The 986,555-nt window shown below is 40.5% G+C and overlaps 5 protein-coding genes and 1 long non-coding RNA gene across 12 annotated transcripts; 3 read left to right on the top strand and 3 right to left on the bottom strand.

Moving 5' to 3' along the window:
• The first annotated feature begins 23,615 nt into the window (after window positions 1-23,615).
• LOC133072813 (small ribosomal subunit protein eS7-like) lies at window positions 23,616-24,194 on the top strand. The gene has a single exon (XM_061166350.1). It carries the CDS (start codon window positions 23,616-23,618, stop codon window positions 24,192-24,194), a length of 579 nt encoding a protein of 192 aa, XP_061022333.1.
• A 69,066-nt stretch (window positions 24,195-93,260) lies between these two features.
• ELMO1 (engulfment and cell motility 1) lies at window positions 93,261-655,748 on the bottom strand. Of its 4 annotated transcripts, none has more exons than XM_061165360.1 (22): window positions 655,407-655,748; window positions 545,842-545,991; window positions 520,153-520,193; window positions 519,034-519,106; window positions 482,896-482,946; window positions 474,974-475,143; window positions 463,250-463,285; window positions 453,820-453,919; window positions 444,251-444,402; window positions 442,060-442,138; window positions 435,453-435,503; window positions 432,654-432,776; window positions 430,873-431,004; window positions 378,725-378,829; window positions 348,130-348,238; window positions 258,398-258,534; window positions 133,863-134,026; window positions 126,516-126,628; window positions 116,893-117,000; window positions 109,609-109,691; window positions 99,702-99,779; window positions 93,261-94,673 (listed from the first exon to the last, which is right to left on the bottom strand). In XM_061165360.1, exons 2-22 carry the CDS (start codon window positions 545,917-545,919, stop codon window positions 94,473-94,475), a joined length of 2,184 nt encoding a protein of 727 aa, XP_061021343.1. In that variant the 5' UTR covers window positions 545,920-545,991; window positions 655,407-655,748; the 3' UTR covers window positions 93,261-94,472. The 4 variants fall into 4 exon arrangements, with proteins under 4 accessions (XP_061021343.1, XP_061021342.1, XP_061021345.1 ...); XM_061165359.1 differs by lacking the exon at window positions 655,407-655,748 and adding an exon at window positions 655,216-655,400; XM_061165362.1 differs by lacking the exon at window positions 655,407-655,748 and adding an exon at window positions 610,682-610,704.
• A 158,066-nt stretch (window positions 655,749-813,814) lies between these two features.
• GPR141 (G protein-coupled receptor 141) lies at window positions 813,815-866,822 on the top strand. Of its 3 annotated transcripts, none has more exons than XM_061165358.1 (4): window positions 813,815-814,077; window positions 856,362-856,489; window positions 861,965-862,107; window positions 864,230-866,822. In XM_061165358.1, exon 4 carries the CDS (start codon window positions 864,244-864,246, stop codon window positions 865,153-865,155), a length of 912 nt encoding a protein of 303 aa, XP_061021341.1. In that variant the 5' UTR covers window positions 813,815-814,077; window positions 856,362-856,489; window positions 861,965-862,107; window positions 864,230-864,243; the 3' UTR covers window positions 865,156-866,822. The 3 variants fall into 3 exon arrangements, with proteins under 3 accessions (XP_061021341.1, XP_061021340.1, XP_061021339.1); XM_061165357.1 differs by lacking the exon at window positions 856,362-856,489 and adding an exon at window positions 842,051-842,218; XM_061165356.1 differs by lacking the exon at window positions 856,362-856,489.
• Window positions 837,180-841,462, bottom strand: LOC133072276 (uncharacterized). The gene is made up of 3 exons (XR_009696679.1): window positions 841,364-841,462; window positions 839,959-840,092; window positions 837,180-838,332 (listed from the first exon to the last, which is right to left on the bottom strand). It is a non-coding gene; the product is annotated as an uncharacterized LOC133072276 (long non-coding RNA).
• A 35,808-nt stretch (window positions 866,823-902,630) lies between the features above and the next one.
• THAP5 (THAP domain containing 5) lies at window positions 902,631-910,003 on the bottom strand. Its single transcript, XM_061165355.1, has 3 exons — window positions 909,789-910,003; window positions 906,406-906,598; window positions 902,631-905,905 (listed from the first exon to the last, which is right to left on the bottom strand). Exons 1-3 carry the CDS (start codon window positions 909,866-909,868, stop codon window positions 904,991-904,993), a joined length of 1,188 nt encoding a protein of 395 aa, XP_061021338.1. The 5' UTR covers window positions 909,869-910,003; the 3' UTR covers window positions 902,631-904,990.
• A 171-nt stretch (window positions 910,004-910,174) lies between these two features.
• DNAJB9 (DnaJ heat shock protein family (Hsp40) member B9) lies at window positions 910,175-914,842 on the top strand. 2 transcript variants are annotated; one of them, XM_061165353.1, is made up of 4 exons: window positions 910,175-910,349; window positions 910,901-911,208; window positions 912,183-912,409; window positions 913,327-914,842. In XM_061165353.1, the coding sequence occupies exons 3-4, from the start codon at window positions 912,193-912,195 to the stop codon at window positions 913,779-913,781; spliced, it is 672 nt and encodes a 223-aa protein (XP_061021336.1). In that variant the 5' UTR covers window positions 910,175-910,349; window positions 910,901-911,208; window positions 912,183-912,192; the 3' UTR covers window positions 913,782-914,842. The 2 variants fall into 2 exon arrangements, with proteins under 2 accessions (XP_061021336.1, XP_061021335.1); XM_061165352.1 differs by lacking the exon at window positions 910,901-911,208 and having other exon boundaries at window positions 910,177-910,349.
• The last annotated feature ends 71,713 nt before the right edge of the window (window positions 914,843-986,555 follow it).

Raw genomic sequence — 986,555 nt, 5'->3', positions numbered from 1 at the left:
GAGGTCACCAGGACCACCAGAGAGGTCAGGACCTAGGGAAATTCTAGAGAATTCCTAAGGAGGCAGAATAATAGAGTTATTACTAGTACTGCCTGCAAAGACAAAAAGACATTTGTTCAGCTATCCTGTCTGATGTTCACTTCCAGGTCAAGTATTAGACCAGTGGTGGAAGCTTTCTCAACTTTAGTTTCCTCATTTATGTTGGGATAATAATAATATTTCTCAGGATTCCAAGAAGGACTAAAATAGACAATGGATTCACGCTATAAAGCAGTGTGCCCTGCAAGAAGTGTTTGGTAAGACAAAGCTTTGGTTACTGCTATCCCAGCAGGAGTATGATGAAATCTGTACCCGAGGCCAGATTTCAAGAGAATTATTGTAAGACATTCACAGTAGTTGCAGGCCAAGATATAGGAAAATGATACTGCCTGCATTTATTAAAGGCTGCACTTACTGAACACCATCTGTGTTCAGGACAGCCCTCCAGGAACACAGAGGGTAGTTTGCTAACAATAGGTGAGTGAGGAATCTTTGCATAGGTTTAGAAAGTGCCACTGGCACAGGCTCTGGGCCTGCTTGGGCTTAGCTGGTGATTCAGCAGTAAAGAATCTGCCTGCAATGTAGGAGACACAGGTTTGATCCCTGGGTTGGGAAGATCCTCTGGATGAGGAAATGGTAACCAGTTCCAGTATTCTTGCCTGCAAAATCCCACGGACAGAGGAGCCTGGAATGCCACAGTCCATGGGGTTGCAAAGAGTTGGACACTACTTAGTGACTAAACAACAACAAACTGGACCTCCCGAGGGTCTCCTAGTCCAGGTACATAGCTGTGAGCCAGACTGGGCCACCTCAGGGTGAGGGAAATTTCTCAGTGTTAAGCCAGTGCGCAAGTTTTAGACCCATGGTCATGTGTGCACGAACTCAGGTAGTTTCACCCACAAGCACTCCTGGAATCATGGTCCTAAGGCAGACTGGATGCTTAGGCTTCAGGCGGGGTGGGCTGTACTGGGAATCCTGGGCTTAGCTGTGCAGTGTTGAGACAGTCCTTTGCCATTTCCAGGGCTGAAATTCCTCAATTGCAGGGGAATGTCACCATATAGTGGGTTTTCCCTAAACAGAGGTGATTTTTATGCTTGAAGAGTGAATTCTTAGTTGGCAGGGTCAAAAGAGGAACACAGAAATCAGGAAATGACTTGCTAACTGATACCGAAGGGAGTGCATGTGCCCATACACTGCTAAACAAACCCTCCCTCCAGCTGCTCAGGTGGAGATGGAAGTGGGGGTGGAGGTGATGGGCTCTGCCACTTGCGCTGGCTCTCTCAGGCTGCCTGGTCTCATCCCCCCTGACCATCTCACTGAGCACTGAATGCACATGGCCTAGAATCTCTGTATAACTTGCTGAAAGGCCCTGGACCTACGGTGTGGTTTCTCACACAAAAAAATCCCTGTTGGACCCTGTATAATGTCCCCTGAGGACCTCATGCTGTCGGAGGCTCCAATTCTGATTTTCTCAAAATCTGTTTTTAGAAAATGAGATTTCTTCCTTGAAGCACTTTGTTACTTACTTCACTAGGAGAGTTTGGATTCGAATCACAGTCTGTCCTGCTGCAGAAGGTTGAGGGTTTATAAATTCTTGAATATAACACCGGTGGTTTGTTCTGTCTGAACATGCTTCCTGATTAGTTTTCGAACTGAACTGGCCTCAATCACCTCATTCACAGCAAGTTCCTTAATCAGAAAAACAAAAACAAAAACCCAAAACAAAACTGACCTGGGTGACAGGAGATACTGTAAAATCTGGTGCTCTCTCAAAAACGCTTCTTCTTTTTGACTTTCTCCTCTTTTCAATGCCAGGGATCCGTCTCCTTGCTTCTGGCTTCCCAGAATTCTCTGTGGTGACCCTCTGTTCAAACCAAGCCCAGATCCTTTGCTGGCCCCTCCTCCGCAGTCAGAGTTTATTTATTCTACCTTCATTCAGTCTCTTCTGTTCCTTGCTAAGGAAATCCTAAATTAATCCATGACAAGGGTGCATGACGGCTGATTAAAAGCATTCTGGTTGGGGGGGGGTTTCCCTGGTGACTCAGTGGTAAAGAATTCACCCACCAATGTGGGAAACACTCCTGATTCAGAATGATCCCTCATGTGCAGAGAAACGAAGCCCGCGTGCTACAACGATTGAGCCTGTGTTCAAGAGCCCAGGAGTTGCAAAACTGAAGTCCGCATGCCCCAGAGCCTGTGCTCCGCAACAAGAAGAGCCACAGCAATGAGAAGCACTGCAACTAGGCGGTAGTCTCCACTCACTGCACCGAGAGAAAACCCGAACAGCAATGAAGACCCGGCACAGCCAAAAATAAAGAAATAAATAAACAAAATTGTTTTAAAAAAGCATTCTGGGCTTAGGATCAGGTGAGCTTTCATCTTCATCATGGTTTTAGCACTTACTGTATGTTCTTGGGCAAGCTGATCCACCTCTCTGAGTATCAGCTTATTTAACTATAGAATGGGTTATATGATGCCAAATATTATAGGAAAATTATGAGGATTACAGAGACAACATGAATTTAAAATAAGCTAAAAGTAAGTGTTAGATACATTTAAAACTAACAATGAATTAACACTATCCTTCTCCAGTATTGGAATTTTAACATGTTGTACTTTGTATATTTTCTCAGAAGCATTAAAGGGATGCCTATTTTAGCAATGTAATTCAGTTCGGTTCAGTTCAGTCGCTCAGTCGTGTCCAACTCTTTGCAACCCCATGAACTACAGCACACCAGGCCTCCCTGTCCGTCACCAACTCCCGGAGTTTACCCAAACCCATGTCCATTGAGTCAGTGATGCCATCCAGCCATCTCATCCTCTGTCGTCCCCTTCTCCTCCTGCCCCCAATCCTTCCCAGCATTAGAGTCTTTTCCAATGAATCAATTCTTCACATGAGGTGGCCAAAGTATTGGAGTTTCAGCTTCAACATCAGTCCTTCCAATGGACACCCAGGACTGATCTCCTTTAGGATGGACTGGTTGGATCTCCTTGAAGTCCAAGGGACTCTCAAGAGTCTTCTTCAGCACCACAGTTCAAAAACATCAATTCTTCTGCGCTCAGCTTTATTCACCATCCAACTCTCACATCCATACATGGCTACTGGAAAAAGCATAGCCTTGACTAGACAGACCTTTGTTGGCAAAGTAATGTCTCTGCTTTTAAATATGCTATCCAGGTTGGTCATAACTTTCCTTCCAAGGAGTAAGCGTCTTTTAATTTCATGGCTGCAATCACCATCTGCAGTGATTTTGGAGCCCCCCAAAATAAAGTCTGACACTGTTTCCACTGTTTCCCCATCTATTTCCCATGAAGTGATGGGACCAGATGCCATGATCTTTGTTTTCTGAATGCTGAGCTTTAAGCCAACTTTTTCACTCTCCTCCTTCACTTTCATCAAGAGGCATTTTAATTCCCCTTCACTTTCTGCCATAAGTGTGGTGTCCTCTAAGTAGATACAAAGTAGAAATTCAGAACACACTAGAGAAGTGGCCAGCCATGGGTATTATCAGCGGAGGGAGAGAAACTTGCAGAGGTATTGTAGGAAGTAACCACATGATAAGAGAGAATGTGGAAAATCACCCAAAGAGGTACACTGGTAACTGCCAGCAGGAAGAGACACCCACCAGAAAATAAACCAGTGATCCTCAATGTGTTAACAATGTAGCAATGGCAGCAATGCTCTGACCTAGACACACAATGTGTTCTGTACTCCAGCACTCCTTTCCTGCTCCCCATTAATCATATCCCTCATTCCTGCACTCTGATGTTCTTAAGACTTTTAGAGATACATTCACACTTGCTGGCAGAGGTACGCCATTTATAACTACAACTGCTGTCTAAGGAGAGTGAATTCTGTTAAATGAACTTCTTTTGTCTGCCGGTCAGCTGACAGTAAATCTGGGAAAAGGAACTGTGGCATGTGAGTTGCTTTTCGTCAGTGAGGCAGTAGAATTTGGACACGATGTAAACGGAAGGAAATAGGAGCGGAGAAGGGAGAAGCAGAATCAGATGAGATTCCGGGGTCTTGCTGACTGCAGAGCCAATAGACAAGTGCTGGGACATGGAGGTGACAAAAAACCCTGAGCTAATAGGAAGTTGTGATATGAAGAGGAAGTTGTCTGCTGCGCCATGTGAGAGATGATGCTCTGCCTAGATTCTGAATGGATTCTTGTGGAAATCAATGAGGAAACGAGTTTCATGTTTGGATCAGAGCTGGGCAGAGCAAAGAAGGCACAGGTAGTAACAGGTCCAGAGGCAGAGGGACCAGGCGTTTATATGCTCAGTGATTCACAGGTATCTTGGGGAGGGCTTTGGACTTTCACATGTTATAAATAGTCTCATATGCTTTAGACTCCCATATGCTACAGACTGGGGGGGAATATGGGCTTAAACTAGTTTTACCTAGATCTTCAAAGTGTAAAGTAGAGTTCGAATGCACAAAACAGAATAAAATAAACAGGTGAAATAAGCTTGAAGCACATTCATTTATTCTTTTTTTTTTTTTTCATTTTTAGATAAAAGAAGTTCAGAGTGGGCAGTCTGGGGCTGTTGAGGTTGTCCCATGATGTCTTCAGGCACCCAAGCTTCTAATTTTCTGTTTGACTATCCTAGAATTAGTAGTGCAGAAAATTTTAGACCTAATATGGCTGCTAGAGCTCCAGCCATCATGTCTATGTTCCAGAGCAGCAATAGAAGAAAGCAGAAGGCTAGTGAAGCTTACACCTTTCTTTATAAAGAGCTTCTTTCCAAATCCTCCCAACACTTTTGCATACATCTCATTGGCCATACATGGCTACCTGGGATGCTGGGAAATAGAGTCATATAACCCCTCCTAGCTTAAGGAATCTGGGGCAGATGGTCTTTATTCTGATGGCAACATGCTCAGTGAAAATCCAGAGTTATAAGCAGAAGGAGAAAGAGAATTATTGGGGGCAACTGTCTACTATGTGTATTATACATAAACATATGTGAATATTTTTCTTTCTTGATTGAATATATTTGATTACCTTGCATTATGAGCTTTTGGAAGATGGAATGAGGCACACTGACTTGCCCTATTCTTCCCAGTGGTGTTTTCTTCAAAATATGGACAGCAGATGCTCCCTAAAGGCACTTTTCTCTCTAACTCTTGTCCTGGACAGTTCATGGAAAAACATATTGGCAAAAACTTTCATGAAAATCACAGCTGAGATTGAAATTAGACAGGCTAACCTATGGTCAGGGGACTGTCGGGAGTGAGCCAGGGTCCTGACTTACTAGGGAGTTTGCCACTACATTTAAAAAATATGGATTAGTTAAATCTCTTCTGGGGATATTTTCATGGAAGAAGTGTAAATAAAATTCACTAAGCTTCAAGCTAACCATGAACAAAATGCTAAAAGCAGCTTCAAGGTGCATGTGGAAGATGTAGGACATTGCAGCTGCAGAATGAGCTCAGAGGCAAAGTGGCTAAATATAAGGAGACCTTGAGAACTTGTCTTGAGTTGCTGCTGCTACTGCTAAGTCGCTTCAGTCGTGTCCGACTCTGTGCGACCCCACAGACAGCAGCCCACCAGGCTCCTCTACCCTTGGGATTCTCCAGGCAAGAATACTGGAGTGGGTTGCCACGTCTTGAGCTAAGTGTATACTATTTTATTGCATGAGTCTCAGATGCACACAATGAGTTAAGAGAAGTCTATTACAGGCTTCTCTGGAGTTCTGCATTTGGTTCGAAGGTCTCTCCCTGATACCCCCAGTCACTGTGTCAAGAGTTAGTAGACAGAGAATAAGGGAAGAGGAGAGAAGATCATGAAATTGCTTCACACAGTATCTGGCACAGAGCAAGATGCTTGCAATGTTGCATCCAAATCCACATCCAAACTCCTGCCAAGTGCTTCCAAAGGGAAGGTGATGGAAGGGAAGCAAAGGGAAGGATGAATATACTTTAATAGATTTTTAAAAAATAAATAACCAGAATAAATATATCCATGAATGACCTTATGTTAAGATAATATGGGCTTTTAGAGAAAAAGAAGGACATAAGGAGTTTTATTAAAGATGAAATTAGAGTTGAAGAAAAATAGTAATCTTAGTAAAAAACACAGTAGATCATATTATCCTGATGCTTACAACCCATCATGGCTCCCTATGGTTCACCAAATAAAGAGTGAATTCTTTGAAAGCGCTCACAAGTCTTCTCATCATTTTAAGACTTCATCCCTTCAGTCACATTTCTCATCACTTTCCCATGTGTTCTATGTTCTGCTGGCATCAAGTTACCAGTGTTGTGCCTAGACATGCCTAGCTGTTCAGGCCTCAGTACCTTTCCATGAACTTTCACTCTGCCTGACATACCCTTTTCCTTATCTTCCGGGATAACTTCTCCTTTTTGTTGAAGTTTAACTCTTCTCAAAAGCCTTCTGCGTCCCTTGCCAAGCACAAGTGTTTGATCCATCCTCACTGTTACCAAGACACTTCAGGCAAGCCTCCACTGGCCCTTGCCTCTGTAGCCTGGACATTAGTGTGGGCGTCTGATACTTCTTCCCCCCACCCCCACCACTGGATGCTGAGGGCAAGTTGTTTAGGTCTATCACTATGGAGTATGTACCTATTCATGGCAGGTATTCAATAAATGAATCATGGGGGAGAAAAGGGGAGCAAGCCAAAAGAACAACTTTAAAGATATTATAAAAAATGCTATGAAAGATTTAAAGATATTATGGCAATACAGTGGAACAGATGACATTTTTTAGCATGTTCTCAGGAGTATTATGCAAAAGGAAAAGTATTAAAGGCATTCAATTTTGTGTTCAGAACTAAACCCTAGTGTAAATGTTGTGGAATCATATCAGCAAAGGATGCAAAGGAGGCTGAGCACCCGAGTTAGGATTTGAAATGCAGTCCCATAACTATGTAGCAAAAAAGAAAGAAGCAAGAGGGTTATTTTGTCAGAGAAAGAAGTCTACAGTCATGCAACTTCCTCCCGATTTGTCATGCTTTTGTAATAAGATGGCAGAGTTGATTTCTTTGCAAACTATGAACCTGCCCAGTTTGCTCTGATCAAGAGTGACCCTTCTTCAGACCCTCATCCCTCTATCTTCTCCTGAAGTCATTAATTAGACCATCTGCTTCCCCTGCTGTTTTCTGCTTTGTTAGAATACATTTCAGGAGTGGTTTAGCCTCTTGGGAGATACCATCTCACTGTTCTGCCACACCAATACCTCTACCCTCCCAGGATTCAAGTCAAAAGAATGGAACCATCTAACTGAGTGTTTCCTGTACACCCAGCTCCTTTGAAGTGTCTCCCTGCAAACTACCCCGTGGAGGTAAAGCAACCATCTGGCACCTCATTTTAAAAGCTCTGGTGAGATATCTCTCCCAGGAGGTTAGAATACCTTATGGCTGCAGGCCATGAGATAAGAAATCCACTTAGTTTTTGATTCAGAAATTTCTTTTACACTCTTTGATGTGAGAAAGTGCTCAGACTTTAAAACAGACTTATAGGTTTAGAAGGCGGGCCTGACTCTAGATACCCATGTGGAAATGATGTGTGCCACGCTTCTACCAGCTATACCAAAGACAATCTCATTAGCACATAGCACCATGAATGACGTCCTTGAGTTCCTCATGCAGGAAATAGTTCATACTCAATCAGCAACAGCAGAAAGCTTTAATCCTCACATTGTTAGCTCTGAAACTTAGATCTTTTACTTCCATGGAGTCCGAGGTCCTAAATTACATGATTATTAACGGGAAGAATCAAGTAGTGGTCCTTTCTCTGCATTTTCTTTGATATGTAAATTTTAATTAAAATATAAGGAAATATTGTATTGACGAAAGACAAGATTTTTCGGTAAACAGCTTTCAAACATTCAGCATGAAAACAATTTTAATAAAATATGAAAATGTTTGATTTAGTGCCAATATGTGGCTTTTAAATAAAACCAAATATATTTCCTATTAATTGTCAAAGAAATTAAAAATTCAGCATGATTTGACTGGATCCACAGTCTTCATAGGGTTCTAGAAAACTCTTCATTGAGTTATTTAACACATGTATTGATCATCTATTATTGATTGCCTTATGACCAGGTGCTGTTGCAGACATGGAAGTTAAGAAAACTCAGATTCCCTTCCTCACTGAGTTTATATTCTGTGGACTCACAGTGGATTCCAAGTGCCATATGCAAATCAATTTATTTAAATATGGTTGAGTCAAGGCAAATTGGAAGTGGTCAAACAGGAGATGGCAAGAGTAACGTCGACATTCTAGGAACCAGCAAACTAAAATGGACTGGAATGGGTGAATTTAAATCAGACGACCATTACATCTACTACTGTGGGCAAGAATCCCTTAGAAAAAATGGAGTAGCCATCATAGTCAACAAAAGAGTCTGAAATGCAGTACTTGGATGTGATCTCAAAAATGTCCAAATGATCTCTGTTCGTTTCCAAGGCAAACCATTCAGTATCACGGTAATCCAACTCTATGCCCTGACCAGTAACACTAAAGAAGTTAAAGTTGAATGGTTCTCTGAAGACCTATAAGACCTTCTAGAACTAACACCCAAAAAAGATGTCCTTTTCATTATAGGGACTAGAATGCAAAAGTGGGAAGTCAAGAAACACCTGGAGTAACAGGCAAATTTGGCCTTGGAGCACGGAATGAAGCAGGGCAAAGGCTAATAGAGTTTTGCCAAGAAAATGCACTGGTCATAGCAAACACCCTCTTCCAACAGCACAAGAGAAGACTCTACACGTGGACATCACCAGATGGCCACCACCAAAATCAGATTGATTATATACTTTGCAGCCAAAGATGGAGAAGCTCTATACAGTCAGCAAAAACAAGACAGGGAGCTGACTGTGACTCAGATCATGAACTCCTTATTGGCAAATTCAGACTTAAATTGAAGAAAGTAGGGAAAACCACTAGACCATTGAGGTATGACCTAAATCAAATCCCTTATGATTATACAGTGGAAGTGAGAAATAGATTTAAGGGATTAGATCTGATAGAGTGCCTGATGAACTATGGATGGAGGTTCATGACATTGTACAGGAGACAGGAATCAAGACCATCACCAAGAAAAAGAAATGGAAAAAAGCAAAATGCTTATCTGGGGAGGCCTTATGAATGGCTGTGAAAAGAAGAGAAGAGAAAAGCAAAGGAGAAAAGGAAAGATATACCCATTTGAATGCAGAGTTCCAAAGAATAGCAAGGAGAGATAAGAAAGCCTTCCTCAGTTATCAATGCACAGAAATGGAAGAAAACAATAGAATGGGAAAGACTAGAGATCTCTTCAAGAAAATTAGAGATACCAAGGGAACATTTCATGCAAAGATGGGCTCAATAAAGGACAGAAATGGTAGGGACCTAACAGAAGCAGAAGATACTAAGAAGAGGTGGCAAAAATACACAAAAGGACAGTACAAAAAAGATCTTCACGACCCAGATAATCACGATGGTGCCATCACTCACCTAGAGCCAGACATCCTGGAATGTCAAGACAAGTGGGCCTTAGGAAGCATCACTATGAACAAAGCTAGTGGAGGTGATGGAATTCCGGTTGTGCTATTTCAAATCCCAAAAGATGATGCTGTGAAAATGCTGCATGCAATATGCCAGCAAATTTGGAAAACTCAGCAGTGGCCAAAGGACTGGAAAAGGTCAGTTTTCATTCCAATCTCGAAGAAAGGTAATGCCAAAGAATTCTCAAACTACCGCACAATTGCACTCATCTCACACGCTAGTAAAGTAATGCTCAAAATTCTCCAAGCCAGACTTCAGCAATACGTGAACCATGAACTTACAGATGTTCAAGCTGGTTTTAGAAAAGGCAGAGGAACCAGAGATCCAATTGCCAACATCTGCTGGATCATCGAAAAAGTGGGAGAGTTCCAGAAAAACGTCTATTTCTGCTTTATTGACTATGCCAAAGCCTTTGACTGTGTGGATCACAGTAAACTGTGGAAAATTCTGAAAGAGATGGGAATACCAGATCACCAACCTGCCTCTCGAGAAACCTGTATGCAGGTCAGGAAGCAACAGTTAGAACTGGACATGGAACAACAGACTGGTGCCAAATAAGAAAAGGAGTACGCCAAGGCTGTATATTATCATCCTGCTTATTTAACTTATATGCAGAGTATATCATGAGAAATGCTGGACTGGAGGAAGCACAAGCTGGAATCAAGATTGCTGGGAGAAATATCAATAAGCTCAGATATGCAGATGACACCACCCTTATGGCAGAAAGTGAAGAAGAACTAAAGAGCCTCTTGATGAAAGTGAGAGGAGAGTGAAAAAGTTGGCTTAAAGCTCAACATTCAGAAAACTAAGATCATGGCATCTGATCCCATCACTTCATGGGAAATAGATGGGAAACTGTGTCAGACTTTATTTTTTTGGGCTCCAAAATCACTGCAGATGGTGATTGCAGCCATGAAATAAAAAGACACTTACCCTTGGAAGGAAAGTTATGACCAACCTAGACAGCATATTAAAAAGCAGAGACATTACTTTGCCAATAAAGGTCCAACTAGTCAAGGCTATGCTTTTTCCAGTAGTCATGTATGGATGTAAGAGTTGGACTATAAAGAAAGCTGAGCACAGGAGAATTGATGCTTTTGAGCTGTGGTGTTGGAGAAGACTCTTGAGAGTCCCTTGGACTTCAAGGAGATCCAACCAGTCCATCCTAAAGGAGATCAGTCCTGGGTGTTCATCGGAAGGACTGATGTTGAAGGTGAAACTCCAATACTTTGGCCACCTCATGTGAAGAGTTGACTCATTGGAAAAGACCTTGATGCTGGGAAAGATTGAGGGTAGGAGGATAAGGGGATGACAGAGGATGAGATGGCTGGATGGCATCACTGACTCAATGGACATGAGTTTGAGCAAGCTCCGGGAGTTGGTGATGGACAGGGAGGCCTGGCGTGCTGCGGTCCATGGAGTCGCAAAGAGTCAGACACGATTAAGCGACTGAATCTAACTGAACTGAACTGAGTCACTTTTGCTTTTTGTCATTATTCATTTACACGATCAGAACAGCAGCTGTAGGGAGAGCACCTCCTTGGGAAAGTCACAAACCTATCATTGCAACTGGGCAGGAAGTCGGCATCCTTTACATTACTCTGCCCTTGAGTGGTCCTGAGGCTGAGCTCTAGAGTTCACATAGATTGGCTCATATGTTGGTTTTTAAGTACATTTCATAGATAAAATGAAACAACTACTTGTATCAGTAAGTTAATGTCATGAGGCCTTTTCTCTGATCACCTGATATAAAATATCTTCTATTTTATAGTCATAGACCCCTTTGGAAATCTGATGAAAAACTATGAAATTCCTGGGAAAAAAGCACAAACACAAACACACTGAATTTTACATGTGAATTTTCAAGCATCATGGATCCTTGAAAACCACTTATTTATTTTCTGGGAGTTCATGGTTCCTAGGTCAAGAACCCATAACTTGGAAGATGTTACTTCACTCAACTTCTTATTCTGTATTTCACAGATGGGAAATTCCTACTAACTGGTGTTTCCCTCTTTAAACTTATCCCCTTGGGTTGAGAAATTTTGTAAAGTTTGAAAGTGAAGTAAAAGTGTTAGCCACTCAGTTGTGTCCAACTCTTTGCTACCCCATGGACTGTAGCCTGCCAGGATCCTCTGTGGGATTCTCCAAGCAAGAATACCAGAGTGGGTTGCCATTCCCTTCTCCAGGGCATGCATCTTCCTGACCCAGGGATTGAACCGGGGTGTCCTGCATTGCAGGCAGATTTTTTCCTGTCTGGGGCACACCTATTGCCATATTAGCATTGTGATAGAAGCTCTTCCTGCTGGGCAAGGCAGTCAAAATGAACATCAGCCCTATGTCTGGCTGCTGTCACTAAGCAATGTGCAGGAAACTCCAGCCCAAGGGCCTATCTTTCCCCACACCAAATGTCATGTGCTGGCTTTCATTTCTTCTTTCCAGTTTGTAGCAGTAACATCAAAGTTCTTTTGCAACTTTTCTTTGCATATTTAAGCAAGCTCTCTTATTTCAGTTTGTATTCCTCTTTTTGCCTTTCGTAAAATCTGCTGAATACCTTATCACGGTCATTCAGAGAAGAAGCAGTGGGCTGTCTCCCTTTTCCCTGCCATGAGGGAATGTTTGCAGAGGATGAAATGGTGACATTAATTTGGAATTGTTTGTGAAATTCATTTTTCAGTGTGGTAGCCTAGATAATGGCCCTCCAAAGATATTCATGTCCTAATCTGGGAATATGTTACCTCACACAGCAAAAGAGATTTTGCAGATGTGATTAAGTTAGAGATCTTGAGCTAGGAAGATTACTCTGGACTACCTGAGTAGGCCCAACATATTACGAGGGTCCTCATTAGAGAGAGGCCGAAGGGGCAAAGTAAGAGTAGAAGATGCAAAGGGCAAAGTTGAAGTGATGCAAAGAAGGGACCAAAACCCAAGAAATATAATGCTTTTAGCCTCTAAAAGCTGGCAAGGAAAGGAAACAAATTTTCACTTAACCCTTCAGAAAAAATGCAGCTCTGCCAACACTTTGAGTTTAGCATACAAAATCCAGTTTGGAATTCTGAGCTTCAGACTGTAAGATAATAAATTTGTGTGTGTGCATTTTAAAATATTTATTTAGTTATTTGACTGCATCAGGTCTTAGCTGCCTCATCTAGAATCTTTCATTGTGGTGCATGGACTCAATAGTTGTGGCACACAGGCTTAGCTGCTCAGTGGTATTTGCATCCTTAGTTACCTGACCAAGGATCAAACCTGCATCCCCTGCTTTGCAAGGAGGATTCTAAACCACTGCACCACCAGGGAAGTCCAAAATTTAAGCTACTAAGTTTGTTGTAGTTTGTTACAGCAGCAATAGGGAGCTAATACAATCATTGACTATTTCATTCAAAAAGAACAAAAGAGTAAAGTAGAAGCAAGATCAACCTTCCAGAGGGACCTACCTGTGTTTTGTCTGCTAAAACATCTGGAATACAAGGTGTATGGAGTTCATCTGAGTGTATGTGGTTACCTCTCCTCACTGACTGTCTCTAGATGGTTATGCCTTCATAGTTGTTGTTTGTCCTTCTGCCTTTCTGTCTCCTCTCTACCTTCTTACAGACAGTGTAGATGCTTCCCTGCTCTCATTTAATGTCTTCATCTTCTTGTGGGCTGAAAACCAAACAAGTTATGATTCACTTTAAAAACAAAATAGGCTTTGAATGAGAGCTCACAGAATCTATCAAAGGGCCTTATGACCTTTAAAGGTTTTACTGTGGCATCTGTTTTGACCCTAGAGGTTCCATAGCTTGTCATCTTTGCTTAGAATAGCTTGATATTCTGGATAAGCATTCTCCAAATAAAGAGAGTTAGCTCTGTATTATTAGATATAAATCTCATAAGTAATTTTATATCAGTCAATAATTACTATGGTGCCATGCTATACAGAGGTTAAGAGGAAGTTAATTGGAAGCCTGCTTACATTGTGTTGCCTTGAAGCATCTTGAAGCAATCTGAACCTGTTTCTCCCACTATAAAATGGTCTTCATAGCACCTGTTCTCTCTTTTTCTTTACTTGATTCTTACAACTGTCAGATGAAATACTTTATAAACATGCTTTTTAGCTGCAAAAATGTGATAGAGTAATACTTGATAGCAAAAGTTGCTGTGAAAATTTTATTTATTTCAACCAGTATTTGGATATATCAAGGTTTTCTTTATGCTGTTTGGTAGAAATTCATTCATTCATTCTTTCATCATTCTTTTATTTATATAATACTTGCTGAACATGTTTATATTTTTATTTTGTAATTCCTTACTCAACTGCCTACAGCTTTCCTATTGACTGAAACCTAGAGAATTCAGAATATATCTCCTTCCAGTGACCTTTGTCCTAGGGCAGCCAGGCCTTGAGATTTACTGGCCTTAGTAAGTGGAAGAAAATGACATAAGAGGATTTCAGATCAAACAAAAAGGGGCAGGAGGGAAGCCTGCCCCTTCTGTGCCAGCAAAGTAGAGGAGAAGGATATCAGAGGTGAGTAACCAAGTAGTCATAAATACATATACAACTTCTTTTCATCAGCCAAACTGAGGGTCCTAAATGTCAGAAAGATTGGGGGGGTGGGGGAGTCAGAAGCAGAGAAGTTTCACCCTGCTTTGGGACAGTGAGGGGACACCATCCCACAGAAGGAATCTCTCAGCTGCGTGAGATGCCTGTGGCTGAGTAAGAGGTGTGGTGCGGCAGGTCTGGCAGAGAGGAGGTCTGAGTTAGAATTCCCCAGTTTCTCTCCTACCACCCTGAAATCTCCTCATTTCCCTTCATCCACTTGCCATCTGGAACTGGAGGTGGGGTACTTTCCTGGCAGTCCAGTAGTTAAGAATTTGCCTTCCAAAGTAGGGAGGGTGGGTTTGATCCCTGGTTGGGAAGCCAAGATCCCACATGCCTCAGGGTGAAAAAAACCAAAATATAAAACTGAAGCTCTACTGTAACAAATTCAATACATAAAGAAAAAAATGGTCCACATAAAATAATTAAAAAAAAAAAAAAGCGGTAAGGAGATCTGGAAGCTTGAGTGTTTCTCTAGCAGACCTGATCACCTCAGAGAGATTATTCAAACTCATGGAGACTGAGATTTTACTCACTGACATGTTTAAAGTGTAACCTCCGTGCACATTATCCACAGGGTAAAAGGGAGATTCTATCATTAGGAGAAAATAAGGAAGCAGTATCTTAGTCACATAAGCTGGCATTGTGTGCAATTTTTGACTCCAGTTAACCTGGCAATGATACCAAGAATGGAGCAGCTTTTTGTGGGGTGACCCAGCCCTTGCCCTGGAATAAGATCTGTTAGTTCAGGCTTATGAGTGACCAAAGGCTGAAGGACGAAAGGCCATAACTGGAGAGCCAGGGACCACAGAGCCGAAAGGTGGCTAACTCAGCTCCAGGAGCAGGGGGTTCCACTGAGGGGGGCCGTGTGATTACTGGAGGCAGGGAATGTGCTCACCTCTTACAGGAGTGAGGCTCGCGAGGCCATGACACTGAACTGCAGAAGCCTGGCACCTTCCTCAGGCTTTTCTACTTGCAAGTTACAGGAATCTGTGGGAACCAGTTTGAGCAAAGTCTACATTTCAATGGCTGGGTAAAACAGAAGCTCATGGACGCCAAGGGCAGAGATGCCGCAGGGCCTTAGGAAGGCACAGGACCTGGGAACTATAAGGAATCCAGAACGGAAGTCCTCCCTGTTTTTCTCTGAGCCTCCTCTTCACTCTTCCTTCTGGCTGGGACTATCTTCCCCTACCCATGTTCAGCCGGGATGGCCACCAGGAGCACGTGAGTTTAGATGTTGCAGGGTCAAGTTTCTCTCCGTCTCAGTTGAAATTGTGACTCATTTGCCGCCACATCAACTCTGGCTGGGAGAATGGGCGATCAAGTGCAAAACTGCTCCCAAAGCAGTGTGGCTTGCAGGAGGGGACTGACAGTGGGCAGAAGAGAGCCTGTTACCCATGGACTCAGGAAAGCAGAGTCAGCACCTCCCAGCCATAAGTCAGGAAACACAGCTGTAGGTGCTGACATTTTCTCTCACTTTTTTTTTTGTCCCCTTAAAAAAAATGAAATGGAACTGTCTATGAGAAAAACAAAATTAATTGAGGGGAAACAAACCAAATCAGAAAATTAGTTTAACATTGGAATTTCACAACAGGTTGGTGTACTAGTTTTCTCACAGCTCCTTAATGAGTCTCAGGGAAAAAAATCGTGGTATAATTTTAATGTGATTTTCATTGCTTTATTCTCAGGTCAACCTGAGAAGTTTTTTATGATGCTAAATTATTCTTTTTTATAAGAAACTTGCATAGATAAAAGTATACCTACTGGGGTGTCTGGGAGTTTGGAGGAAGAGGATGGAGAAAATGTGTGAGGAGACAGTGAGAGGTGCCAGAAAGAGGGGCTTTCTCTCTACTCTACCATGGCCAGAGCTGGAAGTACTCCTGTGTTTGGTTTTTTAATTTATTCAATATTAGACATCCATTCAAAATTCAAGATGAAAAATGTAAAATATTTTCTGTTATTTCTATGGATGTTTTAATTTTTCTGCCTTAACATTTTGAAGTATGAACACAGCAAAATATGCAGATTAAACATGCAGTTCAGTTAGCTTTGACACGTATATATATGTGTATCATTTTATTTTTAAATATATTTTCTTCATATTACCTAACTTAATCAAACCTCAATAGCTTTAGCATAATAGTCAAGATTCATAAATCAAATGAATTTTTGTAATTTGGAATTTCATGAGGCTTATTGAAGCAACTATGTGAATTACCATTTTAATGCCATTCTCCCCACACCAAGCTCACAACTATGTTTGGCTCATAGAACGTGAATAAATTTCTTCTAGTTTGAAGTAAATTGTTTGCTTTATTCATAAAATTAAGTTGCTCAAGTCTTTGCCTCTGGTAATAAATAACTCTTAGTTTAGCAATTTTGTTTGAGTTATTTTTAACCACTTTTTATTATAAAGGTAAATCATTTTTATTGTTCAAAGGTGAAAAAAATGTAGAAAGGCTTCTCCCCACATTTCTTCGATAGTAAGTCTATCCTAGATATAACCAATATTTATAGCTTGGTATGCATGCTCCCTGGATTTTATGCATATTTATTTTTAAAATAAAAAAATACTGTCATACATTTTTATAAACTGTTTTCCCTTTACATTTACCAATAAACATTTGTCTCATGTCAACAATTATACCTCCATACTTACATTTTAAATAAATGCATATTGGAGCATGGAATTTGCTTAAAAAATAACATATTGCTGAAACTTTGGAGTATTTCCATATTTTTGCCATTAAAACCCACATGATGTTATACATCCCCAAAGTAAAAGCATTTTCCAGTCCACTAATTATTTCACAAATAGCTGTGAAAACAAGGGAAGCGAAAAGCAAAGGAGAAAAGGAGAGATATACCCATTTGAATGCAGAGTTCCAAAGAATAGCAAGGAGAGATAAGAAAGCCTTCCTCAGCGATCAATGCACAGAAATGGAGGAAAACAATAGAATGGGAAAGACTAGAGATCTCTTCAAGAAAATTAGAGATACCAAGGGAACATTTCATGCAAAGATGGGCCCAATAAAGGACAGAAATGGTAGGGACCTAACAGAAGCAGAAGATACTAAGAAGAGGTGGCAAAAATACACAAAAGGACAGTACAAAAAAGATCTTCACGACCCAGATAATCACGATGGTGCCATCACTCACCTAGAGCCAGACATCCTGGAATGTCAAGACAAGTGGGCCTTAGGAAGCATCACTATGAACAAAGCTAGTGGACATGATGGAATTCTTGTTGAGCTATTTCAAATCCTGGAAGACGGTGCTGTGAAAGAGCTGCACTCAATATGCCAGCAAATTTGGAAAACTCAGCAGTGGCCACAGGACTGGAAAAGATCAGTTTTCATTCCAATCCCAAAGAAAGGCAATGCCAAAGAATGCTCAAACTACTGCACAATTGCACTTATCTCACATTCTAGTAAAGTAATGCTCAAAATTCTCCAAGCCAGACTTCAGCAATACGTGAATTGTGAACTTCCAGATGTTCAACTGGTTTTAGAAAAGGCAGAGGAACCAGAGATCCAAATGCCAACATCTGCTGGATCATTGAAAAAGCGAGAGTTCCAGGAAAACATCTATTTCTGCTTTATTGACTATGCCAAAGCCTTTGACTGTGTGGATCACAATAAACTGTGGAAAATTCTCCAAGAGATGGGAATACCAGATTACCTGACCTGCCTCTTGAGAAACCTGTATGCAGTTTTCTCCTCGTCAGGAGGCAACAGTTAGAACTGGACATGGAACAACAGACTGGTTCCAAATAGGAAAAGGAGTATGTCAAGGCTGTATATTGTCACCCTGTTTATTTAACTTATATGCAGAGTACATCATGAGAAATGTTGGGCTGGAGGAAGCAGAAGCTGGAATCAAGATTGCTGGGAGAAATATCAATAACCTCAGACATGCAGGTGACACCACCCTTATGGAGGAAAGTGAAGGTGAACTAAAAAGTTTCTTGATGAAAGTGAAAGAGGAGAATGAAAAAAGTTGGCTTAAAGCTTAACATTCAGAAAGCTAAGATCATGGCATCTGGTCCCATCACTTCATGGGAAATAGATGGGGAGACAGTGGAAACAGTGCCAGACTTTATTTTTTTGGGCTCCAAAATAACTGCAGATGGTGACTGCAGCCATGAAATTAAAAGACGCTTACTCCTTGGAAGGAAAGTGATGACCAACCTAGACAGCATATTAAAAAGCAGAGACATTACTTTGCCAACAAAGGTCTGTCTGGTCAAGGCTATGGTTTTTCCATTGGTCATGTATGGATGTGAGAGTTGGACTATAAAGAAAGCTGAGAGATGAAGAATTGATGCTTTTGAACTATGGTGTTGGAGAAGACTCTTGAGAGTCCCTTGGACTGCAAGGAGATCCAACCAGTCCATCCTAAAGGAGATCAGTCCTGGGTGTTCATTGGAAGGACTGATGCTGAGGCTGAAACTCCAGTACTTTGGCCACTTCATGTGAAGAGTTGACTCACTGGAAAAGACCCTGATGCTGGGAGGGATTGGGGGCAGGAGGAGAAGGGGACGACAGAGGATGAGATGGTTGGATGGCATCATCAACTTGATGGACATGGGTTTGAGTAAACTCTGGGAGTTGGTGATGGACAGGGAGGCCTGGTGTGCTGCAGTTCATGGGGTTGCAAAGAGTTGGACACCTCTGAGCGACTGAACTGAACTGAACTGAATTATTTCCTTAGGATAAAATTAATTATACCACTGCAATTGCTTAGTCAGTGTTATACACTTTATTTTTTGAAAGCTGTTTTTCATATAGCAAGGTTTCCCATGAGAAATTCTTTGCCATTTTGGGCTTCATCAGATGGACAGAATAGGTTTATATTCTCCCCTCACTTCACTAACAAAGGAAGAAAATATGTCATTCCTTTCATTTGTATTTCTTTTGTTACTATTTAAGTTGGGGCTTTTCCCCTTATGTTTATTCTCTCTACACATATATTTTCTCATTTTATTTTTAGACATCTAAACAAATCTTAATTTTTATTTATTTTTGGCTGTCCTGGGTCTTCATTGCTGTGCACAGGCTTTCTCTAGTTGTGGTGAGTGAGGACTCCTCTCTAGTGGTACACACGCTTCTTACTGAATTGGCCTCCCTTGTTTTGGAGCATGGACTTCAGTAGTTGCAGTTCTTGGGCTCTAGAGCACGGGTAGTTGTGGAATGCAGGTTTAGTTGCCCCGCAGCGTGAGGGATCTTCTGGGACCAGGGATCGAAACTATGTTCCCTGCATTTTCAAGTGGATTGTTAATCAGTGGACCACCAGGAAAGTCCCTATATTTTTATTTTAAAAAATGCTCATTTATGTCTTCTTTGTCTTTTTGGGTGGCTCCTGTTTTTCTTATTGTTGCTGTTTAGTTGACACGTTGTGTATTTTGCGATCCCATGGACTGTAGCCCACGGGGCTTCTCTGTTCATGGGATTTCCCAGGCAGAAATACTGGAGTGGGTTGCCATTTCCTTCTCCAGGGGATCTTCTCAATCTTCTCCAGGGATTGAACCCATGTCTCCTGCATTGGCAGGTGGATTCTTTATCATTGAGCCATCAAGGAAGCCACTGGTCTGTAACAGCTGTTTGTATATAATATATGGAAACCGTTGCATTTTCATATATATTGCAGACAGTGTTCCCTGCTTGTCATTTGCCTTCTGGTTATGTTTCCTGTTGCAGTTCTGGTGAAGAATTACAGGTCAGCCCTGCAGAGTCCTAAGCATGGAGTGCAGCAGCTCGCCTAAGAGTTGGCCGCTCACCCAAAAGATCTTGGAGGTTCTACTGAAGAGGGAGGGATTTAAACATATCTAGGGAGTGAATTTTGCTGACTAGATGAGAGATATGAGAGTGAGGGATTTCTGGCCCAAATAATGAGGCAGAGAGCAATGCCTTGAACTAGGTGACGACCATCAGGTGGAAGCACGCATGGGAGGAAGATGATGAAGATTATTACGTGGAGTCATCAACTTTGGATTGTCTGCAACACCCAGGTATAATGGGCCTTCAGAGACCCAGAGCTGAGTTCAGTCTCTGGCACATAGTGGATTGCCCAGTGGGTCAGATTTACCTGAAATGAATTCATTGTCAGCCTGCATCTAGTAGGGTGTTCTCCTTGGTGTCTTTTGACCTCTCAATTCTTGGTGCCAGCCCCTCCCAACTAGTTTCAATAATCTCAGTTCTGCTTCTTCGGAACCCACAGATCCCAAAGAGATTAAAGGTCACAAGTGACGTTCCCTTTGTATCTGACCGAGGGCCAGGACCGTCCTAGGGGCTTTGTTTCTTTTCTTTTTCTATTCTGGGGTTTGTATGGCTTTCCTAACTAAGGTAAATGTTTGCATGGATCTGCATGGATTTCCTGCTAGAATTCAAAATGTGGCTTTCACCCCTTTGTAATCTTCAGCAACTTCTTTGGCTCAGGTGGAGCAACTCATTTGAACTGTCTTTCAGCCTCAGAGGAGTTAGATGGTCCCTAGAGAAGGTAGTGCTCTGATTAGCAGTGGCGTGAAATGCTGCTACCACCCAGCAAGTGCAGAGAGCTGCAGAGCATCCCGCGGGTGCTTCTGGGTGAGAGAAGCAGTGTACTAGCTCTGGGGGAACAAGGGTAGGGGCTGTTAGGTGAGTGGATGGAGGGGAGAGTATTACAGGGAGGGGTCTAAACAGAAAAGCTTGCAGGACATTCAAAACAAAAGTCACTTCATTCTGCAGTTTTCAAAATTCATTGCTATTATAAAGCACACATTTGGACTAATTCTACAAGTCATTAATCATCTCTTCCTAGCTGTACAGTATTTGTGATCATGTTAGAGCTCCACAAGCAATTGAAACTTTCCCTTTGTGCGTAGAATGGCCCAACTCTAAATCTCAGGAGAGTTGGTCCATCTAGAAAAATGGTATAGATGGTCTTATTTGGAAGCAGAAAGAGACACAGAAGAAAAAATACATGGATACCACAGAGGAAAGAGGGGAAAAAATTGGGAGATTGGGATTGACATATATACGCTATTGACTACTGTGTATAAAATAGATAACTAACAAGAACCTAGTGTGCAGCACAGGGTGACCTGGGCTGCCACCTTCCTCCTCCTCCTCCTCTCACAGCAGCTTCCTGGTCTCCAGGTGGTCCAGGCAAGCCCCTCCGGGCAGCCTGCTCACCTCCCACCTCCGCAAGTATCCATGATGCCATGTGGCCTGCAGCCCTGGGTCTGGACACCTACAAAGTCAGGGTGCCTGGAGCCCCGTTGGCTGTTGAGGTGGCAAGGACAATCACCAGCGATGGGCTTTGCATATAAAAAGCCAAGGGATGGGTCGACCGCGTTCAGGTCTGGGAGCTCAAGGATGTCGTCAGGCTCAGTGGCCCCCTCTACCTCTGGTTCTGCTTCCCTGGGGTGGCCTCCTCCTCAGGGGACCCCAGCACCATTAGGCTCCCTCCTTCCTTCCTCCAGCTCAGCTGCAGAAGAGAACTGTCTCCTAACCAAGTTCCATCCAAAGAGCTTCCCTGGTGGCTCAGATGGTAAAGAATCTGCTTTGCAATGTGGGAGACCCGGGTTCTATCCCTGGGTTGGGGAGATCCTCTGGAGAAGGGAATGGCAACCCACTCCAGTATTCTTGCCTGGGAAATCCCATGGACAAAGGAGCCTGGCCCACGTGGGCCAGTTCATGGGCCCACAAAAAGTTGACATGACTAAGGGACTAATACCCAGTCAGATTTCATGCTCTCCTTCATCCACTCACAAAAGTATGCAAACTATGGGCAAGCAAGCTTCCTCTTAGGTGCTAGAGAGGGTTTGGAGGTGGAAGGAAGCAACATGATCTACCCCATATGTAAACTTCTCATCCCTTTGATATTTCATGCTATTGCTTCTTTTTCATTCACACTTAAAACATTATCGAGCACGTACTTCTGCCATGCCATGCCAGTCATGGACGACTCAGAGATGAATAAAGCACAGCTTTGTCCCAGAGAAGCCAATGTGCAGTAAGAGGCCAGAGGCACATCAGAATTTCGAATCCAGCGCCACTGTTGCTGTACAGATGCATGAACAAAGTTCTATGGGATCTCCAAAAAGGATGCAAGAAACTCTGTGTGTTGGGGCTTCACAGAGGTCTACAAAATACAGACTTGTGCAGGTAAAAAGGATTTCAGCAAGAGGAAAGTGTGGAGGAGAGGGAGGGAGCTTTGTATGCAGATGTATGGAGGGTTCCTGAAGACAGTGGCTGGAGCAAGAGAGGGAAGAGGTTAGTGGGAATGTAGGAAGGCTGTAGCATGGGAAGAATTTAGGACCAAGCATGTTTATTTTCTGCTGAAGAAAGGAGAGGTGTCGCCCCTTGGGTCATCTTAGGTTGTATGTTGAGGTGGTTCTGAAAGACCTTGCAGAAGTGGTTATGGCATAGAGGTTACTTCCCATCCTTTAAACAGACTGACAGTAGAAACTGAAAGGTTTTTTCTATTAGCTTTTAATTCCATTTCATTATCAACATCAAATATTTATGCAGCTTCTGTAGGGAAGTGAGTCCCACAGTCAGTGAGGGGTAGGAGATACAGAGGTTAATCAAAAGATACAGTCCTTGGGTCTTTATGTTTGCAATTTAAAATAGAAATGCATGAGAAGAATTAATAGTAGGACAGATATATAACATTTTTGTTAATCAAATGTTAGCTATAAGGTTTTGCTAGGTTCTTTTATTTTGTTTGCACCTTAGCACAGTGGCTTTCAAAGATTTTTAACCATGACCCAAAGAAATTCATTTTATACTGTGACCCAGAACCCATAAGAAAATTTCATCAAGTACTATTGAGATGCACTCTGATGTTTTATATCCTCTTGTATTTTATTATTTAAAAAAAAATGCTGATCACTGACCCTCTAAATTGATTTCATGCCCCACTACCGAGTTATAACTTGCAGCTTGAAAATTCCTGTCTTTGAATGGGTGATGCGTGTGTAGGGAAGAGGAATATCACAGATAGGGGAGAGAAAACGTGAGCATGTCTGTCATTAGTAAAGAGGTGACAGAAGCAATCACCACTCTAACTTTCTGTGCCTTAAGAGGGGAGAGAATGACCGAGGGGCTTCACCAGGAAGAGGGCTTTATTTCTCCAAATTAGAAGACAATCTTTCGATATCTGGTAAAGGTATAGAGTAGTGTGGATAAAACTATGTGGTGCAGAGCATTCTGAAATAATCATGGACATTCTTTAAAAAATCTGTTGAGTGATGAAATAAGTTTGAGGAATGTTAAAATTTATATATCCAATTTGGATAGCTTATTTATCCATTTTTATCCAATGGATATTTATCCATTGAATATCCTTCCATATTTATAAGCATATTTCAAGAGCTGAAAATACTTCTGGTAGCAAAATAAATTTTATCCTTTTTCAAAAATCCACAATTTGCTCTTCCTAGGCCTACTAGTGTCGGCGGCAGCAACAAATGTTGGCCACATCTTCCAAGTGCAGGCCATGTTCATTTCCAGCACAAATATGAAGCCCAATGTAGAGAAGTTGGAGGAGTTTGAATCGGGCATCTCCCAGGCCCTATTGGAACTGGAGATGAACTCAGACCTCAAGGCCCAGCTGCAGGAGCCGAACATAACAGCCGCCAAGAAAACTGAAGTTGGTGGTGGCTGGAAAGCTATCGTCATCTTTGTTCCCGTCCGGCGATTGACATCTTTCCTGAAAATCCAGGTGCGGCTGATGCACAAGCTGGAGAAGTTTAGAGGGAAGCACACCATATTCATCACTCAGAAGAGAATTCTGCCTAATCCAACTCAAAAAAGTCATATGAAAAATAAGCAAAAGCATCCCAGGAGCTGCACTCTGACTACCATGCATGACACCATCCTGGAGAACTTGGTTTTCCCAAGTGAGATTGTGGGTAAGAGAATCCCCATGAAGCTGGATGGCAGTTGGCTCATAATGGTCCATTTGGATAAAGCACAGCAGAACAATGTAGAACACAAGGTTGAAACATTTTCTCGTGTCTATAAGAAGCTCATGGGCAAGGATGTGAATTTTGAAGTCCCAGAGTTTCAGTTGTAAACAAAAATGATTAAATAAAATATTATTCACAGTAAAAAGCCCAAGATTTAATTGATTAAAGAACCTTTTGTGTTCTGTCACATTATTATCTTGCAGACCATTTGGGAAATGCAGATATAAATGGGCATCATTGCAGAAGACAAAGCTGACAGTGCAGTGTCAAATGGGAGACTGTTTGCATCCATGGTGGCCTTTTTACTAATAAAGCATCTAAGCCAGGAAAATGTCTTCTGTAAAGAGCCAGGTAGTCAAGACTGTAGGCTTTGGGAATTCCCTGGTGGTCCAGTGGTTAGGAGTTGGTGCTTTCACTGCCATAGGCCCTGATTCAGTCTCAGATCAGAGAACTAAGATCCCACAAGTAAGTAAGTAAATAAGAATATTGTAGGCTTTATTTTTGTTGCAATTACTCAGCTCTGCCACTCTACTGTGTAAGCAGCCATAGACAATACATAAGGGAGTGAGGAGGCTGTGTTTCTGTTTAATTTTATTTATGGACATTGAAATTTAAATTTCATATGATTTTCCTATGTCAAGAAATCTTACTTTTCTTATGTTTTTCCTAAGCATTAAAAAAATGTAAACACCATTCTTAGTTTGTGGGTTATGCAAAAATAGACAGTGGGCTAGATCTCATGTGTGGGTCATAGTTTGCCAGTCACTGGTCTAAATCTTTAGGTTTTGCTTCTTTACAACTCAAAGGAGAGTCCAAGAGTCTAAGTGAAGACCTAGGGAGGCCAAGAGGCTGGAATCTGGGGGAGTCCACTCTAAGAAAAGTTGGTTGGAGGACATTTGAGGAACTAATTTCTGGGTTACCGCTGTGTAATAACCCTCAGGAAGAGGGAGAATATTATTAGAAGTCAGTTGTATTAGTTCTGGTAACACTGGCTGCTTAAACAACCCCTAAAGATAATTCAAGTCTATTTCTCACTTTCCAAGATAGATGTTTCTGATGATCAGCAGTGGTTTTCCTCCAAGTGTTTATTAAAAGACCTAGGTTGCTTGCTTCTTGTGGCCTCATCCCCTTTATCCCTCAGTTCTCCATGCACTGTGGTCCCTCACATTAGTCTGTAGACGGGAAAGAGCTTGGAGGATCTTATGTGAGAGGTTCTTACGGCTCAGGCTTGGAAGTGGCACACTGCACTGCTTCTGTTCACATACCATTGGCCAGAACCCAGTCACATGGCTACAGCTGACAGCAGGGAGTCTGGGAAATAAAGTCTTAACCTGTGTGGCCAGAAAGAAGAGGAAATGGATTTGATGCACACTAGTCAGTAAAGAAGCAGGGAAGGCATTCCAGTAGAGGGGGCAGCATAAATAAAGGCAGGGAGAGGGGAAAGGCTGAGGCGAAACATGCCATTTGTGGTCGCCAGAAGTGTTTGTGGAAAGGAGACGTTGGAGATGGGATATCTGTGGTATAGTGCTCAACACTACCCACCTCCCCCACCCCCAAATCCCACCTGGCTTGGGATAGAAATGGTTGGGCATTTAATGTGAAGACGGAAATGAGTATTTGTGCAGGATGTAGGGGGTGGGGGAGGCTGCTCTCTCATTTTCTCTTCCCCCTTGAAAGCAAAGATCCATGATCTCAGAGTGGGTGCAGGGAAGAGGCCAGGAGCAGGTGATCAGGCTTGTGTCTGCTTAGGTTCCAAGCCACTGGGCTCTGCATGGTCATGTGTAGACCTTCCTGACAATCTAGTGTCTCAGTCCATCAGACAGAGACTGGGAGCCCATGTTCCAGGTGTAAAGAATCAGCATTTGGTTGGCATGTTCTTTGCCTTCTATCCCCACAAGAGCTTCTGATGCACTAGTAGATGACGGGACACAGAAAACAGAGGCAGGATCGGGTTTTAACATGACTACCAGCAGGCACACGCACCTTGTGCTAAAATCTTTCTCAGGTTCCTGCTGTGCTGTTTTTATCTCCTCTTTCTTTCAAATGCCTCGAGGAAAAGTCCAGAGCCTTCCAGGAAGGCTGTGACGTCCTCCTGGGAACAGGCTCCAAACCCAGGGTGAGAGGTATTAAAGGGTGAAGGAACCTGCCATCTGCATTAACTTCTAAGTCTAGTCAAGAAAATTGTTTCTGTCTGCCGGGGCTTGACAAATCAATCAATCTATCACTCTGTTTCCCGAGTTTCCTGAGAGCAAGCTGTCAGTTTTTCTGTACAAATACATCCCAGTGCTGAGCTCGAGTAATAGACAGGAGGTTATCAGCAATCATATGAGAAGAGAACCTTTCTCTGCCATCATTCTCAGCACTAAATTGTGCTTATTAGCGCAACTTAAAAGGAGGAAACTGCCCTTATCCACTAAGCATCCTTCCTTTAGTGATGCTGTCCCTGTTGCTCCTCACAGGCTGAACAGTTACATCACTAAAGGTCACTGATTGACGCCACCATCTCCCTTTGAGACCCTTTCTCTCTCCCTGCATTCCCTTCAATGATGTTCATCCACTTTTTTCTCAGTCCCCTCTCCTGCCTCCATTAAGTCACAACAGAAACATCCCAGAGTCACTTGAGATTGTCCATGCAATGATGGACAGGCTTGGCTATATAATTTGCAGGTTCCTGTGCAAAATGAAAATGTGGGTGCCTTGTTGAAAAAGCAGGAAAAAAAGAACCGTATGTTGATTTTGTCATGCCATGAGCAATGGGAGAGGGTTTGTCCTCCTGTTTTAGTTTGCTAGGGCAGCTATAACAAGATGCCACAGACTGGTGCCTTAAATATCAGAAATGTATTTTCTCACTGTTTTGGTGGCTGGAAGTCCAACATCAAGCTGCTGAAAGGTTTGGTTTCCCCTGAGGCCTCTCTGCTTAACCTAGAGATGGCCACCTTCTTTCTAATGCCTCACATGGCCTCTTCTCTGAGTCTATTTCTCTTCTTATGAGACCATCACTCCTGTTGGATTAGGGCACCATCCTAGGACCTCACTTAATTACACTTCTTTAAGGGCTTCCTTGCTGGCTCATAAAGAATCCGTCTGCAATGAGGGAAACCCGGGTTTGATCCCTGGATTGGGAAAATTCCCCTGGAGAAGGGAATGGCAACACACTCCAGTATTCTTGACTGGAAAATCTCATGGTCAAAGCCCATGGGGGTCGCAAAGAGCACGACTGAGCAACTAACACAGATACACGCGTGCACGCGTGTGTGCATGCACACACACACTTCTTTAAAGGCCCTGTCTCTAATTACAGTTAAATGCTGATACACTGGGGGACAGGGTTTCACCATACAAACTTTGGGAGGACACTATTTCATCCATAGCACTTGCCAAAGTAAAATGTGATGTCCCCAAATGAAGGGGAAGAAGCTATCAGGCAAGCAAGAGCAACAGATGGTTCCAACCTTGCTCATCCGTACCCTTGTTGTAGCACAAAGGTGTTTACCCAGCCCCAACTTTCTTTTCATACTGGTACAATTTTGTTTTTTAATGGTATAAATGTATTCGGGTCAAGGGAGGAGATTTAAGAGCCTGAGGATTGATGGTTAATTCTCAGTTACTCTCAGCCCCGTTAACCCCCTGCTGCTGCTGAGGCTAAGTTGCTTCAGTTGTGTCCGACTCTGTGCGACCCCATAGACGGCAGCCCACCAGGCTCCTCTGTCCCTGGGATTCTCCAGGCAAGAACACTGGAGTGGGTTGTCATTTCCTTCTCCAATGCACGCATGCATGCTAAGTCGCTTCAGTTGTGTCCGACTCTGTGCGACCCCATGGACAGCAGCCCACCAGGCTCCTCTGTCCACGGGATTCTCCAGGCAAGAATACTGGAGTGGGTTGTCATTTCCTTCTCCCATTCACCCCCACATCTGCTGTAATAGCATAGGCTGAGAAAAGAGAAATAGATTCTGAGTAAAATGGGGGAGACTCAGGTTTATTAACTGGACCATGAGGGCCCATTTCAAGTGTTGGTCACTTTTCTTCCTTTATCCTTAAGGTAAACAATACACTGATACTTCTGTGAGATTTACTAGAACAACAATCAAACAAATTCTTCACTTTTCTTGACATAAATTAAATCTTCCCTGGTGCCTCCCTGTTTTCTTTCCTCTTTCCATACGTCAAATTTGTCCCAAATCCTCTCTTTAAGATCTATGGAGGATTAGAGATTTATCACTAGTATATCAGCACTTAGGTTTGCCTTCTTCTCTGCCTAGTGCTTTCTCATTATCTGCAGCTCAATTATTACATGTATTCAGCAACATATATTTATTGAACACCGACTTTGTACCAGCAATTGTTCTGGGTAATTTGGAGACATCAGGGAGCTATAATCCTTACTGAAGTTCAAGCTCTTTCCAGGTTCCCTCTCTTGAGTTCCTAGGGGTGCTCCCATTGTTGCTAACCCCATGGTGCCTCCTCTATTCCTTATTGGTTTCTAGTAAATCTGTCCACATCTTTGTAAAATGTCCCTTTATTACACTCTCCCATTATCCCCATTTGAATGTACTACTTGTTTCCTGCCAAAATCTTGACTTATATAATAATTAGTAGTGAGAGAAGTGCCCCTGGGACACAGCCTCTTAAAATGAGATTTTGTGATTGAGTTGCCTATATTTGAGAAGTATAGAGACAATCTCCATGACAGGAGGAGAGGGAAAGGGATAAGACACTGATCATCCTTGGCATGTACAACTGTCTCCTCTTAACCGATTCTCATACTCTGGTTATTTTTCCATTCTTAAAAGTCAGTGAGAACTAATGTACTCAACTGGCAGAATACACACATTAGCTCCCTATGGTGTGGAATGAAGATTACATTGACAGGAAGAGCCAAGTAGAAGCCCCCAAATAATCACCTTAATGCAATGTGGTATCCCTGGAGGAACTGCAGAGATTAATGCCATCATCAGAGACTTAGAAGGTGCAGGGATGATTAATTCTACCATATTTCCATTTAACTAGTCTGTTTGGCAGGTGCACAAGCCAGATGGGTCTTAGAGAATAATTGTAGATTGTCCCAGACTAAAATCAGGTGGTTATGGAAATCACAGTTGAGATTTTGGATGTGGTATGATTACTGGAGCAAATTAATAATTACTCCTAGCACCTGGTTTTTAGCTACCAACATGAAAATGCTCTTGATGGATAGTGGGAAACGTAGCTGTCAGTCATTCTCCTTCCTCGGCTACATTAGTACTTCTTCAATGAGCCCATGTAGACCTTAGTAACAGAGACTAAGCTGGAGGTTTAACATGGACTTCTCATTCCCAAGGTTGACTTGGTGAGAGTCAGTACGGATTGCCCAACTTTTGAAGTGCAGAGGCAACTGAATCCTAATAAAACACCATTCCCTGAAGTAAGCAATGATTTGTCCTTGCAGGAATAAATATATATCCCAAATTCACATTTGCCTTCCTTTCTCAGAATTCTTCTGCTGGCATTCCCACTCATGGGTCTACAAATGCCTTATCCATTGACACAGTTTCTCACAAAATGTTGTATCCATCTAACGCACTTATTTGGTGGTGAAGAAGGTGTGACAAAGGGCTCTTACTCCTGTTACCCCAAAGCAGATGACTTGATAGATTGCTGGAATGGTCTGGTGAAGATAGTTCCTTACAAGCAGGTACCATCTTCTTCAGTGGGCATGGACCTAAGAACCAAGAGAAATGAGAGTGGTTTGAGAAAAGTCTGATGTTATCACTATCTCGATATCTGTATTCTATGAAGGGATGTTCTGCCAGAAAAGAGAGTTCTAGTTCAATTAAATTGGGAGCTCCTCTTACCAGTGAACTAACAAAGAAGGTGTGGAGTGCACAGTACTGCCTGGGGGAATTGATACAGGGATCTTGTAAAACTAATTTCTGGAAAGACTAGAATAAATTCACAACCAACTGAAATAAATGTTTAAGCAAACTAAAGCCACAAAGTATCACAAAAGGAAATGGTTTATATAAAATATATTAACAAGGACTTCTTCTTTGGAGAAGCAGAAGGTACAGTCCCCAGAGTCAGTAGGTAATTACATGATTCTTTTTCTCCAAGAGAAGCATCTGCCAAGATTTTCTCCCATCCTGGCATATATTCCTTTGAAATATGCAAGGTTTCCACAGCCATCTTTGTAATTTGCTCTTTATATTCAACATAATCTTTATTCATAGCTACATCAGAGTTTGATGATTGGACCATAAAGCAAACATCATGCCAGAAACATAAAGTCTTTAGCCAAGAGAAGAAATTGCCCAAAATTCTTGTTTGGGGAAGAAGGCAATTTTTTTTTCTATCAGCATCAGTCTTCTGCTGCTCTTTGCTGCACAGGATGCTTTAAGCACCATGATTCTGCAGAAAACACCGCGCTGACTTGACATCAGCAGGAATAATCACTAAATCCCTTGGCCTGCTGGGTACTGGTCTGCCAGACATGGTGTGACTGAGACTCAGTGGTGTGAAGGTCATGGCTCAGGAGTGGTAAGGCAGCATCAGTGAGACAACAATGTTGTCTGGAGGCTGGGTCATTGTCCATCATTGGAGACAGACAGCTTGGCAAGAGAATGATTTGGCTGTTCTTGGCTGAGTGTACACAATCTCGTCCAGGGAATCTACAAAGCTGCAACAGGAACCAAGGGCAAAGGAAATCTGTGATTACAGCAGCTAGACTAGACCCAAGGCTATAATGGTTTCAGTAGTCACCTAAGTGCTATTGCCAGCTTTTAAAATAGAGCTACCTGGCCACACTTGGCCAGATCCTACAAATTTAAATGGTCTTTGATGACTATGCCCTTGCTGTTCATGTCTTCTCCAAAGGCACTATTGCCAGTTAGTTGGGGCTTGAGTTAAGGGCAAAAATCCTAACTCTGACATCTACCAGCTATTGTTCCGAAGGCCAATTTCCCCAAATCTCAGATTCTCATAAGAAAAATGGGAATCATAATATCTACTTCGCAAGGATATTGTAAGAATTAAATGAGATAATGTTTGTAAAGCACCTTCAAAAGCATCCATATCGAGGCTCAATAAATGATAGTGGTGCCAATCAGTATCACCATCACCATGAAGATGGTTTCTCTAGAGTCTAGAAGAGCAGAAGATTCAAATGGCCCTGGGGATGGTCTTCATTTCAATGAATCTGTCATGAATTAGGTTGGGCAAGAGTTACACTAATAGGACTCCAAGATGATGAAAATGAGAGATACATATCTGAGTCACTGGCATTGAATATAGTCAAGACTTTGAGGACTGAAGACTGCCTGTATGAAAAAAGGAAGAGATACAATACATAGCATGAATTATCTTAGGAAAATGACCAAAGTTAAAAGAACCAGAGGAATCAGAAAAATAGGGAAAGAGAGAGAGAGACTAGGAAGAGAGCCTAAATGATATTTCCAAAGCCAAAGGAGAAGTGATGAGAAATCATCATTAAAGGAGAAATCGTCATTAAAGAGGCGATGACTAGAACAGGGGTCATACCAAATGAGGACTGAGAAAGTTGTTGAATTTGACAGGAAGGAGGTCTTAGTCTCAACAAACGAACAGTTTCCAGGAAGGGGCACATATACCAGTCAGGGTTCAATGAGAGAGGCAAAACTGGTAGGATACATATGTTGTTTATAATTATTTGTCAATTACAGATGTGAATATGAATGTGTTATGTATTGATTATGTCAATGATCAATATATTATTGAGAATAAATATTAATGTTTATGATTATATGATATAGTTATAATATTATGTTAATTCTCATTAATATATTTCAGTATTTATTGTATGGGATTGGATTATACAATTGTGCTGATTGGCTCAGCTAACCCAAAGTCAATAAGATAGGCAGTCCAGCAGAAAAGACCCCCAGCAGGCTGAAACACTGTGGGGCCAAGCTGAAACTTGTTCACAGTCAGGGAGTTGGGAAAAAAAATCCACTGGGAAAAGAGAGGAATTGCAGGGCCAATTGCTATTTGCAACTCTAGCTCAGGAAAGACCTAGGTCTTCTTTCAGAGGTCTTCCAACTGATTAACTCAGTCCAACCCATGATAATCTCCCTTTTGATGAACTTAAAGTCAATTGATGAGGTAGCTTACAACTGTAGAATCCCTTCACCATAGCATCTAGATTCATGTTTGTTTGCTGAGGTACCTGGGACAACATGGGATAACACCTACTTCCTCTCTCAGTGCTCCAGTTTGCATGAAGCAGTGTCTTTTGCAGCCTGCACTGATGGGAAATACCAGAAGGAGACTTCTCTGGTGATTCAGCCTAGACTAGTTGACACACATCACAAGGCATTGTGTGGTGGCTGAGGGGTGGTGGTGCAAAAAAGTGTTTCTAAGAACTTTAGGGTGAAAGTGGGAGATATTCACAACAAAAGAGAGAAAAGAGCCTGAAGAAATATGTGCAAGGGAAGATTTCAATGCAGAGCAGGGGAGTGAAACTGTGGTTGGAGAGGATAAGTAGGAATAAGACTTCAGTATTTTCAAAGGAAGCTCTCAGTGCTGGGGAGGGCAATCCACCATGGACCATGGCCTCCCTACACACTCCTGCTGGGTATGTCCAAAATGGAAGGCCCTGGCTGCTCTGTATCTAGGCCACTTCTCAGAGTAGTGTTTGCCGTAGGCAGTTTTGAGGGATGAGGTAACATCCCCTCCAGAAGAAGAACAGGTTTGCTTCCATGCACTAAGGTTTGCTAGAAGAACTAGGTTTGCTTCCTCTCCCATAATGCAACCCATGGCATGTGTGGGCACCCACCACGAACTTTCTTTGCCACCCTGTGGGACTTGGTGGGGAGAATTTCAGCATTGAGAACCCACCAACACAAACCAATGTAAACCTCTGGCTGCTGCTTCCACCATGAGTAATAAAGTTCCTGGTCTCCGACTGGGAGTCTAGTATTCTCTGCCAGCATCCATAGAATTGTAGCAGTCTAAATTATTTACTTGTAAGTAGGGTAAAAATCCCAGACCCTTTACAATTCCTGACAAGCAGAGGAGACAAATATTCCAATTTACGACTGAAAGCACTAATTAGTCTTTTCTAACAGAAAATCATTCACAGTTAGCTTTTAAAATTTTAAATAAGTAAATTCTTTGATTCTTTAAAATATTAATTGATTGGTTCTTCTAATCTGGAACGAAAACTATGCGTATCCTTATCTAAACCCCAAAGTCTACCTTCAAATGTATTATCAGTGTTTAATCTAGTGATTTGGTTGTAGAATCATAAAACTGGGGCTTGAATGTAAGCTTTGAGCCTTATTTTCCTCAAATATGTAACTGCGACAATAATACCTGACTCTTGCAGTGTAGCTTCATGGGTCAAGTGAGGGCTTGTCAGTACACAGGTGAGATACTGTGGGCAACTCACAAACAATGGTTCTCTCTTCTCTCTTGCCACTCTTAACTCACACACAGCCTTAGAATTATTTTCTAGTTTTTGCATACAGTTTTCATAGGTTTCTACTTAATCAGTGACATTCAATATTGTCAGCTCTTTTGATAGTTCATAGAAGAGCCAACCATTTACTGAGTTTCCTAGTCCTCTCTCAAGAGTTCAGCTACTTTGGGCTTAACATTACCTTTCTAGTCTCTGTTTCAACCCACAGTCTTTTAAATGTGCTGCTTTCTGTGTAATAAATGCCATTTGCAAGCACTTAACATTTACAAAGAACACTCATACATTTATCATCTCAGGTGAGCGTCCCTTAGTGCATCATGTTTTATATGACAACGAGATCAGAGTCGGCCGTCCACTCTGCAGATCATTAAATGGAAATGTTATGCTGTCACCCAGGATCACAGCTTACCAAGGTCATTGGTAAATGGCAGAGTTGGAACATAAACCCTGGTGCTCTGACTCTGAGTCTGGTTCTCTTCTTACTTTGTCTTGCTGTTTGTTGTATCCACTGTTTTCTCTTCTTTTTCCTGTTTCGCCTACCTTTGGGCTGGATTTTCTGAGGTCTCTTTTTGACAACATTTCTTTGCCATGACTCTGTATTAGCCAGGGCTCCTTCCATTTCAAGTGACAGAAAACCTACTGGGAAAAGGTTTATTGATTCATGTACAGAGAAGAATGGGGAGTAAGTGGTGACAGGCAGTTCAGGGTCTGAGTGCTCACAGATATCATTAGAATTTTCTTCTCTTTCTCATCCTGACTCTTTCTGGTCTTTGGCCTCATCCACTTCCTTCAGATGACTCCTTTTTGTGGTAGCAAGTACGGCAGGCAACAGCATCTGTGTGTGTCGCCACCACGTGCTACTCAAGAGTAAAGAGAGAGTTGTGCTCTTCATCCGTCTGGATGAGATGAGCTCCGTTAAAGTCATGTGCTTATTCATGGGACCAATCACTGGCCAGGGAGTGGGGTATTGTGATTGGTCAGGTCAGCATCATGTGTCTGTTCAACCAACCAGAAGCTGAGGTTTTGTGTCTGGCAGCTCGTTGGAGTCAGTTGATTAGAACAGGAGAAGCACAGCTCAGAGGGAAAAAGTAGGGAAGGGGATGTTCAAGAGCAAAGCAAAACAAAAACAAAACCCCACAGGTGTCAAACAAACCTTACATTCCAGATTGGCATGGATAATTCAAAATGTCAAAAATTATAAAAACTGATATAGATTTTCTTTGAATTTTCACTTGAGGTTTTATTCTTTGCAACAAAGATTATCCACTAAATTTCATGTGATTTAATACCAGTATAAGCCTTTCATAAAAATAAATTAAAGCTCAGGAGAAAATACATTTGTTAGACCACACATCTGGATTTGGAGCTCAGTACACATGATCTTGGTGAGTAAGGACTTTGGGTCTGCGGCAGGGCGTGTCTGTTATTCCTCCACCTACCCACCTACGGGACTCCACTTCTTGGCAGGGAAGCCAGCCTTCTTGAGCACTCATTGAATATATATTTAATGGTGTGACATTTACACGATGCCAAGGGGACTTTGAAATGACTAAATTTAAAATAGATCTTAATACCTAAAGCAAGAGAGAGAAAGCAGAAGGAAACGAAGTACATTCTGTGAGTTTAAAAGACAGTTTACAACAGAGCTAAACCAAATATGCCTGAAGATTTCCAAGAGAGATGTTTATTGTTTTGTCTTTTTTTCCCCTGTCGCTTCCTTCCTTTCTAATCAGAAGTACTAGGCAAATCAGTGAACAATAATAACAGTGAGGATATTATTAATAGTGATTACTACTGTTTACAGAGTGCTTACTATATGCCCAGCACTCTGTCAAAATCTTTTGATATAACATCTAATTCGGTCCTCCAAATCACAGAAAGAATGTTATCCCTACTTTACAAGAGGAAACCAAGGTATAGGGAGATTAAATATTTGTCCAAGTTCATTCAGCTCATAATATTACTTCTATTAGTTTCCAATTTCTTCTGCAACAGATTACCACAACTTTAGTGGCTTGAAAAAACACGTTTACCGCCAGAGGAGAAGGCATTTAGCTAGTTAGAGAACAGGCTAAGATAAAGCAGTAAAAGACCCCACAGTTGTTGTTGTTATTTAGTCACTAAGTCATGTTTAACTCTTTGCAACCCCAGGAGTGTAGCCCGCCAGGCTCCTCTGTCCATGGGATTTCCCAGGTAAGAATTCTGGAGTGTGTTGCCATTTCCTTCTCCAGGGAATCTTCCTGACCCAGGGGGTCAAACCCCCATCTCTTGAATTGGCATGCATTGGCAGGTGGGTCCTTTATTGCTAAGCCACCAGGGCATCCCCCACAGTACAACACCCCAAATAATATGGGTTTTTATTTCCTTCTCACATGGCTGTCTTGCTAGCCTAGGTTGATGGGTAGCTTTGCTATATGGGAACCATCTCATCCCTTTGCCTTCGCACAGTTGAAGATGGGTCACAGACATGTCCGGTTCTAGCTTAAGGAGACAGAAAGCAAGGATGGCTGGGGCAAGCAATTTTCTTTTAAACAAGTAATACACAAACTTCATCCCACGGCTATACCTATCTACATGGGAAATATAGTTGTTAGCTGGAGAGTGCCAGGAATCAAGAGGAGATTGGTTATGGGAGACAACAAACCATCTGCTGCAGCATGAAAGGAAGACAGGGCTAGGCTAGGAGGACATTGATGGCCATGTGAAAGTACTTAAACTTTACCCTGAAACCAGTGGGGTATCATTAGCAGCAGTCCCCAAACTTTTTGACATCAGGGATCAGTTTTGTAGAAGACAATTTTTCCATGGAAATGGAGTGGGCTTGTTTTGGAATGATTCAAGTGTATCACATTTATTGTGTCCTTTATTTCTATTATGATTACATCAGCTCCACCTCAGATCATCAGGCATTAATTTCTGGAGGTTGGGTACCCCTGCATTAATGAATGACAGATTTAATCTCAAAAATGCAAATTCCTGCACAAGCAAAGACAGTAAACTGGACAAAGACAAGAGAAAGATATAGGAATTCCATTTAGGATGTATTTAGCAGTTACCCAGGGCAGAAATGATAAGGAAAGAAAATAAGAGATGGAATTGAGAGCTATTTGGGGGAATCGACTAGGCTTGGTGATTGCCTTACTGTGAAAATTGGGTGAGAACAGGGAATTAAAGACAATTCTAAAATTTCTGTCTGAGTGAATGGAGGTATCATTCACCCAGATATATAACTAAATGGAGAAATAAATTTGGGAAGAAAAGAAATAAAATGAGGCAGTTAGATCTGTTTTTTGAAACTCAAGAGAATGATTTGCCCTGAAGATACTGATGTTACTGTGCCCAGTGTATGAGTGGTCATCCAAATCATGGGAATGAGTAAGATTTCTCAAGGAGAGAGGATTAAGTGGCAAAGACCCAGAGATGGAACTTTGCAGAACAGCTTTGTTTAAGGAGGCAACATGGAGCAAAAGCACTCCAGTAGGAAAACTGAGAGTGTGTTTCAAGAATAGCAGCAGGAAAACCTGGAGACAGCAGTTTGTGGAGGCAAATATAGGAGAGCTTAAAAACTGAAGCTGTGCTAAATTGTTGAATTCTGCAGAGAAGTCAAACAAAATAAGGGCTGAAGACACATCAGGTGGATTTGGCATTGGGAGGTCATTGATCAGTTTGGTGAGAAGGGGTTCAGTGGAATGTCAACACAGAAGAGGGTGGAGAATTGGGAATAAAAATATAGATGATTCTCCAAGACATTTGGCTTTGAATGGATGAAGACATATAGGGCGGGAACCTTTAAAAAAAATTTTTTTTAATATGGAAAATCCAGGAGAGGGGAAAATTTAAGATAAATGTGACCAAAGAGTAATTAATGAATCAAAATGATTAGAAGGACACAGAGAAATCAAAATGGAAGAAATCAATTCAACAAGAAAAGACAGACCCAGAGCAATAAACCAATCCATTTTCCTCTTCAATTGAGACCCTTTAGAGAAAATGCTAGAGTGGCAATCAACTGTCAGTATAAAGGTGGAAAATAGTAAACCAAGAATGGTGTGATCCCATCCATGATCTAAGGATTTATTTCTGGTTTTGAAAGTTAGGACTCGTTGCAAGACATAAACCAAAACTTGTGTAATTAGGGAGTCTTCATGGACTAGTCAGTTTAAGCACAAGGCAAAGTTACAACATGAGTGGAGTCTAAGTGTTACTCTGATATGTAATTAATTCCCTGCAGGTACAGAATTATCTTAACAGCAAAGAGATGAATTGGAATGTCAGTTTGCTTTCTTCCATTCTTCTCCTCCCTGTAAGTGTTTTCTCCTAAAGTGAATTCTGTGCTAAATCATCTTAATGATGCGCCCTCCCTGACTTGGTTGTTTTCCTGCCAGTGATATCCTTTTCTGCTTTCCTAACTCACCGAGTTTCACTTTGCTGTCTAAGCATTTCTCTGGGGAGCTTTTAGGTTTCTACATCCTAATTTCATTTTAGTATCTTCACTGTGTCTTTTGTATGATATCAATCATCTGTTACTTTTGGACGTTGCCTTATGGTACCAAGCTGATTAATATATGATTTTCAAAATACAAATATGCTTGCATGCAACAAAGTGCATCAGAGTCCAAAAAACAAAGAAGCAATTTGTGTTTGCCTACAGACTGCAAAACCATGCAGTACAGCATTGTACGGAGTGTATAAAGCACTGAGTCTACAAAGATGAATTTGGACTTGGTCCCCGCCTACCCAAATGATGTTTGTTAATTTCCCACAAGAGTGCTGCATTCATCACAGGTACATATTCAAATGCTGCTTTTCTTCCTTCTTTCACTCCCTCACAGAGTTCGCTGTCAAATGGAGGAGAGAAGCCTAAATAAATACTTATAAAAGGAGTGGAAGGGAACTTTAGAGAGATGGAACTCCTTTTGAGAATGAAGTGAGGTGTGAAAAAGCACTTTGCATGGAAAGAAGAGTGAGTAGAAACAAGTCCATTCTACTGTGTTTTCCAGAGCCTTGTTAACAACCACACTTGGATTTGGGGAAATCACTTTTACTAACGTTTATTTTTTTGGGTGGGGTGGGGCGCCTGGATTAAATTTCTTTGCTTCATGAGATCACCAAACGAGGATCTAGGCTATTAAATTTTGTGGCAAAGGAATTTTTTTGGCCAAATATAGTCTAGATTTCATTCCTCAATATTCCTTGGTGGCAAACTTGTTAATGAAAAAGTGTTAGTTGGTCAATCACATCAGACTCTTTGCAACCTCTTGGACTGTAGCCCGCCAGGCTCCTCTGTCCATGGAATTCTGCAGGAAAAAATACTGGAGAAAGTAGCCATTCCCTTTTCTAGGATATCTTCCCGACCCAGGGATCAAACCTAGTTCTTCTGCATTGCAGGTGGATTCTTTACTGTTTGAGCTACCAGGAAAGCCTCAAACTTGTTGGGAGCATTTGCTAAATATGCTCTGGTATATGACACCTCTTACCTGCTAGCCTTGTGATCCTGGTCAAGTTACAAAATCTCCCTTCCTCAGTTTCTTCATTCCCACAAAGTTGGAAGTGGGCTTCAGTTGTTTGGGTTTTTATATTTCTTGAATGATTCATATCAGATAATGTCAGCAGGACAAATGAGTGTAAATTTTTGTTTCATGTATTTTGAAGCTCTCTTATTAGACATAAACAATTATGATTGCTTTGTCTTCCTAATGAATTGCACTGTTACCATTTTGAAGTGCTTCTTTTTAGCTCCAGTAATCATTTCTGTTGTGCAATTTCTTTCCCCTGATATCAATATTATTACTTTGGTTTTCTTGTATTTATTGCTTATTTTCTATCTTCATTGTTCAACTTCTGTCCCTTTTTAATTCTCTGTCTACATTTTTGCTGCTTCCATCTAACTTCTCTACAGACCTGTCTGCCTCATAGTATCTTCAGCTTTGTAGTTTTTGCTCGCTACCTGCTTCTCTGGGTTTCCTGTCTGTCTTCACTCATTTATTCCACAAATAATATTACTATTGCTATTGATGCTACTGCTCCTAGTACCGCTTATCTAGCACTCTTAATACCACTGTACAGCACCTACTATGTGCCAAGCTCTGTCCTAAGCGCTTGACATGTGTTAATTAATTTAATTTGTTGAGTACCTCTACATCCCCGAGAGTCTGCCTTTGGGTATAAGTCTGTGTGAGGCCTGGAGGAAGCTTTCACTTTTGCTTACTACTTAAACCTGAGCACTTACCGTGGCATTAGGTATACAAAGGGTGCTAAGAAGTTTTGTTTTGTTTTGTTTTTAATACATGAGCCTCTACCTATTTTGCATTGAAATATACAGAAGAAAAGTTCTAGCTAATCTGATCATCATTCTGTAAAAGGCAGGCTCCCTGCTAGCAGAAATGTTAGTCAAGCCGCTCTTTGAGCCTTAGGCCAGCTTTAGATGGGGCCTGTGCACCATCTATAGTGAATCTATGACTTGCTAGGTTGTAATCAGCATAGTGGTGGGGTAAGAAGTACAAAACACGTGGTGATCTATGAATTCTTTTGATGGAAACAGTAAAGACAGCATGAGCCACCCAATGGAGACATTCAGGTGTATACATATGCATTCGCATGCCAATTTGTGAAGTGTCTTACACATAGCTCATAGATGTGGATATGGGAAGAATTAGAAAAGGATGCATGTCTCCTTTAATTTTACTACTGTGTATTCATTAGAAAAAAGAAATGTTGAATAAAATATTGACTAGTGTCTCAAGATTACCCTGTCAATATTGCAATGTGTGGGGAAAAGGTTTTGGTAGCTGACAGGACCTAGGTTCCAGAAGTGGCACTAGATTGAATATATAGATTCTATCCCTTCAAAACTGAGCTTAATCTATGATTATTGCATTTTGCTACAATCACAACCATACCTCAGAGGTAAGAAGGTTAATCAATTGCCCTTACACTGAAAATTTCAGATAATAACAGTAGCAAGCAATTACAAGGATTATCTTTTACAGTATTGTTTAAAATGGGGGAGTATTGGAAAGAATCTAAATGTCCACCAGTTGGGAACTGGGTAAGCCAACAATGGTAAATTTATACTTACAGAATATTTTTCAGCTACAAAAACACTGCTGTGAAAGGGTGGGGGATAAACTTGGAAAGATATTAAAACATATTATTAAGTGAAAACAGCAAGTTATAAGCCATCTACATTTGATTGGTTTTTGCTAGGAAATATCTACCTATTCACTTAGCTAGCCATCAATCAGCATCTACTGAAGGATTTAGTCTTTCAGTGTATAAACTGGTTATCTCAGGATGGAAATATTATGGGTCATTTTATGTTTTATTTTCCTTTTGCTTATCTTTATTTCTGGGGTATTTTTTCTTTACTATTTATTACTTCTTAAGATAAGTAACATAATTGGAATGTATTATAATAAGAGAGAGCAACAGTGAAACAGAGCAAGTGCCAGCATGCTAGAGAGTGTGTATGGGAGAAAAGAAAGAATGCATTAATTCAGAGATGGACTGGTGTCTCCAGGCTGCCCCCTACCCACCCTAACTTTGAACATGACACTGGCTTTCAACCTGCCTCTTTCACTAAAGCAATTCAAACCATGTTCCTGATGACTTAGGATGACTAGTCCTTTTGTTTATGAGGTGCCTCCCAGCTGCTCATACCTGTAACCTGAAATCAACTCATGCCTATCTATGTTGAGCTCCATTTGGACTTTACCTCTCTCAGTCCATGTAGTGATAAGATTCTGTCCTATAATAAGTCAGAAATTGGACTGCAGATGATATATCAGGCTGCATAAATGTTATGATTGGTTAGGGCTGCTTATGGGCTTCTCTGGTGGCTCAGTGCTAAAGAATCTGTCTGCCAGTGCAGGAGACGTGGGTTCTATCCCTGAGTGGGAAATATCCCCTGGACAAGGAAATGGCAGCTCACTCCAGTATTCTTGCCTGGGAAATCCCATGGACAGAGGAGCCTGGTAGGCTACAGTCCATGGGGTCCCAAAGAGTCGAACATGACTTAGCGACTAAACAACAACAAGGACTGATTATAGTATAAACACATATGTACATGTAGCAGACTTTCTTTCTATAACAGACGTACAAGCTAATTGCCCGTTATCATTTAATAATGCTCTTTTTTTTTTGACACCTAGATCAATTTTCTCAATTACTTTAACTGCCCCTGACATATATTATATAAACATGAATCCAAGTTTTTATATATTGAAACTTATATTTAAGTAAGATTTCAGTCACTGAGATTTTCATATTTGGGGAAGTGATTTTTATATTTATAGGTTTATTACTTAATGTTAAAAACTTATACATTCAAAATTACTTTAAGTTGGTTTTCTAATTCTTTTCATTTATCTAGCTGTTTCATTTGTCAAGATAATGAAAAACAAAATTTAACTTGCCTGGTTCAACTGAGCAGTTTAATGAAGAGATGGTGCTATGGGCTGAGTGTTTGCGTCACCCTAAATAGATGTTGAAATCCTCAAGGTGATGGTATTAGGAGGAGGAGGCCTTTGGAGGTAAGAAGATCATGAATGAGATTAGGGCTCTTACAACTAAGAGAGATTCCCTCATCCCTTCCACCACATAAAGTTACAACAAAACCAAAATGGCTGTCGAGGAAATGGGCTGTCACCACAGAATCTGCTGATGCTTTGATCTTAGACTTCCTAGCCTCCAGAAATCTAGTAAGAAGTAAATTTCTCACTAAGCCACCCAGTTTACGATGTTTTGTTATATGGCAGCCCAAATTGACAAACACAAAATGATTTACTGAGATGTGGGCAGAGCTGAAGAAACCGAAAAGGATGTGGAGACAGCCAGGAAATAATAATGTAAGAAACTGTTGTTAGCCTTAGACCTAAAGGGTTACAAGGAGGGAATAATGTTTCTGAAACCCAGTGAGAGCTAGTGCCATGGAAGAAGAACCACCTCATGGGAGCTGTAGTTGTAGGGGGAAGAGAGTCACACTGGAAGCAAAGTGCAGAAGGAGAGGGGAGTGGGGAAAGGTTCTTGGTGTGTCTCTCTTCCCATCTGCCAATCTCCTGTTGCTTGCAGCCATTGGCCATGCAGCAAAAATGCCTGGATGATGCATTCAGGATGGAGAGCAGAATATGAATGGCAAGAGGGGTGGAAATGAAAATAGTGTATTCACTCAACAAATATTTTTTTAACTGATTGTTATGTTCCGGACATTGGGCTAAGTGTACTTGACATGTTAAGCTTTGTTTGGGATTTGCAAGTAGATCTATTGGGCACAGATCTAGAGGCAATTTCTTTTTGCTTGAATATTATTTCTATTTACAACATTTCAATAGGGACAGCTCTGGGTGGATTAGACTTCAATGAGGTTTGCTACCTTTTGCTTCTGTTTGCCATTCTACATAATAGCACACTTTGAAAAGCTGTAAGTATAGAGCAGGCACAAGTTCTTATAATTAAGCTGAGAAACAAAATACACAATTGAATTTTGGAATTTTACATAAGGGAGTCTTCTGGGCTCTTTGTTGGCTTTAAAGAAAAAGCACAAATAAGGACGCAGAACACAGGAGACTGGAGGCAGGAACAAAAGCAAATAACTTAATGAGCTATTCAAAGGGGAATTCACAAGCTCTGCTTCCTGAAGACTCGATGAGAAAGATGGAGGCATTTGGGTAGGAGTTCATATTACTACTGGGAATGTGTTGTGTGGAGAAAGGCAATGGATTCTCAGAGGAGAAGGGTGCTGATAAAATTCTAAGTCAGAAATTAAGGAATATGCTGCTTCATCCAGAGCTACACAATTCAGTCTGTGAAAGGGAAAGTGGCTTAGTCATGTCCGATTCTTTGCGACCCCATGGACTATACAGTCCATCGAATTCTCCAGGCAGAATACTGGAGTGGGTAGCCTTTCCCTTCTCCAGAGGATCTTCCCAACCCAGGGATTGAACCCAGGTCTCCCTCATTACAGGCAGATTCTTTACCAGCTGAGCCATTAGCGAAGCCCAAGAATACTGGAGTAGGTAGCCTATCCCTTCTTCAGCGGATCTTCCCGATCCAGTAATCAAACCTGAGGTCTCCTGCATTGCAGGCAGATTCTTAACCAACTGAGCTATCAGGGAAGCCCACACAATCCAGTCTGTGGAATATTAAATGGACTTGCATTTCTCTCTTCTACCCTCTGGCAGGAGGAGAACTGGGACGACAGAGGATGAGGTGGTTGGATGGCATCAATGAGTTTGAGCAAACTCTGGGAGTTGGTGATGGACAGGGAAGCCTGGTGTGCTGCAGTCCATGGGGTCACAAAGAGTCAGACACGACTGAGCGACTGAACTGAGCTGAACCCTCTGGCAGTTTTAGAGCCCATTCCTTTGTTTTTTAAACACTGCCTTCCTCCCTTTCCTTCATAGAAGCCAAGCAAAAGAATTTAGATAGTACAAGTGTATCTTATATCACACAATTGGTTAGTTACTTTGATACTTAATATAAATTGGTCTTTCTTAATTAATATGTGACGCTTGGGAATTAGAATGTCCACCTTCTGATTCAGGAAATGTCCATCTTCTGCCACTGTGTAAACTTGGACAAGTCACTTAATTTCTCAGAACCTCATTGTCCTCATCTGTGAAATAAGGGTGATGGGCAAGGATTAGCTAGAAAACAGAGGGTTTCCCTGGGCTTTGGGAAGTCACTGATTGCACGAATTGTATAGGCAACTGTATCTGTAAATATCTATGTGTTCATGGTCCCCCTTGGGAAGAGAGGATCAGTGTATTTCACTAGATTCTTTAAAAACTTTGTGGTCCCTAAAAACTATTATGTAATTCCAGACCAAAAAATTATAAACTAAAAAAAATTCTACAACTTCATAAACATCTTTGGTTTAGGTTGTAATTTCAGAGTTGCCTCAAGACCTTCCCTTGAGCTTCAGTTGGTAGTGGCTTTGCTAATTCTAGGTTTAAGTTTCTACTTTCTTCCCTGTTTTAATGATCTTATAAAAACATAAATTAGATTTTTAACAAGGACATAAGCCATCAAATATATTAGAAACATTCACATTTAAAAGATTATTTTTATGATGTGAATATACATGTCCTATTTTATCTGTTATTAAAATCACCATTTGAATGTTCTGTTTCTTATCACATGCAAGGAACTACAGCTTGAGATATTTAATAGAATTTCAGAGTAAAAGAAGATCTTGCAGCAGCATTATTCAAAAGAACTTTGTGAGATGATGGAAATTTTCTATAAACTGATACTGTCTGGTATAGTGACCATCAGTCATAAATTTGAGCACTTGAAAGGCGGCTAGTGCAACTGAGGAATCAACATTTTAATTTAATTTTACTTTACTTTAGATACACACGGCTAGTGACCAACTTATTAAACAACATAGTAGTAGATGAAGTCCCATATAACCCATTTCAGGAGCTGAAAGTCGCATAACACCTCCTAAAGCAGTGGTTTTCAACAGTAACACTATTGAGCAAGGCCAGATAATTCTTTGTGGGGCATGGGGAGGAAGGCTGTCCTGTGCACTGTAAAGTGCTTATCGTCATCCCTGGGCTTTACCCTCTCAGTTCAGTTCAGTTCAGTCGCTCAGTCGTGTCCGACTCTTTGCGACCCCATGAATTGCAGCACGCCAGGCCTCCCTGTCCATCACCGACTCCCAGAGTCCACCCAAACCCATGTCCATTGAGTCAGTGATGCCATCCAGCCATCTCATCCTCTGTCATCCCCTTCTCCTCCTACCCTCAATCTTTCCCAGCATCAGGGTCTTTTCAGATGTGTCAGCTCTTCACATCAGGTGGCCAAAGTATTAGAGTTTCAGCTTCAGCCTCAGTCCTTCCAATGAACACCCAGGACTGATCTCCTTTAGGATAGACTGGTTGAATCTCCTTGCAGTCCAAGGGGCTCTCAAGAGTCTTCTCCAACACCACAGCTCAAAAGCATCAATTCTTCGGCGCTCAGCTTTCTTTATAGTCCAACTCTCACATCCATGCATGACCACTGGAAAAACCATAGCCTTGACTAGACGGACCTTTGTTGAAAAAGTAATGTCTCTGCTTTTTAATATGCCATCTAGGTTGGTCATAACTTTCCTTCCAAGGAGTGAACACCTTTTAATTTCATGGCTGCAATCACTCTAGGTATCCTTAGAACTCAGTCCCCAATTGTGACAATGACTCCAGATATTGCCAAATGTTACCTGGAAGGTATAGTCACCCTATGTTGAGAAACACTGCCTTTGAGCTAGTTGTCCTTGAGATTTTTTTTTTTTTAAATACCCAAGGACCAGGCACCTCACCAGCTAGACAAGTTTTGTCTTGAGTTCTTAAACTTATTAGGAGGTTATCCCATACATACGGCTGCCCATAAGCTTTTCTCTCTCATCTTTGCACTTGTTGGCGACCCTGGTAAGCTGTTTGTTGAGGAGTAAAGTGAACATGCTAGTTGAAATGTGTATTAACAGGAAACACAATGCAGCGTTAAGAGTGTGAGCTCTAGAACTAGGGAGATTGGGTCCAATTTGTGCCTTATCAGGAACTAACTGGGTGATAATTTCAAGTTAATTCAGTTCTCTATTTTTTCATTTTCCCATCTGTAAAATAAGAATAATAATAGTAACAAGGGTAGTTTTGGATTAAACAAAATCATGGTTATAGTATGTTTGGTTATTATTACTACCAGTAATAACAATAATACCATTTTGCTCTCATGTTGTATAGCTGTTTAATATTTTATCACATGTAATCCTTCCAGTGATTTTGTTATTCCCATTTGATAAATAAAAAATGTTGAGGCTCACATAGTTTAAGAGATGTGCCTAAGGGCATGCTTGGTAAGAAAGCTAGGATTTTAATCCAGTTCATCCACTCATATGTGGAATATAAAAAAGTGTTCAAACAAACAAACAAAAAAAATAAAGTAAATGAAGAAACCAAAGAAACACATAGATACATATAACAGAGTAGTGCTTACCAGAGGGGAAGGGGTGGAGAGGGAGGTTGAAATGGGTATATGGATCAACTGTATGGTGACAGATGGAGAATAAATTTTGGGTGGTGAGCATTTATGGGATATATAGAATAGAAATAGAATGTTATATTACATGAAAGTTATTAAAATGTAGTAAGTCAATGTTACCTCAATAAAAATAAAAAATAAATCCAGTTCATTTGATACCATTTTTACTGTTCTTTATGCCATAAAGAAAGGACTCTGCCTGATCTCATGATCTTACATTCTTTGCCCGTGAGGGATCAGTCTATGTGCTCTAGATATGAAAAGTTTTACATACTAATCAGGGATTTATGTAACCTTTGGAAGAGCCAGGGTGCAAAGGTCAGAGAAACCACTAGCCAGAGATCTAAGCATGAAATACTGAAGCCAGAAATTCTCCATCTGCCCTAGTGTGTAGATACAACCACCACTGCAGGATAAAAGTCTCTGCTTCTCTTCTTCCTTCCAAAGGTCTCTCCCAGCTGCTGTAACCTGGATCCTGTAGGGAATGGCATTCTGGGAAATGTAGTTCTTGCTTTGCTTCTGCCGTGCAGAGCAGACCTGGATGGGGATGGCAACAATACTGAGTGGACAATCAACAATCCGGCACACAGTCAAAGGATTCATTTAGTCACAGTAGGTTATAGAAGTCAGGATGATCTGTGGGAAAGTTCCTGAATCCAAATGCCCCCTTTGGCACCAAAGTTATGAGTGGGCAAGCTACTTTACCTCTCAGGCTCTTTGCCTATCCAGATTATGGAAAATATCACCAACTAAATGATTCTCACAGAGTCTGGAACACAGTGGATGCTCAGTGTTGGTTATTGGTCCTGCTGGCTATAAACAGACTAGTATCTTCTGTGAGCTATTTGCCCTTAGTCCTCTTAAATACTTCAAGGCAAATACTCTTTGGGCAGAGAGGACTCCACTATCCACTCTTCCTTTTTCCATAATGATAAAGGCTCTGGGATATCTTCAGATGAAAATCACATTTCTGGACTCTTTTGAAGTCAAATCTGGCCACATTTGGGCTTCCCTTGTGGCTTAGCTGGTAAAGAATCTGTCTGCAGTGCAGGAGACCTGGGTTCGATCCCTGGGGAGGGAAGATCCCGTGGAGAAGGGAAAGGTTATCTACTCCAGTATTCTAGCCTGGAGAATTCCACGGACTGTATAGTCCATGGGGTCACAAAGAGTCAGACATGACTGAGCGACTGTCATTTCACTTCACTGGCCACAGTTTACCTGTGGATATGGGTGAGGAGTGATACATGCAAATTCCAGGTATGGCCTTTGAAATGAATTGGACCTGCACCCCCACACCCCCACCCCTTCCCTCCCTTTTTCTGCTGCTTGGGATGCAGCCATATTGATGACAGCCAGACAGCAGTTTAGACCGTGTGTGGGCTCACGGCCACAAGAAAGAACTAGGCTCCTTACACTTCTGGGACTGCAGGGTCCAACAAGACATCTTGGATTCAGACTGCTAGATGAGTAAGAAATAAACTTCTGTCTAATTGCCACCACTGAGATTTCTTTGCTGTAGCCTGTCTTCTAACTATATATTGTTGGATTCAGATGCTCCTACAAAATCCCTCAATTATGATATTAAGGCAGCTTTGTGTAGGGGTGTGAATGCTCACTTGAGACAGATTTCAAGCCAGAATGGCCAATGTCTCACTTAGCCAGCTAATTGCATTTTGAAGACAGATCCTGAAAATGGTAGATGAGCAAAAGAAGTTCAACAATGGGGAGAGGGCTGAGCACAGCCTGGATGCCCTGCAGGGGAAGCAGTGGCCCTTTAAGGCAGCAAGGTGTGCTGTCAAGGATGACAGGATAAGGAATGCTTTAAATGCACAAGTCAGTGTTATTTTCCTGGCGTTCATGAATACTTACAATGTTAAAAAAACAAACAAAACAAAAACAAACTTGCTGGATAAAGCAATGCTTCCCTTTGCTGATGCCTGGGTGATCATTTGTGCTTAGCCAAGCCGCACACACACTTTTACCAATAATCATAATTTAAAGGTTGCAAGTGATAAAAGCATCACACTGAAATATCTGTTGCCTTTACAGACATGAAAAGCTGGAAGGTACAGCCACAGTCATTGGGATCCTGGCTGGCATGTTTATTGTGGCATTAACTATATCATAACCTCATTGGTTGTATAGATGTCCTTTCTCTAGAATGTGAACCCTCTGTGAATTATTTGCCTTTGTACTCTCTGCTCCTAGGATGGCTGATAAATATTTAAATGGTTGAATCTGTTCAACCTTTTCACTTTGTAGTAACTTGTTCAGAGTCAAAATTAAAAATAGAGAAAAAAGTCTGCTTGCTTTTTTTCCTTCCAAATGGAGAGTTCTATTTCTACTTTCCCCATGGCCAGGATGGTTAAAACAAAACTCTTATTAGGAATGCTAGGACCCAGGTACACATATACCCACAAAACACGTACATACATATACACAGGTACGTAAACAACCCTACACGCAAACAATGGCTATAAACACAGAGGCCCACACATAACACACACAAATACGTAGGTTTCACACTTGAATTTCAAGTAAACAATAAGTTCTTATTTTAGTATAAATAAATTTGAAATAGTGCATACGCTAATACATATGATGCATACTTATATTAAAAGAATTCTTTGATATTTAGCTGAAATTCAAATTTAGCTGTGGGATCTGTATTTTTTCTGCTAAATATAGCAACTCTAACACAAACACACACATAGATGCACTGTAGAAATACATACAGATATATAGGCAGCTGCATACACAAATATGTATATACCCAAGATTTAGTTGCTCCTAACAGAGTCTGCCACTACCAAACTAGTCATTAGAACAGTAATTCTAGCTTTCCCTCAGAGACCTGGCGAGATGTTAAGGAAGCTTGAGAAGAACACAGAAGGCTGATCCTCTGCTCACGGTGGTCTACGGGAGGAGGAAAAGGGAGTCCTATTCTTCAGTGTTAGAAGCAGCTGTTTTAGAAAGGGGATACCTTTCCCAAAGATACACACACACACACACACACACACACACACACACACACACCTCAGCATCTGTAACAACCATTAACAATTCCTTCTACATAATTTTGTGAAGAGATTCAAACTCCGGAAAGGAGCTTTTCTTTTCCCTAGAAATCTATGATGCTGAGTTTACAAATGTGGCTGTCAATGAATTGAAGGGTGGATTTGTATGAAATTCTACCCCTGTTTAGGGTGCTACCATGTGCCCCTCCCTTGGCCCATGGGTAATTCCTGACTCTACTTCATTGCCTCCCAACCTATAACTCTTATCCACTGCACTGCCACTAACACCTATTGAATTCACCACAAGAATGTCTTGGGTAGGCTTCTTGCCTGCCATTCCCATGGCCACTGGCCATCCTTAGCCTCTTGCCACCTCTCATCTGAAGATGACCTCAGCCCCTACCACCTTACCCCAGCCTAGCAACTGGTTCACCATCTGAGAAATTACCCGAATGAGGCAACAATGTGCAAATCTTATCATGGTCCTCCCTTTCTTGAACTCCTTTGATGTACACTCCATTTTCTCTACCAAAACCCCAGACCCCTTATCATGATCTCCAAGGTCCTTGACTATCAGAAGCCATTCCAACCTCTGTTTCCTTCTCTTACCTCCAACATTCAGTCTGGCCCCACCAAAATGAATTATTTTCTCCACAAACTCTCAGCCATTTCCATTGCCCAGCCTTTTCCCCATTATTCTTTACCTTCTTTCCTACCTAGTGAATTATCCTTCAGACCAGTTTATGTATCCATTCCAACCATGTCCCATACCACCTTCCAGTCCTGTAGAGTCAACTGCTCCCTTTTCTGTGCACCCACATAATTTTGCATTTATGTACTTCTTTCTCACTCACAATAATAGTCATTAAGTAAGATTTACAAGCCATTAAAAGATGCTTACTCCTTGGAAGGAAAGTTATGACCAACCTAGACAGCATATTAAAAAGCAGAGACATTACTTTGCCAACAAAGGTCCGTCTAGTCAAGGCTATGATTTTTGTAGTAGTCATGTATGGATGTGAGATTTGGACTATAAAGAAAGCTGAGTGCCGGAGAATTGATGCTTTTGAACTGTGGTGTTGGAGAAGGCTCTTGAGAGTCCTTTGGACTGCAAGGAGATCCAATGTGTCCATCCTAAAGGAGATCAGTCCTGGGTGGTCATTGATGGGACTGATTTTGAAGCTGCAACTCCAATATTTTGGCCACCTGATGTGAAGAGTTGACTTATTTGAAAAGACCCTGATGCTGGGAAAGACTGAAGGCAGGAAGAAAAGGGGACAACAGAGGATGAGATGGTTGGATGGCATCACTGACTCAATGGATATGAGTTTGGGTAAACTCCAGGAGTTGGTGATGGACAGGGAGGACTGGCATGCTGCAGTCCATGGAGTTGCAAAGAGTTGGACATGACTGAGCAACTGCACTGAACTTCCTCTATAAACTAATGAGCCCTTCTGGGACAGAGGTTAACTCACCCCAATTCCAGTATTTTGAAGAAAGGTCCATGAATTCCTGATGCTGAGTTCTGACTGTGCTTTTTTTCTTTTGATTCTGTGATTTATTCCAATACCAAAATAGGAATCTCCCAATGGCCAGCTCCTGGAGAAATGGGGAATCCTTTGAATATATTCCAGAATCAGCTTTTTAGCTTTTTGCAACTCTTAAGTGTCAGGAAATGTTTAATAGTAGGATTCCTGTGTGCTGTTTGCTGTCTCTCATGAGCCCTCTGTTCCTTATCAGTTCCTGGTAAAGAGTGGAGTGGTAAAGAGTAAAGAGGTAAAGAGTGGAGTGACACGCTGCTCACAGGACTGAGGTCATGAGATGGAATGCATACATGGATTTCCTTCATTAGCTTTTCCATACGGTGAAAGTGATTGCTTATGACCCTCTTTCTTTTGATATGGATTGTCTTCTGGCTTTATGACCTCTATTACTCCTTGTTTCCTCAATAACTTGTAAGTCTGGTCTTTTGATCTTTATCTTTGCTGAAGAAGCTATCTTGTAAAACAGTATATATACTCACACAGAGTTCAATAAAGCACCCTTGTTCCACTAAAGACTTCGGTCCCCGTGTCCTTTCTCTCTCTCTCTCTAAGTTCTCCGGAGCGTGGAAACCTGCCGAGCTCACTTTCCTGCCTGGGCTTTCAAGACCTTCTCAAGAGGACGCCCTGTGCCTTCATGAGCGGTACAAGCCCTGTTCTAGGGCTTTATTGGTTTTCTGCATAACCCAGGGAACATTAGTCTCTTTCCTTCTTTTACTTATCATCACTTTCTTGTCATCCGGACCACCAAGTTCCGGTCCATTAAAGGACTGCAACACTTAAGTTTCTTTAAACTTAACAAAAACACTTCACTTATTTATTTTGAATCTTTCTCCCTTAATAATATAAGCATAAACACTATGAATTTCTCCTGCATACAGTTTTCACTAGAATGCGGTATAGTCATTAGTATTTCCTAAGTAGTTTATAACTGCACTTTCGATTTATTCTTTGATCCTAGAGCTATTTGGGAGCAATATGTTTTGAGTTCCCCAAGACTCAAAAGCTTGATGATTTTTTCTATTTTTTTTAAAATTTCTAAATTTTCTGGCTTTCTCACCAGCATCTAGCATATTGCTTGTCAAAATGGTAATGCCCATTAAATAGTGGATGAATGAATGAACAAATGAATAAAACAAAATGAAGCCTGTGGGTTTTTCCATTCTTGAATTTGTTGATATACGTTAAAATTTTGTTAATGTCTGGCTATGCTGGGTCTTCATTGTTTGGCATGGACTTTTTGTAGTTATGATGAGTAGGGGCTACTCTTCATTGTGGTGCACGGGCTTCTTATTGTGGTGGCTTCTCTTGTTACAGAGCACAGACTGTAGGTGACCGGGCTTCAGAAGTTGCAACTGCAGGCTCAGTAGTTGTGAAGCATAGGCTTTGTTGCTTGGAGGCATGTGCAGTCTTCCTAGACCAGGAATTGAATACCCGTTCCCTGCAGTGGCAGGCAGATTCTTACCCACTGAGTCACCAGGGAAGTCCTGTTGATGTATTTTAATCCAATTTTGACGAACTTTTGTAAACGCTTTAAGGACAATTCATTCTTTTGGTAGGATTAAAAAGTTCTTTATTTATTAAACAACTTAAGTGTTTGTTTCGAAACTTCTAAATCCTTATATATCTTTGATTTCTCAGTTTATGAGAAAAACGTTTAAAGCATTCCCATGTTTTAATGTGTCAAAACTAGTAATGAGTATGTTTCTGGGCATGACTGAATGTGAGAATATTTTAAAAGCAATGGTATAGAGATGATGGCCTCAAAAACCAGAGTCCAAAAAAAGCAACATGAGGTTCAGCAGATAGTATGCAAAATGGCTTTAATCTCTCTGCTAAGAAGGAAGAACTGCTTTTCTCTACTTCTGTGCAGTTGCAAACTCCTATATTAGTCTAGTGTGAAAGTCACTCAGTCGCGTCCGACTCTTTGCTACCCCATGAACTGGAGCCCACCAGATTCCTCTGTCCTTAGGGATTCTCCAGGCAAGAATACTGGAGTGGGTTGCCATGCCTCCAGGCTATCTTCCCAACCCAGGGAATGAACCCAGGCCTCCCACCTTGCAAGCGGATTCTTTACCATCTGAGCTACCAGGGAAGCCCAAGAATACTGGAGTGGGTAGCCTTATCCCTTCTCCAGTGGATCTTCCTGACCCAGGAATGAAACCAAGATCTCCTGAATTAGAGGCAAGTCTAGTTCGCTTAAATTGAAGAGGGGCACGAGGAGTTTGCCTTGACACAGGAGTCACCTTGATGGGCTTAATAGGTAGCTAGTTTAAAGAGGCTAGAATTCTGTCCCCTTTTACTATTTCTCCTGGCATGAAATTAGAGGGCCTAAGGATGTGAGAGTTGGACTGTGAAGAAAGCTGAGTGCCAAAAAATTGATGATTTTGAACTGTGGTGTTGGAGAAGACTTTTGAGAGTTCCTTGAAGGAGATCTAACCAGTCCATCCTAAAGGAGATCAGTCCTGGGTGTTCATTGGAAGGACTGATGCTGAAGTTGAAACTCCAATACTTTGGCCACCTCATGCAAAGAGTTGACTCATTGGAAAAGACCTTGATGCTGGGAGGGATTGGGGGCAGGAGGAGAAGAGGATGACAGAGGATGAGATGGCTGGATGGCATCGCTGACTCAATGGACATGAGTTTGAGTAAACTCCGGGAGTTTGTGATGGACAGGGAGGCATTGCATGCTGAGATTCATGGGGTTGCAAAGAGTCGGACACGACTGAGTGACTGAATTGAACTGACTGAAGGATGACAGAATCATAATGCTATCAGATTTGAAATGCTAAGGGACCACCTTTATTTATTTGTTTTTCTTTTCTTTTTCTCTAATAGATACATTAAATGGCAAGCAGGCTTCATTTCCAGACAGAGGTAGAGTGCTCTAAGGAATTTTGTAAACGTTATATGGTCTCTCTGGAAAAGAATATGGAGCTGCGAAAAACTGCCACAGTTTATTATTTCCATTTGTTTTCAAAGAGAAGAATAGTTTTTCACATGGAAATGCTGAAGAGCCCCAGGCCATAAAGAGAGATTTTTTTTTTTCCGAAGAGTTTTCCTATAGCACGTCTTAGTCACGATCTCTTGTTTTTCTTGTCTTTTTGTTTGTCTCTCTCTGGGCTATGTTATTCGACATAGAAAGGTGCGCAACTGCTGTATTTCCACTGTGACTTGTACTTTTATCTTTTAAAAATAGTTTTTTTTGTTTGTTTTATTTAATCCTTTTGCCCTGGATTTTACTCTGTCAGATAATAGTATCACTCTTACCTTTTTAAGTGTTTGCATTCACTTGGTAGATCTCTACTTCCCACTTTCTTTTAAAACATTCTGGTTATTTGCTATTAGATGCATCTCTTAAAAAATCTTGTAATAATGTGAGGACTATTGTCTTATAACAGGGAAAGTAATCCATATTCAGTGTTTGATCTCGTTCTTGTCACCTCTAAGAATTTAATTTTTTGCTATTTCTACAATAATATATACTTTTTCATTTCTAATGTATATTTCTGTTCTCTCTCCTTTATGTCCTTAGTCTACTCAGAATTAAATCTCCATCTTTTACTTGTCAATTGCTCTGCTTCAAGTTTATAAATTTCAATTTATAGGTTTATTATTCTTTGTCTTAGGTCAATATTGATAGACGCCTAGGTCATGTATTCGTATTATTTTAAAAATGTATTTGATATAGCTTTGGCTACTGTTATTAAATCACTAAGACGTGCCCAACTTTGTTGCTGCCCCATGGACTGTAGCCCGCCAGGCTCCTCTGTCCATGGGATTTCCCAGGCAAGAATACTGGAGTGGGTTGCCATTTCCATCTCCAGGGAATCTTCCCGACCCAGGGGTCGATCTAGCGTCTCCTGCATGGCTGGCAGATTCTTTATCACTAAGCCACCTGGGAAGTTCCCAGCTTTGGCTATATTGCATTAAAATTTGAGATTTATTATAGCTGCTATCATTTTCTAAATCATCCTTAATTGCACTTTTAATTTCTTTTTATTTATTTATTTTTGGCTGACCTGGTTTTTGTTGCTGCGCTTGGACTTTCTCTAACTGTGACCAGTGGGAGCTACTCTCTCTATATAATAATTAATTATAGTTACAATGCGCAGGCTTCTCTTTGCAGTGGCTTCTCTTGTTGCGGAGCATGGGCTCTGGGGTGCACAGGCTTCCGTAGTTGCAGCTCATGAGTTCATTAGTTGTGGCTCCCAGGCTCTAGAGCACAGGCTCAATAGCTGTGGCTCACGGGCTCAGTTGCTCCAAAGCATGTGGGATCTTCCAACATCAGGAATCAAATCTGTGTTTCCACATTGGCAGGCAGATGCTTTACCACTGCGCCGTCAGGTAAGCCCTTAATTTCTTCTTTGACTTCAGTGTTATTTAGCTGTGTTTTTTTCAGTTTCCAAGTAGCATTTTAAAAAGTCATTTGCTGTTAATTTGCCATTTTTTTGCAGTCATGAAAAATTGACTAATATAATGTTTCTTTGGAACTATTGAGATTTGTTTTGTGGCCCTAGATGCAAATTTTTATAAATAAACTATGAATAGTAATAAGTGCTATTCATGATAGATAGAATGGTAAATAGATAGGTAGTAGAGGTCCAAGCTTATAAATTATATTAATTTTTCAGATGTTTAGTAACTTTCTCTATTACTCCAAATTCTAAGCCAGACATACTAAAATTTTCTATTAGACACATCTTTGCCAATTTCTCCTCCTAATATAATTTTGACGGTTTAATGCTAGTCATTTGTTGAATAGATTCAATCATTATTCATGTGTATTTTATCTTTATTGGAAATGTTATTCAAAAATATGAAACTACCTCCTTTGTTTCTTTTAGCTATTGTTTCTCTTTATTTCAACTTTATTTGGTACTATTATTGCCATCTGTATATGCCTTTTTGGTCCAGTGTGTTTTTACCCAAGTCATTATTTTTAACCTTTTAAAATTAATTTTAGTTGAATCTCTGGAAAATCCCATACACTTCAATTTTTAAATTTAAATCTGATTTTTTTCTTGTTTTTAAAACTTCTATTAAATATGCATTGGAAGGACTGTTGCTGAACTCCAATACTTTGGCCACCTGATACAAAGAGCCAATTCATTGGAAAAGACCCTGATGCTGGGAAAGATTGAAAGCAAAAGAAGAAGAGGGCAGCAGAGGATGAGATGGTTAGATAGCATGACTGATTCAATGGATATGAATTTGAGCAAACTCTGGGAAATAGTGGAAGACAGAGGAGCCTGGCATGCTACAGTTCAGGGGTCACAACGAGTCAGACATCACTTAGTGACTGAACAACAACAGTAACTAATTTAATATATTCATGTTCATTTTAATAATTAATTTCTATCACCTTGACTTTGTCATCTTATTTTGTACTTTAAAGCATTTTCCCTCATTTTCCACTTTTTTTTCTTTTTCTACCTTTTTTTCACATTGGTCAAACTTCCCTAATTTTTTTTCTTTAAAAACTGAAACTTGTAACTTTAGTCTACCAGTGACAGTCTTTAAACTGAAAAAAATGTATTTCCCAATTAATATCAAGAATAAAACAATGTATCTTTTGGATACCTGTATAAACTGTGGGAGATAAACACCCTCGCACTTTCTTCTTTCTTCCTCCCTTCTTGTCTACCATCTGTCCTTAATTTTGCCAATAGACAGTGGAATTTCCATCCAGATTAATAATGATAATTTTTAAAATGCTATGAACATTAAATTTAAATATCTATTCTTTTTTAAAATTGAAGTATAGTTGACTTAGAATATTGTGTTATTGTCAGGTGGATAGCAAAGTGATTCAATTATATATATATATTTCAGATTCTTTTCCATTATAGTTTATTACAAGATATTAAATATTGTTTCCTGTGTTATACAGTAAATCCTTGTTGTTTTTCTGTTGTATGTATAGTAATTTGTATTTGTTAATCCCAAACTTCAAATATATCTGTTCCCCCTTTGGTAAACATGTTTTTTTTCCCTATGCCTATGTGTCTGTTTCTGTTTTGTATATTGATTTACTTGCATAATTTTTCAGATTCCATGTATAAGCGATATCATATATTTGTCTTACTCTGACTTCCTTCACTAAGAATAATATTCTCTAGGTCCATTCATGCTTTAAAGAATTATTCTTGAAGTTTGCATTAAGTTCCACTCCATGCTAATATTAATTATTTAATTCAAAATTTTACTTCTTTTGTTGCTCATCACCATAATTTCTTATCCAACCTCCAGATTCAATTTCTTGGCTTGGAGAATTTGTGCATCAGTACTTTGAGTAATTTTTATTAAGGAAAATACATGGATTCTATGCTTAGTTCTCACATGTATGAGACTCTCTTCTTGTGCATGTTAAATATCACTTCACTGGATGCAAAACCCATAGGTCACAGTATTTTCCTCTCAAATGCTCTGGTTATTCTCTGTTGACTTCTGGCATTTGAGATTTTTAAAGAAGTCTGGTGCTAACTGAACTATTTTTATATTTGAACTACCACCTGTTCTCAAGTCCTGGATGCCTGTAAGACTTCTCTTTTTTTCATTCAAGTTTAAAAATTCTACCATATAAACATGCATTTATTTTGCCTGATATTAGAAACACTTTTTGTGCTGAATCTTTTAGTCTTTTCACACCAAGGATTTTTCTTCAATTGTTTGTTTAATGATTGCTTCTCCTCCTTTGCTCTGTCCTGTTTCTGGAATTTCTCATTCATATAGAACACACATACACATGCATACACACACAATCCTCTAGGCATCTCTTTTCTATTTCTGCACATTGTGTTCCTTTCTTTAGCCTTTTCTGCCTGAATTTTGGGAGTCTTGATCTCATCTTCTTATAAATTCACCTGTCTATGGTATCCCATCTTCCAAGGGAAACTTCTATTGTATGTTTAAAAAGAACACACAATAGATTTACGTTTAATATTTAATAATGCAAATAGCAAACTAAATCATCTCATTGATAAAAGTTAAAGCGAGTCAAATAAAATGAACACTGCCCTTAACATTTCCCCAACATACTTCCCTTCCCCAAATTAAAAAGATGTATATATGTTTCTGTACTTTTTTCTGTGAACTTACCCTTGTATTTCCCCACTATTATTTGCATGGAAAATTTCTATTCATAGTGTTTTGCGTTTTGCTCTTTTCAGTCAACAACAGGTAGTGGAGGTCTTTCCACACCAGCTTAGATCAGGTTTCCTGGGAAACAGAAGCTGAGAGGGAAATCTGTGTGTAGGAGGCTGATTAGCTGCTGCTCTTAAGAATAACACCTGGGGGAGAGTAAGGGAGCATGACCGACCAGAGGAAAGTCAACTGCAACACAGCCATAAGGAAGCTCACAGCCATCTCATGTGGGGCTATGGAGACCCACATGGGTGGGAAATTGGATGTGAACTGCTCCTGAAGGGGCCATGACCTGGTACAGGTTAGCTCCCCCTTGGCCAAGGACTGCTCCTGGGGAGGGACTTGGCTTTGAGACATTAGCAGGAAACCCTCTGGGCAGCTGAGGAAACAGACAATGCATCACAGCACCCACCACACACACCAATACTTACTGATCTAATACCACTGAATTTGTGTGTGATAACTTTAGGAGTAAGTAGATCAGAAGATATTAAGAGGTGGCAAGAATACACAGAAGAACAGTGCAAAACATCTTCACGACCCAGATAATCACAATAGTGTGATCACTCACCTGGAGCCAGACATCCTGGAATGTGAAGTCAAGTGGGCCTTGGAAAGCATCACTATGAACAAAGCTAGTGGAGATGATGGAATTCCAGTTGAGCTAGTTCAAATCCTGGACGATGGTGCTGTGAAAGTGCTGCACTCAATATGCCAGCAAATTTGGAAAACTCAGCTGTGGCCACAGGACTGGAAAAGGTCAGTTTTCATTCCAGTCCCAAAGAAAGGCAATGCCAAAGAATGCTCAAACTACCGCACAATTGCACTCCTCTCCCATGCTAGTAAAGTAATGCTCAAAATTCTCCAAGCAGGCTTCAGCAATATGTGAACCGTGAACTTCCAAATGTTCAAGCTGGTTTTAGAAAAGGCAGAGGAAGTAGAGATCAAATTGCCAACATCTTCTGGATCATCGAAAAAACAAGAGAGTTCCAGAAAAACATCTATTTCTACTTTATTGACTATGCCAAAGCCTTTGACTGTGTGGATCACAATCAACTGTGGAAAATTCTGAAAGAGATGGGAATACCAGACCACCTGACCTGCCTCTTGAGAAACCTGTATGCAGGTCAGGAGGCAACAGTTAGAACTGGACATGGAACAACAGACTGGTTCCAAATAGGAAAAGGAGTACGTCAAGGCTGTATATTGTCACCCTGCCTATTTATCTTATATGCAGAGTACATCATGAAAAATGCTGGACTGGATGAAGCACAAGCTGCAATCAAGATTGCCGGGAGAAATATCAATAACCTCAGATATGCAGATGACACCACCCTTATGGCAGAAAGTGAAGAGGAACTAAAAAGCCTCTTGATTAAAGTGAAAGAAGAGAGTGAAAAAGTTGGCTTAAAGCTCAACATTCAGAAAACTAAGATCATGGCAACTGTTCCATCACTTCATGGGAAATAGATGGGGAAACAGTGGAAACAGTGGCTGACTTTAATTTTCTGGGTTCCAAAATCACTGCAGATGGTGATTGCAGCCATGAAATTAAAAGATGCTTACTGCTTGGAAGGAAAGTTATGACCAACCTAGATAGCATATTAAAAAGCAGAGACATTACTTTGCCAACAAAGATCCATCTGATCAAGGCTATGGTTTTTCCAGTGGTCATGTATGGATGTGAGAGTTGGACTATAAAGAAAGCTGAGCACCAAAGAATTGATGCTTTTGAACTGTGGTGTTGAAGAATACTCTTGAGAGTCTGTTGGACTGCAAGGAGATCCAACCAGTCCATCCTAAAGGAGATCAGTCCTGGGTGTTCATTGGAAGGGCTGATGCTGAAGCTGAAACTGCAATACTTTGGCCACCTCATGCGAAGAGTTGACTCATTTGAAAAGACCCTGATGCTGGGAGGGATTGGGAGCAGGAGGAGAAGGGGACGACAGAGGATGAGATGGCTGGATGGCATCACCGACTCGATGGACATGAGTTTGTGTAAACTCCAGGAGTTGGTGATAGACAGGGAGGCCTGGCGTGCTGCGGTTCATGGGGTTGCATAGAGCCGGACATGACTGAGCGACTGAACTGAACCGAACTGAACTGAGATCATCCAAAAAAGAATACTCTGTTTCGGTGGCTGGTGACTGTGATAGCAGATCAGATGGCAAACACTAAGTCCATTTTGATGGAGATGTCACTGATACAATAAGAATATTTAACATGAATATTTTCAGACACCAAAAGGTAGAGAGAAAAGAACAATAATCCTCATTAACGAGCACCTGGATTCAAAAATTATCAATATATTGCAGCATTTTCTTTCTTTTTGTTGTTATTGTTGTAAGATTTAAAAGTAATCCCACCTAATATCCAACATAGTGACTGTGATTAATAATATTATATTGTATACTTGAGAGTTGCTAAGAGAAGAGACCTTAAAACCTATCACCCCCCAAAAAAATGGTAACTGTGTATGAGAGTAGAGATGTTAATTAACCTTATTGTGGTCATCATTTCATAATACCATTTTATACATCTTAGACTTATATATGCTATATTCATAATATAAAATCTCAATAAAGTTGGAAAAAAATTTTTTTAAACTATTCCAGTTATCCCTGAACACCATGTCTTATATAAGATTAACATTTCCTTAGATATAACCACCATGCTACAATTACATCTACTAAAATTGAAAAAAATTTCTCAGTATCATACAATATCCAATTTCCTAATCAAGATTCTCAGAATTTTTTAAAGTCCTTTTGCCATTGGTCTGTTTGAATAAGGATCCCAACAGGGTCTGTGCACACCATTTGTTTGTCTTTTCTACTACGTCTCTCCTAGTCTAAGCAGCCCCTTCTCTCCTGGCTTGTTTTATGCTGGGCAATTGTCTTCTAAAATGTCCTGCAGCCTTGTGGTGTCAATTTACTTGTCCTCTCTCTCTACACCCACATTTTCTACACACAGCTAACCTTTAAGATATTCTGTTAGATTCTGTTTCTCTTCTTTTATGGCCAGAGTCCATCAGAGGTGGTGTGTGCTTCCCATGGCATCATATTTGGAGGTGCAGATTGCCCACAAGAACAGCTTCAAGTGATGCTAAGGTGATTGGCTGTGTGGATCACAACAAACTGTGGAAAATTCCTAAAGAGATGAGAATACCAGACTACCTCACCTGCCTCCTGAGAAACCTGTGTGCAAGTCAAGAAGCAACAGTTAGAACCAGATGTGGAACAATAGACTGGTTCCAAATTGGGAAAGGAGTACATCAAAGCCATATAATGTCACCCAGCTTATTTAACGTATGTACAGAGTACATCATATGAAATGCTGGGCTGAATGAAGCACAAGCTGGAATCAAGATTGCCAAAAGAAATATCAATAACCTCAGATATGCAGATGGCACCACTCTTAAGGCAGAAACCTTAAGGAACTAAAGAGCCTCTTGATGAAGGTAAAAGAGGAGAGTGAAAAGCCTGGCTTAAAACTCAACATTCAAAAAACTAAGATCATGGCATCTGGTCCCATCACTTCATGGCAAATAGATGGGGAAACAGTGACAGACTTTATTTATTTGGGCTCCAAAATCACTGCAGATGGTGACTGCAACCATGAAATTAAAAGACACTTACTCCTTGGAAGAAAAGTTATGACCAACTTAGACAGCATATTAAAAAGCAGAGGCATCACTTTGCTGACAAAAGTCCATATAGTCAAAGCTATGGTTTTTCCAGTAGTCATGTATGGATGTGAGTATTGGACCATAAAGAAGGCTGAGCACCAAAGAATTGATGCTTCTGAACTGCGATGTTGGAGAAGACTCTTGAGTGTCTCTTGAACTGCAAGGAGATCCAACCAGTCCATCCTAAAGGAAATCAATCCTGAATATTCATTGGAAGGACTGATCCTGAAGCTCCAATATTTTGGCCACCTGATTCAAAGAGCTGACTCATTCGAAAAGACTCTGATGCTGGGAAAGATTTCAAGGCAGGAGGAGAAGGGAATGACAGAGGATAAGATGGTTGGATGGCATCACCAATTTTGAGCAAGCTCTAGGAGATGGAGATGGACAAGGAGGTCTGGCGTGTTACAGTCCATGGGGTCACAGAGAGTTGGGCACGACTGAGAGACTGAACAACAAATGTGATCACTGGCACTGTTAGTCCTCATTTCAGCCTGGGCACTCCCTTTATAAAGTTCCCAGCAAACCTTGCTCTCATGAAGCCATATTGTCTAAATCAGTCCATGCATTTAAATCCACTAACCAAGTTTCTCATATCCAAGTAATATTTTCTCTCATCATCTTGATCCTCTTTCAATGGGACAACATTCTCTTGCATCCTGTCAAGATACTGAAAACACATCTTTTCAAACCCTTATTTGTTTTTGTTTTTTTTTTTCTTTCTTTTTTATTTATTTATTTATTTATTTTTTCAGTGGGTTTTGTCATACATTAACATGAATCAGCAATAGATTTACACATATTTCCCATCTCGATCCCCCCTCCCACCTCCCTCTCCACCCGATTCCTCTGGGTCTTCCCAGTGCACCAGGCCCGAGCACTTGTCTCATGCATCCCACCTGGGCTGGTGACCTGTTTCACCATAGATAATATACATGCTGTTCTTTTGCAACATCCCACCCTCACCTTCTCCCACAGAGTTCAAAAGTCTGTTCTGTATTTCTGTGTCTCTTTTTCAGTTTTGCATATAGGGTTATCATTACCATCTTTCTAAATTCCATATATATGTGTTAGTATGCTGTAATGTTCTTTATCTTTCTGGCTTACTTCACTCTGTATAATGGGCTCCAGTTTCATCCATCTCATTAGAACTGGTTCAAATGAATTCTTTTTAATGGCTGAGTAATATTCCATGGTGTATATGTACCACAGCTTCCTTATCCATTCATCTGCTGATGGGCATCTAGGTTGCTTCCATGTCCTGGCTATTATAAACAGTGCTGCGATGAACATTGGGGTGCACGTGTCTCTTTCAGATCTGGTTTCCTCAGTGTGTATGCCCAGAAGTGGGATTGCTGGGTCATATGGCAGTTCTATTTCCAGTTTTTTAAGAAATCTCCACACTGTTTTCCATAGCGGCTGTACTAGTTTGCATTCCCACCAACAGTGTAAGAGGGTTCCCTTTTCTCCACACCCTCTCCAGCATTTATTGCTTGTAGACTTTTGGATAGCAGCCATCCTGACTGGCGTGTAATGGTACCTCATTGTGGTTTTGATTTGCATTTCTCTGATAATGAGTGATGTTGAGTATCTTTTCATGTGTTTGTTAGCCATCTGTATGTCTTCTTTGGAGAAATGTCTGTTTAGTTCTTTGGCCCATTTTTTGATTGGGTCATTTATTTTTCTGGAATTGAGCTTCAAGAGTTGTTTGTATATTTTTGAGATTAATCCTTTGTCTGTTTCTTCATTTGCTATTATTTTCTCCCAATCTGAGGGCTGTCTTTTCACCTTACTTATAGTTTCCTTTGTAGTGCAAAAGCTTTTAAGTTTCATTAGGTCCCATTTGTTTAGTTTTGCTTTTATTTCCAATATTCTGGGAGGTGGGTCATAGAGGATCCTGCTGTGATTTATGTTGGAGAGTGTTTTGCCTATGTTCTCCTCTAGGAGTTTTATAGTTTCTGGTCTTACATTTAGATCTTTAATCCATTTTGAGTTTATTTTTGTGTATGGTGTTAGAAAGTGTTCTAGTTTCATTCTTTTACAAGTGGTTGACCAGCTTTCCCAGCACCACTTGTTAAAGAGGTTGTCTTTTTTCCATTGTATATCCTTGCCTCCTTTGTCAAAGATAAGGTGTCCATAGGTTCGTGGATTTATCTCTGGGCTTTCTATTCTGTTCCATTGATCTATATTTCTGTCTTTGTGCCAGTACCATACTGTCTTGATGACTGTGGCTTTGTAGTAGAGTCTGAAGTCAGGCAGGTTGATTCCTCCAGTTCCATTCTTCTTTCTCAAGATTACTTTGGCTATTTGAGGTTTTTTGTATTTCCATACAAATTGTGAAATTATTTGTTCTAGTTCTGTGAAAAATACCGTTGGTAGCTTGATAGGGATTGCATTGAATCTATAGATTGCTTTGGGTAGAATAGCCATTTTGACAATATTGATTCTTCCAATCCATGAGCATGGTATGTTTCTCCATCTGTTTGTGTCCTCTTTGATTTCTTTCATCAGTGTTTTATAGTTTTCTATGTATAGGTCTTTTGTTTCTTTAGGTAGATATATTCCTAAGTATTTTATTCTTTTTGTTGCAATGGTGAATGGTATTGTTTCCTTAATTTCTCTTTCTGTTTTTTCATTGTTAGTATATAGGAATGCAAGGGATTTTTGTGTGTTAATTTTATATCCTGCAACTTTACTATATTCATTGATTAGCTCTAGTAATTTTCTGGAAGAGTCTTTAGGGTTTTCTGTGTAGAGGATCATGTCATCTGCAAACAGCGAGAGTTTCACTTCTTTTCCTATCTGGATTCCTTTTACTTCTTTTTCTGCTCTGATTGCTGTGGCCAGAACTTCCAACACTATGTTGAATAGTAGTGGTGAGAGTGGGCATCCTTGTCTTGTTCCTGATTTCAGGGGAAATGCTTTCAATTTTTCACCATTGAGGGTGATACTTGCTGTGGGTTTGTCATATATAGCTTTCATTATGTTGAGGTATGTTCCTTCTATTCCTGCTTTCTGGAGAGTTTTAATCATGAATGGGTGTTGAATTTTGTCAAAGGCTTTCTCTGCATCTATTGAGATAATCATATGGTTTTTATCTTTCAATTTGTTAATGTGGTGTATTACATTGATTGATTTGCAGATATTAAAGAATCCTTGCATTCCTGGGATAAAGCCCACTTGGTCATGGTGTATGATTTTTTTAATATGTTGTTGGATTCTGTTTGCTAGAATTTTGTTAAGGATTTTTGCATCTATGTTCATCAGTGATATTGGCCTGTAGTTTTCTTTTTTTGTGGCATCTTTGTCTGGTTTTGGAATTAGGGTGATGGTGGCCTCATAGAATGAATTTGGAAGTTTACCTTCCTCTGCAATTTTCTGGAAGAGTTTGAGTAAGATAGGTGTTAGCTCTTCTCTAAATTTTTGGTAGAATTCAGCTGTGAAGCCATCTGGTCCTGGGCTTTTGTTTGCTGGAAGATTTTTGATGACAGTTTCGATTTCCTTGCTTGTGATGGGTCTGTTAAGATCTTCTATTTCTTCCTGGTTCAGTTTTGGAAGGTTATACTTTTCTAAGAATTTGTCCATTTCATCCAAGTTGTCCATTTTATTGGCATAGAGCTGCTGGTAGTAGTCTCTTATGATCCTTTGAATTTCAGTGTTGTCTGTTGTGATCTCTCCATTTTCATTTCTAATTTTGTTAATTTGGTTCTTCTCTCTTTGCTTCTTAATGAGTCTTGCTAATGGTTTGTTAATTTTGTTTATTTTTTTTAAAAAACCAGCTTTTAGCTTTGTTGATTTTTGCTATGGTCTCTTTAGTTTCTTTTGCATTTATTTCTGCCCTAATTTTTAAGATTTCTTTCCTTCTGCTAACCCTGGGGTTCTTCATTTCTTCCTTCTCTAATTGCTTTAGGTGTAGAGTTAGGTTATTTATTTGGCTTTTTTCTTGTTTCTTGATGTAAGCCTGTAATCCTATGAACCTTCCCCTTAGCACTGATTTTACAGTATCCCATAGGTTTTGGGTTGTTGTGTTTTCATTTTCATTCATTTCTATGCATATTTTGATTTCTTTTTTGATTTCTTCTATGATTTGTTGGTTATTCAGAAGCGTGTTATTTAGCCTCCATATGTTTGAATTTTTAACAATTTTTTCCCTGTAATTGAGATCTAATCTTACTGCACTGTGATCAGAAAAGATGACTGGAATGATTTCAATTTTTTTGAATTTTCCAAGACCAGATTTATGGCCCAGGATGTGATCTATTCTGGAGAAGGTTCCATGTGCACTTCAGAAAAAGGTGAAGTTGATTGTTTTGCGGTGAAATGTCCTATAGATATCAATTAGGTCTAGCTGGTCCATTGTGTCATTCAAGGTTTGTGTTTCCTTGTTAATTTTCTGTTTAGTTGATCTATCCATAGTTGTGAGTGGGGTATTAAAGTCTCCCACTATTATTGTGTTACTATTAATTTCCTCTTTCATACTCGTTAGTGTTTGCCGTACATATTGCGGTGCTCCTATGTTGGGTGCATATATATTTATAATTGTTATATCTTCTTGCATTAATCCTTTGATCATTATGTAGTGTCCTTCTTTGTCTCTTTTCACAGCCTTTATTTGAAAGTCTATTTTATCTGATATGAGTATTGCGACTCCTGCTTTCTTTTGGTCTCCGTTTGCGTGAAATATTTTTTTACAGCCCTTCACTTTTAGTCTGTATGTGTCTCTTGCTTTGAGGTGGGTCTCTTGTAGACAGCATATATAGGGGTCTTGTTTTTGTATCCATTCAGCCAATCTTTGTCTTTTGTCAAACCCTTATTTGTATGTGGCTGTTTTCAGTTTGTGATGTATTTTCCTTAATTTCTCATATAAAATGCCTTTTATTTGAACCTCTGAAACTTACCAAATATCTGGAGATTTTTCTTTAGAGAGAGATGTCTCTCTTTCTGAGGTATGGATAATTGTTGTGATTTCAGTCCCTGCAAAAAAGAGACAGGCATTTCAAAGGTGGTAGGAGGAAGGGCTACAGTCTGGAGGTGAACGAACCACACTCCTGGTGGCTCCACATGCTAGTGGGCTGAGTTTGCCACTGCCCCTGAACCCCAGGGAGTCCCCTTGCACGGGGGGCTCTTCTCTGTTGAGACTGTGGGTGCTAAGGGCTCTGAGCTTGTCCTCTCCACCTTCTAGACTAATTCTTAGTTTTTTAATCTTTGTCATGGAAATTAGGGAGGAATGGGAGTTAAACATGTGGTCTCCCATAGACCACATCAAATTTATCAGCTTAAACAAGGAAGCATTATTTATCAATATTTATACAAAGACAAGTGGATTAGTGAGCCATAACTTTTGCTTAAAGGCTATGCAATGCTACAGTTAGAGCATGTACCAAAAAAGTATAAATAACTCCTGTGTATTTTAAGTTCCATTGCTAACTTAGCTGTTGAAGATTTTTTGTTAACGTATTTGCTTCCTCATCTTTCTCTCATGTATGGGCTTCTCAGGGTTATTTCACAGTTCTTCGTCTTTTACAGCAAGATGAACTTTTACTGTGAAATAGAGATGTTCCTTATTTCCCTTAGCCATTTTAATTCCCCATTAAACTCCAAAGCTGTATAATGGTTTTTCCTTTTTCTCTCTGTGGAGTAGAGCACTACCTACAGCTTGTCTCTCTAGAGACGCTCCCGTTTTTTCCTCTGCTGTTTCTAAATAGTCTTTAATACGGTGATGTATGATGTCTATCTCCTACTGCTCCTAGTTTGAGTTCTCATTTCATCTAAATAATTGATATAATCTGTCAATAAGAAAAGCCAGACCTATATATCTACCTAAGGTTCTGGCACTATCTATCTATTATTTTGAAAATATTCATGAAAATAAAACATAGATGCCTGTAGTTAAGTACCATCCATCCATTACTGTGCCATGGGCTGAGAAATTTTTTTACACGGGTCTTGCTTTCTAAGGGATTAACCCTAAAATATTCCATTTAATTTCAACCCAGCGACATCTTTAGTTACTTTTTCAGGAAGTTCCACCATGATATTACTGCCTGATATAACGGTCAGGATTACAGAAACCTCCAAGAGGAAGACATCTCCAAGGGAAACGTTAAAAAAAATCATAGAAAGTGAGCATGAGAAGTGGAAATAAATTGGAATTGTAGTGCAGTTTCTTCCTCAAAGTTCAGTCTTACTGAGTCTCAGTTTCCTCATCTATGGAGTAGAGAAAACATCGCCCAGCACAGGTCAGAGAAACGTGTGTACCTGCTTGCTCAGTCATGTCTGACTCTTTGTGACCCCATGGGCTATAACCCGCCAGGCTCCTCTGTCCATGGGATTCTCCAGGCAAGAATACTGGAGTGGGGAACCATTTCCTTCTTCCGGGGATATTCCTGACCTGGTATCGAAACTGTGTCTTCTGCATTCACAGACAGATGCTTCACCACTGAGCCACGTGGGAATCATATTCAGAGAAGAATCTCAGCTAAGTATCTGCCCAAATCCCCATCCTTCAGTAGTTCTCAGTTTTTTATCTTGTGCAAATAATTTACTGGAATCTGCCTTACTACTTTTCACTGTGAAATTAATTTAAAAAAAAACTGTCTTTATGAGCACTTTTAATGTGTGTCTGGTTCTGCTCTAAGCACTATGCCTGTGTTGCTTACATTTATCCTCCCCACAATCCTAAGAAATTGGGGTGCCATTATTACCCCTGTGAAAATAAATGAAGACCAACCAAATGAAAACAAACATTCAGGACTTGATGTAGGAAGGGAGTTGGCCACCATCACTTGCATCTGTCAGAGACTCTGGGCAGTCAGGTGAGTGGGAAAGATATAAAAAGGGGCAGACTTCACATCTGCTCTGATTAGAGGCTGTTGGCATGGAGATGCAGGAGATGGGCTAACTAGAAGTGGGGCATCTTTTGTGATTTGTTTGGGAAGTATATTCAGCTTTCTCAGGTTGGTTGTGAGTTGAAAGGAAGGACAGAAATCTAGGGAAGCTGGCAGTCTTGGCCACATCTTGACAGTTCTGGGCCAATTACTGTACAGGTGATGGTTGGGCTTCCTGGGCTGGTTGCTATAGAGGGAACAGGCCAGAGTTCTACTGTCATACATAGTTTGACCATTGTTCATTTGCATATTGTCTCATTCCTACATTGCAGGTAAGGAAACCAAGGCACAGAGAGCTTAAATGACTTGGCCAAGGTGTTGTAGCCAATAAAGGCAGATTTGGGATTTGGTGCAAAGCCAGGGCTCAGTTCACCAGGCTCTACCCCACCACTGCCTGCCACCTATCCCAGTCCCTCTCCTTGCCAGTGTGATCCAGAGCAATTTGCTTCATTATCCTTGCCTCTCTTTCCTCATTTAACTAAGAAAAAAAGCCAATTTCCTTGCAGGGTTTTATGAGAATTCAAGGAGGTAACAGCTGTAAAATACCTGATGTATGACAGATATTGGGAATATGGGTCCTTCTGAGAGAACAAGAATGAACTTTGTAAAAATAGATTGGTTTGCAAATAAGATAGATCATTACTTACATTCCCCAATTTTTTTGTTTGTTTTTGACAAGGAGATTTGGAGAGTTTATTTGAAACATTTCAGGCAGCTTTGCTCTGAAAGGAGTAAGTTTTGTGGCTCTACATCCCACTACTAATTTAATAAATTGTCTAAAAACTTACCCATCATTTCTTAAAATCCTTTCCATTGAAATTGTCACAGTTTAAAGTCATTTGTGCTATTTTCCTTACTCTGGCAGTCCCCACAGAAGCATCAGCTTTCTATTTACAGAGACAAACCCATAGACCATGAGCTGGTCTGATTAATTAGAAATTACCATAGTAGGATGCCTTCCCCAACACAACAGTGATATTCTTCATACTCTCAATAACTAGTTCATATCCCACAAGCTTTCTTGGTGCTTCAGACGGTAAAGAAATCTGCCTGCAATATACAAGTACGGGTCTGATCCCTGAGTCAGGAAGATTCCCTGGAGAAGGGAATGGCTACCCACTCTAGTATTCTTGCCTGGAGAATCCCATGGACAGAGGAGCCTGATGGGCTACAGTCCATGGGGTGGCAAAGAGTCAGATATGACTGAGTGGCTAACTCTTTCACTTTTCATACTCCAATTTAAAGCATTTAGTCCTCATAGTTGGTTTATTTCAGGTCCAGAGACCAATAATTTACCCAGCCACATTGTTGATTACCCAAGGAGCTGCCTGAGCTTCTTTGGGGAATGAAGAGCCCAAATCAAAGCCTCTGAGAACCTTGGAGAATCGAAATGCAGAAACCTTGATATTTACAAGCAAATAGTACCGAGCTCATGGGGACAGAAAGCGCAGAGAAATAAAGGTTGGATGAGACTTAATGAGTTATTTACAGCAGAAACCTACCTGTGGCTCTGCACACTCTCTGTGTAACCTGAGTGGATCATAATCTTCTTGAAAACAGAACTCACTTTCCTGTGTTGCTATGATGTTTAAATGGAATAATAGATACAAAGTGCCATAATAAACTCCACACACCCCGGGGGTGGCATGCTATTTTCCAACAGCTGTCTGACCAAATAGTACCAAGATTCCACAGGGAGATTCACCAGTGTAATTCACAATCATAGGCATAGATTTGGCTAAACTCATTGTCAGAAGAGGGCTTCCCAGGTGATGCTAGTGGTAAAGAACTGGCCTGTCAATGCAGGAGATGTGGGTTTGATCCCTGGGTCAAGAAGATCCCCTGGAGAAGGGCAGGGTAACCCACTCTAGTATTCATGCCTGGAGAATCCCATGGACAGAGGAGCCTAGCAGGCTATGGTCCATAGTGTCCCAAAGGGTCAGACATGACTAAAGTGACTTAGCACAGTGCACATGTTGTCAGAAGACCCTTTGATTTTTCTGGAAAAGAAAAGTTCTTTAAGCTAGATTTTTCTTTAAGGTTGGTGCAGATGCCCACTGTGCATTGGGAGTAGAGAGCAGCCGGGATGAGGGCTCTGAGAGAATATGTGGGAGGAGAGGAGACTGACTTTATTCCTGATGTACTCTAATGTATTGGGAAGAGATTTAGAGGATTGACAATCTGGGCAAACACAAAGAAAACTACATTTAAAAACAAGCCTGCTATTCATTTTATAGAAAACCAATAGTTGTGCATATTCCTATATGACTTATTTAGAATACTTTTTGTGTGATATAACGCTAATATTAAATATTGAATTAATAAAACTTTTCATTCACGTATAATTGGGATTTGAGGAGAAATGTGTGTGTGTGTGAGAGAGAGACATACACATGCACAGAGAGACGGGAGGAAGAGTGAAAAAGAACTAAATTTCTTTAGTTCTTATGGAAATAAGAACTTATTTCCATAATAAGAAGGCAATTTATGCTGTCTAGCACTGAAAAATCACAAATAGTGTTTAAAAAGTATGTAATTTATTAATGGTGGTAGTGGTGGTTAGTCACGAAGTCATGTCCAACTCCTGTGACTCCATTGATTATAGCCCACCAGGCTTCTCTGTCCATGGGATTTTCCAGCCAAGAAAACTGGAGTGAGTTGCAATTTCCTTCTCCAAGGGATCTATCCAACCCAGGGAACAAACTCACATCTCCTGCCTTGTGGGAAGATTATTACTGCTGAACCACAAGGGAAGTCCAATTTATTGATAAACGGGTAAAAAAAAAAGAGTAAGAGTTCAAAAAGTTGCAGAAGGTGGTCTCCTAGAAATAAAAATTTGAGATTGTGGGTGATGACTATGGAATTGTTTTGGTTTGGTTTGATTTTGCGCTATTTAACTCCATATGCATACATGTTTAACCTTGATAAAAAATAAAAACTAAGTTATAAAAATTATAGTATTTGATCTGGAGAAAATCAATGACAATATTCTTCCTTTCCTTGGTAATTTATTGTTCTGTATGGATTCCAAGACTGAGTAAGGGAGACCAATTTTTTTCTGCATGTGACCACACAAGTATATTGTGTGTGTTTGTGTGTGCATATGTGCATGTGCACACACATGTGCATATGTGTGTTCATGGACATAAAACGTACTTGTTCACTTACATTTGCTGAAATGAAGGGAGATACATTCATACATATTAATGCAGACTGGCTTGTAAGAAGCAAGAGAGTAAATAATGTGATGCTTATTAAAAAAGATAAGAAGCAATCTAAAATAATGGAATTCATAAAAGGAGCCATAAGCAGAGATTAAATTTTAAAAATTCTAGCTGAACAATTCTTTAGAATGTAGCGGCATTGCTTAGATTAAATAATTGAGGTTATGGAAACAAATAATGGTTTGCTTTGTATTTATTTTCTATAAATAGACCTAATGATTATCATTGTTAGAAATGATCTATTATTCATTATAAAAGTTATAAACAGAATTAACAAGTTCTTGTCAGTTTCTAGAACAAATCAAAGAAAGCAGCACTGAAGGAAATAAATACTTAAATACCATCTGATATTTTTAAAAAGAAAATTTGTATTCAAAATGTATAAATTTGGTTGATTAAAAATTAACAGGAGTCTTATAAAGACTTGTGCAGTAGTGTGGTGTTGGAGACTGCTGCACACTCCCAGAAAGAAATAAGATTTGTGAAGACAGAATTCTGGAAGGGAAAGTGTGCACTTGATTTGAACCCTGGAATTCTAACTCTCACTGTCTGCTAGGTACCACGCAGCCCTAGAACTTTCTAGCTCAGGTGGCATGGAGATGATCAAAGATGAACGCACCCCATTAACGAAAACCACATATAGTTGACATACATGTACACATATGTATATATAATTAATTATCCAAAAGTACGCAAGGAACTCTGATGCTAATCCCTGGCTACTTTTCTTTCTGAGAAAGTAATACAGCCATGCTTGGCCAGTTCTTTTCCTGGGTGTTACTCATCGTGCTTGACTCATAAAGGAGAAGACCAATTGTTCTCCTTTGTTATAATACTTAGTTAGAGTCTTAGCACTTGACTGTGTTTCCTACAGATATTAATACCATGTTTACATTCTGAGTCTTCATCACTGATTTCTAGAATGGGGATTGCTTGCTTTAACTCACTTGGCTGATGCTGTGGGTGTAGATTCTGTGATTATTTGTTCTGGCTGTTACACCCCATGCTCTCAGCTCTAATGACCACGTGCTTGGCATACTGTAACAAGATGAAGGATGCTTTAAATTCCTTTAGGAGGGAAAAATCATTTCTGGTTTAGAGCTGGAGATGAAATCATTCCTTTTTGTAAAGAAACACAGGCACCAAGATATTTTCTATGCAGGACAATTACACCCTCCCAGGAGCAGAGATTCAATGTGACACTGCTCAAACATTCCAAACTCGGTATCACCCAACTTGCAGTAGAATATTTAACTTGTTCTCTTTTCCTCTTTCCAAGCTGGAGAGATGATTGTATAATGTCAGTAGTTGCCAGTTTCTCCAAGGTATGCATTCACATTGGTTTTTATTAATTCTCCTCTCCCCATAGTCTGATAACAAAACTCCCTTTACAGTTGAGAACCCATTCCATGAGATTTATGAGACTGATTTCTCTGTCTTACTGCCCCTACAGAGAAAGGGAAAAGATGTAGATTAGGCATTTAGGGAGTAGAAAGAAAGGGAAAGCAAGTGTGGTAGGAAATTCCACCTTCAGGACTTCACCTAAGTAAGAAATTACGGGGACAGGCACCATCTCATTTGCTTCCAAGACCTTGGTATTAGCACACGTGAATTCTGATATGACTGTTTTTATGACTGTTTAATGACTGTTTAATTACCCTCTATTATTATTTTTGCCTACCCTGTTTCCAAACTTGTTTAATGATTAGGCTCATCTGAAGAACTTTCAAGTGAAGAAGATGAACAAAATGAATCCAAATCTTCTGCAAAAACATCTAGGCAATGAGTATTTTTCAGAAGCTGCCCAGGAGTTTCTTAGCAGGAGCCAACTTTGGAATTCACTGACTTGCATAAGCACTGTCATCCATTAATTAAACCATGAATTAAATGACCAAATTTCTGATTACTGCAGAAAGCTGACAGGATGATGTGACATTTTATAGCATCCGTGTGTGTGCCCACCGCAGGGCCTGTCTTCAGCTCATATCAGGGAGAGCAGAATAAATTCCACTTCCCACTCTATGGAGGAGGCTAAAACTGAGCAGAGAGGCTATATCTTACAACAGAACGTAGTTTAGGATAAAAATCATTTAATTAATGGATGACACTGCTTATGCAGGTCAGTGAATTCCAACATTAGCAGCTAATGTTTTCTAGGCTGTATTGGAGAAAAGTAAAATCTCTATCAAAAGTGTGCATAATTAAGGTGAACAGTGAACTAGTTCATAAATTGAGGATGCCGAACTTTGCTTCAATGCAGGCATCTGAACTCAAGGCAAATGATCCTGGAGTAAGAATAGAACAAGGCCCACCACCAAGGCCAGCAGATCCTAGACTGTCCGGACAGAAGAGGGAGCCAGACCAGAATGGAGAAAACTCTTTACCATATGGGTAGCCAGCTTCCAACATGGTTTTCAATGACCCATGTTTTCTGTGTTTATACCCTGGGGGAGTCCCTCTCACATTGTACAGGGTTTATTTTTTATGTCTAGGTTGTGAAAGGCTGCAGCTTCTATCTTGGGCACTCTCCCCTCTGCCTATGCTCTTTCTCTCTCCTGGCTATTTGCTCCAGAGGGAGCCAGGCTGTGGGCAGCACTCTGGAGAGACCCTTATGGGGAGGAACTGATGCCTTCTGCTAAGAACTGTGTGACTGGTCTTGGAAGTGGATCCTTGAGCCTCAGTCAGTTCTTCAAAGACTGCAGCCCCAAATGACACCTGGGATGTAATGTAGGATGTAATAAGGTCTCATGTGAGACCTTGAACAGGAACCACCTAGCTAAGCCACTCTTCAATTCCTGACCCTTAGAAACTATAAGATATTGAAACTATTTATTACAAAGCAATAGATAACTGATAACCAAGCCAGCTCCACAATGAGAAGGGTCTGTAAACTTTTTGTCAGAAAATACTCTCTATTTTTGAAACTTGTAATTTGCTGATTCTTTAGTCAATTTTAAGTACATAATTTATATTCCAGAATGTTGGCCAGTAATTCTTAACTAACTTTTTGTCACTATGATTCACTTATTCGGTAAACATTTAATCACCTACAATACCAGATCCTATTTCAGGCTCCATGAATAAAACATGAACAAGACTGACAAAGACCTTACCCTCACACAGTTTATTTTATTGATGACCATAAAAAGTAAACACACAACTTAAAAGGCATTTTCATGTAGTGATAATTTTCATGAAGAAATACACACACACACACACACACACATATGTAGGGTCAGACAGTAAAGAATCCATCTGCCAATGTAGAAGACATGGGTTCAACTCCTGAGTTGAGAAGATCCCCTAGAGAAGGAAATGGCAACCACTGTTGCCTGGGAAATCCCATGGACAGAGGAGCCTGGTGGGCTACAGTTCATGGGGTCGCAAAGAGTCAAACACGAGTTGAGTGACTAACACTTACTACATATATATACTCAAATTAAAAAACTCTCTATATATGTATGTAGTTCATCCTGTTGTTTAATCACCGAATCATGATAGCCAGGCTGCTCTGTCCATGGAGTTCTCCAAGTCAAGGATACTAGAGTGGGTTGCCATTCCCTTCTCCTGGGGATCTTCCTGACCCAGGGATGAAACTCAGTTCTCCTGCACTGCAGGCAGATTCTTTACTGTCTGAGCCATCAGGAAAGCCCTATATCTATATCTATAATCTATCTATCTGTCCATGTATCTGAATCACTTTGCTGCACACTTGAAACTATTACAACATTGTAAATCAACTATGTTTCAATTTAAACATGAATTAAAAATTTAAACAAAGAAAGACACATGTGAGCTGAATGAGGGTAGTTGCAGAGCGGCGGTAAGAAGGTCTCTCTAAGGAATGGAATTTGAGCGGAAATCTAAGGATGAAAAAGAGTGAGTTCGGAAGGGCCTGAGAAGAGAAAACTAGGCAGAAAAGAGCAAGAGCAGGGCCCTACGGTGGTAAATGGGACTGTAAAGGAATGCCGTCCTTACAGGGTCTTTCCTACCTGCTAAGGATTCCAAGATGTTGATACCCAGGTGAGCCGATTTCCCTTCAGCAGGTTGCTAATTCACAACCAGGTGCTTGCCTTGGCACATTGCTAATTATCATTTTTCTTCCCTCCAACATCCTTGGTGTCCTTTCTGAAGAGCAAGAAGAAATATTTTTGTAGATAGCTTTATTGGAATATCATTTCACAAACCAGAAAAGAGAGGCTATTACCCACTTCACTAGACAGTGGAACTCCCTGCTCTTCACACATGGTAGTTTTTAATAAGCATTTTTTATACTCTTAGCTCATTATTTATCTGGGTCTCCCAAACTCTGAAAGAATTGAGAGTTTTGAAGACAAGAGCAAGCCATTCTCATACCCAAGTCTCATGACCCTCAGTCTTAGCACTCCACACCTGCCGTGTGAATTAAGGAGTGCCGCGGGAGCAGGCTCATATCGCTCTGAGCCTTGCCTCTCATCCCCTTGCTGTTGCTAATCCTCCCCTCAGTCCCATTTTGTGAGTCTTTCCATGCTTTTTAATGAAGCTTCCCATCTTTAGGAGACACAGCTGCTATGCTCTGTGAGGGTGCGAGACCCTCTGATATGCTGGCCAGCTATTCCGAGCACCCGATGAATCATTAGTTTTTTGACAATCTGATGTGCAGCTCTGCCTGGTCATATTATTTAGCAGACAGATAATTTGGAGGGAAGAGTGAGATTTGCATTTGCAGTGAACTTCAGTATCAGAACCAGTCATTGCTCTTCAGTTCAGTTCAGTTCAGTCGCTCAGTCGTGCCCGACTCTTTGCAACCCCATGAATCGCAGCACGCCAGACCCCTCTGTCCATCACCAACTCTCAGAGTTTACTCAAACTCATGCCCATAGAGTTGGTGATGCCATCCAGCCATCTCATCCTCTGTAATCCCCTTCTCCACCTGCCCCAAATCCCTCCCAGCATCAGGGTCTTTTCCAGTGAGTCAACCCTTCACATGAGGTGGCCAAAGTACTGGAGTTTCAGCTTCAGCATCAGTCCTTCCAGTGAATACCCAGGACTGATCTCCTTTAGGATGGACTGGTTGGATCTCCTTGCAGTCCAAGGGACTCTCAAGAGTCTTCTCCAACACCACAGTTCAAAAGCATCAATTTTTTGGTGCTCAGCTTTCTTCACAGTCCAACTTTCACATCCATACATGACCACTGGAAAAACCATAGCCTTGACCAGATGGACCTTTGTTGGCAAAGTAATGTCTCTGCTTTTTAATATGCTGTCTAGGTTGGTCATAACTTTCCTTCCAAGGAATAAGAGTCTTTTAATTTCATGGCTGCAATCACCATCTGCAGTGATTTTGGAGCCCAAAAAAATGAAGTCTGACACTGTTTCCACTGTCTCCCATCTATTTCCCATGAAGTGATGGGCCCAGATGCCATGGTCTTAGTTTTCTGAATGTTAAGTCATTGCTCTTAGCTTGATGCAAATACTGTGTATATCAGGGTGAGCCTCGAAATCACAATGACCCTTGGAGAGGAACTGGCCTCTGTGCAGTCCTTCTGTTTCATGTGACAGTGCATTGCCATTGAAATTCTGGCTAATTTCTCTTTCTTGCCCCCTAAACTCCCTGTGACATAAATTACAGTGATGCTCCAAGTGTCACCAGATTGGTAATTGAAAGGACACTTGGCATGTTTGAGAAGGATTCGGATGGAGAAATAAATTTGTTGGAACGTTGTTGAGCTGTTCTTCCCAGAAAATTTCTTACTCCTGCCCAAATGGTCACAAAACTGACCAATAGAATCATGAAATATGGTTTATATTTAGATGAAAATGCAGAGATAAGTAAGTCAAAACAAATTGTTTCTACAAATAAGGACGATGGACAAGTTAGAAGCAAATTAGAGATACAGTCACAAACACTAAGTTGAGAGACAACCCTGGACCGGGTTCTTTTAATGGCTAACAGAAAGAAGTAGGTTGTTATTGGCAAACTGTAAATTATGATTTGTTCCTTTTCCCATTCAGACATCTTTAAAACACTATATGCCTTTCTTGATGGGGCCATAACTGAGATGTATTCACCGTTTAGTATGAAGTTGATAATTAGTAACTTCAATAATTAGTAATTTCAATATCAAGTATATTAAAACACAATCTCATGACCTTGGTGTAGGAAAAACTTTCTTAAACATGATACATATATAAATTACTAACCATAAAGGAAAACATTTGTAATCTGGACTACATTAAAATTAAACATTGAGCAGACACTTCAAAAACAGAAGGCTTCTAATGGATAATAACCATATGAAAAGATGCTGAACTTCATTGGTCATTAGGGAAATAATTTAAAACCCCAATGTGATACTAGTATACCTCCACCAGAATGGTAAAAATGAAAAAGACTGGTAATACTCTCTGTTGGCAAGGATGTGAAGCCACTGTAGCACCCATAAACTGAGGGTGAATTTGTAATTCGGTACAATAATTTTGGAAAAGTATTCCATAGCATCTATTAAAGTGAACATATAAACACCTACGAGCCATCAGTTCCACTCCTAGACATATAACCAACAGAAATGTGCACATATATTCACCAAGAGACAGTAAGCACTATGAGAAATACCAAAAATTGAAACTCAAATATCAATCAACTGTAGTATCTGCACAATGGAAAACCATACAGTACTGAGAAATGATTGCCTATAATTATATGCCACGACAGAAATGAATCTCACAAAAATAGAGTTGAGTGAAAGAAATCAGACACAAAAGACAGCGTGGTGTAGGATTTCACATGTATAAATTTCAAAAGCAGGCAAAACTAATTTGCAGAGTTAGAAATCAAGATAATGACTGTATTTGGAGGGTGATAAGGGACTGGAAATGGGTTCGTGGGGCTTTTGGGGTTCTGATAATGTTCTATTTCATGATCTGAGTGCTGGTTACTCACTTGATAAAAATTGATTGAAGTGGACAATAAACATTTGTATAATCTTCCCCAGGTGTATTCCATAATAAATTAAAAGTTAAAAACCCTCCATAGATGAATGGGCAACCAAAATGTGGTAGATTCATGCAATGGAATACCATTCAGTCATAAAAAGAAATGAAGTTCTGACACATGCTACAACAGGGACGAACCTTGAAAATATTCTGCTAAGTGAAAGAAGCCAGTCACAAAAGGCCACATGCTGCATATTTCTATTCATATGAAATGTCTAGAATGAGCAAATCCATACAGACTGGAAGCAGATTAGTGGTTGCTGTGGGCTGGAGGCAGGATAGGTGGAGAGTGACTGATGATGGGCATGGAATCTTTTTGTGGAGCACTGAAAATATTCTAGACTTAGATGGTGGTGTTGCACAACTTTGTGAATATACTAAAAATCACTGAATTGTACACCAAAAAAAAAAAAAAAAAGAATCTGGGCTTTCCTGGTAGTCCACTGGCTGAGAACCCACCTTGTAATGCAGCAGACCCCAGTTCAATCCCCGATCTGGGAAGGTCCCACACACTGCAGAGCAACTAAGCCCATGGTTCATAACTCCCGAGCCCACCTACTCCAACCACTGAAGCCCCCTGTTCCTAGAGCCTGTGCTCTGCAACAACAGAAGTCACACAATGAGAAGCCTGCACACCGCAACTAGAGAGGAGCCCCCACTGCTAGACACAGCCCACTCGCAGCAATGAAGAACCAGGGCAGCCAAATATAAATAAATATTAAAAAAAAAAAAAGAATCTTACCATGTGTGAAGTATATCTCAATTTTTATAAATCCTCTGGAGTATTGGCTTTTCTACAGCCATCAAGACACATGGGTCCTTTAAGTTATTGATTATCTGACACAATCTGTCCAGCTCATTCAAACTATAGATTCCATATTAGGTTGACTATCCTGGGCCAGGAGTCTTAAGTTTTTATTTTACATGGAGTGTGGCATCATCCTTGAAAGCTTTGTAGATCACCAAACTGTTTTAAATATTCAAAGCTAAACCAGTAGATTGAGGGGAGTCAAGTGTTACGTACAGTGAGTGACAGACACTAAAGCTCTGCTCTGCTCTGCTCTTTTTTTCTTGCCTGTGCTGGATCTTCATTGTGGCTCACAGGCTCAGGAGTATGTGGGGTCAGTAGTTGAAGCACATGCGCTTATTTCCTCCATGGCATGTGGGACCTTAGTTCCCCAACCAGGGATTGAACCCACATCCCCTGCATTGGAAGTCGGATTCTTAACTACTGGATTGTCAGGGAAGTCCTTGCTATTTCTAATAATTTGTTATTCATATGCCCATAAACATTTGTGTTACAGAATGTGTGTATGTGCTAATGTGAATGTGAATGTGTGCTAAATCCCTTCATTTGTGTCTGACTCTTTGTGACCCCATGGACTATAGCCCTCTAGGCTCCTCTGTCCATGGGATTCTACAGGCAAGAATACTGGAATGGGTTGCCATTTCCTTCTCCAGGGGATCTTCCAGAGCCAGGGACTGAACCATCATCTCCTGAGGCTCCTGCACTGGCAGGCGGGTTCTTTACCACTAAGCCATCGGGAAAGCCCGTGTTACAGAATGTTTTCCTATAATAGATTATCCAGTGGGAAAAAGCTAACACTTGTCTATTGACTAGACATACATTAAGATTCTCAAATTTGCTCATACTCTTTGATCTAGTAATCCTACTTCTAGGAGTCTATCTTAAAGAGATAATTAGAGATGTTTATTCATATTAAATGCTCAAACAATAAGGAAAAAGCAAAGAGGTGGAGGGGTGGAGGCAGGGCCTGCCAACAGCCAAGAACAATTCTGGGCAGAGAGTCTGATGGAGTCGACCTGCTCCCCACCTCCCCACCCCCACACATGTTCCCTGGAGTTAGAGGAATGTTGATAATAGAATTTCATAGATACTGAGGGAGACATGCTGAAGTCACTAATCCAAGTAATCCACCAAGTATGTGACAGCATTTCCTGTCTCTTCCCTTTTTTCTCTTGCCCTCCTCAGTCTTCTAGCTATTCTTATCCCAGTTGCTCAGGGCCTGACCCTGGCTAACATCCCTAAAGACAACATTGACAAGCTTTTGGCCTTGACCAATTAAAGTCAGCCGGTTAGCTCTGATCCGGAAATCCCTCTTGAAGTGGAATGGAGCTGTGTAAATAAATATTTGGAAACAGGACAATGAAAGTAGTTGGAGTGTTAAAACAAGGACATCTTCACTCATTCGCACCAATGAATTCTCTGCCAAATGTTTGATCTCCATGCTGTGGACACATAGAAGCTAAGTGAAAGGAGTGGAAGGAAGAGAAACTAGCAACCTCACCCCTCCTTGTTTAGATTCCAGTTCTTTGAAGAGGAACACGGCAGGGCCAGAGCAGGTGAATTTCCTATAACGGTGCTCCATGGAATTCCATCTGTGTTATGTAGCAGGAGACAGTGTCAGTAGTTTAGAGGACATGTACTTGTAACTTGTTCTACTTTCTATCTTAAAGTCAAAAGAAATTCAGACAGCATAGGAAAACATCCAAAGGAGGGTGTAATAACTTTAAAATTTATTTAATTAAAACTATTGTTATAAATGTTGCAAATGTTTGTTATTTAAAAAATTATATTTTCCCCACCATTCTGTCTCACTCCCCAGAAGTAACAATTATTCATAATAACTTCAGTGGCTTTGTATGTATCTATTATGCAGATACAGATGGATAAATTTTAGTACAATAAGGCAATTGTTCTCAAACTTTAATATAAGTGATCATCTGAGAAACCTGTTAAAAATGGAAATGGGGCCTAGGTTATTTTACAAAAACCTCGAAGATATTGATGCAAGTGGTCTGCAGAGCAGATCATGGAAATCTCTCTCCTCTACTACTCTTTGAATTCTTTGGAGTCAAAGATTATCGGTCCCATGCCTTCTTGTAATGTGGTGAAGTGACACATCATTCCAACTCTTCAGATGTGTGTCTGCAGAAGCAGCTTTATTAACTGGGAAGGGATTTCATTTTATAAGGTAAGAGGAGTGTGTGTGTATGTGTGTGTATGTGTGTGTGTGTGCGCGTGCGTGCACGCATGGGTGCATTTGCTCATCTAACTTACTTTACAATTGTTTTAGAATTCACTTCGAAAAACCTAATATGGCAAAATTTTGTGAGGGCAGACAGAAAGGAGGTAAGGTATACGGTTCGAAGGGAAAAGATGTCTAATCTCTGTTTTTCACAGGAAATAGGGGAATTTTTTCCAGGACCTTAATGCAACAACGAGGAAAACAACAACAAACAGCAGGAGCAATGACGGACAATGTTAAGAATAAATGAAAAAGAAATTAAAAACAGAAAACCTAGTAAAAAAATGACTGTAAGAGATGGGCTAAAAATTTAAGGGTAGAAAATTTGAAAATGAATAAAAGAAAAAATTTCTTTATGAATCAATAAAATGATTAAAGTAAAAATTCAAACATGCAAAGGGAAGATTTGGCAATAAAAATTTTAAAAATTGAAAATAAAATCTTCTGCTCGAAAGCTGAAATGAAAATCAAAACAAATCCAAGTTTATATAATATAATGTAAGGTAGAATGTTAAAATTAAAAACAAGGAAAAATAATAAAAGGGGACACTCTGAGCTCAGAAGGTTAAATGTTAAATGGGAAAGCAATTAAATAAGACTTGCTGTTGTTGTTTACTTGCTAAGTTGTGTCTGACTCTTTTGGGACCCTGTGGACTGACTGTAGCCTGCCAGGCTCCTCTGCTCATGGGATTTCCCAGGCAAGAATACTGGGTTGCCATTTCCTTCTCCAGGGGAATTTCCCTGAAGATGACATGCCCAAAATTATATAAGAAAAAGCCATTTTAAAGTTGAGATATTAAAGATAACAATAATAATATGAAAAATGAAAAGCATAAGCAAACAGGTAATTTGCTGCTAGGGCCGACTGTGGACTCTTCTGGGCCTCAAAGTGAAAGTGAAAGCCACTCAGCCATGTACCACTTGTTGTGACCCCATGGACTATACAGTCCAAGGAACTGTCTAGGCCAGAATATTGGAGTGGGTAGTCTTTCCCTTCTCCAGGGGATCTTCTCAACCCAGTGATTGAAGCCAGGTCTCCCACATTGCAGGCGGATTCTTTACCAACTGAGCTAGGCGAGAAGCCAGGAAGGAGTCTTTCAGCAGTGAAAGTGAGTTTCTGCATCACTGAGTTTTGGAGACTAGATCTGCAGCCCAGACACTGTTTCAGAACTTGAAGACCAAGTCCCTTTTCTCAAGGTCAAGTTTTGGTGGGTCTGTACCTTCAAGGACAGACCCTTCCTGTCCTCCTCTCTCTCCTATTTCCCCTTCCTCTCCTATTTCCCCCACTGCTAAAAATCTTTCTTTAAGACCATGGCTTGTCATTTTCTCTCAGGTCACTTTCCCTGATTTGTGTAGACAATGGAGCAGGGGTCTAGCTTGTTCAAGCAAATGGGATTGTGGCAACCTTCTCTCCTTGCACAGGTCCTGGCGTGGCCCTGGGTTCTCAAACCTCCAGGACCTAAATTGAGATTGAGTCACCCATCTTCCGCCAACTGTGTTCCTCCCAGTCCAAGTTCACTCTGCTGTTTAATGTGTAACCATTGCCCTGATCAATGAAGCAAGCCACTTCAGCCACGCTGGACTGCTTCTTTGTGTTCACCCCTACAACCGATGGGTCACATTTTACCTCCCACACCTCTGTTCTAGCTTCATCGTGTCTGCACTTTACAAACCTTCCCTGTACGTGAAAGGGGTCTGAAGAGATAAGTGAGGGTTTTGTATTCTTTGTTTTGAAGCTGGGAATTCATTAAACAGTAGCTTGCAGAGATGTATACCATCTCAAAGGCGAGGGTAAAGAGGAACTGGGAAAACTGAGCATCAGAGAAAAGATTGGTTAACACTGACCCCGGCAGATGTGCAGCCGCCAGACTTAATTCCACAGCACTAGCTCTGCTCAGCGCCACCCTACTTGGCATGCTTTTCTGAATGTGGTGTCATCTTAAACAGCAGAGGTGGACAGTCCGCTTCTCCATTGATTGAATACGGTCTAGAAAGACTGTCTTCAGAGTTCCTGTCTTGCTTAACATTTGTTTTATTCAAAGGAAGACAAAAAGCTCTAAGAGGCAATGGAACGCTTGGGACCAAGAAACATTTTAGTAATCATTATCAATCCCTCTGGCTTTCCTGGTGTGGTGGCTCAGCAGTAAAGAATCCACCTGCCCGTGCAGGAGATGTGGGTTCGAGCTCCAGGTTGGGAATATCCCCTGGAGAAGAAAATGGCAACCCAGTCCAGTATTCTTGCTTGGGCAATCCTATGGACAGAAGGAGCTTGGTGAGCTACCATCCGTAGGGTCACAAAGAGCTGGATACACCTTAGCAACTAAACAACAACAACAGTCAATCCCTCTGACCTTTATCCTCCCACAATAGAGCAGAGGCAGCACAAATCACATGTTACTGCTTTTAATGCAGGAGGCTTCAAGTCAAGGGACTTCAGGACACGGCTCAGAGCCTTTTCTCTTACTAACCTGATTAGATACTCAATCTTCTGATGTTCCCTGAATCAGGACAATGCTTATACACCACTGCATTTCTGGGCTCCCAAGAGAAGTTCTGGACTTAGCTCACATCAAAACACTTTGAGTTTAAGATGCTGTGAACTGACAATATCTGGAGAGGGATACAGGGGTGGGAGGTGAATATGTGGCTGCAGAAACTTCTGGCAACAAATTCTGACACTGACATCTCTAGGAAAACACTGCCTCTTGTTTGAAAAGCAGCTCCAAGTGGATGTCATGCTGACAATAATCAGATTTAAAATTAGCCTTAACATGCCTTCATCAAGGAGGCTTAATTGCAGGGCCCAATCAGTAGACAAAATAACTGCCACGGCAATTTTGCTGACAAAGTAATTCTAAACAAACCATTTCAGAATGAGTAAAATCTTCTCTTTGGAATCACTTAGTTTTTGAAGTCACTCAAGACTTCCTCCCTTCAGGCCCATCTTGTGCTCCAGTTTTTTTTTATTTTAACTGTACAAATTCAGAATTTGCATGATTTCCTTTCTCCAAACTCTAGGAATTCTTATTTTTTGGCTGGATACAGCACTGTGGTGTAGGGAGCACTCTATTCACCTGCTCTGTGGTCCTGGGCAAGTTACTTATCCTCTCTGAGTCTGTTTTCTCACCTGTAAAGTGAGGGAAGAATGCTCACCTGAAAGACCATCAAGAGGTTTAAAATAAATGAAGTATGTGAATCCATTTTTATTTCCTTTCTCTTTCCCAAACCCAAATGGCTCTGGGTGTGCTCAGCCTAATGTCCCTAGGGACAGTGCTGCTGGAATTTTTAAATCATTTGAAAATAGAACTAGTTTGATATCAGTAGCAGCAGAATATCCCCCTGTCCTCAACTCCTATATCTAGTTTAGTGAGTCTCAACTGGGGAGAATCTCAATTTTTGGCAATATCTGGAGACATTTTTGGTTGTTGCAACTTGCCAGGGGCAGGGGATAGGTACTACTAGAATTTAATGAGTCTAGGGAAGCTGCTAAACATCCTACGAAGTATGGGGCAGCCCCACATAACAAAGGATTAACTTGCTCTAAAAGTCAGTAGTGCCCAGGTTGAAAACTTGACCCTAGAGGATGGAATACACTCTTATTTGTGAGTTCTCTGAATGTAAGGCATGTGCCTTATTTATACTTCTTGCTTTCTCATAGAGAAGATTTGAAAGACAGTTGGGAAAAATACTCCAATGGGATTGCTCTTATTGTTGAATGTCAGGGGAAGATCTCAATTCAGCATGACTTTGCCTATATGTCTTTCCTCTTTGGTGAAGTTGGGCTCTGTTAGCATTTCTCTAACATCCTGCATTGCCTCATTTCCTTTTGACTTGCAATATCTCCTTCAACTTTTCCCTATTTGATATATAGGATTTACTTGAACTCATTATCCTTCTCATCTGTTCATACTGGATGCTGAGAAGCGTAGAAGTGTGTATATAGGAAACTAAAGTTGAGGATGCCCAGACCGACAGGCAGAGTGACCATATGAAATGAGATGCCAAACATTAAAAGAAGCTAAGTAGAATCACTAGATGAGACCTCAAGGAAACCTGGCTACACTAAGGACACAATTGTATGGATAGACTTATTTTCCCTAGCTGACGCCATTCAGCTGACTGTACAAACACTTACAGGTGTGTGGACTTACACAGTATCTATTTATTTATCTATTAACTATCATTTATCTGTCTAGTATATGGATAAATGCCTGGAAGGGGCATATATTAAAATATTAATGCTGGTTATCTTGATTAGAAGTCATTTTTTCCCTATATATGTGCTCCCCAAAATTCCAGATTTTCTATGAGTATTTTATAAATTGAAAAATAATAGACATAGTTTCAAAAGAATTTGAAGAGTCATTTTCAACGTGTCTGCCTGAACCCTGTATGCTGAGGATTTCTCCTCCTCTGTAAATCTCAAGCTAGATGTTGGCAAGCTGCTGCTAAGAGATAAATTGCTCTCCCACCGCCCCAGCTGAGAGTCATGTCTGGGTAACAGCTGCTTTGATAATGACTTTATTTTGTGATGGATGAATTCGTGGTTGCTTTACAGATGTTGAAATGACTTGGGCCAACGAAATTGCACGTATGCCCGTTCATTTCTCCTCACTCCTCTCACAGTGGGTGTGGGAAACAGATAGCCCATTACAGGGCAGAAGGGATGGTGTGACCTGGCCTTCCTCTCCAGAGGCAGCGCCAGCCTTAGGTGCTTGCTCTTGGAGAGCTGCATGAAGCTGGCAAAATTATGCACCAACGCAGCGATACTGCCCCACAGCAGGCTCTGCTGGGGTACAAAGCGCCACTCCCATCCTGCTCTTATTCCCTCTTCCATTTTGCATTCTGTGGTGATAGAAGGTTGCTCTTTTCCAAATGTAAACAGAAAAATGCAAAATCCAGTCTTGAGAAGGAATGGTCTCACTTCTGACCTTGCTCTAATTGGTTCCGCCTGACTCCTAAGTATGTCAACTTAGTTTCCATTTTTATCTTTCTTTCTGCTGGTTAGGCCACTGATCCTGGTAATTTCCAGGGTCTGGTCCATTTGTTCAACATCGACCACTACCACACAGGAAAGTGCGGGTAAGATCTAAATGGTGGAAATAAGACAGTAGAGATTCATGAGGGAAAAGTGCCAATGATATAAGAGAAAGAGCCACATGGTCATCAGCTAGCCTAGAAAGAGGAGTGGAGTGTGGCTTGAGTCAAACTCGAGCTCGAAGGGATTCAAATGGACATGTGTTTGATTTTTTGGTATCAGAAAGGTCTAGCTGTGAGTATTTACTACTTACTATTTTTTGAGTATTTACTATACTGAAGATATTGTCCTGTGAAGCTTATGAACATGATTTGAAATAATCCTTCAATAGTTGTTATAAGGGAATTGTATAGACAAAGTGTTACAAACCAGGAAATAACTAGGTCATACAGTTAGGAAGCTTTGGAACTGGAATATGATGTAGGATTTCACAGCTTATATGTTCTTAACAACTGTGTAACCATGACATTGCTCCAAAGTTAGACTTCTCCTCAACACACATGTACATTCTCATTTTCTCTCTTACTCCTGTGTGTTTTTTCCTGGTATCGTATTTTGTGCTTTTGTTTTTAAAGATTATATTTAGTAGCATCAGACCTTGCTAAATCTGGTCGACAGCATTACTTGGTTCCAAACATGAAATGAAGTGAAATGAAATGAAGTAAAATGAAAATAAAATAAAAATTGATTATGTTCTTAAGATTTAATTCTGTAAGAATTCTCTGTAAGTTCAGTGAGGTCTTACTTGCTAGGCTGTCACAGTTTTAGAAAACTGATTGGCTTCAAGTGACATTTTAAATAGAACACCATCAAACCAGAGTTTATTTATTGAAAGTGAGCTACAAACCATGTGTTTTAGTCTGTTCAGGTTGCTATAACAAAATTCCACTGACTGGGTGGCTTATTTCTGAGAACTTTATTTCTCACAGTCTGGAGCCTGGAAGTCTAGGGTCAGGGTGGAAGCTGGTCAGATTCTGGTGAAAGTCATTTACCAGTTTGCAGTGACATCAGGTATTCTCATCAGTCGTATCCAAAAGGTAAATTGTATTAACGTTAAGGAGTATTACAAAAATCACTTTCTTTTCCCACAGTTTTGTCTTCAGTTTTATTTGCCTGATATTTACCTGCCCATATGTCCCACAGTGACGTTGTATTTGCTGGTATTTGCCCATCTCTGTATTTTCAACTATTCCATGTCATTTTATTTTAGGCAGATATTTTGTAACCAGTATTTGACCAGATTTTGCTTTTCCAGCCAATCTGAGAAAGATTTGGTCTGGTTTCTATTTTTTGTCTTTACATATTAGACTTCAAAAATATATCATTTTCTTTTTTCTGTCCTTGCAATGACAATCAATTTCACCTCTATCACAGCAGAGACATATATTCTTTTCTGAACTCAGTTTGATCCTAGTAATTTGATTGGTAATTACTTAGCTAGTAATTAAGCTAAGCCTTCTTAAAAGAGAGGCACCCTTACTCCCAACTGTAAAATAAGTCATGGGGTGTAATGTACAGCATAGGGAATAGAGTCAGTTATATTGTAATAACTCTGTATGTGACAGACGATAACTAGGTTTATCCTGGTGATTGTTCCTTAACGTAGAAGGGTATCAAATCACTATGTTACACACCTAAAGCTAATATAATATTGCATGCCAATGACAATTCAATAGTAAATAACTAACTAAATAAAATGGCTTGGAAAAACAAAGAAGGAAAAGCTGGATCCAGAGAATCTGGATTCAAATCCTAGTTTTGTCACTTATGTTTCCACTAAGGGACTTCTTCCAGTAAGGTGTTATTGCTGCATTGGCAGAATGTTGTAATGATATTGAACTTATATAAACAAAATTATAAAAAGTTAAAAAAAAGAATGAGTCACCTTGGACACACGTTTAGCCTGGTCTTGTTGCTTCTAGATCCACTGTTCCTCAGCTTGTCTCTTGTGCTGTGGCCAGATGGAAAGTGGTGACAGGTCATGGCTATTTACCGAAGTATCTATGTCAGTGGCTTTGGCCACATAAAGAATATAGTTCCAACTTCCGGGCCTGCCATTCAAAGTCCTTGCCCTCTTTTCCAAGCTCATCTCTTAGTTCTCTCTCCCACACTCATGTCTGTTCCAGCCATAATCCTTTTGAACTTTCTAATGGCTCACGCCCTTGATCAATTCTCTTAGAAAGCGCTGAAGGAAAGCAGTTAGGTGCCCAGCACTGGGTTCCAGGTGGGGCATGAGAGTGGTGAGAACAACTGGCCAGGTGTCTTCTTTTATGGGGCTCCCAGCAAGTGAGGAAGACAGTGGAAACTCATATGATCACCACAGGGTAGGCGGAGGTGGTTGTGGGAGCACAGAGCAGGAGCCCACAACCTTAACTTTGATGTCCGGGGAAAGTGACGACCAAACTGGAACCCACAGATGAGTAGGGAATGAGCCTGCCCTTCTTTCCCTGGCCACCTGGCGGCTTCCTGCTCATCCTTCCAAGCCTGGCTCAGGCCTCACTCCCTCTAAGTGGAAGCAGTCGCCTCCTGTACTAGCTCAGTGGACTAGCTCAGCGTTCTCTACATTATGGCCCTTTGAGCCATGGGTTGCACTTATTTGTCTGTCCTTCCTGTTCTAGGCCGTGAGCCTCTGGAAGGCAGGGTCATTTCTTATTTACATTTGTATCCCCGTACCCTGTTCACGGTGCACAGTGAGCGCCTGATGGAAGTGCATGAGATTTGGTTCTGGATCCTGCTCTTCTCTGCCCAGCACATCTCCTAGTCCTGGGCCCACTCCATTCATTCCTGAACCATTTGTTCTGGCCAGACTTTCCTTGGTTGCTCGACTCTCAGAATCCTCTTCTGATTCTTCTATTACTCTGTCCCTAAGCTGACTCCAGCATTCAGAAGGCTCCTTCTCTGATACCCCATTGCTTTCACCCCTCAAGGGGTTGCAAGGGTGACTCTTTTCATTGCACAAAAACAAGAACAACAGACAAATAGCATCTACTAAGAAGTATTTATCGACGGTGCTTAGTTGCTCAGTCATGTTCAAAGCTTTGCGACCCCATGGATGTAGCCCACCAGGCTCCCCTGTCCATGGGATTCTCCAGGCAAGAATACTGGAGTGGTTTGCCATGCCCTCCTCCAGGGGATCTTCCCAACTCAGGGATCAAACCTGGTTCTCCTGCATTGCAGGAAGATTCTTTACCTTCTCAGCCACCAGAGAAGCCTGTTGAAGGTGATAAGTGCTTTTAATAGCACATCTTCTCTGAGATTTGGTGCCTGGAAAAGGATATTTTTTTATGAGGTGATAGAAATTTAATTTAAAAATGAGAGCTATATATCCCAACTTGCTTCCTTGTTTACACTGACGTCCAGGAAGCCCAGATTTAGATTAACATTCAAGTGTATCACCTCTATTAGCATCATGTTTCTGGTAGAATTATCTCCTTCTTTCATTTGGGTGTGTTTTGATTATTTTTCTGAATTAAAAGAAAAAAACACTCAAAGTGTTCATTTTATATTTTACATTTTTATGTCAGAAAAAATTTCATTCCGTTAAAATATGGAGTATTACTACATTTTCATATAGAATTATACCATATTTGCTCCACCCACCTATACCCAAATTTATTTTAAATTGTGGTTTTATTGCAAATTACCTCAAGTATTTAATTCAAGAGTAAGTTCAAATTAAAAATTTTCTTCTTTCCTCCTTTGATTATTATTTTCCTTTTTCATAAAACAGGCTGAATTGGTTGAAACATGCCATGTAGTTTAACTATACTACCAGTGGATCATTCAACCACTGTGTATTAAAAAGGAAAGGAGTGGATGTGAGAGAAGGACAGGGCATGGACAGAGGACCAAAGGGCTGGGAGGGGATTTATTTACGGAGTGATGAAAATTTCCAGCCCCATCATCCACAGGCTTCTCAAATCATGAAATTTCCATTTTAGAATGAGGTAAACAGCTCTCATTTCTTTGATTGGAGAAGTTCAGCAAACTCACTGTCTCATGATCCCTCCTTGCTATCATTTCCTAAAATCTCCCATCCCGCCTCCCTTCAATGATTTGGTTTTTCAATTAAATTACTTGATTATAACTTTTCTGATTTTACAAATTTTATTCTTGTTGCATTCCTAGTGTTTAGCTCTAAACAGTTTTTGATTATTGTATGAATATTTATTTCCTTTAAGTTAAAAGTTTATGTTAATTCTCACCCAGGGATTGAACCCATGTCTTTCATGTTTCCTTTATTACAGGTGAATTCTCTACCCACTGAGCCATTGGGGAAGCCAAATATTTTATAACTACAACAAGATGGAACAAAGGTATATATGTCAACTACTCAGTTCATTATAGAACAGGCAGGTAGGAAGCAATTTAGCTGATAGTTGAAAAGCGGTTTAGAGTGGATTTGCAAATAGACTCCAGAAACATTCAGCCATGCACTTTTTCTTCTGCAATAGTCATCAGATTTTCGTATCCTTAGTAGTCACTTTTGAGTTTGAGAATGCCAACTAATTACCCTTCTCCCTATAGCTTCTGAATAAGAGCAAGAGAGGAACTAAAGTACCAATAGATTAAAATTCAATGATCAATTTTATTTCAGGTAAAGCTGAATTGGAGAATGCGGCTTAGCCATAATGACAAAACTGGGCTCTTCCTTCAGTGTTCCTTTGGCTTGGCTAATTTGTCCAGGCCTAGAATCCTGTGGTGACGGGGGCTGAGCTGGGGGGTGGGAGGCTTACTGGCTGGGAAAGCCCTGGGCAGTGTAGGCTGAGAAAGATGGGGTGGCCAAATGTGGACAGTAAACCAGCACCACATTGCCACAAAATGAAGGAATGAGGTCATACTCTCAGGATCTCACTAGTCCTTGAAAGGAAGGTCTACAAGGTGGCAGAATACTCTTTTTAATAGCTGTGAAAGAGTTAGTTTCTATTTAATGCACCAAAGCAAGAGCAACAGAAGAGAGAAGGGCTTGTTCCTCCTGGCAAGACTCCCCAGATCTCGGGTATATTGGTCCAAAAAATTCCCTTTTCATAAATGAAGTCTGGTAACTCCTAAGTAACAAATGGTCTGACTCTGTCTTCTTTCTTTTACCTACCATTTATCATTTTATCAGGCTGATGGGTAAATCTATAAATGCTCCTGACGTGAAGGACATACGTGTTAATATCATCAAAACTTAATGTAAAGGAAGCTTCAACCTGACACTCAGGCATGAGTGTATTGATGGGAAGCATAATTACTTGGGAATTACTATGGATCATAAAAGAATTTTTTTTCCTGTAATTTATGGAGAGTTCATGTCATCTCAACCCAGGTGAGCCTGTAATTGCACATCTTGGTGACAATAATGAGTAGTGACCCGAAGGCATCTAACACCTCTGCCGTGAGTCAAGAGTGGCTTGTGCTGTGAATTCCACATCTTTTGGACCTTCCTGACATTTCTTCCAGCTGTTGGAGTTTATGATACAGATATGCCTCCAATGGAAATAACCTCAGAAAAATCCTTTGCTGGGCTCTGACCCATATTTCATTAATTCATGGTTAGATTTATCTAGTTCTGGCTTGATTTATTTCTGGTCTGTGGGTCTGCATTTTTTTCCATTGCTAAATTTGCGCCTTCAAAATATGGTCTGTTTCATTTGGTCAGTTTTATAAATTATATAATGGTAAGGAAGAAAAAATAAAAGATAAAGTCACAGTCAGGAGGTAATAGTGTAAAATGAATAGATTATAAATATATATATTTTAATTTTTTTAATTTCTGTTTTTTAAAAGTAATTAATATGATCACTATACAGCATGTGGGATCTTAGTTCCCTGACCAGGGATCAAACCCATGCCCCTGCAGTGGAAGCGCAGTCTTAACCACTAGACCGCCAGGGAAGTCCCTACATTATATTTTTACGAACTGGGTCTGATTTTCTAGCTGACTTGAGATGGTCTTCTTAGAAGGATCACTCTTTACTGATGCTCAGAGCCTATGGATCCAGCGAAGGTCAAGAGTCCCCAAAGCCAGTGCTTCTCAAACTTTAATATGCATGAGCATCACCTGATTCTTCAAGGTTGGGGTGAGGTTTAGATTCTGCAGTTTCAACAAGCTCTCAGTGATGCTGATGACTGAGCAGCAAGAACCTAAATTATCAAATCAAAACACCAGCTCTCCAACTCATCACAATTAATTTTATTCCACAGCATGTTTAGGGGAATGTTATTCTCAGGAAGATGTTTAGGACTCAAATAATTAAACAAAAAAAACCTGGAAAGTACACACATTTATGTATCTCTTCTTTTCATTAAATATATATCTGTTTGGCAAAAAATGTTAGACTCTTTTATACAAAAACAAAGCAAAAAAAAAAAAAACAAACAAAACAACCAACCCCCAAAACCAACAACCCAAACCCTTTGCAAGTTGTCAATACCTGTAATAACTACAACGATGTAAACTTGGATGTCTGCCAGCTTGACCATCTTGTGGAACCTGTGTTGCAGCAGAACCCCCCCCAGACCCTCAGATAGCAACTGCCTGTCATCGAGGCTTTTGGATTTAGTACGTTAGAGATGAAGCAGGACGACTGAGTTCAGCATTGTGCTTTTCAGCTAAGGGGCTGGAGGAGTGTGTGGCAATGAGGAAGGCAGGTCAGGGCAGGGGCAGGGAGAAGAAGCCCAAGACTGGCTGAGAGACAGGAAGGGTGGTCACAGCCACAGGGCAGACGTGATGTGGCCACGGGACCCTCAGATTGTGTCTGGTGACCCAACGCTTGCGAGAACTAGGATGAGGCAACCGCTGCTGCTCTTGGAACCAGAGAGGAACCAGGCAGGCAGAGGCCAGGATGGGAAAAGGAGGGCATTTAGAAGCAGATTTCAATTCACATGGAACTGGTGGTGTGAGCAGACCCTGGAGAGAAGGGGAACAAGGGGTGGTGTTTGTCTTCTCAAGTAGCTAGACCGTTTCTGGTTCTTCCAGACCCAGAGCTTGGGGCACATCTCTGTGCCTGGCTGCAGATTGGGAGGAGGTCTGGGCTGCTGGCTTGCAGCCTCTAGGAGGGGAGGACTTGCCTGCTGGAATGAAGATGGAAGGGCCCTTTGGCTCTCTCATTGGCGGTGGATTTTGCTTTTCTCCCACCTTCGACTGCAGCGACGGGAGGTGACCTAAAGCAATAGAGTCTAGAAACAGAATCAGGGTGGTGAGCAGGATGCCAGGTAGGGGCAGAAAAATGCCAGAGTTAGAGGAGGCGAGGCCAAAGGAAGTGTGGACCCACAGCGTCCCTTGACCACAGCGGATTCCACGGTGTGGGCGCCTTTTCATTCTTTTCTCCTATTAGCTAAATCTTCCAGTTTTGGAGGGGGGTGCATCTGGGCCCAGGGTGCTTCAATTACAGTCATAGACGAAGTCATAGTTGCTGGGCTCCTTGGGGATGGGTGGAGGCGCGTCAGGGATCTGAATGTTTTCCAGGTCTAGGAGGCGGAGCTTGATTTCCATGCTGAGCAGCGTGTCCAAGTCATTCCGCGTCAGGTCACTCATCATGTCTTTCCCCAGCAGCGCATTCAGCCCATCTGTCCAGATACAGTACTGAGGAGAAAGAAGATGACAATGAGAACGACTGATGACAATTACAAGAGGAATAACAATTGCTAACACCAACTGATCACTCAGCAAGGGCTGGGCTCTGTGCTAAGGGCTTTGCCTACATCATCATCTGATAGTCAGCACCTCTATAAAGTTGACACTTCTGTTAGCATCTCTGTTTTACAGATGAGGGAACTGAGACAATGAGAAATTAAGTCACTTGGTAGTATGTGGAGTAGGTGGGATTTGAACTTATGCAATCTGCCTCCACTGTCTGCACTCTTCTGTACAAATAATGCCTCCCTGCATAGCAGCAGCAGGATTTGAGTTTTTTCTGCCTGTGCAACAGAATATCTCTAACATCCCACCAGTGAATCAAAGAGTTAAAGGTATTGGTAGAATATATCCTAACACTCCTGGACTCAACATCAGATCAAACTTGCTACTCTCCTGACTCCAAGCAAAGTTCCTAATCTAGAGCTAATATCTGACTATCCTGTTTGATTCCTGCACTCAAAATGACAGCCAAACCCCACCGGGGCTAATGGTGGTCCCACCTTTGTATTTCTTAGCAAAAGATTTAGGAATAGCTCAGTGCTGCCCAAGGTCTGGTAGACAAAATGGCTAAAATTATTGGGTGATCTTAATGGAAAGTGGCTTAGCTGCCAGTCTATGGACCTCTTCTGCCTGGGTTTCTGGTTTCTAAGGGTTTTCTCCTCCAGTTCTTTGGAATCTGGTCCTTGGGGACATCACCTGTTTTGGAAAGCACTCCATAGTACCCAAATAAGAATTTGGTTCTTTCCCTCTCATTAAAAATTAATCATGCCCTTTGCTTCTCCAGTAGGCTATGAACTATGTTTCATTTATCTGAGGATCTGCCTTGCTCTTGTTAGCTTCCCTTCAGAGGCTGAAATCCTGCCCTGATCTGGTATTAAAGTCATAATACCTGGGGAAGAACTAGCCTCTGCTGCCAGCATCAGAAAACTGCCTGCATCCTGGATGTTGTGCTTGGTTCACCTTTTAGGATGTCCCAGTCCTATATAGGACTTCTTTGATAGCAATTTCACTGCTCTTCCTATGGGACTGGTCTTCCTTCTAGAATGTGTTCTAGATTCCTTTCTTGCCCTTACTAGGTCAAGTTGCAATTCCAGACCCTACTTAGCTTGTCCTTTGCACTGTGGTTACCTGGGCCATGTTCCAGAATATGATAGCAGATCTTAACATAAAAGCACTACAAGATGGCGAGCACTATATAGATCTTAAGTCACAATGATGGCTTAGAAATCTACCCTGATGCACACTGGTGGTGCCCCTTGTTAAGCCAAGGAGTGTACCATGGGTGTGTTATTAAGTCTGAGCAGGGCAGTCCTGAACTGGAGAGCTTCAGTTCAGCCTTGACCATGGGATCTCAGGCAGAGCACTTAACCATCTAAATATCAGCTGAGGACTAAGGGGTTTCTGGAAGTATTAGTGATCTCGTGAATACCTTAGATAGATTCTGCTGCCGCTGCTGCTAAGTCACTTCAGTCGTGTCCGACTCTGTGTGACCCCATAAACGTCAGCCCACCAGGCTCCCCCGTCCCTGGGATTCTCCAGGCAAGAACACTGGAGTGGGTTGCCATTTCCTTCTCCTAGATAGATTCTAGACACATCTAAATGTGTCTTTCTTCATAAATAATCTTGATAAAAATAGATACCCAGGTCCTACTCTGTAGATCTTGATCTTACAAATCTTAGGTCAGGAAGTTTTATTTAGAAAAGCTTCCAGCTAATTCTGATGTATCTCCATTTAGAAGCACCACTGAACCCCATGCTCTTTAAGGCCCCTTCCAGTTTAGACACTGTTTCATTGTAAATCCCTAAGTGCTGGGGTTGCCACTCTTTGTACACAGCCTTCCCAGTCCTGGCTAGCTTCCTAGTACAGATTAATTTAACCCTTTAGAACACTTCTGTGGTGCTTTTCTTTTGAGAAGCAGCAAGCACAGAAAACTTTTTTAAAAAGCATCACAATCAATAAACAAAAACTGTAGTACTGAATCTGAGTTGGAAATTTCAATATAAATTTATGATGGATTTTGTCTTTTAAAAACATAACTCCAAGCTCTGTCTCCAAAAATGCCTAAAAATAATCACCAACCCAGTAGTAACAGGCACTGAGTGTCCAGATTCTGGTTGCTAAATAACAAAAGGAGTCAAAACTCCATAGAGAAAAGGCAGGAAACGCACAAGAAGAATCTGGAGTATCTTGTCATGCCAGAATGCCTGAAAGCTGCCAGAGTCATCTGTCAATAGGACTCAGAAACCAACCAGAAGGTATTCCTACTTTCTCTGTAGTTGTTCAGTCGCTCAGTCATGTCCGACTCTGTGCCACCCCATGGACTGCAGCATGCTAGGCTTCCATGTTCTTCACTGTCTCCTGGAGTTTGTGAAAACTCATGTCCATTGAGTCAATGATGCCATCCAACCCATCTCATCCTGTTGCCCCCTTTCTTCTCCTGCCCTAATCTTTCCCAGTGAGTCAGCTCTTCACATCAGGTGACCAGAGTATTGAAGCTTCAGTGTCAGTCCTTCTGATGAATACTCAGGGATGATTTCCTTTAGGATTGACTGATTTGATCTCCTTGCAGTCCAAGGGACTCTCAAGAGTCTTTTCCAACACAGTTCAAAAGCATCAATTCTTTAGAACTCAGCCTTCTTCACGGTTCAACTCTCACATTCATACATGACTACTGGAAAAACCATAGCTTTGACTATACAGACCTTTGTTGGCAAAGTGATGTCTCTGCTTTTTAATACACTGTCTGGCTTTGTCACAGATTTTCTTCCAAGGAGCAAGTGTCTTTTAATTTCATGGCTGCAGTTACCATCCACAGTGATTTTAGAGCCCCCCAAAAATAAAGTCTGTCACTGTTTCCATTTTTTCCTCCCATCTATTTGCCATGAATTGATGGGACCAGATCTACTTTCTCTAGGTAAGATAATTTGGGCACTGATAATGACAATAATGGTAACCTATTAAAATATAGGACTTCCCAGGTGGCACTAGTGGTAAAGAACTCATCTGCCAATGCAGGAGACATAAAAGACATGGGTTCAGTCCCTGGGTTGGGAAGATCCCCTGGAGGAAGGCATGGCAACCCACACCACTATTCTCGCTTAGAGAATCCCATGGACAGAGAAGCCTGGAGAGTTACAGTCCATCGGGTCTTTAGAGATGCACAAGGGGAATATTTACAAATAAAATGATGATATCTGGATAAGCTTTGAAAATAATCTGGGGTATGGAAGCTGGGTGTGGGTGGGGGAATAGGTGAAACCTCATTGGCTATGAGTTGATAATTGCTGAAGCTAGGGGATGGACACTGGCAAGAAGTTCTGAGTCCAGGCCCTGCTTTCTTCCTTCCAAAGCCATGCAGGACGGGGCTCAGATAGAAGGTGTTTCTGGAACAAGATCCCCATGCTTTAAATTCAGGTTCTATCATTTACTACTTGTTTGATCTGGGAAATGTTTCTTAAGTTCTCTGTGGCTCATTACTTTTTCTTTTTTTATAAAATGGAAATAACATTAGCTTGTTTCTTTTACTGTTACAGAATGAAGATTGAGGGAGGTGAGGCACACAAAGCATTGAGTGGTGCCTGGTTCAGAGTATTCCAGTTATAATTACTATTGTCTTTACTATTGTTGAGGTAGTCAATGTTGGGAGGCTTCTCTCTCCTCCTTTGATCAATGAGGATATCTGTAATAGAACTTTCTGCTTTATGGAGCAATTATGCAAATAAAATGAGGTAATAGATATGAAAGTGGTCTGAAGAAATTAAAAGTATTCACAAGTGCATGGCATTTTTCTCCTCACTGCATCAATAAAAAGTGGCAGATATGAATAAAAATTTGGCAGTCTCAGAGCATTTATCCTTATCTGGAATTAATGCATACTGGGCAAAACAGCCTTGTATAGATTTACATAGCATCCACAGTTCTACTATTTTAAGTGGTTTCCTATATATCTGTATATATCTTGAATATGGTGGCCTGCGTACAACCACAATTTTATTTAAAAAGAGAAATGGTAGGACACAGTATCTATTTTCAAGAAGATGAAGACAAAGTCATTTCCTTCCATGAACTAAATGTCAAGTAACACAGAATTATATTTAAGCACCACTTTAAATGCAGGATTTGCATCTAATCTTTCTTCTCTTTTGGGGATGTACAATTTTATTCAAAAGCTTCAAACCAGTAAAAAACAAAAACAAATACAGAATAACTTCTAAATGAGTTAAGTCTCCCTAAGGAAATGGGGAACAAAATTCAAGTTCTATTAAAATGTTCCTTCCTTTCTAAAAGCTTTTTATGTTACCACATGTACAACAAAAATTTGAATGGTATCATCTAAAAATAAGAGTTTCAAGCATGATGTTGGGGTCTAGTTTACAAGAGAAAAAGTTAAATCAGCCATAGCTGCTACTTCATCTTACAAATGCTTTTTCCTAGATTTATGCTAAATATTTTAAATATAGCTGACAGTGTTCTTCGAGAAGAGAAACAAATTATACATATAACAAGATGTCAAAAAGGAATAAAAGCATCGCAAAAATAAAATTCCAACAGCAGAGACAGTCCTAAACCTCTTAAAATAACTTAAACACGGTAAAAAATCTAGTTCTTAAACGTTTTAAAGAATTGAGACAAATTTATCATGGGAAAATTTTGACCAAAACCTAAATATTCAATAAAAACCAAGCAATAGCTAAGGATGATACTTTTCTGTAACAGTTATGTCCTTCCTATGAAGGATTCATACCTTCTTCTTTACCATAAAATCTTGATTAAGCTAAGAAGGAGTTGAATCTGTTTTAATTTGCAGTTTTTTGAGAGATTTTCATTCTATTCCAAGTCAACAAAATGTGCCTTTGCTCATAATTTTTCTCAGGTAGACTTAAAAAAAATTTTCTTTCCAGTATTTTTTTATCTGCTGTTTTTCTCAAGAAAATATGACATTCTCTCATAAATTAACCCCTGGAGACCTTTACCTCATGCTTGTCAGGAGCTATGAAGTTCAGTTGGCAGTTTGAGTCATACAAGATCGAGAAAGCAAGTTCAAGCACCTCCTGCAAGAGATTAGAGAAAACACCACATTGAAGACAACTTGCACGTTTTGTTTTTCAGTTACAAATGGCTGCAGATTGAACATGGAATAGTGCCTATAGTGGGTCCAGGCAAGTGGAGCAGCATTGAGGCTGATGGGAAGAAGGATGATATTTTTCAAGATTCACAACACATTTCCTTCTCTCTCTTCATGGGAGGTCTGTATGAACCAATTCGTTTAATTCTCAAGACAGTGCATGGAACAAGTGTTATCATTCCTCTTTTATGGGAAGGAGCTCAGAGAGGTTAAGTGAGTTGTCCAAGGCCACACAGCCCCAAAACTGTGCTACTTTCCTATCTTCAGCATCTCCCTCCCCGGGAGACCATGGAAAGCAGTAAACTCTTTCACAATCAGCAACATTATGGGCTGCTCTATCTTCTGTCATTTGCGAAAAGACAGATGTTCATAGAGGGTATAAACTTCCTAAATCATGGAAGCTACATAGGAGGTAATGAGGCTTCTGGATGAATCCACTGTCCTTAGGTAGTATGTCTGCCCTTTGACCTCTGAACTACTGTAGAACAAAGGCTATACCAAACCTAGTTCTATCCTATAGTGGCTGCAGGGTGTAAAGGAGAGTTTGGGCCCAAGTGGCAGGATAGCTGGATTCATTCATTGGTGAATGTCTCTTCATTCGAGTGCCTGGGTTCATTCACAGTACAGACTGTGAGACAGACCCAAAGGGCCAAGGACTAAGTGACGCTGTCATTCCATCGTAGCTGGATCACCTTGGCTGAGACACTCAGTGCTGTACCTAATACGTACGTTAAAATATACTTCTCAAATTGTACGCACTATGCAATAATGGGTATAATGATTATTCGACTGGATTGAGCAGTCAGCAGGTACAATCTTTGCGAGACAAGAGTCACTGCACATCTCAGCACCCTGTTTTGTGTTTGTGTGCGTGTGTTAGTTGCTCAGTCATGTCCAACTCTTTGTGACCCCATGGACTGTAGCCCACCAGGTTCCTCTATCCATGGAATTCTTCTGGCAAGAATACTGGAGTGGGTAGCCATTTCCTTCTCCAGGGGATCATCCTGATCCAGGGATCGAACTTGCGTCTCCTGTGTCTTCTCCATTAAAGGCAGATTCTTTACCATCTGAGCCACCAGGGACGCCCCTCTCGACACCCTAACAACTCCTAATTTGGAGGAAAGAGCCAAGTGAGTCCATATCGATGCTCTGCATCACTACAACACACATGTGCTAGCCTACCTTCTATCTCTGTGTCTATGAGGCACCACTGATGACTGCCCCTTTCCCTCATGGTATGATCTGGGAGCTGCATTCTCAGTAACCACCCACAGGCGTTCTTTCTTAGGGAGGTAGATCTCTCCACATCATTCTCTACCTCAACATCTGTCAGAAGATTTGTCTTTGGCCAGTAACTCACAGCAAGAATGCTCCAGAAAGAAGATGGAAGGCAGAAAGATGAGATCACTGCTGCTAGATTTCAGAATTCCAGATGAGAAAGAATTCTCCCAAGCGGACTCCAAAGGCTCAGCATTAGGTGGATGTCTCTCCTGACACAGTCAGCCATCAGGCTATTTGTGGCTCTCATGAATTCTTTGTTTGGCTCGTCTCTAGCTGTCCCCTCATTAAGGGAAAGCAGCTTTTGTTCTGAGCGCAGACCTACCAGCATCTCATCCTCTTAGGGTATCCTCACTCCACCAGAAATAGAAACAAGTGAAGGAAAAACTGCTGAGTTACAGACCAGGATCTATTCTGCAAGACTACCCACTCTGAATTTTTCATTCTTTTCTTCCTTAGGATTCTATTCAAGCCTGCCCAGTAAAGATCAATAAAAATGGAAAAGAGTTCACCAACAAACAAAAACAATTTCCCCATAAGTTTAGCATCTCTTTCGGGTCTTTTAGTGTATAATGAAAATGGTCATGGGTCCTAGCAGTGGTATAATTGGTGTCATCCTTTTAAAAAAGCCTGTAAGGCAGTCCATATCAAGAACAAGCCGTCCCACTTTTGGAGTTACTCCTAAAAAAATTTAAAAGGAAGCAAAACTGTATTTACTATAATCTGTAAGAATGTAATAGAAGAGAAAGAGAATATTGTGCTCAATCATGTCCAACTCTGCGACCCCATGCCCTGTAGCCTGCTAAGCTTCTCACTCCATGGGATTTTTCAGGCAAGAATACTGGAGTGGGTTGCCACTTCCTTCTCCAGGGGATCATTCCATCCCAGGGATTGAACCTGGGTCTCCTGGGTTGCAGGTGGTCTCCCACATTGCAGGTGTATTCTTTACCAACTGAGCCACCAAGGAAGCCCTAAGAACGTAATACAAGGAACTAAATAAATGTCCTCCCTTCTTTGGTAAAACATTAAATAAAGAAATCACAGATTAGCAACCCTGCAAAATATATGCTGCTAGGCATTAAGTATAATTACAAACATTCGATTTTAAGTGGAAAAACAAACAAGAGAAATGAACATTATTTACATACTGATTACAACTAGGAACAATGTCTAGCTGTGGTTGGAGACTGGAACCAAACATGTGAAATGAAAATAATTATGTTAAGATGCTGGGATCACAGGTGATTATTTTCTTTTAAAAAACTGAAAACATTTTTCAACAAAATGTTAAACTCTAATCTCATAAAATCATAAAAACTGTTCTTAGATGAGAAACACTGATATAGGTGATGATTTCTTTACTAATCTTAGTGTCATCCTCTGGAAAAACTCTGACTTGTACTTAGGAGACTGGAGAGAAAGGAGAGGAGGGGCTTTGCTTCTGGACACCCAGTCAGTACATCACAGCAGGTGACCTTCAGATGTCAACAGGAAAAGGTGAAACTGACAACGGATTTCTGACTGATGCTAGACCATGCCTGCTGCTTTGCTTAGGGCAGGCACATAGCTAATCATCCCCTTGCTTATGACAGCAGGTGTGAGCATCAGCAGAACCCAGATGTGGCCTCTTGACTAGGTGCTGAAGTCACTTGAGACCAGAGTGTCAGTGTGGTTGTCCTTTGTGACACTTCCTCTTCCACAGGGCATGGAGCAGAAAGAAAAAGGAGGGAGGCTGCCAACTTTAGGTTTCGCCCTTCTAAGGCATTTACCAGCGAGGACGTGAATGAGAGGAACTGTCATGACCTAGATTTCTGATAAACACAGGCAGGAAATAGGAAATTCGTGAGAATGTCAATCCCCACTTTAATTTCACCAAAGCTGCCTGGGAGGGGTTGGAGGAATTACTTCTCTGAGTCGCATGCCTGCGTTAAAGGCTGCTATCACTTATAATGAGTTTTATTGACGTCCCCAGCTGGCTGTCATTGAGGCTTTGGTGGAGGTCAGCTCTCCAGCACTCTGGGCAGACAGGCTGCAGAGCTGGCAGCGACGGCCTCTTGGGCTAACACTCTAGAAGCGGCCACCTGTCCAAACTGTCTGTGAGGGAGAGAGGTGCCGGGAGGCGGCGGAGTAAGTGGCTGTGGATCTGGGGCAGCGTCCCCCTCAGGGGCTTCTTGTCACACACCACAACACTCTCTTAGATAGCTGATGCTCTGCGGTTTTGCTACTCACTACCTAAGGTCTTTTATTCACTCTGGATCTAAGTCAGTGAAAAATCATGTCCAGGAGTAGCTTATTTCCATCCTCTGTCTCACTAATTCATATGTCCTCCCCTCACATGTGGAGGAAGGCCTGGGATAAGCGAGTTCTGTGGCTGGAGGATACAGGAGGAACTCACCCTATGACCTCTGACCCCACTCTCAACCTTCTGGCCCTGGGCCTAGCGACAAGGCATGCAGGGTCAGGGGATGCTTAGAGAAATTCTGGGCATGTTGGTGTCTTGGTTTGGGGATTTCCACCTTCCATGGTCATGTGATGGGCTGATAGAATATGAGAGTAGAGTTTTATACAACATAATTTCACTGTAAAGTGTTGGTTGCCACTCCTTACATTGTTTTGGGGTGACTTGTCTCATTTGGCCATCTCACTGGCATTCACTTTAACTATGTTGGTTCTCCAACATCTATCCAGGTTATCTTGAGGGCAAAGCATTTTGATTACAGATGTGGCTATAACTTGGCATGTGTTTGTGTTAAACATGGCCAGAGAAATAGTAGATTTCATAGCTATAAACACTGCAGCTCATCTATATGTCTATGAGTTTGACTTTCTATTTTATGAGGCAAAATCAGTCATTCACATATTATATGAATCTTGGGATGAATCGTGAGAGAATTGTGCCTTCTGTAAAGTAGCTTTATGTCTGGGCCCCGTCTAAGCATTATTAGCCAATAATAATAATAATAATCTAAGCATTATTAGCCAATAGTTCTCCAACCTATTTTCATCCCTGTCCCCACCAATCCTACACTGTGAATTCAGTGTTTCTCAGTCAGAGGATGTTCATCAGATGTCAAAAGTCCCCATGCACCTTTCATATACTGTTTCCTTCTTCTAGAAGGTCTTCCCCTCTCTTCTTTTCAAAACCCAGTTCAGACATCACTTCCTCCATGAGTCTTCTCAAAATCCCAGGCTCCCCTTGTTTTTAAATATACTGGGGTATAGGCACCATTGGATTATAATAGCATGTGGATTAATCTTAAATTAATATGTTAATCTTGTATCTGCTCTAGACACAAAATATCAGGGGCCAGGTTGTATTTATCTTTGGATTCCCAGCACCCGGCACAGGTCTGATATAAAGAAAATACTCAATATAGTGTGAGTATGAATGATGAATGAAGTAACTCTGAATAAACGGCTTTTTGTTTAAAGATCAGGATTTTCAAGTCAATACTAGAACATCAGCTTCTAATATAATCTGCTTCTTATTTCAGGTACATGAATCATACTGGAAAAATAAATCCGGGCTCTGGGCATGGTGAAATGAAAGCATCTCTCAGGTCAAACATATTCCTATCCCTTTCACTGATATCTGGTTAGATCTTCCCTCTGGTGATTGCATGCTAACTATTTAACTCCTAAAGCCCAAGGCAGTGGGATAAGTACCAGGACTGCCCACTTTCAAAAATACAGTAACAAATCAACTTTATTTTATGAATCACAGAGTTTGAATTTAGAATCCTTAATCCTTAAAAGTCAAATTCTTCCAATTCAATTTCCATTCACCCATGAAAATTCTTTTCAAGTATCAGGAATTTCCTACCCTCTCTGTGAAGAAGCCAATACTTTTTGTGTCCACAGAAATTTGTCTGTTGTACCAACTTCTTTTAAAGAAGTTAGACTCAGCTCCAGGAGGACAGGGCCGTGTCTGCATGTGCATCACTGTGCCTATAGCCCATCCTATCTCAAGCGCTCTAATGCTGACTGAGTGAAGGACTCTATGAAAAAAGACCTCTGCCTCAAGGGAAAGGATCAGTCCCTTTCCTTTATCTATTTCTAGGGCCTTAGACTGTGCCTGGCATGTCAGCTGTTGACTGAGCAAGAAGTACCACCAGTTCCCAACAGATCCGAATGTCCAGTTTGCCCTGCTCATAATTAAGCTAATGAAGAGTCCTGGGGCATAAAATGTCAGAATCTACTGTCTAGCTGGAAAAGCTTCAGAGCCAGCAGCAGGCCTTGGTTGCTGCCCACTGCCATGCACTGACAGACCTCCTGTGGACACATTTTGGCCAACCCTCCTTTTAAGCTGCAGGTCTCCTTTTTCCATCTTATCCCATCTCATCTTCCACTGCCCCCTTCTCCTTTTGCCTTCAGTCTTTCCCAGCATCAGAAGATATGGTTGGATAGCATCACCGACTCAATGGACAGGAATCTGAGCAAACTCTGAGAGATGGTGGAAGATAGGAATTAGTGACTGAATGACAACTCCCCTTTCTTATCCAGAAGTCCCAGAGGTAGGGAGGAGCAGGCCTCTGGATCACTGGGGAAGGGGTGTGAGTGAGTTGAAGAAATAAATTATTAGAATTTGGGGCTTCCTTTCTGCTTTCTGACATTTTTCCTGATGCATCAGATATATGAACACTATTAATATTACAAGACAAATTATTTTCATATGTATACAAATGAAAGAGCCAGGCTAGCAGAGCTACTGCTACCTCTCTCAGCCCTCTAGGCTAGCAAATTCCAGAAAGTAGCCTTCATTTGAAGTCTTATCTATGTGTCTACAGCAGTGTGTCCCATTTATCAATCCATTCTTCCATCATCTATCCACCCCTCCATCCACCCATTCATCTATCATTCATTCATTTGCCCACTTGCCCAGTTTTCTATAAGTATCATCACAATTTTTAAAAATAAGGTTGGAAAAGTCATTCACTCAGTTTGTTTTGTTGGTCTCCTCTAAAGGGAGAGGAATCTGAAACAAGAAGGCCAAAATCAGCCACATCCATCCTAGGCTCAAATGAGCTCATCTCCATACCTGTTTTGATATTGATAGCTTGTATCTCATTTCATTTTCTTTTGGTTAGTCAAGCTAGAAATTTCAATTTCATTTATATTTTCCAAGGACCAAGTTTTGCTTTTGTTGATTTTCTCTACTATTTTCCTGTTTTCAATTTCATTGATTTCTAATATTTATTATTTCTTTTCTTCTGTTTTCTTTAGGTTTAAATTGCTCTTCTTTCTCTAGTTTGCTAAGGTGGAAACTGTACTGATTTTAGACCTTTCCTTTTTCCTAATATATGCATTTAATGCTATACATTTCCCTTTCATCACAACCCACCCATTTTGGTAAGTTATATTTTCATTCTACTTAGTTTAAAACATTTTGTTATTTCTGTTTAAGTCTAAACTCTTTGAACTATGGGTTATTTGGAAGTGTGTTCTGAAATTTCCAAACATTTTGGGGATTTTCCATTTATCTTTCTGTCATTGATTTCTAGTCTAATTCCATTGTGAATTAGAATATAGTTTGTATGATTCTTACTCTTTTACACTTTTTAAGATATATTTTATGACCCAGAATGTGGTCTAACTTGGTGAATGTTTCTTGTGAGTTTGAGAAAAACATATATTGTGCTGTTGAGTAGATTTTCTATTAATGTTAATTGGATCAAGTTGACTGATAGTGCTGTTCAGGTCATCAATATCCTTATTGATTTTCTGCTCACTTGATCTATCAATTACTGACAGAGGGTTACTGAAGTCTCCAGGATAATAATGGATTTGTGAATTTCTTCTTTCAGTTATCTTAGTTTGCCTCATGCATTTTGATCTTTGTTCATCCCATTACTTTCACCTATCTTAGTTTTTATATTTAAGTGGGTTTCTTATAGGAAAGTATATATTTAGTCTTGCTTCTTATCTATTCAAATAATCCCTGTCTTTTAATTGGTGTATTTAGATCATCGACATTTAAAATGACTATTGACAAAGTTAGATTATGCCTGCCAAGTTTGTAACTCTTTTCATTTGTTGCATTTGTTCTTTATTTTTTATTTTCTCCTTTTTTTTTTTTTAACCTTATCCTGTTTTGAGTATCCTTACTTCTCCCTCCTGTATGTTTTGACTTTTCTGTCATTCATTTCACTTATCCATATGCCATAGATATAACACATTTTAAAATTATTATTTTAAGCAAAAAGTTACCTTTTAGATTAATTAATAAGAAAAAAATACTTTTCTTTTACCTTCACATATTCCTTCCCTAATAGTCTTCCATTCTTTATGTAGATTCAAGTTCCTATCCTATAGAATTTCCTTTCTGGCTGAAGAATTTCTTGCAGAGTAGGTCTACTGGTAATGAATTCTCTTGATTTTGCTCCTGAGTAGATCTGGTTGTGAACTCTGGATGTATGTGACTCAATGTATCCAGATTCCATGGTGGTGGTCTTCCCCTGCACCATCAATTCTCTTGGTAGTTCCAAAAAAATTGTTGAGTTTTACTTTATGCAGTTTCTTCTTACTGTGGGATAGGAGTGACAACTCCTAGGCTCTTTACGTGTTTGAGTTGAATGAGAAGTTCCTTCACACCTGTTTTAAATAATTCTCTGTGCCTACTTAGAGCGCTTGAGTCCTGGCAAGTTGCTTTGCTGCCAACACTACCACCCCTAGCCTTCTTTAGACTACACACTCTTATTGCTGCCAAGTTCCCCAAATTGTGTCCTGGTCAGTTCCAAGTGTTATATAACCACAGGGACCTCAGGTGGAGCTGAGCAGAGCTGGTACTTCCCAAGGCTATATCTGACATCAGGTGGTCTTGCTGCTGCTGCTGTCGCTTCAGTCGTGTTTGACTCTGTGCGACCCCGTAGACTGCAGCCCACCAGGCTCTGCCGTCCCTGGGATTCTCCAGGCAAGAACACTGGAGTGGGTTGCCATTTCCTTCTCCAGTGCAGGAAAGTGAAAAGTGAAAGTGAAGTCGCTCAGTCGTGACCAACTCTTTGCGACCCCATGGACTGCAGCCTACCAGGCTCCTCCGTCCATGGGATTTTCCAGGTAAGAGTACTGGAGTGGCAGGTGGTCTTGAAGGAAGGCAAATCGTGAAGGCTGGGGACTTGCTGCTTTGGTTAAGGATGCTCTTCTGGAATCTGATGAGCTGTTGGATCCGTTTCCCCACAACGTGGAGAAGAAGTAAATGCTGTGTAACGAATAACCTATAGACCCTAAGGTATGCCCTTATGTGGCCCAGTGCTTTATATGATGGTACTGTGATAGGCTTGGCACAAAAGGAATTCATATGGCCTAGAGGTGAATTATACTTAATGTAACTTAAGAAGCGAAACTCTTGTTATCAGTCTCTTTGGCTGTATCCTCTCCTTTATTTTCTTCCTAAATAGTACTTTTGTAGTACTTTTGATTTTCCTTAACCATGGATAGGGTCTTCTTATGCAGACATAGATTCACCTTCATCTTACAATGATTGAAATTACAGGGCAGGCATTATTCATGTCAAGCCTGATTGATAAATAGGATATGTATAATGTTTATACTCTTCTTAGATACTGGCACAGGGCAATAAAGAAGCAGCCTACCTGATCAATGTGATATTTTTGGTACCAAGGTGTCTGAAGCCTCCAGATCAATCTGATTAATCTTGTTCGTATGTGGATACTACGGATCACAAAATGCCAAAAGATAACAAAAATTGCTCCCTGATGGCCCCTCCAAGGGCAAATGTCTCCAAACTGGGGACAAAGGAAATTCCTCAACCTTTTCAGATAATGCTGCCCCGCACACCTTCTGTTATGGAATGTAGGCTGTCATGGTGAACAACACGGTGGGAAGGGTGAAAAATACCGCAATGTGAAGAGTGTTCAAGCAATATACACCTTTGGGAAAATTTTCTCCCTTAAGCTGAATTTGAACTGTTTCACAATATTTCCCATGATGCTGAAAAATATTAGGTCTTGAAAATTTTTCTAAGGTTTTTGGGAGTCATCTGGTCTCTCTTCCATTTCCCAGACTTCTCTAAGACCCCATAGGGGTAACTAAGAAGAAGAAAATGGAAGAGACTGGGGAGGAAATGCAGAAGGGAGAATGTGAACATATGTAGGAGGGTAAGAGGGGCCCAGAGGATGGAGATGAGTGGAAAGACTTGAGAGAAGACTGGTAACATCAGTGAGGGCAATTCCCAGGGCTGTACATGGACAGGAAGTGGAAGAATACAAGACATGGTGGGGCTTCAGCAAGTGATCAGTGAGAGAAAGAGTAAGACTGAGGGATGGAAAAGGAATCAGGGAAGGAAAAGGAACCGAGTTTAAGAGATGTGTAACTGTGTGACACATCTGCACACACACACACACACACACACACACACACACACACCCAACCACACAGGCATAGCTACCAAAGAAGGGCCCACTGTAGTTACTAACTGCATTGTGCAGACAGAACTACTTAGCATAATTTGGAAATCATACCTTATTTTGTTTAAGGGCACCTTTCTCTTTCATATGAGGGCAGTCCTTTCCCGTCACCACAGCTTTGATATCTGCCACCGGCACTGAAATTCATAAGAGAAAATGAAAGTAACTACATCATGTGACAGCATAAGTGTCCATAAAATAGCAAGACTAAGCATCACCGAGTCTGTTGGCACAGCTACCATTCCCAGACACTATAGCAGGAAGAGAAAAGAGATGAAAAGAGGGAGAAGTCAGGCAGGCTCCAGAACAAGGAACTAAAATATACTCTTAATATTCTGGTAGAAAGCATTCCTGGGGAGAAAAATCTATGTTCATAAGTAGAGTTTGTTTCAAGAAAAGAAATACCTAAAAAAAAAGATGGCACACAACAATAAAAAACCCATCATAGTTGTGTTAAAAGTGATGGCATTAGAAGGAGTAAAAATAATAATAAGTAATAGTGGTACTGATACTGATTTTATGGAAGACATCTATGTGCCAGGAGCAAATGCCAAGTGCTTCCTATAGATTGATATCTCTTACTATAGTAGTGACATCACTTTAGTTTCTGAGTTTTGGATAATAAGCGGAAGTAACCCTATCACAAAAAAATCTATCTGAACATAAACCATTCTGAACTCTCACTCTCCAAATTCTCCCTCTTGCCATCTCATTAATTCTCATAACCATTCTGTGAGGCAGGTTTTGTTATTCCTAGTTTATGGACAACAAAACTAAACTCAATTAAATAAAAGGAACATTCCTTTCTGTTAGGGAAATGGTAGCTGGCACTTATCTTGGAAATCCTGAGAATAATGCAGTTAGATAAAATGATGTTATCTATTGTCTTATTCAGGACTTGGGGGAAGATAAAAGATATGGAAAGGCTTTTGCCCTTAATGCTTTTGTTAAGATCATCGGATAGAGAGAAGGCTGCAGGATGGTTTGGAAACTTAATTTTAAAAACTGCAGAGTTATCTGTCCCTTTCCAACTCCTAATCTTTCAGTTCCTCAAGGGACTCTAGGGGCTCAGGATATTCAGAAGCTTTGACTCATCAATTCCTTGACTCCTCCAATGACGAAGATAATGAGAGATTTCACAATTAAAGTTCACCTACTTTTATTGGGGCATTGGGTTCTGGGGGTGACATTTAGATGAAGATAAAATTATAAAATAATAGAATATCAAAATGATATAACAGGAAGGCTCTTTAAAAGCTAACATTTTCCAGGTACCCTAAAGTTGCTAAGAACTCTGTCCAAATCCTTGATACCTCCAGAGCTCTCTCGAACCCTAGAGAGGAGTGGTGCTGTAATGAAATCTTTCAGGATTCTCTGACGGCACCCCCCTGCTCTCTGTTCCACCACATCTGCTCCTCTAGCTTGGACTCCTGGGTTCTAGATTCCTTGGTAGATAGGACTTGTTCTCACTAATAACAGTTCTGGGCACATGGAAGACCACGCTTCTCAGCAACTTTTGCATTTAGGTGGGGCCGAATAATGATTAGCTCTGGTAGTGAAACATGAGAGGAGATGGCCTGGCTCTTTTCCTGGTGGAGGCAGTGAGAAGCCCACTTCCATCAGCCTCTCTTCCCCAGCCACAGGGACTGATCAGGCCATGTGGTCCCTCCAGATGGTGCAGCTCTGGGATGTCAGAACAGCCATCAGCCTGTGTCCCTGTGATCACGCAGAGCGATCCTTTGAAAGCACATGTCAGTTATATAATTGAGGAGCGAGAAATAAACTCCTGTTGTGAGCCAGTGAGGTTTGGGGGGTTATTTATTCCTGAAGCTTAATGTAGCAATGCAGCCTCTTCTGAGTGGCATGACCCTTGACCTTGGACCCCCTTCCTCCCCTACCTGGCTGCTCAGGATCGGCATCTTCTTGTAGACAGTCCCTGTGATTCCTGAACTTTCCTTTGATCACAGCCACTGACTTCAGCTCTTCTCAAATCCATTTTCATAACCAACAATCAACCCTGTTCTCAGTGGCCAACCTGGCTACCTACTTGCTACTCTGGGAAGAGATATTTGGGCACTTTGGGAAGTTGGGTTTACTTAGTGTTTACGTTTCAGTGGAAAATGTACCACTGAAGTGAAACTGTGATATAATTAATGTACAAACTCCAAAACCCTTCTCAAGCTTCAGATGGAGTTTGAGTAGCAAACACCTCCTAGAAAGTCTTCTGCTGTTCAAATATGTAACATGCTCAGTGAACGAGAGAGCGTGTCTTTGATCGGTAAATAGTAAGTTACCCCTTTGCTTTGAAAACCCATCATGGGGAACAGGACAAGGGTAACACTAAGGTCTGTTGTGGGAGCAGTCTTCAGAATCTCTAATAAGAAGGCAGCAGGGGAGAAAAGGCAGCCTTTTCTGCACCATGCTGGGGGCAGTACATATTTTACGTATTTCATATGCATTGTCCCCTGTCAAGGAGAAAAGCTGTTATATTCCTCACAGGATTGCGGCTAAAAGGAAAACACAAAATTCTAAAAATACAGCGTGGCTTTAAAGATTGCTCTTTGCATAGTTTGTTGTTGGAAGCACTGGAAAATTAGGTATTGGAAGGGCAAAAATGTCATCTTCTCTAAACCCACCAGCAGAGTTAGACTCACAAATTTTGAATCTATACTCTAAGGAGGTGACAGAGCGCTCTTGATTACTTCAAAGTAGGGCTAGGGTTTCTATCAGGTCTTTTTTATGTGGGAGCAGCATAACAAAGTGGGATTCAGAGATATGAGAACCAGAAAAGTCACCATTGGGTCCCTAGCCCCAACTCTAACTCCTTGGGGCCTGCCCTCATTTCTTTCAATGCTACTTTCAGTTTGAGCTGGATTGAGACAATCTAATCCAACATTTCCATTTTATAGATGGGAAGACTGAGGCCTAAAGAGAAGAAATATGTCACATAGCTAGTGAGGGACAGAGTTGAGACAGCTGCTTTTTCTTCTATTCCATGGTCTCTGGCTAGGCTATGATTTTCTCCTATGTTTGGAAGGTGTCAGCTCCCCAGATCATGCTAAACATATGTCAGACACAGCCCTGGAAGTGGTTATCACTTCAGATATGTTCAGGAAGCTTTTCAATGGCTAATATCTGTGGGAGAAAATTTAATTGTGATTTAAAACAGAAATGCCACTGAAAAAGTAAATGTGGCCATCATGATAAAAATTGTTCTAGCTTTCACCCTTGGGAACCAGAAAGTTGAGGCAGAAATCACCCCAGGAAGCCAGTAAGTAGAGGCAGATATTACACCAGGAAGTAGCCAGTAAGCCATGATCACTTGCCCTATACATAGCTCCACTGTGGAAACTCCTTTGGACAGAGATACAGAGGAGGGGCAGGCTGATCCCAGGACAGTTCAGTAGAGGATCTGGCCTCTAACTGGGCAGTCTGGAGTGGCTGGAAGAATCACAGAGCCTGGATTTGAATTCTAGATGCACCCACTGGCTATACCACTTCGGGCCTAAGTTCTTGGAGCATAAGCTTCCTTGTGGGTAAAAATCTGGACTGGGGGCTGGATAGCTGCATTCAGGTCTTTGCTCTGTTATTTACTAGACACGTGGCCTTCAACAGGTTACTTAATTTTTGTGTACCTCTGTTTCCTAATCTACAAAAGAAGGGCAATGGTATCTACTGCTTCAAGTCAGGGAGAGGATACTTTGTTAAAATGTAGAATAGAACAGTGCCTGGTATAGAGTAGGCACTCCAAATATATTATTTGCAATTATTATCAATAATCAGAGTTAATTCTCTTTGTAGATAGAGGGACCTGAATTACTTAGCATGCTTCAATGACCCAAATCGCCCCACTCTGCTTTGCTCTGGCCGCCACTCCTCTCCTCTGTGGTAAGAGGCTTAATGGTCTTGTGTGAGGGACTGAGCCCTCTCCTCCAGGCCCCTTTGATGCAGGAGTGAAGAGCGCTGGCCTAGATTCCCTCAAAGGGCAGTTCTGAGAGGTGGGGGCACTGCTGGGAAGCAGTGAAGTCTGGTTTTAGTGGGGTGATGAGAGTCTGCATACCTGGTGGGAGGAATGTGGAGCAAAGGGAGGTAAGGAGATGTGGACTTTTCAAGGGCCATGTTTCCTGCCAAACAAAAGGAATACGAGAGAAGAGATTTGCTAAACTTTTACGCATGAAGACCGCTAAGGAGTAGCCCTCAATCTCCACTCACACTCTCTGGATTAAGAGGGTTCAATTACACTATTTGACTCATCAATATCTCAATATTCAGCACTGGTTAACTTAAGGGGTGGAAGACAATTTCCCTGTTGGTTTCAAGAAAGGGCAATTGTACATGGCAAGAGCAATGGCACTTGAAATTAATTAAAGGAACAGCTCATTTTTCTAGTGGAATGAGGTTTTTGACTTTGAAGGGCTCCAAGAGGGTGGATTATTTTGCTCCAGGCAGAATGCAGAATTGGAATTAAATGCAAACCAGGTGGCAGGCCTGAAGCAGCAAACTTTGGTTTCCTGGGTTGGGGCCTTCTCATTTCCTGCACAAAACAGCTTCATCTGACTTCATTACACGAATATTCCTCCTCCCTGGCCCACCTGGCACACAGATATAATCTCTTTGATACACACACATCTACACATGCACACCTGCACAGGTACGCATTCTGGGTTTATCTTACAATGGGTAAACTGTTTACAGAGCACCTCATCTGGAACTCTGAATTCCTAGATTTCTAAGGCCATAGAGGAAAGGGGCGGACAAGAGTTTCAGAGCCACAATCAGAAGGGACTGTTGCAATGCTTTCTCAGAAGGAGCACCATGGCCATGACCAAAAGCTCTCCAGAGATTTGCAGCTCTGTCCTGGCTCTTCTGCAACCATCCTGGCAAGCTGGCTCTCCCTGGCATCGGCACTCCAGTTTCCAGTCCTTGGGGATGCAGGCCTTGGTAGAGCTTGGGGTCATCAGCTTGTGGGCAAGTCTAGAGACGGCCCCTACACAAGGCTTAGGTTCTGTCCATGCCCTGATCTTCTCTAGGGCGAGAGCTACTGACTTCCTAAGCAGCCGAGCCAGCTAGAATGAGAGTGCTGCATTTAAACTGCAATCTATGCCAATCTATGGGTTGAGAAATGGATTAGATCCCTAAAAATATGGGGATAAAGATACATTCAGTGCGTGGGAGAGCCGACTCACTGGGCCATGTGGGTCAAGAATGAAACCAGATGTGTTTTCTTTTTTCCACCCCAGACCACTTTCTCTATTTCCTGGCCAAGTTAAGAGAGAGGCAGTGGGAGAGTTTGTAGAGAGCTTCTGGTTGCTATGGCCAACAGGAACCTCAAACTCTTCATTTTACCACCTTAGAGCACTGATTCCAAGTGGCTGGCCTCTGCACAGTTCTTGTGAGCTCATGAGGGAGGATTCTCAGTGAGTTTTTCACCAGTTAACAGCAAAGACAGGAAAATGAAGACACTCATTTTTAGAGATGCCATGAGTTTTTCATACAGCTAATTTAGTGCAAGGGACTGTCCTTTATTCCAAGGTTAGGCCTTTCTGGTCTTTTTTTGTGATTGAGTCCTTTTTAAAATGAAAGGAGTGTGATATTAAATTTTAGTTAGATTTTCTTTTATAATAGCTTTCTTTTTTTCTCTGCCAAAACCTGAAGTTGGTAACCCACTATCCACTCAGTTTTTTATTCTTTAAAAATTTTTACATATTGGTGAAAGCCAGATTTAGGGACTCACTGGGAAGCATATCAGACAATATCTAGCCCTGCAGTTCTCACTTTAAATGTGCATCAGAATCATGTGGAGGCTCCATGAACCCAGAGATGGCTGCTCCATTCCCAGAGTTTTTGATTCATCAAGTCTGGGAGGGAGGATCTGGGAATCTGCATTTCTGTAAGTTCCCAGGTGATGCTGCTGCTGTGGATGGTCCAAGGACCACACTCTGAGAACCAGTGTTCTAGCTTGTCTGTGGTGGGATGGAGATTTTCTGAGACTTAAAGGGAGGGTCCTTATCACAAAAACAGAGGCCTGGAATGACACCACAACAGGAATGAATGTATAGACACTGTCCCAGACTGCAGTACTGGGTTTCAGATTTCTTTCCTTTCCTATTAACAGTGCTAATAACATGGACTGAGGAGGCAGTGCGCCCATGAAAGGAAATAAGATTGCTTTCTGAACTAAATGACACTACAAAGACCAGACTGTCCCATTTTTAAGCTGGAGGAAGAGAGACTGTTCCAGGTTGTCTGTCTGATATGTCAGCCTAGAGTCTGAGTGTGTCAGGAATTTGCCACTCATGGTTTATTTTCCCCTGTGATGGCTAAGAGCTGCAAGGAAGACAGTACAGATTGGACTTCCATGGGCCCTGGGGCAATAAGAGGGAGGTGCCAGGATCTAGGGGGATTTTATCTGTGAATTATATGATTCATGGCAGGGTCAAGGTGACTTTTAAAAGTTATTTTAAAGTGTCTTTATTTTTTCCTGACTGTTTGATTTCTCTACCTGAGATATCCTTTGACACTATGTCTAACTTTATCTCATTTCTCTTCCAAATTAATTCATTACCTTTGTGTATTAAAAAAATTTTTTTTCTTGGCCATGCAGTACATGGGATCTTAGTTCCCTGGCCAGGAATCAAATATACCTCCCCTGCATTGGAAGCATGGAGTGTTAACCACTGGGCTGCCAGGGAAGTCCCTACCTTTGTGTATTTTAATGTTTCCATAATACTTTGTTTAATTTGTATACTTTGTTGTTGTTTAGTTGTTAAGTCATGTCTGACTCTTTTGTGACCCCATGGACAGTAGCCCGCCAGGCTCCTCTGTCCATGGCATTTCCCAGGCAAGAATAGTGGAGTGGGTAGCCATTCTCTTCTCTGGGGGATCTTCCTGACCAAGGGATCAAACCCTTGTCTCCTGCATTGGCAGGTGAGTTCTTTACCACTGAGCCACCATACAGTCAACTGTAATGAATAAAAGTGGTAGGGTATCAAACACACAATTCAGGTGAGATTATTTTGGATCATCAGAAAAAGATAGCTGACAACCAGGTTTATGTTGGTTTTGCTTCTTAGAACAGTATATGGACAAGTAATATAAAAGTGGATGTTGGAACTCTAGATTTGTATCTTTCAGGACAGATGGGTAAATATTCCTTTCCCAAACCACAAATCCACCAAGGTCTTGTGCCTGATGAGACGGCTCGGGCCAGGACTCACAGCAAAGTGGGCCATGTCCAGTGGGTTTACTCAGGTTGATAGTCTTTCTGTGTGATATTCTGTGACCAGGAAACAAACAACCAACCGACACTCAGGCCTCCTAGACAGAAGAGACACTTACGTTTGTCCTGCAAGGAATCATGGGGCACTTCTCCCTGGGGACTTTCTTCCAGATCTCCATAATGCAGGACCTTGTGGTTTGGTGAGAGCCGACAATACCAAAACTTGTCTGAGGGAAGGGAAAAAAGAAAGAAAACGCAGATTTATCAGGTAAGTGATTCTGATTTTCAAAGAATATGGACATCCTTATTTCCTCAGAGCCTTTCATGAGAGAATATGCAGTTTCTTTAAGTCTTCAGATAGGAATGAATTCCAAGAGCCCTGGCAGTCAGTCCCTTCTCAGTTTTTGTACGCAGGTAGCTCCTGTCCTTCCAGGTAGACATTTGGTGCCACTGGGCAAGTTACCAGATCCTTCGAGGACAACGGCAACAAGTCTGAGGTGGTGACTTCCAGGGGAGTATTTCATCAATATCTATAATGATGAGAACATGGTTAACTATTCAGTTGGGACTGACAAAGTAGGGGGAGAGATGAAGAGAAAAGAGCTTTCTCAGAACTTTTCTGCTTCCACTTCCCTCTGTGAGAGTCTAAGACTGTTGAGATGGCTGTGCCATATCTCAGCTGGCATAGTAAAGTCTTCACCCCTGAGGCCTGTACCCACAAACAGGCCCACAAATAATCATGAATATATTATTAGGAGGCTAGTAATCCATACACAAGGGGTGGGATTCATGAGGAACCACCCTAAGTCAGAAATGTACCCAAGAATGAGGGTGTCACATTCATCTCCTCTCTAATTCCTAGAGTTTAGTTCCCTTAAATAGGCTTGATCAATACCTTAGGATCATCCTTATAAATAACTCCCTCAGCTAAACTTCATCTGCTCCCCCAAAATGTAATAACAATTTTTGAATGAGCTTGTGAGGTAGTGAGAAGGAGGTAAAGAGTGCTTTTTCTAGATAAGAACCTTAAATTGTGATAGCGATCTTTATGCAGCTCTCAGGGTTGGGGTAGATGCTGCCTTCTCCGGGAAGCCCTCTGTGATTACTGCAGCCAAAGGGACTCTTTGCACCCTCTTAGCTGCTCCAGCGTCTCCTCTGATGATTGGTGCCCTCATGTTAAATCCCTTGGTATTCCCCATTATCTGCCATAGAGCTTAGGCAAGCAACTTGCCTGGTGGGGACATGGTCAACAGTTATTAACAGAAGAAGAAGACTCCAGGACACTTAACAGCCCCAACAGTGTGGAAAGCCAAGGCTCTCCGATGACAGCCATGGCCTTCGTGACTGCACTGCACCAATCTCTTGGCACAATGCCTGCCATGTAGAAGTTGCACTGTTGGTATTGGCTAAATTTATAAATGAAGGCTCAAGAGGACTCAGTCAAGATGTGTAAGTCACAAAACATCCATGACCTGTAAACCCTTTGTGCAATTACATAGTTGGCAAACATAGTGGCCTGGGCCAAATCATCCCATTACTGTGTCTACCAATACAAATTGTTCTGAAGCCAATCTGACCAGAAAGCTCTCTATAACATTTAACAAAAATGTTCTTTTATCTAAAATTGCTTTCACCACAAAATTATGCCTTAATTACAACTCTTTTGGTAGAAAACCAAGTTTTAAAAATGGAGGCAAAAGTCACACAGTGAACAAAGGAAACACCCAACTTGATCCACAAAAGCCAAATGCCTCTGTGATTCCTTTCTCAAGTATAGATAGGGTTTGAGAATTCCTGAATGTAGTCTGTATATAGCAATCCATATATTTTAAAAAATCTAAACTCCAGTGGAAAAATTTGAGAGGAAAGAAAAAGTTATTTGAAGGCTAGGAAAACATCTGGAATTGCTAAATTATCAAAATTCTGTTATATATATACACTCAACACAGGGAGGGCATTTCAAAGGGAGAAAATAAAATCATTCCCTGAATAATTCATAACCACTTCAATTAGGCAGCTTTCCATGAGGAGAACATATTTGAGAACTTGACTTGTTATTCACAATACGAAAATTGCAATTTGATAGGAGTGGGCTAAGCTTCAGCCTTGAGCACCAACAGTGCTCTTGGGGGCCTGGCATGATGGACTATAGAGATCTCTTCAACCCAAAGGACCTTCCACTTTGTCTAAATAAACTGTGATGACCACAGCAGGAAAAACTTTCTGGAAAAACTTGCTATAGTGCTTTCCTTCCCCTGCTACCTCTGAGGTGGGACTTTGGCTAAGTGAGCAACTGTAAAAGGGTAACAGAAAGCTGGGAGGGAAGTTGGTGAGCAGTAGCACTTGGACATGCTGGTCTTATTTTGAGTAAGTCTTAGCCTGTTCTTTCTAGAAATTTCTCACTTCTCAAGCTGAGGTAAACTCAAGAGACTAGCAGTGCTAACATGAAGCCCAGGAGTCAATATGGCATAATCAAAGAAGACTGTCATCCTCAACAGATTTGGGGGAGAGTTAAGAAAATTAAGTGGTACAAACATATATTGTGGAGCTAAATGCACAATTTACATTCATTTGCAACACTTCAAAAATTTGCTGCATATACTTTCATAGCTTGTCTATTTACTAGGTTAAGTCTGTTTCTCCATGACTATTTGCAGAGTGCCTACAGTGCTCACAGGACTTTACTGGATCTAGCAAAAGTCATTAGGATGACAGGCAGACATGAGGGGCAAAGCCAAAGAGCTCAAGGAGAAAGAGCTCCCTCAGTTCTTAGTGGCAACTTAAAGAAAGACGGTGGCAACACTTGTGTCTCAGGTCTGGGAAATATGGACAGTGACTCAGCAACTCTGCCTGTACTACAGGGAAAAACAGGAATAGGAAAGATCTCTTGTGCAACATAATTCTACATTCAGAAACTACTGAAATCAGTGGCTACTTATCATGATGGTTGAAGACAATTGTCTTCTTTGCAATGTTGTAGTCACTGTTTGTTTAAAGAAACACAAAAGGCTACCTGGAAACCTGGAAATCTATCATAACACTACAGTGTAGAGCTGACAGATTTTCCTCCTTCCAGGGGACTAAATTCTCTTGACTTCTTTTTGTTTGTTTGTTTTCAGATCTGAAATCCCTGGGCTTCCCAGGTGGCTCAGTGGTAAAGAATCTGCCTGCCAACATAGGAGACGTGGGTTTGATCCCTGGGTTGGGAAGATTCTTGGAGAAGAAAATGGCAACCCACTCCAGTATTCTTGCCTGGAAAATTCTATGGACAGAGGATCCTGGCAGGTTATAGTCCATGCGGTTGCAAAAGAGCTGGACTTCACTGAGCATGCATGGGCACCCAAAATCCCTGATGTGTATGTATTTATTTATATATTTATTTATTATTATCGGAGTATAATTTCTTTACAATGTTGCTTTAGTCTTTGCTATACAGTCAAGTGAATCAACTATATGTGTATATATATCCTTCCCTGTTGAATCTCCCTCCCACGCCCATACCTCCCTGCCACCCCTCTCCATCCCATTCCTCTAGGTTATCACAGAGCACTGGGCTGAGTTTCCTGTGTTACACATCAGTTTCCTTTAGCTATCCATATTACACATGGTAGTGCATATATGTCAAAAATTTTTCCCAATTTGTCCCACCCTCTTCTTCTGCCCTGGAATCTCTGGACTTTTAAGACACCACTGTCTTTTGGTTTTCCTTCTACCTCTGACTACCTCTTCTCTTATCCCACAGAAGTTCCTCTTTGTCTACCACTAAAATGGTAGAGAGCAAAAGATCTGTGCATCATCAATGTGCGTGATGTGTTCTGCTCCTCCCATCAAATAAGAAGTCTTGGATAGATGACAGAATATTGGGAAAAGGGCTGAAGGGCTTGGGAAGGTTGTTTTGATTCATAGACAAATGGGTGGATACTGAGCCAGTCTCTCCCTCGGGATAAAGGCTGGAGTCATTAGCTCTGGGAAGGTTTAGAGGCATCATAACTTGTGTGTCTGTCTTGAAGGCAGAGCAGCTATAAAAGAAGTGGAGAGGCCGGCTCCAGCCAGCACAGCATACTGACGTGTTGGGTGAGACAGTTTCAGTGTTAGCCACTGGTGGCAGCTTGATTTGCAGTTTCTTTTATGGTAAGCAAAACATGTATTTTCTTTTCAAAACCCAGCATGATGTTACTAGTTCCCCAATCCCTTTGGGCAATGAATGAGTGGATTGTGTCACTAAAAGCAATTAGCAAGAAGCAGTGAGAACATTAGCAAAAATTGTTTACTAGCCTTTAAAGAGAAAGCAGGAGTTAATATGGAGGTCTTTCAGTCAATTACAAATGTTATTACATTAATAGCCATTTTTAATTCCCCAAACTAAAAAACTGAAAATATGGAGATAATTTTGTGCTTCACTTTTTTTCCTGTGTGTATGTGTGTGTGTGTGCGTGTACATGTGTGTGTGTTTGAAGGATCAGAGAGAAAAGCTGGTTTCAAAGCTCACAGCCTGGTAAGAAGGTCTCCAGGGCTGATTAAAGATATTCCCAATGTCACATAGATCATTATGGAGCTAATCACCCCTGACAACTGTAATTCTTGCAGTAATATTTGATAGAAGTTTCTGCACCACTGCAAATAGTCTGTACCTGCTTTATTCAATAGTAAGAAAAGAAAATTTGAATTTTATTTAATTTTAATTAACTCAAATAGCCATAGGTGGCCACACGGAACAGTACAGTTCACTGACTATCTTCGTATCCAAGCTGCAGATAAGTGTAGAGTTGGCCAGCAGGTCTTTAGGGCAGATGGGCAAGCTGAATAATAGCTACCATTGTTGAGTAGGAAATGAGGTTTGTAAAGTGAGGCACAGGCCACAGCAAGAACTGAGTCCTGATTGACTCTATCGTGGACTCAGGGACATCCTTGTATTGTGCAAAGCCTACAGCTAGCAGCTGGCTGCTGGCCCAGGGGGCCCTAAGAATCCTGTGTTCGGGAGACAGGTGACCTTTACTAAAGCGAATTCTTATGGCACTTCCACTAAGATTTTGAATCTTTCCTAGGTTAACCTAAAATGTGCATTGTCTTCAGTGTGCTCAGGGGAAGGTCCACTTCAAACCTTCCCACATTACAAAACATAAGCGATCCTAGCGATGTTTTTAAAAGGAAATATTCTTGAGTTCAGTGAAGGAAGACAACAACCACAGATACAGAATGAAGGTCATTCTGCCTTTCAAATCGTCCTCACTACACTGAACATTTTTCAGAATAGAGACTCCTGTTTTGATTCAGAATTCTGCCTCCCCGGAGACTCTTGTTTCACAGCAAAAGATAACTCCAGAGCCCTGAAGACGTTTTCAAGATGGTTTAGCTTAACTGATGCTTTGGAGTCCACAGACCTTAGTTATACACCTGGCCTTGACACATCAGCTATGGAGTTTTGGCCAAATTATAAAAATCCTTATGGACTCCTACAGTTCCTTTGTCAGATAACACTAAAAATTATGTGAGTAAAACATATATAGAGTACCTGTCATTCATCTTTCACAGAGTCAGCTCTCAAATATCAGTACCTTGGTATCTTTCAACAGTAACCCCTCTCATCCACACTACTGGATGATTATCTGTTATTCTGATCTATTGGAAAGTGCCTTTTTTCCTGAAAATAATCTGGCTTTTATTCTTTTGACAATGTACATTTTATATATATTTGCCTTTTTTGTAACAATGAGTTATGATAAGGTTTAATGAAATATTAAAAGAAAACTTAAGTCCAAGAGGAAGAAACAACTGGTGCCCCAAATGGGCTGAAAATACCACTTGGCTGTAGGTCTTTGGAGAGAAATGAAAGGGCAAGACAGGTACACCTACTGTGGCTGAAGTGCAGGGGCATGCCAACTCCTCTGGGTGCACATTTTGTTCATCCCTGGGTTTCAAATTAGATTTGTCAAGTTAATGCTTAGAGAAGGGATGCTGGTCAACAAAATGGGCACTGTCTTCAAAGAGAAGTAGAAATTGCATGCTATGATTTCTTGAAAATGACACTCCAACGTGTGTAGCCCTGGGCTCTAATCAAGACTATTCAATGCAAGTGATTCTGAAAGACCCTAATCTCTGAAAAGGAAGGAAAAGAGGAGGCAGTTCTGAGCCTGTAAGACTCTCATGAAGCAAATAATGGCTGGAATGTAAGCAGCTTCTGAGATTTCATCTTAACTCTCTTGAGAAGCCCAGGGAACACAGATGCAAGGCAAATTTATCATAAAGGACTGTGGACAAGAGCCTTTCACACTCCACAGTGAGTGCGGGACAGAGTGAAACAGATATGTGACAGTCACTGCCACTCCATGGCCTGTGTTTAAAAACCTATATTCTAGGGACTTCCCTGGTGGTCCAGTGGTTAAGACTTTGCCTTCCAATGCAGGGGGTGCAGGTTCAATCCCTGGTCAAGGAGCTAAGATCCCACATGCCTTGTGGCCAAAAAACCAAAACATAAAACAGAAACAATTTTGTAACAAATTCAATAAAGACTTTAAAAAATAGTCCACATCCAAAAAAAAAATCTTTAAAAAATCAAAAAATAAGAATCTATATTCTGAGTAACTATAAATTAAAATACTAAATGTCATTAATGAATATTTGACAATGTGCTGAGCACTCGACTAAGTGCTATGCATGCATGATTTTATCTAACTCTTGAAACAATTTGATATAGAAACTGAGATTGTCCTCACTTAACAGATGAGGAAAGAGAAGCACAGAGAGATTTATTAGGTTGCCCAAGGCTAACCAGCTAGCAGGCAGGGAGGCAGGACATGAACACAGCGTGGTGCATCTCCCATGATTTACTGCCTCTCAGTTCTTCTGTAGTCAAAATTCCCAGAAATCCACATTTGTATATATCTCTATTGGACTAACCAAGCAGCAGAGCTGCAAATGAGGCAGACAGAATGATGGGCAAGTAGAAACTCAGGGACCTTCTAGCCAAACATGGCATGATTAAGGGCTCTACATCTGCTCCTCCCCTTTCCAGTTCTGTGGGACAGGAGGCTCTTTCCTACTTTCCCCTAGAAAGTTAATACGTAAATACACTCATCTGTGTCTAACTCCCTGTCGGACAAGTTTAGAGGGAGTGTGGTCATGCATGGGCCCTTTGTGCTTGCTCTTTAACCAGGGATATATTTCATGGGTGTCCCTGTCTCATATCTCACCTTTCTCAAAGGGACTCAAATAATTTTACACCATGTCCTCATTAATGTGTGTAAATCTGAATGGAATGTTTGGATGGGGTGATAGGAAACCAATTTCAGCACAGTCTGCTTTGAATCTCTATTTTTAAGCACACAAAGCTAGTCACCAGATTTTAAATCAATTTACCAAACCCCAAAAAGCCTTCCTTTCTGCACTTGGAAGGATGATTTTATACTAAACACAGATGGTCATGCTCCCTAGGGAGTTTAACTAATAAATTTATAGTCTAGATGCTAATCATTTTTTGCTCATTAGGTAATTCATTTTTAGAAAACCAAAAAAGTTGAACATTTGGAAATAACGCTTTTTTAGCCAAAAAACTGTAATTATGACATCTAGAAACAGAATTATTCTAATAGAATCTACTCATTTCAGCCTAGAAAGGGAAGTCTTGTGGTGGAGTAGACTGGAAGGTTAAATTGGCTTCTCTGAATTATTATTATATTCAGAAGAATTGTATCAATAGCTGGCCATGAATGGGGGCATTTGGTGGCATGGGTCTCTTTGCTACCTCTCCCCTCCCCACTTCTGTGCTCTCTCCCCAATGTCAAGTAAATAAAAACTTTATAAATTACCTAATGTGGGCAATACACCCTGACTATTGATTTTGCCAAAGGCAACGAGGCAATCAGGGCATATAACAGACAATCTGGCTAGCTGAAATAACAGATCATCTGATCTTGTACTCCCACTTAACGGATGAGAAACTGTGGACCTGGGAGGTCATGTGTCCTGCCAGAAGACACTCAAGTGGTTCCTCACAGAGTTGAGAAGCCTAGAACCAAGCCTACTCACCCCCAGCTCCTTGTTCTTTCCTACAGGGTCTTCCAGAATAAAAGAGTAGCTAGCTTCTACCCCCCGTCCTGACCCCCGCTTTTTTTAGCTGCTTTCTAAGAGATGCATTCATGACCACTTTTCTTCCTCACAGTAAATTCAGGAGACAGGCATTGTTATCCCCATTTCATGGGGGAACTGCCCAAGGTCACGGAGCTGGAGAGGAAGAGGCCGGATGGCGCTCACGTCCTCTGGCTCCAGGGCTCCTGTTCTCCTCACTGTGCCACACTCTTTTCCTGGAGCAGTGTCCACTCTGATGAAGGTGCCCAAATGCAGGGGATGCAGCGAAGAAGGAGCAGTGAGTCAGTCTTTCCACGGCTGAATGGGAGAGATAAGTCCCTTCCTCCTGCTGCGAGCCTTTCTCAGTTCCAGCTGCAACTCAGCTCTTTCTTATTCTGCCCATTGTCCTCTCCTGAGGCCCAGCCTGGAGCTCACTGTCATGGTTTCTTATCCCCTGGGAATGACCTGCATTTTCATTCATCAAGGAAGTTTTGCCTTTGGACATTTCTTAATATGATTTTTAATGGGTGCGTTTGAAATACTTTGAATTTACCCAACATTCAGCACAAAGCCATTAAAAGTAAATGGCCGGGAGGATGGGTTCAGTATAAACATGAAGTGATGTATGTCATTAGTGGATGGGCTCTGTGATCAAGCAGGGCATCCATCAGGTTTCAAAAACATCTGCCAGGGTTTCTCCGGGGCCATAACTGATGTTTGTTCTTGGTACGGTTGCTAATGCTTATTCTTTTTCCTGACTGTTCCTGAATCTCTTCACCTCTCCCTGAGCCTTATATTTCAATTTTATTTTCTATTTGTTTCTAGGACAGTATGATATGAATACTTTGACTTTGCAATCAGCCATATGTCAAGAAAGCAATCAAAGGAGTTTACCTTCCTGGATAAGAAACAGCTGGACATGCTTCCCACCTACTGGAACTAGTTTAATGGCACCCATTTTGACTCAATATTTTGGGATTAAAATTTATAGAGACAATTCAGAAATTTCTCTTGCAAGATTATGAAAACTGATTCTATCCCACCTTGGTTCACTGTTATTTATAGCTATGAATAAAATATTCTGACTTGGAAGAGAATCAGTGTGGGGATTTGAAAACAAGGGCCATCCATGCTGAAAATTCCAAGATCAAATCCAACAGTGGGTGGATTCACTCCTGATAGCATAGTGAATCATTAAAAGTTAGGGCCATAGAGATGCTGGAGTTTAAATCCCTACTCTTCTGTGACTGGGCAAGTTACTTTGTACCCCACTGCTTTAGTTTCCCTCACTGCCTTAGTTTATCTATCTGTAGACTGCATGTAATCACAGTAGCTACTTCATAAGGTTACTGGGAATATGAAATGCATTAACATAGGTCAAGTGAGAGCCTGGCACAGGGTAAACACTCAGTAATGTTAGCTGTTGTGGAACCACTAGTGGCAGACATGAGGCATGAAATGGTTCAGGTGATGCTTCAGTTCCATGAGTCTTCTGCTGATTTTAGATTTTGATTCTTCCTGGGTCTATGTGGGAAATTAAAACTTACCTGGAATAAGTTACAGCTATTCTTGTTCTGAGTACAATGCCGCTTAGCCGACCCTTAAACCAACACCCATACCCATGTGATTCCTTAGGGAGCAGGCCACTGTTCTTCCTTGCTAGGTCTGGAAACAATACCTTGCCTCCGCCGGCAGTTGAGTTTCCTAAAGCAGGTCCCTTCTACGAGGCGGTTCAGGCGTTGTTGTTTGATCAGCTCCAAGATTTCTGGCTGAATCTTCTCCTTTAGTTCCCTGCAAAAGGATAAACACATATTCCACAACGCACCTTGAAAACAGCACTTGGCTGAAGGGGCACCACGGCAGAGAGGGCAGGTGCGTAAAAGCGCCATCTTTTCCCGAACATCCCCAGACCTCCTAGGTTGGCGCTTTAGAGAATCATTTATTAAGCATCAGTAAACAGGGTTATCTGTTGTAGTAACTGTATAGATTCTCTGACATTTACAGAATACCCACAAGAGCACCAATCACTTCAGTGACGTTTTTCTAGACCGACGTCTCCAGAGACATTTTGTCTCTTGTTTTATAAAGTCACAGATACAAATTTATGCAAAAATTCACTTAGTGCTTCTGAGACAATGAATCTCTGGTCATATTCTACTCCTTACAGCAGATAAACTAGACTACATTTGTGATCTGACCAAACAGGACTGTTGGACAACCATGTGGTGACTACGATACAGCAAACACAGTGTGGGTGAAGCAAAGACCACTTACAAAGGGGAATAACACATCATCCAAGATTTCAGCCCATAGAGATTGGGATGATGAGGGCATAAATTAAGGATTATTTGCATCTTGTCTCAGGCTAATACAATGTAACTTAGGTTTAGATATACCATGCTGTAAAGATATAATAATAGAGTACAGTGGGTTGTAAACCTTTTTTTTTCAAGAGCAGAGATTTTTTTTATCCTGTGAAATTTTAGGTAGCACCCTCGTATTTGAGTATATTAAAGCTAGAGTTTTTCTAGTTGAGGATGTATAGAGAGACCTAGAGTCTAGCCCTCAGAGCAGTATTGAAAGCACTGACCCAAACTCAAAAGACTAGGATTTCCATCAAGGCTCCGCTCATGATTGGCATTTCATGTAGCTCCTCTAAGTTTCTCCTCATCTGTAAAATGAGAATACGAATGTTTCCTTCCAAAGGGGACAGTGTGAGTATAAGTGAGCTGTGAGCACTGGGCAGGAATGTCAAGTGTTTCTGGATTTGCTTAGATAATACTCTTGCATTTCCTCAGAACAAACATTTCTTGTGCCCATAACAACACTGTAGTCAAGGCTCACATTTTTCATAAGCTTCAGCCTTAACGCTGGGCTCACTCTGGATCGTAGGCAATCTGTCTTCACGTGGTACTCTGTTCCCAGGTATGAAAGGCACTACACATTCAGTCAGTGTGTGCTATGAGCCAGGCAGTGTACTAGGCAAATGTAGTTCATTTAACCCCCTTCTCTCATCCCCACCAAAGAACCCCCAACTTTGGGGAACAGGTATTAATATCATCAGTCCCATCTCACAGATGGAGAAACAGCTTACAGAAGTGAAGCCCTGAATAGGAGTACACAATCAAGTGTTTCTTGTGCAAACTGCTTCTATTCACTCTTGAGAAAAAAAATAATAAAAAGTGATATGAAAGGATCTGGCCATCTCACCAGGTATGCTAGTAAGCTGTTGATATATATTTGGACTTAAATCACCTCAAATACCAGGGCATTTGACACTGTTCCATCTGACCATTTTTAAAGCTGAATGTGGATATTCACCCCAGTGATACAGCTTGGTGGGTCTGCTCCATGTGCATTTACTTTTCTGATGTGGGTCTCATCTCAGGCATTCAGATCACTAACATTATCTATTATCAGCATTCAGTTTTTGTAGAATGGACTCAGAACTGCAGTTTTGATGAACCCTGCTCTGAATGGACAAGAAGGTGGGAGACAGCCAAGGTAGTCACACATGAAAATAAATCACTGCTCCTGGCTTCAAGTTGGGGTAATGAGGTGGAGAAATCATGGGAGAGAGAAACTGGGAATTTCATCAATTCTTAGGTTAGAGATGCATCTTTAAAGAATAGTTTTCCTAGGCTAGAGTTAGCTATTAAAATGGAGATGAAGATGCAGAGATGAGGACCAAAAGGAGGAATAACTGAAAGAACTTGATGATTTATGATTTTTAGTGTAAGAGCCAGATGTTGTTATCATAGCACCTTCTGTTATGAACCATCTTTAGGGATGGACTGTCAGAATAAGTGGATCTGCTGCTACAAAGGTTACCTTTTCTTGTTATGAACCCCAAGGACCCCAAAACATGTTTAGGCAATGAAGAAAATGGAATCGCTTTTTTCTTTTTTGTAAGTGATGTTCTCTTCTTTCCTGCAAATGGGCTCAGTATCTGCAGAATTCACTCATATTAGGAAAATATATATAATCCCTACATGGTGTTTCTGTGAATGAGATACGACCTCTAGGGGAATCCTGGTAATAACCATGGGCTGGAATTGGGCTTTGAAATCCTCAGCTTGGGGCCCATGAGGTCAAGGTCAGGGGTTCAATATTTATCACTTTGATAAATATTCCTCTATTTCTAGCTAACAGCTTTGTATATAAATAAAAGGAGGAAGATTAAAGGAGGTAGAATAAATGAGTGTGTAAAGAGCAGTTCAAAGTCTAGCACTGTTTTTGGAAGAGAATTCCAAGTCTAAGTCCAATGAGGCCAGTGACACATGCAGCGGACAGACAGCACCACTAGACTGGTGAGCCTCCTTCCTGGACCTAGTGTTCATCTAGAACAGAGGTTGCATTGAACACTGGCATTGGCTATGAAAGCTATGAGCAAAACTTGTGACCAGTCTTTAATAAGGATGTAGATTTGCAGGTCAGCCTATAGCCATATTTCTGGCTCTGTTTTTCCTTTTTCTTCTTCACCTACTTTTACTGTACACTCCGAGATAAGATAAGGTGTAAGCAAATACATTCACAGTGTCAGTTTTACCATTTCTATATTGATAGTGTGACAACTTGTTAAATTCTGGTTATTGACTTATAATAAGAGTGACTATTTCTCAGAGTGTTTGTTAAGTGCAGGGCATATACTAAGGGCTCTTCATGTATTACTTCACTGAGTCTTCTGAACAACTCAACAATGTAGACATTTTATCAACTTTATTTTTAGAAATGAGAAAAACAGGTTTAGAATGGGTGACAGAACTTGACTGAGGAGCCACATTTGCAAGTGATGGCCTGGGAATCTGATCCCAGGTCTGTTAGCTCCTGGGTCTGCATTTTCCACATTTCGCTACTCTGCTTCCATGGTGTTTGTCCCTGCAGCTCCCCTCCCTGCAACATCATGGCAAATGATCTATCTGGGGGCTTTTTAAGCTTTTTATATCCATTAACTCAGATCAATTGTGCGAATGAACTTATCCTCCCTGTAAAGTCACACGAAGTAGAAAGTAACAAATACCTCCTTCTGAAATAATTAGTCAAGAGCTAAGAAAGAAAACAGGGCTTCTTCAACCCACTGAATACACAGTCTTCCAAAATATTTGTTCACCCAGAGTTTGCATTGTTCTTCTCAGGAAATATAAACATTATAAAAATGAGATGCACGCCTCGAGGGATCTGCGTGGCTCTGAGATTTGCTTCCACTTTGTGGGCAGCAGCCAGGCAAGGGGGAGAGGGTGGTCAGCAGTGTTCCGCACCAGAGATCAACCATCCAGCCCAGCCACTGCCCAGACTGCAAAATGAAAAGCTTGAACTGGATGACTTTAAAGTTGCCTTTCAGTTCTAAAATATGAATTCCTAAGCCCCAAGCTTGGGTTAGATGTGTCTCCTGTGTGCTCTCGTGTCAACCCACCCACCTGCGCTTCCTCTCACCTGGCACTGAGCACAGTCCCTGATAACCCCTGCCAATCTCAGCTTTAAAGCCTGGCACAGCGACAGCCAAGTGTCTCTGGTTCTCTGCCCGTCCCAGCACCTCGGGACCTTGCAGGAAGGAGTTACTCAATACACACTTGTTAAGTGAATGAATGAATACAATCATACATGGTTCTCTGCATTTTCTTTGTTGTGGGTTTATCCCATGAGCCATTGTGGCAGCATTTAGACTTCATCCAACTACAACAATGAGTTCCTGTCTAGCAGATCATTCTAACAGACCGAGCATCATTGAAGAAGCAGCTGGAGGCTGGTAGCCTCCTGCCTACTTCAGGGGCCAGGATAGGGACCAGGCTGGTTCATGGCCTCCCCCATGAAATAGCTCTGACAAGTTTTTATGACTTTACCAGAGCTCTGGTGGACCATGGTGCTTTTTAGTCCCATGCCCAAGTGATGATGCCAATGTATATACATACAGGAGATTTCTTTTGTATTTTCATAGCTTCTCTCTGTACAATAAGCATAAAGGTATATAATAATAAATGTAAAGACAAGAGTTTCTTATAAAAAAGGGAAAGAAAGGGAGATGAAACTTCAGAACATCATAGCAGAGCCTTGAGAAGTAAAGATATGAAGTCAAAGCAGGAGCAAAATGTTTGTACTTGACAAGCACTTAACAGTCTTATTTGGAACAAAGTCATGGTCAAACATTAATTTAGAATCACTTGGCCTTTTGTACTTAACTGAAGTGGTCCCTTTAGACTCTTTTTAGGCTTTAAGAATTGTTGTCAAAAGCATAATAAAACTTTCTTGTATTCACACATCTGATGAAACAAATATTATGAAATCCAACATTTCAGTACTGTAGGCCCCAGGATGGGGCAAAGGGCCTCTGTCCCTCCTTGCAGAAGAGAAACTGCATCAGGTATCACCTCATACCAATCAGAATGGCCATCAATGAAAATCTACAAACAATCAATGCTGGAGAGGGTGTAGGGAAAACGGAACCCTCCTATGCTGTTGGTAGGACTGTAAATTGATACAGTCACTATGGAGAACAGTATGGAGGTTCCTTAAAAACTAAAAATTGAACTAACAGAGAATCCTGCAGCCCCACTCCTAAGTATATGTGTGGAGAAAACCATAATTCAAAAACACATATGCACCTCTATGTTCATGGCAGCACTATTTACAATAGCCAAGACATGGAAACAATGTAAATGTCCATTGACAGAGAAATGAATAAAGAAGATGTGGTACATATATACAACGGAATACTACTAAGCTATGAAAAAAGAATAAGAAGAATAAAATAATGCCACTTGTAGCAATACGGATGGGCCTAGAGATGGGCTAAGTGAAGTAAGTCAAACAGAGGAAGAAATATCATATAATATCACTTATATGTGGAATCTAAAAAAAAAAATGAATTATATAAATGAACTTATACCCAAAACAGAAATGGTCTTATATGTGGAATCTAAAAAAAAAAAAAAGTGAATGATATAAACGAACTTATACCCAAAACATGGTCACTTGTGGTTACCAAAACAGATGAAGGGGATAAATTAGTAGTTTGGGATTAAAAATATACACACTGCTATGCATAAAACAGATAACCAGAAAGGACCCACTGTATAGCATAGGGAAATATATTCAATATTTTGTAATGACCTATAAGGGAGAAGAGTATGAAAAAGTATCTATCTATCTATTACTTTGCTATACACCTGAAACTAACATGACATTGCAAGTCAACTATGTTTCAATAACAAACTCTTTTAATTAAAAAAAAGAAATAAACTGCATCTCTGAGGAGTCAGCTGTTTATTCAAAGCTCTTTCTACTTGGTATTCAGGGGCTGTCTTCTTCTATTAATAGCTGATGACCAAAGCAAAACCCCAGCTCTGCCTCTCATGAGTGCTGCCTGCTGCTTGATGTGGGTATGGCTTAGGTTTTACATAGATGTGAGCTGCCCAAGGGGCTTCCCAGGTAGCTCAGTTTTAAAGAACCCGCTTGCCAATGCAGGAGATGTAGGAGATGTGGGTTTGATCCCTGGGTCAGGAAGATCCCCTGGAGGAGGGAATGGCAACCCACTGCAAATGACAACTTGCTCCAGTATTCTTGCTTGGGAAATTCCATGGACAGAAGAGCCTAGCAGTGTACAGTTCATGGGGTCCAAACTGTCTCACGCAACTGAGCGACTAAGCATGCATGAGCCACCAAAGGCCTTGAGGAAGCATTTCCCCTCCCCTGTTGCCTAACCTCATCCCCCAAAAAGCCCACAGTTCTGCTCTGCAGCTTCTAATAATGCTTCTTAAGGCTTGAAAACAAACACAGAGTAGATGCTATAGCTTGGCTATGTTTTCTTCTGTGCATTTTTTAAAACTTCATCTTAGCCTTGTACTTGGCAAAGCAGCTCTGGTAGGGGAAATGAAGAATTAGGTATGGGATCTGTGGGCTGGCTCCTACACTTGCCAACAAGGTCCTTTCCTCTCTAGACTATATTCTGGTCCTCAAGTAGAAATAAGACTTGCCTTCCTCACACAGGTGTGAGGACATGATACAGCATAAGGAACACAAGGAAGTACTTTGCAAATCGCCAAGCACTAAACATATCAGATAAATTGAAACAAGAAACAGAAAGCAGGGATAAAGAAAAGGAATCAGAGAGAGAGATGTTGACGAGGTGCTTCATGACACCAATGATGTAAGATGGTTTCATAGGAAAGTTCAGAAGAAGCCACGTTCAGTCTTTCGAGGGAAGTATGAGAGTAAATATCAAACACCTTCTTTACTTCCCATCCTGTTTCCTATTTTCTTCCCTATGAAGTATAAGGTAACAAAACTGACCTAGTTCTAAGAAAAGGACACAGGAAGATAAACAGGTCAATACTAAGAAAAGATAAAGGAAACAACAGTCTAAAACTGTGTTCACGTTCAAGGTTTAGAACATCATAAAGATGGAGATGAAATTACACAACCATTGCAAGTGCTCCTGATGCAAAGTCCTATGAAAAGGAGCCCCCTGATTCTTCACCTCAGGCCTCTGGGTTGATAGCTACAAGAGATGTTCTGCTGATAGCCACAGGAGATGTTCTGATTCGAGGCAGAGCCAATGGGGCAGGGAGGCAGTGGGTTGCTCCGTTTCAAGCTCATGCTCCCTCCCACTCATGACACTTCAATGTTCCTCTTGTTTTAATTATTGCTAAGTCTCATTTTGGCTGAAGCAGAACATCTTGCCACTTAAGAGTGCCTATATAGACTATAGCTTTATGGACAAAACAAAAAAGATTGTCCCAAGTATTAGAAAAGTTTCCAGTCTTTTCAGCTGCAAATCCTTAGAGGACTCAGCAGTAACTGGGTCACTTCTTGGTTTAGATCCTCCTGCCAGCACCTCCTGCCTCCACCTCCCTGTAGCCCACCCCTGCCCAGCCTTTCTCAAGGAGTTGCTGAGACTTCAGGAACTGAGTAGAGATCTTTCGCTGGTTTTCCATAAACAGACTGCAACACAGCCCAGCTGGGTGATAGGCTTTCACCCTAGAAATGGTGCGTCAGAGCTGTTAGAAGGCAGGGGTCAGAGGTAACTTACAAAATCGGGCGAGACTGGAAATCTTCCTGGTTCATCCTCTCAGACTGGCGGATTTTCAGGATTTCTGTGTAGCTCAGGTTCTGCAGTTTGCTCTTGAACTGGTCCAGGGAGCTAGGCTTGGTTGTAAGAGCTCTCATAACCTGTTCCTTCACCACCTGCATTACCTGTGAGATTGAAGGAAGACCATAATTTTCCTGGGGATTGTCCTTACCCATTCAGAAAAACCTTCTGAACAGATTATGTTTCCCTAGCCCCCTTCATTTGCAAGTTCCCTTCATTTGCACTTTTGGCCCTAACTTGGAGCGTGCTTTTCCAAAGAGTCAACTACTATGATATACAGCTTCCATTTCCTCCTATACTACTGGAATTGCAAGGAAAAGGTGGATTGACTAACTTTGAATTGGGAAGGGAGAGGGAGACTTAGGGTGGGAGGGTATATACCTATTCATTTGCTTGATATATTATATGATTGTAGACAATGCAAAGTCAAGAACAAAAGGAGTCTAAGCAACAGCTAGAAGTATGCATAATCATTTTTTTTCCAGGAGAAACTCTCTGAGACACAATTAACTGTGGAAGTTTGGTTGGCACTGGTTCAAGTGAATGTGAAATAATACCTACACCTGTCCCTCCTGGATTGCTTTCGCCATGTAGTTAAGGTCTGAGTGTTCATATAGATGATATATCCAGAAATGTGCATGTGGTATTGCCTCTCTGAGCCAGGCACTAAAAAAAGAGGTCTATTGAATTAGAACTGACACATCCCAGTGGAAGCCTCAAGAAAAAAGAAGAATATGGTAACTGGCTGCTTCGGGACAGGTCCAGACCACAAGGAGGCAATTAACCATTGCCTCTATTAATGTGGATTCATCTTCATCCAAATATCTAGAGCAGGAAAAGACCAGAAAACACACAGAGGCATCCAAGAGACTGTAACCTTGCTGCTTCTTTTCTTCAAATCCTCCATTACAAATGCTAACAACGATTGTTACCCTTGATAACATACCTACTATGAGCCAGATACTACGAAAGGTATTTCATACATATTCTTTATTTTAATCTACTCAAATTCAGGATGTAGGTATCATCATTATTCCTATATGCAGAAACTGAAGCTTTGAAAACTTTAGTCCAAAATTCTATAGGTGGTTGAGCTGAGATTTGATCTTAGGGCTGACTGTAAATGCTGTATTTTACTGCCTTCATACCAACATTCTGAGGTCATCTGCAACTTAAAAATAAGAGTAGATCACCAATGCACCTCAATTATGTGCTAGGTTTGGTGTCAGGCACTTTGCTGTTCATCAACTCATTTAATCCTCTTTTCAATACAGTAGAGTATATGTTTTTACTACTACTTTAAAGATAAGAAAATGGACTCAACATTGGGAAAAGAATCTGAAAAAGAATAGATATATGAATATGTATAATTAATCACTTTTCTGTACAGCTGAAACTAACACAACACTGTAAATCAAAAAGTACAACATTTAAAAAATATATAAGAAAATGGTTGCTGAAAAGGATTGAGAACTCCTCTAAGGTCACACATATCTAGTTGAAATCTAAGATACCTGTATGGTGAACAGAACATACACAGTGTTGAACAGCCCTGGGGTACCACCTATCCCATCATGATGAATGTGATCTCAGTATGCTCCTATGGCTTCTAAACAGTTATTCATGCAACAATTCAAGCACAGTAGAGAGTAACTGCTCACTGATGGGAAAAAAAAGTATTAGCTGCTCAGTCGTGTCTGACTCTTTGCGACCCTATGGAATGTAGCCCACCAGACTCCTCTATCTATGGGATTCTTCAGGCAAGCATGCTGGAGTGGGGTGCCAGGCCCTCCTCCTGGGCATCTTCCTGACCCAGGGATCAAACCCAAGTCTCTTGTGCTGCAGGCAGATTCTTTACCATCTGAGCCACCAGGGAATCCTACTCACTGACTAGTCCCACTAAAATGCCAATATTTCATGAAATTTTATTGAACAGAAATATCAGTCTTATAGCATGGAAAAGACTGTGGCAACCAGAACTTTCAAACCTGAGTGATGGCCAGGTGATGGGAAAAAAATCTCACCACCTCAAGTAATATTAGGCAGCTGAAATGTCCTCCACACACTGGACAGACTGTTGCACTGGCTGAGCTCTGTGTAATGGCATTGCCCCTCTCTGATGGTACAGGGTGCCTTCTCCAAGCAGATGTCTCTCCCATAGCCATCCTGTTACAAATAAGGACCTGTCCAGGGATCTGCTGGGTTCCAGAGGCATTGAGACGCAGGACAAGAAAATGAATCCTTCTTGGTAGCAAAACCAAATGTGCCCTCAGAAAAACCAGAGCCTTGAGGGAACCCATAAGCCCACGAGTCCCCTCAACTCAGGGATGTCTGATAGCTCACTCTTCAGTCATCTGCATGCACACTGCTTGCCCTGCCCTCATGTAACCAGGAGTCCCATGTCAACCACATTTTCCTTTAGTCAACTGAACACGGCTGAACCAAGGGTAAGATGAGTCATAGGTGGCCAGGAGACAAACAGGTCTGTCTATTTTCAAGTGCTATCAACCCTTATTTTTCCTTATATGCTTCTAACCTTTAAGAATCCATGCTCACAGTAAGACTACCCACTACTAGGTAATCTATTCGCATTTTCATAGGGACTATCAGGCAAGAAGTATTTTATCACAAGAAATAAATCTAATTGCAGGAATCTTGAGAAACTTCAGAAGAAAATGTGAAGGATGACAGATCTATAGCATTCATTATGGATCTGCTTTATCCAGTAGGCAACACTGTTCTCAGAGGACTGCCTGCCATGCTTGCCCTGTAAAGAAGAGGTTGCTGGTGACAACACCAATGTAAAGGCATGAAGGCAACTGTCCTCCAGTCCACTGACTCATGGGACTTTCTGGGGCCATGGCTGGATTGCTCTCTGCAGTGTAATTCCACTGGTTATTAGGATTACCATAAGTCAGACTATATTTTAAAGAATATTTTTATTTATGTCTTTGGCTGTGGTCAGTCTTAGTTGTGGCACGTGGGATTTTTATCTGTGGCATGTGGAATCCAATTCTCTGGCCAGGGATTAAGCCTAGCCCCCGTGCATTAGGAGTGCAGTTTTAGCCAATGGACCACCAGGGATGTCCCAATCAGACTGTATTGATAGAAACTTTTAACAAAAATTTGCTTGAGAAGCATCATTTGTGAAGTCAACATCACAAACATTGCTGAGTGCTCATGGCAAATAGATGGAAACAGTGGCTGACTTCATCTTCTGGGCTCCAAAATTACTGCAGATGGTGACTGCAGCCATGAAATTAAAAGACGCTTACTCCTTGGAAGGAAAGTTATGACCAACCTAGACAGCATATTAAAAAGCAGAGACATTACTTTGCCAACAAAGGTCCGCCTCGTCAAGGCTATGGTTTTTCCAGTGGTCATGTATGGATGTGAGAGTTGGACTATAAAGAAAGCTGAGCACCAAAGAATTGATGCTTTTGAACTGTGGTGTTGGAGGAGACTCTTGAGAGTCCCTTGGACTGCAAGGAGATCCACCCAGTCCATCCTAAAGGAGATCAGTCCTGGGTGTTCATTGGAAGGACCGATGCTAAAGCTGAAACTCCTATACTTTGGCCACCTCATGTGAAGAGTTGACTCATTTGAAAAGACCCTGATGCTGGGAAAGATTGAGGGCAGGCGGAGAAGGGGATGACAGAGGATGAGATGGTTGGATGGAATCACTGACTCAATGGACATGAGTTTGAGTAAACCCTGGGAGTTGGTCATGGACAGGGAGGCCTGGCGTGCTGCAGTTCATGGGGTTGCAGTCGGACACAACTGAGAGACTGAACTGAACTTAACTGAAGGTATGGTCTTTGCCTTGTGTGAACTAAGGGTCTAATAAGAGAACCAGCATGAACAAAGATTATGACAGCTGAAATGTGGATGTGACAGAGCAGATGGATGGATAAACATTGTTGGCAGATGGGAAGGTATTTCAAAGAAGAGGATGTCACATGAATTTAGAATGAAGTATGCATATTCAGTGATGTTGAAATAGGTAAATAATATGGAAACTACCACATTTTAACTGCTTGAAACCTGGGCTGTGTCTGAATTGGAACCAGTTACATAAACATTGTTTCATGCCCCCAGTGTAACGGAAGAAAGGAAAATTTCCAGTTGACCTTCCACGTGATCTGCTTCTTTTTTTACTCAGGCAAAATGCTAAATTTGGGATGCTTTACAAATTTTGAAATTGTGACCATCTCATATCTTGCAGTATAAATGGTGGCTAAATATGGTCAAGGCTGAATTATAACACTTTGTAGTTTCATATGAGGGGCACTGCAGGAGCTGCCCCTTTCCTCATTTAGAGAAACTCAGAGTTGAGCCAAGGTTGTAATTGTTATCTCCTAATGTTACTTGACCTTCTAGCGGGAGGTAGGACATGTAAGAGAGACAAAGATATAGCAACTAGAACACCAAAAATGAAGAGGTTTTAAAATAGAATTAGGTTAATGCTGGGGGAGTCTTAACAGCTCTCTCCACTTTCCTCATTTTATAGATGAGAAAACACAGGCTCAGAGGGCCAGGTGACTCTCTTATTTCATGAGTTTCTTAAGGAGCTGTCAGAGATGACAGTCACTGGACTACGTGTGACTAGACACAATGCTAATGCTAGTAAGAGGGCATGTGGCATGAACTGACCAGTCAGCATCCTTCCCAGACTTATCTGACTCAACTTGAGGCAGAATTAAAGTGTGCTCTTTTCGCCTCAAATTGAGAACTGTGAGAATGTCCCTTAACATACGGCAGAGTGGAAGATAATGAGCCCGATGCCAGTAGAATCAGACACAAGAAAGTTAGAAGCATGTGCACGTGTGTGTGCGGGGGTGGAGAGAGAGAGAGAGAAAGAGAGAGACAAAGAATGTGTTAATAATGGTGATGCCATGTGCATGTACTAAGTCGCTTCAGTTGTGTCTGACCCTTTGTGACCCTTTGGACTGTAGCCCGCCAGGCCCCTCTGTCCATGGGATTCTCCAGGCAAGAATACTGGAGTGGGCTGCCATGTTCACCTCCAGGGGATCCTCCTGACCCAGGGATCGAACCTGCATCTCCTGCATTGCAGGCAGATTCTTCACCACTGAGCCACGGGGGAAGCCCAAGGATGAAGACATAATCAACCACAATGTCAGTTCAACCCTGATATTTGCCGGTTTGATTACATAAGCCTTTTTTCTGGACATGGTTTCAATGCAATTCTTATCATTTTCAACCAAAGATCTCAATGAAAATAAGCAATGAAGTATGCAGGAGTACCAATTTAAAAGGCTGACGTTGCCCAGATTGGAGAAAAAATAGGAGAAGGACCTTGGGTAGGAACACTAAAGCTATTCTGAAAACAAATAAGTTAAAATCATCTTCATTTATATGCATGGTTGTACCTTTGCATGGAAATGATGATAATCCCTTATGCAAGTATGGGAAACTCTTCAGCTTCTACTTACACTCTGCACTTAAAATCCACTGTTAGAATTTCATTTCTCCTGCCTAAGACTTTGATCCCTGCAAGATGTAAGCATCCATAAGTGGAACAATCCTTTAAATCCCCAACAATCATTTACACTTTAGTTTGAAGAAAATATAGCCTTTTTCTTAAGAGTAGGTTGATAACGGTGAAGAGGTCTGGACGGCACTGGCCCCAGGAAAAGGGAGGCAAGTGGTAGATATACAAGATAAAACAGCAGCCAAATACTGGTTTTGCCTACCTCACAGTTTTGCTTGGCACTGGCCATTGTTCTATGGCCAAGAAAAATGACCTGAGCGATAGATGTCATTGTTTTTTTAAGAAGGGGCAAAATAGTCAGAGGGATCAAATAGCCTTCTATTCCTTTGCAACACGTCTTCTACAAGAACTAGAATTAATGATGTGAAGTTTCTGTTAATGCTCTATGTGTGCAATTTAAATCAGGATACTCACAGCCACCATCTTTAACCCCATCCTCTTTGGAAAACCTTTAATCATTTTCTGAAAAACCCACAGATGGTGTTGCAGAGGCATGAACAAATCGATGAACTTAAAACTTCTTAATTACAACATGTGCTTTGCCACAGACATCAAAGAAAACATACTCTTAGAATTTGCATTTGGTATTGACTGATTATTTAATCAAGGTCTGAACCGTGCCTGTAGTCTGAACCGTGTGTTTCTGGAGTTTTCCCAGCACACATTGACTGTGATAACATCATATGTTACAAAAGAAGTGGGGGTCTCACAAGACACTTTTACTTTAAATCGAGAAAACCTTTTAGCTCCTTGGCGGAGTGGGTTAACGGTGTAAGTGCTGGGGATCCCTGAATAGAATCAAGCATGCTGGCAGTCTAACAGTGCTCTGGTTTCATCGTTGTTAACTGCAATGAGCTTCTGATCCATGGGGCCTGTGTGCGCTCCTGGTCTCATCAGCTCTTTGACCCTGACATTCCAGTTACATCTTTATCCAGCATCATTCATCCCTCCATTCAACAACTGTTTCTGAGCATCTACAATGTAAAAGGCCCTAAGAGTGAATGTGCTTGTGCCGAATGAGCTCCTGGCCTGGGAAAGTGAAAGATTTGCAACTCCATCTGCGTCTTCCAAGAGAGGAAGTGACATCATAGTGGAGCATAGGCAAGATATTCATCCCTCAAAGACTTCCTCAGCCCCTCTCAAGTGCCAGAGGGCTGAGGGTGCAGCATGGGGACTTCAGCTGGGGTTTAAGGAGAGGCCAGACATGGACACGAGGGGAAGTAGGGAAGGAGCCAGTCTCAGTGGAAGAAACGGCATGAGGCAAGCTCAGAGAGAGGAGAGAACAGCTCTGAGTAGAGTGTCTGGTGGTTTCATTTAATTGGAGAAATGAGATGGAGCTGAGAGGTAAGGCTTGGAAGATGGTAGGTAGCTTTACTGACTATGAAAAATGTGGATTGTTTTTTCTGTTACTAATGATAAATCATCAGAGGATTTTGGGTGGTGTGATGGAATTCAGTAATGTATATTGCGACACATACAAGGGCATATTTCTTCCTGGGCCAGTTGGGGAAAGGAGGCATGTCAGCAAAGTCTACATGGTTGAGATATGACTGTTAGTGGGACTTGAAGAATGAATGGGAGTTATGATGTAATGGAAGAGGAAAATGTCCCTCCAGGCAGAGGGACTGGCAAGAGCTAAGGCAGGAGGTAGGCAGTACATGACTCAGGTATTAGGGAAAATATGCTTTTGGAGTTCACGTTAGTAGTTTTCAGCCAATGGATGGGTGCTGGTTGCTGGGCAGCTACACAGCCTTTAGAGCTCAACACACACAATTTTGAAGCCAGCCCGCCAGCTTCCTCAAGACACTCAATCCCTCCCAGACTCATTTCCATCATTTGTAAACTGGGAGAATGAATCATTTGAGATTCATTAGAGCGCTAGTGGTAAAGAATCCACCTGCCAATGCAGGAGATGCAAGAGATGCGTGTTCGATCCCTGAGTTGGGAAGATCCCCTGGAGTAGGAAATGGCAACCCACTCCAGTATTCTTGCCTGGAGAACCCCATGGACAGAGGAGCCTGGCTGGCTACAGTTCATGGGTCCGAAGAGAGATACAAAAGAGACACAACTCAGCAACTGAGCATGTGCGTGCGCGGGCGCACGCACACACACACACACACACACACACACACACACACACACACACTGTTTATTGTTAATGCTGCTGCTGCTGCTAAGTCGTGTCAGTCGTGTCTGACTCTCTGCGACCCCATAGATGGCAGCCCACCAGGCTCCTCTGTCCCTGGGATTCTCCAGGCAAGAATACTGGAGTGGGTTGCCATTTCCTTCTCCAATGCATGAATGCATGCTAAGTCGCTTCAGTTGTGTCCGACTCTGTGCAACCCCATGGACAACAGTCCACCAGGCTCCCCTGTCCACAGGATTCTCCAGCCAAGAATACTGTAGTGGGTTGCCATTATTGTTAATGAGGTAAAGCCCAAAACTCTGCATGGTATATTGTAGATAGTTAGCAAACACTAGTTCCCCTTCTCAAGCATTAGTTTGCTCACTGTGAAGTGGAAATAATAGTACAGAGTTCACAGGGTTGTTGTAAAATCTAAACAAGATATTATGTGCAAAGCATCTGACACAGTGAATGGAACATATTAGATTCATGACAAATGTGAGTCCCCTTACCTTCTGAGAATGAAATTATGTCAGAGGTTTCTCCTATAAAAATATTCCCAGACCACATCTGTACTATCTGGCAACTTGCTAGAAATTCAGCTTCTTAGGCCCACCCCAGGCCCACAGAATCAGAAACTTTAGGGCTGGGCCCAGGAATCAGCATTTTAATAGCTGCTCTAGATGATTCTGATGCACCTTCAAGTGTGAGAACCTCTGATCTCAGCATTTGTCCAGCACCACTTCTGAGCCTTTAGTGTGGCCTCTACAGAGATTCTTGTCATATGTCTCTAAAGCAATGAAGTTAATGACTAGTATACCTGTAACCCCATCTAGATTGTAAATCCCTGGAAAGCAGGCACTGTTTCTTGTTTGTATTGTGGCCCATGGTACTTAACAAGAAACTTCCAGACTGTAATGATTGATAGGCTCAACACTGAAGATTCTCAGGCTTCTACCGTTCATCTGCAGAATTAAACAAATGCAACCTTAACAGAACACTAGGACTGATACACATCTCTCAGAGAGCACTTTTCCACAGCCTAAGGAATAATGTCTGTGGCTTTGAGATGGTGTCTTAGGGTTCCAGAGGTCGTTCTGGGCTTTCTTCCAGAGGTGAGCTGGAGGGGGCTGATCTGAAGTTGAGTGAAGGGTTTTGGAAGAAGCCACGGCAGTATACACTAAAGCAGATGCTTACAAACATACAATGACACAACCAGCGGTGCCATTAAATGGATTTATCTCCATGATGAAGAGAAAAGGCTGTCTTAGGGAAGACAGATACCAGTGCAGTCCAGCTCTAAAATGACTCATGAGGGAGAGTTCTCATTGCTGGATTTTAGGACTGGAACCATTTTTCTTCCCAGAAATGTTCTTCACATAAAACAGCAGAAGGCTCAGAAAACTGGAGGGATTCCACCTGGAGAGGAGTCTGGGGGAAGGAAGACCCCAGGCACCCATGTATAAGCAGGATACTTTTCTGGAGACTGGGATTCACTCTAGGGGGCTACTCTCCAAGGTTAGAATATGGGGAGAAGTGGCCTTGCCCAGAAAAAGTTCAAGAAGTTAGAGTGAAAACTGGTGACTTACCTGGCAGGAACAGTTACTGAACCAGATGTAGGCTGTCAACTGACCTCCATCCATTAGAGGTCTTTAAACTTAGGATAGCTTCTGGAAACTAGGGATGATTTTACTTTATAGTTCTGCCATAGGTAGGGAATGGACTGCCTGAATCAGTTCACACAAACAAGAGTTTTTGCTGAGTACTATCAAGTGTATTGGCATGCTGCAGTCAATGGGGTCGCAAAGAGTCGGATACGACTTAGCGACTGAACAACGACAAATCAAGTATATTAAATGAAAGAAAGAGAAACTAAAAGTGATTTCTTAGCCCAAGGAGCAGGATTTAAGTTTTTTGTATTTATCTTGGGGCAGTTTGATCTAGAGCAGAGGTTGGCAAACTTCTCTTAAGGGCCAGATAATAAATATTTTAAGCTTTGTGGATCATATAGTGTCTGTAGTAGCTACCCAGCTCTGCTGTGGTGCCATGAAAGTGACCACAGATAATAAGAAATGATGAGCATGGCTGTGTTCCAATAAAATCTCATTTGACAAGATAGCTGGTGGACTGGGTATACAGCCTGCAGGTGGGAGTTTGCTAACCCCTGGTATAGAAGAAAAATGCCTGGCTTTAGAATTAGGCAGTGCTCATTTCACAGTCTGCCTCCATCACTCACTTAACTGGGCAAATTGCTCTAGCTTCTCTGAATCTTGTTTCCTTGTCTATAAAGTGGAGGTGAATATCTCTAGTTAGGATTAGAAGATGCACAGTATTTACCCCATTACAATATACCCATCATTAGGAGGCTTCCTGTGAATCACCATTCTAATAATAGCTTATCCAAAGGGAAAAAATCTTCCTTGCAGCATGCAAAAAACCTCATGACAACCTGGGGGGTTCATAACATGTGCAGGGAAATTCAAGATTATATTTAGGCTGCACTGAATAGAATTGATTCAGACAGATTAAAGAGTTGTTTCTTTAAACAGTGTTCTTGGCTCTCCCTCAGAATGGTTTCAGGGACTGGAAGACACTCTGGCCCATCCTTGCTTCCTTCTACCACACCTCCTACTGGGGTTGGACCAGTGCAGGCCCCTGCTGATGGGCCTGATTCTCTAGGGCCCCATGGGATCAGGCTTAATGTAAGTGAATAGAAACTGTTCTGAAATCACAAGTCAGCTCAGCTGGTGTGCAACCTCCAGCTCATCCTTGATTTCATCCTATGTCCTCAAATTATACCAGATGAATTTGAAATAGTCTGTTCATTAATAAATGCAATAAAGTGTCTCTGCACTTCATAGAGGACATGATCTAAGCCTGGCATGTGATAATCATAAGAACCAGCAAGCTATTTAGCTTCTCCCCACCTCTGATGCTCCAGTCGGTCTTAATAGGCCTCTAAGCTCCTGTGAGCATCCCTCAGAGGGGGTGTTGGTGACCTAATTCTGACCCAAAGGCCAGTGCTGAGTGTAACATGGGCTGTGAGGTCACCATGACTGAACCTCTCTAAGACAGCATTTCTGAATCCAGCAAACACTAGGCTAACTATGCACCAGATCCGAAGCCAAGATATGAACCCAGGAGCTGAGAATAAGAAGAGCTCACTGAAGACTGGGATGTTCCATTGGTTTGACTCCTCCCAAATCAGAGTCTGGAATGCAAACTGCTGACGGTCTTGTTCTTTGGGCCCCATGTATCTGTACTGCGCAGGTATTGCAACTTGGAGTTTCATTATGTCTTTGGTGAGTGATGAAAAACAAAGTAGCTATGATCCAAATGGTAAAACTCTCTGGGCTGGGGAACTTCAATGTTTATGAAAGTTGGGAATTTTGCTCGGAGGATTATAGTTGTCAGAAGTGTGAGATGCTCATGTCACCTCTTAAATATTTATCCTTTTCTTCGACTTCACATTATTATCACTGACCCACCCCTGGAGCCCTGCCTCATCACTTGATGCAGCTTCCCAACAGCCTCTGGCTTCAACTCTGCCCCTTCCAGCCCCTCTACATAGAGGCCGGATTATTTCCAAAATGTAACCTCATCACTGCCTCTTGGTGAAGACTGGCTCCTTCAGTGTGACCACGTGGGCCCTCAGGGTTGCCTTCCACTCCCCTCCAGCTGATGCCTTCTACACTGTATCACCCTCCAGATCCACGATCCAGCCACACTGAGATCCTCCCAGTGCCTTGAACTTCATCCTGTGGCTTCACTTGTGCTTACTTCCTCCCACCTGTGACTAATGACCTCCTTCCAATACCTGCTCATTCTTCAAATCTAGAAATCCATCTCTGACCTGCTGCCCTCTCGCTAAAGGCAACGTTGGACCACCTATTCTCCCCTCATAGGACTGTACCATAATGTCATGGGCCTGTGTCCTTCTTGGTGATGACTCTTGTATATTCAGAGTCTGCATGATCCAATCACATAGTAATTGACAAAAGGTCTGTTTAATATATGACAGATGGACTCATCAAATGATTAAAAGAAGAAATAGCCTCAAAATCAGTAATTCCCAACACTCAGTCTACAACAAAATTTAAAATGTACCTTTGCCTGGCCTCACCCCTATAGATTCTGATTCATCTAGCTGGGAATGGGTTTCAGACACTGAAAACCCACTGGTCATGCTCTACAAAGCTCCCCAGGAGGCACTAATATTCAGCTGACGTTGAGGGCTACTGGTCTTAAACAAGGAGGCATAAGAAGGTAGGAAGGAGCTATGCTGATTGCCATTTCAGGTAAAAGAGAAAGGGACGTTCAACTTACAGATGAGGAACCCAGAGTTTAGCTTGTTACAGCCCTCAAAGGCTGTAACAGTTCCCCCAAGGGCTGGCCTTCAGGTATTAGCTACAGTGTGGACAGGCTGAGTGCTCTCACCTGGGACAGTCAGAGAGACGGTCAGGAGACTGCATCTGCTCTGAGCAGGCTTGGACAGGGCTCTCTGATGCCACCCCTACTCGGGGGCTGGGTAATTTTCCCTGGGTTGCTTCTCACTGAGGCGGCCCTAGTCACCATGGTGCAAGCATCTGCTGCCTGGCTCAGGTGCTGCTCAGGGTATTTTAGCAAGGGTAGCCGCCGCCTTCCCAAACCCAAAGTCCCCCGGGCAGCAGTCAGCATCAGCATTTCCAGATACATGGCAGACGCCTGAGTGCCAACACTGAGTGAGCGAGCCTGTGGCTGGCAGTGTCCAGACGGACCTGGGGAACCTGATGGAGGGCTATTATTAGAGAGACTATGAAAAATAACTTTTTCAAACTCACCTCGAGAGCAAAGCAGATGGCCCCAGAGCTGTTAGGAATGGAGCTAGTTGCTCGGCACTGCCTTTTCCTTGCTCAGAACTTCCCCTGGTTTAACTACAAAAAAAGTAGGAAGCAGAGAGCAGGGGGTAGTGATGCTCAGGCAGGTTCAATCATCCTGAGAATCTGATCATAATCCAAACTAAGAGCTCTGAGAGCTTTGCCGTCAGCCCACAAATAACTTATTATACGATGTCTGATCTGTGGTTCCGTGCAGGTGCTAACTGGGTGCTTTCACATCTGAAGATGAAGACACAGGCGCTAACAGCTGCCCTGCTCTTCACAAGAAGGCATTTTAATTTAGGGTTTCAGGCACCCTTACAGCCAGTAAAAAAACATTTCAACTTGCAATTCATCTCAAAATCAATTAGTGCTGGCTTTGTGGAAGAACAATGGATGTGGAAGAAACATCCTTCTCAGTTTCTTCAGCATCCACAGGGAGCCAGTTCAAAAGAGGAGGCAGAAAAGGTGAGGGCTGGGATCAATGCCTTCCCTCTGCATCCTGCCCTTAGAGCGGGGGAGATCAAGAGGCAAACAGTCCTGTGACCAAGCTTCTTTTCCCCACTGAGACAGGGAGCCAGATTAATACAGCCATTGGGCTATATTTGCTGGTTAGCTAATTGAAGGCTCTGGTGGACAGCAGGGAGCTATTTTCACCAGTGTCTGAGGATGCTTGCCTCAGGCAAGCAAAGTCCCTGCCAATCACATTAGTGGGTGGCATTTAATTCCATGGCTTTGAATAAACAACATGTCAAGTAAGTCAGTCAAAATGCATGACCATGTGTGGTGAGAGAGGCAGACACCAATGGGACTGGTTTTCAGGCCAAAAAGTACCCTGAAAAGTACAATAGTATAGTACAACAGCCGACATTCAGGGGCTGGCATAGAGTGAGCAGGAAAGAAGAGTTAATGACTGGAGGAGGGAAAGGAGAAGGAAGACGGTAGAGCTGAAGGATCCTCAGTAACAGAAGATGGAAGGCAAGATGCCGTTTCACTCATGCTAGATATTCATGGCACACACATTCACATCTTTGAAATTTCACAACTTTGAAGGTTCTTATGGAGAAGACTTACTGTAAATGCATTGTGTACTTACTGTAAATGAGGGTGAATCCTGAAGCCTCCCACATTTGGCTCTCCTAGCAGGTTTGCATAAGCTATTAAATAGTGACAAATGAAAGAGGACAACCCGCCCCTCTGGAAGAGAGAGTGAATAAACTTTTCATAAGCAGACTGCTCAGGCAAGCACACAGGGGAAATGGGGTAGAAAAGGCAAGGTCTGCCATCAGGCAAGGCTGCCGCTCTGAAGACATGGGGATCACTGCTTTGACAAGTCACTCCGGAAGGACAGTGCACCAAAGTGAAAGTGCTTGTGGATGCCCCTCAGCAGACAAAATGTGCAGGGGGATGGCCACACAGCAGAGCCCACTGGTGTAAACTCTGACATACAGGAGGGGATCTTGCCATCCTTCTCCAAATACTTTTTCCTTTTCAGTACTCATCAAATTAAGAGTGTGATATTTTTCTCCCACTCAGTGGTCTTATTTCATTAAAAAAGTAATTATAAACTTCAAAATTATGAAATACTTCAAACAGAAAATAATATAGCAGATACTCATCGTACACCATACTAATTTTGTGTCAACATTTTGCCATATTTGTTTTAGATGTCTTTTTTAAAGATATAAACTGCCATAGGTGTCATCCTTTCCTCATTCTACCCTTGCCAGAGATATATTCTTTCTGTAGATATTTTTAAAATTCTGCATATGCCTGTATCCATAAATAACATAATATTTTCTTGTGTTTTTACAGTTTTAAGCAAATGGTATATCAAATGTTTGTTTCTGTAGTTTACGGTGTGATATTATAAGTGGATCATTCTTCATTGAGAAATTTAGAAATGCCTTTACTTTCCAGATTCAGCTGAATCATCAACAAAACATATGAAGAGTAAATATGTTTTTATTTTCTACATTTTATCTAATGAGTTGTCAATTCTGGGTGTGACATTAGAAGCTTTAGAAGTACAGTTGACTGTTGAACAACATGGGTTTGAACTGTGCGGGTCCACTTATTTGTGGATTATTTTCAAAGGAAATACTATAGCTACATGATTCAGAGTTGGTCGAATGCTTACATGTGGAGCCACACTTACAGAGCAAATGCCCAAACTACATATCATATGTGGAATTTTGACCATGCAGAGGGTTGATATCCTAACTGCCATGTAGTTCAGGAGTCAGCTGCATGTATTCAGTCCCGAAGTGCTGGAAACGCAAAGAACTAGATCCAATGCTCACTCTTATAGAACTCAAAGGCAGTCAGAAGGAACAAATAGGTGTGAACAAATAATAACAGTGGCCCTCAATAAGTGCTATCATGGATGTGAGTTACCAATATAATTTGGGGGCAGGGCAAGCAAAGAGATGATTTAGCATACCACTGTTTTTTGTGCGTACAAATATGTTGCTGCTCTTGTGTGATCACTTCAAGGACTTCACTTCCCAGAGTGTCCTGAAATTATGTATTCACTACTGGTTTCCCTTTGAAGGAAGAGACTATACCTCATTTTTCTTCTTATCGCCAGTAGGTTTTAAAATTTCTCATACCTGGAAAATATCCCCTTCAGTGTAGTAAACCAAAGGTCAATTTGACTGTATTTCTGAATTACATGTTTTAAAACATGATTTCTGGCCCGTCCTGGTGAAGCCTGGGGTCAAATCTGTGTGATAGTTTTAAGCAGAGGGAAAGAGAGGGTTTGTACAGTAGCAATGATGGATTAACTCTGGTTAAAACACTGATGTACCAACGTGCTGCTGTATTTCTCCCAGACGGTTGTAAATTGGGACATCTCATAAATCCCCAGGCCTTTCCTTTTCCATGGCTGGTTATTACGGAGTCCCAGGGCAGAAGAGCACTTTCCAAAGTAAAGTAATTGTGAGCTATTTATTATTTTCAAAGGAGAAGCGGTCAACCACCATGGCCACAAAGCTCAGACAATTAAAACCGCCCAAAGTGCCCTGATTCTGCAAAATCCTTTCCGTCATTTGCTGGTTTGGATCTAATGCATCCAAGAAGGCAGCTGCTGTCACAGAAATCCACACTGGGTCTGCCCTGTTTTCACCCGAATGTGACACCCCCTGCCGCGCTTACTGATGGGTCCTTTGAAGGAAATAGCCTAGATGGCAATTATATAGCACATACCTCAGCATTCTTCTCTCCTATGACAGTGGCAGACATGACTAATGCATCACGGCACTTTCTTTCCTGCTGAACCAGAACTCTGTCTGCAGGCAGTCACTACCAATCAATCGAATTTGGTATTCACAATAGCACTTATCTATCATCTCTGAAGAAACGATGTTGGTCAGCAATAGTTAATTTTACCTAACATATCTGATTGTTCAATAACTTTGGATTAAATTTTCTTAAAAGCCCCAATGCCCCAAACTAAATTTATTGAGAAATAGCTTAAGTTCTTTCAGAGCCTGAACTTATGTTCAATGGTATGTCCTCATGAAAGTTGTTCAACCCAATAGCTAAACAGTATTTCTATCTCACTTACTTGGCAATTTGAAGTCAACAATAACACCTCTGGAAATGGTGTACTATCCAGGGAAAGAACTTAGTTATGGGTCTAAGAACAGTGCCAAACACTCAGGAGGGGCCAATACATGTTTGTTGAATGTATAAAATAGTGGGAAGACATAGGTCTCCTTGTTCAAGCTGTAGACCTTCTGATGTTGACCATGCTCACCTTTTCCTTTCTTTTCAGATTTCAGTTAGTATGAACATCTGATAGGTGAAGAAAGTGAAGTCGCTCAGTCATGTCTGACTCTGCGACCCCATGGACTGTATCCTCCCAGGCTCCTGCATCCATGGGATTTTCCAGGCAAGAATACTGGAGTAGGTTGCCATTTCCTTCTCCAGAGGATCTTCCCAATCTAGGGATTGAACCCAAGTCTCCTGCATTGCAGGCAGACTCTTTACCATCTAAGCCACCAGGGAAGCCTGACAGGTAAAAACTGGGGTCCAAGAATTTTCTGGTGGGTATGAGGGGAAGACAATAATATCTATTTTTCTCAGTGGTATCTGCTGATGGGATAAACAGAACCATTTTCTCCTAAAAGGAATGCTTGAGAACTTGCAGGAACCAAAGATTTTAGGAGTCAAATGGGACAAGTGTCACTGAAGATGGTGCAGAAGACGATAGTCCTTTGAAACCAAACTTGAAACCTGATGACTTCAGTTACTTGGCAGCCACCCATATTTCTATACAGGCTAGTAACTATAGGCTAGTATGCACAGGTGCACAAGGATTGATGAAATGCTGAATAAACCATGACACTGCAAATGTTACAAACTGTTTATTGGCATTTGCTCAAACTTCTTTTTCTGAAATCTCATATTCTCAAAGTGACTTTTCCTTTCAGTTTCTTCTTTGAGTATAAAAAAAATGAAAAGTTCTTGCCCTCAAGGCAATAATTATGGCCCAATAATTTTGCCCAAACCAATAACTGTATTGCCTAAAAGTGGAGATGAGGCTTCTAGAAGATCTCAGGGAGGATCCTGGAAGTTATAGGAAACTTCCGTGCTAGTAATAAATAAATAAATGGATGAGTAAGTGAATAAAAGAGACAAGCAAATAAAAGGGAGTGTGATAGAACTGAAGAGTAGATGTGGTCCTCCACAATACCATCTGTGTGCTGCTCCTGCTGCATAAGGCACTGCGCTTGGCTCAGATGGTAAAGAATCTGCCCGCAATGCGGAGGACCCGGGTTTGATCCTTGGATTGGGAAGATCCCCTGGAGAAGGGAATGGCCACCCACTCCAGTATTCTTGCCTGGAGAATCCCATGGAACCTGGCAGGCTACAGTCCATTGAGTCACAAAGAGTTGGACACAACTGAGTGACTAACACACACACAGCCAGTGGGAAACGGGGGTGAGACAGGCACAGAGGTGCAGGATGTAACGCATACAAGAAATTATATACATGACATAACTTCAGAATCCTAACTTTTCTACATTTACTAGTTTATTAAAGATATGATAAAGGATACAGATGAAAAGCCAGATGAAGAGAAACATGGAGTAAGGTCTGGAAGGCGCCAAGTGCAGGAGCTTCTGTCCCCAGGGAATTGGGGTATATCACTCTCCTGGTATGGATGTATTCACCAACTCAGAAGCTCTCTGAACCCTGTGCTATTGGGATCTTATGGACATTTCTTCATGTAAGCATGGCCAACTACTACTGCCATTTCCAGCTGCTGTCCCCTATCTGGAGGATGGGGCAAGGCTGAAAATCCCAAACTTCTAATCATGGCCTGGTCTTTCTGGTGACAAGCCCCTATCTAGGAGATCACCCAGAGTCAGCTCAGTAGAATAAAAAATTCTCTTAGAGCTCTTATCACTTAGGATTTACAAATGATTTGGGAGCCCTGTGTTAAGGAAGGAGTCAAAGACAAATATTCAAACAAGAGATACACTAGTGTTCTTATCTAACAAGAAATCAAAAGGGTATTCAGAATCCTAAAATTTTTAACTGAGTGCAACTTTAGAGGTCAGGTTGCAGCATGTGCCAAGCTAGAATTAAGTGATTTACTCAAAAATCACACATTGGACGGTGGCATAGAGGGATCTGAGCCCAAAGCTCCCGATTCCTACCTGGCAGGTGAGACCATTTCCATCTGGGGTGGTTAGGAAGCATCCTATGAACAAAGCAGGTTCTGGTGGGGTTCTTCAGGATGGGTTTGATTTAGATCTAAAAACAGAAGCGAGGGGGATGGGCTTTCCAAGCCCGTTGAAAAACAGTTTCTTAAGATCACTTTGGCTTTAGTGAAAGGTCAAAGGAAAACAGCGACCACTGGAGTCACACAGAACTGGGTCTGAATCATGGTTCTCTTACTTTTGCCATCTGTGTGTCCCAGAGCAAATTTTTTAACTCTCCAAGTCTCAGATCCCCAGTAAACTGGAGATTACAGTATAAACTCTTCAGGGTGATCTAAGAATTAAGAGCATTTGTTGAGCAGCTTTTACAAGACCAGACATACATGATAGCTGTTGTTTATGCTTATTCATTTAGGGAGGTGGTGGTGGTGGTGATGGTTTAGTCGCTAAGTCGTAGCCGACTCTCGCGACCTCTGCCAGGCTACTCTGTCCATGGGATTCTCCAGGCAAGAATACTGGAGTGAGTTGCCATTTCCTTCTCCCTCACTTAGGGAGAGGGGTAGGAAATAAGCTGTGGGAGCAGGACACGATCAAACTATGGATGCCTGAAGCTGCCAAGTAGAAGAATCTGAGCTCTGTCTTGCAGGAAGTGATGAAAGTGCCAGCAAATTTGGAAAACTCAGCAGTGGCCACAGGACTGGAAAAGGTCAGTTTTCATTCCAAACCCAAAGAAAGGCAATGCCAAAGAATGCTCAAACTACCACACAATTGCACTCATCTCACACGCTAGTAAAGTAATGCTCAAAATTCTCCAAGCCAGGCTTCAGCAATATGTGAACCATGAACGTCCAGATGTTCAAGCTGGTTTTAGAAAAGGCAGAGGAATCAGAGATCAAATTGCCAACATCTGCTGGATCATCGAAAAAGCAAGAGAGTTCCAGAAGAACATCTATTCCTGCTTTATTGACTATGCCCAACCTTTGACTGTGTGGATCACAATAAACTGTGGAAAATTCTGAAAGAGATGGGAATACCAGACCACCTGACCTGCCTCTTGAGAAACCTGTATGCAGGTCAGGAAGCAACATTTAGAACTGGACATGGAACAACAGACTGGTTCCAAATAGGAAAAGGAGTACGTCAAGGCTGTACATTGTCACCCTGCCTATTTAACTTATATGCAGAGTACATCATGAGAAATGCTGGGCTGGAGGAAGCACAAACTGGAATCAAGATTGCCAGGAGAAATATCAATAACCTCAGATATGCAGATGACACCACCCTTATGGCAGAAAGTGAAGAAGAACTAAAGAGCCTCTTGATGAAAGCGAAAGAGGAGAGTGAAAAAGTTGGCTTAAAGCTCAACATTCAGAAAACTAATATCATAGCATCAGGTCCCATCACTTCATGGGAAATAGATGGGGAAACAGTGGAAACAGTGGCTGACTTTAATTTTCTGGGTTCCAAAATCACTGCAGATGGTGATTGCAGCCATGAAATTAAAAGACGCTTACTCCTTGGAAGGAAAGATATGACCAACCTAGACAGCATATTAAAAAGCAGAGACATTGCTTTGCCAACAAATGTCCATCTAGTTAAGGCTATGGTTTTTCCATTGGTCATGTATGGATGTGAGAGTTGGACTATAAAGAAAGCTGAGCGCCAAAGTATTGATGCTTTTGAACTGTGGTCTTGGAGAAGACTCTTGAGAGTCCCTGGAACAGCAAGGAGATCCAACCAGTCCATCCTAAAGGAGATCAGTCCTGGGTGTTCATTGGAAGGACTGATGCTGAAACTGAAACTTCAATACTTTGGCCACCTGATGCGAAGAGCTGACTCATTTGAAAAGACCCTGATGCTAGGAAAGATTGAGGGCAGGAGGAGAAGGGGATGACAGAGGATGAGATGGTTGCATGGCATCACCAACTCAATGGACACAGGTTTGGGTGAACTCCGGGAGTCGGTGATGGACAGGGAGGCCTGGCGTGCTGCGGTTCATGGGGTCGCAAAGAGTCGGACATGACTGAGCGACTGAACTGAACTGAACTGATGAAAAATTAAGATCTTTGAGTAGAGGAACCAAAGTCACAAAACCAAACATTAATAACAAAGCCAGGACACCTGGTGAATTTTCTTGTCTCATCTCCTGTGTAAAGTTGGAGTCATCCTCTCATCTCTAGATTTTCTCCACCCAAATGGATTTGGGCATCCTTATAACTTTTGAATTAAGCATTTCAGAAAGGTTACTGAAAATATACCTTCTAAACAAGGGGATTATTTATCTTCAGAAAATACACATCCCTAAAGTTTCTAGCCAGAAGTTGGCAATGGAACTTCAGAAATGTTTTCTGTCAGTTCTCTGTCAGTAATAGGGAGAAAAAAAGTCTGTTCTGGAAAGGACAAAATAAAGTACCAAGCCCAATTTTGGCACACCACTAAATGGATATGCCTCCAGTGAGCACCAAGATATTTTCTCTATAACTTCAAGATGAATGTCTTTCTTCCTCATTGTCTCACATAAAGGATAGAAAAAGGCAAAGAGGAGAAGTTTTGAGTAAAGAAATGGATGCTAAGCCAACATGAAACAAGTGAATGAAACGAGAAGGAAAAATAAGAGATCCATAAGGCAAGAAAAACACTATACACAAACACTTCTGTGTGTGTGTGTAAAGTTCATTTGATAAAGAAAAAGTAAAGCTACAAATGCTTGCTCTTTGGCATAAGATCTTTAAAAGGAACATCTCAAAATACATGAGTGCCTTCTGCCTGAAGGTGTGACTGAGAAGCGGGTAGGTTTCATAAGCAAGTTTATAAATGGTAGGTCCCACAGCATAGGGAAATGATGCAGTTATGCAAGTATATCAGTAACACACCTTACACTGAATTTGGGGTACCTACCAAGAAACCACACCCCAAGGCATTTATTTTAACCACACAATCTGCCTCTTCCCTAGTTATGACAACCAAAAGTCATACAAGGGTTTCTAAATGACTCTCCTTTCTCAAGAGTCCACCTCCTGTGCTCCCATCAGCCAACTTTCAGCTATTTGTCTTTGGCTAACTGGGCTTCTAAGATGGGTCTGCAAATGGCTTATTCCAGGCACATCATTAATCAGTGCCAAGCTAAAAATAGGCTCCAGCCCCAGCTGAGAGTACTCAGCTGAGTTGTTGGCTCATCACCCCAACAACTAATGAACAAGCATGAGTGAGTACTACTGGGCAAACACCAGGCAAAGAATGCAAGGCACCCAAGTGAGTCTTGCTTTAGATGTTACACCTAGGAAGGCTGTCTGACAAATACTGATAGCCAATGTAGAACAACAGGTGAATAAAATGAGAAGGAAAAGGAAGAGGTACTTAAGGCAAGAAAAACACTATACATAAAACCCTTTTTGTGTGTAAAATTCATTTGATAAAGAGAAAAGTAAAGCTATAAATAAATGCTTGCTCTTTGGCATAAGATCTTCAAAGGAACATCTCAGGATACTCATATGAGTGCCTTCTGTCTGCAGGTGTGGCTGAGAAGTAAGTTTGTTTCAGACATATAGCATTAATAATGTACCATCAGGTGAAGCTTGCTGGCTTTCATTTAAAGTGTTGGGACTTCCCTGGTGGTCCAGTGGTTAAGAATCTACCTTTCAATGCAGGGACCGTGGGTTAGATCCCTGGTTGGGGAACTAAGATCCCACATGTCCGGGAGCTACTGAGCCTGTGTATCACAATAGACAATCAGTGTGTTGCAACAAAAGATCCCACGTGTTGCACCTAAGATCCAGTGCAGCCACATAAATAAAGTGTTAAATTATAAAAAGGTTAAAACTTGGGTCATTTATTGAGCATATCCAGTGACTTGTGTGACACTGGATAAACAGATCTAAGCTGTCATAATTGCCATGGAGTAGAGGAAACTTAAGAGTGGCTTTGTCAGCAGTCTTGTTAAAAAGCACATGAAAAGGCCCTGAAACATAAGAAAAGGTGCCTGCCATGTCTCTGCCTTACTAAGAAATGCTCATGCTTTAGGACAAAAGATGGCAGGCCCATCGGAAATCATCCTGTAAAGGCAGCATGTGTAATTATCTCTAATATTAATGCTGCCAAAGGTGGGGTAAATCACAGGAGAAAGATAGGAGTCAGTTGCTAAGCCACATCCAGAGGGATTTATTTTTGCAATTATCATAATATCAGTGATAGTTAAAGCTGGTAAGGTACAACCCCTAAGGATGTTCTGGGTATAAACTGACCCATAATGGGCAGGGCGAAAGAGATAAATGAAGTGGAGAGAAAACTGGAACACTGAGCAGTAACTAAATAGGTCATATTCTGTCTCACTTCATTATTTTGATGTATATCCTAAGGTCCTTTAGCAATATAGATTGGAAATATCATGAGTTTCACAAACAAGGAGCTCTTCAGTTAATTTGTCATCTCTGAGTCTTAATTTCTAAATTAAATTAGAAAAGGCTAATTAAGCCTAAATACAGGTAGGAGCATTCAATTAGAAAGTATAAATGAAAGTATCTAAAATAATTTCTGACACAGAGGTACTTAATAAGTACTAGTTTTCCCTCTTCTTTTCTTCACGTGTGTGGCATGTATTACTTCTACCTCCAATTAAAGCTTATTTTATACATCTTTGTTAAGCTGTCAAAGTTTCTCAAATTCAAGATTTGTCCATGTTTTTACCCCTACAGCACCATGAAGCCCACTCAGGAGGGGTGCAATAAATGCTCACAGAAAAATGACTGAAAGACTCAACCCATTAGGCAAGGGGCATCCCTGCATGCATGTTTTTATAATCTCCTGAGTTCAACACCTCTACTAACATAATGATCACACTGAGTGCAATTTATAAATCCACATTTGCCTCTCTCGCTAGACTGGAAACCCTCAAGGGAGACCTAGAACCTAATACACACTCAATAAATAAGAGATGGCAATATCTTTTAATGCACCTTTGTATCTTTTGGGGGTTGATCTGAAGCACCTGTGTATCTTTGGGGGTTGATCTGAAGCACCTGTGTATCTTTTGGGGGTTGATCTGAAGCACCTGTGTATCTTTTGGGGGTTGATCTGAAGCACCTTTGTGTCTTTTGGGGGGGACTGTTGATCTGAAGCACTACTCAGTGCCTTAGAGGAGAGGAATGCCAACATTCCTCAGCAGGAGAAGAAAATGTGTGAAAAAGTTTATCTTGTGAGAACATGTACAGAGCTTATAGAAAAAGAGTTAAAATGCAGAGACAAAAGCTGTGAGATGTTTATACTTTCGTCTAAACAAAAGTGAGTTGACTTCTGGACATAGAATTTAACTCACTTGAGCAGAGAATGCAGGGGAAGATGACGAGAGGTTGTCCTCACAACAGCTTTCTCAGCTTATGAAATGAATGGGGACAAGAAAGACTACATTTCAATAGGTAGTAACAGAGTTTGAACAACCTCACATTCTGTTAGCTCCCTTTGGGGGGAAAGTCGGAGGAGGAGTTTATAACACAGGCAAAGAATGGGGTCATGAAAAAGATATGCATAGTATACAGAAGAGTTAAAACGAACCTGTATGCTCCAATTTTTAGGTATGCAACTGCCTGCCGACGTCCTATTGACTTGGGTCAGTAATAAACCATGTGGTTGCAATTGGACTCTAATCATATAGCAATAGTAGAATATCCTTGACAGTCTCTCAATATGTAACTTGGCAGCTCAGAGATTTGCATGGAGTTTTAAAGTTTCATGTCCCATTTAAAGCAAGGAGTATTATCTTGGAGCTCTTCAAATTACCTATAATTGTGTGTCACGTTTTATGAATGTGTACATGGGCTTTTCTACCCCCAGGGAATCTGTGGCTGTCATCAGATCCTTAAAGTTGGTCATGATGAAGTCCCAAAGAACCACTGGTTTAAATAGAGTAGCATGAGAAAAAAAAATTAATACAAACCAGAGCAGAAGCTGTGTTTCTAGCTTTGAGATATAAACTGATTTCTTTGTCTAAAAGTGTTGTCTTAGAAGTGTCCTATAAATGCTTCTCACACATTTCTAAAATTCAACTTATTATCTTCCTCTTAAAACTGCCGTGCCTACAGTACGTCCTATAAGGATTTATGGTGTCCTCCTTTGGACCAAAAATAATGATGTCATCTTGGACAACTTTCTTGTCCTTAACCTCTGTGTCCAGTCCTCAAGTTGTGACTCAGCTTCTTCATGGTTCTCAGCTCGGCCCTTTCCCTTCTACTCCCACTGTCTCTGTCTGTTGAGGCTCCACATCCCTTATCTGGATGACTTCAGAAGTCTCCTAACTTAACTCCTTCTTTTCATGTTTAGATCCTCCCAGCCCTTCTCCACGGGGTTATGAACTCAACACAAATCCAACCATTTGGATCCACGTGCTCAGCAGCATAAAAGATAAACTTTTCCATGTCAGAAAAGATGTCACCCATCACAGGGCCTCTGCCTGTATCTTTCAGTCTCACTACCATTTCCCAGTTCAGATACCACCTTCCAGAAACACCAAGTTACTGGTAATGTCCTTGTTCTTCCACACTGATGTTTCTTTTTGGAATGCTCCCTCTTTAATGGGCTAACTATTCATCCTTTACGCAAGCAGGCCTGTCACCCATTACAGCCCTGATCTCATTCTATTAAAAGGCTTAGTTTAAGTGAACACCCCTTCCACCTCCATATTGTCATATCCTTTGGGCAAGGAAGCTTTCTATTAATTGTGTTAGCCCCAATACCTAGAATATTGCCTAGCCAGTTGAGACTCCGTGGCGTACTCATTGTCTCCTGCTTGGGGTATCCTGAAGACATGATGGCTGCTGGGTAGGCCTGGCTAACAGAGTCAGCTATAGGAAACCATTCTGAAGGGAAAACAGGTCACAAAGGCTCTACTTTTGACATGGAGAATATAAATCCCTGCTTAATTCCAGGAGTCCTGCCCCTCTGATACTGACCTGAGTGTTGGCCAGCTGAACAATAATTCAGTCTTACCTCAATTTTTTATATGCATCAGCTTCTCCCAAAGTATAATATTATTTCTTCATCAACAGCATTATTTGTGGCAAAAGAAGCCAATGACTTCCACAGCTAGGTCTATGTGACCTTGCCCAATCTCCTCACGCATACAGTTGTTTTTTAAAACTCATGTTCCTTTATACAGCTTAAGGCATTTTGCATCTGAATTTACTTAGGTGAAACAGGGATGATAAAATCTACCCCAGAGTAATTAACATAAAATGCATGATACACATGAAAGTACTTCATAAAGTGTAAGGTGTTATGCAAGCACCTTCTTGCTCTCCATCATTTTAGAATGATCACGAACATTTGAGTAAATGGCCTCTTGGGTGTAAAATGCAAGATGCTAAAAGTTCAAGTTGTGAAAATCAACAGCTTTCATTGAACAGAGCACAGTTTCATTTAAAGATCGGCCCTAGTAATAAAAGGCCCTAGGAATAAAAGATTAAATATACCTAGTCTTGGTCATCTTGCTCAGGACACTAGTCATAATATATGTATATCTGAAATAAAACTACTCAACAATGTTATTCAACATATTTATTTTATTTGAGCAATAGGCAGGAGAAAGAGTGATTGTATACATGGAGGGATTCTGGTCAGAAGAGTGAAAACAAAGATAACCAATGCTGACACCACATTTGGCCCCTGTTTGTGTCCCAGATGCACACTCCCTGAGAATAGAGAAGAAGCTTTCAATCATGTAAACCTCCTCAGCTTGCAGCCCAGAAAGAATTCATGAATGAAGACAGAAAGCCAAGTCAAATCAACAACTTTGGAGAACCAGAAGGCTGGACTGCTGTTTTCCAATCTTTCTATCTGAGGCAAAACCAAAAATAGCAGGGGCTTGCGTTGGAAACCCAGGAAATCAAAGCAGGAAAGATGCTGAGGGCTGAGTCATGGCAAGTGACCTCATCAACAATGAGGCTGAATGTAGCTATAAATGACAGATGATGCGGCTCCATCCGAAAGCAGGAGGTAAGCACCAGAGAGATGGAGAGGATCAAGGCGTTGATGTGATGCCCAGCGTGAGACAGAATGACTTATGAAAAGTTTCCTTCCAAACAGAACTGCTTAAATGAAGTTCAAGGAGGCTAATCTTTAAAAGATGCAATGTTTATGTGGAGGCATCCTTAATGCAGTGGGAAGAGTCCTGGTTTTGGAGCTTTGCAAAGCTCTGGGCTTTGGGAAAAAAACCTTTGGGCTTTTCCATCTAAGCTGACATGGCTCACTTTCATCACCTTTAAAATGGATATAATAATACCTCCCTCCCAGAGTGGCTGTAAGGGGAAATGAAATGAGGCACCGAGCGCGGTGACTAGACCAGAGCAGGTGTTCAATTAATGTGTGGAGTCTCCTCCTTCCTTCCCCAGCAGACAAACAGCTTAGTGTAGCCAATTCTTGTAATGTTACTTTCTTCTCTAATCATTCCCAGTTATAACATCTTTGCCCAAACAGAGAGCTTAGATATGGTCTAGTTCTGCCTTCGACCCAAGCTGGTGATAATCTCGATCATCTCCTGACATATGGCCCTTCAGCCTGCCTGCTAGAACAGGTGCTGCAAGACGGAACTTTAATTGTGAGAAAATTCTGCCGCAGCTGTTAAAATATGCCTACCTCACAAGAGTTTATAAATTCAAATAATGTCAGTGTTTTTCAAAATGTAAAGCACTATATAAATGTAGTGTAAGCAAAGAGATAAAAATATATCAGTTTATATTAAGTAGTCTAGTTCTCTAAGGCAACGCTTCTCCCCCCCTCCCCCTTTATCAGTAGAATCCTTTTTCAAACAGATCTTATGTATTACCCAGTACTTTACACCAGGGCTTCCCTGGTAGCTCAGATGGTAAAGATTCCTCCTGCAATGCAGGAGACCCCGGTTTGATTCCTGTGTAGGGAAGATCTGCTGGAGAAGGAATAGGCTACCCACTCCAGTATTCTTGCCTGGAGAATTACATGGACAGAAGCCCCTGGTGGACTATAGTCCATGGGGTCGCAAAGAGTCAGACACGACTGAGCGACTTTCACTTTCGCTTTACACCAGGGCTTCCCTGGTGGCTCAGACAGTAAAGAATCTGCCTGCAATGCGGGAGACCTGGGTTCGATCCCTGGGCCAGGAAGATTCCCTGGAAGAGGGCATGGCAACCCACTCCAGTATTCTTGCCTGGAGAATCCCCATGGACAAAGGAACCTGGTGGGCTACAGTCCCTGGGGCCTCAAAGAGTCAGACACGACTGAGCGACTAAGCACAGCACATTACTTAGTACACACAACAAATGAAGGCAAAGCTGGACTGCGTAAACTGGAGGACGGGCCTGTGCTCCCTTCCAGTCCCAGATCCTTCTTCCATTTCTCTTATACTATGAGACACTTGAATTGTACTGCAGGGCTCCTCGGAGAAAGGAAGCTTGAAATCCCCTGTTCTAAGGAGACACAGAGCTCTGATATCAGCCTTGTACTTTCCTAGAAAAAGGCAGAGATGTCACAGAGAAAGGACTGGTTTATAGTGTTATTTGAGCGAAATGGCTCAATTTGAGTCCAAGTAGTAATTAGCTTAATGAAGGCCAAAGCTGTAATTACGACCAGCCTGGTGGTAATGCAATTTGAGATACTTTGCAAGAATTTCAGGGCAGAAAGGAAAATTCAGTGAAATCTGAGGGACCCAAGCTGCAGACTGGAATTTTTGAGAGATCTCCGAGTGAAATTCACAGAATGCCTTTAGTGAAAATAATACTTACCGGTTTAAAAGTGTTGTGGACACCACAATTTCATTATTAACATCTTATTATTAATAGTTTCAAATCCTGCTATTAACTGATAGTTATAAACACTGGCATTCCATTTCCTTACCTACAAAAATGGGAATCAAATCCTTATTCTGGGTGGGAAAGTACTTCACAAGATCCTAAAACCATTAACCTTAAGATGAAAAATTGTTGGATTTACTGACATTAAATAGTAAGGGTATCTAAAAAGATACTGGTAAGTTATCAGGGACAAATAACAAAACTGGGAGTTAATTATTGCAGCAGCCAGAGCTGACAAAGAATTAATACTTAAAATTGAAAAAGAAATAGAAAAGTGGATGAAGGGCATAAAAATGCAATTCTTAGAAGGTAAGGTGAATAGCTAAGAAGCACATGAACAGAAGCTCAAATTCACTAGTTTTTCAAGGTATGAAAATTAAAACAACAATGACATGTGCTCTCAGCAATCAGAATGACCAAATGTTCACACCCAACGTTGGAGAGGGTATAGGGAGGCGAGAACGCTCGTGCACTTTTTCCATTTATTAATATAGGAACAATCTGAAGCTAATAATCATATCATATGACTGAATCCCAGCTCCTGGGTATGCACCCCCAAATAATTCTTAACATGGGTCCCCGAGGATTACAAATGAGGATGTTTGTTGTGGAATTTTTCGTGACTAGTGGAAATCTGGAGGTGGGATGGGTGTATATCAACTGGAAGGATATAAATAACATGGAATGAAATACAGACAATGAAATATTATGAAAATGTTGGGAGTCTATATGATAATAGGGATCTACCTGAAACTATAATGTTCAGTAAAAACTAAGAAACATTCTTACTTTTTATAGCCTATTTGTATTACAGATTTATCATTTACAAAAATGACAATATACACATACACCAATAATAAGAAACATTTTATAAAGACACATGCACATTTGAGTTCCAGAATATCTCTCTGTTGGGGAGGGGAATGGGTTTGGGAGCCAGGGTGAAGAGGAACAGTAACAAAATAAAAGATAAATCTTAGGAGTGTGATGGGGGGGCAGGAGAGAGGCTCAAGAGGGAGGTGATATATTTATAATTGTGGCTGATTTGCATTGTATGGCAGAAGCCAACACAACATTGTAAAGCAAGTTTCCTCCAATTAAAAAATAAATAAAAAAATAAAAGGAAAGTCTTCCATGGACTTAGGGTGATAAGCTATAGACTGAGGAGTATGCACAACCCAAATCTGTATCTGAGGGCCCACTCTTAAAATGTTGGTAAGTTCTTGTGAAAATTAGATGTAATCTACAAAACAAATTTCCTGGCATATTGGAAACACCTATTTGGTTCCCCTGTGACTCAGGAAATATGAAAGGAATGGGGTTTTCTTCCCCCAGTTTCTCTAATAATTTAATCTATGAAAATAAATGAGTCTCAAGAAAGTGAGGAACTAAGAGTAGGACTCAGATATGGGTATAGAAGATTGGTACTCAAATCTGGGTGCATATCAGAATCACCCAGAGGATTTACAAAAAACACAGATAACCAGGCTCCACACCCACATTTCCCAGGATGGAGGAGATCTTTATCTCTACATGGGGGAGGCGATGGGGACCAGGGCTGGGGTCTGAAGAGCAGCACTTTAAAAGCATCGCCATCATGCCTGTCTGTCCACTATATCTCAGCCACTTATGTTCTTTGGATCATTGCTTTTAAAACCTTCAACAACTTTTGCTAAATAAAGCAGCACTGAATTGCTCAAAAAGAAATATATTTCAAAATATATGACTAGTGTGTACAGTATGGTACTCCATCTGCTCTTCCAAAATACTTGAGTTTTAGAAAATAATGTGTAGATAGGTCTATAAATTGCTACCTCCCACAAAACAAAGTAGACTCACTTTAGGGGGTATGGGAAAATATATTTTTTCTTTTGGTTTATCCATAGATAAAGGTTTATCTGTAAGAGCAAGCAAACCTGGCTTCCTTCTTTCATTCATTTATTTAGTCACTCAGTCAATACCTGATGATGGTTCAACTAACTCAAAGTAATTCAACATCTGTAATAAAAATAACTTGACAAATTCGGCAACTTTCCTTCTCCTAGCTCAATACTCAAGCAAGTAAATGTGCATTTTGGGTTGGATGGTCCTAGAAGGCAGAGAATCTGCCTGTTGGATGAATCTCTCTGTTGGATGTCACTGTGGGCTCATGGACTCCAGGATTTGGTTAATAATGACTAGGACAATCATTCCCTTCTAAGATTCTTTTCTTTCCCACAGTATTTAGTACCATGCAGTCTCTGCCTTTCCCAGTGCTGTTCAGATACTAGCTTTGAGCCTTGAGGCTCAAAGATGAGGCTACCTACCCCTCATCTTTCCCGAACCAATCCTTGTCACCAGTGAATGAGGTTTTGACTGGCTCAAGAGAAGTAGCATTTAGTAAAAGAGGAAGAAAGTCGGATAACTCTGGGTTTGAAACTCGGCTTTATCATCTACAGTCTGAGTCTCAATCGCTTCATCGGTGAAATGGGATAATGACATCAACTTTGCTGGGTTGCTGTGAGCATCACATAGTGAATATACAGTGCCTGGAACAGAGTAGACCTGGAAAATATGGAAGTGAGGCTGTTGCTGCCGCAAGTGTATTGCTACAAAACCAATATTTGGTCCTCTCATGTGAGCTCTGGCCCCCCAGTGCTCACAAAGCTCCAATTCATAGCTCAATGCTTTGTGATTCATGCTGGGCTCCTGTGGAATAGTTTCTTCAGTCCAAAGTTCTCAGGAAAATGGAGCCCACACTGAACCACGATACGATCTTAGCTGCAGCTGGAACAACCCATCTGGCCATTACCAACCTTCTTTCCTTAGAGGCCTACCCCCTGTCATCCAACCATCCAACCTGTCATCCCTAAATCTCTAGCCAATGTCTTAAATTGAGATCTTAGATTCTATGGACCTCTCAGAGCTATACTGTATCATACTGAGAACTCTCCAAGGGGTGCCAAAAGCCCCCAACCCCTTTTGGACACTAGCAGTAATCTGATCAGGATGCTTGGTTCTTCCTTCTGGTCATTCTAGCCTGGACTAATAAATATCTAATAGCTTTCAACTCCAGGGGTCAGCTTTAGACTTCATCCTCTAATCTGTCCTCTAAGATCTCACCCCTTCTACTGTATGTAATATGCCCATTGATTGAGCCATTCAAGAGCCAACGTATAGGGTTCTGGACCTACACACCAAACAATTTGTTGAATATGAGTCAGTGAGTCCATGAAAATGAATGATGGAGCAAACGAATGCATCACTCCTCATTTACAAATGAGATCTGGATTGACTGGGTGGCTGGACTCTTGCCCAGCACAGGCAACCATCACCTGGCTCTGCCTCTGGAGAGAAACGCTGACCTCACTTTCCTCCGGAAGGCTCATGTTTTCCCATTGTGCTGATCTGTGGATATTTAAACAACTGCTACAACATCCAAAACTAAAAACAATGTTCTTTAAAATTAAATCACAACACAGTGTTCAGTTTATACCCTAAAACATACTCTCACGCTCAATACGTTAATTTTCATATCTGCATAATGCAATTCACATATATATATATATGTGCATATATTTTAATGAATATCAATAGATCATTATGGTTTTTATGCAGGAAAAGGTTTTTTAAAAATCTGGCGTAAAACATATACATATTAAATCACTCTACAAAATGGTAATTTATGAACAGAATTTTCCGTGTGGTTTTCCGCATTTAACTTCTCTGTTGTTAGACTGATGATCTTGTCTCTCTTGAAATTTCATTTGTTTTGAGAAGTCCTCTCTGACTCCCCTATGAGTCACTCTATTCTCTGTTCACCCAAAGCTCTTTCTATAGGCCTCTATGAACATATTTAGATGATCACTTTCCATGTCTTTGAGAAGCAGTGCTGCCTTGTAGTTAGGAGCTGGACCACAGGACCAGATCTGCCTTTAGAACTTAGCTCTGCCACTTACTAGCTATGTTACACTTACTAGCTAAGTAACTTACAAGTTACTTAATCTCTCTTGGCCTCAGTTACTTCAACTGTAAAGTGGGGATAATAACAGTTGTTCAGTTGCTAGGTCGTGACCAACTCTTTGCTGTTACTACTATTATTGTTACTACTACTCCCTTTCCACCTTGTCTGTGACCTCCCTGACAGCTGATGAGGGTCTGTTTCTTGCACTGGGTTCAAGAGTCAAGTATAATCATTGCTATATTGTAGGTATTCAATAACTATCAAATGCACTCTCCCAAATTCCTTATTTTCAACACAGAAAAGTTCCTAAATGTTCTTCAATGGAGCAAGGATCCAGATAAGATTGTGTTTTAGTCTGTTTGAACTGTTATAACAAAATACCACGAACTGGGCAGCAAATATTCAACAATAGAAATTTATTTCTCACAATTCTGGAGGCCGGGAGTTTAAGATCAGGGTGTCAGTATGCTGGGTGGGGGCCTTTTTCCTGGTTCACGGCTGGCATCTTCTCATTGTGTTCCCATGTGGTAGGAGAAGCTAGAGATCCCTATGGGCCCTCTTTTATAGGAACACTAATGCCATTCATGAGGGCAGAGCCCTCATGACCTAAGCATCACCTTCCAAAGGCCCCTTTCCTAGCACCATCATCTATGGGGTTTGGGTTTCAACATATTAATTTGGCGAAAATACAAGCATGTGGACCATAGCAGATTCACTGTAAAAATCGCCATATTTATGGTAGTCATTTATCTTTCAAAGTCACATGTCTCTTGAAAAAGTCCTTGGAAGAAGGATCACATTGACTCTAGGGCATTTGCTGGGCCTTAACTATGAGAAAGTGTCCAGGTGAGGTTGTTCCAGAGAGTGGTAGGACTTCTTTGCATGGTGCAGATCTCCTTCCCTTTCTTATGGCACTTATCTCACTCTCTATCAGACACTTGGAATTCTCTACATTTGCTCCTTGCTAATTATTTTTTTGCCCATTCCCTCATGAAAGTGAAAATGTTAGTCGCTCATTCATGTCTTGACTCTTGGCATCCCCATGGACTATAGTCTGTCAGGCTACTCTGTCCATGGAATTCTCCAGGCAAGAATGAGGCAAATTTAAGGAAAACAAAGCAAGGTATCTATTTACAGTAAAATGGTTGAAAGTTCCAACAATAATTCGTAGGTAGTCAAGTGTCCAACTGTCCAACTGAAACACTTTAACGTAAGAGAGGAGGCTAAATTGAACAATCTATTCTTGAAAGCAAATCTACTGATTCATTAGCTATTTCACTATGAATACATTTTCTCTCAACCTCCAACTACACAGAAGCTCATAAACTTCTATTTATTATTTTATTTCATATCTTTAATTTTTTTTTTTACTGTTTTTCCCTTTTAAAGTCAGATATCACAGACTGAAGAAGAAACAACAGATAATTGAGTTTCTTTTATCAGCCTCCTCCACCAGGCATTTTAAGAGACATTTTATTTATTTCTGGCTTTTGGGATAATCTCAGCCTACGGATTATTTGTCATTTTTCTCATTTTGGTCAATTTGTCATTTTAATTAGTTTTATTCTTGGATTCTGGGATCTTTCCCTTCTGAAAATAAAGAAATCTTCCCAAACATGACTTGAAAGAGAAGGAAAAGCAAAGGGAAACAAGGAAGACAAAGGAAAATATGAAAACTTCCATCTTATAATGCATGCTTTGTGCTAAGTCACTCCAGTTGTGTCCAACTCTTTGCAACCCTATGGTCGGTAACCCACCAGGCTCCTCTATCCATGGGAGACTCCAGGCAGGCATTCTGGAGTGGGTTGCCAAGCCCTCTTCCCGGAGGTCTTTCTGACCCAGGGATCAAACCTGTGTCTCCTATGTCTCCTGCATTAGTAGGTGGGTTCTTTACCACTAGCGCCACCTGGGAAGCCTGCTGGGACTATACTTTTTTCTTTTCTACATCCCCTAGATGCCAATTCATTAATTAATGAAAATTAAGGGAGATTATTCAAACTTTGAGAATAGAATACAACTTTGAGAACTAATGGGTTCACTAACCTAACAATGAGTGAAATTTTTTCTGAACTTGGACTCACATCTTGCAGGATAACCTTCTTTGTCTATTACAGCCTCAGGTAGAAGAGTAAAAGTAAAGAGGAAACTTATTTTCAGTTTAGAGAAAACAGTTCCAAGAATGCCATGGCAACTGAAAATGACAGAAGAAGGGAAACCATGACAAAAACCCTGTGTTGACTGAATTTGTAGCAGTGGAGGACCTGGTCTATGGGCTGAGAATTGGCAAAGCTTTCCAAAGAGCAACAGGTTGGGTGGGGACCTTGGAACTTTCCAGGCACCTTCTGGAATTTAGAACTTCAGGGAATGCATTAAAAAAAAATCTTCTCAAGAACATCAAATTCTAAATTACATCTTTGGGACTGGGATCATGCATTAACTCATTCAATTACATTCAAGGAATGTCCTCTTTGTTCTCAGTACTAGAAATTAAGAAAGGAATATAAATAATTGTAATATGGCATGAGGAGAACCATAATAATACCATAAGTTATTAAGCAGGAAAGTAGCACCAAGGAGAAGATCTTTCAAGTTAGGTCAAGTAGAATGAGTAGGAATTTCCCAGGTAGAAGGGAAAAGAGGAGAGACATTTCTGGCAAAGTTATGAAAAACCCTGGCATATCGGGAAAACTGAAAATAGTTCTGTATAGCTGGAACACAGACAGTGAGGAAGCTGGCCAGTGGAAAGACTGGCAATGAGGCTTCTGTGGGCAAATCACACAAGCCTTCTGTTCCAGGCCGAGAAAGCTGGATTCCCCCTGCAGGAATCACCAAAGCATCTAAACAAAGAGTGAGATGGCCTTCTGAGCTATGTTTTGGAACAATCCCTAATCTAAATTCTACCTATTCCAGCTAGGTTTCACTTCCGATTCTAAGTTTAGTCTTTATTAAATATTTACAATTTAAACTGTTGCCCAACAGCCCTGGTCTTGCCTCCATGGTTTAGCTCATCTTTCCTAGGAGAAATGTCCTTCTTTCTTCTTTGGACATATGTTGGATCTGGTCATAAGCAGCTTACAAGTCCATGGGCTGGAAGCCTGTGACCACTTAGTATGAATCTCTACCACCTTACAGGTAGAAATGAGGGTCAAAGAACCTAAGCTATACAAAAACAAAGAAAAACCTCTTCCAACACCAAAACAAACAAAAAACAACCCCTCTCACACAAAAAACTCCCATCAAAAAACAGAACCACAGAGATCTCAGGACCAGTATGTCCTCTATGCACTGCCTTAAAACATAGACACACACACACGTAAACAAAACCAAATGGAAACACTGAGTGGAAATGTGTTTTCTCCAACTAAAGCAACACATTTGGCAAACTTTTAAAGAACATATATTTGGTAAATACAATGCAAATATTTCATGACAAAAACAGTGTGCATTAAACTTACCACATGTTGTGGGGGAAAAGAGGAGGGTGGAGAGCATTTGTCTTGAAAAAAATTAGAGAATGGAGGGGGAATGTTGCCCCCACGGGGTGAAGTGGATACAAAGTGGGCCCCAGGGAGACCGGTGGTCTGGGGAACAGCTGATCATTTAAGAAAAACTGAAGGCAGAGGCCATGGGAACGGTTGTGTCTTCTGGGCAGGGGTCTTACCTTGGGATAATTTCGCCCATCCTCCACACCATGGACCATTTGGTAATGTCAAGCCACTGCAGGTGGAGGTGGGGCGTGTTCCTGGCATCCAGTGGGCAGAGCCTGGGAGGCTGCAACACACCCACAGTGCAAAGGACAGCCCCACGACAAAGGATTATCCCAAATGTCAACAGCACTGAGGCTGAGGAACCCTTGCACCCATCCTTGGCTGCACTTCCCATGGCTGCGCCTAAAGACTTCTGCCAGTAGGTTTTTTAAAAAAAACACTGTAATGTCTAAAAATAAAATCATTTTTATACTTCAAGGAACAAACAGAGGGATCTTTTTTTTTCGTGACTGTCTCAGTGCTTGAACATTTATTTCCAAAGGCTGGAAGAGCAACCCTGCCTTCTATACATAGCTCCCAGGCTCTTGGATCCTCTCTGAGCTGGGCCGCGCCAGCCCTCTCTGGGCTAGATGCTGCTGCTGCAAAAGATAAGACCTTAATTTATAAAAGGATGCTATTCCTGGCAGGTAATGGCCAGAAATTTCCAGGAAAATCATCCTTTCTTATGTCCAGCCGCCCTCCCACTCCATCATGCAACCTCTAGCATTTGATCCCTATTTTACCCCCTACTCATTTCAATTTTCCTGGACCCCAATTCTGGGCTCAAAAGCCCAGCAAGCTTTTTCACCTTTTCTTTCTCTTGGCCCCAACCCCTCTGACTCCAAATGCAAAGACAGGCTGGAAAATGAATTTTCTAACAAGCAATTTTTTTAAAGGCAAAAGGTCCATGTGCCATTAAGAATCCAGAGTCCGGCCTGACTATTACCTCTGATAAATCACCTCCTCCTAATTTTCTTCCAACAAATGAGGGCTGTGAGGGCTGCCAGGCTGCAGCAGAAATTTGTTTAATGACAGTCTCTGAAAAATTAGACATTGAGCAATGGTGAGGGAGGGATCCCCCTTCTAGCCCCACCCCTGTGGCCTCTTTTCCATCCTAGACAGCCACAGTCCATCCTCCAACAGCCACATGGAGGACCAAATACGTGAAGGCTCAGGGCCGGAGGAATCAATCTGGATTTTCCGTGTATTCTGTTCCTTCCCATATCCCTCCAAATCCCCTTCATCTTCATTTCTCCATCCCCGGAACCCAGTGCAATACCAGCTCGGCTATACCTGCAGGGTAGTATTTTTACCTTCCTGCTCTCCTTTTCCTGACCCAGTTACATAAGGAATATCCCAGCTGCCCAAGGCAAGGAGGTGGAGGGAGGGAACTCGGAATTCGTGACCGACCAAGACTCCGTCCTCATTTCTGCCCTGCTGTGTAAGCCTCAGTACAGTTCCCTGTTGTCAGGACGATGGCAGACTGTCCCACGGGAGGACAGGGCTAAGACTAAGGCCTGTCCCTTTGTTTTACGAAAGCACTAGGCTTGGGCCTGGAGTGACTGGCTCAAGATCATGCATTTTGTTCGTGGTGAGATTAGGGCCCAAGTCTCACGGGTTGCCTGTCACTGAAGAGCACAATGGGCAATTTTTCCTTTGTCTCACGTGTGGCAGGGTTAGGGTAAGTCTTTGCCTGGGCCCCCAGAGTCCCATGGGGGAAATGACCCACTCCAACTAGCAATAGAGTTTCAGATCTTTGTACTTTTAACTTTGGGCTTCACTCAGTTGCTATTCAGTCGTTAAGTTGTGTCTGATCTTTGCGACCCCATGGACTGCAGCACACCAGGCTTCCCTGTCCTTTATCATGTCTCGGGGAGTTTGCTCAAACTTGTGTCCATTGAATCGGCGATGCCATCCAACCATCTCATCCTCTGTCATTCCCTTCTCCTCCTGGGCTTCACTCAGAATTGCACTTAAATCTCACATGATTAAACCTCCCCTTCTCCTCCTTCTCTTCTTACTGTGAAGAAGGAGAGGATGGAGAGAAATCCAGTACTTGGCACTTGGCACCTTGTCCTTACTCTACAGAAGGGTGCATTCATGCATGCTTTCATTATGGAGGGGCAAGTAGGAAACATTGATCTGCCATTGATAATTGGTACTATCATTCCACACAGTACTTTCCAAAGCCCAGAGGTTGTCCTTCAAATTTTCCAAACTATTATGTTCAAACTCCTATTTGACTCAAAATTTATAGCTTTCTATATAACTAATGCCATGGAATCCCATAATTCATTGTGTTCTCTACCTTTAAAATTAATTTTGACCTAATTCCACACATACTGGGGAAGAAGAAACTTACTTTGAAGCAAACAGCAAACAGTTATTCCTGAAGATCGGTCACTGTGAAGTTTTCTGCCGCTGTCATTGTTTAGTCACTAAGTTGTATCCTATTCCTTTGTGACCCCATGACTGTGGCCTGCCTGGCCCCTCTGTCCATGGGATTCCCAGGCAAGAATACTGGAGTGGGTTGCTACTCCCTTCTTTAGGGTATCTTCCCGACCCAGGGATCAAACTGGTGTCTCCTGCATTGGCAGGCAGATTCTTTACCACTGAGCCACCTAGGTGCTCAAATACCCAGTCTCTAGTCTGAAAGATTACAGTAACAGCAATAGTGCCCCTTAGAGAGCACTGACCACATCCTAGGCACAGTTCTAAATGTTTTATATGGTTTAATTCATTTAATTGTTTCAACAACCCTAGGAAGTAGATACTATTATGATCCCTGTTTTACAGATGAGGAAACTGAGCAACTTGCTTAGGACCACACAGATAATGAGTGGCAGGATAGGGATTTGAACCCAGACTATTTGGCTCCAGACTCCTTAACCACCAGCCTACCCTGCCTCAAGAGAAGCTCTTCAGCAACAAGCTTAATGGAGAAGGAAAAATACAAAGAATATATTAGAAATTTGTAGACAACTGGCAAATTCAAGATTCTTTGCTTAACCTGCTGCTGCTGCTGCTGCTGCTGCTAAGTCGCTTCACTTGTGTCCGACTCTGTGCGACCCCATAGACGACAGCCCACCAGGCTCCCCTGTCCCTGGGATTCTCCAGGCAAGAACACTGGAGTGGGTTGCCATTTCCTTCTCTGATGCGTGAAAGTGAAAAGTGAAAGTGAAGTCGCTCAGTCGTGTCTGACTTGTAGCGACCCCATGGACTGCAGCCTACCAGGCTCCTCTGTCCATGGGATTTTTTCAGGCAAGAGTACTGGAGAAGGGTGCCATTGCCTTCTCCGCTTTGCTTAACCTAGAGTTCCCTCAAATTTGTTGGACTATGAAAACTTCTTCCTTTTATACCTGCTTACAAAATCTCGAACACATATTTCATGGGATGTAATTTAGAATCTGCTGCTCAGCAACAATCCCACACACAGGAATCCTTGTTTAAATTAGTGCTAGTAAAGTTGCAGAGCCTTCCTAGGTTAGTTCTCACACTAACAGCAAGCAGGGAGCTATAATAACCTTCCCTTGAGAGAAGTCATTATTAACTGTCCACTGTATGGCTTTATCACGCCTCTTGCTGTTAAGAGTCATGCAGATATCCTAATTAACCAACTGATTTCCCTGGATTCACTCCACCATTTTTGGCAGAGTATTTAGAAAACTGTAAAAGGTTGCACTATTTTCTCTCAAACCAAAAAATGAGGGGACCAGGACTTGGGAATGGACCAAAGAGTGATTGAGACATTTCATGTTTCTATGTTCCCCTTTTCTTTCTTAACATCCCTTCCCAAAATGGAAATTGCTGCTCTCATTTTCCCTTTGAGTGGATTATCATTTCCAAGTTAAAGAATCTGAGTAACTCCTGCCAGATAAGACTGGTGAACAGCACACCAACGCCCTCGCCGCCTGTGGCAAACCCATGTCCCAGCCAATGGAAGAGAAGAAAGACTACAGGCCATTCCTTGGACTGTGGCTCCAAGTCTCACATCTGGGGCAGCTGCTGCGGTTGTTTTTTTAAAAATCAATTTCCATCTTCACTTGTGAGAAGGACCCACAACTAGTAAGATTTACTCAGACATTTCAAATCACTAGCTGTAAACCCTAATAGACAACTGTAATCTGGGAGTTTCCAGGTGGTTTCTGAGCTCTAAGAAGGATGAACTCTGACCTATGGGTACATGCATGGATATACATCAGGCAGAGCTCAGTCTGAATTCTAAATCCACCACTTTTTAGTTGTACAGCTTTGGGTGAACTGGGTAAAACCTTCTCATACGTATGTTCAAAATACAATTTGCAAATTCCTTTTTGATGTGGTTTGAGTAAAGGCTGTGTTTGTGTGCTCAGTCACGTCGGATTCTTGATGACTGCATGGACTGTAGCCTAACAGGCTCCTCTGTCCATGGGATTCTCCAGGCAAGAGTACTGGAGGGGGTTGCCATTCCCTCCTCCAGGAGATCCTCCCGACCCAGGGGTCAAACCTGTGTGTCCTGAATCTCCTGCAGGCGGATTCTTTACCACTGTGCCACCTGGGAAGCCCACAGGGTGGAGAGATCACAAGGCTATTACATGGGGCAGGAAGGGGTTACGTGACCTCTAGTAAAGTGAAGTGAAGTGAAGTCGCTCAGTCGTGTCCGACTCTTTGTGACCCCATGGACTATAGCCTATCAGGCTCCTCCGTCCATCGGATTTTCCAGGCGAGAATACTGGAGTGGGTTGCCATTTCCTTCTCCAGACCTATAGTAAACACTTAAGCAAATTCCTTTATAAATATTGGTCATTTTTCTGGAAACATATTATCTAACTCTAAGAAGTACATATTATACATTATTACATGTATTTTGAATAGTTCTTAATGAAGATCTAGTCAATGTGTAAGCAACCAAAGAAGGCACAGATCAATGATAGCTTGTTGAGGTCCGTAATTTTAGAAAATACCTTAATTGGGCTCTAACATTCTTTTCCATAGAAGAGTGCTTGCCCTCCCTTCCTCTTTTACAGAGGAAATTTACCTTAGTAAACCAGATTAAGAGCAGCAAGGTGATAAAGTAAACTTATACCCTGATGATTTATAAATGTTGACACAATCCTTTTTTAAAGCTGCAGATAGTAGTATACAGATCAGATTTATTTCTGAAAAAAACATAAGGACATTTATAAGAACAAGTCACATTTCAGGTTACAGCTGCCTTTTCTTGCTCCCAGGAGCAGGACACCCAAACACAACACTGGACACCACGCAGTAAATACACAGTGAATGGACAAAGCCTGTATTTATGAGCACGCTGTTGTCCCCCAGTGTGGCTGGGTGTACCGCTTCTCTCTTTTACCTGCAGTCTCACTACATCTTACTGATGATGGGGATGACACAAAGCTCAAAGCTGGAATAGCAGATTTGGAAGCTTACAGTACACAGCTAGACAAAACTACCCATTGTGGTATCACATCCAGTTCTACTTTTGGGAGACGGTATACCAAACCGTTTTATTTATTTATTTTCTTGCAAAACACACGCCTCTTCTTTCCACCCAATGAGTACAACTCTAGAAATCAAACTTGAAGGAACTAGTTCATACTAGAGTATGAATGATTGCTAGAGGCCCACAGGCTGTTTACATATTTAAAGGAATTGGTTATTTCTTAGGACTGTCATTTCAACTACTGCAATAGGCTCAAGGGGGAGAGATTTGGGGGTTCAAATTCAGAAAATAGGTGACTGGTCTTTCAACTCTTCTGGGAAACCAGACTTAAATTCAACCTGAATAAATCATATCAACTTCTGATTATTCAGAAATCCAAACTTCATCTCTTCATGCTTTATCATTTTCTTTGGGTATTGGTAAGTCCCTGAAAATCTCATAAGGCAAATGAGGGAAAAGAATATTCAGAAGTCTCATTTTTTGCCACTTGTTAGCCAAGAAGATAAGCTCCTTGGTTCAAGTGAGGCTTCAAGATTAACTCCGGCATTCATAAATGTATCTTTCCTCTGCCCCAGAAAACAGAAAGCTGACTGTCTCTTGCCACCCGCACTTCTATCCAAGAATAGGATTATTTTAAGACATTCTGAATCTCCTCCTACCTTCTACCCTGCAGACTCCAGGGCTTTGACAGTAACGCTTACCCTTCTCCATCCAATCAATAGGACTTTAAGCAAATCATTCAGTGTAACCAGTCAAAAGGAATGATCTGTATAAAGCAGGTGCAGAAGGCAAGTCCAACAGCATTAGTGACATATAAACAGCATTCTATGTTTGAAAAGTTGAGTCTCTGGTAAGAGCGGTGTGTTTTGCCATCTTTTTTTAAAACCCTGATCCAGGAAGCACTGATAAGAAAAGCAGCAGGGTAGTGACACCCCACAACCAAAAGATCATGTCGACATCTATTTCAGGCCCGGCTTGGTTCCCACTGCCTCGTTAATAACACTTGCCTCCAGAGTCAGCCAACCATCCTCCATGCCTGTTCTAGTCCTGGCCATAAATACTAACTATGGTCTAAAAATGCAATCAATCATCCCACCCATTGGGCCAATTGGAATCAGACCACCAGGGAATCAGATGACCCTTACTGAAGAGCTTTTTCCTACTAGACTGAATGTGAAAGAGAGCTTTCCTGAATGGCAAGCATGTACCAAAGTGTGCATTCTATGTATCTGACACATACAGAACTGCTCAGCATGTGTGTGAACTTGTGCGCCTGTACAAATGCGGACGGAGGACTAGGAGCACAGGAGTGACACACAGTAATGGCCCCACAGCCACACCAGCCACTGAAAACCAGCACTCATGGGATGTCTTCTCCGGCTAGCGATTGAGTTAAGCGATGTACCTGCCCTAGTAATGATGTTCTCATCTTCACATTATCAAGAAAGGATAACTGAGAGCGGTTAAGAGCTTTACTCAAGCTCACATGGCTAGTAAGTGGCAAAATGAGAACCAAACAAAAGATGCATAGGACATCAAAGCCTGTACACCTTATAGCTGCCTTTGAGGACTGACCTCAGTGCGGGCAGCTGCAGACTGGGGTGTGGACTCACTTCCAATGTCCAAGGCCAGCCATATTCCTGAGCTTTGCCCTCCCCTGCAATATGGATGGGAGAGTAGGTGATGCCATCTCTCTTAATTCCCTAGGATCACTTCTGATGAACCTCCTGCCTCCCAAATCAATTTTCTGAAAGAGGGTGAATACATTTCAAAGTGTTAGAAAATTCCTCACTCCAGGTTGCAATTAAAATTATCATATAACTATTCCTTAATGGGAAAATATACCATGACCCTCAGCATCACATTTTAAACCTTTACTAAGCATCTTAAAGTCCTCCAGCTGCAGGCTCAGTGTGGTCCAGCTCTGAATGGGTTCGCACCCAGTCAACATTTGTTGAATGAATGAATAATGAATGGTTCAACCAGCTGATGAATTTAAAAGAGGATATGACTTAAAATCACTGTAGAAGAACAATATAAAAGTAGCTGGCAAAGGTATATTGAAGTATTAAAATCTATGGTAGCCAAATCCATCTTACTGGTTTCCAAATGCACTTGAAACACATCACTGCTCCATGAGTTGCCTGGATATGGGCCAATGCTTATCTGGTCAATGATCGACTTCCAAAGTATAAGTAAGGAGGTTCATCAGCTTTGCACACCCCTTTGGGAACAATTGAGAAAATGAAGAGCCTGTTGCTCGATGAGATCCGAGTGGCCTAATGAAATAATACACCTCCACAAGGGCCTAAATGATGTTTGGGGATTCTGTTGCTCATTAGGTAGCATCCTGCTGTGAAAAGAACTGGTCAACCCAAAGTGAAAAGTGGTGGGAAGCACATCTAGTCACTGAGCAGCCGTGAGCTTGCTCCCTCTCCCTCTGTTTCTCTTGCAATTGAACTAAGTACCATGGTACGTGTGATTTCCCAGCCCATGGGCTAGCTGACATTGACCAGGAGTAGCCATGGCCCCAGATGTGTCTAGAAATTTTAAGCAGGCTATTTGGGGCCCAAGGCAATTTTGTTAATAATATAAATAGCAGGTCAATGTTATGAAATTCAAAAACTATATTTTGCTTCCAAATTCAGTGAATTTTATTCCACATGCCTATACTTGGCATAGTTTAGGATGTGCCTTTTTAAGATGAAAAGAGTTAAAAGCCTACCTCCCTGCAATTCCCTCAAGTTAAAGCTATTTTAAATTTCCTAACCTTTGAAGGTTCGTTTCTCTTATGCTGTCATTAAAATTACTTATGCTTTTAATTTGCTGAGTTGCATTTAGCAGGAAGCCTCCCAAGCCACATGCCGAGCTTCGTTACTTCCTCCTGTGTACCACAGCACTGTTCCCCGTAAGAGTAAGCCCTAATTGAAATGTCCACTAAAACAGGGCAAAATCATCTTCTACAGAACATGCTCAGGTACATCACATTTTAATGCTGTGTTTTTAGACACATCTCACTGATTTTTAAAAATAAACTTTACTCCCTTTTCCCGTTTCACTGAGAAAAGTCCCTCATCCCAATCACATCATATTTGCCTTTTCTGTTGTTTTCCAATCAGGCAAGTGAAAAAAAAAAATCAAGTTTGTTCTCCAGGGTGGGAAGGGCATGCTTCCTTTCTTCTGCACAAGGAGGGCACGCAGACAAATTCAGTGGACATTTCCAAACAGACTCACCTGTGAGACAAGTGTATGGGAACTTTCAGTTTCTTTCTCTCTGCCTCCTTCTCCATCATATTACTAGTCAGTGGAAAGGGTTAGAATGAAAATGAGTTTCTGGCTTTCCAAAAGCACTTGGCTCATTAACATCAATTTGATAGTTGATGCCTGTATTCTTAACATTGAGTTTGAATAATGTGGAATCTCTGGCCACCATCACTTTAGTGAGAATCATTTTACAGTGAGAAAGACAGATGTACATTTGGAAAGAAAAATGCTTTCTTTAGAACAGGTAAGGCAGCTTTGGGAGATTCATCTCAAAGAGTCAATCTGCCAGGACTAGTACTGGCTGTGAGATGTAAGAAGCACCATTAGGGATGGGCCTGTCAGAATGAACTTGTGATCTTAAATAAGACCTATTTATCTTCCTAAGGCCCCAGTTAATCACAACACTAATAAAGACTCTGTAGAGTTGTTGTAGGATTAAATTATAAACACATGGACAGCGCCTCATGGCACATCCAGCACATAGCAGGTCCTCCACATAGGTAACCTGAACACAAATCCAAAATGTGAGCTGTGACCTTGGGCATACATACAATAACTTCCCTGAAAAAGGAGAATGGTATTACCTATTTTACAGAATTCATTTAGTGACCATCTGTATGCATCAGTTAGTAACTGAGCTAATTTTATAGGCTAGGAACTTTTGTGTGTTTGTGGCTCTCTTTAAGGATATGCATAAAAATCAGAAAGTTCTGTATGATATAAGGTATCATTTTAGGTAACCAGATACTAAACACAAAAAGCTATATGGGCCCAGGTGGTAAACACATGCTGAGATGTAAAATGACCTGCTCTTTAGAGGGTAAACCTTATTCATTCATTCATAAACCATTTTTGTGGGTAAGTTAAGAGGCAGGCAAGGCGTTATTTAGACCCAGTTCAATAAAACATGGTTCCTGTCCACACACAAGAGAGGGCTCCCATACAGTTCTTGGCTCAGAATCCTTCATGGTCAGTATTAGTTTCCTTCTTTCCTTCCTCAAGGAGATCTCTGATTAATTGGGAGACAAATGAACATCAGTTCAAGGATTGGGTAATAAGTGCTTAAAGAGAGAAATGTGCCTAATACCCTTTTGTTACTTTTAGGTTCATGTACGGAAGGGGAAGGGGAAGGGCTTCCCTGGTGGCTCGGTGGTAAAGAACCCACCTGCAATGCAGGAGCCACAGGAGATGCGGGTTTGATCCCTGGGTCAGGAAGATCCCCCTGAGGAGGGCATGTCAACTCACTCCAGTATACTTGCCTGGAGAATCCCATGGACAGAGGAGCCTGGCAGGCTACAGTCCATGGGGTTGCAAAGAGTCAGACACTACTGAAGCAACAGAGCATGCAGCAGAACCCTGGTCTCAAAGAGAGTGTGGGGCTGAAAAGGACCTTTTATACCACTCTCTCTGCTTGAAGAAGACTTTACAAGTCCAGGTGGCAGGCTGGGAATGTCTGTACTCCAAGCTCGCTTAGATATAACTCTTCACAATGTCACAGACTTTCCATAGCTAAAATTTTGTGGGAACAGAGTGAAACTATGACATTTGCAAGGACACTAATCCACTTGGCTCAAGACACCCCAGATAGACCAGGTCACTTTCTCCTTGAAGAACAGGAAGGACTCTAAGTCTATGCTCTTCTCTTGGAACTTGGATGTGAGAAGATGAACTGTAGCTCCCACCAATCCTCTAAGGTGAGAAGTTAGTTGAAATCACAATTGTATGAACAATAGTGACCCACGCTTGTCTATCCACACATACCTTGAAAGCTCCCTGGGAAATACTTCTGTGCTCCAGTGAGCCACAGTGAGAGGTTCATGACCAATACAAACCCTTGGGAGGAGACAGCTCCAGAATGAGGCAGTAGATGAGGGTAACACTCTCATGCACTCAGGGGCTCCACCTCTGTGAGAATAAGGGCAATTCCACAGGAACCTTCCAGACACATGTACAACCTGGGGAGTTTGGAGCCTAACTACTAGGCAGGGAAGGCAGGGGCTGGAGAACAGAATGCAGGGAGGCAGGGGCAGGTGAGTCCCAGCCACAACAGAGGGCTCATGTTTTCAGGTCTGTGATTTTTACACTGTGTTCAAGAGAGATGGAGGGATTCACCTCAGAGAACCAGGGGTTAGGACATCATTTATGTGACAATAGCTCTGCTTTTAAAAGCTTTCCCTTCGACATCTACCTCCTTCCCTCCTTCTTTATTTCTCTCTCTCTCTCTTTATTAGAAAAGTTTTGACTGTGGAAATGTTTGAAATTTGCTAATTCAGCTTTCCTGGTACATTCCATGACCTTTGGGTTGTTACTGGAGAGAGCATTTGGGAGTAAAGTCAAGAGTTGAGAACAGGTCTTACTCTTGGAGGATATTTGCAGCAACAGGAAGAGAAAGTAAGGTCTCATAGAGATTGGGACAACATGACAAGGAGCAAAGATGTGGAGAATTGGGGACAACTCAGATGACAAGTCATATTCCTGGTATCCTGTAAGCCAGGTTTATTATGTGCACATTTAAGTCAGCTCTTCCCCACCCTAGACAGCAAGATCAAAGACAATGAAATACTTTCCCAGTTGGCTTGGGAGCCAGAGAGGTCTGAGGAGTAGACAACATCTGCCCTTGCTTTAGAAACTCTGCAGGAAGGGAAGGGCATGAGCTTTACAGCACTTACACTATTTCCCATTCCCTGAACACACCTGTGAAGCCAAACCTGCTGGGAGTGCCTTCCAGGGGAAAAGAGAACCTTCAGGCACGGTGTGGTAAGGCTAAGAGCTGTTTACTTTGGGGCATTATAAAAGTTAATAACATTTGGGATTATTTCTGCTTTGGATGCAAGTAATTGAAATGATTGAAATGGAAATGAAAACATGTGCTTTTGATGATTAGGAGATGAAAAAAGAAACAATTAGTGTGAAGGTTAATAATGGGCAAAACAATTTTTTCCTTGACAATACAGATGCTCGCAAGAGGAAACGTCCTTGAAAAACTTTTGGATTTTGTAATGCTCCACTGGTATCACTAGAAAAAATACTTAAAATAGCCAAGGGCCAGAAAAATGCTAAAGGAAATTCACAGAAGTAGTTCAACTAAGGGTTAGAGACAAATACCCGGGCTGTCCCCAAGGCCTGAGCCTGAGGAAACTCACTCCTTATTTCCCATCACTTGAGTGAGATGCTGGGCATGCAGGAAAGTTTCAGTTCTTTCATCTTGGACATTAATTGTTCCTGCTCAACCATAATATGGAGAAGGAAATGGCAACTCACTCCAGTGTTCTTGCCTGGAGAATCCCAGGGACAGAGGAGCCTGGTGGGCTGCCGTCTATGGGGTCACACAGAGTCGGACACGACTGAAGCGACTTAGCAGCGGGAGCAGTAGCAACCATAATAGCACCACCACAGTCTCCCTCACTGCAAGTTGTCTCTTGAGAGATTATAAAGGTATTACCTTATCTCTCCCAAAGAAGAATCTAATACCCAACTGGTCTTGACTGCAAAGTTGGAGGGTACAACTCTGCCGTCTCCATTCTAACTTGGGGAGTCAGCCTACCTGCTATCTTGCTCAGAGTACATAAAAGCACAAAAAGGAAGCCAACAATCCAGTGGTTTTATTAAGGCTGTCTATTCAGGTGGGGGGGGTGGATTCCCTAATAACTCAGTTGGTAGAGACTCTATCTGCAATGCAGAAGACCCCGGTTCGATTCCTGGACCGGGAAGATCCACTGGAGAAGGGACAGGCTACCCACTTTAGTATTCTTGGGCTTCCCTTGTGGCTCAGCTGGTAAAGAATCCACCTGCAATCAGGAGACCTGGGTTCGATCCCTGGGTTGGAAAAATCCCCTGTAGAAGGGAAAGGCTACCCTACCCACTCCAGTATTCTGACCTGGAGAATTCCATAGACGATAAAGTCCATGGGGTCGCAGAGTCGGACACGACTAAGTGACCTGTACTTTCACTTTTTTATTCAGATGGGAAATCCATTCTCCTAGCACAAGCCCTCCTAGAATTTTCTCTCGACACTCAACGCCTCAACAGCCTTATTCGTTCACAGAAGCACATCACGTGAGGCTCTTAGCACTCTTATAAGAAGGCGCACAATCAAGGGTGTGGAGACCAAGTTTCTAAGAACCTGAGACTACAGAACTAGTCCAAAACACACACAAAGAGCTCAGCCACTCCAGTAAGGGAGGTGGTACATGAGAAAGCCAGAGACATTTGGTGTTGAATGGGTTTAACACTCACAGTTATTTTGGAAAGAAGTGATTAGCCCCTCTAATTCTGTTATTTCATCTGTACACCCGTCTTGCTGAGGTGGACGTTACTGGTGACTTATATAGTCATTGCCTCCTTTTCCTTCCTAAGAGAAGCCTTATTTTATTAACATATCCACCTATCCTCTGGGCAGTCCTTGAGCCTGAGTTAACGCTAATGCTAACCCAGTCACCCTGACTGCAGGTGCATATTTGATTGGTCTGAGCTCCTCCCCACGCTTTCTAACACTATTTGGTTCGGAACAGGGTGTGTATTCAAATTCAAGCCAAGGAGACAAGCAGAGCTTTGGCTGGGTGCTTCCACAAACATTCTCACTCCTTCTGGGATCAGATTCTAAAATGACCCCTCTCTCATGGGATGTTGTGGTGTGCAATGTCCAGCACTAAAGCTGCCACACAGACAGGGGCAGGATCCGGGGAATCACAGAACTCTGGAGTCCAGGGAATCCAGAGCTGCAGCCACCTTGGACTGAGTCAGCTCTGGATTCAGTCTACATTTCTAGCTTTCAATTATGTGAGCCAATAGATTTTCTTCTTGTTAAAGATAACTAACAACTGCAAATTTTCTGTTACTTGAAAATTAAAGTATATAAAATAATAAACACCTATAAGAATTTGGCAGAAGATAAATAAAAAGGAGATGTCCTGTGCTTTAGCGTAAGACTAAGTACAGGGTCTGCATTTGAAACACGCTAGTTCTTTTTGCTATAGTGTCTTTCCTGGCTGCACTGTCTTACCTAGATTAAGGGATTCTCCCAGAAGACTTATTTTGGTTTTATTCAAGCACAGGGACATCAGTGGCCTTATAAATGTTGAGAGGCTTTGTTTTGTTCACTACTCGTATCTAGGAATTGAGGGTGTTGAGGACAGGGAGAAAAATTACATCGAAAAAAATTGTTAGTGTCTATTATGGATTGAATTGTGCTCCCCCCAAATATAGATCAAAATCCTGATGCCAGTACCTCAGAATGTGGCCCTATGTGGGAAAAGGGTCATTACAGATGTAATTAGATAAGATGAGGTCACATAGAGTAGGGTGCACCCCTAGTTCAGTATAATTGGTTTTCTTATGAGTAAATAGCAATGTGAAGACACAGACACACAAGGAAAATGTCATATGATGACAAGGGCAGAGACTGGAATCATGTAGCTGAAAGCCAGGGAACTCCAAGGACCACCAGCAAACCACCAAAGGCTAGAAAGAGGAAAGGAAGGATTCCCTTACTGGTTCCAGGAGGAGCATGGGCCTGCTGACATTTGATTTTGGACTTCTAGGGTCCAGAACTGTGAGACAGTCAATTTCCACTGTTTTAAGCCACCTTGTTTGTTGTGCTTTCTTATGGCAGTTCTAGGAAATGAATACAGTGCCTAATCAGAAACATGTAATAGAAAGAAACCAGGTGGAAAGCAAGCATTTAAAATCATTTCTTTTTAAAAAATTTTTTTTAAATGTTATCAGGTGTCCTCTCTCTACAGCAGTTTATGCCAGGTTGCTAAAACTCTAACATTTTCTCCCTAAAAGCATCCCAGTGGCCCATATTTAAAAATACAATCGTTCTCTAAGTCTCTTCTTTAAAAATGGAATAGATGCAGCAGTCAGATGTATAAAATAGATAAAAGTACAGCTCCTACAGCTGAAGAAAGCTGGGGAGATTCAGCACTGCTGCCAATTCTTTATAATGACCCCTAAGTGCCCCCAATAAAATCATCTGGGTTCCATAGCACATAGGCTGAGAAACACTGTTCTAGGACATGCAAATAATGGGTGCTTATAGCTATATTCAGAAGTACAATAGGAGTTCTCGTAAATGATTGCCATGTAACTGACTTGCCGTATTAAGAAACACTCTCCATCCTTTCTGTTAATATACTGACTGATGCTCAAGCTGATGAAAAAAAAGTGAAAGTGTTAGTTGCTCAGTCATGTCTGACTCTTTGCAACTCCATGGACTGTAGCCCACCTGGCTCCTCTGTCTATGGAATTCTCACCAGGCAAGAATACGGGAGTGGGTAGCCATTCCCTACTACAAGCTAATCGCCTAATTGCTGTTATGCCTCTGTGCTTTGGGCTTCCCCAGTAGCTCAACAGGTAAAGAATTCGCCTGCAATGCAGGAGACACAGGAGACATGGGTTCGATTTCTGGTGAGGAAGATCCCCTGGAGAAAGAAATGGCAACCCACTCCAGTATTCTTGCCTGGAAAATTCCATAGCCAGAGGAGTCTGGTGGGCTATAGTCCACGGGGTCTCGATGAGTCGGACACGACAGCACACACACGGCACTGCTCTGGGCTTCTGCTTCTTCCAGTTGTGGAGTGAGATTTTAGGGTCTGCCAGTTACACGTGTTAGTGTTTCTGCCAGTTATACTTGTTAGTGTAATTATGCAGTTTGGTTGCATATTATATACACTGATGAAATGTGGGTGTGAAAAAGAAAGTGCTCTCAGTTGCATGATTTAGAAAGCAAGGGGAAAAGTGGCTAAAACAAAATCAAACCAGCTATAGGATTAGGAGTGGGTGGGTCAACACAAAAGACTGGAATCTTCTGTACTTGGATTGTTCCTAAGTGCCTTTGAGATCTCATTCTATTTTAAGAAAACTGAAACTGGAAATAGTGGATGATGTCTTTTCAGCCTGGTTTCTCAAAGACTGGTCATTAAAGTCTCCAATCAGCAACTCTAAGAAATGCTTTGGTCTCACATTTTTAAAAAGTGAATTAATATGCATTTATATTTTTTAAATTAAAGTAAAATACTTAAGGCATATCTATATCATGTTACCATAACCATTTCCATGGTCTTTTTAAAAAATTAACTAATCAGTTGCCAATTCCAACTGCATGGGGTAAGAAGGCCCTTAATGCAGATGCTTCATTTTTCATCCTTTGTTCTTAGATAGGCAAATGCTGTTTTGTTTTCTTTCTTAACCTTGTCATCAATGGTCACCTAGAATGTAAGTTCCATTAGGGAGGGAATGTTTGCTTTGTTCAATGAATGATGTTCTAGAATAAAAAAATTCTATTGATTCAAAACATCAAAGACATTGTTAAATTTTTTTAAAAGAAGAAAATGTGTTTACTTGTATAATTTTTAAAGCTATTAGAAAATGGAAAATGACCCATAAATCACCTTCTTTGGAGATAATTATACCTTAGGAATGAGTCTCAGGAAAGACTTTGTTGATTTCCTGGCCATATCATATGTAGGTCAAAGACTTTGTCACTTACCAGAGACAGAAGCCTGAGACCTTCTCCCTACCCTAACCCAGTCAGGTGAGGTCCAGCACTCTTAGAGCAGCCGACACACAGATTTGGCATGTTTCACCTCCTGCAAGTGGAAGTCTACAGAGTGTAAACCCCATTCCAACATGGATTTCTGTGTTTATTGTATTCACTTACCTGGAACTGCGTTTTCTGAATTTCTCAGGGATGACATAGTAATAAAACATATCAGCAGTATTGTAGTGGTTCTGGACTATTCCACATGCATGTAAGAGTCCTCATCCCCATTCAGACTGCAGATAAACTCTTCCCTTGGGGAGCTGCAGCCACTCTGAGAAAGTCAGGCCAAAAAGGCGAGAACATGGAGTGTCTCGGTGCACTCTCCTGCTTTTAGCTGAGGAGACTGGGAGCCAGAGGGGCCAAGTGGCTGACCCACAGCGTGCATGGAATGGTATCTGACCTAGAGTGAGAACTCAAATCTCCTGTTCTAACCTTTGCCACGTGGTATGCCCCTGGAAAAGGAAAATAGGAAGAGGAATCAAAAGAGTATGAATGGGTTCAAAGGGCCACCCTGTCCTTACATGTGGCATGTACACAATAAATACTGGTTGGTTTGGCTGCCTGACTCCACAGGTGGCAAGAGGCTGAATATCATGGGGTGTGAACAACATCAAGACTTTGTAAATGAGAGGAATCTGGAATGGCATATGCTGTTGCCATTCTCCTAACCCCATTAGCAGCTGGGCAAGTGGAGATCAAAGAGACAAACTTTCCCAGTTCTGAGACTGTAGTCTCTGGAGGGACTTCTGAAAGGAGAACACAGCCTAGATCGCAATTAACCCAAACTTCACAAGGGTTTACAGTCACGGCAGGGCAAATCTGGCGAAAGCAACATCAGACAGAGCAGGCCAAGGAAAGCCTTCCACACTCCAAGTGTAGGAGGAAAGGCAATTGCCTGGTGGCTTACAAGTCTTTCATTTATGAGGGTGATTATCTCCATGGGCTTCCCTCATAGCTCAGTTGGTAAAGACTCTGCCTGCAATGCAGGAGACCTAGGTTCGATTCCTGGGTCAGGAAGATCCCCTGGAGAAGGAAATGGTAATCCCCTCTAGTATGATTGCCTGGAAAACCCCATAGACAGAGAAGCTTGGTGGGCTACAGTCCATGGGGTTGCAAGAGTCGGACACAACTTAGTGACTAAACCACCTCCACCATCTGCACAGAGGGACTTACAGAGAACAGAGAAGCACAAAGTTACCTCTGAGGCTGCTTTTCTGGATTGTGAGTGTTTGTCTATTCATCAGCCCCTGAGAGGGTCATGCTTAGTGATCTGAAGCACAGGCTTGGGCAAGAGACACCCATAGTTTAGAATACTGGTTCTGATGCTGGGCAAGTTATTTAGCATTTCTTAAAGCCTCAGTTCCTTTGTTTGTAAACTGAAGGGAAAGGCATCTACCTCGGAGTTTTGTCATGGATATTAAAAGAAATAATCAATGCCAAGTGCTTAGCACAAAGTAGATGTTTAACAAATATTGGCTAATGAATAAGAAATAAGTAATGCATGTGTGCGAAGTCCTTTCAGTCGTATCTGACTCTTTGCAACCCTATGGACTGTAGGCCCATGTTCTCCTCTGTCCATGGGATTCTCTAGGCAAGACTCCTGGAGTGGGTTGCCGTGCCTTCCTCCAGGGGATCTTCCCAACCCAGGAATCGAACCTGACTCTCTTTCGTCTCCTGCATTGGCAGGCGGGTTCTTTACCACTAGTGTCACCTGTGAAGCCCAATAACTAAGTAATAATAAAAACTATATAATAATAATAAAATAATAAATAAATAATAAAATTAAAAAATAATAATTAAAAATAATAAAAATTAATAGTCTTAAAGAAGTATGAGAAACTTTCATCACCTGAGTCAGTCATCTGAGTGTCTAGCACAGGCACACTCTCTACTAGGCATTGTGGGACTCTAAGAAGCACTCCACAAAAGGAGTCTCTTCACCAGTAGGGGAGTTACGCCATGTACATAATTAGCTTTTTTTTTTTTCATAATTAGCTTTTAAGTGAGGTAGAAGATTATAAATGCACAAGAGAGGCACAGTTAAAGTGTGATAAGAGGTTGGGAGAAGAAAAGACAACTTCTAGCTAGGGAATTCAGAGCAGCTTCATGAATAAGGTGGCACTATCCCTCAGCTGTGTGGTCATATAGTGTTTTCTTAGAATAAATTCTACTACTCTTTGTCAATATCAGTTCTAGAAAAAAAATTGATTTCTCAAATACAGCTATACAGAGACCATGTTGGAAACACACCTACTGTTTCAATCAACTCCACTTACTACTTTACAGCTTATTCAGAAGTCATGTATTGGCACTTTATATAGTATTTGATATTTGGCATTTTCTATGACACCATGCCTTTCTATTAGCACAGGTGTAAAAATCAAAGGGTAGTTTGTTTAGGGGCTTCCCAGGTGGCTCAGTGGTAAAGGATCTGCCTGCCAATGCAGGAGACTGAGGTTCAATCTCTGGGTCGGGAATATCCCCTGGAGAAGGAGATGGAAATCCACTCTAGTATTCTTGCCTGGAAAATCCCATGGACAGAGGAGTATGGTGGGTTGAAATCCATGAAGTCACATAAGAGTCAAACACAACTTAGTGACCAAACAACAAGTTTCTTTAGAATTCTCTGCATCAGCATTTTTCAGAATATGCTTTGGGTTATACTAGTTCCATGATATGTTCAGTGGGGTAGGGGAAAGGAAGTTGGATAAGAAGGAAAGAATTCTGTGATGTATAATTTTAAGAAACTTCAGTTTTTATACCCTTCTCCTGGAGGCTCACTATATGTATCAGGATATAAGAGTTAAATCTATTCAACTTACTAAACCTAGGATATCACAAACATATTTGGTCATGTAACACCTTTTATCTCTTAGTATAATATCTACTAGGAGAAGAAAATGGCAACCCACTCCAGTAATCTTGCCTGGAGAATCCGGTGGACAGGGGAGCCTGGTGGGCTGCCATCAATGGGGTCATGCAGAGTCGGACACGACTGAAGTGACCTAGCAGCAGCAGCATAATACCTATTGATTTTCTAGTTCACCTTGGAAATTGTTGCCTTGAGAGAGTTGCATGCAATGAATACCATGTCAAACCTAACCATGTTCAGGCAATCTAGAAGGAAAGTCTGTGGCTTCTGGCTTTTCGCCTTGTGACCACACTCAGGGAAGATGATCAAACACACACTTCCAAAGGATTTAACTCATCTTCTCCATCTTCTCTATGAAACACCCTGACATGGCCTGTCACAATAGCTTGTGAGGTGGACTTTGTCTGTCTCCTTTCCATAGGCAAGCAAACTAAAGCTCAGGGAAGGTAAACCAATGTACCTAAGACTGCACAGCTGAGAAATGGCAGGACTTGGGATCTGTTTCCTAAGCCTTCCTGGTCACTCTACCCCAGTTGTCTTAGATGTACAATAGTGCTATAAAGCTAGGATCACCTTAGTTTAGTGCTGGGTGATTCTAGGGAATAGGGTTTTAAGGACAGACATAAGTAGTAATCTATAATTTATACAAATCCAGTGGACTATACAGTCATCATCTTATCAACAGATATTCAGAGATCCACTTTTTTAAGGTCCAACAGTCTCAAGCATTCTCCTGTTTGGCCAGATCTCCACACACTGGTTCACCACCTGGTGGACACTGACCACAAAATTGCAGGGTCACCGGGCCACATCCCACCCTAACTCGCTAAATGGTCCCCTCCTCTGCCACATCTGGAAAATCTTTCCTGTTCTATCAGGAAGCACTACTGCATGTTAGTTCTGAGACTCCTCAGCTATATATGGAAGAAACAAAGTGATTTTTACAAAACATCAGTCAACAGTCCTTGAAATAGAAACATGAAGTAATTACAAGTGACAGTTCTCCAATTGTGCTAAGACTCAGAGGCGGTGCTTTCCCGGTCTCAGGAGACCAACTGGTGCCACTACCATCTGAGAAAACCTACAACGTGGGATGAGAATTTCAGAAGAGTTATGGAGAAGATGTTTTCTTTGCTGTAGACAACGAATTATCTCAGTTGCATGAAATCCACAGATTTATATCATGAATGAGAAAATCTGGATAAATGGCATGACTTACTCCCCTTAAAGGAAGTGCTTCCTTCAATGGTGGATTCACTGTATTTTAGTTTGAAGGGGTCTTAACAGGAGATCATACATGGCCTTGCATGCTAATTAGGAGGTTTACTGCTACAGCCAGGATGCTCAGACAGTACACAATCTGCCTACAATGGAGGAGACCTGGGTTTGATTCCTGGGTTGAGAAGATCCCCTGAAGAAGGGAATGGCAACCCACTCCAGTATTCTTGCTTGGAGAATCCCATGGACCGAGGAGCCTGGCGGGCTATAATCCATAGGGTCACAAACAGCTGGACACAACCAAGTGATTAACACAACACAGTGACAACTGCCCCAGCCAGGACATTTCTAGGCTCCGTGAAAAACCTGTACGTAGGATGAACACTTGCTGAGAAAAGAAACACAAAGTACAGGAAGCCCAAGAGTTGTCATGCTCTCGGGTAAGATGCTCCCAGAAGGAGGGAGGAAGAGTTGGAATAGAAAGGGTGCCTGTTACAACACACCACTGAGAGTTTCCAGAGTGCGCTTGCAGGGGTAAACTGCCGTGACAAGCCACCTTCAGACCACAGCAGAAGCAGGCTGGCCTAGCAGGATGGGATGGTAACAGAGACCTCAGCTACCCATGGAACCTGGATTTCCATTTCAGAGGTGCTCCCTAGGAGTTGCTCCCCCCTTATTTTGAACACTAGGTTCTTTATTTGCACATCAGGGGAAACCTTCACCACATGGTTAGAAGATGATGAACGTGCAAAAGAGAATGAAACAAATTCACCAAAGTCCTTCCCATGTATGCATTCATGATTACTTAGGTGGGTTATGTAATTCTGGGATTGTCAATGACATTTTTCTTTAAGTATTAAAAAAATTGAAATTATCATTAGTGTTTGTATATATTCAACCTTATTTGCCCCACATCTATTCTTAAGCTATGCCTTAGCTTAGGTACTATACTAGTCCTAATACAGAGTTACTCACCTTCCCCTTGACTATGGTCCCTTCTATGGTGTTCTGGATCATCACTCATGGACAGATCTTCATTCAATTGTTTGAGTCAGAAGGACGATGAAGGACAGACTGCCATTCAATTTCACTAATTGATATTACCAATTTGATTAGATTTTGAGATCAAAGATAGTCTTGCTCCTACTTCTATCCCCAGCACCTGGCATAGGAACCAGTGTCCAACCACTGCATAAGAGGGTTTGGCTGAATGAATGACTGGAGTATATATCTATATCTTGAATTATGGAACTGTATTATATGCCTCTAAATAATATACTCACCCCTTGCTAGGTAAACAAGAGTATTACTTTGGATTTTGGGGAATACCTTGCAATTTTTTTCAATTAAAGAACGTATGTTCATAACAATAAAAAAGAAACAAGACCTTCACTCCAGCTCTACATAACAACACTCACCCTCCCTCCTGTGGCCTCAAAGGCCCCCTTTCTGGCTTTGTGCGGAAATTGGCACAGGTGCCCTCTTGATGAGGCCGTATGTACTACACAATAGTTGTGCAATCCTTTATGAGGATGCCAATAATGTGACTGGTTTCATAGTTAATAAAATGATCAGGAAATTGTTCAGAAAGGCAGGGGTGAGTAAGAGAGAAGGATGGAGGGAGCAAGTACCCCAGGTGGGCATCTTTTCTCAGCGCCATCTGATACTGTCATAAGCACACATTGAACACTTATCTACCATGCCGTTTGAATCACTCTCTCTATATGAATTACTTATTCACCACAGCAACACTCCCCACTTTAAACATAAAGACATTTAGGCACAAAAAGTTAAGGAATTTGCTACAGATCTATTAGCAAGTAAATGGAAGAAAAAGGAGGTGAGCCTGGCCATGTGGCTTGAGTTTCTTCTTGCAACGGTGATATCCTACTTCTTAGATATCACAGTTCTGAGAATTTGATGATTATTCTCATCTGTATCATAAAAATTGAGAAGCTGAGATTCAAAGAGACTCAAAATCTTTCCCAGAGTCCACCGATTCACATAAGGAGTGCATAATTCAAAATGAAGTCTGTCTGATTACAAAGCTCTTACACTTGGCAGTATCCTACTGGGGCTTCCTATATGATATGTTCTCTCCTTCTCACAGTTTTAGTGGAAGATGCCTCATTATTTCCTAGACTGAGCACCTGACTCAGCTATACTATTGAATATAGAGCTGTAATTTTACCAGGAAGAATTTTTCTGGTCTCTTCCCTAACATGGAAATGAGATTCCCTGATAATAAGAGCTCGTAGAGTCAGCTCCACTCCCCAAACATTGGTCTGTTGCCTGCTGGCTGCTGGGTGCTCTACAGATTGCTCTGGAAGCAGAAGGCCTGGACAAGCCTGGCCTGGGAGGCATTCATTTTTTTTTTTTTTTTTTTTTTCTTTTATTAGTTGGAGGCTAATTACTTCACAACATTTCAGTGGGTTTTGTCATACATTGATATGAATCAGTCATAGATTTACACGTATTCCCCATCCCGATCCCCCCTCCCACCTCCCTCTCCACCCGATTCCTCTGCGTCCTCCCAGTGCACCAGGCCCGAGCACTTGTCTCATGCATCCCACCTGGGCTGGTGATCTGTTTCACCATAGATCGTATACATGCTGTTCTTTTGAAACATTCCACCCTCACCTTCTCCCACAGAGTTCAAAAATCCCTTACTGGAAACATGGGCCTTTATGCATGGAGATAAGACTTGGGAGGAAAAGCCCAAAGCCCTAAACCCTAATAAATTAGTAGTCCTTCCAAACGTGGAAGTATAACTAGAAGGTAACCAGACCAGAGAAGCCAAGGAGACTGTGCTAGTGGTGGTCAGTTGCCCAGGAGAGGAATGAAAAGCCCTGAATTCGCTCTGTGAACACAGAGCAGAGCAAATATACGTACTATATTTTATACTGACGGCTGACTCCTATCAGCGTTGCTCTCCTCTCTTGGGATAAGACTAAAGGGAAAACCCACAGATAACATTGCTGTTGTTGCTTCATTATTGCTTCATTATTCATGTGTTATTTCCTACTGCAGTTCTCCATAGTATCTTTCCTCCTAATTTCCTATTTTGAATTATTCAATCACATGGTATCGATTGGGCTTCCTTGGTGGTTCAGAGGTAAAGAATCTGCCTGTAATGCAAGAGATGCAGATTCGATCCCTGGGTCAGGAAGATCCCCTGGAGAAGGGTATGGTGATCCACTCCAGTGTTCTTGCCTGGAAAATCCCATGGACAGAGAAGCCTAACGGGCTATAGCCCACGGAATCACAGAAGAGTGGGACATGACTTAGTAACTAAATAACAACAACATGGTGTCTATTATTATCATTCGCTTTCTCAATACCTTTCTTTTTTTTTCTGTTTTGCTGCACCATGAGGCTTGTGGGATCTTAGTTCCCTGAGCAGAGATTGATCCCAAGCCCTCGGTCATGAAAGTGTGGAGTCCTAACCACTGAACCGCCAGGGAATGTCTATCAAAACTTTCGTGGAAGGGAAAGATAATAATTTTTGATTACTACTGCTATCTTAGGCACCTTCTAGAATCATTTGACTCACCTTATATGATTTATAACTTGTCTACTTCCAGAAGGAATTGAAGAGGCTTATGACAACACAATGCACTAGATCAGTGAGCCCTCAGAAATAGGAACAAGCAGGAAATAAACGTTAGAGAAGGAGGGAAGTATAACTCCAAACCAGAGCCAAGCCACAGTGACAGAGTGTTTAATTTAGCACGAAGCTTTCTGGGCATCCTTAGAATGATCATTTAGAATGCCATCACTTGAATTCGCATTATTCCAGCTATGGACACTTAGCCCAAAATTTAAGAATAAGAATGCCTCTATATTTTTCCAAGAGTGGCTTACTGCATTCTCTTTGGTGTGGATGCACTGAGATGGCCACTGGACCAATTTCTTCTGCAAGATGACTTGCTGATGTAAATGGTTCCTCACCCTACCCATTCTTTTTTGGGTCAGCAGCCATGGTGTGCCCACACACAACAGCCAACATCTGCCCAGAGCCTTTGAAGGCACTGTTTTTAGCAAAGCAGCCACACAACACACAACCCAGAGTGACTATGTGTCTCACTTCACCTGCTTTTCTTTCCAACAGGATGAACTTAAATTAGAAAGGGCCAACGAATCCCCATATCAGACAAATTTCCACTCTGACTGCCAAACCTGAAAAAGTGACATTTGAAAGAAACCTTTTGGAATCCTGGAAGGAAGGGCCTGAAGGCGGGTTATTGAAACGACTGATTTCTACCTGTCCCTGCCTCTGCCTGTCAAAGGAGGATGGGGCAGGGACAGGCTGCCGGCACAGCAGAGGTGGCCTGAGCTCACAGCAAGAGCAGCCAAGTCGACAGCTGTGCTTTTCTGCACCGAACACCCTGGGAAACCAACGCCTGGGCAGTCCTGCCACCATCTGCGGAGTTTCTACAGCACACAGGTTATTTATAGAAACTTGTTTGTGCAAAGCCAATATTTACCTGTCTGGGCTGTCAAAATTTACAGTTCATCTGTGCCATTAGCCTGCTGCTTTTCTGTCAATAATGGAAACTTCCATCACCAGGAAGAGAGGCTTGGGGTAGCTATGAGGGCTACACTGTGTCCCAGTAGGTAGAGGAATGAGTAGTATTAATGGTCACAGGGAAAGTGCATCTGCTGTCCAAGTGGACCCTCCTGCTTTGCTGTGAAGATAAAGGGTTGTCAGGACAGAAAAGTGGAATTCTCCCAGTCACTTCATTATGGTTGAAGCCTTAAAGCCACCCCTGGCTAAAATCAAAATGGCATTTGCTACAACAACCTTTATGTGTGCGTGTGTTGTGTGTGTGCATGTACGTGTGTGTGCATACAGGTGGGTGTGTGTTGCTCTGTAACTTCTAAAGGAAGGTACCAATAGTGAGGATAGGGGTGGGATGGTTTTCCATAAAGACCTATCCTTTCTTTCTGAAACCACCAAGACTCTATTTTTCACTGAGAACAGCCTTCTTTTCTACCTCACTGATCATCCTCTTCAGGGTCTTTTGTGAGTTTGCGTTTACCTGCCTGTCACTTAGATGCAGTTACAGGTGTAGAAAATGAACTGATGGTTCCCAGGGTGTAAAAGGCAGGAGGGAAAAACTAGAAGATTGGGATTGACATATAAACACTGCTACATATAAAACAGATAACTAATAAGGGTCTACTGTATAGCACAGGGAACTCTACTCAATACTCTGTAATGATCTATACGGGTAAAGCATCGAAAAAAGAATGGATATATGTACATGGGTAACTGATTCACCTTGCTATACACTTGAAGCTAACACAACACTGCAAATCAACTATACTCTAACAATAATTAAAATAAAAAATAAATGCAGGTGCACAATCCTGGACCCTCTTCCTCTTCTTACTCTCCACCTTCTCCCTTGGTGGTCTCCTTTATTCAAATGATTTACAATTCTATCTCATGCTTATGAAACCAATTTTGTATCTCCAGCTAATCCCACTCACCTTTGCTCATCAGTCCCTCTAGCTCTGCACAGGACATGACTTCCATGTGTATGCACACAAAGCCCTTCTCATCTAGATCAGAAACTGAACTCATCTCTCCCCCAAATCCTGGTTTGCTGTTATTCCCATAATTCTCTATCTTGGTTGGAGGTTTCAATATCCACCAGAAACCATGCTCAATGTCTCATTTTCCAACTCACTCTCAATTACAATCAACAAATCACCCAGATCTGTTGATTTCACAGCCTAAACATTGATTGATTCCATTTCCATTTTGGCCTGTACCTTGATTCAGTCCTGTATCATGCCCTTCTTGGATTAGCAACCACCTCCTACACCTCCTAAACTGGTCTCTCCTCTGGTCATCTGGGACTTTTCAATCCAGAAAGTTTTCTTTCTAAAGCACAAAGACCACCATATCTACCGGGCTTAATATATTTCTGTAGTCCTCGATAACCCTTGGACAAAGCTTGAATCCCACAGCAGGTTGTACAAGGCCCTTCACAAGCTGACCCAGCTCACCTCTACAGTTGTACTTCTTGATGCTTTCCTGCTCACACACGGACCAGTGGTCTGGAAGCATCCACAGTGGAGCAACCACATTCCTCTTCCTGGACTATCCCACAAGCATCTCTGCCCCCAGGAGTCTCCCCTCCTTCAGGATGTAGCCTGAGGATATCAACTAAATCAACTATGTTCATGACAAAGTTCATGAAGGTAGGGCTCACTTGACAAAAGATGAGTGAACACTTGTTTGTTCACTCAAAGAGCCAAGTGGAGGATTATGTGTTCTTTTGATTTAATTTCCCCAGCTTCTGTGACAGTTTCTAGCATGCAGTACATGTTCAAGAAATGCAGACTGAATAGAGAAGTGGTAAAAAGTGGTGAATAACATAACTAGAATGAATAGGACCTTGATTTTATATGGAATTTATCTTACAGCAGCTTATAAGCACTCTAAAGGACATTTTGCCTTTAAAATTGTCTGGTGAGATAAATGGGGGAGAGAAAGAGGGATATTTTTCTGTGCACTGATGAGGAAGGTAAGGGAAATAAGGCAACTTGTGGGATCCAAGTGCACATAAGTTTGTGCAAAAGAAGCTGAACTAAACTTGGCTAAACTCTGGATCTAGAAGACGATCTGTCATCTGGTTAGTAAGTCAGTCAGGTATAGGAACTCTGCATACATTATCATTTTGTCCTTACAAAGGTTCTACAACATAGATGAGAAATACAGAATTTTCGTTATGACCAACAAGATGCTCCATACATGGGCTGGGCTTACTCAATGGCTCGCCTTCTTGGGTTCTGGCGTTTTTGCTCAAAGTTCCCAAGCTCTCTATTCCCCCAGTGCTTCGTTACATCTCCTTTCCATCCCTCCTGTCTATCTTACCACTTTTTTCAGAGTTTAATTTTAGAAGATGAAACCACTGGCATTTCCCAAATGAATATAGTTTGAGGAACAAAATACTATGCATGGTGTACAAACAATGAGGTACATGGCTGATGGGAAGTGATTGACTCTTGACTGGCTGGACTGGCTGTCAGGCCCATTATTCACAGATGTGAGAGAGGAGGTGATATTTCCCTTAGCCTCATGAGTGAGACTCAGGAACTGAGCAGCTCACAAGCAGCTTTTTATGTAACCAGCCCACCATCTCTGCAGGAGCCATGAGGAGTTATAACATCTGTTTTCCTTCCTCTTCCCTCCTGCAGTTCACTTTTCATGGTGGGTGACTGGGCAAAGGGTCACTCACCATGGAGCCCCAGGTTTCTCCAACTTCCTCCTTTGCCCCCAGCCACTCCTATCTTCTGCTTCTGTCTTTTTTTTTTTTTTCATTTATTTTTATTAGTTGGAGGCTAATTACTTTACAATATTGTAGTGGTTTTTGCCATACATTGATATGAATCAGCCATGGATTTACATGTGTTCCCCATCCTGATCCCCCCCCTTCCGCCTCCCTCCCCATCCCATCCCTCTGGGTCTTCCCAGTGCACCAGCCCTGAGCACTTGTCTCATGCATCCAACCTGGGCTGGTGATCTGTTTCACCCTTGATAGTATACTTGTTTCAATGCTATTCTCTCAGAACATCCCACCCTCGCCTTCTCCCACAGAGTCCCAAAGTCTGTTCTGTACATCTGTGTCTCTTTTTCTGTTTTGCATATAGGGTTATCATTACCATCTTTTTAAATTCCATATATATGCATTAGTATACTGCATTGGTGTTTATCTTTCTGGCTTACTTCACTCTGTATAATGGGCTCCAGTTTCATCTATCTCATTAGAACAGATTCAAATGAATTCTTTTTAATGGCTGAGTAATATTCCAGTGTGTATATGTACCATAGCTTCCTTATCCATTCGTCTGCTGATGGGCATCTAGGTTGCTTCCATGTCAAAGAACTAAACAGACATTTCTCCAAAGAAGACATACAGATGGCTAACAAACACATGAAAAGATGCTCAACATCATTCATTATCAGAGAAATGTAAATCAAAACCACAGTGAGGTACCATTACACGCCAGTCAGGATGGCTGCTATCCAAAAGTCAACAAGCAATAAATGCTGGAGAGGGTGTGGAGAAAAGGGAACCCTCTTACACTGTTGGTGGGAATGCAAACTAGTACAGCCACTATGGAGAACAGTATGGTGATTCCTTAAAAAACTGGAAATAGAACTGCCATATGACCCAGCAATCCCACTCCTGGGCATACACACTGAGGAAACCAGATCTGAAAGAGACACGTGCACCCCAATGCTTCTGTCTTTTGGTTCAACCCCTACTCCCCTGGATTCCAGGGCCAGCTGTGCTTTCTGGCTCCAGGAAGTTTACCTCTTTCTCTCTACTTCTTTGCTCGTTCCTAAGGTGGAGGTAATAAGCATGCACCTCTCAGCAAGGCTGGGGACGGACTCAGTCCTTCTTCAGTAGCAATACGGATCTACACAGAGATATAGCCATTTAGGTATTCCTCAAACCTTCGTGCACACAAGACACTATGCCTTAGGGACAGAGTCTTTATGGGGATCAGCCCAGGGCCTCCTCAGTCTGGGCTCTGGGATAGACTGAAGATATAGCCCGAGAGTTAAGCTGAGGATAGGCTCCAGGAAGCTGTTACAGTGATGTGTGCCCAAACGGTTGGGGTCAGGGGTCTGAGATAAAGGCCAGGAGGGCATGCCTATCTGTTGCCCCTGCAGAGCAGTAGATGACACCTCTATTCCCGTCACTCAAGGCAGAAATGGAGGAGGGAATTGTGACCCCTCCCACCTTTGTAACTACTCTCTATTCATAGCGGGACAATCAGCTTCTCTCTAAAATACATCCTGGAATCATTTTCTTACTCTATCTCCTATTGCCTTGGTCCAGGCCACAGTCACCTACTGCCTGGGCTAGTGCATCAGTCTCCTCACTGGTCTTCCTACTTCCACTCTTAAGCTGCACCTATCTAGTCTGGGCTCAACAATGGAGATCATCTTAAAAGTAATTCAGATCTCATGTAAACATATATTTCCACTATATCTATAGCTGATTCACTTTGCTGTACAGTAGGAACTAACACAACACTGTAAAGCAGTTATACTCCAATAATAAAGTAAAAAATTATATTAAAAATGTGCATGGGCAAACTTCAGATTAAAAAAAAAGTATTTCAGATGAGTGCATCGTCTTGCTTAACATGTTTCAACAGTTTCTCACATTGCCTAGACTGAAGTCCAACCCCCTCACCCTGGTCTCCAAGAACCTGCATGATTTGATCTCTGCCCACATCACCAACATCATCTTCTGTCACTTTTATCCTCACTCTGCTCTGGCCAAAGCAGTCTTGAGATCACTTCCTGCCTGGAATGTACCCTCCTCCACACACTTTCACATAACTGCCTTGGTAAACACAGACTGCACCAGAGGTCAGGGATACAGCTGAAGGACCTGCCTTTCTAACAGGTTGTAGGTGAAACTGATGGCGCTGGTCCAGGGACCACAGCTCTCTCTGACCACACTGTTCAAAAGAAAGTTCCCCTACTCCTGGGAGATTCTGTCTCTGCCCCTTTTTGGTTTACTTCATAGTACTTCTTACCTTTGGGACCATTCTGCCTTGTTTATTCTTGTGTTGCCTTTGCTTGTCCCCCCTGCTAGACTGTAAGCTCCATCAAAACAGAACCACTTCTCGTTGGCCCAGCATTGCATCCCCAGTGACTGGTGCAAGGCCTGGCAAACAGTAGGTGCTCAACAAATACTTGTTCAAAGAAAAACAACACAAAGGGGGGTATAAAGGCCAGAGCAAGAGACTGTGAACTCAAAGACCTCTTCATGAAATTAGCAAGGAGATTGCAGCAGGAGTTGGTTGGGAACCAGGGAGGAGGGTCTGGGCACCAGCAGGATGTCCCCAGGCAAGGGGCAGTGACTGCTGACCAGGTGTGTCCCCCTGGCAAACCCACTGCACACAGATGCTCAATGTCGGGAGGAGGCCCATCTCCACCCCTGGGGGCTGCCAGGCTCAGGGCAGAACATGGATCCTGAGAAGAACCTCCCAGAGGATCCATGTAGATTTGAAAGGAAATCAGTCAAAGAGGCCATCAGAGCCCCTTTAATTAAATGTTCTGCTTGGTAACCTCTTAGTGATTGTTCCCTGTCCCTGTGGGGTCAAGCACGGCACCTGATCATGGGAGGTGAGAGACAGATGGAGTTGGCCATGGAAGCTTCGGTGGCATTTTAATGAATGCTACAGAGAACGAGAAGGGTAGGCAGACAAAAGCCATGAAAGATGACACTAAGGAGTCTTATCCAGCTATGTGGGTTTATGTGGTGAATGCCCAGCACAGAGGAAACGTTTGATTAATAAGACAGCCTCTCTGTATCATCATTCCCACCTTAGAGTCTCCAGGTAAAGGGGTGGTTGTAAAGGGGCTGACTTGCTTTTTAGCAAGGTTCAAAGAAAAAACAATCACTCTAGACTCAGTTATGAAAATGAGTGGAGGGAAAGTGGGACTTGTAATGGTGCTTTTGGAAAAAAAGGAAAAAAAAAAGACTTTCTTTCCTATCACAGAGAGTCTCAAGAGAGGTCTACTTATATAAGAGAAGTTCGACGGGCATGTGAATGGACAGGGAGGGAAAAGTACAGACATCAAAGAAGACGGGGGTTCCTTCTGCCCTTGGAGAAGACAAATCTCTTCATTACCCACAAAGCATTGCTTACGGGACCCACAGGAAGGTGACAGGACTCTCACGACATTTCAATACCATGAGGTCAGGTGCTGAATGGTGGAAGACAGGTACTGCTCTCTTCATATAAACATGAACATCACACACAAACCCCAAATTAGTTGTGCAAATATTTTTTAGGTCTGCAGTAAATGTCTGAAAACCCCAACTGTGACAATCTGTTAGATATATTTATGACACAAGTATGCTAAATTCAATGTAATTAAGTTAGAATAGACAGCAATATTTTAAAATGTGATCCTTAATGCAACCATCTACCAAAAAAAAACACCAGTTAAAAATTTTAGTGCACATCTTTCTAGAACTTTTCATAAGAATAGGTTTAGCATAATATTGTACATATTGTGTTTAAAACCTTTTTTATATGACAACATAAACATCTTTTCTATATAAAATCTATGCTAATGCATCAACATCTTTAAGGAAAACAGTTTTCTATTTATTTATTTTTTTCCTATTGCTGAACATACAGGTGATTTCCAATTTTAGCCTATATTGGACGTACCCACAGAAGAGCTTGGTATCTTATGGGCATGTGTGTTAGCATGTTGCTGGATGAATGACTAGATTCCACCTTTCATTGCTCCAGACCTGGAACAGTATTTTGTGTGTGTGTGTGTGTGTGTGTGTGTGTGTGTGTGTATGTGTGTTTGTTGGTCATCTCAAGGGTAATTTTGGAAAAAGGAGAAGTAAATGTTTCAATCCAAAGTTACTATCTTTATTCAGAAGCTAACAGACCTGTACTGTAAATTTTAATGCTCTGGACCCAATGCCTAAAACTTGGATACTTGCTCTGAGTCTCAGGCAGGCTTTCCAAAGACACTGCTGTTGCTCCTCAGTGTGTAAACAGACAAGTCGCTGGACGCAGGAGAAGCCCACGTGCAGGCTCACAGAGAGCATTACGCCGTCTGCCCTCATCTTCACAGCAGTGCTGCGAGCTAGGTGTGTCGACCTCACTTACGGTTGAGAAATGGACACCAGGAAAGTAAATTAGTTGCTGGAGGTCACAGAGCCACGAACCTATCAGGGTTAGGGTTCAGACTGAGTGCTCAGAGCACCTTCTCCTGATGGCAGATGCCCCTGGGCAAGGCCGACGGGGAAGCAAGGGCAAGGACAGGCATCTCTGCAAGGCAGTCCAGGGATCCTTGGACTGCCAAATGAAGGATGAAGATGATGGGAAAGGGCCAAGTGGGCCCAGGTGCAGGAGTCTGTGCTCAGTAGCAGGTAGAGTTTTCTGTCCTCCACCCCAAACACCACCACAGAACTTCAAAAGAGGAGTGCCAGCATGCCTGCTCAGTCCTTTCAGTCTTGTCCGACTCTTTGCGACCCCATGGACTGTAGCCTGCCAGGCTCCTCTGTCCATGGGATTCTCTAGGCAAGAATACTGGGGTAGGTTGCCATGCCCTCCTCCAGAGCATCTGCCCAACCCAGAGATCCAACCTATGTCTCCTGCATTGCAAGCAGATGTTTTACCTGCTGAGCCACCTGGGAAGTGCCCCCACCCCCCCCACCCCCGGCAAAAAAAAAGTGGTACCTTCTTGTCTTGGCCTACGGTAGTGAGGCAAACTTCAGCTGTGGCACCTGGTCAAAGTGAACCTCAGACCTCAACAAGGAGTATGTGCACTTTCTCTTAGAAGATAAGAACCCAAGGTTCTGTTAACAGGAGGGACACTTTCTGGCCTGATATTGCTAAATGCATGTATTTCTTTCAGCTCTTTTGGAGCTGTTTTTCTAAAAATGGTTTCCTTGAATCACCTTCCTTGTAATCACATAGGGCATTTGTTTGTTTGTTTGTTTTTTAAATCAGATTCCTAAACCGTATCCCTATTAAATCCTACTGAATCAGAAATTTTGCAGGTGGTTTCCAAGATTTGGCATTTTTACAAGTATACCAGGTGAGAAATGTTTCTAGGTACTAAAATTTGAGAGGTATTCTCTAAATTCATTGTACAATTTCTGACTTTGGGGTCTTAACAAGACCAAGTTTATAACTGAGATTAGAGTCAGTATCAGCTGTCATGTCTATCATGCTTTAAGGCGTGAAAAGGCTTTCATGTTACCTCATATATGGTCTCTCTGTAGTTCCCCTTACACAAAGAAAGAGACAAATGCCAGGAGGTCATCTGACTTTGGGGCTCACAGCTCCTAACTGCTCACAATAGGAAGTAAACCTTCTTCTCTAGGTGCAGATCCTCTGCTTCTTTTTCTACATCCTCTCATCTCTCTTAATTCTCACCAGTATAGCCCTTGGTCTCATTCCTCAAAGATGGAGAATCCATTTTTAAGAGCAAATTCTCCAAGTAAAAGCACTTGGAAAAGCAACATGCTGAGCAGGTATCTTCTTTTATGAAAACACTTCACGATGTCTTAGAAGCATGTATACATCTTTTTGTTCCCCTTAAATTTGTCAAAGCTACCGTGCAAAGAATACCAATTAGAGTTGTGATCTTTCTGTCCCTTGCTGCCTCCTCGGGGTCCCAAAGGCTACCCTATTCATGCCTCTAGTCCTCTACTCAGGTTGTTGCTTCCTCTTTGAATTCTCTCTCACATGACCTATAGCCCACTCCTATGGATGTGGCAAATTCTCAATCATCTTCCAAAGTCCTATTCAAGTATCTTCTGCTCGTCATAGGTTCTCAGCTCCTCCTGCCCCATCCCTTACCCTCTTTCTTTTTGCCTCCAAGAGGATTAACTGTTTTCACATCCTCTACTTAAGTCTAATGGAATTCAACAGGGCAGTTGGTTTATGTCTGTCTCCACTGCTAGACCACTTGATGCTTGAGACAAGATCCTTTTTTCATTTTTATGTCTCTCTCTCTCTCTTAGTCAGTACTTGATACATAAATAGATGTCTGATTTAAATTTATCTCTCAATATTTGTTCCCTTTTTCAAAACCTTCTTTTGTCTAGGATGTCCTTAAGGCTATAAACATTTTGATTCAGGAACAAGTCAGAACAAAAATCAATAATTCTCTCCAAATTCTGCATTTGTTTTCTTCTCTTTTTTGAAAGAAAACAATTAAGCCAGAAGTTTTCCAAACAAGGCCTTGGTCCCTTCTGTATCCAAGAAGTAATTTTAGACCCAAATGCCATCAGATCAATCCATGTATTAAATGCTCGTAAAGGACAATTCTGAAATCGGCTAAGTTGCCTATAACAAAAAAGGTCAGTTTATCCAAGAAGTTTTTGTTTGTGCTTGAAAACACACTGAGGCATACAAGAAAATGAGTTCGACTTTGAGACTACCAAGTGAGGCCATCTCGCGACAGCCTGTAGTGACAAGGCTTTTTAGCAGTTGTTGGAAAGACTATCATCAAAACTATGATGTGCCTACATATAAATCATCAGCCTACACAAACACCATCACCTGGGAAATTTTTCAATGATTACTTTGAAATGGGAAAAGTTAAGCTTATAACAGGCAAATAATGGGTGGTCTGTAGGTTTGATTATAGGGCAGGAAAAAAAATAACAAGAAATGATTAACTGAAGTGAGTCTCCACTGTCCTTTCACATCAGCTACTTCTCTGGTAGCCTGTGTTTCCCAAGTCCAAAATGTCTAGTAGTGAGCAGAGGAAAATATCATTTCCAAGTTATGTTCCAAGTAATGTCAATTTCCCACCAACTGTGATCACCCCAAGAGATAGCCAAAGCTATTTAAACGCTATCAGCCTTGTTTCTGTGGAGAGGTTGGCACCAACTCTTTTCCAATGTAAATTTGAAGTACACTCCATCAAAACAGCACTTGTTGAAGCATTCAACCAACCTAGTAATTCTGAAATACACTCGGGCAAAGACCCCAAATATCACTGGATGGTGATTTTCTAATCTAGAGAAGATAATGGACAACTGAAGGAATACGGTTTCTGGAAACCTTGCGGTTGCTCTTGACAGGTTGGAGGCAAAACCCCTAGACCCAGCCCCTGTCAGACCACACTCCTTGGCATCCAAGGAGCCTTCCAAGTGCTCCTGGTTTCTGGTGCAATTTCTGCTCTTCCTCCTCCAACCGTTCCCACCTCCTCATGAGAACCACCAATGAGACCAGTTCCAACAAGGAACTACTTTCAGTGCTGAGAAGCCCACTCTCTCTGAGACTCCACCCAGATCAGACTGTCATAGCTCTCATTCCTTTGTATCTCAGTCAAGACTCCAGCTCATTCCTCATCACCCAGACTCTCATAGATCTGTATTCCCAAAGGTTCTTTGTATTCCCTACTTTGCCTGAAGCTCTGGTCAGTTCAGTTCAGTCGCTCCATTGTGTCCGAATCTTTGCGACCCCATGAATCGCAGCACGCCAGGCCTCCCTGTCCATCACCAACTCCCGGAGTTTACTCAAACTCATGTCCATTGAGTCGGTGATGCCATCCAGCCATCTCATCCTCTGTCGTCCCCTTCTCCTCCTGCCCCCAATCCCTCCCAGAATCAGTGTCTTTTCCAATGAGTCAACTCTTCGCATGAGGTGGCCAAAGTATTTGAGTTTCAGCTTCAGCATCAGTCCATCCAATGATCACCCAGGGCTGGTCTCCTTTAGGACGGACTGGTTGGATCTCCCTGCAGTCCAAGGGACTCTCAAGAGTCTTCTCCAACACCACAGTTCAAAAGCATCAATTTTTTGGTGCTCAGCTTTCTTCACAGTCCAACTCTCACATTCATACATGATCACTGGAAAAACCAGAGCCCCCTCCTATTTGCTTCAAACCTTTCCAGTGTGCCCTCTGAAACCCAAGGTCTGTCATCAGTAAATTCTCCTGTGTCTTCTGAAAGCATTTGTATCTTCTTCTTGCCCTGATGGAAATCTGGATGACTTTCCAGGAGGCTGTTTCTCTTCTGGAGGCTTCTCTAGTTCTTCCTTCTACCTCTTGGTACTACTGGTCTTGGAGACTGGATAAGTTGTCCTTCTTGCTCTTCTTGGCTGCATCCAGACCACTGTCCTTTCTACTCCTTAACCCTTGTCCAATTCCTTTGAGATGCCCTCAGATTATACTACTCACTAGCCCTCCTTGTGTTATTTACTCTCCTCCCCATCATACCCACAATTTATTAAGGATTTTCTTACCCTCTTCCCCATTGCCATCGTTTTGTTATTATTCTTAGTAATCCCAATGTCCTCACAGAGGATCCATCCAGCATCTAGCTTCTTAGTTCCATAGCCTCCTCAACCAATGATCTTGTCCATTATACACTCCAAAGCCACTCTTTGCTGTGATTGTGTCCTAAACGTTGTCATTGCTCATACAGAACATTAGCCAAGGTCTCAAGTTGACAACTACTATCTCATCTTTACAACTCACTCTTGCTAATATGTACATTCTGAACATTCTCCAAACTTACTGTGACTTCTGACATCATCATTTCCTTCCCCATTCATGTCTTCACTTTTTTATATCATGTATATTCCATTGTAATTATAATCACTCCCTTACATTTACTTCCAAACACCCAGCACCTCTCCCCTCCTTCACCCAGCAAATCACCAATCTTCCTTAAATCCTACTCTCTGCTCTGCCCTTCTGTGGAGTTGAGTGGCTGGAGGAAAGCATACTATGGTGCAGTCTGGTGTCATTTAAAATCTATGACCGTGGCTAACAAGTGAGTTCTTAGTTCTGTTGGCAGTCCTACTGTGCTTCCCCAGTTGATCCACTCTTCATAGCTTCATTCTACTCGCAAGCCTCCAGGGCCCCACCCCTTCCTTCTTAGTTTTCATCAGATAACTGATTCTCATTTCAATAAGAAAGTAAAACCCATCACAAGAAAACTTCTCTAATTAGGCAGTGAATTAGAGCTGAAACTGCTTTAATCATGAGCACCAATGACCTCCATACGGCCCTTTCTGATAGATAATTTAGAGTCTTCATTCCACAATAGTGTTTGAAACAGATGATTACTGCCTCTTCCTAAAAAAGTCTTTCTTCTCCTGACACTCATAATACACATTTTGTTATTGTCTGTGTGCTTTCTATTTTCTCTCGGTATCCTTTATTGAGTTTCTCTCTCTCTCTGTTTTTTTTTTTTTTTTTGGCTATATCAGATGGCATGTGGGCTCTTAGTTCTTCAACCAGGGATCAAACCTGTGCCCCTTGCAATGGAAGCATGGAGTTGTAACCATCGGACTGCCAGGGAAGTCCCTCATCTTTCTGATCTCTGGGAGTGCCCTGAGTTTGGTTCTTGAAGCTTGATTGTCACTCACTCCCTAAATGAGCTGCTGCTGTTGCTGCTAAGTCGCTTCAGTCGTGTCTGACTCTGTGAGACCCCATAGACGACAGCCCACCAGTCTCCCCCGCCCCTGGGATTCTCCAGGCAAGAACACTGGAGTGGGTTGCCATTTCCTTCTCCAAGGCATGAAAGTGAAAAGTGAAGGTGAAGTCGCTCAGTCGTGTCTGACTCTCCGCGACCCCATGGACTGCAGCCTACCAGGCTCCTCCGTCCATGGGATTTTCCAGACAAGAGTACTGGAGTGGGGTGCCATTGCCTTCTCCCTAGATGAGCTAGCAACTCTCAAATTACCTTCTGGCCCCAACCTCTTTGTAGGAGTCGATGCGTCTATGGCAGCGCTCTCTCCATGTCTGTACTCGGATATTTGTCAGGCATCTCACACCCAACAGCTCCAAACTCAACTCTTTCTTCTTCTTCCCTTGCCCCAGATCTGTTCTTTCCCAGTGTTCCTCAACTCCATAAATGGTGCCATGAGACCTGAGAGTCATCCTTAATTTCATTCATTCTGTCCTACCCCACACCCCATCTATCAGATCCAGTTAGCATATCCTATTGGCTGTGTCTGGAACACAAATTCAAATGTGACTGCTTTCTGTCATCTCCAACCCTTCCACCTTAGTCTAAGCCACCATATCCCTTGCTTGCTGATCCTGCAGCAACAGCATCCTCGTCTCTCGTATCACCCTTACTCTTCTGCAGTCACAGTGACCCTTTAAGACCTATCAGATCCTGCCACTCACGTGCTCAGCATCTCCAAGGGCTCTGAGTCCTACTGAAAACAAAAACCAAGGTTCTTTCCATGGCCCTGCGAAGTCTGGACCCTGACTAGCCCTCTGACTCAGTCCCCTACCACTCTCCTCCTTGCTCACTACCCTCCAGGCACACTGACTGCCTCACTATTTTTTAAACACCAAGCTTGCTCCTATTTCAAGCCCCTTGAGCCTGATCTTCTCTCTTCCCAGAATGCTCTTTCTCAGCAATAATTACATAGCTCTCTCTCCACAGCTCCAGCATCACATCCTCACAGAAATCACCCAAGGGAACTCCAACCAAAACAGCAGCTCCAACCTTTCTCTAACCTTTCAGCCTTGTATAATTTTTTCTATGATGTTATTACCTGATATGGCGGTATCTATCATCTATACATAAATATAATTAATTACATTATATTAATTATCACATAACTAATTATTGGAGAAATAACTGTATAATAAACTGAAAATGATATTCTAAAAAGGCATTTTGGGGACTTACCTGGTGACACAGTGGCTAAGTCTCTGTGTTCCCAATGCAGGAGGCCTGGGTTCAATTCTTGGTCAGATAACTAGATTCCACATGCCCCAGCTAAAATATCCCATATGCCACAATGAAAATCGAAGATCCTGCGTGCTGCAACTAAGAACTGGCACAGCCAAAAAAATAAATATTTTATAGAAGTTTGGAGATTCCTTGAAGTAGATAAGACCTTGATGAAGATCAGTGCTGTTCAAGGTGTGGTTGTAGAGCAGTGTTAGACTATGAACTGCTTGAGATTCGACCACAAGATAAAGAGCTTGCATAAGAAATCAAGTCAATGTGCTGCTTCCTTCCTTGAGAAAGTCTTACCAGGTCAAAGGTATAAACCGAACTAAACTGTGTGTTTAGTGACATAGTTGATTTATATTCTGTTGCAAATCAGTTACAAAGAGCTCACTCTGAGTAATGCTGATGTAGACCATCTAGCCCAGTATCTCTTGCAACTTTTTCTTACCTCTGGTTTTGAAAACTAGTTTTTAATCTATGAGTATGCCTAGAGATAATTAACATACATACATATGAGGCATATATTGGTGACAATTTTGGAATATATGTATTGATGATGTATATCAAGAAAATAGAGGATAGATATGAAAGAAGACAAAATAGCTTTTCTGTTGAGAATCATGTTGCAATGGATATAGCATGATCATAATTGGATAGATCCAGTGGGCTAGAAAAATAGGTAATGTCTACTATTATAAGCTTCTTTCAGGTTGAGTATGAAATTTCTTTCTCCTTTTATATCTCCATAGAGGAGTATATTACACAAAATCTTCACTCCTTGGCTTGCAAACACTAACTCAGCAGATATTTACTGGTGCCTAATGAACAAGGGCCTAGGGACCCACCGCAAACAAGACAGAGACTCTGGCTTTGTGAAAATTACATTTTAGTGGAGACAGAAAGAAAAGTAACCAAAACTGTTTTAAAATTCCAACTCTGTATCTTCCAGGAGTAATGCTAATGATATCAATGACTATATAGGGTGTTCACATTACCTCACCTGAGAATTAGGGAATTTTAGTCCACCAAACTCCTTGAAGATTAGCAAGAGATGAGGTTAAATAAACTTCTATTACAGCAATGTCCTCTTCATCCTCACAATTGTGTTTTTTCTTTAAAAACTCCACCATAAATCTCAAGAAAACATACAACTGTTTCAAAATCTTTTTCTTTTCTTTTAAGTTTGATGATACTTATGAATATCACTTTCTGTAAGAAATACAAAGGATTCAGTGACTTTTCAGTATTTCTCTAAGAAAGCTATATTTTAAATATCTTAATTGAAAAAAAAGTTTCACATGGTGCTTTAACAAGATTTAAATGAAATAACCTCTTGCCCTTCTACCCTACAAAACAATCCTTTATACTTGTACACAGCCAAACATGTAGTAGTCTCTGGAGCCAGTCTCTAATTTCCACTACCTGTTTTGTATTAGCTGAGAAACAAAAAATCCTGACTCAGCAGGAAAAAGCCTTCATAGCTTAAAAATTGTGTCACTTAATTAAATTAGGCTTTCTAAAAGGAAATAATTTTCTAATCTATACTTGCAAACATGCTGCTCTTTGGTGGAATGCTTTTGAAATTTTTCCTAAAATAATCACATTGTGCTGGATAATTTTAAGCTGTGGCTGAGGGAAGTTTCCAGCTGTCTCTCGCCTCTTGCTTTACAGTGGGTTCCAAGCAGGCCAGTGCTTCCTATGTGCCCATCTTGGGATTCATGAAGGGCCAAGATGCTTGCATGGAAATCAAGGAGAGGTTTAAAACATACAGATTCTCAGGACTCAGCCAGGTGACTAGGCCCAGAAACAGATACTTGTCAGTTAAGCTGCAGGGTTGGAATTCTACCTAGAAAGCAATATGGCACCATCACAGATGTTGAGGTTGACCATGGTATCATCAGATTTACATTACAATGAAGTATGAAAGATGGATTAGAGGGTGAGTCAAACCCAAGGAGAGGAGAACATTTAAAAAATTCTATAGGGATTCAGTGGCAGATTTTATTTTCTTAGGTTCCAAAATCACTGTGGATGATGACTGCAGCCACAAAATTCAAAGACAATTGCTCCTTGGAAGAAAAGCTATGACAAATCTAGACAGTGTATTAAAAAACAGAGCCATCACTTTGCCAGAAAAGGTCTGTATAGTCAAAGCTATGGTTTTTCCAGTAGTTACATACAGATGTGAGAGTTGGACCTTAAATTAGGCTGATCACTGAAGAATTGATGCCTTCAAATTGTGGTGCTGGAGAAGACTCTTGAGAGTCCCTTGGACAGCATGGAGATCAAACCAGTCAATCCTAAAGGAAATCAGTCCTGAATATTCATCGGAAGGACTGATGCTGAAGCTGAAGCTCCAGTACTTTGGCCACCTGATGTGAAGAACTGACTCATTGGAAAAGACCCTGATGCTGGGAAAGATTGAGGGTAGGAGAAGAGGTGACAGGATGAGATGGTTGGATGGCATCACCGACTCAATGGACATGAGTTTGAGCAAACTGCGTTAGATAGTGAAGGACAGGGAAGCCTGGTGTGCTGTAGTCTATGGGGTTGCAAAGAGACACAACTTAGTGACTGAACAACAAATAACAGGGATTCAGGGTCAGTCATCAGGGACCAATAAACTAAATGGGAGAAGTCAGTATACAGATTTAGGATATTTTTTAGGAGACAGAACGTAATGAACTTGGTAATCTATTGGACGTGGTAGGTGTTGAGAGATGAGAGGAGCTGATAATGCCGTCCATGCTCTGGCCTGAGTCATTGATTTAAGGGACTTAATGGCATTGGGGTGGGAATAAAGGAAAAACCAATGATAATTTAAAATTCAGAGACTCATTCGGTGCTTTGAAGCTGCCTTCCCTTTGTATAAAGGATGGCTTCGCGTCATCTGCAGTTAAGAGTCAATTGGCAAAGGTCTTAAAAAGTTTGGGGTACATGCGTGACTCAGTTAGAACTAGGATAGTTGTCTCAAATCACTGTTCTCTCCATTTCTAGAGAATTATTACAGGAAAGTATGAAAAGATGTGAAGATTTTTCAACCCAGCATTGATTCTAACATTGAAAAATCAATAACAACTCATGTGTCAACTCTGGAAGATTGGTTAAACAAATAATGATACACCTGCACATTAGCAATTACTAATAGTATCACTGAACAGCATGTCTCCACGTTTAAAGAATAAAAAAGGGAACCACATAACAGTATAGATAGTGTGATATTCTCATAAACATACATAGAATAATGTCTGAGGGAACATAGATTAAAATCAACAGTGTTTTCATCTGGATAGATGAATTATAAGTGTTTTTCCTTTAGGAATGTTTTCATTTTCTATCTTCAACTATAAACTTGAATTAGTTCTGAAAAAGTGACAGTGAAAGCATTAGTTGCTCAGTCATGTTTGACTCTGTGACCCCACAGATTGTATGTAGCCTGCCAGGCTTCTCTGTCCATGGAATTGCCCATGCAAGAACATTGGAGTGGGTTGCCATTCCCTTTTCCAGGGCATCTTCCCCACCCAGGGATCAAACCCAGGTCTCCTGCATTGCAGGCAGATTCTTTACTGTCTGAGTCACTTACCAATTAGTTCTACATGAATTAGTTCTGCAGAAAACATACACTATTAAAATACATTCTTTTTCTTATTAAAGAAAAAAATGATTCAATTTTCATAATGATGTCAGCTTTTCACCTACACATCTGATATCCAAAATACAAGTGTCTCTTCAGTTAGCAACACAGATGATGTGCAGCTGAGGCTCTGACAGAAAGTCACCTTTGAACTGAATGAGGACCAGCGCCTGTATGTGAGGTGCATGAGGGCAGAGAAAGCCAGTCCACAGAGCCTGACCTCTGCCCTGCCCCAGGGTACTGTGTGTTAAGTCCTTGGATTATAGGAAAGCTCTAAACCTGGCTTGATACTTTAACTCTTACCTCTAACCATGAAATTCTTGTAGAATCATGCTTTAATGCTGTGCCTGTGACTGACATAAAATTCCATGAAGACCCATTTCTAGAGACTCTGAAAACTAACTTATATTTGTTTTATATCTAACTTTGTATTATAGTTATTTATGTATGTTTGCTATGCACCTATTAAACTGCAAGCTCATGGAAGGCAGAATTTATGTTTGATTATGGTTTGTATTCCCTAGAGTGTCAATAGTTTGCATACATTAGGTATTCAATATTTATAAAGAGAATTATTGATGTTTCTTGTATAAGACCCAATGGAATACATTCTGTTCGAATTTATTTTAGAAGTTCCTTCCCTTAAGAACGGATAGCCTTTCTTTTTAACTAACCAAAATTACATAAGCCATCATTTTCTTTCTTTTTTTAACCCTGGCCCTGAGGAAACAAAGAACTACATTTAAAATGCTCAGTTCCACTATTACTTCATTCTCCCTCTAAATGGTCCTGAGCTTGAACGGACTGTGTTTAGGCATCATACATGTAAGTTACCTCAAAGCCATTTAGGAAGCTGATGGAATAAAAATATGAAGAGCTTAATCATAAGTGGTTTAATAATAAATAATTAAACCAAAAATGAAAAGTAAGTTTAAAATAAAATGAGAAATATTGAACTTCCATCATGGTCCACTAGACACTCCATCAACTAGCTTCCTTACCTTTGACCTCTCTGCCTGCCACAACCCCCAGCTTCTCCACATCCTCGTGGGGCTCCAGCTGCCTGGCTGTCAGACATATCTTGAATACCTTTGCTTTAGGGCTTTCAGAAGCTTTCTTTGCCTGAAACACTCCCAAGCTCTGGATGGATGTGACCACACTTTCTCAGCATTCTAATTCCTCACCTGACTGTTCTTCCTGTGTTAGCCCTCTCTCTAGGACCCGACTTTTCATCCATCATTCTTTACTTTCATCATAGCACCAGTCACCTCCCGGTTGCCTGGCTGTCTCTCTCACTGTGTCCGTAAGAGCAGACTCTTGGTCTTTTCTGTTCACTGTGCATTCCCAATGCCTGGACATGATGGCTTACAACAGGCACTGGAAAAAATATCTGTCTCATCAAAGAATGAATGAATAATTAAAGGCATTTCCTCCCTAGGTTATAAAGAAGAAATCTTGTTCTTTCTCCCAGAAGACTATTTGCAAACTCAGCTATGGGGAGATGTGAGGAAAACACTGGAAAAAAAGCTGGGGGGAGGGAAGGATCTCTGAGATGTTGTCCAACCTTATTTACATCACAGAAGTGTACTTTCACGCTGTTTACAGTATGGGTTCTGTGGCTAAAATAAAACGTGAAAAGCAATGATCAATATAAATGATAAGTCTGCAAAAGAATCCTGTCTCTAGTTAGTACTGAAAATTGGAATGGCATTGCTATAAAAACATAATCCTTAACACTATATGTTGCAGTGTAAAGATGGCAGTGGAAAGGTTCAAATGCCACTGAAACCCATTTAGAACATCATTTCCTCTGCATTACCTAGCAGATAATTAACATCTCTTTGAAACATCCCATTCGCCTGTATGATATGACCTTAATTGGAATCAGGCATATCTCCCCACATGAGGAGTGTTGGACTATTAAACATATTCCACTGGATAGAATGCTAACATTTTCATGTCTTGATCCCCCCATACTGCTTGTGTTAGTATTTCATTTTTTTTCTTACAGAATGCCTTCAAAGAAAAGCTCTGAAGGAAAAAATGAATACAGTTCATTTATTTTTAAACTCTGCCAAATCATCTCAGTCAGGCAATAGAAAGGAAAAGCGGAAAGTGCTTGGTGTAATAGCGCCATATTTTTTTCTGCAGCTTTTCCATTAATTCTCAGGACCTCTGGCTGCCTTCCTTTCAGAATGCAACCTCATTTACATCTTACATTATCTTGCCTACTTTCAGCCGTTCATTATTGCAGAAGTCAAGCTACAATGGCATTCTGCCAACATTAGTTTTAATGTCACTCATCTATGACCGAACTGTATACCTTGGAAGCCACTTGTGAGATGGGAATGAGACTTGAATCAATGGGTAAGCTCAAAGGTTATTTATATTTGAAATCCTTGTGTCGCACTGAATATTAGGACCACAGGTTTTTCAGGTGAGACTTCTGAAAACCTGATCCACACATGCTACTCCTCAGATAATGCTGTTTCACATGATAAGAATCCTGCTTCCTAAAGCAGAGGCAGCGATGGACACCGCCTGTCTGTGATTCCTCAACAAGAAGGCTCTTTCCTCTCTTAATCAATAATGATGACAAATCTATTCTCTAAAACTTTACATGGAGATAATAAATGATTTGAGTAATGTGTTGATATTAATATCAACAGTCTCTTCTTCCCTGCAAGTACTATTAACACCAATGAATTGAATCAATGTGCCATTTGACAGTTTTGAACAAGGAAGTGGTGAAAAGGGATTACCAAAGACTACAAAGAAATAATGAAAAGAAACTTTGACCATGAAACAAATTATTCTACAAAAGGGGCCAGAATAGAAACACTGGTTAGAATTAGGGCCAGTTTTGAGACCCATTAACCATCTGGAAAATGTGATAGGCAGCATGTTGATGAAATCAGCTGGCTGTTCTGAATGGAATGGCAATCTAGAAAGTGGAAAGAGAAATCTAACGTATGGAGGATGTTTAGAAGTATGAATTGAGAATAATGAAGCAACAATTCCCAGGAACAACTGGCCTGTCTGTCATTTGTACTCTCATATACTGGCAGGTAGTATGAGGAAGAAAAGTAGCAGCCAGTGTTCTCACAAGTGTTCAGTGTAGAAAATTAATACAAACACTTCTGGCTAGTTTCTAAGAATTTATTTCTTCTCCCATTGCCTTTCCTTTCTATACCCTACAGGAATACATAACCTAGGTCAACAGACCCAAAATTGATTATTTTAATGGCCTGGGATGCTTGTTAGAAGAAGAATATATATTTTAAGGTGCCCTTATGACGTGGAGCCCAGCAATATGTTTCATTAACAAGTGCCCCTGTTAACCCAGCCTGGCAGCAGTTTTCAGCCCTGGCTCTTGGGTAAGTCATTTCAGATTTGTCAAATTGCCACTAGGGGGAGTGTTTGCCAAATTTTGTTCTGGTAAAGGGAGGGTGTCCATTGCTTCCAGAAGCTCAGACTAACACAAAGAAAGGATCAAAAAAAGGAAAAGGAGTCAGTGTTCCTAGGTGAGTAAGAGGCATTTTTAGTAGCAATTCAAATATCTGGCAAGAACAGCTGACTTCCTAGGGATTAATGACGAAAGCCCATGATGGAAGCACTGGGACAGACCTAGGGTTTTGGAACCTTCTAGGTTCCAAAGGTCTCTAGTTAGAACCTTCTCCTGCCTTTTGCATGTTCTTGTGCACTAACTGAACTTTATCTAGGGTAGTAGCATTTTGACACCCATAAAATTCATTAATGCTGTTTTAGTCACCCAATGCCTATTTTCATCTCATTTTCAATGATGAGTTTTTAAATTCATGTTTCCCCTATATTTTCTCTGATAAAATTGTCAATGGTTATTATTTAATAGAACTGGTACTTGGATTCACTATTGTTTCTGTTTTCTAGTTTATTATTGTTTTTTATCTTTCTTCTTGCCCCTTCTTTATTCCTTTGTTGTTGTTTTCTAACTTGTCCTTGGTTTATTTATTTTCATTCTTTTTATAAAAATAATGATTTTTAGGGCTATAAATATATCACATGAAGACATGTATCTTGTAAGGTTTGGGATGCCATGTTCTCACGGTCACCACTTTCTAAATAGCCTTTAATTGTAGCTTTTATTTCTTCTTTAACTCAGTAGTTACTGAAAACCCTGTTGCTTTCAGAATTTATTAAGGATCTTTGGCCATGTGATACATTTTTTTTTAAAAAGTTGCAAAGATCCTTGAAAAGAAGGCACACATTCAGTGTAAGGTGTCAATTCAATATGTACCTATTGGTTGATACTTATGTTTTAAAAATATTCTATATATCTAATTTGATAATATATTAATAATGCAGTGATGTTTTGTCACAACTATATTTTTGCCCCTTCTTTTTTTCTTAACTTTTCCTTTTCCTTTTGATAATATTGATATGTTGTGAATAAAGTTTCATGACTATTTTTATTATTTTAGTTTTAACATTTTATCTATGAAATGATTCTTTATCCTATTTGATGATTTTTAGGCTTAATTTCTTCTTTGATGTCCATATTGCTATTCCTATTTTCTTTCTTTCCAACTTGTGTGCTCTGTTTTTCCTTCAAAATCTTTGTCTATCATCTATTTAGATGGTTATCTTGTGACTCGAACATGATTATATATTGTTTTATAATCTAACTTAAGATTTTTATCTTTCTTAGGAAGTTTAACCTGGTGTGTATATGGCCACAATAGGTGGCATTTTTCATCTTTCACTTCCTCTCTAGCTCTACTTTAAGTTGGTACACATCAGAATCACCTGAGTAAGTTGTTGCTGGTGGTGAGGTGTTGTGTGTGCTGTTTTTAAACATAATTAAGCCTCATTTGCAATTCTGGTTTACAAAGTTAAGGTGATCCAGGGGCTGGGTCTCTCAATTTTTAAAAGAATCAATAGGTAATTATAATGTGCACCAAGGAATGAAATCACTGCTTTAAATATTTCCAAAACAAACTCTAAATTTATGTATCTTCCCTAATCAAATTCAGAGTAAACACACTTTCCTATATTGATAATACGGTAAAAGGTTTTTATTTTTACTGTCAGTAAAGGATCCACTTGCAATGCAGAAGACCTGAGTTCAATCCCTGGGCCAGGAAGATGCCATGAAGAGAATAGCAACCCACTCCAGTATTCTTGCCTGGAAAATGCCATGGTCAGAGAAGCCTGGTAGGCTAGAGTCACTGTGGTTGCAAAGAGTCAGACACAGCTTAGCAACTAAACCACCATGACCAATATTTTATTAAGATTTATATTAAAAATTTTTAAATTAAAATTAATTAAAATTAAAATTAATTAATTAAAAAATCCACTTTGACCATTAGATTAAAATAAATGTCTTCTTCTGGGTTCCCCCATCTCATTCTCCAGTTAGTCATTCTTGACATTGTCTTATTTTCCAGACTTTTTTTCGTATATGCAACCAGACACAAATACATGCATACACCCAACACACACATACATACACACAAATACCAGGGGTGATATGCTGTGTATTATCTCCCTACCTTCTTTGTTCACTGAGAAATACTTCTTGGTCATTTTTCCATGTCAAATATAGTCATTCTGTATAGTAAACTCATATTAGCATAACTTATTTAGACACAGGCCACTTGGGTATCAGACATGATAGCTTGGTTTGGGGAAGGACATGCAAGCGTAGAGTGCATTGCTCTTTGACATGAGATATTTTTCCAAACATACAAGTGACAGAATGTTGGCCTAGGACTTCATCTTTTTGAAGCTCTCAATTTTGTTATTAACTGGATAATACTGTTCAAGACGATTTACTATCTTGTAAATTTTTTCACTCTTTTCTAAGATCCTGAAAGCAAAACCTAGACTGTATTTTCTTTGGAGCCTTCCCATTTACCAAACACAGTACTAGGCACTTAGTATTCACTTCATAAATGTTCTGTTGAATCAATGCATATTGATGGCAATGCAAAATGACCACACTTCTACTACTCTTCTAAGGTAAGAGCAAAACCATTTCTTATTTTCTGCTTCCTCAAATGCAAGAACAAAACCCCAAACCCAGTGACTTAGGTACGTGGTTGTTCAGTGTCAGAGCTGGTCACTCAGTCTAGAATCCCTTCATCAGAACTCTGCGCTGTGGGATCAGCAAGAAGCAGGGGTCACTCAGAAGTACACAGATGCACAGTGTAGGCTGCCTGTAGTGAGGAGACATTGGGGAAGAAGCCAACAGAACTGGATACCACGAGGGGCTCACCATTCCAGCTGTCATACCAAGGGGATGGCCCAGCCCCACGGAGAGGCTCCTTGCAACTACTGAGGACTTAATGGTCAGGCTGTCTATTATTTTACAGTGTGAGAATAATTTCAGCTGAAGGGAGCTTGAGAATGATTACGTGGAGAGGTCATGTTTAGCAAAGAATGAAAGGAATAAAAATTTTGAGTTTCACCAAACACTATCTAAGAGGATATGACAAGTACTTAGTAGGCTTTAGCACCAAGGTGAGGCATGAACTGTGTGAGGTGCTTTATAGAGGTATGAGAAAGTCTTGGCAGGTGGTGGTAATTAAATTTGTTGTTCTTATTCAGTCGCTCAGTTGTGTCTGACTCTTTGTGACCCCTTGGGCTGCAGCATACCAGGCTTCCCTGTCCTTCACTATCTCCTGGAGTTTGCTCAAACTCACATCCATTGAGTCGGTAATGTCATCCAACCATCTCATCCTCTGTCGTCCCCTTCTCCTCCTGCCTTCAATCTTTCCCAGCATCAGGGTCTTTTCTAATGAGTCAGCTCTTCACATCAGGTAGCTAAAGTATTGGTAATTAAATTACATTGAGAAAAATTGCATTTCAGCTGGGGATGTTGGAAAGTCTCCCTTATCTGTTACACAAGGGTCCCAAAGCATATGCTTAAGTCATTTAAAGCCAAACTGGACCAGGTATTTGAGAACATAAGAGAAGAAATAATTTTAAATGGGGGAGGGTGATGTTAGCAAGGGAAGAGATAGCTAGTTTAATTAGTCACATGTGTCCTATTGCTTTGAAGGGTTGTAAACACCTCACTTCCAACTCTAGCTGGGAAAGACAGACCATCAAGATTCTAGTGACTCAGAAAAGCAGTATCATCTTGAAATCTAAGTAAGCTTGGCATTATTTACCCGCCAAATTTACTTTGAGATGTGTTTGGTCAGCTGTGCCTGGCTTCTGTGACTGGCTGTATTTGTCCAAAGGCTAATTAGTTCGAAGGATAGAAAGATCCGTGAGTTAATGCATAATCTCGAGTGACTGATGAAATCTAACTGCCAACTGGTACCAGAGCAGATACTTTTTCTCTAAAGGATTAATAAGGCATGCTGGCTATTCTCAAATATTAGCCTTTGCAAGAATAAGACAGGATAAAACAAAAGAAAAGATGATGAGAGATTTTTTTTAAAAAACTCACTTCAAACATGTATATGGTAATTTCACAAATAAAACTTCCAGAATTCCAAAGGAGCATGCAGGTAATACTTGATAGGTGATTCATGGGTCCGAGGTAGTTTTTCTTTTGATCTCCAATAAGAACATTTCATTGCTGAGCACTTATTATGTACCAAACACTCTTTCACATGGTATTATCTCTGTTGGTTCTTACAATAACCTTACAAGGCAGGTACTATTAATTTTCTGTGAGTCCTCATGGCTCAGAGGGTAAAGAATCCACCTGCAAGGCTGGAGATCTGGGTTAGATCCCTGGGTCAGGAAGATGCTCTGGAAAAAGGAATGGCTACCCACTCCAGTATTCTTGCCTGGAGAATTCCATGGACAGAGGAGCCTGGTGGGCTACAGTCCATAAGGTCTCAAAGAGTTGGACATGACTGAGTGACTAACACACACACACACACACACACACACACACACACACATTGTTCTTCCATTTAACAAGTGAGGTTATTTGGTCCTGAGATCACACAGCTAGTAGGTAGGATTTAAAACCCAAAAGCTCTGGCTCCAGAGTTTATCTTAAATACTCTGCTGAACTTCTCTAAGGGAAAGGAAGGAGACTAGGGGCCAGGACCAAAGACTCCCGGTTCCACGCTTCCATCCTTAGAGGTACTCTGGTACCTCTAAGACAGCTTCTGTCTTCTCTCTGTGTCTTTTCATGTCATCTTCCCTCCATGCATGTCTTTCCTCTGGATCCAAATTTCCCCTTTTTATTGGGACACCAGCCATCTTGGCTTCTTAGGGCCCATTCTAATAACCTCATTTTAACTTGATTACCTCTGTAAAGACCCTACCTCTGTATAAGGCCACATTCTGAAGTGCTGATGGTTAAGACCATCATAGCTTTTTTGAAGGAGGACACAATTCAACTCCTAACATACATCAAGGTTGCTAGACAAGTTTAAACATCCACTTGTCTAGTACAACCCACAGTCAGGGCAACTAAAGCACAGCACAGACTCCATCAAGTCTGCAGGTACATCATGAAAAGCCCACCCTTCTACCTTCTCAAAGAGCACTGCTGGCTGACAGAAAGGCCAGTACAGAGGCTCATGAAGGGTATTTCTGATCTGAACGACTGAGCCCAGATGTCTAAGAAATCACTCTTTAGCACTGTTCTATTAGAGTCCCACACTTCCATCAGCTAGCCCTCGAGGTTGTTGGAGAATAGCTTGATTGAGGGGTGACATTTACACGTGGGGCTCAGTTTGCCCCATGAGAAGAAAACAAATTTCCTCCATCAATGGATGACCTTGAACTATGGAAAGCCCCGTCCCTGATCCTGTCTTCTAGAGCACTGGTCTCCTAACTCTCTATTTTTTAAAAATCTACATACTCTTTAACACACTTTTATATTGACTTAGGAAAATTTTTTATTGAAGTCGAAATAGTTGAGAAGAATATAATTTTCAGTGTATCACAGTGTTGATATTTAAAAAATAAAATGGTTGCATCGCTTTTAAAAGTGTATCCTTGGATATGCATACAAGAGTGATTTGATACCCATAATTGCTCATTTAAACATACATGAATAAGTTCTCCTTTAATAACTGGAAATTTTACATCTTCATTTTTCTCATTTAATACAGGTCATCAAACTTTTAATATAAAAGGCCAAATATAATTTTAAGCCTTCCGGGCAGTCTCTGTCAAACCTAATCAACACTGCCATTGTAGCAGGACGGCAGTCACAGACATAGACAAATGACATGGCTGGGTTCCAACCAGATTTTATTTACAAGAATAGGCCATGGCTTGGATTTGGCCCATGAGTCACTTTTGCCAACCTCTGTCTTAGAACTCAAATTCTCATCCTGCTTCCCATTCTTCCCATTCTATCTTGATTCTACTCATAAACTGTTTTTTCATAATAGAATTTTATGCTTAAATATTAGCTGTTAATCATGATATTGTACTTCTCTGAAACAGAATATATATGTGTGTGTGTACATGTCAACTTGGAAGTCATATATATATATATATGAAAGCCTCATATATATATGTAACTTTTCAGTTGACTTGGAAGCCACATATATATATATGGCTTCCAAGTTGATATAGGAGGCTTGGGAGTCAGAGAGACCTGGATTTGAACATCATTCTTCTAGTTACTTCCCTGGTGGCTCAGACAGTAAAGAATTTGCCTGCAATGCAGGACGGAGAAGGAAATGGCAACCCACTCCAGTGTTCTTGCCTGGAGAATCCCAGGGGCGGGGGAGCCTGGTGGGCTGTCGTCTATGGGGTCGCACAGAGTCAGACACGACTGATGCGACTTAGCAGCAGCAGCAGCAGCAATGCAGGAGACCCAGGTTGAGTGCCTGGGTCAGGAAGATCCCTGGAGAAGAAAATGGCAACCCACTCCAGGAGACTTTCATGGACAGAGGAGCCTGGTGGGCTAGTCCAGGGAATCGAAAAGAGTAGGACACGACTGAGGGACTGACACTTTCACTGCCACTTACTAGATGGATCATAAGCTAACTCCTCTACTCCTCTGTCTCCTTACCTGTAAAGGGGGATATAATGTCTTTCAACATTGCTGTTAGCACCATACTGAAACTACGTTAGGAAGAAAGGATGGAGACAGAAGCACACTAAAGCCTCCCTGATTCTCGACTTCTATTCATCCTTTGAGTATACAGGGATGCACTTTTTGGTAAAAACTTGTATCCTGATAGACCATGGCATGTGGTTATTTAAAAATAATAGTTACACTAAAAATATTTTTTTAAAGTTTTGAGAAATTCCATTAAAAGGACCTAAGCTTATGTAAAGTGCCTAGCACAAAGAAGGCACAATTCATATGCCCACCAAAACAAATGTTTCTAACATTACTCTGGCCTTGAAGCAAGTGGCTGGGAGTGAGTTTATGAAGGACAAATTAAGCAGGGGTGGAAGAAAACGATAGCTCGCTACACACAGTTAGTGTGATTATTGCAGTTTCCTATAGTGCTCAGATATTGTGCTAAAAGATTTTCCTATCCACTGCTACTTATATCTCTGCCCAGGAGACATGGAGTTGCCACAGCTCTCGATCACCACAGCTGCATTATTTCTTCTTTGACAATTCTAACAGTTCAGACACCTCTGGTAAAGTGAAAAAAATCTGGTTCATCCAAATTTCACCTTGTAAGTTGTTTTGCAAAACTAAAAGAGTGCACAGCTCTTGCATTTGCTCTTACAATTCAGATCTTCTGTGTTCATTTCTAACTCTGTGCCAGCAAGGCCATAAACGGAGACCAGGAGAAAAGAAGGCAGAAGGTAAGGACAGTTATTGGCCAATTTGTTTTCATCAATTTCTTTCAAGTTGTTTCCAAACAGCTCTTCCAAGGCCCCAATTTTTGAAAGTAGATATTTATTCTTTATGCAAATGGGCATGGAAATAAATGCATAAGTAAATGCATGAATGAATTAATGAATATATGAATAACTTGTCTGTCAGAAATTTTTGTTACCATAGCCTCTATATTTTAGGCAATTCCAATTTTGACACTAATGACTGCATTAAAAATAAACCTCTGTGCAGATTAATCCATAGATTGTCATAGATTATCTATGCTCACAGATAATACTAAAGCCTAGAACTCATACACAGTAGGCATTCAGCAAGTATTGATTGTTGAATAAATTGAGAGAGCAAGGAAATGTGGCCACGGTCCTTTGTTAACAGAGACATATTAGCAAGTCAATCAATTTCTCTGAGCCTGATTTTTTCTACTCGTCATAAGGTAACTGCATGGTGCTGCTCTCCGCTTCCCATCCATGGGACCACTGAGTCCAGATGCAGAGCCCTGGTAACTACCCCCAGTACCCCCAGGCTGTCACCAGATGAAATTTATTTGACATCCTGGGACTCAGGTTTCCTCAAGATCTAGGATGTTAAGGGAATACAATAAACAGATCACCAGATGTTACAAAGGAAGAAACCACACCTCCTCTCTTGACAGAATGTATAATTCAGGGGTATGAAGTTCATGGCTGGCGGTGGTAGAGGGTGGCAGGGGAGGGGACGAAAGCTATCAAGAAGTGTCTGAGAAATTGCATATAGAAGAACTCAGAATATACATGCTTTCAAAGCTTTTTATTATGTTTTCAAGAAGAAGGACAGAATTGGTGTTGTATGGCTAAGGCTTGGCTATCCAAAAAGATTTATGGGCCATCTGCAGAGACCCAAGAACATCTTGACTTACAAATGTAAACGCCACCAATTATTTATGGCAGTTCACAGTATCCCTGAATGCCACAAGGCATCTGCCTAGAAGCACAATATCGTTTGATCTTGACTGGCTTCCAAAATCAGGAAAGTATATATCATCATTCTGGAGCTTCTGGTACTCTGCCTCCAGAAACATCTTCCCAATTATCCTTCCTCAGAAAAACAAGGCTGAGTCGTTAGGAGATATTAGATTTGAAATAATAATAGTAATACTTTATGTTGTAATTCACAAAGCACACGGAACATGTTAATTCTTAGACATTTCTATATGTCAGATTAGTATAGATAATATTTATATTTTATCTGTGAGGGAAGAAAATACTAATAATTGGAGAGGTAACATGGCAAGACCTAAATCTTAGTAGTGGCTAAGCTGGGACTTTTATCTTGGGCTTTGGTTCTAAGAGTTTCCCTGGTGGCTCAGTGGTAAAGAATCTGCCTGCCAATGCAGGAGATGCCAGTTTGATCCCTAGGTCAGAAAGATCCCCTGGGGAAGGAAGGGACAACCCACTCCAGTTTTCTTGCCTGAGAAATCCCATGAATTACAGTGGGCTTGTGGGCTATAGTCCATGTGGTCACAAAAGAGCTGGATACAACTTAGCGACTAAACAACAAACAACACTTAGAGCACTTCTAAGGGCAGTGCTCTCTTCTGGGTGGCCTCCAGCACTAGCAGAGCTGGGATAGCCTCTGTGGTTTAAGGAGAATGACCTGAGAGCAGACAGCAAGCTCCCTGGTTGTCCAAGTAGAGAATCTCCCACAGCCAAAGAGTTTTGAGCTAGACATTCTATGAGATATGAAAAATAAATGGCTTCCACCCAAGGAGTATAATCATATTGTTTTCTCCTTATGTAGTGCATTATAGCATACTAACCACTCACACAGACATCACTCTAATTATCATTCAACAGCCCTGTGAGTTATGCATGTTTACTTCTATTTTAACAGATAAGGAAAACTAGGATTCATAAAGGTAAAATAATCATCTACATAGTGCTTGGAAAACTCAGTATGGACAGGGATGGTCCATAAGGTGGTCTTTGCAAAGCTTGTTGGGTCTAATTTGCAAAGGCATTTGAGCCTGGCTCATGGAATCAGTGAGGGCTTTTGCCCCTCAAACCCTAGCACTCTGTATAGCTGGAGGAGTGTGGCCCTGCTTCCACTCTTTGGGATACTAGAAAGAGTACCAATGGGCAGTACCAGCATAATACCCACCAAACCCAAGTGTCAAATTAAAGCCTTAATGTTGAGGAGCCTGGGGGAGTATCAGTGTCGGTGACTTTCAGACACTTCCTGCTTTGAAATCACTCTTTGCAAATGATAAAGCTTTTGAAATGCAGATTTCACTTTACTGGCCCGTTAGACATGAGCAGGCTCTGCATCACCTGCTGGGACCTCTGGGCTGAGCTGGCTCTAGATAGAAATGATTTGTCCCAAGAGGTTCTGACTGAATGAAAGCCAATAGCTGATGGGTGCTTCATTCCAACCAGGCAATTGGATGTTAGAATTGCCCCAGATGCTATCTCAAATGTTCAGCTAGAAGAATTCCAACCAAGTCAGAATGAAATTTTATTTCATTATGCTTCCAGGTCTGGGAATGATGCCAGTGAACTGCTCTCCTTGACAGGTCCCTCATCACTTTGAGCTCAACGCAAGAGAGAAGTGAGCTCCCAAATTGCCAGGCTGCAGCCCTCCCTGTCAGATGGCAACACCTCCATGGAACAGCTGAGCAAGGGGCTGAGGCAAGAACTGTCATTCCCTTACTGCTGAAACCCTGCATACTGATGATAATTCCCTGTATGTTCCTTTCCAAAGTCTTACACAAGGCACTGAGCTGATGAAGCAACCTAGGAGAGGGATGAAAAATCAGTTTCAGCTTTAAGCCATTTCTGAGCCTTTGGCAGTGGCTGACTTAGCACTGTGTTAAGAAGGATTCTGAAGCTCTATCTGGGTACAATGGGAAAGACTACTATAATCAATGGAGCATGGGCCCTGCAGGACTGAATGTTTCCAACTTGACACATACATGACCTGGGAAGTCACCAAGTCTAAACTCCTTACCCATGTGAAGATGCTGAGGAGCATAAGGGTTAAGTGACTTGTAAAATTTAATTCTTAAAGTGGAGATGACAATACAAGACTACTGCTCTGTCCTCTATATGATACTTTTCTAGTCCTGACTTTCTAGACGAAATAAGCTAGTGAACTTCAAAATGCTGTGATAATGCAAAAGCAATTACTATAATGATAATTTTACTTATGTAACATACAGCTAGTTCCCAGTGTCTCTGCAATTACTGAAATCCCACAGCACTTCTTTTCATTCATGATTGAGTGGGTTAGCTCTTGGCTTGGCCAAATATCAGCAGATTCACATACCAAGTCATCTTGCTCTCAAGAATCAACACTGCCTATGGTTTAATCTACTTGGTTTGACACTCTTGTCTCAGAACAAAAAGATTAAGTCATGTCATAGAAAGAAAGAAGTTGCAAAGGACCCAAACAATTTCACCCAACAGACACTTGTTGAGTGCTTAAGTGCACAAGGCATTCTCCTTGACAGTTCCGTCCAACATGCTAGAAATGGGTCGAGTTGAACCAGAAGGCATCCCCACTTCTAGGGATGGTATTTAATCGTATGGAATTCTTTTCCCTTCTCAATTTTTTCTATAATTTCTAAAAGAACTCTTTATTAATGGAAGGTCTAACAGCACCAAGCTTGGAGTGAGCTTTATCCTTTCACTGGCAGACTGGGCCGAAATTGTCAATGTCAGGATATCTTTAGGAGGCTGGAACTGGATGCTTCTAAGAAGACTTGTAGCATGATTTTGATCCAGTTATTGAAGAGGTTGACTCTGTTTTCATGATTGCTTTTATATTTATAAAAAGAAAACTTTAGGCAAGGATGCCACCTGATGTCGAAGGTAAAGATCTTAAGACCAAATTAACTGCAGGAACTATTCAGTCATTAATTTATGTGGTGTTGTTGCTCAGTCGCTAAGTTGTGTCTGACTCTTTTGTAACCCCACCAGGCTCCTCTGTCCAAGGGATTCTCCAGGCAATAATACTGGAGTAGGTGGCCATTTCCTTCTCCAGGGGATCTTCCTGACCCAGGGAATCAAACCCATGTCTCCTGCATTGGCAGACAGGTTCTTTACCACTGACCCACCAGGGGAAGTCCTCAATAACTTTTATAGGTAAATAAAATTTGTCGAATTGAATAAGATGACATCAGTTAAATCATCCCTTAGCCTCAATTATGCAAACAGAATTACCTGTTTGCAGCAAAGTTACCTTCTTATTCTGGTTTGCTTAGCTTATTATTTAAATGAAATTCATGTTCCCTGAGCATATTAAGTTGAAGGAAGTAGTTCCAAAGTGCAGTGAATCGCAAGGCCAAGATATCTGAGGACTGAAAAATACCATGGATGCTATGTTGACTTCCTGCAATGGGGAAAGACACACCTTTTAACTCCCCCATGCCAAACAGTGAAATGGAGCAACCAAGATTTAGCTATATGCTGGATTTGACACATACAATGGTTAAGGGCAAAAGGTAAACACATCTGTGAATACTAATGTATGGCTTTTCTCTTTGTTAGTGGGGCAAGCCTGCTTGGTACCTTATGGAGGTAAAAGAGATCAAGGTGCCATGGCCTGATGAGTAAGTGAGAAATGTAACTGGCCTAGTTTATAAGGAGAATTCTCTGAGGGTTCAATACTACACTGTCCAGGGGAATAGCCATGAACCACACAAGGTCGTGGGAACCTTGAAGCATGCGGTTCATGAGACTATGCAGTTAAGGTGTTTTGTTGTTTGTTTTGCATTTTTTGTTTTTGAAATTTGAAATTTTATTTAATTTTAACTAATTTAAATTTTAAAATTGATACTTCAGTTATTGGAAAACTTGTAAGTATGTTTAGAACAACTTCTGTTCCTGAATCTACTTTTGTAACTGTAAATTTTGTGAAATCTAAATACAGATTTCCCGTGAAAATTCAGTCTCCAAATTGTGTTGTGCTGTAAGTGTAAAATATATGTCAGACTTCAAAGACTTAGCATGAAAACCTTGAACATAAATATTTTGTTAATAATTTAGTAGTTTCATATAGAAATGATAATATTTTGGACATATTGGGTTAAATAATATAATTTATTAAAATGAACAGATTTGGAGTTTGGGTTTTTTTTTTTCTTTTTACTTTTTTAATGTGACTACTGAAAAATTAAAATTACATAAATTGCATTGTATTCCCACTAGACAGTGCTAGTCTAGGAAGAGATCTGCCATATTGTCTCTGGAGGACATTGTTTATTGAATGGTTATTAAATGTGTCTTTTACACATATGAATTGTTGCTGTTGCTGTCATGTCCAACTCTTTTGTGACCCCCATGGACTGTAGCGCACCAGGCTCCTATGTCCATGCAATTTTCCAGGCAAGAATACTGGAGTGGGTTGCCATTTCCTTCTCCAGGGGATCTTCTCGACCTAGGGATCGAACCTGCATTTCCTGCGTTGCAGGCAGATTCTTTACTGTCTGAGCCACCAGAGAAGCCCACACATATTAATAGCTGGTGTAATACTAGAAACTGCATAATATTAGGCACGGATAACAAATAACCCATGTTTTTAAAAGCTGCTATTAAGACCCCTACAGGTTCCTTTTCCATATAGCAATGTCAGCTCGCTTTTATGCTGTAGTCTTTCATTTCTTTATCTGCCAAACTGAAAATTTTGAGGTCAATAATTTTTCTTTTTCCTTCTAGGAACCCAACCTCTCCTTTCATTTTTCATTAGTAAGTCTTCAGTGGAGATTGCCAGTTTGCAAAACAGATAGAATGGAGATGCTCTGGTTAAAGTGGGAATTGAAGACTCACCCCTCTTCCACATTACCCCAGTCCTCTCAATGATGGCAACTCTGAGGTGCATATTTTGAAATCTATGTCACTTGATGATTTCCAGGCCTCATCTTGACCTTTCAGTTGCTTCGTCTTTGTATGTCCTCTGTCACTACCTGGAATCTTTCTGGGTGGGGGCCATCACCCCTGTTTGCCGAGTCTTCAGAAAGCATGGTAGCCCTGGTGATTCCCAGAGCCATTGCGGGTCATGCACACCCTGAAACTGGCTGCTCTATTGTTCCTGGCCCTTAACGACCCTCACCATTGCTATGGCAACTGCAAACCATTCGTGGCAAATGCAAGCAAAGGGCAGCCATGGAAAGGGTGACCTCCCACCTCTCACATACAGCCCAGGAGGAGCTGGTCTCATATAGAAACTGACCCAGTTAATGCCAGTCAAATAAATACTGCAGAATAAGGTGGCACATCACACAGGAACGCAGTGTGGTGGTGGGGGGGGGGGGGGTGTTGAACAAATGCAGCATTTTGGTGACAGGTTTTTACGTAGTTCACATTTTTTTTTCTTAAATGGTATTATTAATAATTCACTCAACTACCCCCACAGTGCCTTTCTAATTTGACTTTAATTATTGCAATGACTCTTTAATTCAACTCCCTGGGGTCTGACTCCACTAGTCAGACTAGATGGCCTAGGAGACCTCCTTCCACTACCCACTTGGGCTCTGTCCACCCATAAATTCAGCAGTGAGGTAAATCAATGTGTGTGAAAACACCAAGCACTTGCCAGTTTCTAGCTGGATAAACAGAAATAAGTTCTTTATAGTTTTGGTGACTCCATCTCCTCACTTAGGAAGTAAGGAATACAAGTAGTCCTGTTGGGCTGCTATAAAGATTCGATGAGCTATTACATCTACATAAAATATATTGAACAGTACCTGGCACACATTTAATGCTCAAGGCAGGTTAACTGCCCCTGTTGTAACTGATTTTATTCAAATTGCTGGGAGAACTGAGGAATCTTATCATCCTAACTCAGTGCTGAATTTCAGGCATTAGAGTCAATGTATTTATATTCACTCTGACTTATATTGGGAAACTCTGACAGTCACTTAAAAATCTAAGGGAATTCATTTTTTGGTCTTTATATTTATCTTTCTTTTAAAAAAATATTTATTTATATATTTGTCTATCCTGGGTCTTAGTTGCAGCATGCAAACTCTTATTTGCAACATGTGGGATCTAGTTCCCTGATCAGGGATTGAACCTAGGGCCCCTGCATTGGGAGTATGCAGTCTCAGCCATTGGACCATCAAGGAAGTCTCTACATTTACCCTTCTAATATGTTCCACATCATACAAATTCCAAGAAGAGGTAGTGGGAAGAAGCCTTCTCTTCTAGGAGCAAACTAAACAGTTACAAACATGCAATTAATTCTGGTCCCTGAAAGAACATTTTCATTTCAAGTCCAATAATTCTAGCTTCACCAACCCTCTAAGCTCAGGAGTGAGAAAACCACCATGATCTATAATGATTTCCAAAACTTTTAAATTCAGATCTTAGGTGAGAACATCCAGGGCCTCATTCAGACACCGAAGTCATTGCTTAAGCCTGCAGTTGAGTGAGACAGGGCTGTAGCTGTACATAGTGGACCCATTTGCAAAAAGGAGACCATGAACTTGAGAGAGCATAATAAATTCTTGGCTAGTCATGCAGGGCAGAGATCTTACTTGACCCTGAAATGGGCTGTCCCCAAAATGTTATGTTATTCGGCATAAAGGTATTTTCTTAAGCCAGGGGAGAGATTTATAGCTTTCAAATTCTTAGACTTCCATGATAGAAAATAGGCTAATAACTATTCTTATTCTTTTCTTTTTTTTTTTTACATTTTGACTGCTTCCATAAAAGGCTATTTTTTCTCTCATTTGTGCCAACAGGTGCCAGCACTTCACTCATATCAAATGACACTAGAGGGGGAGAGAAGAGATCAGAAGAGGATGGAGGGTCATTCTAATGAGGTGACTGTCACTTAATGCAGAGCCACTAGAAACCAGACTTCCTCCAAATTGTGTCTGTACTGAGGCGTACGGGGAAGTGAGATGCAGCAGAGAGACGCTCACACTCGCCTCTGATCGGGTGGAATTCTCAGTCAGCACACCATCCTGAGCATCTTGGGATCACAGGACAGCCTACATTTCTAGAGAGGTTCAGCTAACACACAAGACACTGACCAGGTCCGGCCAGGTTTCCCCTGTGTTGGATGCAGTCACGCGGAGTTGGGAAACTCTCCATGTTCCCCAGAGAGTCAATCCCATCTCTTTACCAGTCACAAAAGTTGAAGATCTTTCCTAAACACCCAATCACCCTCACCCTGTTTTCGAGTTTTCTACGGGCAAAACCTTCTTAGTTCTTTTGTTTCTTTACCCATTCATCACTGAATGCATTTAGGACACAGCAAATTCCATTCTAGAGCCATGTGAAGACCTACAACACTCTTCTGTCAATAGGACCTTGTTTTAAAGGACAAGCCAATGAGACTTCCCATATATGACTACTTTACGTGCATCTATTTATGAACCAGGTGATAATGCTTTTTTCTCTCTGTTATTTGAACCCAAGTGGACTGTAAATAGAAGACATCATGTGTGCTGTCAGTCTTCCTGGCACATAACTCGGGAAATCGCGTTAAAAAAAAGTCACAGTAATGAAGCTTCAATATCAACAGAGATGCTCGGGAGAGGGTTTTAGGTAGAGCTGTACGCCTCAAGTTCAGCCCCCACTGTCTGCACCCAAACCAAAGGCAATGCCTCTTCTCTCCACATTCGGAAGGACTGTAGTTTCCCTGGAATCCTACATCCTACATCTGAGGATAGTGCTTGAGTTCTGTTTCACCACATATATTTTTAAGTTTGCAGCTAGAAGGGTCCCTAAAGGCAAAGAGTTTCTCCTTTCACACGCCACCCCTCCATTGCCTGTTTACAGCACTGCTTTCTTATTCTTCCTTTTTCTACTCAACAAAATTGAAAATTTCATCACCAGTGTCAGAAAATTAAACCCCAGGGAGCAGAGCACTAGCTCAGAGCATCGGTTCCCTGGCAAAGAGCCAATCCTTGAATTCAACTTTGCAAACCTTCTCTGGTTTCAAAGGATGCAAAACAGTCATTTAGAAGCATGCTTCTTGACAGCCGGAATCTCTCCGGCTGCACTGACTCTTTCTGCAATTAATTTTTTAAAAAGAGAGAGAATATATTTCAATTTGGAGACTGATTTCATGAAAGAAGAAAGGGACACGACCTAGCTCAGTTGCATACTTCCCGAGCAAGAACAGCAGTGCACCCAGCAGAGATGCTTCTTTCTCTGGCTGAGGGTCTGAAGAAGTGTTTGACAGACCATCGTAATAACATCTATCTTCACAATGCAAACACCGGCAACACAATCAAGCAGCTCATGGCTCAGCTCCGTGTCTGCACCCTTCTCTCTCTTCCCAGCCATGCACAGGACTGACTCTCATAAATTGAGTTTTAAAAGCATCCTCTTTTGAAATGGATCTGTGTCCAGGAAGATAAAGCAAAACTCCACTCCTCACACTGATCCTAGCAAGACAAACCAACGTCCCAATAAAACACACAGTCAACTACAAACCTGATCATATCTGAGCGATGCATGCAGTCTTTGGAATACGGAGGCTCACACAGCATGGGGACCCTAGCCTAGAGTGCTTATTCTTCCATGTGCTTGTTCCAATTCACCGTTTTCTTGACAGACAATAAGACAAAGCTACATTTTAGCTCAGGCTAATACCAGCGGACAGATGTGTAAGACTGAGGTTTACTCACCAAGCCCCCGTAAGTCCATCTTTCCCCAACTACAGATACTGCTTCTAAGCTGCAGTTGCCACCAAATGATTTAAAGTCGACCTCCAGAAGAACAATGTGCTGGAATACTGGATGGTTCCTGAGTGAGCTTGTTCACAAAACAGATTTCCAGTTGAGCCATGTGAATGGAGACCCGCCGCACACCTTTGAATGGTATACACTTCAAGTCCAGAAAAATAAGCATGTAGCTTTGCTTATGTTTATGGAGCTGGAGCCCAGGGGTGCTCTGATTGGCAGAAGTCGCAGAAAGATCAGCCAATCAAAGGGAGCCTCCATTTCAGGGAAACTCCTGCTCATTTATTTAGCATCTTCAGAGATCATCGGCTTTTCGAGGAAGAGCTTTTCTCTTATAGCACCACAAGAGAAAACAATAACTTCATCTAATTTTAGTGCCCTATGCTCTTCTATCAATAAAGAGGTAGCTCCTCTTCTTGGTACTCCTCAGCACTCCCCCTTTTCTTGTAAAGAACTAAAAACAAAAGAAAAAGAGGAAGAAGAAAGAGCTAGTGGTGGGTTGGAGATAGTTCATATTCATCAGCCTCCACCTTGTTGGGAGAAAGGAGGGGGGAGCTCCCAGGCTCAATAATTACTGATTCTGTTGCCATGGAAACAGACTGGCTGCAGCGAGTTGGATTCGTGTAGAACATCTGCTGCCAGACCCACAATCTAACTGCAATCTCATCTCTCCCCCCTCCCTACTTTTATTTGATTGTGAGTTTGCTTTCTCCCTCCTTTTCTTCACATACAGTTTTTGTCCAGAAGTGTCATGTAACAGCCTCACTCTGTACACAGTACCGGCACGCCAGGGGTGCTCACATACCCAGAAATGTGTTCATGCAAGAGTGCATCCCAGCAGGGCTCCCCCAGGAGGAGTCATCCTCTGATTCCTACTCAGGATGTAAACAAACACGCACAGCCCCTCCTGTGCCTCCACCTCTCATTAAAATTTACTGTAAGTCACCTATAGAATGAGTGGAGTATCTTTTAAAATACTTGCCATCTAACAGCGCTAAAAGCCCTCAAATAAAAGTTTTCAGTGGCATTTCTCGAGGGCACTGTGGGGTTCCTAGCAAACCTTTGGAATGAAGAGACTAAACCAGGTGCTTGTGGAAGAAAGCTTGCACAAAACACTTGGACTCAACTTCTTCTTTGCATTAGCACCTCACCAAGGTGCCCTGAACGCTGGGGCTCCTCCTGGGGGTTTCCTCAGCCCCTTTGCATCCCCTCTGACTCCCCCCTTTGCATGCTCCAAATTCTGATTCCATGACTTTAGTCACTTTAGATATGCTGTTATATTTCTCTATAACAGCAGGGGCCGCCACTGAGCAATGAATGGCTGCTTGGTCTGGTCAAACCCAGGTGATCTCACACCTGGGTCTGCGGGAAGCCCTTGACCTGATGGAATTCTATAATTCTGGCTTAAGTTAGAGAGAAAGAAATTATTTTCTGTCCCATCATCATGAATCTTAAGGAGAATCTTTTCTTTCTTAACCGTCTCCACAAGCCTGGTGCCCTCAAACCATTAATGACACTGACCAGGCTTCCTAGAGGGCTAAAGTCTCTTGCTCTTGGAGCCAAGGTGAATTATTCATTACCACACAGGCAGTGTCTAACAAGCAACAGTAGCCCTGGACCTCCTTTATTCCTTAACTACTCTTGGTCCAAACCATCTGTCTCCAAGTGCTCAGCTCTGGCCCAGTGGTCTTGATGTTATATTTGCTCTTTCAAGAATCTGAGTCCTGGATTCCCATTTTGTTTCTTTGTGCCACTGTGAACTTGGGAAGGAATTCTCACCCAGGTTCTGCTTCTCAGGCACCCAGCAGTCTTTCTCAGTTCTGTCCAGACTACCTCAGCACTCTGGGGACATGCATATCTCAGATTTCCTCTACCACCTGTCTGGAACCTTTCTAACCTCTCCTGTCTACCTTCATCTGCCATGGGGACACCTGAGCATTGCCCTCTCACCCTCCTGAGATTATCCAAATTGTTATTGTTTTTATGCAGAAACATGTCATTCCAACCAGATCTTCTTCCCTGGTTGGAAATTTAATCGAAATTGAATCATTTGTTTAACAAATATTTAGTGAGTGTTTATGTGCCAAAAGTAACTGTGCTCATGACAAAACAAACTAGCATGTGTTGTGCCTTACAGCACAATGACCCTAGCAGAGAACACAAAAAATACTAGAATGTAACTTTCATATGGAGAATGAAGAAGAGCTGTGTGCTATGAGCACAAATAATAAAAAGACTGAATGTAGTGAGGTAGGGTAGAATTCTTCGGAGGAAGAGGTATCTGAGCTAAGATCTAAAGGAAAAGTAGAAGGTAATGAGTTGAAAGCAAGGGGGGCAGTGTCTCAGACATCAGGAATAATACATGCAAAGGGCCTTCCTAGACACACACTGCCTACGAGGGAGGGTGACGGCTCTGAAAACCTGAAACAAGCCAAATGTGACTGATCAGAGTGAAAATGATTAAAAGGATGGTGTGAGATGAACCCAGACAGCAAGCAGAAGCCAGATCCGCAGGGTCTCAGAAATCATGTCGAGGAGTTGCTTTTTATCCTATCACAATGACAAGCCACTGAAATACTTCACTCAATGCCTCCCTGCCTCCATCCCCCAACACACCTATGTAACTCAATATATTCCCCAGTTAATCTCAACAACAAGTTAACAGTCTAATTGAAATAGCTGATTTCAAGGCATGCATAACATGTTGAACTGACCTAGCTAACATTTACAAGTTAATAGTCTGGGTAGCACTCCATCTGGATTAACCAATTTAAGTCTAACAACAACCCAGTGAAGTATTATTATGGCCCCTATTATACAGTGTGAGGAAATGGAAGTTTAAGGAAGTTAAGTAACTTGACCATGGTTACCAAGATAAAAAGCAGCAGAGCTGGGATGTGAACCCAAAGATTCCAGCTCTGGTTTCTTTAAGAGAGAGATCTACAGGGACCACCTGGATCAGAATCACCTGGAGCTCTCGGCCAAATGCGGATTCCTAGGATTCCACTGTATCCCTCCTAACTTACAATCTTAGGAGTGCAATCTAGGAATGTTTTCCCAAGCTCTCCAGGGGATTCTTATATACACCACAGTTTGAGAATCACTGCAAGAGGGGTTAAAATAAGGAGAAAAAAAGACTAATCCTAAATTAATCTTTAATGTATAAAATGGAGAATGGCATGTGTTTTTTTGTTTGTTTGTTTGTTTCTGAGAATGGGGGTGGGTCTCACTACTCCAAGCCAACCCAAAGAACCCTTTTACATCAGAACAAAATCACATTCCTTTGACTATCAATTTTTGAGTTGAGAGTAGGTACCATACATAGCACAGTTTGGGGCTTAGTAGTTCTGCTGGTGTTGAAGGGGTTCATCTTTCAGTGTCATATCTTTTTGCCTTTTCATATTGTTCATGGGGTTCTCAAGGCAAGAATGCTGAAGTGGTTTGCCATTCTCTTTGAGTCTCTTGGACAGCGAAGAGTTTAAACCAGTTAATCCTAAAGGAATCAGTCCTGAATATTCATTGGAAAGACTGATGCTGAAGCTGAAGCTCCAATACTTTGGCCACCTGATGTGAAAAACTGACTCATTGGAAAAGACCCTGATGCTGGGAAAGATTGAAGGCAGGAGGAGAAGGGGTTAACAGAGGATGAGATGGTTGGATGGCATCACCCACTCAATGGACATGAGTTTGAGCAAACTCTGGGAGATGGTGAAGGACAGGGAAGCCTGGTGTGCTGCAGTCCATGGGGTCGTAAAGAGTAGGACACGACTGAGTGAACAACAGCAATACCTGCTGGTGAGCAGGTATCTGAAGAAAGAGCATGTAAGCTCCTGCAGACCAGATTCAGCAGGTAGTTAGAGACGCTCTCAGACCTGCCAGGAAGAAGACAGGCAGAGCACATATTACCCGAATGCTATGACAGTATTTTAGTTGCTCAGTCATGTCTGACTCTTTGTGATCCCATGGACTATAGCCTGCCAGGCTCCTCTGTCCATGGAATTCTCCACGCAAGAGTACTGGAGTGGGTTGCCATTTCCTTCCCCAGGGGATCTTCCTGACCCAGGGATCAAACCCATGTCTCCCGCATTGCAGGCAGATTCTTTTACCACCTGAGCCACCTGGTGGCTGTCACAAATTTTCTTTGGGTAATTTTTTTCTAGAAAATTCATTTTTAAGACAAAATTTGCAAAGACAACAGAGAACACTTTTTGGCCTTCAGTCTGATCTACCCCCTCCTCTATGTAAAAGCTAGCAAACAGGCACTTTGGTTCACCTAGCTACTTTTGAAAAATAAGCAGCTTCATCTACATTTCCAGAGGGGTCACTTTATACAGAGTAGCTACAGAATCTTCAGAAAATCTTCCCAAGATTTTTCCCATGGAATGTTGTCTAGTACTTTTGTTACTGAGATTCCAGACTGGGTTAGTCAACTTGGCCATTATTGGGTATTCTTCCCTTTCTACGCTTTGTAATGAAAAGAGTATATACAAGCTTAAAGAGCTACTGATGTATGTAAACTATTATACAGAGAATGGATAAACAACAAGGTCCTGAATAGTACAAGGAACTATTTTCAATATCCTGTGATAAACCATAATTGAAAAGAATATGAAAAAGAATATGTATAACTGAATCATTTTGCAGTACAACAGAAATTAACACAACATTGTAAATCAACTATACTTCAATTTAAAAAGAGACAGGTGCTAATGAACCTCAAAAAAAGGGAAACCTAGATTTTACTGCCTTGATATTTGAACTTCTGCTTGTCAAGTCCCCAAAACTGGTACAGAGCATACATTTAATGCACTTGTACTCTAGAGGCTCAAAATGTATTATTGGTAGCATATCATCAGCTATGAACACATTCATATTTATTATGTGCTGCCCACAGACAGAAGAAGGAAATCACAGCATCAAATGCCTGGAAAATTCTGGGAGAAATAATTCCACCTGGGCATCTGAATAAACTCAGAGAAAAATATCTTTCCATTTTATCCCCACATTACAGCCTGTACTCTGTTTCATTCCAGGTAGGCACTGATGGTGCCATTTATCCTGTGTTTTCTAGGGGAAGATTCAAGCTAATTAAATTCTATTCCTTTCCATAAACATGATTTATCAAATGTATTATTACCAGATTTGATGTAAGTTGTATAACTTTGCAATACTTTAAAAATAAATACATAAATCAAAAAGGATTCTGTTAGGTGACAATATACTTTGGGATCATAAAATATAGAGCTTATGGTGGAGTGATTTCTAAATTTGCTATCTACATTTTCCTCAGTCTACCTATGGGTTTTAGCTAAAATGAACACCATTTATATTGGGCATTTAAAAGAGAGCTGAGGAAGATTCCATTTACTGAGTTATAAAGAAGTAACACTAATAGCACATCCTATTTGCCAACTCCTGGTCCTAAACAGATTACTTCCACAAGCCGGACATCAGTCTTGTTAGGATGCATGTTTCATTGCTGGCAATGAATGCGATGATAATGACCACCTTAATTCATGATATGGTTACACTGAGATCAAGAGGATAGACTCCCATAAGCAAGGCATGTAGAGCAGATTCAACTACCCCACAAGCAGCCTAAGACATGTAACCCACGTTATGAGGCATTAATATGAAGTTTATGTCCCTGAACCTTGCTATTTTTGTGTTTCCCTTAGAAATGCTTAAAATATAAGCAAAATCTACAAACACTGAAATAAAAGTAGATCCACAAAATGCAAACCTATCCATAAACAGGTCTCTAATCCACGCACTTCTTCCCTCTTTCAGAGCAACTGACCCCTGACAGGTGGTGGCCATGATTTGCATTCATAAGGTTGGAGAGTCAAGGTCTAGAAGTCCTTGGGTGTGAAGGAGTTAACCAAATGAAATCATCTAACTGGAAAAGAACATGGGGAGCAGAAAGTTTTTTTTTTTTTTTAATTTGAAAGTGAAAGTTGCTCAGTTGTGTCCAACTCTTTGTGACCCCATGAACTATACAGTCCATGGAATTTGCCAGACCAAAATACAGAAGTGGGTAGCCTTTCTCTTCTCCAGGGGATCTTCCCAACCCAGGGATCAAACCCAGCTCTCCTGCATTGCAGGCAGATTCTTTACCAGCTGAGCCACCAGGGAAGGCCAAGAATACTGGAGTGGGTAGCCTATCCCTTCTCCAGTGGATCTTCTTGACCCAGGAATTGAGCTGGGGTCTCCTACACTGCAGGCGGATTCTTTACCAGCTGAGCCTGTAAAGGGGGCAGAAAAGCAAGGCCTAACATCATGCAGCTCTTATAATTCTGTCTGTCTTTAAAGGAATAGTGGTGAATTCTGAAAGTGTATGGACTTGCCAGCTCAAATTTTTCAAATATACTATGAAAGTGCATTCCAGAATTGCAGGCTGATGAAAAATCATGCCAAAAGGGAAAATTAAAATGCCAAAATCCTCAGCTCAGCCTTGCCAAGCATGTCCACTGCCAATATGGTGGCAGAAAGCTGCTGGGCCAATGGTAGGATATACTCTAGATGATACAAAATGGGAAACAGCTTCTTCACCATTTGGAAAAAGGATGCTTCTGGGCTGTCATCACATTCTTCTTGATTTTCAGATCTAATGCATAAGTAAACCTCTCCCAATTCTGAGAAAACATAGAATTTCACAAGCAAATAATTCTATCTTTTGAGAATAAAATTAGCTTCTGATATTCAGTAAAAGGACCGATTTCATTTCAGTCAGCAGATATTAAATCTACTGTTTTATCAAATGGTTAACATTGGATGCCCTCATTCTCTCTGCTCTTTCTGCTCACAGATTCACAGATAAACTATGTGTCCTGGTCTCTATAACAGGGATTATAACAGGGATTACACTGCAACATAACATGGTAAACCTGGGATGAAGTGGAAAGTAGGAGGGTTTGCTGAGCAAGAGGGAAACCAAGAAGATTAAAAAGATAAGTAGATGTGGTTTATTTAGGCAAGGAGGGAGGAAGAGGAAGGCATACAGACTTATCAGTTTCTGGGATGTCAGGTTCTAAGATGTAGAAGGGGATGCTGCAAAGCAAAAGGAGGTTAAGGGCTTGAAATAAGGTCCAAGAGGTCTTACAGAACCACATAAGAAACCACAAGGGGAGGACACCCACAGGACCAGAGGGATTCAACATACGAAATTCTACTCTGAGCCCTATTTAAACTCAATTATTTTGCCTTTGTCCCTTAATAAAGACTGTGTCAGAAGCCAGACACATTTCAACGATGCACCCACCATTTCAATATCAAAACAACCCAGCAACTCTCTAGGAAAACCAACTCCGAGTGTTGTGACCACTCATGGCAAACTGGCATCACCACTATAAGGACAGACTCGTTCTGAAACTCAGCCCTTCAATATTATCAGCTTGTAAGAGCCAGATTGCTTGCAAACTGTTCTCTATTCTACTTCCAATTAAAGAAAGCTATGAAATGTGAACCATGACCCCTAGGCAAATGATATTAACAGGTTATTCCCAACTCTCAGGAAGAATGAGCTTTGCAACCTAATTTGTGCAGCAATTAAATTCAGTCCAAAGTATAATTTTGTTTTATTGCTCAGTACTTGCCTTCATTTTTTTAAGTCAGTAATTGCAGGAAGGAGTTAATTTGATAATATAAATAAAAATTGGCCCCAAAGGGCAATAACCAATCCATTTAAATGTAAAAATGCTCTCCCTCCAAGTCATTCCACAGCAAATATGAAACATGATTTCCAAAATGCATTGCCTGTAATACTCTTAATGCAGTGACAAGCAAAAGAATTGTGAAGCCGATATTTCAAATAATGACATATGTTCAACTATGAATAAGTGCTCTTGTTTACATTTGGGGGGAATCTATTGTGTGTCAGACATCTTAGTTTTTCTGTTCACATGCAAAAAAAAAATCTTTCACCAAAAAACTCCTGTTTGTAATTAAGGAATCAGGCCTCCATTCATTCAACTAATATTTAGGAAGTATTATAATGTGCTTTCACACGTTTCTTTAAGGTTTTTTTTTTTTTTTTCAAGTCTTGGGTACTGAAGAATACAGCTTTAATATCTTAAAAACAACAGCGCTCCATTCATTACGTTTTCTCTTCTTGTATTCATTCTATTTCATGTTTTTCCCCCATCAATTCTGTTCTGCTTACCTGATGTCTATTCATACATTAAAACCCTCCCAATAGAGTGCCTCTCCTATATAATTCCTCCTTTGAATTACTTCCATACAATGTATATAGGTTTTTGCTATTGCATATGTCATACTATTTTGTAATTATCTCTTTCCAGGGCTATGACCAATGCTGTGAACTCTCTTAGAGTCTGATTTATTCACACAACACTAGGAACACTGTCTCTACATGTCTCTGATACCTTAGCCAAAAATATAAAATCTTTTTGCAAACCTTTACACTTAGGGAAGTGATAAAATCCTTCTGAGTACTTCTCTGTTATTCTACCCAACCTCAAGGATAAAGTTATGAGATGAGGATATCTTTGAAAACATCTCAGTGACTCATCTCATGTTTTCTCCCTTTCCTTTCTCCTCCTACTCCTGCATCCCGAGGGGCCTCAGAGAGATGGAAAAGAAGTCAGATACCTCCCCTCCAGGAACCCATTTTACAAGCAGCCCAGGTGCTGGGACCCTCTCTCTGTGATCTCGCTCACTTTTTCAAGGATATCACATCTGCTTAGAACTTTTTTTGCAGTTAACGGGTCTTCCTCGAATGGAGCCTCAGAGGGTTTTGATCTTAGGACCAATCAACTTCAGGCTGAAGATGCAGGGCACAGGCTCAGCCAGCACAGATGGCTCAAATCTATGCTTTATTTTAAGGAAGAATAAACAAACTTAGCCTGAATTGATAACGTGGGCTGCTGTGGTCAGAGAATTCCCCCTAGACGAGCACCACTTAGCAGATCATAACTGGAGCTTGATGACAGTACTGTATTCTCATACTTTAAAGTTGTTTTTAAAAATATGACTGTAAGAACATTCATGCTCAGTAGAGAATATGCTTAACATTATAAACTTAGTAGAACAGAAGAAATTACTATTAACCACACCATGAAGACGAAACCATTGTTAAAATCATTCAAATTTCATGTTGAAAACTTCTTAGTTTACATTTTTATTTGGTTAAGATATAGTGTTGCATCCTGCTCCCCCACTACATTTAACATAATATTTTAAAATGTTTTCACACATAGCATTTTTAAATGACTAAAAAAATTTGACACATAAATAAATGTGGCCATAAATTAATTTATCATGTTCTCATTGCTGAATTATTGAGTTAATTTCCATTTTCTTGCTGTTGTAAATAACAATGAAATTAACATCTATATGTTTTCATTTTTCCCTGGAATGTCCATGATTCTAAACACCTGTATTGTAATGCATGACTTTATAAATTAGTTTATCAATTATTGGTGGATTTCCCAATAGGAAATTTGTCCCAACTTGTTTCTTAAAATTCTCCTGAAATGTCAAGATTTATGCCAGCAAAATGGTAGCAAGCAGCCCTCTAATGTCATTGTGGATGCCAATTCCTTTCCTTTTTGCAGAGGGAGCTCTAGGTTTTCCAACCGATATAAACAAGGGAGGAGAGGAAAGGAGGTCATCAGCCTCACAAACAACCAGGGGCTAGGTCTCCCAGGCTCTGCCACAGCCTGTGTTTGTAGCATCTCATGCCCTGATCTCTGAAGAGGAGCACACACCAGCACAAAACAATCAACTGGCTTTTGTCAGGTCCTAAATACCATCAAAACCAAATGCAAAGGTGTTTTTAAGGTGCATACACACACACATACACATATCTTCTTTTCTTTCTCTCCTAGAAGTGCATTAATTTTCTTCCTGGTCCAAAGAGGAATCATCACTCTGTAATATCTTCCTTCTGCTCATCTTAGCTACACAATAATACCCTTCACTTAAGACTGACTTTATGCCATAATTGGCCAAGTTTGTTCTAGGGTACGCTTTCTAGCTTATTAAAAGAGAAAAACATTATCAGTTTCTTTTTTCTCATTTGTGGCTGGATAAAAAATTCAATCCATTTAATTCCCTGGTGGCTCAGATGGTAAAGAATCTGCCTGCAATGCGGGAGACTTGGGTTCAATCCCTGGGTTAGGAAGATCCCCTGGAGAAGGAATAGGCTATCCACTCCAGTATTCTTGCCTGGAGAATTCCACGGACAGAGGAGCCTGGTGGGCCACAGTCCATGGGGCTGCAAAGAGTCAGACACGACAGAGTGACTAACAGTTTCAATTTCATTTCAATATTTGTTGAGTGCCTGTATAATTTTTTGGTAGGCACCTTGGGATAGAAAGGCAATACAGAATTTTTCCTTTTTATCTGGAGTAGAGTCAAGGAGAAAGTACATGTGACTAACTATAAACTAAGACCATGGTTTTCATGGATCTTTTTAGGGTTCTACTGTATTGCCGTAGGCAGGCATGAGGTGGGACAAAAGGTGGTTAGGGACCTGCTCGAAGCAAGATAATCGGCTAAAAGAAGTTTTCAAACTCAATGTGTGGCCAAGCATGTGAAGTGCTACAAGAGAGGGAAAAAGAAAGTGCACCTAAAAGAAGAAAATTAATTCTACCTCCTTGGAAGGACTCTGCAGAACTCGGGCTGAGTCTTGAAGGATGGGCAGACTTTCAATAGAAAGAGTGACGGGTCTTCCTTGTTGAGGGAACATGGGTAGAGACCTGGACATTCAAGGCACACTAGAGGAGCCATCAATATGATGAATTTCAGGTTAGTAGGGGGTGAGTTTCAGGGTGCAATAGGCACCCTATTTCATTTGGAAAACTGGCTTAGAATAAAATATTTTGTCATCATGCTGCAAGAGGAGGAAACCAAACGTTTTTTAGTGTGAATGTGTTATTAGAAGAACTGTGTTCTAAAAAGGTATTTCTGGCAGCTAGGGAATGAGAACTTATAGGTGGGCCGAGTCCAGATTCAGGGAGAACATTAAAAGACAAACACAGGCTCCACAAGAGTTAATGGTGGCAGGAAGCAGGTTAAAAGTGGTAAAAGCCAGATGACCCTTTCTCATACACTCCTGGACCCACAGGATCTGGGGACCGGGTAGGAGAAGAGGTGAGGAAAGCCAGGGACCACTGTAAGGTTCCAAGACTAAGAGATGAGGAGCCACTCCTAGAGTTGATGGATGCTTAAAGATGAGAGACTGTGGGACAAGAAAAAGGCCTAGGGGAATGCCTAACCTTAAGGGTTGAGCGGTTGTTGCAGTGCTTTGTGAGTCAAGGAATGGAGATGATTCCAGAATCACCTAGGAAGCTCTAGGGTCATGGAACAGGATTAACATATGGAACAGGCCATCAAGCTTGACACTTGGGGTGACTGCTGACCTAAATAAAGCAACTTCAGTAGATGGACTTGGGTGAATGTCAAACCTCAGCAAGTGGAAGAGGTGGGCAAGGAGATGGAGATCTCTCCTGGGAAATTTGGCAGAGAGGGGAAAAAAAGAGCCTGTAAATAACCTGAAAGAGGAATCTTGAAGGAAAGGAGAGATTTTTAGGTGAAGAGAAGAAACTGAAGAGGGAGGAGGAGAGAGAATGTCAATAAGTATAAAGGAGAAAGGGATAAAAGATTTATTTTTATACATTTTTTGATGTCTTTTTTCATCAGAGCGGAGATTCTTAACAATGTGACTTCTTTCGAGTCTTAAATTAGAACTCAACAATTCTCTTCAATCTCCACTTGCCTCTAAGAAATCCTGTCTTTTATGGCTAAAGAGGTTTTCAAGTATTCAAAAATGTGTATTAGTACATTTTAGAGAGTCATATTTCTCTTCTCAAGATGTTATATTTTTAGCTGCCTTAAAAAAATTTTTTTTTGCCTAAAATATCACTTGTAACTGGAACAATGATAATTATTTTACTTCATTTAATATATATAGTGTATCATATATATACCTTGTGCATATGTTCATATCCAAAGCCACAGTAAGATAGTTTTTAAGAAGAAAGTGACTAACAGGGTCATGTACTCCACAGAAGGCAAATACAAGAGAGATTTTAAAATGTCCATCAGAGGTAATTCTTGACTTTGTCAAAACTGGAGGCTTTTGTGGCTAAAGAGGTTTTAAGTATTGACAATATAATTTAGTGTATTTTAGAGTCCTACTTCTCTCCTTTTGCTGAATATATTTTTAGTGAGGGCAGAAGACAATTTGCAGTGGATTAATGAATTAATGGGAAGAAGAAAAAAGAAATGGTACATAGATGGAACTACCTGAGGAAACCTGGCTTGAAGTGGATAGAGGATCAAGAAGGAGTTACTTGTTTTTGTAAAATGCAAGAGATGTGAGTACATTTTTATCATGGTGAGAAGACAGCATGCAAGAGGATGATACTGATGATGTGAAGATTGGAAGGGACACTGGTGCAGATGACATGGGAGAGAATTCAAAGCCCAGAAGGAGGAAGCTGCCTCAGGGGCCACCTCTGTCTAGATAGGAGAGGGGTGGTAAGTGCAGGTGTAGGAGAACCATCCAGGATCAAGTACTAAAGGCAGAACTGGACTAGAATCCATGCCTCCCACACCTCGTCTGGAGCATTGTGTAATCCTTATGGAAATGGCCCAAGTGCTTTATATATATTAGGATAAACCATAAAGAATGTTCAATTTTGTAATTCAGAAACAGTCAAATATCTGCCATTTCATACGATCAGGCTCATCTTAACTCCCACAACAACTATAGCAAGTTGTTGTATTAAGTAAAATATCTATATTATTTCGCAGATGAGAGACTGAGAAACAAAGCAAGGTAATTAATTGATCCACCTGAGATCACCCAGCAAGGAAATAATGGCGCTGGAGTTTGAATCCTACTCCTTGGGTTCAGGGTCAATGCTCTTGACTTACTGAACTTACTGACTACATTTCTTCTTTCTTTATGAATTTCCAAACCCTCCTCTTGGTTCCTCAGCAGTGGCAGGGGGTTGGGAGTGGGGAGGTGAGTGCAGTGAGGGCTGGGGGTGGGAAGTCAAGGTTGAGGCTGTGTCTGCAGCAGCTTCTAGGCTCTTTTATCAGCCAAGTCTGTCCTGAAGTGTTCTATAACATGACAGTTTAATGAATACAAAATTTTAGTAAACTGCGTCAAAAAACCATCGATATCTTTTATTCACAGTCTCATGTTTTCTTGTACATGCATGAGTGATTTTATCTGTCTGAAAAAAAAAAATCAAAACCATCTCTAGGTTTCTACTGATATCTGCTTAGTAGAGGCTTGGAACAAATATCCAGAGTTTCCCAGTGCCCGATAAAGCAAGCCAGGCATCTTTTTCTAACACATTTGAGGGCAACGGCATCTCCATTTTATATATATTTCTTATCGCAATAGACACATTTTAGTAAGCAGAGCATCTCTGAGACATGGTTCTTATCCTTTCCTGCTTCTGCTTCAAGAACACACAGTGGCCTGGGAGCTTTCGGACAGAATCCCATGCTCTGTGATTCAAAAAATGGAAATCTGGCATTATATGCCAATGACATTTACTTCTGTGGCAGCTCAAGCGGCAAAAAGCCATATGCCATACACCTCGATTCCAGCCAAGCCATGCAAACGGGTATGTGAAAGAGAAATAAGGAAATCAGGACCAGAAGAGTTCTAGGGACTTGACTGCACTTTAAACACACAATAACTGTGGCAAGAATCAAATCTTCCTACTCTTATGAAATTCCTAGGGAATGCAACTTTTTTCTCATTTAAGGGAAATTTGGGAGGTAAAGGTAAAATACAAAAGATAATTTTTATAAACTGCATTATGTCCTCACGTTTACTATTTGACATGCTAGACAGGTACAGGTTTCTTGGGAGTGCTTGGGTAGAGAGCAGTCATCTAAGTGGGCTGAACTGCTGAAAGGCATGTCTGTCTTCCACACTGGAATATCTCTTGGTGGCCATCTTGTGAAAGGATAAATGCCATTATTGGCATTAATTTCCCCTGTGGCCTGGAGAAGAAACAAGACTAGGGAGAAATAGAATACTCCTTAAATGGCCAGGGCATGTGGGTTTAGCAAATCCGAGAGTGGATATAAGAAATGAGTTAAGGTGAAACAATAAAACGAGGTTTTTGGTTTTGTTTTAAACCAGGGTGGGGGAAGGGGGGGGGGCCAACAAATCTCCTTGGAAAAGAGAAATTTAGCTTATTTTGTAACTCTTCAATATCTTTGAAGCTTTCCATTCATCTCATTTAAAGTTACAGATGTGGAAAAATAATTTTCATTTTTCTTAAAACATGAATGGCAAAATCAGTTGTAACTTCCTCAAAGTTCTGACATCTGAAGAAGAGATTCAGAAAGAAGGATCTAGAAGGGTTTTTCAAGATCTATTGGAATCTGGGACAAGAAAATTCCTTATTCTGTAGAACTGCAGAATTCTTAGTAACTATAGTCTCTAGTCATTGAACAACAGTGACCATCCCACAAAAATGGTATAAATTAATTCAGTTTATTGGCTGGGTAGGCCATTATAAATAATGAGTAAATTAAGCATTTCTGGCCATTTATTCATTCAATCTTCAACCATCCAAAAAATGAGCAGAGATTACTTTAAAAATAACAGGAAGATATTAAGATTTAAAACTATAGTTCTTGTTTCCAATGACATATTTAATTTAGAAAGACAGATCTGTAAATACACTACTACTCTTAGCTCAAAGATATTTTCCAGAAGAAATTTTGAATCCCATGTTGTGGGAGCAGAGGTGCAGAATTTCAACCTGAATGAAAGAGATATAGTAACCATCTTCCTGATGTGGTGCTTGTGCAAAATCCTGAAGTAGAATTTCAACAGGCAGATGGAGGAAGGCATTTCCGGCAGAGAGAAGGAAGATGAGCAAACACCTCAGCTAGGAAAGTATGATGGCACATGCAAGGAATGGTGGGCAGTTCAGAATATGCAGAGCTTCGGATAGGTACAGGTGAAGATATGGGGATGAAGCAGGGAAAGTATTTTAGGCTAATAAAAGAGAAATGTGAACATCTTGTTAAGGTTAAGAAACTATATAAGTCAGGCAATGGACAGCTATAGAGGGATAAAAATCAAGAATGATACAGTCAGATCTACATTGGAGGACATTTGGAAAGTGGGAAGGTTTTAAAACTAGGAGAAAAGCTGGCTTCTTAGTCAGCTATTAAGAGTGCTGTGTAACAAATAATCCCAACAGCTAAGAAGTTCTTCTATTCACAGGTCTATAGGTTAGCTGAAGTGACAGTGTTAAGCAAGCTGTAATTTGGTGGGATAGGTAAGGAAACTGCAGTCTATATGCCTCATTTTGGGAACTACAATGAAGGATTAGTGGCTGCCCAGATTATAGACTTTATTTCATGATGAAGGTAGAGTGCAAGAGCCCAGCCCAACCACAGAAGCCATAGTCAGGCCTTTGCTCACTTCACATGCATGAACATCTCATTGGCCCAAGCAAACCACTTGTACCAGATTTGGAGAGGAGAGGAACACCAGAACCAAGGCAACGATGAGAAGGCAGAGGACCTAACAGCAGTTGTATGGACTTTGGTCACTGACTGGTGGTTTCAGAAAGACGGACTGGTCCATAAACTTCCAAATAGAAACACGCCAGACTGCCAGCCCCACGAGGGCAGGAACCATCTCTGTATTCTAAGTGCCTGGGACAGCGCCCACTGTGTTGTCAACACACAATAATATTTGTTGAAAGGATGGGCAGCATTTAAAGTGCAGTTTGGATATTAACACTACTAACCAAAAGTGGACCACTGATATGGCCATGCTGGGTATATGATGATTGTGGGAGAGTAACATTGAATACCTTCTGTATCCCAGATACTGCGTAGGTACCAAGAATACAGAAAAAGCAAGGCTCTACTCACTAGAAACCCGGCAGTTAGACAATTGCAGTTCCTTGTGGTAAGTGTTAGATATGGGTATTCACAAGGGGAGCGCTTGAAGAGGATCTGAATGAGTTGTTGCCAAAAGCCATAGTGGCTTGAGAACTTTCCTTAGGGACAGCATTGATTGGGTGTAGGAATGATATCCAAATTGACTACCTGCCTAAATAACTTCCTCCCATGTACTTCACTGAGCACCCACTATCATTTTTAATTTTACCAGAACTTTGTGGAAAATACATAGAAAAAGCAAAAGAAAGGGGAGAGGGAGGAGAGGAAAAGAAGAAACTCGCAGTTTGGAATTCTCATCTATCATTCAAATTTCCACATTGATTTTTCTCTCTATAACAAATAGCTAGAGAGACTGTGATAAAATTGAGCCTTACTGGGTATCCTCTTTTTTGCCTCTCAATCTTAGCTTCTGTTTTCGACCTGTTAGATCCAGTAGCTTATGTCTATGCTTGGAGATGGAATGGGCAGGCCAGCCTCTGATACCATGCCATGCAGGTAACTGCTTTAGCTCCTATTTAGGAAAACGAAGGTGGAGAGTCTTGACTCATCATTCATGGCTGCTCAGATGTAAAAGCATAACTTTGAAAAACCTACACAGGCATACGAGTAGTGTAAATGAGCTGTTAAATTAGGTACATTTAAATAATTAAATATATATTTTTACTCCTGATCTCCAAGATCTAATATTTTCACAGTGGGCATGTGGAAATCTCACTTGGGATCTTCTAACTTCTTCTACCTCTTGTATTGGAGTCTTCGCAACTTGCTTCTGACACTACTGTCTCATTCTGACTCTTAATCTCATTTTATCTAGGGCCCCCTTTGCCCTCTATCCCCTGTGACTACCCAACATCTAGTCCCCTCAGGTGGCAAGAAGGAGTGCCTTATGTACTTCTGTTCCACCTTATGATACACAGGTCTCTGAGGAGTGTGTTCTCAACTCCCTTTTAACATAATTTACTTTGCAAATACAAGATAAATATTTTCTTTTAAATCAAAAAGGACTTGGCATTTTTTGAGAGATTCCCATCAAATGGTACCCTTCTTAGCTATCCATCCCTGTTTCCTATCTGCCCTTTACTTTAGAATGCCAAAATCTCATTCTGCCTAGCTTAAAATGTAGGTAATTTCCTTTTAATTGGATGTATACTAATAAAATGGTTTCTGTGCCATTATCAAATCCCTCACATGACCCACCATGGAATATGGAATTCAGATCATAGGAACCAGTTAGCAACTCATACAGTGCCCCAAAGTGTAGTTAATAAAAGGGAAAAGAAGCTTCCAAAGTCATTGAATAGAGTTATAGAGAACAGTTAACTTAAAGAGTTGTCATTATTTTCATGTTCAGGAAAGGTCTGCAGTTGAACCAAGAGACATATACATGGCGGTATAATGCATCACATAGAGAATATAGTCAATAATATTGTGTTAATTCTGTATGGTGACATATGGTACCTAGACTTGTTGTCGTGGTCATTTCAGAACATATAGAAAATTGAATCACTATGTTGCATCCCTGAAACTAATGTGATATTGTATGCCAATTATAATTCAGTAAAATATATACATATATTTTTAAAGGAACTGCTATGTCTCACCACTGTCCAGTAGAAGAACCTATCAATTCTTTGCTTCTCATAATTGGCAGATCTTAATTTAGCACACAATTCACCTGCCAGTGCAGGACACACAGGTTCGATTCTTGGGTCAGGAAGATCCCCTTGAGAACGAAACAGCAACCCACTCCAATATTCTTGCCTGGGAAATCCCATGGTCAGAGGAGCCTGGTGGGCTATAGAACATGGGGTTGCAAAAGAGCTGGACATAACTTAGTGACTAAACAACAACAACACATTCAGAGAAAGATGCACCGAATCTATGAAGACTTTGGAAACGAGAAAAGCCCTGAGCACATAAAGGAACCTTCAAGATGTACATTTACTATTGTCAAGCTTTTCCCCAAATTATTCATGAGACTCAATCACAGCAAGTATTTTTTAAATGTTTCGGTTTTAGAAACTGTCAAGAGAGCAAAACATGTTAGCTGTGTTTTCAACCAACTAAGCCTATCAGTCAGCTTTTAAAACAAATTGTAAACAGTTTAACCATTTCTTGTGAAAATTACAAGAAAAGAGTCAACAAAATCTAATTCTTTCTGGATGATTCAGGATCCTTGTATAAAACCCCTTCAGAAGGACATACACTCAGGCTGTTAGTGACACAATCTCAGAATGGTCCCTGCAGATGAACCACTTTACGGTCACCCCTGCTTTCTCATAAAAGTTGCACGGACCCTGTGCAGCTGGGAGCACTAAGATGGCATTCTGAGATGGACATTCTATTAAGCTAGTCACTTAAATCAGAGGAAGAAGCCTGAAAACATTTCATCGTCAGCTTTGCCATGAGTTTTCCTTTTCTTTTTCAGAGGAATTTAGAGTCCTGTGTCACCTGGGGCTTGCGCCAGGCCAGACTTGAGCCAAGTAGATTTTGTGCCTGACAGGGTCCAGGGCTCAGAGCCCAGGTAGCCATGGTATTGCTCCTGCTGTTCCCTCACAGATGAGGAATCTGAAGCTGACAGGGCTGAAGCCCTTGCACAAGGTTATCCAGCTGACAGTGGGGGACCTGGGCTCTTGAATGACCAGTGTGTCCGTCTCTGAGATTCTGTTAAGCTCCTGCATCACCTGTGGTACATCTGTGGGCAGGCTGGGGACAGCATCCCTCATAACCACAAACTGCACAAGAGGACTTCCTCCTCACTAAGAAATGTGCCCCACTGTGGTCAAAATCCCCCTTTGCAGCTAAACCGATGGAGAAGGAAACGGCAACCCACTCCAGTATTCTTGCCTGGGAATGCCATGGACAGAGGAGCCTGGTGGGCTACAGTCCATAGGGTTTCAAGAGTCAGACATGACTTAGGGACTAAACTACCACCACCACACCCTGGGAGATCAAAGCTGCTCAATTTTACTGCACAATCCCACTGCAAATTACTGTTTGTCCCTTGAGATCAGCACCTCCCATATGTATGGGGCAATTTACAAAGCCCACCACTGAGGGTCTAATTCTGTGATTCAGGAAATATCATTGTTATTATTATTATTACTGCTACTCAGCTTACAGATGAGAAGGGACTTGGTGGCTAAAGGACATGCTCAAGGTCACATTTCAGGTGAGAAGACATGCTGGGACTGCCTGCAGGCTCTTCTGTTGCTCTCCCCCTGGGGAGGTGAAAATTAGTTCTTGGAGGTGCAAAAATTCTTAGTCTTTTAACATGGAAGGTACAGATATACATATATAAACAAATAACAATATATCTGCATAATTGAAATTTCAGGAGGAGGGTGATTAGGTTTGAAAGATAATGTTTGAAAGCTCCTTAATGGGGTTGTGATGCAAAAGAGTTGGAGAAATACTGCTTCACGTTGCAGCAGTCTTAGTCAGGACTATGTTACCTATAATTAATACATTTCTGCTTAGAAAGTGTACATGCTGAGATCTATTTAAGAAGATACCTCTTGGAAACAATAAATTAGTACAGTTGATCTTTCTTGGTCTTTTCACTGTCTCTAGACAGCATAATTGATATTGATGAGGACATGCGGTGATTACTATCCAACAAAAGTGGCAAATTACATGAAAAAGGGTAATACCACCTTAAGTGGACACCTTGAACACACATACACACACACATACACGAACCATTTGCTACCTATGCAATGGGAAACATCAAAGGAAAAAATAAATCTATTCATATAATACATTTGCTTCTAGAGGAGATTTGATTTCCTTCCTGCCAAACCTAAAGACCTGTGTGAAACATGAGAAGCCTTTTGAAAAAACACTTGTAAATGGCCTAGACAGCTGAAAAATGGATAATCCCATATGACATGACGGCCTTTTAAAAGACTTCTCCTCTACTTAAATATTCATATTTCAATTAAAACATACACCTACTTTATTAACCACACCAGGCCTGGGTTCAGATCAATAACAGCAGCACTAGATGGAATTCTAATGAAGATAAACAACGCTGAGTCCCCCACAGCTTCCCCTGGGCACAGATGCACAAAGCCTCCTTTCACAACTTGCTCCAAGATATTTTACAGTCACCTGCCTCATGCAAATGAGGAGATTCATGTTTATTCATGGTGAGAGTTACAGACCACCTTTCATTCCCTAGGCCAGCTCAGCTAACCAACAGAGCGCTGTCTGCACCATGACGAAGTTGAGCTGGCCTAGGAAGGGGACTTCTGAATAGCTAATTGCCCCCTGAAAAGCATGCATAGAAAGTCAGTAAGCTGGAAGCGGTTTGGGGAGAAAACATATTTCCCCTTTTCATTCATGCAGTCACTGCCTTTGAGCTTTCAAACAATCCCTTTTCTATACCACATCATAACCCATTAGATGTGACTATGGGACTAGATAGTGGTTATTTTCCATGGATAACCTTCCACGGGACTTCTCAGGATATGCCCACTGTCCTGTGTCTTATTCTCCAATTCTTCCCACTGTATTTTCACCCACTGACTTGGAAGAAGCTGGTAGCTCAGCTAGAGGCAGCTGCAGCTTTGTGTGATGGGCCTGGGTTCTCCCCACGCACAGCCTCTCCTCTTTGAAGGGACGATTTCTCATCTGTGAGCCGGAGACCATAAACTCTATCATGTCTGTTTTGCTTATTACGCTGTTGGGTAGCATTTTAAAATACTGCTTTCACTCTAGAGTGACTGCATTTTTTCAAATCATTAGTTTCTTCAGTTTTGGTAATTTGAAGGCATGGCAAAGTCATTTGATCTTGGTTTATAATGCCCATTTTGACAGCATCTGAAGTAACACTAATGCTATGAACAAATATTTTGATGGTTATCTAGTAGGCTCAGTCACCCTGGGGAGAAGTTGGGCAACAAGGTAATTGCTTACCTCTCACCAGCCATTAAGTACATAAAAACTGGTGGACCCATTGAATTTTAGGCTGCTACTCATGGCTTGTCACCGGGAAAACCAAGGTACCTAATAAAGATGTTTGGAGAAAAACACCACCAAATTTTCAGCTTCAACCTTATTTCCACCAAAGTTAGATGAGTTGTTTAATTCAGTTCAGAAGTTAACTGGGGCTACATAGACAGCTTCACTTTGCTTTCTTGCCCCCTCTCCTGCTTTTTGTAAACATAATGGCTAAAAAAATGTCTTCTTGTGAAAAAGCAATTTACTTGTATTTCATAGACAGGATTTATCTTATTACATAGAAAAAGAACACTTTATGACTGCATATGATATTTTACTTCCTCAAAGTCTTTTTACATTTATGACTTCACCTTAAGATCACACCACTATAAGAGAAAGCGATGGAATTCTGGTATCCACTTTTTTTTTTTTTTTAATTTTCAGGCATAGAGCTCCTGAGTAACGGAGTCAGGATTAGAACCTGGGCCTTGTAGACTGACAGACACATTACTTCATCAGCATGCGTCATGAGTTGGTGAAACGTGTTACATGTGTCAACTGATGGTAACTCTATGGACATAATTCACCTTCAGTGATCAAATCTACCTTAATGAAAATCTTTAATAGTGTTGGCTCCACCCCCAAAAATTTAAATTTGCATGTGGTACAGTTGGACACCGGGATAACAGAGCTTTCAAAAGCCCCCTAGGTGATTCTAATGTACAGGCAGGCTGAGAAATACTGCTATTCATAGATACTAAGTTTGATGTATATATATCCTTGTTCAAATTTTTCAAGTGGAGCAGTCTGACACAAAAGCTTGAAATGAGATTCCCATACCTGAAATATCCAAGTCACTTGCATCCTCCTTCCTAACCTCCAACTCAAAAGTAAAGGCTTTCATGAAATGACTATGGGGCCACTTGCATTTCGGGGGATCCAGCTGTGCTTTAGCTCTTCTCTAATGCCCATGACAATGAATAATGCATGCTCTGAAATATTGGTAATAAAAGGCAAAAACACAGAATACAAACTCAATGGCTTGAATCAATGGATTACTCTGCAGAGACTGCTATATTGAGAAACTGAAAGTACTTTTCAAAGCATAAATATTGTAATCACTCTCTAATTCTACTTCTCTTGAATAAATTAAAAAAAAAAAAAAAAAAGCATTGCATCTGCTGCTTCCCAGGTCTGGAGCAGCAGCGAGACAGCTGCTTTTCCAAACACTCACTTTCAGCAGCAGTGTTAAATTCCAAGCATTAGGTATCTACCAATGAGTGTCCTCAACAAAGTGGGTTGTAGAAGAGATTCCTGGGTCTGCTGGAATCTGATATTGTTTGTTGGGAAGAAAAATCAAAATTTTAGATTGAGGAATACTGCTTCTCCACTAATAAGCCAAAGGAGGCAAATAGTTAAGCCTTTCTTAGAGAACCGTGGATCTCAGGTGGATGATTAAATCCACCATCCATGTTTTCATTCAAACAGGCAAAAGCTTGAGATGTCCAAGAAAGTTCAAAGAAACTGTGTCTTCCGTTAGACTCTTAAAATACTTCTGAATTTCCATTTGTATAATCTCAGGAAACAAGAAAAACATTAAATCTACCAGTAACACCAAACCCACATTTGTTCCCAAACTCAGTCTCTTCTGCTACCAAGTTAATAACAAGAAGAAAAGTGAACTGATTACAATTTCAGCATTTCTCTTTTCCAATTTATTATCTGGTAAAGCGAACAGTGGCTGATAGACAGGCAGCTGGAAAAAAATCAGAAAAGACATTCTTTACATTTAAGTAGAGGCTCTCACTCAGGGTCCTTCCCCACCACTTCCCCCTGCCCCCCATCCTTTTTTGTTGTTGTTAAGGCCAGCAACAAAAAAGAGGAATAAAAGAAAAAGGACATAATTATACCTGCATTTGAGCAACCACTAGCAGAACTCTGCAACTGGTATTATGCTAATCTACCAGCAAAAAGAACACCAGAAAAGCTCATCTATCCATGTTTCATTGATTTAAATTGATACCCACAGATACAAATCTATTATATTTACAACTTAAGTACAAATTATGGTAAGCAGAATAATGGCCCTGTGTTGATGTCCATAATCTAATCCCCATACTCTGTGAATGTATTTTCTTTTACAGCAAAAGGGAATTTAGATTGCAGATGAAACTGAGGTTGCTAGTCAGCTGACCTTAAAATAGGAACAATTACTCTGGATTACCCAGGTGGTCCAGTGTAATCACAGGGGTTGTTATAAGTGAAAGATGGAGGCGTAAGAGGGATCAGAGTGAAGAGAAATGTGGTAGAAAGGACTGAACTTGCGATCGCTGGTTTCAAAGACGGACAAAGAGGGCCACGAGCCAAGGAATGCAGGTGGTTTCCATAGCCTGGAAAAGGCAAGGAAATGAATTTTCCCCAAGAACCTCCCAAAAGAAACATGGTTCTGCTGACATCTTATTTTAGCCCTGGGAGAACTATTTTTGTCTTCTGAACTATGGAGCTGTAAGATAAAAAAATTTGTATTGTTTATGCCACTACGATTGTAGCAATATGTTACAAAAGTATTAAAAAACTAATATACATGTGATTAAACGTATATAACTGATACACTTTTCTGGTTACAAAAGTAAGGCATGCACAGTATTTAAAAGAAAAAAGCAAACACAGCAAACATTTGGTGTAGAAAATTTAAATGCCTTGTCACACCCATCCCTGATCCTCCACTGATATCCATTCTTGACCATTGGCATGTGGAGTGGGACTCTCTGCCTCTCAGGCCTCCAGCTGCCTACCCACAACCATAAATAACAACCCCTACTTGGCAGCAGATGTGTAATGTCAGAATTAGTTTACGATTTGTTGCTTCTTCACTTAGTCATGTCTGCCTCTTTTGCGAGCCCATGGGCTGTAGCCTGCCAGGCTCCTCTGTCCATGGGATTTCCCAGGCAAGAATACTGGAGTGGGTGGCCATTTTCTTCTCCATTTTCTTCTTTTGCACTGATTGTCCAGTGAAAAAAAGATGACAGTAAGGCTATAATAGGAAACTGTATTTGAACCTGGCTCTTAGATTTTGCTGAAGAATGTTTCTGCAACCATATAAGTTAATTAAACAGATTTTAACATGACCCTTTGGGGCCCTTACTGTCACCTACCAGGACCTCCCCCTATGCAAGGAGAAAATCATCTTCACCCACCCGAGCACACAGCTGCAATGAACAAAATGGATCTGAGAGCCAAGCTCACCTCCTCCCTCCAGCCCTCCTCAGCAACTCCAGACTGAGGCCTCTGATTTCCTTTGTTACTGATGTATTCTTGACTTCATGTCCTAAATTTATAAGTTCTACAGAAATTAAGTGTTTAAGTACTCATTCCCTTGAGCCATTCCTTTGCTGGAATTTGCTATTATTTTCTATACACCTCATCTGTGCATAGATCAACAGCAATGATATTAGATTTTATCTTTTACAAAAATGCAGATATCTGAAATTCTGGGGAAGAAGGCTAGATGAATCCCCCTCAGAAAGCAGTTGGATATCTGGTACCAGAAGACATGGGAGCCAGTGACATCTTTTCCTGAGGAACAGGTGTCTCCGGGACACAAGAGCTGAGGACTGGGTGACTTTCAGAAAGAGTGCAGCACAGGAAGAGCTGAATTGACCCAGAGGCAAAGTGGCTACAGCCCTCTAGAGCTCTCAGAGACTACTGATTTAACTCTCCACTTGTTTGGTTTGATTGAGCAAAGGTCTTCATGCTCCTTCTTCCCTCTCTCCCAAGGATAATTTGCACCTGATTTGCAAAGTTCCTCATAATCAAGTAGAGTACACTTAGGAGGCTGCAGTTATAATCACAAGGGAATTAATAGGCTTCTTCTTTTCCACTTTCCATCCCAAATCATGTCTGTCCTTGGGCACAGTTGCTCAGACACTTGCAGCTCTAGCACACAGTCTATAGACTAGTGTTTTCCACAGAGGGGAGTCTCTGGGGTAATTTCAAGGAGTTCAATAGATGGCCCAAGCGCATACACAAAAGGATTGAAGATCACTTAAACAAACCAGTACACAGATTAAAAAACAATCAAAACATTTCTTAGAAGTGGTTATAACTACAATGAACAGCAATAGGATAAACATGAAGATGTAAAACAGGACATCAAAATCACAAAATGTGGGGGTAAAAAAGGCCCATCTTTTAGAATGCGTTTGAACTTACATGACTATCAGTCTAAAGCAAGCAGATAGAGTTATGGGTAAACTTTCTTGAAAACCAGGGTAACCACAAATCAAAAACATACAACAGATTCACAAAAATTAAAAAGAAAGGAACTGAATAGGTGGCCCAGAATGACTGAGACGGAATGGTGTTCATTCTCTGTTACAAGTGCAGGTAAGATCATTATGCTGATAGAGACAGGTTCTAACCTTGGGGAAGGCTTGGGAAAAGTGTCCTTTCCCTGGTTTTCTTTCTTTTTAGCCAATATTAGTTCAAGATGCCATGAACCTGAAATATGGTGGAAAAGAAGGACCAGATAGATGTAAGTTCAGAGAAAAGGGAACTGTGAGGCAAAGACCATGAAGAATATCAAGTGACACCAGAATTCACATATTATGTTATGCCCTAAGCATAAGCTCGTGAAGGCCCTGCAGGATGACTCTGAGACAAGACACTTAAGACTCAGAAACAGTTCTGTCCCCAGTACCAGGCCAGGGAACATGGGTGATGGGGGCTAATCAAACCCAGATCCATATACATTAGCAAATCAGAATTATTAAAGTCCTATGCATACCTGCCCCAACCACCAGTTGTGAGTAGTCACGTCACGATTGCTAACAAGGCTTTGATCTAAGGATAAAGATTTTGTTTATCTTGAAAAGTGCACAAGATGTATCCCCTTTCTTTAAGTTGATCAACACTCTTCTCTCCACCCAACATTCACTCACAAACGGAAATGTGAGATTCACACTCTTCACAAAAACCAAATGCTTTCTGTAAACCAAGAAATGTTCCATTTAAACTTACTCAGCTCCCTCAAAGAGGTCTTGCATTTTAATAAACACTCTTTGTGACAGAGAAAAGGATAGTTATCTCAACCCGTCCATGACCCACAGAGGTACCAAGTGTCCACAGCAGTCTTCTTCACCTCATTCTCTCCCTAGCAGTCACCTGAACAGGTGAAAGAGAGGCACTTTCCCCCACTAGATCTTGTACTAACAAGGCATCCCAGATCAATGCCATTAAAGGCAAAGTTCACCTTATCAATATTTCTCAAGAAAGAGTCTCTGCCCGTGGCTTCTGCTTAGTGAGCCAAAAGGAACAAACTGTTTCAAGCTTATCCCTAGAGAGATAAGAACATCACTGGCACACAGGTTCCTGTCTGTACAGGTATGCCTTTCTTTTTCCATCCTCAAAGCCACCTAAACTCACAGCCATCCTCATTCTCCTTTCACGTGCAGCGAAGAGACCATGCAAAGGGTGAGGAGGAGGCTCTTCCGGGACACAGGAAGCTGCTACCTCTGCCTCAGACTCCTCTTACCTTGTTGAAGTCTTCAGAAGTCGCCCTCATTTCCTTCCATGTCTTGTTCAGGAGCTGGATACAGATGCAGAAAAACTCCTCGAAGGATCTGTCATGGGTGAAGAACATCGGGTGGAAATCGTTGCAGGTCTCACTAGCTGGAGGAAAGAGGAGGGAAAGAAGGGAGGAAGTTGAGAAGGGAAATGAAAAGACATGGCCACATGCCCCAAAGGGAGACGATGGGAGGCACATTCAGCTCAAGCCACCGAGGAAAAAAGGCACTGAGAAAAGGCAACCAGAGGCTAGTCCGCATGAAACCTCCAAGTTTAAGGTCAGATGGTCAGACCTATCCTTACGCACATATTTTGATTGAAAGCTTGTAACTCTTCCCATGTCATGATCATTATGGCTTTGGTCCAGGATGCCTGGTGTTGAATATGGGCTCTGCATCTGCCTTATTGACCTTATAAAGATCATTCAAACTGCCCTGTCAGTCACAGCTCCTCCATCACCCATAATTTCCCATTTCTCAACTGAATAACTGGCAGAAGATGAGCTTTCCCGAATACACAATTAATTGCAACTTTGAAAATAGCATCCTTAAATTATTTCTCCAGGGGGCTCTTTTCTCTCTTATGGCAGTAAGCAGGGGACATCTGAGATCATTAAGCATCTGATACCATTAACCATTTGTTTGACATTCCCAGATACAGATGGCTGGAGGTCAAAGCAGCCCAAGTGTCTTTGAAGGTTCAGTCCTGGACCAAACCCTGAAGTCAGTCAGAAGCCTTCAAAGCACCTCATTACAAAGTTTCCTTTGTCATGGTCAGACTCAATGCTCTGAATTCTAGGTGTGGCCACCTGTTTCCTCTTCCCAGACTGGCACATCAGCCCCACCCTTCTCCTCAGCTCTTTGTCTAGCTTACATTTTTACAGTTCTTTTACATACATTCATTTGCTCTTTAGACTACCTCTGACTGTTTATGTCATATGAATGAGGCTACTGGAGCCCAAGGAAGTAAGCTTTGTGACTCCCCTATCCCTGATTCCCCAGGGTCAAAACAAGATTCTACTTTTTTTTTTTCTTTTAATATAGGCTGTTACGTACAGTGAAAGAATTTCTATTTTAATTGAACTCTATTTAAAGGCCAATTAGTCCTCAAGGCCCCAGATGGTTAAATTTCAAGCCCTGGAAGCCCAGGAGGCCAGGACGGGTGGGGCAGGAGCAAGGTTTATAGCACTTGGGGAAGGACAGGGTGCCGGTTGTGTAGTTGAACACTGACATTATTTAGAGATAATCCCCTGGGGAAAGCCCCTGGTGAGTGAGCCCTGATCAAACCCATGGGGACACGCTCCGCTCTGGTAGGGGCACACCTATACACAAACCTCTTTTGTCTGCTTCCTTTAGAATAGATAGTAAATGCTGTTCTCTTCCTGAGAAAGTACAAGCATAGGCTAGCAGCAGCCAGCAGTCACACTAAAAATGTTTGGGTCTGAGGGCAAAAGATGTGGGTTCAAGTCCATCTATGACAATGAGGAGCTCACTTTACTTTTATGACTCTTGATTTTTGAAACTAAAAAGTGGAAATGAAATCTCCACTGCCTTCCCCATTCATGGGAAAGTGCTTTAAAAGGATACAAATAGACACAAATATGGAACAAAGCGGTGGTGATGACAATGAAGGTTGTACCAGCAGATCATTTCCAGAAACATGGGCTATTCTCTGATGGCCCTCAATTCTTAGTCAAGCCTGTTATTACACCTCAGAAATTAGAGGAAAGAACATATAAGTAACCCCAACTCCAGCTCATGTTAGTGGTGACTGGCTGACTGTTAGTCACAATCGTGTCTGACTCTTTGTGACCCCATGGACTGTAGCCCGCCGGGCTCCTCTGTCCATGGAATTCTCCAGGCAAGAATACTGGAATGGGTAGCCAACCCTTCTCCAGGAGATCGTCCCGACCTAGGGATCAATCCCAGGTCTCCTGCCTTGCAGGCAGATTCTTCACCATCTGAGCCACCAGGGAAGCCCATGTTAGTGGTAGAGATGGCGAAACTGAAGAAAGTGAAGTCCTGAGCTGATATACAAAGCTATTTAAGGAACTTGAAAGGTAAATGCAGGAGGGTTGTATGTTTGCTGCCCTGGGCAATGAGCTGTCACTCTTCCTTTCATAAGTACTGAAGCCAGTAAAATTTACAGGTCTACAGCAGCACGTTAAAGCACTATCACCATACAAAAACTTATTAATCACATTATCACAGTACCGTTTTCAGGACTGGTGTGATTATATGTGTACTTTATGCCCTAATTAAAGTTTTATGGGACTACTGGAGCTGAGCAAGCCAGACAAAACTGAGAACAACGAGCTCTGCTCTTGCTTGGGTGAAGAGGAATGGAAACGACATCCTTAATAACAGGGATCAGGTGGCAGAAGATTGTATGTAACTCACAAGGGCTCTAGGGGTGTTATCTGCACAGCAACCCAGGAGGCAGACATGATGCTTATCCTCATTTTACATATGAGAAAGGTGAAACTTGCAGAAATTAAGCCTTCTATCATGTCAACTAAGGCAGGTGGCCCCAAATGAGTATTGGAAACCTACAGTTTTAGTTGACCCAGCAGCAGCTTCCTGCCTTAGTTGACACCAAGAACACAGGGCATTTCCTTGTGATTGATGCTTTGAAAATTAATTTCTCCACCTACTCTCCTAGATCTCCTTGGATTCTTCCTTCAACAGAAACCATGGTCTCGATGCACAGCCCAGTGAGGCTCACAGCAAGTACACAGCCAGCACCTGTTGATGGATAATACCTGGCCATGTGATAGTACCAACAACGGCCATACCACTGTCACTGGCCACATGTCAGGCCATATTTTCCTCTAGGAGAATAACATCAATTTCTTTTTATTTAAATTAGAAACAGTGTTAGAGGGGTTATGAAAGTTGTCCAGGGTCACACAGCTTTCAAGTGGCAAACTCAAAATCAGTTGACTTGGCTCCAAAGTCCATCATCATTGCCCTTACATTGTTCAGTGACAACCCTTCATTGTTGCATATCCAGCATTCTACACCAGAGCCACTGTTTTCAACCTCCATAAGAGAACAGCTTTACCATCGTCCTAAGCTTCTTTGGGACTCATCCCTTGTGATGATAAATGGGCACACAACAAATCAAAAACAATTTGCTCCCTCACATGTTACCAAAGAAACAATGAGGAGACTGATGTATTTTGGGATTTATGATTTAAAGGGGTTCCTATATTAGAGGCAAGGAAAAAGTAATTTTTTTTCCTCAAAAATATTCAAATTGCAGATATTCAGGATTGAGGATGACTGAGCAGGAAGGACTGGTCCAGATTATCTGATCTATTTTCCTCTTTCAATTTTCAGGTAAGAGCAGTGAGAAAGGCAAAATGGCTTGTTCAAGAGTTCGTGATGGCAGAAAGTAGGCAAAGATGCTGGGAGTCAGGCTGCTGGGGTTCAGATAGTGGTTCTATCACTTACTGCTGAGTCAGCTGGGCAACACATTTCATCTGTCATTGCCTGAGTGTTCTCATCTGTAAACTGGGGGCAACAATAGAACAAACTTCATCAGGGGGTTGTGGGGACCAAAAGGGAACATGATCAAAAGTAAGCTCAATGCAACTATGGGCCAACAAAATTACGCTACTCTTCATCCTATAGCAAGTGGACTTCAGCCCAGGCTGTCCCAGTGATTAACTAAACTTGCATCAGCTCACAGAGGTGGCCTGCTTCTCATGAACAGGGTCCTCAATCTGGAGATTTAAACAAACAAACAAATAGATAAAAATAGGGAAGGGAAGGTTTATTACTGTTTTTTAAGGAAAACAGAAACACTTTTTGAAGAAAAAGAAGTGTTGAATTTGTAGGCAATGATTTTATAAATGGAATTTAAAGAGAAATTTTCAATGAGACAAAAATAGAAAGACTTTTTTTAAAAACCAAGTTGTTTTTAAGCACACTATTTTTAACACAATGATATTCTCTTTTATTAAAAAAAAAAGGATCAACTTACTGTTCTTTTAAGTCTGGAATATTAAGGTATTTTCAGGGCTGGGAGTAAACGAGTTCTTATTAATTTGCTGACATTTAATTCACTTTTAAATAGGAAGCTGTGAAAGCTTCTATAATCCACACACTTTTGTTTCTAAAATGACAAATAAGAATGCTATACACTTATGTAGCATTTTTGCCTTTCAAAGTAGATTTGTTCCTATTTTCTGTTGGATACTGTAAGGTGAGGCAGGTATGGTCATTGGAGGCTCAAAGAACAATGGCTTTTGTAGCAGAGCAAGTAAACAATGAAAGTGAATACAAAGAAAGCATGCTGCCCTGTGACCTTGAGAAGGTCGTCTCAGCTCCAGGACTCCAAGTTTCTTACCTGCAAATGAGACCACTTGGTAAGGTTCCTGCCAAATCTAAAATTATAAGACTACACACACGTACACACACACACACAACATAATGAATTTTAAAGTCCTTAATATCCATTAATAATTATAGAACTTGGAGATTTCACCTGTATTGAACTTTATGTCCTAAATTATTATTTCCTTGAATGACAGGATGGCTACACATTTCAGTTAGGGTATGAGGGCATCAGAGGGGCATTTGATAGGCTTAGAAATGTTTGATAAGCTGGTATTCAATCTTTCTTTCATAAGAAAAGTGTTAGTTGTTTTCAGCCCCTTTCAATCTATTAATATCACCGAATGCAGACCATTACATAAGAAAATTACACTACTAAAGATAGAATGACAAGATGACACAGGAAAATGCATGAATTTCTGCTCTTTCATGGGAATTTTCTTAGAGAAATGTAATGTTTGAGATGCTGAAAAGCTCTATTCCATGCTTTCGATGACCCTTGTTTTACTCAGACTGTGAACCCATTTGTGAGTGACTAAAGGGACATGTTTTGGTGGCACGAGGCAAATTCTGAGTATTTTTACCATGAAATAATGAGCCATTTCAACTAAACCAGTCTTTGGAAATGGCGCACTTTTGAAAGAGAGATAAGCACTGGCCTAACACAAAGGGCATTTTGTTTTAAAATTCTGAGCTACAGGAAGAAGGGGATAAATCATAAACACAAGAGTACCGTGAAAACTGCCAGAATGGCTGCAAAATCTTACTAGGTAGCCACAGCATGGAAACTAGAACTATCTGTGGCTCTAGGGTCAGTCTGGGAAATATATTGATGAATTCACAGATGCAAATGTCTATTTATACCTCTGCACAAAATCTTACCCTTGCGGCCTTTGAGTTTTCTATTTTTAGACTGGGTATTCCTTAATAGCTTGGCTTTGGAATTTTGGTGATGTGTGGGAAGATGCTCAAAGTTCAAAACCTTTTGTAGGTGGGAGAGGTGGAAAGAGGCGAGGAGAGTGAGGGCAAGGAAAGTGAAAAGTTCCCCCACTGCTAAGCTCCACCAGTGCAGAAGCTTCCACCCCTGCTATTTCAGGACAGGGGATCAGGTGCTTGAAAGCTGCTCAGTGCTTCCCAGCTCCTGAAATCTGGTTTAACAGAACTCTGGATATTCTTTTCTATCCTCTCTCATGCCTAAAAATAGTATGAAATTGACACTAAAAAGACATATCGTCTAATCCAGTGCTCCATTGTTCACTTTCCTTCTGGGCTTTTTTTTTTAAGGACATGGGGAGAGAAAAAAAAAATACCAAGTAGTGTTAGGGTTAAAAATCAGACTCTAGCATCAAAAGATAAACAATTCACCAAGAATGACCTGAGGCCATAGCTCAAGCTCACAGTTTTGTGTTAATAAAAGAGCAGAGATTCTAGAGTGAGGTTGATCTGGGGGCAAATCTTGGCGTCACTACTGAATAGCAATGTGACCTTTACCAACTTACTCTTCCTCTGGGGCTCAGTTTCTTCATTATAAAAAAGATAATGCATCTTACCTCATCAGATTGCTGCTAAGATTAAATCTAAAGTGATACACGATTCACATATTAACTGAGATAAAATAAGCATTAGTAAGTGCTAGTTGTTACCAGTTTTAATAGCAAAATAATTATTATTGTACTTAGCTAAAATGGCAAATTTGGAGGAATTATACTTGCAGATAGACACTATGAAACTATAATAATTAGAACAGCTTGATATTGGTCCATGAATGGAAAAACAGAACAACAAAATAGGATAGGGAGTTCAGATATAGTCTTGTATGTACAATCACTAGATTTATGAAAAAGGTGACACTATAGTGAAAAGAATTTTCAACAACTTGTGCTGAGCCAATTACATATGCATCCGAAAAATGAATTATAACTTCCTACCTCATACCATCTACAAAAATCAACTCAAAGTAGATTATAGGTCTCAGTGTGAAAGGAAAAACAATGAGGCTCCTATATAATACAGGAGAACAATATTGATAACCTAGAAGTGAGCAAAGATTTCTTAAACAGGACCAAAAATATCATTAACCCTAAAGAAAAAGGTTTGATCTGCTTATATTAAAATCAAGAACTCTTGTTTATCCAAGGGTACAAGAAGGATGGAAACTTCAGGGTAGGAGAAATACTTGCAGCATTGGCTGGCAAAAAACTGATATCCACTGTATATAAATACCTCTAATAAATCAATAAGGGACAGAAAGACAACAGAAAAATAAGCAAAATGTAAGTAGATACTTCACAAGATATCTAAGTGTCCAATAAACACATAAAAAGATGCTTGGCTTTTTTAATCACCAGAGAAATGCAAATTTAAACTACAATGAGATATTTTCAAATATCACCAGAATGGCTACAATGAAAAGATTAAAAAAAAATAATTAAGTGTGGATAAGGATGTAGAAAAAAGTGGAATTCTCATAAACAGTTGTTAGGAGTGTAAGTCAGCTCAACCACTTTGAAAAGCAGTTTAACAGTATTTAGTCTACCTAAAATATTCATACTTAATGATACAACAATTCTACCCAAAGATACAGATCCAAAAGAAATGCATAAACTGGTGCTGCATAAGAAAGGTATCTGAATGTTCATAGTGGCTCTATTTGTTATAACCCAAATCTTGAAACAGTCAAAATGTCCACTCAATATATTAGATAAATTTTAGTTTATTCATATAGCAATATTTGTTGTTGTTCAGTCGCTCAGATGTGTCTAACCCTTTGTGACATCATGAACTGCAGCACGCCAGGCCTCTCTGTCCATCAGCAACTCCTGGAGTTCACCCAAACTCATATCCACTGAGTTGGTGATGCCATCCAACCATCTCATCTTCTGTCGTCCCCTTCTCCTCCTGCCTTCAATCTTTCCCAGCATCTGGATCTTTTCTGAGTCAGCTCTTTGAAACAGGTGGCCAAAGTATTGGAGCTTCAGCTTCAGTATCAGTCCTTCCAATGAATATTCAGGACTGATATCCTTCAGGATTGACTGGTTTGATCTCCTTGCAGTCCAAAGGACTCTCAAGAGTCTTCTCCAACACCACTTTGTAGTAGACTTTGTAGTAAGTATATAGCAACATACTTACTACAAAGAAATACTTTTTTAAAAGCTATTCTGCACACAATAGCATGAATGAATAGAAAATACAACGTTGAACAAACAGAATCCTCTAAAAAAAGACCACTCACTATGTGATTCCATTTTTGTAAAGCTCAAAATGGAAAATTTATCTATGGTGGTGGAAACAGGAGACAGGAAGAAATTGGGGGTAAGGCAGCTCCCAAGGGTCTCTATGCTTTACTGTGCTTAGTAGCTCAGTCGTGTCCAACTCTTTGTTAGTCCACCAGGCTCTTCTGTCCATGGGGATTCTCCTGGCAAGAATACTGGAGTGGGTTGCTATGCCCTCCTCCAGGGGACCTTCCCAAACCAGGAATCGAACCCAGGTCTCCCACATTGCAGGTGGATTCTTTACCATCTGAGTCACCAGGGGAGTCCCCAGGGGTCTCTGGTGGTTGCATAATACTCTGGATCTTGAGCTAAGGAACAGCAAAATGGATAGCTGGTTACTAAAAAATTCACTGAGCTGTGTTGTGCTTTCAGGATTTGACTACTTCTATTCATTTAAATTAGATTGATATAAAAAGTTAAGTTAAAAGAGTAGAAAATGAGCTTTCTAAGCAAATAAGAAGGAACAGCATTCCAGACAGTGTAAAAACTACTGCAGATGATTTCGATGGGCTTTCAGAAGTGGTGCTGTATTTGCCCTGCCCATCACCTCTGGAGCCAGAGATTGGCATTTCATGTAGTCAGGTTAACCGCTGGATAAAAAAGCATATAACCTGTCTATGCAGGCATCCTAGTGCAATCACTTAAGTGGTGTTAGCCTCTAAAATTGCTCAGGGGTATGTCTCCATACCTGGACTTTAGTTCAATTTCATCTGTTAGATGGACAAAAGGGTATATGTGTGCATTTTCTTTTGTAAAAGGGAATCCTGACCTCACTGAAGAGTATTGCAGATGCTGATGGAAAAGCTTTAACAGATTTGACTGGTTGTATACAAACTTTCAGAGTCACAAATCTCTTAAATTAGTTTCCTCCCTCCCTCCGTCCCTCTCTCATTTCCTTCATTCATCTACAGATCCTTCCTTCCTTCCTTCTTTCTTTCCTTCCTTTCATCCATGCATGTGCATGTCCACCTATCTGTTCATCCATCAGTCCACTGACCCATTGATTCGCTCATCCATCCATCCATTCATCCGCTCATTCATCCATCCATACATCCAACTAGTAAGGTGGTTAAGAACACAGTCCTGGAGCCACTCTGCCTGAGTTTGGACCCTGGCTCTGCCACTCATTATCTATATGACCTTGAGCTCAAGAAGAAGGAGACATGAGTAAAAGATGAAGCTGAAGAAACCAGCAGGCATCAGATCATCTAATTCTTTGTAGAACACATTAGGGAGCATGGGCTTTATTCTACCTGCAATAAGAAGCCATTAGCAGGTTTTAAAGAGGAGTAGAATAAAGTAACAACTTCCTATCGCCTTTATTCCTCTACCTTTTATCCCTTTTTAATGGAATTAAAATTCAGGTAATTTGAGGATCCCTGTTATTCTGGACTGTACTTGATACTTTAGTGTATTAAGGGCGAGTGATGAACTACATAAAAACATTAGTGCTAAGTGGTTAGGAGTCACCAGAATTGAGGCTAGAATTCTTTCTCTATACTTTCTCAACTGAGTCCTTTATGTCATCAAGTCTCTATTATTATGATGATAATCACAGTAATTTACATCTGTAAACCTGAGTAAAGATATAGTGAGGAGTCCCGTAAAACAACCTACCATAGTTCTTGGCATATAATAAGCACTCATTAAATGGTAGCTATAAAATGCTGTGCAGAATACAAATATGATGTGCAATTTTCCCCAAAATCTTAAATTTAGATTCACACAGGTTTAGTCTGTGTGAAATCTTGTTCACTTGAACCTCCTTTCATGAAAGTAATAGTTCCCCTGAAAAATTATAGAGCTGCATCTCATCACCATCTTATAAGATGTTCAACCAAATGACAAAATGTGCAGAATTTCCAGGAAATTATGATTTCTAATAAGAATGAGCTAAGTGACTCCCAGATGTTGGCTTATAATTGAAAAATGGGCTTTCTGACGGGCTCTGTGTTTGTGCCTCTTGGTCCTCTGGCTGAAACAACTAAGACCTGTAGGAAAACAGAATCTGGATCCTGACACCTTCTCTCTTGGCAAAATGATTGCTTCTGGATTCACTTATAGGTCTCTGAACGGTCTAAAGAGAAGAACAGAATAGGAAAAACTGAATTCTTTGGGAAGAGTATCAAGTTTGTAGTATGCTTTAATAATACAAAACCAAAATGAAAAATCTAATTTGCCGGCCTTCTGGGTGTGGTGTGGCTGTAGCATTTGTAGGCACAGTGAACGATTAGGAAAGAGGAAAGTTCTAGTTGGGTGGTAAATAGTCCAAGGCAGGGCAAAGTAGAGTACATCCAAGAAGTGATTTCTGCATGCCCTTATTGAAATTTCCTTTATAAGGAAAATTATTCTCAAAAGCGACATATTAAGAGACTGTCATACAGCAAATTTAGCATGGATATAAATAATTGCCTGTTCAACCATGTGAGATGGGTACTCGAGGGTTATGTTGGGATAGAGGCCCATTAATGAACGGCTGGGATGTGCCTCAATGAAGCCCCAGCAAGAAAGAACTGTGTGCCATCACATGACCATGGATGACATCTTTACTTGAGGCTCAGGGCCTTAACCCGGGTTGGGGAGCTGGCAAAGAGGCGAAAAATAAGTAACCTTAATAAATAGCAAATAAAGGAAAGAGGACACGTCAAGTCTTGCTCATCGCATACATTCTTTCATGTCTTTGGTACTCAGTAATTGACTCCCCTTAAAAACTTAGTGATTACCTGTAGGCGTAGGTGTCAGGATAAAATGCAAATGGTTTAGCAAAGCATTCAACACTTTCCAGTCTGCCCCTACTCCATTCTCCTAACTTTTCCTAACTGACCTAGGACTGAACATTAAATTCAACAATAAAGTCATCAAATAAACCTCTCCACTTATATCTGCGGGGCTGCACCATGGCTCAATGGGTAAAGCATCTGCCTGCAATGTAGGGAACGTGGGTTCAATCCCTGGGTAGGGAAGATCCTCTGGAGGAGGGCTGGCAACACCCACTCAGTATTCTTGCCTGGAGAATCCCATGGACTGAGGAGCCTGGTGGGCTACAGTTTATAGCATTGCAAAGAGTCGGACATGGCTGAGCAACTACACAGGCACACACACTTGTATCTGCACATGTCAAGCTCCTGGGTTTGCTTCTTCATGGAGTCCAGTGAGTCAACCTTCAAAGTCCATCCCTTTGCTAAAGTCACTTCCCTCCAGCCCTGCCCAACTTCTGCTTCCTTTGTGTTTCCAGACTTTTTATTTCTTCCATCTGTTTGGAATCCCCACACTTGATTATGAGCCTCCAAGACACAGGAATCCTGATTTAGTAATTTCTGCATTCTTAATGGTACTCACATGGCTAGCCTTCCACAAACACATGCCCACAATCCCTTCTTTGGTTTTCCCCTCCTTCTGCCTCCCTAGACACGCTTTTCTTCTATGTGGTATCCATTACGCCCCACTTTGTGCACTGTTAAAATGGGATGAGAGAAGTTCTCAACTTTTGCATAACACACATTTCGGCACTCTTGCTGTGATAAGGCCACTTTGGAAGGCCCTACACATGCTTCACCCACTACTTTAAAATAAATTGTCCAACCTAAAAAATGACGCAGTCCTCTATATTCTTTCCGCCAATATCCTGAAATCCAAGTATAGGTACTCTCTTAATAGAAAATGAGCTATGGAGTCTGGAGTCAGCATGTACACACTGCTATGTTTAAGCTGGTGAACCAACAAGGTCCTACTGTATAGCACAGGGGACCTCTACTCAGCTATGTGGCCCCCTGGATGGGAGAGGAGTTTGGGAGGGAATGGATACCTACATCTGTATGGCTGAGTCGCTTTGCTCCGCACCTGAAACTATGAAAACACTGTGAAAAGGCTATACTCCAATATAAAAATAAGAAGTTAAAAAAAAAGAAAAATGAGGAATTTTATAAGGGAAGCAGACTAATCACATAAGTGTGACAACAACAACAACAAAAAAACCCCTCAAATCTGGTATGTACCCAAATTATGGTATATAACCCTCCTCTGTAGATCAACTGCCAACAACTAGTCCTGCCCGAGGGGAAGAGCCCCTTTCCCTCTCGTCGCCCACCTCATTTACCACATATGGCTTTGAGCAGGAGCGCCGGGACACATTGCTGATCTCGGGCCCTCATCAGACTTCGTCACAAGGAACGTATGGCCTCAAGAATTGCAGGACAGTGTTAACAATGTGTCCCCCTACTCATGGGGAATTAAAAGGAATATGGGGGATATGAACAGAATAATCCAGTGACAATCATGCTTTTGCCCACGTGGGCTTTGACAGGATGAAGATTTCTATCAGTGATCAAAATAGACTTAAGCCCCTAATTTTTTGCCTATATATAGTTCCATCAATCCTCTTAAAGAAGAGTGCATATAAGGAGTACGTCTCTTTCCTACCCAGGGTCACGTGGGCAGGTTTGTGCAGAGGGGCCAAGCAGTGTACCCACAGAGCACCAGCCCAAGAAGTGTATCCTCAAGCATCGTGTTAATAATGTAGGAAAAAAATCAGGCTTTACACAGGTACTTGACTGAGATTTACCCCAAAAAAGAGAAAATGAAAGGATAAAGCATTACATATCAAACCAGGAACAGCTGGCTGGAAAACTTGAAAAGGACATAGTCTGAATTACCAGTCACTTGAGAAATCTGCCAAAGCAAGTTAGAAGGTGAGTAGCCTAGAAAGCTGTTATTTACTTGATAACATTGTAGTGATCATGCAGAAGAACTGTTCTAAGCTCCTTACAAGTATTTTCTCCTTTAGTCTTCATAACCATTGCATAAAGGAGGTACAATTATTATCACCCCCACTGTACAGATGAGAAAACTAGGCACAGAAGAGTGATGTTGCTTGGTTCACAGAGCTAAGAAGAGGCAGAGCCAGGATTTAACAATAATTTGGGTCCAGAGTCCTTCTTATCAAACTACTCAACACACATTAATTTCCCTCTATGGAAGATTTTTATAGCAGAAAGTTAATACTTTCTAGAACACCTATTTACTGTGATATAAAAATAAATTAAATTCCATTTCTTTCTTTTCCAAGCCATTATTTTAATGAACAATTAATCTTGAAAACTAAGGTAATTTTTGGATATGCAATTCTTAGAGTTGGTAAGAATGCTGCATTTTCCAATTTATCTATGGCAGACATGTATTCCCACAAAAATGTTACTGTTTTAACGCCAGGGGAAAATTCAACAATTCAGAGACTTTTAATTTCATGTACCTTTTATTTGTTTATTGGTTTCTTAATAAGGAAGATAGAAAATTTGTCTCTTTTAATGCAAGGAAGATTAGGAAAATCAAGCTAATTAGACCAATTTATTTTTAATCAAACAATTCTACAGCACTTAATATATACCAGCCTCTGTTCTCTGTGCTTCACAACTGGTAAATCATTTAATTCTCATATGAGAATTCCATATGAGACAAGTTCGATTCTCAACTCTATCTCACAAGTGAGAAAAACTGGGGCACAGAGAAGGTAAGTAACTTATTTGAGGTCACACAGCCAGAGACAGGCAGGGCAGAATGTAAGTCCGGAGGCATGCAGCCTGCTGAGGCTGTTCTCTGAATATGTTTTATAGTCACGGTACTTGGAGGTGTCCTTGCCCCAGTTGCTTTCTAGCTGCTGCTACTGCTGCCCTAACCATTATGCAATGAGAGCTTCATCAGTATTCACATAATAAGGCCATTGAGCTCCTTTGACCCTGAGTGATCACACACATATCCATGACTACCCAAGATGTCTCAGGTTTAGGGTAAGTAGCCAAATTATATTACTTCTATTTGTTAAAAATAGCCCCATGCACGCTAATTTCTTTTAAAAACTTATGTTAGAACTGGATTTCTGTTTCACAGAAATAGCTTCAAACAAATAAACAAAAAACCAGGCATCAGTGTTTTGCTGGGAAATAAATTTGAGTAAAAATGTGGCACATTCAGTCTGGGTGTGCTCCCAGAGTGCATCTTATTATCTTGAACACATGGACATCCAAGAAGTGAATACAGTTTTGCAGTTGATAAAATTATTTTCACTATTAAAGAGCACTAATAAAATTAGGTTTAAGTTCTTGTTACTGCTTTAATGAGACTATTTTCATCTTACAGACTGTAGGCTAATTAGTATTTCAAGGAATAAAACACTGGTTTCTTTTTGCTGGGCCTATGAGACAGGTTCACATATAAAGCTTCTGCCTCAGGAATATGTGTCTGTAGTCAGTCTTAAATTGATGGCAAAGATATATTTTAACCCTTTGTTATCCACGTTCTTTTTATATTGAATGTCTGCAACTTTTTCCTCCATGGTCTTGCTGACATATAATAATAATTAACTTCTAAAGTTTCTCTAATATCCTTATATATTCAGGTGGTTATTATCTAATGACAGACTGCCTGCCGTTGAACTTGTTCTAAGCCAAATTCAACAAAGGTTATTTTGGCCTTCAGCTTCTTAGCCATCATCTTGCTCTTTTTTAAAACTCTAACCAAAAAGACGTCATTTTAGATAAGAACATATCTTAATGAAAAACCGAATTAAGGATGAGACTAAGAGAAGATACTTTTAACTTCAAGAGGATGATTTTCTGATGAAAATTCTCAGTCCTTCCTTCCATATGAAATAAAATTTAATGCTCTCAGACACTTTCATTTCCCTTCTTTGTAGACAGTTATTTTATTTTACTTTTTGGTCATACGATCTTATTCTTCATGTTTTGAAACAGTTTTCTCCCTCTCCTGGGACAAAAGCATCCGAGAGCTTTGATTTTATAAAAATTCCCAATTCTCTAAAAACAGAGGGTGTTTCTGACATCATTACCATTCTCTTACACACATAAATGATCAGGACATCTCCTGTGGTCACTAGAATGTACACAGGATGCCCAATATGGGTACCCATGTTTCCTAGCAAGATGGACATTGTATCTAGCATGTGGAGTCCTTATGAATGCTTTTGAGGTTATTTGGCAGCTGTTAAGGCTTGAGAGGGAAAAACATAATAACAATAGCCCACTAGCACTGGATAATTGTTCTTCTTCCCAGTCTCACTGGTCTTTCTTGTCTCCTTCGTAGACTTGCTTTTTGTTTGTTGTTTAGGGTCGGGGTGGTGCTTTTCTCTGCCCAAGGTTCTGTTCTCATCTTTCTTTTCTTCTTTCTCTTCACTCTTGCCCTAGGAGAACTGAACCTAGTCCCACGGCTCCCATGGTCACCGTTGTCAAATCTCGTTTTTGAGCCCAGAACTTTCCCCTGAGCTTCAGACAACCAGTTGCTTACTGGATACGCCTGCTTGGATATTCCTTAGTCACCTCACACTCAAAATGACCCAAACTGAACTCATTCCTTCTATCTAGGCTGGTTCCCCATCTCAGCAGTCTCCTATGCTTAGTCATCCAGGGTCGACTGGACTCCTCTCTCAGTCACCTTAATATTCTGAATATATTTATTTCTTCCTTTCTCCTCCTACTGCCACAGGGCTGGGTTCAAGTGTTATTGTCTGTTGTGCCAGATGGCAACAAAACACCCCAAAACGGCTTCCCACCCTCAAGACAGATTCATGTTCTTCACTGCCCCACACAAGGAGCTCATGAAAATCTAACTGCCACGGCAAGACACAGAGAGAGCAATAACAAGCATTTAAACCTATTATTATTAGTGCTTTATCATAGTGAAAATAATTAAGTCTCTCTGCTTAAAATCCCTCAGATAAAATCCCAGCTCCTCTCAAAGTGTTTACTGTGTGTACCCTGCCTAGCCCTTAATAGGCCCATTGCACAGTTTTTTAAATAAAACTTCCAGAATGTATTTATTGGGGAGAGGGAGAAAACAATTTCAAATTTTGAGAAGGAAATAGAATGACCAAACAAATTAAATCAAATAAGCTGTCTACAAGACTTCTAGACTTAAATGTAAGTTTCTCCTCTGCCTGAAACACCCTGCCTTGTCTCATTCCCCGGTTGTTGTTCAGTTGCTCAATTGTGTACGTTTCTTTTATAACCCCATGGACTGTAGCCAACCAGGCTCCTCTGTCCACAGGATTTTCCAAGCAAGAACACTGGAAAGGGTTGCCACTTCCTCCTCTGGGGGATCTTCCTGACCCAGGGATCGAACCAGTGATTTCTGCATTACCTGTGGATTCTTTACCACTGAGCCACCTACTCAGTGATATAACGCCAAAGGTCTTTTAACATCCAGTGCCGTTACAACCTCTATGGGATGCCTTTATTCTTATTACCTATAATCTGATACCTCTAATTGTCTCCATCTCACCCTCCATCATTTACACCATTCTCTATCTGTTTTTGTGTCTTTCTATAAAAATTCTAAGACTCTGGAGCTCTAGGACTATGCCTTTTCTGTCTTTATACTTAAGAGTCTCCAAAAATGTTTATGGAATGCATGGTTAGATGTGAAACAGTACTTGTCCCATGGGACAACATTATTGAAGCTGCAACTTTCAAAAAGTCTCCATCTCCTTGCTACACTGAAACATAGCACTGAAATCGTATATTCTTGCCAGCACTAGTTAATCATTAAACATTTCTCCCCACTGACAAAACAAAACATGACCACAGGAGAAGGCTCTGCAGAGACCATGCCTACACATTTCAATGCCTGGGCTAAAATAACCATGTAAGTGTGTAGGACTCTTCATCATATCGTACCAGGAAACGCGCCCTCCCATATTTAAAAATACACTTGTTTGGCTTGATTCAGGCTGTTCCTCATTCCAGGCCTGCATGAGTCATTGGAGAAACATCCTATTAGAGGGCACCCCACAGACTGGCTTCCTTTGTATGTTTTCGATGAGTCAGGACGTATGAGTCACAGTTCACTCTTATGACAAAAGGAACCTGTTCTCCTTTCCTTTTCATTACTAATATTTTGTGGGCTTCATTGGCACCTTTTAGAAACACCTAAGGAAGCCAGGGGCAGCTGGAGAACTGGCATTATTTATTTTTCACAAGCTATTCTACTTAAAGCACCTTTCACCAGAACAGCAGGATACGGTGGAGTTCTAGCACATCCAAAGCTCATGTGACCCCTGGGAGGCCTGCATTTGGCTCTTGCCGCTATGCCATGTCGTCCATGGGAGCAGGAAGGCTCACAGGAGGTGAAGACACTGCACAAGGCCCCTTGCAGGACAGGTACCTAGAAATGGTCTCCCAGAGCTACTGTTGATAAAGGACCAGTTGGCTTCTCTTCTTTGGCTACGATAGACAAATGCTTGGCTAAGGAGAGTGACATTTCTCAGCATAATCAACGGCCAACTAGTGAGCACGAAGCTGAGTGGAAAGACAGTCAAAGAACTGCAATCATCTAGATGTCATCCAGGACACTCAGAACCTGCCAGCGGAAGAATTTTTAAGCTCCATGATAATTAGAAACAATAGAGGTTAATTCCTTTCATTTCATTCCAAGCAAACCTTTCAAGTGGCTATCCACAGAGATAAATCGGGCATGGAATCAGTGGCAGAAGAACGTACAGTGAGTTATATACGCCACAAAAGAAGAATATGCAAAGGGTCATGAGAGTCCGGGGGAAGGCTAAGTTTATTTTCTTAGAGGAACTGGCATTTGAATTGGACCCAAGGATGAGGAGAATCGAATTCCTAGTTCTGAGTGTGTTTTTCCTTCAGAACCATTTCCCAGTCAGGCTCATTTCAAATTCATTTACATTCAGACCCCAAATTCCATAATCAGCATCTCTGGGAAGCCATTTAAAAGCACGCATAGAAGGCTGCCTGCAAGGGAGATGCTTCTACCCAGTTCTATCAGGAATAGTTTTACAGTGGCCAATAAATGAAATAGAGAAGAGACTCACTAAGTCCACATCGTTCTGCTTTCCAGGGGATCCTAGTGCAGTGAATTCTGCTTCTGCTTTAATAGAAGGTGATAAAAATATTTGCCACCCACTTACCTCAGAGGAACACTGCCGGAATGAATAATGCTCAAAGCACTTTGAATTTTTTAGGTGAAAAGCGCTTTTTGAAAACAAATCTTTGTGATCATGAATGTTTGGTAAAAAGGAAGCAAAAACATTGTCTAGAGCATGTGTTTGTCGGGGTGGGGGGGAACCAGACACTAGATTATAACTTAGAAGAAAGTCAGCATTCTACAGTCAAGGCCTGAAAGTCCTTTCCCAGGAGGTAAGACCATAACTATTCAGGGTACATTTAATATATAAGAAATGAGGCAAAATTGGTGTTTTTGATGATAGAGGTTTCTGATAAGAATAAAGAATAAGGAAAAGGAATTGCAATTTGTCCCATGATGAGGTATGGGGGACATACATTTTGGAGGCCGAGATAATCAGAATTGATTCTTAAAAAGCCAAGAAAAGGACACACGGAGGACACTGGGAGGAAAATCTTTGAATGCCCAAGGGTGAATGGGGCGAGTGATCCAAAATATTCAGCAGTGCAGAATAAAGACAACAGAAGATAAAGGGAAGTTGTAAACAGTGAGTAACTCTCTGAGTTAGACTACAGAGCTGTGTAGAAGGAAGAAATCAGACACTTAGAAGGCTTAAGTAATAGTCCACTCTCTGGTACCAAGCAGATATATGTTCTCTATGTGAGTGACTTAATTTCTCACAACTTCACACAGCTGAGAGAATCAAAGGAGAAAATGTTAAAAAGTATCAGCAAAGATGTGATGGTATCTACACATGTCAGGGGTGGTGATAATGGAGCTGAATTGGTGGGAATGACAAAAAACCAGAAGAAAATCCACAAAGGAGAGTCACACATTTTGGTGGTAGAATTTTTTTTTTTTTTTTTTAATACATGCAAAATCCTGGTGTTGACTTCTGGAAAGGATCTAGTAACCCAGAAAGGATATAACCAGGGTTTAGACTTCCATGATAGGGAAATATTCAAGACATATTTTCAACAAATTGAATGTGGACGAGAAGAGAAAAGAAACAAAAATCACGTCGAGAGCCTGTGTCTGCAGAAATTGTAGGAGAACAAAGTAGCCAAAGTAAATGGGAAGCTGAGGAAAGAAGCTGGTAAAATGGTGGGGTTGTTATAGAATAAAAGATAAGCTTCTAATAAAACAGTAAAATGAGGGGTTAAAATTTTATTTATAGAATTTTCTGCATCTGCTAGTTAGTCTCACCAAAAATAAAATGGAAACTCTTCTACGTAAAAAGAGTAGAATATGCCCTTTAATGTTTCAACAAAAGCAAATCTGCAGTGAAGAGGTGTCTCGTGGGATTAGGTTGACGTCAACAGTTCCTGTGCATCATGTTTTCTGTTATTTTCAATAACCTCAAGAGCTTTTTGGTTTTACTCCAGAGTAATATTTATGTTTGCATTTCCTTTCCCAATTCATCCAAAAACCTGATCAGCCGTTCTTTCACTGGGTTCTAGCCAGTTCTATCCACTCATGCCTATGACTGAGGAGACTGGAGAATAATTGAGTTGTTATCAGGGGAAGACACAGACATCGCCTGTGACAAGAACTCAGCAAGAGGGGCCAGGAATCAGGCCATCAGATGGCCTGAGCAGAGTGCACACAGGCTTGCAGCCATTGGCAAAAGACCTTGTAACACAGACTAGGGAAGCCAGCTTTGTTTTTGAGAAAATTCAGACATGAAGAAGAGGGATAGGGTAGTGAGAAATGAACTGAGGGAAATAACAGTCTGTGACCAAATGCATAGGAATCAGGCAGTAGCCTGGCTCCATTATCACCCAAAATCCAAGTCAGAAGAAGTCAAATTTGATCTGTTTTCTAAGTACATGAAAACAGACATATGACAATGGGTCAGTTGGAGCAATACATTAAAATTATATCTATAAATATTTCTCCCTCTTTCTCTCTTTCTATCTCTACTAAGTTCTGGACTTCTCCCTGAGTATTTTTCATGTATAATACAGATATTCTTACTAACAAGAGGGGTCATTTTCAAAAGGTTTCTTGCTTTTGCTTTAAGACATCATCTCATTTTGACTGAATGAATGATATTGCAAAGTATACTCAGATACATTAATCTATAGCTTTAGGATATGGCTAATCTGGGCAACTGACACTTCCCAAAGTGTTAATATGGAATAAAGAAACTACAGAAATTATGGAAAACACAACCTATATGAAACACACTGATTGGATACTGCAATCAAGAGGACAATAAATATAGCCAGAGAGGACAGTCCCAATTTATCAGAAATCAGATTGATTATATTCTTTGCAGCCAAAGATGGAGAAGCTCTATAAAGACAGCAAAAACAAGACCGGGAGCTGACTGTGGCTCAGATCATGAACTCCTTATTGCCAAATTCAGACTTAAACTGAAGAAAGAAGGGAAACCACTAGACCATTCAGGTATGACCTAAATCAAATCCCTTAGGACTATACAGTGGAAGCGTGAAATAGATTTAAGGGACTAGATCTGATAGACAGAGTGCCTGTTGAAATATGGACGGAGGTTCGTGACATTGTACAGGAGAAAGGGATCAAGACCATCCCCATGGAAAAGAAATGCAAACAGGCAAAATGGTTGCCTGAGGAGGGCTTAAAATAGCCATGAAAAGAAGAGAAGTGAAAAGCAAAGGAGAAAAGGAAAGATATTCCCATTTGAATGCAGAGTTCCAAAGAATAACAAGGAGAGATAAGAAAGCCTTCCTCAGCAATCAGTGCAAAGAAATGGAGGAAAACAACAGAATGGGAAAGACTAGAGATATCTTCAAGAAAATTAGAGATACCAAGGGAACATTTCATGCAAAGATGGGTTTGTTAAAGGACAGAAATGGTATGGACCTAACAGAAGCAGAAGATATTAAGAAGAGGTGGCAAGAATACACAGAAGAACTGTACAAAAAAGATCTTCACGACCCAGATAATCACAATGGTGTGATCACTCACCTAGAGTCAGACATCCTGGAATGTGAAGTCAAGTGGGCCTTAGAAAGCATCACTACGAACAAAGCTAATGGAGGTGATGGAATTCCAGTTGAGCTATTTCAAATCCTAAAAGATGATGCTGTGAAAATGCTGCATGCAATATGCCAGCAAATTCGGAAAACTCAGCAGTGGCCACAGGACTGGAAAAGGTCAGTTTTCATTCCAATCCCTAAGAAAGGCAATGCCAAAGAATGTTCAAACTACCGCACAATTGCTCTCATCTCACACCCTAGTAAAGTAATGCTCAAAATTCCCCAAGCCAGGCTTCAGCAATATGTGAACCGTGAACTTCCAAATGTTCAAGCTGGTTTTAGAAAAGGCAGAGGAACCAGAGATCAAATTTCCAACATCCGCTGGATCACCGAAAAAGCAAGAGAGTTCCAGAAAAACATCTATTTCTGCTTTATTGACTATGCCAAAACCTTCGACTGTGTGGATCACAATAAACTGTGGAAAATTCTGAAAGAGATGGGAATACCAGACCACCTGACCTGCCTCTTGAGAAATCCGTATGCAGGTCAGGAAGCAACAGTTAGAACTGGACATGGAACAACAGACTGGTTCCAAATAGGAAAAGGAGTACATCAAGGCTGTATATTGTCACTCTGCTTATTTAACTTATATGCAGAGTACATCATGAGAAACGCTGGGCTGCAAGATGCACAAGCTGGAATCAAGATGGCCGGGAGAAATATCAATAACCTCAGATATGCAGATGACAGCACCCTTATGGCAGAAAGTGAAGAGGAACTAAAAAGCCTCCTGATGAAAGTGAAGGAGGAGAGAGAAAAAGTTGGCTTAAAGCTCAACATTCAGAAAACTAAGATCATGGCATCTCGTCCCATCACTTCATGGGAAGTAGACGGGGAAACAGTGGAAACAGTGTCAGACTTTATTTTTTTGGGTTTCAAAATCACTGCAGATGGTGATTGCAGACATGAAATTAAAAGACGCTTACTCCTTGGAAGGAAAGTTATGACCAAACCTAGATAGTATATTAAAAAGCAGAGACATTACTTTGCCAACAAAGGTCTGTCTAGTCAAGGTTATGTTTTTTCCAGTGGTCATGTAGGGATGTGAGATTTGGACTGTGAAGAAAGCTAAGTGCTGAAAAATTGATGCTTTTGAACTATGGTGACTCTTGAGAGTCCCTTGGACTGCAAGGAGATCCAACCAGTCCATCCTAAAGGCGATCAGTCCTGGATGTTCATTGGAAGGACTGATGCTGAAGCTGAAACTCCAATACTTTGGCCACCTCATGCAAAGAGTTGATTCATTGGAAAAGACCCTGACGCTGGGAGGGATTGGGGGCAGGAGGAGAAGGGGACGACAGAGGATGAGATGGCTAGATGGCATCACCGACTTGATGGACATGAGTTTGAGTAGACTATGGGAGTTGATGATGGACAGGGAGGCCTGGTGTGCTGCAATTCATGGTATTGCAAAGAGTTGGACATGACTGACCGACTGAACGGAACTGATGCCTAAGTGGACCCATCTGCTCTGCCCATCATCCCCCATATCTCAAAAATATACATTCTTTAATTCACTTGTATGGCCTGTGCTTTTCAATCAGGGGACCACACAAAGACCACCTCAATGGAAGCCAAAGAAAAAATAAGCATGAAGGAAGCCATGAGCCCCTTGGCAACAATTGCCTCAACCCCTCCACTTCTATGTGTATGTCTCACCACCCATTCCCATCCACTCCTTCTTTAAGACATTTTCATCTTTACTCTTCCTACTTGGCTCAAATCCCATGTGTGCTCAGCCCCAGACTCATCCTGCCCCTGGGAGCTTCAGGTCACCTACCTGCCTGTGCAGATTCTTATGCCCTAGCATTCCACCCAGGTGGTGCCCTGGTTTCTCACAACAGTTTCTCTTATTTTAATAGAAACTTTGTTCAGATATTTTGCTGGTGACTCAAAAGATGCTCATATTTTGGAATGGATTTTCTTGTCTTTTCCCTGATTCTTACCATTAAATTTGTAACATTTTCTGAATGATCTAAGCATCACCTACACCTTGGTAGCAACAGGTATGACAGGTTTCCTCCTTGCATAGAGATTTTCCTTCTAATATCACTTTTCTAAGCTCAGGAAACTTTGACATTCTTTTTTATGCTTCCAAGGATTAGAAAAAATTCTGGATGAGGTTTAGTGAAACAAATCATTGCTGCTTTACGTAAGTAACTATGATTTAGTTTGCAAAGACACTCACCTGGGCACACAGGATCACAAAATGGCGGGGCCCTTTACATCATATGTTTATCAAGAGATGTTATGATATGCCGTGGTCTGAGGTAAAATGGTTAGTTTTGTTTCAAAATGCCAATGCTCTTTTGATGATAACAGTCATATTCTCTCCATGCTCCCTGAAGCCTCCTTAGCACTCTGTCCATAGATCATGCAGAAGAAGAGAGACGTGGATGGTGTCTACAACAGGGCATATCCTGCACTGAATCTCCATGGTGGGTCCAGCTAATGTGAGTGGATAGGATGATCAGCAAACTGTATCTTGGCCCCTTTCCCCCACAGAATTGGAAAAAAGGATCATCATCCTATTTTTACTTAATACTGACCAAGACATGAGGGGAAATAGAAATTCTGTGAAGGCAATTTTGACCTTTGAAGTTAAAGAATCACCATCAGAAGCATGCAATACAGAACACAAAGAATGACTCAACATCATCAAGACTAGGAAGGAAGGTATGTTTTGGTGGTCACTATGCACTTTCCTTATGGAAATCTTCCCATAGCCTGATTCCAGTTGATTCAATCTATGCCTAATTCCTCCTGACCATTTATGATTGGTCATGACCCACATGATTCACTTGGATAAATGAATTTTTTGGTTTTACATACTTTTGACTTGTATTCATAGGAGCTCTCTTTATAGGAGCAACATAATGTTGATCTAAGATAAAATGTAGGCTCCAATACAAAATCACTGGAAATGCAATGACTTAAAAAAATCTCATTTTACTTGGGAAAGGTGTTGCATTATAGTGTTTTCCAGAAGAACTTCCTGTAATCTTGGAAGCGTGTGTGTGTGTGTGTGTGTGTGTGTGTGTGTGTATGTGTATCTAGTGAAGTGAAAGTGTTAGTCACTCAGTCATGTCCAACTCTTAGTGACTGCATGAACTGTAGCCCACCAGACTTCTTCATCCATGGGATTTCCCAGGTAAGAATACTGGAGTGAGTTGCCATTTCCTTCTCAGGGGATCTTCCCGATCCAGGAATCGAACCCAGTTTTCTTGCACTGCAGGCATATTCTTTATTGTCTGAGCTACCAGGGAAGCACCTGGAATGTTGCCAGTGTGACTGAGAAACTGAATTTTAAAATTTTATTTATTTCTACCTAATTCAAATTTCAATAGTCAGATGTGGTGAGTGGCTAACCTATTGGACAGTGCCTTTTTAGAAAGATGGATATTTGGCTTAGGCACCTCCTACTAGGCAAAACCATCCTCCGAGCACAAAACTAAAACCAAGTAGAAATAACCTGAGGTCATTTTTCTCATCAGTAGCCCATTTGCCACAGACCAAAGGGGTGATGTTGTTCAAAGCAGCTGTGACGCTGTACAAAGAGTTCTTGCACAGATCTTCCAACCCACGGCCAACAGAAAGGAGACCACACGGAAAGGGGTTAGTATCATTATGATAAAAACACGAACTGACACGGAAACAGCAAAACTATGGATACCAGTGCACCCGACTGTGATTAGTGTGTGCCTCATATGATATGCGAAGAGTTGACCCATTGGAAAAGTCCCTGATGCTGGGAGGAATTGGGGGCAGGAGGAGAAGCGAACGACAGAGGATGAGATGGCTGGATGGCATCACCGACTCGATGGACATGAGTTTGAGTAAACTCTGGGAGCTGGTGATGGACAGGGAGGCCTGGCGTGCTGCGGTCCATGGGGTCGCAATGAGTCGGACACGACTGAGCGACTGAACTGAACTGAACTGATATGATAGACAACGCTGTAAGAGTGACACACCCTTCCTCCTCCCCAGACAGGACGCCTTTGGCAGAGTGCCTGGTGCAGCAAAGCCAGTCCCACACCTGAAGGACTCAGGCTTCTCACTATGCTGCCACCACCTGGTGTGTTTCTCTGCCAGCCAAGGAGAAAGGGGACATTCTGTTGCCCACCCCATCAGTCAAAAATGGTGGATACAAGACATAAATGCTGTGTTTCTTTCTACTTGTATCATTACCATTCAATATAAGTCTAAAAGCTGTTTGCAAATAGGAAGTTGGGGAGATCAGGAAAGAGAGGAGCATATATAATAGGTAATGTCAACATCCTGTATAGGAGAGGGAATAAGGAGAAACAACACTCAGGTAACATGGTTGCACGACCTTGGCTGTCTCTATAATGTCCTTAGGGGAAGGGAACAATGCGAAGATTAATGTTGCCATTTGTCATTTTATAGCCATAAGCCTGAACACATGAAGGCCTTATTCATCATGCACAGAGAGCAGGCCCCTGAAATATACAAGGTATATTTCAAACAGGAAGGTCTTTGCCTACATTGCTGAACTACTGTGGGCTGCTGAGTTATCACCGAAACATTTGAGATCTGTGTGTGGCAAAGGAAAGCAGAGGCGGCGGGGGGATGTGGGGAGGTGGGGGGCGGTACGTTGAACAACGGCCACTGTGTTCATGATGCTAAGGACAGTGTGGACACCTAGAAAAGATGAGTACGTATTTGGTCACCTCACACTGCCCACCACCATGGCAGGTATAGGAAGTCTACCCTCCCTGATCAGTGCCTCAGAATCTCCATTCGCTTCTCTCTTCAAACCACTACTGAAACAGAGAAACAGCTGCAGAAAATTGTAAGCAATAGACGGGCCTCTTCTCAGCTAGTAGTGCATAAGCATGAAACAAACTGATCGATTTCCTGAATGTATTAACAGAACACCTCAGGTTTCCTCTCCTGTGTCCCTGAATTTTAACAAAGGCTAGAAGGCAGCTCTGCTGACCATGTTTCTGAACCCTGGATGCATGCTGGAATAGTCTACTTTAAAAAATACCAGTGCCACTGAAAACAGATGAATGGTCTACAGGGCATGGGGGAAGAGGTTGACTGAAAGTGGCCCATTGATTTTTAGGGTGATGCAAATAATCAGTGTGTTGACTGTGGCACTGGTCACATGACTCTATGTATGTAAAAACTCAAGGACCTGTACACAAAGAAAGTGGAACTTTACCAAATGTAAATTATGTCTCCATAAACTTACCTGCAAAAACTACTGATGTTTGGGCCTAACCCAGATAAATGAAATCAAACCATCAAAGCATGAGTCAGGACATTATTGAGAAGCTTCCTAGTGATTCTCGTATGCAACCAGGATTGAGACCAATGCAAGTCTAGAATTTGTGGCCATAGGAGAGTCATGTGAAAACGGGGCTGGGCCGAAGACCAGCGGTGCTTCTGGCTCTAGAGAAAGAATTCAGGTTCTCAGTTTTGAAGTTTGTGAACTACATATTTCTGCCTCTTCATTATAGGAATGCCATTCCCATTATCCAGTGAGAGACTGGAAACAGTCAATCTTTTGTATACGCATCAGACAGACTCGAGGGAGGGTGGTGATGCATGGGATGTTTGTAACAGAAAGTGCTACAATCCATTCATTTTTTCCAACAAAGACTTAAACAGGTGCTTGTTTGTTTGGTTTCGATTTTCTCCTTTTTTCTTTTTTTTTTTTTTGGTGATACAGCAGATAGGCTCTTTTGGGGCAAATGTGAAAATCCTCTGTGAGGTGCGGTTTGGGAAGAGCTCTGTCCCAGCAACCTTACTACTTCTCTCTAACCTCTCTGAAGATGAGTATCCTTACTGTTAAACAAGGACAAAGATTGCAATGGCCACTGCTCTCCCTCAGATCACCTGGGAGGCTCAGAAGAGCCAACCTGCAAGAAAGTGATCTATCAACTGTATCCCATTAAAATAGCTAGCATGAATTGCACATTTACTGTGCTAAGCATTTTCACATCGTTATGTATTCATCCTGAAGTATCATAGGTAAGACTATTACTGTCTTCAGTTAAGAATGAGGATGTTGGGACTTCCTTGGTGGTCCAGTGGTTAAGACTCTGCATTTCCAATGCAGGGGTCAAGGGTTCAGTCCCTGGTTGGGGAACTAAGATCCCAAGTGCTGCATGGCAGGGCCAAAGGGGAAAAAAATGAGAATGTTATGGCTTTGCCACCATCTCCACCATGCCAATAGTATATTCCAAGTTACCTTTTTACTGCTCCTGAACATCCCTCTTGTTTGATGTGGTGATCACTTCTCCCCTTCCTCTTGGCTCTTTGGACAACTGATTGCCTGCTTCCTGGTTCCTCCTCCTATTCTTAATCTCCAGGCCTAGTGCTCAATCCTGCACATCTAGGCTTCTCTAGCTGTCCTCACTCCCTGGGTGATGCGGTCTCATCCAGTTTCTGGGTGCTGAGTCCTCTCCCTGCAGCCAGATGCTTATTTTCACTACATAGCTGTCAGCATCATTCAGATGTCTCACAGATACCTCAGAAAGACAGCCAAGCCTGGGTTCTTGATTTCCATCCTCAAGCTCTCCCCTCCCCCAGTCTTCCCTTCTGTAATAAATGACCAAGGACCTGGAGGCATCTTTGACTCCTATTCTCTCAAACCCACATCCAATACACAAGCAAATCCTGCTGGCTCTTTCTTGAAAATAAATTCAGAACCTGATTACTGGTCACCATCTCCACCACTACCTGGTTTAGCCTTGTCACTAACTGCCTCATGTGGCCCCCTAACTAGACATCCTGTTCCACTCTTGCTACAATCTCTTTTCCACAAAGAATCCAGAGGGATCCTTTTATAATGTAAATAAAATTAGCAATACAGAAGAGAATAGAGCGTAAATGCCACAAGACAGGCCTCTGACTCTTCTGTTCATTTTGTACCCCTAGTGTCAACACAGGCTGGCTGGCACTTTTGTGAATACTGGTTGAGAAGATGAATGAGTTCGCAATGGCCCCATGTTTTGCACCCAGTCACAGTGCTGACCCAGGATCTGCCAGGCGCTGTGACTTTCTTCTGCAGGCTGAATGGTCTCTTGGGTGGAACAGTAAGTCACAACTATTGAGCTGCTTGATTACTTCTAGCTTTACTTCTACACACTACACAGATATGTTCTAGAAAAGCTACTGTGAGATCAGCAGAGCCTAGAGTTAGATGTTGAATTTCACTACTACATCCTTCAACACATGTGCATTGTTGTTACCCTCACCATAGGTGTCTCTACTCTTATCACTGTGCTGAATTCAACAGCTACTAAAACCATTAAAAGAAGAATTCTTTTGTCCACACTATCTTCTGGGTCTTCAGTCTGAAATTACTCTATAATTTCAAATAATCCTCAGCTATTTATAGGTTTAGACACATTCTGAGTTTGAAGCCTTCAAAATAGTCTATGGTACCAAAATGGTTAGGAATGTGTGTAAAATCAAAATAAATAAGTATGAATTAGAAAAGTAATGCTGGAAGTGGTGTGCATGAATGTAGTTGGCATGCTGCTATTTACTACAACTGTTTCAGGCTATTTTTTTAAATTCCCATGCTAGTTTCTGCCTGTGTTTTGCTCAAAGTGGCTACACAGCTGGGCTCTAGGTGGAGGTAATCTAGAGCTAGAGTTTCTCAGTATGAGGCTATGAATGCTTTACTAGGATGATCAATAGAGACTTTTAGAAAGAGTAACTAGCTTAACACAGAGACACACTATAAGCTAGGACTGACTCTGAGCCACCTAGAGTATAAATCCATGACTAAATATAAAGTGTGTTTGGGTAGGCTGTGGAACAGAAAAGCAACATTAGTTAAAAACCAAGGAAATCTGATTAAAGTATGTACTTCAGTTAATATTACTATTATTGATAGAAACAAATGTTAACATTCCAGTGTAAGATGCTAATAATGGCAAAAACTGGGTAGTGGGTATATGTATAATTTTTATATTACATTTGCAATTTTCTGTAAATCTAAACTTTACTAAAAACTCAATTTCATTAAAAATATTTATTGGCACAGGAAGCTAAGATTTTGCATTGTCTGCTTCAGTTCAATTCAGTTCAGTCGCTCAGTCGTGTCCGACTATTTGCAACCCTGTGAACCATAGCACGCCAGCCCTCCCTGTCCATCAGCTCCCGGAGTTTACCCAAACTCATGTCCATTGAGTCGGTGATGCCATCCAGCCATCTCATCCTCTGTTGTCCCCTTCTCCTCCTACCTTCAATCTTTCCCAGCATCAGGGTCTTTTCAAATGAGCCAGCTCTTCGCATCAGGTAGTCAAAGTATTGGAGTTTCAGCTTCAACATCAGTCCTTCCAGTGAATACCCACGACTGATCTCCTTTAGGATGGACTGGGTGGATCTCCTCGCAGTCCAAGGGACTCTCAAGAGTCTTCTCCAACACCACAGTTCAAAAGCATCAATTCTTCGGCGCTCAGCTTTCTTTATAGTCCAACTCTCACATCCACACATGACTACTGGAAAAACCATAGCCTTGACTAGACAGACTTTTGTTGGCAAAGTAATGTCTCTGCTTTTTAATATGCTGTCTAGGTTGGTCATAACTTTCCTTCCAAGGAGTAAGCCTCTTTTAATTTCATGGCTGCAATCACCATCTGCAGTGACCTTGGAGCCCAGAAAAATAAAGTCAGCTACTGTTTCCACTGTTTCTCCATCTATTTGCCATGAAAAGGCATTGTCTGCTTACTGCCCCCAAACTTATACCATTATTATAAAAATTTCTTTATTTGGACAAGACAGCACATATATTTTTTTCAAATGACAACAGCTCAAAGGCTTTTTTAAAAAGGCCCTCTTACTGACTGCTTTTGCTCTGCAGCAATTTGCTTGCCCTTTATTCTCTATTAAATCTTAAAGATACCGCTTATTTGCGAGGAGGAAGAGTTATTTATATATTCATGCACTGCCTCACTCTACAAAGGAATCAAGAGAAAGGAAAAAGAGTTAAATAAAGTCTTCCTTTTTCTAGAGTCCCTAAAATAGCCTCTAAGATAGTCTATATTTCCACGAGAAAAAGTATATTTTATGCAATAATTCAGAGTTAACAAAGTATTTCCCCACAGATTAACATACATTAGGTAACCACTGTGAGGTTTAGAATTATCTCTACTTTAGGGACAAGAATATTGAGGCTCTGAGAGGCAAAGTAAAACCTTCCAACCCATGCAGGGCTTTCTACTTCCTGCAGACCTCATGACCTCTCTTTCATTCAGCCTTCCTGGAGCCACTGCCATCACACCAGATGCAGCCTTCAATGGATTAAGCCCACAGATGCATCTTGCCAAATTCTAAATCAATCCTTGCTACGTCCACCTTTGCATGTACACCAGTCCCCTGCTTTCTGAATGTCAATAAGCCGAGAGTCAGCTCATCTTTCCTTGTCACCTAACACATATATTTTACCTGTTTCCTTTTAAAATTATACAGTATGTATAACTGTCCAACAATTATACACAATTTCAACAGATTAACTCAAGGTCAGCCTTGGAAAGAGAGAAAATTACTTTCTGTACATACATAGTCATGTTTGTTAGAAGTCTGAACCATCTCAGATGACTCTGCAAGAAACATCAAGTATTCTTTGTATTTTTTGCACAAGGAATCCCAAGACATTTAGCCCTTACTAATGTGAAAAGAAAAGGGGCCCAGGCCTCTGCCCAGCCACCTTCTTGTTGGAGACCACAGCGCTGTGCGCATCCCACTTGGAGCTGCCTTCCGGGCTTCAGATCAGCTGAGAAAGAACCCTGGTGTGTCTGCTCTCATTACAGCAGCAGTTTAGGTTTGATGTTTTTGATATGTCATAATCATCGAGGAATCAAATGGAGGAATGAGAATGATGAAAACAAGACAAAACAAAAAAATCAAAGTGTGAGATGAATCAAAGACTGAGGCAAATGACTGCAGTTAACCCTGATGCTCTGAAACGCATGGAGAGATCAAGGGGAAGGTGACAATATGTACCTTGCTTGAGATATTGACACATTGGGAAAGGAGATCTTTGAGAGATCAAGGGAGTTTCGTGAGCCAAATAACAGCTAATGTAAATTCGCTTTCTGATTTTTTAAAGAGAACCTGGGAACTCTCTCTGTGCAATTCCAGCACAAAGCATAGAGGGGTTTTCAAGATCCTTTCAGCTTGTGGAAGAGGCTGTGGAATGCTGGGAACAACTCACTGGGTGCCACTAATGAAACAAATGCTCCTCCTATGTTTACAACTCACAGATTGACATATTAAAAAATTATGACTTAGGATCAATCAAATGTTACACTTAAAAAAAAAAAAGAATCTGCACAACTTGTCAACGGTAGTTGTTGATGCTACTTCTTCAGCTTGCAAAGGAGAAAGAGAGCACTGAGCAGCAGAACTGAATGTCTAGAGGGGCAAGGCTGGACTGGCTCACCTTTCTGTCACCAGCCTCTAGCAAAACATGTCTGTTGAATACAAATGACCTGGCCTTCCACTTTAGAGGCCAATTGAACAAAATAGCTTGTTAAATACAGAAATGGCTCATTAATCAATGTACCTGCCTGTCACAGAATTTCCTCTCTATATTTATCTGATTTTTGCTATCTTGCGTAAGCTTTGAAACACACAACTGAGAGAGCTGGACTGAGCACAAAAGAAGCTTCAGGTTCAATAATGGACAAGAATGCCAGCCTGGCCGCAGTTAACCTGGATCCAGTTTAGCTTATGAGAATTTGAGGTATTCCAGGGGTTTAGAGGAGAACACACACACAGTGAGTGGATGCAGCTACCCAGCATCACTTGTTCCCCAGGGGATTAATATATCACTCTTCAAGGATCTTCCCCAAAAAAGAAATTCTGGCTGCACCACAGCTGCCAACTCTTCCTGGCTGGGTCATGTGACCTACTCCAGTTAAGTATCTTAAGTATAACCGTGCCTGCCACCACAAACATGTCTAAATTGTGCCTTAGTTCAGTTTAGTCGCTCAGTTGTGTCTGACTCTTTGCGACCCCATGGACTGAAGCATGCCAGGCTTCCGTGTCCATCACCAACTCTTAGAACTTGCTCAAACTCATGTCCAGCGAGTCGGTGATGCCATCCAGCCATCTCATCCTCTGTTGTCACCTTCTCCTTCTGCCTTCAATCTTTCCCAGCATCAGGGTCTTTTCCAATGAGTCAGTTCTTCACATTAGGTGGCCAAAGTATTAGAGTTTCAGCTTCAGCATCAGTCCTTCCAATGAATATTCAGGACTGATTTCCTTTAGGATTGACTGGTTTGATCTTCTTGCACTCCAAGGGACTGTCAAAAGTCTTCTCCAACACCACAGTTCAAAAGCAACAATTCTTCAGTGCTCAGCTTTCTTTATAGTCCACCTCTCACAGCCATACATGACTACTAGAAAAACCATAGCTAAATTAAAAATAAACACACCCTGTGCATGAGTTTGACAGACTTCCCTAAATGAAGTATATGAACTTTAATGCTTATCTATTTATTACCAAGAGACCTTTCTGCACTCTCTTTCACAGATGTTGAGATGGGATGGAAAGGATTTTTCTCAGTTAGACTAATGGATGTGATGGTGTCAGACAGGCCCACCAGGAAAGTAATCACTTGCTTGTTACTCTAACATTTCTGTCTTTTGATTTTTACAACTGCTTTACTCATGGGGAGCCTGGTGGGCTGCCGTCTATGGGGTTGCACAGAGTTGGACACAACCGAAGCGACTTAGCAGCAGCAGCAGCAGCAGCTTTACTCATAACAGTTTACAGTGATTTAATTTCCCTTTAAGTCGTTTTCTCTGTCTTCTGATTGGAATGTCAACCTTTAAGACAGAGACCACCATACTTGTCTTGTTAACGGATAAATACAAATGTAGCACACACTGTACCACCTTGGACATAGCTGGCACTTAATACGTATTATTGAATGAACTTGATAAATAAATGCAGGATCTGAGTTGGGAAGAGGTGCTTCCTGAAGCCTGACCACTGCCAGTGTTGTTCTGGGGTTCCCAGGATCCTTTCCCTAAAAGGTCCCTAGTTTAGCTTTCCCAAAAGGATTCTCTCTGACTGCATCTCTTCTCCCTGGAAAGACCATTCTGCCGTGAAAAGGATTCAGCTGGGTGGCCTTTTTATACTAATTAATATATGGGCATATTCAACACCCTTCTTCTTTGTGCAACCCAGCTTTCCTATTCTAAAGGAAACCAGGTGGTAGAGGTGGGAAGGAGGAGCTTAAAGGTGCAGAACTGTCCAACTTTCCTTAAAGAACTTGCAAACTTTGATTTCCAACCACACATGTGCAAAAATGAATTCGCTGATTTTTGTCTCCAGATCAGCCCAGGAAAAGAGGCAGGCTTATTGAGAGAAAACAATGAAATCAATTTCCTTTAATACATTTTTGGGTGAAGAAATAATCCTGAAATGAAATGGTCTCTACAAGGGCTATTTCAGGCTTTGAACTTTTCATACTGAAGACTTACTTCTACTAACATGGTCAGTAGAATCATATCCTGCTATTCCCAAGGACTAGCCTTGCTGAGGGCTTTCTCTTAGTTAAGCATTCTGGTTAGATATTTTACATACATTAGTCCAATCATCCTCACGAAACCACAGGAGAAGGTATTTTTATCTCCATTTTAGAGACGAGAAAACTGATATGTAGAGGTATTAGATAGTTTTACCAGGGCCACCCACCTATTAATGGTAGAGTTATGGGGATGTGAACCCAAGACATTTTGTCCTGAACACCAGTTCTGTTGGAAAATAAACCTTTTCATCTGTTAAAAAATTAATACCTTTAATGAGATACAGTTTATGTACCATAAAATTCACCCATCTAATGGTGAAATTCAACATTTTTTACTGTACTTTGAGAGCTGTGTAACTATCATCATTATATAATGTTAGAAGATTTTCATCCAACCAAATGAAAGTTCAGATCCCTTAGCAGTCGCTCTCCATCCTCCTTTGTTTTCAAATCTTATTTTCCACTTTCTATCATTCTGGCCACTGAAAACAATTTTGTTTTCTTTAATAAATTTAAAATTTTGAATCATAGCAATCAGTCGACACTTTTCTCTCCAAATGTGGCTTTGTTTGGGGAATGTGTCTTATCATTTTCTTTAGAACAATTGGAGAAATCAAGAACTTAGGTCAGCAATCCTATTTGCCACATCCGATCATGGGATTCAAATACAATTGCCCTCTGGTCCTCCCCTTGAGGAGATGGATCCATCGCAAACTTTACTTAGTATGAAGATGTAAGGCCTTCAAGGACAGATGATACCTAGGTGTTTGGTAAGAATGAAAACTTTACCTCCCAATTCTCTTTTTCAGTAGTCTATTAATAGCCTTGAAAGAGAAGGTGGAAAGAGAATCAACAGTTGCTGTGTCCCTACAATGATCCATAATGCCTTAGAGCAAGTCTACATAGTAGTTAACACAATTTCTATCCGATGGTTGTAGAAGCCAAGTTCAGAGGCTGACTGGCTCGAAGTGTTTTTGTAAGAGTCTCATCTGTGCTGTGGAAGAAAGTCAAATATTTTTTCGCTGATATTTAGCTTGGTCTAAATGAGGTTAACTACCATCCAGGGGGACACAATTTAACCACAGAAGATAGCACAAATAAAGGGCCTAGTTTACTCTAAGGGCTTTGGGCAAGATGCCCTGCCATAAATGTGGAATTTCTCATGAGAATTCTTCCTTTGACATGCTCAGCTTCCTTCCTCCTCTGGCTACTACATGCTGTTTGATCAAATATTGTTTCCTTTCAGAGTGGATATATGTATGTAACACCAAAATGTGTAAAAGAACTGCAGTGCTAAAAAGCGGGAAGATGATGAGAAACAGGCCTTGTGTACTTGGCCTCTTAATCACATTGGGTAAGATATGATATAAAGAGCTTTTCAGATGGATACCAGGACATCTTTACTCTGGAGATTATTCTTCTCAGGGGGAAAAAAAAAAAACTTTCAAAGAGAATTATTCAATAAGTGGACCAACTCTTTAGTAATTTGTAGAATTTTTCTAAGCCTAATAAATCTGACCTTGAATTTGACCAGATGTTAAAAAAAATGACCTAAATTTTGAATGAGCATAATTTCTTTCACCTCAATGTTCTTTATGTGAATTCTTATTTAATCACAAAACCTTACAGGATGGATTAACTATATCATTTGTTATATTTCCTAAAATGAAGTTTCTATTTTTTCCCCTTGATTTTAGGGAGATTTTTCTTTCTACTCATCTCACATGTATCATAGAAAGCATTTACTAAGTGCATAATTGGGTATAGCAATGTTCTATAACTTAATAACTAGTGAAATTTGAATGAATCCTTTCCTCAAGGAATTTTACATTTAAATTTTAGCTATAAAATTTATGAATCTTAAATGGTTTGGCTTCCATGAAGGGTTTTATATTAGTTACCATTATATATCAGAGATCTTCCAACTTTTCTCTCCATTATGCTTTATGTTCCTTTTCTCCATTAGTAGTTCCTTTTCTTCTTTTTAATTTTAGGTTCACAAATTTTTCTCATTTGAGCTTAATCATAGATCTCTGGGTCCACAGAGAACAATGCTCATTTCAGACAGTTTCTCTGTGTCTGATGAGACCCCACAGGAGGACAGAAGTACCATCCCCCTGTGTGTCCAGCTGTGTCCCTGTCTTATCTGCAGAACATGACTGTCTACTCTGCCCAGCCTGAGTTTATCAGATTTCTGCTTCTGTGGTCAAGATGTTCTGTCAGTGAAGTTCCTTTAGTTGTCATGTGATGACTTTTACTCAAGCTTTTTCATTCTTGCAAAAACCATGGTAAAGAATTGATATCTCCAGCCACCAGAACAGAACTTTGTATGTACAAGAGAAACAAAAACTGAAGAAAAATTCTAGTTTTAATATCTAGTTTATTGGTGATGTAATCAAACCCTTAATATACTTTCTCAGCCAGATACCCATCTAATCCAATATTTGCCTCATGTCTAAGTCTACCAAGAATCAGTGAATATATACCATGAGATGATTTTGCATGTTATTAGAAATGTAATTAATAGGTCAAGAGAGCTCTAAGAACATCATGTTTCATCTACTGCAGCTCTCTCAAAATCTCAAATCTCTTCCATAACTTAGCTATCTTGAGAAGTCAGTGGACTGAGATCAAGGCAGGCTGGGTGCCAGTCAGATTTAAGAAAGGCAGGCAAAATCATCAGAAAGCTTGATGTGAGGGTGTGATCTATATGGTATGGAGCCATAACACTGAGGGATGACAACGGGCAACAGATGCAACCTGAATTGTTGTAGGGCAGAGATAAGTAAAGGGCTTCCCAGGTGGTGCAGTTGGTAAAGAATTTGCTTACCAATGTAGAAGACACAGAAGATGTGGGCTTGATTCCTGGGTCGAGAAGATCCCCTGGAGGAGGGGATGTCAATCTACTCCAGTATTCTTGCCTGGAGAATCCCACGGACAGAGGAACCTACCGCGCTATAGTTCACGGGGTTGCAGAGAGTCGGATATGACTGAGCGTGTGCAAACACACACACACACACACACACACACACACACACACACACACACACACACACAGATAAGTAAAAAGCAAACCTTAGGCTGGGGGAATGCCTGAAAGGCCCTGCCTTGATTCAGCACCACAGAGAGCACCAAACCACATGCCCTGCTTACAGAGGTTCTCTGTACCTGTTAGTTGCTCAGTTGTGTCCAACTCTTTGCAACCCCATAGACTGCAGCCCTTCAGGCTCCTCTGTCCATGGAATTTTCCAGACAAGAATACTGGAGTATTTGCTATTTCCTTCTCCAGGGGATCTTCCCAACCCAGGGATTGAAGCTAGGTCTCCTTCATTGCAGGCAGCTTCTTTACCATCTGAGCCACCAGGGAAGCCCTAGAGGCTCTCTAATGATGACAAACTAGTCTCCTCCACAGAGAAAGCCTGGAACCAGCATCTGTGATTTATAGGATGTTCAGCAAGTGTCTTGGGATGAGTGTCAGGTAGAAATAATCAAGTTCTCGTTTTTTTCTACTCTTGGAAGTAGGTTTGTTAGAATATTCCTATAAAGACCTGCATTTCCAGACATGGGGGGAATTCATTTTTAAAAATTCCATGACTAACAACAACCACAAAAGACTGTCATGCAGTTTTGGTTCAAACATGATGAGCAATACCTCACAACTTTATTGTATTGTTGTGAGCAATACCTCACAACAGTACATATTCATTTGTTTTAACAAAATCAAACAATAGACAAAACCTATGGTTTAATTTCTTAAAACTCTACACACATTGGTCCTAAGTTACATGTGGTAAATCAGACACTTTTTCACTTGGCAATCCTTGAAACAGTGGAAGAAAGTTCTCACTTCTCCTCTTAGCTTTTCCTACAAAAGGCTAATCATACCCCATTTCTTCAACTGTTACTTACAGACATCATTACTTTCTTCAATATATGCTTATTTGCCAAGGACAGTCTTAAAATAGGTGTCCCAGAATAATCCCTAGTATTGCAGGAATTGTCTGAGGCAAGTGTATCTATCACCAGACTATTAATTCTTCTTGGATTTGGAAACTATTTTGGTGAGTGCAGCCTGAGACTGCAGTGGTTTTACTTAATAATCATTTACCAAGGGCTTAACTGACAATGACATCAACTAAAATGCTCAGGTTCTTCACCCAGAAAGATTGATCAAAGTCATTTCCCTGGTTTTAAAATTGTGGAATTGATTTTTTTAAATTGAAATGCAGAATTTTGTCAAAGGTAATCTTGATATTTGTCCCACTGTTTCAGCCTACTAGGACATAGAAAAATCTTTAATTATGAAAAGCTCCTCTTGATTTGGGTATTCTGAAAAGACTGATAAGTATAGTTTGCATGCCTTTATTCAGACTATGGATTCAATTTCTTAAAAAGATACAGCCAAAGACAGACCCATGTACCCTCCAAGAAAATTATTCTAAGAAATTCTTAAAACATTCCCTCTCTTAGACACTAGATACACTATATTTAAAGGCACGTGTCTAATTTATCATATTAATACCTAGGACAGAAAAGAAAGTAATTTTTGGTAAAACTGAATTAGGGAACCCAAATGACTCCAAGAATTTGCTACTTTCTCTTATGAAAACAAAAACCTAGGCTTTTTCAATAATCCATTTAAAATTTTTGTCAGTGGTAATAGTTTCCAGAATCCACTTTTAAAAATAATGAAAGTGATAACATTCACCCCCAGACCCTTAGCATACACTGATTAACTGCCTGCCACAAAGACATAAGAAATGGATTCTATTTTCAAAGATATGGGAAGAATGGGGAATAGGTTACGGGCACCATTACACTGGTGTTAATAACAAAAGGCAAAATGTGCTAATATTTTATTAAATACTTTATGATATCATAATAGAGTATGTGAAACAAAATTTTTAGTATTTTATATAATCTCAATTCAAGTTAAATTTATGTTTATTCAAATTATACTCAGCATACCTGGGGGATTTGTGTAAGATATATTATATAATTAATCCATATTACATATGGATCTTCACTGTAGCTCAGACGGTAAAGAATCTGCCTGCAATGAAGGAGACCCGGGTTCAATCCCTGGGTCAGGAAGATCCTCTGGAGAAGGGAATGGCAACCCACTCCAGCATTCTTGCCTGGAGAATCCCGTGGACAGAGGAGTCTGGCGGGCCACAGTCCATGGGGTCGCAAAGAGTCAGACAGGACTGAGCGACTAACACTATACCACTGTACTATATATTATGTAATATTTTACAGAATCATAGGATTTCAAAACTGGCAATAATGTTACCCTCCCCTTGCAAACAGCATGCATGCCTGTAGTAATTTGGAGGAAGGCACCACTATGTAGCAATCTCCAGTTTTTGGCACCTCTCCAATCTTCATTGAAAATCTGCTTTAAAAATTTCAATTTTCATTGCCTGTAAATGTGAAATAGACAAGCTTCTTTGGTTCAAACATCTTTCCAACCGTTCATGCACATATTAGCATATGTATTGCATTTCTTGTCCTAGCAATAATGCTACTGCTTATAAACAATGGAGTTAGGCATATTCCATTACCCAGGGAACAGATTTCTAAGGAGCTTATCATTTAGCTTCCTCAAGATACCCATGTCTCCCTGTCAGCCATATCACAAGCAGTTGCAGCTCATCTGAAATGTAAACACTGAACATTGAAATGAATATGAGAAAAATGGCTTCTGTGGCCAGTGAATAAATAGAGAAAATGATAAGAAACAAAGAGCTGGAATGTCTATAAAGTAAACTTGTCCAAACGGGAAGCAGGAGAGTATACTGCATAAACACAAGTTTGAAAGATTTGGGTGAACTCCCTCTTGACCACTTACTAGGAATAGGAATTTAGGCAATCTGAGTCCCTTTCTGAGCCTCATCTCCTTCATCTTTTAACAACTGATGCTACAGCAGAAGCCAAAGACCCATGAGTCCACACAGATATGTGTGTCAGCCTGAAATCAAAGCTTTAGCACTCAAGATACCAACCCACCCCCTGCAGACTCACAGCCCAGCAGTGCTTCCCAGAACTAACAAAAGCATGGTCTCCACCATCCATTTGCAGGATCTGCTCCAACCGGTCTGTGAGTCAGTGTTCAGTACAGTGTTAGCTCCATCCTCCCGCGGGTGGAATGTCTTATTAGGTCTGTCTCTTGAGATTTTGAGGGTAAGAAATCGTTTGGGGAATGTACCTGCTCACCACATCTGTAATAAGTCACAGGTCTCGCTGTGCCCACAGATGCATTACTGTGTACAATTAAGCTCAGCCCAATTCTAAAGGGCACCAGAACCACCAGGGCCATGTGAATGGTGCCCCCTTACAGCTGGGCAGTACCCAACTATACACAGTGGGCTGCCACAGTCTTTCTAAGGCGGATGCCTGCTCATGGTCTGGGCTGAAAGAGCAACCTTAGATTTCCATATTTCATTCTGTACAATCCAGTAAGATTTAGCATTGATCTTAATAGTAATCAGCAACCAACCAGTCACAAAATATTCAGTAACCATTAGTGCTTTGAGAGGAACAAAAGAAATGCAAAAACACAACCCTACCTGGAAAGAATTTATAATACTCTTGTCTCTCTCAATAATAATTCAAGAAGAGTTTAGCTTGAGTAAAATTTGTGGAGTAGTTCTTATACTTTGGAGGAAAGGTGATTTATAAACACAAGCTATTTTTATTGACTATAGATCCCGAGCTAGTTCTTTTTATGAGGTCAGTGTACCCACGAGGAAGGAAATGCAGTGATTAAAAAGCAACAGCAGTTGCAGTTTCTTCTAAGTGACTTTCTTGACAGGAGCACTAGGTAGGGTCTGCTTTTCACACATCAGCTCACAACGAGATAACTGATTCTGGGAGCACCATCCTTCAGAATTCCTATTGCACACACTGATTAGACCAAGAACAGCTCCCATGAAAAAGCTGAAACCCAACTATGATCCATTAGATGGGGGTGTGATTGCCTGTGAAAAAACAAAACAGGATCTCCCTACCACAAAATAGGTCTATTTAATCTGTCAGTTTTTAAATACAAAAGGTTCCTCTGTGTCCAAAGGGACCCTGCCCTGGTGCCTTACGACCCAGGCTAAACCAGTAGTCAAATGCTTACTCAGAGGGAACCAGGCAAGAATGCTGGAGTGGGTTGCTGCTTCCCCCTCCAGGTGATCAGCGAGAGTCAAGCACCATTTACCAGAGCCTGTTGCACCTCGTCTTCAGAGAATCTCAGTACAGGAAACCCTGGGGTGGCTCGCCAGGCCAGGCCAGCCTCTGGATACTGAGTGTGGTATACAGATCCCCCTGGAAAACGAAGAGGCCCTGATTTCACAGGGGCAATATTCCTATCTGAGAATATTTCGTGGAAGGGTTCCACAAAGACTGTGAGCCATTGGGAAGTCCAAAGTTGTGGTCTAATTTCATACATAGCCTAAAAGGATTTTTCAGAGACTTCTGAAACCCATGGTAGTTTTCTTGCTTTCTACTACTCCCAATAAAGGACAAAGGGGAAGTGTGGGGAGAGGCCTGTGTCATCAGGCATTATGCTGCTATCCATGAGGCATCTATCAGTTTGAGATGTCCTGTCCAGGCCACCTGGGGCACCTGGGTCTCTGTAGGTGAGAGTCTCCAATAAGAACTGGATGCTGGAATGTTTTCCAAAGCCCAGTAAGCCACCCTGAGACAAGTTCCCTTACCTTTGCTCTTCTGTGTTTTCTGTGTTGATGAAGTCTGTTAATGAACCCAAGTCTGGATTCTGATATGCTCAGGGAAACCATCACATCAGTTGGGGGCGTTGACAGGCAGATATTCTATGAGACAGGGAGCCTGCTGACCCATAGTCCTCTGCAGTGCTTGTTGCCTTAACATAATTCCAACAGGAATGTGAACCAGTGTATCAGCCTCTCGAATACAGGACACCATAAAAATTGGAGGTATCAATAGTAACAGTAGTAGTAGCAGTAGTAGCAAGTATTTTATGGCCTATTAATTAGTTGCTCTATTTTCCTCTTTCGTTGTATGGCAGAAGCCATTTCTGTGTTTCATTGCTTTATAGCACTGCATCAATAGTATCTCACAGAGCCAAAGAATGATTCAGTACTATGTTAGTCATTAAGAATTATTCTAACTGGCAAGGAGATTAAGCTTTTAACTCCCACTTAAGGAAATGTGGCTTTGAAGTCATGTGAAGGAGGCCCTAGATAGGACAGCTTAATTCTAGGCAGGTTTCTCTTTTTCTTTATTATCTTTTTCTTCCCTCAAATTTTCCTGCATTAGGCCTCATGCCACCAGAGCAATAACGATAGCAATGCCTTCCATTTTCCTATTAGTTTCCAACGGCTCCAAATTACCAATCTGAGCTGGAAATGGAGAAAAGGCAAATTAATGATGAATAAATGACTTACCTAAGCGCAGGCATGGGCTGTTCCTCGATCACCTATTGGCATGTTAGTTTTGACAACAGTCACTTTTAGAGGTTTCCATATTATCGGTGCAGGAAGAAGTTGGCAATGAGGAGAGTTATGTACAAGGAAAGACATGTGTTGAGCACCTTCTATGAATTAGGCCCTTTGTTAGGGACTTTCATATCTGTGATCTCTTTTGATTTTCACAACACAACTGTGAGATAAGAAACATCATTGTTGTTGTTCAGTTGCTAAGTCATGTCTGACTCTTTGCGACCTCATGGACTGCTGCATGACAGGCTCCTCTGTCCTCCACTATCTCCCAGAGTTTGATTAAATTCATGTCCCTTGAGTCGGCGATGCTATCTAACTATCTCATCCTCTGCCACCCCCTTATCCAGGTCTTTAAAAGCTGGTGCAGAAGGGCTTAAGAAAGTACCCATCTGAGGTCACAGAATCAGCATGAAGCAAAGCAGGGATTTAATCATCTAACTGAACCCTAGTGCTGAGAAAGCAACAGGAATGTTTTTAATCGGGCATAGTTCCTTTCCCTTTGTCTGGTTAGAAATGGGCCTGTAAAATTCTACAAAATCAACCAAAACATAAAAAACTTAGGTCAACAATTATTTTGTGCTTTACAGCCAACATAATGTTAGATCATTACCTTTATTTAAAGTATAAATAAACCAAGTAAATTAATTTGTCAAAAATGTGGGTTAATATCCCAAGTTCTAGCCCAATATGATGATGGGCTGGGGACAGGGAGGAACAGAACAGGAGGAGCAGGGAACTCAGACACAGGAGGTTTCTGACCTCCAAGGCTACTCAGGCTAAGTCCGATTTCCTAGAACATATCTGAATGACTATTTTGATCCATGACTGGTTCTGACCTCCAAAATTTGCTTACTGTTTTATATTTGTTATTGGGAAGTAGATACCTGGCATAATATCAGGTGTGTTTTAGGAAAAAAAATGTTTCACCCCCAGTTTTCATTGACAGAACAGAGAACCAAAACTGGTTGGAATAATGGCGATAGGAGGATCATTTTGTATGGAAATCAAGTAAAATAAGGGTTTTAAGGAAGAAGGGATTAGAGGACTTCTCTGGTGGCCCAGTGGTAAAGAATCCACCTGCCAATACAGAAGACACAGATTTGATTCCTGATCAGGGAAGATCCCACATGCCGTGGGGCAACTAAGCCCCACAGCTGCTGAAGCCCATGAAACAAGAGAAGCCACTGTTATGAGAAGCCAGAGCACTGCAGCTAGAGAGTAGCCCCCATATTCGTGGCAACTAGTGAAAGCCCTCGCAGCAATGAAGACCAACAGCAGCCAAAAATAAAGTAAAAAATAAATAAAATTAAAAAATAATTTTAAAAATGTCCATGCCTGGGCTCACACCCAGGGGCTCAAAAATAAAATAAAATAAAATAAAATAAAGATTAGAAAGGAACAGATTTAAATGGTAATAAAGATCTTAGTCTACCACTCACTATTGACTACCAAGAGAGATTTACAGAGACAGCCTCCTTTCTAAGCACTAGATACAGTCAATATTTATAGATGGAAAAATATACGTTCTAAAGAGAAACCTTATTTCTTTCCTCATACAGTAAACCTAACAAACAGTCAAAGAAAGGACTAGGGTTGCCCACAATTCACTCTCACGGTGGAAGTACTTACTGGCCTATCCCCTTCCTGCCTCCATTCTTCCTTCTCCCCCTTCCTCCCTGCTTCCCTCTCAGCCTCTTTCCTCCCTCTATTTTCCATCCTTCTTTCCTTCCACAATGCTTTCTTGCCACCATATAAGAGCAGATATCAAGTTGGACTCAAGGAGAACAGAGTGATAAAGCAGACAGTGGTCTTCAAGAACTCGTGTCAATAAATGAAGTCATTTAGCAGTGGGGTGACTTAAAGAGGCAGTATTGTCTGCTGCACTTTACTATGAGAATGGATTATGTTAAAATTTAAAAAAAATAAGAAGAAAGTATGTTTGAATCAGTACAATAAGAGAAATAAATACTCATGGGACTTTGTGACTCAAACATATTTAATTGATTACCAGCCTTAAGAGTTTCCACGCTCTAATATTTTTCAATCAGGCTTTTATTCTTTTAATCCCTAATATTCTGCAACTAATATCATCCCAAGTATTAGCTTCATCATCTAAAAATTGAAAATCACACTGAAAGACAACTTGTGACTTTGGACGGAAATAAACCCTGGCCAGGTTATATTTTATTCTATGCAAAGTGTTCAGCATTCAACCTGCAGCATCCTAGTTGACATAGCAGCATCCTATAATTACCCCTAAAGGCCATTTGATTTGATAATATATTCATCACCATGTATAATTTACATAATGTTTTACAATTATCCATTAATATGCAAATGTTAGGCTAAAGATTATGTGGCCTAGAAATGCAATGCAAGTACTTCCCTGATAGTCACACTCTGTGTGCATATAGATATCTAACCCAAGAGGCCTTTCAGTTTTAGCAAAGAAGTGATTCATGCTGGTGGAAACGAAAGGTGAATGAACATAAGTTATCACCATACACAAAGCCATGTGACATTCAATCAACAAACATTCAGTTTGGTGCACAAGGTGGGCACCCAGAGTATGGGGATGAACAACATTTTTCTCTCTTTCAGCAAAGGCCTCCATGATGTTAGAAAGCCTGTCAAAAGTAGCACCAACCAAAGGCAGGTGGTAAAGGTTAGATATAGGCCTTCTTGGACTTGTAATTACCATGAAAATAACTGGCCAGGTGAACATTGTAAAACACTAATCAGATAAACTAGTCTGTGAAAATCAATCCTCTTCTCCTTTGCCCAAGATTAATCCATCTAAAAGGATAAGGAAATGCAAGTGGGAAAAGGAAGACATACGTATATCACTATAGCATCACTGTTGATGTGTTAAATGTACTAACACCAGGAAATTTAGTTATGTTCCCATAGCAACTGCAGCTCGCCTCTTGGACCTGGTAAATTAAGTTATGGAAATTAATCCTATTTAGAGCACAAGGGAACACTGCCCCTAAGCAAGGGAAAGCACAGTTAGGTTGATCTTCATATTAACCAAGTAGCCAACACTCCTCGAGAGGAAGAACAGGAGGAAAGACACACATTAGGAACTCATTATGGGCTGTTGCTCAGGGAAAACACTTGCATTAGTAACTCATTAAAGGCTATTGTTCAAAGCTATGGTTTTTCCAGTAGCCATGTAAGGATGTGAGAATTGGACTATAAAGAAGGCTGAGAGCTGAAGAATTAAAGCTTTTGAATCATGGTGCTAGAGAAGACTCTTGAGAGTTCCTTGGACTGCAAGGAGATCAAACCAGTTGATACTAAAGGAAATCAACCCTGAAAATTCATTGGAAGGGCTGATGCTGAAGCTGAAGCTCCAATACTTTGGCCACCTGATGCGAAGAGCTGACTCACTGGAAAAGAACCTGATGCTGGGAAAGATTGAGGGCAGGAGGAGAAGGGGGTGACAGAAGATGAGATGGTTGGATGGCATTACTGACTCAATAGACATGAGTTTGAGCAGACTCTGGGAGATAGTGAAGGACAGGGAAGCCTGGCATGCTGCAGTTCATGGGGTCACAAAGAGCTAGACATGACTTAGCGACTGAACACAGAAGAATAGAAATGTTTTCTTCCACCATCACCACTTGACTAGCTGGTGAAGGTACAGTGCATGTGGACCCAGAGACATCAAAGAGAATGATCAGACACCTTTGCCCTGAACACTAGGCAATTTTATGTCATCCCCTCAGTAAGAGAAGGATCCCACAAAATGCACACTGTAACATACTATTTATTTGTGAATGCCAATTCCCTTTAGGTTTGATTAGAGTTCAAGAGAGAAAAGAAGGTATGGATCTGAAACTTGTGTGAAGGGCAGAGTTTTAAATCTTATGTGATTGTCAATTCACATGATGTTCACCCTTGAACAAAGTCTGATTGCAATATCTGAGGGGAGCTGAAGACTGCATTTTAAATAAATAAGTAGCTTTTAGGGAATAACTAAACCATGACTAATATTAATCCAATTAGGATTTCTTTATTAGGCCAGCACTCCTTTTCAGGTTCAATAAGGAATCTAAATCCTTAAAAAAGTTGCTAATAAAAGATTCCAAACTTAGTACTGAACAAAGTTTAAAATATTTTAAGACATGATTATACTTTCCCTCTCTGATGAATACAACAAACCTCCATGGTAAGTGAACTGCAGAACTGTTAACCAACGCCAGCAATATACAAAAGTTTTACATGCAAAGATGTCAGATGGCAATATAGTAAATATTCCAGAACCAAGATCATAGTCTTTCTCTTCACCAGGACGTCTGCCTTCATCCTGGACTCCTTTTAGGTCCACATGTATGACCCTTGGCCTCTGTGCTTTCTGGTTCTGTCCCTCCCCCTCCTGCCTCTCCTTTGCATGGTCTTCCTCTTCCTTTGAAGTGAAGGGAAAGTGTCAGTCATTTAGTTGTATCTGACTTTTTGTGACCCCCATGGACTACAGTCCACCAGGCTCCCTCCATGGGATTTTCCAAGATTCCCTTCTCCACAGGATCTTCCAGACCCAAGGATCGGACCCAGGTCTCCTGCACTGCAGGCAGATTCCTTACTGTCTGAACCACCAGGGGAGCTCCCCTCTTCCTCTATGTGGCCCCTAAAGGAAGGCTTCCTGCAGGTTTATCTCCTAGACCTACACTAGTCACTCTCCAAATTCCCTCGAGGCAATCTTCCCAACAGCATGACTTTACCACCAACTCACAGGGCGATGACTCCCAAGTTAGTGCCTCTAGCACAGGCTTTGCTCCTGTGTTCTATGATCTGAATATGTATCTGTTTTGACAGTGAAAGCACTCCTAGAAGACTGGAGGAACAAACCAAGAACTGGAACACTGCCTACCTTGAACAGCAGTCAGGCCATCTGGGAAGAAGGGACAGTCAACCATGTAAGACACTGAAGGAAAGTCTGGAGCCAGACATCCAGGGCACTGGAGGTGCCTGAGTTTTGTAGTTACCATTGGGAGTGGCATGCCCACTAATGGAAATGTTTATGCACTTATACTTGAGCTTTGGAATCTAGTATTTAGCAACTTGAGGACAATGGCAAGAACTAGGCAAAATGGAATCTCTCTTGGCACAGTGTGACTCTAGGGTCATTCTCTGATAAGGTTGTGAGTTTGGGTCAGTGGATCTTAATGCCTCACATACTGACACTGAGAAAACTGGACTCAAGGGCTCATGCCAATTTTAGGCTGGAGCAAAATTAATAATAACAATAAAGGAACTGGAGAGCAATGTATTTGTGATTTGTTTCCAATACTTGAAAATCCACTTGCATTACCCAGTTAGGAAAAACTAGGAGGGTACAATTACCTGCAGGAAGAATTACAACTGATTGGACAGAGATGTCAATAAAAAGGACTTGGGAATAAATTCTCTATCTGAGCAATTTTCAGGACAGAAAAATTCTGCACAAGCTGTATTGATGAAGCAAACTTGATCACAATTTAAAGAGGATTCCATAAAAAGGCGATCCATGTATTCTACAGAAACTCATCCGTTTGTCTTTAGATAAAGGTGTTAAATCCACAGACGTCACTGGTTACTGGGGGGCAGGAGGCAGCCCAAACATTCATCTGCAGATACAATGCTTCAGAAGTGAATATTTTAATCAAAGGATGCTAAGGTGCCCTCTCAATTGAAAAGAATGCAATAATTTACTTGATAAAGATCATCCAGAGTGCACATATGAGCTTACAACTTTCAGGAGGCCTCTAGGATGTGGGGTTACAATGATGAGCAAGATTTCTAAACACATATGCACCAAAGATGGGCAGAAATGCAAAGAATATTAACAATGACTATTGGGATGATCTTTTATATCTTATTTTCTAACTTTAAATTTTCTAATTTCACTACTATGTTTAGGAAACTGTTTCACCACCAGAAAAAGAGCAGAGAGGTTTAAGAAAAAATAAGGAGATAATTTCAGAAATGACTTTAGGTTGTTAAATTAAAACACCTTTGTTTCTAAGTTATCTCTATTAACTTTAGAATCAGAAAATGAACAAGCCTCAAATAGAAACTGTTAGTCTAGAATATCTTGAAAACTCACATAAAAAAATTCTTAAAGGGAGAATTTTTCTCTATTACTAACACTGTAAAGGTTTAAAAGTTTCCTAGAAATGAAGCTGATAAGTATGTTCTTATAGGCTCTCCCTGGACTAGATTAATTCACAAATCTCAAAAGAATGAGTTTGAAATGACTCTAAGCAGGTTATCCTCACCTAGAAATAAAACAGTTCACCCTCTACCTGAGGTTATGAAAATCCCAAATTCAATATGATGGACATAGCCACACCTTCTTGCATCACAGTTGATACTGTGTCGCCTCCACTAAGGCATGCAAATTTTAACATTTGTTTAAATCATAAATAAGAAAATTAACCTTACAAAAGAACAAAACAGTGACAATTCAGCTAGCTCAGATATCAGCATGATACACAATATTTAAACTTACAGAACTGATGGGGTAGGGCACTAACAATGAGATACAGGAATGGTCAGTCTGGGTTTCCAAAGGAGGAGATGGTGCTGCTGACAAAAAAAAAAAAAGGGTATTCTGAGGGGTCCTAGAGAAATCCCCTTTAGAAGGTCTGGGCCCCTCAAGTAAATATTGCTCAGTAATGATTCTGCCCCCAAGGTCATCAGATGGTTCCTCAAATTATTTGAAGACTGAAGATACTAAAGACAAAGGTGGCTGATAGAAATTGATTATAAAATACCAGTTTGAATTTAAGTAACAATTCTGCCTCTGAATATAAAAGTGCTGATGACTTCATTTTAAAATGATTCGTGGGTCTCTTGTCCTCAAATGTCTGGGTACTCCAGTTGAAAGTCAGAACCCTACCATGGCAATCCGGCAGTGGCCTCGCCCAGGACACGACTGCTCACATGTCTACGGTTGCAGCTGCTGCTGCTTGGGGAAGCTCCAAGTGTGGAAATGACTCCACTCCCATTCTGTATTGCCTGGAGTGGTGAGAATTATTGCTTTTACTTTTTACTCCACCATCTGGATGGAGTCTCTGCCCTTCCTCCCCACTGGGTCTAACTAGAAAAAAATGGGGGTACATATGAAAGCTTGCTTTATCCATACCTTGCAATTCTGTTCCTAAGATGGATCTATTTAGAAGAAAAACTATGATAGCTCTATGTCTCAGATAACTATCTGACTATCAGAAAAACTATCTCACGGTGCTCTGTGATGGGATGGGGGGGGGGGGAGGTTTAAAAGGGAGGGGATATATATGTATTGTTTGTTGTTTAGTCTCTAAGTCATGTCTGACTCTTTGGTGACCCCATGGACTATGCCTGCCAGATTCCTCTGTCCATGGGATTTTTCAGGCAAGAATGCTGGAGTGGGTTGCCATTTCCTTCTTCAGGGGATCTTCCCCACCCAGGGACTGAACCTGCATCTCCTGCATTGGTAGGCAGATTCTTTACCACTGAGCCACCAGGTATATATATATATATATATATATATATATATATATATATATATATATATATATATATATAGCTGATTCACTTCATTGTACAGCAGACATTAACACAACATTGTATAGAAATTACACTACAATTTTTTTTAAATTTTTTAAAAAAGAAGTATCTGTTTCTAGATCCAAACCACTTCGATCAGACTGACAAAGAAACACCAAATTCCACTCCTTTACTTACTAGCCCCTTCATCTATAATACTGTATAAAAATCGAGAACTAAAAGCAGAAAGGTTGTGGGCTATAAGTATGAAATGAAGAAATTCCAATTCTCAACCTGTGCCTTAGTGAAGCAAAGAAATGTGAACTACTAATAGGTGCTGAAATTTCTAATGTCTCCCATCTCATAACATTTCCCAAATTTTTAATTTATTCCATAACAAGTATTTTTATGTCAATGTTTGGGAAAATTATTTCAAATGGAGCCTATCTCCAATTTTATATCAACCGTTAATGAGGAAATTGATCTCAGACTTAGTAATCAGCTTTGCTAGAATGCTCCTACTCACTCTGTTAAAAATTATGAATTGGAAGAATTTTGAAATCTGATTATGGTTTATATTCTATTTTGCTCCATCTCACCAGCATAAAGTCAAAAATTTTCTTATATGAAGTCAGTCCGATTCCACTCTTTTTAACTTTGAGAACATGAGTTAATTTGCCTGCTCACTCTGCATATTTATATCTAAATCCTAGATTTGCTTGGAAATGCGAATTTTATCAGTTGTCAGAGGCAACTCAACATGGGATGGTGAGATGGGGAAATAATCAAATTATATTCACACGAAACTTAAGCTGGCTCCCATCTGGCTAAACTTTAAGCTTAAAATAAATGCAATTTTCTCTTCTTCACCTCATTCGATTAGACATGGAAGACATTCCTTTGGGGGGTGAGAAGATAGTAATCAAGGGAGGTAAAAGAGAGGAAGCTGAAACTGCATCATTTTAAATCCTCATTACCCCACCTTCATAGCACCATTTGATGGCAGAAGAGGCTGAACTGCTTAACTCCCTTCATCTGCAGTGCTCCCAGAGCCTTCCACATCTTGCAGGAGTGTGATAAACAGACATAAAGAAGATACCGTAGGCTGAGAAAAACTCATATGAAGACGCAATCTTCTTTTAGTCTTTATTTCTTTTTCATCAGTAGGAAAGGGCTTAGACCTAAAACAGGGGTTATCCATCAACTATATGAGCTCACTAAAAATCACACCCTCTCCTGACTCCCATGGACATCTGTCAAATTTGTGGGCCTGTGTATGCTTATGTGTATTATACAAATTTGGATAGTATCTATCAATTAGGAATAATGATTAGCAAAAGGGATGGGTTCATCCTCATGTGATCATCTATAGCCCCTTGTTTTCTTGAGCATGTGTTTCTTATTCAGTTCTGGCCATTATTGACTTCTAGAAACAGACAGTGTGACGCCTTTCAGATTGCAGGGCATGAGTTTTGCTCTGTCGTCAGGGGAAGGTTCTGGTCTATCTCATAAAACTGCCACCTAAGATTAAGCAAAGTGTGTTAATCCAGTGGAGAGAAACACATGCTATCTCTCATCTCTACTGTGACATTCCTTTCTATATGCTTCACAAAGGGTGGGGGGACACTCTCATCAAGGAATAGTTGTGTGATTCTAAAAGTTGAATAGATAAGATTGCTGAAGGCTTACAGCAATCAGGTTAGATTTAACTTTACCAGCTCCCCCCACCCCAATCTCCTATTGGCTAAGGGCTATTTATCAAAGGCAAAATCGATTGAAAAGAGAACATTCTGAGGGGAGATGGAAATAGTCTCTATTCTGATTGAATCAGTTCCATTCAGTCACTCAGTTGTGTCCGACTCTTTGCGACCCCATGAACCACAGCACGCCAAGCCTCCCTGTCCATCACCAACTCCAGGGGTTTACTTAAACTCATGTCCATTGAGTCAGTGATGCCATCCAACCATCTCCTCCTCTGTCATCCCCTTCTCCTCCTGCCCTCAATCTTTCCCAGAATCAGGGTCTTTTCAAATGAGTCAGCTGTTCCCATCAGGTGGCCAAAGTACTGGAGTTTCAGCTTCAACATCAGTCCTTCCAATGAACACCCAGGACTGATCTCCTTTAGGATGGACTGGTTGGATCTCCTCACAGTCCAAGGGACTCTCAAGAGTCTTCTCCAACACCACAGTTCAAAAGCATTAATTCTTCAGCGCTCAGCTTTCTTTACAGTCCAACTCTCACATACAAACATGACTACTGGAAAAACCATAGCCTTGACTAGACGGACCTTTGTTGGCAAAGTAATGTCTCTGCTTTTCAATAGGCTAATGGCTGCAATCACCATCTGCAGTGATTTTGGAGCCCATAAATTAAAGTCAGCCACTATTTCCACTGTTTTCCCATCTATTTGCCATGAAGTGACGGGACTGGATGCCATGATCTTGGTCTTCTAAATGTTGAGTTTTAAGCCAACTTTTTCACTCTCCTCTTTCACTTTCATCAAGAGGCTCTTTAGTTCTTCTTCACTTTCTACCATAAGGGTGGTGTCATCTGCATATCTGAGGTTATCGATATTTCTCCTGGCAATCTTGATTCCAGCTTGTGCATCTTGCAGCCCAGCGTTTCTCATGATGTACTCTGCATATAAGTTAAATAAGCAGAGTGACAATATACAGCCTTGACATACTCCTTTTCCTATTTGGAACCAGTCTGTTGTTCCATGTCCAGTTCTAACTGTTGCTTCCTGACCTGCATATGGATTTCTCAAGAGGCAGGTCAGGTGGTCTGGTATTCCCATCTCTTTCAGAATTTTCCACAGCTTATTGTGATCCACATAGTAGAAGGTTTTGGCATAGTCAATAAAGCAGAAATATATGTTTTTCTGGAACTCTCTTGCTTTTTCGGTGATCCAGCGGATGTTGGAAATTTGATCTCTGGTTCCTCTGCCTTTTCTAAAACCAGCTTGAACATCTGGAAGTTCATGGTTCACGTATTACTGAAGGATGGCTTGGAGAATTTTGAGCATTACTTTACTAGGGTGTGAGATGAGTAATATTGTGCGGTAGTTTGAGCATTTTTTGGCATTGCCCTTTTGGGACTGGAATGAAAACTGACCTTTTCCAGTCCTGTGGCCACTGCTGAGTTTTCCAAATTTGCTGACATATTTCATGCAGCACTTTCACAGCATCATCTTTTAGGATTTGAAATAGCTCAACTGGAATTCCATATATGTATCAAAACTAAAGAACTGAGAGCAAAACAAATACCATATATTAACACATATATGTAGAATCTGAAAATATTGGTTATGGATGACCTTATTTACAAAGCAGAAATAGAGACACAGATGTAGAGAACAAACATATGGATACCAAGAGGGAAAGAGGGGGATGGGATGAATTGGGAGATTGGGACCGACATATATACACTATTGATACTATGTATAAAAAAGATAACTAATGAGAACCTATTGTATGGCACAGGGAACTCTACTCAATGCTTCGTGGTGACCTAAATGGGAAAGAAATAAAAAAGAAAAAGAAAAGAGGGGATATATATACACATGCATAGCTGGCTCACTTTACCATACAGCAGAAACTAACACAACATTGTAAAGCAACTTTAATAAAAAATTTTAAAAAAACAAAACTAAACAACAGAATACCTAAAATGGGTGAACTTTACTGTGCTATTTATACCTCAATAAGCCTGACTTAAAAGGGGAAGCGAAACAAAACAAAACAAAGCTCACCTGTCATTAAAACAGTACGTGACAACCTAGATGACTCTTGAAAACATTGTATTGAGTGAAAGAAGTGATACACACAAGGCTACATACTGTATGATTCCATTTATATGAATTGTAGGTAGAAGCGAATGAATCATTCATCTCTTCCACCCACATACACACCTCATACTCCTCACCACACTTGCAATTCTGGGACAAAAATCATATTTTTCCCAAAGCTGGCCTCATGGTTTCAGGAAGAAACTAGCAGGATTTCATGACTGTAGAGTCTTGAAACGATTATTGTCCAAAGATAAAATCAATTTTGGATATTGTGATTAACTCTCTAAGAGAATTTCAGAGAAAGCTCCTTGAAGATGCACTTTCCCTTATTATTCTCCTCCCAAAATTTAATTCAGTTCCAAAATTTAAATAAAGAGGACAATTTAAGTTTGATATCATCTTCTTCTATTTGCATCTTCCTCTATTTGACATAACTTTAAAAAATACTCATTCTACCATATCTTCTCTACTAACATTAGTCAAAAAGGTCATCTCCTGGAACCCTCAATTTCTCCAAAATGATTAAAATAAACAAAATCCCCCGAGGTAAATCTCACATTGCTTGTGTTCACATTTCAAACATGATATTAGGTCAGACATTACTCTGGAATATTGCCCAGCTGTTAAAATTAGTGAGTTCTATAATATCATACACACACACATACACACACACACACACAATACATTAGTCTATTCAATCAGAGAGGACCAGACAAGTTCATCATACCAAGATTACTGCTGAGATGTGGGAATCAAGAAGAAGCAAACTGAGGATGGAGAGGGGAATTCACTCTCTCCGTTTTAAATCTTCTATATAATTTACTTTATAATATCATGTGCTACTCTTTTAATAAAAGTATTAAATAAAAAAGAATCTAAAACCTTAACAAATTAAATACTACCCTATATAGGCCTTTGGCAACTCAATAATGAGAAGAATGTCCCCCAAAGTGGTTGAAACACCTACAAAGGGATTTTTTTTTTTAAAGATCCCTCTGACAATAGGGTTTGGATTGCCACAACTTAATTTCAGAATGCAAGTCAATACATAACTCCTCTAAATATTTTTAAAGCAGTCTAAAATATATAAAGTAAAATGATCACCCTACATATGTTTTAAATTAGAACCACCAATTCTCCTTTATTTCAAAGAATCAATCTTCTTAGTCCTCACCTAAAAACCATGTGTCACCTGATAATGTCATCGGTTTCTCTTATTTATATAACATAAAGAAAGAAATAAAGTGTAGTCTTTTGGTCGTGTCTGACTCTTTGTGACTCCATGGACTGTATCCTGCCAGGCTCCTCTGTCCTTAGGATTTCCCAGGCAAGAATACTGGAGTGGGTTGCCATTCCCTTCTCCAGGGGATCTTCCTGACCCAGGTATTGAACTCAGGTCTTCTGCATTGCAGGAAGATTGTTTACCATCTGAGCCACCAGGGAAAGCCCTAAAACATGTATTACACATATGTGTGCAAGCATGATAAGCCACTTCAGTCATGTCCAACTCTTTGCGACCCCATGGGCCAGAGCCCACCAGGCTCCTAACATAAGGCATGCACAATTCTCATATAATTAGGATAGAAGTAATCATTTTGATACATAAAATATAAATGGCCAGTTCATACATCAGAAAATGTTTAACATTTCTCATAGAATAGCCAAAATTGAGATGATATTTTGAACTCTCAAGTGAATGATGAGATTTCTTGGTTTTGTTCTTTTTACAGCAGTGTAGTACACAGACACTCTCTCACATTCTGTTGAAGGGGAGGCAAATATTGAGACAACCTTTTCAGAGGGTAGTCTGGCAACAAGTAATCAGAACTTAAGGGTGTACAAGACCAGCAATTTCACTTCTAGGAATTTATTCTAAGTAAAAGGCTAAAGATGAAAGTCAGATTTATCTACAAGGATGATGATTTCAGAGGTGTTTATGATAGTAAAAATTAGATAAAACCTCAACATATTAAAAAAGACATCTATTAAATAAATTATGATGTATCTACACAGTGGAATGGTATCCAATCATTAAAGAATATATCCTTGAAGGATATTTCAAGATAAAGAAAGATTTTATAGATGTGATAATTCTGAGCAAAGAGAAAAATAGGATTCTGAACTGCAGATGCAGAAAAACCTTACATTTTTAATATGTGCATGTTTCTGCAAACATATGTAGATTTACAGATAATGTGAGGATATAAACATAGATACAGTAGAGGGTAGAAGGACACACATCACTTTGCTTATAGTTGTTATCATGGGGTGGTAGAATAATGAGTGACTTTAATTCTCTTCTTTAAAAATCTTTATCATTTTCTGGCCACACTATCCAATGCAATCTACAGATTTAATGCAACCCCTATCAAATTACCCACGATATTTTTCACAGAATTAGAACAAATAATCCTAAAATTTATATGGAACCACAAAAGTCCCAGAATTGCTAGAGCAATATTGAGGGAAAAGAACAAAGCAGGAGACATAACGTTTCCAGACTTCAGACAACACTACAAAGCTACAGTAATCAAAAGAGTGTTGTATTAGCACAAAAACAGACATATAGATCAATGGAACAGAATAAAGAGCCTAGAAATAAACCCATACACCTATGCTAAATTCAACCATGACAAAGGTAGCAAGACTATACAATGGAGAAAAAGAAAGTGTTGTTAGGAAAGCTGGACAGTTGTATATAAATCAATGAAGTTAGAACACAACCTCACACCAAACAGAAAAATAAACTAAAATGGCTTTAAAGATTTAAATATAAGATATGACACCATAAAACTCTTAGAAAAGAACATAGGCTAACCATTCTCTGACATAAATCTTACCAAGGTTTTTTTTAGGTTTTCTTGCCTCCCAAGGCAATAATAATAAATACAAAAATGGACAAATGGGACCTAATTAATCTATGTGTACTTGTACAACAAAGGAAATAATAAACAAAATGAAAAGATAATCTATGGACCAAGAGAAAATATTTGTAAATGATGCCACTGACAGGAGGTTAATTTCCAAAATATATAACAGCTGATACAGCTCAATGACAGAGAAAAACAACCCAATCGAAAAATGGGCAGAAGACCTAAGCAGATGTTTCTCCAAAGAAGGCAGACAGATGGCCAACAGGCACATGAAAATATGCTCAACACTGCTAATTATTAGAGAAATGCATATCAAAACTGCAATGAGGTACCACCTCACACTGGTCAGAATGGCCATCATTTAAAAAGTCTACAAATAAATGCTGGAAGGGGTGGAGAAAAGGGAACTCTCCTACCCTGTTTGTGGGAAGGTAAATTGGTGCAGCCACTGTGGAAAACAGTATGGATGATCCTCAAAAAACTAAAAATAAAGAGTTGCCATAAGATCCTGCTATCCCACTCCTGGTGGACAAAACTATAATTTAAAAAAAAAGCATGCATCCTAATGTTTGTTGCAGTACTATTTACCATAGCCAGAAATGGAAACAAACTAAATGTCCATCAACAGATAAATGGATAAATATGTGCTATGTATGCATAATGCAATATCATTCAGCCTTTAAAAAGAATGAAATAATGCTCTGTGCAGCAACGTGGATGGACCTAGAATTAAGTAGAAAGAGAGGGACAAATACCATATGATGTCACTTACATGTGGAATCTGAAATATGACACAAATTATCTCTGAAATAGAAATAGATTCATAGACACAAAGGACAGATTTATGGTTACAAGGGAGGTGGAATGGGAGAAGCGTGGATGAGAGTCTGGGAGAGGAAGATGCAAATCATTATATGAAGAATGGATGAACAGTGGGTCCTACTATATAGCACAGGATATAGTCAATATCCTGAGATAAATCATAATGGAAAGAATATGAAAAAATATATGTGTGTATATATATATATATATATATAAAACTGAATCACTTTGCTGTACAGTAGAAATTAATGCAACATTGTAAATCAAATTTACTTCAATAAAATAAATTTTTAAAAATCCCCATTTTCTAAAATTTCAATAATACATACTGTTTTTAAAAATTTATTTTTAATGTGTTGATTTTATAATGTTTATATATACACATATACATGTGACATGATACTGGTTTTATGTAATTTTTAGATAAAAAATGGCAGAGAAAAATCAAATATATAAAAATCAATTATTATATAATCATTTATTTAGAAAATAAAAATCTGATCCTCTATAAAATGCACAGTGTCATAAAGGAAATTTGGAAATAAAATATAAGCTACAAAATATCACTTGGCTAAACCAAAGATAGAAACCAAAGACTAGTGAAGTCTTTTGTTTCTATGGAACACTTCTTTGTTGAACAGTTCAAAATGATGCATGGAGATTTTGTTATATCTCTAATAAATGGTTTTATTCACATGGCTGCACTGATGTTAGAATATAAGTTAATTAAAAGCACAAAGATAATTCCACGATTGACTTCTATGTTATCTTCAACAAATCAGACAAGTTCCAGTACCAAGATCAAGATGTGTGACATTGTAGATGCTCAATAGATATGGCAGAAAGTGAAGAGGAACTAAAAAGCCTCCTGATGAAAGTGAAAGAGGAGAGTGAAAAAGTTGGTTTAAAGCTCAACATTCAGAAAACTAAGATCAAGGCATCTGGTCCTATCACTTCATGGCAAATAGATGGGGAAACAGTAGAAACAGTGTCAGACTTTATTTTTTGGGGCTCCAAAATCACTGCAGATGGTGATTGCAGACATGAAATTAAAAAACGCTTACTCCTTGGAAGGAAAGTTATGACCAACCTAGATAGCATATTAAAAAGCAGAGACATCACTTTGCCAACAAAGGTCCGTCTAGTGAAGGCTATGGTTTTTCCAGTGGTCATGTATGGATATGAGAGTTGGACTGTGAAGAAAGCTGAGCGCCGAAGAATTGATGCTTTTGAACTGCGGTGTTGGAGAAGACTCTTGAGAGTCCCTTGGACTGCAAGGAGATCCAACCAGTCCATCCTAAAGGAGATCAGGCCCATTGGAAGGACTGATGCTGAAGCTAAAACTCCAACACTTTGGCCACCTCATGCAAAGAGTTGACTCATTGGAAAAGACCCTGATGCTGGGAGGGATTGGGGGCAGGAGGAGAAGGGGATGACAGAGGATGAGACGGCTGGATGGCATCATTGACTTGATGGACATGAGTTTGAATAAACTCTGGGAGTTGGGGAAGGACAGAGAGGCCTGGCGTGCTGCGATTCATGGGGTCGCAAAGAGTCGGACACGACTGAGCGACTGAACTGATCTGAACTGAATGATTTTGTATGCGGGTTTCTCAGGAGGGGGAGATGATGAAGAAACATGTATTTTTTTTCCCCTTTATTTATTTATTTATTTTTCAGTGGGTTTTGTCATACATTGATATGAATCAGCCATAGATTTACACTTATTCCCCATCCCGATCCCCCCTCCCACCTCCCTCTCCACCCGATTCCTCTGGGTCTTCCCAGTGCACCAGGCCTGAGCACTTGTCTCATGCATCCCACCTGGGCTGGTGATCTATTTCACCATAGATAATATACATGCTGTTCTTTAGAAACATCCCACCCTCACCTTCTCCCACAGAGTTCAAATGTCTGTTCTGTACTTCTGTGTCTCTTTTTCTCTTTTGCATATAGGGTTGTCGTTACCATCTTTCTAAATTCCATATATATGTGTTGGTATGCTGTAATGTTCTTTATCTTTCTGGCTTACTTCACTCTGTATAATGGGCTCCAGTTTCATCCATCTCATTAGAACTGGTTCAAATGAATTCTTTTTAACGGCTGAGTAATAGTCCATGGTGTATATGTACCACAGCTTCCTTATCCATTCATCTGCTGATGGGCATCTAGGTTGCTTCCATGTCCTGGCTATTATAAACAGTGTTGCGATGAACACTGGGGTGCACGTGTCTCTTTCAGATCTGGAGAAACATGTATTTTTGAGTATAGTTCTTGAACCATTTAAGTGCTCTACAGAAACCCACTGAATTCAAATTAATCAGGAGGGTCTCCAAACATTTTGTGCCAATAACCTGGACCATACAGCCTGGATTGAATTAGACCAAAAACAGTTACAGAGGAAAGTGCTAAAGAGTCAAGGCAAAAAAGAGGTAGTTTGGTTTTTTAAGGTACTGCAAATGGCCTATATCTAAAGGAAATGCAATCTGGTTGTGGCAGCTACTTTAGGGTTTAGGTGTTTTTTTTTTTTTTTTTCTTTTTCCCAAGTTGTATAGAGAGTCAGGTTAGAAAAGAAGACAGAAACCAGATTTTGGAGGCTTTAAAGGCCCAAAGCAATAGGGGATTTTCCATAGTCCTAGGTTTGAGTGGGAGTGAATGACTATTCAATGATTTTCTTATTATTCAGGACCTCAAAATTGCTTTCTCATGTCCCACTTATTCACATTCTCTCGATTGCATGAAGGGAGCCCAGAAGGAGGGAATGGCATTTAACATTTAGCCAGACATTTCTGCTAAATGATACCGGCTTTTACATACATGGTGGTTGAATGGCTTTCCATTCGGAACTGTTTAAAACAGAATATTGTCTTTCAGATACAACATGGGTAAAACACTGAAACAAATCAGAAACACAAAAGCTGTTTTAAGGCTCCAGTCATTTTTGGCACAAAAGACTGGACACTGCCCTTTCATTTAAAGATATATCTTGTGGCTCCCTCTTATGTACATATAAGAAATATCACACATACAATTCTCATTTTCTAATCTGTAAAGAAGTCCTTCTAAAGAGCCTAGAAATTTGGGGCTATCAACCAAGAACTAGAAGTGGTACCAAGAGAAAAGATAGATGTGAGTAGTGAGCAGAAATCACGCATGAGATGCTTATGGGTGATGATCAGCCTCACTCGTATCATTGTGAGGTAGGCAACTCATCCATTAAGATAAACTTTGATGGAATAACACATCTGAATAAAAAAATATGCCATGCATACATTAATGTTAAAACAGACAATGCTCTATAGAGTAGGTAATTTCAAGGTGAATTGCCTTATGAAAGGGCAGGGGAGGAGGCTTTTAAACTTTTTCAACCATGACCGACAGCACAAAATGCATCTTGTATCCCAGCATACATGCAGATGAAACTGATCTAATGAAACACTTGTCTCTGCTACTTGTGAAGCACTCTAAAAATTATTTTATTCCATTTTTAAAAACGCTATTCAAAATTCACCAAAGTGATTTCGTTACCCAAATGAGTCACCATTCGCAATTATTTCAAGAGAATAATCCATTTGACTGCCTCCTTCCTGATGTTTTATTCCTATTTCTTCAGATAAGATGCTTATAACCACATCTCATGAACTAATCAAAGTTAGAAATCAACTGACTCAAGGCTACGACCCAGAGGAATATTCAAAACAGTAGAAATTATGCTATTATCTTAGGCATAAATGTGGGCAGCCATACGGCATAGAGATGGTTAAAAAAAAAAGTCCATGGGTCCCCTCCTTACCATCTCATCAGCTACAATGACCAAAGCTATAAGAAAGAAGCAAAATGGGCCAAAATCTAGAGGATTAAATATATTTTGGTTTCAATTTTCTTGTTTGTTTCCTCATCCTCTGAAAACTCAACTCTCTAGCCAGTCAAAATAGCTATAAATGTCCCTGCCTATGCTTCTGACTTTTTCTCAAGACTAACAGCAGCAAAGAAACCTGGACTCCATTCTTACATAAAGAGAACAAGCATCTTGCTCCTATTGGTGAGGATCTAAACATAGCAGGATTCACCTGCTGGTTTCTAACCTCAAGCTGACTGACACAGTCATATCAGTCTGGGCCTGCCCCACCATCCAGCAGGCAGGCCCCAGCAGAGCATAGGGCCAACCCTGGGGGACCAGATTCCCAATGCTAGCCTTCTCTAGGATGAAGGCAAAAGGCAGCATCTGTTGAGTTCTTATGTCTGTCAGACACTATGGCTAAGACCCATCCCACTGTCTTCTTCATCCCATATGACATTGCTTGAACTGATTGGCAGGTTTCATTGACTCTCATCTGTCCAGATCATAGTCCCAGAGTCAACGGATTCAACTTTAAAACAAAATTTATCTTTCCTCCAGTTCCATATGGTACCCACTAGCTGTCCCCCAAGGCAGCTTCTGCGTGCTTTTCATCTATGCTGGATTAATGGACAGCCTTATATAAGAATCTGGATGGAACTGTACTATAAAGTAGATGAAGCTGAAGGGAGAAAATGTGCAAAGACAGACAAGGAAATGTCATTTCCATGTATGTGAATGTGCCTCGGTGGGAGAATTTCAGGCCTCGAGTCCAGCCCTGTGGAATGTTGCTGTCAGGAAGTGGGGGCTGAAGAGTGAGTCTGATGTAGGGATGTAAAGGATCAAAAGATGGATGCTCTGGAAGGAGCCTATGTATGTAAAGGTCCAGAGTGAAGAGGAAGAATGTCACGATGGGATTTCCGGAGGGCAAGGGTAGTAAGGCAGTGGTTGATTTTGCATGCCTTTCTAGTTGTGGCTCAGTGTCCTACTCCTCTCCTTGGGAAGGACTTTTCAAGCTCCCTTGGGGTCATACTCTGGTTAGGAGGCCCTGAACAGTCCCTTATTTTAACCCTGTCTAAGATCAGCCAGAATAACAAGATTCTATTCCTGGCCATATTCTACAAGGAGAAGTATGGGACAAAGGAATCCCTGGAAGGGCTGTAAACACCCAACCTGTAAGAATCAGCCTTAGACCATAAACTACTTATCCTAGCAAGAGAGAATAGCCTATAAAGTTGGAAGAGAAGAAGGGTTTACAACTCCTCGTGGGTCAATTCCTAAGGCATGACCTTTTGGTGCTCTGCCAGTCTCTGTTGCAACACTCCTATTCTACCAGTTGCTAAGCCAAATGGGGAATATAGGATGGTACAAGACCTTACAGCAGTAAACAATACAATGATCCCTATAATCTCCCCTGGCCATTCTTTATAACATATTAACCCAAATTCCTGAGGATGCCGAATGGTTTATAGGACTTGATCTTAAGGATGCCTTCTTCTGTATTCCAGTTCATTCCTCATCACAATATCTGTTTGCCTTTGAGTGGACTAATCTTGACTCAGGCCAAATGCAGCAATGTACCTGGTTGCCTCAGGGGTTTGGAGAGAGCCCACCTGTTTGCCCAGGTCTGGGAAAAGAACTAGGGCTTCCCGGGTGGCTCAGCAGTAAAGAATCTGCCTGCAATGCAGGAGACACATGAAACATGAGTTCGATCCCTGGGTCAGGAAGATCCCCTGGAGGAAGGCATGGCAACCCACTCCAGTAATCTTGCCTGGAGTATCCCATGGACAGAGGAGCCTGGCGGGCTATGGTACATGGAGTCACAAAGAGTCAGACATGACTGAAGCGACTGAGATGCAAGGGTAGTAAACAGAAGTTTGGATTTTATTCTGAGACAAAACAGGAGGCAATGGGAGCCATCTTATTTTAATAAATCAGATTAAACAGTTATGATTTATGCCCTAGATAAAGCCCAGGTTGCAGGATGGAGTAGGGATGGATTAGAGCAAGCAAGTGTGGAGGCAGTACCATGGTGATCTAAATCAGGATGTTGGCAGTGCAAACACAAGGAAATATGGAGACGGAAGAAATTGTAAGTGGTCAAAAGGTATAAACTTCCAGTTATAAGACACCTAAATACAGCATGGTAACTACAATTAACAACACTGGAGTTAACAGTGTTGCATATCTGAAGAATGCTAGAAGAGATCTTAGAAGTTCTCATCACACACACAAATTTGTAATTACATGAGGTGCTGGATGTTAACTAAACTAACTCTGATCATCATTTTGCAATATATACATTATCAGCTTCCTTTCCCAAATTATTACATCATAAGGGCTAACACAAATACAAACTTACATGTTGATTATATCTCAATTTTTAAAAAAATTCTAGAAAGAAACCTTTAGGTGCTGACTTGACAAGGCTTGGTCATTGACTGACTATGGACCTGAGGCTGTGACTAAAGATGACCTCAAGTTTTGGAGTTTTGGGGGGACAACTGGGTAAATAGGGGCAGGGATCAGAAATAGCAGCAAGTTTGGGAGGGAAGCTAGTGAGGTTTTACCTTTACTTTTACTAAGTCTTCTGTTACAGTCCACTGGTGGGAAGGAAATGGAATAGAATATATGGGAGAAGAAGAATGTATATCCTCCCTTTGTGGCTAAAGTGAAGTGAAACTACTTAGGGAGCGTGAATATTTATAAATTTTGTCTGACATTTTTCTTTTATTTTTTCGTAATTCATATCAATTCTTTATTAAAATTACAGAGACACATAATCAGGGCCAATCTATCCATGGCGCTTCGCAGTCACAGTTCTGAGGGTCTGTGGGTATTAATACTCTCCAGTCCGTGAAACTGTTTTCATCTGAATTGCTTTTAAAGTTAGAAGAAAAACATAAATAGGATAACCACTAACACAGAACAGTGAATCCAGCCTGGATTACAGTCATCTTTATTGCAATGTAGTCTTTTTTGCAGATTTTCACTAATCTTTTTTAAATTTTATTGGAATGTAGTTGGTTTACAATATTATGTTAGTTTCTACATATATATATATCCACTCTTTTTTAGGTTTTATTCCTATGTAAGTCATTACAGAATACTGAGTAGACTTTGCTTTGCAATACAGTAGGTCTTTATTAATTATCCATTTTATATATAGTAGAATGTATGTGGCAATCTCAATCTTCCACTGTATCCCCTCCCATCTTTATCCTCTAGTAACTGTAAGCTTGTTTTCTACATCTGTAACCCTATTTGTGTTTTGAAGATAAGTTCATTTGTACCTTTTTCTTAGATTCCATATGTAAGTGATGTCATGCAGTCTTAAAATATAAATTTTAACATTGCTTTACAGAATAAGCTGCCCACAAAGACAAAAGCACCTGGGGCTTACAAAAGTCATAATGTGTCCGTGGTATGGACAACTATAGGTCATATCTAGACCTATAAGCCTCTATCATATACAGTAGATCTATGAGATACATGTCCATCTGTCTGAGCAACTCCCCACATATCATCACCCCAGTCCCCACCATCTCAACTAGGTTTCTTGCCCCACTCCCAATTTTTCCAGCAGTTTAAAAAACTGTGTTAAAGCTTGTATCTAAATCTTCATGACTGCTCAGTAGAGTGCAAATGCTTCATCCTTTCCATGGGTAAATTGTAAAGGAATAATAAACTTTAAATTTTCGATCATCTGACATAGAATATCTACTAAGAATTAATCCTCAGGAAATAATAAGATGGAATTACAAAGATGGATATCACAATGCTATTTCCACTAAAAAATGGAACATCCCTAAGTATTCTGCAATAAGAGTCTGGTTAAACTAATTATAGTTGATCCACACAATGAAATATTAAGCATACATTAAATAATACATGTAATTATATATTTATTGTAGGAAGATAGTCACAACATACGAAATGAAAAAATAATGTATTTCATATATTATGGTTTAATCTCTTCTTAAAGGAAAAGATATATACCGATCTATTTTGGTGGTGGGATCATGGATGATCACTAGTTTTGCTTCTCTGAATTTAAAAAATTTTCAACAATGGGCATATGTTACATCAGATTAAAAAATACTAAAAGCATGTACTCTTTGATTCAGGATCTGCTGGTAGATATTTAACAAGAAAATTATTACAGATGTGTGCACAGATTTAGTCACAAAGATACAGTTCTCTGTCATCATCAGTTTTTCCCTCTCTACTGAATTTTCCCATGAGCATATACAAGTGCCATAATTTCTCCCATTGTTAAAAAAGTTCCACTTTACTGTAAATCAGTGTAGCCACTACCAGAAGATAGTATGGAGGTTCCTTAAAAAACTAAAAATAGAGTTACCATGTCATTCAGCAATCCCACTCCTGGGTATATATCCAGAAAAGATGAAAATTGTAATTTGAAAAGACACATGAACCCCAGTATTTATAGCAGCACTACTTACAACAGCCAAGATACAGAAGCAACCTAAACGACCGTCAACAAATGCATGGACAAAGAAGACGTGGTATATATAAACACAATGGAACATCACTCAGCTATGAAAAAGCATAAAATAATGCCATTTGCAGCAACATGGATGTACTTAGAAATAATCATACTGAATGAAGTAAATCAGACAGAGAAAGACAAACAAGCATTTACAGTATAGCATGGGGGACTATATTCGATATCTTGGAATAATCTTTAGTAGAAAATAATCAGGAAAAAAATATATAACTGAATCACTTTGCTATACAACTGAATTAATGCATATAATATAACACATAATTAATCAACTATACTTCAATAAAAATTAATTTAAAAAATAGGTGGGGAGCCCATTACTAGGAGTTTGCTGACTCCTTTTCTAGAACATGTATTAAAAAAAAAAAAAAAAAGACTAAAAAAAGTCACACTTGACACTTGACTGTAACTTCCCCTCCAGCTTCCACTTTATTTTTCTGCTCTGCCATAAAGCAAATCATCTTTCAACAGCCCACATCAACACCTATCAAACTCTGTGTAGTGAAGGACTGGTTTATTTTTCATTTCTAATCTGTGACTAGAAACAGATACTCATGAAAAATGAAATAAAATTAATCAATAGAAAAATGATCCTGTGCCTGAATGTCATGACCATGTCAAACTGCTAGAAAAGTTTCTAAAAGCTGACTTTTTACTATTAATACATCCCTGCAGCGATCCTCAGACACGATGAGCAGGACTCTTCTGTACTCACTGTCCCAATCCTTCTGCCCTCTCTGGCTGTTAACCCATCCAGTCAGGCTCTTTTCCCATCCTTGCACTGAAACTACCATTGCTCAGATCACCTTGAGCTTCCACATTGCTAAAATCAATGTTCAAACCTCTTTTAACTCCACAGTCTGCAGTATTTTATACACGCAATCTCTCCTTCACCTTTAATTGAACTTTCTCTTGATTATCTTCCTACAGCTCTATGATTCTACCCAGAGTCATTCTTCTTCTCCCCAGCCTTCAACTTTGGGGTGCTCAGAGTTCAGTTCTGGAACCTCTTCACTGTTCTCATCCAATCTCATCACTTTAAATAGGGTCTATATGAGGATGATGCCGAAAGTTAGAGCTCCAGCTCAGAACCATCCCCTGAATTCTAGACACACACACACATCCAACTGCAAAGTCAACATCTAGATGTCTAAAAGGCATCTCAACATTAACATGACCAAAACAGAACTGCTAATCTTCTATACCCTTCATCATTCTCAATGACAATTTCTTGCTTCTAATTGCCCATCCTTGACTCCTCTTTTAATTTCCTGGAATTCAACTGCTTTTTAGCATCTCCACTGCTAACACTGGTTTAAGACACCATTATCTCTCAGCTTGGTCACTGTAGTGGAATATATTAACTTGCCTTCCCCCATAGTCTAATCTCAATAGAAAAACCAAACCACTTTTTTCAAATCATAAGTCCCATAATGCCTCATGCATGCTCAATCCATCCCATGGCTTCATTTTTCACTCAGAGTAAAAGCTAAACTTGTTACAGTGGGCTACAAAGGGCCGGCAGAGTCTCTTCTTCCTCTGACCCTCTTTATCTCCTGCTCCTCTCCCCAGGTTCCCTCTGCTCCTGCCACACTGGGCTCCTTGCACTTTTTTTCTGCTGGATACATCTGCTTCAGGGCCTTCGCACTGCTGTTCGCTCTTTCAAAGAAGCTCTTGATTCGCTACTTCCTTGGTCCCCTCCCTCACTTCCTTCATACTTTTGATCAATGTCATCATCTTAGTGAGGCAATGTCATGCATCTTCCCTTTTCTGTCTGATCTGTCTCTGTTGTGTTTTTTACCACATGACATACTTCTTCATTTGCTTGTTTTCTGTTGGTCTCCAAGTAAAATATATGCTACTTAAGAGAAGGGATGGTGTTCTGTTTAATTTTACTGTCACAGCCCTAGTACTAAGATGCAAACTGTATTTACTGAGCAAATGTTCATCTTGATGCCCCTCATTAAAAAAAAATTGTAAGCAATTTAAGTATCTGTGAATAAGAGATTCACACTTTCAGAAAATGGGATACTATTTATATCTGTATCTACATGACGGCCATAGATATGAAATGGAATACTATTCAACTGCTCAAAGTTTGCATGAACTGCAAATGACTACATTTACTGAGAGGAAAGAGGCCTGTAACATCTTAAAAAGAATCAGATTACCAAGTAATACACATGGCATTAGCTCATTTCTATAAGGAAAAGTTTTTAAAGTATATGCATCAATGTAAACTCCTAATCCAAAACAACATTTAAAAAAAATAATCAAAACAGTCAACTCCACAAGGCCTTAAATCCAAGGTTTCCTCCGACAACATTCATGACACAAAGAGTAGCAGATGTGTTCTGATCTAGACATGTTGGGATGGTCTGTGCAATTTGGTGGGATTCCATGGGCTCCAGTGCAAAGCTGTTCCTTAAACCATTAAATAGCCAATAAAAGCCATAGAACCATCAGAGCTGTGCTTCTCCAAGTGGGGATAGGAATGACTTGCAGAAATGAGAAATGTTAAGTAGCATTTGGATTTAGGCTTGTGTCTTCTTCCAAGTTTCGGGATTATTTAAACACTCCTGTTTCCAAGTAAAGATGGGTAAGGCAGCTGCTTCAGCCCCCGACAGCCCCACTGCATCATGGAGTGAGGCAAGAGCCACCAAACCCAGCTGAGAGGATGACAAGGTGGGAAAAGACACGGTGAAATCATCTAGGCAGGGAAGACTGAAGTGAGAGGAAGGTTTTTTTTTTTTTTTGCTATTTCCTTTATCTTTTCTGGCAAAATTAAGGTTTAATTCTTTGTTGGCAACAAAGTTGATTTTTCAAAGGAGGAAAACATTCACAGAGAGAAAGCACATTTAACTAAATTTTATGTTCAAAAGGTGAGTGCACGGATATTTGCAAATCCTCTGGTCCATGCTGAGAGGTTGCCTTATCACTAGGAGTTCCTCCTCACAAAGTCTTTGTGCTTCTCTGTAGTTCTCTTACACAGAATCCACTAACCAATCTAGGTTGTATACATGTAATTAGAGAACTGATGATGGCCAAGTTCTAATTAACTAATGCAGTGGTTAGGGTCACCTTCTCCGGTTCATAAAAAGGATTCTGTTGAACATAGCAGTTTTGAACCTGGTGGCCACTTGGGCAATAACAATGTTTTCACCAGAGGAAACTGAGGACCACGTAGGAGATGATATTTATCTAGAGCTGGTCAGTAGTGGATCTGTTTCTTCTAGTTCTCATCAACTCATTGTCTAGGTGACGCAGACAGTGAAGAATCCGCCTACAATGTGGGAGACCTGGGTTCGATCCCTGGGTTGGGAAGATCCCTTAGAGGAGGGCATGGCAACCCACTCCAGTATTCTTCATGGAGAATCTCCATGGACAGAGGAGCCTAGTGGGCTACAGTCCATGGGGTTGCAAAGAGTCAGACAGGACTGAGTGACTAAGCAATCAATGGCTCTTAGCACTCCATAAAGATAACCATTTAACTGGGATCCAAATTACCACAGTGGGGAGAAAGGGGGTTAAAAAGAGATTCCCAAACCTAGGAGAGGCCAGTATCGCTGCCTGGAAGTGAACTGTGGAGTTTATAAAATGTGCTGATTTCTGGATTCCATTACAAGAATTTATAAATCACAGAAGTTCCCCTCAAGTAAGTCTGATGCACAACCAAGTTCAGGAATGACTGGCCTGTGTTACACAAGATAGAAGAGCATAGAACCCAGCAGATTTCTATTAAAAAAAAAAATGCAAGTCATTCTCCTTACTCACTCTATGAAAAAAAAACATGGAAATATGCAATTATAAAGCTCAAAATAGCTTCTTCAGGAGAAAAAAAAAATGATTCACACTTCTAAAGATGCTCAGGCCACAGCTGCAATCTGTGCTTATGGCCAAAACCCTTGGAAAGCCCAATTAAGGGAAGCCACACTGGGCTTGGTTGCCAAGACCCACCCAAAGCTGTGTTGTTCTCTCTGGAGACTGGGGACAATGACCACACCCTAGGGAGACATGCATGCAGCTGACACTGACCTTCGAGGAGCTGGAAGCTTGGCTTCCCAACCTACAGCTGTCATCCCATGGGGCCAGGCTCCCTTCAGGTCCTAGAGCCTAATGCACCTGCTTGGGTAGGAGGCGTCTTGGGAGGAACAGTTTACTGGCCTTTCACTAGAGTCCAAGCTCTGGGCTGGTTCAAGTCCACCCCATTTCCCATAGCGAGCGGGTGGGTAGAGAAGCAGCAGCAGGCTGAGAGCTGTCTGGAGGCAGACGGCGAATATAATAAATTAGGAAGTCACACAGCTGTGTGTTCTGAAACACAAGATTGAAAATAGATCATGTTTTCCTCTTTGGGGAACATACTGTGGTGTTGATATTTTCTAATTCAAATTTGGACCCAGGAGGCCTCCTCACCAAATTACCCCAAGGTGGAGGAGGAGGGGGAGGGATGAAGAGGAGCCCTTTGGTATAATTCATTTGCACTTACTTTGGAAGAAAAAAGGATGCTGTTGGGATAAAGCAGAGACATCATAAAAAATTTAGTGATATCTGAAAAATATTTTTGGAACTGATTCTGAAGCAAATGGAAAGTTACTCTATTTGCATGGTAAATGCTTTTTTATTTTTTTTGGACCATGCCACATGGCTAGTGAGATCTTAGTTCCCCAACCAAGGATTGAACCCTGGCCCTCAGCAGTGAGAGCATGGAGTCCCTACCACTAGACCACCAGGAAATTCCCATTAAATATTTACTAAATGCAGATTTATGTAAAGCACTGGACCAGAGGCTAAGCTAGAACATAAATTCACTCTGAGCCTCGTTCTTGGAAATGCTTACAGTCTGTAAGGAAGATAGGGCATTCTTTAAAACATGAAGGCAGTATTGATAGTTTTGCACAGTAGTTAAAAGTAAACAGCACAGTAATATCCCATAATAATTAACTGTATCTGATGTCTTTATGACCTCAGCCTACTTAACCTCTCCTGGAGTCCCAAGTCCTTCAATTGTGAATGGTGATGCTATAAGGGTTAACAGAGTACTGACCTCACGAAATTGCCTGCCAAATAGAAAGCATCTGGAAAATGGTAGTGGTCTTGTTTTGCTTTTTTTTTTTTTTTTAAATAGATTCTTTTTACTCATCTTTAAAGATCAACAAGTGGTTTTTGATTGAAGTTCAAGTGCCCAGAGTTGGGAGATTCTATTGGCAGTCATCTCCTAATCCACTCCAGGACCAGGAAAATCCATCCAAAGCCCTCAGAAGCTTTCAAAGGCATCCTAGAGCTTCTGTCCATTGCTGCTGTCTCAACCAATAGGTCTCCCTGGGGTCAATCCAGCACTGTAGGAAATGAACTGAAGACTGAAGGTGTGGGTATCCTCATGGATTTCTTGTGTGTTTATTTTTGTTAGGCACATATATATTTTGGTTTTAAAATCTTATAACTTAGCATCTCATCACTATTTCAGTGCAGCCTAACATCTTGATTGTGTTGTTTTAATTCCTTTCTTTTTCTGATCTATTTTATACCGCTTTACCTTCTAGTTGAAACTTACAGCATTCTACTTATACTTTTTCTCTAATTTCATCCCTCCCAAATTAATATTCTATTTTTACCACATCCTAGGGTCTTTTAGCTCATAACCTCGTGTGATACAATCCTACAATAAGTTCTGCAAAGTGTGATTAATGCTCTGGGGGGAAAAATAGCCTATGGGTCTAACCCCGGGTTTTGGAAGAGACAGACATCTGCAGAACTAGAGGAAGATGGTTTTCATGTGTCACATTTTTGGAGTGAGACTAGTAACTTTAATACTAGATTGATTTCCCAGATGAGAACTGAAGATACCATCCATTTACACAGCCTGATTCATCTACTGGGATTACTTTACTTTTATGGTTTTTAAAAAATGATGTTTCTACTTGTATAAGAAGCTGCATGTCCTGAAATCCATAGTTTTTCACATATGTAACCACTGGATTTTTGGTAAGCCACATCCCCAGTATTGTTGAACAGAATGGAAGACAATGAAACTCATCATACATGCTGCTGACCTGCACTGAGAAGGTGACAGCTAGCAGGGAGCCTCTCTCAGACTCCCAGTGGTGAGATGTGCTGAGCCCGGCTCCTGCCACGGCTCTCATCATGATGCCTCATCCAGTGACATCCCAAACTTCCCTCCCCACAGCCATCCAAGGAAGTCTCTTGCTGGGCAGTGCTCCGGGCACTTTTTGTTCTAAGAGACAGCAGGCCAGAGCTGGATCCAATTTAAAATCATTTTTATTTATTTGAATTTTTAAAAAAATATATGAAATTTTTTTCTGCAACAAGACACATTTTTTTCATATCTTTCACATACTCCCTATTGTGAATACGTGTATGTATGTATGTGTGTGTGTGTGTGTGTACATAGACGGAGAGAGAAAGAGAGAGAATGGTAAAGCAGATATGGTAAAATGTGAACATAATAGTAGGTGAACCAGGGTGAAAGGTATATGTGAATGAATTCTTTGGACTCTCTTGCAAAAAAATGTTTTTTAAAAAAGAAATACTGCTACTTCCACTCATTTATCATTGCTCTTCCTTATCAATTCTTCCTTACCAACTTTTACATTATTATTCTTCCAAATGAACTCTACCATCGTTCTGTGACGTTCCCATCCCAGATATCATTGGCATTTTGGAACAAGATATGAGCCTGCACATTGACTGGGGAGCTTAAATCTTGATCACAGTATGTATGTTTTCCTCCCAGGAATAAAACACTTGTTTAGTTATTTAAAATTTGTGCTGCATATCTTAGTAAACTCTTACAGTTTTCTTCACGCTAGTCCCAAGATGTTTTCTGTTAGGATTATTCTGAAGCAGTTTACATTTTTATTGCCATTGCTAAAAAAACCCTTTTTATCCATTTTATAATTAACTAATTATTGCTGACATATGGAAATGTTACAAAGTTTTGTTTATCCACTATGTAGCTACTCTTCTAACTTATATTAATCCTAACAGCTTTTCCATTGCTTCTTCAGGGATTTCAAGATAGTTTTATTGTCTATAATTTAAAGTACTTTGTTTCTATCAATGTGTTGTACCTCTATTTGTGTCTATCAGCATCCTTTGCATCATACTCTAGTTCCAGATTTTAATGGGAAAGCAATTTTGTTATTACCATTTTAAATATCATGTTGGTTTGTTGCATTGTAATAGTTTACAAAATGATACTAAGAATGTATCCTATTCTGTCTTTAACAGATGACATTAACGCTATCAAATACCATTTTGGATTTATTGAAATTAGCATTTCAGTTTTCATATAGAGTTTATTCAGACGTAATGGGTACTGTTCTGTTTTCTGTTACTGAGTTGCTTTGGCTTCCCTGAGATAAACGGATCTCTGAGCCAAATTCAAGGTCCACTGCTAGTAACTATCAATACAAAGGTCTTTATAACATGTACTTTGAAAACACTCATAATCTACTTTTTCAGTTTTATTTTTTAATTGCCTTTGTTTTTACCATTTAATTATTTTCAAGTTATCTTTACACTTTTCAGTAAACCACCTCGATTTGTAGGGGAAACAGGGCCACAAATCAAAGGTTAAAACTCTTAATGCGATTGAAAGTACAACAGAAGAGACACAGATAAAGTGTTTTAGGAGTTTAGAGGAGGATGTGATACCCTGTTACAGCTGCAGTTCAGGGAGGAATCAGAACAGTCACCCAAAAGGGATGTTAAAGATGAACCTGGACGAAAAGTATTGCTACAAGGCAGAAGAAGATGACAACGGGCATCTGTCTTCTGTCAGTATGTCTCTCCTCATCATGAGGCGGGCAAATCTACCAGGCTTCCCTCTCAATCTATAACCTAATTTGACAGGAGGAATGGATACTGACTGTTTTCAGCTATGTATCTTCTCAAAAATAATGTAAAAAAGGGCAAGTCCTAAAAAAGCCTATGGTAACTATAAATTATTTTCATCCATTTATAATTAAGATGTGCTTGATATATTCTTTCAAACTGCCAAACTTACTTTTTTTCAGCAACCATGTGTCTGTGGAGACAAACGTTACACTGTGATTCAGAAGGATATACAAGGACAGCCTTCTGACACACCAACAAAACACCCCAGAACTTCAGATTCGTATGACAGCCCCTGGATATACAGAAAGAGTTGGCTTGGCTGTGGGATGAGATGCATTCCAGTGTCTCTGAATCTTTGCATATTCGAGTTACTTCCTTCAATAGGACAGCATTTTACAGTTAACAAAACGCTTTAACTGACATTCTTCCTCTGATTTTCAGATGATGATGATTTTCCCGTGTTACAAATGGGAGGCCAAGGAGCAATATGTCTAGCCATCATGACAAAGACAAAATCACTGATGTCTATCAACCAGGGCTTCTGATTCTGGATACAGGAATCAGGCCCTCCTCTCATGGTACTACTATTATAAATCCTGATATCAATTGTTTAATTTTAGTTTTAGTGGAGTATAACTGCTTTAAAATGTTGTGTTAGTTTCTGCTGTACAATGAAGTGAATGTGCCCTGTATGTATGCATATGTCCTCCCTGTCTTGAGCCTCCCTCCCACCCCTGCCCCTCAATCCCACCCCTCCAGATCATCACAGGGCACTGAGCTGTGCTCCCTGTGTTACACAGAGGCCTCCCACCGTTATCTATTCTACACAGAGTAGTGTACACACGTCAGTCCTGCTCTCCCCATTCGCCTCACCCTCTCCTTTCCATCCTGTGTCACACAGCCATTCTCTGCATCCGCATCTCTATTCCTGCCTGCAAACAGCCTTGTCTGTATCATCTTTCTAGACTCTGGATCCATTCACATCAGAGATGACCTGATTTTGTTCCTTTTCATGGCTGAGTAATATTACATTATACATATATATATATATGTATGTATATAATATCAGTTTCATAACTATTTTAAACAACCACTTTGGAATGACTTTTATACTCTCTCCTATGACATTTTAAATTGGGGCAAAAGTGCATGTAACTTCCTAAATCCAGGTTCAGACCTTGAGTAACTTTTGCTTATTTGCTTACATTAAACGTAAGGCTGAAATAGAGTATGAAAGTATAGAATATAAAGAAGTAGAACATAAACATTTAAGACAGAATCAAGATCTGAGAGGCTTCAACTTGCCAAGGATCATGGGTACAAGCTAGTATTAGGAGGAAAAATGTCCTTAAAAGGTTTAATTGTTAAAAGCTAATTTCCTTGAGTTTTCTTTAGCCAGGATGTTCTAAGAATGAAAGTGATGGATGTATTTCTCCAAGTACGAAAACACCAATGTCCCAGAGTTAAGTGTCTATTCTAATTGCTGTGCACTCCAGAGTCCTTCAGATTGCTCATCTGTGTTATTTTTACTTGCTAAAGCAGAGGTGTCTGGGTGATGAATTATACGAGGTGCTTCACTCAGCTCCACTGGTATGTGATAATAAATATTTCCACCGAAAGACAAGGTAAGAAAATGCTTAACATTTTCATAGTGTGTGATGCAGATTTTGTTCTGGTATCTTTTTTTTTTAACAGAGAAGTAGCTATTAAATTTTAATCTAATTATGGTATAGTCAAACAGCTGAAGATGGCAAAGTTATTTCAGAGAAATATGAAGGCTTCAATCATAAATATGTGTCCATCCTGCCCTTCAGAACACACTGGAGAATAACACACGCGGAAGCATAATTGAGGAAGTGGAATATCCATTTGCTAAAAAGAAAATAAGGTAGTGGAGCTCTAGTAGCAAAGTGATGAAAAATGAAATACATTATAATCAAACTTCAATTTCCATTTTTCTGCAACCTTTGATATTGTGACCTGAAAAAATACAGTGCATTTCTTCAACTCCCAATAAAGGCAAAATGACAGAGGGCTATAATCTGAATTCAATTTGTTATAGTTTTTTTTGTAGCAGTAAAGAAAATGCAGAAAATAGGTTTCAAAGTAAAGGGACAGAATTAAGGGTTTGAGTAGTTTCCCAATTTTCTTTAGCTACCCATCATCCTATGGCCACGCAGGGAAGACTAGTTTCAATCTTGGGAGAAGCTGATGATTGCTATGACCTTTAAATATTCTAGTCCCCTCTCAGTGACTGAGTTTGACACAAGCACATGGTCATAGGCTAGACAAAGAGACATGAGAAAAAGTTTGCTAAAGGGCTTTTGGGTCTACAGTCATACCACCCTGAACACATCCTATCTTATCCGAAGGGCTTTTGAAAACATTTTTATACACCTAAGAAAGATTCTCTGGAAGACACAGCCTCTTGTTCTTCTGGACCATGTGATGGTAGCTGCCATTTTGCTATAAGCACAAGGACAAATTTGGTATGCCGAGAATGGCAGAACCAAAAGATGGAAAGAACTTGGGTCTTTGGTGACATCACTAAACAGATAACCACACCCAGAACCTACTCAGGTCTGAAGCTGTGACACTCAATAAATGTTCTTCTCATGTTGGCCATTTTGAGTTGGGATTTTGATTACTTGAAGCTGAAAACCTCCTAACCAACTCCCCATTCTTCACTTGGGCTAGGCTAGAGTAAGATAAGTTTGTCTCTGGTCCTGGCACTGCATATTGTCATGCTTTCAAGGTCTTGTCACACCCAGAAAACATAATCCAGTTCTAGAATTTTATGTCTAGGACTGCAACATTTCTTTTTATTGTTAAAGTTCTTCTACTGGTTCCCACTCCACTATCTGGTGAAATCCAGACACCTCTGTGCTGCAAATCCTTATATCTTGATCCTTGCCTCTCCTGTCAGAATTTCTTCCATTTGCCTGTTCCCTCAAGCTTCCTGCTTTTGCCATACTGAAGTACAAGCCCTCCATATCTGCGAGGGACTGGTCCCAGGATTGGCTGGATCTAAGGATGTGGAACCAGCAGATAAGAAGAGCAGACTGTAGAATTCTCTGAACCTCCTGGTCTTTCCACCTACAATTCTCACCACCTGGAATTCTCAACAGTTTCCTCCCACTGTGCCTGCCTGGTTATTCTTTTCTTTATCTTCATGATTACACACACTCAGATATCTCTTCTTGAACAAGATGGCAGAGGAGTAGGTGGACGTGGAGTACATCTCTCTCCACGGATACATCAGGAATACATCTTCAGACACAGAAGTGCATGCAGAACGACAGCTGAGAGCAGACAGGAGTACCTGACCAGTGGAAAAGAATATATAGAACCACACAAACTCGACAGGATGAAGGAACTAAGGGGAAAAACAGGAGTGTTAGTAGGACTGGACCTGCCCTTAGCGGGTGGCGGGTGGGGGAACTGAAGCAGGGGTCTGATCCCCACATCAGGGCAATTGTCTGAGTCAGAGGAGAAACATTTAAGGCTGAGAGTGAACCAGCTGATCTGTGGCAGCCTAAATGGAATGAGAATCAAGACAGTCCTTGCTGCAGCCATACATACCCCGGACAGGGACACAGCTCTTGGAAGGTGCAGCAGCTGGGAGTTAGAGTTTAGAGATTCTGGAGCAATCCCAGGGCGAGGGCTGCTGTTGACTGTGGAGAGATGGATTGAGGGGATGGAAAGGAGGAGACTGTGGTGGGAAATGCCTATGGAGGAAAGAGGGCAGTCATGGAAGCAAGGCTATACTGCTGAGTCACGTGTAGGGGGTGGAGACATCACCACAGCCTCTCTCTCCCCACAACACCAGCATCAGCAGCTGAACAATACAGAGACTAGCCCATCAAACCCCTGACGCACTGAACTGTAGCGTAGGATGCCACCCAGGGTGCCCCTTTAAGTGCCTGGTGCACAGATCTACAGTGTAGGAGCAGGGGGGCCTCTATGTGCCTGACGCTCTGAACAGCAGAGAAGGACCCCAGGAAAGGGAGCTAAGTGCCTGAATGGGCGGAGCTACGGAGACAGACTCGCCAAACAGGCCTTCTGATTGGCAGCTACAAGAGGCTCCAATACTCTGGTAGGGCCATAACTCCTGCAGCGGAGGCAGTCCCTGCCCCTGTGCACTTGGCGCCCAGGGTCCTGTAAGCTAAGCAGCTGCTGCCCCACCTTCGTGTTCAACTCTCACTGGGCCAGAGCTGCCACAGGCAGAAAAGGCTTGCATCTATGCACGCAGGGTCACGTTGGTAGTGTCCGACTCTTCGCGATCCTGTAGACTGTGGCCTGTCAGGCTTTTCTGTCAGGGAGCGGGGTTCTCCAGGCAAGAACACTGGAGCGTATTGGCCAGCACTGGTTGCCATACCCTTCTAGAGCACTGTATTTCCTGCTGCCCTAGCTGCAACTCCCCTGAGTACCTGGTGCTGCCAGAACCTCTGCGACCCAAACAGCTGCACCACCTCCACACCTGGCTTCACAGGGGCAAACCAAAGCCCTCCAGGGCAGCCTCAGGAGCAAACCCCAGTGGATGACCCACATGCAAAAGTGGAAATAAAATCACAATTGAAACCCAGGGGCAGCATGGCTAAGGAAGAAGACCCCAAACCTTCCCACCAGCTGTACAGCTGCAGATTAAATCCACACGATCAACTAGGCAGACTCTGTATCTATGGAATATATAAAAGGCCATTGAGAATTCCCACAAAAGAAAACACACTAGTTCTGATAGCTGTGGACATTGGAGGCAAAACACAGGAGGAGGACCAGATTGGAATCTGAGCTGCCCCCACAGCCGGTCCAGAGATCAGCAGAGTGTTGGAGGGCATCCTAGGGAGGGGAGGTGGACTGTGACTCCCAGCGAGGGAAAGGACTCTGACAGCAGTGACTCAAGAAAAACATTTATTATTCTATGTTTTGACGTATTCTGTAGATTCTCTTGGAATTTTTTCCCCCCTTTTTTCCTCTTCTGTTGTAGTGGTGGATTATATTGGCACTATGAAATCTAATTAAGCTTTTGAGCTCCCCCCCCAGTTAATTAGTAATTAATTATTATTATTTATTATTTCATTGTTGTTAGAAACCTCTGCCTCTACACTGGGCTTTTGCAGTTCTGTGGAATTTTCCTTTTTTTTTTTCCTTTTCTCTTTTTTTAATTTTAATTTTTAACTTTTAAAACCTGTTATTATTTTTTCTACATTTATTCCTTTGTTTGCTTTTCCTACTGTTCTTTTCCCGTTGCAGTTAATCTTTATGTATATAAATCTTCTTTATCTACCTCTGCTTAACTTTGCATATCTATTCTTTCTTTTCTTTCTTTCCTTTCCTCTTAACATATTAGTTTTATTTTCATTGCTTTATTTCCCAATTGGCACCTTACTTTAGTTTTATTTTCCAGTTTGTGCTTTTGCTAGTTTTGTTCTGGTAGATACAATTTTTGGTTTCCTTTGTTCGCTGGGTCAATCTATTGTACTTTATTTTTGTTGGACTGTTTTGATTTTGCTTATGGATGTATATGTATAGGTTTATATTCAGTCACACTTTTTATTATCGTTATAAACCTCTGCCTCTACACCAGGCTTTTGCAGTTCTGTGAAGTTTTCCTTTTTTCCCCCTTTTTTCTTCCTTTTTCTTCTTTTCTCTTTTTTATAATTTTAATTTCTAATTTAAAAAAAATCTATTATATTTTTCTACATTTATTCCTTTGTTTGCCTTTCCTATTGTTCTTTTCCCCTTGCAGTTAATATTTAATGTATATAAATCTTTTTCATCTACCTCTATTTAACTCTGCATATCTATTCTTTCTTTCTTTTCTTTCTTTCCTTTCCTCTCAACATATTTGTCAGTTTTGTTTTCATTGCATTATTCCCCATTTGGCACCTTGTTTTAGTTTTGTTTTCCAGTTTCTGCTTTAGTTAGTTTTGTTCTTAACTGGTAAATATAATTTTTTATTTCCTTTGTTTGCCAGGTCAGTCTACTATATTTTATCTTTGTTGGACTGTTTTGACTTTGCTCATGGGTGTATATGTATATGTGTATATTCCATTATTTTAATTATTATTTGCCTGATTTTGTAACTGCCATTTGTCAAGTTTCATCTTTGGTTTCTCGTTTTTGAACATTTGTTTTAACCTCACTTAATGCCATAACAAACCACTTGTGAAATCTTCATTCCTAACCAGAGATCAAGCCCTGAGCTTTGGAATAGGAGCACTGACTCCAAGACCCTAGACTATCAGAGAACTAACCCTAGGGAGTATCAAATAGAGAGAACTCACACAAAGGAAACCACTTGAATACAAGACCCAGCATCACCGAACCACCAGTAGCACCCTGTTCAGGATGCCTCATCTAAACAACTGACAAAACAAAAGTACAAACATAATCATCAGCAGACAGGGTTACCACCTCACTCAGCCTTGCCTGTCAGAGGAAAAACAAACAAAAACCCAGTACAAATCTCATCCTATATGAAGCTTACACAAACCACTGAACCAACCTTAGGAGGGCAGAGATGAAAAGGAAGAAAGAATTCAACCTTGAAGCCTGGGAAAAGGAGACCTCAAACACAATAAGTTTAAAAAATATAATGAAAAGGCAGAAAAACCCTACACAAATGAAGGAACAAACTAGAAACACGGAAGTCCTAATAAATGAAGAGGAAACAGGCAAACTACCTGAAAAAGAATTCAGAATAATGATAGTAAAAATCATCAAAAACTTTGAAAACAAAATGGAGAAAATGCAAGAATCAATTAACACAGACCTAGAAGAATTAAAGAATAAACATACAGAGACAAACAACACAATTACTGAAACTAAAAATACTCTAAAAGGAAACAATAGCAGAATATCTGAAGCAGAAGAATGAATCATTGAGCTGGAAGATAAAATGGTGGAAATAACTTCTGAAGAGCAGAAAAAAGTAAAAAGAATGAAAAGAACTGAGGATAGTCTGAGACTTCTGGGACAATGTCAAACACACCAACATTCAAATTATAGGGGTACCAGAAGAAGAAGAGAAAAAGAAAGGGTATGAGAAAAATTTTGAAGAGATTATAGTTGAAAATGTCCCCAACATGGAAAAGGAAATAGTCAAGTCCAAGAGGCACAGAGAGTACCATACCAGATAAACCCAAGGAGAAACATGCCAAGACACATACTCATCAAACTAACAAAGACTGAACACAAAGAAAGAGAGCAAGGGAGAAGCAACAAGTAACATAGAAGGGAAACTCCATACGCTTAACAGCTGATCTTTCAGCAAAAACTCTGCAGGCCAGAAGGGAATGGCAGGATATATTTAAAGTACTGAAAGGGGAAAACCTACAACCAAATCCTCGTAGCCAGCAAGGGTCTCATTCAAAATTGATGGAGAAATAAAATGTTTTTCAGAGAAGCAAAAGTTAAGAGAATTCAGTACCACCAAACCAGCTTTACAACAAATGTTGGGGACTTAATAGTCAAGAAATACAAGAGAGAGGAAAAAAAAAAGATCTACAAAATCAACCCCAAACAACTAAGAAAATGGCAATCGGAATGTGTGTGTGTGTATGTGTGTGTGTGTGTGTGTTAGTTGCTTAGTCATGTCCAACTCTTTGCAACCCCATAGACTGCAGCCCACCAGGCCCCTCCACCCATAGGATTCTCCAGGCAAGAACGCTGGAGTGGGTTGCCATCCCCTTCTCCAAAAGGAACTATAGAAAGAAAGAAAGTGAAGTCGCTCAGTCCTGCCCAACTCTTTGCAACCCCATTGACTGTAGCCTACCAGGCTCCTCCATCCATGGAATTTTCCAGGCAAGAGTACAGGAGTGGGTTGCCATTTCCTTCTTCAAACTAGAACATATATATCAATAATTACTTTAAAATGTAAAGGGATTAAATGCTCCAACCAAAAGACACAGACTGGCTGAATGGATAAAAAAACAAGACCCATATATATGATGTCTACAAGAAACCCACTTCAGACCTCAAGACACATATAGACTGAAAGTGAGAGGATGGAAAAATATATTCCCTGCAAATGCAAAGCAAAAGAAAGCTGAAGTAACAATTCTTATATCAGACAAAATAGACCTCAAAATAATAAAGAAGATTACAAGAGATAAGGAAGGACACTACATAATGATCAAGGGATCAATCCAAGAGGAAGACATAACAATTGTAAATATCTATGCACCCAACATAGGAGCATCTCAATACATAAGACAAACACTAACAGACAGAAAAGGAGAAATTGATAGTGACATAATAATAGTAGGAGACCTTAACACCCCACTCGCACCAATGGACAGATCATCAAAACAGAAAATTAATAAGGAAACACAAGTCTTAAATGATACATTAGATGAAATGGATCTCATTGATACCTTCAGGACATTCCATCCAAACGTAGAAGAATACACATTCTTGTCAAGTACACATGGAACATTCTCCAGGGTAGACCACATCTTGGGTCACAGATCAAACCTCAGTAAATTTAAGAAAATTGAAATCATATCAAGAGTCTTCTCCGACCACAACGCTATGAGACTAGAAATCAATTACAAGAAAAAAACTGTAAGAAACACAAACATGTGGAGATTAACCAACACATTTCTAAATAACCAACAGGTTACTGAAGAAATCAAAAGGGAAATCAAAAAATTTCTAGAAACAAATGACAATGAAAACACAACAACTCAAAACCTATGGGATGCAGCAAAAGCAGTTCTAAGAGGAAAGTTTATAGCAATCTTACCTCAAGAAACAACAAAAACATAAAATAGACAACCTAACTTTCACCTAAAACAACTGGAAAAAGAAGAACCAAAAACCCCCAAAATTAGTAGAAGGAAATAAATCACAAAGATCCAAGCAGAAATAAATGAAAAGGACATGAAAGAAACAATAGTAAAGATTAATTAAACTAAAAGCTGGCTCTTTGAGAAGATAAACAAAATTGACAAACCTTTATCCAGACTCATCAAGAAAAAAAGAGAGAAGAATCAAATCAACAAAATTAGAAATGAAAAAGGAGAGGTTACAACACACAATGCAGAAAATACAAAGGAGTATAAGAGACTATTATGAACAACCATATGACAATACAATGGAAAACCTGGAAGAAATGGACAGATTCTTAGAAAAGTTCAATCTTCCAAGACTGAACCAAGAAGAAATAGAAATTATGAACAGCCCAATTACAAGCACTGAAATTGAAGCTGTGATCAAAAATCTCCCCAAAGCACAAAAGCCCAGGACCAGATGGCTTCACAGGAGAATTCTATCAAACATTTAGATAAGAGCTAGTGCCTATCCTTCTAAAACTCTTTCAAAAAACTGCAGAGGAAGGAACACTTCTGAATTCATTCTACAAGGCCACCATCATCTGATCATTTGATATCATTTGATATCACCATCTGATATCAAAACGAGACAAAGACAACAAAGAAAAAGAAAGCTACAGGCCAATATCACTGATAAACATAGAGGCAAAAATCCTCAAAAAAAAATTTAGCAAACAGAAATCAGCAACACATCAAAAAGCTCATACACCATGATCAAGTTGGGTTTATTCCAGGAATGCAAGGATTCTTCTATATATGCAAATCAATCAATGTGATACACCATATTAACAAATTGTAAGATAAAAATCATATGATAATCTCAACAGATGCAGAAAAAGCGTTTGACAAAATTCAGCACCCATTTATGATTAAAACTCTTCAAAAAATGGGCATAGAAGGAACCTATCTCAATTTAGTAAAGGCCATATATGATAAGCTTATAGCAAACATTATTCTCAATGGTGAAAAACTGAAAGTGTTCCCCCTAAGATCAGGAACAAGATAAGGGTGTCCAGTTTCACCACTGTTATTCAACATAGTTTTGGAAGTCCTAGCTACAGCAATCAGAGAAGAATAAGAAATAAAATAAATCCAGATCAGAAAAGAAGAAGCAAAGATCTCACTGTTTTCAGATGACATGATACTGTATGTAGAAAACCCTAAAAATAGTATCAGAAAATTACTAGAGTTAATCAGTGGATTTAGCAAAGTTGCATGATACAAAATCAATACACAGAAGTCACTTGCATTTCTATATACTAACAATGAAAAATCAGAAAGAAATTAAGGAATCAATCCCATTTGCCGTTGCAATAAAAGAATTAAATATCTAGGAATAAACTTACAGAGACAAAAAGAACTGTACATAGAAAATTATAAGACACTAAACACGAAATCAAAGATGACATAAACAGATGGAGAGCTATTCCATGTTCCTGGGTAGGAAGAATTAATATTGTGAAAATGACTATACTATCAAACACAACCTACAGATTCAGTGAGATCCCTATCAAATTACCAATAGCATTTATCACAGAACTAGAACAAAAAATTTCATTCATATGGAAATACAAAAGACCCCAAACAGTCAAAGCAGTTTTGAGAAAGAAGAATGGAGTTGGAGGAATCAACTTTCCTGGCTTCAGATTATACTACAAAGCTACAGTCATCAAGACAGTATGGTACTGGCACAAAAACAGAAACATAGACCAATGGAACAAGATAGAAAGCCCAGAAATAAACACACACACCTATGGGTACCTTGTTTTTGACAAAGGAGGCAAGAATATACAATGGGGCAAAGACAGCCTCTTTAGTAAATGGTGCTGGGAAAATTGGACAGCTACATGTAAAAGAATGAAATTAGAACACTTCCTAACACCACACAACCATGCATAAAGATAAACTCAAAATGGATTGAAGACCTAAATATAAGACCAGAAACTACAAAACTCTTAGAGGAAAACACAGGCAGAACACTCGACATAAATGAAAGCAAGATCCTCTATGACCCACCTCCTAGAGTATCAGAAATAAAAACAAAAGTAAATAAGAGGGACCTGATTAAACTTAAAAGCTTTTGCACAGCAAGGGAAACTATAAGCAAGGTGAAAGAAAACCCTCTAAATGGGAGAAAATAATAACAAATGAAACAACTGACAAAGTATTAATTTCCAAAATATACAAGCAGCTCATACAACTCAATGCCAGAAAAACAAACAACCCAATCAAAAAGTGGGAAAAAGACCTAAACAGACATTTCTCCAAAGAAGACATACAGATGGCTAACAAATGCATGAAAAGATGCTCAACATCACTCATTATTAGAGACATTCAAATACAATGAGATATCACCTCACACCAGTTAGAATGGCCATCACCAAAATGTCTACGAACAATAAATGCTGGAGAAAAGAGAACACTCTTGCACTGTTGGTGGGAATGTAAACTGATACAGCCATTATGGAAGATGGTATGGATATTCCTTAAAAAACTAGGAATAAAACCACCATATGACCCAGCAATCCCACTCCTAGGCATATACCCAGAGGAAACCGAAATTGAAAAAGACACATGTATCCCATTGTTCACTGCAGCACTATTTACAACAGCTAGAACATGGAAGCAACCTAGATGTCCATCGACAGATGAATGGATAAAGAAGGTGTGGTACACATACACAATGGAATATTACTCAGCCATAAAAAGGAGCACATTTGAGTCAGTTATGATGAGGTGGATGGACCTAGAACCTATTACACAGAGTGAAGTGAGTCAGAAAGAGAAAGATAAATATCATATTCTAATACATATATACAGAATCTAGAAGAATGGTATTGAAGAACTTATTTACAGGGCAGCAATGGAGAAACAGACATAGAGAATAGACTTATGAACATGGGGAGAGGAGAGGAGAGGGTGAGATGTATGGAAAGAGTACCATGGAAACTTACATTACCATATGTAAAACAGATAGCCAACGGGAATTTGCTGTCTGGCTCAAGAAACTCAAGCAGGGGCCCTGTATCAACCTAGAGGGGTGGGATGGGGAGGGAGATGGGAGGGAGGTTGAAAAGGAAGGGGATATATATATACCTGTGGCTGATTCATGTTGAGGTTTGACAGAAAACAACAAAATTCTGTAAAGCAATTATCCTTCAATAAAAAATAAATTAAAAAGAAAAAAAAAAATCTCTTCTTGAGCAATGTCATATCCCTTCCTCAGCCTGCATGGCTTTCCATGAACAAAATAACTAAACAATGCCCCTAGGAACATTAATATATCTTAAACGTAATCTACAAATAGTAAGATGCTTTATAATTATTTGTTTACGTGAAAGCCTCTCCAGTCAGCACGTGAACTGCTTGAGGATGAAGTGTGTGTTCTAAGTCCTCGTCATCAGCATAGGTTTCCCAGGTGGCTCCACGGTAAAGAATCCTCCTGCCAAGCAGGAGACCTGGGTTCAATCCTTGGGTCAGAAAGATCTCCTGGAGAAGGAAATGCCTACCCACTCCAGCATTCTTGCCTGAAAAATTCCATGGACAGAGGAACCTGGCTGGACCCATGGGGTCTCAAAAGAGGTACCACTTAGTGACTAAACAACAACTTAGAGGAAGAGCTCTAGCTATTGAATGAATGAGAAATGAAAATAAATATCCTAGCTCTAACTGCAATTGGAATATAACTTATCTGTTGGATCTTTATCCAGAGTATAAGTAATTAACCTATTTGTATCAGAAATCAAATTTTCTTTGCATCCCTCAGAAGCTTATTATTGCTTTCAAAACAGTACTACAATAGCAAAAACAACAGTTATCATTGTTAGCTCCTGTTAGGAGCAGGGTTTCTTCATAAGGAATCGATTAGCCTGTATTATGCCTCCTTTCCTTTGTAAGGAAACCATTTCCTGCTTTCCCCTACTCTCACCCACCCCACATTCACAAACACACCTCTCCTTTTGAAAACTTTCTCCCTCTGCTTCAATCTTCTTCTACATGGGGCTGACAATTCTACAACCCAGGCCAGGGGGATGTGAGACTACCTCTAGGTCAATAGGATTCTTCTTTTTGTGATTTTTAAAATTGAAACTAAAAGAACACAAGTGCCTCAAACAAGCCCCATAAAGAAAGCCAGTATCAAACCAGCCAATTCTAAAGGAAATCAATCCTGAATATTCACTGGAAGGACTGATGCTGAAGCTGAACCTCCAATATTTTGGCCACCTGAGGCGAGGAGCCAACTCATTAGAACAGACCCTGATGCTGGGAAAGATTGAAGGCAGGAGGAGAAGGGGATGACAGAGGATGAGATGGTTGGATGGCATCACTGACTCAACGGACACGAGTTTGAGCAAGCTCCAGGAGCTTGTGAAGGACAGGGAGGCCTGGCATGCTGCAGTCTATGGAGGTCACAAAGAGTCGGACAGGACTGAGTGACTGAACAATAACAACAGAATGTACGGAATGAAGAAACAGAGGACACGGTTCCAGATCTTGCTTCCAGTTGTCACTTAAATCAGAGCACTTTCCCTCCTTGGCTTAACTTGCAGTTTGTTTGTTTATGGAAAGTAAAATCCATCACTTGAAAAAAGACTATCATCTTCCACCTAAAGCACATCCACGATCTCATTTAACCCTCCCAACAACTATATGCAGTAGACGGTATCTTTATGTTATGGATAAGGAACCAGAAAGCTCAGAACAGAGAAGAAGCATGCCCAAGGCATCTGATTAATAGCTGAGCTATGATTCAAATCAGGTCATTCAGATGCCAAAATGCAAACACTTGACCTCCCCGCCTCTTTCTGAACCACTCTTTGAGCAACCTGAACACCAGTTTGAATTCAGTGACCCTAGACAATAGGCAGGAAGCACAAGTCTTCTCTTCATTAATAAAAATAGATGCTATTGATATTGGTTAACTCCCGGGGGTATTACAGACTTCAATTAAATACCTTGATAAAGTGCTCTGAGAATATAAACAGGCATTGTTTTATAGACTACACTACTAAACATTTGCATCTTACAATGCCAATAACTGGGATGCAGAAAAATAGTGCTTTTTTTAAAGTAATCCAAAAAGACCCTGTGCATAAATATTCGGTATTAGTAATTGAACTGAACATTAATATGTCTGCTTCAGACACTAAGATATAATTGGTATTTCAGAAGCGGGTTCCCTCAAAAGACCTTAAGTTAAACCAAAAGGCAAAACATTTCTAGAAAACTGAATCTTCCTACTATTGTAGAAAAGTCAGTTAGAATTTTAATTGGTACTTCTTTAGTCTCGGTACTTGCTCATAGATGTAACGTGACCATGATCTTCCTGGTCAATTATTAACACAAATCATGATTTGGGAATGGAGAAAAGCAAACATACACAAACCAAAGGAAGATGGATTTGTGTGTGAATCTAATTTTCCTCCGAAGAAAAACAGACATCTCCTCCAACGTAAGGGTATGCTTAGATTTACTTTTTCTATTAGTAACTTATTTAATATGGCAACAGACAAAAGGCAATCCATTAAAAAGCAATTTTCCTCTTACTCCAGGGTGTTTCATCATTTGCTATCGAGCACTCAATCAGAATGTAGCAATCCTTTAATATTTTATGAGTGGAAAACAACCAATTTGGGCATGTAGACTTCAGAAACGTGGGGGTCTTTGGTAGGCTTGCAAAATGTCGGAAATGGGCTCTGCAGTCAGTAGAGGGTGAACACCTGAAAGCTCAGACTACTGAAATTTGAAAATTATGTTTTAGATCAGATAATGGGTGTATATATACAAATATTTATGAATATATCAACACACATTTATAACTAAGAGGAAAAAACATCAGTTTCGACTCATATATTTTCTCAAGTGGAAGACTGACTCCTGGGGACAGAGACCATATCTGGTTCACCTTTGTACCTACAGTGTTCAACATAGTCTCTGGCATATTGTAATTAATCAGTAGATTTTTATTAAACGAATGAATAGATGCATTTGTCATCTTAGACGAAAGGAAGCCTGCCACGGAGATGTGAGAAACCAGACCTGAGCAGGTGCTAAGCAAGTTGCAGCAGCATATTGGAGGCCTTCTCTGCAGCAGAAGGTTCTCACCTTCTGAAATGGTGCCTAGTGTCTGGAACACCTCCAGGGATCCCAGAGGTATTTGCCTTCATTCTTACTTGTTACTTCAGCCCATAGGAATGGGATTCTCTCCTGGTTCCTGGCTTGACTACCAGGTCCTCAAAAATCTGGGGTGGGTGCTCTACACAAGGCAGAGGTAGGAATATGAACACGTAGTGAAGTCTGCTACTCGCTACTCAAGGACACAAATGTCATAAGTAGCCAAGACAGAACCCTGCTGCCTGTTGTCCCCAACATTCTCCTTCTAGTCCACCATATCTCTGTTCTGTGCTAACTTGTAGCATAATGGACACATGTCCATGGGGCAAAGGAGCAAAGCAGAAAGTTGGGTAAGACAGTCAAAGCACACAAGAAAATACCTTCTGCCATCATCAAGATGAGAGTAGAGAGCCAAAGCTGGCCACTAGGGAAGACAGAAATGAAGGCAGGACACAAGAAAAGGACACTGCAGGGCGGTAATCTGGACACAGGATATACCAGCCAAGCAGAGCGTGACTGTTCTCATTTCTGAAAATCTTGGATAGTCATCAGTGCCTTTTAGCAAGTGACTGTCTATACTTTTCCCCATCAAATTGAGATAAACAGGAAATAGTCAAGCTTATCACACTGAGGAATTCAGGAGGATTTTTTTGATTCAGGACTTTAATTCTTCAGTGGAATACCTAGTAAGCTACACAGCAGACATAAATCTCTACAAGTTAGTGAAATGAAGAGTAGGAGGGATAACTCAGGTCAAAGATTGAGGTAAAAATGAAATGTTAGCATTGGTGATAAGTGAACCTAAACAGACTACACAGACATCTCTCAGGATAGGTTGTTACTCTTTTAATGCAAAAATGACCTAATTTGGGCTCATAAATAATGAATTTTCATGGGAGTTCCACACCCACTTTGGTTTCTTTTCCCACCCACATTGGGAGGATGATAACACTTGCTGTTCTTGGTCAAACAGGCTCAAATTCTTAGCTTTTTTCCTTATTAAGTTCTACATTTTAAAATTTACCTCAGCAGTGATGGTAGTCAGTTTTACACTGTAAATAAAACATAACCCCCTTTCCAATTTCATCTTTAGATTCCTCCCCATCAATCATTACAGACCATTATTTTACACTCTCAAACAGGTGACTAAATATTTATGCTTTCATAATAATACCGAACACTAGACATTCCTCTGGTATAAATAGCTTTTGCTGGTGCCTATGTTATTAAGCCTACAAGAAAAGATTTATATGTGTGTCGGCTCTATAGCTGTTATAGGGAATGGAGTTTAGCTACTATAGGGAGACTCAGTGTCAACAATGATTGCAGGCCAGGTTAAATCAGGTTTGCCTTAACTGGTTAAAGCCAAATTATGCCAGGGAGCAAATGGCAAGAAAATTATCATGCTCTCTATTTCTAGGTATCCTCTCTTAAATTCTGTAACACTGTGTAAGGGAGGAAAAGAGCAATAAACATATTTCTGACCACATTTTTCATGATCAGCTACTCATTTCCTTCAATAATTCTATCTTTCATAGAGAAAGGATTCTAAGCAAGTAAAATACTAGAAGCAAGAGAATTTCATTAAAGTGTGCAATTTTTCTTTATATAAGAAAGATGTTTCAAAAAGCAAAAAGAAAATGATCTACTGGTAGCTTAAAAATGAATTTTTAAGAAGAAACCCATAGATCTTTTCCTAAACAGAGCAATATACACTCTTACAATATTTTTAATTTGGCCACAATACCCGCACATTTTTCCATTCCTGTAGATTTTAATATTTATTCCCAGAGCAGACATGCAGAAATATATACACAGGAAACCTGAGTCAAAGAATGTTCGGTCCACGGGAATGATGCCCATACTCAGCAGTCAGCACCCTGGGAACCCTGCTTGTAGGTCAGAGCATCCCCAGAAGCCGGATCTCTGCCAAGCTTCATACCCTGTGGGAAACGAGGGTACTTACGCAGCTCGCCCACTTTCAGGATTTCACACAGCATCTTGGTCAGCTCTATACTACTGCGGCCAAAGGGACATTCATGCTTATCTTCTCGGCTACTGTTCTCAAGCACAATCTGCAAGCAGGAAAGGAAAGAGGTCAGAAAGGGAAGTCAGTTTACAGAAAACATCAAAAGTGTTGGCTGTATTGTAATAGAGAAACTGATCCACTCCAGACCACCAAACTAGGTCTCTTCGGAGCAGAACAAAACTGTATTCTAAGTATAGCCTCTGTATATAGGGCTGAAAACTCTCTTGTTTTCCAAATCTCCTAAAACCACTTTCAACTCTGTAAGAGGATATTTTGCTCATCAGTTTCCACTTATACAGAGGTGCCCATGGAGAGTTTTAAAAAATAGTACAATAAAGACTTTTTACATAAGTAACAGAACCACTCTCTTATTCTCCCAGTCATATCTTCCCTTTCCTGGAAATAGCAGCTCTCCTTTAACAACTTCAGCTCCTACAGTTTCTTTCTTTTTTTTTAAAATATTCTTTTCCACTATGGTGTATCATCGGGTATAGAATACAGTTCTATATGCTATACAGTAGGACCTTGTTGTCTCTCCATTCTATATCTAAAAGCTTGAAAGAAAGTGAAAGTCGCTCAGTTGTGTCCAACTCTTTGCAAACCCATGGACTGTATAGTCCATGGAATTCTCCAGGCCAGAATACTGGAGTGGGTATCCTTTCCCTTCCAGTGGATCTTCCCAACCCAGGAATCGAACCGGAGCCTCCTGCATTGCAGGCAGATTCTTTACCACCTGAGCTATAAGGGAAGCCATGTAAAAGCTTCAGTTCAGGTCAGCCGCTCAGTCGTTTCCGACTCTTTGCGACCCCATGAACCGCAGCACGCCAGGCCTCCCTGTCCACCACCAACTCCCGGAGTCTACTCAAACTCATGCCCATCAAGTCAGTGATGCCATCCAGCCATCTCATCCTCTGTCATCCCCTTCTCCTCCTGCCCGCAATCCCTCCCAGCATCAGGGTCTTTTCCAATGAGTCAACTCTTCACATGAGGTGGCCAAAGTATTGGAGTTTCAGCTTCAGCATCAGTCCTTCCAATGAACACCCAGGACTGATCTCCTTTAGGATGGACTGGTTGGATCTCCTTGCAGTCCAAGGGACTCTCAAGAGTCTTCTCCAACACCATAGTTCAAAAGCATCAATTTTTCCATGCTCAGCTTTCCTCACAGGCCAACTCTCACATCCACATATGACCACTGAAAAAAACCATAGCCTTGACCAGATGGACCTTTGTTGGCAAAGTAATGTCTCTGCTTTCTAGGTTGGTCATAACTTTCCTTCCAAGGAGTAAGCGTCTTTTAATTTCATGGCTGCAATCACCATCTGCAGTGATTTTGGAGCCCCCAAAAATAAAGTCTGACACTGTTTCTACTGTCTCCCAATCTATTTCCCATGAAGTGATGGGACCCTGCTAATCCTAACCTGCCACTCCATCCCTCCCCTCCAACTCTCTCCCCCTTGGCAACCACGTGATTCTGTTTCAAAATAGGTTCATTTGTTTCATATTTTAGATTCCACATAAAAGTGACATCATATGGTGTTTGTCTTTCTCTTTTTGGCTTACTTCACTTAGTTTGATAATTGCTAACTGCATCCATGTTGCTGCAACTGGTATTATTCCATTTTTTTTAATGGTTCAGCTCTTATATTTAATCACGTATTTCCCACAGGAGTTTCCACGTTCTTACAAGAGCTCACCCCTGGCATTAGTTGACCAAGCACACCCAACGGGCATGTGACACACAATGGACCAACCAGAGTCCTTCCCTGAGACTTATCACCAAAATGGGAAAAACTGGCCCAACTATGCTGATACTACCCAAGAGGTATGACTGTAGGAACTACCTGAAAGTGAGTCTGCAAGAAAAAAAAAAGCAAGTCAAAATGCAAGGGAAAACAGAGAGGAGAGGCAGGGGTGGCCGTGGCAGCATTTGAGTGATGAGCAAAACTACCTCCCCAAATTTATGGTTTATTTGCTCAACCCTCCCTCTGAAAATTATTTGTGCCATCTAACAAATTCTCTTCTTTCCTTAAGCTGGTTTGAGATATTCCTACCATAACTAAGGGAGGCATTCAGCACATGTATTAAACAAAAGTAAAACAAAAGAGGAAAAACTCTACTTCAAGAATAAAGGGCTATTAGCCAGCTGTTCTAAAGCACACAAAATAACAATAATAAAAAAAAATTAAGGTTGCCAAACTTCAAATTCATACGTTGACAAAAATAATAATCAGCTTATTCATCTCTGAAACACCTTATAACTTTCTCAGTGGGGTTGTCTGGAATGTCCTTAAAAGCTATAGGACCCTCAGTAGGTATCTCCCAGAAGCGTTTACCACAATGCAGTGCACCGACTTATGTGGTTTTCCCCCAAGACTATGACCTCTTCAGTGGAAGAAATGGTGTTTTATTCATTCAGTCAACAGTAGTAATTGAGTACCTACTGTCTATCAGAAAGATGCCTAGGACCATAGAGTGGAGATTAAGACCAGGGCTCTGACCTATAGGAGCATCCATTCTAATCATGGGAGACAGACAAAACAAAAGAGGCAATTACAGAGAGAGTAGCACTGGTTTATACACACTATCATGTATAAAAGAGTTAATGGGAAGTTGCTAAATAACACAGGGAGCCCAGCCTGGTGTTCTGTGATGACCTAGAGCAGAGAAGTGTGGGTGGGAGTGGAGGGAGGGGAGGGAGGGAAGGGATATATATATATACACACATACACACACACACAGACACATATATGACTGATCTGTGTTGATTTACAGCAGAAAGCAACACAACATTGTAAAGCAATATTCCATCAATTAAAAAATTAATATATTTTTTGAAAAAGAGGTAGTTATAGTTTACATCAAGAGCTACCAAAAAGATTAACTGGTTGAGGTGGTAAAGAGTAACGAGAAAGACCTGGAGAGGAGGGTGTAGATAACCAGGTGACTATTAGAAATCAAGAGGTGAGATAGAGTTTGCCATGTCAAGTTCTAGCCGAAAGAATATTCCAGGCAGAGATCAAGGACAGAGCCACTGGGTTGAGTAGGGTGTGTTTCAGACACATTCTCCTCACATGGCCTGGTCTACAATGCGGAGGGGTCTGGAGCTGTGCAAGGCAGTATTTGGATTCCATGAGCCTGAGCAGGGGAGAGAGACCCAGAGGGTGTAGAGGTTGGCTGAAACCACTGCCCCAGGGCTCCAGCGGGTGTCATTTTCAAATTCTGAGATGCTAACCTGGAGGTTTAGACAGGTGAGCAACATGGCCTGATTTGTTTTGAAAGATCTGCAAGTGTAAAGAATGGATAGTAGGACCTACGAAAGAAAGTGCAGTCCTTGCGGAGGGCCTATAGCATCCCTGGCAGAGACAAAGGTGGATCAGCTCTGACTGCAAGGGTACACTCATCACACAGAAAGTGATCAAAAAGGCAAGGAGAACACACAAGAAACGAATACAGAAAGGTGTTTAGGAAAGACAGATAACAGGAAGACTATTTGGAAGAACTGAAGAAAAAAGGAGAAAATTAAAAGGAGAAGAAGGAAAAGTAAATGAAAGTGCTGTTTTATTTACACAGACTGGGTTCCAAATAGCAAAGTAACACATGGCAGCACAGTATACGGAGAATGGTTTAAAAACAAAGGAGTAGGGACTTCCCTGGCAGTCCCGTGGCTAAGATCATGCCGTCCAAAGTAGGCGGATCAGGTTTGACCCCTAGTCGGGGAGTTAAGATCCCACACGCCTCACCAGCAAAAAAAAAAACAAACTTAAAACAGAAGCAATATTGTAACCAATTCAATAAAGACTAAAAATAGTTCACTTCAAAAATAAATTAAAAAACCCAAAGGAGTAGAATTTCAAAACAAATGTGCTCCCATTGTTTTCCTCACAAACACTATAACAATACACACATAAATACACACACATAATCATAGGCATTGACAGTACCACACAAACAAATCAACCATTTCCATTTGAGGATGTTCCTTCCAGCAAGCATCACATGTATACCTAACCCTAATCACAACAGAAACAGTTCCGCTTGCTGCATCAGGGGCAATTTTCAAAGCCTTCATCATCGTTGCTTTATCACCCTTATGATTGTCCAAGGAGCTGATGAACTATTCCATTCTGTGGGACTTGTCAACTGCAGCACGTGCATGCCTGCTCAGTCACTCAGTCATGTCCAACTCTTTGCAACCCCATGGACTGTAGCCCTCCAGGCTCCTCTGTCCATGGAATATTTGTAGCACATGCTCACATAAATAATGATGCATTGACCGTCAGCATGAATCTAGCCTCTGCTGTCCTTAAGATTCATCATAAAAATTCTTTCTTACAGTCTCCTTAGCCAACACACATTCTGCGTTAGTTGCTTTTTTCTCTCAGAAAGCTCATCATAAACTCCAACTAAATCCCTTTTCCTCTCCAAGCAGAAAGGACCAGCACTGGAGTCCTTGAACGGCTCTGCTCCTGCTCATGGTCTTTTCTGGAAATCTGCCTGAATGTGAACAGTCTAATTCAACTGAACCTGCATCACCCTCTTCCTTTTAGGTGAATCTTTTCTGGTTCTAACCAGAAATTCCAGTTCAGAAAAGCAGAAGGGAAGAACAACTATATTCCCATCCATCAGTGAATTTTCATTCCTCTTTGAAAATATTTGTATCTGAGACAGCCCCATCAAGGAGCAAATCTGAATCTCTGGATGATGGGGAAATGAAAGGAGGAAACACAGAACAAGACAGAACAGAAAGAAAGACAGGAGACAGGTAGTTTTCAGCCAGCCTGTAGCTCCACCGAGGACATTCCCTGGCACTTCACATTAACATTCTATCAACATTTCATGAGCACATCAATATTTAATGAGGACGTGATCTGAATACACCGCACGTGGAATTACTGCAGCCAGTAAATGTTCCGAAAACATTTCCAAGGCACTGTTTATTAGCAGGCACTAAATTAAGGAGTAATTTAAGTAACCAATATGTAAATCAGCTTGGAAAAGCCCCGCTCTTCACTTTTTAATGTACCATCCATCTTATCATATTTACCCACCTGAAGAAAAATAAACTCCCCTTCTTTACTGGTTTTTTTAGACAAGACTGACACAAATCATTCAAGTTAGTTACCTGCATAGGTTTTAAGGTCAACATTGTCACAAAAATATTCAGAAAAGACGAAATTATAAATGTTACTAATAAGATATTACTATAGTGAGAGATCACTCTTAGATTAGACAACAGTTTTTTAACTTAATATACTAATATATCTGTTTTCAATTTCAACATTCTGGTATTATCCATGTTTACCTGACATACTTGGGCTTCTCTACCTGGAAATATCAAAGCATATTTTTCGTCTTTATTTTTTTCCCTCACTCTTTGGTTTTAAGAGCAAACAAACTGTAACAGAAACCTCGATGAATGGAATATGTATTTAAACCTGCTATTATCACTTACCTTAGAATGTTTCATACAGCAAAAGAAGCTGCAACTGTCTGTATATTTTATAAAACACTGTATATTTATGCAATATTAAGTATAAAACATTTGATCAAATACTTCAAGTTTACAGAGTGTATTTACATATTTTCTATTCACTGACCCCAACAAGTCTATAAGACCAATGAGTCAGGTACTATTATTATTCTCTTAGGAAAGCTGAAACAACAGAAGAGGTGATCTGCTTAGATCATACCTAGGTCACTCCTGGAATTCAATTTTTAAGGTCTTCAATTTCCAAATCTCTTTCTGCCCCATTATAGCTTACAAATTGCCTTCACATACACTTTGCCATGAAACTCAATGGATTTCATGTCTCAAGAGGCTAAGGGAACTTTGATCAATTTCCTCTATTTCACTGAAGTGGGTCTATAAATCCCAGCCCCTCCTAGACAAAGGTATAAGGTTCTCTCTTGGCTCATTTATCCCCTGAGGGTCAGTAACAATTACTCGGGTGAATGACTTTGTGCAGAGTGCCCCTACAGGCTTTGTTTTCATGCATTTTGAGTTCTTCTTCTGCATTGTGCAGATGACAAACCTCTCTGGCTTGGGAGTGACTATTAAGAGCTGAGAAGAAGGCCAGCCACACTCTATTAACTGCTTCTCTGGCTCCTGGGACCACCCTTACCGCTTAGCCTCAGCATCACATTGCTGACATCTACAGTGTCCCTGGCACGCTTTCCTCCACCTTTTCCTGAGTGAGCCTCATCTGGGGTGAGTCCAGTTCATTCTGCTTTCCCTGTAGCCAGCCCTGGAGCAAGCCTCGGGGACTTCCTCCATCTCCTCTCATCTGTGGAGACTTCCTGTTCAGGCCGCTTGGACTCTCAGTGTCACAGGAAGCCTCAAGGTCTCCTCACAGGCCACCAAGGACGGTGTGTGAACCTACTTACACCAGAAATACAAGACAGAAGGTACTAGATGCTTGTATTCAAGCAGGCATCTGCCACAGGGTTATACAAGTTACACACGAGGTTATACAAGTTACACACGAGGTTATACAAGTACAGAGAATGAGCAAGGACCCCGAAAAACAAGTCACAGTCTGATAGTTTTGGCAAAAACGTCCCAAGACTAAACAGTTACAGTCACCATAGGAACCTGTCCTCGGAGTCTTGTCAACCCCACAAGCTCTGCAAAAACTTGTCTCTTCACCCACCAGAGAAAATGCCAATCTTCTCCCATGTTAAACCAATAAATAAAAAATAAAGACCTTTACAGTATCAACAAGTCCTCTCCCCACCCCCAATACAGCCGTACTTCTACATTAGTAACAGAATCATGGAACACCCCAGAATGAAGTGTTAGCCCTTAGATCTCATCATTGACACCCAGATATTTTCTGAATCAACATGTAAGGCCACCCTGGCGGGTCTTAGATCCTCAGAGATTTGGGAGACAAGAGCGAACCACCTCCTACGTTTCCCTTGGTACCAAAGATAATAATGGTGATTGGTAACAGAAAGCCAGAGGCAAAGCTTTAGAAAGAGCAGTCAGCTACCTCAAACGGGCTGCACAAGACCTTAATCATGATCATGAATTTTGAGCAAGTCCTTAAAAATTAAACAGACATGCCAAATCCTTAATATGATTTTAAGTGTGTGGAGAACAAAGTAATATTACAACCATAGAAAGTATGCCAAGCAGTAAAATAAACCAGAGCAAGTCAGAATCCCAGGTGTTCAGTCTACCCAATCCACCACCACTTCTTCACAGATGAGCATAGTGAGTCCCAAAGTAAATGGCTTTAAAGGCACAGACAAGATGGGAGAAAAAAGAGAAACAGAACCTAATATTTATCAAGAACTTTTATTTCCCAGACTTTGTTTTAAATGATTTCACTGATTATCTCATTTAAGGTACATGTACTACCATGAGACAGGAATACTGCACTGTCCCACTTTACAGATGGAGAAACTAAAGCAAAAAGATGTGGTATAATTTGCCCAAGGTTCATGGAACACAGAAATAAACAGACCCAGCTCAGGGACTTAGGGTGTCTAACACTAAAGCACACATTCCTGGTTACTGATTCCTACTGAAACACATGATACCAACTCTTACTGAAAAAGGAGAGGGTGAGATAATTATAATAAAACTTTGATCAGGAAAGTCCTTAACAAGGTAACAAATGACTAGAAAATGTGGCTCTAGACAGACAGGGTTTCCCTGTATCTACTTCTAACAGATTTGGTGACTTGATAATGACTTTCTTAATCTCAGTTTTCTCCCACAAAAACAGAAATAGGAATATCCACCCACAAAGGGCTGTAAAGATTAAATGAAAACAGAAAACAGAGGCAAAGATCTCAGTGCCTGAGATATCTCAAATACTCAATGAGGGAGATGACTGATCTACTATTACTATAGTAATTACATGAGCTCTTGTCTTACTGAAATATTCTTATAACTCTAGGGTAAAGATACTGAAAAAAAAATCAAACAACAGAAAACCAGTCACAACTGGTATTGAAATGATTAAATCTTGCTCTTTGGGAAAGTAAGGACTTGGGTGGAATAAATATTTCTGACTTAGATAGGTTTCCTGAAGTTCTTTCAGCATCTTTCTACAATGGTAGTTCTCAAACTTGAGTGGGCATCAGAATTATTTGGGGGCTTATTAAACACAGACAGCTGGGTTGCTCCCCCAGAGTTTGACTTAGCAGGTATGGGATGAAATGTAAGAAAATATAAAAGCAAGTGAACCGAACTCTAAATTCTTTGGAGGCACTGGGGGGATTGAGGGAGGAAGGGTTAGCAAAGCATTTTAGAGTTCATTTAAAAATTATTTTTAGCAGCATAGTCTTTAAGAAAGAGAAAAAACCTTCTTCCCTGAACCTTAGTTGGCCCTTTAGAGAGAGATCACTGTCCATGGTATGCCCAAGGCTAAAAAGCCAGACCTCTAGGCCTTCTGAAGGGCCAACAATACCAAGCAATTCAAATGGAGCAACCAGATAAGAGTGGGCATAACAGATCACCAAGGAAAAGACCATCCAGAGAAAAGTTTGCAAAAACCTGAGGAGCGGTCTCCAAGAGCAAAAGAACAATGCATCTCAGGAAAAGGAGAAAAAGTATGTACAAAGGGTCAGACTGGTAAAAAACCAAAGTGGAGAGCACACACAGGGAAGTGAGATAAATAAAAATCTGGACAAATGAGAAGAATGGTATAAAACCCAGCTAATGAGGTGAAATTCTTCCAGAATAAAATTAGGCAATTGCACATACAGAGGCATAATAAAGGCCATAAATATAAAATGGCAAGGAATTGACTGGGTAATGGTGTAGTAATTAAAGCCTGGAGGTTCATAATAGACCTCGAATGGAACATTAATCAACCAAAAAGAAATGCTGCCTGCACTTTGATATAGTGCAACAAAAATAGGACGTGTGAAACACAGAGAACAATCACATGCCCACGCTGCTGAAAAGTCCTCCCTTTAAACATGAAGTCAGGGAGCACCAAGAGGGGAAAGGAGTAAATAACAGCAGAGACGACTTGTGTTTGCCCCTGTGCCTGCACAATGACGCCACTGTCACTTGGGGGAGTCGAGGCAACAGCTCTGCTGACTGTTCCAGGGGCCAGAGGATAGCCGGAGAAATTCCCTAGCTGATGCCTGCATGGAAGAAACCAGGCTGGAAGAGCTCCTTTCCCCGGGTTGGAAGACCACCTCTCCTAGGCCAGTACATGTGTTCTTGGGCCCAAGGATGGTAGAGGTATGAGGGCACATGTAGTGACCCAGAGGCACTTGGAGAAGCAACATCTGGCTTATTTAAAGCAGTGGTTCTCTAACTGAAGCAAGCATTAGAATCATCTGGAAGCTTATTAAAAACTCAGATTGCTGGGCCCCACCCTCAGAGTTATGATTCAGCTCTTCTGGGGCAAACCCAAGAATCTACATTTTCTAACAAGTTCCCAGGCAATGTGGATGCTGCTAATTTGGGACCACATTTTATGAACCACTGTTTTTAAAGTTATACCACGTCTCTCCTTCCAGTTTCCATCATTAGCAAACCGCCTGTTTTTAAGGATGTGAAAAGCAATGAGAGTAGAAAGAAGAAGAAATTTAAAAATCTGAGTTTTATGGGCCTTTTTTTCTGTGACTAATAAAAAATAATAAGAGTTAAATAAAACCCATAGAAAGAGAATGCAGTTGGTAGTGGCCAGAGGCTGGGGGGAAGGAGGATGGGGAACAACTACTTAATGGGTATATGGTTTCCTTTCAGGGTGAGGATAATTTATGTCTTAAAACCAGACAGAGGTGATTTACCATATATCACTTAAAAGTTCACTCTGAAATTGTTAATTTTATGTTATGTGAATTTTGCCTCAGTGTGGGGGGAAAAAAAGAGTGAATATATATGGACTGATTACCATGTGCAAACTGTTAAGCTTTAACTTAACAGTTTTAAGTTAAAACTCCTTTAGTTTTAACTCCTTTAGTCTTCATAAGCCGTCAAAGCAGGACATGTTACACATAAGGAAACCACACCTCAGACACTGAGTAGCAGTTAAAATGTGATATGCCAGCAAGGTATGATTTCTACACTGCAGTTTGAACGGTTTCTTGGGTGACATGAAATGTGTTTGTCTCCAAACTGGGGCTTAGGACTGACCAGATATGGGCACTAGAGGAGATAGTTCCAAAACAGCTCAGGATGACAGTCCTACAGGACACCTAAAGACAGCCACACCCAAGGCAGTGAAACATGAAGGCCTTACAAAGTCCCTCGGTATACACTGATGGATAAGGGCTCCGCTGCATATGGCGTAAATGCAAATCACATAGCTTCCTTGCATTTATTTGGGAAAGCTCGCATTTTTAATTATATTGCAGATAAACAAAGGACAACTGTAGGTCGGCTCAAATTCCACTCACTGCTCACCTGAAGATCTTGTTAAAATACAGATTCTGATAAAGCAGTCTGGGGTAAGCCTGAGGTCCTACATTGCTAACCAGTTCCCAGAAGACGCTGATGAGGCTGGTCCAAAGATCACATTTTGAAAAGCAAAGTACTTCCCCAAATGTATCATCTGAATTCTAGCCCCACTCTCCTTCACACCTTTGATTGACTGATTCATCCAAAAAGCATTTCTTTAAGCATTTATTATTGCTAAGTAACTTGCTAGATGCTAAAAACACACATGAATAAAATACTTTCTTTGGGGACTTGTAATCTATTTGGAAGACACAAAGGGATGGCAGGTCAGATATTCACTTGTAGGGCAGATATTCACTGCTATGTACCTCTTTTGTGTCCTTCCATATTGTTTGCATTTTTTACACAGAAATAGGACTTTCTGGGATGAAGGTGCATATGAGATGCAGTGGGCAGGCATGCTTAGCTTCATCAAGAGGGTGACACTTGAAGGAGAAGACACTGATTCCAGACTCTATTCTGAAGCATCTCTTTAACATTCCAAACCAGAGGTGAGCTATGGAATGTAATAAAGATTAATTACAACTGGGAAATGGATGCCGGATGAAGGCAAAGAAGCCCCTCTGTATCTTGGGCAATATTAGCAATAAATCACACGATCACAAGGCAGAATTTTGACTCACTCAGCGTTGCATTACTGAATACAAATGCCTCCTGTCTCCTTCAATGGAATACAAAGACACCAAGATGCTTGGCATTGTCTGACAGTCACTTTTAGATGAAAAATTAGGCTTGACATTTCTCAAGCCTGATTTCTTACTGAGAACTTGTCACCACTGTCTTAACAGTTATTGCAGTCTTAGAGCTATGTTACACTCCACATATATTTGTCTGAAATGTATTTGGATATAACTTGCTTTACTAAACAAACACATTTCAGGAGAGCTAGTGATGAAATAGATCACACCTGTTTTCTCACTTGGCTTACAGATTTATAAATTCACTCTGTTTTGGAAGTATGGACATGAGGGGATGGAAAGGGGAGGAAGAGAGAACTATTTTCTATCATCTTCTGGACAATAATAAATCGGCCTTTGCAGAAGCATTTTCAAACAGAAAAGAGTGTCAATTTTCCAATTATATACATATTAAGGTAGCTACAATGGGAAAATTATTTATTGAAATCTAATTAAATGAGGTCATACATTGTTTTACTTCAAGTTAAAGCCATGTGAAAAGAGAATCTATCTTCTATTAAATCTAGCTTTTTAGATGGAATTCATCTCATTACATCTGATTCTACATAAGCATCCCAAATTTTGGCTACTTCTGCCAAATGAGAGATCTCTGCTATGAGACAGCCCTTCTGTAGAAGTAGGTCCAGATGTGGGTTCCCAGCAGGCCAGAACTGCTTCCCCTGACACCTCCCCACCGCCCCCTCTCCTCCTGCGCCTGTCTAAATTGTCCTTCTCCTTTGGACCCAAGCCAGTGCTACTTTCTCCATCAAACCTTATGCAATTCCTTTGTCTAAAGCCTCATCCCTTTATCTGTGAGAAATTTACCTTATTTCTCACTGCACTTCTCACTTTCTGCTCCAGATGTGGCTCAATGGGTAAAGAATCCACCTGCAATGCGTGAGACTTGGATTCGATTCCTGGATTGGGAAGATCCCCTGGAGAAAAGAATGGCAACCCACTCCAGTATTCTGGCCTGGAGAATCCCATGGGCAGAGGAGCCTGGCGGGCTACAGTCCATGGGGTTGCTAAGAGTCAGACATGACTGAGCAACTCTCACTTTCACTTTTCATATATGCCTTATTTCCCCTAATGGGGCTGAGCCTTTAAGGTCAGAAACCACATGTTAGTCACCTGTGGATCCCCCACACTGCAGCAGAATCGTACATACGCTAGTTCTCATTAAAGAACAATTATCAAACAAGTGAATGAATAGTACAGGGTACAACTCCAGCCAGGCCCACTAAGGGTCCATCACCATCTTTTATGGTGACCACTAGTTTATGAGAATTAAACATGGGAGTTTCCATAATCTATTATTTCTGTACAGTCACATGCATCCTAAGTTCTAATCATCTTCTTATCCCCTGTCACCCACATTCCCCATCCTATTTCAGAAGCAACAACTTCTGTATGCTCCCAGCAACCTCGGACCTCACTCTTTTCTTCATCATGGGGGTACTCAGGACCCAGAAGTTACTTGCCATCCAGCCATGAAGCTAGGAATCCAAGCTGAGGAGGAAATTTCATTTAGAAACTCTTAGTCTACTGCTTGTGCATGGATAACATGGCCAGATGAAGGACAAACTCAGAAGGGAATTCTCTCTGGGGGTCTGCTCAGGGAAACTGTGTACTCACCTTCTTTGTGCATTGTGAAAACAAACATTTACAGAGCGTTGAAATGTGTGAAAAATGTCCTTAGTCGGATGTTTATGGAAAACACTTGGCAAGTATTTGCTATAAACGCTTCCTGTAAATGCTGAGAATGAAAACCAGTAGGAAAAAAATGTCTGCAATGTGTCTGGGAACCAGCTTCCATAGCAAAGGAATATGCCCTCCACATACCCACCATGTTCCACTCCTCACCCTGCTGTTACCTGAAGGAGGGCCCAGAATCCCCCCTTTTGGGTTTAGGTGATTGGGGCAGGGGAGGGGCAACATGCCAAGGCCTTCAAGTCCAGAACCCAAGTTGAAGTCAAGAAAGAGAAGCCTACTCCTGTTTCCTAGGTAGTGATGCGCCCATAGGTTACTTCTCTTTTGTGCACATTGGGCAGCAGATTTGATTCTAAGTCCCCTGTTCCTGGAAACAGTCCTTCATACAAACCCCAATTTGCTTGCCTGATGATGAGCTTGTCCCTAAGTTAAGTTTATGATTTACTGTTGTTTAGTTGCTAAGTTGTGTCTGGCTCTTTTCGACTCCATGGACTGTAGCCCGCCAGGCTCCATAGGATTTCCCAGGCAAGAATACTGGAGTATGTTGCCATTTCCTTCTCCAGGAGATCTTCCCAACCCAGGGATCAAATCGGTGTCTCCTGCACTGACAGACGGATTCTTTACTACTGAGCTGCGAGGGAAACCCGATTTTTTATGATGCTTTCAGGTAAAACATAAAAAATGGGGGGAAAAAAAGACTCCAAGTATTCCTTTATAGCAAGACTAATAGGGAAATTTCTCCTAATTACTCTACAATTGACAAAGATCTCTGAAGATATGGGTGGAGAGGGGAAGACAGTATTGCAGGCCAAAGCAATGAATGCTTATGATTTTCCCAGGAAGCAACCTTGACCAGCCCCAAACTGCCCTTTGGAATGAACCAAGCTCCTCTTGTGCCACCTGAGGTACATGTGGGAACCAAAGAGAAGGTGACTGCTCTTGTTTCCAATCAGATTACATGACAGTGTTAAGTGTGTAAGTTTTAGGGAGATAAATGACCTCCAGGTTGTTATAGCCCCCAAAAGACTATTTTTTCCTTCATTTCAAAATCCTTTCTTTAAAAAAAAATGACACAAATCCTAATGCACTTAAAGCTGCCAAGGCAAAGAAATGCAGCTGCCTGGCTGTATTTGCATTACATGGGTGCCAAGTTCCGTTGCTTCACTCATATCCTTGTGTGCAGACACCTCCTGCTACCCAAAAGTCCTCTCAACTGCATATTATTTGAAGCTAATGATAAACATCTTGCACAACAATTGTTTTGCTTACTTATAAAATTATTTCCTGTTGGGTTTTCCCGGTGGCTCAGATGGTAAAGAATCTTCCTGCAATGCAGGAGGCATGGGTTCGATCCCTGGGTGGGGAAGATCCCCTGGAGAGAGAATGGCAGTCACCTTCAATATTCTTGCCTGGGAAATCCCATGGACAGAGGAACCTGGCAGGCTATGGTACATGGAGTCGCAATGAGTTGGACATGACTGAGTGATTAACACTTTCACTAACTTTTCACTTCAAATCCATTACTAGAAAAGGAATTAAGTCAAAAGAGCTCAATAGTTTGCTTAAAATATATTTTAAATATATTTTATTGATATATTTATAAACCACCATCAAAGAAGCTTGTATCTCTTTATACTCCCCAAAGCAATGGGAGAGAATTACCATTAAAATCATTTCACCACCAAAATCCAGAATACTGACAAAACCAAATGCTAGTGAGGATGTGGAGCAATAGGAATTCTTATACATTGCTAATGAAAATGCAAAATGGTACAGCCACTTTGAAAGACCGTTTGGTGATTTTTTTAATAAAACTAAACATATTCATATTATTCTGTCCAGTGACCACATTCTTTGATATTTACCTGAAGGAGCTGAAAACTTATCTTCATACAAAAACCTATCCATAGATGTTTACTGCAGCTTTGTTCTTAACTGACAAAACTTGGAAGCAACAGAGATGTCAGAGTAGGTGAAGGGGTAAATGAACTGCAGTATATCCAGATGACAGAATACTATTCACTGCTAAAAAGAAATGAGCTATCAAGACACAAAAAGCCATGAAAGAAACTTAAATGCATATTACTAAGTGAGAGGAGACAATCTGATAAAGTCATGATTTTCACGATTTCAATTACATGACATTCTGGGAAAGATAAAACTATGGAGACAGTAAAAAGATCAATTCTTGCCAGGGGAGGATGAGGACAGTGAGGGGAAAGAGAGGCAAAACACAGATAATGTTTAAGGCAGTGAAAATACTCTATATAATACCATAGTGATGGATACATGTCCCTATACATTTGTCCAGACCCACAGAAAGTACAACAAGCGTGACTGTAATGAAAACTATGGACTTTGAGTGATCATGATGCATCAGTGCAGGTTCATCAACTGGAACAAGTACCACTCTGATATGGATGTTGTCAGTGGGGGAGGCTGTGCATGTGTGGGGGCAGGGTATACATGGGACACCACTGTACCATCACCTCAATTTTTCTATGAACCCTAAACTGCTCTAAAAAATATAGTCTTAAAGAATAATTCATAGGAATGCAAAGAATTCCTTAAAGAATAATTCCATCTGAACCTCGGATGGAAAAGGAAAATCTATATGTCCTTGACATTTTCCCAGCAGGAAAAGGAAGTGAGCAGTAAGCACCAACATGTCCCAGTTACCCCACAGCTCCAGGCTGCCTCTCCAGCCATGGCAGCAGCCACTCCTGAGGCCTGTAAAGCTGCACCTTTCATGGGATGGGATGGTGACGAGGGTGGGGGTGTTCCCTTGTAGGCTCTCGAGGGAAGAATTCCTATGTAAGTATGCTCAGTTGTGTCCGACTCTTTGTGATTCCATGGACTATAGCCCACCAAGCTCCTCTGTCCATGGAATTCTCCAGGCCAGAATACTGGAGTGGGTGGCCATTCCCTTCTCCAGGGAATCTTCCCAACCCAGGGATTGAACCCAGGTCTCCTGCACTGCAGGCAAATTCTTTACCATCTGAGCCACCAGGGAAGCCCAAGTACAAATTACTAAATTCAGTTAATAAAATTTTGCATTCAGAGAAGCTTCATTCCTCCTCCCTCCACTTCTAAGGAATTCTAGTAGAGAGTCTCACATCACTCAGGGCCTCTCTCTTCCTGCCCAGAATCACCTTTTGTCAGTTCGTCAGCTTTGCTGACGATCGATTCCTAGGGGAAAAAGGTCCTTGCTCAAAAATGTCTTATTTGAGAGAAATGACGATTAAGTAATAAAACATGTCATTATATAATTCCAAATTGAGTCAGTGCTCTATAGGAAGTAACAAGGAAAGAAAATCAATAAAAGAGGAGCCTTCAGGATGAAGTACTAAAGAATGAGAGTTATGTGGGCAAGGAAGTATGGGCAGAGAAAAGTGGGGCTGAGACAGTGGGAACGGCATGTGCAAGAGCCCTGTGGCACAGAAACATCACCATTCAAGAAATGAAAGTGCAGCCAAACTGACTTCCCTGATCTTGGTAATCACAAGTTTATGGACAGGTATGAATGACATATATCTGTGTCTTCTGAAAGACTCCAAGTATAAGGACCCTTGTACTTATTTACAGAGTAGCATTCGATAAATCAGAGAGAAAGTAAGCTGTTAAGGCTGTTATATCTGTTACTAACAGTGCTTCAGCTGCTTTATCAAATATAAGAAAAATAATTTCTATGATTTATACTAAATTTTGGAGTCTTAATCTTTTTCCTAAAGACAGAGGAAAAATTGATAAAATTGAGATCAATGTAAAAATAAAGCTACCTGACAATGTCACACACTCCTGCGTGTATCAGGTATATTCCACAGTTCCTAAGGGGAAAGCTATTTTTACTGAATACAATGGGACATTCAGGAACACTACCATCTAGATTCTATTATAACAATACAAAATGCTTTCTGATTTGGTAGTCAGGCTGCTGATACTGGCTGGACTCTAGTCACATGAATACAATTTAAGAATGAAAGTCAGCAGTGATTCACCCAAGTATAAGCATCAGCATATCTGAGGCAAGGCCCTCTTGGGGCATACTTGTATACTGCTAATTTGGTTTATATTCCAGAATGGACAAAGGACAGAAGGGCAGCTGCAGTTAGCATATTCCAGATAAAAACTCATCTCTGTGGCTTCCTACCTTGGGATGACTGGCGATCTGGCCAGGAGGCAGAACACCAGCAGCCACTCGATTCAGACACCCATTTATCAGATAAGCGCTGATGCCTTCTGTTTGTCTGCCCTGTGCTGGCACTGGGGCATGAGAGAGACACAGTAGATAGTCCCTGCCCTCAAGGAGCTTATACACTTGTACAGGTAAACAGGAAACACACAGAAAGGTCAATGTAGAGTACGTAAACAGCATTACATTTGGAGTAAAACAAAGGAGGTAAGGTGGGTGGGGAAAAAAAGGATGAAATTACTATCTTATATTTGGTGGTGAGAAGAGGCCACCCTGAATCTAGAGGAAGTGAGAGCAAAGCTACATGGCTAACAGGGGAGAAGATTCCCTGGAGAAGAAGCAGCAAGTACAGACAACTCTCACAGATATTAAAGATTTGGTTCCAAACCACTGCAATAAAGCAAATATCAAAATAAAGCGAGTCACACAAACTGTGATTTTCCAGTGCATATGAAAATTATGCTTACACTATACTGTAGTCTGTTAAGTGTGCAATAGCATTGTGTCTAAAAAACCAATGTGTATACCTTAATTTAAAAAAAAATTTGATTGATAACAAATGCTGACCAGCAACTGAGCCTTCAGCGAGTCATAATCTTTTTGCGGTTAGGGTTCTTGCCTAGATATTGATGAGCGCTGACTGACCAGGGTGATGTTATTGAAGGATGCGGTAGCTGTGGCAATTTCTTAAAACAACAATGAAGTCGACCCCATTGATTGACTCCTCCTTTCATGAATAACTCCTCTGTAGCATGCAATGCTACTTGATAGCATTTACCCACAGTAGGACTTCTTTCAAAATTGGAGTCAGTTCTCTCAAACCACGCCACTGCTTTATTAACCAAGTTTAAATGATATTCTAAACCCTTTGTTGTCATTTCAGTAATCTTCACAGCATCTTCACCAGCAAAGGATTCTACCTTAGGAAGCCACTTTCTTTGCTCATCCATAAGGATTTTGTCTCTTAAAGGTTTATTATGAGACTGCAGCAATTCAGCCACATCTTCAGACTTCACTTCTAATTCTAGTTCTCTTCCTATTACCACCACATTTGTTGTTACTTCCTGCACTGAACTCTTGAACTCCTGAAAGTCATCCATGAGAGTTGGAATCAGCTTCTTCCAAACTCCTGTCAATGTTGATATTTTGACCTCGCCCCATGAATCACAAACTTTCCTTATGGCATCCAGAATGGAAAATCCTTTCTGGAAGATTTTCGATTTAGAGTTAACAACAGAGGAGTCACTGTCTATGGCAACTATAGCCTCATGTAACATATTTCTTAAATAATAAGACTTGAAAATGGAAATTACTCCTTAATCCATGGGCTGCAAAATAGATGGTGTGTTAGCAGGCATGAAAACACTACTGTCCACCACAGCTCTTAGGTCAACTGTCAATGACCAGTAATATTTTGAAATGAAATTTTCTTTTCTGGGCAGCAGGTGTCAACACAAGCTTAAACTATTCAGGAAATCATGCCGTAAACAAACAAGGTGCAATACAGGCTTTGTTGTCCCACTGACAGAGTACAGGCAGAGTAGACTTAGTATTACTCATTCTTCAGGGCCCTCGGATTTTCACAATGGTAAATGAGCATTTTTGTCAAGTCACCAGCTGCATTAGCACTTAACAAGAGAATTCTCTGAAACTTGATTTCCCCTCTCTAGCTATGAAAGTCCTAGATGGCATCTTCTTCCAATAGAAGCCTATTTTGTCTTCATCAAAAATCTCTTGTTTGGTACAGTCACCTTCATTCACTATCTTAGCTAGTCACCTTCATTCACTATCTTAGCTAGTCACCTTCTATCTAGTCATCTTCTATCACTATCTTAGCTAGTCACCTTCATTCACTATCTTAGCTAGATCTTCTGGGTAACTTGCTGCCGCTTCCACACCAGCACTTGCTGCTTACCCTTGCACTTTGATGGAAATGGCTTCTTTCCTTAAACCTCATGAATCAACTTTTGCTAGTTTCAAACCTTTTTTCTGCAGCTTCCTCACCTCTCTCAGCCTCTACAGAACTGAAGAAAGTTAGAGCCTTGCTCTGAATTAGTCTTTGTCTTAAAGGGAACGTTGTGGCTGGTGTGATCTTCTATCCAGACCACTAAAACTTTTCCCATATCAGTAATAAGTCTGTCTAGCTTTGTTATGATCCATGTGTTAATGGGAGTAGCACCTTTAATTTCCTTCAAAAAGTTTTCCTCTGCATTCACAACTTGACTAACTGGTTCAAGAGGCATAGCTTTTGGCCCACCTGCCTTCGAATAGTGGTGCTAGAGAAGACTCTTGAGAGTCCCTTGGACTGCAAGGAGATCAAGCCAGTCAATCCTATAGGAAATCAACTCTGAATATTCATTGGAAGGACTGATGCTGAAGCTGAAGTTCCAATACTTTGGCCACCTGAATGTGAAGAGCCTACTCATTTGAAAAGACCCTGATGCTGGGAAAGATTGAAGGCAAAAGGAGAAGTGGGCAGCAGAAGAAGAGATGGTTAGATAGTATCACGGATTCAATGAACATGAATCTGAGCAAACTATGGGAGATAGTGAGGGACAGGGAAGCCTGGCGTGTTGCAGTTCATGGGGTCACAAAGAGTCAGATACACAACTGAACAACAATAACAGCTTTCAATATACCTTCCTAACGAAGCTTAATTATTTTTAGCTTTTGATTTAAACTGAGAGACATGTAACAGTTCCTTTCTCCTGAACATTTACGGGCCATTGTAGGGTTATTAATTGGCCTAACTTCAATCTGTTGTGTCTCAGGTAGGGACATCCAAGGAAAGGGAGAGAGGTGGGCAATGGTCTGTTGGCAGAGCAGTCAGGAAACATACAACATTTATTGCTGAAGTTTGTCATCTTATACAGGCGTGATTCATGCAACCCTAAACTATTACAATAGTAACACCTAAGATGACTGATCACATATTATATATTATAAAATATGATAATGATGAAAAAGCTTGTAAAGTTTGAAGTATTACAAGAATTATCAGAGAGACACAAAAGGAACAGATGCTGTTAGAAAAATATTGATAGATTTGTTTGACAGAGGGTTGCCTCAAACATTCAATTAGTTAAAAAAATAATGCCATCAATATCTGCAAAGAGCAATAAAATGAGGTATGCCTGTACCAGACCCAGAGATTTGAATGTACCTGGTATGTACAAAGTAGACAGAATGCTATGAACTGAACAGTATCTCCCCCTACCCCAGTGTGTATGTTAAAGGTCTAACCCTCAGTCTTCCAAAATGTGATTATATTGGGAGATAAAGCTTTTTTTTTTTTTGGAGATAAAGCTTTTAAAGCAGCAAGAAAATGAGGCCATTAGCATGGGGCTCAAATCCATTGCAACTGATGTCCTTATAAGAGGAAGAGAGAGACACCAGGGATGTAGGGATGTGAGTACCCAGCAGAATGGCCACAGGAGGACACAGCAAGAAGGTACCTATCTGCAAACCAAGGAGAGGCCTCAAGAGGAACCAATCCACTGGCACCTCGACCTCAGACCTTCAGCCTCCAGAATCGCTAACGGATATGTTTCTAATGTCTTAGCCACCGAGTGTTTTGTTATGGCAGTCCTAGCAAACTAATGACCAAGGGGAACTTCATCAACTTGATAAAGAACATCTATAAAAACTCTACAGCTAACAACATCCTTAATGGTAAAAAACTTAACTCTTTCCCCCTAACATCAGGATTAAGACTGGATATTCCTTCTGACTTATTCAACATCTTATTGGAAATCCTAGCTAATGCAATAAGATAAGAAAAGGATATGAAAAGTACACAGATTGAGAAAGAAGAAATAAAACTGTTGGTGCACAAATGACATGATTATTTATCTAGAATCTTTCAAAGGACAAAAAAATACCAAAGGTCCTGGAGCTAATAGTCAATTATAGCAAGACTGTAGGATATTGGCTTCATTAAATCGAATAAAGTACCACATTAATGCACGATGTTAATAACATGAGAAACTGTGTGTGGGAGAGGGACTGAAAGGGTAATATATGGGAACTCTGTACTTTCTGCTTAATTTTTCGGTAAACCTAAAACTGATCTGAAAATAATGTCCACTATTTAAAAATAACTTAAAAAGCTAATGAGGCCTATAACACTTTCCACTTAGATACACAGAAGAGAGGTGATTCCCAGAAACTTTTCCCCTCTTAATGGGACAGGCAAAAGTGAACAGCAGCTCTTGGAACTTTACAGCATGGCATAGCAACGACAGCAGAAAGAGGAGAGGCCACACCATGCCCCCAGCACAGCAGCTACTAAGCCCTCCACAGTGAAGGTAGAAAGTGCATTATTAAACGGGGTACTTGGTTGATGACAGAAGAAAGGAGAAGCCTGTCACAGAGCAGGGACTCAACAAAAATGTATTTGTTTAACTAGAATAATGAGGCAAACAATGGACAATGTGGACTGAGAAAGAATGGATGTGGAGAAAGAATGAGAAGATATGACTGGGTCTAAGGGTAGACCCAGGACAGCCACTGTTGACTAAGAGTTTAGCTGGTACCCTAATCCACACATAAGTCTGCTTGCAGTTTCTAACCTTGCAATTCACACTGGGCCTAGTTTGCACTGTGTCAACTGCATAGAGTTCACCCTATTTTGGTTACATTTTTTTTTTTATCAAGCAATCCATCCACGTGTTTTAAAATCCCACTGTGTTTTACAGTTTAAAAATAACAACAAAAAACCCTTTAGGTATAGCTAAGTGAAAAATTCTAAACCTAATACCCAGCTTGGGCTGGTAGCAGAGGTAAAGGAAATAGGTAGCTACCAGGTTTAGACCTGCTTCAGATTCCAGTTACTGAAGTAGGTACCAAAAGAACTTAGGTGGTAAGAACTCAGGGCACATGCACTGCTATATCTAGCAATTGTTCATGGATGTGGAACCTGCCTTCCCTCCTTAAGATGATGGGTTGTCTGAGAGAAAACCAAGCTCATGCTGAACAATGATCTCATCCTGAGGCCTGAAGTATTTCATTCAAATCATTGGCTTTGGAAGTCAGAAATTCTGCCTTCCAGTGCAATTAGTAAATCTAATCACATATTCACACTCTCAAGGGGTCCTGATTGTTTGGCAGTAACAGCTTGGTTATTCACAATCAACGAAATTAATGCCACTATTTTTAAAACATGAAAAAACTGTACACAAAAACAAGCCTCCAGGCTGCAGACCTTGGTCAAAGAAAGAGTCAAAATAAAAAGTAAAGAATAAAGTATTTAAATGAATAATTAGACAAAGATTAAAGTCCCAGCAAGACTTTGCCTTGAGGTCCTTGTTATCCTATGGATTCTGTGGCCCAGATCACCTAGAAGGAAAATATCACTCAAATAAAAAAGGTTTCTTTACATGAAAACTCTGTGTTTAACTGGCAACATATAATTTCATTAAAAAAAAAAAATTAGGGGCAATTGCTGCTGTAAAGCCATTTCAGGGACAAGGGGAGGGAGGGATCTGTCAGCACTAGGGGAACAAAAAAAAAAAATGATGTGCCACCAAGCTTTATTCCAATCATTTGCTTCATAGTTAAGTTTAATTACACATTACACACTGTCTTGTAATTATGCCACTTGGGAAACTGCCAATTTTCCCCTTGAAATGTTAAAAGTTCCTTAATTTATTTTAAAGGCTCATCATTGCCTCCATCAGCACCCCGTTAGTGCATGAGGGATACTTGGTTTCTGTGCCCCTGTGTGTGCAGGCTGTGGGCAGCGAGAATTCCATTGTGTGGTCTGACACATAGCACAGGGGGCTGACTGCAGAAAGCCCCCAGACACTGGACTCATGTATTTATAATAATGTCTGATGACTTTTTTCTTTAATATTTACAACCAGAGAATTTGAGAAGCATGCCTAATCTTTTCCTCTACTCTTGGAAGGTTGAAATTAAAGTCCTTTATTCTCAGCAAAAGAACAAATACTGAACACAAGATGAAGCACCTACTCTCCAGGAGCTGACAACAAGGCTGGAAAGACAACATTCAGCACAGAAATATGAAGCCCCCAGGAGACAGGACAGTAACCAAGTATAACTTTATGCACTAGGAAAAGAAAAAGTCAAGTAAGAGATATTGAGCACCCACTGTGTGCTGACAATGCACCCAAAACTTCACAAAGGTCACCAATATCATGGCTACTAAGTCAGGTCCCTCAGGTAGCAGGCAGACAACTAGAATTCATAAAGCAGCCAGACAGAAAGTAATAGGGAGACCTGGAGCTTGCAATTCTTTTGGAGAGAGAGTGCAGGCCCTGCCACAGGCAATTCAAATTCTCTTTTCATTAAAAATACTGTGTCAGGTGAGAAAAATAGATCCTTAGAGCTTACTTGATCTGCAGTTGCAACCTCTATATGAATCTGTGAACCCCTAAAAGGCACAGGGCATAGACACAGCGTATGGTAGCACACTCTTCGATGTTAAACTCAGCTCTAGCACAAGCACTTCCTTAGCTGTGTGCAATCCCGCCTGTATATCAGTTTCCCATTCACAAAATGGAAATAATGACAGTGTCAACCTGAGTGAGTTGATGTTGAATGTGAATATTGAAAGAGATTTCTCTTCCTTTGCCTGTGTGCAATTGCTTCAGCTGTGTCTGACTCCTTGCGACCCTACAGACTGTAGCCCGCCAGCTCCTCTGTCCATGGGATTCTCCAGGCAAGAATACTGGAGTGGGTTGCCATGCTCTCCTCCAGGGAGTCTTCTCGAACCTGGGATTGAACCGGGGTCTCTTATGTCTGCTGCATTGACAGGCGGGCTCTTTACCACTAGCTCCATGTGGGTAGCCCCTCTCTTTGGTCTGATGCTTTCTAGCATCTGAGAAAATGAACTGTTTTTTATTTTCAGTGTGAATATGTCTCCCTCTGAGAAAGATACAAGCAATAACAGAAACATCTCATTTGCATACTTTTGGCTGTTATTGTGGCATATTTAAATAGCTTATCTGACTTTTTTAGGGTCTAGGATTAATGAACAGCATGCTTCTGTCTGGCTGTAATTCCAGGAGGTTTTGAACCTTCTAAAATCCTTCTGCATGTCACTTCTCCTGTCACTAGTCTGAAACTAATGACCACATCTGCAATCTGGAAAGCTTTGTAGTGATCCCTTCACGGGGCTTGATTACTACTTTAAATAGCATGATGTGAGTAGCAATCAAATATGTGGTAATATGACAAAATATAGGAAAAAGACAGCCTCGGTTTTCAAAGGATTTACAATCTAATAAAGACACTGTGATATTTATATAAAGTCAGTAATAAAATGGAAGGAGAAGGTGCCACCTCTCTTCCTTTTAGGAACAACCTTCTGATCATGCTAGATTTAGGAAGATCAGAACTGAATAGAAACACTTGTTTGATGGTCCCATCAAGTTCCCGAGTCTTCTAAGCATTCCTCTGATTCTGTCCCTTTACCCATCATGTCAGGAAGAACAGACCTGCTGTACTCATCACAATCCACGCCCTGAGAAAGGAGGCTGCAGGCTGCAAAGAGCCTAACATTTGGAAGCCAAAGCATAAGTTCAAAGTCAGCTGGTCTCCTGACTGTTTGACCTAGTGGAGCTTTTAGTACTTCCCTAAGTCCCAGTTCCTGAGTCTATAAAATTGTGATAACACTCCTGTCTCACAAGCTTTTCTTGAAGACTGAGCTAAATATATGGAGCACATCTTATAAGTTACCCAACCTGTACTAGGTACTCATTTTCTCTGAACAATCAGGGGAAGACAAGTATTACCATAAAGAATTACTTCCATCCTGACATGACGTCTTTAGTTTAGCATTTTTCTCAGGTATTTTTTCCAATCCCAGTTCCTCCCCAGACCTGACCATTGTGTGTTTGGAATCCTTAGTTTCTTCCTTATGACCTCCTGCTTTGTGGCTAAATCTTGGCTCCCACAATAGCCAGTATGAATCTTGAAACAAAAGAAAACCAAGTCATTTGGTCTCAGTAGTTTCCAGTGAATAATTAAATACAGCAAGAATATATGTTCTAAGACCAAAGGTTTTATTTCCAATGGAGTCACTAAATTTCTTTCTTCTAAGAATGACTAAGAATTGTCATTCCAGGGAGTAAAAACAAAAGCAAGATGAAACAACACACTACATGCTCAGTTATCCGTCTCTGGGTGACAGTAGAATCATGGGAGTGAGCCAAACGCCACCCTCCACCTCTCACAGAGAGAGCCTTGGGTGGGCATGGGGCTGGGGGGCTCTGGGAATGAAGCATTTCCAGAAAAAAACAAAAAACAATTATGTCCACAGTAAATAAGACTCAAAGTCTGAAATCATGCTATGCCTTCAGATTTTACTCTGGGCACAGTGGGATGCTCAGATTTGCAATTTCTCCTTGTGTTCTGTGCCCGTCCAAGTGTGGGTTAATTCAATTACATCTGCTGCTTTCATTAATACATGGTTACCAAGTTTATTCAAACAATACATGAAAAACCAGACTGCCCATCAATAAATTCATGTTGCAAATACATACTTTTATATGATTGCTAAGAGAACCAAAGACCATGATTCCCAGATGATAAAAACAAATTGATCACTGGCAAGAGACGATCAAAATAAAACTAAAGAAACTACTCAACTAACAAGCAATCATTAAAATCCACTATGTGCCATGTACCAGAGGTAGGGTAGGGTTGTGGGCCAGGGGTGGTTCCCAAAGTGTTCTGAGCTGTGGTTAGAAAAATCTTTCTAGCAGCTAGCCTGGAAGGTGGGTTCAAAGAGTGCAGGCTTTAGCAGGGAGGTTATTAAGATAATATTGTAACAATCTACATGAATAGATAAGAGGGAGAATAGATGAAAGGAAAAGAGAGAAAGTTTAGAATGGAGAACATTTAGAATGTGGTATCTATATAGGTTTGGGCCCTGCTGCCCATATCTCACTGCCTATTAGAAACGAAGACCCGGACAGATGCCCCATGTACATGTAGGGTCTGGATGTCTCCAAAGGACTATCCCCTCACAGCATGCAGATCTATTTCATCTATGACACCATTGTCCAACCACTCAAGCCAGTATTTCTCTCTTTCTTGGAGAGAATCAAATTTATCTCAGCTCCAAAATAATTCATTCAAACTCCTTCTCCCCAATGCCACGGCTACTACCCTCATTCAGGTGACCATCGTTTCTCTATAATTTGCCCAATTTCATTTTCACTGCTAGTATTGATTTCTCACGTTTCTTTTCTGGCAGAAGAATGATTTTTCTAAAATTGACTCTCATTCTCTTTCCTTAAAATAGTTCAGAAATTCTTCACTGCCTTTGGGTTAAGGCCCAAATAACTTAATACTACATGAAGGGTGCCTAACGAACCAGCCCACAATTATCTCCCAAGCCATGATCATATCTGTCACTCCCTGCCTTAACCATGCTGTGCTATTTGTGGTTTCTTAAACAAAGCACACATCTTTATGCCTCTGTTTGCATGTTTGCCTCTATTTAGAGTACTTTCCCACACCCTTTTCCCTTCACCTGATGACTAGTACTACCCAACAGGTCTAAGTGTTATGCCACTTCTTCCAGGAAGTCCTCCTTACCTAACATCTGTGTTTGGGATGCTCCTCTGTGTCCCCAGTATCACTCCTACCCAATCAAAATCCAGAGTGGCTTGGAAAGGGCTGGTATTTATCTTTTCCCTCAGCTTCCCCTACTTTCCATCTGTAGACAGTAAAATCCTCAAGGACAGGACTCATGAGTGACTTGTTCCTTGGGGAATTCCTGTCTCCTCACTCACTGCAGGCTATTTGATAGTTACCCAGTAAATGCATGCAGCCTAAGTGCCTGAAAAGAAAATGGTCCACAGACTGAGTCATGAGGATCATGTGCATTTGATAAGCAGGCAGAAGGAGAGAAACCCATCAGAGAGACTAAAACAGCCAAGGAGAGAACCAAAACAGACACCATAGGCTGCAGGCAAAAAAGGGAGAACTGGTCAATGGAAAGAGTGTCCAGGGTCAATGGGAGGGCAAATAAGACAAAGGAGGAGGAGAGGACTCTTCACGTAGCAGAACAGTTTCTGGAAAGTGACGGGTACCAAGTGTTGAAAAGTGAGGGGCAGGTGAGTTAGAACACGGCACAAGAAGACAATGGTGAAAAACACACAGTGCTCGAGGGAACATAGTAGCTGGAGGGTGGTGGAGTATATCAGGGGCAAAGAAGGAAAGTGTGTGTGTGTGTGTGTGTGTGTGTGTGTGTGTGTGTGTGTACATTAGAATTCGTTTAAAAAACCTCAGCCATAAATCTGACTGGCAAAGTGAAAAGTGAGACTATATATTCAGGTAGGGAATACATGTTTACTGAATGAAAGATATAAATAATAAGTGAATAACTGCATTTAGATAGTAAATTTACCATTTAAAAAAAACCAAATTTTATCAAAATGTAAACTTATTACGAACCCAAGAGCCCACCTTTATATTTCAGAAGAGACCACTCAACTCATAGATCAAAATCTATAATTAGCTGCTGAAATGACAATTTTCATTGTCTCTATTTTACTGCCATTGGGGCATCTGTTTTCATGTGTGTGTGTGTGCTCACTTGTGTCTGACTCTTTGCAACCCCACGGACTGTAGCCCACCAGGCTCTTCTATCCGTGGAATTTTCCAGGCAAGAATATTGGGGCAGGTTGCCATTTCCTACTCCAGAGAATGTTCTTGATCCAGGGATCAAACCTTCGCCTCCTGCATCTCCTACATCGGCAGGAGGATTTTTTACTACTGTGCTGCCTGGGAAGCCTGCTTTCATAGTCGCCACAAAACTTCCTTGCAGGGACTTGCCTAGTGGCTCGGTGGATAAGAATCGGCCTGCCAATGCAGAGGACGTAGACTCCATCCTTGGTCTGGAAGATTCCACATGCCACAGAGCAGCTAACCTCATGCGCCACAGCTATTGAGCCTGTGTTCTGTAACCCATGAGCGGCAACTACTGAAGCCAGGTGCAGCCAGAGCTGATGCTCCAGAAGAGAAGCCCGCACAAAGCGACTACAGAGTAGGCCCAGTCTCCACAAGCAGAGAAAGCCTGTGTAAAGCAACAAAGACTCACTGCAGCCAAAAATAAGTAAATTAATAAATAAAAGTTTAAAAAAAAAAAATTTAAAAACTTCCTTTGAAATGCCTCAGACTTTATATACGATCCTGTAATCCCGTTCATTCAGATAAATAGCTTTAGCTTTCCAAGTAGCAGTTAAGGACCCCGAAGTCAGACAGGACACAGAAAAAACATCAAGGAAGGGACACTTTTTAGAAAACAACAGATATCTCAGTTATCAGAATGTCTAACCAGAAAGTAAAGTGTATGTGGATGAAAAGGGCCACACTTTTCTTTCAAACAGGATTTTCTTTCAAGTTCCTATCAGATATAAAGTTCTATCATGTTGCTATGCTATTAGTTTAACTTATGATGGTTTAGAGAACACATTGGAGAAAATGGGCTTAAAATATTAAATTACTCTTTTTGAGACATATGCTCCTTATGCAATTAACAATATATTGACATCAATATTGTAATTTTAGAAACATTCATCCACAAACATTAATCAGTTAATGCTAAATTCAATTTCTATTAGGCTTCTTTTCACACTCAACTCTCCAAGGCTAAACTACATGGTATCTCAAAAATATTAATTTACTTACTGTGGGAGCAATTACATTCCTAGAAAAAAATCTGTGCAATAAATGTATGCACATATAAAACAAATTAAACTTTTGAAAAAACTATTTTCTTATGGAAAATTATATTTCTAACCGAGAACCTGAGAAGTGCATAAAACTTTCAGAGGAATGCACAAAATCCTTCATATAATTAAATTATAAATAATGTTTCAATGTAAGTCAAAGCTTGTCAAATTGCATATATAGAAAAACAGATAAAGTTAAAATATTTGAAAAGACCCTGATGCTGGGAAAGATTGGAGGCAGGAGGAGAAGAGGATGAGATGGTTGGATGGCATCACCGACTCAATGGACACGTGTTTAAGTAAACTCCGGGAGCTGGTGATAGACAGGGAGGCCTGGCGTGCTGCAGTCCATGGGGTTGCAAAGAGTCAGACACGACTGAGCGACTGAACTGAACTGAACTGACAGTGCTTACAGGGAACTCAGATCTGGCACGACTTTTTTTCAAAGCAGTCACTACTGGGTAGGATAATTTTTCACGGTGCAGACTGTCCCATGTTTTAGAGGGTTGTGGCCAGTGGAACCCCAATGGGCATTATGACTACCAAAAAAAAAAAAAAAAGCATGCCCACACATTTCCAAATGCTGCCTGGGGGAATAAAACTCCCTAGTTTGGAGAAGAAACTATAGGCCATTCAAAAGGAATGGCCCACATTTACATCAGCAGGTAACAACAGTGAAAGGTCTTGAACCCTGGTCTCTATAAAGCCAGTGTTAAGAGGGATCCAACAGAGAATGTCTGAGGTCAATGCTCATGTGCTAAGTCACTTCAGTTGTGTTCGACTCTCTGCCACCCTATGGACTGTAGTCTGCCAGGCTTCTCTGTTCATGGGACTTTCCAGGCAAGAATACTGGAGCGGTTGCCATGCCCTTCTCCAGGGGATCTTCCCAACCCAGGGATCTAACCTACATCTCTTAAAGTCTCCTGCATTGGCAGGCAGGTTCTTTTACCACTAGCGCCACCTGGGAAGCCCCATACAGGCTCATATCCTACTCCGATTTCAGCTTTAGTCTTCATGCATTAGAATTTTCATTCATTGACTATTTTCTAAGCTTATATCTAGTCATCACTTTAACCACTCACCAATGCCCTTGCCCATTTATTCATATCCTCCTTCATCTCAATCACGGATCTATATTCCTCACCCAATTGTGGTCCTCTCTCTAGAGACTGGGGACAGAGGTCAACACAAATCCAGGGCCTCCAGTGGAGCAGCCTTGATGGGCAGACTTTCTCTGTCACCGTTTCCACGCTCCAGTTCATTCACACTCTGTCTTTCCTGCCGATGCAGGGCTGGGCACCTTCTACTTTCCTTTAGCCCCACCCACAAAGGAATCTGCCCTGGTAGCTGGTGTTTCACTGATCTGTTATTAAATGCAAGAAGGCATTTCTGCTCCCTCCCCATCTCTCCCACACTTCTCTGTTTATCTTATTAGATAACAGCATTAGATTGAACAGAGCAGTACTAGATAGAATCCTGAGACTCTTCTCAAGAAGTCAGAGAAGTCTTAAGAGATTTCCATTTCTCTTTGTTATTTAAGGTTAAGAGATTTTGCCATAATCAAATAACTGAATTATATAAAATATTTTTCCAATATCTAGTATATTTTAAAAATGTCATCATGTGAAAAAAAAACTAAAAGTTAAAAATCCCTACTTTGGTGTTCATTTCACTTAATTTTCATTTTTTACTTTATGAATTAACAGAAGCAAAACTCTGGGGCCACTCATCTAAAGGGAAATCCCTCCATATATCCAAGTTGGAAATTCAAAGTCAGCAGAAAACCTACAACAGTTGAAAAAGGCCACATGCTTACCCGGATGTAGGCATCCTGATGGTGCTTGGCGAAGTACAGCATGTTGTCCAGAGCTAACATCCCAGGAGGGGTCTGGGTAAAGTCCATGGCGGGGTTGACATGATTCTGTGATTAACACAAAAGGTTTGATCAGGTTAGTTCTTCAGTAGATTTCATTAACCACCAGAGGTCTGGTTTCCCTCCACAAGACCACAAAGTACCACAAGGCAAGCTCCAAATAATCAAGTAGGACATTTGCTGTCTCCATGTGAGCCTGTTGGGGTGGCGATGGGGGCTTCTTTCTACAAGTGCGTCAAAACCAGCTTCTAGACCCAGGGTTGGGAGACTCAGCTGAAAATCAAAATATGGGATTATTCTTAGACATGTGACACTGCAAGAAAAGAAAATAATGGAAAAACAGTTATTTCTGGTGACTGTGCTCTACTGGAGCCAATAGTATTTGGGAAGAAAGACCTGGGATAAAGCTGTATGTCCACCATTTACCTTTCTGCACCTTAACTTCCTCATCCTCATGAGTGAGGGTAAAGTATGGTCACACCAGTCCATGGTGTTTATGAACTGTCCAGACTTACAGATCTCTGCAGACACAGGACTATAAAATTCAAATGTTCACAGAGGCCTAACATCTGCCTACTTCCAGGGAGTGCTCTGGCCTTGTCACCCACACAGTGTCAAGAACCACACACACACAAAAAAACACCCCACAATAGTTATAAATATGCCCAACAAATTGTCCATATGCTCAAGATTACTCAGTAAACACCACCAGAGACTCCTAGTCAGGGCAGTAAACCACTTTCCACAGCTAACTGTCAAAAATGATCACCAACATCTGTCTTGAAAATTCAGGTCTAAATGGCTAATGGTTTGGGGGGCTTCCCAGGTGGCACTAGTGGTAGAGGACCCACCTACCAATGCAGGAGATGTAAGAGTTGAGTTCCATCCCTGGGCTGGGAAGATACCCTGGAGGAGGGCATGGTAACCCACTCCATGGGTTATTCTTGCCTGGAGAATCCCATGGAGAGAGGAGCCTGGGAGGCTATGGTCCATACGGTTTTACAAAGTCAGGCACGACTAAAGCAACTTAGCCCATACGCAAATGATTTGAGGGAAGTCATTTTTCTGCTAAAGAAATGGAAAAGAAATGCTGAAGAGATATGAAAGAAACTACTCTTTCCTCATAATCTAGGTAATTTGTATGAAAGAATATATTTTTTTGTTTCTGAATACTTCTTAATAAACAGTCTGACTCTTTGATCTGCCAGAGAAATTTTGGTCAATGGTGATTTTTTCTAATTTACATACAGGAAGAATCTTTTGTTCACTTGTTCAAACAACCCACACTTTTCTACCTCCTTCAAGAATACATAGAAGTTGTCTTTTCCATGCTGATTTGACATTGTTTTATGAACTAATAACATCTAAAATTATGGGACAGTGGCTGCCTACTGGCCACAGTTCCACAATTTCCAGAAACCTCTGTCCATATCTGTAAAGCAATTTGGGCCAGTGTAGTGACTTCAAAATTTTATTTTAGCACTTTAACCTGATTTGTTTGTTAAAATGTTGAAAAAATTTTTAAATACCAAAGTACTACTAGTTAGGATAAGAAAGATATATTTCATAAAATAAATAAAATTGTAACAAAAATGAAAATCATTGAGCACATCAAATGCAGTGCTTTTGATTAAGGCAGAGATTCAGCCTTAATCTGATACTCACTGGTGTACCAGAGTCAGACCTGTATTCAAAAGTGGGGGGGGCGGGGGGTGGGGGTGGGTGGGTGAAGCAAAATGCTGAAAATAAATGATCAAAGCTGTAGTCTGAAAAGTAACTTGCAATGAAAATCTTGTAATATTTTCAGTTCTTTAGAAGAGAATAGTAGAACTGCCCTCATTATGTGTACATTTTTATTTTGACTTGAATGTATTCAATTTTCAAGAACACAAGTAACATACAAATGTTACTATCTGCTGAGTATTCTTAAGGGCTAGCACTAGTTTGGGTTTCACTAGGGTTCTCTCATCTAATAAATAGGTGGTGGGCACTATTGTTATCCTCATTTTGTTAATTTTTCATAATACAATGCTGTTTTATTTTTTTTTAATTCTGGAGTAGAAAACTCCAAAATTCATCTCATATTTTTTCTTAGGTGTACATTTTATTGAAGTATAGTTGATTTACAACATTATATTGATTTCAACATTTAAAGTTATTATAAAATATTGGCTATAGTCCCTGTGCTATACAATATGTCCTTGTATATTTTATTTTATTCATGGTAGTTTGTATCTTTTAACCCCATATTCCAATTCTGCTCCTCCCTGCTTCACTCTCCCCACTAGTAACCACCAGTGTGTTCTCTATATCTGTGAGTCATTTTCTGTCTTGTTCTAGTCATTCATTTGTCTTATTTTTCAGATTACACACATAAGTGATAGCATATAGTTTTGTCTTTCTCCATCTGACTCATGTCATATCCTCCAGGTCCATCCATGTTGTTAAAAATGGTGAAATTTTATTTATTTTTTTTTTTTTTGTACAGAACAGACTTTTATTTATTTATTTTTTTTTATTATTTAAAAAAAAAATAATAATAAAAAAATAATAATAAAAAAATAATAATAAAAAAAATTTTATTTTTTTTATGGCTGAGTAGAAATCCATTGTATGTATATGTGTGTGTGTGTGTGTGTGTGTGTGTGTGTGTGTGTATACACACATATATCTACATCTATGCCACACCTTCTTTACCCATTTGTTTGTGGTTGGACACTGGTTATTTTCATATGCTGGCTATGCTGCTATGAACACTGGGATACATGTATTTTTTTGAATTAGTGTTTCAGTTTTCTTTGGATATATACCCAGGAATGGAATTGCTGGGTTATATGGTAGTTCTATTTTTAGATTTTGAGGAAGCACCATATTGTTTTCCATAGTGGCTGCATGAATTTCATTGATGAGGAAACTGCAGCTCAGATGAGATAAGAATTGTGCCCAGGAACTTGCAACTTGAACTTGGAAGTGCAGGCAATGGCTTGCTTGTACAACAAGTTTCCACATGCTTTTGTTCCTACTTTTTCCCTTTATATGTTGAATGCATTTATTTTGGTACTGTTAGTCATTTATACTTTATATAGCCTGAGAAAAGTTTGAGAAAAAAGTAGGCTAATCAATATTAGCTGCTACACAGCGTGGTCGAGCCAACAAAGGAGAGTGTGCCAAATAAAAGAGAAAAACATGACATTTACTTCAGACTTATTTCTAGTGTTGGTCTATGAATCTATTCCAAAAATAAGTATATGGAAAGACAATCATCTGAAAAAGAAATTAGTTTCTCTGAATCTAGTTTGAACAACCCTACAAAGCTCTGTTAGTAAAGCTGACCAAGGAGAAGGCCCTGTGGGTCAAGGGTCATCAGTCTTGTTTGAACAGTGCTCCCAGGACCCCAAGAAGCCTCTTTCAGTCAATTACACACTTCCTTAGGCACACAATGGGAGTATCAAATAGGGCATTGCTGTTTTCGAAGGTCTTACAGTAAAGAAAAAGTATATTTTTATAGTTCTTTTAAAGATTCATGTGGCTATTTAGCAAATAGTCCCAATAAAATAATGCCTGCTATCTGCTAGGTGTTATATAAAGCACCTTGAAGATGCTAACTCTTAATCCTCATAAAATTCCCACAAAGCGGGTCTTTATTATTTTCCTCCATTGCCAGTAAAAAACTGAGGCACTGAGAATCTGGGTAGCTTGCCTAGTTTTAGTGCCAGAATGTGGCAGAACCAGAATCTGAACTAAGGCCACAGGCTTTAAACCAGGATTTTAGTGTCCAGTTGCTGTTCAAACAGACACCTCTGGAAATTTTACAAAGATGTCCAATGCAGGTTCTCAGTTGTAGTTTTCCTCAGTCAATGCTTTGTTCAAACAGGCAAAGTGGGTCTGTGATCCATCCTTTTCAATAAAAGCTCTAATTTCTCCATCCCTCCCAGACATAACAGACCAGAGTCTCTCTCATGTTCAATAAACCAGGTCTTATTGTCTCCAACAAATACGCTCTTAATAAACAAAAGTCAATTAGAAAATTGCCTTTGATTTTCTATGACTTGCTCTAAATTATGAAGCGTCACTGCATTTTAGATTAAAAAATAACTTGCCTTTTGAGTGAACTATACTCTAGTTTTTTTCTGTCTCTGTCTTTTTAACTCTGGGTATCATTCTTCCAGCCTCTCTCTCCTTGAAATGATTCTTTCCTCTTTCTCTTTTGGTTTTAACAGCCAGTGAAATTATTTTACATGCATAGATTCTGATAATGGAAAAAGTATAAGAATTACTTGCCAAAACATTTGAGAACTCTCTATACTGTGACGAAAATAATCTGAGAACCCAGCAAGGCCAACAGTTCCCCTATTCCTTCCTTATTTATGATATGCTCTGGATACAGATTTATTTTCTTTTCTTGTTCCATGTTATTTTTTTCCCACCTGTCTTGAAATGGAAGCTGCAAGTGCTTTGATAAATGACTTGAAAATTTCCGTTGTTTTACTGCAAAGCCTGTGTACCTCTGTACATCCTCCTGAAATGCCATTTGTTAGAGCCTGTAGAAGTGCTGCTCCCTGAATCACATCAGACAGCTCTCAGCCCCTGGAGAAAGGCGGAGCAGCCGCTTGCGTTTCCAAGGCACCAAGAATTTTCACTTTGGGAAAATGGTACCAACCAACTGAAGATAGCCTGATTTATTTTATAGCGAGCACCCTACGTACGGTTTGTGTTTAGTGTTCCTAGAGATCTGTTTCTCTTCTGTTATCCTCATGCCACTTTTTTAAGTTGAATTGTTTCAATCACACATCCAAGGTCTAAGACAGAGAATCTTTAAATCTGTTCCAGGCCCAAATCACTGGAGGTCACTGGAGAATTGTGGACTTCATATATAAGTTAGGCTGGTCATCTGATTTTGTAGTTAAGAAAAGTAAGCACCTAGTGAACAGTGGTGCTCCAACTTAAGCAGGCACCCAAACCAAATCTCCTGAAAGCTCTGCTGAAGCACCAATTGCTGGCCCCTCTGATTCAGGAGGACTAGAGTAAGGTCCGAGGATCTGCATCTCTAACAAGTTCCCAAGTGACGCAGATGCTGCTGGTTGGGGACCATAATTTGAGACCTACAGATGACTGCAATGACTCATCTCAAATAACACAAGTAAAATCAAAGTAAGATCTCGAATCCATATCCACTCATCCCCTGAGTCCCATGCAGCTTCCCTAAGTATCCCTGAGTCCCATGATCCCCTGAGTATCAAGCTTTAAACTGACTGGTTCCAGGGTGTGATGCATTATAAATATACTTGCTGTTTATCTGCTTTGTGCTTTGGCCTCTTATTGAGAAAACAGAAATTTCCTTTTTCAGAAAAGGAATTATAATTTAGAAGCCTCTCACTTCTATTTCTCAAATTTCTGACTAAAATAATATATATTAGTACCTCCACAGGGAAGGTAGGAACCTGTAATCAGTCAATATTTTTTACTCCTGAATGCTTCCTGGTTGGGAAAGCAGTGCTGGCACAAGCCTGAATGATTTTTAAATGATCTGTGTTTTTCAATTACCAAAGCCATGCTAGTCCTTCATTAGTGTGGATAATAAAGAGATGATTACAATAATGCTTGCCAGATGGCATATCACAGAGAAAGCCTTTGAGGATTTAGGAGTTAATATTTGTGCTATATGAGTGCCTACATTTGCTGAACAAATATAGCATTAAAAACAACCTTTAAAACAAATCACTTTGAGTGAATATTCATTCGGTCTAGGAAAAGCCCCATCAAGGCTATTTCTTGAGGCTGGTAGATGAAGGTCATGTTCTCCAAGGGGAAGCAGGTTTTGATGGTTGCAAAAGGTCACGTGGGAGTTGTGCCAAACTGTGAATGCCTTCCACTCCTCCCCTCCCAACCCAGGACAAAGGGTATGTAGGCATTTCAACGGGTTCCTACAACAGCACTTATCCACCTTGGATGCTCCTGAAAGTCCCCTTTGGAGCTTTGAAAAATTCTGATGTCCAGGCTCTACCCAAAATCTGTTAAGTGGAAACCAAGCAACTGGATTTCTGAAGCTCCATTGTCCAGCCAAGATTGAGAAGACTTTCCCAAATCATTGGGTCTCAAATTTGAGCATGATCAGAGTCTAATAGAGGGTCTATTCAGTTAGATTGCTGGGCACCACCCCCAGAGTTTCTGGTTGAGCAGATCTGGTTAAGGCCTGAGAATCTGCATTCATACATGTTTCCAGGTGTTACTGATGGTCTCTGGACCATACTTTGAGAACCTCTGCTCTGAAGCCACAGTAACCCAATGCAAGAGAGTTCTAGGGACCTATACTCACCAACTGCTGGAACTGGAACCTTGATTCCCTGTATCAAAGTGTTTGGTTTGGCAGGGACTTTTATTGTGATTGGCTTTAGGGAGGACATGCACTCTTCAAATTGATACAGGCCTAGCACTCTCTCACCTGGTTGCTTCACACAGTTATATGAGAAAGTTCCTAACAGTATCTGACTATTTGACCCCCAACATGGATCACTGCTCCAAAGTCCTAGACATAGCCCTTAGAAATCTTTGGATTCTGTCCTTGGTCTCTTTCCATTAAATTCAATAAAAATGAATAGTTTGGATGAATACAGAGAAGGCAGCTTATTAAGTCTGACCTAAGAGTGGGCAAGATGGTGAATATATTGAAGAACAGAAAAATAGCTGTGACTGGCTATAGGTGGGCATTGTGCCAGGTACTCCAAAGAGGTGATTTAATTTAATCTTCCCAACTACCCAATGAGGCAAGTTATTAAGGAGGTAAATGTTATTTTTCTCTGCCTACAGATGAGAGTGACTTGTGCAAGATCCTGGTTAGAAGTGGCAAAGTCACAACTTCAACCCTATAGCTTTTTTTTTTTCCTATTTAGGTTCAAAAGGTCTTTGGAGAATAGGAAGACGGGTCCCATTAGCAAGTAGAAGTTTAATCAGAGGAATGTAACATCCCATAAAAAGACTGTTTTAAAAATTCAAGAACAAATCTACTACAGAAAAAGGGAAATCTGGCTCACAAATAATTCATGAGATTCCAACTCCACATCATTAAAATTTGATTCTCTTAGGTAAAGCACAAAGGATCTGCATGAAAGAAATACTCAGAAAGATGCTAAGGGTTCAGGTCAACAGACTATCTGGCTTCCATGCTGGACCTCCCTCTGAGCTGTACATTCTCTTCTCTTTGTCCAGCCTCTGGAACACCCCTACACCTCTGCTTGTCTTTCTAATGTCATTCACCCACCCGTCACTCTTTGGTTTTCCTGACCTTCAACTTGGCTCTATTTATCTTCCTTCCACAGGTCCACAACTAATCTTTTGGGGAATACCTCTAATTCAGTTGAGCTCTGAGACCATCCACTACTATCCAGTGTCACTAGGAACCCCCTCCCTGGGTCTGTTCTGCAACCGAGGAGAGTTCATGACCTACTCTATATTAAGAAATATGAGTTAGAGTTCGCAATATAAGTCCAAGATGAATCAATTTCAGGTGGCAGGCGGGAGGCTCTAACAGGCTGGGTTTTATTAACAGCAGCACAGCCAGAAGAACAGAGGAGGGTTCCACCATCCAGGCCCAGCTGAGGCCATACATGTACATAACACAGAGATCTGGAGGACCCCACTGCGAACCAGCTCCTGACACACAGGGAATTATACAAAAGGGCAGCCAGGAAGAAGCAGAAATATCTGGACAGAAAGGTGTGTCAGAAAAGTTGGGGGGAAAAAAACCTTTAGATATTTAGCCCAGGAGGAAAAGTATATGTGGTGTGATGGTGGTGGTATGTAGTAGGATGGGAGTTGTGGGTTCAATCACTATTGTCCTCAGGTATCCGAAGGATTGATATCACTGTAAGGGCAGCTACAGGAAGCAGAATTGGCAGAAAACAGCCTTTTCAGAAATACTGAAGCAAGGACTGGATGTCCAGCCAGAATGTTTTCCAGAGAACTAAAGGGTAGAGAATTGGATCAAAGGACAATAGATACCTTGCAGCACTGGTTCATTCCTTTTCTTATCAAATAATTTTGGATTTCTACTACTGTGCAAGGCACCACGGGAGACAAACATGATAAATTTCATCCAAAGATTAAAATAAAATAGTACTTGGCTTCAAGAAACTTCTATCTCAGAAGTGAATTATTAAAAGCCTTAACAATACAGTTTTGAAATATGCACATGTGCACATACACACACACCCTGCACACACACACACACACATACCACAAGCATAAGTAACTTCACGCACGCATACTGTGGAAGCTCCCACACAGAAAATTCTGGATTTAAGGCAAATTTCCTTAGTCAAAAAAACATGTATATGTATGGCTGAGTCCCTTTGCTGTCCACCTGAAACTATCACAACATTGTTAATTGGTTATACCCCAATATAAAGTAAAGTTTTTTAAAAAAATTGTCCTTTTAAAAAATACTCTTAAAAGGTCAGAAAAGGCCATGCAGTGGTATGCATACAATTTATGAAAAACTGGGCCCACTGTTACTTCATTATCTTGAAGAAGCAGAGTTGAGACTTACTGAATAAAAGAATAAATTCTAATATTGTTTATTTGGTATGTTGATTTAACAGTCAATACAAAGAATTACCATGAAAACTCAATTAAAAACTCCTTGGGAATAAATCTCCTTTAAAATGAAGCTGGTTACAGTTTTAAAAAAAAGCCTTCATGAATAATGAAATAATGCTGTCAAGGTTTATAAAGATATCTGCAATTTTTCTACTGATCTGAATGCATGCAGGATTCTCAACGACCCAAGCACCGTGGCTCTTGCTAGCAACACCCTACTCTTTCTTCCCTGAACTCCCAGCAGCTTTTTCACTGCTCCTTTTAGAACTCCCTTTTTGCCAACCTTTTGTAGTTTTAAAACAGGAGGTGAACTAGCATCAGTTATTCACTGTGGGTTTTTCTGTCTCCCTTTTTCACCCATCCCCAGGAAGAGCACAAGCCAAAAGGTCCGTCAAAGGACACAGAATGTGTGCTACCCTCACTCCAGGGCTGGCCCTGCTAGTCATGCAGGGAACCTGTTCCCTCTGAGCCTACACAGCTCTCCAGGCAGCCTCTGATATGGGCACCACTGCCGACATGGGAGACAAAACCTCTTTTCTGTGATGGAGGCAGGAGCTGGTCAAGATGCTGCTGCTACAGATGGATTCTCAGGAGGTCAAAGGGATGCAGGGGCTTGTGTACTACAATCCCCACCACCTCCAGGACCTAGCACTGCATAGTGCTAGTGATGATGGTGATGACAGCTCTAACCATGGAAGTGTCACAGCTAACACACAGCACTTAATGGTGGCTGAGGACTATTCTAAGCCAGGGGTTACTTCTGCCCAGGGGCCAGATTGGGTCCACCACTCAATTTTGTAGAGTTTTGAATTTAAAAGTGTGTGTCCCTTCTTATATTTTTAAATCTTGATTTTATTCAAAAGGAAAATAATTATTTCTGACACCTGAAAATTATATGAAATTAAAATTTCAATGTTTATAAAGAAAGCTTTGTCAGAACACAGCTATGCACATTTATTTACATATTATCTGTACCTGCTTCAGCATTTGGCCTACAAGGCCTAAAATTTTTACTCGCTGACACTTCTTTTACAAGAAAAGTTTGCCAACCCTCTTTCTAAGTGTTTTGTTTTCACAGCAATGCTGTGAGCTAAGAAAAATAATGACTCTTTAATCAAAGTTAAACATCTCAACTATCAAAGAAATGCTAATTTTTGGTAAATGTTTGGTACCTGGACAACACAAGCCCTATGTAAATGTTTAATGTTTTGCTCCCCTGGAAAATATTGTACTGAGTTTAAAGATTCCTAAATTTTAACTGGATAAATCCTGTGGCGAAAATGTTAAGTTGAAAGGAACATTTTTAGTAGCCTTAACTTATGATGCAAAGTCCCACCTTGGTGTCTTCAGTTCCCTTCTCCTTGCCGACCAAAGGCAAGCCTGGGAAGGGAACTTTGACACACTTTTATATAAGACTTTTATACTTTATATAACTTTATGTAAGACTGCCTGCAATTTTGATGAGTCAGGGATCTGGATTGTGTCTCATAAGCATTCTCCTCCTTCCCCCCTTCAGCACAGCTCTTGTAAACGGCAAAGTCCTGGCTTTTAAATTTGGAGACTATGTTCTCTTTTCCACACCAGTAGAATTCTTATGGTTGTTTTAAAGATGAAGAAATTGAGGAGTAGAGAAGTTAAGTGTCTTGCCTACATTCACACAAACATTATGCTTGGATTTGAACCCAGAAGTCCAGAGCCCATGCCTTAATGGCTATTCTAAAAGGAGAACTGGCTAACTACATAATGGGTGTGGGGTGGAGTGGGGTGCGAATCACTTAATAGAATACTGTATGTGTGCATGCTCAGTCACTACAGTCATGTCCAACTCTTTGCTACCCAATGGACCATAGCCCTCCAGGTTCCTCTGTCTATGGGATTCTCCAGGCAAAAATACTGGAGTGGGATGCCATGTCCTCCTCCAGGGGATCTTTCCCACCCAGGGATTGAACCTGGGTTTCTTGCATTGCAGGCGGATTTTTTACCTCTGAGCACTGGGGAAGCCTAAAAGAACATTACACAGGCTATAAAAATTATCTTCATAAATAAAATAGACAAACCATTAGCCAGACTCATCAAGAAAAAAAAGGGAAAAGAATCAAATAAAAAAAATTAGAAATGAAAATGAAGAGATCACAACAGACAACACAGAAATACAAAGGATCATAAGAGACTACTATCAGCAACTATATTCCAATAAAACAGACAACTTGGAAGAAATGGACAAATTCTTAGAAAAGTATAACTTTCCAAAACTGAACCAGGAAGAAATAGAAACTCTTAACAGACCCATCACAAGCACGAAAATCAAAACTGTAATCAGAAAACTTCCAGTAAACAAAAACCAAGGGCCAGACGGCTTCACAGCCGAATTCTACCAAAAATTTAAAGAGCTAACACCTATCCTACTCAAACTCTTCCAGAAAATTTCAGAAGAAGATGAACTTCCAACTCATTGTATGAGGCCACCATCACCCCAATACCAAAACCAGACAAAGATGCCACAACAAAAGAAAACTACAGGCCAATATCACTGATGAACATAGATGCAAAAATCCTTAACTAAATTCTAGCAAACAGAATCCAACAACATATTAAAAAGATCATACATCATGACCAAGTGGGCTTTATTCCAGGGATGCAGGATTCTTTAATATCTGCAGATCAATCCATGTGATACACCACATTAACAAATTGAAAGATAAAAACCATATGATTATCTCAATAGATGCAGAGAAAGCCTTTGACAAAATTCAGCATCCAGTTATGATAAAAACCCTCCAGAAAGCAGAAATAGAAGGAACATACCTCAACATAATAAAAGCCATATATGATAAACCCACAGCAAACATTATCCTCAATGGTGAAAAATTGAAAGCATTTCCCCTAAAGTCAGGAACAAGACAAGGGTGCCCACTCTCACCACTACTATTCAACATAGTTTTGGAAGCTTTAGCCACAGCAGTCAGAGAAGAAAAAGAAATAAAAGGAATCCAGATTGGAAAAGAAGAAGTAAAACTCTCACTGTTTGAAGATGACATGATCCTCTACATAGAAAACCCTAAACACTTCACCAGAAAATTACTAGAGCTAATCAATGCATATAGTAAAGTTGCAGGATATAAAATTAACACAGAGAAATCCCTTGAATTCCTATACACTAACAAAGAGAAAACAGAAAGAGACATTAAGGAAATAATTCCATTCATCATTGCAATGAAAAGAATAAAATACTTAGAAATAAATCTACCTAAAGAAACAAAAGACCTATATATAGAAAATTATAGAACACTGATGAAAGAAATCAAAGATGACACAAATAGATGGAGAAATATATCATGTTCATGAATTGGAAGAATCAATACAGTGAAAATGAGTATACTAACTAAAGCAATCTATAGATTCAATGCAATCTCTATCAAGCTACCAACAGTATTTTTCGGAGACCTAGAACAAATAATTTCACAATTTGTATGGAAATACAAAAAACCTCAGATAGTCAAGGCAATCTTGAGAAAGAAGAATGGAACTGGAGGAATCAACCTGCCTGACTTCAGACTCTACTACAAAGCCACAGTCATCAAGACAGTATGGTACTGGCACAAAGACAGAAATATAGATCAATGGAACAAAATAGAAAGCCCAGAGATAAATCCACGCACCTACGGACACCCTATCTTTGACAAAGGAGGCAAGAATATACAATGGAGAAAAGACAACCTCTTTAACAAGTGGTGCTGGGAAAACTGGTCAACCACTTGTAAAAGAATGAAACTAGAACACTTTCTAACACCATACACAAAAATAAACTCAAAATGGATTAAAGATCTAAACGTAAGACTAGAAACTATAAAACTCCTAGAGGAAAACATAGGCAAAACACTCTCTGACAAAAATCACAGAAGGATCCTCTATGACCCACCTCCCAGAGTAACAGAAATAAAAGCAAAACTAAACAAATGGGACTTAATTAAACTTAAAAGCTTTTGCACAACGAAGGAAACTATAAGCAAGGTGGAAAGACAGCCCTCAGAATGGGACAAAATAATAGCAAATGAAGAAACAGACAAAGAATTAATCTCAAAAATATACAAGCAGCTTCTGCAGCTCAATTCCAGAAAAATAAACAACCCAATCAAAAAATGGGCTAAAGAACTAAACAGACATTTCTCCAAAGAAGACATCCAGATGGCTAACAAACATATGAAAAGATGCTCAACATCACTCTTTAAAAGAGAAATGCAAATCAAAACCACAATGAGGTACCATTACACGCCAGTCAGAATGGCTGCTATCAAAAAGTCTACAAACAATAAATGCTGGAGAGGGTGTGGAGAAAAAGAAACCGTCTTACACTGTTGGTGGGAATGCAAACTAGTACAGCCACTATGGAGAACAGTGTGGAGATTCCTTAAAAAACTGGAAATAGAACTGCCATATGACCCAGCAATCCCAATGCTGGGCATACACACCAAGGAAACCAGAACTGAAGGAGACACGTGTACCCCAATGTTCATCACAGCACTATTTATAATAGCCAGGATATGGAAGCAACCTAGATGTCCATCAGCAGATGAATGGATAAGAAAGTTGTGGTACATATACACAATGGAATATTACTCAGCCATTAAAAAGAATGCATTTGAATCAGTTCTAATGAGGTGGATGAAACTGGAGCCTATTATACAGAGTGAAAAAAGTCAGAAAGAAAAACACCAATATAGTATATTAATGCATATATATGGAATTTAGAAAGATGGCAACGATGACCCTATATGAGAGACAGCAGAAGAGACACAGATGTAAAGAACAGTCTTTTGGACTCTGTGGGAGAAGGCGAGGGTGGGATGATTTGAGAGGGTAGCATTGAAATGTGTATATTATCATATATGAAGTGGATTGCCAGTCCAGGTTCGATGCAAGAGACAGGGTGCTCAGGGCAGATGCACTGGGATGACCCTGGGGGATGGGATGGGGAGGGAGGTGGGAGGTGGGTTCTAGATGGGGAACACATGTGGTCCTATGGCTGATTCATGCTCATATTTGGCAAAAATCACTACAATATTGTAAAGTAATTAGCCTTCAATTAAAATAAATTAATTAAAAAAATTATCTTCATAGAGTACTTAGGAATATAAAACATATGCTGTACTCTGTGTAGAATTTCAATAGCAGTATATATTCCTTGACATTGTGTATCTTATACTGAGTACTCTCTATGTATTCTTATTACATTACATATATATATGTATATAAAACAAACATATACATGCAGGCAGTATCAAGATATATACTTAGCACGTAATTGTGAGTTTTTAGAAACTGGAAGGAAACTTACCAAAGTATTAATGGTAATTTTTTTGTAGTGGTAGGGAGATGGAAGACTTTTTTCCCTACCTGTTCATATTTTTCCAAATTTTCTCTAATGAAGATGCATTGCTTCTTACTTATATCTGAGTAGAGGTGTGCCCACTGTTTTCTAAAAGGAAACAGAGTCCATCCTGCAGGAAAAGATGAGAAATGGTTCGGATTCTCACCGTGGGCTCTGCCCAAGCCTTTGCTGAAGGGCCCCCGCAGGTCATGTCCAGAAAGGCTCATCTCCACCTGCCCAAGCAAGTCCTGTGCAGGACAGCTTGCCTCCTGAGTACAGCATTTCAGAAAGTGTGAGAATTGAGACATTTCCCTCAGAAGAAGAAGGCCAGGAAGAGGTCCTCTATCTGAGTCAGAGGCAATCTCAGGTCCTGAGGCCCCCCTGGCTTGGACCACTGCAGGGCATTTGCTCAATTTGTCAGCCCTCTGGTACAGCCCTCTGGGCTTCAAGGACTCCCCTTCTTTAACCTGATCCTTTTAAGCCAGCATCTCCTAGAGCCTGACTGTTCACACCTCACTTCACTTTGTCAGGAAAACAGAATCACAGCTTCGGCCTGAGTCAGGCACTTCACTACTCACTGGGCAATCCTGGGCCAGCCCATGGGCAGTCACCTGTAAATGCTGGCAGTTGGACAATATTATCTTGATGGGACCCTTCAGCTCTAAAGTCTTCAGAGCTGTAAATGTTCAGGGTTCCCCAAATATGTAGGGCTGAACCATTGAAACTGCCAATATCTGACCATTTGTGACCTGCAATAATGGAATTTCCCACAGTTCAATCTAAAAATAGTCAAGCTAAATAGATGCAGCCACCCCAGTTATCTTGAAAATTCTTGAAAGAAGATGGCTTCCTAAAGAATGTAATGGGAGCAATTTCAAAGAGAATAGCTGGAGCTGAGGATAGAAAGACCTGAAGGAGTGCCACAGTTTTAGTTTGAAAATCAGTAATAAAATAGATTTTTTTAAAACAAACTTCTAAAAAATGTGTCTTATGACACACCTCCTGCCTCTAAGAAATCAGCAAAACCACAGTAGAAATATCTCGCCTCCTGGCTGTCACTCATAGGAGCCAACAGAAAAGCAAGTGACCTCTGCTTGATTTGGTTTTGCTCACATTAAATCTACCCATCTGCAGATACAATGACTGTGACTGTGTCAGTCCTGAGAACAAGGATCTGAAAAATAAGGATTTGAGACCATTACCAACAAGAGAGCAATAAACCCTGAAAGAGGATAAGAATTATTGAAAATGTTAGATAAATAGCATGTGAATGCCAAGTTGCCCCTAACCTTAGCAAACAGATTGAATGGAATTATTAATAAAAACTACCACGTTAAAAAAGAAAACATCTCTTGGTTGTCTTGCAAACATCACATGCTCTAGGAACTTGGTCCTAAAGGACCCCCAGCATGCAAGGATTTGTCAGGTTACTCAGAGGCTAAGGGCAGGGGTGAGGGACAAGAGAAACTGAAACTAACTTCTTAAAGTCTGATTTATTTTTTGGTGGTTATTTTAACTAAATTCAACCTCCTCTAACAACTGCGTCCTTTGTAATTCGATCTCAGAAAAAAATAACTTCAAACATACACATTATGGCTTTAAACTGATAACGTTATCACAAGACATATATGCAAAGAAAATTGGACTCAAAATTTCTACAACCATTTTTTAAAAGTACAAAAACATGCAGGGAAGTGATATGCATCACGATAAGACAGCAGAAGGATGAAAAGGAACAGGTGGGGATAGAGGGGGACATGGACTTAATCTGTAATGTCCTGTTCTCTTAATCATCCCTCCTCCCCAGATAAAGATGTTTGAGAAAATAGAGCTAAATGTTACTATCTATTAAATCTGGACCGTAAGCACACACATGAATATCTTTGGTGGTGGTGGTGACTTTGTCACTCAGTCGTGTCCAACACTTGTGATCCCATGGACTGTAGCCCATCAGGCTCCTCTGTCCATGGGATTTTCCAGGCAAGAATACTGGAGTGGGTTGCCATTTTTCCCTCCAAGGGATCTTCTCCACCCAGGGATCGAACTCAGTTCTCCTGCATTTGCAGGAAGATTCTTTACCGCTGAGCCACCAGGGAAACCCAATATCTTTTATCTTTAGTTATTTTTCTCTGAGTAAAATAGCTCATCATTACAATGTAAACTTAGAAAGGCTACATTTTATTAATGTTATTTGACTGTAGCAACTGAAGTAGGTTTAATAATTTTAGGACTTTGCACCTTAAATAAGAAGGCATAATAAAACGTAAGATGAAAGGTAGTTGTGACCAGAATTGCAAATGGGCACTAACATTTGCTGTTACTTTCATACTGATTATGCTATCTTTCTCCTCTGCTGTACCCTGGCATGTAAAAGAGAAATGAAATGTATTTTTAACAACAAAAGAGAAAACCAAATATAAAAGAAGACCCTTGGAGATCAGTTTTCCTATTACCTTTAGTGAAATTCAGTTGATACCTCTGTTTCTCTTAGATAAGGAATATTAATAGGAACATTTCAATCCTCCACAAATGAATGTTTCTTGAACAGACTGAGTGCATACATGGGCAGTCTGTAAAACCATTCTGAACATATTTATATAAATTCCTCCCTCGTCTACAAAAGAGCATAATTTCCTTTCCTAGTCTCCCATTTTTCTAGTCAAGGATCAATTTTCTCTTCAGCACCCTGAAGGGAAGAAGCTTTGCCGAGTTCTTACATATCAGACAAAACACAGAGGAGGTAGAAAGAGTCTGTTTGTTCACAAAGTGCTCACTCTTCATCAGTAAAGCTGGTGTAGGTGGCACCTCCCTCAGTGGCACTGTATGCAGGGGGTGAGATGAGAAAAATCAAGGAACAGTTCAAAGGGAGCACAGCTGGCCCCCCCAAAAGACCCCATAAAAGCTCTAGGAGTATACTGCAGTGCTGGGAGAATATCCACCTGGGTCCTGTGCCCACCGTGTTCACGGGGCTTATTCTCCAAATAATTCACCCTAAATGGCTTTGAACAGGCAGGAAAGTCTCTTCAATTCTGACAAGTACTTCATCAGTAAAGGGCCTGGCTAACCACAAAGGGCAAAACAAGCACCCGTAAAGGACAGCAAAGGATATGGTAAGCAGCACAGACTTGGAGAGACACCAATGCGGGGTCCAATGCAATCTTCAAAGTCAGCTGATGCTCTTAGAAAAGAAATAGCATCACCGACTCAAGCGACATAAATCTGAGCAAACTCTGGGATAGACTGAAGGGTAGGGAAACCTGGCATGCTACAGTTCATGGGGTTGCAGAGTTGGACACAACTTAGTGACTGAACAACAATAACAAAAACCCACTTCTTCACCTATAACTCTATGTAGGTATTCTCTCTCATTTGCTTGGTGAAGATCAAGTGAGACAACATATACAAAATGTTTTGAATAGAGCAACAGGTAAGCCCCAGGGAAATGGTAGCTGTGGATTATTCACTTTCCATCTAGAATTGCATCAGTGTCCTCCCTTACCTTCTGCCAAAAGATCCCTCATTCGGAAATTCTGGTCCTGTGTCTAGTTCTGGTTCCCTTCAAGACATCAACGGTCCTTGCATTCCTAAGCTTCAACTTCCATTAATTCAGCCTTCTCACTGGCCCCACAGAACTGATTCCGAAACTATGCTCAGCCCACACCTACTCAAAGATCTCACCAATACTGTGCTAAAGGGGCCTCCTTCCCAACACTGTTGAATCGTCTCCCCACCCCAGGATTCTGCCAACAGAATCAGAAAAGAACTAATTAAAGAATCAAACGTTCCCCCAAAGATCCTGGGGGGATATTGTACCTTCCCCATCTCCTTGCATTCAAGTGTGGAAAATTTCAGTCTCCCACCTGCATAGTAATTTGTTCTATTTATAGAGACTTCTGGCAAAGAAGATTCAATAGCATTTTTCATTTTCCACTCATTTATACATTCATCAACATTTTACCTGATTTCCAGGTGCCGAGTTACATAAAATAATGCAGCATTGTTCATTGAGTATTCTATTACTTCAAAATAAGTGTCCCTAAGCCACCATAAATCTGAAATACATTAATTCTCTTTTTAGGAAAATGACTTAGGCACACAGATAAGCTGATCAATGCAAAGTTCAAACACACATGAAATTTCCCTCCACTGACTGGTGTGTGTCTCATTGCTGGGCATTCACTCTGCTTCTAAGACATTATAAAAAGCCTTGAAGTAACCAAATAAATATACATCTCAGTTAAACATGATGCCATCTGCCATACCATTCCAAGTCAGAGAGCATTCCTTAATGGATAGAGAGGCGGAGTGAAGAAAGAAGAAGAGGGAGGAAATAGCACTGATGGCAGGAGAAGGATAATGAGAGAGTCATCAGGGTGTGGGAGGGTGAACCGAACTAAATATATTTAATGTCTGATGATCCCTAAAGGACGAGGGTGGTAACTCCAGGGAACAACTGCATATACGGTTGAAGGCTTAGAAAACCCCACTCCTGCTGCCAAAGGAGTAAACACAAAATCTGCCTCTGTAGGGCACCCCTGAACCCCCAGGACTGTTCTGAAAAGTCTCTCAGGATACTGTAGACAGTTCCATCTCTGGCTAGAACAATTCAATACACAAGCCCAACTCCAGCTCCTGAAACTTTTCCATTCACACAAATAAAATCATTTGCTAATCACGCTGACATCACTGGGTAAAAGTCTTGCTCACATACATCCCCAGCAGTCTACTTTTGAACCTGGTAAATATGCATTATCATGCTTTCGGGTTACTATGAACTATTATCACATACACTTGTCAAGTTACAAACATATTTCATAGTGACTGGTAATAACTCTGTTTCATGTGAGAGATTAAAATCTTGACAAAGGGAAAGGTTCAAAACTTTAATAACAGGACTCCTGTAAAAATACAGAATAAACATGGGTCAAGGTTTACTCAACTCAGTAATGAAGAAACCAGTAGGATGATAAAGCTGGTTCATAGTGCATTTGAGGAGAGTGGTGTTTGTAGCATCTGCAAAAAGAATATTAGTAAAAGATTGCTAGATTATTTATAAAGCTAGTTAATGTCCTACAGAGCATTACAATATTTGGGGTAAGATTTCCTGCTAGGCAGCTCTACCAGCTAAAATCTACACGGTAGCATACCATTTCCCACTGACTAAGCTCTAGTAACAGTAAACAACCCAGTTAAACACAGGAATGCTCTCTTGGAGAATTGAATCATCTTTGGCCAGGCTTTTTTTTTTCTTTTTTTTTTAATGCTCCAATACCACATTGAAAGGATGTGCCACTCTACTCTTTGCCTCCTTTCCAAGTTCTGATTTTTTTTCTTAGTAACTTATTGACTATAATATTACACATTTCAAATAAAGGGAAAAAATAGCTGTGACTTAAACCAAGTTGGGTCGCAAATTAGACTTTTCTCTCACTGTTTTTCCCTTTTTCTATTAGAAGATTATTCTTATATCTGATCTCTGAATTTCTTAGCATAAAACAAATAGCTGACTCATAAGGAGAGAAAAGAAGAGTTTTTAAACTGCCACTTAAATATCAAACTAACTCACTTCAGATGTTCTGAAAAAGAAATGTGCTGTCAATATTTGTGAGCATGAGGGAAGGGAAGGTTCACACTTGTGAATCTAAGACATGTCAAAATCTCAAAGCTTAGTGCTTTTGACTCATGGCTTTGATTTATGAGCCTTGTAAAAGTCTACCATCTAGAGATAATTCTCACCTGAAAGTATAAAAATTCCAGCAATTCCATTTTTAATTAATAAGACTCATAATTAAGGTTATCATCCTCATCAATTCTAAGATGCACTTGTTTTTCATATTTTAATAGTTCTAAATCTGGATAGAATTTCATAATCAATGGGATCTTTGACTCCTCTCTACCAGACATCAGTCACAAAGTAATTTTCTTTGCATGAGTATGCGTGAATATTAAAAACCCAGCATCACATAGCAGAATGGGTATCAGGATCTGCAATAAAAACCTTGAGACAATATTGGAGGTTTTCTTTTTTTAACCCCAAGCCCCAGTGGCTGTGGAAAGGGGTAGAAGCAGAGGCAACTAAGCATACTTCACTACATTTCCAGCCTGGTGGTAGCCAAGAGTGTGCCAACTCTACAAAACTGCAGAAGGAGGATAGTTTAAGAGCTCAGCACCACTGACTTTTCATTTGTTTTCAGATTCTTTGTAAACTGTATCACCAAATGGTTCTTGACAGTACATGGGGCAAATTGCTTGGAAAATATAGATAGATAATGAAGAATTGAGATGGAAATGATTCAGAAGAGGTGGGTCCATGGATAGAAATTTCAGGAATGAAACTTCTCTGTTTTCCTGCTACTTCCTTTTATGTGCTTTCAAGAGTGTTAAATAATAAGCATCTATGTACCCAGGGATTGAACCTAGGTCTTCAGCATTGCAGACAGATTCTTTACCAGCTGAGCTCCAAAGGAAGCCCAAAAAGACTGGAGTGGGTAGCCTATCCCTTCTCCAGCGGATCTACCCAACCCAGGAATCGAACTGGGATCTCCTGCATTGCAGGCGGATTCTTTACCAACTGAGCTATCAGGGAAGCCCATCTATGTATCAGTAAGTCTAACTGAGTTCTTTAAACAAACATAATACTTTAGAAAATTATTAAATAATTGGAAATGAAGTGTGAAAGTGTTAGTTGCTCAGTCGTGTCTCTTTTCAAACCCAAGGACTATGGCCCGCTGGGCTCCTCTGTCCATGTAACTCTCCAGGCAAAATGCTGGAGTGGGTAGACATTCCCTTCTCCAGGGGCTCTTCCTGACCCAGGGATTGAACCTGGGTCTCTTGCATTGAAGGTGGATTCTTTACCATCTAAGCCACCAAGGAAGACCCAAATAATAGGATTAAATAAACAGATAATAGTAAGTATTGGTTAATAGTTCACTGGTTAGGCTATTTTCATTCTAAGTTGTACATAAAATGTATATCTCCTGATAAATGACATCTTTGACAATGAAATATGGAGATATAAATGTAATACAGTAGCAAGAAGATTTATCCAGATTTCTAGGTAAATTTATGTGATTAGCTAAATATAACACATTAACTTATTACTATCACTAAGCCTTACTTTCTCTTCAAATACATTTTAAACTGGTGGGAACCAAGAAAACACATCTAGCATAAAGAGATACTTAAACTCCATGAATTCCTAAACACATTCATATACATACCAAAAGATAAAGATAAGAACACTGACAACAGTATTTGTCTCTGGGAAAGGGAAGAGGAAGGCTGGAGGAAAGAGGTGGAAGGAATCATTTCACCATTTTTTCTTTTTATCCTCTGTGCCTTTTAAGGGCTTCCTAGGTGACTCAAATGGTGATGAATCTATCCCTCACATCGGGAGATGCAGTTCAACCCCTGGGTTGGGAAGATCCCCTGGAGGAAAAATGACAACCCCTCCCAGGATTCTTGCATGGGAAATTCCATGGCAGCGCAGCCTGGTGGGTTACAGTCCATAGATAGGGTCGCACAGGATCAGACAAGACTGAGCACGCTCACACATATACCTTTTGAATTCTGTACTCATCCTGTTCAAAATATAAGAAAAGAAAGAATTTTTTTTCAATAAAAAGTTATCATTTAGAAGAACACTGTTTAGAAGATATCAATCATTGAACAATGGTAGAAGTCAGGAGTTAAAAGAGCCTCCAATGACCCTCCTGTAACAATATTCTCAAAGATGGAGCTGAGTTTCTAGGACTTCAAGTACAATATATAGAGGAAAAGAAAAAGGAATTCCATATGGAGAGTTTTAATTTTAGATGACTTCTCTTGTCAGCTTCATTTCTATTTCTCCTCTTCTTTGAAATTCTGTAAAGGGTTGAGGGTGGAGAGAGAATTGTCTGTGCTTTCATTTAAAAAAAAAAAAAAAAGTCATTACATACTGAAATCCTCTTCTGAGCCACTTAAGATATTTCAGAAAAGAAATTTACTCTCAATAACTAGGAAGTGTTTTCTGAGTATATCTTTTTTACATAAGAAAGGCTAAGTGAGACATACCAACGCATCCCTCATTTTGTTTCCTTCCCAAGTCTCTCTCCAAAATACTACAACACCCAAATCAACTTATTGTTCTCCCTACTCTCTCAAAGATTCCATCAGCTAAGCTAAGAAAAAGTAAGATTTGATATGACATTTAAGTAAATTTAGGATCTAGCCTGCTACCAAGAAGTACTAATCGCCTTGATTACCATATTAGATTCTACAGCAAGTGGCCAAATGCCTTATCTTAGGTGGAGGACACATTACCAACAATACGAGAAGTACAACTCAAGTTAACTACTCAGTTACTATCAAGTTAGTGCATGTATATGCTACACCTAGAAGGAAAATGGCCATCTTAAGTTGCAACCTGGAGCTAAATAAATAGGTTCCATATATGCATATAAGTACACATGCTTGATATAGCAAATAGAGGTTTCCGCGGACTATTTTCATTGAGCCCCAATTTCCCACAACTGGAAGAAGGCTCCTAGTCATCTCAACCAGCTATTAGCAGACTAGATTTTCTACTGTGCAAGGAGCAGAGGGCAGCAGGGAACACAGATCCTGAGATAATGAGAAAATTGAGTTGAAACAGACACACAACAACCTCCTGCTATAGTAAACAACTTTCATAAGACTTGACTTTCCTCTCTGATGAAATGTGAAATAGCATTTCCTGTATCTTAATTCAATCTGCTTAATAAAATGTCTCAAAGGATTACATCATCTGTAACTGTTCAGAATTTAAGGCAAACCTATTTAACTCTGGAGATACACTCTTTGAAATTAGATCCAGTGGCCTCAGTAATAACTCCCTATTCTCAGACCCGGCCAGCATGGGCACATGGGAATGCACCATGTCTTCTTATACCCCACCTGGAAGCCCCACGTCACCATCTGAGAGGCCAAAGAAAGGGACTACGGAGGTGGGTGGAGGCTAAGTTACAGTGGTTCCCTTTGATGAAAAAAAGCAATGGAGCTGCTGCTGCTAAGTTGCTTCAGTCGTATCTGACTCTGTGCGACCCCACAGACGGCAGCTCACCAGGCTCCTCCATCCCTGGGATTCTCCAGGCAAGAATAGTGGAGTGGGTTGCCATTTCCTTCTCCAAGCAATGGAGAGGATGACTGAAAATCCCACTGATTTGCCTTTGAAGCTATTATTCCAAATCTCCCTTTTATTTTACATGAAGGCAATTATCAGAGAAGGGCTTCCCTGGTGGCTCACCAGGTAAAGAATCTGCCTGCAATGCAGGAGTCCCAGGAGACACAGGTTCGGTCCCTGGGTCGGGAATCTCCCCTGGAGGAGGGCATGGTAACCCACTCCAGTATTCCTGCCTGGAGAATCCTATGGATGAAGGAGCCTGGCGGGCTGTAGTCCATAAGGTCTCAACGAGTCAGATGTGTCTGAAATGACTGAGCACAATTATCAGGGAATTCATTTCAAAGTAAATAATGAAACTAAATTGCAAAAACTTAAATTGCCCATGATGACCACTTTCCCTGTCCCCATAGTGGCATCTTCCCACAGGTAGGCTCAATGCATAAACTCTAGGTGAACTCCTTTGGTAATGCATCTTGTGTTAAGCTCAAAACCTATTCAGAGAAGACATAAGAAATGTTTTCCTTTAAAGGACCTCGCTCTCTTTTTTTTTGGGCTCCTCTCAGGACCACTCCCACCCCCAAACTTACATGCACAATGCAGATGGCACCTGCTCTGTTGGTTTTCCTGAGACTGGACGAGAAAACCCACAATAGTGATGGCCCGCCCCCAGGTTCCTGTAATTCCAGGTTACTAATTGACTACATGGCCATATCTGCCCATCTTCCAGTGAAACCAAAGTCATCTGCTTCGTGTTCTGAATAAAATCTTAGTGATCACTAGAAGCCTGCTTACATTCAGTCCCTAAATCTGTCTGAACCACCTTGCCAAGCTCCTTAATTAATAAATGAAACCATGATGGGGGTGCAAATCTTCTGTTCTGTACCCCTTCCCATCCTACCTCAACTTATTTTATACATCTTAAGCTAATGAGTATTACCCATCCCAGTCTTAATACCCTCCCCACTTCTTTTTTTCTGTGTACGTGCTTGGCAGTCAGCTCGTGATCTGTTAATCAATACACAACACAAATGCCATGAAAAGGACTGAATCCACGGCAACACTGGTCAAGGGAGGCAAGTCTACTTCACTATATGAATCTCTGAGCAAGATGTTTGGGGTTTGGGGAAATCTATTCAGAAGTCTAGTTTAATCACCAAAAATTAAGCCTCCCAAGCTTCATCAGGAAAATAAATTAAAGTGTATTCTGATTATTTTTAACAGCCAACACAGATGCTGAGCCTAAGGAGAAAAGGGTCAGTTTGCCTCTGGGCTCCCAGACATGTAAGCCTGAAGCTTCAGAGCTCATCCACCATCTGTAGTGAGCAACTGCCTGGGGACTCATGTCAGAGGTCTCATAACCCAGCATCAGGCAATGAAGCTTAAATGTCACTCCTGGCTAGACATTCAGGCACATCCCACGCCCACTAGTCCCATGGTTAAGGCAAACTTCAGGCACCAGTATGTAGTATTATTCATTATTCATTGAACTGCACTCACTTTATGATCTGCGGCTGGCACATTGTTAATTACATGGCAAAGAGAGGTCAGAATCAGGTGACAATGGAATCCAGCTGCCCCACAACACAATCGAATTCATCTGAGACACGTGGCCATCACCCTTAAATCACGGCCATAAGCACAAGCTCCTGCAGCCTCTCTTTATCAATAAGCCATAAAATGCAGTCCCCGAATCCTGTAATTTCTCACTATGAAATGACATTCCCTTAGCATACTTAAAGTTTAAAGCCTATTTTCCCAAAGGAAAAAGAAGGGAATTAAGAATGTCAGAAACTAAGAGGGAAAGAGAGAGAGAAGGGTAATAGAGAAGTGTGATACAAAAGAGGAGAGAGGAGGGGTGGAAGAAGAGAGGTAGGAGGAGAAAAACAGCATTAGAAATACCAGAAAAAGAGACAACAATAGAAAAGGAACATAAGGGTAAAAGGACAGAGGGAGGGGACTTCCCTGGTGGTCCAGTGAATAAAAGTCTGCACTTCCACTGCAGAGGGCATGGGTTTGATTCCTGGTTGGGGAACTAAGATCCCACATGCTGCATGGCACAGCCAAAAAAAAAAAATCATCATAATAAAATTAAAATTAAATTATAAAAAAATGACAGAGCGAGTAAAAGAAAAATAAATGTGGGACAATTTTTGAGGTGAACATATTAATAAAATGCTTATCACTTCCAAACGTTGAACATGGGCTTCAAAGCAAGTTGCCATCTACTATCATCACCTCTCGCAGTACAAATGAGTACGTACTCACAGCTCTTTAAATTTGTTCAGCATATTTTCCATGTCTGATTGGAATGTGACAGCAATGGTAATGGTTCACAGAAGGCACTGTTGAGCTACAGAGTGAATCCTCCCCTTAAGACAACCAAAACCAAACAGATATTAACAAAGAGGACTCTACTGTGGAGCTACTCCAAGGCTCATCTTCAAACACCTCTCTTAACCCCATAGGGACACTGCTTTCCCTCTGTTCCATGCCCAACTCAAAATGGCCCATGGTCACAGTAGACAACAGTGTCTCTACTCTCTGTGAAGAAGAATGTAGCTATGTTTAATTGCAAGTTGGATTGTAATACTTGAAAATGATTTTCCACAGCAGATTGAGATTCCGGTTAGACATAAAAGAAAACTTTCAAATGATATTTGGAATGATATACAGGACACTCAGCCAACTTTTAAAATAGTCTTTGATATTGTTGAGAATATATTTTTACTAGGAAAAATTTCAGTATAGATTATAGCAGGCCAACGAATGAATTTCAAATTGACCTTTTAAATCCCAACAATTTGATCATCTCCCCAAAGACTCAATGGCTGCTTTGCTTTTACTATCGCTTCCTAAAAGATCATTTTCAGAACCCCAATAATAAGTTCACGTGAAAAGACTGCTTCCAAAATGGACTTCCTTATCATCGCCTGATTCCAAGACATTGACAAAATGCCTTCTTATAAATGACATTGTGCTAAAAACAAACACAAACAAAACGCAGCACTGAATCTGAGAGCAATGAAAACCTTCAAGTACTTTGTTAATGACCTACCTCAGTGAAATAATTCAAAAGAAAAGCAAACGTCATAAAAACAATGATACACAATAGAATATTATTCATAAATAGAAAAATACTGCAACATTAAACGTCCAGCAATTAAAAATGTCTAAATACATGACAGTGTATCAACTTAATGACATAAACAGTCATTAGGATGATGGCGCTATAACAGAATGAAAAAAATCCTTTTGATGTAATGTTTCAAGTAAAATATGAAATAGTCTGTCTTTTAGCATTAGGCAAACATTACATATATGATCAAAAACTAGAAACAGAGAACAAAAATGGTTGGTCCACTGTAATTTGAACATAGAATGCAATTTTCTTTTGTTCCCTTATTACTATTATGCCACTGTTTGTGCAATAAACAGAAATCGGAAAAGAAAAAAGAAGGGAAATGGGGAAAACAGATCACAGCTTTTAGGAGAATATACTCTCAATGTCAGACAATACTGTTATAAACCAAGATGGAGTATATAGCTTAAGGAGAAAGCACAGAGATGGCACAGCAGTTAAACACGCTAAAGGAAGAAGTGCAGATGTATACTCCAGTGAGGAAAGAGACAAACTCAGAAAGAGACACAGCACATTAAAAACTAGAGAGAAAGGGATGGAAGAGATCTCAGAGGCACTGAAATTAAGTGCTTCAAGGAATTACCGAAGATCACCTTTCCAATTAGGAAGCTCACTCATCAGTACTTTAAAGACAGCATGTTCTAGTAGGAGACTGAGGATGCAGCAGATCTGAGATTTCCTTTTCTCTGCCCTGTCAGGAAACTTTCCGAACATATGTGGCTTATGAAAGCTCATGGTACTCAACTTGGTGGCAATGGCTGCCAAATACATTCACACATCAAGTACGAAATACCAGCAATTAAATACATCATCTGCAAGAGGAAGTACAGAGAAGTGGGGTGGAAATGGTGCTTGTTTCAATAGTTCTTGAACTTCAGAGCTAATTAAATTTCTTTTTTTCCCTCCCAATTGGAAGGATAGGTAATTAGCAATATTCAAGCTACAGCACAGTAATTTAGAATGTGTTCTGGGAGCCATAATTAGAATTAAATCATAGGAAGCAAACAAGAGTGATCTTCCTTCTAAATATGAATGTTATAAAAAGAAAACTACATATTTGTTTTCTTTTGTTGTATGTTTTATTTTATTTGTCACTCTATGTTTGGGAGGACATTACTACAAAGATTTTATGCATTAAATAGCAAACAATTTTGTACACCTGAAATTAAACATAATGTCTTTTGTCACTTATACTTCAATAAAAAGGGGGTATTTCTAAAGTAAGCCACTAATTAGAGAAAGATTGAGAGTGACAATTTCAGGTGGTCGTAGACTGATTATAGTTCGTGGATCACTTAGGCCTGTCCTCATTTTGGCTCATTGTTTAAATTGAATATTTCTAGGACCCAGATAGTTCATGAGTGAATGGGAAATGAGATACAATCCACATCCATGTTATTCCTTATGCTGGCAGGAGAAGTTTATATTAAGATTAAAATCAGCTTTCTGAAATATCCACATACGCTCTGAGCCAAATAAAGCCCCAACTCTAGAACTCAAAGAGTCAAAGTTCAGCAAGGAGTTAGGCAGATCAGAACTAGTCAAGCACGTCTATGTCTCTAGCATGCTTTGTTCCAGCACACAAATCTGCTACACTGAAAACAGCCGTTAAAGAAATCTCAGGATGTGCTATGCTTTGTCCAAGACTCTCTAAACACTTTAGAAAGTGGCGTACCCACTGTCAATTTAAAAGAAATAGTCATGACCTAAAAGTTGAGAGTTACATTTTATTCGGCAGGAGTTTGTAGGATTTCAAACCCAGGACACAGCATATCAAGTGACCCTGAGAGAACTGCTCTGAGGAGGTGCAGGGAGGAGTCAGGTTATACAGAAGTTTTGCAACAAAGGGCAGGTAGTCTGAACATCAAAAGATTGGTGTTAATTAAAGATAACCAGATAACCTAAATTAAGAAATTTAGGACTTTTCCACGTATGGGAAAATGCAAGAGTCTGTACTCACTGAAACCATTCCTTTCATGTGCATCTCAGCTATCCTGTGGCCAGAAACCTGTGTTTTTCACATCCTAAATTCCCTTGGGGCTCACCACAGGGGAGTGGCTGTAATTTGATGGCTGTTAGATCACAAGTATGTGACTGAACTGACTGACTGAACTGAGATCGCAAGTATTCTTCTCCTTCCTGAGTGCCCTTAGGCTCACCAGCTCACACTGGATTGCTGGAATCGATGACTGTGACATTCTTGTTTACTGACATGGCAGGAAATATCCCATTTCTCACTATGATTTTCAAGTGGAGTGGAGAGGTTGAAAGTATTTGAGACAGAGTAAACCGTACCTGCATTTGATTTTCTTTCATTGAAATACCCTATGTTATACAGAAAACTTAAATGAGCTCTGACGATTTTATGCGAACAATCAAGTAACTGACCACAGTATTCAATTTTTAAAAAATAGTTGTAGCACCATAAAGAGAGTTAAAACAGCAAAACAGAGAAAGAATATAAGAAAATTATAAAAGTCAACAAAGAAACCATATGTCCCAGATATGATGTGATGAGATTCTCTGAGTAGAATGACACTTCATTTCCATCACATTCTTTCCTAAAAACCATAACCCCCCCCCAAAAAATCGTAACTCCAATCTAATCACGAGAAAACATCAGAAAAAACACAAATTGAGGCACTTTCTGCAAAACACACAACTAGATCTCTTTTAAAAGTGTAAAGAGTGCTACAAAAAGGAAAGACTGAGATGCTACCACAGGTTGGAGGAGACTAAGAAGACATGACAACTAAATGCATTCTGGAACCCTGGAAAGGAAAGAGGACATCGGTGGGAAAACTGGGGAAATCCTAATAAACTCTGTGGTTTACTTAATAGTATCATACTAATATTAATTTTTAGCTTTGAAAATTATACTACCACTGCGAAAATGCAACATTGCGGGCAGTTACTCAAAGGGTTACTGTAATTCCCTGTGCTACAGTCCCAACACTTCTGTTCATCTAAAATTATTTCAAAATAAAAAGTTTAAAATGGAAAGAGAACAACGGAGGAATTTTTCTCAGCGGGAACAGACTGCTGAGGGGAATTGTGTCCATGTGGCTTAAAAATAATCCAAATCTAATCTGCATATATTTGCATATAGCTTTTTCATTTCAACTTTTACAACAAAAGCCAAAATCCTTTTAGGAAAAGCTGAGTTATCAAATACAGCAGGATGGGGGGAAAGGAAACACAAAGATTTGGGAGAGGCTGCATTAAGGGAGGAGAAAAAAACATAAAGACAGAGTCACTTCTCTGGTTCTGAGAGCAGCTATGACACTACTAATAAAATAGTCTTAAGAAATTAGCCATATATACAAATTGACATTGTTGATTTGCTTTATAAACTCAGGGTAGTAATGCTTTTTTTCTTGGCAGAGGGCAGTTCTACTGCTGAGGAAATAAAATGCACCACCCTCCCTGGGAAGGGGTATAAGAGTGGAACAAGCAGCCTTCGCCATGCCCGAGAAGACTGGCTTAACTATCTTAACAATTTACATGGCAAATTGTCATTTTCTCACTCAATATCTGACAAGTGAATTAACATACAGGGAACTCCATTTGGCTCTGCGATATCAAAAAACAATGATTTTAATACAGAGGGCTACACAATATGATTCTGTCACTGTCCTCCAGTCTTGAAGCATAAAACTCCTGATAAACAATTCCTAAATCCCCATTCTGCAGATTTCCAGTGGTCTCAGGGAAACTAAACCCAAGCCCACAGGGTTAGGGCAGCTTTGCAATGTAGAGCTAAAAAATGCCATCTACACACAATTGCTAGTTTTTGAAGAGATAATATGAGATAAACAATGTTACCACCTCTAGCCTTTGGAAATCAGGACTCATTTTTCCACAGTACGGTATAAAATATAATGAGAACTTGAGTCCAATAGTGAAAAATATTAGCCAAACTCAGGTTGAGAGACAATATATGTAACAACTGGCCCATATCCTTGAAAAACGACCAAGGTCAGAACATGGAGAAAAGCATAAGAGCCACTCCAGATTACCGGAAAGCAAAGAAAATGGTAACAAAGTGCAACATGAACTGTGGGTCTGGACTGAATAAAATGGTATAAAGGACGTGATTAAATTTGAGGTAGGACTGGACAGCAAAATAGTATTTATCAATATTAAATTCTGAGATTCTGGTAACTGTGCTAGGTATCCTCTCAGAAAATAAATACACACTAAAGTTTTAGTGGGAAATAAAGTTTAAGTTGCAGTTGTGATAAGACTGTATGTTCGGCACTGCAGTCCTGAAAAAGAAAATGGGTGTTCTTGGTAGAGGAAAGAATTCTACAACACACAGAACACATCCATTCATATAAAAAACCAAATACTTTAATGTGTGTGCTAACATACAAGGTTATGCCTCTCACTACCCTCCTCTTCAAAAACACTGGCTGAAAATCATTTTGCACTCTCTTAGCCCAATTAAGATTGGGTCATCTGGCTTGGAAAATAAGAGGTAAAGGTCGATTCAGGTTTGGGTTCGATTTCTGAGTCAGGAAGATCCCTTGGAGAAGGGAATGGCAACCCACTCCAGTATTCTTGCCTGGAGAATTCCATGGAGAGAGGAGCCTGGAGGGCTGCGGTCCATAGGGTTGCAAAGAGTCGGACAGGACTGAGCAACTAACACACGAACTTGATCCACTTGGGCCAAACATGGCTCACTACCTCAAACGCCCACTAAAGTGAAAGCTATGTGAACATGCTGCCCCCTGGTGTCAGCATGAGGCAATTGGAGCAGCACAGTAAAGATGAGTTTCTCATCTTCTAGGCCGTTTGATAACATTGGCCATGCATCTTACATACCACTGCATTTTATACACTGGAAAATATTGGAGGATATATTTATATAACAGTGCCATAGTTATTCACTTGCTGTTCAATATATTCTTGACAGTGAGAGAGAAAGAGGCAGCATAAGAGCTTTCAGGCCTGAACAAAGAGATACACACAACATATAAATGAATTTTATCATGTGCTTTCACAGTAGGAAAAGGTTAAAAATTATTATACCAGAAGCTGAACCAACCACTCATGCTCCAACACCTCCTCATTTGCATTTCTGAGTCCTCTTAACCTTTTATTTCAGAGAGAAGCAGTATGGTTCAGTGCCAAGCAGCAGTGGCCTGGGGAATGAGACAAAATTATCACTGAATTTCTGGTGTCACTTCTTACCGTCTGTGAGACTCTGGGCAGGTTATTTAACCTCAATATTTTCAGATATAAAATATGGCGAAAACATCTATTTCACAAACTGGTTGTGAAGATTAAATGAAAAAAAATCATGTCAAACACCCAGGAGACGACCCGACACAGAATAATAAGCAGACAAAAAAGGTTGAGTTTTTCTTTCCCCGCTGGGGTTGATGAACCAAAAAGAAAACTCATACCTCTGCTACTTGTTCTTTTTTTTTCTCTTCAAAGTCCTACACAAAGTGTCAAAAAAACAGCTCACACATGGAAGCTAGACTCAAAATGCAGTGACTAAGATACATTTGGTAAAAGTGACTGGTGTGTACACGTACTTCTATGGAACCACTTTGTGCTTAATCGCTCAGTCGTGTCTGATTCTTTGTGACTCCATGGACTGCAGCCTGCCAGGCTCCTCTGTCCTGGGAATTCTCCAAGCAAGAATACTGGAGTGGGTTGCCATGCTCTCTTCCAGGGATCTTCCCAACCCAGGGATCGAATCCAGGTCTCCCACATTGCAGGTGAATTCTTTACCGTCTGAGCCACCAGGGAAGCCCTTAGAACCATTTTAAAGGAGACTATTTTAGAGATGGACATCACAAAACCTTCCCAGAAGGACCAATAAAGGAATAGAAAGTGGAACACAGGTGTGGAAGAGTAGGAGGAGGAAAGACATATCTATTTATAGTGACTGACCCTTTCATTTTCATCATGATTAAATACGCTGGGCAAAATTAAAAGCTGATGTTAAAGAAAAATGGCAAACATTCTGACAGGGTACTCAGTAAATAATACTGTTTCAGTAATCATGCAGTTTCTTGTAAAGCACTCTAAAACACTTGCAATAAAGACACGACAATTCCAAGAAAAAGGCAAGGAGATAACAGCAGGAACTGAGGGACCCAAAAGCTTTATTCATTCACTCAGTGCCCATCCATTCCACTCCTATTACAGAAAGAGATAAGGAAGGCCAGAAGCTGACCTCCTATTATTTAGGACCCATCAGGGGAGCAAGATAAATCGGGAGATGAACAGGAATTTGCTCTATGAAAAGCACCAAATCTGTGCACAAAGTACAGAAGTAGCACAGAAAAGAGAGGAGTGAAGAGTCTGTGCTACACACCCCCAAACTCCCTCAACTTTCTCACTTCACTGCTCACCTTCCAGAACTTTCTCTTTTCCTCAAGGTTAAGGAAGATAAAGATTAGCAGAGGAAAAGATGGACAGAATTGCTCTACCTCTATTTCACTAGTAAAAGTGTACTAAAATAAGAGCAAAATACTTTACCTTTTTTCTTACAAATAATAATAGCTTACATTTGCAGAAGGTTTATTACATACTGGGAATCTCAGTGATTGTATTTTTTTAATTCTAGAATGTCCATTTTGTTCTTTCCTATGGTTTTTATTTCTCTACTGACAGACACTTCTAATTCTGAGAAGATTTTCAATCGTTGAAAACATGGTTTGCTTTTTTTCACTGTGGACAGTTTTCACGAACATTTTAAATTCCTTGTCCTAGTTTCAACATTTGGTTCATCTTGGAGTTGGATTTGAGAGAATTTTGTCTTCATTCCTCATATATCAGAAAACCTAAAATTGTTTTCCAGGCATTATGAATGTTAAGTTGCAGAGAGTCTGGATCCTGTCATTATTCTCTGAGGAGTGTTATTTCCTCTGTTTTGGTAGATAATTTTCTTGCCTGTGCTTGAACTGCTAACTGTTTGGAGGCTACAGCTCTGGTCTCACTTCAGACTTTTTGTCTATAGCTACTGCTTTGAGTCTGCTCCATGGACAGGTGGTTCTGAGGTTAAAGGTGAATGTAGACAGTGTTTGGGGATTACTTCTCTGGCTACCAAGGTGGTCTGGCTCCAGGCACTAAAGCTACAACTGCAAATACCTGTAGATATGGGTTCCTACAAATCACTCTATATAAAAAGGGCAAAAGCCCTAAAATGTATCCTGGGAAATCATAATCCCTGCAGAATAAAAATATAGCAAACCTAGACCAAAATATTTATCCAAATCAACCTGCATTTGTTGAATTGTCTACATACATTTAAGTCCATCACAAAGCACGAAATTACCTTTTTTCCTCTGTTCTACATATTTGACCAATCTTCATGCATTTCTCTTGTGGCTTGGCTGGTAAAGAATCCACCTGCAATGTGGGAGACCTGGGTTTGATCCCTGGGTTGGGAAGATCCCCTACAGAAGGGAAAGGCTACCCATTCCAGTATTCTGATCTGGAGAATTCCATGGACTGTATAGTCCATGGGGTTGTAACGAGTTGTACATGACTGAGCGACTTTCACTTTTCATGTCTATTATACAAAAATCCTCTCACCTTTTGAAGTCACAGAATATGAAGATTGAGGATCATTTCTCCATTATAAATAGGGGAATAGAGAATGGGCTACTGGGAGGCACTCGCCATTCCCTCTCCCATCAGGTCCTTAAAGACTTTCTATCTAAGGAGATTCTGGATGAAATCTGATAGCCTAAAAGCAAACAAACGGCATCTTCTGTTGAATTTGCTGTCAGTCTCTATTTTTAACAAAGCAGCAAATAGAGTTTTAAAATGGAAACCATTTATATACTTTTTAAAGAGATTACAATGAAATTTGATACAGTCCCAGCATAATAAAGAGGTCTAACTAGTATCGTTTATGCAAAGGAAGGCTTTGATAACACATATTCTTTCCACTTGTTAAAATAATGCTGCTTTAATAATTACAAGCATCATTGAATATCCCTAAAAAAATTGCTGTGGTTCAATTGCTAAGTTGTGTCTGACTCTTTACGACCCCCTGGACACCACACTTCCTGTCCTTCACTATCTCCAGGAGTTTGCTCAGTTTCATATCCACTGAGTCAGTGATACCACCTAACCATCTCATCCTCTGCCAGACCTTTCTCCTTTTGCTTCAATTTTTCCCAGCATCAAGGTCTTTTCCAATGAATCAGCTGTTCATGTCATTGACTATGCTAAAGTCTTTGACTGTGTGGATCACAACAAACTGTGGAAAATTCTTAGAGAGATGGGAACACCAGACCATCTTAACCCGCCTCCTGAGAAATCTGTATGCAGGTCAAGAAGCAACAGTTACAATAGGAGATGGAACAACAGACTGGTTCCAAATTGGGAAAGAAGTATGTCAAGGCTGTATATTGTCACCCTACTTATTTAACTTATATGCCAAGAACATCATGCAAAATGCCAGGCTGGATGAAGCACAAGCTGGAATCAAGATTGCCAGGAGAAATATCAATAACCTCAGATATGCAGATGACACCACCCTTATGGCAGAAAGCAAAGAGGAACTGAAGAGCCTCTTGAAGAAGATGAAAGAGGAGAGTGAAAAAGCTGGCTTAAAATAACATTCAAAAAATGAAGATCATGGCATATGGTCCCATTATTTCATGACAAATAGATGCAGAAACAATGGAAACAGTGAGAGACTTTATTTTCTTGGGCTCCAAAATCATTGTGGATGGTGACTGCAGCCATAAAATTAAATAATGCTTGCTCCTTGGAAGAAAAGCTATGACAAACCTAGGCAGCGTATTAAAAAGCAGAGACATCACTTTTCCCACAAAGGTCCCTATTGTCAAAGCTATGGTTTTTCCAGTGGTCATGTATGGATGTGAGAGTAGGACCATAAAGAAGGCTGAGCACCGAAGAACTTTTTTGAACTGTGGTGTTGGAGAAGACTCTCAAGAGTCCCTTGGAGAGCAAGGAGATCAATCAATCCTAAAGAAAATCAATCCTGAATATTCATTGGAGGGACTGATGCTGAAGCTGAAGATCCACTGCGATGGCCACCTGATGTGAAGAACTGACTCATTAGAAAAGCCCCTGATGCTGGAAAAGATTGAAGGCAGGAGAAGGGGACGACAGAGGATGAGATGGTTGGATGCATCACCGATTCAATGGACATGACTTTGAGCAAGTTCCAGGAGATGTGAAGGACACGAATGCTGCGTGCTGCAGTCCATGGGGTCGCAAAGAGTCAGAAACAACTGAGCGACTGAACAACAGCTTCGATTCAGGTGGCTGAAGTATTGGAGTCAGCTTTAGCATCAGTCCTTCCAATACATATTCAGGGTTGATTTCTCTTAGGATTGACTGGTTTGATCTCCTTGCTGTCCAAAGGACTCTCAAGAGTCTTCTCCAGTACCACAATTTGAAAACATCAATTCTTTGGTGCTCAGCCTTCTTTATGATCCTACTCTCACACCCATACATGACCACTGGAGAAACTATAGCTTTTATTATATGCACTTTTGTTGGCAAAAATGATGTCTTTGCTTCTTAATAAACTAAAACTACATAAATACCCCCCCCCCCCAAAATCAAGACTTATGTGTTCCCCAAGTTCCAAGCAAAGGTCCACTTGCTGGGCAGGGAGCTGCAGTGGACGCACTAAGAGCCACACCCTCTGGCCAGTCTCTTGTTGGAGAAACAGTTCTGCACATAGTACGGAAGGACCACGATACCCTGGGCAGGTCTGATTGGGCCAAGGTGGTCATTTGACTCAAACTGGACATGATTTTCATCTAGAAAATTTGAAGTACCTCCCTCAGAAGCCATCAATCATCAGCAAGCACAGGACTAAGTATGTTATGTAAAGCCAGAGAGGGAACAGCCATTTCCTGCCACGTTCAAGCTGAAGAAAGAAAAATGCAGACTGCAGACGTGACCAGTGAAACAGATAAGCAGAGAGATGCAACGCTGCTGGCTGGTTTTCAGAGGAAGATGGAGCACAGTGGTCCCCTGGGGCCCACCCTGATGACAAGAACTGGATTACTGCACTCTCCTGAGTTAAATGAGTTACCACCCTTTATTCAAAGTGAGAAAAGTCCTAAGCTCTGGGCTGTGCTTCTTGTTAGAAAGACAAATTAACAGGCCAGTGGAATAATAATAATAATAAATAAGAGCAAGAAGACTCTAAGAGGAAGATAGGAAATGTGACTGTGGAGGTATAGAAAAAAAGCATTTTAGGAGATTTTTCTTAAAAGCCTGTAAAATTAGTTAAGACAAAAAAGTAAAGTATTCAGAATTATTGAGGATTCAGTCAAATGGGTACTTTCTAAGGCTCATGGTGGAAATGCAAATTGTTATAGTGCTTCTTCTAACAAACTGTGTAATATACATCAAAATCCCTAAAAAGAGAGTGTGACTGAATCTTGTTGTGGACAAAGATTGTTTGGATGTGGCCACAAGAGTTGCCTCCATGACTGCTCCTTCTGTGAGAAGCTTCTATGAATACAAACAGAAAAGACAGGCTTCTTCAATAGTGTTTAGCTCCCATATTTTTTAATATTTTCACTAAGTTTCTGTCAGATAAAGCTAAGCATATGATAAGACGGCAGAAAAATTTCTACTACATTTTCACTAGAAATCTTAAAATAAAAATTCACTTTGAAAATTTAAAAAACTAGAATATCACATTTAGAGAAAGTATACTTATTTCTATAAGCATAGAATATATCTGTAAAAGATATGCACCAAAATTGTAACTTTTTATATACGAAGGAATATGGTTTATTTTTTCTAAATAATTTTAGTTATATTTATGAATTCTTGGTACTATGTCGTGCTCTCCGAATTAGACTAGTTTAAAAAAAGAATTCAGATAAAGTAGGTAAAACAATTTCATGGACAGCAGGAAGAATTTAAAAATAGAAAGTACAAGTAAACAAAATTATAAATTACAGCTTCAAAAATATCTGTAAACATTGACCCAAGTGTCTAATAATTTCTTCTAAGGAAATAATTCTAAATGTGGACAAATAGTTATGTACAACATGATCATCAAATCATTTTTGTCATTTATTTTAAAATGTCCTTAATTATTGGCGGAAAACCTAAGTAAGTTATGGTTTAAGTACTTACTGCAGAGCTATCAGTCACTAAACATGATCTTTATCAAGGTTTACATGTGACAAATGGAAACGATTGGAAAATTGAACATAAAATTTAATCTCAAATATGAAAAGAACAGAGCCCATAGAAAAAGAAACTAAGGAAATAAACTAAACAATAACAGTTTGCTGTTGGAGGGTAGGATTATAGGTGTTGTGTGTGTGTGTGTGTGTGTGTGGGTGGGTGGGTGTGTGTGGGGGGTTCCTGTGTGTTTGCTTTGCTTCTTCACAATTTCCTCTCCTCTCTTTTCCACAATAGGGAAGTCCTAAACTGACCAGCAGAAAGAAAGAATTTTAAAAAGTAGAAAGAGAAAGTCCGTGGGGTAAAAGTACAAAAACCAAAACAAAACACTGCACATACCTGTTCAGATCTGGAGAGAGAATTTTTTTGGAGGGCTTTGAAGGATTCAACCTGAACAAGTAATTACCCGTTTACCATGTCTGCCCAACCTTGTGAAAACTCCCAAGGACTCCATGAAGTCTTTGACCACCTCCCTCTTGGTTTCTCCAGGAGGCAGGGGGAAAATGCATGTGAGAAGTCAAGCAGGGACAGGCAAGCACCCTTGCAGCCCCCATACCTGCCGGGGGTCACAGGGCACAACCCACAAAAAGATGCTCACCCACCCAAGGGCCCTGGCTCCCTGTGCTTCTACCAGGCTGATATTTTCACATAAATAGCTTTCAAGACAGAGGCAATTTTCTTCTGACATGTAAACTGAATGAAGACCACAAGCTGTTAAAGAAGCAGCAGGGTAGGACAGAGAGGACGGAACTGCGGACCACGGGAGCACCAGACGAGGGTGCGTCTCCACGAGCCACCGCGAGGCAAAGTCCTGCAGGACTGGGAGCCTGGAGGAGGCGTACCCTTGGCAACCAGCAGCCTTAGGCAGCAGACTCACACCCAGCACTAAAAATAGCGCAGGGCTATCTATACCTTGTTGAGTCACTAGGAAGCACTAAAAATAGGACAATGCAGAAGGCTCTTTACAGCAAGAGTATCAATTTTGTTTCCTAGCTCTTAAAAACAAATCAGACAGTTCCTATGTTACAGGCCATCCAATTTTTCTCTTCTCGTCAATTTCTCTCCTGCACGCAGACAGGCACACACACTTGTGCACACACACATAAGCACAGATGCATGTATGTGTGCAGAGGGTGGGGGGTAGTGGGATGACCCAAACAAGCAAACTGGGTGAGGGATTAGCCACAGAAGATAATCGGGGTGTGGGAGCTGAAGTGGGGCTGGGGGCTTGGGGGTTCTTGTGGGAGTGAGAGGGCGAGCTAAATAAACTAGTAAGCCTATCACGCATCCTCTGCTCAGAGAAACCCACACTGGGTATTCAAATTGTACTATACTGACAGTATTCCGGTCACTGGAAGGCCTACAATACCCCCATATGCACACATAGAAAAAGGGCTGCAAGAATCTATTCCAAAACAGCATCCTCTTTACACCACCGTCAAAGTGAAATCCTCATCTTTAACCACATACTCTCCTAATTTAAAATTATCAAATATCACCCAAAGCCCCGGGCACAAATTTTTCATGACTTGTCATCAAAGGAGCATTTTCTTCACATTTTCCAGTCGCCCTTGCTCATCACTCATGCTCCTCCTTCTCAGCCAGGGCTAATCCGAACCGGTCCCTTTGTTTACCCGTGAATTCCTGCACGTCCAAACACCTCCCCTTCCATGATGCCCATCTCCAATGTCTGCGTCACACGAGTTCACCTCTACCATAGGAAAAGCCACGGCTGTGCCTCGCACCTTGTGGAGGCTCCACTGCATGGGAACCGTTTGGCCCGGGTCCCTAGACGGGCTCAAATGCTGCTGCTAGGGACGTGGTTACTGTGGCTGTTTTGTCGTTGATATAAGACCAATGGAAACCCTAGTGGGCCTCCTTAAAATGACACAGAGCCAGCAGGCTAGTCAGTTTGGTGAACATTTAAAGAGGAGGAGCAGGAATAATAAGAAAGCAAAGGGTTCATGCATACCCATTACCCTTTTCCGACTACAGAAATCTACAGATGTTTTTGCCTCCAGAAACATCTCAGAACTGCATGTCATCTCTTACTGGTCAATTTGTGGGTTTTCAAGGGTGCACAGAGAATTCTTCCTGTTTCCCTTTCTTTCTTCTTTGGAGTGAACAACACAGGACGTGTGCCAAGATCCCTGAGCCGGGACAGTTCTTACATAAGCACCTTATTCTCAAATTGGTTCTGGTCCCTTCCATTGGAAAGGTTTTGACAGCCTTCCTACACATACAAAATGCCATGCCCAGAATTAGAATCCCACACCACGGAGCCAGTTCCTGGTGTATAAATTACTTCCTTCCAGACATAATACAGGTCTGCATGGCTTGTTCACACCTCCTCTCCCAAGGTCACATCACACCAAATTCAGAGCTATGAGACACACTGACAAATGGTGACCATTTGGAAAAAAGGGGAAAAAAATTCTCAGGAAAGAACGAGAAAAGAAGGCCCACTAACTTGACCTGGGGCTGTTCAATCGCTGTCCAAGGCAAGGTCAACAGCAAGCAGGCGATTGCACTGGGGGTCTCCGTACTGACACTTCTTCACCCTCTGGCCTGCACCCTGGAAGAGCCAGCACTGCTTTTCAAGATGCTCTGATACCAGCCTATGTGTGCTAAGTCGCTTCAGTCGTGTCCGACTTTTTGCAACCCCACACACTGTAGCCCACCAGGCTCCTCTGTCCATGGCATTCTCTAGACAAGAATACTGGAGTGGGTTGTCATGACCTCCTCCAGGGGATCTACCGGACCCAGGGATCGAACCCACGGCTCTTATGTCTCCTGCACTGGCAGGCAGGTTCTTTACCACCAGAGCTACCTGGGAAGACCCCTGATATCCTACCAAGGGCTAAACCAAAAGGCTCAGCCACGAAGCAGAACATGATGGGAAGAGATGCTGGATGTTTACAACAACCCATCATAGGTACCAGAATCCCATAACTGCTTGTCCTATTTAAGACTGATCAAATGCTCGAGCTCTAGAGCTGTCTAGCCTAAGTCCAAGGTACTCTAAAGGGCGACCCTGTACGGAGTCAGCCAATTGAAAAATCTTTCCTGTGGTGAACGGCAAAATTTCTTTGGCTTACATTGTGATTTTCAGCTCTCCTGCCTCTTGGAAATCCTCATAGGAGCAGGTGTCTATGAGGACCAAATCCTTAAGGACATGCTTAACCATGGGCCTGAATGCTAGTTCCTGAGCCGCTATTCAAGGCAGAGGAAAAGGACTTAACCTCTTCATTAAACACTTCTTGAAGATTATAAAATTCCTGCCCTGCCTGACACTTTAAAAAAATTCTCTAGAATTCATGGACTTTGGGACCTATTGTGCATGTGCGTGCATGCTCAGTCATGTTTGACTCTGTGCAACCCCATGGACCATAGCCTGCCAGGTTTCTCTGTCCATGGAATTCTCCAGGCAAGAATAGTGGAGTGGGTTGCCATGCCCCTCTCCAGGGGATCTTCAGGAATCAAACCCGGTCTCATGCATTACAGGCAGATTCTTTACCATCTGAGCCACCAGCAAAGCACTCTTGGGACCTATTATCCCTCAGATTAGCTCTACTTTGAAGCCACTTATTTCTACTCTCTAATACAGCTGGTTCCAGTCAATTGGAGAACTGTCAAAACACAGACCCCACACTCACTGTGGCCACCCAACCCAGAGGGTAACAGCACTAATTAGAACTTATTAAATTTCTCTCAATGTCAGGCAGGTTTGATTTCTGTTAACTCATTAATCTCAACCACAAAGCTTAGGTAGGAACTATTACTATGCTATTCTTACTAATGCAGATGATGGGCTATAGAAAGGTTAGGTAAATTGTCCAAGGTCACACAGCTGAGAGCAATGGAGCTGGGATGCAAAACCAGGCAGTCTTGTCCCCAGACTGTGTGTCCGTAGAGCAGTGCTATATTATCTCAGATGAAACGGACTTGTTTATATATCATTAAGCCCACATTCCCTGTGCATCACCCTTGCACCCTTGCACTGGATGGTAACCCTTGCACTGGATGGTAACCCTTGCTGCAAAATCCCATGTACAAAGAAAGAATGCCAGGAAAGGGTTACTTGAAGGAGTCCGTGACTAACACGGTTTAATAAGTTGCCTCCATAGCTTTGTTTTCAAGGAGACAAAATTCTTGTGGGCTTTAAGCTAAAGTTTAAGGCAGAATGTTTTGGCTGGTGCAGGGCTCAACCTTTTAAAAATTACCCCACCAAGTTCTCTGCCTTCTAAGAGCTGCTCTTGATAGAAAATAATCTTCTGTCTGGAGAGTAACTAACACACATGCCTTTGTGTGGAGCGCCCCCTAGTGACTAGAAGTCAGCACTAACGAGATAAATGGCCCACCTTGGGTACAGTCATGCTGAGAAAGCTTGAGGGCAGGAGAAGGGGGTGACAGAGGACGAGACGGTTGGATGGCATCACTGATTCAACAGACATGAGTCTGAGCAAACTCCAGGAGACAGTGAAGGACAGGGAAGCCTGGAGTGCTATAGTTCCTGGGGTCGCAAAGAGCTGGACACGACTTAGAGACTGAACAACAACAGGAGGACTCAACAGGAGAGTGGGGCAAACAGCGAGCAGGAGCAATCCATCCTCTCACTCAGCTTCCAGTAGTCACCTGAGAAATTCTGCCTAGAGTTAAAATTAATTACATTAAAACACGAGAGGAGAACGAAGCCCAGATATTGTCATGGCAATGAATCACAGTCCATTTGTTGGTAAAAATTTTCCAATATTTCTTTTAAAAATATAAAGCACTTCAAGAGCACAGTTATTCTCGAGCCCCTTATAGGGTTGATGGATTTTTTTCCCATCTTCACATGGCATCCACGGGTAACTTGGGGGGCAGATTCTGAGATGAGACTGTCCCCAGTTCTTGCGCCTCTGCACTCCTCTCCCTTGCTAGGGAAGGGAGAAGGAAGTAACCTGTCACGTACGAGAAGCCACCGAGCTGATGGAAGTGGCAGCGACAGCACCAGCCCTGATACAGGAGTGAGCAGTGGTAACCGGCCCGCCTGTCAGCTCCAACAGCGGCAGAGAGCCTGCGTGGGGGGCTGCCCTGCAAGCCAGACACCCCACGCCCACTCGGACCGTCCTTTCCCGCGCCAGCCAGCCAGCAGAGGAGGAAGAGGAAACAAAAAGTCTGCAAGTGTTCTACGCGGGACTTCTTGATGTCCCTCTGCATCACCAGCGAGTGTGATGACGCGACCCTGAGACGGAGGCGGGCCTACCACCACACCAACCGGAAAAGCCCACCGCGCAGCAGCTCTGTCCAGTGATCGCCCCCCTCAGTTCAGTGAGGGAGAAATGAAGCCCCACATCCCATCTTCTGGTTCTGCCAGAGACTTTCGGAAGCGAGCTTTTATTCTTCTGTGTGTGCACCCACAACTTCAACAATGCTATGGTCTCAGCACTTAAAACCAAAGGTGAAGACAGTAGATGCTACACTGTGCATCATTGATCAAAAACATCCAAGACAGACACTGCAGAGCCCATCCTGGCCACGTGTCCTCTCTTTACCTCTAATGAGGAGCTGCCAGACTCTTACCTGCCAATCAAGGAAGTGACTAACAGAACTGCCTGCAAATTTTGACTTAAACTATGGGTATCCTCAAATAATGCCCTTCTTTCGCTTTCCCTTCACAATCCCCTTGCTATTTGTTGAAGTGAGGAAGAGAAAGGCAGGGATAAAAGGGAAAGAAATGTTCAAGAGGTTCAAGATGGGAGCCTCGGTGATATCTCTGAACAATTAATCCCAGAAAGGGATACCTAAAAGGGGCTTCCCAGGTGGCACTCCGGTAAAGAATCAGCCTGCCAATGCAGGAGACACAAGAGACACAGGTTGGATTCCTGGGTTGGGAAGATCCCCCGGAGAAGGCATGGTTACCCACTCCAGTTTTCTTGCCTGGAGAACCCCATGGATAGAGGAGCCGGGGCAGGGGGGCTGGGTGGGGACTACAGTCCACAAGGTCACAAATGGCTACTAAAAGAAAAAGTTGAAAAATGAATCCATAAGATTCTACTCACCTGAGAAATACATATCAAGAATCAGCTCAGACTTCCACGATGGCTTTGTACCACGTCCCAGCTGGTTCATTTTTACTCCATTTACCACTGCTATACACTCCAAGTTATTGTTGTTCCATGCTTTAATTATGCATATTTTAAACCCCCAAATACATTATTATTATCATTGTTTCTACAGTTGATATTCATCTGGATTTTCTATTTAAAATGCATTCTTTCTTGCATTTTCAGATTAAGACAGAAGAAAATATTCGATGTATAGACTCTTATGCCCCATATAAAATATTTTCACGACAGCATAAGGAAAAATAATTGGAAATGAGCATCAGGAGATGTGGGTGCTACATATAAATGCTCACTGGCTATGAACAGCAGGCAAATCTCACTTAACAAGGAGGCCAGGTGGGCATCTTAGAATGGTCCTAGCTTCTGTAGGGCCTTGTTGGACGCTAAGCAGACCTCCTGAAGAGAGCCTAAGGCTTCTTGTCTTGGCCCTACAGCTTCACACTCTGCAGGCTGATAAGCGGAGCTATAATATAATTGGGTGTCCCAGTGGCTGATACTCCGAGTCTGTCGGGGGTGAGGTCTGATTGACAGTCGCCAGTGGCTGTGGGTTTACTCCATCTGCTGGCTGATTCTGCTCAGGCTTCACTAACAACTGGTATCTCTCGGCTGGTTTAGTAACGCCCGACTCTTTGTGACCCTGTGGGCTGGAGTTCACCAGGCTCCTCTGTCCGCAGGACTTTCCGGGCAGGGATACTAACTGGAGTGGGCTGCCATTTCCTCTAGCAGATGCACAGTGCTCTGTTAATTCGTTTCCTTTCAGATGGAGCAAGACTAGATATGATTAGGACCAGGGTCTCACTGCACTTTGAATAAGTAAAGGCGGTTTCTGAACAGAATGGACCAGAACACGGTGTCCATGAGGCAGAAGATAGAAGATGTGGTTCTGGGCAATAGGTGCGTGCGGTAACTGCCCGTGATTTCATCCAGACTGAACCTAAACATTCAGGGAGCTCAGTTATCCCTTCATCACAGTCTGTAAAAGGTCCCTCCCTTGGGCGGACGGGGTAGGCTGGGGCTGGGTGGTCTGACTAGGACTTGCCAGAGCTTCCGTGCAGAGCACCCCAGCCTAATTGGTTGTCCCTTTTTTTATAACCTATTTTTCATGGGTCACACCTTTAACTATTTGAAATTAAGGTTCTTGGTTAGGAATACTATTCCAATTATTAAGTCATCCCTATGGGAAAAAGTGATTTTCTTTATTAAAGTCTGCTTTAATTTGTGGTTCCAGAAATCCTCGAGAAAGGGGGTTGAGGTCAGCAAAAATTAGGTAAATGTTAAAATTTACTTTCCATATAGTCTAGATTCTTACTAATGCTGTCCTTGTAGTCCAAGGGACTGAATCACATTTTCAGTGACAAAACCTTTAAGAAAGTCCTGTTAGGAGTGATGCTGAAATATAAGCCAGACTCACCCGAGGCTGCATTCTCATCTGTGCAGAATAAGTTTGGAATGAAACTTGATTATAGGATGAAAATTCACCTAATTACAGGGATGTAGTCTTTGGTACAGCAGCAGTTTCAAGGCAGCTTCTTGAAATAAATGACTCAAGTCACAGTAGGTTATAGTATTCACACCCGCCCTGACTGTCCTGAGTGGTGCCGTGATTTGCAGACATTTGTTAACGTCTCACATACCTGTGAGATCTTGAAGGATGGGCAATCTCTTCCCAACTTAACATGTAGGGGACACGTGGTGAGCACAGAACTGAGCCTCGGACCGCCTGAGCTTCTCCTCTCCATGGCTCACCCCAGCCTGAAAGCTCTCCAGGGCCTTACAGTACGTTGATTCTCTTTATTTCCTATGCTTTTGGTCTATGAAATCATCACAGACACTGAGCCATTGTTCTTAAGGGTAGTACAGGTTTAGGTTCCTTTGAGCCCCTGATCATAAATTTTTGTCAACTGATCAATGTATAACCTTATTTTATGTGCATTTCTGTTTAAAAACTCACTATGTAACATATTGTTGATTCATTAACACAACTCACAGCAATAGCAGGGTCACTCATGCCTGAAGTAAGTTTATCTAAGACACAGGTTTTCTCCATAAGACACATATATCACAGCCTTCTACACTTAGGAAGACTAGACAGCACTTAAGCACAATGTTTGGGGACATTGTAAATGGCAAAATCACCAAGAGAAAGCACAACATTTCAGAAAGTGTGTCCTGGGCTGGATTGCAAAAGGGATACTCGTTTAAAATAAGAGTTGAAATAAGAAGGCAGATACCTTGCTGATCTCATGAGACTGCCTGGTAACTCAATGTTTTTGCCACTAAGTGCTTGTCTGCAAATGACTGTGAAAGCCCACGATGACTAATTTCAAGGTTACAAATAAATTGTAGTGAATGGGTGAATATTCAGGTATGGAAGCCATGAAGATTTACTGTCTATTTTAACCCCTCTGAATTTAAAATTCTCTATTACTGGTCCCTTGCTTGCAATGCCAACTCTACTTCTCTGCCCCCAGGACAACATGAACATTGGCCATGACAAATTTCTTGCAGTTTCCCAAGCACACATTATTCCCTCATCTTTAACTGTTATTTTGAACCATGCATTTTCTCATTATCTTCCTAGGAGTAACTTACAACTCTCACATTCCCCCATCATTGCCTCTCATAGTGTCATGGGACACTGGGCAACATTCCAATAATAACATTAATAGCAGTTGTAACATTGTCCAAATTGCTATGTCCGGGTATCGTTCTGTACGATATATAAGTGCTTACTCATTTAATCCACACAACAAACCTATTGACAGAAACAACTAACATGCCCCATTTTAAAGATAAGAAAATTGAGACATGACAATGTCAAGTACCTTGCCGGAATCACTCAGCCTGTGGGTGGCAGAGTCAAAGACAGCCCTGGACAAGCGTAATCCCAATGTCACACTCTCCTAGTAGCTGTTGATTTCCAGCAGCATTTAGACTAAGATGCTTTCTTCTGTGGTATGGGAACAGAGATGGAGATGGAGATGGAGATGGAGGAAGAGATATATAAATATGCATCTCATTTCATATCCTGCCATCTGTATTTGAGAAAAAATATATTAAAATGACACCAAGCACTGCATATATAATTATGGATAATTATACTTGTGCATAAGTATCTTCTATCACCCAAGAAGGTAAAAAAATCCTTTAAAAATTTGAATGTAAGTCTGTATTCATCATTTGTTTTTTCATTTTCTTATATTTTCTGATGCTTTGGAATCTTGGGTCCTTGCTGACATTGGAGGGGCTCCCTTTTGCAGAGTGACCTACTTTCTAGAGATAAGAAGGTTGCCTTCATCCCCCAACAACCTCTTTTATCAGGTGTTTACACTTGGGGCCACCATCCACCTGCCCTAATGAACACAGGGCCAAGTACCCGACAATGCAGGGCAGCATGCAGGCTCCAGAACTCAGGGAGATTAATCAAACCAGCTAGTTCTGAGTCTGCTTACCCGCTGTGCCTTGGCTTTCCTGCGGAAACCACAACAAAGGCTGTTGCCTGTGTTTTCCCCTTGCTGCCTCTGTCTCCTGACCGACCCTAGTGGCCCCTTATGTTCCTGTGAGGTCACATGCTCCCTCCTCTTGGGATTTATGAATAACAACTTGCCTGTTCAACAACAATCATGTACAGGGGCAGAGCTGGCCTTATTTTACCTCAACTACATTTTAAAAGAGTCTTAATTCTGAAATAATATTTTTCCCAGTACCTTGTTTCACCATCACATGTTACCCATTTTTTTTCTGTTAAGACCATCTGAAAATGTTAAGGTAAATGCTTATCAAAACACTTCATATTAAAAGCACATTATGCTGTTCAGAAAGAGTTTCTTTTTAAAAATGAGCTTATTTTATCCCCAGTCAAGCTGAAGAAAAAGGCAACTAAGGAAAAAACCCACTCTTTTCCATTTTTTGACATCTGCCTTAGTCCAAGAGGGCTCAAGAAAAAAGAACTACAGATACCTCCTTTTAGACTAGACAAAGGTAAAATCCACAAATAGAGAAGCTATCAATTTGACATCAAGACAGTCACATTCTAAAGGGTCTGTGGCCAGGAACTCAACTCTTCTCAGAGTATGCAAACATTCTGCACAGTTCCTAGTCATTATAGTCAATAGGGCATGGTCTGTATAAAGATATTTCCTGTGTTTTCAAAATAAAATCACTCTAAAAATGTGAATCTGCCTTCTGTCACATTGAGCAGCACACATACCCCTTCTTAGAGGTTCCAATAAGATTAGTATTAATGCAGACATTTCTGACTCCCTCTTCTTACCAGGCAATCTACAAGCATGTCCATTTTGCAACTCAGAAACCATTAACTAAAATATCTTGGAAGAATAAGCAGCTTTGTGTTAAGAGCAAGTGCTTTTCTGTGTTATGACTAACCATACAAGCCATTTAGCCACTTTAGATTGGGACTTTAGAATGATTTCACCAGAAAAATCTGCTCTGTTGGGATGCTGCGCTGAGAAGAAATGTGGGGCCCATCTGCCTTCTCAAAAGTGTCGTGCTTTATTATCCGGTAACAAACTGTTCTTCTTGCCTTGTTGGAGCAGCGGCCCCTCCACTTCGGAAAACATAAAAAGCTGCCTATGATTTCCTCGATATGTGCTCTCCGAAAAGTAAGGGAGGGAGGTGCCATTGGCTGGGAGCCTCTGCCAAGTCAGGTGGAAGGCCAGTTGCTAAAAGATGCTCTTGCAGGGCCCTCCAGCAGCTGCCAAGTAGAAGAGCACCTGCCCAGTTTCATCCTGAGGAAACGACACCCAAATACGTTAAATAACTGCCCCACGCTTGCATGCCAAGTCGCTTCAGTTGTGTCTGACTCTTTGCCACCCTATGGACTGTAGCCCATCAGGCTCCTCTATCCACGGGATTTTCCCAGCAAGAAAACTGGAGTGGGTTGCCATGCACTTCTCCAGGGAATGTTCCCAACCCAGGGATCGAAACTGCACCTCCTGCGTCTCCTGCTCTACAGGCTTATTCTTTACCACTGAGCCACCAGGGAAGCTCAAATAACTGCCCGACTGGCCAGTTAATAATAAATGGCTCGTTAGTAGTAAGTGACTTTTTAAGTGGGAAGGATGGAATTAAAATCTAGACTCACTCAACTCCAAAAATTTGTCACTTAACATTTCCTACTCAGATGTAAAAAAGAGGAATTACAATCTTATATGACTTGAACTTTTCTTCAAAGAGATCCAAAAGGTTACCCAAATCTCAGATTGTGGAGGAGGTCGGTAAGGAGTTTACAGACAAGACTACTCCTCCTTTGGAAGCACAGAGAGAATTCTTTACCAGGAAGCTTCCTGCATCCAGAGCTTTCCGGGCCAGACATTTGATGTTCTCCGCCAGCTTTCTGCGTTTTGCACAATGGCCTCTAGGTGGCACCACCAGCCTGTCTTTCCATTAGTGCTGCTGCTGCTGCTAAGTCACTTCAGTCGTGTCCCACTCTGTGTGACTCCTTAGACGGCAGCCCACCAGGCTCCGGCATCCCTGGGATTCTCCAGGCAAGAACACTGGAGTGGGCTGCCATTTCCTTCTCCAATGCATGAAAGTGAAAAGTGAAAGTGAAGTCGCTCAGTCGTGTCTGATTCTTCGAGACCCCATGGACTGCAGCCCACCAGGCTCCTCTGCCCATGGGATTTTCCAGGCAAGAGTGCTGGAGTGGGTTGCCATTGAGGCCTGTCTATTTCTGATGACAGGTAGTCAGTCAAAAGAGAAAATTTCTGCTTGTGAAAGTGGTTGCATCATTTCTAGCATTAGGAATCATGACTAACTAGTCTTTTCAGTTTCTCCATTACCTGATGCAAGATCGTGGCCTGGAAGACGTTTCAGAGGAAGGACTAAAATTGAAAGCTCAAAGAAAGTACCAGGGGAAAATGAAGGAAATCAACACTCCCTTTTTGTTATTCTCTGTTCAAGATCTTTGCTTTTTTTAAAATGACTTTTCAAATCCTTGGAGTGGAGGCCACATAAGTGCTGAAGGCCTTAAAACCACATCAAATTAACTTTTACTTTAAAAATGCAACATTCTTCATAAAGTACTCACAAAGCGAAAAACACTCAGCAGACATTGAAAACTAACACAGAGACAGACCCCAGAAGCCAACTGTGGAAGGAATTATCAATCGTGTTAAGACAGATGGAGCTCCATCGAGAAAAATCACTCAGAGTTTGGCTTGTGGGATACCCTGGAGGTTTCACACAGGACCAGAGCATGGAAATAAAAAAGGAGGTGTCTCATACCTCCCACCCTCGTTAAGTCTATCCTTCCTAGAGACCTGCAGTAACACAAAAAGCTGGGATAATCCAAGTCCTACTGAGTGGTCTTTCCTCAACTTCCCTCTCTCCTCCATCCCTCAGACACATGCCCAGGACAAGAGATGACACTGTGTGTTCTGGGACCCAACTGCCCCCGACAAAAACCACTAGGACCTGGGTCAGAGACACATTGTGTCCAGGGATCAGTATGTGTAAAGAGCTCACTCTGCATTTTCCACATTGTTCAAATGCACTAGAAATCCAGGTAGTATCAAAAGGAGGAACATGAAATGGCAGTAACTCAGGTGTACCCTACCACCAGGCTCTCCTCCGGGACAGAATATCAGGATCAAGGGGAAGCAGTTCGAAACGTACACACCTTGGTCTTTTCCCTGGCCACTCTGATAAGACCTAAGGGTAAGAGATTGGATCATTTTGCACAACTTCCCAGGTGATTTGCATATGACTTCTGGCTCAACATGGGGCTTCCCTGGTGGTTCAAAAGGTGAAGAATCTGCCTGCAGTGCAGGACACCCAGGTTCAATTCCTGGGTCGGGAAGATCCCCTGGAGAAAGAAATGGCAACCCACTCAAGTATTCTTGCCTGGAGAATCCCATGGACACAGTTGCCTGGTAGGCTCCAGTCCACGGGGTCACAAAGAGTCAGACACGACTGAGCGACTAACTTTCACTTTCACTTTCCTCACTCAACACATTAAAGTAAAACCTGGAAGGAACTGTCGGGAGGTAGAATGCAAGCTGCATCCACAATTCCACGGCTAACTCCCTAGTAAACAGAGTCTGCCAACACACAGGTGGGTGAGAGCAGGACCGGGGCCACCTCGGAACCTTGATCGTCGACACGCACCAAGCACAGGGACTCTCACCTCTCCATCAGTCTTGGAGTTTTTTGCTAAAATTTAGAACAACAGAGTCAGCTAAAAGATCAAATGGAATGTCAAAATCAAAATTTGGGATATGACAGCATAAAAATGAAGCTCTGTAAAGCAAGTTGCAAAGCTGAATACAATGCTTCACAAGTGTTCTTATTAGAAAAAGCATGTTAAGACTACCAGTAAAAAAGGAATAACATCAAATTATTATTTTTTTCTAGTTTTACAAATATTATTGGAGAGGTTTATTAAAAAGTTACTCTGATGCACCAATTTCCAAAAAGGAAATTACCCAGTGTTTGTGGAAAGCAATTTGATGATATCAAAAGCTTTAAAAATATATATTGTAGAAATACTAGTTCCATGGATTTATCCTAATGACATGATTAAGGATGTACATCAATACTGAGAGGCAAAGATGTTAATTGCAGACTTATCTGTAACTTTAAAACACTGAAATACTCAGTAAAAGAGCTTGGCTAAATAAACTGTAGTACACTCATATAATAAAAACTCTTCAGTAATGAAAAACAATGCATATAACTGATGTGGAAACATTTTCAAAGAATTCCCACAAAAGACAAAGTTTTCCAAATAACAATAAAGCATAAATACTGATGTGTACAAATGAATATTAATATTAGTGTGTGTATGTATATTCAAGGAAAGAGTATTTGACTTATAAAATAATGCCCGGTGATTTCTAATTACTGAAGACAAAAGTCTCATTTATGTTGGTTATGAAGGAGGTAGAAAGAAACCCAAATTTACACCTGCAGAATTTGAGGTTAATAAGCCAAAGGTCATATAGAAATGTGATAACGATAAAAGCAAAAATGGACCGGAAGCAGAAACAAAAACAACAGATTATATTCAGGACAAGGCTGTGTTCTGATCTGCAAACTAAGTAAAAAGAAAATCTAAGTGGTAACTAATTAGCATCCGTAGCAAAACAAAACTTTTAGGACAATATAAACTGCATGTCACACCATGATTAAATTTCAGGAGACTCTCAATCTGATTTTGATATGGAATCGACATATGTGAATAACCCAGTCACCAGCCCCAAATAACGTTTCTCCCACAGTTGCCATCACCCATTTCATTTAAATAGAATCTTCAGCCTTCTGTGAAGTAGATCTAACAAAGTCTAGATGCTTTCCGGGCTAACTACTCTTGGTTACACTTAATCAGAACTGAATAAACAAACTCAGTATTAGTCACACTTGTACAAGTTATTCCATTCCACTGCAGCCAGAAGAGATTTTCATGTGATCCTGTTTAAATCAGCTAAACATCTGGAAAATGTGGAAACTATTCTGTAAGGCACAGGAGGACCACAGGCTCGGAGGAGACCTCGGTTATGTGGCTGAAGTCAGGCCCTCGGGTGCTGGAAGGAGAGAGCTTACTGGAGATGGCTTACTTACTATGAAGCCAAGTTTTTTATAATCCCGGGTATACATGGACTTGCGCTTCTCCATGCTGCCACTGCTGTTATTTGGTTCAGACTCTGCATCAAAAGCAATTCTTCGAAGTTCAAATATGATGTCCCGCTGAGCCTGAAGGGATTAGGAAGGAAAAAAAGGGAGGGAGAGAGAGCTGTCTTCATTCTGTGACGTTTCATCTACTCCCTCATCCCCCAGGGTCTAAATGAATCACTGGGTACAGGCAAAAGGGAAACAGATAAAAGGCAACCAATGTTCTAAGTTAAAGCTCTGTGAACTTTTTTTTCCTCTCCTGCCACTCTCCCTGCTGGTCAGCCCTGGCTTTATTCCACAGTTATCCTCATGGCCAAGCCCCTTGGAGCTCTGGTATCAACTGCCCTGTGACAGTCTCAATGAGAGCCCCAAATATGATGGAAGGCTTGTGATTGGAAAAAGCCAAGTTGGAGGATCTTGAAGTCCTGTACTATCAGAAATAAAGTGAGAGGCACATAAGGTTTGAGAACATTAGGTAAGTGACAAGGGATCCCTAACTCCACTAAGTGACTTCACAGAGACAAATCTGAAAAATAGTTAAAATGGTAAAGGTTCTGTGATGCATGTTTAACCACAATAAGAAAAAGGCATGTATCTTTTACATAAAAAGGACGAGGTTTCCAAGAAGGGGAGGGCTGTTCCACCTCCGAACGCATTGCCTCTCAAACTAGAAGTCATAAGGCAGTCTCATCTCTCTGTGATGATTGCACTTGGCCTTGCCAGAAGTGTGGGGCACATCAGACGGCCGCTGGAAGCCTCTGGATCATTCTTAATCGCGTGGCCTCACGCCACGAACGAAGTGCTGCGGCGGTTACACACTTCGCATGTGTGTCCACATCTGCCAGAGATCAGCCCCTCACGTGCCAATAACGAGTGTTTTCCTTTCCAAAGCTGCAGCGCTGTTTAAGCTGCAAATATGCTACAGCAGCTCTCCCAGCTGTTTCCTCTCGCTCTGCCCTCACACAGTAAAGTTCCCCCAGAGCCTTTTGGATCAAGACTTAACCTCTCAAGCACAACAGCCAGAGACCTAGAGAGATCTATAGCAGAGAGCCAACTGACAGAAATGGAAGCCCAGAAATGAGATGTAACCTGGGACCTCCACCCCTGGCTCTGACCACTGGAGAATGGAAATACTCTCTCAGCCTGTAGAAGCCACATCACACAGAGCTACCAAGTGGCTCTGTGTCCTGGGGACTTGACTCCAAGCTATCACCACTGAAGGTACTGGAGCCAAGCGTCAGTGTTTGCAGTCATGCAACGTCAGGCTTTCTTATCCAATAAGGAAAGAGTATGCACGTGTTCGATGCATAACAAAATAATTAATTTATTTTATTCTATGATCCTATGCAAGCTTAGTCACTCAGTCGTGTCCAACTATTTGCGACCCTTTGAACTGTAGTCTGCCTGGCTCCTCAGTCCATGGAATTTTCCAGGCAAGAATACTGGAGTGGGTTGCCATTTCCTACTCCAGGATATCTTCCTAGCCCAGGGATTGAACCCCTGTCTCCTGTGTCTCCTGCATTGAGAGAGGAGTTTTTACCCACTGAGCTGTCAGAGGAGCCCTCTCTGATCCTAGATTCACCTAAATTTTAAATCCATTCCCCTAAGTTGTGATATGATAATAATATTATCATCATGAAAAGCCTCCTGGTTTCTAAGAAGCTCAAGAAAAGACTTTTAAGGATGTTCTTTCCCTCATATGCTTTGATTGTTGTCTAATGAGCACTCACCTGGTCCTGGGGGTCCATCTTGGTCATCATCCTATCTTCCAAAAGGTTAAAGGTCAGCACCTGCAGCACATAGAGCTGGTGTGCCATTTCATTGTTGATGGCCCGCTGAGCTCGGATGACATGCTAGGGAGATGGTTCATGGGTGAAACTTTTTTAAACAAAGGAAGAAAGTAACAGCAAGTAACCTAATTTACCCACCCCACCCCCGTCATGATGCAAAGTAGAACCTCAGAAGACCTCATTTGGAAGCACGGGGCATGGAGGTGGGTGGAAACACTTTCAGGAGAAAGATGCATGCACAGGTGACCCTGGAGTTTCCCTTTACATTTCAGGACCCAGTAAGGTTCCTGATCTTTAGGCCAGAACTGGGGAAAGACCTACTGCATTCAGGGAAGAGTGGCGGCGTGGAAGGAAATGGAAATTTGGTGGCTGTTACAGCCATGTAAGGGAAGGTATGCCTAAAATGAGAGCATCTTGAGGAGAGCTGTGGATTTCTGCAACAGAAGCACTCCTTGCCTGCTTACCTTGCCAGAAAAATAAACTGTACCCATGTACTGTAAGCATTTCTGCCATCCTCTTACCCTACAGCTGTCTCTGAGAAGTGACCCCACATCTAAACAGGGAGAGCTTCAGAAGCATCACACAAAGGCAAAGTAACTATCAGATCTGTCATTAATTCACTGTGGACACTATGTAGTGACCACTACCCCCATAATGCAGTGAGTGAATATTTTTTTAGAAAGTGACCCTTCCCCTTAGAACCAAAATGGAATAAACATAAAAGGAGTGACAGGAGACTATAATATGTAGGCTTTTGTCCCCTCAAGGGCTGGGTTTGAAATGGAATTCAAGACTTGGACCTAATATGCATCTGCTTTGGCAGAAACCACAGTTGTGCCTGAAACATGCCAGTCAACCAGAGATTGTTCTGGCGGTTCAGTGGCTAAGACTCTGTGCTCTTGATGCAGGATGCCCAGGTTCGATCCCTGGGCAGGGAATTAGATCCTGCATGCTTCAACTGAGACCTAGTACAGGCAAATAAATAAATAAATACTTTGTAAAATGCCAACCAACCAGTCAAAGTGGTGAAACACCCACTCGAATGAGTTATTTTGAATTACTAGGCCCAACCATGCCTTGCTGTCTCAAGGAATTTTCTCTGGGTGCCCTGAACCTGGTGTGCACCTGGACTCCACAGCCCGGCTCTGAGCACCATGATGAAACAGCCAATTAAAGAAGAGGTGGGGTGAAGAACAAGACATAGAAGGAAGTCGCTGAACAAAAATTAGGTGGGTTGGAGGGTGGGAAGCCAAGCAATGGGATGGGGAAAAATCAAACCTCATATCCTCCAATCTTCCCAACAGAATGTGAATTCTTGGTACATGTTTAGTGTCCAAAGTGTATGGGCACTAAAAAGCATATGGCTATTTATTTTATTAGTAACTCAACAGTATCTGCACTCTAAGTTCTTGCCAGAGAATACCACCCAACTTTAAACTTCCAGTCATCAAGATCTCATTTAAAAAGTCACGCTGAAGTAAACTGATCTTTGAGACATGGTAGCTACAGTCATTTCACCCACTCCATCTCTGGGCAGTTGAGTTAGAACTCCAACTGCCACATGAAGGTGATATCAACAACAGGCTAAGACTTTAATTCCAGATTTCTACTCTTTCATCACCCTACTCTCCACCCCCTACACAAATACCTTCATTGCTCTATGATGAATATTGTTGCTTCCACTTTTATTGAGAGCAAGTATAAAAAATAACCGTATTTTGAATCCCTCTGCAATTTCTACAAAACCATTCTTGGACAAAGAATATATTAGAATGTTCTGACAATACCCGTTTCAGATTCCAGTTCCAGGGGGTGGAAATATGTCATCCTCCAAAGACCTGGGGTACCTCTTTTATCAAGTAATGAAAAGTACACTCATATGGTTTCTCTTTATCCTTAATAGCCAGGAAGTTTAACATCAAACTTGATGACAAATTGTAGTCATTATTATTGGCTTTGGATTCTAGAATATTTATTTTATTTGCCCTCATAAGGTTTTTAATTTTTAATGGCCTCATGATATTGGAATGTATGTGTATGTGTGTGTGTGTAACTATATGCTTGCAGAACTCCTTTTTGGAATTACACACACATAAATCTTTACTCTTTTTTTTGGTAAGCAGAAGAATCAATCACACATGTTTCTTTCAGCCTTTAGTTAAAAGTCAAGTAGCAGATAAGGCCTCAGGAAATCTTGCTATTTGATTTACTTCTAAACTTTCACAACATAACATGCAGAGCTTCTTCTCGACTGAGGTTTCAGGTATTTTTTGCATCACAATGAATGAGTGGGTTTCATGCCTGACCTTCCTGCTTTCTCTAGCAAAATGGCCCAGGAAAATGATGGTCAAAATTTCAGGACTTCTCTCAGAGTCTGATATGTTTCTCTCTAGTTTCCTCATTAAAAACGGTATTAGCTCATATTGGTGGATTTGTTAAAGTCAGGAAGTCCCTAATTTCCTTAAACACAAAGCTAAAACTCTGGTGAGTGTAATAAACATGCCACAAGGTGTTTCTCTCTTCCAGGGACCCCCACCCTCCAATCACAAGGCCATCCCTGGGGGAAAGCTTTATTTATTCCATTTCCAAAAGCACACTTTTACCTCCTTTCTACTTCCCACTGCTTGATCACAGAAGCAAGTCACAGAACAAACCACAAAACCAAGCCAAAACAGGAGATCAGTAAATCCACCAGACCCTTCCTCCCCATCAAGGTGCTCACAGCACACAGGTACTCACCGTTAAGATGATGGAACGCAACTGCTTCTGAGCCAAAATATTTGCCATCTCCTGTGGAAGAAAACATGCAGACAGACAAGCATCAGTTAGAAACATTTCCACGTGGCCCCAAATGATTTTATTCTGGGGTGTGCTTCAAAACTGGATATCAGCAGTATTTCTTACCAAAGAAAGGGCTCAAATGGACCGTACTACTCAACTGACTTTGTGAATGTTGTTTAGATAATACAGCAATGTCCAAAAGCAAAGGAAAGAAATTTGTCACCTGTGACTTCTTTCTTTCTCTTTTTGTTTCTTTTTTTGAATTTCTTCCTTCCAGGAAAAGGTGAGTACTAAATCAAAACCAAACACTCCAAATGAGAGCAGTGGCTCTCCACCGAAATGGCTCATCAGCTTTTATTAGAATATATATGTGCAGAGAGTTGTTACTACAAGGCAACATATGCCCGCACCTAGGAGATTCCAATACTAGAGAGCCATCACTTTAAAGATCTAAGACTTCTAAAAGCCATTTCATCTGAATCTGTGCAAAACCACTCATTGAGTAGTACATACCCCAAGGCCTAATAGTCTATGCAAGTGAATTGAGTGAAGTTTTAGCAAAGGACAGACATCTGGGCAGACATTATGCTCTAGGCCCACACCCAGTCTTCCTGGGCCTCAGTTCTGCAGACTGTGTATTGTTGGCCTACCTTACTGGCATAGAGGTTTTGCAGGTGATTTTATTAAATGACATGATTTACAGATGCTCTTTCTAAACATTGTCAAATAGATACTAAGGGAAAATTGAACAGCTGAACGCAATCGGGGTACAGACATCCAAAAGGAAAAATACTGCTCATATTCAGGAAGTCACTGGAACGTTTATTGGTGGAGGGGGTAATTTGAGTGTCACGACTCTTACTGAGTAGAGAAGAAACTAAGTTATGATTTAAAAACACAACCATGAATTTGATCAAAGTCAAAATAAACTTGTAGAAAGCAAGGCAAACTCAGAACAGGGGGAGGAAGTACACGGGGGTGCGCAGGCAGGGCTGGACAGGAGCAGAATGAGGGCGCAGGGCCTGCTGAGTGCTGACGAAGGGAACGTGGGGACTTACAGTCAGAGGACAATCAAGGATGTCAACACTGCTGTCTACACCAACCTAACAGCCATCGCCACCACAGAAAGGAAAGCAAGTAGGAGAGAAAAGGGATGGAAATTCAGAGCACTCTGTTAGACATCACAGCTTAATGTTAACGTCCCTGCTCATCCACAGCATTAAAGAGACACGTGTACAAATACTCTAAAGTGATCTAAAAAGGCTAGAGACTGCATCAGTCAAAATCCAACGCTGAATCCTCTTCCAATCTCTTAAAAACAAGAAGGCAAGGACAAGGACACCTTCAGAAATAAGTTAAATGTTGCTCCAGAAGGAAGTGCCCTTCCACAGGGTGAAGAAAGCATGCCTTCTTCATGATCAAAACAGAAAAAGTCCATTTTTTTTTTTATCTTGGACCAGAAGAAAAACAAAAGCCCAACATTCCTTTCATTCCTTTTCTTTTATAAAAATAAAAGTATTGCTTTATTGGCGCACACACACAAATCCTCTGTGCCTATGTTAGCCTGACATAGATGTGCTTAGTCAATTAGTCGTGTTTGGCTCTTTGCGATCCCATGGACTATAACCCTCCAGGTTCCTCTGGCCAGGGGATTCTCCAGGCAAGAATATTGGAGTGGGTTGCCATTTCCTCCTCCAGGGGATCTTCCCAATCCAGAGATCGAACCCATGTCTCTGTGTCTAGTGCATTGTAGTGGGGGATTCTTTACTGCTGAGTCATCGGGAAGTCTATATTAGTCTATCAACTTATAAAGCTTTAAAATAAGTTAGAAGGGACGATATACTTCCAACATTTACTAGAGCAGTTATTATAATGATCTATTTATGACATTTATCTTCTGCAGAAGAGTATGGTCCTCTCAAGGGCACACAGACTGTCCTTTTCACTTTTGCATTCCCAGCCCACAGCAGAGTGACTGATGCAGAGTAGACAATCAATGTTTGATAAAACAGTCTGCTACCCTCTTAAAGGAACTGGAGCGTGACCAGAGAGAAAACAGAAAAATTCCTGTCCATATCATGGATTATTTTTGTCCAATGTTAAAGGATGATTTGAGAGAACTTGAGAATCTATGGAGAGTATTTTATATCATTAGGATGATATAAAAGTATATGATTGTGGTATAGTCACTAAGTCGTGTCTGACTCTTGCAACCCCATGGACTACAGCCTGCCAGGCTCCTCTGTTCATGGGATTGTCCAGGCAAGAATACTGGAGTGGCTTGCCACTTCCTTCTCCAGGATAAAAGTATATAGATAAATATAAATATGGATGTGAATACCGGCATACCACAGAGATATTGCAAGTTCAGTTACAGACTGCAAATACCTTGATTAATATTAGCTTACACTAATATTTTGGCTTCCAAGTGCATACAAAAGTTATGTTTCACTATCCTGTAGTCTATTAAGTATGCAATACATTATGTCTAAGAAAACAAAGTACATAAAACATTTTGTTACCCTCTTAAAAGAACCAGTGCTTGATAAGAGAGAAAATGGAAAACTCCTCATCCACATCATGGATTTTTTGTCCAATATTAAGGAATGGTTTGAGTGAACCATTAAGAATACTTTCTTGCTGGTGGTTGCAATGGTAAAGAATTCGCCTGCAATGCGGGGGACCTGGGCTCGATCCCTGGGTAAGGAAGATCCCCTGGAGGAGGACAAGGCAACTCATTCCAGTATTCTTGCCTGGAGAATTCCCATGAGAGGAGCCTGGAGGGCTACGGTCCATGAGTCGCAAAGAGTCGGACATGACCAAGCGACTAAGCACAGGACAGATTGCTAAAAAATCATAACATCATCTAAGTCTTCATTGACTCATACGCATTTTTGCTGATGGAGAGCTTGAAAATTTGCAAGAATTACCGAAGATGCCATGTGAATAAATGCTGTTGGATAATGGTGCCGGTAAACTTGGTTGATGCGGGGTTGTCACAAACATTCAATATATATATATATTAGTATCTGTGAAGCACAATAAAGCAAAATGCAGTAAAATGAGGTCTGCCTGTATAGATATACTAACATGGAAAGATGTCCACAAAATCATGTTTAGTTTTAAAAGCATTTTTAAAAACAAACAGTGCATGCAGTATGATCACATCTAGTGAAAAATGATGTCTGAAGGGAAGTCTTTGCGCAAAATAAAGTAGGAAGTAGGCCCATGAGAGTCCCACAGGGGTGAGTATGGCAGTGTTTCCCTCTCTGGGGATGCAATTATAGGTGTTTTTAAAACTTCTTCCTTTGTAATCTGTATTTTCTGATTTTTCTACCAAATCTTTAAGCTAAAAGGTTTCTTGTGTGTGTGTGTGTGTGTTTTAAATAATGCTTATCAAAACATAGGTGTTTGTAGAGAGATTTGGAAGGGATCTGACAAACTTCTTCATCATGGAAGTAATAAAATGATTAATGGCAACTAATTGTAAGAAAAAGGATCCATTTACCCACCTAACAACAATCCCTTCTCCCATAAAACAAGCACCCTTTCCCCTCATTTGGGCAAGAAAGGGAGCCTCTCCACTATCTGAGAGGCAGGCATGACCCGACCCCTCACTTCCCAGGGAGGCTGACAGGGTACCATCACACGGGAGGCAGTTATTCCCCCTCATCATAAGCTCAGTGCTCCTTCAGGCAGGTCAGCTCCATGAATGCAAAACAAAAACGTCACTTAGGTTTGCCTGCCAAGTAAAAAGATCTGACTTTGGTGAAATTCTTTTTCAGTAAAAGCAGAGATAAGGTATAGGTATTTAAAATCCTTCCAAATTCATTAACATTTTGAAAAAAAAAAAAAAACAAATAATGGAGTCCTACCAATGTGTCTGACCTCGAGTTGGAAAGAGATATTGAAATAAATAAAAATTTTTGACTGAAGTGGAATTTATCCAATGTCTAAAAGCTTTAAAAAACAAACAAAAAAAAAGGGACATTTCTGTAAATCCAATAAATAAGTGTTAAGGTTATGTTTTAATCTAACTGGAGTAAGAAAATGGACTTGATGTCTCCCAAGTATCAGGAAGTTCTTTACCAAACAAATACAAGGCCATTCTGCAGGAGATGCTTCCTTGACTGGCATTCAATGGGATGCTTTGCAGGTAAGAGCAAGAATGAGGTTGGGATTCTAGTGTGGACTCTTAATCAGCTCAGCAGCCAGTCAAGTTCCTTACCTCTTTGATTCTCAATTTCCTCATTTATAAAATAGAAATAATAAGATTTTCTATAGATATTAGGATTAAAAGAAATGACATAAAACATGTTTGCAAGGCAGACTCTCAAATATTATTGGTGACAGTCTTTGGCAAGTTTTCCTATTTGCCAAAAAATTTCAGAACTTTCAATCTTGCAAAACATAAATCAATAACAAATATATAACATACAGTAAGATATTACCAATTAGCTTGAGCTTTTGCTTTATCAGATTCCACTGATATTCAAAGAATAATGACAAATAAACTTTCCTTCATTATGAACGTGAAATAATTTTTAGGGCCAACTCTCTCTTAACTCACTAGAAAGTATTTTAAAAATTAAAAATCAAAATATTCATTTTCTTGACAAACAACAGTCACTGATTCATCTTAAATTCAACATAGTCTATAAAATCCAAGTTAACTTTCTATTGACAAGTATTGTCATTTCTATTTCAAAGACTAAAATCTGAATTTTCTGCTGATTGATAAGCACTCTTTCTTAGTTGAATTGTTTACTTAAGTGATTTAATGCTATTAGACTACCCTTTGTGATTAAGTATTAATATAGTAATATACATACAAACTGTGCTATGTCAGTTTCAAATAGCCTAATTTTTCAAAAATAAAAAAGATTTGATTAGCAGAATTCAAGCCTAATGCTAATGGCATTTCTAGTATAATGGTACCCCATTATATTTTCATCGTTATCATTACCCTGAAGTCAGCATAGATTGGCATCTAATTCCCTATTTCTTCATGGTCATTCAATTCCAATTAGTCAGATTAACAGTAATTTTAGTGTAACAGAAAGATGCAAGGGGTCTGCATCTTACTCATGTCGAGATGCAGAGATCTGAGTGAAATCATAGCACGTGGGGTGAGCGTGAGCTTTCCTTTCCTCTAATCTAGCTACAGAGGGAAAGACAGTTTCAAGAGTCTAGGTCAGTGTTCTGGCCTGGCTCTTGACCCCACTCTATCATTGGTCTAGCCAGGCATCCCTGGTCTGGCTAGCAGAAGAATCAAGCTTCTCTGTGATGCCCATATTAGGCTTGTAAACATATGCAGGCAACTTGCTGGCCTGATGGGAATTATCATGCTCCCAGTATTTAGATATAAATATAAAAGGAGCAGCCCTACCTATGATCCCACTTAAGATCTGCAAAGCTGCCCTGAAAAATCCAGCCTGGAAAATAGGCTTGGGGAGGGCAGGCACCTCCTGGCTCCAGCCGACACCAAACCAAAAGCACAGGAAACTAGAAAGCCACTCTGCTTATGTGCAAATGTAACTCTTAGGAATGAGCAAACAAACATAAATGGAAAACAAACCAGAAACCCTCATACTTAGCCACTGAGGTTTAAAATCCCTGGCAACGAAAAAATAAAGTAAAAAAATAAAATTCTTGACACAGTGTTCAGTAGCATGCTAACCTTCTAAATTCTTCTAAAATAATTTATTAGTAACTGTCACAAGCTCCCCAGTATACTTTCTAAACGTTGGAAGATCTCATATTTCCATCTAGTTTCTAAAGGGAGTCAATTGTGACCAAGGTAACAAGTATGTTATGTTGCTGGAAAAAGAAAAAAAGAAAGGATTCTGAGATATGAGCCAAGTTCTAAGACATGCAAAAGCGCCACTTCTTCCACAGCCACTTTATAATCGTCCTTTCCCTTGCTGAAGAGGGACCAAAGATTGACAAAGGACAGTATCAAAGGGTACATTTCAAGCAGGTACATTTAAGGGGTTCCCTCCTTCTGATGACACAGAGGAGAGGAAATGAATTGCTCACTCCTCCCGGGCACAATCACACACGGACAGCAGAAATATCACTAAGCAAAGAACCTCTCTTACAGATGAAAGGTTCTCTCAACTGCGGCAGCAATTTACACGTTCCCTTTCCCATCTTCCCACCTCTCCCCCAAGCAAAGTGTGACAGTTCTCGGAGTCTAGCTTTCCTCATCAGGAAAATGGGGACAATCCCTCCCTGGCCCCAGTGAGTATCTAGTGAAATGACGGAAGACCACAGGGGCTTCTAACTCTGCATCCACCACAAAAGAAGTCTCCTCTTTCTTTCAGCTCTTTGTTTGGGGCTTCTATACTGGGTTTCACATGATGAAAGGGCTTTACCTCTGAAACACTTCATCTCCAACTAGCTCCCACTGGATCTGTGAATGATCCCAGTCTGGCCAGGCAAACCGCCGAGCAGCAGAGAACCCCAGAGGAGTTCCTGGGATTGGAAGGGGAGGGCTCTCCCTGCACCAAAGCTTGTCAGCCCTGGCTGTCACAGGCTTTAAGACAGAAGAAATGCAACTTACCTGCCTCCTTTCATCAGGGGCCTTTAGGAAAAGTGCATTAATCACTGCAATGGTATAGGTCTGGATTTCTTGATCTGTCCTATAAAGACACAGAACAACATACAAAGTCAGAAAAGACCACCCCTCAGTGAGACCACGATAAGGGTCATGATTATTCCCCCAAAAAAGGTGAAAGAGAAAGGCAGGACCCAGAGAATGCAGTCAGCACTGTGTATTTCAACCATGAAAAGCTGGAAACATGTGAGGAGACAATTACTATTGCTAGCCAGACAAAACACACTCACCCAGAGATAATGGTGGCCAGTTGGCTCTCTTCCCTTCTCCTCTATTAGACTTAAAAATATGGACCAGGGGATGTGTGTGTGTGTGTGTGTGTGTGTATGTAATTTTCTGTCTGATGCATGAAGTACATCTGGGAATAGTCCTGGGTGTCCCCACATTCCTGGGCTTATTATAGAAGAAACTGCTTTGTCTCCATGGCAATATTACATATTCTAAAAATCTATTTCCAACTAGAAACTTTTAAAGAATAAGAAGGATAGGTTTTTATGTTTACAAATTTGCTTTTCACAGGAATGAAATCAGAAATTCCAAATGAAGCCAAGATCTACAGTTAGGTGCAGGGTAAATAGCAAATATTAAGCACAGCACAGCACAAATAGTAAATAAGAAGGACCCAAGGCATAAACAAAGAGCAGAGGCCGGTGAGCTACATTTAGAGAGAATTGAGGAAGAGGCAGAGCTTATTACACAGCCTCAGGAAGGCTGAAATTCTAAGTGCGGTGCCCCACTGGCTGGCTGTGCGGCCTTGGACAAGTTCACAGGGTGTCCCTACACAGCTTCCTCATCTGGAATGCTGGGTAAAAACACACTCATTTCAAGGAGCTGCTTTTAGGATAAAACGAGGTAATGCACATAAAACCTTTAGTACAGCACTTGGCAAATAAGAAACTCTCCTCTTGGCAAAGTGCACTGTAAATGCACAATGATGCCCTTGAGATTCAGAAGAAAGATACAGACTTTTAAGCTGATACAGGTCGCATTCAGGGACACGTGAAATTGGTACCATTTCCAGAGTGATTTCACACAAAATCATCATTTTAGAGCATGGGCTAATTTTCCCTGAGGCCACAGTCTATAGCTTGTGTGACTTACAATTTTACACTCTAGTTACCATCCCCTACCCCCAAATGAAGGAAACATCTAATGCACTTTGGTAGTTTAATATAAAGTTTAATTATAAACACATAGTCAACATTTTTGGTATATTGAGAACTACTGAATACTTCCTTGAATCCCCATTTTACACCCCCAACCCAAACAGGCCAATCAGGTTTCCTCTTGAAAATCTGCCAGTGTGACCTGAGACCAGGGGCAGCAGTTACTGGGAGCCAAGTCACATCACTGCCAGCCAATACGCCAGAGAAAAGGCCTGTTGTGAGAACTCCAAGGAAGCCATAGTTTCTGTCCTTCCCAAGGCTTAGCTACTCAAGTCATTCCTCGGTTCTATAAAATGCCCCAGTATCCTTTCAATAAACTCCCTGTCCTAGCTCAGGATGCTTCTTGCCACCTGCGATCCAAAATACTTTCATTGATCAAGTGGCATCCTACAAGGATTCCTTCTCAGGCTCATATCATCAGAGGCAACCTTACTAGTTATCTAAGGGTGGGAAGGAGAGATTCCCCCAAAACCCAAGGCTGCTACGGCAGCTATCAAGCATCTCAAAATTTTGTATTTTATAAAATACACAAGAAAAAGGTTATTGTAATCACCTGGAGACAAATAAAGAAGTCTGGCTTTAAAAACTCCTAATTAACTATGAAAATTCTCGTATCACAGAAAATACTGTATGATTAAGGATAAAGACTCTATTGAGAACTTAAGAGAACAAATTGCTTTATTGTATCTTATTAAAAGCAAAGCTCTATACTATCTACCAATGTTCACCAGAACTGAGTCCCTACCAAGGCACTCGGGACACACTAGTCTTAAGAACAGGCAAGGGGCACACCCAGGGCAAGTCACTGGGCCATGTCAGTGTGATGACGGACAAACACGAGGCATGGTTTGATTATACACCGGATCAAGATTCTTTTCCTGTATATATTTAATTAAACCAACCAAACCATCATGGTAGCTGTCTACCTGAAGAACGTTCCCTCCTGCCGTGGCCGCGTCAATCTCGCTTACCCTTGAAGATGGGGAATGAGTTGGCCGATAGTGATCTCTTGTGCCACCTTCTGGTAGAGATCGTGGCTATTGAGCACCATGGACTCCAGAATGGCCAAGGACCGTTGCAGGATGGAGACATCTATGGCCGACTTGTTGACAAAACTTGCTATCTGAAAACCCAAGAGGGACACAATTGATCACTCACAGTAAGCAGAGTGGAGAAGCAGAGAAGGGAGCAAATGAAGTCAATCGGGAGCTCATGTAAGAAACACCAAATATTCAGTATGAAAAGTACCTGGAATTATAGCAGAATAGCCAGAAATGCACGGTGTCAACAATGACTGTTCACCACCTTATTACAAACTGCTATTTGTGGCCTATTTCTCTAATTTGGTAATAAGCAATTTTAGAAAGGAGATGGTTTCAAGGAATTATTCTGTCTGGTGTTTTTGGAACGGTTCTTCTGAGTTTCAGCTTTCAGGAGCAGATATTGTAAGAACTCTTGTGTTTCTTTGAGACAGCAATTTCAACATATACTAATAGCCACTGCCTTCCATTTCCAGGCTATTCCTTCACCCACACAACCCATGGCTTTTATGTTCTTACTATGCTTCTGTTACATTCTTAAGGGACTCACACAAATCACACTTGTCAACACAGTTCAACTGGCAACTTTTCAGTTACTGGTTAATCTCCTTTTTATTCCTCAGTGAAGCGCTCTTTCCCCCATTCTTCCCATTTCTTATGGTTAAAATAAATTCTTCTAATCACTCTCAAATTTAGCAAACAGGAAACCATTTAAATTAGAAGTGCTAAAAGTTAAAATAGTCGTTTAAACTCTAAAATACATCCCCTAAGGAATTCATCACTAAAGCCTCAAACATAATAAATCAGAATGTAAAAAGGAAGTAAAATAAGGGTTAGAATAATGGATCACAGAAACCCAAACACATGGGTACCATAAAGGTTTTATTTTAGAGGCCTCATTAAATGTTATTACTGTATGTTGACAACTCATATTAAACTGCTCTTATTATATCATCATGACTGCTTTCTTAAAAGCTATTTGGTTTCATGACAAATTGGCACTTATAGCTTCCCCTTATCAATGAATATTTCCCTTTTTGCTATTGCCTTGACCCCTTCTCATTCCCTCTCCATCTCTGCACAAGATAAAATTCAAAGGCACCATGGCAACTTACAGTTACCAGCTCAACCAATTTTAGCCCAATGACTCCCCAGTGAAAGCAGAGGGTACAGTGAAAAAGAGAGGTGGGCAAGTACAGTTATCAATATGCTCTCTGCCTCCAGATACACCTGGATTTCGGGGATAGAAAATATATGACGTAAAGAAGTAAAGTAACATTATACTAGTATATTCCAAAAGGGTATTATTTTATAATACAGACTATAGGAAGAGTATAAGATTTTTAAGATTCTCAAAAGACTGCTTTAGCTCCTTTCACAGCTAATAAACTTCTTCACTGTGTTTACTGTCCCTGGCAAGCCCTTGCCTTAATCCTCACCGTCTGGATCTGTTCCCCTATCAGATCCACCACGATGAGGCCATTTTTCTTTCTCTAAGTCCATCTTTCTCTCGCAAAAATCCAGCGACCCTCATACTGTCCTTAGGGTTAATGCCTAACTTAGACCTCTTCTAAATCCAATATTAATTCCTTGACTTCCTCATCAACACCACACCAAAAACTTTTCATTATCCCAGTACAATTCTTGATACTTATTGGAAAAAAGAAGGACTCACAAAGAAATATGTTGACAATACCTGTAATTTCTCTGCACTGGTCTATTTTCCTTCCATGATCATATTCTTATTTCCATTTAGTAAATTTGGATGTACCTTTAAGACTCTGTGGAGAATCTTCTAGTTGAAAGTTTATGATCAAACCTCCTCCTCCACCCTATTGCCTTCATCCCCTCTATTCATTCATTCAGGTAATAGGTGTTGACCATGTACTATAAAACAGGCTTGCACTGACCTAGGATCTGGAAATCAAGAGATGAGCAAACCCACATGATTTTTAACTTCAAGGACCTTATAATCTAGCACAGATGGACACACAACAGTCATTTACTATAAAGTATGTTACATGCTCATTCTTGGCATCCAAAAGTATACGTCCACTTAGATATTCTAAAGTCGAAAATTAAATGGGCTAAAAATCAATCTCACTGACTTCTTTCTTATTCCTCTCTTCTCAAGTATCACCTTTCTCCAAGTTTGCCATGATCATTAGTGATAAATAGTCCCAGTTCCCTACTGTCTGTCTCTGTGAACACATTTGTAATGTCTGAAAGTGTTAGCCGCTCAGTCATGTCTGACTCTTTGTGATCCCATGGACTGTAGCCCACCAGGCTCCTCTGTCCATGGAATTCTCCAGGCAAGAATACTGGAGTGGGTTGCCATTCCCTTCTCCAGGGGATCTTGCCAACTCAGGGACTGAACTTGGGTCTCCTGTATTGCAGGCAGTTTCTTTACCATCTAAGCCGCCAAGGAAGCTCTGTGCAATGTCTACCCTCTCATATACATGCTGCCGTATATGCACATTGGCACGCGGTCCAGCTCATTCCTGGGTTACTATGACAGCAGCTTCTTCAATTTCCTCTATAGTCAAGATTTCCCTCTGATACAAATTTACCCTCTACTTCTATAAATATGCCTTGACAGTATTTCCTTGCTTGAAATACTGAATCAAAATGCTCAATGTTTTCCTGATACGAAGCACAGTTTCTTATAATGGGCTTTAAAGTTCTCTACAAATTATTAACTCTCGCCTGCTCCCAACAGGCTTACACAGGGGTGGTAAAACAGGTAATGGTCTTTGCTTTAATTCAGACATTGTATCCCATATACATATTCCATTTCCATTTGCCATTTTTATATATGTATCATAAAAATAACCCCTTACTTTCATCAAAGTATTGTTTAAAATTAATCTTTTCCATTATTTCAGCTCTTCTTAACATGTAGATACCATCATTTCAGCAATCCTAAAGTAGCTTACAAAACTTTAACACACTAAAGTACTGCCTGGCAGAAAGCATGCATATGACTCTTGAGAGTCTAATGTACAATTCTGTAGGAGATATTAGTTGTCTTTTGAAACTAACTTCTATCTTTTGCCTTATTTATCAGTAATTTTAACTTGACATTTAAATGACCCAATACTTTCATTTAATGAATACTAATAAACAAGGTATCAGGGCTGACTGAGCAAACATGATGACTATCTTCATTGGTGAATGGACAACTTCGTGGAAGTTTAAATGTTACTTTCTATGTCTAGTTTAAAAACTACAGGTCGCAGTATAGCTATAGAAGGTTAAAAATACTCTTGTTAAATTTTAATTTCCCTTGTCTTCCTCAAGATCAATCATGACTTCCTTTGCCTTTAAATTTTTTCCAGTTCCATTTCTGTACTTTGGCCAGCATGGGTGAACCAGCCTAAACATGTCAAAGTACAGCTTCTTGAAAGTAGGTCTGTATCAGAGAAAAAAGAAGGAGGAGGAGCTAACAACAATTATATCTATTACTTCCACATGCTTCCACTCATTTAAAAGCGCTACCTAGAACTTTGGGAAGGTTATACACACAATGCTGTATTTAAAACGGATAACCAACAAAAACCTACTGTACAGCTCATGGAATTGCTCAATGTTATGTGCCAGCCTGGACGGGAGGGGTGTTTGGGGAAGAATGGAAACATGTATATGCATGGCAGAGTCCCTTCACTCTATACCTGAAACTATCACAACATTGTTAATTGGCTATACCCAATACAAAATGTTTTCAGTGTTAAAAAAATAAAATTAGAAGAAAAAGAAATAAATAAAAGTGCTACGTAGATAAAACATAGGAATATTTGGGTGACTTTTAAGAAGTTAAGGGGCATCACAGTGTATGAATCAATGATACAACTTTTTAAATCACAGAAACACTTTGAGTTACTTAGAATGAGACCTTAAAATTATCCTCTGTTATCAAAACTGAAAAGATACATGGAGAGCATGGAGCCCCTCTCCCATATTTTAAGTTATTCAGGCAGTGGTCCATAAATCTCTCAAGCTTTTAAGAGGCAAAAATTACTGGGTCTCTAAACTGAAATTGGCTGGATGTTTATCTAGGCACTGAAAATACTGCAGAGTGAACCGGGCCCTCCTGCAGAGCTAAGGTTTCAAGAGCATTTGTATAAAACTTTCCTTCCAAGAAAAGGCACTGATGTTATACTTGGCTAGGGTAAAACCAACTCATTAACACAGAAAGTTCTAGGTTGCTTTTCTTTTATTTCATTTCTTTCTTCCCCATGCCTTCTGACCCTCTCTCTAAGTCACCAAGTCTTTAAAAAGCAGCAGCATTAAAGATTGGCCTCAAAGGATTCCAAGTTTCAAAGTGTTTATGAAATGATATTACTTATTACAGAAAAACTTTGTAAACTAGACTCTAGATCCACACATAACAAAATAGATAGCAGAGAAGGATATCAGGGCTGGCAGGGAAAAAATATTTCTCCAAAGTCGTATGAATTTGGCATTAATAGGAAGCCAAGTCTGGACCACAGAGATAAGCATCTTTTGTCAGCACATTTCCTAGCTGATTTTTGTCTAGATAAAGCTCCATTTAAAAGACAGTTCCCTGTATACAATTCCTGGGTTGTCAAAGTGCTGAATTTGATCCAGCTAATGAATAAAAAGATAACCTTACAAAAACTTTCAATTATAAAGTCATTTTCTGATGACCACTTTTTAAAATTCACATAAGGAGTTGAGTTCCAAGTAGCAATGCAAAGGAAACAGAATGGCTAGGAATGAGGATGGAATACATTATGAACATGATGTCTTCTGAAAAATACTGTGTTTAATTTAAACTGCCAAGACTGCTAGTCTTTGCTTCCTTGGATCTAATATGATTTTTGGTTAATTTCAGTGACTGAAAACCATTTTCATAAGCAGTTAGAAAATTAGATTATTGTCATTCTCTCTAACCACATCTCCCATTTGAAGAAAGATACCTTTGTAATTCCTTTCCATTCATAGCTGAAGTTTTACTTGAAATATATTTAAATACGGTGGCACTGTACTCTTTTTTTTCTTCAAGTTTTAGAGTTCAGAAAAATACTTCCAAAGTAAATTTCATTTATTCATTTTCACAGAAATGTATTAAGGTCTGACTCTATGCCACGCTCTGAGGAGATAGGCCAGAAGAAAGCCGTGTTTCCATCCTGGTGTTCTTGAACTCATGGTCTTGGGAGAGCCCATCAAAAGAACAAAAAATTCACAGGAGAGTGATAAGTGATGGAACAGGGGCATGTACAAGATTCAAGGAGAATGAAGAGCAGACAAAAATCAGTAAACTCTGCCCCGGTGAGGTCAGGGAGGGTTGAACAAGAGGCAATGGTATTTCAACAAGTCTGTCCTTCTGTCCTTCACAGTCTCTTCTTTCCAACATTTAAAGTGCAGGTCCATGCTGATGATGGAGGGAGCCCTGAAATGGGGGACCGATGACACCCCACTCTCCAGAACCTCACTCTACCTCCCCAAGCCACTGTGTCCGCCCCTCCTGACCAGGAACACAACACTTGCTGCTCTCTTCTGCAAAGGATGGCTACAGGAATCAAGAGATAATGTTGCTGAAAGCACAACCTAACTTCAAGGAATTCCCGTTCAGAACAGCATTGTTTTTATAGCAAGAGAGGCTCTAATATCAGAAAAACCAAAGCAATTTGAAAGTAGAAAAGAAAAGCCCACCATAAACTCAGACTGAATTTAAAATTTTTAAGTATAAAAAATATCTGCAAAACCCAGTATCTTCAGATTTAAAGTTGCCTCCCTAGAACTTTTTTTTTTTAATTGGAAATATAGTTGAGTTCCAGTGTTGGATGAGTTTTAGTACAGCAAAGTCATTCAGTTTTATATGTATATGTATTTACATGCATGTGTGGGTGCTCAATCTCTCAATCAAGTCCGACTGGGATCCCATGGACTATAGACCTCCAGACTTCTCTGTCCATGGGTTTCTCCAGGCAAGAATACTGGAGTCGACTGTCATTTCCTTCTCCAGGGGCTCTTCCTGATACAGGGATTGAACTCTCCTCTCTGCACTGGCAGGAGCATTCTTTACCACTGCCCCACCTGGGAGGTCCATGTATATATATACATACATATTTTTTCTTTTTCAGATACATTTCCATTACAGGTTACTAGAAGATATTGAATATAGTTCCTTGCACTATATAGTAAATTCCTATTGTTTACCTATTTTATATATAGTAGTATGTATCTGTTAATCCCATACTCCTACTTTATCCCTCTCCTCTTTCCCCTTTGGTAACCATAAATTTGTTTTCCATCTCTATAAGACTGTTTCTGTTTTGTAAATACCTTCATTTGTATTACTTTTTAGATTCTACATATAAGTAACATCATATAATATTTGTCTTTCTCTGTTTGACTTACTTCACTTGGTATAATAATCTCTAGGCTCACCCATGTTGCTGCAAATGGCAATATTTCACTCTTTTGTGGCTAAATAATACTCCATTTCTCTAGAACTTTTATCTTGGAAACACAAAATACAGTAATTTTTTCTCTGCATTTAAAACCTAATGCTTATACTCATTACCTACCACCACCAAAGGAGAATACTTCCTAACACATCCGGATTGCCTTGGCTTTCTCTTCTATACTCATTTCTCTCTCTCTCTCTTTTTCTTTTTTCCTAAGCAATTCATGCCACTGACAAATACAGGCAAAAAGAGGCTTCATCCTTCTTTGTGTGTTTTCTTAGGTAGTTCTTACTACTCATTTTTTCTTGGCTTTATGCCCTTATGTAAGAAAAAAGGATTCAGAGGTACATCAAGAAGACCTTGGGTTCCCCATCAGTTCTTGCCTGAAATAAATAGACAACATCATTCAGGTATTCAATCTGTGAGACTTCCATTCCAAACACCCTCATTCGACAGAATAAGGGCTCTCCTATGCTCTTCAGTTCAAGGCAGTAACTCCCTCCAGGTACTGATTAACTTCAAAAGGAAAAGATGTAACTTCAGAGTGGGGAGACCCAGTGGTACCTGCTGGGTCTCAACCACATAATCAAGGTCACCATTAATAAGAGATATCAGCATCACATATTCCAATGCGATCCTCTAAAAAGGGCACAACATTACTTCTCTGACATTCTTGCCAAAAATGCATAACCTTGATTTAAGGGAATTATCAAACGAACCCAAACTGAGGGACATTCTACAAAATAACTGACCAGTATTCTTCAAAACTGTCAGTCATGAAAGACAAGGAAAAACTGAGGAATGATCATATTGGAAGACACTAAGGAGACATGATAACTAAACGCAGCCTTGAGTCCTTAACCAGAGAAAAACTGGTGAAATCAATTAATGGTGATGGTATTATAGCACTGTTAATTCCCTAGTTTTGATGATACTATTATTAGGCAAAATGCTATCATTAAGGAAGTTGGTTGAAGGTCATTTGGAACATTTTGTACTTTTTCTTTTTTTCAAATTTTCTATAAGTTTGCCATGATTTCAAAATAAAAGCTCTTTGGAGAAGTGTCTGTTTAGTTCTTTGGCCCATTTTTTGATTGGGTCATTTATTTTTCTGGAATTGAGCTGCAGGAGTTGCTTGTATATTTTTGAGATTAATCCTTTGTCTGTTTCTTCATTTGCTATTATTTTCTCCCAATCTGAGGGCTGTCTTTTCACCTTACTTATAGTTTCCAACAAACACATGAAAAGATGCTCAACATCACTCATTATTAGAGAAATGCAAATCAAAACCACAATGAGGTACCATTACACGCCAGCCAGGATGGCTGCTATCCAAAAGTCTACAAGCAATAAATGCTGGAGAGGGTGTGGAGAAAAGGGAACCCTCTTACACTGTTGGTGGGAATGCAAACTAGTACAGCCGCTATGGAAAACAGTGTGGAGATTTCTTAAAAAACTGGAAATAGAACTGCCATATGACCCAGCAATCCCACTTCTGGGCATACACACTGAGGAAACCAGATCTGAAAGAGACACGTGCACCCCAATGTTCATCGCAGCACTGTTTATAATAGCCAGGACATGGAAGCAACCTAGATGCCCATCAGCAGATGAATGGATAAGGAAGCTGTGGTACATATACACCATGGAATATTACTCAGCCATTAAAAAGAATTCATTTGAACCAGTCCTAATGAGATGGATGAAGCTGGAGCCCATTATACAGAGTGAAGTAAGCCAGAAAGATAAAGAACATTACAGCATACTGACACATGTATATGGAATTTAGAAAGGTGGTAACGATAACCCTATATGCAGAACAGAAAAAGAGACACAGAAATACAGAACAGACTTTTGAACTTTGTGGGAGAATGTGAGGGTGGGATATTTCAAAAGAACAGCATGTATACTATCTATGGTGAAACAGATCACCAGCCCAGGAGGGATGCACGAGACAAGTGCTCCGGCCTGGTGCACTGGGAAGACCCAGAGGAATCGGGTGGAGAGGGAGGTGGGAGGGGGGATCGGGATTGGGAATACATGTAAATCCATGGCTGATTCATATCAATGTATGACAAAACCCACTGGAAAAAAATAATAATAATAAAAAAAATAAATAAATAAAAGCTCTTAAAAACTCAAGTGCCTCATCTTGGATTTTGGTTTTATTTTCTAGCTTTCACAAAGACTCTCTGAAATTCTTTATTTTAGACCATTCTTCCCAGGAATCTAGATCTTAAAGACAAATATATGAATTCCAAATATCTCTTCATTCCCAGTAACAGCAGAAAGAAAGATGCCAATACATTTATAAACCATTTCACAAAGAGAGGAAAAATAAGTTAACAAATTAATAATGATGATTCTGGATTTAATACTACCCTTAACAGTTAAAAAGTCAAGGCTATTCAGTTTTGGTTAGAAGACTGGAAAGAGAATTGTAAATCTGCAGATGTGTTTCTATTACTGTTCAACTGCCAGGAATGGTGGGGGGCTCTTCCGCTCTCTCTCCTCACACCAGGTCCACCTTTGCCTGCCCCTTGTTAGCTTCCTCCTAAGGACAGTACGAACCAACTGAACTAGTTGATCCCAGAGACACTTAACTCCACCATGATTACGAGTGAGCAGGCTTACTCTGCCTAAGAGGCATGGACCCAAGCACCCCTTTTTCTCTTACACTCCTGCTTCAGACCCAGTCATGTAGCAATCAATATATTTTGCCTTTTTCCCTTCTCCTGAACATCTAGTTGAGGAAAGAAGGTTCAGGAAAGATACTAGGAACTCTAGTTAGGTCTTAAAAACAATGGCGTCCAGAAGAGGGGTTTTAACACGTCACCTTCAACTAGGGGTTCTCCTGTACAACCCTTATGATCCCGCTGGGGAGAAAATGTCATTTTTATATAGAATTTAGTCACTCAGACCACCATATATATAATACTATCAAAAATCACACTCACCCTTTAACACAAAGAACTAAAGGAAACAACTTTGCAATAAGCTCAAAGCATAGAAAAATATCTGTAAAAAAAGAAATGGTTTGAGCTTGAAAAGCACAATCTGAATTACCTTCTTAATGAATGCCACTGAAAACGTATCCCAGGACACTATCCCATGGTCCATCAGCTCCACAAAGGCCGTCAGGGTGAAGGACAGCATGTCTCCAAAGCTGGAAAACACAAGGAGGTGTGAGGGTGATGGGCCCAAGAGTTCAGCACAAGGAGAGATGGAAGTGAGAACACTTTAGAAAGATGAATACAAGCAGAACTGTACAAGATCACTGGGGTAAGCAGCTGGGCCACAGACAACGTCCTTACACACGTGGGTCAGTAGGAAGGAGGCAGGGAGCTTCACAGTGAGGAGCCAGGGCCTCTGGGGGACAGACCTGGATTCACAGTCGTACTCAGGTGAGCTGTGTTGCCCCTGAGTGGGTCCCTAAGATTCTCTAAGCCATCGTCTTCTCCACTGAAAAACTGGATAGTGAAATCTCTTTCATCACAGGGCTGCTGGTAGAGCACTGAATGAAGTACAGTATATAAGCATTCAGAAAATGATAGCTTAAAAAAGCTCCTCAGCAAACAAATATTAGGAAGAGGGCAACAGGCTTCTCTTATTATCTCTGGGTATCCAGCAGGAAGGTTATAAATAATTCTATTAAAAGTATCAGCACTTTGCAAAAGATTCATGTGGCCCATATATACCTGTGTGTATGTGTGTGTGTGTGTGTGTGTGTGTGTGTGTGTTTGGTAAGTGCATTTACACACATACACACACTCATAGATACAAACATATATGTAAATAAGCATATTAATTTCTATGTTACACTGTCCAGCCTTTTAACTTTAGTTAATAGGCTTTATAGAATACCTTTCTAGAATATTATAGATAATAATGATTGCTGCCCATTGACTTGCTGTTATTCAGAAGCTGTAAGAAGTGTCTCATGAATACGTTAGAAATTTAAACGGATCAGGCAAACTCAAGTAAAAGAATTGCCTTCTATAATAGCTCCACCCACACCCCTTCAGTTCAGTTCAGTTCATTCGCTCAGTCGTGTCCGACTCTTTATGACCCCATTAACCGCAGCATGCCAGGACCCCTGTCCATCACCAACTCCCAGAGTTGACCCAAACCATGTTCATCGAGTTGGTGATGCCATCCAACCATCTCATCCTCTGTCGTCCCCTTCTCCTGCCTTCAATCTTTCCCAGCATCAGGGTCTTTTCAAATGAGTCAGCTCTTCGCATGACGTGGCCAAAGTATTGGAGTTTCAGCTTCAACATCAGTCCTACCAATGAACACCCAGGACTGATCTCCTTTAGGATGGACTGGTTGGATCTCCTTGCAGTCCAAGGGACTCTCAAGAGTCTTCTCCAACACCACACTTCAAAAGCATCAATTCTCTGGCGCTCAGCTTTCTTTATAGTCCAACTCTCACATCCACACCCCTTACCAGACAACAACCTGGTTTCTAGTACTTTCAAAACAACTTTGAGAATCTTCTATAGAAACTCACCTCTACTGTAAATTATCACCATGATAGTATTAACTTAAAACTCTCAAGATAAGTTTTGTCTCTTCAGGTACAATAAATTATGCCCATCAGAATCTCCATACTGTATACAACCACACTGATTCATATGCTTGATTTTTTAAAAATAAATTTAGTAGTTCAGATTTTTAATCTGTAGACTCCTATATATCATGATTGCTACTTTACAGAGTTTCATAAAGTGTTTAGATGGAGTCTTCCCATTCATTTTCAATTAACAGAATAGAAAACTGGCTCCTATTTCTTTTAAAACACCTTTGCAGTTCCCCTTCTTCCCAGTTGTTCTCAGCCTGGCCTCCATGGAGGACCTTGGAAATCTTGCATCATTTCAGAAGCTGTGATGCTGAAAATAAATCTACAAAAGAGGAGGTGACTGTCAGGAAGGGACTGTGATCCAAAGGTACCAGACACCAGAGGGGATGAGACGCGCTAGATGGAAATGGTTAAGTGGGTAGTTTCTGGAGTCAGACAGCAGAGGTGGACAGCTATAAGTAGACAAGTCACTGACACATTCTGTGCCCCGAGTTTCCTCATTTTTTAAAAAAGAGGATGACAATGATGCTGCTAGTGGTGGTGATGCTTTACTCAGAGGATTCCTGGGGAAATGAAAGGAGTTATCACACTTACAGCCCTCTGAACAGTGTATAACACACGGAAGGCAGCATATGAATATTAGTTATTATCATTATGCAAAGAGGGATTCTAAAAAGGTACACGAAGCTCATGATTTTCAAATGTCTGTCTTCATTGTGACAAGAATTTTCTGTCCTTGGAGCCAGGAAAAAAAAAATGCCAGGAAAGCCAAACCTTTCAAGTTAGATTAAAAAAGCAGCATATATTTTTAAAAGACTTCTCTGAGTCACAGACAAGCAATCCCCATCTTACAGGTTCCCCCTAGGTGGCATCAGAGAATCATGCCCCAAAAAGAAATTCCAAACCAGAAAACTCAAGCTTACTTTAAAACAAAAAAAGTAGATAGGTAGAAAATGGATTAAAAGGACGAGTAAGAAAGGTTATAGAAAAATTCCAGAATGACTCTTCCTACGATGAGTCATAAGAAAATCTAAACACTAGTTTGCAACAAAAAAAAAGAAATTTCTTCAGGAAAATAAGAGAGCCAGGAAATAAAATCAATTAGTAAGATTTATTAATAGATTATTAGACATTAGTATCACTGTGAAAACATTACATAATTATGTATAGAATTTTCAGTGAACAATATTATGTAATTTATTACTTAGTTGTATAATTAGGGTAAACAATATTAACTAACTTCCCTCGTGGCTCAGACGGTCAAGTATCTGCCTGCAGTTCAATGCCTGGGTCAGGAAGAGCCCCTGGAGAAGGACATGGCAACTCACTCCAGTATTCTTGCCCTAAGAATCCCTATGGAGAGAGGAGCCTGGTGGGCTACAGTCCAAGGGTTCACAAAGAGTTGGACGTGACTGAGCAACTTACACACACACACAAACAATATTAAAAATTTTTTTACTCACAAAAAAGGAAAAAAAACAACTACTAAGTGATAATGAACCTGGAGTCGAAAATGGCAATGCACTCCAGTATTCTTGCCTGGAAAATTCCATGGACAGTGGAGCTAGGCGGGCTACAGTTCATGGGTTTGCAAAGAGTCAGACACAACTGAGCACACACATACACACACAACTGATAATGAATGGTTTGCATTTCTTTACACCTGGCATGCTGAAAGACCTCAATTTGTAAAAGATGTACACGACATTGGAGGATGGCATTCATAGCTTCCATGCAGTGTAAAAACATTGCCTTGGTGTTGTCATTAAGAGAAAAGCAATGGAAACAGAAAAAGGAGTAACACATGGCTAGGAAAAAAACTCTTTACATTCCCTATATCTTGGACTAAAGACAATATCAGTCTTCATTAACTGGTTTTAAAGCAAAAGATAAATTGTACTTATGCTCTCTAATTATCTGAAGGCAACATAACTCTTTTCCTTGCTCAATGGACTCATAATCCAAATGGCCTCAGTGACATCTTGAGATACTCCCTCTTCCTCAAACGCCCTAGAACTCTGCCTACAGACTCCTCAGACAGGCTCCCAGGACCTGGGGCAAAAGATGCAGAAAAAGAGAAACAGCACTGTTTGCTTTCCAAATCTCCAAGCTGCTTTGGGGAACTAGCGTTTCAATCTCCCTGGTTGGAACTGGAGCACTATTTCTGAGACTGCAGCTAGGGCTGTCTGTGCTTGGAAATCACCGGTTAGTGTCAATGGTTGATAAGTGAGGGAAGTTTCTTTACATCACACACCAAGGTGTCCAGGGGAAGGATCACTCTCTTGGTCCAAAAAAGTTTCATATAAATGTTATATCATGTGCGCTCAGTCACTCAGTAGTGTCCTACTCTTTGTGACTTGCCAGGCTTCTCTGTCTGTGGGATTAGACAGGTAAGAATACTGGAGTGGGTTGCTATTTCCTTAATTTATACTTATATAAATATTATCTAATAACACTTTCTATACTTATGAAAGTGAAAGTGTTAATCACTCAGTCGTGTCTGACTCTTTGAAACCCCATGGACTTATAGCCTGCTAGGCTTCTCTGTCCATGGAATTCTCCAGGCAAGAATATTGGAGTGGGATGCTGTTCCCTTCTCCAGGGGATCTTCCTGACCCAGGGATCGAACCCATGTCTCTTGCATCTCCTGCACTGGCAGGAGGATTCTTTACTATCTGACCACATATATAATTATAAGGGGGCTTTCCCAGTGGCTCTGCTGTAAAAAATCCACTTATAATGCAGGAGACGCAGGAGATGTGGATTTGATCCCTGAGGCAGGATGATCTCCTGGAGGAAGAATTGGCAACCCACTCCAGTATTCTTGCCTTGAAAATTCCACGGACAGAGGAGCCTGGTGGGTTAATGTCCATAGGGTTGCAAAGAGTTGGACACAACCAAACTACTGAGCACACACACATGTAATTATAAACTCTATGGATTAATGTTATTAAACATACATATGCTATATAATCATATGTATGTATATGTATCTTATATAATACATAAAATATGTTATTAGTTATATTCATATATGATACAATATATTGTATATATAACATACATCTTATATACTGTGTAAATATATATCTAATGACATATTTTATCTATTATATGATATATATACATATATATGATTATATAGAATATGTATATAATACATTGCATTATATATACTATATATATGACATATATAATTCATTATAACTGGTTGCTGGATGGCATACTACCTTTCCATGGGAGACATTTTTCAAAATTCAACTTTAAATCCTCAGTTGCAAGGAAAGGATGGCAGTGCTAAAATGTTTTTACCTTCCAAATCAAGGGACTCACTCACCTCATCTCAACTGAGGCAGCTACAAAAGCTCTTATTGAACCCTGAAACAGATGTTTATTTCCACTGCTAGAGGAGTGATTCAGGTTCCAAAGAGGAAAGGCAAGAGCCAAGATCCTGTCTCTGAAATCAGTGCTGGGTGCAGAAGATCAAGGCTAAAAGGATTACAGATATAAAGCAACCACATGGCACAGGCGGGGAGCATTTTTATTTGTTTGGTTTATTTGTTTTTTTATAAAGTGCTAAGCTAAAGATTTTGCAGTACTGGCTGCCACAGATTAAGCTGACTACAAACTTTACATGCTGGTCGAGCGCCATGTCACAGCCAACACACCATGTGTGCTGGAATGATTCAAATAAATGTTTCTCATCAATTCAGTAGAGACCATCTTCTTTCCAAGAAAATTCAGCCAATCTCAAAGCATTTAAATTTTATGCTGTTAGTTTTATCAAATAGTGCTTCCAAATGTTTTCATTGGGTGCCATGTCCAAGAGAGAAGCAGAGAAAAGATGAAAATAAAGACCACTTTAAAAGTTATTAATAAATCATACTGAATATATCCCTAATTGCTAAAGTTAATGATATAACTTTGTTCTACCCTGCCTGTTGAGTTTTTCCGAGTATTTTATTTTTGTGGTAAAACTTATAGACACAGAAATGTATGGATTTCTAAACTGCCCCATTGGACATTCCCTTTAGAATCATAGCATGATATATCAACACACATTCTTTCAACTCCTTTGTTGCAAATTTAACTGTGGATCAATGTTAGACTCTTTATTCTATTCTGTGGATCTGTCTATCCTTTTATATCAATATCACAGTATGTTAATTACTGACTTTGTAGGAAGTCTTTAAGGCAGTTAATGAAATCTTCCAACTTTATTGATTTTTATGGGTCTTTCAAGATTGTTTTGGCTCTTCTAGGTCCAGTGCATTTCCTTTAAGTTTTTAGGATTGGCTTGTAGTTTCTTTTTAAAAAACTGTATTGCACTAAACCTAATTTGGGAAGAATTGTTATCTTAACAATACTGTGTCTTCCAATCCATAAAATGCTGTATTCTCTACTTATTTAGGTCTTCATTAATTTCTTCCAGCAATATTTTTATTTTTCAGACAACAGGTATTGATGTCGCCTCTTAAAATTAATTCCTAAGAATTTTATCATTTCTGACATCTGTAAATGGAAATTATAAAATTTCATGTTTCAGTTGTTTGCTATTAAAGTATAAAAATATATCCCTTTTACATACTAATGTTATATTCTGAAACTTTGATAAATTCAGTTATGAGATCAAGCCATTTCTTTGTAGATATCTTAGGATTTTCTATGGATAAAGTTGTTTTACTTCTTTGTTTTAATATGAGTATCTTTAAAAATTTATTTATTATTGGTTGTGCTCCATCTTCATTGCTGCGCAGCTTTCTCTAGCTGCGGCAAGTGGGGCTACTCTCTAGTGGTGTGCAGGCTTCTCATTGCAGTGGCTTCTCTTGTTGCAGAGTGCAGGCTCTGGGGCGCGTAGCTCTCAGTAGGTTAAGCTCCTGGGCTCTAGAGCTCAGGCCCAGTAGTTGTGGCATGCAGGATTAGCTGCTCCTAGGCATGTGGGATCTTCCTAGATCAGAGGTGGAACCCGTGTCTCCTGCATTGGCAGGCTGATTCTTTACCGCTACCATTAATCCGTCAGGGAAGCCCCTACTTCCTTTCTGACCATTGTCTTTTATTTCTATGTTGACTTATTGCTAAGGCTAACAACTATAGTACAATGTTGACTAGAAGTGCAAAAAGTGAATATATATTTGCCTTATTCCCAATTTTTAGTGGGAGGAGTAGGGATTCATCTTCCAACATTAAGTATACTGCTTTTTTTTTTTGTAGATAATCTTTATTAGGTGGAGGAAGTTCCCTCTATTCCCAGATTGATGAGAATACTTATGAATGAGTGTTAGATGCTATGAAATGCTTTTTCTGTATCTGTTATCTATTTTCTGTATCTATAAAGGTGGTTTTTCTGTTTAAGTTTTCTCCTTTATTTTTCTAAATCATGGTGACTGATTTTCAGATGTTAAACTTCTTCTGAGATAAACTTTTATTGCCACAAATCTTCTTTATACCTTGCTTGCTTATATTTGTTCATATGTTTCTGGGGAGTTTTGCACCTCTGTTCATTAGGTGGCCTATAATTTTTATTTCCTAAATTAGTTTTGTCAGATTTTGTTATCAGAGTGATACTGGCCTCACAGGCCTCATAAAATGATTGGGAACTTTTCCCGACCATCTCTCTTTTCTGAAACCATATGTGTAGATTCAGTATTTCTTCTGCATGTGCATAATAAAACTCACCAGTATAACCAATATTCATTGTGTAACCCCTCTAACAGTCTGTATTTATACTGAACTTCCTATTGGGTTGGCTGGGACTGTCAGATCTACACCTGCTTCCTCATTTCTTCTTCCTTTCACAGGCATCGGCTCTACCTCACTATCTGAAAGGTTTCATATCCAACCTCACTTTGTGCCACAAAGTACCACCCATCCTCCAGTAAACCTCTTACTCTCCTTACTCCAGCTCAGCATTAGCTGCTCAGGGGACTAAACTGACACATCAAAACTGACCCACAAGGAAACAAAAAATCTGAATACCCTCTGGGGTTCACATATACACATGTACATTCACACTTCAGTGACCAGTGATATATTTGGGCAGAATTCATATTTATTTATGGGGGTTTCATATCCTCTGAGCCTCCTTTCTTTCATGGATTTTCCTTAATTATCTAGATGCTCTGCCAGCCCCAAATTATGTCACATGGACAAAGGAGGCATGCACCACCACTAACATTAAGATTGAGGGTTTTTATCGCTCCATGATACCTGGATGGGGCTTCACAGGTGGTGCTGGTGGAAAAAAAAAAAAAAAAACTCAGGAAGCATAAGGCATGCAGGTTCAATCTCTGGTTCAGGAAGATGCCCTGGAGGAGCGCATGGGAACCCACTCCAGTATTCTTGCCTGGAGAATCACCACGGACAGAGGAGCCTAGCAGGCTACAGTCCATAGCAGGCACAGAGTTGGGCACGACTGAAGTGACTTAGCACACTTGCAGCACACACACTACCTGGATGAGCAGGGATCTTCAGTCAAAAAGCTGTGAACACACAAATCTCATCTAGAGCCAATTTGTTCTCTCAAAGACTGACTGACTTCTTTCTGTCTGTTTCAGTTGCTATTTAGTTCCTTAAATACTTGTTTTCAGATGTTTTTGTTTGCAATATAATGTCTAGAGTTCAGAATTGTTATCTATAGTCCTTAGTCTGATTAGGCTACTTTGCCATTACCAGAACCAGGATCCTGAGCATTGATTTTGTCCATCATAAATAAAAATCATGATTCACACTTGCAATGCCCCTATATACCAAAAGATTAAAACTGCTGACAGATAAATTTTAAGAAGTTATTTTGGCTGGAGTCCAAAATTTTACATTAACAAATTGTATTAGGTTATGAGAGAAGAAATAACCAGTTTGAATCCCAATACCACCTCACTTTAACTTCTGCATCAAGGAAATAATCCCAATTTTACACATCTTGTGTTGTGGATAAAAGTGTGAATTAGAAGTAACAAGGGTAAACATTTAAACATTGAGACAGTGCCCAGGGCAAAGTAAATTTTCAACAAGAGATGGATTCTATTGTCATTACCATTAAGTGTTTCTACTGTATTAAAATATAAATCAAAATTAGATTTAAGAAGCTTTATCCTAAAAATTCAATGTTTCTATCTTATTAGAATTTAATAACTGAAGAGTTCCTGCAACTAATACTTTTTCTAGTGGGACGGGTAGGGGAACATGAATGCTTGGAGACCACTAGTACACTGTTCAGGATTTTCTCTGGAGGCTTAAAAATAAGGTGCACGTTTTCAGATGCTGTTCAATCTTCTTTCTCAAGCTTAAACTGTATGCTTAACAACTGGGCAAAATGGAAATTCGTTCAGCCTATTACAGAGAGTTTATAAGATCCTATTTGGACTCCTCTTGTTTCATGAATAATAAAGGCACTGAGGAGGGAATACTCTAAGAAAGAGGTTTTGAGATCTCCAAACACAATTATCATGCAATTCACAAATATATATATGACTGAAGATTTTCTCAGACTGAAAGTAAATAATTTTCCTTCTATACTTCAATCTTCAATATTTTAATGTGGATCTTTTTCTTACCAAGTCATTGAAGAAAATCAAAGATTTTTTACTTTGAACATTACATAGGCCACAAAAAAGAAAGGTTTTGTTTAAAGTAATACATAAAATTATGCCTAGCCTTGCTCCAAGAGAAGGGTAGCAATCCTGATGTGATCATTCTGTGGTTACAAACATAAAACACTCTCTACCACAAAGCAAAAAGAAAAGGGAAATAATTTTTTAAAGAACCTGTTTATAAGAACATCAAAAAGAGAGCAAAAAAAAAATCACCCAAAATATCTAGACACATAGTTACACAATCAGTCAGAGGACAGAGTTTAATTATTCAGAGAAGAAGGAAGTGTTACATCATCTATATCAACAGATGAGAAATTCTTACCAAGGCTTCATGATCTTCTGCAATTTCTGGTATCGTCTGTAAAATTCAAAAACAACCATGTAAGGAGCATGCATGACAGCAATGAATTTTACACAAATTACATATCATGAAGAAAGCCCAGAGTGAGCTATATGACAGGTTTACCAGCCATTAAGAGCAGTTAATTCATTTCAAAACATTTCTCCAAGTAATAAATTGATGTTTATTAATGACACAAAACAATCAAAAATAGGGATTAAACTACTATAACCAACCTAATGCATTTACTTTTGAATAAAGGCAACAAAGGGGGCTTCCCAGGTGGCTCAGTGGTAAAGAATCCACCTGCAATGCAGGAGCCACTGAAGACGACGGGGTTTGATCCCAGGGTCAGGAAGATCCTCTGAAGGAGGAAATGGCAACCCACTCCAGTATCTTGCCTGAAAAATTTCATTGGCAGAGGAGCCTAGCGGGCTATAACCTATGGGGGCGCAAAGAGTCAGACATAACTTAGTGACTGAGCACGCACACAAAGGCAACAAAAACTCCCTTTGGCTCAGAATGAGTATATATTCAACCAAGGGGGACATCACTAGAAATAAGGGGGAGCATATTTTCAATGAAAAAGTAGAGCACCACAGCCTTAATCCAGTTGTTCTTAAGTATATGCTCAACAGGACAGAAATAGTTGAATTATCTTTCTTTGGTAAAATGCCCACTAATTCTACTTCCTCTTTTCTTAGAGAAAAAAAAAAATGCTTCTTCTGAAGGAAGATATTATGAGGCAGTGCAGTAGTCTTGAATGACAGCTAGAACTCAAGGATTGTAGCTTGCCAAAAAAGTACACAATCGACAAAACTTGTCTGCAAAAAAGGACACTTATGCTTCTTAAAAAACTAAAGATTAGGTCAAAAAAATTAGGTAATAAGTGATTCTATCCTTATCAAACCACTTCCCATTCCTCAAGCCTGCCAAATCTCTCTGGCATGAAGTGTATTCTTCCCTCAGTTTGGGGAATATCCTTCCCTTCATTGTCAGACTAGCTAAACCCTATCCCACATTCATTCCAGGCTCCCTGACCTCTGTGAAGCCTCCCTGACCTCTGATTTCCCTTCCTTGACTGGACTGAGTGTGGCACCCACCTCTGCAGTGCTAAGAACACACCAGGCATTTGACTTAGGACATCTCACAGTCCTCCCAGCACCATGAAGGCAAAGGCTGACTCTGTAACTCAACTACTAACTATACCATCAGACACCTGCAGAGTAGGTATTCAATTCAGAAGAAGTTAAGTTTCACATTTCAACCACATAAATGTAAATGTAACCACTTCAGAAACCCAAATGACCACGAGGTGATCAGATCTAGTATTTGATAAAACTGGGGAGTTAAAAATGTATGTAATCTTCCTCTTCCTCCCCTCTTCCTCCTCTTTTACTTAGCTTTATCAATAAATAATATATATAATTAATTAAATTATATATATTATATATATATATTCAGTGTATATATACACACTGAATAAATGCACTACCTAAGAGTTGAGGATTTTGTTCTCTTTGAAGGACTTGGACTTAAGCCCATAGTACAGCCTCTCAGATTGCTTCTGAGGGACTGCTCCAAGGCCTTAAGGGAGGAATCAGTATACAAAGGAATTTTTGCAACAAAAACCAGGTAGTCAGAACATCAAGATTACTGTTAAATAAAGACAAATGAGACTTCCTAAGCAAGTGATTTAGTGTTTTTCTAAGTACTAGAAGATGTAAGAGTCTGGGCTCATTGAAATCATTCCTTTGATACGCACCTTAACTATCTAGTGAAGGAAATGGCAACCCATCCCAGTATTCTTGCTTGGGAAATCCCATGGACAAAGGAGCCTGGTGGGCTACATAGTCCATGGGGTCACAAAGAGTTGGACATGACTGGGCGACTTTCACTTCACTCAGCTATCTAGGGCCAGTATCCTGCTTTTTTCCACCAGGAATCCCCACTGGGTGGGGTGCAGCTGCAGTGGTTTATGGTTTGACGGCTCTAATGTCTTTTTTCAGCTGAGATCGCTGGAGGACATGTTTCATCCAGATCTATATTAGCTTCCTTTTCTTCTCTTTCAAATTGCCATGGGCAGAGTAAAAGAAGTAGGTGGCGATGGAGAGGCAAGTCTGAGCAGGGTTTGGGCCCTTTCGCAAGAGCCAAACACTACTCTCGACTGAAAGGAACTGGGGCTCCTTGGAGAAATGACTCTGGCTAGGACTGGGGCAAGAAAAGACCAAGAAAAGCCCAGAACATTTGTTGAGCCAAAAAGTACAGAAATGCTCAAAGAATAATGGCAAACAAGGTAGGACACAGAAGACAGCTTGAAGAAGTTTCCAAAGCCATGTTGGGGACAACTGAGCATCACAATAAATAATAATGGTGCTGATTTATAGTCCAGAGAATAAAACAAGAACAAATGGGCCTACATTGCTTTAAAGGTAGTGTGCTGGTACTGTTGAAGAACTAAATCTCTAGGGAAAAATATATAAATCTGATTTGTACCACTTTCCACTTCCCATGGGTAACTACTCAAGATTTTCTCTTAATTATTTACAAAAGGGGTAAAAAGCATTACTGGGAGATACGTGGAAGGCAGTATCTTAACAAGTGATCAAAGTGAACATCAATAATAAGACAGAGATATCATGTGCCATTAATAGGATGCAAAGAAACAAACACAACCATTTGTGATATTCTAGCCAAACACATACATTTTCTAAAACAAGAAAACATTGGATAAACCTATAGAAAAAGAGAATATATGTTTCAAAGGGAAATTAGTGTCCACAGTTTTGTCTAGAGGTGATTTAACCGACTTCTTCCCTGCAGGTGAAAAACCAGTTTTGTCTCCATTTGCAATTCATTTCAATATTTCTTTGTTTCATGCAGATTTGTGTCCTTTGAAGCTTCCTTTGAACCGGTGAAAACATCTGCCCAGTTCCCTCATATCAAATGAATAACATACATTCTTGTAACATATGTTCAATTTTATATCTGTATGAAAGCCATGCTTTATCTTTCCCTGATAATTACCTTTTAATTAACTACTTTTTAATAAACCTCAATTGGAGACTATTCTAAAGATGGCTGACCTATGATCTTGAAAGTGTCAAAGGTATGAGAGAAAAGGAAAGATTAAGGAATAGCTCCAGACTACAAGAGATTATACTAGGGAACCAGTGATTGAAACTTCCATGAGTTGTCTGGCAACAGGAGGTCCCAATAAGGAAGAAGGTGCTGCCACCAAAAACTAACCAGGAGAATTCAGGAGGGGTCCAAAGAGGGTGGAGAAGCCAGTCCATATGTCCTACCAACCTCCCGAAATCCTTGCTGGAATCCATCTTGGCTGACAGATTGCACGCACCATCAGGAAGGATGCTGAATCAGACCAAATATGGGCACAAGCAAAATGATTGCCCGGAGGCAACCCAGAAACTACGCATAACCATAAAACCTGAGATTGTGATCCACGAGGCAGAGCACTTATTCTGGGTTCCTGTACCACCTTGCTGCTCTCTGTCCAGGCACCCCTTCCCAATAAAGTGTTTTTTCTTTTACTTTGTCAGTACTGTCTCCTAGAACAATTCATTTTTGAGTGTTCGACAAGAACCTACTGTCCAGACCTGGAAAAGGTCCCCCTTCCTGCAACAATTAGGAGAAGGTAGGACAACTGGGTGCAAGGGGCTCTCCGGGGTTAGATCTTTGTAAAGGACACAATCAGGACAACTGGTGAAACTTGAGCTTGCAACTTTTCCATTAAGTTTGGAACTGTTAAACTGATTGAACAAGCCACCCTTTAGAGGAGGCAGCTCTAATACTCTGGCTGCCTATATAATCAGTCCAAAACCTGAAACCTACAAATGCCTCCAGGTTAGGAAATGGAAACCTAAGGACAAGCAACCAGACTTGACTAACAGTCTAACAAGGCCCTTGCTTTATTTCCACTTCTCTGTAAGAGACTCTTCCCTCCCCCACCAGCTCCTGTGGATAGAGTGTTCCTAACCACTTCCAGTTTGGCACTGACCAATTCTAACTGATTTCTGTTCAAATATACTCTAAAAATGTTTTCTTATGGGTCAGTTAATCTTTTAACAGAACTGCTTCAAAATTAATGCTTGTCAGAGGTGTGTGTGTGAAATATATAAAGCAATCAATGCAATTTTTCAAAATAACCTTCTGGCCTCAGGCCTGTGCATCCTTAGGTATATATAAGCGTGTGTGTGTGTGTGTGTGTGTGTGTGTGTGTGTGTGTGTGTGTTCTAACCCCTGTAACAGACTCTGGCTTTAGAAAGTTCTTGACCAGAGTACAAAGAGAGAAATTCAGCGTTCCTCACTTCTCTACTTCCTCACCTTGGCTTCAGAGAAACATAAGCAGAAGAGGAATTTTTTGTTGTGATGTCTGTTTTCTTATCTGAAGTTCTCTCTCTCCCTTCTCCTTCTCCTTCTCCCTCTCTCTCTTTCTCTGTCTCCATATATATCCACTTTAAAAGAAACATAAACCGGAGAACAAATGATTCTCCAAAGACGATGCTTCAGAGTGATCAGAAGCCCCTCACCTTAGCCCAAGCTGTGGCATCCTTTCCCCAGCAGAAGACAACCTCTCCTTTAAACAGGCTGTATGACGCCTTATTTCTATTATGAGAGTGATGAACAAAGACACAGAGACAAAGCAAAAAGGGATGGCGAGGCGGAGTTTCAGCATAAGGAATTTTCTGCCACACAACCCCCAACAAAGCCCAAGAAGGTTGGCCCCCTTGGCGTTTGTGATGCAAATTCCTGGCAGGGCCCCAGAAGGGCTGCTCCTGTTGAAACTCCCTGAGTTCTGCGTCCTGCAGCTCCAAGAAGGCAGACTGAGGGAGCTGGAAGACTCAGCCAGCTTCTCAGCTGGGGCCCACGGACCACACAGAGCTGCTTCTTTCTGGTTCGGCCTGGGGAGCCGCTGGCTCCTCCTCGTGGCCTCTGTCCGAGGTGAAGTACAGGACACGCATGGTCTGACCTACGCTTGGTGGCTGGCAGAGACTCCCTGATCAATCTGGCCTGGCCTGGACCTTCCACAACAACTGCGGTTTATAAGAAACACTGAATTCTCAGAAGCGAGAGCCTGAGTTAGAGCCAATAATCCGTGTCCATGAAGCTTAACACAGTCACTTTCAAAAAAGAAATTTATCTTTTGTGTGAAGACAAAAAAGGTCACACATAGTCCCAAACTGTCATATGCATGATTGTGTCCTCTGCCTCCCACCCAACAACACACATATTCTGTGTCTAACCCAGTGTCAGGAATATCTGGCATTCTAAGAATACATACTTTGCTAAACGAATAAAACCTAGAAACCCACTCTCAAGCGCGGGTGCCAGGCAACATCAAGGCCAAGACATCCTTTTGCCTGCTTCATTTAGATCATAACTGAATTTCTACACCTGACACAAATCACAACTCTGACTCCACCAGCAGAAAGTGATCTGAATCATCAAAGTTTAATATGAAACTGTTTGTGTATTAACAATGACAATTTATATAAACAACACACATAGCTATACACACACCCGAACATCCTCATCTGTGTCATCTATATGACAGAATGGGGAGGAGACTGACAATTTATACAACAAATGTGGATTGTTTTTAAGACAATTATTTAAGGATTTTGCTGTGCTGAGGGCTTAGTCGCTCAGTCGTATCCGACTCTTTGTGACCCCATGGACTGTTGCCCGCCAGGCTCCTCTGTCCATGGGATTCTCCAGGGAAGAACACTGGAGTGGGTCGCCATGCTCTCCTCTAGGGGATCTTCCCGACCCAGGGATCAAACCCAGATCTCCTACACTGCAGGTGAATTCTTTACCATCTGAGTCACCAGGGAAGTCCACTTAAGGGAAAGAGTCCCATAGTTATTTTAGAGATATATAAGGGCTTTACATATCTCTAAAATAACTATGGGACTCTCCACTGTTGCTAGTATAGCCAAAATTTGGAGAAATGACATCAACTATGCAAATAAAAAGTACTTGTAAATTCCCCAGATTAGTGAAAACTCCTCAAATACCTCACTGCTATTTTTCTTAGGAAAGCCAGAATCCCTAAGGAAACACCAGCCCAACATTGCCCAAGGTGTTAGGAATGGACATACTCCTACAAGAAGGGTAAAGTACAAATTAGGACATGTCAGCAAGCTATGGGGCTGTTCTTACTTTAAAACAGCTTGAATATGTGCATATCCACTGAATTAGTAATTTTATTTCAATAAAATAATTAATCACAAAGATTCTGCTGAAAGAAAAACTGATGAGAGAATGTTCACAATCATAATAAAACCTGAAAACAGTAAATATCCAACAGTAGGGGAACGGTTAATTCCTCCCTGCATATCCTTCAAATTAACGTATTACACTGCTTACCAACTGTACTTCAACAGAGCTTTAAAAATGAATTAATAGGCAGACAACAACCCAGAGGGGAGGGATGGGGGGATGGGAAGAACGCTCGAGAGAGGGGATATATGTGTATACATATAGCTGATTCATTTTGTTGTACTGTAGAAACTAACATAATGTTGTAAAGCAATTATTCTCCAATAAAAAATAGGTGGATAACAAAAATTATGAAGGGAATAATATTTAATGACATGGCACTATTGTTAAGTACAGAAAGCAGATTACAGAGACTATTAATATTATAATTCTACTTCTGTAAAACCTGTGTATGTGTGTGTAAGCCTGTGTATGTGTGTGTGTATCTCTAAGAATTTACAAAAACAATATACACCAGATGTTAAAAATATTTGCCTCTGGTAAGGCAGAAGACAAACGATTCTTATTTGTTTCTTTCTGCCTACTTACATTTATTTTAAATAAAAAAATGAGTTTTTGGTAAATATATGAATTTAACTTTTCTCACTCTTAACTTTTCTGCCCAGGGTGGTGCTACTGCTTACACATACTCCAAGGGTGTAATTTTCCTGTCATGTTGCCAAGTGGGAAACTAGAAGGATCCTGCCCTTTCATTCTTGGAAATGTTCCTCTGTTCTTCTGATTGTGGAACAGCAAAAGGGCACAGAGTAAACCGTCCAATTGTGTGTGTGCACAGCAGCATAGACAAAGAACACGGGCTTTAATTAAAACCCCAAGAAAAGTAGTGTTATTCACTACAATGGATTTAAAGTTGCAGGTACAATTGTTTTTTCTTTCAAATAAAACATATCATTTCTGAAAATCTTTTAATATCTATCCTTAATAAAAAAAAACACAGAAAACAAAAATAATTGCCCATTCCTTAATGGATAACTTTACCTGACTCAGGCTGGGGAAACAAGTTTCCCCAAAAATGTATATGCTTCCACATCTATCTTTCAGGCTGAAGCTAGGAATGGAATTTCAAAATTATACAAAAGTGGAAAAATGAAATTCAAGTTTGAGACACTGTGTTCTGCCAAAGTGTCACTGCCTCTTGCTCCTTTGTTGTTCATTTTTTCCCTGTAGTCTCTCCTGGTACCAGCTGGAGAGACGTTAAAAAGCTCAGCCTTGGGTAATGGCAAGCAGGCAAGCAATCTTTGAAACTCATTATAGCTCAAAGTAAGAAGAAAAATTCCAGCTACATTTCTTCAGTGTTTCCTAAAAATTTCCACAGGTCCTGCTCAGGAAACCGCTGCCTTTCCCACCTGGAAGTCTGCCCAGGAGTCATAAGTAAATGCCTTCCAAATTGCAGGATCTATTTAATTTGTGCAGTTTCTATTCCAAAGGTTTCCTATTAATTAAAGTCTTGTTTAAGTTTAATTGAGAAGCTGAGTTTCCCTATAAAAAAAAATAGGTCCTTCTCTTTTTCTTTTCATCTGAGTAAAAGGTCTGAAAATAACCATTCATCAAATGAGCAGCTTCCTAGCATGAGTGGCAGGACCTTGCAGAAGGAACACAGGAAGGTTGTACAGCCCCGGAGCCCTCTTCACCCCATCCCTATGAGTAGTGTGACTTTGAACTTACATGCAAACTGGTGATGAGGGCACACACCAAGGTCATTCAGAGAGATATCATCCCTTCCCAGTAACACAGTGTGATGGGAAAGTATAAGAGACAACGCAAACCAGAACACACTCAAGATCCGGTCTTGGGTTCTGTTCATCTGTCTGAAATCAAGTTGCACATAACAAACTGGGATGGCTTACAGATTAAAAATAATTAAAATATGAATGAGTATGATACACTTTGGGGAAAAAAAAGAATTCAATTACTGCAGTTCACATAGAGTAAATTCAGTATTGACATGTGAAACCCAGTGATATAATTCGGATCTGCTGTCCCCAGTGTTCAGTCTGTAGGCCACTCGGTAAGCCAAGATAAATTACAGAGTAAGGCAATAGCACAGATGAAAAGCAGTAAGGTCGACAAGGTCATACATAGTATCCATTTTTACTCCTTCTCCTCTCAACCACAAGTGGTAGTGTCTCCTTGATGAGTGTCATGGGCTGAACTGTATCCCCTGAAATTCATATATTGAATTCCTGTTCCCCAATACATCAGAATGGGGCAGTACTTGGAGATAAAGCCTCTCAAGAGGTGATTAAGTTAAAATGAGGCCTTTACGGTCCTAATCCAGTCTGACTGGTGTCCTTGTAAGAGGAAGCAAACTGGACAAAGAGACACCTAGGATGCTTTTGATTAGAGGAAAGACTTTGTAAGGACATAGGAAGAAGGTGTGCATGCTAAGGCACTTCAGTCACGTCCGACTCTGCGACCCTATGGACCGTAGCCCTCTGGGCTCCTCTGTCTACAGGATACTCTAGGCAAGAATACTGGAATGGGTTGCCGTGCCCTCCTCTGGGGGATCTGCCCCGGACCCAGGGATCAACCCATGTCTCTTAAGTCTCCTGCGTTGGTAGGTGGGTTCTTTACCACTAACGCCACGTGGGAAGCCCTACAGGAAGAAGGTGACCATTAGTAAATCAAAGAGAGGGCTGCAGAAGAAACCACGCCTGCCAACCCCTTGAGCTTGGACTTTCAGCCACCAGCACTGTGGGAATAGAAATTTCTGGTATTTAAGCCATCTGCTCTGTGGTATCTTGTTACAGAAGCCCTAGCAAATGAATATAACGAGAAACTAAATATTAAAGCTCCTAACATGCATTCTCCCTCATTGTCAAGTATATAACTGCCAACCTCCAGAGGTTCTGGAGCTCAGCTCCAGTCCTCTGTTTAGGGTACATATCCCATGCACTCTGGTTTTCAGTGTATGGACCATTGTAATTGTAATTATTATTGCAGTTCTGATAAACCTGGAAGTATTAACACAATGTCATTCTGAATAGGCCAGAGCTTAAGCCCCTGGATACTTGGGTATCTGTGGCAGAAGCACCTAATATTAGCAGGTTCCACTGAAACTGGTTCTAGTATCATTGTTTTTGATATGCCAATGGCTGGGATTTAGATAAATCAATAAATGCGGGAACACGTTTATGTTTTTGTTTAACATGTTACAAATGTAATGGAGGCAGAAGCTCCCAGGGCTCACTATCCCACCAGAAGCAGTGATAGGTGTGAGGCAGGGCCTACCATCTATGGCAAGCCCATGAAGTCAGCCACAGTCACCAGTGAACGTGTTTGTAATCACAACTCGCAATCCACTGTCCACTAGGAACAAGGAGGGAGGAACCTGATACACTCCTCACTGGATTCTGGCCTGCAGCTTCCGACAGGCAGCATCCTCTTTCTCCTTTTCCTTGGGTGAGCCTCATGGGTGGCTAAACTTATTCAACTTCCCTGCAAGTTGCTGCTTCAAGCACCAACTCCAATTTACAGTAACCACTTTGGATTTTGATAACACCCAGAATGTGAGACTCCCTGTCCTACTCCAAGTCCAAGTTTACCAAAATTTTAATAAGCCAAGTTTTAGTCATCATTAAAAAAAATAGATAAGGAGATGGTTGGATGCATCACTGACTCAATGGACATGGGTTTGAGCAAGCTCTGGGAGACTTGAAGGACAGGGAAGGATAGGGAAGCCTGGCATGCTGCAGTCCGTGAGGTCACAAAGAGTCAGACACGAATGAGCAGCTGAACAACAACAACAAAACAGATAATACTGTCTACAACTGACCCTTTCCAGATCACTCAATCCTGCTTCCCAGTCCTCTTGGATTAAACTTCCCCACCCCATTATTCACTCCTAGATGTTTTCTCTACTTGTCTGTGAAGTAAGACCCCCCAACTCCAAACTGTGGAGAACATTCTAACATAGGAGATATTTCTATTGTTATAAAACATGCTCTTTGAAATAGAAAAAAATAATCTTTTATTAGCCAATAGCAGAGGCTAAACAATGCCAAGTGTAGGAGGAGACAGAAGGAAGAAAGGAAGGAAGGAAGGGAGTGGGCTGAGACAGGTTTCTACCATGTGCAGTCATCAGGTCATTCTTTAAATCACCACATACGGAAGAGAGATTTAAATGACCCAGGTTTAAACCCCAGTTCTCAGTGATATTTATTCTTCTCTAATAAATACCTATCCCAGCTCTGCACACTATTCATTTGGCATATTACTATGTAGTTGGCTGGCTCAGCATCCCCACAAGGTCTAACTGGCATGCTCTACTAGTCTTTACCAGTAGCACCTGACCATGTAGAAATAAGCAGTTTCCTGTGGACCCTAAGCTGTCATTCTGTGGTCAAGGGAATGATCTGTCCGCACATCTAAAATCTAGGTCCATCTAGCAGCTCCTTAGACTCCACAATCACACCACAGAATCAAACCTTTCCCTAAGAAGATTAACTCCCCAATCAGAAATGCCCATTCCTTCCTTGCTCAGGATAGAACTCAAACTCCTTAAAGCCCATTCACTAACACCCTCCTGTAAGGTTCCATGGGATGTAACTGGTCCAACCTCTAGACTCCCAGCCCTCAGGAGGAATTGCACCTCAACTGAATTCTGCCTCTAAAAAGTTTTGGATGGCAAGATTCACATCTTGTAAAATTTTCCTGACTTCTAATTTTTTGTACACAGTGGGTACCTAATAAATGTTTATTGTGCATACATGCTAAGTCGCTTCAGCTGTGTCCAACTCTTTGCCTCCTATGGACTGTAACCCACCAGGCTCCTCTGTACAGGGGATTCTCTAGGCAAGAATACTGAAGAGGGTTGCCGTGCCCTCCTCCAGGGGATCTTCTCCACCCAGGGATCAAACCCATGTCTCTTTACATCTCTTGCATTGGCAGACGGGTTCTTTACTGCTAGCACCACCTGGGAAGTCCAATGTTTATTGTACTTAATGGTAAATAACTAAATACATGTATTTCATCAGTCAAATGTTAATGTAAAAAAAAAAATTACTTTAGGGATGCTATTTAGATCTGACTTAAGACTCTGAAATCTAAGGAGGTATTCTAACTTTCTGTAAAAATGGAGTCAGGGGAAGAAAATTCTTTTTGCAGATAAGCTAATGATGTAAGGGATTTATATCTTAAAGAACTACAATTTGTGTTGGAAAGGCCCTTAGAGATAATGACCTAATATTTCTCCTTCTAAATCTGAAATTTCAGACTGTGTTAGATACTGACTAGTTGGTGGGTGGAGAACATAGTGATCCTTAACTTACAAAACCACACCCCACACACTATCTCAAATGCCATTTTTTTTCCTGAGCCTAGACAATTTCTGGTATTTAAAACTAGAAATTGTAAGAACAAGGAAAGTATACCCAGAATGAAGTCTAGATAAAAGGTGCTTACTCGGTGCCACTTTCCACCATCTGTGTGAGGAGAGAGATGCCATCCAGATTTATAAACTCCTGGGCAAATGTGACGTCCCGGGAGAGGCTGGCCAAGTCCTTCAGGGCCTCCAGCTTGGCGTCCATACTTGATGACTGGATTCGCTCATGGAGCTGCTGGGCGTTTTGAGCCTCACCAGAGAGAAAAACAAAACAAAGAGTGTTAAAAAACAAAAACAAACAAACCAAAAAAAACAAAGAGTTTTCACAGAGGAAACTACCACAGATCAAAAAAAAAAAAAAAAAAAAAAATCACCACCTCATTGAGAAAGGAAGAAACAAAGGCCAAATGCACAAGTTTAGTTAAGTATTACAAACCAAGGGAGGTTTCCAATCATAATGACTTCACCTTCAGGCAATGCTTGTCAATCTCACAACGAAAATCAGTTGCCTTTCTTTGACAGGACCCATATTCCCATCTCAAGGAGAAGCAAGAGCCCAAGAACAGTAAAACTCCGGAAATGGAGTGGGGATGGCAGTGTGGAGGGGAAAAGGAGGAGGATGTTTACTTTTTAAGTAAAATTATCTACAAATGACAAAAAGCTATTTGCTTAATTAAGCAATTGTACAAATTTATACAGCATGTTCAGCCGTTCAGTCAATACTCTGAGTAATAACTGCCTACACAAAATGTTCAAAAGTGTCATTAGACACCCAAATAATCTTGCGGGGTTACTGAAAATCTTCCAGCACAACAAAACAGGGCTTGTAAATTCCACTTTTCAACATGTGTTTCATGCGCATTAGTTATTTGCAGCATGAATTTAAAACAAAGTAATTAAACAAGCAAACAAAAATACAAAAAATAATTTAAAACCAAATTAGCAGCTTTGCCTAGAATTAGAGTTCTCATTTTTAAGGCATTGGCACCTGGCTTCTACGTGCAGGACAGAAATATACTGGAGGATCTGAATGTCTAGATAATAACATGTCTTCACATTATGTGGTTTTCAGGGACAAGCAGCCTAAGAAAGTGACATTGATACAGGGGTCTAATCGACAAAAACTCAGCCACATTGCGGAGGGGCCTCAAGGAGGTATGCTGGGCAGCAGGAACAGTTGGTGCAAAGGAAAAACAGAAGGAACAGGCCTGGGATGTCTGGAGGGACAGAAAGAGGCCAGTGTGCCTAGGGTTGGAGGGCAAAGGGGAGCGTGTAAGGAGGTGAGGACAGGCAAACAGACTGGGCCAGGAGGCCTAAGGAGGTCATAAGCAGAAGCAGCAGAGCTGGAGGAATCCTGGGTGGTGATGATTTTCCCTGACTGATAGGATGAATTTAAACATCTAGACAAATGTGTGGTACCTTTGGAGCTCTTAAAATAGCTTTTATATTCAAACACTAGAAGCAATGAATATATAAATGCACACATATTTGCATAAACATGACCCAAGAAAACAAATCAAGATATAGCCCACTGTTATTTATAAATTGTAATGTTCTGCATAATTTTTTGTTGCAAGCTTCCCTTTTCAAATTTTCCATGAGTCTGCAATATCTTTATATTTGGGGGAAATTTTATATTATTAGAAAATAAAAGAGCCTTAGTTCTGATTTTCCAAGCAGTTAGAACAACTGAGAAAGACTCTAATAGTTGTGTGGGTGATTGTATCAGAGAGTAAGTATTATTATCAGGCATTGTCCTAGGATAGAAAACAAGTTTCATCTTGAGTCACTCAAATAGCACAGTGTGGCTGCCTAATGTCCTGGGATGAGAAAGTTCTGGGCCCAAGCTGAGAGGCAAACAGCCTCTGAGGGAGCATCAGTGGACACAGAATAGGTATACACAGTAGATGTGTGCAAAGTATTTACCACCTCTGTTCTTTAAGGTCCTAATTAAAGCTTTTCCCAAGGAATTTCCCGAATGGTCCTGGGTCCATGATACCAATTAAGAAGTAATCAAAAACGTCTATAGGTTCACAAGTTTCACAGATATTTTCAAATGTGCACTCAATATTGCCCAGCAATCCAACCAAGTTTTCCTGGAATGTCTGTTGCATGCATACTAAGTCATCAGTCATGTCTGACTATTTGTGACCCCATGGACTATAGCCCGCCAGGCTCCTCTGTCCACGGGGTTCTCCAGGCAAGAATACTGGAGTGGGTTACCACGCCCTCCTCCAGAGGATCTTGCCAACCCAGGGATTGAAGGTGTGTCTCTTAGTCTCCTGCCATGGAAGGTGGGTTCTTTAACACTAGGGCCACCTGGGAAGCTTCCCCCAAAATGACTCTTTCACACCTTTTCTTCTTCCTTTAAACTCCCTCATTTCCTGCTTCCCTCACACTGGTGATCTTGCCTCACATTTTATTGAGGAAATCAAAATAGTCAGCGAGGAATTTCTGTATCTTCCTATTTCAAAAAGCACAGAGTTCCTTCAGCTTCCTGTTCGCAAGGACATGGCCCCAGGGCCTCTATGCTCATGCTCTGCTTCTTTCTGATTCTCTGCACCTGACCACTGTTTCCTACCCAAGGTCAATCATCCCCTCATCCCCGGCTCTAGAGCGTCGCCCTCTCACCTTCTCAGGCGTTCTGCCCCTACTGCGTCCGCCTTTCTTTTGCACATCAGTCTCGCCTCCAATGGCACTGCTGCTCTGCCTCCTAACCTGTCCCCTTGACACTCGCTACCTGTTCCAGGGCAGCACCCAGAGTGATCCTGTCCCCCCTCTGCCTGAAAGCTTCCACTGGCTTCTCCCTGTGTGAAGTTCATAGGGCGATGACAAGAAACATTAGCCAAAATTTTTGTAAAACATGCATCATGCAACATGTGAACTCAGGTTAGATTACCATTTGTTTTAGGTTTCTCAGCTCAGGAGAAATTGGCTCAAAAAAATCATTAACAGTCTTACTGTTAAGAATCTCTGACAACCTGAATCCACAGAGTGACTGAGGTAACACTGTTTTTCTTTTGGCCACAGCAACTGGCCCCCCAAATCAGTGCAACAGGCTTTCTAACCCAGATGCTTTGAACATCAGTTCCCCAAATGAAAGAAGGCAGAAGGCAGGGCTGCGCTTAAAGCTGACAAAGCAACAGCAGATACTTGATAAGCAATTTTATTTAATTGGTCCACATGGGCCAAAATGAGGGATAAGAGGCAAGAAGAGTTCAGGACATATATAAAAGGGCTCTTAAAAATCTGATCGTTTGGAATACTGGGATGGTTTTAGCACGGAATGTTATGATTCATCTCTTGTATGCTGTAGTGACATTATGAAACTTGTTTGCAGATTTCCTTAATTAAAAATAACATCAACAGGGACTTCCCTGGTTGTCCAGTGGCTGAGTCTGTGCTACCACCGCAAGAGGAACAGGTTTGATGCCTGATTAGGGAAGATCCCACACGCTACAGGGTGCAGCCAAAATAAAATAAAATAACAGCAGGACATGGTACAGAAATACGTAAATATTATCAGAAGTTATAAAGTGAAAAATAGAGTTAGTATAATGCTAACAGTTTCTTGTGATATTCCTTGAGAACCATTTCTATTATTTTATTGACATATACCTATTTTCTCTGTGCATCAGAGGGATGACTCTACACATCATGTTCTGCAACCTGCTTTGGACTTAATAAATTTTTGAGGTGCCTCTGAGGCAGCACATGCCACATTCCTTTTCACATCTACACAGTATTCTATCACACGGTTACCACCTAATGAATTGAACTAGTCCCAACTGATAGACAGTTAATAGGTTCCAGCTTTTGATTATTGAAAGCAATGATGCACACAGCCCTGATGGATGTGTGTGTGTGTGTGTGTGTGTATGTGTGTGTGTGTGTGTGTGTATCCTACAGTGCTTTTGTGAGACTATCTATTGAATAAATTCCCAGCTGTAAAATTGTCAGAACAAAGACACATGCATTTTAAGCTTGGGTGAATACAGCTAAATTGCCCTCGAAAAAGGCTGTACCAATTTATACTCTTGACCCCACAGCATCTTTGCCTCACGCCTTGATTATCAAGAAGTGTAAATTTTCATCTCTTTTTTGAGAGGAAGATTGAGTTTCTTCTTTCACAGCTATAGCTATATAGCCATATATAAGTCTATATAGATCCTACCTGGCAAGATAAGACAGATAAATATATAGATTTATAGACAGAGAGAAAGAGATCATTTTTGCTTATAGGTTTTGGACCATCTATTTTGGGGGCAGTTTATTTATTCACAAGGGATCCTGCAAATTGAGGAATTAACCCTCTGTTCATTACTTACATTGCCAATAGTTTTTCTTAATTTGCTATTTTTTTACTTTGTTTCTGGAATTTTTCCCAAATATGAAAGTTCTGTGGTATTGTTTTTATTTTTGGTAATCAAATTTATTAATCTTTTTATTTGTAATTTCTGAGTTTTGTGTCCTACTTAGAACTTAGGATGGCTTTCCATACTCCAAAACTACAAATCTATTTACTATAAAAACCTTCCAAAACAAAAATTTCAGGAATGTGAAAACAATGGTCTGGAAACCTAGGATTCTTCTATTAATAACAGGAACATTAGCCAAAATTTTTGTAAAACATGCTTCATGCAACATGTGAACTCAGGTTAGATTTCCATAGCTATTATTAATATTATCATGACAGATATAAGGAAGTACTACTTAGCAGCATAATCTGAAGGTCTTCAAACCTTTAAATGCTCAAAAACTCACACATATTTACACACATTTCCAGGGTGGGTTCACGGCTATACTTTCATACTACTGGGGAGATGGATAAGGATATGACATCTAAAAAAGATATATATTTAAGATGGTCAGTATAGAGATTGTCTGAAGATATGCAACATAGAGGAAGACCATATGCCAAGTGTTGGGCTTTTAAAAGAATAACTATGCAGTTTTTTTTAATCTTCACTTATTAATGCCCTATTTTGTTAGGAATAATCCAGAAAGAATAGTTTTATAACAGAGTAAGACTGAAGGTAAATCTGTTAAGGAAAATGCCACTGATAGAGTGGACATGAGCTGCACATTACCTAAAACAAGAGTGTGTGCATGCATGCGTCTATGGTGTGGGCGAGTGTGAGTACTGTGGCTACAGAGAGAGTTCAGCTGAGGTAGATGCAAAAACTTGTAAAAGTTAGCACAACACCATTTGCTGGTTTCTTTATGGTACTCTAACACCTTCTTGCAAATTCAATAGAGACAGTTTTCAAAAATATATTTTTATTGTGTATATAAGAAGTGAAAGAGTTAGCATATGCTGACCCATATTTTTTCAGTCAAACACAAAATCTTTAAAAAGAAAATCTACCAGCAACAAACAAAGTTTAAAGATCCAATATGTCTTGCTTATAGAGTAATTCCCAATTCTAGACTCCATGGCTACAGTCAAACCATAAAGTGCTTACTTAAACTGCAGGTGTCTGGACCCTATTCTTAGATATCATTATTCAGCTTCTCTTTAAAGGCCCAGACATCAGCATTTTTAAAGTTCTACCAATGATTCAATTTTGGGGACCACTATTCTCTGGAAAATGTAAACAGTCTCTTGCAGGGGGACTCTACTGTAGAGTTTTTGCATGTCTCCCTTCACTGTGTTGGGCACATGCAGGGCACAAGCTGCGGTGTCCCCAGTGAGGCCATGTCACTCCATAGTGTCAGCACTTTGGCTTTCTGGATGCTGAGAAACTTCACCCTGACAAACACCTAACCTTCTTGCAAGGAGTAGTTTGGCACTGCAGAAATTTTGTTCATGAAGCCAAGGCCCAGATTATTAAAAAAAAAAAAAAAAAACTCGTGCTTTTCTAATTCTGAGATGAAACAAAAGTAAGGTATACTCTTTCTGCCCATCAACCAGATGAATAATTTCAACAGGATATATAGGAACTACAAAACCCAAATGAAACCATGGTCTCTAAAGGTCAAATTAACATGAATTCATGCTGACTGAAGTAAGGTCAGTGCTAAGGCAGACAAAAATGTCTTGGCTCAACACAGAGCCACTGAAAAATGAGTGTGAATGATAATTTCCCTTAAGTGGGAAAGAAGGTACTGAAAGCCAGTTTAGCCAACTCCAGCAGCGCATTCTATTGAGCCCATTACTGTGTTCAGGCTTCAGATGTTACTGGGTAAAATGTTTAGGTGTTTGTAAGCCTCTCTAATGTAATTTTCAACAAGAAGAATTTGTGGTGGTTACAGTACCCACAATTTAATTTTAGCCAGATGCTTTTCCCAATTTTTTAAGTTTATTTTTAGCCTAGCACATGGCTTCAGTGGAAACTGAAAATGAGAGCTAGACACAGTTTTCATCACATATGCAGAGTGAAAATAGTAACACTTGGTGTATTTTGTGCAGACTATTTTTTAGGAAAGTGATAAAATGCACTGTGAAAAAAACATAGCTTAAATATGCTAATGTTACTACCCAAAGTCTCTATAAGCAAGTAAGAAAGATCAAGTTAAACAATACAGTTGGCTACAGTAATCTAAATACACTGTAGCATTTTGTTTAGCAGTTTTTATTTGGAAAACTTGAAAGGGTTTTTTTCTAGAAGCAGCTGTCAGTGAAACAACATGAGCGGCAAATATTTCTTAAGCTATATTTGATGAATTGTCACAATAACTGACCAAACCTTAGGAAATTCTTAAACATTTTCACTCTTTTATACACAGATAGACACACCTTTTGACTTTCAATTCAGTTGAGTTCAGTCACTCAGTTGTATCTGACTTTGCGACCCCATGAACCTCAGCACGCCAGGCCTCCCTGTCCATCACCAACTCCCGGAGTTTACCCAAACCCATGTCCATAGAGTCAGTGATGTCATCCAGCCATCTCATCCTCTGTCGTCTCCTTCTCCTCCTCCTGCCTTTAATCTTTCCCAGCACCAGGGTCTTTTCAAATGAATCAGCTGTTCCCATCAGGTGGCCAAAGTACTGGAGTTTCAGCTTCAACATCAGTCCTTCCAATGAACACCCAGGACTGATCTCCTTTAGGATGGACTGGTTGGATCTCCTTGCAGTCCAAGGGACTCTCAAGAGTCTTCTCCAACACCACACTTCAAAAGCATCAATTCTTCAGTGCTCAGCTGTCTTTATAGTCCAACTCTCACATCCATACATGACCACTAGAAAAACCATAGCCTTGACTAGACGGACTTTTGTTGGCAAAGAAATGTCTCTGCTTTTGAATATGCTATCTAGGTTGGTCATACTTTCCTTCCAAGGAGTAAGTGTCTTTTAATTTCATGGCTGCAATCACCATCTGCAGTGATTTTGGAGCCCAAAAAAATAAAGTCAGCCACTGTTTCCACTGTTTCCCCATCTATTTGCCATGAAGTGATGGGACCAGATGCCATGATCTTAGTTTTCTGAATGTTGAGCTTTAAGCCAACTTTCACTCTCCTCTTTCACTTTCATCAAGAGGCTCTTTAGTTCTTCTTCACTTTCTGTCATAAGGCCATAAGGGTGGTGTCATCTGCATATCTGAGGTTATTGGTATTTCTTCCGGCAATCTTGATTCCAGCTTGTGCTTCCTCCAACCCAGCGTTTCTCATGATGTACTCTTCATATAAGTTTGACTTTCAAGGGAAGTTTAACAGGCTGTCTCTAGTTTTGTTCCCTTTGTTTGTTCAGACAGTCTTAGGTGGATCTGTGGGTAGGTAGGTAAAACCGATTCACAGGATAGAGTTATCCTATCTATATTATGAGAATTGTTGATATGACCACAAAATTCAAACTTTAAAGTGAATTTACTTGCACATAACCTGGAACAAAAACTTCCTTTTCTGTTCCAGGAAATCGAAGGGGGGCATTCCTGCTACTCCAGATTAGGGGAACACTCCAAAAATCTTTTGTTTCACATGAGTCACCTTGAAAAATTAATATCCCATAATCACGTATAACAAACTGCGAATCACAGAACCACAAACAAGCATCAACTTACCGGAGATGTGGTTAATCGAAGGATAGTGCCATTTTTCATTTCATTTCTATTCTGGAAAAGAAAAAAAAAAAAAAAACACTGTAAATCCTCAAGTGGAAGCTTGCGAAAGAAGACCACAAAGGCAAATATCACCTAGCAGAGACTCTACATGTTAATAATAAGCATTCATATGATTCGGTCTATTCTCACTTAAATAATTTTTAATTCTTTATACAAATAATTTTAAACGGGGTCCCAGATGTAGTAACTTGATTTTCCCCTTCAATTCTTTTCTTTTTAATTTTAATTTTATTTTGGAGTACAGCTGACTTATAGTGTTGTGATAGTTTCAGGTGTATAGCAAAGTGATTCAGTTATATATATGCATGCTGCTGCTGCTAAGTCGCTTCAGTTGTGTCCGACTCTGTGTGACCCCATAGACAGCAGCCTATAAGGCTCCCCCGTCCCTGGGATTCCCCAGGCATATATCCTTTCTTTTTCTGATTCTTTTCCTATATATGTTATTACAGAATATTGTATAGAGCTCCTTGTGCTACATAGTAGGTCCTTGCTGATTATCAATTTATATGTAGTAATGTATAGACGTTAATCCTAAACTCCTATTTTACCCCTCCACTCCTCCCTTTCCCCTATGGTAACCATAAGTTTGCTTTTGATGTTTGTGAGTCTATTTCTGTTCTGTTTCTTTATATCATCATGGACAGCATACACTACAGAGGAAGTGAATATGAACCCAGAGAATAGAAATATGGGACACAAGGATAGCAATCAAAATAAGCAATTTTAAAAGATTATTAAAAGGAGTATGACCCAGAAAAATCATTCCTAAATATACACCCAAGAGAACCCAAAATATATAACCATACAAAAACTTGTACCTGAGTGTTCAGAGAAATCTTATTCATAACAGCCAAAGTATAAACAACCTGAATATCCATCAGCAGATGACTGAATAAACAAAATGTGGTAAATCCATTCAATGGAATATTATTAAGCCATTAAAAGAAACAAGGTATTGATTCATGTTACCACATAATCTTGAAAACATTAAGTGAAAGAATTGAGATGCAAAAGCTATATATTTTATGATTCCATTTGTCAAAAGAGGTACATCTATAGAGACAAGGAAGCAGATTAGTGGTTTCAAAGGGCTGATAGAGGAGGATTAGGGAGTAAGTGTTAAATGGTGCAGGAATTTTTTTTCAGGGGTGATGAAAATGCTCTAAAATTGATGGTGGTGATGATTTTAGAAATCTGTGAATATAGTAAAATCCAAGAAATTAAAGAATTAAAAGCCAATGAATCAAAGAGCCTCTTGATGAAGATGAAAGAGGAGAGTGAAAAAGTTGGCTTAAAACTCAGTATTCAAACAACAAAGATTATGGCATCCAGTCCCATCACTTTATGGCAAATAGATGGGGAAACAATGGAAACAGTGAGAGACTTAACTTCTTGGGCTTCAAAATCACTGCAGATGCTGACTGCAGCCATGAAATTAAAAGACACTTGCTCCTTGGAAGAAAAACAATGACAAACCTAGACAGCATATTAAAAAGCAGATACATTACTTTGCCTACAAAGGTCCATACAGTCAAAGCTATGGTTTTTCCAGTAGTCATGTAGAGCTGTGAGAGCTGGACAATAGAAAAGGCTGAGCACCGAAGAACTGATGCCTTTGAGCTATGATGCTGGAGAAGACTCTTGAGAGTCCCTTGGAGAGCAAGGAGATCAAACCAGTCAATTCTAAAGGAAATCAACCTTCAGTATTGATTGGAAGGACTGATACTGAAGCTCCAATACTTAGGCCACCCGATATGAAAAGCTGACTCACTGGGAAAGACCCTGATGCTGGGAAAGATTGAAGGCAGGAGGACAAGGGGACGACAGAGGATGAGATGGTTAGACGGCATCACCAACTCAATGGACATGAGTTTGAGCAACCTCTGGAAGATAGTAAAGGACAGGGAAACCTGGTGTGCTGCAGGCCATGGGGTTGCAGAGTCGGACATGACTGAGCAACTGAACAGCGACAACAAATTGAGCACTTTAACAGGTGAATTTTTGGTACGTGAATTATCTCAATAAAGTTGTTTTCTTTTTTTGGGAAAAAAAAGTTAAGAAGGAATCTGGTTTCTGGTTTCTTAACATTTTCTGGTGTCTACTGAACGTTGCCTTGAAGTTAAGAACAAACAGCATATAAGAGCAGATTCCATATTGGTCCATCTCCACTCAGCAAGTGTATTGGAAGTGAGTGTTCTGAAGCTTTCACTTGGCACCTTTGGAATGGAAAGAATTTCACTGGCAGTTTTTTCTTCTGCCACCAGAGTACGCACCATGCTCAGCTTTCAGGAGTTGACCTTCTGGGAGTCATATCACCGCATCCCCCACCCTGGAGCACTGAGCCAGGAGGTTAATAAAGTTCCTTGTGGGTCAGTCTCCTGCACTATTTCCAACAAGCCACAAGCTAGAATTTGCTCAGGATGCAGCAGGAACATTGGAGTAGTAGCAAATTTCTCAGAATGAGATGCCATAAACACAAAATACTCACTCTCGCTCTCAGTCAATTCTGACAACTTATTGGAAAATGAATTTTCTAGAACAATTATCTGAAAGTGAGCAGGCCTCAGGCCAATACTTTCTCCCAAAGAAATCCTAATCTGAACATTTTACACTGAGTTCAGGTAGGCCTGAAAGCTCCACACTGCTGGATCCAAACCTTCTTCAGGCAATTTCAGCCCAATTTAGAGCATCTCCAGCCAGACACCCTGGGCCACCTCTTGGGAGAGCAAGGTCTTCATTACTGGAAGTGTGTAGGCAAGGGCTGAATGACCACTGGGCAGCCTGGTTCAGGTATGAGATGGTGAAATGAATTTCAGTCTTTTTAAAAAAAAATCTTTCAACTCTAAAATTCTATGCCTCTAAGAGAAATGGAGAGGAAAACCACAAATACTAATTATAGAATAATTAAGGAAGCCAAATAGATAGCTACGTCTTTCCTGCTCACGTTTTATATGAATCAAGAAATAAAGAAGTCGGAAGGTGAAAGCCTAAAATATCTCCTTTATTAGTGACTATGGAACACAAGTGGAACACAAGGCTGAGAATGATAACCAGCAGACAGCTAACTAAACCCTCAGATTAGCATACCTGTTGAGGTTAAGACCAAAGGCAGGTTCCTTCCCAAGAGGAAAAGGGGGCCTAGTTTATTCTTCCCAAGTAACAAATCAAGCAGGAAAAGAGGGTATATAGAGGCCAGGAGGATTTAGCAATAATCTTTCCTCGTGAAAATTAGGAGTGGTGATGAAGCATTCCTAATAAAAGCAATAAATTAACATTTATTGAAAGGCACTGGGGTGAGGGATTTGGGGTTTTGTCGGAATGGTTATTTAACCCTCATAATAATCTTATGTTCATGTTAAAGATAAGAAACCAAAGCTGCCAAGAGGATAAGTTATTTGCCCAACATCAAGGAGGGGGAGAGGTGACTCAAACCCCTCAGGGTGGGGGGCAGACGACATCAGAGGCTGTGCTCCCTCTGGAAAAGGTAAACAACTTAGACCTTGCATTCATCATTAGAGGGGTGAGCTCATCATCTGATTGCCATGTATGAGAGCAAAGAAGTAAGTGTGGTATTACATGCTCTGCAGATTCCCAGGTGTTCCCCAGGACGTCCTGGACATGAGGCACTGGGTGGATGCATGGCTGGGGTGGCCTCAAGCAATTGACCTCCATGTTGACGCCTTCGACACAGACTTCCAACTTTCTGGGATCCAAGAATGAGTTCTTTGAAGAAAGGGTCTTGAGGATTGTTTATTTAAAACAAAAGCAGTGTCAAAACCACTGACAGGCAGGGCTGGGTGCAAATTCCATCTGACCCGCACCACCTTGTACACTCAGGGCAAGCTATTCAACCACTCCAATCTAAAATGGGAAGAACAAGGCATTGCTTAGAGAATGCAGCAAGAACCAGATGTGTCTTATGAGCTGTGCCTGGCCTAGAATTCATTCAAAATGGGACTGTTACATTCTTTATCAGCAGCTGATTTGCTTCCTGTCTCTTCCTTTTCCCCAAAATACATTTTTTAATCAGCATTTAGTATTTTGGAACGATAGATAAACAACAACAACAAAAAAAAAAAAAAAACACAGAAAAGCCACAAATACATGCATTAAAAACTTTAAGGTCCCAACAGAAGGGTAGCAAACTCAGAGAAAGAGCCAATGGTAGACATCTGCTTCAGAGACTTTTCCATCAAGAAAATCCCCTGGATGCCACCTCTCGTGCCACTGACTAATGATGACACCTTTTGCTCTCCAAAGAAGTCAAGACTTGGGATGTAAACACAGGAAAAGACTTGGACTTACTCTTACTTCATAAGTTTCATCCAGGCAGTGTAGAGCATCACTGAAGAGTTGGGTTTCCAGCTAGGACAGTCTGAACTAGACCCACATCTAACTTCTTACCTGGAATCCAGTACAAGTGACATGGCTGCCCTCTGGGTCAGCTTGTTTGTTAAAATAAGGATAGTGCCCGTCTCCTAAGGCTGTTCTGAGGATTAACTGAAATAATCCACTTAAAGTGCTTAGGACAGAGAACGGCACCTTGCAAACACTTATGAAAAAAGTTAGCTGTTTATTAAGTGCTAAAATAACATCTGAAAAGCACACTGCTGCATATGCTTATTTGTTTTGAGCTAGTCTCTATATGTGATCCAGCCAGTAAAAATAATAGTGCCATCTAGGTGATCCTGAGTCTCAGGCTTCAGGAAGTCAGCAGCACGTATCCAGCGGAATTACAAATGCTATCAACCACACGCCTATTCCATCAGCAGGTCAGCACGGCTGAGGGGAGGTCTGGCACACACATGCTCCACATCAAAGGCTGAGGACCTGGCACTCGCTCTTGTATCACACTCTCGGGCCTCTACGTCTGTTTCAGAAGGGACTTCTTTGCTGCAGTCCTCCAAGCATTCAGCCAGCGGGTGTGTGTGTGTGTGTGTGTGTGTGTGTGTGTGTGTGTGATTTTACTTACTTACCCTGCCCATTGGCTGCTTCCCTCTACCTCCTGTCCATTTCCTCCAGTTTACCCTGACCAATTCACCTCCATCTGCCGATACGCTGCCCCAGTTGGCATGGATTCATTCTTCCTTAGTGAAGTAATACTCTAGCCAGCTTTGTCTGATCAACAGGTTATGTCAGTGACCTTTGGTAAGCAAAGATTTGGTAATCTTTGCAAATCTTACCTTTGGTAAGATTTCAACAGGATCAATCCAGCAGCATTCAATAGAGGCACCTTTCTCAGGCCAGACAAGGAACATCATTAAATGACTTATAAAAGCATGTGTGTGTGTGGTGGGGTGGGGGACGGGGCGGAGGGGAGTGCTTCCCTGATGGTCCAGGGATTAAGAAAAAAAAAAAAAAAGAAGACTTTGCACTTCCAATGCAGGGATTGTAAGTTTGATCTTTTGTCGGGGAACTAAGATCCCACATGCTTTGTGGTGTGGCCAAAGAAAAAAAATTAAATTTTAAATTTTTTAAAATAAATAAATAAAATTTTAAAAAGATACGCACTTTAAAGAAAAGCATGTGGGGGAAGGAACAACAACAACAACAAAAAAGTGAGCTCCCTCCCTCCAAACAGAGAGGGGGATTCTGCAAAACTAAAGAATGTATTCATCAACTCACAGAGCCAAGAAACTGTCCCATGCCCCTCTCTGGGAAATCAGTCTTTAATCCCTGATTCTCATGGGATCTTCATACCACTGGTTTTAGAATCACCGTGAGTATTAAAATGCAGATTTCTGGGACTCCCCAGCCCACCAAGCTACACATTCAGGGGCCTCAGCGGCTACATTTTCACTGTGCTTGCAAATAATTCTGGTGCACAGTAAAGTTTAGAATCATCCCGGTCTAATTCATAAGACCATGCAGCACATTTAGAGTCAGTGTTCCGAATTTCAAGGTAATAAAGTAAGGCAAACAAGACTAATGGCAGCTGCTCAAAAATGAAGAAGAGAGAGCAGCAGAAAGAACTTTTCTGCAGAGAATGTCCTAAAATGACAGCACACAATGGACGGGAAGAATGACAAGGGGCCCAGTGAACGCTGCTGAGCCCTGCCGTCACAGTCTCTGCCACCCGGCAGTGGCAGGCTGTCCTAGCCCCTGACATTCACAAGCATCTCCATGTGATGTCTTTGTGCTTCTTCACAGAACCAGCTCAGCGACTCGGCCTCTGCGTGGATCGGATAATAAGATTCCTCAGGAAAATGTCACTGTTGTCATATTTTTCCTTCTGAAATTTGTTTATCTCAGTAGGCCAACTTTCTATGTAGCCAGGTAATATTAAGAATTATTCCCTGGTCAAAAATTCCAAATTCTACCCCCTTCCTGTGACTGAGAAAGGAAAGCAGGAGGTCAGAGGGGGAGGGGGCACTCATGACCAGACCCCGCAAGTCCAGGCGACTCCAGGACCTTTTCTCTGGTTCTGCCTCTCTTCCTCCTCGTTCTGCCTCTCTCTGTCACTGTCTCTTTCTCCTGATATGACGGGGTCCTTGCTTTGGAAATAGTACTAGGAAATAATGCTGTTCTTTGCATCCATTACTCAGTCATCACAGAGACTGATTTTTCACTGTAAACCTGATCCTTTCTATCCTTTATGTGTCCATTTGCATGATCTTCAAATCTTTGGGCTGAGGGAAATAACTGAGGACCACATATGACATGCCGGTTGCTAGGTTACAGAGCAATGCCTCTAGACAGAGGACTACAGGTCTAACATTTGAGGAGGAGGATAGAAATACCCTAAAAATAAATCTGAATCCCCAAAGGCCAGGAGAAAAAGGCTGAGAGGTGAGGTGAGGGGAAAAAGAATAAGGAAGAAAGGGTAGCAAACTCTTCTAAATGCACATTTCCCATAACTAATATTGCAGACTTCCCTGGGGTCCTTACCATCAAGGACCACGTTCCTTCCCAGTCCCATGCCCCAGCCCTATATAGCTTTAGCAGTTCATCATCACCCATGGATGGAAGGATCTGGATTTGACTTCTTTCTGCATGTTTTTCATGCCACTAACTAGATTCTATTCTCAGTTATTGTCTTTCTTTAATCAATTTATTTTTCATAACACCCATGTACCATTCACACAATTCGCCAAAGCAAAAGAAGATAGACAAGACAGGTGATAAGGAATTTTTGGCTAATTACCTATCCGTGCTGTGTAAACACAGAGAGAGGGGAGGACCTGTTCCATCAGAACGCTTTGTTCTCTTTCTACTAAGATCTAGGTAAAAGGAGTGGAGAAAAGCTGGGAGACAGTCCTCAGGAGCCCAGGGAATCTATGGGATGTAGTGAGCCCAGGGGAGGAGCCAGAGGAGAATGCCTGTCCCCCTTTTCGTTTTCATCAACTGCTTGTAGAAGACAAAGAACAATGTTTTCTGGAAAAGAACATGCTTATCTTAAAGGAACAGGCACTATTAGATTTCACTGTTGCTTGGAAAGATGCACGTGTTAGAAATCCAGGGAAGATGCTTGCTTTCTCAGCCAATTTCATATGGCAAGAGTGAGGCAATCGACCTTTGCCTGGTGTCCGGGCCCTGGGACCGAAAGCTCAGGCTAGAACCCCATCCATGTCTCTGTCCCTCTAACATCCTAGCGGAAGAACTGATTGAGTCCGATCTGTTAAGAGGTAATGAAAGGTCACTATGTAGATAGTGAGTCAACCTTTAAGTCAGAGTAGTCAGTCCCCTTGAGCATGGAAGGTGAGGGGGATAATTTTGGTAAAACAGACAGTGGGGTAAGCACTAGCAACATCTCAATACAATAAACAAAGAGAAAACATTTAAGGCTTTTGAACTTTATGACCAAGGGCATGTTTCAGAGAAATAAATCTGTCAGCAGCAGTGAATTAGAATGGAGAGTAAGTTAAGGAGATTGGGCAAGGTGGTGAAGGGTTGCAGCAATACATAGCTGCTTCCATCTCTGCAGGGCTTGGGACTCACTACATTAGACCCTGGATTCCAACCACAGGACTCCTGGCAGGAACATCTCCAGTCTCCAAGTTAACAATCCAATAGAGAGACCCAAGAACTGAAACACTAGTAAGTAATAAGTTCTGTGACAAAAATCTGTGCCTTTCCTCCTACACATGATTTGAAGGACAGTGAACAGAGATACATTTTTCACGGGTGATTTTATAATGTTTAGCAAAAGCCTTAAAAATCAAAATCAAATTCTATCAACGTTTTTCCTTTGGAAACATCAGAAAGGCAAACATTTTATGAAAGATGTCCACCGAGGCATCATTTATAACAGAGAGAAAACAACTAAAAGCAAGCCCAGATACTTCAGTTATTCATTTACTGTCTCTCAACCCAAAATCCAACATTCTTGGCCCAACTGTGTACTGGAGTTGGACCATGCAACCATTTCTCTTTGGCCATCTAGGAGAATGTTAAACTTCACCAACAGAGAGCACTGGAATGATCCTGCCTGGCCATCAAAAGGTGGTTTTCTTTTATCTTTGTTATTATTATCATCACCATTATTATTACCATTATACAAAGAAGTCCACAGGCCTCATCCACCCTCAGCCCTTACCCTAAAATTACTTGTGACGGTCTACCTACTTTTTGGAACCCTATCCTAAAACAACCTGGGGTTCCATAAGGACAAATATTCTCTGATTCAGGTGAGTCAATGACAATTCTCACCAGGCAATTTTTTTTTTTTTTTGGCTGTGCTGGGTCTTCATTGCTGTGAGTGGGGTCTTTCTCTAGTTGTGCAGAGTGGGGGCTACTCTGTAGTTGCAATGAACGGGCTTCTCATTGCAGTGAATTCTCTTGTTGAGAAACACAGGCTTTAGGCACACGGGCTTCAGTAGTTGTGGCGTGCAGGCCCTATAGCGAACAGGTTTCAGTAGTTGTGATACACAGGCTTAGTTGCTCCGTGGCGCGTGGATTCCTCCTGAACCAGGGATCAAACCTCTGTCCCCTTCACGGGCAGGTATGGAGTCTTATCCACAGCGCCACCAGGGAAGTCCTCACCAGGCAACTTTTAACAGCCTTGTGGCTTTTTGTCTTTAAAAGACCCTGACTCTCTTCCTTGGAATATTCTTTCGTGTTTACCCCAAACCTGTGTTTTGTAATCTTAAGACCCCAAAAAACTCTTTTCTAATAATGCAACCTCCTGCATTGATTTTTAGTTAGCACATAAAAAATGTAGGTTGCATAATAGTATTGCAGTATGAGTCCAAATTGATGGAATATATTATGTGTGTATAAACTGATAAAATGCTGATGTCCAGGTAGATCCAGTAACAATTGGGTAACAATGCTCTTCACTTACAACATGTGAAAAAAAGAAAAGAAATTTTTTAAAATGGCTGATATTGTATTTGCCCACCCCAGCTAATGAACATTGGTTACCTTTCTAGGGGAGAAAGCAATCTCCATGGTTTTGGACAGAAAGATTTGCACAAGCTAGGGTAAACCATGTAGACCAGGCCTCCCCTACGGTCCCTTTTTCCTATCTATTTGAGATAGAGACTTCATTGCCAGCCCCTCCTGCTATCAATTTTAACATAACCCCCAATCAGATGGCATTTGTAAATGTTTAAACCTGGATTGTGAAGGGCAAATCTCAGTGGTCTCAGAAATCCACAAAGTGCTGGAGAAGAGAGCTGCACTTATAGGAAAGAAGCTCATGCTTGTTAAAAAAAAAAAAAAAAAAAAAACAGAAAAGAAAAGATTTTAAAGGGTCATTCCAGTGGCATTGACAGGCATCACTAAAGATGCTGCTTATTTTTCTTTGGTCACGTAAGTCATGTCTGACTCCTTTGTGACCCCACGGATTGTAGCCCCAGGCTCCTCTGTCCATGCAATTTCCCAGGCAAGAATACTGGAGTGGGTTGCCATTTCCTTCTCCAGGGATCTTCCCGACCCAGGGATCAAACCCCCATTTCCTGCACTGGCAGGCAGATGCTTTACCACTGAGCCACCAGGGAAGCCCAAGGATGCTGCCACAGCTAGGAAAATACAGACTCTATGGCCTATTCTAGGCAAAGCCAATGCAGACAACAGACTATGGAGTGAGAACGAGACGCAAACCTTCATGGTGGAGAGGAGAGCTTCTGAACAAAGTGGGATGGAAACACCAGAAAAAGAAGGGTAACTGAGCTTGCTGCTGGTTTCAAAGAGACAGTGTGGTGTCTGGCATCTCAAACACAACCTGCTGTGATGTCAGCCACCCTAACACTGGTTTCAGATGGGACCGGTCCAAACCTCAGCATCACTACTGACAGCTTTGTCACCTGGGCATTTGGCACAGAGCCTGGCACATAGCAGGTGCTCAGTGAACATCCGGTCAATTAATACATGGGCATGACAGCTCCTCCGAGCCCCCCTCACTGCTACAAGGAAGATCGTCACACCTAGACCGTATGGTGTTGTCACGGGATTAAATTAGACAGTGCTAATAGAGGATCTGCCTGGCACTGGGTAAGGACTCAATACATCATTCATAAAGAAGAGGCAGCTTGGGTACTGGGTACTGGAAATATGAAAAATCTGTCAGATGAAGAAGCGGGAAGAGAAGCTCAGGCAGAGGAAACGCACTTCAGGCCATTAGGTTCCCTGGCCTGAGATCCTGTAGGACAGAGATTTAAAGAATCTTTTCTTTTTGCCCCCAGTCAAGGATATTTTGGATGTCTAGTGAAGCCTATGGATCACTTCTACAAATAACATTTTTAAATGCATAAAATAAAATACAGAAGCTTGCAAAGAAACCAACAGTTATCCAACTTTTTGAATTGTATCATAGTAATATATATGCTACTTTTTCAGTATAGTTATCAGCAAACTTTTTCCATCAAGAGCCAGTTATTAAGTATTTTAAGCATTGCAAGGGAAGAAATTTTCTGTTGCAACTGTGATACATAAATGAATGGGCATGGCTATATTCCAATAAGTTTCATTTATAAAACTAGGTGGCAACCTGGATTTTGTCCACAGGCTGTAGTTCACTGGCACCTTTATTAATGTGTAAAGTAACAAGATATATTATAAGTGCTAATAACTACTGTAATTTATAATTAATGTAATTATCATAGATGACATTTTGAGATCATTGCAATAATAGCAATAAATGCAAATATCTATCATTTCTACCTGTAACACCAACACAGACATTATTTAAACTAGCATGGCTTGTTGTCTATAGTCTCATTGAAATAATGTGACTTTTTTATTATCATACAGTTATAACTTTCTTCCTATACAAATTCATAGACCCTGGGTTAAAACAGTGGCATTCCATGTTCTTAGAAGAAAATCCCAATTCCTATCATGGTTTAAAGGACTCCCAATGTGGCCGTGGCCAACCTCTACCATCATATCTGATACTCCCCCAACTCCCCAGCTCACTCTCCTGTTCCCGTTTGTCACTTATCACACCAAGTTCTTCATGCTTCAAGGCTTTTGTACTGGTTGTGCCTTTCGCTGCAGTGCTATGATCTGCCTCCTTGTTATTCTTCAGCCTTGGCATGAATATCACCCCTTTAGAAAGACACTTCCTGATGCTTTACAGTAATCTTGGCCACAGACAGACATCCGGGGCCTTGCAGAGAGATGCAGATTGTCCCAGAGCTGGCACAATCCCACTGTAAAAATCCAGAACTCAGACATTAAGCTTGAGTGGCACAAACTTGGAGCCTTAGAGGAGGAGTATAAGTTTGTTTCTTGGGGCACACATAATTGGAGAAGAAGGGCCATAAGCCCCCAGTTCTGGAAATTGTGTCCACTCTCCTGCAGCCTCATTCCCTCTATATCTGTTTATCTGGAAATTTAAAACAAGTCAAGTCATATTTCTGACCCATTCTTGAACCTAAATTACATGGCTAGCCTAGCAGACTGAGCTCCATAGCCATGCCTGCCTACCACACTCTGCTCACAAACCTTTATCACATTACCTCACTTATTTCCTTTGGAGTCTTTACTTCAATCCGAAAAAATACCTTGTTCATTTTTTTAAAAATCTCCTGTCTGTCTCCACCCACGCGCATGAGAACATATGCATCAGAGGAGTGGGCATCTTCAAGTTTTGTTCATCATCAGTGCCTAGAACAGTGCGTGGTATGTAAAATGTGTTCAATACATACTTTTTTAATGAATGCAATGGCTATTTTAATCATAATAGGGCCTGAAGCAATAGTCAGAACATATCTGTAAACTAAAACTAACTGTCCAATTTTTTCTTCAAAGATAGAGATACCGTCCCTTTCTTCCTCCCACATTGCAAATAAATCTCAGTCCATCTTTCTTTCCTTGCCCTATTTTACAAACTGCAACCAACGGCTATTTATTTCATGCCTACTATGAGATACTTGTATCATTTTCTTTTTTAAAAAAAGGGAAGAACAGAGATAATAATTGCTCATGTTCCACTATCAATTCTTGTGTTCCCATAATGTCCTGAATGGATATTCACCTAAGCCACAGCATCAGGCTGACCTAGCACAGAAGCAGAGTTACAAAGAGTCCCAGACATCCACAACTGAGCTCTGGGACTCACAAGACCATCCAGAACCACTCCTAGAAACTAAACTGTTACAATCCTAAGAGGAAGTGTCCAGTTATGAGAAGAGACCAGACAGAAGCCTTAGAAAAGCAGGATTTGGCCTTGGTGTTGGAAGTGAAAGTACCCAACAGAACACATTAGAGAAAGAATGGGTTTGAGCTTGAATCCCACTATAGGTTTCTCCCTTCTAGCCTATCTCTTCCTTCTTGCACTAGGAGAAAAACTAGATTTTAGGTAGATCTCTCTAGATGAATAAGTATGGATGACAAATGAAAGAGAAGAAAATTAAACAATCAAAACTTTGAAAGTGTTACCATAAAACTTCCAGAAGAAAACATAGGCAGTAAGCTTTTTAACATGGGTCTTTCTGGGACTGTTTAGATTTGACACTAAAAGCAAAGGCAACAAATATAAAACAATAAACAAGTGGGACTACTTTAAATTAAAAAGCTTCTGAATAGCAAAGGAAACCACCAACAAAATGAAAAGCAACATATTGAATGACAAAAACTGATTTACAAATAATTTACAAATCATGTATCTGATAAGGGGTAAATATCTAAAATATATGAAGAACTCATGCAAGTCAACAGGAAAAAAAACAAACAATCCAATGGAAAAATAATGGGCAGAAGTCCTGAGTAGAGATTCCCTTAAAAGAAAAATGGCCAAGAGGTACATGAAAAGATGCTCAACATCCCTAATTATGAGGGCAATCCAAATTAAAACCACAATGAGATAATGCATCACACCTGTTTCCATTGGCTGTCATAAAAAGATGAAAAAATCAAGAGTGATTGCAAAGATGTGGAGAATAGGGAACTCTAGTGCACTGCTGGTGGGAATATAAATTGGTGCAACCACTATAGGAAATAGTATGAAGGTTCCTCAAAAAATTAAAAGTAGAACTAGCATATGACGCCACAATCCCACTTCTGGGTATTTATCCGAGGAAAATGAAACCTCTTGACTTGAAAAAATATATGTACCTCCATGTTTACTGCATCATTATTCTAAGTGAACTAAGTCAAAGATAAATACTGTATGTTTCACTTATATGTGGAATCTTAAAAAAAAAAAAGGAAACAAAACCTAAGTTCATAGATACAGAGAACAGATTAGACTGGCAGTTGTCAGAGGTGGGGAGTTACAGGGTGGGCAAAATGGGTGAAGGGAGTCAAAGTTACAAATTTCCAGTTATAAAATAAGTAAGTCATAGACATGTCATTATGGCATGGTGACTATAGTTCATAATACTGTATTGTTTACTATATGACTCAGTGGACATGAATTTGAGCAAATTCCGGGAGATACTGAGCAACAGGGAAACTTGGCGTGCTATAGTCCATGTGGTCACAAAGGGTTGGACATGACTTAGTGACTGAACAACAACAATACTATTTGAAAATTGCTAAGAAAAAAATATTTGTAATTATGTAAGTAAGGGATGTTAATGCCCCACCTCTGACAACTGCCAGTCTAATCTGTTCTCTGTATCTATGAACTTAGGTTTTGTTTCCTTTTTTTCTTAAGATTTCACATATGAGTGAAACATACAGTATTTATCTTTGACTTAGTTCACTTAGCATTCACTTAGACTTACTGTGGTTATCAATTCACAATATATACAAATATCGAATCATTATGCTATACACCTGAAATTAATGTAGTGAGTGAGTGAAAGTCATTCAGTCGTGTCCAATTCTTTGCAACCCCATGAACTGTAGCCTGCCAGACTCTTCTCTCCATGGAAATATCCAGGCAAGTATACTGGAGTGGGTAGCTATTCCCTTCTCCAGGGGATCTTCCCAACCCAGGCATCAGACCCAGGTCTCCCACATTGCAGGCGGATTCTTAACCATCTGAGCCACCATATAAAGTTATGTCAATCATATCTCAATTAAAAAAAAAACTTACAATGTATTAGAAAGTTCATCTACATCCTCGTTTTTAACTGGAGCACCTGCCCTGCACTTGGACCTCTGGGCCTTATCTCTAGAAGCTGTCTGTCTTGATGGGAGGACTAACCCTCTTAGCACAAGTGAAGTAGTGAGCAAGAGAAAGAACACACTGGCAATTAGAACAGGTGTTTTCCTTAAGAGTTGATTTAAAGATAACTGCCAGAGAAACATTTCTTTTATATACTTATTCTCTTCCATAAATGTGTCTATCCAGATGAATCAGCTAATTGACATGAAAGAACTTCTACACGGTGAAATAAATGCTTTTTTCATGTAGAGACTCTACCATGAGATTTTTGTTTTTACTATAAAAAGACACTGCGAAACAAGGTGACATACATCAGAGAAATATTAGCTGATTTAAAAGGAAAGGCTTTTAGCAAAAGGTAAAGAATTAGATAAAACTGAGTTAAAATCCAGGTTGTACAATTATTCATATACAATCCTCAAGTTAATCTCTCTGATACTTCATTTTGCTAATAATAAAAAACAGGAAATACACTGATAAATATATATAGTGTATTTGCAGAAACTAAGCTCAGTAGAAAACTTTCTATACAAAGAAACACTCAATGAATTATACATAAATAGGTATAAAGAGTAGCAGTGCTTAAAAACAGATACAATTTATGATAGACATAAAATTGTGAGTCATTTATCTTACTAAATATATACAAGGACCTTGAGGGGGAAATTACAAGAGTTTGTTGAAACAGGTTAATAAATGGAAAAATATATTGTTTACATGGATGATAGACAATATGCTAATAAAAGCAAATTCCTTCCAAAATTAATCCATAAGTTAATTCCATTTTAATCAAAATGAGTATTAAAACTTTCTAACTTCTGAAAGAAAATAAAAGAATACCTTTATAATATATGACTAGAGGAAGTGCTTTTAGAGAAAACATAATAAGCCCAAGCAATAAAAGGAAAAGTGATTAGTCTGATCATTTTGTGCTCAGACACTTAGTCATGTCCGACTCTCTGTGACTCCACGGACTGTAGCCTGCCAGTCTTCTCTGTCCACGGGATTTTCCAGGCCAGAATACTGGCGTGGGTTGCCATTTCCTCCTCTGCGGGATCTTCCTGACCCAGGGATCGAACTCACATCTCTTACGTCTCCTGAATGGGCAGGTGGGTTCTTTGCCACTAGTGCCATCTGGGAAGCAAAATCATACTAAAATGGTCTTAGTAACATCTGTTTAACAACAGACTCCACAGAAAATTAAACAGTTATGGACTAGTGGACTAGGAGGAGCTATACAAAAAAGAATTGTCCATATGCTATAAAGAACTCCTATAAATCAATGAGAATAAAACACTCCCCTCCCATTATTGAACAAAGACTGTACAGGCAGTTAGTAGAAGGGAAACCTGAAGCCATAACAAACATAGGGAATAAACTCAGCCTTAGCAGTTAGGGGAATACAAATGAAATCCACAAGAAGTCACACATCTTCACCCTCCATCCAGTTAGCTGGCATCAGCAGGACTATGGGATGACAGAGGAAGAGATGGTTGGATGGCATCACCGACTCAACAGACATGAGTTTGAGCAGACTCCGGGAGATGGCAAGGGACAGGGAGGCCTGGCCGTCCATGGTGTCATAAAGAGTCGAACATGACGGGGTGACTGAAGAACAAAGCCGAACTATGGCAACAAGTATTGGGTAAAAAGAAGGGAAAAGGAGTGGGACTTTGTGAGTGGGACTAGGCTAAAAGAAATGCTTTGGAAAGCAGTTTGGCAACTCCTGGTAAAGTTAAAGATACAACCCAACAACTTCCTACATTCTATTCTAGAGAAATGTTCAAATGGGGTCACATAAATACATGAACAAGGATATTCATGACAGTACTATTTATGATACAAAAATGGGGAAACAACTTCACTGCTTGTCAGCAGAAAAATGGTGATCAACTGTGTTTTAAAAAATCAACTGTTTTGTTCATGCCATGGGACATTACCTATCATTTATCTTGAAAATTTAATTTTGAGTGAAAGAATTAAATTACCTTTAGTATGATACCAATAATTTAAATTTTAAAGCATAAAACAATGCTCTATATTATTCAAAAATGCATACATACAGAAAAAATTTGTAAAAATTCATGAGAATAATATACACCCATTTCTGGCTAGAGTTTACCTCTGGGGAAGGAAGAATAGGAGGAGAGACAGGAAAAAAGAAGAAGCAGGGTTGTAGCAGGACTTGCACTTTTTATACAAAACTTGAAGCAATAGGCAAAATGTTAACATCTATTAACATCTAGATGATTGAATGTATGGGTATTAGTTATGTCATTTTCTGTACTTTCTGAAGTTTGAAATACTACATGATTTAAAAGTTTTAAATTGCTATTTAAAAAACCATCACTACTGCAAAACTCATCTGTCTGACACTAAAGTAGTGACTGGATTCCTCACATACATGCATTACTTAGTAATGAGGGAACAATTAAAGACAAACATATATTTAAAAACAATGTGCTGACTATAAATTAGCCTCACACAATCCCACTTTTCTGTTCCCTGCCAAAAGTTACATTCTTAAAACAACCAAAATGCAGTCTTTTTAAAAAGTACTTATTAGTCAAGCCAGTGATTTTCAAATAATGAAGTCTTTTTGTTCTAGAAAGGGAAAAGAAATCCCTCAGAACCGAAAATAGACAAAGAGGTTTTGTATTAATATTATCATGTTTTGTGTGCTTAGGTTTGTAAATGTATATTTTATTAAGGTTATCAGCAGGAATAATGAGGCTTTTTTATTAACATAAAAATTCAATTATCTGGCATTATGGATGGTCATTACAATAATACAACGAGTCTCTACATTCAATTTGCTTCTGTGTTTTGTTATCTTATTCAATATAGAGAAGACCTGAATACATTCATACAATATGCTAGTTTTCTATTGTTGCAGGACAAATTACCACAACCTTAGACGCTTAAACAAATGTGTAATGTCACAATCTCTATGGGTCAGGAGAATAGCTCATTTTAACTGGGCCCTCTGTTTAGGGTTGCACAGGGATAAAATCAAGGTGTCAATTGGATGCATCCTTATTTGGAACTCAGAAACCATTTCCAAGTTTATTCCAGTTGCTTCCTAATTTGTTTTCTTTGGTTGTTTGACGAAGATCCTGCTTCTCCCTATTTCTTCCCCAGCTGTTGCCCAGGAACCACGTTCAGCTCTGAGAGGTGGCTCTCAGGTCTTTACCCTAGAGTCTTCTCTGCAACCTGGCAATTTACACCTTCTCAAGCCAGCAGGGGAGCATCTCTTTAATGCTTCACCCTTTTTAAAGGGTCCGTCTGATTAAGTCAGGTCCACAAAGACAGTCTCCCTTTTGATGAATCCAAAGTCAACCCAAAGTCAAGTGATTAAGGGTCTTAACTACATCTGCAAATCCTCTGACATACAGTGTGATGTAACCACAAGAGTAAAAATGATCATATTCCCAGGTCCAGACCACACTCAAGAAGAGGGAATTATACAGGGCATGCACCAGTAGGGGATGGGAATCTTGGGAGCCACCTTAACCTACAATTCTGCCTACCATACCCAGATATGTGTTATGTAACAGCTAGAACTGATGTCCTTTAAGATATCACCCTGAAGTCTTAGGTGTTGCTCAAGATGGTTAGAAAGGGAATTATAGGGTATTTTTTTTTGCCAAATCTGTATTGCTGTTGTTCAGTCGTGTCCGACTCTTTATGACCCCAAGAACAGCAGCACACCAGCTTCCCTACCCTTCACCATCTCCCAGAGCTTGCTCAAACTCATGCTTATTGAGTCAGTGATGACATCCAAGCAGCTCGTCCTCTGTTGTCCCCTTCTCTTACTGCCTTCAGTCTTTCCCAGCATCAAGGTCTTTTCCACTGAGTCCACTCTTCCTATCAGGTGGTCACGTACTGGAGCTTCAGCTTCAGCATCAGTCCTTCCAGTGAATATTCAGGACTGATTTTCTTTAGGATTTACTGGTTTGATCTCCTTCCTCTCCAAGGGACTCTCAAGAGTCTTCTCCAGCACCACAGTTCGAAAGCATCAATTCTTTGGTGCTCAGCGTTCTTTATGGTCTAGTTCTCACATCTGGTCATGACTACTGGAAAAACCATAGTTTTGACTCTACAGACCTTTACTGGCAAAGTAATGTCTCTGCTTTCTAATATGCTGTCTACGTTTGTCATAGCTTTTCTTCCAAGGAGGAAGCATCCTTTAATTTTATGGCTGCAGTCACCATCCCCAGTGATTTCGGAGCCCAAGAAAATAAAGTCTGTCACTGTTTCCATTGTGGCCCCATCCATTTGCCATGAAGTGATAGGACCAGATGCCATGATCTTAGTTTTCTTAATGTTGAGTTTTAAACCAGCTTTTTCACTCTCTTCTTTCACCTTCAAGAGGTTCTTTAGTTCCTCTTTGCTTTCTGCCATAAGGGTGGTGTCATATGCATATCTGAGGTTATTGATATTTCTGAAGATATTGAATCAAGCTGGCAATCTTGATTCCAGCTTGGGCTTTATTCAGTCTGGCATTTAGCATGATGTACTCTGCATATAAGTTAAATAAGTAGGGTGACAGTATACAGCCTTGACATACTCCTTTCCCAGTTTTGAACCAGTCCGTGTTCCATGTCCAGTTCTAACTGCTGCTTCTTGACCTGCATACAGGTTTCTCAGGAGGCAGGTAAGGTGGTCTGGTATTCCCATCTCTTTAAGAATTATCCACAGTTTGTTGTGATCCACATAGTCAAAGGCTTTAGCGTAGTCAAATCTGTATAACTAACCTCAACTCTCATTCCTCATAATAAACACTAGAAGTCAAGCAAAAGGCACCCAAAACTTACTGAAAGGAATAAAATCAGGTCTCCCCCTCTTACTGGACGCCTGACACGTACACAAGCCATGAAGCCTGAACTGTCCCTGATCACACATGAACCAGGCACTCAGGTTCTATTGCCGTAAATCTGCTGGGATGACTTTACTTGAGTGGGCAGGTTCATGCTTGGTTTAAAACAAAACAGTCCAATCTTTCCAGTCAATGACACATTTATAAGAAGTGTAAATATATGCACAGGGATGAAGACAACGAAATGTTTCATATTGAAGTTTGCCTAAAGTCAACTTAACCTGGGAGATTTAGTTAAGAATAATGAGACTATTATTAGAGTTTATGTTGATCTTTTTTATTCATGTTGAAATAGTTCAAAGTAACAGTTTAAAAGGCCAGATAATTCAAATATGTCTGCAATTCCTAAGCTATCTCTAAAATCCTCTGAAATGAAATCTTCTTCACAATAATATAGAAGATCTCAAGCTCAATTCCAAAGATGACACTCAAAGCTGTGTGACCTAAAACTCCAAGCCTCCCCAGGACCCCTGCGAACCTTTAATGATTGAATGAAATCACACAAGAACATGCCTGACAAACAGGGGTTCATCAATAAGCAGTGGTTGTATAAGTCGGGATAATCCAGTTTGATTCTTCATTCAAGTTCTATTGATAGTTTATAGGGAAATAGTTAAAGAATTACTAAAAGACTCAGTTTAAGGAATGGACACTTCAGCATCTTAAAAAAGAGAGAGAGGGGAAGAAAGAAAAAAAGCAAACAACCTAAAATACAAACAAAAAAAAAACTAATTTAAAAACTGAGTTGGACACTTCTCAACCATTAAGAAAGTTTGACAAATAAATAGGAAATACAACTCACTGAGGGATGACCATGAGCAAAGCTCCTGGCATAGTGTTTTATCAGCATTATCCCATTTAATTGTCATTTCATAGTGAAGTAGGTAGAGTGTATTAACGTGTCAAGATGCATGTTATACATTAAGTTAAAATGCAAGTTATGAGAAGAACGTATATGCTATGATCCCATTTTGCAAAGCAAATTATGCACACTCAAATATATTTGAAGTGTTTATATTAAAATGTCAGTGGTTTTCTCTGAACACTAGGATTCTGATAATTAAAGCAATTTTTACTCTTCTTTTTTACTTCTAATATGTCTCCAACATGTTTATCTGTGTGCATAAATTTTTTAATGAAATCAAAGATTTCATATTTGTTTGCTTAGAAGTAGCAGATACCAAAAAAAGGAAAGTTTTATGTAAGTTGCATTAAATTAGTAAAGTGGCACCTCACTATTTTTTATAGTAAAACTCTAAACCTAACTACAGTGCTTGCAAGTCTAAAGTTTCAAGAGAGAGGGAGAGAAAGAAAAGTAGATGAACAGAGACTAGGAAGAGAAATTTTTAAAAAGATAGCTAATATTCTAAAAAAGGAGATGGTAATGAGGAAAGATGGAGTGAAAGGAATCAGTAGGAAGAAAAAGGGCCACAGAATTAAAAATAAACATTGGGAACAGAGAAAGAATGAGAAAAGAGAAGAAATACATCAAAACAATAAGAATAGAGGGGGAACCATCCCTTCCTATTCATCTCTAAATGAAGTGGAAAAACTGAAATAAGATCACAACGAGTCACTTTTAGAGCTATTTTTTATTTTTTGTATTTTTCCCCTGTAAGAGTGAGAAGGGGTTGAAGAATGTACTTGATAACCAAGGTTAACTTGTCTGACACCAGCCCAGAACCTGGATAGGACTGCAATTAACACACCAGGTATTTTTCAGCTTTCTCTTTAGTCACAGTACCAAGCACAAGACCGTCTTTGAAACATGAAGAGTAGTGACTGGTTTACAGGTGCCGCTGATGATAACAAAACACTTATTTTTTAACTACAGTCTTCAGACATGGTAAAGAAAGTGAACCCATTTCCCCAAAAATCATACTCAAAAGAAGGTATAAATATCCAAGTGCCTAATTCTAATTTCCTCTGAACACTTGCTCAATTTACCCAGCTTCCTCCTGCCATCCTTAAGAAAAATAAGCAATAAAGCATTCCTCCACATGTACCCTTTGTCAACGTGAAAAATCACATCGTTGATGCTCTATGCTTTAATGATGTAAACTTTCTTCAATTTTTCTTATTTTAACTATCTTTTCTGCTTCCTCTTAGCTTAAAACATTAAAATCTAGCAGAAGTAAAAGATCAAGTTTAATTTTTGGATAACTTCTGGAAAATAGTAACTCTGCCAACATCTTTTCCCTGAAGGAGAAAGGTAAAGTGATGTGGCAACTGGTGGTTTAATTAAAAAGCCCCAAAGTTGTTTGCCGTCCTTTCCATAGAGAGGAGGGGCCCATATCTTCTCCCCTTGAATCTGGGCAGGCTTAGAACTGTTTTCAGCAATAGACTACAGCAGAAGCTTCAACAGAACTTACCAGTCTAGGTCATAAAGCGTCAAACATCTTCTGCTCTATTCTCCTGGAATATTGGTTCTCAGGAAGTGCCCTTCCAGGGAGCTCCTAGGAATATTGCTACCATGCTATGAGGAAACCCAAGTCTCATGGAAGGACCACAGGAAGGCACTCCAGTGTACAATCCCACTGGAGCTCAACCTTTGAGTCATCCCAGCCCAGGAACCAGGCATACAAGTGAAGACACTTCCAAATGATTCCAGTCCCCAGGTATTTGTGTCTTCCCAGATGGAATTCCAGACATCATCACACACAGGTTATCCTTGCTTTGCCATGTCCAAATGGCTGACCCAGTAAGTATAACTAATCATCTCTGCTGATAATAGGTTTTTGTTTTATGTTACTAAACATAGGGTATTTTTGATGCAAAAATGAATGGGAACTATGGAGATAAAAAAGAAATGATCTTGCAATAGTTATACTGTAACTTAACCCTGATTACAGCAGACAGTGGGCATCCTAAAACCCCAAATGTCACAGAGGGCCATATCCAGAAAACACTGCAGACACACCACCTGTCTGGGATTGCGACCAGAACTCCTTCCTCTGCCCTCTTCCCAATCTTTCTACCAAACTTTTTATCTTTGTTTTATTTCTCTTCCTCCTTTCAGTCATGTCTGCTCCTCAAGTTTGCCTTTGAGTCACTGACATATTATTGCTGTGGGCATTAATTCTTTCATTAATTAAATTTTTGAGCATTGTTCTAGATACTGGGATAGCAAAGGTGAGGATATCTAAATTTGTTTGTGACCTTGTATAGCAAAGAGTATAATGAAATGCTTTTCACACTATGGGAGTGACAGTCATGGAGTCATCCTGACAGGTCCTAGCAAACATTTTTAAAATATAAAACAAAACAGAAAATAATTAAAAATAATAAAATTAACAACATCATGATAATTGTTTCATGACTTTTTTATGTTACCTTTGGCACACAGAATATTGTGTTATCTTAAAACTTTGAGAAACATAGTCCAATAGCTATTCAAAACTAAACCTCATTCTTAGAGTAAAAAAACATGAATGGGATTGTGGTCAGGAAATTTGCAATTAGGTTTCTGGCTTTGAAATACAATATGTCACAGAGCCGTTCTCAGAATCTCCTCTACTGATACAGGTTTTTGCTTTTTACTGTTTTTTTGTTTTGTTTATAAGGGTGTTCTGGGTCATTTTTGGTAAATAAGTGCCTGCCTTTGCGGGAAACCCATGTGTCACTCGTTCTGTATCTGACCATTACAGTTAAATGTTTCAGTACTTGAGTCAATCTATTCATTGGTTTAATAGCTGAACTGGAGAACATGGAATTATCATGACCTCTGGCATTTATTTTTGCCTGCAATTCTAGAAGCAGCCGTATCTTACCAAACACAAGCTAGGGAGCCTAAGCAAAAAAGTTAGCTGCCTGTGTAATCATCTTGTTACAGCCTCTATCCAACAGTCAGTGGTAAACATTAAATAACATGTCATAAAGCCCACTGACATCTGAGTAATGCTGGCGGCAGCCGGTACCCTCCCTCTCTTGCTCCCTCTCATTTATATGACTCAACCGAGACTGTCTTTTTTTCCCTTCATCCTGAAATAAGTATATACTCTTCCAAGTATTCTCTGGAGGAAAAGCACCAAATGATTTAAAATGATAGCTCCTGCCCAATTCCTAAACTCTTAATTAGAAAACTCTAAAAAAACTCCCCACAAATGTTTTCAGAGACTTCAGAAAGTCTAATGCCAGTTTAGTTTGAGTCACTAAGAGCAAAGATACCAGGAGAGGGAGGGTGACTGGCTGGCTGAAGCCTAATGCCAGGGCTGGATAGCTCCTGGGGAAATTTAGAACTGTCTGATGCATGTATGCATACGTACCAATGTGTGTGTATATTTCCATTTTCACAAGTTGGGCTTGGTGAATTGAGTGAGAAAGGTCTGAGGGAACCCAAGAGTAGTACCTATCATTCTATCTCAAACAACATGCCAGGAACCAAATACCCAAGTATCACGTGGCTATCATCTTGCCCTTTTGTCTTCGACAACTGAACTGGGAAAAATCCAGTATGTCCTTAAAGTAAATATTAATAATATTAATAATCTGTTGGTTCCTGGCTTGGAGAAACTCAAAATGTAAGGTCTAAGGGATGATAATAAAGTTTTATGGGTTCACATGTGGCATGTGCTACAGACTGTGCCACCCTAAAAGTCATTTGTTGAACTGAATTGAATGCTCAATGTGATAGTACTAGGAGGTGTGAGCTTTGGGAGGTGATTAGGTCATAAGAGCAGAACCCTCATGAATGGGATTAGTGCCCTGATGAAAGCTGTCTCTCCCATTCTGTCTTAGGAGGGCACAATGACAAGATGACCACCTATGAACCAGAGAGCAGTCCCTCACCAGATGCTGAATCTACCAGTGCCTTCATCTTGAACTTCCAACTTCTACAACTGTTGTTTTTAAGACACTCAGTCTATGGCAGTTTTGTTACCCAAGCTGAAAGGTCTAAGACACAGCAAACACAATATGACAAATTCCAAAGTGCGCTTTCTATTGGTTAAGACTCTTGCTACAGCTTCTGTTCTTAGTGACTTGCTTTCACCATGTGTGCTGTGGGCTTAGTCATTTCAGTCATGTCCGACTCTTTGTGACCCCATGGGTTATAGCCCACCAGGCTCCTCTGTCCATGGGATTTTCCTGAAAAGAATACTGGAGTGGATTGCCTTTTCCTTCTCCAGGGGATTTTCCTGACCTAAGGATCAAAACTGCATCTCCTGTGTCTCTTGCATCGCAAGCCAATTCTTTACCGCTGAGCCACCAAGGAAGCCCTGCTTTCACCATATGAACATATAATTCCAACTATAAACAGTTGCATTCACTTGTTCCTTGGTTATTGGAAAATGTGTCACCACAGTGGACTGTGACTATCCTGTTTCACCTTCATTTAATGAAAAAGAATGTGTGGGGTGGGCAGAAAATGCTGACAAGGTTTCAAAGCTCTTGCCCCTGTTTTCCTTCATGGAAATTCTAAAGCATGTATTTAAGCCTAGAATTCTCTGTTCTTCTGTGATCACTGTTTCAAACTGAATCAACTGCCTGATAAAGAACCAAAGACGGGTGAGTCACAAGAATATTAGTGGATTCCTCACAGCAAAATAAAGTAAAACTCACTTTCTCAGAATTGAACAACAAAATAAATCACAGAATTTGGGGTAAATTTTCTGTCACAACTATAGTTTGGTTCTTAGAGGTTGTTGTCTGCTACAACAAAAATACATGATCATACTGACTTTGAAACTGTATTACTGTTTGATCATCTGCCTAATGATGAATTATTTGTATAACATGAGATACCAGAGGGTCTCTTATTTTTCCCTTCCCATAGCTACTGCTATGAGTTCTCAAAAACAGGTCACTGATTCTAAAGAAAGAGTACTGAAATCCATAGGACTGGGTTTAAGTATCATCTGGTGAAATCTCATGAATCTTTAAAGATTTTAGTCGACATCCAGCACAGTATAAATATTACGTGTGTGTATGTATGTACGTACATACTTATTTTGGGAAAGAAAATCAATCAGTCGTAGAGTACTGAAAGCCAACTTCGTAACACTGATTTAAGACTCTTAAGAGGAGCATTAAGATTCATTTATTCACTCTAGGATTCCTCCACTGTGAATAATCTGAAAGTGTATGTGCATATTCTGGTAATTGAATTAACCAATATCATACATAATTTATTAAGCAACTAATTGTACCTTTTATCTTACACAAAAAAAACCTGCATCACATAAAATCCACAAGCAATCTTCGAATACCTACAGAATATGTTCAAGGAACCACATGGGACACGGTACAGGGCCCCCGAGGTGAAAAATGAAGGTTTTGGTTGTAAAGTACTTGCAACTTGGGGGAGGGGGAGAAAAATTAGCCCACTAATAGTTAAGTCACACTTTCAGGCAACAGTATAGAGATGCAGATCCTGCTTAGCTAACAAATGAACCTAAGAGATGATAAACTAAAGAGACAATTGTTCCTACAACAACAGACACAAGAGAAGAGATTTAGAGCTAAGGACTGAATGAAGACACTAATCTCCAACACTGGGGTGAAGATTATTTCAGGCAAGCACCCAAGGTCTCTTCCAGCTCAGATAATTTAGGATTGGTAGGGACAGAAGGGTTGACTGTCCTGAAATGGCAATTATTTTAATGGCATTATTTCCCATGTGTATTCCTTGTTAAGACTCACCTCCCCCAGAAGCAAGGAGTCTGTCATTTCATCTTTTTATACCTAGCATCTAATGTAGTACCTGAAACAGAATAGGAGGGAGTGGGGGAGGTTGGGCAGGACTGAACTGCAGGTGAATACAGCTACCAGGGGAGTCAGAGCAAAGTTTATTCACAGAACATCAAGGCAATTTGGCTAAAGCAGAGAGAACAAGAAAAAGACAGCAAATTGAATGTGTTGACTGGGGCTAGACTGTGACACACCTTGACAGCCAGGTTAAGGAAGGAGGTTGGACTTCATTCTCTCTCAGCAACAGTGAAAGTCAAGCAGAACGCTGTCTCCATTATTAGGGAGCACACAGGACTACAAGCCGGTAAGAATTCATAGTATGGGTTTTCTTCTGCAGCCAAAAACACTGCCTGCCATCTTAGTAAACAAAGAATGCTGCCTGCCATTCTGGTAAACAACAAGTGTTGCCCCCAGTAAAGTCATCAGCCATAGTAGCCATGTTCCATGGTGTGCCCTGAGGGCAATTTAGGATAGAGAAAAAAACAGGATACTAACCCTAGATACTTAAGATGCATATCTAAGGAATAATTGCAATGAGCCCAGACTCTGCATCTGCCCAAACATAGAAAGCACTAGAGTCATCAACTTGAGATGCCTGTTTTCTGAGTAGCAGGAATCTTTGATGTTTGACTAAATGTTATTGTTGTTTTTCAGCAAAAACTCCCACATATCCTGGTTCCTCCTTTACCTCTTTGGATACAAGCTATCTGAGAAGCTGTGTCCTGTCCTCAGTAAAGTCCCTGAATAAAACATAATTGATAACTTTTAGGTCATGCATTTTTCTTCAGCCGATACCTTGCATGCAGGAATAAAGAGAAAGGTCCAGAGGCTGCTCACACTGCTAATGGGTAATGTTCAAATGTGGCACTGGTACCACTTGGACTTGTTAAAAATATTTGAATCCCGGACTTGATCGATTGGATCTGCATCTCTAGATCCGAGGCCATGATCTGTATTTACATTGAGAACTGCTAGACTGGAACTTAAAACTGCCATGAATAGAAATGACAGAGCTTTACTATCTAAAAACTAAAGTGCTGTGCAACTTTGTATATATACTAGAAACCACTGCACATTTAAATGGTAGTTTTTTATGTGTGTGAGTTATATCTCAATTAAGATGCTAAAAAAAATCTCAAGCTTAGGACAGTGCCTGGCACATACAGGAGGTCAGTACAAGTTACTTTTCTCAAATGCATGCATGCATGGCTCTTTTCCCTTGACAGCTTTGGATTATGAGCTGGTAGATCCAGGACAAGCAGCCTGTCGAGACGAGTCCAATACTTACTAAAGACTGGTGATAGGCATACAAGCAGCCAACAGGGCAAGGAGCATCCATACCAGAAATCAGGTTCCGTTACAAATAAAAAAAGGAAGAATTCAGCAGCAAGGCACATGTGAATGTAGAGTGAGGATCAAAGGCAGACAGGCAGCAGAGGGTGAGAAAGGCAGGAGATGGGGCAAAGGGGCAGCAAGAGAGAGATACTGGAGTCAGAAGCCTCAGAAGAGCTGAAAGGCCAGGGCAAGCTGAAGAGCAGGAACATCTTTCTCTGCCTGTTCCTGCCTGCTGAGTGCCAGTCCCGGATCTTTCTCTGCCCGTCCCTGCCTGCTGAGTGCCAGTCCTGGAGGCGCTTCCCCAGATCAGCAGGTCACAACCCATGCTGGTCACACCTGGCTGAGGGACAACCTGCTGAGGCAGCCACAGTGGCTTCTATTGAACAAATCCAGAATCCTTCACCATAGGCGGCAGAAAAGGGGATGTCTCGTACAGATGTGTGGCTGGGTTAGGAAATTTACAACATTCCCGGGCTCTGGTTTGCTCAAATTAAAATGCCTGTCCCAGTGAAAATTCTTTGAACAAGAGTACCTGAGGCCTTCGTACAGTGGTTTCAGGGGCAGAAGTGAAATACCGCAGCAGATCCTCTCACAGGGATGTGAAGACAGAAAACAGAGAGCAAAGAGGAAATAAGACTGGAAGTCTCTCCCTCCCCCTCCTCTGACTTCCTCAGAGGCCTTCAGCCCCACCCACCTCAAGTCTCAATCCTCTCTGCAGCCTGGTGTTCACCTTGCCGGGAGATGCATCCGCCTTGACACCACAGTAGTTTTGACTCCATCTGACCTTTCCATTCCAGCAAACACCATCGCCCAACTCACCTCTCAAGTTCAGATTTCCAGGAGAGAGTGTAAGGGGGCAGGGCTCAGCTAGGGTAAGGCATCAACTTCTAGTCCCTTAGCTGTTGGGGGCAATAGAGAAGGGACATATGGCCTCCTAGGAGCCAGCGGAGGGGCAGCTTCCCAGGAAAAGACATGCCTCAGTTTGCTTTCTGTTTTGTTGGGTGGCAATGGTAGTCAGTGTATGGGTGTGTGTTTGTGTGTGTGTATTCCTCTCTTCAACAAAGAACACGTTCCAAGCGTGAAACTTCCTTAAACTACTTAATATGCAGCACTTGTATTTATTCTCCCGAGTGAATCCCCCCACCTCGTAAATATCTTCAGTGACTTTCAAACATTTTTGACCCCAGGATGAAAAATAAGACTAAACGTATATTACATATGAAGCACACGAAGCAAATGTTTCACAAAACAACACATGTAATGCACCCCGATCTTTTCTATCCTATTACAGTCCATTTTAATGCTCCTTCAGCCTGCTAAATTGATTTAACACCCACTAACAAGTGGTGACCAGCGATTTGAAAAACCCTACTATTACCTCCATCACCTGTAATTTTATCATTAAAAACAATTTTACACTTTTCACATTATACTCATATAGAAGAAAATTCCCCAATTCTTTCCCAATAATATCCTAAACTCCAACTATTGTAGACAGTTTTAAAAGATGAACCAAGTGCACAAGAGATGTCTAGTGCTTTGAATTGTTTACACAACAAAGTTCTTAAGCCAGTCACATGACACCCCGTTCTCAGTCTGTTTAGTGACCAGTAGGGACTCATGCCCTGGTGCGAAGTATCAACCAACCTAGCTGAGAAGCACCACCCACTGTCTCTGCACAAAGCCAACCTGCCTACACAGGGATGGAACCAGCTCCCTTGGGCTCACCAAACTTGTTCCAAAGGGAAAAGAAATTCTGCTGGTGATGTGTGTGTCTCTGGGGAATTTCTAAGGCAGATTACTTTGTTCAGTAATGCCGATGCAATTGGGTTATTGGGTCATGGATATAAATAGGATCAAATGCTTGTTGGAGGACCGAGAGGTGGCAGAATGAGGACTGTCAGCAGAGGAAGCTAGGGAGGTGGAAGAGAGGATGGAAAGATGGATTTCCATCTCCAGCACCAGGAACTGGTGTGACTTCCATCAGATTCCTGCCTGTCCCACAGCACGGCCCAGGAGCGTGGGACACTGGCGCTTCATTCAGACCTCCTGAGCCCATCCATGATCTGTTACTGACATCCCTGAGCCTCAGTTGTGCCCTCTGTAGAATGGAGCAGGTACCAACTAAATCCGGTTCACAAGTTTCCTGTGAAGACTCAAATACAACAAAGAGCTCATGTGAAGCGCGCTAAGCCTAGTGCCTGCCACAAAGCAAGGATCCAACACGTGTTCCGGACAGTTGTTACCACCAACTAACACCCCAGCTCACCTGCCAAACTACTTAAAACACACAAGCAGATGTCTGTCTTTGAATGAGTACTTTTCCCGTTAGCCTCTCTAATCTCTTATCAGACATGGTTAGCCCACTCCAGGACCTTTTTGGATCCCTCCTCTCTTCTATAATAACTTAATTCCTTCCTCTTCTTTCTCAAAACCTGTGCTCACTTCAATGTTTTCTCCCCCACCAAACCCTGAGACCCATGGATACAGAGAATGAAAGGGACTCATCTCACTAAACTATTTATAGTGCCCAAAGCTCGATAGTTTACAATAGTCAGACTGAATTCCACATGATCATCAAGTGGTCTCCTGACCCAAGTCAGACACACAAGTACCAGGGATATACAATTTCTGTCTGCCCAGGGATTCTGGGAAGCTCAAGGCCTGTCTCAGAACCCAGAGCATCTAGGGGGTAGGAATGGCACTAAAAAGGGATGCCCTTCAAAAGACCCCACTTCCTTCTCAAAGGTTCCTGGGGCCAGCTTCAAAGAGGAGTCTGGATGAGGCATGGCTATCTCTATTTTTACAAAATAAGAACTTCTGGAAATAAGATACTGCCAAGGTATATCACTATACTTCACACATTCTGGGGTACGTCTTAGCACACAGGGACCAAATACCATTGTGAAATTATGAGAAAACTTAAGGGTCCACAAGTACATGATCTCCTAAAGGTGCCTTGTACCATGCCCCATGCTTTCGGGGAACCTACCTGTCTGTATGCTTAGGATTAAGGATAACAAGGCAATTTTCCTGTTTCCTTAAAAAATATGGTATTAATATTCTATCAATATCAATTCTATCAATAATACTACCTTAGACAATCCAGACCAAAGGCAAATGAAAATGTATTTGCTAATCTCTACTGAGTAGAAGACTATCTGTCATAACTTCCTCCATGCCATCTTCCTAAGGAATAAGGAGGCCATAATAGGGGGGCTCAGTGGTAAAGAATCCACCTGCCAATGCAGGAGATGTGAGTTCAATCCCTGGGTCAGGAAGTTCCCTTGGAGGAGGAAATGGCAACCCACTCCAGTATTCTTGCCTGAAGAAGCCCATGGGCAGAGAAGCCTGGTGGTTTATTGTCCATGGAGTGGCAAAGTTGGACATGACTGAGCATCTGAGCATGCACACAGACTAAAGCTGGTAACCAATGCTCACAGGTTGTGACAGCCTATATTTATTGTCCTGAGGCAATTATTAATACCATCAGGATCAATGGCCTAGTGTCAGCAAAAAAAGGAGGTGGGGGTATCATAAACAAACTAGGGCCCAGGTAGTAGGGACTCCAGGGTTTCCAGGAGGTGACATAGGTTGATTGGAGGCAGACCCACCCAGGTCCAAGCCTCGGCTCAACCACTGCCCATCTGTACGACCTAAACAAGTTGTTGCATAATCTTTCTCTGTCTCATTTACTCATGGTAAAATGGAGATAATAATACCAGCATCATCAGACTGCAATGAAGATAATGGACCACCCACTTTAGCCCTCTCTCTATATATAAAATTATCTTTTCAGAAAACAAATTCTACTAGAATACTTAAACAAATGGGCCTACATCGAATTAAAAAGCTTCTTCACAGCAAGGGAAATCATCGACAAAATGAAAAGGCAACCTATGAAACAGAGAAAAGTATTTGCAAATCATATATTCGATAAGGGGCTAATATCCAAATTAAATAACACAACTCCATAGCACAAACAAAAACAAAAAACACTCCAATTTAAAAAAAAAATGGGCAGAAAAAAATGAATAGACATTTTTCCAAAAAAGACAAGTAGTCAACAAGTATATGAGTAATCAGTATCATTCATCATTAAGGAAATGCAAATTAAAACCACAATGAGAAATCGCCTCACACCGGTTGGAATAGCTATTATCAAAAACAAAACAGAGAAAGAGATATGTATTGGTGAGGATTTGAAAAAAAGGGAACCCCCATACGCTGTTGGTAGGAATGTAAATTGGTATAGGTACTAGGGAAAACATGAAGGTTTCTCAAAAAATAAAAAAAACAGAATTAAAACAGGATCCAACAGTCCAATTTCTGGGTATACATCCAAAGGAAATGAAAACATGATATTGAAGAGATATTCCCACATCCATTGAAACATAATTCACAATAGTCAGGATACGGAAACAACCTACGAGATGTCACTGGATGAATGAATAAAGAAGATGTGGTAGAAACACACAACAGAATGTTACTTAGCCATAAGAAAGAAGGCAATCTGGCCATCTGTATCAACATGGATATACCTTCATGGCATCATGCTAAGGGAAAGAAGTTGGATAGAGAAAGACAAATACTGCATGGAATCCCTTATCTGTGGAAATTTTTTAAAAGAGAAAAAGTCAAATTCATTGAAGCAGAGAAACAGAGAGTAGAAAAAGTGGTCACCAGGAGCTGAAGGGTTGGTAAAAATAGAAAGAGGTTGGTAAAACGGTACAAAACTTCAGATTATAGATGACTAAGTTCTCAGGATCTAGTGTAAAATATGATGACTTAGCTGGTAACACTGTATTGTATAGGAATGTGCTAAGAGATTAGAGGACTTTCCTAGTAGATCAACTGGTAAAGAATCCGCCAGCCATGCAAGAGACCCCGATTCAATTCCTGGGTCAGGAAGATCCCCTGAAGAAGTGATAGGTTACCCACTCCAGAATTCTTGGATGTATTCCTGGTGGCTCAGACAGTAAAGAGCCTGCCTTCAGCGCGGGAGATCCAGGTTCAATCCCTGGGTGAGGAAGATCCCCTGGAGGAGGGCATGGCAACCCAGTCCACTATTCTTGCCTGGAAAATCCCCATGGACAGAGGAACCTGGTAGGCTACAGTCCATGAGGTTGCAAAGAGTCGGACGTGACTGAGCGATTAAGCACAGCACAGGGCAAGAGACTAGAACTTAAATGTTCTCACCAAGTAAATAATTAGAGGTGATGCCTGTGTTATGAACTAGATAAGCATCATTTCATAATGTATATGTATCTCAAACCACCATGACATATGCTTACATATCTCACAATTTTATTTGTCCAAGTACATCTCAATAAAGCTGAAAAATGCACAATTCACTTTTTATTTTGTATTCTCTCTCTCTGTCTCTGAGCCATCACTCTGAAATATGAAAGTTTCTGGGGCAGAATCTGAAGTTGTAAATAGCTGAATCTTAATGTTCTCTAAGCATTTGCATGCTATGCTTCTGCTGAACATTGCTCGACAACATGGCATTTTTTTCCCCTTGTGCTGAAAAACAAAAGTTAATGGCCCAATAAGCAAATGAAGACAATTTCAGAAAATGGGCTTGGATAACATGAGAAAAGCAAGGGAGGTGCCTTCCTGAGGATCTTAGAAGACTGTCAACATCCGTCAGTTACAGCCAGAGCTGGAGAATTTTTCTTCTTTAAAATCACAGGTGATATTTTATCTCTGCCAGTGGGAGGGGGAACCACCTCATATACAAGGGAAAGTCAGTAACTAAGAATATGCACAAGTTTCAAAAATTAGTCACTGGTTACCATGGTAACAAATATTGCCTAACAACTCACTGGGCTATAAGTAACCAAGATGATGCTAAATACATTACTTCAAAATGGGAAATGGACTCTATTTTTAGGAATATTTGCAAAGAACTAGATGGACCTAACCGCAAACTGAAGGTGGCTCAGATTTACCCCCATGGACCCAGGATTCAAGGTCCATCTCCTGCCCTGTGTGCGTCAAGTTCTGGGTCACAAGCATGTGCTATGCCCAGAGACAGCTGCAGGAGGAAGAGTGATGACATTTTATTTACAAACAAAAAATGAGCTTTCTCATTCCTTAAACTTTTAGTAAAGGAAGAATCCTTGCTATTGGGCAGTGAAGACTGATAACAGATTTAGGTGGCAGTCCCTTTAAATTCAATGTTAAGAATTTCCTCAGGCCAAACAAGATTTCTCAGAAAATAACTAGCATGCCCAATAAAACAATAATTCTCCCATTGATCTAAGTAGTTTGAATTTTCTGAGTAGATATTAATGTTAGTTAGAATAAAACTATAAACAATATATGAATTTTTAAATTATTCTAACAACTGACCGTACAACACCACCCTCCTAAATGAAACTTAGCATGTGACTTCTGTTCATGGTGCACAGTGCCTGGGACACTGGAGCCCTGAGTCTTCAGAAAAGTGGTCCCAGAGCAGTGTTCTTCCTAATGGTCCCTGAGTACCTGTATCAGAATTCCAGAGGGTCCTCACAGTGTAAAATCCTAGGCCATATCTAAGGCCCACCCATTCTGAGTCTCTGAGGTTGGGATCTGAGAAATCTCCATTTTAAAAAGATGCTCCCTGTGATGTTTATGTTCTCTGGTCTGAGAAGTCCATCCTTAGCAATCACCAATACATTGAGGTCTCCTGACAATGAAGACAGAAGATAGGACAGTCATCAGGGGACACAAACCAACATGGTTTATCAAAGGCAGAGCTGTTTGTGACACAGTGGCTTTTGGGCCACAGCCTAGGGTATAAAACCAGCACAAAATACTTGTATTATATATGCGTGTGTGTGTATGACCCAAGTTTTTCAGAAATAATATGGGTGATGTACTCTGGCCTACTCTATTATATTCCAATTTTTAATGTTATGGCAACCAACTAAATTGATTTCACTTCCCACTAATTGGTGGTGTTTGAAAAACTCTATTATAATATCTGTTGTCCTATATTTTTATCACTTAATAATTTTTAAAATTTTTCATGTAATATCCTAAATAGTAGAAGGCCATTCAGTCTTTTCCAATATACCCCCAAAGTCACAATATTTTAGTTACCTTTAAAGGGTGATTCAAGGTAAAGTGAGACAGTCTTCTGTTTAAGGGAATCAACAACAATGCATTCAACTGCTAGCATTTAACTTTTATTTATTTACATCCTCTTTATCTCAAAAATAGCACGCAGATTATATAAGTATAAAATAAATGAAAAATCTTAAGAAAGTGAAGCGAGAAAAAAAGAAAGACACAAAATTGAGTGTTTATGGAATAAATCAAAGGAATAAATACAAGTAATAAAGACAACATAGGCCAGGAAATCTAGTCTACATATTAACTCTCAGCTTTCCTATCAGTGTGCAGAGGAAAACATGATCAGTTACGAAAATTCCAGGACCCATTTGGGAAGAATAAGCAATTTCTAAGAAGCATTTCCAGGCCTCTGGCTGTTTTCCCCTCAGGCTGGACTGAACACTTGTTGCCTTCCTCCCTCCCTCCTCAGGGTAGAGAAGGCAGTCACAGTGGGACAGACCCTATTAGTGCCTCCACCTTCCACCACCATTTGATTCACAGGGAAACTTAAGATCGCTCTAAGGTTTGGGACAAACAAAGCCAGGAGCCATAGGTCACTGATTCTCCCTTTTCTTGGAGCATTCTATATTCACTTCTGTCCCAGAGCTGACCAACTTATTGTGATGAAAACTGTTCACAGAGCCATCCCCTTCCTCCTCACCAAGCCCAGAAGGCTATCAGTTCCATGGGGACAATTTTGGCTCCTAGGCATATCAGTGAGCTCTCCATAAAACTGAGCTGAATACGAAACTTCTCCAGAAATTCCCAAAAGGAAAAGTGATAGAAGCACAAAGATCTGAATTGGCTTCTTGGTTCTATGGTTTATCGCTCCTGAGATATTAGCCAAGCCATCTGACTGCTATGATTCAGTTTCTTATCTGTTAACCAAAGCCAATGCGGTTTCTACCACAGGTTAGTTGTGAGGATGAAATTAACAAACAGATGTAAGGAGGCCGGCCCAGTTTCTGGCACACAGCAGGTGCTCAATAAATGCTACTTTTCCCTTAACAGAAATCTCTAGGATATTAATTGTACTTGCTGCTAGAGCCACTGTAGTATTCACAATCCTTCTCTCACTTCCAAATTTCCTAGTTAAGATCACCCATGAAGAAAGCAGAGTTCCCAAGAACCACAGAACACTAAATGCCTACATAATGCCACCTTCAAAATGGTTTTTGTCATTGTTTCAATAACTTAAAGGAGAGCTTAGAGGTTATTCTGGGGAAAAAAAAAAAAGTCTGAGAAAGGGAAGCTTGACTAAGTCATTAAGTATCAAATAAATGCTTAAACCAAGCAATAAGGAAGAGAGATAATTAGTAAATTCACTGTTAGAAGGCAAATGCTGTTGCTAAAACAGAACACAGAAGCATATTTGGTCTTTACTCTTGAATGGGCTAAATATCCCCTTGTTAATACTAAAGTAGCGGTTGGTTGCTTTGCAGACTCTGTTTTCATGGATGGTAGAGATGTAAAATTTAGACCAGCATGTTTAGTCTTGAGCAGAGAAAACATCAGCTATGTTTTAATTTCCTTTAAATATAAGTGTTCAGATTAAATAATGTGGTTGACCTACCTTTTCTGTGATATAGACGTTTGAACTATCAGCATGCTGCAGCGCAAAGTATTCATGGTTTGCAAGGGACCACCTGAAAAATGCAAGCAAAAGCTGATGACAAAAACAAAAAAGGATCATTTTCAAGTTCATATGATAGAGTTAGGTAAACTTAGCACCCTGTGACTGGAACTGGGCCAGAACCCAAGATACACACAGTGCAGTTTCTAAAACAAAATGACTTCAGCCCTGTTATCATGACCCTGAGACCAAGGTCTTATTCCAAGCCTATTGTTAACCCTTAAAGTATTTTATCTCCACAGCTTTGAGGGAGGGCTCATTAAATATAAAGTTCCATTCCTCCCTATGATGAAGGAGTGAGTGGAGCAGAGAGAGGAAAACAAAGGAAACGAATGCAATTTAAATTTTTGATAATTGTTACATTTCAGTTGTCTCTGTAGTCCACCATCCCCAATCAGTATGCTTGCTGTAGACTGGAACATTTCAGTTAAGGATTGTTGTTGTTTAGTCACTAAATCATGTCCCACTCTTCTGTGATCCCACAGACTAACTTGCCAGGCTCCTCTGTCCATTTAAGGATCACAGATCTTAAACAAATTCCAGGTAAAATTCTATTCATAGTTCTGCCTTAAAAATTAAAAAAACCTCAGGCAACTTCCATATGTATGGATTGTTAGAGCACCCCAAGAGAAGTAGGAAAGCTATCTTTGTGAAGTTCCATGTGGCAACACAACCACCCACTGACCTGTCTTTTAAATTATATTATCTTCTGTGGGGACCTGAGTGGTCTTCTCATTTTATACCAGAAGAAGGGTGCACTTAACTTCGGAAATTTAGACTGCTTCCAGCTGAACAGGATGAATGAACCACATCTTTTCAAAGTAAATAAGATCAATCCCAATGTCCACATATTGGGACTTTTACACTTCCCACTCTTTGAGAAACAGAGAGAATGTTTTGGTAGAAAAGACATGGAAATATTACACAGTAATTCGTGCTGTCTTTAGGTAGGTCAAGTAGTGACTTAATGAGTAATATTTAATAATTGCATAAGAACATTTTATTTGCCTTTCAATATGCTGACTGGAGCTCCCTGGATAAATCCTGAGTAACACTTACCCATCACAGATTTCCTTTATTATTGCAGACAGTGGTTTTTTCTGAAAAATAGAAAAAAAGGAAATACTTTGTTAGTTTCATTTCATCATTTTAAGCTCTAAAAAAATAAAAAAGAAGAAGATGAAGAGGCCTAATAAAGAAACTTAAATAAGAACAATTTACATTTGCTATTCTTGGTTGTTGTCAGTGAGTTTGTTTTTCTCAAGGTAATAATCGACCAGCCATCACCACCAACTGCATTAATGATGTATTATCCTTGGGGTCCTTTTTTCTATACTTAGCATGCAAGTTGAACAAAATATACACCATATTTCACTTGAAAGGGAAAGTGTTAGTCGCTTAGTCATGTCCAACTCTTTTCTATCTCATAGACTGTAGCCCTCCAGGCTCCTCTGTCCATGGAATTGTCCAGGCAAGAATACTGGAGCAGGTTGCCATTCCCTTCTCCAGAGGATCTTCCTGACCCAGGGATTGAAATCAGGTCTCCTGCATTGCAGGCAGATTCTTTACAATCTGAGCCACCAGGGACTCCCCAGTATTTAACTTAGCCACATTAAAATCAGGATGAAACAGCGTTTTGGTCAAAGATCTCATAGGCAATAACAACCTACAAAGTCAACTGATCACCAGAATTCCTCAAGAGTAGTACATGGGTAGGGCAACCAGTAGTTTGGCTTTATGCAAACAAGCTTGGATATAGAGTAATTTTATGAGAACATGAGACAAATGGAGTATGAAGCATAGTGACATTGTTCCTACAAAGTACACAGAATTCTTCCCACAACTGTGGTCCTGGCAAATGTCAGTCACGCAGCAGCGTGAGTGGGACACACTGGAGTAATGGGACCATGACACCACGTGTTGTGGTGTCAACTGGCGGCTGGCTACAGCTGCACTCTGGGCCTGACAGCCACAGCTGCGCTCTGCCTGCCTCCAGATAGAAAGAATGTAGTGAAAAGACACACACAGCTCATCTAGAGATGTCCAGACTCTTTCTGCTTTGGATGTAAACAGACCCCAGCTGTCTCCTGGGATGGGCAGGAGTGTGTCTACCAAAGGAACACATCACAGACAAGAAACAAACGGGGAAGAGAAATCAAAGAAATACAACACATGGTCCTGGATTTTCAAATACAACCACAGAATAGCATCGAAAACACTTTCTCCTCCCGTCCCTCTGGGCACTGTGGTATGGCAGAAGGAATCTGAATCAAGCAGAATTAGTTTAAAACCTAGCTGTGTCAACTTGCCTGCAGTGAGACTGACAACTTCCTTAATTTGCTGAACCACAACCAGCTTATCTGTAAAATGTGCAGAAGACCTACCCACTCCTCAGGGTTGTCACAAGAATTAAATGAAAATTAAAATAAAGGGCAAAAGACTCAAAAAAGGGTTAGGGCTCCACTTCTTTACTCTCTCGTGTCACTAGAAGAGCTTGATTTCCTCTTTGCATCCTTGCCCTCGGACCCAACATTGCTAGGTCCCCCTCTTGGTTAATTCCAAGCACTCCGTTCTTCATAGTCCTTTCTAAGGGCTTCAAGGCCCCGATAAAAGCTCCAGTGCTGCCCTCAGTGTTCCGCCAATGCTCTCCTGCACTCTGGAGCACTAGGGTCTATGACTAAGCCCACCACCATGTTTTCAAAAGAACATCTGCCTACAACTCTAAATGCAGTGGGCAGAAGAGGGATGGAGAATTGTGGAGGGGCGGAAAGATAGTGCATATTAGCATCTTGAGCTAATCTCTTTTAGACTAAGATTAGAAATGGCGATTGGATTCGACAATGAAGTTACATGTTACACAACTTGAGGCCTTTGCAAGAACTTGTCCATTGCCTATGGCTCTGGCTGTGAGTCGAAAAGCAAATGTGCACTCCCAACCAAAAGAGAAAGGAGGTTTAGGAAAAAAACTCCTTCCATAAGTTGAGAATTTTGCACTTCCAGCTGTCAGAGACCTCTCCAGGCTATTAGCATTTCATGAGGACCTACCAGTCTCCTAGATTAACTGCAGCGCCTCAGATGGTAAAGAATCTGCCTGCAATGCAGGAGCCCTGGGTTCAATCCCCTGGAGAAGGGAATGGCAACCCACTCCAGTATTCTTACCTGGGAAATCCCATGGACAAAGGAGGAGCCTGGCAGGCTACAGTCCATGAAGTCACAAAGAGTTGGACACAACTGAGTGACTAACACTTATTTATCTACGAGTCTCCTAACTCCCCCAATCTTCTTGCATCCTCAAAACTAAAATATAAATAACAGGGTCAGATTTCAGACTTAAATTATATTGAAAGGACAGATCGAGCCAAGAAGTATTGCTAATGATGTAGGAGAAGGCATTTAAATTACTGCTTTCAGAATGGGAATTCTTAAAGTCTAGGTAACTTAGAGGAATTCCTCAGATTTTAATCTAGGTCTGATTCATAGTTTCAGAGTCAAATTTGAAAAGATAGAAGTGGGCTTCTAGAACTATTATATCTAGAACATTCTGAAGTTGGCTATATGAAAGGAGTAATGACCCTGGAAGAACAAAGTTTAGAGATTTAATAGAGAAAGATGAGAGAAAAACTTTAAACCCCAGAGGAAAAGGACTCACAGTTAACAACTGCAGCCTCCCCAGTTAAAATGAATGCTGTGTAAGCTCAGGGCTGGTCCCGCATCCTACACCTGTCCCCTCCCTTCTTTACATGTTCCAATGAAACTCTGAACTCCACCACCCACACCTAATTCCAATGACTTCACAATTTTCATCTCCCTTAGTTCATCCACATTTTTAATGTCATTACTACCTTCTTTTTGAAACCATCTTTCCAGAGTTGCTGTATTTCCTTCCAGCTCCTACCGTTATAAGCAACAATCGTTTGATAAAATCCAAGAGATCCTTCTTATTTGTTTTACTTCTAACTTCAGATTTATGTTCCTATCTCTTCTGTTTTCATTCAACTGGTCAGTTCCTCATTCATTTCAACTGTCCCAGGTCTGTAATCTGATCCCACTCTTAGAAATCTCTGGCAGTTTGTTAGAACCAGCATGTTAACTCTCCTTCAAGTATCTTATTAAATGTACAAACAAAAATCATTACGCTCACCATTCCCTAAACCAATAATAGCGTGTCCCCACCCCCAAATTCTCGCCATCTCAGTCATGATTTTTTCTGTCTCACTATGACACCACTACAGCCCAGAGCATCACTAACCTTTATTTCTTCACCCTCCAGGTATGATTTGTTACAGGTGGTATTACATCTTCCTCTGTGACATTCATATCATTACTTCTCACCTCCTCCAAATTGGTCTTCTAAAATCTTGGCATTCCTCATTCCAACTCCTACCAGATAAATCATACCCCAGTTCTATCACTCTTAATTCTGCTTCCTCAGCCCCAGTGCCTTTCCTGAGGAACAGCCCATCATTAAAAGCATTAACTACTTGCCATAAATTTCTAATCAAATACTCCACTGGCCTATCAAACACAGATTCCTATCTTGCATTAGTTCCTATATTTGAATAACCTACATCTAGTAGTTCTTTCATGTAGATTTCTAGAGAACTTATCTTTGCCTTCTCTATTCTGTGATAAACAGATTTTTACAAGACCCTGAGTCTCATCATTACTTCATCAAAACCTCTCTCTGCTTCATCCCTTGCATACCTAACTACCACCTTTGGCTAAGAATTCTCAGGATCCTGGCATCAGATCCTTGCAAATAAGTCTTTATATCACCAGTTTCTTCCTTTCTAATCCCCACATTAATTAATTAATTATAATTAATTAATTATAATCCCACAGTATTAATTAATTAAATAGGTAATTATTAATTACATATAATTAATTATAGGTAAAATTAGACTTTCCCCATAAACTTTGCTCATGTTGTTATTTTGCTGCAATATCCACCATAGATCTTCAATGACCATCACCTGTATTGTAGAAATCTCTTAGCTTGTCATCCACAGCCTTCCTCAATCTGGACTCAAGCAATCAAACTGCCTACTAATGTTGTACATGTTCCCCATGCTTTTGGATTAGTTAACGATTCATCCAAAAAATCCCACCCCCATACTTTTACTTTATGCCATTTTTTAATGTTATTTTTGCCTGTGCTAGGTCTTCATTGCTGTGAAGGCTTTTCCCTAGTTGCATCAAGTGGGGGCTACTCTCTAGTTGTGATGTGCAGGTTTCTCTCTGTGGTGGCTTCTCTTGTTGCAGAAAAGAGCTCGAGGGCTCGTGGGTTTAATAATTGCCGCTCCCGGGCTCTAGAACATGAGCTTCATAGTTGTGGCACATAGGTTTTGTTGCTCCACTGCACGGTGGGATCTTCCTGGATCAGGGATCAAACTCATGTCTCCTGAATTGGCAGGTAAATTCTTTACCACTGAGTGACCAGGGAAGCCCCAGTGTTCAGGCACTAATGTTGTGCCCGACTCTTTGTGACCCCATGGACTGTGGCACGCCAGGCTCCTCTGAACTTCCACCATCTCTCAGAATTTGCTCAGATTTATGTCCATTGAGTCAGTGATCTCAACGTCTGTTGGCCCCTTCTGCTCCTGCCTTCAGTCTTTCCCAGCATCAGGGTCTTTTCCAGTGAGTTGGCTCTTTGCATCAGGTGGCCAAAGTATTGGAGCTTCAGCTTTAGCATCAGTCTTTCCAATGAATATTCAGGATTGATTTCCTCTGGGATTGACTGGTTACATCTCCTTGCAGTCCAAGGGACTCTCAAAAGTCTTCTCCAACACCACAGTTCAAAAGCATCAATTCTTCAGCACTCAGCTTTCTTTACAGTCCAACTCTCACATCCATACGTGACTACTGGAAAAACGATAGCTTTGACTAGATGGACCTTTGTTGGCAACAAAGTCCCTCTATACTTAGCACATTAAATGAATCACTCCTAAGGACCTAGTATATCTGTCTTATTTTCTTGTCCCTTGAAAACAAGATATCTTAATTCGTCTTTGTAACCTTCTCCACCCCTCAGTACTAGGTGCACAGTTCACAGATGCTAACAGGATGTAAGAGGAAACTCAATACATTTCTATTAAATGGAAAATTCACTTACTTTATTTTTTTTTAAATAAAAGAACCAACAGAAAAGCCTTGACTATAAAAGTAAACCATTTCCTAAATGTCCATCAATAGATGAATTGATAAAGATGTGGTACATATATACAATGGAATATTACTTAGCCATAAAAAGAATGAAATTGAGTCATTTGTAGAGATATGGATCAACCTAGAGAGTTTCATACAGAGTGAAGTAAGTCAGAAAAATAAGTACTGTATATTAACACATATATGTGGAATCTAGAATAATGGTACAGATGAACCTGTTTGCAAGGCAAACATAGAGACACACATGTAGAAAACAAATGTGTGGACACCACAGCGAGGGGAGAAATGGGGGATGGGACGACTTGAGAGATTGGGATTGACATATATATTATGCCTACTATGTATAAAATAGGTAACTAGTGAGAACCTATTTCTAATGGAGAATCTTCACTGGAAGGACTGATGCTGAAACTGAAGTTCCAATACTGTGGCCACCTGATGCGAAGAACTGACTCATTGGAAAAGACCCTGATGCTGGGAAAGACTGAAGGCAGGAGGAGAAGGGGACAACAGAGGATGAGATGCTATTCAACTGGATAGCATCACCGACTCAATGGACATGAGTTTGAGGAAACTCCAGGAGATAGTGGAGTCAGAGGAGCTTGGCCTGCTACAGTCCATAGGGTTGCAAAGAGTCGGACAGGACTGAAACAACTTAGCAGACGCACACACACACGTGTATACATATAGCTGACAACAGAAACTAACTGCTGTACAACAGAAACTAACACAACATTTTAAAGCAAGTATATACTCTAATAAAAAATAAGAAAAAATGATCAATGAATATTAAAAAGCAAAGCAAAAGAAAACAACCAACCAACAACATCAAAGTAAACCATTTCAAAGTACAGCCTGGATGAATCGGCACAAATCACACTTCCTACCATGTAAACCACTGTGGGGTGGCTATAAGCAGCTGCTTATAGGTGAAGGTTGTCACCGCTCCCCACACAGACCACTCTTGTGATTCACAGCTTGGGTGAGCATTGAGCCAGCCAGCTGATGAGGAGTATAATTCAACAGGTGATAAAACAGATACCAATCAAATGATCGTCACCATCCTTTAGCAAGGCCGCACAGGTGAGCAGGAACTATTGCCGTAAACAGGGATGGAACGAGATACTCCCAAATACACTATTTTGGTAGCAGTGCTTTGCTCACTTTTTATATAAAACCTTCAATTCAACATGAGCTCCTTGCCTGACTTAAATTCTAAACTAAAGTTTGGCTCTATGTTTTAGTTAATATTTGTTCAGGTTACATAAGATGTTTTTATGATAATACAAGTTTCACCTGAGGAAAAGAAAGCTTCCAAGACATGCTTGGAAATTCACTAAAACTTGGGAGTAGGGTGACAAGTGCATTGCCTTGGTAGCTTTCTGTGGACCCACGTAATATTTGCCTTTCATCTCATTGAGAGAAAAACCCAGAAGTAAAGAAAATTTGATCTAAAAGGATAAAAACTGGTTCTTCTCTCTTTGAGTCCATAAACCATAAAGGAACTAAAATAAATTCTATACTCTATAGGAATATATCTCCACATAAAATATCGAGGCAAAATTATTTTAATTGCCTGAGCATGTTTTTGTAACTTAACAAAAATCATAACTAAATCCCTTAAGCTTTTTGTTTTAAAGGTCAAATCAGCCTTCTCAGACTCAGTAATGAACTAAGATGGAAAGAATAGAAATGTTTTTAATGATAACCCAGAGGGTTAGTCAGTTACCAGATTTCCAAGTGCAGGTGACTGGGAATTAAACAGACTCTACTTGTTTCCTTTAGCAATGGTGAGGTCATTGTTCACTACATGAAAGTATTTCTTCTCTTTATACTAATTTGAGAAAATTTCAATAATGACACAAATATTTTTATTTATCAAACAAAGTATGCATTTCCAAATGAATTTTACTGTCAAAGTACCATGTGCCAACAATTATATTCATGCAGTAAATAAGATCTTTGTTGCTGGGTTTGTTTTTTTAAATGTATCCCTCCCTTTTAAACTCTTACTCTCCAAAAGAATTCCTTTATTCAACTTAATTTATCATACACTACATCCAGAAAGCAAATTTCCAATACAAAAAGACTTTTATTTACCTCTCATAAAATCACCTAGATTCCTGAGAATGGTCAAATTCACTAGTAATTAGCTTGTGATCTATATCTCTGCCTCTGTCCTCACATGGTGTTCTCTCCTCTTCTTACAAGGATGTAGGGCCCACTCTAAATCCAGGGTGATTCCATCACAAGATACACAATTATATATGTAAAACCCTTTTTTCAAATAAGGGCATCTTTTCATATTCCACGTGTTATAATTTGGATACCTTTGGGGTCACTGTTAAAACTATTGCAACTGGGTAAGAAAAAAAATTATTTATTAAAGGATTAGAGAGAAAAGAGAATGCACCCTTTTCTCTCTAATCCTTAAAGTGGGTGTTGGTCCTTCACTTCTCTTCCTAAACTCTCTCTTGCTTTGAATGAAATGCCATTATCCTAAATCCCTGAATCCATGCCTCCCACTATGACCCCTCTTCTAAGGTCTGATCCTGCATTCCAAACAACCCCTGGTGCGGATCCACGTGGACGTCCTGCCACCTCTTCAAGATTAGCACTGCATGCTCTTCCTCACTAAACCAGATCCTCCTCCTGTCTCATTTTTATCTCAAGAAAAAAAAATTATATATATATATACACATATATATGTATTTATATCTGACTCTTCCCACCCAAAGCTCATGGTTCCTTTCAGACATGAGAGGACCCCTAGCAGAAACATCCTTGGGAACCCCCAGTTGTTTACATCAGAGGCTGTGGAGTCCAGCCTGCCTTGAGGCACGTCCCCGGACACCGCCCAGCTGTTGTCCCTCATCAGTGTCCCTCGCTGATGAGGGCAGTTCCCATTCAACCACCTGTTCCTGCCTGTTGGCAGGCACCTGGCCTGGGGGTACTATGCGACCCAAACGCTCACCTCAGAGCTCGCACGTCCCCTCTGCCCACATTGCTGCCTTGACACTGGCCTGTGGAGGCTGGTATCTCCCTCATCTGAAGTGATACACACTTGTCAGCAGCTATAAACTGTGGGCTGCTGTTCCTACCTCTGACATCCACTTCTCAGGCCCATGTCTGTCCTAAAAAGAGCATCGCATCAAAGAAAGCTTGGCTTCTTTGAAACCTTATTTATTTCAAATGTTTTTAAAGATATGGGGTGGGGATATGCTTATGAGATAGCATTAGGGACACCAGAAAAGCTCTCAGAACGCTGAATTTTTTATCAACAACTTGCTTTTCTATACCTTACCCCAACTATGAGCACTGGAATAACTTTAGAAAATGATTTCCTGGGGTAGAACCCCAACTTCTGAAGCCCCTGGTTTTGTAGCTTTAGGCTTACTACTTCTCCGCTCAATGTTTCCATTTTCTTTTCTGAAAATAAAAGTAGCACCTCGCACATTGTAAGGTAGTGAAGACTAATTGAGAGGATGTTATATCAAACCCTCAAAACTGCACTGGTACACAGCCAGGCACTGGATACATGTTACCTCTGAATAGGTTCTTTCATTCCATGTATCCAGCTTGGATACTTTGCAGGTACTTTCTTTAAATGTTGGTTAAGAACATTGAATACATGAATGAATGAATATCCAGTTCTTCTTCCTCCTTCCTGGAGTGACTCCAGTCCCCAGTGCTGCCTTTGGCACTCATCTCATCCTGTTCTTTACTCTTCAATGCATTTTTGTTTCCTCTGCCAACCAGATTATACACATTTGGAGGGAGACACTGCCTCTGAGACTCACCTCTGTCACCTCCCAAGCAAATGGCTGCTAGGCTACAAGGCGTGCAATTAATGAACATTTTTTTTTTAAATTAAAAACATCTTTTTTCAGACTTTCAGCTTCTTTCCCTTTCTTCTGCTCTCTTCCAACTGCCTCTGAAGCTCAGGCAGCAGCTAAAGATGGAAGACAGCAAGAGAAAGACAGGAGCAGTCTCCCATCACCACCACGTAGCCGCTCTGCCAGAGGGCCATTGTCAGACAGCCTTGTAATTGCAAAACCATTTTCCACCAAGACTGAAAGTTCTTGGTCCCAGACTATTATAAAGACTTTCTCCAGTGCTTTAAAAGAATGTGACAGATGCTTTGTTTTGACACTTTGAGGTGGTACAGCACAGCACTTGGGATTTTTACTTTCTTTTACAGATGGAAATTCATTGAACATATTCTGCCCAGCAGTTATGAGTAATGTTGGTCCAGAAAGAAAAGAAATCCAGCTCCTAAATGTCAGGACACCTCTGAGAAGGGATATATGCATGTTGACTAAGATGTAGCCTACAATGTGACTTGGAGAAACTTTCAGGTGCAATAAATAATCCATCTAGTTCCTGGAGGTGCCTCCTGACACCATGTCAAAAACACCAGTCATTTTTATAACAGCTTTATTCTTCCTCCAATGAACATGGTGACTGCCCTCCATGCTTCCAACCATATACCTTTACTATGGAGGAATCAGATGTCTCTGAGAGGTGTGTATGAATATTCTGTTTTCCTAATAGCTGCTTAAATAACCTGAAAGTTAATGACAAAACCACACTTCCCTGAGGCAAATTTATTAATAGCTGGTTCTTGGAAAGCAAACATTTTGACAACAATTCCAATGGGAATCACTGACATAAGATTCCAGTGACTGTTAGAGATGACAAAGGCAGGGGGTGTGGGGGAAAGGACTCACAACTCTGTCTCCAAAGCAGTAAAAACTATGTATCCCATTAATTTTAAAAATAGAAAGATGATACACTATGACACCTTTTTCTCAACAGATGATTTGTTTCAAAAATAGTTTACTAAAAATGACTTGTTTCAAGCTTTATGAATCTAATTAAATATTAGATTCAGCAAGACCAAGTGTAATCTTTGCATCATAAAAATCATCGGACTATGTAAATGAGCAGACACAAAAAATAATTAGTGCTCTCATTAGTAATGAGTTAAAGAGGAGGAGAAGGTCCTCTTTCTCTTTCAGGTTCTCTGATATACTTCTGCTGAGCAGAAACTGTGTTCCCCTTCAATTGGAAGCAATTTTAGAAAATGACAAAAATGTAGAGATGAACAATGCAAAAATAAAACCCTATTCACATCAATTATCTATTCTGAGTCTTCTTCCTTCTTCTTGACAATTTTACATTGTCCTAATACCAATGTTGCTACGGATATAATTTTTTTTCCAAATTTCAATATCTGAGGCAGCAAAAACAACAACTTTGCCAACTACTATATCCTTCTCTACCTTCCTTAATATCTGTCTTTTCCAAGAAGTACTCCCATATAATTCCAGCCTGTCTGGTGGGCCATTTCATTCCACCACACCTTGAGTCAGTTCAGTTCAGTTCAGTCACTCAGTCATGTCCAACTCTTTGGGAACCCATGAACTGCAGCATGCCAGGCTTCCCTGTCCATCACCAACGCCCAGAACTTGCTCAAACTCATGTCCATCGAATCAGTGATGCCATCCAACCATCTCATCCTCTGTTGTCCCCTTCTATTTTGCATTCAATCTTTCCCAGCATCAGGGTCTTTTCAAATGAGTCAGTTCTTCACATCAGGTGGCCAAAGTATTGGAGTTTCAGCTTCATCATCAGTCTTTCCAATGAATATTCAGGACTGATTTCCTTTAGGATGGACTGGTTGGATCTCCTTGCAGTCCAAGGGACTCGAAAGCATTTTCTTCAACACCACAGTTCAAAAGCATCAATTATTCAGCGCTCAGCTTTCTTTATAGTCCAACTCTCACATCCATCCATACATGACTACTGGAAAAACCATAGCTTTGACTAGATGGACTTTTGTTAGCAAAGTAATGTCTCTGCTTTTTAATATGCTGTCTAGGTTGGTCATAACTTTTCTTCCAAGGAGCAAGCATCTTTTAATTTCATGGCTGCAGCCACCATCTGCAGTGATTTTGGAGCCCCCCAAAATAAACTCTGTCATTGTTTCCACTGTTTCCCCATCTATTTGCCATGCAGTGATGGGACCAAATGCCATGATTTTAGTTTTCTGAATGTTGAGCCTTAAGCCAACTTTTTCACTCTCCTCTTTCACTTTCATCAAGAGGCTCTTTAGTTCTTCTTCAGTTTCTGCCATAAGGGTGGTGTCATCTGCATACCTGAGTTTATTGATATTTCTCCATCAATCTTTTTTTTTTTTCTCTCCATCAGTCTTGATTCCAACTTGTGCTTCATCCAGCCCCACATTTCTCATGATGTACTCTGCATATAAGTTAAATGAGCAGGGTGACAATACACAGCCTTGACGTACTCCTTTCCCGATTTGGAACCAGTCTGTTGTTCCATGTCCAGTTCTAAATGTTGCTTTTTATGGATTTCTCAGGAGGCAGATCAGGTGGTCTGGTATTCCCATCTCTTGAAGAATTCTCCACAGTTTGTAGTGATCCACACAGTCAAAAGCTTTGGCATAGTCAATAAAGCAGAAGTGGGTGCTTTTCTGGAACTCTCTTTCTTTTTCAATGATCCAAGCGATGTTGGCAATTTGATCTCTTTGAACCAGAGATCAAATTGCCTTGAGTGAAGTGTTCTCTTTTATATGGAAATGAGTGAGTGATTCACTCTGTGACTCAATTCAGGTCCCAAGGTCTGCCTACCTTCTCTTCTATGAAACAGTCTACTTATTTGTGTTAAGCTCATATGTGGAAGGTTAACCCTATTTATGTGCATGGTATGAAAGTACTGATAAAAAGTCAGACAAGCCTGATAGAATAAACGGAAATGACTGCTGACTCTGATGGATAAGATAATAGCAGGCCAGATGGGTAGATACAAAAAAGCCAGATAAGCTCTGGAGGCAAAGCAGGGTTCAAATTCAATTTAAACACAGGATTATGAATGTGTATCAACTGCGAAGAAACTGACATTGGACGTAAGACAGCTGTCAAAAGAATACTAAGCCGTGGCAAAGAGAGTTTTAAGAAGTAAGTTTACCTTGTTTTTAACTTTTTAGTTCCCCGTCTTCTACTTCTCATCTCTGTGTGCCATGTAGTTGGTTTACTGTTTGTGAGAGTGGATGCACTAGCACCAGTTCACCCTTCTTTTTGAAAAAATTTATTTATTTGGTTGCACTGTGTCTTAGTTGTGACGCACGGGCTTAGTTGCCCCACAGCACCTGGGATCTTAGTTCCCTGACCAGGGATCAAACCCGCGTTCCTTGCATTGGCATGCAGGTTCTTAACCACCAGGGAGGTCCCCCATCCTTCTCTCTTCAGTGGTGATGGATGTGCTGAGAAACGTGCCAGCAAGTAGTGGAGAAACATGGGCTTCTAAGTCTCAATATACGTCCCATGAGTGTGACCATGGCTACCTGCGGCTAAACCACAGCCTGGAAGGACGATAAAACAGGCTATTCTAGAAGGGTCTGAAACAGGCAAACGTATGACTACATCAAGAACTTTTAAAATTGCCCTACCTTTGATATATCATTAACCCAGGCTTTCATTGTCTATCATCACTTGGTCAGCCCTTCTGATAATAATGATAATAGCAGTAACTACCATTTACTAAGTGACTACCATACCCCCCCTGCAAGATGATGTTACTAAGCCTACATTACAAACGAGAAAACTGTATGAGGATCTCAAGATGTTAAGTAGCTTGCTCACTTGTCTCACTTCTTCTTATCTCCTCTGTCACCATCCTGTGCTGTCCTAAGTCACTTCAGTCATGCCTGACTCTGTGCATCACTATGGACTGTAGCCCACCGGACTCCTCTGTCCATGGGATTCTCCAGGCAAGAATACTGAAGTGGGTTGCCATTCCCTTCTCCAGGTCAATATCCTAGGCCATGACATAATTATTTCTCACTTGGGCTACTGCAACTAATTACTGTCTAACTAATCTCTCTTACTTAATTTTATTTCTCACAAAACAGTTCTTAAATTTTGACCCTCTAAAAATGCAAACCACACCATGTGCAGTGAAACCTGCTGCTTAGAAACATTCCCTCTTTTTCATGACTCTTGGACAGAATATTGAATCCATACAGTTCCTCATGACACACACCCTCTATCCATCCAGCAGGCCAACTCCAGAGCCCCATGTGGAATTCCTTTCAACTCCAAAGAAGGAAGGTAATAGGCAGGATCTCAAATATTACCTCTCCACCATTTCTTCCATTCTCTTTCTTTATTAGTAGAATTGCCAATTAGACACAGGATGGGACTTCTTAACCTGTCCTTTCAAGATAACTTCACATTTGTATTTTTTGTTCCTTTATCTTTTGGAATATATTCTGGATATATTCCTTATTTCCAACCTCCAAGTTACTGGTTCTCTCTTTAGCCAAACCCACCGTAGAATAACCCTATGTGTTTTACTGCTTTTTTCCTGTTGTAGGGTTTTTCTTACATTTTATTTATTACTTTTACATTTCTGAGATTTTCAATTGCTTCTTTCTCAAATTTATCTATTCTCAATTTATGTCTACCTCTTTGATGTGCGTAATTTCCTGTTTGTGAAGATACTACTCTCTCTCTTTTAAAGTTCTTCCTTTGAGGGCCCATGACATACTTATTTTTAAGCCCTCCCTTGAGTGCTACGCTCCTCTACATTTACCAGATGGAACAGTCACCTGGAGCAGCAGCAGCCTATGTGATAAAGAGGAAGCAAATGCAAGTTTTCTGAGGTAACTGACTATATAGAAAAGCTGAGGGAAAGAGAAGAATCTAGGAAGACACGTAGTTTCGGCTTTAGCAAACTGGGTATATGTTCATACGTCACTGAGAAAAGAAAATATTAAGGAAAGTAAAACTGCACAGGTTTGGGGGTGGAAGGAACAATGAGGATGGATTTTGACTATGCTGAGTTTGAGGTGCAAGGGGCATCTAGATGGTCAAAACAAGTAACAGATAGGCAGTTGTTCATATGGGTCAGGAGGTCAAGAATGATGTGACACTGGAAATTATGAGCATCTTACGGTGATAAGGCTGATGAATGCAAATAGATTGCCACAAACTTGTTCCAGTGTAATGACCCATCTATAATCATTCTGAAAATTGATACAGCTTATCTCAAAGTCATTTGGCTATCTTTTGATTATAGAATGCTTTGATGGAAGGATAAAAACAGATCTTCATGAAGTCAATTCATAAGTTAAAACAATATATTTAGAATGCATGGTGGGGACAAGGGGAGGGATATTCTTCTCACAGGACCACTCCTTTCATCAGTTCAGTTCAGTCACTCAGTCATGTCCGACTCTCTGCAACCCCGTGAATCACAGCACGCCAGGCCTCCCTGTCCATCACGAACTCCCGGAGTCTACCCAAACCCATGTCCATCAAGTCGGTGATGCCATCCAGCCATCTCATCCTCTGTCATCCCTTTCTCCTCCTGCCCCAAATCCCTCCCAGCATCAGGGTCTTTTCCAATGAATCAACTCTTCACATGAGGTGGCCAAAGTTTTGGAGTTTCAGGCACTATCATAGGCATTGGGACCACACTTGGCCTATGCAGAGCATCACATAATGAATAAGTGAAGCCATATGGACTGTTACAAATGCATATAACAAGGGCCTTCATCTGATCTGATAAATCAGATGACTTTTAAGGAGTTTACATTTCATCTGGGATCAAGAGGGAATGGGAGTTAGATGAGCAGAGAAATGAAGGGATGGTAACTTCCAGCTAAAAGAAAAATCACATTTGTAAAGGCTCTGAGAAGTGTGCAGTTATGAGAGAACAAAAAAATTCAGTTATAGTTAGAACCAAGATAGGACTTTGGTGGAAGCTGCAATAACTCTAAGCAAAGCTGGTGAGGTGAGCAAAGGCTGGGGAGAGCAGGCTGGTAGTAACCACAGCCAGAACGTCTGGATTCTATTCTAAGTGCAGTGGGAAAGCAATGAAGGTTGCTAGGCTTGGGAGAATGCATTAGAGGCGAAGTAAGAGTGGTGAGCAGGAGGCCAGCCGAGGAGGCAAGTGGAGGCAAGCGAGAGCAGTGAGGATGGACAAAAGGTAGACAGAATCAAAAACTATTGAGGAGGTAAATTCCACAGGATTTGCTATTTGAGAGATTTTAGGAGTTGCAGTTGAGGTGGTCCAGCACCATGGTGGTCACTGACTCAGAGGATTCATGAGTACATCTGATGGAAATTCTAGAAAAAAAACAAACCAGAAAAGCACATTTTTTTTTCCCTGAGGCTGCTCTCATTCCTGAGACATTCTGGGCACCTTGCACAGGTCTACACATCCCTAGAGACAAAGTGCAAGCTGCTTTTCTCTAGAACAAAGCACCTTTTTATGAGAACCCAGAGTCCTGCTTAATGCTGAAAGCTACATATTTATATACCCCACCACAAACTGCCAGTTGACCTAACAGGAAAACGAAGCACATAGTGTGACATACACGAACGGTTCTAGAAATGTGAGATGTCTTAGTCATCAAAATCTTAAGGAAACATGGTTGATAAAAGGTTCTGTCCTTGAGTTACCCAATCTGCTCTTAGTGACAGAGTTGAGGAAGGGAAGTAGACAGGGGAGAATATCACCCCTACCTACCTAGAAAGCAAACTGAAATCTGCAGTTCATCTTCGGAGAAAATGTAGACGGCTAGAGTTCATGCTTGTGCAATTCACCTGGGTTCTCAGCTGAGGGGAAACATGTTTTCCATCTTTCTCCTCCAAAGCATGGCAAATTCTAAGATTTTAAGAGATTATACACACTCTCACATACAAAGGGAGAGAGCTAAAACCAGAAAGGGAAGTTCTTTGGTCACTTTATATTAAAGGAAGTTTAAGAAATAGCTGTTAGATACCAAATCCAACAGTTGCAAAAATCAGATGAGCCATGACTTCTCCTGTCTCAGTATCATTCTACCTGGTTATGACAGCACAAAACCCAGCAGTGTTAACATCACACAGGCTTCAACACACTTTTCTTAAGCGGGACCAAATAAGCTCTCGAAAGTGTCATGTTTGTATTCTTTATAAAGTAAGAAAAAGCGAAGAACTATTAGGACCATTTTACTTAAGGAAGCATTAAGGACTCCCTAAACATTACTGAGGGAGCCAGAGGCAGCACCAGCAGAGAGAAATATAAAGGACCGCACAACAATAATTTCTAAATCTAGGTCCAAGAACATCAGCATTACTACGGAGCTTGAAGAAACAGGAATCCCCAGCTCTTGAACCACATGTACAAATAATCCTCTCTGTGTTCAATATGTGTCATAAACAATTCAGATGCAGAACCAAGCTTGGAGCCACTGAGTTAGTCCCTCCTTGAGAAGAGGAAATTTGTCCACCACCCAGGGGACCTTGGCAATGTCTGGAGACACTGTTGGTTGTCACAGACGGGGAAAGGAATGCCACCGGCATCTAGTGGGTAAAAGCCAGGATACTGCTAAAATCCTAAAATGCAAAGCACAGCCCACAAAACTCAGAACTCTCCAGTCTAAAATGTCAGTAGTGCTGAGATTGAGAAAGTCCAATGTAATACAACCACTCAGGAAAGAAGAGTCCAGAACAGGCACAAGACTTTTCATTTCTGCAGGGCAAGGGTAGAACCTTGCTTTCCAGAAATTCAGTCTCATTTTCTTGATTCTATGGGATCTTTTCTTATTATGATCACTGTGGCAAAACACACATTACATTAAAATTACAATCTTAACTATTTTTAAACATACTGCTCAGCAGTGTTAAATACACTCAAATTGTATATTCTATGTGATTGCAAAGAAGTCAAGAGATACCTGGAGTAATAGGCAAATTTGGCCCTGGAGTATAAAACGAAGCAAGGCAAAGGCTAACAGAGTTTTGTTAAGAGAACATCCTGGTCATAGCAAATACCCTCTTCCAACAACACAAGAGAGGACTCTACACATAGACATCACCTGATTGTCAACACCAAAATCAGACTGATTATATTCTTTGCAACCAAAGATGGAGAAGCTCTATACAGTCAGCAAAAACAAGACCAGGAGCTGACTGTGGCTTAGATCATGAACGCCTTACTGCCAACTTCAGACTTAAATTGAAGAAAGTAGGGAAAACCACTAGACCATTCAGGTATGACCTAAATCAAATCCCTTATGATTATACAGTGGAAGTGACAAATAGATTCAAGAGATTAGATCTGATAGACAGTCAATCCTGAAGGAAATCAGTCCTGAATATTAATTGGAAGGACTGATGCTGAATCCAAAACTCCAATACTTAGACCACCTGATGCGAAGAACTGACTCACTGGAAAAGACCCTGATGCTGGGAAAGACTGAAGGCAGGAGGAGAAGGGGACGACAGAGGATGAGATGGTTGGATGGTGTCACCAACTCAATGGACATGAGTTTGAGTAAGCTCCAGGAGTTGGTGATGGACAGGGAAACCTGGTGTGCTGCAGTCCATGGGGTCAAAAAGAGTTGGACACAACTGAGCAACTGAAATGAACTGAACATGATTGCATCTGAATTCAAAATCTTCATTTGGAGTTCAACTGTCGTTTTAGTTCACCAGGCTCTCAATATTTAAAAGTCTTGGGAATTACAGGTTTTTAGGCTTGAAGAGATTAACTTTAATGCACTTAAGGAAAAGTTTGTATTATTGGTTCCAGTCTTGTTTGAAACATAAGAAAATGGTTCTATTTCATGTATGACCCTGAAAAAAAAATCATAATTGGCTCCTAATGATTATTAAGCAGGGCGCTGAGTGACTACCTCACTGAATCCCCACAAAGTCAAGGAAGGACCTAAGAATATTGACAGTTCACCCTTACAAAGCAGGAAGCGTGTCCCCTGCCACACAGCACTTAGTGGCAACCCAGATTTTGAGTCCAAATAAGCCCATCCAAAGGCTGTGCCTGTAAGCACCAGGCCAGTCTGCCTCTCCCAGTGTCCAACCCCAAAGAAACCCCCGTGTTTCAAGGCTCTGTCTCATTTCAGGTGGGCTCCTTCAATGATAACCCAGACCATTCACCATCCTTTCCCTAGTTTTTAAATAAATTCAGACTTGGCTTTCATCATACAACGTGTCCCTGGAAGTCACGTGGTCAGTGGATGGAGGAGGCAAGTTGGCAGCAGTAGAAGTGTCTGTTTAAACGAGGCTGTTGTTACTGGTGTGAGCCATTAAATGCAGCCATAAGGGATGGAGAGACCCAAACAGAACTACCGAACACACGAAATGAGACCAACAGAGAAGGACAAATACTGGTTTGATCCCTGAGTCGGGAAGGTACCTGGAGGGGGCAAACCACTCCGGTATTCTTGCCTGGAGAATCCCCATGGACAGAGGAGCCTGGGGAGCTACAGTCCATAAGTCCATGAGTCAAACACAACTGAAGTGACTAAGCACACACACAATATCACCCATATGTGGAATCTAAAACAAACAAAAAAAAAAATTCAATTTCATAGAAATAGAGGGTAAAAAAGAAGTTGCCAGAGGTTGGCGAATGAGGGAAATATGAAGAGACTGGTCAAAGCATACAAACTTTCAGCTGTAAGATGAACATGGCCTGAGGATTTAATATAAAACATGCTGACTACAGTTGATAATACGGTACTGTATGATTGAAACTGTCTAAGAGAATAGAACTTAATTATTTTCCCAACTTCCCTGGTGGCCCAGTGGCTAAAACTCTGCGCTTCCAGCAGAGGGGGCGCAGGGTTTGGTTTCTGTTCAGGGAAGTAGACCCCACATGCCACAATGAAGACTGAAGAGCCTGCATGCTGCAACTAAGGCTTGGCAGCCAAGTAAATAAATAAATATTTTTAGAGAAAAAGAAGTGAATTGTTCTCACCATATGTCAACTGTCCCTCAATAAAGCTGAAATGAAATTTAAAAAAGAACTACTGAACAGATTTATGATTTAGTACAAATGGCCTGGATTTTTTAGTGTCACCCAAATCTGGATTCAAATCAATAACATCCTATCTGTGTAATCTCAGGTAACTCGGAAAAATTATGAAATGAGAAGTGTAAAAGCCTGCCCTGCTGGGCTTTAGGAAGGGGATGAAGTACTCCATGCAGGGGACTTATGACACTGCCTGGCACATCATATGTGCTAATTGGTTGGTATACTTTATTATTAATATTACCACTATTACTAGTACTATGTATAGAATGAGTTAAACTCTTGGGTCAAGCACAAAAACTTCAATGTGCTTTATGCAATGAATGAGCCATTAAAAGGTCTTGGGTAAATCAAGTTTATGCATGTTGAATTATATCTTAAATATATTACAGAAATAGGATAGCTTAAATATACTACAGAAATCAGATAGCTGAGGGAAAACCATGAGCCATCATTTTGTGCATGCTTGCCTAAAAACACATGCATCTATGTTCCTTTTAGAAAAATAAAATCTGCAACCATATATGAGGAGCGGTTGCTATTGTAATTTCTTTCTGTTTGAAGAACGGAGAATACCAATGTTTTATTCTTATCTTTACTACTCATGATTCAAGCCAAAAGTCATCCCACAGAAAGAGACCAATGTGATGGCCTGCAGAATGCAAATGTATATAAAACAGACTGACCACCAGAAGCTTATAATCTACTTCAAAAGACATAGGCACGTTTTAAAAATGTAAATAACGTCAGGCTCAAGTTATGTTAACTGTAAACAAAATCTACAGGCAAAGAAAATGGTATAAGGAATTAAAAGGATGGGAGTTCCTTGGCAGTCCAGCAACCAAGACTCTGTGCTTCCACTGTAGGGGGTGAGAGTTCGATCCCTAGCCAAGGAACTAAGATCCCTCATGCTACGTGGTACGGCCAAAAAAAAAGGGGGGGGGGGTAGGGATTAGAAGGATGGAGAAACAACTGCGTTACAACGGATCGAAAAAGACTTGAGCAGAAAGGAAGTTCTGTGTGATGCTAGCAAAGCCAAGATTTAGAGTGGAGGGAGGAAGAGAGGGTAGAAGAAACCCAAACAGCTGGCTGTTAGAAACTATAAGGCATAGGGGGAAAGAAAAGTGCAAATATGGGCAGGGACACACTTGTCAAGGGGAGGTTTGTCCAAAGCAAGAGAGTACTTGAGAACTTCTCACAGCAGGTGCAAATACCTTGATCCTGGGATAATGTAAGAGAAAATAACGTCAGGACATGAAGGCAAGCCAAGGAATCTGACAAGTCTCAGGGTCACCAGGAAGCTCAAGGACCATCCGTGACTTTTTCTTTTAATTGTGGTATACTTTCTTCAAACAAAATCTTTCCCCAGAGCATTCAAAAGTGAGAAAAGGTCAACAGCAGCTGCTGTGACAGAAGTGAGTGTGGAGAGCCTGGATGCCTAAGGCACACACCTCTCACCCTGGAACCATCTGAGGAGGATCTGCAGAACTAAGGTTGAAAACCATGCATCTCTTCCCATCATCCCTTCTGGGAAAATACATAGCAGAGAATATCTGAGGCCCAGGTTGGAGTGGTGGCTTTCTGGCTTCAGTGTACTCCTTGTAAAGAAAGGCATGGGGGGCAGAACAGAGGCAGGAGGAAGACAGTGCAGCAGACAGAGGAGCTGCTTCCCAGAATATTAGCAGGTGGCCAAGAGGTGGGAGAAAATATTTTGGAGAAGTATTAGGGAGCCAGTGAATATTCCATAGCATGAACTTGTTGTGTGGCCAGTTAGCATGTTCCTTTATTACTAGGTGATGCGTCCCTCCCACTTGCCCTTTAACTTTTTCTCTTTCCTAAACAAAATCATGCAGAAAAAGAAGGAGAAAGGTGGGAAACCATTCACGATGGATGGGCAGGCAAAGAAGAAAACCTGAGCATCTCATTCTCTTATTGGATGGGAACTTGCTTATATGAGCAGTTCTTAAATGAGCAGGCTTAATAAAGCCTTTGCACGCATGCTAAGCCACTTCAGTCGTGTCTGATTCTTTGCGACCTTATGGACCATAGCCCGCCAGGTTCCTCCATCCATGAGATTTCCCCAGCAAGAATACTGGAGTGGGTTGCCATGCTCTCCTCCAGTGGATCTCCCCAACCCAGGAATCAAACGTACATCTCCTGTGGCTCCTGCATTGCAGGTGAATTCTTTCACTGCTGAGCCACCAGGGAAGCCCAACAATGCCTTTACTGGGTAATTCCTCTGAACCGGGCAGTGTCCAATTCTTTTCATATATTTTCTTTAATCTTCACAATGATCATAAAAGTGGTGAGTTATCTTGACTTGACAAGACAAAGATAATGAGGCTCAAAGAGGTTAACTGGGTTCTCACAGAAAAGGGGCCCCTGGGCCGACCCCACAGGTTTAAATGTCCCAGAGCCCATATTGCATTTGTTAGGACACACTGCATTACGCCTCTTGTCAAAGAGCTGGGGGTTCTACAGACTTGACCAAAAAATATCTGTTCAGAAAACAGGTTAACGGGAAGAGTGGACAGGGAGGCCTTTTGGCTCTGTGTATCCAGACAACGATCACCTAAAACCGCAAGTGGTTCCTGAGGTTGAAAGCTAGTAACAGACAGTGAAGACAGGAGCAGAGGCCGCCACCATGAACAAAGAAGCTAGATGACAGCTCTTTTGAGAGCCTCATATTGTAGAGCAGACTTCACTTGTAAAAAGTTCCTCAGGGCTTTTTCTGTGGAGTAGAAACACAGAACTGTCTCCTCAAAATTTAGAATGAAGATAAACCAATCCACTCCAAGTAGACATCCCCTGCAACCAGGATGGGCCCGGACTGAGCAGACTTGATCCCCACTCAGGAATCTCCTTCTCCCAGCTAGTCATTAATTATTCATTTATATAGAAAGGTTGGTCAACAGGCACTAGAAAAAAAGGTATTCAGACATGGAGTAATTCAGGCTCAAGGTGGTTTCCTCTCGAGTCCCTGCAGGATGCAATGAGGGTGACTCTGCTCTAGATTCATGTAGTGCTCATCACAAACCAGATCAAGGGTCCACCCTGGGTCGGCAGAATCACAATCCCTGCAGTGGGCCTGGGATGCTTGTTTCTCACAAGCTGCCCTGACACACTCAGGGTTGAGGACCACTAGTTTAAGTTGATAGATAAGGACAACACAGTGTGACAAGTGGAGGGATATTGGAGGTTTGGGGGAGAAGACGGAGCAGCCATGCTTGACCCAGCTTGCAGAAATACCTTGTCGTGAAATGGTAGCTAAGGGCAAAGAAGCAAAAGTAAAATGTGATGGGAGAGAAGCAGGTGATGAGACCTTTGTTGAACAAGGTAGAAGATTAGGAGAAAACTCTGCTCAAGCCTTCCTTTCTTGTGCAAATACATTTCCGATCCTTGTGCCAACTTCCAACTCAATCAAGAAACAAAACCTGATAGCAAGGCTGCCAGTCACTCCAACTTCAGCCACTGCAGGGCAAAAAGGGACTGGGTTTCTTAACACTTTTTGGAGGTCTCCACATGGCATTAGCAGGAGTTTCTACAATTTAGCCAATAGTTTAAAAGTTCAATCTTCAAAGTACAGTAGGCCTGGGTTTGTGTCCTGATCTCATTGACTAGGAAATCGTCTAACTTCTACAAACCTCAATATTAGCACGTGTAAATTTAGAACCATCACCAAGAACGAGACAAAGCAACTTTATGTACCTCTTGACATGATGCCCTGAAGAGGACCCTCGTCTCTCCTTTCTGTCTGCCAAAAATGCAAAACCTGCATCTAATTGGAAAGAAACATTGGAGAAACCTAAACTGAAGGACATCCCACAAAATACCTGTCCTATACTCTATAAAACTTTCTAGGTCAAGAAAGATAAAGAATCTCTAAGGAACCATTCAAGAGCCATGAAGACCAGAGGGACATGACAATAAATGTATTGTCATGATCCATCCTTTCAGGATGCTGAAAGGATGTCAGACTGAGGAAAATACCTATCAAGGATCTTATTAGAGTAACTGATGAAATATGAATATGGGCTTTGGGCTCTGAGTGAGACGATAATGTTGAACTAATGTTCAGTTTTCTGGTTTCTATAAAGAGAGCATGGTTATGTAAGAGAATGAATTTGTTCTTAAGGAGGACACATTGACTATTTAGGGGTAAAGAGAGATGCTGCCTCTAAGTCAACTCAAATGGTTCAAAAGGGGATATGTACACAAGGGAGAAAAAATAATGAAGCAAAATATTAATAATTAGTAAGTCTGGATAAAAGGTAGACAAGAGCTCTTTGTACTACTCTTGTCATTTCTGTGTGTGAAATTGTATTGAAATAAAATACTCCTCAAAACTATCAGGCCATGAAAAACAAGGGGAAGACTTGGAAATTGTCAAAGACTAGAGAAGACAGAGGAAACAAGATGAATATATTACAGTGTAGTTGGTATTCTTGTATTGGATCCTGTAACAGAAGGACATTAGTGGAAACACTGATGAAATCCTAATAAATTTTGTAGTTTAGTTACTAGTAATCTGCATAGTTTAGGCAACTGTACCACAGTTATATTAAGATGTTAACAGTAGGATAAACTTAGTGGAGGGTATACAAAAACTCTATACAATCTTTGTATTTTGTCTGTCAATCTAAAATTGTTCCCAAATGAAAAGAATATTTTAGAAAGATTATTGACACACATACAGGTAAGGCCATCCCTAAAGGCAGGGACAGGATACTGATTCCACAGGCCCCTAGGAGTATATGTCAGGAATTGCTATCTTAAAGAAGAGGTTTCCAAATACCCTCGGCCATGGCAGAATCAAAAGGAAATACTTTATCTGAACCACTGACTTAGAATCTCTGGAGATGGGGCCCCAGAGAACATTTGAACAAGTGCCTCAAGTGGTTCTGATATGGCCTCGGGCTTGGGCACAGGTATCCAGTTCAGTATTTCTCAGACTTAACTATACAAGAAATCCCCTGGGGATCTTGTTAAAATTCACATCTGGGTCAGGAGGTCTGGGTAGGGTCTGAGAGTCTGTATATCTACTGAGCTCTTAAGTGATGCTCAAGCAACTGATCTTCAGCCCCACCTGCAGACAAGGCAAAGCAACAAGACAGAATGGGCCTGGGTCCATGACACTGGAGTGTCATGCCAGCCCAGGACTGCTCTGTGGACTTAAAGAAAGAAAGAAAGAAAGAGAGAGAGAGAGAGGGAAAGAAAGAAAGTGAAGTCACTCAGTTGTGTCAGACTCTTTGAGACCCTGTGGACTGTAGCCTACCAGTCTCCTCCGTCCATGGGATTTTCCAAGCAAGACTACTGGAGTGGATTGCCATTTCCTTCTCCAGGGGATCTTCCCAACTCAGGAATCGAACCCATGTCTCCCACACTGTAGGCAGACGCTTTACTGTCTGAGCCACTAGGGAAGTCCTGTGGACTTGAGAAGCCAACTTCTATCTCTTTGAAACAACTGTTCTCTTGGGTTGTAGACAAACATAATCCTAACCACATTTAGTCTTCACCAAGTAGCCCCGGCCATATCTTGAAGCCATATTCAATGTGTATCCTCTCTCAAACAGCACTTGAAAAAGCATAAACAACTGTTGCCTGACACAAATGTATATAAAATTACTAGGCGCACTTCTCTACTTTCATGGATTGCTTCTAAAGTCAACAAAATCTGCCTCAAAGAACAGTTACAATGACTATGACATGTTGGTCTGATGACACCTTTTTTACAACACAATTTACTCTTCCTTACATTCATGCTCAAACTCAATTCATTCTCATTTGACTTTTATAATTTAATGAATCATTTGGATGCACACAATGTCTTACAAATCCTCCAGTGGTCTTCAACCAGATAATAAAATCTGACCAGAAAAAAAGTGTACAGCATAATCATAAAATAGTACTGAGTACATAAGAAATAGAGTTGCCATGGTACTGTAATTTTGAAAATGTAGAAAGCCATCCAGAACCCCATACTACATGCTTTATGAAACCCTTAAGCATATACTAGATGGCAAACTTTTTTGTTTTTAAGTCATTTACTCTATAATGACAAAAGTAACCTCCCTGAGATTGCCTGCAATCAATTACACCATAAGACTCAGTACCCAAGCTAAAGGATGCTTCCATAGGTAAAACCATGCTAAAAATCTTTGTGATATTTTTTCAAGCAGTAAAAATTTACGGGGCATTTTTCATATACCAAACAATACACTAGACCCACAGTGCATTTGACTTGAATAATGAAATTACAACTGGCTAAGACCCAAGACCCACCCCTCTATGCTAATTTCATAATCAAAATAGTAATAGGACAAAGTCACATTGTACTTGTTGGCTGCTTCTGCAAAAACCAGAGAAGAGTGACTCCAAAAATTAAGTTTTGTGTTGTCTATAATAAAACAATCTACTCATAGTCATGAGTCTCTGCAAGGCAGTGCTGGGACAGGCTCCACTGCACCAACTGCCCAAGTCCAGTCCCCTTGTCGCTCCCGCCTCCTTCACAGCTTCGGACACAAACCCTGTATTGACTCACTCTGAGTAGATGTTATAAAAACCCCACATCGCCACTACATTTGGTACAGAAATCAAACTATACTGTAACTATTATCACACCGATTTTTCAACACAGCCAGAGACAGAATGGGAGAAAAAAGAGCTAAGTCTGGGAAAAATTCAGAATAGAAGGGAAACTAAAATAACCGCCAAATGACTTCCAGTCTTACTAACCTGGTCGATCTCCATGAGCTTGGGGTAGGCACCCGGCCATTCTATGGCCACCTTGACGATGTCTGCCGGCGGCGGCATTGCAAATTTCGGGAACGTCCAAAGCCAGTGGAAGTGGGATCCTAAGGTGTAGACGGCTGCACGTGTCTACACCTAATGAGGAATGACAAAAAGAGAAAGAGAAGTCGCTCAGTGCAAATACAGGGTGAATTTTGCCTTATCACTTCCTGTTTTTACTGGTGGTTTAGGTATAAGAAACGGCTCTGGGTGCAGAAGACTCAGGGCGCCAACTGCACCACTCAGCGGCAGCGCCCCAGGAGGGAAGGTAGTGGAGGGGAAGATACCGATGCCCTGGGGTCAGAGCCGCCAGGAGATGAGGCGCTGGCGAGGGATAGGCTCCCAAGTCCCCACTGTGAAGCAAGGTGGAACCCTTACCGCCCAGTTCTGCTCTGAACGGCCGGGGTCTGAATGCGCCTGGCTCACTCTGCCCAGAAGCACATGCAAACTCCTAGTGCTCAACAGCCTCTGGAAGGACAGATTGCCCAGGAAGTCATGGCCAGGAAGCAGCATTTCTTTAAAGTGTTTTCTGGGTGTCACAAATAGAGCTCTGCACTATAGCAACCAGGATATCATGAGGAAGGAGCCACGCCCCAAGGTTCACACACATGTACACACACTCCCTCCCCAAGGCCAGTTCACAAGATGCAAAGAAAATTAACTGTGGTGGTTAATAGAGCATTCAGAACAGACCTTGAATTCTCACTGGAATGAATAGTGTTGTTTACACAAAGGAAGTAAAATTAATCTTCTGCTGCCCCTCTCTACCAGACTCCCTCATTTCTTTAAGAAAGATTTTTTTTTAACATAATATTTTTGAACAGGTAAAACATTCATGCAATTCAAAACGAGAGAGAGAGTGTGTGTGTGTATGTGTAAAGACAGTGTGAATCTCCCTTCTCCTGAATGGATATATCTTCCATCCCCATCCATCCAGCTAGCCACTGTTAATAGATTCTTATGTGTCCCTCCAGAATTTCTTCATGTAATTCAAACGTTAAAACATATATTTCCCATTTTCTTTATATAAAAGGCAGCATTCTAGACCCTGTATTATTCAACTCATATGTCTTCTAAAACCTTCTATATTAGTATAAACACTGTGTCTTGGTTCCTTCTACAGCTGGATAGTCATTCTTTGTATAGAAGTGTCTTATCTGAAGAGCGAGTCCCCTGCCATGAGCCATTGGGTAATCTCTCACCTCTGGCTGTTATAAACAAGCCTCTGGTGAATAATCTTATGCATACATCATTGTGCTCACTTGCAAGTATATCTTTACAGTAGATTCACAGAAGTAAAATTGTTGATCCAAAGGGTATAAGCAGTTTTAGATTCTGAAACCATCTCCAAAGATCCCTCCCTAGTGAGAGTTGTACCAATCTACCCTCCCTTTAGCAATGGATGGGTCTGCCTATTTACACAGACTCACCAACAGATTGAACTTTTGCACACTCCATCACTGAAAAAATATATTTCAATATACTTCCAATGTCTATTTCTTTTATTGTGAGGGAAGTTGAATGTAAAGATGTGAAGTCCCATGTCTACTTTACTGTGAACTGAAGTAATACTTTGCCCTTTTTCTACTGAGTTCTTGGTATTTTTATTCAGAAATCAATCTCTGTATAAAGCTTCTAATCAAACATATGCAGTTGATTCTTTATCAAACCCGAGTGGGGCTTGTCAGCTACTAACCCCTGTCTCAGTGGCAGTTGGACATGACTAAGATAATAGAGATAACAGAGCTAACAGTGACGGCCTAATATCAGTTAATAACAACAACACAAGCAGTGATATAAATAACCAACTTCACCAGAGCTGACAAGTAAAGGAAATGAACCAAAACAAAACGGCTGCCCCTCTGGCCAAGGATGATGAAGTCAGCCTGGTGTGAAGATAATCAGTGCTAACCAGCAGGAGCACATCTCCAAAGCAGTGGTTCAGTGGCTCATTCGACAAATAATTATTGAGCCCAATTCTGTGCCAGCTGTTTTCTCAGTGCTGGGGATACAGTAGCAAATCTGCACCTTAGGTGGCATCAAGGGACATAGAGAGAAATAACTCAGGGAAGGAGAATCTGAAGTCTGTGAGTATATCTGTGTGGGAGGGGCAGGATGCAGTCTTAAATAGGGATACCAGGGAAAGCTTCAGTGAGAGGCAGAATGTGAGCAAAGGCCTATGAGAAGTGAGGAGGTGAGTCATGCGAACACCTGGGGAAATCATGTCACAGGCCAAGAGAGCCTGTTGACTGAAATAAAAATGCACAATCTAAAAGTTGAGAGTTATGTTTTATTCAGTGGATGTTCTTGGGACTTTGAGCCTGGGAGGCAGCATCTCAAATCACCCTGAGTAAACTGCTCCCAAGAGGAAGCAGCGAGCCAGGATATATAGGAGTTTGTGCTACCACACCAGGAAGTCGAAACAAAAGATTCCTGTTAATAAAAGAATACTAGCTATCTCAAGTTAAGGAATTTAGTGCTTCTCTGTGTATGGTAAGATGCAAGAGTCTGGGTTCACTGAAATCATTCTTTGATGTGCACCTCAGCTGTCTGGGGCCAGTAGAGCTTTCTCATAGAAGAGGGGAGTGGCTGAAGTCTTATGACGGCTAGATGGCAGATATCCTTTGTTTCCTTCCTGAGTTCCCTCAGGACTCACAGTTGGGCCAGTTGTAATGTGGTGGCTAGATCCTTTCTATTTACCATTATGGCAGGCAATATTTTATTTCTCAACTAGCAAGTGCAAAGGCCCTGAGGGAGGAGCATGCCTTACATGTTCCTGAAACAGGTGAGGGACCAAAGTCAAGTAAGTAAGAGTAAGAGTAATAAGAGAGTGAATTCCAACAGTTTGGGGTCATAATGTGGGAGGTTCACTCACTATACTCTTGACCCGCCTAGACATTCCTACACTAACTCTTGGTCATAACTTCTAAAGAAGAAAGTTCATGTCCATGCATATCTATCTATTCTGAGTATAAATGAGTACAACTTTCCAGAGGTATCTTCGGCAAATTGCACTCAAAGCCTTAAAATTTTATATTCCCTTTCAGTAATTTTACTTTTCTAGGATGTTTCCTTAAGAAATAACTATTAACTCAACCATAACAATGTCAATTGCTATTTTGGTTGTAATTCCCAAAACTTGAAAACAATTGAATATTCAACAACAGAGACTGCTACATAATTATGGGTCTCATAAGTGCAAATACAAGCAGGCAGTCTGCACTGGGACAGATTTCTTCATAATCTGTACACTCTTTTAATTCACTTGAGAATTCCAAGGATAGTGTATTTTATCTGTACCACGTCACTTCAATTCAGGATCCAGATTGAATTACATATTCTAGAATAAAAGTTAACAAAACAAGTTCTAATGTGAAAACAGACTCAGTGCAAATATCAGGTAACACTATTCAAACCAAAGAACACATAATCATGGTGGTGAAGAGAATAGATAATAGACAGTGGAAATAAAAATGCATTTTGAGCAATTTCCTCCCAACTCTACACAAAGTAGTCTAGAGTTACATTGAAAGAGGTCATCTAGCCTTCCAGGAATCAAAGGCCAAGTGTGCTTTTTTCCCCCTTTAAAAGATATTTATTTCTCAAAGACTGTTCAGACAAAACCTGTTGAACAGGTAACAATAGAATAACACAGTTCTCCCTGTGCCTCCATAGAGAACAACATAATAGCAGTGTACAAAGCAGCCATTGAGAGCAAAGAGGCTGGGAGCACCCCTTGGGAACTCACCTAACCAGCCCAATTAGTCCTCATCAGTTTTCCCCACATTAATAAGCAGCCGAAATGGGGTACAGCCAGGTTCCCATGGGTAGAGTCAGGTACACAACTGCAGAGTGAATAATCCCATCCACATCATTATCCTCAGAAGTCCACATTTCATCCTCTTGAATTTATATTTCCATGAAGAAACAGTTAGCTTCTATATATAGTCATGTTGCTACTGACAAAATTCAGAAGAGAAAGTTTCTAGCTCAGGTTTTCTCACCCTTGTGAGATGTTTAGCAGAATCCTTGGCCTCTACCCACTAGAGGTCAATAACCCTCTTTAGCTGTGACAGAAATGTTAGAAATCTCTCCAGACATTGCCAAATGTCCTCTGAGGGTCAAAATCATCCCCCAGATCAGGTGTGAGCTGCCAAGTTCTCAAGACTTCCCTGGTGGCTCAGATGGTAAAGATCTGCCTGCAATTCAGAAGACCTGGGTTCAATCCCTGGGTCAGAAAGATCCCCTGGAGAAGAGAATGTTTACCTAGTATTCCTGATGCAAAGAGCCAACTCATTAGAAAAGGCCCTGATTCTGGGAAAGATTGAAAGCAGGAGGAGAAGGGGATGACAGAGGATGAAATGGTTGGATGGCATCACGGACTCAATGGACATGAGTTTGAACAATCCCTGGGAGATGGTGAAGGACAGGGAAGCCTGGTGTGCTGCAGTCCATGGGATCACAAAAAGTCTGATATGACTGAGCATCTGAAGGACAACAAATTCTTGCCTGGGAAATCCCATGGACAGAGGAGCCTGGTAGACTACAGTCCATGCAGTCACAAAAAGTTAGACACGACTGAGTGACTAACACCCGCTAAGTTCTCTGGGCAGATACTAATGATCAGGGCAACCCATGGCTGAAGTGACACAAGACAGGCTTACCAAGAAACATGAACATTCAGACCCAATGCATGGTCAGGCATCACTGAGATGCAAAAGTATTTCTAAATTTCAGTCAACAAATGCAGTGCCCTGGCATCTTTGCACCTTCAGACACAGTGCTCAGAGCTCTTGAGTCTTCTAAACAACTTCCCCCAACCACAGCTTGGAGCACTGTAAGGCAGGGTACACATCCTGATCACAGTTACATACCAGGGCCCACAGGCACCTCATGCATGGTATTGGCTGAATGCATCCTTTCTACAACTGACATCTCATCAGAGCTACTGGCAGTAAAACTGAGTCTAGTCAAAATTGCCCAGTAAATTATAAGCTGCATGAATTTATATAATAAACTTCTTGATATAATAATTCTTACACATACTAAAATTTAGGAACCACTAAAGGGCAGTGTAGGTGAGATCTTTTTAAACCACTCTGCCTGTGGTCCTCCCAACCTAGGGAATGAGTAGAGAATTCTACAAGGTTCTGGCTTGATTGTTGATTAATTTACTTTATTCCAATACTAAGATTCTACAACCTTAATATGCATGTCAAATGACTTGTTTATAGTTAAGTAAGTTAAATGAATAAAAAAGGAGTCACTTCTTACTTGGAAGTGAGTTACCAAAATCCTCATGTCAAATGTAACTTCATAATCCCTGAGCAAGCTGAAATTGTCTTTATCATTCTGCTGAATGTCTCTTCCTTATCTTTGGGTCACGTCTCTGATACAATAGAGAGAAATCGCTCTTGATTCCTATCTAGAAACCTGTTTATCACTGCTCATTGTTCTAAGCCCAAAGTGCTACCTGTCTGTGTTTGCAACTCATTCCACTGAAGTCTCCTAAAGATGTGTCACATCTCTACATGTTTTTCCAGGCAGCTTGATTAGATCTTGAAGTTCATAAAGTTCCCAGATATCTGACCCATTTTTTACCCTGAATTTTCCATAAGAGTTTTAGCTTTGGGTCTCGGAATGGCTTTGAACTCTTTTATCTTATTTCTAGCCTTCTTGTTACACCAGCAAACCCTATTAAGAGAATAGAAAATCAAGCCTATAAGGATGTTCTACAGGAGTTATGTAGTGGAAAAGTTAACATGCTTGCCCTGGTGAACCGTGTGCCCCCACAACTGTACTGAAAGAGCATGACAGATGGACCAGTAGAAGTCAAAAGGCAGATGGATGGGAAAGAAATAGCAAACAGCTGGAGAAACAGTTTGCTTCAACTCCTCTGTCTCTTTCTTTCCTCCATATGCAAGCTGTCCCCTGCTCTACTTGCCATCATTATCTACTTGTGACAGACAATAGGTTTATAATGAGTATGGGAATAGTGGGGAGGGAGAACTAATTCCAGATTTTAAATGTTCAGTGGTCCCAGATAGAAAAAGAGATAGACAACATTTTCCTGTGGTATCCAAGTTATGTAAAAAGGGAAAGGACCTCTGAAAGTGGCTCTGAGAGTAGCCTTTCATTGTAGAGAAGGGGAAAAAAATCCCCTTTCTCAATCCTCTTAGGTTCTTCCGCTGGGGACTGCAAATTAAACTAACAAAACAAAAATTAAAAAAAGGAAAGAAAGCTTATTTATTTACTCATACAATGCCTGCACATGCCAAAGAACTCAGAGATGAGTAACTCAAAGAGACAGTTAAAATTTGGAGCTCATAACCATCTTAGCAAGGGGTGATTAAGCGAGGAGAAAAGGCTAGACAAAGGAAAAGGGGTTCAGGACTTCGTGGATATGGTGGAAATGTATGTCGTAGAAAGGTAACTTGGAAACGTATACTAAGAAAGGGTTGCTTACTAAGGTTTGTTATGCAGTCATGTAGATGAGCCATGATCTCCAGGGACCATGGGAGCAGGGGGAGTAGACTTGTGTTTCCCACACTGTAGGGTCCAGATGGAGTGACACATGGTAGGGGGGCCATTTCAGATTCTCCATCTCCATTAGAAAACTGTTGGCCATTGTGAGAAGAGCAGAGGGTCCAAGGAGGAAGCTTTATGACTTCATAAATGGGGGAAAACCCTGTGTAAGACATAAGCATTCAGAAGAAAGTGAAGAAAAGAGAGAACTGAATCAAATACAAAACCCAATATCCCATTTTATGGATATGCAGTGCACAAAAACCTCATATGGTATCTCACTAATAACTTGGCCCATTTACTTGTCAGGTGGGGGAAATGTGCTATTAGATACCCTTGGCTTACAATAGGTTGCAAACTTGCAGAGAAAAATGCTTTCACAGAGGCTTGAATTGTCGTCATGGAGGCTATGGGACAGTTGGCAGAAAGGGGCAGGGATAGGCTGAGACCAAGCACTGGATTGGGCATTTGAAATACATACTTTCTCACTCATTTTCTACCCCAGCCCCAAGTGACAGTTGGCACTATCTGCAATAAATGAATGAAGATACAAAATCTTAGCAATTTGAACTACTTACTCCAAATATTTACATACTCTCCAGAGGATGATACCTCTCCACTCGGTCATGATACCTATTATGGGCGGCTGCATTTATTTCCTCCTCTAGATTCACACGTTGAAGTTGCAATTCCTAGTACCTAAGCTTGTGACTGTAGCTGGAGACTGGGCCATTAAGGAGGTAATTATATTAAAATGAGGTCATTAGGGCAGCCCTATTTCATCTGATTGGTAACCTCATAAGAAGAAATCTGGACCCACGTACAAAGCGATGACAGTTTGAGGACATAGTGAGAAGACAGTCATCTTCTTGTTTCTTGGCTTGATCATTTGAGGACAAGCCAAGAAGAGAGGGCTCACTTAGCCAACCCTGCTAACACCTTGATCTCAGACTTCCAGCCCCCAGAACTGTGAGACAACAAATCTGTGCTGTGTAAGCCACTCAGGCTGCAGTACTTTGTCATGGCAATCCTACCAAGTGTACCACACCAAAAAACAGAAAACACAGGGAAAGGGCTGATAGTTTTTTTGAAAGTTGCTTAAAATTTTCTGCATTCCTCAACACTTGATAAAAATTTAAACACAAATTACAATCTGAGAGCGTGGAGTCTTAGCCATTGTACCAGTCAGAAAGTCTCAATTCAGGGAGCCCAGGTTCCATCCCTGGTCAGGGAATTAGATCTCACAGGCTGCAACTAAAAGTTCCCATGCCACAACTGAAAAAATACCACATGCCGCAGCTAACCTCTGGCAGAGCCAAATAATCAATTAAATGTTTTAAAAATTATAATCTGAGAAAGTATTTGCAATAACTATGACTCAACCTGAGGCAGAAATCCCATGTATAGAGGAGCCTGGCAGGCTACAGTCCATGGGGTTGCAAAGAGTCTGACACAACTCAGCGACTAATACTACTACCATATTGTTATCATTAAGAAAAATGTAAAAGCAAAAGCCCTTTAAAAATGAAAAAAAAAAAATTACTTTGTTTTTAATCAATAAAATTTAGTGTAATAAATCTAGCCATTATAATTTCTGTTCTGATGAAACCACTAAAGTAACATTTCTTTAGTGGTTTATTGACCACTGATCTATTGACATTTTGGACCACATTCATCCTGAGAGACTGTGAATGTTCAGTAACATCTCTGACTCCATCCACTAGAGCCAGGAGCACTGCCTCAGCTGTGACCATCAAAATGTCTCCAGACATTTGCCCACTGTCCCCTGGGGGACAAAATCACCCATGGTTGAGAACTAGGTCACTCAGGTTTACTAAGTCTAATCTTGCTTTAAAAAAAAAAAAATTATTTCATAGAGACCAACTTTACAAAGTGGATATTAAGTCATACATATGACATTTTAACTGCAAAAAAAAAGGAGATGAGATATAGAGTTAAAGATCAATTGAAAAAAGCCAACAGGAAAGGGTAATTGACACAAAAACATGAATACCTTGATACCACTTGAGAGTAATTCTGTAACACTTTACTCCAACATATTTCCTTCACACCCATCTCTAGTGAGCACTTGTCACTTGTCAAATAAAAAGATGCATAACATGAGAGTTGCCAGTTAAGTTTCATTTGGGACAAAATGAGGATGGCAGCTCTTAGAGACTGCTCCAAAGATGCAGTGGGAGAAGGTCAATATATAAGATTTTGGTGGAGGGGGGTGTTCATGTAATCAAGCACTTACTTTAAAAGAGATTTTCTGCGAGTCACAAGGAGAGGGTGTCACCATGAAGGGATTTAGTGCTTTTCTAGACTTGAAGAGATGCAAAGACTGGGATCGTGAAATCAGTTTCTGAAAATACCTAGGCATCTGAAGACCTGTTCCACCAGATTCCCTAGCGTACAGAATGTGTCACTCCACCCTGAACTCCCTCAGAGAGTGTTGAAGGTCAACAGGGCTCAGTCTCCACAGAGGCAAGTGGCAAATGCCCTCATTGTTGTTGTTCAGTGGTTGGCAAATGCTCTAGGCAAGCACCAATTTATAGTTGACAGGCAAGTACCAATTGACACAGTAGTTGACACAGTCCAGTTTTTCTGTCTAGTGGTCTAGCGAGCTTTTCCATCTCTTTTCTTCACGTATTAGGTCCTGTCCCATCAGCCATTAAGCAAGAGTAGGCATGTGGCCAGGCCTGGCCAATGACAGCCCCCATCTCCTTGGGAACAGTGGTTGGTTCACGGGACAGACATGGTCCAAGCAAATCGATTTCTGGGGGGTGATTTATGAGGCCTGGAAGGAAAGTGTTCTCTCTTTCTGCAGGGCTTGTTGAGTGAAGCTGTCAGGAGACATATCCCATCCAGGTGGGGAAGGGCTGTCTGTTACAGGAAAGAATGAGGCAAAGAGAAGCAAAGACAATCAGAGAGGAGACAGGAGGGAGAATAAGAGGCCAGGAGTTCTGACTATGTAGAATTTCTGTCTTCTACACTTTTCTTCCCACTTTCTGGTCTATATTAATATTCTTCCTAGATTTTTGAACTCTTAAATTCACCATTATGCTGAGTGAGTTTGAGTTAGGGTTCTATCACTTGTAGCTGAAAAATTCCTTACTAAAAAAATCAACTCTATCATAACTGTTTACTGCCGTGAATTAGAATCATGTCGTTCCTTTAGAGATGACTGGTACATAAAACACACACTGAAATCACACAGTCTAACTTTGCAGCCAAGTGGGAGTGATACTTTGCTCTCCAACTCTGGAGCTGTGATACCTGCATGTCCGTATTTCTGGTGGAGCCCTCTCTGCCTAGGACCTGCCTTGGCTCTCCTGGACTGCTAACAGAGGTCATTCATGCATATATGTGCAATCTAAAAAAAATGGTACAGATGAACCTATTTGCAGGGCAGGAATAGAGTCACAGATGTAGAGAACAGACGTGTGGACATGGGCAGTAGGGGGAAGGGGAGACAGTACCATTGGCATATATACACTTCCATGTATAAAACAGAGAGCTAGTGGGAAGCTGCTACATAACTCAGTTCAGTTCGTGATGACTTAGAGGGGTAGAGTAGGGGGTGGGGATAGGAGGGAGACCCAAGAAGGAGGGGATGCACGTATACATGTAGCTGATTCACTTCCTTGTACAGCAGAGACTAACACAACTTTGTAAAGCAATTATATTCCAATAAAAAAAAGTCATGCCTGCACTTTAGGAATTAGTCTTGGGCAAGCATTTCCCACACATCACTACTTCTTTGAGATATTAGTTAACATAAAGCAAAAAAAAAAAAAAAAAAGAAGAAAGAGTCAAAGCTCTTGTAAATCATTGAATGGATAATAGCTAATAGTAATAACTAGTTCATGGACTTTACGTACCAACCTTATGGAATAGGTACCATTTACTAAACCATTTTACAGACGAGGAAACTGAGATGCAGAGACATTAAGTTGCTCAAAGTCCCATATCCCCCTATGGAGCCCAGCCAGAACGCAGTCCACATCTGTCCAATTCCATAGCCCATGGTTTTGATTGCTATCCCATATGTTGAAAAGGGCACATTTACCACAGGTCTTTAATATAATGCACGTGTACTGTGAAATCTTCATATGCAAACACAATATTTCCCAAATGTACCTACCCAGAAAACTATGATTTTTTCATGGAGCATCTGGTGACACTGGTTTCTCATGGGACACACTTTGAGAAGAGATGCTTTGAGACCATTTGCCTCCTTCACCTCTCAGGAAAAAATGAACTGTTGAAAAGTCTTGGGCAGAAATACAGTGGAAAGTGACAGAGAAAACTCTTTCCTTTAGTCCCATATTGAATTATCATCACCTGCATCTATGGGATTGTCTCCAGGAAAGAAGCCCTGTTCTTTGAGTAACTCTTTCCAATTCACATAGGAATTCAACTAACCACAGCTTCTACTGTGCAGGCCATCAGAAGATAAATAAAAAGAAACAGAAGGTTTGTATTTGTGATAGCTAGATTCTGAACATCTCACTTCTCACTTTAAATCTCTGGCAGGTGATTCCGGGCACATAAACCTGTCTGGCGCCCAGCTGCCTCTGAGCACCACACTACCAGGGCACCCTTCCCTATCAACTGTATCCCTGCTCCCCACCCCCTCAGATACAGGCAATAACACAGGTTTTCCCATAAGATCATCAATGATTCTTTTGCAGTGGCTGGTGTTAGCACTATTTAAAGAAGATAAGTCCCAGACTGGCCAGGTCAGGGTCACTCTCCAAGTGTATCAAGATCTACTGAGGGGAGAGGGACAGTCCTGAGAAAAGGTTGGCTATCTCCCTCCTATCAAACTGCTGGCCATTTCCTGAGCTTGCCACATTTTTGCAGCTCCTGCTTCCGTGCATAGTGTTCCCTCTGCATTCCAGAACGTTTCTCCCCCTGGGTTGGCTTCAAAAATTCCCACCTAGGCTTCAAAGCCAATTTCATGCATCCGCTTCTCTGAGAGATTTCTCTGACTCCATAGGCTCCAAGGCAAGAAGGAACAGCCCTCACATCTGTCTTAGGTGCTTACAATGCACTGGCCAGAGCACCTTTCCACCGTTCCTTCGGCTGTTGGTTAATGAGTTCCCCGAGGGCAGGGATCATCTTACTCATCTCTGGACCTCTGTTCCCGACCAGATGGCACGGCAAACAGCAGCTCAGTAAATATTTTTCAGACAAGTGAATAAATAAACGAATGAATCACTCTTTCCTTAAAAGCAAGTTCAGAGTTTTCTGGGTTTTTTTTTTTTTTTATGTGAGGAATTACTCAAGCCAAGGATGCATTTTTTAAAATCCAGAATGCTTTGTATAGAAAACCTTTAGGGGTTTCTTCAAGCGGCAACTGCTCATTTGTCTCATGGGACAGAAACCGAAACGGAGGTGCTCCAAGGTGAGAGCAGAGTTGATTCCGAATTCATTTTCCTCCCAGAGAAATTCTGTCAAAATACAAGATGAGATTAGCGCCACTGATGCTCATCCCTTCAACTCTGAGCGCTCTCTCACACTTTAGGGAATCAGCCTCTCAAATGGAAAGTTCATTATTTTCAAACTAATGTACACACTTCCTCCCTTGTTCTGGTTTTTGGATATTTGCTTTTCAAATTCCTTTTCAGCTGTTGCAATGCCAGTGTCTGCTCCCCACAACTCCCCAGCATCTCCCCCAGCCCCCCTCCTCCTCAGGCGATTCCTATCACTCTGTGAGGTGTGCCGGCATCCCCAGTGGGGCAGACAAAGCTCAGGCCCAGTTTCCTATCTCAGAGCCCAGACTTGAGGCCACAGGAAACGCTGGAGCGTTTCCATCATCCTGTGAGCCAAACACTCAAAGTTTCCAACCTGCTGATCAAAAAACAATACGCAAAACTTCTCTCTCCCTCCCTTTCCAGCAACAGCAGAGCCCTAAAGGCCACCCTAGGAAATTCAATTGTCTCAGATGAGCAGGGAGGGCCTTCTGCAGAAGGTGGGTGTCGGGCTGCACTTCCACAGGCTTCCACCTGACAACTCAGCACAGAATTAATCATCCTAAAAGGCAGTGCCTGATGCAATGCCGAGCACCCCCCAAACAGGATGGCAATAGCCTCTGCCTTTTTCTCCCTCCTCTGGCCCTTTAGGTTTCATTCTTCAGATGAGCACAGACATGTGAGTGAGTGTGCTCAGACGTCCACCTGGGTTAATCCTGGTTCTCCGCACCCACAGCTCCCTGACTCTGCATAAGTTACATACCACGGCTCACCTTCAGTCTCCTCATCTGTGAAACAGGAGCAACAGTAGAACCTTTCTCGTAGGTCTGTTGTGAAGACAAAACACATAAAGCAACTAGAATAGGGCCTGCTACAGCATTCTGATGATTACTAACTCACCAGGCATGTGGTACCTGGATGAATAAACCAGGGGATTCTGTCCGTCATCTTCTCGAGTGAAGTACACGGCATTCCAGTGTGTGTGCTCAGTTGTGTCTGACTTGTTGCGACCCCAAGGACTGTAGCCCACCAGGCTCTTCTGTCCATGGAATTCTCCAGGCAAGAATATTAGAGTGGGTTGCCATATCCTACTCCAGGGGATCTGGCCAGCTCAGAGATCGAGTGCATGTCTATTGTGTCTCCTGCATCTCCTCCAGTGAAATACATGGAGGTCCCACCACATGGGAATTCTTTTTTCCCTCGAGCATCATAATGGAAGTACACAAACTGTTAGGAGGGTAGAGAATGATAACTCGGCCTGGAAGTCTGGGGATGGGGGGGGGGTTGGTTATAGATGGAGATTTTTCCTGGGTTTTAAAGGATGAGCAAAAGTTGCCAGGTGAGTGACTGGGTTGAGAGGAACTGGAGATGAAGATTAGGGTTAAGATTAAAGAAGGATCGACCTGCGCTGCAAAGGCTGGGAGTCGCAGAGAACTGCCTGAGCTGACAGCCTGCTGAAACAGGCCCAGGTCTCCCAGGAGAACTCTCTCAAGTATAGGGAGGTGACCGGAACTCGACTTCCTCTCGATACTCTCTCCCCAGGGAGAGGAGGATGTGGCCTTCAGTTATGAGGCAATGAATAGTCCCTAAAGAAGGACCAAAGCGGTGGTCTCCGCTCAGCAGTGGGCCTGCCCCAATTACTTCACAGCTTCTCCAGCTGTCTGTCCTTCCATCTTGGCAGAAGCGTACAGTGGCCAATGATTACACAGCTCCTCTCCTAGCTTTAAACAGAAGCACCTCACAATGTTTCCCAGGAAAGATTCCACTAGAAAACATGAATCTCCCCTATCTTCAGGGTTTTAGATAGTTTATCCTCTGGTTACAAGGTACCAACCCACACTACCAGCAAAATAAACAAAAACATAAGCCTATAGGTTTTTCGGTTTTATCTCTACCACCTCAGGAGGTGCTATCAAAACTCCCTGGATTGCAAGAGGGAAGTCTCTTCCTTCTGTTTTTTATCTGGGTTCCCTCACAAGTTTGCTGCAGTTTGTTTTAAGACAAAATACAATCAGGAGACATGCTATCAGGTAGCCAGGCTTTGAAGAGTGTTTCACACAAACATCAAGATAACAATGCGTCCAGTGAGTGGGCCAGTGTTCCCTGTGGATGGGGGAACAAAAGGATTGCTCTTCCATAGACATATATCCAGAAATTCCTTACTATGTTTATTTAAAAATAAAACCAGGGTACAGACTGGGGGAAAGGTAACCTGCAGTTCTATTCTGAAAGCCAGTTTTACTGATCACACCCTGAGATTATTAACATCCAAAAGATCACATTTTGGATGGATTTTTTTTTTTTTTCATGCTTTTGCCCTTCACTTTTCCCTGGGCAGAACTTCTCTACGATCTATTTGCATGGCCCTGGGAAGCAGTGAGATTAAAAGTTGGTGAGGAAGACAGAGGGATTCCAATTCAGTGCTGACAGTTTGCTAACTGACCTTTTAAAGTTTCTGTTGGTAAATTAACACGATACTGATGATTTAGGATTCTTTTTAGTTAGCAGATGCAAGCTATATTTTATCAAAAGGATAAATAACAAGGTCCTACTGTATTGCTCAGAGAACCATATTCAATACCTTGTGATAAATCATAATGGAAAAGAATATTAAAAGGAATGTATGTTATGTATAATTGAATCACTCTGCTATAAAGCGTAAACTAATGCTGTGAATTAACTATATGTCAACTTTTTAAAAATCTTAAGATTCTTTCTATCTCTACATAGTTGTAGAATACTTGGGACTCAATCTGCTACTATTTACTTTGATAAGGACTCAGTCATACAAAAACTAACAAACTGATAATAATAAAAACAACCCTGCACACACACACACAAACCTAGCTAGATTAGTGAAGACAGCTGTGGAAAAAATTAGGAAGAACTTCCATGTATCTTAAGTTCTACTGCAATATACTTTGCCTTGCCTAGAAAAAAGGTCGTATATTATAAATCTTTGTGGGACACTTGAGTTCTGCTGACAGATCTGGTAATGGGGTCAGACACTAGGACCTAATTATCTGATGCATGAATTTAATGAATGAGGTCAAAGAAAATCAGATTCTACTTGATACCTAAGAATCTTACTTTTTTCAGCTTTTCAAATCAAAGCCAACAGCTCCAAAGGGGCAAGATGACATAAGAAAGAGGATAAGTTGTAGAGTCAGACAGAGCTGGATTTGAATGCAAAAATGGGTGGTGTTTTAAGTCGGGCACAAGAAAAGCAGATTTGCATTTTGCCTCAGCCTGCAGGAGAACAATGTGTGGAGAAAGAATGAACTGGTAAAAAGCCTGGTAAGATTGATGGCAACGGCTTGGGGGTTGGCCTTGTAGATGGAGAAGGTGAAGGATTTACAAGCTATTTTTGAAGATTAAGAATCAACAGAAGTCAACAATAAAATGGATCTAGGAGACAAAGGAGACACTGGAGTCAAAGGTGAGCTGGCTCATTCCAGATGAGCCAGAGTGATGGTGATGCCATTAATGAGCTAAAAGTGAAAGTCACTCAGTCAATTCCAACTCTTTGAGACCCCATGGACTATACAGTCCATGGAACTCTCCAGGCCAAACATTGGAGTGGGTAGCCTTTCCCTTCTCCAGAGGATCTTCTTAACCCCAGGGATCAAACCCAGGTCTTCTGCATTGCAGGCAGATTCTTTACCAGCTGAGCCACAAGGGAAGCCCATTACTGAGCTAGGACTATTCCAAAAGGAAGATTCATGCCAGCCAGTTTGTTGACCCCTACCAGTAAGACCCACCTGGAGGACCCAGTGGTAAAGTCCAAGCCACTAGTATAAGAAACATCCTCTCCTCTCTTCTTTGTAAACCTAATCTGCTTTACTGCAGATTACCTCTAAAACTCATGGCCATTTCCTTCTTATTAAGCTGAGAGGCAGCAGAGGATAGCAGTCACGGCCACAGACTGAACTCAGATTGCATGTATTCTAATCTCAGTTTCATTTCCTCCTAGCCTGAGGTCTTGGGAAAATTGTTCTCAGTGCCTCAGTTTACTCAACTCTAAAATGGGGGAAACCACAGTAACTATCCCACAGCTTTCTTGAGATGAGTAATATGATGATGGTAATAGCTAATGGTTGTATAACTTACTGTCTGCCAGGTACCCTACTGAACAGTTTACGTATTTTAACTCATTCAGTTCTCCCAATGTCCGACATGGGTGCCACTCTAATCCCCATTCTAAAAATGAAGAAATGGAGTCACTGATGAAACCAGTGACTAACTTGGCTGGTTAGCAATCTAGCCAGTCCAAAGTCTGTGCTCAGAACCATTCTAATCAACTTCCTCTGATTATAACATACACAAAATGCTTAGAACAGGGCCTAGCAGAGAGCAAGACCAACCATTAGCCCCAGGAATCAACAAATCCAGGCTTTTGCAACCATTGTGGTTCACCAGGAAGAAGGAGGCCTTAAGACACTTTTTCCATCATGGATCCCTACTGCACCTCCTCACCCAGTTCTTACATAATACTGATAGTGATTTCCTGAATTGGCTTCTGACTTTGACCCCATAGACAGGAATCATACAGCCTCAATTTTTTTAGGCTCATCACAGACATATTTGTTGATGCCGTGACAGAACCTACAACTTGAAAGGAACTCTGAGATACACCTTAGTAGAAAAAATACCCCATGGCTACGACCATCACTTCCTGTGAGTTTAGTCAAGGATCTTTTCACAATCTCTAACTTTTTACCTTTTCACTTAGTGAGTAGATAAACCTTGTGTGAGTTTATCCATCTATCCCCCAGAGAAAGAACAGAAGGAGTCTTTTATAAGCAGGTAACATGATTTTATTTCCACTAACAAGGAATAATCTTAATTGACATCTAGCTCTGTCAGAGTACAGCCTCAGAACAAGTACTCAAAACTGAAATAATGACTTTTTGGTAGCAGGCCTCAGCATTTAATGAGCTTATTACGGCAAAGAACCTAAATAGCAAATCAATTCACTCAGGTACAAGAGAGTTCACTGGAAAGTTACACAGCTTAAAATGAAAATTTATGAAACTCCACTGAGATTAAAAAAATAATAATAATAAGGTAGACATTTCAAACATCTACTTAAAATTTTTCCAGGCAAAAATTAATTCAGCCATGCATTAAAGCATAAAACTCTTGGAGGCCAAGAGACAGAAATTATTTATTTTGAGAAAAATCCAGGATCTGTTTGAGGGTATTCTTTGGCATATCCATCATGAGGTAGGGTGAGTGCCTATTCAAAAGTAGGATCAAATTAAGCTCCTCAAATTTCAAAAGGATTTCTACTCAATCCCCAGATCAACGGACTAGTAAAGGCATGTGTGGTTCCCAGTAACTGCAGAGAATGAAGAGTAATGGCACTCTGCAGACTTATCAGTAAGAGTAAAACTGAACTCACTGCCATCTACACAGATGGTACACTGCATTGTCTTCAATGGAAAAATGTTATAAACAGGCACAATGTTTACTAACAGAAAACTGATTTAATCACTTATGATAAAACTTTAAGATGGAATAAGCAGTGGTAAAGGATGTACCCTCCCAGGATGCCAGTTTGGAAATCTCAATACATTTTTCCTTTGAAATCAAACTCTCCGATCAGTGTTTATCTCTCTTTATTAATACAAAATGAGACTTCAGAGATACTCAGGGGACCCTCATATGACTGTGTGTCTAAAATCAATTCTGCCAAATTGGCACAGTGGTAAGGAATCCACCAGCCCAGGCAGGAGATGCAAGAGACACAGGTTTGATACCTGGGTTGGGAAGATCCCCTAGAGAAGGAAATGGCAACCTGCTCTAGTATTCTTGCCTGGAAAATTCCATGGATAGAGGGGTCTGGCAGGCTACAGTCCAAGGGGTTGCAAAGAGTCAGACACAACTGAGCAAGCACGCACAGTATTGAATATACGACTAAAAAAGGGTTCCAAGTTTCAGACAAAAATCTAGAATGTTGAAATCTAGAGTGTTAAATTAAGAATCTTCTGAAAGATTTTACTCACACTTAACCATTTTTGCTTTCACCTAATGTTAATCCAATTAGAAAAAGGGATTTCTTCCCATATTTCTTCATGTGTTTCAAAAATCTTTAATGTATAGAAAAAAAAAATAAGGCATGTTTGAGTGCTTTAATTCTGGTCTTTATTTCCGCTTTGAAATTTTTTTTCCAGAATCCTTACTTTTAGTAATTAAAATTTTTAAAAATTCATGTCAAACCAAATTTCTTCTGCCTTTCTTTTCACAATCTTAAAGTTTGGCAATGTTTGCTTGAGAAACTGGAGCACACTAGAGTACTTCTGTGGACACATCCTGTTTTCAGGTGTAAGACAGCTCGGGATAATTCCTGTTCCATCACCATTGATGGAAAAAAGATAAAAGATGAATCCTATTGCAGATGGGCCAGAAGCATCTTCTTAACAAAGCTCTTGTGTTTTTATAAACTGTTTTACGTCTCGCACTTGGAACTTGTTAAAGATGAGCTCTGAATGGTGTCCAAACATCTTATTTGACATTTGTGAATGACTGTCATAGCTTGAAAGGTGAGAATGCAGGTAAGCTTTTAGCTTTTATCAAATGAAAAGCTCTTCAGCCCCCACAGGTTTATATCTGAGCTTGCATAAGGTGAGAAAGCAATCTTAGTTTTCCTGTCTCTTCCCATCTCTTGGGAAACACATCCACTTTTACTGAAAGGATTTCTAATATCAGGCCACATTACCACTTTGTGTTTTACATTCTATGATGTGGTCCTAAATTCCTAAAGTAATCAAAGGCTGTGAAACTTCACAGAGTGAAGAGTCTTAAATGGGGATCTGAAAATAAAAGTTGTTTTGGTGAAACTCCTTGGTTCCCAAGCTCACTACAGGGGATCATTTGAAATGTAAGCAAAGAGGAGTGAAGGCAGGACTCAACACTCAACAGGGAAGAGAAGCATCCAATCTCCCTCCATTAGTGTTGGCCAGCACCAAAGCAGCCGCAGGACAGAAAGACAGCAGGAGATCTACTCAACACGGGTCCCTGGAGAGGCACTCCACAGTAGAGAGAGCAGAAGAAAAGATTGTCTTCTACTGAAGAACTGGCAATTCTCAAATACCAGCTACCCATCTCAGTCATTAATTCTTAAAGCCAAAACTTTGATCTCAGTGATCGTAAAGTTCAAACCCAATGTAAAGACACAGAAAAAAACTGGCTTCTGGGGTAAAGTGAAGAGTTGAAGAAGTAACCAAACAGTTAATCAATGCACACCATCTGAAGAATCTTTTCCTCAATAGTAAGACTCTTTTTTCTCCATTACTTGCAGTTATCCCAACTCATGACTTATCTTTCGATAGGCAGATAGAGACATACTAAAGTATCACCATAAGCACCATTCTCTTTCCTATGTTGTCACAATATCCACTATGTGCACTGATTTTAAGCTTCATAAGTATAAAAATGTAAAATAGTTAATATTCACTGTATAACCTACCAAACTAAGATCATGACATCCAGTCCCATCACTTCACGGCAAGTAGAAGGGGAAAAAGAGGAAGCAGTGACAGATTTTATTTTCTTGGGCTCCAAAATCACTGCAGATGGTGACTGCAGCCATGAAATTGAAAGACACTTGCTCCTTGGATAAAAAGCTATGACGAATCTAGACAGCATATTAAAAAGCAGAGGCATTGCTTTGCTGACAGGGCTCCATACAGTCAAAGCTATGATTTTTCCAGTAGTCATGTACTAATGTTTCAGTTTGACGATAAAGAAGGCTGAGCACAAAAGAATTGATGCTTTTGAACTGGTGTTGGAGAAGAGTCTTGAGAGTCCCTTGGATGGCAAAGAGATCAAACCAGTCAATCTTAAAGGAAATCAGTCCTGAATATTCATTGGAAGGACTGACGCTGAAGCTGAAAATCCCATACTTTGGCCACCTGATGCAAAGAGCCAACTCATTGAAAAAGACCCTGATGCTGGGAGAGTTTGAGGGCAAGAGGAGAAGGGGACAACAGAGGATGTGATGGTTGGATGGCATCACCTACTTAATGGACAAGAATTTGGGCAAACTCTGAGAGATAGTGAAGGACAGGGGAGCTATGTGTGCTACAGTCCAGGGGGTCAAAAAGAGTCAGACATGACTTGGCGACTCAACAACAACAACAACACTCTACTAAAGATAACAACCACTACATTGATAAGAAAACATCAGATGGATGAGTCACCAAACTAAGATTTCACTTCCATATACCACTTACAGGGACTTTTCCACCAGTGAGGTTCCTACCATTATTAAAATGACCTAGAATTTGTCTCTAAATTCTAAGCAGAAAACCCCATCATACTCAAAAAGGCAAAAGAATGAGAGGGAAAATTCAGAAAGTTTCCTTACTTTTGCCCCTCAATTTTCATAACGGTGCCATTTTTCTAAAAGACAAAGGAAGAAACTATAGTCATATTTAGGTGGCATCAGTGGACAGTCCAGTGTACTTTTTCTTCAAAGTTAGATTATGTTTCATAGAAGAAAAATAAACATTATTAGTAATAACTATTTTATGTCAGACCATAATTATTTCTCATATATTAAACAGGCAAACAATCCTTCCAACATCCATCTAATTTCATCATAAATAAAATCTCTGTGAAGTAGGTGGGCAAATACTATTACACAAATAGAGAATTGAGGCCTAGAAATTAAGACCCAACTCAAAATCAGATTAGTTCCATTCCCTAACACCTAGTGTTCAGAACAGTGGCTGAAGTAAGACAAAGTTATGGAATCGTGAACGAATCATTTACATCGTCTAAATTATGTTTCTACGCAAAGAGAGGGAGTCAGATTTTGAGAACTGGCACTAGTGGTAAAGAATCTACAGACTTTTGGACTCTGTGGGAGAAGGTGAGGGTGGGATGTTTCTAGAGAACAGCATGTATATTATCTATGGTGAAACAGATCACCAGCCCAGGCTGGATGCATGAGACAAGTGCTCGGGCCTGGTGCACTGGAAAGACCCAGAGGAATCGGGTGGAGAGGGAGGTGGGAGGGGGGATCGGGATGGGGAATACATGTAACTCCATGGCTGATTCATGTCAATGTATGACAAAACCCACTGCAATGTTGTGAAGTAATTAGCCTCCAACTAATAAAAATAAATGAAAAAAAAAAAGAATCTGCCTGCCAGTGTAGGAGGTGTAAGAGATGTGGATTCAATCCTTGGATCAGCAAGATCCCCTGGAGGAAGAAATGGCACCCCACTCCAGTATTCTTGCCAGGAGAACTCCACGGACAGAGGAACCTGATGGGCTACAGTCATGGGGTGGCAAAGAGTCAAACCTGACTGAGCATCTGCGCATTCATTCATTCATTCAACCCTCACATTAAGGAGCCTCATCTATGGAGCAGCACCTCCAGGCTGGAAAGACATCTAGCTTACATCTGCCCCTTTCCAAGTTACATTCCTCCAGAGTCTCTACAGAACAGCAGCACCTCCCAACATGATGCAAAGAACCTGCCCCAGTTCAGTGACAGTGTTTCTCAAACTCCTCTAAGGGAAAAAGAGAGATTCTCTATTCATTTCAAAATAATTAACAAGGGTCTTTCCTTCCATCATTCATGGAGTTTAGCGTCTCTGACACAAGAATGAAAGAAACTCAGAATTTACACTTTTATTCTCAACAACTTGATAATGGACTGAAGAAATCAATGAGACAGTAAAAGAACAAAAAGATACCAGATGCTACTGAATTACTTTACACCTACCTAGTTCCATTATGTCAACAAGAAAGCAAAATTTATCTGATGAGTTTTTACAAGCCCAACATTTTCTGGCATCTGTCTCTTTCTCTGTCCCCACCTCCTACTCTGCTCACTCTCTTCTGACCACTCAGGAAGTCTTGAAGCTATTCAGATTTATCACACTTTCCACCCACTGTTCCCACAACTTCCCATAGCTGACATGTTCACTGAATTCAGGACACAGCCCAAATGTCATCTCCTCAGGGAAGCCTTCTCCACATGACCTAATGCCAGTAAAGCTGGCATACACACCCCAGCATACACATTCCCAGTCATCTTTTCCCTCTCTCGCGCACTCTCCTTCACTCCTCATCTATCACTACCTTGTAGCATATTATACATTCATCTGTTTGTTCCACTCTAGAGCTCAGACTCCATAAGGGGCAGGGGTACTGTCATCTTCACCATTATGTCTCTAGTCACATAGTATATTCTTAACGAATATTTGGTGAATTAGGAAGTGAATAAATGAATAAATTGATTAGATTTGGGGGAAGCCATTTATCTCTTAGATGCTTTAAAACAATTCCTCAGCAACACAGTGAAAAATAACAGGTTCCAGATTAAATTCAATAAAGGTGTAACCTGGAAAGACTGGGGAAGACAATAAAAGAAAGAATTGGTTATTTAAGCATAGTGCAAATTAAGTATCACCAGAATGTAGTAGGAAAAAATGGTGGGCATCAGACAAGGGTTCCAGTCACATTTATGGAATCAGAATTATCTAAACAAGAAAAAGAAGCTGGAGGGCTTCCCTGATGTTCCAGTGGTTAAGAATCTACCTTGCAATTCAGGGGACGTGAGTTCAATCCCTGGTCCAAGAAGATCCCAAAGGCTGCAGAGCAACTAATCCCATGTGCCACAACTGCTGAGCTCATGTTCTAGAACAAGCCAGCCTCAACTACTGAGCCCAAGCACCGCATCGACTGAAGACCACATCCCCCAGAGCCTGTGCTCTGCAATAGGAGAAGCCACAGTGAGAAACCCGTGCATTGCAAGGAAGAAAGGCCCCATTCACATGCAGTAATGAAGACCCAGAACAATCAAATAAATTAATTAATAAAAAAACAAAAAAACTGAAAATAATAACCAAGATGTGGTACTGTAAATGAAATTGTTTTATAGCATATAAACAATGAGAAATAAGCATACAACAGTCAAATGTTACTTCCTCTTACCTTTCTCCACTAACATCCACTGCAGATACATTCATCAATCATTTATGATAAACTTAACTCCTTTCTGTCATAACTAAACAGGGCATCAGAATCACCAAGTCATTAGTCAATCATAAGTTTTTAAAGCCTTTCAACAAAGTAGACAAATTAGGAGTAGAGGGGAATTTTTCTCCTAAAGAATGTCTACAAAAAGCTGTCATAAACAATAATTTTTTTACAAAGTTGCAAAATATAGTTTATATTTGTGTAACTCTAAAAAAAAGAAATCATTAATAAACTATTGAAGACAAAGGTTACAAGGCCGAAGGAAGGGTAAGGAATCAGGACTTCAAAGGCATCAGTGATGATGATGTTCTATTTCTTAGGTTGAGTGGTGGGTACCTGGCTACTAATTTTATTACTCTTCATTAAAAAACATATATGAACCTAACAGAAGAAGATATGAAGAAGAGGTGGCAAGAATACACAGAAGAACTATACAAAAAAGATCTTCATGACCCAGATAACCACGATGGTGTGATCACTTCCCTAAGCCAGACATCATGGAATTTGAAGTCAAGTGGGCCTTAGGAAGCATCACTATGAACAAAGCTAGCAGAGATGATGGAATTTCAGTTGAGCTATTTCAAATCCTAAAAGATGATGTTGTGAAAGTGCTGCACTCAATATGCCAGCAAATTTGGAAAACTCAGCAGTGGCCACAGGACTGGAAGGGTCAGTTTTCATTAGAATCCCAAAGAAAGGCAATGCCAAAGAATGCTCAAACTACTGCACAATTGCACTCATCTCACGTGCTAGCAAAGTAATGTTCAAAATTCTCCAAGCCAGGCTTTAATAGTACGTGAACCATGAACTTCCAGATGTTCAAGTTGGTTTTAGAAAAGGCAGAGCAACCAGAGATCAAAGTGCCAATATCAGTTGGATCATCAAAAAAGCAAGAGAATTCCAGAAAGACACCTACTTCTGCTTTATTGATTACACCAAAGTCTTTGACTGTATAGATCACAACAAATGGTGGAAAACTCTTCAAGAGATGGGAATACCAGACCACCTGACCTGCCTCCTGAGAAATCTGTATGTAGGTCAAGAAGCAACAGTTAGAACTGAACATGGAACAACAGACTGGTTCCAAATTGGGAAAGGAGTACGTCAAGGCTGCATATTGTCACCCTGCTTATTTAACTTACATGCAGAGTACATCATGCAAAACGCCGAGCTGGATGAAGCACAAGCTGGAATCAAGATTGCCGGGAGAAATATCAATAACCTCAGATATGCAGATGACACCACCCTTGTGGCAGAAAGTGAAGAAGAACTAAAGAACCTCTTGATGAAAATGAACAAGGAGAGTGACAAAGCTGGTTTAAAATTCAACATTCAAAAAACGAAGATCACGGCATCCAGTTGCATCACTTCATGGCAAATAGATGGGGAAACAATGGAAACAGTGAGAGACTTTATTTTCTTCGGCTCCAAAGTCACTGCAGATAGTGACTGCAGTTCCTTTTAATGAAATTAAAAGATGCTTGCTCCTTGAAAGAAAAGCTATGATAAACCTAGACATTACTTTGCCAACAAAGGTCCGTCTAGTCAAAGCTATGGTTTTTCTAGTAGTCATGTATGGATGTGAGAGTTGGACTATAAAGAAAGCTGAGCGCTAAAGAATTGATGCTTTTGAACTGTCGTATTGGAGAAGACTCTTGAGAGACCTTTGAACTGCAAGGAGATCCAACCAGTCAATCCTAAAGAAAATCAGTCCTGAATATTCATTGGAAGGACTGATGCTGAAGCCGAAACTCTAATACTTTGGCCACCTGATGAGAAGAACTGACTCCTTGGAAAAGACCCTGATGCTGGGAAAGAGTGAAGGCAGGAGGAGAAGGGGATGGCAGAGGATGAGATGGTTGGATGGCACCACCGACTCGATGCACATAAATGTGAGCAAGCTCTGAGAGTGGTGATAGACAGGGAAGCCTGGCGTGCTTAGGTCCATAGGGTCGTAAAGAGTTGGACATGACTGAGCAACTGGACTGAAATGAACTGAATTATTTTGATATATCATCATTTGCCTATATGGTATACTTAATAAAATTATAAAATTCCATCATAGTTTATTAAAATAAAAATGTTAAATTTTGCTATTTATTTACCTAGAAAATTCCCTTATGTGAAAGACCAAATTTTAGCATCATAACAAAATAATGATGCACTCCTTTACTAATTAATAAATTATGGGAGTACTTTGAAACCTTCCAGTGTATAGGTAAATTAGTTATGTCTTAGGAAACTATAGGAGAAGGAAATGGCAACCCACTCCAGTATTCTTGCCTGGAAAATTCCATGGACAGAGGAGCCTTGTAGGCTACAGTCCATGGGGTCTCAAAGAGCTGGGCACAACTGAGCAACTTCACTTCACTTTAAGAAACTATGCATAATGTTGAATCAATAAATCAGAAGATATAGACAAATGATAACGAATATTTTCTTTCCTAATGAAGTAAGGAGTGTATTTTCTAGTGATGCATGGTTTAAAACCTTGAGATTCTAACAGCACAGACTAGCTGCAGTTTCTTCCTCGTTCTCCTAACCAGTGGCATGTTTCTTATTCCTTTCCTCAAATACCCTCCTCTCATGAACCACCTGCATCACTCTCTTGATGAGCTGATGGCCTGTCATGTGATTACTTAGCAACTCCGGAGAATGATGGGCTGGGGGTGGGGGTTCCTACAGAGAGAAATGAGAAAGCAGTTGAGATGTAGGCTCAGAAAAACCTTCTTTCCATGTCCCTGTTACTAAAACTAATCAAAAGTAACTGTCAAAAGTAAAATCCTGAAATGACTTAAACTGCTACAAATACTTGCTAGTAATTGCCATTTAGTCATTCTCTTGACCTTTTGTAATGAGTATTAGGGTGAACATTGGCTCTTCTCAGTTTCAGTTAAAAAAAAAAAAGCAATGAGTTTCTAGTTCCAAAACTCTCTGATTAATCACAAATAATCTAATCCTGATTCCTAATTTTAAAATTAAGAAAACTAACCAGAGAATTTAAGTGACAGAGGCAACAAATATATCTTCATGTGTTTAAGATCATAACTTCTGAAATCAGGAGGCCTGGCTTGGAATCCTGGCTCTGTCACCAACTAGCCAGGTGACTCTGGGCAGATGCTCTCCCTTAAGCTCCCCAGGCCTCAGTTACTCATCTGTAAAATGGGAATAATACTGCTACCTCACAAGGTTGCTATGATGATTAAACGATGCCAAGTGCTCCCATGAGACCCTGCCATACAATATGTTCAATAAATGATTATTATTTTTATTTTCCAAGGTCACAAAGCCTTCTAGTTCTGAAACAGAGCTTTCCATAGATTTCTTTTTTTATCCACTGGACCCTAACCTACATGTCTCACATTTAAAGTTATGGCAGCTTAATAATAAATTTTTTATAACTCCAAATTGTAGTAATATACTTTTCTCTCCTTCCCAGGGCTAACTGGAACATAGGTAAGTGTATTTCAAACTAATAAAAATGCAGAAATTCAACAAATAATTGTCAGTCTACTTTCTGCCAATCCCTTCAGTCTAGTTTACACATTTAATGGTTATTTCCGTCTGTTTTTCTAGACAAATCCTTCACTCATAAAGGGATCTGGCGGTTGGCACTTCTCTTTAGCACTCTTTTTTTCATAATTATCTTTCTTTTCAACCTGGCATAGAACAGAAGAGAGGTTAAGATTAACATGAAACACCCCACTCCCCCACAGTCAGACAGGCTTTTATGGTGGAAAAATGCAGCTAGATGCCCATCCTGAGGCTTGTAAAGATTCCCCTAGTTTTCCACTCAAACCCTCAGTGCTGAGAAATAGTCACAGCACGCTATAACATCTCCAGGAAAAGATCACCCTAAAGAATATCACCTCAAATCCTGCCTCCCCAGCTGCTCTGCAAGTCAGCGTTTCCTAGGACAGCAGGAGAGTCAGGTGTAAAGATGAAGATGGCGCTAGGGGAGGTCTGTTCTAGGAAAGGCATGCTTCTTTACCCTAAAACCAAAAGTAAATAATCTAACTAAGCCAATATACAAAAGTGCTTGTCTAATAAATACACATTTTTTTTGTGGCACATCACTCTGTTGAGTATTTTGCTTTATTTTTTTTATTGCATGAAGTCTAAAGCTTGTTTGTTCATGGTGCTATTTTAATTTAAGCAATGCTTTTTCTTTTAAACAACTTTACACGTTATCATAAACGCTTAATGGCTACGCAAACAATTTTTACTCACTTTAAACCAACACAACTATTCATGGAAGTGCAAAATGTAAATAGAATCAATGCATAAACTCCCAATTCTCTCCTATCCTTGCTGCCTTAGGAGGCCTGCTCTGAGCTCAACAAGGGCTCATGTTTAAGGCACTGACAAAACTGGAGCACCCAATCAATGAGAAAATAAAACATTATTTGTTACTTAAGAGTTCTAAAAATAAGCTGAAGTCTCCATCATGAGAAAACATGCACTATGATGGATTTCCTGACACCACTTTATGATTTATTTTTCATTTAAAATTATAGCTGGGGTATGGGTACCATGTATAAAGTTCCTAAAGAGCTCAGCTAGCCCAGGCCCCACTTCAGCCAGCTTTTCCTAAGAGCTGTCATTAATGCAATACGCTGAGATTGCATTAATACAGCCACAGGGGCCCAGTGACCAATCAGAATGTACTCAGCCCCCAAGGGACCAGTATACCAGTAAGTGCTGGCTGAAGGCCAGGGCCTTGGACACCCAAGCATTACAAGGAAGGAAAAAGAGGAGGTGACTGCTGAAGCTTTGCTATTCTTATGCAATCATTTGTATCTAACTGTATCAGCATTTAGCTTCCATTTCTCTACGTTGTCCAAGAAACCAAGACCTTAATAATAAATTTTTGGAAGTCTTGCAAAAGCTCAATACATTATATCCAAGGCATCATTACCACTTGCCAGATGAAAAGAATATTAATTGTTTTTTTTAAAAAATTGAGAACTTTTACATAGTAATTTTGGTTCTTTGTTCCTATCTCCCCGATTCCTCTTAACAGTTCCTCTTCTTGGAAGCAAAGCAGAACTCAAAAGTATGCATAATCACACCTTAACAGGTTACCATTTCCCTAAAAACCTGGTAACTGAAAAAGAAGGAAATTCTGTTTTTACAAACCAGTAATCAGACATCAGATTTATCCCGATCAAAAAGGACCAGCTCCTGCAGTCCAAGAGAGAAAGGCTGAACCAACCCAGGAAGTTTCAGGATTATACCTCTGAACAGAGATCTGACCTTATAACCACTATTTTGTAAACATTTTTGTTTATCCAAGATCAAAAAGTTGCAAGAAATCTGTGAACCTGTAATTCATAGCATCCTTTCATTATCCATTAGTTTAAAATTGCCATATCCACAGGATGTGGCAGGTCTTAGAAGTTTCAAGAAGGGGAAGCTGCTAGGCCATGAGTTTGTCTTCGGGTCACTAAAAGCAGACCTTAGTTCAGAGATGAGTCAATTCTGTGGCCTCACACAATTAGCAAATGAGGGTTGAGGCACTAGTACCTCCCCAGGAAAGGGAGGGTCATGAACTTTGTGACCTGAAAGGGTTACCCCTCCCAACATTCCTTGCTAGGCACAGCACTTCAACAGAGAGAAGATGGGTAAATTTGCATAAGGTTAAGGAGTTGCCTTATTTTATTGGGTTCCAAAATCACTGTAGATGGTGACTGCAGCCATGAAATTAAAAGATACTTGCTCCTTGGAAGAAAAGCTATGACAAACCTAGACAGCATATTAAAAAGCAGAGACGTTACTTAGCCAACAAAGGCCCGTCTAGTCAAAGCTATGGTTTTCCCAGTAGTCATGTATGGATGTGAGATTGGGACCATAAAGAAAGCTGAACACTGCAGAATTGATGCTTTTGAACTGTAGTCTTGGAGAAGACTCTTGAGAGTCCCTTGGACTGCAAGATCAAACCAGCCAATCCTAAAGGAAATCAATCCTGAATATTCATTGGAAGGACTGATGCTGAAGCTGAAGCTTCAATACTTGGGCCACCTGATGAGAAGAGCCAACCCATTAGAAAAGACCCTCATGCTGGGAAAGATTGAAGGCAGGAGGAGAAGGGGACGACAGAGGATGAGATGGTTGGATGGCATCACTGACTCAATGGACATGAGTTTCAGCAAGCTCCAGGAGTTGCTGATGGACAGGGAAGCCTGGCGAGCTACAGTCTATGGGGTCACAAGGAGTTGGACACGACTAAGCGATTGAACTGAAACTAATACCAGAGCCTCCTTAAAATACAGCTGCCCTCCACCTCCCCTTCAGAGGGAAGACAGACTCTCACCACCAGGAAGTATGAATTCTGCTTTCATCAGCATCAAAAAGCCCAAGAGAACTTTTCATACTTTCCCACTAAAGCTCTAAACCCCCCACCCCTTTTTTCTTAAATTGATGTATACATCTTTACCTCTGGACACTTGACAACTTACTCCTTACTGAGTACTCCTACAAGCACAGGTAAATAAGCCTTCTCTTTTCTCCTGTTAGGACTTCCCTAGTGGTTCAGATGGTAAAGTGTCTGCCTACAATGCAGGAGATCTGGGTTCAACCTTCTGGAGAAGGAAATGCAACCCACTCCAGTACTCTTGGCTGGAAAATCTCATGAACAGAGGAGCATGGTAGGCTACAATCCATGGGGTTGCAAAGAGTTGGACACAACAGAGCGATTTTACTTTCACTTACACTTTTCTCCTATTAAATCTGGCTACTAATTGACTTGCAACTAATGTGCACAAAAGAATGTTCAGAAAATTGATATGAAAAATAAAGGAATAACTGACCAAATTTGAATGCTAGTACATACAAAGTCACAGAGAGACAGACAGGGAGAAAAAAGAAAATCAAATAGTCTAACAACTTTTATGACTAGAATAACAAAAGGGGAAAAGAAACTAATATCTAGCAGTGGTTTTCTATGTAAATACACATATCTAATTTGCTAAATTCTTGACTCTGCTCCCTACAATATTTCACCTTTTAGGGAGTGAAACATCTATCCAAGCAATCGAAGAGTCATTCCTAACTCTTTTTTTTCCTTATCCTATACATTCATATTCATTGTCAAGACAAGCAGATCTGACCTCCTAAGCATCTCTCCCTGTCTTCTTCTACCTACCCTGCTGCCACCTCCACTTCCTCTGGGACTTCTTTTTTTTCTTAATTTTTATTGGTGTATAGTTGATTTACATTGCTGGGACTACTACAGTAGCCTCCTAACTGGTCCCTGGCATTCACTTGCTTCTCCTGCTACTCCCAATTCCATTCACTACAGATAACTTTTAAAATAGCTTATCACTTCTGATCTCAGACTCCCCCAGTGGATTTCCAGTGTTCCTAGAATCTTTACCAAGCACTTATCTTGCATCATTCTCTCCTTGTTCATTACTTTTCATCCACTAAGGTCTTTCTGGAAAGGGTCAGGCTCTATCCTACCTCACTCTTCACTTGGAAAGATGAAATGAAGCTCATCATCTGATCTCAGATTAAATGTCACCTTTTCAGAGACCTCTTTGCTGCCTTACTGCTTGTGGAGGAAAACTGCCCCCTGCCATAGCAGTAAACAAAGAAAGTTGCCTTCAAGCCATCAGCTACTACAGCCGCCCCCAACTGTGCATCCTGAGAGGACTCAGGATGGGAGAAAAGTTAGCTAAGGTACATATCAAAGGAATGATTTCAGTAAGCCCAGATTCTTGCCTCTTTCCATACATAGAAAGGTACTAAATTCATTAACTTGAGATGTCTGGTTTTCTTTATCTAATAGTCATCTTTTGACATTCTGACTACTTGATTTTGTTGCAAAACTCCTATTATATCCTGGCCCCTCCCTTTGTTGTTCAGTCATTAAGTCCTGTCCAACTCTTTGTGACCTCATAGAGAGCAGCATTTCAGGCTTCCCTGTCTTTCTCTATCTCCTGGAGTTTGCTCAGACTCATGTCCATTGAGTTGGTGGTACTATCCAACCATCTCATCCTCTGTCGTCCCCTTCTTCTTCTGCCGTCAATATTTCCCTGCATCAGGGTCTTTTCCAATGAGTCGGCTCTTCACATCAGGTAACCAAAGTATTGGAACTTCATCTTCAGCATCAATCTTTCCTTTACCTCTTTCAAACAGTTCTGCAGAGCTGAGAGGCTGCCTCCTGGGCTTAAAGTCTTCAGAAAGTTCATCAAATAAAACATAATTCTCAACTTTTAGGTTGTGCATTTTATCTCAATTGCCACTTCCAAATTCAAAATTAAGTATTTATTCTCTACAATTACAACCTATAGAACTGGTTATAATTTTCTTTCATAGAAAGGGTCAAAATGTGTGACAATATACTTCTTTGTGTGCTTATTCACTCCCCTCCCTTCTTCCAATAGAGAGTAAACTCCATGCAGGCAGGGGACATGGTGCTTTTGTTTCCACTTATACCTTCTGCTCAATACAATATCCAGCACCATAGGAGAGCATCAAGAAATATTTGTTGTCTGCTAATGCAATTAGGTATTTTAATCTCCACATTACCTGTTATAAGATGACCATGTGACCCAGGTTGCGTGACATCGTCTTTGTTTACACCTGTTGAACTAGCATAATGATTGACAAACTCTCACTTTCATTCTGGGCTTTATGATGAGTAATATAGTTACTCTACCTATAAGGAAGTTGAGATTTGGAGAGATCATATAGACTCAATTCTCCTTATCCATGGTTGTTATTCTCTATAGAGTCTTCATGAACACTGAATTAGCAAACGCTGAATCCCTGCTCCAAGGTAAAATGCAGAATTACATTCCCCCACCCCAACCCAGGGAGTGACTGGTCAAAATACTTCCTTCAGCCAATCAATAAATAACTTGGCTTTATGTGTGTTTCTGTTTAAAGACACCTTATTTAACATGTATTGTTGATCCATTAACCTTGAACTCATGGCATCAACATGCTTACTCATGTCTGTACAAAGCTAATTAGCTTACATAGTTTCTTTTTAAGGCATAGCACAGCTTTCTTGCATTTGGGAACACAGAGAGCACTCCATCACTATGCTTTGGGCTAATTTTAAATAGTGAAATCACAAACAAAAAGCATAAAACTTTGGAAAACGCGACACTAAATAGACTATGAAAAAAAGGACATTTTGTTTACAGTACAAGAGCTGAACCAAGAAGGCAGAGTACCTTGTTCGACCTCAGCTGGGAACTTGCTCACTGGGCAATTCCAAATGTTCACTGCTCTGTTCATGTCTTCGAGTGACTACAAAAGCACCCTAAGCACCAATTTGAGGTTATAAATAAACACTCTCAAGTAGGCAAATTCGCAAATATGGAATCCTCCAACAATGAGGATGGAATTGTCTCAGGTGATTACAGACACTGTAGAGGACAGACCCCAGAAAATGTCCAAATTCACATCCATTCATTAGACCAGTATTACCAAGGAAAGAGCTGCTCTTTTTGAAGCAAGGTACCACTACTCTAGATTTCTTGTTCTTCAGTCTCTAAGCTGTGTCCAACTCTTTGCAACCCCATGGACTGTAGCCTGCCAGGCCCCTCTATCCATGGGGTTTTCCAGGCAAGAATACTGGAGTGGGTTGCCATTTCCTTCTCCAGGGGAATCTTCCCAGACCAGGGATGGAACCCACCACCCCTGCACTGGCAGGCAGATTCTTTACCACTGAGCCACCAAGGAAGCCCATTACTCTAGATAGATTGGTTATAATTATTAAAACCCCTAGATTGCCAGTTTACCAAAGTTTCAGTAGAAGTACAGAGAGAGGCAAAACTCCTTCACAGGATGGACACAAATCTGTATAAAACTAGTCAGCAATTGACAAGTCTACCCTACTCAAGAGTTAAACTGCAAGAACTCCTAATAAGTGACAATTCACAAGGGAGCCCCAAGTAACTTATAACAACAACAGGTGATTTCACAATAAGACGGAGACCCTAAGATTTACCAAAAAAATGCAAATTTATGAGAATATAAATATTTTAAGACTCAAAATTTGAACCACCCACAAACTAATGTACAGGTAAACTGATCTACAGACCATGAGAAATCCAGTATCTGTGCCTCTTCCTTGTCCACAGGAGAGGAAAACTCTTTAACAACGCTCCAATACTTGATTACTCTCACTATTTAGGAAATCCTCTCTATGATTTCTCACTTCTTACTAAATTTCTTTTTACTCTTTCACATTTTTTGGGTGGAGGGGGGGTGGTTTGTGGCATGTGGGATCTTAGTTCCCTGATCAGGGATCCAACTCACGCCATCTGCATTAGAAGCTCAGAGCCTTAGCCACTGGACCACCAGGGAAGTCTCTTTATTTATTATTTTAAAACACATTCAATCACAAGGGTTGAAACCAACCTATAAGTTTATGAGAAGTATGGATAAAAATAGTGTAAATTACAACTTAGTTTTCTATTTAGAAATTTAAAAGACTATTTAAGAATTCAGCATTAGACAAATACTTCCTACTGGTCCACTTTATGCTAACTGGCTTTGTTACCATGTAAAGACATACACTGCTTTATGGATAGAAGGCATAATATCTGAAACAGCTAATTGAAATGAATTTAAGGCAATTTCTAGATCAATTGCTTTATACTTAGAAAAAAAAAAAAGTCTCCTTCCTACTATTTAGAAACTAGAGAGGGTTTAGAGAGGGTTTTGAAATTTGGGAGAAAATTAAATGTTCTCTCCTAAACTCAATTTAGAGTTCATGATTTGAAATAATTTCAGACTTACATAAAAGTTTCAAAATGATCAAAAAAATAAACAACCCAATTAAAAATGGGCAGAAGACTTGCATAAACACTTTTCCAGAGAGGACATGCAGATGGCCAACAGGCACATGAAAAGATGCTCAACATTGCAAATCATCAGGGAAATATACATCAAAATCGCAATGAGGTCTCACCTCATAGCTGTCAGAATGATTATCAGCAAAAACGAAACAAACAAAACACCCGCAAATAACAAATGTTGGCGAATATGTGGAGAAAAAGGAACCCTCAAATGCTGTTGGTAGGAACGCAAATTGGTGCAGCCCCTATAGAAAACAGTATGGTGGTTTCTCAAAAAAATAAAACTAGAACTACTATATGACCCAACAATTCGACTCCTGGGTATATATCCAAAAAAACAAAAACAATAATTTGAAAAGATGCATCTACCCCAATGCTTAAAGTAGCATTATTTACAATAGCCAAGAAATGGAAGCAACCTAAGTGTACATCAACAGATGAATGGATCAAAAAAATGTGGCATATGTATATCTATGGGCTTCCCAGGTGCTGCGAGTGGTAAAGAACCTGCCTGCCAATGTTGGAGACGTAAGAGACTCAGGGTTCGATCCCTAGATGGGGAAGATCCCCTGCAGGAGGGCGCAGCAACCCATTCCAGTACTCTTGTCTGGAGAATCCCAGAGACAGAGGAGCCTGTTGGCTACAGTCCATAGGGTTGCAAAGAGTCAGACATGACTTAAGTGACTGAGAATGCACACGTATGTGTGCAAGCATACAGACATATGTACACAAACACATACATGCACATACACAATATACACACACACACATATATACATGCACATATATATATACACACACACATATATATACACACACATGCATATATATACATATATACACACATGTATGTATGGGTTTCTCCAGGCAAGAATATTGGAGTATGTAGATGCACCCTCCTCCAGGGGATCTTCCCCACCCATGGATGGAACGCTGAGTCTCTTTTTCTCGAGCATTGGCAGGTAGTTTCTTTACCCCTACCACCACCTGGGAAGCGCCAAAACAAAACACAACTTCTCCTTAGAAAGATGTCCCTAGCTTCCCATACCAAGAAGGGAATAGCAACCTTATCACCTGAGATGAGATAGCACCAGATGGACCTGCACAAACAAACCCCACTAAATTTGACCCTTACCTTCCATTAGTTCTCACATAGCTTTACTTTCCTATATTTTACCATCCTTGGAAGCCTAACACTCCTTTCCTTCACCTTGTCACTATTCTAAAAATTTTTGTTCTTTGTTAAGATATCATACAAGCCCAAGTTCTAACCACCCCTTTGAGTCACTCTTCACTGAGTTTCTCTCTTATGTGTACATGCTGCTTGTGTCAATCAACTCATGTATTTTTCTCTCATTATTCCATCTTTTCAATCTAATTTGCAGGACCCCAACTGGAGAACCTAGGAGAATAAAGGAAAAAGATGTGTTTCCTCCCCTATAACTATATATGAATAAGTTGTAGACACAATGCCCCTGTACCCTAAATATTTCAACATGTACTTCTGAAGATCAAGAGCATTCACTTACAGGGAATTCCCTGGCATTCCAGTGGTTGGGACTCCAGGCTTTCACTGCCAAGGGCATGAATTCAATCTCTGATCAGGGAACTAAGATCCTACAAGCCGTGCAGTGCAGCAAAAGAAAAAAAAAAAAAAATTCACTTACATAAACAGAGCATAGTTATCAAAATCAGGAAATTAAAATTGATACAACACTAGTATATAATCTGCAAGACCTATTCAAATGCCACTAATGAGCCCAATTATTTCCCTTATCGTACAAAACAAAGAATTTGCTTCCCTGCCTGGGAGCCAATCCAGGATTGCTAGCAGAATTAAGTTTTTCATCTTTGGTCTCTTTCAGTCTGGGAGATTGCTCAGCCTTTGTCTTTTGTGACCTTGACATTTTTGAAGAGTACAAGAAAAATCTACGAAAGTTACTTTTCAGAATGTCCCTCGATTTCAGTTTGTCTAATGTCTCCTGGCAATGAGATTCTGGTTATGGATATTTGGCAGAAATACTACAGGAGTGATGTCACATTTCATATCAGGTGGCACCTGTAGCTTGTTTGTCCCATTAAAGGAGGAGTCAACTTTGAGCACTTGGTTAAGACTGCCTGCCTGGTGAGTTCACAAGTTTTTACTTGTCAATTACATTACAGGCATCTGACACAAAAATCTCAAAACACTTCAGGAATGAGTCCACTTACACAGTTTCTACTGTCTGTATTCTTTGTTACATTTGTAGAGATTCTATTTGGAGGTTCTTCTTTATTTCCTACCTATTTAATTATTTATTTATTACTGACTATCCTGTTTCTATTACTTTTCCTTTCTTATAACGTGTTACAAGAAAAATATCTAAACAGATTTTTTCTCAGGCAATGTTCAATATGATGTGGGTTTTAGGTAAATTTTGACATACCCAGGTTTTGTTGGTTTCTTCTATATTTTACCTCTAGTAGGGATAGAATATGTTGCTTAGACAATCCACTGGATTCCGGTATCTACTTTGGCCATAGAAACAGAAAACAAATGCACATGCATGATATGCTGATGTGGATACTATCTTAGTCCATTCAGGTCCATAACAAAGTATCATACACTAAGTGGCTTGTCAACAACAGAAATTTACTTCTCACATTTCTAGAGGTTGGAAGTCATGGAGCCTGATTAGATTCTAGTGACAGCCCTGATTTGCAGACTGCCTAGATCAGCTGGTAAAGAATCCGCCTGCAGTGTCGGAGACCTGGATTCAATTCCTGGGAAGATCCCCTGGAGAAGGTTACCCACTCCAGTATTCTGGCCTGGAGAATTCCATGGACATAGAAGCCTGGTGGGCTACAGTCCATGGGGTCGAAAAGAGTTGGACACAGGTGAGTGACTTTCACTTTCACTTTCTTTCATTTTACTTTGCCTTTCATCCTCATTGTGGCAGAAAGTAAAAGCTGGCTATCTTCCTGGCTTCTTCTTACAGGGGACCACAAAAGAAGGCTGAGTGCCGAAGAACTTGATGCTTTGGAACTGTGGGGCTCTTGAGAGTCCCTTGGACAGCAAGGAGATCAAATCAGTCAATCCTAAAGGAAATCAACCCTGAATATTCATTGGAAGGACTGATGCTGAAGCTGAAGTTCCAATACTTTGGCTATCTGATGCAAAGAGCCGACTCATTGGAAAAGACCCTGAAACTGGGAGAGACTGAGGGCAGGAGGAAAAGGGGGCAACAGAGGATGAGATGGTTGGATGGCATCACTAACTCAATGGACATGGGTTTGAGCAAACTCTGGGAGATAGTGAAGGACAGGGAGCCATGTGTGCTGCAGCCCATGAGATCACTAAAAGTCCAACACAAGTTAGTGACTGGGCAACATAACAACAACAATCTCATTCATGAAGGCTCCACCCTCATGACCTAATCACCTCCCAAAGGCCCTACCTCCAAATCCCAGTACATTAGGATTCCCTCCAAATCCCATAACATTAGGATGAGGCTTTCAACATATAAAAAGGGTAGAGGGGAACATGGGCTTCCCAGGTAGCTCAGTGGTGAAGAATCCGCCTGCCAATGCAGGAGACACAGGAGGCTCGGGTTTGATCCCTGGATTGGCAAGATCTGTTGGAGGAGGAAATAGCAACCCACTCCAGTATTCTTGCCTGGGAAAGCCATGGACAGAGGGGACTGATGGTCTACAGTCCATGGGGTCACTAAGAGTCGGACACGACTGAGCAACTGAGCACACACAGAGGGAAACAGAATTATTCAGCCCAAAGCACACATGTAATTACTGACACTCGAACCAGATAAATGAAGTAATACAAATGCAAATAAAAAGTGCAGCTATTTAGAAAAGATATATTTAAATGAGTGATCAAAATAATTACACTGTGGAAAGAACTTCTATTTGTCAGGAAAACACTAAGGTCTAGAATGACTCAGAAGGCTGCCCAGAAATTTGGCCCTGATAAATTAGTTCTTTCACTCTAATTTGTAATAAAACCAGCAAGTGCTGTACACACACACACACACAAAAAAAAAAAAAAAAACATGAATATAAATGCACACAAATTGGTTTGAGCATGTGACCTTGTTCAAATAACATTGCAGGTATCATATTTGAAAATATATGGAATTATTTTACAAAGTATAAAGTATACATTCCTTACTTTGCTTTTAATAAGTACCATCAACATGGCCTAGGGATAAATTCAAACATTTAGTTTAACATTTTTCTTGCAGCAAATGCATAAACTTCCTTGTACACTGCCTGAAAGTCTACCTCTTAGCAGGTCTTCCTTATTCTACTCTTGCTTGGAATAGTTAATTCTCCAGAATGACCCATCTAAATACAGATCAGATCATATCACTCTCTTGTCCAAACCTCTCGGAGGCATCCCATCACACTTAGAAGAACATTCAAAGCTGTATCTAAAGTCTGTCGTCAGCCTCTCTGGTCTGGCCTACAGGCTCTCTCTGTACCTCCTTCCCTTGTCTCTCCCTCCACTCAAGCCTCTCTGGCCTTGCTGTTCCCCAGGACACCAAGCTTCTCTGCCTAGAACATGCACCCCTGCAAACTGTCCTGTGGCTCCCTCTCCCTCTTCACCCAAGTTCTAATGTCACCTCCCTGGGGAAGCCTGCCTTGATCCCTACTTAAAATAGTGCCCCATCCTTCCCACCTCCTTCCTCAACTTCATTTTCTTGCTGATGCTTTCAAAGCAGGATAGCATCTCAGGGATTTGCTTCCTTGTTTATTTTCTGCATTCCCCACTAGAAAAGAAGCTGCTTGTGAGCATGGGTGTTTCATTCACTGCTGTACATCTAGAAGGCCCGGCACATACACTGTATGTGTGCGTGAGTGTGTGTCTGTGTGTATGCTCAGTCACCCAGTCAAGTCTGACTCTGTGATCCCATGCACTATGAAGTGAAGTGAACTGGAAGTCCCTCAGTTGTGTCTGACTCTTTGTGACCCCATGGATTGTAGAGTCCATGGAATTCTCCAGACCAGAATACTGGAGTGGGTAGAGTTTCCCTTCTCCAGGGGATCTTCCCAATCCAGGGATCGAACCCAGGTCTCCCTCATTGCAGGAGGATTCTTTACCCACTGAGCCACAAGGGAAGCCCATGGACGATAGCCCTGATGCCTAATAAATATGTGTTGAATAAAGCAATGAATGAGTGCCCATGTATACACACAGAGTGTGAATATGGAGAGTAGAAACTCTGTCCTTACATGAAAATGGCCTTGCATCAGAATGGAGTTTTGAAACTCCAAACATCAGGTCCAATCCCTGGAGATGCCAGTGCACAAGGGACTCACAGTGTTCAACACTCCACAACTGATTCTGATTCAGAACCAAAAGCCAAAAACCTCTCTCAAAGGCTGAGCTACCTGTTAACTGAAGATCTTCAATTTGAGGGCTCCAAGGCAGAATTGAAGTTGCTGTGCTTCAGTTGCTGGCTCTTGGCTGGAAATGACTTCACCTATACAGTTAGTGCCTACAGGCCACAGTCCTCTGGGCCCCAGTGACCCTATCCCCAGCACTGGAAATAAAAAAACACTTCTTAACTAACGTGCTTGATTTGTAAAGAAAGCGTGTGCCAACCAACAATGCAGGTTTCCTTTTCTTTAGAAGCCTACTGAATGTTGTGATTGTTAGGAGCAGAACTTGGGGAGGGAAAGAGGAATAAGGAAAGAGGAATCAAGGCTTGGATAATGAAGGGGCATAAGGTAGCAAGACAGGATATTCCTATCTCAGGAGTCTCACTGAGGAGGAAGGGGAGAATAGGATTGAAGCTTTCCTGATGTATCTCCAATGGCATAATGCTTGTCTCCCAGGCCCTGAACTCAATGCTTCACACACAGTTCCTCCATGAACCATCATGTTACAGGCTGAATGTTTGCATCTCCAAATTCCCCATGTTGAAACTTTATCCCAGTGTGATAGTCCTGGAGGTAGGGTTTGGAAAAGGTGATTAGGTCCTGAAGGTGTAGCCCTCATGAATGAGATTAGTGCCCTTTCAAAAGAGACCTCAGAGAGCTCCCTGCCCTCTTCTACCAGGTGAGGACGCAGAAAGAGGCAGAACTTATTGTCCTGACAATTCACAAGCACAGTTGTCTGTTAAAGGCCCAGAAAAGGCCTTCAGTAAAGCAATCTGTTGACTCTGTTTTTCCCAGTGTCTGTCAAACTTATTTGATCATGGAACACTTTAACCATCGCATCTGCTAATGACCTGTGGAACACACTTTAGGAAACATCTTACATGCTTGTATGGAATGTCATGATGAACTAAAACCTCACATGAGGGTGAAAGTATCAGCACCCAGGAGTGGACAGGCTGATATGGAGGCCTAGGTTTCTCCTTGAGCAAACATACCCATAGACACTAAAAACAAAAGATAAATTATCATGAACTGCAATTTTTTAAAGTGCTATTTATAATAAACAATTCTAACTTTTGTTCTTTAATCTATGCAGCTGATTTTCTGTAATATAATAGTTCACATGCCACCACACTTTGCAAAATGACCACATTTCAGCCTTCTGAGAAGTTGAATTTGGGGAAAGGAATATTATAACTTGGGGCAAGACATGTTGTGACTGAGGAAACCAAATGTCATCTTGTCTCCCCGCCAATATCAAGTTATTGCTTAGAACTAAACAGAAACTGGAGAAGGTAGCCTAGGACTTCTCCCTGCCCTGCCCCAGCCATCAGAAATCTGTCCTGTACCCGATATGGTCCTGTATTTACACAAGAGACCACACAAGATACTGCTGCCACCTGCTTGAACAAAATACACTCTGAATTGCAACAAAAACTTCAGAAAATGGTAACTTGAAGTAGCACACATAGTCATCCAACACACAGTGTGGCTTCTAAAAATAAAACTATGTAATTTACATATTTCTGAAGCAGGACTTGCTCAAATAGTTCCCTGAACACAGGGAACCATAGGCCATTTAAACTGAAAGGATTGAGTTTTTCAGGTTTTCTCTTTTGAGCAAAGTACACCTTCTTTTTTAAAAACTTTTAATTCAAGAAATAAATTACAATGCAATGCCAAAGCACTATTTTCCACAGCAGCAAATTAGAGAGGGCTAATTTGTGGACACAGCCGTGCCCTGTTATCTGTACCTTGTCACTTTAATTTAGCACAACCAAAACCTCACCCTTTCTTTCGTTTTTACTTCTCCACATAGCAGAATTTTAGCCTGCATGCTGGGTTTCAAAGAGTCCAAAATAAAACCAGCACACATTAAGCAAAACAGCCACATAAGACTTGTCCTTTATGTTTGAAGAAAAAGACTTTCAAAGTTCAGGAGGAGGTTTTTTAAAAGGCACTAAGTAGTCTTGGGAAGGTTTTTTAAAGTCTATTTTAAAACATTGAGATTTATTCCTCATCATTCGTTGACATGAATGTGAACGGACACGTGTATTTCTTCAAACAGAAGCAATGAAGTTGTTTTTTGAAATCTGCACACAATAATCCATTGTTAAAACATCTCAGCTATACAAGAATCTCTGAGTCACAAATTATCAAAGTTAAAAGATAAACCTATACTGTCTATCCTGTATTACAGGCAAGAATGATAGATTGGGCTCAGAGCTAGTTTCCAATTCTCAACATCCTGTTCTTACAGTAGTGAATCCAGCCATCTCTCAACCATAGGAAATAAGATTGTCAAGTTGCAGCAGACCCAAATGCTTCCACCTCCACCTTTGGGCATGCATACAGCATGAAGCATGGGTGCCCCCAGGATCCTTAATTAACTCTCTGGCACATGCATCCCTCAAGAGTGAGAGCTGCTCTCTGAGACAAAAATCAATAATCGTAAACAGAAATATACGTTTTCCACACAGCCTCACGGGTGTCACCCAGTTTCCAAAACCTCATTGTCTTCTTTCCCCATACCACCTTCCTTTCTCGCCCCTTGAAATTCAGGGCATATTCCATGGCCCTTTCATTCCCCAAGCAGCAAAGCCTTAAGTATCCATCACCTGTGCTCTCATTCCGTAAATCAGTTGCTTAGAAATATTAGCAACAGTGGATGGCTATGTATCGGCTACCACAGTGACAAGCTGTAAAGATGTACCACGGACATGAAAATGTCGACTCTTTTGAAACTCAACTGGTAATTGGAATTCAGAGCTAGTGCCCCACCATAAATCTGTACTTTGCAGCTGTCACTGGGAGTAAAAAGTCTGTCTTTTGACTGAGCAGGGACCCAAAGCCCATTACAGGGAGTGCTTCCTTACACAGCTGTCAGCCTCCAGCCCCTTCTTGGAGGAGCAGGATCAGTTTCACATCAGTTTCACATCCAGCTATCCTCCCTTCCCCCTCGTCCTGGCCAACTTCACCTAGCAGATGCCTGGCAGAGCTGGAGAGGGTAGAACTCTTTCTATCAAATACGAAATCTGACTAACAGAGGCGTAGCTTAGTAAGATACCCCAAGGAACACATTTCTTGTTCCTGCTTGTCCTTTTCCACCACCCCCAGCCCCAAGTCCCTGATGCAAGGAGGCCTAGGGACAGGATAAAAGTGAAAGTTATAGGTCCCTAAGCAGACCACAGAGCCTACCTGCTTTGAATACATGTTTCAGGTGATTCTATTTCTAATTCTTTTCACTGGTCCACAGAGTTTGGTACTCACCACAGCCCCTGACCCTTAAAATAAATCAAACAGATGGCAAAAAATGATGCCAGAATTCACATGGGGCTTTTTGTTTTGTTTGCAAATGGAAACCAAGTCTCTGTTTCTTGAGCCTTGCAGGTGCTCACCACTCCACCCTCCAAGCTATTGTTTCTGTCTCCCAGGTGCTAAGGGCCATGAACTCCTCATGAGGCAGCACTTTTAGAGGAGAGGACGATCTGGTTGCCAACATCTGCCACAGAGCACAGATGGCCAGGCTAGGACTCAACAGCCAAACTGGTGACCATGTAGACACCCCAGCTGAACACGTGGATCAATGTCCACAGTGTAGAGATGCAAATCAGGCATGTTCCAGAAAAGAAGTAGTTATCATTTACAAAGGCATTTGTATGAAAGGTCTTATCATGGTATGGGCAAAGGAGGAAACAAAATATAAAATTACACTAAATTGAGGACCCTGAAACTGGCCCAGAGTGGGCTAGTCCACGTATGTACGTGTGCTTCCTTTGTAAAAATCAAAACAACCTTTTAAGCTCTATTTGGAGAATACAGGGTCCATGCCTAAGAACTCCTGTGGTCTTCATCACTCACAGAAGGATTCAGACCCTCTCGACTCATCTCTAACCAATGAGCCACACAGGACCATTGCTGCTGGGCTGCAGGCAGACGTACTTGCATGCCAGGTTTCAAGTTTGCAGCACCTCTTCAAAAACAGATTCTAGCACTAACAGCCTCAAGGTTTGGGTAACTGCAGTAACACTCACAAGGAAACAACCAGCTTTTACATAAGGACCCATTTGGGACCACAGGTTCCAGGGCTGAGTACCTGGGGGCCTTCAAGTGCTTGGCCACTTGTGTGAGAAAGAACAGCAAACCCTCCAGGGAAGGAGGGATTGAAGCAGCAGAGGCCGGAGGCAAGGGGTCTCACCCCTAGGAAGGCAGCACTACTCAGCTGTAGAAAGTGAATTATCATCTTCATGCACAGACAACAATCCCTGAATGGACTTTGTGCCAAGGAGCTGAATTCCTTTGGTTCACAGTAGTGGGGGCACAGTGGTCTCAACAGGGGGAAAAAAATACCCATTTGGACTAAATCGCTAAAAGAAGTCTGCAACTGGGGAAGTTAAATAGAAGATAGTAAGATATTCCAGGAACATAAGCCTCTTTAAAAAAGAAAAAAAAAAGGCTTTCCTTCCTTTTACATGGCTTAAAAAAATAAACAACAGAAAAGAGGGAAGTTGCTACTCTACAGTCTCTCTCTAACCTAAGTTCCCATGTGGCCAGTGGCAGAAAAAAAAAAGATCTCTAAGGAAACTGAATAAAGTGGTAAATGTTCCTGAGAGTGAATGTATAAAATCAACCCAGAAGGAGGTCACACGGAATCACACACAAGCAAAGGCATTCAGGGGTCTTCAAACTCCCTGAGGCTATTTCTGTATCTAAAGAAAGAACACAAGCAGAGAGGTGGCCAACCATGAAAGGAGACCAAAACTGAAGTTTGGGAGGCCACCCCAGCTGTACTGAAGGCAGGGCAAGCCCGCCCAGACTCACGCCTCCACGCAGCATTGCCAGGCGCAAGGCTCCCATGCAGAATGCAGGAACCAGGCTGCCCCGGACCGGATGCCTCTGGACCTTCTGATCACACTGGCCAGCTCCTCGCTCTGTGAGTCCTTATTTACCAAGCAGTCTCCTAACTGCACCTGGCTTCCCCCTTGAAGATTTCCTACAGGGAGGAAATCTGCTAGTCAAAGGGTGCCATCGGCCTTGAGTACATTTCCCACAGTCAATCATCAAATTGGCATCTCTCTCCCCAGTCCCCAGAAACCTGCTAATTGCACCTGTCCCTGGGAGGTAGCTCTGCTCTCCTGGAGCTGACAGTCTTTCTTCTGAGTCTGTTTTCACCTGCTGAGAGCTGTTGAGATGCACGCTTGTTCCTAGCTATGCCCTAGGTTTCACCACCACTTCACCCCTAAATTTTCTCAAGGAAAACCAGGACCTCTCTTCCCCACATGTCCATCAGCATATAATGCAAAGCAAATCTCATTAGGACAATGTGTCTGGGGGAAAAAAGTCCAAGTTTGTTTATTAACATTTTTCTTTAAAAAACTTGTTTTTAATTTTCAAGCACTCTCAAAGTTACAAAGAAAAAAAGGCAACTAAAGTACAAAAAGCTTGCTTCCTTTCTGAAACACTTGAAAATAACTTGCCAAACAGAAGCCCCATCACTCAGTGACACTGCAGTGTGCATTTCCTACAACAGCGACATTCTCCTCCACAACCACAACAAAACCATCAATATCAGGAAATGAACATTTAATACATGCTGCATTTGCTCCTGGACACTATTCAAAGTTTACCCAGAGTCCCAATGTTGTACTTTATAGCAAAGGGAGTCAGTTCAGAATCACAGAGTGCTTTAAGCTGTTGTGCCTCTCTATGTGTGTGTGTGTGTGTGTATGTGTGTGTGTGTGTTTATGCATGCTAAGTCATTTCAGTCATGTTTGACTCTTTGCGACGCTATGGACAGCAGCCTACTAGGCTGCTCTGTTCATGGGGATTCTCCAGGCAAGAATACTGGAGTGAGCTGCCATTCTGTTCTCCAGGGCTCGTCCCAAACCAGGAATCGAACCGGTATCTCCTGCATCTCATGCATTGGCGGGTGGATTATTTATCATTGCGCCACCTGGAAAGCCTGTTATATCTCTTTAGCCTCCTTTATTCTAAAACATTATCCTCAGTCTTTCCCTGATTTTTCTGACCTTGACAGTTTTTAAGATTACAGGCTGTTTATTTTGGATAAAGTCCCTCAATTTGGCTTTGTCTGATGCTTCCTCTGATTAAATTCAGGTTGTGGATTTCTGGCAGAAAATCATGGAAAAGTGATGCTACATCCTTTCCCTTGAATGTTTTCAGGTGATCCATGATTTTGAAGTGTCCCTTTGCTGGTTATGTTCACTTTTTTCCCTGGCTTGTGTGTGTGTGTGTGTGTGTGTGTGTGTGGTGTTCAAATCCCGACAAGTCCACGAAGATTGGCCTGTCTAACCCAAAGACAGGCTGAGCAAGTGAGGGCCCAGGAGTATCTCAGTTTGTATTTGGTTGGCCAAAAAGTTCATTCAGATTTTTTTCTGTTACATTGTACGGGAAAACCCAAACAAACTTTTGGGCCAACTCTATGCCTTCTCTGCCCTCTATCACAAACAGCGCTCCACTGCTCTGCCTCCCCCTTGGAGGGAACAGTAGTGATGGCAATGAAAGCAGATTTATAGATATGGATTTACAGAAATGAGACATATAGAAAAGGAAAGAAGAGAGATGAGATGCTTTTGTGGACAAATAACAGAATTCCTTAGGTCCTACTCACACAATTTCTCCCTACAGGCAAGTTGCGTTCAATTCCTCAAGCAAAAAAGATCCCCCTTCACTTATTCATTCACTCAATCTACAAAGAAATATATGGAGAGCCTCTCTTTTAGGCATGGGGACACCAATACACAGAGGACACCACTGCCCCAAAGGACAGAACTGGTCCCTTACAGACAACTACAGTGCGGTGTTGAGAAGGGGAACCGAGCTCAGGTTCAGAGGAAAGCAATCCAGCATAGAGACTGGCCAACTCAACACAGTTTGGCATGTTCTGCTGAAAGCAGATGTAAATAGATCCCAGGTCAGCCTGAGAGCAAAGTTGAGCTGCAGGAGACGACAGATTGGAGAATGAGGTGGACGGGGACTGGGTCAGAAAGACCATGGTGGGTTCAGCAAAAGTCTTCATTACTCATCCCTTGAGCCATGAGGAACCACTGAAGGGTCTGAAGCCCAGTGGCAAAATCAGGCAGATACTTTTACAACAATCTGAGGAACTATGTACAAAGAGGAAGAAGGGGAAACAGAAGGGAAGTTAAGTACACAGTATATATTGAGGAGACAGTTGCAGTCATCAGCCAGACCAGAGGCTAATGAAGGTTAATCTGGGGCAGGAACAATGAGGAGGAAACAGGGACCGGATCCCACGCAAACACAGGATGCAATATCCAAGGGATTCTGCAGAAGCAGAAGCGGTAGGAGATCAAGACATCAGAAGTGCCTGGGGCTTCTGGATTAAGTGGATATGAGTAGGGTGCTTTTAATCAGAATCCAGACTATAACAACAATAGATGTTGCTAATGACACTTCCAGACACAAAACCAATTTCCCAAACTCTTAAATCTGGTATCCTAGTGAATTTATACTCATCTGCGTTGGTAGAGGATTTCAAGGACTGTTTGCTGTTACAGATAGATACTACAGCATGCTGAGTTTCAGCCCTAGTATTTTAATCACATTTGAGTTCCTAACATTACCTACTGCAGCGATTATTGTGGGCATAGCTGGGAGTGATTTTATAGTAAGAGAAAGAGGGAGAGATACATTTAAGACTTGTTCATCCTTGCCTCACTCACTGCCACCTACTACTTACACTTCCCTAATCAGTTTCAGAAATGTTAAGAGTTGAAGAAGCCTATTATTGACTTAATGACACAGCACACTTCTCATACATTTTTAAGTAATATGAATTATAACCAATTTTGTTTTGAGAACTTTAAGAGGTAGATCATGGCATTTGGTCCCATCACTTCATGGCAAATAGATGGGGAAACAATGGAAACAGTGACAACTTTATTTCCTTGGTTTCCGAAATCACTGCAGATCGTGACTACAGCCATGAAATTAAAAGACACTTGCTCCTTGGAAGAAAAGTTATGACAAGCCTAGACAACATATTAAAAAGCAGAGACATTACTTTGTCAACAAAGGTCCACATAGTCAAAGCTGTGGTTTTTCCAGCAGTCATGTGTGGATGTGAGCTGGACCATAAAGAAGGCTGAAGGCCAAAGAACTGATGTTTTTGAACTGTGGTGTTGGAGAAGACTCTTGAGAGTCCCTTGGACTGCAAGGAGATCAAACCAGTCAATCCTAGAGGAAATCAATACTGAATATTCATTGGAAGGACTGATGCTGAAGCTGAAGCTCCAATATTCTGGCCACCTGATGGGAAGAACTGACTCATTAGAAAAGACCCTGATGCTGGGAAAGATTGAAGGCAGGAAAATAAGGGGATGACAGAGAATGAGACAGTTAGATGACATCACTGAGACTCAATGGACATGAGTTTGAGCAAGCTCCAGAGATGGTTGGTGATGGACAGGGAAACCTGTTGTGCTGCAGTCACAAAGAGTTGGACAGGACCTAGCGACTGAACAACAACAACAACAGGAGAAAAACTGAAAACACCCTACAATGTTCAAAAGCTGAGCTTAGGAACTGTACATTTACATGGTGAAAGATGAAAACTATGTTTGGCTGAAATCTAGAGGCAATTAAGGTTCTTCTCCTCTCCCAATGTTTTGTTTGTCCTGCTAATGTAAAGCAAACACCTCTGCTATGTCTTACTTTAACCTACTTCTCTCTATACACCCAATAAGCAAACATTCAGGTCTGAGGTAAGAGATGGGGACTTTCCAAGTACAAATCTACCCAATGAGTCAAAATAATTGCACAGGCCTTTTACACACCTTGTTTTTGATTTAAAAAACAAAAAACCCAACCATATCATAGCTTTTCTGTTGGCAATCTCAGCCCTTTTTCCTTCACTTATTTCTTCCTTTTATCTGTATTCTTTGGTGCATGGCATTGGGTCACCCTCAGCCACACTTTGCCATCACTCACCTTGGTGAGAAGCGTGTGAGTTTTCTGGGCAACACAGTGAAGTATATAATCAGCAGTGGACCTTGATTCACACAAACCTGGGCTGATCTGGAGCCTCCACATTACGCCCTGTCCACCCTGAACTAAGTCACTTGAGCACTCTTAAGCCTCTGTTTTCCTAAGCACAGTGATGACAATGATAAGCTCGCCTAAGAAGATTTATGTGAATATTTAATCACAGTGCATGAAACAAAGACTCTCTTTGCCAAACTTTGGTCAGGCCCCTCTGCCTCCGCTTCCATCTCTGTCCTTGTAGAACCCAGTTCTAATAAGAATTCTGCTAAATCAGTTCAGAAGGAATCCTCAATATCTGATCAAATTCCTCATCCTCCAGTTAAACCGTGATCACCCTGGCCTGCCTTCAGCCAGAATCCTGTCAATTCTTGCTTGGTTTAGCAAGAATCCCACATTCTTAGTTTTTCCCCTTAGTGACTTTGCTTCTACTGTCCATTCCCCAACCCAGCTGCGCACGTGCGTACTCAGTCATGTCGGCTCTTTGAGAACCCATGTACTGCAGCCTGCCACACTCCTCTGCCGTGGGATTTTCCTTGCAAAAATACTGGAGTTGGTTGCCATGTCCTTCTCCAGGGGATACTCCTGACCTGGGAATCGAACACATGTTTCTTGTATTTCTGGCATTGCAGGCATATTCTTTACCCTCTGAGCCACCTGGGAAGTTCCCCCAACCCTGTTCCTCAGCTATAAATCTCCACTGGCCCTTGTTGCATTTGGTTGGAACTGAGCCAGCTTCTATACTGAGGCCTATTTTCCCCCTATTGCAATGGTTCCTGAGTAAAATTAAGTTTCACAGCTTTAACTACCATCCAGTTCTGGTTTTACTTTGACACGGGTGAAAGACTCTAACATTGTTCCTAGTGTAAACAAATTCCAAAATGTTATAAAATGACCCTCGTAAAATACTTACATATTAAAGATGCATTTAATTCCATGAGAAAATCAACAGAACAGAAACATTGTTTCAAAGGATTATAGGAGAAGATAAATATTTATATATAGTCACTGAAAGAAAGAATGCTGAAATTAGGTTGTTAAAAGTAGATACAAACTTTGTTTGATGCCTTGCAGGGCATCAAAATTATACTTTCGGATTATCTTTTCTAATGGAAAAGAATCATCTGCATTGCACCATTTTCTGTAGGTATTCATCTACCCTTATAGACTTGTAAAATATTTTAACCAACAGTAAACAGTAAATCTAAGAAAAGCAAAGAAAGGTACACAGGCCTAGAGAATTAGATAATCCTTGGGTAGGGATTATATAATCCAGTATGATTTTGCTAGGACACAGAATCATCCTTTTGCCTGTTTCCAAGTTTCAGGTATATATATATATATATATATATATATATATATATAGTTTCTTTTTTTGTTGTCCTTCAGTCACTCAATCCTGTCTGACTCTTTGCAATCCCATGGACTGCAGCAGGCCAGGGGTCTGCAGAAAGTATATACATATATATGTATATACCTTCTACACTAGAACATCACTGGTGTTCAATGTATTAGCCAGAAACTATTTTGAGAAAACTATATAGGAAATCCTATAGGACTCAAGTGCTGGAGAAGTCTCCTGAAAGTCCTTTGGATGGCAAGGGGATCAAACCATTCAATCTTAAGGGAGATCAACCTTGAATATCCACTGGAAGGACTGACGCTGAAGTTGAAGCTCCAATATTTTGGTCATCTAATGCGTACAGACACATCATTGATGCTAGGAAAGATCGAGGGCAGAAGGAAAGAGGGCATCAGAGGATGAGATGGCTGGATGGCATCACCGAAGTAATGGACATGAACTTGGGCAAACTTTGGGAGGTGGTGAGGGACAGGGAGGCCTGGCGAGCTGCAGTCCATGGGGTTGCAAAGAGTTGGAGAGGGAGACTGAACAACAACAGAAGAAGTAATAAGAGGAAAGTTCATAGCATCAAATGATTTCATTAAACAAGAAACAAAGGGAGAATAAAAATGACTGCATCATGTTAGGAAGGAATATTTGTCTAAATCTGGTAATATAACCCTAAGACAGAATGGTATACACTGAAGATAGGAATTTTTATGAGGAAGAAACAAACTGGGTAGAAATATAAAATTAGTCATATTCTAACCATAATGAACAGAGTAGAATGTCTGCAAAATGTATAGCCAACTGAATTTTATTTAACTTACTTATATATTAAAACAAGACCCAAGGGAAACTCAAGATGCTTCTTTATAATCTTTTATAGTATAAAATTTCTTAATTTCATTTCTTCTTTCTCTTTCTATCCCTTTGAATAGCACTGCTTAAAATACTTGATGCTCAAAATAGTAAGATTCAGTTATCAAATATTAAGAAAGTTGAAGGGTGATTCATGTTAATGTATGGCACAAACCAACACAATATTGTAAAGCAATTATCCTCCAATTAAAAATAAATACCAGAATACTTCTTATTTTGAAAACGCTATAATTAAACTTTAACAAAAATTATTACAAAGGGAAAAAAAAGAAAGTTGAAGGAAGTTTCAAGCTCACCTTTGAATCAATATTTGAGGAATACATCTTCCCTGGTGGCTCAGATGATAAAGAATCCTCCTGTAATGCAGGAGACCCAGGCTCAATCCCTGGGTTTGGAAGATGCCCTGGAGAAGGAAGTGGCCACTCACTCCAGTATTCTTGCCTGGATAATCCCATGGACAGAGGAGCCTGATGAGTTACAGTCCATTGGGTCGCAAAGAGTTGGACACAACTGAGTGACTAACACTTGAGGAATACATAGGGTAAAAGTAATGGCTATAAAAGATATCTGTGAGACAGTCCCATTTGGTAGCACAGGTACACCAACAGGCTTATGAACAGCATGTCTGTGAAAACAGAGTTGGAATCTGCAGATCCATTTACCAGTGATTTTCCTGTAGGCAGCCCACATCACCTCTCTGAACATCAACTGTCTCATCAACATGGCCAATAATATACATTTCATTAAGACTCTTTTGAGCATTAAATGAGCTCACGTCCACACAAACTCCAGTCTAGTCCTTGACACACGGTAGGCACCAGAGAGTAAATACTACCTATCTATGCCCCCAGGGTCATTTTTTTTGGGAGGAGGGATGTATAAATACATGAAAAGCAGTAAAGGACTTTTGAACTGTATTCTGAGTAACCTAGAAAGTAAGGAGGTTTATTTTTTTATTTTTATTTTCCCTTCCTATCTCCAGGACTTTCAAGTTTCTTTCACAGGAAAATTCAATCTATATATTCCTTTTAAAGTGTTTAATTAACCATGACACACTCTTTCTTCTGAAGCTCTGTTTGCTGCTTAATTCAAGTAACAAGATAAGGAAGCTCAGATGGCAACCGAAAAGGGACTGATTTCACCAACCTTGTTTAACTTCCTGCTTTGTTTCCATTATTTTACTTAGCTCGTGACATATGATTCCTGGACCCTTGAAACAAATGAAAACTTTTCTAAGTAAGAAAGCCAAAAGGGGAAAAGTTTCCTCCCCCAGGGAAACAAGAAAGAAGGGCAAGAGATGAGAAGATAGCATGGGCTCTGGTGTATCGCTGCTATTGTCACATCACGGTCTTCCAGCCTCACTTTCACCCATAAATCCCTCTTGGAAAATGACAGAAAGGATGATCTTAATGGAGGCACACTGATACTTCTTGGACTCAAGAAAGATGTGATAAACAGGTCTGTGCCCTCTGTGTGTGTCCCTTGATCACCACCTCCATCCTCAACCCAGAGGCCCAGGAGGGCTTCCTTTAAGAGTCTCTATTCCATTCCTGGGCTTCTTTCTGGGAAGCATCACACTCAGCTTAAGATTCTGACCTCCTAAGAGAATCATCCCCACCTTTCAAGCATATTCTAACCCAGTACTGATTTGAGATACATTGGATCACTAGAGAGAGCTGGTCCAAACACAGCTTCATTAATGCTGATACTTAATGTGTCAAGGAGCAGCCCCCTCACATATATCCTCACCAATCCAACAACTGCTGGCCAAACATGTGCCCCTGAGACTCTCTGGCCTGGACATCACATTCTGCCACTTGGCTGGACAGAACTCCTCAGTCCCCAGCTGGTTTATTCCCTCCCATCTGCAACCCGACTCCATCCAAGAAGCACATCCATCCAGGTTCAGGCTACTCCTCCATCTGCCTTGCCTCGATGTCATTACCCACCCGGGCTCTGCCAGGACAGGACAAGGAGGGTTGGGAGGACGCCCTTGATTCAACTCACTCAGCAAACTCCTGGGGGGAAGAAGGGTGGGAGGAAAATTATTTTCTTCCAAGGCTTGGGGAAATGGAGCGTCAGGCAATTTTGATCTAAATGTCACAATGTGCCAGCCCATCATATCCTCTACTTCAACCCAGTGCAGGTAGAAGGGGAACCCAAGTACTCTGATTGTAAGCCACTGTGGAAGTGTGTGGGAAAAGAGAAAGGACTGAATTTTTTATCTTTTCCTTCCAGTAGACAGACATTCACCATCCTTTTGGACAAGGCATGGCACTGTGCTATACATAAAAGGAATAAGCTGAGTGACTTTGCTTGGTGGGAATTGTATGAATCCACAGAGGCCAGAAACCCTATTATCTGCAGTTTCTTGTAGCACTGTTACTCCAACATCTTGAGCAGATTTTCACATGTCCTTTAAAGGACCCATTTCCTCTAATATTCTCAGTCTTCAACTTGTTGTGACTTCCCTGTTGGTGCTCATGGTAAAGAACCTGCTTGCCAGTGCAGGAGACATAAGAGATATGAGTTTGATCCCTAGATTGGGAAGATCCTCTGAAGGAGAGCATGGCAACCCACTCCAGTATTCTTGTCTGGAGAATCCCATGAACAGAGGAGCCTGATGGGCTACAGTCCATGGGGTCTCACAGAGTCGGACACGACTGAAGTGATTTAGCAGCCGCAATAGCAAAATGGGGATAATACTGTAACTCCCACTGCAGGTATTGGCATAAACTCTCTTTCCCCTAGGGTTGACGTGAAGATTAAATATTTAAAATATGCAAATTATCTGACCCAAAAGAGTATTCAAAAAATTGATCATTCTCTCTTTTCCCTGCATTTATGTGAGAAACGCCAATTAACTGTAAAAGGGTAGAGGATCTGACTTAGTGGCAAATGTTCAGGCTTCTGGGAAGACTACAGCTCCAGCTCTGCCATTTCCACTGCAAAATGTAATAACCTCTGCTTTGGAGGGAGCTCTGCATCATAATGAGATGATACAGGACTGTGTAAAACATCAGAGGGCATATGCTCACTTAGAACTGAGGCCCTTTGTCTTGCACCAGCAGGGTTTCTCTGTCTAAACCCCGAACCAATAAGACCTGAAAAGCAACACGCAGCCCAGGATCAGAGGGGCATTCCTGGATGGAATCAGCATCAGCATGCTGTCCATCTACCACAAAGTACTGTGCGAACTACGACGGCACTGGAATTATTCAAAAAAAAAAAAAAAAAAGTCAGCTTCACTTAGCAGTCAATTCATCAATTTGTCTTTAGGGAGCACAGACCTAGTTTGTTTGTTAGCTTGTTTTCCTTTTCTTCTGCCAGTTTCTTTGAGAAATGGGACTTCCCTGGTGGCTCAGCTGGTAAAGATTCTGCCTGCAGTGTGGGAGACCTGGGGACCTGGGTTCGATTCCACTGAGAAATAATTGACAATTTAAGGTGTACAACATAATGGTTTGACTTATATACATCATGAAACGATGACCACAGTAAGTTTAATGAACATCCATCATCTCATATAAGATACACAATTAAAGAAATAGAAAAAAATTGCTTTCCTTGTAATGAGAACTCAGGATTTATTCTCTTAACTTTTGTATATAACATGGTGGTGTGAATTACATTTACCATGTTGTACATTACATCCCTAGTACTTCCTTATGCTTCATTGAAAGTGAAAGTCGCTCAGTCATGTTAGACTCTTTGCAACCCCATGGACTCAAGGGAAGCCCAAGAATACTGGAGTGGGTAGCCTATCCTTTCTCCAGCAGATCTTCCCAACCCAGGAATAGAACTGGGGTCTCCTGCATTGCAAGTAGATTCTTTACAAGCTTAGCTACCAGGGAAGTCCTTACTTCCTTACTTAAGTACCTACTTATCTAAAAACTGGAAGTTTGTACATTCTGACTGCCTTCATCCAATTCCCACTTCCCCCATGCCTCACCTTTGGTAACCACAAAGCTGATCTTTTTTTTCGTGTGTGAATTTGTTTGCTTGTTTTTGACGTATAATTGATCTACAATACTATGCTAGTTCCTGTTATACAAAATAGTGATTTGATACTTCTGTACATTCCAAAATTATCACCACAAATCAATTACTATTGATATTAAATCTATTTGATCGGTCACCATACCAAGATATAACATAATTATTGACTGCATTCCCCATACTATACATTTCACACCCCTTACTCACTTATTTTGCAACTGAAAGTTTATACCTCTTAATCTCCCTCACCTATTTCTCTCCTGCCTCCGTCCCCTCTGGCAACCACCTGTTCATTCTCTGTATCTATGACTTTGTTTCTATCTTGCTATATTTGCTCATTGGTTTTGTATTTTTTAGATTCCACAGTTAGTGAAACTATATAGTATTTGTCTTTCTCTGCGTAACTTATTTCACTTAGCATAAATACCCTCTAAGACCATTCATGTTAATTAGAGAAGGAAGAAATGAAGAACCCCAGGGTTAGCAGAAGGAAAGAAATCTTAAAAATCAGGGCAGAAATAAATGCAAAAGAAACTAAAGAGACCATAGCAAAAATCAACAAAGCTAAAAGCTGGTTTTTTGAAAAAATAAACAAAATTGACAAACCATTAGCAAGACTCATTAAGAAACAAAGAGAGAAGAACCAAATTAACAAAATTAGAAATGAAAATGGAGAGATCACAACAGACAACAGTGAAATACAAAGGATCATAAGAGACTACTACCAGCAACTCTATGCCAATAAAATGGACAACTTGGATGAAATGGACAAATTCTTAGAAAAGTATAACTTTCCAAAACTGAACCAGGAAGAAATAGAAGATCTTAACAGACCCATCACAAGCAAGGAAATCGAAACTGTCATCAAAAATCTTCCAGCAAACAAAAGCCCAGGACCAGATGGCTTCACAGCTGAATTCTACCAAAAATTTAGAGAAGAGCTAACACCTATCTTACTCAAACTCTTCCAGAAAATTGCAGATGAAGGTAAGCTTCCAAACTCATTCTATGAGGCCACCATCACCCTAATTCCAAAACCAGACAAAGATGCCACAAAAAAAGAAAACTACAGGCCAATATCACTGATGAACATAGATGCAAAAATCCTTAACAAAATTCTAGCAAACAGAATCCAACAACATATTAAAAAAAATCATACACCATGACCAAGTGGGCTTTATCCCAGGAATGCAAGGATTCTTTAATATTCGCAAATCAATCAATGTAATACACCACATTAACAAATTGAAAGATAAAAACCATATGATTATCTCAATAGATGCAGAGAAAGCCTTTGACAAAATTCAACACTCATTTATGATTAAAACTCTCCAAAAAGCAGGAATAGAAGGAACATACCTCAACATAATAAAAGCTATATATGACAAACCCACAGCAAGCATCACCCTCAATGGTGAAAAATTGAAAACATTTCCCCTGAAATCAGGAACAAGACAAGGGTGCCCACTCTCACCACTACTATTCAACATAGTGTTGGAAGTTTTGGCCACAGCAATCAGAGCAGAAAAAGAAGTAAAAGGAATCCAGATAGGAAAAGAAGAAGTGAAACTCTCACTGTTTGCAGATGACATGATCCTCTACATAGAAAGCCCTAAAGACTCTACCAGAAAATTACTAGAGCTAATCAATGAATATAGTAAAGTTGCAGGATATAAAATTAACACACAGAAATCCCTTGCATTCCTATATACTAACAATGAAAAAACAGACAGAGAAATTAAGGAAACAATACCATTCACCATTGCAACAAAAAGAATAAAATACTTAGGAGTATATCTACCTAAAGAAACAAAGGACCTATACATAGAAAACTATAAAACACTGATGAAAGAAATCAAAGAGGACACAAACAGATGGAGAAACATACCGTGTTCATGGATTGGAAGAATCAATATTGTCAAAATGGCTATCCTACCCAAAGCAATCTATAGATGCAATGCAATCCCTATCAAGCTACCAACGGTATTTTTCACAGAACTAGAACAAATAATTTCACAATTTGTATGGAAATACAAAAAACCTCGAATAGCCAAAGTAATCTTGAGAAAGAAGAATGGAACTGGAGGAATCAACCTGCCTGACTTCAGACTCTACTACAAAGCCACAGTCATCAAAACAGTATGGTACTGGCACAAAGACAGAAATATAGATCAATGGAACAGAATAGAAAGCCCAGAGATAAATCCACGAACCTATGGACACCTTATCTTCGACAAAGGAGGCAAGGATATACAATGGATAAAAGACAACCTCTTTAACAAGTGGTGCTGGGAAAACTGGTCAACCACTTGTAAAAGAATGAAACTAGAACACTTTCTAACACCATACACAAAAATAAACTCAAAATGGATTAAAGATCTAAATGTAAGACCAGAAACTATACAACTCCTAGAGGAGAACATAGGCAAAACACTCTCCGACATGAATCACAGCAAGATCCTCTATGACCCATCTCCCAGAATATTGGAAATAAAAGCAAAACTAAACAAATGAGACCTAATGAAACTTAAAAGCTTTTGCACTACAAAGGAAACTATAAGTAAGGTGAAAAGACAGCCCTCAGATTGGGAGAAAATAATAGCAAATGAAGAAACAGACAAAGGATTAATCTCAAAAATATACAAGCAACTCCTGAAGCTCAATTCCAGAAAAATAAATGACCCAATCAAATAATGGGCCAAAGAACTAAACAGACATTTCTCCAAAGAAGACATACAGATGCCTAACAAACACATGAAAAGATGCTCAACATCACTCATTATTAGAGAAATGCAAATCAAAACCACAATGAGGTACCATTACATGCCAGTCAGGATGGCTGCTATCCAAAAGTCTACAAGCAATAAATGCTGGAGAGGGTGCGGAGAAAAGGGAACCCTCTTACACTGTTGGTGGGAATGCAAACTAGTACAACCGCTATGGAAAACAGTGTGGAGATTTCTTAAAAAACTGGAAATAGAACTGCCATATGACCCAGCAATCCCACTTCTGGGCATACACACTGAGGAAACCAGATCTGAAAGAGACACGTGCACCCCAATGTTCATCGCAGCACTGTTTATAATAGCCAGGACATGGAAGCAACCTAGATGCCCATCAGCAGATGAATGGATAAGGAAGCTGTGGTACATATACACCATGGAATATTACTCAGCCATTAAAAAGAATTCATTTGAACCAGTCCTAATGAGATGGATGAAACTGGAGCCCCTTATACAGAGTGAAGTAAGCCAGAAAGATGAAGAACATTACAGCATACTAACACATATATATGGAATTTAGAAAGATGGTAACGATGACCCTATATGCAAAACAGAAAAAGAGACACAGAGATACAAAACAGACTTTTGAACTCTGTGGGAGAATGTGAGGGTGGGATATTTCAAAGGAACAGCATGTATATTGTCTATGGTGAGGCGGATCACTGGCCCAGGTGGGATGCATGAGACGGGCGCCCGGGCCTGGTGCACTGGGAGGACCCAGAGGGGTTGGGTGGAGAGGGAGGTGGGAGGGGGGATCGGGATGGGGAATGCGTGTAAATCTATGGCTGATACATATCAATGTATGACAAAACCCACTGAAATGTTGTGAAGTAATTAGCCTCCAACTAATAAAAATAAATAAATAAATAAATAAACTTAAAAAAAGAAAAAAAAAAGATCATTCATGTTGTAGCAAATGGCAAGATTTTATACTTTTTAATGGCTGAGTAATATTCCGTGTGTGTGTGTGTGTGTGTGTGTGTGTGTGTGTGTGTGTGTGTGTGTGTGTGTGTGTAGTAGTTCTGTTTTTAATATTTTGAGAAATCTCCATACTGTTTTCCACACTGGCTGCACCAACTTACACTTCAACCAAAGTACATGAGGGGTCCCTTTTCTCCACATCCTCACCAACACTGTCTGCTTTTGTAACAGCCATTCCAACAAGTACCAGGTGATATCTCACTGTGGTTTTGATTTGCATCCCCCTATTCTTTCCTGGAGACTCCCCATGGGCAGAAGAGCCTGGCAGGCTACAGTTCATGGGGTCACAAAGACTCAGACATGACTGAGCGACTAAGCACAGCACAATGATTATAATGTTGAGCATCTTTTCATGTGCCTGCATGTCCTCTTTGGAAAAATGTCTACATTAAAATCTTCTGCTCATTTGTTAAACACAGACCTATTTGTGGTTTTTTAAAATATATTCTCTTTTCCTAAAATTCCATAAAATTACTTCAGGGGACATATATTAATTTCAAAGCATTTTAACTGAAATAATTTTAAAAGCCCACAACATTTTTCACTATAAATGAAATAGCTACATCAAAGATAAAATCTCCATCTGAAAAGCCCCCCAATTTACATAAATATGGAAAAGAGTTCAAAGAGGATAGAAGAGAACACAAAACCATCCTTTTCAATTACAGGGACATTTGATCAATTGTGCTTGAAAAGATCAAGGAAGATCAAATTTCACATTTTAGGGGTAACACTCAGACTGTTGACCATCGTTTTATCTTCTACCTCCAAATGCGTCTCCTTGTCAAGGAAGAACTAAGATTTAAACCACTTTACAAATGGCAAAGTCCTCCTCCTCTAAGACCGAGGACAAAATCTATGCACAACATGTGCATCTGGTAAAATTTTCAAGGCAAAAATCCTAAGAATCCTGTGAAACACTTAGGAGGAGACTGATAGCTTTGTCTTACTTTGGTCCAAAAGTTTGACTCTCAGAAATGAAATGTTCACCATCATCTAATCCAGACTGCTTTCATCCTTAATTTTAGCTGCAGAAGCCTTATCCAAAGGAAACCCTTCAGCAGCCCTAATCTGTGAGGAAGCTGGAAGAGTGCTTATCCAGGAAGAAGTGGGAGGCCAGAGCCTGGCTCACTCTCCCTGCCCCCACACACTCCCTCTACAGGGACCTCTAAGCTCATCTTCAGACAGTCTGGGCTCATGGAAACATAGTTTGAAAGTAACTGATATCACATATCATATCACAGACTAATGAGGATGCTAAGGCCAAAAAGGGACAAGTAGCTCCTACAATAGCCCCCGCAATAAATGAGTGAGGACTGGTCAAACATTCAAGGGGCTCAGAAAAGCCACTTCCTGGCCTCTGTGCAGCTACAGTGACTAAAGGACCCATGTGAGCCCCAAAAAAAGACATCAGAGGAAATCTGCTAAAGGTCACTTTTCTAATACAAGAGACAGAGGGGGAGGAGAACTGCTGGCGTTTCCCCTTCCTCTTTCTTTCTGCTAGGGCCGTGAGGTCCCAGTGCCCGGTGCTACAGCAGCCATCTTGAGACTATGAAGCATGAAAAAAGGGCAAAGGCCAACATATTCAGTACGGTTGAGCAGAAAAAAAGACCCTTGGTCCCTGATGATTTCCCTCAACTACCTGATGAATCGGAAGCTACCTGGCCCTGACTTCTGGTTAAGTAAGTCATAAATGTCCTTCCAGTAAGAGACTGTTGGTCAGGTCTTCACCTACCGTATTCTACCTAATATAAAACACTTCTCTAGATAGTTCAGAATCAGTGTACGACACATTAAGCAGCACCTACATTTTCCCACAAATTATCTCTAAGCCCTGCTCCCAAACTAAAGTCATGTGGAAAGTTCAAAGCAAGAAGAGAAGGTACAGTCAACTTGGAAGACAACTTGGCATCTTCTTACAAAGCCAAACTCTTAGTCTCTACCATTCAACCCAGCACCTGTGCTGGGGCTGTCAAAGCATAACATACTGTGGATGAATCTTAAATGCGTATTTCTAAGTGAAAGGAGTCAGTGTGAAAAGGCTATAGACAGTTTGTTTTCAACCACATAACATTCTGGAAAAGGCAAAACCATAGGAACAGTAAAAAGATCAGAAAGTGTGACTGTCAGTGGTCTAGAGGATGGGAATGCAGGCAGAAGGGACAGGAGAGCAGAGTGATTACGAGGGGGCGCACCGGAGATTTTCAGGGCAGTGAAACTATTTTGTATGCTATTATAACGCTGACGACATGACATATGCAGTTGTCAAAACCCACAGGATGTACAACACAAAGGGAGAACCTTAATGTAAACTGCAGATGTTAATGGATATTAATGTATCGATATTGGTTCATTAATTTTAAAAGATGTAAGATGTTGCTAGTAGGGAAACCCGTGCAGAAAAGGGAAGTATATTGGAACTCTCTGTACTATCTGCTCATTTTTTCTGTTAAATCTAAAACTGTTCTAAAAAACAAAGTCTACTAATAGAAAAAAAAAAGGAAAAGGAAAGAGGGAACTGGGGGAGGGGAACAATCCCCAAAATTAAGTTGTTTTTTTTCTTCTTAAATCAGTACAGAAACTCATCCAATTTAAGGAGTGTGTGGGAAGGTTTGAATGAGCATCTTCCATCCTCACTGGTCCACAAAATACCTCTTCTCCCTTCCACCAAGACCCATCTCTGAACTTGACCCTGGGAGGCTCCTCCCCTTCACCTTCACTTCACTCCAAGGAGCGCACTTTACTGCGATCTGCTCTGTCGGCTTTCCAGGGCATCCCTAGGGTCTCAGCTTATTTTTACTTCTGATAATGATATCTCTGGAAAAGGAGGCATCCTTCAAATGTGTCTCCACATTAATGGAAGTAACATCCTAGTAAATAATAGTTAAATTTCCTGGGGCCCTTCAGGTTGTTTACATTAGGGTTCTCTCATACCCAAAACACTGTCCAACCACTCCCCAACTGCAGTCCCTTGAATTCCAATCAGTGTTGAGATCTAGCTTCTCTGTGGAAAGGTAAGTAAGGATTCTGAATTCAGCATGAATAGAAGGAGGTCTCACTCACACTCCAGTCCCAAAAGTTTCCTAGATCTTTTCTTTTTTTTTTTTAATAATTGTCTATGGCATCTGAAAGGCTGGCTTAAAAGTTCAGTACTAAAGAGACTGAAGCTGTGGCTGGATAATTATTTTGATGAAAAAACAAAATATCTATTTTAAAAAATCAGCTATTAGTTGGCTCAGATTTCTTCCCTTTTTTCCCCCTTTTTCATCTTTTCTGAATAAAATGCAAATGGGCACATGATTAGGAGTCCTCCCTAAAAGTGTGGACACTATGAAATCGGCCCCAGAAGGAGGCATTTGCTGAGCAAACATTCCCTGGGGAGCAGTCACTGTGCACAGATCAATGAAGCTTTGGTAATGGGGCCACCAGCTGAGGGGTTGAAATGCTTGTGTAACACAACATAACTTGGGGGGTGATAATGGGATTTTATCCAAATGAATCATTCCCTCGAGTAGGGCATGGGTGTTTTAAATACATCTAGACCAAACAACCCACTCCAGTGTTCTTGCCTGGAGAATCCCAGGGATGGGGGGCCTGGTGGGCTGCTGTCTATGAGGTCGCACAGAGTCGGACATGACTGAAGCGACTTAGCAGCAGCAGCAGCAGCAGCAGACCAAACAACAGTAATGAATACTAACAATTCTTCCCCAAAGGTCAGGCTTTCTCACAATTCCCAGCCTTAGCACATTCAATTCCCTCTGCCTGGAGTGCCTTCCCCTTTCAGCCCAAGCCAAGCCTCGGTACCATCCTCACCCCCAATCCTTGTCATATGCACACATTTTTCAGGATACAGCAGGAATGTTCCTCCTTTGAGAAAACCTGCAAGTTACCCCAGGTAGTTATTCAGTTCTTCCTCTCTGCCCCCTATTCTCTGCATGTGTCTCCTTTCTCAACGACTGTTAGCCAATCTCTGTCTTCACTTGACAGAGGGTTCCAAAAGCAGGGCATTCCTCTTAGTTCTTTTTCTAGCTCCAGCCAGGTGACCGTATGCTGCCCATAGTAGGTTATCAGCAGATGCCTACTCAAAACACAGATCACAAAAGAAATGAACATGCAGCACCCTGCATGCAGTGGCTGTAAAAAAAAAAAAAAAAAAAAAGCCTCTAAACAGAATCTCCTTCAGCAAGAAATATTTTTCAGCTTGACAAAATATTAACATGCATGATGTGCATCATTTAGCATAAAAATAAGCTCACAGAGTTTAACTTGAGAAAGCCAGCTTATCTGCAGTTATTCTCCCAAATCACAAAATAAAACAAATACATTTCCATGTTGTTTTGATGACACAAATATCTGTGATGAAATGAATTGCACAGAAACACAATGCTAGCCTTGAAAGTAATAAGTTCCTTCATTTCATATCTGAGGCAATCATACAGCAATTAGACTTGCCTGTGCGTGGGGCACTGAAATCATGTCTGGCATGCTTTCTGGGACTCGGGATGCTGGGTTCATTAATGGGGATGAGGTTTTTGGGAAGACAGGCTTATTAGAGTCGGGAGAGTTATAACAGAGACAGGCACGACCTCTTCCAGTCTGGAGGCCTTACGGAGAAAACCACATATCGATCAGGGGACAGTGCCCACACTGCTCTGCCCCCGAGGGTCAGCTGTCTGCTCTCAACAGCTGGCCTCTGGGAATCTCACCTCAAGAGGGGCAGACCTTGGGAGCATGGATCAAAATTCACCAGGGAGCGCATCCAAATAAGGAAAATATCGACACTTCCTTCCCTTAGTAATTCCCAGGTCTGCTGAGACAACTGGCAGAATTAGGAAATTAAACTTACGATGCAGAGGAGATGAGAAAAACAAAGGACTAGATGCTGCTAGGATCTTGTCTTTTGCTCATTACATCTCAGGGTTCACTCCATTATTCATGCAAATATCTGTGTACCCTCCTAGGTTTAGGTCCTGTGCCTAACATAACAAGCTCAGTAAATGGCCATCTTCTTGCGGTGGCTGGTGAAAAGAAAATATTGCAAGGAGGAAATCTATACTGTCAAAATCATTCTTTTTTTTTTTCTCTATATACATTTCCTGCCTTCATTGCAAATGTGAGAGATTTCCGTTTGATTTGCTCCTGAATTCAAAATGACAAAACAATGAAGGACATAAAGCAATGAGGCAGAAAAATATTCTTAGTGAAGAAAAGTAAAGGTAAGAAAGAAGTAAGAAAATATTCTTAGTCTCGTTTTTCCATCTTTAAAATATAAGTGTTGACTAGAAGATCCCAAAGGTCCTTCCAGGTTTAAAACTTGATGACTCGCTAGTAATCAGGAAAATGTAAATTAAAACAGCAATTAGATAGCATGTTCATCTTTCAGATGAACAAAGGTTAAAGAATTCTACAATATCAAGTGTCAGAATGTGGTGTAAATAGGATCTCACATACTGCCAACTGGGAGTATAAATTAATATAACTTGTTTGGAAAGCAATTTGGTCATTTACAGCAAAGTCGAACAAATTCTGCAGGCCTTTTATTCAGTATCTAGGATGATCACATACATCCTCAGGGGGACATGGATGAAAATAATCACTGAGGAATAGTTTTCTGTGGCAAAATTAGAAACAACTTACATGCTCATCAATAGATAAATAAAATGTCAATGTATGACAAAACCCACTGAAATGCTGTGAAGTAATTAGCCTCCAACTAATAAAAAAAATAAAATAAAAAAAAGAAAAAAGAAAAAAAAAAATTTGGCTACGGAACCTTTTTAAAAGCTAAAAAAAAAAAATGTGATGCATCTAAAGGGAGTTCCCAGGTGGTGCCAGTGGTCAAGGACCTGCCTGCCAATGCAGGGGATGTAACAGATGCGGGTTCGAGCCCTGGTCGGGAAGATCCTCTGGAGAAGGAAACGGCAGCCCACTCCAGTGTTCTTGCCTGGAGAATCCCATGGACAGAGGAGCCTGGCGGGCTACAGTCCATGGGGTCACAAAGAGTCAGACACGACTGAAGTAACTTAGCAGCATGCATGGTCTGAAGGTGACCCAATATACACCAATTAAATATAAATAAACTATAGTTATATACATGGCTGAATCTCAAAAATATTAACAAATGGACAAAAGATGAAGATCAATACATACATACTATACCATTTAGACAAATTAGGCAAAAATAATACTAATGGATTCTTCAAGAATATATGCATTTGTTTATATCTATATATATGTATATATACATATATATACAGACATATTATATAAAATCTGTGGTTGTCAAACACTAGTGGTTCTTCCTCCCCTGGGGTCAATGGACAATGTCTGGAGACATTTTTCTTTGACAAAGTGTAGGCAGAGGGTGCTACTAAAGAGAATATTGGCCAAATATTCTAATAACTTCATACAATCCAAAGAACATCCCTCCAACAACAAAAAATTTTCTGGCCTAAAATGTCAATAGCACTGAGGTTGAGAATCTCTGCTCAAGAACTATGAAATACAATGGTTTTTACATATTAATTATTTAACTAATAATTTCCCAGCACAAATTTAACTTTCTCAGCATATACAAACCTCTTCAGTGGCCACTGGTTAGAGTTGGAAGGCAGTAAGCTCCAGACACAAAATGCCATGCTTCCTTTTCCTTAAAATAAAATTAAAAAATCACCAGTGGGTTCTGAAGTACATTTTTTTGTCTTTTGAAATGAGAGCTTAAAATGTCCCCAATACCCACAATCAATATCTTTCTTGGGCTCCAACACTATAGTCAAACACCATTCATCAGGCCTGAACTAGGCTCACATTCACAAGGACTCCTTCCTCCTTGCATCTCGTGTTATCTCTCTCATGACTCTTCCACTTCCTCACAGTGCTATCATTTGCTGGCTAGTAAATACCCATTGGTACTTCATCTGAAAAATTATTTGTAAATTATGTTTCAGTAAATTGAATCATGTTTTAAACGAACTAAAGTAGGTCACTACTTAAAGGAACTTGCTAATAGGCATTTAGTGACATTACAATAATATATGTATATATTATATGATGTAAATAATAATGAAAGCCTTTTTTCTGCTGTGTAAGGACTCATGAGCACATTTCAGGATCTGCAGCAAAGCACACGAATATTGAAGTCAAGCCTGTCCCAAGTTCCCAGTGTTCTCACTTTACTCAAATTCATTAAACTGTACCTTTTTGCATTACCCCTTGCAAAGCTTGCAGTGCACTGTGCGAACATGGTCTATATGTACAACGGAATACTACTCAGCCTTTGAAAAGAAGGAAATCCTCTCACATGCTACAACATGAATGAATCTTATGGACATGACGGCAAGTGAAATAAACCAGTCACAAAAGGACGAATACTGCATGATTCTACTTACATGAGGGAGTCAAACTCTTAGAAATAGAAAGAAAAAAGTAGAATGGTGGTTGCCACGGGTTGGGAGGATGGAGAACAGGGAATGGGAGTTGTTGTTAAGTAGGTATAGAGATTTAGTTCAGAAATATAAGCAATCTATTGCACAACAATATTCATATAGTGAACAGCACTGAACTACACCCAGATGGTGCTAGTGGTAAAAAAACCTGCTTGCCAGTGCAGGAGATATAAGAGACACAGGTTCTAACCCTGGGTCAGGGAGATCCCCTGGAAGAGGGCATGGCAACCCAGACTCCGATATTCTTGCCTGAAGAATCCCATGGACAGAGAAGCCTGCCAGGCTACAGTTCACAGGGTCACAAAAAGTCAGACACAACTGAAATAACTTGGTACACACAGCACAGCACTGAACTAAACATTTTAAAATGTATAAAGATGACAAATTTTACATTATGTTTTTTTAACCACAATAAAAAAGTTTTACAAACATCAGAAGCAGGACTTTCACAGAACATTCTAGAAGTTTAAACGTTGATTACAGGTCTGGTTATGACACTGAAAACCTCAGTGAAAGCTCTGACTCAACAGAGGATAGAGTCCAGCACAGAGTCAGCATCATAAACACAGGAGAAAAGGACTCCGGGAAGCTGACACATGACAGATTTGGCAAATGACAGAAAAGCAAACAAAACAAGTGTCCTAAAAACTATTGGATGCTAGAAGTTCATTGTGGCTGGAGGGGGGAATTTAGGTTGTGACCTCACTTTGAATTAATGCTTATTTCTGCTAAATATCTTCTCAACTAGCAACAATAATGAAAAGATCTTAGTGAAGCATCAGTTTTGTGCTGGTTTATATGCATCATTTCATTAAATCCTCTTGGCAACCTTATATGGCAAATGTCCTGGTTACTTATTGCTGTGTAACAAAACATCCTAAAACTTAGAGCCTTAAAACAACAACAGTCATTTACTTCGCTCATGAAACTACAATTTGGCATGATTGGGCTGGCATGCCTGCTCTAGACTCCATGTGAAGGCAGCCAGGGCAGCTTGCATGGGGCTCACTGAAGGATCCAGTTTTCAAGATGGTTCACGCATATGCTGGAAAGCTAGCAGTCAGCTTGGAGTTCAACTAGGCTTGTGGGTCAGGGGGTTCAATTACTCCCACTTTCTTATAGCAGGGTGGCTGGCTTCCAAGAACAAACACCACAGAGCAAAATGGAGAGGCACGGCACTTTTGTGATCCAGCCTTGCAAGACAGAGAGTATCACTTTTGCTATATTTTGTTGGTCAAGGGAGTCACAATATCCTGCTACAGATCAAAGAGAAAGTATGTAAACTTGATCACTAGAGACAAGGACTACCAAAGTCATACATCACTAGATGCAAGGACTGTCAAAGTGATACTGTAAAAAACAAATATGAGGGATCAGACTGAACATCTTTAGAAAATATAATCTCCCACAGGAGTCCATGGAGAAGGGAATGGCAAACCGCTTCAGTATTCTTGCCTTGAGATCCCCGTGAACAGTAGGAAAAGGCAAAAAGACAGAACACTGAAAGATGAACTCCCCAAGTCGGTAGGTGACCAATATGCTACTGGAGATCAGTGGAGAAATAACTCCAGAAAGAATGAAGAGATGGAACCAAAGCAAAAATAACACCCAGTTGAGGATGTGACTGGTAATGGAAGTAAAGTCCAATGTTGTAAAGAGCAATATTGCATAGGAACCTGGAATGTTAGGTCCACAAATCAAGGCAAATTGCAAGTGGTCAAACAGGAGATGGCAAGAGTGAATGTCGACATTTAAGGATCAGCTAACTAAAATGGACTGGAATGGGTGAATTTAACTCAGATGACCATTATATCTACTACTGTGGTCCAGAATCCCTCAGAAGAAATGGAGTAGCCATCATAGTCAACAAAAGAGTCCAAAATGCAGTACTTGGATGCAATCTCAAAAACGACAGAATGATCTCTGTTCTTTTCCAGTGCAAACAATTCAATATCACTGTAACCCAAGTTTATGCCCCAACCAGTAATGCTGAAGAAGCTGAAGTTGAACAGTTCTGTGAAGACCTATAAGACCTTCTAGAACTAACACCAAAAAAATATGTCCTTTTCATAATAGGGGACTGGAATGCAAAAGGAGGAAGTCAAGAAATACCTGGAGGAACAGGCAAATCTGGCCTTGGAATATAGAATGAAGCAGGGCAAAGGCTAATATAGTTTTGCCAAAAGAACACACTAGTCATAGCAATCACCCTCTTCCAACAACACAAGAGAAGACTCTACACATGGATATAACCAGATGGTCAGTACCAAAATCAGATTGATTATATTCTTTGCAGCCAAAGATGGAGAAGCTCTATACTGTCAGCAAAGACAAGACCAAGAGCTGACTATGGCTCAGATCATGAACTCCTTATTGCCAAATTCAGACTTAAATTGAAGAAAGTAAAGAAAACCACTAGATCATTCAGGTATGACCTACATCAAATCCCTTATGGTTATATAGTAGAAGTGTGAAATAGATTCAAAGGATTAGATCTGATAGACAGAGTGCCTAAAGAACTATGGACAGAGGTTCATGACATTGTACAGAAGGCAGTGATCAAGACCATCCCCAAGAAAAAGAAATGCAAAAAGGCAAAATGGTTGTCTGAGGAGACCTTACAAATAGCTGTGAAAAGAAGAGAAGTAAAGAGCAAAGGCGAAAAGAAAGGATATACCCATTTGAATGCAGAGTTCCAAAGAATAGCAAGGAGAGATAAGAAAACCTTCCTCAGTGATCAATGCAAAGGAATAGAGGAAAACAGTAGAATGGGGAAGACTAGACATTTCTTCAAGAAAATTAGAGATACCAAGGGAACACTTAATGCAAAGACTAGCACAACAAAGGACAGAAATGGTATGGACTTAACAGAAGCAGAAGATATTAAGAAGAGGTGGCAAGAATACACAGAAGAACTATACAAAAAAGAACTTCATGACCCAGATAATCAAGATGGTGTGATCACTCACCTAGAGAAGGACATCCTGGAATGCAAAGTCAAGTGGGCCTTAGGAAGCATCACTACGAACAAAGCTGGTGGAGGTGACAGAATTCCAGTTGAGATGATGTTGTAGTGCTGCACTCAACATGCCAGTAAATTTGGAAAACTCAGCAGTGGTCACAGGACTGGAAAAGGTCAGTTTTCATTCCAATCCCAAAGAAAGGCAATGCCAAAGATTGCTCAAACTACCACACAAATACACTCATCTCATGGTAGCAAAGTAATGCTCAAAATTCCCCAAGCCAGGCTTCAATAGTACATGAACCGTGAACTTCCAGATATTCAAGCTGGATTTAGAAAAGGCAGAGGAACCAGAGATCAAATTGCCAACATCCATTGGATCACTGAAAAAGCAAGAGAGTTCCAGAAAAACATCTACTTCTGCTTTATTGACTATACTAAAGCCTTTGACTGTATGGATCACAACAAACTCTGGAAAAATTCTTAAAGAGATGGGAATACCAGACCACCTGACCTGCCTCATAGAAATCTGTATACAGGTCAAGAAGCAACAGTTAGAACTGCACATGGAACAACAGACTGCTTCCAAATTAGGAAAGGAGTACATCAAGGCTGTATATTGTCACCTGTTTATTTAACTTATATGCAGAGTACATCATGCAAAATGCTGGACTGGATGAAGCACAAGCTGGAAACAAGATGGCCGGCAGAAATATCAATAACCTCAGATACACAGATGACACCACCCTTATGGCAGAAAGCAAAGAACTAAAATGCCTCTTGATGAAAGTGAAAGAGGAGAGTGAAAAAGTTGGCTTAAAACTCAACATTCAGAAAGCTAATATCATGGCATCTGGTCCCATCCCTTCGTGGCAAATAGACAGGGAAGCAGTGTAAACAGTGACCATCTTTATTTTTTTGGCCTCCAAAATCACTGCAGATGGTGACTGCAGTCATGAAATTAAAAGACACTTGCTCCTTGGAAGAAAAGTTATGACCAACTTAGACAGCTTGTTAACAAGCAGAGACATTACTTGCCAACAAAGGTCCATATAGTCAAAGGTGTGTTTTTTCCAGGAGTCAGGTATGGATGTGCGAGTTGGACTATAAAGAAAGCTGAGCACCGAAGAATTGATGCTTTTGCACTGTGGTGTTGGAGAAGACTCTTCAGCGTCCCTTGGACTGCAAGGAGATCCACCCAGTCCATCCTAAAGGAAATCAGTCCTGATTATTCAGTGGAAGCACTGATGCTGAAGCTGAAACTCCAATAGTTTGGCCACCTGATGTGAAGAAGTGACTCATTTGAAATGACCCTGATGCTGGGAAAGATTGAAGGAGGGAAGAGAAGGGGACAACAGAGGATGAGATGGTTGGATGGCATCACAGACTCAATAGACATGAGTTTAAGTAAACTCCAGGAGTTGGTGATGGACAGGGAGGCCTGGTGTGATGCAGTCCATCGGGTTGAAAAGAGTTGGACACTCCTGAGCAACTGAACTGAACTGAACTGAACAGTAAATATTATCAGTATCATCCCCATTTTGTAGATATAGTAACAGAGGTTTGGAGTGAAAATTAACTCCTCCCACAAAAAGTCACAAAGCTATTAAGTAATGACTCCAAAATCCAACCCAGATATCCATGACTCCTAGAGTCTGAGCTCTTAATTCCCAGTTCCTCCACAATTCTCACTCTAATTACTTCCCTTCCAAAGATCTTTACTTTCTTTGCATATAAGCGGCTTAGTTCATGTGTGCTTAGTAGCCCAGTTGAGTCTGACTCTTTGCAAATTAACATGAAAACAAATGAACTTTCCAACTACAGTAGTTGGAAACTATAACTATAAACAAACTACAACTTTCCAACTACTGACCCAGAGGTAGGTCTCTAAATATTTGCTAAGTTAGATGCCTTCTTTTCTGTGCTAAACAATCAACTCCTTGAAAGAAAGAAGTTCAGTAAAACCTGACATCTATATGATACTTGATTCACTTCCCTGCATACATCAGGAGTTTCATAAGTACTTATTTCAAATGGCCTACCTGTTTACTTATCTCTCTCTCCAACCCTCCACCAGACTGTGAAATACTAAGAGGCAGAAAGACAGAAGGCTGGATGCTTAGATCACAGTAACCTCCATGCCTCATGCCCCACCCCAACACACACACAGCCCTACAGAGTGTGCCTTCATTAAATGCTATCCTGAACAAATGAATGAATGACAGACAGAGATGAAAGCAGAATGAACAATAATCCTGGTTTATAATAACTGTCCTCATTCAAACAAGAGAAACTTTCATTCAAACAAGAGAAATGAGATCCCATTTATTGGGCCCACTGGTCTAGTCCTAAATGAACTGGAATTATATTTTGGTGGAGAAAAAAGAAACAGTGGGTTGCATGATAGACCTGTAAAAGGGAGAAGACATTAGTGGAAAAAATTTTCAGCTGCATGAAGAAAAGATACTATTTATAAGCATCTTATAAATGCCTTTTGACACCCTCCCAACTTAGATGTTGAGGTCAGTGCAGAAACACATGAGGAGATGAAGAAGAAGGAAATTTACGTTTCCTGACGCTACTCCGTGCCAGTCACTCTAAGAAAGAGCTCAGGCTTCCACTCCCACAAGTAATACTTTCACATAAAATCTAGAACAGCTGGAAGAGGAAGTAGAGACAAAAACTAGTGTGGCATTTTACTAGCTCATAGCAAATCATTCTAAGAAACAATCGTGGAGATACAGCAACTAATTTCTACCCTAGCAATACTCTAAATGGGAAATCCCACTGGTATGAATACTGATTGTCAGTTCAGTTCCGTAGCTCAGTCATGTCCAACTCTTTATGACCCCATGGACTGCAGCAAGCCAGGACTCCCCGTCCGTCACCAACTCCCACAGTTTACCCAAACTCACGTCCACTGAGTCGGTGATGTCATTCAACCATCTCATCTTCTGTCATCCCCTTCTCCTCCTGCCCTCAATCTTTCCCAGCATCAGAGTCTTTTCAAATGAGTCAGCTCTTTGCATCAGGTGGCCAAAGTATTGGAGTTTCAGTTTCAACATCAGTCCTAACAGTGAACACCCAGGACTGATCTCCTTTAGGATGGACTGGTTGGATCTCCTTGCAGTCCAAGGGACTCTCAAGAGTCTTCTCCAACACCACAGTTCAAAAGCATCAATTCTTCGTCTTCCCTGATAGCTCAGTTGGTAAAGAATCCGCCTGCAATGCAGGAGACCCCGGTTTGATTCCTGGGTTGGAAAGATCCCCTGGAGAAGGGATAGGTTACCCACTCCAGTATTCTTAGGCTTCCCTTGTGGCTTAGCTGGTAAGGAATCTGCCCACAATGCAGGAGACCTGGGTTCGATCCCTGGGTTGGGAAGATCCCCTGGAGAAGGGAAATGTTACCCACTCCTGTATTCTGGCCTGGAGAATTCCATGGACTGATTGTCAGTCGATGAATTCAAAAAGCAGTCATCTCTTTTCACACACACACACACACACACACACACACACACACACACACACACACACACACATCTTTGTAAAATAAATAAATAAAGTCTCCCTTCTTTCATTTACCACCCAGCCTTTGGTTTCTTCTAGGCTTTCTATATCTGCTACAACATTTCTTTATTTTCAAAAGAAATCATTGCAGCAAGCTTTATACTCTTTCTTTTCCAGGAACAAGTGGGTAAAGTGGATTGCAGCAGCAATAAAAGTGGAAAGTGGTAGTGGAGAAAAATTAATATCTTCATGCTTTTCATTCTCAAAATTCTTTAAATAAAATTTAATTTTGCTAGCTATTGCCCTTTAATGTGCTAAATTAGAGAGAGGTAATGCACTCTGCTTTTCTAATTTCTTTATTGTATTAACGAGTCTCTTTTCCTGCAGTCTACAGAAATATTTTTTCGGGAGCGGGGGCAGTGTGCAGATTTTAGCAAATATATTATTGTATTGAGAAAACTAATATTCACATGAGTACTGATGCTGGGAAAGATTGAGGGCAGGAGGAGAAGGGGATGACAGAGGATGAGATGGTTGGATGGCATCACCAACTTGATGGACATGGGTTTGGGTGGACTCCGGGAGTTGATGATGGACAGGGAGGCCTGGCGTGCTGCGGTTCATGGGGTTGCAAAGAGTTGGACATGACTGAGCGACTGAACTGAACTGAATTGAATGAGCATTTTTTTCCTTATCAGGTTCATAAAAATTTCCCCTGTTACTTCTGGTAATTATCAAAAATACACCAAACACACATATTCTCCACTTCTCAGAAGTCTGCCTCCCACTCCAGCAGTCATACTGTGATGGTTCAAGGTCACATGGTCATGGATGGCTTCTAGTTTTGACACTGACATGAGAAAGGTGCCTCCCATCTTTCATTGCTGTCACTTTACATTTCAATCCCAAGCGTGTGTGTATTTAACTAATATATGTGCTCCACAGAGGGGAAAATTCTGTTCAAATTAAAGTTCCCTCCTCATTCTCAACTATCTCCCACCACTACCCACAAAGCAAACATTTTGAATGAAATAATATTAACCATCATTCAGTGTCATGCTTCAACTACATTATTTAAATGACAGAAAATAATTCTTACCATTAGAGTACATTTGACAAAGCAATTCTAAATCCCTGAATAAGGAAGAGTTCTTCAAAAGAACAAACTGAATTCTCAAAGAAAATCAGAAAGAAAATTTGGTGGCTTTCAAAGTGAGACCTATTCTCTGGGTTCAACACATTTATAGGGTCCTCCTGGGTGCTGACTGGAGGCTGCACCCTTCCTTCACCACCCCAGCCTGAGTCACTTCTGTTTTGTCTCTCTTATGTAGTAAGTTTCTGCTACAAGATAACTTTTGAATAAATTACCAATTTTTATCTTAAATAACTAGTTGAGTAGATGAAAATATATTTTTGATATCGATACCATAGTTTACCAATCAAAATGCTATTTTTTCCAGTAGTCACGTACGGATGTGAGAGTTGAACCATACAGAAAGCTGAATGCTGAAGAATTGATGCTTTCAAACTGTTGTGCTGGAGAAGACTCATGAAAGTCTCTTAGACAGCAAGGAGATCAAACCAGTCAATCCTAAAGGAAATCAACCCTGAATACTCATTGGAAGGACTCATGCTGAAGCTGAAGCTTCAATACTTTGGTCATCTGATGTGAAGAGCCAGAAAAGACCCTGAAGCTGGGAAAGACTGAAGGCAAAAGGAGAAGTGGGTGGCAGAAGGTAAGATAGTTAGATAGCATCACCAACTCAATGGACGTGAATCTAAGTAAACTCCGGAAGATAGTAAAGGACAGGGAAGCCTGGCATGCTGCAGTCCATAGGGTTGCAAACACTGAGACATGACTGAGCAACTGAACAACAAGAAAGCAATCAAAACAGCCTGGCCTGGCCAACTAAGATGAGTAAACGCTGCGGCAGGGAAAACTACAGGAAAACCGCTGCGAGGCAACTCTTGTTTTTGCTCCTGTCTTTTTTCAATAACGGCAGTGGTTTTAATATTATGTGTGCACATTCTTTGACACTCTTTAAAAAAAAAAAGACTCCTAGTTCTCCTCCCCTTAGAATGACCTTTTCTAAAACACAGAATGTATGTGATTTCCAAGGCTAGATCATAAAAAGATATAGCCGCCACTTGACTATCTCTATCTCAAAAGTTCACCCTGGGAGAAGTCCGCTGTCATTTCAAGAGCACAAGCACCAACAGACCAGGCATGTGAATGAGCCACCTTGGAGCAAATCTTGCAGCTCCCGTCAGGCCTTCAGATGACTTGCAGACCCCATTAACATGTGTCTATGACCCCAGGCCAGACCCTCAACCAGAACTCCTTCAAGTTGCTCCTGGATTCCTGACCCCCAGAAACCACAGAAGAGAGTAAAGACTGTTGGTTTAGCCACTAAGTTTTGGACTACTTTGTTATACAGTAATAAATCACTAGTATAAGAATCTTTTTTTTTTTTTAACTGCTTCACAACATTTAGACTTTAGCCAAACTAGATCATCCTTTTCCCGGCTCTTCCTTGGTCTAAAGTCTCTACTTTTTCCCCTTCCCCCACCCACAGAGGATGCATCGCCCCAGGAATCTTTCCCTCCTCTTAGACCCTTAGACTTTTTTCCTGTGCCTCCCTCCACATTTGATCCTCAGTATTAGCTATTTGTGTACCTGTCTCATTTCCTTGACCAAGCTGAAGACCAGGAAGGCTGTACTTCTAAGGAAAGTCTCTCAGTCAACTTAGACTCAACAGAGTGACTTGCACAGAGCAGCCATTTGGTCCATTTACTAAAGAGAAGAAAATACCAGTTGGTACAACATGGCAAAAAAAGGGCAACCACCCAATGAATTATGTCATCTGAAGGCATTTCTCACTTCTCAGAAGAAATCCCCAGGGCCAAAAGCGAGTGTCCATATGACACGTAAACTTACAGCCCTTAGTTCTCTTTTTCTTGCTGTCTAAAACCCCAGCCTGTCATTAAGCGTAACATCCTTCAGCATTATACACTGTATCGATACATACAAGGTAAAGAAGAAAGGAGATTAATATATTATTAATTTAAATTAGAGGTATCCAAGTCACTGGCCATGGTGGACATGTGTTGGCTGCCTCTCAGACATCCATGCTCCCATTCACTCTTCTAAAAAATCAAATGTTTGTCCTGTCATTCTTAGGTGATCACTCTGCTCATTAATTAGAGGAATTTGTCCCTTTCCCAGCTCCAAAGTTCAACTCTGACAGAGAGAGAGAAATGCCCAGCTCCAAAGTTCAACTCTGGCAGAGAGAGAAAAACAAAAAGAAACCAAACCCTAAATGACCTAGGGAGTGGCTGAATCAAACTATTAATTAATTCTACATCTCCCTATACCTTTAACCTTTTCATTTACATAAACTTTTACTGTTTAAATCACTTGGCACAGGGTTTTCTATTACTGACAATCAAAGTCATCCTAACTGCTAGACTGGAAAAATCTGAAAAAACACATCATGGGTGAATTATGACAAAATCTTATCTGCCAGAACAAATAATCAGATAATTGTCAAGGACATTCCAAAAACACTTTATACTCCTCTTTTTTAACCTTCTTGGAGACTGAAATGTACATAGCATACATATATTAAAGAAGGCCTAGAAAATTTTCTGAAATTAAAAAAAAAAACAAACTTGTTAAACAGTTACCTAAGTTGATTTAACTTTGCTATTGTTTATTACATAAAACCAAACAACATCTTGATAACAACTGAGTCAATCTCAAGGTTATCTATGTAGGAAGCCTGTGAATTTCTTAATTCCATGCTAATGTATCTTGCAACCCAGAGCTCTATTGGGCTACTTCCCATGCTTCCAGTTACTGACTGTACAAATTAGCATGATATCAACTTGAACAAAACAAATTAAGCAAAGTGAATTAAGCCACTGGCCTGAAATGCGTATTACACGGAAACACTGAGGTCTCCTGATTCACCAAAAAGTTCTAGATTGCATCTGTAGTTCTCTCCTCAACTGCAAAGATTTACTTGTATCTGCAGTATCAAGAGGAGAAGGCAATGGCACCCCACTCCAGGACTCTTGCCTGGAGAATCCCACGGATGGAGGAGCCTGGTAGGCTGCAGTCCACAGGGTTGCTAAGAATCGGACATGACTGAGCGACTTCACTTTCATGTTTCACTTTCATGCATTGGAGAAGGAAATGGCAACCCGCTCCAGTGTTCTTGCCTGGAGAATCCCAGGGACGGGGGAGCCTGGTGGGCTGCCGTCTATGGGGTCGCACAGAGTCGGACATGACTGAAGCGACTTGGCAGCAGCAACAGTATCAAGGGTATATGGTGAAGGAGCAAGGGATCCTAAGCCAGAATATCTATGTTCAAACCCTGACTTCATTATTTATGTAGCCTCAGCAAGTTTGCTCCTCCAGGTCTCAGATACCCACTACAAAATGTGAATTCTAACAGACATTACTCAAAAATCTAGTAAAGACATAAAAATTAAATGATAATAATCTAAAGCAGCACAGTGTCTGGCATAAAATAAGTGTGCAATAATGTTCACTGCTGAAGTTTATAGTAATTAATACTGAAAAGGAAAGTAATTAATATGCAAAAAGGTTTATCTTCCCAAAGATACATCAGAACTTCAAGGAAAAAGAAACATGAATTAGAGTAATAATAACTCTCAATATGAAGTAAAAGGATCTCACTTAAAGTTGAACATTAATTATTCACTTTGAGAAGAAAAAAGAAGGGAGTATATTAAAAATAAATAGCACCTCAACAACTCATAAACCAAAGAGCTACAGCACATCTTCAACACATCTTAGAACAAACTTCCCAGAACAGCAATAGACCCCCATGAAATTAAGTTCAAAGTATGTTCCATAATGAAACCAGCACCTTTCTAATAACCAACATTTCAGCTGATCAGCACCACTAAATGAGCATGCAAATTCAAGCCTGTATTTTCAGATTTGCAACTGACTTGAACCAGAAATAAGTGAACTAACTATAGATAATTCCTTTATTGGACTTCAATCTAAAGCTAAGCTTTATTTAGGCCTTCAACGTGTAGAATCTATTTCCTAAACCAGATGTGCTGCCAACTATAAAACTGACGACACCAACCTCACAAAGATGAATCAGGGAGGAAAATAGCAATTTGACTTGCAGTCAACTCTTAGGTTGTACCCTGCAAATAATATAATAGACATATGTGTTCTCCAAAGGTAGGGGTGGTGGTTTAGAATCTTGGGAATCCCGTTTCTATTGAATAATTAAGTCAGCAGGATGTGGTTCAAGTTTCACCCCAGGACTATGCCACTTGTAAACCTCGTTACCCCAGGAATGACCCGAGGCCGCCTCGCACGGGGCCCAGGCGTGCCGCAGCGTTCACACAGACCACCATGTGAACTGCACCCCAGAGCTGGGTGGTGCTCAAGCCAGGTGTCTTACAGGACCACCCTGAAAGGACAGACATGTTTGCTCAGTCCAGCTAATGACCTAGAGTTTCTTGAACTTGCCCAACAAGCTTATTTTGCATTCCCTTTAAAGAGCAGCATAGGAGATTTCCATCAAGCAAATACTTGAGTAGAAGCACAGGTGACAACAGCCCTGGAATCAAAATTTGTCTGCAGGTGAGTCCTGTGGGCCACAGTATCGGAAGAGTTAACTTCTGATTTCCCACAGTGTGACTCGGTGTGGGGCTCATTCACTTCCTCAATTTCTCCATGAACTAGCTTGTGAAACTCTAGACTGGAAATGACTGGCCATAAAAGCTCACCCCTACTGAGCACTTTCTATAAGCCAGATACTATCCAACTAGCCCTTTCTCATTTAATTCTCACAGCAATCCTCTAAAAAAGGCTATTATTATCTCCACTTTACAGCCACCAAAACTGAGACCCAAAGCAGTCTGGCTGGTGGCCACACCCCTGAAGTGGGCACCTAGGACTGGATCTTAGAAGGTGGTTATGGGTTGAATTGTGTCTCCCCGAAAGCTATATGCCCAAGCCTCCATATTCACGAACGTGACCTGACTTGGAAACAGGGTCTTTGCAGATATAATCAAAGTTAAGATGCAATCATTAGGGTGAACTCTAATCCAATATGACTGGCATCCTTTCAAGAAGAAAACGTCATGCCAAGACACACACACACAAAAAGAAGATGGCCACAGGGAGATGGAGGTAGAGACTGGAGTCACACTGCACAAACCAAGAAATGCCTGGAGCTACTCGAAGCTGGAAAAGCCAAGGAAGGAGCCTCCCCCAAGACTGGGCCCCAGAGGGCAAGACTCCCTGACATATTGATTTTGTGCTCTTAGCATCCAGAACTGTGAGAGAACAAATCTCTGCTATTTTTAGCCACCCAGTTGCTATTTGTTAGGGCCAGGCCTAGGAATTGAACCCAGGAGTCTGGACTCTCACTGACTACTATTTCCCTGCCCACACTTCCACTTAACCTGACCTGTCTGGTAAAGAAGAGACACGAAAACTGCCATTCCACGATACTTTCCCAGATTTGAGACTGTTACAGGTAGCAAGTACATCTTTTGAACTGTCTTGAATAGTATTTTTATTCAAAATTGAAATAAGAGTATCCTACCCCACTCCCTACCTTCCAGCCCATCCAGCGGCCTGCAGTTCTGCTGTCCTGTAATGGGTTAACAATTTAATAACAGGTTGTCTTTTCAAAGCACAGTATCTGGTGACCTGGCCCAGATCACTGCAATGAGCTAAGACTGGAATCTCTCCCATGGGAGATTGCAGAACCTGGAAGTGGATCTGCCCAGGCCCCAGGGGTGAGCAAGGCGGAGAGCAAGGACAGCGGCAGCCGAGGTAGCTGGGAGTGCACTGCCCCAGTGGAACTCTGAACCTGCTGAATATCAAGGCCACGGATGCCTTAGAGTCAGCTCAAGTAACCGCATCAGCTGTGGCAGGTCCAACTGGGAACAAGGCCAGGTATGCAGAGGGCCAGTCAAAGAATACACAGGATTCCCAGGCACAGGCAGGTGGGCGGAATCAGGGAAGTTTTCATGCAGACTTATAAGAGGCTGTCAGTCATCAGACTGCGACAGGGGGCAAACTTCTGCATCTGCAGTTGGAAGGCCAGAGAGGCAAGAAGGCGTGACGGGTACGAGTCCAGGGCCCAGCTACAAGTGGGTTCTCCCAGCAAGGATTCGGGCACTTGGAACAAAGCAGAAGCCAGGTGCAGAACACCAGTCAGCCAGAGAAGAGCGGCCAGGGTGACCTGATCAGAGCATGTTGGTCCCTGGTCCTAGAGACCCTTCAGCAGTCCACCTGCCAGCTTCAAAGGCTGGGCCTGCAACGGAGGGAGCGCTGGAAAACAGAGAGCAGAAAGCCGGCAGGCTCTGATGCAAAGTGAACTTGTCACCTCCTAGAAATGCAGAAAGTGTTTTTTTGGGGAGAACGAGGCTAAGGTTCAAGTTCTACTCTAAAACTTTCCATGAAGAAATAATCTGGGCTTCCCTGGTGGTCCAGGGATTAAGAATTTGCCTTGCAATGCGGGGGACACAGGTTTGATTCCTGGTCCGGGAAGATTCCCACATGCCATGAAACAGCTAGGCCCCTGTGCCGCAACCACTGAAGCCTGCATGCTCTAGAGCCCATGTTCCGCAACAAGAGAAGCCACCTCAAAGAGAAACCTGAGCAACACAGCGAAGAGTAGGCTCTGTTTGCTGCAACTAGAGAAAGACTGCACACAGCAGCGAAGACCCAGCACAAACAAAAATTTGGTTCAGTTCAGTTCAGTCGCTCAGTCATGTCTGACTCTCTGCAACCCCATGGACTGCAGCACACCAGGCCTCCCTGTCCAACACCAACTCCCGGAGTTTACTCAAACTCCTGTCCAATGAGTCGGTGATGCCATCCAACCACGTCATCCTCTGTTGTCCCCTTCTCCTCCCACCTTCAATCTTTCCCAGCGTCAGGGTCTTTTCAAATGAGTCAGCTCTTCACATCAAGTAGCCAAAGTATTGGAGTTTCAGCTTCAGCATCAGTCCTTCCAGTGAATATTCAGGACTGATTTCCTTTAGGATGGACTGGTTGGATCTCCTTGCAGTCCAAGAGACTCTCAACAGTCTTCTCCCAACACCACAGTTCAAAAGCATCAATTCTTTGGCACTCAGCTTTCTTTATAACCCAACTTTCACGTGGGTGACTACTATACGTGACTACTGGAAAAACTATAGCTTTGACTAGACAGACCTTTGTTGGCATAGTAATATCTCTGCTGTTTAATATACTGTCTAGATTGGTCGTAACTTTTCTTCCAAGGAGCAAGCGTCACGACTGCAGTCACCATTTGCAGTGATTTTGGAGCCCCAAAAAATAGTCTGTCACTGTTTCCACTGTTTCCCCATCTATTTGCCGTGAAGTGATGGGACTGGATGCCATGATCTTAGTTTTCTGAATGCTGAGTTTTAAGCCAACTTTTTCACTCTCCTTTTTCACTTTCATCAAGAGCTGTGAATAGAAGAGAAGCAAAAAGCAAAGGAGAAAAGGAAAGATATACCCAATTGAATGCAAGGAGAGATAAGAAAGCCTTCCTCAGTGAGCAATGCAAAAAAATAGAGAAAAATAATAGAATGGGAAAGACTAGAGATCTCTTCAAGAAAATTAGAGATACCAAGGGAACATTTCATGCAAAGATGGGCACAATAAAGGACAGAAATGGTATGGACTTAACAGAAGCAGAAGATATTAAGAAGAGGTGGCAAGAATACACAGAAGAACTACACAAAAAAAGATCTTCACGACCCAGATAATCAAGATGGTGTGATCACTCACCTAGAGCCAGACAACCTGGAATGAGAATTCAAGTGGGCCTTAGGAAGCATCACTACAAACAAAGCTAGTGGAGGTGACAATTCCAGTTGAGCTATTTCAAATCCTAAAAGATAATGCTGTGAAAGTGCTGCACTCAATATGCCAGTAAATTAGGAAAACTCAGCAGTGGCCACAGAACTGGAAAAGTTCAGTTTTCATTCCAATCCCAAAGAAAGGCAATACCAAAGAATGCTCAAACTACTGCACAATTGCACTCATGTCATGGTAGCAAAGTAATGCTCAAAATTCCCCAAGCCAGGCTTCAACAGTATGTGAACCATGAAGTTCCAGATGTTCAAGCTGGATTTAGAAAAGGCAGAGAAACCAGAAATCAAATTGCCAACATCTGCTGGATCATCGAAAAAGCAAGAGAATTCCAGAAAAACATCTACTTCTGCTTTATTGACTATGCCAAAGCCTGTGACTGTGTGGACCACAACAAACTCTGGAAAATTCATAAAGAGATGGGAATACCAGATCACCTGCCTCCTGAGAAATCTGTGTGCAGGTCAAGAAGCAACAGTTAGAACTGGACATGGAACAACAGACTGGATCCAAATAGGGAAAGGAGTACGTCAAGGCTGTATATTGTCACCCTGCTTATTTACCTTATATGCAGAGTACATCATGAGAAAAGCTGGACTGGATGAAGCACAAGCTGGAATCAAGATTGCCATGAGAAATATCAATAACCTCAGATATGCAGATGACACCACCCTTATGGCAGAAAGCAAAGAACTAAAGAGCCTCTTGATGAAAGACAAAAATTAAAATTAATTTTTTAAAAAATAATTCAAACTGATACTGTTAAAATACTTGTGACTGAAATTTTAAATAGAAAACTACATTAATTGAGAAGATAGTAGTCTTTGTTCCTTTTTTACAGTGCTTGGCAAACAGCAAAATAAAGGGACATGAGACAGGGATAGAGATTTCTGTGATGATGCTATCTGGAAATTTCACCCAATTCAAAGTTTTTCATGGTTGGGTGGGTTTGTTTTGTTTGATCTTTTTTCCACTAAAAACATGTTTTTTCCTTTGTTGTTCTGTCAAGAGTTGTGGTGAAAATTATGTGTGATGTGATCGCACTTTGGAAACAATAAAATTTTAGGCAAATTGAAGACTGCAATACTGCCATTTATAAGGCAAGATCAGCAACATTGTTATTTAAATAAACATATACAATTTGCCAGGTGCAGAAACTATAGCTGAAGATAAAGTTTGGTCCTTTGTCCATCATCCAGAGATGACCATTACTAAGGTTTTCCTAATTTCAAGCACTTTTTTATTTGCTCATTACTTACAGAATTCATATCATACTGTTTCATATCATTCTATTTTCACTTATATATGCATTCACTTGCACAAAAAAACTTTATGATCATGTCTAATTACTGTAATCGTCCTTTGTATGGAGACGTAATTCAAGCATTTACCTGTCATTGGACAATTAGAAAGCTTTCATTTTTACACATATGACAAGGCAGATTGAACATCTCCAAACACAAATCTTTGCCTAGTGTGATAATAATTTTAAAAAGATGATATGGATTAAGCTCTTATTAAGTTCTAGGTACTAGGCTCAGGGCTTTCAATACATAACCAATACTGAGTTATGTGCTCTACTGTCAATTGTATAAATCTGTGGTAAGGGGAGGCAGACATTTTAGTTTGGAAAAGCTAAAGAATGTGGAGCAAACAGCGGCTGGGATTCAAACAGCCTGGATCTCTGTCTAGACCCATACCCTCAGCCCCTTGCAGGCACACAACGGCAAAGACCACCGAGTTAGTCACAGGCTCTCCGCACAAATAGCTGAGAGCCTCCCCAGAAAGACTGGAGCAATTCTCACCCTGCAGGGCAGCATGAGATAGCTGGCCTGCCACCCCCTCACCAGCACTTAGGGCTCCTTGGGGCCCCCAAGCAAGTTGGGGAAAAACACATTTTACATGCAGACATCTAAGAAGAGAGTAACAGAAGCTAAAGCTGGGTCTCTCACCCTCTTTCTATTGAGTCCTTCCCATCCTCTTTCTATTAATAAATAAATAAATGTTCACTTGTGCACCTAATTTTGTGTAACTTTCCAACATGATCCCCAAATTTGCATAAGTTCCAGGCCTCACAAAATTTGAACCCACAACTGTCTAGGAAGAACATTAAGGGCTGTGGTAGACATGATGCTATATGTTCGATCATATCAATTACATTTTCCACAGGCATATGGCAAAAATGTATTTCCCAGCCTCCTCTGCATTTGGCCACATCTGTGGCTGAGTCTTGGCTAAAGGAAGCCAGAAGATGGAGAGTGTTGGTTAGATATTGATGCCTAGGTTGACGTCATTGGACTTTAAGGTGATCAAAAATTACATTCTTATTGTGGTGCCATTGATAGTTGGGGGTCATTGTAATGTCATTCAGGGTTAACTAAGGAGATGAAAGCAAAAGACTTCAAAGAATTTGCCACACTTTTGATGGCTCTCCTTGCATGCCTGTGTCACAGTTATCTTGCTAACTTGGCATCTTTCCCTCTTATTTCTAAGCAAGCAAGTAAAGCAGATTTGCCCCAAGTATGCACACTTGTATCTGACAGCCTTAGATTTCACTGCTAGGAACTCCTCTGCCACGTGGTAGGCAAAAGCAAAGCCCAGAGCCATAAGCCACGTCTTCCTTTTAAAAACACACTCTGTGCAGCAGAGGCTCAACTCTTAACGAGGAGATAGAGTGAGTGGCAGTTACACATTTTCCACCAAACACTTTGGAATCCTGAGTTTTCTGCAAAGAAGCACAGATGTTCATATCTCCGACAACAGCCAGAAGCTTCTTGCCAACACATCAGCCCATTTCAAGAGAAAAACAGACACAAATACCAAATATATGCCAAGTTCTCTCTAAATAGTAATTTTCCCCTATTTCCTCACTTTAGCCAACTTGACTCGTTCTACCTTGCCCACTACATATTTTCTGATTTCTTAGTGCATGTTTATTTTGCGAATATCAGCCAAGAGGGTTCAACGTGGCTTGTATCCTTCAGAAATCTACCCTCTTCTATATCCAGCAACTTCCTCAAGCACCTTATCAAGATAAATGTCACAGTCCATCTGGGTCACAGTGCTGTTTCCCCAGAAGTTAAAAATCTTTCCCAGGGAGGTTAGTTCTCCAGACTTCAAAGCTGAGCAAAAGAGGCTGGAAACTCTTTACTATAATCACAACTTCTAAAGTCCAGGTCATCCTGAAATTATTATCTCAATTTAACCCCAGCTTTTTCAGGGTTGACTGTGCAGCACATCGATAAAGCTGAAAAGGGAAAGGATGGAAAATTAAAGGTTTTATCAAAATAGCAAGGTGCAACGGATTTTTTTCTGAATGCTCTTTCTGCAGGCAAAGAGGAAAGAGCCATGCCTCATAAACAGCAGCAGGAGAGGATGTGCCAGAAGGGTTAACCCCTTTCATTGGCCAAAGTAAGTCCTTGCTCTTGGGGTTTACAAATGCACTGGGATTTAAACTCAAGGAGCTGAAGCCACAAAGGATGGTCAGTAGTATTTCTGACCTGTGTAGGGCCAGGGAGCCAACCTATGCTCCCAAAATACAGACAAGAGGTACCTCTGTCCCCATACACAAGTTGACCTTTAAAGATTGCAGCTCATAAATCCAATTGCTTTATGCAACTGAGATATTTGTGGCCTGGTCTGACTGGTTAGCCCTGATGGTTAGACCATCTGGCTAATAAGATTACAGTCAGTCCCAGCGTAAGAAAATTAGCTTTCTTCTGTTTCAACACTACAGATTCATCTCTTTTCCAACTTGAAACAATTTTACAAAGAAAGCAAATAAAATTTATTGATTACCAATTATATACATAGCATCCAGAGAAATAAATTCAATAAAAAGAGGAATTTACATTATTTATCAGTCTTTTTCAGCTCTGAAAGTCTTATTTCTGTGAGTTTAGACAAAGAATTTACATCTCTCTGGCCAAGAGGCTGAATGTTATTGGCTTAATTCATCAGATTTCTCCCCTCCAAATCTGTGCTTCCTTTTGGCCTAAGGGACGTGGTACAAGTCCCAACACATCAACAACATTAGGACAGAGAAGCTCGTGTGGTTTTCCTGCCTCTTTCAGAAGATTCAGCTGTTGGCAGGAATATACACTTTCAGGGAATTTTGTTTAGTCATGAAGCAATTGGCTTTCATAATTTTAAATGTTTTGGTGGATTTTTAACTGCTTAAACAGGTGTACAAATAGGCAGATGAAGCAGGCAACACCTGCCTTCCTATTTAGGAAAAGGGTTTTAGAATTAGTTAACTGATTGTAAGAACTCCAAAATGTGTTTCAGTAATAATGCACTATAAGATTTCTTTGGAAATAAACAAAATCAGACAAGCATGATGCCACACTCAGTTAAGTCACGGGGTCCACAGCACCTCAGCAGGGCATTTCAGAGCTCCCTTCCAGGTGTGGTAGGCACCACTTAGATACTTTCCTATTTATAGTTCCTAATAAAAGCTACCATTTACTGGGCACTCCTTCTGCCAGGCCTGTTAAGCACTGCATAGCATCCTCCAGAAGTCTGTTATTATTATCTAAATCTTATAGCTGAAGAAATTGAGATTTGAAAATATAGCATAACTTGCTTAAATTTCCATATCTAGTAAATGGAGAAGGTGGGGTTCAGGTCTGGCCCTTTCAAGCTCCAAGTACCATTTTGACCTTTACCAATGTCTTCCATATTACAGCTTATTTCCTAAAACTATGGGAGGGAAACACGTCCACCGTTTCCCTTCTAGTCATTTTTCTATGTAGTCAGGCCTTCCTCTCACAGCCCACAGTAAACTCCTATAGATACGATTAAGCCTGTGTCTCTATGCTTAACCTCTTACAGCTTTGCTTTCATTTCTGAGGCTAAATAAAACTTGCAGCTTTCCATATTATATAACTTCTCAAACATCTATTTCAATTATTAATCTTTTTAAGTTTTTTTTTTAACCTCTTTTACCTAGAATTAAATGTCTGATTTTGCTCTGATCCATAAAGCCACACAGGATGAAATAAACAATTCCTTCTCAGGGAAATACCCACCTGGGGAAAATATTTCATGAGAAATGTAGAAATGAGTTTGACAGTGTCAGATTTATTTCCTTTTCTCTTCTTTTAAGCTGTAAGTGCCCTCTGTCAGAGAGATGGCATTTCTAACCACTAAAATATCCCTATATAAAACTGAGGATACCCTTCTCCTAACTTAAGTGATCTGCTTGAGAGAAAGTGTTTCCTCCTGAAGGCCATGCTGGTAGACCTCATGCATGAGGGCCCATCAGAAGCAGAGTCCCCTGCGGAATGCAGAGCAAGGTCTAGCATGATACTCCCCCTCCTTCCCAGGATAAGAAAGCAAACTATAAAAGATTCATAAGCATGCCAGCATTAGATCATAATTTCCTCCACAGCAGAATGGTCTTCCTCAGTCACAAATCCCGTTTCCAGTGGAAAAGCCATTGGCTTTGTTGACCTTCTTTGTCTTCCATCTAGGCAGTTCAGGACCATTAGCCCAGCAGACTCATCGATCCTTTGTACTGTACCAACATCAGCCATTTTTTGTATACTTGAAATGTATAATTCACAGAAGCTTTGCAACCTTCCATGAGTCCTTTTCAGTATCCACGAGCAGAGATTTACAAGGCCACAGTGTGCTATATAGTTTAGAAAATCACCAGATAGACACACTACCAGTACCCACAGGTAGTTCTTCCAAACTGAAGCCATGAAGGACTAGCCATCTGATACGATTCTGTGTCCCATCTCTATTATAACTGAACAAACTATATCTTCCTCAGGAATCCATCAATATTAGCAATTCGGGTAGAGCCTTAGAGAATCTGGCACTGCAGCACATGGCCCAAAGCCCAGGAATCAAAAAACAGATGTGATATGAAATTCTAGCCAATGAAACAATTTAGCAATGCCGAGAAACCTATAGAGATGATTTTCCAATGTGACTTCTTTCATAAATAATCTGTCTTCTAAAGACTGTCTAAGGTCAATGGTTTCAGAACTGGACTTCTTAGCAAGGATGACCAACAGACTTACTTCAAGTTCTGGGACAGTTTATTTTTAACATCCCAAAGAGCAATACGTAGCCCAAATAATAGCAATAGCAGTTATATACATTGGATGTACAAACATTGAATAAATTAACAAATGATACAAACTCTGCCAGCAACTAGTTTTGACTTTGGTCAAACCTTCATGGACCTCAGATTTCTCATGTTTAAAATGAGTTACAAGGATTAGGTGAGGTGTCAAATGGGTGCTCCACAGAAAATTGGTTCTGCAAAATGTGATAGGTGTTATCAAAGAAAGAGGGAAACTATGGTTAATTGACTTTGAAAACTGTCATGTTACAGAAGAAAACAGATTTCTGACTGCAGGTTTCTGAGCATTTAACATGCTCATACATAAAAAGAATATCCTCAAGAAAATTTTATGAAAGCCACCCACTCCAACAAAGTTATAAAACCCTTAAATCACAAGAGTCTCCAGGCAAGTCTCTGGATGCCCGGTGCCTCACAGTTCAGCACACTTTTAGGCTCTCAACAAATATCTGCTCCACAGGCCTTCAAATCTCCTAATAAAAGGACCCTTCTTCAAGGTCACCTTTGATATTAATTATACTCAGTGACCTAAGATCAGCTAATGTGCAGTCCATCTTTCCCTTCAGTTCTGCCTCCTTCTGGCTCTATGACCTTGGGCAAGCTATTTACCCTCTCTAAATGTTGAGTTTCTTACCTATAAAATAAGAATATTAATAGTAGTTACTCAAAGGACTGTAGTGAAAATTGAGATAATGTGTATAAATCACTTTGCATCACATATAGTAAACACTCCATAAAGGTTATCTGTCCTTGTTATTATTATTATTAATATTATTCACTAATGTAACACACTGTTGGGATGCCTGTCGCAATGTCACCACTAAGTAGCCTTTGGCAAGTTGGTTCGTATATAGCCTCATCAGTGGCAAAAGGCAGGCTTTGGATTACATGAGCATTTCCCAAACTCTAACTCTTCAAAGTTCTTATTTTACCTTAGTCTCACCCTACGCAAGAAAGTCTATGAAATCATAGGTTTGATGTGTTTTTATACTTTTCCCAATATGCATTAAAATGAACAATTACTTAAATACCTTTTAAAAGCCAGCAATAATACCTAATTCATCTTCAACATCTTTCCACCAAGTAACTGGAAAACAGTAACGTAGGAACTCTAAGATCATTTCAATAGAAGATACTGTATCATCTCTGCTGAAAAACTACAAACAGAATTTTGCAAAAGCAAACCTGACACTCTCAAGTATCACGGTTCCAACCATCAAAGGGGTCCTTTTAAGTAACTAGATTCAAATCATTTAACAGCTGGAAATCCAAGGTGGCAAGGGGCACAGAGTTGCCTGTGACTTTTCAAAGCAAAAATGGAATTTAGAATTCTCTCCCAAGTTCAGATATATCTTCTCTTTTTCTGTCAAGCAAATTAATGTGTGTAGTTATTTGGAACAAAATGGTTTGCCAAAATGGACAACTATTCTCTAGTTTAATTCAAAATAGAAGAAAAGATATCTCTAGGATGTGCTTCATTAGCTGAGAGGTGGAGAGGTGCTTTTAAGATATGTTTGGGCTAAGACATTCTCAAATTCCAAAACTGAAACTCCCAAAAAGCACATAATAGGCAGAACAATGCCCAGCCAGGAACAGGAGCACCTTTCTCACCCACCCACCCCACCTTCAGGAAAAGCGCATGATGAACAGCTCTTAACATTCAGATGAAATAACCCCCAGTCACCTCACCCCAGGTTGGCAGCAACCATTGTTGAAAATGTGTCACAGCTCACTCCAGTGTAATGTCACCCTCCTTCAAATGTCAGCAAAAGCAAAGCCACTAGGAGATGGAGAAAGACATCAACAGTGCTGTAGACCAGTCCTTAACAGAAAGACCAAGGATGCTATTTTGTAAACATTTAATAGACTCCAAATTCAGCCCTTTCATGAGTAGAAACAAGTCTAAGTGGTAGTCTGTAATATCTTTGCTGTAATATCTTTACTTTTAACTGCAATCATTCTAAAGCTCTTTTAATAGCTGTCACCTATTCATTTCCAGGCTGTGGCAAATTATAGTTAGAGGAGACAGCTGCTGACAGCTTCCCTTTTTCTGTGAATGGCACGCTCTCATTCTTGCAAGGCCACGGTCCTCCTTCATGGCACATCTACCAGGAACATAAAAGTCCTGCTTAAAAAGGACAATAAAGACAACAGTGCCCAGGTCTGCCAATTCAGAGAACTTGGTTACTCCAGCTCTGTCTCACAAGGCCAAGGCCTCTCCCATGCAACAAGGAGGAGAAAAATCAGTTTTCCCCATATATACTCCAAAGGCATTTTAGCAACATAAAGGATGCATGTTTGAGAAGGGGATGATGTGTGTGTGTGTGTGTGTGTGTGTGTGTGTGTGTTGGAGGAGGATGGGGACAGTGATTCCACTTGAAAGGAATCAAACTTCCCCGTATTACTAATATCATAAACTTCATCCTCTCAGGACACACATCCCAGGAAAAAGAGAACTGGGTCAAAGGCACACCACAGTCCATAAAAAAATAAAATATTTTGAAGCTAAAATAGTACTTAATAAAAAAAAAAACACTGAGTGATCACTTTTGGCACCTGGAAAGTGGTACAGCCTGTCCCCAAATATTAAAATTGTATGAATACAAAAATAACTCTTCAGAGGAGCATTCAGAACTCAGGCTAATGAATCCAGTTATGTTGCTTCTTAACTGCCTTGATTAAATGGAACATTAGACTCTGAACGGGATGGGGCAGAACCAGTGAACAACAGAGTATATGCTTAGAGCCCTGTCACATCTGTGTCACAGGGACAGCAATCAGGAACCTGAACCTTACGGTGACATTTCTTTCTTTAACACTGGTTCTTTTTTAAGTCAACATGTAGCCTAAAAATCAAAACAATCCAGTGAGAAGGCACATAGGAGAGACCCCTAGGAAATATTTTTCAGTCTTTACGTTTTCAAAAATTCAAAGACTCAACAGATGAAAGTACAGCAATACACAAATTAACTGCTGCTCAGAAGATAAGCTTTTGACCTTTTAATTCATGTTCTGTCCTTAACAGCAAAGTAGAAGTAAAACATACAACATCCAGTGCTTACGTACCTCCATGGCCAAGTGTCACCTTTTTCCCTGGGGCTTTCTTTATCCTCCTGCAAATGTGTTTAAATTTAAGATGCAGTCTTGGCAGTATGTGTAGCTCAGTGATGCAAATAGTGTGGGATGGCGCCACCCAGAACTCTGTGAGTAGGAGGGCAACCAGGAAATCAACTTTCCTTTTCTCAGTGTGACTCTATTCCATCCAGAGGAGGGTTTGGGCACACATATTGTCTTTTTCAACTGGGGAAGGGAGGAGGCATCGGGAGGGAATGCCAAGTCATAAACTGAAAGGGCTTGTATTTGCCAAACACCTGAATTTAAACCATTAGTTAATTTCCAACTTGTCTTCGTCCCCTCGCCCCGCCCCACCTCACTTCTTTCAGTGATCCCATGTCCATCCTGGGGGGGGGGGGGGTCTCAAGGCTATAGGGTGGAATCCAGTTATACCTCTATAACAGTCAGATATTTGAAAGGGAGGCACCAGCTCAAGAGGCAAAGGCAAATATGTTGGAATGATTTATTTGAAACATCTCTTAAATCTTTTCCAGAAGTGCTAACAGGCTGAGAGAAGGGCTAGTCTTCAATTTCACTACCCTCTTATTTTGCTGTCTCGAAAAATGCCTTTGGGCATATTCTACCTGCCAGGCAATGGGCAGGACACAGAGGATGCAAAGATAAATATGGAACCTTCATTACATTCAGAAGCCTCCAGGCCAGTAGGAAGACAGAAAAGTAAATAAGTGCAAATTGGTGAGTTTTATCATTCTTTTTTTGCACAAGGCATGAATTAATTCTCTATGGTGGGCCAATCAGTCAGAGGTCTGAAGCTTTCTGAAGGAGACATTAAAGAGTGCAAAGGTTGTAAAGGATGAGGAATGGAGTGAAGAAGAGGCACCAGAAGTCATCCAGCGATCCCCCAAGGGGGCTTCACATCACAATTAACTAGGGCAGGAACACTTTGTTTAAGTACAGATTTCAGAACCCACCTAGAATCCAAATTTCTTGTGTTGAGGACCCAGATTCCAAGTTTTTGTAACTGCTGAGATGATTCTAAAGCAGCTGACGGATTCATGCATTTTTGATTGGGATCCATCAATTACATCCAGCCCCCTTCCTCCATATTACACAGCTAAGAAAACTGAGGCCATCAAGGAGGGCACAGATAAGAGTGAGTTACAATCTCAGGACCAAGACTCTGGCCTCTTGAAACTGAATTCTATGCCTGGACCCCCAGAGCCCACAGACCTCATGAGGCACAACATCTTCCATGAAGCAGGACATTGACCAACAGCAACAGTGGTTGGTGCCTGCCGATGAGTACCAGCCACACTGAGTTACTGATGTGTCCATCACTGCCTCTTCCCCCACTAGAGGCAGGCAAGTCACATGCTGCATATCACCACTTCCCCGGCATCGAGTGTTTAAAGAATGATTCAGTGCGGCTGCCCTGGCGACTCAGTGGTAAAGACCCCGCCTGCCAATGCTGGGGACATGGGTTCAATCCCTGGTCCAAGAAAATCCCACGTCTCACAGACAACTAAGTCAGTGCACCACAACTCCTGAGCCTGTTCTCTAGAGCCCTTGTGCCGCAACTGCTAAGCCCACCGGCCACAACCACTATACAGCCCACGCACACCTACAGCCTGGGCACCACAAGAAAAGTCACCACAATGAGAAGCCCATGTGCTGCAACTAGAGAAAACCCAAGTGCAGCAACAAAGACCCACTGCAGCCACTGACAAATCAATAAAAATAAACATTTTTCAAAAGAGAATGAGTCAGTGAATGAAGTTTACAAATGGGGTCTACAAACAGGAGTCCCCACAGCACTGGGCAAGTACTGAGACGGTCCCCTGTCCTAGGGACCTTATTTTCTCTAAAGGGTCTTTAGAAGACCCATGAATCAAATCTGGTAGTGGAAAACACAATGAACTTAAAGTCTTAATGCAAAGAGGATTCTTAATGTTAAGAACGCTATTCTTAATGCAAAGAACAAACTTCAAGAAGTGCTTTTATGGACATAACCAATTCCAATGAAATGGCTTTTTCTACCTCCAAAAGTTAAAATCAAGCACGTGTTTGAGAGTCAGCCAACCAGAAGGGTGTGGAAAGATATAGGAATGGTGCATCTTGTGACTCCTAATTCCATCCCTTCTAACCAACCATTGGCCTTGAACACACAATTTTTGAAGAGAGGCTCAAAAAGTATGTACCCTTTAACATCTATTGCATGCTGGCTGGAGCCAAGGAACTCTGTTCCTTGGCGACATGTTTCATTTTCTCATGACATTACATGGATACCATTTCCATTTATACAAGAGGATATGGAAGCTATGAGAGCTTAATGAATTTGCCCACAGCAAGTAGGGGATGAGTAATTTCAGACTCCATCTGTGTAGCCGTGGCGATCCTGCCTCTGTCACTCCCCCAAGGCAGCTCAGCAAAGTGTCTAAGAGAGCGAAGGCGTCAGGCCTGAAGCCAGTCAAGGGCTCTATTTAAGGACCTTCTAGTGTTGCGTGATTCCCATATAGACAGAATCAAAGCAGCAGTCAGAATAGTCAGCTTTGCACAGACCTATGGGGTGTGGCTCAATAGATAAAGAATTCACCTACAATGTGGGAAACATAAGAGATGTGGGGTTTGATCCCTGGGGCAGGAAGATCCCCTGGAGGAGGACACGGCAACCCACTCCAGTATTCTTGCCATAGACAGAGGAGCCTGGCGGGCTACAGCCCATAGGGTCACAAAGAGTCAGACACAACTGAATCGACAGTACGCACATGGGATTGGGGAGTCAATTATGATATTTCTAAAGGTGAAACAGGCAGCCTACTAAATCCATACTGGAGCTGTAGAAGCAGAAAAGATCTAGGTCAAGTGAATGCAAGTCCAACCTGAACCACTAAAAACAGAGTCACGGCCCTTCCATCAATTCCCCAATTTGAGCCAGTTTGTAGACCCAAAAATCCCTTAAATAAAGATGAGGCTGGGTGCCCTTGAGGAAGGACCCTGGTACATTGCTAAAAACATATACTGTTAATCTTTCTCCTAGCCTTCCCCCAGAGGGACTGACAGCCTCTTCAGGGAGACTGTGCAATGGGGAAAGGGAAATAATCAAACCTTTGGGGGATTACTGGTCACTGACTCTGAAGAGACACCAATTCCAAGAGACCCAAAATGTCCCCAGTGGCCCACAAGTCAGAGAGGTGCTTATGGAATTCAAGTGATCAGTGGAGTTTCAGCTCAGATCCATCTTGCAGCAGGTCCCCGACTCCAAGCTTTGGTTATTTCCTCGGCCCCAGAATTCATAATCCAAATAGACGTACTCAACAACTGGCATGATCCCCACACTGGGGAAGCAAGGAGTTGTTTGGTTATTTAATTGAAGTTGAAAAGAGCTGGGGAAGGTCTGAGAATGTGGCTCCAAAGGCCTAAACTTGCTCCACCTCCAGAGTGAACTCAGAACACTTAAGTTTGAGGTTTACTGTGTGTGTACTATCTGGCTTAAAAGAAATGGGCTCGGCTCAGCACTTGAACATCAGGATAAATCATTCCAGCAATGAAGAGCCACGACACCTATCAAGTTTCAATTGCTAGCTAAAACCCTTGATAGCTGCTAGAAAAATAATGTGCGATTTTAGCTAAGAAATATAAATTATCAAGGCCATGATACTCTCAGAACTAATAAAAGAAATGTAGGTAACCACAGATGTGGTAAGGATCCCAGCCCCCAGCATGTGTCATGAATGCCTGGTCGCCCACAGGCACCGGGAGGAAGGAAGAGAGAAACAGATTGTCCAGATTCAACACGGGCTGAACCGTGGATGAAGACACAGAGGGGGTAGAAGTTTCAGGGTGGAAGCCAAGAAATGTTTTCTACATTCTTCCAACTTATGTTCTTCTGATAGCTCCGCCCCATAGGCTTTCTGGTGAGGAGGAGAGAATTACAAGCAGACACACGAAGTATAAATACTTCTGCAGGCAGTAACGTGCTGACAATGTTGGTGTCCTCCTCCGGAACGTTCATTACACACGTCTGGGTCCAGTGGAATGACAGAAAAGCAGTAACCACGGCCACCACAGGATTAGGGCACTGCAAAGCCAGCAGCCGCTCGCCTCCCACATCTGACATCTGTCTGGCCCGTGCGTCCATCACAGTGACCTCAGGCGGGACCAGTCTTGAGCAAAACTGAGAGCGATGAGAGTTATGTGCCAGGCATCCCTGAACCACGTGGCCCTGGGGCCCTGATGACTCGGCGATAAAGAAGCCATGTTAAAAGGCCCTTCCAAAAGGACGCTGGGCTCACGTGCACGCTTCACAGCGCTTCTTCCTGCAAACGTTGACTGAGCACCTGCTACGGGCTCAGCACTGGGAATATTTACCCTGGACCTCCAGTCGGCTCAGGAGCAGAGACCGGAAGCGGAGTGTAAAGAGACAGCACAGAGAAACACTGGTGTGTCCCAGGAGGGCATACCGGGAAGCCACGGAGGGCTCCCAGAGGAGGTGACCACTGAGCTCGGCGTGGTGACCAGAGGGAGATGTGGCTTTGGGGTACTTCACGCTCTCTTCCTGCCACCTGACGCCTTTGCCGTCACTTCTTTTCTGTAAATTTGCTCTTAATATTCATTTCCACCTGGTTTCACCTGAGAAGGAATTCTGGGCTCTTATATTTCCCTGGGGAACCGCTGTGAGCCCACTCTCTTCCTCATGATTGGTTTCCAAGCAGAATTTTAAGACGGCACCAGAACAGGGGAGCGAAAGGAGACGCCCTCCCCGAAAGTAGTCCTCTGGTATCCCTGGCCCTTAACGTCGCCGGAAAAAATTCCACATTGTGGCAACCATAGGCTGACTCGTCTCTCCCCTGCACAATGTGCCAGTCTCCTGCTCCAGATGGCAAGCTGAGCAAAAGCCATGGAAGGGCCTCCCACCACCTCCTCATCGGGGCAGGCTTCCCACCACCTCCTCATTGGGGCAGGCTTCCCACCACCTCCTCATCGGGGCAGGCTTCCCACCACCTCCCACCTCATAGCTTCATTTGGGCCTTATCTAAGAAGATGCTTGGGCTTCCCCGGTGGTGCAAGCGGAAAAGAACACGTCTGCCAATGCAGGAGATGTAAGAGAAGCAGGTTCCATCCCTGGGTCTGGAAGATCCTCTGGAGGAGGGCACGGGGCAATCCAATCCCATATTCTTGTCTGGAAAATCCCATGGACAGAGGAGCCTGATGGGCTATGGTCCAGAGGGTCACAGAGAGTCCCACACGGCCGAAGTGACCCAGCATGCACACAAAGAAGATTCTTATTAAATGGCAACAAAATGAAAAGTAAATTATTATAGACACAGAAGTAGTAAGCCATAGATCTGAGAAAACAGCTGCATATGAAAGGATTAGGAAATAAATGAGAAGAAACCCAAAGGATTTAGAATCCATTTCAGGTGCCCTGTAAGAAAATCCCGGCAGTATGGGGAGAATAGGCCCACGCTAAAATCCAGGCAATAAAGAGGTTCTGTCCTAGACTGGCTGCCTGATAATGTTTTACCTTGAGGTTTATAATTCTTTTTTCACTCCTTAGCACTTTCTAGGATGAGGCTTCTTAAAGTGGAGAGAGGGCCACTTGCATCAGAATCAACCTGAGGGACTTTTTAAAATGCAGTTTCTGGGTCCCGGGTGATTCTTAGGCATTTCGAAGTCTGTGAACCACAGAACTAGGGACTTTATCCTTCTTAAGTGGTTGAGATATTCATGCTAAATCACTCAGTTAAATTGTTCTTTAAAATCTGAAGGAGACACTAGTGGCTCAATTGATTCTTTTAGAAATTGTGAAGATTCTAAAAGTAGTAATAGTGAGGTCACATTGTGAGCAGTTTTAAATGATGTAAAAGTTAACACACTGAAGTCAGAAAGATCTTTGCAAAACATAAATGTGATCCCATCACTCCCCTGGGTAAAACACTTCAGTGATTGCTCATTGCTCTTTTGAGAAAGGCCCAGACCCGTGGTCCCAATGAGCCCTCTTTTCCAGTCTAATCCAGGCCTGGAGAGTTCCCTGCCCTGTGTTCTAGCTTCAGTTCCTTCAACATCCAAGTCCGCCCTTCAAATGACCTTCACACACACTAGCCATAGGCAGGGACTCTTCTTTCCCCAGTAAAATCTGTTCTTTCCCTTCTCAGCTCTGGCTGTATTAATGCCCCTGCTGCAGGCGCTCCCAGTATCAGACCTTTACCTCCACAGCCCTTGGCACAGTTTGAATGTCACATTTTCTGTGTGATTCTTTGATTAATGTACACTTCCTCTGCTGAGGTCTAAGAAGTCCATGACATCAGCTACGTGGCTATTTTTTTTTCCCTAGGAAGGAGACCCACCATTGTTTATGTATCATCTAGCATACCCATGGTACATAGCTCAACAAATATTTGTGGATGAACCAAGGAATTAAAGAGTATTTCAAAAGCAAACACTGGGAGCTGATGCAGATCCCACAGTAGCCACCAAGAATTTAAACATACTCTGATCTCTGTCCTAAAGGTTAAAGGTTCTAGGGTCTCTCCAGCACCAGGAGGACTCAAGTCCTCTGGTGGTTTCCCTTCCCCTGCCTACGTTACAGGATGCCTTCCTTTGCATTTACCATTTCAAAAGGACGAGCCCAACTCTTCCTAATTCAATTTCTGGAATTTGAAAGAAAAGTGGAGTTCAATATTAAATGCTATTATGCCATTTCTCTGGGCCTTGCTCTGATTTGGCTGTAAAAAATTACCCTAAAGCCTATTCATTGTCTGAAAAAATATATGCTGATATAAAAACAGACCTGGGGGTTTTCACAATGACTTACTTCCTATATTTTTGTACACCTTCATGAGTCTTATCATTCTCAGCTCCAGGTGCCGACTCTCAGACTGTTTCAAGGCATTTTCAAATGCTGGAATTGTTACCAGCATATTTGAATGATTTCAAATGGCCCTAAATAAGCTGGCAATAATCACAACACAATTTCTACTACAGTAGAATGAGGCTTCACGAAGATATAAATGAATCCACCATTACTGCCCTCTCCTCCCTGCCATCTTGCCAGCAGTTGGCCCTGGCTCAGGTAATGAGGCTTCCCTCATAGCTCAGTTGGTAAAGAATCTGCCTGCCAATGCAGGAGACCTGGGTTCGATTCCTGGGTCGGGAAGATCCCCTGGAGAAGGAAATGGCAACCCACTCCAGTATTCTTCCCTGGAGAATCCCATGGACAGAGGAGCCTGGCGGGTTCCATACAGTCCATTGAATCACAAGAGTCGGACACGACTTAGCAACTAAACCACCACCACCAGGTAATGAAGGGCTTGCGGCCTTGACTGTACTCTTTCACATGTTCCTGAAGCAAAGTTCTCACAGCATTGTTCCCCATCCTTCACCAAGTAGACAAAATATTCCAATACAATGGGTTCAAGTAAGGCAAAAATGAACTAGACAAATCAACAGAGACACAGCAGCAAGAGAGCGTTATAGCATCTGATGTGCTACAGAAAAATCCTGGATTTTCAAAGAAGAGTGAAATTCAACATTGAAACTGCTATTATACGGTTTCTCTGGGCCTTGCATTGGTCTGCAGCCAGTCTCCCTGACATGTATCATCTATAAAATGGGTCCAAGGTGAATGAATATGTTTGAATCACTGTTAATCTGATCTATATTTTGCTATGGATGTAATTCTCCAGTGACTTATCGTAAATTTATATTTCACTATATAAATCTTTGTATGGGTCTTTAACATTTATTTAACATTGGATCCTATTTAAAGCTACACACTAATCCTGATAGATAGTAAAGAGGCCTTACCACACAATGGACAATCTAGCAATGAAAAATCCATACTTATCACCCTAACTGGGAGAAGAGAAAGTGACTGGGGATTTTGTTGTACACTAAAGAGAGTGTATAATTTGTCAGGTACCAGACAAGATTTGATTATAGTGATTAGATAAAAGACTTTTCATGACTATAGTATCAGGGGTGTGGGGACTATACTTTTCAAAGCACAGACTTGGAGAAGTAGTTTTCACTTGGCACATTTCTCTCCTACACCCATACTTCATGGCAGTTAAGTGTCTATGTTGAGGTTTTGTTTTGTTGTTTTCCAACCCACTTCATAAAAGCCAGTACCAAGTGGCAGGTATATAAGCTACTGCTTAATGAGCTGGTGAGCCTTTCAGCTAGTTGTTGCCATCCTGAAGGAGCATGAAGTAGAAAAGGCATCCAAATAAACTGGCAATGGCCAGGGAAAATGAATAGAAATGGAAACAGGTGGCTTCTACTTAGGTGGCCATAAAATGAACTGTCCAAACTGGTGTACTTTTGAAAGAGAAACGGTACAATTAATCACGCTGGGATGACAAAGCTATACTACGGCTGTACACTCAGGATTGTAGACATCCTAGTTTTATTTTCCTATTGTTTATATCCAGAATGTTTTCTAATCTGATTTATAGGCTCAAATTAAAGAAGAAAAATGAATACTTTCTTACCACTCACCTGCCAGTGAACATTTCAACCATCCCTACTCCTGGGAAGTTCCAAACGACTTAGAAAGGGACAGTTACAAAGCATTATTGGAACCATTGAGCTAAGTCCTTAACATGCAGCATAATCATATGAAACTCAGTTCAACCGAATGAAATTCCTGCCAAATACTCCTCCACTATTGCTCCATAAACTGGGGCTTTCTCAGGGGGCTCCCATCCACAACGAATAAGAATAGCCTCAGGAAAGCTGAATTCAAGGAAAGGGAAAGACTCCCAATTAGCAACCTCAATTCTCTCTATCCAAGGTAAAATAATAATAAAACAGTAAAATTCCAGGTTAGTTGTCAATGAATGGGGGATAGAGATCCATTTACAAGAGGTTTTATTTGAGGGCCCCATGTTGCTAACATTAGTCATTATGTCAGTTCTTTTAATTCACAAGCAACTGTAATTTTCCCTAACCTTCAGTCTATTTCTCCTGTATTCCAGAAGAAAAGATATGTAAATCAACCTAACAGTCTAGTCAAGATTTAAGGAGGAATTCCCCAAGCTACTTAAAGAAGATAAAATAATAAATGTGTGTCTTTAAATGATTTCAGGAAAATATTTGAATAAAAAACTTGAATCAAAACTACTGCATAAGTATTAATAACATCAACAACCATAGTAAATCCAACCCAACCAAGGACTTTTGGGGTATCTTACTTTACAATCATTATCATGTTTATTTAACCTCAGCAACTCTAAGAGGTAGGGACTTATGCCCATTGGAAAGGTATAAAATCTGAAGCTGAGAAAAGAACCCTCAACCAACACATATTTATTTAGATTTAAACCTCAAAGACTTTTCTCTTTTTCCCAAATCCATTCAGTCACCAAATCTTTTATTTTCATCAATGCCAATATCCTTTCCTTCTGGCTTAAATCCAGCTTGGAGAGGGGGAAGGGTTGGCCCTCTGAAAATTGTCTCTTTAAAAGAAGAGGATTAACCCACTCCTCAGACTTGAAAATGGAGTTGCATTTACACAGGAAGCTTTATTTACTCATTTGACCAAGACTGTGTGTTTCCTCGGGTTGGCCTAGAAGAAAGTGGCTTACAGCTGCCATCTTTCCTTGGCACTTCCCTCCTGCTGTACCATCTAACCTATCTTCCATCTGGTCTTGGGACTTATGTTCCTTATTGAATTCCAATTGTGTCTTTTTTCTTGCCTAAAATACTTTAGCATTCCTTTCCACTCATTCCAAATGCCCAGCTCCCTGAAGAATTGATATAAGACCTCTCTCAAACTTTCTCCCCATTACCCTGATTGCTGTATTCCCCAAACTTAACCAGTTTTTTCTTTTAACATTCAGCTTTCCAGAACATTCTCAGAGTCATTTCATTGTGAACTCCTTCCTCTGTGATCTACACACACTCTAAACCTACATTTGTCACACTCTATTATGACTATCTATTAATGAATTTGTTTCCGCAATAGCGCCCCTCACCAAACTGCTCATCTGAAGTGGGTCTTATAAGGACAAGCAAGAGTCTTGGTTGCATGACATAAAATGCTATCAAAATGGCTGTTGAATGAATGAATGAATGAAGTATTATGAGGCATACTATAAGCCCAATCATATTTCAACTTAAAAATACTCATATGCATATTTAAGTATAAGACACACATTTAAAACATTATCACTGTTGTTTTAGTCACTAAGTCATGTATGACTCTTTTGCGACCCCATGGACTGTAATAGCCTGCCAGGCTCCTCTGTCCACAGGATTTCCCAAGCAAGAATACTGGAGTGAGTTTGCCATTTCTTTCTCCAGGGAATCTTCCCCACCCAGGGATCGAACCACATCTCTTGCATTGGCAGGAGGATTCTTTACCACTGAGCCACCAGGGAAGCCCGTTTAAAAATATATACTACAATAAGTAAATAAACTTTCACTGTGCTTCTCTTATCTTAATCCAGGCAAATGTTTCTCCAAATCCTCAAAGAATGGGCAGTAATTGAGAAAGTAGTTCTAACGAGTTGAAGTCACTATTTGGCAGTAAAGTAAGTTCAAGGATGATGGAAACATATACATTCCTTGATAGAAGTTTTGATTTAATGTAATTTATACTGACTTGCTATAAAAATAAAAATGATAAGCACTGGAGAAAACAAGATTTAGCAGGTGATAGAATAGTTTCTTTGCTCCTAAAGATCTCTCAATATTAGGAAAGCTACATGGATATGTGTGTGTGTGTGTGTGTGTGTGTGTGTGTGTGTGTCACACACACACACATACACACATACACAACAAACATTTACTATTTCGTGTATGAAAGGATCAGTCCTATCCCCCAAATCTAAATGTCTGAATACTTGGCCACTTCCTACTGAATGGCGCGTGGTTAGAATAATGAGGGCACATGGTCCACTATAAAAATGCTCTGAAAATGATGGGGTGGGGCAGTGGTGAGGGTGGGCAAGAGTCAAGGCAAAACTAGTCTTACTGAGTGTTATTGGAATTCTCTCTTCACTCAGCCAAAAATACGCAATCTAACCAAAGTCCCTCCACTGGCTCCACCTCCCAAGCCACATGCCTTCTGGGGGCCAAGGGTAAAGCCAGCTGTGGCTCTGCATTTGGATAAAAGAGCCTGAAAACAGGGGAAAAAAAATTATTTTGAAATGCATTACGCTTTGAAATTAAGGGTAATTGTGTGTAGCAGCCTGGAAAATATAGCTCATCCAGGACTGCTCAGCCACAGAACCCCAGAGCACAAAACACTGGCTTTCTAAATGCAATCTCAAACTAAAAAAAAAAAAAAAAAAAAAAAAAGCACAAAGGGCGGAAGGAAGGGTGGAGGTTGGCTATAGGGCTGTGACTTATAAGAAGGTGGCTGCCTCAGGGAGATACAGCTAGTACACGAGCCGGCAATATCTCTACATCGCCTAAGCCACTAGATGCTGTCCGGCTCTAGCGGCACAACAGTGAAGGTAAATAAAAGGTTGACAGATAATTACACAAGAAAACAAATGTGGCAAGATTAGGACAGGGATCTAATGGACAGAGTGGAAAAGGACTCCACACCCAGCAGCATTTTAAAGCAATGTCCTGGTCATCCTAACGGACCATTAGTATCTATCACTACTCAACTAGCCAAGGTGTATTTCACCAGCAGAGGAGGCATTTCACCCTCTTAACTCATCCCCACACAGACAGTTCTTTAATCTCGTGACAGATCTGTGAACAAGCCCAGCTGAATTTTGCGACCACCTTCCTGTTTCATTGATTTTATTCCCATTATGTGGAGGATATAGCTAAAGTGGTAACCATGGGCCAGAATTCAAGACCTTGTGAGGAAACGGAGACATAAAATCACTAGCTACAGTTTTTTCCAACCAGGGGGTACCAGGAAGAAACACACATGAAACTGACTTGAAAGCAATTTGGGTTAGGAAGACAACTGCAGTTTTAGGAGAGGAAGCTAGAGAGGAAACTTAGAGAATTAGAGGAAATAAATGAACATAAAGGGTGAGACCACCCATGTGTGAAAAAGCCACCTTAGGGCAAAGGAATCACCAGTGAATAGAAAACTGGGGCACTTTTAACTGCTGTCAAAAGTCTAGCCTGTCGGATAGCCCAGAGTTGGACTAATTCATGCAAGAAGACCAAACAGTGGTTCTTCCTATGGGAAGGGTACCGGCAACTGATAATGTCTGGAGACATATTTGGTTATCACACCAGTGTGCTGCTCCTGGCATCTGGTAGTAGAGGCCAGAGAAACTAGTAAACATCCTAAGAGTCATAGGACACTGTCCACAACAAAGGATTATCCAGCCTCAAGGGTCAACAGTGAGACTGCCTGACATAAAGGATCAGCATAGATTGGCAATAGTCTGCAAGAAGAAAAAGAGAATTTGCAGTCTCAGCATCACCCAAGGGAGAAACCATCCTGGCTAAAGACTCCAGTCTCTGGTTCCCTTGGTTGATATTAACATATGGAGCAGGAGAAGTAGCAAAAAAAGGTACGACTAGCTGAAAGATACTTTAAATGTATTCCTTCCTCCAAATTGGTCCTCATCACCACCACCATCAAGTAGTTCCACGCTTTTGATTTCATCATGACTCATCCACAAAGAGAAAAAACTGTTGGTTGAAGAATATGTGTCTATTCTCCTTGGCAAACTTCAGTCTCATTTTTGATTAATGAATTGCATTCTGGCTTATATGCTTCAATATCATGAGCTTGGGTGATGGGCAGGCTCTCCCTGAGAGAAGGATCACTGACTCCCAAGACTAAAGAGGTCACCTCTGGAATGGGATATACAAAGTAAGGCACTGAAAAACTTGGCCTCAGTGATGACAGATACATCCCTAGATGCCATGGCAACCGGGGCACATCCATCAGAACCCAGGGCATTTTCATTAGCATATAGGAGTGAAGGGTAACCTGGATGGGCTGCAGCATAGCTTGACATGGGGGTCCTGGCCTCCGACTAGGCTAGTCCAAGAGAACCAACAAGAAGAATAAGCAGTCAACATAAGAGTCATGGGGCATGTGAAAGAAACAGCAGCATAAAGGGTCAGAAAAGGCAGACGTCGGCTCAGATCTGCTCTCTAAGCACAACAGTGACATTTCATTTCTTCAAGCCACTTCTATAAAATGGATAAGAACACTATACCAGTTCTTCCCCACCATCTTCAAAACAGCATTTCCTGGAGGAAGCATGTCAGCTGCCGGCACAAGGAGGAAGATGTTGCATGAATCCTGTGACTCCAAGGCCACTGGGGCAATGCTCAGTCAGAGGTTACTCACTCCTGCCGCCCTCCAACCTCTGCTCCTTATCCAGCAAGTATAACCCACCCAACCCACAGCCGTCCAGGAGCCCAACAAGTAGTATGCTTGCCACTGTTTTCTACTGAGGAAAGTGATATTCTCTGCATCAACTGTTAGAACTAAAATGGCCAAAACTGTAGCCTCAACTCCTAAAATTAAGGTTCCAATAATAATCTTGCTCAGATTCTGGAAATCAGCGTTTGTGGGGGCCTAGAACACTGAGACTCATCATCTCCTTCTATTTATACATGTGACTAATGTCTCTACTCAGTAGTAGGCCAGGTTGTTGCTGTGGTTAATACTGTTTGATGATCTAGCATTCCCTCTCCCACACAGATTCCTACCGGATACTTGGCTGTTCACCCCACCTTAGGCTGGTGACAAAATTCTGCTCAAACTGACCTGCACTTATCTTAAACAAGTTCAGAAATCCTAGTGCTAAGTCACAAGTTAAATTAATCATGGATCATAAGAGTGATCTGAAGTCTTCAGTTCTGGCTATTAAACATAAGTTCCAATTGTTGACACTCAGACAAACTAAATTATCCAGGGATCCAAAAACTGCAGCCAGTGTGTATATTGTGTTTTCAGGCTGGCTTTGCTGTATCTAAAAGTGCTGCACTAGGCATATTCAAAGGCTTTCATAGGCCACACACATTTCATGGGAGCCACACTCTGTTCCCTGGATAACTGGTCTTCAAAATCCTGATGTTTTGAATGGTACTGAAGTTCTCAGCCTTTTTCTTTTTTTGGTTGGCCAGTTCCAAGCCCTGGTCAGCTAAGAAGCTTAATCTAATTGTGTATCACAGCAGCGGCAGCCACCAGACAAGATTACTTCTGTCTTTGCAAACCTCTGAAAGTAATGAAAATCATGCATTTGAGAACTGTGAGGTGTAGAATATGAAAGAAAAAGTTCAGTGGAGTAAGTTCCAAAGACCTCAAAAGCTTAAAGACTTCATAAGCTCTAAACTAAAACTTAGCCAGAAAAGAGTATTTTCACTCATTTTATGCTAAGTTAAAAAGTTATTACATATAATCTATTGCCCTTCCATGTCACTAAAGTGAAAACCATACACTTGGATCTCCAGCTTTGTCAAAATGGCATTCTTGGGGCCTAACAGACCATCGAGTTCTATGAACAGCAGTATTTTAAAGGCTGAGTCGATGGCTGATGCTTTTATTGCATCTGATTCATCATTGGGAAACAGCATCTCTTGCAGGAGATTAAACTAACAGCATTTTGTAATGAGGGAGGGTGCTAAGTGTTTCTTAAAGTATGACCCCATGAACACTTTCATCACTATCCTTGGCAAATGGTTTAAAATGTATATGCCTAGCACCCCCAAAATTATTAAAATAGACTTTTTCAACACGAGTCATATTAAGTAATACATTTGGCATTTAGATTTGGTGTCTGCTTTGTAAAACACTCTATTTTCCATTGTACTCTCTTCTATTTCATGTTTTCAACTGTTGGTCTGGACCTAAGAAATTGATGTTATGATCCATTTCCTACTGCAACCCTAAACTTTAAAAACACTAGTTAGGGGAGGAGCCAAGATGGCGGAGGAATAGGACGGGGAGACCACTTTCTCCCCTACAAATTCATCGAAAGAACAATTGAACGCAGAGCAAACTTCACAAAACAACTTCTGATCGCTAGCTGAGGACATCAGGCGCCCAGAAAAGCAGCCCATTGTCTTCAAAAGGAGGTAGGACAAAATATAAAAGATAAAAAGAGAGACAAAAGAGCTAGGGACAGAGACCCGTCCCGGGAAGGGAGTCTTAATAGAGGAAGTTTCCAAACACCAGGAAACCCTCACACTGGCGGGTCTGGGGGAAGTTTTCGAATCTCGGAGGGCAACCTAACTGGGAGGAAAAAGAAATAAAACCCACAGATTATGTGCCTAAAAGCAACTCCCAGCAGAAAAGTACCCCAGACACCCGCATCCGCCACCAGCAAGTGGGGGCGGAACGGAGAGGAGCGGGCAGCATTGCTTAGGGTAAGGACCGGGCCTGAGTGCCCTGAGGGCAATCGGAAGGAGCTTTTGTGAGATAGCAACTTAAACTGTGGGGTAGCAAAAGAGAGAGAGAAAATTAACCAGCCCGAACACACTGCCGGCCGTTCACAGAACAAAGGGACCGAGCAAGTCCAGAGGAGCTAGCCGGCTGCAGAACAGCATCGAAACGTGTATATTATCTATGGTGAAACAGATCACCAGCCCAGGTTGGATGCATGAGACAAGTGCTCGGGCCTGGTGCACTGGGAAGACCCAGAGGGATCGGGTAGAGAGGGAGGTGGGAGGGGGGATCAGGATGGGGAATACATGTAAATCCATGGCTGATTCATGTCAATGTGTGACAAAACCCACTACAATATTGTAAAGTAATTAGCCTCCAACTAATAAAAATAAATGAAAAAAAATAAAAAAAATAAATAAAAATAAAAACACTAGTTAACTAGAAGAAGCAGAAATGGAGTTGAGTAATTAGCAGCAAACACTTGAGGCTTTGTGATGTAGAGAGGCTTTGTGACATCTTAAAAATCAAATGATCCACTTGGATGGTTTCAGGCATTAAAAAAGTGGTTGCAGGCTTCAGTTACAAACCTTAAGGGTACCCATTGTCTTAGATCCAGACAGGATATGTCCTCCATAGGAATGATTACCTATAAACCTACGGTGTTAAGAAAGATGATAATGTCAGCAAAGTGTGTGTTCTGAGCCCCTTGGGACAGCCCCAGCCACATCCTCTCTGCAAGGGCTTCAAAGCATTCCCTTCCTCCACCTTTATCCCCACCCATTCACACCCAGCACCTGAAGGGGGGTTATTTATTACTTTAAAACACTCAAATGTTGTCTTATGTCAATTTAATAAGTATGTATGATTTGTTAACAGCACTGTAGAAGCCCCTTGTCCCATTTCCTCTCTCTCACTTTTCTTCTCTTGGGCTTTTCTCATCTCTCTTCTCCCCAGCATCTGCTACCCAGCTCCGTTCTATCTTCCTCTCCTTCCTCCTTTATTCCCTCTCCTCCTCTCCTTCACTCCCATCTGCTGGGGGAGTGGAGTGGAATACAGTGGCTGTCTCTGACTTCACTCTACTCACAGTAATACCCTTCTTCCCAGGGGAGTCTTCCTTTGGCTAAAGTAACACACACTTTAAAAAGACATTCTCCAAGGAGAGTGATGAAACAGATACCAAATCTAAAGCGGCTATGTGTTATTAATAAACTGTACTGGTTGTTCACTCTCCCAAGGAATCATTTCTCAGTTCCTTTCTTCAGGCTGAAATTCTAAAGGTAGGAGTTTACTCAAGGCAGAAAGGGATCTGCAAGAGGTGCGGCTGAGCATGGGGAAATGACAGAGGAGAAAAGGCAAAAAGCCTTTTCTTACTTGTCCCTGATGCTGTAGTATTTTCTTGGTATATTTCCCTGGTGAGCTTCTCCTATGAAGGCCCATCTTAATAAGTCAACAAGTACTTATTGAGCCTACTAGGTAGGAATCAGTCTAGGTTCTGGCCCTGTAAATAAGACAAGGTTTCTGCCCTTGTGGAACTTCCATTCTAATGGTCAAGATAGACAATAAGCAGACAAACAAACAAATATATAATGCCAGAGGGTAATAAATGTTAAGAGGGAAAACTGAAAGACTTAAAAGAACCAGGGAGTGGCTGGTTGCTATTTTACAGTAGTCAGGGAAGCCCTCCTATAAACTGACAACTGACCTGAAGGAAACATTGGAGTGAGCCATCTGGATATGTGGGGGAAAGTTCCTTGTGAAAAAGGAATAATATGTGCAAAAACCCTGGGGTGAAAGAGAAGAATGTGAGGCAAAACAGAATTGCTGCAGTCAAGAAGGGCAGAGAGATAAGTCAGAAGAAGGGGTAGACGTGTCTGCTCCCGAATTCCACCATCTCAGGTGTGGGCCAGCCTCCCAGCCTGCCCCTCCCTGACACCTACCCAGCTTCTTCACCATTCCCTTCCCTCCTGCAGAGTCTGAACACTCAAGGTCATTCCCTCAGATTTTCTGAGAGGACAACCAATCCATCTAATTAAAAACAAATAAAACCAAGTCATAAGCCATAGGAAGAAAGCAATATATATGCACATTTAACCACAGCCCTTAAGAGATAGGAAACCTACCACAGTAAAGAGCAGGTCCAGAAGGTCAGCTATAAGAAAAAAAAAAAAAATGTCCTCCACTTAACAGCAGGGGATCTGACCTTCAAACTCACAAACTGGGGAACAATAAACTTTGAAACAACCCTGGGCAGTAGGTATGGAGGTGAGATACTATGGAAAACCATGATCAGAGGAGGCTGATGGTAATGGCCACTGACACCTTTTGGTTCTGAAAGTGAACCTGAGTGGTGTTAGGCCCCTCTAGTTCCCAAAGTTATCCTCAAAGAGTTGATATATAAATGCTGGTCATTAATTACTTTTCTTTTATAGACCAAAAAAAGAACAACTAGAAAATTCACCCCCAAGTCACTGGCAGCCCTACGTGGGGAGCACTGCGGCCTCTGTCTCAAGGGTGGAGAAACCCTTGTCACAGATTCTCTGAAATCTTAAATATAACGATCTAAGTCCGCATCATTTAAGGCCAGTGATGTTAGTAGGCCCAATCTGGGGGCACTGGGCATCACAGAGTATGCCCTGCGAGGCTCCGGAGCTGTCCAGAGACCCACAGAGCCGGCTCACTACCCGGGGTCAAGCGCTTGGCTTTAGGTCAACGCAGGTCCCACCGTCAACAACCCTTCTCCGGACCAGTCAATCTCAAACAGCACCTAGGCTTCAGAGGGTCACTCGGCGGCGGCGGGACTCCACGGCTCCAGAGCCCCTCTCGGTCTTTCGGTCTGTCTCTCTCTGTCTCTCTCTCTCTCTCACACACACACACATACATACACACGCTCGCCGCCCTCGCGCGCGCCCGCGGCACCACACGGACTTCCCAAACCCAAAACACACGCGCGCACCCCACGGCCGGCTGAGTTCTGTATTTCCTCTTCCTCAAAGCTACTCTTGCGATCTTAGCCGCCCCGCTCTGCTTGGGATTCCAGGGCCCCCAGAGCTCGGCTACCTCCCTTCCCTGAAGGCGCGCCCGGGGCGCCCCCCCACCCCCGCCCCTGATGCCAGGATCACCCATCGAATCCCCCCACCTCCTTTCCGGGTCCCAGCCGGGACTTCTGAGTGTCCCCGGGAGGCGGGTATTTACTAACAGTCGTCTGGGGCTCCCAGCTGTCCCTGCCGCCCCTTCCCGTCCCTCCGGGCCCTCCACCCCTCTAGCCCATCACCGCCCCCTGCCAGTAGCGCGCTCGCCGGGGGATTCCCTCCCATCTTCCAGCGCCTGAGAAAAGCCGGGAGTCCTCGCTGCCAGTCCTTTCTCCCGCGCACCCTCTGTGGTGCCCAAGCCCCCAGTCCCACTCGCCCTGTCCCTAGTCCCCAGTCCCCCGGCGCCAGCAGCGCAACCCCAGGTCGACCCCCTGCAGCCGGCCCTGGCCGAAACGTCTCGGCTGGTTCCCTCGTCACGAGCCCTGCGCCCCGTCCTCGGCGCCCCTCCCTCGGCTCCCATTCCCCCTGCCGCCTCCCCCTCTGCCCTGACTTCTCCAACTGCGGAGTGCCCGGGCGCGCCCGCAGCCTTCACCCCGCAGAGCCCGCGGCCACCCCCGCCTGCGCCGCGGCGCCCCCAGAAAGGAAACAAAAGTCTCCGCGGCGCCCAGAGTCCCCCGGAGCAGGACGCCTCCTCTTCGCCCCAGCCCCAGGTCCCTCCCGGGCCGCGCTGAGGTCAGCGAGTCAGGGCGCCGCGCCAGCCCAGGAAACTTTACGAACCTGCCCGGGGTCGCAGGACGGCGGCGGCGAGGGTTCCCAGCGATAAGATCTCTGGCGACCCCGCGACCGTGGAAGGGGAGCCGGAGGGTCTGTCGCCCAGCTCGGGGGCCGCGGCGCTGTGAGTGGCTCTGCCTCTCTCTATCCCGTGCCCATCCTCGCCCGCTCTCGCTCGTCCGAGCACACGCACTTACACTCCGGGTCGGCCGGCTGCTGCGCCGCCGGCTGCCGCTGCTCTCACTTCCTCTTCCTTCCTCCTGCTGGCCAGAGACACATTTTGCATCTGCAAGGCATCCAGAGATTAGCCGCGAACTCTCCTACAGAGCAGACGCTGCGGAGTGGCCGCCGGCGCCCCCGGCACCTGCGCCGGGACCCGCGTGGTTGGCGCGTTCGCTTCCAGCCGGCGCCCTGCTGCCTGCCCACCGCACTTCGCCTGGGGGGGATGGGGGTGCCCACGACTTTTTGAAGGCCCCCTACTTAAAGAGAAGGAAATGTCAAACACCGTGCACGCCTCAGTTCTGCTATAAATAATATTGTGCAGAGCATGACTTCTCGGATGAGCTCACAAGCGGCGTTTTGCAGGCACTAATTAACTCCGTCACCCTCATAGCGCCACCTCCGGGAGGCCTGGAGTGCGTGGCATTTTTTTTTTTTTTTTTTACGAGCTTTCAATTTTGGCAGTTGCTTTGGGATTTTGAGGGGAAACTTCGGTGGGCCGTTTTAAAGCTACTTGAAGAGGCTGATGTGTTTGTTTTGACGTTCTGCCTGGACTCGGACAGCGCGACAAAATTAACGACAGAACGTTTCCTCCTCCTCACAGTCACCTGTGCGCTTACAGACCACGGGATTTATTTCTCATCAGTTAAGCCAGGGACTCCCTAATTTTGCATAACTTTGCTTAAAGCAAGACGTTCTATCCCCAATTTGGTCTGTAAGGTACATTATTTGATTCATACAAGCTACTTTAGTCCTTTTCAAAGCAGAAATTAAGCGCGTTAACTGAGTAGCTGCCAGGAGGGAAATGACAGTTGTTGGAAGGCTGCAGGAGAAACCCCTGTCCTCTCCAAATTCTGAAGTATCTATGCTGGCTGTACCAGAGAAGGAAAAGACAATTGCTATGCATTCCCTGCATATTGGCAAAGGACATAAATTGGAACTGGGGAATTAGAATGTAAGCAAGATGTTTTTTAGGGTTCAGTACCACCCACCCCACCACCTAGGCCCCAAAGGAGATTTAAATTTTAACTCTGCACTGACTGCAGCCATGAAATTCAAAGATGCTTGCTCCTTGGAAGGAAAGCTATGATCAACCTAGACTGTATTAGAAAGCAAAGACATCACTTTGCCAGCAAAGGTCCATGTAGTCAAACCTATTCACAATAGTCATGTCCAGATGTAAGAGTTGGACCATAAATAAGGCTGACTGCCAAAGAATTGATTCTTTCAAATTGTGGTACTAGAGAAGACTCTTGAGAGTCCCTTGGACTGCAAGGAGGTCAAACCAATCAATCCTAAATAAAATTGACCCTAATTATTCACTGGAAAGACTGATGCTGAAGCTGAAACTCCAGTACTTTGGCCACCTGATGCGAAGAGCCAACTCATTGGAGAAGACCCTGATGCTGGGAAAGATTGAGGGCAAGAGGAGACGGGCGGCAGAGGATGAGATGGTTAGATAACATCACCGACTCAATGGAAATGAATTTGAGCAAACTCTGGTAGAGAGTGAAGGACGGGGAAGCCTGGTGTGCTACAGATCATGGGGTCAAAAACTGTCGAACACATCTTAGCGACTGAATAATAACTGACTGTCCATTAGCAGTCAAGAGCTCCAAGCAGCTACTGAATGCTTGAAACATGGCTAGTGCTAAGATGTTCTGTAAGTGTAAAATAGACACTAGACTTCATGTGAAAATAGAAGATAAAATAGCTGGTTAATAATTTTAATGTTGATTACATCATTCCAACAAATGATGATAGTTTAAATGTGATGATTCAGTTGGGTTAATTATTGGGTTAAGACATAAATGTATACTATATATACTAATTTAAAATAATTTTACTGGTTTCTTTTTACATTTTAAATGCAACTACTAGAAGAAATAAGATTATACACATGGTTCTCATTAGTGGCTCACATTATATTTCTAGTGAACCGCTCTGATCTGACCCCTTATTATATGCATAACCCCAGGAGTTAGTATCAGGAGCATGAATACTTGGGTGCAGATCATTATAAACCAATAACTTAAAGCAGGATGATTCCAGGAAAGTAATTTCGCTTCTTTATTTCCCCATCTGTAAAACAGTAATGATACAGTAATAACAGTCAACAGGGCAGCTATCAAATGAGGTAATTTAATAAGCAGTCAGTAAATGAAGCCTTTACTAATGATGATGAGATGCTTATAATAATAAGTATGAATTTGATCCACAACTTTCTAGCTCAGGCTCATAAAGACCTTTAGTGCAGACATCATGAACATTCAGTAAATGTTAGCTGTCATAATTGTTCCAAGGGTAGACAGGGAACTTTTCACAGCGATTAGACAACTCCACCTCCTTGTAACCTTTGGTCCCAGCTCTGCCCTCTGCAGTTAACACGGAGTAAGTCACATCCTTCCTAGGGAGATAACCTTTCAGATCCTTGAAGATAACCCTAGAATTTTACCTACATTTTCTCTTCTGAGTATTAAACATTCTCATCTATCTAACTCCATTTCAGGTGATAGGGCTTCAAATCTCTCACCTTTTTGTAACGGACACCTGTCTCTGTCTTTTTAAAAAGTTAATTGTCATATAAATGAACTAACTAGCCATTAAAAGCAGTTTATGAACTGTGGTGTTGGAGAAGACTCTTGAGAGTCCCTTGGACTGCAAGGAGATCCAACCAGTCCATCCTAAAGGACATCAATACTGAATCTTCATTGGAAGGACTGATGCTGAAGCTGAAACTCCAACACTTTGGCCACCTGATTCGAAGAACTGACTCATTAGAAAAGACCCCGATGCTGGGAAAAATCGAAGGCAGGAGGAGAAGGGGAACGATAGAGGATGAGATGGTTGGATGGCATCACTGACTCAATGGACATGAGTTTGAGTAAACTCCGGGAGTTGGCAATGGACAGGGAAGCCTGGCAAGCTGCAGTCCATGGGGTCACAAAGAGTCGGACACGACTGAGCAGCTGAACTGAACTGATATAGCCCAAGTTCTTGGCAGTTATTTTTCAGATTCATCCAGTGCAAGAGGAAGACTGAAAATTCTTTGCTGTGTTACCATTAGGCAATGTCCATCCTTACGAGGTTAGTCTTAGAAACCAAAGTCTCTGGTCCACCATCTCTAAGTCTCTTTGGGTTTGATTCAGGCGTCCAGTGTCTCTCCATGTCTGCAGGTCAGATAGAATACTAAGGTTCTGGGTGACACCCTATTAACAAACTCCCTCTGCCATTGTGGGGATCAGCATTCTTTGGGTTATCTGGTTCATTCAGTTACTAATAATAACCCTCTTAACTGTGCCATTGCCAAGCCTTATTTTTCTATTGTATTCATAAAAATATCTTAGATGTGTCAAACGCCTTAGAGAAATCCACCTTCACCCTGGGCTAGCTGGTGGTCTGCAGCAGGCACTCTATGCAGAGAGGGCATTGTGGTGGTATCATGTGGAAGGGCTCTATCTCTGGACTTGGTTATTAGACATAAATTCCAGCATTGACATTTACTAGCTGCATTACCCTATGCAAGTGACTTAACTCATGGACTAAAACTATACCTACCTGGGAGGGTTGAGTAAGGATTAAATGAGTTAACACAGTAAAGCTCTTAAAGCAGGGCTTGGCACGTACAAGCATTCACTAATTGTTAGCTTAACTATTATTATCTAGAACAGCCCTCTAATCAGCAAATAAAGAGCAGCAACATCTCCCTTTTCCCACCTATCCATTTCTATCCATAGGGGAGGGAAAGAGCTAGTATGAATGACTCTGATTTTATTTTAGCTCCTAGTCAGAGCCCGGATAATTCAATCATCAGGTCATGCTGTGGTAGAGAGAGGGACCACTTGATAATAAGGATCAGAATCCAAGTGTAGCTTATCACTCATACCTGCAGGAATTCCACCAGGGCAGGGCTAGACTCTCTGCAGATGGGCCAGCCTGCGGGTAGGAAAGTGGACTCAAGATCTCCTCTGCAGGACCACCCACCTCAGTCTCAAGATGGCTAGGAGAAAAGGACGCATGAAAGAGAGGGCTAGCTAAAGAACAAAATTCACTGAAGCCTCAAGTCTAAACTGTCTCCCACAACCATGCTTACAGGACAGCTTTGCACTGTTGAAGGATAGAGAGATATTTGGATGAAATACCCAGATTTAATAACTCTATGTTTCCCACCTCTTTATTCTCTGTTGTGCCTTCAGAACCTCAAGATAAGAGGGATGAGGGCTCAAATGTCACCATGAAAACCCCAACAGCAAAAATGGCCTGTTATATTGTTAATCAATGATGACTCATGTTGATCAACTCTTTCCTTCCTAAGCATTTACAAATATTCATTTCTAATTCATTTTTTAAAAACACTTACTGGACTGCAAATGGGTCCTGTGCATTTAATAATACATTTCATAATTTGCTTCAGACTTCTTCCTCAAATCACCCTCAACTTCCTTGATCTATAACTTGAAGAATCTGTTCTCTTTTCCTGTCTTAGAATCAGGCTTATGTTGGCTTGACTCCAGTCTTGAAACCACTCTGGAGGTAGAGTGACCTCAGCTCCAGGAAGCTGCTGTACCAGAGATAACAAGGTCTGTGGAGCAGGCAGGCACCTGCAGTCCAGAGCCACTGGGGTCAGCCCTGGGACAAACAGGGTGACAGGGAGGCCTGTGTACAGGGCCTTCTTCTCTCTGTCATCCATTAATCCAACGTGTGCTGAATGCCTTAACTGACAGCCACTGTGAGAAGGGAGGCTTCAGTGGTGGGCATGAGAATCACGGGGGTCCCCCTCCTGGCACTTTCAACCTAGTTAAAAAGAGAGACTGTAGTAGAAGGATATAGTAATGGAAGGCTGCAGTACCATAGAGGGGCAGGGATGCTACCATCATCTGTAAACCCTCCTGGGGAAACTCTGCTAGAGCTGAAACCCAAAGGGTGAGTGAGTAGGTGTTAGCCAGGATGGGGAGGGGTCTGTGAGTGGGTAATGGGGAGGGGTTCTAGATCAAGAAGAGCAGTTTGTACAAAGGTCTATAGATATTATCGTGCTTTTTAAATTGACCTTTAAAAAGTCAAGTTGGTTAAAGTGTGAGAATATCAAAATTGAATCCAAGAGCAGAGGGCAAAATTTAAAATTTGGAAGCCCTTGGCTTAAGGTTAATGGGAAGGCACTGAAAAGTTTTTTGTTTGAGGGTTTTTTGATTTGAAATATTTTAAGCAAGAGACTGTGATGACTGGTTTTTTATATTGATGGTTCATCCTACCAAATAGTGAATGGATTAAAGGGGACACCAAAAGGCACAGGGAAGAACAGATAGGGAGTTATTGCAGTAAACCAAAGATAGAGAGGATGGAGCCTAAGTCACCAAAACTGAGAGGCTAGGAAGAAGGGGAGAAGCAGAAATGATACAAAGGAAGCTGAGGGTGCATAGAACAGATGGTCATTCATCCCAGCTGTAGAAGCCCATGAACAAGGATTTGCTTTTGCCATACTGCCTCGGTGCAACCAAACCCTGAACTTATATATTATTATGCATGGCTGAACCAAATAGTATGACTGTACCTAAAGGCAAGGAATATAATCTTATGTCATTAAGCCAGTCACTCCTGAAGAGCAATATGTCAGGAGTAAAAGACTGAACAGATTCTCTCTTCTGGATTCTGTCAGTTTCCCACAATTTGGGTATATTTTCATTTACTTCATGGAAGCATCATGACTGTGGTTTTCCGTCCTTGGAGTTTTGAAAGTGCCAAAACATATTAAAGTCTCCCATACCCTTACACGTGGAATCCACTTTACTCTTGAAGACATTCTCCACAAAGCCTTCAGATTTTCCATCCCAACGTTACTTACTCCCTCACTGTATTCCCAGGATTTCTTTTCATTACCCTTTAGTTATGTCCCATGTTTCTTGAATACCTTGACTTCTGCTTTGTAAGATTTTTTTCACTAAATTATATAAGAAAGTTGACTTTTTAGAAAGCATGAATGGAAGATGAACATTTCTGAGAATCTTCATGTATGACAATATCTTTTTTAATGTTTTAAATTTTTTTATTTATTGACATATATTTACGTTACAATGTTGTTTTAGCCTCTGTATTATAAAGTGAATCAGCTATATGTATATACATATACCCCCACTTCTTGATCTTCCCTCCCACCCCCTCAACCCCCATCCCACCCCTCTAGGTCATCATAGAGCACCAAGCTAAGCTTCCTGTGCTATACACCTAGGTCCTACTAGCTATCTATCTTACAAATGGTAGTGAATATATTTCAATCCCAATTTCCCAATTTATCCCACCTCCCCATTCTCCCCGCCCCCATGTGCCCATGTCTGTTCTCTGCATCTGCATCTCTATTCCTGCCCTGCAAAGAGTTTCATCCGTACCATTTTTCTAAATTGCACAGATTAATGGGTAGAAAAACATGTGGTACATAAATACAATGGAATATTGTGTGGAGAATCCCAGGGACAGGAGAGCCTGGTGGGCTGCCGTCTATGGGGTCGCGCAGAGTCTATATAGTCTATAGTCTGTAGCCTGTAGTTTGTAGTCTGCAAGGCTCCTCTGTCCATGGAATTTTCCAGGTGTGAATACTGGGGTGGATTGCTAATCCTTACTCCAGGGGATTTTCCTGACCCAGAGATCGAACCCAAGTCTCAATTCTTTACCACTGAGCCACCAAGGAAGTCATACTCAGCCATAGAAGAGAACGAAGTTGGATCATTTGTAGGGATACTGGTGGACCGAGAGTCAATCATACAGAGTGAACTAAGTCAGAATGAGGATATCTTATTTGCAGGTACATTTGACTGGAAGAATGATAGCCATCAGAACGCTAAAAAAGCATGGCTTCCTGGCTGCCTACTGATTAAAAGTGAGAGGTCAAATGATCTTTCTCTTTTGTGGTTTACTTCATGTGTCTGTGTATGTGCCCATGTGTATGTGTGTTTTCATTTCTAGAAGCATTGAGAATCTTGTCTTTATCCTTGACATTCTGAACTGTTGTTAGGATGCAAATGGGTGTGGGTATTTATCACCATTCTCTCTTGGCACTACATAAGCCTTTCAAAAGAAAAGCTTGTTTCTCTTCAACCTCGGGAAATTTCTTTTTGTATTTTTTCATTTTCATCTCATTTTTTGTATTCTCTTTTCTGGAAGTTCTATCTAAATCCTCGTTGGATCTTCTACATCACATCTCCTTATCTCCTACCTTTCTTCCTTTTTTTTGCTCTGTGCTTTTCTAGAAGATTCCTTACTTTATCCTCTGACCCTTTTAGTGAATGCTTTTAGCATTAGCCATCATGCATTTTGGGCTTCCCTTGTGGCTCAGCTGGTAGAGAATGGGCCTGCAATGAGGGAGACCTGGGTTCGATCCCTGGGTTGGGAAGATTCCCCTGGAGAAGGGAAAGGCTACCAACTCCGGAGTTGGTAGATAACTCCATAGACTGTATAGTCTATGGGGTCGCAAAGAGTCGAACACAACTGAGAGACTTTCACTTCACTTCATTTCATCAAGCCTTTTGGTATTTCTGGTTGTTCCTTTTTTCACAGCAGCCAATTCCTTTTTTAAGGACGTGTCTCTTTAACTCTCTTCTGGGATTTTAATTAAAAACTGATTTGCTTCGTTTTTAAACTCTCTGTTTCCAGAATCATCTGTTAATTTGAGGTTTATTTTTTGTTTGTTCATGTTGGTTCTTGTCTCTGGGACTGATGATTTTCTTTGATAGTCCAGTGATCACAGGTTATCGGTTTATATTCCCTAATATTTATATCTGTGAACATGAATGGTATTTTCAGGCAAATCTTTTAGTTTCTTCAGACAACAACTTCCCAGGTGGTGCTAGTGATAAAGAACCCACCTGCCAATGCAGGAGACATCAGAGACACAGGTTCGAACCCTGGGTTGGGGCGATCTCCTGGAGGAGGGTATAGCAATCCACTCCAGTATTCTTGCTTGAAGAATCCCACGGACAGATGAACTTGGCAGTCTGCAGTCCACAGGATCACAAAGAGTTGGACACTCCTGAAGCAACTTAGCATGCATGCAAAAAGTATTGCTGCTTTAAGCATTTGCTCCCTCTAAATATAGATGGGACCCACTGACCCAGCTGTTCTGTCCCCAGTCCTTGATTATTGCTTGATTAAATTCCTTGATTATTGCTCCATAGTCCATTCTTGCTCCCAGTGCCTGCAGCCTCTAAGCCAAAATGGAATCTGCTGGACAGATCTGTGTCTGTGTCTTTGTATCCCCTTTCCCCCTGGGTCTCTTCCCAGGATTAGCTCCCTGCACTCTGATAGATCATCATAAAGATCCAGTCTACTTGCCATACTACATAATTTCATCAATGCTCTGGCTACTGGTCCCCCTTCCTGTTCTCCCTGTGGTTTCCTATTGATCACCTTTTGGATATCTTTACTGTTACTTCAATGGGAATTTTGGACAAAGGTGAGAAAAGCCAAGTGCTCAGGCTATGTTCTCCAATCCAGACCTCCCTTAATTTTCTAAATCACTATACTCCAACTTAGCATTCACTTACCAAATTGGCTAGAGATCCAGTCTCAGTTGCTTGTACATGTCCATCACCCCCTCCATGATCACATGAGTGGATGAAAATGTTTATGGGTGACCTCAAGGAGTTTTTTGGTCTATGGCATCTTCATGTTGGAACCTTTGTGTTGAAGGCAGGGCTGCTGGTCTTGAAGCTCACTCTGAGCCCACGTGGAGATCTTTCTTGCTGTGGTTTCCAAAGCCCTGGTACACAATTCCCCATGCTCTCAGGCCCCAGTACAGTCAAGCTTTCCAATCCCTCATGCACAGGAGAGCTTTCCTGGACTCTGCAAAATGTCAGTGTCATGACAATTTTGAAAAGAAAGCAGAAAAAAACAGTAAGGAAAAAATAAAGAGATCATTCAAAACTATAAGAGATAAAGAGGTCAATCACACATAAAGACTGGAGAAGACTCTTGAAAGTCCCTTGGACTGCCAGGAGATCAAACCAGTCTATCCTTAAGGAAATCAACCCTGAATCTTCATTGGAAGGACTGATGCTGAAGCTGAAACTCCAATACTTTGGCCATCTGATGCAAAGAACTGACTCATTAGAAAAGACCGTGATGCAGGGAAAGACTGAAGGCACGAGGAGAAAGGAGTAACAGTGGATGAGATGGTTGGATGGCATTACTGACTCAATGGAATGAGTTTGAGCAAACTCCAGGAGATAGTGAAGGACAAGGGAACCTGGCATGCTGCAGTCCATGGAGTTGCAGAGTCAGACATGACTTAGTGACTGAACAACAACAATCCACACAAATAATACAATAAGTAAGTTTTGATTAGATTCTGATTCACTGAGGAAAGCTATTAAATATATTGTTGGGACAACTTGGAAATTGAGTCACTGGATCAGTTCAGTTCAGTCGCTCAGTCTTGTCTGATTCTTTGTGACCGCATGGACTGCAGCACTCCAGACCTCCCTGTCCATCACCAACTCCCGGAGTTTACCCAAACGCATGTCCATTGAGTTGGTGATGCCATCCAACCATCTCATCCTCTGTCATCCCCTTATCCTCCTGCCCTCAATCTTTCCCAGCATCAGGGTCTTTTCAAATGAGTCAGCTCTTCACATCAAGTAGCCAAAGTATTGGAGTTTCAGCTTCAGCATCAGTCCTTCCAATGAACACCCAGGACTGATCTCCTTTAGGATGAACTGATTGGATCTCCTTGCAGTCCAAGGGACTCTCAAGAGTCTTCTCCAACACCACAGTTCAAAAGATTCAATTCTTCAGTCCTCAGCTTTCTTTAAAGTCCAACTCTTACATCCATACATGACTACTGGAAAAAACCATAGCCTTGACTAGAAGGACCTTTGTTGGCGAAGTAATGTCTCTGCTTTTTAATATGCTATCTAAGTTGGTCATAACTTTCCTTCCAAGGAGTAAGCGTCTTTTAATTTCATGGCTGCAATCACCATCTTCAGTGATTTTGGAGCCCCCCAAAAATAAAGTCATCCACTGTTTCCCCATCCATTTGCCATGAAGTGATGGGACCAGATGCCATGATCTTAGTTTTCTGAATGTTGAGTTTTAAGCCAACTTTTTCACTCTCCTCTTTCACTTTCATCAGGAGGCTCTTTCACTTTCTGCCATAAGGGTGGTAGCATCTGCATATCTGAGGTTATTGATATTTCTCTCAGCAATCTTCATTCTAGCTTGTGCTTCATCCAGCCCAGCATTTCTCATGATGTGCTCTGCAAATAAGTTAAATAAACAGACTGACAATATACAGCCTTGACATACTCCTTTCCCAATTTGGAACCAGTCTTTGTTGTTCCATGTGCAGTTCTAACTGTTGCTTCCTGACCTGCATACAGATTTCTCAAGAGGCAGGTCAGGTGGTCTGGTATTCCCATCTCTTTCAGAATTTTCCACAGTTTATTGTGATCCGCACAGTCAAAAAATTTGGCATAGTCAATAAAGCAGAAATAGATGTTTTTCTGGAACTCTCTTGCTTTCTCAATGATCCAGCAGATGTTGGAAATTTGATCTCTGGCTCCTCTGCCTTTTCTAAATCCAGCTTGAACATCGGGAAGTTCATGGTTCACATATTACTGAAGCCTGGCTTGTAGAATTTTGAGCATTACTTTGCTAGCATGTGAGATGAGTGCAACTGTGTGGTAGTTTGAGCTTTCTTTGGCATTAAATGAAAACTGACCTTTTCCAGTCCTGTGGCCACTCTGAGTTTTCCAAATTTGCTGGCATATTGAGTGCAGCACTTGCACAGCATCATCTTTTAGGATTTGAGTCACTGGATGGTAGATAATTTTTTTTTTTTTTTTTACTTTCTTGGGTATAAAAATAATATTGGGCTTATGAAGGAGAATGTTTTGATATAAATATATAAATTAAATTGGGCAAAATGTTAACAATTCTTGAACCTACAAGGAGAGTACAAAGATATATTTATTAAAATAGTTTTTTTGAATATTCTGTATACTTGAGATTTTTCAAAATAAAATGTAGGGAACAGAATTATATCTTTTGAAGGGACCTGTCCTGGGTTATTTTTTATCAAAATCCATCAGGGACTTAGATTTACTTGTGTTGGCCAGCTGGTGCAGAATACTTGGGCTGATTCCACTGAATTAACAGAATTCTCCTGTAAGGTGCTCTCTCTGAGTACTGAAATGAACTGGGGTCTACCAAGGACTAGTAAAAAGCTACAAGAATATCGGAACAGCCATTTATTTTATGTGAGATTCTATAAGAACAACAAAAGGACGAATTAAAAATGACTCAACTTATGTTGAATAAAAACTATACTTATTTAATTGTTTAGTTAAATGTGTACTTACATTCTACAAATGCTCCATAGTGAGACCCTGGTCTTTTTAAAAAAATATTATTTTGTATTGGACTGTAGTTGATTAAAATTAATCATTGTTTTTAAAAAAAAAGATTGTTAAAAAGTTCAGTTTTGCAGGGCTATTTCATTTTGTAATTGATATGAATTTTAACATTTGTACATCTCCAAAAAATTCCTGTCTTAGGACTACTATTTTTTTTTTTTTTTTTTGGAGACCCAAGAGTACTTTATTGTCTTCAGTGGAAGAAATTCAGAGCGCCTACACATTTTAAAAATCAGACAACATATTTTAAAATAAGTTCTCTGCGTCTTTCCTCTATTTCAATTTCTTATTACATTAACTCTTACGTTGAGTTGACTAATACCTTCTGCCTTCTCAGACTGTTCACTGAGAGGCCTTCTCCTTTATGTGTTTCTTCTAAAAGTTTTTAAGCTTATGTATTAGTTTTATTCCTTATGTATTGGGATATAGCCAATTAACAATGTTGTGATATTTCAGGTGAACAGCGAAGGGACTCAGTCATACATACACTTGTATCCCTTCTCCTCCAAACTCCCCTCCCATACAGGCTGCCACTTAACATTGAGCAGAGTTCCATGTACTGTATAGTAGGTCCTTGTTGGCCCTCCATTTTAAATATTGCAGTATGTACAGGTAAATTCCAAACTCCCTAGCTATCCCTTGCCCCCATCCTTCCCCTGACCACACCCCAACAACCATAAGTTTGTTCTCTAAGTCTGTGATTCTGTTCTGTGAGACACTGGTCTTAACCTCTGATTTTTTCTTATTAAGCACTGGATAGACAGATTTATCAGGAGTTTCTTCTTTAGCCATCTGAGTTATAACTGTCAGTTAACTTTATCTAGAACCTACAGTATTATATTAAGAGGTGAAATTCTCCCTTCTATCTGTTATTATTACTAATTAGTATTACTAATAATGTGTGGGGCCCAGGCAAATCCTCTTATAGAATAGCAAACACTCTGGATTTGCCTGTTGCCTCTGGCTTCATTTTATTTATCCCTCTATTCTTTGTGTTTCTGGAGGAGTTAGGTGTGATGAGCTTCAGATTAAACATTTTTGGCATGAACGCTTCATGAGTGACATGGGTAGTTGGCACGGCATCACATCCACATGTGCATTGTTAGTCTGTGTCACTCTTGGGAAGCTTGTCACCACCAACTAGACTCAGTGAGTGAAAAAGCACTTTGCTCCCTTTACAACTGATAAGAAATCTATGAGGGGACACTTTACACCGTACAAATATCCTATTCCAGAACCATCTTTTACCCAGTAGTTTTAGCATCTGCGGATAATTCTCCCCACTGCCAATTTAATTCCAGCTTGCTTCCTGTTTCTTTTACTTTGTTTCCCTAGTTCTGAATTCCAGTAACTGTAGCTCACTTCTCTTTCACCTCCAGTCTCCCTGGAATGGATGTTTATCCGAACTCTCACCTAGATTTAAACCTCATTTCTTTTGTTCTCTTTCAGACTCAATTCACACTTCCAGTGTTCCATCATTTTTGCTCCAGTTTCTCTCCCTACAACCCAGGTAAGTACTGTCTCCTTCAAGGGTCGAAGGGATTTGGCACATATAATGTGATAAAAGGACTTATTTCTGTCTGAATATGCCATTTACTGGGCTTCCCTGGTAGCTAAGCTGATAAAGAATCTGCCTACAATGCAGGAGACCCCAGTTCTATTCCTGGGTTGGGAAGATCCCCTGGAGAAGGGATAGGCTACCCACTCCAGTATTCTTGGGCTTCCCTGGTGACTCAGGTGGTAAAGAATCTGCCTGCAATTCAGAAGACCCTGGTTCGATCCCTGGGTTGGGAAGATCCCCTGGAGGAGGGCGTGGCAACCCATTGCAGTATTCTTGCCTGGAGAATCCCCATAGACAGAGGAGCCTGGTGGGCTACAGTCCATGCAGTCGCAAAGAGTCAGACACGACTGAGTGGCTAAGCACAGCACAGCACATGCTATTTGTTTGCTTTCTGCTATTAGATGTAATTTCATGTCATAACCAATTAATGGAATCAGAGAATTATTTCTTTCAAAGATCACACTTGCTGTCCCAATACTTCTGTGTGTCCTGGGCTAAATTCTCCTAAAGGACCCAAAGAAAAACAGCACACACAGCTGTGTAAAGACCACAAGCTGAAGGGGAATTTGTATATTACAAACTTGACAATAAATAGATGAAGCTCACATCCTGGTGTTACAATGCTCCAACCAGCTTTCTGCAATTTGAAGCCTTGTTAAGCTTTTCCCCCAAATTTTCTCTGTTTTCACCTTTGGGGTTCATTATTCATCCATACCTTGATTCTTTAGGCCTCTATTCCTACCTTACTCTTTTCCTAGCCTCCACAAACAAGTTTTTTTTTTTTTTTTTTTCCATCAGTTTCTTGACTTCTGTGAAAGGGAAGTCTTTTTATTCTGAGCAATAGATTCTCTCCAGGTTGAGGGTTTAAAACGTTCTCTAATCACAAAAAGCTTTTTCATGCCCCTTTGCAGTCAGTCTCTCCACTCATTCACCCAGCCCTCAGCAATCACTATCTGCTCTCTGACACCTGGATTAGTTTTACCTGTCCTAGATATCCATATAAAAGAAACAGTAGAGCATATGCTCTTTTATGTCTTGTCTTTTTTCACTATGTGTGACATTTATATCAGTAGTTCATTTCTTTTTACTACTGAGTAGTATTGCCTTGTACAGCTACATCATTATTTATTCATTTTTATTCATCTGTGGTTGGTCATTTGGATTTTTTCTAGTTTTTTAAAGAAAGAGAAGTGAAGTTGCTCAGTCGTGTCTGACTCTGCGACCCCATGGACTGTAGCCTGCAAGGCTCCTCTGTCCATGGGATTCTCCAGGCAAGAGTACTGGAGTAGGTTGCCATTTCCTTCTCCAGGGGATATTCCCGACACTGGGATCGAACCCAGGTCTCCTACACTGCAGGCAGACTCTTTACCATCTGAGCCACCAGGGTTTTTAGCTATTATGAATTAAACTGCTACAAGTATTCATGTAGTTTATGTGTGAATGTGTATTTTCTTTTCCCCTGGGTAATTGTCCTATTTATTGATTCCAGCAATGATTCTGTGGGTATTTCAATTTGTCAAAACTCATCAAAAACTTAAAATTAGTACATTCTGTCCTTCATTAGGGGACTGGCTAAGCAAACTGTGGTCATCCATACCATGGAATAATACTCAGCAATAAAAAAGAATGAAATACTGATACAACAACTTGGATACATTTCCAGGGAATCATGCTAACTAAAAAAGAAAGTCCTACTATAAAAGGTCACACACTGTATGATTTCATTTAAATATTGTTTCTAAAATGACAAACCTATAGAAATGGAGACGAGATTAGTGGTTACCAGGGACTAGTGGTGGTGGGTGGGAAAATAGGGGGTGAAAGAGGTGTGTGATTATAAAGGCTGCATGAGGGAGCCTTGTGATGGAAATGCTCTTCTTTTCCACTGTATCAAAGTCAATATCTTTTTGTGATAGTATACTATATATATTTTTAATACATCTACTTATAAATGTACACTGTATACTCTCTATATAAAATATACACCATATTTTATAAAATAATATTGTGCTATTTTACCATAACTTCACTCGGCTACCAGCTTAGGTAAATAGTTCGTGGAATCTTTCTGTATTATTTCTTATAACTGCGTGTGAATATACAGTTATCTCAAGATGAAAATGAAAAATTTCAAAGAGGTGAATCTTTTAAAAGGTGTGTAAATTACATCTCATTCAAGTTGACTCTTTAAAAGTTCTCCTTTCAGTCTGACTGGTGCCCCTCCAGAGAGCAGTCAGAATTTTCCTGATGATCGGTTCCCGCTTTGTGATTCACATGACTCGTGAATCAGACCCTCCGAGACATTTTGCTCTTTCACTTCTTTCCTTACTCACATCTTCTCTCCAAGAATTGGGATCATATTTTCCATCTTCCCCTCCTGTGTCACCACACACGATTCAGGGTCAGCGTACTTGAGTGCATCTACTATCCTGGTCCTTTCAATGATATACATACCTGGATAAATTTAGCTCATCTATAATTCTATGTACTTTGATTTTGCTTTTGGATTGAGGTCCTAGATTTTGACTGAAGGTTACTTTCTTAAAAAGCTCCATAGTAAGTCAGACAGGGAAAGACAAATATATGGTTTTGCTTATATGAAGAATCTAAAAAACAGTGATACAAATGAACTTTTTACAAAACACAAAGCAGACTCACAGTCTTAGAAAACAAATCTATGATTACCAGAGGAAAGGGTGCAGGAGAGGGATAGATTGGGAGTTTGGTATTGACATGCACACACTACTATATTGAAAATAAATAGCTAAGAGGGACCTACTGTATAGCACAGGGAACTCTGTTCAGTATTCTCTAATAACCTAAATGGGAACAAAATTTGAAAGAAAATAAATACATCTATATGGATAACTGAATCACTCTGCTGTGTACCTGAAACTAACACACCATTGTTTTTTTTTTTGTTTTTTGTTTTTTTTTTTTAATTTTTTTATTAGTTGGAGGCTAATTACTTCACAACATTTCAGTGGGTTTTGTCATACATTGATATGAATCAGCCAGGGATTTACACGTCTTCCCCATCCCAATCCCCGCTCCCACCTCCCTCTCCACCCGATTCCTCTCGAAACATCCCACCCTCGCCTTCTCCCACAGAGTTCAAAAGTCTGTTCTGTATTTCTGTGTCTCTTTTTCTGTTTTGCATATAGGGTTATCGTTACCATCTTTCTAAATTCCATATATATGTGTTAGTATGCTGTAATGTTCTTTGTCTTTCTGGCTTACTTCACTCTGTATAAGGGGCTCCAGCTTCATCCATCTCATTAGAACTGATTCAAATGAATTCTTTTTAATGGCTGAGTAATATTCCATGGTGTATATGTACCACAGCTTCCTTATCCATTCATCTGCTGATGGGCATCTAGGTTGCTTCCATGTCCTGGCTATTATGAACAATGCTGCGATGAACATTGGGGTGCACGTGTCTCTTTCAGATCTGGTTTCCTCAGTGTGTATGCCCAGAAGTGGGATTGCTGGGTCATATGGCAGTTCTATTTCCAGTTTTTTAAGAAATCTCCACACTGTTTTCCATAGCGGCTGTACTAGTTTGCATCCCCACCAACAGTGTAAGAGGGTTCCCTTTTCTCCACACCCTCTCCAGCATTTATTGCTTGTAGACTTTTGGATAGCAGCCATCCTGACTGGCGTGTAATGGTACCTCATTGTGGTTTTGATTTGCATTTCTCTAATAATGAGTGATGTTGAGCATCTTTTCATGTGTTTGTTAGGCATCTGTATGTCTTCTTTGGAGAAATGTCTGTTTAGTTCTTTGGCCCATTTTTTGATTGGGTCATTTATTTTTCTGGAATTGAGCTTCAGGAGTTGCTTGTATATTTTTGAGGTTAATCCTTTGTCTGTTTCTTCATTTGCTATTATTTTCTCCCAATCTGAGGGCTGTCTTTTCACCTTGCTTATAGTTTCCTTTGTAGTGCAAAAGCTTTTAAGTTTCATTAGGTCCCATTTGTTTAGTTTTGCTTTTATTTCCAATATTCTGGGAGGTGGGTCATAGAGGATCTTACTGTGATTTATGTCGGAGAGTGTTTTGCCTATGTTCTCCTCTAGGAGTTTTATAGTTTCCGGTCTTACATTTAGATCTTTAATCCATTTTGAGTTTATTTTTGTGTATGGTGTTAGAAAGTGTTCTAGTTTCATTCTTTTACAAGTGGTTGACCAGTTTTTCCAGCACCACTTGTTAAAGAGGTTGTCTTTTTTCCATTGTATATCCTTGCCTCCTTTGTCGAAGATAAGGTGTCCATAGGTTCATGGATTTATCTCTGGGCTTTCTATTCTGTTCCATTGATCTATATTTCTGTCTTTGTGCCAGTACCATACTGTCTTGATGACTGTGGCTTTGTAGTAGAGTCTGAAGTCAGGCAGGTTGATTCCTCCAGTTCCATTCTTCTTTCTCAAGATTACTTTGGCTATTCGAGGTTTTTTGTATTTCCATACAAATTGTGAAATTATTTGTTCTAGTTCTGTGAAAAATACCGTTGGTAGCTTGATAGGGATTGCATTGCATCTATAGATTGCTTTGGGTAGGATAGCCATTTTGACAATATTGATTCTTCCAATCCATGAACACGGTATGTTTCTCCATCTGTTTGTGTCCTCTTTGGTTTCTTTCATCAGTGTTTTATAGTTTTCTATGTATAGGTCTTTTGTTTCTTTAGGTAGATATACTCCTAAGTATTTTATTCTTTTTGTTGCAATGGTGAATGGTATTGTTTCCTTAATTTCTCTGTCTGTTTTTTCATTGTTAGTATATAGGAATGCAAGGGACTTCTGTGTGTTAATTTTATATCCTGCAACTTTACTATATTCATTGATTAGCTCTAGTAATTTTCTGGTAGAGTCTTTAGGGTTTTCTATGTAGAGGATCATGTCATCTGCAAACAGTGAGAGTTTCACTTCTTCTTTTCCTATCTGGATTCCTTTTACTTCTTTTTCTGCTCTGATTGCTGTGGCCAAAACTTCCAAGACTATGTTGAATAGTAGTGGTGAGAGTGGGCACCCTTGTCTTGTTCCTGATTTTAGGGGAAATGTTTTCAATTTTTCACCATTGAGGGTGATGCTTGCTGTGGGTTTGTCATATATAGCTTTTATTACATTGAGGTGTGTTCCTTCTATTCCTGCTTTTTGGAGAGTTTTAATAATAAATGGGTGTTGAATTTTCTCAAAGGCTTTCTCTGCATCTATTGAGATAATCATATGGTTTTTATCTTTCAATTTGTTAATGTGGTGTATTACATTGATTGATTTGCGGATATTGAAGAATCCTTGCATCCCTGGGATAAAGCCCACTTGGTCATGGTGTATGATTTTTTTTAATATGTTGTTGGATTCTGTTTGCTAGAATTTTGTTAAGGATTTTTGCATCTATGTTCATCAGTGATATTGGCCTGTAGTTTTCTTTTTTTGTGGCATCTTTGTCTGGTTTTGGAATTAGGGTGATGGTGGCCTCATAGAATGAGTTTGGAAGCTTACCTTCTTCTGCAATTTTCTGGAAGAGTTTGAGTAAGATAGGTGTTAGCTCTTCTCTAAATTTTTGGTAGAATTCAGCTGTGAAGCCATCTGGTCCTGGGCTTTTGTTTGCTGGAAGATTTTTGATGACAGTTTCAATTTCCTTGCTTGTGATGGGTCTGTTAAGATCTTCTATTTCTTCCTGGTTCAGTTTTGGAAAGTTATACTTTTCTAAGAATTTGTCCATTTCTTCCAAGTTGTCCATTTTATTGGCATAGAGCTGCTGGTAGTAGTCTCTTATGATCCTTTGTATTTCAGTGTTGTCTGTTGTGATCTCTCCATTTTCATTTCTAATTTTGCTAATTTGGTTCTTCTCTCTTTGTTTCTTAATGAGTCTTGCTAATGGTTTGTCAATTTTGTTTATTTTTTCAAAAACCCAGCTTTTAGCTTTGTTGATTTTTGCTATGGTCTCTTTAGTTTCTATTGCATTTATTTCTGCCCTAATTTTTAAGATTTCTTTCCTTCTACTAACCCTGGGGTTCTTCATTTCTTCCTTCTCTAATTGCTTTAGGTGTAGAGTTAGGTTATTTATTTGGCTTTTTTCTTGTTTCTTGATGTAAGCCTGTAATGCTATGAACCTTCCCCTTAACACTGCTTTTACAGTGTCCCATAGGTTTTGGGTTGTTGTGTTTTCATTTTCATTAGTTTCTATACATATTTTGATTTCTTTTTTGATTTCTTCTATGATTTGTTGGTTGTTCAGAAGCGTAACACACCATTGTTAATTAACTATTCTCCAATATAAAAAAAAAGATCCTCCATGGCTTCCCTGGCAATTAAGATGGTAAAGAATCTGCTTGGGGGAGGAGCCAAGATGGCGGAGGAATAGGACGCGGAGATCACTTTCTCCCCTACAAATTCATCGAAAGAACAACTGAATGCAGAGCAAACTTCACAAAACAACTTTTGACGCTAGCTGAAGACATCAGGTGCCCAGAAAAGCAGCCCATTGTCTTCGAAAGGAGATAGGACAAAATATAAAAGATAAAAAGAGAGACAAAAGAGCTAGGGACAGAGACCCGTCCCGGGAAGGGAGTCTTAATAGAGGAAGTTTCCAAACACCAGGAAACCCTCTCACTGGCGGGTCTGGGGGAAGTTTTCGAATCTCGGAGGGCAACCTAACTGGGAGGAAAAAGAAATAAAACCCACAGATTACATGCCTAAAAGCAACTCCCAGCAGAAAAGTACCCCAGACACCCGCATCTGCCACCAGCAAGTGGGGGCGGAATGGAGAGGAGCGGGCAGCATTGCTTAGGGTAAGGACCGGGCCTGAGTGCCCTGAGGGCAATTGGAGGGAGCTTTTGTGAGATAGCAACTTAAACTGTGGGACAGCAAAAGAAAGAGAGAAAATTAACCAGCCCGAACACACTGCCGGCCGTTCACAGAACAAAGGGACCAAGCAAGTCCAGAGGAGCTAGCCGGCTGCGGACCAGCCCAGCCCCGCTGGAGGCAGGAGGCAGGGGTAGGGGAAAGGGGCAAACTCAGCCCCAAAGACGGCATCCCCTACCACACTGCAAACAGGCCTCCAGTTTCTAACCAAAGACTTTCTGAGATTCTGGATGGTTGACATCCGCTGGGAGGGTTGCAGCTAAACACAAGGCGCACGCACCCAACCAGTGCGGGCGGAAACTGAGGCTGGGACCGCGGAGGGGAGAAGGCGTGCAGCACCCCGGGAGAGTGCGCCCATCAAGCTCCTGGCTGCCTGAGCTGCTCGGGCCGGGGAAGGCACAAAACGCAGGTGCAACCGAGTCCGCGCTTTTGTGGAGTACCCGAAAACTGGAACCGCATGCAACGCAGGGAACGCTCCATATAGAGCAGCCGGGAGCCTGAGCAGCATAGACAGGGAAAGCAGCGCCCCTCCCTCCCCGCAGCATGACGGAACTAGCGAACCTGAACAAGAGACCGCCTCCGCCCGCCTGTGTCAGGGCGGAAATTAGGCACTGAAGAGACCGGCAAACAGAAGCCAAATAAACAAAGGGAACCGCTTCAGAAGGGACCAGTGCAACAGATTAAAATCCCTGTAGATAACACCGACTACACCGGAAGGGGCCCATGGATATCGAGAAGTGTGAGCTGGAACGAGGAGCTATCTGAAACTGAACTGAACCCACACTGACCGCAACAGCTCCAGTGAAATTCCTAGATATATTTTTACCTTTTTTTTTTTAATTAAAAATTTTTTTTTCTTTTCTTTTTTATTTTTTCTTTTATTTTCTTTTAAAACTCCCTATTACTCCCCCATTACTCCTTAACTTTCATTTTCATATATTTTTACAATTTTTTTTAATTAGGAAAAAGAATTTTTTTTTGTCTTCTTTTCTTTCTTTTTTTCTTTTTCTCTTATTTTCTTTTAAAGTCCTCTATTACTCCTCTACTACTCCTTAATTTTCATTTTCATTTCACTATAACCTTGCAAAAAAAAAAGAGAGAGAAGCCCTATTTTTAAACTGAACTTCATATATATTTCTAAAATTTTTTGTTTTTGTTTATGTTTTTAATATTGTATTTTTAAGAGTCTAACCTCTACTCTACATTTTTAATCTTTGTTTTTCAGTATGTGATATAAATTTTGGACATTTAAGAAGCCAATATTCAATTCCCATTTTTATTCAGGAGTGTGTTGATTACTCTCTCCCACTTTTGACTCTCTGTTTTCTACCTCAGAACGCCTCTATTTCCTCCTTTCCCCTTCTCTTCCCAATCCAATTCTGTGAATCTTTGTGGGTGTCTGGGCTACGGAGAACACTCTGGGAACAGACAACTACATAGATCTGTCTCTCTCCTCCTGAGTCTCCTTTTTTCTCCTCCTGCTCATCTCTATCTCCATCCTCCCTCTCCTCTTTTTCATGTAACTCTGTGAACCTCTCTGGGTGTCCCTCACGGTGGAGAATCTTTTCACCATTAACCTAGAAGTTTTACTATCAGTGCTGTATAGTTGGAGAAGTCTTGCAACTACTGGAAGAATAAAACTGAAATCTAGAGGCAGGAGACTTAAGCCCAAAACCTGAGAACACCAGAAAACTCCTGACTACAGGGAACATTAAGTAATAAGAGACCATCCAAAAGCCTCCATACCTACACTGAAACCAACCACCACCCAAGAGCCAGTAAGTTTCAGAGCAAGACATACCACGCAAATTCTCCAGCAATGCAGGAACATAGCCCTGAGTGTCAACATACAGGCTGCCCAAAGTCACACCTAACACATAGACCCATCTCAAAACTCATTACTGGACACTCCATTGCACTCCAGAGAGAAGAAATTCAGTTCCACGCACCAGAACACCGACGCAAGCTTCCCTAACCAGGAAACCTTGACAAGCCAATCGTCCAACCCCACCCACTGGGTAAAACCTCCACAATAAAAAGGAACCACAGACCTCCAGAATACAGAAAGCCCACTCCAGACACAGCAATCTAAACAAGATCAAAAGGCAGAGAAACAGCCAACAGGTAAAGGAACATGAAAAATGTTCCAAGTCAAACAAAAGAGGAGGAGATAGGGAATCTACCTGAAAAAGAATTTAGAATAATGATAATAAAAATGATCCAAAATCTTGAAAACAAAATGGAGTTACAGATAAATAGCCTGGAGACAAAGATTGAGAAGATGCAAGAAATGTTTAATAAAGACCTAGAAGAAATAAAAAAGAATCAATTAAAAATGAATAATACAATAAATGAGATCAAAAACACTCTGGAGGGAACCAAGAGTAGAATAATGGAGACAGAAGATAGGATAAGTGAGGTAGAATATAAAATGGTGGAAATAAGTGAAGCAGAGAGGAAAAAAGAAAAAAGAATCAAAAGAAATGAGGACAACCTCAGGGACCTCTGGGACAATGTGAAATGCCCCAACATTTGAATCATAGGAGTCCCAGAAGAAGAAGACAAAAAGAAAGGCCATGAGAAAATACTCAAGGAGATAGTAGCTGAAAACCTCCCTAAAATGGGGAAGGAAATAGCCACCCAAGTCCAAGAAACCCAGAGAGTCCCAAACAGGATAAACCCAAGGCAAAACACCCCAAGACACATATTAATCAAATTAACAAAGATCAAACACAAAGAACAAATATTAAAAGCAGCAAGGGAGAAACAACAAATAACACACAAAGGGATTCCCATAAGGATAACAGCTGATCTATCAATAGAAACCCTCCAGGCCAGAAGGGAATGGCAGGACATACTGAAAGTAATGAAAGAGAATAAGCTACAACCTAGATTACTGTACCCAGCAAGGATCTCATTAAGATATGAAGGAGAATTCAAAAGCTTCACAGACAAGCAAAAGCTGAGAGAATTCAGCACCACCAAACCAGCTCTTCAACAAATGCTAAAGGATTTTCTCTAGACAGGAAACACAGAAAGGTTGTACAAACGTGAACCCAAAACAACAAAGTAAATGGCAACGGGACCATACCTATCAATAATTACCTTAAATGTAAATGGGTTGAATGCCCCAACCAAAAGGCAAAGACTGGCTGAATGGATACAAAAACAAGACCCCTATATATGCTGTCTACAAGAGACCCACCTCAAACCAAGAGACACATACAGACTAAAAGTGAAGGGCTGGAAAAAAATATTTCACTCAAACGGAGACCAAAAGAAAGCAGGAGTCTCAATACTCATATCAGATAAAATAGACTTTCAAATAAAGGATGTGAAAAGAGACAAAGAAGGACACTACATAATGATTAAAGGATCAATCCAAGAAGAAGATATAACAATTATAAATATATATGCACCCAACATAGGAGCACCACAATATGTAAGGCAAACGCTAACAAGTATGAAAGAGGAAATTAATAGTAACACAATAATAGTGGAAGACTTTAATACCCCACTCACAACTATGGATAGATCAACTAAACAGAAAATAAACAAGGAAACACAAACTTTAAATGACACAATGGACCAGCTAGACCTAACTGATATCTATAGGACATTTCACCCCACAACAATCAACTTCACCTTTTTCTCAAGTGCACACGGAACTTTCTCCAGAATAGATCACATCCTGGGCCATAAATCTAGTCTTGGTACATTCAAAAAATTTGAAATCATTTCAGTCATCTTTTCTGACCACAGTGCAGTAAGGTTAGATCTCAATTACAGGAAAAAAAATTGTTAAAAATTCAAAGATATGGAGGCTAAATAACACGTTTCTGAATAACCAACAAATCATAGAAGAAATCAAAAAGGAAATCAAAATATGCATAGAAGTGAATGAAAATGAAAACACAACAACACAAAACCTATGGGACACTGTAAGAGCAGTGCTAAGGGGAAGGTTCATAGCATTACAGGCTTACCTCAAGAAACAAGAAAAAAGTCAAATAAATAACCTAATTCTACACCTAAAGCAATTAGAGAAGGAAGAAATGAAGAACCCCAGGGTTAGTAGAAGGAAAGAAATCTTAAAAATTAGGGCAGAAATAAATGCAAAAGAAACTAAAGAGACCATAGCAAAAATCAACAAAGCTAAAAGCTGGGTTTTTGAAAAAATAAACAAAATTGACAAACCATTAGCAAGACTCATTAAGAAACAAAGAGAGAAGAACCAAATTAGCAAAATTAGAAATGAAAATGGAGAGATCACAACAGACAACACTGAAATACAAAGGATCATAAGAGACTACTACCAGCAGCTCTATGCCAATAAAATGGACAACTTGGAAGAAATGGACAAATTCTTAGAAAAGTATAACTTTCCAAAACTGAACCAGGAAGAAATAGAAGATCTTAACAGACCCATCACAAGCAAGGAAATTGAAACTGTCATCAAAAATCTTCCAGCAAACAAAAGCCCAGGACCAGATGGCTTCACAGCTGAATTCTACCAAAAATTTAGAGAAGAGCTAACACCTATCTTACTCAAACTCTTCCAGAAAATTGCAGAAGAAGGTAAGCTTCCAAACTCATTCTATGAGGCCACCATCACCCTAATTCCAAAACCAGACAAAGATGCCACAAAAAAAGAAAACTACAGGCCAATATCACTGATGAACATAGATGCAAAAATCCTTAACAAAATTCTAGCAAACAGAATCCAACAACATATTAAAAAAAATCATACACCATGACCAAGTGGGCTTTATCCCAGGGATGCAAGGATTCTTCAATATCCGCAAATCAATCAATGTAATACACCACATTAACAAATTGAAAGATAAAAACCATATGATTATCTCAATAGATGCAGAGAAAGCCTTTGAGAAAATTCAACACCCATTTATTATTAAAACTCTCCAAAAAGCAGGAATAGAAGGAACACACCTCAACGTAATAAAAGCTATATATGACAAACCCACAGCAAGCATCACCCTCAATGGTGAAAAATTGAAAACATTTCCCCTAAAATCAGGAACAAGACAAGGGTGCCCACTCTCACCACTACTATTCAACATAGTCTTGGAAGTTTTGGCCACAGCAATCAGAGCAGAAAAAGAAGTAAAAGGAATCCAGATAGGAAAAGAAGAAGTGAAACTCTCACTGTTTGCAGATGACATGATCCTCTACATAGAAAACCCTAAAGACTCTACCAGAAAATTACTAGAGCTAATCAATGAATATAGTAAAGTTGCAGGATATAAAATTAACACACAGAAATCCCTTGCATTCCTATACACTAAGAATGAGAAAACAGACAGAGAAATTAAGGAAACAATACCATTCACCATTGCAACAAAAAGAATAAAATACTTAGGAGTATATCTACCTAAAGAAACAAAAGACCTATACATAGAAAACTATAAAACACTGATGAAAGAAACCAAAGAGGACACAAACAGATGGAGAAACATACCGTGTTCATGGATTGGAAGAATCAATATTGTCAAAATGGCTATCCTACCCAAAGCAATCTATAGATGCAATGCAATCCCTATCAAGCTACCAACGGTATTTTTCACAGAACTAGAACAAATAATTTCACAATTTGTATGGAAATACAAAAAACCTCGAATAGCCAAAGTAATCTTGAGAAAGAAGAATGGAACTGGAGGAATCAACCTGCCTGACTTCAGACTCTACTACAAAGCCACAGTCATCAAGACAGTATGGTACTGGCACAAAGACAGAAATATAGATCAATGGAACAGAATAGAAAGCCCAGAGATAAATCCATGAACCTATGGACACCTTATCTTCGACAAAGGAGGCAAGGATATACAATGGAAAAAAGACAACCTCTTTAACAAGTGGTGCTGGAAAAACTGGTCAACCACTTGTAAAAGAATGAAACTAGAACACTTTCTAACACCATACACAAAAATAAACTCAAAATGGATTAAAGATCTAAATGTAAGACCGGAAACTATAAAACTCCTAGAGGAGAACATAGGCAAAACACTCTCCGACATAAACCACAGCAGGATCCTCTATGACCCACCTCCCAGAATATTGGAAATAAAAGCAAAACTAAACAAATGGGGCCTAATGAAACTTAAAAGCTTTTGCACAACAAAGGAAACTATAAGCAAGGTGAAAAGACAGCCCTCAGATTGGGAGAAAATAATAGCAAATGAAGAAACAGACAAAGGGTTAATCTCAAAAATATACAGGCAACTCCTGAAGCTCAATTCCAGAAAAATAAATGACCCAATCAAAAAATGGGCCAAAGAACTAAACAGACATTTCTCCAAAGAAGACATACAGATGCCTAACAAACACATGAAAAGATGCTCAACATCACTCATTATTAGAGAAATGCAAATCAAAACCACAATGAGGTACCATTACAAGCCAGTCAGGATGGCTGCTATCCAAAAGTCTACAAGCAATAAATGCTGGAGAGGGTGTGGAGAAAAGGGAACCCTCTTACACTGTTGGTGGGGATGCAAACTAGTACAGCCGCTATGGAAAACAGTGTGGAGATTTCTTAAAAAACTGGAAATAGAACTGCCATATGACCCAGCAATCCCACTTCTGGGCATACACATTGAGGAAACCAGATCTGAAAGAGACACATGCACCCCAATGTTCATCGCAGCACTGTTTATAATAGCCAGGACATGGAAGCAACCTAGATGCCCATCCGCAGACGAATGGATAAGGAAGCTGTGGCACATATACACCATGGAATATTACTCAGCCATTAAAAAGAATTCATTTGAATCAGTTCTAATGAGATGGATGAAACTGGAGCCCATTATACAGAGTGAAGTAAGCCAGAAAGATAAATAACATTACAGCATAGTAACACATACATATGGAATTTAGAAAGATGGTAATGATAACCCTATATGCAAAACACAAAAAGAGATACAGATGTACAGAACAGAATTTTGGACTCTGTGGGAGAAGGCGAGGGTGGGATGTTTCGAGAGAACAGCATTGAAACATGTATATTATCTTTGGTGAAACAGATCACCAGCCCAGGTTGGATGCATGAGACAAGTGCTCAGGCCTGGTGCACTGGGAAGACCAGGGGGATCGGGTAGAGAGGGAAGTGGGAGGGGGGATCGGGATGGGGAATACATGTAAATCCATGGCTGATTCATGTCAATGTATGACAAAACCCACTACAATATTGTAAAGTAATTAGCCTCCAACTAATAAAAATAAATGAAAAAAAAAAAAAAAAAAGAATCTGCTTGCAATGCAGGAGACTCAGGTTCAATCTCTGGATCAGGAAGATCCCCTGGGGAAGGAAATGGCAACCCATTCCAGTATTCTGGAATTGCTTGGAGAATTCATGGACAGAGGAGCCTGGCGGGCCACAGTCCACGGTGTCACAAAGAGCTGGATGCAACTGAGGAGCTAACACTTCCACTTTCTTTCCACGACATCAATTTTATTTTACCATCAAAGTCTCAATTTTTTCAATTTTTTGTCAATATTCTATATTGTTTGCCCCCAAACATGACCTTATCTCTTCTTTTCATTTCAAAAGAAAAGGGAGGGATTAAATGTGAAAAGATATCGAATAATTTAAGGACAGTATAGTAGTTTTACCATTAATTGCCAGTTTTAAGGATTTGGACTTGATGTGGTTCTTATATAATTTTTTAAAATTTTGCTAAATATTTGGATGAAATTTGGAGGAACAATATTAGGTTTTATATTAATACAACAACATTTATTATAAAATACAGCAATTACTCATGTCTAAGCATGTGAATTTATTTCCCTACTGAATCTAATATTGAGGGCACGAACCAGGAAGGTAAAGGGCAAGTAGGATTCCTTCCTTATATATTTGCCCAAAGGCAAAAATCTTAAATAGCATTTTGACTCCATGAGCAAAAGGTTTTAGATGAACCTAAAGAAGGTAGGCCCTCTTTTCTGGAAAATCCACTATGGATTTTAAGATAAGTTCAAAGTAGGTTATGTAAGTAACATAATTATGTTATCTTGAGTACTCATAATTGAGGTGAAATCTTCAATTTTCATATGCACTTATGAAAATAGGAAAGCTTTATGATATTTGAGGGAAATGATCTGTGGTTTACTCCAAAGAGACTAATTATAAGGGGAAAACATTTCAGTATTCTAGGCAGTGGGTTGTGCGTATATTACTTCTAAGTAAAGTAAAAAATAACTTATTTTTGCTATTGATATTCTTTGTCTGAAATCTCTAATCCTGAAAAGCAAGGATTAAGCAATGAAAGGGCTTTTGTTTGTGTTCAATTCCACAACTAAAGGAAACAACACATTTTATTGTCCCCATTTTAAAGATGAAACAGAGACTCAAAGAGATTACGTGACTTGCCAAATTCATACAACTTAAAGTGACAGATGAGAATTGAAAGCAAATGTCCCAGTCCAGAGCCAGGATCACTCTGCTATAGTAGAAATCCAATAAGATTTGCTTTAGAAACCACCACTGTGATAACAATCTTACAAGTATTACCAAGGTAAGATGATAGATGGGTTAAAGTGAAGGAGGAGGCACTCTAAGTGTAGGGTATTTAAGTACATTATGAAGCTACTTCAAGGTTTATAAATACAGTGTACATCATGATACTTAGTCACTTTACAGTATTTCATCTTATGAATTGTTGGATGTTTAGTCTTTACATTTTCTCTATTACATATGGCAATTCAATGAACATCTTTGAACATACAACTCCAAACACATATCTATTATTTCTTTAATAAGTTCTTAGGAGTGAAATTGTGGGGTCAAAAGATGGGTATGTTATATTTGTTGCTGCATCATCACCAAATTGCCCTCCGGAAATGCTGTACCAAAGCAATAAACTCATAACTGAGTTTTCTGCTTCTAGTCCCTTTCCCATCCATACTGCATATTCTAAGGCTAATGTCCCCAATTAGCTACTTTATTCAAGTCCAAAACTTTCAGATTACCCATTATTCACAAATGATTCTCAACTCTAACACTAATGCCTTCTGCTATCAGCCTGTCAGCCTCTTACAGTTTTCTCTCTCCTACTTTTCTATACAATTACCGGGATTTAGTCAAATAGTACACCAAACAAGCACATACTGGAAAAGATAGGCTTATGTCCTTTAATATCAGTTGCATAAACACTTTCGGTCTATTGATCTCTTCACTCATTTTGGCCTATTTTATTCCTTCCTCTGAGAAAGAAATGTTGACTCTACTTCATTCCATATTTTAGTTTTAAGTTTAAACATTTTAATTTAAACATAGAGAAACTTAAAGTCATGGAAGTTAAACCCAGGAGACCTCAGAGGAGGCTCTTGCAACAGTCCAGGAGCTGACTGAAAAGGTCTTTGCCTGCAATCCATCTTCCTCTCCACCACTAGGTCTCCATTTCCAAGAAGTGTATCTGATCGTGTCACTTGTTTTGAGTCTCCAATAGTTCATGGCTGCTTGCAAACAGTAATGTGAAGTATGAACTATGCATAGCCCTTACCGGCCCACTTTTCATTCTCGTCTGCCAGAATGGAGGAATATATGTTTCTGGAAATGCCACACCCATTTCCTCCCACCGGCATTAGGTGCTTTAACACATCCCTGCCTCTGTTTCCGTCCCATTTTGTGGACAGAAAGCAGAGACACAATTGAAAGGCAAACTATTAGTGAGGGAGATATTTGGGAATATTTGTTATAGGTGTTATAAAGGATTATCATTCTTCATATACAATGAACCCAAACATCATTAAAACACTAAAATTCCAGAAAGCAAATGAGCAAGGATATTAACAGATAATTTATAAAAGGGAAAATGCAGGTGGCTAATGGAACATTAATGGAATTTAAATAAAATCTCTAAGAATTCAAATAGCTTTGAGTAATTGTTCTTTTCATCAAACAAATGTATTTTTTTTTTAAGGTTTTCATTATAGTGGTCCAGAGTTTAGTGAGATAGACACTCCTATATATTCCTTGAAGAGGTAGAAATTGCTTCATTCTTTCTGGAGACTCACTGACCCTGAAGTTTCATTTACTCCTGGTGATGTATACTTAAGAAAATGATGAGATAGAGACAAATGCAATTGGCATGAATGTGCTTATCCCAGTTTATCTTATAGCTACAACAATCAAAAGTTGCATGAAATTCAAATGGTCAACAGCAGGGCAAAGCTTAAATAAGTTAAGTTATCCATACAATGGAGTATAAATGCTGATTAAAATGACATGTATATATGAAGAGTTTTTAATGATGTTGGAAATTATATCATGTGGTATGAAACAAAGCATGTCATTTTGAAAAAATGAAAAAGAGATAGACATTTGTGCATTATATTTCAACTATATAAATGCATATCTAAAAATATCAATGCTCTCTGAGAGTGAATCGTGTGTGTTTGTTTTACTTCTTATGTTTGTAATTCAAACACTGGGAGCATATTTCCTCTAAAAATTGAAAATTTAAAAAAAAAAAAACTATACCTTGCATTCTTTAACGTTAAAGTCACTCCTGTGTCTGTCACTCCTTTGGCTCTTGGCAAATAATGTAAAGAACTCTTCTCTCCGTGAAGATCATAAATTCCTCAAGAGTTTGCACCTCTTCTTTTGCAATGCTGAGTGTTTAGAAAAACTCAAAACCATTTGTGAGATGACTAAATGCAAGGATGATTGAATGACTGTCTGCCTTAAACAACTCTTAGAGTCAAGTTGGGTCATTTTGCTCTCTGAATGCATACAGTAACTATTGATTTGAAGATCCAAATGGGTTCTGTTTTAAGGGGTCATCCATCCTGTGTATACTCACACATCCCATGAGTCATTTCTTTATGTTTATGCATTTGGTGATATCTTTAGGTAATGCATGAAACTCAACTTTTCTACCTGGATATTGCCTTAATGACTGATGGAATGCAAGGGTTCTAGTTTGTCAAAAGTTTGGGGTACCTACTTTCTTTGTAAACATGCCTAAAAGCTACTGCTATAAACACATTTCCATAAATCCAGTAAATAAAGCATGTACTACTACTTTTACTCAGACAGTTCTCTTATGACTATCTGGGGCATATGGTTAGAGACCTTATTTAGAATATTTAAGTCTTAAGTATCCAAATTTAGTAGGAAGATTATGATGTTTCCTAAATCTCTTTCCTTCTTGCATTAAAAAAAAGAGAAGGAATCATACCTAAGGCCTCCATTCATTTATTCTCAGCTACCAGCAGAATTATCTAAATTACTGCTAGGGATTATTCAACAATGACATGAATCTTGTTATCAAAATTATTAGTGAATAGAGAAAGACCATTTTTCTTTAAATGAGAATAGCTAAGATTCTAGTTTTATCCTAAGTCATTAATACCTTCTTTGTTTCTCCATCTCTTGTTTTGCAAATGTTGGGAATGCAGACTCTGGATCTTTTTTGGGTCTTCATTCTGCCTCCACCACTCACTGGCTCTGTGGCCTGGTGTAATTGCTTCACTCTCTTTGATTCTTCATCTCTAAAATGGGATAGTATTTGTCTCACAGTGTTGTTAGGAGTATTAAATAAAGTAATATATTTTAATTATGCATGTGTGTATACTCAGTCTTATTTGACATTTTGTGAACCTAGCCCGCCAGCTTCCTCTGTCCATGGAATTTTCCAGGTAAGTATACTGGAGCAGGTTGCCATTTCCTTTTCCAGGGGATCTTCCTGACCCAGGGATCGAACTCACATCACTTGCGTCTCCTGCATTGGCAGGCAGGTTCTTTACCAGTTGAGCCACCAGGGAAATTATAATTTCCTTTAAGATGTCAGCTATTATTGAGTTGTATAGGATAGTACAGAAACAAATTAAAAAATACTGTGGCTGAGCAAGGGCTCGTGTGCCCACAGCACAGAAAACCAAGCTCTGACAGCAGGTGTTTGCAGCAAAGTCAGGGTTCATTGTAAGGTTCAAAGCAAGGGAGCCCGAGGGGAGCCTCAGATCCACTCCGGCTTGGTCTTTGAGTTAGTGGCTTTTTAGAGGGAAAGAACAGAGATTGGGGTTAACCAGTCTTGTGCCATTTCCTAGTGGTAGTTTTGGTCAGGTCATCTATAGTTTAGGAGTCTGGTCTGGTAGTCCATGACTGGGGGATCTGTTAATTCATTTTGTCTAGGAGAAGCAACCCGAGTCCCCATACATTAGCAGTGTTATTGACAACAGCCATACTAGTCCTCTGACTCTGGATGTTTATCATCCAGTTAGCACAATATTGAGGTCAGAGGAAACAAGAAAGGGAATAAAATTTTGGATAGAAAAGTTAATCATAAACTCGGTAGGGAAACTCAGTTTTAGGGGCATTCAGCTTCAATAAGGTGATTAAAGGAAGACGTCTCCCAACCACACCATCTATTATAAATATTGCCCTTTGGTCAGATGATTCTTTCTGTATTTTTGAGCATACTGAGAAAGAATCTCCCTGTTAATGCAGGAGAAAACGAGGCAGAGGTTTGATACCTGGGTCAGGAAGATCCCCTGCAGTAGGAAATGGCAACCTACTCCAGTATTTTTGCCTGAAAAGTTCCATGGACAGAGGAGTCTGGCGGGCTACAGTCCACAGGTCTCAAAGAGTCAGAAATGACTGAGCACACATGTGCACAAACACACACACTAAAAAAGAAGCATTATTGTGTGTTCAAAAACATTATGTCCCACAAGTGTTTTGGAGATAGTCAGAAAGTGATTGCTCTGTTCCCCTTCACGGCAACATTTCTTTTGAATGCCAACTCCTTCATCATCTCTCCTGCCTCTACAATCCACACCAACCTGACTTCTGTTCCCTCCACCCCATCAGAACTGCTTTTGACAAGGCGGCAACCACCTGGGATTCATCAGTGCAGAAGGACATCTCCTATCCTCCTTGACGGGCCCTGCCAGCAGCATTCCACACAGCAAGCTGTTTGCTCCTTCTGAAGTACTCCCCTTTTGTTTCCCTTCAAGTCACACTCCCCTCACCCCACATTACTGGCTTCCTTTTCTTGGACTCCTTTGCTCTTTTCCCTTCTTCCATCTGACCTCTAAATGATTGGTTGCCTCAGGACTTGACCTGGGTCCTGTTCCATTTCTTCCAAAACAATCTGTTCCTGTCCCATAGCCTGAAATACCATTAGTTGTGATTACCTCCCAAATTAAATCTCTGAGCCAGACATGTCTTGTGAAGTGTGAGTTCATAAATCTGCCTACCTTATTGACTGTTCCACTTGCAAACATGCAGTGCCTAAACCCCACCCCCAACATACACAAACACATTCCATGCCCCACCCTCTTCCCAGTCTTGGTAAGTAGCACTACTTGTCCACCCAAAATATGTCTCATAACAGTCCACTTCCACAATGATCTCTCAAAAATAGAAATGAGGCAATGGCACTTCTCAATTTAAAACTCTTGAGTGGGAACTTACGGCCAATGGAACTAAGTAAAACAAAATCCCCCCCATTACCCCTATTAGGGTCTGCCTAACTGACCTCAATTCATGACCCTCTTCCCTTCTGGGGGTGATTCTCACCCTCTGCTCCAGACACACTGACCTATTACTCTTCCTTGAACAGAGCAAGCCTGTGCCTTCCTCAGGGCCTTTGTATGTGTTCTCTCTACCTGGAAGGCATTCACCTGATTCTCCAAATGCAAGCTCCTTATATGTCAGACTTTGGCCTTAGTTTCCCCTCAGGTAGTCCTGCCTTAATCACCAATCAGAACAGACCCTGCCACACCGCGTGTATTCATTGTATTTGGTGACAGCCTTTCTTGCTGTTGTTTCGTCACTAAGTTGTGTCCAACTCCTTGCAACCCCAAGGACTATAGCCCCCCAGACTTCTCTGTCTCTGGGATTTCCCAGGCAAGAATACTGGAGTAGGTTGCCATTTTCTTCTCCAGGGGATCTTCCCAACCCAGGGATCAAATCCACATCTCTTGCATCGGCAAATGGGTTCTTTTTCACTGAGCCACCAGGGTAGCCCTGGTCACAGCTCTGTTTGGCCTTTATCTTATTAAACAAGTTTGGGAGCTACTTGAGGGCAGTACCATGTCACTGTTCATTACCTGTTCAATGTCATATCCTGGGAGTCTGTTAGAGGACTTGGCACAGAGTCAACTCTCAGTATACTGAATTTATCAAATGCTTATATTTCATCATGTTCTAGGAGTGGAGTCGGTATGAAGGAGATAGAGGTCCTGCCCTGCTTGAGAAGCACTATCATAATGGCCACACAATGTGTAATGGAAAGTCATGGCTGAAGAAACTTCATGGAAGAGGTTATATCAGAATTCAGAGGAGCGTAAATATACTGGGGGAAAAGAGGTGTGGGCCAAGTGAATAGTGTGAGCGAAGGCCTGGAGCTGTGAAAATGCAGGTCATGTTTAGATTATTGGCTCAAACAAGTTTTCTGAAGAAAGTAAAATTAATGCAGCTCTTTAGAACTTGGGGGAAGAAAAGTCAGGACCTAAATAAAATCAGATGGAAAAAGCTTTATATGTAAGCAAAGAAAATGCAATTTTACAACTATGGCTCATTTAAGCTACTGGTAACTAAAAGCACATATAGTATCAAAGACCACCTTGGTTTTGCAGGTGTGAATAAGCTTTAAAAAAATGGAGGGAAGAATAGTTTGAAATAGCTCCAGATGTAACTGAAGAAAGCTGAGTGAGTTCAATGCTTTTTGTCCAATAATGGGAATGAACATGGTGATGGTGACAACCATGTAGCAGAATAATTTCATTTCACCTGGGATAGGTTGTGGGAACAGAAAAAGAAATAATCTTGGGCTTCCAGGAGACCACAGTCTAATAAAAGGCCAAAGTATGTGAATAATTGCCAATCTAGGATTTCAAGAAAAGAACATTCTATATAACCTCAATAAATATTCTAACTAGTTGTCTAACACAATGCAGATTAATTTATCCAAAAATCTTACTGGAAGTTTGTGTTAAGCCCATTTTCTCATAGGATGTTTAATTTAGTCTGCACGTGAGGACAGTTCTGATGGTGAATTATACAGAAAAAACAAACATTGGTCATGGAAATTGCTAGAAAATGCCAATGAATTCCTTTGCATTTATATGTGAGAGACATCTCTTTTTTTAAGAATAAAACATTTTATATTTAAAGATAATATATATTCATTTTAGAAAACACTAAAATTTTAAATGAAAATAAATACATGCCTATTACACATAGATTTTAATAGACATTTTTAAAACTAAACCTAAGCTCAGATCATAACATGTTTGCATTTGTCTTTTCTGACTTGAAGGTTATATATTGGACATTTCATGTTGTTATCAGTTGTTTTGAGGCCTTCCCAGGTGGCACAGTAGTTAAAGAACCTGCCCACCAGTGTAGGAGACTCAAGAGGTGCTGGTTCAATCCCTGGGTCGGGAAGCTACCCTGGAGGAGGGCATGGCAGCCCACTCCAGTATTCTTGCCTGGAAAATTCCATGAACAGGGGATCCTGGTGGACTATAGTCCATGGGGTTTCAAAGAGTCAGACACAACTGAGCACGTGCACACACACACACACACACACACATCTGTTGTCCTTACATTTTTAAAATGAAATTAAAAACTGTAATCTTTTTATATCAAATTAAGAATGGAAAGCAATCTTCTGAGTCCTCATATGAAATGTAGAATTTAAAAACTTTTTTTCCTACCATAATCACCCTAATTCTTGAATTTTGTAACATAATTTTAAGTTTTAGGAACTAAATGATTTTGAGAATTAAATGATTCTTTTGTCATATATATCTTGTTTTTCAAAAAAAATTTTTAGACTTGTCTCTCTGGTATTGTAGCTAAATTCTCAATAGTTATTTGTACTAAGTGGTTCCTGTTGTTATCAGCTGACTTTTTCACACTGTAATATCTAGTCATAGATTAGTGTCACAGAGGCCAACCTAACTTTTGTCTTTTGCACATAATCCACTTTTTGGCTTATATGGCTTATATATATATAAACCAAAAAGTATGCGTGTGTGTGTGTGTATATATATATATATATTTTTTTCCTTTTAGTTCTTACATATCAAGTATTTGTCAGAATGTACCTAAATTGCCTAAGAATGTGATGAAGCCTACTGAGTCAAATTCTCCAGTATTTTTGGTCTGGGAAAGTGTTACATATTTATGTCTGACTCATGCTCTGGTTCCATCTTTGTGTTTCCTTCCTCAGGTCCACCACAGAATTGCTTGGCTAAATCTCTGTTCTCTGTCATAGACACTTATCCTCTTTCTTGTCATTTTTTTCTTTATTCTCTTTGTCTGTTTTCCTGAAGAGTTTCTTACTTTTGCCTTCTCTGCACTGAGTTAATTTTCTGACTGTTTTGGTTTTTTCTCAGTAATTGCTGTGGTTTGGGGTTCTGCTATTATTATACTTTTAGTTTTCTTGAATGCCTTTCTTATCTCACCCAGTTCCCTTTTCATCTCAGACTCTCCTATTTTTTTAATCTGCTTCTTTTCCATGAAAGTTGTATCTTCTTTCATTCTGTTGAGGTTGACAGTTTTTAAACAATTTCTTTTGGTTTCTGAAATAAAGCCATTTCAGAGACTTGTTTTTCCTCTGGAGTTTTTAACATCATATCTGACATTTTTTATTCATTGCTAATACTTCCATTCCATGGGCATATTTTGCTACTGTTTTTGCTTTGCTTGTGTATCTGTTAGGTGGTTAGAATAGGAAAAGGAGTCCAAAATGGCAGTGGCTAAAAGACAAAGAAAGAGGAAAGTGCACAAAAAGGGAACAAAAGAAAAATCCACAGACCTGAGTGAGAACCTCAGGTGACCCTCAGGAGAACCTCAGGTGGCTAGCTCTAATTTACATAAGGCAGGCTCAGGAGAGAGGAGACAAAATGTATAAAAAGAGGGAGCCAAGACAGGTTGAGGCCTCTTCTTTGGGGTTGGCCCACCCTCACACCTTGAGGGTGTACTGTCCATTGTTTACCAAATAAAACTCTGAGCTGTAACCAAGCTGCAACACTGGTCGGTCATTTCAAGTCTTTGTTGTGGTGAGGACAGAACCGAGGCAATTACACACTCTCTCGACATATCCATTCCAGAGGATATATCTATATACTGCCTCTTGGGTTCCACCACCCAAGATATAAGCACTGCAAGAAAGAAAAAAAAAAAACAAAAAACAAGCTCTTCTTACAGTTTGGCAAATTGACATTCATTGGATGAGCCACTGATTATAGCTTTCAATTCAATTCCATCAGCTTTAGTGCTGGAGAGAATTCTTTACAAACTCCAATAATATATTGGTAGGAAATCTTAGTTTTTGATGTGGCTGAATGTTTCCCCTTCTTTTGACATCTTCATCTGTATTTTATTCTTGGAATTTAAGAGCCTCTTAGGGCCAATAACCTGATGTCTTTTTTTCTCCTCCATGAAAGTGATTTCCTGCAGACCCATTTCTCCAAGGCTCTGAACTTCTGTTGACTGATAAGAGCTTCTACTGTTGATGTACAGGTCAGAGTTTCACCTTGCAATAGAGAGAAAATCTCCCTGTTTTCATCAACAGTTCCTCAACCATCATTTTCCTTCATATTGTGACAAGCTAAATGTTAATAATGAAATGTAAAGCATCCTTCTCCTAAAGCATTTTGCTTAGTATTCAGAGAGGGCAAATCCCCAGGGTAAGGATGAGAATGGTTCCCAGGCAGTAGAAGCAGTTTATTCATGTTCACTAAGGAGCTCTTTTTGGTTTTGGATTTTTAGGGAGACTGACCTTCCAAAAACTGAAGTTCCATGCTTTGATGGAAATCACCAAGTGAAACGTTTTACTAGTCTAGTAAACAGAATCTATGTAAGTGCCTTTTGTATGAAGCATGTCTGTTATTCTCTGTATTCTGATGCTTTGACATCTAGCCTTGCTGACTTTGGAGAGACTAACTTTACCAGGGCTAGCCAACCCCTAGAGACAGTGAACAACTGACCAGTGAGCACACCTTTCAAATGCAAACCAATCTATCCAGAGCCCTTAACCTCAATCATGGCCTTTATCCAGCGTTTACATTCTGGTCCATCATCTACTTGCCCCAAGCACCACAAGTTCAGGTACTGAACAACTAGGGACAGACTCTATGCCCCGGAGCCCACTGAAATGATACAAATTAGCCAATTTTAAGTTTGGTTATGTGCCAGACCCATTCCTTCCTGCAGAAGTCATAGTAAAGGCTCTTGCTCACAAATTTCCCCTCTTCCTCTGCCTCCTGACCAACCCAATGCTTCCCTAGAGAGCCCTCCCTGCCATGCTGTGGTGTTTTCCCACTTCTTGGCATCTGTAAATATAATAAACTATCTTTTCAGTGGCAGTTATCTCTGACCTGGAGGCCTCCCCATACTCATAAAGGATAATAACATCTTTTCTTATTTTGGCAACATGGTACAGTTTGCTGGATCTTAGAACCCAGACCCTTATCAGTGAGCGTGCAGAGTTCTAACCACTGTACCGCCAGGGAATTCCCCAAACCTATGTTTTAATTCTGCCAGAATTAAAACAGTTTAGCCTCCTCCTTCATGTTTATCCCTCAAAGCTGATGAAGCAAAAGAATAAGTTAGACATAGGAGTCATAGGAGCTGCTGCTGCTTCTAAGTCACTTCAGTCATGTTTGACTCTGGGCGACCCCATAGGCGGCAGCCCACTAGGCTCCCCCGTCCCTGGGATTCTCCAGGCAAGAATACTGGAGTGGGTTGCCATTTCCTTCTCCAATGCATGAAAGTGAAAAGTGAAAGTGAAGTTGCTCAGCCATGTCCGACTCCACCGACCCCATGGACTGCAGCCTACCAGGCTCCTCCGTCCATCGGATTTTCCAGGCAAGAGTATTGGAGTGGGTTGCCATTGCCTTCTCCGGTCATAGGAGCTAGGACAGGGAGAAAAGAGAAAAAGAAGACCCCAGTGGACAGAACTCCACGTGGACAGAAATCTCCCATGGGTACTCATGATTTTGGTGACTTTTCCTAAAATAAGTAGGTTCTAGAGTCATCATCAGGAGGTTAGTGAGTATTCTCCCCCTTACCTGGAGAGCAGGAAGCAGGTGGTGGTGTACGTGTGCAGAGGGCAATGCCCACACTTGCAGGTGGAGATGTGTGTGCCAAGGACACTGCCATGCAGGGCTGGTCTCCCTGTTGGTTTCAGCTCACTGTGTTTCCCCACACTTGATTCTGTTCACCACTTTTCAGTCTCTAACCTTTCTATTCTGACATTAAACACAGTATTTCTTTTGTTCCCATTTAATTCTTTTTTTTTTTTTTTTACAAATTGAATTTTCCCAAGTGCTTAAATTAATGCATGGCTTTAAGAAGTAATTATTTTTTCCTTCCTTGCAGTGTCAGCGGTACTGACAGGGAACCCAGCTCAGCTCCAGCAAATGAGCAGGCTTGTTAGCACTGGCTTCGGCTTGGCAGGGAGAGGATGTGGGGCTGATTCCTTGAAGGTCACTAATAAACAAAGTTCCTTTTTATTTTAATTCCTTTGCTGTTAAATGGACTATTCTTTCATCAAGCTCCTGCTTTTGTTACTCTAAGGTCTTGGTGAATTTCAAGATAAAATTCTTCATGAAATTCTTCATCAATTATTAAAGAATTCCATGCCTAAGTTTTCTTCAAAAACTAAATGTAAATGTGATTAGAAACTGATTGAGACTCTCTTGATTTTTTAAAATTGGTTACATACAAACATTTAAATAATGAATATTAATTTAGTGTTTATGGCTGGGCACTGTTCTTAGTAATAGGTATGCATCAGTTAACAAAATAAAATTTTTTCTATCATCATTTAAATTTAAGATCATTTCACTGTAGTGTTGGCTAACAGTGCATAGAAGAAATGTTGCCAAAAATGTAGAGATAAAAATCTATAAATCCAACCTTTTCTACCTAAATTGATCTGAAAAAATTGGTATATTCCAACACTTTGGTTTCCCAGATGGGGTAAGGCAGAAGAACACTTGTCTAAGTTATGACTGGAACAGACTCAGATCCCTAGGTCAGGGTGGAAGGGATGGGTTTTTTAAATTCCCAAATGTTGGATAGATTCTGCCAAATCTAGTTTCAGCCCCATGAATACTAAACTCCGCTAATGAATTAGTGCAGCTGCCATACATAGTCTGGTAGTAGGTAGGCTGTCTATCTGAGGGTTCATTCTTCTCTGAGTCCCCACGGGCATTTTGGTGGAAAACTGGGTGAGGCCAAGCAAGACCCTATTAGTTGAAATGCCACTTGAAACCAGCAATGGCACATTTTTGGAGTTAGATTTTCAAAAGCCTGTTTTTTGTGTTTTTTTTTCCCCTGCAAACAGGTGAGAGTCCATTAATCTTAGAACCCCATTGTCTAGAGCTACATGAGAGAAGCAAGCATAGAGAACAGATTTGTGGACACTGTGGGATAAGGAGACGGTGGGATGAATTGAGAATAGCATTGACATAGATGCACATAGATGTAAAGTATCTATCTAGTGGGAAGCTGTTATATAACACAGGGAGCTCAGTGTGGTCCTCTGTGATGACCTGGAGGGGTGGGGTAGCAGTGGGGGTGGGAAGGAGCCTCAAGAGGAGGGAAACATATATGTATATTTATAGCTGATTCAAGTTGTTGTACAGGAGAAACCCACACAACATTGTAAGGCAAATATCTTCTCAGTTCATTCGCTCAGTCGTGCCCGACTCTTTGTGACCCCATGGACTGCAGCACGTCGGGCTTCCCTGTCCATCATCAACTCCTAGAGTTTACTCAAGCTCATGTCAATTGAGTCAGTGATGCCATCCAACCATCTCATCCTCTGTCATCCCCTTCTCCTCCCATCTTCAATCTTTCCCAGCATCAGGGTCTTTTCCAATGAGTCAGTTCTTTACATCAGGTGGCCAAAGTATTGGAGTTTCAGCTTTAGCATCAGCCCTTCCAATGCATGTTCAGGACTGATTTCCTTTAGGATGGACTGGTTGGATCTTCTTGCAGACCAAGGGACTCTTAAAAGTCTTCTCCAACACCACAGTTCAAAAGCATCAATTCTTAGCTTTCTTTATAGTCCAACTCTAATATCCATACATGACTACTGGAAAAAGCATAGCTTTGAGTAGATGTACCTTTGTCAGCAAAGTAATGTCTCTGCTTTTAATATGCTGTCTAGGCTGGTCATAACTTTTCTTCCAAGAAGCAAGCATCTTTTAATTTCATGGCTGCAGTCTCCATCTGCAGTGATTTTAGAGCCCCCCCAAATAAAGTCTCTCACTGTTTCCATTGCTTCCCCATCTATTTGCCATGAAGTGATGGGGCTGGATACCATGATCTTAGTTTTCTGAATGTTAAGTTTTAAGCCAACTTTTTCACTCTCCTCGTTCACTTTCATCAAGAGGCTCTTTAGTTCTTCTTCACTTTCTGCCATAGTCGTCTGCTTATCTCAGGTTATTGATATTTCTCCCAGCAAACTTGATTCCAACTTGTGCTTCATCCAGCCCAGCATTTCTCATGATGTACTCTGCATATAAGTTAAATAAACAGGGTGACACTATACAGTCTTGATTTGGAACCAGTCTCTTGCTCTATGTCCAGTTCTAATTGTTGCTTCTTGACCCACATACAGATTTCTCAGGAGGCAGGTCAGGTGCTCTGGTATTCCCATCTCTTTATCTTCTAATTAGAAATAAATTATCTTCTAATTTGAAATAAATTAAAAAATAAAGCTACATGATGAAATATCTAGCTTTATCTCTGATCTAAGACAGTAAAGATTTTTTTAATTGCCAGAAAATCTTCTTGCTACGTATTCGTGTTGGAAGGATTAGGGAGAATCATGTTTCCTCCAGTAGGGTATTAATGGCATTTTTAAAAATCAGCAGCTGGTCATAAGTGATTGGAAAGATGGTCTCTCTCTCTCTCACAGTAGAAGTGTTAGCCTTGTCTAGCCATAAGAGCTAAGTCAAGGATGAGGGCAGTGCAGAAACTCCACACCTGAAGCATGGCAGAGATTTATATTATGCCAGGCACAGAGTTGATGTTTTTTTGAATGAATAAATGGTGACCTGTTCTTGAGAGTATGTAAAATGTCTCTCAGAACCCTCCCAGAAATATCTGGGGGTGAAGGTCCTTTATTGGAAGTAGGTCTTGTGTGAGCTGGTAAGGCCTCCTTTGTGAACGATGTCAGGGCCTGAATGTGATCTTTTTTATGCCAAAAATCTTGTGAGGATGCCTCTGTGAATTAATATGGTCTAGATCCCTAGGTTTCAACACTTGCTTTAGCAGAAACTCTGATAAATTTCTTCTCGAAGCAGAAACTCTGTATTTAGAACAAGTAGAAGCAGAGATTCTCTTGTGGAGGACCTGAAGCATATCTTCCCTGGCTCTCTCCCCACAGCAGCCTCCATGGGACACAGTCTGAAAATACTGGTCTGAAGATACATTTTGGGCTCATTATCTAGATTCCATGAATAGGTTGAAGTATATTTTAATCCTTGTCCTTACTCTTCCTGATTCAAGAGTTGAGATTTCAGTCATTTGAATTCATCCTCAAGATTCACTGATTGCTAATCAAAATCTGGGAGATTATCCAACCTGTATTCTTAGCTTCATGAAGACAAAAAGAAAAACACTATCAGGTTGAGGCTCTGCAGGTGAAATACTGTGACAAATGCCATCTAGTAGTTGGCTGTTTGACACCAACTTCACTTTGAGGCTTCTAATTTTTGAGGCAAATGTATTGAGGATCAAAGTTCTGCTTGAGGAAAAAAAAATCTCACTTATGTAAGACCCCATCATTAAAATTCACACCATGGTGCATGAGCCTTAGGGGATGGATTAGACATTAGGATGAGGTTTCATTTGAGCATTTTCTTTTCCTTTTGTCCTGAACTTTTAATTCACCATCAATTTCATTGATAGAGCTTTGTTTGATAAATAGTTTGAGATTTCTAATGGAGTTCAAGATCATGCTGATAGCTTCTTTTTTCTTTTGCAAAGTGTTTTTGAAATAATAATTCACATATGTTACCCATTTAAAGTATGGAATTTGACAGCTTTTAGTATATTCACAGAGTTTTGCAACCATTATAATAGTCAATTTTAGAACATTTTTCATCACTTCAAAAGGAAATCCCTTATCTTGTTCGTTATCATCCCTGTATTCTCCACAGACCTAAACAACCACTAATCAACTCTCTGTCTCTAGAAATTTCCCTATGTGGACACTTCATATAAATGGGATCATATGATATGTGGTCTTTTTTGAGTAGCTTCTTTTACTTAGCACAATGTTTTCAAGGTTCATCCATGATATAGCATGAAATCAGTACTTAATTCCTTTTTATGACTTAATAATATCCCATTGTATGGATAACCACGTTTTGTTTACCCATTCATCAGCTGATGGATATTTGGGTAAATTCTACATTTTGGCTATTATTAAGAATGCTGTTATTAATATTTGTGTATAAATTTTTGTGTGGGCCTATGTTTTCATTTCTCTTGAGTACATTTCTGGAGTGGAATTACTAAGTCAAATGTTAATTCTATGTTTATCTGTCTGGCAAACTGCTAAAAACTGTTTTCCAAAATAGCTGTACCATTTTACATTCCCAGTGGCAGTGTATGAGGGTCATGTTTTCTCCACATCCTCACCAACGCTTATTATTATCTAACTTTTGGGTTGCTGGCATATCTCCTTTCATTGTGCTTCATGGATAGTGCATTTTCATAAATTGAAGGCTTGGGCAACTGGGTTATCAGATGATGGTTAGCAATGAAGCATTTTTAAATTAAAATATGTACACTGTTTTTTAAGATAAAATGCCATTAACACTTAATAGACTACAGTGTAGTGTAAACATAACTTTTATATGTACTGGGAAATAAAAAAAAATTGTGAGTCCTTTTATTGAGATAATCACTTTGTCTCAGTGGTTTGGAATCAAACCCGCAGAATCTCCAAGATATGCCTGTATCACTATTCTAGTGAGTGTGAAGTGGTATCTCATTGTTGGGCTTTTTTTTTTTTGGCTGCGCTGGGTCTTTATTGCTGTACGGGAGCTTTCTCTAGTTGTGGAGAATGGGGACTACTCTCTCCTCAAGGAGGAAGTAGTTGCAGTGCACAGGCTGCTCTTGTCGTGGAGCACAGGCTCTGGGGTGCGCGGGCTCAGTTGCCCGCAGCATGTGGAATATTCCCAGACCAGGGATTGAATGGCTGTCCACTGCACTGAAGGGTGGATTCTTAACCACTGGACCACCAGGGAAGCCCCTCGTTGTGGTTTTGATTTGCATTTCCCAAAGAGTCGGACACGACTGAGCGACTGAACTGAACTGAACTAAATTGAACTGAATAACTAGTATATGCAGAGTACATCATGAGAAATGCTGGACTGGAGGAAGCACACGCTGGAATCAAGATTGCCAGGAGAAATATCAATAACCTCAGATAGGCAGATGACACCACCCTTACGGCAGAAAGTGAAGAACTAAAGAGTCTCTTGATGAAAGTGAAAGAGGAGAGTGAAAACATTGGCTTAAAGCTCAACATTCAGAAAACGAAGATCATGGCATCCGGTCCCATCACTTCATGGCAAATAGATGGGAAATAGTGGAAACAATGGCAGACTTTATTTTTCTGGGCTCCAAAATCACTGCAGATGGTGATTGCACCCATGAAATTGAAAGATGCTTACTCCTTGGAAGGAAAGTTATGACCAACCTAGATAGTGTATTAAAAAACAGAGACATTACTTTGTCAACAAAGGTCCATCTAGTCAAGGCTATGGTTTTTCCAGTGGTCATGTATGGATGTGAGAGTTGGACTTTAAAGAAAGCTGAGCATCGAAGAATTGATACTTTTGGACTGTGGTGTTGGAGAAGACTATTGAGAGTCCCTTGGACTGAAAGGAGATCAAATCAGTCCATCCTAAAGGCGATCAGTCCTGGGTGTTCATTGGAAAGACTGATGTTCAAGCTGAAACTCCAATACTTTGGCACCTGATGCAAAGAGCTGACTCATTTGAAAAGACCCTAATGCTGGGAAAGATTGAGGGCAGTAGGAGAATGGGATGACAGAGGATGAGATGGTAGGATGGTATCATCAACTCAATGGACATGGGTTTGGGTGGACTCCGGGAGTTGGTGATGGACAGGGAGGCCTCACGTGCTGAGGTTCATGGGGTCGCAAAGAGTCGGACATGACTGAGCGACTGAACTGAACTGAACTGAATAACTAATGATATTGGGCATCTTTTTGTGTGCGTACTGACCATTTGTATATCTTCCTTGGAGAAATGTCTCAGATATTTTGCCCATTTTTAATTGGGTTACTTGTTATTACTGAATCACAAGGGTTCTTTCATTCTGCCCTCTGAAGGATAAGGATAAGAGGCTTATAGAAGCTTCCTGATGGGAGAGACTGTCTGAGGGGAAGACTGGGTTTTGTTCTGATGGCCGGGCCATGATCAGTAAATCTTTAATCCAATTTTCTGTTGATGGGCAAGGCTGTGTTCCCTCCCTGTTGTTTGACCTGAGGCCAAACTATGGTGGAGGTAATGAAGATCATGGTGACCTCCTTCAAAAGGGCCTGTGCACACACTGCTGCACTCAGTGCCCCCGACCCTACAACAGACCACTGCTGACCCACGCCTCTGCCAGAGACTCCTGGACACTCATGGGCAAGTCTGGGTCAGTCTCTTGTGGGGTCACTGGTCCTTTCTCCTGGGTCCTGGTGTGCACAAGGTTTTTTTGTGCCCTCCAAGTATCTGTTTCTCCAAACCTGTGTAAGTTCTAGTGGCTCTATGGTGGGGTTAATAGTGACCTCCTCCAAGAGAGCTTATGCCATACCCAGGACTGCTGCACCCAAAGCCTCTGCCCCTGTGGCAGGCCATTGTTGACCTGTACCTCCACAGGAGATACTCAAACACAGTTCTGGCTCAGTCTCTGTGGGGTCTCTGGGTCCTGGTGCACATAAGGTTTTGTTTGTGCCCTCCAAGAGTCTGGTTCCCCAGTTATTTGGGGGGGCTCCAAAATCACTGCTGATGGTGACTGCAGTCATGACATTAAAAAGCGATTGCTCCTTGGAAGAAAGGCTATGACCAACCTAGACAGCATATTAAAAAGCAGAGATATTACTTTGCCAACAGAGGTCCATCTAGTCAAAGCTACGGTTTTTCCTCTAGTCATGTATGAATATGAGAGTTGGGCTATAAAGAAAGCTGAGCACCGAAGAATTGATACTTTTGAGCTGTAGTGTTGGAGAAGACTCTTGAGAGTTCCTTGGACTGCAAGGAGATCCAACCAGTCAATCCTCAAGGAAATCAGTCCTGAATATTCCTTGGAAGGACTGATGCTAAAGCTGAAACTCCAACACTTTGGCCACCTGATACAAAGAACTGACTCTTTAGAAAGACCCTGATGCTGGGAAAGATTGAAGGTGGGAGGAGAAGGGAATGACAGAGGATGAGATGGTTGCATGGCATCACCAACTCGATGGACATGAGTTTGAATAAGCTCCGGGAGTTGATGATGGACAGGGAAGTGTGGCGTGCTACAGTCCATGGGGTCACAAATAGCTGAACATAACTGAGCGACTGAACTGAAGGGTTCTTTATATATTTGAGATTCAAGGCCCTTATCAGATATATGATTTGAAACTATTTCCTCCCATTCTGTAAGTTGTCTTTTCACTTTCTTGATAGTATCTTTTGAAAGTGCCTAAGTTTTTAATTTCAAAGAAGTCCAGTTTATCTATCTTTTCTTCTTATCTTGCTTATGCTTTAGGGTCATGTCTAAGGATCCATTGTCCAACCCAAGGCCACAAATTTACAGATTTACTCTTATGCTTTCTTGTATGAGTTTTATAGTTTTGACTCTTACGTTTAATCTTATGGCCCATTTAGAGTTAATTTTTGTATATGGTTCTTGTTTTTGTTATTTCTTTCTTATTTCACTTTTAGGTCTTCAGAGATACAAAAATCAAATTTAAGGCAAATTGGTTCAATAATATGTGGAAGTATTCAGAAACTGATTATTAGTGTGTTGAATGGGGAAATTTAGGCAATGGGGTTAGTTGGTTTTGAATTTGTATTTGTATTATGTAATCTACACATCTAAAACATCCTGAATAAAATTGTGGCCAAACGATATTTAGAATTTCATCTTCACTTCCTCCTTGCAAATGAACACTTCTTCCATTTTACTTATGAATATTCATAACTTGTTTCCATTCTTGCTATACAAGCCATTTCAAATTGTGCTGCTTACATAACGCAGCTTTTGTTTTTCATTAAAAAAAAAATCTGCTTTCTCTATAGGCATACTGTCTCTCTCACACACATACAAACACACACACACACACACACACACAAACACTGCTCCCTCTTCCCAATATGTTCATGTTTTTGCTGGCACAGATGTCCCTGTAATTCCCCTCTTCTGTCACTCACCTTTCAAGTTATATACACATCTGAGGTTTCTCCATTATTTTTACAGGCACAGTTCAGCATGGGGGCAATCTGGATGATAAGAAAAAAAATCACAAGGGAAAGGAAGGGGAAGATAACACACTAGCATATTTAGTCCTTCCTTTGTATTTTAGTATAGATCCTATGCAGGATTTAGCCATGGAGTAAGCATAATGTATAATTATCACATTGGGATGCTAAACACAGACGCTGCATTCACTCTGTGCATAGAGTAAAATCTGGTTCATGGAAAAATGCAGGTTTTGCATTTTTGCAACAAAATAAGTGAGTGGGGGTGGAAGGAGACTGGCATTCTGATGATTATTTCAGAATACTAATGCCTACCAGAGGCGGTGGCAATGCTGGCAGCACTCCACTGCATTATGTTGACAGAAACATGAGGGTGTTCCTTCCCTCTTTAGATGTCTCTTATGGCAGCAGCCCAGCAGGTACTTTTGGTCAGCCAGCAAGTAAGGTCTTTTATACCTCTGTGGAAGGAAACATTGTCCGAATGGTCAGGGACAACCCAGCCAGGAAAACTGAAGCAATACTCATGAAGGAATTGGAGGACAATTGAGCATCAGATTGTGTGATCCTGAATATGAGGGCTGAGGGAGTATAGAGGAGGGAGGTCGATGAGCCTTGGAAGTGGGGGTGGTGGCGTGTCAAGAAGCTTTCATAGAAAATGTAGGCTGGGATTAGGTTGTGAAGAATGAAAACAATGTTTTAAAAGTAAAAGGGAAAAAAAGAGAGGGTGTGCCATACTCAGTAAAAGGACAGACACTCAGCCTTACCATGGACCAGGCGCTAAGCAGAGCCTCGTTATGATCTCTCTTGGTGCTGTGCCCAGTCACTTCAGTCGTGTCCGACTCTGTGAGCCCGTGGACTGTAGCCCGCCAGGCTCCTCTGTCCATGAGGATTCTCCAGGCAAGAATACTGGAGTGGGTTGCCTCCTCCAGGGGATCTTCCTGACCCAGGGATTGAACCCCTGTCTCTTAACATCTCCTGCATTGGCAGGCAGGTTCTTTACCACTAGTGCCACCTGGGAAAATGGTTGTAAGTCCCCATTTGAGGAGTTTAATAACTTGATTCCTGGTCATGCTGCTTCTAAGCAGCCACACGGTGTTTGGATCAAAAGTCCTCAGTCTTCCCAGCAGAGCACACTGTAACTGCTGTCCTGCAAGTATAGAGACTGGAGTTATGATCAGTGGTCTCTGCATCAGTTCTAATTCCTCCCTACTGTTCTCTCTCTGACCTACCAGGCATCACAGATATTGAGAATCACTGTTTCAGGTCATGAGTTCTCAATCTGTGGATCCTCAGAATTATCTTAGTAGCTAAAAAAAACCCAGCAACCTGTTTCAAAACCCCACCCCATACCTAATGAAACTGACTACCCAGAGATAAGACGCTTGGGTCATTTCCAACTGTCCTCCAACACCTCCAACCTTGGATAAATCAGGCATCAATAAATGTCTATCAAATGAATGAACAATTAATGCATCTGCTAAATCATTATTTTATTTACTAATTTGATTGTGAGTTCCTTGTTGCCTTGGTTTATTTCTTCTGTGTTACACCATGATGATTCTTTTGTGGAAATATCTGTTTCTGAGTGATGAAAATGAAGACTTATGGGCTTTTTCCAGCGTGGAGTCCATTGTGAACCCAAAGTACATTTTTTAAAAATTGAAATACAATTGACATACAGCATCATATTAGTTTCAGATGTGCATAATAGTAATTTGATATTTATATAGATTTTGACATGGTCATCATAATAAGTCTAGTTACCATCTGTCCCAAAGTACATTTGACTAGGACTTAAAGAAAGCAGATGTATGTCTCTAGAGCTGGGTGAATACACACCCTAACTTTCCTCTCCTTATTACCCAGGCTCTCTTTTCATCCTAAATTTAAACCTCTGTGTTAAGACCAGCCTTTACTGTTTCTCTTTTTCCAGAGCTAAACATCAGGTTTTTAAAAAGATCCTCTTTACAACTTTTGTGCTATGGAATAGACCCTGTTGATTTTCCTGCTGCTGCTGCTGCTAAGTCATGTCAGTCGTGTCTGACTCTGTGTGACCCCAGAGATGGCAGCACACCAGGCTCCCCCGTCCCTGGGATTCTCCAGGCAAGAACACTGGAGTGGGTTGCCATTTCCTTCTCCATTGCATACAAGTGAAAAGTGAGAGTGAAGTCGCTCAGTCGTGTCTGACTCTTAGTGACCCCATGGACTGCAGCTTACCAGGCTCCTCCGTCCACGGGATTTTCCAGGCAAGACTACTGCAGTGGATCGCAAGTGCCTTCTCTGGTTCATTTTCCTAAACTGACCTAAATCACTTCTGTTAGCTGAGTTTCATAGTGCGGTGGAAGATGGAGATAGGCAAGTAAACTTATGTGGTCTTTATTAATTACACTTGTAATCTGATTTATGTCAAGTAGTAGATGTGTTTTGGGTTGGATTGTATTCATCAAGATGATTTAAACATTGCTTCATCTGGTTCCAAATTGAAGTGCTTGATAAAGTGGTCCTGTGATTTTCCCATCACTTTCTTCCATTCGCTTCAGCATGCTACCAAGCCTTCCACACTGTATCATCAGATTCTCATATAGACAAATGATTGAAGAAATGTGATACCATGATTAGAAATACTGGAGTTCTCTGAGTTTAAGAGTGCTTCAGTCATAGCCATAATTATTAGTGCAATAAAAGCAGGAAAAGTCTAATTGAGATTCACCCCTCTTTAGCATCAATGGATCTGAGATGATATTTTAGCCTTGCTTCATTTTCCCTTCTGCATTTATTATTCCATTATTATAAAATGTCACTTTGCCTATAAAATATTTTGCCTTGCTGTCAAGTTTTATTTGGTTCAGCTTTTAAGTCAGGAGCACTTGTGGTTGATCACTCTAGTCTGTGCCAAAGGAATTTTCCAAGCTATAGTGTGTTTGTTTTGTAAACACACACATTGTTTTTAAGGTAGCTTGGGAACAAACATTCACTTAAAAAAAAAATCGTACTTATGCAAAAGACACACATTCACAATTTGATGAGGGTCTGAGGGGAACACCCTTTATCATTTAAACATTGCTCTTAGAACTGATTTGAGTGGAAGAAAAAAGGCCAATAATCTATGCCATTCATGGGACATTTTGTCACCCGGGAGAATAGCAAACTGCTTGAAGCAAAAAGAAAAGAGTTCCTTAAAGGCTTGAACAAGCATGAGATGATTCGGTTTTGCCATATTATCCTGGTCTGCCTCACTTTCCCACCCACCATTTCAATTTTGGTGACCTTCTCCTTATTATCCATCTTTCAAAACTGTCATCCAAATTTCCAGCTGCTTCTCCAGCATGTGAAACCCCGTCAGCCTGGTGGAAGCTCCAACTGTTTGCCTTTCCTCCTACTGCTTCTTCCTAAATAGAAACTCTTCATTAAATTAATTCTCTCCATATAGTTTGATGAGCAGCTGCTTGTTAGCAGGAGTAGCAGGAGTATACCCTTAGTCTTTGAAAGGGAAACAAATTAAAATACTGTTTTGGGATAAGAAACTATTTCTGTAGAAAAAAATCCAATAGGAGCTCCGGTTAATTTATGCACTCAGTATGTTTTAGTTCATGCTTATGAGATTTGCATGACCACACAAATTTAGTATTCTGTCTACAATCTACCAGATTGCTTTTCCCATAAAATAAACCTTCTTTATTGCTGATGCTTGCAATGCATCCCTTCCAGGCATAAGAATAGACATGAATTATTTTTGAGGAAAGCCAGTGATTCCCATCTAAATCCAGTTTTCAAGTGTTTTGTCAATAGCCAGGATAGCTTACCATTACCTCTAAGGGCATCAGCACTTTTGATAAAAGTGTAACAAGTTAATAGATTTTCCTTTTTTTAGAGAAAAGGCTTTGCTTTGATGAGGTCTTGTCTTTGCTAAATTCATTGCGGATGGAATTCCTACCTATATCACAGTTCTGGACTTGCTCTTAGACCACCCTTTAGAATGTATCACAATGGCCACTGTCAGCTTTCAATAAAGACGACAAATGAGGACCAATAATTTACGGCCAGTGCCACCCTGATCTGTAGGTAGTTACGGATTGTCTCCATTTCAGACTCCCTTGCTGTTAAACAGCTTGCGTTCACTATGATCGAATAACTATATTTGAAGTTGCAACATTACTGTATGAATAAAGGCTAATGCAAGGGAAAGAGACAATGGAGAAGGAAAACCCCAAATTAGATGTGCTAAAAATATTCTACACATGGTTAACTTATAATATAGTTGGAGGCCTTATGATAGAGCCCCAGTCAACTTCTCACTGAAAAGTGAGGATTTGGGCTCAGAAAGCATTTCACTTGATCATTACCAAAGCCCAGGATAAATATCAGAAGGAAAGGGGGAAGAAATGCAGTGCCAGCTGTAGGAAGGAGAAAAAGCTAAGAGGAATTTCATGTTACAAAACACAGGTCACATGGAAAACAGTGGGCCTGTGTGTGCCCTGTGACATGCTCTTGCATTCACATCATTCTTCAATAGCTTAGACCTTCAGAGGCAGAAGGGAAGGTGAAGGTGAGGAACAGCAACTTTTTCAGGTGGTCAGTTTTACAGTTGAGTTCAAATACCAAGAGCCATCGAACGTCCCTGTCTCAGTCAGATGCCCCTTGAAGGGCAATTTGCAAAGGTAGATTCCAGTACTGGGTCCAGTTGTCTTGATAAATTGTGGAGCTGATGAAAACCTCCTGGCAAGGGACTTGTGGTAATTGAATAGATCCCCAGGCTGGCTGCCATCTGAGAATATAGTCCCAGACACCCACTTGCTTGGCAGGGCCGCTGGGCAGCTCATCCTGGTCAGGGGTGCCCCTGCTCCCAGAGCTAGAGGCTGCATTCTTATTTTAAAGGCGTCTCATATCCCTGCTACCCAGGACAATTGTGCTCAGCCTTCAGTGTGCCTAAGAAACCATCGAGCTTGCCTTGCTCCAACTGCCCCTGTGCACAGAAATAGACTGCGATTTAATACGGATTTTCGTTTCTGCCTCAACAGAATGGGTTTCCTGCATGAATCACCTTTATTGTGTTTTACCCTGAGCCACTTAGCCATGTTATAAATGATCTTTAGAGGCACGAAATAAATCTGCTGCCCCTTTGGTTCACCAATTCTACAAACTAAAAAAGCTTAGGCTTATTTAGCAATCTATTTCCAGAGAGGCCAACAGTGCTTTGGTAGGTTGACGGCAGAAGACAAATGGGCAGTTTCAGGGCAGCCTGTGAAATGGCTCGTACGAGAGCTCCTTGTATTCCCTGCCCCGTCATTCGTCTTCCCGGATTCTGTTAGCAGGTCTTCTGCCATCTCTGAATATATGCTGTTCGCAGCATGCAACTATCTTTTCAAAGTTGCAGCCTTTTTTCCCCAAATACAGCCTTCAACAGATCCCTCTACTACAGACTGGGGACAAACCCCCTTTATTTGGCACAGCATTTCTGGGCAAGATGCACTGAAGTGAGTTCCAGGAACTTCCAGGATCAGCCTCATTAACTAGATGAAGCTGTTGAGTGTTTCCCTTTTCTGCCTCCTAAAAGAAAAGATTGCATTTCAGACAGGTGCCTCCAGAACAAATCGTTCAATGTTTTCCTCTAGCTTCCTTCAGGGCTTTACTGCTGCTGCTGCTGCTGCTAAGTCGCTTCAGTCGTGTCTGACTCTGTGCAACCCCATAGACGGCAGCCCACCAGGCTCCCCCGTCTCTGGGATTCTTCAGGCAAGAGCACTGGAGTGGGTTGCCATTTCCTTCTCCAAAGCACGCATGTATGCTAAATCGCTTCAGTCGTGTCTGACTCTGTGCGACCCCATAGACGGCAGCCCACCAGGCTCCTTTGTCCACAGGACTCCCCAGGTAAGAATACTGGAGTGGGTTGCCATTTCCTTCTCCTCAGTTCTTTACATCAGTATCTTATTTCGAGAACTGTCCCTAGTTGCTCAAGGCATTTTACAGAGAGTAAATTTCCTGGGGGACAGTGTGCACCATCCTCCTGATGACTAGGGACCTGCGCCCTTCTGGGGCTCAGCTCAGGATTGGCCTTGATCTTGAATGCAGGATTGCTTTGCTTTTCTCTCTACAACATACTCTGTTCCCAGAACCCACAGTCCTGTGATCTGTCCTTGTCAGGATTTGAAATTGATACATATTGGTAAATATGCAGAGGCAGTGATCAGGCAAGAGTGTGACTACTTCCTCCCCCGCAGGAAGGAATCTTGGGCTCAGCCTGTCACCTGGTGAGTGCTTCCTGCTCAGGGGGATTAGCGGTAGTTGGGGTAGTTCCACAGCAAGGCTGACTTTCATTTCTAATGAGGTCTTGAGAGGCAGCCTGGCCCTCAGCTGATTTCCTGGAGAAGCGTATGTGGTTGACCCTCAGATGCAGGTTTATGGACATGCTCTATTGTTCCTACTATGTTGACAAATTGTGTCTACACAGAAGGAGAAGGGAGCAACAGAGGGTGAAATGGTTGGATGGCATCACCGACTCTACGGACGTGAGTTTGAGCAAACTCTAGGAGACAGTGAAGGACCGGGAAGCCTGGTGTGCTGCAGTCCACGAGGTCACAGACAGTTGGACACAACTGAGTGACTGAACAACACACATCAGTGATTCTTCAAATCGCTGGCCAAATCCTGAAGAGGAAACTTGACTGGATGAAAGTACCAGCTGCAAAAATCAGAAGTTCATTTCCCAGGGAAAATGGAAATTTGGCAATAGTTTAAAACTTTTGGGGGACTTCCCTGGTGATCCAGTGCTTAAGATTACAAACTGCCAATGCAGGGGGTTCAAACCCTGGTCAGGGAACTAAGATCTCACATAACATAAATAAATAAATAAATAGAACTTTTTACTTTGAAATAATTACAGAGTCATGAGAAGTTGCAAAGCTAGTACAGAGCGGTCCTGTGTTCTCATCACTCAACTTTCCCCAATGACACTGTCTTATATAATATATTAATAATACATTAACATGATTAGGAAGCTGGTAGTTGTTTTATGGCAAGAGAGAATAGGTATCAAAAAACCTGAGATACACTTAGTATTTGGAGTTCTGGTCCACTATTTGTTTAGAGAATGGCTATAAATTAGTCACACAGGAACACGCCATGTGTCATGAAAAAGAAGGATCCCATTAAAAGCTATCACAGGTCACCCTGAACTCTATTCCCACACAGAAAAACTTTTATGCAAAAGGTGGTGCATTATGCTTGGCAGGAGGGGAGGCTCCTTTACTCCAAAAATAAGAGATTTACAAACAATCTTAGTTATCTTTAAAGACAAGTGGTTTTGGCTAATTGGGTCACTCCTTACATTTTTTTGTGGAATCCCAATTCCACAATTCCAGACATCTTGAATACTACGTAGGCAGAATGAAGCTTAGGAAGAATGGAGAAGTCAGCCTATTAATAGTCATGTAGCTAGGATGGGTTGGTAAAATTTAGTTGACATTTATTTATTACACAGGAGTTAAGAGCTTGGATCCTGAACTCACATAGGTCAGGTTTAAGTCCCAGGCTTGCCACTTACCAGAAGTTAACTTTGACAACTTACTTGACTCTCTAACCTTTGTTTTTCTTATACATAAAGGACTACATAGCACCTGAGAAATCAGTGTCAATTGACTGGAAATCTAGGCATCTGGTCGGTGCTCAGTAAATTTTAGCTGTTGCTATCAATAATTATCTCTGATTAGGGTATTCTAGGAAAGGATTTTTATTCCATTCAGTTTCTTGGACTTATTTCCAAAGCTGATCCAGATAATTTGTGAAATATCTTCCAGTGCCTTCCTGAGGCTGGATGAGAGTGGCTATTCATTATATTTGGAAAACTATTTTGATTCCCATTACAGTTATTATTTTAAAATAGTAATTTCTCACTATCCCATAATGCATCATAAATCATTGTATAACTTACACATTATTGGCTGTTTGTTTTTAAGTTACTTACATTATAAAGAAGTCTAAAATCAGATTAAAATCATTTGCAGAATTTTAAAATCTGAAGTCATTAAAATCCAGGTCCATACAACTAACCTAAAGTTAATGGATCTAGATTCATGGCTACCTTTTTAAAAAATGTAACAGAGGCCACTGGAGTTGTTTGTGACAGCTAGTCAAACATCAAGAAACATTAGCTGTTTTAGAACAATTTTTATTTGTTGTGAAAAGTAGATCTATCTGTTACCATGGTTGCCTGTGTCTTGCTTATAATTGTAGGTTTTCTTTTTCTGGCAGATTAGCAACCAATAGCAAATGTGCCCTTTTCAACATCAGCCATACTTTAGTTGATAATTAATTAATAAATCATAAATCACTGAAAATTGCATGTAAATAATTTTAGGCTTAGGTCTTAGAGTGGATGGAGAAGTTTGCACTATTTCCCACAAATATGTTCTTTTTAAACAGAATATTATACTCCCAAATATGTTGACACAAATTAGTAGAATGAAGAAAACTGGTTTATATCAAAGCTTTTATGTGAAGAATTATCAGCAAATAGTATTGGCAAAATGAAAGAAGCCTAATTGTGGCATTAGGAGGCTTTCTGGCCATTTAATGAGATGCTTTGTAAACATAGACTACTCTGCAGCTGTCAAGCTCAGAAGGCAGATATCTCTGATTAGAAGTACATTCTGTTAGGGCTTAAATTTTAAGAGTAACCCCTCACCAGTAGCTAATCTTTGGGTGTCTCATACTGAGAACCAGCCCAAGTGAATTATAGTGCTAGGAAGGGGGAACTTACCTAGGTGACACCAAAACAGAATGGCTGGAACCAAAACTCAATCCTTTGTATCAGGTCATCATCAGCAGTGTGCATCTATGCTTGCATTGCTTTCCCATTCTTGGGCCAGCCAAGGGGTGTGAGGATGGGCAGACAAAATTGCTGCCTTGAAATTTCTATGAACTGTGTTTTCAGAGTACCAGGAATGTTAGAGAATACTTGTTCCCACTTCGATTCTAACAATACAATCTTGTAGAAAAAGAGGAAACCCAAATCTATCAGGAAGATTTTCTTTTTCAAGGAAAAGATACAGTTTTTTAAAGAAAATCTAAATTAATATCAACCTGATATCTAGATATGGATTACTTTCTGAGTATAGAAAAGATGGGAGGAGTCACAAAGAGAACTATCATTATATTTTACTGCTTGAAGGAAAAATTTTCATGTATCCCAAATATAAATACAACTAAACACCAAACAGGAACAATATTTAGCCACAACAGACACAGACAAATAAGAATATTTTTAATACTTAGTAAGCTTATATTAAAAAAAAAAAGGAAGAGTCACTAAGTAGCAAGTGATGGAAACACAATTCACACTGGATGGAAGAAATACAACTGGCTAAATAGCTATATCAGGAAAGCACATAAAGTTGCTGATATCAACATAATCAAACTTAGGAACTACAATGAGATACTGTGTTTTCTTCTATATAGTTAGCAAAGAATTAAAATACTAGATTTAAGGGGTACCTTTCAATGCTGCCAAAGATTCCTTCAGTATAGTAAGGGCCAGGGCTCTGGCAACTGATCACTGGGGTCCAAAAATCCAGTTGTATGAGTCCGGGGAAGTTTGTAACCTCTTTGTGCCTCAATTTATCATCTTTAAGTGGGTATAAAATAATACCTACTTCATATTGTTATGGGTAAAGTTAAATGAGACAACACACACATGAAGCATTTAGTATGGTATCTGGCACATAATAAGACTTTAAAAAATGGTTAGCTGCTATCAGTTACTATTAGAGTCTCATTCACTGCTGTTAGAAGTTTTGAGGCAGGAGGCAGATAGGCCCCTGCAGGGTAAAGCAATTGGAAATTCATTTTCTATTGACCAGAAACTCCAAGATGAGAATAGCAATTAAGGGAGGAGGCTGGGCCCTGCCCAGACTACACGTCTCTCATTCCCTGAAGTCAGGAGACCTCCCCAACCACACAGGCACACAAAGGCTCCTTGTAGGTAAAACTGGGGAGCAATGTCTAGAGGTGCTCTATCCAGACACCTTTGCGGTAAGATCCATCTTGGCTAAGAGATGCGTGTGCACACTTGGAAGGATCCTGAGATATACCAAATAGGGACAGTGAACCAGGCAAATCAGAATGACTGACCAAAGGAAAACCAGAAGAAATGCCCAATATAAGTTTTTAAACTGCCACTCAGGCACAACTCAGGGATTCCCTGTCTGAGTCTACTTGTGTGCCTATCCACACATAATGTACTCTTTACTCTCTTTAAAAAAAAAAAAACAACTTTACTTGCTTCACTACTTTCTGTCTTTGTGGAAGCTCTTTTTTGCAAAGCCAAAGGGCCAAAGCCCTTGTCACTGACCACTGGTCTAGAGGCTAGGATCTAGTGCTTTTACTGCTGTGATTCAGTTCCATCTCTGTGACCAACCCAAGTCCCACTCCAAGCCATTGCAGGCCGAGGCCACCTGAGATCCACTTAATCTACTAATTGTAATAAAACCAGAAGGCAGTGTGGCAGTACTTCGATCAAAAGCCTTCAAAATAATCAAGTATGTTTTCAGGAAAGTGTTCCAAGAAAGCAATCTGATGTCCACAAACATTATGTGTAAAGATGATCATAATAATAAAAATATTCCAAGTGATCTAAATGCCCAACAGTAAAAAGAAAGAAAAAGAAATTAACCTGATTATGAGACATCTCTCTATGGTGGCATACAACATGGCTATCAAGATTATGTTTTTTAAGAGGTTTTGATGATATGGATGTGGTCCATGTGGACCACAGCCTTATCTAATTCAATGAAACTATGAGCCATGCCATGTAGAGCCACCCAAGGTGGATGGGTCATGGTGGAGTGTTCTGACAAAATGTGGTCCACTGGAGAAGGGAATGGAAAACCACCTCAGTATTCTTGCCTTGAGAAACCCATAAACATCATGAAAAGGCAAAAAAATAGGACACTGAAAGATGAACTCTCCAGGTCGGGTGAGTGCCCAATATGCTACGGGATATCAGCGGAGAAATAACTCCAGAAAGAATGAAGAGATGGAGCCAAAGCAAAAAACAGCACCTACTTGTGAATGTGACTGGTGATGGAAGTAAAGTTCAATGCTATAAAGAACAGTATTGCATAGGAACCTGGAATGTTAGGTCCATGAATCAAGGCAAATTGGAAGTGGTCAAACAGGAAATGGCAAGAGTGAACATCGACATTTTAGGAATCAGTGAGCTAAAATGGACTGGAATGGGTGAATTTAGCTCAGATGACCATTATATCTACTACTGTGGGAAAGAATCCCTTAGAAGAGATGGAGTAACTATCATAGTCAATAAATGCAGTACTTGGATGCAATCTCAAAAATGGCAGAATGATCTCCATTTGTTTCTAAGGCAAACCATTCTTATCACAGTAATCCAAGTCTATTCCCTGACCAGTAATGCTGAAGAAGCTGATGTTGAATGGTTCTATGAAGACCTACAAGACCTTTTAGAATTAACACCCAAAAAAGATGTCCTTTTCATCATAGGGGACTGGAATGCAAAAGTAGGAAGTCAAGAGAAACCTGGAGTAATAGGCAAATTCGACCTTAGAGTACAAAATGAAGCAGGGCAAAGGCTAACAGAGTTTTGCCAAGAGAACACACTAGTCACAGCAAACACCCTCTTCCAATAACACAAGTGAAGACTCTATACATGGACATCACCAGGTGGTCAATACTGAAATCAGATTGATTATATTCTTTGCAGCCTAAGATTGAGAAGCTCTACACAGTCAGCAAAGACAAGACTGGGAGCTGACTGTGGCTCAGATCGTGAACTCTTTATTGCCAAATTCAGACTTAAATGAAAGAAAGTAGGGAACACTACTAGACAATTCAGGTATGACTTAAATCAAATCCCTTATGATTATACAGTGGAAGTGAGAAATAGATTTAAGGGACTAGATCTGATAGACAGAGTGCCTGATGAACTATGGATGGAGGTTCATGACATCATATGAGAGGCAGTGATCAAGACCATCCCCAAGAAAAAGAAATGCAAAATCGCAAAATGGTTGTCTGAGGAGGCCTTACAAATAGCTGAGAAAAGCAGAGAAGCAAAAGGCAAAGGAGAAAAGGAAAGATATACCCATTTGAATGCAGAGTTCCAAAGAATAGCAAGGAGAGATAAGAAAGCTTTCCTCAGTGAGCAATGCAAAAAAATAGAGAAAAATAATAGAATGGGAAAGACTAGAGATCTCTTCAAGAAAATTAGAGATAGCAAGGGAACATTTCATGCAAAGATGGACACAATAAAGGACAGAAATGGCATGGACCTAACAGAAGCAGAAGATATTAAGAAGAGGTGGCAAGAATATTCAGAAAAACTATACAAAAAAGATCTTCATGACCCAGATAACTATGATGGTGTGATCACTCACCTAGAGCCAGATATCCTGGAATGTGAAGTCAAGTGGGCCTTAGAAAGCATCACTATGAACAAAGCTAGTGGAGGTGATAGAATTCTGGTTGAGCTATTTCAAGTCCTAAAAGATGATGCTGTGAAAGTGCTGCACTCAATATGACAGCAAATTTGGAAAACTCAGCAGTGGCCACAGGACTGGAAAAGGTCAGTTTTCATTCCAATCCCAAAGAAAGGCAATGCCAAAGAATGCTCTAACTACTGCACAATGCACTCATCTCACATGCTAGCAAAGTAATGCTCAAAATTCTACAAGTCAGGTGAACTGTGAACCGTGAACTTCCAGATGTTCAAGCTGGATTTAGAAAAGGCAGAGGAATCAGAGATCAAATTGCCAGCATCCACTGGATCATCGAAAAAGCAAGAGAGTTCCAGAAAAATACCTACTTCTGCTTTATTGACTACACCAAAGCCTTTGACTGTGAGGATCACAATAAACTGTGGAAAATTCTTAAAGAGATGGGAATACCAGACCACCTGACCTGCCTCCTGAGAAATCTGTATGCAGGTCAAGAAGCAACAATTAGAACTGCACATGGAACAACAGACTGATTCCAAACTGGGAAAGGAGTATATCAAGGCTGTATATTGTCACCTGTTTATTTAACTTACATGCAGAGTACATCATGAGAAACGCTGGACTGGAAGAAGCAGAAGCTGGAATCAAGATTGCCGGGAGAAATATCAACAACCTCAGATATGCAGATGACACCACCCTTATGGCAGAAAGTGAAGAAGAACTAAAGAGCCTCTTGATGAAAGTGAAAGAGAAGAGTGAAAAAGGTGGCTTAAAGCTCAATATTCAGAAAACTAAGATCATGGCATCCAGTCCCATCACTTAATGGCAAATAGATGGGGAAACAATGGAAACAATGAAAGACTTTATTTTCTTGAGCTCCAAAATCACTACAGATGGTGACTCAACCATGAAATTAAAAAACGTTTGCTACTTGGAAGAAAAACTATGTTCAGCCTAGAGAACATATTAAAAAGCAGAGACATTACTTTGCCAACAAAGGTCTGTCTTGTCAAAGCTATGGTTATTCCAGTAGTCATGTATGGATGTGAGAGTTGGACTTTTAAGCTGAGTGCTAGAGAATTTATGCTTTTGAGCTGTGGTGTTGGAGAAGACTCTTGAGAGTCCCTTGGACTGCAAGGAGATCCAACCAGTCCATCCAAAAGGAAATCAGTCCTGAATATTCATTGGAAGGACAGATGCTGAAGCTGAAACTCCAATATTTTGGCCGCCTGATGCGAAGAACTGACTCATTTGAAAAGACCCTGATGCTGGGAAAGATCGAAGAAGGTAGGAGGAGAAGGGAACGATAGAAGATGAAAGAGTTGGATGGCATCACTGGCTCGATGCACATGAGTTTGAGTAAGCTCTGGGATAATGATGGACAGGGAAGCCTGGCATGCTGCAGTCCATGGGGTCACAAAGATTCGGACACGACTAAGCGATTGAACTGAACTGAATGATATGGAGTATGCTTAAGAAATAACATTAAATTAAAATCGGAATATGAAATTATATTTATAGTACCCAATTATGTGAATATAGATATAAATTAAAGATATAAATACAGAAAAATACGAAGGAAATGCAAACATTTTAGTGGTTGTTATTTCTGGGCAGTGAGATTATGGGTATTTTCAAAAATACACTTTTCTGTATTTACTTTTTTGTACTGTGAGCCTGCATCACTTTTTCTGCACTTAAGATGAAACCTGAATTCAGAGAAGGAGATTTGAGATGGCATACTGGAACACGTCATTTTCTCCTCATGAAATTTAAAATCGGTTTTCAGAGCTATGTGAGGGGAAACAGAGGAAATAAATCAGTAAGACACACAAAAAAATCACATTTATGTTTTGATCCAACTGATCCTGGTAATGTTTCAACTTAACCTCAACCCACAGATGAGTTTCTGTTTTCAACTACTGCCCATCAGTTGATTAATAATGTTTATCATGGGCCTACTGTGTGCCAGGCTCTGGGTCATTCTGGACAAACTGTGGGGCAAAGCAAATCCAGTCTTCACCCTCCTGCAGCTCATGGTCACATGGGTATTTAGTAATTCCAGATACAAATGTCAACAGACAAACCTCATGTATTTAGACATTTATAAATTTACTGGAGCAGTTCTTTAATGTTAAAAAAACATATTTTTTTTTTTTCAATTAGAAGAAATTTCTTTTTAAATCAAAAAGAAAAAGCAAGATGTCCAATTTGTCTGAGATGCTGCCATTGTAGATGTGGCTGGAGGAAATGTTAATGTGGGTCTTCAGGAAGGAGGTAATGTTTGAGAATCCAGTGTTACCAGCTGTGCTCCAGGTCACAGAGAATGTCATTGTTCTTTCCTGGAAACGGCTGCTTTTGTTCATCAACTCCTCCATCCTGCCCCTGAGAGAGCAGACAAACAATTCCAGTCCTGGTATATTGTTCCTTTGTAAATACTCCTGTTCCTGCTTTTGTGGTGCTTCTACCATGTAGTGACCTTGATGAAGACAATTAAGCGAGGAAAGTAACTCAAATAAAGCAGATTAGTGTGAAGTCACTTCCCAAAAATGGCTCCTTTCCCTCTCTGCCCCATATGAAAGACACACTCATTTATATGCATTGATATATGCATGTGTAAACACATATACATAGAAAGCAATGCAAGCATGCTCTCTCGTAAATGAACACTCAGAAGCACATTTAGATTTTTTTAAGAAAGAAAATATGCTCTGCTATTAGTAGATGAAAAATACAATAATTAAAAGCATTTATATATTTTAGGGGGCCATAGAGTTTTTCTAGAAATGTAATGATTATAACCACAAGTAAAAGTAGATTCAGATTTACTTGAAACAATGGTTCAACTACCTACAGTCTCCCCCATGGGAAAAACAATCAAGAATGAGGAAATAATTAGGAAGCACTGGCAGAGTAGATATTTCAAAGTATCTCCTACTTCACTGATTCAGCATTCCTTAACTCCACTGCGTTCCTACTCTCCTTCTTACTCTGTATACATTCCTAACAAACTAAATGTGGTTATTAGCCTTCCAAAACTTCTGAAGATTAGCAGTAGAAAGAGTCCTCCCTACTGCATTGGTGTATTGATAGGGACATGAAATAACAACTGAAAGTAAGGTGAAAAATAAGAAAACCTTACCATTTAGGTACGAGAATTCAAAGAGCAAAGATGCCTGTGTTAATGTACTATAGGGTCAATACTATAGCCCTCAATGGACTACTTGCAAACTCTACAGATTACACTTTCACACAGACTGTGCTAAGTCTTAACGCAGTGGTTAAATTTTATTCTGTATACTCAGTCAAAGTTGGAGTGGTTATCTGAGTATATTATCCATTCAAAAATACTTTACGACAAGCAAGCTTTTGATGCTACCAAAAAATTCTCATTTAAAATAAAACTCAAGGGCTTCCCTGGTGGATCAGTGATAAAGAATCCGTCTGCCAATGCAGGAGACATGGGTTCAATCCCTGGGTTGTGAAGATCCCACATGCAGCGGAGTGACTAAACTGGGATGCCACAACTATTGAGCCCATGTGTGGCAACTACTGAAGCCCGAGGGCCCTAGAGCCCACGTTCCACGAGAGGAGCCACTGCAGTGAGAAGCCTGCACACCACAACTAGACAGGAGACCCTGCTTGCTGCAACTAGAGAAAAGCCTCCGTAGCAGCAATGTCCCAGCTCAGCCAAAACTAAATAAATAAATAAAATAATTATAAAAAGCAAAAACAAAAAACCCAGAACACTCATTTCAGGAGGTTCTAGAGAGCACAGAAATACACACACGCACACATGAGCATGAGCACACACACATACACATTCCTCAGAATAATTCACTGCAATTCAGGAAGACGCTTTTCTCTGTGACTTGAACTAGAAGGAAAAAAACTGCCTTGGTTTTTTAAAAGAAGTTTTGAAAATATCCGCAGGGAATAAGCAATACATTTCTCTAAACTCCAGAGATCAATGTAATTACTTCAAAAGGCAGATCAATGTGGTTCGACTTTTGAATACCTAATGTAAATACCACCCATTCCTCCCAGAAGAGATTCATTTTCATTGCATTCTATAAAACACATTTTTCCCATTCTACAAAGCTCAAACTGCTTTCCAAATATTCTGTTACACACAGTGTTGAACCTGCCACTCTGAATTTTCTTGGGGTGATAGTAACTTAGCAAAAATTCATCTGGAGACTTTAAAGTGAAACCTACAACTGCTGATTTTCAAGATAAAAGCTGTAGGAGGCTGAAAACAAAGTTTCTGAACATCAAGAACGTTTCAACCAACTGGGATTTCTTACTACCAGACAGATTTAGAGCAACGTAAATCTAGTTCTTAGAATTTTGCATAAAAACCGTATGTTAGAGAAACAGGTTCAGGTCTCTACTTTATCCTCACCAGTCTGATGTGATGTCTGCAGTGTGGCAGTGTGCCTAGGAATGTGTGTTTTAACTGGCTCTCCCGATGGTAGGTGGCTTACTCGTAGAGAATCCCTATTTAGATATATCCCCAAAGCTATTTAAACCACTTTTCCGTACTTCTCTGACTCAGCCTGTTTTCTTTATCAAACGCATTGGAATTCTATATAAAATAATTACCTCTTTCCAAGTTTAAAATGATCTTCTTCATTTCTTTTGACCTTGCTAAATCAAATGTATTCATCCATTTAATAGCTTTTTTTGGTCTTGAGTCCACCACCTAGCGTGAAGGGTGATAATTACAGGTTCTTCTGAAAGTGCAGAATGATTTGAATACTACTTTAGGTAGAGATTTGAAAACTGGACTTTTCTAAGATTCCAAAATGATTTGGATTCCCTATAATTTCCTTACAGTACCTTTATATCCTAAGCATTTAGCAAACCTCCATTTAATCAAATATTATAAATTATTTATTATTGAATAAACATTCTGTTTAGGGTAAAATTTCTTAAATATTTAAACTGGCATTTTACCATTCTGTAGATGATGCATGTATATTTTATGGTACATTAGGCGCCTCTGTATAATTAGCATGTTCAACACATGTAAGATTTTGTGTCCGATGTGATGCCTATGTCATGGGACTTAGAGCAGAGTGTTAACCTTCTCAACAATTACCAAAGTTAACAGTTGAATCTGCATTTATGATAAGATGTTGGTCAAAAAGTTTGTCTGCTCTGCATTTGGTCAGTGTTATAACTCTCAGCTTTCATGTTATTCCTTCGTAGTGACAAGTTGTTGGGTGACGTTAGCATGCAGTGGTTTTAAAGATGGGCTGCCTTTATAAGGGATGTAGGGAAATTACTACTTTAAAAGATGACTTGACAAATGACACCAGGCAGAAAACTAATTTTGTGCTGAAGATGAAGCCACAAACAAATGATAGTGTAGCATTTCCTGTGCTAAGATTTCATGAATAAAGTAAAAGCTAAATTGTCCTTATTCCACCCCAAGTTTTAAATTAGCAGTGCATTTTGGTACCTACTCCCCAAACTGTGCCTTAATTTTAGAAAAGCTAAATGGAAAATATGTTTTAAATATGATACTATGCACAAGTATGATGTAAATATGAACACATGATATTAGACATAAATGTGATATTATAAAGAAAGGGAGGCTTCTCGGCCCTTTCTTTCCTCCTATTTGTGAGACTTCATCCTCTTCCGAATCATCTCAATCAAATGTCACCATAAGCACGACTATTGTCACAGATAGGTGCTTTTCAAAATAGTTAACAATCCTCCATTGGTTAAATTGTTAAATCCTCCATTTAACAATTAAATGGAGGTTTACACATACCCCCCAAAAGGAGATAACATTATTCATTGAATTAGAAGGACTGCCTGTGAAAGAAGAGCAGAATTCTTAGGATTGGAAAAGATAAGCTAGGTAGTCCTCCAGCAGAATACCATGTGGAATGTGTCTACCGCTTCTTCTTGTGTTGTGGTAGGAGCACAATCCACTCCAACAAAAATCTTCCATGGATGCTGGGACATCTAGGTCTGACCTGTCTGCCATGTAAAGGGCTGGTTAGAATAAGTCATGCAACATTTCTCAAAATGTGTGTCCACAGAGTAGGTAAGCCTACTTAGTCTGTTCAGAAGTGTACCTGACAAAATTGCATCATGGTCAGATAACTATTGAAACTACTGTGTTCAAAAGTGTCTGCATAATTCTTAGTGTAGGATATCTCAGAATATTTAAGTTCAACTTTCCCTTTTTCATTGAGTAGCTCATGAAACAAACATTTCTAGGAATTTGCTTTGAAAATTGTTGGTTTTTGGGTTAATTTTAACTCAGGAATATTTTGTGTACAGATACACATATGATGTGCATATATATATATAACATGATTTTGAAACAATTGAGCCATTGTCCTCTGTGCTCTATAATTTATTACATAGTTTACTGTTAATTTGAGAATAATGTGTTTAAAGACATTTTAAACTATCCATTATAAAATGGAAATAATCATTTCATGGCAAACTCTTGACTTAGGAATTACTACACTAGCACATTAGTTCTGTTCTGAAGACCTCAGTTGAGGGGGAGCTGTGAAAATTAAAAGGGAAACTTCATGAAAATGGAGCTGGGAGGCCAGAGGGGAGCTCTCCTGCATATACCATTTGTGCCAGCACAGATCCCAGTAGGAAGAGACATACCTTGCATCTCTGGCAGAAAGTGACATTACAAGGCCAGCAGGAAGAAGAAAGATTTTCTTCTTGCCTGACAACAGCTCGGCCAAGGAAAAACTGCTGTACTTTGGACTTTGTGTTTATAACAGCCTCTCCCACCTCCTTCTCTCCCTTGCTTTACCTGACTTGCCTCTGCTTCATCATAATTGCATGTCCAGAATTGCAATTCTTTGCTGCTCCCAAGTAAAAACACTGTTGTGCTGGAAAAATAACTGGCCCTTTCATTGCTTTAGGTTAACAGAAGAGAAACAGACCTGGGAAGAAAGAATTTCAATGCAATGGGAAGAGGTTTTTGAGCTACTGCTACAGAATGCTCTAGGACACCGCATGAATGGGTTTTTATTTCACTCAATGGACAATGAGTCTTGGAGGGGACAATGCTTATGCTGAGTACTGAAGAATAAACAGAGTTAGTCATTCAAAGAACTGGAGTTGGTGGGGCATGTGGGCCTGAGGCATAGAAGAGCACATGGTATAATAGGTGGGAAGTTTATTTTATTAAGAAGGAAAGGGGGAAAAGTAAACCTAAGCTATCCAGCCAATACCTGGACCTTGTTCCTTTGTGGCCTGTCAAACCCTCATAGTTAGTGAAGTTGCTCAGTCATGTCTGACTCTTTGCCACCGCTTGGACTGTAGCCTACCAGGCTCCTCTGTCCATGGGATTTTCCAGGCAAGAGTGCTGGAGTGGGTTGCCATTTCCTTCTCCAGGGAATCTTCTCAAACGAGGGATCAAACCCGGGTCTCCCGCGTTATGGGCAGATGCTTTACCGTCTGAGCCACCAGGGAAGCCCCATATGATCTTGGAAATTATCACCACCTGAAACATTCCCCACTATAAGCATACAAGATAAAATTTCTTTGTTTTTGGCATGGCTCGTTTAGGCATATTGGAAATCATACTTACGTCCTATTTGCTAAAGGGAAAGAAGACATTTGCTAAAGGGAAAGAAGAGTGTTTCAGAAAGAGGTAAATTTCTTTTTTTAAAAAAAGTATGCAAAAAGGTGGGAAAAAACAAAAAAAAAAAAGGAAGGAAAAGGGGAAGATGAAATTGTAAGTAGGAAAGGCCAGACTATGGGAGGAGTTTGAACAGAGTAGTACCTTTTTAAAAAAATTGTATTATGACTGTCATTAAAAAAATAAAAAAGATTCTCTATGCATTTTAGTGGAAAATTAGAGAGTCTCTCAGGGATTGCTAGTCAGATGTGATTTTTAATCAATTCATTTGAAAATCTGTAGCAAATAATGAAATCCATGAGCTATTTATTGCTTTAGAAATCAGCACAGCTATTTGTTTGACAATTTTCACATGAAAAGCTTAATTTTTAGAAGCATATTATTAAAAACATCACTATACACAGGATACTTTATTCTACTGTTTATATCCACTTGAACCTTGTTACAGCAATTTTGAAGTTAGTGTTAATAGCTACATTCACGATTGCTTGACTTTTTTCCAGATAAAGTTGTGAGGTTGGGGAAGACTATGAAAGGTTTTGTGTGTGTGTGTGTGTGTGTGTGTGTGTGTGTATGTGTGTGTGTGTGTTTTGGGGTGTGTGTTTTGTTAGGTGACGATCTTAGAAAATTTTGCTTAAAATAGCAGGTAAGTTTCAGGTCTAACTGAAGATCACCTGACCAAAAACCTATTATCAGACATTTTCTGTCCATAAACATGCCAGAGATTCTAGAATAGATGGAGAGGTTGGCATTTCTGGTTTGAGTCAAGAAAATAAAAAGGCTAAAGTATCAAGCCCACAACTTTCTGTAATAATAATCACATTCTGCAAGGTCATTGTACTCAAGGACGTCCTTAAGTGGCTACTGTTTTATTTTGGTAGTGTCTTTGGCTCTTAACTCCAGTTTTTAAAAACAGGTTTGTCTCCAAAAGGGCAGTATTGACGTAAGTTATAGCCACAAGAGTGCCTAAGGGCGAATGTCAGCTTGGCATTCCCTGGAGGAGAATATATTTATATATATACATATATATGTATACATATATTTTTAAGTTTTCAAGTTTAATCACCATCCAATTTCTCTTGATTTAAGTGAATAAAACGTCACCTTATTTATATGATCATACTGTTTCCTTAAAATTCTAATCTAACATATATGAGCCCTTATAAACCAAATGAGTTTTCAGCCTACATAGATTTTATTCAAAGAAATCTACAAATTAGACATCATTATCGTCCTTATTTTATAGGTGAAAAAACTGAAGACTAGAAGGTCCCAGACTCTTGGGAGGTGGAACAGAGGATGTGAACACTGTTCCTACGCAAAGGTCTTTGGGGGTATTTCCCCCATTGCAATAGTCACTGAATCTAGACTCTGTTAAAACTTTTTTCTCCTAGATTGGAAGACTTCCTTTGTTTTAGTTTACACAGTAACAGCTTAGAAGATATCACTTTATTTTTAAACTTTATAAAATCTGCCTAACAACATTACAGCATGTTTATTTAACATATGGGGGTTGGGAAGTATTTAAATGCCAATGTAGAGACCCACTCAGATCCTGAAAATTAATATAAAGATTATTTTAAAGTAAAGACATTCTAGGTCTAACAGATGCAGAAAGAAACCTTCCTTTGGCACGGAAAGCAGAGACTTCTGGAGGTGAGATGGCCAAGAATTCCCTACCCAGAAGCGTTATGGCCATGAAGGAAAAATCTGAGATGACCACTCCCACTTGCATAAACAGACATTATCACAAACTTCATTATCTCCCATTTGTTCCCCTAGAAAACCATTTGTTCTTCCCAATGAGGATTTTTCTCTCCCTCCTCTCAGCCCCCACACCACTAAGTTAGGGATATAAACTCCCATCTTAAGCTATTTAGAAAGCCACTTTTCTTGGTGTATTTTGTGTGCATATAAATAAGTTTTTTTTTTTTTTTTTTTCAAATAAATAAGCTATAAGTGCAAAGATTAGTAGCCACCAGCTCCTCTGTCTATGGAATTTTCCAGGCAGGAATACTTGAGTGGGTTGCCGTTTCCTTCTCCAGGAGACCTTCCCAGTTCAGGGATCGAACCCACAGCTCCTGTTGTGTCTTCCTGCATTGTAGGTGGATTCTTTACCACTGAGTCACCAGGAAAGCCCATTTGTTCCCCTAGAAAACCATTTGTTCCTCCCATAGAAGAGTCTTCTCTCCCTCCCCTCATCCTCCACCATTAAGTTAGGTATATAAACTCCTGTCTTTAGCTATTTAGAGAGCCACTTTTTTCGTGTATTTTTGTGTGCATATAAATAAGCCATTTTCCTCTGTTAAACTATAAATTTATGTTTAATTTGCACATGCCAGTACTAAACCTAAGAGGGTAGAAGAAAATGTTTCTCTCTGACACTGTTACACCAAATCAGATCGCTTATTTTTTTTTACCACAGTAAAAAACACATAACCTAAATTAGACTGTATCATTTTATATATTTCAGTCCAGCTCTGACATTCTCATAGAATTTTCAATATATCTGTACCTTTTTAGATATATGTAATCATTCCCCTAGATAGAATTCATTGAGCACTACCCAGTGCCAATAAGTGGGATAAATTGCTTCATATTTTAGCCCATTTAGTTTCCCTAAATCTTTAAGGTAGATGTTAACTCCCTAATGGCATGAAACCAGTGAAAAATGGGATGCACAGTTGGCCCTCAGAAAGGCAACCGTGTACCAGTCGTGTATTTCATGATAAATAGGATGTTCACATGCATGTAATAAGATAGTGTAATTCTCCCATTTCACTGCTTCCCAATTGGGTTTGTGTTTGGACTTTACGAATCAAAAAACCAAAATTTTGAAAATGGATCCATCAAAGAGTCATAAAGTAAAGCTCTCATATGAATCAAGATCCAGGGAGGTGAAATGATTCAGCCAGGAAGAAATCTTGTGTTCCTCGGGTGCCATGAGAAAGAAGACCATCTCTTCTGGGGGTAGGATGCAGTAAACAGGCTCTTTTACCAACTTGATGTGTGGCCCTAAGTAAATTCTGATCTCCTTGGGTCTCAGTTTTCTCATCTGAAACATGAGGATAATATCCTTTTCAAAGAGCTGCTGAAAAGACTAAATCAAGTAATATGGTAACATATCCGCAGGAGGATGATACTCAGAAAATTCAGGATGGCACCTTTTCAGGGAAGGAAGGAGGAAGAAGAAAGGACTCAGGAAGGGAGCAAAGGGGGCTTCTGTTTTAGCTGGAATATTCTGCACCTTTTATACAAATGTATGAAGATCTGAACCAAGTAGAATACAATATTGGTATTTGTTAATCTGGAAATAGTGCTTGTTAAACTATTTTCTATACTTTAAATTTTTTTAATGAAAAATTTTTAATGCCTGCAATATAGGGCACAGGGAATATGGAATCAGATCCTTTCCCACAGACCTTGTCAGAAGCTAAAGCCTCTACTGTGATAAATTTAGGTGCGACCCAAGGAAACAGACCCTGCGGTGAGCCTGAGCTGAAGTGGAGTGCGCCCTGGGGAGCTGGGCATTCACCTTCCACAATGGAGTTCAACAGACAAGTTCACCCTCCTCTGCAGACTGGATGAACACAAGCTCGCTGCACTGCCTTCCTCAGCTTCACCACTCAGGGCAGAGACATGGTGCTTTATGTGGTCTTCATTCTACAGCCACATTCCATTTTCCATATGGGATTTTCTATCAAGGAAAGCTGTTTACATTTTAATTTATTGTAGCATGCAGCTCCTGCCAACGCCATGTGTCACCATGATTTCCATATGGGAGCCCTCCCTTCCCCACAATGATGTTTATTTAGTCTGTACAATTTGTTTAGAGTCTCCTCATGGGAATTCGGGATTTGGGGTTTTGAAAATAACTCTTCCAGAGCTCCTACATGTGGTGAACTCCACATGAAAGTGGGTTTTCCTGAACCTTATGGTAAACCAAGCGATTACCATATATAGAAAGGCAACTGAACTTAGAGAGGACATCGACTCTTCTTTACGTTGCCACGTAACACACGGCACAAAGTAGCTCCACTCAAGAGGGTTTGCAGCCTCTGAGAGACTGAGGGCTGTTCAGTGGTCTGGTTCTTTTTTGGTCTCCTAGCTTTCCACCCTTATGCCCTCTCACTCTCCCCTCACCTTGACTCTGAAAAAGGAAGAGGGAACATTCTGGAGACAGAAATGAAATTAATTAAGCCTATCCTACCGTGCTTAGTTTTATTAAAGCAGAGACATTACTTTGCCAACAAAGGTCCGTCTGTTCAAGGCTATGGTTTTTCCAGTGGTCATGTATGGATGTGAGAGTTGGACTGTGAAGAAAGCTGAACGCCGAAAAATTGATGCTTTTGAACTGCGGTGTTGGAGAAGACTCTTGAGAGTCCCTCAGACTGCAAGGAGATCCAACTAGTCCATCCTAAAGGAGATCAGTCCTGGGTGTTCATTGGAAGGACTGATGCTGAAGCTGAAACTCCAATACTTTGGCCACCTCATGAGAAAAGTTGACTCATTGGAAAAGACCCTGATGCTTGGAGGGATTGGGGGCAGGAGGAGAAGGGGACGACAGAGGATGAGATGGTTGGATGGCATCACCGACTCGATGGTCATGAGTTTGAGTAAACTCCGGGAGTTTGTGATAGACAGGCAGGCCTGGCGTGCTGCGATTCATGGGGTCGCAAAGAGTCGGACACGACTGAGTGACTGAACTGAATTGAACCGTGCTTAGTGATGGGTTCTCTGTCATTTCTTTTCAATAGAAAAAGGCTCATGGTTCACACTCGCAGGTCTTTGAGAGCAGTATTCCTCCACTGCCAGAGAAAGAGAAAAATAGTTTGTTTTGTCTTCTGTTGCGGAGGGGGGTGGGGGGCAGAATTGATGCAGGGGACACGTGACTGTCAGCTCACTCAGGATATGCACAGAGGAATTTCAGACTGCTTTAGACGTTATAAAATTGTAAGTTAACAGCCAACAGAGGTATTTACAGAAATTAGACCATCTTTCAAATCACTTTTCAGCATGCCTCCAATTCCCATTTGCAAGGCAGGTGAGATAATAACGGATTTGGGCAACTTGAATCATATTCAATGCAGGAAAGAGAAAGCTATCCGCATCCAGATTATCCGAATAAAGGGAAGAACTAGAATTGCCTGTGCAGATAATGCCGCTGCCCCCAGTTTTAACTGGGGGAGGATTCCGTGCAGCCTCCCAGGGAGAAGGCAGAGAGCTAAGGCTCACTGTTACTACACAAAACCTTCTTGGAGAATCCCGGTGTCAGCCCTGAGCCTCCCAGGCTGCTGGAGACCAGAAGTCAAAAAACAATCCGCAACCTTAAATGAGACAGCAATGTGTTTGACTTCTTTAAGAGAGGAGAGAGAAAATCTTTGTCATAAAAATGCTGCTCTCTGCCTTTAAAATGATCCCTGGTGTTTTAAAATAATAAAACGGCAATATCTTTTTAAGCCAAAGAGCAATCTCCCCAAAGTAATTACTGCGCCTCAAGCATAATTGAAAATATGTAGAAAATCGAGGGAAAGAAAAGGTATTTCCTCTGTTAAAGTGAATGTAAATGGCAGCACTTTTATGGCATTTGGTTATGACAGTGTAGCTCACAGCTGCCAAGAAGGAAAACACCTAAATACTTGAATCCCGTTAATTTTACAATAGTATTTCCATAGGGCTTCCACTGAGACTTCGTGCAGTTCTTACTGTCCTTTTGTGGGAACACCAATACAATTAATTATTCACGGAGAACTTTGCAAGATGAGTTGGAACTTGGTACCACCAGAAAAACCAGCACAGAGCAGTTATTTCCATGTGATCATTTAAATGATGTGATTAACTCAGTGAAAGAGTTGTTTATCCTCTGTCCTCTAATGTGGTTGTCTTAGAAAGACTTTGTCTTTTAAAGACAATACCATTTCATTAAGGTAGCAAATTAGAAAAGAATGAACTCACAGACAAAATTGAAGGCGAAATGCCTCCTTGACTCTCTTCTGCCCTCTGCTGGGCACTGTGTATATCCTCTTTGTCCAGGGGGATTAAAAAAAGGTATTTTCCCATCTCAAACCTTCCAAAAGATAGTGTTGGGGTACGTCTGGATGTGACAAATAATTCTATTCTGATGGATCTTGTAGGTAAATTTCTTAAGAGTAAGTCAGGTGTTTATTTATTTTGTTTCTATTTTTTAAATTATGCATCAGTTCAGTTCAGTTCAGTCGCTCAGTCGTGTCCGACTCTTTGCAACCCCATGGACTGAGGCATGCCAGGCCTCCGTGTCCATCACCAACTCCTGGAGTTTACCCAAACTCATGTGCATTGAGTTGGTGATGCCATCCAACCATCTCATCCTCTGTCGTTCCCTTCTCCTCCTGCCCTCAATCTTTCCCAGCGTCAGGGTCTTTTCAAATGAGTCAGCTCTTCACATCAGGTGGCCAAAGTATTGAAGTTTCAGCTTCAACATCAGTCCTTCCAATGAACACCTAGGACTGATCTGCTTTAGGATGGACTGGTTGGATCTCCTTGCAGTCCAGGGGACTCTCAAGAGTCTTCTCCAACACCACAGTTCAAAAGCAACAATTATTCAGTGCTCAGCTTTCTTTATAGTCCAACTCTAATATGCATAACATAAAATTTACCATTTTAACAGTAAACAGTTCAGTGGCACTAAGTACCTTCCCATTGTTGTGCCACCTTCACCATCATCCGTCATCAGAACTGTTTGCATCTTGCAAAACTGAAATTCTATATCCATTAAACACAACTCCCCCCCTCCCAACACACACACCTGGAACCCATGATGACCACTCTTCTACATTCTGTCTCTATGAATTTGACTGTTCTAAGTACCTCCATATAGTATTTGTCCATTTGCAATCATGTGTTAGTTTTTATTATTTATAGTGAGAAAGTAAAAGCATCCGTAGATAACAATGAGGGGAGGTGAAACAGAGCATGTAGTTACTATGTATTTGACAAGCATGTGAAGGAGACAAGAAGTCAGCATAACAAAGTGACAAATAGAAGAGCAGTGTCGAAACTCCTGGCAGGTCCTTCACTCTTACAACCCTGTGGCAACTAAAGGACACACAGATAATAGGTGGCAGAGCTTGGTTTGAGTCTAGGATTTTCAGATTCCAAAGTTTCACTGCATTGATATTTTCATCAGCCAGTATCCTCCAGGGGAGTTCCTCATCTTTCACAACACTAAGAAATTCCCCAGGGATAAAGAACATGTCCCTTCCTTACTGTTCTCTCATCAGTTCATTTAATATGTTTAACTCCGAGACCTGAACCTCAAATATCTCTCATCTCACTTTTTGTCTGAAACACTGTTTAACAGAAGGGTGGCTGCTGACTTAGAGCTTGGACTCATTCAAGGCGCCAAGATCTTGACAGTCATTGTCATGTGGGTCTACTCCATTTTAGAAAGATCTTTTGAAGGTGCCTGAGAGGTTTCTAAACTGGAGATCTGTAGAATCAACCCAAGAATTAGTTGAGACAAACTGGATCTACAGGAGGTTCCCTTTTATTAAATGCAGGTATAGCCAACAAGCAAGCAACAAAGAGAAGACTAATTTCAGGCTTGATGAACAGCACACCTTGTTGCCATCCCATCGGAACACTGGAAATGTTGCAAATTTAAAATAAAAGTGTTCTCTGTAACTTGCCTTGTAAATGTACTAGCTGTTTAAAAAACAAGCAAATAGGCTATCCTTTGCATTGTTGGTACTGGTGTCGAGGGAAATTTCTAGTTTCTACCAGATTTTAGTGGGAAGAGAAAAGAGTACTTCCCAGACCCCGTTTCTGGTGGGCCCTTCCCAGACAGGACTTCCCAGACAGGACTGCCCTTGCTGCGCTCCTGCATAGCAATGAGATTGAGAAGTGTCCTTTGCTGCTCCTACAAGAGTTTATTTTGGTGTTTGTTGAACAATGTTATGCCCAGTGATGACATTTACAACTGAATTGTCATTTCTTATTAAATGGTTAGTGCTTGAATAGATCATTAGAGAGGACTTTAGTTAAAATATTTAAGGCACTGTTTCTCAGAATATGATCAACTCTCATCCTTTTATATGACAATAAACTGGATTATAGGAATCAAAGGCAAGTTACAGAGAACATTTTCAATTTAAATTAGGTTTGTTGGCATAACATTTATCTTCCCACTCTGGTTTACAAAGACCAGAGAGTACATTACAGTTAGTATCTAATAGTGAACTACCTCTAATATAAGCCAAGAAGTGTCTTTATTTGATCTTGGTAGGATTGCTTCCTGGAATGCTTTTCCTGGGATGGACATCAGTTTGCCCTGGTCAGTACAAAGCTGGCCAAGCGATTTCCTCACTAATTTCTGCTCTGTTGATGAAGCTGCCAACCTTGGGAACAGTGACTGTATCTTTGGCTCCATCAGCATGACCCTTGGCTTCAGCAGCATAGTCCCTAGCCAGCTGCAACTGACTCTCTGTCTCAACCTTCTGAAAGGCATAGCAAGTGTTCTGAGCTCCAGTTCTGCCTCTTCCCTTCCAGAAAGGCCTTCAGACCCCATCTCACCCTCTCACTGGCTAAAAGACCTCTGGCAAACAACTTACCTCTCAGGGGTGCTGGGTGCATCCAAGGAGGTGATGTTCTGAAGTCCTGCCTCGGTTCCTGGCACCACATGCTCGTTTTGTACATAGGACTCTCTCTGGGCTGCTGAAAGGTGTCTGGGCTTCCAGCCTGGGGCTCTGCCTTTTGGCTCCATCCCTCTTTCTTACTTTTGTCTTTCTTCTTAAAACCGTGCTTGTTATGGGTGAGGCCCTGCCACTCTTTTCCTTTGTAATCCAATTCTAGGCTGAACTATGGCTTAACTTCCTGGAGACATAGTCACTTATTACCACATTTTCAGTTATCATCTTCCTGGGTGCTTGGGACTTTCCTGATTAAAATGACCTTTTAAAACAACTGAAATAGTCTCTGAAGTGGCAGCGTGGGACTACTTGGGTCCCCACTCCAGCTTGGCCTTGCAAAGTCAGAATGAGCTTAAGAATATTCTTTCTCTTCTGTGTGCTTCAGCTCACTCATCTGTAAAATGGGGGCTAACGGTGCTTCATAGGTACCTGTGAAGATCTGATGCCCAGGTACATGTAAATTATTTTAGAACACTACCACACTCTGTGATGAAACAGGCTGGTCACTGTTTGTGCCTTTTCTAAACAAAGCGTTCCAATTTGGGGTTGATTGGTAATGAGATATGTGGAGGACCCAGAAGGAAGTCTGGGAAGGGAGAGGCTAGAAGCACATGAGGCCCCAGGGAGGGGCCAAGCAGAGTCTGACACAGCGGGGTTGACATGTTATCCCCACCCTGAAGCTAATACATTCCTAAGTCACAGCTTATTCTGTTCCCCACAAAGGCTGACTTGATTGTACACGACCCTCTCGGAGCAGCTTGTCTCAGAACCGTTCATGCTCATGGTGATGAGGGGACATGAGATGCTTTTCGGATTTCAGGATTTGTGCATTTAGTTAAGGGGCCCCTGTTATCAGCTTGTCTTCCCTAAGAGCACTCAGCCTTACTCTTTTTCTTCTAACTCCCTGAAGGATGTAGTTTAACCAAGAAAGTAACTTGATAAAACATTCCAAATACCCAGTTCCAGAAAGCCATATACCTAATTCACCCTAAGCGTATTATTTAGGGACTAAATTCCTAACATTCTCTTTTGTAAAACAGAGATGATAATATCTGCCTTACAAGGTTGTTTTGAAGGTCAGACAGAATTACATTGGTGCTAACCATATAGGTTGGCATAACTGAAAAGATGGATGAATATTTCTTGTTGCTGATGCTGGGGAGGATAGTGGTTATAACCGAGGTGCACGCCCTTCGAGGATACTGAAACTAGCATGTGGATGGCCTCGATCAAGCTTTATATCACACTCATGGAAGGTGCTTTCCTAGTGACTTAGCAGAGTTTACAAAGTGCTGGCATACACCTTGTCTTAATGGCTCCTCCCAACAGCAAAATGAGGAAGATAATGGGACAGAATGATATTCAAACAGTTGGGCTTCCCAGGTGGTGCTAGTGACAAAGAATCTGCTTGTCAATGCAGGAGAAATATTCAGCCAGCCACAGTGTAAGCCCTGGGGGATGGAAAAGGGAGGGGTAAGGAGACGGTGAAGGGTGAGACCTGCATCTTTCCTGGATTCTTCCAACAGCTTGATAAAGTCACCAAGTAGTCAAATTTAAAATTTCATTAGACTTTAACATTTGGGAAGCAATGACCCAGTCTCTTGGCTTTTGGACACCCCCATTCTCCCATTTGAGGTTTCCCTGATAGCTCAGTTGGTAAAGAATCTGCCTGCAATGCAGGAAACCCCGGCTCGATCCCTGGGTTGGGAAGATCCGCTGGAGAAGGGATAGGCTACCCACTCCAGCACTCTTGGGCTTCCCTTGTAGCTCAGCTGGTAAAGAATCCTCCTGCCATGTGGGAGACCTGGGTTCGATCCCTGAGTTGGGAAGATTCCCCTGGAGAAAGAAAAGGCTACCCACTCCAGTATTCTGGCTTGGAGAATTCCATGGACTGTATAGTCCATTGGGTTGCAAAGAGTTGGACACGACTGACTTTCACTTTCACTTTCATCCTCCCATTCACCCTCCACTTCCTGCTCTTTCTAGGTACTGAACCTCCCATGGCAAGTATTCAATTGGTGATCTGGTAAACTTTGTTAAGGAACAAACTCAATCAAGGGCTTGTCCCAGGGTTGATCTTTCAAAAACCACTCTCAGAGAACAGAGCAATTGATTCCTTTCTGGGAATCAAGAAAAAAAGCCTTTCTCTTTTGCAGGCAGTGGAAAATGAGTTCAGAAGGACTCAGACACCTATCCGTTTTAGGCAAGTGGCCTGGAGCCACCTTCCTGAGCCTCAGTTTCTGCATCTGGGAAGTAGTGTTAACTGTCTTGTCTTAGAAGTATTAGAGATAATGCCTGTGTATATATTAGGAACACAATCAGTGGCAGTAACTATAATTACTTCTGCACTTCCAGGGTGGAAGGATGAGGGGTTGGAGAACAAGGGAGAAAGAGCTGTGTTGCAAACACATCATAGACTGGAGACTATTTGTCTTTACTTAGGGCTTATCCATTTTCTGAAATCCATCTTCTATCTTAACAACCTAATCTAGACTATTACAAAAGAAAAATAAAACATCCTACTAAACACACACCTTTCCCAGGCTTAGTTTTAAAGAGTGTGTGTGTGTGTTTGTATTTATTGGAAAACAAGATGAGCGCTCTGTTAAAAGCCTGACTCGAGTCCTGTGTTCCAAGGACACCTCCACAGCTCCATAACGTAGATCATCCCCTAGGAAACCCAGCAGAGATCTGTAGCCTTCACGGTGCTCGTGTCCTCTCCATTTATAGCTGACCTAATTTTTCTCTAGACGAAAGATGCACGCACCACGCAGCTCTCTGTGCAAGCCCATGGTCGGAAGCTAAACCTCCTTCCATCCTGAGCCCAAGTCCCTGACTTCTAGTCCTGTTACCACACACCTGCCCAGGTGGGGTGGGGTGGGGTAGAACTAATGAGATAGAGGACATTTTATTCTCTTAGTGGTTGTTGAAAAGTTCCTCTTAGAAGAGATCTACTTCGATGAAGAAATGCATTTAAGATTTCCACTTGGAGTAGAAATAGTTCCAGGGTTGGAGCAAGGAAGTGTGTGGAGGGGGAGAAGCTCTGTCTTGGTGGAGGTAGGAGCAAAGAACATGAGGCAGAGAGGGACGAGGGAGGTGGCAGATGGAGTGGGCTTGATGAAGCTAGCTTTCCCTCATGTACTCCAGATCTCTGTACATGTAACGGCCATAAACTGCTTGTTGTGGTTAGTTTCTTATAAAAAAGCTGTCGTAGGTTAATTTTTGGTTGTCACCAGGTGAAACCAATACAGCAAAGGAGGATGAAGGGGCAGGAGCGGCAGGACATGGAGAATGTTAGGTCCAGGACTGGGGGGAGAGCTTTAAATGTCCCCAGGCCTGGATGTTACTGGCATCAATTTCAATTTGAAATTGATTCACCTCCTCTCTCACTGCTATCTCTCTTGCTTCTCTGCACCCTGACGCTGGCTGCTCCCCAGCCCTGCATAGGTCATTGCTACCAGCTGCTCCCTCCCCCAGATACTTTGCTTCTCGTTTATCTGTCTCTCTGAATGGGACCTTCCCCAGAAACCTCTCTGCCGCCTCATCTAAGATTGCACCTGCCATCATCAACTGTTAGCACACCCCCTCTTTAATTTTCTCAGAGCTCTTATTACTCTCAGACATCTATAATACGTCAGTTTATTTATTTCTTGTCAGTTTCCCCTGACCAATAGACTTGCTGTCTGGGGGCAGGGCACTTGCCTTTTCTGTGTATTTCCATGTCTCCAGTTCAAGGGCACTCAATAAATATTAGTTGAAAGGTGACATCTGGGGGCACAGTATTGAAGCCAGCGTCCCTCCTCAGGACAGATCATATTCCGCGTGCTTGGACAGGCACCAAGCTCATTTCTCAAGGGCTGCCTGCTGACCTGGAAGATGGTGTGGTTATTTTGTCTCTTCTCTCCTTCTCTACCCTTATCAACACATTTCTAGAGCCTTTGGGGTGCTCTTAGCCCCTTTTCTACCTGCTCTTGTACATGTCCCTGCAACATGACGTGGAGGCTATTTCCTTTCTCTTCTTCACATTGCTTACTCCATGCTGTCCAGCATTCGCCTCCCTGGGCACACACATATTCCAATGACCTCTTGCCTCCTGATTCGGAATTTGCACTTTGATCTTCTCTGTGTTTGAATCTTGGCTCTTAGCTAAGGATGAGACCGTGGAAATCACTCACCCCTCTGTCTCCGTTTCTAAATCTGCGTCAATGGTATTATGCACCTCAAAGGATGAGTGAGCTCCTGCCCCATGCTCCCTCCTAAACTGGCACAGGGCTTGGTAAGTGACAGCCATTGTTGTCACTCAGCCTCTGGAGGACTTGGAGAGCTCCCATACAGGAGGATGGAGCAAGGGGGGACATTTAAGTCTACCTTCTCTTAATAAATGTTATCATGAAATACTTTGACATTAGCCAGACATCGTGGCAGAGATTCAACTTGTAGCCTCAGCATCTTCCACAGTTATTATCTTGACACACTCCTCATGACTCATGGCCCCTTCCAGCAAGCACACCTTTGGTCTTAACCCCAGAATGGTGAGTTTCTAGGTTAGAAAGGAAACGAAATAACAACATCTCTGTTTTTTTTTTTCAGATCACCCAGAGGTGGATTCTGAGGCAAGCACCTCAGTGTGTATGTGTGTGTTAGTTGCTCAGTCGTGTCCGACTCTTTTGTGACCCCATGGACTATAGCCCGACAGGCTCCTCTGTCCATGGAATTCTCCAGGCAAGAATACTGGAGTGGGTAGCCATTCCCTTCTCCAGGGAATCTTCCCAACCCAGGGACCAAACTTCAGTCTTCTGCATTGCAGGCAGATTCCTTACCATCTGAGCCACCAGGGAAGCCCAAGCCCCTCGGTGCTGGTGGCTTATTGGGAGGTGATCCCAGGAAGCAGCAGCAAGGTGTGAAGCAGTGAGACAGAGAGAAAGCCAATGACACGTCCATGGGTGAGGTGGCTATGGGCACAGCAGAGGCTTGGTCCACCAGGGCCTCTCAAGAAACTGTGGAACATGTCTCAGGATGGAGCCAGCCAGGCATGGGGAGGTGGCATTTATCCTGGGTCCTCCTGGGGGAGTTAACCCCCCATATGCCCCACTTGTACTTGTATGCAAGCTGTATTGCTAAGAAAGCCCCGGGCAAGACGGCGAGAGATGCAGGGGCTCCAGGTGGGAAGCTGTGAGCCTCCAGATTGTCGGCCTCGGCTCTAAGTCAACATGGAGGTGGGCTGAGGGCACAGGGGACTTGCCACAGTTTGGATTCCAGGAAGCTGACTCTGAGATGGAGATTAGTATGCAAGATGTATTACAGGAAGGGCTCTTGGGATCAACGTCTGCAGGGGACAGAAGGAAGGAGGCATGGGCCGAGAGAAACATTTATTTGGCTACAATGCAGTTTCAAGGGAGGTGCAGCTGACCCCTTGGGGAGCTTTGAAACAAGGATGGCTTTTTAGAGTTGTTCTGAGTTGGAGCAAAGGAGAAGGGTATTTATATCCCCCCCCCTGTGGACCAATCATTGGATGAGGGTTGTCCATGGGCAGTTCCTGGAGAGAGCTCAGAACTGAGTGCTATTGGCCCACTGCCCACTGAACAACCAGAAAAATAAGCCCTTAATTTCTGAAGGGAGACCAAGGTTATACATCACAGCATCTTCCATGGACATCAGCAGCATCCGCATCATGCAGTTTGGAAGGGAGAAGCAGAGGCGGAGAAAGCTCAAGGTCCAAAGCCCAGGTCTTTGACCGTGAATCTGGGCTGGAGGCCAGCAGTTGAGAGCTTGCTTTTCCTCAGGATAAGAAAATAACCAAAGCCCCACTCTTAGCCAGACTCTAAAATATGACTTGCACATCCATCTAAGATTGTCAGATTTATTTGGATTCATCACTTGGTGTGAAAATAATAGATCTGGTTTCTCTTAACTCATTATCTGTGGTGTCCGTGGTGGCGATGCTGATTAAAAGTCATGAAAATCACAGTGACAACAGGCTGAAGCCAGGTTCCCCAAATCCATTACGAGCCATCTGGTTTTGAGGTGGCTTCCAATAAATATATTTTCTGGTGGCCATTGAGGGAGGCACAAGAGTGAAGATCCAAAGTGGATGAGTGGTCATGGATGCTTAGGTTTTTCTGACAGAGAGAACAGCACTTTGTGGGCTTGTGGAAAAGGACTTAAAGTGATGACTGTGTTCATTTAGTTGCTCAGAGGTGAACAAAAAAAAAAACCCCACATTTCCCTAGAATTCTTTTCCAGCCTCCCTAAAATTCAGACTGGATTAATAGATGTTGGAGATTATCTCTGAGCAGTTTTGCTGTTTTTTCTTGGCCAAAACAAAATACATTTTGTTGATATAAATAGCTGCAACGATAATACAAGTATTTCTGGGTCCCGAGCATCCTCAGAAGATGCAGAAGTGCCTGTGAATCATCTTACTATCATTACACATCTGCCTTCACCTCCATCCACCCAGGGCACATTTGCAGTTGGATATCACAGTAATGGTTTCTTGGCTAACTTTTCTTGAGCTCTACACTAGGCTGCAAAGGATTCCATGATTCCTGAGTTTGAAAAAGCAGTTGACAAATCCACTAAGGTGGGTTCCACCCACACTGAAAACTATTTGTGAAGTGGAAACTCACTCACTCGGTGTTTGTGACTCATTCATTGACGCTTTGACCAAAATACTATGTCACAAGTTAACAGAGGGTATGATGGGGAAAGACAGCAAGAAATGTGCTCTTTTGCACAATCCTGTGTTGGGAGTGGTGGGAGTGGGGGCATCTCTATGGCTGTATAGCTGTGTGCTACTCTCTGCAGCTCAAGGTGGGCTTTGTAAAATGAGGAGGACTTGGTGGCTTTGAGTGAGGTCTTGGGATACATGTTTAAAACTCTTAGTCTTACAGGCAGGAAAAAGTCTCCAAAGGTAACACCAAACCTCCAGGAGGAAGGAGGGAAGAGACAGGCAAATAGTTTTGTTCTTGGGGTGGTTTTACTTTAGGGACAAGCAGAACGGGACATCTAATCACAGTTTGCATGCTGTGCGTACTAAGTCGCTTCAGTTGTGTCCAACTCTGTGCAACCCTGTGGACTGTAGCCCTCCAGGCTCCTCTGTCCATGGATTCTCCAGGCAAGAATACTGGAGTGGGTTGCCATGCCCTTCTCCAGGGCATTTTTCTGTCTCAGAGATTGAATCCACGTCTCTATGTCTCCTGCATTAGCAGGCAGGTTCTTTACCACTAGCACCACCAGTGAAGTTAATTACAGTGTGGGTCTCAGCTATTGTGTGCTCAGAAATATTAAAGTCACTTTTATGCTAATTTGTATTTTAGCAGGAGCTTGGGTCTGTTAGGTAGTTAGAATAGGAAAAAGGAGTCCAGAATGGTGATGGCTAAAAGACAAGGAAGGGAAAAGCCTGCGAAAATAGAACAAAGGAAGGTCCTAGGACTGGAGTGAGGACCTCAGCTAGAACAGCACTCCTGGCTAGCCCAATTTACATAGGGCAGGCCCAGGGCGGGAGGGAGGTGGGGGAAACATATAAAAAGAGGAGCCAAAGGGCCGGGGTCTCTTTATCTCCCGCGCATGCTCTAGTTCTCTCTCTCTCTCTTCTCTTCACATCTTTTGGGTCGGCATGCCCTCATGCCTCGAGGATGTATTTTCCTTTATTTTCTAAATAAAACTGATCTGTCCAAGAACTATAACACAGGTTGTCCAAGAGCTGTGACGCGCTGTGGGATTTAATTCCGTAGCTTCAAATCTTTGTTGTGAGGAAACAGAACTGAGGAGATTACACTCCCCTAACAGGTCCATTCTGAAAGTGAGGTTTTGGGGGTAGGCAAGAACAAAGTGTTTGGAATAGGATATAAAATATGCTGATGCAAATATTCGCTGGCTTCTCCTCTAGGTACATGGCCATAGTCCTTGGTGGGGGTCTGGGGGCCTCAAAGGAAGCACATCCTAATAAGAAGCCGCCTCTGTGCCTATCAGAGCAGCATAAGTAATTTTGGAAATGGGGGTGTAGGAATTAGAGGTGGCAGCCACACGAGAGGTTTTCTCTCCACCTCGATCATCTCTTACGCTCTGGATTGACATTTGAGAGCACTGTCACCTAATCAAGTGATTCCACATCACAGGCAGGACAATGGGCAGTAGAGTACCCTACCACAGACCAGGAAATGGCCTGAGAATGGTTGCAGTTACTTGCTTTGGGCAAAAGAGTTGTAAATGTCAGAGCAGAGCACAGAACCAGGACTCAGATTCCAGTGTGTTGTGCTTTCTGCCAAGTGGTAATGATTTTTGTCTTCTCTGAGGTTCAACTTTGCCTTCCATTTCTGTATACCCAGATTGCTGTCTCTCCCTATGTGTCTGTCTATCTACCTACCTATCTATCTATCCACCTATCTTCCTATCTATCCATCCATACATACATGTAAAAGAGGGTCTAACATACAAGTTAGTCTTTTAAACAAGGAATGAATTTGATTGCTAGACAACCGTCAAATAGCTATTACTGGTGAAATATTTCATTTAACCTACACAAATTCATCAATTTTTTTTAGTATTCACCTAAAGCATAAGAGGAACTGTCTGTCGAGATGAAAATAATCAGTGAGAATAATTATAAAAGGGGACAGTTTTAATTTAGAAAAAAAATTAAGAACTTTAGACATTAACAAACTCCTGCAATTAATGTTTGTTGTTGTATATAAACAACTAATGTAGTAAATACCCTGACCATCAAAGCCAATTTAGCAAGGTCTCAATTTGAAAACACTCAGTTGATTATTTGTTAGAGTCATATTAATAGAGTGAACTATGATGTTCAGTTCAGTTCAGACCCTCAGTCGTGTCCTACTCTTTGCGCCCCCGTGAATCGCAGCATGCCAGGCCTCCCTGTCCATCATCAACTCCCGGAGTTTACTCAAACTCAAGTCCATCGAGTCAGCGATGCTATCCAGCCATCTCATCCTCTGTCGCCCCCTTCTCCTCCTGCCCCCAATCCCTCCCAGCATCAGGGTCTTTTCCAATGAGTCAACTCTTCACATGAGGTGGCCAAAGTATTAGAGTTTCAGCTTCAGCATCAGTCCTTCCAATGAACACCCAGGACTGATCTCCTTTAGGAAAGTATGATATTATTAAGTTAAAATGAACTTGAGAAGATAGGCTGTTGTTAGAAAGTGTTATTCTATCATAGAATTAATCAGACCCCAGCCTTTATTATTGAAAAGCGGAGAACAATAGCTCTAGGAGGCCAGAAGAGGATGCCATCTAGCCGCCAGAGAAGGCATAAAGCTTCTTTGCATTAACCCCACTGCATCTGAGATCAGAGGAATCTTATGTGAATGGATCTGAGTCCAAGGATATTTAATCACTCCAAGCATTTAGAGGTGGAGATTTTTGAGAGACAAGGAAAGAAGTTTTGATTGCAGCTCAGAATGGAAAGTTTGCCTTTTTCTTTTCTGCAGATTTATTCTCCTTCCTCCGGAGACTACCTCTCTGAAAAGAGTGAGGCTCTGTGTCCTCTTATAAGCTGTTTCCTCTTGGCCTCCTCCCACCCCCATGGGCCTGTTCGCCAGATTCATACTCCACCTCCTTCTTCCTTGTTTTTACTTGGCATAGTTATGAGTTTGGACCCAAAGGAAATGCACAGAGGAAGTATCTCTCTCAGCTTTGCCCCTACATCTCATAGCTGTCAAATGTAAGCAAGAACAGTCACTGAGTCTCCATTAAAGGCTCCATATTGGGTCTAGTCCCAAAGTCCCACTTAGTGAGAAAGAGATACTTTGCCTTGCCTAGTCTTATTATGCTATGTGTGTGGATCCATACTGCATTAATTATCTACTGCTAGATAATAAATTACCCCAAACATAATGACTTAAAACAATAAACATTTATTGTCTCACAGAAATGTTTTTTGAGGTCTAATCCAAGTAGCTTTGCTGGGGACTTCTGGTATAGCCCTCTTGTGAAACTGCGCTCATGAGCTGGGCTGGGACCACGATCATCTGAAGGCTACACTGGGGCTTGAACGTGAATTTCAAGATGGCACCCTCTTGGGCCTGTTAGGAGGAAGTCTGGCTCAATGTATTGCTGTCTATGGGCAGGAGTCAAATTCTGTATCACCTTAACCTCTCTATAGGACTGGTTGAGTGTCTTTTGATGTGGCAGCTGGCACTTGCTCAGAGTAAGTGACTCCAGAGAGAAGACAGAGTGAGCAAGGAGGAAGCCACAGTGCCTTTTCTGACCCAGTCTTAGAAGTCACACAGCACCATTTGTATGTGTTGGAACTTGAGCCCACACTCAGGGGTAGGGGAATTAGGTTCTACTTTTTGAAGGGAGGAGCATCAGAGAATTTGTGGGCATATTTTAAAACCACTACACAACCCAAGACTGCTACTGCTCACCAACTTCTGTGTGCCTCCTGTTACGTTGGGCACAAAGCTGCATCTTAGATCCTCATCCCTTTCAGTCAATGGAGTCAAAGGAATGTGAGCAGAGGGGATGCATGCCTCTTGTAGGTAAGCCTGTCCCTTCAAAGGCTCACACTGCCCCTTTCCCTCCCCATAGTGACCTTGGAGACACATCAGAAATGTTGCTCTGGGCTTCCAACATCACAAGCTGGGAGGAGCCCTGGAGTGCAAACCAGAATCTCTTTGCTGTGAGCAATGGTCTGTGATCTAAGAAAGCAATACCCTTTATCATTTTAACATGCAGATTTCTGGGTTTATGTCTTATAGTAGCTAGATTTATTCACTCTAACAGAACCTCAACAGGGACTTATAGAATTGATGTCAGATACGTGTATGAATGCATGGAAGCTGCATCATTTTTTACATATTGGCATGGAAAGTTTCTGGAAAAAATACAAATTATGATGTTATGAATAATTTGGGGATAACTTTCCTTCTTTTGAATATTTTTGATGGTATTTTCTGATGTTTGTCATAAAAATGTAGCTTACCTTTATTTTAAAAAATTTTATTGTGGCTTAATTGATGTATAGTATTATTTTGGTTTCATGTCATGATGTAATGATGTGATAGGTTTATAGGATAGGAAATGATCACAATAAGTCTAGTCTAACTTTCCTCATCCTTATACATAATTACAAAAATTTTTTCCTATGATTGGAACTTTTCAGATCTACTCTTTTAGCAACTTTCAAATATGCAATACAATATTATTAACTATACTCACCATGCTATACATTACATTCTCTGGGTCTTTATTTTATACCTGGAAGCTTATACTTTTTGACCTTCTTCACCCGTTTCACCTACCATCTACTTCTGGGAACCATCAATCTGTTCTCTGTATATATGAGCTTTTTAAAAACTATTTCACTTATAAGGAAGATCATACAACATTTGTCTTTCTCTGTGCTCCTTATTTCACTTAGTACTATGCCCTCAAGGTTTGTCCATGTTGTCGCAAGTGCAAGATTTCTTAAGATTTCTTTCCTTTCTATGGCTTTATCTTTATCCATGTATCCACTGATGAAGATCATACAACATTTGTCTTTCTCTGTGCTCCTTATTTCACTTAGTACTATGCCCTCAAGGTTTGTCCATGTTGTTGCAAGTGCAAGATTTCTTAAGATTTCTTTCCTTTCTATGGCTTTATCTTTATCCATGTATCCACTGATGGATGCTTAGATTGTTTCCATATCTTGGTTATTATAAAGAGTGCTGCAGAGAACATGGGAGTCCAGATATCTTTTTGAATTAGTGCTCTGATTTTCTTTGGATAAATACCCAGAAGTAGAATTGGGAGATCATCCAGTAGTTGCATTTTTAATTTTTTGAAGAACTTTCATACTATTTTCCATAGTTGCTGATTCAGTCTACTTTCCCAACAGCAGTGCACAAAGGTTCCCTTTTCCCCACATCCTTGCCTATCATTTTAATTCATTCTTGTTTTCACTTTTGCATTTTGTATTTCTTGTGTTCTTGTATTTTGTATATTTTTGCCAGTTCTGCAAGTTCCCTTTGCGTCTCTTCTTCCATATCAATGTCTTCTGTTCTTATGGTTCCCTGATCCTGTTTCTTGGAGGTCAAGCCCTCGAGGTCTTTTTGAAGACACCAAGCTAATGTCCTCTATAATTTTCTTTCCTCTTCTTTTCTTCCTTCTTCCCTTCCTTCCTCCTTCTCTCTTTTGTTGTTGAAAGCCATTTTTAGATATATGCTTTTCTGTATTTTCAGGGAGCATTACCTTTTCCACATGTTTCAAGATGTTTTATGAATTACCTTGTGGTTTTCATTTGGTTTTCTGTTTCCACACACTTCAGTAGGAAACAATTTTTTTTTTCTAGGCAAACAGATAATATGCTTTGCCCTACAGGATCTCAAAGAGAAGAAAGGTAAGAAGGGTACCTACCACCTGGGCCCACCATGTCAACCTGTATCAAGACATTCTAACAACTGGGAATACTAAACCTCATGTCAAAGGGACACCTGGTGTATTCTGGGGATGTAGAGCAAAGGGCAAGTAATACTGCCTAGAAGAATCAGGGAGGCTTTGAAAAGAATGTTGAATTTGACCCCTGTGTTGAAGAATGGGTCATAACTCACTCAGTAGAGTAGGAAAGGAAAGCATATCGATAAAGTTGTGGAGATGAAGAAAGCGTGAGAGTGAGTAGTTTGGGATCTTGATGGTGTGTGATGATATTTTAGGGTGGGAGATGATGGCAGAGGGGTAGGCAGAGGCCATCATGAAGGGACTCATGGGCCATGCTGATGATTGTAGTGTTTACTTGAAAGACGAAAAAGGAGCAACCATCATAGGGAGGCTGTGAAAAGCTGTGCATTTGATAAAGCTCTCCAGGGGACATGGGGGCTGTGTGGAGGATGCAGAGAGGCTGTCACTCAAGGAGGGGTGATTCCCACATTCCTGCGGGATTTCTGTAGATTCAAGAGTAACTGGGCAAGAAGCTGCCAATTATTGTGAAAATACATTTGAATGGTACTTCATTCAAAAGAATCCAATTAACCATTTTTCTTCCTTCTGTGTAAATATAAATATTTCTACTATATGAAGCATTTAAGACAGCCCTAGATTGATTTTCCAGTTAAAAACATATTTTATGCATGATGTGCATGTACTTTGTTTGCAAGAGAAGGGGGAGACAGAGGTGAGACAGTTGGATGTCATCACTGACTTAATGGACATGAGTTTGAGCAAACTCAGGAAGATAGGGAAGCCTGGCATGCTGCAGTTCATGGGATCACAAAAAATCAGACATGACTGAGCGACTGAACAACAACCTTTTAGCAGGCTATCTTTGCCTGTTCCCTTGTGGTTCGGATGGTTAAGAGTCTGCCTGCAATGTAGGAGACACAGTTTTCATTCCTGAGTCAAGAAGATTTCCCGGAGAAGGGAATGGCTATCCATTCCAGTAATCTTGCCTGGAGAAGTCCCTGGTGGGCTACAGTCCCTGGGGTTGCAAAGAGTTGGACATGACAGAGCAACTCACATATATACATTTGCCTTTGAATAATCTGAAAGTCTCCTCTGTGGTTAAAATGATGAGAAGCGTTTCGTTTCACCTTAAAGCACTTTCATGCCGATTTCACCTCTGTCTCTCCCATGTCCCATTCTCTGACATTAACATTCGTCAGTGCGCGTCTGTCACCTGGGCTCTGCCTGCTGGGACCTGGGGAGGTGTGTAAACCTGCTAGTTCCCATCCCAGGACCTCATACTCTCTGTTTCATCGTGGCATCTGCCAGGCTGTGTTTGTTCACCGGGCCTTTTGGCAGCTCCAGCTGCTTGTGAAAATAAGATCATTTGTGTTAGACAAAGAAGTGCGGCCAAAATGTCGAGCTTTTTGCTGTTGTCGGGTGGCGGCGGGTGCTCTGCATGGAGTACCAGCTGTGTCATTAGCAGTTACCTTATGGCAATTTGGTTACATGTGTAAAGCCTTTCTCCATAATCCCCCCCTTCGCATAGGAGCAGAGATGCCCAGGGAGTAAACTATCTGGCCGTGTTCCTTGGCCCCTAGGGAGTCTTTGTGTGGTTGGGATTAGACAATACCTTTCCTGTCAATGACTGTCATGCTATGGGATGCTTAAAATCAGCAGGAAGGGAGCTTCTCCTTGAAACACAGAGGTCGGTGAGTGAGGAATAATCTTTCGGGCAAAAGGTGTCCCAGAAATGTCTTACTCTGAAGAAGCTTATGGGGAGTTTTACTGCATTGCAATTTCTCTCAGTCCTTGAGGGGACCTGTTTGGGCCTCTATGGTTTATATTAGTCGGTTAAGGCTGTCATCACAAATGACTACAGACTGTGTGGCTTAAACAACAGAAATCTATCTATTGTCTTGAAGTTCTGGGGGCTGTGTATCCAAGATCAAGGTGCTGGTGGATTGGGTTATGACAAGACCTTCCCATCTTCTCACTGTGTCCTCATTCAGCCTTTCCCCAGTGAATTCAAGCTGGGTGAATAGAAGTTTCCTGGGACTGACATCTTTAATGTGAACTGCATGTAAAACAACACATCTTGTTTAGTTGTATCGACGATTTGATTTCACGGTGAAGGAGAGAAAGCAGCTAAGATTTGCTCAGAGCCTGCATGGGCCGGTACTCTGCTGTGAGTTTCTTTACAAATCTTCTCACTCCAGTCTTACTCCACTGTGAGATTAGTGCTATGCTTATCCTCTTTCTACTGATAAGGAAACTTGAGGCTCAGAGATGGTAAATATATTGAACCAAGGTCTCACAGGTTTAAAAAAAAAAAAAAAAAAAAAGCCTTATGGACGAAATAAAAGTGGCCTGAGGCCTTCTACTTAGGTTTGGAGATAATAATATTAACAACAATAATGACTTGCTGATCACTTACTATGTATCAGTTACAGTTCTAAGCACTTTTTGTGTATTAATTTATGTAATTCTCACCCTCACTCTGAGAGATAGGTGCAGTTCTGATCATCTCTATATTTTAAATGAGGAAACTGAGGAGGAGAGTTGAAATAACTTGTCCTGTACCATCCAGTGACATAGGCAGAGCGAGGTGTTGAACCTCAGCTGTCTGGCTCCAGGGCACTTTCTCACGACCTGTAGTTAGAGGATCCACACAGGGGTGAGAAGAGTCTGACTGATTTCATGCTACCTGCCTCTTCTCCAGTCTACTCTTACATTACTAATTCAGGGAAATATGTAATTCAGGTGAAATCAATTCATAATAGATACCAAAGGATATTTATGGATAAAAATAAGTCACAAAAGTACAATGTGGGGGATGTGCTGGACAAAGTGTGTGTGTGTTTGCAACCATGATTGCAATGATTTGCCGTTGCAATAGAGCTGATGGGGTTTCTGTACATAAGAATTTCTCAGGCTGCTTTTTGCATTATATTCTTTTTCCTATTAGCTGTCTCCCTGAGTCATTTCCCCAACCTCAGTCCAAACTCTGCGTTGGGGAGAATTGCCCTAGCTCATCTTGTACTGGAAATTGTTCTGTATGTAGTAATGTTGACCCAATGCTAATGACCAATCCACAAGGCATCTAAATGGTGATTGGGGGGGTGTGGAAGGGAGGGGCAGCTCAGACCTCAGCCTGAGAATTGACATGCTTTGGGAGTGAGGTCAGGGCTGAATCTGAAGCAGTGTTTCATCAACTATGTGCCCATCAATCACCTTGGGGTCTTGATAAAATGCAGACTCTGAGTCAGTGGGGCTGGGATAGGGCCCGTGATTTGACATTTCTAAAAGTTCCTAGGTAATGCTGTTGCTGCTTGTCCAAGGACCACATCTGGAGAAGCAAGGTCTACCTGTTATAGAAGAATAGATGCTGAATGCCACTTCTTTTTTTTTTCTTTTTTTTTTTTTTATTAGTTGGAGGCTAATTACTTCACAACATTTCAGTGGGTTTTGTCATACATTGATATGAATCAGCCATAGATTTACACGTATTCCCCATCCCGATCCCCCCTCCCACCTCCCTCTCCACCTGATTCCCCTGGGTCTTCCCAGTGCACCAGGCCCGAGCACTTGTCTCATGCATCTCACCTGGGCTGGTGATCTGTTTCACCATAGATAGTATACATGCTGTTCTTTTGAAATATCCCACCCTCACCTTCTCCCACAGAGTTCAAAAGTCTGTTCTGTATTTCTGTGTCTCTTTTTCTGTTCTGCATACAGGGTTATCGTTACCATCTTTCTAAATTCCATATATATGTGTTAGTATGCTGTAATGTTCTTCATCTTTCTGGCTTACTTCACTCTGTATAAGGGGCTCCAGTTTCATCCATCTCATTAGGACTGATTCAAATGAATTCTTTTTAATGGCTGAGTAATATTCCATGGTGTATATGTACCACAGCTTCCTTATCCATTCATCTGCTGATGGGCATCTAGGTTGCTTCCATGTCCTGGCTATTATAAACAGTGCTGCAATGAACATTGGGGTGCACGTGTCTCTTTCAGATCTGGTTTCCTTAGTGTGTATGCCCAGAAGTGGGATTGCTGGGTCATATGGCAGTTCTAATTCCAGTTTTTAAAGAAATCTCCACACTGTTTTCCATAGCGGTTGTACTAGTTTGCATTCCCACCAACAGGGTAAGAGGGTTCCCTTTTCTCCACACCCTCTCCAGCATTTATTGCTTGTAGACTTTTGGATAGCAGCCATCCTGACTGGCATGTAATGGTACCTCATTGTGGTTTTGATTTGCATTTCTCTGATAATGAGTGATGTTGAGCATCTTTTCATGTGTTTGTTAGCCATCTGTATGTCTTCTTTGGAGAAATGTCTGTTTTGTTCTTTGGCCCATTTTTTGATTGGGTCATTTATTTTTCTGGAATTGAGCTTCAGGAGTTCCTTGTATATTTTTGAGATTAACCCTTTGTCTGTTTCTTCATTTGCTATTATTTTCTCCCAATCTGAGGGCTGTCTTTTCACCTTACTTATAGTTTCCTTTGTAGTGCAAAAGCTTTTAAGTTTCATTAGGTCCCATTTGTTTAGTTTTGCTTTTATTTCCAATATTCTGGGAGGTGGGTCATAGAGGATCTTGCTGTGAATTATGTCGGAGAGTGTTTTGCCTATGTTCTCCTCTAGGAGTTTTATAGTTTCTGGTCTTACATTTAGATCTTTAATCCATTTTGAGTTTATTTTTGTGTATGGTGTTAGAAAGTGTTCTAGTTTCATTCTTTTACAAGTGGTTGACCAGTTATCCCAGCACCACTTGTTAAAGAGGTTGTCTTTTTTCCATTGTATATCCTTGCCTCCTTTGTCAAAGATAAGGTGTCCATAGGTTCATGAAAGCAGGAATAGAAGGAACATACCTCAACATAATAAAAGCTATATATGACAAACCCACAGCAAGCATCACCCTCAATGGTGAAAAATTGAAAGCATTTCCCCTGAAATCAGGAACAAGACAAGGGTGCCCACTCTCACCACTACTATTCAACATAGTCTTGGAAGTTTTGGCCACAGCAATCAGAGCAGAAAAAGAAGTAAAAGGAATCCACATAGGAAAAGAAGAAGTGAAACTCTCACTGTTTGCAGATGACATGATCCTCTACATAGAAAACCCTAAAGACTCTACCAGAAAATTACTAGAGCTAATCAATGAATATAGTAAAGTTGCAGGATATAAAATTAACACACAGAAATCCCTTGCATTCCGATATACTAACAATGAAAAAACAGACAGAGAAATTAAGGAAACAATACCATTCACCATTGCAACAAAAAGAATAAAATACTTAGGAGTATATCTACCTAAAGAAACAAAAGACCTATACATAGAAAACTATAAAACACTGATGAAAGAAATCAAAGAGGACACAAACAGATAGAGAAACATACCGTGTTCATGGATTGGAAGAATCAATATTGTCAAAATGGCTATCCTACCCAAAGCAATCTATAGATTCAATGCAATCCCTATCAAGCTACCAACGGTATTTTTCACAGAACTAGCCCGAAGAATGAATATCACTTCTAACAGACAGGCTAGTGACCTTTAGAGCAGCTGATGGAAGAAAGAAGAGCAGATGAGCCAAAATGTAGTGAAAGCCAAGCCATTTTGCCCATTTCTTTCACCCATGACAGCTTCCAGAGCTACTGAGTAGAGTGGGATAATAATTGATATTGTTGAAGGGCTAACCTTCTTTTGAAAATAGGTCATTACCTTCTGGATTATACACTGAATAAATTTGGAAGGTGTGAAATATCTGTTAAAAATATTTCCATCAAAATTTTTACATTGAAAACAAAAAGTGAGAGTTGCAGGTAGTGAACATCTGTTGGAAAGAAAAAAATACCTCTGTAGATTTCCCAAAGGATTAGGTCAATAAAGCCTTATTTAAATTTGTAAAGCCATTTGTTAAGGTCTTGTGGTGCCATGGGTTCTGAGAGGTGAGATAAAATTGTAAGAAAACAACAGATGTTCCCCTCTTTCTTCAGTTTGCTGGTTGTTCCCAGGTTGCTCACCCCATCCATGGTTCTGGGAGATGGTGGATTCAGATTAGTCAAGTTTCTGAACAGAGTTAACTATTTTGAAAACTTCTGATAATAGAGCTAGAGCCAAGATTTGGAGAGAAGAAGTTTTTTTGAGATTTTAGAGAATGAGGAAGTATTCAGTATGATGGAAGAGCCTGTTTTGCTTACTCAGGAATATTCAGTGGCGTGTGACCTCATTGGTACAGGATGATGCTCAAGGCAGACAGGAAAGCTTTGACTCTAGTATTTCAGCAGTTTGGCAGCAGTGGGGTCAGATGTGCCTGTGAACAAAGATCTAACAGGACAAGAACACTGTCACAGATGTCAGCACGCCATGGGCCCATATGGAGAAGGAGACAGGGACCACTCAAGCTGCATTGCAGACCTCCATGCCCCAGAAACTAAGCTCACCTCCAAGAAGAGGGCCAGTGAGTGGGGTAAAAATATTATATTGACCATTTACCCAAAGAAAAGTCTGAGGAAAAACCCAGAAGAGAAAGATCTACCTTGAAACATAAAATTTTAGATTTTTGCAACCAGTGAAAATTAGGTTCTGAGAGTAAAATAAAATGCAATTTTTACAAAATATTTTCATTTTTACATACCCAAGTTGGTGACTTTAAATCTTTTACCTGCACTAGAATTTGGTAGTCTGAATAAAGTAACTGCTAAATAAATCCTGATTTGTATCCAATGGATTTTTATTGCATTCTTAGCATGTGCCAACCATCATTCTAGGTGCTGTAGAGATAGCAGTGAACAAAATTAAGGTTCTTCTCTTTTGGGTGAGAGGAACAGAATAAGTTAAAAAAATAAATCTATATGTCAGGTTCTGAATTCTGTGAAGAAAAGTCAAGTAAGTGAGTATAGATTGTGCACATGATGTGGGTCCTTGTGTTGTATGGGCGGGGGTATATTTGTCTGAATGTGTGTGTGTGTGTGTGTGTGTGTGTGTGTGTGTGTGTGTGTGTCTGCTGGATGTTCTCTTGTACAATTTTCCATCAGCTGATCTGGGAAAACCTCACAGATAAGTTAGTGTCTTATTTTGGAAAAACCAAAACTCTCTCTGGGGGAAAATATTCCAGGAAAAAAACCCAGCAAATGTCAAGGTTTGAGTGGACTTGAATGAGAGAATGACTCTACTTTCCCTTAAAAAACATCACTAACTCCCCATTTCTCCAAATTTGTTGTTTGGTTTTGCCTATTTTTGAACTTTGTACATTTTTTCCTGTGACTTGTTTTTTTCCCTTGCTTAGTATAAAGTTTTGAGTTTCCTTCATGGTGACATGTTGCTGCAGTTCACTGATTTCCCTTACTGCATCCTATTTCATTGAATGAGCTCACCACCCTTTATCCATTCTGTGGGCAGTGATCTTTTGGGTGGTTTTCTGTTTGTTTACTATAAAGTACATTCTTGTGTATTTTTCATGCAAAAGTTTCTCTTTAAGGCTGTGCCTCTCGAGCCTTCATGGCATACACTGAAATAGATGGTATTTGTTTAGCATGTTGGGTTGAGCTGGAGGGGGGTTGGGGGCACCATCACAGGTATGGGTGAAAAAAGAACTATTTTTACATTTCATAATTACACTAAAAATTAATTGTTTAAATATTACACAATTATTTTAGGAAAAAGTGTAACACTTCCGCATACAATCTTCACATTTTTTAAAAAGAGAAACTCGAGGTTTCCTCCTTAAACATACTTTTTTAAAAAAAATCAAGTTTTCTGCATGAAATAGTTACATGCAATTGTGATCAAGATTTTAAATGATGATCTCTTTAAATTTTGATAGTCATCATGGACAAAAGCCATTACTCTCAAGGTTGGGAATAAAATTTTAAAACACATAATAACAATTCAAGAAGGACACTTAAGAATCAAATGGCTTTTTTTTTCTTTCACTGACAAATGTTAGGTTGAAAAATCCCTTAATAATGGGATTTGCCTGGAAGTCTAATGGCTAAGACTTTGCCTTCCAATGCAGGGCATGCAGGTTTGATCCCTGGTTGGGGAGCTAAGATCCCACATGCCTGGCAGCCAAACCAAATAAACAAACATATCAGAAGGAAGCAATATTGTAACAAATCCAATAAAGACTAAAAAATTGTTTACACAAAAAAGGGGGTTCTTTCTAAAATAATTAAAAATGCCTTGATAATGCAACTTGATTTCAAATTCAATTGCAATTTTTTATATCAACTATTGCAAAATTGGGGTTTCACAGGTGGTGTTAGAGGTAAAGAAATTGCCTGCTAATGGAGGAGACATAAGAGATGCAGGTTCACTCCCTGGGTCTGGAAGATCCCCTGTAGAAGGAAATGACCACTCACTGCAATATTCTTGCCTGGAGAACCCCACCGACAGAGGCCTGCATTCCATAGGTTTGCAAAGAGTTGGACATGACTGAAGCAACTTAGGACAATTGCAAAATAATGAGGAAATACTTATTTGCCGTGGGGAGGCCTGTCTGGTTAGAGCAGTCCCCCCACAGCTATATGGATGTCATAAAAGAGAACATCAGCTACAATCTTACACTTGTCCCCTCCTGGGGGTCCTGGCCCACAACACAGAAAGGCCCATCCTCAGTTTGTACCGTTTGAACCAAACTACCCGACTATGTGAAAAGAGGTCATGTCTGCACCTTGGGCAAGTAAGGCTGCTGGAGGACTTTACTTACTTTGTGACCAAAGAGGTAGACATCCAGAGTGGAGAGGACCCCTCTCCTGGAGGAAAGGCCTGCGGGAGGGAAGCTTGTGTAGGATTTTGCTCACCATGCTCACATCTTGCCAGGTGTCTTGTCACATCTGGGCCTCCTCCACGTCAGCATCCTCTGAGGGGCAGGCAGAGGTCACGAGCAGGGGGCTGCACTGGCTGGAGAGCTTGACTGCATGTGGGAATCATCTGGATGTTTTAAGATACCGATACCTTGGTCTCACCCCTAGAGATTCTTATTTAATTAGTCTGGATGCAGCCTGGGCACAGGATTTCTAAAAGCATGCCAGGTGATTGTGACATGCAGCAAATTTGGGGATCCGCTCTAAGGAGTGGACTTAGGTTGTAGGGTTGTGGGTTTTCAGTTCTTTTTGGCAATACCTAGTTGTGTTACAAAAAGGTGATACCCAGTCACCTCCCTCTAGCAGTGTGTCTGAGTCCCAGATCACTGCTGTCTAGCCATGCTTTGTTTTTTATCAACTTGGTGGGTATGAAATAGTATTTTATTGTGATTTTAACTTGTATTGTCTTGTCTTCTCACAACATTGAGTATACTTTCATATGTTCATTAACTTTCCTGTCTTCTCTTCTGTAAAATACCTATTCAGATCTTTTGCTCATTTTTTTGTTAGTTTGTTTGCTTTTCTCTTATTGATTTATGGACATTCTTTTATTCTGGACATGAATCTTTTGTCAGTTAAATGTGTTACAAATCTCTTTTCCCAGATTGTGCCTATCTTTTCAATATTTTATGGTATCTTAATGAGCAGAAGTGCTTAATTTCATGTAGTTGAAAACAATGACTTTCAAAAAATAGTTTCACAATAGCTTTCAAAAAATAGTTTCTTTAAAAAAGTCTACTCTAAGACCATAATGATATTCTCATATGCTTTTCTTCTAAAAAATTTAAAATTTTACTTTTCATGTTTAAGCCTTTATTTCTATCTAGATTGATTTTTTTTAATACAAAAGTAGGGAAGGAGGGCTCTATTTTCATTTCATTCCCATGGGGGTCATCAATGGTCCCAGCATCATTATTAATATATTCATTCTTTCTTCACTGATCTGCAATAGCCTGTCTCTCAAGTCAAGGGATAAGCTATTGTATGTCAAATCCCACGACACACAGGACTCAAATTTGTGCTTCAGAAAAATTATAAACACCATTAGCTCTCACATATTCACCACTGTTCTCGTCTTCACAAAAATCATATGAAGAAGTATTTTTTTCTCATGTGCTTTTTGGCAATGGGAAAACAGGCTCAGAGAGGCTGTCAGCAGTCCCAGGTCACACAGCTAGGGTTCAAAGCAGGCTGGCTCCAGAATCTGTGCCTTGACCACTGTGCTTACTGCTGCCTCTGTAAATGACTACACATTCTGAACCTTTTCAGCTCCTCACTCATAATTATTAGTCATTAGTGCCTTTACTGTATTGATAAATGACACAGAAGTTTAAATACACAGATTAGGAAACATAAGATAGATGATTCCTAAATGATGCCCTTTAAAGAATCACTCTATTTTTAAGCATTCAAAACCAGAACCCAAGAAATCTACAGAGGCCTTCAATTCTCCAAGTCTCTATTCTCAGAGTCTCCTAATGACTGTAAACAGCCTGTCACTCAAGCTGGCAGGTCACAGAGTCCACAGTTATGCCTCCCTCTGCCGAGTTCACCTTGAGAGTTAACTGCAGGTCTTGGTTATTTTCAAAACCAGAAAAAAAACAAACAAACCATTCTCTGCTTTAAAAAAATAAAATAACTCAGAGAAGACCTGGTTCTTCTAAGCACTAACGGGGCCCAAGAGGTTGGGGACTGTGCGGGGTGCGATGGGGCAGTGTCAGAGGGGAGGCAGCACTTTGGTCAAAGGCACCCATTGGGCTGAGATCAGGTCTCTGCTGCTGGAGGGGTCGGTGCAAGGCCCACTGAAGTCAGAGCATAAGGAACAGCTGTTTCTCTTTTCTGAAAGCTGGCAGGCAAGTAAACTGATCTGAGACCAGAGGGCTTTTGTGTGTGATAATTGGGTTCTCCTGCAAACAAGCTGGCGGGCAACATTGGCTGTTGGCAATCCTAAGGACCTTTTTGGATGACTACAGAAAAAATTGCCAAATGGCTCTAAAATAGCTGTGTATTCTGACATCTTCATCAACTTTTTCTGAGCATTGTTTCCAGAAGAAAATGAATGCAATGATACTGATGCTTATGAAGCTTTTTTACCTCAGCGCTTTGAAGAGACCAGGCGCTGTCTACCTGTCTCCAACTTCCACATCAGCTCCAGGGGAGACCTGGTTCACAGATGTTGGAATCCCAGCTCATTTTTTATTATCTTTATTGACACCAACTGCTGCCAGTGCTGGTGGGTAGGCAAGAGTTGAGTATTTAATGCCTTTCTCTCTCCACTCCCACTTTCCCTCTCCACTCCCACTTTCCCCAGATGAGAAACAATCACACATAAACAAACCCATCCAGATGTCAAGCATGAAACAAAAGTTAAAATTCAAGCATGTAAAAAGTTAAAATTTTAACAAAAGTTAAAACAAAAGTCTTTCTGGGAATCACCATTCCTGAAGATGGGGTGAAAATAACAAGCCTTTGTTCTGCAAATGGATGGATTTTTTACATAGAAATTCCCAAAGACTGGGAAAAGATGTGTTCTTTCTTTTATTTTTCCATGAGGCTGAAAATTAATAATTCTCTACATAATTCCTTCACGTAGGGAGGAAAGGATTTGGGGAAGGAGAAATGGAACTAGACGTGGGATTAGCAATAGTTGGTTGCTGTTGGGGAGAGGATTCCTGCTCATCACTAATAAGAAGGAAGTGAGTGGGCCATGGGTCCCACTCTGATTTCCTTGGATAGATGAATTTAATGTAATTTTGTTCTTTGTCTTTGTCAAGGCAATTAATTAGAGGCTTAACTAAATATGATTTGATTGTCATATATTTCAGATTATTTGAAAATTCAAAAATCTCTTGTAAAACAAATCATGCATTTTGGTCAGAGAAATGTCCACTGTATGTCTACCTGAGGCCCTTCTGTTCAAAAGCCCAAGGGTGGGCTTGTCCAGGACCTGCTGGGCAGTTAAGGTCAGGATCAGCACAACATCGCCAAAACAACCTTTTCTTCCCTGCGAGAGCTGGGTGAAGGTGTCGACGAAAGCAGGGTGGGTGGGGTGGGGTGGGTGAGGCCATTTGTAATGACAAAGTTAGTAAAGTAAGCAGGAGTAGCCTGAGGGGTGAGCCATGGCTCAAGAGACCCCAGCAACACCTGGGGACTCGGGAGAACCATGGGTTTAGTGGGAAGAAGAGAGGGCTCGCAGTCTGAAACCCTTGTCCCATGAGCCACACATTTTCTAACAGAGGAGAGTCGTGCATGCCCTGTGTGGCCCTTATCATTCCATCACTTTAACAAAAATGTACAAAACCATTTACTCCGAAGACATGAAAACACAGAGAAGTTAGACAAATTGTCCTAAGAAGAAGAAGCTGTTGATGGCAGAGCCAAGTCTTAGAAACTGAGTCTTAGGACTCCTGATACAAGGTTACCTCCAGCTCCCTGCTGCTGAGTGCCAAGTGCCTTGTGTTTTTAAGTCATTTTGCTGTAGGAGCTTAGCCTTTATACCAAGAAGTGACCAGCGTATTTTGGTGACTGGAGGCAGGGAGGACAAAAGAACATATAATAAAGGTAATATTTCTTTTCTTAGTAGACTTCAGAGTTAGGCAGAAGGGACTGGGGAATAAATAACTTAAAAACTATGAGACATACCTAAACCTACTTCTTCCTGATCTACGAAGCTAGCCTCTGTGACTAGACACAAGGCTTCCATCTGCCTTGTTTCCTCTGGGTAGTTTTCTCTATGATTCTTCCTGCTGAAGTAAAGATGCTTCTTACCCAGTCCGGTAGTACTTAATGCAAATATGTGAATTTGAAATAGTGTGGCCTGGAAGTAATAACAAAGTCTCAATTGGTTACCCAAGTATGAAAAAAAAGCTATAAATTCCTCAAATTAAAAACAAATTCACACAATTTCAAAGCAGGAGGCCTGTATGAATTGCATCCTGTGTTCACATTCTTGCCAGGCAACAGTGTTACTTTAGCTGCTTAATGGAAATATCCTGCATGCTCAAGAACTTCTGCAAGGGGTTTTGATCCATTTTGCCTATTATTTTAATATTCATTGCTACTTAAACATTTAAAACTCTCTGTATCACATAACAGCATCCTTGAAGATGTCACTGTCATATTGCTTATGCAAGTGCTGAAAATCAATAACTTTGCAATGAAAGAAACATAAAATGCTACTACATGAACCAAACCATCACTGAAATAGGCCAGGCAGTAAATTTAGTGAGTCTCCAAAGAAAAATACTAGAGAAGATACTGAGAAAAAGAAAAAGAGGAAATATTAGCAAACTAAGTGATAAGTATATTTTGAGAGAGTAGTCCATCCACCTTGCCCTCAACAATTGTTTTGCCTTTAGAAAAATAAATTATGAAAGTTTCGTATCATATGAGGCTTTTAGGAACGCATTCTTGACACAAATGAGGATATACCATACCTAAGTGTTAGGGGTTAAGCTGTTTACCCTGAAAAAGTGTTGGTGTCGTAGACGCCAGGACCTGTGAATGTGACCTTATGCAGCAATGGGGTCTTTGCAGATTATCAAATTAAGATGAGGTCCTTAGGGCAGTCCCTAACCCAGGATGACTGGTGTCCTTATAAATGGGGAAATCTGGATTGCACAGACAGACATGTACAGAAGGAAGGTGATATGAAGACACAGGTTGAATGCCATCTACAAGCCAAGGAGCACCTGAGGGTACACAAACAGGGAGGGGCATGGGGCAGCTTGTCCCTCACAGCCCTCAAAAGGCAGCAAGCCTGCTGACATCTTGATTTCCGACTTCTGGCCTGCAGAACAGTGAGGTAATAAATTTCTGTGGCTTAAGCCACTCAGTCTGTGACACTTTGTTATGGCAGCCCTGGCAAAGGAATGCACTGAGGGCTGTACTGCTCAGTCATGTCCGACTCTTTGGGATCCCGGGACTGTAGCCCACCAGGCTCCTCTTGGAGAATCCATGGGATTCTCCAAGCAAGAATCCTAGAGTGGGTTGTCGTATCCTCCTCCAGGGGATCTCCCCAACCCAGGAATCAAACCACATCTCCTGAGTCTCATGCATTGGGAGGAGGATTCTTTACCACCAGTGCCACCTGGGAAGCCCCAGTGCACTGACTGACCTTTATTTAAAGAACTCATTTTTGTAGAGGGTACAAAGGTTCTTGGACTATAAAGAAAGCTGAGCACTGAAGAATTGATGCTTTTGAACTGTGGTGTTGGAGAAGACTCTTGAGAGTCCCTTGGACGGCAAGGAGATCTAACCAGTCAATCCTAAAGGAAATGAGTCCTGAATATTCATTGGAAGGACTGATGCTGAATCTGGAACTCTAATACTTTGGCCACCTGATGCAAAGAACTGACCCATTAGAAAAGACCCTGATGCTGGGAAAGATTGCAGGCAGGAGGAAGGGGGATGACCGAGGATGAGATGGTTGGATGTCATCACTGACTCAATGGACATGAGCTTCAGTAAACTCCAGGAGTTGGTGATGGACACAGAGGCCTGGCATGCTGCAATCCATGGGGTTGCAAAGAGTCGGACATGACTGAGTGACTGAACTGAACTGAACAAAGGTTCCCAGTGTTTGGGCCAATGGAGGACCCTGAGGCATGCCTACCTGTTAGGTTACAGCCCTGAAGGGGAAGCCTTTTTTTCCTCACCAGTCATTTACATGTCAGTGTGACTAGTCCATCAGATACACTTCTTGGAGGCTGATTGACTTTACAGGGAAAGTGAGGCCCTTAACTGGGGTGAGGACATGGCAGGGGGAATTTGGAGCACTGCCCAGATGACCATGCACACCTCCTACATCTATCTCCCACTTATAACAGAGCTGAGTCCATTGGTGGAAACAATCAGGAAACTGAAGTTTGCCTAAGAAGGTCAGGGGCAGTATCAATGACCTGCATTTTGGTCAAGAGCCAGCTGTGTACAAGTACTGAAGAGCATGGCTAGATGGAGAGGAGAGGGCAGAGGTGGGCAGATTGAGGGGAGGAGTTGAGGCTGAGGCAGTGAAGGGGGTGCAGCGGGCTGTATCACAACCTGAAGTGTGGCACAGAGCTGGCACCCCAGCGGGGATGAGGCTGGAGCTATTGGTGGACAAACACCAGGTCGGCAGGATGCAAATAGAAACCCTTCTGTCTGCGCATGGCCAAAGGTGACTGGTAGTGTCAACCCAGGTAGAAGGGAGGGATAGACAGTCTGGGCTGTCCGCACTGGGCAATTCTGGAGTCACGTGTCTAATTATTCCCAAAGCAAGATGGTTTCTTGGGATGATGCATATTTCTTATGCAGGTTGGTGATTTTGGAGATAAAATCAAGTGTCAGGCTGCTGTGATTTCTGAAGCAGAAGTGTCTAATGAGGACTCTGTGCTCAGAATACAAAAGAGAGTTATCAAAGAGGCTGCTATACAGATGTATCTCCTGGCCCAGGAGTAGCTCAGACCCTTCTAATCTAGCAGGCCCCAAGTTTTTGCTTCCATTTCTTCCATGGTCTTCATCTCTCCCTCAGCCATTATAGGAGCAAATATGGAGGCAAGCAGACATGTCGTGAGACAAAGGATTATGTATCTTTGGGGGAGGGTAGCCATGACAGCAATCACAATAATTGTGGGAATCATGGTAATGGATATTTCCTGAGAACTTTGCCAGTCCTGTGCCTGGCCCTGAACTAGGTATGTTGATTCTCACTGTCATCATGCAAGGAAATTATTATTCCTTCCCCATAGACAAGAAGCCAGTGTTTCCCAGACATTAAATAAATGTTCTATGTCACACAGACGGTAAGTAACGGACTATAATAATATAAGATATTATAGTATCATATAGAAAATAGAATCTGTGGCCTGGGTTTTTGTTATCACAGGTGTCATCATAAAAAGAGAGACATGAGCCATACTAGCCCCTTACCATAAGCTGTGATGAGGTTGGAGGGCAAAGCTCACAGGACATCTGGCTCTGTATTTCCTAGAGAGGTCTAGTAAGTGGCTGTGGAATGAAATGAGAAGTAGAAGTAGAGTGTGTAAGTTTGGGGGACAGAAAAAGGTAAGGCAATGACAATTGCATCCAATGAAATTCATGGTTTGGTCCTCTTGTTCTCACTGTGACTTGCTATTGCTGTATGCTGAAGCTCTCAGGCCATGATGATAAAATTTCAGAAGTGGTCCCTTTGCCCATTATTTAATACAAATTAGAGAGGAACATTTCCTTATCAAACACTGTTTTAGGGAGGTTGCTTGCATCTGAGTTCCTCTTTTGGTCCATTCCTCAGCTGCCAAATGCTGGCCGAGTTTCGGCAACACTGGCTCGGGCAGTATTAAGCTGTCATTTGGGTGATAAAGGGGAGGGAGTCTAGCTTAAGCATATGTTCTCCAACACTGCCAGGAGCATTCTGTGCAGCTAGAACTACGATGAATGATTAGGCTGTAATGAAGTTAGACTATAGGACTTGGCTGAGGTCAAGGTGGGCCTGAAGGGTGGCCTACGAGAGGCCATCTGAAAGTCAAGATGATGCAGTTGAGTAGAGGGCCAGAGGACAGCAGGCGGGGGCTCCTTGCTTGAGCCGCCGAAACAAGCCTGTGTCAGGGAGAAAGTCTGAAGGGCCGGGTGGCAGAAAGGAAAGGTAAGGACCTGGGCCAATGCCCTCTGTGGAGAGCCGTGAACTGATTCTTCCTCCAGCCAGCCAGAGCTGCTCTGTAAACACTTGTACTGTAGGCTGATGTACTAGTTTCCTGAGGCTTTGTAAAAGTGATCTGAAACTTGGTGGCTTACAACAGATATTTACTTTCTCGTGTTGATTTTCTGGGGGCCAGGCGAGGGTCCTCCCCTGCCTCGGCTAGCTGCTGGTGGCTGTCAGCCCTCCTTGGCCTCTTTGGCCTGCATCTCTCCAACCTCCACCTCCGTGGGCAGTCCCTTCTCCTCTTCATGTGTCGTCTCTCCTGTCTCTTATGAGGACACCCATCACTGGATTTAGGACCCACCTGAGTAATCCAGAATGATCTCATCTCAAGATCTTTAAGTATTTTTGCAAAGACCTTTCTTGAAATAAGGTAACATTTGCAGGTTCTGGGCTTGAAGAAATGGACAAGTCTTTTGGGGTCCACAATTCAATGCATCATAGATGCCAAAAGAGAGAACTATGAGGACTTATATCTTTGTTGTTTAAAAATACATTTAAAAAAATCTCTGTGTCACATGTATTGCCTGGGCTTGAATTTGTGGGTGGCAGTTAGTGGTCAAGCTTCAGAATATCTTTTAGCGAAAACTATGCTCCTGGGTGACCTGTAGGGGACTATTCTCTCTCTGGAGCCTCCCGATATAATCTTCTACAGCTCCTCCTCTGCCTCTTCCCTTCATCCCATGGTGGGCACATTAGGATCAATAACTATTAAGAATGGAAGGGTCTTCAGAGATCAGAAAGAAGGCTGACCACTGAAGAACTGAGGGTTTCAAACTGTGATGTTGGAGAAGACTCTTGAGAGTCCCTTGGACTACAAGGAGATCAAACCAGTCAATCCTAGAGGCAATCAACCCTGAATATGCACTGGAAGGACTGAAGCTGAAGTTGAAGCTCCAAGCCTTTGGCCACCTGATTCAAAGAACTGACTCATTGGAAAAGACGCTGACATTGGGAAAGATTGAAGGCAGGAGGAGAAGGGGGCAACAGAGGATGAGATGATTGGATGGCATCATTGACTCAATGGACATGAGTTTGTGCAAACTCCAGAAGACAGTGGAGGACAGGAAAGCCTGGTGTGCTGCAGTTCATAGGGTTGCAAAGGGTCAGACACAATTGAGAAACTGAACAACAACAATCAGAGACCATTTGAGTTCAAATGTTTAGCACAGATATAACAGGCTCTACCCTGGTTAGTTCAGATCAGTCTCTCAGTCGTGTCTGACTCTTTGTGACCCCATGGACTGCAACACACCAGCCTTTCCTGTCCATCACCAACTCCCAGAGCTTGCTCAAACTTAGGTCCATCGAGTCGGTGATGCCATCCAGCCATTTCATACTCTGTTCTCTTCTCCTTCTGCCTTCAGTTTTTACCAGCATCAGGGTCTTTTCAAATGAGTCAGCTCTTCACATCAGGTGGCCAGAGTATGAGTTTCAGCATCAGCATCAGTCCTTCCAAAGAATATTCAGGATTGATTTCCTTTAGGATGGACTGGTTGGATCTCCTTGCAGTCCAAAGGACTCTCAAGAGTCTTCTCCAACACCACAGTTCAAAAGCATCAATTTTTCGGTGCTCAGCTTTCTTTATAGTCCAACTCTCACATCCATACATGACTGACTACTGGAAAAACCATAGCCTTGACTAGACGGACCTTTGTCGGTAATGTCATGTCTCTGCTTTATTAATAATCACCTATTTGTTATGACACCAGGTGGCGCTAGTGGTAAAGAAGTCACCTGCCAATGAAGAAGTAGGAGATGCCAGTTGGATTCCTGGGTCAGGAAGATCCCCTGGAGGCGGGTATGGCACACCATTCCAGTGTTCTTGCCTGGAGAATGGGGTCGCAAAGAGTTGGTTATGACTGAAGGACTAAGCACATTGTGATTCCAGTCCAGCTGGAGCCTCAGATTTCCCAGACCAGTCCTCAGCCACCGCCAAGGGTTAGAGTTAGCACCCGAAAGGAAACTTCTTTGCCATCTCTGACCTGAAACAAGCCTCATTTTCGGGATAAGGAAACTGAGACCCAGGGAGGAGGTGAGAACTGATAAAAGTGGTACTCTATGCAAGGGGTACTTCAACACTTCATTTCCCATCTTAAAAAAAAGATCAGATTAAAAATCCCTAGATTCTCCAGTTACAATTTTTTTTTTTTCATCTTCATAACACCTAGGTGTTGACCTGATTATCTTTTTATTTTTTTAATGGATCCCTACTCCACACAGACACATGGAACCTGTCATCGTACCTATGTGACTTACAACATTTTGCACATCTATTCTGCTCTGCAGCTTTCAGGCCCCATCTGCTAACTCATATAAAACAAAATTTATATTAAATGGTATCTTAGAAAAATCATCACGGCCTAAATTGAACATCACTTGTCAGGAAACAAAGCGTATATTGCCAATTTTGCTTTTGATTCTTGGCTTGGGCCCATCTGAGTTCTAGGTAGGGAAGAGGACAGTCCCCCACTGTCCCCTGCAGTGTTATCCCTGACAACTCCATTTCCTAGAGCAATTCTCATCTTGAGGCTGAGTGGCTAAGGTGCTGACCTCCTTAGAAATTCAAATTGGCCTTTTTTAGACCTATTGTTAGAAGAGAACAGCCCTAAAACATCACATTCAACTCAGTTTCTCCCTATAGTTCTTTGGACTGCTATGTCTGGAGAAAATTGGCAGCAGCAGCTTGGGCAAGGGTTAAGAGAAAAGAAATGAAGCTGTAAGGTTAGAATCAATATTTAACTTGGTTTCTTTGCTTCTTAGGGACTTGTTCATTTGACACATGGGATGAAGGAACATTAATGGGGGGGTTGAGGTAGAAGGGACTGCAGTTTTCAATGACTGAGGGGCCATGTACAATACTCCATATTAGGTGCGCAATAAATATCTAGGAGAGCTGTTGTTTCACCCACTCGACAGAGTGGGAAACTAAAAGTGGGAAAGTTTGTTATTTGCCCAACATCAGTTAGTAAATGGCAAATGAAGTAATGGATTTCCAGTGTTTTCTTCTAATTAAGTAAGGTATACCAAGAGGAATCTAGAGGCTGTTTTCCTTTTCGTATATGGCATTTCTCTAGAAGAAGAATCTAGGAATAAATGAAATGTGGCCAGTCATTGAAAGGGGGAGTCAGGGAAGACTTCATTGCAGGTTGAGAGCTGAGAAGTGGCACAGATATGAGAGGACAAATTATATGATGAAGTGTATTCCCTTTATACATCCCAAACTGGAGTTTGTTGATTTCCTGAACACCTTCTTGAGCTCTTCTGATAATCTGAATTTTGCTAATTTCACTGGCTTTGTTTGCTACATTTTGATTATATTTTGAGTGACTATTAGGGCTACCGTAGTAGGTGCTTGGCAATAGCTAAGATTAAATATCTCATTTAGCCCTCACAACAAGTTGCGGTGGATGGAGTAAGTATTGCCATTTCTAGTCTATAGATCAGGAAACTAATGCAGAAAGTTACATAGTTTTTCCCAAGTCCCAGTCGTAGGGCAGAGTGGGATTCACCTCCAAGGTTATGACTCTCCAGTGTGTTCCAGGTAACATCCTCTGGTTTGAAGCTCCACTGAAGGCAGGGAGAGTGGCTTGATTTTGTTTGTTTGTAAGTTTCCCTTTAATTGGAGAAGAATGTATCATCAGTGAGTCCCTTTCTTTGTTCCTTGCTGCCTTTGTCCTTTTAATATCCACAGTCCTGACTCATTCCACTTTGATTTGGATTTCAACCAATTGAAATCTAATCCCTGACCCTCTTAGCTAAGACAGAGCATCAAATATTAACCCTCCAGGGAAAGTGTTTTAAAAAGAAGACTCTGAAAGGGCAAAAGGCCTTTAAGACTCAGATGCTCTACTAACAAAAACTGAAGCAGGCTGATGGGAAGATGCTTTTGAGTAGAAAGATCTCAGAGCTTGAGAACAGGTAGAGAAAAAGGTGTGGCTCATGGCCCTGCAGCACTGACACAATTTGGGAGCTCATTAGAAATGCAGAGTGTGGGGTCCACACTTTCACAGGATTCCCAGGTGATTTGGGAAGATGTCCACTACAGTTTGCGAAGCACTGGTCTAATCGATACTCTGACTTTGTCTGAACTCAGGCAATGGGCTGGGCTCAGAGCTAGAACTGAAAAGGTGAATTTGAACCATCTTTTTCAGGTGATCAGGCTGGAGGGAACTTCAGGCAAGGGCAGCAGAAAATCAGACGTAGGCCTCCAGGAGCTGGTGGTTTGTCGGGAAACACAGCCGACTGATCAAAACCGAATAAAGGGGCCAACCTCATCGTGTGGTGGATGAGTGAGCAAAAATCTACTCATCAAATCCAGTCCACAGTGTTTTAGCTTTAGATAAGCAATTTCTAGCTTTCCCCCCATGAGGGTAAATGTAAAATAGTCTAAAATTTGTATTAGCAGTTGGTGAGTTGGCCAGATCCCTTTTCCTCTGGGAGCCAGTGCATTCATTCCTCTCACAGCTCAGTTCATGAATTAACTATTTCCCCTGGAATTGAAATTGCAAGAGCTTCGCTGAGCAAAAAGCAATTTTGTTCCCCTCTGATTTTTTTCTAAGTGCAGGTTAGCTTGAAGCTCCGCGCCACCCTGCCTGCAGACATGCTCCAAGCTGACCTGTTTCCCTCTCCCCACAATGTCATCTCACAGATAAATCAGCGCCTAAGAATCAGAAGAAAAACCAGCCTTAGAATCTGGCATTTTCTCTGTTTATCACACTGAGTTCTTGGCAAGTCTTTTAAACTTTAAGTGTTTAAAATTTTCCCTAATATAATATCATTTACCTTGCCGTCTTCTCTGGAGGTGAAGGTTAACGAGATGATGCAGCTGCTTTGATCTCCTGGGGAGAAAAAGAACCCTATAAGTTTATCACAGACAATGAGGAGGACAAGATTTTTAAAGAAAGGATAAATCATCAACACAATTACACATCTGCATTAACCATGCTACCTCCAGGCTGGTCTTATTTACAAGTGTGGCCATTGGGGTTATTCTGATGAGCAAGGGCTTAGAGCAGGTTCTATCTCTAGCACAGAAGATCCTTTCATTCTCCTACCGCATACTTTGTAATGTGTCCCCATTGCCTTTCGACATCCTGAAACTTCCATTTTTGTGTTTTGACCTTTGCTCACCTCTTCAGGCTCAATTTTTATCACTTCCTATCTCTCCTTTTGCTATAAGGACTATTTTCTGTTCTTTAACACACCAGACTCCTCCCTCTTTCTTTCTCTCTCTCTCTCTCTCCCTTTAGGGAACTTTCTTATGACATTTACTATTCTCTTTGGTCAGAATATTCTTCTCTCAGCTTCTCAACATCATCACCTGGGCCAGTCCTCAGGGCCCCTTTGGGCCCAGCTGCTTCCTCAGGGAAGTCTCTCAGGATCTCCCAAGCTGGGGTGGAGAGGGTCACACATGGTTCCCCTGCATCAGGGATTAAAACCCTTTCTAGTAATTCTCTGCTTATTCATCACTCTCTCTCTAGACTAGTGGCTCTCAGCCGTGGTGGCATATTTCGTGGGACACCTGAGGACATTTTGAAACTGCAGATACACAGATCACAGGCTAGGGAAATCACAAGCTCTTGGAGTAGGATTCAGGTATCAGCTCTCCTGGTGATTCCAGGGTACAAGTCAGTTTGAGAACAACTGTTATGTTTACACTATATAGAGCTCAGACACATCTGACTCTTTGCCATCTCATGGACTGTAGCCCACCAGGCTCCTCTGCCCATGGGATTCTCCAGGCAAGAACACTGGAATGGGTTGCCATTTCCTCCTCCAGGGGGTCTTCCTGACCCAGGGACTGAACTCGAGTCTCTTGTCTCCTGCGCTGGCAGGTGAGAACCACCTGAGAACCACCATACTAAGCCATAAAATCCCAAGGGTCACCACAATCACCATAATGTTTGGTATGTAACTGGCATGCAGTAGAACTTGCTGAATGAACGAATGAATGAGGTGTTTTAGGCTCAGCTTTGCAGATCCTAAACTTTGGCTCCTGGGTCACCATCAGAGGATCAGGTTGTTAGGTACCTGAGGTTCTGAGATTCATGTTCAATGGAAACCAATTAATTTTATTTTCAGGAAATGCAGCCAAGTCAACCAGATACTTTTATCACCTTTCCTCTCCTGTTCCCAATCATGAGCTCATTCTTTTCCCAGTAAGAAAGTCTCCTTAGAAAATAGATTAAGATTAGATAAGAAAAGGGAAGGAAGCTGAAGATCTTACAGGATATTTTTATTTGGCTGTCATGCTGATAAACATCAACTTTCTACTATAGAGATCCCATGGATATGCTTGGTATTTGAGATAATTTATCTGGAAGGACTTTGAAACCATAAAAACAGTATTGTTGCTAGTATTACTGCATTTCACTTATTCCCATAACAAGTATTCGGAGGGTCTTTATGATTGCACTAGATAATAGCAATATAAAATGGAAAAAGGGCTGTTGCTGCTCCTACGGGGAGAGCATGCTAAAGTGTCCTCGGAAAGGGTCGTTGGCACCCAGGGTGGTGAATCCAGGAACTCAGAGAAAGTGAGTACTATCCAGCCACGTCTTCTCCTGGAAGGTTAGTATTGTAAGGGGAGAAGCCATCCTACTGGTGTGCATTTCATCAAGGCCTCACACTGTAATTATATCCATTACTAAAATAAATAAATTATGGGCCATTTGGTACTTTGGATGCTTGAGTTCCAGGTACTAGAAAGCCAAATAGATTCATCTAAGTATAAAAAGATTTAGTTGAGGGATCAGGGTAGTTCAGAAAGTCAAAACCAACATTAGTAAAAAACCACAACATAAAAGCAGAGCCTTAGGAGGGCTGTACCTAGGGCTCTTCTGAGGACATTTTTTTAATTTTTATTTTTTTTTTAATTATGAAAGCATGCTAACACACTTACAGGAGACCTGGAAAATGCAGAACAAATTTACATATAGTTCCACTATATATTACCATTATTTTTAAGTAAGTAAATTAAAAGTTTGAGTTGGTGTTTCAATATCATATTCTCAAAAATTAATAGAACGAATATACAGAGAAATAGAAGATTATAGCAGACCTGAAAAGCACTATCAGCCAATTCAACATAATTAAGATGTATACAATTTTCATACAACAGTAAGATACAAATTCTATTTCAGTTCCCATAGGCTGTAAACTAGGAGACATTGGAATATATCCAGGGACACTAAACAAGGTGCAAAAATGGCATGGTGTAAAGGTATTGAAATCATACAGAGTCTATTCTCTTATCACTATAAAATTATAATTATGTTAGAAATCAACATCAAAGATATTTGAAAGTAACCTGCATATTTTCAAGTGTAATGTGACGTTTTCTTCTGAAGTCTTTTGAGACTGGGAACTTGGGCACCCTTGATGTCACTCACCTCTTCGTCTCTTGTTCGTAACAAGGTCCTTCTCTTCTGCTGGTGGGTTTGGACAGGCAGTGGGCCCAGAGGCAGCAGAGGGTTCTGGACTCACATTTCCCAGGTCTTACCTCCAGAGTGGAAAGGGCTGTCTCTGCTAAGCTCAACACACACGTTCCATGGGAAGGACTCCAATTTTCCAGGATGAAGATGTTAACCTCCCCCCCGGCCCCCCGACTAGTCACAGAGACAGAGTACAGGTGTTACCTGTATGAGGACCAGGGTGCGGGTCCTCAAATGAGGCTGATGGTCTTCTCAGAACAGCACCCTCTGCAGGCATGTGGTCATCAAAGGAGACTCCCGAGTCAATCAGGTAGTGTTTCCCAACTGTGGGAAACAGGATTCACAGGCTGAGGCTATTATTAACCTATTATTGCAGATCTTTAGGAAAGGAACAAGGAGTTCTACTTGTCTCTCTGTAGGGAATTACAATTACAGTTGTTGGGGGAGTGTGTAATTTCCTTGGTTCTGTCTCATCACAACAAAAATTTGAAGTGATGGACATTAAAGCCCTCGGTGCATCACAGCTCTCAGACAGCGTTACAGCTCCACATTACAGCTCAGTTTTATTTAGAAAATAAAGGAAAATACATCCTCAAGGCGTGAGGGCATGCTGACCCAAAAGATGCGAAGAGGAGAGAGAGAGAGAGAGAAAGAGAGAGAGACTGTGCATGTGTGCACAGAAGAGAGGACGCCCCCCCACCCCCCCACCCCCAGCCCCAGCCCTTTGGCACCTCTTTTGTATGTTTTTTCCTCCCCCTGGGCCTGCCCTATGTAAATTGGGCTAGCCAGCAGTGCTATTTGTTCTACCTGAGGTCCTCACTCTGGTCCTCAGACTTTCCTTTGTTCTATTTTCGCAGGCTTTTCCCTTCCTTGTCTTTTAGCCACTGCCATTCTAGACCCCTTTTTCCTACTCTAACTACCTAACACAATGAAGGAGAATGTAACTTTTGCAAACCCTAGACTCAAAAGTCCATCTGTTTAGAAATTGTGCTGACTTACTTTAATGTTTCTGCCAAAATTAGGATGACATTTATTCCATAGTGTCCCGAATCTGGTAAGATGACTTATGATCATACCTTTGGGCCTGAATGAAATAGCAAGAGGGTAGAGATTATACTCCTTCCCTGGAAAGTCATTCCAGTATTGACAGAGTTTTGGTTGCTTTGAAGGCCGTGACCCGCTGACTGGGGCTCACTGCAGGTCTGCAGCTGAAGAAGTCCTTCTTTATCCAGAAGTGCAGGTGCTATTTGCCTATCAGCTGGTACTTCATTTAATAAAGGATAGGAGAGTGATTCTCTTGAACAAGTTTTTATTTCTTATTGTCCTGAAGCTTCCATTTTAATGCAAGCAAATGACTCTAACACAATCTTGCTCATAACAAGGTGTTTGGCTGGTCTTAGACTGGAAATGTTTCCATGGTTCTTTCTGATTGGTTCAAAGATTCCAGAAGCAAGGCAGAGAGTGCACTTCACTCAAAGTAGAGGACTGGTCTGAGCCTCTGGGAAGAAACAGCTTGTGGGAGCTGGGATATTGGAGGAAGACGACAGGGAAGGGATGATGTTCCTCAAGGTTTTCATAAGGCTGATGGATGGAAATTGTGATTGGCAAAAATGATATGAAAGCAGAGCTCACTGAATCCAGCTCATATGAAGCCAAATGGATTAGAGAGAGTGGGGACAGTGCACAGAGAGCAGATTTTTCCAGGACCAGGATAGATTCAGAACAGGTCCAGGATCCTGGCAGAGGAGGAGCAAAGTAAGACCCCCAAAAGGAGTTGAGATTCAGGTCAAAAGAGTCTGAATAGAATTGAAGAGGCTGAATAGAGCTGCCAGTGGGAGGGCTGAGTCAAGAATACCAATGATAGTTGGGCATATCACCGGGCTGGGAAAAGTGGGTGGGAGCAGAAGGCTTTACATTCTCAATTGTCTGGTCCCAGGCTAGTAACCCAGGAAGATACAATGACAGGAGCATTCTTATAGCTCATTTTAAATAGGACTGCCTTTCTGCTGCACAGGCTTCACAGACAAAAGGTTCACATACAAATTGTTACTGAGCGTTTGCCACATTTTAAATAGGGTTCTTTGGTGAAGCCAAAATTCAGGGTAGCAACAATTTTTCTAATTGCTATTTAAACTAACACTGCATCTCTGTTTTTGCCCTCTGCTCGCATAATTGCTCTCAGGGGGCAAATGACTTTTTTTGCTTAAGCAAATGAATTAATAGATCTGTGGTTCTGTTGAGTGCAGTGCTCCCTCCTACCACCCAGATACACAGGGTTTGGAAGCAAGGGACAGAATATAGAGAACTGAATGGTTTTGCCTGAGAAATTGAGTTGAATTCAGAGTTTGCGAGGACAAAAAGAGGAAAGGGTGTGGGAGGAAAGGGAATCAGCTGAGCATGTGACACAAGGCTGGGCTTCAGGGAGAAGAGAAAAGCAGCAAAAAACCTTCAAGCTGGCCCTCCCAGTGGGGGGACTGGCCAGGGGACTTCTAGAAAGAGCAATGGCCATCCTTCAGTTGTCTTACTTTATTGAAAATATTACTTCAAGGGTAGGATGTTAAAGTGCATGACATTTTAAAACCATAAAGGAAAACAGTGTTTATAAGTTTAATTGAAAAAGAGTCCATTTTCATTCATGTCCTTTGATGCTCTGTAACGTAAGCCCCTCCTCCGACCATTGCCCCAGGATCTTTGGTCCAAGGCATCCCAGGTGGCGCAGTGGTAAAGAATCTGATCTGCCAGTGCAAGAGATACAGGAGACACGGGTTTGATCTCCTGGTTGGGAAGAGCCCATGGAGTTGGAGTAGGAAATGGCAACCCACTCCAGTATTCTTGCCTCGAAAGTTCCGTGGACAGTGGAATCTGGCACGCTACAGTCCTGTGGGTTGCAAAGAGTCAGGCAGGCAAAGAATAACCGAGCATGCATGCATGCACACCTTATGCAGGGGATTTTGTGGGAATCAAGGAAGAAAGGGTCATATTCCATGTTTGATCCATGTTGGGTGCAGAGAAGGGAGAATCAGCAAACATGAGGAGAGAAGGATGAGAGGATCTGGCAGTGCAGGAAGTCAGAGCAAGTTAATGCCTGAGAGAAATGTGGGAGGCAGATTTCCCTTCCACTGGGCAAGCTCCTTGAAGCACTTTTTCTTGCTTTTTATTATTTTTGAAAGATATTTCAACCTTTTGTAAATGAAAAGTTTAAACATCCTGAAATGCTGAGAGAATAGCACTCCAACCTTCTCATGTCATACATAGAGTCAAGAAATAACTGACAGCCACGATTGCTTTGTTCATCTTTTCTATGTTGTCATTTAGTCTCTCAGTCCTGTCCAACTCTTTGTCACCCCATGGACGGTAGCCTGCCAGGCTCCTCTGTCCATGGGATTCTGCAGGCAAGAACACTGGAGTGGGTTGCAATTTCCTCCTCCAGGGATCTTCCTGACCCAGGGATTGAACCTGAGTCGCTTATATCTCCTGCTCTGGCACTTTGCTTTACCTTTCTTTTCCTACTATTTCTAATTAAGTATATACATTTGATGTGACATGTATATGTCACATATGTACATGGGGGTGTATATGTACATGGGGGTGGAAAAGTAGTTTATTTGTGAGCAATGGTGAAGCAACACAGAGGTGTCCTGGCAATACCAGGCATGTTGCTGAATGCTACCATCATTGCCTGGCCACACAGTGGATTTAATCCAGGGGTTTATTCCAGGTCCTTCTTTGCTGCAGATACTCTTTAAACCACGTATTCTAAATGAAGCCTTGGGCAGCCACCTGGATGAAATTTCTCATTTCAAATCTGAAATTGAGATGTGCTGTGGTGTCAACAGCAGAAGCAGAAGAGTTTCTAAGTGGAGTTTTACATTCAGGCCAGGTCAGGTATATCAAGTTTTTTGCCTCAAGCATTTGGCAGGGAAAATGTTTCAGTGTGAGCATAGGGAGGACAGGAAATTCACCAATTTGCCAGAGACTACAGTTCAGAGGTATGTAAGGTGAGTCACTTGCCTGTCTCACCCCAGAGAAGCTCCCGCGACCTGCTTCTGGTTGGTAGGGCACTCACTTTGGTTTGTCATTATACACTCATCAGTGTGATTTCATTTTCCTATGAGACCATGAGCTCAAAGAAGAAGACAGAGAACCTGTCTAGCACAGTGCTTGGCACACAAAAGACTTTCCATCATCAGAAGGAGGAAAATGGATATTTGCTCACTACATATTTATGAGTTTCTGTCAACTGAATGCTAAGTAGACAACAAATGTATCATTATCAAATGTAGCTAGAGAAGAACAATAATGTCTGAATAATTTGGATTTGTAAATTTTGTATCATGCTCTAATTAATCTTTCTCCCCTAAACTGATATTTTAAATAAATCCTTTTATTTGGATTTTGAATTTGTTTTTCGTGATGCTTCAGTAGCAATCTTATATGCAATTGAGATATGCATGTACAATAAAAGAACAGGACTGTGAGTTTTAATATTTTTCAAGACATTAAGCAGAGGCTGCCCTTTTAAAAAACAAAATATTTAATTATGAGCAAACATCTATTTTCTCAATGGTAGCACAGTTAAAGTTTTTGTTTTTTGTTTTGTAGAAGGAAATGAAATAAATGAAATGAGAAGGTAAGAGCATGAATTGACCAAGAAAATCACTCAGAAGCCAAACGAAACTAAACACAGGGAACAAAGGGTATGATTCAAGCATGAAGAATTTCTTGAGTCCACTGAATACATGCTGAGCTAGAAATGGGATAATAACATGAATAAAGCTTCATTGACAAAATAGGGCTTATTGAAACAGATAGAAAAGGCAGGGTATGAGATCAAATGCAGTTCACTTGTGCTGAAAAACAATGTTAGTGCAATGTTTCATACTATGTTTAATATAAAATAAGTCATTATTTGAAACGAAGAAAGCAAGCTCACCTTATTACATCACATCAATAATGTATTTTCTGGAAGCTCATCATGGTTCTTTCCATAAAGGCCAGATAACACAGAGAAATCATCTTTTATGTCTGTTTCTGCCTTCCTGCCTAGAAGGGTTCATTTCATTATTCTGTTTTGGCTCAACCTATCAAAATTCTCAAGGAGTTTCAGTGCAGATGAATCCAGGAACTCTACGTGTAGCCATCTAAAATAATTCAAGACAAAAAGAAAAAGTAAAAGTAAAATAAACAACTTGTTTCTATTAATGTTTCCACTCTCAACCTCATCCTCAGAGCAAAGTGCTTTTTGTCTTAATAATGCAGATAATTAGCTCATTTTTTCACTTAGCTTTGACTTTACAGAAATGGCTGTAGAGTATGAATGTTCTTTTATTCTGTGATTTTTAGCACTTACTACATGCCAGGTACTATTGAGGGTGATCCAGATTCCTAAATTCTTGGTCCTTTTAGCTGGACAAGGGGCACAGTAAAGCTTATTTCCTTGGAAATGAACAGAGATCATTCTGTCATTTTTGAGATTGCACCCAAGAATTGCATTTCAGACTCTTTTGTTGACTATGAGGGCCACTCCATTTCTTCTAAGAGATTCTTGCCCACAGTAGTAGATATAATGGTCATCTGAGTTAAATTCGCCCATTCCAGTCCACTTTAGTTCACTGATTCCTAAAATGTAGATGATCACTCTTGCCATCTCCTGTTTGATCACTTCCAACTTACCTTGATTCATGGACCTAACATTCCAGGTTCCTATGCAATATTGTTCTTTACAGCATCGGACATTACTTTCTTCACCAGTCACATTCACAACTGGGTGTTGTTTTTGCTCTGGTTCTGCCTCTGCGTTCTTTCTGGAGTTATCTCTTCACCCTTCTCCAGTAGCATATTGGACACCTACCGACCTGGGGAGTTCATCTTTTAGTGTCATATCTTTTTGCCTTTTCATATGTTCATGGAGTTCTCAAGGCAATAATATGCAGTGGTTTGCCATTCCCTTCTCCAGTGGACCATGTTTTGTCAGAACTCTCCACCATGACCCATCCGTCTTGGGTGGCCCTACACAGCTTATAGTTTCATTGAGTTAGACAAGGCTGTGGTCCATGTGATTAGACTGGTTAGTTTTCTGTGACTGTGGTTTTCATTCTGTCTGCCCTCTAAAGGATAAGGATAAGAGGCATATGGAAGCTTTCTGACAGGAGAGACTGACTGTGAGGGAAACTGGGTCTTGTTCAGATGGATGGGGCCATGCCCAGTAAATCTTTAATCCAATTTTCTGTTGATGGGTGGGACAGTGTTCCCTCCCTGTTGTTTGACCTGAGAGCAAGCTATGGTGGAGGAAATTTTCATTCCAATCCCAAAGAAAGGCAATGTCAAAGAATGTTCAAACTTCCACACATTTGCACTCATCTCACATGCTAGCAAAGTAATGTTGAAAATTCTCCAAGCCAGGCTTCAACAGTACCTGAGCTGTGAACTTCCAGATGTTCAAGCTGGATTTAGAAAAGGCAGAGGAACCAGAGATCAAATTGCTAACATCCATTAGATCATCAAAAAGGCAAAAGAGTTCCAGAAAAACATCTACTTCTGCTTTATCAACTACGCCAAAGCTTTTGACTGTGTGGATCACAACAAACTGTGGAAAGTTCTTCAAGAGATGGGAGTACCAGACCACCTGACCTGCCTCCTAAGAATTCTGTATGCAGGTCAAGAAGCAACAGTTAGAACTGGACAAATGGAACAATAGACTGGTTCCAAATTGGGAAAGGAGTATGTCAAGGTTGTCTATTGTCACCGTGCTTATTTAACTTATATGCAGTGTATATCATGTGAAATGCTGGGCTGGATGAAGCACAAGCTGGCATCAAGATTGCAAGGAGAAATATCAATAACCTCTGATATGCAGATGACTCCACCTATATGGCAGAAAGTGAAGAAGAACTAAAGAACCTCTTTTTTTTTTTTTATTAGTTGGAGGCTAATTACTTCACAACATTTCAGTGGGTTTTGTCATACATTGATATGAATCAGCCATGGAGTTACATGTATTCCCCATCCCGATCCCCCCTCCCACCTCCCTCTCCACCCGATTCCTCTGGGTCTTCCCAGTGTACCAGGCCCGAGCACTTGTCTCAAGCATCCCACCTGGGCTGGTGATCTGTTTCACTATAGACAATATACATGCTGTTCTAAAGAACCTCTTGATGAAAGTGAAGGAGGAGAGTGAAAATGTTGTCTTAAATCTCAACATTCAAAAAATGAAGACCAGGGCATTTGGTCCCATCACTTCATGACAAATAGATGGGCAAACAGTGAGAGACTTTATTTTATGGGGCTCCAAAATCACAGATGGTGACTGCAGCTGTGAAATTAAAAGACACTTGCTCCTTGGTAGAAAAGCTATGACCAACCTAGACAGCATATTAAAAAGCAGAGATATTACTTTGCCAACAAAGGTCCATCTGGTCAAAGCTATGGTTTGGTTGGTCTATAAAAAAAAGCTGAATGCCAAAGAATTGATGCTTTTGAACTGTGGTGTTGGAGAAGACTCTTGAGAGTCCCTTGGACTGCAAGGAGATCCAACCAGTCCATCCTAAAGGAAATCAATCCTGAATATTCATTGGAAGGACTGATGTTGAAGCTGAAACTCCAATATTTTGGCCACCTGATGTGAAGAGCTGACTTATATGAAAAGACCCTGATGCTGGAAAAGATTGAAGGCAGGAGGAGAAGGGGACAACAGAGGATGAGATGGTTGGATGGCATCACCGGCTCTATGGACATGAATTTGTGTAAGCTCCAGGAGTTGGTGATGGACAGGGAGGCCTGGCATGCTGTAGGCTATGGGGTCACAAAGAGTGAGACACGACTGAGCAACTGAACTGAACTGAATGCTTATTCCATAAACCTCAGTCCACTCCAGTGTTCTTGCCTGGAGAATCCCAGGGATGGGGGAGCCTGGTGGGCTGCCGTCTATGGGGTTGCACAGAGTCGGATGTGACTGAAGCGACTTAGCAGCAGCAGCAGCTGCAGTTGGTTTTCAATGAGATGAAGTACACGAGGTGTCCACAGCAAGATATGATACACAGAGGCTGGTTCCATTCATTCTTACTCATTCTTTATCTCTTTTGACAACAATAATTGTTGGTCACTGGTTAGGTGTTTCCCAATAGGAATTTAGAATCAAATATGTGAGAAAAAACAAGCAAACAGAAAATAGTGTGTGAGTAATGCAATAATGTAGGTGTGTACAGGGCACCTGACCCACCAAGCTGGGTGGTGAAGGTGAGGGGGTGTGAGTGTTCTAGTAGAAAAAGTTGTGAGAAGTCAAGAAGGTGCATGGGGACAGGAGAAAATGCCCAGAGAGTGAGAGTGAGCCTTGCTGTTTTCAGAGAACTGAAAGTCATCTGTCCAGCCCTGGACTGTGGTAGAGAAGATAGTAAGAGAGACCTCTTAAAAAAGGTCAGATGATGAAGAAATGGGCTTCCCCGGTGACTCAGTGGTAAAGAATCCGCCTGTCATGAGGAGATGCGGCTTCATTCCCAGGGTCGGGAAGATCCTCTGGAGGAGGGCATGGCACCCCACTCCAGTATTCTTGCCTGGAGAATCCCATGGACAGAAAAGCCTGGTGGGCCATGGTCTTTGGGGTCACAAAGAGTTAGACATGACTGAAGCAATGGAGCTTGATGAAGAAATATATTCCTTCTAATGAAATTTGGACTCAATTATGAGGGCAATAGAGAGCCTCTCAAGAGCTGTTTATAAAAACAAACAGACTAGTATTGTTTGTTTGCAGAAGTTATGCCTCCTCATTAAAGGGAAAAACAGAAAAGTTTATAAGTGAAAACATAAATGAAAAGTCTCCACAAGTCCTCTGATTATGAGATAACCATCAATGATATTCTGGTGTAACACTATTGATGATTGAAACAATACATTTTATTGTTTTTGACCTTGTTATTAATGTTGCATATTAGTTGTGAAAGGAAATTACAAATAACTGAAACAAATTTAAATGGATAAAAAATTTCTTCACATAGCTACATTCAACAGCTCATTTACTATATTATATATATTATTTGCACACTGGAAAGGTCCAGGTTTTCTCATACCAGACATATATGTCTGCACCCCAGCCACTGATGTCATCAGGTTTTTTAATAGTTGACAATTTTATAGATAAGACATGGTAACTCATTATTGTCAAGTTGCATTCCTTTGTTTAATAATGAAGTTAAGCATATTTTCAAGTATCAGTGGGTTCATTTTCTCTTCTCTTCCAAACTATGTTAATGAAACTTTGCCATGTATTATATTAATTATTCTCTTATTAAATCTTATATTAAGGAGATTTACCCTTTGTAGTATACACTGAAAATGTTTGTGTTAGTAAAGAGTCTTGTGTCGAATTATATTCATGGATATTTTGTTGCCTGGAAGCTATAGCAAAAAAGTTTTCAACATTTCAATAACTGCATTCATCAATCTTTTCTTTATGCTCCTTTAGGCTCATGGTATTGGGCTTAGAAAGGCATGATTGATTGAGTACTACCCATGATTTATTCTGGCAATTACATTTTTTATCCACATGGAACTTATATTTATGTAGTGTGTAATGGAGAACTTTAGTTTTCTTCCCCCACCACCTTCCACCCTGCTTAGCCACCATCACATGTGTTGACCAATCCAACATTTCATCCTTCATTTAAAATACCACTCATGGCTGACACTGTCATTACTATTCATAACCAATTCTCATTCTTTTCTGGCCTAATGGAACCCAACTGTTGGGAGCAATGGGTCCCTGTTTCCTCGCAGCTGACCATGTGAGTCAGAGAGCAGAACAACTGAGGTTCCCGGGACGGCTGACATTTTCTCAAGTGGTTGTCTCACTGGAGGGTATCGTTTCACCTCTTCCCTTTCTCGTTCCTGGAATGTGGGGTGGGTCCTGTCAGTCAGTGAGTCAGCCAGCTTCCCACTTCGGGGGCAAATGTGGCTGCTGAGGATGGTGGGGCAGGAGGTCAGCGGGATCCTCCAGGCAAGAATATTGGAGTGAGTAGCCATGCCCTCCTCCAGGGGATCTTCCCAACTCGGATATTAAACCCGCGTCTCCTGCATTGCAGGTGGATTCTTTACTGCTAAGCCACCGTGGATGCACATGCAACCATACAACCCAGGCCAATTAGACAGATCCAAAATAACCTGGCTTCTTATCACAACTGCCCCGTGGACGTTACAACCCTTCTTTCCTCCAAAATGACCCTAATCTCACATGAAAACAGTTACCATGGGAGAACCAGACATCTGGCTGTGTGGCCAAAACTAAAGTGAAGGCAGGAAATCCTGTGCCTCTCATTGGGCTTCTCTGCTTTTCTTAGTCTTGCTTTCTGAGTCCCTCTTTTTCAGCTGATCCATGTTTGCTCTCAGTAGGTTTGAATATACCATTTGAAGCTTCTGTGGTGCCCACCACAATGCTGATCTGCTTCTTCCTCAAAGGAGCTCTCAACAGACACTTGTCCCAGGCCTCAGAGGCCTCCATACAACCTTCCCGTGGTTTGACCATCACATCACGCTACTTCAGGGTGATAAACTAGCTGCCCTGTAACCGGCAGTTCTGGTTGGGTCGGATGAGTTCTATAAGGAGCCATCCTGGTGCTTCTGGCTTTCCCCCATCAGCCTGCTTGCTTTTCTTATACTGCATTTCATTAGATAACTTGATATTCGTTTTCTCAGATTCATGTTGTCTCTCCAGCTATCCGAACCTTCGTTTATGTCCCTCATTGGAGCTGAAACATTTTGTTCAGGTCCATGATATTTCTTTTATTTCTTTCCTATTTTTTGTGGTTATTGAATATTGGAAAATTTTTCCATTTCCTAACAGTTTTTTGTGGTTGTTAGTATACTTTTGATCTTTTCTTTGGTGATTACCTTATTGAATTCTTATGATTTCAACATTTGCTGGTTGGCTCCTTGGAGTTCTTTTCCTGATAAGCAGTCATTATAAACTAACACTATGTTTTTCCCTCCTGTATTTGTGCCTGTTATTTCTTTTCTTGCATCAGTACCCCAGTGGGAAGATATAAGCATTCTTACATAAGCGTACTCTTTTTTTTTTCTTCGACTTTAGTAAAAATGCCTCTAATCCATCACTGTGAAATTTTATGTTGCCTCTTACTTTTGAGGTACACTCCGGTTTGTGGTTTTCCAAAGTTGTTCAGAAAAATGAACTTTGAATTTAATCATTCCTTGTTGTACCATCTACCAAAATGATCACCTACTTTCCCTCTCTTCTCTATTGACATTGTTGAGTATTTCTCAAACTGATTTATAAAGACATTACTTCTAACATTACAGAAGATTTGGTAATCAACTGAATTTGGAAAGACTGAAGACAATTGCTCCTTCTTGTATATGAACAAATTAAAGGCACTGAGAAGACTTGCAACCAGGAAATTTCTTTGACGTTTTTCAAATCAGCTCTTCCCCTTTTTCTTATCCAATCACCTTACATTCCACCAGACATTGAGAAATGCTCAAGTAATTAATAAATTTATTTGAAATTATAATATTGATAACTGAATTTCTGAAATGTATAGTAGTGTTGTGTACATGCTTAGTTGCTTCTGTCGTGTCTGACTCTTTGCGACCCCATGGACTGTAGCCCATCAGGCTCCTCTGTCCATGGGATTCTCCAGGCAAGAATACTGGAGTGGGTTGCCATGCCCTCCTCCAGGGGATCCTCCCGACCCAAGGGTGAAACCGGCGTCTCTTATGTCTCCTGCATTGGCAGGGGGGCTCTTTAGCACTAGCACGACCTGGGAAGCCCTTAGCCCTTAGTACTGTTAGATTTTCTATGTTTATTTAGGGCTTGTGAGTTAACATTAATAACATTAAGATTCCAGGGATGCAACATGTTTTGGTTTTACCCTCTGTGTTATTTATATTAGAGTTAGTAATCAGGATTATGTTAGCTTTTAAACATTAATCAGGAAGATTTTTAATCTCAAAAGGAATCTAAACAGCATGGACACATTTTTTTAAGATCTGGACAAACTTGCCTGACAAATGATTCCCTGGGGGCAGCTGCTTCTATGTTTTGACAGCTTCATCTTTTTCTTCCATGATTATTGGTCAGTTTAGGGTTTTTTTTTTTCTTCTTCTTGTTTCAATTTGGTTTCTTGTTTTTCCTAAAAGGTCATCAATATCAGTGAAATTTTCAGAGTATGTGGGAACTTTCACTTTTGAGTCTTCTCATTCTACTCAGACTCTGCCACTCTGTACTCACAAGGAGACACCCCACTAAATGGTTTTGGTAGTGTATCATTCTGAAAATGGAGGGAAAGGAAAAAAACAGGAAGATGAACAAAGAGGAAGAACAAGATGGACTTTTTAATCAATGATGTTGGCAAAACTAGATACCTATTTGGAAAGAGACCAATCTATCTATTCTTCTATTATGTACTAACACAAATTCAAATTTATTAGAAAGTTAAATGTGAAAAGTTATTTAAACACTAGAAGAAAACATGGATGAAGTCCTTTATGGACTAGGAGTGTGGAATACTTTTCCACTTATGACTCAAATTCCAGAAGCAACTTTTACATGATAAAGAAAGTGAAAAGACAAATGACTGACTTGGAAAAATACTTTAACTTTTATCACCTCATGTGTAAAGGACTTCTAGAATAGAAAGGGAAAATATTTAGAAAAAACATTAAAGTAATGAAAATAGTCCTGAAGTGTGAGAAAAGATGATCAATCTTACTCAGAATATGAGACATGTAATTTAAATTTCACTGAGGTATCATTTCTCACATAGCAGACTGGTAAAAATCCAAAAGTTTGACAGCATGCATTGTCAGCAGGCTGAGAGAAAACAAAAACTCTCATTCACTGTTGGTGATATTTAAAAAAAATTACATATGCATTTACCCTTTAACTCAGCCATCCCATTTTTAATAATCTATCCAGAAAATACCAGTAAAGAATCTGCCTGCAATGTAGGACACCACCTGCAGTGTAAGAGACCCAAGATGCCCTGAAGAAGGAAATGGCACCCACTCCAGTGTTTCTGCCTGGGAAATGCCATGGACAGAGGAGCCTGGCAGGCTGCAGCCCATGGGGTCACAAGAGTCAGAGACAACTGAGCAACTAAACCATCACCAGAAAATACACTAGTTAAAAAATGAAAAGAATATATAATCTAGACTATTTATTGCAGCACTGTCTCTAATAGCAAAAGCTTAGAACCAGCCAAATATAAGTAGTAGAGGCATAAACCCTAGTAGATCAGGACACTGGAGGACCATGCAACATAAAAAATATGCAAAAGCTGTCCGTATATCACTAAAAAGAGATCTCTAGAATTTTTCATGTAATGAAAACAAGCAATCTGGAGTCAAGCTTATAAACTATGCTACATTTTACCTAAGAAAGAAGAGGATATAAATATATATCTACATTTGTTTAATTTAAAAACCAATGAAAGGATAAATATAAGAATAGCTGTCTCCAGGGGGAGCAAGAAAAACAGATTGGAAGGGATAAAGACAGAAGTTAGACTTGTTTCAGTTCAGTACAGTTCAGTCTCTCAGTCGTGTCCGACTCTTTGCGACCCCATGAATTGCAGCACGCCAGGCCTCCCTGTCCATCACCAACTCCCGGAGTTTGCTCAAACTCATGCCCATCGAGTCAGTGATGCCATCCAGCTATCTCATCCTCTGTCGTCCCCGTCTCCTCCTGCCCCCGATCCCTCCCAGCATCAGGGTCTTTTCCGACGAGTCAACTCTTCACATCAGGTGGCCAAAGTATTGGAGTTTCAGCTTCAGCATCAGTCCTTCCAATGAACACCCAGGACTGATCTCCCCTAGGATGGACTGGTTGGATCTCCTTGTAGTCCAAGGAACTCTCAAGAGTCTTCTCCAACACCACAGTTGAAAAGCATCAATTTTTCGGCGCTCAACTTTCCTCACAGTCCAACTCTCACATCCATACATGAACACTGGAAAAACCATAGCCTTGACTAGATGGACCTTTGTTGGCAAAGTAATGTCTCTGCTTTTTAATATGCTATCTAGGTTGGTCATAACTTTCCTTCCAAGGAGTAAGTGTCTTTTAATTTCATGGCTGCAGTCACCATCTGCAGTGATTTTGGAGCCCAAAAAAATAAAGTCTGACACTGTTTCCTCTGTCTCCCCATCTATTTCCCATGAGGCAATGGGACCAGATGCCATGATCTTAGTTTTCTGAATGTTGAGTTTTAAGCCAACTTTTTCACTCTCCTCTTTCACTTTCATCAAGAGGCTTTTTAGTTCCTCTTCACTTTCTGCCATAAGGGTGGTGTCATCTGCATATCTGAGGTTATTGATATTTCTCCCGGCAATCTTGATTCCAGCTTGTGCTTCTTCCAGCCCAGCTTTTCTCATGATGTACTCTGCATAGAAGTTAAATAAGCAGGGTAACAATATACAGCCTTGACATACTCCTTTTCCTATTTGGAACCAGTCTGTTGTTCCATGTCCAGTTCTAACTGTTGCTTCCTGATCTGCATACAGATTTCTCAGGAGGCAGGTCAGGTGGTCTGGTATTCCCATCTCCTTCAGAACTTTCCACAGTTTGTTGTGATCCACACAGTCGAAGGCTTTGGCGTAGTCAGTAAGGCAGAAATAGATGTTTTTCTGGAAATTTCTTGCTTTTTCGATGATCCAGCGGATATTGGCAATTTGATCTCTGGTTCCTCTGCCTTTTCTAAAACCAGTTTGAACATCTGGAAGTTCTTGGTTCACGTATTGCTGAAGCCTGGCTTGGAGAATTTTGAGCATTACTTTACTAGCGTGTGAGATGAGTGCAATTGTGTGGTAGTTTGAGCATTCTTTGGGATTGCCTTTCTTAGGGATTGGAATGAAAACGGACCTTTTCCAGTCCTGTGGCCACTGCTGAGTTGTATTTTATTTAGTAGATTTTATTTGGAATCATGTATATTCTTTACATTATTATGAACAAAATTAAGATGAAGTCTAAAAGGCAAAATGACACAAATGAAACTAACTCTGTATTGAGTTGGTGGTTTGGCCAATAAGAATAAAATTATTTCAAGTGGTTGTAAAACATGGTAATTTGATACATGCACATATATGTACATATACGTACTCAGTTCAGTTCAGTTCAGTCACTCAGTCATGTCCTACTCTTTGCGACCCCATGAATCGCAGCACTCCAGGCCTCCCTGTCCATCACCAACTCCCGGGATAAAGTAAATAAGTAATTATGTTAATGTGGCTACGAGTCAATATTTAAAATCAAAGAAATTATGTAAAAACCCATAGGCCAAACTTTGAATTGGAGATAATACAAACTTTATAAAAACCTGATGAGTTTTCTCTTTAAAATTACATATTTTCTAAGTTTATCCATTGAAAAAGATTAGAAAAAATTATTAACTCAGAGCAAAGATCATCCCAAACATCCAGACTGTAGTCCCTAAATACTCATTTCCATAAAAGGAACAAGAGCTCTTTGGAGAGATGGCTGATACCAGGTCTTTGGCAGCAAATGTACAAAATTAGCTTGAAACTTCAATCTTGAAAATAAGGAGATTATTGAAAATCACTGGAGCCATATCAAAAGGACTCAAGAGGCAACTTGAATTGGCTTCCATTTTGTCTCAAAAATGGAATAATTGAACCATCAATAGGGATAATAATACAATGAACTGAAGCACATCAAACATGCTTAAACCCATGAGTTCACAATAATTTAAAGGAAAACAAACAAACTTGTGATCACTGTTAGAAGATGCTTAGGAATCAATTCATTCTGAGCACTGAACAAAGGAAAAGCAATTATCCTTAATTGGTATACAAACCCTAATAAAGACTATATATACACACATATTCAACTTAATTGATAGAAAATATTCTTTATAAAAGAGTTTTAAATGATAAATGCAGAAAAAAAAATGACAAAATTTGAATACCAACATTTCACAACCCCTAATGAAAACTGAATCTAGGCAAAGACTATCAAAGAATATTAAAATCATTTGGTGAAAAGGTAATAACATCTTTAATGTGGACTGCTCAGGTGGGCAACTCTTGGATCTACTGATCAACTTTAACATAACAAAAAAGAAACAATCAGATACTCTGTGACTCTTAAAGTGCTGTAAAAGAAAGTACAAAACACCAGCTATGAAGTATTCTGGCCAAACATTTAAAACAAACTTATCAAGCATACAATTGTACAGGAAACACAATAGACAGAAAAGCATGTTATACAGCACCCTAGTGACATGTCAGCGAAATACAATAAATGAGAGACTCTACAGAACAAATAACCCGCTTCTTCAAAAGATAAATAAAATAAAAATACGAAAAAAATTACAAAGCAGAGGGGAACTATTGATTAAAAGAGATGTAAGGGGTGTATCAGGGCTTCCCTAGTGGCTCAGTGGCCAAGAATCTGCCTGCAAAGGAGACATGGGTTCAATCCCTGGGTCAGGAAGATCCCCTGGAGGAGGGCATGGCAACCCACTCCAGTATTCTTGCCTGGAGAATCCCCATGGACAGAGGAGCTTGCAGGCTACAGTCTACAGGGTTGCAAAGAGTCAGACATGACTGGAATGGCTTCGCACACACACATGCATATAAGAGATACATCAACCAATGCAAGATGTGGACTCTGGACTTTGCTTCTAATGAGCCAACTGTAAAAAGAAACAAGAAATAGCAACACAGAAACAACCAAACAACTAGCCAACCAACCAATAAGCAGGACAGACATTTATGTGATGCGTTATGAGACTGGAGTATGTATTAAGATACTAAGGAATTATAATTTTTAAGTACAACAATGGTATTGTGAGTATGTTGAAAAGAAGAGTAATTATAATTAAGACTGTCACATTCATGGATGAAATAATGTAATACCAGTGATTTACCTCAAAATAATCTAGTGTTATGGGAGAAATGGTGGGGGTATAAATGGAAGATTTTTCATATATTTAAAGCAATTGAACTTTGAGCCATGGGTGCATAGATTTATTGTAGTAGTCTTTCATATATGTGCTGCCAAAGCGAGCACTATATTAGTCTTTCTACTTTAGTGTTTATTTGGAATTTTCCATTGTTTGGAACAAACAAACAAAATTTAGAGGGCTTGCCTATGCTGAAGTCAAACAGATTTCTTAGGCAATGTCTCTAGAAGCAAGTACCAAGTAACAAGCATCTCCTTATTTTTACCTATTCAAATCTGGTTATTTTTTTCAGTTAGCTAAGAACTTATCTCAGTGATTAATTAACACACATTCTTATTTGCCTTCTACTTCAATTCTTTCTACTGTAGCACTAAGTAAAAAAAAAAAATTGGTATTTTATTCCAGCTACAGTTCTCTCTTCTAAATCACATATATATATAAAACATGTCCTCATAAATCACCATTAATTTTGCTTGTCCATGGCTGCCTGCATGTCATAGGACCTTTCTTTTCATGCATGCTTTCTTTAACAAGAATTAATATATAGAACACAATGCTTGCTATACGTCCTAGACTGACCTACAGAACAGAGAACAAACAGAATTACATCCTCCCCTTGAAGGGAATGGCATAGGCAACATGCCTGGCACATCACCTGAGAGCTATGGACGTTGATGCCCTTCCCCTTCTGTGTGCCTGCTGTTGATCAGAAGGGCAGGCTACATAGTCATAGAACAGAGAGAACAACTCATATTGTCCTGGGTGGTGTATGCCTGCTGCCACCAGACAACGTAGTACGTAACACGTGTTGTTGTGTTGTTAGATGCTCAGTCGTGTCCAACTCTTTGCGACCCCTTGGACTGCAGCCTGCCAGGCTCCTCCATCCATGGGATTTTCCAGGCAAGAGTACTGGAGTGGGGTGCCAGTTCCTCCTCTGTATGTAACATAGGTTTAACCTAAGGATTGACTATAAGGTATCTGAAAAGCATCCTTGATTTTCCCTAAGACCCTGGCTGTTCTCCTCACTGTTCCAGTGAATTCCCCTGTTATAGGGACATTTTAGCATCACCCTATGGGGGGTTGAGGCTTAGGGATATTAATGAGAATGATTCTTTTTAGTGGGTCATTACCAATACTTTTGACTTCCCGGGTGGCTCAGTGGGTAAAGGACCTGCCTGCAATGCAGGAGATGCTGGAGATTTGGGTTCAATTCTTGGGTTGGGAAGATCCTCTGGAGAAGGGAATGGCAACCCACTCTCGTATTCTTGCCTGGAGAATCCCATGGATGGAGGAACCTGGCAGGCTACAGTCCATAGGGTCGTAAAGAGTCAGACACGACTAAAGCAATTTAGCACATGCAGCACACCGATACTTTATTCGTTCAACAAATGCATGCCTGCCTACCGTGTGCCGAGCACTGTAGTCAGTGAAATGACACAAAGGAGAAGAAAACAAAGCCTTTATTGTTCTATAACTTATGGTGTTGAGGAGAAGGCAGACGTTTGTCAAATACACACACACACACACATAGAAATATGTATAATTGTAACTTGTGACAAGTTAAAAGGTACACTTTCTGTTTTTAGAGTGTATAGCAAGGGGATATACACCTCTCCTAAGCAGTTGACTAGATTTGAAGGCTGCATAGGACTTAACTAAGAGGTGAGACTGTGCAGAGACTGGGGTGAGGTTAGAGTCTCTACGAGGTGACAGGCAATGTGGCAGAGTGTGTATTAAAGAAGTTGAGACAGAGACCACAGTGTCTATAAAGACATTGGGGCAGAGAACAGGGGGCGAGCGCCTGGAGGTGCCACATCAGGCATTACCTATAATTGCAAATTATAGGTAACTCTAACCTGGGAAACACACGTGGACCATAACACAAAGATAACCAACTCAGCTTGGCTGTTAAATACTCACTGAGATGAGGGATGTTGTGAGCTGATGAACGGAGCGGCTGGCAGCAGAAGAAGACGGAGTAGTAAGAGAGCAGCGCGCAATCCGGGGAATGCTTTTTCACTCATCTCTGTTTGCCCTGAAACCCTCTGTTTCCAACTGGTTATAGTTTTGAGAAGCTGGTTACTAAGATTCGATAGAAAAATCTAAGTCATTGTTCTCCCAGGAGAAGAGACAAGGTGATACTTTCTTTAAGGCATCAAAATGTATCTTAGATCCAAATCAAAATAGAAAAATGGATTTCAGAGTTATCTCAGGCACTGGGCCAAAAATCAGGTTGAGATAAGGAAAGAGGGCTGAACCAAAAGAATCTAGGAATCCAGGGTTTACTGTGTGTTTGAATGAATGAATGCACACCGTTAAGTACTTTATATGTATATAGTATTTGTAATGTATTTATATGTATCATACACGCCACACATATAGTTTCTTTAAATTCTATCAACAGCTCATTGTAGTTGTTATTATTTTTACCAAAATTTTACTGATCAGGAAAGTAGCTAATTCAGGTTACCAGGTTAAATATGTGTTATTTTTTTTACTAAACTTCATAGACACAAGGATTTCATGAGCTTTCTTAGCTGTTTTGTCTTCCTTGTCCATCCTGTCCATTTGGCTTGGTACAGAGCTTGGCCCTTGCCTTGCCCCCTGTATGAGCTAACAGCCCACATTACCCGGTGTCATGGTAATAAGAATGAATGTCCTCCTCTGCCAAGGCCAGTCAGGAAGCAGGTCTTTGTGGTCTCACAATACAGGCACTTCTCCTGTGTGCAGAAGTGGCTGCGTTTTTTTGTAGATCTTGCTTTGCAGAGCTTTGGTTTTTCCCTTGGGTCCTCCCATGTATATGCAGGACAGGTTCTGTTTATGAGTCTTTTATCATCAATTTTTTATTAGGTTTTCATATCTTTGGTGAGTTGTTTAGATTACAACCTGCAAAGCTTATTTTTTAAGTTGAAGTCAAGCCAGCATATTATCCGCCCCCCCCCAAAGTGTCTTTTATTAAAAACAAAACACACACACACAGGCCTCACATGGAAAAAATTCTTGCTGCCGACAGACCCATCAAGGCCTTATTGAATATTAGGAGTGAGGCACTATTTCTCTAGGCAGCATCCTCCTGGGTGCTCCTGGTCTCCTTGGAGACCACCAAGAGGAGAAAAGCAATGTGGAAGTCATGGGAGCTTCATGGGCAGTGAAATAACAAAGGCTGATTGCAGCCTCCTCAGGTGAGGAGCGGCCCAGAGGACAGCACGATTCAGACCCAGGAGCAATCTATAATTTTGATTTTACCACTGACTGGCTAAGGAGATTCTGCAAGTCACTGAAATCTTTTCTTTTTTTTTCACTGAAATCTTTATGATGCAGCTGCCTCATCTAAAAGCTAAGAACAAAAGATACTGTTTCATCTTTCTTAAGCATGGTTTATTAAAACTCTTAAAAGACATATTTTCCAAGTGATTAAATTTGCACACTCCACAAAAGATTCCAAGGGTTTGGTAGTCATTAGTCAATTTAACATTGGCTTCTCTGAACTACGTGTGTAAAACAATCCTTAGCTGAGATGAGCTCATGTACTTGAAACACTTACCAAGTAATCAATGTGTAAACACACTGGCACCCAGTAAACATTTCTTATATAATTGTTAATATTGTAGGGCAGAGCATGATGTAATGATTTTTATAAATGACATGGTTTGCAAACCGACAAGCCTGGGTTAGATTCTTAGTCTGCCCTCACTTATGTGGGTGTGTGTCCAGTCGCTTTAGTTGTAGCTGACTCTTTGTAACCCTATTGACTGCAGCCCGCCAGGTTCCTCCGTCCATGGGATTCTCCAGGCCAGAATACTGGAGTGGATTGCCATGCCCTCCTCCAGGGGATCTTCCTAAGCCAGGGATGGAACTTGCATCCCTTGAGTCTCCTTCATTGCATTTGGATTCGTTTCTGCTGAGCCACCAAAGAAGCCCCCATTTAACCTCGGTACAATAATAAACCTTGCTGCTTGAACACTTTATAAGTGGGGAAATAATTCTATTGTGAGCAGTTACTATGCAAAGTACTTAGTGTAGTGTCTGATGCATAGAAAGTACTCAAGAAATAGTGGCTTCTTTCTAAATATTCACACACCCATCCATTATGTGTCTATATCTACAGTGTAGCTTATCATATTCTGTAAAACCTGGTTCTCTGAGATCGAATCACTTTGGAAATATTGACTCACTGAATTCATAGAACTGCATCCCAAATTTAACCATTTTCCAAAGAAGAATATTAAGATGAGAACATGTAACAGAAACACCTCCTCTTTTCCTTGAAATACTACCCGCTTGGAAAATTAAGGGCTCTGTGCCTACATACTGCTGTGGAGTGTACCAACAGTAATAGTTGCAGTATTTGTGGGTAATTATTAACATGTATCATCTCTGCTTCTTTGCACCACTATCTCAATTTTCTGCTATAAATCTGGATGTTTTATTTTTCATTCGTGGTAGTAATTTGGCCCAGTATCTTTGGAGTTCAGTGTTTTGCTCTTACTAATTACAGATAGTAACAGTGAGAAAAAGCATTGGAATTCCTGGTGCCCTAAATGTCTGAAATCAGTTTTTAATGCTGGGACCAATCCCCATGCTCAGCACATAGTAACTGTTACTGTTCTCTTTCCCCTCTAACCTAATTCACTTGTCAAGGAAAGATATATAATGTGATTTAAGCAAAAGGATGATTATCTGAATAGGTGGAATCTCATCACAGCCAGCATAATGGCCTGTCACACTTGCTTGGTTATATCTGGAATCTGTGTAAATGGGTATATATTGCTATTAAATATAATGTACTTGATTTAAAAACATTTCCACAGAGGGTTTCCTGCAAGTGCCTGCTCTTTTCTTTCCTTAACTTTATTAATCAGCTCTCTCTCTCTCTGATTTTTACTTATTTAGAATTAAATTAAATGAAAATAAATTAAACTCTTATTAGAACAAAAACATTTATCTGTCCTGAAGCTATCTGATTTTCAGACCCTGAAATTTCTACAAATACTTTACAGAGTTTATCACAGTAAAAACTCTTACATTTTAATACTGCTATAGCATTAATGCTAAATTAAAAAATACATTAGTTTTGGTGTTAGTATTGAATTCAGCACCTATTTAGCAGAACTATGTGTACATAACACAACAGAACAATGCACTGCTTACTAATAACAAGGTAACTAAAACATGGGCTTTGATTTCAATGAATATAAAATCCTAGGGAGTGTGTGTGTATGTTAGTGGCTCAGTCATCTCCAACTCTGCGAGCCCATGGACTGTAGCTCTTCAGCCTCCCCTGTCCATGGAATTCTCTAGGCAAGAAAACTGGAGTGGGTTGCCATTCCCTTCTCCAGGGGATCTTCCCAACCCAGGGATTGAACCTGGGTCTCCCACATTGCAGGCAGATTCTTTACTGTCTGAGCCACCGGGGAGCTTCGAATCCTAGGGTAACCATAGCTAATTAAAAATTCTAAAACGTCATGTCAACTGCATCTGCCAGTATAGAATTTTTTTAATGGTATTTTTGTCATTGGCTCAGCAAAGTATTTTCCCTGTAGGCTATCTAATTCTGAAAGCACACAGAAAATTAGATGCTAAAGTATTTGATAAAATGAGTTTCAAATGATATAATCTCGTGTACAGAAATGTGGTTAAACATACTGTGTAAAGAAATTAGTAATTAGAATGAAAGTCATAAATTAAAAGGATGAATTTTGCTGATGGAGCTAAAGATTATACCTGCAATATAGACTATAAGGCTAAAAGTAAAATACTCCATTGCTTAGTTTAATGATTAAATAGACGTCAGTAGGTTTAATCCCTTTGATTTAGCAAACTGAGAATGAACTCATATTTACAAGAAAATCACAACTCATCCAGTTTATCTCTTGCTTGCTATCTGCTGTACTGTCTTGAAGATGAGGAAAAGAAAAAAAAGTTGCTTTTAAGTTCAGACTATATCTGATAACCCTGTAGTGTATAATTGAAATGTATTAAGAGAGTAGAAATTAAATGTTCTCATCTCCCCCTGTCCCAAGAAGAAAAGAAAAGATGAATAAGTGAAGTGATGGATAGGGATGTGTTAATTAACTAGATGAGGAAAATCCTTTCATGATGCATACATTTATCAAATATTTAATTATATTAAAATTTTATATGGCAATTATGTCTGAATAAATGGAAATTAGAAAAAATAGTTCAGACCTTCATTTAATAATGTAACAGCTTTAAAATAATGTAATAGCTTTAAAACCATCAATTAATGGCTTTCTATTTTTTATTAGAAATCCTGAGCACCTGTGCTGTTTCCTACCCCCTAATCCTTTGCCAGAGGCTTTTGAGTTGGGGAAGGAGATTTTAAAAGATATAGCATTTTTGAAAGGTTTTAGAAGATACAGCAAGATTTCCTGCTCCACAATAAAATAATTAAATGTGAATTTCTGAGAAGTTGCCAAGAACAATCAAGAAAGATGTTGCTTTTTATGCAGAGCACTTACTGTAGAATAGCTTCACATCGTAGTCAATGAGCAGATTCTCATTAGTTATTTAGGTTTATCTGGCAGCTATTCTCTGAAGGGCTCATAAGAGGAAATTACTCCAAGGTCATATACGTTTACAGACATTTTATTTATCCCTATGTTTACTTTCATATTTTTTCAGATTTTACCCATAAATGTGTCTTGAATCTAGTCACATTTCTCTGTCCCCACCACCATAAACTTAATCCAGACTATCAGTCTTTCACTTAGCTGAGTGGCATTGCCTGTAAGCTGGGTTTCCCATCCCCACTTTTGCCTTCTCCATCTGTTCTGTATCCCACAGTCCCATGATGACTTTCTGCAAACAAGCCAGCTGGGATTTTGGTAAAGATGATACTGAATCCATAGATCAATTTGGGGAGTATTATATCTTAATAATACTAGGTCTCTGATCCTTGAACATGAATATATTTCCATTTATTTAGGTTTTTTTCTAATTTCTTTCAGCGATGCTTTATAGTTTTAGCAGTGCAAGTATTGTAATTCTTTTGTTAATCCTACACCTAAATATTTTATTCTTTTTGATGCTATTAAGTGAAATTGCATTTTTAAATTTCATTCTTAGATTGTTCATTGCTGCTATTGAAATACAATTGATTTTTATAGGTTGACCATAACTCATTAATTAGTGGATAAAAGGATAATGTCATTTGAAACTAGTTAGTTTTACTTCTTTCTTTATAATCTGAATGTCTTTTACTTCTCTTCCTTGTCTAATTGCTCAGTCTAGAACCTCCAGTACAATGTTGAGACAGGGTCAGCCATGTTTTGTTCCTGACCTTAGAGGGAAATAACCCTGGTAGCTCAGCTGGTAAAGAATCCGCCTGCAATGCAGGAGACCCCAGTTCAATTCCTGGGTCAGGAAGATCCCCTGGAGAAGGGCTAGGCTACCCACTCCAGTATTCTTGGTCTTTCGTTATGGCTCAGCTGGTAAAGAATCCTCCTGCAATGTGGGAGACCTGGGTTTGATCCCTGGGTTGGGAAGATCCCCTGGAAAAGGGAAAGGCAACCCACTCCAGTATTCTGGCCTGGAGAAGTCATGGACTGTATAGTCCATGGGGCCACAAAGAGTTGGACAAGACTGAGCGACTTTCATGTTTAGAGGGAAAGACTTCAGCATCACCATTAAGTATTAGCTGTGATATTTTAGCAGTGTCATATTAGCTGTGAGATTTTTGTAGATGCTGTATACCAGAGAGAAGAAATCCCTTCTATTTGTAGTTAATTTTTTTTCATGAAAACATGTTGAATATCATCAAATGTTTTTTCTAAGTATATTGAGATTGCCATGATAGCTGCAGAGGACTGGATCCAGAACACCCACAGTTACCAAAATCCAGTCATGCTCAAATCTCTTACATTGAGTAGTGTAACAGAGTCAGTCCTCCATACTTGGAATCCTGTATATGTAGATCCAACCAACCTTGGGATCTGACATGAGGTTTTTGCATCTGAGGATGTGGAACCAGCAGTTACAAAGGGTTGACTATAGTTTTCTTCCTTTTTCCTTCCATTCTTCAGGTTACATAATCTCTATCACTCTATTCTTTCTTCTGACAGCTCAAATCAGTTGGACCAATTTTCAATGAATTTTAATTTAAGTTATTGTACTTTTCAACTCCACAATTTCCATTTGGTTATTTGTCATACCTATTGATATTCTTTATTTGGTGAGACATTGTCATCACTTTTTTTTTTTTTTTTTTACTTCTATAACATGTTTCTTTTAGCTCTGATATTTATAATGGCTACCTTCAAGCCCTCAAAGGTAAATTTTGTTGTCCACTCCTTTTTTCTGTTTGTGGGCAACAATTTCTTGTTTATTTCTATGTCTTATCCTTTCTTTGTTCTTGAAAAGCAGACATTTTCAGTAATATATCATTGGAAACATTAATACCAGTTTGTCTCCTCCTCCATCTTTTTCAGTATTCTTATCGTTTGCTTGTGTATTTGTTTGATCACTAATTTACTGACATGGCTGGACTAGTTCAGTGAAGTCTGTTTCCCAGGTAGTGTGTGTGCTCAGATGTCACTTCCTAAATGGTGCAGCTTTGCATGCATGCATAGTTTCACTGACCTCCTTCCTCAGAGATGTTTATGGTTTTAGCTGGTTCTCTGACTGTTTCTTTCCCTGAACCCCTTGTTAAGCTTCAGGCTGGTTATCATACTTAGCTGTTAGCCTCCACTATTTGCCAGCTGGTTCCTCTATTGTTTTTGACAACACTCTGGGTCATAAATTGCTCCATAGTCTGATTCAATTACAGTTGGGCCCCTTTGCAGACATAACTAGGCCTCAGGAGAGCTCTTCTTAGCTAGCTTGTTCTCAGGTTCTCTATGCTATACTTCTAGTTGTTCTATGATTTTTCTTGTTGCTATCAAGGAGACTTCTCTTAATTGCTCACCTCCAAGAACTCTTGCTTTTATCAGTGCTCTTGAGCTTGAACATCCCCTCGCTCTGTGACAAATAAAGAGATGCCTTGACAGATATCTCTATTTAAATTTACATTACCTGTCACTCTCTCTTCATTTGCCCTACTATATGTTTCTTCATAGCCCTTACACAGACTTGACTTTAGATTACTTATTTGTTTATCTTATTGTCTATCTCCTCCATGATAATATAAGCTCCCTGAGGGCAGCTTACTGCTATATACATGGTTTCCATGCCATACACATTGTTCTGAGAATTCCACCTAACACTCAGTAGGCATATGAAATAATGGATAAGCAATTTAGTGAATAATGAAGGAATACATATATCAATAAATACCACTACCTGATGAAAGGAAAAGGGAAAATTTGAAGTGAGAATCAAGTCTTTGCATATGGATGACTATTCAGAAAATCTTTGAAGTCACTGGTTAAAAAAAACAAAAACATGTTGAGAAAATGAAAGCCATAATGGGATGAATAGGACTAATACTCTAAATGAAGATGAATTCAATAATAATGATGATATTACTAATGACAATGACAACACATGAACTAATATGAACAGAAACTCTTGCTTATAGAAGACTAAGTCCTGTGCTATGTTTGAATCCATGATTTGATTTAATACAATGATACTTTGAAGGAGGTACTATTTTGCAGACGTGTATACTGAGCACAGGAAGAATAAGGAGTAAATACAGGAAAGTAATACAACTAGCAAATAGAAAAATTGGGAGTCCAGACCAGGTGGTTAAGTTTCAGAGCCTATTTTATCAAATAAGCTAAAGTGATTGTATGCTTACATGATATTAGAAATTAAGGACATGGTAAAAAAAAAATTAAAAAAGAAATAAAACCAAAATTTTCATAGATCCAAGAGCTGTAGTTAAAAGTGAGGCCATGTTACTATTAATTCTCAAATTATTTTGGCTTCTTAACTTTTTCTTGGAGAATGACCCTGGTCCCGGGTGAAGTCAGCTTCTTGCAGTCTCCCCACAAAAGTTCTGAGGGACCCCCATGAAGTCTCTCATTTGTCTCACAATAATTAGAAGTGCATTTCAGGAATTGCCATTTTTCTGCACATGTATCCAGTGGGCTTACACCACCTCCTGGGGGACCTCTTGGTCTCCATGGGTGTTCAGTCACTATTCTGTGGTCCCCATCATCAATGCACTAGTTCACAGGTCTAGAATCATGATAGTTAATGGGTTCTGAGCAGAAATGTGGATCATGCTGATGGTACTCACTCTGTATTGCCATTTTATCTATGGTCTGAGAAGCCAAGCAACCTTACCTGTGCCCCAGTCTGAAAGTGTTTCTTGTAAAAAGAGATGTTTTAGCCTCTACAAGCTTAGAACTGGGCCCATGGACTCAGTCTTGGGAAGATGCTTGAAACTGTTTCCATCATTCCTTTTTAAACCCTTATGTATTCATATAAACCTGCATGATAGCATCCTTTCTTCTATTAAACCAAAGCAAGACCGCTAGCATGAATGGATCTCTGTGAACTGATACTATTTACATGCTATTTTCTAATTATCATCAAACACTGTTGAATTCCATCATGGTGCAGCCTCAGCTTAAATTGGTTGCTCCTGTTTGTCTCCAAAGCTGCTGCTCCTGACATTACATTTTATTTTTGTATCTGGTTAATTTTCCAACTTGTACATTATCTTAAGTTTGTGGACCATGGGAAGAAACTAGAAAAAACAAAATGGAGGCATACTGCTTGTCCCTTCTGGGGTTCTAGTCTCCAAAACTCTTGTCTGGACACTCCTGTCCAGAACGGATTACAGAATATGCAAATAATCACTTGGGGAAATGCCTCAGGCTAGAGCCAAGGGATTGCAAGAATATGCAGTTTCCTTACATTGCAGTCGGAGAGAGCCGTGTCTTAACTCTGAAAAATTAAAGCAGTTGTCATCTCTGATCATAAAGCATGGTGAAAACTGTATACTCTGAAGTCAGACACACCTGGATTAGAGTCCTGATTTTTTCACTTCAGTTGATTTCAGCAAGCATGCACCGAGTACCTATGGTATGTTTCAGCCACTACTAGGTACTGGGCTTCCCTGGTGGCTGAGACAGTAGAAAATCTGCCAGCAATGCAGGAGACCTGGGATCCATCCCTGGGTTGGGAGGATCCCCTGGAGAAGGGAATAACAATCCACTCCAGTATTCTTACCTGGAGAATTTCCCATGGACAGAGAAGCCTGGTGGACTACAGTTCATGGGGATGCAAAGAGTTAGCTATGACTGAGTGCCTAACAGTTTCTCTAGGTACTAGTGACAGAGATAAAGAAACTATTATACTGAAATTATACAGTTCAAAGTCTAGATAGGGCAAAAGACCTAAAAACAGAAAATATAGATAAAAAGATGTACTAGGTCAGGTGTAGTACAAAGATATCTATTGTTGGAAATTAGATCAAGTTCATTGTTCTTAAGCCTCAGTTGAATCTTCCATCTATAAAATTGATCATAATAATTTAAAAGACCATATTAAGGCTTGGAAAAAATATATCTGTACACATGTGAGCATGCGTGCTAAGTTGCTTCAGCTGTGCCCAACTCTTTGCAACTCTAGGGACTGTAGCCCAGCAGGCTCCTCTGTCCATGGGATTCTCCAGGCAAGAATACTGGAGTGGGTTGCCATGTCCTCCTCCAGGGGCTTTCCCCACTCAGGGATGGAACCCGTGTCTCCTACATCCCTTGCATTGGCAGGCAGGTTCTTTCCCACTATTGCCACCTGGGAAGTCCATGTATACACACACACACACAAACACACACACAAAGACAGAACAAGATAGAGAGAAAGCGATAAAGCAAAGCCTTACATCTTTATCAAGATTTGCCTTTTGTTAACAAGGTTAAATAACCTCTTCAAACTACTGCTGTAAGTTGAAGGATGTAGCACTTGCATCTCTTTCTTCTTCTGTCCAAAATTTCATTGACAGATCTGAAACATGTACTTCAAAAGAAAAATTTCCATCAGCAGTAGAAAAAATTGAAAATCTGCTATAAGCAGAGCAGAAGTCTTGAGGTATTGCAGTTATGAATCAGAGCTAAAAGAATACAACCCAAAATACAGGTTGGAGCAAAATAGATGAGATTCTTCCCTCTCCAAAGAAATCCAGATAAATTTTAAAGTCATGGTCAACAAATGCAACCAAAGCAACCATTGACCTAATTCATTGAAGGTCTTCAAATTAGCTGGGCTAGATGGGACTTGCTGCTTCCCTGCTTACACTGCCCACCAGTGAGTTCCCTGGGGAGACTGGGTTGGACCAAGAAGCAGGGCAGAGGTGGAGATAAGGCTCTACCCTTGGGTGATGGCTGGGAATTAAAAATGGAAAAGGAGCAATCGACACCAGGCTTTGCCCCTAGATGAAAGCCAAGGCAGGATTTTCTACCCAGAAAGTCTTAACACAGAGATTCCCAGACAAGCATTTGGTTGACAGGAGGATAAGAGAGCCCTACTGTGCTCACTTGGCCTCCTGCCCACTCTACCCAACCTCTTCCCCTGTCCCTTCTCTTGACAAACACCATGAGTCCATGATCAGTGCTTCTAGTCACAACAAGGGGATGAGAATTCTTTGGGGGAATGAAAACAGACCTGTGACTAACAGGGTTTTAAGTCTAAACCCTCAACTCAAAGTAGGAGCATAGAGTTCTAAATCTTCAACATTTCAAGAAGACTAATATTGTGAAACAGGTTGCAGGGGTGAGTTCTGATGCTACACAAAAAGAATTCTCTGACTCATGGCCACTATCAGCAAAGCTGGTGTTTGATCTGTGTTTCAGAAGCTAAAAGCCAAGAAGGGGTCCAGGTGGGTTTTAGTGTTAATTGGATTGGCTTTATATCCCATAGAAGTCATTTTATTTCATACTATTTCCTTCTCTGTGTTAAGGCTTTATGGCTACCCAGGAGAATGAGAGCCTGAAGGTGTTTCCCAATGTGAATGGACTATCAGCCACCACCATCCATGGCTCACAATTCTTTTCTAAGATCAGCCAGGCAGTTTATTCAAAAGGCCTAGTAGGGAGAGTTATTTCTAAATGTCTTCTGGTGGATGGCTGAATAAGAATCTGGATCTCAGCTTTCCAGTGTCTGGTACCTACTGAGGAGAAAAAGGCAATCTCCAACTCTCTGCTCTGCTGGGACCCATAACCTGCAGATGTTATTTTATTAGAGAAACTGTTAATTTTATGACAGCAACTCTGAACTATTTATATGGTGAGGGGAAAAAAAAAAAAACCATACAGGAGTTTGCCACAGTTTCACACCCCAGCCTGATGCTTCTGTAAATGCTATGGGAGAATGCTGTGAGATCATTAAAACGGAGCTGGCTCTGAGTGTGTTCCCAATGAGCCACCTGCGAAAACCAGCCAAGTTAGAGACTTATTTGAACCTATGACCCAAGATAGAATTTATCTGAAAGTACCTTCTCTGATGGGATTAATGCATGCTTAGGCTGCTTATGTGAATAAAGGTGGGTGGTTTTTTTTGTTGTTGTTGTTTGTTTATTTGTTTCTTCACTTTTTAAATGACAAAGCTCTCTTAAATTATCATGTGCAGTGCCCAGTTGCTCAGCCGTGTACTCTTTGCCACCCCATGAACTGTAGCCCACCGGGCTCCTCTGTCCATGGGATTTCCCAGGCAAGAATACTGGAGAGGGTTGCCATTTCCTTCTCCCAAATTATGATAGATACTCTTAAAAGACATTTACTATTTGGTAGGTGGGGAGGAAGCATGAACAGCCAAGATGGGGTTCAGTTTTATTTTGGAACATTTTAAGAAAAGGAATGGGAAATTGATCAGGGAATAAACTTCAAAATCTCTAAATGTGTGAGTTTCTAAAAGCCTATATATAATGAAACAATTCTGTTTGTGATGACTCAGTTAAGGTAGGTATTGTTGATTGATTTAGGAAGACCCTAAAATTTAAAATGGGTGAGTTAGCAACTTAAAACTTATTTCAGAACAAAGTGTTTTTTCAAGATTATAACTGACTAAAATTTGCCATCAATCAGAATAATTAATCTCCTGAGAGGCCTGGGAGATTTTATGCATCATGGGTGGTTAGAGAACAGTGATAAAGCCCACCATGTACCAACCGAACAGATGGGAGCCTTTCAGTTCAGTTCAGTCGCTCAATCGTGTCCAACTTTTTGCAACCCCATGGACTGCAGCATGTCAGGCCTCCCTGTCCATCACCAACTCCCAGAATTTACTCAGACTCATGTCCATTGAGTCGGTGATACCATCCAACCATCTCATCCTCTGTTGTCACCTTCTCCTCCAGCCTTCAATCTTTCCCAGAATCAAGGTATTTTCAAATGAGCCAGCTCTTCGCATCAAGTGGCCAAAGTATTGGAGTTTCAACTTCAACATCAGTCCTTCCAATGAATATTCGGGACTGATTTCCCTTAGGATGAATTGGTTGCATCTCCTTGTAGTCCAAGGGACTCTCAAGAGTCTTCTCCAACATCACAGTTCAAAAGATTCAATTCTACACTCAGCTTTCTGTCCAACTCTCACATCCATATATGACCATAGCTTTGACTAGACAGATCTTTGTTGACAAAGTAATGTCTCTGCTTTTTAATATGCTGTCCATGTTGGTCATAGCTTTTCTACCAAGGAGCAAGTGTCTTTCAATTTCATGGCTGCAGTCACCATCTGCAGTGATTTTGAAGCCCAAAAAATAAAGTCAGCCACTGTTTTCACTGTTTCCCCATCTATTTCCCATGAAGTGATGGGATCAGATGCCATGATCTTAGTTTTCTGAATGTTGAGTTTTAAGCCAACATTTTCACTCTCCTCTTTCACTTTCATCAAGAGGCTCTTTAGTTCTTCACTTTCTGCTATAAGGGTGGTGTCATCTGCATATCTCAGGTTATTGATATTTCTCCCAGCAATCTTGATTCCAGCTTGTGCTTCATCCAGCCCAGTGTTTCTCATGATGTACTCTGCATATAGGTTAAATAAGCAGGGTGAGAGTAGACATCCTTGACATACTCCTTTCCCAATTTGGAACCAGTCTGTTGTTCCATGTCCAGTTCTAACTGTTGCTTCCTGACCTGCATACAGATTTCTCAGGAGGCAGGTCAGGTGGTCTGATATTCCCATCTCTTGAAGAATTTTCCACAGTTCATTGTGATCCACACAGTCAAAAACTTTGGCATAGTCAATACAGCAGAAATAGATGTTTTTTCTGGAACTCTCTTGCTTTTTCGATGATCCAGCGGATATTGGCAATTTGATCTCTGGTTCCTCTGCCTTTTATAAAACCAGCTTGAACATCTGGAAGTTCACGGTTCACATATTGCTGAAGCCTGGCTTGGAGAATTTTGAACATTACTTTACTAGGGTGTGAGATGAGTGCAATTGTGTGGTAGTTTGAGCATTGTTTGACATTGCCTCTCTTTGGGATTGAAATGAAAACTGACCTTTCCCAGTCCTGTGTCCACTGCTGAGTTTTTCAAATTTGCTGGCATATTGAGTGCAGCACTATCACAGCATCATCTTTTAGGATTTAAAATAGTTCAACTGGAATTCCATCACCTCCACTAGCTTTGTTCATAGTGATGCTTCCTAAAGCCCACCTGACTTCACATTCCAGCATGTCTGGCTCTAGGTGAGTGATCACACCATCATGATTATCTGGGTCATGAAGATTTTTTTGTACAGTTCTTCTATGTATTCTTGCCACTTCTTCTTAATATCTTCTGCTTCTGTTAGGTCCATACCATTTCTGCCCTTTATTGAGCCCATCTTTGCATGAAATGTTCTCTTGGTATCTCTAATTTTCTTGAAGAGCTCACTAGTCTTTCCCATTCTATTATTTTCCTCTATTTCTTTGCACTGATCACAGAGGAAGGCTTTCTTATCTCTCCTTGCTATTCTTTGGAAACCTGCATTCAAATGGGTATATCTTTCCTTTTCTCCTTTGTTTTTTGCTTCTCTTCTTTTCACAGCTATTTGTAAGGCCTCCTCAGACACCCGTTTTGCTTTTTCACATTTCTTTTTCTTGGTGATGGTCTTGATTCCTGTCTCCTGTACAATGTCACGAACCTCCGTCCATAGTTCATCAGGGACTCTATCAGATCTAGTCCCTTAAATCTATTTCTCACTTCCACTGAATAGTCTTAAGGGATTTGATTTAGGTCATACCTGAATGGTCTAGTGGTTTTCCTACTTTCTTCCGTTTAAGTCTGAATTTGGCAATAAGGAGTTCATGATCTGAGCCACAGTCAGCTCCCACTCTTATTTTTGCTGACTGTATAGAGTTTCTCCATCTTTGGCTGCAAAGAATATAATCAATCTGATTTCAGTGTTGACCATCTGGTGATGTCCATGTGTAGAGTCTTCTCTTGTGTTGTTAATAGAGTTTTGCCAAGAGAAAATACTAGGAGCCTTTAAGTTGAAGGAAAAACTTGAAAAGTGTTAGGACCAATATTTATATGAGATGTTTATTCTACTAAAATTATTAAACTAGAGGTTCTACCTATTTTATATGCTCAAAGTAATGCAGAGGAAGAAAAAAATGAACCAAATAAACTCAGAAGATCTACACCTACTCTCCCACAATTTCGCTGGGCAAGAAGTAAGAAAGGCAGTGCTTTAGTGAAATATCTGAGGTATCAGATTTTATATTATACTCTCCAAAACTGCTTCAACACTTGTTTGCCTTAGAACCCTGCATCTAACTACAATTACTTCAAGACTTTCTGTAGGTCCAGTGGTTAAGACTCCATGCTTCCAATACAGGGGACATAGGTTCAATTCCTGGTTAGGGAACTAAGATCCTTCATGCTGCATGTGGCCAAAAAAGAAAAATAAATTTAAAAATTAAGTTTAAAAATTGTTTTTAAAAAATTACATAAAAAAGAAACATCATATAACTATAGTCGTTTCTGTTAATAACAGAAGGCCACTATTTATGGCCCACAGGCCAAACCTGGTATGCTGCCTGTTTTTATAAACTCAGTTTTATTGGACCACAGTCATGTGTATTTTCTATGACTGCTTTTCACTTGTAAGTGCATATTTGGGTAGTTTTAGCAGAGCTTATATGACCTGCATAGTCTAAAATATGTACTATTTGACCATCTTCAGAAAAAGCTGGTTTACCCCAGACTAAAGCATCCCAAACCATGACACATGCTTCCTGAAGATGCTCATTGAAAATAGGACACAGAGTGATGAGTAACAAAGGCCACAAAAGATAATGAGTGCATCATTATAGATGAAGCTCAACTGAAACTACATTCACCTCTGCTGTGAGTCTGTGCAGTGGGGAACCTAAACCTACCGGGGTCACTATTGTGACACTGACCCTGTTACGGGGTGTACTCACAGGTATCTCAGCCTGTTGGCACTGCAGCCATAGGCGGTTTCATTCTCTGTGTATCTACATAGTTGTGATGCAGCAGTAGCTGGTTGGAGGCCACCCTGTGCCACTGAAGATCTGTGTCCTTCATGAACATCCTTTCTCACAAGTCTCACTGGAGCTGGTGCCCAACCATCCTTTCGGCATCATCACATCAGGATAAAGGCTGGCCAGGACCGAAGACATATCATTTAGATTTATGATTCCAAAAGGTGAAATATTTAATGACTAGAAAAGAAATGTGATTTTCTATAGTTATCCTAGGGTCACTCCTCTTTAAAGCAAAGTTTTTGATGAGAGTGACGTCAACATAGTGGTGGCAAGAGTCCTTCCCCTTTTTCTCTTCTTTTGGTTCACAATTAACCAGACATCCATAACCCAACAGGAGTGCCTCTGCACAGTAACGCCCAGACACCTGGGAGATCCACCCACCTGTGGGAAGTGAGTGGCTAGAACTCCAGAGGGAGAGGTCCCAGGGAGTCACAGTCTACTCATCCCCACTTGCCACCACAAGGAGCAAGGCAACCTGGAGAGTGCAGACCTTGGTACTCACGGGAGACAGAGATGTTGTGGAGGGGCAGCCCGCCTGACAGGAGAGATCAGCAATCCTTGGAACAGGAGTTTGGAGGAGGCGGAAAGTGAAAGTGTATAGTGTGAAGACTCAGTTAAGAGAAACCAAACCTTGCATTACAGCACCATCTTCTGGAAAGCAAAAGAGAGGTTTCTGATGGCTAGATGGTTGCTTTGCACGTCTCTTGTAATTTGTGTTGCTGACAATCTTTTATATATATATATATATATATTGAGCTGCATGAACTGCTTGTATTTTTTGTTTTTTGAGATTAACCCATTGTCAGTCACAAGTTTTGGAAGTATTTTCTCCCATTCTGTAAATTGTTTTTTAATTGTTTAATAATTTAGAAGTTTCATTGATAAAAATAATAAAATTAAAGGAAGTCTTATATCTTTTGCCTCACTTAATCAATTAAGTGTGTACACTGTAATTGAAAGTGTGTGTCTATAGCGTATGTAATAAAAACTGGAGAGAAAATACCAAACTTAATAATTATTATTTATGATCATGGAAATGTGAGTGAATTTCCTTTCCCTTTGTGTTTTTCTATAGTTAAAAGAAATGTTCTGTAGTAAACACATAATACCTTTTTAATCCAAAAACATTTATAAAATAACGTTTGGGTTTCTTTTTATACCATTGGAGGGCACATTTGTCCTTTTTTTTTTTTTTTTTTACTTCAGCCTACTTTCCCTGCTCCTCAATTTCTATAATTTCAAATACCTTGTACAAAGTATAATTTTATATGACTTGGGTTTTTAAGGAAGAAATATATTTTCATATTTTTCTTACTTCTCAGTTATAAGTGATAAGAATGCTAATAGTTTAAAGTCAGGAAGGTTGATTCCTCCAGCTCCGTTTTTCTTTTTCAAGATTGCTTTGGCTCTTTGGGGTCTTTTGTGTTTTTACACAGCTTGTGAAATTTTTTGTTCTAGTTCTGTGAAAAATACTATTGGTAGTTTGTTAGGGATTGCACTGAATCTTTAAATTGCTCTGGGTAGAACAGTCATTTTCAGAATATTGATTCTTCCAATCCAAGAACATGGTATATCTCTCTGTTGGTGTTGTCTTTGATTTCTATCTTCTGTGCCTCTGGTAGTAGGTGGCCCTCAGGTGTCTATTCCCTGCCCAGACAGGAAGGGTCAAAAGTAGCAGCTTACTAAGGCTCACTTGCACAGCTGGGCTGGGGAGAGGAAGGGATGTGGCAGACACAGTTAGGGTGTGTGGGGAGTGCCCACTGCAGCTGAGACCTGCAGGAAGTTACCACAGTTTGAGATGGGTCATGTGCTTCCCCAGGGGAGTTGGCCCTGGTTTGTGGGTCCCTCAACAGAGCAGAGTCGTTAACAATGAAACAAACCTTAACCAATACCCAAGTGTGAAAACAATTTTTAACACAGCACAGGCATGCCTTTACAGAAAGATTCAATAAAGCCAAAGGGACTAAGCAATCAGAAATCCTTCCTATTTACCAAAATATTATGTATAATGTTTTGTAAAATTTTTTTATTTTGTGTTTTTTTTTCAAATAGTTTATGGATAGTGTTGTTTAATCCAGAAAAGTTTTCCGTTTTCAGGAAATCCATTTATGGTTTGCTTCATTGATTGTGCCTTGGGGTCAGACCTAAGAAGCCACTGAAATAGACAAGGTCATGAAGACATGTGTTTCCTCTTGGATTTGGAAACAACTTGCAGTGTAAGATTGAGTAAGAGTGGCTTAAGGCACCATCTTGGCCTTATTTTCTATCCCATGTGGGATGCTGCACAAGCAGATGACAGGTTCCCCAGCAAAGGCAGAATCAAACCCAACAGGCAGCTTTTGGAACTCTGCTGTTAAGTGGCCTGGTACTACACAAGCATTTGTTGAATAAATTAATAAATTTGTCCTTCAAGAAAAAAATGTACTCTGGACATACAGCTACCAAAATGGAGAATTGAAACAAATATGGTAAGTAAACAGAAAACTTGGGAAGATTTTTTTTTTAAAAAAAAGAATGAAACTTTGGGGGCTGCTAAAGGAAAGGTCCAGGGCTTCCCTGGTGGCTCAGTGGTAAAGAATCAGCCTGCAAAGCAGGAGACCTGGGTTTGATCCCTGGGTCGGGAAGATCCCCTGGAGGAGGGCCTGGCCACTCACTCTAGTACTCTTGCCTAGAGAATCCCGTGGACAGAGGAGCCTGGCAGGTGGCTGCCCATAGGGTCGCACAGAGTCAGACACGACTCAGCGATTAAGCAGCAGCAGCAAAGGAAGGTTTATTGCAACTGTTTCTTAAGCTTCTCTGGCAAGAGCTGGCCATTCTCAAGGAAACTCTGAAACTCTCCCCCGAGGATTACTAGGTAACCAAGGAAACCCATCATTGATGATAAGCTCCAGGTTAGGGCTTGATCAAGTGGGGAGGTTTCCTGGAACTGAAAAAGTTAAATCTACCTTCAGCTACAAGGGATAAGAACAGAAGACAAAGTCAAACAGGAGCTAGGTGTATGTAGAACTGGATGGTGAGGCAAGCAGTTAAGGTTAAGATCAAGAGAAAAAAGTCCAAGACTGCTTTTTTAACAGGGTGGGAATATGTGAATCTTATATTAGGTCGTGGCCTGGTTTAGTCTAGAATAAAGGATTTTGGTGATCCAGTTTCTAGATCTATCTGTGGGGTGTGTGTATGTGTGTGTGTGTGTGTTTGAAATGTGTTGATGAATAAACACACTGAAAACTAAAATTCTTCACCAGTGTTCTAAGACTTCCTGCCTAAGTCAAAACACCCTTAGATTTCTTATCTATTTATAGGAGTGTGGTCCCCCACAGTGCAAGGGCTGATGCTCTGCTTCTAGAAAAACAAGTTCTGTTTTAAAAATGGCACCATGAAGCTTGTTTCCTATGAATTACATAGACCTTGAATCCAGTCTCTTTCTGAGAGGAAGTACAGATTTGAGGTACATTTATATTTCCTCATAAAATTCATTAGTCACCCTAGCAACTGTCCTGAAATGCCTTATAATATCCTGACATGCAGACAAATAGAACTCCTGCTATGAAAGCCAAGTGAGTGTTATTGCTTTGCCAGCAACAGAAGTATTACAGTGTGGACTTCCGGGTGGACCATCAGTTTCATTATCAAGGGCATGATTGTCATCATCCTCACTATGGTTGTTGTCGTCATCATTATCTTCCCACATAACAGCATTTCTTTACACGTGATAACTTTTTATGTATAAGTATAGTGTCTGAATGTATTAACCTGTGAAAATCTTGAGCCTTTGCACCGATGGGGACATTTGATGGTCTCCATTTTAGAACAGTCTCTATGTAGAGTTTGAAATTCATGAAATACCTTACAGGGAAAATACTGGTTTAGACAAAATTCATGCACATTATAAAACAAATTAAAATTCTACAGCAGAAGTTTAGGCAATTAAGCCATTGCCTTACTTAGCAAGATGTGGCTCAGAGAGTCTGAATGTTTTTTTCTGAGGGCACTCAGCTTACTAGGTGAAAGGGAGGAATTTGATCGCAGATGAACCTCCAAATCCTTGTGTTTTCCTGTGAGTACAGGCTCTACAGTATGGCTGTGGCTGGAAGGTTAAGTTGAGTGAGGAATATTTTGGATAAGATATCAGAATGAAGATAAAAATATTCATTACACAAAGTTTATGTGGTTTTCATGCAGGCATTTAGCAAGCTCGCTGCTGGCCACATAGCATTCTGGAACACAGGCTGTATGATATTTGGAGAAAAGCTCTAACTGAAGGACACACATGAACGGATTGGTGCCCAAGTGGGAGTTTTCAGGTGGCTGATGAAGGCCTTGAACTTCAGTTCTGTTCTGTTGGACATCTTGAAAGATGATGCAGTGGTCAGATTTAGGATCCAAAAGAAAAGGTGTGGAAAAGACTTGGAGCAAAGTAAAGTTTAGTAAAGATCAATGCAAGGATCTTCTCTTGGGTCACAAGAGGGTTAGAAGATATGTTTATAGGCAGCTCTTAAAGAAAGCATCACGTAACAGAGACATTGTTTCACAGGTTAGAGCGCAGGATGGCACTGGGGGTCATCTGGATAAACCCTGAAAAAGAAGAAGTTAAATAAACTGAAGGGTATTGAAGGAAGAGTGGCCAGAAGGGTGGAGAAACTCAAAGCCACATCAGACGGGTATTGGTTTAACAGAACACAGCTCCAGGCATTGAGAAGACAGACTGGACTAGTCTGATGTCATCAGTATTTACAGCACTGTCATATAGAAAAGGGATTAAGCTTTTTCTCTGTGGTATAAGGGGAATTGAACATGTGGGTAGATGGTATAGTGAGACATTTCAGCTTGTGAGTAATGAATAAATTTAAATGTCAGAGCTGTCAATGAACAAGTAGAGTCTGGATGATTACTTGGAAGATGTTTCTAGTATCAATGCATATCTTCAAACACTGAGATTCTCTGCTTCATAGATCCCTCCCCTGCTCTTTAAATACTTGACATTTTATCACCAGCCTCATTTTTATAGGGGATGCCAGCCAATATTGGAAATCATTCTTTTTATGTGATTAAAATGATTTCTGAAAATCTGCAGCAGAGCTCAACTAGAGTTTACTTTGCATACTGATGTCATAACAGGTAAGAGCTGGAAACTAACGAATGCCACATGCAACATTTTTTTTTGGTGAAGAGGTAAAAGTCGCTCAGTCGTGTCCGACTCTTTGTGACCCCATGGACTGTATAGTCCATGGAATTCTCCAGGCCAGAATACTGGAGTGTGTAGCCTTTCCCTTCTCCAGGGGATCTTCCCAACCCAGGGATCGAACCCAGGTCTCCCACACTGCAGGCAGATTCTTTACCAGCTGAGCCAAAAGGGAGTGAGTTTTAAATATGGATTTGGAGCTAATTGTTCTGACATTTATTTCAGTGGTGATGAAGAACTGACCACACATATTTCCAAAAAAAAAAGAAAGAGAAACACTTTCAATATTTCCCATTAAAGCATGATGTTTGCTATAAGATGCTGTAAACATCTTTCTATTTTTAGTTTGTAGGTTTTCTTTTTAAAATCATAGATAGAAGTTGAATTTTACTGAATGATTTTTCTGGCTCTATTTAAGATAATTATGATTCTTTATTCTGTTCATTTGCTAAATCGCTTTCATAGATTTTCACATGTTATACCATTTTGCTCTCCTGGAATAATTGTCCCCTGGCCATAATGTATTATCATTTTTACATATCACTGGATTTGCTTTGCTAGTATTTTGAGAGTTTTGTTCTAAATAAATAAGAGAGTAGTTTCCCTTATATCCTTTAATGCAATGTTCTTACCAATATTTGCTACCAAAGTAATGATGACCTCAAAATATGACTTAGGAAGCTTTTCCTCTTTTTCTGTCTCTGGAATAGTATATGTAAGACTGATTTCATTTCTAAATGTTTGGAGGAATTCACTAGTAAAACTACCAGGCTTGGAAAATTTTTTTCAAAGAATTTTAGTAACAGATTCAATTTCTTTACTACATATTAAACTGTTTGTATTTTATCTTTCTTCTTGTGGCATTTTGGCAGTTTTGGAAAATTATGACATTTTAAATCTTTTAATTATTTTATTGAAATTATTACCCTGAAACTGTTATGATAGTCTCTTGTTTTCATTTTCTTAACTGTGGGATCTATATTTAAATATCTCTTTTGAAAAAAATCATTCTTGATATTGGTGTTTTCTGCCCTCTGCTTTCTTCTTGACCTGTTTTTCAGGGATTTATCAAATTTTAAAACCAATTTTTAAAAAAAAATCAACTTTTAGATTGATTTCTTCTAGTGCATATTTGTTTGATATTTTAGTGACTTTTGTTTTTATTTTTATTATTTGTTTCTATTTGCTATCCCTAGATTTATTTTTTTAACTCATGGAGCTGGATGCTTAGAGAATTTATTTTCAGCTTCACTCCTACTATAAACATTTAAGTATGGTGTTAGTTGTGTTCTGAAATATTTGACAAGTTTAGTTTTCATTACCATTCAAAGAAAAATTTGCTGATTTTTATTTGTATTCATTTTTTTAGCTTTGAATTATTCAAAAGTACTTATATCAAGTAATTTTCAAACATGAGAAGATTTTAATATTACCTTCCTTTTTTATTGACTTCTAACCTAATTGTACTACTGCGAGAAAATATACTCCACATAATTTTAGTTTTTAGACCTTTGTTGAGATTTGTCTTATACCTATCACTTAGCTAATTGATATTTGATGTGAATTTTGCCTTTGCTGGGTACAGAGTATGTAAATTAGGTCAAGTTTATTGATGGCATTGTTAAAAATCTATTATATTCACGTGGAATTTCTGTCTTCTTGGTCTATCAAATACTAAGAGATAGCTGTTAAAATCTCCCTATGATAACGGGTTTGTCCATTTTCCTTTTAGTTGTGTCACATTTCCTTTAGTCGTGTCATTATATATTTAGAAACTGCATTATTAAGTGCAATAAATTTAGAATTGTAATATTTTAGAGAGATTGTGCCATTTGTTATAATGAAATCCTATTGTTTGTTGCCAATAATGTCTCTTACCTCATCGTCTAACTTCTCTCGTAAATATATAGCTATACTGAATTTCTTTAAAATACTTTTTCATTTTACATGTATATCATCTTTTATTTTAGATGTTTTGTGTTGCTGCATTTTAGGTGTGTCTCTCTTAATCAACATTAAGTTGAAAGTGTTTTTTTCATCTGATCTAAAAATTTTTGTTTTTGACTGCTCACTTATTTACATATTATATTAAGGGTTTTAAAGTTACCCTCTTACCCTTCATTTCGTACTTGTCAACCCATTCTAGATGTCTTTTCCTTTGCTTTGAGCACTTTTTTGAATTAATATTTTTATCATTTCTTTTCTTCTATTTTATCTTGTTAACTATATGTTCTATTGTTATTCTTTTAGTGGCTACCCCAGAGATTACAATGAGTATTCTAGACTGATTAAAATCTGAAATAAATTAGTGCTTTTACCACCACCAGGAAGATGTAGAAGTGTTAGGACACTTTCATTGAATTTACCTTCTTCTCATGTTTTATTCTAATATTGTCATGTATTTTGGTTCTCAGACTTCCCAGGTGGTTCAGTGGTGAAGAATTCTCTTGCCCATGCAAGAGATGTTGGTTTGATCCCTGGGTCAGGAAGATCTTGGGTCGGGAAGATCCCTTGGGTAGGAGATGGCAATCCACTCCAGTATTCTTGCCTGGGAATTTCCATGGACAGAGGAGCCTGGCGGAGTACAGTCCATGCAGTTGCGAAGAGTCAGACATGACTGAGCATCTGAGAACATATTTTGTTTTCTCTATATTTTGAGACTCACAAAAAGCATTATAATTATTGTTACTATATATCTTTAAATTTTATTTAGGTTTACCCATATTTTCTTCTTGTTTTGCTTCTTCCTTTCTACATGCAGTACTGACTTCCATCTGGATACACTTTTGTTCTTCCTGAACAACTGCTAATTCCCTTCAGTTCAGTTCAGTTCAGTCGCTCAGTCGTGTCCGACTCTGCGACCCCATGAATTGCAGCATGCAAGGCCTCCCTGTCCATCACCAACTCCTGGAGTTTGCTCAAACTCATGCCCATCGAGTAGGTGATGCCATCCAGCCATCTCATCCTCTGTCGTCCCCTTCTCTTCCTGTCCCTAATCCCTCCCAGCATCAGGGTTTTTTCCAATGAGTCAACTTTTCGTATGAGGTGGCCAAAGTATTGGAGTTTCAGCTTCAGCATCAGTCCTTCCAATGAACACCCAGGACTGATCTCCTTTAGGATGGACTGGTTGGATCTCCTTGCAGTCCAAGGGACTCTCAAGAATCTTCTCCAACACCACAGTTGAAAAGCATCAATTTTTCGGCGCTCAGCTTTCTTCACAGTCCAACTCTCACATCCATACATGACCACTGGAAAAAGCATAGCTTTGACCAGATGGACTTTTGTTGGCAAAGTAATGTCTCTGCTTTTTAATATGCTATCTAGGTTGATCATAACTTTCCTTCCAAGGAGTAAGTGTCTTTTAATTTCATGGCTGCAATCATCATCTGCAGTGATTTTGGAGCCCCCAAAAATAAAGTCTGACACTGTTTCCACTGTTTCCCCATCTATTTGCCATGAAGTGATGGGACCAGATGCCATGATCTTAGTTTTCTAATTCCCTTAGCAGGTTATAAATGTCTGCAGGTTTTAAATGATCTCAATTTTGATTTATCTGGAAATATCATATATTGTCTTCAAGATAATTAATATATTCATTGAATAAGGAGTTTTAAATTGGTAGTTATTTTCTTTCATAGTTTTGAAGGTGTTCTTTCCTTTCTTTTGGGTTTCATTGTAGGGAAGTTTATTTTTACTTTTATTATTGCTCTTTTAAAAATAATTTTTCCCTTCAGACTGATTTTAAGATTGTTTGATTTTGGTTTTGGTTGTTAGCAATTTTTCTAGATACAACTAGGTGTAAATTTTCTTCATTTCTGCCCTGCTTGAAGTACATAATGCTTCTGGAGTCTATATCTTTTAAAAATTATTTAATATTTAAATTTATTACCTCTTTCAACATTGTTTCTGCTCAATTCATTCCTCTCGTTCTTAGGACACCAATTATGGGCATGTTAGAACATTTCTGTTTGTCTTTTACATTTAAAAAAGACCTTTTCCTGGGTCTTTTTTCTGCTTCTCTGTTCTTCAACCTGATGTTTTCTCTTGAACTATTCTAATTCTCATCTTCTGGGTCTAATTTTCTCTCAGTCCCTACCAGTTGGGTATTTAATTTTAGCTACCTTATCTTTTAATTTCAAAATTTCCATTTGATTTTAAGAAATAGATTCCAGTATAAAATATAAAATCCTCTATATTTTACCTACGGAGAAGGCAATGGCACCCCACTCCAGTACTCTCACCTGGAAAATCCCATGGACGGAGGAACCTGGTAGGCTGCAGTCCATGGGGTCGCGAAGAGTTGGACATGACTGAGCGACTTCACTTTCACTTTTCACTTTCACTCATTGGAGAAGGAAATGGCAACCCACTCCAGTGTTCTTGCCTTGAGAGTCCCAGGGATGGGGAAGCCTGGTGGGCTGCCGTCTGTGGGGTCACACAGCGTCAGACACGACTGGAGCGACTTAGCAGCAGCAGCAGCAGCATATTTTACATAATTTCTTCCAACTATTAATCACAGTTATTTTAAAGTCCCTCAATCCTTTATCTCCTTGCACATCTGTTTCTATTTTCTATTTATTTTCGTGATTTTGGTTATTTAATCTTATCTTCTGACATGCCTATTAATATTTATTGAAATTTGGACATGGTGCATAAAAAATTTGAGAGCAAACTTGCTGATCTGGATGTAGATGATGGCTGTTACAGTGGTGCTAAATTCCCTAATCTGTTCAATGATTAGCTAATTACAGCACCTAGTGATTTAGTACCTTGGGAGAAGGAAATGGCAACCTACTCCAGTATTCTTGCCTGGGAAATCCCGTGGATAGAGGAGTCTGATGGGCTATAGTCCATGGGGTCATAAAAGAGTCTGACATGACTTAGCAACTAAACAATAACAACTAATTTAGTTGATTTAATTTGGACTTCAATTTTGTGATGGCACAGTATTTCTAGTTAATGCCTTCTCCTGAGATGTAGCCCTGTGGGGGTTCCACCTGAAATCTTAGGGTGACTATAAAGACACCACCTCCTTGGTAATTTCTAGGCTCTAATTTTGCTCCCTGACCCAACTGTCCTTCACTTCTGAGCTTCCTAGCTACCCCTTCCTGCTTGCTTTTTCTGCTTCTGAGTAGCCAGTTACAAACAGGAGCTCCTTAAGTAAAGAAGAAAATAAAAAATTAGGTTTACCTTTTGTACTTCTATTCTCCCGGGGATTTGGTTTCTTCAGGTTCTCACTGCCTGGCCCGCTTTCTGAAGCTTTGAAACCAATAAACTTATAGTCTATCCATTTTTTTAGGTTGTTCTCAGAGGGTGAGTTTATCTAAAACAGTCTTCTCTACCATTACTGAAAATTGAAATTCCTCCAGCATGAGTTATTTTGAAGCATATAACATTTTTATTCCTGTGACACAAATGGCGCACACCTGCTGAAGCTGATTTTCCAGATGTAAAATATTTCCCTTGCAATTGAAAAAACAAAATCAGGTGTATTTGTAATATTATGTTTGAAATGAGAAATGTGAACAATAAGAAGAACTGAAAAATGTTTGCCTAGAATATTAGAGTTCCAACACTGCAAAGGACACCAGAAATTATATGAAATAACCAAACTCATAATTCTAATTAGGACCTTTAAAGTAGAGAGAACTCAGGGATGGTACAAGTTTGATGCTCCCAAAATTTTTTTAAATAAATAAATGTCAACTTATAGCTCAAAAATTGGAGTGGTGTTTAAAATATTGATATTTAATAAATCAGCATTTTAAGTCCACAGATATCTATATGTTATTATATGATTTACAAGATATAGTATTTATAAAATATTAATTTACAGGTTTGATACCTAGTTCGGGAAGATCCCCGGGAGAAGGAAATAGCAACCCACTCCAGTATTCTTGCCTGGATAATTTCATGAATAGAAGAACCTGGCAGGCTACAGTCCATGACATCGCAAAGAGTCAGACACAACTGAGAATGCACACGTACATAGTGTGGCATAAAATGACAGGCAAGTTAGAGCAGTTTGAGGAACTTATATACTTTCAATATTTGCAATATAGCTTTGTGATTGTATGTATGGTCTCTTATGAGGATAATGTTAAGGGTATAAAAAATGAGGCTGTGAACAGACACACTTCCCTCCTCTGGCACTTTAATAGACTATCATTTTAATATCCTTCTTCTTTAATTAAATGAGTTGAAGTTAGTGTCATATTGTAGTCAATATTATATACAATGACAGAGCTAATCACTGAAATACATTATGAGAGTAGTAATCCCACAGCACAGAGTTCATCTCCTCTTATCAGTTTTGATAATATCACTGTCTTCCTCCACTTCCCATTCTCTACAAAATTCAGTTTGAATGCTTTTTTATAATGGATTCTCATAGTAGTCCTAAAACCTTAAAAAATATTTGACAGTTGGCCTTCCTGTAATTTTGCAACTTGGAGTTCATCTTAAGAGCTTGGTTTTTCAATACTAATGTGTCTGAAATTATCTTGAGGTTTTGTGGTTGCTGGTGATTCTCTGCAAAACCTAAAACAGTAGCTTCCTTTTGCTTGGTGAACTGTCTAGGCTGTGTGAGTGCTCGCAGACCAGGGAAATGCCCAAGCAGCCTTGCTATTAGATAAGAATTCTGTTTGGAAGTCTGTCAGGTGGCCCAACTCTGCACATTTCCCTGAGAAATCTGTCTTATTCAGGTAAGTGCAAAATATTTGAGCTGGGGGGCATGTATTTGGAGGTTATGCATAAAGAGAGCATGCTGGACTTGCCAAAGCTGTTCTAATTCAGAATCTCCACACAGTCTTACTGTAAAAAAAAAACAAGTTTATTTACACTGACCACAACTCCTTGTTTTAGAAAGAATTGATCTGTTCTTCCTGTGTAGTACACATGATGTTGAGGGTGACACCCAATTTTTATTAGGGTTTAAATATGAACAAAAATATTCTCAGAATGTGTCAGTATAAAAAGAATTCTGCCTAAAAACATCATATAAGACGTCTTTAGGGAATCTGGTATTGTTTTCACATACTATTTAAATGTTTATCTTTGAAGCAGTTCTAGTACTTTTATTGTGAAAATCTTTAAACTCTATCATTTGTAATATTGTCATACATACTTTGAAACCATTCTGGCAACCCTAACTGATAGAAGAAATCAGTAGTAATTAGGTGCTTTGAAATTTCTTAAAGAATATATTCAAAATAGCACATGTGATTTTGTGATAATAGTTATCATAATTCTTTGTATTTCATGTTTATAGTACTACATTACAGGAGAATCTGAAGATAACTTTGAAAATCACTTAATTAGAAGTTAACAATAGCATCTGTTCATTCTGCTTTAAGTAAATTCCTTCCATACCATTATTTCTGTTTACAAAAGGTATTAACGTTTCAAACATGTGGAATAGAAAATACTCAAAGTAAAAAAAAAAAAATAGTAACAGATAACCTGAGTTTGAGAGCTTAGTCTTGCTTCTTTAACAAATTTGTAGGGATTTTGGGTAGGTCACTAAGTTCTCTGGATTTCAATTTCCTGCAAAATGTCTGATTATTTACCTAAGAAATTGTTTATTAAGTACTCCAAGTACTCCTGTTTTCTTTTTATTGGGTTTAATTCAATCAATAAGTTAGTCAATATTTTAATTGATTAACAGGAGTAATGAGAGACCAATGGATGAGAAATCAAGTGGTATGAATCCTAGTCCTCTGTTTTCTAGTAACTGAGTGATTTGAAAGATATTTTCTAACCATTCTAGGGCAAGGATTGGCAAATTTTTTTTCTATAGGGACTAGAAAGAATAATTTAGGTTTTGCAAGTCAATAGGCAAAATTGAAGATAATGTACAGGCTCTTACATAACTGTTTAAAATGTAACTATTTGAAAATGTAAAAGCCATTCTTACCTCAGGCTATAAAAGAAGGAGAAATGTACTGGATCTGGCCTCAAGGCCATACTTTTCCAGTTCTGATTCTTGGGAATGATTTTTAACAACTATAAAATGGAAGATATAGACTCATTCATGTGACCCCAAAGGAGTTCATGAATGATACTTAAGGTAATTCACCAATCCCCTCATATTGTATACAAAAATCTGAGTGTTTGTAAGTATGTGCTTTTTTAATGGGGAAAAAAAAAACTCCCTCAGATTTCCTTAAGAGCAGGAATGGAACTTCCCAGGTGGCACAGTGGTAAAGAATCCACCTGCCAATGCAGGAAGCACAAGAGATGCAGGTTCGATCCCAGGGTGAAGAAGATACCCGGGAGTAGTAAATGGCAACATACTCCAGTTTTCTTACCTGGGAAATCCCATGAACAGGCCTGACAGGAGTCGGAACCAACTGAGCATACATTCTGGAATGGTGTTTGTCACATACTGAGTATTCAAAATCTCTGGAGTGAATATATAAATGAATGAAAGAATGAATGAATGGAAAGTTAAAGACACCATCATTGAGATTATGTAGCATAGCTACTGAAGGCTTAGAGCCCCAAATGCTCTAAAAATAGTGGTTGCTAAATCCAAAGATTGCCTTTTCTTTCAAATTTGGATGTAACTGGGATTTCAAAATACTTGGTCAACTAAAGATTGAAGTTCCTGGAGATTATGTCATTTTTTAAAAAGAGTGAAGTTGGTTGAATTTAATTCACACATTACAGGTTTTCCCAGTAACCTAGCCTCTGGAATCGGAGGATTGGAGAGTGAAGTTTTGTTCATGAGTAGCGGCACTCTTGGCATCAGGCAGGAGACTGTACTGGCTGGAGCGTTACCCATAAATGGAAGGTTTTCCTGGCCAATTGAAAAATCAGACCTAATAGAATTTAGGATAGCAGTCTGCTCCCTGACACAGAAGTTCAGTCTGGCCTTCAGAGCCTGGTTAACTGATGACACCAAAATCTGAGCTCCGTTGGCTGGGAAGTCCCCACAGTGACCTGAAGTGGGAAATGGCTTGAGATCCAAACATACCTCTTTTCTCTCTCTAGGAATAATTTCATTTTCTGAAAGAGCAATTCAATCTACAATAGCTGGTTTACAGTTCATTCATTTCTTTAGGGAAATTCAAATTTTAAGATTGAAAACAATGTAAGAAATGCGTACTGAAAAAACCTACACAGCTTTGTATAATCTGGTACTATGCCTGAAAAATCCTTATTCAAAGAGTGTGTCCCACCTCCTCCCCTCCCTACACTATCCCTCCATCCTCAGAAACAGCAACTTGCAGTTTACTGTGTGGTGTGATTACAGAGTGCACCTGTGCAGTATCTGTGTGTTAAAGGGTACATGGTTAGATAGCATCACTGACTCAACGGACCTGAGTTTGAGCAAACCCCAGGAGATAGTGAAGGACAAGGAAGCCTGGCATGCCCAATCCATGGGGTTACAGAGAGTCGGATATGACTTAGCAACAGAACAACAACAATAATTTGTTCAGCTACATAGAGGTTGTGATGGAGTCATATCCCTGGATCTGCTTAGGGGTTAAGATTAGTCCCAGACAGAGTCCAAAAACCAAAACCTTCATGCATGGAATCTCAAATATGTAACTCATTTCTGTTCTTGGTCCAAGGTCTCACCTAAATGATGACAGGAAGCTCAATCTCCTCTTGAGGATTTCTGAGACCTGGTTTACATATGGTACAAATCTGAGACAGAGGGTGTCCTTCACTCTTACTGCTGTCCTTGCGTCTGTCTGTGGGTCATCTTCCCGCTTGTCTGGGCTGCTTTATTGCAACAGGTAGACAAGGCCCTTCCGATTCCCTCTCACACACAACTAACTTGAATCTGTGACAGACTTTGTTGGGACAAACTTGCTGGGGCCAGATAATCAGCATTTTAGGTGTTGTGGGCCATACAATCTCTGTTGTAACTACTTCATTCTCCAGTTGTAGCATAAAAACAGCCAGAGAAGATACATAAATAAATAAACATTGCTGTGATCAGATAAAAACTTTACGCACATGGCTGGCCCATAGGCTATAGTTTGCTGGCCCATGAACTATATTGAAGGCTTGATAATAGCTTAAGAAATCACAATACTTTAGAAAGAAATGAACAATTTCCAACCTAGGGAGCATGTTCTTCCCAACAGCCATTTCTCATTAGTCCTTGTTTGAGGCCATGCTGCTGGGGTCTACTTATCATCCCAGGCAGAGGTCTTTTCTCTTCCTTATCTTTACATCCACAAATTCAAGTCTCTTCCTTCCTGCATTAGTCCCCAGTTAGAGGATATAAAAAATTAGTTCATATCATAATCATCTCTGAAGAGCAAGTCCCATTGAACAGAAATGTGGTCTGTCTAGGTCTGAAGCATGTTCCTGGACCCACAGCGCACTTACCTCCCATTTGTACAGCTAAAAGGCTTACCAAAATTTTGCATTCTTGATTAAAAGAACAGTCTGCCCTAAAAACTCTTTTCTTAACTTCTCCTAAAATTTTGGTAAAGTATACATAACAGAAAAATGACCATTTTCACTATTTTTATATGTACAGTTCACTGGCATTAAGTACAGTCATTGCAACTAACACTCTCCAGATCTTTTTCATCATCCCAAGCAAAAACTCTGTGCCTTTTAAACAGTAACTTCCCATTCCTCCCTGCCCTGGCCTTTGGTAACCACCATTTTATTTTATGTTTCTTTGAGTTTGACTATTCAAAGTTATTCACATAAATGGAACCATGATATCTGTTCTTTTGTGTAAAAAGCAAATTCTGGCTTGTATTCATAAAATTACATAAAAAAATAAACTGCCTGTCTATTCTGGCTTCCAGCTTTCTCTTGTCTAGAGATACTGGGGACTAGAGAACACCTACTCTATCAGTCAGTTCAGTCACTCAGTCGTGTCCGACTCTTTGTGACCCCATGGACTGCAGCTTGCCAGGCCTCCCTGTCCATCACCAACTCCCGGAGTCCAAAGTCATGCCCATTGAGTTGGTGATGCCATCCAACCATCTTATCCTCTGTCATCCCCTTCTCCTCCTGCCTTCAATCTTTCTCAGCATCAGGGTCTTTTCCGATGAGTCAGTTCTTCACATCAGGTGGCCAGATTATTGGAGCTTCAGCTTCAGCATCTGACCTTTCAATGAATATTCAGAACTGATTTTTTTTTAGGATTAACTGGTTTGATCTCCTTATTGTCCAAGGGACTCTCAAGAGTCTTCTCCAACACCACAGTTCAAACGAGTTAATTCTTTGGCACTCAGCTTCCTTTTTGGTCCAACTCTCACACTGATAACATGACTAATGGAAAAACCATAGCTTTGACTAAACAGACCTCTGTTAATATGCTGTCTAGGTTGGTCATAGCTTTTCTTCCAAGGAGTAAGCATCTTTTTATTTCATGACTGCAGTCACCATCAGTAGTGATTTTGGAGCCCAAGAAAATAAAGTCTGTCACTGTTTCCATTGTTTCCCCATCTATTTGCCATGAAGTGATGGGACCCGATGCCATGATCTTTGTTTTTTGAATGTTGAGTTTTGAGCCAGCTTTTTCACTTTCCTCTTTCACTTTCTTCAAGAGGCTCTTTAGTTCCTCTTCGCTTTCTGTCATAAAGATGGTGTCATCTGCATATCTGAGATTATTGATTGATCTTTCTTCTGGTAATCTTGATTCTGGCTTGTGCTTCATCGAGCCCGACAGTGTGCATGATGTACTCTGCACATAAGTTAAATAAACAGGGTGGCAATATACAGTCTTGATGTACTCCTTTCCCAAGTTGGAACAAGTCCATTGTTCCATGTCCAGTTGTAACTTCTAACTTCTTGACCTGCATACAGATTACTCAGGAGACAGGGAAGGTGGTCTGGCTCTATACTTTTCATTAGTTATATCCCACTCTTCTCCTGTTTGTTTCCTCAGCATCAACAATTAGGACATCTCATTTTCCCCAAAATGCACATGGCACATTACTTTCTTTGGAATATTGGGATCCATGCCTTTAATGCCACCAAATGGCAATGGTTTTAGGAGCTTTGTTTTAGGCACATTACTTTCTTTGGAATACTGGGATCCATGCCTTTAATGACACCAAATGGCAATGGTTTTAGGAGCTCTGTTTTAGGGGCAGAGTAATGTGTTTATTTCTTATTATTTCACAGCAGGTACAGTGGTACTCATGATTAACTCATCATGGACTGTATAAGATTATTTTAGTGCAGGTCTTATCTTTCCCTACATTGTAATCTCTTTGCAAAGTCATGACCATATCTAATACAGATTATTCCATGCAAGGACTTAATTTAGAGAAACTTTAGTTTGGATTTGAACATAAATTCAAGAATTAAGAAAAAACTGCCACATTCGTCAATTACCTCCTTCCTTTCTCCCCCTCTCCATCTCTTTGTGTCCATGCTCCTTTAAACAATTTAATCTACCCTATAAATGGGCTTCCCAGGTGGCTCAGTGGTAAAGAATTCACCTGCCAATGCAGCAGATATAGGAGATGTGGATTTTATCCATGGGTTGGGGAGACCCCCTGGAGAAGGAAATATCTATCCACTCCAGTATTCTTGCCTGGAGAATCCCATGGACAGAGGAGCCTGGCAGGCTATAGTCCATGGGATTGCAAAAGTCGGACACTACTTAGTGACCAAACAATACAATACAATACCCTATAAACATCTCTACCAAGAGGAATATTGTTGAATTGGTCTGTTTCAGATCTCTTCCCATGAAGAAAATTTGATGTAAAATTCTTTAGTTTCTCTTGAGTTTTCAGGAAAAAATGTAACAAAAATATAGGAATTATTATATCTACTTCACTCTTTATACTATTGTGGAGAGAAAGACAAACAGAAATGTTCAAATATTTGTTTATGTTCTCTGCTTTCCAGGAAGCAACAATATAGCTGGAAAGACAATTTATCTGTGTGGAAAAATGCAAAAGGTCATAAATCATTATGAGACTCTGGACATCAATGGTTTGACTGATCTCCCTGGGTGACTATGAAGGCTTGTGGTTAGGCAGTTGATTCTTTCTTATCTCGTATTCCTAATCTTGTATTTTAAGTGCTAATAGCAGAGACATAACTAACAGCTGCTCCAAGGCATTAAGTCTAAGGGAAAGAGAAATAGAGAAGGTTCTAAGATGTTCAGAAAGACAATCTATGCATCCTGGCCCCGTGCCCAGCATGGTGTAATACATACAAGAGAGGCTAACACAGGGGAAGACAGAGGCTTTATTCCTCACTACAATGGCTTTCTTTAGAAAAGACAGTGATTCTCTCTGCCATTATACACTTCTAAGTGACACACACACATCTGCCATGCCCCAGACCCATGTGACTCAGTGGTAAGGAATCTGCCTGCCAATGTAGTTTGATCCCTGGGTTGGGAAGATTCCCTGGAGAAGGAAATGGCAACCCACTCCAGTATTCTTGCCTGGGAATTCCCATGAACAGAGGAACCTGGTGGGTTATGATCCAGGGGGTTGCAAAGAGTCAGACACAGCTGAGCATACACACAGTGAACAGACCTAGTCAGATCCAACAGTCCTCAGCTACTGTGTCAGTAAAAGGTAGATCACAATATCTAACTCAAATGAGAATTATGAAAATCAAAAAAAAAAAAAGAACACTTAAAATGCCTGACATAGTATTATTCAATAATTATTACTTTTCTTCCCTATAACCACCACTGTACAGTTTATAGTTTTTAAAATACAATTAAAACAAGCTGACATTATTCCCAGCTCACTGTCCCATCTGTCAATGACTTTCAGCCAAAGACCACAGGGACACCGGTAGTTGGACAACTTGAGTTTATGATTCACTGCAGGGAGGGGAGGGTTTAAGGAGGTGTGGGGTTCACTCTATACTGGATGCTATCAGAAAGCAGAAACAATTTTATGCTCAGCGAGGAAAAGGAAGCCATTAATTTTTAACCAGGAAAGGAGGTATTTGGCATTTTATGGCTAGTCCTGTGACCTTGTGTTTGCCTGTGCTTAGACAAAATTACACAGGGACCTTGTTTTGTCTCATTTTATCAGAGCGACTGTACTCAGGTACTTTCTTCTGAGATGAAACAGAATGTAGGGGGGGAGTTGATATTTACTTAAATATTTATTTAAATGAAGAGATGGAACATTTGGCGGGTACTTTCAGCATCAGGCTTAGCTTTAATCCTCCCAACAGTCTCACATGTATATTATCTACATAAGGTGGGATATAAAGCCAGAGCTAGCTGAATTCTAACTACAAAAACTTCTAGTCTGATATGTTGCTGCCTTCTTGAACTGTGCTTTGGACACTGTTGGATTTCATGAATAAAGTCCTGCCCATCACTCTAAATGGATCACCTACAACTTTACTTCCAACAGAAAAGATCCTTTGACCTATAATCAGAGACTGGCAACAATTTTTATTGTTGTAAAAAGATAGATAGTAAATATTTTGAGTTTGTTAGGCTAATTTGGTCCTTATCATGACTACTCAACTGCCATTGTCACAGGAAAGAGCCATAGACCACATATGAACAGATACACATTTAACTCTGAAAATTTGGGTTAGGGTGAATGTGCAAACTGATATTCAGTAACATAGCATCGGAAGAAGATTGCATGTCCACTCAACCTCCAGTTCCCTTTTCATAGATTCCCCTTTTGGCAAGGCATAACATAGTGTCTGAGTTAAAAACAATGATCACCTACCATCAGCATATCAGATTGTCTTCATTTTTGGGTGGAAAGATGGGTTGAGGCACATTGCAGGAGATGTTCTACTCAATCTCCCCAAGGATATGTGATGCCACTGCTATGGTAAAAAGAGATTTTTTTTAATTAGAATCTCCCATTCTTCAAATGTGCAGAAAAATGAAGGTGTGTATGGGTAACTGACACATATATTTTTATAATTTCATACTTAAAATTGCATATCACACAATGATATTTTTCAGGTAAATTGAAACAGTTGTATAGTTTACATATTCATTTATATTGTTTACCCAGATCCTACATATTTCTATGATATTGCCTAGTAGGCAATATTGTTTTTTATAGAGGAGTCCAACCTATGTTCTTCTCCTCCCATAAAGCTTAATTTAAAATGCATCTGCCCCAGGAAATCTATGAATAACCTAGCCTGGGTGCTTCATCCTTCCAGTTCAACCAGGATTTTTACCCTCCGTTTAAAGTATGGATAAAACAGACTGAAGCAAATATGGACCCCAAATATGGACCCCAATGATGCATGAAACTATATCATTGTGATGAGACATCCTTATAGTATATATACTTCTAAGAGTTCCATATGAAAATTAGTGACAATAAATCTCATAATTCACATCTGATGAGGTAAGTTAAAAATAAGTCTTCTAAGTGCTCAAAATGGAGTATGGCAGAAAGAGAATGTACTAATATTTTCCCTGATAAGCCCTGTCATCTCAACTCTCTTTTAGTTTATTCCCACCTAAAGTTGCCAAATTTAGAAAATAAAATTCAGGACTCCCTGTTAAATCTGAATTTCAGATAAATGTCAATAATTTTTTTAGTATAAGTATGTCCCATATATTGCATGGGATACATATACAAAAATAATTCTTTGTTATTTATCTGGATTTAAATCTGAGTACTCTGTATTTTATCTGTCAACTCTACATGCAAATCCTAAGGTTCAATTTTCGCATAGTGAGTTTTCTGATTTGACAGAATTTGATTCAATTTCCTGTTCAGCCACATAAGAGCCCTTAGGCAGCCTATTAATACTTAGCCTGGAAGTAATAATTCACATTGTGGAGAGTCATCATAAGGATTGTAAGGAAAGAGTGCAAATAAACCACTCGGGTGAGGGCCAGGAATAAGCAGGTGCTCAACAAGCATTGGCCAGATGTTTATTTCCTTTTCTACCTTGAACTTCTTTCTCTTCTTCCCCTAATCTTTCTGAAAAGAATTAGGTGCTACTCCCTAATAGACTGTACCTATTTAATGCAGCATTTATTATACATGACTTATGGCCTGTTTTGTAATGATAATGGATACATTAACTTCTTTCTTCCATTCCTTCCTTTCTTACTTTTTATTTCTTTAGAGTTTGCCAAGTATAGCATTTTAATTTTTTTTGTTTTAAGTTTTCCAGGCCCTTTTATTTAAAATGTATCTAAATAATGGATTCCAATGGATTTTTAAACATAAATCTGAGAATCTTTTTTGACTGTGAGCTTTGGTCCACTTAAATGAATTATTAATGAAATGTGCATCTAGTTCTACCTTTAAATTTTTCGCTATCTATTTGTACGCCTTGTTGTAGGCTTCATTTTTTTCCCACTTCCTTCCTTTCTCCTGTCTTTCCTTCTCTCCTATGTTCTTTTCTTTTGGACTAACTGAATTTGCTTTTTCTTCACCTCATTTTCCCCTCTTACTAGTTTGGAAGATAAGCATTCTATTTTTATTATTCTAGTGCTGTTAAAGAATTATGAACTTCCATGTAGTTTAAAAACCCTGGAAGTTAAACAATGTCTTACTTTCATCCTCAGTAATACACAGATCTTAGAACACATTGACAAAGAAGCCCCTCCCAATTTGTATTTTTATGTGTAAAACTTCCATGATATTACCACACAATATTTTAGTATTGTTTTGTATTTTTATCCAATAGATATCTTTATTATTGTTATTTTATACAGAATCTGATTAGACTCGCCATATATTTAGTTTCTTTGATTAACATTCCTTTTCTTTGTAACTTAGACTTTCCTTCTTGTATAACTTTGTTTCTTTCTTAAATATATCCTATAAATGTTCCTTTAGAAAGAATACATTGGTGTTAGTCTCTTTCAATTTTCATTTGTACAAAAGGTCTTTTTCTTGTCCACATTCTTGAAAGACAATTTTGCTGTGTATGCTCTGTAGGTTGATGGTTACTTTCACTCACTGTTCAAGGTAATATCATATCATATTCTTGCCTCCACTGCTGCTTGTAAAAACCCACCTATCTCTGAAAAGCCTTTTTTTTTAGGTGATCCATCCTTTCTAACTGGCTGCCTTAAAGATCAGCATCTCTTTTTCCTTAGTATTCTGCAGTTTCACTAGGCTGTGTCTAGGTATGGGTTTTTTCTTATTCACTGTGCTTAAGATTTTTTGACCTTACTGAACCTGATGGTCAATGCTTTTCATCAAATCTGGAAAATTCTCAGCCATTATCTCTGAGAAAATTGCCTTTACTTTGCTCTCTATCATTTCTTCTGGAACAAATTTAACCTCCATGTCACTTCTCTTTTGTGCTAAGAAAATTATACAATGGGCTTGCTCTTATTATTTTCCTTTCTGAGCTGCATTCTGAGAAACTTTTTTCATGTCTATTTTAGAGCTCACCAATTTTTATTTTCTTTGTCGAATATGTCTTTTGAGATTCTGCTTCTATTGATATATGTTTCATTTTCAAACATTTTCAGTTATTTTGCAAACTGCATGATCAATTTAAAAATCACATATGTTAAATATTTTATTTGTTTACATATTTATATTTGCATTGGCATTTGTGTCTGCCATGTGGTTTTTAGCCAGATATCCAGAAACCCTAGGCCAGTTTGAAAACTGCTTGTACCGGCCTCTCTTCAGTTTGCTGGGAAAACACTGAAGGAGGGGATAAAGTGAGCTTTGTGACTTGTTAAACCTAATTTAAAATGACAAAAAGATGAAAGTCTGATAGAAAAGAAAACAAACCCTGAGGCTGGGAATTCAATTTGAGATTCAGACAGTGGTTTTCATTCTTGGATGCCCATTGGAAACATCTGAAGAGCATTGAAAAAATATGGATACTTAGGCCCCTTCCCAGAAGTGAGAGCCATGCATTAGTGTTTTCCAAGAACATCCAGACATTTCTACCATGGAGCCAGCATTGATGCATCAACCAGAGTATCATGGAAATAGCAACACTCTAGGTGTTTCAAACAGGGAGGAACTTAATGTAGAGGATGAGAGGCTGCAACACCATTGGAAGGGCTATAAGAATAAAGATTAGAAGCAGGTGCTGATTTTTTTCTGGAAATCAGGAGGTATAGGAATCTCAAAAAAACACCACTGAATACTACAGCTATGCATGCTCCAAGGAGGGTTATTCAGAGGAAGACTGAGACCCTCCATTCGCAGGGTTTACCTGGTCTTGTCTAAGTCCCCAGGCTGGATGCTGTTGACACAGAAAGAGTCATGGCGTCTCTTCAATTTTACCTTCAGATTGCCATGGGGATACTTACTACTGGTGGCATTTAACACTAAACCCTTTGGTCAGAGACCCCAGGGGATGCAGGGAAGGGGGAAAATGGTGCAACTTTGTCAACAGATTGAGAATCACTGGTTTGGGATGGGTGAACCTCCAAAATTCAAAACTCAAAGGGACTCAGGCCTGTCAGTAACTCTGAATATCAAAATGCTTGTAAAAGATCCATGAAGGCAGTTTGAGGTTAAACTCTCCCAGTGGAGAGAAATTTTCTCAATCCTCCAGATTTCTGTAAGTAGTAAGAGGAAGTGGAAATATCTTTTATCACCCTACAGTGCCTTTAACTTTTCCAACAGTGCTAAAGAATTCACAAATGAATCATGAAAAGAATCTATAAGAAGAATCTTAGTCACATGAATCAAAAGCTATACTTTGCAGAGACAGCTGAATCTGGTATACAAATGGAGAGGTTTAAAGATGGAGTCCATGAAAATGCAACTGTTAATAAAAGGAAAACGCATCTTTGTTCTTCATGCCATTGCCTTTTAACAATCAAGTGACAGTGTGAATATTGTAAGGCTATTTTCTTTCTTTCTATTTTTTTTTTTACATAAGTCTTACAGGCCATATTGCTCAGTCACGTCCAACTCTTTGCAACCTCATGGACTATACAGTCCATGGACTTCTCCAGGTCAGAATATTGGAGTGGATAGCCTTTCCCTTCTCCAGGGTGTCTTCCCAACTCAGGAATCGAACCCAGGTCTCCCACATTGCAGGCAGAATCTTTACCAGCTGAGCCACAAGGGAAGCCCAAGAATACTGGAGAGGGTAGCCTATCCCTTCTCCAGCGGATTTTCCTGACCCAGGAATCGAACCAGAGTCTCCTGCATTGCAGGCAAATTCTTTACCAGCTGAGCTATCAGGGAAACCCAGGCTGGCATGGGTTAAGAAAAATTTTAAAAAGCCCTTCTCTTGGTGGTTCTTCTCCTGTTCCCTCTTTCTGAGAGTAACCACCCGCTTGGTGTGTTCCCCAGTTCTCTATCACTGTTATGACCTCTTCCTCTTTCTCTCCTACACTTCCTCAACCTTCTTCTCTTCTTCCCTTTGTCTCCTTCCTGTTAAAGTGTCTGATAGTGGAGCCAGTCAAAGATGTGGTCAGATCTGTATGTGGTTTCTCAGAGGTGGGGTCTGCTCAGACCCTGTGCCTATGGGGAAAATATCACGCTAGAGTTAGACAGCTAGTACCTCCTAGACCATCTTCTGTCATAATATTGAATGTACACTGTGTGTCAAGATGTGCTTAGAACCATGATTTGTACCTACTTTGTACCTTGTATATCACTATTACTAAAATGTTCACAAAAGCTTTACAAAGTGAATAATCTTATTATTCCCATTTTATACATGAAAAATCTGTAGGTTTTAAACAGATTGATTAACTTGCTCAATTTCAAGTGGCTAACATCCTAAAAGATGTTTACTCCTTGGAAGAAAATTTATGACCAACCTAGATAGCAAATTAAAAAGCAGAGACATTACTTTGCCAACAAAAATCCATCTAGTCAAACCTATGGTTTTTCCAGTAGTCATGTATGGATATGAGAGTTGGACTGTAAAGAAAGCTGAGCACCGAAGAACTGATGTTTTTGAACTGTGGTGTTGGAGAAGACTCTTGAGTGTCCCTTGGACAGCAAGGAGATCCAACCAGTCCATCCTAAAGGAAATCAGTCTTGAATATTCATTGGAAGGACTGATGCTGAAGCTGAAACTCCAATACTTTGGCCACCTGATGCGAAGAACTGACTCATTTGAAACGACCCTGGTGCTGGAAAAGACTGAAGGCAGGAGGAGAAGGGGACAACAGAGGCTGAGGTGGTTGGGTGGCATGACCAACTGGATGGACATGAGTTTGAGTAAACTCCGGGAGTTGGTGATGGACAGGAAGGCCTGGCGTGCCTCAGTCCATGGGGTCACAAAGAGTCATACACGACTGAGCAACTGAACTGAACTGAACATCCTGATCAAGTGGTGAGCAACCCAGTGCGTTCTGAGTTTTCCTGATTATGTTTATGCTTCCAGTTCTGCCACTATAATTTAAGAAGGACACTGGCAAACTAGAATGTCCAAATCATCTGGCTATATGAGGAGGTGCTGGAAACTATACCATCTTTATCACCTTTATCAATGATGAACATTTATGGAGTGCAGTGTCTATTCCAAATCTTATGATGTGTTTCATGTAGACTATCCACATGCAAGTAAAATATTTAGAGCAATAACTTTGTGAAATGTGTAATATTATAATCCTCCAACTGACAGATAAGGAAAGTGAGGTATGGGGATATTAATTAAGTTGCTCAAGCTGGCCAAGCTAGTGAATAATAAAGCCAAGACTTCAGTGTCAAAGTTTATAATCCCACATTATGCTGGAAACCTTAGTTACTTGTCTGAATAAGAAAAGATGACAACATACAGAAGTTGAGAGAAAAGGCAGATGACAGGAATATACAGTTGATGAAAAATATAATTTTAAAAGGAAAAATACTTTTTTCAATGCTAACTTCCCTTCTGTATCTTATGAAAATTACTGTTCTCCCTCTTCTCCCCTTTTTGTTCTTAAACAAAGTAAAAGTGACACCTCAAAGAAAATAGGAAAAACATTTATGTTGTAAAGATCCCCAAAATAGAACTATAACTATGGTGAGGTTGTTAGAGGAAGGTAGACTTCTGTTCAATATAATAAAGAACTTTCCAGCTATTATTTTTATCTAACAACATCACAGACTGTCTCAAAAAAAAAAAAAAAATAATGGGAATTTTATGAAACTGAAAGTGTCTTCGTGGATATGAAAGAAATTTCTTAAATTGAAAACATACACATTGTAAAGTGTATGACCTCTTAGATAATATGAGACCTCTGAGATGCTTTGGATCTAGAAGTTAGTTCATTTAAACCATCATGGAAGCCCAGTAGATTTAAGAATGCAATTTTATACATGGCCGTATTGAAGCATGACGAGGAAAAATGGCTGAACCTAGGTAAAGGGCTAATTTAGTCATTGAACTGAGCTCTGATCTAGTCTTTCATTCTGTTGGCAATTTTTGTCCAGTTGTCTCCCAACAAATTACTTGGCAAAAAAGCCGGCCAAATGCAGTCTGTGTTCCAATTATGCACAGAATTGCTGTTCTTCCTAAATTTATTTTTGTTCTAAGAGACACATTTCTTCCTCCACAGCTTAATGGGAGTTCTAACAGGGTGGTGACAAAGGAGGGTGTCATCCCCACGGAGAAGTGAAAGCTAAGAGTGCCCTCCTAAGACTTGGAAAAATGAGTAAATGATGTTATCTGAGCAGAATTCAGTGTTGCAGGAGAGGCATGAGTCCCTCTTGGGAAAAGGCAGACGACTTCAGGAAACCGGTGATGGGGATCAGGAGGACAGGTGCAGGGACTGCCCCCAGACAGACAGGACCCTTTCTTTGTACAACCTTTGGCTTCATTATACAAGAGGGTTTGCGCAGAAACAAAATGCCAAAGTCCAAATGCCTTGCTTAAAGTACTCATTCAAAAAAGTAACAACAATAATGGCAGTTTTCATGGATTACACTCTATGCTCAGGTGCGGTATCTTACCCACATCTTCTCAACATTTTATATTATGTATACAAAGGAAACTGAGAACTTAAAGGTTTATAAAGACTGTATTATACGTTGTGTCTTTTTTATCTTCAAAATGACCTTGAGATGGAGCTGTTATTGTGTTTTTAACTAAGCCAAGGAAAGCTATATACAGATGTAGAAGCCATAGGCCCTATTCTGAGTGTATCTAAGCCTGTTGTTTGTGTCTGTCACCAAAGTCACTATTATCAAGCAGCTAAGAAATACAGGGAAAACTAGAAGGTCCTACTATATAGCACAGGGAACTAAAGTCAATATCTTGTGATCAACCATGATGGAAAAGAATAGGAAAAGAATGTTTGTATATGTGTATATATATACATATATGTATGTATATATAAAATGTGAATCACTTTCCTATATAGCAGAAATTAACTCATTGTAAATCAACTATACCTCAATACATTAAAAAATTTTTTTTAAGAAAATTGAAATGAGAAAGGAAAAAAAGAAATACAGGACAATTTTACATGATGGAGGAATTACTAGAAGAACTAATGGTTTTAAAATACTTTTGTAATAATGAAAATTATATTCCTTTACCGAAGAAAATTTGGCAAACACTGAAAAAGTCTGCAGAAAGAAAAATAAAAAGTATTCATGATCCACCTTCCCAAAGCAACTGCTCAAATATTTGATAAAATCACTTTTAATAAATACATTTATTCAGATAATACAGTAGAGATCATTTATCACAGGAGTCATTTATCACGGGAATTTTCTATTTCATTTAATATTTCTTTATAAGCATTATTTTAGTGATACAGTAGGTCAGAGGTATGTAGCAGAATTAACTTATGGTTAGCAAGTCTCTTTGCATCTAGTCTGTACATTTTGCACACACTGCTGGTATTGCTATTAGTAATTCCTAGCAGAGGGTTTACGGCCTCGAAGAGCATGACTGCTATTCATGAACTTGCCATACACTGCCAAATGGATTTCTAGAAATGTGGTCTCCATTTCAACTCTAATGAGCAGTGTTACCTTATCTTTGCCAGCACTGAGAATGTCACAATATTTCACTTCAGCGGATGAAGAAGATCTTATTGCCATGTTGATTTTCACTGATGGCAATGATTTTCAAATACCTTGTCAATACAACTCATTAAAAACACAGATAAAAGTATCTGTGAAGGGCAGTCTTGAACTAGATGTTTCCTGAACCTCCTGGTGAAGTTCAGACAATCACGTCACCCCCACTGGGCATGGGGGTGGATGGTGAGTGCAAGATCAGGGAGCACAGTGGCGGGGACTGCAGTGTGTCTGTGAGCTGGCCTCCCCTCCCTCCACCAGGAGTGTTTTTTATTGAGTGGACAGTCACCAAATGCCTGTTATGTGCTCAGCAGGCTTGCACTGAGCTTTCCCTCTGCATTTTTTTCAGAGTACAGATTGTATTCACAAAGCTCTCTCTTCAGAAGACACAGTGAGGATGCACTCCTAGAGAGAAGCTGAGAGTACTTAGTGATCTGGAGGAAGCCCTGCGGGCAATGTTTCCTTTGGAGGCCTTGGATTTTATTGTATTCACTCCTCATCAGAGACAGTGGGAGAATATATTTATCTTTCACCAACGTTTGCCTTTTTTAAAGAAAATGTTTTCTGTCTTTAGTTTTTTCTTTTCAGATTACTAATTAATACTGTCATTATGGAAAATTTAAATCATATCACACAGTGAATCCCATATATATACTCATTGCCGAGCTATGCTCAGCTATGGTGATGCAACTCACAGCTGCTCTGGTTTGGTTTATTCCACCTCTCCTGGAACTGGATCATTTTGAAGAAAACCCCAGAAAATCCCCAAAGTAAAATTATCTTATCCATAAATATTTTGGTATGTATCTGTAAAAGATAAGGACTCTGTTCAAAAGAAAAAATAAAAACATAACCATAATACTATCATTGTGCACCAAATAGTTCTTTAATATCATCAAATAACCAGTTACCGTTCAAATTTTTTTTCACACAACCTTTCTCTGCATCTCTGGATAATGTATCCAGTCATGAATCAAAACTATTTAAAAAAAAACCCATAAACTTGATACCTGAAAGATAGCAAAGAATAGTTGCCTTTCTGGTGACAATGTGTGAGCAAATGGGGACATTATTTTCAAAAACAAGACACCTATTAAAGGCATTGTATTCAGCTAGATACTGCCAGCAAAATGTTGTGTGATAAGTCATCTCAAGACTCAGAAACATTACGAGCAAGTGTTTATCCTCTTGGAACTGTGTATTGGCTAGGGGTCAACCAATTGGTCTAGGCCCCTCTGGTTGGCTTTCCAAATCTCACTTGGTCTTGCTGCAGGATCTGAGTCTGCTGCCTGAGGCTGGACTCTGTCGGCTGGTTTAGCTCCACTGTCTGTGTCTTTCATTATCCTCCTGGGACCAAGTACTAGCCCAGCGTGCTCTTCTCAGGGTAATGGCAGAGCCATGAGGATGGGCAGAAACACCAACTCTTGAGGTCTAAGTGAGAAACTCTCACACCATCATTTCTGCCTTAGTCTTTGGGCCAAAGCAGGTCACTTGGCCAAATGCAAAGTCAAGGGAGCTGCTTCTGTGGTGGAAAGGACTGCCAAGTCACACTTCAGAGGGTGTGCAAACAGGGAAGGGTGAAGAACTGGGCAAAAATGCCCTGTCACAAACATACAGTATGATACCAATCAAGTCAAAAAATATTAATAAGAAAAATTCAGATAAAATACCATTAGATTTTGATGCTAATTTATAATGCTTTCTTATGGATAAACTGTTAAAAAAATCATATACACATAAACTTTAGCCAGGGTCTCCCAGGCATATCTCTCAGGTCTTGTTTAGATTTTTCTTCCTTTTTTGCTGCCTAGACTTTCTAAGTGTTCTTTTGGGTTTTAAGTGGTTCCAATGTTCAATGTGTCTTTCTTGAGTCTTATTACTTAATGAACGTTCCCAGACTCTATATGTGCATTTGTTCCATCATTTTAAATATATGCCATCTTCAATAAACGCTGCCTTGTTGCTAAGGAACCTTTAATTTACTGTGTAAAATACCCATTAATTACATATTTATGTGATTGGAACTGTATTTCTCTACTTGGCTATTCTGTGTCATTTCAGCTGCCATTTATTAAGAAGTTCTTAATGCAAGGCTCTAAATTGGACCCTTTACATCTCTTTGTTTCATTTAACAATTCTGCAATGTTGTTCATGTAATCTCCATTACCAGAGGAACTGAACCCAGAAAGATTAAATAAATTGCTTAAGTTCAAATTGACAATTTTATAGTATCAGACTTAATATACGGTCATTTTTGGCCACAAAGCCAATGGCTTTTCTACTATTTTCTGCATGTCTTTTGTTTCGTCCTCTTCTCCCCTCCTGGACCTGAGTTTCTAGATTTTCCTCTGCGATACAGTGAAGGATAGGTTTTATGGCAGGTATTTTGGTGGCAAAGTTGGTAGGATCCTTATTTACTCTCTTGAGAGTGTATGGTTTTGGCAGGGCATGTATTATTATTTTCTATAAAGCTGAAGGGCTATTTTAAAGTGAAGAGATGTACACAGCCAATAAGTGGCAGAACTAGGACCCAGGCTCAGGCTGTTTTTCTCCTCTATCCTGTAATTTATTACATTTAATTATGATAATTAGTAGAGTGATAGTTTACAATTTTGCTAATGGAACTAACAAGTTAACTTGACTATTAAGAACTATATTTTCTTTTAAGACTCAAAGAATTCAGGATTAGAAACAGTTATTCTCACATTAGGACAAAATAAAAGGTAAGTTGGTAGAAGATGATTACTACGTAGCCTTACAGGCTGCTGGCTTCCCTGATAACTCAGCTGTAAAGTATCCACCTGCAATGAGGGAGACCTGGGTTCGATCCCTGGGTTGGGAAGATCCTCTGGAGAAGGGAACGGCTACCCACTCCAGTATTCTGGCCTGGAGAATTCCATGCACTGTATAGTCCATGAGATTGCAAAGAGTTGGTGAGCAACTCTCTCTTTCACTTGACAGGCTACTAGATTCTAGATGTCAGGTTTGTAATAGGAGTTTTGGAACTTCTGGTAACTAATTGCTGGTTATACAACTTCTTAGGCAATTCAAGTTAAACAATAATCTAAAAAAAAGCATACTTGAATTTATCCAAACATCCTTGAGTAAATCAAACTGAAGTTTCTTCCTTTACATTATCCTTATTTACCAATGAGTACTTTTTACTGCGAAGATCTAATTCAAGAAATTGAGAGTTTATTTTTCCTTGTGTCTTAACCTGCCCTTTGTGTAGCAAATACAGTTACACCATGGTTTATTGTGTAGAAACAGGATATAAGTCATTAGGTTATTTGCAATGGTTTCCTATTAATCTGTGTCTCAAGCACTAGGAGTCCCCAAAATACCAGAGTCCTGGTTTGGATTAGTTGTCTCCTCATGAAAGTTGGAGGATGAAGTTTCATTCCTAAGTATTATTTACTTTTATTCTGAGTTCTTCAGAACATGCTATTATAAGAACTTTGAGTTATTGGCATATTTCAGGGTTTTATTGTTTTGTGTTTGTTGTTGTTTTGGAAAAAGACCTCTAGACAGAAAAGAAAGGGAAACTAATGAGATTTATAGGGTGGCCACTCAGGGTCAAGGCACATGCTGAGTGCTTTACATACTTTATCTCATTATTGGTTCCATATTACAGATGAGGAAATACTGTAGTAACAGTTTTATGAAGGCAAACTGGATAAAACTTTAACTTCTTTAACTATCAGATTTTAGTGGTACAAAATTTGATTAGGGGATCCCCTGTTTGTTTGTTTTTTTCCTATTAGAACTTATTTCATATACCAGATAGCTAAATGTCTACTGCCAAGCTACCATTTAATCAGCATCAAAAGCCTAAAATCTGTTGATTTCTGTTATGGTAGTAAAATGACTGTAGCACTTCTAAGTCTCAAATATACTCACTCGACTTTGTAAAAAAAAACAAACAAACCAGAATTTGGAGAATTCCCTGTCAGCCTAATGGTTAAGAGGAGGCCATGCTTCCACTGCATCGGTTTGATCCCTGGTCAGGGAACTAAGATCCTGCAAACTGCATGATATGGTTAAAAAAAAAAACAAAAACAAGAAGATTTGCCTTTTCCCCGAAAGAATCTTGAAATTCTTTCTGAGTGGACCATCTGAGTCATGTGTTCACATTGAATCAATTATTTTAATTAGGCATAAGATGAGGAATGAAATATACCATTCAGTTTACCTTAACTCAAGTTTAGAATCCCATCATGAAGTTGAGGCATGAGGTGAACATCTTGAGAATGACATAGATCCTGAAATGAAAAGGATGGGCTTTGAGGAAGGCAGAAATGAAATCTGAGGAGGCAGGCAAACACCACTGTCCACAAATCATTTATCCTTTTGATGAACCATGGAGACAACAGTTTTGCTAAGAACCATGGAGGAAACTGAAAAGACTTAGACACAGTTCCTGCCCTGGGAGGTCTATATTTTATTATAGAGAGGGAGGAGTTAAATTAATAACTATAATCAAACCTTGAGGTGACGTGAAATAAAAGTGGTACAACTAACTATTAGAGTGGGAAAAATTCCTCGGGGAGGAATACGGAAAATTCTTAAAGGAAGTGAAAAATTACTTAGGGCATAAAGGAGTAGTTAGAACTTTTTTTTTGGCCATGTTTAATATATTGCCAAGAGAAACTGGGACACAGAGGAAAACAAGCTTTATTAGGGAATAGGAGCTTCCCTGGTGGCTCAGAGGTTAAAGCGTCTGCCTGCAGTGCAGGAGACCCGGGTTCGAACCCTGAGTCGGGAAGATCCTCTGGAGAAGGAAATGGCAACCCACTTCAGTATTCTTGCCTGGAGAATCCATGGAGGGAGAAGCCTGGTAGGCTACAGTCCGTGGGGTCGCAAAGAGTCGTTAGCGACTGAACGACTTTTCACTTTCACTTTCAGGGAATAGGATGGACGGAGATTAGAGGAAATAATATTCAGGGCTTTGGTAGAAAATGTAGTACCCTAAAGAACAAAAATTACTCTATTTCACTGTTGTATTTGGGTCTGTTTCCTCAATATAGGTGGTAAAAAAATATATATAGCGTGTGGTCAGAAGTATCATTTCTTGCTGGCTGAAAATGGCAAATTCTGTATTCTCAGGTGAGTTTGTTCTGTTGCTCAGGAAGCTGTGTACTACAGAGCAAGTTTTCCTTTCAGTTTACATGATTCCCTTCTAAAGAATTTCTATTTCTGAATGACGTTTCAACTTCATTTACTTGGATCTCATTTGTTATAAAAGAGGACATAACATTGCTGAACTTTCAATGAGGTTTTCAACTCAAACTCTTTGTATCTGAGCATTAAAGGAAAGGTTTTCCCTTGCAGTCTGGAGATGCATAAGGTGCCTCCCAGGAGGCCAAGCCCACTGTGATCATTTATTGGGTCCAGCTCTATATAAGGTGTCCAGGAAGATATGTGGAAAGTGCCTTAGCCAGAGAACCTCAATTTTCTGTGATGGATATTATCAAAATGGAGCAAGGCCACGTGCAAACCATGGATGTTTCTGATTACAGACAGATCTTCCTAATTGTGGGTTTCTCTGACTAAGATTAAAATTTACATCATTTTTAAAACACATAATAACTGTCAGCAGGGAATGTAGGCTTGGAAAATGTGGACTGAGGCTTATGAGAAGAATGAGTAGCTGCTTTCAGATCTATGAAAGGAAAAAGCTACGCATCTTTCTTCTAGTCTAAAGCATATGGTCTAAAACAAACTAATAAAAGAGAAATACAAGCATATCTCTTACTGTCACCACCCTTCTCTCCAAAAGTAAAATGCATTGAGGACATCTCTAAACAACCAGGACTAGAAAATCACAATCTATGGAGGTTGGGTATTTGCTGGTTGACACATTCAGGCCGTAATGGAGAGGACCGTGTTGTGTTTCTTAACAAACCCTTCAAAGTGTGGTGTCTGTTCTTTGTGGTTCTGGAGGTTCCATCCCTTGAAATTTCCAGTCTCCTTCCTCTTTCATCTGCTCTCTTTCTGCCTGCAAAATCCTTCCATCCTTGAGTTCCATTTTAAAAGCAGCCTCTTCTGTGAAGCCTTCCTGGGCTCCTCCTTTCCCCAGAGTGGCTTGTTCTACCCCCACCACTGTGCCCTCAAGGCACTATTTCATTCCATCTGCATGTATTTCTGCTACACATATCTGTCTCTTGCACTAGGGTATAAGCTACTCAAGGCCAGGCCTGTGTCTCCTTTTACTTTATTTTCCCTCCTTCATTACTATATAATCTTTATACATCTCTTGGGAAAACATATGCATCTTAAATATAATTACTCAAAGACAATAAATATACTAGGAAATGGGTCCCCTGGTCTCACAGCTTTGCAAGGTATTCCTTCTTCTCTCAGGGATAAAATATATCAATTATACTGAAAGTTTCCACCATTAAAAAATTTGTACCTAGTAAGGGAGATCAGGAGTCTTAAATTCAACAAACAGTCAACAAACTATTTAATGTTTACTATGGACCTAGCATCATACTAGTAATGGACTAAACAGTTATGGTCACTGCCCTCATGGAGATCCTTGTCTAGTGAGGAAAATGATCAATCAGAATAGAACTTAACAAATAATTAGAAGTTAGGCATTGCATTAAGTGCTATGAAGAAAGTGAGTGATGATGCTGGATAAAATAGAAGCTTCAGAGAAACTGTGAGTTAGAAAGTCTATTCTCCTGGTAAGCCTGATTTGAGATGAGCAGAGTGACAACCATTCAGGGGACTTCTTGAAAGAGCCACCAGTAGGCAAAGAAAACAGGACATTTGCCAACCAGTACCTTATCTGCACAAACCTTGGCTCTTCTGAAGTCCCAAGGGTGATAGAGAATATGAAGATATCACTGACTCATAGAAGCTTAGGGAATTTTTTGAAGTCTTGGATACCCATCAACAGCATGGAATTTGAAGATATAGTATCTTAAGCAGAGTTTAGTTTTGTAGTACTCTTTTATTTTAAACTTCTCTGGTAGGTAGTATGCGTATGTTTTGGGGTGGGGGTACAATACAGAGACATGCAAAGTCTACTATTTATAAACAAGGAGTTTCATCAGATGTTCCTAACTTTCTTCTGTAATCTGCGAAGGCAGTGGTGTGGAACATAGTCAATTTGCACTCGGAAATGTTCACACAGATCTGGGTGGTTCTAACATTATAGACTCAGAGGTTCTGCTACAATTCAGACTGTCTTCTCCTGTACCAAATAATGTACCAAAATAATATCCTATTTCCTGGCGGTAACATAACAAATCACCACAATCTTTGTGTCTTAAAGTAACGAAATGTATTCTAACACAGGTCTGGAGTTAGAAGTCTAAAATCAAAGGCCCAAGATACAAATAAGGTAAATAAAATCAAAGACCCACAGGGCTGCACTTTCCTTGAAGGCTCTATGGGAACATCTTTCCTTGCTTCTTCCAGCATCTTAGAGGCTCCAGGAACTCCTTTGCTTGTGGTTGCTTAAGTCCAACCTCTGCCTCTGTCTCCACATGAGCTTCTCTTCCTCTTTCTGTGTGTCTCTCTTCTGTGTATCTTTTCTAAGGACACTTGTCATTGGATTTAGGGCCCACGTGGATAATCCAGGATGATCTCTACCTCATCTTGAGATTCCTAATTTCATTACATCTTCAAGGATTCTTTCTCCAAATAAGGTCACATTCATAGGTTTCTGAGATACTAATTGAACATATCCTTCTGGGCGCTGGCCATCTTTCTATTTCACTATACCATCTTATTCAGAAAATATGGGAAAGGCATTTCTATTTTTATTGTACATAGTTACAGCTATATATACATATAAGAATATAAAAGATAATCCACAATACTAGCATGTTATCTGAGATGAAGAAGCATTATCCAGGGGAAAAATATTGAGGACAAATCAATGACACAGGTTTTGGATCTCTGGTGAATGCTTTCCACTGTTGGTCATTTGCAGAACTTGAAGGTCCAAGTCCTTTTTGAGCATTCTGTCTTAAGAATAATTCTTCAGCCAGAATCCAGAGAAGCTGCTGATACTGGTATTTGGTAGCTTTAAGAAGCTGAAAGGTGATTCAGCTGGTGGTTCAGTGGTAAAGAATCCACCTGCCAATTCAAGAGACACGGGTTCAATCCCTGATCTGGGAGGATCCCACATGCCTTGGAGCAACTAAGCCTGTGCGCCTCAACTACTGAGCCTGTACTCCAGAGCTGGGAGCTGCAACTACTGAGGCCCACACATCCTTTGAACCCACACTTCACAAAAAGAAATGTCATCACCATGAGAAACCCATGCACCACACCTAGAGAAAAAGCCCTTGCAGCAGTGAAGAGCCAGCACAGCTAAAAAAGTAAAAAAGAAGCCGAAGGGTGAATCAGAAGCCTAGAGAGGAATGCCTTTGGCTGTTTGGTAGTTGGACCCTCACAAGGTAGTTCTGTTGTCTGAGCCTAAAGTGAAAGTCTGGTGAGTTAAAGAGATGGAGTTATGATAGGATTGAAAAAGCCAGGTCTTAAATTATAGACTCTCAGAATTGGTCATCTTATCTTATCAGATTCAGTGATGAGTTTTCTGTACAACAATCTATCAAGAAGTTTCCCAATCCATGTTTAAATATCTTGCACTTCTTGTTTCATCTGGCACTAAGGTTAGTTGTTTCTCCTACCCACCCGTTTTAATTCTAATATGGATTTCACCCTGTGTTTCGTAATGAACAAGCTGGTCCTCTTCTTCCTGTACAGAGGACCAAAACTCTTTTAGCAACTTAGTTCCTCTCTTTGAAAATATTGAAACTTACCCTTTGCCACATGTGTCTGAGAGTCATGAACCACTTTTGTAAGAAGGGACTAAATTGTCTAATCTTAGAATTCACCTTGGCTGTGGTTAGAATATGCTGTTCTGAGGAAGCTGGGTAGCAAACCAAAAATAAAGGAGTTGGGGGAGCTGAGAATTAGATGGGAAACTGAGGAAGTAAGTGGTACCTCCTCCTACTCTGGGATTCCTGTAAGAAATTACTTCAGCCCCTGTTGGGTGGGACAGCAGAAAAACTTTGAAGGAAAGAGGTACGGGAATAAGTGCATAGCACAAACTTGAATTCTTCCAGAGATTCCATTAGGATTAAGGCAACGATGAGGGGAAGCAGAAGCAGCCCTTGGAATCAGCCAGTCTTTCCTGCTGAGCCACACCAGAGAAGCCCTCATCATCAGAAAAGAATATCCAGATCCTAGACCTTTTGGGAAGATTATAAGTGATGTATATGACTTTTCCAGCATAGTGCCAGGAACTGAGGAAGAACTGAGAATGTGGCAGCTATGTTACCGACAAACTGTGCTAGAATCAACACTCTCATTGTTGATGAGGAAGCATGGACCCAGAGACACCTGAGACTGGAAATGAGAGGAGGGGAGCCTCAGCAGATTTGTCTGGCTAATATCTCAATAGTTTTGACTTGCAGAAAGCCTTACTGCTCTAAGATATTTCACATTCACCTTGGACGTATGGTGCCTTCCAACTATAGTTGTTGATGAGTTCTCAAATGAAAAGCTGTCTTTCTCTTAATAAAGAGGCTCAACATTCTCTTAAGTCATTTCCCACTCCCAGTCTCCCCAGGTGTTCTGTTGGCATAGCATCTTGATTTATTGACAGACTACATTGAGCTCCAAGACAGAGGTCAATGATTTTTCCAAAGCTCTATTTAGATGAGACGCCAAGACAGGATTTGAACAGGAGAATACCTGTAGAACTTCTGGAATGCTTCTGTCCTTGTTGGCTTAGCTCTCTGAGGGCTAAGGGCATGGTTTCCAGTGGCAATGAGTTACCTGAGGATAGCATTTTATCCAAAGCTCCTCACTTAGTCCATTACAGAATTCTGCCAATAAGAACAACAAATAAAGACTGCTGGCTTATTGGAATCATTTAGATAAAATTTTTTTTTTAAACTGCTTAACAGAAATAGCTTAAATTAGAAAGAAGAAATAAACTTTTTACTTTAAATGAATATTTTGTCAAAAAAGGTCAATATAAAACAATTTATATATTTATATAAATATACACATTTATATTTATATATTTATAAAACAATTTATATATTTATATAAAATCCATAAATATTTTCATGTCATACAACCACTCTTTTCTTGGATACCAGGGAAATAATTCAAAATATGTAAAATATGTAATTCATAAAAATATTCATCATAGAAGTGTTTATAGCAACAATAAATTGGAAATATCCCACTGCTGAAAATTTGGTTAGATAACATTGAAGATGACCACTTGATGGGATGTTATGCAGTCATTTAAAAGTACAGAAGCTTAAAGGCTAAGTCCTTCAATATATAACTAATGAAAAATATATGCTGAAAATTGAGGTACAATGTAGTTTTACTATCTCACTAACAGAGATGCATAGAAAGATCCCAGCAGAAAATATACTAAAATACTCAAGAGAGTGGAAAAATTCTGTTCATCTACTTTTTCTTTAGTTTTTTTTTTTTTTTTTTTTTTAGTTTACTTGCTCTTTTTGTAATAGAACAAGATAGACATACCAAGAAAAGAAAAGGAAATAAAACCCTGGTAGTTATTATGAAGGAAAAAAGATAATGGGGAAGATGAACAAGTAGATATTTAAGCACAACATGGTCAGAGCAGCGCAAAAAAGAAGAAAGCCTACTTGTGATACTCTTGATGAAACAGCATGAATCATGTAAAATGAAAATGTGAAAAACAGCCTCTTCAGGGAAATGCTCTCCTTACTCTGTTTCAGTTCTTCATTGGGCTCAATGGGAGCTTAGGAGTGAGGAAATTACTAATATGGCTGACTATGAAGTTCTGTCTATTGGAAGTCATCCTTCCTTGCCTGACAGGTTGTTTCTGTCTTTGTGAGTGGAGAGGATTAAGTCGACCAGATTCCCTAGTGAAGCAAGAAGATCATTACTGCAATGGGCATAGAGCAGTTCCAGGAACCCTTTCCCGCAGATTTAACATTTCCTGAGAACAAACAATTATTGGGCAAGAAAGTATCTCTTTCAAGCAAAGATTTCCAGGAGGTGAAGGACATATGTGAGAGTCAGAATTCATAACACATTTTAGTAATTATAGATATGAGAAAAGCTCCCCCTGGGAATGGAAAGAACTCACAAGTGCTTCTTATTTTGCGGAGAGCAGGTGGTAGAATAGCATGCTGAGGTGACTTGCAGGCAGTGTGGCTCTTGTACAAACACAAAGACTCTGAGTTTCAGTCTCATGGGGATCCTATCTCAGCTTTCACTTCCCTTATGGGACACCGGAAGTTAACAAGTCAGGAGCAAGGTTTAACTCCTCAAGTGATTGCAAAAATAATAGTTCAACCCAGAATGCTGTTGTTGTTTGAAACAACTTTTTCATTCGAGAAGCTGCAGATTTATAACTTTACTTAAAATTGCCTAAGCAGGCTTTTCTTTTTTTCAATTTTAGTTGAAGACTCAGGAAATTCCTTTCAAACTTCAGAAAGAGGATAAGTAAAGGAAAATGACTGTGAAAGAGGGACTTTGAGGGAAAAAACAGGGGCGGGGTGACTGTTTAATATGTTACTTGGGCATATAATTCTTTCAAATGGCTTTCTTTAGAGTTGACTTATCTGTTATGTTGTTTTCCACTTTTTTCCTGATATTTCGGCAAGTTTTTTTTAGCTACCCTGAGGTAGTTAGTTCTTAATATAGAGCTGTCATTACAGAGTCTTTTTTCATGATTAAAATGAATGTTCCTATTTGATTCCAATAGAAAGAACAAACTGTAGTTTGTTCTAAAGCTGAATGTGGTTCAGTAAAGAATCTGTCTGCGATGCAGGAGAAATGGATTCGATCCCTGGATCGGGAAGATCCCCTGGAAAAGAGAATGGCAACTCTAATATTCTTGGCTGGAGAATTCCTTGGACAGAGGAGCCTGGCGGGCTACAATCCATGGAGTCACAAAGAGTCAGACACAACTGAGCTACTAAGACCTTCACTTTCAAAGGTATCTCAGAGGCAGGGAAGCCACTTGCCCACCAGTGGCCTTTTCTCCCTCTCTGCCTCTTCTGGCTGGGGCTGAATATTCACTGTGGCTCCTAACAGGTAACCTTGAAGAAGGGCATACGGGGATGGGCTTAAAGCATGGCTCTGCCACAAAGAATCTGCCGTTCACCTCCCTGGGCCTCTGGGGTCCTGTTACAATGATCTTGTGTCATGGGAATAGTTCTGGACTGAATAGGGGAACTGAGATTGAGCTAGTGACTCTTGCGTTAGGTAAGGAAGGTCCTGGCTCTGCTGCAGTGTTTTCCTCTGTTTAATGGTGTGTTGGACACAACAGCCTCTAGGTTTCTCCCCAGGGTTAAGATTTTGTGATTTTTGTCTTCTGATCCTTGGTAGAGGTGCTCCTCTGGACCTAAAGACACAGTGGTAACTCACACAGCTTCTGTGGATCCTTTCTTTCCAGAAGGGTGCAAACGTGGGTGTGGAGGGTGACGAGGAAAAAGTGAGATACCCGTGATGCGTACTCTGAAGAAATGACTAGGGTTACTTTCATACTGAATGATCAGGAAGCTGAATCGCCCACAGTCCCTTCTGTTCAGTGGGCAGCAGCAGAAGTTAGTGATTCAGAGATGCAGTGGGAAGCAGAGAGGAATGAATGAGGTCTGGGGAACGAGGCCTTTTATCACGCGCCGGACCAGGTCACCCAGAGTTCTTAGTTACTGACATAGCAACCACTGCGGGTCACTTCACTACTCTGCTCCCAACCTTAAGGCAGCCACTCAGCACCACCAACCCTTTGTATTAATTCTTGCCTGCCAATGCAGGAAAAGTAAGAGACGTGAGCTCAATCCTTGCATCAGGAAGATTGTCTGGAGTAAGAAATGGCATCGTACTCTAGTATTCTTACCTGGAAAATTCCATGGGCAGAGGAGCCCAACAGGCTACAGTTTATGGGGTTGCAAAAGTGCCAGGCATGACTGAGTGAATGAACACACACACACACACACACTTATATTTGGGTCACTACTATTGTATTTCTTACTGCAGTAACATTGATTTATGACATTATACAAGTTTTATGTATACAACATTGTTTTTCCTTTATTGTATTTCTACCACCATGACCACCACCAAAAGTTTAGCTTCCATTTGTTGCCATACAGTTGATCCCCTTTATCCAATTTACCCTCTCCTTCACCCTTTCCCCAATAGTAACCACTATTCTGCTCTCTGTATCTACATGTTTATTTTGGTTTGTTTGGTTTGTTCATTTGCTATGCTTGTTTTTTATAATCTACATATGAGGGAAATTATATATTTGTCTTTCTGGGTCTGACTTATTTTGCTAAGCATAATACTTTCAAGACAGCCATTCATGTTGTCCCAAATGGCAAAATTTCATCCTTTTTATGGCTGTGTAGTATTCATACACACACACATGCACGTGCACATGTGCATGCGCGCGCACACACACACACACACACACACACACATCTTCATTGATTGATTTGTTAATGGGCTGTTAGGTTATTTCCATATCTTGATTATTGCAAACAATGCTATGATGAACACATAGGTGCATATATTTTTTTTCAAGTAAGTGTTTTCATATTCTTTGGATAAATACCCAGAAGTGGGATAGTTAGATCATACGGTAGTTCTATTCTTAAGTTTTTGAGGACTCTCCATACTATTTTCCATAGTAGCTGTACTAATTTATATTCTCACCAATTGTGTGACTGATGCTTTAGCTGAAGCTCCAATACTCTGGCCACCTGATGCAAAGAACTGACTCATTAGAAAAGACCCCAATCCTGGGAAAGACTGAAGGCAGGAAGAGGGTAACAAGATGAGATGGTTGGATGGCATCACTGACTTAATGAACGTGAGTCTGAGCAACCTCTGAGAGATTGTGAAGGACAGGGAAGTCTGGTGTGCTGCAGTCCACGGGATCACAAGGAGTTGGGCACGACTTAGTGACTGAACAACCAATAGTGTACAAGGGTTCCCTTTTACCCACATCCTCTACAACATTGATATTTCTTGCTTTTTTATAGCCATTGTAAAAGCTGAGAGTGACTTTGATCTTCCTTCATTTTGAGCCTATATTTGTTGTTAGAGCTGGGGGAAGCATATAATCCTGTCTTATTTTTAAATCCACCCAGTCACTCTGTGGCTTGATTGCTGAATTCAATCCATTCATATTCAGTGTGATTATTGATAGATGAGGACTTAGTACTGCCATTTTATCTTTCATTTTATGGTTACTCTATATCGCCATTGTTTCTTTTTCCTTTTGTTTTCCCAGTTTCCTCTTTTTCTGTTTCATGCCTCTGCTCTAGACTTATGTTGTATGGTTGCCATGACGTTTTTATAGAATCTCATAGATAAAACAGTCCATTTCTGCTGATAGTATCTTATCTTCATCTATCTATGAGATCCATCCTTTCTTTTTCCTTTTGTTGTCTCAAATTATCCCTATTTATGCATTTTTAAAAACCAAATTGAAGTAGCTATCGTTATTCTTTCCTGCTTTTCTTCCCTATAAACTTCATGCTTGAATGAAGTACTGAAAAACATATGCTGATATCGAGTTGCAATTTTCTAATTCTATTTACCACCTTACTCAAATGTCTATGTATTTTTGCCTTTTTGTTTGTGATAGAAAAGTTCCTATCAATATTTTTTATAAAGTGGGTTACTCAGTCATGTTCAACTCTTGGCAAACACATGGACCCACCAGGCTCCTCTGTCCATGGACTTCTCCAGGCAAGAATACTGGAATGGGTTGCCATTTCCTCCTCCAGGGGTTTTTCCTGACCCAGGAATGGAACCCGGGTCTCCCACATTGCAAGCAGATTCTTTACCGTCTGAGCCACCAGGGAAGGCCCATAAAGCGGGTCAGGTGTTGATGAACTCCCTCAGCCTTTGTTTGTCTTGGAAAGTCTTTATTTCTCCTTTGTATCTGAATCAATTTTGCTGAATAGAGTATTCTTGGATGACAATTTTTATCTTTCAGCATTTTGAGAATGTCATCCGAGTCCCTCCTGGCCAGCAGAGTTTCTGCTGAGAAATTCGTTGATTGTCTAAAGGGGGTTTCTTTTTAGATTAAAATCCTTTTTATTTTTTACTGCCTGCCTTTAAAATTCTTTTTTTGTTATTGACTTTTTGTAGTTTTAATATATTGTGTCTTGGAGAAGGTCATTTTGTGTTAAACTAATTAGATATTCTTTTAGCATCACAGTCTTGTATATCCAGTCCCTTCCCCAGGTTTGGTAAGTTCTCAGCTATTATTTCTTTAAATAATCACTCTCTTCTCCTTCTAGGATGTATACACATTACCCTAATGTTGACCCTCCTAGAAGAGTTGGAATATTCTTGGAGAATTTCTTCATTTTGGGGGAATCTCAATTTTCTTTCCTCGTCTATCTGTATCATTTCTAGATTTCTATTTCTGAGCTCACTAATTCCCTCTTCTATATGGTCCACTCTATTTCTAATGCTTTCTAATGTATTCTTCATCTTATTTATTGAGGTCTTTGGTTCCAGAATTTCTGTTTGGTTATTTTTTAGTGTTTCAATCTCTTTGGTAAAGTTTTCCCTCTGATTGTTAGTTTTATTCCTAAGCTCATTGCATTGCCTTTCTGACTTTTCTTGTAGCTCATTGAGTTTCTTCATAATAATTTTTTTTAACTTCTCCTATCAGTTAGATCACAATCTTCTGTGACTTAAAGTCTGGTTTCTGGAGAATTGCCATTTTCCTTTTCTAGTACCATGTTACGTTGGTTCTTCATGCTGCTTGATGACTTGTTCCTTTGCTGGTGCATCTGAACTATTCAACATCTTTCTTTAGGTAAAGTTCCTTTTGCTTTGTTTTTTAACTTGTCTCTAAGAACTCAGCTGGTGCATATAGAAATTAGAGGCCTTTCTTTTGCTTTCCAGTAGGCGGCGCCATACCATGATTTTGGTTTCTTTTACCCGCGCTGCCTCTGGTTAAATGTGAGAATTGGCACTTTTCACCCTTCAGGGCCTCTGTCACAGGAACGGCCCAGGGCCCTCATTATCACTGCCGGACCTCCCTCCAGGATGGATCAGTGGTGCCTTGCTGCTGGTGTCACTGGCATCGCTGGCTGGGGCACCTGACCGTGGGCTCTACCACCAAGCTCAGGATCTTCTGAGTGGTGGGCTCCTAGACCACAGGGGAAGGGGAAGGTGGAGGGAGCTGGCTGGTGCAGGCGCCTCTGCCATGTCTGGTTCAGTCAGGTTCACAGGCTCTGCTGCTGCAGGCAGAGGGCGTCCTGGGTGTCTCTGTGACAAGGGACAAAGGCATGGGCCCTGCCACTCACTGCTCCCATTTTCCTCTGGCTGTGCTTGCACGGTGGCGGGGAGGCTACTGTTGTCTGCACCTGCTCGTCTTCTGCTCCTGGGTTCTCTGGGCTCTGGGCTCAGCTGCTGCGGCTGGCGAGCTGGGATTGCAGGCGCCATCTCCACTGTGTTTCTGGTTCTACCTCCTCTGTTTGTCCTAGTCTCCTCATTTTTAGATGTACAGATATGTGGAATGCCCCAGCACCCTGGTGCGTCGGGCAGAGACACCTTTGTTGAGCTGTGGATGTTTTACTGGTTGTCGCTTGAGGGGGAGAAACAAAGAGAGCCTTTCCCATCACTGTGATGCTGGCGTCACTCCCCCACTACTTTATTTTTGGTATCCCACATAGCTTTTCTCATTTTTAGAATATCCATTAATCATTCAAGGAAAATCTGAGAGAGGTAAACTTTCTGAGTGTATATGTATCAGAATACATGTTGCGTTTTCTCTCCATCTCAAATGGTAGTTTGGTTGAAAGCAGACTTCTGCATTCAAAACTGTCTTTCAAAGCCATTCAGATGTTTTCTCCAGCATTCAATATGTCAAAAGTCTGCTGCTGATTTGTCTTAAAGCCTTTTATAAAGTATCTGGGTTTTTTCCCCCTCTATGAGAATTTTCAGTATGTTTCATTTCATTCCTTCAACAATTATTGATATTTATTAAGAAGGTATTATATGCAAAGCACTATTTCCAGTGCTGGAGGTAAAAAAGTGAACAAAACAGAATTTCTTTTCCTTCAGGAGTTTGAATCGTAGTGGAGGGAGCAAGAAGACAAACAAACAAACAACAAAAACATATGGCATGTCAGTGATAAAGGCTGTGGAGAAGAAAAGAATAAAAGGAGGACGAGGTGTGCTGGGTAGAAGTGGTCAAGTGTTGACATTTTAAATAGAAAGGAAAGGAATCAATGAAGTAGCTTTGGTCAGAGATGTGATGAGGGTGAAGGTGCAAGGTGTGCAGATATCTGAGGAGAGAACAGTCCTAAAGAGGAAACTTCATGTGCAAAGACCCTGAGGTGGGGACATATCAGGGAAGCTTGAGGGAAAGCCTATTATGTTTACTTGGAATACACCAGCAGAAGGGAGAGTTACAGGAGATAACATCAAAGAAAGAGAGGATGGGGGGAGAGGGTTAATATGCCCCTGTAGGGCATATTAGGCATTTTCCAAATTTTGACTTGACTCTGAGAAAAATGAGAAGCCATCAGGGGGTTGTGATGAGATAAACAACCCCTTCTGAATTATATTTTGAAAGATCACCTCAGTTGCTCTGCAGGAATAGACTGTTGCTGCTGTTTAGTTATTAAATAGTGTTCGGCTTTTTTGTGACTCCAGGGACTATAGCCTGCTAGGTTCCTCTGTTCACGGGATTTTCCAGACAAGAATACTGGGGTGGGTTGTCACTGCCTTCTCCAGGGGATCTCCCTGACCCAGGGACTGAACCCATATCTTCTGCATTGGCAGGCGGGTTCTTTACCACTGAGTCACCTCGGAAGCCTGGGGAATAGACTATAGGGGAGGCAAAAGTAAAAGAAGGGAGAATTCATAAATTTGTTATAATATTCCTAGTGGAACATGGTGTGGGTTGAATTACAGTTGTTGTAGCAATGTAAGTGGTGAAGAGAAGACACAACTTCGACTTATCTTTTCGTATTTTTCAACATAGAAAAATTTTGTATTTCTAAAAACATTGTACAAATGGTACAAAGGACTCCAATATATCCTTAACCCAGTTTCCCAGTTGCAATATTTATCACATTTGCCTTTCACTTTTTACATGTACATATTATAATATTTTGACCCATTTGGAAATAAGTTGAAGATATGATGTTTTTATCTCTGTGACATGCAGTATACACTTCCTAAGAATAGTGCATTCTCTTATATAACCACATACAGTGACCAAAGTCAGGAAAGCAACACTGATGTAATTCTGTTACTTAATCTATACATTCTATTCAGATTTTGTCAATTGTCCCAGGAATGTCCTTTATTAAAAAAAATCTGATCCAGGGATCCTATGTTAATTATTTTGAAGAAAAGAGGTTAGGATTGGAGACCAATTTGGGGAGAAAAAGAGGAATCTAGGATGACTTTAAGGTTTTTCACTCAGGCAGTAGAGAGTGGAGTTACTATCACCTAAAACTGGAAGGACTTTGAAAGTAAAAAGTTTATATGTATGTCTGGGAGGTGGAGAAGGAAGGTATAGGAGTTCAGCTTTGGATATACTAAATTTGAGATGTTTATTAGACATCCAAGTGGATACACAAGTGTGTTGTTCTTTGTGGTTTGAAATTCCATCCTGATGTCTCTAAACGTGAGTCTCTTTTATTAATTCAGCTCAGCACTGGGTAAGAGCCTTTAACACAAAGAGGTCATCTTTTTTATTGTAGGATATGGTCTTCAATTATTTGAGCATCCCATTCCATTCTGCTCTCTCCAAATGATGCTGGAATTTTAGATTTATCCTAAGTGATTTGTAGCATTCCCTTTCAGTATTCTCTATTGGCTACTTTTTGTTCCATCTGTGAGAATCTTTCTGAACATTTTTATAAGCTCACCAATTGTGTTTCTGCTACATCTTTTATTCAATAACTCTAATAGAATTTCTTTCACATCATTCTCTTCTTACTGAGGGTATTGATTACATTTAAAGTTACTTTTCATCCTTTGTCCTTTCAGCCAACTAGCTAGTCTGTTAGTTCATTTGCCTGAGGAGTTTGATTTTTTTTTTTTTTAAACGTGGCATTTGTTTTCTTTAAATGTTAGTGATTATTCCTGTCTTTTTATTGTTGATTTGACAGATAGATGTCATTACTTGCTAACTGATACACCTGAAGTATACAATGTCCTCTCCAACCCTAGAGTCTTCAATTTTTGTTTAGTTTGGGGGTTAATCTTTCTAGGTGGTATCAACTTGTACCAGTTCATGTAGCATTTAAACTTAATTAGCATACTTTCCTTCTATAGTGTCAATTTTTTCCCTGCCTTCCTCCAATCCTTCCTTCATCCTGTTGCCAAAAGTAAGCTTTTGCAATTGAAATATTAAAATGTTGATATTTAAAATTTTGAATCTCATATAATTTTCAGGATACAATAGGAAATCCTCAGAGTGGGAATATGTTTCTTTTGTAGGTCTCATCTATAGATATTCACTTATTTTTCTACTCTTTTACTAATGTTCCTGGCATATCAGATTATTGGTATTTTCCTGAACATGCATCCGTACCTTCTCTGAGACTCTCATCTTCACCCAGAGTACTCTACTTCTTCCTCTCTGCATCTAGAACTTCAGTGCATCCTTCAGGATCCAGCACCTGATACATACCTGGGCCCCAGCATTATCCATTGCTACGACATTTTGATGCCTTCAGTTTCCACTGTTTGTTAAACACATTACTCCCCTTTCTGAATTCTTGTGGCATTTTCAATGTACCTGTAGGTGTTGTTGTATTGACAAATAATTTATGTACCACTTTCTCCCCTCCCAGACAGAAGGAGATTTAAATGCAGGGAGGGATGGGATATGTTTTATTAATCTCAGAATATTAACTACCTACTATATGAAAGATACTTTAAATGATGTGATTTGTTTATTAAATGAGGTGAGAAATCCCAAAGTAGATTCTAGATGCTCTTCTTGAAAGGAGGGGTGGTCCCGAGACCTGTAATCTATGCACTCATGAGGATGTAGATTGCCTAATGCCATTTTGTGGGACTCTACAATTTTTTTTTTAGGATTCTCATTTCATAGACTGGCCTCTGATGTTAGTTCTATCATGGATTCCTTATCAAACAGCCACAGAAGCCACTTCTTGTCTTGCTGCTAATATTGAGGTAGTCATCCATCCAAGGGCAATGACCACTGGACCACCAGGGAATTCCCCCAAATTAGGAGAATGGGAGGAGACAGAGATTGGAGTTTGAGGTTCAGCTGTGCCTCAGGGGTCAATCACAGAGATAAAGAGGAGCTCGCTGTCCAGGGTAACGAGGTTCGGGAGGGCCAGGGAGACAGTCCTGCTCTCTTAGGAGACTGTGCTCTGGGCCATGTTTATTCCAAGATCCTGACGTCAGCTATGGAATTAGATCCCAATTTGGTCTTTCCAAAGGTATGCTTAATAAGATCAAGGTGGTTTTTCCACCGTTATCTCCCCATTCAGTTAAAAACTCGTGCCTACTATAAAAAATATTAGTTCTGAAAGAAATTCAACATTAAAAACAGATACACACATGCCTAAAATAAAGAATTAAAATGGGAATTAAGGAAGAAACAAACAAACAAAAAAGGAATGGGATGCTTAGGTGAAGCAAGAAAGCAGCTGAGCATGTATAAGGGGGTGAAGGGTGGGGGCCTGAAGGAAGAAGAACCTGAATTTGGACCTCAGGAATGTGCAGGAGAGAATGAACAGGGTAGTATTTGGGCAAGGGGAAGCACAGTGAAGACATATGGGTGACATATCCAAATAACAGCAGCAAATAAGTGCCATAGATATTGCTCTAAAAAATTCCCTGGCTCCTTGGATTTACAAATGGGTCATCTCCACGGAAGCATAAACTATATCACTTACTTTCTTTCAGGCTTACAAAGGTCAACTGCACTGTTTTGTAACCAGTTCATATTATATTAGACAATCAACTGGGTAAATCATTATATTTGTATTATTTCCAGGTATAAAGACTCTGATGCCAGGAAAATACTAGTCAGCTCAAGGCCTGTAAGGGATGATGGCACGGTTGGCTGGGATTCTTAGAGCCTGCTTTCTTCTTCCTCTTCTTCTCTCCCTCTGCCTTCTTCTCCTTATTCTTTTCACTTTTCCTGTTGCTTCTCTGTCCTTCTGTCCCCCATTTTCTCGATTTTCCCCTTTATCTTTCACTACCTCATTCAATCATTACAGGTATACTTGCCACTTGTGCATGCGTGTGTGTCTAATAAGTCACTTCAGTTCTGTCTGACTCTGCAACCCCATAGGCTGTAGCCCACCAGGCTCCTCTGTCCATGGGGATTCTCCAGGCAAGAATATTGGAGTGGGTTTCCATGCCCTCCTCCAGGGAACCTTCCTAATCTGGGATTGAACTCATGTCTCCTGTAGTTCCTGCACTGCAGGGAGATTCTTTACCACTTAGCCACTGGTAGCGATGCAGTATTGACTTCCCTGGTAGCTCAGACAGTAAAGTGTCTGCCTACAATGTGGGAGATCTGGGTTCAATCCCTGGGTGGGGAAGATCCTCTGGAGAAGGAAATGGCAACCCACTCCAGTACTCTTGCCTGGAAAATCCCATGGACAGAGGAGCCTGGTAGGCTACAGTCCATAGGGTCGCAAAGAGTCGGACACGACTGAGCAACCTCACACACACACCATGCAGTAAGTTATTGGGCTGGGGCTCATGTTATTTTTTTCTGCAAAAATTGGGGGCGAGGTGGTCTTTTTAAAAATTAATTAATTAATTTGAGTTAGCGCTCTTAAATAATAGTAACTAGTATGTCTCAAACATTTAATCTGGCTGTCTTCTATGTTTCAGATGCATCCTCTTCAAAATGTCTTTGTCCCAAAGCACAGGGCAAATTTCTAAACCTGAACCTGAATATTTAAAAATCCAAACACACAGCATCTAAACTTGACATTCAGGGTAAGAAACAGCTTCTCAGTTAATAAGAGACTATGCACTATCTGTAGAGGTTTATTGAACCTTGCTTGGCAGGTTCTGTATATAACACGCATCAAAGCCCTTGGCTGAGCTTGCTCTTGAGTGAGCACTGTGACTATGGGTGCTGGTTCTGTTGTTCCAGGTCCCCAGGTACTGTCTTCCAGGCTCATCTGTCACAGATTTCACTGCTTCTCTCAGACATCCTCTCAATTTTCCCCATGTAGGGACTGTTCTTACTAGCAAGCTATTGTTCTGCAGTGAGGTGCTGGAAACATTTCTGAATGGCATTTACTATTTTTGTGCGTGCTCAAAGTTTTTGAAATGAAGGCATTTCTTTCTAAGACTTTTAAGCTTTGAAATTCCAATTTTGTGCAAAAACTTGAGATACCCCCACACTTTGTGGGTATCCAACTCTAACACATAAAGTAATAGATCAGGAAAGATTTAACTGTCCAGGTTCAAACAAATCTGTTTACTTTGTTTAAATTGATGCTGTTATTGACGTAAACTGTAGAAAGAAATTTGACATAAGAAAAATATGACATTGCTCATAATGCAAGTGAGAACTTGTCTGCAGATTTCAATCTTTCAACTTCCATTTGCAGAATATAATTCCCTAATGTAATATTTATAAAATAGTGCTGTTCATCCATGGGCCCATCTTTTCTTAAGCATCGGGATATTGTGAACATTTGGCATGACCCTGTCCCTACACTGGTGCAGAAGTGACTGACAGGGTGATATTGGACATACACAGTCACGGCTACAAGCAAGTCATGTATGTGGGAAACTTAAGTGTTTCTCCTAATTCTTAGAAAGGAAGAAGGAGAGGAGAAAGAAATTTTTTATGCTAACTAATTTAAATTGTCTGTTAATCACTGGAGTCATATCCCTCATGCACAGGAATACTTCCTGGATACATTGTTGTTGTTTTTTTTTTCTTTTTTTTTTTCCTTCTGGGAAGAAACTGGGCCCAAATCTGTATCTGATCTCCCTTACTACCTGTGACTCTCAGAAGCTTTTACTGCTTCATTGTCATCTTTCTCTAGGCTCCATTCTAGATCTGTTTGGCTTTCAAAAGCCAATGAATCATCTTGGTGGTGGAGGACAATCCTGTGGAATGGAGCAGTCTTCAAGAGAACAAAAAAGAGAAAGTGCCATGGAGAAGGGGGCAAAGAGGAAGAGAGTCTTACAAAAGAAGAACATGCTCTAGGAAGAAAGAGCCTTTAAACCTCTCTTTTCTCTTTCTGTTACCACAGTGGAGCCGGGTTCCTTGGCAGCGATGTGAGTGAGTGTCCCCTGCAGGCAGACTGAGAGAGTGCATGGCACAGATTAGCTGAAAGATAGGGCGGAGGGCAGCAGCTGCCGGCTAAGGCAGACCATCTGGGAGGCTTGCACAATACCTGATGAGCGCAAATGCAAACATTCTTAACAAAATGTTAACAAACTAAATTCAGCAGTACATTGAAAACATCATGCATCATGGCCAAGTGAAATTTATCCCTCTATGCAAGAATGGTTCAATATACAAAAAACCAATCGATGTGATACACCTCATGAGGGATAGAAATCACACGATCATCTCAAGAGATGCAGAAAAAGCATTTGATACAATTCAACACACTTTCATGATAAAAACTATCAAAAAATTATGTGTAGAGGGAACTTACCTCAACACAATAAATGCCACATATGAAAAATCCAGAGCTAAAATCAGACTCAATGGTGAAAAGCTGAAATCTTTTCCTCTAAGATCTAGAACAAGGCAAGGATGCCTATTTTTGCTGTTTCTATCCAGCATAGTACTGAAATTAAAGAGAAATTTAAAAAGCAATTAAAAAAATAAAAAGATCAAGGAAAAGAAACAAAAAAGCATCTAAATTGGAAAGAAGTAAAATTGCCTGTTTGCAGATAATATTACATTATATGTAGAAAACTGTAAAGATTCTACAGAAAACCCTGCTAGAACTAATCAATGAATTCATCAATGTTACTCTATACAAAATCAACATACAAAAAGTCAGTTGCATTTCGGAAACAATCCCATTAACAATAGCAGGAAAAAATGGAATAAAATAGAACTAAACTTAACCAAGAGGGTAAAAAACTTGTACACTGAAAATTATACAACAGTGATGAAAGAAATTAAAGCAGACAGAAATAAGTGGAAATATTCTGCATTCATGGACTAAAAGCCTTAATATTATTAAAAGTACTACTTATAGTAATCCATACTAGTATAAGTGATCTTCAGACTAAATACAATCTCTATCAAAATCTCAGTGGCATTTTTTTACAGAAAAAGAAAAAAGTCCTAAAACCCATATGAAACAAAAAAAGACTCTGAGTAGCCAAAGTCATTTTGAACTAGAAGAACAAAGCTGGAGGCAACACATTTTCTGATTTCAAAATGATTTCAAAGCTACTATACAAAGCTGTAATACAAAACATATTACAATGTAATGCAAATAGTTTACTACTGGCAAATAAGCAGACACATAGACAGAACAGAATAGAGAGGCTAGAAGTAAACCCATGTATGTATATCAACTGATCCTTGACAACAATACACGATGGGGAAAGGGTAGCTCTCTTCAATAAACGGTCTTGGAAAACCGGATTCAAAAGAACAAAATTGAAGCCTCATCTTATACTACACACAAAAGTTAACTCAAAATGGATTAAAGACTGAATTGTAAGACCTGAAGCCACAAAACTCCTAGAAGAAAACATTTGGTAAAAGCCTCTTGACATTGGCCTGGGAAAAGAATTCTTGGATGTGACATCAAAAACAAAAATAAACAAGTGGGATTATGTTACACTAAAAAGTATCTGCACAGCAAGGGAAGCCATCAACAAAATGAAAAGGCAGGGATTGCGGGGAAGTGTTAGTCAAAGGGTACAGCATTTTAGTTATACAAGATGAATAAATCCTAGAAATCTGTAAAGCATAGAGGTTATAGCTAGCAATACTGTATTGTACTGTAGTCTTAAACATTTGCTAAGGGGATAGCTCTTATGTTAAGTTTTCATACATAATAAGAAGTAAAGAAGGCAGGATGAATTTTTTTAATTGGAGGATAATTAGTTTACAATATTGTGATGGTTTTTGTCAGACATCAACATGAATCAGCATTAGGTATACATATGTCCCCTGCCTCTTGAACCCTCCTCATCCGACCCCTCTGGGTTGTCACAGAGCACTGGCTTTGGGTTCCCTGGGTCATACATGGAATCCACACTGGCTATCCATTTTACATACAGTAATGTTATGTTTCAATGCTGTTCTCCCAAATCGTCCCACCGTCTAACACTCTCACTGTGTCCAAAATGTCTTTGTCCTCTTTGCTGCCCTGCAAGTAGGATCATCAATACTGTCTTTCCAGATTCCATATATATGTGTTAATATACGATATTTGTCTTTCTATTTCTGACTTACTTCACTCTGTATAATAGACTCTAAGTTCATCCACCTCATCCACCTTAGAACAGACTCAAATGTGTTCCTTTTTATAGCTGAGTAATATGACCACAACTTCAACTTCCTTATCCATTCATCTGTCAGTTGACATCTAGGCTTCTTCCATCTCCTAGCTGTTGTAAATAGTGCTGCAATGAACACTGGGGTACATGAGTTTTTTCAATCCTGGTTTCCTCAGGATATATGCCCAGTAGTGGGATTGCTGGGTCATATGGACATTTTTGAAGGCAATGGACCAGTTTATGGCATGGATGATTGAGGTGTATACTTATATTTAAAGTCATTGAATTGCATATATGAATGTATATAGCTTTTTGTATGGCAATCATACTTCAATAAATTTTTTTTTAAAAAAAAGAGCAATGGAAAGAAAACTATGTGGGTAACTATAAATATCTATTGATTATTAAATGTATAATACAATAATAATATATTGTGGAGTTTAAAATGTATGCAGAATTAAAATATATAACATAATAAAATGGAAGTAGAGAGTAAATGGAATTAAAATGTTCTGAATTTGTATCAATAGGAGGGAAGTGGCTAGAGTAATAATTTATATTAGGCTTGTTGTTTGGTTGCTAAGTTGTGTTCGACTCTTTTGCAACCCCATGGAATATACTCACCAGGTTCTTCTGTTCATGGAATTCTCCAGGCAAGAATACTGGAGTGGGTTGCCATTTCCTTCTCCAGGGAATCTTCCTGACCTGGGGATCAAACCTGTTTCTCCTGAATTGGCAGGCAGATTCTTTACTGCTGAACCACCAGGGAAGCCCATAATAGGTAAAAGGATGCATGTTATATCTCTGGGGTTATCACTACAAAAAAAGTAGAAAAATATGTAACTAAGAAGTTAATAGAGGAGGAAGGGATGAAATAAAACATACTTGAATAATTCAAAGGGAGGCAGAGAAAGAGGGAAAGAGATATTACATGGATGGTTGAGTCAAACAGAAAATAAAATTAAGATGATATATTAGACATAACTTCAATCCGAAGTTCTGTCAAATGTAAATAAACAGTTGAAATAAAAGTTGTTAGACTGAATTTAAGAAACAAGACTCAACTATATGATATTTACAAAAACACATTTTAAATGTTAGAACCATAAAGGTTTACAAATAAAAGGATAGAAAAAAGATATAAAGTACAAACAAGGCTTGGGATATTATAAAAAGTAGATATTAAGGAAGAATAATTTTGGAAATAAAGGGGGACATTTTATGATTAATATATACAATCACTATTTTAAACTTCCATGGCCTAATAATATAGTGTAGAAACATATGAAATAAAAGTTGACAGAATGAAAAGAATACTGCACAATCTATAATAAGAATATAAAATCTTAACCAACCATTGCTGCTAGAATCGGGAGACAGAAAACCCCCACAAAACAGTGTATATATGAAAGATTTAGATAATAAAAACAAATTTGATCTCAGTTGAATACATGGAATACTGAAAGAAATAACCTCAATTGTACACAAAGTCTTTTAGAAAATGGTAAATGAGAGAACATTTCTAAGCTCATTTAATGAGACTAGCAAAATCTTTTTATACCTGATAAGGGTATTGAGGAGAGAATTATAGATCAATCTCTCTCATAAGAGAAGCAAAATTCTATACAAAATACTAACATTTCAAATAAGCTGATATATTAATGAAGTTTATATGTAACATCAAAGTGTGTGCTCGTTGCTCAGTTGCGTCTGACTCTTGGTGACCCTATGTTCTGTAGGTTACCAGGTTCCTCTGTCTATGGGATTCCCCAGAAAAGAATACAGGAATGGGTCGCCATACCCTTCTCCAGGGAATCTTCCCAACCCAGGAATTGAACCCTGCTTCAAAATGGGTTTTATTCCAGCTTCACAAGTATGGAACATGTACAGATCAATCATTAGTCCACCACAGTAAACAAAAAAGGGAGAAAAATCATATGATTATCTTGATCAATATTTTTTAAAAAACATATAAAATACTTCTGTATAGAAAATCACAACACATCATTGAGACAAGTTAAAGAAGATATAGAAACATGGAGGGATATATTATGTTCAGTGATTAGAAGACTCAGTGTTGAAAAGCTATTACTATCTGTTTAAAGCTATCAGTATCTATAATTTTAATGTAAATTCATTAAAAACACCAGAAGTTTTATTAATCAGATTTTAGAACTTGTATGGAAATGCAGATTATCAAGCATAGCCCAGGGGATCTTAAGGAAAAGAAAGTTAAAAAAATTAGACTACCTGATATGAAAATTTACTATACCACAATAGTGATTTAAACAGTGTGGTTCTGGCACATGTGTAGATCCATAAACCAGCAGAACATATCAGATTCTTTAAAAAGGGCTAAATTGACTCATATGTGGTTACCTGATTTATGACAAAGTTTAGCAAGGGTGGGAAGGATATTTCCAATTAATGATTCTGAGTCAGTTACTTATCCATATGGGAAAAAATAATCATGGCTCCTACCTTACATTATATTAAAAAATCAGTTCTAGATAAACTGTATATGTTAAAAGAAGAAGAAAATACTAGTATACTAGGTTAAGATAGTATACTATCCTTATTACTTTTGAGTAGCCAGGCTCCTTACCAGGACACGAAGGTGCTGACTCTGTTAAATTACCAATTTAACAAACTGGTAATACCAAAAAGTAGATATTCTGTTCATCAAAAGATACCTATTAAGAAGTTAAAAAGAAAGTGGAAGAAGATATTTACAATACATATCTCTAATAAAGGAGTGATATCTAGGCTACATAAAGATTACTACCAATCAATAAGAAAAAGGCAGATGACCAAATAGAAATATGGTGAAAGACTTCAACAGGCACTTCACAAACAGAATATCTAAGTGTCCAACAGATACATATGAATGTGCTCATCTTTATTATTCAGTAGGCTAAATGGAGATCAAAACCACAATCAAATACAACGACGTCTACTACAATGGCAAAAATTAAAAGGACAGAAAATTCTGAATATTCTGGAGACTGTGGAGCACTGAAACTCTCCTGTACTGTTAGTGAGAATTTATATCAGAAACTGTTTGTGGGTTTCACTGAAACAGAACAAATACACACCCTACAATCCATCAGTTACACACTTAGGTAAATTCCCAACAGAATTTGGGAATTTATTTATTTTCACAAAAGATGAAATGCATATTTATTTTCACAAAAGAAATTTATAAGAATGTTCAAAGTAGCATTATTTATTTATTTGTTTTTATTTTACATTGGAGTATAGTTGATTTACAATGTTGTGGTAGTTTCAGGGGTACGGGAAAGTGATTTAATTACACATATACTTATATCTGGCTTCCCACATTACGCTAGTGGTAGAGAACCCGCCTGCCAATGCAGGAGACTTAAGAGGTGCTGGTTTGATCCCTGGGTCAGGAAGATATCCTGGAGGAGGAAATGGCAACCCACTCCAGTATTCTTCCCTGGAAATTCCATGGACAGAGAAGTCTGGCAGGCTACATACAGTCCATGGGGTTGCAAAGAGTCGGACACAACTAAAGCGACTTAGCACATACATACATATCTATTTTTTTTCAGATTCTTTTCCATATAGGTTATTACATAGTATTAAGTAGAGTTCCATGTGCTATAGAGTAGATCCTTGTTGATTATCTATTGTATATATACATTATTGTGTATATGTTAATCACAAACTCCTGATTTATCCCCCACACTCACCTTTCCCCTTTGGTAACCATAAGTTTCTTTTCTAAGTCTGTGTTTATTTCTGTTTTGTAAATAAGTTCACTTGTATCATTTTTTAGATTCCACATATAAGTGAGACCATATGATATTTATCTTTGTCTGAACTACTTCATTTGATATGATAATGTCTAGGTCCATCCATGTTGCTGCAAATGGCATTAATTCATTCCTTTTAAGGCTGACAATATTCCATTGTATATATATGTACCACATCTTCTTTATCCATTCATTGGTTGATGGACATTTAGGTTACTTCCATATCTTGGCTACTGTGAATAGCGCTGCAATGAACATTGAGGTGCATGTATCTTTTAGAAGTATGGTTTTCTCCCGATGCATGTTCAGGAGCGGGATTTCTGGATCATATGGTAGCTTTATTTTTATTTTTTTTAAGGAACCCCCCCATAGTGTTCTCCCTAGTGGCTGTACCAATTTACATTCTCACTAAAGGTGTAGGACGGCTCCCTTTTCTCCACACCCTCATGTGCTTTTTGTCATCTATATACTTTCTTTGTATATGTGCTGCCGAAGCGAGCACATATATACTTTCCTTGGAGAAATGTCTGTTTAGATCTCCTGCGTATTTTTTCAGAGAAGGCAATGGCACCCCACTCCAGTACTCTTGCCTGGAAAATTCCATGGACAGAGGAGCCTGGTAGGCTGCAGTCCATGGGGTCGAGAAGAGTTGGACATGACTGAGCGACTTCACTTTCACTTTTCACTATCATGCATTGGAGAAGAAAATGGCAACCCACTCCAGTGTTCTTGCCTGGAGAATCCCAGGGACGGGGGAGCCTGGTGGGCTGCCCTCTATGGGGTCGCACAGCATCGGACACGACTGAAGCGACTTAGCAGCAGCAGCATATTTTTTGTTTGGGTTGTTTATTTTTTTTTTATATTGAGCTGCATGAGCTATTTGTATATTTTGGAGATTAATCCCTTGTTGGTCACAATGTTTGCAAATATTTTCTCCCATTCTCTGGGTTGTCTTTTCATTGCTTGTGGTTTATAGTGTTATTTATAACAGCTCTATAAGTGGAAATAATGCTATTGTCCATCAACAATAGAATGGATAAATTGTGAAATATTCATGCAATGATACAATATACTAAATAAAACTATACACATGAATGAATCTTAAGTATAATGCTGAGTGCATTAAACTAGATACACACAAAAAAAGCACACTGAATTTACCTAAAATTCAAAGTAGACAAACCTATTATATGGTTTTAGCTGTCAGGATAGTGGTTGCCTTTGGTGATGGTATGGTTAAAATTCATTGAACTGTATACCTATATCTGAGCACTGTACTATAAGTGTGTTAGTTTTCAATAATAATGTTTACATTAATTTAAATATTAGATTATATGAATACAAAGGAAAGCTCAGTTCTTCCCTCCTCAATCTTGTTCAGAAGGCAGAAGTAACTGAGTGACATAGTAGAGGTAAGCATGGTTGGTATGTTCCATGGGACAAAGGGGGATTACATACAACCTGAATTGAGAATGGAGATTAGTAAGGCTTCCCGGGAAAAATGATGATTCAATTGATCCTTAGAATAGGAATCAACAAGGTATATCATGGTTGTTAATTGCAGGCAATAGAACCCACTTCAGCTGGTCTAAGCAGAAGATGTTTATTAGAAGGTAACAAGTTACAAAATATCATGGAATATCTGGGAACCAGGCTTGGCTGCTACAAAGACATGATCCATATAGACACAGAAAAATATCCAATACCACCATGAAATTAATAGGAGAAACATCATTGACTATTTTTTTTCTGAAGTCCATGATGTATAGTACTGGATTCCTGTGCCACTACTGTCCCAGAGAAACCAGACATTTCTACTACTGTCTTGCCAAATAACCTAATCTCTCTATACACTGACATCCTTCACTTGCCTCCAAGTTTTGCAGTAGTGCAACAAACTGGTAGAAATGAACTCACTTACAGGTACTATAACGGCAGAAAACTGTACAGAAATTTTCTGACAGACCAGAAGGGTTGGAACGGATGTTGAATGAGCTAATGTATGGGATCTGCTGCAAACCAAGTAAAAGGAATAGGAAAGTAAGAAATCCAAAAAGAAGGAAGAGCAGATTTTAAGATATATTGGCATACAGCTATGTGAGTAGAACCAAATATCTTCACAGCCTCCCCTCCTTCTTATGTTAGAAGCTGCACAACTTGCTTCTCCATGATGCAGGAGTTTGTGTATTTCTGAGTGTGTGTGTGTGTAACTCTGGAGAACTTGGCAAATGATATCTGGACTAAGGCTGTTTGTTTATTTGAAAATCGGTATAGTGATACATATCAATACACAAAGCCCAGGACTGATTTGAGGGTTAAATGAGCCCATGTTCAGGTAAGCATCTCATGTAGTGCCTGTTATATACAAGAGATGCAACATAAACTTCTTTTATCTGAAAGAGAGAGATTATGGCAGTTGGTGAGAAAGGAGGACTTGAGACAGATGATGTGCAACTGATCATATTTTCTTCTTTTAGAAGCTGAACCTTCTAGGTAAATAAGTGGGAAAAAAATGACAAGCAGAACTTATGATGGCACACTCCTCCTTGATCCAGATATGAAAAAAATATAATTTCACATTTACCTGATGGAGCTACTTTTCTACAGAGAAAAATAAAAGGTGAGTGCAGCGATTACACATCACACAGAGCCAGTATAACAGGAGACAAGCTTTAATGTCAGTTACATGGAAATCCTATTCCATACCCAGGAAAGCAGAGGCTCTCTGGGGCCAGGTTATTATTATTTTTCAATTAGTCCTATTGAGGTATAAGTTATATGCAAGAAAATTCACCAATTTAACTGTACAGATCATTGAGCTTTGACAAATAACTACAATACAATATAAAACATCCCATCATCCCATAATTTCCCCCAGGCCCCTCTGAAGTCAGTCCCTTCACCTGAAAACTGGGCCTTGAGACACACTGATCCTTCTGTCATATTGGTTTTGATTTTCTAGAAAAAGAAATCATTCAGCATGTGGTCTTTTGTGGCTGGCATCTTTTATTTAGTATGGTTCTCCACTTTATCACTGGCCCTCTAAAGAGCCTTTCTATACCTATTTTCCTAATTATCTCTCCCCCTCTTATGAAATTTTAATACCACAGATATACTGTTTGTGTGTTTATATACTACATGCATACCTGCATTTTATACACTAAAAATAAAATTTTTCACACCCCCAGAACAAACATTTTTCCCCTTGGAGGCAATATTGCCCAACTGAGAATACATGATTTAGTATGATGCTTTTTTGATTCATCAGTATTATATCAGCAGTTGGTTCATTTTTATTGCTTTGTAAGTTTGATTGTATGAAGAGACATTCAAGAATGAATAGAATAATTGTGAATGTGTTACAAAGGTCAGGGATTAACCACATAATTCAATTACTGTTCTTCCTTAACTTTGATCCTTGGTTTCCCTGGTATTAGTAAACAGACCTCTTATCACACAGTTGTTCAAGCAAGAAATCTAGGAGTGATTGAGACACTTCCTTTCCCTTCATTTCTCCATATACAATTAATGTCAAATCCTGTCAATTTAACCTCTAGATTATTTCTTGAATCTGGTCTCAAGGGACTGGATTTTGCTATAATCCAGAACATTCTAGATGTTAAGAATTTTTATTTTTACCTTAAAAGAAATGGGAGGCCACTGAAGGAATTTAAATAAAGTGACTTGATTAGTGTAATTAAAAATTAAGACGTCTTTTATTTAGTAAATAGCAATTTAGAATGTAGATAATAATTAAATCACTTCCCAGGTGGCATAGTGATTAAAAATCTGCCTCCCAAAGCAAGAAACGCGAGAAATAGGGGTTCAGTCTCTGGGTTGGGAAGATCCCCTGGAGGAGGAAATGGCAACCAGTATTCTTGTCTGGAAAATTCCATGGACAGAAGAGCCTGGCGGGTGAACGGTCCATGGGGTTGCAAAGAGTCAGACACGACTGAGTGATTGGGCACACACACAGTAATTAGAAGGGACAAAGACTACATAGGGAAAGGGTCTTTCAGAAGTCCAGAGGAAAACTGATAGTGGTTCTTTTATGAATTTAAGGGTGGGTGATGGGAAAATTGGGAGACATGCTATGGTCTCGGGGGGCCCATGATAAGAACTTAGTCAAGCTCTCACTGTTAGATGATAATGTAACTGCAATGAGAAATTCAGATAAACCCTCCTATTGCTTTCTGCTGCCTTGATTTAGTCTCTCTCTTTTTTTTTTTTTTTGCCAAACAAATCATATCTTAAAGAAATAAAGTATAAATATTCTTGGATCATTTGCTGATGAGTTGGAAGGAATTAGAGAATTAGAATGATACTTAAAAGAAAAAAATATTTTGTGTACTTAATGAATCTACTTTGCTTTCTGTCCATCTTAGGATATTTCCACCCCTCCCCCACAGTGGTTACTGCAATACTAGTATCCATGTATCTACTTCAAATGGTCTGAAATCAAATTTTACACAAATAGTTTTGACTGTATAGATATACATGTATCTCTGGGGGCCTCTCAAAGTGGTCTTTAACCTATTAAAGGTCAAGAATCAATGACTTACTGTGTTTTCAGTGTAGAGTACCTAGAGATGCATATGACAATAGTTCTCATTCTTAAAGCACATAAGGTTTACATCATGTAAACAGAAAAATGACAAAGTCACACTGCCAGTCTAATGGCAACAAAATATGAACAAAATTCTGGAAGCTTGTTAGTTACACTGGTGCTTTATCTCTTCCAGGTGACTTCTGAAGCATGGCTGCCAACAATACTTCCTCCTGCGATGACCCTATATTGACACCCCATTTAACCAGGCTCTACTTTGTAGTGCTTGTTGGAGGGCTGATGGGCATCGTCTCCATTTTGTTCCTACTTGTGAAGATGAACACCCGGTCTGTGACCACCACAGCAGTCATTAATCTGGTGGTGGTTCACAGCGCTTTTCTGCTTACAGTGCCTTTCCGTTTGACCTACCTCATCAAGCACACTTGGACATTTGGGTGGTCCTTCTGCAGATTTGTGAGTGCCATGCTGCACATCCACATGTACCTCACATTCCTGTTCTACATGGTGATTCTAGTCATCAGGTACCTCATTTTCTTCAAGCACAAGGACAAAGTGGAATTCTACAGAAAACTACATGCTGTGGCTGCCAGCACGGCCATGTGGCTCCTGGTGATTATCATTGTGGTACCCCTGGTTGTTTCTCAGTATGGAATTCATGAGGGCTATGATAGCCACCACTGTTTCAAATTCCACAAAGAACTTACTCATGCATATGTGCAAGCCATCAATTATATGATAGTCGCTATTGTCATAGTCATCGCAGTGATTCTCTTGGTCCTCCAGATCATCATCATTGTGTTGATGGCACGGAAGCTCAGACACTCCTTACTATCTCATCAAGAGTTCTGGGCTCAGTTGAAAAATCTGTTTTTTATAGGAGTTATTCTTATTTGCTTCCTTCCCTACCAGTGCTTTCGGATTTATTACTTGTACACTGTGGCACACTCAAGAGACTGTAACTACAATGTTGCATTTTATAATGAAATCTTCTTGAGTGTAACAGCGATTAGCTGCTTTGATTTGCTGCTCTTTGTTCTTGGGGGAAGCCACTGGTTTAAGCAAAAGATAATTGACCTATGGAACTGTCTTCTGTGCCGTTAGCCACAGACTACAGTATTCAACATTACCTCCTTAATATTGACAGTAAAAACAGGAATGGCTATTTCATTACTCAATTAAAACCATGTCTTGATGAACCAAACAAAAGGACTGTAAAATGTCAGAGCATTCATTTCAGCCTTTGTTTAATTCTTATCATCTCTGAATGACACATATACAAAGACTAGTGATGTTCAATCTACCTGGAGTTGCAATACTGCATTATTTTCCAATATAAAATATCTACTTGGCCCATCCGGTACTATGGGTCCAATGGTTTCTGAGTTTTACTACCTAATTTTCATTTCCTCAGTTTGAAACATGCCCTTTCCTTAGGTTTTGGACTAGATTCAGCCCTCTAATTCTTTTCATTCCACTTAAACTTAGGTAAGTTAATCCTAGTCATGATTCTACATCAAAGACACAAACTTCACTTGGCTAACCAGATGAGATGACCATTCAACTCACACCCTCACACACACACACACACACACACACACACACACACAAACATATGAGGGGGGAGAATAGTATAAAAAAAAAACAAAAAAAAAAAAACCCACTTTTTTTAGATTGTCAAAACTTCGATAGGAAGTCACTAATCTAGACATCAAGAGAAACAGAACTCTGTGACTAAACAAGGTACCTAGATTTGTCTTTTGAAAGATAAGTTTTAAGGATGAGATCACTTTCCTCAATACCTCCAAAAAAAAGCTTACCAAATATACCTAAATGATGGTGAAACTGTAACTTAGAGAATAACCCTGACCAATATGCTGCTAGGCATAAAAATTAGTTCCCAAGGGAAGTGATTAAATTTCCCCTCTTTCTTTTTTTTGAAGGATTTCTCCTTGTCTTGGGCCACAATTTAGATTTTCCTTGGAGACAGAAAGTTATATTGAAATTTTAGATTTCCCTTCCTCCCTTAGTTATGTGTCTTTAAATAAATGAAAACAATGTTCTAAAAAAAGAACTTCTGAGAAATATATAGAAAAACCATTAAGCTAGACTATGAGATTAGACTGCTAAATTGAAACATAGGACTGTGGATTTTTTCCCTCATGCTCACATTTCAACTATTTCCCTCAAAGTTTCACAATCTTGAAACTTAGCAAAGAACTGATCCTGTTTCCTATTTGATCCTTCAAAACCTGAAGTGATTCTTGGTAGGAAGAGAAGAAATGAGTGAATTAAGGTAATTTTTTTCTTCCCCCAGCAAGGTAAATGTTTAGGATTTAAAGATTTTTCTTTATTTGTTATACCCTATGCATCCACAAATTCATCAAATGAATAAGATATCCTTGTGAATTTTATGATTACTGAAATTGCTGAGTCATAGAAATTAATTTTGAGGAAGAAAAGTGACAACATACTGCATATGTGACTTATTCAAATTTTTTTCCTGTTTTAAATTTTCTCTTATCCATCTTTTTTTCTTTTTAAGTTATAATTATTTAAAAAACTAAAAAATTATTTATGAGAATTACATTGTTTCTCTCCTTGTATATCCATGTCTTACTATCATAATGTCTTGTTAGCTTGTAGATTGTATTAATATTATAGTCTCTTTCAGTCTTTAAATATGTTGAGGTCAGGCAATTATGCTTTTCTCTGTATTATCATATATTATAATAAAGAGCCTGTTTTACGGACCTATAAGAAATGCTATCCCAAATATAGAAATGCAATGTATAAAATATTCATTAATATTTACAAAACAAACAAACATTTCATTTTGTCGGTTCTTTGTCTCCAGTTGCTCTAAAAGTGAATCTCATGCAGGAGTAGGAGTGACATTGGCCTCTCAGGCTACTTTTGGATGTCACAATTATAAAAGAGTACTTCTGGCATTTGATGACTAGGGTTAGAGACTAGCCTTGCACACAATTAAAAATTATCAAGGTGTGCAGCCTTGCACACCTTGCCTTGCACACAATTAAAAATTATCAAGTCTGTGAAGACTTCCCTGATGGTCCAGTGGCTAAGATGCCATGCTCCCAACGCAGAGGGCCCAAGTTAGATTCCACATGCCACAACTAAGACCCAGTAGAGCCAAAGAAAGAAATATTAAAAAGAAAATTATTAGGTCTTACTCTCTATTAGAATGTTCTTCAAGACATTTGTGAAATAAAACACATGATCGTAAGAATCAGAGCAGTTACTTAGGTTTTGTTCACTTTTCATAAACACATAGTATTTTCTAGGTATGATGTTAATTTTTCAAAATATCCAGCTACTATGGATATTGAGGAAAGATTTTACTCTGTTTTCCTCAGAACTTTACCAAGAATTGTTCATACCTTTGGAAAATCATATTGTCAATGGCAATACCATCTATGACATGATATACAACACACACACCTGTAAACAATATTTGTAGTTGTATTCAGGTAGATATTAAATACATGTGCCAACATCAGACTGCCTTATTTTGTCTCCTTTGAGATCATGTCTGAGCATTTACACACTGAAATACATATCTTTTACAAATAACTTTCTCTTTCATCGCTTATCTATGTTACAGTTAGAACATTATATATATATACATATATATGTGTATATATATATATATAGGTTGTGTATATATATATAGGTTGTATTTATTTTAGAATGGTAAAAGTATTGCCAAATATTTGCAGTAAAAATTAAGACATTGGGTCTGCAAGAATTGAGAACCACTGAACTACCACAAATAGGGTCAGTTTAAAAGGGAGTATTGCCAATTATGACATATGGACTGGAAAAATACTCCTATATTTTGGAAATACTTAACCTCAGTGTTATTCAATTGTGTTTTTTCTTGCCACACCACGTGGCATGTGGAACTTCTCCAACTAGGGGGACCAGGGATCAAATCCATGCCCCCTGCAGTAGAAACAGTCTTAACCACTGGACCACCAGGTTAGTTCAGAGTGCTTCAATTCTAAATTATTTTTTTCATTACCGTAGTGATTAAAAAAGTAAATACAACTTCCAGGAAAATACAAAAAGAATATATATGTATTTTTCCCTTTTTGATAAGACAAAGGCATTTCCCTGAACCGGGTAACTTTGATTGGCTCATGATTAGTATGTACCAGATTTTGAACCCATGGATAATGGCAATTTTTTTTTCAAATGAAATGAATTTTGTGCGGAATGATTCAAAAAGTGCTGAAAATTCCCAGATCTTTCCCAAATCTATCTTAATGGGACTGTCATTAAACCTGCAGTCCACAGTTAACATGGCAGTTCTTCTGAAGGAGGGCAGCAGGTAAAACCGCTTCAGTCAGCAGCTCTTGAGTGTGAAGTCAATGACGTGAACGTTTGTGAAACTGCCATTTCCTAGACTTGGTAGATTTTGCCCACTTAACCTCTAATGAAATAAGTCATAAACCAAGGACTCTCCTACCTACTGGGGCTGACAGGAACAAGGAAACTCTGCTTGGAATGAAAGGTGAAAGTGAAAGTCGCACAGTCATGTCCGACTCTTTGCGACCCTATGGACTATATAGTCCATGGAATTCTCCAGGCCAGAATACTGCAGTGGGTAGCCTTTTCCTTCTCCAGGGGATCTTCCCAACCCAGGGATTGAACCCAGGTCTCCCACATTGCAGGCGTATTCTTTACCAGCTGAACCACAAGGGAAGCTCAAGAATACTGAAGTGGGTTGCCTATTCCTTCTCCAGCAGATCTTCCGGACCCAGGAATCGAACCAGGATCTCCTGAATTGCAGGCGGATTCTTCTCCAGCTGAGCTATGAGGGGAGCCCCGTGCTTGGAATAGTAGCTGACAAAAGACTTTGAAAACAATTAGCAACAAAAACCCTATAGCAAAGGGGCATGGCAATGATGGATTCACTTGAATCAAGCTGCAAAATCTCAGAAGGCCAAAGAGCATCTACAGATACCAGAAACCGGGCCTTGGACAGGGAACCTGAGAAGGGTTTTGGTCTTGGGCATGGCTGATCATAGTTCCATTTCTGTGATAGAACCAGAATGTCAGGCATTTACCAAAATAAAACTCAGAAAAATGAGCAAGTTCTATTTCCTGAAGGGATATACATGTCGAATGGAACTTCCAGAGATAGGAGTTAGGCCCCAATGTCAAACTGTACCTGATGGAGGCTTCAACACAAGACACATTGTAAAAGAAATAGCAATCAAAAAGTATGCCCTTTGTAATAAGGACATAAAAACAGACACATAGATCAATGGAAGAGAATCAAGAGCCCCCAAATAAACCAGTGCATATATAGTCAATTATTTTATGACAAGGTGCCAAGAATACACAATGGAGAGAGAATAGTCTCCTCAATAAATGTTGCTGGGAAAACTGAAAAAAACCACATGCAAAAGAATGAAATGGGACGCTTATATTGTACCATGTGCAAAAATAAGCTCAAAATGAATTAAAGACGGATTCAAGATCTGAAACTGTAAAATTTTTAAAAGAAAACATAAGGAGCAAGATGCTTGACGGAGGTCTAGGCAAAAATTTTTTTGGATTTGTCACCAAAGGCAAAAGCAATAAAAGCAAAAATAAACAAGTGGGACTTCATCGAAACCAGAAAGCTTCTGTACTGAGAAAGAAACCAGCAATAAGATGAAAACTTTCAGGATGAAGAAAATATTTGCCTATATTTATATATGTCTAATAAGGGGTTAATATCCAAAATCTACAAAGTACTCACACAGCTCAATAGCAAAAACTCAAACAACTCAATTAAAAAATGAACAGAAGTAAACAGACATTTTTCCAAAGGAGACATACAAATCACTAACAGTTATATGAAAAGTTCTCAACATCACTAATTATCAGGGAAATGAAACCAAAAACATAATTAAATATTGCCTCACACTGTTAGAATGGCTTTCATAAAAAAAGAATAACAAATGTTAAGGATGTCAAGGAAAAAGAACTCTTGTGCACTGTTGAAGGGAATGTAAATTGACATATCCACTATGGAAAATAGTATGCAGTTTCCTTAAATATAAAAATGGAACTATTGGATGCAGCAATCTAATTACTGATTTTTAATATCTAAAGAAACTGAAAACAAGATCTTAAAGAGGTATTTGTACTCCCATGCTCATTGCAGCATTATTCAGTGACAGTCAAGATATAAAACAACCTAAGTGTCCATCAACATATGAATGGATAAAGATGTATCATATATATATATTTTAAATGTATGTACATTTCCTTGGTGGCTCAGAGGGTTAAAGCGTCTGCCTGCAATGCAGGAGACCTGGGTTCGATCCCTGGGTTGGGAAGATCCTCTGGAGAAGGAAATGGCAGCCCACTCCAGTATTCTTGCCTGGAAAATCCCATGGACAGAGAAGCCTGATGGGCTACAGTCCATGGGGTCACAAAGAGTCGGACACGAGTGAGCGACTTCACTTCACTTCACTTCACATTTACAGGGACTTAGGATGGTGGGGAAAATAGAGATGTTGGTCAGAGGGTACATATTTGAAGTTATGTGAGTGTGAATAAGTTTAGAGATCCAAGGCACAGGTATGATGACTATACTTAATACTGTATTAAACAGTGGAAATATGCTGAGTGTAAATTTCAGGTGTACTTGCCACACCCAAAACACGGTAACTATGATATTAATACTAGCTTGATTATAGTAATCATTTCACTATGTATATGTATATAAAATTGCATGTTATATACCTTAAATATATTTAACTTTTATTTTAAACATATTTTAATTATAGCATTAACTTTTAACTTCTGTCATTTAAAAAATACTATCAATACAAAATTTTTCAAAAGGAAGAGACAAACATGTTCTTTATTTTGACACTAGATGGCAGCCAAAAGTAACAATTTGTATCTGCTTTTCAAAGCTTTGTTACTTGAGTTTGAAGCTTAATTTATTTTTGAAAAGGGGATGGGGTTGAGAAAAAAAGAAAATGAAATAACAGTTTTATATGGCTTTTGAAACTGTGGTAGATTCTCAGGGTTTTTTATTTTTTATTATTAAAAGGGATATTTCAGAGTAACTTTTCCTGTGGGAAGTCGACTGAGAAGATATTATTAACATATAACTCTTTAGGTATAAGAGCAAAAATAATACTGAAAGCAAATATTTGGGCTTAGGTCATAGATATTTTCATGCTTTATTTAAATAACAGTTGCTGTTGTTCAGTCGCCCAGTCGTGTCCGACTCTGCCACACCATGGACTTCAGCACGCCAGGCCTCCAGGTCCCTCACTATCTCCCAGAGTTTGCCCAAGTTCATGCTCATTGCATCGGTGATGCTGTCCAGCCCTCTCATCCTCTGATGCCCTTTCTTCTGCCCTAAATCTTTCCCAGAATCAGGGACTTTTCCAACAAATTGTTTGCATCAGATAACCAAAACACTGGAGCTTCAGCTTCAGCATCAGTCCTTCCAGTGAATAATCAGGGCTGATCTCCTTTAAGATTGACTGGTTTGATCTCCTTGCTGTCCAAGGGACTTTCAGGACTCTTCTCCAGCATCACAGTTCAAAGGCATCAACTTTGGTGTTCTGCCTTCTTTATGGTCCAGGTCTCACAACCATTAGCTGCAACTAATTTTTGAACCCATATTATGTTGATTCTTGCAAATAATTTGTAGAATAACAGTTGTTTTTTATAGAGGATTGAGATTTAGGTGACCTATTATTATTTTTTAATCAATGCAATTTGTGTAGTATTTGAATGTCTTTAACACAGGATTTCAGGAAAATTCCCTACATCTTAAATCCTGAAAAGGCTGGAGCATAGGAGGAAAAGTATCTTACTGACCTTCCCTTTCAATGACAGCCTTTGATTAGCTCAGGGAAACTTTTATTCTTCTGACTTGTAAACAGTGTGATGAAGTATTTCTCCAAATTCTATGCTATATGATTTATAATGGCTGAAACCTATATCAACCAAAAATTAAAAAAAAAAAAACTAGGAAAGAGAAAGCAAATTAATTTTATCCTCTCTGGCCCAAGGTTGAATATGTGGTGTCCACTGGGTGCCAAGGAAAGAGAAGTGCTCATGAGGATTATTGATGTGAAAGCTTGTTTTGTGTTGTTTTAATAATCTCAAGCATTCTCAGAAGTTATAAATAGAACACAAATAGCTTCTTTTTCTGAACCATTTCAGGGTAAGCTGCTGACTTGATGCCCCATCTTCCTAATATTTTAGTGTGAATTTCCCACAAATAAGACTTTTATCTCCCATAAGTCATTATACAACCTTAATACAAAATGAGAAAATTGATGTTGGTTCATTATTACAATCTAATCCACAGATCCCATTTAATTATCATATTTCTTCAGTCTCTTTCACTCTGGAGCAGTTCTTCAGTTTTTCCTTGCCTTCCATGAACTTAACACAAACAAGAATATTTTTGTAATTTGCCCCTCAGTTTGCGTTTGTCTCATGATTTAGTCCAGTTCAATCGCTCAGTCATGTCCGACTCTTGTGACTCCATGGACTTGCAGCACACTGGGCTTCCCTGTCTATCACCAACTCCCGGACCTTGCTCAAGCTCATGTCCATCAGGTTGGTGATGCCATCCAATCATCTCATCCTCTGACATACCCTTCTCCTCCTGTCTTCAGTCTTTCCCAGAATCAGGGTCTTTTCCAATGAGTCAGTTCTTCACATCATGTGGCCAAAGTATTGGAGTTTCAGCTTCAACATCAGTCCTTCCAATGAACCCTCAGGACTGATTTCCTTTAGGATAGAATGGTTGGATCTCCTTGCAGTCCAAGGGACTCTCAAGAGTCTTCTCCAACACCACAGTTCAAAAGCATCAGTTCTGCGGTGCTCAGCTTTCTTTATAGTCCAACTCTCACATCCATACATGACCACTGGAAAAACCATAGCTTTGACTAGACAGACCTTTGTTGGTAAAGTAATGTCTCTGCTTTTTAACATGCTATCTAGGATGGTCATTACTTTCTTGCCAAGGACCAAGTGTCTTTAATTTCATGGCTGTAGTCAACATCTGCAGTGATTTTAGAGCCCCCCCAATAATGTCTGTCGCTGTTTCCATTGTTTCCCCATCTATTTGCCATGAAGTGATGGGACTGGATGCCATGATCTTCGTTTTCTGAATGTTGAGTTTTAAGCCACTCTCCTCTTTCACTTTCATCAGGAAGCTCTTTAGTCTTTCTGCCATCTGCATATCTGAGGTTATTGATATTTCTCCTGGCAATCTTGATTCCAGCTTTTGCTTTATCCAGCCCACCGTTTCTCATGATGCACTCTGCATATAAGTTAAATAAGCAGGGTGAAAATATACAGCCTTGACGTACTCCTTTTCCTATTTGGAACCAGTCTGTTTTTCCATGTCCAATTCTGACTGTTACTTCTTGACCTGCATACAGGTTTCTCAGTAGGCAGGTCAGGTGGTCTGGTATTCCCATCTCTTGAAGAATTTTCCACAGTTTGTTGTGATCCACATAGTCAAAGGCTTTGGTGTAGTTGATAAAGCAGAAGTAGATGTTTTTCTGGAACTCTCTTGCTTTTTCAATGATCCAGCAGATGTTGGCAATTTGATCTCTGGTTTCTCTGCCTTTTCTAAATCCAGCTTGAACATCTGGAAGTTCATGGTTCACATACTGTTGAAACCTGACTTGGAGAATTTTGAGCATTACTTTACTAGCATGTGAGATGAGTGCAATTGTGTGGTGTTTTGAGCATTCTTTGGCATTGCCTTTCTTTGGGATTGTAATGAAAACTGACCTTTTCCAGTCCTGTGGCCACTGCTGAGTTTTCCAAATTTGCTGGCATATTGAGTGCAGCACCTTCACAGCAACATCTTTTAGGATTTGAAGATGATGATTATATTAGATTCAGATTACCTATCTTTGGTAGCAATATCACAGAAATGACTTTGTTTTCTCATTATATCTCATGAGGTGGTCCTTAATATTAATTTGTCCCATTAGTGATGATATTCACTTTGATCACTTAATAAAGGTAGTGTCAGAATTCCTCACTGTGAAGTTCTTTTTTCTCTTTGTTATAAGTATTTTGTGCCAAAGTATTTTGAACCTATGTGTCATCCTATTCTTCATCAAACACTGGCTAACTATCATGAAAATATGTTCACTATCACCGTTGCAGAGAAGTAAATTCTGACTCTATGTTGAAACTGTTTCTTTGACTTGGTTTTCATTGCTTTTGTTATTATAATCATGCATAACAGTCTGCCTCAGAGGACTCTGCCCCTCAGCCTGACTGTAAACAGAAGTGCCTTTGTTCAACTCATGGAGAGATAATCTGACTCTGTCCACCTGTGAATAGCTACAACAGAGAGAAGAAATTAACTAACTTCTTCCAATCCTAGAGGTGTTTTGGAAAAGTTAAGACTCTTTCACTTTACCTCCCTACTCCCTCTTCCTCTGTAGGCTGCCTTTTGACTTTAGTTCCTTATATCTTCTCTCTCTCTGACTCTATAGAAGAATCTGGCATCCAGACCCCGACAAGATGGTTACTCTGAGACATTAGTCTGCCATCTTCTTCAGCCAGCTTTAGGAATAAAGTCATATTCCTTGCCCCAGCATCTCAGTCTCTTGGATTCATTGGCCTGTAATGGAGCAAGCTTGGACTTGGTAACACCACTTGGACTTGGTAACACCTCAAGTAAAATCAAATAAGATAACAGAAGTTTTTATCATAAGATTTTTTTGAAGTTTGATAAAAGTCTCTTGATGATGAAGGTGAAAGTCAACATTGTTAGAAGGCTTTATTAGTACTGCTTTTTGGAGTGCAATTTGGAGATAATAAAATAAGCTTTAAAGGTATACATTTCTTGGTATAGTAATTCTATTATATGTTGGTCCTTAAAAAAATGTGCCTGTCAATGCAGGAATTCTATGAGTTAACTGAAAACAAAGAGAATTATATGTTTTAACTTAGAAGAAGACCTCCATATTATTAAGTAGGGGAAAAGAAAGTTGGATCCCTTCTCCATATCTCACGCTGTATGCAAACATCTAGTCTTTCAGTGGATCCTGTGAAAATATATCCTGAATCCAACTACTTCTTATCATCTTCATTATTCAGTTCAGTTCAGTTCAGTCGCTCAGTCATGTCTGACTCTTTGCAGCCCCATGGACTGCAGCACGCCAGGATTCCCTGTCCATCACCAACACCCAGAGCTTGCTCAAACTCATGTCCATTGAGTTGGTGATGCCATCTGTTGGGGGAGTGTGTAATTTTCTCTGTTCTGTCTCACCACAGCAAAAATTTGAAGCAACAGAGGAATCCCTGTTAAGCTCAGTTTTATTAGGAAAAACAAAGGATAGTACACCCTCGAGGAATGAGGGTGGGTCAGCCCAAAAGACAAGAGAAGAGAGGCTTCAATCCTTCTAGGCTTCCTCTTTTTTTACATTTGTCTCTTCCCCCCTGGGCCTGCCCTATGTAAACTGGGCTAGCCAGGAGGGCTGTTTGTTTTACCTGAGGTCCTCACTCCTGTCCTTAGACCTTCCTTTGTTCTATTTTCGCTGGCTTTCCCCTTTTTGTCTTTTAGCCACCACCATTTTGGACTCCTTTTTCCTATTGTAACTACCTAACACATCCAACATTTCATCCTCTTTCGTCTCCTTCTCCTCCTGCCTTTAATCTTTCCCAGCTTCAGGGTCTTTTCTAATGAGTCAGTTGTTCCCATCAGGTGGCCAAAGGATTGGAGTTTCATCTTCAGCATCAGTCCTTCCAATGAATCTTTAGGATTGATTTCCTTTAGGATTGACTGCTTTGATCCCCTTGCAGTCAAAGGGACTCTCAAGAGTCTTCTCCAACACCTCAGTTCAAAATCCTCACTATTATCCTGTGCCATTCAGGGCCCAGCAATAAATACGTGGCGCCTTAAAATCAGGTAATTTGAGGAGTATATATTGAAGAGACTGTTTAAAGATATGAGTAGAATTTAGGAAACTCCACAAGGGTTAGTATAAAATCTTGGACTTAGCAGCAGTGTAGAACCCTATCGCTATAGTCTAAAGGGGCGACTGATGGGAGATGTTACAGAACCGGGAGAGAGCAGATATTTGAAGAGGGCTGCCTGGGAAGAGCTATGGTAGAACAACAGCCCAACTCCTGTGACCTTGAGGGAGTGAATCTGGGGAATAAGAACCATACTCACCCTCCTCCTGCTCTCCAGTTTCCGCCTGTGTCTCCTACTGACTGAATCAAACCAGCCTTCTGGGCACAAAATACATGAAGGATTGAAAGGGATCTGGAGATGCAAACAGAAAATATCCAGCACACATCCTAATCCAAAGCATAGTCTTCTAACTGCTCCTAACTGTTCTCAGGGCTTTCTTACTTGCCCCTATTGCCATTTAAGGAGTAGATAAAGGAATCTTTTTTTTTTTCTTTGTCAAAGAATACTCAAACTAGCGCACAATTGCACTCATCTCAGATGCTAGCAAAGTAATGCTCAAAATTCTCCAAGTCAGACTTCAACAATACGTGAACCGTGAACTTCCAGATGTTCAAGTTGACTTTAGAAAAGGCAGAGGAACCAGAGATCAAATTGCCAACATTCACTGGATCATCAACAAAGCAAGAGACTTCCGGAAAAGCATCTATTTCTGCTTTATTGGTTGTGCCAAAGCCTTTGGCTGTGTGCGTCACAATGAACTGTGGAAAATTCTTCAAGAGATGGGAATACCAGACCACCTGACCTGCCTCTTGAGAAATCTGTATGCAAGTCAGGATGCAACAGTTAGAATTGGACATGGATCAACAGACTGGTTCCAAATAGGAAAAGGAGTATGTCAAGGCTGTATTTAACTTGCTTATTTAACTTATATGCAGAGTACATCATGAGAAATGCTGGGCTGGATGAAGCACAATCAAGATCGCTGGGAGAAACATCAATAACCTCAGATATGCAGATGACACAACCTTTATGCAGAAAGCAAATAAGAACTAAAGAGCCTCTTGATGAAAGTGAAAGAGGAGAGTGAAAAAGTTGGCTTAAAACTCAACATTCAGAAAACTAAGATCATGGCATCTGGTTCCATCACTTCATGGCAAATAGATGGGGAAACAGTGGAAATAGTGTGAGACTTTATTTTGGGGGGGGGGGGCTTTAAAATCACTGCAGATGGTGATTGCAGCCATGGAATTAAAAGACGCTTGGTCCTTGGCAGGAAAGTTATGACCAGCCTAGATAGCATATTAAAAAACAGCAACATCACTTTGTCAACAAAGTCCATCTAGTCAAGGCTATGGATTTTTCCAGTAGTCATGTATAGATGTGAGAGTTGGACTATAAAGAAAGCTGAGCAATGAAGAGTTGATGCTTTTGAACTGTGGTGTTAGAGAAGACTTGCGAGTCCCTTAGCCTGCAAGGCGATCCAACCAGTCCATCCTAAAGGAGATCAGTCCTGGGTGTTCATTGGAAGGACTGATGTTGAAGCAGAAACTCCAATACTTTGGCTACCTATGTGAAGAACTGACTCATTTGAAAAGACCCTGATGCTGGGAAAGATTGAAGGCAGGAGGAGAAGGGGACAACAGAGGATGAGAAGGTTGGATGGCATCACCGACTCAATGCACATGAGTTTGAGTAAACTCCGGGAGTTGGTGATGGACAGGGAGGCCTGGCGTGCTGCCGTCCATGGGGTCACAATGAGTCAGACACGACTGAGTGACAGAACTGTACTGAAAGGAATCCTTATTTCTCTGCTCAGAATTTTTTAAAGGTGTCTCATCAAAGAATAAAATCCAAAGGTATTGGCCATCTCTCCAACGTCATTTCCAACCATTCTTCTCAAGGTCCATCTCACTGATCTGCTATTCCTTGAATTTACCCATCAAGTTCCAGCCTCAGGATTTTAGACTTGCTATTCCTGCCTGTAATATTCTCTCTCCAGATATTTCCATGGTTTTTGAAAGTTTTTTTAATTAAAAAGATATTTTACTTATAAGACGTCCCTGGTGGTTCAGACGGTAAAGCGTCTGCCTACAATGCCTACAATGTGGGAGACCCGGGTTCAATCCCTGGGTCAAGAAGATCTCCTGGAGAAGAAAATGACAACCCACTCCAGTATTCTTGCCTGGAAAATCCCATGGATGGTGGAACCTGGTAGGCTACAGTCCATGGGGTTGCAAAGAGTCGGACATGACTGAGCGACTTCACTTTCACTTTACTTATAAAAGTTTTTAAATTTTTACATAATTTTAAAGATTTCTTTCTATTTGCAGTTATTACAAAATATTGGCTCTATTCACTGTTTTGTTCAATATATCCTTGAGTGTGTCTTACATCCAATAGTTTGTACCTCCCACTCCTTTCCCTCTCCTCAGCTCCCCACTGATAACCACTAGTGTGTTCTTCTCTCTTTGGATTGAATGTAAGCCTTAAAAGGGGAGGAATTGTTTTTCTGGTTTGTTTACTGTGGCAAACACAGAATACAGAATAGTTCACAGCAATACATGCTCATCGAGTATCTGTTAATAAAGGAATGGGTGAATTAATGAATCCTCCAGAGCACAAGTCTAAGCAAGAGTTTTTGTAATGAATACAAATAATCCACAATATACTTTTTGATATATACCTAAATAACTAAAAATAATAGCTTTTAAATTAAAGTTTTTATTGAATTACAATGTAATTATGTCACAAAGCAATTTGGTTTGTTCAATGGGTAAAATATTTTTGTATCTTAGTAACCTCAAGGGATAGAATAGCTTTTCTATCATTTTTCCAACAATGGTTGCTAAATACAAACCACTCTACTATTGACAAGGGACTTTGTGTATCCAGAGAAATCAACACTTTTTAAAATGGTCATTATTATTAACTGATTTATGAATTCATATAGATTTCAAGCTTTCAGATAGAAGTAACTTGTTTATAAGCCATTTTCTTTAAAAAGTCTGCTCTGTAGCCAATGACTTTTGTTAAAACCATAGAAAAGATTTAAAAAATTGACCTTCTGAGCTAATAAGAAGGCTGGAAGTTTAACTCATGCAACTCAGTTTCCTTTCAGTGGGCATATAAGCACCATTTTATTTTCTTCATTAATCTGAACAATTTTGATAGTACCACTGTAAAGCTAAATGAAAAGAGCTCACTTTTTAGAAGCATGGCATCCATATGAGGCTCAGAGTGATTTTTAATATGCCCCAAGGAGATGATTCTTTAATGGCAACTATTTCTCTACACTATTTTTGTTTAATGAGAATGATCTTGCTTGAGCAAGAAAGGAATCAATGACTTTAGATAGTGACTGTGTTTTCTGTTGCTATACAATTATTCTTCATTAAAGAATAAAAAGGAAGATTAAAATCTCACAAGAAACATATTCAATTACTTTACATACAGTTTTCAATTAAGTTCTCAACAAGCCAAATAAGGTATTAGGCTTTTACTAAAAGTAATTTATGATCCAAAATGTTCTTTTCAAAGCACTAGAGATTTGATTAAACTTAGCACTCATTTTTGTTTGTTATGTTCATCTTTGTTGCATTGCTTATGATCCTCTCTGCTAAAGCAGCTTGCAAAGCTCAGAGTAACTTTTAAGTTGCAGAGGGCTCCACATGTATCCAACATAAAGCCTTTTAAACTGGAAAAGGTCATTTATTCCAATGCCAAAGAAAGGCGGTGCCAAAGAATGTTCAAACTACCAAACAATTGGGCTCATTTTGCATGCTAAAGTAAGGTTATGCTCAAAATCCTTCAAGCAGGGCTTCAGCAGTATGTGAACCAAGAACTTCTAGATGTACAAGCTGTATTTAGAAAGGCAGAGGAACCAGAGATCATATTGCCAACATTCGTTGGATTATAGAGAAAGCAAGAGAATTCCAGAAAAACACGTTCTTCTGCTTCATTGACTACATGAAAGACTTTGACTGCATGGATGACAACAAATTGTGGAAAATTCTTTAAGATATAGGAATACCAGACCATCTTAACTGTCTCCAGAGAAACCTGTATTTGGGTTAAGAAGCAAAGGTTAGAACCTCACATGGAACAACAGACTGGTTCAAAATGGGGAAAGGAGTATGAAAAGGCTGGATACTGTCACCCTGTTTATTTAACTTAATATTCAGAGTGCATCATGTGAAATGATTAATCACAATCTGGAATCAAGATTACTGGGAGAAATATCAACTACCTCAGATATGCAGATGATACCACTCTAAAGGCAGAAAGTGAAAAGGAACTAAAATCCTCTTGGTGAGGGTGAAAGAGGAGAATGAAAAAGTTGGCTTGAAACTCAGCATTCAAAAAACTAAGATCATGGCATCTGGTCCCAACACTTCATGGCAAATAGAAGGGGAAAAAGTGGAAACAGTGACAGGTTTTCTTTTCTTGGGCTCTAAAATCACTGTGGAGGGTGACTGCAGCCATGAAATTAAAAGATGCTTGCTCCTTGGAAGAAAAGTTATGACCAACCTAGATAGCATATCAAAAAGCAAAGACATCACTTTGTCAACATAGGCTCGCATAGTCAAAGCTATGGTTTTTCAGTAGTCATGTATGGATGTGAGAGCTGAACCATAAAGAAGGCTGAGTGCTAAAGAATTGATGCTTTTGAATTGTGGTGCTGGAGAAGACTCTCGAGTGTCCCTTTGACAGCAAGGAGACCAAACCAGTCAATCCTAAAGGATATTAACCCTGAAGATTCATTGAAAGGATTGATGCTAAGGCTGAAGCTTCAAGATAATACTGAATAATCTAACTTGTTCATTATAGCACCTTGAATGTAAAAATAAGTCAGAATTAACTGAAGACCAGAAAGTGTCAATCACCTTAAACTGAAATAGCTGTGTTGGCAAGAACTTTTATAATTTTTAGAAATTATAGTCTCTTTCTTGCACTGTGGAGAGGAACAAACTTTCTTAGGATATACTACTTAATATGGCAGATTTGCTGATGGCATTTTTCCGGATTCTTTCTCATCTAGTCTGAAATATTACAGCCATATTTATGAGGCCTGATAATAGAGATGTTTGCCTCTATTTATACAAGTCATTTTTCTGGTTATCTGCTTCTGTGTTACAATCCCAAACTTAGTGGTTTAAAACAACAAACATTTTGTGTACTTCACAATTTCATTGGTCAGGTAATCAGGTATGGCTTAACTTCTGTTCCAATGTCACTGACTTAAGTCACTTAGTATTGAATTCAGCTGGTGGATAGGCTGGTCTGGAGGGTTCAAGATGGCTTCACTTCATGTCTGGTGCCTTGGTAGGTATGGCTACAACAGAGGCTCAGACTATTGACTGGAGCATCTTCACATAGCTTCTAGAGCATAATAAACTCAGAGAAATCTGCCTTCTTACATGGTAACACATTTCCCCAAGAATGAGTGTTGCAAGAGGCCCAGACAGTAGCAGGACTTTTTATAACCTACCTTTCAACCTTCCAGAACATCACTTCTATCACATTTTATTCATCAAGCTAGTCATTAAGACTAGCCCAAAATCAAAGGAGAAAAGGAATGGGCTCTTTCCTCTGTCTCTTGATGGGAGTGTGGCATGCTTGTATAGGGAGAGAAGAAATTGATGGCAGCCCTCTACCATCATGATGGTACTGGAATCATGACTATGGACCAACACCAAGCTGCTCATCACCAAATGACTACTATACCAAAAAAAAAAAAAAAAAAGTATCTTTAAAATACTGCAATCTGTAGCAGCCAGGATCTGTAACTTTCAATTCTAGGCCTGAACTATCTACTAGTATTTTTAATAAAAAATTATTCCAGCCATGGATATCCAAGACATATATGATCTGGATTTCATTATTAGTATCTTTTCATCCCAGTGATAGTTTTGAGCCTTTGTTAAATAAAACTTTGTAAGATATTCCAGGTAAACATACACATCGGAAAGCCCAATACATTGCAAACCAGAGTTAACAGTAAATCATGACACTTGAGCCAGCATGTGACATACTTCATTACAGGGTCTTATTTTCCTACATGAAAAGAATATTAAAAGATGGTCCTTGACTCAAGGGTTGCTTAATAACTGGAACAGAAGAAGGATAGATATCACTACAGGTCCTATAGACATTAAAAAGGTAATTTTGTAAACACCTATATGCCAATAAATTTGACAACTTAAATGAAATGAGGTCTTTGAAAAACATAATTTACCAAAACTAGTACAAGATCACAAAGAAAATCTGAATACCTTTGTGTCTATTTAAAAAATTGAATTTGTTTTCAAAAACTTTTTCACAAAGGAAACTCCAGGTCCAGGTTATTTTGCTGGTAAAGTCTATCAAGTATTTAAGGAAGAAAATGAGACAATTCATCATCAAAATGAACAATCTTCTAAATAAAGGACATTAAAAGAATGCGTAAAAACAAAGTAAAATTAAAAAGTGTTTAAAAATAAGTGTGAAACAAACTTCCCATAGGTTCTCTATAAATCCCACATTGGAAATGCGGGAAAACAAGTTTAGGAGGAAAAGATAATCAAAACAAACTTGCTAGAGACATATCTCAGAAAAAACAATTCCAATGTGTATTTTGTTTCATTTTGTCTTACTTAAAAAATATAAACTGCCAGAGTTTATGTGGCATTTGATGCTACATTTAAAAAAAAAACACCAACAGGCATATTGCTAAGAAAGACAAAGCAGTTGAATTGAATTACTCCATAAAATGAATTGATATAAAATTTAGGAAGATCAGTAAATGAAGTGTGGTGTGTTACTCATGTTATGATGTGACATTAAGAAAATCCATATTGAACCTAGAACTTGTTATACAGAGTGAAGTAAGTCAGAAAGAGAAAAACAAAAATAGTGTATTAACGCATATATATATATATGTATATATATATATGGAATATAGAAAAATGGTATTGATAAATCTATTTGCAGGGAAGGAATGGAGATGCAGATGTAGAGAACAGACTTGTGGACACAGTGAGGGAAGGTGAGAGCGGGGCAGATGGAGAAAATAGCATCGACATATTTGTATCACCGTACGTAAAACTGATAGCTGGTGAGAAGTTGCTATATAACACAGGGAACCCAGCTTGGTGCTCTGTGATGATCTCAAGGGGTGGGGTTGGGGGATGAGTTGGAGGCTCAATGGGGAGGGGATATATGTATAATTATGGCTGATTTGTGTTGTGGTAAGGGAGAAACCAACACAACATTATAAACCTCAAATTATAAAATAAATTAAAAAAAAAAGAAAATCCATATTGCATTAAAGTGTAGTGAAAACCACTTTTCATGTCTAAATAAATGAGTATGGTTCCCAAAACAATCATAAACAGTAAATACGTGTTGCCTTGAGGGAGTTATCAGCAAACATCCTATGGCAATAAGATCAAAGGTCAGTTTCTAAGTCTCAAAGTATACTTATTTCACTCCCTGTTCAATCATGAAAATTGTGACTAGTTAAAATATTTATAAATACTTCTAGAAATAATATATCTGTGAAGGTACAGAATAAAATGCAGCTGGAGCTTAAACTTTATAAAATAAAATCCAAATCAAGAGAGAAATCATTCAGGATGAAGATAACTGTCTAGAAAAATATGAAAGGCTTGCCTTAAAAATCTCCATTTAGGGAGTTCCCTGGTTTCCCAGTGGTTTGGACTTGGTGCTTTCCCTGCCATGGCCCATGTTCAATCCCTGGTCAGAGAAGTTAGATCCTGCAAGCTTCTCAGTGTGGCCAAAAATGAAGTTTTATTCTTCAATTAGAATTTAGATAAGTCCAACATAAGGAAGATTTAGGAGTAGCCAATAAGTCACCTATAGTATCATTGGGTTTTAGACTTTCAAATTTTATTTATGTTGTAAACATTGTATATAATGCCATTGAAAACAGAAGTCTTGGGGTAAATATTTTGTGACTTTCTGAGTGATGCCTCAAATTTTTCAGTTTCAAGTGATAGTTATATTTTTAAACTATCTTAAACTTCTTTACCCCAATTTAAATCTTTTCTAAGATTTTCATCTCTTTTGACATTCTAATTTCTTTTTTTTTTTTGACATTCTAATTTCTATAGCCTCTTCTCTATTTGCTGTTAAAAGGTAAATCTGAGATCTACATCATAGCAAAAAAAAAAAAAAAAAAAAAAGCCAATACAGAGTTACCTAATAGGCTTTGAGATTGAGTAACTTAAAATTTCTATTAAGTTCTATGGTATTTAAAAGGTAACTAGATCCAAGTATAATGCAATATATTTTATCAATCATCTATCATTCAAATACTGCCACAAGAGATGGCATATTATCTTTCCCTGCAATTTAGTTGAAGGTTTATTAGGTGCTGAAGGTGTTCAGATTATGATACCCCAAAATATACCACTTTGACTAAGGATTGTTTTGAGCTGCAGACAATTGAAAGGAAGCAGATACATTAAAAAAAAACTGCCTACTTTCTTTCTGCTAGGAAGGGCAGGATGATTCTTAATCACCAGAGACAACTCCAGAACTCTTACCAGCCTCAGAGGAATCTATAAAACAAAACTTACTTAAAGAGTCTTTACCTGCCATTATTCTCTCTTAGAAGAGGTGACTTTTTAAAATCTTATTTTCTATTGGGGTATAGCCAATTAACAATGTTGTGATAGTTTCAGGTGGAGAGTGAAGGGACTCAGCCATACACAAATTATCCATTCTCCCTTAAACTCCCCTCCCATTCATGATGCCACATAACATTGAGCAGAGTTCTGTGTGCTATACAGTAGGTCCTTGCTGGTTGTCCATTTTAAATATAGCAGTGTGTACATGTCTGCTCCCAAATCCCTAACTAACCCTTTCCCCCGTTGCTTCTCCCTCAACCATTAGTTAGTTCTTTAAGTTTGGTAGTCTGTTTCTGTTTTGTAAATAAGTTCATTTGTATCACTTTTTAGATTCCACATATAAGGGATGCCATATGATATTTCTCCTTCTCTGTTTGACTGACTTCACCAACATGACACTCTAGATCTATCCATGTTGCTGCAAATGGCATTATTTCATTCTTTTAATGCCTGAGTAATATTCCATTGTTTATATGTATATGCCATATCTGTTCACAGACAGAAGAGTGGATCAAAGTCGTCTAGTGAAAGCTATGGTTTTTCCAGTACTCATGTATGGATGTGAGAGTTGGACTACAAAGAAAGCTGAACGCTGAAGAATTGATGCCTTTGAACTGAGGTATTGGAGAAGAAGCTTGAGAGTCACTTGGACTGCAAGGAGATCAAACCAGTCAATCCTAAAGGAAATCAGTCCTGAATATTCATTGGAAGGACTGATGCTGAAGCTGAAACTCCAATACTTTGGCCACCTGATGCGAAGAACTGACTCACTGGAAAAAACCCTGATGCTGGGAAAATTTGAAGGCAGGAGGAGAAGGGGACGACAGAGAATGAGATGGTTGGATGTCATCACCGACTCAATGGACATGAGTTTAAGTAAACTCTGGGAGTTGGTGATGGACAGGAAAGCCTGGCATGCTGCAGTCCATGGGGTCGCAAAGAGTCAAACACGACTGAGCGACTGAACTGAACTGAACTGAAATGAACTGTCGATGGACATTTAGATTGCTTCTATGTCTTGGCTATTGTAAACAGTGCTGCAATGAACATTGGGTGGATGTATATTTTCGGGTCATGTTTTTCTCTGGGTATATGCCCAGGAGTGGGATTGCAGGGTTATACGGTAGCCCTATTTTCGGTTTTTCAAGGAACCTCCATAATGTTCTCTATAGTGGCTGTACCAGTTTACATTCCCATCAACAGTATAGGAGCCTTCCTTTCTCTCCACACCCTCTCCAACATTTATTGTTTGTGAATTTTTTGATGATAGCCATTCTGACTGTTGTGAGGAGATAACTCATTGTGGTTTTGACTTGCATTTAAAAGTTGACATTTAAACCTGTTCTTCAGTGATACATAGGGCCAACCAAACCCCTTCTCTCCACTCCTTCCCCAAAATAGTTGGAATAATTCTCCCACTCATTAGCATATGAAATTACGCAGCCTATAAAAAGCAACAACCACAGTCCACTGCCACCTGACTTACCCTCTGTGATGACCCACACCTTGTCTGCTCTGAATCTGAACAAATCCACTTCTTACCTATCACTGTGTCCATCATTGAATTGTTTCTGTGATGAGACGCCAAGAACCTGAGCTTATTCAGTCCTGAAACCAGGTATCGAGTGTCTTGGCTGGGTTAGAGTGCCAGCCAGGTGGGTTCAAGTCCCAAGCAGGCTTTTGGTCAGGTTCAAGTCCCAGCACATGCGTTCAAGTCCCAATCTGAGGTAAATGGTTTCAATATCAAATTACTTCCCTTTAACACCATACACAAAAATAGACTCAAAATGGATTAAAGATCTAAATGTAAGACCAGAAACTATAAAACTCCTAGAGGAGAACATAGGCAAAACACTCTCCGACATAAATCACAGCAGGATCCTTTATGACCCACCTCCCAGAATATTGGAAATAAAAGCAAAAATAAACAAATGGGACCTAATGAAACTTAAAAGCTTTTGCACAACAAAGGAAACTATAAGCAAGATGAAAAGACAGCCTTCGGAATGGGAGAAAATAATAGCAAACGAAGAAACAGACAAATGATTAATCTCAAAAATATACAAGCAACTCCTGCAGCTCAATTCCAGAAAAATAAATGACCCAATCTAAAAATGGGCCAAAGAACTAAACAGACATTTCTCCAAAGAAGAAATACAGATGGCTAGCAAACACATGAAAAGATGCTCAACATCACTCATTATCAGAGAAATGCAAATCAAAACCACAAAGAGGTACCACTACATGCCACTCAGAATGGCTGCTATCCAAAAGTCTACAAGCAATAAATGCTGGAGAGGGTGTGGAGAAAAGGGAACCCTCTTACACTGTTGGTGGGAATGCAAACTAGTGCAGCCACTATGGAGAACAGTGTGGAGATTCCTTAAAAAACTGGAAATAGAACTGCCATATGACCCAGCAATCCCACTTCTGGGCATACACACCGAGGAAACCAGATCTGAAAGAGACACATGTACCCCAATGTTCATTGCAGCACTGTTTATAATAGCCAGGACATGGAAGCAACCTAGATGTCTATCAGCAGACGAATGGATAAGGAAGCTGTGGTACATATACACAATGGAATATTACTCAGCCATTAAAAAGAATTCATTTGAATCAGTTCTAATGAGATGGATGAAACTGGAGCCCATTATACAGAGTGAAGTAAGCCAGAAAGATAAACACCAATATAGTATACTAATGCATATATATGGAATTTAAAAAGATGGTAACTATAACCCTATATGCAGGACAGGAAAAGAGACACAGATGTATAGAACAGAACTTTGGACTCTGTGGGAGAAGGTGAGGGTGGGATGATCTGAGAGAATAGCATTGAAACATGTATATTATCAAGTGTGAAACAGATCGCCAGTCCAGGTTGGATGCATGAGACAAGTGCTCAGGGCTGGTGCACTGGGAAGACCCAGAGGGATGGATGGGGAGGGAGGTGGGAGGGGTGATCAGGATGGTGAACACATGTAAATCCATGGCTGATTCATGTCAATGTATGGCAAAAACTACTACAATATTTAAAGTAACTGGCCTCCAACTAATAAAAATAAATGGAAAAAAAAAAAAACCAAATTACTTCCCTTTGCTTTTTTATCATTTCCTGAATTAATGATACTAAACAGGTGAACTGAAAGTTGATATGCTGCAGGATGTTTCAAACCTCCACAGCACCAAATTTTAACAAGGCAAAATAAATATCTCTTTAACATATAGAACTGCCAGAACTTACACAGGACTGGGGAAACAGACTCTAGGAGGGCACAAACAGAAACTTGTATGCATCAGGACCCAGGAGAAAGGAGTGGTGATGCCACAGAGACTGACCCAGACTTACCCGTGAGTGTCCAGGAGTCTCTGGCAGAGGTGTGGGTCAGTGGTGGCCTGCTGCAGGGTTGGGGGCACTGAGTGTAGCAGTGCCTGGATGGGATCTTCATTACCTCCACCCTAGTCTGGCCCCAGGTAAATAACATGGAGGGAACACAGCCCCACCCATCAACAGAAAATTGGATTAAAGATTTACTGAGCATGGCCCTGCCCATCAGGACAAGACCCAGTTTCCCCCTTAGTCAGTCTCTCCTATCAGAAAGCTTCCATAAGCCTCTTATCCTTCTCCATTAGAGGGCAAACAGACTGAAAGTCACAATCATAGAAAACTAACCAGTATAATCACATGGACCACAGCCTTGTCTAACTCAATGAAACTATGAGCCATGCCATGTACGGCCACCCAAGATGGATGGGTCATGATGGAGAGTTCTGACAAAACATGGTCCACTGGAGAAGGGAATGGCAAACCACTTCAGTATTCTTTCCTTGAGAACCCCACGGACAGTATGAAAAGGCAGTAAGATAGGACACTAAAAGATGAACTTCCCATGTTGGTAGGTGCCCAATATGCTACTGGAGATCAGTGGAGAAATAACTCCAGAAAGAATGAAGAGATGGAGCCAAAACAAAAACAACACCCAGTTGTGCATGTGACTGTGATGGAAAAAAGTCCAATGCTGTAAAGAGCAATATTGCATTGGAACCTGGAATATGTTAGGTCCATGAAACAAGGCAAATTGGAAGTGGTCAAATAGGAGATGGCAAGAGTGAATGTCGGCATTTTAGGTATCAGCAAACTAAAATGGACTGGAATGGGTGAATTTAACTCAGATGACCATTATACCTACTACTGTGGGCAAGAATCCCTTAGAAGAAATGGAGTGGCCACCATACTCAACAAGAGTCCGAAATACAGTACTTGAATGCAATCTCAAAAATGACAGAATGATCTCTGTTCATTTCCAAAGGAAACCATTCAATATCATATTAATCCAAGTCTATGTCCTGGCCAGCAATGCTGAAGAAGTTGAAGTTGAATGGTTCTATGAAGACCTATAAAACCTTCTAGAACTAACACCCCCAAAAGATGTCCTTTTCATTATAGGGGACTGGAATGCAAAAGGAGGAAGTCAAGAAATACCTAGAGTAATGGGCAAATTTGGCCTTGGAGTACAGAATGAAGCAGGGTAAAGGCTAACAGAGTTTTGCCAAGAGAACACACTGGTCATAGCAAACACCCTCTTCCAACAACACAAGAGAAGACCCTACACATGGACATCACCAGATGGTCAATACTGAATTTAGATTGATTATATTCTTTGCAGCCAGAGATGGAGAATCTCTATACAGTCAGCAAAAACAAGACTGGAAGCTGACTGTGGCTCAGAACACAAACTCCTTATTGGCAAATTCAAACTTAAATTGTAGAAAGTAAAGAAAACCACTAGACCATTCAGGTATGACCTAATCAAATCCCTTATGACTATACAGTGGAAGTGAGAAATAGATTTAAGGGATTAGATCTGATGGAGTGCCTGAAGAACTATGGACATAGGTCCATGATATTGTACAGGAGGCAGTGATCAAGACCATCCCCAAGAAAAAGAAATGCAAAAAGGCAAAATGGTTGTCTGTGGAGGCCTTACAAATAGATATGAAAAGAAGAGAAGTGAAAGGCAAAGGAGAAAAGGAAAGATATACCCATTTGAATGTGGAGTTCCAAAGAATAGCAAGGAGAGATAAGAAAGCCTTCCTCAGTGATCAGTGCAAAGAAATAGAGGGAAACAATATAATGGGAAAGACTAGAGATCTCTTCAAGAAAATCAGAGATACCAAGGAACACTTCATGCAAAGATGGGCACAATAAAGGACAGGAATGGTATGGTCCTAACAGAAGCCAAATATATTAAGAAGAGGTGGCAAGAATACACAGAACTATTCAAAAAAGATCTTCACGACCCAGATAATCAGGATGGTGTGATCACTCACCTACAGCCAGACATCCTGGAATGTGAAGTCAAGTTGGCCTTAGGAAGCATCACTAGGATCAAAGCTAGTGGAGGTGATAGAATTCCAGTTGCGCTATTTCAAATCCTAAAAGATGATGCTGTGAAAGTGCTGCACTCAATATGCCAGCAAATTTGGAAAACTCAGCAGTGGCCACAGGACTGGAAAAGGTCTGTTTTCATTCCAATCCCAAAGAAAGGCAATGTCAAAGAATGTTCAAACTACCGCACAATTGCAATCGTCTCATGGTAGCAAAGTAATGCTCAAAATTCTCCAAGCCAGAATTCAACAGTACATGAACCGTGAACTTCCAGATATTCAAGCTGGATTTAGAAAAGGCAGAGGAACCAGAGATCAAATTGCTAACATCCGTTGGATCATCGAAAAAGCAAGAGGGTTCCAGAAAAACATCTATTTTTGCTTTATTGACTATGCCAAAGCCTTTGGCTGTGTGCATCACAATAAACTGTGGGAAATTCTTCAAGAGATGGGAATACCAGACCACCTGACCTGCCTCTAAAAATCTGTATGCAGGTCAGGATGCAACAGTTAGAACTGAACATGGAACAACAGACTAGTTCCAAATCGGGAAAGGAGTACATCAAGGCTGTATATTTGTCACCCTACGTATTTAACTTATATGCAGAGTACATCATGAGAAACTCTGGGCTGGATGAAACACAAGCTGGAATCAAGATTGCCGGGAGAAATATCAGGAACCTCAGATATGCAGATGACACCACCCTTATGACAGAAAATGAGGAAGAACTAAAGGGCCTCCTGATGAAAGTGGAAGAGGAGAGTGAAAAAGTTGGCTTAAAGCTCAACATTCAGAAAACTAAGATCATGGCATCTGGTCCCATTACTTCATGGCAAATAGATGGAGCATCAGTGGAAACAGTGACAGACTTTATTTTTTGTGTGCCCAAAATCACTTCAGATGATGACTGCAGCCATGAAATTAAAAGATGCTTGCTCCTTGGAAGAAAAGCTATGACCAACCTAGACAGCTTATTAAAAAGCAGAGACATTACTTAGCCAACAAAGGTCTGTCTAGTCAAAGCTATGGTTTTTCCAGTGGTCATGTATGGACGTGAGAGTTGGACTATAAGGAAAGCTGAGCGCCAAAAAACTGATGCTTTTGAACTGTTGGAGAAGACTGTTGAGAGTCTCTTGGACTACAAGGAGATCCAACCAGTTCATCCTAAAGGAAATCAGTCCTGAAAATTCATTGGAAGGACTGATGCTGAAGCTGAAGCTCCAATACTTTGGCCACCTGATGCGAAGAGCTGACTCATTGGAAAAGACCCTGATGCTCAGAAAGCTTGAAGGCGGAAGGAGAAGAGGACAACAGAGGATGAAATGGTTGCATGGCATCACCAACTCAATGGACATGAGTTTGAATAAACTCGGAGTTGGCGATGATAGGGAGGCCTGGTGTGCTGCAGTCCATGGGGTCGCAAAGATTGGAACAGGACTGAGCAACTGAACTGAGCTGAATTAACATATCACTTGATGTTCCAAAAAGGAATGGATGAATGCTTTCTTATTTAATGACTTTCTGGGGATTATTTGAATAATTGGAATGCTGTCTTTTCCCTTCCCTCTTAACTTCCCCCCAAATATCTTCTCATAGTTCAATATCACATCACTGAATTGACTGATTTATTTTTCTGTGGTTTAGATATATTCTAGTCTCATATAAGTGACTGTATTTTTACCTAGATTAAGTAAGGTTGAACACTGAATAAAATTAATGTCATTTCACATTTATGATATTCTAGTCCACTGTGCATATTTAAAAACCATGTCTTTTTATTAGTGGCATTCCTGAACCATGGACTGAAAAAAAATAAAGACTAGTCTTCCTCTGAAATTGGCTCCTGGTCTATTGCTTCTCAATTTGAGTTATATTTCAGTAATCAAAAAACAAACAAATTGAACTTACACAGTATTTTATAACAATAAAAAGTAATAATTATTTAATATTTAATTTATCTGACAATCTATATAGCAATGTTCTACTTGAACATTAAAATTTATATTTCATGAAACATGAAATAACACTGGCCTAAAACTCATAATAATTCTGGGTAGAATTTACACAGCCTGCTTTTGGATATGGGTAAATTTCCTTCAGTTAGGGTTCTATTCCTGATTAATTAAAATCACAAACCTGAATCGGTGTTTTTTGTATACTCAAGTGTAGAATAGTAGCTTTCACATCTCTATGTTTCAAGATTTTTAGAAAACAAAATATGTAGAGAGTCCTATACCTTTCTAAAAAAAATGGCACAATGTAAAATGTAAGGCATGCTGCCCTGAGCAGTGCCATTTAAATTTCTGAAATCATTCTCTCCTTCCTAATTTAACAGGAATTATGGGTTCTTTTTCCAGAAAAATGCCTGCACACAAAATTTTGCATTCGATTTTAGGATATTCTCTATTGACTGTCCTAGGGCCTCCCAAAGTCCTCCAAGTTACAAAACATTAGTCTGGAAGGAATGTTACTTTGCCTTTACTAGGTACTGTTTATAGCATGCTATAAAAGTTTTAAAGTAGTTTATTTACCTTACAATTCACGCTAATAATTTAACAGAGCCTGCTTGAATAGTGGAGTAATAATACACTCATGGAGCTACAAACTAGTTAATTTATTTGGTAGTTGTCTCACTGTGGAGCTAGAATTAGACTTGGCAAATAGCTCCTGAAATATGGTTTAGCAGGTGCTGTTATTCACTTGACAAATGTTTATGGAGCTCCTACTGTGTACTAGGAATTGTGCTAGGCAATGAAGTAAAAAAACTTGTTAAAAACACACACACACACACTAAGGGTATGAAAACTTACATTGGGGTTATGAAGACGAGCAATAACGATACTAGGTGACAGGTATTATGATATGGTAAATAAAGATGTCTAATACAGTAAATAAGAAGGGCATCTGGAAGAACAAATGAAGGCTTTCCAAATAAAATAAGGAACGGGTCAGTTCTGAAGGATGAATAGGAGTGAGCCCACACCTGTGACATATGTGCTTAAAAAGTCAGCCTTCTATGAGGCCTGTTACAAAAACTGCTGTCTTTCATTTCCTGCTCCCTGGAGTTAACATCTTCCAGTGATACAGACTGACTCTGTGTATTTATCTGTGCATCTCAAAATTAACACATTTAATTTGCATTTCAAAGAGTTTTCATTTAGGTATTATCTTTTAACATCCAACTGATGAAGATTTTGCTCTTTTTAATCACCTCATCTTCCAATCCCTTGCTCCTGGCCTTAGCACAAACCTATGCACATGTACACACATCCTCCCACGCCTTACCTCATCTTCTCATTTTGTCAGTATTTACATTATGTTTACATTATTTTGACCATGTAAATACAGTTATGTTGAGGGAGGAAAGGAACAGGCCGAGCTGACTCCATCTTGAAAAAGAAGAAAACTCCATCTTGCACTTTCAGTGAGCTTTGGACTATGTGCCTAGTAGCCACAGGGATAGCATACCTATGGCTAAACTGGCCTCCTGGGCTGATAAACACAAGATTCCATACCAAGGTTTTCCATCGCCAAAAAGAAGGTAATAATCCCCTATGTAGTCAATCACCTTTGTAATCTTTATGGCACCCATTTGTGTAGGCTACAAGGTATAATCTGCTGACCCTTCTGATTATGATTCATGGCTGTAACCTGATTGTACCTCCCTTTAACATTTTCCAGGCTAGGTTTAAGGAATTTTGGGATGTGGGCTTGAGCACTTATACACTCAAGGTATAAAAGGTTTTCACAAAAGTCGGTTGGGGTCCTTGGCTAAGAGGAGACTCTGCCTTGGGTTTGCCAGTGTAATAAACTGCACTTCACTATCTGCATTGTCCTTCTGAGTGAGTTTGTTTTCCAGAACGCGTGGCTACAACAATGTACCAAGATACAATGGCCTAATCATTGCTATATATTTTGCATCAATATTTGTCTGATTTGTATGTAGTTTTCCCTGTACTTGACTTCCCTGGTGGCTCAGACTGTAAAAGTGTCTGCCTACAATGGCGGAGACCCAGGTTCGATCCCTGGAGAAGGAAATGGCAACCCATTCCAGTACTCTTGCCTGGGAAATCCAATGGACGGAGGAGCCTAATAGGCTACAGTCTATGGGGTCGCAAAGAGTCGGACACGACTGAGCGACTTCGCTTTCACTTTTCCTCATACTTAGTATTATGTCACCTCTAAATGCTACCCTAGATATGTAAGTTTCCTCTGAAAATGTTCAACACATTATTCTATCAATGTTCATCTCTATCTCTGAGCTATCTGACCTACTTCAATTTGGATGGGTGGCTCTCTATGTCTGTAGTCCAACTGTCATGTTGGAAGTGCCCTTTACCAACAACTGGGATTTCAGTTGCATGAAAAATTATCATCTAGGAAATCATTCTAGATTTGATTTTCTTTTATGGCTTAATTTCCCTAGGTTACATTTTCCAATGTCTTCCTTGGAAAGGGTACAGAGGAGGCAATATTTTGAGACTTTTGATATAGAATTGAGAGGGTAACAGGCAGGAAGCCCAGGGTCTCCAAATGGAGGAAATAGGCTGCAAGTGCCTGATAGTTTTTATCTCTCTCTTAAGCGGCAGGAGGAAACAAACAAATGTTAAGAGTTTTTCCCCTTCTCTATATAAATTTAAAAAGAGGTTTCTCTTTTAAATTCTGTGTTGCCATGATGACACCTGGCTCCACCTGAACTTAATTTTTCTCAAACCTTGAGCTAACCAATGCATTTTTCTTATGGAAATGTTTGTCTTAAGCTATGTTAATGAACTATGTATTTGCCCTAGACTCTGTCTTCAAGTTGGTTGTATGTTTTACTCATACATTGTTCTCCTAATCTATGTTAATGAAACTCTGTATTTACTTGGAAACCTGCTTTTCTTCAAGATTCATGTCAATGGTTTTATGGCCTGGGATAACTCACCTTTTGCCAATGTTATCTCAAAATGCATGTTGTGGGTGAGGGGCCTGGTTGCTACTCAGTTTTGAGTTTTGAGACATCTCCTTTCTATAATTAACAGCTTGCTAGTAGCTATGTAACATCTGGCTAAAGATAAGTAGGGGTGCACTCTTTCTGCCCCCTTCTGATGTCTATGTCAAAAGCTTTCTGTATCTCTTTTATACTTTAATAAAACTTTATTACGCAAAAGTTCTGAGTAATCTAGCCTCCTCTCTGGCCCTAGATTGAATTCTCCTCTAGAGGCCGAAAAGCCCAACATCTTTCTTGGTTTAGCAACAACCTTTCAGAATTTGGTCTTAGAACTCTCTTTTTACCCTCATAACTTTCAAAACCACTGATTACTTGTCTTCTTGATTCCAGGGTAGCCATTCAGGGGTCTGAAGCTGTTCTAGTCTTGAAACTTTGTGTACATATGCCTTCTTGCTGAAAGTTTATAAGATCCTCTTTTTTGTCTAAAGCTCTGACCTTTAAAAATGATCTGCCTTGGAGTATCTATTTTCATCTATTATTCTCAGCACATGATGGGTCTTTCCATCTGGAAATACATGTTCACTTCTAGACTTTCTTGTACTATTTCTTTTGTTATGAGGTTTTAAAATGCTATTATTTCGAAAACAAACCTCCTAGATGTATTAGTTTTCTAGGATTGCCATGATAAAATATCAGAGACTGAGTTACTTAAACAACAGAAATTAATTTCCTCACAATTCTGGAGGCATGATCACAGTATCAGCAGGTTTGGTTTCTGCCTTTTCCCTGTATCCTCACATGGTCTTTCTGTGCTCTCAAATCCCTGATGTCTCTACGTGTGTTGAAATTTCTTATAAAGACTCCAGTCAGACTGGATTAGGGCCCATGCTAATGGTCTCATTTAATGAAATCACTTCCTTAAAGGTCCTATCTACAAATACAGCCCCATTCAGAGGTACTAGTTTTTAAAGGCTTTACAGATGAATTTGGCTGGAGTGGGAAGGGGAGTGCACAATTTAGGCCATAACACTGGCTTTGTTTATTTGAAGTTTACTGTCACTTTTTCATTTGTAATTCACATGAATCAACCTTTTCCCCCTCTTTATTTCCATACCTAAGCTCCTCATTCTTGACCATCCTAGTCTGATCCTGGTGTATATCCTCTTTTTCAGAACTTTCCTTTCACTTTTTAGCTATATCTGTCAAGACAAAGTGGAATAGAAAGATTAAAAAAAAATAGTTTTGAACTGAATACTTTAGATCTAATACATGATCAAATTCCACTTCATTTTTACTCCCTAATTTCTCTAGGCTTTATTTTTAGCTTTAACCCACACATACATTCATTCATCATTTAGAAATCTTCACTACAGATTTTAATTGCTGGTGCATATAATATTGGCACTGTTTCAGTATGTCTACCAGGTTAGAATGTCAAGATGCTATTTAGTGATCATTAAAAACAGTCAAATTTATTGACTATTTAGAAACAACAGATTCTTTAACGTCTTCTTTCAAAGGAAAAAGTGGTACACATATTAATGCCTAAGATGCAAATGATCACATTTAAGTCATTTTTAAGGGCAAAGTGTTGTTTTGGGGGCAAAATCCACATCACTCTTAATCCACACATCATGAAAAATCCACTTCATAATCAATGCAATTTTTCTGCCCTTTTAAAAGGGCCACTAGTTGACAGTTTTAGATACATTTGCTCTAATTATTTATCATATATTTTCTCTTAAATATCAAAAGCATACATTTCAAACAAAGCAAAAAATGCATTTATTAATATAGCACCCTTGTTTATCAGATAATTAAAACTTAGTTTTAACATTTTTATCCCCTTAGGTAATATATTTTGTTAAAAATAACTCAAGTAAGGGAATGTTAGTAGTTTACCCAAGATAAGATGTTTTACTAATTTGCTACATTAAGTTAGAAGTTGTTAATTAAAAGAAATCTATAAGAACATTTAAAATACAGTTCATACATTTTAGAATCTGTAGGTCATTCAATGACCTTACACTGACAAAAATACAACAGTGTGTTACAATGCCTGAAGAGGACAAAACATAAAGAGAGCCGTATATGTAGAGTGTGCAAGTGTTAGTTTCCCACTCATGTCTGACTCTTTGCAATCCCATGGACTGTAGCCTGCCAGGTCCTCTGTCCATGGAATTCTCCAGGTAAGAATACTGGAGTGGGCAGCTATTCCCTTCTCCAGGGGATCTTCCTGATCCAGGGATCAAACCTGGATTTTCCACATTGCAGGCAGATTCTTTACCATTTGAGCCATCAGTAAAACCCATGAATATAAAAGCTAACACTAATAAAATTAACAGCACAGATACACAAGATAGTGGGGCTTCCCAGGTGGCGCTGGTGGTAAAGAACCCACCTCCCAATGCAGAATTAAGAGACGTGGGCTTTTGTCCAGGGTCGCAAAGAGTTGGACACAACTGAGCATGCACAAACACATACAGGAGATAGTCAATACCATGGCCCAAGACTGGGATGCAAGGCAATTTGTAGCCCTTGGCATAAGAGTGTGGGGTTCATGAAAGGGGTCAAAGACAGAAGGGGAGTCTGAAAATAAATATCCATCTGCGATCCATTTGAGAGAATGAATTCTCTCTAGTATAAAAGTATAAGAAAATGTTTCTCTTCCATTATCCAGAAGGTGTCGGAGTGATTAAGTTCATTAGTGATGTAGGAGAACAACGGGTCACCATATTTAATTAGACACTGCACACTATTTGTAGCAAGCTCAATGACACACCCAGAAGTGCCAGGCTTCCTTCCTAGCTTGGTAAAGAATCTGCCTGCAACGCAGCAGACCTGGGTTTGATTCCTGGGTCAGGAAGATCCCCTGGAGAAGGAAATGGTAACCCACTCCAGTATTCTTGCCTGGAGAATTCCATGGACAGAGGAGCCCGGCAGGCTAGGGTCCATGGAGTTGTAAGAGTCGGACACAACTTAGTGACTAAACCACCACCAGCACTATTTGTATACGTGCCACAGAGGAGACTATTAAAAACCTGAACCTTGGAACCGCTCAAGTGTTGGGGACAAATTAATGACAGGTTGTCCTTAGGGTTTCTCTGAGATTGTGAGGTGAGATTATTGTTTTAAAGTTCTTATTAAAGTATTAAATATGATAATGTCATATTAATATCCTAGGTTATTTCAATTGGGGAGGAAACAGCTCTAAATTTATATTAAAACAATTTAAATATTTATATTAGAATTAAACCCACTCTCTCATAAAGATTTTTACATTATCCTCTCCAGTACTGCCTGGTTCTTATTTTCTCTGGGAATAGAGAAGTGGGCCAGTCTGTTATTACAAGCTCAAGGAGAGACATGAAACTGGAATGTGCTAGCAAGTGGGAAAATGATATGCAAAATGTCATCCTCATTTGGCTCATATTTTACTGCTGCAGAGAACTAAAGAAGTTTGTCACCTGCTCCTCCCTACCCCATCCCATCCCACTTTAGCCACTTACTAAAAAGGGAAATTGCCCCTTTTCAAAGAGTTAGTGAGGAGGGGGTATTCTGCCTAGCACAGTGCCTAACTTCAAATCCAAGTTTGCATGCTCGGCCACTTCGGTCATGTCCGACTCTTCGTGACCCCATGGACTGTAGTTCCCCAGGCTGGTCAGTCCATGAGATTCTACAGGCAAGAATACTGGAGTGGGTTGTCATTTCCTTCTCCAGGAGATCTTCCCTACCCAGGGACTGAACCCGCACCTCTTATGTCTCCTGCGTTGGCAGGCAGGTTCTTTACTAGCACCACCTGGGAAGCCAAATCCAAGTTTATTGCATCCAAATCAAGTCTTTCACTGTGAACCCCCACTATTCCTCAAATGTTCTTAAAACAAAGAATAGCAACCCTAACAATCATAAGCACAGTATTTAATCAGGGTCAATCTTTGGTTACTTTAATAAGCCTAACACAGTCTTCTGTCATTTCAACTAAACCATGTAATTTTAAATTCTGAACATCTTAAAAAATAGACCTGTACCTATTATTTAAATAGGTAACAAAATTTTGTCATCCTTATTCAGCTCCTCATTTTTCTCTTTTAAAGGAATAACACATAAAATCTCTCCACCGTCACCCCTTCTTTCCTCCTGAGAAGTAATCATCATCCTGAAATTGGTGTTTTTTGGTATGTTTCTTTTATGCAGGAATGTAAACATAAGCACCATGTTCCTGTTTTGTGTATTTTAAAAATTTAATTAAGTAGTAGACTGTTCCCTGGGTTGGGAAAATCCCCTGGAGGACATGGCAACCCACTCCAGTATTCTTGCCTGGAGAATTCCTATGGACAGAGGAGCCTGGTGGGCTACAGTCCACCAGGTCACAAGATTTGGACACAACTGAGTGACTAAGCATAGCACAGCATAGCACACAGTAGGCTGTTGTCAGACGTTTTGCAACTTACCTTTTTCACATAGTTTGGGTATTTAATCATGTTGATACATGTACATGTAGTTCATTCAACTACTGTATAACAGTCTATTTTGGTTTATAGAGGTGTTTCTGATTTCTTCTTTTTCAGTGAAGCATGAGATGGGATCCTCACCTTGGGAGAGTAGGAAGGGGTAGTTGGAGGGGAAGGGAGCAGTGTGAGGGAGAATCAGACTGGAGATACAAACTCACTTGAGAAATACAATAACGCTGCTGGGTCCACCTGGGGTTTCTGGATATGAATGTGGAACCAAGCCTGTCCATTGGTGTGATATCCAGCTAAGTCTAACTACTCTGATGTAGAAAAAGGCAGAAAGGTTTTTGAATTCAACTAGAGGACTCTTGCCTGGAAAATTCCATGGATGGTGGAGGCTGGTAGGCTGCATGCAGTCCATGGGGTTGCTAAGAGTCAGATGTGACTGAGTGACTTCACTTTCACTTTTCACTTTCATGCACTAGAGAAGGAAATGGCAACCCACTCTAGTGTTCTTGCCTGGAGAGTCCCAGGGAAGGGGGAGCCTGGTGGGCTGCCATCTATGGGGTCGCACAGAGTTGGATACGACTGAAGTGACTTAGCAGCAGAGATGGAGTTTAGGCAAGTGAGAACAGTAGACAGGGGATCAATGTTGTTTAAGGTTTTACTGGAGAGTAGTTATGATGGTTCACAGCATCAGAGTAAGGATGGAGGTGAATACAAAAGGGGGATAGTGTTGGTTATCTATTGCTGCCTGTAACAGTTAATGTGTCAACTTGGCTGGGCCATAAAGTGCCCAGATATTTGGTTAGATGTTATTCTGGGTCTATCTGTGTGTGTTTCTGAATGAGATTAACATTTGAATGAGTAAAGTAAATTGCCCTCCCCAATATAGGTAGGCCTCGTTCCCTGGTGGCTCAGATGGTAAAGAATCCGCCTGCAATGCGGGAGACCTGGGTTCGATATCCCTTGGTTGGAAGACCCCCTGGAGGAGGGCTCGGCAACCCACTCCAGAATTCTTGCCTGGAGAATCCAGGGGACAGAGGAGCCTGGTGGGCTACAGTCCATAGGGTTGCAAAGGGTCAGACATGACTGAGCGACTAAGCCCAGCACGGAAGAGTAAGGCAGATTCACTCTTGGCCTGCCTTTGAGTTGGGACATTGACCCTCTCCTTCCTATAAATTCAAACCTAGTTTAGAACTTACACAGTCAGCTCTCCCAGTTCTTAGGCCTTTAGATTTGGACTAGAACTATACCATGGGCTCTTCTGAGTCTCCAGCTCATCAGCTGCAGATCTGGGAATTTGTTTCTCTGGAAAACACATCCTAAAGCACTTCCTAACAATCCACCCTAAAAGGAATTTAGGAAGAGCTCAGCCAAGAGATCGTCTCTGCTGCATTTGAAGCCTGGAGTGACGGGCTTGAGAATCAATTTCAAGGTGGCTTCTTCACTCCATGTCTGGTATCTCACTTTCCAGTTTTTCTATGTGACTGGTTTTTCCAGGATGATCTCAGGATAATCACACATCTTACATGGCACCTGGCATCCTAAGAGGAAGTGAAGCTCCAAAGAGGAAATGAAAGCTGTCAGGCCCATTACAGGCTGAGTTTGGAATTGGCAGTGTCACTTTTACCATACTCTTACTAATCAAAGCAGTCATACTCTTTTCCAGAAAATGGTAGAGAATTAATCTCCACCTCTTGATAATGGAGTGGTAAGGTCACACTGTGGAGAATATAGGATGAGAGATATTTTGCAGCCATATTTGGAAAAGATAACCTACTGCAGGGATGATGGACCATGGAAAAGGGTTGGTTGCAATGTAAGCTGTTCCAGTAACTATGCTAAAGAACAGAAGCTGGTGGTCAGAATGAAGAGCTTGAAGTTGACAATTTTCAAAGGGGATGCAACTACTGGAAATTACAAAGGTCTACCACTTACCGTGGAAATGAGGTGGCTGAGAAGGAATGGAGGAAAAGTGCACTGGTGATGAGGTGGTCAGGCAGCCAAAAAATCAGAGGGTGGTGAATAGGTTAAAAATGATAAATGAAACAGACCATTCCTTGAAGAAAGTTTCTCTAACACAGATATATCTTGGTCAGTATCTCCACCCTCACCCTTCTCTATAGCTTTTCCCCTGACAGTTGTGTTTTAACCCACTCACCTCATTCACAGAAAAACAAAACAGCATACTCTAAAAAAGAAAAAAGCATGTACTTGAACACCAAATTAGTTGACAGAACTGTTCAATTTAGCTAGTAATATATTCATCTGCACATCAATATTCTAACTCTTGATGCATGACTGATTTTTTTCATCAAAAGTATGCAGAAAAATTTCCTGCCTAATGTTTAGATCAATGCCATGTATTATTTATGACGACATCTTTTTAAATTTGACTTACCAATCTCCCAGAAGTGTAGGCATAACGATATACAGCTTAATATCCTTTAATATCCTAGACTTAATATACTTTCTAATTATCTGGGATAGAAAGGAGGAAAGTTTGTGGTGGGGATAGGCTTCTACAACAAAAATCAATTAAGGAGATAACTGGTAAATTGTACTGTCCACTGGAAACATAGAATGTTTCAAAGACTATATGAATATCAATATCCTTCCCTAAACATTCTCAAGGTATGAAGGACATATTTGTTAAGAAGGTTCTTTATTTTAAATAATAAGAAATTCTAAGTAGGCGAATTCAGAATATTCATCCAAACCTTTATTGAGTGAACATTACGTAGTCAATGAAGCAAAAGTGAAGCTGAGCCCTGGCGATGAAGCCAGGGATGCTCTTGTCTGCTTTTACTTCTTACTTCATCACATTACCTTCCCCCAGCCCATGTGAACATGTCTCTTTGATCCTTAAAAGCTGTATTTTCATTTATTCAATAAACACTAGAATTTAAAAAAAAAAAAAGCATAGTAAAGTCGAACAGAAAGCCATAACATCATGATATAAAAAAAGGATGAACAAAAGCAACTATACTCCAACGAAAATTAATTTAAAAAACGCATAAGCACTGCTACAGTGTTATAATATAAGCCCCGTAGAAACAAAGAAAAGTAATTTTGATTGGTAAAAGTTGAAATGTAGTTTTAACTGGTTGAATTTAAAGAACAAAATAAGCAGAAAGACACAAAGTTAGCATGTTTGAGAAGTGCTAAGAATTCTAGTATGGCTAGAACACAGGATGAACAGACTCACAGAGGATAATAAACATGATGGAAACAAGTTTTGATTTATTCTGTAGGTATTAAAGGGTGATTACCGATTTCTGAGCTAGGACAGTTAAGTGGTACACAGGTGATACAGCTAGATGTATAGTTTAGGTAAAAAACTTAACAGCTGAGTCCAGGAAGATACAAAAGCAGGAGGTCCAAAATATACGTACTACTAGTTAAGAGTTCCTATAATAATCCAAGTAAGAAATAAAGTTGGTCAAAACCCCCAAATAAAATTTAACAGTTAACTGAGTTAGGTTGGAACATTCTGAACTGAATATACGAAAGTCAAGAGTATTTTAGATACGTGTAATATAGTAATTTAAAGAAATACAATTAGTTTAAATTATTGTTGCTGCTGCTAAGCTGCTTCAGTCGTGTCCAACTCTGTGCGACCCCACAGACGGCAGCCCACCAGGCTCCCCCGTCCCTGGGATTCTCCAGGGGAGGACACTGGAGTGGGTTGCCATTGCCATCTCCAAAATTATTCCTGAGTAAACTAAAAATAGAACATAACTACAATGTACAACACTTTAAAATGACTTAAAAGGGCTATTTACATTTAGAGTATGTATTTTCAATATTATCAAAATGGAACTTAAAAATAATATATCAACTTTATTAGTTATATGTACATAATTTATACAAAAATGTTAAGGATTTTCCCCCCCCAAGGTTATAAGGACACCTCTGATCAACTTGTTTTTATCGTTAGGTGACACACATTCATATAATATTATTTTATTAGCCTAAAAAACTAAGTGAAATATGACCCCAAATAATCACCATCCACTTAGAAAAACAATTAAAATACTATCTGCTGTGTAGTCAACTATTTATTGAGCACGTCCTATTTTCCAGCACCAAAACACATTTATTACCTCATAGAAATAAAAAAACCATCCTTCATCTCTTTCCTACTTGTCTCCCTAAGGTCATTACCACGTGTGCGTGCTCAGTCGCGTCCAGCTCTTTGCAACTTCATGGGCTGTAGCCTGTCAGGCTACTCTGTCCTAGGAATTTTTTACGCAAGAATACTGGAGTGGCTTGCCATTCCCTACTTCAGGGAATCTTTCCAACCCAGGGATCAACCTGCATCTCCTGCATTGGCAGGCAGATTTTTTATCATTGCACCACCTGGAAAGCCATGGTCATCACCACCTATCTATAATTTCTTTTAATAAAATACATGTAAGTGGGAAGGTATAATAATAAGTATTATTCTATTATTCTGGAATTTTAAAAGGACACAAGCACATGTTTAAAGGTTATACATTTTAAATAGATACAAACTGTTAATTCCTAAAAAATATTTTAAAAATTAACCTCATTGAAATTTTTGGTTTATAAAAATAACTTTAATCACAGGGTGTCAAGAAGTTTAAATAACTCTGTACTATGATGGTCAGCTACATAAAAGATACATATTCTTTCAAGTTTAAAGTACCTCTCCTAGGAATTAGGCTAATGGTTGATTCCTTATTTTAGTTCAACTGGAATAAAACCTAACAGGAGTATTTTCCGGTAAAATATAAAAAATATTAGTCACTCAGTCATGTCCGACTCTTTGTGACCCCCCAGACTGTAGACCTCCAGGCTCCTCTGTCCATGGGATTCTCCAGGCAAGAATACTGGAGTGGGTTGCCATTCCCTTCTCCAGGGGATCTTCCCGACCCAGGGATCAAGCCTGGATCTCCTGCACTGCAGGTGGATTCCTTACTGCTTGAGCCAACAAGGAAGCTGTATAATACAAACAATTACAGCCCAAAGGTCAAGCAACACAGAATTTAATACATATTGAGACGATTCCAACAGGTAATAGAAAATTCTAGCCAGCATCCACTTTTGTGTAAGTATAAGATTATCATACAGAAAACTTGTTCCATTAAAAGTATCTTCTAAAAAGGGAAGAAACTACAAAGAAACAGACTGTGTAAGAGATCTAGTTAAGTGCCCTCCTTCTACAAATTAAGAGACTAGGACTCAATAAGTAACTTGTCCAAGACACATCTCAATGGTGGAATCACGACTGATTCCGGAACCTGACTTCTATTCTGGGCTCTTGTTTACCATATCTGTGTTCTCTCATTTTATGACTGAATCATATTACTTATTCACTATATTTTTACTTTAAATTTGAAAAATTAACAAGCAATGAAATGTCATCTACCCAACAACTCTCTAGTTGTTTTCAAAAAATGAGCATAACAAGAATAGGATGCAGTTCATAACATTAGAGCACTTGCTTAGCTTCATTAAGGTTAAGAACTTTACACAGGAAAAAGTTCACTTTACACAGAATTTGGTTTGGCTAACAGAAATCTTACATGAAAGCCACAAACTTGAAAACCTCTTAATCTATATCATAGTAACTTCATATGTTGTGAAATGGTTTTCTATAATCTTGACATTTTCTTCAGATAGCCAGTTTTCCTGTTTTAGCTGCCTTATAAGAGCTTCCAAAGACTTCAATCTCCCTAGAGTTTGTTGTTCCTGTAACTCAAGAAGAGTTATCTTTGAATGTAGTTTAGACACTTTCTGCCAAAGATGTTCCTTATTTATATCTTGTCTGCAGTAAGAATGCTCAATCTGTAAAACTTCTGACTCATAGTCTTCATCCTTATATGAGTCTTCAATGTCTATATCTTCTTCCATTTCCACTGTTTCTTTGGGGGCAGGTATAAAAGAATTAATTGCAGGTTTGGAATTTTCTGTAGGTACAAAAATGGCAATAACGGATTCTTTATCAGTGTTTAATTCTTCAACTGTTTGAGTAACTGTGCTGAATATGAATGGATTTTCCTGTGCTGACTTAATTTCCACAGAATTATTTGTAAAGTGTGGGCTAGCAAGATGATTAGTAGTTATTTCAATCACTTCTTGGGTTTCTAAAGGCTGCTGAATACCCTCTGAATTTGAAGTTGTCAAAGTAATAGTTGTAGAACTTAGATTCTCAAATGATGTGTGAAAACCACCTATACCCATGTCTTGGTTAACTGATGTTTGCAAGGTAGATGCTGGTTTTCTGGTATCTTCTTTAACTAGACTAAGAGTTAATATGTTATTTTGCACACTTTCTGCTTTTGGATCTGGTGGCTTTACCAAGGCAGATGATTCAAGTAATTCTGCATGTTCAGGGAGGAGATCTGTATTAACTGGATGCTTCTTTGGCTCATTTGATGAAAAAGATTCTTCTGACTTGGCTTTTAGGCATACTTCTTTCTCACTTTTCAATTTTTTCTTCTGAGATTTTTTTTTTGAAGGATCTTTCTCCTATAAAATAACATTTTTAAATTCTAAAAAAGATGTCCTTACTAGGCTTTATCCTCTTATTAGTTAGTGCTATTTCTGCATAACTTTGAGTAGTATACTGGCCAAACAAATGTATTCAGTTAAACAATGTTTTCAGTATGTAACAGCTCAAAATATATGTGAAAGCATTTTTTAAAAAAATTATGCATATTCAATATATAAAGAAAAGTCTCAGATCATTCACAAGGCTAGTAAAAAAATCTTAGGTCATTAATTTACATTAAAAACAACCTGAATTTATGTATGTGTTATCTTTGGCTCCTCTTAAGCTATGCTTCAGAATGGTTTATTAAAAAATTATCACTTTCAGTAAAAGTACACATTAGTTTTCCTTTCTCAAGTATGTGTTTTCCCAACAGTTATTTTTCACTCTCCTCCCCTCTTCCTGACTACCTGCCACCCTGCAATCTGCCACCATACTCAGCCTTAGCCCCTTCTCCCCTACTCCCTGCCTCCAATACCTGATTGTCTTCAGGCAAAGAAAATATTGTTGGAATTGCAGTTTGTTTCAAATAGCGAATACCCCATCTGATGTCAAGAGAGTCAGGAGTAAAATGGTCACTACACAGGAACTGGTATTTACTTGGAACCCATGAATCTCGTTTCATATTCTTTAACCATTTTTCAAGTCTTTCTTTGTCATGTAGAGGAAACCTGAAATTAAAAAAAGGAAAACTTTGCTATTATTTTAACAATAATGCCAGACTCCAGGCTGTATATATAGGTAACCTAAGGGCCACAAAAACAAGATAACCATTCCTCCCATACAACAGCATCTTCATGACAACTACTGTCATATCTTCTCTGCAGCAAAGAAAGCCAAGATATGAGATGTGCAGCCAAAGCTTTTGTCTGAGAAGACTGGTTTGTAAAACATAACTCAGGGTCTCTTCAAGTAAAACATATATGTTACTACAAGGATAAATCTATTCATATTTTCTCTGGATTATGTTTCTTTTTCATTCTGTTGTATAGTCTGCAGAACTAGTGAAGAGTTTTGTTAACTAAAATTTCCTATTCAAATATATTTCATAGTAATATAACAAATCAAACCGTTTCCTGTCTATAAGAAGCATTAAACCTAAGGCTTTCATATTAATATTTTTAAAATAAGGGGATGTTAATTCAAAAAATGGTTTAGCTAACATAAAAAGAATACTATATCTTATAAAACTACTAATATTCCATTCTCTTTACTGGAATCAGCCTCAATTCCAACCATCTGTAATCTAGTCCAACATTTCTAGTCTTCTTTAGCCAGTGGATTGGGAACTCTGAAATTCAAGTATTCAAGTTCTGAAAGAGAACTAAACATGTTAAGAGGGCAGATTCATATTTTATAACAGGAAACAAATAGAAAAGACAGAGAAAGGCAAGACAGCTCTTTATACGTGTTGTTCCTGTACCAAATAGTCTGGATATTCAGAGTTGGCTCTAACACACTACATGTTTTAGGGTAAAATTTGGACTTGCTGCAGAATTTGACAGAAAACTTTATTCTACCAGTGTAAACAGGTTTGAATTAAACTGTATTAAATAACAGTGATTCATACATCTTTTGAAGATTTTATAGGAACACAGTCCAAGACACATACTAGATAATAATTTCCTATTTTTAAAAAGGAGTAACATAAAAGGTTCTCATACAAGAAGCAGCTGTTATACATTCCTCCCAATCACAACCATTTATGCTTTGTAGTGCAAGATCTTATAAAAAAATAAATATTGATAACTTAGTAAGATGCTAGATGAAAAGAGCCTGAGTGCTTGGCAGGAAATAATTTTTAACCCAGATATCGTTCCATAGAAAAGTCAGATTATCTGCTTTTGGAAGTTTTTTACCATTGATACGATATTCATACACAGTTTGAAAAGTTTTTAACCTTATATATATCAATAACTTACAAATATGATAAGCATAATAAGAAAAGGCATTTCAGGGCAAAAAGAATTTTACTTTCAGAGGACTTAGAATAATCACTAGTATAAACTGAGCACTATATTCATTGAATTTCCTAATTAATATAAATTTATTTTCCAGTACGCTACAGTGTTAGTAAGAAAATTCTCCAAGTTGGATGCTATTAGGGGACTGAAACTAACTCAATTTTTATTTTGCAGATTACACATGAAATTTTAAAAAGTCAATAAAAAGTTCTATTTTCAGTAAATTCACATTTTGAAGAATAAAAATTTATAATTGACTTTCAATGGCATTAAAAATAATAACTATGCAGTCCACAAGACTGAAGAAGTCCTAGTCTGAGGTTATGAGCCCCCCAAATCCAAGGCCAAATAAATATGGGAAATATAGTGTTAAGTTCAACATGATTCTTTGCTACAAACCTCCTCAGAGCCAGTGACATTCATATACCAGAGTATGTTTGTCCCCCTAAAATGTCTCTGCAACCTGTGGAAGGGCTTCAAGGAAGATAATTCTGGAAATATGGCACATAGTGCAAATCATTCGGAGTTATCAGTTTTTTGTGTTTTTTTCATTAAGTAAGATAATGGAAAGCAGGAGTCATTACTGAACGATGAGCTTTAGGTCTAAAGTCAAAAAAGCTTCACAAAATAGCTAGTGAAACTTCTAAAAAACTTAAAGACACTCACATTAGAGCTAAATTATTTAGAATTCCATGGACAGAGGAGCCTGGTGGGCTACAGTCCAAGGGTCGCAAAAAGTCGGACACGACTGAGCGACGAACACTTTCACATAAGAAATAAAGAAAATTATAGAACAGTCTAAACACGTTGATTCTTCAGAAACACGAAGCATGTTATGAATGCCAAGTGCTATTTTATGTTTTTAGACGCTACGTGTGAATTCGGTACTATTAACGTGTCCACTTTACAGACGGAAGGTCTTAGGTAGCAGGGTTAAATAATTTACACGTCGTTCACCTACAAAGTGATGGAGCCAGGATTTGAACCTAGATCTGGCTTTGGAACCGTGTCTCTTACTAGTAAGTAGTACACAATACTTCTTCCCTATTGTTCCAAATAAAAATGAGCACTTTTGGGGTTCCACAAAAAAATATTTCGTGGCTATAGTTATTTGGAATACAAACAGTAATTTAGAATAAAGTGGTATATTCCCTACTTCTCCAGAGTTCACTTTCTGCCACTTCAATTTTAGGAAAGTTAGGTCTAACAGGTATTAGGGCCCAAACAAATTTTTCGCTTTTACGAAATAAAAGCAACTGTTTCCTCGCTTCGGAAAGGCTTCCTAGGAACGCTCTACGTTGGGAGAGCGGGGAAAACCTGTTAGCCCTTACCTACCTGCTCTCTGTACGAATGAAGAATTATCTAGAGCCCTGAGCAGGTGACAGATTATAATTCCTCCTCTGCCATAAAACTTTCAAGGTAAGTTACCTGATCTTTTCTGAAAAGCCTCAGTTTTCTCAGAAGAAAATGGAATAACATCTACGCGACCTAACTCACAAGAGGTGTAAGATAACTTGGAGGGCACCTTCCCATTCGGCACGTTTGATGCATCTGAAGTGATTAGTGTTGTCCAATGAAATGAGGTCAGGGGAGGTGGGGAAATGCTCTAAAACCAGAAGCATCGCTCAAACTTTACCGCTTAAAATGCCCTATTAACACCCCCACCAGATCCCTAAACCTCGCCACACGCCCAGCGTCCTCCCTAGAAATGTCAGAACATTTCCAGGTAGACTCAACTCGCGCCTTTGCCCCCTCCTCCTGCTCAGAAATCAAACACTCCCGGAGAACCGAGGACAAATTTACGGAGCAGACAGGAGGGACGCCAAACCCTAACCCCATATGCCACGGGACTGCGACCCAAAGGCAAGCTGAAGCTTCCGCGTTAGGGGCAACTTACGGGTAAAAACTAAGCTTCCGCTCTTTATTATTTCGTCCCCGGCGGTTCTTACAGCAAATCGCTGCGCAATAGCGGGGCATTGCTGCCGCGTAGCCACAGGAGACCCGAGCCGCCAAGGGGCACAGGCGGGGCTTCCTCACCGAGGCGGGGCTGCAGGTCCTTGGCCCCCGAGGTACCGCGCCTGCGCCAGGCGCGGTGGAATGGGACGACTCGGCAACTCTGAACTCACTTCCCTTTCCGCCGGCTTCGGCTCAGCCCTTTCGGGGGTTGGAGCCGGAAGTGACGCATGGGCTGATCAGCAACAACAGTTTTCCACGTGCGCGTAGGGCGCCAGGGTCAGGTGGGGAGGCGGGAGCCAATAGGAAAGCGTTTCGTGTAGGTCTTCTCCTGAGGTGTAGGCTCCCGCAGCTACCCGCCAGCCAGTGGGGAGCGGGCTGTGCGGGAACGCGGCTGCAGGAGGAGTGTGAGGTCGGCGGACGGGAGGCAGTGGGCGCGTATCGGCTCACGGAAGCTGCTGAGGCCGGGGTGAAGGCCGAGCAGAGCGGCCGTGTGGAGTCGCTGGTTAGTGTCCCGGTTAGGAGCAGCAGCAGCTGGAGGTTGCGGACGACAGACGAGGCCGAGGTCTCGGGGAGGGGGTTTAGGCCTCGGTGTCCGCTACGATCGCAGCTAGGGCTTCGGGCTGCCCGGTGTTCTTGAGGAAAAGAGTAGGGGAAAGGCAGAAACAGCGTAGTGCGATTTGTCGTGGGGTTGTGCCGCTGGCTTTTTCGGGCGTCAGGCAGCTCCTCTCAAGGCCGGACCCCGGGTGGGACCCCGAGCCCTACAAGCCAACGGCTACATCTGGTCTGCTAGGGCGGCGAGTATGGGTGAGGGCTGACGGTTTAGGCCGAGCAGTCACCGGCTCTGGGGAGAGAGACCCACGGGACTGCTCGCCGGCTCCCTCTTAGGAATGAGGAGTCAGTTTAAGGCAGTCTTCTAGGAAAGTGTGGGATATTCACCTTGAAACTGTGAAATGAAGTTATTAAACCAGGAAGGTACCTCTCTGCCAGTGTTAGACCCGCCCTTTGGCTAGAGAACGGCCTCAGTACATGCTCGGTTTGTGTTCGTTTAACCAGGAGTTTGTACTTGATCCTTGATACCCGTGACTGTGACTAACTCTGGAAAGAAGTGATCTGTCTGCTAATTACGCTCCAAACGGGCCACAGGAGAGGAAGGCAGGCGGTTTCCACAAACCAGAGTGTCTTTCGTCAGCCGTGTTATGTCATCTTAGGTTTTTAAGCTCTCCTATATTCAAAAAACAGGATCAATTCTTTTTGAATCGCGAACTGTTTAATCTGTAGTCTCGAGAATTTCAAGTTGTATTCCAGGTGGAAACTTCATTGAGGTTAGAGAAATACTTTAATGACTCCTGAGAAGTTTGAAAGTAAGTTTACCTTATCTGTAGTACAAACTATGAAATTTCTTTTTTTTTTGGCAACCTTAGCAGAAATCCTAAATTTTGTTAATTACCAGTTTTAAACAAAACATGTATCGATGCTTTTCTATTAAATATTTGAGATCTTAGTTTTTTTTTAAATAGATTACATTTTGTTGTGTTGAGTTGTCAATATTATTGTGATATTGAGATTCTCTAAGTGCAATCCTTGGCTCCTTTTACCGAAATGAAAACTGAAAATTTCTTTGTTGCTGTTCAGTCACTAAGTTGTGTCGGACTGTTTTGACACTCCGTGGACTGTCGCCGTCTAGGCTTCTCTTTGCCCATAGGATTTTCCAGGCAAGAATTCTGGTATGGGTTGCCATTTTCTTCTCCGGGGATCTTCCCGACCCAGGAATTGAACCTGCGTCTTCTGCTTGGCAAGCTGATTCTTTACCACTGAGCCATCTGGGAAGCTTATTTCTTAGGGAGGGAAAATTACTGCTAATTTAGACATACGGGGCTATTTACCTTGGTAATGAACTTTTTTCCCGATAAATTTTTTTAAACTCCTTTAGAATATACATTCTTGAAGATTAGGATTCTTTCAAAAAGTATTTTGATTTTCCACCCTTTTTACAAGGCTTGCATGTAGTGAGGCTTTAATAGTAACGGATCAAATGTCAGTTGTTGAATATTTTTGTATCTAGTATGTTTATGGCCAGAGTGTTAGTGGAAAGGCAAAGCCATGAAAGATTTTTCTCAATTTGGTTGAATTATATTTGCTTTCAAGATTAGTACCAATTTACGGAGTGTAAAGCCTGTACAAATGAAATAACAGGGAAGCAAGTACAAGATACATTATATATGCTTAACATTTTGGTACTGCATTAGTGTACTTTAAATCCTAAAAACTCATTCAGTTCCTTTTAAAAGAAAAACCTAAAGATTAGTTCCATAATTTTTTTTCTTTTCTTTTTTAGGATATTAGAAATGGCTACTCCCCAATCAGTTTTCATCTTTGCAATCTGCATTTTAATGATAACTGAATTAATTTTGGCTTCCAGAAGTTACTATGATATCTTAGGTGTGCCAAAGTCTGCCTCAGAGCGCCAAATCAAGAAGGCCTTTCACAAGTTGGCCATGAAATACCATCCTGATAAAAATAAGAGCCCTGATGCTGAAGCAAAATTCAGAGAGATTGCAGAAGGTATGTAAATGACTATCTCCAAGATCTCAAAGGTATTAAGTAGTAAAGGAGAATGATAGGTAAGAAGTTTGTATGCATTTGAAGGTTTTGTGGGCGATGAGAGGTAAAGTGGGATGTATACTTAAGTGTAGTGAGAGTCTCAAGGCTGTTTTCTTATAACATTTTGATCCTGGATGTATGGAAGTATATACTTTTTTGGGCATTCAGATCTAAAAATGTTGAATGTGTACTTTATAAAATCGCTTATTGTTTCTATGTTAGAAGGAATTTTAGATACCTCAAATTTAAAATTTTTATGAAGAATGGAGATTAAATGTAAAACTATTGAGCATAAAAAAATGCCGGTTTTTTTTTCCTTCTTCACTTGGTCTACATCTCAAAGCCACATTTGTCTTTAAAGGAAAAGTGTTAAACAAGTTTTGACTTAAAAATTCTGAAACAGATTGCATCTCCTGAGCATTCAGTAGTTAATGTCGGGTGGTGGTAACTGGGAGTTGGAGTTAAACGTTTACTTCAACTAGTAAGGAGGTGAAAAATCTGAATTCCTCTTAATTTGCTCATTAAATTATTTAATGCAAGCAGTGATTTTACACAAATAGTATGAAGAATAACTCTGAAATTGTTGCCCATATAATTCTTTTTAGTAATGGTAGCATTTGTTTAACATTTATTGTATAGATACTAGAGGCAGGTATTGTGCTTACTGCTGATAGCATACAATGGATAAGACAAAAAGTCTCTTCCTATTGTGACTCTTAACTCTTATGCTTGTAGGCTTTGGTTTTATTTGTGCTGTGAAAGCTTTTCATAAAATAGATAAATTTAAAAGGTTTGGACGTATGTAATTTTGTTTCTTTTCAGTTACTAAAGTATTTTTATTTCTTTTCAGTTACTAAAGTATTTTTATTTCTTTTCAGCATATGAAACTCTCTCAGATGCTAATAGGCGAAAAGAATATGATACACTTGGACATAATGCTTTTACTAATGGTAAAGGACAAAGAGCTAGTGGAAGTCCTTTTGAGCACTCATTTAACTTCAATTTTGATGACTTATTTAAGGACTTTGATTTTTTTGGTCAAAACCAAAATACTCGGTCGAAGAAGCATTTTGAAAATCACTTCCAGACACGCCAGGATGGTTCCAGTAGACAAAGGCACCATTTCCAGGAGTTTTCTTTTGGAGGTGGTTTGTTTGATGACATGTTTGAAGATATGGAGAAAATGTTTTCTTTTAGTGGTTTTGACACCACCAACAATCGACATACAGTACAGACTGAAAATAGATTCCATGGATCTAGCAAGCACTGTAGGACTGTCACTCAACGAAGAGGAAATATGGTTACTACATACACTGACTGTTCAGGACAGTAGTTAGTTCTTTTTCTGTTCTCATTAAACCCAATTAGTTGACTCCTCTTCAGTATCTTTGATGCAGAAAGAATTTTTTTGTGAACTATTTTGACAAGTGCATGATTTCACTTAACTTAATATAGCTATTAAGTATATTTAAATTGTTTTTGACAATTCAGCAACATTTAATTAGGATACCAATAGCTAATTAATTTCCCTGATTAGACAAGTTTCTTTAAAAAAAGATATTATAATTCTGCCTGGTCTTTTTTTATCTACTTGTCCTTGGGCTTGTTAACATGACCAGTTTCATTACCAAGGAAAGAATTGAGTTTGCCTGATAAATATTTAAAGGTTAAAGTTTAAAAGTTATTCTAGATTTAAATTGTGTGAACATGAATGATTCTTTTGGAGTGAAGCTTTTGCTAAATTAAAATTGCATGCTCTGTAGCATCTCTGACTTAGGTTGCAAAATGTATGTGAAACTGTATAATTCAGTTTTTCAGCAAAGGATGGCAAGCAGTATCTTGTTTAATTTCCACTGAAAACTTGAGAAAAATATGGTTTAATATTTACCATAGAACCATGCGGAAGAATTGGAGTAAAGGAAATGATTGTGTTGCTCATAGTTTTTAAAACCAAAAGAAGGTTGAAAACTTAAGTAATATTGCCAAGAGATTGTTACCTGTTTGATCCCTGGCTAATGATTTTGTAGTGTTGAAGTCATAGCTGCTTTACACATCTTTTCACATTTCTTTCTTAGTTGTTGGCCCTCTAGGTCTTAGTGTGGATTTATGTATTTGTTTGTATGTGTGGTTTTTCTTCTCTGCACTCATCTTTAGAGATTGACTAATACCTCATTCTGTTTATAAAAACAGTAATTTCTGTGCAACCTTATTATGTGCAATATTTTTAAATCCTAAGAAATGTGTGCTTTTGTTTTCAGATGGACTTATTTCTTTAGTTCTGCACTTGTTCCATGTTGTACTCCATATGAGTACTAATCCTATGGATACATATTAAAACTAGCAAATATCTCATACAGCTTTGTGAGTGAGAGAAATACAATATTTACAATATGATCTCTGTTGTCATTTTATTCTTAAAAGTTTATTCTGCAGTTCTGAGGGTATATAAGCAATTGAGCTGCTAATACTGATCATAGACCGTATTCTAGAAGTTTGAAGATTTTGTTAATTTTGGTATATTTGCTTGCTAGGAGCAAGTATTCGTGCCACTGGTTCTTTCCTCTTCAGGCCTGGTTGGGAAAAAGCAGACTGCATGAATCTATATTTGTTAGTAATCATCCTTAATTTGAAATCTGTGAAGAAAATGAATGTATTTATATACCTTTATTAGTTCCTAAAAGTTATACATACTACTTTCATTTGATGATAAGAAAATCGCCTGCCTTGAATTTTGGTCTAAAAATTTTCTGTGGCCTATTAAACAGAACAAGTGAGGCAAAAAAAAAAAAAAGCAAAAGACTTCAAATCACAAACATGAAGGATTATTTTACCTGGTTTTAAACATTTATTTGAACCCCCCTCCCCCCCTTTTTTTTAAACCTCCCATTTGGCTCTTTGGCATACTTTTTGCAAGGGAAAATGCACGATGAGTGATACACACTTAAGATACAAGCTAAATATAAAGAAAGATGCTTAGATAATCTATAGGGGTGTGTGTGTGAGTAATTAGCTGTGTAAGCAACTAGAAATTAGACCAGTAATCAGTTTCCTCCGTAATTTAAGGTTTTTTTTCTTTATAGTTTGTATAGGTTGAATGTGCAAAGAGAAGGGTGAACTCCTGTAATTATGCGATGACCAATATGATAGCTTAATCTATACTCCTTATATAAGTCAAAACAAAATCTGTCACTTTTTTTCCCTCTACATAAAATAGTAACATCAAATGACTTTATGTTTTTCTGGAGCTAACTTGTGTAATTCTTCAAGTTTTGGGGATAGAGTATGTCTTGCATTAGGTACTGTAGTGCCTGTGGTAGGAATGAAGTTCTTTTGGTGCTCTAAATTGGTAGGCAGTTTTGTGTTCTAAATTTCAGATCCAATTCTGAGATCAGTTCCTTGAAAATTTAGGTTGCCTAAGGTCAACTAAGAATTTGTACTTTCATGAAGTAGTTATTTTAATTTTTCAAAATAAAAGCTCACTGGGGGAAAATGAGACCACTGTTGAACAGAATACAGAAATTTGTATCAGCAGTAGGTTTCTCAAGTTTATATTGTTCATGTTAATGCTGGCACCTTTAGTTCCATGTGACATATTGAATAAAGTCAGTCATGGTTGTTTCCTGCCTTGGTTCCAATGACAAAATATAATGAAGCCATAGTTCAGTTCAGTCGCTCAGTCGTGTCCGACTCTGCGACCCCATGGACTGCAGCATGCCGGGCTTCTGTGTCCATCACCAACTCCCAGAGCTTGCTCAAATTCAGCGTCCATCGAGTTGTTGATGCCATTTAACCATCTCATCCTCTATCGTCCCCTTCTTCTGCCTTCAATCTTCCCCAGCATCAGGGTCTTTTCAAATGAGTCAGTTCTTCGCATCAGGTGGCCAAAGTATTGGAGTTTCAGCATCAGTCCTTCCAATGAATATTCAGGACTGATTTCCTTTAGGATGTACTGGTTGGATCTCCTTGAGGTCCAAGGGACTGTCAAGAGTCTTTTCCAACACCACAGTTCAAAAGCATCAATTCTTCGGTGCTCAGCTTTCTTTATAGTCCAACTTTCACATCCATACATGACTACTGGAAAGACCATAGCTTTGACTAGACGGACCTTTGTTGGCAAAGTAATGTCTCTACTTTTTAATATGCTGTCTAGGTTGGTCATAGCTTTTCTTCCCAAGAGTAAGTGTCTTTTAATTTGATGGCTGCAGTCACCATCTGCAGTGATTTTAGAGCTCCCCAAAATAAAGTCGCTTATTTTCATTCTTTTTCCACTTCCCATGAAGTGATGGGACCGAATGCCATGAACTTAGTTTTCTGAATGTTGAGTTTTAAGCCAACTTTTTCACACTCTCATTTTCATCAAGAGGCTGTTTAGTTCTTCACTTTCTGCCCTAAGAGTGGTGTCATCTGCATATCTGAGGTTACTGATATTTCTCCCAGTAATTGTCCAGCTTGTGTTTCATCCAGCCTGGCGTTTCACATGAAGTACTCTGTATATAAGGTAAATAAGCAGGTAACAATATACAGCCTTGAGTACTCCTTTCCTGATTTGGAACCAGTCTGTTGTTCCATGTCCAGTTGTAACTGTTACTTCTTGACCTGCATACATGTTTCTCAAGAGGCATGTAAGATGGTCTGGTTTTCCCATCTCTTTCAGAATTTTCCACAGTTTATTGTGATCCACACAGTCAAAGGCTTTGGCGTAGTCAATAAAACAGAAGTAGATGTTTTTCTGGAACTTCCTTGCTTTTTCAAGGATCCAACGGATGTTAGCAATTTGATTTTTGGTTCCTCTACCTTTTCTAAATCCAGCTTGAATATCAAAGTTCACGGTTCACGTACTGTTGAATCCTGGCTTGGACAATTTTGAGCATTACTTTGCTAGCGTGTGAGATGAGTGCAATTGTGCAGTAGTTTAAACATTCTTTGGCATTGCCCTTTGGAGTTGGAATGAAAATTGATCTTTTCCAGTCCTGTGGCCACTGCTGAGTTTTCCAAATTTGCTGGCATATTGAGTGCAGCACTTTCACAGCAGCATCTTTCAGGATTTGAAATAGCTCAACTGGAATTCCATCACCTCCACTAGCTTTTTTCGTAGTGATCCTTCCTAAGGCCCACTTGACTTTGCACTCCAGGATGTCTGGCTCTAGGTGAGTGATCACACCATTGTGATCATCTGGGTCATGAAGATTTTTTTGTACAGTTCTGTGTATTCTTGGCACCTCCTCTTTATATCTTCTGCTTCTGTTAGGTCCATACCATTTCTGTCCTTTATTGAGCCCATCTTTGCATGAAATGTTCCCTTGGTATCTCTAATTTTCTTGAAGAGATCTCTAGACTTTCCCATTCTATTATTTTTCTCTATTTCTTTGCACTGATTACTGAGGAAGGCTTTCTTATCTCCTTGCTATTCTTTGGAAGTCTGCATTCGAATGGGTATATCTTTCATTTTCTCCTTTGCCTTTAGCTTCTCTTCTTTTCTCAGCTATTTGTAAGGTCTCCTCCGACAACCATTTTGCCTTATGCATTTTTCCTCTTGAGGATGGTCACTGCCTCCTGTACAATGTCACAAACCTCAGTCCATAGTTCTTCAGGCACTCTATCAGATCTAATCTAAATGAAGCCATGAACATGCTTATAACATAAAAGAACATCCAGGAGTTTTGAGGCATGATATAAAAGAAAGGGTATAAAGCAAACAGGTTGAATTGAGAGAGAGGTAAATCCGAGAACCATAGTTAAGGTATCCTGGAGAAGCTTCTAAGTGTCAGATTTTTAGTGAAGAAATGGGCCAGAGCTCAACTATGTTAATTCATTGAAGAGCTGCATTGGGAACTCTTGCCCTTTTTCATTCAGGTAAACTGTTGACAGCTTTTTCTTAAGGTCAGAGACTCAGTGTAGTCTTCAAAGAAAAAGATTATTTCTGGGCAGGCTCCACAGTTGTGGGCATTGAGATGACATGACAGGTTGAACAGAGGTGAATTTTTACTCGGTGGTGGAGAGGGTGGTGGTGAGTAATACTAACACTCCACTCCCAGAGTAAATAAAACCATATTTTGACGTGTAGGGAGCAATAATTTCTGCATCCTGATTAAATACTTAACTGCAGTTGCCTGCAGGTTGAAATGCCCTGACAACTTACAAGAAACGATAGCTCCTATTGAAAAAGGAGCTGTAATGCAGGCATACGTTACTGCTGAAGAACTGATTTTCTCATCTATCTGTGCAAATTGAATTCCTTCATAAACACATACATATGATCAAGGAATTCAGACATTTAAGGAAGGTAGGGAATAGAAGCCTGGACATCCAACCCTGTATTTACTGGTTGTCTGTGTAGGCCTCATTGAGAAGGTGAATTTGCAGACTTGAGTTATGTGTGTGAAAGATGGAAACGTGTAACAAGTTCTAGGAAAAGTGGAGAATCCAATATAGCTGGAGGTCACAGATAAGGCAGAGTAGTTGGAGATGAGTCTATAAAGATAGTGAGGTAGGTGGGCAGGACAGATCCTGCAGGGCTTTGTTAGCCTTTGTAAAGATTTGGAATGTGATAGCTGAGTTTTGAGCAAATAAGTGACTATCTTTCATAGATTTTAGAAGGATCATACTGGCTGCTGTGTTGATAGTAGACTATAGATGGGCAATGGTGGAATAGAGAGACTAGTTAGACTATTTCGATATTCCTGGATGAGAAATTAATGCAGCTCACACACTGCACCAGTGGGAATGGGTTGGAAGTGGTTGCCAGTAGGATTTGCTTAACAATTGGATACAGGCATGAAAAAGGATAAAAAGATTATTCCAAGCTTAGTGTTTAGAGAACCAGAAGGACAGTTGTTAACTTAAGATGGGGAAAGCTGCAAGAAGACATTTAAGGGGAAAGATGGGAAGTTCAGTTGGATATACCAATTTTGAAATAATGTATATACAGGGTTAGAGATAGGCCTGGAATTTGGAGAAAGCTGAGCTGAAGGTGCATATTTCTGAATTGTCAAAATATAGGGAATATTTTAAACCATGAATCTAAATTAAATCACCAAGAGAATATTTATAGATATAAAAAGAAACAATCCATGAACTGAGCCCTCAAGTGCTCTAAAATTAAAGGCAAACAGCCCCTCTTAATACACAAAGATATCTCAGAAGAGGCAGCCAGTGAGTTAGGAGTTTTGTGTCTTGGGAGAAAGTGAAAAAAAGTTTATCAAGAAGTAGAAAATGGGGCTTCCCTAGTAGCTCAGCTGAGAAGGCAATGGCAACCCACTCCAGTTCTCTTGCCTGGAAACTCCCATGGATGGAGGAGCCTGGTAGGCTGCAGTCCATGGGGTCGCGAAGAGTTGGACACGACTGAACGACTTCACTTTCACTTTTCACTTTCCTGCATTGGAGAAGGAAATGGCAACCCACTCCAGTGTTCTTGCCTGGAGAATCCCAGGGATGGAGGAGCCTGGTAGGCTGCCGTCTATGGGGTCGCAGAGTCAGACATGACTGAAGCGACTTAGCAACAGCTGCAGCTAGTAGCTCAGAGGTGAAGAATCCGTCTGCCAATGCAGGAGACACAGGTTTGATCCCTGATCTAGGAAGATCCTGCATGCCACAGAGCAACAAAGCCCGTGTGCCACAACTATTGAGCCTGTGCTCCAGAGCCTGGGAGTCACGTGCCAGCCTCAGTAGTTGCAGCACGGGGGCTCAGGAGCTGCAGGCCCCAGGCTCTAGGGCACACAGTCTCAGCAGTGTTGCTTGAGGGCCCTAGAGCTCATGGCGGTAGTTGTGGCACTCGGGCTTAGTTGCCCCATATGGAATCCATGTCCCCTGCATAGGCAGGTGGATTCTTAACCACTGCACCACCAGGGAAGCCCCACCATTAGAGATTTTTAAAGAAGATTGGGCTTTTCTCTTTGTACCCCGAAATGATAGCTGAATTTTTGAGTTAGGAACCAACCTCATCTTAAATGTTATAGAATCTTGGCATTGGTAGGTTTAATGTTTGTGACTTCAGCTATTTGGGACAGATTCCAAATTTCTATAATATAAGAATTTGTGATTTTTTGAGGTGTAAAATGGAATTCCATACCATGCTAGTGTATTACTAAGTAGTAAGTAGATCTAGCCACCTATCCAATATCTACAAATCAAAATATCTTTGAATAGTTCGTATTTATCATTATGTAGGCATATAAGAAGGAAATCATATGCTAATGGCATTCACTAAATTAAATATAAGTCTCCTTCTTCAAAGTTGAGGCTATTGTATTCTTTTTCATGTGAAGATTGGTTGTTACCATGATTCATTTACCTGATCAAATCTTTTGCACCCACTGCTTTCTATTCTGCCCCATCCTCCTCTGTCAAACCTCACTTTCCCTCATTTATTTGAATACCTGTTTTGAATTTTAACTACTGGCCTGGAGAGAGTCAAATCTACACCTGCCAACTCATTATTTTTACCTTCCCCCCACCAATCTATGCTGCTGACATCTCAAAGAAGCCCATGGTAGTCTTTTTTGGGTTATGACACATTATATAATTACCACTCACTAAATTAGCAGCTTAAAATAAAAAACTTTCCACTATTTAGTTTTTTAAACATAATTTCTTATTATTCAAATATAATTTCAAGTAATAATGATCACTTGAAAAATTACATGAATGATTACACATATTAGAGAAAAGTCATTAAAATCATTCCCTGGTATTTTACAGTTTACTTTTAATGACAATGAAATATATTAATATGTTGGTATTATTAAAAGAGCAATAACATTTTCTTGTTTTGAATGAAGTTTACTATTTTCTACATCATGTTTCATAATTAGAAATGGAATGAATTGGTGTTTGCTAATGCATAATTATTTGGTTATTTGTATTCATTCTTATCATTTAGATAATACTGATTCTCATTCCCTGACACATACATCAGGATAAAGACCCACATACATTAGAGATATAAGATACAGAGAAAAACAGTTTTCCTTCCTTTTCAGAGAGGGTTTTTGTTCCTTCACTCCGTTTCTTTCCCTGTTTAGGTAGAGGTGTTATGTTAGTTGGAATAGGCTAGTCTACACTGTAATAATATATCAGTCACATTCATTTTCTTAAATATTGGAATAATATCAAAATAAATATGCCTAATGACTGTATTATTTAATGCTATATTAAAAAAAAAGAATGCTATAAACTGTGTTATTTGTGTGTTCAATGAAAATAAGTATGGGAAACACTAGTTTTCTTTATTCCCCTAAGACTTCTCAAAAATTTTTTTTACATGGATAGCTCCGAGAGGCAAATATAGTTTGAGGCATTTCTAAAATTTATGATCAAAAAACCCTTTTTCTAGGAGCATCTCTCTGGACCAATTAAGTAAAAGAATTCCATGTAACACTCTGGAAACTCTGGACTACCAATACCTTTAAATCTAATTAAAGAACATACTTTTGTGGAAAAGGCAAACTTTTAAAAACTTTAAAAGTTTTCCATGAATAAGTGTTAGGATTAATGTCCCTTATAGCACTACTATGGGCAGTAGAGAAAATTTATTAGAAGAGTGATTTGAAGACAGAGTCATGTCATTGAAAGTGTAAAGCAGATGCATATATTATTACTTTGCCTTTCTTTGTTATTAACATTACAAAGCTCTGGATTAATGTTAGATTTTGTTCATCATGATAGAATACATATGCTTAAGAGATACATTATACATAGTAATGCACCTTAAGGGATACGAGCCTAAAAGTCCTCTTTTTCTTGTTCTCAGAATGCCCATTGACATCTCCGTGTTGGTTTGCCACCTGGAAAATGACATAAAAAATATGCACATAATAAACCAGTATTGGAAAAATCAGAAAATTCACCTGGATGAAAAAAAAAAGTGCAAAGATAAATGCATCCATGCTCATTTATAGCTGGCAATTTTCTTTCTTCACTGAGAAAATGGAAGTATTCTGAAAAGAACTCCCCAAGTTTCCCATCATCTTCTATAGAGGCTGCTCCACTTCCTCTGCCTTTCTATGAGCCCACTATCATCAGTAAACTCCTTATGTTCCCTCCTAAAGCCAACCCCTCCGCCATAGACTGGATCACATCTCTCAGAACATTAAAAAATATCTTTAGAAATTCTTCCCTCTTGTTCCTGTTATCAGTTTTTTGCTTTCTGTTCAATAATTCCTACTAGGAAACAAACCTATTGCTAGTTCTCCTATGTTTAAAAAACCTTTTCCTCTTGACCCTACTTTTCCAACCAATTGCTGTCTCATTTCTTTGCTCATCTTTGTAGCAAGACTTCTCCAAAGAGTTTCCATTCCCACCAGAATTCTCTACCAGAACTCCTTTCATCAGGGTTGCTGATGAGCTTCCACATTGCTCAAATAACAAATAACAAATAGTCAAATAGCAAATAAATTGGCCACTTTTCAGTCCTCATCTTACACACAGTTCAACAATCTCCTCCTTAATATATATCTTGGCTGAGCTCCCAGAACACCAAACTCTTGGTTTTTCTTGTCCCTCATTGATTGCTTCTTAGTTTTCTTTGCTGATTCTTTCTTCTCTCCTTTGTGTCTTCTCAGTCTTGGTTCTTTCCTCTTCCCTTTCTTCTTCCTCCCTCTTCTTTCTTCCCTTCCTTTTTCTTCTTCCCTTCTCCTTTCATCTGTTACCTCTCTTCTCTTCCTCTTTTTGCGATTTTAAAGTCATCAGTATAACTGCCACTTTCAAATTTCTGTCTTTAGGCCAACTCTGTACTAAACTCAGATTCATATATTCAATTATCTTCAGTTCTCTTCAGCATATCTAAAATAGAATTCAAGATATTCCAACTCAAGTCTGCTCCATCTCAGCTGATTGTCAATCCATCCTGCCAGGTGCTCAGGTTGATTCTTGGTTTCTTTCTTGCTCTTGCAAGCCTACCCCATAGCCAATTCTACTGGCCATACCTTCAGAATATTTTCAGAATCTCACAACTTCTTATCACCCTAATATCAATAACACGCGTGGATTAGTGAGTCAAGGTGTTGACTAAAAAAGATGTACAGCTTGTGAGTTGCAAGTTAAGTTTTATTTGGGGCAAAGTAAGGACTGCAGCCTGTGAAGCAGCATCTCAGATAGCTCTGAGAGACTGCGCCAAAGCAGCAGTGGGGGAAGGTTAATATATAAGGTTTTGGTGAAGGGGGAGTTCAATACCATGAAGCCCTCATTTTACAAAAGTTTTGTTGTTGTTGTTGTTAGTCATGAGAATCTGATGTAACCATGAAGGGATTTAGTGCTCCTCTAGATATGAGGAGAGGGAAGGATTGAGATAATAAAATCTGTTCCTAAAACATCCAACTATCTAAAGACCTGTCCCACTAGGGATCCAACCCGTCCATCCTAAAGGAAATCAGTCCTGAATATTCATTGGAAGGACTGATGCTGAGGCTGAAACTCCAATATTTTAGCCACCTGATGGGAAGAACTGACTCATTGGAAAATACCCTGATGCTGGGAAAGATTGAAGGCAGGAGGAGAAGGGGATGACAGAGGATGAGAAGGTTGGATGGCATCACCGACTCGATGGACATGAGTTTGAGCAAGTTCTGAGAGTTGGTGATGGACAGGGAAGCCTGGCGTGCTGCAGTCCATGGGATCGCAAAGAGTCGGACATGACTGAGCAACTGAACTGTCCCACTAGATTCCCTGGAACACAGAGTGCCTCACGCCACCCTGAATTCCCTCAGGGATTGTTGAAGGTCAACAGCCATAGCAGCCCTGGGTTCAATCTTCATAGAGGCAGATGGCAAATGCCTCTGTTGTTCAGTCGTTGGCAATGCTCTTGGTAAGTGCCAATTTGTAGTTGAAAAAGGTAAATTTTCATTCTTTATTCCTTGTAGTGTGTCATCAAATCAGCAACTAAGATTATCCTTTTAAAAGGTAAGTCTGAACCTGGCATTTCTCTGCCTAAAGTTTTCTATTTACTCCCTTCTCATTCACAGCAGAAGCTAGTCGTTGTTGTTTAGAGGCTCAGTCATGTCCTCTTCTTTGTGACCCTATGGACTGTAGCCTGCCAGGGTCCTCTGTCCATGGAATTTCCCAGGCAAGAATACTGGAGAGGGTTGTCATTGTCTTCTCCAACAGTAGAAGCTAAATCCTTTATAACTGTCCACAAGATCATACACAATCAGCCCACCCTCCTCCTTAACTCACTAATTTTATCTTCTACTCCTTTTCCCCTTGTTCACTCTGTTCCTGCCAGGCTGGGCTTCTTAATCTTTCAGAAACAGGCCAGACACACTTCCGCCTTAGGGCTTTTGCACTAGCCCTTCCCTCTCTTTAGGGCTTCCCTGCTGGCTCTGACGGTAAGGCGTCTGCCTACAATGCGGGAGACCCAGGTTCGATCCCTGGGTCGGGAAGATCCTCTGGAGAAGGAAATGGCAGCGCACTCCAGTACTCTTGCCTGGAAAATCCCTGTGGACAGAGGAGCATGGTAGGCTACAGTCCATGGGATCGCAAAGAGTCGGACACAACTGAGTGACTTCACTTTTCCTTTCCTTTTCCTCTCTTTGGGCCACTCTTCTACCACACAGATCACCCTTTCACCTCCTTTCATTCTTGGCTCAGATGTCACCATTTCATTGGAACCTCCTGGGCCATCCTATTTAATACTATGAAGTGTCCCTCCTCCACCATCCCCATTCCTTTCCTCTCTTTTTTTCCATTTTTTAAAATGCCATCTTATTTGCTTACTTATTATGTTGTCATTTTTCTTCTTGATAGAATATAAGTTCTATGAGGATAGGAATCTTTGTTTTGTTCACTCATATGTCTGAAGTACCTAGGCCTGTGGCAGGCATAGAGTGGATACTCAATATTTACTGAATGAATGAATTAGACATCTCAATAAGATGGCATATCACAGCAATTTGATTTTTGGAAACATTACAGTATCTTTCATTTATCTCGTAGAAAGGGGTTAATCTGAATAGGGACATTTTGATTATACCAGATAAATGACATCTCGTTCATAAAGACATTGAGAATCTAACATAGTCATCCAGAAGATTTTTTTGCCCCCCAAAAAGAGATAACATCTCTTTTGCTATTAGTTTTTTCTCATTATTTTTCTTTCAGACATTATAGTGTTAGAAAGTAATATTCTGTTCAAATACCATAGTCTCAGCTGTCAGAGATAATATCTCATAAGAAATTATTTTTGAAAGGAGACAAAATTAGTTTATATATTAATACTAGTGGATCTTTAGATACTCAGAAAACTAGGACATGACTCCTCACTTATAAGAAGATCAAAGGGGAACTTTAAAAGAACTTTTATTGAGCTAGGAAGTTAAAATCAGCTGTTAACTCTTTTTATATAGACACTCATTACTGAATGCAGATATGTGAGTTTTTCTTTCAAAATCTTTGAAAATGATAAATCTTCCTTCTCAAAACCCCTTTGAGCTGTGTGCACAGGGACATAAAAGTGCAATTTAAACTTTACTTTAAAGCTATAATAATGGTGTACTGAAAATATCCCCTACTTGGTAATTAGAAATAAACAAAAGAATTCTTTTTCAACACTTCTGGAAAATTTTTAAATTGATCATAAAATAAGTCAAAGGAAATCTCAGTGAATCTATGTTTGGAAAATTTATAGGATGTGCTTTCAGCTGAGACTGTTAACAGGAAAAATGATGTCAACCTCATGCTGACAAGGGCTATGTTATGGAAACAGAGAAAGGGCTTCCATAGAGGAAGCTTAGATAAACAGATCCAGAGTCATTTATCCCTGGATCCAGCTATGCCTAAAGCCAATACTTCCCCAGGGGTCTTCGTTATGCAAAACAAAACAAAAAAAACAAAAAAAAGTCTTCTTTTTATATTAGTTAGACTGAGGTAGTTGAGGTCTAGCAGCTGTCACAAAAATCCTTCATTGAATGTCAGGAGCAGGGGTACTCTTTTGCCCCCTTCTGATGCCTATGTCAGAAGCTTTCTCTATCTCCTTTATACTTTAATAAAACTTTATTACACACACACACACACACACAAAAAAAAAAAAACCATGACAAACTAGCAAATATAATAATAAAAGAAGCAGATTCACAAATACAGAGAACAAACTAGTGGTTACCAGTGGGGAGTAAGGGTAATATAGTGGTAGAGGAGTAAGAAGTACAAACTATTAGGTATCAAATAAGCCCACAAGGATATTTATACAATACAGGGAATATAGTCAATATTTTATAAAAAGTGTAAGTGGAGTATAACCTTTAAAAAATATGAATCACTACATTGTACACATATCAGTTCAGCTGTCACTCAGTCGTGTCCAACTCTTTGCAACCCCATGGACTGCAGCACGCCAAGCTTCCCTGTCCATCACCAACTACTGGAGCTTACTCAAACTCATGTCCATCGAGTCGGTGATGCCATCCAACTATCTCATCCTCTGTCGTTCCCTTCTCCTCCTGCCTTTAATCTTTCCCAGCATCAGGGTCTTTTCCAAAGAGTCAGTTCTTTGCATCAGATAGCCAAAGTATTGGAGTTTCAGCTTCAGCATCAGTCCTTCCAATGAATATTCAGGACTGATCTCCTTTAGGATGGACTGGTTGGATCTGCTTGCAGTCCAAGGGATTCTCAAGAGTCTTCCCTAACACCACAGTTCAAAAGCATCAATTCTTCAGCGCTCAGCTTTCTTTATAGTCCAGCTCTCACATCCATACATGACTACTGGAAAAACCGCAGCTTTGACTAGATGGACCTTTGTCAGCAAAGTAATGTCTCTGCTTTTTAATATGCTGTCTAGGTTGGTCATAGCTTTTCTTTCAAGGAGCAAGCATCTTTTAATTTCATGGCTGTAGTCACCATCTGCAATGATTTTGGAGCCCAAAAAAATAAAGTCTGTCACTGTTTCCATTGTCTCCCCATCTATTTGCCATGTACACCTATAATTTATATAATATTGTATAGCAGCTATACTTCACTTTTTAAAAAAATATGTGAAAATTTGCCATATTGGAATCCACATTTAAACATACTTCAGTTTTGGAAAAACAAAAGTCAAAAACCAACCAAACAAACATACAAAAACTTCAGGTCAGAATGACTCCTAAACTAAGTTCATTACCTCCCAGTTTCTTCTCCGTAAGCCTCTCGCTCTCAGTTCCCATTCAGATCAGACTGCATTTGCCCCCCATCCTGACCTGATAGGCTGATTTCTTGCATCTTTCTTTCTCTCTGCCTCCTCCATTCAGGACCATGGAGTTCTCTGCCATAGGGATTGCCCACTTCTGCCATGGGCCCCTTTCCTCTTCTACAATGGGTTCTTATTCTTTTTTGACTCTCCCCATCACTGATGTGGCTTCCTCATTTGATTTCCCCACACTTGTCCTAATACCTGTCGGTTCTTCTGCGTCTTGTTGTACCCAGCACTCCCAATGCCATATTTATTTGTCCCATCATAGCTCTATCTCAAGGTCCATCTTTCAACAGAATTCAAATTTAATAAGAAAAAGACCATCTTGGAGACTTTAGGCCCAGTGACTAAAATCCTCCTTCCAATGCAGGGGACATGGGTTCAATCCCTGGCTGGGGAACTAAGATTCCACATGCCATGGACAACTAAGCCCATGCACAACAACTACTGAGAGTCTGGGCCTCTCAACTAGAGAGAAGTCTGAGGGCTGCAATGAAAGATCCCACGTGCTGCAGCAGAGGTCTCACATGCCACAACTAAGACCCAATGCAGCCAAAAATAAACAAACAAATAAATATCTTTTAAAAAGGACCATCTTATCCTATAATACTTCAACCCAAATATATACATTTCTTACCATAAAAGACAAAAATCAAAAGGGAGAGGTTAAAAAAAAAAAAAAATGAATGTCAGGAGCAGTGAGGAATCACCTTGGGTTGTCCCAGAGAAGGAAAGGGGAGGACAGGAAGACAAAGAAAGCTTGTGTGTGTGTGTGTGTGTGTATGTGTGTGTGTGTGAAAGTCACTCAGTTGTGTCTGACTCTTATGCTTAGATAAAAAGGTGAATGTGTGTTGGCCTCATGGAGAGAGGGATCCTCTGAGACTGGAAGGAAGCAAGTGTGGCAGATGAAAGATGGCAGAACTTCCCCTCCCACTTAATTGTTCTGGAAGACTTCATGGAGACAGCATATGCAGGTCTGTGGTTTGATCTCCTTAATAATGTTATTAATCTCAGTCTTAATGGCATTATTGTAAGCCCTGTGACCAGTCCTGCAGTCAATGTAGACTGCTTCCCCAAAATTGTGCTGAGGCATGACAGGGTTAGCCAGTTGCCCCAGTATGCTATCAAATATTTTCATTTTCACTGAGTTTCCTGATATAAAAAAGAGGTTTGAAAGCACTAGAAAGGATTACACTGTGGGACTTCTCTCATAGTGCCTGTAGTAGATAGAATAATGGCCTTCCCAAAATGTTCATGTTAATTCCCAGAACCCATGAGTATGCTCAGGTAGGTGACAAGGGAGGATTAAGGTTGAATATTGAATTACAGTTGTTAATCATCTGACTTTTACCTAAGGATGTTTCCTGGGTTATTACATTAGGAGGGCCTAATGTAATCACAAGGGTCTTTGAATGGGTCAGAGAGAAGCAGAAGATTAAGAATCTGAGACATGGTGTCCTGAAAAAGACTCAATTTGCCATTGCTGGCTTTGAAGGTGGAGCAAAAGGCTATTCATCAAAAATTGAAGGCAGTTTCTACAAGGTTTGAAAAAGGCCACAAAATGGGTTCTCCCATAGAGCCTCCAGACTAGAACATAGGCCTGCCAACTCCTTGATTTTAGCCCAGTAAAGCCCATTTCAGACGTCTAACCTCTAGAACTACGAGATAATAGATTTGTGTTTTTAAACCGCTAAATTTGTGGTAATTTGTTCCAGCTACAGTAGGAAAATAATACAGGGTCCTGTAGAGGACAGAGGCTCAGTGCTTGATGGAAAAATAAAGCAGCAGAAGGTGGATGATGAAGACAGATGTGACTAAGGGCCAGGCCTGCCCCATTTTGCTGTCGCCATCTGAGTCCTGGGATTCTCATACATTTCTCAGAGGCTGGCAAGGTGCACCAATATTTCTATTTACTATCCCATCAGTAGGTAGGTGGGAGATCCAAACCAGATTTAATTTTATTTGGAAAATGATGTACTTGTATCAGAAAATCGTGGAACAAAGGAAATGTTGTTTATCAATTGTATAACATCAATTTTGAATTTTGTTCATTTATACTCTTTTGAAGTCACTTTTTGAACTAATTACTAGTGTCAAGTCTTTACAACTGTGTCTATAAAACCCCTAATTGTGCTTTTCCTGGAGGATTTCTATTGTATGAAGTTCATGCATTTCTCCCTTTTGACATTATTTTCACCAGCAGTAGCACTATTCCATCTTTGTTGATAATCATAGCTGAATTTTTATGAGTTCTTTTTTTCCCTGGTGGCTCAGACGGTAAAGAGTCAGCCTGCAATGCAGGAGACCTGGGTTCGATACCTAGGTCAGGAAGATCCCCTGGAGAAGGAAATGGCAACCCACGCCAGTACTCTTGCCTGGAAAATCCCATGGACAGAGGAGCCTGGCAGGCTACAGTCCATGGGGTCGCAAAGAGTCAGACATAACTGAATGACTTCATTTTCTTTCTTTCTTTTCCTTTTTCAACTTGCACCCACTTTGAGCAGTAGCCTACTAGTTACAAATCTCATCTCTTCTTTTTTTTTTTTTGCCTAGAGGCATGTGGGTTATTAGTTCCCCACCCAGGGATCCAACCCTCACCCCATGCAGTAGATGTGCTAAGTCTTAACCACCCGCAGGGTGGAACAGCAGGAAATTCCCTCATTTCTTGTATTCTTGGCCTGTCTCTCCCACCTCAGTGAATGCTCTTAGGCCCAGACCCTCCCTTTTCCATCCTCATTTCTGAAGACATCCTGTTGTTATCTTCAGTTCAGTTCAGTTGCTCAGTCTTGTCCGACTCTTTGCGACCCCATGAATCACAGCACGCCAGGCCTCCCTGTCCATAACAAACTCCTGGAGTTTACTCAAACTCATGCCCATCGAGTCGGTGATGCCATCCAGCCATCTCATCCTCTGTCGTCCCCTTCTCCGCCTGCCCCCAATCCCTCCCAGCATCAGGGTCTTTTCCAATGAGTCAACTCTTCGCATCAGGTGGCCAAAGTATTGGAGTTTCAGCTTCAGCACCAGTCCTTCCAATGAACACCCAGGATTGATCTCCTTCAGGATGGACTGGTTGGATCTCCTTGCAGTCCAAGGGACTCTCAAGAGTCTTCTCCAACACCACAGTTCAAAAGCATCAATTCTTCAGTGCTCAGCTTTCTTCACAGTCCAACTCTCACATCCATACATGACCACTGGAAAATCATAGCCTTGACCAGATGGACCTTTGTTCGCAAAGTAATGTCTCTGCTTTTTAATATGCTATCTAGGTTGGTCATAACTTTCCTTCCAAGGAGTAAGTGTCTTCTAATTTCATGGCTGCAGTCACCATCTGCAGTGATTTTGGAGCCCAAAAAAATAAAGTCTGACACTGTTTCCACTGTCTCCCCATCTATTTCCCATGAGGCTATGGGACCAGATGCCATGATCTTAGTTTTCTGAATGTTGAGCTTTAAGCCACCTTTTTCACTCTCCTCTTTCACTTTCATCAAGAGGCTTTTTAGTTCCTCTTCACTTTCTGCCATAAGGGTGGTGTCATCTGCATATCTGAGGTTATTGATATTTCTCCTGGCAGTCTTGATTCCAGCTTGTGCTTCTTCCAGCCCAGCGTTTCTCATGATGCACTCTGCATAGAAGTTAAATAAGCAGGCTGACAATATACAGCCTTGACGTACTCCTTTTCCTATTTGGAACCAGTCTGTTGTTCCATGTCCAGTTCTAACTGTTGCTTCCTGACCTGCATACAGGTTTCTCAAGAGGCAGGTCAGGTGGTCTGGTATTCCCATCTCCTTCAGAATTTTCCACAGTTTATTGTGATCCACACAGTCGAAGGCTTTGGCATAGTCAATAAAGCAGAAATAGGTGTTTTTCTGGAACTCTCTTGCTTTTTCAATGATCCAGTGAATATTGGCAATTTGATCTCTGGTTCCTCTGCCTTTTCTAAATCCAGCTTGAACATCTGGAAGTTCTCGGTTCACGTATTGCTGAAGCCTGGCTTGGGGAATTTTGAGCATTACTTTACTAGCATGTGAGATGAGTGCAATTGTGTGGTAGTTTGAGCATTCTTTGGGATTGCCTTTCTTAGGGATTGGAATGAAAACGGACCTTTTCCAGTCCTGTTGCCACTGCTGAGTTTTCCAAATTTGCTGGCATATTGAGTGCAGCACTTCCACAGCATCATCTTTCAGGATTTGAAATAGCTCAACTGGAATTCCATCACATCTACTAGCTTTGTTCGTAATGATGCTTTCTAAGGCCCACTTGACTTCACATTCCAGGATGTCTGGCTCTAGGTGAGTGGTCACACCATTGTGATTATCTGGGTCGTGAAGATCTTTTTTTACAGTTCTTCTGTGAATTCTTGCCACCTCTTCTTAATATCTTCTGCTTCTGTTAGGTCCATACCATTTCTGTCCTTTATTGAGCCCATTTTTGCATGAAATGTTCCCTTGGTATGTCTAATTTTCTTGAAGAGATCTCTAGTCTTTCCCATTCTGTTGTTTTCCTCTATTTCCTTGCGTTGATCACTGAGGAAGGCTTTCTTATCTCTCCTGGCTATTCTGCATTCAAATGGGAATATCTTTCATTTTCTCCTTTGCTTTTCACTTCTCTTTGTTTCACAGCTATTTGTAAGGCCTCCTCAGACAACCATTTTGCCTTTTTGCATTTCTTCTCCATGGGGATGGTCTTGATCCCTGTCTCCTGTACAATGTCACGAACCTCTGAGCATAGTTCATTAGGCTCTCTGTCTATCAGATCTAGTCCCTTAAATCTATTTCGCACTTCCACTGTATATTCATAAGGGATTTGATTTAGATCATACCTGAATGGTCTAGTGGTTATCCCTACTCTCTTCATTTAAGTCTGAATTTGGCAATAGGGAGTTGATGATCTGAGCCACAGTGAGCTCCCAGTCTTGTTCTTGCTGACTGTATAGAGCTTCTCCATCTTTGGCTGCAAAGAATATAATCAATCTGATTTCGGTGTTATCTTAAAAGGCACTAATCATCATGAAAGATCATGAATTTATCCTCTCTTAGGATTCTAACTAGTCATCATATTCTTTAAAGCCCACCCATTCTCTGACCTTTACATACTTTATTTTCTTCTGTGAAGTGACTAAGCATGTATGTATCATTTGTCTATCAGCTTCTCAAATTTTTAAATTGATTTGAAACAGCTTCTGCAGTTTCTGTTATATAATTAAAATGCAAAAGCAATTCAATGTTATTTCAAATGGAAACGTATTACCAATTGGGTTGATAAGCTCATATATTGGTGATACCAAGTCACATCTTTTTTCTTTTCCCAAATACTTTGAGTATTTGATAGGAACTCTCAGACATTTAATTTTACTTATTGACTGTGTCTTGGGTGATCAGGTGTTATATTTCATATATTTTAAAGTATTCAATATTTTCCACATTAAACTATAACATAAAGAATAACTTTGCAGTCTTTATTGTTGCTATTATTTCTTATAAAAAGCAATTGACATATATTGATTGAATTGTAGTTTAAAATGTAGTCTTCGTTTTAATTAGATGGATTAAAAAATATATTTCATCCAAAGGTGAAAAGACTTTCTTTAAAATGATTGTATGGTTCATTTTTCCCCACTATTATTAGACAAGAGGAAAAAATTACCTTTATTCTATTTAACCTACTGCCTGTAGGACAAATTTTTTTCATTTATTTTCACTGATGCATTAGTATTTGTGATACAGCAGAAGCTGGAGCATTACAAATGTTTGTAATTGTTTGCTTTGCTGTAGGGAATATACTGTTGTTAATATCTATTACTGGACTAAATGAATGAATTAAGTAGCCAGAAACAAATATGATTGTCAAGCATGATTTAGTTGGCATATAGCTTTAACAGCTGCCAAATTTAATATGGAGGGTGGAGGAGGGTTTCATAACATTTACAAATAACATTTGCAGTGTCAGACACCTCCACTTTTCCACTAGATGGAGGCCTTGCTTTGCTTTAAAGCCATGGACTGCCTGGGTGCTGCAGTGTGTTGTGAAATGAATAACATCCTAAAGGTTTTTCCTTCTGTGTTCCATTGCTTTATTTTTATTGTTAGCTAGTATCTGTGCCTTGTGCAAACTTTTAGCCTTTGGAGTGGGCCGTAAGAGAACGAGAGGATTGTCAGAAGTGGGGAGAGCAGGAAAATCAGAGGTTAAACTGGTTCTACCACAAGTTCCACTGTGAGGAAGCTGAGGTTTTCCTTTATTTCCTCCCATTTTGCTCTTCAGTATCCACTACCCTGTTTTGGACACAGGATACATGAGGCCTCACTTCCTTGGGCGTTCCTGATTTATTTATCAGGACACCTTTTCAGTGTCTTATTTCTTCATAAGGAGTTTGATTCATATTTTAGTTCTTCTAATACTGTACTCATTGTTCCTACTCACTGTTCCTTCTGTACTAGAAACTTCCACACCAACCATCTCATCTCATTCTCACCAAAATTCTGTGAGGGCAAAGGTTATGGGCCTTCTCTCAGCCAGGTGGCTGTTAGCTATTCTGGCACCATAATTTGCTAAAAGATTTTCCAAACTGATGTGTCATGGCTATTTCCACAATATTTCAATGTGTTCAATAAACTTGGAGGACATGGTGATAGACACTATAAAGAACCATGTGTTTATTGCAGGATTTCCCTGAGTCTTTAACAATGTCTTCACTCCCTCACCTATTAATAATATTTCTGTTTCATGAGGGTGCTGATCTTTCTTATGTGTCTGGTGTCTTAAGGATTTCCTGGTATAGAACATTCTTCTTGGAGATCAACTGTCCTCATTAAAAATATTACTTGGGGTAACTCTAGCTCTAGCTAGCATCCTTATGGAATTATGAGGAAGAGAGGGATTAGGAGTTAGTGAGATCTCTAGGAGAGCAGATGAAACTTTGCCATCCTGGCAGTGAGTAGGATGGAAGCTACCAGCTGCAGCATCTCTTTCATGTCACCTTTCATTGCATGTGTATTGAAAAGTGAGTACCTCCTGGTACTTCATCAGGTTTAGACCAGTGGTGTTACAGAGGAGAAGTCTTCTCTATCACCAGTTCCTGGGTTATGGATTACGTCTTTCATTTGCTCCAAGTTGTCTCATCTAATGGTTCCTATTTATTGGAAGTCATGAATATTAACACATGCCTTTAATCTAAAGGTTAAATTGTATAATATGTTAATAAATAATAATGTTTCAGTAAATTAAATATTCCATAGCATAGTGGGGCTCATAGACCTGGGGAAAATTAAGCCGCAAGTTTCACAATTCTCCAAGGATAAGGATCTTCAGAGCTCAGCCAGCAGAAATGCTGGAGTCAGCCTCAGATGAGACCTGAGTGTTACCCCCCTGGTTCCCTGACTTGGTGCTGGCCCCACTCCCGGCTCTTTTCCTCTTTCAGTGATTTTTTAATCACAGGGACCTCTTGGCTGTCTTTAGCCCTGACCTTTGGTCAGTGCCTAGTAGCTCAGTCAGTCAAGAGTCCGCCTGCAATACAGGATCCCTGGGTCAGGAAACTCGCCCGGAGGAGGAAATGGCAACCCACTCCAGTATTTTTGCCTGGTAAACCCCATGGATGGAGGAGCCTGGCGGGCTACAGTCCATGGGATCCCAAGAGTTGAACACGACTTAGCAACTAAGCCACCAATGTAGTCACATGTCTCATTGACCGAATCTTGAGACAAAAGATTGAGATTTTGAGTCGTCCTTTCCTCAGAAGACCTCTATGCTACTTACACAAATGTGTTCATACCTTCCAGCATCCTTCAGGAGTTTCCCCTACTGTTATTTGCCACAAGCCCAATAACATGCTTGGGTATTATTTATTTCACTTCTGCATCATTGAACATCTAATTGAAAGTCCAAAACAAGCAAACAAAAACCTCTTAGAACAAACACTAAATGCAGCTCTTGCTTTTGCTTCAGAGGAAGGCAGAGGCTTCAAAGGCTGGTCACAACCAGTAGATATTGAGTACTACCTGCAAAGGGCAGATGTGCTGAGACAAGATGAAGTCTGGTTCTGATCCCGTTTTCCAATGCCCACCTCTTGACTGGGAACTGGGAACTAGGGGGCTGAGCAAGAAGTCAAACTGAAGCCATTGGAGGAGTCCTTCAGCATCAAGAGAACTATGGAGAAGAGGTCCTGTGTATGAATGCATGTGTATTTCTCATGAGGAGTGATCTCAGAAGAGTCTACCAAGCCTTCCACAAAGCTGTTCTCTTTGGCCATCTGCTCAACTCATTGAGCTCCAAGGCAAAAAGACAGCTGGACCCAGAATTTCCTTCCCACTCATCCTTCTCCTCTCACTTTGGTCTCCCTTTAAGGGCCCCAGAGGGTAATAGCAACTAGAGCAAGGAAGATGAAGGGGACCATTGTATCCTGGGCTTCACATTCAAAGTTTTCTGTCTTAGGGCTGTCTAACCTGCAGATGGAGCAAGTAGAGGCTGGGGTGGGATTGGAGGTATTAAAACTGAATAAAGAATAAAGTTTTAGTATTGAATTTGGCAAGATATTCTATTGCCCAATATGCTTAGAGGGGTTAAATATATGTAATATAAAATTTACCATTTTAACCATATAAAAGTGTACAGTTTAGTGACATTAAGTACATTCACATTGTTGTGCAACTGTCACCACTATCCATCTCCAGAACTTTTTCTTCATCTAAACTCTATACCCATTAAATAATAACACCCCATTCCCCCTTCCCCCAACCTTTAGTAATCACTATTCTATATGTCTCTCTGCTTTGACCATTTGGGTATACTCTATATAAGTGAAATCATACAGTATTTGACCTTTTGTGAATGACTTATTTCGCTTAGTATAATGTCTTCAAGATTCATCCATGTTGTAGCTTGTGTCAGAACTTCCTTCCTTTTTAAGGCTGAACAACATTCCATCATATGTATATACCACATGTTCATCTGTTGATGAATACCTGGGTTGCTTCCACTTTTGGTTGTTGTGAATAATGCTGCTATGAACACTGGCCGACTGTTAAGCTCCTGTTTTTGATTCTTTTGGGTATATACCTAGGAGTGAAGTTGCTGGGTCATACAGTAATTCTGTTTAATTTCTTGTGTAATTGCCAAGCTGTTTTTCTCTGCAGCTGCACCGCCTTACATTGCTACCAGCAAAAAAGCACAAAGATTCCAATTGCTCCACATCCTCACCGACAAGACTTTTTATTACCTATACTGACATGAATATCTACAAGACCAGCCCATAATTTTCTTCAAGGTCTCAGAAGAGCAAGTTGTGAGTATGAAGAATTGAGTAGAGTGTAACAAGGCAGGACCCTATGGGGTCTTCCCAGAACAGACACCTCCCACCACGTCCTCTGCTGTTTCTCTTCTAAGTACCTAAGATTGTTGAAATGTGGTAGTCATTCTTATGTCTGACTCTCCTTGTGTACCTTTGCATACTCTTTGCATATTACCTTAGTACCTAAGATAATAGTATCTAATGCACATTTCTTGAGTTGCTTCACAGAAACTAAAGCCCCCACCAAATGGAAGATGTTAACTACTTGATGACAGGGCACATAGCCCCCAGGCCTATTGGAGACTAAGGATTGATAATGTTAACCCCTGTGACACCGCCCTGTTACCTCACAATCAACCAATCAGGGAATTGTACACAGTTGATCACTGACCCTGGGACTCCCTTCCCTCATCTGGCCTTTGAAAATGCTTCCCAGAAACCCATGGGGAATTCAGCTGTTTTGAGCACTAGCTGCTCTGGACTCCTTGCTTGGTGCCCTGCAATAATCACTGCAGTGTTAGTAAACAGGCTTCACTGGGGAGAAGACCCAAGTTTTGATTTGATAACCCTGGGGGCTCAGTGGTAAAGAATCTGTCTGAAATGCATGGAATATGGGTTCAATCCCTGGGCCAGAAAGATCCCCTGAAGAAGGAAATGGCAATCCACTCCAGTATTCTTGCTAGGAAATCCTGTGGACAGAGGAGCCTAGTGGGCTATAGTCCAGGGGTCACAAAAGTCAGGCATGACTGAGTGACTAAACCTCAACCTTAGTTGAGGTTAGCTACTTTTTACTGCTCTCTGCACCCTATGGGGCCTGGTTTGGAAGCAGTCAGATAGCACTGACTATTAGGAAGTAGCTGAAACTGGTTCAGTTTCCTCCATCAACAAAATCCTGAGGCACTGGCTTTTCTCCTTAAAAACTAAGAACAAAGGACTTCCCTGGTGGTCCAGTGGCTTAGGCTCCAAGAGCCCAATTCAAAGGGTTTCAGCCTTGGTCAGGGAAATAAATCCCAGATGCTGCAAGAGTTCCCAAACTGCAATTTAAAGATCCTTCATGCCTCAATGAAGATGGAAGATTCCACGTGCTGTAACTAATAGTCAAATAAATGAATAAAAGTAAACATTAGAGAAAAAAAACAAAAACAAAACCCTGAGAATGCAGAGGGCCCAGAGCTCTGGGCCATATTTTTCCTCTTTTTATCTTCTGTGCCTACAGGTGGGCAAAGTGAGTAACACCAAGGCCTGCAAATGTGTTCTTTATTTTGTACAGATTTGTCCTTTTTATTCTTTTCAAAAATCAGTATGAAAAGATGGAAAGAGTTACAGAGCTAGACCTTCACAACTCAGAGATTATCAACCCTCATTTGTAAGAGGTTAATTTTTATTTTCTTTTATCATATGGCTAGTTTTGTGGTCAGAATAAAGACGACTGAAACCTGCAGCATAAATGTTCATGGATTCTTTTCCTTTCATTGTCCAATTTTGTCTTCCTTGGGCTTCCTATCGAGCACAGTGGTACATAGGTGCCATCTCCTACTTCCTCAGCTTTATCAATGATAGAAATTAGTCCTAAGTTAGCCCTTTTTATGAACTTACTAATTTCTCATAAAATGTGTTGATAAACTTCCACATTTAACGTCCACATTTAAGCAATAAAACTCAGATAAAATGAGCATTTTCTGGCGTTAATAACTGAATGAAGTAGCCAAGGGCCTCCGGTGAAACCAAGGGTCCCCTATCCAGCATTAACCAGCAACATTAATTCATAATCCTAGCAATTATCCTTAGAACTTTGCAAGCATTAACTAGACCTTATACAGTCTCGTGAGGCAGATATTGTTTACTCTATTTTTACAGATGAGGAAATGATCTTAAAAAGACTAAGAAGCAAATTGCTTAGAGAGTATCTGACTATATCTTGATTGTCCAAGTTATATGGTGGGGAAAAAAACAGGGATAAATAGATGGTTTCTCTTTCTCTGCCTTTCCTTTCTCAACTAAAAGGCTAATTGGAATTTCAAAAAATATTTTTGAAACAACTTTATTATTGTTATTATTATTTCCTTTTTGCCCAGGTCTTTAAAGAATTTATATATCAAGGAAAATCTGTTTCTGTAATTAAAATGTGAAAACAAAAGCTATTTGTAGCAGAAAAACATCCCGTTAATGTGATTTCCTTGTGGTGGATTGACAAGTTCAAAGCAGGAATGTATGTTGCCATGGCCACCAGATCATATTTGCTGTGCTGGTTCATTTGACTTAGCTGCTGAAGGAGGAGGGTAGCATTCAACCAGGAATCACTGAGCATTGTTAGAATAGATTTTTAATTTTTATGTAATACTTTCTCTTTATAGATCTACACAGATCACAGCTGCAAACTGTTTACAGTCACTTTGGGGGCAGAGTTTTCAGAATCTCACAGGAATATAAGCTGCAGAAGGGGACACAGGAGGATGCCTTTCCTCCCTTCTCAAGCATCTCACCCATAACAGACTATAAATAAATATTTGTCAAAAAGATGGGGGATGGATGAAAGGATGACTCATTATCATGCACCAGCTGCCTGAGTTAAATTTTGGGTTGATGGGGAGGGAGGTTGGGAAAAGAAGTTGCCGTAAAAAAGAAAGGGGAGGAAAAGGGGGATGCCAGGAGAAAGAAGGAAGCAGACATTCTGGAGTGGCTTGTAATCTTACGGACACAGGGGGTGCAGAATGAAAGCTCTCCTTCTGCAGTGACAGAGGAAGAGAGATTAAGAGCAAGTGAGAGAGATACACTTCCTCAGACCACTGAAGTCAAACACACAAAAAACAGTTAGATATTATGAACCCAACGATGCTCCCCACCTCCTCCTCTCTTCTTTCACTAGGTTTACAGGGTCTGATAGTAAGGGAGAAAAAGGGTGGAGGCTTCCTCTCTGGAGGGACAGGAGTGGTTCCCTGGTGCTGAGCCAGAGTATGAAGTTTTGCTTCATTTGTTTCAACTTATCAGGGCTAGGTGACTTTCATTTTGAATTATGCATTTTCCTCCCCTGATAAATGAAGCCTCCTGCCAAGGCCTTTGGATTAGGAAAGGCTCCTGCTCCTCATATGCAGCAGCAAGCATTCACGATGTGAAATGATGGTTCCAGAATAGCAATGGAAGTAGCAATATTTCATGGTGGTTTTCTCCCTCCCTTCTCTCTGTGTTCAGCATTGTCTAAGCAAATTCTTTTGGCATCTTTTGTGTCTGCATGATGCTTAAGTAAGCAAAAGGCAGGATAAAGTAAATGTCTTCCAAATCTTCATTTATCTGAACACAGACTGTAGTTTCAGCTCTTCTACTTGATACAAGCAAGCTGACAGATGTTTATCATCTGCAGTAAATCTTATGACTGACATAGCTGTTGAATTTGTACCTCTGTTTTTCCTGGGGAGGGATAAGTTGTGACATAAAATCATTTGGTGTTAATGCTCCCTGACCTTTCTGCATCACTCCTTCAATTTAGATCCAAAGCACACATTTTCAGAGCTCTAGTTGCTAGAGGGCTAATGGCTGGGCTATCCCAAGGTTTGGGGTATCCTGGTCTCAGTTATCTGTTGAATTCCAGATTACTTTTTTCCTTTTTCCTCAACTTCCTTAACCACCACCTGCCACCAGTTCCATCCTTTTCTCAGTTATTCCTTGACCCTTGCAGGTAACTGTTTGATCACATACTAATTCATGTGCTGTGCTTAGTCATTCAGTTGTGTCTGACTCTTTGCAACCTCATGGACTCTAGCCCACCAAATTCCTCTGTCCATAGGGATTCTCCAGGCAAGAATATCGGAGTTGCCAAGAATACTGGTTGCCATGTCCTCCTCCAGGGGATTTTCCCAACCCAGTAATCAACCCAGGTTGATTCCCAACCCAGGTCTCCCACATTGCAGGCAGATTCTTTACTGTCTGAGCCACTAGGCAAGGCCATAGTAATGCATAACAAGTATTAATGGATGATAATATTAATAGAAAGGAGTATAATTTCTCAAATGTTTCCACTAAAATCTTAAATTCACTACAGTGAAAGAACATCTCTAATGGGGCTGAGGGATGTAGGGTGAGAGGCAGGGGTGTAAGGCTGAGGTAAGAAAAGCAAGAGAGAAATTGCTTAAAAAATCTATTTTAAGTTATTTATCATTTAGGTTACTTAATGCTCCTGGCTTCCTTGGTGGCTCAGAGGTGAAGAATCCACTTGCAATGCACGAGACCCAGACTTGATTCCTAGGTGGGGAAGATCCCCTGGAGGAGGAAACAGCAATCCACTTTAGTATTCTTGCCTGGAAAATCCCGCGGACAGAAGCGCCTGGCTGGCTATAGTCCATAGGGTCACAAAAGAGTCGGACGTGACTTAGAGACTAAACAATGCTCTAGCCTATCTGAAATTCCCAGCAGAAAACACTCTATGCACACCTTGTCCATCCTGTGTGTGTGACTCTGTGTGTGTGTACACATGCTCAGTTGTGTTTCACTTGTTGCGACCCTTTGGACTGTAGGCTGCCAGGCTCCTCTGTCCCTGGGATTCTCCAGGCAAGAGTACTGGAGTGGATTGCCATTTCCTCCTCCAGGGGATTTTCCTGACCATCATGTGCTTTTGCAAACTTCCAGCACACTGCTGTGTACTTTTGAAGGTGAGTAGGGGTAAATCTTTAATTAATTCAGATGAGTGAATTTCTGTTATCATTTATGTCATCCTTTAGACATTCTTATTAGTACGAATACAGTATAAAAGTCATATTTTTAAAAATTAAATAATATAGGAGAATATCAAGAAAAATGCCCCATCTTCTAATTCCATTCTTTTTGGAGAAAATCACTTATAATAATTTGCTGGCTATTTTTTTCAGAATTTTTTTCAAGTAAGTGTATATCATTATATGATCTATAATGTATTATAAATTAGTTAATTGTGCCTGTGTTTTAGCTTTAATCAATACCTTAGGGCTGATTAGTTAATCTTTCAGTTCAGTTCAGTCACTCAGTCGTGTCCGACTCTTTGCGACCCCATGAACCACAGCACGCCAGGCCTCCCTATCCATCACCAACTCCTGGAGTCCACACAAACCCATGTCCATTGAGTCGATGATGCCATCCAGCCATCTCATCCTCTGTTATCCTCTTCTCCTCCTGCCCTTAATCTTTCCAAGAATCAGGGTCTTTTCCAATGAGTCAGCTCTTCGCATCAGGTGGCCAAAGTATTGGAGTTTCATCTTCATCATCAGTCCTTCCAATGAACACCCAGGACTGATCTCCTTTAGGATGGACTGGTTGGATTTCCTCGCAGTCCAAGGGACTCTCAAGAGTCTTGTCTAACACCACAGTTCAAAAGCATCAATTCTTCAGTGCTCAGCTTTCTTTATAGTCCAACTCTCACATCCATACATGACCACTGGAAAAACCATAGCCTTGACTAGACAGACCTTTGTTGGCAAAGTAATGTCTCTGCTTTTTAATATACTGTCTAGGTTGGTCATAACTTTCCTTCCAAGGAGTAAGCATCTTTTAATTTCATGGCTGCAATCACCATCTTCAGTGATTTTGGAGCCCAGAAAAATAAAGTCAGCTACTGTTTCCACTGTTTCCCCATCTATTTGCCATGAAGTGATGGGACCGAATGCCATGATCTTAGTTTTTTGAATGTTGAGCTTTAAGCCAACTTTTTCACTTTCCTCTTTCACTTTCATCAAGAGGCTCTTTAGTTCTTCTTTGCTTTCTGCCATAAGGGTGGTGTCATCGGCATATTTGTTAATCTTTGATATATCCTAATCAAGGTTAGGGTTCCAGAAACATTCAGTTACCATTGAAGTTCTAATCAGAAGGCCCTACTCTGGAGAAACTAGTTCTCTAGGTGTTTATTTTTTATTTTTTTAATTAAAAAAAATTTTTTTGGTACCCCAGATGGGACTCGAATATTTATTTTTTAGCATAATGGACGTTAGAAATAATATTCCCTTAGTAAGATTATTAATGTTTGAAATATGGGAATTGATTAGAAATATTATATTGGGTTCCCTAGTGGCTCATGAAGGAGACCTGGCTTTGCTCTCCGAGTCAGGAAGATCCCCTGAAGAAGGGAATGGCCAACCACTCCAGTATCCCTGCCTGGAGAGTTCCACAGACAGAGGTGCCTTGAGGGCTACAGTCCATAGATTCACAAAGAGTTGGACATGACTGAGTGACTAACAATTGCTTTCACTAGGTTTAGGATTTTATTCTGTCCTGTGGGACAATTCTTTGAGTTAAGAGAAGTAAGTGTGATGTTATTTGTACCTACTAATAAATCTTTGTCTTCTGAGCTAAAGTTCTTGTGAGACCTGCTTTAGTTGAACCAGATACCCACAGTGGGGGCAGTTGTGGAAGAAGAGTCCTTCACTATCACCTACTTCTAACCTTTAGAGCCTACCATTCTCTGTGAAAAAGAACCTATGATTGTGAACAGATGGGACTGGGTCAGTTCCCAGCACATCTATGTATGTGCTTAGATGCTCAGTGGTGTCTGACTCTTTGCAACTCCACGGACTGTAGCCCTCCAGGCTCCTCTGTCCATGGGGATTCTCCAGGCAAGATACTGGAGTGGGTTGCCATGCCCTCCTCCACAGATCTTTCCAACCCACGGATCGAATCCAGGCCTCCCACATTGCAGGCAGATTCTTAACACCTGAGCCACCAGAGAAGCCCCAACACTTGTATAATAATATAAGTAAATAATAAGTAAATACATATTCAAGTATATACTCATTAAAGAAAAAAGAAATGGGGTCATAAATACATACTCTTTGCTCGAGATAGTTTACTGTTGTTGAAAGTGAAAGTGAAAGTTGCTCAGTTGTGTCCGACTCTTTGCGACCCCATGGACTATACCGTCCATGAAATCCTCCAGGCCAGACTATTGGAGTGGGTAGCCTTTCCCTTCTCCAAGGAATCTTCCCAACCCAGGGATCAAACCCAGGTCTCCCGCATTGCAGATGAATTCAACTGCTGTTGAATGAATTCTAATCTTAGGAATTTTGGGTACCTGAAGGTTATTAGTGAAAGAGATCTGGGGGTAAGATGCACTTTTACAAATCTTGTTAAATTTCTATCACCTAAGTCCATATTTGTCCTGCTGATGACTTGAGTTATCCTTTCAGCTCAGGCTAGGCATTTTAAACTATTCACTTATTTTCTGATTTTAATAGTAAAATACATTAGTTGTGGAAAGATTGAAAAAATACAGAAGAAATAAAAATCCTCTCTAATGGTCTCATTTGGATATAACTGTGTTCTTGACAATTTGGTGTGTTTCCTTCCAGTGTTAGTGTGTGTGTGTGTATACATCTGTACAGACATACATACAAATAAAATCACACTGTAAGTAGTTTTGTGTTATATTTCTTTCACTTAGCATTATATAGTGAACATTTTTGCAAACCATTAAAATGACTTGAAAGCATAATTCTATAATTGTCTAATAGTTATAGATGGACCATAGCTAAGTCATTTCCCTGTCATTGGACACTTACATATCTAGATTTTTTGTTTTAATATTATCTTATTGTGGCATATTTTAGACATAAAGCTTTGCCTTAATTTCTGAGACTAGATTCACGTGTATAGTTTGGAAACCACAGTTTATTCATGACCTATTTCATGCTTCTCATTCACCTATTATCCTACAAAAATAAACAAAAAGAAACTCTGTGACCTCACACTCTGTCATTTAGAAATATTTGAGAGGCTTTTAGAGAAAAAAATTAGAATGTTCTAAGGAAGGGTACTATTGGTGTTGCAAGCTATACTTTTGTTTTGAAAAATGAAAAAGCCACTTTATTTTAAACGATTAGTTTAGGAAGCATGGGTTTAGGAGTCTAGTCTGATGTAACCATCAGAGTAGCTCCTTGCTCAGCAACATTCTCTCCAATGGATCTGGGTTGTCCTGCCATTACAGTGCCATCTAAAGCACCAGCCCTTCAACCACTGTGTGCAAATGATTCCTCCTTTCTTCATTTCTGGTTTTCTTTCTTTTTTTTGAGGGGAAACAAACATTTCAAGCTTTTGTGTGGCCCCAGCAGGTGCCAGGGGCACTCAGGGAGCATGCCAGCCTCAAGCTCTACAAAGGAGGAGTGAGGTGGTGCTAGCCATTTTGCTCAGCTGAGAAGCAGAGAGAATTCACAGCTGTTCACTGCTAGCCCTCTCATCTCAGGAGTCTGTGAAGTGGCACTTTCCATGGACTCAAAGTAGATGTTAGGAAAATTTTTAGAGTCCTCTCACTCTGGAAACTGCTAATTGAAGTGCCACCAAGATGCTTGCATTGGCTCTGAGCTGGTTACACATACATTTTAAAGAACTGACCTCTCCCCTTTCTGTCTCTTGTACCCCATTGTGAGTGCTCTGGGTGGTCAGCAAATAATAACTGATAATAACGCTCTCCTATTCTTTCAGATCTCTACAGAAATGCAAATCGCTGCCTTCAGAAGAAAGCACACAGGCATATGAATTTTATGTGAGCAGGGAATACCAGTGAGTCATGCTTGATGTTGTTGTATAAACTATTCAGGTGGGAAGGCTAACGCTGCAATATGAGAACACGATGGGGAGTGTCTTTTTTTTCCTGACTGTTCAGTTATCAGACAGCACACAGTACACACACGTCCCAATACACAAAAACAGACAATTATATAAAATGTATGCCAAAATCTCCACAGGGAGGAAAGCTAAAGTCTTCAAAATCAAATGGTTATCACAAAACAGAAGAGAAAAAATCTGGAAGGTGGTAAGCAGAGTTAATACCTGAGAGGGAGCCAAAGCTCATGCAGATGTGTGTTATTTATGCCCTTAATTGTTATTTCCAGTAGGTTCCTGGCTGCCAGTGCACATGAGTTAAGTGCTGTAAAATAACAGATGTCACACATCACAAGAACAATAGGGAGTCAACATAAACAGCAGCATAAATCTGGTTACCTTAGGTACCAGGGAAAAAAAGAGAACGTACAGAAAAATGGATGAGCCTGTGGCTGTAATTTATAAAACAAAAGATCCCATACACTAATTATATATCTGCACCAAATACATTAAGAGACAAGTCATCTTGGAATAAAACCTATTTGGGTAACAAAGCTTCCCTTCATTCTTAAAAGGATAAAAGAAAGGGGAGAAAGAGAATGAATGAGAGGGAACAAAGAAAGAGAACCAAGTCAGTCAGTGGCATTTTGTAGAGAAAGACTTGTGGGATGTAAGAAAAAGACCAAGAAGAACTGGAATGTAAATTTTAAAACATCATTAATGATCCGGCAGAGAGATGTTCCAATAAGGCTTACAATCTAGCTTTATTAACCAAATAATGATGCTGAGAATACTACAGACTGAGATAGTTTACAAAGGCTTAAGGGAGCTCAGAGGCTTGAACCAAAAAAAGCGGGAAAAAAATACAGGATACAACTGAGAAACGTGAACACAAACACACCTGGGGAACAAAATCTTAAGTAAAGATACCTATTTGGAGAAAACCTGTGTAAAGCCTGGATGTGGAGTGAAAGCAGATAGCAAACACTTATCAGAATTGCAAGGTATTACAACAGCTCCAAAAGGTGAGATTTCCCTCTTGGGGTTTTTAATGCAGAGGTGTCTCATTATGAAGTGTTGACAAAGGAGCTTATGTCCCTCTTTACTAACAGAGCGAGATCTCCACTACACAGCTGACCAAATGAACCTTGTTCACAGTACAGAGTGCATTTGGGGTCATGTGAATACACACACATGGCCAGAACGGTTCTGATTCTATCATTAACAGAAATTTGAATATACCAACCTATAATTTTCAGAACTTAAGGAACTGTGTAAGAATAATAGCATTTACTAAATACCAGGCATTGTTGTAAGCACTGTACATATTTAACTAAATCCTCATAACCCCCCAAACAGGTGCAATTGTTCTTCTTGTTGGATGAGGAAACCAGGGTGCAGAGCTTAATAAAATATCCCAAAGTCATAAATTTTAATAAATGGTGATTCTGGAATTCAAATCCAGGAAGGTTGTCCCCCAAGTTCACGTCCTTTTAGCAGTACACAGGACTTCTGTCGGTGGGTAGAAAAGGAGGCTTACTCCATAATTCCTATCAGTTTGACAGACAAACTTTATCTCTGAATAGGACTGGAAAGACTGACAATCTAGGCCCAGCCTATACCATTCATCCTCATGTATGCCTGTGTGTTACCTCACTCCCAAATATACGGTTCCCCTTCCAAAGGTGATCTAAATGGTCTGCCAAGACATAAGGCAAAGACTAAAGTTTTTGCTCCAGCACCTGGATCTTTTTCATCTTGACCCACTGAGCTGCGATGGTCTTCCAGAGACATAAACATGCTGGAGACTGTGAAGAGCCTGTACAGATCGAAATATCCCTTGTGACTTTGGTCATTTAGTTGAGAAATTAAAACTAATTTTAGAGGGTTATTAAAAGTAATTGAAGCAATACAATTTTTGAAACACTCCACGCAAGCATACATAAGTATGTATTATTTATGAAACATTGGTTTCTTTGCAGACACTCTTTGTCACCCTGGAATTGTGAAGTACAGATAGTTGACCCCATGACAGTGTTGTGAAGGAATCAATAAAATTGTGAGTATCAAAGAATACTGGGCTGCCATGGTTCTATTCTGCTTTCCTTCCCATCTTGAGTCTCCCACCATGAGTCAGGACTTTTTATTAGACAATAGAAGCACACTGCCTCTGAAAGAGCATCTTCATTCTAACCCTTTTGCAGGGACTTCTTTAGTGGTCCAGTGTTTAAGACTTCACCTCCCGATGCAGGGGGTGCAGGTTCACTCCCTGGCCAGGGAGCTAAGTTCCCACATGACTCACAGCCGAAAAAACAAAGCAAAGACAGAAGCAGTATTGTGACAAATTCAATAAAGACTTTAAAAACGGGCCACAGTTAAAAAAAAAAAAAAAAAAAAGCTTAAAAAAATCCATGTGTAGAGCACAGTGAGTGTCTTGTAACTGATCACGTTCCCCTCCCTGCGTTGGCACCTGGGAATCTGAGTCAGAGTTGTAACCCAGCCTTGACAAGTGTTGCTCTTTATTCTCTCCCCATCTTTCCTATTCTTAACGTTTATCCAATTTCTTGACTTATCTATTCTTTTACTGTTAGGGGCTGAGTTGTGCCCCCACTAAAATTTGTACACTGACATCATAACCTGTAGTACCTCAGACTGGGACTATGTTTGGAAAGAGAATCTTTAAAGAGGTAATGAAGTTAAAATGAGGTCATTAGGGTGGTCCCCAATCCAATATGATTGGTGTCCTTCTAAGAGGAAATTTTTACACAAACAGGTACAGAAGGAAGACCATGTGAAGTTCGCAGAGAGAAGATGGCCATCTATAAGCCAAGTAAGGAGAAAGTAGTCTGAATTGTGAGAAAGTAAATTTCTGAGGTTTCAACCTTCCAATCTGTGCTGCTTATGTCTGCCTCTTATGGACTGAATTGTGCCCCCAATGCCAGGAAGACAGGTCCTACCAGAAACCAGTTCTGATGGCACCTTGATCTTGAACGTCAAGCCTCAAGAACTACGAGAAAATTAAATTCTGCTCATAATTAAATTCTGCCTTTGTTTCTCTGAGTGTGCCTTAGGAGTAAAATTAAAGGAAATAAATCCTGCTTTTGAGAAGAATGGGGCAGATGGACCAGAAAACTTGAGTCCGAGCTCCGCCTGGGCACTGCTGTGTTTGGGGCTTTTCTGCCTTTCCGTAAATGGGCTGAATGTTTGCCTCCCTCCAGATTTGTATGTTGAAATCTGAACCCTCAGTGTAGTGGCATGAAGAGGTGGCATCTTTGGGAGATAATTGGGTCTCAAGCCTTTATGAATGGGGTGAGTGTCTTTATAAAAGAGGCTCTTGCTCTTTTTTTAGCCATGTGAGGATGCAAGGAGCAGTTGGCAGTCTGCAACCTGGACAAAGTCTCTCATTAGAACCCGCCCATAATGGTCCCCTGATCTAGGGCTTCCAACCTCCAGAACTGTGAGAAATAAATACCTGTTGTTTATAAGTCAAGCCACACAGTCTATGGTACTTTGTTATAGCAGCCCAAACTAAGGCACACAGGAACTGCCTGAACTTAGCCTCTTCAACTCATGCATGGGAACCTTAGCCATGACCCAGCCCAGGGATGGTCCCAAAAGACTTGTTTTAGTGTGAATCTGTTGCCATCCACATCCACCCTGAACCAGAGTGTCTCAATCACTAGAAAAATCTTCCTTGGGACTGGGAGAACTGGAGATTAGATAGACTTCAGGCTTGGTACTGCTTATTGATTCTTTTGCTTCATCTGAGAAATATCTTTCCCCATTTCAAGAGACTGAGATTGAATTCTCAATTCAGTAGGTTTATGTGATGAGGTCAAAAGGATTATGCTTAACATTTTATCCTTGCTTCATGTCTCCTGGCTCATGCAGAGATCATCCAGAGTGAGAGGCTGGAAATAAGTTGATAGAATTAAAATGTAGCATGTGGCATATCCAGAGAAAAATAAGCTCTAAGACAGAATTATGTACCTAATTCTGCCTACTACAGGTATCTTCAATCAGTCAAGTGAGATACCTGATACAGGTGCATGCATGCTCAGTCCTGTCTGACTCTTTTGTGATCCCATGGGCTGTAGGCCACCAAGCTCCTCTGTCCATGGAATTTTCCATGCAAGAATACTGGAGTGGGTTGCCATTTCCTCCTCCAGGGCATCTTCCCGACCCAGGGACTGAGTCCGTGTGTCCTGTGTCTCCTGCACTGGCAGGTGGATTCTTTGCCACTGAGCCACCGGGAAAGCCCCACTTGATGTAGGTATTCAAGTGTTATTTAGTGATATGTATTTATTATTTAGTATATGTAAAGATTTATCACAAATATAGTATAGAAAGAGAGAAAGGGAATGAGAGAGAGAAGTGAGAATTTATTGGAGGGATTCCTCACAGAATATATTGACTGAGACATGTGATGGCTTCTGCACAATATCAGGTTAGAAACAGAAGTCAGGGCAGGCAGGTAGGTCTCCAGGCAATGGAAACCATCTTTTATAGGCTCTGATCCTGCAGTGAACGTGACCCAAACTGTATTTATTCATTTATTTGAACTATCTTTGAATTACTCTTTGCAGTGTTCAAAGTCCAGGGAGAGAGGGCTGCATTCTGTGAGTTGGTGTCAAATCTGACTGGGGTAAGGTACAGTTCGACTAAGACTTCACAGAGAGGTGAAGAAGTAATTCTTCTCAACAGAGTTAGACTAACATAAGAAAGAGGGACTGACTCTTGTTTAGCAGAACAATAATAACACCACCAACAACAATAATGACAACAAACGTCCACTAGCTTCTAAATCCTTGTGCATCTTCAGGGCTGGTGATCCATCCAGGGTGAGTCCCTTTCAATGTATTTAGGGCTGTTCTTGGCACCCTGTCTGAGGGACGATGAATACCTCTTGCTTTGAAATCTACATACCTGATCATGTAGAGTTGTTAGCCATATTTAAGCTCTGGCCCAGAGCATAGCTTTAAGGACTTACTACCATCTGCTGATGTTCAGGGCATAGTGCCTTTTTTTCTGGCTGCTCTGAGCAGCATGTGGGATCTTAGTTCCTCGACCAGGCTGGAACCTGTACCCTCTGCATTTGAAGTGAGGAGTCATAACCTCTGGACAACCAGACCAGTTCCCCAGGGCACAGTGTCTCATTACTGTCTTCCCTCCTGCACTGGGTGCCTACTCTGCTAGCCTGTGAAGGAAGGAAGCAGGGCTCCATGAAGCCGCCCCTCTGCACTTACCTTGTGTCTGTGTACTTGCAGCCGGCTGCTCTGCTGTTGGACAATCAGACTACTCTGCCCCAGGGCTAGGTGATGAGAGTTTTCAACTCCTCTTGCTGGGAATGGCGTTTAGTTTTGGCTTAGTCACAGCCTGCCCACATCATGAAAGCTAGTGGATGTTACCTAGAGAAGGAAGAAGATTCTGAGAGTTCATAGTACCCCTAGGAAGGATTTTTGTCAAATTAATTAGCTGTCACTTTGAAGGGAGGGGAGGCACATAGTGATAAACTGTGGGTGGCTAGGTACTAGCAAGAAGTGTACAGGAAGGCTGCCTTCACAGGTCCCCGAGCAGCCCCGGGAACGCAGGGGTCTGGAATGGTAGGGCTTCCTCTCATCACTGTCAGTTTTTATGTCCATTCTCACCCCTCAGCATTTCACCTCCCTTAATAAGTATCCAGAATCCTCATGCTCTTTTTCAGTTCCTGTTAGAGCAGACAAAGGTAGCTTAATAAACACCAACACATACCAAGGTGCTAAGAACTGGGTGAACTGCTCTTCCAAGGGGAAACTGCATTTTTAAATAGTAGAGCGACTTGTAACACAATGGAATCAATTCTTTCTGTGGGATTTAATTAACATAGTAGTGGGGAAAATATCATTGGAAAACGGGGGTCTTCTTCATATCTTTAGAAATGTACCTTATTGACCATTTCCTGATTCTGAACATGTGCACCTTTAGCTGGGGGCCATGTAGCTATTGTGAAGACAGGAAAATAACACTGATCAAGAAAAGGGGCCCAGGGCTTCCCTGGTGGTCCAGTGGTTAAGAATCTGCCTTGCAACACAAGGGACACAGGTTCCATCCCTGGTCTGGGGAGATCCCACATGCCTCAAGGAAACTAATCTTGTGTGCACCACAACTACTGAATTATGCTCTGGAGCCTGTGAGCCTCAACCACTGATGCCCGTGCACCCTAGAGCTTGTGCTCCACAAGAGAAGCCACCACAATAAGAAACCTGTGCACCACAACAAAGACCCAGGCCAGCCAAAAATAAAGAAAAAGAAAGAATGAAAGGAAAGGGTTCCCAGCTCACTTTGGCTGCAAAACAAGCTCTGTGCTTCAAGGGAAGGGCTAGTGGAAGAAAACCTGAAAAAGCTGGTTTGAATGGCATTTAGCTAACAAAACACCTTTCTTACCACTCCTTAATCCCTGGAGAGATCATACTTTTTGTAATCATACAATAAACCATACTGTCAATATATTCTTAGAAAGCCTATGAAGATTAGCCATAAAAACTAGTTAAGGGCAATGATTATACTTCAACTTATTTGTTGAAGTATAATCCACCTTCACTTATTCAATTCTTTTCGCAAACATTTATTAAGTGCCTACTATTTGCCAACATCTGCTGGATCATCGAAAAAGCAAGAGTTCCAGAAAAACATCTGTTTCTGCTTTAGTGACTATGCCAAGCCTTTGACTGTGTGGATCACAACAAACTGTGGAAAATTCTGAAAGAGATGGGAATACCAGACCACCTGACCTGCCTCTTGAGAAACCTGTATGCAGGTCAGGAATCAACAGTTAGAACTGGACATGGAACAACAGACTGGTTCCAAATAGGAAAAGGAGTACGTCAAGGCTGTATATTGTCACCCTGCTTATTTAACTTATATGCAGAATACATCATAAGAAATGCTGGGCTGGAGGAAGCACAAGCTGGAATCAAGATTGCCAGGAGAAATATCAATAACCTCAGATATGCAGATGACACCACCCTTATGGCAGAAAGCGAAGAAGAACTAAAGAGCCTCTTGATGAAAGTGAAAGAGGAGAGTGAAAACATTGGCTTAAAGCTCAACATTCAGAAAACTAAGTTCATGGCATTCGGTCCCATCACTTCACGGCAAATAGATGGGGAGACAGTGGAAACTGTGTCAGACTTTATTTTTTTGGGCTCCAAGATCACTGCAGATGGTGACTGCAGCCGTGAAATTAAAAGACGCTTACTCCTTGGCAGGGAAGTTATGACCAGCCTAGATAGCATATTAAAAAGCAGAGACATTACTTTGCCAACGAAGGTCTGTTTAGTCAAGGCTATGGTTTTTCCAGTGGTCGTGTATGGATGTGAGAGTTGGACTATAAAGAAATATGAGTGCCAAAGAATTGATGCTTTTGAACTATGATGCTGGAGAAGACTCTTGAGAGTCCTTTGGAAAGCGAGAAGATCCAACCAGTCCATCCTAAAGGAAATCAGTCCTGAATATTCATTGGAAGGACTGGTGTTAAAGCTGAAACTCCAATACTTTGGCCACCTGATGTAAAGAGCTGACTCATTTGAAAAGATCCTGAATCTGGGAAAATTTGAAAGTGGGAGGGGAAGACGACAGAGGATGAGATGGTTAGATGGCATCACTGACTCAATGGACATGAGTTTGAGTAAACTCTGGGAGTTGGTGATGGACAGGGAGGCCTGGCGTGCTGCGGTCCATGGGGTCGCAAAGAGTCGGACACGATGGAGTGACTGAACTGAACTGAACTGACTATTTGCCAGGCACTATGCTAGATGTTAATGATTCTATATGATTAAGTTATAGTTCCTCTGCTTAGAGAGCTCAGAGTCTAGTGAAGGAAACAGATGGGCACACAATAGTTTTGAAACGATATGTGAAGTGCATTCTTAGCTGTAAAAGTAAATTGCTTATATAACTGAAGAGACAGAACTAATTCAGTCTGGCTTTAGACACACTCTGGCATTTGAGCTGGTCCTTCAAGGACAAGAAGGTTTCTGAGTATCTCATTAGCTCAGCATCCTGAACATAGCAGTTTAATAAATGTCATTGTCTAACAGTCTCCAAGATGGAAGAAACAAGAATTCCTTGAAAGTCGAGTTCATTGTTGGTTCTCTCAGTTTTTGCTTGGACTAAGGTTGAACCAGGTCATCTCATACATGGAACTCTTGTGTGGTTGCAGTGTGGTGTCGTTTGATCACATAATCAAGGTTCCTTAAGTTATCATACAGATACCGAAGGAAGATAGGAGTTGAAAACTGGATGTATCATAGATGCAAACACACTTAGGTGTTGACATTGTCATTTCTCTCTCTCTCTCTTTTTTTTCTTTCACTTTTTTATTTTTAAGTTCTCAGTCTTGAAACCACTCTCACAACCCCAGTAATTTAGCCCAGGTTCATTCTGATGGTGACTGAGATGTGTTGCTGTGGTGGCACTTAAACTGCCACAGCTCTAGAGCTGCAAATTTTAGATTTTATAATGAAATTCTGATTAAACTGGGCCTCCCCCCACCCCAGCAATAGCTATCTGTTGACTAGTACAGTATTTACAAAATAAGTGGTGAGAAGTCCACCACACATTCTCTGTGTAGTTTTAGTGACTTCATTTTTAACAGTAACAACCATATTAGTCTGAACTACTGAATTTCTTTTTTTCAGGCACTTTAAAAAACTAACAATTGAATGTTTGAAAAAATTTATTAATTGGCTACTCCTATCAGTTATTTTTGTCTGCTTCTAGATAAAGACTTTTATCTAGGTTAAAAGTACAAATTCTACCAACTATCAGGTATTTCAAAAGGATACAGAAACAATGAGAGGAATGAATCTGTCAATTTCTATTAAACTTGATGAAAGTGAAAGTGAAGTTGCTCAGTCGTGTCCGACTCTTTGCGACCCCATGGGCTTCTCCATCCATGGGATTTTCCAGGCAAGGGTACTGGAGTGGGTTGCTATTTCCTTCTCCAGGGGATCTTCCAGACCCAGGAATTGAACCCGGGTTTCCTGCATTGCAGGCTTTACCCTCTGAGCCACCAGGGAAGCCTTGATCCTGGGTATGAATAAGCCTTTGCTGTTGACTATCGGGGGATTCTTTTCGACTTCAAAAATAGTAAAATTCTAATTTTCACCACAAGGGGGAGGTAGAACACTGAAATTGTAATGAAATGGAGGCTAATGAAAAATGTAGTGCATTTGTGTTAAGAAACGTCATCTGTTGCACAAAAAATGAGAACTTAAAAGTTGACTAGAATTTAGTAATCTTTGTGGCATCATATTCACATTAATTTCAGCCCTTTCATATATATGTGTGTGTGTGTATATATATATATATATACACACATATATATATTTTAAGAATATTTTGACAGTTGAAGTCTCTTTTTCAATAACTTTATGTAGTTTTAGTTTTGGTTGTGCTGAGTCTTCACTGCAGTGGGCTCTTCTCTAGTTGCGGCAATTGGGGGCTACTCTCTAGTTGTGGTGTGTGGACTTCTCTTATTGTGGAGGCATCTCTTATTGAGGAGCACAGTCTCTAATAGGCACATGGGCTTCAGTAATTGTGGCTCCTAGGCTTCAGAGTGCAGGCTCAGTAGTTGTGGCCCACTGGGCATAATTGCTCCTCCGCATGTGGGATCTCCCCAGACCAGGGATTGAACCTCTGTCTCCTGCATTGGCAGGCGGATTCTTTACCACTGAGCCACTAGAGAAGCCTTAGCCTCTTTATATTTTGTAAATTTTATACAAATTTCACCTTTGAGCTAAATATATGGCTTATGAAATGGACAAAGAAAAGAAATAATAATTATCAGTGAAGGGAAATGCTTCACTTTTCATCTTGAATGATAGCATATAAATTCTCAAATATTTTGGGGGTGATGATCAATTTTTTTTTTTTAAACGGCTGGCTGTGAAGTGTATATTTTTGAGGTTGTAACATCAATGGAAAATAGATCAGCCAAAGTTGTTGAATAATATGGTTTAGTGTTTAAACCATATTGAAAAGGTAAATGTTCAATCTGTTTCTCTGGTCTTGCTTGTAGTTCAGGCAAGCCTTCTAATTCTTGTCAAGTCTGATTACAGATTCTCTTCCTTCAAGAAACATTCCTGATTTCATTCCACCTGAAACAGATGACTTTTCTTTAGTGTGCTTCAGAATCCCCTGGAAAAGTTCTGAAAACCGATTGTAGGGTTCTTCCCCCACAGTTTCTGGTTTGGTAGGTCTGGGCAGGGCCCAGAGAATATGTACTTCCAAGTGCCAGGTGGTACTGATGTTGCGAGTCTGAGATCACAGTTGGAGAACCATAGTTCAGCGTGTATTCATTTGGTTTATGCTTTCAAATATTGTCACAGCAAAGCCTAAAGAATGTCATCCATTTGTTATGCTGGGATTTGGTTTGGCTCAATATTGTCTGAAACCAAGTGGCTGTTGACGGTGGTTCAGGAAGTCTTCTCAGCTCTGCAGTTGGATGTATCCATTAGGGTTTGATGTGAACACCGTCCCGCATCTTTGGGCGTACTGGTTCATCAGACATTTTGTGTGTCTGTGTTGTGTTTTTCTGAGCACACTTGAAGTCCCTTGAAGAGGGCCGGACTTTTTGTCCTGTGATCGCCCTGAGGCCCCTGAAGCTAACTACAGTGCTTGCTCTATAGCGTGTGTCTACCTAAACCTTACAACTGGAGAAAAGTTGAAATATCAGTTCATAGGCTACTTAGAGAGTAATTCTTGCCAGAAACATTAATACTGATATAAAATGAGAATTAGGGAAGGATTTAGTCTGAGTCATTCAGCTTTTCTATCTATAATCATTTAAATTAAAATCCTTAATTGTCCATATTTCTTTATTTTTTGTCTCAGTGGAAGAAAAACATGAGCCAAAAACTGTGCTGAGTATCAATAGACTTCTAATTGGCTTGATCACGGTTTAGTGGGTAAATTATAGCCATGTGGTCTTTAGCCTTCCAGAGTAAGATGAAAATAGTCATACTTCTGATTCACTTTGCTGTAAGCAGAAATTAACACAACATTGTAAAGCAATTCTACTCCAGTTTAAAAAAAAAGAAAGAGCCATACTTACCTAAACAGATCCATTTGTAAACATAAAGTGCTATAAATATATTTAGTAAAGAGAATCAATTCCATATTATAGATTTGACAGGTCAAAGCTATTTTTTTTTTACAAACCACACTTCTAGAAATAGAGGAATTATAAGTAGAAATGCATGGATCTACTGAGGACAATATAACACAATGGCAACCGCTTAAAGATACTGAAGATTAAAGCTGACTATTTACCAGCATGGCATAATGGGTGTAAGACTTTATATGGCACATGTTCTAATTGCTTAACAAATCAACACAGGAAATGCGATTAATCTGCTAGGTACACTCTACCACAGATGCTTTGATTCACAGTAAGTAACACATCCTTCAGAGGTTTTGAAGTATGTGTAATCCCTGCAAAACAAACTGAGATTCCAGTTTATAAATCATCACTGTCTTCTCTCTAGCCTTGGTGAAAGTACAGGATATCCCTCAGTTGTATGAAGCTACTGGGTTCTCTAATATTCCAACCCTAGCTTCAGGGCACAGAATAAAAAGGATTCTTTTGTGAGGGCCACTGTGAGAGTGTTTACAAAATGTTTTGAGCTCCCCAGATGAAGGCCTGATATTCCACATGTTGGTATATTCCTCAAGTAAGATTTTGGATTTTTTTTTTAAGAGAAGAGTTCTGTTTGACTTGCAGAATTTGCTCTTGAATGATTCATGCTAACCAAAACGGCTATTTCCAGTTATCCCTGTCTGATAGTGGCTTGTAATTACAGGTGGTTAAAGCAGCTGGAGCTTCCCAGGTCAGGTGGTAAAGCATCTGCCTACAATGTGAGAGACCCAGGTTCAATCCCTGGGTCGGGAAGCTCTCCTGGAGAAGGAAATGGCAACCCACTCCAGTATTCTTGCCTGGAAAGTTCCATGGGTGGAGGAACCTGATGGGCTACAGTCTATGGGGTCGCAAAGTGTCGGACATGACTGAGCGACTTCATTCACTAAAGCTGCGGGATGAGGCTGAGCACAGGCTTCCAAAGCAACATCACACACCTACCTGCGGCCCTGGCTGCAGGGCTCCATAGCTTAAACAGTGTCCACTGGCTCCTTTTGCCCCTCCCTTGATGTTTGACTGATTCATTTCAGTTTCATGCTCATTTTTGCTATTTCTTTACTCCAGCCAGTGCTCCTAAGGGGTCCTGGCAAAAGCACGGAACATGAAGTTATATTGCCTGGATTGGTATCTGATTCCACCACTGGCTTTCTGAGTCTCAGCTTCCTGTCTATCTAACATGGGGATGCATTGCATGCATGATAAGTCGCTCAGTCGTATCTGACTCTTTTCGACTGTTTGGACCATAGCCCACCAGGCTCCTCTTGTCCACGGGATTCTCCAGGCAAGAATTCTGGAGTGGGTTGCCATGCCCTCCTCCAGGTGATCTTCCTGACCCAGGGATGGAACTCATGTCTCTTATGTCTCCTGCATTGGCAGGTGGGTTCTTTACCCCTAGTGCCATCTGGGAAGCTCACTATCAAAGGTCATGGTCAGGATTTGCTGAGATAGGGGACTTTCCTGGTGGTCCCGAGGCTAAGACTCTGCTCTCCCAATGAAGAGGGCCCACGTTCAATCTCTGGTCAGGGAACTAGATCTCACATGCCACAAGTAAGGATTCCACATGCCCAAAGAAGATCAAAGATCCCACATGATGCAACTAACACCTGGCGCAGCCAAATAAATAATTTTTTTAAATGTTAAAAAATATTTACTGAGCTAAACACAATTCCTGACAAACATTTGTGCTCACCATATGCCAGTTGTTGTTATGACTAATTAGGTGTTGGTGTTTTTAGCTCCACCCTAAGTTACTTTGGCTGCATGATCTGTGCTGCTTTCTCCTGCTTAATTCTGTGGCACTGATGTCCTGCCCAGCTTTTCCTGAGCTGAGTGCATCCTCTGCTTGTCTTATAGTCCCCTTGCTTCCTCTCTTGGGGTTAGGAGAGGCTCTGCTTTCACCAATTATCACCAATATCACTATGCTTCCATCTCAGATAACAGCAAGCATTCCTCAGATTTTGTCACATAAAGGACCAAATGGGCAGTGGAATTGACCCATTGGTTTTGTCATCTGAATAAACAGATGATCCCCTCCTGAAAGATTTGGCTTTAGAAATCACTTTTCATGAGATTTCCCTGGTGATCCAGTGGCAAAGAATCCTTCTTCTAGTGTAGGGGATGTGAGTTCAACCCCTGGTTGGGGAACTAAGATCCCATATGTTGTGAGGCAACTAAACTCGCGACCTGCGACTACTGAGCCCAGCTCTTCTAGAGAACCTGTGGGCTGCAATAAGAAAAGCCGGTGCACCACAGTGAAGACCCAGCACGGTCAAATAATAATAATAAAAATTTTAAAAAGAAGTAACCAATATTCCTTATCACTGTGGTTAAAGTGACTGAATGGATTGGCTATTGTCCCACTCACCACTCATTGATTAATTGCTGGTATGACCTCAGAATTCTTATTTTGTGAACAATTATTTCAACCCCAGCAAAGGAGACATAAACTTCTTTTGTCTCCAGCCAAGTTTTAGGTGTAACCGTTATGTGGTGTTTTTTTTTTGTTTTTTTTTTTTACCGTTATGTGTTTTAATTGTATGCCTTCTTTTAGAGAAACCTCATTCAGTTGACTTGCTTGAAATATTTTCTGTACCCTAAAGCCAACTCATTTTGCTCTTCTGTAGGTCAGAGAGGTCAGGCTTCCGGGGTCTGGAAAAGGCAGGTGCCAAAGCTCAGAGAATTAATTCCCTGCTCATACAAAACTAGTGGATGGAGGATTTCCTCCTTGTGAGGCTTTGTAGGACAAATTTTGGCACTCTAAATTGGCAGGGATAAAAGTAGGGTCAAATAATGAAGAAAATTGTACACTGTGAACAAAAGAGCTTTAAAAAAAAGATTTTTACCTCTGGAATAAGGTATAGTAATGTGGTCCTATTTTCGGATGACTCAATCTTAGCTTGTCCTTCAACAATAAGTAAATGAGGAACTTCAATCTACATTAACGTGAATACCTGGGCTGTATGACTGTAACCGCTAGTGTGTTCTTTTGTCCCACGAATGAGCTGAACACAGAACCTTACTTCAATATAAAATGCACTGATTTTGTTGGAGCCTATTGCATTCTCACGCTGTTAAAAAGTCTTTTCATGTTCAAATTCCACTGTGTTTTCAACGTATGATTTTTTCTTTCAAAAGGAAAAGGGTCCCCTGTGGAAGTTTATGAAAGCTGACACATTTTCTTGTAAAATATCCTTCTGAGACCATATGGTTTATTGGTAAGCACATATTTTTGGACCTTTTATAATACGTATTATGAAATTAATATGAGGTGTTTTTAGAAAAGTGAATGCTATTGACTCAGTAGGGCAGAATGCCTGTCTTCTTTGTGGTTGTTACTCTTTATAATTCCCTGTAAAAGGCATTTGCAGATAATTAAAAAAGGTATTTGGAGCAAAAATACTTATCAAAAAAGGTTATATAACACATGCACGGCAGCCACTTGTCAAAATTAAATATACCCATTTCTTTTCCCCCCAAAGCCATTAGATCTATTACCACCTAATTGCTTGGAAAATTCATTTTCTTTTTCTCAAATCACAGCCTTAATTGAGGTCTGAAAGCTCACCAAGTGCCTCTTAAATCAGCAAACCTAACTTTTTTTTTAGTTCTTCTATAATTTATCTTTGTGGCTGAGGGGTATTTTTTTTTTTTTTTTCCTTTGAGACAGTTATGGCAGTCAGAACTAGGAGAAAAACCTCTTACTTTGAGAAATAAGAAAACATGTCTCATGTTTCTGATAATGTACGTTGAGGCCGAGAGTTCACAGCAAAGTGAATAGATATTGATACAAGCATATTATTTAATCACACTGAAGCCAAAAGATTTTTAACCAGTTTATGTGAATATTTTGTCCTCAATGTCAAGGTGAGAAACACAAATCTCTTCTTCATTCTAGCTATGGAAATCTGCCTCTCATGTAGCAATCATCAAGAGTACCATATGCAATATTGCAAAGCAATTATCCTCCAATTAAAAATTTTTTAAAAAAGAGTACCATATGTACTCTTCCATGTTATATGCTTATTCCTTATATACTTGTTCCTTGTTATATAAACCCTGAAGAATGTACAAAAACAAGAAATAATTCTCTATGTATTTTGCAGATTTTTTTAAAGTTTATTTTTATTGAAGTATAGTTGAATTACAATATTGTGCTAACTACTGCTATACAACAAAGTGACTCAATTATATATCTATATATACACACACATTCTTTTTCATATCTTTTACCATTATGGTTTATCACAGGCTGTTGAGTATTGCTACACAGTAAGGCTTCGTTGTTAATCCATTCTGTATATAACAATTCAGATCTGCAAAATAAACCAAAGCTAAAAATTATTCCTTGGGATTAGCCTGATATAAGAAATGATTTTCAGGTTTGATTTATGACATATCAAGCATCAATGGTGATTAGAATATCTAAGTTGGTGTCTGAAACTAGAATTAATTTTAATTATATGAAATAGATGAGAATAAGTGTGATTTTTAAAATGAATATAGAAGTAATCATTCAGTTTAGGGTTGTTAGTTTAAGGAATTATTTTGGGAAGCTGCAGACAAATTTGAAAAAAAAAATTATTTTCCAAAATATTTTTAAAAACCCTGTGTCTGAATTGCTTGAAAGTTAGTTTATGACCTGGTTTGCTTTATTACTTTATTTTTTAAGAATTTTAAGAGTTTATTTGAGCAAAATGAATCAGTTGGAATTGGGCAGCATCAAACCTTTTCCTACTGTTCATGGGGTTCTCAAGGCAAGAATGCTGAAGTGGTTTGCCATTCCCTTCTCCAGTGGACCACATTTTGTCAGAACTCTCCACCAAGACCTGTCTGACTTGGGTGGCCCTACGCGGTATGGCTCATAGTTTCATTGAGTTAGACAAAGCTGTGATCCATGTGATCAGTTTTAGTTAGTTTTCTGTGATTGTGGTTTCCATCCTGTCTGCCTTCTGATGGATGAAGAGGGTTGTGGAAGCTTCCAGATGGGAGGGACTGGCTGTGGGGTAAACTGGGTCTTGCTCTGTTGGGTGGGGCTATGCTCAGAAAATCTTTAATCCAATTTTCTGCTGATGGGGGCTGTGTTACCACTCTGGCCTAAGGCCAAACTATGGTAGGGGTAAGAGCAGTAATGGAGACCTCCTTCAAAAGGAGCATGCTGAAGCTCCCAGGACCACTGTATTCAGTGCCCCTGACCCCACAGCATGCCGCTGTCAACCCACGCCTCTGCTGGAGACTCCTGGACCCTCACAGGCAAGTCTGGCTCAGTCTCTTGCGGGTCCTGGTGCACCCAATGTTTTGTTTGTGCCCTTCAAGAGTCTGTTTCCCTAGTCCTGTGGAAGTTCTGTAATCAAATCCCACTGACCTTCAAATTCCCTGGGGATTCTTAGTCCCTTTGCTGGATCCCCAGGTTGGGAAATGTGTTTTGGGCCCTAGAACTTTTGCAACAGTGCAAGAACTTCTTTGGTATAACTTCTTTGACTGTTCTCCAGTTTCTAGGTTGTCTGCTCAGCGACTCTGTGGTGAGGCTAATGGCAACCTCCTCCTAGAGAACTTATGTCACACACCACATATCCCGGGTCTGCTGCAGCCAGAGCCCCGTCCCTGCAGCAGACTACTGCCGACATGTGCCTCCTCAGGAGACACTCAAACACTCACAGGCAGGTCTGACTTAGTCTCTTGTGGACATCACTGTTTCTTTCCCTGGATCCTGGTTGTCCACAAGGATTTGTCTGCACCCTCTGAGCATCTCTGGCAGGCATGAGGTTTGATTCTAAATGTGATTTTGCCCCTCCTACCATCTTGTTGGGTCTTCTCCTTTGCCCTTGGATGCAGGGTATCTTTTTATGGTGGGACCAACATTCTTCAGTCGATGGTTGTTCAGCAGCTAATTGTGATTTTTCCAGCACAACCTGGAATCAAGATTACTGGGAGAAATATCAGTAACTTCAGATATGCAGATGACACCACCCTTATGGCAGAAAGTGAAGAGGAACTGAGGAACTAAATAGCTTCTTGATAAAAGTGAAAGAGGAGAGTGAAAAAGCAGGGTTAAAACTCAACATTCAAAAATCGAAGATCATGGCATCCAGTCCCATCACTTCATGGTAAATAGAAGGAGAAACAATGGAAACAGTGAGAGACTTGGGCTTGAAAATTGCTGCAGATGGTGACTGTAGCCATGAAATTAAAAGACACTTGTTCCTTAGAAGAAAAGCTACTACAAACCCAGATAGTGTAATAAAAAGCAGACATTATTTTGCTAACAAAGGTCCATCTAGTCAAAGCTTGGGTTTTGACCAGTAGTCATGTATGGATGAGAGTTGGATCATAAAGAAAGCTGAGCACCAAAAAATTGATGCTTTTGAACTGTGGTTGGAAAAGACTCTTGAGGGTCCCTTGGACTGCAAGGAAATCAAACCAGTCAATCCTAAAGGAAAAAATCCATCCTGAATATTCATTGGAAGAACTGATGCTGAAGCTAAAGCTCCAATACTTTGGCCACCTGATACAAAGAGCTGACTCATTACAAAAGACCCTGATGCTGGGAAAGATTGATGGCAGGAGGAGACGGGGACAATAGAGGATAAGATGGTTGGATGGCATCACTTATTCAATGGACATGAGTTTGAGCAAGCTCCAGGAGTTGAAGAACAGGGAAGCCTGGGGTGCTGCAGTCCATGGGGTGGCAGGGAATCAGACATGACTGAATGACTGAAAAACAACAAGTGTCAAATGAAAAGTGGTTTGGAGCCCAGGGAGATAGTTTTCTAGGGAAAAGGGAGAAGTTAAAGAAATTATTGATTGGCTACAGCAAAAAGCTTAGTTGACTGTTTGTAATTGGTGTCCTTAGTGTTTTGATTTCATTACCTTGAGGCATTTACAGGCTTAGATTTTGATTTGCTTAAACAGGCCACTAAGGCATTATAGCCACATCAGTCTAATGGCCTCCCTGTTCAATTAGTTAAACAGTTCTCCCCTCTTGGTCATCCTCTGATACATGAGATATTGACCAGAAATGTAATGTCAGTGCTACTCTCAGTCACCATCAGATCTAAGCTGCTCTTGTCTGATTGTGAAACTCAGGTTATGATGGCAGATCTGTGGAAGAGATTGTTTCTGCTGTTCATCTTGATTGTTCTCAAGCATTCTGAGACCATCTAATGAACTACTGGTGACTATGGACATTCATTTAAGACTTTTGGGAGAACATAGTGCACCAGGGACACTTCAAGGATAACTATTAGGAGGATAATACCAAGGCACTGATGTATGCTCCTTAGACAGAGCCCCCATGAACCAAACCAGTTGTTAGCAAATAAATTAAGGAATGTACCTGAAGGGGCAACAGCCTGTTTTAGTCAAGCGGTTTATTTATTTCCTCTATTTTCTACAATACCAGAGGTGTTGATGCAGCTAGAGCAGAAGGTATTTGCTGTGGCACAGACTCATCTTTGTTCAGCCAAAAGCAATTCTATTACCTAAAACCACTTTAGCAAGAAAATATAGGCACTTTTGTTGTGCAGCTATGGGCTTAGCAGTAGATTCCGCAATAGTTGCCAAATTTAAGGAGCTCTGTTTTCTCATGCATTAACAGAGAGAAAAACTAAGTTGTGAAAAAGCAAAAGAAAACAAGCTTTTATCTTGAATGCGGATCTTGACCTCTGATTTTGGGAGAGCTGTCTACCTCAGGATGCCATCTGCTTCTGGGGAGGAAATTCCCAAGACAATTTTAATTTTAAGATCTCCAGCTAGTGTGCAGTTCCAAGAGTCTAGAGAGCCCATTTTAATTGGGGGATGTGGACCCAAAGTTCAAGTTCTTGAAGTTTGGCTGCCTTCTGGGTTATTAGGCATATTTGGTATCGTCCGGCCAGAGGTTCAAGGGCAGTCTTTGTTCTTAAGGATTCCAACTCAGAAAGGGTGGGAGAAAATTGAAAATGTTAGTCTGGAGACTTGTAGCCAGATATTTGAGGATACTGGTAGAATCAGGATCTAGTTTGGTTTATAGATACATAACAAAACCTCAAAGACAATAAATGGAACTAGAATCTGATATCCACAAAACTGTATTATAATTTTCTACTGAAATATATTTTTCCCCTCACAATCACCCTCAATTCTGTAACAGAGAAAACATGAGCTTATCTGACTTTTAGTGAATCTAGGTCGAATCAAAGCATCATATTCAGTGTTCATAACTCTAAAGACATTCCTGTTGTAATTAAACCAACAAAGTTTAGTTTTTATCTTAGATCATGTGAACTTGAAAAACATTTGGGTTAGTTTCTTTATTTCTGAGAGCACATTTAATTAATTTAAAATTTTGTTTGTCTTCAAGTAAATTAAATAGAACTCTTGACAAATTAGTTTTGGCAATATCATTCAGAGGCAGAAAAATTTCACACAACTATAACATACATACAAAGGCATACAGACACATTGATTTTATATTTTTTCCTTTAAAATGTCATCCATGAGGTACAATAATGCAAAACTCTGGTTTATAAAAGAATGGCTGGTTGTATTTCTGGCAGAAAGAATAAGTTAAGATTACATGTTAGATGGCTAAAACTTTTACTAATATTTGTGAAAAAGGCTTGAGACTTTTCATTCACCTTGTTTCCAAATAGTTTAATTTATTTTTTCTCTGATAAAAATTCTTTCATAACTTTGCATTTCAAGTGATGGAGCTGGGTTCCTAAGGAAGACCAGGGAGAATATTTACATCTCAAAGAACAGAGAAAGGCTGTAAATTTCTCCAAAAAGACTTTTGTTCCAAAATTCAGATGTTTTATATCTACAAGTCTTTTGAGATAAATAGGGAAGTTTGGGGGGTTGGTAAAAAGATAGGTAGACTTTGAATTGTTGCTGGAGCTGCATTTCTGTTCCAGTAAAGACTCAATTGTAAGACAAGTACAATTGTTTTAATTCCTCAAAGAATTGGGTTGTAAGCTAAATAATTTCAAGAAGCTGACCCTGCCATCCAACCTTGCATTATCCTCAATTTCCTCTTTCATTTCCGGGAGAAGATTTCCAACAAAAATGGAAATCAAAAGACTCCTACATTCTAGATTTAGAGCCATATTTCTTTGGAATGTTTAGTAATCCTTCCACAATGGCGTCAGAATGGTTTTCCTTCCCTCTGGGTATGTAGTTTCATTTTAGCTTAGTTCAGTTCAGTTGCTCAGTTGTGTCTGACTCTTTGCAACCCCATGGACTGCAGTGTGCCAGGCCTCCCTGGCCATCAACAACTCCCAGAGTTTACTCAAACTCATGTCCATTGAGTTGGTGATGCCATCCACCCATCTCATCCTCTGTCATCCCCTTCTCTTCCTCCAACACCACAGGTCAAAAGCATCAGTTCTTTGGCACTCAGCTTTCTTTATCATCCAAGTCTCACATCCATACATGACTACTGGAAAAACCACAGCCTTGGCTAGATGGACCTTTGTTGGCAAAGTAATGTCTCTGCTTTTTAGCTTAGTAGACAAGGTCTAAAAAACAGTTCTTACCAGAGTCTGAATGTCAGCTTTCAATTAGGTCAATTTCTGACCGGAGAACTACTTTGAAAAATAATCCTCTTAAATATATTGTTTCACATTTTACCTGAGACAAAGAGTAAATATTCTTGACAGGGGTTCCCCAGGTGACTCAGTGGTAAAGAATCCACCTGCCAATGCAGGAAACACAGGAAATGCAGATTCAATCCCTAGGTTGGGAAGATCCCCTGGAGGAGGAAATGGCAACCCACTCTAGTCTTCTAGTCTGGAAAATCCCATGGACTGAGGAGCCTGGTGGGCTATGGTCTGTGGAGTCACAAAAAGACACAACTGTAAAACTAGGCACAGCACAGCTCAACACAGCACATGGACACAAAAGGGGTCTTCAATGAAACGCAAAACATACTACCCTTTCGAGATCTAGAGCCACTCCCAAAGATAACTGAAAGAATGACTTAGACATTTCCCTTGAGAGCAGGGAATAGTTGGTAAGACCCTAGCTGCAAATGGAGTACAACCCACATTTGTATCTGGCCATATTTTGGGGCCCTACAATCTGATGGTAGCCAGGTCAGCCTCTCAGGATACACAGTGAGACAGGAAGGAAATAGCTGCCCCTGGGAGAGAAAGGGTCAATAATCAATCTTTTTCCTTGCCAATCTAAATTTGGAAAAAAAGGGACTATGTAAGATTTTAGCTTCTTCTTTTGTTGACTTAAAAAATAGTCCCAACCTAAAAGCTGAGTCAGTAAAGTCAAGTAGAAGCATGCAAGTATATTCACAGGCACAGAGGATCCATGTTTAAAACAGTTAAGGTAACTATGATGCAACACCAACAATTTGACTGGCCCTGACACACTCAAGATATAATCTTAATTTTTCAACGAAATCCTGAAGAAAACTCTTGCTAGTTTTGGTATACTGCTAAACACTAAAGTAGTATGTTTTTTCCATGGTTTTAGCTTAGCTCAAAGAATTTTTTACACTATTAAGTAAGAAAAAAATGAAAGTATTGCCCCTTTTAAAATTTATATAGACTTTTAATTAGCCTTATTTATGGAGCAGGAATTTTTTTCAGTCTCCAGTGATGCCTAGACAACATCATTCAGCAAGAATGCCAGTTTAAAGAATTCTATGCCATTCACATGCGTGCTCAGTCTTGTCTGACTCTTGGTGACCCCGTAGACTGTAGCCTGCTAGGCTCCTCTGTCGGTGGAATTTTCCAGGCAAGAATATGGAGTGGGTTGCCAGTTCCTCCACCAAAAGTTGAGAGTTATGTTTTATTTGGTGGGAAGTTTTAGAATTTCAAGCCTGGGAAACAGCATCTCAAGTAACTCTGAGAACTACTGTGAGGAGAGGCGGGGAGGAGCCAGATTATATAGAAGTTTCACATAAAGGGCAGGTAATCTGAACATCAAAGTATTATTGTTCTGCCCATAGCCAAAATGACGCCAGCTCAGAAGTTGCCTAAATTCAAGAAGTTGAGGAAGCTGGTCTGGAAGCTGCTGAAAGAGAGCAGTGAGGAAGGAGTATGGTGGATATCATTGAAAGACTCTGGGAGGATGGGGTCCAAAAGTCCATGATATAGGAGGGCCAAGGAAAGCTGCCTGACTTTCAGGATGGAACCAAAGTCACGTTCTACTACCAGACTCTTTGCAATGACAAGGAGAACACCATGCTGGATGACAGCCCGCCATGAGGCAAGCCCACGGAGCTCATCATTGGCAAGAAGTTTAAGCTGCCCCTGTGGGAGACCATCCTGCATACCATGTGGGAGGAGGAGATTGCTCAGTTCTGCTGTGATGTCAAGCATGTGGTCCTATATCGGCTATTGGCCAAGAGTTTACACAACATTGCAGCCAGCAAGGACCCCCTGGAGGGCATCACCCAGATGCAGGAGCACAATTCCCTGGGCCATGCTGATCTGGATGCCCTGTAGCAGAAGGCCTAGCCTCTCATCTTTGACATTGAGATGCTTAAGGTAGAGTATCAGAAGTGCTGGACTACTACTCCATCCTCAATAAGTATGATGACACTGTCAAGGCCTACTTCAATTACAGCAAGGCACATGCAGCAGTGTGGAACACTCAAGAAGCCCAGGCTGACTTTGCCAAGGTGCTGGAACTGGGACCCACCCTGGCGACTATGGTGAGCCGTGAGCTATGGATCTAGGAGCAGATCTAGCTGTGAGCTGTGCCTCTAAGCACAGATCCTTCAGAAAGACAAGGAGGACAAGGCCTGCTTCCGGGGCATCTTCTACCACTGACAGAGCCCTGCTGGTGTGGTCACCCTGTCTGGCCTGCTGCTGCTGCTGACAGCCCGCCCGCCCGCCCCCACTGACTTATGCTTCTCTGTATGTGTGCTAAGTCGCTTCAGTCATGTCTGACTCTTTGCCACCCCATGAACTATAGCCCACCAGGCACCTATGTCCATGGGATTCTCCAGGCAAGAATGCTGGTGTGGGTTGCTGTTCCCTTCTCCAGGGGATTTTCCCAACCCAAGGATCGAACCTGGGTCTCATGTCTCCTGCAGTGGTAGGCGGGTTCTTTACCTCTAGTGCTACCTTAACTCCACTTACCACTAGCTCTTCTCTGTATATAAAGGCCTTATTTATCTCTTTAAAAAAAAATATTGTTAAAGAAAAGCAGATATCCCAAATTAAGGAATTTAGTGCTTGTCTATGTATGGGAAGCTGCAAGAATCTGGCTCACTGAAATCATTCCTTTCATAGCCACCTCACCTGGTACCCTGTGTTTTTCACATCCCAAGCTCCTTTGGAGCTTACTATAGGGAGTGGCTGCAATCTGATGGCAAGGAGGTATTCTTCATCCTGAGTGCCCTTATGACTCACCAGCTCACACTGGAGGGCTGTAATCACTGATAACTGTGACATCCCTGTCTACTGATATGGCAGGAAATATTTTATTTCACACTAGGCACCACAGAGAGAGATCTAGGGGAGCTGACTTTGGTGAGAATTCTCATCCTTTGCTGACCTCTGCAGTTTTCTCAGTATCCCATCTGCAGGTCTCATCCTGGTCACCAGAAACTATAAAGGAAGAAAAGGAGTTTCCCCTCTATTCTCTTTAGTAAGTGCTTGAGTGAAACTCCTTTGTCTCTAGGGCAACTGTGTAAATGGATAAGCCTGTCTAAGATGATTAAAACTTCTCCACTGGTGTACACTGTAATTCAATATTATCTTTGGTAAAGTTAACCTACTTGCTGCTGCTGCTGCTGCTAAGTCACTTCAGTCGTGTCTGACTCTGTGTGACCCCATAGAAGGCAGCCCACCAGGCTCCCCCGTCCCTGGGATTCTCCAGGCAAGAACACTGGAGTGGGTTGCCATTTCCTTCTTCAATGCATGAAAGTGAAAAGTGAAAGTGAAGCTGCTCAGTTGTGTCTGACTCTTCATGACCCCATGGACTGCAGCCTACCAGGCTCCTCTGTCCATGGGATTTTCCAGGCAAGAGTACTGGAGTGGGTTGCCTTCTCCATTGACCTACTTGTTTAGCCTCAAAATAATTTTACTCACCTGAGGCCTCACACTGCATCCAATCCAGTTTTACGTTGGACCCAGTCCGGATTATCTCCCATTTCTAAGCTGAACTTAGTCTGATCCCAGACCCAATCTAACTCTGACCAGCTTCTGGACCCTATCCAGAAAAACAAATGCTCAAATAAAGTCTGAAAGCTCATAATTCAAAAGCTGTGGAGCTTGGATCCAGGATCCAGAAAGGACTTACCAATCATTTCCAGAGACAGTGAAATCAAGGGGCTCATGAAGTCCTATGCTTGGTTGCTCATTGCTTTTGGGGGCCACTGGGGTCTCCTTTGGTTCCCTTTTTGGACACCAGAACTGTTAAAAGATACACAGATGCATATTAAAAAATATAAGAGATTGCACAAAAATGGATTCCATTTGGGCAATGCCAAGCTGGAAATGGTTAGAGGTGCGCCCTATTACTGTAGTCACATTTTTATTATTGAAAGCAAGCAGGCCCCTGTAGGGGGTCCTGGGCACAGGGAGACTTTCTGTTCCACCTCTATAACCTTCCCTGAGTTCTGAAGGGCAGATTCAAAATGTTGCTAATCCAGGAAGGGAAAGGATTAAGAGTCAAGGAAGGAGCAGCCAAGAAATGATAGTACAGCTTTGGGGCAGGGTCCTGGTTCCACCTCAGGGGACACACAGAACAATATCCTTAATCCCATTTATAGAATTAAAACCCGACAATGGAAGGTGTCAGCATTCTCCATGGGAGAAGACCACTTGAGGCCAGTCTAATGGAACCACAGAAGCTCATTAAGAAGATTAACTGAAGCCGGCCCTACTCACACCCTAATCTTATCTGCAACTTTGCCCTTGAATTATTGCTATAAAATTCTTCCTCAGATCCTCCCTAGCTAGGAACCAGCTTTCAAGGGCAGGAGCCCTTTGTGTCCCCTTTAACTTGGCATAACAATAAAGCGATTCTTTTCTACTTCACCCAAAATTCCATCTCTCAGATTTCACTGGGCACCAGTGTGCAGAAAGGCTGAGCTTTCATCATCACTACTGATGGTATTGCCCTGTTTAGTTCACTCACTTTAGTCATCAAACTTGACTCAAGAGCCTGAACTTTTGTCAGTAGAGAAATTTACGAAGACATGGTGTAAGTAATTCCAAAGTATTCTATTTATCAGTATCCTCTCCGGAATGGCTATGTGCCTCCTCTTCCACCCCAGGATAGCTTAGATTTAAAAGTGGGAAGAAGGAAGCTCAGTGATGAATAGAAATCACTTCTATGTAATCTTCACCAAAGTCTTATGACGCATGTATTATCCTTGTCATCTAGATGAGGAAGCAGAATCAAAATGTTTAAGTGATTTAAATCCCTTAGAACTAGTGTAGAATTGGGACTTATCTGGCACTGAAGTTCTACTCTTTCGTATACTTCCTATTATTTCCTTCCATGGTGACAATCTCATTTTGGAATGATAAGTTCTGTTGTGTTTGTGAAAGTTTACATTACTTTTTAATTATGTCACATGCATTATCTATGTAAGCCTGGGCCAGTGCATAGGAGACATTTTCTAATAATCTGTTTGTGATTATGTGGCCTTGAGCAATGAGAAAAGGGAAAGAAATGCAATTTTTTATGCATAGCAAGTGCTGTGATAGGAAGCCAAATAAAACTGGGCACCGTTGACAGTAATGATGTTTTACCTCCTAGTGTTATAAAAATTTGCCTCATTAAACAAGATCAAACAAATGAGCCAATAAGAAGGAAGCCTCTTTTCTAACAAGCAGGCTTTAAGAGAAAGTAAGCCAATGAGAAGTGAGTTTCTGGTGCTAATATAAAAACTCTGGGGAAGATGAAACAGAAAAGATTCAGGCCTCTACTTCAAATGATGAGCTTGAAGACAAAAGAATTCATATGAAGTCCTGGTTCCAGGATGAGAAGTTTAGGTGGTATGTATCCTGCTTGCTTAAATGATTTGACTTTTGAAAAAACAGAAGTAGGAGATATGTAACAATCTACATGTAGTTCAAATGAATAATCTTTGCATGTATCATCAAAAAATTCTAACATGTATACACTACTTACTATGTACCAGGTAGGGTAACCACATCATACTGGTTTGCCCAGGATGTCTTAGCTTTAGCCTTCCCCAGTGGCTCAGATGGTAAAGCATCTGCCTGCAGTGCAGGAGACTGGGGTTCGATTCCCGGGTTAGGAAGATCCCCTGGAGGAGGGAACTGTAACCCACTCCACTATTCTTGCCAGGAGAATTCCACAGACAAGAGCCTGGCGGGTTATAGTCCATGGGGTCACAAAGAATTGGACATGACTGAGTGACTAACACTTCACTTGCTCATTAAAGCTTTAGCATTGAAAATTCTGCATCCTGGGACAATTTCAATCCCAAAAAAAACAGAATGATTGGTCACTGATGCCAGGTTCTGTTCTAAACATTTTCTATTTAGTAACACATTTAATCTTCACTAGACCTCTGTGAGGGAGGCATTATTATTATCCCTATTTTACAGGTGAAGGAACCACTTGCAAAGAGAGGCTAAAATATATCCCTATCCAGGCCCTACCTAGACTCTGGTTGTTTTTCAAAAGTTCCCCAGGTGATGCAAATATGAAGCCAGGAGTTTGGCCCTGAACCAGATCAGTAATTCCTTAATGAGGGACTATGACCTGAAATTGCTGAACATCCTTTTTGTATCTGTCGTAAGCAGGAGCCCAGGACACAGAGGGCACGGCTAACATGGCTTAGCGGAGACTGTTGCCCCACACTTCTAAGTGGTATTAGCCACCTAGAAGAAGTGCTGAGTGGGGTCTGACATCTTTCTGGAAGGGAACTCAGGCCTATAGGTGGGAGTTAAATATTTGTCGGATTAAGCTTGTTACAAGTATCCACATCATCAAGAGGACGTGGTTGCTTTAAGAAAGGCAGGGATCATCTCTTAGTAGGTATACTAAAGGAAGTTCTCCACTTTTGCCAAAGTGTTAGATGCTCAGTCCTGGTTGACTCTTTTCGACCCCAATGGACTATAGCTGGCCAATTTTGCAATAGGGTGATACCTGGTCTGCAAGCACTGTGGACATAACTTGCTTGGGGAAGTGACACCTCCTCTCCCACCATTCTTTTGACTTCACTCACAGCAAACCTCAGCTCTCTTACTATTGGATTGAGTGTTCATTGTCTGTTTGATATGGCCTTCCTCCAATTGAAATGTATACACTTGTACAGGCTCTAGGATTTTATTTTTGCTTCTGACCTCATTTGCACCAATGAATGCCTTCTGTGGTAGCATGGGTACCATCTCCCAGTGATCACGTGGAACCAGGCCTTGCTGAGCCTGGGAAGGACTGGCCAGGCTCTTCTCTTTGCTGCTTTGCCCACCTGGAATGCTTCTATTTTTCAGCTCAATTTACCAGCTCTTGCCCACCTAGGCTCAACAAAGGCCGAGTGAAGGCAAGATGCCCTGCTTTCTGCAGCTTTTGTGGCTCTCCTTGTCCTTTGATGTTGATTGAGAGCTGCCTTATTCCAATAGGAACCCTTTGCCTCTCTCTGACTTCCTGCCTCTCCCACCTTCTCCGAGGATTTAAATAGATCATAGCCAGAAGTTAATTGAAGATAAAAGTTTACGGTTAAGCCGGCAGGTTGTAGCACAATATCTATATAATCTAAAGTAACTGGGGCACTCTCAGGGTCATTGAAATGAACAGAGGTATTCTTCCAATGCATTTTTTAAATGTAGATAAATTTTGTGTCATATAAAATGCATTATAAAAGGTTCCAATTGAGTCATTGGATTAAATGAACCTTTCAACACCTCTCAGAGGAAAGGAGATTGTATTTGGTATGATGAAATAGTCACTGCTTGGCTTCACACTTAGGTGATGCAGTGATCATCAGGGAAGAATTTACTTAAAACAAAAAATAAAAGAACTAAACTAATGAATCCCTGACTTTGTATCAGATATTATTATTTTTAAAATCATAACTTCCAAGATATTCTCAGGAAGAAAAATGATATTTAAAAGCTCTTCTGTCCTTTGACCCATTATTAAGATAGTATCTAATCCTCCCCAGTACCCAATATCCACTACAGCCTATTAAAAAATTGATTACTCATATGCTAAAAGCTGTCTGGATTTCTCTCATCCCTTTAGTAGCAAGTGTTATGTAAATTCGGCTAAGGTTAAGATTAACAGGAAGCCAGAAGCCAATCTCTGACCAGTGAACTAATACAGAAGAATGAGAACAGATATGATTAGTATATTAGCAAGGGTTTAATTCTCTTCATTCTTTGGTTGTCTTTATTCTGAAGTTATGTTTTAGAATACTATTTAAGAGCATCTGTTTGCAATCCACTTAGATTGTCTCGTATTTGCAGGAGAGTTTAAGGTCACTCTTAGAGATACTCCATTTCATTTGAATAACATTGTACTATTACCTTTATTGGAGAAGCCAATGGCACCCCACTCCAGTACTCTTGCTTGGAGAATCCCATGGAAGGAGGAGCCTGGTGGGCTGCAGTCCATGGAGCCGCTAAGAGTCGGACATGACTAAGTGACTTCACTTTCACTTTTCACTTTCATGCATTGAAGAAGGAAATGGCAACCCACTCCAGTGCTCTTGCCTGGAGAATCCCAGGGACGGGGGAGCCTGGTGGGCTGCCATCTATGGGGTCGCACAGAGTCGGACACGACTGAAATGACTTAGCAGCAGCAGCGGCATTACCTTTATGGAGAATAACTGAGAGACTATTGGAAGGTGGAGATATTGAATACTATCCTTCAAACAGAGAAGGAACTTTAAGGCTGAAAACAGTGAAGCAGGCAACTCCATGAAGGCAGTTATGAAGTTTACGGTGGGTAACTAACACACAGGCAAGACTGAGTTGAGAATGATCCAGAGAGTACCCTGAAAGGGGTATGTGTGCATGCTAAGTCGCTTCAGTGGTGTCTGACCCTTTGCAACCCTTGGACAGGTGTCCAAGGAATTCTCCAGACAAGAATAGTGAAGTGGGTTGCCATGCCTCTTCCAGGGGATCTTCCTGACCCAGTACAGAGGGACTTAAAGGGGCCAAAACTAAAATAGAATCTGATTGCTAAGGAAGAAGCACATCTGCATGACAAGAACCAGGGGGTTTTCCTTCCACTGAGGGTCTCATGATCATTAACCTTCTGGTTTTCATATCAAATGAAGGCAAGGTAAAAGCTGATAAGGCTTAGATGCATTTCTTATGAGGATGTTAACGCTCAGCCACTCAGAAGGGAAGGCACGGTGGGTCTAAGAAGGAGCTGACAAAATGGGATTAGTGTGGGTCAGCCACACAGAGACATCCCTAATCTTGCACTGCTTAAATCCCAAAGTCCACTTCTCTGGTGCCTTTGGCTACCCTCATTTCACCTGCAGACTCTTTTTGTGTCTTGACCTTCCCACTGATTAGTGTGTGGCATCCTCAGTTTGCTTTTCAATTTAAAGGTAATATTTTGCTCAAGTTTTCTTGTTTCTCACTTGTATATCTGTACCATGATTATTTTTCTTAAAATTTAAAGTATCTAAGTGTAGGGGCCTCACACCTGCTAAATGATGCTCTTGGATGGTAATGATGATAAACTAAAAGAAGTAAGACATCAAATTTGTATATGTTAAAATAGTTACAGGAAACATTGAAATCTTTGCATACAATTTATATTATCATGTATAGCAGAGCTTCTTGAAAATAGTATCATAGATGCTAAAAAGTTAAAATTTATAATCATTTTTTTTTTCTTCTTGGAATCTTCCATTCAATTTTTTATTGAGCAACTACACTGTACTTCATACTGACTTTAGCAACCCCAAGCGGTCTTTTTATTTCAGTCTTGGATAGAATCCCAGATTTTCTTGCAAGCCCCAGGGGTGAGGTGGAAGAGTAAATTATTAATAGTAAACTATTCTGGCATGCCGAGAGTTGCTGTCACAGAGTGGAGGTGACCTTGCAGCTGAGTATCACATGATAGACCGCTGTGCCAGGACCAGATGTTCAATGAGAGATAAGATGGGCTTAAACAGAATGAGGCTTTAAGGAGACCGAAAGAGGTCAGGTCATAAATCCCACCAGCTGCCAAACTTAACAGCAGATGCCAGCAGAACATCTCAGGACAGGCCCAGTGATACTTCTGTGTTTGTTAGTCCAGAGAAAAGCATAAGGACAGAGAAGATAAATCCCAGACCTCCCTGCTCTACTGTCAAGAGGGCATAGGAAACACACCTCATATACCCAGATGTCTCTTTGGGGAAGAGAAGGCTGAGAGAGAGCATCTGGAAGACTAGACATTTATCCAAAAAAACACTGAGTTCCCTAGAGAGAATTAGATTAATTAATAAGAGAGGAATAAACTCAGTTTTTATCACAACTCAGCAGGTGTGTGCTAATGACGAAGATTAGATTGGTTACAGACAAAGAAGCTGAATTTTCTCTACACATTTTTGTGCAGTGAGGGAAATTTGGGAACCCTCTGTTGTGTGCGTGTGTATACATCTATTATTCAGGGAAGATCCCATTTCAAAACCCAAAGAGGAAGTAGTGAATATAGAAGGAAAAATTTAGAACTGGCTGTGGGTGGTTCTGGCAAGGAGTGACCAGCATTCCCCATCGTTATTCATGAGCATTGCCAAAATAGAATGAAACAAGGGCTAACCAGAAATAAAAGCAACACCCAAAGGGAGTATTATCAACACAATTTGGGGAATTATGAATGACTTTATTCAAGAAGTGGTCTTTGAGGTGTATCCTGAAAGATGAGTAGAATTTCAGGAGGAGACTGTTCAAAGGCTCCAAAGCAAGGGAGTATGAAGCATGCTTAGTGAAAAATGAAATGTCCAGTTTGTGCAGGGTGTAGAGAAGATGGATGGAAGCAGCTGACAAGCGCGGCTGAAGAGGCAGTGTGGGGCCAGGCTGGGAGACCAGGGCATTGGGATCTGCAAGTGGCTTTTGTTCACCTTATTCTCCTGCTGAAACTTCTTAGTTCTTATGCATGTTCAGCTGTGTCTGACTCTTTGGGTCCCTAATGACTATAGCTCACTGGGCCTCTCTGTCCATGGGATTCTCCAGGAAAGACTACTGGAATGGGTTGCCATGCCCTCCTCCAGGGGATCTTCCTGATCCAGGGATCAAACACACATCTCCTGGTTCTTTTGCATTGGCAGGCAGGTTCTTACCACTAGTGCCACCTGGGAAGCCCATAGACAACAACTTCATATCCTAGAATGGGTTTAATAATGTATCCTGCCAGATGTTCTATGGAAAGAGTGGTTCCAGGTCAAACAAATCCGGCAAATGTCTTACATCAAATTCTCCTCTTGGAGAGTCATAATACACATTTGTATATTAAAAGCTCTGAGAAATCCTGTGGTAAAGATGTCCTTTTATTATTAATTATTTTAACCCAGCATTTCCTGGATTTTATTAGATTCTAGAATCCTTTCTTAGTTTGTTTGTTTTGAAACATAAACCCCACTTTTTTTTTTTTTTAACCTCCTTTAAAGTAGAGGAGGCTATTCTTTTTGGACTTAAAATTCTCTAATCCCTCACATAAAAATTGCAAACGCTTCATGATCTGGTCCTCTTTGTACAATGAACTTCCGTTGTGCTAGCATTTTCTGAGCTACTGTATTTCTCAAGATTCACCTGTTTCCTCTTCTTTAGAAACTTTGTTCTTTGCTGAACAGGGAAGAGCCTATTGATAATTTTAGGTGGGGCTTCACTGCCCTTTTTATGGTGTATATTTACTATGATTAATTTTCTTTCCTGTTCTTTAGTCCCTTGAGAATAGAATGCACACCTTATTAATTTCTATATTTCCATCATCTGAGATAGTGTCTGACACAACAAAGACTCAATTTATGTTAAATAAATGAATAATTCCATCTGGTCTCTACAAATTGCTCTGGCAGAGGTATGGGTCATGAATTGGAGGAGAAAAGAAAGTGGAGGCAAAGAGACTTGTGGGAACCCACTGCAGTTGTAAAAGAGAACTTAGACCTGAATTACAGTAATTGCAATGGGGATGAAAGAGTGGGGCTAAGGTTTATCGAGGATCTGTTATATGCCAGGCACTAAACAAGCTGTTCGCACATCTTTATCTGATCCTCACCAGCACCTGTTTTATACAGGTCAATCAAAAGAGTGCTCAATTACACTGCTCTCTCCTGAGAAACCTCCGAGGGCTTGCCTGTCAACAGTTCAGCAGATGTAACCGTGCTGTGTCCCTGTGACCCGACCATGGTAGCCACATGGGTGTAACGGAGGAGCATCAGTCTCCAAGGCAGCCACCCACAGGCTGAACAGTGGTCTATAAGAGATGGGGATCAAAATCTGTGCAAAAGCAGAGCTTTATTCTGATTAAGAATTTGATCAAACCTTGTGTTTTAGGCAGCTTAAAAATGAGACAAACATACAAGAAAGGATGCAGCAAGTAGTGGAAGAGGCTGAAAAGAAATACACGAAGAAATTGCCTTAGAATGAAGGCAATAATAGAAGTAGGAAGTTAACAGGAGTCGTAACATGAGGAGTAGAGAGAAATTAGTTGGTAGTTGAATAGAAGGAAGGACTTCCTTGGTGGCTCAGTCGGTAAATAATCCACGTGCAATGCAGGAGACCAGGGTTCAATTCCTGGGTTGGAAAGATCTCCTAGAGAAGGAAATGGTTACCCACTTCCATATTCTTGCTCGGGAAATCCCATGTACAGAAGAGCCTGGAGAGCTACAGTCCATGGGATGGCCAAGAGGAGGACATGACTTACAACCAAACCACCACCACCCAAACTAGAAGGAAGTGGATAAAAGGAGAGAGAGATTGTCACCGTTTGGCAGAGGTGCTAGTGTTAGGAGAAATGAACTCTCGTCTTCAGGTGAATCTGAGTCCTGAGGGACCCTCAGAACAGCACCTGCCCTGTTCTGAGTGATGGTGAACAACGTGCTGATTATCAGGATGGTGACTGAGACAGTTTCCTTTTCATCTTCATAGTATCTTTATAATATCCTGTGGTAACTGGAATGTACCTCGTTTTCTTAAACCAGAGAAAGCCCAGCACAGCATTATCATTCTAATTTTTGTTGTAAGGAAACCAAGGCAGAAAGAGACTAGCTATTTCGCTCAAGTTCATGAAACTAGTAAGCACTGGAGTCAGGAGCAGAAGCCAGATTTGTCTGAGTCAGAGCCGATATTATATCTAATTCAATACAAAGCTTCTGCCAGCTGGAAGGCAGAGAATGGATTCAAAAAACACTGCAGAATTAGCATCCATGGTGCTTGGTGACCTAGTAACTGTTTCATTTGCATATCATTAAACAAAAGGTCTTAGAATGTTTTTTTTCTCTTCTCCCACATTTTTCTTTTAACCTCCATTTGTGCTGTGGGAAGGTGACACAGAATCACAGATTCAAAGGGCTGTGATGCTGGTGAGTCCGATTCTTTTTGCTATTTTTAAAAAATTTCTGAAACACTTGTGAATTTACTTTGGCTTAACAGCAGAGACTTCTTAAATATAATAAGTCTTGATTTTGGGTACTGATGAAAAGAGAAAGCTTTCCTTCTGATGCTCACCAGTCTAGATTGAAGACCGAAGCACAGCACGCACCCCCATAGAATTCACAAAAATACTCCTTGCTCTCCACCACTGCAGTAAGTTTTTTTTGTTGTTGACAAATCCTGGCCTAACCCTTGTTCTGCTTTCAGAAAGGATTCTACTAGCCTTCCTCTGAGGGGACTTTCAAGTGAGTTTTATTCATTCTGTCTCTACAAATTTAAAGACAAATGAATAAGACACAAGGTGGTCTGAAGTTTATCCTGTATCAGTTCAGTTCAGTTAAGTCGCTCAGTTGTGTCTGACTCATAAAAATATTTGAGGGGGGTGGGGATGGCATGAAGGAGATTGGGGTAAGCAGTATGCTTTCTATAGTGTTGTGTGAGGGAAAATGTGGACCAAGTCAGCATCTGTCCTTCCTAATACATCATAAGCTCTGCAAAGTCAGGGACCAGGTCTTTTTTTGTCCATCACTATATTTCCATCTCTGGTGTAGTGGCTGCTGCCTGTTATGGAATGAATTGTGTCCTCCAGAAATTCATATGTTGGAATCCTAATCCTCAATGTGACAGTATTGGGAGATGGGGCTTTGACAGAGGTGATTAAGATGAAATGAATTCATAGGGGTAAAAACCTAATCCTATATGTCTGTGGCCTTATGGAAGAGGAGGAGAGACCAGAGATGTCTTTTTCTCCAGCACAGAGGAAAAGCCATATGAAGACACAATGAGAAATCAGTCATCTGCAAGCCAGGAAAAGGGGTCTCACTAGAAACTCACCCTAACAGAAACTTGACCCTGGACTTCTAATGAAGAGAACTGAGAAAATACATTTCTATGGTTTAAGCCACCCTGTCTGGGGTGTTTTGTTGTGGCAGCCTGCATAGATTAACTCACTACCCAAAAAATATTTTCGGAAAGGAGAGGAAGGGGGAAAAGCAGATAGCAGACGAGATCTGACTTTTCAATTGACAAGATTATATGGCCTTTGGTAAATCATTGTAAATGTCTCTACTTGAGCCTCTATTTCCTCGTAGACAAAATATAGATGAAAAATGAGACCCTTATTTTAGGGTCACGTGGAGGAGTATGTAGGAGAGTGTATGTAAACTACTTAGTACTATTCAAGTACCAGTTGCTCTTATTTAAGAAACTATTTTCCCCTAAATATTAGTCATTTCAGCAAAGGGACTAACTCTGACTTTTTACTGTAAATTAATGAGGACTTCTAGACTGCGAGGCCTAGAAGCACTCTTTTTTTGACTATGGAAATAATGAACAAATAGTGAAGTCTGTATTTAAATGATAAAATAAAAAAAATTTAGGAATAAAAATATAGTTGTTACTTTTATTCAACCTCTCTAGCCGTTTCTTTCCATGCCTTTCAAAAAAATAGTATGTATATAAATAAGTAAAGCCTGTAACATCTTCTCAACTCCCTTATATGTTAGTGGTATCACACTAAAATTTGTATAGCCCTCTCAGCATTTACATGCTGTAAATGCTATTCACAAGTGAGGGGTAGTGCAAGCAATTCTTTGTTATCTGGTATTACTGTCTTCCTCCTGTTCCTAAATCCTTTAAAAAGGAATAAAAGTGATTTAAAAAATGGCCAAGTGCTACCAAACTGTCAGCAGACTTCTAGTGAAACCTTATGAAACAAAACATGTCGCAAGAAATGGTGTCCTAGAATGACCTTGTACTGGTGTGTGAGAGCCAACCCTTGTATTTTCGACATCTCTTTTCAACTCGATGCCATGAGGGCACACTGGTAGCTTGAAATTAACCATATAGGCTTACTTATACCTTGGCAATTGCTAGGGACCTTGGCTTTCACACCCTCTACCTTGAAGACCCAGTGTTGTTAAACATTTATCAGCAGACAAGAAGAAGTGACTGTAAGTGACTCGCAGGCCCACTCAGGGTGGCCCGGACAGTGAACCAGCTGAGACCTGAAACAGCATGTCTCTCAGGGGTGGATGTGGAGTGAGGAGTGTACAAACTCAGCTTCCATGGGACTGTGGGCTTCCTCTTTCCAGAAGAGGGAAGGCACCAACTTGTGTGCTCTGGAAGTCTCTAAAGCTTGGTGTTTGCAGATAAATACCATACTGGTCTGATAGGCCAAAACAGACAGCCTGGGGCTGGCAGCCTGTATACTCCGTCACTGCTTTCTCTTATTGATCCCGGAAAAAAGGCAGAATAGCACAGTACCAGACTCTCCACTGGAACACAAGCTCCCCCCCGACCCCACGCCATCCCCTCAGCAGAGCCCTGGCCTGAGGGTGACTTCCTGTGAAGTAATGGGAACCACGCCATCTGGCACTGTGCAGTCTGGTGCTTGTGAGACGGGACACAAAGACCAGTAACAGAAAGAAAACAAGCAAACCAAAAAACAAAACAAAAACCCCAACAACTTTGAAAGCTATGGTAATGGAACCTAGTCATCCACATAGCACCCACTTCATTTTGGGATTAATTTCTAAAAGTTTCCTGTCATTCCAATGGGTAGGATTCCATGCTTCCACTGCAGGGGGCCTGGGTTCGATCTCTGGTCAGGGAACTAAGATTCTGCATGCCATGTGACAGGACAATAAATAAAAGATGTTTGCTTATTAAATTTTTCTTTCTTTTTTTTTTTTTTTTTTTTACCACATATTGTTATAAAAAGATGGTTTACAAAGATACATGGTTGACAATAGAATATATTGAGGATATATATATATATATATATGTATATATATGAATAATACAGTTTACAATAAAGATATATGGTTTACAACATGATGTAAAAATAAGTGAAAGACTTTGGACAAAGGGAATATGAGTAATAAATGGGGAGGAATCTGTGAATATACAAGTGCTAGTCCCCATATCCTTGCAAGAGGTAGGTAGTCCGTAAGATTTCCCTAGCAGCCAACAAGAAGACGAAAACAGAGCCACTATAGTCGCAGGATTCTTAAAGCACACACAGATTGTTTAGGAAAATTATTGACTCTTCCTGGTACTATGACAATAGGACCCTATTGGGTGTAGTGAGAGATGTCCTCAACAACATCTTGTAGTGAATAAAACATTCAGTTTCACTGTGCTGTGTCATAGCATGGCTGAGTGTAAGCTGATATTCATTTCCATTGTTTCATCATTAGTGAATTGTCAAACCCTTTCGTTAGTCTTGATTATAGGTGTTACCTCTCTCAAATTTTTCTTTCATCATCTTAATTCAGCTTAATCTTTTTCATTTTCTATTATTTGTGTCTTACTTTGGTATTTTTTGTAACAATCACTTTCTTATATTAAGATCTTCATTATTAATTCCAAAAAATCTCAGCCTCTTGATCTGCAATTTTGTTAAAGTCCAGCCTCAGTAAAATAAATTTTCCATCAATTGTTTTAATAAGAAAGTTAATGTGACCAATATGCTTTGCAGGATTTTTAACCCTAACAAGCTATTATCTGGGAATGCTTTTTCCTCTGGGAGCCTGATCCTGCAGCCTGCTGTATCTTTTAAAAAAATTTTTTTTTAATTTTTATTAGTTGGAGGCTAATTACTTTACAATATTGTAGTGGTTTTTGTCGTACATTGACATGAATCAGCCATGGATTTACTAGTATTCCCCATCCCGATCCCCTCTCCCACCTCCCTCTCCACCTGATTCCTCTGGGTCTTCCCAGTGCACCAGGCCCGAGCATTTGTCTCATGCATCCCACCTGGGCTGGTGATCTGTTTCACCATAGATAATATACATGTTTCGATGCTATTCTCTTGAAACATCCCACCCTCGCCTTCTCCCACAGAGTCCAAAAGTCTGTTCTGTACTTCTGTGTCTCTTTTTCTGTTTTGCATACAGGGTTATCATTACCATCTTTCTAAATTCCATATATATGCATTAGTATACTGTATTGGTCTTTATCCTCTGGCTTACTTCACTCTGTATAATGGGCTCCAGTTTCATCCATCTCATTAGAACTGATTCAAATGAATTCTTTTTAATGGCTGAGTAATATTCCATTGTGTATATGTACCACAGCTTCCTTATCCATTCGTCTGCTGATGGGCATCTAGGTTGCTTCCATGTCCTGGCTATTATAAACAGTGCTGCGATGAACATTGGGGTGCACATGTCTCTTTCAGATCTGGTTTCCTCAGAGGGTATGCCCAGGAGTGGGATTGCTGGGTCATATGGCAGTTCTATTTCCAGTTTTTTAAGAAATCTCCACACTGTTCTCCATAGCAGCTGTACTAGTTTGCATTCCCACCAACAGTGTAAGAGGGTTCCCTTTTCTCCACACCCTCTCCAGCATTTATTGCTTGTAGACTTTTGGATAGCAGCCATCCTGACTGGCGTGTAATGGTACCTCATTGAGGTTTTGATTTGCATTTCTCTGATAATGAGTGATGTTGAGCATCTTTTCATGTGTTTGTTAGCTATCTGTATGTCTTCTTTGGAGAAATGTCTGTTTAGTTCTTTGGCCCACTTTTTGATTGGGTCATTTATTTTTCTGGAATTGAGCTGCAGGAGTTGCTTGTATATTTTTGAGATTAATCCTTTGTCTGTTGCTTAGTTTGCTATTATTTTCTCCCAATCTGAGGGCTGTCTTTTCACTTTGCTTAGAGTTTCCTTTGCTGTGAAAAGCTTTTAAGTTTCATTAGGTCCTATTTGTTTATTTTTGCTTTTATTTCCAATATTCTGGGAGGTGGGTCATAGAGGATCCTGCTGTGATTTATGTCGGAGAGTGTTTTGCCTATGTTCTCCTCTAGGAGTTTTATAGTTTCTGGTCTTACATTTAGATCTTTAATCCATTTTGAGTTTATTTTTGTGTATGGTGTTAGAAAGTGGTCTAGTTTCATTCTGTTACAAGTGGTTGACCAGTTTTCCCAGCACCACTTGTTAAAGAGGTTGTCTTTTTTCTATTGCATATTCTTGCCTCCTTTGTCAAAGATAAGGTGTCCATAGGTTCGTGGATTTATCTCTGGGCTTTCTATTCTGTTCCATTGATCTATATTTCTGTCTTTGTGCCAGTACCATACTGTCTTGATCACTGTCAGCCTGCTGTATCTTGTGTGTCTTAGGCTCTTGAGTAGTCAGAGTGAAATTTATACTTTTTACCGTAAAGAATAACTTATAAATCTGGTCCAAACTTAATAGGATTTACTTTGGGCTGAGTTTGGAAATTATGAAATCTTACTACATTCCAGGCACTGTCATACATGCTTTACATATATAATTTCATTTAACTCTCATAACACTGAAGGTGCATATTTATTATGTCCACTTTACAGATAAAAAAGCTGAAACTTGGAGAGGATAAATGTCACCCAGTCAGGTGACATTATCACACAATTAGGGTCAGTGTCAGGATTTTAACTCAGGTCTTTTTTGATTCCATAGTGTATTTTTAACTCTTTCTGATTTAATGGATTACCCTTCTTCTCTTTCTTCCTTCCTTTTTTTCTCACTTCACTTTCTTTTTTACAGCAATTTCATGCATTACCTTCCTCCTTCTCTCTTCCTTCCTTTCTTTCTCTCTTTTCTAAAAAGACGTGGACCATTTTTAAAGTCTTTATTGCATTTGTTACAATATCATTTCTGTTTTATGTTTTGTTTTGTTTTGGCCATGAGGCACCTGGGATCTTAGCTTCCCCACCAAGGGTCAAATCCACACCCACTGCATTGGAAGGCGGCTTCTCAACCACTGGACCACCAGGGAAGTCTCTCTTTCATTCTTTCTTGACTATTTTTTTTTTTTTTTTTTTTTTTTACAGCAGTTTTAGGTTCACAGCAAAACGAAATGGAAAGTGTAAATGGTTGCTATATATTCCTGCCCCTACAACACACCTTCCCCACCATTGACATCCTTCTCTACAGTGGTACATTTATTGCAATCAATGAATCTATGTTGACACTTCATTACCACCTGAAGTCCACAGTTTGCATCGGGGTTCACTCTTAGAGTTGTATATTCTATGGGTTTTGGTACACATATAATGACATGCCTTATTACTTTTTGGTTTTGCTTTTGAACCATTTCACACATTTGCTCAGGCAGGGAGGGTTCTTTTGCAAACTGATGAAGTCCCATGGGTACAGAATCCAGTTTCAAGAAATGATGCTATCAGTTCACTGAGGAAAGATGAGATTCTGTGGGAACTGACTTTAGGCTATGAGGTCTCATGGTTTTATTCATAAAACAAGTGCTAACTTATTAATATTCAATGGGGATTAACCTTTTTTGGTAAATAAGGTCACTAGAGAACACTTATCTAAAATAGCCTTTTTGTTATCAAACTTCCCTGGAATCCAAGGTGCTAATAAAAAAACTGTGAGGTAAGAATGAACATATGAGATAATGGTAAAATAAATTGAGTAGGCTTGAAGGATATTTCTTTCAGATTGTGGCAAAAACTAGAGAAATCACTCCTGCTTTACTGCTGACTACATATATCTAATGACTTGTATTGCAGGTCTCTCTGAATAAACCCCAACTCATTATTATTCAACTTTCTGTTTTCTAAACTTCATACTGAGTGCCACATCATTTTGTTTGCGTTTATTACGAGGATGTGGTTATCCAGGTTATAAAAGGTCAAAGCTCAGGCTACAGTAATATTATATTTGGACTGGGGACCTTAAGGAAATTTAGAAACACTGTAGTCTCCTGCACAACTCATTTCAAAATGTCTCTCAAGGGTCACTCCTTCAGAAGGCTAATCACATCCCTTCCATATTAATTAACATAAACTTCAATTTTTCAGAGAATGATTTTTCTGATTTTGTTCCCAATTTCTCTGAATGACTCTTACTTAGGCCTTGGAGTATATTACGCACTAATTATGAAAAAATGCAAGGGGACCAAAAATACCATCTTCTCTTTCCTTTACTGGGGCTCATCTGAGACTGGGATTATAATGATAATTTTGCATGTATGTGTGACAATTAGCATGTGTTTAGGTTTTTAAAATTTTTACTGAAATGGATAAGAGAATCTGAAATAAATGTGTCAGTGTATTAAAGTAATACACAAAATCACTTGGAAAAATGAAAATCTAAGAAAAATAAAAGGGTCCATCCCATAATTTCCCTCAAAATTCTTTTTGCAGCAACTCTACCTTGGCTCCAGCTCAGGCCGCTAACACTATTAGGAAGTGAATTTCACCCTGATTCAATCCCAGTTGTATATTTTATGGTACCAGAGGGTTTTACTCTCTTGGATTCCTAAAATCCAGATGTGCTACTTTCTGTATGATATGTGAACCACCACCTTCAAAGAAGCAACGTTACAATTTGTTTTCCCAGTCTTCTAGGTGATAAGGATTTTGTCTGTCAGCTTTAAATTTGTACATGCACAATCTGAACATAAATAAAAGAATATGT

Source organism: Dama dama, chromosome 18 (assembly GCF_033118175.1).
Source record: "Dama dama isolate Ldn47 chromosome 18, ASM3311817v1, whole genome shotgun sequence".
Classification (NCBI taxonomy): domain Eukaryota; kingdom Metazoa; phylum Chordata; class Mammalia; order Artiodactyla; family Cervidae; genus Dama; species Dama dama.
Note: the sequence above shows the minus strand (reverse complement) of the source record. Positions and strands in the feature narration are given on the sequence as shown.

Bases quoted from the DNA above. Each gene is read 5' to 3' on its own strand.
- LOC133072813 (XM_061166350.1), top strand. From the start codon at position 23,616: ATGTTCATTTCCAGCACAAATATGAAGCCCAATGTAGAGAAGTTGGAG.
- ELMO1 (XM_061165360.1), bottom strand. From the start codon at position 545,919: ATGCCGCCGCCGGCAGACATCGTCAAGGTGGCCATAGAATGGCCGGGT. The intron at 520,194-545,841 runs GTTAGTAAGACT...TCTATTTTTCAG, and splicing joins AGCTCATGGAGATCGACCAG to AAAAAACCACTGTCTGCAAT. The intron at 378,830-430,872 runs GTAAGTAAGCCA...TGTTAATCACAG, and splicing joins ATAAAAAACTTGGCTTCATA to AATCATGTCAACCCCGCCAT.
- GPR141 (XM_061165356.1), top strand. From the start codon at position 864,244: ATGGCTGCCAACAATACTTCCTCCTGCGATGACCCTATATTGACACCC.
- THAP5 (XM_061165355.1), bottom strand. From the start codon at position 909,868: ATGCCCCGCTATTGCGCAGCGATTTGCTGTAAGAACCGCCGGGGACGA. The intron at 906,599-909,788 runs GTAAGTTGCCCC...TTTTAATTTCAG, and splicing joins CGGAAGCTTAGTTTTTACCC to GTTTCCTCTACATGACAAAG. The intron at 905,906-906,405 runs GTATTGGAGGCA...GTTATTTTATAG, and splicing joins CTTTGCCTGAAGACAATCAG to GAGAAAGATCCTTCAAAAAA.
- DNAJB9 (XM_061165353.1), top strand. From the start codon at position 912,193: ATGGCTACTCCCCAATCAGTTTTCATCTTTGCAATCTGCATTTTAATG. The intron at 912,410-913,326 runs GTATGTAAATGA...ATTTCTTTTCAG, and splicing joins ATTCAGAGAGATTGCAGAAG to CATATGAAACTCTCTCAGAT.